Source organism: Perissodus microlepis, chromosome 15 (genome assembly GCF_051167445.1).
Source record: "Perissodus microlepis isolate ML-2025 ecotype Zambia chromosome 15, ASM5116744v1, whole genome shotgun sequence".
Classification (NCBI taxonomy): domain Eukaryota; kingdom Metazoa; phylum Chordata; class Actinopteri; order Cichliformes; family Cichlidae; genus Perissodus; species Perissodus microlepis.
Window position 1 is genome coordinate 11,092,602 of NC_140475.1, and position 1,003,113 is coordinate 12,095,714.

General features: G+C 40.9%; 26 protein-coding genes, 15 long non-coding RNA genes and 14 other non-coding genes across 79 annotated transcripts; 24 read left to right on the forward strand and 31 right to left on the reverse strand.

Annotated features, from left to right (window-relative positions):
* Positions 1-42,943: 42,943 nt before the first annotated feature.
* stxbp5a (syntaxin binding protein 5a (tomosyn)) lies at positions 42,944-151,559 on the reverse strand. The gene is made up of 28 exons (XM_084953875.1): positions 151,202-151,559; positions 150,936-151,080; positions 148,666-148,763; positions 113,651-113,732; positions 112,257-112,357; positions 99,108-99,242; positions 90,436-90,499; positions 88,974-89,057; positions 79,521-79,644; positions 71,080-71,158; positions 70,283-70,437; positions 67,494-67,566; positions 67,084-67,231; positions 64,503-64,570; positions 62,201-62,241; positions 61,707-61,927; positions 59,476-59,648; positions 59,072-59,197; positions 58,546-58,697; positions 57,414-57,476; positions 55,371-55,424; positions 53,132-53,182; positions 51,794-52,075; positions 50,637-51,006; positions 48,999-49,164; positions 46,561-46,672; positions 46,243-46,463; positions 42,944-45,716 (listed from the first exon to the last, which is right to left on the reverse strand). Exons 2-28 carry the CDS (start codon positions 151,071-151,073, stop codon positions 45,675-45,677), a joined length of 3,423 nt encoding a protein of 1,140 aa, XP_084810001.1. The 5' UTR covers positions 151,074-151,080; positions 151,202-151,559; the 3' UTR covers positions 42,944-45,674.
* A 12,162-nt stretch (positions 151,560-163,721) lies between these two features.
* On the reverse strand, positions 163,722-204,837 carry adgb (androglobin). 5 transcript variants are annotated; one of them, XM_084954108.1, is made up of 35 exons: positions 203,822-204,837; positions 203,447-203,606; positions 203,178-203,270; positions 202,038-202,109; positions 201,618-201,794; positions 200,001-200,140; positions 198,431-198,514; positions 195,314-195,486; positions 190,901-190,974; positions 189,033-189,207; positions 188,517-188,610; positions 187,888-188,038; positions 185,444-185,486; positions 184,438-184,552; positions 184,272-184,335; positions 184,063-184,158; positions 183,501-183,657; positions 183,229-183,367; positions 181,440-181,554; positions 180,438-180,605; positions 179,389-179,518; positions 177,224-177,358; positions 175,271-175,364; positions 174,487-174,618; positions 174,040-174,193; positions 173,670-173,857; positions 173,399-173,565; positions 172,413-172,540; positions 170,936-171,047; positions 168,823-168,956; positions 167,855-168,010; positions 167,635-167,713; positions 167,446-167,548; positions 164,545-164,728; positions 163,722-164,407 (listed from the first exon to the last, which is right to left on the reverse strand). In XM_084954108.1, exons 1-35 carry the CDS (start codon positions 203,890-203,892, stop codon positions 164,201-164,203), a joined length of 4,464 nt encoding a protein of 1,487 aa, XP_084810234.1. In that variant the 5' UTR covers positions 203,893-204,837; the 3' UTR covers positions 163,722-164,200. The 5 variants fall into 5 exon arrangements, with proteins under 5 accessions (XP_084810234.1, XP_084810235.1, XP_084810236.1 ...); XM_084954109.1 differs by having other exon boundaries at positions 183,501-183,654; positions 190,901-190,977; XM_084954110.1 differs by having other exon boundaries at positions 183,546-183,657; positions 190,901-190,977.
* Positions 204,838-204,953: 116 nt separating this feature from the next.
* rab32a (RAB32a, member RAS oncogene family) lies at positions 204,954-219,293 on the reverse strand. Its single transcript, XM_084954115.1, has 3 exons — positions 218,430-219,293; positions 208,501-208,778; positions 204,954-206,227 (listed from the first exon to the last, which is right to left on the reverse strand). The coding sequence occupies exons 1-3, from the start codon at positions 218,641-218,643 to the stop codon at positions 206,078-206,080; spliced, it is 642 nt and encodes a 213-aa protein (XP_084810241.1). The 5' UTR covers positions 218,644-219,293; the 3' UTR covers positions 204,954-206,077.
* A 1,216-nt stretch (positions 219,294-220,509) lies between these two features.
* On the reverse strand, positions 220,510-254,454 carry grm1a (glutamate receptor, metabotropic 1a). 2 transcript variants are annotated; one of them, XM_084954113.1, is made up of 9 exons: positions 254,317-254,454; positions 252,618-253,458; positions 249,761-250,010; positions 232,687-232,922; positions 230,947-231,193; positions 230,237-230,405; positions 227,406-227,532; positions 224,527-225,463; positions 220,510-223,010 (listed from the first exon to the last, which is right to left on the reverse strand). In XM_084954113.1, exons 2-9 carry the CDS (start codon positions 253,345-253,347, stop codon positions 222,197-222,199), a joined length of 3,510 nt encoding a protein of 1,169 aa, XP_084810239.1. In that variant the 5' UTR covers positions 253,348-253,458; positions 254,317-254,454; the 3' UTR covers positions 220,510-222,196. The 2 variants fall into 2 exon arrangements, with proteins under 2 accessions (XP_084810239.1, XP_084810238.1); XM_084954112.1 differs by having other exon boundaries at positions 252,618-253,461.
* A 4,195-nt stretch (positions 254,455-258,649) lies between these two features.
* On the forward strand, positions 258,650-264,103 carry LOC146371762 (F-box only protein 30-like). Of its 2 annotated transcripts, none has more exons than XM_084953976.1 (3): positions 258,650-258,802; positions 260,958-263,087; positions 263,279-264,103. In XM_084953976.1, the coding sequence occupies exons 2-3, from the start codon at positions 261,009-261,011 to the stop codon at positions 263,471-263,473; spliced, it is 2,274 nt and encodes a 757-aa protein (XP_084810102.1). In that variant the 5' UTR covers positions 258,650-258,802; positions 260,958-261,008; the 3' UTR covers positions 263,474-264,103. The 2 variants fall into 2 exon arrangements, with proteins under 2 accessions (XP_084810102.1, XP_084810103.1); XM_084953977.1 differs by lacking the exon at positions 258,650-258,802 and adding an exon at positions 258,810-259,002.
* A 4,174-nt stretch (positions 264,104-268,277) lies between these two features.
* On the forward strand, positions 268,278-270,822 carry LOC146371763 (hydroperoxide isomerase ALOXE3-like). Its single transcript, XM_084952147.1, has 3 exons — positions 268,278-269,102; positions 269,724-269,894; positions 269,999-270,822. Exons 1-3 carry the CDS (start codon positions 269,052-269,054, stop codon positions 270,176-270,178), a joined length of 402 nt encoding a protein of 133 aa, XP_084808273.1. The 5' UTR covers positions 268,278-269,051; the 3' UTR covers positions 270,179-270,822.
* Positions 270,823-271,814: 992 nt separating this feature from the next.
* Positions 271,815-273,461, forward strand: LOC146371764 (uncharacterized). The gene is made up of 3 exons (XR_014802790.1): positions 271,815-272,822; positions 272,898-272,960; positions 273,045-273,461. It is a non-coding gene; the product is annotated as an uncharacterized LOC146371764 (long non-coding RNA).
* Positions 273,462-277,244: 3,783 nt separating this feature from the next.
* LOC146371765 (uncharacterized) lies at positions 277,245-278,891 on the forward strand. Its single transcript, XR_014802805.1, has 3 exons — positions 277,245-278,252; positions 278,328-278,390; positions 278,475-278,891. It is a non-coding gene; the product is annotated as an uncharacterized LOC146371765 (long non-coding RNA).
* A 3,078-nt stretch (positions 278,892-281,969) lies between these two features.
* LOC146371766 (uncharacterized) lies at positions 281,970-283,203 on the forward strand. The gene is made up of 3 exons (XR_014802799.1): positions 281,970-282,650; positions 282,916-282,977; positions 283,053-283,203. It is a non-coding gene; the product is annotated as an uncharacterized LOC146371766 (long non-coding RNA).
* Positions 283,204-283,428: 225 nt separating this feature from the next.
* LOC146371767 (uncharacterized) lies at positions 283,429-285,059 on the reverse strand. The gene is made up of 2 exons (XR_014802800.1): positions 284,094-285,059; positions 283,429-284,013 (listed from the first exon to the last, which is right to left on the reverse strand). It is a non-coding gene; the product is annotated as an uncharacterized LOC146371767 (long non-coding RNA).
* Positions 285,060-286,868: 1,809 nt separating this feature from the next.
* Positions 286,869-287,928, forward strand: LOC146371768 (uncharacterized). The gene is made up of 3 exons (XR_014802807.1): positions 286,869-287,375; positions 287,641-287,702; positions 287,778-287,928. It is a non-coding gene; the product is annotated as an uncharacterized LOC146371768 (long non-coding RNA).
* A 225-nt stretch (positions 287,929-288,153) lies between these two features.
* LOC146371769 (uncharacterized) lies at positions 288,154-289,784 on the reverse strand. The gene is made up of 2 exons (XR_014802806.1): positions 288,819-289,784; positions 288,154-288,738 (listed from the first exon to the last, which is right to left on the reverse strand). It is a non-coding gene; the product is annotated as an uncharacterized LOC146371769 (long non-coding RNA).
* Positions 289,785-292,106: 2,322 nt separating this feature from the next.
* Positions 292,107-292,810, forward strand: LOC146371770 (uncharacterized). Its single transcript, XR_014802804.1, has 3 exons — positions 292,107-292,427; positions 292,503-292,565; positions 292,650-292,810. It is a non-coding gene; the product is annotated as an uncharacterized LOC146371770 (long non-coding RNA).
* A 68-nt stretch (positions 292,811-292,878) lies between these two features.
* On the reverse strand, positions 292,879-294,509 carry LOC146371771 (uncharacterized). The gene is made up of 2 exons (XR_014802803.1): positions 293,544-294,509; positions 292,879-293,463 (listed from the first exon to the last, which is right to left on the reverse strand). It is a non-coding gene; the product is annotated as an uncharacterized LOC146371771 (long non-coding RNA).
* Positions 294,510-296,831: 2,322 nt separating this feature from the next.
* LOC146371772 (uncharacterized) lies at positions 296,832-297,535 on the forward strand. Its single transcript, XR_014802802.1, has 3 exons — positions 296,832-297,152; positions 297,228-297,290; positions 297,375-297,535. It is a non-coding gene; the product is annotated as an uncharacterized LOC146371772 (long non-coding RNA).
* A 68-nt stretch (positions 297,536-297,603) lies between these two features.
* LOC146371773 (uncharacterized) lies at positions 297,604-299,333 on the reverse strand. The gene is made up of 2 exons (XR_014802801.1): positions 298,269-299,333; positions 297,604-298,188 (listed from the first exon to the last, which is right to left on the reverse strand). It is a non-coding gene; the product is annotated as an uncharacterized LOC146371773 (long non-coding RNA).
* Positions 299,334-300,869: 1,536 nt separating this feature from the next.
* On the forward strand, positions 300,870-302,516 carry LOC146371774 (uncharacterized). Its single transcript, XR_014802832.1, has 3 exons — positions 300,870-301,877; positions 301,953-302,015; positions 302,100-302,516. It is a non-coding gene; the product is annotated as an uncharacterized LOC146371774 (long non-coding RNA).
* Positions 302,517-305,809: 3,293 nt separating this feature from the next.
* Positions 305,810-307,520, forward strand: LOC146371775 (uncharacterized). 2 transcript variants are annotated; one of them, XR_014802831.1, is made up of 4 exons: positions 305,810-306,275; positions 306,541-306,602; positions 306,678-306,740; positions 306,825-307,520. It is a non-coding gene; the product is annotated as an uncharacterized LOC146371775 (long non-coding RNA). The 2 variants fall into 2 exon arrangements; XR_014802830.1 differs by having other exon boundaries at positions 305,810-306,602.
* A 2,799-nt stretch (positions 307,521-310,319) lies between these two features.
* On the forward strand, positions 310,320-311,678 carry LOC146371776 (uncharacterized). Its single transcript, XR_014802797.1, has 3 exons — positions 310,320-311,327; positions 311,403-311,465; positions 311,550-311,678. It is a non-coding gene; the product is annotated as an uncharacterized LOC146371776 (long non-coding RNA).
* Positions 311,679-311,778: 100 nt separating this feature from the next.
* On the reverse strand, positions 311,779-313,408 carry LOC146371777 (uncharacterized). The gene is made up of 2 exons (XR_014802796.1): positions 312,444-313,408; positions 311,779-312,363 (listed from the first exon to the last, which is right to left on the reverse strand). It is a non-coding gene; the product is annotated as an uncharacterized LOC146371777 (long non-coding RNA).
* A 3,075-nt stretch (positions 313,409-316,483) lies between these two features.
* On the forward strand, positions 316,484-324,112 carry LOC146371778 (hydroperoxide isomerase ALOXE3). The gene is made up of 14 exons (XM_084954254.1): positions 316,484-316,719; positions 318,854-319,058; positions 319,193-319,274; positions 319,388-319,510; positions 319,634-319,737; positions 319,970-320,142; positions 320,219-320,362; positions 320,535-320,738; positions 320,889-320,975; positions 321,081-321,247; positions 321,494-321,615; positions 321,707-321,807; positions 322,510-322,680; positions 322,786-324,112. Exons 1-14 carry the CDS (start codon positions 316,573-316,575, stop codon positions 322,963-322,965), a joined length of 2,010 nt encoding a protein of 669 aa, XP_084810380.1. The 5' UTR covers positions 316,484-316,572; the 3' UTR covers positions 322,966-324,112.
* An 8,579-nt stretch (positions 324,113-332,691) lies between these two features.
* On the forward strand, positions 332,692-343,980 carry epm2a (EPM2A glucan phosphatase, laforin). Its single transcript, XM_084953754.1, has 4 exons — positions 332,692-333,156; positions 334,486-334,660; positions 340,046-340,290; positions 341,597-343,980. The coding sequence occupies exons 1-4, from the start codon at positions 332,910-332,912 to the stop codon at positions 341,878-341,880; spliced, it is 951 nt and encodes a 316-aa protein (XP_084809880.1). The 5' UTR covers positions 332,692-332,909; the 3' UTR covers positions 341,881-343,980.
* A 54,689-nt stretch (positions 343,981-398,669) lies between these two features.
* Positions 398,670-591,147, reverse strand: utrn (utrophin). 7 transcript variants are annotated; one of them, XM_084952527.1, is made up of 79 exons: positions 590,731-591,147; positions 589,341-589,492; positions 570,445-570,506; positions 569,128-569,220; positions 567,913-567,990; positions 566,383-566,475; positions 565,592-565,764; positions 563,897-564,012; positions 563,100-563,266; positions 560,078-560,308; positions 558,835-559,016; positions 558,201-558,351; positions 557,821-557,940; positions 557,523-557,624; positions 557,165-557,272; positions 556,821-557,000; positions 555,497-555,660; positions 555,257-555,380; positions 555,074-555,161; positions 554,129-554,373; positions 553,425-553,593; positions 552,114-552,241; positions 549,931-550,068; positions 549,725-549,838; positions 549,391-549,546; positions 548,523-548,693; positions 548,225-548,416; positions 547,367-547,501; positions 545,561-545,710; positions 544,922-545,083; positions 544,537-544,668; positions 544,062-544,235; positions 543,819-543,974; positions 543,533-543,703; positions 542,614-542,793; positions 541,946-542,074; positions 539,245-539,415; positions 539,058-539,102; positions 538,611-538,769; positions 537,786-537,923; positions 537,551-537,646; positions 536,619-536,789; positions 534,857-535,029; positions 533,276-533,426; positions 532,165-532,340; positions 531,746-531,881; positions 531,147-531,296; positions 530,664-530,816; positions 530,455-530,556; positions 530,092-530,212; positions 529,399-529,616; positions 529,168-529,285; positions 528,855-529,063; positions 527,794-527,948; positions 527,469-527,658; positions 480,812-480,984; positions 478,253-478,409; positions 467,775-467,904; positions 462,026-462,294; positions 461,009-461,155; positions 456,679-456,757; positions 455,284-455,344; positions 447,352-447,413; positions 445,571-445,645; positions 441,774-441,975; positions 441,132-441,217; positions 439,531-439,688; positions 434,498-434,664; positions 431,880-431,991; positions 428,189-428,325; positions 421,003-421,041; positions 420,455-420,520; positions 418,139-418,204; positions 410,569-410,730; positions 409,520-409,757; positions 405,615-405,690; positions 405,329-405,412; positions 402,548-402,573; positions 398,670-399,998 (listed from the first exon to the last, which is right to left on the reverse strand). In XM_084952527.1, the coding sequence occupies exons 2-79, from the start codon at positions 589,411-589,413 to the stop codon at positions 399,990-399,992; spliced, it is 10,620 nt and encodes a 3,539-aa protein (XP_084808653.1). In that variant the 5' UTR covers positions 589,414-589,492; positions 590,731-591,147; the 3' UTR covers positions 398,670-399,989. The 7 variants fall into 7 exon arrangements, with proteins under 7 accessions (XP_084808653.1, XP_084808652.1, XP_084808655.1 ...); XM_084952526.1 differs by lacking the exons at positions 589,341-589,492; positions 590,731-591,147 and adding an exon at positions 578,277-578,437; XM_084952529.1 differs by lacking the exons at positions 589,341-589,492; positions 590,731-591,147 and adding an exon at positions 577,175-577,336.
* Positions 591,148-595,285: 4,138 nt separating this feature from the next.
* Positions 595,286-595,368, reverse strand: trnal-uaa (transfer RNA leucine (anticodon UAA)). The gene has a single exon. It is a non-coding gene; the product is annotated as a tRNA-Leu (tRNA).
* Positions 595,369-597,748: 2,380 nt separating this feature from the next.
* On the reverse strand, positions 597,749-600,316 carry LOC146371782 (syntaxin-11-like). The gene is made up of 2 exons (XM_084953275.1): positions 599,806-600,316; positions 597,749-599,074 (listed from the first exon to the last, which is right to left on the reverse strand). Exon 2 carries the CDS (start codon positions 599,067-599,069, stop codon positions 598,167-598,169), a length of 903 nt encoding a protein of 300 aa, XP_084809401.1. The 5' UTR covers positions 599,070-599,074; positions 599,806-600,316; the 3' UTR covers positions 597,749-598,166.
* Positions 600,317-600,397: 81 nt separating this feature from the next.
* On the reverse strand, positions 600,398-603,541 carry LOC146371783 (syntaxin-11-like). The gene is made up of 2 exons (XM_084953276.1): positions 602,999-603,541; positions 600,398-601,939 (listed from the first exon to the last, which is right to left on the reverse strand). The coding sequence occupies exon 2, from the start codon at positions 601,930-601,932 to the stop codon at positions 601,033-601,035; it is 900 nt and encodes a 299-aa protein (XP_084809402.1). The 5' UTR covers positions 601,933-601,939; positions 602,999-603,541; the 3' UTR covers positions 600,398-601,032.
* A 420-nt stretch (positions 603,542-603,961) lies between these two features.
* Positions 603,962-608,025, reverse strand: LOC146371784 (syntaxin-11-like). 2 transcript variants are annotated; one of them, XM_084953277.1, is made up of 2 exons: positions 607,618-608,025; positions 603,962-605,348 (listed from the first exon to the last, which is right to left on the reverse strand). In XM_084953277.1, the coding sequence occupies exon 2, from the start codon at positions 605,339-605,341 to the stop codon at positions 604,508-604,510; it is 834 nt and encodes a 277-aa protein (XP_084809403.1). In that variant the 5' UTR covers positions 605,342-605,348; positions 607,618-608,025; the 3' UTR covers positions 603,962-604,507. The 2 variants fall into 2 exon arrangements, with proteins under 2 accessions (XP_084809403.1, XP_084809404.1); XM_084953278.1 differs by lacking the exon at positions 607,618-608,025 and adding an exon at positions 605,997-606,384.
* An 88-nt stretch (positions 608,026-608,113) lies between these two features.
* mthfd1l (methylenetetrahydrofolate dehydrogenase (NADP+ dependent) 1 like) lies at positions 608,114-652,001 on the forward strand. The gene is made up of 28 exons (XM_084953274.1): positions 608,114-608,463; positions 609,756-609,840; positions 610,095-610,145; positions 610,251-610,304; positions 610,975-611,099; positions 611,582-611,682; positions 612,463-612,599; positions 613,110-613,221; positions 613,452-613,519; positions 613,621-613,718; positions 613,861-614,034; positions 614,242-614,378; positions 614,819-614,865; positions 615,456-615,563; positions 615,876-615,950; positions 616,598-616,700; positions 619,495-619,571; positions 621,168-621,308; positions 622,569-622,637; positions 626,959-627,070; positions 633,896-634,035; positions 634,458-634,499; positions 638,744-638,847; positions 638,983-639,160; positions 640,435-640,542; positions 640,639-640,791; positions 650,756-650,868; positions 651,050-652,001. The coding sequence occupies exons 1-27, from the start codon at positions 608,228-608,230 to the stop codon at positions 650,843-650,845; spliced, it is 2,925 nt and encodes a 974-aa protein (XP_084809400.1). The 5' UTR covers positions 608,114-608,227; the 3' UTR covers positions 650,846-650,868; positions 651,050-652,001.
* Positions 652,002-656,295: 4,294 nt separating this feature from the next.
* On the forward strand, positions 656,296-707,918 carry akap12b (A kinase (PRKA) anchor protein 12b). Of its 2 annotated transcripts, XM_084952881.1 has the most exons (4): positions 656,296-656,639; positions 685,783-685,858; positions 701,695-705,978; positions 706,839-707,918. In XM_084952881.1, exons 1-3 carry the CDS (start codon positions 656,505-656,507, stop codon positions 705,972-705,974), a joined length of 4,491 nt encoding a protein of 1,496 aa, XP_084809007.1. In that variant the 5' UTR covers positions 656,296-656,504; the 3' UTR covers positions 705,975-705,978; positions 706,839-707,918. The 2 variants fall into 2 exon arrangements, with proteins under 2 accessions (XP_084809007.1, XP_084809008.1); XM_084952882.1 differs by lacking the exons at positions 656,296-656,639; positions 685,783-685,858 and adding an exon at positions 697,736-698,003.
* A 2,141-nt stretch (positions 707,919-710,059) lies between these two features.
* On the reverse strand, positions 710,060-710,358 carry LOC146371787 (signal recognition particle RNA). Its single transcript, XR_014802876.1, has one exon.
* An 8,900-nt stretch (positions 710,359-719,258) lies between these two features.
* Positions 719,259-719,557, reverse strand: LOC146371788 (signal recognition particle RNA). Its single transcript, XR_014802855.1, has one exon.
* Positions 719,558-721,083: 1,526 nt separating this feature from the next.
* Positions 721,084-723,519, reverse strand: LOC146371789 (uncharacterized). Its single transcript, XM_084953997.1, has one exon. It carries the CDS (start codon positions 723,517-723,519, stop codon positions 721,387-721,389), a length of 2,133 nt encoding a protein of 710 aa, XP_084810123.1. The 3' UTR covers positions 721,084-721,386.
* Positions 723,520-725,981: 2,462 nt separating this feature from the next.
* Positions 725,982-728,699, forward strand: LOC146371790 (spindle and centriole-associated protein 1-like). The gene is made up of 8 exons (XM_084953359.1): positions 725,982-726,063; positions 726,167-726,441; positions 726,943-727,059; positions 727,134-727,260; positions 727,351-727,435; positions 727,504-727,969; positions 728,188-728,377; positions 728,455-728,699. Exons 1-8 carry the CDS (start codon positions 725,982-725,984, stop codon positions 728,535-728,537), a joined length of 1,425 nt encoding a protein of 474 aa, XP_084809485.1. The 3' UTR covers positions 728,538-728,699.
* Positions 728,700-733,591: 4,892 nt separating this feature from the next.
* On the reverse strand, positions 733,592-733,890 carry LOC146371791 (signal recognition particle RNA). The gene has a single exon (XR_014802856.1).
* A 1,526-nt stretch (positions 733,891-735,416) lies between these two features.
* Positions 735,417-752,059, reverse strand: LOC146371792 (uncharacterized). Its single transcript, XM_084953661.1, has 2 exons — positions 750,512-752,059; positions 735,417-737,534 (listed from the first exon to the last, which is right to left on the reverse strand). Exons 1-2 carry the CDS (start codon positions 752,057-752,059, stop codon positions 735,720-735,722), a joined length of 3,363 nt encoding a protein of 1,120 aa, XP_084809787.1. The 3' UTR covers positions 735,417-735,719.
* On the forward strand, positions 740,314-743,031 carry LOC146371793 (spindle and centriole-associated protein 1-like). Its single transcript, XM_084953291.1, has 8 exons — positions 740,314-740,395; positions 740,499-740,773; positions 741,275-741,391; positions 741,466-741,592; positions 741,683-741,767; positions 741,836-742,301; positions 742,520-742,709; positions 742,787-743,031. Exons 1-8 carry the CDS (start codon positions 740,314-740,316, stop codon positions 742,867-742,869), a joined length of 1,425 nt encoding a protein of 474 aa, XP_084809417.1. The 3' UTR covers positions 742,870-743,031.
* Positions 747,799-748,097, reverse strand: LOC146371794 (signal recognition particle RNA). The gene has a single exon (XR_014802862.1).
* A 2,461-nt stretch (positions 752,060-754,520) lies between the features above and the next one.
* On the forward strand, positions 754,521-757,237 carry LOC146371795 (spindle and centriole-associated protein 1-like). The gene is made up of 8 exons (XM_084953360.1): positions 754,521-754,602; positions 754,706-754,980; positions 755,482-755,598; positions 755,673-755,799; positions 755,890-755,974; positions 756,043-756,508; positions 756,726-756,915; positions 756,993-757,237. Exons 1-8 carry the CDS (start codon positions 754,521-754,523, stop codon positions 757,073-757,075), a joined length of 1,425 nt encoding a protein of 474 aa, XP_084809486.1. The 3' UTR covers positions 757,076-757,237.
* A 7,607-nt stretch (positions 757,238-764,844) lies between these two features.
* On the reverse strand, positions 764,845-765,144 carry LOC146371796 (signal recognition particle RNA). Its single transcript, XR_014802877.1, has one exon.
* Positions 765,145-765,619: 475 nt separating this feature from the next.
* trnaq-uug (transfer RNA glutamine (anticodon UUG)) lies at positions 765,620-765,691 on the forward strand. Its single transcript has one exon. It is a non-coding gene; the product is annotated as a tRNA-Gln (tRNA).
* Positions 765,692-768,130: 2,439 nt separating this feature from the next.
* Positions 768,131-768,213, reverse strand: trnal-cag (transfer RNA leucine (anticodon CAG)). Its single transcript has one exon. It is a non-coding gene; the product is annotated as a tRNA-Leu (tRNA).
* Positions 768,214-770,191: 1,978 nt separating this feature from the next.
* trnaq-cug (transfer RNA glutamine (anticodon CUG)) lies at positions 770,192-770,263 on the reverse strand. Its single transcript has one exon. It is a non-coding gene; the product is annotated as a tRNA-Gln (tRNA).
* A 1,702-nt stretch (positions 770,264-771,965) lies between these two features.
* Positions 771,966-779,982, reverse strand: zbtb2b (zinc finger and BTB domain containing 2b). The gene is made up of 3 exons (XM_084952175.1): positions 779,672-779,982; positions 776,570-776,750; positions 771,966-776,341 (listed from the first exon to the last, which is right to left on the reverse strand). The coding sequence occupies exons 2-3, from the start codon at positions 776,740-776,742 to the stop codon at positions 774,931-774,933; spliced, it is 1,584 nt and encodes a 527-aa protein (XP_084808301.1). The 5' UTR covers positions 776,743-776,750; positions 779,672-779,982; the 3' UTR covers positions 771,966-774,930.
* A 279-nt stretch (positions 779,983-780,261) lies between these two features.
* Positions 780,262-788,144, forward strand: dcph1 (damage control phosphatase 1). Of its 2 annotated transcripts, XM_084952177.1 has the most exons (6): positions 780,262-782,999; positions 783,409-783,426; positions 785,127-785,261; positions 785,355-785,596; positions 786,112-786,277; positions 786,625-788,144. In XM_084952177.1, the coding sequence occupies exons 1-6, from the start codon at positions 782,868-782,870 to the stop codon at positions 787,402-787,404; spliced, it is 1,473 nt and encodes a 490-aa protein (XP_084808303.1). In that variant the 5' UTR covers positions 780,262-782,867; the 3' UTR covers positions 787,405-788,144. The 2 variants fall into 2 exon arrangements, with proteins under 2 accessions (XP_084808303.1, XP_084808302.1); XM_084952176.1 differs by lacking the exons at positions 780,262-782,999; positions 783,409-783,426 and adding an exon at positions 784,435-784,781 and having other exon boundaries at positions 785,156-785,261.
* Positions 788,145-788,224: 80 nt separating this feature from the next.
* On the forward strand, positions 788,225-800,822 carry esr1 (estrogen receptor 1). Its single transcript, XM_084952174.1, has 9 exons — positions 788,225-790,817; positions 791,682-791,890; positions 792,703-792,819; positions 793,316-793,503; positions 793,595-793,748; positions 795,142-795,280; positions 796,269-796,402; positions 797,635-797,818; positions 797,998-800,822. The coding sequence occupies exons 1-9, from the start codon at positions 790,381-790,383 to the stop codon at positions 798,332-798,334; spliced, it is 1,899 nt and encodes a 632-aa protein (XP_084808300.1). The 5' UTR covers positions 788,225-790,380; the 3' UTR covers positions 798,335-800,822.
* Positions 800,823-801,491: 669 nt separating this feature from the next.
* syne1a (spectrin repeat containing, nuclear envelope 1a) lies at positions 801,492-937,656 on the reverse strand. 7 transcript variants are annotated; one of them, XM_084952168.1, is made up of 148 exons: positions 937,359-937,656; positions 923,811-923,872; positions 917,661-917,756; positions 916,989-917,072; positions 913,876-913,896; positions 912,474-912,566; positions 910,737-910,918; positions 910,443-910,639; positions 908,215-908,327; positions 907,778-907,816; positions 906,527-906,634; positions 906,009-906,146; positions 905,449-905,613; positions 905,209-905,321; positions 904,860-905,028; positions 904,529-904,625; positions 903,120-903,325; positions 902,540-902,704; positions 902,260-902,412; positions 900,342-900,485; positions 900,081-900,257; positions 899,019-899,177; positions 898,644-898,808; positions 898,334-898,468; positions 897,898-898,059; positions 897,554-897,762; positions 897,369-897,477; positions 897,113-897,277; positions 896,863-897,030; positions 896,526-896,690; positions 895,997-896,137; positions 895,744-895,904; positions 895,268-895,424; positions 894,488-894,715; positions 894,305-894,403; positions 893,974-894,161; positions 892,359-892,482; positions 892,106-892,272; positions 891,804-891,957; positions 891,009-891,664; positions 890,524-890,703; positions 890,265-890,418; positions 888,587-888,745; positions 887,803-887,985; positions 887,610-887,711; positions 885,579-885,782; positions 883,933-884,140; positions 883,165-883,277; positions 882,662-882,867; positions 882,388-882,549; positions 882,012-882,291; positions 881,677-881,849; positions 880,160-880,469; positions 879,879-880,043; positions 878,178-878,537; positions 876,602-876,738; positions 870,271-870,448; positions 867,921-868,103; positions 867,585-867,728; positions 866,201-866,356; positions 865,114-865,278; positions 864,121-864,293; positions 863,798-863,951; positions 863,486-863,629; positions 862,947-863,111; positions 862,432-862,749; positions 860,976-861,131; positions 857,938-858,108; positions 854,639-854,965; positions 854,143-854,295; positions 853,695-853,862; positions 852,453-852,629; positions 851,193-851,339; positions 850,928-851,053; positions 850,643-850,819; positions 850,225-850,490; positions 849,872-850,028; positions 849,359-849,757; positions 847,557-849,161; positions 846,782-847,119; positions 846,516-846,660; positions 846,135-846,353; positions 844,280-844,566; positions 843,845-844,010; positions 842,836-842,991; positions 842,351-842,503; positions 841,624-841,806; positions 841,360-841,497; positions 840,881-841,066; positions 840,037-840,159; positions 839,719-839,901; positions 838,583-838,726; positions 836,035-836,265; positions 833,735-833,875; positions 832,095-832,208; positions 831,723-831,884; positions 831,066-831,254; positions 830,762-830,935; positions 828,826-829,017; positions 828,021-828,152; positions 827,755-827,855; positions 827,458-827,608; positions 827,134-827,262; positions 826,824-826,997; positions 826,441-826,656; positions 826,231-826,332; positions 825,989-826,108; positions 825,703-825,903; positions 825,427-825,600; positions 825,176-825,307; positions 824,886-825,082; positions 824,637-824,769; positions 823,716-823,898; positions 823,478-823,627; positions 823,214-823,390; positions 822,978-823,133; positions 822,733-822,888; positions 822,474-822,644; positions 822,262-822,395; positions 821,959-822,163; positions 821,037-821,219; positions 820,787-820,933; positions 820,530-820,684; positions 819,455-819,602; positions 819,239-819,333; positions 818,903-819,137; positions 818,459-818,653; positions 817,154-817,279; positions 815,766-815,921; positions 815,381-815,539; positions 815,024-815,190; positions 812,152-812,314; positions 811,407-811,594; positions 811,053-811,203; positions 810,331-810,513; positions 810,051-810,188; positions 809,719-809,910; positions 808,885-809,203; positions 808,258-808,326; positions 807,766-807,899; positions 807,144-807,270; positions 806,855-807,066; positions 806,392-806,598; positions 805,958-806,086; positions 805,386-805,640; positions 805,140-805,214; positions 804,550-804,608; positions 801,492-802,988 (listed from the first exon to the last, which is right to left on the reverse strand). In XM_084952168.1, the coding sequence occupies exons 1-148, from the start codon at positions 937,423-937,425 to the stop codon at positions 802,712-802,714; spliced, it is 26,568 nt and encodes an 8,855-aa protein (XP_084808294.1). In that variant the 5' UTR covers positions 937,426-937,656; the 3' UTR covers positions 801,492-802,711. The 7 variants fall into 7 exon arrangements, with proteins under 7 accessions (XP_084808294.1, XP_084808293.1, XP_084808296.1 ...); XM_084952167.1 differs by lacking the exon at positions 937,359-937,656 and adding an exon at positions 926,025-926,552; XM_084952170.1 differs by lacking the exons at positions 808,258-808,326; positions 937,359-937,656 and adding an exon at positions 926,025-926,553.
* Positions 937,657-942,164: 4,508 nt separating this feature from the next.
* Positions 942,165-946,287, forward strand: myct1a (myc target 1a). Its single transcript, XM_084954127.1, has 2 exons — positions 942,165-942,556; positions 945,069-946,287. The coding sequence occupies exons 1-2, from the start codon at positions 942,502-942,504 to the stop codon at positions 945,611-945,613; spliced, it is 600 nt and encodes a 199-aa protein (XP_084810253.1). The 5' UTR covers positions 942,165-942,501; the 3' UTR covers positions 945,614-946,287.
* A 2,906-nt stretch (positions 946,288-949,193) lies between these two features.
* serac1 (serine active site containing 1) lies at positions 949,194-955,766 on the forward strand. The gene is made up of 17 exons (XM_084953842.1): positions 949,194-949,310; positions 949,792-949,940; positions 950,030-950,066; positions 950,159-950,301; positions 951,365-951,454; positions 952,044-952,175; positions 952,268-952,389; positions 952,462-952,590; positions 952,749-952,862; positions 953,024-953,186; positions 953,438-953,588; positions 953,687-953,828; positions 953,962-954,062; positions 954,219-954,316; positions 954,439-954,621; positions 954,698-954,841; positions 954,951-955,766. The coding sequence occupies exons 2-17, from the start codon at positions 949,847-949,849 to the stop codon at positions 955,085-955,087; spliced, it is 1,980 nt and encodes a 659-aa protein (XP_084809968.1). The 5' UTR covers positions 949,194-949,310; positions 949,792-949,846; the 3' UTR covers positions 955,088-955,766.
* A 2,977-nt stretch (positions 955,767-958,743) lies between these two features.
* Positions 958,744-959,927, forward strand: gtf2h5 (general transcription factor IIH, polypeptide 5). Of its 2 annotated transcripts, none has more exons than XM_084953990.1 (3): positions 958,744-958,892; positions 959,271-959,357; positions 959,450-959,927. In XM_084953990.1, the coding sequence occupies exons 2-3, from the start codon at positions 959,323-959,325 to the stop codon at positions 959,628-959,630; spliced, it is 216 nt and encodes a 71-aa protein (XP_084810116.1). In that variant the 5' UTR covers positions 958,744-958,892; positions 959,271-959,322; the 3' UTR covers positions 959,631-959,927. The 2 variants fall into 2 exon arrangements, with proteins under 2 accessions (XP_084810116.1, XP_084810115.1); XM_084953989.1 differs by having other exon boundaries at positions 958,762-958,947.
* Positions 959,928-960,728: 801 nt separating this feature from the next.
* Positions 960,729-960,811, reverse strand: trnal-uaa (transfer RNA leucine (anticodon UAA)). The gene has a single exon. It is a non-coding gene; the product is annotated as a tRNA-Leu (tRNA).
* Positions 960,812-961,660: 849 nt separating this feature from the next.
* LOC146371808 (U2 spliceosomal RNA) lies at positions 961,661-961,851 on the reverse strand. The gene has a single exon (XR_014802846.1). It is a non-coding gene; the product is annotated as a U2 spliceosomal RNA (small nuclear RNA).
* A 3,547-nt stretch (positions 961,852-965,398) lies between these two features.
* Positions 965,399-965,481, reverse strand: trnal-uaa (transfer RNA leucine (anticodon UAA)). Its single transcript has one exon. It is a non-coding gene; the product is annotated as a tRNA-Leu (tRNA).
* Positions 965,482-966,683: 1,202 nt separating this feature from the next.
* Positions 966,684-966,766, reverse strand: trnal-uaa (transfer RNA leucine (anticodon UAA)). Its single transcript has one exon. It is a non-coding gene; the product is annotated as a tRNA-Leu (tRNA).
* Positions 966,767-971,645: 4,879 nt separating this feature from the next.
* LOC146371811 (U2 spliceosomal RNA) lies at positions 971,646-971,836 on the reverse strand. Its single transcript, XR_014802840.1, has one exon. It is a non-coding gene; the product is annotated as a U2 spliceosomal RNA (small nuclear RNA).
* Positions 971,837-984,903: 13,067 nt separating this feature from the next.
* On the reverse strand, positions 984,904-990,030 carry LOC146371812 (uncharacterized). 2 transcript variants are annotated; one of them, XR_014802724.1, is made up of 2 exons: positions 989,919-990,030; positions 984,904-987,242 (listed from the first exon to the last, which is right to left on the reverse strand). It is a non-coding gene; the product is annotated as an uncharacterized LOC146371812 (long non-coding RNA). The 2 variants fall into 2 exon arrangements; XR_014802725.1 differs by having other exon boundaries at positions 984,904-986,628; positions 989,919-990,010.
* Positions 990,031-1,003,113: the final 13,083 nt, after the last annotated feature.

A 1,003,113-nucleotide genomic window follows, 5' to 3' on the forward strand; every position in this document is an offset into this window, starting at 1 on the left:
AACACAGCTGTACAGTTACTGACACTTCTATAAATCCTGCTTCTATCTGCATCGCACTAAATGTGCCATCCAAATGCCTAAGCCCCTGGTGCTAATGGTATGCACTCAGCTGTCAGATTAAGGCTCATTTACTCCCAGCAGGGTCTTCAATTACCAATGATTAAAAGCTCTTTTGGTGTTCTGTTTTAAGAGACACAAGGTCTGTCTAGGTTAAGAAGAGCATGAAGGAGCACGGAGCAAGGCAATGAATTTCAAAGTGGATGTTTGAATTTACTTACATTAAGGGAAAATCAACAATAATGTTAAAAAAAAACATAAATTGACATTAATATCTAGTAACATTTGTGATAAAAATGAATATTATCTCATTTAAAAAGCTATAGCTTATTAGAAGAATTTTGTGCAAGTCTGAGAATCAGGTCCTGCATCTGTGCCCAATAGATTTATACCTCTAGACTTAGTTAGACTTAGAGGGTAGTTACAGCAACAATGTGATTTTTAACATTGCATATGAGATATTAAAATTTGCTCTAAAGCCCCGTGTTGCTTTGCGGTCTTGTGTGACTTTGTTGTTTTAAAAGATTAATCGAAGTATCAGTGTTGCAAAAATGACACAAATCACTAAATGAGAGCAATATACTATAACAATGTCAGGTTAATCTTAGTAATAACAGTCTGACAGGCAGGAAAAGTAGTAAAAATACTCCAAATATAACATGCTGATAATGCAAACTAAGCCTTTTATATAATCTTGGCAGTAAAGCAAATGAAGAAGACCCAGTGGATTACGAGGGTTGCGGGTTTTCAACAACCAACTGCAGTGAGAACGAGGACAATGAGGGAAAAGGGTTGCTGTAGGGTTGGTTGCAGCTCTATGAGTTATCAAATGCATTACATTTTTAAGAAAATACTAGTCAGTTTTTGTCATTTGAACCAATTCTTTCGAACGAGAGAGGTGACGCGATGAGGTTAAAGGAGAAAATATCGGCTAGGATGGGAATGAAAACGTCCATATCTGAGGCCATGTTTCTTACCTGGAAAAAGATGCTGTGCCCACTGATTTCAGGTATCTCAGGGTCTTATTCACAAGTGATTGCAGCGTGGAGATTGACAGATGGATTAGTGCTCTGTCTGCGGTGATATCGAAGAGAGAGCTGAACGTGAAAGACAAGCTGATGATTTATCGGTATATTTATGTTCCCACCTTCATCTGAGGCCGTGACCTGTGTGGTTAGTAAGCGAAAGAATGAAATTGCAGATACAGGCAGTGAAAATGAGCTACTTCCATAGGGCATCTGGGGTCACCCTTAAAGACAGGTTGATGAGCTCAGTCATTCAGGAGGGTCTCAGATTAGAACCACTGTTTCTTGACATCAGTGTCTCCTCGGGGCCTCCTGGATGAGGTGTTTCAGACGTGTTCTACTAAGAGACTGACCTGAGGTAGACCCATGACATGCTGAAGAGCGATTACACCTCTTAGCTGGCTTGAAAATGCCTCAGTCTCCACCCAACTGAGATGGAAGTGTGGCTTTTGAGAGGGAGGGGTCTGGACATCTCTACTTAGGCTGCTACCATCCAGATAAGTACTAGTGAGCAATTGGAAGGATGGATGGATGGATGGGTTGTCAAATGGGCAATTCCATGACAAAAATTAATGAGATACCTCCCACCTGACACTCTCAGATTCAGCTGGATTTTTCTGTAGAATAACCACACCATACTTAATGAGGCTATGCAAAACTTTAGCAACTTTAAGCAGCAATAACAAGGGATATACCATAGTTTCCATAGCTAAACTCATGTCTATGACAGAGAGTAATAGAACCAACCACTGGAACACTAGATGTTTCAGCTGGTAAGGGCCTAAATGTATTCTCAATACTAAAAAATTCACGTGGCTAGGTCATTTCACCTAAGAAGTCATGAGAGCTTAAAAATAGTGGGGGAAAAAAAAGGGGGAATTAAAACCCATGCCTATGCACATGGAGGGGCAGTAACTTTGCACATATAGTATGAAGCCAGTATATTAAAGTTGTTATATTTTTCTAATTTCATATAGAAAGATCCTGCTCCTGTCCTCTATCACTTAAAGACCTCTCGCATTAAGAGGACAACAGCAGCAAGTTACATTTACAGCAACAGCTGGAACCTGTTTAGAACTACTCTAAGGATATAAAGGATCTAAGGATATAAATATCATTTGTAGAAATTAATGTAAACTTCCAGGACTGTAGCTCTTTAAAAAAAACCCAGCAACTTTCCAGTTAACCTTAATATCCAGCAGTTTGACCTGAGGCTGATAAAAGCAGTACCAAGTAGCCTCAAGTTCTATAAACAGTAAAACAGAACCAGATACAGGTAAATAGATATAACAGGACACAGATACCCTATTAGAGCTGAGGACATTGCTCTAATTCAATTTGTTATTCATAGAAAACACAGGTCCACCCATCATATGAGGGGCCTGCTTTTGTTCCACTTTATTTTCATGTGTCCATCCCTCTTGTCTTCTCTCTCTTTATGCATGTTTATTATTTGAGGATACAGACACAGACAACTCTAATCCATTATATCATTATATGTACACCACTCTTAAAGTACAGCGTTACGCACTACTGAAATCTTCACAAAAGTAGATGAAGTTGCAATTGTGGTGTTAAGCCTGGGTGTATATTGTCTAGCTCAGCGGTCCCCAACCTTTTTTGCGCCACGGACCGGTTTATGCCCGACAATATTTTCGCGGACCGGCCTTTAAGGTGTCGCGGATAAATACAACAAAATAAAACTAGTACCGGTACCGAAAAAAAGAAGATTTATTCATAACACACGTGAAAAGACCCAGGAAAACCGAGTTAACGATAAAAACGATAACAAAATAACGCTGAAAACCGATAAAAACCCTGAAAACCATACATTTCACACCTGAGCCTCAACTCTCGCGGCCCGGTACCAAACGATTCACGGACCAGTACCGGTCCGAGGCCCGGGGGTTGGGGACCGCTGGTCTAGCTGAATTAGTGTGATCATTCTTAGTGTTATTGCCCATTTTATTTTGAAAATAGACTCTTTCCTGTGTGTTTCTTTTTAAGCTGCGTGTTTTAAATGCTGTCTTGTTACTCTATCACTCCAGGCCTTGACTCAAGTCCAGTAGTCTAGTGGGTTTGAGCCCTATGCATTATATTCTAAAGCACCACGCCGACACTGAACAGAGAACCATGCCACTCCATAGATGACAAATCATTTGAGGTTGCTAATCTTAAAATGGGGTAACAGGCCTTTAGCAGACCTCTGTCCATATTCCAGCCTGCTATTTCTGTGCCTGTTTCAGCTCATATGTCTGCCAGCCTTTGGCTCACTAACTCCAAGTTAATCTCCCTGATAACTTGGAAACAAACTGGCCTACTAGCCTCCTGTCTGTTTTTATACCAAAGCAATGAGCCCCCCTGCCGGCATACCAGATACATGTGGTTACCATAAGCCTTCACATCACTCTGTTAAGTCCCCCTGAGTTGGCCTGTTGGGTTTATTCTAACCTCAGCTGCTCGGCTGAACCGTCTGCTTTACCTGGATAGACTAACAAGTCCTCTGTTTCTGGGCTTGTCAATACTTGCCATGTTTCAAAATCTGTTTCCAGGTAGGTCAACCAAGGCATTCCCTGTTCCTTAGCCAGTTCCATAGTTGGCTTCTGTCTATCCTCCTCTTGGATCTGTTGATGATCCTCCTGTTCCTGAGTTTATAGAGACCAATCAGTGAAAGAAACATACAGGTACAGGTGTAGTTTTTGTGGTTCTAGTGGTGAGGTGTTGACATGTACCAAATTTGCCTAGAACTCTAGTACCTGCTTTTATTTCCTGTTGGGATCCTGCACAGCAATCCTTGGTTTTGACTTCACCACCAGTCCCACCTTTCTGCCTTTCCACTGTCTTCATGTGTGTACTTATCATTCTGCAGTGGTTTCAGGCAACTGACCTGACCAGCTCACCCTGACTGTACACACATGTGCGTATGCACAGCCATGCATTAAGAACACAGGGATGTAGCAGCGAGCTGCTGTTTGTGTATGACACTGTAGGTGAGGATTTAAGTGGGCAAAAATGATCATGTCCAGGGAAGCACTGAAGAGAAAAATAGGATGTATGTACCACACGCACACACAACTGTTACACACCCTAATTTTCTCTGAAATAGGCCCAGCAAGCTTGGCTGCTTGAGTTAAACTCCTTTTAGTCGGTACTGCAACTTCCAGGGACCTGCAGCTGCTTCAGAGCATCCTCTACAGATGTGATGTAAAGCTTGGTGTTCTAACTCAACTAGCTGTGGAGGTACTCTTGCTAAATATTGCCAGGTAAATCATCCATGATTTGACTTGTAAATAAGATGTCTATCCTCTCTAAATGAAGATAAGTGATGCGAGTTAGTCGGGCAAAATCTGCAGCATAAATCAACATTAAATCGTGTTTGCCGTTAGTCGTCTCCCTTTCTCCCTTGGTATTTGTGTGTCTGTGCATACTCTACTCATGGCATGTGATGTTTTTCTAATTACTCTGAAAAATGACGGAGGGCGTCTTCATTCAAGTGTGTCGCTGACTATGGCACCACTGGCTGCCGAGACATACATCACTCTAATTGGCTCAAATGGCTCTAATATATGCCACCATGTTGCCTTCATGGATCAGCAGCGTCGCCTTTTGAAAATCAATATAAGAACAGCACGCCGGGATAGAAGAGTGTTGCATTCAATAAGCAGCCCAATGACTTTGGCATTTCAGTGTTAATCTTTTTGCTATCCGCCGGTGGTGAGAGCGGTAATTGGCGGTAATTGGAGGAACATTAAGGCCTAAGATAGAGACAGGGAGGCTTGACACTTGCAAGGAAGCACTGTGTTTCCTGTGCATCTTTGTGTGTGCATGTCTTTCATAAAAACATATGTGTCCAGTGAAATATTTGTGTAATTACAGTTATCTTGACAAAAGGTTGGGAGTTTGACCCTGCAGGGTACTGCTATTTAATCGCTAGCATATAGCTTAATGTTCCATAAGAGGCTGGCACCTCTTATGTCGGGTAAACTGGAAAATTACATGTTGTGTCAAGAGGAAATTATGGCACTACTTTTGCACAGGTCGAACATGAGGTGACTGAGGTTTTATGGCAAAAAATGCTTCTGAAACATTTACTTGAAAGCTCAGCTGAGATAATACAAGGTTTTAGGAAGCACCACCACATTAAGTTACTGAAATTCCCCCTTTTCCCCCTCATTAACATAGTTCATTAATAGATGTAAAAATAGCAAAAGGAACTTGAAGAATAACCGTTTACGTTGTGACATAGTGGATCTAGCATCTGTACAACAAAGTACCCAGCATTTTGATGTTTTGTCATACACTGACACTTTTGATCATCCCACATCCCACCTGCAATTGTTTTATCTACATCTGAATGATCTTCAAAAGTATGTCACCTTTATTATTTTAATAACAGCTAGTAACAGCCCTGACAGGTTGAATTCATAAACAAATCACACAGATTAAAGCTTGTTGTATCCTCTACCTCCCGAGTGTGCCGCAAAGTAAAAAGTGATATCTACTTTCAAGAAAATTCTCCAATTGCTTTAAGAAAAGCTAACATGGTTAAATTATTTTTTGTTAACTTTTTATGAATGCAACTCGTATATGCTTACAGTAATATGTATTTCTGATCAAAGCTACTATCAAATGGCCTTTCTCGGCATTACGCCGAGGCCTTATTGTATAGTAGTTATGTGTCAAACCTTGAATCAGTAGGTGGGTGTGGCAACCTACTGATTGCCACACCCACCTATGTGGTCCATAGTCGTCCAGAGCATTGCCAGAGCAGCAGTGGCTCAGTGTGGGGGGTTTTTTCAGGTGGTGTAGGGGTGGGGGCTCATCCTTCATTCCGTGAACTGATGTATTCACTATCTGTATAGTCTATCTGAGATAAAGGACAGAAGGACAAAAACTGTATTGCCCGCTAGGAAACATAGATCACTGTCACCGTGGTGGAAATGGAAATGGGCCTTCGTCAGGATTTTTTAACACACTATTTTCCCTACATCGTTCTCTCTTTCTTTCCTGTCTCTTATCTAGATGTTCTTTGATTGGAGGCCCTGTGGAAAATATTTCAGCCGATGTTACTGGTCTCCATTTAGAAGGACACAAAGGTTTGAGGAATGATAAATATGGGCTTGATAGCCATGTAACTCTGCAGTGCAAAAACCTCTGTCACACTGGGATTCTGACCATGCCTAAAGAAATAAAACCCAGCGTTGGATTTTTGCTACCTTATCACACCATTACAGCTGTTGGTGCTCAAAGAGGCTCAGCTGCATTCCTCTGTGTGTGTGCGTGCGTGTGTGTGTGTGTGTGTGTGTGTGTGTGCGCACATAAATGTTTCACAGAGAAAGACAGCAAATAGGGAAAGCAAAGGAAGCAAAACAGAGAAACGCAAGTAACTCCATAGTCACCCAGTAACATTGCTCTTTGCTTTCACCATTAATATGCAGATGTCATAGATGTGTTTCTCCTGCAATTATCTGTATGGTTACCATTCTTTTTAGATTCTTGACTCCTTTAAATCATTTAATACATCCATCTATATATCCATATCCAAAGTTAGGTTATGGGAGTGGCATTCCAGACAGCCTTATTCTCAGCAAAGCTTTCCAAGTCCTTCAAATGTATCCTAAAGCATTCCCAGGTCTTGGACGATATAATATCTTTGGGTTGTGTGTACCTAGAAAAGCGGTGGGAAGTGCCCAGACTTGAGCAGCGGCTCTACTCTGCAAATGTCCGAGGTGCTCAGCTTCTCCCAATAACATGGAATACCTCAAGAATCTGTCGGGATAAAAATTGGAATACCGAGATGCATGAAGGGTACTCATTGTGTGCCAGGTAACATTTCACATGTATTTCATCTCCAACTTATCAATAATGGAAATAAAAGTTTGCGAGCATCTGTTTGTGAAAACAGAATTTGTGTTTTCCTGTATAGAGAGAGAAATTATTTCTTCTTTTAACACAGTAGTGCACGAAACCCTTTGCACTGAAACTTTATACATAGTTTTTTTTAAATTACCATGAGAGCCATGTTGCTCCAGTTGGCCAGTATGTAAATGTGATTTAACGCTTTAAATAAGGGGCACAGAGCTGGTGACTGCTCAGTGGTCTGCGGGAGACCAGGAAACGCACATTTAACAATATTCCTGTTACAGAAGTATTTGAGTTATGGAGTAAATAAACAAGTACCCAAAGGAGGACAAATAGCTGGAGTCAACTATGCATGCGCATAAAAAGCAATTTATACTAATATGAATTTGCAGTTCCTCATATGTTTTGCTATTACAAAAACAATCACCTTGTGATGCTGCCACATTAATGTAGACACATTAAGTGCTATAGGAATGGTCTTAAGGACTGATCCACTACTGGGCGTCAATGTCATCTCCCACAAAAACAGTCTGACCACCAAATGTCTTTTCAGACATTTTCCTAGAGCCATATATTTAGTATATTAGTAGCTAATTGAGGCCACATTTACTTTGTTCACTTATTTTACTTAAATGAAGCTCTTTTGTAGTTTGACAAATAATGAGATTCTGCTCTTCATTTAATGCAATACTCATATAAAACTCATCCAAAAGTCCAAAGCAAGCATGGTGGCTATATAAAAGTGTTGATAACATCAGTTATCTGCAGCTCATATATATATATATATATATATATATATATATATATATATATATATATATATATCAAGTTTTCTTTAACTTTCCTTCCCATCAACAGATTTTTGGACACTTACTGCAGACATCTGATTATCTTAACGTCCCAGACCCAGCTGGCAATATTTCCTGAAACTCATTAATCAGACATCAGCTCTGCTGAACATTTAACTGATAACATTACAGATAACATGACCCATCCTGTTCCCTTAATAATCTCTGAGCCCATTTCCTAAAGGATGTAATTCAGCTTGTCTGTCCATTTATTTTATCCGGGCTATATGATAAAATGAATGAGCAGACAAGCTCTGCCAGCCTCATTGTTCAGGCAGTTAAACGTCCCTTTGGAGTGCTTCTTTTTGAGAATGTTGGGTTTAATATAAAATAAAGGTAGCTTTTATTTTACAGGATTAGAGAATTTTCATCACTTAAATATCCGAAAGGTATTATTGTTGCAGTTTGCAGTCTCATGTAGACCAAACCATGTTTGATTTTTGGCTTTTAAATGATATAACGCTTTCTCGTTCCTATCTGTATGGAATACATTGGTATTAAAGTGCTTGTGTGTGCTCAGGTGGGAATGTCCCAACAAAGAAAGTAAACAATCACAGCTGAACAGCATGCATAAAAACAAGGAACAATCTCTTCTGGGAGCTCTGTGCATAATGAGTTGGCAGATGATACCAAGGTTTCTACTAAAGGATTAATATACCGTGTAGCTATAAACACAGTCCTAAAAATCTGAACTAGAGCCAGAGGAAACGAGGTCACCTTTTTAGCCCACTTACATAAACTTTCCAAACTGTCTTGTTGTGTTTACTTAGCCTGCCAGATAAGACTGGTGAGAGCTCTTTACGGGACCACACAACTGAACCTCTGAAACATGAAACTGAACAAAAACCACTCACTCACATAAAATGGGGGTTAATTGGGGGCAGCGATAATCATTCATTTAAAAATCCCTGGGTACATCTGCCCTTACAAATATACAGTCAGCTATCAGAGTTTACTTTTCATTCAACAAAGAGGGAGACGTCTAAAGAGTCTATACTTTTGAAGGAACTTGTAAAAGGCAAATTCCTGCTAACACATTGGGAGCTCCAGATAGCTGATTTTGACCTTTACTGCCTTTTTAGTTCACAGTGAATCAAGCTGGAATGTAAATCGGCTGTCTGGCTCCCCTCTAAACACTGAGTAGGCAAAGAACCAGACATGACCCATGATAACAATAATGAAATACTTTCTGACTTGTGGTTAAGATTTTCTTATTTGGTCCAAAAGAATACACACAAGAAGTTGCGTGAAAGCAGCATTTTGTTAAGGTTTATGGTGTATTTATGCCATCAGTATAAACAACTGAACAGCGTTATCCTTCCATTTTTGGCAGCGTTAGATGGCATCCACGTGGCGGATCTACAGGCAGATCTCTGTATATTGATTGGCTTCTTCCCAGACTGCATTGTACAACTGCACTGTTTTAACCTCCCTTTAAATAATAACAGTGTTAGTTAAGGTTGTGTCTTTAAGCTGAACTTTTCAACTCTGTCTCATACACAAATAAGCCTCTGGTCCCGGCCATTTGTGCACAACGAATATCTTCAGCGGGCATGCGTTTGCAAAAAAGCAACACTAAAAGCTTTTGACAAGCAGAGGTCAGGAGAAGGGGTTATCTAGCTAACATTTTTATGATGTGAGTGGAGGGTCTGGCCCACATCTATGACCCCAAACATCTCCACTGCTGTCAAAACAAATAAACAGCGCCAAACATGGTGTTCCAGGTCTCTGCAGAGGTGCTTAGAGTTCAAAGTTCTGCAGGATTTTTTTTCTCCAGGAAACACAATAAATGTTTTTCAAGAGATAATTACATTTTTCCTTCAAATGAAAAGGCTTTGGATGAAGTCAAAGCATCTGTATGATAACCCCAATTAACCCATGAACAAAAACAGAATGACAACAAAACTTCACAATAAAAGAAACTCCTGTACCAAACAATACTTAGTGTTTAAGGATAGTCTTTAAGGAATGGTAGTTGTTAAAGTGACAGCTGCAACGGGGGAAGGTGAATTTGAAAGTGATGATAAATTAGAGCCTTATAACCTCTCATCTTATAGACAATTGTAGAAACTACTCAGGCTAGACCTTGATATCATCTAAACATCCAATAGACACTAGAAAAAGTTGCATTTCCTGCGAGAATGTGGGGTGAATGCTGTGTAGCAGAAATCGTGCGCCGAAAACAGCTGAAGAAGTGGAACTATCTGCTGAAGGTGACTTTTTTTGAAAGATTACACTGAAGAGCAACAAGAAAGCAGAAGGCGCAAGAGTGGGGAAGACATGGGATTCAAACCACCCGTTGCCGCATCAGGGTGCCCGCTAATCTCAGTGAGCCAAACCGGCATTCATCCCAAAGAAAGATATGACAATAGAAAAAACGGCTTTAATTCCAGAGTTTGAAATCTCAGAGGATAGATTTCCTATCCTGAAACAAACGTAATTCATGGGTAAGTGGTATCAAAAAATGATTTCGCTGTGAGTGTCTGAAGATATATTGGCACAAGGTTCATGTCTCTGGAGTCCACGGTTTAGGAGATATGACGAGTAGAGATGTTCAAAAGCTTAATATTTTAAAAAGAATAAAAGTTATGAGCACCAAAAGATATAGCTGGCATTAGCAGCAATAGCATAACAGTTTAAAATTTAAACGGTGAAAATAGCACAGAAACACTCCCCCGTTTTCAGAGGCTGAAAATTTGTTTGACACTTAAAAGTTTGGTGGCCACTTGAGGCCTGGTTCCATGGCTACTAAACTGTATAACCCCCCATTCTTGAAGGTGAAGTAGAAATATCTGAAGCTGATTCCAGGTTTTTAATAAACTTTTCATAGTTTTTCATTGTAATTTGAAGCTGGTCAAGTCGGTCTTTCCTCTGGTTTGATCCTGATAATGTTTGTGAGCTGAAGGACTGACTAAACCAGCAGCGAGCAGGTCGGCGCCCGCGGCTTCTTTTCACGCACTAAAATCTGAAATCCGAAAGCCCAAAGAAATGGTGATGCAAGTGCGTGAGGCCATCATTAGGCTAAAGAAAACACATTGCTCTCAGAAAGACAGTGAACGATTTCGAAGAACTAAAGAATCTAATCTATCTCAATGGAAGTGCACGCGGTGCCGTCCAAGTATTCACTGAGTGAAAGGATTTTTATCCAAATATTAAAAGCAATCCTTATGTTTAAAATTAAGTTAGTTGGTCCAATTGATTCTGAGCCTCCCCCCAAAAAAGAGTAATGCTGTATAAAGACTCACTGTAAAATGACTGAACCTAACTGAAGTCATAAATCATCATGTGACAAAGGAAAAAAAAGATTACATTTTTGGGCCATTTCACCGAGCTCTATTTACAGCAGTAAGAAATGGTAGGGCAGACAGGAAAAGACTAATGGTGACCTAATCCAAGGTCTGTTCTTTCCTAATTAAAACCTCCAATCCATTAATTTTCTTCAATAAGGACTCTGCAGAAAGCAGCAGACGGAGGTCTGATTCAAATGAATGGAGGAATTAAACACAGAAACAAAGGCCACAGCCGTAGATAATTGCAGAGGGAAAGGCAGTGCAATTGAAAGTGACATCACCAACATAAACAGTCTTCTTAGATGAAAGCACATTCTGAGTCAGATGCCTCATTTTCAGAACAAGGAAGTACGGAAAGATAGTACGTTACAGTACATCAAAATAATACAAGCATGTAATTTTTTGGAGAGAACTGAAGTGGTGGGATTAATTGTTGTTAGTGGCTCATGCAATGAGCAACTGCAATGTCCGTAGGCTATAGTTGGTGCTCTGTGTGTGTGTGTGTGTGTGTGTGTGTGTGTGTGTGTGTGTGTGTGTCGCCCCTGCTAATATTATTAGGCGTAACATCTAGGCCATTTGAATACAATAACCTTTCTGCCGACGGAATAATAAACACAGGGAACTCAAATCAAATCATCTGTAAGCAACATTTCCATTTTTTCATGTGCTCCTTTGTTTGTGCATCAGAAGATTCATTAAGGTTACTCAGTGCTCAGGGTGTCACTGCATAGCCTGTGAGTAATCGCGTCCGACTGCAAAGTAAGTAAACTGTATGTGTTAAATGTACGCAAAAAAAATCTGACGTCTTTAAAAATAAATTTGCCATTTACTAGCTATATCAGCACACATTAGTCATTTAGTTTAGCGTTTAGCAGCATCAGTGCCCTCTCAATGGCATTGGTGGCACTATCACATACTATCATATTATGAATAATTAAAAATTATATATAAAATATACATATATGAAACAAAAATAAAAATGTTTTATGACATTTACTATGCAGTACATAAAAACACTCCTATCAGAAGCAAGTGAATGTGCATAAAATATAAAACATAGGAAGTATTGGGTAGACCTGAATGTGAGCATGAATGGTCGTGTCCTACTGTAAGCCTTGACTGACTGACAAGCTCTCCATTTACCAGATCTCGCTCCCAAAGTCAGCAGATGGGCTTAATTGCTATGCCCATTACACTGGCATAGCAAACAAGCAATACAAATACATCTCTTTGGCCCATCAGAAACACCAATTTGAATCAGTCACAGAGCCGAGGCCTCAATTTTTAGATCACATTTAGTTAAGTCAGTGCAGAAATCCGACTTGTTATGAGGGGGAAATTTGCAGTGGCAATAAATGGAGAAGTAACATGCAATACAGTTTCACATCTAAATAGCTGTTGGTCTCGTTTATTTCATTTATGTTTTCAGTCTAAATATAGACTTCTTTTCGTGGCATTCTCATCCAAGGAGCAGAGACAGATCCATTGCATGGATGGCTGGACAACTGCAGCAGCTGGACGGGGAAGCATACATAGTCTATACTGGGATTAGTGCAGAATATGGAACTGGTTTTAGCCTTGTGATTGAAATGCAAATGCAAAAAATGTACATCTGGTACCAAACAGTGTGCACAAGTGTAATTAATATGTAGTAGGTATAGATGTATATGACACCGGGACACAGCAGAGGCATGTGTTCTTTGCACTATGTGGTGCAGCTGAGGAATGGCTGTGTAACAGAAAGAGAGGGGGTCACTGCATGCCTTTCTACGGGATATTAATGTCAGGATTTTTTTGGACCACTGGTGCTCATTCTTAGCAAGTTGACTGACTGACGTGGTTCTAATCGCACCAACTGGCCAAAGTCTTTTTGTATAGTAGCTTCTGCATACTTTACTGTGATTTTAATATGCTTTAGAAGTGTTCAATAAACCTTGAATACAGAAAACTAGAAAATTAAAACCTTGTCTTGCTACCTAGAAAAACTCATGCCACGGGACCTAAGAAATGGGTTATACATTCTTGAGAAGTTAAAGGATTTTAAAATAAATACAGATACTTACACACAACCACCCTGAGGTCTTTAAAACAGGAGTCATTTGAGTTTTGCTCCCGGCCCGAGTTATTATTCAAACAATTAGTTGTAGTTGATTTTTGGGGAAGTTAATTCATTTTGGCACCTAAGGCCCTCCATATCTAAGAGCCTTTACCTTAATTTTAAGTAGGTTTCATCCTGGTTTAGCTTTAAAAGGCCGTAATATCCAAGTTATGTACTTAAAATTGGTTCTTTTCCAACAGGAGAGCAGCGCGACAGTCTGCTGATTACATCTCAAAGGGGTATAAAGATGGTGGCTAAAATCAACTTAATTCAACTCATTCCTATTTATAGACAACAACAGTTTTCCCAAGGTGCTTAATATACATGTAATTATGCCGAAGATGCTGGATTGTCCCAGCCCTTCCACCAAACAGCCAATCATCTATTTTATAGTGGCTGAGGTGGAAACCATAAAAATTCGTCAGGATGTTGCACTGAAGCATGTGCACAAGGTTCAATAGCATGGTGGCAGATATATCTATACTTTAATATACCAAAGAGATTTATAGAACTCCTTTCTCTGGGTACTCTACATGACAAAATGCTTTCAAAAATGCTTTGTGTGCCCTCTGAGCCACAGCCACACTATCTGTTCTCGCTCAACTAGCCGTTTGGCCGGCGAAATGCCCTTTGCCTTGTTATCCCTTTGCTCCCACTCCCTATTCTTAAGCTTGAGCTCTTTATCCTTCTCATCCTACCTGTCATTATTCTGTCTTGAGTCTTTGAAATCCCCAAGTCAGGGAGATATTCATCTTGAAAGTAAAAGTGCTGACTGGATATGATCTTGATGGCAGAAGAACTGAAGAATACTAGTTTGTAAAATGCTCTGAGCATGACAGAGATTCAGAGGTGTGTGTAAGCTCAGAGCTTTAGAAGACTATATAATGGCAATGTTTGAACACAGAGTGCACTCTATGTAGTCTAGTGACTGACAGTGCCAATACAGAGATCTGTATTTTTATAACATCATTTATATTTGGACTGATTTTTTATTGACTGGTTGAAGTTACTGTGTTGTGCAAAAGTCTTAAATCACCCCTAATTTCTTTAGATTTCCAGGAAAATGTGAAATAGGTGTGGAAATTTATTGAAAACTGTCCCCACAGACATGGAAATGAAAGACAAAAACATTTTGTACCACTTTTTTGTAATTTCTTTAGTCTTCAGGAACAGTTCTCCAGGTTTCTTGAAGGACATTCAAAGCTCTTTCTTGGATGTTGGCTGCCTTTTGATGTGTCTTTGTCAAGATGATGCCACACTGCTTAAATAATGTTGAAGCAAATTTTGAATTTATCACTCCATAAAACCTACTGCCACAGATTTTCAGTCCAATTCTTGTGTAATTTGACATACCCCAGCCTTTTGTCCTTGTTTCCCTTCCTTAAGAATGGTTTCTTCATAGCCGCCCTTCCATTGAGACCATCTCTGATGAGCCTCTGGCAAACAGTAGATGGATTAGCGTAAGGCCCAAGTGTATTTCTCAAGTCTTGTCAGGTTTTTGCTGGATTTTCCCCTCAGTTTTTCTTCTTTTTTCTTTTTTTTTTTTTTTTTTTTAGAAACAATTCATCTGCTGGAGATCCTCCACTTGTCTATTAGCCTCAAATCTTTAAGGATACACAGCAGACCATGCTGAGATATGCCACATTTTTGGCTAATAGCTCATTCAGCGTGTTGCTGCCAAAAAAAACTATGTTATGCCTGACAAACCGTATTAGCTAAACAAGAGAGAACAAATTGTCTTCCTTCAATAGGCTGCTAGTAACAAAATGCCTAAAGATACAGAATTGAAAATTGATTATTTGCTAAGTTGTTTGTTATGTGTTGACACAACACCGGTTAATCCCTTGAGTTAGGTGTCTTTTTATGCTTGAATGATTCAAAGCTCAGGTTTAACACTGCCCTGGAGAACTACTCTTTAACACCACTTTAAAAAGCAACAAGGGAGACTTGCTATTTGGAGGCAAAATATAAACAACTGAGTGGTGGTTCAACACTTTTGCACAGTGTTATATATGTGAATTTGAATATATTGTGTTATAACCAACTATTCTTCCATTTTTTTCTACTTATCCCATTTAGGGTCAGGGTTAGTTGAGCTATCTTAGCCATCACCAGGCGGGAGACTGGGTACACCCTGGACAAGTCGTCAATCAGTAAGACCAGGAAGGGTTATACTATATATCTTGTGTGCTTCTATTATTCTCATGTGTCCAACAATGCTTAAACCTATAATTTTAATAAATGTAAAAACTCTTACCTTTACTTTACAAGTCACGCAATGGAATAAAAACTCTCCCAGTTAATATTGAAAGTCCAGTAGCAGTTCAGGTAAGGAAAGCCAATAATATTTGCTGGCAGAGTTTGCATTTCCATTACACATACATCAGTCATTACAAAAAAAGATGAACCATGGAATGAAAGAGAAAGGTCTTGGGACCATAATTCATTCCATAAGGGTAGGCTATAATAAATTCCTGCTAAATAAGTTTTTCAGAAAATGGAAAGAATATAAATATATACTTGAATCAATATATTTTCCCTTTCTTTCACACTACATCATGTTTCTCAGTGTGCTTCTATATTAAAGGCAGAATGAAAATAATCAACACCGAGCGCAAAAGAGGCATGAGAAAATAAAACGCATTAACACTAGTTATGCAACAGCACAGAATGTGATGTTACAGCTCTATTATAGCATCAGATGTGCAAAAATCAACACATTAGAAGGTGCTCCTCTTCACACATCAGCTCTGATGTAACTCCCTGTGTGTATGTGCACGGTTGTGCTTCTACATCTGTTACATAGACACGCTTTTCAAGAACTAATATAGCATCTGGATAGTTTTTTTGTCACAAAAAGTCTTCTCAAATTAATATGACTGTCAAAAAGTTTTTAATCACGTCACATGAAAACTTTGGAGCACTTTTAGCAGAGTACAATGTTTTTGTGTATAGTTAGATTATACATTTCATTAAGGCTCTTAAGAAAATGTGTTTTTAACATGATTTTTTATTGTAAAACATGTAAATAAGAGAGTTGACTGACTAACCTGACAAACTGGCTAAGCAAGGTTGTTCTTGACAATATGTATTTCTTTGAAATGCTTAGGCTAATATTTAGGATTCTTTGTACAGTTTTTTTGACTATCAGATAGTAACATTGATGTATTTACTGACCAGTGTTGGGTGTAAAGGGTTACAAAGTAACACATTACTGTATATCCATTACCATACATACTGTGGTCTACAGCCTTTAAGAGTGGAGTAACATCACTTTTATTTTTATTGCACAAAGAACAAAAGTGTAAATGGTAAATGGTAAATGGCCTGTATTTGTATAGCGCTTTACTAGTCCCTAAGGACCCCAAAGCGCTTTACATATCCAGTCATCCACCCATTCACACACACATTCACACACAAGAACAAAAGTGTGATGTGTCCCCATTAGGATAGGGTTTCGTTGTAGCCTATAGGTTTATATTGTTAACTGGTAATTATGAGACAACACATTTCAGGTTATTTTACTGAGTAACGAGAAAGTAATATAACAAGTAGGGTGATAAATTACTTTCTCCAACAAATAATTATCGTATTGTTTTCATTACTTTTATGAAAAGTAACAAGTTATGTGTGATACATGACTTTTTTCGAGTAACTACTCCAACACTGTTATTAAGATTGTGAAACATTTAAGTGTAATCCCTTAATTATGCTTTTGAAAAGTAGAGCCCACGCAAGTGCCACTGGCAGCATTTATACCTGTGTGCGCTGTGTTGGTTCATGTCAGGTTATGCCATAAGGTTACAAAAGGGTTTGTGGTTAGGATATGCGTAGCATAGTTATAACACAGAAGTAAGTGATTTATTTTATTTTTTGGCTGATCAGGATAAATTACTGACAAGGAAGGTCTGGAAACACATTTAACAGTGCTAACAGGAGCTCTGCATGTACGCACACAGACTGCAGACAGTCCCACAAACACAAGTCCCACAAGCGTCAACACTTCTGGTAATGATTAACTATCTGTTTCTCTAAATAGTGTCCCTAGAGAAACGATTATAAATGAGCAGTTTATGTGGGTGTGGGTGTGTCTCCCAGCATGAGCTCTTCACACAGGCTAAAACTTTCTCCCCAGTGAATATGGGCCAGTAAAGAGCCAGTCTGCTTACCTCAGCACTAATCCAGGAAGAAAGCACAAGCCAGCTGAGCCATGGATCCACTGCTGCTATTCATGGAAAGGGCAAGGTTGGATTTCCAGTTCTAAAGAGACAGTACAGGTTTTCAGTACGTTTTGCAATAAAAAGCCTTTGTGTTGAATTTTTTGTGTTGCTTTTATCCTTGTACTAAACAAATAATAATAACCAACAGATACTTCACCTCAGGCGAACCAATATTCAGTCAAGTGTAGCCAGGAGAAAGGAGGCCTAAGCTCATGTAAACATGTGAAAACACCATTAGTTCGGAGCTAAATGTTTGCTATACTCCAAAAACCTTTGCTCTGTCATAATTGAATTAGCAACTGTTGGTCCATATTGCTCTTATTCACTTTGCTGGTACACTTTGTGTTTGCTTTGATTAGTTTATTGATTTATTGTTAAAGTAATTCTCTCTTAACTTGCATAGAGTATGTTATGGTCTGTAAACCTGAGTTTAAGAAAGACTGTTAGTGTTGATTCAGTTGATGTGTACACAGCATTTTCAGTAGATTAATCGTTTTATCCCTCATCCTGGAGATGCCTTCAGTATCAGCTGACTGCATTTTCATGACCCACTCATAATGGATTTAGATCACAGAAAATTAGCTAAAAGCTGCAATTACATTATTTTAAATAAGTATAAGATCTTCTCCTAGGCCTACTGATGAGCAACTTAACGCGTATTCTTTTTAAACACAAAACATGAGATCTAAATAGCTATATTCATACAACACCAGCATGGTTAAAATATAGGATCACAGTATTTACTGATGCTGACTTGAATTTGCTGAAGATAATATAAATTTTCCCATCTTGTCTCTTCAAGATAATCTCCCGTTTCTATTCTTTATATCTTCTTCTGCACGAAACAGCATTTGGATTCTTGAAAACTTCATAGCCTTGGAATGACTGACAGCATTTTATCCAATGTGTAATTCACAACCAAGTTAATTATAAGTCTGTGTACTGTTCTTCTGCTCTCATACATGTCTAAATGTCTAAATGAATCATGCAAATTAGACATTTGTGCTCTATGTTGAACATTTTACCCAGAGCTGGATGGAGGTTTATGAAATGTGACCTTGGACCACATTTCAGAGATGGCTTCTGTTTCAGAACGAGTTGATGCAAAACTATCTGTAAGTCTGTCAAGTGAACAATAAGAACTACAGTTATTGGGTGGAAAGGGAGGCAACAAAGGAACTGCTCAGATAGTCAAGACAATCATTGTCTACTCGTCCCCAGTAAAAACATGTCATTGTTGTAGTATAATTTCAAATTCACCCCAACAAGTATTGCAGTACTCTCTTTTTCTTTACACTGCTGCTCACTGGAGAATTCTGTCACCTTTTTCAAAACCTAATAGCGATTAAAATGTCAGCTTTTATAAAGCTTAAATTAAAAACCATAACATAAATGGGAAGACTGACACAGTTAAAAAAATAAAAAACAATTTTATATCAAGGGGTTAGGATTCAGAATTAAAATTAATTTAGTTGTAACAATGGGAATTCTATTCTTATCAGGGAGCGCTTTAGTTGAGAAAGACACTGGCATGTAAGTAGTTATTACTTTGATGAATAAATTTAACAGCTTTAGGGATTTGGGGTTTTATAAAAATGTATTTATGTATTTTTTTTATAGACGTATTCAAATTGACAGCCTAACACACTGATTCTTTTCAATATTATCATCCGGGTTGATTCTCTCTCTCCCTCTCTGTGATTGGTTGATACCTGTCATGTGTGTTCACGTCTAATACTCTGTTTTCTGTGAGAATGACAAGCACAAGCATCGTAAGAGCATTCCCTGAAATTGACATAAAGCAACTTATCATCTGTCTGTCAGTGTCTCTGACTGTATGGACAAAAGTAAGCAAGTATATAAGCTTGAAGCTGTAAAAGAATATACACATATGTACTTGTTTATATATGTTTATATACCTAGACATAAGTATATAAACAATTTAAAGCTGCTTTTGTCTGCCTCTTCCTCACACATTTATACTGATGAATAAGTAGGCAACAAACATGCTAATGTATGTTAGATTTTCAAAATAAAGTATACTGTTCTCATTGAAAAAACGGTATACATGTATATAAATATATAAATGTGTAATTTTATAAATAAAAGCCTGGGGAAACTGAATGTTTTGCTTGTTTATTTTTGTTTGTTTATCAAATAAAAGCCTGCAATTATTTTTTGGACGTCACTGAAATGCTTTAATTCTGTTAAATAAAATCTCTTGTTAATTGTATATTTTACATAATTATCACAATGCTAAAATAATTTCTCAGATTTTCAAAGTAAAGAAATTCCATTTAGTTAATGTAAATGTTTTTGTTGCATAATTCTCAAACTTTGTCAGAAAAGTACAGCACACAATAGAAAGTAAAGAAATGACCCTTAAAGTAATGCAATGCAACAATGCAACAGGTTAAGTCCAGCTGTAGCAACTGAAACTCAATGGCCTAGTCATCGGCTAAAATTACATTACTGGAGCAATAACAATAATTTAATTTGCCAAAAACATATGAACCACTGATGTATTTTCAGGTGCATGTACAGGTGCAATATGTACAATTTGTAAGCGTGAGCGTCTCGACCTCAATACAACATCAGAAGGAGAATCAGACCTTTGTGCACACGCACAACCCATGCTAACAAAACACTCTTCAGGGAGAGGCATTTGGACATGGAAAAACATGCTTCTTTGTGTTTGCAGCTGTGTTCAGCTTGGGCTTGAAATGTGATAGTCTCCTTTACATTTTGTCTGTTTTAATTAAACAATTTCATAATCCAGAGTACTCGGCAGATACCAGAACTTACTGTACAGTTAAAAGGAGGAAGAAATTAAAAATATTTCTTCCCTATTTGAAGTTCTATCCGGAGATGGTGATGAAAATATTTGTGCAGCATTCAAAATGACATTGTGCTTTGACACACAACTCAGGCATCTTTAATAAGTTGGAACGCAGAACCACTGTAGGAAACAGGGGATTCAGTGTGGAGCAATTATTTGATAAAAGCTTCCTATTTGATTTCTCAATGGTGAGAAATGGTTGTACAAATTCAGGCTGACAGAAATTGATCACGCTAATACCTCAAAATGTAATCTCTCAGCCTTGGGGGGATGACCTCATAATGAACCCAAATGTACTGCGTAGGTTTTGCAACCATCTGCCTTTAGCCTGGTACTTTACAAGGTTGATATTTACATTTAGATTTTTGCAAACAAACATGAAGAGTCTGTTTTTGACAGGTTGTCCTTTGCAAGGTGGTTAAACGTCAGCGCAGCCTGCATGATAGGAGTCAGATAGCAGTCTGCATAGTTTTTGCCAAAAAAGGATTGCAAGCCTAGAATTTTTTGTTTTATATCTGCCACAGAAATCACTGTGCAATAAACTCGTACATCAACATGTGGTATATCTAAAAGATAGATGGAGAGAAAACAAGACAATATTGAGCTTTTTATTCAGTGTGGTTAACTTGACACAGAGAAGCAGCATAGTCTTACATTTCCATTACATTCCTCCAAAGATAACAAAAATAACTTTGGACGTCTTGCTGAAAGGACATTTTCAGTTCTCATAAAACAAGAAACATTCATGAGTGCAGTCTCAACACTTAAGCGATAAAATAGTGATGGGTAGCAGGCCTCTTTAACATGCTGGTAGCTAAAACACAGTTTTGGCAGGCCCAGTGTAACACTTCTATTTATTTAATAATGGTTCAAGCGGCTTTGTTAAAAACTGAGATTGAGTTTTGATTAAACCAGGCTGAACATCACCAAATTGTCATCTTTTCTCTGTAAAAAGCCTCTTTTAAGGGTACTGTATACAGTAGGTTGGCGATAGTGTCCCAGAGAGATCAGTTCAATAATATTGCCCAGTAGTATTTAATTACAGAACAGTCCGTCTTGTTTAATTGTTACTAAAATTAAGCAATAAAGTTTATTTAATTAGGAAAACCATGCAAAAACTGTGAATATGTATAAGTCTTGAACACATGGGGCAAAATAAACACTTTTTTAACTAAACAAAAATGCTCTTACATCATATGAAACTACCTTTTATGTGTGACTTCTGCCACTTAGAACATCGAACAACTTGACAAACTATATGTGTGCTGGCATCGCTTCAAAACTTGGTTATTTTTTTTTATTTTTGATGTGTTTCTTTTTACATGGCTAAAAAAAACCCTAAAAAATAAAACCTGTCAATCCAAATTACATTTCTAAAGGAAAGAGGCATTCAAATCACTGTGAAGCTCTTTGGCACTGCTGGCAGTTCCTTCCAGGCAGGCGGACCGAAAAAAGAAAAAAAAGAAAAGAAAATCTCGGGTGAGAGTGTTTGTCAGAGAAAAGAACCAACACATGAGTTTTAAGGTACAGTGCGGGTTGTCATTTTTGTATTGAACGTTTGACAGCTTGCATGTCTGATTTTTCGCTGGGGAAAAGAGCAGCGGCGCATCAGGCAGCCGCAGAAAGTCCTTTTAAAGAATAACCGTTTGTCTGACATGAGTGCTCCAACACTTCATATGTAAATTTTCTTTAAAAAGACACTTTTGCACTCAAAGAAAATTAGAAGGTTAAAAAATGTGGTGATGCCAACTTGAATACAACTAAAATGATGTCATTAATGGAGTCATCTTTTGATTAATTTTTTTTTTAGCTGAATGTTATTTGCCAAAAATCACTCTTTTTTTTAATCTCCTAAATTATCCATCCATTCACTTCTGTTCAGGGTCATGGGGGGCGCTGAACTCAGGGCCTTCTTGCTGTATGGCAACCGTGCTAATATATCATTATCTATTTATTTCTTATTTTATCTGCTTTTACTTTTAATTGACTTATATTAATTTAAGGTCTGCTCTATTATCATTACTAATTTTTCTAACCCCTTGGAAATACGGCGTCAGGCAGGACCGATTCTTATCAAATGAACTTCAAACCTCAGCATCCATTCCAATATTATAGTAACATGACATCCCTGGCGCAAAACAAATTCTCTATTTGTGAAGTTTTTGTAATAGAGAACTGCCACCTGCTATTTCTCTCCTTATCTTTCAGCTGTCTCGTGTTTGTTGGATTATGGTGTATGTCTTGTCTATAAACACAGAGTTGGCCCTTGTCAGCTCATTCCTGCTGTCAGTGAAATTTGCTGTCTTGCCCAGCTGCTGATGTCTGCAGCTGCTGGATTCTGCTTGTTGGGTCATGGCTGAATTTAATCGGGCGAATGTCACACACGCACATACCGAAATGCACATCTTTGGATTGGCATCACAGCACAATGGGTTAGGGTGTTGATCGCTCCCTTTCTGCAACTGAGCACAAAAGCTGGGTTTGTGTCTTGCTGTGATAGAGGAAGCTGGAGCATGTTCCTTACTGATGACACGGGATAGTGAAATTGAATCTTTCATGGTGGATTTGATGAACAAAGGCTTCACCAGCTGTTATTACTGTCTCCATGCAATAATATCATATGATATGTAATGACCCCATGACTGGCAAATTTACCTAAAACACAGGTCAGTGTCTCATTTAGCACTCAGGCACTCGCTCATACTTTGTGGTTAGTTACCATTGTAACAAACCAACAATATTTTAGGTTTGCACATGTGTGTCCTACATTTACAGTAGTCCAGCTATGATTGTTCATTTTGGTGTACTATTGTTTTATTTTAGATATTAGGTATGTTGTTCTGATCTAACACTGCATTTTTAGCATATTTACACTACATATTATGAGTAATCTGTTAATGTAAACCTATAAAATAAGGCCTGGGATAGCTTTGCATGAAATGTATTTTATGGTTGTGTGAGAGATGTTGACATAGTAGCGGCTAACTGTAGAACTGCACCTCTAGCTTTATTTAACAATCACCTTAACGAACTTTACACCTAACAACGGGCTTATGTCTGATCTGTTGGGGTGGTTCTGGTGATGAGCTTCCATCTTTATCCACTAACCACAGAATCCCTAGTAATTTAATGTCATATCTGCACTTCAGTAGCATGTTAAGCTAGCAAAACATGGCAGCGAAAAGTGTTTAAAGTGGCAATATGTCATCCGAGTCTTGTCTGGAGTGTGGAGACTATTTTCCCTTGCCTCCCTAGCTGTATATATTAGTGTCTTATCAGCAGTTCTTGAGGTCTAGCTTCTGCACCAGAGAAAAGACTTTGAATGAATTACTGAAGGTATGCATGAACTGATACCATCAATAAGAGAGTCATGCATTAGCAAGGCTTCAGCTAAAGAAGCAGACATGGACCACTCATGATATTGCTGTATCTGCTTTATTCCCATGAAAATTTATTCATTGGTCCATTCTACTCTGGCTGAAGGGTTTCGGCTGAATTTCTTTGATGTAAAAAGTAATTTATGAATTGCAAAGTTGCTTTAGATTAATTTGTAACATTAAATTGAGCCAATATCAACTTCCCCTTCTGTCTGTCAGCTGGTCACGTCTGAGCAGGTCAGGATGTGTTTAAAATAGCACATACAGAGTATAATGAAAGTAGCTTATATATGAGATAAGTAATCAGGGCCAGTATATCAGTGGATTTGCTGCTAATCGACTGCCCTTTGTGTCTGTAATTAATTGCTCCTGTTTGCAGTGCAGGTTTCTTTTAAGATGCTATCAAATCCACATTACTCAATAACTGCCTATATAGTGGTAACATAATCTAGTTTATCTCGAAAATTTGGCAAAATAAAGTTATTATCACCAGTAATTGGATTTCTGTACTGATATCATTCAGGACAAAATGTTTAAATAGAAAATATACCATAAAATTAAAAACAAAACCGGTTAGTTCACTTTGGCATTAAAGCAGCTGATCAGTTGACCTTCAATTTAAATCCCCAAGTAATATTAATACTAAATAAAATTGTCAAACTTTATTTTGACTATATCACAAAAACAAACAAAAATACAGGGTATATAGAAAATATATCTACAAATACATTAGAATAACTGAAAAAAAGGAAGGAATTGGGTCATTAGATATATGAATACTACTATCAATTACTTATAAACATAACTTTTATTGACTGTATATAATGAAACTTTTGTTTATTAGGAATTGGGCAGATTTACATTTTTTCTTCTCTATTTCTCATGTAAATGTAATTGTAGTTCAAGCCACTGTTTGATGCAAATGTAAATCACTGTTTTTAAACACAGGACCTGGAGACCTTCAGTCATTCTGTCCTTTGCTATGTGTGCTGAGTAGAGAATGTGACAGTGACTTAAACCATACGGGTTTTTCCTAACCGAACACCTTGGATGAGGAGTGAAGTACAGGCTCCGATTAGAACTCAGCCACCAGGGCTGAGTGACAGCTCTCTGTACAGCACTGCCAGAGTCAATCTGAGGAGGGGCATCAAACAGGCAAAGGAGGCCTACAGGAGGACGATACAGGGTTTCCTTGATCCAAGCCCCCCTCCCTCCCTCCCTCCCTCCCTCCAGGAACACGAGGTCAGGAGAAGACTAGGAGCAGTGAACCTCAGAAGAGCTGCCAGCCCAGAGACTGTGGTTAAAGCTTGCGCACGCAAACTGGCAGGAATCCTCACCAGGCTGTTCAACCTCTCCCTGACTGATGCCACCATTCCCACCTGTCTGAAGGCCTCCACTATCATTCCCATCTTTAAAACGACTTGAATAGACAGCCTCAATGACTACAGACCTATAGCCCTCATGTCTGAAGTGTTTTGAGCGCATTTGGTCTCAGCACATCAAAGACTGTCTACCACCCTCCCTTGACCCCCACTAGTTTGCGTATACAGAGCAAATCAGTCGACAGAGGATGCCATCACCATCACCCTTCACAGAGCGCTGAAGCACCTGCAGAACAGGAAGAGATACATGAGAATGCTCTTCGTGGACTACAGCTCCGGGGTCAACACCATAATCCCAGACATCCTCACCACCATACTGAACCGCCTTCAAATTCCCTGCCACCTGCTCCTTGAGACTTCCTCACCAACCTGCCTCAATCAGTCTGACTCGGCCCCCACCTCACCCTCTGCCACCCCTGGAGGCAGGCCCACCACCTGTTTGACCCACCGTCCTCCGGTCGGTGACTCAGGTCAATCAGGTCCCACACCTCCAGGCTCATAAACAGCTTCTTCCCCTGGGTTATTCGGACTGTTAACAAACACTATCCCCCCCCCCAATCTGAGCCATGATCAATCTCCATCACTCAGGCCACTCACACAGACTCTATTCAAACCAAATCTTCTGTTTGCACTACTTCCAAGCACTTTGCAACTTGTTCTCTAATCTGTGTCTTTTCCTTAATTTTGTATATATTTCTCTAGTTTTGTGTATATCCCTTTTTCCTGTTTGCTTTTCATTGCTGCTGACTACTATTTATATTTTATTCCAGCACAGTTCGTGTGGAGCACCCACAATTTCATTGTACATGTACAATGACAACAAAGCACTATTCTATCCTATTCTAAGACAAAAGAGGGTATGATACATTATAGGAAGGCAGTAAACATTTACCACTTTGTCTAATATTTAACCACTGATGATAATTTTACTGAATTGAGTCAGCACAGACTTTCTGCTATGATTAGCGTCGCTGCTTTTCCACATAGCTCATGCTAATCAGAGCAATTAGGTAACAGCATGTGTATTAATTTATGCAACTGGGGCCAACTCTGAACCTCATTTAAAAATGCGGTACAATGACAGTGATCGTCAATTATAGACGTGGGATCAGGGACATGCAATGCCACAGATGGATAACACATCATCATGATCCCTCCCGCTAATTTATAGCCTGATTTGCATGATCCATTTAGGAAGCATTTATGAGAATGGAAAATGGCTGTTGTCAGTGATGAGGAGCCAAGTGGGATAGATAGTTAGGGGTATTTTTTTTTCTCTATTGTAGCTTATTTATACCTGCTTTAATTTGTGCAAATGGATTCTCAACGCGAACCAGCAAGGATTTTAATAATTAAGTAAAATAAGGAGAGAAAATGAAACTGAGCTCGTGCTGTTTTGTAACAGCCGGTGTATGGTTTCCCCAAATGTTACGCTGAGGCAAGACTGAGCATAACAGTTAATTATAAGTAAGTTATAATTAGTTTATGTAGTAGCCTTTTGGCTAATGAGGAGCTGCTTAACCACGGACAAAAAGTAGGGCAGTTTGGGTCCAGCAAATTATAATGCTTGAAAACAACAGATCAACCAAGTGACTCTGAGGTCAACCAAAGGTTAACACATGCTAACCTCCACTAGCTGTAGTATTTTCTTTATAGAAATGAGATGCATTTAAATAATGTTAAGAATGATTAGGTAGCACAACATTTGCAGCTTTTATTAGTGAACAAGAAAATTCCTTCAGATCTGAGCACTGGTTTCCACCACTCATGTTGATGTGGACAGCTGCCAGGCAGCTGCAGGGAAGTGCACTGCCATATATTTAAGGGTTTTCCTACTTTGGAGGCATTGTTTCCTCTGTTTCGCACACACATAGTCTTCTCTTTCTTTTGTTTGATTCAAGTTGTAAGCCGCCAACTGTGTCAACTGCAGCCTCTCCCTTGAATAAGGTCAAAACTCGTATTATGTGTGAGGGAAACAGGCAGTAATTACAAAGCAGAATAAGATGTAAGAATCATGGCGCTTTTCTCAATCCATTGCTTTCATTTTTTAACAAACCACCCCATTGATCTAATTTGGTCTTTGAAAACATTTATCTCCCTTCTTTCTTCTCTATGTGTTTGTTACATCCCAGAGCCATTATGCTTTCAGATTCATCTTCTTTGTGGCTCCATTCAGATCCAGCAATGGTTGAACTGGGCCAGGGTTCAGTGGTTGTCACACATCCTCAGGCTATTTCAGGTCACTCCAACAGATTGAGATGTAGACTCGGAGTCTCGGTACAATTTTATAGGCAATGATGCAACCACAAAACCAGCATTTCTTCTGTCAGCAGATCTCGCCACGTTGCAAAACACAGTTTTTCAACAATATTTGAATCTGTTGGAAATACTGAATTTCACTGCGCTGAAATTCCACCCCACAAGTAGGCCCTTTGAAAAGAATTGGTGGAAATAATGATGGTCCTAGTTTGGCATCTATGCGAGGCTGAATCAATGGGAATTTTGTTTTCAAGAATGTATGTAACCATAAAGTTTAACTTGCAATGATCAATAAACTCAAAGGCTTGAGATGAGCAAACCCGCTTCCAAAAAGTCGGGGAATTCATTAATATTTACCTGCTAGTGTACCCTGCCTCTTGACATATGACAGCTGGGATAGGCTCCAAATTCCCCAGTGCAGCTGTGAATTGTGTTTATGTGGAATTTTCAATTAAATATAGATTTTAAGTGACTTTAAATTCCTTGAATTTCATTTTAATTAATATTTCCAAAGTTACGTTTCAGTTGAGATCTGGTAGTAATCGTGTTTGGGACGCAGACAGTTTTTTCTAGGCCTGTGCGCTATGAGGTTTCTACTGCTCTAATAACCCTAGTTCACAGACCAATGTGTAGGATGATAGTTGCAGACTTGTGCATCTGTGAAACATGCAAATGTTTCTACACATACTAAATTTTAGGACATGCATAAGTGAACAAATCCGGCACATATTCAATACACAAAACAGGATGGCAACATCTCAACAGCAAAACAAGCTTCTTGGTTTTTGTTTTGTTTTTTTTAATTCTTACAATTGTGTTTTTCCCCTCAGTGTTTTTCATTTATTGAGGCCTTTCTCTGTGGCTTAAGATGATACAATATACAATTGTGCTTTCTGGATGAGTGGTAAGCATTTTTATTTCTAGATGAAATTATGCATTCCATGAACAATGCCCTACTATATGCTACTACAATAATAATAAAAAACAACAACAACATGCATTTAGATGCAAATTATGAGACAGTAAATATTGTGTCTAAGAGCTGGTACATATGCCCGACCCAATTTACAGTTAATGGCATACAGCCATGCTCATTGAGCAGGGATACAAAAAAAAAGGGGGGTATTAAAATTAATAAATAAATAAATAAAGGGTCATACTATTGTGTTGACGTGAAACCACAGCAAGTGAATCTGCTGGCATGCTCCCCCAAGAGAAAAATTTGAAAGAAACCTCAGTGTACGTGCACATTTCTAGTTACTTGTTACATATGCAGCTGCACGATAAGTAATTCTAGCAGCTGTTATGTAATCTTGGTCCATATCAAGTGTGTGAGAGAGTCATTATGTCAATTAGTGTCACACTAGTTTCTGTCCTCTCCTCCGCAGGACTCTATGCCAAATGCAAAGTCAAGACAAGTGGGCCAAATTTCACTAAAAGTTGGATGAGAGCGCCAGTCTGATAACTTATCTCAGTATACTTTAATGCATTTGCCAAAACGCTGTGAATCAGCACTCGCTTTATTTGACAATACTTCTCACAGAGACATGATAATAATGGCACAACTATAAAACAAATGGCACTGTTAGTTATTGGTTCGCCATCGCTGGTTAAAGACAGGGCATTACAGCTGAATATTGCTTATTGCAAACATCACATAAGTGGCTTCTTTAAAGAGCAAGACGCCTGTCTGTACTTTACAGAGTAGTTTATTCTCTGAGAGATATTACCCAAGGCTTCTGTACGTGACCACAATTGATGAAGCAAACCATTCAATGCACAACAGAAGTACAGGCGTTCAGCTTTAAATCAACAGGTTGAACAAAAATACATGATTAGGGGGAATTGCATTTAGGAATTATATATATTTTATGCACATTTTCAGAGGTTCAAACTGCATTAATTAGCATACTAATAAATAAAATGCTCACTTTTAATCCTTTGAATACAGCGACTGATTAAAATCTGGGGCTCACAGGCCTTGTAAACAATACATTTCCTCCACTGTGAAGCCTTACCAAGGCTTGACTGCAGCTGCCCTGCTCTTTCCAACTTTAATTTGGTCTTCAACAAGCGAAATAAAGCTTGATTAAGTTAGAAAAAAAAAAAAACAGCTCCTGACTTGATTTTGCAGTATATTTTGTGTCACTGGCCATCTGCACTGTGAAGCCCTCTTTATTCAACTTTGGCTGAATCTGAGCTGAAACCATAATTTTATAAACCCAGCTGCTTCTGTCACATAATCATTAAACACTTTTAAACTAGCACCATTGTAAGCCATGCATGCTCATGCCATCACACTGACTCCAACTAGTTTACAGATGAGATTTGCTTTTGATCAGCACCTCTGATCAAAAGCACATTTTCTTTCCGGAATTCAGGAGCAGATCGATATGACATTCATCTGTCCATGAGCTGTCCCAGAAGTTGTCTAGCCTGTTTTGGACCTTGCCGTGAACCCTTTATAGGGTCTTTGATGACGTCTATGCTTTATGCTGGACTTGGATAATCACATGCTTGCCTAATTTCTTCAGTGGGCTTGATTTCCTGAAAGACATTTTGATTTGTTTTAGTCTAAGCGTGGCCTGATTCACTTGCACTGAGAGCTCCTTTAATTGCATGTAGTGGGTTCATAATCACTGTTTTCAAATGAAAATGTTACAGCTGGATTGAACTTCAGACATTTTACCTGCTTAATGTATGAATAATAAAGAAATAACTCAGTCAGCACACACACATGAAGCAGCTTTTAAATGTATTGTCCAATTAGCTTTGGTCCTCTGAAAAAATTGGGCGTTAATCAAGCTCAGTTCCTCAAAACTTACCTCACTTTACCCAGAACTTGTACTTTAAACCCATGTTCATTATTTAAAAGTAACTTGAATATGTTTTGGTGAAAGTTATACTACAGGGTGGGCCATTTATATGGATACACGGTAATAAAATGGGAATGGTTGGTGATATTAAAGTCCTGTTTGTGGCACATTAGTATATGTGAGGGGGCAAACTCCTCAAGATGGGTGGTGACCATGGTGGCCATTTAGAAGTCGGCCATCTTGGATACAACTTTTGTTTTTTCAATAGGAAGAGGGCCATGTGACACATCACACTTATTGGTAATGTCACAAGAAAAACAATGGTGTGCTTGGTTTCAACGTAACTTTATTCTTTCATGAGTTATTTACAAGTTTCTCTTTGTTCACAGCCATTGACATGTCGAAGAGGTTAAAACGTGAGGAGCGGATCGAAATTGTGTTGATATCTGGTGAACGCAGTAACTGGGTCATTGCAGGAGATTTCAATGCAAGACACCCTACGAGACCACCCATTTCCCATGCTACAGTTAGCAAACTGCTTGCTAAGTTTGGTGAAACTGGTTCAGTGTTGGATTTGCCAAAATGTGGATGCAAGAAAACTGTCACTAATGAAGAAACATCAGTGGCTGTCCTAGCTTCATTCAGCAAGAGCCCACAGCGTAGCACTCGCCGCATGTCACTGGAGAGTGGCATTAGTCGAACATCCCTTCGGCGGATATTAGCTACTCACAAATGGCACCCTTACAAACTCCAGCTACTGCAGCATCTCAACGAGGATGACCCAGATCGGCGCACAGAATTTGCAGAATGGGCAAAACAAAAATTGGAACAGGACCCTCAGTTCACGCAGAAGATTTTGTTCAGTGATGAGGCAAACTTTTATGTGAATGGTGAAGTTAACAAACAAAACCACTGCTATTGGTCTGACACTAACCCACATTGGATGGATCCCTCCAAGACTGTTGGAACAACAAAAGTGATGGTTTGGTGTGGTATATGGGGTACAACAATAGTGGGTCCATTCTTCATCAATGGAAACCTCAAGGCCACTGGATATTTGAAATTGCTACATGATGATGTGTTTCCCTCTTTATGCACTGAAGCTGGCACGTTCCCTGAGTTTTTCCAGCAAGATGGTGCACCACCACATTATGGGTGCCAGGTCCAAGCATTCCTAGATGAACATTTTCCTGGAAAGTGGATTTGTCGTCGTGGGCCAGTTGAATGGCCCCTAAGGTCTCCCGATCTGACCCCCTTAGACTTTTATCTTTGGGGTCATCTGAAGGCAATTGTCTATGGTGTGAAGATACGAGATGTGCAGCACCTGAAACTACGGAAAGTGGATGCCTGTGCTGGCATTTCTCCTGCGGTGTTGCTATCAGTGTGTGAAGAGTGGGAGAAGAGGGTTGCATTGACAATCCAACACAATGGGCAGCACATTGAACACATTTTATAAGTGGTCAGAAACTTGTAAATAACTCATGAAAGAATAAAGTTACATTGAAACCAAGCACAACATTGTTTTTCTTGTGACATTACTGATAAGTTTGATGTGTCACATGGCCCTCTTCCTATTGAAAAAAGTTGTATCCAAGATGGCCGACTTCTAAATGGCCACCATGGTCACCACCCATCTTGAGGAGTTTGCCCCCTCACATATACTAATGTGCCACAAACAGGACTTTAATATCACCAACCATTCCCATGTTATTACGGTGTATCCATATAAATGGCCCACCCTGTATATTTGAACCTAACCATACAAATGAATCTAGTTTAGATCATTTGAGCACACACAAATTGAAAAACAGCCGGTCACAGAAGTGTGACTTCGTGCTCCAGGCTGATAATCTGAATGACAGTTTGGGTAGTAAATTAGCCAAACCTATAGCTAATTGGAATTTTAAACCTATAAGCTAATTGCTTATAATCTGATGCTTTGTACTGTTTAATTTTAAGATGAGATAAATTCACACTGCTGTCACACTACAGCTATAAATAAAGCAATAACAATTTTGAATAAAATTCATATTTGCATGTTCTGGAAGGATGCTTTAATGCAAACTATTGTCATTTTTTTTACTTAATTACTGTTCATTCTTTGTATATCCCATAAAAATCCTCATTAAATGAGCTGCCTGATCAAAATAATAATAACAACAATAGAACTCAAAAGGCAAGCAAAGTGCAGGATGACATCTGCTTCCATTAGCCCGCAAGCAGTGATCTTTATTTCTCCCTTGCTTCAAACTGCCACACATTCATCACACGTTACACTGCATCTCAAACCAGCACGCAGCGCACGACTCTTAATGGAATACAGACGAGGCAAGCAAAATTCAAATTAATATGCCTCACCAGGGTGAAGACTTAATAGAAGCTTATGACTGACCCACATTTAACGTAAACTCTCACAGGGTAAAACGTATCCCTGTGGCAGCACTCAATTTTCCTCGCTGACAGCGACCATTCAGATTCACACAGTTGCCTTGGAAACACCAGCAGCTGCCAGGCAGTCATTTAAAAATTCCAAAATGAGGTGCCTAATTTTGTGAAAATTCCAGTGGTGGGAATACCCTTTGCCAGAGACACATGCACGCATACATCGCCACAAACTGCTAATCTGTTGTGCATAGCACCTCGTTTTCTTAAACTGCACATTAAATGATTATCTTGTGTAATCTTAAATGACACAAAGGAAAATTAAATGAGGAAGCGGGACTTAGCTGTGTATTTAGTGGTTTGTGTTTTATGGAGTGCTTTTATGCTCGAGACCATCTTCCTTGTTTGTGCAGCCAGTATGCTGAGCAGCTGAGTCGGTTCATTCTGGCTTTTCTTTTTTTTTGCTTTTTAAATCACTGCTGTGGTGGGAGAACAAGGCAATTTACTGACCAGACATGTTAATTAGACCCTGTGCGCTACTCAAGCAGATAGAAGTAGAAAGACTCTCTGTGTACAAACAACAGCGATTCCACATTAAAGGATGACAGTTGGTGTTCGTTAAAGAAGTCTAACCACAGGGTCCATCCTGGAGCTTATTATTATCATTATTATTATACATTTTAAGAAAATCATGTGTAAGATAAATATAACATTAAAATTTTCAAATGAAACACGATTATGTCACTTAATTTTTTGTTCATTTATTTTGTTTCCAAGCACATTCAATGTGATTAAGAGATGCAGCTAATGTTACGATATCCCTTAACTGGACGTAATTGCAGCAAGGCAGCTCTTTAAATAGTAATTTAAAGAGTAAATAAGACTATTTTTTAAAGTCTTCTTGGGCAGCCCAGTAAGATTAGTAAAATCAAGCACACAAATTGCACACACAAGCCACGTTGTTTTGCAGATGATGAAAATGCCAGAAACACAAACAGTTGCTCATGTATGTGTTTATTCTACCTTTGTCCTTGTCAAGTTTGTATGTCTCAGTCTCTGTTTTATTGTGATACTCACTTGTCCTGTGTGCATCATGTTCTGTTTTGCATCCTCTTGAGTTATTAGGTGTATTCAGTTCAGCTGTGTCCCCATGTGTTTCCACTTCCCCCAATCACCTGCCTGAGTCGCCCTTTATTCTTTTGTCAGAGTGTTTGTTGTCATCCGCTGGTGTTGCTGGTTCTAAGTGTTGTATTGTTTATAGGTTTAGTTTTTCAGTTCCCTTTTATATTCTCTGTATCTTTGTATTTACTTGTCAGCCAAATAAACAGTTTGCTTTTTGTTCACTACATCCATTCCTGCATTCCGGGTTCACACTCACCTCTTCACTTCATGACACTATTTAGGACCTCCTGTCACTTAAAGTGGCCTAAAATTTAATCCAAAATTATTAATTTGATCATTTATCCTGGACAAGTGGGAATATTGACCTTAACCTTTATAAACCTTTTTTTAAGCTGTTTAAAAGGCTGTACACATCCTTATTTCTGTTTTAAAGGTAGATCATTTAACATGTGGCTCTGTGAGGATAGCAGACAGTATAAAATATGGACCTAGCTACCGTGATGTCAACCGCTGGATTTGGGCTCTACAATCTGAAGCCTCAACTTAGCTTTTTTGGCATCTGCTGTTTTGGGTATTTTTTTTAGCCAGAGCTCCATCCATAGACAGTACAAGTACAACATATAGACACAGATGTCTACTAATTAGTGGTAAGTGACATTCAAATAAAACACTACACCAAAACTGAAGCATATAATTCTTGACTCCTCTGCTACAGACAGGAAACCACATTATTTGTCAGCTATGTCCAATAAAATGCTCCGTGCATCAACGACAGCACAAGCCTGGTGGAATGGTCCAGTTAAGTGATTCCACGCAGCAGGTGTGAAGCCCAGCAGACACATACTGACTGCAGCTACCTGTTTTGGGATGTTTGTCAGTCAAACTGGTCATACTCTGGCACCCAGGTGAAAAAATAAATACTATACCAACACTAATACTTTCCACAGAGGTAACCTTTTTTTGTACAAGTCAACTTTTTTATGCTCTAAACTTGGGAGCCACTCTCATTTGGTCTGTTTCAGTTCATCACCAGGTCTTCCTGTGGATTTATACTGAGTCACACAACTTGAAAACACAGATATAAAATTATTTTTACATTAATACTAAATTTCTTTTTGAAATTTCACACATTCGACTTTTTAATCTGCTGCCTGATAGTCAGTGTCGTCCCTTTGACTCAACTAAGAAAAACAAAAATATATATATTATTTCCAAAAACCCATGACAAAGAATCCGCTAAGCAAGCTACACAGACAGCTTTCCAGTTGTCTCACTTTCACCTCAGGACCGTACCTCTGGGAAGGAAAGTGTCAGCATGACAGTCAGGGAACACGTCATGCTGCTCTAAATTAATGCTTGCACTAAAAGAAACGTGGGCTGCACTAATTGCAGCTCTTCCCGACCTCAAAGGCCACAGGATGCCCAAACAGTAAGTTACCATCCAGATTTGGAACATCCCATGTTTGGCCAGACAAATTGCAGCCATCAAAGGTTTCCCTCCCAGTTGGTGATTGGCTTCATTGTATAGCTGATATTTTTAAAAATCTCCTATCATGGAACAATCATACGACGCCTTTCTACATACCCAGATAAGGTTCTGCACAAAGCAACGTGTGAGTGTTGCAGGATGTGATTATGATTAGGATCCTAGACGAGGTAAATGTTCTTAAATTTCTGCTTCATTTTTCTTTCAAAAGAAGGTAAAGCAAACAAAGATGAACTTTACTGAATGGGAAAACAAGAAGATTTAACGGGATATTGGAAAGCAGGTCAACTGACAGCTGATAAAGAGAAAGATAGAGCTGGAATAACTAATTTGGGAACAACGTGGGGTGAAATTAATGATAGCAGATCAGACAATCAATAAAGTGATTCAACAGAGTAACAGAAGTGCTAAAAAGACAGACTGACCTAAGCATTCTAATTTTTCAGTTTGAGCACTCTCAGTTCCTTTCATTGCCTCCTCTGCATGCACGTTAGTCCTTCCAACGTGAAGTAGAGACACAATGAGGCGACAGGCCTTTAATAAAATTACATCATTGCTTAGGAGACATCATTCTAAAGCAGTGTCTTTAAATATGATATGTGGCACATCTGAAGCATCTGATTTTTTTGTTGTTATAACCCAGTGCTGTATTTAATGAGCTCTGTGAAATAAGCATTAAAGCACTCACAGGAACATATTTATTTTCACCACAACATATAATGTGATCAGAATGAACTCTTTTATGAAACACACAAAGACAACGGGCGAAGGGCAGAAGGTTTGACTGTGTAGTTGGTCAATCTAGAGAACTAAAACAACATTTATTTGGAGTCCTCTTCCCTTATCGCATTGGTGTCTATATTCCAGTCTTTTTTTTTTTAAAGATTCTTGTAAAGGATACACCTGTGCATCCACACCGGGAAGTCTCCCTTCTCCTCTCTGCCGAGATGCATTTTAGAAATTGAGACCTTCAAGATGGCACGGTGAGATCAAGTTTTCCATCTGGCAGGAAGGCAGAGAACGGAGGAGGTGAAGGAGGCGGCACAAATGAGAAATGAGGAAAGGCTCACAGAATGCACACAACAATAGAGACAGACACAGACAAGGAAGCACTTTGTGACAGGGGAAAGGTAGAAACTAAAATGTTACAAAGCAAACACAGGAATTTTATGTAGGGCAGGGGTGGGCAATCTCAGTCCACGAGGGCCGGTGTCCCTGCAGGTTTTAGATCTCACCTTGGGTCAACACACCTGAATCACATGATTAGTTTGTTACCAGGCCTCTGGAGAACTTTAAGGCATGTTGAGGAGCTAATTTAGCCATTTAAATCAGCTGTGTTGGTTCGAGGACACATCTAAAACCTGCTGGGACACCGGCCCTCGTGGACTGAGATTGCCCACCCCTGATGTAGGGTCTTCACCTTACGACAGGAGTGTCCAACTCCAGGCCTCAAGGGCCAGTGTCCTGCAGGTTTTAGATATCACCCTGTGTCAACACACCTGAATCAAATGATTAGTTCATTACCAGGCCTCTGGAGAACTTCAAGGCATGTTGAGGAGGTAATTTAGCCATTTAAATCAGCCTATTGGATGAAGGACACATCTAAAACCTGCAGGACACCGGCCCTTGAGGCCTGGAGTTTGAAACCCCTGCTTTAAGATAAAGCGCCTTGAGGCAACTGTGATTGTGATTTGGCACTATACAAATAAAATTGTAAATGAGCACACACAGCAAGGAGGTCCCATGTTTGATCCCACCCACGACCCGGTTGGGGTTTATCTGTGTGGGGTTTGTGTGAGTTCTCTCTGGCCACTTTGGATTCCTTCTAAAAGTCCAGTGTTTCCCATGTTTCACGTCTAGAGTCATAGTTTATGAATATGGGCTGCATGCATTTTGTGCTTTCACAATATTTATATAGCACTTAAGACTTTATGATCAAAAGGAAAAAATGAAAATGTCATTCTCTGCAATATGGAACCTTTAATGAATCTGTTTTTGTAACCAGGACACATGAAAGTGGTTGCCAGATGGTCCAGGGCTGAGTGCGTCTCACCTGAGTGCCCATTAGATTGTGGAGGAAAAAAATGTGTGGGCTTTGGAGCACATCGGGCATGTGTATGATTTCCCAAATGTTTTCTTTTTTAAATTAATCCTCATTCGAAGATAATTAAAATGAAGCCCTAAAATTTTACTATATTTTTAATTAGGAGGAAACTTTGGAAACTCTCTTGAATGCAGTTATGGGTTAACTGCTGAACTAACATGGAACTGGCATGTAGTGAAATGATGTGGTGCTAGCCACTGCAGCAGCTCAGCTGCTTTCAAACCAGCTATTAAAGTTTCATTCCCTTTATGCAGGAAAACAGCATGCCCTGCATATTCAAATGGATCCGCTCCAGGAGAAGCCAAGCCACATGTTTCTAAACAGCATTACATTTTCTGACAAGTGAAATGTTCGAGGATTTTACATATTCACAAAAAGAATCCTTGAACAAAAAGCCACAAAAGGGAAACTTGGACCTCTGTTTAATTACTTGTGGGATATGAAATAACGGCACTAATTACACGAACTGTAGCAGTGTAGGAATGTTTTTAGAAAACAAGAGATAACCGTTTTCTGCTTTCTAGGAACAAGCATTTGATCCTTTTTTCGTGACTCAGAGAAGTAAATCGATTAAACCTCACTTCAGTGCTTGTTTGAATCACGCACACACATAAATCACTCATTTCTGCTTAATAGAGCTGCGGTATTTTAAAACTAAATATTACAGCAAACACAAATTGGTCACGCAGGCTGAGGTTTTGGATGGTGGCCATTTCGTTTTGGTGTGCATTCCATAACTTTGCCTTTTGCATGTTTACCTCTCTGGAGATGGTCTAAAAGAGGAGGACTTGTTGTTTACACTTTTATTCTACTTTAGTTTCTTCAAACAGTTGGTCTACATCTGAAGGAAAGTAGACAACAGATGAATAAAATGGGGTCTTGTGGCCCTGTGGGACCGAACTCTTGTCTCAGAAGCACCCAGCTGAGCATGTGGCACACTGTACAGCTTCATCACCGAGCCTTCCCTTCAGACTCCCTTCACTCTGTCGAAAGAAGCACTGAGTTGGAGCCTTTTTTAAAATTACAAGGTCAGAGTTTCAACCGCACCCGTGTCGACGACACCCCTTCTTTCCCTTTACTCATGCATGCACACAGGCACATCGCACACATAAGCCCACAGACACACACACACGTACACAGGGCCAGCCCAAAGATGATCTTCAGTTTACCTATGAACACAGATGTTTCTCAGCTTGACAGACTGAAGCTAATGATCCTTTTTAACACATTTCTGCTTGCATGTTAACTGGGTACAGATGAAACAAAACAGTAACATATGTATTTAAATAAGCAAGGACTCCGAGCTTGAAATATCTCTCTTCATCACGAGCTGTTTTTTTCAGGAAGCAACTGAAAAGTGAAAAGTGGTTAAAAAAAAATCACACAGATAATTACAAGAAGTCTGCAGCACATTTTCTCCTTTTTTTCCCCCACACAGCAAAACAGTCTAGAAATATCAAGTGAATCACGATGCTCATTACCTTTCCAAATATGATACTTCCAGCACTTATTTCCTGTAAGGGAGAACTGTTATGGGGACGTGAACTGCTAATGCAGTACTGACTCTCATATCAAATTTCTAATACAAATTAGGAAGGGATGCTTTGCTTTAATGGATTTCTGTCACCATCACTGACCAATGGGTATTGTTTAAAATATAAGATTTTTTTATTTAGAAACCCCAAAACTTGAAAGCTAACAAATCTATATTACTAACAAAGACATTGAAACACGGAACACATTTTGTTTCCACATCTTTCCGCAGTACTGTGCAGAAGTCTTGAGCCAACATCTTATTTCTTTAATTTTTTAAGGAAAAATGGAAATAGGTGTAGGAATGAATGGGAGGAATAAAAGCAATATTTGGCATGACCACCTTTATTCTTCAATAAAGCCTGAACTCTCTCAGTCAAGCATTCTTTTAATCCGGTCGTTAAGTAATGACGTGACGAATCCTACTTCCGGGCTAAAGTAGTCTGCGTTTAATATGGCATTTGTGGTTTTAACATGTTTAATGTTTTGTATTTTCTTCTACTTAAACTCAAAAAGCTCCTAAAACAGTCAGTGATCACTGTTGACCTCCCTCGGCTTTATTACCGCTAATCATTTATTTAAGCTCAGTTTTTAAAACCTTAGGATGTAACTACAGCCCAGCCCATGCAGCAGTATATGAATGACTAACCTCGTATTGTGGATGGATTATCTCAGTTGTTCTCCTGGCTGAAGTTTGGTCCTTTTACAGCATCCTGCCATGCGATTACATTTGTTCCTCACCGAGAACACTCACGTTAACTTTTATCGAGTGGAAAAAAAGTTAGCTTGTTTATATTATGCTAACATAGCTGTGTCGCTAGCGGTCACGTAGCACATCATTATAATCCAGCTAGCCAAACTTCAGTAACCCTACAAACGTCACTGCTGTTTAGTTTTCTGTCTTCATTTATGTTGGAAGTGATAACAGAGCTGTACGTTTTAATTTGTTTCCAAAACCCCGCAGTCAGGACATGCTATATTGTATTTAGATAGAAGCTAGCGAGCTAACTTCCTGCTAACTTCTAACTCCGTTAAATGTCATAAATTCCGTTTTCATGGATGCCTGGATGTTAAACTCAATTGTTACACCTGGTAGAGCAGAACGCTGATCATTTTATTAAAGATGAAATACTTTAGACAGTTTTTCAACTCTCAGTAATGCCATAGTGATCGTTTGATATATGGACCTGCAGCGGAGTTTAGGCCCAGACACGGCTAGTGACGTCAGACTTAACGACCGGATTCCTTAAAACAGTGATTAGCAATAGTTCCTCCCATGTGGGGAAGCCTATCCATGACTCATAGTGTTCCACTGTGTGTTTTTCTATCCAAGTGCTTTTACTGCATTGGCAGTGTTTTTGAGATCATTTCCTTCTTTAAACATTGCTTCTTTTCAGCCACCCTTGCATTGAGATTTCCTGATGAGGTATCAGTGAATAATAGATGGATCAACTGCATCTCTCAGGTCCTATGTCCTCGCTGGACTTTTCTCTATTTATTAAAAACATGAGTTCCAGATTCAGGATTCAAAAATACACTGCGTGCCATGCTGAGATAGGTCAAGGTTATGGCTAACTGATCTTTGGGATTCGCCTTCTTGGTGGAAGATATACTGTTATGCTTTTCAAAATCTTTTCTTTTAGATTGGACTAAGAAAATATAGTGTGCTTTTATGACAGACTGCTAGTAACTGCCCAAAGATATCTTTTAAAATTGATGATTTGCTAAGCTGTTGATTATGGGAGAACATGGGTGAAAAAGCAGAGCAGTCAAAGTCAAAAGAAAAACTTTTAAATGGGTTCAGAAACCCTATCGAACTACTGCTGAAGACCAAATTCAAAAAGATAACAAGGAAATCTGTTTCCGTGGAAGCCAAATATAAAGACATATGAGGTGACTCCAGTCTTATGCACATAATGTATATGCAAAAATTCACTTCTTTGTATATGAGGAAATGTTTCTGTCAAAACGTCTGTTCAGGCTTGTTTCTTGTTTAGAATGCATTTCTAGAAATGGTCTTTTTCTTATGCTGATTATAGTTGTGAGAACTTGAAGCACCGGTATCAGCAACTGAATTTATGTATGTGCGGTGCATATTTGTGCTATGATAGAAGTTAAGATCTAAGAAGTGCAGCGGTTTAGTTCATGTCACTTTTGTTGAGCCATAAGATGGAAAGGTGAAAGCTTAAGAGTTGAAAAGTTGAGAGGTCACATAGTAGTTGTTCACAGATGTTACTAAAACTTGGAACAGAATGAAACAATATGTTAACTGTCCGAGTGATGTAACATGTTTGGTGGCACAGTCATTCAAGAACATGATACCTACTGATTGTTACATGATTGGACTAAAACTAGCTTTAAAAAAGATATCTATTGCAGTATTTCATATTCTCAAGTACTTTCAAAAGGTTCTGATTAATGCAATTAAAAGGGGCGCTTATCTGATCAAACCAGTCTTGATAAATAATCCTTAAACAACTGGTTGTTTATCGATGACATTTTTGATGATATTTTAGAACAAAATACTCATTTTGAGTCTCCCTGCTGTGCAGGCGTAGCTCAGGTCATTCACGCTTCCAGTCACCACGGCAACAGTCTCACGGACATGTCATCTGCTGAGCAGCATGCTTAGCTGTGGATTGCCTGACCCTATATCTCAGTCAGTCAGTAGTTCAAACAGTACGCAACAACAAACATTTCTCCCCAGTGACCTTCTCTTCATGGCTTCAGCCAAATTGAACAAATCAACTCGTTTTTTTCTCCTTACCTACCACATTTCCCTGTTTGTCTCCCTCTTCCACTCTCCCCTTAATTCACCTGTCAGCCTCTCACACCCACAGAAGCTTATCTGTGATGAAAAACACAAGCTCTCTTACCTAATAAAATGGCACCACTTCGTCTGATAATTCTGTTTACGCAAAGATGGGAAGAACCATAAAGCCTATTCAATATACGGGAAGAGAAAGGGCAAGAGAAAGTACTAGATTCATTCAGTTATCTTTTCCAGAGATTTATGTTTTACGGAATTATAAATTTCACATATGGATTTGTTTATAAGTCCGTGGTGTACCTTCATTTGTTATTATTCCAGGAAACTCTGCTTTTCCCAATATTTGAACTATAGTGTCTCTGCTTTTAGTTAGATTGGGCATTAATCAGCTAGAAGAAGGCAACATTCAATCACAGTCTGCTTTATCCCTCTAGCCAGCAATCAATATCTGAACTGCAATAAGGTTTGTTTGTTGGTTTATAAATCATTTGTCCTTTTATTACCAATTCTAGCCGCAAAAGATTAAGATATTCTATCACTATATTACTCTTTAACCTAATTACTTTATCTAGTTTCATCTCTGAGCTATTTTGTCCACATTAATTCCAGCCATGGCTACCTGACCTTGGTCACACATAATGCCCGGAAGCATCAAGTGGCAACGCAGAGATACAGTCTGTAAATTTGTACTCTTACGGGAAATCATAAGCTAAGCTGGTAGCCTCTCTGATTTTCACAGTAATTGATCCACATCGTAATCCTTTGTAAATACAGTATGAATTTACAGATAATAGGGATTAGGATGATTGCATCTGTGATTCAAGAGGTCTGTTTCTAAATCTAGAGGTCAACTGTAAGGTATTTACAGTAAATATTAGTGGACGTCTCCCTGTGTGAGATAAAGAGTGTTTCTAGAGCCAAATAAAACATTTAACAGAAGTCAGAGTTGGGGTGACTTCCTGTACATTACCCCAAGATGAATATATAAATAAATAAAGAAACCCTCCTTGTCTGCATCACAAGTGAGCACATGTGAGAATCTGCTGTGTTCAGTACAGGACAATGATGTTTGAGGAAATGGAGCCTTGGAGTATAAATAAAAAATTAATAAACAAGGAAAACTACTATATAACTTCATTACTACTATGTAGCTTTGGCAGTTTTCTGCTTCACTGATAAATATATTCATTTATTTTTGTAAAAAATAATCTTTTACTTGCATGCTGTCAAACATTAAACCTGCTAATAATAACTAGCAGGATCGCCCTTTCACTGTTTGCATTTTTCCTATTTAGTCAATATTGCTTGTTGAGGCAACCATGTGTATTTACTGCCATCTAATGTTGGGATAAAATTGTGATGAAACCAGTTTTCCATGATCTATGTGCAGTGTGCCTGCATGTCGTTGAGATACTCCAACATTTTATTCCTCTTTCTGCTAAACAGAAACCGTTTAATAACCGAAGACAAAAATCCATTTTCGACTTTTATTTTCCATTGCACAGTAATCTCTATCTACAGAATTTCTAAATTTTTGTGGCAGCAGATAAAGTCATAAACATCCATGTGAAAGTTGCATAAAACTGTACAAGAAAATTGGCTACAATGAGAAAAATACTGCAACCCACTGATAACTGTTGAATCGAGGACAGAAGATGGCATATGGCAGATAGACAGGACTCCCTCTTATTGAGTGTGGATCATATCAGGTAGGAATACTGCATACTGTAGTACATGGGCTGAAAAATCAAATTCACTCAAAGATGGGAAAACAAGTATAACATTCAAAGAAATAACAGCTGGATTAAAGGGAAAGACATCAAACGGATATTGGTGGGGGGCTGACTTGTAGCTAAAACAGCTATTTTTCCTGAAGTACTTCGTTTTGTCTCTCTTTTTAAGCTTAGGGGCGAAAGATAGACCAACCAGCCAACATTCACACCACAATGCTTACTGGAAACACAGGAGGCCACATCTGTAGCTGCGCAACCAACGGAGAGAATACAGAGGACAAGTGAAGGACTTTTAAATTAAACCAAAATTTAGAGGTCGTCCTCACATATTATCACACATTATCTTATCCTTGTCCTCTTTTTTTTTTTTTTTTACTTTATTGGCGGTTTGAGTTTGTCCACATTTACCTGAACTAGGACATCATCAGCAATGAGTAAACAACCGGAACAAAATATAATAAATCATATCACTTCATTTACATGAACATAACCTTACATACAGACAGAGAAGATGTACAAATACACGCATTCACACAGATGAATACCATAAACATCATTTGAGGTGTGGTGGAATGATAGTGATTTTTATGATCCATCGTGTTATAAATGGCTGAGTTCCTTTGCGACTTTCCATTTCCTGAACCCTGAAAAGTGACAAGGGTGATATATCTAAACTGGATAACACATATTCACATGTACCGTGTGGTTTCCAGACTCGCGGCCAAATGCTATGGGACAACGCAATGGGAAAGGTAAAGCAATTCTTTGGCGTCAGAAAAAAATATGGCCTGTCTCCTCTTTTGTTGCCTGAGCAACTTCGGCATTTACTTTCCACTTAGATTGTCAAACTATTTACTTATATACAAATAAAGGTTAAAAGCCCGGCAGACAGATACATCACATTTGAGTTCGACTGCAAACATGGAAAATAGAAACAGGATAATAATGAAGGTAACACCAAACACAGCTGTCTCCTCCACCTCAGTAAGTAAATATTAAAAGGAATCACACGTACAGACAAGTGTGAGTAAAACACAGAAAATAACAAAAAATAAATAAATAAATACACGAAAAAAAGTTTCAAATATGTCCCTTTGAAAGATTACTCAGCCATTTTCTTGTTTTTATCTCACCTGTATGATTACTGTTAGGATTTATGCTTGCAATGTATGTAATCCAATACTGATACTTGGCTATTTGTGTATTTAACGCTGATTTCATCAAACCACCGAGCTCGTGACATCGGAGACAGAGCGAGCAAGTGGGAGGCAGCTCACATTGCATCTGATAAGTGATTAAATGACATTTTCAGTAAAGGAATAAATGTGAGTGGCTCATACATGCTCTCTTTTAGAATTTAAAAAAAAAAAAAAGCTGATGTCACCATGTTACTGAGTCCCAAATATGCCTTTTATATCCTTGCCCTCCTTATAGATTCCAGCCCTTTTCATAAGGAGAAATTAATTTCAGTTGTTAGACAAAAGTCACAAAATGTATTTTCTTTTTCAACAAATTAAATATCATCCACTTTCACAACAATAGAAAAATAAGAGTTTTTCCAATAATATTACTACTAATAATAATGATCATAATACAGACGGAGCAAATAACCCAACAAATAACAAATAGAGGAATGGCGAGAAAAGAAATTCACGCACGCACATACGTTCTCACGCACGCACCCACACACACGGTAACGATTTGAAAGTTTGTCAAATACAGAGGTGAGTCTAGAGATTGAGCAAGATGATGAAATATCCAGTGTACTTCCGAATGAGTTATCCCTGCGACCCTCTGCATAGAGGAGACATCGCTATCGCAGCACTTCTTATACCTCTCCAACGGCGCCTCCTTCGGCCCTCGCGCCCCGCTTCCATCTCCCCGATGAGTTATCCCTTTGTTTTGTACTTGTCACTTGGAAGTGGATACAGCATTGCACATTTATTAGATCTATGTATATATAATGATGTATTTACTTTTTTTTTTGTACATTTTAATAACTTTTTGAAGTCTTTGCTTCTTCATTACACATTTGTCTTTTTTTTTTTTAGCCAGTTTGAATATTGGCCACGAGGGTACAGAGTAGAGACAACAGTAAAGAACATTTTGGCAAATGAGAGTGAAGAATCTTCAGGTGCATGGGCCAGTCAGCTACCTCAGAGGAGAGGCTGAACAGAGATAAACAATGAGACAAGAACATAAAAAGAAGACACCATTTATTAAGTTATTCCCTCTGAGGTCGTCTTCCTCTCCTGTCTACCCCTCAGTTCCACCCCAAGACTGAGGTAAGTACAGTGTTTCATCATTGTGCTAGGGAAGAAAATCCCCAAGTGTCTCAGTGAAGAAGGCTTGGAGGGACGGATGAAGGGACAGACAGATGGGTAGGGGTCACGGTGAGTCCAGATGAGCCAGATGAGGGGGGTCAATCAGACAATGGTGTCCACAGAGCTCTACTCCACCCCTTCCACCAATCAGAACTGGTACCACTTTTTGTCTTTGCACTTCAGCATCATCTGGAAACAAAGAACATGTAGTCATGGGAACATGGTCCAAATGATCAGGCAGTACCACAAAACCATCACGTCTCTCTCTAAAACCACTTCCATTTGCTGTTGATAAAGTTAATTTTATGTAAGAATGTGTATGAATTTGCTTTGATTTTGAATTTCGTTTACTTGGTCAGTCAAACACTGTAAAGAACAGGGGCCCTCACATAATTTTAGAAACCGTTTCCATTCTGAAAACAATCTACAATTTGAGTAAGCTTCTTAGTTACAGTACAGTGAAAGTTTCATGGCTACATACTGCCCTCTACTGGTTAAATAGTGTCAGGTATTACATGCAATATTTCACAGTAACTGCTTTGCTGTGTAAAATATTTAATGGAGGCTCAAGACTGGTCACAAGCATTTAATTTCATTGTTTATTGTTTGTTAGTAGCACTAACGTACAGTGAGCATTCATAATTTCACATCGTCGCTCTGTTAATTGTGGGTATGAGTTTTCAAGCTCGACGTCCTTCTTGACACTTTTGCTCACCTCGTGGGCGTGTTTGGAAAAAGAGTCTGCACTGGCCATCATGGCGGCCGTCCTCTCCTCCAGTTCACCCAGTTTCTGGCCTCTTTCATCTAGTGCTATCCGGGCACGTGCCAGATCACCAACCACACCAGAGGCAGCTCCCTTCATCCCCTCAATGCCACCTGGGCCAGGGATGTGCTGGGCCAGACTTCGCGATGCCCTTCCAGCTGCTACTTCACCAACTGATCGAAGGAAGAAAAGACAGATAAGCATGAAGTGATGGTACATATAGGACAGAAATATAGTGTATGTATATCATCAGATACATATTCGGCATACATAGTTCCTCTCTGTCCAGCGACTGTGCACCGCCACCAAACAGGCCTTTGAAGAACCCTCTGTTGGGGGCCTCCGGTGTCTCCACTGGTGTGAAAAGTTCACCCAGCATCTCCTGAAATATTAACACATTTTATAAATACATATATAAAATGTATAAATATAGATAAAGATATATATACTAGACATATCCCTCAACAATACAAGTCCCTAGCTTGTGAGACACACTGCAGTAAAATCTGGACACGGTTATAAATAGAATAGTTCTCACCATGGATGACTCAGTTCCCCATAGTTATTTCAGGCCAAGCAACTTATGTGAGACAAGTTTCAAACTACTTAGGCTTACTTTGGATTAACTCCATTCCTTGCATTCATTTATTGATGTTTTGTGTTCATTAGCTATGACACAGGCAGTAAGTGAGTGAATGACAATATAAAGGTTTCTCCTGGTCCAGGCTTAGGCGTCAGAGCTTTGTGTGCCCGCTGGATATTCAGAGCAGGGTCTGGTGGGAGAAAGAGCTCAGCTCTCAACAAGTGTTCCACAAACTGCAGCACAGAGTTTCCTTCAGAACCTTCTATTAGGCCTATTGATCCATTGATAATATACATTACTGGACAATATACATTTTTCTAGGGCAGCCAGTTTTGTTATAGTGACTGAATTAATGCATCTTTTGTGGCCATGTTCCAACTTTCCATCTCTTCCAAGCGTTTTGCAGCTTCTTTGAGTCTTGTCTTATAGCTAGCTACCTCACCTATTGTTTCTGTCAGTTTTATATTAATGTAAGTAAGTAAGTTAGTAAAATTTTATTTATATAGCACCTATCAAGATAAAAATCAGAGTGTTTCACAGAAGCTAAAACCTAAAAATAAAAATCAACCAAAAGCAAGTTTAAAAAGATGAGTTTTTAGCTGTTTTTTAAAAGCGACCACGGAGTCCACAGATCTCAGGCTCAAAGGGAGAGAGTTCCACAATCTGGGGGCCACAGTTACAAAAGCTTTGTCGCCTTTTGTTTTCAGCCTCGTGTGTTGGACAACCAGCAAGCCCTGGTCACATGACCTCAGGGACCTGCTGGGAATGTATGGATGTAAAAGTTCACTTATATATGTTGGTGCTTGTCCATGCAGAGCCCTGAAAGTCAAGGTCAAAACCTTAAAGTGGATTCTGAATTTAATAGGGAGCCAGTGCAGCTGAATCAGCAGGGGTGTGACATGGGAGTACTTGGAGGACTTGGTCAGAAGCTTTGCAGCAGCGTTCTGAACAACTTGCAGATGCTCCAAAGAGGCTTTACATAAACAAGTAAACAAAGAATTACAATAATCCAGACGAGATGAAACAAATGCATGAATGACAATTTATAATTTGGAGCGCGATACAATGGGACTCAGCTTAGCAATGTTTCTCAAGTGATAAAAACAGGAGCGAACCAGAGATTTTACATGGGCATCCAAAGTCAGAGCTGAGTCAATAGTAACACCAAGGTTCCTGATAGACGGTTTGGCAAATGTAGCAAGTGGACCCAAGTTTTCCATAACACTAGGTACAAAATTTTTTAGGAGCACAAACAAGGACTTCAGTCTTCTCCTCATTTAGTTGAAGAAAGTTTCCAGCCATCCAACCTCTAATGGAGTCTATGCACTTATGCAAAGTCTGTAGCTTGGAAACATCATGGGGCTTAAAGGAGATATATAACTGAATATCATCTGCATAGCAGTGATACAAAATGTCCTTAAAAGTGCTCAATATATGTTGAAGAGGAAGTAAATACAGCAAGAACAATAAAGGCCCCAAAACTGAACCTTGTGGCACACCATAGCACACAATGTCTGGAATTCTTCCTTCATTTCTTGTTTAATGTCTTTGTTCAGTGGGGCAAAATCAGTTCTGAACTTTGCCTTAAGTGAGTGAATTTCTTTAATGATGTCCTGGAAGCCTGAGTGGAGGTGGCTAGCCCCTTCTCCTTCCACATGCTCACCTTGCATGCTGTTTTCCGGCTGTCTCCTCTAGCCGGCTCCCCTGTCTTCTTGACCTTCTCCCACCGTTCATGACATTTATTCCACAGTTTAATGATTAAAAACACTTCAGGGCTTTTATTTGTGAGTTTTTACCAGGAGCTGCAAACTTATGCTGCCATCCTCTCAGCATCCCCCTAGTGAATTTTGATTAGATAGAGGGAGTTTGGCGGGAGTTTTTCAAAATCTCATTCTGGCATGACAATAGGAATATAGGGTTAGGGTATTTCAAAATTCTTCCTGTCTGTTACCCATAGAGACAAGGTTAATTTTAATACGTGAATATTTCTTATAGGTATAAAAAACCCAAAACAAAATAGCCTAGGTACTTAGTTGGCTAATGTGTGTCTCCAAGCCATGCAGAGATTTTAAACTGTTTTGCAATAGTAACACGTAGTAGTGCTGTATATAGAAGGCTAATTCACCTGTAGGTTTTCACAAGTGTCCTGACTGTAAGTGATCCTCTGGATCTCAGTGGGGGAGCAGAGGTACATGGCCTGACCCAGGTTAGTAAAGCAGAAAGTCCTGGCTATCCGCATGTCTGTCAAAGGTAGGTAGTTCACATCCATGAGCGGTCTCAGTCCTGGCACACTGTATGGGAGGCACAGAAACAATATCAATAAAGTTTTTGACCTACTCTAAACTTAAATTATTTACACTCAAAATCCATTTTGTTAGGTATACTATTTTGTTAAGGCAAATAACTCATCAGCCAAGATGTGCAGCAAATCCATAGACAGTCAACATGACCTGCTGAAGTACAATCTGAGCATCAGAATGGGAAAAAAAGGTGTCAGATTGGCTGGTCTGAATATTTCAGAAACTGCTGATCTAGTGAGATTTTGCCGGACAGACGAAACTAGACAATAACCCAAGATCAGCAGTCGTCTGAGTTGACAGGAAGGAAAGAGTAACTTGCAAAAACAAAAAATCACAAACTCTGGTTATAAATAAGTTATGCAGAGAAAGATCTCTGAATGTACAACACGCTGAACTTGAAGCAGATGGGTTACAGTAGCAGAAGACCACACTGGATGTCAATCCTGTCAGCTGAGAACAAGAAACCAAGGCTATATTTTGTAGCCCAAAACTGAACAGTAAAAGACTGGAAATTGTTGCCTGGTCTGACGAGTCATGATTTCTGCTGCGACATTCGGATGGTAGGATCAGGTGTTGGCATAAACAACATGAATGCACGGATCCATCGTGCTTTATATCAATGTTTCAGACTGATGGTGGGGGCGTAATAGTGTGGGGATAATTTTTGGCACACTTTTGACCCCTAAGTACCAACTGAGCATTACTGAAATGCTACAGCCTGCCTGACCATTGCTGCTGACCATGTTCATCTCTTTATGAACACAGTGTAACCATCTTCTGTTGTTTCCTTCCAGCAGAATTACACACCCTGTCACAAAGGGTGACATGAAATAACTTAACATGACAATGAGCGGTGTAATGAGAGATTCACGTCATAAATGTGTAGCCGACAAATCTGGTCAAACTGTGTGATGCCAATTCCAATATGGAGCAAAACCAAAACCTCTTAAGATGGAATGTTTCCAGCATCTTGCTGAATCTAGGACATGAATAATTAAGGAAGTTCTGAAGGCAAACGCTTTTCCAAACCAGTAAAAGCAAAGTGTACCTAATAAAGTGTCCAGCATTGCCTGGTATTTGGCACTTTATCCTTGCTTTTAACATAGTCCAGAAAGAGCCTGTATTATGACACAAAGTCTGAATTCTAAAAATGAAGTCCAAAGTCTGAAAAAAAGTGAGAATGTTGAGATTAAAGTTCGAATTCTGAAAATTCAGTCTGGAAAAAAAATGTTATTTCTAAAATCGAAGTCCAGATTCTATGTACAACTATGTGTGGAGTGTCTTTGCAACAAGGACAAATATGAGCAAAATTATTTGCTCTCCTGCTTCTTTTGTTAAGTCAATTCCAGTTCATGTATATAAATATATAGACATTCCATGCATGATAGAGGGGAGAGCAAACATTCTTAATTCTAACTGCATGTATTGGTTGAAACATTGCCTGACTTTAGATGTAGCCTTACCTGAGGGTCATGATGTGGCCGTTGGCACAGAAACAAGCCACGCACATGCCTTGGTTCATCTGCACCACATCTGCCCGTAAGATGAAGGAGGTCTCTGTGATACTGTGTTTATAGATGCAGGCCTGGGAAGGAAGGGCAATGACTTTGGCCTGTTTCTCTGAACACACTACAGCATACTGGCTCTCATTGAGGTCCTGGGAGGTGGAAGGGGACACTGAGACGGGCCGGCGCTTACGGACTTTTTCTCTTTCTTCGCCGTCTGCTGTAACGTTGGGTTCGTACCAAGGCTCATATGCAGATGGCAGCTGAGAACCCGTGGAGTCTATAAAGGCCATCCGCAAGATGCTTCCCTTCAGCCGTACCAACATACCTGGTGAACAGGAGGAAAAAATCTGTTGGAACATTATATTTCCAGAGTACTGCTGCATTTTGGAAATGCTTAGTGTGTTCTGGTGAAAAATGACTCCAAAGTTCAGTGATGGACGCCGAGATAATGCCATTCAAAATAAGTATCAGGTTAGACACTGTTTGCCTGAGATTTTTAAATACAAAAACAAAAGTTTTGACTGAATATATCGATAGGAAATTACAAGTTATCAAGGCCTTCATATTCTTTATATCTTTAAGACACTCCTGCAGTTTAGTAGAGGACAAGTAGAGGACAAAAGAAGAAGGAGAGACAGGCCTAAAAACTTACACACAGAAGTAGAACAATATATGAAATTCGTTTCTTTCAGAAACAGGAAAAATCTAAAATATATACATGATAAACAGTATAATCCATTGATCTGCATATGATCACACAGTATATTTAAAACAACTATTTTAAGAACTTTTGGAATTAGTCATAAGGTCAGTAATTAGTAAATAAATGCCTACTTTAAAGTAATGGTTTGATTAAAGCCACCTTAAAAGCCTCTGGTATGTAGCCTATTAGCAGAGATAAATTGGTCATATTGTATTTATGTGTACCATTTTTGGTCCATTTTCACTTAAACATGAGGGTATTTAAAAATCATTGTGTACTGTTTTTCCTTAAAATTTACAGAGTGGGTTGCCAAATGATAGTTTGGTCTTTATTGCCGTTAAAACAAACAAAAAAAACTCTCACACTCTAATTTCCATCCCTCCCTCCCATCTGAGATTGCTTTACCCACCGGCAGGTGAAAGGATAACTGGCTGCAGTTGCCGTTGCTCTCCAGCAGGTGGCAATGTGAGAGCCAGAACCAGGACAGTTCCCAGGGAGGTGCCCACATACAGGCAGGGTGTCAAAGTGCTGTCCCCCTTCCGAGCGAAAGTCTCACAGAAGTGGAATGAGCTGATGGCCTCTCGTGCTTCCTTATCGATGCTGGTGACACTGGACGAGCGTGAGCGGCTGAAAGAGTTGTCCCGGTGGTCTAATGGGTTGGCACCCCGCGGCGGGCATACAGACAGGAGGACAGTAAGGAGAAAAAACAGAGAGGTAAAGCACCTGCAAAAAAGTATTATTGCAAGACAGACAATGGAGAAGTTGGCACAAAATATGCTAAAAAACAGAAACATAACAATCACTAGCTTCTTACTGCCTTAAAAGAAAGAGTTTGGACGTTAAATGCAAATGGATTTACACTTTTCAAAGCAAATTCAAGGCATACCAGCAATAGCATTTTTATTTGTTTATAAATGATTGATTTTAGTACTGATAATGTAGATACTGGAAATTGAGAGAAAGAAAGTCGACTCGCACTTTTAACAGCTAGTGACAAAATAAAAGTAAACAGTTGGTGGTCTTGTCTGTCTAGGAAAAACAGATCTCATAAGTTTAATTGCCTTTTTAACAGAGCAGCATCATTTAAGACCTATTTGTTGATGATTTAACATCACTGCAGTTCCCTTACATTATACAAGAGCCATCAATTTAACACAATTTTATTACTATAAAATAACCCAGCTGTTTGGCACATTACGAAAGTTAAATGTGCATAACACTGAGATCATTAAACAAGCATACAGGTGAATATCTTATTTTAAACCCATGAAACCTAACAATATTCCATGTTTGGGAACAAGGTTGTACAGAAAAAAAGTTGTATTGATATTTTTTTATTTTTTATTTTTTTTGAAGGACCAATCAGACAGAGAAAAGAAAGACATGAAAAACACACAAGAGAAAAGAAAAGCTGCAAAAGTTACACAAAGCTTTAGAGTGAGATGGGGTGTAAAAAGTTTAGCTTAGCACCACTGACCTCTGCTTTAACCCCCACCATGGTCAAAAGAAGTGTGAGCAAGGGTTCATTTCCAACAATTTGATTGAGTTCAATCATTTTAATTCAGTTCAGATCAGTGCTACTTTTGATGCATGCAAACTAAAGAGAACAGTTGCACAGCTTGCCAATTTTGAGACTAATAACCAGAAAAAAAAACTGGACTAATGTAAAGTGATGGAGTCCAGTCAGAGTGAGAAAAGTATATTGCATTTCATACAAATTGTTTGGAGACACGAAGTCAAGGCTTACCCAAGTCTGGCTTTAGCTCAGTAGGCAAGCTTAATTTCCGTGACATCTTTGCTGGAAAAAAGAGAACATCCCTCTTTACAAACACATGTCTAAGCTAACACACGATGCCATGCAAAGCTAGTTAATCTAGCATTGGACTAGGACTGTGCACACACCTGAAATACACCAAAATGACAGAAGACTGTTGAACAAGTGCCAAGGGATTGTTTTATAGAATAGGAGAGCCAAAATGCTTTAGACAGGAGGAGACACTGCATAAGGATTAAGAGACGACCCTCTGTATCACAGAGGCATGCTGTTACAGACTAAACAAAAGAGGTGACGTCTGTTTGCACAATGCCCTGAAAGACAGGACAGGTAAGACACACGTCAAAACTGCACGGCCATTCAGGACCTTCATGCTAAAGGAGCATGCAGCAAGAAGAAGGAAGTAACAAGAAACAAAAAATGAACCAGAGATGGAAGAAAACATAGTGAAAAGGATGGTTAAACCTGCTGCCGGTTATATACTTTCAGTACTAGTTTGTAAAGCATTCCATCTTTCAGAAGAGTGAATATAAATAGCAGTGAATGAAAGTCCTAAATATTATTTTCTCTGTCTGTAGGAAAAAGAAGGAGAAGGACGATAAAATGAGACATTCAGGTAATAGAGTTATGACTGTCTTGCAATTTAAACTGCCAGAAACCATACATAAAGAAATCCATACAAGTTCCTTTAAAAAAACTGCAACATTCGTAATACCTTCAAGCTCAAACTGGGTTGAGTTGAATTTGATTATTTTGTCTTTTTTTTCATAAGTGTACATGCTTCTGTTTTATTTTTTAAGGTAAGTGGAGAACATAAAATCTTGCTGTTGCCCGTCTACGGTACTTATGAAGGTGTAGACCAACTTTTAGAGCCCTAAATTTGCATACATGCATGATTTATCCAGATGATTTGATTTCTGTTTAGTACAGTATGCTGGAAATTGGGGGAATGTTATTGACTTTATCAAGATTTTTTTAAGCTAAACTAAAATACTGAACTCACATATGTGGGTTTTGAGGATATTGTAAAAATATTGCACTTTGAATAATCAGGTGTTAAAAGGACTCAGGAGGACAACATCAGTTTCCGGACCAGGCTAAGCGAAGACAAAAAAATCCAGCACAAACAAAGCAGCCACAACATTAAAACTATTTACGAGAGAAGTTGTTAACAACAATTATCTTGTACTCTGAAAAGCTGGCTCTCAATAGTCACGTGAACGTTACTTTGGCATGGTTCACCCACCTTCACATTGCTAGAGACCAAGTATATCGGACATGACGACAGCAATCCTGAAAGGCAGAGGCCTCCCCAGAAGTGCAAAAAGTGATCAGGAATAGCTCAAGCAACATGTCAATGAGCCCAAGATGTTGAACTCCCAATACCCATGGGATGTGCCTGAGTAAGCCTGATCAACAGAGGGCACCACTGTCAAAATGTGAGACACTAAAGAGTCAGGGCTGCTATGTCATCACAATGACCAAAAGAAATTTGTGCAGGTGGTTTTAATGCTGTCGCTGATCGGTGTGGATATTGTACTTGCTCACTGTCACTTGTATGAGATACTGAATCCTTCCGTTGCTAATCCTCTTTTTTGACTTGCTCACTTAGTTTAAATGTACTTTTACAAAGTTTTATCAACACACACTGAAGTTGGACAAAGACAAAATCAGACAGACGAGTTGCTCTCTGTTCAATGGTATCATCAAACTTCGTACAGTCAGTTGGGACAAGTATCAGATGCAGGCACATTTACAATATGACACTCGTGCTACATACACGTAGCATGCAATATGTACAGTATATTTGACAAGTAAGGTGTCTCAAGAAAACTGCAGTCCCACCGTCCTTCCAGGTAAGCTTTTGCTTCACAAGCTCTGAATCCTTAGAATATAGTTTTCTTATATTAATCTTCTGTGCTCAAATATCAAATATGAGCATCTTGTCATTTCAAACGAAGAATACTCATTTATGTTAAAATACAAAGTGACCTCAAAGATAGTTGAATAGAAGCTAACCCAGGAGTATAGAGGAACGTCAGCTCTCTGTTCTCTACTTTAGTTCTTCCCACTGTGGTGAGTATGGACAAAGGAAGACAGAGACACTTTCTCCACAAAAAGAAAAAAAGGGAAACAAAACAGGGGCACCAAATCTAGACCACGTTTTTTCCTGCCTAAACAGCCTCTGATAGACATTTTTGCCCAATCTTACCTCCTCTACCACCTCCATTGTAGAATTGGTGTAGATTGCTGTTTGACATCAAGACTTTTGAGGGTGTTGGGGAGGAGGGAGGAGTAAAATAGAGTAAATGCGCAGTTAGAAAAACACCCATTTTTACCCCATTACCCCAGTGCGTGTGTGTATTAGCACAAAAACTGAGTAAATATTTATTTGGTCAACTATTTCTTTGTTGTAACAATGCTTCTTGGCAATAAATCTTGGAGAGGCAGCTGTTTTTTACCCTTAATTGATGCCACATTTGTAAGGAAAATGCATTTGGAAATCCCCCATTATATGGATGTTGGCCTTCAATTTGGAGATTGTACTAAGGCTCACCCCAAATGGTTGGTTTTATGGAACACCAGCTTAAAGTTGCCCTGTGGCTCTATCCAGATCAGTCAAATGTGGCACAACCCATACTCTGCTGCTCAACCCACAAATGCATTTTCCTTACAAATGTGGCACCAATTAAGGGGAAATAAACAGGCTTTCCAAGATTTACTGCCAGGCATAGTTAAAACAAAGAAATAATCAACCAAACACAGATGTGCTTACTTGTTCTGAGCAGAAAATGGCTTGTAATGTCAATGGCACCTTTCTTTTTGAAGGAACACTGATTTCACTAAGACATCCTGTCTTCTGATGTAAATTATTCACGTCCAATGTAAAGAACTGGGAACTAAATCAAGCCAGGCCATCCACATTTATACTGTATTTAAGTCTAAAACAAGCCATACTACAAACGTTACATTATTCCTCTGCAGAATTCATACCAAAAATACTCAAAGAGAGACAGAGAGAGAAAATAAACAAAAATCTAAAACAAACTGGCTCACACTTAAAACCTAGATTACAAAGAGAGTTTTGTAGGAAAGCGCTCCTTTTCTCTCCCTGTCCCATGAGTATAGCAAAGCAGACAGATGTATCGCATCACAGTCTGGTGGCACCAGACACAGAGACTGGGACAGCCATCATACCTGGAAACAGCAGCAAGCAGACTCTGTGATTTTTTTTCTGTCTGACCTTTTTAAAAAAGCTCCTTATTTTCATCGTGGTAATGCCAAGTTACCCATAATGAGATAAACCTAGGCTGTTCTCTCTTCAAGCACCTTCAGATGAAATACTAATGACGCAGATTAAGATGGAAGCAAGTAAAAGAGCAGCAGGGAATCTTGTTCCTGCATATCACAAAGCAGTAGATCATCAAAAGGCTGAATATTTAAAATCAGAGGTGGGATAGTGCAGCATAAAGTGGATTATGTTTTTCTTCTAGTACATTCTATTGGGTTTGCTGTCTAAATGTCATATACACACAAAAACTGCTTAATTTGGCAATACATTTAGACGAATCTGCTTCAATACACTGCATCCGGACACAGGGAAATGTTGAAAGAAGCACCCTAATCAAAATCCAAGTTAAAAATAATCAGAATCTTGGCATGCAATATATTTGTGAGTATCAAAAAGCATGGAATTTCAGTGCTACGGAATATGTGAAGCCCCTTTTTCCTACTAATATTCATGTAAATGAATGGGTTTCTCTACCAGAATGCAGAGTTTGGTTTTCCCATAATTTCGAGCAGCCTCAGTGAATTACCATCAGTCCCCGGATGCATTTACAGCCTACGTAACCCAGTTTTTCAGAATACAGAGTGAGATTATAAATGACATATTCCCCTTTTTTCAACTCTGCAAAGTGGTAAAAAAAAAAAAAGCATGGACATATGGCAAAACTATTATAAATCCATAAATGTGCAATATTTAACTGAAACAGTGCATTTTTAAAGAAAGAGGTTGAATGAAGCCAGACACGTGGGTGACTCAAAAAAGAAGAAACTTCTAGAGTTCAAGTTTGATGAGCAACAACTTCATTACAACAGTAATAACCGTAAAGGCTATTTTGAAACATTAATCTTCCTCCCAGCACACGTAAGTGGTTTTCTAGGTATATTTCTGACTGGTTTACTGTTTGGCCGTTATTTCTGCTATATTCGCCACTCCTCTCTTTCTATGACAAGCTGAAAGATATGTTACCTGAAGTAGGCGACTTGCAGCGGTCCTCCGATGTAGCCGAGCCTTCATTGATGTCACAAAGACCTGTATGAGAGATCACATAATTAAAACAAAAATCAGGTGGATTTTCAAAGAAAATATTGGCTGTTCGCTCTGCGTATGCATAAAAAATATGTTTCTTTAACTTTATATTTTAGTGTCGCCTTGGCTAGGATCTATGTGCAGTCTCATCCGCCATCTGTCAGAGACTATCAAGGAGGTCTCTAGTTTTCTTTATCCAGTTTTAAATGCTACTTCCTCCCTTTCCCACATGCATGTTTGAGTATAAGTGTGTTTATTTGTGTGTGACATTGTTCTGTGAGGCAGAAAGCCAAGCAGACAGAAGTCCCTATTGGCAGAGCAACACAGCTGGATGCCTGATTACTGCTCACACTTGCCAAGCACTGACAAGTGCCAGCCCACTGCTCACCAGTTAGTGACACCAGATGCTCTGCAAGTATTTAATGTGAGCCTTTTTGTGAACATTCGGATGTTTACACATACAGTACTTTGAGTCTGTACTTGCATGTGTGGTTGCTTTGCATACAGCACACATAAAAATCCCTCAACCCACATGGACACACTTTGCTAAATTCATTAATCAAACTTTTGCTCAAGTACGGACAGGAGACTGTTGTGACGTTGCGGCAGTATCAAAACATGCACTGCTGTTTTCTGACACGTGGTGGCAGTGTGTCCTTACTGGAAAGGATACCGTTCGCTGTCCGTGGTAGACAATAGTAAAAAGGAAGGGATGCGTGGAAAAGGGATGGGCTGCGAGAGAGTGGGTATGTGAATGAGAGGCAAAGAGAAAGAGAGAGGCGGATAAACAAAGAGAGAAAGTCAATCGAAGCACAAAGAGAGAGCGAGTATTTGGTCGTCATCGCTCAATCATGCGTCAGCATTGTAGACTAAGGAAGAAAGAGCATCATTGTGGATTCAAAGCGTGTCGTCACTTTATTCATTCTCATATTTGCATCAGTTTACAGTTTAGAACGGGAACTAAAGAACTGTGGGGTGAGCTGTTCTGGCAGAAAAAAAAAAAAGCTGTCATGCTCAGAAAAATGAATAAAATGTTTTTCTTTTTGGCTTCCATAATCTCTCTTTTTATTACCTCCAGAAGGCTGTCGCGTCTTTCTTGGCGACCGGGGCTGTCTCTGGTAGGGGTCATTAGAGCCATAAAGCTCGACCGTCCCCAAGTTGAGGACTACTGTCTTCTGGATGTAGTCCACCACTGCCAGACCGTTACTGTTGCCAAATACCACTCTGGGGATTGGCGACAAAATCAAAGAAGAAGTGGGAAGAAAAGGAGGGGTCAAAGGTTTTAAAACAAGAATAACAAAAAGTTACAGTTAGGAGATTTGATTTTGTTTTGGAATACGTAAACATTGTAGTTGAAGCCCAAAGTCAGGTGGAATCTCTTAAATTCCCGTAGCTGCTGAACTGTGTCGACAGGACTTGAGCAGTAACTTCTTGAACAGCACCGGTATCTGTGACGATTTTGCCTGTAATTTGATTTGCGCTAACTTTGCTAATGTTGCTTTTTACCTTCAGATTAAGCGTCTTAACATAAATAGCATAAATCCCAGCAAAGTCCCAGAAAATGCTTCTAGTTTCAGCTAAGGCTTGCGTGTACTTACAGGCCGTAGGAGGAATTGACGGCCAGACTTGTGATCTGCTGAGGAGGCTCTCCACTCACCCACACTAACTGGACCACCAAATCTACCTGGTAACCCGGAGACTGCTTCAATGGAGTACTGCGCACTCTGTGGATGAAAGGAGGCCATAGACAAAAAAAAAAGGTTTCATAAAAAGAATGACGAGGGGTGCAGCTGGGGTTGTGAAGCTGTTGTGTATTGAGTGGCTGCAGGGGAATGTTGGGGAGGCTGTGGCTGAGAATGCTTCGAGTGTGCTTGAGGCAAAAGGCAAGACTCTTGTGTGCATGAGTATGTGTGCAAGTGATCCTGCAGCTTATGAGAGTTTATGCGAGTGCTTCTCTCTCCCTCTCCAAATAGTTATATATGTGTGTGTATGTGTTTCATACTTGAGGCAGGGTATGTTGCCTCCATCAGAGTTGTTGCTGCTGGTGGAAGGGTGTGAAGGTGGGCCGCTTGTCTGAGGAGAGGCACCGGGCGTCGGGAGCGCTGATGTCTGTTCACCCCCGCCATCTGGAGACTCTATGTCATTCAGCTCGTACTGCATTCGCACCTCTAGTAACTGGATGAGAGGACATACACACAGGTGCACATATTAACATACACATTATAAACGAGGAACATCATGAAACTTCCTCTTCTACATTCTTGTAAACATTAATTCCTCAGGAGATGATGACTGTGTCGCTAAATGGCTTTCATATGCGATCGCAGAGTCACTTTGATGATAAGGAGGTGTTTGATGTTTGTGTGGGAAGATTGAGAGTCTTAGAGGTCCTCCAGTACTGCGATGTTTCATTCCTTCTGAGTCCTCCTTCAGGCTACCCCTTTGCAACCCGCGCCTTTGCAGAGACACACGTGTACGCACTCCTAGATTCACACACACCAATACACACGCAAACTCATCAGCTCCTCTCTTTTGCATTCTGTCAGTCTCATTAGCCCCACTGACATGTGGGAGTGAAGAGTGATCAGTGCCCTTGTTCAGAGACTACCTTCATTTCTGCAAGGTTATTTAGAGGTGTTTGACCTTGTTCTAACACGGACTGTTTCGCCTAATTACAGCTCGCCATTGCTGCATGTAGCGTTCTGATCCACATTACAGCATGTGGCGTTTAGGACAAAGGGCTCTAACATTTCTCTTCTGCGTGCATCAATGCTTACTGTCATTCACCCACAGAAAACTGCAAAGCTTTTAAACATGAACGTAACTGATTTTTAATCTCTTCCAACAGCTACTAAGAGGCTCCTAAGCAAGGCACTTGAAGTCTATAAATTCATAATTGCTTCTCGCTGTTTGTTTGAAAGAACAAAACATTTGGGCATTTAGGACAAACAGTGCTGAACACAAAAAGGGCATCAGCTAAACGCGCCACAGTGCTGCCCACATGCTTTGATTGACAAGTGAACACTGCGAAGTCTGCTGCAACAACACCTCAGCAATGACTGTTCACAAGAAATATGTTGCCAGGACTAGAAAGATAATCTCATGCTAGACACTATTTTATTGCTTTGCTACCACAACCAACAGCAACAGCAAAGCATATATGCACAGTTTCACGCTAATACAGAAGCTGTGAGCATACGCGGAGATAATAACGGCATTTCTCTTTATTTCATTAAGCACCTGCTCACATCACACCACCATTAGCATTTATATCGCTATCAAAGCAGGTCATAATGATGGTCTAGCTTTGCTTGTTCACTGCTCTGTCTGTTGGCATGGTAACCATACTGCCTTTGACTAGGCAGATCTTTGAGTTCATGTGGTTGTGCATATGCCTCAACATCTGATGCTTAATTTATAATACCGCAGTTGTGTCCGTTTGCTTACGGAGAGGGGTTTTGGAGCCACGCAACCAACCACTGCCAGACGAATGTGGATGACACTGTGCATCGGTCAAATGCAGATTGGTTGACGAGTGGGCTGATGTCATGCCAGAAAGTGATTGCCTTCATTTGTAGTATTGTAAATGACTTTTGGCTGATAATTTGTCAGACATATTATGAACGATGAAATCATTTTGAGCCAGGAAATGGCTTATAATGTAAAAAACTGAGTAGGTACAATAACGCAGAGTTATAAAAATACTCACAAAACAGGTAATTTCTTAATTTTATCTCCAGTGCTTTGTAAATCCTGTTGACTACGGCCTATTTACCAATTTTAAGAAATAATATGAAACATAAAAAACATCTGCAATCACTTTTTTGCAGATAATCTTGTTTTTGACATAAGAACAGGGAAGGGAGTGTGAAAAATACAAACAGTGGCTGCAGTGGACACTTCATTGTTTTTAACACTCGGTTACACTTCAGCTCTTTGTATCTCATAACTTAGTTTCCTCCGAGGCAAACTGATGGACCAAAAACAAAACAAATAGTAGCCCACAGCTCTACAACATATTTCTGACAATGCACCCAGTGAACAACAGCCATTTATGGCAGGCAGATGGGCAGTCCATCTCTGCTTTTCACCCTTAAAATGAGTGGTTAGGGCATTTCATGTAAATCCCTTTTTTTGTGTATTAGGAAGCGACATATTACAAAAGACGATTAGGAAAAACATGAAATTCCTGGAAGTTGAAGACCAAAGGTAAAACTGAAGACTGATACCCACCTGAACCACCTCAGTAGTTACTTCCAGCTTACTGAAGCGGTAGATGATAACATTGGCTGACACACCGGCCACACACAGCATCCGGCTCTCAGGGCACCAGGCCATGATCTGAATGGCAAAGGGGTCTTCATCTGACACCTCAGTGCTGCCCTTGTCCTCCTTAGACCTGTTCCTGTCAAATATCTTGGCTGTTTTGAGTTTATAGAGCACCTGGAGCATTACTAGAAAGAAAGGAGGAAAGAAATAACATCAGGAGGAGCAGCTATATTGAAGCCTATGCTAAAGGAGACGCTCTTACAGGCTTAAATGAATGAGTAAAAAACAAAGTGTCATTTAAATTTTCAAAGTCATTCTGTTTTCTTTCTTTCTTGACTTCCCTCCTTTTGCTTCCAAGTTAAATTGAAACTCAAAGTGTCCTTTGCCTTTTTCTGTTTAAAAGCTAATAAAATAGTCAATAAAAGAAACTATATTTGTAATTTATGAGCTTAACCTACTTGCAGAGGCATCCCAGAACTTCACAGTTCCATCAGCGTGCCTGGAAATGCATGGGAGTGAAACAAGACACAAATGAAGGGCCATGTCAGTTATAACTTTTGACTTTTTATGTGAGCAAACAACACCAGCCAATTTGTAACATTTGCAGGGAAAGAAAACAATATCAGCCCTGGTAACAAAAATATGTCAGAATTTGCCATAGTAAAGCTTTTACAATCAAATCTCATGAGAAGTGAGAAAATCGAAATACACTTAGAGGGTAAAATGACTGAAAGGTAGGTTATTTATCCCTTAAAAAAATCCTTTACATCAGCCACGCGTCTCTTCTTTGAAACCAACAAGCTGATTCCCAAAGAGCTATTACCCGAAAACTTGGTGTGCGGTGTGTTCTTGAAAAATCTGAGGAAACTGGACAACTGGAGGGCAAATGAAGAAGTCACAAGCCTAAACAAAAACTGGTGAAGGCTATGTCGAGGTTTGATCCACCATGCAATATGGTGCCATCTCCAAAGCATCAATAGATTGATGTGAAGGTCAAAGTGATAATGATGCTATATAGAGCTATTTAAAACATGTTTGTTGCTGCCATTATTTTGTATTGATAACATATAGGTATTCTTTGGGCCTCTGACATCTTCTTAAAGATCAAATAAGTCAAAACTTTTATATTCTAGATTCTAAACATCACATTAAAGATTCCATCCAAATATCATGTCACATTTGACCTCTGACTACAAGGTCAACTGTTTGATCTGAAAGTCAAAGTGATTATAATGCTATATAGAGATATTATTATATTATATTCACAACATATAGACATATATGGAATATATGGGGATTCTAAATATGACGTTTCTTTGGACCTGTGACCTTTTCTTCAAAGTCAAATAAGGTTAAACTTTCATAAAATGTCTTCTACTGTTAAAAGGATGCTTGCATTTCTTCTTCTTCTGTTTGTATAGTGAACATTTAGATAATGATACTGGTATCTGGGTATTCTTTCAAGTTGTTCCCAAAACGCATTATATTTTTAAAGAAGGTATTGTCAACATAAAGGGAATGAGCTATTTCTAGTTAGTTAGAAATATACTGTAATAAGCTCTCGTTACTAAAGTAGCAACATTTAGAATCCCCATATGTCATTTCATATATGCCTGCATGCTGTCAATACAAACAAAAAAAATAGTTCTATATTGCATTTTTATCACTCTGACCTTCAGACCAATCTTTTGACCTTCAAGGAGAGGCGAAACGTAGCATAATTTAAATCTTCATACAGTAGTTTCTATTTGTTAATAATACACACTACACTTGTAAGAAAAATAGTTTCAAAGTTCTAAGGCTTTTTGTCAATTTTTGACAAATAAATCACTAAGTTAACCTTAAAGACCTCGGTGGATATGTGGCAAATCTTAACAGATTGTTCACATGACCCCACTCTACACCCCTACAAAGTTATTCAAAACTTCTCAAGCTATCATATTTAGAGACAGAACGATACGCATGCATGTAAACACTACCAAAAACATAACCTCCTTGGCAGAGGTAATTAGAGACGACTCAAGCCTTTTGCGCAGCGCTGTCATTTGTGATTTTTTTATAACTATAACAGTAAGAAATAAATATATAGCCAGAAGTATTTGGGCATCTGAACAGCTCCAAAGCAATATCAACATAATTCAGATCACAAGACGTCCTAATGATATAACGAGGAGATATATTCTAGACATACACGGGTTCCCAACTCACTAACAAACATTAGAAGAAGAAAACATTCAATAATCCATTAATATCCAAGCGCTTCTAGACAAACATAAAGGCGTAACATCAATATGTGTTATAAAAGAATGCTTTCGTATTGATAATTGACAGATTTTCTATTTGGTGTCACAAAAAAATGCATGTCATTTGGCTGTTTTTCTTCTTTGTTTTGTTGGCAATTCAGCTAAGTGGAGAGGGAGAGAAATACTGTGCAGGCTGTGGCACTCTTCGAAGGAAAAAAACCTGGGCAGAATAATAATGTGGCACATGGGGGAGAAGAGACAAGGAGGAAGGAGAGGAGCAAGAGCCTCCTACTGCCTAACCCATACCTCAATGTCACTCCTTTCCTGCATGTGTTCTGTTAAAAACACCCACCCCCAGCCCCCCTTGTTAACAGCTTTGAGAGGGATAATAAGCATCAAATGGGAGCAAAGTGCACATGATGGGAATATATAAAAACTTGGTGACCTGACAGTGCAGGAGAGGGGAAAGCAATTGTGCAGGATAATAAAGATAACACTAATGAAATTAGTGTCTTACCCAGTGATGATGATCTCTGGGTAGCTCTGTATGCCTTGACCCCAGTTTCCACCACTAATGGGCCATTCCTGGACAGACAGCAGACAACACACGCGTTACCTTAGTAAATGAGATCGTACAGGAATCACTATGTCAGTAAACAAGGTGTCAATGAACACACTGATTGTGCAAATAGATGACATGATAAACCAGCGCAAGTGTGAGTGCACGCAGGAAAACAAGCGCGAGTCCTTGGTGTACGTCTCTCAGCGTGTCTTGCGATTATGGTGTGCGTCTCCATGTGTGTTAGCGGGGGTTTGGCTATGAACACGCTGACACATACAAAGGTCAACGGGATGACTCACGGTGATCTTTATGTGAGAATACCCTCCCGCAGCTCAGTAAGGCTTGTGCTTAACAGGAAAAAAAAGGAAGAAGCTAGGCTGCCAGTTTGGGTCAGTGCATGCTGACATTTCAGACAGAAAGCCAGAACAAGGCAACAGAGAAAAGAACATAAGCATACATAATGGCTGAAAAATCAGGGGGTCTGTCTTAAATGATACAGAGATGTGAGAAGAGAATGAGAGGAGAGAGGAGGTGTACTGAGGACAGGAGTATCATTAGGTAATACGGCACTATTATATAGTCCATTTGGCTTCATGGAAACATTAAAAAATATGTTTCCGAGGACTAAGACAAATTCACCTATTATGTAGAGCGAGGTATTAATGTACCCTTCATCCTGTGACCTTCTTGTTCTTCATGTATGTAGGCGCATTGTGGGCATTTCTGTTTCTTCGTTCATCACATCAAAAATCTGTGATGGCAACTGAATTATTTCTTGAGTTACTGCAATTAATTTTATATCAAAATATTTCAAAACGTGCCTCATTCAATAATGTGGAGCAGCAGTTAGTTGTTTGTAGTCTCAGACTTCTAATTACAGTTCAGTAACTTCCTAATAATTTGTGTTTTCTGTGACGTTTCCCCAAAATATTCATTTGACACCATTAACAGCTGTGATAGCAGCTCTCTGAGACACAGTCATGCTTTGATTTCATTTCTAACAACAGCATGCTATGCTGACAAAGTGGCAATATAAATATAGGGATGTTTAGCATGTGGTGTCTACCCGAGGCCTGTACTCAGAAGCTGGATTTCAAACATAACCTGCTCTGGACCTTGCTGCGAAAATATTGAGGTGTCTAGTTGATCACTGAAAGCTTTTTGTGTTTCCCAAATGACCACTGATAATATAGATTTTTAGACGTAACTTTATTCCTTGTTTTTCTGCTACGAGCAAATTAAAACCCGTTATTGTTATATAAGTTTTAATACAGCAACATAAAAAAGGGCATGTGAGTCTTGTGCTTTCCGAGCTTATATAATTATATATGCAACTAAGCGTAGTTACTGGTTTGATATAGTTTTTTATATATATTTTTCTTTTATTGCTCTCAAACCTTTTTTACTGCCTGGTTTGCAGCTGAGGGACCTGCTAAAATTGTCTTACACACCATAGGTATGCCTTTATTTATTAATTATTGTGCAATGAGAGCAACATGTCTATGAATTTACAGTGTTTTTTCCCCCCTATCATTACTTTCTTGGTTTAAAAACATTTTAAGTAGCACCTTTTTCATCTTACTTACCACTCACACACATGCAGCACTTTTTATGACGACACTTACTTTACAGCAGTTTCCTTCTCACGCAGACTCACATACCACCTTGACTAAAGCAGCTGTATTTCATTTCATTTTAAGTATATGCTTCTTTCTTTTTATTTGTTTTATTACATCTAAAATATCGCAAAAAGCAACGAATAATGCCACGATCTAAATAACCTCAAGAACAGATCAAAAAACAAAGTCACTGACGTCTATCAGTCTGGAAAAGGTTACAAAGATATTTCTAAAGCTTTGGGACTCCAGTAAAAAAAAAACGAGCTGTGAGAGCCATTATCCACAAATAAAGAAAACTTGGAACAGTGGTGAACCTTCCTAGGAGTGGCCAACTCATCCAGGAGGTCACAAAAGAACCCAGAACAACATCTAAAGAACTGCAGGCCTCAGGTAAGGTCAGAGTTCATGATTCAGCAATAAGAAAGAGACTTGGCAAAAAATGGTATCCATGAGAGAGACCCAAGGAGAAAATCTGTACTGACCAAAAAGAACACAAAAGCTTGTCTCACATCTTGATAATCTCCAAGATTTTAGGGGAAAATATTCTGTGGATTTTCTAGGTTTAGGGGTAATTACTTTTTCACACAAGGCCAGGTTTGGATTAAAAAAAACTGATTTTTTTTATTTATTGAGGTTATCTTTGTCTAGTATTACATATTAATATTTGCTGAAACATTTAAGTGTAACAAAAACACAAACATATATGGTGGATGCACTACTTTTAGTCTTCTCAGAATAAATGAATATTTTCAACCATGCAAAACTGCAAATCTGGAAAAAAGAGACATTGCCCTTTGAGTCTATGTCTTAATCCAAAGTCTCTTCTTCACCCACGATATGTTATACAAGTGATTTTTTATTAAGATGTCAGAGGAAGAAGGACACATAATGGCATCTAATGATAAAACGTGCAGTACCTTTTTGCTGTAGCCCTGTCGTTTCTGCCGTGAGCCAACAGAGTAAAGTGCAGGTATGAGGTCCACAGAGCAGTCGGCAAAGTACTCGCAGCAGGTCACAGGAGACTCGTGGATAGTCAGAGGATAGGGGTTCTCGAATATTGGATAACTGTTAAAGACAGCCCGCACATACTCGAGTGATAAGTCAGTCTAAATAAAAATAATATGTCTGCCGGTGTCAGTTGCACTGGTCAAACACAGTGTTGCATACCTGCAATCTGCAATTCAACAATGTTGGACATTGACTAAAAATGTTGAGTAAAGAAAGGAATAATAAACAACAGTGACAAGCTGTACTACTGGGCCAAGTAGCAGTTTACCCCATGGTTAAGAAACAAAAGTCAAGATAATGAACCATTTTTTGAACCTACCCATTTTGTGCAAGGTCGATCACCACTAAATCCTTTTCTAGAAGGACGACCACAGCATAGGGTTCCTGAAAATCTGCAAACCGCACAAAGATTCATAACATCACACTTTTATCAGTCTTGTAATTCCATGAGAAAAGAGCTCCCCTAAAATATGCAAACCACATGGGAAGAATTTCCCACTCTTTATACAGCAAATTATATCTATGCCCTTAAGATGTGAGGGCAGGAACGCTCAACGCTAGAATTTTATTATACTATGTAATTTATAACTGTAGGGGATATTGCTCAAGTTGAATATTTGTATCAGTCTGATTTGAGAGTAAAATGTCATATTCCATTTTAAGATTAGTGCCTCATAATAGATTTTAACTGTGGTAATGAATAAATTCATTTTATTTTACTTGCCACTGCATAATCTGCAGAGGCTCGGTATATATTGTAACCTGCAGTGCAAAAATTACTTCAGTTTCATACATTTGCAATAATCAACTTGTCAAGTGGAGCGTTTCCCAAATCTGCTTGTTATTAACAGCCCCTTGACAAAAGCAGACTGGAGTTATAAAGCCCCACTTAATTTGTGGGAGAGGGCAAACATGCAAAACCTCCTCTGGAGCTTGCTGCCCTAAAGGTTTGTCCAGACCCAGCTGTCACAGAACACAAGGGTTGTTTCCTATCATATCGTCCACGATAATGTAAAGTAAAAATTCTAACGTGCCATAAAATGTCATATGGCGATATAAAATGTTGATGTTTCCTAGAGCGTGCCACCATGAGACTAGCCCAGGCATGTCTGAGAACAAGAACTGTGTCTTAACCTTCGATGACAAGCATCAATAAAACACAGTTTCTCTTATATCGTCAGAAATATCATCATTGCAGATTTTCTTGACATATTGTTAAATTACTTTAAGTCCAAAGACATGCAGTTAGTGGGGATAGGTTATTTGGAAACTCTAAATTGCCCATAGGTTTGAATGTGAGTGTGAATGGTTGTCTGCGTCTATGTGTTAGCCCTGCTACAGACTGCAGACGTGTTCAGGGTGTACCCTGCCTCTCGCCCTAAGACAGCTGAGATAGGCTCCAGAAAACGGAATTTATGACATTTACCGGAGTTAGAAGTTAGCAGGAAGTTAGCTCGCTAGCTTCTATCTAAATACAATATAGCATGTCCTGACTGCGGGGTTTTGGAAACAAATTAAAACGTACAGCTCTGTTATCACTTCCAACATAAATGAAGACAGAAAACTAAACAGCAGTGACGTTTGTAGGGTTACTGAAGTTTGGCTAGCTGGTATATAATGATGTGCTACGTGACCGCTAGTGACACAGCTATGTTAGCATAATATAAACAAGCTAACTTTTTTTCCACTCGATAAAAGTTAACGTGAGTGTTCTCGGTGGTCAGGAACAAATGTAATTGCATGGCAGGATGCTGTAAAAGGACCAAACTTCAGCCAGGAGAACAACTGAGATAATCCATCCACAATACGAGGTTAGTCATGCATATACTGCTGCATGGGCTGGGCTGTAGTTACATCCTAAGGTTTTAAAAACTGAGCTTAAATAAATGATTAGCGGTAATAAAAGCCGAGGGAGGTCAACAGCGATCACTGACTGTTTTAGGAGCTTTTTGAGATTAAATAGAAGAAAATACATAACATTAAAAATGTTAACAACACAAAAGCCATATTAAATGCAGACTACTTTAGGCCCGGAAGTAGGATTCGTCACGTCATCACTTAACGACCGGATATCACCACCCTTACTTTGTGTTATGTTTGGACAGTAACAACACGTCCCAATTCCTTTAGGATCTTTGCTTGTAGTTCCAACTACTACATCTTAAGCTAGTGTTCCTTGGCATTGATATTTTGTAATCTTTCTCCCGGAGAGTTACAGTGATGGATATGGACCTTCCTTATCAACGCATCTGTTGACCACTTACTCCCTATAAATGGGGACATGGCAAACCAAAACAACATCATTTCCCCTCACTGAAGTATAAAGCATTTAGGTATTTTCTTTAATTTGTCTCCTATATGTCTGTACTCTAAGTACACCTTAAAAACTTCTTCGATTTCCAACACTACCGTTTGTCAGTGTTTGGATTTTTATCATTTCCTTGTCTGTCTTAAGAAATCCTAGTTTGTCTGTTTAGTTTATCATTCATCCAAAATATTCAACTTTGTATTGACAAATATAGTTTATACATGATATTTAGGGATACCGTCTCATCTGCTTGTGCCAGGATTATTAGACTATGTGGACAAACATTCATTGTGGAATCCAAAGACCCAGTAATGTCCATTACCAGATGATTTCAGTGAGCAGTGACATCAGATTGTCAGTGACATAATGAAGTCGCCATTCTTACATAATTCGCTAATCCGTCCTGTAGCTGTATACGTGCCAGATAACACAGCAGCAGAGATTACATCCTGGATCACATACATACAGGCCATACTGGTAAGCTCCAGCTGTTGGCTCCTCAATACCATAAATAAAATAATAATTAAATTTAGATTGAAGGGCATTGTGCACAGCGGGATGAAATGAAAATGTAATAGCCTATGTGTCAGATAATAAAACTGAAAAGTAGCATCCTTTCCCTTGGGAAATTTCTGATTTATTACAGAAACACACTCACACACACAGACAGGCTGTCCAACATAATTAAAAAACAGAAAGTTGTGTGCATATTTCCGCAGGTGTTAGTGCAAAAGAAGAGTAAATTAACAATGTCCATAATTCTCAGACGTTCTCATTCAGACCAAAATACGCACACTTACCATTAGGATATGGTGTCTCACATAGCGTGAGGAAGTCTACTATAGGATAGTCCATCTCCAGCACAGCAGTACTCTTCCCATGCATCACTGTTAGACAAGGCCTCCGGCCCACCGTGTCGTAGGACAGACCACCAGAAAAGATTATGAAGGGGTCTCTGGAATGAGTTGCATTCATGCAATTATTTACTTAAATGGGTTTTTAAAATATTAGGCATTTTATATGGTGGGGCTTTATTTAATAATGTGCGTTCACACTCTTAATATTTTATTTAGCCAGCAGGAAATCGTTGTGGCATTATGAGCCTTGGTACAACTTAAAGCATGAGTCAATCTGACTACAAATGAAAAAATCAGTACAGTGAGCTTAATTTTTCAGGAACTGTTGCATGGATATTAATGTATGTATACCATGGTATACTGTAAGTAACATGTCATCATGCATACAAAATAACATCAGGGTTGGAGTTAAAACAAAAGACTTTGATTTAAAGAGGACTGGGCTTGTCTTGTCTTGTCTTTAGTATCCACAACTCTGAATTTATGCTTTATATAACAAAATAGCTGATTAAGAAAAGCTGATACTACAAAATATACAGTTTTAAATGATTGGCTTAAGTTACAAGCATGAGGAGTATCCGTATGTAAGTAAAATGCAACTTGAGCTGCTTTGTGGGGGCTTTTGTCATGGCTCTGCATGCATTAAACACATGCATGTCTATAAATATGCTCAAGTGGATGTGCATGGGCACAAGTGTATAACAGTATATGTGTACGCGTGTGCGACTGAGGGACCATACCCAATTCTAGTTGTTTTGTACTCCACTTTAAGAATGGGCTTACAAGACTCTGGCTTCTTCCCGTCCTTGGGCTGTTTTCCTAAAATAGAACAAACAGAAGTTACTTTGGTTTGCAGTTCACTCCTTCTTCACCCAGTCTCTTCTGTCATCTTGGGGGTTTTTTCCCCCCAGAAGCAGCATTGTAAAATGCTGTGCTGAAGAGTATGCAGCAAAATAACAGAAACCTATTCATCAGAGAGAAGAAAGACAAATTCAAGGACGGGGACATGCAAAGAAAGGTGTAAAGATCCTGGATGATTTACAGAATCCATCTTTTCAAAACTCAAGGGGTGTCAGTGTGGAATAAAATTACACATCCATCACATGCATGCCTATGTGTGCACATTTCTGTATCACAAAGTACAGTGAGTAGTTGAATTTATATGAAAAGTCTTACTGAAGAGCGAAAGTGACCCCAAATGCAGGTTATGCAAGGCAGGTCTGTATAATAAAGAACACTTTTTAATAACTACCATTTAATAATGGATATCTAAAAAGACAATTAAAAGAGGACTTATAAGCCTTACTTAAACATGTCAAAGGAATTTGCATAATTGCCCATTAAATACCAAACTAATTATGCATGCAGCAGTGGGAGAAACAACTAATTAAAAAGCCCATGCGGTGAAATCTTTTCTGCAACCCCCGACACATAAAATCAGCTTGAAAAACTGATTCAAAGTTGTTGTAATTTTTGATTTAATTTCTTTTCTTGTTCCCTTTTCTGACTCTCTTGCTTTCTCTGCCCAGTTGCCGTCGCCTATTTTTCTTCCAGGTGCTTCATCTGTGTGAACTAAGTGGGGTGAGTCACTGTGTTGGGGGACAGAAGAGTATGGATTAAATGCATCTTCAAAAGAGCAGACTTGCTTTCTGCAGGAAGTAAACAGAGGACGCACATGCACACACAAAGTAAGGAAAACAGAGGCAGGAAATAATTGAACCGACAATAATCCTCTGCCTGAAATGAGGAAACAATGATTGAGCCATGCGTAGGCAGACACTTGAGAGATGGCTACAGCGAGAGTGGCTACAGAGGGAACAACATAATCAACACTACAAGACCGTGAAGTCATCAGACCATGGGCAATCAGTGTTTTTATGTAACAATTAAAAAAATAAAGTTACAATCACACTCTATAAGGATGTTTGTTCCAAAGCTATATTCAGACAGGTGGCGCCCAACTTTTTTGTTTAGATCCTCTAAAGCAAAGTCTACCTGCAACCCATCCACCCATATTTTAATTCTCCAGGCTCTCACACAACATCTCACACCCTTTAGATTTATCTCAACACTCTCCATGGAGGTCTTGATCCCTTCACCGAAAGTTTCTTCACTGTCCTCAGTCAACTAGCTTGTCAGACTTCATTAATCAACAGTCATTAATCAACTATAGTTGAACTCTAACTGATTTTTCCTCTCAAGATTCAACATTTCTATATCTTTAACGCACATCGTTTCTGTATAACAATCACCATTATTGAAATTTGACATGCAGTGCATATGGAGTTAATTTATATTGTGTAAGGGCTATTAACTTCTTATTAGTGATCCTGATTGACAACAACTGGCAGTTTCTCTTTGGATGTATAAAAATAATTGTTTTGATCTCAGAACAATGAGAAAGTCCTAAATGGTGGTCGTTTTGAGCTATTTCTAAGTAACTTAAGACACCAAGATCACTTCAAACAGTTATCTAGTTTACATCAATTTAACGTGATATGTCATTTGCCACGGTCTGGAAGTAGACCCAAACTGTCATCCTCAGATCAGAGAAAACTTATTAGGACAACACAGGAACCACCAAGGCTCAAGCCTGCTATGAACTATAAACAGGTGGAACATCAATATAACTGCCCATAGTGAAATGAATTTTACATCACCATGGACTGAGAGGGTGCCAACCAAAAAAGAAGTCCCTACTCCACTGACACCTTCAAGCTTGACTGAAGGTTTCGGCTGCCCACAGAGATAACCCAAATGCCTTGTGAGGTAAAGTTTTATGGTCATATGTGACAAAGATTGAGCTATTTGGTCATAATGACAAAGGTGTGTTTAGAAGAGTAAAGGTAAAGCTTATAAAGCTAACATTGTACCAACTGTACCAACTGACAAGGTGGTAGCATTGAGCTCTGCAGCTGTTTCGCTACCAGTGGTACTGGTATATTGCACAAAGTGGATGAAATAATGAAGAAAAACTCCAAATTCCCGAGGAAACCTTAAGGTTACTCTATTCCGTAACCCCTGTTCTCTGATAACATGAGTGAGGTGTCTCACTATGGGGAACGCTCTCTCAGCGTTGTCCTCAGAAGCCTCTATATCATTACTCCAGCCAGTATTGGCTGGCAGTCGTGACGCTTGCGTCAGGGAGGGGCCACCCTCCTCCCTATAAAAGGATGTGACGCAGCGTCACCCGTCATTCAAGATAAGCTCACCTCTTCCTCGCTTCGTGCAAGGAGGGTGATCTGGTGAGACACCTCACTCATGTTATCAGAGAACAGGGGTTACGGAATAGAGTAACCTCAAGTTCTCTTTCAAACATTCGTTTCGGTGTCTCACTATGGGGATATGCAGACTCCCGTATTGCCAGATAAGCCCATCTGAACGACTGACTGCCAATTTAGGAGGTCTCGTGGGGACCCACACTTAACACAGTGTGGGCTAGAGACGGTGCAGTGACATCCAACCTGTAAAACCTTGCAAAGGTCAAAGGTGAAGCCCAGCTTGCAGCTGCACATATCTCTTCTATAGAGACACCCCTAAAAAGGGCCCAAGAGGTTGCCATTCCTCTGGCAGAATGAGCACGAAGTCCCTCCGGGGGGGGCAGACCCGTGCTGGAATAAGCCAATTGGATCGCCTCAACAATCCAGTGGGAAATGCGTTGTTTGCTAACGGGCTTGCCAAGATGTGGTTTAGCCCAGGAAACAAACAGCTGATCCGACCTCCTGAAAGCCTTCGTTCTCTCTATATAGGTACATAAAGCCCTAACTGGACAGAGAGCATGTAGGCGCTCCTGTTCAGGGGAGGAGAAAGGAGGAGGGCAAAAAGCTTCCAGCTCCAATGGGGTGCATTGGAGATAAGGATTTTTGGGCACAAAGGCCGGATTTGGCCTGAGTGTGACTCTAGAGTTATCCCGCGTGAATCGGGTGCACTCTTTGTGTATTGACAGCGCATGAATATCACTGACACGCTTCGCAGATGCGACAGCCAGGAGCAATGCAGTCTTTAAAGACAGGATTTTTATTTCCACCTGGTTTAGTGGTTCAAATGGTGGCTGTGAAACTGCCCCCAGCACCAGGGATAAATCCCACGTGGGAACGAGAGGTTTAGACACTGGGTGGAGCCGTCGTGCCCCTTTCATGAAACGGCAGACTAGCGGGTGATGGCTCACCGGGCCATCCACGAAGCCCACATGGCAGGCTGAAATGGCTGCTAGATATACTTTAATTGTGGAAAAGGCCTTTCCTTTATCTAACAGTTCTTGGAGAAAGGAGAGAATTGTTGTCACAGAGCACTGAAAGGAGAGAGTGTGAGACTTTCCACACCATTCCTCAAATACCCTCCACTTGTTCTCATACAATGATCTTGTGGAGGGGGCTCTAGCACTCTGAATAGTGGCTATAACACCCTGGGGGAGTCCTGCCGTACTCAGATTCAACCTCTCACAGGCCAAGCCCACAGGGCGAGGCGCTCGGGGTGAGGGTGAAAAATCTCCCCCCTGGCTTGGGAGACTAGGTCTCGTCGGAGAGGGAGCGGCCAAGGTTCGCTCCACAAGAGGGGCATAATCTCCGCTAACCAATGGGACCTCATCCACCTTGGGGCGATCAATATCATTGTTAGCCCTCTCTCTCTCACTCTGGTTAGAGTGGGAGAAATTAAGGCCAGCGGAGGGAACGCATAAAGCAGAGCATGTGGCCAGTTGTGAGCTAATGCGTCTACCCCTAGCGGAGCCTCCTGGTCCCTCAGGGAGAAATACAGTGGACACTGAGTGTTCTCCCACGAGGCAAACAGATCGACCTGTGGCTGGCCAAAGCGGGTCCAGATTTGGGTCACCATATGTGGGTTCAGGGTCCAGTCCCCGTACTGCGGGTTTCCCCTGGACATTAAGTCTGCTCCCAAGTTCAGAGCTCCTGGAATGTGAGTAGCTCTCAGTGACAACAGATTGATGCTGCTCCACATGATCAGTCTGCGAGCCAGCATGTGCAAAGGACGGGAACGTAACCCGCCCTGTCTGTTGATGTACGTCACAACAGTGGTGTTGTCTGTTCTGATCAGAACATGGTGGTTTCTCAACAGGGGAAGGAAGTATCTCAGTGCTAGAACGCTGCTAGCAATTCTAGCCAATTTATGTGAGCACCCCTCTGTTGTGAGTTCCAGCTGCCGCTCACTGCTCTGCCCTCGTGAGTGGCACCCCAACCCGTGAGACTCGCGTCCGTGGTCACCACCTTTCTGGCTGTGACAGCCCCCAGTGACACCCCCTGAGTGAGAAATGTGGGATTTCTCCAACAGTGGAGTGCTGCAACGCAGTCTGCTGTCACTCTGATATAGCGGTGGGTATGGCGCTTTCGATTCAGTCTCAGTGATGCAACCCATCGCTGAAATTCCCTCATATGCAGTCTGCCTAGTGGAATGACTGCCAGTGAAGACGCCATTAATCCCAGCATCTGCAGGCATTTTCTGAATGGGAGATATCTTCCCAACTGAAAAATGCCGGCATGTGATAGCATTTTTTTTACTCTGTCCACAGAGAGACACGCTCTGTACGAGGCGGAGTTTAGAGCTATTCCTATGAAAGAGATGGCCTGAGCTGGCTGCAGGACACTCTTTTGGTAGTTTATGGTGAAACCCAGAGCCATCAGATGATCCACTGTCAACCTGGTGTGCTCTCTTCCCATTATTTCTGACTCTGATAGCAGCAGCCAATCGTCTATGTATGTTGCTATGCGGATGCCCCGCCTCTTCAGTGGGGCTATGGCTGCCTCTGTGCATTTCACAAATACCCGAGGGCTCAGTGAGAGACCAAACGGCAGGACCTGGTACTCGTACATTCTGCCCTGAAACGTAAAGCGCAGGAATTTTCTGTGAGGCGGGTAAATAGGGATGTGAAAATATGCGTCCTTCAGGTCTATTGATGTAAACCAATCGCCTGGGCGCACTACATGCAGCAGAGTGGTGGTCGTCAACATCCTGAATTTGTATGACCTCAGATGCTGATTCAGAGCCCGTAGGTCCAGTATCGGACGCAGTCCCCCTCCCTTCTTGGGCACGAGAAAATACTTTGAGTAAAAGCCGCATTGGCTCTGCTCCTGGGGTATTTCTCGTACTGCTCCCTTTGATAGCAAGGTAGTTATTTCTTCTTGCAGGATACTGGCTGATTCGCCTTTTGCAAGAGAGAAAATCACTTTGTGAAATCTGGGAGGGGTGGTTGCGAATTGCAAACGATAGCCTCGCTCTAATGTCCTCACAACCCATTCTGGCGCAGCGAGAGCTCACCATCTCTCTATTCTTGCTGACAGCGGCCCCAAAGACAGGCACTCCACAGTAGACGGAGCCCTGGCTCCCTCTTGTGGCGGAAACTGGTCCTTCGGGCCAGACCCGACTGCGCATGCGCGGGCGGCCCGCGCTTGACCAGCGCTTATGGGGCCGGACACCACTGAGGGAATCAACCCCGGTGGTGTCTGGGTGCGTGGGGGCATTATGTTTTTCAACATACTTTCTGTGTTTTTCACACATTTTTCCCATGCCCTTGGCAACATGCCTGGATGCAACAGGTGAGTTTTTAATAAACAGTGTGTTTTGTGAGACAGAAATGCTTGATTCAGCTGAACAGTGTCTCGTCGTCTCTTTGTTGAAATGCGCTCTGTGGGATCCAACTCGAGTCCCAGGCGCTGAAAGGTGGAGGCCGAACACTCTTCTCCGAACGGGCTTCGGAACTGAGCCCTGGAGTGAATTTGGAGCCCAGGCTGGTCCGGCTCCGATCTCCCCGTGGGGGATGTTAGGCAGTCCGCTTCTTCTTGCGGTCCGACTGCTTGGCTGGTGGTGGGGCACCCTGAGCGGCAGCAGGCGGGACGTGTTTCTTGGGCCAGTGGGTCTTAGGGTTCTGCGATCCTAGGGGACCCTGGGCCGCGACCTGCGGGGCTGGGCGGCGAGGGATTTTAAACGTCGGCACGCCGGCGGGACGGCTGGTGACCTGAGCGAACGTGCGGCGACTGGGTGGAGGCGTAGCCTGGGTCTTCCTAGGGAGACACAGCTGCAGGGCCTCTCCCTCTTTCTTTTTCTCCTCGCACCGTCTTTGCATGGTGGCAACGGCGGTCCCGAAAAGCCCAGCGGGGTCGATGCTTTCGTCCAGAATGTCACGTTTTTCTCTGTCCGAAAGCCCCGACAAGTTCAGCCATCTTGCCCTCTCCTGTAGGACGATGATGCTGAGGGCCCTGCCCGCCGCTTGTACTGCTGCTCTAGTGAGGTGGAGACACTGGTCCGTAACTACGCCCAGCTCTTCCCACAGGTCGCTAGCATCCGGGTTCGCAGCAGCCTGGTCCTGGAGCTCCGCCGAGTAGGCTAGCAGGAGCGATGAGGCGTTCAATGCCCTCGCGGTGGTGGCAACCGATTTATACGCCTTGTCAGCCAGGGAGGACTGCAGGCGTTCGGCCTTGGAGGGCAGGGACGGACCAGATGACATGGAAAGTTTCTGGTTTGGGTGGAGATGAGAAGCCACCAGATTTTCCACTGTGGGAATTTGGTAGATGCCCTTCTCTTTCATTCCAGCGCAGTCAAACGCCGCCGCTCCCTGCACGGGGTTGGGTGACGAAAATGGCTTTGCCCAGCAGCGTGTGACCTCGTCCACGCATTCGGGGAAAAGCGGCAGTACCTGCTTAGTAGTGCGCTTTGCTTTGGGGAGCCTTTTACCCTCGTATCGTGAGGTGGAGGTCTCTGTTGTCACCGCGGGCCATGGGATTGCCAGCTTTTCAGCTGCCCGTTTTGCAACGTCAAATAGCTCCATGCCGCGGGACTGTGTGCCGGGGTTATCACAATCGGCCCCTTGTGTCGCAGAATTCCGACCAGAGGGGGCAAAGAAAACGTCGTCATCCTCGTCCGAGACGAGATGTTCCGACGCACCCTCAGAGGATTCGCTGAGTAGCTCGTCATTAGCCTTGAGGGAATCAAACATAGCTTCGCAGCTGACCTCGGCATCATCCACCAGCGGGAGGACGATATCCATCTCGTCGCCCCAGCTGGTGCCTGGTGTGGCGGACTCAGAGTGCTCCATTGGTGGGCCGATTGGAGACAGCATTGGGTCCTCCTTCGACAGGCTAGCCTGGCGGGCTAGCCTTTGGCGAAGGCTTTTTAGGGTGAAGCGAGCACAGTGTTCGCATATACCCGGTGTGGAAATAGCCGCTTGGGCGTGTTGCAGCCCGAGGCACATCACACACGCGTCATGTGTATCTGAACCTGAGATTTTGCAACCGCAGGGGCAAATTCTGGGCAGCGGTTTGCAGTCTGCCATATTAAGGAAGCTTGGTGTAGCTAGCTTGGAATGGCTGGACGGCTAACGCTGATCTTTTTTCTTTTCTTCTCTTGGTCGGGTAGCTATGGTGAGCTAGTATGACCTAGCTAGTGTGGTGGCTAGCGCTTGTGCTACTTGGCTTGGTGACCGTGTAGCAAAGACAGTTAGCTTGGTCAGCTAACTGTTGTGCTAGATGCGTGGTGACAGCTAACACACTCTCCAACCTGGCTCTGTGGTGAAGAGTAGGCAACTCGAAACGCGAGCCGTGCTAGCGCCCGGTGACCAAGGTGTTAGCTTGCTCGTGTGGACAGTTAAGCTAGCACTCACGTTCACAGTCAGGAGAGATGAGGTTTCTAAGAAGCAAGAAGAGGAAATTGAATGACGGGTGACGCTGCGTCACACCCTTTTATAGGGAGGAGGGTGGCCCCTCCCTGACGCAAGCGTCACGACTGCCAGCCAATACTGGCTGGAGTAATGATATAGAGGCTTCTGAGGACAACGCTGAGAGAGCGTTCCCCATAGTGAGACACCGAAACGAATGTTTGAAAGAGAACAACCAATTCAAATGAATTGTATCAATGAGCGGTGAAATATCCAGCAAGAATTATGCCAAAAGCTTTTTAATACCTACCAAAGGCATCTAGAAACTAGCTAAGGGACATTTAACCTATCAGTGAGTGCATGGTGTATGTAAATATTTGAGGCAGCACGTATACCTTTGACCCTGTCTGGATTAAAGGAAAGACAAAATAAAGTCAAACTTCTTCACCCAGTTCTAGTCATTAAAAATGTAGGAACCCTGGAAAAAGACCAGTTCAAGGAAATCATTACAAGCCAAAAAATTACTGTGACATTGTATGTATAAAGTGTGTGTGTGTGTGTGTTTTTTTACTTCCTTACCGTGTGGTGTGATTGTCTGTATGGGCTTGCCCTGGCCTCTGACGTTCCATATGGTCAGAGTTCCATCTGAGTGACTGCAGATGAACTGCTTGCCCTCGTGATGCCAGGCAACTGAGTGGATAGCCTAAGAAATGACAGTCAGGAAGGCAGGGGTTGGGGGCAGTGGTTTAGTCGAATGAAACCTTATGTGCCAGCATGCAACTTGCACACTACAAGTTTGTTGCATTACCACAGCCATATGGTACATGATTTTCATACGTGGCTTAAATGGCCGTGGCTTTGCACACTTGCGCAGATGGTTGAAGTGAGATAAAAGAGCTCCCTGGCTTTAGAAAATTTCCTGTGGCACAAATGCATATATTAAAAGCTTTCATAGGAACCATTTGTTGAATGTGAAATAAAGAAAAAAGAAACCCCAACTAGATGGTTCCATTAGCAATATTATTAACTTAGGAGTCATATTTCATAAAGATACAGCATTACTCTGACAAATGTGTCCATAATATTCAATATAATTGAAATACCGCTAATACTTCAATCAAGACCATATGGTTTAGCATGAATTACTGTGAAATTAAGAAAAAAAGTATTTCGCATTGACTCTAGTCAATCATTGAGAGCTAGAGGAACAATAGAAGCTTTTTAAAAGGTTAAAAAACTACTAAAAGGAAATACAGTTAATCACAAGCTTAATATCAACTACAACAGTTACAGAAAAGGCTACAAAAGGGGAAGTTTAAGAGGTGACCTTTAGTTAGGGCTTCAAAACCGAGAAGAGGGCACAAGTGAAGAAAATAAAGACCAAATGGAGATACAGATCTGTGATTCACAGACAAGCTAACAGATAAAGAGAATAATGGGGAAAGACAGACAAGATTTAGAGAGCTGGTGCCCTCTCTGTCCTCTCATCTTTCCCATCATCTGAACAGTCCTGCTGCTGTTGTAAGCCTGGCATGGAATGATTTATGTACTAGCAACAAAACACAAACACATCAAAACCAAAGTATATCTGCAAAGGCCAAGCTTGCCCTTTTGTTGTTGTATTCAATGTTGATAATTAAAACCAGCAAACATTTTGACATCAAACCATATGTTGGCTGCACAATGTGTGAAGCCGACAACAGCCATCCACGTCAACCCTTTAATATTTAGGGCATTTTGTCTGAAAATCCCCTCATTTAAGTGCAAACTTGTCACTGGTCCCACTCGCCTTGTGTCCTCGGCGCTGCTGCTTGTCTCACATCGCTCATCTGAAATGAATGACTGCCTCTCTGTCAGAGCTGATGTGAGTGCATGGTCAGGTTAAGTCAATCTCTTCCAATTGCAGCTGCCATTTATTTAGGTGTATATCAATTTTGCCTTGAGTGTGTCATTAATCATAAGTAGTGCTATATGTCAGGCTCACCAAATCTGCTGAGTTTTAAGAAAAAAGCTGCATGAAAGGGAATAGCATCAGTCAGCGCTCTTATGGCACGCTCTGAGCGGTGTACCTGTTTTGTGTGCTCCAAAGTGAACAGTATCATACTTTTGCTTCCTAGTTAAGTGTGTGGTGTGCTGCACAGACTCTCCTGGCACGTTTTATGAAATCATAAAGACTGAATCACCTTTATGATCACACTGCTTGGTTTTAACAAACTAAAGACCAATCAGAGACTGAGATCAGTCTGCTATAAAGTGTAAAATACTCCCCCCATGTGCTCTTGGTTCTGAGGTTTTCTCATGAAGATTTCGTCTTCCTGACGATTGTTAGAAATAAATAGACATGATGACTAACGGCTTCTGTGTCTCTTTAAACTGGGGCGGCGGTGTGGAGAACATGGTGGGGATGGTTGGATGCAGCAGCCCAGAAGGAGAGACAGTTTGACAGCCCTTTTTTTTTGTGCCAGAAGTGATTCACTGGTGTATAGTGGCAGGTGGTGTGGATGTAGTTATTGCAGGTGTCTCGAATACAGTGTGAACACATCTCTAATTTTGTCAAATGTTTAGCATCCCACACTGTGGAAATGAAATCAATGTTCCAAGTTTTACTTTCAGTTATAAGTGAAGACTGTTCTCCTGGGGATCTAAATTCTGTTGTCAGCACTAAAAGCATACTTTTATTTATCTTTTTATTTATGGATAGATGATATCTAATAATGGATACTGGTATAAACTGTCTATGATTTTCCCTCAATGCAGTCCAGTCCACTTTTGAATATTCCTCCCTGGAAAATTCGCCCATTCTGTGTTACCCTGACAGTAACAGACTTCTAGAAATCTATCAGTGCATTGTTCATCACGCCAGTCCCAAGAGGCAACAATGCCCTGTGCTTAATTGTAAATAAGCAGCATAATTGAAACACATGGCACTCATCAAATCAAACAATACCAATTAAAAAGGCTAATTTCATGATTTATCACATTAGGTCAGTTTTTCCCAGATTGGTCTTTGGGGGCTGAGAGGATCCTGTCTACATAACATTTTCTGTAAATTCTGTTAATCTCGGGCAGCTCGACTTGCATGAATTGTTTCCAGCTGCGCGTCATGTAGCTGGAGTTGAGTGTTTTAACAGATGCATGAAACTATACATTTTTAGAGATAAGTTGTAAAGGCCGCCGTTTTCTTTGTGAGTATTTATTACAAGGCGTGCTGCGGGGAAAAGCCTGTTCTAACGTTTGAGTCTAAGGTTTATTTTTTTAAGGCTCTTTTTTACTTCTCATCCTTAAATAATCTGCTCTTTCACGTGGTTCAGTTTATTTTGAAAAGTCTCAACAGGATCTTGAGCTTTATTGTGAAAGGTTTATGTGGAACATAAACAAGAGGACACGCGATGATGCTTGTCCGTCCATAGTGTGGTTATATTAAATATAAGAGAAAGAGAGAACTTTAGGAAATTAATATAGCCACTACAGTGACCATCAAAACAATGAAAAAATATTGCTGTAAATAGTTCATTTTGCGACACCACGAAACAAACGATAGCGTAAAATGAAACGATAGACATTTTTATATCGTCATCCGATATATATCGTTATATCGAACAGCCCTACCTTAGAGCAAGACTTTACACAGAGTACTCAACATACTGCTGTACCTGTTTGTGTGCACGTAAAAACACGTACACACACAAGCAGTCACATACACACAGCAAAAGTAATGCGAGTCAAGCAACACAACCAGCTTAATCTGAACAAACAAGGCATTTGGGGGCAAAACGTCAGCAGTGATTTGCAATGAGCAATCCATTTTTGTTCGGTTATTTTAAATCCACATTTTCTGCTTTTGTGTTGCAAGATGCTCGTTACATAAGTCTTGAAAGAAACAAGCCCCAGTGAGCCTCATATTTACACATTTAGATTTTTCTCTGTATTATGAAGATGATTCACCATCACTGTTTCTGACTGAATAAACAACTTTGGAAGTACAATATACTGTCAATCTCTACATAACCAGCATAATCAGACACTTCGAGTATGATGGCAAGGTGGCAGTGTGTAAATACCCATCTGAACAAAAAGCTTTTTTTCTGTTCAGAGGATCAACAGGTCGAATTTCTTATTCTGCAAAACTCAAACTGGATCTTCTTGAGATCTTTTATAAGTTTTTAAAGAATTCTAAAAAGAGTAAACAGTCAGTATCCAACATGAAAGCGTGGATCCATCCTGCTTTGTATCAAAGGGTCAGGCTGCTGGTTGGGGTGTAATGGCTTAACTGCCACAGCCTGCCTGAATTTTGTTGCTGGCATGTCCTTTTCTTTATGACAACAGTGCACAAACAGTTAAGGCAGTTCTGAAGGCGAAAGGGGGACCAACCCAATATTTGCAAGGTCTACCTAAGGTGAGTGGTGGCCAGTTGAAAATCTGTGTCAGATAACATGCTAATGTTAAAAATAAACTCCAAGTGGAGTCTCACAGAGCTGTTGGCATGGCTGTGAGGTTTACTTGTAAACAGGGTGTTGTGGTTTTTTGTTTTAAATGAGTAAAAATGACCAAATCAGTGAGATATGTTACATGTTCTTACGTGCTTTTCTGATAGTCTGAGCAGTTGATGACTATTCTACAGAGAGTAAGACTCATCCAAATGGTTGGGATACCACCCTGAAACCTCACAGCTGGGATGATTACGTGACTCACGTGTTATAAACAGCGGCTCGTAAACATCTCTAAAACAACTTCAGGGTGGGAATAAGCATTAGAAAACCAAATTCACCAGCAAACCAAATGCATGGGAAGTCTTATTACGACATTACACTTATGCATTAGCATCCACTTTATCCTGATGGATGGACTCCCTAAGAGACTGACCATCATGTAAAGAGTGATACTCTCACCACTAATGGGTATTATGCAAGCCTTGCCAAATCACCCACGAGCTCTGTACAGTTAAGTTGTCTGTCTGAAATCTCAACAGGTCGTAGGGGGAAAGAAAACACTTCCTAATGAAGCCACACTTGTGTCAGATAGTTTGCAGATCATTTTGTAGCATTTGTTTTTAATCTTAAGGAATAAGCAGATGGGAGGGATTCATTGCGAGAGGACACATTAAATTAAGATAGCGGGGCTGCCCATCACAGAGAATGCCACAGGAAATGTGTGGAAGTCTTATCTGCCTGGTGGATTTTTTTTTTCTTGTTGAGAATCTCACCCATCCGGTTAGAACAGTGCCGGTCTGATTCAACAGTATTAAAAATACTGGCAGGCTGTTTACAAAATGAATGCTGGAATAAAATATGTTAATAATGCAAATTTGTCCACAACTGGAGCAGGTTATTGTTATGTTTTATTTAAATTCAAATAATTAATGCTTCGTGGTTGAGGGGAATATGTTTTCCAATTTTATTGTTATTGTTGCCCTTTATTAGTAGCTGCGAGAATTATGACCTGCTCCTGCACAAATACCTGCAAACATTTTGTCCCCAAAGTTTTTCTGGTGTGTTTGTGGACTTTTCTTCAGATCGTGGCGTAGGTGCTAAGTTTGGGCGCGCTTTGTGTTTGCGCGTCCTGGTTATCGTAGTCGCAGTCAAAGTAACCAATTTCTTATTTGTCCATTTGTGAAAAGAGCGAATAGAAAGGAAAAGAGGAATGGGGAGAACAAAAGGAAGGGAAATAGGGAAAATAGAGTGCCTTATCTGTGCAGCTTTGGCTGGACATCTGTGACAAAAGCCTGAACAGGTCGTGCCTTTGCAGCTATAGAGACTGACTGCTAGATGCACTCCGAAGTTGAAATCAATAAAAATAAACTGCAAGCTGCAAAAGTAATGTTTTTTTTCTTGGGATACTAAAGATGTTTACTTGAATTCCACGCTAAATTCTTGTGAATAATGGCAGGTGCTGTGCTCATTACTATATAACACTGTATGGCATCTATACACCAAAATACTACTAATTTTTTTTACTGTAAATGCACATGTATGCGTGCAGAAAGGAATGTTCATCTTTCTTAAAAGCTCCTTTCCTTCATTCCTTTCTGCACACAGTGTAAGAAGGCTGTATAAATTAGTGCAATTAAACAATAGGCTTACTGAAGGGAAAAAAAGGATTACAAATTCCATCCATGCATTCAGTGTGCGCCACCAGGACACAAACACAGAGGGCGGAGGGAAGAACTAACTCAGATTTGGCTGCAATATTAACCATTCATCAGGTGTTGAGTCAGATGGAGAAGAGCGAGGCAGGGTCACAGTGACAGATGCTCTCTGGCTAGGACTCACTGGAAACCCATACTGCTGATCCACAGCTAATAATAGACAATCCACTGAAAGACACAGAGTTGAAGGCGTGCTCTCTCAGCTCTTTAGGAGCTTGTAAAAACAAGTTTTATTGCCTTTGTGTGCCTGAACTCTGCTGGAAAGTGTCAAAGTTTTTTCTTTGCGATACAGGATAAGTTTGCTAATTTGCTAACTGTTCTTCAGTTTGTCAGCATCTGTAATTTCCAAATGCTGCCTTCATATATTTTTTTTAATGGAAAGAATTTCATTTCCTCTACTTGCACAAATTATACAAGAACGTTTGCAAGAATTGTTAAAAAATGTGGCAGGAAAACAGGAAGTGGCATTGCTCATTATCTCTATCTTTTGAAATCAAAGACACAGACTGCCTTTCAGCTGTTTAAACATTCGCAAATTTCCATCAAGAGTAAAATACGCTTTAAGATGTCTGTGCATTTTCTAAAGTCTGAATCCATCACCGCGCGGTCTGCTGGCTTACTCTGCTGTTGAAAAGGAGAAGACGAAAAGCTTCCTTGTTCATTTCAGTCGACAACTTTGATACTTGGCAGGAAGCTTCTAGGCAAATAGGGTTTGAATGAAAGCACGCTGGAGAAAAAAGCACGCGCGGCAGGAAGACTATAGCTTGGAGAGGATGTGAGAGCTGGAAAAGAGTTACTTCACAGTATTGTTTGAAGAAGCTATGTGGAGTTTGCATAGAGTCATGATGCCAGTAAATCACAGCCAGCGAATATAACATCGCCTGCAAATCCATGCATTATCAGTGACTTACAATTAATGTTAATAGTTTAGTTTATATTGAGGTTAACAAATGGATGCTAATTCTATTTATGCTTATTATTAAGGTTACAATGGGTGGCAGGAATGCTATGGACTGTATTATAAGAAATATACTTTAAAATATAGACAGAAAATAAAAAGAAATTAACTGCAGTGAAGTCCACTTTAAAGATACCTGACCCTGGAAAACATTTAGATTTAGTAGCCAGGGGAGTAACTTCACCACATATCAAATGAGATGAAAGAACAGTTGCATGTTGCAGGCCCATTTTTTAAGTCAGCCAGTGAAAAATTACAGTGAAGCAAGACACAACACCCCGCCCACCCTCTAGCTCAATACCCTGTCCCTCAGTTCCCACCCAATCTAACCCCCCCAGTCCCTGGGGAGGTGTATCTGTGAGGGTTTGGAGAGAGGAGATGAGCTCCTCTGGGAGATTCAATACTAGGATCTGTAATGCCCAGGAGCAGTGGGAGGATATTAGCTTATCTGAGAAAAGGATGTAGGGAGAGCAAAGGCAGAGAGGCAGACAGAGTAAGAAGGAGATCTTCATACATACTGAACATACAAAATCTCCACCTTTTTTTTTTGTATTTGTATCTTACAGCGGTGCCAACAAGGTGAGCATCTACGTGAGTGATACGATAATCTCATTATCTTAAACAGACTTAGCCCTGTGTAAGGCCGCAGACACAGCTGCATGGCCATGTACATGCTGAGTCAGCATGTGTGTCTATGTGTGTTCTTACAGCCATTCAGCTGGCTTAAGCCTCAGTAACAAAGTTATGAATGAGAGGTCCTATTCATAGAGATGTTTCGCTCCTACTAGGAAGTCTAAATCATGGACTGTAGGAGTTCAGACTATAATCAGATTGAAGGGGAACAGCTACGTTTGATGTAAAAAGGCAGATATTTCTTTTACCGACTAATAGCATTAAATTAGTCAAATTTAACTCATACATCAGTAGAATTTATGTTTTTTTTTTAATTGCAAATCAATAAATTAATAGAGTTTAGAAAGTAGAGTAAGTGATACAGTGCATGGCTAATATCAGCGTTATTAGCCATGCACTGCTTATAAGATGAAAGCAGTGAACATGAGTCTAAATCTTAGTTTAAAACAAGATTTCATCACAATACTGTTTAACTTGCAAGACCCAATCTCAGTCAGATAAATGCTAGGTCCAGAGAGAGTCTAAGCAGCTCTGACACCATCTCTATTTAACTGTCATGTTTTCTGTTATTTACAGAAATACACTGTTACCTTATAAAGCCAAATAATCCATTATTTTAAAAAAATGTATCTGTTTTTATACAAGAAAACCACTGTGCTGCTTTACAATCGGACATGAGCACATGGCACTCTACTGTGTGAATCATAACCGTGGTAAAATATGTATTTAACAAAGTCTTCTTCTTTGTAAATGACACAACACGTCTTCTGCAGTGCTACCCAGAAATGCTTTTAAAGCTTTTAGAAACTACTAAAGTTTTACATACTTAAAATTCCTAAATATCAGCCCGTGCCAGCACTTCATTTGTAATTTTACACCGTCTCATACTGTTTGGGTGAAATTTGGCCCGTTTTGATATTTGACAGCAGCAAAAAATACCCTAAATTGACTCAGAATACAAATGAAAAGTGAAAATATTTTAACATTTCGTACTGTTTCCTTGTACATTTAGGCTGTTCTGGGTCAAACTGAACCTGTATCTATTTTAAATGAATTTTAGAGCCACCAGTGTGAGTAATATCAAGGGAAATGGTGGTTTTAGGAAATCTTGAAATTGTATTTTCTTACGGGACAGTGGTGACAGAATCTAAGGGGGATTTTGACACTGTAACAAGAACTGTCTGTGTTAGCCTGAGCTCCTGCCGAGACGGGCACCTGCTGGTCTTTGAAGGATAATGGGCGAATCTTGAAACAGCGAAATAGTAAAACAGCGCAGAATACGGTGCACATAAGGGGTCAGACAGAGGTTAGAGAATTTCTTGAGAGATGGTTCCTGGACACTTGAGATCTATAACAGAGTGATGCAGTGGTTATCACTCTCACCTCACAGCAAGAAGGTTCAGCTTGAAGTATATCGACTAAAGTGCTGCATGGATGCATATCTCAGGTGGTTAGTAAAACTATAAAAGCTCTACATGAATGTGAGTACATTACATTTGCACCTACGAGCTCCCACAATGTAACAAAATAATGTGAGATTAAAAAAGAATTCAAAAGAGGGACTGGGTGTTTTGTTTATGATACAGCAGTGAGAACAGAGTTTAACATTTATAGAGGTTATACATGTTTTCCATGATTTATGTAAAACAGGACATAGTACTGCATAAGAGTAGATATTTTCTCAAAAAACAGTAGTAATTAAGGTTTAATTATCCATTAATTGTCCATTTTTAAGTCTAAATTTCCAAATAAACCTGTAGATCAAAACTTATAATGAGAGAATTCTTGGCCTGTGTCAAAATGGACCCAGACCATGCTGTGAAGACATAAAATATGAACAGTGTGTGAGGGATAAAGAGGAAATACTTTATGTATTTAGCTTGACAACACAAATCTAGTTAGTGATGGCTCATTTAAAAGTTATCCTCTTATTAAGCAAATTCTGGCTTCATCCTACTATGAAGTCAAACCTGACAGCCCCCCTTTCTTATTGAGGTGAAGCAGAGACTAGAAAGTTTTATCTTTCTTATTTTATCACCTTGCCAGCACTCTTTTTTCCTCCATTGTGTGGTTTAAAACACAGACAAGAGAAAGGAAACACAGCTGTAGTAAAGTATTTCAAACTCAGGTAGACACACACACACAGACCAATACACACATTCACAAAAATGTATGCAATTCAATTCAGAATATGTGATTTCACTTCCAGTCCTCGTATTACATTTTCTTAAAATGCAAGTCAAATGAATGCTGGAAATCTATTAGAGAAGAACAGAAATCTGGGATATTTGCCTACCTCATCATATGTGTAGCGATAGTCTGCCTTCTTTGATTTGAGATCCCACAGGACCACGATCCCAGACTCAAATCCAATTATAAGCTAGAGAGGAAGAGCGACAGGCAGTCAGTGAGATAGGTAGGAGAGATGATAGACAGGGGGATAGAAAAGACCCCATGATGGGCAGAAAAAGAAGTAATACGTTTGACATTCAAGCACAGCATGAAAGGAAGTCAGGTATAAGAAGACTACAGCGGCTCAGGAAAAAAAAACCTGACCACCCTACTTCACAAAAAATGATATCAGATAATACAAAAAGAGCTGTAGAAAAAGAACATGATGCTTTAAAAAAAATCTGAGCTTATTCACAGAAAAATACTTCCCGCACTCAGTCTCAAAAATCATCAAAAATCATCTGCATTTGTGTCAAATTCCTCTCATCAATTAAAATAACCAACACAAATATATACAGTAGTTGTCCTCCAGCACCTCCTGGGTGCTGTCTTGTTAACTTACATCCTTATATACTTATCACATGCTGTTTAAAAGGCATGCTGATACATATCTGAAGAGTGGTCAAAGTGGTCAGCACAACCTGCATTCAAATTAAGCTATACTCTAAATGGGGCTACACTAAAAAACAAAGTAATGCTTTCTCTTGACTCACCCCTTGTTTCTTCATATTTTGCATCCTAGGTGCCAGACTTCCTGTAAATTATTTTTAAAAGTGGGCTTAAGCTGTAATTTTCCTGGCTTTCTGGAGCTCTTTCAAAGTTTTTCATTGTGCACTGACTGCTTTTTCACTCATTGGCTTTCAATGAGGCATTCTTAAGGATAGGAAACAGGAAGAAAAGGCCGAGATGTGCCAGTTTACACAAGAACTGAATTTAAAAACTCTGGTGCAAATTATCATCAGTACGCTGAAAAGTACCCTCAGATGTTGATCCACCATGCAATATCATCTGGAAAGTGTCTGATTGGCAAATTTCAACATGGCAATGATCCCAAACGCACTGCCAATGTAGTAAAAACATACCTGGACAGATTAAATCCAGGTGGAATCAACCACGGAACATTATCAGTCATGGCCTCAACAAAGTCTGGACCTGGACATTGTTAAAGTACTGTGGGATCATGTTAACAGAGTCCTTTAGGAAGCCTGGAGAACTATTCCTACAAGTTACTAACAGAAATTACAAGAAGTGTTGCCTAATAGAGTTCAGGTAGTGTTAAAGAATAAAGGTAGTCACATCAAATATTGACTTTCAAGCTTGTTAAAATTTTATAAACTCCTCTGTTTGCTTTATATACTGTGCAATCCCTGTATGTTTCCATGTTTTAATAACTCGCTGCACATTTATCCAATTTCTTAGAAAAATATAAAGAATTGTGGGGTAATTCAAGACTTTTGCACAGACTTTTCACCAATGTAAGCTTTGCAAGATATTGCGATTGGGTGCAGAAAGTCACTGATTCTTACCTTTCCTTCATCCATGGGGTTATCACTTATGTGAACAACTGGTCCAGGATGAGCCTTAGAGGACCTTGTAAGAAAGATCAAAAAGACAGACAGTTTTTTTTTCCCTTTAAGCCAGGATGGAGTAGACAGGCATCATGTAAGATTTACTAATATGACATGGTCATAGCCCTCATCTTAACCCATAGTGAGGGTTAAGATGAAGACCGAGTGTCTTTGGACTTGTCGAAGAGGTCTGCTGGGAGGACAGAGCTGTCAATCATTCCAAGGCTCTAAAAGGCTGTACAAAGAAATAAGCTTCCTGAAGGTTATGATGGATGACTCTGTCAGGCCAGGAAGTCCCCAGTGGCTATGTGTATGTGCATCCACGTGCTGATATGTGTGTCCATTTGCATGTCAGTGGAGAAGATAGAGCAAAAAATGCTCGACAGCCTCTCCTCTCCCCCTGCTGTCTGTGCTTTACCCTCCAGACAGTCTTATGTCAAAACTCCTCTTTCTGTGAGCCACATGGGAGCCAAATGTACCTAACCTGCCCTGCCTTAAAGAGATGATGTGGACAGAGGATTGCCAGGCAAGGTCACTGCTGAAAAAAGTAGTGACTGTTGGAGCCTGAAACATATCCCCAGCACCGTGAAGCAAGGGCAGGGATGCCTGACAAAGAAGGAGAGGAAGGAGCTGCAGCCAAATGTAAGTAATGCAAAAATGAGGCAAGGCAAAGTCGTTGTTTTGACCTATGCCTTTGCATATTTTTGACAGCGGAGGGCAGGACACGCTGATGACAATATCAAAAATGTAAAAAAGATGTACATATTTCACTGGGAACATATTTTGGATGGAAATCAATTAGCAAGGGATGAATGTTAACTCTGCTCATTCGATTTAGCTTAGCAGATTTCCATGAATCTATGAATATAACCAAAGGGCAATAGAAGGGAAGAAGAATAGACAACAATGTGTTTGTGTGTGTGCGTGTGTGTGTGTGTGTGTGTGTGTGTGTGTGTGTGTGTGTTAGAAGGTAGCAGTTAGTGGGCAGGCAAGCAGTCATTCAGTCATGTCTATATTTAGCCCGTTAGTGCTGGAGCCTTATTACCTAAGCTCTGCTGCAGCCAGAGTTGTTGATTTATCTAATCCCCCCTTCACTGCCTGTGTCTCAGCGAACAGCAGTCCACACCCGCGCACACATTTGTGTGTCAGTGCAATTAAGACACATCTTAACATCTACCCCATCTGTAAACAATCCCCCTCAATGCCACAGCAAAATAGTACTCTGTTGCCAAATTACAAACTGCAAGTTCCCCTCCGTCCCACGTGGTTTACTTGGGGTTTTAGGGTTTTATATATAATGTTCTCCGTGCTTCCCTTGAGACTTCACAGCAAATCTATTTTGTTAAAACCTGTTGTCGTACAGTAAATAAACCAGAAGTGAACATATTTACAAAGTTCACAAAAAACCCCAACACATTCAGGTTTGGAGATAAAGGAATCACCATAGCAACAGAGGCAGGATGGGCAGAGCGCGAGCAGGCTCCCAAAAATCATCCACAGGCAAACACGCACATGCACACACACACACACACACACAGATACACGGAATGGTGAGATGCTATACTGTGCATGTATGCCACTGTATTTGTCTCAATATATGCTTGTGTGCGCAGAGTATGCTTGTATTCTCATAGTATGTTCGCATTTATCACATTCTTGTCTTTCAAAAACTAACTGAAGGTTTTATATGTCACACACACACACACACACACACACACACACACACACACACACACACACACACACACACACACACGCGCACACACACACACACACAGAACCAACAGCAAGAGTAAAACTAAATACCCCGTGGCAAATATAATGCTTGTTCAGAACGTCATAAAATCTTGCAATCCCCCACCCCCCCCCACCCCGATACCTACAGCCAGTCATCTGTTATAAAGCCTTACTGCACCAAATCCTTCTCTGTATATCAAACATTCTCCCTACCCAGCAATGCCTTTAGCGCATTAAAGAAAATGGGCTATTACAATACATATGTTGCATGCATGCGCACGTGCACCGTAAAGCAATTGTCTTTGCGTGTATAATGAACACAGGGGTGAGTGGGTATTTAAGCACTTGTAAAGGTAACACCTCATTGAATTTAAAAGCATCTCCTCGGCGCTGACACACCCACATTTCCTCATTCACACACGCAGAGAATATAGCAGTAAGTGAACTCATAGGACGGTATAATTTCAGATATTATGCATTTAGAAATGAAAGCACAAAAAAATCATCGAGCATACCTATTCAACAGCTTAACTCCAACACTGACACATGCCCACACAGTGAAGTCCTGAACATCTGGTGTCATCATGGGTGACAATCTCTCAGGCAGCAGAGGCGCAGTCAGCATGGCAGTGCCTCTGCGGCAACATGGCTTGAATAGCCTATTCGCAGCCTGCTGATTTCTTATGTGGCCTAATGTGACCTCAACAGACCACGCGTGTTGTATGTGTGTATGTGTGTGTCTACTATAGCGTCATTTTGTGTGATTCTTTATGTAAGCATTCATGACACCTACATATTTTTCCAGCATAGGATCACGTTCCAGACATCAGTCCTGGCTTAGCTATACTAATTCTGCATAGAGAGCTGCTTCCTCATCAAAACTGTAGCCTCCTGAAAGAGACCAAAATCAGCAGAGGCAGCCATGAAATGGTAATTGTTGTATTATTGGAACAGATTTACTTTTTTTGGAGACGTGCTGTCATTCATCTTCTTGCCACAGGTTAGAAAATAGGTGACACATCTCGCATCCGTTCCTTAAAAATGAAGCTACCACTAGACATCGATTGGCTTAGCTGAGCACAGCTACACAATATCTGCCAGAACTCGCTCATAATCCCAACATCCGATGGCATAAACCCCTATAAAAAGGTAACATGTTGTTTTTAGAGAAAGAAAAAATGAAATTTTAATTAGTGACATTTAGCGTTACTGCTAGGCTTGGTTTAAGACAGGGTAGCTGTTTTCTGCTGCTTTCTGTCTCTATGTTAAGCAAGCATTTTTAGTCATATTTAATGTACAGAAATAGAGTCTTCACCTTCTTCATCTTTCCTAATGTCTTCACCCTCTAGCAGGCCACAAGGCCACGAGTTCCCTCCATTTAAGTTGTCCCCTGAGCTTGCCCTCAGGTGTGGTCCATCTCCTGTAGCTCTGACACAACAGTTCTCTTCCAGATGATTCAGGGTCTGCCTGGTTTGTTTTGGGGTTTTTTTCCCCAGGTGAAGTCCAGTTAATGACCCAACCAAGTAAAACGTTCCAGTTTTACTTTACTGCAACGAGAGTCTTCCACTCTAACTTTCCGAAAAACACCAAATACAGGTATTTAAAGAAAATCTCAATGTTTTACGACCAAAAATCTATTTCTTTGGTACTGAAAAAAGATTAGAACAAGAACCAGACTATAAATATGTGTAGGAACCAAACAAAATGAACCTGTGAAGTGACTTATTTCTACCCTTAATTAAACAGAATATCAAAAGGATATGTATAACAACAAAAGATCACTGTACCTGGTCTACAACCGGTAGCACAGCATTCCTGGAGCCCCAGTACATGGCTTGGGGGATACTCCCAGCCATAAATCTTCTCTAATCTATTTTAGTACCAGCTGAGGATTTCACACATGCATATAAACAAAAGTGTGAAGGAAGCATTCATGTAAGAAAATCTTTTTAAAAATTCAACCAAGTATTTATACTAGCTGCAGGGTTCAAGTGGGGGAGCGGGAGGAAATGAAAGTGGACAGAACAGGAGATGCCTCGGGTCAACATGTTCACGTGAACTATGTGTCGTAGTAAGCTGTTAACATTTGCTCCAGTCCCACTTCTCCTTGTCTCTCTGCACCCAGTGACTGTTTAGCTGATTTAACACACACCAGCGCACACATAGTCACTGCTAGATACATACATAACAGCTTCAAACTGTATATTCAAGTTAGATGAAAGGATACGTTGAACACTTAAACATTCAATAACTGCATACCCTCCTACACAACTAGACAAGAAAAAGGAGCTGCGTTAATGTCAGAACAGTTAACAGCCACTGAAAAGGATATAATAACTCAATCTGAAATCATGGAGAGATGTATTACAAGTACGGAGTACTTAAAGAATATGCCTTTTTTCAGAAATTGTTAACTTGATTATTTATTTATTTTTCTTGTCTTTTTCATAATTCACTTTTTTGTAATGCCACTGGGAACGTAGCAGTGGAGTGATGAGAATGTAGGGGATCCTAATGGAGTTAAGTCTTTGATAGGGATGCTTAGTAGAGCACAATGGTACACATTTTGCATGTATAAAGTTTGCGTATGCTTATTTATGATTAATATACTGCAGTCAAGTATATCATATATGAAGGATTAGCCTAATTCTATTTAACCTCCTAATATCCTGACTTTTTAATAGCATGCATTTTTAATTTCTCTTTGCTATTTGGGCTGATTAGGACCTGATGAATGCAAAAACAAAGAATTACGTGATTTTTTTTTTTCCAGAGGTCAAACGGCGATTTTTGTTTCTGAGAAAAAATGAGATCCGCATATGAGGACATTTGCTTTAAATTTTGATAGAACAGTGGCAGTATAACGTCCTCGTAAGTGGATATCAGGCCGTTGTAGAGCAAAATTTAGCATTTTGGTCTAGACAACCCAAAATGTGATGTCGACATATGTGGACGCCGGGTCCTAGGAGGTTAATTTGCTTTCTAGTAATGTTGTAAGAAGAGCTTTAACCAATACAGAATTATTTAAGATCAATACTAATACTGATATTCCAATACACTGGCTATTTTCTTTCCTTTCAGACACACCCAAAAAAAGATTTCCCTGATATTTATTATATTTGCTTGTTTAAGCTCTTTTCGGATCAGCTGGATGTTATGTTTGGGGCATTCAAAAACACGTGTGTGGCTAACAAGGAAGTTGGAGAGTGCCTTCCGATGACTAAGGCTATGTCAACACGTACACGGGTATTTTTGAAAACTGAGATTTTCCGTTTTCGTTTTTTAAAAAAAAAATCCCGTCCACACGTAAAAGCCAAAACGAAGGAAAACGCTGCTAGGAACATACCAAAGCAGCAGGTGGCGATATATTCCTAACCGTGTAGAAATGTTGGCCAATCAGAAGTCTAGAAGCCTGGGTGGGAAAGAGTAAACAAAGATGGTGCATAGAAGCGGAACTGAGTCCTATGTGTGGAGAAAATCTCCACCCTGGCAGGAATTTTTAAAACTTAAGGTTATGTATATAACCCCGGTTGGACGAAAGCTGCAAACGCACAGAAAAATCTGCGTTTTCAAATATAACCGGGTACGTGTGGATGTAGCCCTAAGTCTGTAACGTCAACAATCATAACATGATTAAAGGGTTTTCTTGTAGTTTTCTTTTTTTTTTAGTTTTTATTTAAAATGCTCTTATAAATGCTAATACCAAGAAAAATGGCTAACATCGGCTGACAATATCGGCCCGCCCACAAATCGGTCAAGTTCTAACAGTAAGTTTGTTGTGTTGTTATTTAAAGTATATAATATATCAATTCATTTAGAATCAGAATCCTTTTGTTGTCATTAAACATCAGATGTTCAACGATATTAAAGGCAGTTTCCTGGTAGCAGCATTTAGACTAAATAAAAAAGTAATAAAAGCTAGCAATAAAACAAACCTAATAATGTCAGCTGTACAAACTAATGTGCAAGTTTGCTCTGAAGTATTGCACTTTTCTTGGGGTGTGGTGATGTGTATGAGATATCATGTCTATTGAGATATCTAAATTATTTCTATGATTGTTTTAAAAAAGAAAAAACGTGCATGTCAACAAACTCAGATTCATATGTTGACGTAGCAGCCTTCATGCCTGTAGCACTCAGTCAACAACAGCGCTGTGCAGACGGCGTAGGATGTTAGTTGGTCTAATAGTCCAGTACAATTTCTAACACAGTAGCTTGGGAACAGAGGTGTGAGTCATCCAAATACTCGGAGCACTCGGCCTGGGGCTACTGGCACAGCAACTGCACAATTTGTCTCCAAATAGCAGGGCCCAAAGGATGATGACCCCTGTACACACTGCATCTTATCCTCATTAGAGCAGTCACAGCTGCACTGAGGTGTACTAGGCAGGGCTTGAAATACAATGTTTAGGTTATATTTTCCATAATACAGCATGCAGATAACAGCAAGAACATTTTGGATATTTATGTCTAATGGAGATTTGTTTCATCAGAAAGCTGCCCAAGGTGACACCTTCCTTTTTTCCCTCTTAAAAAAAGGCAAATTTTTGAATTTCATACTTGAAACCAGCAGGTGTTGTTTGATAAACGAGACAAACAATTAATCACTTTGCTGATTGGATATCTATCACACAACCAGTCACTGCAGATGTAAGTGGAGTGACTGTGATTTTGACAGAGCACTATCTTGGTCTGATGAGAACAACAGAAGAGGCTCAGACGCTTTTGTATCTGGAACGTGATGCTACTAACGCCACAGCAGGCTGAGGCTCAAGAGACAACAAGAGAATCACCTCACACCTCTCTGATGTTCATCAAAGCAAACAACCACCACACACTCATACATTTAAACAGATATGCAAACTGAATGCATCCGCATCAAGTCTGAGAACTGATTCCTGACGATGCTGACATCTTATGCCGTCGATCGAGGCTTGAACCGGAGATATGTCCTCCGACTCACACCGCAGATTGGGACAAAAACAGCAATACGTGAAATAATATTTTGTAACTTTATTTTCTACAAACCTGAATGACTTAATGTCGTGTGAGATGATGCCTGATAGGGAACAAGATTCATCTTCGGCTCGAGGTAATGAAATGAAAGGTGAAAGCAGATATACTGTAGAGATTTAGATGTGAATGTGATCTTGAGAAAAAGTGGAAATCTGAGGAAGGTATGGAAGCCACACAGGTCAATACACATCAAGAATGTTTAAAGAGATCTAGCATGAGCAAAATTAGCAAAGACGTACGGCACGCTTTTGTAATAATATTTGGTTTTAATACTAGAAATAGAAGGACTAGATTTTTATTATTTCCAACATGGACGTTTTTGCAATTTGTGATATCAAAATGGGAAATTGAGTAATTTTTGAGATTACTACTTTGAAGAAGGTAGAAGAGTAGGGTAAGCTTTTACTTTAAACTTTCACAATTTCACATTTTCTGGAGAATATCACAAATATTTTGAAACTCAACAAACAAAAGTGTAACTTTTGGTGAAGCAGCCATATTTAAAGCAGCTAAAACGTCACATTTCAAATCAGATATTGTTGCTACGGTAGTTGTTATGGCGAGTGCACTGGTAGCATACCACAAGCTGTGTGTGAGAGTCTTAATGAATTTGGGAGTAAAAGAGAAAGCGCTATTTCCATGAAATCAATTTTAACATATACATATGCAGTATTAACTCAACTGGCTGTACATGCAGCTGATGCCCAATAAACTGCTATTTAAATATTCTTCCAGAGATGAATACATTTCTCATAGTGCAAAAGTCTTTACTCTTTCATTTCCCACCGGACAAACATTGAAATAGAAGTCATTGAAACAATTTATGGCTGGCAGAGGATGCCAAGGGAAGGTGAAAAGACATTATGAAGGTGAAAGGGAACAGCGTGGAAGTTATTGTTTGTCCTTTAGTCAAAAGGCACCCCGGTATCTACCTCACCATCATCCATATCTACTCTCCATCACACATTATTACTCCTTGCTTTCCCCCTTCGCCCTTTTTTCTTTAATTGGAAAACTTTTTCATCTGCCTCTCTGACTTATCCGTGCAACTTCATTCTTCTGGGCGATCATTCCCTGCCCTCTCTTACCTGCATTTATCCTTCTGTCCTACTCCATTCCTATATCACTCTTCATCTCTACATGTCCTTTCCCTCAGGCAAAAGCCCTGTGTCATCCTTTCCACTCTTCTCCCCTCCTCTTCTTTCTCTCCCTCTCTCTCTCTCCCAACACTCGCTCTCGCCTTTTCCTCCCTGCAGCCCTGTCGACGAGACGAGACGTCTGTGTGTACCATACACTGATCTCGGCAGACACCTGTTCCACCCCCTCTCTCCCTCCTACTCTTTTCACTCCGTCTCCACACACACACATACACGCAGACACACATGCACAGTAGGAGATGAGGGGAAAGCATGAAGCAAAATGCTCCAGTGAATAATTTAAGTCTATACAGCAGGGAACCAAAATGGAGCCTGTCAAGCTGACAGATCCATTGAAACAGCAAAGAGACAGGTCCCTTACTAGCTTGAATCTGATACTGGGAGTGGAAATGATACAGTGACTAATGATTCTTTCTTATCTCCTTACATTTGGAATACAATAACCTTTTGACCGGTAAAACGTCAAACAGCGTTCTTCTGTTTTCAAGGTGAGTCACAAGACCCCAAGGTCCTCATTGGAGTGTCGCTGATATGAGTTCAACTCTAACAAAATCTATATATTGATCCACTTATCGGTGATTCTCTTTGGATAAGACACCCCGCCATGTGAGACAAAACCTATGAAGGTTTTTAAGTATAAGACAAAAGTAAAGCTTTCAGGACACAATCTGGAAGAGAGCATCAGAGGGTAAAAAAAAAAAAATCACGAGGGCCACTCACAGTTCAATGGCTTTGTTCCACATGATGACGTAGCCTGAGAGCATAAAGGACTCCACGTTGACAATGTGGATGTTCCCTCGTTCTGTGCCGATGTACAACCATTTACTCTGGAAGGGCAGGTGGCAGAAAGTTATTCTGTGGACAGAAGGAGAGGAGTGTTAGAAACAGAGGAAAGGGAGGAAAAGAAAATGTGGACAAAACCTCAGAGGAAGAAAGAAAGCCAAAAGTAAGAAGCTTCTTGAAAATCACTCAGTCTTATTCTAATTATGCAAAACTATGAGAGGATTATTTACCACTCCACCAGGTCGAAGCAGTCAAGATGAGAGTGGCAAACCAAAGAGATTTCTGAGTCATTCAATCAGACCCTTTTCCTCTACACCCACAGGATACATGAGGGCAAAGAGGCAGCCATCATTTTCTTCGTTTTTTTTTTCATTATCACCCACATCTCCTCCTTTTATCCATCAATCAGACTCAAGTTTAATGAGAGGTTATAAACCCTTCCCTCCTTATCCATTCATCTTCTCATCCCTTTTTCATCATTTTGTTCTTTCATCCATTCTCCAATTCAACTTTCAATCCATCTGAGGAAAAGTAATGTACAACCTTGCTAATCCGGCTTGCTAATACTTCAAGGTTATTCGGCTCCTCCAGCGATACTTTTGATTCTGCACGGTGGTTTGAGCCACACCTGTGGTGCTGAGAAGCTTGTATCTATAGGACAAAGCCCATAAGTTTCATCAGCTGAGAAAGCCATCCATGCAGGAGGAGAAATAAAGCTGCACTTCTTGTTCAGTATTTCTAACAATGGTACAGCGACGTACTTCCTCCTCAGCGCTGACGGGTTTGCTCAAGTTTAACAGCGAAGTCACTTGGCACTAGGGCTGCCACAAACGATTATTTTGATAGTCGACTAGTCACCGATTATTTTTGCGATTAGTCGACTAATCAGATCATGCATCCATTGGATGTACAGCATACAGCTTATTGCACCAGCAGCATCTGCTCTTATATAACTATCATTAGCTTACAGCTTTAAGTGTTTAAGGTATGTGCTAACTAACAATAAAGACAGGATGATAGTTTATTAAATTTTAATGAAATTTGCAGATTGTTTCGGTGAAGTTTAATAAACTCCTTGCTATCTAAAATATAACAGGACACCGGAGTAAATTCTGGAGCATCTCACACTTCTGATAATCAGCTGTCTGCTTGACGTTTATTCAGCTGTGTAAAAACTATAACTTTAATCTCAGCCAAACCGATTTACTCAGGAACAAATAAAGTACTGAAAAAAGCCAAACAATACCATTTTTAAGTTATCTAAGTGACTTATATATCATGTTTAACCTGAGTAGCGAAAGACGGCGGTGTGTTTGGAAACGATCTGCCGGGAGTCCGGTGTTCTCACGGCTCTAGTGAGACTTGCCCCCGGCTAGCTATCGAGCTAGTGGGTAACAGACGTCTCCGAAAACATCGGAGCGCTTTTGAAAATATGTGGTGTCTTGATAAACTGAGCAGATATTTGAGGTTTACACAGCTACATTCTCGCCAGAAAATATGTTAAACGTTTATTTTGTGACCCAGAAAGAATAATAAGAGTAATATTAAAACTAACTAGCTGCCGCCATTGTTGGAAACTGAGCTGGGCTGCGCTATGAATTCTGTGACAGACCTACTTCTTCTTCGGGGTTTAACGGCAGCTGGCATCCTTGTACATGCAGTGCTGCCATCTTCTGTTTCAGTCCGTTATTACACTCTTAAATCCTACTACGTATTCCTGCGTCTTTTGGGATCTTACAAAGCTTCAAACGACGCGTCGACTATTAAATCAGTCGTCGACGATTTTGATAGTCGACGTAATCGTGACTAGTCGACTAATCGTGGCAGCCCTACTTGGCACAATTGCTGTCAATTTGCTGCTATCAAAAACAGATTAAGTGGAGGCAGTGTGTCAACAAAATGCTTTGAGATAAAACAGAATATGGTTTACATTTATCTTGGTACCTTGGCAGGGATGAATTAAAAAAAACTGAACTTAAAATCAGGCTCTGTACTATATCATGAACGATTAAATTAACCATACGCAACTAGGGCTGCCACGATTAGTCGACTAGTCACGATTATGTCGACTATCAAAATCGTCGACGGCAAATTTAATAGTCGACGCGTCGTTTAAAGCCTTGTAAAATCCTGAAAGACGCAGGAATAAGTAGTAGGATTTAAGAGTGTAATAACGGACTGAAACAGAAGATGGCAGCAATGCATGTACAAGGATGCCAGCTGCCGTTAAACCCCGACGAAGAAGAAGCAACTTCTATATCGTAGCTGTGTCCAAATTCAGGGGCCGCATCCTTCGGAGGCTGCATTTGAAGGTCGATTACGTTACAGCGATGTGGCGAAGGCTTTCCAAATTCGAAGACTTCTGCAAATGCAGCCGACAAATGAAGGATGATTTGAAGGATGGGTCAGGCGTATCCTTTGTGGCCTAACCTATCCCAGAATTCATAGCTCAGCCAATTCGAGTTTCAAACAATGGTGAATGTAGCTGTGTAAACTTCAAATATCTGCTCGGTTTATCAAGACATCACATATTTGCAAAAGTGCTCCGACGTTTTCGGAGACGTCTGTTACCCACCAGCTCGATAGCTAGCCGCAAGGCTCACTAGAGCCGGTGAGAACACCGAACTCTCGGCAAATTGTTTTCAAAACCCCGCGGTCGTTCGCTACTCAGGTTAAACATGATATATAAGTCACTTAGATAACTTAAAACTGTTACTGTTTGGCTTTTTTCAGTGTTTTATTTGTTCCTGAGTAAATCAGTTTGGTTGATATGAAAGTTACAGTTTTCACACAGCTGGATAAATGTCAAGCAGAAAACTGATTATCAGAAGTGTGAGATGCTCGAGAATTTACTCCAGTGTCCTGTCATATTTTAGATAGCAAGGAGCAGATGGTTGAGGTTATTAAACTCCACTGAAACAATCTGCAAATTTCATTAAAATTTAATAAACTATCATCTTGTCTTTATTTTTAGTTAGCACATACCTTAAACACTTAAAGCTGTAAGCTAATGATAGTTATATAAGAGCAGACGCATGCTGATGCAATAAACTGTACGTTTTACGTCTAATGGATGCATGATCTGATTAGTCGACTAATCGCAAAAATAATCGGTGACTAGTCGACTATCAAAATAATCGTTTGTGGCAGCCCTATACGCAATATTAATACAATTCCTTATAATTATAAAAATATGCAATCCCATTTTCTGCATGATTCAATGATTCAATTGAGCATAACTAATATGCAAAAGCATTTTAGAGATACAACTAAATAATAGAAACTATGTAAAGACTGTGATCTTGGTTATACATATGCAGAAAAAAAATACCCTGTTGAACCATGACAGGTAACTCGATCTCTAGTTATCAGGATTTGTGTCTCCATGTGCAGCATATGGATGTTGCCAGTGAACATTAGTAATTGCATCTCTTCCAAAACTTACTTAGCAAAGCCGTTCGGTAGCTTAAAGCATTTTAAAACTTTTCATTCACTCTGGGAGTCGATCTCACACTGTTGCTCCGGGGCTGTACTGAGATCAGCAGCAGCTCTTACTATAACACACGCTCTTCCCCTCTCTGCCTCCATGCTCTGCTTTAACAAATAAATATATTCATACTTTTGGAGAGGCAGCAGGCTGCATCACATACCAAGCCTCCAAAATAACACATGCAAAGAGACACATAAAACAACATTTAACTCATATTTTGTATGACCACCTTTATTCTTCAACAGAGGCTGAACCTTCTTGAGCGATTTTTCTTGTGATTTCTTTAAGTAGTCTTCAGGAATAGTTCTCTAGGCTTCTTGAAGGACATTTATAACTCTTTTTGGATGTTGACTGCTTTTTGTTTTGCTCTTAATGTTCCCAATGTGTTTGGGATCACTGTCATGCTGACAAATGAAACTGTTGCCAATCCAGTGATTTCCACATGGTATTGGATGGTGAATCAAAATCTGATGGTACTTTTTGGTGTTCTTTATTTCATCATATTTTGAGAAGATCCCCACCACCACTGGCTGAAATTCACCCTAAACCATGACAGAGTCTCCACCATGTTATACAGATGGCTGTGGACATTCATTGTTGTACCTCTCTCCTTATACTATTGATGATTTGAACCACAACTTTCATATATTTATCAGTCCATAAGACCTGTTGCCACTGATTTTCAGTCCAGTTCTTGTGTAATTTGGCATTTTGCCACCTTTTCCCCTTCTTAACAGTCACCTGAGATCATTTTTCACGAGCTTTCGGCAAAGTGTAGATAAATCAACTTGCAAAGACCTGAAACAGATCCTGTGTCAGAACCCAAGGACATGATTTTCAGATGCCGTTCATCTGCCTTGCCACTTCTTCCAAAGAAATGTTCGCAAATTCTTTAGAGACACATGCATCATGCCTAGATACACCAGGTTTCCAGCTAATAGCTCTTTGGGAATCACTTTTTTGGTGCAAAAATGATATTTTATGCCTCTCAAAATGTGTTATGTTTAGCATTTTTTATAAATTCAGCTAAAGAAATGGAACAACTTTGAGTTTTTGCAACAAAATGCTAGTAACATTGTGTCTACAATTAAAAATTGGTTATCTGTTATGTGTAGACATAACAGTGGTTCATCACTTGGGCTAGATGGCTCTTTTGCGCTTGAATGGTTCATAACTCAAAGGTTCACAAAGCCAAGGACATTTTAAAAACTAAAGAATGAATGGTTCCCCAGAAGCAAAGTATAGAGGAGTGAGGTGTGACTCAAGGCCTTTGGACAGTCTTGTACTATTATAAAGTGGAAGAGCTTAGCTTTCATCATACTAGGTTTTAGCATATTGTGGAAAGTACTTTGCAGTGACTGACCTTTTGAAATCTTCAAAACATTAATATAACCCAGATTTTTCACGTCCATGTGTAAGATGCATCTACGCAAAGCAGGGACATGATAAGGCTTAAAGGTTGCTGATTTGATTTCGTGTGTTTACCAATCTCAACAGTTTCCATATATGTCTTTCTTCAACAATAGTGTTATATACACTTCAAAATCTCTTAGGAAAAAAACGAACCATATACCAGATACCATAGTTGAAACCACTAAAAACATGATTTTTAGTGGCTTACTCGCATGTGGGCAGATTATCAGAGAGATGCACATGTTTGTACAGATGCACTTAACCAGAGGAAATGTAACAGCAACACGGATATTCATGATAACTTGTGGGATCCTTTTATCTAGCAGACGGTCCACTGCACATGCAGATGTGCCTCGTCTATGCATATGACGGCTTGCATGTGAGCATGCGTCGATTTCATGAGCGGTGGTTTTGTAAAATGCAAACATATTGTAGTTGTTACTGCATTTATGCTTACTGTCTGTCTGTATATGTGAGTGCAAATGGGTGTGTGTGTGTGGTTATTACGTGCTCCCCAGCTGTTGATATGAATTAATGTAATTGCACATGTATTGTGTGCAAATGTATGTTGTGTATAAATAGGTTTGATCCATGAGCATATACAAGTCAACTGCCAGAATATAAGGGCCAACTGTGAAGCATAATTATACAAATTATCCTTGTAGTTTGTTAGTGTGTTACTGTGTATGTGTGTGTCCATTTCTCTGTGCGTGTGCGCAAACACGCACTCAGTTGTTTGTGCAGTTGTCATTATGTGTGTGTCACTGTGTTCACACTTGTTGTGCATGCACGCGTCTCCTGGTGAAACCTCCAGCTTCAAGTGGTCACAACGCAGCTGCTGGTTGCAGGCTCGGAGCCAAGCACACTGCCTCAGAAATGACAGACACCTGCTGCACAACACAACTCTGACACTAACTGCAATCTGAGCTAGACGTGTGACAGTACGGTTCGCTGTGAATTAATTGTGGAGAGGGGACACTCCAGAAAGTCGTCGTTTATAAAGCCTGGTTTTATGTGGTGTTCCTATCAGTGAGGATCATCCAGTAATCTGCTCGCGCCTGTAATTAGAAATCACCAGTTACAATACTTTGATCTACGCTGCCTTGATCTTGTGACACTTTCCTTTTTTCTGAACAACATTTTACCATGCAATCCTTCAGCACAGACCACAGGGTGCAGAATGGCTAAATAGACAGTAATATGAAACAAATTTGTTTCCAGTGAAGCTGTCCTGTGTGGTTTTATATTAATTCACATTCCTGTTTGCAAATACACTCACTGGCCACTTCATTGGTTACACTTTTTCAACTGCTCCTTAATGCAAATACTTTATCAGCCAATCACATGGCAGCGATTCAAAACATTTAGAAATGCAGACAAGTCAACCTGCTGAATTTTTCCCTGCATAAACATCTAGAAGGTTTACAGAGAATGATAAAAGGAAGAAAAAGAAAATATGCAGTGAGCAGCAGTTTTGTGGGTGAAAATTCTTTGTTGACACCAGAGGTCCAAAGACACTGTTTCAGGCTGATAGGAGGCCAACAGTAATTCAAATAACCACTTGTTACAGCCAGTGTATACAGAAGGGCACATAATACATATAATCGAAACTGCAGCAGATGGGCTACAACAGCAGAAGACCACACTAGGTGCTGGATTAGTCCACAATTCACCTGCACTAATCAAAATCTGATAACAGAAGACTAGAAAAACATTGCCTGGTCTGACGGGTGTCAAATTCTGTTGCAACATTCAAATGGGAGGGTTAGAATTTGGTGTAATCAACAGGAAAGCATGAATCCATCCTGCTTTATATCAACGAGTCAGGCTGCTATTGGTGTTATGGTGTGTGGGGGAAATTTTAGTACCTTTGTGCCAACTGAGCATCATTTAAACACCACAGCCTACTTGAGTATTATCCATCTTCTGATGGATGCTTCCAGCAGGATAATGCACCATGTCACAAAGCTCAAATAATTTCAAAGTGGTTTCTTGAACATAACAATTAGTTGACTATACACAAATGGTATCCACAGTCAGATCTCGATCCAAAAGAGCACTTTAGGGATTTGATGGAACAGGAGATTTGCATCATGGATGCGAAGCTTTGCAGCAACTGTGTAATGCTATCATTTCAATATAGAGCAAAATCTCTGAGGAATGTTTCTAGCGCATTGTTGAATCAATGCCATGAAGAATTAAGGCCATTCTGAAGGCAAAAGAAGGTCCAACACGAGCAAGCTGCAACTAATGAAGGGGTGAGTGTATATTAACAGGGGTGATCGTGAACATAAATGTATATTGTTTATAAATATGTTTGATCTGTAAACAATGGGAGGAGAGGATGAAGACAAAGTTAATCATTGTTTCATTTTACTCACTGCGTTTCTTGCCAATATTCTCTTTCAAAAGCTATTCAAAGTCTGAAATTTTACAATAGTTTGGATTTCTTTGGTATTATTTGGATTCAATTGGATTATTTGGATTAGAGTGATTCAGACACAGACAGCGAACAAAAAAAAAATCTCCATAAAAATGACATCACATTGTACACAGCAGCCAAAAAAAGTCGTGTAAGAGTTGAACAGTCTTTAAACATAGCAAATTATCCATGAGAATAAAAGCTTCTAATGCCCCAAAGCGGTTAGGGGATTTTAATCTAAGGTGCCAGTGCTCAAAGACATGCACATACTTTTTCACCTTTGCATGTTTCAATGCATGTGTGCAAGGTTAGAAGCTGGGGAGAAAGTTGTGGAGTGAATCAAATCGAAATCATCAGCCCTGCAGCAGCTTTAATCAGCCAAATATCTCTGAGCAAAGTCTGCTGAACTGAATAATTCATTTTTCAAGCATTTTTAAGACATTTGATTGACACACTCCCAATGTCAGCAAACTCCTAAGTACAAAAAAAATCTGTGATAGCAGGCTGTGACTTTAGGCTTATTATTAAGTCACCTTGATTGACTGTCAGACAGCTTCACTGAAGTATAAGAGGAATACAATGAGGTAGTATTTATAAAACAGACTTTCCTTAATCTTACCACGGAGAACATAAAATATTAGGTGTCACTTTTTTGCAAGCACACACTCCCCCCCTCTCCCACCATTATCTCGTATCATATCACCCTATTTTGACGATAACATCCACATCTGCAATGCATTCCTGTGAGGCCAGGAGGTGACGAGAGCATCCTACGCCAGAATGACTCGGCAGGATTTCTTTTTCCCCCCACACTCCTTCCCACAGACTGACTCACTGCTCTCTGGCTGAGGCCCAGTGAGTCTCAGCTCATCCTCTCTTCCTTTCTCTCATCTCCCTGTTGCCTAATGTGTATGGATACTGATGCTCGAGGGGCTTTCTGCAACACTGCTCTCAATCATCAACTCAAATTCTGATCAGGGCTCAATTAGGGAGGAATGAAAGATCTGTTTAGAGCACTTGAACGGGCCTAAAGATGATAGGAAGTGGGCTGCGGTGGCTCAACAGTGATATTTCTATCATGGAAGAGCCCACACTCTGACCCCAGGTATCAAGCAACTTGGCATACACGGAGAAACAAAATTTCCCAGCATGCCTACTAACCAAACTACATTTTTTAGCCATTAATCACCAAATATAGTTCACTTTCTTTAGCTTCTCCACATTTTACAGCCTTATCAATAGTAAAAGTGAAGTTACCGTTTTAAAGATAGCAGTCATAAAGACTGATCTGCTGGCGAGAAAGCTGTTGAAAGCGAGTGCCGTCCAAAACCAAAACATCCGTTAAAGGAATAGTGCAACATTTTGGGCGACACGTTTGCAGTAATTGCTTTCTTACTGAGAGATACTGCAGCTGGCTAAATCAATAGCACCCTCATGTCTGTGCATTAAATACAGAGCCTGAGCCAAGAGGCATTTAGCTTAGCAGGAAGAAACAGCAAGCCCAGCTCTCTCCAAAGTTAAATAATCTGTCTACTGGCACCTCTATCCCTCTCATTAATTAACGCGCTTTATCGTGTTTCGATAATCACGGAAAGAAAGAAACAATTTGTGGCTTTGTGGTAAACGCTGGAACTTTCCAGACGTATCACAGATTTGTCATCACCAAGAGATTAAGCAATAACCACTGACTGCAGCGAAGCGCAGAGCCAAAGGAATTTTGTTTATTACGCCAAGTTAAGTCCATCTACAACCACAAGCTGTCATAATATTTGTTTTGAATGTTGTCTTAACTTTACTATGACTTAACATTATTATTATTATTTTTATTACTATGGTGGAGTATTTTTCAACCTGTTAAGAAGCTGCTGTCACAGTTCTGGATGGGTGAGTCAGTGCTTTTCTTGATGGAGTTCACAGCTGCACTGTCCTCTGGCAAGTTCAAGTCAAGCTTTGAACAAAGTGTCAGAGAGGGCAAGAAGGAAAAAAAGGATGGGATTGGATTGCAGTGGGTGACCGACATCTTGGCCTTACAAATAATTGAAAGTTTTCTGGCTTTACTAGAACACTCACTCTTAACTTCAGATGACACTTCAAGGTGTGATATCTATTGGGAAACATGACCTCATGGTATTTCTTTCTTTTGACAGCTACAGAAAGTATGATCGGGGTGCACACTTAAAAAAAAGCACACACACAAACATAAACAAAGCAAGGATTACAGATATCTGTAGCTTCTTTTTAACGGTGTGACAGAAAAGCTGAAGGTGCATGAGGTCCTACAAAATCTAAGTAATTCCAAAGATCAGTTGTTTTAATAAAAATACCTATGGGAGGTATCAGCATATAATAGTAAGCTGATTTCTAATACTGTTAAAGTTTAAACCCATTAGCTTCTACACACCTATCATTGTATGTTTAGTCCAAAGAAGTCATCCAAAAAGCCTTATCAACTTCACCTTATCTGGTATTTTATATGTAAGCCCAAATCAACTGATGCACATTTCTATAGGCCTGTAATGTACACAGCTACACTAAGGTTCCTATAGTATTACCACTTGTCTATAGTGAAGCACCAATTTTTATCTACAGTATAAGTTGGATGAGTATAGCCCAGCTAAAGACAGCTGATTCAATTTGTTTCAGTTTTATTTATATAGCACCAAATCACAATAACAGTGAAGTAACATCAAGACCTCACAATAGTATGAGAAAACCCCGACATTCAGATAACCCCCGATGAGCAAGGTGACAGTGGGAAGCGAAAATTTACTTTTAACAGGAAGAAACCTCTAGCAGAACCAGGGTCAATCCCTCACTGCAAAATACTTGGGGGTGAGGATACTGTCTGCTGTGTCAGATGACACAGTGGACTTTAACACCTACAACCAACCATTTTCTTCTGTTCATTTAATTCAGAATCAAGGTGCAGTTGAAGCCTATCCTAGCGGTCAAAGGTTGAGAGGCGATGTACATCCTGAGCAGGTCAGCAGTCTGCCGCAGGGTTTTACCATCATTAACACCTCAGCTAAGTTGTATGTCTTTAGAAAGTAAAAAAAATCTATTCATACCTGAGAAAAAATGCAAACTCATATTGTGGATACACAGGGCAAATAAAAAGGTAATTCAAACCTCAAGCAAGATTGTGCCTGTGAAGGGCAGAAGAGATAGTCAGTCTGATTTTCCCAATGAGTCTGACTGGAAAGACTTCTTCATGAAGCTCAGTTATCTGAATTTTCCCCAACTTGTTACATGTTGTGTATTGATTTCAACTGAATGGGGCTGAGAACATGAATGAATTAAATGGATACTCCATTCTCCTGCTCCTACCTTATAACCTTCTTTGGTAATCTCTAGCTTTCTTTTCTTGTTCTATTTCCATCTCAAATTCGTTAACTGTTCTAAGCTTCTTCCTAAGATTTTTCCAGTTGCTCCCGTTGCATTAGTTTAACGGTCTTCTCTAATTTTTCCATTTCAAACGTGTCAAGTGACTTTGCAGCTTCTTTTTCCCGTCTTGACGTGTCTTAAGATGCAGTAACTCTGCTCTTCTGTGATGCTGTGTCTTGAGGTCATTCGGCTGGGCGGCAATGTTTACTAAATGTCAGAGGCAGTCAAGCGCCTCCACAAGAACACAATCCGCCCTAAAAGCTGCTGCTGGCCACCTGTCCATCACATCATCGCCATCTCAGATCATTTGTTCTGAGGTTTAACCCTTTCACCGCTTTCCACAGTGACAGATCGCGGGCCAGTGATATGATTGGCTCTGATGGGTGTACACTAACTTCCTGGAGGTGAGGTGATTCTGTACTTGTGTCTCAGAACTTAAACTGCATAAAAAAAAATGCAGTATTCAGACAGTATGACTTAGAATTTTGCCAGTATGTGCACCATTCCCTCTGTCCTTTAGATGCAACCCTGAGAAGATGTCTATCCTGGCACCTTAATTATCATAACAATACACAATACAATTACAGGCAAAAAACAGTCTCGATTCTTCAGAAATTTACATCACAATCTAATGTTAGGAAGTGGTATACTAGCGAGCAATAATATAATAATAATGTACCGTATTTTTCAGACCATAATGCGCACCGGATTATAAGGCACACTATCAAGGAACGGGTCTGTTTTCATACATAAGGCACACCAGATTATAAGGCGCATTAATTGAAACAAAACAGTTAGATAAGTCAAACTTTACTCAACTCATTCTTCTTGCTTTCTCCACTTCCGTACCATTGATTCATTAATGTTGAATTCTCTTGAAGCTGCTCTATTCCCACGTTGTTGCAGTATATTAATGACTAACCTCGTATTGTGGATTAATTATCTCATTTGTTCTCCTGACTGAAGTTTGGTCCGTTTACAGCATCCTTGCAGTTGTCCCTAACCATCGGGAACCCTCACGTTAACTTTTACAGAGTGGAAAAAGTTCATCCTCCAGCTTCACTGTGTTTGTTATGCTAACATAGCGGTGTCGCTAGCGATCACGTAGCACGTCATTATATACCAGCTAGCCCAACTTCAGTAACCCTACAAAAGTCGCTGCTGTTTAGTTTTCTATCTTCATTTACGTTGGAAGTGATAGCAGAGCTGTACGTTTTTCATTTTTTCAGAAATCTCTCAGTCAGAACATGCTATATCATGTTTAGGTGAAAACTAGCGAGCTAACTTCCTGCTAACTTCTAACGCCATTAAATTTAATAAATCCTGTTTTCATGGATGCCTGGATGTTAAACTTAATTGTTGCACCTGGTAAAGAGGCAACGCTGATCATTTTATTAAAGGTGAAAGAATTTAGACAGTTTTTAACTCTCAGTGATGCCGCACTGCTCGTTTAACTTTGGGACCTGAAGCAGACTGAGTTTTGGACCCAGATTACTCGTTGAGGCTCCTGACTACGGTAGCTGTAATGCTCAGACAATCCATTAAGCGGTGCAGCTTCGTAGCTTACCAAAGTCGTACTAAAGCATTTTTGATTTTTGAGCGTCGTGTAGCACATAAAATCAGTTTGAGGTCAGTAAGCACAACCAGAATTCATACATAAGGCGCCCTGGATTATAAGGGGAACTGTGGATTTTTGAGAAAATTTGTATTTTAAGTGCGCCTTATAGTGTGGAAAATACGGTAATAACTTAAAGTCGATTGAAACATGCAAAGTGGCCGAACAAATATGTATAGACTGCTTTTCTTCTTCAGGGTAACAATAGGGTAGATTTGTCCAGTGGAGAAAAGGTTTACATCACCATACCTGATCAACTACTTGAAAAAAAATCACTCACATTACTTCTGTTTTTATTCATGACATGTTTGTGTCTCTGCGTGGTGTAAACTGGTATAGACCTTCAGGTGTTTGGGTAGGTTTCACACCTGTGCCCCAGTGATGGGAAAAACCTCAAAGGCAAAGCAAGTGACCCAAATACCAAGTGTTTAGTTGGAGACCAACAGAGAGAGAAAACGAGAGTATCAGACTCTCTGTCACTTCCAGTGCTCTGTGCACAGTTTTGCAAGCGCACAGACAAATGTGCCAAATGAAGTACCATCTGTTTGCATAATGTATGACTGCAAAAACTAACAGCTGAAACAGGCGGCAAACTGACACTAACCCTACTCAGAAAATCACGGTTCATGTTGCACCAGACCAGGTGTGGGGTCTAACTGAGCATGCAGAGAAACAACTGAGAGAAAAACTGGAAAGCAAGTGGACTCAATTTAGTATGCGGTGTTTCTGACCAGCTGCAGCTTTTATGCGTGACCCACTTACCTCTCTCTGTTGAACTTGAGGGAATGGAGGATGGCTGGTCTCTTCTGTCTCAGGTTCCATAGGTGGACGCTGTCATCTGCCAAAGCGCTCACCAGCGCCCCCTGTCATAACAGAGGCAATGAGTTTCCTTTTTTGAAGGTGACAAAGGAAAAGCATTCACACAAACACGGGTAGTGTCATTAACTACATACTACTGAAGCTTCCATGAACACGTCTGCACATTTTGTCTGCGAGCATGACATGTATTAGTCAGACTGCATTCCCTAGAAACTCAGGGAACTGAGTTTAAATCAGGCAGCTTTCTCCCAGGTAACGATGATGATTCATAAGATGTATATGAGTGTATGTCTGTGTGTGTGTGGGAGGCACAAAAAAATCATCTCGATCTCCCTAAGGGTTCGTTTGAACTGCTGAGTCACAGCCACACAGATGCTAACACACACAAGCACATATACCGGAAACACTAAGTATGAAATACTGCACTGGTCATAAGTGATAAAAATCTGAAAAGGTAGTCAAAAATGTTTGTGTCTGGCCTGTACAGTACTGTGCAAAAGTCTTGAGCTGCTCCCTCATTTCTTTATATTTTGCTTCCAAGGAGCCAGACTTTCAGTCCAGGCTGGCTGACAACTCTGAAAAAAAAAACCCTCATAATTTCTAATTTCTTTAGCTTATTCTTTAAAAAATAGCTAGGATAGCACAGTTAGTCAGGCATAAATAGTATTTTTTAATCAAAGAACCGTTGACATATCTCAGCATGCTGTGCAGTGATTTGAGAAAACTGGACAACAACAAGAAAAGTGCCATAAAATTTTGAACTATCGTGCAATACCATATGATCTCAAACACACTCTCAATGCAGTAAAAGTATACCTTTATAGAAAAGACATCAGAGACCAGACATCAACATTGTTGAAGCACTGTACAATGATTTTAACCGAGCTACTTTTGCACAGTATTGTAGCTTAAAATTATATAAGAGGTTTTCTGGTGCAGAATAATGTTTGGGTAAGTTGTGCTGTGACTGTGTTATTAAAAGGAACAAGCCAAAAAACAGTTAAACTGCCACAAGATGTAAAACAACTTCATGTTATATTGTTTTTTAAATCAATTCAGCACAATAAACTTTCAACGCATCAGTATAGTTCAAACACAAGCAGCCATATTGTTCTAAACTGGAAAAAGCTCAATATTACCTGATAAGATCAACGACGAAACAAACAAGGTTGGAGAAAATCGTGACATTGCTGTCGATTGCTAAATTTCAAGACTAAACAGCAGTTGTTTTAAATAGCAAAATCAGCCTAGTAGCTGCAATCAGTCATCAAGCGTGTTGTGTATTAGAAGTAACCACAAGTAAAAATGGGAGTCATTTCTCTGTTTTTGTAACCTACCTCATTGATGAGAAACTGTAGCTGGATGACAGCCGCTCCACTCTCATGCTGACAGTAACACTCCACACCAGGACGCCCGAACCTGAAAGGCTCTCAGTCAAGGAACGTACAGTTCCAGCAAAGAGATCATCAAAGCAATAGCGCATGTGTCTGTTTGTGCAGAGAAAGCCGGTGTGTTCTGTGTCTGCATGAGAGAAGAAAAAAAAATGGCAAAAAAGAACAAGTGCCTCAGCATTTGAAAGCTCGAGGGTCACGACACCTGATTTAAATGTCATGACATGTGTTCCTGGGTAATTGTTAGGAAGGAAAACGAAACATCCACAGTGACGTAAATTTTATGGTCTGGTAACAGAGATTCAGCCCATTCCTCCCCTCCAACAAAACTCTTTACAGTGCAAGACTTCCTCCTTACACACATTTCATTTAAAATATTAGCTCATTATGCACCCTACAGATAAAAATCACAGGGATCAGTTTCACTAAGGAGCATTTCATTTTAACCGTACGCACTCAGTATGTATGCACTGCAAATGTAACTCAGGAAACAGTAAGCCACTTACAGTAGATGACTGCAGTTCTGTAGAAATAGCAATAAATATACAGAATCAACACAAAACAGAGCTACAGTAAGGAACAGACACAGACAGATTGACAGCGAGAAAATGGAAATGTGGGGTCATGAATTCAAGTATAGAGAATATGAATCAGCAGAGAGGAGGTGGATATTATGTGACCAGCTGAGCAAATAAGAGCAGGAAGTAAAAAAAAAGAAGAAGAAGAAGAGAAAGGGCACATTTGGATATACTGTACACTGACAATTCTAACAACAGATGCAGAGAGAGAAAATAGACACAACGATGGAAGTTTTTTCCTTTCTTTAAAAAAAATAAATAAATAAAGGGGGGAAAAGGAAGGAAAGAGCACAAGTCTAGCAAATAATAGCAAGTTTCCTTTCTCGAGGAGAGTGAGTGGGTGAGCTTACTGATTATTTTTATTCTTCCCATGAGTATCAGCACTAAGGCAGGGGGTGTCAATTTTCATATGGGGGCACATGAAGACACGGCACTCTGGGGAAGACACTATCGCTCATCATTAATATGCGAGGGGAGGGGGTTGTGTGTTTTGGCATGTGGCCAGCTACAGTAAATTTCCTGAAGAGCTCGATATTTCTCTTGAATCTACATAGACACAAGAAGCAGGATGATTCAAAGGCAGAGAGAGAAATGTTGGTTCAACAGTGGTAGCGGCAGCAACAACAAACAAGAAGAAGCTTATCTCACCTGAATGCAAACACCAATAATCAAGTCCCACTCAACACAGTGCGCCATGTGCCATAAGCCCTAAACATAGGTATATTTTATCAAAGTATTTTACAGGTGATCATAACACCTACGAAGCCTTCAATGCAGCTAGCATTCACCCAGCTATGTTAGGCTTTTCGTTTCCTCCACATTTCATCTTCCTTTGGCCTCAATACACAGGAAGGTATATATAAATACACGCACTATTGTATATATTTATCTGAACTCTATTCGTATTTTTGGTCATTTAGTCCTTTGTATTTAGTCATCTGTAGCTATGTTGACAACAAGGTGTTGTCTGATAGCAAGTTTGCAGATGACACCACCGTTATTGGACTCATCTCGGACGGGGATGAGTCTGCCTACAGGAGGGAGGTTGAACGTCTGGTGTCCTGGTGCAGCCACAACAACCTGGTGCTGAATGCCCAGAAGACAGTGGAGATTATTGTGGACTTCAGGAAGCACACAGCCCCACTCCCCCCCATCATCCTGACTGACACCCTCATCACCTCTGTGGACTCATTCTGCTTCCTGGGTACCACCATCACCCAGGACCTGAAGTGGGAGCCCACCATCACCTCCGTCATTAAGAAAGCCCAGCAGAGGATGTACTTCCTGAGGCAGCTGAAGAAATTCAACCTGCCAACACGGACGATGATGCAATTCTACACTGCAATCATCGAGTCCATCCTCACCTCCTCCATCACCATGTGGTACGCTGGAGCCACTATCAGGGACAAACAGAGACTGCAGCGTGTTGTGCGCTCTGCTGAGAAGGTGATTGGCTGCAGACTCCCATCTCTGCAGGACCTGTACACCTCCAGGACACTGGGGCGTGCAGCTCGGATCTCAGCTGACCCTTCTCACCCTGGACACAGTCTGTTTGACCTGCTCCCCTCAGGCAGGAGGCTCCGGTCCATTCGCACCAGAACCTCTCGCCATAAGAACAGTTTCTTCCCCTCTGCTGTTGGACACATGAACAATAACCGTATGACTGTTCCCACCACTAACACATGACCCTACGCTGTGTTCACTGCATCATTCCATGTTTGTCACTGATCACCACCTGCACTCATGTATATATCTATCTACTTAGCACTTTTAATTCTTATTCTTATTTTTTTTTCTCATGTCTATTTAAGCGTTATTTATGGCAGTATGTTTGCACTAAGCACTGCAGCAATTTCCTAATGTTGTAAACCTGCTCAACATTTGGCAATAAAACCCTTTCTGATTCTGATTCTGATTCTGAAGGCTATGCCTAAACCAGCTCGAGTCAGTATGTTTTATATTGATCTTATTATTATGTGTAAATCACAAGGTTCGCTCATAGCAAAGAATCCACAGAGAACTGCTGCATCATTAACCATGGAGCTCTCATTAGGCAGCAGCAGGTAGCCAGTTTTAGCTTTTAGCAACTCAATAACCGGATATTTTCATCAAGAGCTGGTTGAATCTGTATGGGACTGTGAAGAATTTCCACTCATTTCAATCCCTGTTTTACCCTGAACGGGATTATGTCTAAGGTAATGAAAGCCCTAGGACCCCTTGACAGTTTTTCTAAATATTCTATCAGGAAATTTAGGGTGACTTTTAATTCAGCGTTTACTTTGGTTGCTCATGTTGAATGGTTTTGCACACTATCCTTCTATGGACCCAGTGACACCTCTTTTTCAATAATGTTTTTGTTGTAAAGCACTTTGTGATATTTATCTTGGACGGTGCTACAGAAAGAAAAAATATTGGGGCAAAGTCTCAACAAATACCTGACAGGGAATTCACCTGGTAAAACAGGTTGTTATAGAACAGAGTTTTAATTGCTGAAAGGGGGTTTTGTTTGGTTTAATCCAAATCCAGTTGTAACCTCAATGTCTGTACTGAATAATTTTACTTTTACATCTAGAATTTCTTTTATACCTGGTGTTGTTACTCAACATAATCTGTAATTTAAAAACTGCATTCTTCTTCTTGAGTTTGCCAAATTGGTTTCATATGAAAAAATGACATACCAGCAGCTAGCTCTCTGTTTCTTAAGGAGTAGCAAAGTGACTGAAGACTACACACACGTAAGCTAACCTATTTATTTAGAAATACAATGTGATACAATGTTTACAATGTGGTTTATCATTTGCAGTGTTGGGAGTAACACATTCCATTTAATCACATTACATTTCTCAGTGGTGCAGCAGCATACCACGCCACAGTGATTACATTACATTTACAATTATGCTATCACTTGCGTTACAAAGGTTCAAACAAACAATTTTTTTCTTCTTTTTGTGCACTTGTGCTACAATCGGCTGATTTTACAAAATAGTGGGGCAATCTACCGCTTTTCAGAAGTGGACACATGTGCACTGGGTTTATTTTTATTGCACAAAAAGACAAGACCACAATGGCACAAACTGCCCCCAAGCCAGAAATAACTACATTGCACTGCTAGCACAACGTTAGCTCTTTGTAAGCGTCTGCACAAAAAGCCATAAGCTAGCCAAGAACCCAAAATTATGTTAAAGCTGAGTGCCAACCCCAGCCCAGGACCTAGAGCCTGAACTTCAACAGGTAGTAAAGGCAGTGATGAGCAGTCAGGCTTGTAGCACTGTAGCGTCCATTTTGACATTTACGTTTTTACAGTAAAACGCTGTGAAATGGCATGTTGCATAAAACTTTTGTGGTTTTATGGAGAAATGTGGTGCATGTCTACCACTGTGATGGCATTTGTGTGTGGTTACAAAAATGTTCATGAGAAATTTTTAAAAACCACAGACAGAGGACATAAAGAAGAAGTTTAGTGACTGCAAAACTCCTCAGACAGTGTTGAGTTTGGGGCTAGTTACAAATGAAGAAATAAAAAAGAGAATACTGAATATAACAGAGGGCCAGAGAGCTCATCAGCATGCACCAAACCTTTTTACACCCAGTGGATGAGAATCTCAGTGCTCTCTCCACTTGACCTAGTGTGCCTTCTTTCCTCTAGCATACCGCTACTAGCTAACCTGTCACAGGGTAATGTAAGCCAAATGTGCAAGTAAGGGGGGAGAGAATGATTATAAATATATAAATGTTGTGTTCATATTATATAAGTGTTTTTTACATTACACATCACCCAACCTTTTTTGGAACCGAGGCAGTACTTTGCACGGCTAATGTAGCTAATGTCACCATTAGTTTTGATCGTGTGTACAGAGTTTAGTCCAACTTGTTTTAAAGGGACAATAATTTAGAAATTGTGCCTCAACTTTGAGAATTTCCATGCAACCTCAATTCTGCTGTTTGTTTGTTTGTTTTTTCATCATTTCCTGCTGGAATACATTTTTGAAAATCGAATACGATTGCGTTGTATGGTATAGCAACTGCAGTCTCTCTACTTCTAGGTCTGATTCTGACCTAGAACATTCAAAAATACAATAAATAGTACAGTCCACAATAAACAGCACAGTTGAAATAAAAGGGGCTTATACTATGAAGCAGTGCGGGAATTTATATATCCACAACAGTGATAAAAACAAAGAAAAGTAAAAAAGGAAGTTAGTTAAAAGTAGTAAAAGTAAGACTGAAGACTGACATTGTGGAAGACAGAAGTGCAAATTGCATTAATAAATATTAGATCAGAGCAGACTAGGCTTAGAAAAGGCTTGACAGGACAAGGGCAAAGACAGAATATTTCAGACAGAGAAAAAAAGATGTGCCGCTCAGTTTTTTAATATTTAAGCATGTAAAACAATCCTAGCAGACCTCTAAAATAAAAAAAGAAAATTATATTATTGGCCTGTAAATGATAACAAGGATTTTTTTTCAACAAAACTCAAACAAAGTAAACTGCAGTACAATTGTTCTTAACTGTCAGGTCACAAAGTGGAGCTAAATCAGCCTGCATGACATCACCTTATGAAATCACTCTGGTTTTTTTCAGAGGGGGGGGGTTAAAGAACCATTTTTGGACAATTAGTGCGAAAGTGGCCTTGTACACATTTTGTCTTTCATCTCCTTGCAGGAAGCTGCCGAGCAAACAAGCAGAAGGGCCGGCTTGCTGTTAGTTAAGATGGTTTGGACCCAGCGACAGTGCAGACCATCTAAGTCAAAGTGGCTTAATTGAAAACTCTGTCTGAATGTTGCCTGGCAACCAAATCTTCCTCTCTGTAAAAGAGAGGAAAGGATTTAAGGTTGTGCTTTTTAAACTGCTCTTATTGCTTTCTCTCTGAAGGAAGGCAGCCATCCCACATGTACGATATCATGAAGCGAACACACACACACAAACACACACACACGTGCGCCTGGGGATGTGATCAGGAAAACATCCTGCCGCAAAATATGTTGAAAACACTGGCTTTTTAAAAATTGTTTCAGTGAGTGTCGCTCACTTTTGGTTATAACCTCAACAAGAGGGTATGACCAAAAGAAACTGGCCATAGACTGAATTTCCTCATGTGTAGTTCAGTTTGAGTTTACCTCTGCTCTGTGTTTCTCAATTGGCATGCACCAATTCCCTCGGCATCCAATCAAGAGTAACCAAAACTGTCAAAAGTGCCCTGGTTTCCTCTTTTTATGTGTTATATTGTTGTTGTTGTTGTTGTTGTTGTTGTTGTTGTTGTTGTGTCTCTTCAGGCAAATGGAGGAACTGCAGGACAAAAATCAACATTTTCTTTTTACCATTTGCTGACATTTTAAAGAACTAATGATTAATTAAGGAACAACAAAAGTCAACAAATCACTAAACAGGCCAACAAGCAATTCATTAAACAAAAACAACTATATAAAAATGTTTTGTACAGGTTATTATTGAATGCCCTTTCTGCTGATCTCAATATCTGATTAAATCTTTATCCAGTAAAAGAAAGCTTCTACTTGTGTTTTTGTAACCCTCTGGCACCGAGTAAATGTTTTCTTATGCTTTGTCAAAATGACTTTCCTATAAAAATACAAATTCCCTCTGGCAGTGTGTTTGTGCTGCAATTTCATGGCAGGGTGGGGAAAAAAACAACAACACAGTTTTCAATTCCTGTGGATTGTTTTCACATCACTGACTTTTAACGTGTTATAACAACACTGACCGAATATTTTAGCAGATGAAGAATGAGGAAGACAAATTAGAGACAAAGACAAAGTTTCTATAATGACCATGCTTTTCTGTATCGCTTGATGTACAACCACGATTCCAAAAAAGTGCAAACACTGTAAAAAGAAAATAAAAGCAACAGAACATAGAAAACGCATCAAGTGCTTGAACTGATGTGAAGATGGCACAGGTTCACCAATTGGGGGAAAGAACTGCATCTACAAACTGTGAAACGATTTCTGAACAATGTTCCTCAACATAAAATTGCGAAGACTTTGAATATGACTGTGCCATCCACAAATGCAGGTTAACATTTATCATCCAAAGAAGAAACCATATGTGAACATGATTTAGAAATAGTGGCATCTTCTGCTGGCTGAAGCTCATTAACATGGACTAGCCCAGGACTGTTGAGCAGCTAGAGTCCTGTATCAGACAGCGAGGGAGCAACGTTCCCGTCCCAAAAGTCCAGCAGCTGATCTCCACAATCCCTGCCCGTTTATGGACTGTTGTTAAAAGAAAAGCTACACAGTGGTAAATACAGCCTGTGTTGCCGTCGTCAAGTTTAAAATGAGCTAATATTTTTCATTAAATAGTAAAATGTCACCGTTTAAACATTTAATTTGCTTTCTATGTTCTATTGTAAATAAACTTGGTTGTATGAGATTTACAAATGGTCGCATTCTGCGTTTATTTACATTTTGCACAATGTTCCAACTTTTTAGAAACTGGGTTAGTACACGGAATAAAGCGAATGGATTTTACCTCTAATATTTTCTCAGAGGAAAGCATTTTAGTTACTCACAGTCCAGTACTGGTTGCATTACTGAAAACAGAATAAGAATATTACATAATCACAATGATATTCACCACTTTGCAAATAAAAAGTCCGGGACAAGTCAGTTGTATGTTTTTTTTAAACAAACATGCTCCAAGCTGTCTCAGCTCGATGCACATGGGACAGGCGCAGTAGGAGCCGTGTCGCAGTTGTCGACAAGAGCGGTCCTCATTCATTTTTACTCGAGCGAGCTCTATCTCAGTTTACGTCCCACCCACTGCACCGACTCTAAAAGTGGACCTCAGGCAGCGATAGCAGCGAGACAAGTCAGGAAGACAGAGAGCAAAAGCAGAAAGTGGGTCAGCGTCCCGTCTTGTCAAGCCTAATGAAAGTTTCCTGAGCTATTCTCGAAGTCAAAGATGACTGACAATTCGCTTTTTTATTGCTCTTCTTATATTTATCTTTGTCAAAGCCACAGGCAATTTTTCTGACAAATAAAGGTGAGTCAGTGGGAATTTGGTAAAGGAAAAACGGTCATAAGGAGGACTGGCTGTGGGAAACAGACTATGGTATGGAGCTCAGCTTATCTTGATAAGTGGAACTGAACAGGGATGAGCCTGTGTGTCATACAAGACAGTAATCTTTGTTAGCCTTTCTGCTCACATCAAACATGAACTCACTGTGCATGGTATGTTTTTGAGAGGAATAGCAAGCCACATCAAGGGGGTGCAGCTTCTGACGAGAACAGAATAAAGAGGGTGGACAAAGAGAGAGCGAGAGACGATAACATGAATCGGAGTGATGCAAAATAATGAAAAGGCATGATAAAGAAAGGAATTTCCAAAACGTGAAACATTAAGAAAAGTGACCATATCAGAGGAGTATACAGTGAAAGCGAAAGATGAAAAAAAAAAAAGGCGATTAATGGAGGATACAGAGGAAAAGGAATGAGGGAGAGGCAGTGAAAGAAAGCACCAGAAAGAGCAAGCCTGGGAGCACTGAGTTGCTGTGACGTTGGGCCTGAAGTGACGTCAAAGCTAGCCACTCATACATCACCCTGCCAAAGAAGAGGCGGGGCCACGGGGCACAGCACTGCTCTGCACTGGACCCAGTGACAGGGATGAGGTGATGGAAGTTGGGAGGCAGAAAATGCAAGGAACAGGGTGAAGGCGAAGCGAAAACAGTGGGGGAAAAAAATGAAAGACAAACAGATATAAAAGAATAAGAAGGATAGATGCAGGGGAAATAATACCATAGCAACAGCAAACCAAAGAAACAAACTGAAACAGACAAAAATGTTGCAGAGAAACCCGCCCCGCGGACAAAGGACTCGACTGCCTCTCCTCACATCATTGGCTCTCATTTAAAGGCAAAATCCTACTGATCGTACATAACGTCGCAGCAGACCTTCACCTCAGTCTGCTAGATCCCGTGTCACTTATCTCTTGCCCTTCCTCTGGCTGCCCACAGTTGTTAACATCCAATTTAAAAGCTGCTAAAGGAAGCTGTATCTCCTTTTTCTCCATCATGAACAAGCCCTGCGCTGCTATTACCAGACACCTTTGTTAAGTCAACCCATATTGCTTCATGCTGATTTGGCACATCTACAGATATCCTCATGCATTTTTGATAAAGATTATGATTGCATTTAATGGGCACTAAATGCATTTCAATGTATGAGTTAATCAATTAATTCTTTTGGCATATTCTAGTGTCCACAGTATATCTTGCAGGGTTAACACATTTTCATGTGCCTTTATAGCACTGTAGCACATTCTGTGTGTTCACAAGGACCCTGCTTTATAGTGTTGACATGGTTTTATTAATTTAGGTTTAAAAAAAACATGCAATGGGTAGAGAGAGCAGGGCTGGATTTTATTTATTTGCGGAGCAGCACAATGCTCAGTAGAACTTAATAGCATCTCAGCTGTAGAGCACACTGCAAGCTACAACAAGTTTCTGGGCACAGGTCTTCACACTGAGCTTTAGAGATAGAATATTTTAGTACTAAAGATCCCCCAATGGCTTATTTGTGTTCATTTGTTTTCCTTCCGCCTTCCTCTGACACGGCAGTCAGGCACAGGACACACCAGTGACAGAGAGAGTGCAAAGATGCTCCGGAAATCACTCTTTTTCACGACTTTCAGTGTCACGCGTGCAAAACAGACCCACAATTCGCGTCTTATAGTTATACCGAAACACAAAAAGCACAAATGCAAAAATCGTGTGCAAGCAGCATGCATGTAAAAAATAAATAAATAAATATGCAGAGTTGAGAAAACCGGTGATTTATTTGTTTAACACGCTCCTTGTATAAATAATCCCCCCTGACACATTTGATTTATTATGTAGTCAAACAATTAAACTGTGTTGAGCCACAGTATTTTCCGCTGCCTCAGCTCCCCCACACACACGTGCATATATATAACACCCCCTATGTCTATCTAGATGACATTCCTGTCAATGGCTATTTGCTGAAGAGCACAGCAACATGGCAGTAATCGCCCTCCATGTTAAAAAAAAGAGGCCTGTTTTAGGAATTTAAAGATAGGTAGCTTATTAGGAGCAGTAAGCTGCAGAATGAGTGCTGCACTGGCAGGTCTATTGTGTTTAGAAAAATCATAATTTACCAAGAGTTGCAAAACAATGGGCAAAGAAGAATTACCAGCATTCCAGAAAAGATCACTTTTGACTTCTTTTTTTTTAGGACTTGTGTATTGTGTGTTGCACTGAATTAATCTGGCCACCATGCTACTATGCTCATGTGAGCCTTTGGTCTCCTTGAGTGACTTATGAATGCAATGCAATGATGCAGAGGCAAAAATGTTTGTGGCCAATTGTACCAGAATCTCTGTTCCGTTAAGAAATATTAGTCTGGGTCTGAGCCAGTAGGCAATGCAGCCACAGTTGTGATTCACAGTAAAAATGCTGTAGGGATAATAGGGATTGTTGGGCTCTGGAGTATGGCCAGTTCTGCCCAGTATTAGGGTGTTAATAACCAAGAGTCTCATCTATACCAAGACAAGTCAGCGGTTAGCTACTGTGCATCCACTCAAGAGAAGCAAGAGAAAGAGAGTGAAGAAGAGGAGAAGGAATGAAATTAATCCACTGGCTGTAGAGATTGAAGGTGGGAAAGCGTAAGGGAGGGTGGGAGCGGAGAATCGGCAAGGCCAGAAAGGAAGCAGAGAGCGAAGGGGGTAAACTATGAGAGAATAAACGTTGAGTCAGCGGAACAGCTTGTGGCCGATTGCTGCTGCAAGAACATGCAAAGCAAAAGGGAGAAAACGAGAGATGTGAATGAAGGAGGAAGAGGTGAGATCGAAAGAGACAGGAGAGGAGAAGGGAAATAAAAGAGTGTGACAGAAGAAAGAGGTAAGTGGATGAACAGGAATAGAAATACAGGGATATTTAGTTGTATGACAAGATCAGCTTTTCCTATTCCCTGAGCATTTTGGAAAGAAAGGAAAGATTTTTTAGGTATGCTACTGCAACTGCCAAAAAGTCTAAAAGTCTCATTTAGATGATTCTGACAGCCTGCAGCTTAACAGAAGTCATGAGTTCTGCTGTTGTGATTGCAATGCAAAGCCAGTTAAAGGATTATGCTCCAACAGGCAATGGAGCTCAACACAACAGGGAGTGTGTGTGGATATTGGCACTGATTCCTTCTGATTTGGAGCCCCTTAGTGCTAAATTGATTACATTTAACTAGATCTGGTTTTTAATTTGATTCATTTACATTTTTGGTGTTTTCAGTTACGCCACACAAAGTGGGATAAAGCAGTTTTACTATGCATGAACTGTCAGAACCAGATGTTTCTGAATATTCGCTTTAAGGACAAATATACCAGAAACTGAAGGGCTGAGGACTCGTCCACCTGCAATGTCTGTGCTGCCTATATTCTGTATAACGGTGGGGTTTAAAATGTAATAGTAATGCCAGCGAGTAACATCAGAATAGAAAGAGTCATATTTTCAGTGTATTTCATAGCAATCAGACAATCCCACATAGTAGATGATCCTAATTTGCCATATGATCGGATTTCACAGGAATGCCAATCGCATCATAAAGTAAATAACACCACTGTATAACCTTTCCAGCGCAACATGAACTGTGTGATTAGTTGTAACAACATCAAAATGCATTTTTAAGGTCACAGACGTTTGTAATCGGAAAACAGGATGGCGGACTGACATCCCGAAAGAACCATCAAAGTCGTCAAGCAAGCACCTTCACACCTAATGTCATGTGACCACGTGGGGAGCTTGATCATTCGTGATTATAGCCCAAAGGATGGTCCCATCTTTCAGCCAGATTGCACACTAGCAACAAGCAGTGGACAAGAAAAATTAAGTTTAGTGTACAATTTAAATCAGATGGAGATCACCAAGAATTCACAGGCCTCCTATGAGATCCCTCCCTGAGCCTGGTTCTGCCGGAGGTTTCTTCCTGTTAAAAGGGAGTTTTTCCTTCCCACTGTCGCCAAATTTGCTTGCTCATAGGGGGTCATATGATTGTTGGGTTTTTCCTCTGTATCTATTATTGTACGATCTACTGTGCAATATAAAGCGCCTTGAGGCGACTGCTGTTGTGATTTGGCGCTATATAAATAAAATTGAATTGAATTGAATATGAGATGTATTATTTACTATATGACATTCTGGAACTTACGATAACCACACTGTAATGCCTCGATTTCCAAGAAAAGGACATTTTGCATATTCCACATCATTTAGCTCTAAATGAACCATTTACAAATATTCAGTGGGTACACAAGGCTAGTATTTGATGCAAATACATGTTCACTCAAAAAGGTGCTGAGACTGAAAAGATTTGTATCTTTAAAATAAAAATTGTAATAATTAAAAATGTATTGTTTTTGTTTAGACCTAAAGAAATGCAGCCAGATTGCTGTGCAGAATAAAGAGGTTCCTGCAAAAAGAACCTTTTAGATTCTTGTCCAGTTCTGGTTCACGTTCTGTAAAATGTTTAAGATAGATCATTGGCTTTGGCAGAGGATTGTACTCTTCAGATGCCCTTCTTATTTCATATGTGACAAGAGACATATTTGATAAAAATTAAAAATGAATCACACAACCCCCTTATCTCCAAAGGGATACTTGCAATTCCTTTGCACACAGAGCTTATTTCTATTTCTTCTGCCACACATTCGGTATACCGTGGTCAATGAATTGCACAAAATGAGCATTATCCATATGAAAACTGTGTTCAATTCCTAAGCTCATATCAGATAGGCCACCCAATTGGGTATTGAATTCAGGAAGGGCTGTGGAGAAGAGGAGGAATAAAAATCTCCTTAACATCTGGGCAATTTTACCCAGTAAACATAAGGTTTCACAATAAAACACGATTGTTATTCAATATAGTGAATGAAGAGAGCGAGGAGTTGAAATGCTTAAAGTGTGTGAATAAGATACACGTGTAATAATTTTCTCTCTGTCACACAACTGAGAGATTGAAGACTGGGAAAAAAAGACAGGGGGAAATAAAAGTGGCTTTTAAAGACAAAACCTCAAGTGGAGATTGAGAAAGGCACCGGGGAGAATTATTTAAGGAAAAAACACGGCTGGAACGTATAAAGATAGAAAGGAAGGAGAAAGAGAGGGAAAGGGAGAAGAGGAGGAAGACACAAACATCTGCAGGACTAACTCGGTGACTGGTTTTTCCTGCTGTCTATGAATAATGGATGTGGCGAAAAGGAGCCAGTATATGCATTTAGATAGCCTCATGTATTATCCTTTCAGAGTAGTTGGGAAGAAAATGTTTTATTAGAATTTAAATCAATGCCAAATTAACCTTAAACACATTCACGTGGCAACATCGGGATACAAGTTTCAACAGCAATAAAATGCACCTGGAGACCTCGTTTATTCTGCTCTGAACGGGACTGCGTGGAGGGGAAAGTGTGCTGCGCTGTTTTCTGCTGTATTAACTCGAATAAAAACTAGCCACTAATTTCAAGCCAGGTTTGGGTGGTTGTCACGAACAAATACAGATAAGCTAAGGAAGAAATATAATATATAATGCAAGCCCTTTTACAAAATCCAGTATTTCTGTCCACTGAAATTTAAAAAAAAAAAATGCTTAAGTTTCTTACTTCCACCCAATGTTTTTTCTTAGCTGCTTTTCGAGCTATGGTACGTGAAGTTCCTTGGACGTTTCAAAACTAATGTGTTCAAAGATGGTGCTTAGTTTTCAACTAATCACAGATAGCTAGGAGACACTGGAGAGCTTAGTACTCGAGAGTTAAGGTGAGAGGCAAGACAGCTTGTCGCAGTGAGAGTCTCACATCCACAACTACAGTTAATTTACATTTTTGTGTAACAACCACATTTTTGGACTGTGGGAAGAAATCACTGCAACTGCACCAACTACAGCACGCCCCTGCAATAACCTTACAGGGCAAATGATGCCTCTGATATCATCCTGCTTCAAATAAAGGTCTGTTACATGCTGCGGTTGAGGCATGCACTCCCCCCGGCACTGATATCAAGCAAATCTTTCAAAGGTAGGATCATGGGAGATTAGTAAAGATTGGACACTAATGTGTTTCTGTGTGCCAACCGATGCAGAGCCAGATTGTGCTCTCAAGGTCATGGACCTGTGAGCTGCAAGTAAAGCAAAAATCGCTGTATTGCTAGACACGCAGCAGTATCTGATTGATAATATATACACATGCACACCTCAGCAATTATATATGTAAAGAATTGATCATTAAAAAGAAAACTATGAAGAAGAAATGATGTTATCATCATCGGTTTGATGACTGAAATGACGAGAATGGAATCCATAGATTTACTCGGGCTGATGAATCGAGGTATTCGTACCACACTCCCTGCTGGCAATAATTCTGTTGTGTCTGGTTTAGGACTAATTAGGCATCGTTGGTACACTGTATGGTTGTCAGTTTGCCCGTAGCACAGCGGAGAAGGGCATCTTGCCAAGTGTCACGCAGCATATAAAATATTAATCTGAGTGCTGTCCTTTGCTCTTTGATTAATGCGAGACAGAAGGCCAAGTATTCGCAGCACTTAACCGGAGACTACCGGTGAACTTGCACGCATGCACGCATACACTGAGGCAGCAGTGTGCCACAGCCGGTAATGAAGGTGTCCTTCAACTTGAGGACAAAGGTTTAAGGTTTCCGATGTGAGCAGCCATCTGCCCTGCTGAAGTATTGTTGAGCAAAAAGCTGAATTCTTCACTTCTCTGCGGTACTATTCAGCAAAGACCTGGCTTCCCCCCCACCCCCCCACAAAGACAAAGACATGCAAAGGAGGTTAAATGGTGATTGTAGTTTGGATCTAGGTGTGAACGTGAGTATGAGTGTCTATCTCTGTGTTAGCCCTGGCAATCTGACCAAACGTCCCCTGCTTCTCACCCTGTTTCAGCTAGGACGCCGCTTAAGGAGACTGCTGTTGTGATCTCAGAAAGGCAACACACACTCTCTCTCTGGGTGTCCATGCTGCCTCGGTAGTGCCGGGGATGTGCTGGTTTTGTTTCCGGGTCTTCTGGTGGTGCATTCTTTTTAACCATTTGTTATTTACTTCATTTCTGATTAGTCATTCAAGGCATTTTCTAAGGAAACAAAATGTATTTCCAAGGTTACTCCACCACATTTGGTATGGCAACTAATATAATAGAGAGGTTCACTGGTATCATGATGATTTCTGGGCACCTTTATCAATTTGAATAAGATCAACTATATTTGTATAAAATTTAAAAAATCAATAAAGTTTCAATTAAAGCTTTAATTCACACTGCTAGCTGACCAAAACAGCCTAAACGCTTTAAAATCCCTGACCAGGCAAAGCTGTTATAAAATGCACTGATGGATGGATAAGTGTACATTTTAATACCTGTAAGTGCAGCTGTGGATTAATTCAGGAGATGCATTCAATTGGATAAAGCAATTCGGGGCACCGAAAAGGAAGATATTCTCACTGAATGACCGGATTAAAAAGAGAAGAATGCATATTCACACAGGCAAATGCGCCATGCACTTAATTAAACAGCAGCGCTTTGATGACTCACATGTCCATCTGTGCAATATAAAAATATGTGCCTCCGACTGCAGCACAAACACTACAGTACATGTTTGTGTGCCATCTCCTTCATGCAGCGCAGTTATAGTCTCCCTGAGCTTCTTCCAGGGATTATAACAGGCAGGTTAGGGGGAAAAAAAACGGAGAGAGTCAGGCGAACACAGTCACATCACACAGCACATGCAGGCTTTCAGGGATGGATTTGAAGTGAGTGCATGGTACAACAAAGACAGCTGCGTAAGTCGTTGCTGTTTATGAATGTGCGCATGTCGGTGGGTGTTTATAGACATGTGCCGCGCTTTGTGGAGGGCGCCCAGGCCGTGACATTTCTCGTTTCGCCACTGAGTTTTGGGCAATGTGTATACAGCGTGGGAAAGACAGGAAAAAGAGCAACAGAGTGAGAGCACAAAAAAAGAAAGCACGTCTTCCTCGCTCTGCTGCTAATCCCCTCTGTCGCCTCTCCGCCTCTCTTGCTCGTACCATTGCTGTCATTTTTATCTCTATCGCCTTTCCGTCTGATGTGTCTTTCAACTTACTCCCCCCCTCTCTCCTATTCCAATACTCCTCCAAGTTGCCCATAGCCCAACTAAAACATGCATTTGCACACACACAAGCTGTGATGTGTTGTGTTTTGAAACTAGGACAATGGATGTCTGTGTGAATGTGTAATGCATGCGTGTCTGTTTGCACATATTTTACCAGAGCGTCTGTCTCTCTCTCTTATGCAGTTTTTCAAACTCGAACTCCCAAGTATGGCTGTAGATGCACCAACCAGGCAAAGCATGTTAAAAATAAATAAAATAACCTTTTATGAAGTCTAGTACAATCCGTTATTTGAACAGATTTTTGTTCTTCAGGTTCCTCATCTTACTATTTATGTTTGAAACTAAATTAATCTCAAGTAGGTGCTTTTTTAGACTTTGAGTCAAGATTGGGTTTCAACACACACACGCACATGTTGCATTGTATACAATAGGCATCGGTACAAAATACTGCAAGTGCAAGAATACTACCATCATCGCCTGCTCGTGGTTTCTCCCTGCATTTAGTAACGTCTTTACAAAGCCAAACGCTGCTGTTTTGGATCAAGGTCAAATACCTGACTCATCTAGTCAAGGATTCCCTGCTTATTCACCTTGAAAAGCTCTTTGGTTGCTTTATTACAAGTTTTTTTTAGCTGTTCCTTTTGTTTTTCCATTATACTGACAGATTTACACTCGATCTTATATTCTTCTGGTTTTGTCTTTCTGGTTCTCTGGTTTGCCTGTTGTGTAAAGTGAGTCTTGTTCTCTTTTAGTAACGTCTCTGCGTTTACTTCTTCCCTGCGTCAGGTTTGTATGTCTTAAGTCTAGGTCTCCGTCTCACCGTTTCCTGTTTTATTTTGATAGTCCCTTGTCTTACGTGTGTTATGTTCAGTTTTGCTTCCCTAGGTTCAGTAATTGGATTCAGCTATTAGGAACAAAGTTACCCTTTACGTTTATGTTAAGTCGTGTGTGAACCGTGCAGATTTAATACTAAGCTGGAGCAAATCTTCATTATTCAGAATAGCTGGTGGAAAATATAAGACACAAGGGGAAAAAATGGTGGTTTGAATGTTTGTGAGAAAGTTAATGTACAGACAATATAAAGTCAAACTAAATATAGGAGTCGAGGCATCATCGTACGTCTAACTAGTCTTTGACTGTGATTTCAGCACAGTCCAGGTGTGGTACCGGCATTTCATGTCTCAATTTGTGTGTATTCTAACGGTTCTAGCGAACATTAAAATAAAATGATTTAAAAAATGGGAAATTCTTTGTAAAATATCCGTTTGCAGGTTGTTTGTTTCCACTTTTATTTTGGATCGTCGTTTTAAAGGCTTGCCAAATCCTCAAATTAATTTTGGAAGAAGCGCAGGCATGATGAAAGCATTATTGGAGAGACCTCTGGGAATCTGAGCCCAATAGAGCTTATTCAGAAATGATTCAGGGACTCTGTCTGAAGCCCAGAGCTGCTGCATCACATTAGTCCCACTGTTAGCTGGTACACAAGCAGAAATGCAGACACTCATATACTAACTCACACATGCTATATGCTGATAGACCCTTACACACACACACTGAACCAGCAGTTCTCCTTATAATGGCAGTAAAGACACCTCATGCATGCAGAATGCACCAGCTGTACACACACCCATGAACTCTCATAAAGGACAGGCATTTACATACATTAAATGCATATACTTAAAGAGCACAGTCTAATACAATGGCCACAGCCATTAAAAATGCATAATACTGCAGCAACAGTTTCTAAAAATGACCACCTGGGCCAGCTGCTGATCGGTGCACAAGGATCAGCCTGAGAGTGAGATGAAACCTAACAATACTCTTCTTTAAAGGATTCAGTTTTGTTTGCATTTAAACCGGTGATGTAACCGTCAGTGAAGTAGTTAACTGCATTCATTATCTGTCTGGATGCTAATATTTTGAGGTCTGCCGCAAAGGTTAATGCACTCACCATTGTTACCCCCCGCCTCATCGTGTTATTGGCAATCATCAACGCCCACTTTTAATGTGAAAGCAAAAGCACTGCCAAGCGCCAGACAGGAGGAGAAATAAGGCCAATAGACCCCAGTCGAGGCTTAATGGGGGCCTAGCGGCGTGGCTTACTGAGACCTCTCCTACCGCTTGTTCATCGCTCACACCTGCTGGTCGCCTGAGAGATGGAGGGGGCTTCTGGCTTATCAAACAAATTAGCTGCTTCATCACAGGGATGAAAGTGGCGATACACAAGCTGTGAAGCTGTCCTTTTCTTTCACGGGCAGTCCTTGCTCGAATACAGTCAAACAGAGAAACGATGCTCTGTTTGACGCAGGCCGGCGGATCTACAGTGCACTGTGTGGTGAGTAAGAAGCGATGGGTCTCCCAGCCCTCTAGGGGTCTGACACTTCAACCTGCTGTCACAGCAGACAAATGGCCAAAGTGCGGTGGCTTCTGCTTGGACAGAGGTCTGATTACAGTTAGATCAGAAGCCAATTTTTTGCCCTTCCAATCTCTGCAAACCCCACCCACACAGCACCACAGTTCTGAGTCACAGAGCTGAATGGCTGCAACCACTATGGCTAGCGTCCATATGCATACACTCCTACAGTACACTTTATCTCCCTCTAATTTCTCATCCTCCTCTTCACTTTTCTAAACTTAGATGCAACTTCATCAGTCTGCAGTGAGATCATCCCTCTGCTCTTCCTGTTGATTGTCATCTTGTCTCCTATAGCTGTAGGGCTTGCAGCCTGCTTGTGCTGCAATGAATGACAATCCAAGGACACATCTGCACCACTTTTAGGTATTTATGTCTTGACAGCTTTGCGTCATGTTGATGTTATCCCAGAAGTCTCCATGCTTGTGAAAAACAAAAATAATCCCAGTATATGTCCCCTCATATGGAGTCTGCCAACTCCCAGCTGGATGATGCTACAGCAGACAGACACATAGACATATAGCTCTTTGTCTCTGGACAAACACGTCTAGAATTTTGTCCTTATTTTCCCCCGTCAGCCCTCCTCCACATACATCCCCTCGGGTCCTGAGATGTGCATCTCAACATCCTTGCCCAACCATCCCCCACCATTTCCACATTTTATAGGACAATATCTTCCACGCTGTGCACATATCAGACAAAAGTGCAGCCCGACGGCCAGTCACGTGCCACAGAGAGACAAACATCTTAAATATAGGCCTGTCACACTTAGCAACAGGCTGAGAGCTGAGTGGGGAGGGGGGCCTGTGCACATGCCAGCCATGTGGCAGAGCATTAAAGCCTGAGTCATCGCGTCATGTGACATGCGTGTCTTGCCTGCAGGCACACGGCAGGACTGCATACTAAAGAGCAGCCTAGAGAGAAGCAACAGGGGGATAAATACCATTGCAGCTACCAGCGGAGGAAGGCGAACGTCGGGATTTGCGGAGCTCTTATTGACAGACAAAGACTGTGCCAAGTCCAGGCTCGCAGTCTCAGTCGGCTAAAGTTTAGGACATTGGCTTTACTCAAGCAAACTCCATTACAAAATGCCATTTATTTAGGCTGGCAGCAGTGAGGCTTAAGTCACTGATCGGACATTTAGAGCCTTTTCTCTCGAGCTGGGGAAAATTTCAAACATTTGTTTGCAATGTCACTGTCAGCATAAGGAAGAGACACAGAAGCCATCCAGTGCTCTCAGTCGAGGGAGGTGAAATAAATCAATATTCCAGTGCATGAATCTGCGATCAAACTAAGTTTGGCCAATTCGTGTGGAATAGATTATAATGTAAATGTAGGGCAAGCACAGCAAAATAAAACACAGAGCTCACTTCAGCAGGGCATGGGGACCAAAAATAATATCTTCCTCCCAAAAAAAGAAAGCTAGACTCAGGGCTAAAAGGTGGATTTAAATTCAGGGTGGGGCTTTTGAAATGTTAGCAACAGCAATGACAGACACTCCAAGCACTGTGAAAGGCCTATACCAGTCAAATTACCTAAAAGTGAGAGGCCACATATATCACAGCCTCCTACACTCAATTGCAATTTCCACTGTTGCAAAAGCAGCCGTGGTAATCAGAAAGATTTGAAATTCATATTGTTTAAATCGAGAGTAAATAGGATTTGTTTGTCTACTTGGATGCTTTCAGACAGACTGAAGACCTTGGTGACACATTACTGAAGTCAGTGGCAACAGCAAGCTGTAAGAGTGCACTTTCTGCTTTTATAAATGTACATGGTTATGTTTTAACTTTTCCATCGCTGCCCCCTTTGTGACCATGGAAACCACAGAAGCTGCAGGACAATACAGGGACTCATTTTGCAGATGGGCTAATGAAGCCTTTTCTCATATAAAAGTAAAACATTTGAGGGTTGTTTTTTTTTTATTTATTTCCTTTTTTCCCCTTTTTTTGTAGATGCTATTACACTCTGTCCTATCAGGAGATATTAACAACATTAAGTCTTACCAAAGCAAAGCATCTTGTACATGATTCAGCAAAAAAAGCAAGCAAAATACAACCTGTTTGTTTGTTCTAACATCATCTTTCCCCAGACACTGCCCACCAGCTACACTTTATTTTATGTCAAATACTTTCTCCTTGACAAATAATGCACAGTGACAGCCATACAAGTGCTGCTATTTTGTTATTGTGGCACAGCTGCCCCTAGTGTGTTTCTTTACTAAGTTTCTAACATGTTACATATACACAAAACATACAATTCTAATTTATGTGTGTAAGGCCAGTGCAGGAGCAGAGCTCTTAAAAAAAAGAACATTTGAGAGGTCGTTCCAGCGTGGTGAGAAATTTTTCTGTTGGACATAGCCATGAGCAGCTTCAGATGACTGTGCAAAGTATTATCTTAAGGTAAGTGTCATACACACTTTGTTCAGCTGGTGTACACTGCTTAACACTGACTGTGCAACGCGGAGCATGTGCTACAAGTAGGACCAGATTTATCCTGCTCGAAGGTTTTTGCAGCAGTTAAACGACAAATATCTTAGTTGCAGTTAGTTATATCTTCCATAATATGCTTATGAGCAACATAACCCACATGTCCACACTGGCAGTCTAGGTTTGTTAGCTAGAGCTGACAGAGACGCTAATATTCTACAGCTGGAGCTGATTTAGTTGACTATGTAGAAATTAGCCTTTAGCAAAGAAGATAAAAAGCATGACATAGAAGACTCAGACTCAAATTGCATAATCGTACGTCTTGGACCTAAGCTGTGAAGCAATAAAACTATAGGAAACTTTGTGTGTCTGTCATAACAGATGGTTCACTTGTGTGAACGTTAAGGCCTTGCTGAGGTTAACTACACATAAATATAGAAAAGGCAAGGCAAGGACACCTACCTACTGTATGCATGTATGCATGTCTCTGTCTACAAGAGTCTTTATCACACACATACACCCACATCTCAGCGCATAAAAATGCAGTGACAGGCAATTCCTCAAGTTCTGGCGCCTTGGGAACCTTTCTGTCTTTCCTCCTTTGCACACTCGCAAAAGGTTCAAATCTGGTTTTAGCCCTCAGGTTTTGGCTGATTTGCAGCTTTACATGTTTTATGTATTCATGCTTACAGAATCATCAGCTGGCCTCACATTATCTGCAAGCGCCCTTTTGATATCAGGATTTATTTTTAGTCAGTGACTCGAGCTGCCCGTTCTCTGAGGCAGCAAGGCAACCTCAAACCATAACTTTCCCAACACCATGATTTGCACTTAAAAACTGCCTTCAGCCCATGCCAAACATTTCTACCGTTTATGTCGCCAATTCTGTATCTATCTTTGACCTGTCACTCCAAAACACTTTATTCCAAAAGACCTGATTAATCATTTTCATTGGCAAACTGTAGTTTTGTTCTTTCTGGACAACAAAAACTCTTCTTGCCACGCTTCCCATTCAGATCAAATGTGTGATATTTTCAGATTTTTTGAACAACAACAGTTGCAAGAGTTACTTTAAGATCCTCTGACTACATGTTGGGTTGTTTTAGACTTCTTTTAAAGCAAGTGACGTGCTATTAGGATGACTTTGCTGGAACAGTCGGTCCTGGACACATCGGTAGTGATTTGAAATCTATACCACTTGTTTGAGTGATTTTCCTTACAGGGGAACGATTACTCTCAAGTCATTTGGAAACCTTTTCAAAAATCTTTTCCCTGGCTCACAGCCATCCAGAAGCCTTTTTGTCAGGGCCTTGGAGAGCTCTTGAGGACGTGAGGGTAAAAGAAAGCAAAGCAAACACCCTAGAAGGAAGAGGTTTAAACAGGACTGGGGCTACCTGCCACTCCTAATGGAGATTTTAATCCCTGATATCTAATCTGGAATTTGTGATTCTAATTTTATGATTTTGAAGAGGTGATAAATGTAGCTATGTACTACAAAATGTCATTATGTTTACTTTACCTGTAGGCTGTATTTTAAAGATCAATTTTTTTTTTAAACGTGTGAAAAACACTGGTAATTTTCATGTAATTTAATTAGATTTACATAATAATACATCATTAACTAACAATCTATCTGTTTTTGGCGTAATGGCCTTTTTACATTTTGCTTTTAATTATGCTTAATTGGTCATAACCGTTGTGTTGGGGAAACAAAGCACATAGCACATGTGGCGAACATTAACATGCGCGTCACCTCTCGCAAGATAAGCTCCTGGATGTCTGGGTAAAGCGATTGGAAGAGGAGAGTGTTCCAAAGCCAAATCATAAGGAAACATATGAAACATTAATGCGGAGGCAGCAGCGGCCCTTGAGACAGAGTGGAAGACTGCCTACAGTGGTTGAGCAGAAATAATTGGCTGCAGAGAATAAGTAGCAAAATCAGGAGCTTAGATAAAATAAAATACATTTTAAAAGCACAATGCATAACAGAAGAAAATGTAGAAAAGAGTGAGACAAATACTTCACAGTCATTTCAGAGTCGCGGCCCTACGGAGACCCGGAGGTCACGTCAAAGGCAGGGGGAAAAGCAAGATGACAAAATCTTTGTGCTTCACAGCGTTCTGTAAGCCAGTCCCCCTACAAGCACCACAGGGACTGTGCCAACCTGACAGCATAAGTTTGACTCACCCCCACCACAGTTCCACACATTAACAACAATGTCAAGCAAAACCACCGAGTCTCAACCGCTCACGTCATATTGAAACAAGAACCTGAACAAACACTCTGGTTTTTTTTTTGCTTATTTTTAGCTCATCAAATGAAGCGTTTTTATCCACTCGAGGAGAAGCCTTTAATTCAGTCCAGTCATTTTGACAGCAAAGCATGTGCGGGACAGTTATGCAGTTACGATTTCTTGCACAAGCTGCTTCTTGCTTTGTGTTATCAGTTCTTTACCGTAGAGAGCAGGCCAAAAAGCCATGCTCAGGACACATGTTCACCCTCCCAGACGTGAGGATAAACATGTGTTTACAGACCAGAACAATCCCCTGGCACACACTGTGTGTACTGACGGTAATCGAAGGACATCGCATTCTCATTCAACCTCAAAAATGCCTTTAAATTAAACCCATACTGCGTGTTCTCTGTTGACGTCATGTATGATTTGTTAGATGACAGTGATATTTCAACAAGACGCCGGATTTCCAGCATGTATGATGAAGTGATATTTATATCCCTTGACAGGGGAGCGCTATCAGCACGCGCCAAAACCTTCTCTTGGAAAGTTGCAAACAACAGCTTGTACTTAACCTACCAAATAATCGGCTATTTACAGGGAGTGCAGAATTATTAGGCAAATGAGTATTTTGTCCACACCATCCTCTGCATGCATGTTGTCTTACTCCAAGCTGTATAGGCTCAAAAGCCTACTACCAATTAAGCATATTAGGTGATGTGCATCTCTGTAATGAGAAGGGGTGTGGTCTAATGACATCAACACCGTATATCAGGTGTGCATAATTATTAGGCAACGTCCTTTCCTTTGGCAAAATGGGTCAAAAGAAGGACTTGACAGGCTCAGAAAAGTCAAAAATAGTGAGATATCTTGCAGAGGGATGCAGCAGTCTCAAAATTGCAAAGCTTCTGAAGCGTGATCATCGAACAATCAAGCGTTTCATTCAAAATAGTCAACAGGGTCGCAAGAAGCGTGTGGAAAAACCAAGGCGCAAAATAACTGCCCATGAACTGAGAAAAGTCAAGCGTGCAGTTGCCAAGATGCCACTTGCCACCAGTTTGGCCATATTTCAGAGCTGCAACATCACTGGAGTGCCCAAAAGCACAAGGTGTGCAATACTCAGAGACATGGCCAAGGTAAGAAAGGCTGAAAGACGACCACCACTGAACAAGACACACAAGCTGAAATGTCAAGACTGGGCCAAGAAATATCTCAAGACTGATTTTTCTAAGGTTTTATGGACTGATGAAATGAGAGTGAGTCTTGATGGGCCAGATGGATGGGCCCGTGGCTGGATTGGTAAAGGGCAGAGAGCTCCAGTCCGACTCAGACGCCAGCAAGGTGGAGGTGGAGTACTGGTTTGGGCTGGTATCATCAAAGATGAGCTTGTGGGGCCTTTTCGGGTTGAGGATGGAGTCAAGCTCAACTCCCAGTCCTACTGCCAGTTTCTGGAAGACACCTTCTTCAAGCAGTGGTACAGGAAGAAGTCTGCATCCTTCAAGAAAAACATGATTTTCATGCAGGACAATGCTCCATCACACGCGTCCAAGTACTCCACAGCGTGGCTGGCAAGAAAGGGTATAAAAGAAGAAAAACTAATGACATGGCCTCCTTGTTCACCTGATCTGAACCCCATTGAGAACCTGTGGTCCATCATCAAATGTGAGATTTACAAGGAGGGAAAACAGTACACCTCTCTGAACAGTGTCTGGGAGGCTGTGGTTACTGCTGCACGCAATGTTGATGGTGAACAGATCAAAACACTGACAGAATCCATGGATGGCAGGCTTTTGAGTGTCCTTGCAAAGAAAGGTGGCTATATTGGTCGCTGATTTGTTTTTGTTTTGTTTTTGAATGTCAGAAATGTATATTTGTGAATGTGGAGATGTTATATTGGTTTTACTGGTAAAAATAAATAATTGAAATGGGTATATATTTGTTTTTTGTTAAGTTGCCTAATAATTATGCACAGTAATAGTCACCTGCACACACAGATATCCCCCTAAAATAGCTAAAACTAAAAACAAACTAAAAACTACTTCCAAAAACATTCAGCTTTGATATTAATGAGTTTTGTGGGTTCATTGAGAACATGGTTGTTGTTCAATAATAAAATTATTCCTCAAAAATACAACTTGCCTAATAATTCTGCACTCCCTGTATAGGCAAAGGGCAATCTGGAGCTTTTTTTTTTTTTTAGCTTTGAAAGGAAAGAAACGAACGGTTTACATGATTTCTGAAGCACCAGCATTTAGTCCTCGGGGAGTCAACCAAAGTGCTACGATAATGAAAGCGACAGACTCACAAATGAAATCAATAGGAAGCATAGGGTTACCACAAGTATCATCACTTAATCGGAAGCCATTCACAATGACACCAAACAATCTATTAGAGTGTGCAGGGTATTTACTTTTAATGCTTGACTCTTGACGACAAGGGACCGGACAGTGGTCAAAGCTTTTGGTTGCAAGGATGCCGTTACATTAAGAGAAGAATATTGACCAGGACTTACACGAGTGCAAATCAATACAATAGGAACATGATCCTCACAAGTGGCCCAGCCAATGCTGAAAATGCAGCTGTGCGAAATAGATCCTGTCGTAAATCACAACATTCTGACAGAGCTGCGCGCTCTGACTGTCACTCACTCGCTAGGCCGAGCAGCACAGCGGCGAGTATGTTATCAAGAGTACTGGGCGTGGTGTGGTTAAAATGGAGCTCACGTCTCGGATCAAAGATTATCAGTATGTTACAAAATGGGTGATATTTTCACAGTTTTGGCCACTGCTTTGGTTATAATAGAACTACACTCACTGAGAATATTGCTAAGACATGGGATGAAAGCAACAATGAAGTTAAATGAAGCGATAAATGAGCAGCAAATTGATTAGACAGCTAAAAAGGGAAAGTGTGAGGGCCCGAAATGCCTTTCTTAATATCTCACTGAACATGAAAACTGTAACTGTTGGTAAATACTGACATGCTTCCACGCCCTTAAAATTCCTACATACATCTCTAATTTATACAGCAACTCATATGGACTGGCACTGATATAGCTCTTTTCTACTCCAACAGTCCATCGACTGAGCACTCAAAGCACTTTTTAGGAAAACCCATATTCGTCCACTCATTCCTAGAGCAGTATTTCTTTCTATGTCACGTACACATACCTCAACATGTGAACTGCAGCCCAGGATCAAACCATCAACCTTTCAATTGGTAGATGACCCACTCTACCTTCAGTGTTGTGTTGTTGTGCTGATGGATGTTTACACCTTTCATCTCAATTAGATGTCTGTGAAGGTTCTCAGTCATTCAGGTCATCGTAGTCTAAGGAGCTTGGAAAGAAAAGCGTCTTTAAGTTGCTTGAAGACGTTTCGCCTCTCATCCAAGAAGCTTCTTCAGTTCTAAAGTCAAATGGTGGGGAGTCCCAGATTTAAGCCCTGTGGGAGAGACCAAACAGCCACTTCATAAACGCATGGCACAACATAGAAGAGCCACCTCCACGGGACAAGACTCGGCTGTCCATCTGCATCTAAAGGACAAAGGTCACTCTTTTGAGGATACCAGCGTTCACATTTCGGACAGATAAGACAGATGGTTTGAAAGAGAAGTGAAAGAAGCCATCTATGTCCACTCTCAACGGCCATCTTTGCACAGAGGCGGTGGCTTACGACACCAACTGTCTGCCATCTATAATCCAGTTTTTGGTTTCCCTTCCCAGACGCCTTAACGCCCACTCACATCCTGGGCCATTGACCTCAGGAAATCACATCATAGGGTGGGGCTAGGTTTAACAATGAGCTCACCCGAAACCTCGGCTGATTGTGACCTACACCCGTTTTCACACCTTGGCTCGTGTGATTAGGTAGAGGATCATTAGGGGATCCATTGTACCTCTTGGGGGGACACACCCACACGGCTTAAATCTAGGACTCTCCACCATTTGACCCTTAGAACTGAAGAAGCTTCTCGGATGAGAGGTGAAACATCTTCAAGCAACTTAAAGAAGTCCAGACGCTTTTCTTTACAAGGTCCTTAGACCACATCAATTAGAGTTTTGCAGGCAGGATTAAAAATGTCAATCCAAACTTCCTACTGCGTTTGCTCCACTGTCCTGGAAAATGTTAGCTAACCTTATAACTAAGGTTCCTTCAGGCCAACATAGGGATTTGCTTAGTACCACTAAGATCACCTTAGTATGACTTTCTACCCATGTTAAAGTGGTCAGAGAGAAAATCAATCTTTTCATGGTTACTTACAGTTCATAATTACAGCTAACACAGTCAGTGTAGCTTCACCTGTCCACAAGCAGTCAGAATAAAGCCGGTCAACATCCAGTACAATAGGTACACTCTCCCAGTGCGTGTGTTCAAATATAAACCTATTTATTCTCTCCAGCCCACGTGACACTGTGTATTTACATTGAGCCACTCAAGCGTCGTCTCCCGTCTGTTGGGAATAATTAGTGCACAGGTTGGTGACCTCTCAGGCATTGCTACTCTGCATCAAACAGTCAGTACATGTGCATTACTCAGGGCTCGCAAAATTTCAAAATCCCTGGTAGCCCTTCGGGCAGGGACTCTTCAGTTTTTGGTAGCCCAAAATAAATTTAAGTAGCCCGAATAAAAAAAGAGAGCAATTTTTTGATTGATGTTTTGTTTCCTGTTTTGTTTCCTTTACAATATTATACATTAAAGTATAATATTGTAACGGAAACAAAACATTAATCAAAAAATTGTTGAAACACAAATTACAACATTGTATAAAAATTACAATCATCAACTCAAATACTTGGTTCTAATTGAACAGAAATTTCTATGAACTTGTAAGAACTGTGTAGAACATGAATCAGCCTGTGTCAGATCCTGAATTTGAAATTTCCACTGAAGTCACGGGTAAGAGGCAAGTGGAACCAAGATCTAGGCCATTTGCTTTTTGAAGTTTGCAAAGACTGCTAAATTTTGCCAGTGGTAGTTCACTCTTTGCAACATAGTACGCTGTTCTAAACAGATTTTTCAGGTTTATTTTTAGTATGTTATTTGCAATTGGTGTTTGTTCTGGGAAAGATATTGCAGACTGAGCAATAATGCATTTCTTGCATTTCTCATGGGTTCTAATGGGGGTCTTTCTTAAAATTACTGGTCCCAGTAACAAAGGCGCTTGTCGACTCAGAAATCGAGGGAAAACCAACAACACACCCGGCAGAACATTATGTTACTTACACGGGTGCACATAAGTGGTCCGCATGTGCGCATTTGCTGTCAAAATAAAAGACGCGCACCAGATAAGAAGTTGCAACGCGTGTTTGCGTCCATATAAAATGCACTGTTTTTGTCCGCTAGAGTGGGATTTTCACGGCACATTCCGCACCACATCTCTGTGCGTTCATCATTTGTTTGAAGCCAGCTCACCTCCTGCAACTACTTTTCCGAGAATACGCGCTTCTTTTGTGGTTCGGAGTCCTTCTGACATTTCTTTGGAGGTGGAGGAACACCAAAGTAATTGCTTAAAGGAGCTTGCTTCTTCGACATCTTTAAGAGTTCTAAACAAATGTCTGTCCTCCTCCAGAAAATCTTATGTACGCAAACACGCGTTGCAACTTCTTATCTTGTGCGCCTTTTTTTATTTTGACAGCGAATGCACCTGCGGACCACTTATGTGTACCCCTGTTTATTATTTAGCTTGTCATATTGCAGCCACAGAAATTCTTTTGTCCATGAAACCATAAAGCTGCACTTTATTTTTTGCCTTATAGTCTGATTTGTCATAACTTTTCCGTTTTGTGGTAACCTTTTCTTTGGCTGTCACTTCTTCACCCTGACCTGTCTTATTTGGCTCAGCAGAACTAAAATATATATCCTGCTGCTTTTACACACGCACTCACTTAACGCTCAGCGATTCTCTGCGCGATCAACCTCTCACATGTTTAAGCTTGCTGCGGGAGATTTCACTTGTCATGTTTGCATAGTAAGCTAACGATTGATAAGACGATGTCAGAGGAATTGGTGCGCAAATTATCGTCACTCACCAATCAGTACTGTCGCTCTCTATACACAGTTCGCGCGATTGCAAAGTGAAAGCAAAAAAAACAAGCAAATTCAAACGAAATTTCCGAAAGAATGCAAAAGCATTGACATATATTTTCCCTTCCTACGATAGCCCGACGGGCCGGGCAGAGATAGATTTTGGTAGCCCGACTGGAAAAATCGCTAGCCCCGGGACGTCGGGCTAGCGATTTTGCGAGCCCTGTTACTTATAGCTTGGTTTCTTTTCATGCAGTGTACAGACAAAAGAATGAAAAAGTGCACATGCATTAACAACCAGCAGATGTAAAATGTGCCTTTGGTCAAAAGCTTCTAGACAACACTTATTAAGCAGTCCTTCAAGTTCCCACCTTAAATGTGATGAGTCATGGTAAGTAGGAAGGCCTGTGTGTCTGGATGAACTTTACTTTTCTTTTACATGTGCATTTTTCCATTAGTTAACTGGTCAAACGGTTTAAACCATCAAAGCCACATGCCTCCCTTTAATGCGCAGACATACACACACTCATCATCCCTGACAAGGCAGGAGTCAACAGAGCAGAGAGACAAGGAGCAAGAGGAGTAAGAGCTGGAGATAAATGTACACTAAATTATTGAGGAGAAGCAACATGGCAGCACAACTTTAATCACCCTAAACCCGGATCCCATTTGGTGCCTGTCAAGGCTAAAGGACTTAAGCAGAACACGCTGTCAGGATATTGGACAGGGGGAAGCAGCAAAAACACTGTTGCGGTACTGATGCAGCAAAATTTGTTTTCCATTTCTAAGAACCGATAGAACAGAGGACGCTGGGTGCTTTGGGAGGGCATGAAAGATTCAAACCTGGTACATAAGGGGTCTTTGATTAACAGCACTTCAATACAGCGCACAGCCACAAACACATGCCCTCTTTGTTCCGGTAATAGTGTAAAGTTGATGTGCACAGAACTGACATGAAAGCCACATCTTGGAAGTTCCCTTGTGACCTGACCACGGGCTAAACTTTCAAGACTTTTTTTTTTTTTGGACTATATCACACAGTTATATCGACTGGCAGTTTTAAGACTTAATTTCAACTGATTTTCTCTTCTTTCTCTCCCCCAGTCCTTGTTCTACTTGTATGAAAAGTAAAATGAGGTCCACTGGGATGAGATACTAATCCCTCTTTATATTCTGTGATACCAAACCACTTTAACAATCCTTCATCCCCCATATGCTACTGCCAGCTCTCCAGCTAGCCACTGAGAAGGAAACAAACTATACATTTGTAAATTTTGTAGACCTTTCCACCAGAGCAGATTATATGAAATGTGAAGAAATACGTACACTGATGTTTAAGTCAGCAATATATATAATATGCATTTCCCTTCTACACTCAGTTGCTTGCAATTAAGAACCTAAATCACACCACAAAAAAGCAAAGAAAAGAAAGTTTTAACAAAACAGATAAAAGACCTAACAACTGAATAAATGGTCTATGACCTGAAAACAAGCTTTAGCTTTATCTCTAAAGATAGTGCAGCTATGCAGAGAAAAGTAGCCAGAGGGTCACTGTAATTATTTGTTAAAGTCGAACTGTACTATGAAAGCAATAATAATAATAACCCAGAACTTATATCACTGGAATCCTCCAAGAGAGTCTCACATATATTGAAATACACGGAAATATTAATAACGTTTAGTCGCGAGTTTAATCAAAATAAGAACTTCCCTCGCATACATATGATGAAGCGCTGTAGAGATTGTGAGCTACAACTGAACACTTCCTTTGGTGCATATTATACCAATTAAATTCACGCTTGTATTGCTAAGTAAAAACAATCTGTGTCATTAAGATCACGTCTCAGCAAGATTTTCAAGTGACTGTGGGCAAACGTTGAAGGGTAGCACACTCACTCATTGAATCAGAATCTGCATGCGTGCGTGCATGCACGCGCCGTTTCTGCATCCACCAGTGTCTGCTCGCATATACAAATGTTTGCCCTTTTGTGCACGTCACACGTTATTTGAATCCGCATTCATTAACATCTGTACAACTGATCTATCATCGTGCGTGTGCATATGTGCAGAGGCACAACTGCATGTTACCTCAGCCACCTCCGGACAGCTATTCTGAAATAATAATTCTGGGGATGAGCGCACGCGCTTCTGTGTGTGTGCCTGTGTGCCTCCATTTGGACGTGTGAGGCCTATGATGTCCTGCGTTTGTCGATGAGATAATCTGGCGGAGCATGGACTGACAATTTGATCTATTGATCTGCGTCTTGCTGGCTCACAGGGAGTCTCTGAGTTATAGCGCTGCCATTTCTCCTGGCCACCATTAGTAAAGAGCGATCTCTCTGGGGAGGTGATGCTGCCACAGTGTTAAACACATTTGCTGCAGACCACCCAGAAATTGAAATACATACAGATGACTCTGGCTCCAGTGTTATAACATTCCAAAACTGTCCATGTTTTCTGTCAGCCGGACACTCAGTTTCTATATACTGTTGCTTTAATGCGCAAAAACAATGTCTGATTAAAATCGTGTTCAGTATTACACGTTCTTGCTGACACAGCATAGAAAATATCTGACCAAAAATGAGCAAAAGATTTTCACAGTTGTTGACAGTTTGACACATTTTAGATTGTACTTGATTACTCCAATATACTGAAGTTGGAGATCCTAAACTACAGGTAACTGATTCATGTGTTGATGTCACTTGTCCCATGCTTATCATACGCCTGCAATCTCATATATCGACTACTTCTCTCACCCCAACCGGTCGGAGCAGATGGCCCCGACCCTCCCTGAGCCTGGTTATGCCGGAGGTTTCTTCCTGTTAAAAGGGAGTTTTTCCTTCCCACTGTCGCCAAAGTGCTCATAGGGGGTCATATGATTGTTGTGTTTTTTCTCTGTATGTATTTTTGTAGGGTCTACATTACAATATAAAGCGCCTTGAGGCGACTGTTGTTGTGATTTGGCGCTATATAAATAAAATTGAATTGGAACTGAATTATTATGCAGGATATAGCACTTTTTAATGTAAAGACTTTAATGGGTTAAGCACTGCGTTTGAATCCGCTCCAAAGCCCTGCCCCTGGTCCTTCTCCCAGTTTTCCTGTCTACAACTGGTCTATTACAATAAAGGCTAACAGTTCTAAGAGAATTATAGCAGGTATTAACTGCACGCTTGGTTAGTGTCAGTTTTGTCTTTGGTATGCCAAAGTATCCTGATGATAGTGAACAAGTTACTGAAGCCCAAGTTGCTCCTGAGTGTGAATGTTATACGGAGAGCACTTAGACATATAAAAAAGTGCTTGTGCGAATGTGTGTGTGGATGGCTGAATGAGACATGCTGTATAAAGTGCTTTGAGTATTCAAGTAGAGCAGAAAAGCGCTATACAAGACTCGTATGATGGAGCTCGGCTGGCACATGCGGTTTAATTAAGGCAAAAACTAGCATTACTCTCAGTACTGAGACTACCATTATTTAACACAATCCTCTTTTTACTTTTACCCTTCATGTTGATCCACAGCATCACATTAAAAAGAGGTGTGGAGGAAGAAGCAAGAGCATCATTGCAGAATGGTTTCAAGCTAAATGCTCGTTTTATCTTTTAATCTTTTCTTTTTTATGAATGCTGGAAGCCAAGATTGCAACAGTGTTTTTTTTAGTCCGGTGAAAAGCTAATCTTCTCATCTTTTTGTCTTATGTTGATGGCCTTGTGGTTAACCTCCTGGTAAACACTAAAAGGGCCTCTGCAGTGTTCATTGAAAAGTAGCGTCATCAGAAAGTATTTGGCCAAGAAATAAAGGGCATAGGAAACAAGGAAGCTTTTTTTTTTTTTGCTCCTCCACCTTCCTCAGAAACACTGTCTCATCACTAAAACCACTGCTTTATTAATTCAGCATTTTGCAATCCTGCTTATTTTTGAAAATACACAGCTAATCCAAAGGATAGCTAATGTGGGGTGACTGCTTGCACAGCAAATCCCGTTGTTTTTTTTAAATGCTCATGACTTCTTTTTGCTGTTGAGATACTGTGCAGAAAACAATTGAGTGTGTGTCTCTGTGTGTGCACTTGGGCATATCTGTCTCACTGCATTACCACACACAGATCAATAAGGATTCTATTCTTGGCCATTAGATCTTGAAAAAAAGGGATAGCCTGCCTCTCTCACTCTTCCCTAGCTATTCCCCCTCTCTCTCTGCTCTTCCTGGTTTATTGGCCTGTTCTTTCCACGGGCTCACCAGCCAAGCTCTTTCTCTATTTCCCGTCTTTCCCTCCTCCAGATAACACCAAAGGGACATTGTCATCTTCCCAGGTGGACGCTGAAGCCAGAGGCAGAGTGAGTGGTGAGCAGCCAATACGAGGCAGTTTTGGGGGACCACAGAAATGATTGGCTTTATGTCTACAGGGATGAGACATATCCTCAGAGAACACAAACACCGACATGTATCGCACATGTGTACACATCAGTGCACGCCTCCTGTTAGTGCTGTAATTTTCAGTGCTTTGCCACGTTGCCAGGCTGAGGCCCTTGATCTGCCACTTCCTGTAATCCTTCATGGAAGAGGGGTGCAGCCAAATGTCCTGGCAGGCCAACCAGGCAAACAAACACACATATACACACACTCACACAGACGTCGATATCCATGAGAAGCCTCTCATGGCCCGCCAGGGCGTAGATGTGACCATGTGTATCAGCACAGGGAATCCCTGGATGCCTTTCCAAAACCTGCAACCAGCCAAAACTTCAACGAAATCACAACCTGCCACAAGACCCACATCCGGCAGCTCAGCACTGCACAATTTATGAATCGCAAAAGCTCGAACTACACCGCCTGCATCTGCGCCACAGTGGTGTCGCTGTCATCAGATAAAGAGACAGGGCTGACTAAACAGTAAAATAACAGGGGAGGAGAACCAACACCAAGGAGCAGATAGATGACTCCCAATTCACCTTCCACTGACTCTGATAAGACTCTATCTGATCCACATCACTCAAACACAAAAGAGATCCCTCAGTTCATTCAGTTTCAAAGTGACCAATTACAGCCAGCAGGAAACATCTGACAAGATCATTCGACCAAAGTCGGTATAGTCTGAGTATAGGCTGACTCGCTATAAACTTCTTCTTCCTACTTTGGAAGTAATGGGTAATGTACCAGAAAGCAAGACACAAGCCTTATTGAGCTTATCCACCTTAACATAGTTCACCTACCAAAGCAGGAATTTCTACTTGTATCTACTAATACAAGTGATCGAATCTGCTCTAGTCCAGTTAAGGTTTATTTTGAATCTGTAAAGCTTTAGGAACATACAGTTATCGTTTTAAAATGTGGTGTGCCTACCATCTCACTCAGTCTGTCTTAAAACATTTAAAAGGTACACAGGCTGCCCATCTTTTTAAAAAAAATCTGGCAAACACGGTTCAGTAGACTCTCATGCTCATCATCATCCTCCCTTTTTTCCAGTGCAAGGTGAACGAGACTGAGTCACAACCATACCTGCCAGCAGGTGGGAAAGAGGGACAGCCAGGCGGACCGCTCTTAATCACACCGTAATGAGCTGGCAAAGGTTGTCGGACAGGCAGGAGAACACACAGAGGACCTGTAAAAGTGGCCTCACACAGGCAGGCAAGTTCGCGGGCGTTCTCTGAAGTTATATGACTCCCCGTGGTGCCATTTCATCGCAAGCTGTTGTCCCTGTTTGTGTTAACGTCCTCATATTGCAAGAAAGCCGATGCGAGCTAACACTTGTGCCGAACGGCAACACGTATTTCAATATGTGGGGTCTGTGCGGGCTTTGCTTTCATTTAGCATTCGGCACAAGGGTGCAAGAATGTAGCACGGTCAAGGTCTAAAAAACAGAGAAACTGTGAAATTCAGTGAAGGTAAATGTGGTCTATATTTTATGCATTGTCTCGCCTTGGGATAATATCTGGATGTTGGACTTTAAGTTGAAGAGAAATCAAACACTGAAGCTCGCAAACCCAAGAAACCCATCTTTCTAAAATCCCTCTAAGATACTGAAAACCAGCCAACATACAGGAGCGTCTGACAACAGCAGCTGAGGGGACTGTTCACTTACCTGCTGCTGCCTCACAGGGATGCACCTACCCAAAGGAGCTGCCACAGGCCACAGCAGCTCATAGAGGCTCAGCGGCAAGTAAAAGGATACAATCTGAGAGCTCCACTCTGGGTGCCAACGGCCAATATCTTCTGCACAGGGTCAAAAGCCATGGACGACGGCTGATAGGGGAAGCCATGACGGACAGTCTGGTGCGATACGTAGAAAAATGAAGAAGAAGAAAGAAGGAAAAAAAAAAAGAAAATGTGTTAGAGAATATCAATTTGCATTTCACAGCAGGGGTGTTGTTTTGTCAGTGGATGCCACACACCTGACTTTGATAAACAAATGGCCCAGATGGATGCGAAGAGTGTTATGACAGAAATATAAAAACTGAAAATGTGCAGACAAGGGAAAATTTAAAAATAAAAAAATAAAAAAAAGATGGAACAAATACTCTTTCTGTGCACAGATATCCTTTTCTTAATGATAGGTATGATATTTGGACTCGCTTTTTTGGTTCCTTTTATAATCACTGGCCTAATTTGAGATTTCATCTCTCTCTCATTTCCCTCTTTTTATGTTGTTTTCCTTCTCTCGCTGCCTCCCACGTGAAGTCGTGATAACACTTAAAGTCTGGAAATAAAATACATGGAGAAAAAAAAAAAACATGGATAAGGAGGAATCAGGTTATGATTAGCTTTTGTTTCTTCTTTACGGTATGCGACGCATTATAAGGTGTTCCTGGTTCACTCTGTGCATTTCTGTGACGGTAGTTTTATGGCATCAGTCAGCCGGCGGTGGGCTGTTGGATTTGTTTGCTTAGTGACAGAAGGCTAAAGTACATTACATAAGAAGCACTCGGTGCAGCAGAGACACCTGCCTTCCTTGTAGAGAGACAACACAGAGAGATCCTGTCCAGACAGACAGCAAAGGTGCAAGAGTGAGCCTGAAGTCTTGTTCAAAGGCACTTCAATCAGACGTCTTGCTGTTGACAGACATATTTAGGCTGCCGTGGCTATAAAACCTGCAGTCTTTGAGCTGGTCTGTCTAGTCACCAAACCCCAACGTCCCCAAAGCCCTCGGGTATGTTGACATGATTCTAGATTATTTTCCCGTGTTTACTTCACGCGCTCTCAACGTAACACTTCTTACTGATGTTAATCTCCCTGGATTTGCACCTCTGTTATGTGACTACTAAAATACACGAGGACAAAAAGTCTTTTAACACACAAAAAAAGACTTCATCGTGCAAATATGCTAAAGCAAATCAATGGCAGTGTCATTTTTTTCCAGCAACCAGACATAACGAAGGATATCACACATAGATGATTTCAAATATATCAAAAACATTAGGTGGAATAAGCAAAAAAGCTTCACAAGCACACAATTTAAATATGTTGGGAAATCAATGAGAAGCACACAGTGGGGTCTATTAAAAGGGCAATTAGAAAAGCTGCTGAGGAAACTCTGAATTGACTTAACAGTAGCATGCACGTCATGTAAACTGGACGGGTATTATCCCAATTATCACATCTACTACTGTGGTCAATACAGACAGAGGAGGGCGAGTCTTTTTTTTAATCTCCCAAGCAGGCCTGCACTCACTTCAGGCGCCATCAGTCCCCAATGATCTGGGGATAAAGTGGTCTGTGTTTAGGTGTGGATGAGGGAGACCGAACGGAGGGGGGTGCAGGGATGTGTGAAAGAGAAAAGACGAGGGAGAAGAAGGGAATGGAGAGACACTGCGTGGAAAAGACAACACGCACACTGCCACACGTTCGCTTACACACGCACATCAATCACAAACCAATGTTTTACTAATCCAAACCAACAGATTATGCAAGAGGGGATCAGTTCAGCCCAACCCCTCGATATGACAGTTCATGCCATGCGCACATGCAGAAAACTCCGGGATTTTCACAGAGTACACTGGCGCAACCCTAACCCTACTATACCCCGTGTTGCTCGATGATTTTAAAAAAGCTCGAAGTAAATTACTTAACAAAAACATAAACAATCGAATAGAAACTTGCAGCTGGTCGGTGCAGCGCACTCGCCAAACAGCATGCGCATCGTAGCTGCCTATGTTGCACTGTTTATGCGCATAGGATGTGATCTTTCTGAAATGGACAGGCTGCTCGCCAAATGTTCATTAAATCTTTAATGAACACGTGCTTGTTGTAGTTTAGAAGAAGACTGCAGTGTAAAACGCTTTGCGGCTAATAAATAATTCCGTGGAGCTCCACTTGCACCATCCGTGTTCTGAGATGGGATAAGTGCAAAACATTGCCTGCAATAAATATCATTAGCGCTAAAAGCCAATATGCAAACAGCTGTATGATTGGAAAAAAAGAAGAAAAATCTCCAGTCTCACCCACCTTGCAGAGCTGGAAATGCTCGGACTGGAGGGTCTCCTGGATGAGATGGTTCTCTTGTGGCCCCACTTGGACAGACGGCGTGGAGGAGGACACCTCTTTTAAACCGTCCAGCACCTTCCTGATGTTGAACTTCTTCATTTTCAGACTGCAGAACACAGAATTGAAATCACCCGCAATAATAATGATTTTAAAAAAAGATAAAGGGAATGGCCACTTTATTTCTCTCACACACACGCGTGCGCTCTGTTCCCCCCTGTGGCTCTCACATTTTAGTGCTTATTATTTATCGCAGTCTCCATGCTGGAAAGCTTAACGCGCGCACCGCACAGGTCAGGTCGCCGCTTGAGGTGTTTCTGGAGAGGGGGCGGTGGGGGTGCTGGTGCGTCGGTGTAATTTGCTCCTTGGAGTCCGTGCTGTGCCCCACTGCGTCTCCGTTCTTCCTCGCGGCGTCCCTCCCCTCCCCTCTCGACTGTGTGCGCCGCTCAGCCAAGGCGGAAACGCAGCGCAGCGGCGGCGGCGGTGGTGATGGTGGTGATGCTGCTGCTGCTGCTGCTGACGCTCTTGCGCATGTCTGACAGAACAGGCTTCAACACAAATCCCGCCACCTTGCCAACCCCCCCTCTCTCTCTCTCTCTCGCTCTCTCCCTCTTGTTTCATCGGCCCCAGCGACAACGCCCCCTCCCTCCCCTCCCTGTCACGCACGTATAGTAGGTTTTGCTCCACTGCACCTGGTGATGCTGGTGAGCCTGGGATGCAGCAGCGTTGAGAGTCTGCGTGGAGACAGACGAGCAAACAAACCGGGGCTCAGTGCCATTATTTCCAATACACCCTTGCCTTAACCTCTCCGCCTCTTTTTATGTGCTTGCGTGGAAGATTCGCCATATTAAGGGTCACGCACAACAGATGATGGATGTGGAAATCAGTTGTTTTTTTAAACGAAAGAAATGGTTGTGCCAGGCTCAGCAATAAAAGACAGTCACAACAATAATAGAGCTGCATTTTGAACAGTTTTTGGGGGGCTTGGAGAAAAATGATAACATGATAACAACCACTTTCAATCTATATTTAATTTTTTTAGGATTTCTTTTTCCTTCTTTTTAAAGACGTTATCGCGCTCCCTGTGCTGTTTGATTTCATTATTTATTTATTTTTTGGCGAATGCTGCAAAGAGCGTTTGCAGAGAGGGAGCCACGTTAAGTAGCCCAACAGCTGAGCAAGCAAATGCGTCTATCAGTATCCATAGCAATGACTGAGTCCATCCTAGTGGAAGTTTACGCGCTCAACCAAGCTCCACGGCTACAACGCAAGAGCAAGACTTCATAGTCCAAAGCTGATGAAAAGGAAGGAGTTTGGAAATGTCTGGAACCGTATGACATGTATGTCTCTCAAGACAATAAATCTAATATTTATCATTCTGTTTAAGATTAGATGTTGAACACATACAAATGTTTAATCCTACTTATTTTAAAGGAATTAACACTCTAATGTGTGTTTGCTGTCTCTATAGATTTGAGACTAACATTCACATGAGTCAGCAACAAAAGAGGGGCTCTGACTTTAGCTGTTCCACATACCTTTTCTGAAAGAACTTTCATATTTGCCATCTAGTGGATATATTGAGGGATAGCATGCCAGACGGTTGAAAGCTTTGAACTATGTGTATGTCCCACCACCAAAGCATGGAGATGCTCCAAAGATTTAAGATATGCAGAGTCCGTGACATATGATTGTAAATACCTTGTGTGTATCAGACTTAGAATAGACTGGTGAGTATTGAAGAGCTGGACTCTGACCCTTCAAATCTACCAGTACAAGGGCACCAAAGATTTGAGATGTGTGCAAACAGTATTTAGATAGTCAATCCAATTCAGTTTTATTTCAATAGCACCAAATCAAAACATCAGTCACCTCAAAGTGCTTTATGTTGTAAGATAAAGACCCTACAGTAATACAGAGAAAACAGCAACAATCAAGTGCCCCCCTTTAAGCAAGCAGTTGGTGACAGTGGGAAGGGAAAACTCCCTTTTAACAGGAAGAAACTTCTAGCAGAACAAAGCTAAGGGAAGGGCAGCTATCTGCTGCGACCAGTTGGGGGTGAAGGGAGGAAGACAGGATAAAAAAATACTGTTTTTATACACTTCTGTAAACCTTTTTCACCTCACACCTAGATTAGCCAAGGCTTGATTCATGAGCTCACAGTTGCCCTTAAAGAGTAATAACATATAAAATATGTCTCCACATAAACACAGTCACTTCACAGAGTCCCGTGATCATACCTATTCGGTACCTTGCGCAGTCTGTAGTCTACTAGGAGCAGCTGCTATCGAGATCTAACACTCACACAACTTTAGCACCAGGTACGATTCTCCTGAGCACTGAAGTGAGTTGAGCGCAGCACCCTGGTACAGCTGTGTATGTAAGGTCACAGATGAAGCACGAGCCTTGACAAGCTCATGCTTGAGTGACACAAATGTTGCCACCTGTTTGGGTTGTTTGCTAACACTCTCATCTTAGACAGGTGCCCTCGAGCAGCATGTGTGCAGCAGTGGAAGTAATAGCTGTGTGTCTGAACTCGCTAGCACCTGATGCCATTTCTGTCTTAAAGTGGAGAAAGTGAGGGGGGGGATGCATTTCTGCGACTCCTGCAACAGCATATTGTAATCAAAGCTGATATAATGAGCTGGTGTATATGTGCTTTTACGTAAGCAGTCCTTTGAGTGAGCTTGGTTTGATGTAAAGGATGCATCGAGGAAATGAAGGCGCTGCTGAACAAAACGAATCAAAAACATCTGAAGAGGACCAAAGGGAGAGGGAGCAAATTATGAAATCAGCAATCATACCAAGTTGGCTCGAGAACAATTGTTGCCACGCTGATTTGCATAATGAACTGAAATTGACCGTGCAGACCTTCCAACCCCAACCGATATCTCCTGATCCAGAATACATTATGCCGCCAAACAAAGAGGTCCTTATTAGGTGATGCTTGCATGCGTGTGAGTGTGTGTTGTTGGGCTCACGTGGTGACACTGACATCAGTGATTTAATTTGGCACCATTGTGTTGTAGCCTGGCCATTCATCTGGCTACGCCATGTGTGTTTGTGTGCGTGTTGTATTTAAAGTGCTTTGTGCTCTTTGTTAAGGCTACCGAGGCAGCGCAGTGTGCGAGGACTTTTTAGGAGTCAAAATGTAAATAAAGCAGGATTCACGGGATTTATAATCCCATGTAATATCTAAGATATACAGTAATAGTTGCTAATATAGTTTTTCTTGATGATTTCTTTTGATTTCTGCAAAGTCTGAAACAGGTTTTCCTACTATGTCCATTCTTTTGGGCCATTAAGGACTTCTTATCTTAAGAACTTCCTGTAAGACCGGAGGCGAATAGGGTACACAGTCATTAATTTGCAGGAAAATAATGTTTCAAAGTTTATTTAACCTCCTAGGATCTGGCGTCCACATATGTGGACATCACACTTTGGGTTATTTAGACCAAAATACTCAATTTTGCTCTACAAGGACCTGATATCCACTTACGAGGACGTTGTAATGCTACTGTTCTATCAAAATTTTAAACAAATATCCTCATATGTGGCTCTTATTTTTTTTTTTAAACCAAAATAAGGTAAAAAAAAAAATAAAAATCTGGTAATTCTTTGTTTTTACATTCATCGGGCCCCAATATACCCAAATATCAAAGAGAAATTAAAAATGCATGCCGTGGAAGAGTTTGGGCCTTAGGAGGTTAATGTAAATTAAAAAGAATTAAAAAATAAGTGTACATGTCACATTTTTGTTTTAGACATGCATGTACCAGCCAATCATGGTTCTCTACTAGGCACTTGCCACTACTTGTTATCAACGTATTGAAATGTCCCCATATTTGAAATATTTTTTCCTAGAACTGTATCATGAAGAAACATAGAGGCGTAGTAAAAAAAAAAAAAGTGAAAAAAAGTAATGCCAAGAAAGTGTTTCCCTGGGAGTAATGACAGTATACAAAAAACAAAACAAAAAACTGCAAAGCTTGGACTGCGATAACCCAAGTTGTGAATGTTGTGTCCCTTGAGACAAAGACTGCAGCTAAGGTAAAAAAGAAAAGAAGAGCAGACCAGAAGAAAAAGAGGGAAGGAGGCACTGGATCTGTCAGCTTAAGTCAAGAAACTAACCCCAGTTTCTGGACAAACATGCATTAGTGGGGAATGTGACAACATCCATACAACGGGCATACTTTTTATGGCCGTTTCATGTATTTGGCTGCATGCACACTGATTAAGCCTAAATTTGTATCTATGCGCTCTTCATGAACGATACCCAGGAAGAGAACTGCACGTGGGCCAATTACAGCAGAGCACAGCTTCTTGCTTCAGTGGTCCCTCCATTATCTGCGAAAAACCATCTAATGCTGCTGACCCAGCTATATATATGCAAACTGAGCTGTTATACACACACAGACTCTGAGCCTATTCACTGCTCATTCCAGATCAGAGATGATCAGCATTGATATCTATTTTAAGCAGTTCTGAAGAAACAAATCTTAGACTCAAAATACATATTTTATGCCTCTAATTTACACATACCCAGTTGTAAAACATGTTGCTGGACAGCAGATTACAAAGAAAATCGAAAATATCCACCTCAGCATTCAAATTTGCATATATTACACAGATGTTTGGATAAAGATTATAAATACCCATCTTTATCCTACATACATACATCTATCTGCATAATGCTGCTGCGATCCTGTAAAAAAAGGATTGACCATTCTGATTATGTATCAATATGTGTACTTTATCCTCAAATAATACACATGTGCCCTAAAAGTAAGTCTCTTTACACATAAAATACCTCAAGTGGATTTCAGCCCCTTAAAATCTTACTGACCTAACAGGGATGCACCTTGTCACATGAGCAAGGATGAGCCTTCCCTAGCACTACAATATGCCGTTTCAGAGCTCAGCATCACAGTAAGCCCTATATGACCCTTATACCAACAAAGTCCCTGTGCTGTCTGGCAAAAGTGAAAAACCCAGAGGGAGGCAGGGGACAATGTCAGGTTGCAGAGAGTTGAGGCGTCTGCCTGTCATGCAGAAGGACTGGAGGGATAGCACCCTCTGCCCTCACTGACAGCTGTAGTTAATCAAGCGAATCATAGCACACCTGAGTTTAATGCTTATGACCCAAACCCTCCCTGCAGCATTCAACCACTGTTTCCTTATACAAGCACTCTGACAAATGACAGGACGTACAACATCATTACACAAAGCTTTTACGTAACTCACACACACACATAACGCTGGGAGCTTGTGACTGAAAGGAACCAGCAGACGAAGCTCACAACAGTTTTTGGCAATGAGAATGCCAAACTCACCGCTCAGTAGTCAGGAAAGCTAAGAGGGAAGCTATCTAGCTAACAAAGCCACGCGTGATACACACATACACTAGAGCAGTCCCAGAAGGATTGACTTTAATGAGCAAATGCCCTTGAGAAAACATTTGATTGTTTCTGCCTGGCTAAATGGGAGGATGTTTCAGCGACGAATGTTCAGCGCACAAACGCACGTGTTGGCGCATTACATGAGGAAGGTAACAAAATGTACACACTTCATTCCAACCAATAACACTTATAAATAGTGATGAGAGGATAAAAGAGGGGAGATGGGAGGTGGAGAGATTGAAAACACTATAAAGCCTCCATCATGTTCATAGTTCTTGTGATCAGAAGAGAAGAGAAGAGAAGAGAAGAGAAGTCTCCTGCAGGCGAACACAACAGGACGTGTTTTACAGTTTTCTCTTCAAGGTCATGAGATTATGTGTCTTCAATGAGTCAGACATGTCTCATACTGCTGATTGTGGTTTGCGTGATTGTACGTGTGTGCGCACAGTCATGTTTGTGCTAACAGCTCAGAGGATAGACGTAACACATCAGCCTGTCTCCACTCGGGGCAGCACAGCTGGTATCAACTCCTATAATCAGGCAAAGTGATAGGTTGACCGTTAACACAAACACACACACGCACACACAGAGTATGGCATATGGATGCCTCTGTTAAAGGAAAGGGTGTTGCCAGTGTTACCAGTGCAGTGACACAGAATATCTGAGAGAATAGATTCTTGAGTAACCGCAGTTGGCCCAATTCGGCCAAAATTGAGTTTACTTGAGCCAGTCGTCTGGAGGTTGAAGAGACACGAGAGGTGGACAGCTCTCTGTCCTCACATCCATGTCCCTGACTCACTGAGTCGGTGTGTGTGACCAACTACTAATGCCGGTCTCAGTCCAGTGAAGTCAGTCTACAGAAGGCCAACATGACTTTACAGCTATTACATCAGACAAGGACTTGAATGTAGCCATTGCTATCATCTTCCCTTACATATACCGTGTGTAGAGATAAATATAAGTGGGGGAAAAGGCGCCAAGAGTTTGTGTGTCTCTCTGTTTGAGAGGGAGAGAGACAGAGGTCTCCTGTCCTGTTATCTGAGATAGCAATAATCAATGTGAAGCACAGGCAGGTTATCGATGACTCCCTTCCACAGCCGGCCCCAATTGGTCCAGCTCTAATCAATTCACACTTTATCATTCACACTTTATCATGACCGTGGCTGTGTCGCTGAGGTGCTGTGTCCTCTTTATCCACACATTAATAAAGAGAGTGTATGTCAGGAGGGAATTATAACCTGACGTGTTCAAATAAATTAAAAAAATCCAACGCTCAGAAGAGCTAATAAGTGCCAAAAGCGGATTCTGAAGAAAGTTACATTTCCTTTCCTTGAGGAGTACAGTTGTGTGGCGGTGAGCCGTCTTAACGGGGGGAGTCCTCTCATCTTGTAGCCTCCGATGGTAAATTAAGCTGCGCAATTATCCCCCATGATTGGCAAAGGGTATTACACAATCCAATAAAGTGGGATGAAACTCAGACTCCTGTTTTATTGGCAACCTGACACCTCTCGGCTTTGCTGCGTAAACTGCGTGCGCCTTGCTGAATTAATGAAAACTTCTCAGACACGAGGCAATTAGGTGGCGATTCAAGCAGTCACTGCGATGCTATTTAAGGAAATTGTGTGTATCCTTTCATCAGACTTTCTATAGATTATGTCTCATCAACACTTTAACTAAGGCAGCGCTTTGAAATGTCGAACATGATCAGTGCTGCACTACGCAGACGTGTAGCTCCAGACCATGCGTGTATGTGGTACGCAAACAAAGAACCACGTCTTGGCCGAATGTTTGAAATAAACGCTAGGTAAACAGGTCAGCTGCACTCTCACAATCACACCGACCTCTCTATAATAACTATAGACATGTACAACTTTGAAACACAACAGTGCCCAAAGGAGTTCCCACATATCAGCAGTAGTTAGTATAACTGTCAGGAAATATAGTTGGGACCTAAATCGCAGAGGGCAGCTAAGATACCAAAGCAAACCTTGACGAAAAGTAGGTGTGGACATTCGCATGTACATCTACACACCTAATCCTTTCATTCGCTCTACTGTAACCTGTCAACACAAGCCATTGCTTTGAATGGTGACTAGTCTATCTGTGCTGTCACTGTCAAATCTCCAAGTATACACAGATGGACCACGGACAGTTTATCCAATCTGCCTCAACCTGCAGTTCCACAGCCTTGATTAAATATTGACTTGGTGTGACCTTCAAAAAACAATAGACTAATCTTTACAAAGTATTAACTGGGAGTGCAGGGAGGACCTTCCAGACATTGATAAGTGAGGACCACAGGGAAATAATGAGGATACAATTAGAAAGCTAATCTGTGTCATTTACAATAGAACACATTATTACCTAGGATTTCCCTCCACAGGTCTCTTGTCACCTAAATCTGATGACGGCTACTGTTTTTCTCTAGTGATGATGACCTTGTGTCCCCTACACCTAAAAAAGAATATTGAAGTGAAGTGTTGCAGTTTCTTTTTTTTCTAAGAAATTCTAGCAACCAGTTATTTGATTTTCACATTCCCCCTCGGCAGAAAAGAGAGACATCATTGTTGACGAGTTGGCCACAGAAGAGTGAAAAGAGAGTGAAGCCAAAGCAAGGTGAGAAGAATGAGGCTGCAAACAGGTCAGCAGTCTGTGGTTCCATCCAGCCTCCAGCACTGGCTATAGATTGTGAACAGTGTGTGTGTGGAGTGCAGGTTGTATTCCTACTGTGGGGACCTAAATCTGTTTACACACTCACATTATAGATGTATATCCCCAATGGAGTCCAAAACAGCAAATTCTGTTAATATAAATTGTCAAATTTTTATGTTATTTAAGGTTTAAAAAGGTGGACGTTATTGATGATCTTGGAGTAAGTGAAGAGTAAATGACTGCAATGATCTAATGTCAAGGGTTCAGAGCTACCCTTGTGTGTGCATTAGCGAGAATTACAAGGGGGGAGTGAGGCTACTGCAGTAATACATTGGCACTAATCTGTGAGCCCAAACCTTTTGCCCTTCAGTGATATCTTTCTGTCAACATAAGGCTTGGCCCGATGCTCTTTGTCATCTGAAATGTGGCTTAGCCATAACAGCACAGGCTTCTCCTTGTGAAGCCTTGCTCCTCTGTCTTTTATCAGCAAGGCAGGCTCTGAGTGTGAAACTCTAGAGATGTTCAATCCCACAGGAGGAGGGCAACAACAACTAAACAATGCTCCAGCAAGTTGGGTCAATAAGCTAAAAGGACCCTGTGTGCACCCCTGTGTAAGCTGGAAGTGTATATTTGTGTCTGGGTACCTTTACTCCTCCCAACACATTTTCTCGTTGTGAACAAAAAGCTCAATCTTTGTCTTGTATCACCATAAAGCTTTTCCCCAGAAGGCACTTGGCTTGTCCATGTGGGTAGCTCTAACTTTCAGTTGAGCTTGAAGGTGCTGTTTTTGGAGCAGGGTCTTCTTTGTTGTTCTGCAGCCTCTGGTCAATGGTGATCTAAAAGTCTCTACACTGTGGACAGTGACGCTCGTAGAAATAAGACCTTCCCAACTTGTGTAAATCTTTAATTCTCCCCTATAACTTCTCCTCTCAAACTAATCCTTTTTATTCTGGCAAAGAGAAACTACCAGTCGTAGTAAATCACCTATCTCCCCCCACCACACTCCCTGCTGGTGGTTGATGCCATCAGCCGCCACTGCATTGGTGTTCTGGGCTGGACGCTCAGGTATGCACCGGCTCATTCTCAGTGGCTGCTTGGCAGATCCAGGCGCCCGTGGCTCAGTCGGGCCCCTTCCAGGTGTTGGGGGCCCTCGGGCCTCTGGGCCCAGGGCTTGGTCCACTCTGGCGCGGGTGGCTGCCAGCGGAGCATGCAGGCTCGTCACTGCAGCCCTGTGGCTCCTGGGTGATCCCACGTCTGGGGCTCTCTTCAGCTCGTTCCAGGAGGGTGGCACGGTTGCCCCTCCAATGGTTCTCCTTGGGCTCTTGCGATCTGGGGGCCTCTGGATGTCTGGGGCCAGGATCTCCTCCATGCATGCTTCATGCCCTGGGGGTGGGGCTATGTCTTTTCTCACTGTCCCTCTTCCCCTCTGTTTTTCTTTTCCTCCCTTTCCTATCCCCCAGTTATGTCTGTCCTGTCAGTAATAAATAAAACAAAATAAAATAACAAAGGTCAATAAAATGGACCAATACGGCAAAGCCGTGATGATCCACTTGGTAAAGTAAATCCGTTGGGTATCTTACTTGGCCTTCAGACAAAAATTCTGATTGCTGAAGAACCAAACAGGACAGGCAAAAAACAAACAAACAAACAAACAAAAAAAACCCCAAAGCAATAGACCATGTAGAACCTTCAGTACCACTTATTATTATGACATTCATGCCCATGATGAGTCTACATTAACTTTAGGTAGGCCATATTTTGTCATTTGAAGACTGTGAATTGGATTTACTGCTCTACAAGATGTTGATAAAAACAGATTAGTAGTTTTTCCATTGCGGGCTATGGTCACAAGAAATAATAAGTTTGGTAAAGATTTTTCTTCTAAAGGAAAAAAAAGAGAGAGCGAGAGGGCAACCAAGTAAAGACAGAATATCCTGCAAGTGCAAAATGCCCTTTTTGTCATTCATAAAACAACAGCAAAGAAATTGATTAAGGTTTTCTTGAATTATTACCTCTGAAATGTAAAGTGAATTAAAATACCACCACCTCCACATCACTCGGGAATGTGTATTTAGTTCATTTCATCACCGCTCAATATGGGTCAATTTAAGAATCAAATATTTTCTTATTACTTGTGGAAGTCACACACCCATTCTCTCTCTCCCTCTCTCATTCATACACACACACACACACACACACACACACACACACACACACACACACACACAGACTCATATACAATGGCTGTCTGTCCCCTTGGTTTCAAGGTTACTTTAGAGTTCCCCTGTTGCTCACAACACATTTGCATCAAACCACCAGCTGCCAATTAACAAACCACCTCTCTGTTAATACACACACGTCACTGTCAATTAGAGTCATGGCTGATCTCTCTAACAACAGAATAATACAACACACATACACTGACAGACAACCACTGTATCGCAAGCACCCTGCAGGGAGAGCGAGGTCGGCTTTAGATGTATGGAAACTGTCAAATAACAGCTACTGCTTTAGAAGGGAAAAAATGAATCGGGCAAGTGAGAATGGTGCAACAGTGCAAGAGGGAATGTTCTGTTCCAGTATTGAGGCTTTCAGGATTAGCTTTGTCATGCTGTTGCAAGAGTAGAAACAGTCATTGGTTAAATGAACCCTGACAGAGTGAACAGACACACAAAACACGGCAGAGTTGCACACATAAAATAGCATGGCAATAACACTGTGCTCAAGGCATATTTGTGGAATATTAGATAGATTTGTAGTCTGTATGCATGTTTGACTACACACACAAATGAATTCAACTAAAGTGTTATGCGTATGCTGAATCTGCCTAATTTAGCTCCATAACAGGGACTCATTTTTTGCAAAGAGGAATTTTATGCCATAAGTTTTCAGCAGCACTGTACAAAAGCCTCAGAAGAGGAGCAAATTGCTGCAGGACACACATACTACACAAGCAGGCACATATAATTCTCATCCTCCTGCTATCTGGTCCACGCACAAACATGCACGCAGTCTAGAATGTGCACATACACACGCGCAGCATAATGATAATTTCCTCCATGCAGCAGCTAAAAAATTGAACTATTTATTATTGTCAATCTTGAGACAGCACAGTGCAGGCATGGTAATGAGAATTTATTAATGTCCACTAGATGGCACCCTCTTCCTTCTCATTTCCAATTTAACTTCTCATTTTTCAGCTGATCAGCCGACTCTGAGGTACACAGAACTACATGCATGCTAAATACTAAACTAAGATAAAGGGCACTTTACCATATTAGATTTATTTGACCACAGAAAAGCAAAACAAAACACCAGCAGCATTCTGAGTCTGTGCATTCACTTAGCTTTGATGTTAATCAATCGTTGCCATGTGGCAGTAAAGATCTGCCACCTACCTGTGTTACATTTTGTTATGTGCTTGGCTTTGTCTTGCACAATGTGACTGTATCAGCAAGACTATATCAATCAAGCGATCAATCAGTACCACTCAGCTTGTGGGAGGTTGACTGTACCCACTATGCATTGAGTCGTACGGTCAATATAGTGACCTTCAAGAAAACGAAAGATTGGGGGAATATAATCAAAGATATTGGGCACCAGAAGGTCCCAGCCATACATTGCAAGTGAGACTGGCTTCTCCGTGAAGCCAACGGAGGCAAAAGGAAGATCCTTGCAAGCCATGTTTGACATATTAAGTGGTTAAATAGTTTTTTATTTAAATTCAAAATTAAGTTTAAAGAATCCTCAATGTGACCTTCAAGTTTTTTTTTATTTTTAATTTATACGATATCAATACGATACTCCCGGATAGACTAGTTAAACTGCTGGAAATCGGACTTCCTTCTACCACCTGCCGCCTGGATCAGAGACTTCCTCTCAGACCGTGTACAGAGAGTTAGAGTGGGGCCTCATCTTAGCTCAGCCCTCAGCCTTAACACCAGCTCTCCACAAGGCTGTGTACTGAGTCCCCTACTGTACACACTGTACACACATGACTGTGTTAGAACCCACCCAGACAACGCAGTCATTAAGTTTGCAGATGATAGCACTGTGGTGGGGCTCATCTCTGGGGGAGATGGGACGGCGTACAGAGCTGAAGTTCACAGGCTGTCATATTGGTGTGTGGACAACAACCTGGACCTCAATACCACCAAGACAAAAGAACTGGTAGTCGACTTCAGAAGGAGGAAGTCCGAGCTGCAGCCTGTCAGCATCAACGGGGAGTGTGTGGAAAGGGTGTCCAGTTTCAAGTTTCTGGGTGTGCACATAGACACAGACCTCCAATGGAGCTCTAACACCTCTGTGGTTTTAAAAAAGGCCCAACAGCGCCTCCACTTTCTGAGAATCCTCAGAAAAATGGACCTGAAGGACCTGTACAGCACTCGCTGTCTCAAGAGGGTACGCAGCATCCTACAGGGCTGTACACACCCAGGACACCAGGTGTTTAAGCTGCTGCCGTCTGGCAGGAGGTTCAGGCTGCTGAGGTCCCGGACAAACAGACTCAAGGACAGCTTTTACAAGCCTTATTCTTCATTTTTTAATACTAAGTTAAGTTACTGTGTTGTGTTGTTTGTGTTGCATTGTGATGTGTCGTATCGTGTCGTTGTATGTATGACTGTGCAATGACAATAAAGAGTTATCTTAACTTAAACTAAAAACTAGTTTTGCCATTAAAAAAAATCCTTCAGACCTCCAATTCAGTTTTAAGGTTAGCTCAGCAATATTTTTACAGTTTCAGCAAGAGAATTTGAAACGTGTTTTATTCTTGTGTAGAGCAAAGAGAAAACATGGACAGTGAACATTCACTTTAGATTCAAATGAATAAAAACTACAAATCCTGCTTTCATAGCTATTAATGAACAGTATAGGTAAAGAACACATTAAATATCTTATGGGATATGATCTAAATATTATAATTGTGTGAACATCTTTGTTAAACTACTATCAAACTAGAACATTTAATAAACACTATAGTTAGAGCAACTAGTCGTTTCAAAGTTAAAGGTGTAGTGAAAAGGCGAACGCACTGAATCGTGAACAAATAAACTTCCCATCTGATGTTGTTTCGTAAGGCGCACGTAAACAATGCTGGGACACAATGACGATAATTCAGTGTGACTACTTCTGAGATGTCTACTGAGGAGAATTGAGACTGGATGTTGGTGCCAAAGACTATCATTTCTTCTTGCCAGCTTTCTTGTCTTGCTTGTTGGGTGGCTGTGCGGAAGCAGAGGTGAAGGCTGCTTGTTTTTCCAGAGCTGCCGACTGGGCCTCCTCCAGAGCCTCCTTCTCTTCTTGTTCCTTTTTGATGCTTGCTCGATGACGGCTATTAAATGCTTCGCACGTATTGTGAAAGTTCTTACAGCGCTGCTCAAAGGCTGCCTGGAGACAAGAGAAATGGCAGCGAGAAAGTAGTTAAAGAATTTGAGGGAAAGGCAGCTGACTCCTTTTCACTTTGATAGCCACAGTGGCTCATTTCTTTCTGTTTCATTACATTCTTCTCCCTCTCTGTCACTTACCTGCATGTTTTGATACATCTCCAGGTGACGTTTCATTAGCTCCTTCCTGTTGAACGCCTCCTGTTTTCTGCACTCCAACACATGCTCTCGGACCAACCGGTAAGTCTGGATCTTTTCAGTGCGCTCCCTCTGCTGGGCCTCTTCTATGTACGAGTCCATCACCACTGGAGAATCCTTTTGGTGTCTACATGTATGCACAAGAACTAAATGTATACGGTGTGCACAGCATTTTTCTGTCACATGAATGTATACCCATCTAATGAGAATGAATAGAAATACCAAGTACTTTGTACTATAGCACAGTGTCATTACATGCACTGTAGCTACTGTGTCAGGATCAGGTGTTAAACAAATTTTTGGAGAGGGAAACTGAGGATATAGACACGCCTGTGTGTACACAAGTGTGAATCTTGATGTGCCTGACACCCTTTAATAAACTTAACACATCTCTTTCTCTGCTCATATTGCAGGCCAGTGTCGACAGCCACCATTAGCCGGACACACGTGTTGGCACGCACATGCGCACGCTCACAGCAGGAGAGGATGGAGAGGTGATGGGAGAGGGGCACATCTCATTGGAGTAACGAGCTCATAGTGTCCCTGAAATAGCTCTCTAATTAAAAGACCCAAATATCATCTCATTTATCCTGGAGAGGGATGGACAGAGGGAGAGATGGAGGGAGGGAACAAGAGATGGTGTCAGGGAGAGTAATGGGAAACCCAGGGGGGACTGTGGAGGGAGATTCTTCCCTTTAAAACTCTTACTCTGACAATACAGTCACACACAGGACATAGACCAATTTGGAAAGCCATTGGCTAGTCTGTTGGCTTAGCCTTTGGTGCTCAACGTGGAATTTGGGGGGGGATTATGGTGAAACTGTTTCCTAACTATACTCGATCAGTTTACACTGTACAGTATGTATCTATATGCAACCAAGGTTAAGTGAAATGTGATTGGTCAATTGCTAAGCGACTTATACGAAAACCAAAAAGCCCTTTCCCTATTGATGCTCAAAATTAAGTGCAAATAGTTGTTTACGATGGGTACACATAGATGGGCAGCAAACTCATAGTTGCTTGTAATCCTAGATGTGTATTGATATCAAAGATATTTAAAAATTAATCTCTTGGTAATCGTCATGAATTGCAGGTTTAAGGACCCAAATGTATACTCTGGAGGCAGAGGGATAAAACAGAAGGTGAGCCTTTGTTTCACTTTTCAAACTAACAATGAAAACTAGAAACCCAAACTCTAAATTAGCCCAGCAGATCACAGAAAGAAAACACACGGGGAAGTTAACACGAAGACAGAATTATTTATACACATGGGGAGAGCAGGCAAGGAAAGACAGCTGAGGAAAGCTAGACACAGTTGTACATAATCAAGACAATGAGGTTGGGGGAAAAGTGAAACGGGAAATAACTAAGAGTCACTAATCACAAACAGACTCCATAAACAATAACTAGAACTCAAATGCAACAAGAACAAGAACAAGGCATGAGTACAAAAAGCACAAATCAACCAAAGATAAAACCCCTGAAGATGACGAAGAACTCGAAATTCTAAGTTAAGGACACAGGGAAGGTTAAATAACACAGAATATAAGGAGGAAAAATATGCTAACTAGCCTTTAAAGGAAACCAGAGTAACATTAAAGTAGAAATCAGAACCAAAGATTAACCCACACAATAATCCCAGCCTCAAAATATAGAAATCAGAACCTAAAATATAAACAACAACAAAAATGTAGCTGCAGTAAAAACTCTCTGTGACTGTTACTGTCAGTCCTTCAGTAACTGATGTCAGTAGTGGAGCTGCTGTATTGTCATTCTGAGGGCTGAGGCACATTTAGCTGTGCTGTTAGAAACTGAAGTCAGCTATATAAGAGGAGGAATGGCAGGCTCACAAATGTTACATTTGTGTATATTTTTAATGCATGAACATCAGCCTGTGAATCCAAATGTTTAGAGATTTCAAAACAATAAACTCCTTACTGTTTTTGCTGTGTCATGTACTAATCACCCTGATGTTCAGAGTACCCACTCAAATCAAGTTACTATCAAACACTAGAATATGAATGATTAAGTGCAAAGCTATCAATTCATCCATATTCCTAACCATTTATCCTATTTAGGGCTGTGGGATAGAATTTAGAATCACCAGTTAACCTGACATGCATGTCTTTGGTCTATGGGGGGAAGTCCAAGTACCCAGAATAAACCCAGACAGAGAAGGCAGAGTTTAAAAGGATAAAGAAGAAATAAACAGCAAAATAATATAATGCTTATTATGTAAATAATTTCATTACATTCTTAAAAATGAAAGGTACAGCTTAAAAAACATTATGCCAGTAGCCGTACTAAATAGCATCCACCTTATCTCCATACATTACACACACTGCTGTAGCTTGAAGTCCTTGCATTGCCCTTTCAGGCCCTGTTAAGTATACAATGTAACACTGCTGTTCACACTGGACCAATGAGAGCAAAGGTCATAAAGACAGGAAATTACTAACAATGTTCTGCAGATATTGTATGAACCAATCTGTTCCTGAGAACAAGAACACCGACATATTCACCAACACACACACAAACACACACATGCAAACACACACAAATATGCTCTAATGCCATAAAGCCTTCCAGCTCTTAATTCAGGTCCACAAATCTACATTAGGTAACTAGACTGCATCCTGCATATTAGCCACAGGACCTCAACAGGGGAAGGAAAATGCAAGCATCTGTTTTAAAATACAATGAGATGATGTAACTTTCTTTGTTGGCTGTGTGTCATTTTCCATCTATATCTTCTAAGCTTGCATGCTGGGACAAGCTGAACAATCAAATAGATAGTGAAAGAGTGAAAAGTGACAGAGACGGAAAAGTATAGCAGTGGAGAACCTGGTAAAGTGACTGTAGTCCATGTGAGGAAAGGAGCAGGGGGTGTCAGTCAACTTCTGATTGGATGCACTCTGAGAGATGTCTTGACCAGGTCTTGAAGCATCTATAGAAGTACCAATAGGACAAGCTCACATTACCATAAACCATATGAGTTCACATAAATATGTTTCCATTTTTAAAGATTCATACCATTGTTTTCCTCTGTAGCAGCATCACCACACTCTTTCTGCTGCACTTGTTTAAGAAAATGGAGACGAGACTGAAAAGCCTAAAAGCAAGACATAGTAAATCATTCTGTCTGAAGCGTATGTTTCAGTGTAGCCCACTTAAAATAAATAAATAAATAAATAAATTAGAGTACATTATATATTCCAAAAGAAGACAGAATATATTGAATTAAAAGGGTTACCTTGGCAGAGCGTCCCGGCTCGGCCATTTCCCATGCTTTTTTAATGGCTTTAATCTGGTCTATTCTTTCTGTGTCTCTCTTAACGTCGATGCCTTTTGCTTTGCTGTTGTCCGTGACAACACGTAGCATCCAGTTTGGTTTAGTTAGGTCAAGGCTCTGCACAGACATTTGCACACAGAGTGCAAAGAACCCACAGGAAAAAATAACAAATGCTGAGACACACAAACACTAGAGCGGAAGGTCGGTTTGCTAAAGTACGCATGTCTACTTCAAACTTAGTTTTTTTGCCTTTGTTTTACACAACAGATAACTTTTAGTTTATTTGGAGATCGCTTAGTGTCTTTTCTCCATTAAAGTTGCGCTTACCATCAAATTTTAAATGAAAAACGAAGGAGGTCAGTATTAGAAAAACTTTTAAATGTCACCGTGCTTAATGTGTGAATTTAATGTGTGGCACAGCTTTGATCAAAATGCTGCTATTATGTGGATCATAGGTTTGACTGACGAACCAAGTTCTTATCTGAGACTATTATTCACACTCACCATGCAGATTATGTCATCATGCATGGTGAATGTGTTTCAGACATCTGTATACAGGCAGGCCAGAGATTTGGTTCACCCTGATATGCATTGCCTAGCATTTCATAGCTGGATGAACATCTTTGGAGAGACGTGAACTACACTGTCAAAACAAATGCCTCCATCCTGTACTCCTCAAACTACAACAAGACCTCTGTGACGTATCTTAGCACCTTCTCTTAACTTAAAAGTCGCTGTGAAAAATACATTTAGGTAAACATGGCCTTCAATCTGAGTGGGTGACTGTATAAACATGGGTATATACATGTGAATGCATGCATATACCTTTCTATAAGCGCTTTTATATTTCTACTCCTTATGTGCAGTTGACAGACTTGCAGAGTTGCAGCGTTTTGTCTTTCCTGTAACATACTGTAGTAATACATTACCGTTTCGTTAGCGGCAGCTGGCTTCCCCTTGTCTCCTTTGGTTTTGCGCTGGGTTTTGGTTGCATCAGACTTGAGGCCGTCACGATTTGGTGTGCTAGTGGTAGATGAACGCTTTACATCCTCAAGCTTATTTACTGCATTATGAAGCAGAGATTAAGAACATTAACATTTTCTGTTGTCTTCTAAAAATCTGCTGTGCATTTAGCTTCATAAATACTTTAACTACGGTGTTCACTTTACATTAGATTTAGATTTAAGTTATTTAATGTTCTTATTGGGAAATGCTAAAATTTTAGATTTTTTTAAAAATTGTTTCTAATGTGAAATGTTAGAATGCTTCAGTTTTGAATGCATGCCATGTCTATAGACATTCAACAGTATCAGATATTCACATTCTACTTAAACAATTAAAGATGGGGACTGCCACACAAACAGCGAAGGTGCTGTGCGGCTGAACGTATGCTAGATGGCACTGTTGCACTTTAAAAACTGAGTCAGATTCAATCCCCAGCTTAGATGAAGTATTAACTATGAGTCTCACTTCTCTGATATAAAGGCGTAATAATCCATCATTTAGCTGACACCCTGCCATTCTGCCTGAAGAGCTTTGGTGAATACTCAATGACTTACTCCTATCTCAAGACATAAAAAAAAATTAATCAATGCTAAAACTGGATGTAAATATCAATCTGTGCTGTTGTAATTTATCCCAAAAGGATCCTGAAAACTGATTTAAGTTGGACATGCTTGAAGAAATTGTAAGAAAAGACTGTTGTGTGTTCTCATGGTAACGCTGCAAAGAACTGAGGCTGACTCCTCGAACAATAGGACTTTAGGCAAATGTGTGAAAATGTGCATGCATTCAAAAACATAAGCAGTGCAATTTTTGTGTTAACTACAGATTGTTAAACAGCTTGTTAAAGAGGTTTCAAGGCTTGGCGTGCCATGTAGTGCGTGCGTATCCATGTAGCATGCAGGGAGCATGATCAAGGGCAGAGGCTCACCACTGAGACGGAGTTAAACTGGATGAAATTAATTCACTTTCCTGCTGAGATATTTCCCAGGACACCAGGGGGCAAGAGCCTGCTTCATTTGACATCCCACTGACCCATTTTCATAAGCTTAGGGAAAACATAGACGGTTTTGTATGGACACTGGCATATAGATAGATATGTGGGCTAATGTGAGCATAAACTGGCAAAAAAAATCTTAACATGCAGGAAAAACGACATTTAAAAAGACAGAAAAACACTGTCTATTTATGGCAGTCTCAAATGACAGTGTTCATTTTACACACTGACACGCACACACACACACACCCAAACACACATGTCACCTGTAGATTTCATATCATGCAAATGGAATAACTGAATGGTTAAGTACGGGGAACATTGGCGTCAGCTCTGGTGAAAACACAACAGAAATTTGGTGATAGCAAGCTTGCTTTCCTCTCCAGGCATTCATGCACGCTCTCCCCATGCAGCAACCCGTTCAAATCAGCATCGACAGATGCTGCGATTATTTCATCCCCTTCAATTTTTCATTTTTTTTAAGAAGCTTCAACCAATTTCAAAGACGTGATTTTTCAATTGATCCAATTTGTATAGCATGATTAAAGGCAGAGAACCAAGAGCTGGTGGCAGAGGACGGGATTACTGCCACAGCCAGCGACCACTGGGCACAAGAAATCACACTCTGTGATCTGCAAAAGCAGCTGCATTCATTTGGCTTTCATTACAGTTGTGATTACAGGCCCATGGCAAGTGGAAGCAAAGAATAAACTGTGCCTGCCTTGGCCCCTGACACTGCCTACTGAGTATCACTCACATTTCAGACTGAACACAAAATAAACTGTGCGAAAACAAACATTAAGGGCTTAGTAGAAAATCCATTCAGAACCAAGTGCTTAAATGCTGACAAAGTTTTGATGGAATAATAAAAATGAACTGCTTTATGGCCCATTACAGTCCTATCTGTGAGAAGATTCATGGCACTATAGTGAACAATCCAATCATATGTGTATGTTTTCCAGGAAAAAGATGCAAACAGGGTTTCTTTGCTGGCTGCCCCCTTGGAAACCGATGTGGTAATAGTAAATGCCTTGAGTATGTACCTCTTGTTTCATTGTTCTCCAAGTCTTTGACTGAACAAGAAAAAGCCAACTGGGATTCACTCAGATTCCAGGTCTTATAAAGCACCTCTGCCTGCACCACGTACTTGTGAACCTGTGAAACATGGATGAACAATGTATAACACCTGCATCAGAGTACAATATAACGCATTACACACATACAAAAAAAGGCATATACGACATGATTTATGCAGGGATCAAAACTATGAACTAAAGCCAACACAACCTGACAATATACTATAAACATCTGCATCAGTGTTCATGACACAGGGAGACAAAAAAGACCTATAACCCACTTTGCTGCTGTGGTAAACAATTAAAGTGCATGTTCACCACAAAAAGTGAGTGAAGGCAGAGGGCTGGTTAGCCAAGGTTATCTCATGTAACACCCACGTCCATCACACTGAACAGAAAGGACAGAATTCAGACAAAATTCCAAGAAGTAAATCAAGCGTATAAAGAAACAGAAAAAGCACTACAAAAAATAAAAGTGGCATATATTTAATTTTTTTCCCCATTCGCTTACATATATCTTTGAGTCCCCCCCCCCCCCAACTCACCCTACACAAGTCTTTACAATTATTCCACCATTACGATGCATCATTGTGTGTGTTGTGAGTCCCTGTGGCAAACAATGCCACCCTTTTCACTCACCCTCTATTCACTCAAATCTTTATCTGCTCTAAGCTCTAATCAATAGCTGCTATCAGTGTCATCCGACATTATCTGTCTTAGTGCTACTGACTCACTGTGTTCCCAAAAAAAGATTTAAAAACACACATGGTGTATCCGAAGCGAACGTCTTAACAGGTCTGTAAAAATATATGTTTTTGTAGCCTTAATTCACTGCTTTAACTGCGGCATTAACTGTGTGTATTTGTGAAAATTTGCTGTGTGTATTTGTGAGTATTTGCTGAGGAAAAGCGATTATTATTCACCAGATGCATCACTGCAAATAAAAAATCACCACAGAAAAGAATGAATAATAATAATAATGAATGACAATAACTATTTTTCATTTTCCACTGTATGCGTGTGCATGTGAATATGTGATGATACACACCTACAGAGCATAACATATGCTTTTGTAACCCTTAAACTAAGACAACAGGTGTGTTAGATGGGGGGTCTTCAGACATTACAGTGAGTCATAAATCATGCACGCAGGCTCCCTGACAAGCACTGATAAGTCAGACAGTAAAAAAAAAACACCCCTCCAGTTTCTGCTGCTCTCCTCTTCTTGTCAAATTGTGTCTCTGAGAATGTGAGTGTGGGTGAGACTAAATTTGCATGTGTGTGTGTGTGCTCACAGGCGTAATCTGGCAGAAAAAAATGATATCAACAGGCAGCAAGCACGTGGGTGAGAGAGACAGAGAGGGAAAGTGAGATGCCCATGAAAGTGAGAATAGTTAAGTGTTTGAGCAATAGCAGATACCACGCAGACAGTTGTCAGTGATACCATAGTCTCTGTGGGAGGCTGGTACTGGTCAGATGAGGAGATAGATTTTTTAGCTGCGCTGTCTTCCCCTTCATTTTGCTGGAGAGTGTTCTCCGAAGGAGACTGCTCCTGTTTATTTTCTTCGGTGTCTGTAACAGAAAGAGAAATCTATTAACGCTGATAAAAGACAAGAATAATGAATATACTAGGAAACATTTTATAAACACTCTAGCATCTTGTCCAAATAAGTGCAAAATTCTAAAGCTCTTCTCCTATTATTTTAACATTTAAAATTAACTCTGAATAACAGGTAGAGTTCCAGCATATTAAGAACGCTTGCTCGTGCTTTCCGAAGTGGTTCAAGGGCGGTTTTGTGTACAATTTGGTTTTAAAATGAGCATACAACAGCAGAGCTTTCTCTCAGCATATGAGAGAACAAAAAGTGCCACATTTAAAATGTTTTCTGCAAAACGAAAATCACACTCAAAAGGTCGGGAGGAACATGGAACTCTTTTAAGAAGGATTTTGTAGAAATTGCTGGCCAGCTGTGGATTGTTGGACAGCTGGAAGATGAAAAGAAAAACGAAATAAAAGAGTAGGAGGAAAGATAATCCTCTTTTTTTAAGTACAGCATATGTTTAAAAAACCCCAAACCCTATTAATATTAGCAGTGTTGACTGCTGAATCCGTTTTAACATTAGTAGCATACCACCTTCCTCATAAATTTGACATGTCTTGTGTGTGATTGTCTTGTATATTCGTGAAACACTACAAATGTTACTGTAAGCAGAATAAAGATTCAGGTGCTGTTGGCAGACTGCAGTAGCTCTCACCAACTAAAACTGCGAGGTGGATTTTCAAGAACTACTGAACAACTACGGTCACAAAAATTTACTGAAAGAAACAGTAAAACTGTGAGACAGTTAAATTGGTTTCATATGTCGAGTGTTAAATTATGAAACACAGATCATCACAAGCTTTGGTTACTGCACCTAATGACACCTCACCTTTGTTCGCCAGGAAGAAAAAAACAGGAATCACCACATGGCCCTTCCCGGTTTTGCCAGCTACTTGTTTCTCATGGTCCAGAATGGATAGACGTATCAATACATCTGGGTGGGAAGTCTGAAGCTGAACGGTTGCTACAGTGTCTGTTGTTACATGTACTCTGTAACTATAAAACATTTCACATTATAGCATTAAATTTTCAGAGTATCCCTGCTTTTTCCATTTTATTAACATTAAAAAACAACACTGTATGCCATATAATTCTCTTACCAACAAATTAGATTTTTGTTATTTGGAATGTAATAATCCCGGAATTCCTCTACTGAGAATTCACTAACTGGGGTGTCACGGGACAGCTTTGGAAGTGGTTCCTTTGAGCCGATCAAGCACATCCTCCACTTTGCACCAGAAGGGGGTAATTCAGGTGTGATAGCTTCTGCTACAAAGGTATAACCAAGCTGGGCCAGGGATAGAAAGTTCATCATAAAATTATAATTTTATTTTAGAAGGGAGGTATATTGGAAAGAAAATATCAATACCAAATACTATAATAAAGAGTTTTAAAAGGAATTTTCTATATATAATACTAAAAAAGTTCAAAAAAAGCACCACGTAAAAAAATCATGTTATATCAACACACCTTATTGGGTTGATAGACATGGGGTGCTACTCTGTTGAAGACCGTGTTTACCTCCTCTCCTGTGTCATTATTTATGACGTGCAGGAGACAATTAGGGATTGGAGAGTAGACCTTTGGTATCACCAGCATCTCCTCAGAAACCAGGAAAATCTCTCTGTGAACCAGTAAAAAAAATTAAGCCGATAATATATCAAATTCTGCTACTTGGTACTGTTAGTAATGAGAAATATTTTTCTAAACTTTGTTTAGCTTTATCAGCATAAATCGGCTTTAAGCAGAGACATTATCAAAGGAAGAGACATGTCAATTCTAAAGAGAAATTTATGAGCAACACAAAAGATAGCACGGCTAGGTAGCAAGGTTATAAGAGGACATCATGCATTTCCACCAGGGTTTTCCAAGACAGCCTGGGAATTCTCTTTCACTGAGTTTACAATGTTCTCTGACCTAAAGACCAAGACCCATGAGTTGGCTGTGTCTGGAAGAGAGACAGTGTAATCAGCAAAGGCGATTTTAGTCGATTCATCTCGTAGACATGGGTAGAGGTCCGCTTTCCTCTTAGAATTGTTGATGATATGCCTGTGCAAGAAACACAGAAAGTTCAGAGCACATTTAGAAATTTCAGCTTAAGCAAAAACCATGTCATGAATACAGTTTTAATTTAAAATAAGTATTCATTACAAATTCCCAGAAAACAATCTATGCCTCTTTCAAAAGAAAGAACCAAGATGCACTTTGCTTTTCAGTGTGGTTTTTGACTTAAGTGATTATTTATGTCAGTTAAGAAAACCACCTCTTCATCCGCCGTACACACATTTACGGAGCTTTTATTGCTCATGCACACACACATGCATCCCCAGGCAGCGGGTCATTCGGCAGACGCTGGTAGCTGATTGGAACGGGGAGAGTATAAACAGCAGATGGTACCACTGGGAAAAGATGGAACACAATGTGGAAAATGCTCCCTGCATGTCCCCCACAGGCTGCCACAACCAGGAGAGGGAGCAGATTCTGGACATGCAGTGCAACAGAGAGGCTAAACGCATGCCATGCAATATACACAGCATTGGCACTGGAACGCATTTGCAGCGCTTTCATATACTTTCAAATATTTGTGTTGACAAAAAAACCCACCACGATTGCTAGACTCACCATGTAAGCGCACACAGTCAGTACATTTTTATTAGTCACCTCTGTCATACACTTTGATAGACCTCAGTTGTTCATTTACCTCAGCAAGAAAGCTGCATGTTTGTGTGCATCAGATTCAATTGTCGACCACACGGATGAAAGGATCTTGGACGCATTGAGGTTCTCCTTCGTTCCTGAACGACATGAGCACACGCAAAGAAAAGTAGCCTCCATTAAAGATGAAAGAAAAACCCATGTTGCTGTCAAACGCATGAAAAAATCATTGAAGTTGACCTAGTTCAGAGTGGGAAGCAGATATTGCAAAGTGCATTTTTACTTCATTCAGCGATAGGCTGATAGGAGAAGATTATTCTCACCTTGACACTTAATTTTCACACTCATCTCACCTGAGAGGTAAGCCCTCTGACAGAACGCAATTTTTGACAAGAAATCCTGCATACCTGCAAGTATGCATGTATCAGTAAATGTGTGCGTGTGCACAGAAATGCTCAGAAGAGATTGTTTAATGCTGTATTTTTTTTTCACATGTTCACATGTGGCAAAAGGTATCCCCAGTTTTTCCCGCCACACATCCTTGCCCTCAGCTCTCTTTTCTAAGTGGCACTTCAAACTGACCAGTATAATGTAAGACTGGCAAATGAGATTTACAAATGGAGCTAATAGAGTGGAAGAAAATAAAGCAAAAACAGTGTGCATAAATACCGGGGAACTACTGAGGTGCTTGAAGGGGACCATGTCATTAACAAGTACTATCCTGGGCAATGTGGACATTGTGGCATGTTTTGAGTGAATGGTTTCTCAAAGTGCTATTAGACAGTCAGTATCACTCTGAGTGGAACTCTAAAGGCTGCACTTTGTGCTTTGATTTGAAAGAACTTAACTATGTTAGGCCAATTTCATAAAAAAGTCAAGCTGTTCAGTGTGTGCATGTACATGTGCTCATACTAATGTCACACGACCACCAGCATAATAATTTCGAGATGCCGGCAGACTGACTCTAATGATGTGGGTATTTTAGATGTCTGAGATGCTCAAGCTACATTTTCAAGCCATGGGAAATTAGGCACTCTCTCATTTATGGTGCATTACAGTGCTGCTTTAGGCGAACCCCGCACTAATGAAACTGTCCATACCCCCATATGTACAAGTTACTCAGAGGGGTCACAGTGTCATGTGTTGTTGCCTGGAGAAGGCACGGCAATAAACAGAGGATGGCTGTGCAGTACATCGCCTTCAGCGATTCCTTGGGAATCAACAAACAGTGATGGACCTTCACATTAAGACGATTACTGTTACATTATCTCTAAAAACACATCCAAATATTTTCACTAAAACTGAGGGAAATTTCTAATTTACCAGAAAACTGTTCAAAAGCAACACTGATACTAAAACAGTATATTATTCCAAAGCCAGACTGGAATAGCTGCACAACACTGTCTCTATGTAATCTCTCATTTTTCCTAGAAAGTGTCCACTGCTTCCCCGCCTTCTCTTTCTGTCTTCATCTTTCTGTTGATGTCACTAATGAACATCAGTCAGTGATGCAGGAACGCTGTTTGCACATGTATATGATGCGCATGTTTCCTCTCGTCTGTGTATCCCCGATGTGGTTAGCCTCCATCGGTCAGGATTTATTAGTAAGGGTGGCAGTCTCATCAATACATATTTGCGTTGCTGCTCAGGAGCTCGATGTACGCCAGCAGGCTAAATTATACAGTGAATGCAGAACTAACAGGTGTTTTGTGTGTGAGGGGTTTTTTGGATAATAAATGACAATCTAGGAATGAAAAACAGGCCATCCTGTGTTTTTGTGGGTCTTTTTGCACATTTTCTATGTTTTCTTAAATTGCTGTAGTTGCCGTGTCTCTCTTCTCCTTCACAGAGCACAGAAAATAAAGTATTCAATGGCGCTGTCTACTCAAAAGCCAGTATTTTTTATCATTGATTTGAAAGATGAGCTTTGAATCACACCACTTTCCTTGATATTATTATTATATTCTCTGTGTGTGCGTGTGTACATTCAGTTGTTTACCAGGTTTTGAGGCATCAAGGATCTCGCGCACCAAGTGCCCTCTGAATCCAGCCTGCAGAACAGTCACTGCCTTGACCTCTCTGTCTGTTGGCTCCCTGTCTCTCCACATTTCTGGGGGCTCCAAATCTGCATTTACTTAACAAGCAGAATGAGGGCATAAAACAGCAAATTGTGGGTGAATATGAATTAATGAAAAGAGCGACACTGCATGTAAACAAAGACACATTTATTAATATTCTTTTGATTTAATGTGTAGTTGCAATCTTATGATATTTCTAATGTGAACAATTACTTAGGATGAGTCAGTGCCTTACAGTGTTTAAAGCTACTGAGTTTAGTATACACACACATATATATATACACATACATATATACACATACACACATATATATATGTATATACATACATATATACATATATATACATATATATATATATATATATATATACATACATACACACACACACACACACACACACACACACATATATATATATATTTAGTATATATATTTAGGTATACAGACTTTTATAAGCTTAGCACAACTGACAGAAGAGGTCTTTTGCAATTACATGTACAATCTATGTGCTTCTAATGTTATGTATACAGGGCTCTAGAGTGCGACCAATTTGGTCGCAAATGCGACCAAATTTTTCAGTGGTGCGACTAAAAAAAATATTTGGTTGCACCTGTGCGACCAACTGTTCGGGTAGCAAAAAAAAAAAAAAAAAAAAAAAAAATCTGCAACCTTCCCTGTGGTCAACAACAGACACACATTATGCCCCTATCGTGGACTAAACCAATCAGAGATAGTCAGGGGCGGGACCTCTCTGATTGGCCGTGGTCCAGTTGAAAGTGCAGGTGGAAGAGAGAGGTGAGTAGCTTGAATAAAGCGATATCAATTCATTAAATCCTGAATCGACTTTTAAATATAACTGTGTTTTGCCAGAAACGCCAGATTCTCAGATTAAAGCTCACAAAACCATTTCAACAACAACCAAACAGCAAATGAGAGCAGGTACACGGATTCCACACAAAGACGTAAACACAGAACGGACCCGACGCATCAGAATCAACTTTGTCTTTCTCGGCTTTCTCACCCGACGGCCCGTAGACGGACACGCTGTCGGAGCTTAGCGATTCTGATGCGTCCGGTCCGCGCTGTGATTACGTCTTTTTGCGCTAATTCTGAGCTGCAGGTTTTGTCTCTCTCCAACCAAAATTCACCGAGCCAGCAGCAAAAGAAGCAGCAACCTGCGCTTCACATTTGATCAATGTCGTCATGAATTTTGCTGTTTTGCTTCCACGACTATTAAAATCACACTAAATGCACAGCTAGCTCTCTCTCTATCTCTCTCTGTACTTCAAGAACAGTTTCCCGTCTCCAATCTCTGTTTTCCGTATTATTCATTCGCTTATTACCCACCAGTCTACCGTTGTTTACAGCGCTGTCGGCTGCTGTCTTTTTCTTTTCTTTTTCTTTTTTTCACTTAAATGACCTCGGACAAGAAAGCCTATTTTTTCTGTTGTTCAATACTGAAGAAATTTAAACTTTATATGCAGAACATTGTAGAATATTTTTAAGGTTATCTGCTATAAAAAGCCAGACCAGGAAAATCTCCTTCATGTTTTTCTGTGTTTTATTCTCAGTTACTTTCACACAAAGGCATCTGCTGTGATGTTCACAATTCTGATGAAGCCAGTACTGATAAATGATCAGAATTATAATATTTCTGACTGTCTGAGGCTAAGTTGAATCGAATCGGGACTTTGAAAACCGGAATCGAATGGATTATAGAAATCAGTGATGATACCCAGCCCTAGTGAGCAGCCTAGGCACGACAGAAGTGGATGTAGCTGTAATAGGAAAAGAACTATTGCTAACTTTTCTGTTAAGTTAAGGTCTGATCCTTCTGAAATTCATAGCCAGTGCTCTGACACGGTGTCATCAATCTTTGAATGCTGAAAAAGCACAGTGTATCCAGAAAAACACATTATATTATATAAATTATTATAAAATTTGTGTGCGCCTAACTTTTGTGCCGGTACGCCTAACTTTTTAAAGTTAGGCGTACCTGTACGCCCATGGCAAAAAGTTAGTCTAGAGCCCTGGTATATAACATGATAGCATACAATATCTGCAAACAAATAAGTGGCACCTACATATAGGGGGGTATTCTTCAGGGAACAGAGACGGGTCAGCAGTGAGAGCTTGTACAGCAAATTGCTCGTCTGCTTTCAGCTTCCTCCCCAGAGCCTCACGCAGCATGTGGTAAACTGCCAAGTTAAACACCTACAAACACCAGAACACATGCAGTCATGGTAAAAAGAAAACACACCTTCTGTCAATTCTAAGGCTTTACATACCAGGACATAACAAGCAAGCAAGCCTGAGCAGGTCTTAAAATCACCTAAATAAAACCTGAGATTAACACCAATATATGGCATATTACAATGTGTCATTATTTAAAATATACAAGGAGTGTGTGAAAAACCAAGTACACCTTTACTGCTTCCATTTGAATTAGGAGGGTAGGTAGCAGCCAGGACCTGCTAATCAAATAGACTTAATTAATTGATCATCAGCAAATGTGACCATTTGGGTGAGTGTAACACAAGGCCAAGGAGGAAAGACAGCAGCAATGACCAAATTAAAGAGGATGTACGGTCATTTTGCTGTGGTTGTACATTTTGCAAAATTGTAACTATGTGAATCCATAACTCCTATAACCAATAGCCTTTCATGTGTAGGAGGGTTGTTAGGCCCCACATCAGTCATTACCACTACCTAAATTCTTTAAATGAAAACCTTTTCTTCCATTGGTACCTTTGTAAGGCTTGTGAAAAATGCATTCGGTTCCAAGTAAAAGACACCACAGTCACATAAATATGGACTCCATTGAGGCAATTCAGAAATTCTGACTAGTCAGAAATGATTATTCCTCAGAGCTATTGTAAATCAATGTCAATTAAGCAACACTAATGTTCTATAACAGCCAAACATATTTGTTCAATAATAAATTAAGTTTCTGGTAATTCAAAGTCATAAATCAATGTAATTTATCTAATCTAAATTGAAGACATGGCCTAACAACTGTAAAACGAATTTTTCAACATGTAGATTTAGCAGCTGTCAATGACTTGCCAAAGGTATAAAGGATGCTGAGCTATGCACTCTACATAGAATCTGTGTGCACCTATGAGCAAACTACCTTGCAGTGCTCCCATTTTTCCTGGGTGGTGCTGATGTTTCTGGGACAGTGAGTTTCTTCCAGACCCTTTCTTAGTGCTGGCTGCTGCTGCTTATCACTAAAAGAAGTCACCAATCTGGACAGGGCCCTAAAGATGGAAGAGGCCTGCTCAGTGAAATGGGCACTTTCCTATTAAAAGAGAAGAACAGTTGGGAGGCATCTCAGTTTTATTTAGTGTTGGGAGTTTACACAGACAGAAAGTAAACAGGGACAGTGTATCATGCCACAATCTGGTGCACTTCCATGGTGATCAAATCAGAATTGCTTATAGAACATTTGCTATATGCACATAAACAGTGATGGGCTAAGGCTACACAATCGACAAAAGAAAGATGAAAAATATACATTCAGCTATACAAAGGTAAGAGAAAATGTGTGAGAGCAGAGTCACTAACATGATGTGATTTTTTAAATTGAAGCTGGAGTAAGCCCAGTTTCAAAATGCCACAGCGAGGACATTGCAACAAGGGCAATGTTATCCTCTTTGTCACTATGTTCCAAAAAGCTCTGCTTTTTAAAAAAAAATAATGTCATGAGGTAGGATAAAAAGCACATATTCTCTTTAGTTTCCCTTTATTTTATTCTGTTCCAGTGATTTCACCACAAAATATCATGACAGATGTGCTTAAATTGAACACCATGAGGGCTAGTTTCTTCATGTGTTTAACCACCCCTTATATTTCTTAGTCAGTATGTGCCCCTTTGACCCTTTCTATTTACATATACTGTATCATCAAAGCGATCACTTCTATTTCTGTGAAAATTTTCCTGGAGATAAAAAAAAGAAAGAAAGAAAGCCATTTACATGTCAAATCTTATATCAGAAATGTGAATGTGTATCTATTTAGTAGCAGCATGTGGCAGAAAACGGCTGCAGGATAATATTCTGAAAGGAGCGCCACTGCTCAGAAAGCCACCCATTTACTACAATGGAATTGCCATCATTGTCATAAATAAAGGCACCTTTGTAAGGTGTGGCATGATGGTTTCTTCTTCTCCAAAGATAAATGGTGTCTTGCTGCAGAGGTGGACATGGTAAACCAAAGCTGCATTTATGTGGATGCACAGCACATGCCGCCTGATGGGGAGAGCACAAAAAAAATTTGCATTCTGAAAGCAATCACTCATTCATTGTACTTTCCTAAAACCTGTGGTTTCCAGCCTATTTGGCTTGTGACCTTCAGTCTGTCCACACCGGGCCTGACGTGTTGACATTACTTCAACCACAGAGTGACATTTCCTTCTTAGATTCAACTATAAAACTATCTAGGATAAAGAAATCAAAAGAAAATCAAACTATTTGTGTAGAATCACCAACTATTTTTGTCCTACAACCACATTTCCAAAAAATGTGCTTCTGCATTCTGTTTTTATTTACATTTTGCTGTATTTAACAATTAAAGCTACTGACAGAGAACGTGAATAGCACTGATTAACTAGTTACAATGTGATGGTCTGGTGCAAAAATGTGGGTCCTGTAATTCATGTAGTTGTTAACAGAAGCTACAAAATCAAAGAGAAATCCCTTTTCTTTTTTTTGCATTAGAGGAGCTATGTTCCTGTCAAATAATACTGACTAGGTCAGACAGTCAGATGTGCAGTAGCCTAATGTCCTCTCCACCAAGTATCAAACTGAGTTCACAAGGCCTGGTCAGGCATGAGAGAGTGGAGCTCCACTTTCTTGGCCCCATTAGCTTTACATAATTTAGCCATTACAGCCCTAACTAGATGGATGAGCACTGAGGCGGAGCTGGGCTAGAACTGTGGAAACATTCAAAAGGGAAATAAATGCGAGCGAGACAAAAGAAGATAAGGCGTATGGGAGAGAAGACAGTGAGAAGAAACTAAAACAGAAACTGAGACAAAAGAGACTTAAAAACAAGATTATAATGGAAAAAAACCTCTTTAACATTAACAGATTAGCACAGATCATCATGTGAATGGCGAGACCATAAATGGGCATACAAAGAGAGCTTTAAAATGATTGCTGCCCAGAAGCAAGATCAGATATTATGTCTTGGAGAGCTAATACTATGAGGTTTATGGGCATGGTTAGTTGAGTGCTATGTGTGTGATTATGGCTCAGTGGTAATTGCACTCCTCCATACCTGCACCTGACCCCAGAAACTAGGCCCTCTGCTTCTAGGCCAAGTCACACCCAATAATAGAGACTAGGACAGATGCTTTTTACTGCTTTTCAGAGCATCTGAGGTAGGCAAGATATCCTCTGCAGGGTACCCTCTGCAGGATACTCTACAGCTATGCAGAACAGATCTTTGCTCAGCTGTATAAATCCCAACAAGTGTGAAACATGAACATTTTCTTTTCTTTGTCAAAAGATCTCACAGGTGCTGTACAAAAAAGGAAAAATTCACCATTATTAGAACAAGTTCCCGTGATGACAATTACATACCGCTTAGGGTAATTTAGGATTATGAGAGTAAATGTGAAGGAGGAGAATTGAAGTGTTAAGAAATGCTAAAACAGCTGATTTTTGGTTTCAATACATAACTTGACAATGAAGTCAGAAGATAAGGTTTAAAGCTGCATACGGATGAGATTAGAATGGATACAATTGTAATGTTTTTACTTAGTATTGTGTGTTGAGTGTAATGTGTTATTAGGAAATCATAGCATCACCAAAATCCTAGGCAAAAGAAACAATGGAGCATAATAAGTACAGTACGATGATACTACAAAGGCATTACTGCAAATTTAATCTAAGACTATCATTTTGACAGTGCTTTCCTACCCCGAGGGCAAGTTTAACACAGCTGCCTTTGTGGAGGTGGTCTTGATGGAGAGAACTGGCAGCTGAGACTGCAGACTTGTCCAGGAGTGTGGCACGGCGATGAGAACTGCAGACCTACGTGCTGCTGACATTTCCTGTTCTGTGAAAGTGGAGTAAAATAATAAATGCACTGGTGGCACTCTGCAGGGAACAAAATTACGGTGGTTTCACAAAATAAAAATAAAAATAACCCAAAATGTAGATTAAAGATGTCTTTGATGCACGGTTTGTACCTGCAAGGAAAGTTAGTGTGTGTCTGTACACTGATAAGCCCTTACTCTCCTCAGCTGCATGTCCCCAGAGAAGAAGAGAAGAGAAGCTGATGAGGATCTGGGAAGGTTGCAGGCTGTCCACACACAGGTAATAAGTGGCTCTCACCTCTGGACACTGCTGGAAGAAACACAAACACGGAGAAGGACAAGTGGAAGAGAGAAAGAGCAGAAAGCCGTCGGGAGACATGGAAGATAAACTAATAGAACGGTGGCTTAGTGGAGGAGCAGTTGAAGGAAAATTCTGAGAAGAGAAGGGAGCATGGTTGCAGTGGGGGATTCAAATAAACAGAAGTAAAAACAAAAAACAGGTGGAGGCTTCATAGTTGGCACCTAAATGAGAGATACAGAGACAAAGAATTAAGTAATGTCAGAAAAAGCAGCTGCTGAGAACGGCAAAGCAGGAGACAAAGAGAGGGGAAGACTGACAGAGACCAAAAGGGTCAGAAAGTATGAATTTCAGAATAACAAGTCGAGACAATTCTTAGTGTGCATATTGGAGTGTTGCTGTTGTTTACATGCTTACTTCAGGGCTTGCTACAGCAAGGGATCCGGAGCTAAGTGTCTGTGTGGATGATCCACTGCATTTGACGGCTACTGTTGTTTTGGAGAGGACAGTATTCTGCAGATAAAACCAGCTTAGTTAATCCCAATATGTCCCGTACAATTACTAATTGTATGTCAAAGCACAACACACAAGTTTAGTCCCGTAGATAGAACTTGCACAGTCTGTACCTTAAAATGTGATTTCTGAATATAATGCTGGTAAGTCTGTGGCTTATGAAACACCAAGAGAGTCCTGAAATTAGAATACAAATAACCCCGCTTATTTTATTTTTTAGCATGAGCGATTATGATATTAATCAGAACCTATTTCTGCATGTATGTATATGTGTCTCACTGAAAGCATTTATCAAAGTCCTCCAGGTCAACCCAGGTCTTCTGTAGGACCGGCTTGTTAGTAGCATAGTAGGATTCCTCAGTTACCGGCTCTTTGATTTCAGTTTGGGGCCTATCTGCAAATAAAGTTTAAATTGAACATAAGGTGACACCGTTCCTGAGTAATAATACATTTATATACATGCATTTTCTTGTGTTAGTCATTTGCATGTAGAATATAGACACCTAGCTGAAAGTGGAGCCACTGGGTAAAATTCTTGATATCCTCTTTGTCAAAATTCAGTAACTAAACGCTTTTCCTTTTGTGACTCATAGCAAGTTATCCTAGACTCAAATCATTATCTTAAACACAGCGAGCCGAATTGGCCAAACTCCCACATAATGGCACAGTGTAAGCGCACATGCACATCCTCACTCCCACTCACCGACTCCCACTATCTCAATGCATCTCATAGACATATGCACACATCCCCAAAAAACACACACATGCACACCCATACACATACAAACAGTCTGCCCCCGAGCTCTACTTAAAGCGAGAGTCTGATCAGAAAGCTGAGGTGGCGAGGGCCACCGTCTCTGCTGTTGAGCAATGGTGGTCCGTTAACTCAAACTGCAGGTGTTACTAAGCAACTAAACGGGGGCAGAGAGGAGGCAGGGAATTGGCCGGTTGTCACAAAGCATAATTTCAGTCCTATCTTTTTCAAAACGTCTCGACCAACCGCTACAAGCACGGAGAGGACGATGGTTGGATTGGAGGCAAGAGATAAAAATATGTCTAATTACATTAATTGGGACTATGTTGCACGGATGCCGTTTGAGTCAAACAGTAATGAAGACCTCCATAACATATGTCAACTGCATAAAAACCCCCAGAAAAAGCTGAAAATAAGGGGCATTTGTTATTTGTGGCAGTCTAATATTTGACTTCGGGTAAAGCCATCTTATGTTGGGATTCAAAGACAGCTCGCATTAGGAGCCTGGTGTTGCAAAGGAACAGCTTTTACCATTGGAGATGTCATCACTGTTCTTCTTGTCCTCTGCAGTAACCTAAAGGGACAACGAGAGAGTGAAAAAAGAGAAAGTGAGAGAGGCATGAACTGTGTGTTGCTGACAGAGTAGCACTGGCAGAGATACGCCTCCACCCTCTAGTGATTCCATGCCAGCTGTGGTGTTGGGCCATTTTCACCCAACACTGAGACACGGTTTAATGTGACAGGGTCTGCCCCTCCCCCTGCTAAAAACACCAACAGGGAATACCAGCTCTAATTTACCCCGACTGTCAGTGACAGATGAGGAGTTATAATGTTGTTTAGTGTGTTGCTTCTCTGAGAGGGGATTTACTAAACAGTTCCGATTTCATGCTCATCTGGCCAGCACAATAAAGAAACATAGCTAATGAGTTATTATCATATGCTTCAAGTAGCATTATGTTTGGTGTGAGCAAGAAGGAAGATGCTGCGGTCTTTAAAAGAGCATTAGAGCTATCAAAGAGAAGTGCAAGAATTAGTACACCAATACCAGCTGGCTCCAACTTTCCTCCAGCCTCCCCACCTCCTTAAAAAATTTTTTTTTTTTAAATGTATTTCAAATAATGCTCCCCTCTGGGAAAATTCTGGTGAACGTCCAACAGTTTACTCAGCTCCGAAGAAGAATTATATATCTTCGTGTTGTGTAACTTCAAAGCAACCCCTGCCAAGACTCTCTGATGAGTCAGACTGAGTGTGTGTCTCTGTATGTGAGTCACCGCATATTTGAATAAGTACCCAGAGACCCAGACAGACGGAAAGAGGCATTGTGATTGGGAGGCACACTTGACCTCCTCTTCATCACTGTATAGCAACACTTTCCTGCTGCAAAAATGTCAGCGCGTATGTCAACGTGTCTTGTGTGCATAAAACTTTAAGCTTTCGAGCTCCAGTCTGCGGTAGGTCCTGTTCACTGACAGCACGGCACTTTGGTGCGCTGCTTGTTTTACCTGTGTAGACTAAGGAGATATTGAGACAGACACAATTTACACACAGGGCTCCTAGGAGTTTAGCTGCTGCTTTTGGCTTTTCAGCAATTTTCCACACAAAAAAAAAATCACAGTCATGATGGGAGAAAGATGGCATTATCAAAAGCCACCCCACCGTTTCATTTTTGCACAGACAAATTAAAGCATTTCCAATGTACTCTTAACATATTTAACATTCTCCCCCTGAGATAAACTGTAATTAGTGATGCAAACTGAAACTATGCAGGTGCTTGGTTGTTTAATGACTACAATACTCATATTAGAAGTTGAAACATAATGCTCTAACCCACACTACAGTTGAGAGAGTGGGGCATTTAGGGTATTACGCACATCATGTGAAGGCACCTTCTTCTCTCATAGAAATATAGAGCTGGATCAAAAAAAACAAAAAGAAAAAAAACCCTCTCATGTCATTTATAGTCTGTCAACACGTGACCCTGCCATGTGCTTGTCAAGAGCAGGAACACACACTTTAGATAAATGTGGCCCATGTGACACACACACACACACACACACACACACACACACACACACACACATGCCTGCACACACATCAAACGACACATCAAATTAGCATGTCCACACTGCCCTAACCTAACCGCTCTATAACTGGTCACAGTTACACAAGAGGGCGATTAATATGAACTCTATTTTTTCCCCTATGCTAGGAGTGAAGTGTAATAATGAAGCCCCCAGGAGACGCAGACACTGATGGCTCATCATCTAATTGCGCTGCTTTTTTCATCAGCACAGTACATGACCTCTCCCTGCATGAAACCCACGCATTCAGCTCACCACCACCACACACCAGGGATTCTCTCTTCCCCGCTTCCCACTTTCTTGCCCCGCTTTCATCTATTTCAGTGCAAAATGTGACTCTGTTTATATTTTCTTATTTTTTTTAGTTCCCCTAATTTTTTTTTAATTGAACAATACAGTTGTCCACCCTTTTTTTTTTAGTCTTTGTTATCTTTGTTTCTGCCCTCTTCTCTTTGTCTGCATGTGTCTGCTACAATGAATCCCCACCCCCTGTTATTTCCCTTTTCTAGCTGGTTCTCTCTTTAGTGCAGATGTGCCCCTGGTCAGTAGTGGCCTGGCTGGGAGACAACAGAAGTGACTTTGAGACTGGGGGATGGCAGCCGTGTTGTCACTGACACACAGAACTACTCTGAATAGCCTTTGACCGCATACATGCAGGGCAGAGAGAGGAGTGAGGCAACAGGAAAGCAATGAAATGAAGACATGACAAAGGGCAACAAATTTTTTTGCAGAAATAAAATAATGTCTTCATTCATTCCTTTTTTGGCATTCCAACAGGTCACAGATGCTTAAATTCTATTTGAGGGATAACAGCGGTTCTACAACGATGCTTTGTTTGCAAATATTTGTGAAATCTGAAAATATTTCACCCTCGTGGACCATAATGCTATATACCTCCATTTTGTCAGTGCAGTTTGGTGAGTTAGTGGTGCATTCAGCCGCGTCAAGCTCAAGGCCTTCTTGACATTCAGTCTCCTCTTCCTCAGTAATGGAGACCAGAGGGGATCTGTGGGAACACTTCCTGGGAGTGTTTTGCTTGGTCTCTCTGACACATAAAGACACATATTCAAGCACCAAGTTGTGTGCAAATGTAACATATCATAATCATACCATACACAGATCTCATTGCATTCTATAATCTGTCATTTTTCTTTGTTGATCCTAAGTAGATACAAAAATATATAGTATTACAGTAGCAAATAGGAGCAAATCTCTAATCTTTACTCCACTGTGGGTTGTAAAATACAAAAGCACATTCCCATAGTTCACATTTCTCAATTACTACGAATGCATTCATAACAGAGAGTCGAGATGGTGGTTAAGTAAGATCGTAAAAAAAACAGGTGATAATGATGTATTATGATAATGGTGATGTACTTTGTTGACCTCCATATGGAAGCTGTTATCATGCTTTCCTTTTTCTATAAAGAGGTCAGGCTCAGGTTACCTATAGACTACTGAAAGACATCAGAAAGGAGAGAAGAAAATGTTATTTATAAATTTATCAGTTTCAGTGTACGCACGGCTCTGGAACTGAGCCCCCGCTGCTCCTGGTACGGTAGGAGAGAAAAGGGCTGGCAACCTCAATGAACTGCTCTGGTTTTGACAAAGGGATCTCTACAAAAAAAGGGAGAGAAAAAAAACCTTTACATATCATGCCAGCACCGATTTTTCACACTCTGACTCTTTTTACTTCATTTTCTGTTTTTCACTCAGAGATCAGCTGATGTCAGATATGCCTGAGCCAGCAGCTATTTTCAAAACTGAAATAATGTAGCTGCCCTACTCCTATTTTCATTTCAGCATGCGGTGCTGCATGCCCTCTCTAGTGCAGGTTCTAAATCTCCTGCATTAACACTCACTTTTTGTTGGAGTCATATTTATTTATGACATTCACCTACACACTATCGCATAATTTGTGCTTTTCTATTTGTTTGATATCCTCCCCTGCATACTCCTCCTGATTCCCCTTCACCGCCTTTATTCCAAACTTAATTTTAACATCTTTCATTTCCTGTTTCAATCTTCCTCTAACTTACTCTTTGGTTCAGCAGTGACCAAGATCTCCTTGGGCTGACGGATGAGTTTCCAACTGGGCACAGGTGGAGGTTTGGGTGGTGACTCTAGCGGGCATGCGCGGGTACGAGTCAACAGGACAGCATGGCTGTGTAGCAAGGAGAGGCCATAACGACGTAGAAATTCAGAGGAATTAGCCTGCATAACCGACACACATACACAGAAATCATGCATGCAGGCGTCAACTATGAATATTTAAAAAAATACTCTGGCAGATAATTAGAAACTGTTCTCCAATCAGGTTTAGGGGTGTATATAGTAAACATTTTTTTTAATCTTTAACACCCACTGCATTTTAACAATATTGTGTGAGTATCTAAGGTGTTAGTTTAAAAACATAGCGACATATTAGCATGGAGGACAGAATCATTCAGGCAATAAGTTCAGACACATCTGCCAAAATACATGAAAATACAGTATGTAAGGCAAAAACAGCAATTGCACAATTCTAATGAGCTTTAAAGTCAATATTTGGTATGCTCACTTTTTTAAACATCATAGCCTGAACTCTCTTGGGAAAAATTTCTTTTCAGGAATAGTTCTCCAGGCTTCTTGAAGGATGTTTAAAGCATGTGTTTTGCTCCTTTCTCTGTCAAGATGATCCCACACTGCTTCAATAATGTGGAGATACAGGCTCTGGGGAGGCCAATCCCTGACTGAGTTTCATTGTGTGTTTTTCTACCCAGGTATAATTACTGCAGTGGCAGTGTGCTTGTGATTACTGTCCTGTTGACAATTGGAACCCCTGCCAATGAGCTATATAAGCACCAGTCCATTTACCATCAATTTTGAAAAGATCTCTGACAGAACTGGCCCAAACCATGACAGAGACTCCAGTGTGTCAGTATGTTTTACAGATAACTGTAGACACTCACTGTCATGAACCCCACCATACATACTGATGGCATTTTAAATCAAAAATGTAAAATGTGGAAATTTTCCATCAGACCTGTTGCTACTGAATTTCAGTCCAGTTCTTGTGTAATTTGGCATACCTCAGCCCTTTGTGCTTTTTCCCTTTCTAGAGAATGGCTTCTTGACAGCCAGCTTTCCACCGAGACCATTTCTGATGAGCTTTCAACGAACAGTAGATGGCTCAAGTAAAGGGTCTAGTGTGTCTCTCAGGTCCTGTGCCAGATCTTTGCTGGATATTACTTAAGCACAAGACTTTCAGATACTGTTCATTTGCTATAAATATTTTTCAGGCCCCAGATTTTTTAAGGATAAACTGCTAATTATGCTGAAATATGTCAAATTTTTTTATTTATTTGTTTTATGCCTGTCAAACTCTGTTATCATTCACATTTTTCAAAGATTAAGCTCAGGAAATGGGAACAAATTATGTGTTTTTGTGACAGACCACTTGTAACAAAGTGCCTAAAGATACCATTTGAAACTGGTTCTTTGCTAAGTTTATTCTGTGAATTAGGTGATTTTATTAATGCTTGAATGATTCATAGTCACATGTTAAGTGGGTTAACATACAAAAAACCTTTGGAGAGCCTGCAGAACTATTGCTCAGGAGCCTTTAGAAAATTACAGTTAAATAAATATAAAGAAATGAGTCTTGACTCAAGACACAATACAGTATATGAAATCATTACATAAAATTTGTGTATATATACTTTAAACCTGTCACGATGTGCATGTTACAGTTACATCAGAATGTGAATTTGTATCCTCGCAAATTTGCACTAAATACCTAACTACAAACTCTAGCAAGTGAAATCAAAATTTCATAGTTCCAAAAGTCTGAAGACTAAAAATTGCACATTATGAGTCAACATATATACGTGGTCAACATTTTAGGAGGAATATTAAAAAGACATACCATTTGGCGAAACCCAAAGGAACCGTTATGTAGTTGAAAAGGGTAGCAGGCAGCACAAACCACTATGTCAGGGTCTGCTGAGAAACACACGCAATGAACAATAACAGGTACAGTTAAACTGCATTGTCATAAGTGTTAATATACAACTAATTTTAGAGACTAAATGTGATTGATTCTAAATAGTAACATCAATATAGTGAAAGCGCCACACAACAATTAAAATAAATACAACAAAAGAGAAAGCATAGCTGGCAAAACATACCATACACAAAATAGCTTCCTACAACCTGTTTCACACCCCCTGCCTGAAACGGGGGTCCTACAGGCAGTTTGTGGTACACTTTGGCTTTGTCCCAGTTTGCTGCTGGTTCGCGGCAGCACCTGCTCGCCAACACCTCTAAGGGGAGGGGGTCAATATGTGTACATGTGTCTTTATGTCTTTCTGTGTGTCATTAGTGGGTCGGTGAGTGTAGGGCTGGTTATTGTTACGGATTTCTATAATCAATTCGATTCCGATTCACAAGGTCCCAATTCGATTCCATTTTCATTCAGACAGTAAGAAATATTATAATTCTGATCATTTATCAGTACATATCCATATTTTTATATCTATGTATAAAAACAAAGCTGACACTTGTGAGACTTCATCACAGGTGTGAGCATCACAGCAGATGCCTTTGTGTCAAAGTAACTGAGGGTAAAACACAGAAAAACAAGAAGAAAATTTCCCTGGTCTGGCTTTTTATAGCAGATAACCCCCTTAAAAATATTCTGCAGTGCATCAAAAACAGAAGAAAACCATGAATCAACATATGAACATTACCTGATGCTGCTGAAGTGAAGCAGAGCGAAGTTACAGAGGTTTTATTAGAGACACAGCCAAGCGTTTTGCAATTTGCCATGATTTTAAAAAGTTTAAATTTCTTTGGTATTAAACAGTCAAAATTAGGCTTTCTTGTCGGAGGCCATTTTTGAAAAAGAAAAAGAAAACACAGGCCGATAGCACTGTACACAACACTAGACTGGTGTTTAATAAGCAAGTGAACAATGAAGAAAACAGAGATTTGAGATGGCAAACTGTTCTTGAAGTACAATGAGAGAGAGAAAGAGCTGTGCAGGAAGTGTGATTTTATCGTGTTGGAAACAAAACAGCAAAAGTAAGAGGGAATTAATGACAATGTTTATCAAATGTGAAGTGTAGCTTTGATCTTCTTTTGCTGCTGGTGAAGTGAATTTTGGTCAGAGAGTGACGAAACCTGTCGGCATCGGAATCTCTGAGATGTCAGCTTTCACCACCCGATGGTGTGTCTGTTTATGTGCTGTTGGGTGAACGATCCGCGCTTTGTGTTTACATCTTTGTGCCGAATGTGTTTACCTGCTCTCAAATAGTTTTGTGAGCTTTAACCTGAGATTCTGGCGTTTCTGGCAAAATACATTTATATTTAAAAATCGATTCAGGATTTAATTAATCAATATCACGTTATTCAAGCTAAAATCGATTTGAATCGGAAAATCATTTTTTAAACCTACTGCTAGGTGAGAGTGAGTGAGCGAACAGCCTGTATGAGTGTGTGTGTATGGCTGGAGCTCGCTGAGCCTTTGCCCCTGTGGGACATGGTCAACGCTCCCCACTGGAGGCTTCTCTGTTTGTTGGTTCCACGGTGCATGGCTGGATGTTCTGGTGTGGTCGCTGGCCCACTTCCTGGCTTGGACCTTCTCCTTGGGACCTGGATCTCAACTCGTGCAAGGGTGGCCCGCCTCTAGCAGGGTCAACTTCCCGTTGCCTCTGGTCCTCTGGGACTCTCACCCTTTGGTCGTGTGGCCTTCCTCCGGGGATGTCGCCGAGAAGTGTGACCTTAAGTCTACGGTACTCTTGGGAGCTGTGGATTGCACGGTTGTCCTGGTATCAAGCCAGTCTGCCTCTGGCTCCTGGGGGCGTTATTGCGGCTTTACACCTTCATTATCAAGTACATTTGAGACAAAGACACAGATACTCCCACCCTCTCTCTCACACATTCACACTATAAGAAGATTGTTGACCTATATATCTGTGTATTTTCTAATTTTTGTGTTCCACGTGCTGTATGTTTGTTTTTTCTTAGAGGTGCAGCAGTTGGCGATACATTGTGTATTTCTATTTGCACTCTATCCTTTTATTACATTTACCCCTATTTTCCCAGACTAGAAAGATTAGATTAAAAAACACTATTGTCTTTTTTTTTTTTTTTTTTTTTTATGAATTTATTTTATTTTCGATTGCTACAAACGGGACAGACATGACCGGGGGATAGGACAGGGAGAAAGAATGAAAGAAAGAGAGGGAGAGAAAGAAAACCAAAGGGGAGAAGAGACGGTGAGAAGGGGGGCAAGAAAGAGAAAAAAAACCCCAAACAAACAAACCACCTGTATGGAGAAAAAAAAACAGAAGAGAAAGCAAACAACAAAGAGCAACATAATAAAAAAACAGCACCATCACAATAAACTAGCTAGCAGTAGATAACAGTAGATACTAAATAATAAACGATATTGTGCAGCACGCAAGATAGACAGCGCACAATGTGCTTTGAGGCAGCAGCCAAGAAAGGTGTAGTCCGCGTCTGTGAACACCCGTGTGTACACCTGTGTGCATACATGTGTGGATCAGCATGCTTGTATTCCAAAGGTTTCTCCATGTAACGATCTGCTAGGGAGTGTGGGGAGCCATAGCCCCGTCCACCAGGGTATGAAGCAGGTATGGAGGAGAAAAAAAAACAAAAAACAAAAAAAAACACTATTGTCCTCCACAGGTATAAACAATGAGGCTATATTTAGGTTCTTTAGGGAGTTCTTCCCCCTTTAGTGCATCTTAAAAGTATATCATATAAGAGCACATGGGCCAGGAGACATGGAAAATCAATTTGGCAGACCATGGTGAAGAGTGATGGGAACACCGCCAGGCTAATATAAAGGCTACACATTAAAAATTGAAAAGAGAAGTTGTTCTCACATACTACTAATTTCTGCATTTCACTGGAATTTCACAGTAAGCACCAAAACAGCGAAATAGAAGAAACGTGTAGGGTCTTTTAGTGTTTGCATACGTAGAAAAGGACAATGCAGCAGATTTCCCTCAAGCAGAAAATGTTTTGTGAAGCAATACCACCTTCACATGCATGACATCACATTATGTTAATATGCAACACTTGAGTTATTCCAAACAAGTGAGACTGTAGCAGAGCACAGGGAACAGTCTACTGTCAGAAAGAGCAGGTGGGTGAATGTGAGAGCAAAACAAAGATAGATTTTAATTTATATAGAAGTTGAAAATAGCAAAACATCACACAAGGATTTCTGAATTCAATACTCTGAATATTACATATGCAGGTTTTAATACAAGAGGAAGCTTTTCTTCCGCATATTTACCTCATAATTACCTGTTTTTCCCCTTCACCTTTAATATGCAACACCAAGACCTTAGCTAATTTATCCACGCAATTAGCATTTTGAGCAAAGCATTTAAATGAACTGTACAGCCTTAAAAAGCATTGTATTTCTGCTATGGCCTGAAACGACTCCAAGCAACAAATACATTTGTGAGGACGTTTCACTTTTATCTTCCCACAGTTGACCGGGGAAGCTCTCCTGCCCTGCGGGAGCACCAAATAATTTACCCTTCTAAAGCTCCCTCTGCTGGTTTATTCATGGTCCACCATACACACATTAACCCTCTGCACTCCATAATATATGGGCGGCAGACCTCACAAAAGACAGGAAGTTATTCTTGATGTAATATGAGGCATCAGGCCCCAGGGCTGACAACGGAGTTCAGAAAGTTTGGGATTTTGAAGTACAGCAAAGTAGTGACTTTAGGTCTTAAGCCTCTCCTGTCCTAAAGTAAATCCCTAGACCAAAACTGTGATTGCTACAAGTTGGATTTCTTTAGCTCTATAAGCATTAACTCTATACTTGTGAACTTTTAAGCAGGACCTCCGTATTTAAATTAAGGAGACCTTCCTCTACCTCTCTACCAAGTTTCACGAAATTCAGTTTTGTCCTTTTTATGTCATTGTGGTGAGAAACAGACTGGCTTCTGGTGTGCCTTGGGAAAGGAAATATATATTGCATATAATTCAGCAAAGGAAATGTAGACATGACATATAAATCCATTAATACAGCACAGTTACGAAGACACAGGACACAGAAATGATTCTAAAACCATCTGCTGATAAATTAATTAACTGAGCAGCAAAGCAATTCTGTGCATACAAATTATGATAGTAATGGCTGACTGCATTGACTTACTCACTCAATTAAACGTGCAAGCAGAGTGTGTAATTGAGACAAAAGTTTGCAAGTATGTATAATTGCATAATTATTTGCCTCTTTGTGACTTTGTGTCTTACTTGTTGTGTCTAACTGAGGCACAATATCTACCTTTACATTGCTCTGACTCCAGTAGCTGATTCTTGCTGTTACTTAGGGTGGAATCCTTGACTTGAGCTGCATCTGTGGGCTCAGGCTTCGTCACTGGCAAACTGTCATCCAGGTGTTTAAATGTAGGAATGGAGTGTTGTAAGAAATCCCAAATTTCTCTCAAGTACACTGACCTGAAAGAGAGGTAAAGACAACATTATCAGGCTACAGCAGGTTATATTAGTTTCACTGTAATCACTTGTTAACTATCTGCCCCAAATAGAAAACATTTCACAATGTCACCAGTACCCTTGATGATGAGTTTTGACACCAGAGTATATATCAATAAAGATGTTGTTTGACAACCATTATACCATGCTCCCGCGTTTTTCCAAGGTTATCCTTTGTAAGGTCTATAGGTATAGATCATTTTCACTAATTTCTGATGCACACCCAGTCATTTTGTTCTGAAAGCAGGCCTGAAATATGTCTGAAACTGCTCAGCTCAGAAAAGTGAAACAAGGCTTAACCCTAGTAGTTGTGAGTTAAACCCTTTTTATTTGTAACTCATTCCAACTTTAAGTGTGTCTGATGTCAAATGAAGTACACTTTTGCTTAGTGTCTTTGTGACAACTGCAATTTCAGTTCCTCTTCCTATACTGTCCCTTTGTTTGCAATACAATAGGCTGTCGTATACACAGTCATGTGAAAAAGCAAGCATGCATCCAAAGGAAATTATTGACTTTTTCACTGATTCGGGGGTGGAGGTGGACGGGTGGGAGAGGTGGACTTGATACTATAGCCAGTACATGCAAGAAACCCCCTGAACATCTCACAAAGAAATAAATGAGCAAAAATAAAAGTCTGTAGTGTCGTTCAGGTATACCAGCTTCACCAGTCTGCACTTTCAGAGGTTTGGAAACAGGTGATGACTGGACAGAGCATGCAGGAGATGAACATGTGTCACCAACTCATTTCATTTGACTTCTCCATGCAATCAATTTCTCTATTCTTGCATGAGCTCAATCGGACATTACATCGACTTTGTACTGTGGAGCTTATAAGAAAAGCCAAGTCCTTTAATGTCCGGTCCAAACGATTCTGAAGTTCTCATGCATAACTCAGTATGGTAATGTCTAGAAAGGTTAGGGCTGCAGTGCATGAATAAAAACAACTTGAGCTAATATTGCTAAGTGGCAGTATTAGCTGCACTAATATACATTTACTTGTTATTAGTACAGGCAGAGAGGATGTAAATGTGTTATTTATTTTAGCGTTTTTGACCATCTTTGTGTTTAGCAGTCTAATTGAATATTATAAGCAAAAGAAAGAAGCATCCTAAGGGTACTTTACAGTGTCACATAATATTTAACATAATGATATATTTATTTACTATGTTTATATTGTCAGAACTTCTACCTTGCAGTAACTGAGGTATATCAGATCCTGTGTATTCTGTGTGGGCAAGTGCATAAGTAACTACAACTTCATGTTTCATTAATCAGTCTGAAACACAAACAAATGTCATGCTCATTTATTGCACGTGCTGATAAGATTCCCCAGGCGACCCACTAACAACAGCTAACCTGCTGAGCTACAGAGAATAACACTCCCTGGCTCCACCAACAAATACTGTTGTCCCATTAAAGCTCTATCACTGATGAGCTGCAGTTCTACACTGAAATTACTCTCCCTCCAGTATACAACATATCTCCTTCCATCTCTGAGGACAGATGCAATTTTCTGCATTATTTTTGCCACAGACCTTAAACTATATAAAAAAATAAAAAATATCAGCCCTGTTAACAAAGACACACAGTAAACGGAACATATATTCCATGTACATCCACTGGATACCTTATTAGTACACTTTGCCAGTACTGGATTCCCCGATTGCCTTCAAACATTCCTCTGAGATTTTGGTATTTACATCACAGCATCACACAGTTGCTACAGATTTACTGGCTGCTCATCCATGATCTGAATCTCCAGTTCCACCACACTCCCAAAGGTGCTCTATTGGATCTATTGACATCTGGTGACTGTGGAGTGAGTGAGTGAAGTGAACTAACTGTCATGTTGACAAAACCAGTTTGAGATGATTTGAGGTTTGAGTCATGGCACATTACATAAAGTCATCGATGTAGTCAGCAGCAATACTCAGGTGGCTGTTGTGTTTGAATGTCTGGGGGACTTAAAGTTTGCCAAGACAATATCCTCCACACTGGATAGTTTCTCTTTTTTTGACCATTTGGAGCACATGGTTGTGTGGGAAAATTCCAGTTGATCAGCAGTTTTTGAAATACTTAGACCAGCTCATTTGGCACAAACAAATATGCCAGGTTCAAAGTCATTTAAATAACCTTTCTTCCTCATTCTGATGCTCATTTTGAGCTCAATCGGGTCATCATGACCATATCGACATCACAAAATGCGCTGAGTGGCTGGCATGTGATTGGCTGACATACCTGTGTTAATGAGCAGTTGAACAGATGTACTGTAATTCCCGGACTACAGAGCGCACCTGATTAAAAGCCGCATGCTCTAATTTTAGAAAGAAAATCAATTTTGTAGTTGTACAGGCCGCACTGGATTTTAAGCCGTATGCGTTTCACTCGTAATATGAGATATTTACACAGAAATATTACACGTGAGGATTTTTAACGTTTAATTTAATCCATAAGGTAACATAAACGTTATGGTAACATACAAAAATACATACTGCAAATGCTTCTTTTCCTCGAACAGCGCCTGTAACACGGCTACCTTTAAGTATACGTACGTATCAGTAACACACAAATTACGTTGCTTATGGTTTTTTTACGGACAACATTACAACGTCTCTTAACAACCGGTAAAAATATATACCGTATATATACTACTTATCAATTTTATTGGTCTACTGTTACCAGGCAAAATGTTTTTGGCCACATGAAAAAAAAATGCATTAGCCGCACGTCAGTATGAGCCGCAGTGTTCACAGTGTGGGAAAAAAGTAGCGGCTTATGACCCGAAAACTACGGTACTAATAAAGCATCCCGTCAGTGTATAATTTATTGAACAGAAAGTGACATAGAACATACAAAGCACATATCATACAATAGATCAAAAAGTATGGTCAACCATTTAAGTCCTTACTTTATAGGACGAGTTTCTGGAATCCAGCTGGTGAGGGTGTGGATAAAAGTGAACTGGTCCATCCCCCCGCAGACATCTGACACACTGAGAAACAAACACATAAGAACTTTTTTTTTCTTTTGTTCAAAATATGCAACATACCAGATACAGCACTCAAACTACCATTTTTAGCACTGGCACTGTTCTCAAACAGATCATGTGAGGTGACGGTTTCAATGCGGGAAATAAGTGTTTAATGTGATTGGTGACATTGTGGTTAAATCATGAGAATGCTGTTAACTGAGAAGAAATATTGAATGTGTCTTTCTGTTTTCAAACATAGTAAAGAACTGTGTGTTTAGATTGTGTCATTAAATTCCGATCATGCTTTTGAATTACAGCTAATAGGACAACAAAGGTCATTGATACCTAGTAGTATTCTAAGAGTCACATTATCCTAACCTGGGCATTTTTATAGTATAGTTTTTTTTTTAATACATATCAAGAACACCGAAAATTTAGGTTCAGGCTACATTCAGCATTGTTGAATTTGCACTAGTTGGTAAACCTTGTAACTGCTCAAATAATTCTGAGTGTGTGTGCAAGAATGTCTATATTAGGTATCCTTCTCACACAATTTTCACTTGAAACGGACAGCTGCCCTTGCTTTAATTGGTCCTTTTGGGATTTTATGACGTCCACATCCAGTCCACGTTCATACTATGTTCGAGTAAGTGAAATTCATAAAACTTTAATGGTAATGCCACAGTCTTTAATCCTGCCAAAAATCTTGCTCAGCACCAAAGTGAACGAGACCTCATATTCAGCTTTTCACAAAAAAATGACAAAATTTTTTCCTGAAAAGCAGTAGCGAACACCTGAACAGGTAAATTATGTCTTATAAATAAATTATTATTATTATTATTGTGAGGAAGACTCTTTATTTTCTGCCCTAGCGGACACATCTATGTCTCAACCTTCAAGAGACAACAGAACAGCCCCATCAGAGGCATGAACATTGTCTATCTGCCACCAAATTACACTGTCAAATTACACCCATGGCAAATACACAGGATAAGTCCTGGGAAGGTACAGCCAAGTCAGCAAATGGCACTCCGCGGGGGTTCTTGTGCATGTGTGTAAGCTTCAAATTTTTTCAAATGTGGGCAACACACATATGTTTGCCAGCTTAGGGATTAACGTCCTGAAACTAAGTTTCACAGTGAAAATTGGAAACATGAAAACATCTACAATGCACTTAGATGGGGAGGAAATAACAAAAAACAAAGTGAGCAGATTTAATGACTTGCTCCATTTTTCACGCATATATAGTTTATCCCCATATATATTTATTGAAATAAATTAAAATTTAACACTGTACAGTAACCCTGCTGAAATTAGGTTTAGTGTACAGTCTTGGGGTGCATACTGTGTGATGTATTTTTACTGTGGCCTTATTCGCTGCGACTTACAAAAAACTCGAGGTCTGTTCTAAAGCAGCATTACATCAGGATTATAAATTATTTCCCCAGCTCCTTGGGGTAGTGCTAAAATACTTATAAAGTTTCTGTCTGAACATATGTTAACTCACTTTGTGTTTGCCACTTTAATTAGAGCTTTAGCCAGCAGCATTGGCCATAACTCTGACTGACAGGTAGAGGCAGGGAGAAGCAGGTTATTGTCCTCATCAAATGGCATAAAATCATCCACTAATATCTTCCTCCAACAACCCTGAAAAAAAGAAAGGAAGGAAAGAAAAGACAGTGAAAAATAAAATGACGTAAAAAATCAGTGCTCCTCAAATAAGAGGGCTAAACCATTGATTTGTGTTGTTTATATGATTATCTGGCAGATTAATTTGTTATTTTATACAATAAACAACTTTTCTGGAGTTCCAACTTTTTTGGAACTGGGGTTGCATCTTCAGGATAGGACAGCCTTTTGGTACTGCTGTCCCACATTTCTCCTTAGCATTTGCCATGATTATGCTTGTGTCTTAAGCCATTATCTGTGTTGCGGTCTATCTGGAGGCCATCTGAGGGAGTTTCACGCTGCTTTTAAGGAAACGCAGCAAAGCAGGTAATAATCACATCTGCAGTTCTCCTTATCTATCACAACAGTGTACCCAAGTAATGCAAACCCACACAGAGGTCGAACGAATATACCATTTCTCACTTGCTCTACCCTTTTCTCGTCAAACCACTGCCCAGATAAGGACCGGTGGATGAAAATACAGTGCAATTGGGGAAATTATAGGACAGATCAAGAAAAGCAGCAATGGGAACGCAGTGTTGACAGGATCCATACGGAAAAATATAGGCACAGAACCACAAAGAATCACGTGACTGAGAGAAAAGGAGCAGCCTTTAAGGAAAAACAGAGAAGGAAATGGGAAGAGGGTGATGGGGGCTGGGTGCTTAATGCCATCTCAACAACCATCTGCTAGCGTGCTATGGTTGGCACGGGGACGGCTGCCTACAACCATGTCAGTCTTGTTTGTCAAGGCAAGAGTCACAGTGTCACAGTCACAGAACAATATCACTCTGTCTTTTTCACTCTCTTGTTGACCCAAATTGTCTCTCCCTCTGAAAAGACACAAAGATGCAAGGTCTGCCATACAGAGATTCTATGGCAAGCCCTCAGACTGTGTTCCTGTGCGATGATGTTTTTAAACCTGTGAAGTCTTTACACTTACACATAATCAAACTGAACGACGCTATCATGCAAAAAATCCTCATAGGCTGTGCCTGCTCTCAGGGTTTTACTAAGTGTATTATCAAACTTGAGCTTTGCTCTGTGAGAAGCAGCTGACTCCTGTTAAGCCTTATCTATTCATCAGGCAATGTATGAAGCCCAGCCACTTTTGGCACAGCAGCGAGACTGATTGATTTGAGCTCTGAGAGGATAAGGCTTTCTCATCCCTTCCCCCCCTACATCCCCCATCAGTCCGTTACCACTCCCTACTCATGTGCTACATCCTGCAGTCTGTTGAAGAATGTATGGCAATGTTTTGCAATCCAGCTATGCCTATTTTTAAAAGATTCATTAATAAACAGTTGCTGTAAAGCTGCGACTTCCTAAGCAGCGATAAGAGAATTTTCTAGTTCTGCATAAACGTCAAACCAAAGCAATTCTCACTAGTAAAAAGGGCTTCTTCCGAACCATAGCTATGTCTGAGTATGTGTTTGCATTCTGTCTGGATCCTTACCATCCAGTAAAGTCTGATGATGTATTTGCCATAGCTGTTGAAAAGTGGCACATGACCATTCACCACCTTACACATAGAGTAGATGTGCCCCCAAGGTCTCCATCCCTCGTGCTCTGTAGATGGGCAGTTAAACTGCATCCAAAGAATGTGGATCTCGCTGACAATCCACCTCATCAGCTTCATGGAACATGGAGCAGAGACAGGATGGAGAAGAGAGAGGAAAAACGGTCTGTATCCGTTAGCGAAACCCTCAATCATCTGATTTTTAATTCACAAAGGGCATTACATTTTCCCCCATATAATTTGTTTCTGTCAGTCAGACATCACTCTGCTGACATTGGAATTAGACTATCTGAGCACTGATGGATGACAGCTAACAACAAGTCAGTGTAAAGTAGAAAACAAATATTGAATACTAACCTCACTACAAAGCAGATGACAATTAGGGGAGACTAGGTCAAATGTAATTTGATTGTCAACGACAGTGGGAGTCTGAAATAAAGCAAAAGAGTTTTCACTGTAGGTAAATTATAAAAGACATTTAGTCGCTTGAGAATCGTCACAGAAAACTCACAGAAAAAGCTGCACTCAGGATAAAGTGTATAGTAGCATGTGTGCATAGCATTCATTGTAATAACATATCAGCATTACAATACTGCTGTCAAAGTTCACCAATTTAAAGTACACAAGAATGAGGGACCTACACAGTCAGCTCAACCCAGGGCCTAAACTGGTGTAACCTTACCATGACACAACTGTGTCTGCACTGAATATTTGACAACCAAGTTCATAGCTTCTACCATGTTACTAATTAAATATGGATAAATGGGTCAGCTGACTATGAGGCAGGCTGCAAGATAAAAAAAAAAAAACGTTTTGTACAATTGCAAGCAACTCTAAGCAAGAACCAAATTTAAACCATATCCAAAAACAACGTTGCTAATCTAGTAATACTTTCTGTGGAAACAGACTGAAGACAGAATGCTGTAGAAGAGCTGCTGCCTCCATCTGCATGGCTGATGGCTTTTGTGATTCGCCTCTGCTCCTCTTTTATGAAATTAATTAAATGATTTTGACATCTTGAGTGAAAAGGCAGCATGTGACCTGGCAAGGACTAATACAAAAAACAGGAAGCCTGCAGTAATTGCTCAATACTGCACTAAGAAGGGGGTAACAGAAAAGTGGAGTGATGCAATTAAAACTTCATTGGAGGTGACTAGAGAGCATGTTTCCATAACTATATTTCACACTGTGTGGCAAAGAAACACAGAAAGTTAAAACAGGTTTAGCCTGCCTTTTTTATTAGTAAATCTATCCTGTAGTCTAGAAAGTATCCAATAATGACAAATGGCCGAAAAGGCTAAAGGAAGTAGGAATTGTCTTAAAATTTCATGTGTAAACCTATTGCACGCATATTCTGGACCCTGTATATCATTGTTAACCTTGCAAGGTATATAAACATGAAATGAACTGCCGATGTCTAGGTGGAAAGCCCTTTTGTATCACAGCAGTCATCAGTGCAAAATCGAGGCGGGCAGGTAACAGAAGCATGAAGGTTACCTTGTCAACAATAAACTCTGCTGGGCGCTTCCAGGTGTGAACTTTCAAACACGGAGGCAGAAGAAGCTTTCCTTCGGGATCCTCAAAAAATGGCTGCATACAAAAGGGAACAGAGTGAATGTGAAGTACAGAAACCATAAATTAACACAACTTTACAGTTTACGTAACCCTAGCTACACATATTACATATATTCTTTACAGGGTAGTTTGGGTAATGATAAATTAACTGATTATTTTAAAAAAGTAAATATTGTCCTCTTCATATTTACAGCACTAGGACTCCTGGTTGGCTTGCCATCCTCAGGACCTCTGTTTGAGTCCCATTTCTCCCTGTTGACGTCTGCATCATTCCACTCGGGCCAAATGGGGACCCTGTATTTCCCCACACCTCCTAGGCTCTCAGAGGAAGTGGCTGCTAGAGACGCTGCTCTGAAATTATGACATACTTCATTTGTTCTGTGCGAGTTTTTAAACAACACAGTTAACCAGCTCCACGATTTATTACATAAACCCAACCAGTTCCCTTTTACCCCGAGAAAGCGAAAGAAATACTGTAAATACTGAAGTACATCTCTTCTTAAGTGGCTTAATAGTAGCTAACGCTAAAGCTAGCTATGTCTCTCCTTTCATTACACTGAACTCACTCCGTCTGCCGGTCGGATAAAGACACTTTGCTGGAAGATGACTCCTTTTTCTTTGGATGTGCCTTGGACATTATTGTGGCAAAGACGCGGGCAACTCACATAGTAAGAGAAGGAGCCTCTAGAGGCGGCCTTTGTTTATCATCGTCTCTCTGTCTTTGTCAAACTGCTCTTGAAAGTTTATGCGTTGCTACGCAACCGAGCTGTAACGCGGGAGGGAGAGGCCTTGAACAGTTGCGTCTGTTGTTGCTATAGTGAAGGATGGACATATTTAAATTTTAAGCATCTTCCCATCTACTACAAGAAAGCGGTGTATATTTGATATATTAGAAGAATTCCTTAACATAAAATGAAATTAAAAGCATTACTACCAAAAACTACAGAATATGCCGCAGAGTTTCATAAGCTGAAGCAGACTGGAGTACCAACAATGAAAAAAGTTACACTAGTGCTTGTAGGCTTAACAGCTGGAAGATCTCTGTGCTAGGTGTGTGGAAGAGCACAAGCTCTAGTAGTGAGAGAACCCTGTCTGATGACTATCACACACTGTTTCGTGAGAGGAGTCACATGGAGCACCCTGCACACACGCGCGCGCGCTGTAGTTTTCACAAATACAGCTTCAAACAGTCGTCAGTGCTTTGAACTACTGAAAGGTAAGTTTAACACAAATGGGTATAGTGTTTTCTAAAATGTGGTATATACAGTTTTCAAAATTAGTGTTAATAAAGCACTTCTGATCAACAATAGCAGTGTGTATTTCCTATGAAGAGATCCAAGTCCTCACAAGCATTAGCATTAGTGCTTGTGCTCATAATGCTAATAAGAAATTTGTTACTAGGAGAATATTCCCAGCTCAGCCATGCTTAATTTCTACAGGCCAGAAAAAGCAGGGTATTAATATAATAAGGAATAGTTATACTGCTATGATCTTTTAGGTATACGGATCGGAATATGTTTACTAATTCATACAATCTACCAGCAGATTATGCAACATGATTGATTGATTGGTAATAAAAGATTGGTAATGTACACTGTCACAGTGTTTTCTTGTTACATATGTATAGAGTTCCGATAAACACATTTAATCAATTCATACAGTTGAGCAGACAAGTTAATCACAAGTGGACAGCACAAACCTGTTCGAATGTTTATTCTAGTTTTGGTCTTGAGTTTTTTTTTGTTTTTTTGTTTAAGTATTTCTACATGTAAACGTGTTTAAAAAAAAAAAATCCTTTGCATTTCATCTGAACAGTTCAACAGATTAGCATCCAAAAAGACGACTGAGCATAGTCCCTGTAGTCTGTTTCTGCTTTTCACAAATTCAAAGTTATACAATACATAATCCAACACAATTTAAAAATGCATACTGAAACATACATGAACATACTATCATACCAGTGGAGAGACAATCAAAGAAAGGTTTCCTATTGTCTCATTTAGTATCATCATTAAAGTTTTTATTATTACTCTTATTACTGAAATACTTCATTGTCCGGCTGTATACTTCTGTGTAAAGTAACTGCGCGATCCATTGCCTCACTAAAATATGAATCAACTAAGGCACTTTTAGAGAAAATATGGCATTAAGACAACACATTTCTAATAAGATAATACTTAACTAAGATGCCCATTTACTTTCTTTTTTTACACGGTACTCTAAAAAAGAGAAAAGCTACAGACACAAACATGGTTTGCTGCTGTAAGATGAAAAATTAAGGGCCATTAAAGTCCACCTGCGTTGGTTCTGAGACACTTTTTTGTTGCTGGGTGACAAAAATAAACAGAAGGAGGCTGAGAGAAAGTACAGCAAAGAAAACACACAGACTTTGAAAGGCTACATGTTATTTTAGAGCTTGGGTTTCTCAGCCTTTTGCTTAGATTGAACCCTTCTTCAGTGTGATACAGTCTCGAGCCTTCAGAGGCTGTCAGAACAACAAGGGGTGAGTGAGTGAGGCGAGGTTTGTTGGTGGTGGTGAAATGCACCCTAACATGAAGACAGCACCGAAGATCCTGAAAGAGTCGTGTAGATACAAGAAGGGGAGCGGTTAAGGCAAATCTAAATAAAATGTATCTGTGTAAAAACTACGGATACAGAGGTCAAATGGGCATCAGTGAAGAGAGAAGTTCCTGGAGCTTTGAAGACTCACAAAAAAAACAAAACAACCCCAAAAAATATATTCCTTTCCAAGGCTGCAATAGAGAGCAGGAGCCACAGGCTGGATGGGAGCCAAAGGGAGGTTAATGTGAATGGATTGAGTGTTAGCAGCAGCCTGACTTGCTCTCAGCAGCCACAGTCTCCTGGTCCAGTTTGATCCTGTCTCCATTGCTCTCCTCATATGGCAAACCTTTGTCGTTAGCCAAGATGTTCTCTACCAGGAATCGAGCAGCTTCATCCACATTGATGTTGTCCTATAGAAAGGTCAAAGCATATATTAGAGAGGTGATAAAAAAATCATAATTAAAACAAAATGTCATTTGCAGCACAGCATGTATGGAGACTGGAAATTTCCTCTGCCTTGGCTTGCACTATGGTCCTCAGAGCAGTTTCAAAAGTTCACGAAAGCCCTTTATGTGAACCAGCCTGTTTAGCTGGGTAACAGAAGGCAAAAGTGAGACCAACAGAGACAGGCTGAAAATCACTGTTTGCCTTTGTCCTTCACACTGTGGCCCAAAAGCTGTCATAGCATGAATATTTATGGATTTTGCTCAGACTCTACAGTAGCAAAGATGTTTTCAAAAAAGGCCTGGGCACCTCAAGTAAAGGCAAACAGAAATAAAATAAAGATTTAAAATATAATGAAATAAACTGGTTTGTAGTATTTACTCTATTAAAGACTACTGAGCTAAAACAGTACTTACTGGTATGCTAGCTCAATCAAGCCAGTCTTAAAGTAATTTCTTTTAATAAATTGTAATGGCATGTGGTTGTTGACGACATTATAACTCATAGTTCACCGTGACTTTGCATTTTCCCCTTGTACTGTCTTAGGGAAAATATGCTGTTCGTCATTTGAATCAGCATGAAAGTTTGGCACTTATTAACAGAATCCCAGTCGCAGGTTGTTGTGGGTTGAGTTTAGTGCAAGTGTGACAGGCACACAAAACATTAACCCACAGAAAGGAACTGGCTCTGCACTCATCACACGCCCACATAGACACGTCACATGACTCGGTACGTAGCACAGCTCCAGGAACAACAGTTATTTAGAATGAGCTAAATGGGAACAGCTGATTCCAGAGTCATCAAAGCATTCCACAACATGGAAACATAATGGATGTTTGTTATTTGAAATGTACATGTGCGTGACTGTAGGCATTTCCCGGTTTATCGGCTTGTCATTTTGAAGTTTCCAAGAAGGAAGAGGCTCACTGAGGGAGAAAAAAAAGAGGTCTCCCTGGAGTCTTAAAATGTAGAACATTCATGATCACAAAACAAAGTTCTACAACATGTACTAACAACTGAGGCACAGAACTTTTAGCACAACTAAGTTTAGCACTACACTTTATTTCAGATGGAAATATTATACCTATTGGAACATTTTATAAGTTAATTACCAGTATTGATTCGGTTGATTAATGATTAATTTATCTTTTAAAGGCCCTATTTCCAATCCACTCTCAAAGAGTTATAAGATTTTTCTAAACTTTGTAAAGTATGAGCGTATCTGAATTTCCCTTCTTTCTACGTGGATAACGGTCCCTTAAAAGGGCGTAGAGAACAAACAACATTAACATTAATATATCTCCAAGCAGTAGGATGTGGGACCTTTAAATTAAAGTGTGTGGAAGAGAGAGATGAGAATTAGCTTACAAAGCAAGTGCAAGAGGGCAGCAATCTCAAGATAGTAATAGCAAACCAGTGACATCATGGCACAAGTTGAAAAGAAACACTACAAAACATTATCATTCAAACCTTTATCCCTCTAATCCTTGCAGCTCTGGGCTGTAACATCCATCACTGTCATGTGATACCTTATCACACCAGCTGTCCAACAACTTTTTTACCAGATACTGTGCATGCATGCATGCATGCCAAAGACAGCTGGATTGATGATTGTCTTTTTTGAAAAGAAATTTAATTGTTCCAATGTATTTGGTCATTTTTAAGTCATTAAACAGATTGCAGCCCTTTAATCTAATGCAAATTACTTACAAGCCTCCATATGTAACACTGAATTCTGAATCAAAAATGCTAACATGAACAACTGCTGAATCGGCTTCTGACTAAAAAAAACAAGAACGTGTAACAATTTCACAATAACTACAGTCAACCTAACTTGATTACGCCACACAGAAGATGTCTCACTTCTCTTTGGATTAACTTTTGAGGATTTCCTGTCTGCCAACAATAGTTTAAAAATCTGTTCAGTAAAAGAATAAGTATCTCCTTTTATTCTGACTTTGCTACATGAGCACTGAGCACAAAGCTGTCATTGAACACAAGTCACATTCACGTGTAAAACGTGATTTGAATCCAGCACTAATCATGTTTAACAATGACTCGGCTGACTTTAAAGGAAATATTTCAGCCTGCCTTAACTTTTCATTTCATGCTGCTGTAGGATGTTTTAAAGTGCAGAATAAATATGAGAGGACACAAGTTTAAAAAGAAGAGCGTCACCCAGCTCTAAAGAGGAATGCATATAAAATTAAATGGCTTTTGTCCACTGGCACTTTCTCACCTTAGCCGAGGTTTCAAACCAGCCCAGAAAGCCAGTTTCTTTGCAGAAATTGTCCATTAGAGCTGTGTTGTTGGAGTTCTCTTTCTTCTGGTCACATTTATTGGCGAGCAGCACTGAGGGGATGGGGTTGCCGTTAGCCAGCTTCACCTTACTGTCTAGGTCATGCTTCCACTTAGACACGGCGTCAAATGTGGATCCCCTTGTTACATCGAACACCACAAATGCCCCCACGGCTTCTTTGTAGTACACCCGCGTCATGTTCCCAAATCGCTCTTGACCTGAGGGGTGGGAAAAGGATGCAGCGGTAAATGCACAGTTTTTACAAAACAGCTAAAAGCAACTAAAAGATAAATAATATGGTTTGGAAAAAAATGAATTAAAATAAAAAATTGTGGACCTGTGGACCCTGCAAAGATATGTGATAATTCACCTGAAATGAACAGAACAGTATCTGAAGAAATAAATATTTAGTACTTGGACTTGTCATTTCTTACTCCAATTTGTAACAACTTGGTGAGAAATGAAATAATTTCCCCTCTAAATGTGGCCAAAAATGACGAGGATAGAGATGGTTACTAGTTGACCTATTTTTCTCATTTGCCACGGGTTTAATCCACACACACTATGAATGACAGGAGTAATCTGCCACTATAATAAGCCTACTCTCTGAAGTCATTCTCTAAGAAAATCTGAGGTGATATTTCACCAAGCCAAAGCAGGGAAATTACCAGCAGTATAAGGTGTGTCACTTTCAATCTGAATCACTTTAAGGCAGTTTTTCACCCCAGTTCATTAAGAGTTTTACAACCAGTGAAGACCAACTGCTTCCTTTGGTTTTGTTACATATGGATACTTAAATCAACCAACTATTAAGAATACAGATTTTATACTCAGTGCAGTAAATGCTTTTTAAATGTCAAAACATCAAGGAAATGTTTACAGTTTCATAGAATAACTGTAATTATAACTGAAACCTCAGTACTTGAGTACTTCCATTTTCTTATTTGCACTTTTAAAATGAAACTTTAAAGAGGAAATACTCCCTGGGGGTAAGTAAACAATACTAGGAACTGAATTACATGCTTTAACCTTCCTGTGTTATTTCACTTTAGTTCAGGTGTGCAGGGAGTTCAGCACATGCAATGCACTTGTACACTCTAAAATGTGTTTAAACCACATCTCCAAAGGTGTACAAAGGAAAAGGCTTTTTCCAGGGAACATACAAGTGTTACACATCCATAGTGTGCAGATTTATCAGGCAGCTGAAATACCAAAACTGTCTTAGGAACTACATAACCTTAGGTCTTAATTACTTTCCCAAAATGTCTCTGTAAGAATTAAGGGGTTGCCGCATCATTAATGATTCATCTTTATGGTCTTTGGTGGGAAGTCAAGCAGTTGATACTTTGATGCAAGTGATGGATGAAGGGCACCCATTTTTTTTTTTTTTTTTTTTAAATACTGCAAGCTTGTAAGCAAAGCAAAGAAGGTAGCAGTAGCAACAGCTTTGGAACTTGTGATACTTCATATCTCTGGACAGTCTCGATAGGCCAGGAATATACCGATTGCAGTGAACTGTATCAGGTGCTGGGTTGTTAGTAGGTTCAGACAATTGTTGGCAACAATAAAAGAAATGAAAGTAGGACACAGCTCTATTTGAATTGTTTATGCATGGAAGCCACTGATGTTTCAGCAGGCAAGTATCCTTGTTCAGCAGAGCAATAGAGCAGAGATGAGTTAAATCCCAGCATCACTACATCGCATTCAAAATAAAACTTACTCTGTCAATTTATATATGCATATATTTGACTTATTAGGTTACTTGATTACACTTTTTTATAATGTTACAAGGCTTTAGCTCGCACTCATTAAAAGGGCCAGTCTAAATATTTCAGTGCAGTGTGTCAGTACTGCGCTAACCTAAAACCACTAGTAGCTAGTAGGACTGAGCACAAGCATGAGCTCCCTTTTTAGACATACAGCTTTGGAGATTCCTCCACAGATTTAATCTTTTTCCTGTCAAGAGCCAGTGGTTTAAATTTACCAGATATAACAAAAGCACTTTAGCGTCAAAACTTAGATAAGGATGTTTGCTTTTCTACTTTTTAAATCTTATCCATCTTATCTCTATGTGAACAGTTTCTCGGACATATGCTCTCTTGCATATGGTTCCTAGTTGTAAGACAACATCAGCTCCTCTAAGAGGTCCTGGCTCTTAAATGCCCTTGCATGTAATATTAACACAGGTCTTTTAATTTTATAATGGGGACAAATTTACAACAGCACCCAGTTTGAACTTGCCTTTGTAATCACATGATTAGGACTACTGCTGGTGCTGCTGAGGACATTTTAGTCCATATGCTATGCTTAACCAACTATTCAAATATTGGGTCACCCCCAGAGGTATAGTTACTTAGCATATTACCACAAATGAAGCCTTTAAAGCACCTGCTCGTTTATCATATTTAGATCGAGTGTCTGCAATTACAGCAGGCCACGATAAGCTTGAGATAACATGTGATGGATTTAGCACATATTTATGCTACACTGCTCCAGGGAAAGTTCCAAGTATTCAGCGTGTTAGATCATTTGCAGTCCTTACTATTATTGAGTCACAAACAAATAATGAAGCAAAAATGAGATTGAGGAAGTGCGAGCAAAGCTTTACCCAGCGCACTTTCACTTTACTGTACTTACCCAGTCACGCAATAAACTGGAGTGGCGTGGCGCAGTGCGGGTGTGAGCAAGAGAGTGAATACACTGTGGGGCCCACAGGCCTGACGGTAATTGCTCATAATTGAGAGTCTAATTTTAGCTGATATAACCCCAGGTGAATTCACCAGAGACACGACACAGTGGGATAAAGAGCCGATAGACTGAAATAAGGCTTTCATTTCCAAGCCTTGTAAAGCTCATACATCTAGGATAGCGAAGGCAAGGGCAGAATATAGATGGAAGTACTGTCTTAATAATTTTTAAGGCCTCTTTTCTTTTTATTCATTACAAGGTATTATAGGACATATGATTTTGCCCAAATGGAGTGACAGAACAATGCTGACCACTGATTAATTTTGATATTTTCACTTGTATTAGTTGATTTAAAATATAGTAGAGCATGTTTTATTCAGATTAGTAAAAACAGTATAACAACAGCATATTTAAAATAAATCCAATCTTCTCCAAAAAGTCCAAAACAGACAAGATCTGGAAAAAAAAAAAATCCTGAAAACATTCTTTGTGCCTGCATGCTGGCGAGAATTGTAACACTGTCCTGAAGAATTTATGTTTTATGATTCTATCTTGAATTTGGGGGGAAAAAAACGTTGCACAATAAGCAATAAGTTGCTGAACTGTCAAAAACTGGATTAGAAGTTTTTTGGGTATTCGCAAGGTTTCCATATATCACTCACTAACCTTTCAGATACTCCGACTGCTGTCTGGTTGCTCCACATACCTGGCTGCTATACGATTGTCTAAGGGTTTGTTTGGGTTTTTTTGTTTGCTTTTCAGGGCATTCCCAAGTTGCTGTGGTTTTTCCCATGTGAGTCACTGACCTTAGGTAACCTTAGGTAGTTTCAGCTGCTCCACATATTTGATTTGGCAGATTTCTACATCAGATGCCCTTCACGATTCAAGAGGTTTGTGTCTCCTTCCAGGATCTTTCCCATCTTTTCTTTCCACTTGTCTGGCAAATGTGTAAACCACTACACTGTGGAACCACTAAAAGTCACAAACCTTAAGTTAAATTGCAGTTCTTTTAAATTATTCTGCTTCAAAACGCATTTACAGCTTAAAAAAAGTTTTCACTGTATGGATTTTCATAGGAAATAAAATTCTAAATGGATACAGACTACAGATTTTCTATCTGAGATCCATCTATCAAGCTGTTTTACTTTCCTGTAAAAGCAATTTTCAAGGACATTTTACTATAAAAAAAAAAAAAAAAAACAAATTTAATTACATTAAAAGCAGTAATGAGTGTCATATGCTCCTAACCCAATCAGCAGAAAAACATGGGAATGGACTGAGCAAGAATTGTGTATTTACTCAGAGCATGCCACAGAGAAGCATGAGATATCAGGAAAGTACAAAGGTGTGTGCTTCTGCATTAAAAGCACAATATTAGGCAACAGCATCGAAAACTAAAGAAGTGGAAAACTAAATCTACCCAGAGAGAAAACAAACTTTGTTGAATTTCAAGGGCTTTAAACAGGGTTGGTCTAATTCAGTCGACCACACTGATAAACACGGGTGCATGACCTTTAAGTGCAGTTAGACACTCTGCTTATGAAATCTTCATAAATTTTCAGTTACAGAAGTACTTGATGAAATTGAAATGGTTTAGTTAGATTCACTGTATCATCTCTGTTTGCTGTGTGGGAGAGACTGAAATAAAGCAAAGTCTCATCATTATCCAAAGCCCTAGCAACCCTAGTTTCCTCTACGTTCGTAGATATTGCTATCCTGTGGGTGGGTTACCATAGAAACTGTCCAAGCCAGACATGGCAGTAACAACAGCAGCAGTCACCGTCTGCTGTTAGGAAGCAACTGGCTGCAAAACTTCCCCACACACTCCCCCCAATCAACACTAAAGTAGCAACATCGGGCCCAGTCACGAAGGCAGTCTTCAGCATGAGTTTCAAAAGAGCGTAACACATGACAGGCACGTTCAAATTCCTCAGAGCAGCATGTGAGACATGACTTACTACAGCTTACTACAGCCTTTACCGCTGAACAGTCTGAACTGAATCCACAGCCTTTTTTCCCTCCTCACTTTGTGCTAAGAGGTTTTTGTGTGCACCTTAATTTAGAAATTTAATTCATAATTACAGTGCTACTGCCGCTGATAGCCCTGTGGGAATCTGTGCAACTTTCTAGAACGGGTAGGGAGAGGTTTCTTGGTCTTCACCTCTATTGTTGGTGGTAAGAATACACCAAAAAGTGACCAAAATGTCAGTAACTACTACTACTACAACTGCCGATAACAGCCAAAAGAACACAACCACTCTACCACTAGAGTGTTAAGAGAGCAGACGGTGTCTGCTCTCTTAACACTCTAAATCAGGTAACTTATGAGGTAATACGGCAACCGGATGACCTTCCTGACACAACGCCAAAGGGGACTGGTTACAAAGAGGGTGCTGTATTAAAAATCTCCTTGTGATTCCTTTGGTTGTTAGCACATTAGCACAGTTCCCTGTAGTTTGAATAAAAGACACTGACTTGCCTGAGTTTAGTCTACGAGTTTTCCTGAAACTTGAAAAAGTGCTGGAAACCGAGAACTTTCACCTTTTAGGTAAAAGTTGTGCCCTACTGCTGCAACCAAATACTTCAAAAGGCTCATTTTATACTTTGAAGGTTAATGGTCTTTGTTTCCGTTTGTGTTGTACGTCACAAATTAAGTCACTTCCACTTGGCAAGTGGTTAGGAAGTCTTTCTCTGATCCCGGAGCACGCACTGTTCCCTATCAACCAGCGGTTGCCTGGGTGTCAATGACTGGCCTCTAGGCCCAGGTGACTGAATCCTTAATCAATCTAAGGACTGATGATCTACTTAAGATATACATTTGATGACAAGCATCAGATTTATTCCCGTTATATACAAACAGATAAGTGGCATATTAAAGGACAACCTGGGCAAACAACAACAAATCCAGATGTCCGAAAGCAGAGCGGCAAAGAGTGTGAAAATAAAGGTGAATCACACATTACAGGATTTGCATCTGGACGCCCAATTGGAAACAAAAAGCTTTAGGTGTGAGGCACTGGTCTTCATCATCACCAAATGAGAGAATTGGAAGAATGGTGCTCAGCTTGTCCAAGAGAGTTTAGACTTCAGATGTGTGAATATATGCCGAAAACCACCAAAGCTGTTCTGGCACCTTGAGGTTGTCCAACACCTTACAAAGACACTTACATTTGGTATTTCCTTTCATTTCGCACGGACCGGTACATTGTGTTTTCTGCCTTCGCTTCCATTTCCGTCGATGGCTGCGCTGCTTGCCACACTGTGTGCTTGAAAACGTCTCAGTGTCACATTTAGTATGCACTGTCATACTTGGCAAAAGGAGCTAAATTGCTTGGCAGTGATTTGGCTTCATTCGGTCGTTTACGAGTAGAGCACAAACAGCAAGAAGATGAATCTTTCAGACCACTGACAGAAAATTAATCAGCAACTGTTTTGATAGCAAATGAATCAGTTGTGTAAATGTTTGAGAACATTACATATTTTGATCACGGGTATATGTTTTTCTCAATATGCTTAATGTCATACTATTAAGTTTTTAGAGTGTCAAATCAAACACAATGGGCGACTGAAAAAAATCCCTTCTAGTAACGGAAAACTGATTTATTTTCCCTGTTTTCTTGTTATTTGTAATCGAAATGAGTGACTGTTTCTTCAGATTACTGATAACATAAACATTCGGCATCAAATCATCAAATCAGTTACAGCTCCTCGCCAGCCTTTTTGGCTCTTGTGCAAACAAATAGATAAGAGCCTCTTTGTACAGAACACTTCAGTTTTGGGGTATTTTTGCAAAAGTAATTAAAAATTAGACTTCTCCTTCTCATTCTTCCTTAGTTTACCTGTGTTGGAAACCTCGTCCTGGGTAGCGTCTACTTTTTCAAACCCTGTTAGAAAGCGGCAGCGCTATGAGATAAAGAGAAGTTTATCATTGAGGTATAAAAAGTTCAGGTGAAATGAGGGATCCTAATGGGACAAAAAGTTTGGACTGCAATAGGAGTCACTACACACATCCCATTAATGTGAAACCGTTCATCACTTCAATGTTTGAGCCCAAAAGGTGCAGGCCTTTTCACTCTATGCCATAGCGGTAATCATTGTGTCCACTGGCTTGAGTAAATCCAGGAGAGAGTAGCAATTGTGAGTGGAAAAGGGGTGGGAAACCTGCATGCTTCACACTGACTTCCCCAATGTTGTACAGTCCTCTGATTACTGTTATTCCTCCTAGACTGTAATCACTAGTGAGGTCGGTAAAAGACAAAGAAGCTCTGAAGTTGCTTTCAGTGTTGCCAAGATGATTATTCCTCCTCCTTTTCTGTACATTAAATGGCTTAATGGCCATTCATTAATGGTCTTAATGACTTGGCAACTACACCTCGAGCTTTTAGCTTTTACACCCACGTGTCGTTACTTATTTTATCCTCAAAGTGTCCTCAAGGCAGGCCTTGATGTAGGTGTGAATAATGCAGTTTAATAACCGAGTCGTCCTACCTGGTGAGAACATCCAGATCCACACACCTTCCCTAATCTATGCTAGCATGTTCCCCTGTCTTAATTAATGATATCAGCCTATCAAAGTGTGTGTGTGTGTGTGTGTGTGTGTGTGTGTGTGTGTGTGTGTGTGTGTGTGTGTGTGTGTGTGTGTGTGTCAGGCTTTTATTTACCCTCGCAGATCCTCTAATCAAGTGCTGTCGGTCTGTGACAGGCAGACAGCACTTCCTGGCGCTCAGTCACAGATGCTCCTGCACACTGAGCTTGTGCTGCCAGGGCCAAAGTGATGGTGGGGAACTTGAGCCCGCACTGCCACTCACTCTGTGACAGACATGCAAGTTGTTGTGATGACTCCCCCCCGACACCCAAATGTTCGCCCCCTTTCTGTCACTGCTGTAAGCGGTGGAATAAATAAAATAAAAACAGCAGTCTTCTAACCATCTGTCCTGATCTGTCTCAGCATATGAGCTTTGTTTGATTGAGGGAGAGGAAGGACCTGCTCAACCCTGCCAAAAAGTAAGAATAGAACATATCTAAAGGCAGGGATTGTTTTTGTTGTTTTTTTTTTAAATCATGAAAAATTTATATAATAGCCAGACAGAGATTTTTAAAACCCTTGAAACCCTGTTTGGTCTCTAAAATTATGATTATAGTTTTGTCTTATTGTTCACTATAACTTGACTAATCCAACAATGTGATACTAATCCAGCACTTAAGCTCACCAAAGCGGTACGACAGGCTGTGAACCAAGAACCAAGATGAGGAACAAACACAGTGACCAAAAATTCCTTTGAGGTATAGGTTATAGAAGTCCTGTTTTTCACTTCTTTAAACATCTGTAATCAAACCACAATGGCTTTAACCCATTGCATCTAACTTCAGACTGACAACAACAGTAAAAACACAGTTAGATGAGAAGCCAACAACCTTTTTTATCCAAGACTATCAGAATAGTAGTAGAAACACTTTCGCCCAGAATTTGTCCCACTTCAAACCTCCTGGCATATAGACTTTTCTCATTGAAAATCCTCTGCTTTACCCACAGCACATGGAATTTGTGTCTCTTTAGACTACTTTATAGAGCTCACCTTATTCTAGTCTTTTAAAGCTCTGTTATTAGCCTTAAGAAAACAACTTTGAAACGGCATTTTAGCAACAAGACTGTCAGAAGTGCCAAAAGCTGCAATCTTATCTAGCTTAAAAATGTCAGGAACACAATTTGCCACTTTGATGGATACTGAAATAATTTCTCAGGCAGCAGCGGCTCAGGCTGTTAAGTACTTGTTTGCTTTTTTAAACCTTTCTGATGATGATTTGGGCTTAAAATCTAATAAAACCTAATTTTGTCGCATTCTTCGGACAGTTTTTTAATCAAGTATTTATTTTTCCCAATAAATAGTCAGTTCACACACAAAATAACTGCAGTCCTATTCACCTTGCCATTTTTGAAAAGTGTAATATATGTTCATGATCATGATTGTTTCACTACTGATAAAAAAAGAGCCAAATTATCATTTTTCCATTTTGTAAACTGCCTCAGTTTATACTTTGCCTTTTATAAATACTGTAAAATTTCTAAAATATGCCCTAAAATTTGACACTTCCACAAGACTTCCACGAGGTCACACTCCTAATGGCCCTTAAGTCACATGATCTCATTATGTTCAACACAAAGATAACCATCACAAATTAGAGCTGGGAGTTGCAACGCAGTCAGCACAGTTCTGAATTTCAAAAGCCCCAGTGTCAGATGGATTTTTGGCACTGGGATCAAACATGAAAAGATAGAGGCTAATGGGACAGTGCGACCCCTCACCCACGTCACATCACACCCTCATTCCCTCTGACTGAAGAGCAGCGTAGACCGTGTCTGGCAGCCTGGCTCCTGCTTGCGTTTTGAAGGTCGGTCTTTTTTGCTCACTTCTCATCTTTGCTCACTTCCTCTCTCTCACCTGTCCTCTCAAGCGCGTCATTCTCAGACTCTTTTGTTTACAGTGTGATATTTCTGGGCCTGGAGATGACAAACACTGGGAGTCTGAGCAGTGCCGCCTGCATGCAGGAAACTTGTATTTACACTGCTCTGATTCCTCTCAGCTTGCTTACTCAAGCTGCTGGAATGCACAGGTTGGCCTGTGTGCCAAGTTACTTAAGTTTACTGAAATCTTCTCGGAAACCAGGCCGTTTGAATCACAGGACGGTAACAGTGATAGGATATCGTGACCAGTTTAACAAAAGATACTTGTAAGCTGTGGTGATAATTACACCACAATATGACGGCGAGTTTAGCGAGGCGGGGCTTAGTCGATAATAACAACGTGACCTACATTCCACTGACAATTATGAGCTGCTGTGATCATAAAGTGGGCAAGAGAACAGCAGACGTGATCAACTGGTCTTTTGTACTGGAAATTCCCACCGTGCGCCGTTGAATTCGTGGCCATCTGCGGGTTTAAAAATTTACTCTTTGCAAAATAGATAAATAAAATCTGCATTTCTGGTTGATTATTATTATAATCTTAAATCATTTTCTGATAAAACATATCTCTGAAGTCTCGATGTGGCGTGCTCAAGTGAAACTTCCCCAATGTGACACGTGACGCACAGAAAAGTTAGATTTGGTATCTCGTGGCTCCAAAAACACCGGATCCATTATTGAAACGTAATTATAATGACGTCAGCGAGCGTGTCCTTACCTGCGATGTCCCACAGCTGTAACCTGACCAGCGTTTTGCTGTCCCAGTTGATAACTTTGAGTGCAAAGTCGACCCCGATCGTCGCCCTGTAGTGTTGCGAGAAAAGTTGGTGAACGTAGCGTTTGATGATGCTGGTCTTGCCCACACCTAGTTCTCCGATCACCAGCACTTTAAACAAGTACTCCTTGCACTCGGACACCGAGCCCCCAGCCATGCTGAGACTGACAGCTGTTCTCAAACTCAGGCAACCTCTGCTTTCTCGCTCATATAGATGTCCTGCGAGGAACGACGGAGGACTAGGCCGGTGTTACAGCTGAAGACCAGATGCAATAGAAAGTACTCGAGTTTCCCCCCAACTTTCTAATTCTCCTTTTTACTCCTCCTCCCCCTCCTCCTCCTCCTGACGCTCAACAACCACCTGATAAGTCACAGGACTTAGGCGGAAATGCAAATCTTGATACAGTATGCTTCTCCCTCTAGTGCGAGTACATAAAGCTTTTCATGCGAAAATCGTGGTTTCTGGTTTCGTATTCGAAAAAAATAAAAATAAAATAAAATATTTTGCGTGCTAAATTCAGGAAATTGCCGGGGCGGGGGTCATTTTAGCACATCTAAGTGAAAGAACAAAACAAACAGTGGAAAAAAAAATCCTCAGGAATCCTCAGTGGAACCAAACCTCTAATTTGAAAAACATGGCTCTCTAGTAAAGGTGCTCTGCACATCCCATACTATCTCAGTTGAGCCAAAATAATAAAACCATTGCATAATAGCTCATAAAACACCTCAAAATTCTTGTTTTCTTGTGATGTAAAGAAGTTCAAGGATATTCCATTTCAAATCAAGTTAATAGACATAGAAATCTTAAAAAAAAAAAAAAAAAAAAGATCTCGGTTTTTCCACTTTAACTACATGGAAAAAACGTACAGTTTACACCTACAGGAGATACTAGGCTGTAGAAACCCATACCATGAAGCTCCCAGTGCACAGTTCTGTGCTGATGTTAATGCCAGAGGAGCAGGCATGATCCCAGGTTTTTTAAATGTGGTGGTACAGGTCAGGAAATTGTGTTGGATAAATGTTTTGCAAAGTGAAAAAAAAAGCATGTAGGATTTTTACACAAGTGAAAGTTATCATCCTATTCAAGCAACTTAATAGTGCACTCGTTTCATAATCAAAATATATTTTGGGGAAAAAAAACCCTAAAGTAAGGGTACACATTATATAGAATCGGATTAGAATTTCTGAATGTGTTTAGCCCAAACTACTACAATAACTGTATATCACAATTACTGGTCCACTGATGTATGTTCCAGTTGTTGATGTATTTAATTTCTTCCATATTTTTTGTTTGCTTGACCTATAGGCTTAATAATAGAAATTATCTTCAAAAAATAAAAAACTAAAGATATAACATTTGCATCTAAAATATAGTGGCATATAAGCAGGAAAAAGGATAACACAGAAATACTTACATTAAGTACAAGTATATTAAACCTGAAGTTCAGTAAAGTATTCAAGAAAATATCAATGGGGGTATGGTGCCACCCCATGACCCCCGTCTAGACATGCCCCTGGCATCTAGGGAGAACGAAATTTAACAGACTTGTTGCATTGATAGCATCCTATTACAGTACCAAAGTCAAACAAGAGAGCTCTTTAGAATGACAAGTGTTTGTAAAAGCAGACTGCATGGCTAATATATCATGTAACTTACTATATAATATAACTTGACACAATGACACACTGGCTCAAACATCTTATTTGTGTGATATGAAAGGGCAGTCAATAAGAGGTTTGTAAAAGTGATGACAATTGAAATCTTTGGCCAATTTGAACAACCATTTTCTTCATGCAATTATTAACATCTTACAACACAGTGTATTATGCGGTCCAATTATGAGGTCCAAAATGCATGCCCTCTTTCCCTACAGTTTTCACATTTTGCAGGCCGGCCAGATTGGAACATTTTAAAGAATCAGTTTGGGGGGGGGAGGGGTGTCAGGATATATGTTTGACTCACGAATATAACTTTAGTTTTAGTTTGTTTGGTTTTTTCAGCTAATATAGGCAGTAATCAGTCTTTTTAATATAAGTTTTGTTTTTATTTTACAGCATCTTTCATGTTCAGCTCACCCAAAACATAAAGGCCTATTTCGTTCTAGATTTGACAGTGTTTTTCAGGTGGCACCTGATATATTTTACACTGGTTAAGATCATTTAACAACTTACACTATAATAGACTAAAAACATTTGGAAATACAATACAATTGCACTACGTACTGTGTAGTCTCGTACTTTGAAATTATTTGCATTCTTATAGATAAAAGAACTAAGAAACTTAACCTCAATTAAATTACTTAACTTTATAATGCAAGATTTAAACAAAAAATTGAAACATGTATCATCTCGTTACAAGAAGCAATCAATCATTGGTTACTTTTACAACCAAATGTGTTCAAGAGGATACAACTGGCTCAACTTAAAATTTACCCCAAAAAAACAAACACACTGCTTTTTGACGAGTATCCGAGGACAGTTGCAAAATGTATAAACTTTGTTTTTCTGTCGACATTCTAAATATAGAAACATTTATTAGTATTACAAACATACCACCTGCGTGAAAAACAAGAGATGGCTTAACAGTATTACAAACTTTGATAACTTGTACAACTTACTGTGTTTTTCCATTACAATGACACAGCAAACTCAGAAAATGTGGGAAATATCCACACAGCATGGAAAGCAAAAATCTTTTTCTGTTGTCATTTCCCACGCGCGTAAAAATTCTCAGGGTTATGGTTTTAGTGTAAACGAAATAAACAGCATTGCCATCATCTACAATCACCCTATTTACCTGTTTACCAGCTACGTCATATAAATAAATAAAACAGAAAGCGGGGGCTGTAGGCTGATAACAACTTTGCTTGGCACATTGTAACCATAGTCACATATCATACAGCGCGAGTCTTCAGCAGGATCTGAGTTCGTTGATACTACTTTTGTGATGAGCACACCTTGCGGCACATAAATGTAATACTCAAACAACATACTTCACTTTTCTTGTTAATTTGTAATATATAAACTGCAATGAGGTTTGATTAGAGAAAGGGTGCAGTTACTTAATGAATACTCAATGAAAAGTTGATTTTCTTGAATGAAGCTTTGACTGCTATACACATGAACAGACCTGTGCATGTGCTGCAGCAGAAGAGCAGAGCTAATCAAAACTGGCATGAAATGCACTTAAGCTATTGCAGTCTTTAGAGAAAGTTTGGTCTGTGATGTGTAAGCACGCTGCGCAAACACTACTGTGTTTCTCTTGCCGTGTTTTCTTTTTTGCAGACTCTACAATTGCACTGTCTCTATTAAAACAAAAAACGAAAAAAAACCAAAGCTACATCTTCTATTATGACTCTCCGTGTTACTTCATTCATTAAAAAATTTGGCGTGAGAGCTGACTAGTTTTGGCACGCGTCCCAGTTTTACATTTTTCAGGAAGGCTTTGTGCACTCACGGCCCCTCAGAAATGTAAGCACTCGTAGATAATTTGTGGTCTACCTGTATTTTTGATTAACCACTTACTGATAACAGCGGAGTAATAAATACAGTTAAGCAAGCAAATGTCAGAGCAAATAAACAAATGTTAAAAACTTGAAATGTTAAATCGTATCATTGCACGTGTTGTGTGTCGGTGTGTGTCGGTGTAATGCACTCTGTGTGATGCTCAAGTCTGCTGACAGCCGCTGTGCCAGCGTTGGTTTTTGCTCTCACAGTGTTGAGGAGCTGTGTGCGTAGTCTCGGAGGATGTCGGCAGTGTAGACCGAGGGGCTACCAAGCATCGAATCGATGATGGGGGAGCCGGTGACAGAGTCCCCTGAATACACAGAGTCTCTGAAAGGGGAGGGGGGAGACAGAGCTAGGGAATCCTCCAGTGTTGCCTTGTTTTGAATTAAATCCTCACCTTCCCCATCCTCCCTCTCCCCTTCCTCCTTGGCGTCATAAATGTAGCCGTGTAAGAGGTCCAGTTCCTCATCCTCAAGCCCCTCTTCTGCAAATGCCCCGTGTTGTGGAGCTGAAGGAAGGTGAGAGGGTGTCAAGCTCAAAGGCTCGTTGGCAGGCATTGCCTCCTTGGCAGTGCGGTCATTCAGTGCAGGTGCATGGGAGCTGTGCGTGTCCACCACATCCCTGTGCAAGCGATCTGTGGTGTGGCCTGTCAAGTGGGAGGGCAAAAGAGAAGCCGGCTCATCCAAATCAGACTCCCGCCCTCGCAGCCGATCAGTGCTAGTTGGAGTCCAAAGGGGGCGCTGCGCGTCGCCCTCGTCGTCTTCCTCCGTCAGGTTGTGCAGAGGTTTAGTGCCAGGTGGTTCTGTGGGGGGACCTTGGGAGCCGGTGCCAGTGTTGCAGGTGGAGGGCTCACAGCTGTGGGGGTCGGGGGTGTTAGTTAGGGGCCTGATGACCGCCGTCTGATTCAAGCCGGCTTCCTGTTTCCTCACATGCACAGACAGTCTGTGCCACACATTCCCCCCCCTCGGAGGGTGTCTTGGACCTGATTCAGACCATGACACAGACTTGCCATTAGAACTATGAACGAGATAAAAACCCAAGTTACTATCACAGGAAACCAGGAGGTGAAGGCAGAAAAACAACATCAACATAGCAGCAACGTAAGACAACAGAGCAGCAGCATTTCAACATTTCATTGCATGTTAAAATACTTTTGAAGTACGTGACTTGACATTAAGAGCTTGGCTAAAGTGTTCACTCATGACCTCTGAAGAGCGTCACATTTATCAGCCTCACAAACAGTGATTCATAATGTGCTGCAGACAGCATTATGATCATACATTTTTGTCAGACATTGAAATAACAGATTTAAGAGCCATCCATCTCATTTATTTTTGTCTTCTTCCTGACTGGCTGATTTTATTGTTAAAGAGGGGTGCATGCATTTGCAAAGTATTTCGGGTTTTGCCCGGACTGGCCTGATGACGACACAGTGTTTAGCGGAGAATGAGCTAGGACTGGCTCTAATGTGATTAGTCGGGGAGGTGGTGAGGGGAGGGTGTTCATGCTGAGAAAAGTTAAATGTGAGGTTAATTCAGGATAAACCGAAAGCAGCAGGGTGGCAGATCACCCTCTTGGAGGGCTGCATGGTCAAAAATATTTTTGCCACTGCCAGCTCAGGAGTGCCAGGATCACACTATCAAATTATGTCTTTAAATGAGATCTAGAATCCAGGCAGGTTGGCAACAAATGATCCAAAAGATGAGAACCAATCAATAAAAAACAATTACTTTCAGCACATCTTTTTGACCTAAAGATTTTTTTTAACAACCAACTTGTCATAGTGTATTGGGGAAAAAGCTTGTAGAAAAAATTGATTTCAGCTTTAACACTTTTCAGCTGTCTCGTTGCTGTGATTATCTGAATGGTGGATACTTTAATTATTCCCCAGGCTGTATTATAAAATAGACAAACTGGCAGTGCAGCTCTCCAAGAAAGAGGTTGAATGACTCCAAAACATTTGCCAGCCTTGACACTTGACAGTGCGCTCCTCAGTATAGAAGGTTGAAGGGTTAGAAGATTAGATAGGCTGCATAGCAAGGGTAAGAGACAACACTTAAACATATTGGGATCACTCTCCTTCTCTGCCCCGCTCCTTACTTTAGTCACTTGTCCATGTGCCACTGCTGTGGATCTCAAAAAAGTTATATGCAAGTCTTACATCTAGAATCGCCACATGAAATCTCTACTTTCATTATCCCTGACACGTTTGAATGGCCTTTCAGCTTTAAATCAATAACAGCAAATGTCCCATCTTGACTTTCCTATTAAATTTCGCTGATGATATTTCATTCTCAGGGGGAGGGGGATGTGCCTAAAAACCAGTTTTTACTACATAAATACAAACACTCATTGGGGTACTGGAAAGATGAAAACAGACCACTGACATGCAAACACATCATAAAAAAGTGATAGCTTGATATGACTTTTTTTTTTTCCAATTTGAGAGTTTAGTCACCTTTTTGGTCTCTAACCAGTGACCCCAGAAAAGAAATCCAAACAGAAAGATGAAAAAGCACAAAAAGTTACTCACTTGGCATTGCCTGTTACGGTCTTCTTCCGGCGGAACATATTCAGGAAGCTGTTGCTTGTTGACTGAGCCGCAGACTTCCCATCTCCGACGTGCATTCGCACCACGTCAGATGTGGTGAAGGCGCTTCGGACGTTCCTCTCTGGTTTGGCGATGATTATGTACATCTTGGGTGTGAACATGCAGCCCAGTGCCACTGTTACACTCAGGCTGACGGAGAAGGATGTGGTTATGATCTTGTAATTAGAGCCAAAGTAGATTGGCACGAAGGCCAACCAGATGATGCAGGTAGTGTACATTGTAAAGGCAATGTATTTAGCCTCATTAAAATTGGCGGGCACGTTCCGCGTCTTGAAGGCATAGTATGTGCAGCTCATGATTAGGAGGCCATTGTAGCCCAGCGGCGCTACCATGCCTATGTTGCTGGTGTTACAGATGAGGTAGACCTCACGTATGCTGGGGTATGACTTGATGGGCTCGGGGGGCTCTAGAATGATGAGTGTAATCTCCAGAGTTAGCTGCACACTAATAAGCATAAAGGCAATGATCACTTGGGCCCAGGCGCTCATGAAACGGGGTTTCCTGGTGCAGATCTTTTTCTTGCTGCCAGCCAGAATGCGTGCAATGCGGTTAGTTTTGGTCACCAGGGCAGAGTAGCACATGGCAGATGAAAGGCCCACTAGGAGCCGCTGCAAATAGCAGGAGGCCACTGTGGGACGGGCGATTAATGTGAATGGACAGATGTAGCCTAGGAAAATGCCTGCCAAGATGATGTAACAGAGTTCTCTGCTGGAGGATTTAACCACAGGTGTATCACGGTACTGGATGAACACAAAGGTAACAAAGGAGGTGATCAGGATGCCCACGCAGGAGAAAACCACAGCAACTATAGATTCCACATCTGCCCAGTCAAGATACTTCAACGGCAGGGGCTGGCAACCTGGAAACAGTAGAGGAAACAGTGTTCGGTCAATTTTTTAATTCATCCTGCGGTTAGTTTTACTGAATGAAAGGTGCATTAAAAGATGGTGGGAAGCAGTTAGTCAAGGAGAATGAAAGAGTGGGCAAAGCAAATCAGAGTGTTGACAATGGCCTGATTTTAGTGCCTTCCACATGCACATATTATTGTGTATATATATATATGTATATATATATATATATATATATATATATATATATACATATATATACTGCAGTATTTTAATTGTTGCATTCAGTCTTTTTGGGTAACGGTTAATGGTTGTACACTGAAAATAGATTTCACTGGTAAGGCAATTTTTGAAATACATTTTGCTTTTAGGAATTTTATTTTAACACTTACAGTATTAAACTACACTCAGTGAATAATTTGACATGATGACATCATTTTCTATATGATAATAAAAATGAACTTTCAGCAGCATCAGAAAAGTTTAATAACCTTGATATATGTTAAATACTTCTTATGGTAAGTCTTTGTGTTATGTTCAAGGTATAAAGAGAACAAAAAATCTGTGTTGGAAATAATGTTGTATAACCTCAGAGCCAAAGCCTCACACAGCAATAACAACACGCTGGAAAAAAAGGTTTGAAATTTTTAGATTCTGGATTTCTTAGACTGTCCTAAATGTATTTGACAATATTTAAATGCTGATGACCATATTAATAGATGTGTTTTTTATTATTTATGTAGTTCCTTGTACACCTATAGCTGCCCATACATGTGCCCCCAACATTTGCGCTATGGCACTGACAGGAACTCATTTGCATTTTCCATCCTACACACCCCAAAGCTCTATTTCTCTTCTGTCATGATGCCCTGCATACTCGTCATCCAACACAGAGAAGAACTCTGGAGAGCTTAATTGGAGAAAAATGACATCCCTAGACTTCCCCAGCTTAACACTTCATAAATTACATGCTTCTGCTAATAGTATTACAGTGACTTCACGGAGGAACCCAGTTCTGGTCTGCATGCTAAATCCTAATATGCTAAATCCTAATAATAAGACATATGAAATTTTAAAATAAACCAAATTGTCTTCCTCTGGGGATTCTAATCAGAAAGGTAGTAATGAGCATATCAAGGTGTAAACCAGCTCTTATAGCAGGGTTTCATTTAAATGCAGGGGGAAGTGGGGACAGAGAACTGTTGCTTGTTTTCTTTTGGCCACACACCCAGCTCAGCTTGCAGATGAATTTGCCTTTATGCATGCAAACAGACACGGGTGGCAAAGATGAAATGTATCTGCATTCACTTATCTAACACAATCCTCAAATCGCTTATTTGTGTTTCTAAGCTCTGGGAAGACCTTTGAAATTTACTCTTCTGCTGCATATTTTCAAAAATACACATTCACAATTGTAGACCCTTGTTCAGTGAATAGCATATTACCTCTCTCTATTAGTATTTTTCAAATGTAATGAGACTGAAGGAAACTTTTCTTTCTTGACAGACTGCTGAAATGTATCCTCAAGCCTCTCATGGCAGTAATAGGATTTTACACCTGGGAATTGAGGGCTCCTCTCAACTTTATAAATCGCTGTCAGAACAAGCACCGGGTCACAACAAGAGCAGAGAGGAAGGAAATGAGCAGCAGCATTTTTTTGAGGGAGTGGTGTTAAGGTTTGAGGAAATGAAGAAAGCAAAGGCATAGGACCTGCATGGTGAAAAAGGTGTTGTTAGACCACTGAGGTGCTGTGTGAATAGCCTTACGGTGGGGGAAGATGACTATTGAGAGAACAGGGGAGTCAGCCCCACTAAAAGTACTGTGGTTGAGCTAAGGGTAAATGCATGAAATGGGCAAAATAATAAGTGTGAATCGTTTCAGGGGTAATGGACAAGGAGTGTGGATGAACAATGTAATAAAAACAAACACAGTTTCTGTTTTTGTTTCTCCTACCTGCCAGGTCATCATCCGGCCACCATCCCAGCTCACACGCCTTGCAGGTAAATTCATCCTGGACATATTCGTTATCCTTGCATGTGGTGCAAATCCAGCAGCAGCTCACCTCACCCTTCCTAATCACCTGCACGCAGAGAAACAACACACAGTCAACAACATGCCAAAGAAAGCTCAGTAGCAAGTCACTACAGTGAGCCGTGGAAAAAAAGCACATCTCACCTTAAGCAACCTAAATAATTAATCAGCACAGAGGGGATATCAAAATGAGGATTTGTTTGTGCGTTTTTTGAGCCCCAGACAGAGTGTTTAGAAAACAAGGCCGGCTGCTTTTACATTCTGCTCCCAAAGAAGCTGTTACCAGCACTGTGATATGTAAAGCAGGGTGATAAGTGGGGCACGAAACAAAGCAGATAGAGGGGGGAAGCATGAGCAGCTAGGAGAGAGGATGCACCCTCCCTCGGGGCAACTCGGTGCATAGCCAGTCTGAAAACAATTGTCCCCAAATGAAGGAAATGAGGGCATTTATTCAGCCTGTGCTCAAAACCAGTTTTATTGCTTACTGTCCCAAACGGTCCATCTCCTCGCTCAGGTAGAGCGCAAGTCCCATGAGTTTATGGTGCAAACCTAAACTTTTTATGTGACATCAGGACTTATCTGTGTTTGTCATATTTACATAGACTTCTCTTTTCCTTCATTATCCCTTCTTTAAATCATTTGTAATGGGAGGAGGATTTAAAAATGTAGGACAGTGTAGCATCAGCAGTCTTCTTGCCAGCATGTGATATAAGCAAATAAAGGATTAAGATTCACTGCAAGAAAAATCAATGACATATTTACTGGGAACAGATGTACAGTAAGGGCACCGGTTCAGCTCTTAAAACATTTCTCTTTTTAATTACAGTAGAGATTAATTGGAAAGTTAGACATTTGTGGTTCCCCCAATGCTTAATCCTAATGATTATATTGATGTCTTTACTTGACCTCCCCCATTTCCATCCGCAACCTTCATGCACATGAACACATACAAAGTAGGTGGAGTGCTGAAGTCCACGCAAAGTTTTTCACACTTTGTCCTAGTATAGATCTGATTGAGGCAAATAATTTTTTAAGATGGGTTGTAGGGAGTGCTGATCCCAATGGGACATTGCATGCCCACATGATTAATCCTAATTTGCGATCGAAAAAAAAGATTATCACGGTAGATTACATTCTGCTTGTAAAATTCCATTAAACACAGAGACCTGTACTGCAGAAACAATAAAGAAAACATACTGCATTTGGAATTTAGAAAATGGCAAATGGTTGTGCCCTTTAAGATCTGCATGCACTTTTTTTGTTACCAGTATAGCAAGTAGCAAAAGAAATTTAATTACACCTTCCAAATTTAATTACTAGGTCCTACAATCTGTGAGGCAGCAAAATATTCCATATTATTCATCTCCAAGAGATGGAAGGAGCATAATCAAACCGAGAGAGAGAACTAGAAGTGCATACTAAAATTTGGAAATAGCCAGAAGAAGCAAAAGGGATCATAAAAGAGTAAATATCGACCCAAGTGAGTATGTCCATTTTAAATATTGATATAAAAGTGTTGAGTTATTGTGGGACTTTACATTAGGTTTTAAATGTGTCTGTATTTACCTTGACAATTTTGTGTTACAGTGGATGACGTACAAGAGGACACGTCAACGTGAAGATTCTGGTATACGGGAGGGCAGAATGCTTTTAATTGCTGTCCATTTGATTTTATATCCACATAATAAGCGGAACAACTCAAAAGTGGAAACATGTGGTATAGAGGAAACTGCACTGCCTACACAAAGAAGGGTATTATCAGCATACAATGATAATCTCTGATTTTCTGATCCAGTGTTTTGAGGAAGAGAAAGAATAGTATTGTTAAAAGGGGTCAACTCTAGTTGATCCCTATATACAGAGAATAACTATTTCCTGTGCTGAACACTGACAATTTGTCTATAAGTGCTTTATCATAATGATGAATCGTATTCTCCAGCCAGTCTGTACTATCTGTACCAATATTGTCCCAGCCTAACAAGCAGGAATATTCACCCTCTGCCACAAAATGATGTGTGATAGATTAACATGTTTTAATAAAATGGGTTTAATCAGTGTGGATCACCTTCATTCGGTGTACCTCTAATAAAGTAGCAAGCAAGTAGACTTACTCAGATTCATTATCAGACAGAGAAGGCAGATTGAGTTCTTGAAGAAAATGCAAACATAGAAAGTAGAATAAAGAATTTTGAATGATGCACTGTGTATTACAAGAGTCTATAAAACTAAGAAGTGTTTAAAAAGCAATGATACTGGAGTATTCTTTACAGTTTTTCAGCCTTCAAGCTGATAGATGACTGTGTCTGGGTCTTTTAAAGCTTTACGTTCTTCCGGCTATGTGAAATAAGAACACCTTTATGCATCTCAACAAAGAGTTAAGTTATTCTTTCCTGTAAAGCCTCAGAGAATCCGACTTCTTGTTGTGCCTGAAGCTGGATCAAAGTATTTTCCAGCTCAGTTATCCTGCTAAGTCTATTTTTATTAAGGCGAGCTAAAAACAAGATTGAGAAATCCATAGGACAGCCCTTTACGTCATCGCATAAAGCTCTGGTTGTCAACTAAACCTCGGCTAAATTCTATAAAGGCTTCTTAATTGTTCTTTGTCTTCTAAAACGTGAAAAATTTTGCATTTTTCTCAAACATTAAATGATTATTGTGTGTATTGAGTGTGAAATGTGCCGAGATGATATCTCAGAGAAGGATACGGATGAGTTCGTATGGGAATTTACTTTAAGGAGGATCTGAATCCCTACCTTTATCTGTCCTTTGGAACAGGGCTCACTACAGACTGAGCGAACCATGTCGCTGCTGTTCATCCACAGTTTGTTGTCATCGATGCTCAAGATGCCCTCGCTCCACGACCCCACGTTTATGTAGTCATAGCGATCATCACCCACGCTCTGTAAATTCATGATGTCATACCTGGATGTTTGAGGAGAGACGGAGGACTGCGCATTAACACACTTATTAAGTGAGAAAGGGAATGATTTGAGAGGGAGTGGGAAAGGAGAGAATCAGAGTGAAAGGTAATTTAATGATAACAACTCCACAGCTTAAACCTTTCCTCTTATCTGAAGCCGCAAACTGCTTACAACTCTGTTATGTGACATCAAGCGCTCATACCAGTGCACAGTGTGCCCTCATTTTTATACTGAACCAGGATGCGCTGCACCTAACCTCCAGCTGACAGAGGAATGACACGGCTGTGTTTTCTGACTGTCAAATGTTGTCCGTTGGACTGTAAAGACATGAAAGTGACTGCCGCAGTGGACAATCCACTAAATCTGTTCCAGTCCAGACTAATTACATCCTCTCGTGCTCAAGACTGGGACACACACGTGTGCTAATGAGTTGGAGAGTGGGAGAAGGGGAAATGCACTTTGTGACCCAGATGGTGATATCAAATCTCTATTTTCATTTCTTGGCTTTTCTTAATTTTTTATTAGCTTCTTCTTCCTCTTACCTTCCTGGGGTGTCTCCATTTTCGTCAAAGTAAATCTCCTCTCCCGAGACTCCTCTGAAGGATGTTTTGAGCAGGTAGTCCAGAAGCTTGCTGCCATCAATGGGATCCATCGCCTCACAGAGCCCTGTCTGTCCCGGACATAGCTCCTTGTGCATATCATGAAGGCCATGAGCCATGGCGTAGATGGCATTGATGACAAAGCCCATCTTACTATCCTGCACATAGTTCTCTTGCAGACTTTCATTTCCTGTTAGAGATGAAAGAAGAGGTCGTCACACAGTCGAAAGAATTCTGAACTGCACGTGTAGAAAATCTGCTTCAAGGCAGAAAGAGAGATAGAGAAATTAACTCTACAACTCAAATCACCGAGTTAACCTCAATTCATTTTTTTTAGTTCTGTCAATCTCTTCCCCTCTTCTTAACCTTGATCACAAAAAAAAAACATTAATAAGGAAGACTTTTAAATGCATGCCTGCAACTATTCCTTAAACTATTTTTTTGTGCTGCTGTATTAAAAGATTTATTACTCTGTGTGAATGACAGCATTAGAAGTATGATGAAATTCGAAGAACACATGAAGAATATAGAAACAAAGACAACTCTTTTTTTGTGCAGCAACAAAATATATTAGCATTGATGCCCAAAAGCTCAATAGGAAACAGATGAGGAGAACAGCCAGTGCCTGGGAAAATCCTCACTGTTTGTGCAAGCTGTACTTCAGTCATCTAAAGGCACTGTCCCACAGTCACAGTGTTTGGCAGAAGGAGGGGGAAATAGATCTCTTCAAAACTACATTTATTATTGCCTCCTTTGACAGTGCATTTAAAATACTGATATGTTTTGCTTGTGACATCAACATGCACACACAGTGGGGGGGAAAGGGATGCAACTTCTCACCATACAACATATTTTTCAGGTGTTTGTGTCAGCAGCGTGTGCTGAGTGAGCCATTCCTTTGTGCAGCTTTCCAACGTATATGTCAACTTTTGTTTTCTTTCCTTTTCCTCGTACAGACCAAACAAGCAAGTGCTTTGCATCAGAGTTTGACTGATGAATTTCGCACTCTAAGCCTGCCAGGATGAAGACATCTACCCATCTACTTTATTTGACTAAATCGCAGATATTACAGAGAGCGCTGGGTTTAAAAAAGCATCAGTCAAACTCATCCTGTCTTGGAGGAGTCAAATGCAAACAAAGTGCAGGTGAAATTCAGACAGATACCGTTGTAATAATCGTGTCTAGAAAGATACACTTACCACCTCGAAGATCTATGGAACATAAGAGGTTTGTAAACGTGTGATACAAAGTAGAAAAGCGTCCATAACCTTACAGCTCTGAGAAGTCATCACAAACCACTAGTTGATTTTTATTGATCGTTTGAATTTAGAAGCATGCTGACTAATTCGTCTTAATGCCATTCTGCAGGATGGATTTGTTTGGAGTTTTTGAATTGTGGTTGAAAAGCTATCAACAAGTCAAGAACACAATTTACCGTGATCACCTTTTGCGAGCAAATGGAGAGAATATTCATGGAGGAAAACACAGGGGGGAAAAAACAAATCACAGGTTTTATTAATATTCATGAGTTCTGTTCTTATATTCATGATCATATTTAACCCTCTGGTCAGAAGAAAAGAAGACGGTGCCTGAAAAACTAAACTATGTGACTAGTCATTTGTTTAAAAAATATCCACTCCTACTTATGAACGTCAAAAATGTGAATATTTTGTTATGTCCTACCGGAGCAGACTTTTTTGTAGTTCTTCTTTTCCTGAGGATGGCCTGGGAGGCGGCACTGAAAACGATACTGCCAGAACTCTGGGAACCAGGGGTTCCTGGTATTGCTGTCCAGACGCAGCTTTAGGTAATAGTCGTCAAAGGACTTGACCACCTCTGATTGGAGCTTCATTGTGATGCCTCCCTCTGCTTCCTGCTCATAACCCTCCACAACTTCGTAACGGTCTGCCCATCCATCGCTACAGACAGACAGAAGAAAAAGAGGAGACTATGATCTTATGGTCAAAGGGTGGACAGTAAAAGACTAGAAGCTAAAGAAGATTCGAGGAAGGACAAAACGTCATAATAATAACAGGTACTGTTAGACACTGATGATATTCTGTGCATAGTTGTTTTATAAAGGATTGTTGAATATTGTAATTAGTACTCAACTATTAATTCAGACTGACAAACCCAAAAAGCTGTTAACAAAAGCTGCTTTGTTCATTCATTCAACACGATGTAAACAACGAGGGTTTGAGACATTTGCTGAATGGATGGATGTCAGAGACCAAGTAGTAAAAACAGTTACATTTAATTTGATTTAATTAAAAAAATAAACTATTATTAATAATATTATCGTAAGGTAAACTTTAGTGTCCTGTTTCTTTCAACTGACATGAACTACATGAACTTAGTAGAAGGTTTCACATTAAGGCTATAAAATAAATCATCAAACTCATACATCATCAATCAACCACAGGGTTAGTTCAGGTAGGCCACAAGGTCAAAGGGCATAGCAGATCAGCTGATCTTAATTTCAGCCCCTATCAGCTGATGGCTCAGCTGATTCCTTTGCACGTGCTCCATGAATACCCAGCTAGGAAATCTCATAAAAGCATTTAAATTGCTTTAACCTGCCTACAGTTGCTGGATATCTTGCAACCTTCACTCCAGCTTCTTCTTCTCCGATCACATGTGATGCAATGAGCGCTGTATCTTTTGAAGCTTGCTATGTTTTTATTATGAAAAGCCGTGTTGCTGCTCAAGCTTTACATGTATGTGTCTGCGAAGGTGGAGGGGTCCCAAAACAGATCTTTAACTCCAAATATAGTGAGGAAATATTTTACTGTGATCAAAGGCTGTACATGCATTTTAGTTGCAGATGTGTCTGACTGTGTTTTAAAATGAATTAGAAAGTGGTTGACAGGCCAGCTGTCATCCTGTGGTGGGACTCATTTGTCTTACAGGCTGTAAATTGAGTATCACTGTACGAGAGGACAGATTGTTTGCTTTAATCATAATCACATTAGTCAGGAGAGGATAGGTGTTTAGCACAAGCACAAAGATATCAGTTACACCAAATCTTTAAACTGAAGCACTGTGCTAAATCACTGTTATCCCTGTCCACATCATTAACTTTTAACAATGAAACTTCTCTCAGAGCCAAAGTACATTTTTATTACCTTAATAAAAGTGTTTTTAAAGACACATAAAAAATAATGAGGCCTATGGTGGCTGGTATGCTATTAATACTGGAGGCCTAACTAGCAACAAAGCAGTGTTAAACTGCTTTGTTGTGGTCCAAATCTTATGGATTTCTCTGCTTGGGCTGTAGAATAAGTATCCTTTAACAAAGCAAAAACGATGACAGAAGAGTATCATAGCACAAGTCAAAACTTTAAGTCAGGCGTTGCTTTTATTTAAATAATATTCCATCACAAGTAGGTAGACTGCAGCCTCGGCTCTTGTGCAGCGCTAAATTAGCATGGCGGCTTGGGGACTTATCTCACGTCCCCTGCTGCAAACCTCAATTTAAGAAGACCGTAATCATCTCAGCAATAGTGCCTCAACAATAAATGCAGACTTTACACAATCAAGTCAGCTTGCCTGTTTGTTTACTTTTGTAACCCTGTGCGGGAGAATTTCTAGCCTACTGAGCTAATTTGATTTGGGCTCTAAGAGAGATGGAAAACACCAGTGATGGGGACACTGAAAAAACAAATTAACAGATAAATAACACCACAATGAACTTGCTCTTTCTCTCTGTCCCATTGAAAGCTTCCAGCAGCACTGCCTCTTTTACACTCTTCTACACTTTTATGTGGGATTCAGTCTACTGCCTCAACATACCTTCGCTATAGACAGCTACACGCCAATTAGATATGATTCACCGCGGAACCAATTAGGCATCTCACACACAGGATGCGCCGGGTGATGGATAAGGACGTGTGCATGTTCATGTAGGTGCAGGTCGAAGTCTCTGACCTTTTCCTCAACAATTACTGCCAGTCAAGAAAAAGGAGACATTGAAACTAATTTGTGAGAATTTATGGTTCAGCTATTCCACCCTTCTCATGGTAAAATCCACGTGGGTTCCTTCAACCTGCAGGAAACTAAAAAAACATCCTAAAAATAAACCCCATGTAATCCAGACGTTGTTAAAGTAGCTCCAGCTGACCCTAATGTCCAACCTTTTGATCCCATCACCTCTCTACAAGCTTTGTGTCCTAAAATAAAACCACACCATGATCAGCTTACTGACCAGGAGCTGGAAACTCAAAGAATTATGATGGAATGATAATCAATTAATTAATCAATCCTATGAATACTCAACTGGCACATTCAGCACCAGGTGATGTATAACCATACTGATAAAAATAAAAGGCATTTTATATGCACAGTATAAGCATTGTGCAATGGGTGTATGCTCTTGAATTACAAAATTCGTAGTCCAGGGGATAAAAAAACAATTAAAACTTAATGAATAAATAACTAACTGTTGTTGTTGCTTGCGCAAGATGAGTTCCCAAGTTTCACAGTCTAAGGGAAAATAACGTGTTGAAGTCTGATACTAATTCTTTTGTACTGCTTGCCAAACAGCAGAAGGGTGAACAGGCTGTAACTGGGCTGGATATTGTCTTTTAATATAATTTGGGCCCTGCACCTTGACGATGTCGCTGATGCTCAGTCGATGAGTACTGGCGATGTTCTGCTTTAATCACCTGCTGCAGAGGCTTTGGGGTTTTCTTTTCTTACAACACAATCCAAACAGTTCTGAGAGTTCTGGGTTGGATAAATGGTCCCATCCAAAAACCTGCCCAGTCTTGGGCAAGAAGGCTCAAATAAGAAAAGGGTATAATAGCGCCAGTCTATATAAGAGGTGAAATGAGAAGATAAATAAGCTATATTCAATACTTTCAAATGATAGTTAATAATTTAATATTATGCTAATATTCCTCAGTACCATCTTTGCAATAATGTGCATGCTGTAGGTTTGTAGGTTACTTTAAGTGTTTATTTTTAGGCAAGAAACCTCCAGAAGTACTGTACATTACAGCACTCCATTCCAAAGCCTGATGCTGAAACACAAGGTCTTTGTGGACTTTTCTCCCCGTGACTGCGTGCCTTCCCTCCTTTTACTCCGGCTTCCTCCCACAGTCCAAAAACATGCATGTCAGGTTAACTGTCAATTCTAAATTGGCTGTAGGTGTGAATATGAGCGTGAACGGTTGGCTGTCTCCATGTGTGAGCCCCGTAATAGACTGACAACCTGTCCAAGGTGTACGCCCACCTCTCACCCCAAGACAGCATGGCTAGTCTCCAGCACCGCGACCCTGAAACGGATGAACATAAGAAGATGGATGGATGGATTCCAATTCAGCAGCTTTGGAAAATGTAAATGTAAAACAAAAAGTTAGAAAAGCTTTTCTCATCTTGTTTGGCTCCCTGACTTTTTTCTTTTTGCTTAAGAACAGCTCAGTCAGTGCCATTCAAGTATGCTTTAGTCAGAGTGGTGTATCTAGGAAGAACAGGTTTGCATATTTGCATAATTAATTAATCAATTTGATATCAATTGTATTGACATATTGCAATGCATGATGGGTTGACAAAGGTATGCTTTATGTAGCATTTTTTGATAGCTTGTAATGAATGTTGTTCTCCAAGGCTCCAAAATTCATTAAATAATCCTCTGCTGCATGCAGCTAATATTGCTAAAGACAGCAACAGTGTTAGGTAATTGTGAGTGGGCAAAATAACACAACATAACATTTGTTTTATGTGGGTAACTACTGCAGTATATATTTGCCTAATATGTTTCAACATGTTTACAGTATTTTCTGTCGTATATTTGGAGATCGTAATTCAGCTGACTCATCCTTTTCTTCCTTGTAATTTAGTCAAGAGTTGGAGAAACGTGAACTGCATTAGTTCTGGTCACATTTACTTCATTTAGTCTAAGTGAATACAGTCCTTGTCCTTTACCCTCCATTTCAGTACATGTAGTATGGGGAGAGGCACAAAGACTCATACACTAGCCTGCATATTTCCATTTCGATGTTCCGAGTCACACATACTTTGCAGGCTAACTGCATTTAATGTGGTCAGTACACTTCAGGTTTTATGCGAGAGAAAAGCCGACTGTTCGCGGATAAAAAGACAGGAGGGGCGTAGAAGAAGAGATAGATGGAGAGACAGAAGTGCTGTTCAACACGCCACATGAATAATGCACAACGCGCAGAAGACGTGCTCGACTGTTTCTCACAGTGGAGTTTGTGATGAGGTAAAATGACATTCTCTTTTCTCGCTCGCCTCTCTCAGGATGGCGTCGTCTGGCAGGGCTCCAAACAGCTCATCAAAACTCTCGGGCCACCAGAGGGATGCCTAATGGGATCAAATCTGATTTAATGTCACCTCAATGTTCACACCACATATCGGAAGGCCCATTATTACATAACCTGGGTTATATATACTACAGGAACACCTGTTTAAGCAGATTAAGGAGTCGCTGCTGTTCAAGAGCGTTAGTTTTGCAGTTTTCCCACTAAGCGCCAGTAAGAACGAACACAGACTAACGCGTTTATAAAATATTGCAAAATAATTCTTGGCTGATGAAATAATATTAATAATAATACCTGAAAAGCGTCTATTTCACCATCCATAAATGATCCATGTGACTCTTTCAGGCGAATTCTGATCTCCTACCTTCATGGCTGAGGCGTGTGCAAGATAAGAAAAGAACTGAAGATGAACCATGGACAACATTGTAAATAGCATTATGGTGATATTAAGCAGTTATGATGTGAGTCTTTATTCATGTATCTCTTTTTGTCTCTTTACAAAACAGCCACCGGAAACCAAGAAATATTAATCCACATCCATGATTTGTTAAAGAATTAGAACAAACTGGGAAGGCACTGGGCTTAATATTTGAGTTCAAAGTCAGTGATTATGGCAAAATAAGCTGCCGATTTTCTATATTGGATCAGTTATGATGTTATGTAAAAGTAATTAAAAGAATTTGGAACTAAATTCCAAACCTGACAGGAAGCCAGACTCGAAACAAATCGAGATAATGATTTGAAAAAAGCTGTAGGATCTAAGATTAAGATGCTTAGAGGTTTCACAGTGTTATAGTGATATAAGATTACACTGATGCTCATCTTGATAAACACCGCTCTATCGTGTGGTCCATGAGTGTATGTCTACATTCACAGATCAATAAAAGCTTTTAGAATAAAATAATAAAATTTCACTTCCCCTTTATTCCATACTTTCCCAAAAAAATCTACTGAAATCGAATAAATCTAAGTCGGTATTTATCTCGGCGAGTAAAGTCAGCAAGCTGCTATCCCTTCAACGGCATATGCTTAGCATTAAGACGAGCGCATTTTGATAACATACTAAGGCTCGATGATGTGTGGCATTGTTTAGAGGAGCACAGTGTGTCGACAGCTGTATAATTAATAGAAGTGTACACAACAGAGAGTAGACCGAGAGCTCCGTTCGCTCTGCCGGATGATCTAGTTCCAGTTTGATAGCACATTTGTATATTTATGAAGCCATGAATTAATTGGCAGGGCAGAGATTTAATCACATGCACTGTTTCCCCTGGAGGATGAATGAGAAGAGTTACTTTAAAAAGAAGAAGGGGGGATAGGGGAGTCAAGAGTTTCCTAATTGCTCTGTACAAAAAGTTCAGTTAGTTAATAGAAAAAAAAACTTTTAATCTGTCTGCTTGTCATTCACAGAAATTTAAAATGCCAACGTTTATTTGTTGTAAAAGTAATAAAAGTAAATAAAATTGTCCTTTTAATGTTTCATCATCTTGTTAAACCCACTTGTTTGAACATTTGTGTTTATGGGCATATTGCATTTCCAAGATAATCTAAATGCTTGCCTTACACTAACCCTAATTTCTCCACCCTAATCGCCCTTTAAGGTTTAGCGGAGAAGGCTTAAACCTCATACTGTTTCTCTTTTATATCTTATTTTGGTGTCATTTATCTTTTTGCACATTCTCCAGTTAAATTTAGTGATCTACATACAAGTGAATGCAATTTTTGTGCTTAGCATTGGAAATAGTGTAATTATGTACAACGCCTCATTTCTTTTGGTTTGAAAATGGGAAATGGGTACAAAGGTGTATTGAATCAGACAAACACGGAAAGGCAAAAATATACTTTTTCATGTTTGTCTAATTTTAATGAGCTTGTGAGTAAGTAGTTGGTATGACCACCTTTGTTCTTCAGCACAGCCTGAACTCTCCTAGGCAAACGTTCTTGTCATTTCTTTGTTGTGTCCTGTGTAGTTTTCAGGAATTGTACTTCAGGCTTCTTGAAGGACATTCAAAGTCCTTTTGAAGTCATAAAGAAGTCTTTAGACGAACTTTAAAAGCCCTTCAGGAGTGCTGGAGAACTTACTGGAGAACTAGTATATACTGTAGTATACTACTACTGCAACCAAAAACCTCAAGACCACTAAATGAAATGAAAACTGATGAAATGAACTGCACCCAAGCGTCTCAGCCTGTAAATAACAGCTATTCATGAAACTCTTTACAATTTCTAAACTCAAGGACAACCAAGCCGATAGACATACAGGCTAGTAACATACCACCGCACCATACCATAAAAACGCATGCAGAGACGTTACAAATAACCCAGCAGCTTATTATCCTTACAAGGACCACTTTTGTTATGGTGACTGATAGCATAATACAGCATTTCTATTACAAACCTCACCTGAATAAAAACTCAAGCATCACATGTTATAAGGTGAACATATGACTTGTAGGAAAGTAGTGAACACACTGAGTCAAAACATAATGAATTAAAATATTCCAATAAATAAAAAAAGAGTCTCATATATTTTCTTAAGAGCAGTATTTAAGTAAATGTTTTATACATTTTCAATGCTGCTATCTTTGCTTTTTTTTCCAGGTCTCAGTTCTCCATCTTCATCCTGATCCCACAACACTCTTAATTAATTTGAAACTGTTCAGGCGGATGAAGATCTCGTCACACCAACGCTGGTCTTCTCAGCTAAGCACTGATCCTCTGTCTACCGAATTCTGTCTCCCCGCTCTTCCATTCTCCTCCTTTTCTCTTATTTCTCTCAATCTGCGTTCTTCTGAGTTAAAACAGAAGTGGTGGCTTGTTAGCTACTTGGCGGTATAACAGCGAGACGCAGAGGCCCTGGGTTTGCTGGGAAGCCTTTAAAGCCTATCCAGGCTGCTTTTATTTATTCATCATGCTCCAGTTTGAGTTGGGAGATCACTGTCCTCCACAATGACAGGAAATACTGCTGGGAAAAAATAGTGTTTGCTTTTTACTGCCAAGAGACGTCAGTTCAATAAAAAATCTCATCACAAAAATCTCAATGATATTTTATGAATACTTGATAAAGTTAATGCAGAATTTCTATTAAAGTGCGAGGAGAATGCTCTTTTAGATGTTTTTCTTTCCATTCTCAGCATATTTTGTTACATTATTACTATATAACTATAGGACTTATTAACCAGTATCCTTTTGATTAAGGTGTATGCTTGACTTACTTGGGCTTCCTTTCACCGTCCAAAGACATGCAGTTTGTGGGGATAGGTTAATTGATTAATCCAAATTGCCCATTGGTGTGAATGCGGGAGTGAATGTGAGCGCAAATGGTTGTCTGTCCCTGTGTGTTAGCCCTGCGACAGACTGGCGACCTGTCCAGGTTGTACCCCGCCTCTTGCCCTATGACAGCTGGGATAGGCTCCAGCACCCCCCGCGACCCTGATAAGGATAAGCGGAAGCGACTGGATGGATGGATGGATGGATGGATGGTGTAAGTTTGAGATTTTTCTTGTACAACTGTACAAGTAACATGTTAGGAAACTATCATGACTATCATGATGTCACATGTACCCCAAAAATCTAATAATGCAATATTTTTGCATTAAATGTTAACAGAAAGGGCAAAAAACCTCATTCTCTCCTAAAGACAAACTGTAGCCTTACGTAATATTTATTTACATAATACACTATTTTATGGGGATGGTTTTGTACCATATTAACTGCCCATGAGAAAATAAATACTGTAAAAGTAATAAATATTTATAAGTTATGGGAAACTAAGCCAGCGAGGTAGGTCTGGATCCATTTGCTTCACAAAGGCCTTTTAGGTAAAAACATTACATCATTGACTTTTTTTTTCTTCTTCTCTTTTTTCAATTCACTGCCGATTGCCTCTCTTTTTACTCAGCCCGCTGCTTTACCCAGCCGGGGTTGGGGCGAGCACTATCCGGCGTTACATGAGAATAACTCAGAGCCCAGGATGATGAATTCCAGTCGCTTATTTCATCTGAGAAACCATCCAACACTTGAGGCAGTCCGACTGGCAGCGATTCTAAAAGGCTGGAAAAACAATGTTTGCTATTTAAATTGCAAACAGTTGTAAAAAAACATTGCTATTGATTGCTTTTCTTTTTTCTGTGATGTTTTGAGTGGAGGTTCAGATTTTCTGTGGCATCTTTTGCTCCTCTGTTGGTCCACTGTTAGCTGTCTGCAGCAGAAAGCTTCTCAGCTTCTACTAATCTGGATCTGACAACTGTGTCCAGATGCAAAGCCCGAGTGCTATTTTTGATCGCTCCAATGTCATTCACCCGTCGCTGTGCACTTTGGGAGCACCGGGCTTCAATTGCAGAGAGGGAGATGTCCTTGACAAAGTGTGTCTGCTTTCAATTAACATCAGAGGCGTGTTATAAATATTCAAATGGAGCTCATTGTGCTCCCTTGCACAGTGGAACACAAACAGATGTAATCGTGAATTCTGACTCAACTTGAATATACTTTCGGAGCCACAAGTGTTCGCGAGCCAGGCTCCATTACTGAATGATCATCGCCAATGTTTTCTTATCTTATAATTACCATCTTTGTTACTGTTGTTGCTGGGATGAATTTTTCAGATGTCAGCCATATTTTCTGAGAAGGGACTATTGTGCTGTATTCTGTGGAGCCCCCGCTGACAGACTGAGTGACAGATCTGCAGCGAGACGATCACACCAACTCCATCTCGAGGCCAAACAAAATCTCCATGGCGACTGCAGCACAAGCAGCACACGAGCCTTTTGTTCCAGTGGTACTGTAAGCCCCGTTCTCCTAACAAACAAACATACTGCCCTTAATTCATGAAACTCTAAACTTTCCTTAGAGCAGGGGGGTCAGAAAATAGAGGGTCACGTCACAGACTGAGGATAATGTGAGAAGGAGGTTTCTCTCCCAGGCCTTGTGTTGCCTTCCACACCTTCTCTCTCTATCTCGAATCTTTGCATTCAGAACTGATTCATCAGTCACGACTTTGCTGGAAACTGGAAGTCTAACAAAAGGAAGCTGTTGCTTGAAAGCAAACATGAAGCACATCACCAATAAAGAGGAGAATCTAAGATGGTGAAAACACGAATGCAGTACATGAAAAGCACTCTTCTGAACTGTTGGATTTCAGTTTGAAACCATCACCAAATTGGAAAAAAAGATTTTAACTCCTTAAACTTGATATCCAAAGAGTTTCCTTTACCTTAAACATTTTTTTTTTTTAAAGATTTGACTCAGTGAGAGCTGCTATGGGTTACACCCAAGCAGAATAAATCAGAAATTTAGCCCTAACCCTTTCTGGATCTACAGTTCTGGATGGCAAATATACCCGTTTATTTTGGCGGTGTTTTCAGTGCTATATTGCCAGAGATAACATCGCTCTTCGCTGAAACCCTGCAATTTGCCAAATTACTCGCAAGAAGAAGTCAATAGGCAAAATTCCACATCCTCCACGCTTTCCTTCCTGAGATGTGGAGGAGATGAGAGCCTTAGAGATGATGGAAAAGAACTTTAAATGTGTCCCACCACAACCCCTCTCTCTCAGTCTCCCTGTCTCTCATTCCTGCCTTAAACATTTCATTTATTCCAGCTCAGCGTCCCCTTAAAATGGAACATGACAGGCAAATGCAGAAATGCATGTGACGCACACAATACGGGCTTGCAGCTTTCTTCGCACCTCAGTGCCGTCTCAAAAGATGCAGTCATACTGCGTTAATGACCGGTGCCAAGCTATAACAGAGGCAGAACATCCGCATTCCTGTGTCAGTGTCCATTTTGTCAAGAATAAAACACAAACAAGAACTGAGCAGTCAAAATGGGACCCGGACCGAAACTGTGTTTGTAAGACAGGGACAGAAATGAGCGTTACATGTGGAAAAGCAGCTTATGCAAATGATGTTTAGTAATAACAGCATTCAAGCAGCATTAGCGGGAGAGAGAAAACGAATGATGCTAATTGCAAGAGAGCAAGCAGGCAGGCAAATGAGTAGGTGGATGCGCTCCATGCTGCCATTCAGAAACCAAGCACGGTAGGCCTACTGGGGAAGAGACTTTAGAGGCAATGATAATGACACCGTACAGTAAATGTGCATCCAGCTTTCGAACATTTCAGGAACTACAGCTCAGCAGACAGAGCTGAACTGAAATTAACATTCCAGATTCAGAAATTTCCTGAGACTGTGAGAGAGTCTAATGGTGTTGGCCCCGAGGAGCCCTCAGTTAAACACACACGGCACACAAACACACACACGCTCACTACACTGTCAGATTCGTTAATGATGCATTTCTGTCACATCTGCAATCTGCAACAAATACTGCGAAACATGCTGCTGTGTTATACGGAATACAAGCTTTACAGTAGAATACTGTCAGCTGTTTGGCTGCCATTACGCTGATCCGACTGTAAAATATAACTCAATATATTATATATCGCTCTGTGTAAACTGTAGCAGTATCTGAAAAAGACAAGGATGTCTTTTTCAACTTGTCACATTTTGAGAATAAAGTTGAAATTTGAGGAAAAACGTTGTACTTGTGAGAGTAAAATCCACCTTTAAGATCAAGGCTGGCATGCTTTCTAAAGAATAAAGTGAAATCAGCTTCAGTTTGCAAAATGCAGACGCTAAAACCAGTGAAGTCAGTGTTACGTGGCTGCAGTTTATTGGACTAATCTATGTGTTGTGGCAACGCCTTCATCCCAGATGCCTCACCTACCTAAACTCTACACCTTCACGGCTAAACAACTTGAACAAGTGTCCTATTGTGCATTATGATGCAACCTAGCCTGTACTACACAACGATTTAAACATCGATGAGGCCACTCAGGCCACTAATGTCCTGGAAAAGGAGCAATTTGCTTGTTAATAAAAGCAGTTTTAAAGTATAAAATATGATGAACCCACCAGCACAAGGCTTTTTATAAAGGAATGTCATCTTTATTTCGTAATTAGATATTACTCTGAAATTGGTACTTCAATTTTATTTTGAATATATTAACTTTAATCCCTTACTCAATTATTTTACTTCTAATATTTCCCCCGTTTTCCCCATTTATGCCTTTGTAATCCTACTTAATTCAGCTCTACTGTCAAAAAGCAATTTCCAGTATTTTTACAGCAAATTCCTGACTAACTAATTTAATTAAATGTATATTTTCTATGTAATTTTGTTATGTATGGACAATGTAAAACGTTACATAATACAACCTGGTCAAATCAAATGTACTTGCTTTGATATCCATTCTGACCATACCAAGCACATTTTCCTTGATGAGTTTTTAAATAAATTAAACTTTGATTTGATGTTTTTCAGGTGCGTTTAATAAAAGTTATGACTTCATGTTTATTGAGGGTGCAGAATCATGTTTTTGATTGTGGAAGTTACCACTACAGCTTACATAAAAGTCTATATTTTCAGATGTACTGATGAGAGTTTCCATTACATGATGCTTCACCTTTTCCGTGTTTTTGAAAGCAGGCACTGTGCACATTAAAAGTTAAGAGAGCCTGTTCTCGAGTTAGACAAGAGGCGTAAGCGACTCAGCTGCAGACTTGTAGTTCCATCAGAATTTCCCGGAGCTTTTAAATATATGGGACGGGATAGAAAGGTTCAGTGTACAATGATACGTCCAAATTAGGTTAATTCATTTGTCATTTTTGTTAATTTACTTGCCATCCTCCAAGGACTCCTTTGTTTAACATAGATTTGAGTAAATGATGCTGCTGTTTTCCCTGTGAGATCAAAAATGAGAGGAATTACTTAAACTATTGAGAAGCAACAAAAACCTGGACCAGTTGCAGTATTATGATAATAAACTAACGAAGCCTGTTCCCTCTTACATTTAAGTTTGTTACCTCTTCTTCCTCTCCTCCCTATGTGTCTCCATAAACGTCTGACTAAGCTGCACTTACTCACTTTTCTTCATGCTTTGCTTATGCTTTTACGTTTCACTCTGTCTCATCTTCTGCGGAACATATTATTACCTAATAGAAGAGAAGAAATTTGAAATGTACTTGAAACACAACAAGAAGATGGACATCAGTGTTTTCTTGATTGGAATGAAGTAGATAATCTATGTTGCCACTGTGCCTCGGCAGCTCCCTGACAGAATATATGGATGGAATAAATATTGTCTCTTTATGCAATGTATGTGTGTAACATATGCCTGCAGCAACAAAGTAATGGAAGCAAATGATTGGCAAAATCATGATTGACAACAGAGAGAGAAAAACAAGAGGCCCTCTGAACTGACAATACGAGAGTGGAGTGGATGTAAAGTGTGGAAGTAATGCAGAGCAGCGACCGCAGATAAGGGATGAAGTGGGTCGAGCACGTCGCCACACCTGGCCCTCGTCTGAAGAGCAGGTTAGCTGCACAGAACAACAAAGGCTCTCAGATTCAAACATCCCCGAATGCCCACTTGTAGTTTATGCAGCCACTGCGGTATTGTGTTTGTGTCTGCTTCTGTGGTGGTCTGTGATCACTGTAAAATACGAGACATAGATAATTGTGATGAAGTGTAATGCTTTTTACTCAGGCTTACATTTTAATTAGTACACTGATTGGCCTGATGAGGACAGTATTTGGAAGTTTTATTATTTTGGTGGGGAAAAAAATCAGTGAAAGCCTCAAGTGTGCCTGTGTGATTTTTAAAGAAAATTATGCTCCTATTCCATCCTGACTGTTGCTGATATTATTCCTGGCTTTGGCCTGTTTTAACTTTTCTGATATTAAGCATTTTGTGGTGATTTTTGGGGCGATCGTGGCTCAAGAGTTGGGCGCTCGCCTTGTAATCGGAAGGTTGCCGGTTCGAGCCCCGGCTCGGACAGTCTCGGTCGTTGTGTCCTTGGGCAAGACACTTCACCTACCGCCTACTGGTGTTGGCCAGAGGGGCCGATGGCGCGATATGGCAGCCTCGCTTCCGTCAGTCTGGCCCAGGGCAGCTGTGGCTACAACTGTAGCTTGCCTCCACCAGTGTGTGAATGGGTGGATGACTGGGTGTGTAAAGCGCTTTAGTAAAAGCACTATGCAAATACAGGCCATTTACCATCTATATAGTTGAACTTGAATGTAGACCATTGGACGGACATTTTTGCGGTAATACAGAGAAGCTTTTTTGACTGGTTACTGAAGTTAATGAGGAAGTTCAATAAGGAAGGATTACAATCTGCCTGCTTTCCTGGGTGTTCGGTCGTTGGTCTATTATTTACACCACTTCCACTTTCCCGTGCTGTCAAACTCAGCGTTGACACCAATGCTGACACTAGTCGATTCATCTTTTTGTCCACCTTCTTCGAACCAATCAGCCACCACTCCACCTGCTTTAAATCTCACAGCTCTACAGTTTTCACTCTTGTCCGCTCAGCCCACTTCCTCCCACCGTGGTCACTCAGATCTGCCCTAATTTCTATCACCAGGATTATGTTCTGCTGTGTGGAGTGGATGTAAAGTGTGTAATCGCCAAATAGATTAATTGAATTCTGTATCTCAATAATCGTGTTCGGTTCGTCTTGAACTGGTGTCTCAGTATATAAGGCAGAAAGAAGATTATTACCATTTTACCAGGTTTAACTTGATATTATGAGATGTTTATTTACACACCCAGCAGGCATGGAGCAACATTTGTCATGTTTTTGTGCTCAGTTATGTTCAAAAGCCACTTGTTAACTTTGTCTGCCTACCATTTGGTGCTGGTACTGGGTTTTTTTGTGGCTCTTTCCACTGAAATCAGCTACCTGCTGCCACTACAAATAATGCAGGGCTGTAAGACTAAAACAGTGCGCAGAGTTATTGTCAGCTCTTCATTACAAGTGACCTACTTTCCCAAATATTGCATAGTGCCAAAAAATTGATCACGGCATGCAAAGTCATCTAAAAATGTGCAGAGGACTTCTTTATTTCTTTTCTTTTCTTTTTACTGGCCCTTTTTTTTTGCTTTCTGTGGTAGATTACCACTTTTATTAGAACTCGCACACATGCACACACAAATAAAGCACGAACATAAACAGACGCACACGCAAATTGTAAAAGCTTCCTCAGAGGTGAAAGCATAAACTACGAAAACAAGCTTCTCTTTGATAAGCTAATACCTGTGTGCCAGCTTCATTCATTCACACACATGGCTTTGCATGTGTTGGCCCTCACTCTCTCCATCTCTCTCTGTCTCTCTTTGACCCAGAAGCATTTCTTCTGCCCATCGAGACTTTCACAGAAGCTAAAAAAAGACACACTTTTCCCATCTCCTATGGAGGAAAGAGAAAAGTAAAGATATGGGAAGCAATGCAGCCGGCCCAGAGTGTCATTATAATAGATAATTTAAAAGCCTTGTGAAAAAAGAAAGAGTGCCATCCTCTGCTATGAACCTAAATATGCATGTGTGCATTGAACATGGCATATTCAATCAAAAGAGATGCTCGTGATGAGAGCACCACTTGTCTTCTCTTCATATACCGATGCAAAACATGGAACAGGAAGTCAGAAAGGCGTCTAAGGGCAATGACAGGAAACAAATGCTCTAATCACACCAGCAAATCTTAAAGTGTGTGCAAGAGAATTAGATTCCAAACAGTCACTGACAGATTTTATCTAATGCAACAGCAGTGTTTTATTCACAACTTAAAGACAACTTAAAGTTTAAAGTTTAAGCATTTTTCTTGGTGACAACTTGTAATAGAGGGCACATGATGGTTAGTGATCATACCACATGAGTGCAAATGCCATCAACAGTTTGTCCCAAATTCATTTGCAAGTCAATCAGAGCTTTACTTCATATCATTCTCCTGCTACTTGTCACCTTTTTCTTTGGGTTTCTACATACTGCTAAGTAATGAAGGGAAAATGACCAAATCTCATGACAAGACCAACAGAAGTATAGAATGTGTCTTAAATATTTTTAACTTCCCTCCCTTGTAAAGTGGTTCTCAGCACCAGAACAAACAGTGTCTATGGAAATCCACTAACACAGTGTTTCAATTCAATTGAAGCAGCTGGGGTCTAGAGCAATGATAGGTGAGGCTTTGGCTACACAAATAAAACTTATATTAGATTGATATGTGTACGATAAACAGCATTATTATAATTATATTTGTCGACAGAAAAAACGTATGCTAATGCACCTTATCGGCTTCAGTTGAGACTGATGCAACACTTGAACATCAATGGTAATAAAGAGTAAGTGATTCTGTCTAAACACACTACTCTGTAATGAAAACCACAATCTAGTTAAGAGGAACAGATAACTGATGTCAACAAATATAACGGAACACACGAGATTTTTAAACTTCAGCTGCTGACTGACACATGTGAGGTAAGCACTGAAATGCACCTTCAGTCCTCCTTTAAAACATGTTTCATGCACAGAGCTTTGATTCCAGATTAAATGTGCGTTGCAGAGTTTGTGACAAGAGTGTGCAACACGCAAAGAGCCAATGGCTGTTAACTGCAAAAGGATTTTCACGTGCAATTAACCCATTTAACATCCAGTGTTGAATTGGTTCGTACATTTTTATAAGTGTAGAACAATAACGGTTTTATTCTGTGAGAACTACCTTTTGATATGAGTGAACATACAAAAATGAAGGAAGTCACTGTACTGTATTGTTTTTTCTAGGCTTATGAGTTTGATTTGCATTCATTCAGGATTCAGCTACAAAGTCTAATCATCATCATCATCAGTAAGGACTCTGTGAGCACAGGCTTCCTTAGCCAGCCATTTAGCCATTTAAGTAACTTAACAGTATATGTAAAATATTACATTTAATGTGGATATGTTTTGCCATATGTATCAAAATACATATTAACAGTACTGTGCATATGGCTGAAATAGTCTACAATAGAGAAGTGCCAAAAACCTCTTCCTTCTCTGAAATGAAGAGTGAAAGATGCTGCAGGAATGAACTGAAAATTAGCATTAAATACGCTGTGACTTTTATTGACAACTGTGAATGTTCCTTGAGGATGATTTCATGGTGTAATGTGACACTATAAGTGTGTGAGACAACTCTACTTGCCCTTTTCCAGTGACTAAGCCACCACCAGAAATGACAGGGACAGTAAGGAAGAGAAGAAATATGGAAAAGAAAGGACTGGGTGAATATCCGAGGAGGATGTGTAATAATAAAAGGGATTGATTCTTATGAAGAAGGTGGATTCAGTATGATCTTCATGTATAATCACATTTGAATATAAGAAATGACTGCTACTGCCTTAAAATAAAGACAAACATGACAAAGCATGGACACGGAAAGTATGGACTTGAGGCATTGTTTGCAGCTTTTTTGGCAACAGAAATGCCAATTATTCATTGTTGGAGAACATTTCTATTCAGTGCTATTGGTATGTGGTCTAATTCTTCTCAGTTGCCTTGGCGACATGCACATCAGGAGGACAACGCAGCATCTCGCAGCCTTCCAAAGGCAGGCTCTAAATTGTTCAATAAAAGGCAAAAAAAATTTAAAATACCCACACACCTGCCAACAAGGAGGAACTCTCCATAAACCCCGAGCCGCCTCATGGCCATCAGCAGACCTCGGACAGTCATGCCCTCGCAGAAACACACCACCACACGAGCTTTGGGTAGTCGCTCCCGTAATTTCCTCAAAAGGCGGTCGTAATGTTTCTCCCCTGCGTTACTGTAGATCTTGTCCGAGTGAGCAATGCACAAGCCTTCTTGAGAGGCCAGCTCCTTGAAAGCCTCCATGCCACTCTCCCCATAGTTTCCTGCAGGTGACGCAACAAAAGAGACAGTGAGAATAGCGAAATTTTAAATGGCGTCCCATAAAATGTATCTTCAGTGTCTTGTAATCCCATTTCTTAATGATGGGTCCATTTTCAGTCATTGAGAGCTTAAAAGATGAAGCTTTCATCTGTGATTGGAATACAGTCCACATCTTGGTGTTTTGCATTACATGCCTTTTTATATACAATAACACACTGGCATCATTAAATATGAGTAATTGCTTTTAACCACACATCTCTAATTATTGTGCTGATGGACAACAAGTGTTTAAAGCACCCCACCCCCCACCCCTCCCACCAGTTGTTCACTGTAACAAGCCCTGACCGAGTTGAAGCTCTGATCCACTGATAATGAGTGTGAGAGTTGGCCGGCTAGCGATTGCAATCAAAGCCAAGAGGGGTGAAGATCGTTGTCCTTGCTTAACAGCATGCTATCCCAATCAAGAGCCCGGCAAAGCTGTTGAGCCTAAATCTTCTATTTTCATGTGAACTACTTTTCTTGACTAATGTGTCAAGAGCTGGATTTCGGATGAAGCCAACAGATCTTTAGCAAGATACCTGGATTGTACAGACAAGTCAATCAGCTGTGCATGCAGGAACACGAACTTGCATTTGATTGTGCTTGTTATCAAAAGGGAATTAAAAGCACCTATAAATAAAAATGTGTAAACATTGGGCTGTGTGATTGGCTTCACTGCCCCCACCCCCCTCCCTCCCAAACATGGGTGATGGAGAAAAAGTATTCTCTCTGTGCATGGCATGGCTTTACAGAGCGAGGAAGACAGCAGCTGACACAGGCATCACACTAAAGCATTTATTCTGACACAATGTGGCCATGTGTTGGTTTTCCGATAGCCCTTTGATGATATTTTCAATTGCCTCGCTTCATTCTTCCACTGGTAAATGGAAATAATGATATCCAATTATTTTACTCTTTCCATCTCAGCTGTGAGACAGGTGGGTGGTGGTGCATTAGTTGACAGGCCTTTTGACAATGACCACCAAAAACCCACTCGGAGCATTGCAACCAGACGGATGATAATCGGGACAGGTAATTTATGCAATTTCACAGCCCTAGCTGTTGCTACTGGCAACAAGCTGCAATTATAACTTGAATAATGTGGCAGGGAGTAGGAACTCGTGGGCTTAAGACAGTCGTGACCACAGTTTCAGAGATAAATAAAGATAGCTCAAAACAAATTAGTGGATTTACACTGGACTTCTCAAAGGTCGAGTAAGGTCGCCATATGGCAAAATATATTAAGTCTGAATAGACTAAAAAAATAGAATGCCTACAGTTAATTAAATCTTAAAAGTTTATATTGTGCAAAAGTATATTACTGTAATAATAACTGTACGCAATGAAATTCACCCTCCCCTGACTGTGCTCTCATCACTCTTAAATTATGACTTCAGTCCCACAGGATCCTGCTGTAGGTATATTGAAGGTCAGACAGCTGACGCCACCTAGATGTGCCTCCAGGTACTACACCTCCCTAGCTCCCTATCTTCATCTATCTGAAAGCAACCTGTGTCAAAGCCCATCTGCAACACCTGACTATAATAGGACTTTCCAAAGATGTTTTACACTCCCCATGAGTATGCAGTTCCTCAGGGGGGGATCCTGGGTAATGTAGCCTGTCACTCATAATTTGGGCACACAGTCGATGACTGTGTGTTCACCAAGACTTTAATGAAAACCCATGGACATAATTCATGTCACAGTAATTACTTTGTCTTCCCAACCTGTCTCTCCTTTTTACCTCCCGTCTCCGCCATAATGCACTGGTAAGACTTCTTGAGACAAAAGTGAGCCCCGCTGTGTGAGACGTGATATTCATTTTAATTTATATGCACTGAGAGGAATTTTAAGAACTAATGTCATTTTTCAGTCCAGTCTCACCCTTCACACTTAACAGTTTAAAAATTTCCACAAGAACACCTACATTTTTAATGTTAATAAAGGGCCTGACTGACTTTAATAACACTGATGAGAAAGTCCAGCTTTGGATCCCAATACTGTAACATCATGCCAATATGAAGAAAAAAGAACATCAGACGACCCAATCTGTAGTCACCTTACACAGTTGTGCATGTTTGTTTGTTTATTTTTTTGCGAGCAAGGCACCCATAACTCTGTTTTAGTGTATATAAGATGTTTTGCTGTACATGAGGCCAATACAACCCTCCAAACTAATGAGGGTCTACACTTAATACAGAGATGTGGATGCATTTGCCAAAAAAGCTAGAGATTGACAGAAAGGTGCAACGTGATATTCAAAGAGAAGTAAAATAGTAATCAAATGTCTTAGACCAGCTACCTTGAATTTAAAAAAAAATAAAGTAAAGCTATTTTTTATATAAAAATATATGTAGTAGCCCTTCACACTTGGACAATCAAACACCCAGGATTGGCACAACATCTTATATAAAAGCTGGACATGTGTCACTGTCAAGCTCCAAACTCTGTGATCAATTACAGCATTGCTGTGATGTTTCACTATGTTGTCCACTAATAGACTGCAAGACTATGGGTGAATTATTCTACTGTTGTGGTGGTGTTAGAGACGAGCAGTAATGGGCTCTCACCCTCAGTGTGCACTGCAGACACATAGGTCCAGTTGTAATGCTTGACAATGTCCAGCATGGCCCGAGCCTGAAGGGTGTCTGAAGGAACGACCCTCAGGAAGTACTTGAACAAAGTCTTGTCACTCAGGTCGATGCTGGTGGCAGAGTAGGCAATCTGGGGGATGTTGAAAAGCTGCAACAGGTTTTGCACCTGAATAGCTACAGAGCTGGATCCAGGTCCGATCACACCAGCGATAGGTTTCTTGGAAGGTGGTGGCTGGTTGGATGGGGTACCGTCAATGCACCATTTGGATCCGTCCTTATCATCCCGGATGGAGATGAGGGAGTCCCGGATGAACTCGATGCTCTGCTCCAGGGCGACAGACGAGTGCCAGCAGGAGTCCCGGATCTCACAGCCAAGACTGATGTTGGGGAGCAGGTTGGGATCGGCGTTAATTCGGTCCAAAGTGTGGAACATGGCCTCGACCCTCTGTATGCCGTACTGCTCGCGCACGTCCCCGCACTTCCGCTCGGCCACCTTCTCAGCAGACGGCTGGTGGTGGACAGAGAAGAGCGCGCCGATGATCACGTCTCCGTCCATGCGAGCCACGGAGCGGGAAACAGCACGTGGGACCACCGACCGCTCATAGATGCTGCTGCTGTGGGAGAGCACGAGAACCCGAAAGAGACACGCGGGGAGACACAGGAGAGCTAAGAGACCCATCTTTACGCATGCCATGTTGCGCCACATCGCGTGAGCCGTGCCAACTGTGCAGGCATATCATCTGCTGTCTGCCAGTACGTCCACGCTTATCCCATCCATGACCTGCGAGCACGACACCTGGGAGGCATCCACGCACACCTGCTAAGAAACAAGACAAACTGCTGTGACGTGCAAGCTAGGAGAAACGAGGACAGATGTGCCAAACGTTTATGTATAAAGAGTTGACTAAGCACGCATGCTCCTTTACATCAACGCCCTGCTTCACATTCCTACAGCTGGCAGCCCTCCTTATCCCGCTATTATCAACCACCAGACGCGAGATGCCATTGAGCAAGGCATTCAAAACGGACACCCAGTCTATGGCCAACAGTGGTTCAACAGTACTACTGTCTGGTCTGCCAAGCCTCTACGTCTATTTAACACGTGCGGAGACAGTCCGTTACTTCAAAACCTCTCAGACAATACGGTGTTTTCATTGCAAATGATCGCTTGCTATTTTGTGCGGATGCTGGCTCAGCCATCCACAAGATCAGGCAGGCTGCCGATTTCAGGACCGTGGACAGCGCGCTTTCCAAACACGGTACAAGGACGTCTTTGGGACTACTGGCTGCACTCGTCATCCCCTCACAGACGCATTCTTCACGATTTGACTCATCAATAGAAACTATTATACGAATCTATGTGAGTTTAATACGAGGAAGCCTACAAGATAGACGATATACATATAAACATATTATTATTATCCATCGTGCAGCCTAAGGTACCTCTAGGTTTAAATGACTAATAATAATAATAATAATAATAATAATAATAATAATAATAATAATAATAATAATAATAATAATAATAATAAACAAACTAAGCTGTTACCTTTATAATAGGAAGCATGACATGACATGTTCTTATTGTCACCTTTAATCAGTCCATGTTTCCCATTCTGCTACAAACACCATGCACATTCAAACATGTTTTTTTTCCTGGTGTGTTAAAACTTACCTGAATCCTTGAGACATGTCGCGTGCCTTCATCCGTCTTCTGTAGCGCGTGGTCTTCGGCGGTATTAGACTTGAGTCTCTCTCTCTTCCCCCCTCTCTCTCTTTCTCTCCGTCTCTCTCTCTCTCTCTCGTATTTCTTGCTCGCTCTCTCGACTCCAAACATGAAAATGAACATCCCCTCTGCAAGTGTCACCCCTTCCCCCTCCCCCCTCCCCGTGTCTAAGCCCATAAATCTTGCAATGTTTTATGAGAGATAAGAATACGAGCATATGAGCAAAATCTGTATTTAAACATAATGCATAAAAAAAATGCATCTTCTGAGCATTTTGTGACGTCAGGTGAGCAGGGCACTGAAAAAAATCTACTCTTTTGCCGTTCATGTGTGCGTGGATGTTTATGTTGGATACAGGCTTTTGCATGTCATTATTTCAATTAACTTATATTTTGTCACTTGTTTTATTTTGAAAGGGAGAAAGAACATCAGATTAGCCTGAAGTCTGGCGTTACACACCATTTTGAGTCATTTGACAGCTGAAGAGAGTTTTAGGACGTTGAGCTGAGAAGTGCAAACGACAAACAGAGAGGAGCCTGCTTCTCATATCTCCACTCACTTGAGTTTACTTGAGGCCTCTGGCTCCAGCACGAAAAATAAGCCGTAGATGTTTTTAGCACGGAGTAGAGTCTGTTGCGCCACCTAGCGTTCGGTTGAAGGAGCTCGATGACTTATCAGTCATTAGGTCAACAAAACCGGCCACGGATCTCAGCTTTTCGACCCTTAAGCAGATTCAAAGAGCTGCCATTAGGACGTAAGATCAATTTTTTATGTATTTTTAAATAATTATTCCCTGTGAGTTATGATTACAGAGAGGAATCTGAAATAATTTCGCTTAAATCTGGCGAAATTGCGAGTGAATTTAGTAATTGTTTCATCTTTACCCATCCATTATCAAAAGCAAAGGTTTCCCTCCCGAGAGGCATGTATTCTCAAGTAGTGGGCCCTTGTCGTGACTCACGCCAGGCGGTATGAATCAAAAATAAACTTATACAAAGGCGTCACTACTGCCATTCCTGGTGCCCGGGGCTCCGGGAGCGAGCATCTGATATTGAACCTGAATAGAAGTGACATGTTTAAGAAGGAGACACTGCTGGATACTGCGGCCAGCTGTGGGCGGGGACTTCAGCCTGAGTGGGTGGACCGCAAGGCTTTGTAGCAACCACTTAAGAGTGATATTATTTAGATTATGCAATATTAGTGAAACAGATAAGAAAAAAAACCCTTAAATTTATTTTATAAACTGGGTATTGTATGTTTGGTGTCCATTTAGATCAGGGGTGTCATACATAGGGCCAGAATCGGCAAGGCCAAGACAGGACAGCTTTAGAAAATGTGAACTTTTAATTGTATTTTCATAAGTTTTACAGCTTTTCAAATTATACCCTTTCCCTTTAGTTGGATTCATACCACATATATACTTCGCTTCTTACACTGAGTCCAAAAAAAAGGACATTTTCTGTGAAAATGAAAACTTTATATTTTATAATTAGACAGTCTGGGAAAAAATTTTGCTGGAACCTTTTCTGTAATTTTACACATTTATCATGTTTTTATGGGTCCGGCCCACTTAAGATTAAAGTCACCTATGATGCAAAATGAGTTTGACATTCCTGATTTAGAGTTTGCATTGTTTCCACTTTCTGCTATTAATACAGTTGCTGCTTATGCTTGCAAAAAGAGACATTACAAAAAAATAGATAAATCACCCACAAATACTCTTACCTAGCTATTTTACATCTTCAAAACCTTACTGTCATCAATCAATGTTTTGAAAAGTCTTATGTTACTAGTCCTTATTTTGTTCCGCTTGCAGCAATGTCTGCCCTTCTCATCCAGAGCAGACGATTGATAGCCTCTCTTAAAGACAGAAAATAAGACCTGCTTAATAAGCAACAGTGAAAAGAGTCGTACATGAAGATCTGTTTTCTTGTTGAAATATTTTACATTAACCCCCTCGTGAATGTGCACAGATAGACATGGTTTTCAGGTTGGTGGGGGTGGGTGAAGTGAGAATTAAAAATAATCTACACAGAGCAAGAAAGTTTTCACAGTTCTGTGAAAAACTAAGTAGTATAGACTACAACCCTCTATAAAATTACAATTAAATGGACTCAATTAATTGATCATCAATAAGTGCGAGCACTTTTATAAAAGCCAACGTTTTGGCAGTTTGCTGGTCTAGAGCATTAAGGTGCAAAAACCCATGAGCTACATCTCAGAATCTACAAGCGTCAGTTAGTATGTTTAATGTTAAAGGTCACAATTAGAAAAAGACAGGACAAGTGTCGCTTGTTTGGAAGTGAAAAGAAGATCGCAGTACAGCCTTGGTTTGTCAAGTTGCATCTGAACAACCCACAAGACTTCTGGAATAAAATCCTTTGGATAGAAAAGATCAAAGTGGAGATGTTTGGCTTTAATGCACAGAACCACATTTGGAGAAAATCAGACAAGGCATATCAGCACAAACACCTCAACTCATCCCTTAAGCACGGTGGCAGACTGGCAATGATTTGGGCTTGTTTTGCAGTCAAAGGGCTTGTGCACCTTGCAGTCACTGAGTCAACCATAAACTCCTCTAGAGTCAGATGTGAGGCCATCTGTCCAACAGCTAGATCTTGGCCTAAACTGGATTATGCAACAGGACAATGATCCCAAATACAGCAGTAAATCTGCAACAGAGAATTTTAAAAAACAAAAGAAACAAGATGTTGCAATAACCCAGTCAAAGTCCAGACCTCAACCTGAGTGGACCTGAATGCATTTTGTTTGTTTTATTTAGTTCTTTAAATTAAATGACAGTGAGACTTCGGTTGATATGATGTTGATATGATGTAAAACAGCAATATTCCCACTGCATGGGTTTGTTTTAGCACCTCGTGACAGGTGTATTCAGTTCTGCTCAGCTTTGATGTGTCCGTGAGTCAGCTCCCCCGGGTCCTGTGGTGCTGTTATGTAGGTGGCCTCGACCTCTAAACGTGGCACGTCCTTCTGTTAACAGCAATAAAGTGAGGCACAGTCCATCTTTTTCCACCTGGGAGGAGGCTTAACAAAAGCAACAGTGCAACAGTGACCTCTCCTGTTTGTTAGCAATTACTACATGTTAGTTGAAAAATGTTTGTAAAGCTGCATTCTCTTGGACATATCAGACCCAAAAGTTTATATTACTTCTGTTTTTAAAGAGGAGCAATTTTCAGTTTAGCAGGTTATTCATTTTCTTACTTTTTCGAAAAAGTTAGAATCACCAGCACATGGGAAAATCAGTAATCTTCTTTCAAATGATCGTTTAAGTCATATTTGTAATGTTTTGTGGACTTAAGGCCAGCAATTTTATTTGTAAGTTATTTTTTTGCACGCAGACATAATAAAACGAACAAATAAAATAAATATACAGTATACATTAAGGAGCTTCCGTCATAAGTTCATACACAGTACATTGTAAGGTATCCAGAAATTGCTGAACAGAAGCAAACAAGGAATACAAGTTATTATTGGAAAAAATCTTTTTTTACTAATGGTTTAATCTATATAAAACAATCAGGTTTGTATGATGTAATATGCCAGTTTTGTTAGTTAGACTTGCAGTTTATAATGAATTGAAGCTGAACTTAACTTCATTATTGGACCCTCTTGTCCATCCTTATCCACTGGTGTTGGACGAAAGTCCTGTTAATCTTACAGAACCCAACACCATTGGGTGGGAGCACGTATAGAATCAGCAGTGGGATGTAACTCATTACATTCCATCAGGAACTTTACTAAAGTATTGTTTCAGTGTAATTGTATGTTGTTACTTTCTCCTTCTATTTACAATTGTTGTAAATACTGTACTCCAAACAATTTCTCTCTCTCTCTCTCTCTCTCTCTAATCACATTATTAAACACATCATTAAAGTGATATACACACATTACTGAAGTAACATTTGTGTGTTCCTATGATATATGTTTGGGCTTCCAAATATATTTTTATAGGTTTTACAAATTTTAATGCTACAATGTCAAAATAACCCATGACATAACAGTACAGGTTTATCCTGTCATTATAGATGTCATGATGTATAAGTGGAACTAAACAATGACCATAATGTGTCCTTTTTAAAAAAGTTTAGATTAATTGTTCAGTTAAAAACACCAGTTTTTCAGTATTGTTTGCTTTTTACATCGTTGCAAAACTCCAAGTCTTCGCCTATGTAGGCAACTCCCGTGATTATTCTCAGCTTTTTTTTTTTTTTATTTTACCCCGTGTAAAACAGATGTGCGCTTTGGTCAATAAAGTTTTGAACACAAAAAAAGAGAGAGGCTGAGAGGATATGTAGCTAGCTAGTGGCTATCATTAGCACTTTCTCTATAGCTGTAACTGCAGTTAACAGCTGGGTTTGTTGTAATTTTTTTTAATACTTTTGATCGGACTTTTTGCTGCCAACATTACGATCAGGTAAGAAGTGCCCTGCATGCTAGTCCGGGTTTATACCGCTGTTGTTTTGAACCGTTCAACTTCCGAGCTAGCTAGCTGTTGTTAGCTAACAGTATGAGCCTGCCTGCCATTGTTACAAAAACAAGTTGATTTGATGGTGAAGGAGCTGATGACAACAAACAAGCTTGCAGCACTGGACTCGTAATATACTACTGTACACGGTAGTGAAAGCTTCTCGTCTTTTTTTGCTCTTGTTTTAAGTAAACTTAGCGAGGAACATTAATCTAGCCACGCTGTGTTTTTGTGTTACGTTTGTTGTCAGTGAATGCGCTTTATTTGGGTCACACATCTGAAAAGAGATGCTGGTAAAAAAAAAAAAAAAAAAAAAAAAAAGTAACTAGTATTGTTTTGCTAAAATATTGTGGATGTTAGTCGCGTGTTTGGTTATGTATTTATACATACTGCAAGGTTTAGAAGTGACGGGGTAGCGTTTAACTTTCAGATGGATTTGTTTGTATTCACTCGTTTGCCTGAAGTGGTTACAGAAACAGATGCTCTGAGTAACTTGCCACTGGCATCAGGGTTTTTGTTTTGTTTTGTTTTGCTTTTAATCTTTTTACACGTGAGATTTAGAAATGGCTGCACCGTAAGTGTCCTTTCTACATGTCCAGCTTCGTTGGATACATTTTAGACGTGTTTTCAACTCTTAAAGATGTCACTAGCTGATCTCTGGCTACAAAATAACTTTATTTAATGTGTTCTGTTCACAACTTCTGTTAAAGTCTAATATAATCTAGAATCATTCATTATGAGCCAACACACTTTTGCATTTTATGCCCGTAGGAAGTTAAACTTTAAGTGCACTATCAAATGCTAGTGCAACAGTGGAATTACACTGGCTATGTAGATTCTTAAAGATGAAGATTTATTTTGCTCCTAAATTTGATTTAATACAATTTATTTGTTTTGTAAGATTTTTTGGAGCTTTGCCAGTGAATGACATAATAGATACAGCAATGTGTTTATTATACTCAAAACGAGTATGCTGTTTTTCAGTATAAGTTAATTTGTAACATTTATAAACAGAACACACTGCCGACTCAAATCATGCTCAAAATTAGGGAGATATGTTATTCTCCTGTCCAAAATGTGAAAAAGAAAACGTTTCAGCGTCCTGCACTGACCAGGGAATTTTCCTAATAAGGTACTGTATGAGACAGCCTTTTAGGTGTGTCACGTGACTGCAGCTGAGTTTGTTATTCTTTGGGAGAGAGGGCACTGTTTCACAGTTACCATGCAAGCTTCATTCATGGAAAGAAGAAAACTGCAGAATATTTAGGTTTGCTTTGTCACTACTGATTTTTTTCCCCCAGTGCATTCATATGAGGCATGTTATGTTGTATGCAGAGGGGGCAAGTATAATGCGCCGCTCTTTCATGAAATAATTTGTGACAATAAATTAAAAAGGTTCGTACACTTCTTTTGAAATATACTGCAGTGAACTACAGTAAAAGTCTCTTTTAAATGCAGTTTCTGCTACCTAGAAATATCATTTCTGTTGTATTACCTACTTTTCTTGTTGCACTTTTAAGAAGCTTTGATGCTTTGCTTACACACTATTTGGTTGAAATAAAGATCTTTAGTACTGAGGCATGGCTCTCATGTGTGACATCTACTGGTTTGTTGTAGTTGTAACAACCTTTCAAGACTTGACCAAAACTCTAGGACAGCATAATACTGATTTTATAGTTTCCTTTATTTTATTTGTACAAGGAAGGGCTCAGATGGCTACTTTTTAAAAAATAAAAAAAAATAAAAAAATTCTTTTATCTTTTATCTTTAATATTTCTCATTTAGAAAGAACAGCTGTAGTAAATTCAGATATGCAATGTGCAACATACTTCATGTGGTGCCGAGATGGCCTACATGTCAGTTATTGTTGTTAGCATGAAGAATTACCTTGCAGGTATATTCCCAGTGACCATTGTGAACTGTCTTTTCAAGATGATGCTATTTATCAATGCAGTGTGATATTGTAATAATATCACACTGCATTCTGTTGCTTTTTGACTCGAGCTCCGATACTGTATTAAAGCAGTTTGCTCCACAGATGTGGAGCAGACTTTGTTGCTTATGTGTCGTCGCCCTACACTTACTGCATTTGATCTTTTGGCAGGACTGTGGACTGTCTTCTTCCAGAGTCACTCCCCATCACTCTGGTCTGAAGATGGAAGAGGACCATGTTCACTGTATGTCCTGTTTTAACCAGAGGTGCACGGTCAAAGCTGAAACAGGAGTTTCTTGCGAGCTTATAACGTGTCCTTTGGTTTGTGGGGCCGTTTTTCACTCCTGCAAAGTGGATGAACATCAACTTATGTGCCCACTGATGAGGATTCCTTGCCTAAACAGTGGATATGGTTGCCCCGCCACCCTGGTGCGCAACCAGATGTATGCTCACCTGGAAGTGTGTCCAGCTGGACTTGTGTGCTGTACTATGGAGTGGAACAGATGGCCTGTTAGCTGCCTGGATTATACTTCCTATGAAAGCCTGAGCCGTGGTGTGGAAGAGGTGGAGCAGCTGGACATGGCACTTGCCCTTCAGGACCAGCGTACACTGCTGGAGTCCCTCAAGGTGATTGCCATGGCACCTACTGCACAAGGAGAGCCACTTGTCAGTGTTAGTAAAGAGAACAGAGCGACACACTCCACTTTACAAACATGTGCTCCTAAGGCCTCCTCATTTATTCAGTCACCTTCCCCGCTGCCAGCCACTCATCAAGCACAGCCACACCCACCAGGCTCAGCAAAGGAGAAAATTTTCAGTGGAATTAATGGCTTGAATGAGGAGCACTTTGGTAAACTGTATGAGGCCACAGTTGAGACTGCAAGAAGCTTAGCTGCTGCTTTAGACTTTGTTAGCAGTGCCAGCTCTGGTGAAACCAGCGCTGAGCGTGTGAACAAAGAAGCTGCTGTACAGAAAAGTAGATTGAGCAACAATGGAGACTTTCAGAATGGACTGGAAGACGAAACACCTGCAGCTTCAGATAGTTTGCATAAAAGCGGCATTAAGGAGGAAAGTGTTTGTTCAAGCTGTTTGAGTGGAAATGGGTCTCTAAACGAAACAGACGTAATGATTGTGAATGCAGCCAATGGACCATTTTTAGGGGCACCTGAGGCTTGTCTTGAGACAGCCTGTCCCATTGAGGTTCAAGATAACTTGCATGCTGATGACTCTCAAGAATTACTTGCCCGTCAATTGGCACCTCCACTCCATGTCAGAAAGCCTGTGGCACAGAGGGCTGGTCATATCGTTCTAGAAGATAGAGGGCTCTTTCTTTCAGAAAACCATGGGGTCAAGAGGAACTACCAGACCTTTAGGGGCCCAAGCCAATCTTCATTTTCTAATGGTCAGATGGGTATCACTCCAGGCAGGTCATTGTCTAGGTTCCAACCCGTAATGGAGGACAAGGCAGTGGATACTTCAGAGCTAGAGCAGGATGACGACCCCATGGGTCTAGGAGAGATCGATCTGATCACAGCAGCCCTGCTCTTCTGTTTAGAGGAGTCTAGAGAGTGCAGAAGGATCTCTGATACAGTCTATATTGATGGTTACCATGTTAACTTTGGCACACAGACTTTCACCTTTCCTGCTGCAATCTTAGTAACTAACACCAGAGTGGGTGACATGGCCTCTGCTTCTGCATGCGACCATGCTGCCCCACAGATCTCCTACCCCAGCCCTTTCCGTACCCTCCGCTTAGGTCTCGTCCTGGAAGCTCTGGAGGTCGAGGCAGTCCCCCATAACCGTTACCTCCCTCCTAACCCCCGCTACCAGCATATGTTCCCCTTTGTCTGTGGTCAGTCATTCCGCCGGGACCAGTTTTCATCCCATTTCACAAATGTCCACGGTGACATTCACGCTGGTCTCAATGGTTGGATGGAGCAACGCTGCCCCCTGGCATATTATGGCTGCACGTTTTCCCAAAGAAGATTTTACCCATCTGTCCAGGGGGCAAAGGTGATTCATGACAGGCACCTCAAATCCTTTGGAGTCCAGCCTTGCCCTAAAGCAAAACTTCCAGGTGACTCCCAGTCAGACCAGTTTAGTGGGCTTCCTATTGAGATACTGTGGCACATAGCTGGATTCCTGGACAGTTTCAGCTTGTGCCAGCTGTCATTGGTATCAAGGACTATGAGGGAAGTGTGTGCCAGCCTCCTTCAGACCAGGGGTGTAGTGGACCTGCAGTGGGAGCGAAGACAAAGCCCTGGTCCTCATGGCACTGTGTCATGGCAGACGAAAAATAAAGTAAGCAGAAATCCAGTGTACTGTACTGTATACTGGTGTTTAACTATTTTTCTAAAATAGTTATTAAAATTTCTTGTTAGCACCAATGTATATAGCTATCGTACTACCTATATTAAATGCAAAGTAATATATAAAAGGCCAGATTTTAAAGATAATAAATCAAAAACTACTTTTTTTATTTACCACCCCAGGTTTGGCGATTCAGCACTGCCTTCAGCCCGGTGTTATCGTGGGGCTTCACTGATGTCCCCAGCATGTCGAACCACCTTAAGAAGTGCCACTTCAACACTGTGGAGCATAAGACCGAGCCTGTACCCCTTCCCGCCATGTGCACCGCACGGGATGGACACTCACTCCGTCGCGTCCTACGCCATGTTAACATCTGACTAAACACAACCGACCAGTCAAAGCTGCATGAGATTCACTGCCGTAATCTGTGAATGCTGCAACTAAAAAAAAAAAAATCTCTTCCTGCATCACACTAGATTATGAAGAAGCCTTAATGAAAACACTTCACTTGCCAGGTTTGTTGTGTGTGTGTTTGAGGTCCCTGTGGAGAGAGAGAAATAAAACAAACATTTCACTTCGCATGGATATGATCTGAAAATGCGCACTTATTCTGATAAGATGAACTATATTTTCTTGAGTACAGATATGCACAGTGGATTTATATTATTCTATGTGATATGATATCTATATTAACAGGAATTTAAATGTTTTCACACTCTGGCCTTTCAGTAGTAGCCATGGGGAAAAGCAGATTGTTTTTTTTGTTTGTTTGCATAATTTCTGTCTGTCAGAAGGTATGCTAGCACTTTATATAATATTTGCTATTCCCTCTTCAGTGACCCTAAATGATATAGCTCTGATCTCTTTAAGTGTCAGCCAAGTGCAAACTTGTTGTCTGGGTGTGTAGGATGTCCGAATGTGAGTGTAAACAGATGGATAACACAGAAATGCATGTGCTTTAATACAGTTTAATAAAGTCTTTACAATTTTTGTAAAGTTATTTCTTATTTTTGGAGGGTTTGTTTCATTTATTTATTTATTTCTACTACTGTAACTAGGCTAGTATAGTTAAATCACAGTTAAATTATTAATTAAAATTGCATAGCTGTCTTTCTAAAACTAGTATTTCAGAAACTGTTGATCTACTGGTATTTCCTGCAGAACCATCTCTTGAGTTTAAAGAGAATGGTCTTCAAAATATCAAGTGAGCATCAGTTCCCTGGACATGTGTTTGCCATGTGTTCCCTAAACACATGGCAAATTTTGAAACAGATGAACTATAGTATCAGATGACGCCACCAGGTGTTACTCCAGTCAGGTACAAACTGAAAACTGAGGCTACAATTTGCAGAGGCTCACCAAAATTGGACATTATAATATTTGAAAAACATCTCATGAGTCTCCATTTCTGCTGCAATACATGTCTGTAAACATGAAAGCATGATTCATCCTGACTTGTATCAACAACTCAGACCACTGCTAGTGGTGTGATAGTGTGTGGGACAGTTTCTTGGGACACTTTGGGCCTCTTGGTACGGATTGAGCATTATTTAAATAGTGTACCCATCTTCCGATGGCTGCTTCCGGCAGGATAACACCAATGTCGCAAAGCCGATTTCATCCCAAACTGGTGTCTTGAACGTGGAAATGAGGTCGTTGTACTCAAATGTCCTTCACAGTCACCAGACCTCAACCCAGTAGAGCACCTTTGGCATGTGGTGGAACAGGAGGTTTCATCCTGGCTGTGCTGCCAATAAATCAGCAGCAGTTTGCAGATTTTTTTGGCCATTATTGCAATCTATGAAAAAACTGCATTTAAAAACTATAGCTACATCTATTATTGTCATCAACTCTAAAATAACATTTACGGTATAATTTAGATTAACCTCAGCTAAATTAATTATAAAACATTTTCACCACTTCTTTTTCTAGTCAAATATCAGCATTAAAATATTCATAAACAAATACAACAGTATTTATATTCTCTTGGTGAAAATACAGGAAAACTGTGGTATTTACTCAGTGATAAAAATCATCTACATTTTATAATTGTGTGAAAATATTTCTATTGCGTCTAGTACTAGATTTAGCATCAGTGTATTTATATTTTACATTTGCATTTAGATTATTCTTAATTCAAAAAGTACATCTACTACTAATGTTTTTGATTATTAATTATATTTAACTAATAATAATTATTCTCTTTTGGGTCTGACAGGATCAAATGGTTCATGAAAAACATGTTTCTTCAGTGTCTGTACAGCTGCTCATCCTACCTACTTGCAGGTATGGGAAAGAAGTCTGACTAAAATGAGCTACAGCTCCATCTGTTGGCCAGATAACATCACTGCAAAGTCTGGACTCAATCCCCAACTTCTACTACAGAGATATAATATACTAAATGCTGCTTCCTTATTCACAAGAGGTTGTCACAGTGGGTAGCTTTACATGTTTAATTTAGCAGGGTTTTTTTTTGCCGGATGCACTTCCTAATGCAACCCCAAAGGGATTTGTTTCTCCTCCCGGGATCATATAGTGAAACATCATTAGCAAGTGAAGATTAAATTAACAGAATAAGCAGAACAAGCCAACCAATCATCTAGCTGGTCCAGCCAGCAGCCCACAACCAGGCTCCACCATCAGCCCACAGGTCCAGCCAGCAGGCCACAACCAGGCTTTACCATCAGCCAACAGGCCACAACCAGGCTCCACAATCAGCCCACAGCCAGGCTCCACCATCAGCTAGCTGGTCCAGCCAGCAGCCCACAGCCAGGCTCCACCATCAGCTAGCAGGTCCAGCCAGCAGGCCACAACCAGGCTCTACCATCAGCCAGCAGCCCACAACCAGGCTCCACCATCAGCCCACAGGTCCAGCCAGCAGGCCACAACCAGGCTTTACCATCAGCCAACAGGCCACAACCAGGCTCCACAATCAGCCCACAGCCAGGCTCCACCATCAGCTAGCTGGTCCAGCCAGCAGCCCACAGCCAGGCTCCACCATCAGCTAGCAGGTCCAGCCAGCAGGCCACAACCAGGCTCTACCATCAGCCAGCAGGCCACAACTAAGCTCCACCATCAGCCAGCAGGCCACACAGCCAGGCTTTACCATCAGCTAACAGGCCACAACCAGGCTCCACCATCAGCCCACAGGTCCAGCCAACAGGCCACAACCAGGCTCCACCATCAGCCCACAGCCAGGCTCCACCATCAGCTAGCTGGTCCAGCCAGCAGCCCACAGCCAGGCTCCACCATCAGCTAGCAGGTCCAGCCAACAGGCCACAACCAGGCTCCACCATCAGCCCACAGCCAGGCTCCACCATCAGCTAGCTGGTCCAGCCAGCAGCCCACAGCCAGGCTCCACCATCAGCTAGCAGGTCCAGCCAGCAGCCCACAGCCAGGCTCCACCATCAGCTAGCAGGTCCCGCCAGCAGGCCGCAACCAGGCTTTACCATCAGCTAGCAGGTCCAGCCAGCAGCCCACAGCCAGGCTCTACCATCAGCTAGCAGGTCCAGCCAGCAGCCCACAGCCAGGCTCCACCATCAGCTAGCTGGTCCAGCCAGCAGCCCACAACCAGGCTCCACCATCAGCTAGCTGGTCCAGCCAGCAGCCCACAGCCAGGCTCCACCATCAGCTAGCAGGTCCAGCCAGCAGCCCACAGCCAGGCTCCACCATCAGCTAGCTGGTCCAGCCAGCAGCCCACAGCCAGGCTCCACCATCAGCTAGCTGGTCCAGCCAGCAGCCCACAGCCAGGCTCCACCATCAGCTAGCTGGTCCAGCCAGCAGCCCACAGCCAGGCTCCACCATCAGCTAGCAGGTCCAGCCAGCAGCCCACAGCCAGGCTCTACCATCAGCTAGCTGGTCCAGCCAGCAGCCCACAGCCAGGCTCCACCATCAGCTAGCTGGTCCAGCCAGCAGCCCACAACCAGGCTCCACCATCAGCTAGCTGGTCCAGCCAGCAGCCCACAGCCAGGCTCCACCATCAGCTAGCAGGTCCAGCCAGCAGGCCACAACCAGGCTCTACCATCAGCCAGCAGGCCACAACCAGGCTCTACCATCAGCCAGCAGGCCACAACCAGGCTCCACCATCAGCCAGCAGGCCACACAGCCAGGCTTTACCATCAGCCAACAGGCCACAACCAGGCTCCACCATCAGCTAGCTGGTCCAAGCCAGCAGACCACAACCAGGCTCCACCATCAGCCCACAACCAGGCTCTACCGCAGGTCTACCAGGTCTATCCGTCAGTCAGCATGTTATCCTCAGTAGTCGTTTTTCCTTTATTGCTTTTATTGACAGCTTTTTGTCTACATGAGGTGCAGAAACAGTCTGTGGAGCAAGAGAAACCATACTTCTTACTCCTCTCAAAGGGAACAAGGTGGGATTTTACATCTTTTAGGAACCTCTCAAACGTGATCATCAGAGATTTCATTTCAACTGATTTAGCTGATTTATTTATTCCATATCACTGGTTTATTTCCCAATTCTCTCACCCCCCAAAGAGATTGGGCACTAAGAGAAATCAGTCTGTAATCCTACAAAAAAAATCTGTGAAAAGAAAATGTTTTGTTGTTCTTCTGCTTCTTTTATCTGGAAATGTGCAACCTAATCCCGGTCCAGATTGCAAATGTTTAAGTACTCCTTGTGATTTTAAAACTCGAACAGGTCTTGGTATCACTAATTGAAATGTCAGAAGTCTTCTTCCCAAACTTGATTTTGTGAAAATTTGGATGAGAGAGTTAGATACCGATATTCTTATATTATCAGAAACCTGGCTTACAAAATCGATTACTGACAAAGACATAACGGGCTATAATCTTTTCCGTTGCGACCGCCCCAGAAAGGATGGCGGTATTGCAATTTATGTAAAAAGCAAATTCCATGTTACTGTCGATTCATCGGTATCTGTTTGTAAACAGTTTGAACTTCTTGCCCTCAAGCTCCAACTTTTCAAGGGCTATTTTATTACCATTGTGGGCTGTTATAGACCCCCCTCGGCTAGTAGTAGATATTTTTACCAGCTTTGTTAAGTATATAGATAAGATAAGATAAGATAAGATAACCTTTATTAGTCCCACACGTGGGAAATTTGTTTTGTCACAGCAGGAAGTGGACAGTGCAAAAGTTATGAGGCAAAAATTAGGATACAATAAGAATAAATACAGTACACAACTGTAGAGAATAGAATAAAAATAAAATACTATATACAGTAGAATAAAATAAAATAAATATACAATAAGATAAAAATAGAATACAAATACAAATGCTATATACAACTGAGTAAAAATACAACGATGACAGAAAAGATTATTGCACTTAGTGTTATTGCACATTTGTGGATGTGTGTGTTTGATCAGTTGAAGTCTTTGTTGTGGAGTCTGACAGCAGTGGGGAGGAAAGACCTGCGAAATTTCTCCGTCCCACACCGTGGGTGCCGCAGTCTCCCACTGAAGGAGCTGCTCAGTGCTGTCACAGTCTGCTGCATGGGGTGGGAGATGTTGTCCAACAGGGATGACAGCTTAGCCGCCATTCTCCTGTCACTCACCACCTCCACTGGGTCCAGAGGGCATCCTAGAACAGAGCTGGCCCTTCGGATCAGCCTGTTCAGTCTCTTCCTGTCCCCGGCAGAGATGCTGCCGCCCCAGCAGACCACACCATAAAAGATAGCAGAAGCCACCACAGAGTCATAGAAGGTCTTCAGGAGTGGGCCCTCCACTAGCACTCCATAGCACTATTATCCGATGTGTGCAAGGACACCGAGCTGCAGGAATGGATCAATGAGATATTTACATACGGCGTCTTAGGAAACAAACTCTCTGGTAAATAATAAATACCCTTAATTATATTTGTCAAATAAAGCCTAGGTTATAATGAAAAAATAGTGACTGACAGCGAGCGTTCTGTTAACAGGGTTTCCGGCATCCTTTAATACTGTTGAGGAGGTGATCAAGTTTATCACCATGGTGATCTTCACAGTGTCAGTTCAACATGCTGCACTCAATAATGGACAGGTATGACAGCACGCTATGTAATTATGTTTGATCAAGTACAGTGAGTCTTTGCATCTCAAATAAGGAATTGATTCAGCTGCCTTTTGGCCACAGAGAAGTGTCTCTATTCTATTCCATGTTTCCCTGGTTTGCATTTTTGTAAAGGATACATACTGCAGCAGATCCAGAGAAACACCATTGTCCCATCATGCTGGGATAAGCTGAGTTATCAGATTTTATGCAAACATGTGAATGTTGTCAAATTCTGACATTCTGAAACCAACTACATTTTCCAGCTATTCAACGTTCACCTAATGCTATCATAAGGTGAAGCAAAAATCAAAAAACACACATTATGGCACGCAAAATCTTGGACCACATTTATCATTTATATAACTATATAAAACATTTAGTAAAATCTGCTTTGTCAGTTATTCTCTCCGACTATAATTCCCTTTGCTTTATGTATCAGAAAAACATAATAGAAGAAGAATAATAGAATTTGCTGTAGCTCTGAAGATATTAGTGGATAATGTTTAACATGAGAACAGATATCTACACTTATTTACACAGATACAATAGCTGTGTCCTTTGTTTGAATAATGAAGCAAGTCATTTAAAAAAACTTCTGTTTCATTCTAGTTTGACTACAGCTCCTGGATGCCCTGTGGCTCAGTCCTGCTTCGCAAACCTGCTCCAACCACAAAGGGGCAGTCAAGCATGACGACATTATTGGAGACTCTTCCAAATATTGGGGAGACAGTAAAGTTTGCAGGAATGCTTTGGATACTTTCCCACAAGTATACAGATGTGGTATGTATCTTTTTTTCTTTTCATGCTTTATTTATTTATTTTTAAAAAAAAGAGTATCACAAATAAAATATTGTTAGTCTGACTAACTAATTTTGCCTCTGCAGGTTCTGTTGGGTCAGTACCCTGAAGAACGATTCGATGAACCTACCCCGAAACAAATGATTAAAGAGTTTCAAGCAGAGCTGTCCTACCTCAGTGAAGAAATTACAGCAAGAAATTCTCGGCTTGAAGTACCCTACACATATCTGAGCCCGACTGAAATAGAGAACAGTGTAACCATTTAGTCAACAATACATGGTATCCTGCTTTCTTTGTCTATAATTCTGGTACGTATAGTACCAAATGAGGTGACGCTGGCAGCTTCTCAGGTTTTATATGTTAGTTGTATCATGATAAATAGGCATGCTCATTTTTTGTATCTACTATGTATTACATAGATTACAAGATTAGTTTGGGGACATTGGGGGACATTTTCTTTAACAATTGTCAATGGAAAATTGTACTTAGTAGTCAGTATAATCTTTTAATGATATAAGTTTGCATATGGTAGAATACTGCATGTAATCATTTGTGTTTAGAAGTATATAGTTGGTGGCATATTGAAAGAATGTCTCATCCTAGGAGGTCTGTAACATTCCAGGGTGTTCTGGCGTTCACCCCCACATCCTAGGAGTATGGGAGAGGTCGTACCTTGTTTTATTGTTTTACGGTAGGATTAACGTAGCTATATCTGTCTTAGTCTAAGTGCCTTTTGGTTTGTTGAACTGCTGGACTTCGAGACCAGCAGGTGTAGGGAAGTCATTTATGGGGTCACACAGACACGCACACACACACGTACACCTCCACATTCCAATGTAAGGAACAAACGCTCACTGAAGCATATAAATAAAGACCAGGGCAGTCCTCAGTGCGTGTCTCTGAGCCTCACTCTTGGAGTGTCAGTTCTGGAGGCTGCCCTTGCTAGCAAGAAATTCTGCGTGTTTCTCTTCTCTGATTCTAAAACACTTTTTAGAGTATATCTCTTAACAACAATAAAATGAGAAAATGGTTTTTAATTTGTCAGAATTTCATGCTTTTTAAAGAATATACATACAATTAAAATAGTTTGTTCCTTTACGCCTAAAAGAAGCATGCACATCTGAGTAACTAACCCCAGTGAGTTCAGACTGTCACTGCTTTTTTTGGTTGAAGGAGGCACATGATAGACACATAGTGTGTGCATATCAAACGTCACAAAGGATAATGCCTATTACCCTAACACACACTTGTTAACTACTTATAGATATGTAAAGGTTAGTCCTTCTTTTACAATGCTGAAGATTTAGACTATGAGCCAATGTAAAGTTTATAATAATAATGGATTGCATTTATATAGCACTTTTCGGGGCCCTCAAAGCGCTTTACAATTCCACTATTCATCCACGCTCACATTCACACACTGGTGGAGGCAAGCTACAGTTGTAACCACAGCTGCCCTGGGGCAGACTGACAGAAGCGAGGCTGCCATATTGCGCCATCGGCCCCTCTGGCCATCATCAGTAGGCGGTAGGTGAAGTGTCTTGCCCAAGGACACAACGACCGAGACTGTACGAGCCAGGGCTCGAACCGGCAACCTTCCGGTTACAAGACGAACTGCCAACTCTTTGACCCACGACCGCACAAATTTATAGCACATTTGCATAAAATAAAAAGCACTGATAATTACCAAAATCATTTTTTATGTTTCTGTAATGGTTAGTGCAGCAGTATGCACGAGCTGAATTGTAAGTATTGTTATCCATTAATTTTCAAATTTACTGTTTTATAAAAAAGAAGAAGAAATAGTAAACTAATTATTAATGCCTATTACCCTAACACACAAGTTGTGTGTCACGACTTAAGCGAGTCACCATGGAGACGGAGGGAAAGAAGGCACGGTCAATGTATTTTACAGCGCTTGAGGCCGAAATTCTGATGGCAGCATATGCCGATAACATGCAAATTTTGCGGAAAAAAAGTAACACAGCCTCAGCTGCAAAAGAAAGGGAGCATGCATGGCAAAACATAGCCGACAGAGTCAATGCGTGAGTGTTAATTTAAACATTGATCTAGGGATTTCCACCCATTTAACACGTTATTTTATTATATTTTATTTTATTTTTTATTTTATACATTTTATTTTGTGATGTGATGTGAGCGCAGGTGCAACCCAACAGGCCCCAAACGTTCCTGGCAGCAAGTAAAAATGAAATATAAAAATATAGTCCAAACAGGTAAGGTGTAATTGTATTATGAGCCATAGTGCTTGGTCTGTTTGTCCTATGTAAATCAATTGCAGTTAGAGGCTACATTAATTTTCTTTCTGTAAGCACTTATTGAAATTATCCGAGCACATTACAAGTACATATTTGCTTACTCTGTATGCTCAAATGTGACCCGTTATAGCCAACAGAAAAAAAGCGGAGGCCCGAAAAACAGGTGGGGGTCCTCCACCACCACCACTCACAGAGGCTCAGCAGTTGGCCCTCAGCCAAAACAGTGGGCACCCTGTGGCTGAAGGCATCTCTGCGGGGACATCCTCTGAGTCAATAACCCCGCAAGACACAAGTGCCTACATAAGGGGTAAATCCAAAATAATACATGATGTGCATACATCCTTTCTTCACAGTCACCTTTGCAGTGCTACTCATTCATTTGATAAACTCTTTACCATAATGAATTATTTTGTAGTGAAGTTATTTCCCTACTGATTTTGCCTTCCCTCAGTCTTGGTTGTCTTTGAGAGCATAATGACAATGAAGTGTAAGGTGATTGGTATATGTTTGTTAATTGCCATTTGGTCCCTTGTAAGTTATAAGTGACCTGTATAAACCTCATATTCTATCAGTTGATGGTGATGGTGTACTGCATCTGGTGCAGCCTCCTGTTGAGCCAGACCAACATGCAGTTGTGAGTACTCTTAATACTCCACAGATTATATGAGTTTACAGTAAAACAGCAATGTTGTTAATTTCTTTACTACAGGAAAATAATGAAGAAACATTGACAGCTGTTACAGAGGAGGAAGCAACAGAGACACTTTATGAGGTTTACATCTTACAATGGAAAATATAACAATTGAATAAAATGTGGTACTATAATAAAACCATGGGCTTTCCATGTCTCTAACAGAGTGATGATGGAAATGAACAGGAAGAGGGTCCAGCCACTTCTCCAACAAACCTTTCCTCAGCAAGATGTTCAGCACTGATTTACAACCAACCTAAGTAGGCATGTACTATGAATGTCAATGCTATTTTCTGTGTTTCAATAGCTCCCTGTAAAGCAGCTGTACAAGACCTATTTGATCAAGAAAATAAAAAAATGCGACTTGGAAATGGAACACTTCAAGCAGCAGATCCAAAAGACCAAGATTGAGATTTTACTGCTGGAACATCAGTTAAGGGTGGGTGAAGTGGTCAGAGATGGACGAATTATTTCAGTGTTTGAACAACATAATAATATACTTATTAATACTTTGTGTACAGGAAATACAGGCGACCAATAAAGCCAGTTGAACAAAAAATCTGTTTATTCGTCTTTCAACATGTTGAGGTGATGGGTCAAAGGAAATGATTGTGACATATGGTGTCTCTGACTGCTCTTCCATCTTGTATGTCCGTGGGAGGGTCAGGATGTTCATGGTTTGGATCACTGCTGATGTTTGGTTCAGAAGGACAGTGTTCTCCTCTAATTGTGGCAATGTTGTGAAGAATCACACATGCCACAATAATGTCACATGCCCTTTCTGGGGTGACCCTGAGTCTTTGAAGGCACTGGAACTGGGCCTTAAGCATTCCGATAGTCATTTCAACTCTGGCTCTTGTCCTGCAATGAGCCAGATTATGTCGCTGCTGTGGGCCCGGTTCAGGGTCAGGGTAAGGGGTAAGCAAATAGGGTAAACATGGATACCCCCTATCACCAAGCAAGTAGCCAGTGAACTCTCCTAAGACAGAAGGATACACTTCAGTTCAAATGTCCCTGTAGCAATCGGTCTTTATATATTTTAAAGTATTTTCAACTCACCATGTCCAAATTTTGTGCTCAGTGTACATTCACGAAAAATTTGTGAGTCATGAACAGAGCCTGGCCACTTGGCTTCCACATTTGTGATAATGTTGGCAGCATCACATATGATCTTCACAGTGCAGAGAACACAAATTAGCATCCATTACTATAATGAAATAATTTGTTAGTTTGAAATGCTACAGGGAACTATGTACCTGTACATTAATGCTGTGGAAAGACTTCCTGTTCACATAGTCTCCTTCATTTACTGAAGGAGCAATGATTGGAATGTGAGTGCCATCTATACAGCCAATCACGCCTGGGAACCCTGAAAATAAATGTAAAATTTAAGTAGTAGTTCAAGTATCACCACATCATGAATTAAGTTTTGTTCATCCTGATACCTGCAATTTTGTGGAATCCCTCTTTGATAAATCTTGTGGGTCTATGACCGGGGAACACCACAAACGAGTACAGGAGACGTTTCAGTGCAACTGTAACATTCCTGACTGCCCGACAGACGGTAGCCTTGGAAACGTGCTCAGCGTCACCAATATTATACAGAAAGCTCCCGTTTGCAAAAAAACGAAGTGCAATACAAATAATATGTACAGAACTGAGAGAATGTCCGCGATGTGTCACATGAGCAATATTAGGCCTGAGGATGTTATTCAAATGAATTATAGATTGTGCTGAAAAACGGTAACGTTCACACAGAAAATCATCAGGAAATGATAAAATGTCCAAACGCGCTCTAATCACTCTCTCCCGGCGGAGAGCTCTGCGGAGAATTTGGGCTTCAACATCTACTGGCTCTTCAAGGAAGGGGCACGCCATGTCTGACACTTCCTACAGTCAGGTTTCCGACAAAGAGGCGGAGAAAGTCAGGGTTAGTTGAAGTAAACCTGCTAGGGGGCAGGTTAGCTTCACGGAGTGTGTCGTCATAGTAACTCACTCAGAATTAATCTAAACTCGCTTTGTGAAACCGAAAAGCCAGAGTTTTCGTTAACTCAGGGTATACTTACTCAGAGTTTGCACTAAACCGGCTTTCTGAAACAGGGCCCCGCAGGCAAACCTGACTCACCACACAAATTCTTCAAACTGGCTTTAAAAATAACAAACACAAAGAAGGAAATTTATTCGCAACAGAACGGTGGGAACAATCACGCTTTCCTCTTGCTGTGACATTAAATACCAATGAAGAAATACTAATGAGGCTCAGCAAATTCAAGCATTAAAAATCTTTTTGCATCTCTGATTTCTTTTTCTGTAGTTTCCACAATGCAATCATGGGTAAATAAAAGCTAAAGGTGACAAAGGCTCGCCCGCATTACGCATGTGAGCTGTTGTCACTAGACCACTGTTGAAACTTGTTCGATTTGGGTAAGAGAAGTAAGCAGACTGAATCCAGGTAGGTGCCAAAAATAGTGATCTTTATTTACACACTTGCGCAGAGTGTGGGAAGAAACTTGCAACAACAATCTTACAATCTTCAACGAGCAGACCGCTCCCCATCCTTATATTACCCTGATGACATCACAGTTAGATCTTACTGGAAATGATAACAGTTCAAAAAGTTCTCCTTATATAGACATCCGATACTACTTTCGAGACAAACAAGTTTGTGATATGTTGTGCAATTTTGTGAGACTGTGTGTCCAACCGAGAGATTGTCCTGAGACGACCTCCCTGTTCTTAGTACGTGCGGGAGTGAACGTGCGTACTTTCCATGACTCTCTATGTGCATGTTGGTGTGGGCCTGAATATGTGTGTAAGTGAATGTAGAAGGCCCTACTGGACCCACAGCTTCGAGAGGTGTGAATACAATGATATGGATACCATTTGCAACAGCTTAAGCAGATAGAAAGAATGATAGAGAACAACAATAGACTAATTAAAGTGATGATAATATACATACATTAATATTTTGCTCAGATTACCATAGATATAATTCAGAGATTATTCTGTCAACTGGTTCGACAATGATGAATGATTGATCAATGATAGTTCTGATTATAAATTGTCACCGTAAGAATACAAAATAAAATATCTCTTGTCCACACCACATATACAGTACATCACTTTATGTGGAACAGAAAGGGGAGTGGACAATTTCAGCCGAACATTAAGACAGTAATTCTCAAAATAAATCTTGGAAAATAAACTTTTATATGTAAATGTTATTCTTTGTAAATAAGGACTGTGACTTTAAAGCCTGTAGATTTTTAAGATGTTAATCATTATCTGACTTTTATCACGAATCAGATTATTTTCCTGGTGATGCCTGAGGGAGGTGGATATCTTGGAAGAGAAGAAAAACACAATCCAAACAAACATCTTGCCTGACCAGTACTGTTTTCCAGTAAGGAGAAACAGATTCTATGTTCCAATACCAAACTTACATTTAAACTTTGACAACACTTTCAAGTTTAATCATCTGAACTCGTGTTAAATAAGTCACTGTTATCTATTGTACACTGCATCATACATTTGTTTAATATCATTTTAGGAATTGTAGGAATGGCTGTCACTATGTGTACTTTGATTTTTTTCCCCTTAAATTAACTTGGCTGTCACTGCTTTTTTTGGTTGAAGGAGGCACATGATAGACACATAGTGTGTGCATATCAAACGTCACAAAGGATAATGCCTATTACCCTAACACACACTTGTTAACTACTTATAGATATGTAAAGGTTAGTCCTTCTTTTACAATGCTGAAGATTTAGACTATGAGCCAATGTAAAGTTTATAATAATAATGGATTGCATTTATATAGCACTTTTCGGGGCCCTCAAAGCGCTTTACAATTCCACTATTCATCCACGCTCACATTCACACACTGGTGGAGGCAAGCTACAGTTGTAACCACAGCTGCCCTGGGGCAGACTGACAGAAGCGAGGCTGCCATATTGCGCCATCGGCCCCTCTGGCCATCATCAGTAGGCGGTAGGTGAAGTGTCTTGCCCAAGGACACAACGACCGAGACTGTACGAGCCAGGGCTCGAACCGGCAACCTTCCGGTTACAAGACGAACTGCCAACTCTTTGACCCACGACCGCACAAATTTATAGCACATTTGCATAAAATAAAAAGCACTGATAATTACCAAAATCATTTTTTATGTTTCTGTAATGGTTAGTGCAGCAGTATGCACGAGCTGAATTGTAAGTATTGTTATCCATTAATTTTCAAATTTACGGTTTTATAAAAAAGAAGAAGAAATAGTAAACTAATTATTAATGCCTATTACCCTAACACACAAGTTGTGTGTCACGACTTAAGCGAGTCACCATGGAGACGGAGGGAAAGAAGGCACGGTCAATGTATTTTACAGCGCTTGAGGCCGAAATTCTGATGGCAGCATATGCCGATAACATGCAAATTTTGCGGAAAAAAAGTAACACAGCCTCAGCTGCAAAAGAAAGGGAGCATGCATGGCAAAACATAGCCGACAGAGTCAATGCGTGAGTGTTAATTTAAACATTGATCTAGGGATTTCCACCCATTTAACACGTTATTTTATTATATTTTATTTTATTTTTTATTTTATACATTTTATTTTGTGATGTGATGTGAGCGCAGGTGCAACCCAACAGGCCCCAAACGTTCCTGGCAGCAAGTAAAAATGAAATATAAAAATATAGTCCAAACAGGTAAGGTGTAATTGTATTATGAGCCATAGTGCTTGGTCTGTTTGTCCTATGTAAATCAATTGCAGTTAGAGGCTACATTAATTTTCTTTCTGTAAGCACTTATTGAAATTATCCGAGCACATTACAAGTACATATTTGCTTACTCTGTATGCTCAAATGTGACCCGTTATAGCCAACAGAAAAAAAGCGGAGGCCCGAAAAACAGGTGGGGGTCCTCCACCACCACCACTCACAGAGGCTCAGCAGTTGGCCCTCAGCCAAAACAGTGGGCACCCTGTGGCTGAAGGCATCTCTGCGGGGACATCCTCTGAGTCAATAACCCCGCAAGACACAAGTGCCTACATAAGGGGTAAATCCAAAATAATACATGATGTGCATACATCCTTTCTTCACAGTCACCTTTGCAGTGCTACTCATTCATTTGATAAACTCTTTACCATAATGAATTATTTTGTAGTGAAGTTATTTCCCTACTGATTTTGCCTTCCCTCAGTCTTGGTTGTCTTTGAGAGCATAATGACAATGAAGTGTAAGGTGATTGGTATATGTTTGTTAATTGCCATTTGGTCCCTTGTAAGTTATAAGTGACCTGTATAAACCTCATATTCTATCAGTTGATGGTGATGGTGTACTGCATCTGGTGCAGCCTCCTGTTGAGCCAGACCAACATGCAGTTGTGAGTACTCTTAATACTCCACAGATTATATGAGTTTACAGTAAAACAGCAATGTTGTTAATTTCTTTACTACAGGAAAATAATGAAGAAACATTGACAGCTGTTACAGAGGAGGAAGCAACAGAGACACTTTATGAGGTTTACATCTTACAATGGAAAATATAACAATTGAATAAAATGTGGTACTATAATAAAACCATGGACTTTCCATGTCTCTAACAGAGTGATGATGGAAATGAACAGGAAGAGGGTCCAGCCACTTCTCCAACAAACCTTTCCTCAGCAAGATGTTCAGCACTGATTTACAACCAACCTAAGTAGGCATGTACTATGAATGTCAATGCTATTTTCTGTGTTTCAATAGCTCCCTGTAAAGCAGCTGTACAAGACCTATTTGATCAAGAAAATAAAAAAATGCGACTTGGAAATGGAACACTTCAAGCAGCAGATCCAAAAGACCAAGATTGAGATTTTACTGCTGGAACATCAGTTAAGGGTGGGTGAAGTGGTCAGAGATGGACGAATTATTTCAGTGTTTGAACAACATAATAATATACTTATTAATACTTTGTGTACAGGAAATACAGGCGACCAATAAAGCCAGTTGAACAAAAAATCTGTTTATTCGTCTTTCAACATGTTGAGGTGATGGGTCAAAGGAAATGATTGTGACATATGGTGTCTCTGACTGCTCTTCCATCTTGTATGTCCGTGGGAGGGTCAGGATGTTCATGGTTTGGATCACTGCTGATGTTTGGTTCAGAAGGACAGTGTTCTCCTCTAATTGTGGCAATGTTGTGAAGAATCACACATGCCACAATAATGTCACATGCCCTTTCTGGGGTGACCCTGAGTCTTTGAAGGCACTGGAACCGGGCCTTAAGCATTCCGATAGTCATTTCAACTCTGGCTCTTGTCCTGCAATGAGCCAGATTATGTCGCTGCTGTGGGCCCGGTTCAGGGTCAGGGTAAGGGGTAAGCAAATAGGGTAAACATGGATACCCCCTATCACCAAGCAAGTAGCCAGTGAACTCTCCTAAGACAGAAGGATACACTTCAGTTCAAATGTCCCTGTAGCAATCGGTCTTTATATATTTTAAAGTATTTTCAACTCACCATGTCCAAATTTTGTGCTCAGTGTACAGTCACGAAAAATTTGTGAGTCATGAACAGAGCCTGGCCACTTGGCTTCCACATTTGTGATAATGTTGGCAGCATCACATATGATCTTCACAGTGCAGAGAACACAAATTAGCATCCATTACTATAATGAAATAATTTGTTAGTTTGAAATGCTACAGGGAACTATGTACCTGTACATTAATGCTGTGGAAAGACTTCCTGTTCACATAGTCTCCTTCATTTACTGAAGGAGCAATGATTGGAATGTGAGTGCCATCTATACAGCCAATCACGCCTGGGAACCCTGAAAATAAATGTAAAATTTAAGTAGTAGTTCAAGTATCACCACATCATGAATTAAGTTTTGTTCATCCTGATACCTGCAATTTTGTGGAATCCCTCTTTGATAAATCTTGTGGGTCTATGACCGGGGAACACCACAAACGAGTACAGGAGACGTTTCAGTGCAACTGTAACATTCCTGACTGCCCGACAGACGGTAGCCTTGGAAACGTGCTCAGCGTCACCAATATTATACAGAAAGCTCCCGTTTGCAAAAAAACGAAGTGCAATACAAATAATATGTACAGAACTGAGAGAATGTCCGCGATGTGTCACATGAGCAATATTAGGCCTGAGGATGTTATTCAAATGAATTATAGATTGTGCTGAAAAACGGTAACGTTCACACAGAAAATCATCAGGAAATGATAAAATGTCCAAACGCGCTCTAATCACTCTCTCCCGGCGGAGAGCTCTGCGGAGAATTTGGGCTTCAACATCTACTGGCTCTTCAAGGAAGGGGCACGCCATGTCTGACACTTCCTACAGTCAGGTTTCCGACAAAGAGGCGGAGAAAGTCAGGGTTAGTTGAAGTAAACCTGCTAGGGGGCAGGTTAGCTTCACGGAGTGTGTCGTCATAGTAACTCACTCAGAATTAATCTAAACTCGCTTTGTGAAACCGAAAAGCCAGAGTTTTCGTTAACTCAGGGAATACTTACTCAGAGTTTGCACTAAACCGGCTTTCTGAAACAGGGCCCCGCAGGCAAACCTGACTCACCACACAAATTCTTCAAACTGGCTTTAAAAATAACAAACACAAAGAAGGAAATTTATTCGCAACAGAACGGTGGGAACAATCACGCTTTCCTCTTGCTGTGACATTAAATACCAATGAAGAAATACTAATGAGGCTCAGCAAATTCAAGCATTAAAAATCTTTTTGCATCTCTGATTTCTTTTTCTGTAGTTTCCACAATGCAATCATGGGTAAATAAAAGCTAAAGGTGACAAAGGCTCGCCCGCATTACGCATGTGAGCTGTTGTCACTAGACCACATATACAGTACATCACTTTATGTGGAACAGAAAGGGGAGTGGACAATTTCAGCCGAACATTAAGACAGTAATTCTCAAAATAAATCTTGGAAAATAAACTTTTATATGTAAATATTATTCTTTGTAAATAAGGACTGTGACTTTAAAGCCTGTAGATTTTTAAGATGTTAATCATTATCTGACTTTTATCACGAATCAGATTATTTTCCTGGTGATGCCTGAGGGAGGTGGATATCTTGGAAGAGAAGAAAAACACAATCCAAACAAACATCTTGCCTGACCAGTACTGTTTTCCAGTAAGGAGAAACAGATTCTATGTTCCAATACCAAACTTACATTTAAACTTTGACAACACTTTCAAGTTTAATCATCTGAACTCGTGTTAAATAAGTCACTGTTATCTATTGTACACTGCATCATACATTTGTTTAATATCATTTTAGGAATTGTAGGAATGGCTGTCACTATGTGTACTTTGATTTTTTTCCCCTTAAATTAACTTGGCTGTCACTGCTTTTTTTGGTTGAAGGAGGCACATGATAGACACATAGTGTGTGCATATCAAACGTCACAAAGGATAATGCCTATTACCCTAACACACACTTGTTAACTACTTATAGATATGTAAAGGTTAGTCCTTCTTTTACAATGCTGAAGATTTAGACTATGAGCCAATGTAAAGTTTATAATAATAATGGATTGCATTTATATAGCACTTTTCGGGGCCCTCAAAGCGCTTTACAATTCCACTATTCATCCACGCTCACATTCACACACTGGTGGAGGCAAGCTACAGTTGTAACCACAGCTGCCCTGGGGCAGACTGACAGAAGCGAGGCTGCCATATTGCGCCATCGGCCCCTCTGGCCATCATCAGTAGGCGGTAGGTGAAGTGTCTTGCCAAAGGACACAACGACCGAGACTGTACGAGCCAGGGCTCGAACCGGCAACCTTCCGGTTACAAGACGAACTGCCAACTCTTTGACCCACGACCGCACAAATTTATAGCACATTTGCATAAAATAAAAAGCACTGATAATTACCAAAATCATTTTTTATGTTTCTGTAATGGTTAGTGCAGCAGTATGCACGAGCTGAATTGTAAGTATTGTTATCCATTAATTTTCAAATTTACTGTTTTATAAAAAAGAAGAAGAAATAGTAAACTAATTATTAATGCCTATTACCCTAACACACAAGTTGTGTGTCACGACTTAAGCGAGTCACCATGGAGACGGAGGGAAAGAAGGCACGGTCAATGTATTTTACAGCGCTTGAGGCCGAAATTCTGATGGCAGCATATGCCGATAACATGCAAATTTTGCGGAAAAAAAGTAACACAGCCTCAGCTGCAAAAGAAAGGGAGCATGCATGGCAAAACATAGCCGACAGAGTCAATGCGTGAGTGTTAATTTAAACATTGATCTAGGGATTTCCACCCATTTAACACGTTATTTTATTATATTTTATTTTATTTTTTATTTTATACATTTTATTTTGTGATGTGATGTGAGCGCAGGTGCAACCCAACAGGCCCCAAACGTTCCTGGCAGCAAGTAAAAATGAAATATAAAAATATAGTCCAAACAGGTAAGGTGTAATTGTATTATGAGCCATAGTGCTTGGTCTGTTTGTCCTATGTAAATCAATTGCAGTTAGAGGCTACATTAATTTTCTTTCTGTAAGCACTTATTGAAATTATCCGAGCACATTACAAGTACATATTTGCTTACTCTGTATGCTCAAATGTGACCCGTTATAGCCAACAGAAAAAAAGCGGAGGCCCGAAAAACAGGTGGGGGTCCTCCACCACCACCACTCACAGAGGCTCAGCAGTTGGCCCTCAGCCAAAACAGTGGGCACCCTGTGGCTGAAGGCATCTCTGCGGGGACATCCTCTGAGTCAATAACCCCGCAAGACACAAGTGCCTACATAAGAGGTAAATTCAAAATAATACATGATGTGCATACATCCTTTCTTCACAGTCACCTTTGCAGTGCTACTCATTCATTTGATAAACTCTTTACCATAATGAATTATTTTGTAGTGAAGTTATTTCCCTACTGATTTTGCCTTCCCTCAGTCTTGGTTGTCTTTGAGAGCATAATGACAATGAAGTGTAAGGTGATTGGTATATGTTTGTTAATTGCCATTTGGTCTCTTGTAAGTTATAAGTGACCTGTATAAACCTCATATTCTATCAGTTGATGGTGATGGTGTACTGCATCTGGTGCAGCCTCCTGTTGAGCCAGACCAACATGCAGTTGTGAGTACTCTTAATACTCCACAGATTATATGAGTTTACAGTAAAACAGCAATGTTGTTAATTTCTTTACTACAGGAAAATAATGAAGAAACATTGACAGCTGTTACAGAGGAGGAAGCAACAGAGACACTTTATGAGGTTTACATCTTACAATGGAAAATATAACAATTGAATAAAATGTGGTACTATAATAAAACCATGGACTTTCTATGTCTCTAACAGAGTGATGATGAAAATGAACAGGAAGAGGGTCCAGCCACTTCTCCAACAAACCTTTCCTCAGTAAGATGTTCAGCACTGATTTACAACCAACCTAAGTAGGCATGTACTATGAATGTCAATGCTATTTTCTGTGTTTCAATAGCTCCCTGTAAAGCAGCTGTACAAGACCTATTTGATCAAGAAAATAAAAAAATGCGACTTGGAAATGGAACACTTCAAGCAGCAGATCCAAAAGACCAAGATTGAGATTTTACTGCTGGAACATCAGTTAAGGGTGGGTGAAGTGGTCAGAGATGGACGAATTATTTCAGTGTTTGAACAACATAATAATATACTTATTAATACTTTGTGTACAGGAAATACAGGCGACCAATAAAGCCAGTTGAACAAAAAATCTGTTTATTCGTCTTTCAACATGTTGAGGTGATGGGTCAAAGGAAATGATTGTGACATATGGTGTCTCTGACTGCTCTTCCATCTTGTATGTCCGTGGGAGGGTCAGGATGTTCATGGTTTGGATCACTGCTGATGTTTGGTTCAGAAGGACAGTGTTCTCCTCTAATTGTGGCAATGTTGTGAAGAATCACACATGCCACAATAATGTCACATGCCCTTTCTGGGGTGACCCTGAGTCTTTGAAGGCACTGGAACCGGGCCTTAAGCATTCCGATAGTCATTTCAACTCTGGCTCTTGTCCTGCAATGAGCCAGATTATGTCGCTGCTGTGGGCCCGGTTCAGGGTCAGGGTAAGGGGTAAGCAAATAGGGTAAACATGGATACCCCCTATCACCAAGCAAGTAGCCAGTGAACTCTCCTAAGACAGAAGGATACACTTCAGTTCAAATGTCCCTGTAGCAATCGGTCTTTATATATTTTAAAGTATTTTCAACTCACCATGTCCAAATTTTGTGCTCAGTGTACATTCACGAAAAATTTGTGAGTCATGAACAGAGCCTGGCCACTTGGCTTCCACATTTATGATAATGTTGGCAGCATCACATATGATCTTCACAGTGCAGAGAACACAAATTAGCATCCATTACTATAATGAAATAATTTGTTAGTTTGAAATGCTACAGGGAACTATGTACCTGTACATTAATGCTGTGGAAAGACTTCCTGTTCACATAGTCTCCTTCATTTACTGAAGGAGCAATGATTGGAATGTGAGTGCCATCTATACAGCCAATCACGCCTGGGAACCCTGAAAATAAATGTAAAATTTAAGTAGTAGTTCAAGTATCACCACATCATGAATTAAGTTTTATTCATCCTGATACCTGCAATTTTGTGGAATCCCTCTTTGATAAATCTTGTGGGTCTATGACCGGGGAACACCACAAACGAGTACAGGAGACGTTTCAGTGCAACTGTAACATTCCTGACTGCCCGACAGACGGTAGCCTTGGAAACGTGCTCAGCGTCACCAATATTATACAGAAAGCTCCCGTTTGCAAAAAAACGAAGTGCAATACAAATAATATGTACAGAACTGAGAGAATGTCCGCGATGTGTCACATGAGCAATATTAGGCCTGAGGATGTTATTCAAATGAATTATAGATTGTGCTGAAAAACGGTAACGTTCACACAGAAAATCATCAGGAAATGATAAAATGTCCAAACGCGCTCTAATCACTCTCTCCCGGCGGAGAGCTCTGCGGAGAATTTGGGCTTCAACATCTACTGGCTCTTCAAGGAAGGGGCACGCCATGTCTGACACTTCCTACAGTCAGGTTTCCGACAAAGAGGCGGAGAAAGTCAGGGTTAGTTGAAGTAAACCTGCTAGGGGGCAGGTTAGCTTCACGGAGTGTGTCGTCATAGTAACTCACTCAGAATTAATCTAAACTCGCTTTGTGAAACCGAAAAGCCAGAGTTTTCGTTAACTCAGGGAATACTTACTCAGAGTTTGCACTAAACCGGCTTTCTGAAACAGGGCCCCGCAGGCAAACCTGACTCACCACACAAATTCTTCAAACTGGCTTTAAAAATAACAAACACAAAGAAGGAAATTTATTCGCAACAGAACGGTGGGAACAATCACGCTTTCCTCTTGCTGTGACATTAAATACCAATGAAGAAATACTAATGAGGCTCAGCAAATTCAAGCATTAAAAATCTTTTTGCATCTCTGATTTCTTTTTCTGTAGTTTCCACAATGCAATCATGGGTAAATAAAAGCTAAAGGTGACAAAGGCTCGCCCGCATTACGCATGTGAGCTGTTGTCACTAGACCACATATACAGTACATCACTTTATGTGGAACAGAAAGGGGAGTGGACAATTTCAGCCGAACATTAAGACAGTAATTCTCAAAATAAATCTTGGAAAATAAACTTTTATATGTAAATGTTATTCTTTGTAAATAAGGACTGTGACTTTAAAGCCTGTAGATTTTTAAGATGTTAATCATTATCTGACTTTTATCACGAATCAGATTATTTTCCTGGTGATGCCTGAGGGAGGTGGATATCTTGGAAGAGAAGAAAAACACAATCCAAACAAACATCTTGCCTGACCAGTACTGTTTTCCAGTAAGGAGAAACAGATTCTATGTTCCAATACCAAACTTACATTTAAACTTTGACAACACTTTCAAGTTTAATCATCTGAACTCGTGTTAAATAAGTCACTGTTATCTATTGTACACTGCATCATACATTTGTTTAATATCATTTTAGGAATTGTAGGAATGGCTGTCACTATGTGTACTTTGATTTTTTTCCCCTTAAATTAACTTGGCTGTCACTGCTTTTTTTGGTTGAAGGAGGCACATGATAGACACATAGTGTGTGCATATCAAACGTCACAAAGGATAATGCCTATTACCCTAACACACACTTGTTAACTACTTATAGATATGTAAAGGTTAGTCCTTCTTTTACAATGCTGAAGATTTAGACTATGAGCCAATGTAAAGTTTATAATAATAATGGATTGCATTTATATAGCACTTTTCGGGGCCCTCAAAGCGCTTTACAATTCCACTATTCATCCACGCTCACATTCACACACTGGTGGAGGCAAGCTACAGTTGTAACCACAGCTGCCCTGGGGCAGACTGACAGAAGCGAGGCTGCCATATTGCGCCATCGGCCCCTCTGGCCATCATCAGTAGGCGGTAGGTGAAGTGTCTTGCCAAAGGACACAACGACCGAGACTGTACGAGCCAGGGCTCGAACCGGCAACCTTCCGGTTACAAGACGAACTGCCAACTCTTTGACCCACGACCGCACAAATTTATAGCACATTTGCATAAAATAAAAAGCACTGATAATTACCAAAATCATTTTTTATGTTTCTGTAATGGTTAGTGCAGCAGTATGCACGAGCTGAATTGTAAGTATTGTTATCCATTAATTTTCAAATTTACTGTTTTATAAAAAAGAAGAAGAAATAGTAAACTAATTATTAATGCCTATTACCCTAACACACAAGTTGTGTGTCACGACTTAAGCGAGTCACCATGGAGACGGAGGGAAAGAAGGTGCGGTCAATGTATTTTACAGCGCTTGAGGCCGAAATTCTGATGGCAGCATATGCCGATAACATGCAAATTTTGCGGAAAAAAAGTAACACAGCCTCAGCTGCAAAAGAAAGGGAGCATGCATGGCAAAACATAGCCGACAGAGTCAATGCGTGAGTGTTAATTTAAACACTGATCTAGGGATTTCCACCCATTTAACACGTTATTTTATTATATTTTATTTTATTTTTTATTTTATACATTTTATTTTGTGATGTGATGTGAGCGCAGGTGCAACCCAACAGGCCCCAAACGTTCCTGGCAGCAAGTAAAAATGAAATATAAAAATATAGTCCAAACAGGTAAGGTGTAATTGTATTATGAGCCATAGTGCTTGGTCTGTTTGTCCTATGTAAATCAATTGCAGTTAGAGGCTACATTAATTTTCTTTCTGTAAGCACTTATTGAAATTATCCGAGCACATTACAAGTACATATTTGCTTACTCTGTATGCTCAAATGTGACCCGTTATAGCCAACAGAAAAAAAGCGGAGGCCCGAAAAACAGGTGGGGGTCCTCCACCACCACCACTCACAGAGGCTCAGCAGTTGGCCCTCAGCCAAAACAGTGGGCACCCTGTGGCTGAAGGCATCTCTGCGGGGACATCCTCTGAGTCAATAACCCCGCAAGACACAAGTGCCTACATAAGAGGTAAATTCAAAATAATACATGATGTGCATACATCCTTTCTTCACAGTCACCTTTGCAGTGCTACTCATTCATTTGATAAACTCTTTACCATAATGAATTATTTTGTAGTGAAGTTATTTCCCTACTGATTTTGCCTTCCCTCAGTCTTGGTTGTCTTTGAGAGCATAATGACAATGAAGTGTAAGGTGATTGGTATATGTTTGTTAATTGCCATTTGGTCTCTTGTAAGTTATAAGTGACCTGTATAAACCTCATATTCTATCAGTTGATGGTGATGGTGTACTGCATCTGGTGCAGCCTCCTGTTGAGCCAGACCAACATGCAGTTGTGAGTACTCTTAATACTCCACAGATTATATGAGTTTACAGTAAAACAGCAATGTTGTTAATTTCTTTACTACAGGAAAATAATGAAGAAACATTGACAGCTGTTACAGAGGAGGAAGCAACAGAGACACTTTATGAGGTTTACATCTTACAATGGAAAATATAACAATTGAATAAAATGTGGTACTATAATAAAACCATGGACTTTCTATGTCTCTAACAGAGTGATGATGAAAATGAACAGGAAGAGGGTCCAGCCACTTCTCCAACAAACCTTTCCTCAGTAAGATGTTCAGCACTGATTTACAACCAACCTAAGTAGGCATGTACTATGAATGTCAATGCTATTTTCTGTGTTTCAATAGCTCCCTGTAAAGCAGCTGTACAAGATCTATTTGATCAAGAAAATAAAAAAATGCGACTTGGAAATGGAACACTTCAAGCAGCAGATCCAAAAGACCAAGATTGAGATTTTACTGCTGGAACATCAGTTAAGGGTGGGTGAAGTGGTCAGAGATGGACGAATTATTTCAGTGTTTGAACAACATAATAATATACTTATTAATACTTTGTGTACAGGAAATACAGGCGACCAATAAAGCCAGTTGAACAAAAAATCTGTTTATTCGTCTTTCAACATGTTGAGGTGATGGGTCAAAGGAAATGATTGTGACATATGGTGTCTCTGACTGCTCTTCCATCTTGTATGTCCGTGGGAGGGTCAGGATGTTCATGGTTTGGATCACTGCTGATGTTTGGTTCAGAAGGACAGTGTTCTCCTCTAATTGTGGCAATGTTGTGAAGAATCACACATGCCACAATAATGTCACATGCCCTTTCTGGGGTGACCCTGAGTCTTTGAAGGCACTGGAACCGGGCCTTAAGCATTCCGATAGTCATTTCAACTCTGGCTCTTGTCCTGCAATGAGCCAGATTATGTCGCTGCTGTGGGCCCGGTTCAGGGTCAGGGTAAGGGGTAAGCAAATAGGGTAAACATGGATACCCCCTATCACCAAGCAAGTAGCCAGTGAACTCTCCTAAGACAGAAGGATACACTTCAGTTCAAATGTCCCTGTAGCAATCGGTCTTTATATATTTTAAAGTATTTTCAACTCACCATGTCCAAATTTTGTGCTCAGTGTACATTCACGAAAAATTTGTGAGTCATGAACAGAGCCTGGCCACTTGGCTTCCACATTTGTGATAATGTTGGCAGCATCACATATGATCTTCACAGTGCAGAGAACACAAATTAGCATCCATTACTATAATGAAATAATTTGTTAGTTTGAAATGCTACAGGGAACTATGTACCTGTACATTAATGCTGTGGAAAGACTTCCTGTTCACATAGTCTCCTTCATTTACTGAAGGAGCAATGATTGGAATGTGAGTGCCATCTATACAGCCAATCACGCCTGGGAACCCTGAAAATAAATGTAAAATTTAAGTAGTAGTTCAAGTATCACCACATCATGAATTAAGTTTTGTTCATCCTGATACCTGCAATTTTGTGGAATCCCTCTTTGATAAATCTTGTGGGTCTATGACCGGGGAACACCACAAACGAGTACAGGAGACGTTTCAGTGCAACTGTAACATTCCTGACTGCCCGACAGACGGTAGCCTTGGAAACGTGCTCAGCGTCACCAATATTATACAGAAAGCTCCCGTTTGCAAAAAAACGAAGTGCAATACAAATAATATGTACAGAACTGAGAGAATGTCCGCGATGTGTCACATGAGCAATATTAGGCCTGAGGATGTTATTCAAATGAATTATAGATTGTGCTGAAAAACGGTAACGTTCACACAGAAAATCATCAGGAAATGATAAAATGTCCAAACGCGCTCTAATCACTCTCTCCCGGCGGAGAGCTCTGCGGAGAATTTGGGCTTCAACATCTACTGGCTCTTCAAGGAAGGGGCACGCCATGTCTGACACTTCCTACAGTCAGGTTTCCGACAAAGAGGCGGAGAAAGTCAGGGTTAGTTGAAGTAAACCTGCTAGGGGGCAGGTTAGCTTCACGGAGTGTGTCGTCATAGTAACTCACTCAGAATTAATCTAAACTCGCTTTGTGAAACCGAAAAGCCAGAGTTTTCGTTAACTCAGGGAATACTTACTCAGAGTTTGCACTAAACCGGCTTTCTGAAACAGGGCCCCGCAGGCAAACCTGACTCACCACACAAATTCTTCAAACTGGCTTTAAAAATAACAAACACAAAGAAGGAAATTTATTCGCAACAGAACGGTGGGAACAATCACGCTTTCCTCTTGCTGTGACATTAAATACCAATGAAGAAATACTAATGAGGCTCAGCAAATTCAAGCATTAAAAATCTTTTTGCATCTCTGATTTCTTTTTCTGTAGTTTCCACAATGCAATCATGGGTAAATAAAAGCTAAAGGTGACAAAGGCTCGCCCGCATTACGCATGTGAGCTGTTGTCACTAGACCACATATACAGTACATCACTTTATGTGGAACAGAAAGGGGAGTGGACAATTTCAGCCGAACATTAAGACAGTAATTCTCAAAATAAATCTTGGAAAATAAACTCTTATATGTAAATGTTATTCTTTGTAAATAAGGACTGTGACTTTAAAGCCTGTAGATTTTTAAGATGTTAATCATTATCTGACTTTTATCACGAATCAGATTATTTTCCTGGTGATGCCTGAGGGAGGTGGATATCTTGGAAGAGAAGAAAAACACAATCCAAACAAACATCTTGCCTGACCAGTACTGTTTTCCAGTAAGGAGAAACAGATTCTATGTTCCAATACCAAACTTACATTTAAACTTTGACAACACTTTCAAGTTTAATCATCTGAACTCGTGTTAAATAAGTCACTGTTATCTATTGTACACTGCATCATACATTTGTTTAATATCATTTTAGGAATTGTAGGAATGGCTGTCACTATGTGTACTTTGATTTTTTTCCCCTTAAATTAACTTGGCTGTCACTGCTTTTTTTGGTTGAAGGAGGCACATGATAGACACATAGTGTGTGCATATCAAACGTCACAAAGGATAATGCCTATTACCCTAACACACACTTGTTAACTACTTATAGATATGTAAAGGTTAGTCCTTCTTTTACAATGCTGAAGATTTAGACTATGAGCCAATGTAAAGTTTATAATAATAATGGATTGCATTTATATAGCACTTTTCGGGGCCCTCAAAGCGCTTTACAATTTCACTATTCATCCACGCTCACATTCACACACTGGTGGAGGCAAGCTACAGTTGTAACCACAGCTGCCCTGGGGCAGACTGACAGAAGCGAGGCTGCCATATTGCGCCATCGGCCCCTCTGGCCATCATCAGTAGGCGGTAGGTGAAGTGTCTTGCCCAAGGACACAACGACCGAGACTGTACGAGCCAGGGCTCGAACCGGCAACCTTCCGGTTACAAGACGAACTGCCAACTCTTTGACCCACGACCGCACAAATTTATAGCACATTTGCATAAAATAAAAAGCACTGATAATTACCAAAATCATTTTTTATGTTTCTGTAATGGTTAGTGCAGCAGTATGCACGAGCTGAATTGTAAGTATTGTTATCCATTAATTTTCAAATTTACTGTTTTATAAAAAAGAAGAAGAAATAGTAAACTAATTATTAATGCCTATTACCCTAACACACAAGTTGTGTGTCACGACTTAAGCGAGTCACCATGGAGACGGAGGGAAAGAAGGCGCGGTCAATGTATTTTACAGCGCTTGAGGCCGAAATTCTGATGGCAGCATATGCCGATAACATGCAAATTTTGCGGAAAAAAAGTAACACAGCCTCAGCTGCAAAAGAAAGGGAGCATGCATGGCAAAACATAGCCGACAGAGTCAATGCGTGAGTGTTAATTTAAACATTGATCTAGGGATTTCCACCCATTTAACACGTTATTTTATTATATTTTATTTTATTTTTTATTTTATACATTTTATTTTGTGATGTGATGTGAGCGCAGGTGCAACCCAACAGGCCCCAAACGTTCCTGGCAGCAAGTAAAAATGAAATATAAAAATATAGTCCAAACAGGTAAGGTGTAATTGTATTATGAGCCATAGTGCTTGGTCTGTTTGTCCTATGTAAATCAATTGCAGTTAGAGGCTACATTAATTTTCTTTCTGTAAGCACTTATTGAAATTATCCGAGCACATTACAAGTACATATTTGCTTACTCTGTATGCTCAAATGTGACCCGTTATAGCCAACAGAAAAAAAGCGGAGGCCCGAAAAACAGGTGGGGGTCCTCCACCACCACCACTCACAGAGGCTCAGCAGTTGGCCCTCAGCCAAAACAGTGGGCACCCTGTGGCTGAAGGCATCTCTGCGGGGACATCCTCTGAGTCAATAACCCCGCAAGACACAAGTGCCTACGTAAGAGGTAAATTCAAAATAATACATGATGTGCATACATCCTTTCTTCACAGTCACCTTTGCAGTGCTACTCATTCATTTGATAAACTCTTTACCATAATGAATTATTTTGTAGTGAAGTTATTTCCCTACTGATTTTGCCTTCCCTCAGTCTTGGTTGTCTTTGAGAGCATAATGACAATGAAGTGTAAGGTGATTGGTATATGTTTGTTAATTGCCATTTGGTCCCTTGTAAGTTATAAGTGACCTGTATAAACCTCATATTCTATCAGTTGATGGTGATGGTGTACTGCATCTGGTGCAGCCTCCTGTTGAGCCAGACCAACATGCAGTTGTGAGTACTCTTAATACTCCACAGATTATATGAGTTTACAGTAAAACAGCAATGTTGTTAATTTCTTTACTACAGGAAAATAATGAAGAAACATTGACAGCTGTTACAGAGGAGGAAGCAACAGAGACACTTTATGAGGTTTACATCTTACAATGGAAAATATAACAATTGAATAAAATGTGGTACTATAATAAAACCATGGGCTTTCTATGTCTCTAACAGAGTGATGATGGAAATGAACAGGAAGAGGGTCCAGCCACTTCTCCAACAAACCTTTCCTCAGTAAGATGTTCAGCACTGATTTACAACCAACCTAAGTAGGCATGTACTATGAATGTCAATGCTATTTTCTGTGTTTCAATAGCTCCCTGTAAAGCAGCTGTACAAGATCTATTTGATCAAGAAAATAAAAAAATGCGACTTGGAAATGGAACACTTCAAGCAGCAGATCCAAAAGACCAAGATTGAGATTTTACTGCTGGAACATCAGTTAAGGGTGGGTGAAGTGGTCAGAGATGGACGAATTATTTCAGTGTTTGAACAACATAATAATATACTTATTAATACTTTGTGTACAGGAAATACAGGCGACCAATAAAGCCAGTTGAACAAAAAATCTGTTTATTCGTCTTTCAACATGTTGAGGTGATGGGTCAAAGGAAATGATTGTGACATATGGTGTCTCTGACTGCTCTTCCATCTTGTATGTCCGTGGGAGGGTCAGGATGTTCATGGTTTGGATCACTGCTGATGTTTGGTTCAGAAGGACAGTGTTCTCCTCTAATTGTGGCAATGTTGTGAAGAATCACACATGCCACAATAATGTCACATGCCCTTTCTGGGGTGACCCTGAGTCTTTGAAGGCACTGGAACCGGGCCTTAAGCATTCCGATAGTCATTTCAACTCTGGCTCTTGTCCTGCAATGAGCCAGATTATGTCGCTGCTGTGGGCCCGGTTCAGGGTCAGGGTAAGGGGTAAGCAAATAGGGTAAACATGGATACCCCCTATCACCAAGCAAGTAGCCAGTGAACTCTCCTAAGACAGAAGGATACACTTCAGTTCAAATGTCCCTGTAGCAATCGGTCTTTATATATTTTAAAGTATTTTCAACTCACCATGTCCAAATTTTGTGCTCAGTGTACATTCACGAAAAATTTGTGAGTCATGAACAGAGCCTGGCCACTTGGCTTCCACATTTGTGATAATGTTGGCAGCATCACATATGATCTTCACAGTGCAGAGAACACAAATTAGCATCCATTACTATAATGAAATAATTTGTTAGTTTGAAATGCTACAGGGAACTATGTACCTGTACATTAATGCTGTGGAAAGACTTCCTGTTCACATAGTCTCCTTCATTTACTGAAGGAGCAATGATTGGAATGTGAGTGCCATCTATACAGCCAATCACGCCTGGGAACCCTGAAAATAAATGTAAAATTTAAGTAGTAGTTCAAGTATCACCACATCATGAATTAAGTTTTGTTCATCCTGATACCTGCAATTTTGTGGAATCCCTCTTTGATAAATCTTGTGGGTCTATGACCGGGGAACACCACAAACGAGTACAGGAGACGTTTCAGTGCAACTGTAACATTCCTGACTGCCCGACAGACGGTAGCCTTGGAAACGTGCTCAGCGTCACCAATATTATACAGAAAGCTCCCGTTTGCAAAAAAACGAAGTGCAATACAAATAATATGTACAGAACTGAGAGAATGTCCGCGATGTGTCACATGAGCAATATTAGGCCTGAGGATGTTATTCAAATGAATTATAGATTGTGCTGAAAAACGGTAACGTTCACACAGAAAATCATCAGGAAATGATAAAATGTCCAAACGCGCTCTAATCACTCTCTCCCGGCGGAGAGCTCTGCGGAGAATTTGGGCTTCAACATCTACTGGCTCTTCAAGGAAGGGGCACGCCATGTCTGACACTTCCTACAGTCAGGTTTCCGACAAAGAGGCGGAGAAAGTCAGGGTTAGTTGAAGTAAACCTGCTAGGGGGCAGGTTAGCTTCACGGAGTGTGTCGTCATAGTAACTCACTCAGAATTAATCTAAACTCGCTTTGTGAAACCGAAAAGCCAGAGTTTTCGTTAACTCAGGGAATACTTACTCAGAGTTTGCACTAAACCGGCTTTCTGAAACAGGGCCCCGCAGGCAAACCTGACTCACCACACAAATTCTTCAAACTGGCTTTAAAAATAACAAACACAAAGAAGGAAATTTATTCGCAACAGAACGGTGGGAACAATCACGCTTTCCTCTTGCTGTGACATTAAATACCAATGAAGAAATACTAATGAGGCTCAGCAAATTCAAGCATTAAAAATCTTTTTGCATCTCTGATTTCTTTTTCTGTAGTTTCCACAATGCAATCATGGGTAAATAAAAGCTAAAGGTGACAAAGGCTCGCCCGCATTACGCATGTGAGCTGTTGTCACTAGACCACATATACAGTACATCACTTTATGTGGAACAGAAAGGGGAGTGGACAATTTCAGCCGAACATTAAGACAGTAATTCTCAAAATAAATCTTGGAAAATAAACTCTTATATGTAAATGTTATTCTTTGTAAATAAGGACTGTGACTTTAAAGCCTGTAGATTTTTAAGATGTTAATCATTATCTGACTTTTATCACGAATCAGATTATTTTCCTGGTGATGCCTGAGGGAGGTGGATATCTTGGAAGAGAAGAAAAACACAATCCAAACAAACATCTTGCCTGACCAGTACTGTTTTCCAGTAAGGAGAAACAGATTCTATGTTCCAATACCAAACTTACATTTAAACTTTGACAACACTTTCAAGTTTAATCATCTGAACTCGTGTTAAATAAGTCACTGTTATCTATTGTACACTGCATCATACATTTGTTTAATATCATTTTAGGAATTGTAGGAATGGCTGTCACTATGTGTACTTTGATTTTTTTCCCCTTAAATTAACTTGGCTGTCACTGCTTTTTTTGGTTGAAGGAGGCACATGATAGACACATAGTGTGTGCATATCAAACGTCACAAAGGATAATGCCTATTACCCTAACACACACTTGTTAACTACTTATAGATATGTAAAGGTTAGTCCTTCTTTTACAATGCTGAAGATTTAGACTATGAGCCAATGTAAAGTTTATAATAATAATGGATTGCATTTATATAGCACTTTTCGGGGCCCTCAAAGCGCTTTACAATTTCACTATTCATCCACGCTCACATTCACACACTGGTGGAGGCAAGCTACAGTTGTAACCACAGCTGCCCTGGGGCAGACTGACAGAAGCGAGGCTGCCATATTGCGCCATCGGCCCCTCTGGCCATCATCAGTAGGCGGTAGGTGAAGTGTCTTGCCCAAGGACACAACGACCGAGACTGTACGAGCCAGGGCTCGAACCGGCAACCTTCCGGTTACAAGACGAACTGCCAACTCTTTGACCCACGACCGCACAAATTTATAGCACATTTGCATAAAATAAAAAGCACTGATAATTACCAAAATCATTTTTTATGTTTCTGTAATGGTTAGTGCAGCAGTATGCACGAGCTGAATTGTAAGTATTGTTATCCATTAATTTTCAAATTTACTGTTTTATAAAAAAGAAGAAGAAATAGTAAACTAATTATTAATGCCTATTACCCTAACACACAAGTTGTGTGTCACGACTTAAGCGAGTCACCATGGAGACGGAGGGAAAGAAGGCGCGGTCAATGTATTTTACAGCGCTTGAGGCCGAAATTCTGATGGCAGCATATGCCGATAACATGCAAATTTTGCGGAAAAAAAGTAACACAGCCTCAGCTGCAAAAGAAAGGGAGCATGCATGGCAAAACATAGCCGACAGAGTCAATGCGTGAGTGTTAATTTAAACATTGATCTAGGGATTTCCACCCATTTAACACGTTATTTTATTATATTTTATTTTATTTTTTATTTTATACATTTTATTTTGTGATGTGATGTGAGCGCAGGTGCAACCCAACAGGCCCCAAACGTTCCTGGCAGCAAGTAAAAATGAAATATAAAAATATAGTCCAAACAGGTAAGGTGTAATTGTATTATGAGCCATAGTGCTTGGTCTGTTTGTCCTATGTAAATCAATTGCAGTTAGAGGCTACATTAATTTTCTTTCTGTAAGCACTTATTGAAATTATCCGAGCACATTACAAGTACATATTTGCTTACTCTGTATGCTCAAATGTGACCCGTTATAGCCAACAGAAAAAAAGCGGAGGCCCGAAAAACAGGTGGGGGTCCTCCACCACCACCACTCACAGAGGCTCAGCAGTTGGCCCTCAGCCAAAACAGTGGGCACCCTGTGGCTGAAGGCATCTCTGCGGGGACATCCTCTGAGTCAATAACCCCGCAAGACACAAGTGCCTACGTAAGAGGTAAATTCAAAATAATACATGATGTGCATACATCCTTTCTTCACAGTCACCTTTGCAGTGCTACTCATTCATTTGATAAACTCTTTACCATAATGAATTATTTTGTAGTGAAGTTATTTCCCTACTGATTTTGCCTTCCCTCAGTCTTGGTTGTCTTTGAGAGCATAATGACAATGAAGTGTAAGGTGATTGGTATATGTTTGTTAATTGCCATTTGGTCCCTTGTAAGTTATAAGTGACCTGTATAAACCTCATATTCTATCAGTTGATGGTGATGGTGTACTGCATCTGGTGCAGCCTCCTGTTGAGCCAGACCAACATGCAGTTGTGAGTACTCTTAATACTCCACAGATTATATGAGTTTACAGTAAAACAGCAATGTTGTTAATTTCTTTACTACAGGAAAATAATGAAGAAACATTGACAGCTGTTACAGAGGAGGAAGCAACAGAGACACTTTATGAGGTTTACATCTTACAATGGAAAATATAACAATTGAATAAAATGTGGTACTATAATAAAACCATGGGCTTTCTATGTCTCTAACAGAGTGATGATGGAAATGAACAGGAAGAGGGTCCAGCCACTTCTCCAACAAACCTTTCCTCAGTAAGATGTTCAGCACTGATTTACAACCAACCTAAGTAGGCATGTACTATGAATGTCAATGCTATTTTCTGTGTTTCAATAGCTCCCTGTAAAGCAGCTGTACAAGATCTATTTGATCAAGAAAATAAAAAAATGCGACTTGGAAATGGAACACTTCAAGCAGCAGATCCAAAAGACCAAGATTGAGATTTTACTGCTGGAACATCAGTTAAGGGTGGGTGAAGTGGTCAGAGATGGACGAATTATTTCAGTGTTTGAACAACATAATAATATACTTATTAATACTTTGTGTACAGGAAATACAGGCGACCAATAAAGCCAGTTGAACAAAAAATCTGTTTATTCGTCTTTCAACATGTTGAGGTGATGGGTCAAAGGAAATGATTGTGACATATGGTGTCTCTGACTGCTCTTCCATCTTGTATGTCCGTGGGAGGGTCAGGATGTTCATGGTTTGGATCACTGCTGATGTTTGGTTCAGAAGGACAGTGTTCTCCTCTAATTGTGGCAATGTTGTGAAGAATCACACATGCCACAATAATGTCACATGCCCTTTCTGGGGTGACCCTGAGTCTTTGAAGGCACTGGAACCGGGCCTTAAGCATTCCGATAGTCATTTCAACTCTGGCTCTTGTCCTGCAATGAGCCAGATTATGTCGCTGCTGTGGGCCCGGTTCAGGGTCAGGGTAAGGGGTAAGCAAATAGGGTAAACATGGATACCCCCTATCACCAAGCAAGTAGCCAGTGAACTCTCCTAAGACAGAAGGATACACTTCAGTTCAAATGTCCCTGTAGCAATCGGTCTTTATATATTTTAAAGTATTTTCAACTCACCATGTCCAAATTTTGTGCTCAGTGTACATTCACGAAAAATTTGTGAGTCATGAACAGAGCCTGGCCACTTGGCTTCCACATTTGTGATAATGTTGGCAGCATCACATATGATCTTCACAGTGCAGAGAACACAAATTAGCATCCATTACTATAATGAAATAATTTGTTAGTTTGAAATGCTACAGGGAACTATGTACCTGTACATTAATGCTGTGGAAAGACTTCCTGTTCACATAGTCTCCTTCATTTACTGAAGGAGCAATGATTGGAATGTGAGTGCCATCTATACAGCCAATCACGCCTGGGAACCCTGAAAATAAATGTAAAATTTAAGTAGTAGTTCAAGTATCACCACATCATGAATTAAGTTTTGTTCATCCTGATACCTGCAATTTTGTGGAATCCCTCTTTGATAAATCTTGTGGGTCTATGACCGGGGAACACCACAAACGAGTACAGGAGACGTTTCAGTGCAACTGTAACATTCCTGACTGCCCGACAGACGGTAGCCTTGGAAACGTGCTCAGCGTCACCAATATTATACAGAAAGCTCCCGTTTGCAAAAAAACGAAGTGCAATACAAATAATATGTACAGAACTGAGAGAATGTCCGCGATGTGTCACATGAGCAATATTAGGCCTGAGGATGTTATTCAAATGAATTATAGATTGTGCTGAAAAACGGTAACGTTCACACAGAAAATCATCAGGAAATGATAAAATGTCCAAACGCGCTCTAATCACTCTCTCCCGGCGGAGAGCTCTGCGGAGAATTTGGGCTTCAACATCTACTGGCTCTTCAAGGAAGGGGCACGCCATGTCTGACACTTCCTACAGTCAGGTTTCCGACAAAGAGGCGGAGAAAGTCAGGGTTAGTTGAAGTAAACCTGCTAGGGGGCAGGTTAGCTTCACGGAGTGTGTCGTCATAGTAACTCACTCAGAATTAATCTAAACTCGCTTTGTGAAACCGAAAAGCCAGAGTTTTCGTTAACTCAGGGTATACTTACTCAGAGTTTGCACTAAACCGGCTTTCTGAAACAGGGCCCCGCAGGCAAACCTGACTCACCACACAAATTCTTCAAACTGGCTTTAAAAATAACAAACACAAAGAAGGAAATTTATTCGCAACAGAACGGTGGGAACAATCACGCTTTCCTCTTGCTGTGACATTAAATACCAATGAAGAAATACTAATGAGGCTCAGCAAATTCAAGCATTAAAAATCTTTTTGCATCTCTGATTTCTTTTTCTGTAGTTTCCACAATGCAATCATGGGTAAATAAAAGCTAAAGGTGACAAAGGCTCGCCCGCATTACGCATGTGAGCTGTTGTCACTAGACCACATATACAGTACATCACTTTATGTGGAACAGAAAGGGGAGTGGACAATTTCAGCCGAACATTAAGACAGTAATTCTCAAAATAAATCTTGGAAAATAAACTTTTATATGTAAATGTTATTCTTTGTAAATAAGGACTGTGACTTTAAAGCCTGTAGATTTTTAAGATGTTAATCATTATCTGACTTTTATCACGAATCAGATTATTTTCCTGGTGATGCCTGAGGGAGGTGGATATCTTGGAAGAGAAGAAAAACACAATCCAAACAAACATCTTGCCTGACCAGTACTGTTTTCCAGTAAGGAGAAACAGATTCTATGTTCCAATACCAAACTTACATTTAAACTTTGACAACACTTTCAAGTTTAATCATCTGAACTCGTGTTAAATAAGTCACTGTTATCTATTGTACACTGCATCATACATTTGTTTAATATCATTTTAGGAATTGTAGGAATGGCTGTCACTATGTGTACTTTGATTTTTTTCCCCTTAAATTAACTTGGCTGTCACTGCTTTTTTTGGTTGAAGGAGGCACATGATAGACACATAGTGTGTGCATATCAAACGTCACAAAGGATAATGCCTATTACCCTAACACACACTTGTTAACTACTTATAGATATGTAAAGGTTAGTCCTTCTTTTACAATGCTGAAGATTTAGACTATGAGCCAATGTAAAGTTTATAATAATAATGGATTGCATTTATATAGCACTTTTCGGGGCCCTCAAAGCGCTTTACAATTCCACTATTCATCCACGCTCACATTCACACACTGGTGGAGGCAAGCTACAGTTGTAACCACAGCTGCCCTGGGGCAGACTGACAGAAGCGAGGCTGCCATATTGCGCCATCGGCCCCTCTGGCCATCATCAGTAGGCGGTAGGTGAAGTGTCTTGCCCAAGGACACAACGACCGAGACTGTACGAGCCAGGGCTCGAACCGGCAACCTTCCGGTTACAAGACGAACTGCCAACTCTTTGACCCACAACCGCACAAATTTATAGCACATTTGCATAAAATAAAAAGCACTGATAATTACCAAAATCATTTTTTATGTTTCTGTAATGGTTAGTGCAGCAGTATGCACGAGCTGAATTGTAAGTATTGTTATCCATTAATTTTCAAATTTACTGTTTTATAAAAAAGAAGAAGAAATAGTAAACTAATTATTAATGCCTATTACCCTAACACACAAGTTGTGTGTCACGACTTAAGCGAGTCACCATGGAGACGGAGGGAAAGAAGGCACGGTCAATGTATTTTACAGCGCTTGAGGCCGAAATTCTGATGGCAGCATATGCCGATAACATGCAAATTTTGCGGAAAAAAAGTAACACAGCCTCAGCTGCAAAAGAAAGGGAGCATGCATGGCAAAACATAGCCGACAGAGTCAATGCGTGAGTGTTAATTTAAACATTGATCTAGGGATTTCCACCCATTTAACACGTTATTTTATTATATTTTATTTTATTTTTTATTTTATACATTTTATTTTGTGATGTGATGTGAGCGCAGGTGCAACCCAACAGGCCCCAAACGTTCCTGGCAGCAAGTAAAAATGAAATATAAAAATATAGTCCAAACAGGTAAGGTGTAATTGTATTATGAGCCATAGTGCTTGGTCTGTTTGTCCTATGTAAATCAATTGCAGTTAGAGGCTACATTAATTTTCTTTCTGTAAGCACTTATTGAAATTATCCGAGCACATTACAAGTACATATTTGCTTACTCTGTATGCTCAAATGTGACCCGTTATAGCCAACAGAAAAAAAGCGGAGGCCCGAAAAACAGGTGGGGGTCCTCCACCACCACCACTCACAGAGGCTCAGCAGTTGGCCCTCAGCCAAAACAGTGGGCACCCTGTGGCTGAAGGCATCTCTGCGGGGACATCCTCTGAGTCAATAACCCCGCAAGACACAAGTGCCTACATAAGGGGTAAATCCAAAATAATACATGATGTGCATACATCCTTTCTTCACAGTCACCTTTGCAGTGCTACTCATTCATTTGATAAACTCTTTACCATAATGAATTATTTTGTAGTGAAGTTATTTCCCTACTGATTTTGCCTTCCCTCAGTCTTGGTTGTCTTTGAGAGCATAATGACAATGAAGTGTAAGGTGATTGGTATATGTTTGTTAATTGCCATTTGGTCCCTTGTAAGTTATAAGTGACCTGTATAAACCTCATATTCTATCAGTTGATGGTGATGGTGTACTGCATCTGGTGCAGCCTCCTGTTGAGCCAGACCAACATGCAGTTGTGAGTACTCTTAATACTCCACAGATTATATGAGTTTACAGTAAAACAGCAATGTTGTTAATTTCTTTACTACAGGAAAATAATGAAGAAACATTGACAGCTGTTACAGAGGAGGAAGCAACAGAGACACTTTATGAGGTTTACATCTTACAATGGAAAATATAACAATTGAATAAAATGTGGTACTATAATAAAACCATGGACTTTCCATGTCTCTAACAGAGTGATGATGGAAATGAACAGGAAGAGGGTCCAGCCACTTCTCCAACAAACCTTTCCTCAGCAAGATGTTCAGCACTGATTTACAACCAACCTAAGTAGGCATGTACTATGAATGTCAATGCTATTTTCTGTGTTTCAATAGCTCCCTGTAAAGCAGCTGTACAAGACCTATTTGATCAAGAAAATAAAAAAATGCGACTTGGAAATGGAACACTTCAAGCAGCAGATCCAAAAGACCAAGATTGAGATTTTACTGCTGGAACATCAGTTAAGGGTGGGTGAAGTGGTCAGAGATGGACGAATTATTTCAGTGTTTGAACAACATAATAATATACTTATTAATACTTTGTGTACAGGAAATACAGGCGACCAATAAAGCCAGTTGAACAAAAAATCTGTTTATTCGTCTTTCAACATGTTGAGGTGATGGGTCAAAGGAAATGATTGTGACATATGGTGTCTCTGACTGCTCTTCCATCTTGTATGTCCGTGGGAGGGTCAGGATGTTCATGGTTTGGATCACTGCTGATGTTTGGTTCAGAAGGACAGTGTTCTCCTCTAATTGTGGCAATGTTGTGAAGAATCACACATGCCACAATAATGTCACATGCCCTTTCTGGGGTGACCCTGAGTCTTTGAAGGCACTGGAACCGGGCCTTAAGCATTCCGATAGTCATTTCAACTCTGGCTCTTGTCCTGCAATGAGCCAGATTATGTCGCTGCTGTGGGCCTGGTTCAGGGTCAGGGTAAGGGGTAAGCAAATAGGGTAAACATGGATACCCCCTATCACCAAGCAAGTAGCCAGTGAACTCTCCTAAGACAGAAGGATACACTTCAGTTCAAATGTCCCTGTAGCAATCGGTCTTTATATATTTTAAAGTATTTTCAACTCACCATGTCCAAATTTTGTGCTCAGTGTACAGTCTCGAAAAATTTGTGAGTCGTGAACAGAGCCTGGCCACTTGGCTTCCACATTTGTGATAATGTTGGCAGCATCACATATGATCTTCACAGTGCAGAGAACACAAATTAGCATCCATTACTATAATGAAATAATTTGTTAGTTTGAAATGCTACAGGGAACTATGTACCTGTACATTAATGCTGTGGAAAGACTTCCTGTTCACATAGTCTCCTTCATTTACTGAAGGAGCAATGATTGGAATGTGAGTGCCATCTATACAGCCAATCACGCCTGGGAACCCTGAAAATAAATGTAAAATTTAAGTAGTAGTTCAAGTATCACCACATCATGAATTAAGTTTTGTTCATCCTGATACCTGCAATTTTGTGGAATCCCTCTTTGATAAATCTTGTGGGTCTATGACCGGGGAACACCACAAACGAGTACAGGAGACGTTTCAGTGCAACTGTAACATTCCTGACTGCCCGACAGACGGTAGCCTTGGAAACGTGCTCAGCGTCACCAATATTATACAGAAAGCTCCCGTTTGCAAAAAAACGAAGTGCAATACAAATAATATGTACAGAACTGAGAGAATGTCCGCGATGTGTCACATGAGCAATATTAGGCCTGAGGATGTTATTCAAATGAATTATAGATTGTGCTGAAAAACGGTAACGTTCACACAGAAAATCATCAGGAAATGATAAAATGTCCAAACGCGCTCTAATCACTCTCTCCCGGCGGAGAGCTCTGCGGAGAATTTGGGCTTCAACATCTACTGGCTCTTCAAGGAAGGGGCACGCCATGTCTGACACTTCCTACAGTCAGGTTTCCGACAAAGAGGCGGAGAAAGTCAGGGTTAGTTGAAGTAAACCTGCTAGGGGGCAGGTTAGCTTCACGGAGTGTGTCGTCATAGTAACTCACTCAGAATTAATCTAAACTCGCTTTGTGAAACCGAAAAGCCAGAGTTTTCGTTAACTCAGGGTATACTTACTCAGAGTTTGCACTAAACCGGCTTTCTGAAACAGGGCCCCGCAGGCAAACCTGACTCACCACACAAATTCTTCAAACTGGCTTTAAAAATAACAAACACAAAGAAGGAAATTTATTCGCAACAGAACGGTGGGAACAATCACGCTTTCCTCTTGCTGTGACATTAAATACCAATAAAGAAATACTAATGAGGCTCAGCAAATTCAAGCATTAAAAATCTTTTTGCATCTCTGATTTATTTTTCTGTAGTTTCCACAATGCAATCATGGGTAAATAAAAGCTAAAGGTGACAAAGGCTCGCCCGCATTACGCATGTGAGCTGTTGTCACTAGACCACATATACAGTACATCACTTTATGTGGAACAGAAAGGGGAGTGGACAATTTCAGCCGAACATTAAGACAGTAATTCTCAAAATAAATCTTGGAAAATAAACTTTTATATGTAAATGTTATTCTTTGTAAATAAGGACTGTGACTTTAAAGCCTGTAGATTTTTAAGATGTTAATCATTATCTGACTTTTATCACGAATCAGATTATTTTCCTGGTGATGCCTGAGGGAGGTGGATATCTTGGAAGAGAAGAAAAACACAATCCAAACAAACATCTTGCCTGACCAGTACTGTTTTCCAGTAAGGAGAAACAGATTCTATGTTCCAATACCAAACTTACATTTAAACTTTGACAACACTTTCAAGTTTAATCATCTGAACTCGTGTTAAATAAGTCACTGTTATCTATTGTACACTGCATCATACATTTGTTTAATATCATTTTAGGAATTGTAGGAATGGCTGTCACTATGTGTACTTTGATTTTTTTCCCCTTAAATTAACTTGGCTGTCACTGCTTTTTTTGGTTGAAGGAGGCACATGATAGACACATAGTGTGTGCATATCAAACGTCACAAAGGATAATGCCTATTACCCTAACACACACTTGTTAACTACTTATAGATATGTAAAGGTTAGTCCTTCTTTTACAATGCTGAAGATTTAGACTATGAGCCAATGTAAAGTTTATAATAATAATGGATTGCATTTATATAGCACTTTTCGGGGCCCTCAAAGCGCTTTACAATTCCACTATTCATCCACGCTCACATTCACACACTGGTGGAGGCAAGCTACAGTTGTAACCACAGCTGCCCTGGGGCAGACTGACAGAAGCGAGGCTGCCATATTGCGCCATCGGCCCCTCTGGCCATCATCAGTAGGCGGTAGGTGAAGTGTCTTGCCCAAGGACACAACGACCGAGACTGTACGAGCCAGGGCTCGAACCGGCAACCTTCCGGTTACAAGACGAACTGCCAACTCTTTGACCCACGACCGCACAAATTTATAGCACATTTGCATAAAATAAAAAGCACTGATAATTACCAAAATCATTTTTTATGTTTCTGTAATGGTTAGTGCAGCAGTATGCACGAGCTGAATTGTAAGTATTGTTATCCATTAATTTTCAAATTTACGGTTTTATAAAAAAGAAGAAGAAATAGTAAACTAATTATTAATGCCTATTACCCTAACACACAAGTTGTGTGTCACGACTTAAGCGAGTCACCATGGAGACGGAGGGAAAGAAGGCACGGTCAATGTATTTTACAGCGCTTGAGGCCGAAATTCTGATGGCAGCATATGCCGATAACATGCAAATTTTGCGGAAAAAAAGTAACACAGCCTCAGCTGCAAAAGAAAGGGAGCATGCATGGCAAAACATAGCCGACAGAGTCAATGCGTGAGTGTTAATTTAAACATTGATCTAGGGATTTCCACCCATTTAACACGTTATTTTATTTTATTTTATTTTATTTTTTATTTTATACATTTTATTTTGTGATGTGATGTGAGCGCAGGTGCAACCCAACAGGCCCCAAACGTTCCTGGCAGCAAGTAAAAATGAAATATAAAAATATAGTCCAAACAGGTAAGGTGTAATTGTATTATGAGCCATAGTGCTTGGTCTGTTTGTCCTATGTAAATCAATTGCAGTTAGAGGCTACATTAATTTTCTTTCTGTAAGCACTTATTGAAATTATCCGAGCACATTACAAGTACATATTTGCTTACTCTGTATGCTCAAATGTGACCCGTTATAGCCAACAGAAAAAAAGCGGAGGCCCGAAAAACAGGTGGGGGTCCTCCACCACCACCACTCACAGAGGCTCAGCAGTTGGCCCTCAGCCAAAACAGTGGGCACCCTGTGGCTGAAGGCATCTCTGCGGGGACATCCTCTGAGTCAATAACCCCGCAAGACACAAGTGCCTACATAAGAGGTAAATTCAAAATAATACATGATGTGCATACATCCTTTCTTCACAGTCACCTTTGCAGTGCTACTCATTCATTTGATAAACTCTTTACCATAATGAATTATTTTGTAGTGAAGTTATTTCCCTACTGATTTTGCCTTCCCTCAGTCTTGGTTGTCTTTGAGAGCATAATGACAATGAAGTGTAAGGTGATTGGTATATGTTTGTTAATTGCCATTTGGTCCCTTGTAAGTTATAAGTGACCTGTATAAACCTCATATTCTATCAGTTGATGGTGATGGTGTACTGCATCTGGTGCAGCCTCCTGTTGAGCCAGACCAACATGCAGTTGTGAGTACTCTTAATACTCCACAGATTATATGAGTTTACAGTAAAACAGCAATGTTGTTAATTTCTTTACTACAGGAAAATAATGAAGAAACATTGACAGCTGTTACAGAGGAGGAAGCAACAGAGACACTTTATGAGGTTTACATCTTACAATGGAAAATATAACAATTGAATAAAATGTGGTACTATAATAAAACCATGGACTTTCCATGTCTCTAACAGAGTGATGATGGAAATGAACAGGAAGAGGGTCCAGCCACTTCTCCAACAAACCTTTCCTCAGCAAGATGTTCAGCACTGATTTACAACCAACCTAAGTAGGCATGTACTATGAATGTCAATGCTATTTTCTGTGTTTCAATAGCTCCCTGTAAAGCAGCTGTACAAGACCTATTTGATCAAGAAAATAAAAAAATGCGACTTGGAAATGGAACACTTCAAGCAGCAGATCCAAAAGACCAAGATTGAGATTTTACTGCTGGAACATCAGTTAAGGGTGGGTGAAGTGGTCAGAGATGGACGAATTATTTCAGTGTTTGAACAACATAATAATATACTTATTAATACTTTGTGTACAGGAAATACAGGTGACCAATAAAGCCAGTTGAACAAAAAATCTGTTTATTCGTCTTTCAACATGTTGAGGTGATGGGTCAAAGGAAATGATTGTGACATATGGTGTCTCTGACTGCTCTTCCATCTTGTATGTCCGTGGGAGGGTCAGGATGTTCATGGTTTGGATCACTGCTGATGTTTGGTTCAGAAGGACAGTGTTCTCCTCTAATTGTGGCAATGTTGTGAAGAATCACACATGCCACAATAATGTCACATGCCCTTTCTGGGGTGACCCTGAGTCTTTGAAGGCACTGGAACCGGGCCTTAAGCATTCCGATAGTCATTTCAACTCTGGCTCTTGTCCTGCAATGAGCCAGATTATGTCGCTGCTGTGGGCCCAGTTCAGGGTCAGGGTAAGGGGTAAGCAAATAGGGTAAACATGGATACCCCCTATCACCGAGCAAGTAGCCAGTGAACTCTCCTAAGACAGAAGGATACACTTCAGTTCAAATGTCCCTGTAGCAATCGGTCTTTATATATTTTAAAGTATTTTCAACTCACCATGTCCAAATTTTGTGCTCAGTGTACATTCACGAAAAATTTGTGAGTCATGAACAGAGCCTGGCCACTTGGCTTCCACATTTGTGATAATGTTGGCAGCATCACATATGATCTTCACAGTGCAGAGAACACAAATTAGCATCCATTACTATAATGAAATAATTTGTTAGTTTGAAATGCTACAGGGAACTATGTACCTGTACATTAATGCTGTGGAAAGACTTCCTGTTCACATAGTCTCCTTCATTTACTGAAGGAGCAATGATTGGAATGTGAGTGCCATCTATACAGCCAATCACGCCTGGGAACCCTGAAAATAAATGTAAAATTTAAGTAGTAGTTCAAGTATCACCACATCATGAATTAAGTTTTGTTCATCCTGATACCTGCAATTTTGTGGAATCCCTCTTTGATAAATCTTGTGGGTCTATGACCGGGGAACACCACAAACGAGTACAGGAGACGTTTCAGTGCAACTGTAACATTCCTGACTGCCCGACAGACGGTAGCCTTGGAAACGTGCTCAGCGTCACCAATATTATACAGAAAGCTCCCGTTTGCAAAAAAACGAAGTGCAATACAAATAATATGTACAGAACTGAGAGAATGTCCGCGATGTGTCACATGAGCAATATTAGGCCTGAGGATGTTATTCAAATGAATTATAGATTGTGCTGAAAAACGGTAACGTTCACACAGAAAATCATCAGGAAATGATAAAATGTCCAAACGCGCTCTAATCACTCTCTCCCGGCGGAGAGCTCTGCGGAGAATTTGGGCTTCAACATCTACTGGCTCTTCAAGGAAGGGGCACGCCATGTCTGACACTTCCTACAGTCAGGTTTCCGACAAAGAGGCGGAGAAAGTCAGGGTTAGTTGAAGTAAACCTGCTAGGGGGCAGGTTAGCTTCACGGAGTGTGTCGTCATAGTAACTCACTCAGAATTAATCTAAACTCGCTTTGTGAAACCGAAAAGCCAGAGTTTTCGTTAACTCAGGGTATACTTACTCAGAGTTTGCACTAAACCGGCTTTCTGAAACAGGGCCCCGCAGGCAAACCTGACTCACCACACAAATTCTTCAAACTGGCTTTAAAAATAACAAACACAAAGAAGGAAATTTATTCGCAACAGAACGGTGGGAACAATCACGCTTTCCTCTTGCTGTGACATTAAATACCAATGAAGAAATACTAATGAGGCTCAGCAAATTCAAGCATTAAAAATCTTTTTGCATCTCTGATTTCTTTTTCTGTAGTTTCCACAATGCAATCATGGGTAAATAAAAGCTAAAGGTGACAAAGGCTCGCCCGCATTACGCATGTGAGCTGTTGTCACTAGACCACATATACAGTACATCACTTTATGTGGAACAGAAAGGGGAGTGGACAATTTCAGCCGAACATTAAGACAGTAATTCTCAAAATAAATCTTGGAAAATAAACTTTTATATGTAAATGTTATTCTTTGTAAATAAGGACTGTGACTTTAAAGCCTGTAGATTTTTAAGATGTTAATCATTATCTGACTTTTATCACGAATCAGATTATTTTCCTGGTGATGCCTGAGGGAGGTGGATATCTTGGAAGAGAAGAAAAACACAATCCAAACAAACATCTTGCCTGACCAGTACTGTTTTCCAGTAAGGAGAAACAGATTCTATGTTCCAATACCAAACTTACATTTAAACTTTGACAACACTTTCAAGTTTAATCATCTGAACTCGTGTTAAATAAGTCACTGTTATCTATTGTACACTGCATCATACATTTGTTTAATATCATTTTAGGAATTGTAGGAATGGCTGTCACTATGTGTACTTTGATTTTTTTCCCCTTAAATTAACTTGGCTGTCACTGCTTTTTTTGGTTGAAGGAGGCACATGATAGACACATAGTGTGTGCATATCAAACGTCACAAAGGATAATGCCTATTACCCTAACACACACTTGTTAACTACTTATAGATATGTAAAGGTTAGTCCTTCTTTTACAATGCTGAAGATTTAGACTATGAGCCAATGTAAAGTTTATAATAATAATGGATTGCATTTATATAGCACTTTTCGGGGCCCTCAAAGCGCTTTACAATTCCACTATTCATCCACGCTCACATTCACACACTGGTGGAGGCAAGCTACAGTTGTAACCACAGCTGCCCTGGGGCAGACTGACAGAAGCGAGGCTGCCATATTGCGCCATCGGCCCCTCTGGCCATCATCAGTAGGCGGTAGGTGAAGTGTCTTGCCCAAGGACACAACGACCGAGACTGTACGAGCCAGGGCTCGAACCGGCAACCTTCCGGTTACAAGACGAACTGCCAACTCTTTGACCCACGACCGCACAAATTTATAGCACATTTGCATAAAATAAAAAGCACTGATAATTACCAAAATCATTTTTTATGTTTCTGTAATGGTTAGTGCAGCAGTATGCACGAGCTGAATTGTAAGTATTGTTATCCATTAATTTTCAAATTTACTGTTTTATAAAAAAGAAGAAGAAATAGTAAACTAATTATTAATGCCTATTACCCTAACACACAAGTTGTGTGTCACGACTTAAGCGAGTCACCATGGAGACGGAGGGAAAGAAGGCACGGTCAATGTATTTTACAGCGCTTGAGGCCGAAATTCTGATGGCAGCATATGCCGATAACATGCAAATTTTGCGGAAAAAAAGTAACACAGCCTCAGCTGCAAAAGAAAGGGAGCATGCATGGCAAAACATAGCCGACAGAGTCAATGCGTGAGTGTTAATTTAAACATTGATCTAGGGATTTCCACCCATTTAACACGTTATTTTATTATATTTTATTTTATTTTTTATTTTATACATTTTATTTTGTGATGTGATGTGAGCGCAGGTGCAACCCAACAGGCCCCAAACGTTCCTGGCAGCAAGTAAAAATGAAATATAAAAATATAGTCCAAACAGGTAAGGTGTAATTGTATTATGAGCCATAGTGCTTGGTCTGTTTGTCCTATGTAAATCAATTGCAGTTAGAGGCTACATTAATTTTCTTTCTGTAAGCACTTATTGAAATTATCCGAGCACATTACAAGTACATATTTGCTTACTCTGTATGCTCAAATGTGACCCGTTATAGCCAACAGAAAAAAAGCGGAGGCCCGAAAAACAGGTGGGGGTCCTCCACCACCACCACTCACAGAGGCTCAGCAGTTGGCCCTCAGCCAAAACAGTGGGCACCCTGTGGCTGAAGGCATCTCTGCGGGGACATCCTCTGAGTCAATAACCCCGCAAGACACAAGTGCCTACATAAGGGGTAAATCCAAAATAATACATGATGTGCATACATCCTTTCTTCACAGTCACCTTTGCAGTGCTACTCATTCATTTGATAAACTCTTTACCATAATGAATTATTTTGTAGTGAAGTTATTTCCCTACTGATTTTGCCTTCCCTCAGTCTTGGTTGTCTTTGAGAGCATAATGACAATGAAGTGTAAGGTGATTGGTATATGTTTGTTAATTGCCATTTGGTCCCTTGTAAGTTATAAGTGACCTGTATAAACCTCATATTCTATCAGTTGATGGTGATGGTGTACTGCATCTGGTGCAGCCTCCTGTTGAGCCAGACCAACATGCAGTTGTGAGTACTCTTAATACTCCACAGATTATATGAGTTTACAGTAAAACAGCAATGTTGTTAATTTCTTTACTACAGGAAAATAATGAAGAAACATTGACAGCTGTTACAGAGGAGGAAGCAACAGAGACACTTTATGAGGTTTACATCTTACAATGGAAAATATAACAATTGAATAAAATGTGGTACTATAATAAAACCATGGACTTTCCATGTCTCTAACAGAGTGATGATGGAAATGAACAGGAAGAGGGTCCAGCCACTTCTCCAACAAACCTTTCCTCAGCAAGATGTTCAGCACTGATTTACAACCAACCTAAGTAGGCATGTACTATGAATGTCAATGCTATTTTCTGTGTTTCAATAGCTCCCTGTAAAGCAGCTGTACAAGACCTATTTGATCAAGAAAATAAAAAAATGCGACTTGGAAATGGAACACTTCAAGCAGCAGATCCAAAAGACCAAGATTGAGATTTTACTGCTGGAACATCAGTTAAGGGTGGGTGAAGTGGTCAGAGATGGACGAATTATTTCAGTGTTTGAACAACATAATAATATACTTATTAATACTTTGTGTACAGGAAATACAGGCGACCAATAAAGCCAGTTGAACAAAAAATCTGTTTATTCGTCTTTCAACATGTTGAGGTGATGGGTCAAAGGAAATGATTGTGACATATGGTGTCTCTGACTGCTCTTCCATCTTGTATGTCCGTGGGAGGGTCAGGATGTTCATGGTTTGGATCACTGCTGATGTTTGGTTCAGAAGGACAGTGTTCTCCTCTAATTGTGGCAATGTTGTGAAGAATCACACATGCCACAATAATGTCACATGCCCTTTCTGGGGTGACCCTGAGTCTTTGAAGGCACTGGAACCGGGCCTTAAGCATTCCGATAGTCATTTCAACTCTGGCTCTTGTCCTGCAATGAGCCAGATTATGTCGCTGCTGTGGGCCCGGTTCAGGGTCAGGGTAAGGGGTAAGCAAATAGGGTAAACATGGATACCCCCTATCACCAAGCAAGTAGCCAGTGAACTCTCCTAAGACAGAAGGATACACTTCAGTTCAAATGTCCCTGTAGCAATCGGTCTTTATATATTTTAAAGTATTTTCAACTCACCATGTCCAAATTTTGTGCTCAGTGTACATTCACGAAAAATTCGTGAGTCATGAACAGAGCCTGGCCACTTGGCTTCCACATTTGTGATAATGTTGGCAGCATCACATATGATCTTCACAGTGCAGAGAACACAAATTAGCATCCATTACTATAATGAAATAATTTGTTAGTTTGAAATGCTACAGGGAACTATGTACCTGTACATTAATGCTGTGGAAAGACTTCCTGTTCACATAGTCTCCTTCATTTACTGAAGGAGCAATGATTGGAATGTGAGTGCCATCTATACAGCCAATCACGCCTGGGAACCCTGAAAATAAATGTAAAATTTAAGTAGTAGTTCAAGTATCACCACATCATGAATTAAGTTTTGTTCATCCTGATACCTGCAATTTTGTGGAATCCCTCTTTGATAAATCTTGTGGGTCTATGACCGGGGAACACCACAAACGAGTACAGGAGACGTTTCAGTGCAACTGTAACATTCCTGACTGCCCGACAGACGGTAGCCTTGGAAACGTGCTCAGCGTCACCAATATTATACAGAAAGCTCCCGTTTGCAAAAAAACGAAGTGCAATACAAATAATATGTACAGAACTGAGAGAATGTCCGCGATGTGTCACATGAGCAATATTAGGCCTGAGGATGTTATTCAAATGAATTATAGATTGTGCTGAAAAACGGTAACGTTCACACAGAAAATCATCAGGAAATGATAAAATGTCCAAACGCGCTCTAATCACTCTCTCCCGGCGGAGAGCTCTGCGGAGAATTTGGGCTTCAACATCTACTGGCTCTTCAAGGAAGGGGCACGCCATGTCTGACACTTCCTACAGTCAGGTTTCCGACAAAGAGGCGGAGAAAGTCAGGGTTAGTTGAAGTAAACCTGCTAGGGGGCAGGTTAGCTTCACGGAGTGTGTCGTCATAGTAACTCACTCAGAATTAATCTAAACTCGCTTTGTGAAACCGAAAAGCCAGAGTTTTCGTTAACTCAGGGAATACTTACTCAGAGTTTGCACTAAACCGGCTTTCTGAAACAGGGCCCCGCAGGCAAACCTGACTCACCACACAAATTCTTCAAACTGGCTTTAAAAATAACAAACACAAAGAAGGAAATTTATTCGCAACAGAACGGTGGGAACAATCACGCTTTCCTCTTGCTGTGACATTAAATACCAATGAAGAAATACTAATGAGGCTCAGCAAATTCAAGCATTAAAAATCTTTTTGCATCTCTGATTTCTTTTTCTGTAGTTTCCACAATGCAATCATGGGTAAATAAAAGCTAAAGGTGACAAAGGCTCGCCTGCATTACGCATGTGAGCTGTTGTCACTAGACCACATATACAGTACATCACTTTATGTGGAACAGAAAGGGGAGTGGACAATTTCAGCCGAACATTAAGACAGTAATTCTCAAAATAAATCTTGGAAAATAAACTTTTATATGTAAATGTTATTCTTTGTAAATAAGGACTGTGACTTTAAAGCCTGTAGATTTTTAAGATGTTAATCATTATCTGACTTTTATCACGAATCAGATTATTTTCCTGGTGATGCCTAAGGGAGGTGGATATCTTGGAAGAGAAGAAAAACACAATCCAAACAAACATCTTGCCTGACCAGTACTGTTTTCCAGTAAGGAGAAACAGATTCTATGTTCCAATACCAAACTTACATTTAAACTTTGACAACACTTTCAAGTTTAATCATCTGAACTCGTGTTAAATAAGTCACTGTTATCTATTGTACACTGCATCATACATTTGTTTAATATCGTTTTAGGAATTGTAGGAATGGCTGTCACTATGTGTACTTTGATTTTTTTCCCCTTAAATTAACTTGACCTTGTAGATATTATACATACATACATACAGACACACACACAAACACACACACACACACACACACATACACACACATATATAGATATATACATATATATCTATATATATACATATATAGAAAGCTCCTTACCATGCATGGAGGGTTTCACCCCAAGTCCAGCACCCTGAGGCTGTACGCTAAGCGGAAGGAAGGGGGCCGGGGACTGGTGAGTGTCAGCACCACAGTCCAGGATGAGACAACGAACATCCAAGAAAACATTGGGAAGACGGCCCCAACTGACCGAGTGCTCAGTGAATACCTCAGGCAGCAGAAACCCAAGAAAGAGGAGGGAGACGAGGAACCATCATGGAAGGACAGGCCCCTGCACGGTATGTACCACCGGCAGATAGAGGAGGTGGCTGATATCCAGAAATCCTACCAGTGGCTGGACAAAGCTGGACTGAAAGACAGCACAGAGGCACTAATCATGGCAGCACAAGAACAAGCTCTGAGTACAAGATCCATAGAGGCTGGGGTCTATCACACCAGGCAAGACCCCAGGTGCAGGCTGAGTAAAGATGCTCCAGAGACAATCCAACACATAACAGCAGGGTGCAAGATGCTAGCAGGCAAGGCATACATGGAACGCCATAACCAAGTGGCCGGCATAGTGTACAGAAACATCTGTGCCGAGTATAACCTGGAAGTCCCGAGGTCAAAATGGGAGATGCCCCCAAGGGTGATGGAGAATGACCGAGCTAAGATCCTGTGGGACTTCCAGATACAGACGGACAAAATGGTGGTGGCTAACCAACCGGACATAGTGGTGGTAGACAAACAGAAGAAGACGGCCGTAGTGATCGATGTAGTGGTTCCGAATGACAGCAACATCAGGAAGAAGGAACACGAGAAGCTGGAGAAATACCAAGGGCTCAGAGAAGAGCTCGAGAAGATGTGGAGGGTGAAGGTAACGGTGGTCCCCGTGGTAATCGGAGCACTAGGTGCAGTGACTCCCAAGCTAGGCGAGTGGCTCCAGCAGATCCCGGGAACAACATCGGAGATCTCTGTCCAGAAGAGCGCAGTCCTGGGAACAGCTAAGATACTGCGCTAAGATACTGCGCTGATCTGATCTGTTATTGTATATTTTACACATGTTGGTATGGGATATTGTATTTGATTTAAATGTTATATACTTATGTGGTATGTGTATTTTGACTTTTTTGCCATGATGCCAGGTCTCTCTTGAAAATGAGATTTTTAATCTCAATGAGATTTTTTACCTGGATAAACAAAGGACTAATAATAATAAATATTGCCACAGTTCAAACTGATCTTTTCCAGAGAGAGAAAGAGTTGGTGTTGGTGCTGGTGTTAAGCCATTCTTAACTGTGAAGAAGTAATCTTTAAAGTCAATATGGGACAGACACAAAGCAAGTATTCAGACCACAAACAAGAAAGACTTAATGCAGCTGCTCACTGTAAATCTGCATCGAATAACTTCATGCATCTTTCCACTTGAGTTTTGAGGTTGAGTTGAGTTAGCTGAGCATGCAGGTTACAGTAGGTAAGGGTAAAGGACCACATATACATGACTTTATTTTGACAGACATATACAAGGGGATAGGCCAGTGTAGCTCTAAGAGGGTTACACAAAAAAGGGGTTACAGCACATAACCAACACTTTCTAACTATGACTGAAAAATCACCTTAAAAATCAAAACTTTCTCATTAAACCTAAATTTTCATTTCTTATCCAATTCGGGGTTGCACATTGGCTGGAACCTATCTCATCTGACACTAGACAGTTTATATTTATATTGATGCTGTTTATTTGATACTAAATGGATCTACTAACCAACGGGAAAACAATAATTATCTGGAAAAATGTCTGTGAGTTTTTTTCCAAGTATAGACTACACATTCATCTAAGGAGCTGCTCTCAAGCAAACCTGATTAACCAGGCATACCTGTTAAGTTAATTTTTAAAAGGGAGAAATCTAACTCCCACTTTTATTGAAACCACAAATAAAGCCGACGACTAGTGCAGCCTCTAACAGAAGAGTAAGAACAGCTCCAAAGCAAAGGTTTGTGTACTTACTGCGCTTGTGCTTGCTATGATAGCTGATTATCATTGCATTTTAGGTTTAATAATGTACCCGGGACAAGATTCAGTGAAGCTGGGCTTAAACAAGAATTTCCTTTGATGAATATTTTTAAGTTTACAAAAGTTAACGTCTTTCTGTTGTTTGCTATCATATTTTTGAGATTTATTTTCTTCTACACTTTTTCAAAGACATAACCATGGCGGTGTACAAGCTAGAGGTGACAACTGGTGACATGAAACACGCAGGGACAATGGACAATATATACATCACCCTGTTTGGAACAGAAGGGCAGAGTGACCGAACTAAGTTGGACAACTTGGGCATCGACTTTAAATCCGGCAAGGTAAGATATATTCAGAGTAACAATGTTTATAAAATAGGGGTGGGGGGGCCTTGTTCCTTTTTCCAGAGGCAAAGTCCAGCCATGTTTTGAGTCACTATTAGGGACTAGGGAGAGAACCTACCAGCACCCGATGCCATAATATCGCCTCTGTCAGTGCGCCCCAGGGTGGCTGTGGCCAGTAACGGTTTTTGATACGGCGACACGGGCGGTTGCCGGGGCGGCATCTTGGTGGGGGGCGGCATCACGGGCATCGGCAAAAAAAAAAAAAATTGCTCGTACTCATGCTGCCCCGACATCAGCCAGCGCATATTGGGAATGGTACAGGCACCGATCGGTTTTCTATCACCCATTTGCTGGGAGTAAGGGCCCCCTCCGTTTGCGAGGTGCGCCTGCTGCTTGCGGCACAGGGAGGAGAGGGCGGGGCGCGGGGGATTCTCTGGCTGGCTGGAGCAGCATCTAATAACTCGCAAAATAAAACAAAATAAAAACAAAACAACAAACACGAAAAGACCAGACATTATGATACAGACTTATAATTTGCACCGATGTTTTTTTGAAATTCTATACGCGAAAAGTGAGCGCGAGAGCCCTCGGTGCGCCTGCTCGCTGCTGAAGTCAAAGTAAAACTTTATTGTCATCTCCGCTACATACAGTCCAGCATATAGAGAGACGAGACGACGAGGCTCCAGTTACGGCAGTGCAAATAAACAAACAATAAATATAAGAACAGTAAGAAAATAAATATACGCTTTAGGACTCGGGGTAAAGGGATCAATAACAATTTAAAATTTATAATTTACAGTTTGATGATTTAAAGTCTCACACACAACCCGTCGAAAGGGGAGGGGGCCGGCTGCTTCCAAATAGAGCCCATTTCATTCATAATGTTGTAAATTATCCTTCGATGCTTGTTCCCTCCTGGGAACACGGCGGGTCTGAGCCCGCGCTGGAATGGTAGCGCTGGGCAGGATGGCTGCTGTGTTTGCTTCGGATTACTCCTCACCCCCCACCCGACCCTGTGGCTTGTCACGTGTTCCATAATGTTGTGCTGTGGACATTTATGTGCTTTTTTCTGCAGAGGAGTTTTTTTGTTTCCTGTTCTCATGCTGTCCTCCCAGGACTCTTCCCATTGTAGTGTATATTTCAGTGGGTTTTTTTCTGTAACGCTCTCCGACCTGTATCCCCATGTGATGTCTGTGTTGTGTGTGTAAGGTGGGGGGGGGGGTCCTATTTCACTGCAGGGCAACCTGCACGTGGCGAATAAAGCCTTGATTGATTGATTGATTGAAATGATGCAAAAAATATTATTTTTAATAAATATAATAAAAACTACTGAATTGAATTGTTTATGGACTATAACAATGACAAATACTCCCCAGCCAGTGGTTTGGTACACCTTGCTAGTATTGGGGAGGGAACACTATTTTCCTTCAGAACTGCCTCAATAGAGGAAAATTCCTCCGAGAATTTGAGCCATCTTGCAGTTGCACCAGATTTTCCAGCTGTGCATCCACGATGTGCATCTTCTGTTCCAAAACATGCCAAAGGAGCTCTGATGTCTGGTAACGGTGGAGGCCATTTGAGTACAGTGAGCTCATTGTAATGTTCAAGAAGCATGTTTTAGATCATTTGAATGATGCTCAAGTGGTACTAAGAGGCCTAGAAGGTGCCAAGAAAATTATTCCCGCACCATTACACCACCAGCAGCCTGGTCCATGCTTTCAACATGTCCATGCTTTCATGTTGTATTATGCTTTCATTATGCCAAATTGTGACCTTTGCAGCAGAAATCAAGACAACTCCAATATTCACCCAGGCTTTTGATGCTCAGTTTGAATTTCAGCAGGGTTTACCATGTCTATATCCCAAAATGAATCTAGTTGTTGCCATTTGATTGATCATATTTGTGCATTAATGAGCAGCAGCAGAAAAGGTGTACCTAATATAGTGTCCTATGAATGTATATTGAAGTCCACTAAATTCTGTCCTTTTTTTTCCTAGCACTTGAAAGCTTTAACTTGAGTGACTGCACTATTGCAGGAGTCTCTAGCTTGCTTTCAACATGCATGTATGATAAAGTTGAATAATGCAACGAGTTTGCTTTTTAACGTTTGTTTTATATTCTGACTTCCAGACAGGAGCGTACACCATAAAAACCAGTATGTCACTGGGAAAGCTTCTTCTTGTCAAGGCTGAGAAAGATCCATTTTTTCTAATCTCAGAAGATGAGTGGTACTGCTCCAGAATAGTGGTGACCACTCCAGAGGGAGACGTCGTTCTCTTCCCCTGTTACAGATGGATCTCCAGGGGAGAGCTGGTGGAGCTCAGAGGAGGGCGAGGTCTTCTAAAAAATGAAATGGCAATTCATTATAAGTTAATGATGCTAATATCATTGAATGTTTTTCAAACATTGTTGTATTTTGCTTTTGACCATTTTTTTTATTTTATTTGAAACCGTTTTTATACCTCACAGCTATGAAGGTTTTTGAGGATGATCATCCTCTGCTGATTGACCACAGAAGAAATGAGCTACTAGATAAAAAGAAATTGTACCAGTAAGTTTACATGCATATTTATACTGCTAATACTCTTACTTTTGTGTCTTTTAACATTAAACATTGAGCTATACACATGACTTTACACTTTTCTTTTTTGTTGTTGTTTTTAGATGGGAGATCACAGATGAAAAGCTACCACATCACAGCCATTTAAAAAATGTGTCCGAGTTTCCAGCTGAACTACGTTTCTCTGCAGCCAAATCAGATGAGCTGTTTCATACCAAAAGGATGATGTAAGTTAGGAATTCAATCTGTATCTTAATAGTAGCTCCAAAAAAAGGGCAAAAGATTTTTTTGAATTGTGAATTACTGGTCATGTATCTTGTTTAAATTTTTTCTTACTCCTCCTCACTTAGTGGTGCTGAACTGATGTTCAAGGGGCTCGCTGGATCTACTAAACAATGGAAAAACACAGATGATATGAAGAAGACCTTTTGGTTCAAAAAGACTACAATATCAGGTAGAAAACACCATCTTGGTGAAATACATCTACATCAACGGCTGACGGCGTCAATAATTGTCAGCAGCTAAACCTGAAGAAATTAGACTGTTTTATAGGGCCGTATTATAAAGGACAGTCTGAATCTTGTTTTTCTTTGTTGTTAGCAGTGATTATGAGCAGGTACTCATTTGTAAAAGCTCAATGATTACTGACAAGATAGGAAACAATATTTTTTGCCAATGTGTTTCAGAGTATGTCATGCAACACTGGAAGGATGATGACTTTTTTGGATTCCAGTTTCTGAATGCTACAAACCCAAATGTGATCAAGAGGTGCTCAGAACTTCCCCCAAACTTTCCCGTCACAGAGGAGATGGTGAAGCCATTCCTGAGAGATGGGACCTCCTTGAAGCAGGAAATGGGGGTATGAATGAAATGTAGTTTTAAAATTTGCTGTCTCCAGTTAACTTCTGAGCTTCTGTTCTCTGTTGTTTGTTCAGAAAGGAAATATCTTCATCTGTGACCAGAAGATCATGGATGGAATACCCACCAGGATGTATGATGGTCACCCTCTGCAAGTGGCAGCTGGCTTGTGTTTGTTCTACATGAACCCAGAGAACAAACTGATGCCAATTGCAATACAGGTATTTTACTGAGAGAACAGATGGCATTCATATTATGAGCTCTTTTGTGTTGCGCAGTGATGACGTGCGTGTGGAGCCACTGGTATCATTATGCATTTAAGTTGTAGTTTTTCTCTCTTTTTGTTTGTATTTTTTCAATATATTTATTATCTTTATTTTCTTATAAATTCAGCTGCATCAACAGCCTTCTGAGCAGAACCCCATCTTTCTGCCCAGTGACTCTGAGGCAGACTGGCTGCTAGCCAAGCTGTTTATTAAAAGTTCAGATCTACTGGAACATCAAACAGTCTATCACCTCATGAGCACTCACTTTCTGGCAGAGGTCTTTGCTATTGCTACTTTCCGCTGCTTCCCTGAGATTCATCCTCTATACAAGGTAAAATGACACCACAAATTAACAGGTGTGGTAATATATACTATAGAAAAATGTATTTCAACATTAAAAATAATTTATTTTCTGTTAACTGAACTTCACTTTGATTTGTATTCTAACTTGTATTTGGTATTTTACCCTCTGTCTGCACAGCTTCTGATCCCACACTTCCGTTACACTCTGAACATAAACAGCGGGGCTCGCAACTCTCTTTTGGGACCTGATGGGCCTTTAACCATTGTATGCATATGTACATCCCAACGCTCTCATAGTTCTTGTATTTTATATTTCCATAACTATAAATTCCAGAAACCTACCAAACTACAACTATTTAATTACCAATAGAGTTCACTTGGATATGAGGGGATAAAAGAGCTCATGAGACGGGGTCTCTCCAGAATGACCTACAGCTCCCTCTGCCTGCCAGAGAACATCGCTGCACGAGGACTGCAGTCAATCCCCAATTTCTACTACAGAGATGATGGCCTCAAGCTGTGGAACATCATCAACAGGTCAGGATTAAATTAACTGTATGGGAATACTACAGTTTTTAAGCAACAGCATTGCAATACAGCTGCAAGATGTTCATTACTAGATAATATTAATCTGATTTTGTTAGTTTGGTACACTACACATTGCATTTATATTTTTGCAACTACAACAATGATTAATTGATGGAAATTGGTGTTAATATGGTTTTACAATGCAAATTTAATATAAAATTGTATTTACATACATATATTACATATTTCTACCAGCTTTGTTAAGTATATAGTGGAGCACTATTATCCATCAGACAGCGATGTCTGCAAGGACACCGAGCTGCGGGAATGGATCAATGAGATATTTACACACGGCGTCTTAGGAAACAAACTCTCTGGTAAATAATAAATACCCTTAATTATATTTGTCAAATAAAGCCTAGGTTATAATGAAAAAATAGTGACTGACAGCGAGCGTTCTGTTAACAGGGTTTCCGGCATCCTTTAATACTGTTGAGGAGGTGATCAAGTTTATCACCGTGGTGATCTTCACAGTGTCAGTTCAACATGCTGCACTCAATAATGGACAGGTATGACAGCACGCTATGTAATTATGTTTGATCAAGTACAGTGAGTCTTTGCATCTCCCATAAGGAATTGATTCAGCTGCCTTTTGGCCACAGAGAAGTGTCTCTATTCTATTCCATGTTTCCCTGGTTTGCATTTTTGTAAAGGATACATACTGCAGCAGATCCAGAGAAACATTTCATAATTTTACAAGAAATTTAGGAGCATTTGGCTGAGTAAGTCAAGTCATTCCAAGTTACTGCACCCAGTTCTTTGGATCATTGTCCCATCATGCTGGGATAAGCTGAGTTATCAGATTTTATGCAAACATGTGAATGTTGTCAAATTCTGACATTCTGAAACCAACTACATTTTCCAGCTATTCAACGTTCACCTAATGCTATCATAAGGTGAAGCAAAAATCAAAAAACACACATTATGGCACGCAAAATCTTGGACCACATTTATCATTTATATAACTATATAAAACATTTAGTAAAATCTGCTTTGTCAGTTATTCTCTCCGACTATAATTCCCTTTGCTTTATGTATCAGAAAAACATAATAGAAGAAGAATAATAGAATTTGCTGTAGCTCTGAAGATATTAGTGGATAATGTTTAACATGAGAACAGATATCTACACTTATTTACACAGATACAATAGCTGTGTCCTTTGTTTGAAAAATAAAGCAAGTCATTTATAAAAACTTCTGTTTCATTCTAGTTTGACTACAGCTCCTGGATGCCCTGTGGCTCAGTCCTGCTTCACAAACCTGCTCCAACCACAAAGGGCCAGTCAAGCATGACGACATTATTGGAGACTCTTCCAAATATTGGGGAGACAGTAAAGTTTGCAGGAATGCTTTGGATACTTTCCCACAAGTATACAGATGTGGTATGTATCTTTTTTTCTTTTCATGCTTTATTTATATTCCTTTAAAAAAAAAGAGTATCACAAATAAAATATTGCTAGTTTGACTAACTAATTTTGCCTCTGCAGGTTCTGTTGGGTCAGTACCCTGAAGAACGATTCGATGAACCTACCCCGAAACAAATGATTAAAGAGTTTCAAGCAGAGCTGTCCTACCTCAGTGAAGAAATTACAGCAAGAAATTCTCGGCTTGAAGTACCCTACACATATCTGAGCCCAACTGAAATAGAGAACAGTGTAACCATTTAGTCAACAATACATGGTATCCTGCTTTCTTTGTCTATAATTCTGGTACATATAGTACCAAGTGAGGTGACGCTGGCAGCTTCTCAGGTTTTATATGTTAGTTGTATCATGATAAATAGGCATGTACATCTACTATGTATTACATAGATTAAGAGATTAGTTTGGGGACATTGGGGGACATTTTTTTTTACAATAAAATGATAAAATGGTTTTTAATTTGTCATAATTTCATGCTTTTTAAAGAATATACATACAATTAAAATAGTTTGTTCCTATACGACTAAAAGTAACATGCACATCTGAGACTATCACTCCTTTTTTTGGTTGTAGGAGGCACATGATAGACACAGTGTGTGCATAGCTAATGTTACCAAGGATATGTAAAGGTTAGTTCTTCTTTTACAATGCTGAAGATTTAGACTGTGAGCCAATGTAAGGTTTATAGCACAGTTGTCTAAAATAAAAAGCACTGGTAATTACCAAAATAATTTTTTATGTTTTTGTAATGGTTAATGCAGCAGTATGCACGAGCTGAATTGTAAGTAATTTACTGTTTTATAAAAAAAGAAGAAGAAATAGTAAAGCTCATTATTTTTTAATTAAGATACCAAATTTTATTATTTACTTGTATTCCTGAACGGAAAAAATATATATGCTTGGTTCAAGTCCAATGTGTTGGCTAAAATTTGGGTATAAAAATGTGAACTCACTTTATTTCCCTAATAACAATATAATTCTTAATTTTAAACAACTTTTTGACAAATTTCTAAAATATTTCTTTTGTGTTTTCATGACAGGTGGCCTAACAAATATGTTAAGCAATGTACAATATACATTTTTTCACTTTCTTTTGAAAGGAGGAAATGACAGAACGGTGGGAACAATCACTCTTTGTGTAAAGCTGTATGTTTTAATTTTCATCTTGCTGTGACATTAAATACCAATAAAGAAATACTAATGAGGCTCAGCAAATTCAAGCATTAAAAATCTTTTTGCATCTCTGATTTCTTTTTCTGTAGTTTCCACAATGCAATCATGGGTAAATAAAAGCTAAAGGTGACAACAGCTCGCATGCATTACACATGTGAGCTGTTGTCACTAGACCACATATACAGTACATCACTTTATGTGGAACAGAAAGGGGAGTGGACAATTTCAGCCGAACATTAAGACAGTAATTCTCAAAATAAATCTTGGAAAATAAACTTTCATATGTAAATGTTATTCTTTGTAAATAAGGACTGTGACTTTAAAGCCTGTAGCTTTTTAAGATATGAATCATTATCTGACTTTTATCACGAATCAGATTATTTTCCTGGTGATATCTTGGAAGAGAAGAAAAACACACCCGAAACAAACATCTTGCCTGACCAGTACTGTTTTCCAGTAATGCGAAACAGATTCTATGTTCCAATACCAAACTTACATTTAAACTTTAAAGTTTAATCATCTGGACTCTTGTTGAATAAGTCACTGTTGAAGGAGCTCATCTATTGTACACTGTATTATACATTTGTTTAATATTGTTTTAGGAAAAAAAAAAGCTGTCCAAACCTAACCACTTGTTTCTTGGGAAACTGATTTCAGTTTCACAAGCCAAATCCAGTGTAACTGTGGTGTACCTTCTCTGGAGAGGCCTAAAAAGCAACTTTGTTCTCTGTTCCAGACTTTCACTACTTTTCTCTAACAACTGTATAAGCGCTATATGGTGTAGAAGGAGAGAGTAGTTATGATAGCAAGAAAAGACAGGGAGAGACAGACACACTGGAGTGGATAATTAATTAATTTACCCATTACCCACTAATGGTCAATATGTGGAAGATAAGGTCTGTGCTAACATATGTACAGGTAGGAAATGCTACATTTTATTCTGAGCTGCTATAATAAAAATGCTTTGTAGTCCACTATAATCCATTTTAACAGGTGTCCATTCAGTTAATTGAGACAATCCAGTCCCATGACAATTCTGGCCCTGTCATAAAGCAGAAATTGTTTATATGCTAATAAATGCAGCTTTGTGCAATCTTTGTTAGCTAGCATCAATTTAGCTGAGGGTAGCTGGTCAGGCCAGCAGGACAAAAGTAGCAAACCAACAAGAAGTTCACATTTCCAACCCACTTTATTTTAAATCTAATTCATTATTAACCACTCTCTCGTAAATCCAGCTGTCCTTCATTGTAACAGGCTACGAAAAAAATTGAATGAGAGAAGCAGAAGATGTTGGACCAAAGGTTTTTACTTGACTACAGCAACAGTGGAAAAAGTCCCTTATCATATGAGATCTGTGTTTGCCAACTTTTTCCAGAGTATGTCATAGAGCACTGAAAGAATGATGCTTTTTTTGGATTCCAGTTTCTGAATGCAATAAACCCAAATGGGATCAAGACATGCACAGAACGTCGTGGCGGTAACATGACATGTGTCAAAGATTAGGAAGAGGGGCAGTTCAGGGTGTGGTAATGCACGGTTACTGCTTTTTAGATGACTTCCAACAGGACTGTAAATACAGAGGATACTAGTCATTGGTACCATTGAAAATCTGCATTATAAATGGGTTGGGGGTTTTATTCAGAAGCATCAGTACAATATCTTTCAATATATTTTCTATTACAGCTGCATCTTTCTGCCCAGTGACTCAGAGGCAGAATGGCTGCTAGCCAAGCTGTTTATTAAAAGTGCAGATCTACTGGAACATCAACCAGTCTATCACCTCATGAGCACTCACTATCTGGCAGAGGTCTTTGCTATTGCTACTTTCCGCACCTTCCCTGAGATCCATCCTCTATACAAGATAAAATTTGGTGAGATACACTATAAAACCCTTCTATAGTGATGTTTCTATATTACTTAAATCATTTTATATCATATAGAGGACTTTATTCTGATCTTTTATCAAATTTTTTACTTTGATAATTACCTTCTATGTGTACAGCTACTGATCCCACACTTCCGGTAAACTCTGCACATCAATACTGTGTACAACTCTGATGGGACTTCAAGCAATGTGTGGATTCTCTTTTTTTATGCAATATATTTAGAAATTTCAACTAACACCTATCTGATTACCAACAGAGTTCACTTGGATATGAGCGGATAAAAGAGCTCATGAGATGAGGTCTCGCTTCCTGCAGCTCCCTCTGCCTGACAGAGAATATCACTGCATGAAGACTGCAGTCGATCCCCAACTTCTATTACACCGTGGAGCATCATCAACAGGTCAGCATTAAGTTAAGAGTATGAAAACTGCTACAGTATGAACTTTTTTTTCAATCATTATATAGTTAACAACAACAGTTGTCTATAGGCACTTTTATATTGTAAAGAAGCGAGGAAGAAGTAGAGAAGTATGAACTTGATGAAAGACTAAATTTAGAAAGGGCAATAATATGGTGTCACTTGGTAGGGAAAGAAATGAATGGATCATAAAGAGAACCATAAATGGGGTGGGATGGTATAGGGTGATGGGCTACAAGAGAAAGTAGACAAAAGGTAATTTGTGACAAATGCATGAGGAGTAAAGAAACGGGAGGTGCTCAAGCACATAGAAGCATAACTGTTATATTAAGTTTAATCAAAAAAGAAAGCTTGGTCGTAAAAGACATCCAAACCCAAAGTGAGAGCTGGTTCCATAGGAGAGGGATCTAATAGCTAAAAGGTCTGCCTGCCATTATTCTTTTGCAAACTCTGGCAAACAAATAAATTCTGGATTTAACTGGAAGCCAATGAGTAGAAGCTAATATGGGAGTCTCGGTGATGATGAGATGAGAGATGAGATAGCCTTTATTTGTCAGTTGCAGTTGCCCACAACCGAGATGACAGACCTTGCCAACCGTACATACAATACACAAACATCACATTGGGGAGACAGGTCAGGCTAGGTAGCAAGGGGGGAAAAAAACATTGAAATGTGTAACACAGAATACAGGAATGCACAGATATCAACACACCATACCACAATAAACACAGACAAGCAACATGGGAGAGTATTCCAGTGTGTACAGCTGATCTGGGACCGCTGCAGTCTTCGATTGCGCCTCCAGCTGATCCGGTGTCCACATCGGATGGGAGGTGAGCATGGGAGGAGGCGTTGGATCCGGGGTAGGGAGGGTGATAGCGGGGGCGTATCAGTGTACGTGTTTCGTGCGTGTCCATGTGGAGGGGTGATGAGTGAGTGCTTATCAGTGTATATGTATGTGTGTGCGTGTCCATAGTTCAGCTGAGACAGTGTCCTTCGCCCTGCCAGGCTAAGTAAACAGTCTTCCAGCCAACCCAGGTGGCCTTGCATGGAATGGGAATGAACGGTCTAAACACAGTCGTTATCAGGGAGTTTTTGTTCGGCTCCAGCCTTGAGCCCACAGCTGGCGCCGAAGGGATAGCCGCATTATGATGGTGGTTTTTCTTTTATGCGAACAACTCATGAGAATTTCAAAGTTGTTCTTTGACACTGGACTCTTAATCTCCCGTTGGAGAGCAGCAAGCTTCTCCATGATGTTATCAAACTTGCGCTCCGTGGTCTTGTCATTCTTGTGCTCAAAGAGCAGATTCTGAGACATCACGACCGCAGTGAGCTGCTCCAAGATGTGATCCAACTTTCGCTCAGAGGTCTTATTCTGAGTATTCACGGCAGCCATAAGCTTCTCCAAGATCTTAACCATGCTGCACTCAGTGAGCCCATTCTGAGAAGTCGCGCCTCGTCGCATCCTTTCAATCCCAGCGGGAAGCCTTGGGGGGGTTTGAACAGCCAGTTCCGCTTTCTCAATTCTCCGATAAGCCAGGGCCAAGCCAGCTCCGATCAGCAAGAACCCAGTTATCATGGTTCCGAATAGGTAGATATCTTCAGCGTCCTCGATCGACAGTCCCGCCAGGAACACGATCCTCCATGTCTGCCACCCGTCCATCGTGTATCCGGCAGGGAGAGTCCCTCCAGAGCACTCGGGCTCTCCCGAGCCCAGACTTCTCGTTGAGAAAAGGGTGTCAATAGCATTCAAAGACCAGTTGATCAAATCCATAATTCTCTTTTAGGTTTTAGAAACAGACTGTGAGAGAGTGTTCCAGGGAAAAGTAATACAAAAAACTAGACAAGGACATAAGAGCTAAGCAGGGAAGATAAGGGAGAGGAGAGGAGAAAAAGTGCATCCGCCTCCTCCAAGAGCCAAAGACTGTACTCTCAGTACTCTCAGTGCAGTGTTTTGGATCAGCTAAAGGTTTTTCAGAGCGTTTTTAGGACAGCCTGACTCTGAAGAATTATAATAGAGTAGCAAAGGAGTAATAAACTACTTTGTCACTCGGAGGCAGGATGTCTTCATTTTGGCAATTCACAGTAATACTGGAGGCCATGTCATTCAGGAAATCCATTCAAGCATTACATAAATGTCTACAAATTAATTTGTTAATAAACAGTCTTGCACATCGTTGGAAGTGTGGTGATTAATTCTTCAATTAAAAATGTTGCAGTGATGTCAGATTCATTGAAAGTCAAACTGTCATGTTTTTGCCAGCTTTATGAGGAATATAGTGGATTAATACTATCCGTCAGATAGCTTCAAAAGATGATCCACAAGATATTCATGCATAGCTTCTTGGAAAACAAACTCTCTGGTAAGATGTAAATGCTCCAAGTTTTATTCTGTATACATAAAATCACATACTATTACATTTTTGTGTGAGTCATGACTGTGCTGTTAACAGGGTTTCCAACATACTTATACTGTTGAGTGATCAAGTTCATCACAATCCTGATCTTTACAGTGACAGTTCAACATGCTGCAAACAGACTGGTGAGGCAATGAAATGCATAAAGTGTTTCAATTAAAACATCTTTTATATACAGGTTGTCAATTTTAGATCACATTTTATAGTAAGCTAAATTTAAAGTCCAGAGATTTCCTGATGATTTCCAGAGGAAGCTGTGTGCACAGCTGTGAAGCTAATTTACTCAAAACTCCTATATCTAGTTTGACTACCACTCCTGGGTGCCCAATGGCTCGCTCCTGCTGAGAAAACCTTCTCCAACCACTAAAGGGTTCAGACAAATTTGGAGACTCTCCCAAATGTTGGAGAGACAGTGGAGTTTGCAGGAATGGCTTGACATCTCTCTCAGAAGTGCACTAATGCATTAAGTTTTACATTTTATCAATTCATGATGCACAACCCTCACTAGCCCCAAAAATCACCACTCCCAAAGAAAAAAAAGTAAAGCAACATAAATACATATACATATATTTGTTTTTTAATCATTGTTCTGGTCACAATCCTTACCTGAAACTCCTTCAGCCATGGACACTTACTGCTTATTAGTGAAAGCTTATTGCTTTCACTAGTAAGCCCAGACATGAAGGTAAGACCAGATGTTTGGTATTTGTACAAACTGAGGTCCTTGATCAAAGGCCAAAACTGTGAAGTAGAGAATGGCCAGATGTAACAAAAAGGTTTTGTAATTCACATTTTTAAAGATCGTATCACTAAAACGGTTGACCTTTTTTCATTACTTTGCAGGTTCTCGTGGGTCAGTGCGCTGAACAGCAATTTGATGAGTTTGCCTTAAAGCAAATGATTACGGAGTTTCAAGCCCAGCTGTCCAAACTCAGTGAAGCAATTACAGGAAGAAACTCTCAGCTTGAAGTACCCTCCACATATCTGAACCTGATTAAAATAGAGATCAGCATAATTATTTAAGAAAGGCGTCAACTGGCACCACCAGGCTAACTTACATGGTAGGAGGTTAATTCATACATGCCTGACAAGGTATTTTCATGCTAGAACAGTTTTTTGGTTGTAACCGAAAAGCTTTTAGTGTTTTTATTTAGTAGTAACAGGATTTTACACTTTTTTGAAACCTTACATTCATGTGGAAAGAAGAGCAACTGATTTGTGGTAGGTGGATTATTCTAATGTGGTATTGTCATGGCTGCGGCAGCAGACATGTGGAGTGGTGAGAGAAAGGACCCAAGTGCAGGCACTGATGAATGACTGACACGTGAGCTTTATTTACAGTGGGGGAAATGAAATACAAGCAAGAGCTGAACATGGCAGCGGCTAAACTAAAACAAAGCCAAAACTGGGTGAAACTAAAATATGATACAAAGGAACAAAAGTCTGGGACTAGAAACCCAAGACATGAAACATAAAGACCTGAGACAGAGGAAGACACAGGGCTTAAATACACAGGCAGGACAACGAGCGATTGGGGAACAAGGTGGCAACACAGCCGGGACAAATCACACATAACAAGACAAAGGATGCAAAGCAGAATACCCAGACATAAGGAAAGGACTTTCAAAGTAAAACAGGAAGCACGAGACATTCGCAGACTCAGAGACACAGACTTGACATGACTGACTGGATATGAAACATAGAACACAGGGAAGACACAGTTACTGAAACCAGGAGCTAGAACTACAAATATAAAATGAACAGAAAACCATCAACAAAACCAAAGCCATGAATAACAAATAATAATGGAATATAACTTAAACACATGACAGGTATAGTGAAAAACATGAATTCTCCAAAGGGATTGTGTTTAGAGTCTCTTGATTATACAAACTGATCCTTGCCACCAATTGCACGCATGTCCATATACTGCGGATGCTCACATTAGAGGTGTTGGTCACTTCTAAAGTACAGTATTAGAAACAGTGCATGTACAGCATATAGCATGCATGGTGGCAGTGTACAACAATTATTCAGCTTTAACTGATCAAATGGTGAACTGCATGTACGGATCATAATTTCATCTGGTCAGATGAGTGGCAAATTCTGTGCATGATGGCCTAAATTCTTCCGACAAGAGAGCACATCCATAAGTCAAAAATGAGCAGATCTAATAAGGGAAAAACAAGTAATCTAACAAAATGAATACTATGTAAGTGCAGATTTTACACATGCTCAAGAGACGGCTAAAGAAGAATCAATACAGTTTATAAGGTTGACCCCCTTTATTTGAAATTGAAGCTAGTTGTGCAGTCTTAGAGGCAGCTGTTCTCTAGAGGCAGGTAAAGGGCAGGATTCATCTAGAAAAGTGCTGCTTTATTAAAATTCTTCTACTTTAAAAGATGTGTGTAGAAGAACACAAATCACCATTTAGGGTCGAGTCAGGTCCTGAGCATACCTCTATTAATTAAGTTACTGTGCCTTGTGATTAATCCACACATTGCTGGTGTCGTTTTCTGCTGCAGGATCCGTTAAAGTTTCTGTTATTGCCTAATCTCTGAGTAGAAATGTGATTAAAACCCTGAAGCACTGCAAACCTATCGGCTCACTGCAACACAGAATCTGGCTGCCTAACACGCATCCTTGCTTTTCTTTGGATTCTCCTCCTTCTCGTGCACCACATTACTTCTACTCTGTATAAAACCAGCATTTTGTCATTGTTATTATTATTGTTATTATTACTGAGGACCAGAAATATTTGGATCTTAGCCCTATACATGCAGGGTGATTCTGAAGGATTAGAGGACAGAGCCCAAGTTTTGGCACTCGGCCACCCAAAGCAATTATGTGCTTGTTCTGGTAATACCTTCTCTCATTCCAAATAAATGAAAACGCCTAATGGCAACAATCACAACCACACCACACAGCTTAAGATGTGTTTAATCTCCACATACATGTGCAATAAGCTCTGAATATCAAATAGAAAACTTTGACCACTCTGGGTTTTTTTTTTGGTTTTTTTTACCAGATTAGCTAAATGTAAATATTTTATTTCTTTACTTGGAGAACAAGTATGGTGGAGCATGGTAAATGGTAAATGGCCTGTATTTGTATAGCGCTTTACTTAGTCCCTATGGAACCCAAAGCCCTTTACACTATATTCAGTCATCCACCCATTCACACACACATTCACACAGCATCACTGTGGTGGCCTCTAGAAGCACTACATGTTTAAATGTAAGCACACAATAAATATCCACCAAAGTTGAAGGTCAACTTAATAATTTATGGATTAAAAATTGACAAAAAAAAACTGAGAACTTAGATACCATTACCAGTGTGGTGGTTTTGTCTACACATAAAATGTACTCTATAAAAATGTTAAATATTGTGTCAAGTTTGACCTCTGGCTTCTTCTAGGTCAACAGCTGATCTGAAGGCCAAAGTGATGATAAAGCTACGTATAGCTATTTAAAACTACGTTTCTCACTGCCATTGTTCGTGCTGACAAACTACAAGCATAGAGGGAATCCTATTCTAAATATTGTTTTTAAATATCACATTACTTTGTGCTTTTGTTTTACCTGTTCTTCAAGTTCGAATGAGGTCAAACAAATTTTGTTTTTAAAGCTGTACTTAAAATTCAAGTGCCACAATTAGAAAATTATACTGGTATCCGGGTATTCTAAATATCATGTTATAGTTTGCAAAAAAGTCACATTTGACCTCTGATCTCACTTTCGCACTTCACGTCTGCCTTTCTTTCAAATCTAAAAATCTTTAGTTAAAAGTATTGTTTGCTGCCTACAGTAGTTAGAAATGCACTGTTATATAATATTATATAATAAACTCAAGTTATTCGTGTCCAGTTATTTATAAAGCAATAGATGTTATCCATCTGTCACGCTTCCTTTTTTATTGCACTACAGAAGTACGTAAAAAACAAAAGACAAAGAAAAGAAAATGAATGTATAGAAAATACAATACTTTTCCCTTAAGAGTAGATGCTGCCCAGAGAGTAATGTGTTTTCTGAAGCGCAGTACTTTGAGCTGTCCAGTCTCACGTGGCTTCTGCAAGGTGCCCGATAATCCTGGCAGAGTGGGACCTCATTCTCTTTTTCTTGTCTTTGCTGCAAACTGAACTGTCCAACTGCACCCGGTTATTTTTAGGCTACACTATACAGTCACACCGTCGCGAATGTAACGCAATAGCTGCTATAACATTATAGGCCAATAATAACCCATAAGGTCGCCATACCATAATCGGCTGAACAGATTTAGGCAAGCCTGCGGTCATGTTATTTAGATTCGGCGTCATTCTCACGCCGGAGTCCTCGGAGGTCGACGTCTTTGTTTTGGGTTCGCGCGCTGAAATGGGGAACTGGGACCCGAACAGAGCGGTTCGGATGAAAGCCACACAGAAACTCCCGTCACCCGCAGAACCGTGTCTGTGGATCGGTGAGGTGCACCTAGCCGAGCCCCACAGAGACACACTGTGGTTCAAGTTCATCCAAAGAGTCAGAGGCACCTTTATCTGGGAAGGTACCTGTGCACTTCTGGTTTAATGCGCATCACATCTGGTTCACATGTAGACGGTTTTCCAAACGTCTCACAGATTTGCTGTAATTACTGTAAGGTTAGCGGGGAGAGACATAAATATGACTGCGCCATGTTTGGTTGCTATTGTGCAATGTTTTCATAGTGCCACATGATGGCGGTAAGTGACACTAAATGTTCAGTGGCTAACAAATTGCATTGTATCTGCAAACCTAAAAAAGTTTAAAATTTCTGAAAAAATCCGAAAAAACTATTGAGTCTTTTAGTTTAAATTAACTGTTGAAATTCAGCATGTGAATATAACGGTTTACAGATAGAGTTCAGCATTTATACTTCATCATCTGCACCCAGGAATGAATGCACAGTAATGCAATACTGGATTCCTCTGAAAGTTTCTTTAACACGTAGGCTATATTTAATGTTATGATATTTTTTGATTTAATGTAAATGGATAAAAGGATTCTCATTTGAAATTAGTCATATGGTCCTACTGTTGGACACAGGGGCGTAATTTCCAGGGGGGTTAGGGGGGTTATGACCCCCCAATAATCAGACCCAACCAATATACCCCCCCAATAAAATTATGAATTATCTTGCATAAATAGGTTGATTTTCTTTACTCATTTCAGGTATTACCAGCAAAATAGTTACATGTTTAATCATCTAGGAATTTATTTATTTATTTAGACAGAGATCTTGACCCCCCCAATGTTCAGCACAAAGTTACGCCGATGGTTGGACAGTTTATAACAAGGGTGTCAAACATAAGGCCCCGAGGCCAGAATCTGCCCCACTGGATAGCTTTAGAATATAAGAAGCAGGGCTTAAATGTTTTGACTTTTTTTTCTATCCTAATAAGTTTTGCAACTTCTCCTGTTGATAAAGAATTCCCTCCAGTGGCTATTTATAGTGCATCACAGAAATTAAGTTATTTAACAGTTAAATAACAGAAAAGTGCCTGTTTTTTGTTTGTTTTTTTACAATCTACTATAGAAATGTATGCTTTTTACAGTGGGCCCAGAAAACTGAAACTCATTTCTATTTTTATGTAATTTGACATATTTTTGTCATACAGTTTAAATCATGCTGACACATTTCTTCTTCATTTACTACAACACCATCTCTTTATCATGTAGAAAAACTGAGAAATACTGTTGAAATCAGTTTCTTATTTCAAGACATCTCAGCTAAATGTGTAGTTTAACCTCTTTACACTTTACACTCAAGATCTGGGCCGCATGTGACACACCGTGGAAAATGAGTTTGACGTCCCTGATTTATGTGCATTAACGTGCTTGTCATCTTTGTCACCAGGAAGCGGACCGAGCCATGACAGATGGTGTACATATGATGATAAGAATGTGGTGGATGGTGTGTACTGCCACCCGATCGGCCACTGGATAGAAGAAACGGGGCACACAGATGAGATGAGGCACACCACCAACTTTTACTTTAGTGTGGCTGGTCAGAAGGCCATGCATTTCTCCAGGTAATACAGTACATATACACGCTTTCTACATGATGTTCTAATCAAGGGAGCCTTAATATAGGATAATTTGCAGTGTTATGCGTTCGTACACTTCTTAAAATTTCGGTATGTAAAGACAGTTTTTTGCACTTTTACTAAGTAATTCTATGATGATCACAGTTCAGTGGGTTAGGAAAGGCTGGTTTTATTTTATTTTATTTATTTGTTTTGGTGATTGAGGTTTGTGATTTGTGATAGAAGGATAGCAGCGAGACTGAAAGGGAACATTTAAAAGATGGTAGTGAGACCTGCTGTGATGTATGGTTTAGAGATGGTCGCTCTGACAGATTGACAGGAGGCCAAGCTGGAGGTGGCAAAGACGAAGATACTAAGATTTTCATTGAGAGTGACCAGGATGGACAGAAGTCGAAATCAGTATATCAGAGGGTCAGCTCTGGTTAAGCAGTTTGAACACAAAGCTAGAGAGGCAAGGCTGAGGTGGTTTGGACGTGAGCAGACGAGGGATAGTGTGTGTATTGGACAGAGGATGGTGAATATGGGGCTGCCAAACTGGTGAAAAAGAGGAAGAGCACAGATGTTGAAGTAAAGGCAAAGGATGCTAGCAATAAGGTCAGATGGACACAACTGGTCCATCTAATAAATAGCTCTTTAATCACCATTTTGCAACACATTTCCTTTACTCTGTGTTGCATCTTTTCTCTATAATTGTTACATCTGAGAAGTCAACTGTGACAGCTTTGAAATTAATAATAAATTGTATTTGTAAAGCACAAAAATGGGCATTTCTATTAAAATAACCCCCATGACTCAAGTGCAACGTCAAACTAAGATTAAGAAGCAATGTGATTCCATTGTAATTATATCGTTGACATAAAAATTAACGATATAAGTTAAGCTTAGAATGACAAAAAATCTGAATCTATATTAGAAGATGGTCAAACAAAATTTTAAAAAACAAGCCTCACAATATAAATGGAGTGATTTAAAGAAGACACAGATGAGGCGATGCGTATTTCCTCAGGTCATTGGACTTCTGAGGAGCTCTAACCGCAAACACCTCCTTTGTCTTTAAGCATAAGGTGAGAACAGTTAACAGGTTTCTGTCTGAGGAGCTAAAGAACAAGCCTGTTGGATACTTTCATAACATGTCATGGTTGTCAGTGGGTGACAGACCCTTTTGATACGGAGCTTCCTTCTCTGAAAATGGTGTTATTGGGATGACAGCAAATGTTGATCCAACTATCATGAGGCAAAAGCCAGCTCAAGCCAGCAGTAAAGAAAAAAAGTATAGCAAAGTCAATCTGGCAACCTAATGGAAAATAGGGTGTAGTTTATAACTTAATAACCTGATGTGTAGAGGTGCTAGTACGCACATCTTGTTACCCTCAGACAGAGCCTGAGAGTCACCTGTGGTCCATCTGCGTTTCAAACAAGTCTCACCTCACTGAAAGTAGCTCCATGTTTAATATACAGACGTGGGAATGATTTATATATCTGCTCTGCAAACTCTCTGCAAGTAAGTGAATAAAACATCTTCTCGGAAATATAGAAGTATTCCTTTGGGGGGTTCTTTGTGATTTTTAGCCATTTGGACATTAATATATTCTTTACACCATGTCTAAAACTTCCAGATTGCCACTCTTGTTGTAGCCTGGAGTATATACAAATGGAGATCCACCCCACCGCTCACTCCCAACACCACACTTCCTCTTCAGCCACATACGCACACACACATGCATACACGTAATAATGAAATGCAGTGGTTTTTGAATCTTTTCTACAATATTTGCCTAATAATGCTATAAAGATTAGTTAGCTTCTCTGGGGGAAGTTAATATCTATATGATTGTTTCTTTGTTTCAGAATTAAGTTTTGGTAATGTTGCCTTCTTTTGTCGGTCTGCAGTTTTAAGAGAGACCAAAACAAGGCCAAAAAGAAAAAGGTGGGAGGTCCTACTGCTGGAAACTGAGCCTTGGATATTATCACTATGTGGCATGTGTCTTAAAAAATTATGCCTCCAAATAGTTACTTGAACAACCTTGAGAATTGCATCACCCTGCCTTCTTACACTTTTCTTACAGTTTTCAAACTTAAGCATATTCAGTAACAAGCCTTGTGCTTTCATCTGTATTGTCCATGAGCGCCTAATTTCTTCTCCGTTCTGACACTAAAACGTCAGAGAAGATTTCTGCGAAGTACTTCAAGCATTAGTCGTGTCACAGTGTCCTTTCTTCCTGATTGTCGTTGAGTTTAAAAACCTTCATTCTTTACAGGACAGACAAAGCCTGGTTCTGGTCTTTAACCTGTTTTTTAACCTTGCCGTTCCTCATCTAGTTATAACTCCTCTGTCACTTTTAAAATGATTGCCCATAAAAAAGGTAGACCACTAGCAGTTGTATTATCACCTCCTTAACCTTGCTTGGGTTCTTAAGAGAGAGGAGATGGCATCGTTCAGAATTCATTTGGATTTCTAAGGCAATTCATACAGCGCTGGCTACTTGACTGATACGTTATTCTCTTGCATTGCTTACATTGGATTTCAAGATGGTTTAAAACTGTGAAAGTGAGAAAAGATGAACTTTTAAGTACAAGTGTATTGTTAAACATATGGATATAAAGAAAGTTAATCTCGTAGTGTTGAATTACTATCCTTTCTTGGGTCAAATAAGGTGTAAAAATAAGATCCCAACACCTGTTGTCAGAACATTTTCTGTCTTTTGCTACTCATTTCATGTTCAGGTTGTAGCCAATGAAAATGAAACTTCTGTAGATGTCCTTTGCCTAAGAGCTGGTGCCATAAAAAATATTATAAATTATATAATAAAAGTTAGTTTAGATAGTTTGAAGGATGTGTAGTACTGTGCAAAAGTCTTGAGGCATCCTACATTACTTTATATTTTGCTTACAAGGAGCCAGACCTTCTTGTCAGGTCAGTGTTAAGCCTCTCAACACTGACCTATGAATCATTCAAGCATAAAAAGGGCACCTAACTCAGGGGATGAACCAGTCTTGTATGTCTCCTTCCAAAATCTTAGGAAACTGGATTAGAAAATGATGAAAAAAACAAGTGGCAGACCTAAAAAATAAAAAAAAAAACCCTGATGAACAGTATCTGAAAGTCACGTATTAAGAAAAATCCAGCACAGACCTGTCAAAGGCCCTAAGAAATGCACGAGGCCCAACAGTTGGTCTATCTACTGTTAACTGAAGGCTTCTTAAAGATGGTCTTAATAGAAAGGTGGCCATCAAGACGGGAAAATGACGTTAAAGCTGAGATATGGCAAATTACAGTCAATGGCAACAGGTCCCGTGGAGTGATGGATCTAAATGTGAAATGGTTTTCTTTGTTGGTTGTTGGGAATCTTATCAACATTGATGGAATTATGAATGCAGAAAACTACCGTCAGATTTTTATCCATCATACAATATCATCTGGAAAGCATCTAATGAGCAGCAGCTTCATTTTTCAGCATGACAATGATCCCAACCACACTGCCAGTGCAGTAAAAGCATACCTGGGTAGAAAGAGACCCAAAAAAAGATTATCAGCCATGGATTGGCCTCCCCAGAGCCTGCATCTCCACATAACTGGAGCAATCTTGAATCATCTTGACAGAATGGAACAAAAGGTTGCCACATCCATAAAATCCAAACTCTGTTTCTGCCTTATATGCTGTATTTCCATGTACGTTTAGCATTTCAATAAATCTCTGCAACCATTTCCCATTTTCCCAGCAAAAAACAAAGAAACCTGGGGTAGCTCAAGACCTTTTTTTTTACAGTACCGTATGTTCATGTTTCAATGAACACTACATATTGGTCTTAAATGGCAGAGACCAAGTAGTTACACAGCCTACCGGTGCATGCCCTCCGTTTGTAAGGCACAGACTCGGTGCCATGGCATACCAGGCACTTCAGAAATTAGCCCCAGACCCCTGAGGCAGCAAGCACATAACTTGCATAAGAATGAGCTGGCTTGGCTTGTGCCATCAGGTTTTAATTTGTGTCCAAAGACCTTACAAGGCTTATGTCAAGGACCTGTGTTCAATAGGAAGCACTGTGCCTTTGTATCTTCCCTGTTAATAGCTTTTTAAATTAGTCTCTCAGACCTTGCATCCATATAGCCCAAAGTGTTACACACACTCTGCAGTAAGTCACTGTAACATTCGCGGGGAGACCACTCACTTTGTAGCTGGTAAGTCATCTGTCAAGCTCATATTTAGAGAGAAGGCCCAAGGCTTACTCAGCCTTTTTTATGATGTTTATCATTTTTATTTCAACAGATTGAGACATTTGTTTTTCAGTTTGATTCACAACTAAAGACCAGAGACAAAAAAGGCATCTTTCTCATAGATATTACTGCACTTTTAAGTGTATGAGCTCATGAAACGGAAAAAAATAAACTCTTAGAATCGTCCAGTGCATCTTTTGTTTCCATTTTAAAATAAACTAGTAGGCAAAAATGCTAGACACATTCGAAAGGTAACAAGAAATCAGGTTATACACAACTTGTTGTTTTTCGGTTTATATTGGCTGCTTGGTTCATATAATAAGAGTCCTTCCATCTATTCATTTTATTAACCACTTATCAAGGGTCATAGGAGGGCTCCAGGCTATCTCAGCAATTGTCAGCTGGTAACCAGTCCAACACCGGGGTGATAGAGAGGGGCAATTTATGCATTTAGAATTGCTAATTTGTACCATAGCCAGTACTATTGGAGGAAGGCACAGTGAAAACAACCAGACTCCACACAATTCATCCACATATGACCTATCACTAAACTGTGATATGATGAGGTTTGTGGGGAGGGAAAAACAGAGGTGAAGTTAAGCTCCAGATACTTCCACTGCAGAGCTGCTCTGGGACATCAGGTATTAAAGGCGTCGCCTTTGTTTTGCCTGTCACGTCCTAGTTGCTGACTTTATGCATGCTAATGAACACCAGTGGAGTCTGCCTCAAACCAGAGTGGTCGGGAAGAAAAGTAGGGGAATGAGGGGTCAATAAAGCATCACTACTATGAGGAAAAGTGTGAAGAAGGTAAGACAATGACACATAAGTGAACCACTTTTGCTTACTGTTGACCTATAATGGTCAGCTTTGTTCTGATAGCTCTGTCATCATTGCTATGCTTATAGGAGCACCTTGAAAGTCCTAGTCCTACCTCGCTGTCCATCAGCCTCTGTGGTACCTATTTTATTTGTTACCCACTGAGAGTTTTAGGCTCTCTTTATGGATTTTAAATGTGTTTTCACATTTCATTCTTCTTTATTCTTTATTATGCATATTATATACTTGATAACATTATCATGTGAACATTTAGCACATAACCATCACTTTAACATGCAAGTAAATAATCAGTGTACACGTCTTTTTATTAACCCCAGGGTGCTGCCACGTATTTGGCTGGGCAGCTGCCCTCGACAGGTGGAACACGTGACAGTAAAGATGAAGTATGAACTGGGAATCACTGCAGTGATGAACTTCCAGACAGAGTGGGATGTGGTGAACAATTCCTACGGCTGCCGGCGTAACCCAGACGAAACCATGACCCCAGAGACCATGATGCATTTGTACAGAGACTGTGGCCTTGTGTATGTGTGGCTGCCCACACCGGACATGAGCACTGAGGGTAAGGATGATTTTCTGGTCATACAAGGTTGAAGAAAAACCCCTTTTTAATTTCTAGTAGAACCTCTTAAATGTGTTTAACCCCATTTCCGATTTCCATCCAGCGCTCATAAAACATTATGAACTTAGAGCTATTCAAAGGTTCAACATGAGACTGGGAATTCTGTTCGGAGGGAAAACAAATAGAAAAACAAATTGAAGATGTCCAGAAAAAAAAAATGTTTTATAGTCTAGGTTTAATCCATGTGTGAGAAAAGCAGGCCCTATGCCTTAGATCAATTTAATTTGGATATTCATCAAGACAGAAATGCCCATTTGATAGCAATTCTTCCACAGATGACTGAGAGTGTGAGTACGGGATGAGAACAGCCTGTATCAGCAATTATATTCCATCAGCAATTACACAGAGCAATATATTATAAAAGGAACCATTCATTACAAATAAAGATGCAGATTTGTTTGAGTGCAGTGGGACAAAAACTGTACCTGTGGCCTGCAAGTAGAAAAAAGTGTTATGATTAGATAAATTATCAGCATATTCTTAATCTTAGACACTGGTACATGTCTAAGATGCTGGTTTGTTCTGTGAGGTCATTTTTATCCCATGATGAATTATTTCCAATATGATGGGAGCGGTCTGTCCCAGGATCTATTCATATGGAATAAGTGATCACTGTATGCTTGGATGAGGGGGGGAAATGACCTCAAAGTCATCACATTCCTACCTAATTGAACACCAATGAGGGATTTTCAGCATTTTGGTATGTTTCTTTATGACCATCATCAAAACATCAAATGAGAGACTATCTTTTGGAAAAATGGCCATCTATCCCTCCATTAGAGTTGCAGGCACACTGAAACTGTTCTGGCAGGATGCTGTGGCCAAACACTTTAATAGCTAATTTTGTTGGGGGGTTTTTCCATTTATTACCAATCTGTGGACCTCCATTGTTGGCCAGAAACTTTAAAAAACACATTTGAGCTATGGGAATACATTCAGTCTTTCTTACCTATAGTAATTACAGCTACAGGTAACTGCCCCCAGCAAATGCACTGTTTATTTCTGTTTGAGTAATGTCAGTATAAAAACCACAGCCTGCAGCACAGGAGGATTACTTGGCTCGAAAAAATTTAAAGATTTAATCCATCAGGAATTAACTGACCTGTTGCTGCATGCCACAGACTGCAGTAAAGACAGAAATTATGGAGAGGGGAAGAGGTTTCAGTCCTTTAATTGAAATAAGTAGTATAAGAAAAATACACAAATACTCAGTATCTCTTTTATGAGTTGCCGTCTTCTTCTGCAGGCCGGATCAGGATGCTTCCTCAGGCTGTATTCTTGCTTCATGGTCTCCTAGAGAATGGCCACACAGTCTATGTCCACTGTAACGCTGGAGTGGGGAGGTCGACTGCAGCTGTGTGTGGCCTGCTCATGTATGTCCTCGGGTGGACCCTGAGGAAGGTGCAGTACTTTGTAGCAGCAAGGAGACCAGCAGTGTACATCGATGAGGAAGCTTTAGTCAAAGCTGAGGCAGACTTCCTTCAAAAGTTTGGCCGGCTGCGCTCATCTATGTCTGACCCTGAAACATGAGATCCGAGTGGCTTTGTGCTTTAAATCTGAAGCTGAATCCTTTGGACTTTCTGAGAAATAAAATGATTGAAAACTCAAAACAATTCTTGATGTGCAAAATTTTAAAAAATAAAATCTGTATCTCGACTTTAATCCAATGTATGTAAATGTCTCATATCAGCCCAAGTATCTTAGAGTGTTCTGGCAGCAGAAATGTCAATCAATCCAACTGGTGTGTGAGCTTTTAAAAGCTGGGGTAGGCAGCATGTTTTTGGCATCACTGGGCAAATAATCCCATCTAGGCTTTCGGCGTATTGTATTTTAAATGTTCTTAAGAGGTACTCGACTCCTGCTCCTCCACTGGGCTCTATTTTCAGGCTTCAAAAACATCTAGTCTGTTATGGGACCTTAAAAAAAGCAGTAAGGTTATAAAGTCCTAATAGGAAGAAAAATGTGGCGGTTCAGTGGGTACTTTTTACACCACTGACTAATCTTCTGCTGTATGAATATCGTGCATACACCCATGCTCATCTGGTTGGAGGGGATTGGAGAGAGATGACAGCTGCAGGAGGAGATGTGGCTTTAAAAAAAAAATCTGACTCCCCCTCTTTCAGGGCCTTAACTCAGCCTTTAAAAATATACACTTGCAAATTGAGGGCTTGGACTCAGCACATGTCCACGTGGGTGCTTGTAAAGGCCTTTTCTTTTAATGCTTTTTGAAGTTTTAATGAATAAACAAAGCTGATGTTTTGAGCAAACATTAGATGCTCTTTTAAAGGTTTAAAGCAACTAAATCGCAGGAACTATGCAGGTTGATATTTCTCATTTCCTGTGTGCAGGAAGTAGGTCAATTATTAAGAGAAACATAAATTTTCTGTGTTGTTTTGTGTTTGTTTGGGGTTTTTTGTCATTTCTGAGAATCTCTTCTTTCTTTTCAGAGGGAAAATTTGTAATTTCCCAGGTTTTAGAGATGGAACTTAATGCTGCATGAAAATGACTCTGTGCCAAAGCTACAAATGAAAATTTAAAACTGATATATCAATAATGTCTCTCCCTGTGTGTATAAGAGGAACTCAGCTCCCGGGCATCAAAGAATATAGCTCATTCTCTCTCTCACTCTGAGCGCTTGATAGCATTTCATGTTTTATTTACCTGACAGATGCTCTTCCAATCATCTGCTGAATAAGAAAAAACATATCTTCTAGACCGGTTTAATGCATACATAACAGCCCATTTAAGACACGGAGCATTATTTGTTGTCATTTCTGAACATTTGACTACACTGTTATTGTGACGATGCTGCATTTGCTTTTCTTCAGAAGATGTTTTTGTTAAGAAAATTAGTGAATTAGAATATCAAAGATTTCTTCCCTCTAGCACAAATCTGTATACTTTTTTATTAGTTTCTGTGAGTCTCTGCAGAAGGCAGCACCATTATGAGGGGATCAGCGGGGATGGGTGGGTGGATAGAGCTAAGCACCTGTGCTACTGAAAGTGAATCATCACGGTTTTCTAAAGATCTAAAAATATTCACAAAACTGAACATGAAGGAAAATGCTTTTCTATATTTATTTTCTGTTTTTTTGTTTTCTAAGGTATCAACATTGATTTGACAGAAAATCATGTGTTATGTTTGTGTATATCTTATTGTATGAACAGTATATTAGTGTTGGGCTTGCCATGTCTTTGATATTAATGTAGCTGATAAACATGCTGTAATTATTGAAATGGATTACTGGTAGCGATTGATCACAAAGCATCTGAACACCATATGATTTGCTGTTGCATGTAGTTGCATTCAAATTCAAGTACAGAGACGATTTGCAACTGACACAGAACATTTAAAAAATGAAAGAAAAAAAAAACACCAGTGCACCAACACTTGTGTTGTGTCTATTATTTTGCCCCGCAATAGCTGTGCATGGCATCAGCTTGTATATACTCTCTTTGCTCGGTCTTCTAGATCCACTTCATGCTGAAAGCGTCACAGATCATTTCTTTTCATTTCCTTCTGCAGTTTACCCTCTGTTTTTTATGCCTTCATGGATCAACTGAGACTGACAATGTCTTTTATTTTATCTTTACTGTAAATTGAAACATTAATAAAAAACTGAGCAGTCATTTAGAAGTAACATCATCTTAGAGTTTGAGCCACATTGCGCTTTATGCTGTTTGTCATCTTTCTGTCCTCTGCTTTTCTCTCTTTCTCGTCACTCCAATTAGCAGCAGCAGGTGGCCCTCCCACCCTGAGCGTGGTTCTGTGTGAAACTCTCTCCCCCCCCCCCCCGTGAGTAAGCTCTTGGCTTGGTGTTGATAATGCATTGGTGTAAAAGGTGGATAGCGTTCACTGACTTCAATTAAAATCTAACAGAGTACACTTTGTACTTTGTACTTCAGCGCAGTCCTCAGCATTCATGTTCAGTATGTAAACTAAATAAAAAAAGGATTTACTATATGATGCTAAACTATGAAAAATAATGAGCACCAACACAGTTTTAACCTTGTAAACTTGAATTGAGCATTAAAGGATACAGTTAATCTTAAGCATACCCCCCACAGCTTCAAAAGGCCAGGCAGATCAGCGGATGGGCCCGTATTTAAACTAATTGGACACACATTATAATATTTTGAGTTTTAACAGCCAAAACTGAAGTTTTCTACACATCGAAGACTTTCACAACTGGTGAAATCTAATTAGTTGGATGCCTGTAAGATGAAAACAAAATATCTTAGCTGCGCTCAGGTACTTTGAAATGATCATACCAGCTGTGAAGACTGAATCCCATCATTGTATGCATGGACGCTGAATCCCAGCAGTGTATCAAAGAGAGAAATTACCCCGATATCTCTTGTAATGCCTGCAGGATCAAAATCAGAACTTCAGACAACTTTCACAACACACCCCTGCAGCGAGTTATAAAACATCCACCTAAACTGTAGACAGATATTAAAGACTATAGACTGATCCTGTAATTTTCTCAATGACCTGAGCTGTGCCACAGGTGAAAAAGAAATTAAACTGGAAAAGATTAAGTGTTAAATTCAATACTCTGTAACAGCTCGAAATCAGGCTGTTTCAGATCAGTTCAATAGTTCTAATTCATTGTGAATTTTGAAAAGGGCAATCCATGACTTGAGACGCAGTATTGATGGAGTGCAGGCACAGTTTACGCCTCTGGTCAAATACACTGATATCAGCCACAGCATTAAAACTACCCACCTAATGTGCCGTCAAAACAGCTTGGATCCACAAGGATACATTCAGGTCAGTCAGGGGTTTGCTCCAGGATGCTGATAACAGAATTGGGGTCTTGGTTTGTTTGGGCAAATCCTGCAGATGTTTGATCATACTGGTTTCTGGTGAGTTTTGATGCACTATGCTTCTTGTCACGCCATGGTTTTGAAATAACTATAACTGACATGGTTCAAATTATGCAAAGAAGATGACAGAGCAGACTAAATCTATCACATTCTAACACATAAATGTCACAACTTATAGTGAAATAGTTATTTAAAAAAAACATTTACACCAAAAAGTACTGAATCTAAAGAAATTAAAGTATATTTTTAAAAATTGATGTTATTGAAGTATAAGCAGCATACAATCGAGTCAAAGCTTTTTTAATGCTAAGAGAAAATAATTAATAAAAACTATACAAAAAAAGTACATGAGACAGCCAAGACAGTTCCTTTGAGGCACTTCAGAGTTCACAATTAGTTGAATAACTTCCATTTATGATCACCAATTCACTCTAACTGATAACCCAAATATCAATCTTGAATAGTACAGACTAAGAAAAACTATAACATTTTATAATTTTAAAAAGATTTAAAAAGATGTATATATCCAACTGTGGATGTTTGCATGGAAAAAGGTAAATAGGATCAGAAGCAAAATTAACACACTTCCAAACAAAAACTATGATACAGAGCACTGAGCCACACCGTCCATGGGTGTTGTGGATGGGAAAGAGTTGTTGAAGCTAAATTGAGACGCAATCAGCGAGCAGAAATATGGCTTCCTGCTGAGAAAGAGCACTATAGGTTCAATGTTTATGTTGAGAGTGTTGATGGAGTTGCACTGTTCCTTCTAGAAAAGGCCAATCCATGGTTGATTATGATCATTCAGACAGAGATCTTTATCAATCATTGACAAATAGTGATAGTGGTTAGACATTTTTGAGATGGTGTTGGAAAATATGGTGGATCAAAATCAGAAAGTCTTGTCAGGTCTTTGCTTGATTTTTCCCTGTTTCTCTGCAACTTCTTCCTTTGTATTCTTCTTGTCCAGTTTCCTCAAATTTTTTAAGGACACTTTACACACCATGCTCATGTGTAAGTTTTCAGATTTTTGCACAGTACTGAAGTTCTACATTCAAAGACAAATGTTTGTCACTTTCCAAAGATTTTATAACAAGGCTGTTTTCAGTAACGTGCCAGACACTCATACCATATCTTAAAAGGGATAATTAAAAGTCTCCTGCTTCTTGCTTTTGTGTTTCTTAGCTATGATGAGCACAGTTATTTTCCATATTTAAATATAAATGTTATTATCAAATAGAAATAAGCTGAAGTTGTTTTTTTCCAATAATACTTTGGTTCTTATATTTTGAATATGAACTTTGTCCTTTGAAAAAGTACATGATTCATTTTCAGTGCAGTTCTATTAGGTTGAATGTTCACTCACCATCAAGAGGAAAAGCTGTTCCAAATGTCCAAGAAAGCCTACAAGTCACACATGCATAGAGCCACAAATGATTTATATTCATTGCATCAGTGTGGGTACCCCTAGTAAATTTACTTAATATATTCCTAGTCCATCATTTGCATGGTCTGGGCTCCATTTTCTTGAGAAAAATCCAGCAATTAAGAATTTGGTATTCACTTTCCCCCAGGCAGAAGTCCAACAACCCTGGCAGATGCAGACTGAAGTGTTTGTCAAGTTCACACTTTGCAAAAGCCAGCTCAAAGTGCAGTTCATGCAGAATGAAATGAACCAAGTCATGTTCAGAGTTACAACACATCACAACAAATGCCCAGCTGTGGGACCCCATGTGCTTCTGTGCATGACTGACAATGTTAGGGCATGTTCCTAATGAGACACTGGATGGTGTCCTGGAGATCTCCTGCCAGATCTGGACCAGGGCATCACTGAGCTCTTGGACAGTCTGAGGTGCAACCTGGCGATGTCGGATGGAGCAGAAACATGAAGTCCCAGAGGTGTTCTATTGGATTTAGGTCAGGTGACCTCCAGTCACTGGTATCAATGCCTCCCTCCTCCTGCATATTGACAAAGGAACCCATTGTCTATACATTTCAACAAATGTAGGAAGATGTCATTTTAATGCCTAATAGCAGTCAGGGTGCTGTTGCTTTGCCTGTAGAGGTCTGTGCATCGCTTCATGTATATCCCTCCCCAGACCATTGCTGAAACCACCATGAAACCGGCCATGCTGAACGATGTTACAAACAGCATAATGTTCTCTACAGCTTCTCCAGACACTTTCACGTCTGTCACGTGTTCTCCGGGTGAACCACTGGATGCCAGTGGTAGACCTGATAATTCTGGTGTTCCATGGTAAATGTAAATCAAGCTCCACTGTGCTGGCACCTGACATACTCTGGCGCACTGGAGGATGTTGGGCCAAATGTCTCTGATTGTTTGGTCAGAGACATTCAAACCAGTGGCCTGCTGGAGGTCATTGTGCAGAGTTCTGGCACTGCTCTTCCTGTTCCTTCATGCACAAAAGAGCAGATGTTAATCCTGCTGACGGGTTAAAGATCTTCTGTTCAGTGTTCCTAAAATAAAAGTCTCCTGTAATGCTTTTATGTCAGGAAGACACAGCAAACCCTCTGGCATTGGCATGCATTTGCTGTGTCATCCTGGAGGAGCTGGACCACAGTAGTTTCCAGGTATCGCCTCGTGCTACTAGTAGTGACACTATCACAACAGTCAAAAAAGATGAGAAGGGAAAAAATGGGGAAAAAATGTCAGTGACCCACACTTTTAAAACCATTCCTGTTTTTTGATGTCTCATTGTTCATTTCATTAATACAAAAAGTAGTTGAAACTGATTAACAACCTCCTCTCTTACTTAACCAACCAGATCAATATCCCAGACATTTAATTGACTTGATGCAATACCCTGATTTAGTGGGTGTCCCTTTAATAGTTTTGGGCAGTGTATGAACTTCTGACTGAATAAAATGAATGGTTGCTTTTGAAATTCATGCTTCAGTGGCTGGAAGCTTCCTTAGTTGGATTTTTAAAAGCTTTGGTTTAATAAATGCAGCTTTGTGTGTGAAGTTTGACAAGGCTATTCTTTGTCTGACAAAGAATTCTCTCATTACACGCCTATCTAGAGTTATTTAAAGTAATGGCACCAAACCTTTGTTCGCTGTTGCTCGACTGCAAAGAATCTTTTAATTTATAGGCACAAGTTGATGGAATATAAGTGACTAGAATCCCAGCCTCCATTTATGATACTCGGGCGTTGCATTCAGTTTGAGAACCTTACTGTTCATCAGAAAGAAAGGAAGGGTGGTAGGTGACGTAAAATGAGGAATGGAAGAAGTAAGTCATTTGCTTTGACAAGTTCTCCCCACAATCAGTCACCGTGTTACTGTAGTCACTCGCTTTCTGTAAAATCCATTCTTGCTGTCAATACCCCTGTTGTTCTTGTGGTCTGTCACACTGCCGCTGCCATTGATCAGTGTCAGCTGGACAGATTGCGATGTGAACATGTAAAAGGGAAACAAAGCTGTTGTGCCATAATGGAAAACAAAAAGGATGGTGTGTCACAGAAAAACAAAAAAAGGGGGGGAAAAATGAGTGATTGAGTTGTGTGTGGTGCACAACGCTGACCAAATACTGGTGTTTGTATATGTACTCTGTCATGAAATGTTGCAGGAATATGTCAAATTCTGCAGGTCTATATAGATGAGACGCCATTTGTCATGCTCAGAAAAGACTGACAGCTCTTCACAGGTAGACACTACGTTTAACGACCTTGGACTTGGCTGATAGAGATGTTTCCCGAGTCAATAAATCTCATCTGTTACCTGCAGCTCCACTCTGAGTCACAAACCCTCCTGGGACCTGAATTTCAGTCTCTTTTAATATATCTTTTTTCTTACACAGAAAATCAAACAAACAACATTTTACTGTGGTAGTACTTTCACGCTGTAACTCTGTGGTTGTGTGTGTGTTTGAAAGAGGATCTCATCCCATCCCTCTGAACCTGGTGACTGTTATGACAGGACCAGGAGCTCACAATATTCACTACGACCCAGCCTTGTAGGAAACACTCACTAGTGTCCAAATTGTTAAGGTCTTTCGCATTTTTAGTCTCCTTTTGATTTTAAGATGCTACTGAGTTTGAGGAGGATGAAAAAGGAAAGGAAAGGCATTGTTTTCGAAGAGCTTCTGCTCAATATAGAGGACATTCTACAGCTGCAAGGACAAGAACTAAATTGCTCTATTAAAACCTCCTTTGCTATAAGAAAGTGACAAATGGTGCACCTCAACTATTCTTCAGAGGTTATGCAGCTCTAGAGATAGGTCACAGGCCACAGAAAATTAAAAGGGGAGGTTTTGAACAAACAGTCTGAACTATGTCTCTCATTTCCTGCTGCTTTTTGTTGCTTAACCTTGTTTTCTTGTTTCACATGCTTTACTTCCTGCCCTCATGTGTTTTCCATCCCTGAGATTGCTCTCCCAACACTGCCCCTTTGTCTGAGGTCAGAGGGGCCATTGATCAGGACCTGAAAAGAAGGAAGCAGAAGAAAAATCTCACAACTAGTATTGACAAAAGAGCTATGGACCATCACAACTGAAAAAAGAATGTCATGGTCGCTGCACCACTCTGAAAATAAATATGAATGAATTTATTGTAGGTCTTGAAGCACAGCATTTCGGAGAGGGCATGGTCAACTTATGTCTCACATCAATGATCAGCTGCTGGTAACAAAACATGATGGTAGCAAAAGAAAAAAAGAAACTAGTTCCCTGAAAAGAGTCGCCAACTCATGAACTGGAGTGAATCATTTGAAATGTTTTTTTGCAGTGTGATTAGAAGGAAACACAGAAATGAGCTGCAGCCGGACGAGCTATTTTTCAAACAGCATTGGTCTGCACTACACCCCAGGTGCTTGCAACAACCTACCTCTTCACCCTACCTCCTTGCCCATTCTAGTGATTTTTATTTTATTTCGGTCAGGGTTTAATAGTACATTAGGCACAATAGGTTTGGTAAGGCCCCAGAGTGCTGTAAATGACAAACAGATTTGTAGTTATATAGCACCTTATTACTCTATTTGAGTACCCAGAGCATTTTTTTTAAATCTCCAAAAAGTAGAAGCCTTTACTGTTCACATCAACTCAGTGGATAGAAACATAAAGTTCACCGGGAAGATACAAAGGATAATAGTTTGCCATTTGTTGACTGTGCTGTAGACACTGAGTGCACAAGCTGTACATCTGCCTCTAAAGGATAAAGGTCACTCTGTTGAGGATGTCAATGTTCACATTTTGGACAGAGAAGACAGTTTTAACGGAGGAGTAAAAGAAGCCATCTATCTCCAATGTGAACGACCGTCTTTAAACAGAGGGGGTTGCTTACGACACCATGTCTGTCTGCCACCTATATTTCAGTTTTGAGCTCCCTTCCCATGTGCCTCAATGCCCACTCACGTCTTGCGTCAGTTGATCCCAATAAGTCACATATAGGGTAAGGCAGGGTCTCCCAATGGTTTCACCTGAAACCTCTGCTGATAATGACCCACACCCCTTTTCACACCTTGGTTCACGTGGCGAGGTACATGATCAAAAGTGGGTCAATTATACACTTAAGGGACATCTCCCACTAGAGCTTAAAGACTCTGGACTCGCCACCATTTGTTCTTAGAACCAAGGAAGCTTATTGGACTTCAAGAAACTCAGTTCAGTCGCTTTTCTTTCCGAACTCCTTAGAGTACCATGACCTGGATGACCGAGACCCTACACCAGGGGTGGGCAATTCCAGGCCCCGAGGACCGGTGTCCGGCAGGTTTTAGATCACACCTTGGGTCAACACACCTGAATCACAATATTAGTTCGTTACCAGGCCTCTGGAGAACTGCAGGAGCTAATTTAGCCATTTAAATCAGCTGTGTTGGTTCAAGGACACATCTAAAACCTGCAGGGACACCGGCCCTCGAGGCCTGGAGTTGCCCACCCCTGCCCTACACAGACATTTGACCTCAAAGACTTTTTCTATCTCTAAGCTCTTTTAACCTGACATTCACACACACTTCACGGTGGATGCATCAGGGGCAACTGATGTTCAGGTTCAGTATCTAGCCCAAAGCATACTTTAACATGCAGACTAGACGAGGCACTTATTGAACCACAAACCTTCCAATTAGTAAATGACTTTCTCTACCTCCTGAGCCACTCCTGCCACACTTATTGCAAGCAGCAGGGCAACAGCTCAGGAAAACGGTTTTCGTAAAGGAAAATTTGGACATCCTAAAAAAAAAAAAAGGTCTGTGAAAAAAGTGAAAAAAAGATTTATCCAGGTACCTCAGGTAACTAATTGCTGGCAAGAGGCATGTATTTGTTATTTGTTTCTCGTTTACTGTTTTGAATTCTTAATCTAGATATTTAGATATAGTTTGAGTTCCTGTTCAGGTTTTATGTTTCATATACTTGATTTTATTTCTGGATTATTTTGTGGTGATATTAAGCCCTTGTTTTTTAGTATTTACTTGTTACTTCTTACTCTAACTTAGTCTCTAATGGTTGCTTTTATAATTGGTAGTTGTTGTCTTCATCTTCACTTTGTTTCCTTGTGTTGCCTCATTCTGTTTATGCCTGTTCCCCTTTGTTCCCTTGTCTCGTAGATGTTTAGTGTTGCATTTACGTCTTCCTTTATTACTTGCTGTCTTAATTTGAATGGCTGTTCTCTTCAGTGTCCTGGGTTTTTATTTCTGTCTGTCCTCCCCCGATTCCCTGATTATTTTCAACTTTTGTGTTCATTGGTGTTTCTCCTCTTAGCGGATTTGATGCCCTTGAGTTGTGGATGCTCTTGTTACAAGATATTTAGAGAATCTTTTTTTCAGCACCCAATGCATAGTATCTCTTGCGTAATGGTTGTGTATTTTCTGTGCCTTTGAGATCAGTCTGAATAACAGTGTAGGTGAACTGAAGTGCTCCCCACTCAGTGCTCTAAAAAGCAAATTTATGCAGGTATTATGGCTTTGCAGGCAGGCTTTACTAGTAAATATCAGTTTGGGTCGTTGCCATTTTACTACTGTTTATTTTGTTAGCCACATGTGAGCCACTGAAAGTGTGTAGCCTATATTTTACTTTTATGTCTTAGATGATCATTTAAAAGGCAAATATTGTCTTTTCATTAAAGTATTTAAGTACTTTTAAGTATTTTTAAGGATAATTATCACATGAAATCATGCATAACCAATGTATATTTGATAGTAAATATGGTTAATATGGCTGTTTTTAACAGTTGTGTTAAGAGTGCTTCCCTTGTGTTGAAAGATAAAGGTGCGCTCTAGTTTTCTTCTTCTCTATACCCCCTTTATTAAACACAGTACACTACAGCTGCACCGTAGTATGACTGATAGTGGTTAAGTTTATTTTTTATCTAAAACTGATGAAGAAGTAAATGAAACACTTTAGACACCTTTGACGTTCTGTCAAAGATATACAGTTCATGAGTTTGAGTAACTTTTTGGGAAAATCTGCACTGAAGGAATTTGGGACTATTAAATTTCTGTGAATCACATTTTTGGGGGGATAATTTTGAGTGTAGGACAGTCCAGGATGAGAGGAACCACTGAGTGAAAGAAGTGAGTCTAGATATTTTCAGGTTAAAGAATGGGGGGGGGGGCATATATAGAAACAATCAATTCAAACATCAGCTTTGCAAACAACAGTTAGTAGTAAAACTGAAAAACAATACAGAGAAATGGCACAAGAGTTATTTTTTTTCTACTTTATTAAGCTACCTGCTGTGTATGTGCATGTGTGCAGCGTTACAACAGGTGGGTGATGCTACACATAAAATTGCAGCCCTCTTTTATTGCGTGGGAGTCACTGTGAGTCTTATGACGGTAAGTCAGAAAGTGCTCAAAGGTAGACTATGTGTCCGTGGTGTCACGATGCAGCCTGCAGCTGGACAAGAACAGCAGGCAGCAGACTGAAGTAAGGTGAAATGATCTGGACATTCTAGTCATCAGATAGAAAGCAGAAATGAGATGAGAAATAACAAGTTCAGCACTCATAAGAGCAGATAACCACGATGTGGTCCAATATTCAGGAATAGCCTACAACTAAATATCTTACACATGGCACAAGAAAGCCTGCACTTTTTCTTCATAAGTGCAACAAGAACACAAGTTAAGGACCACAACGACACCGGTCTTGAATGAATTACCTAGGAAGTACAAATGTCTTCTTGCTGCTCGTGAGCGCAAAAACCTGACAACTTAAAAAATGCTTCACTGTTGTAGGCAGCTGCTAGAATAGTCTTTAGCAGTGCATTAAACTGTACTCCAACGCACTTTTCAAATTGAGTGGGTTTACGTTTTGACTTGCTTAACTAATATCTATTTTCTAATCAGACTAAAAGGATTTTGATTAGAATATCAATGCAAATGGAGACCTGTGAAAATACTTTTGCAAAAATGATTTATGAAGTTTTATTTATTTAGTTTTTTTCAATACTCAGAAGCAGATTTATGGCATAACAAATCAGAGCCTCAGACTGGCTGATACAGTATCATTAAACCATTGTTTGTAGTCGTATTCAAAACAGCTCGCAACTATTTTTCTCCAGTCTCGAGGTAGATGGACATCGTTGACAGTTTGGCAAAACAGTAATGCTATTTATGCTATCAAATCAGCTTTAATGCTTTTCCTTTCATTTATTTTGATAAATTGTGTTTTTGAGACACTAATCCATCCTATGATTTAGCAATAAACAACAGCGCTGACATGACAGAAACTAATGTCCTGTTTGGTGTGTCTGTAGAAACTGTACCATACATATTTGTCAGCTTTTGAACTAAATAAGACTGGACAGGTATAAGTTACTATGTGAAAGGAGCTTGTTTGAGCACATAATTAAGCCTTTGGAGAAAGAAATTAGAGATTGTGTGACCATGCATAATAAATAGGCCTGCCTCCTAGCTCTATCGCCATGCCTGAATCAGTGATGCCTGATGCCCCAGCTGACAACTCAGTTAGCATGATAATCATAACATCAATGAGTGGTAAATGATCCAGTGAAAGACATACCCATCATCTTAGCACATCTCTGCAGGGAGAAGACTAGCATGTGATACGCATTCGTAGTCTGTTTTCATATTCGTTTTTGTTTGTTCATGAGGGTAATTTTTCAGATAGCAGACTGAAATATTCCTTAATTTCTGTCATCGAACAATTTGGTCTGCACCTTATTAAAAGTATGTATTGTTGATTTCATATATATATTTGAACTTATTCAAATTTAAATTTTGCAATAGAACCAACTTAATCTCTGTGCACAGTTTTTACAACATGTTATTTACAGCGTAACAGAACCGCCGACTTAACCATGTTTGTGAATGTATTACTGATCTTACAAGGGACTGCTAATACACTAAGGGAAACACATCAGCTATGGCTCCCCTGATCCCACCGTGTTAGTCGTAATCATAGAGCCCCAGAAGGCCACTGGGGGAAAGAGGGTGACCTAAAGTGAGCTGACAGGGGACAGAGTGTGACTCTAGTATGCTTCGTCACACTGCACATCTTCCCACTATTTGACATGGACTCTCTGCCAGAACAGATAACACTAACCACAGAGCAGAGAAGTAATGTGCCAGATGAACCACACTATAGTAAAATTTGTACATGTATTTTTTTTAGTGCTGTCAATAGATTTTAAAAAAAATTAACGAATTAATCTCACAATTTTCTGTAATTAATCGCAATTAATCACAATTACTTGATCAATAGCCTGGTTGCAATTACATTTTTTCAACTTTATATTTAAGCTTGTAACTGACATTTATGCAATATAATGAAGTAAATGCAGAATAAACACAAAGAATGTGTGCTTAAATTCAAAGAGAATTTGAATAGTTTTCTTCAATCTTTTAACAATACAACTTTTAAAAAAACCTATATACTAATAGGTAAGTAGATACTAATATATTATATATATTATATATAACAATTAACATGTTTAATCAGATTCATCACAGGGTTACTGTGGATTAATTTTGATTAATCACGATTAAATATCATTCATTTTTATTCTATATAATCGCATTTTATTTTGCATGAGCACACCGACTCGAGAAAAAAGGGAAAATATACGCACTTAACACGTTTACTGAACATCTTCAGCATTCACGTTAACAAAAAACTCTGTAAACATTTATCCACTCTCTCTCTGTCACTCTTGGGGAGGCACTTCAAGTCCTTGAAACGAGGAACCAAAGCTATGTAAAGCACAACATTATTAAAAGGTCTGCAGTTTGTTGCAACACACTTGGCAATTGTGTCAGTTAATATTTCCGAGGTAGACGTACTGAGTCCCCAATGCTGCGTGAGTGGTTTGTCGCAAGCTGGGTGGCGCGTTAGTCGAAGTCCTAGCAGCATCCACAGCTAATGTATGCTTTGCGTCAATGTGATATTTTAAGCTGAAAGTGCTTCGGTGAAAAGAAAATTCCTTCATGCACAACGTGCATAATACTTTATGCCGGTCGATTGTTCCGTCTTGTTATTTTTTTAATACTCAAATTTCCCATAGAGAGGGCCAATGAGCGTTTATCATCTTCCATACTGAGTTTATTGGTTCAGCTGCCCGTCACTACCAGATCTACTGCCCATTTGCGCTTGTGCGAAGGTAGCTCTACTTGGACAAACTGCCCAAAATGTGTTGACAGAAACATTTCAGGGATTTGGAGTCATTCTGCACTCCAGATGCGTTAATTGCGTTAAAAATTGTAATCGCGTTGACCGTGATGGCGGATTAATTTGGGTTAATGCGTTAATTTTGACAGCACTAGTATTTTTTCATTATCCCCTTCTCATTGTATCTTTCTCCTACTCCACCACTACTCACTTTTTACTCGCTCTCGTCCTTATTTCCATCTCCTTCCCTTCCTCTTCGACTCAAACCTAAATACCTTAATACATTAAAATGTACATAAACATGCTTATTTATTCCTGATATTGTCACAGTCACTTATTGTCAGCAGATTAGACATCCAATCCAATTCCACAGCGACAACCGCCAGCTAAACAATAACAACAGCTCGTTCTAAGCTAACATTATGCAAGCTAATGTTAGACTTAAGTGTCTTAAAAACCAAACTTTCGTCTGATAAACAGTTTAATTACATTGTCACAAGTGTCTGAGTCCAACACTGTTGGACCCACTACAAAGAAATGTTTCACTAATGCCAACTAACAGCAGCTAACAGTGGATAAAAGCAGCTAACAGAGGCAAAAACAGAAACGCAAACAGAGAAGTTCAGAGCTCACCTCGGTATCCCTGCAGTGGGACAGAAGTGGGCTTCACTGACTCATCAACATGTATCAAACTCCTTTCACAAAGTTTTACAGCGTCCTGCAGAGTTAATAGATGTGGATACCCACCATAATGACCCTGCAGTCATATTGACAGCTGAGGTTAACAGCAGACTGACAGCCTGCACTCACTACAGATACACTACCGCAGCCAGAGTTGTTTGTCCTATGGCATCCACCTTAGCTAGGATTATGCACTTAAATTGAAAGAGCAAAGAAATCAGACAACAACTACGACTAGAATCTGCAAAGTACTTACATCTAGTGGTGCCATTTTACATACTGTACCATTAAATCTGGAGATAAGTTGTTTAAAATTCAGGAGCAAGAGCTGCCAAAGAGGTTAAGATCGCCAATGTCTCATCCACTGGGGCGTATTTAAATTATATCAAGCCCTAGTACAGTTGATAGAGTACAGATTTTTAGAAATATATACACATGTGATTGTGCTAATGGTAATTTTATTTGAGATGTAGAATTTAGAATTAACCAATATAATAAAAAGTCATCATTCTGTAATATCATTGTAATAAGTTCAAGACCTTATGCACAGGAAGTCATTGAGGTTACCATTGTACATACAAATTGTTATGGTCAAGGCAGGCTTGGATTGTGCTCTTTCCAATCTATCTCTAGTCTCACATGAAGTTACCAGCCTACACACACTCTGCCTCCACTCACCTTGCCACTCTGGATATTTGTCTGTAACCTCTCCTGTGCTCCTGCTCCTGCTCCACAAACAAGTCAGGTTGTTGAAGCAGACCACAACAATCCACCCGAGCTCACCTCGGCCACTGCTAATACGTCTGTCCTCTCTAAAGCCAGAGAGTAGAATGTGACACTCACCACCTCTCAGTTAATTCTAGTTTACTGCTCAATAAACACAGTAAATGTGAGTCATGTGATCTCAGGAGGAGTCGTATTAAAAAGTGATGTTTCTGTAATAAAGGCTTGTTATTCCCCCAGACCTCACTGTAAGCTGACAAACCATCTTGAAGAAAGGATTATACGAAAGGTTCACAGTTGGATTATAAAATGAGGAGTACGGGAGGATTAACTATAGCCAAACAAATGCAATATGAAAATTGGATTTATAAGACTTTTCTTCTGTGCTCGTTCTGTCGTGTTGGATTACGGACGTCACAGAACCTAGTGGACTTACTACTTCCTCATCCGGTCTTCAACCATCACAGACGGAGAAGAAATATAGAGACTGGCCAGACAACTATCTTCGTTTTTCTCTCTACAAAATCAGTCGTAGTCATCCAGCAGCAGCTTTTGATTATCTTTAGTGATTTATGAAGTGATTTGTGCACTCATGGCACTCATAATTTAAGGTTTTAACGTGATTGAGCTGCATGCTTTGCCCCTGCTTAAATCCTTTAATTTGTGGGTTCTTCGTTTAACAGTTAAGGTTAAAGGTTAAGTTTTTTTCAGGTTGTTTTAAGATGCATAGATAAAAGGTCCTTGGTGTCTATGTTCCTTATCACTTAAGTAAAAACCAAGCAATTCACCAAGTGTACAGATATAGAGGAGAGCTGCCGTTAACATGTGTTTTATACATGTTTTTCTTTCCCCCACCTCCCATCCTTAACACCCGATGTGACATCCACCCTGTTGTTCTCGCTCTAAAACCTTTCACACCCAATAACTAGGGTAAAGTTCAGTTATTCATTACAATGTTTACATTTTCTAATCCATATACTGTACATAATTGTATATTTATATGCTGTACTTCAACAGGCTTTATCATTAGCTCAATCACACATGAATATTATTACTCTGTGTACTTCAGTTACCATGCTGCTTCTTTTTCATTACTTCTTTTTAGCTCAGTTACATATACATGCCCTGTGTTTATGAATCACAGCATATTCAATATATCTTCTTTTATGCAAAAACATACATGGTAAAGTCAGAAATTCTCACATTTCTCTGTCTCTCACCATGGATGCACACACGCTCTGTTGACTTGGTGCTCTCACTCACACAGACAGAGCCAAGGACGCACCGTAGTCCTATACTCTCAGAATCTAGGTGAAACGGTCAGGCAGCAAAATCATGCCATTACTCAAACTACATTTTCTTATTCATTATATTGATTCGGTTCTTGATTATACATTGATTACAATAAAGCACGAGTAACAATTAGCAAAATGGCATATAAATAAACTCTACTTTAGCACTCTGTACCACTTTCTTATTAAAAGGATGGATGTTAAGTCCTTTTATTCCACTTTAGGGTAAAGATAAGCCCAGGGTTCGCAATCTCTTTGACACTCCTGGGGTAATACTCTTTAGAAGGAGAGATCCAAGCCCTTTAAATAGGTCCAGGGGTCACAGGGATCTAATAGACCAAAACTCAATATACATCAGCTGATATACATCAATAAATGTTAACCTGCTCTTCATACATGTTGTCATTTCCATGCCCCAGCCTCCTTCTCTCTTCCTGTTTGTCATTTCTTAGGTTCCATGCCTGAAAGCTGCTGAAATCCTCAGTGAGGCCTCAAAAACTGAAGCCTCAAGCCTGGTTACTCATTTATCAGTCTTCATTACCAATAAATATTGTTTATTGCTTGGGGTTTTGGTCTTTCCCTGTGGTAAATAAGCATTTACTAGGCTGGGAGGCAAACTGATTGTATAAAGTTGGGGTTTTCAGTGTGCTGAAAGCTGATGATGTGCATCTTATCGTTAACATGGTATTAGGAGGCTAACTAGATAATGACTCACTCCTCACAATGGGAAGCAAATTAAGATTACCCATCAGCTAATGGGCCATCTTTGGACCTGATGTTATTTCCTCCTTCTCAACATTACGCCATGTGGCCTGATGGATAACTCTTACAGGGTAATTTCTCTGTCTATGTTTGGCAACAGCACCCTTCGGTGAAAACCAAAATTGCTTTGTGGAGCTTTTTCTTTCCCTGGATGAAAGTCCGCAGTTATGCTTGTTAAGCCGAGGTGGGAGGTGAAAGGCGGGAAAGCCCAGGTGCTGTCAGTATCATCAACAGTTCATTTGGTGTGTTCATTGTGCCTTTGGATGATGAATCTGAAAATCATTAATAGGACGGTCCTGTGTGTGGAGGAATGTGGAGACATATGGCTGCCAGTGCGCAGGTCCGCCAGACTCATAAATCACCAGTGACAATGGATAATGAATGCAGGCCCATCAGAGAAGATTGGTTTGCCCATCTGTATATACGCTCTCTAAAGTAATGGCAGAATTTATATTTACAAGAAAATCAGTGTTCAACATGAGCTACGTGTGGCAGCATGGATAGGCAAAGACCAGGATAGCAAACACTGTCAACTAAAGTACAACATGCAGCCCCAACAAGCACAAACACAGACTAAAAAACGTACAAACACATCTTTATTTTAATATAATGCACATCTACTTGTATTATTCCACTTTCTGCATTTTGCATATTCTTTTCCAGATTTTTCCTCACTCTGCTTTGCCTTCATTACTGATCTAGTGTTCTCAGCACATCTGGCCACAGTAGCCAGACAGATGGTTAGTAGATGAGTCCTGTCGCTAGTCCGGGGATTTAGCCAGGTGTTCCGAACTTACTTCAGGAATAGATTCGTGCTATCGAATCCCAGAAGATATTAGTAAGGGCCTCTATGCAGCACCTTGGAGGCATCAGTGTCTGGTTGTTGAGTCCGAATATGACTGCAAAACCTTGAGGCAATATTCAGAGGCAAATTAGTTTTGAAATGAAGGCTAATATTATACCGCAAGTTGTCATATACTGTTAGAAAAAAGAGACAGATTAAAGGGGGAATTTCGGTGAAGTTCATATAGTTAGTTAATGAGCCATTTGAAGAATTTACCCGCACAGTCAAATCATGCACACTAAGACTACCTTCTAATGGATTTGCAAATGAAGCATCAACGGAAAGAGGTTTGCACTGTTTGACTTCATCTATATTTCTTTATCTTCAGAAAAGAAAGTGGAATTCACTGTCAATCTTTCAACCTGAGTATACAACGTGTCGCTTTCTCACTCCTTCGCTCTCACACACACACTTGCATGCAGATACACACACAAGTATACACAATTTCACTTGAAATCCCTACCTAAATTATGCTGCAACTCTGGGGGCCTGTGAAACTGCCAAGCTGATGGGAAGGCAGGAGGGGATTGTGGGTAATTTCATGTCACATTTCCAGCAAACGAATGTCTCTTTGGACGGATAATAGCCTACAGCACGCGCTGACAGAAAAGGCAAAGTCACAGTGCACCTTTTCATCAAATAGTTTTCCAGAGACGGTTTTATGAAGATTTTTCTGAGGAGGAATTTTCCACATTTATAAATTAGCATAGGCACATAAAAAATGGTTGTTTCCCTGAATATTGCTTCCCTGGTTTTAGTGCCTCGGCTAATAATATACTGAAAGTGGTACGTGAGGAGCCTAAAAAACAACCAAGGCATCCAAACAACTTCTATCCTCTTTTTTATATTTTGTTTGGCACGTAACCTCTTTATATGTGCATGTCACACCTATTCACACCACTAGTGGGTTGTTTGCTTTATATAATTCATAAAGCCCTGTTTGTTTTAGTAGTTCATTTTTAATCGGGTTCTTGTTTAGTATTTCGTGGGGTTTGGTTCCTGTTTTGTATTCTGTGATGTTCTTTCAGGGGTTCGAATATCTTACAGTCCCAGAGTTCCCAGTGTTTTCTCAATGTCAGTGCCTTCTACAATCTTTCTCTTTCTGATTCTCACCGCCTTTTTATTTTAGTAATTGCTTTTCCTTCTCTGTCTCCGGTGCTTTTACTTCCTGTCTTGTCTTGCCTCCTTTATGATCATTATCTGTGGCTTAATCGTTTCCACCTGTGTCTCGGAGTTTAATCAGCCCACTATTTAAATGCACTCTTGTCTTTTACTTTGTCCGATCGCCTGCTTTTGCTCCTGTTTTTCTCTCGGCATTTATCATTCCTGCTGCTCCACCTGCTTCTTATGGATTATTGTTTTGTTCTTTCTTTCTTTTTTCTGTTTTTCACTCTGCTCCGCAGTGTTTCCTTCATTTGGGTCCCCTAATACTTTCTTCCAGCTAAAAACATACCACACATATCTCCACTTTCATTTTGGGAGGAAAAAAAAAGACAAATTGCTAAAAAAAAAAAAAGAAAAAAAAAAGCAAATTTTCAAAACAAAAGTCATCTCCATCTTCCTGTGCTTTTATTGATAGGAATGAGGCAGGAAAATGCAAATGTCCTGAATTTCAAAAAGAGTTTATAAGCTATCTCTTCCCACCACCAGCATCTTTATTCTGTATCTAAGCCTATGACTGTGTGCTTGCAACAGAGACAAGGTAGATATTTTGGATAAATTTGGAACCTGATAAAATGGATTGGGATTTCTCTATTTCCCAACCAGAAGTGAAAACTAGCAGCTAACTTATCTTAGGAACTAGATCGGGGAATAAAATTACGTGAGTTAAGCTGCAAGATCTCCACACCAGTCTTCTCACTGAAATCTGAGGATGTCTAGCAGGACTTCTTTACCTGTTCCAAATACATTTGTGTAAAACTAACAGACCTAAAAATGAAACATATGCTTCTGAACTATTAACAGCAGCAGCAGACTTGTTTTATTATTCAGCACTGCTCAAATAATAAAAGCAAATGTGAAGCTTTATCAACATGCTGTGAAATATTAGCATTTTGCTGCTGGTGTGAGACAGGAACATAAATTTCTTTTGAATAATCCACAATCCCGAACCTGCCATTAGTTTTTGCTGAGCTATAACAATGTCGTCCTATGTCCTCTTGCTGTCAGGTGACAGATTTCAGCAACGAGGGTGATGTGCAGAGCTGTAGCTACTACAGAGGGATAAAGCCAGAGTGAAAGGGAAAGTTTACAAGATGGTAGTGAGATCCGCCATGATGTATGGTCTGGAGATGATGGCGCAGGAGGTGGAGCTGGAGTTGTGAGAGTTGAAGATTAGAGAGACAGCTCGGGTTGAGCAGTTTGGAGATAAAGTTAGAAAGGAGAGGCTGAGATAGTTTGGACATGTGCAGAGGATAACAGATAATGGATATATTAGACAATGGATGCTGAAGATGGAGCTGCCAGCCAGGAGGAAAAGAGAAAGACCACAGAGAAGATTTGTGGATGTAGTGAAGGAGGACATGCAGAGGGTTGGCGTGTCAAAGGAGGATATTAGGGATGAGATGAGTGGGAGGCAGATAATCCACTGTGGCAACCCCTAAAGGGAACAGCGGATATAAGAAGAAGGAGGAAACAGTAATGCATCATTTTTGCACACTTTCTAAACTTTCTTCCATCCTTTGTTCTCTTCAAAAGAGTTTAGAATTTGTTTTTGTCTCTTTTTTTGCTGGTCTTTTTTAGATTTCTTGTTTAGAAGTAAAGAGTTTTGTGATCTGATCTGAGCTGCCTGCAGCCTGTGTTCCTCATACTCTATTCCACCACCTTTACATTTCCTCATATCCTGCATCTCTCCTGCAGTTATGCCCCTACCACACTGGGTGGTTATCAAGGCCTTGTTCTTATTCAAGCATTAAAGAGTAACAAGGGAGGTGAGGACTGACAACACTGACGCATTGTTTTGGTCTGCTTTAAATTAGTTTGGCATCTTGACAGGTCGAAAATTTGAAATGTCTAATATGACATTTTTTGCCATCCTTTCCTTCAAAACCCTGCACTGCCATCTGAAACACACAATTACTGACATAAAAATTCAAGCACGTTACTCTTCGATACGAACATGGCCGTGGTATTTGTTTCATTTAATCAGGAAAAGTGGGAATGCTTTGAACTTGCACAGTGGTAAGGAGAAGAGAAAAATAAATGGGGAGAAAATAATTCACCACAATGGCTTTAAGCCACATGGTTTCTTCATAAAGAACATAGAAATATGGCAAGATTAAATTACTCCGCCTCCACCTAATAGGGAGTGAATGTGTTAATATATGCAGTGGCATTGTAAAAACAGTATTAACTCAATTAATTCTGTGTGAAAACATTTACAGGTACATTTAACGTCTCTTGACAAATGTTTGGCCAGTGTTGTTGAAAACCAACTGCATCATTTTTGAAAAGTCCTTGACAAGTAAAAATAAATAGACAGCATTCATCTTACCAGTAGGTACGGTTGTGTTTTCTCTGAAGATTTTTCACGCCCCAAGGTGTGTACGCTGTTCTGTATTTCAAACTTCCGAAGCAAATCACATGTCATTCAAATGTTGTGCTCGCTGAACAATCTCTCATTTCCACACAGTAGAAATATCCTCCCCTTACTTTTGTGATTATTTCTTTTGATTTAAACCCAAAAGGTTTACATCAAAAGCTAAACTGTGTGTAACTGCACCTAGCTACAGAGCATCCATCACTGTGAGGGCTCTTAGGGCATCATGTTTGGTGGGTCAACCTTAAAAGCCTGGGATGAAGTCCAGTCCTTGCATTAGGTTGTCATGGATACTTGGCCCTAACATTCACTCTCACCGTCAGCCACCTCACCGACCTGAGAAGAAGGTTTGCCACTTAAGCCCTCATGCTGGTACCGTGTCTCCATCTCTGTGCTTGCTTGCTTGGTGCACACTGGCAAACACTTCCCCCATTTCAACACCAGAAAGGAAGCTGTTTGGCTGAAAAGACCCAGAGAGAGAGATGAGCAAGTAAGCGCAGAGCGCTGAGGGATTTGCATACAGTATAGTCTCGACACACATTTCACAGTCATTACATCAAATAACTATCAAACACACACTTTTATCACCTTGAGCATGTCGATAGCGGCTTCAGAGCTTTGCGTTCTTACGTAACAATTCTCATCCGTCTCATGCTTCATTAAATAAACAGTCTTGAGTGGCAGCCTTGAAAATATCCTGCAGGCAAACAAAGTAAGTTTGAGTGAATTTCCCTAAATAGTTGCAGTTCTGGCACTCTTTAAGAACACAGAGACCTGTTTGGAATCATGAACGTGGTCATTAATCAGAACTGCTGCACAGAAACAAGACTAGTATTCTATATAATGCAGTGTAAATTAATTTAAATGAACTTTCCTCTCCCTCCAGCTTTGGTTGCAAGGAGAGGAGGCTTTATGTAGATCGTATCCGTATATGCTGGTGAAAAAAAAACAACCTTGGTCATTAAACAGTTATTCTTGTTTTATGAAAAAGCTCACATTAGGTGATTTGTTCACTGACTTCTGTTTAAGCAAATTAGGGGAAACCCAGTTGCTTTCTGTTGCAAAGAGGATTTTTTTCTTTGGTCTCTAATAGTAGCTTCATCGCCTCCATTCTAAGAAAATATTGTCTCTTCTGAAAAATCATTATTAACATTGGATCGGTGTGATTTGTAGACAACAACAGCCCTTTCATGACTGCAATTTCTGAGAGCCTACTGGAGTTTAATTTGAAAGATTAATGGTTGTATAACTAATTATGTGGGGTTGCGTAGAAAAGTAATCACCACAGGAAAACTGCATACATATTCATTAAGGCCCATCAGAAAGTTAGTTACGGGAACTCTGAAAGTACTTTAGGATAGTTCCTAAAATGAAGATAACTGTATATGGGATAATGTAATCTCTGCACAGGAAACTGGGGGAAGACAAGGGTGGTATCTACAAGGGTGTGTTAGAGCCATTGCTGAGAAAAGATAAATAAATAAAGGAGGCAGGGGAGGAGTGGTAATATTGTGGAAGGAGAAAACTCACAGATTTAAGCAAGAAAGATATGAAAACAATTTGGACGCTTCCTGAGATTAAAGTGGTAAATGTATCCGAAGAAGCTAGTAATATTCTCTAAAACAACATACTTCACTTTTCAAATGCAGTTCGTAGAATGATTCGTGTTAAGGATGGTCACTGTGTTTGCATCATAGTGACGTGAGACTGGCTTTATTTATTTGCATGGAGCTCAAAAAGAGAGATCGACTCAGGAGTTCGCCATAAAAGTGTCCCTGGTTTGAGATCTGTAATGTGGGGGTAGGGAAGATGTTAGGCACTGATTGCCAGGAGGCAAGGAGACAAAAGATCGAGAGGGAGGAAATGAAGAGATGTACGAGTGAGAAGAGTGGGCTGATTTAATAGCGATTGTGCTCGGTCCCGAAGCTGTCGGCCAATTCCATCTAAATGAAGATTCTGATATCTGGCACAAGTTTCAAAATAGAAAGTAGGAAGAGTGAAAGAAGGAAATACATTTGCAAAGGCACACTAGTGACAAAAGAAGTTGGAAAGTCTTTACATAATATTCAGATGACTGTAATTGCTAGAAATCCCTAAATAGCCAGGCAATCATATTAATGTTGACATGTGTATCACCCAGATCTGTTATTCTCAGAAGGTAAGCAAAGTCACAGACACAAAGGCACTTAAATCTACATCTACAAGCTCAGGATCTTCCCTTTCCAACTTTACTGTTATAAGTTTGTTGTAGTCAGTATGCCCACTTATGTTTAATTACTTCTGCTTGCTATAAATACATTCATTTTTGTTTTTATTTACACACAGAAAGTCTTTTTAAGCTTCTTTGATTGAAAAGCGCTGCTGTCCTAGTAATCTTAGTAACAACCACACAGCTTAAATGTTCCTCTTTGTTGCCAGTATTTTAGCATCCCTTCCACCTGTGTCGTTCTGTTTTCAGCCTTCTTAGGATGTGATGGCTAAGGCTTGCAGTGATTGCATCAGGCTTCAGTATCTATCTAGTGGCCATTTTCATCAACAGAGCACAATAGATGAGAGAGTGTTGATACTGAGTGTCCAAAGAAGGTGAGCGTCTGTCTCATTTTTTATCAGCATCCAGTTCCCATAGCTAATACACCACTTTAGACAACAGCTAAATCACTGCTATCAAATGTAACGGAGGGGATGTGTGTGTGGGTGTGACCCAGATAGTATAGGATTGTCTTTCCTTTATGATGTCTAAAGCCACATATCAATATTAAAGGTGATTTATTAAAATGTTCAAACATGCATGAAGAATCAGGGTTTTTACAATTCTAATGACTTGAAAGTCAATATTTGGTATGACCAACTTTATTCTTCAAAGAAGTCTCTTTTCTCTTCCTGTCATTTCTTTTAGTAGTCTTCAGGAATAGTTTTCCAGTTTTCCAATCCATGACTGACAGTGTTCCACTCTCTATTTTTTTCTATCCAGGTTTGTTTTAACTGCATTGGCAGTGTTTTTGGCATCACTGTCATGCTGAAAAATAAAGCTGTTGCCATTCAAATACTTTCCAGATGAAACTCCGTGGTTGATCAAAATCATGATGGTACTTTTCTGCATTTATAATTCCATCAGTTGTGACAAGATACCAAACAGCACTTGTTGAGATGCAGCTAAAAACAATGACAGAGGCTCCACCATGTTCTACAAATGGCTGGAAACACCCACTGATGTACCTCTCTCCTGACCTCCTGTGTAGATATTAAACGTTGAACCAGGGATTTTGAATATGGATTTGTCACTCCATAAGACTGCGACTGATTTTCAGTCCTGTTCTTGTGTAACTTGGTGTAGCTCAGCCTTTTTTTTCCCCCAGTTTTCCTTCCTTAGTAATGGCTTCTTGACAACCACCCTTCCACTGACAACATTTCTGATGAACAGATGAGTGGATGATCAGCAGTAGGGTCGATGCATCTCTGAGGCCCTGTTTCATGTTTTTGCTCGTTTTTGTTTTTTTTTCCTGTATCTTTAGATATTGTTCGTCTGCTGTAGATAGTCTTTTAGGCCTTCCACTTCTTCTTCTTGTCCAGCTGCACACTGCACAGCAATGTGTTCAGCTAATAGCTCTTTGCTTTGCACTTTCTTGGTGCAAAAAAACGATTTTATGCCTGTCAAACTGTGTTATCTTTGGACTTTTTCATACAATCAACTAAAGAAATGTGAAGAGAAAAAAATGTGTTTTTGTGACAGGCTTCTAGTAACACAGTACCGAATGATACAGTTTAAAATTGGTTCTGTGCTAAGTTGTAGTTATATGTGGACACAACAGTGGTTGGCAGACACAACACCCCAAGCTTGGAAAAGTATTGCTCAAGACCAGTGTTGGGAAGGTTACTTTTAAAATGTATTCCACTACAGATTACAGAATACGTGGCCCAAAATGTTGTTCGTAATGCATTCCGCTAAGTTACTCAATGTGAGTAACGTATTCTGAATACTTTGGATTACTTAATATATTGTAATGCTTCCTACAAATACGTGCATGTACTATTGCGCTGTGATTTATTATAATTACTGAAGGTTACTCGCCACCAAGCTAACATTGTTAGCTGGCGTTAGATGAGCTTGGTTCATAGACTGCAGCTAGCAGGTTGTAATGCAGCCTTCAGTAATAGTAATAAATCACACAGCAACAGTACATCGAAGACTCTGAAGTGGTACATAACCCAGGTAGCTACCACAACTAAAACAAGGTAGTTGCAGGAGGCTAATGTTAGTCTTTTTTAAAAAGAACTCACTTCCAGATGTTTCTTTAGGTTGGAGCTGGAATCTTTTGGCTGAGAACAGCTTGGTTGCTGGCAAACAGAGTTTGCATTGCACGCTCAGATTTCGCCCAATCCCTTTCTTCTTTAAATGTGAAGTGGTGTCGAATTTCCAAGTAAGAAATGCATTCCTGTCCATGCACTGCTGGCTCTTTTGTCCTGGCTCCAGGTCCATTGTGGAACTGACACCGCTAACATTAACAGGACGCTTACATTAGAGACTCTTATTGTGTGTTTCGTTTGGGTTTCTGGCAATGCATGGAATTACCAAAATTAAAGAGGGGATAGCCTAACATATAAAACAGGAAAAGACCGCAGTGTAATCCATTTATTTCAACAAGGTAACTGTATTCTAATTATCACCTTTTTAAACTGTAACTGTAATGGAATATAGTTACTCATATTTTCTGTTTTAACACTAGATTTACTAAACCTGCGCAAATTTGTGTAACTTCCCTAAACCCAACACCCCCTAGAATTACTGGCTTTTTTTATTTTCTGGTGCAAGTCCCGAGGTGTTAATCACCCCTGCTGAGATTTTCACAGGTCGTCAGCTCGTTTCTCCTCCAGCTTTTGTTGTGCAAACCACCCATTATCCTTGAGGCCTGGCATATTTGCATTTGCTCACTCAGAGTTGCTCAGATCCAAGTCAGGCCAAACCTCTGTGTTACAACTTTCAGAAATGCCTGCCGTATCTATACAAAATATCCCACACATTGACTGACCTGCAAATATAAAAGACACACATTCACACCTTCCTTGACTCTCAGCACAGATCTTCCATTGTTCCATTGTCACTGTGTATGTGAGGGAGTGGCATTGCTTGACTACAGCACAGTGCTGTGCATAAAAGCAGACCAACCCAGACGGGAGAATCATTTCTTGTTCTCATTTCTGAGAACGCACATCGGGATGGCCTCCGTATCACTGCCACGCAGGAAGAACCTCTCCACGCAACAGGCTTTGGCCTTGCTTCAGGAAATGGACGAAGCAGATTCTGATGGAGGAGAGGTTTCATTTGTCCAGCAGGCCACTGATACCTCCTCAGAAGAATCTGAAAAGGAGACGGAACAAGAACCCAACATGCTTCCACAGAAGAGGCCCCGTGGTACTGGGAAGCCCAGCCAGAGCCACGCGGCAAAAGACGGCACTGTGTGGGTAGAGGAGGACATTGGAATGCCCAGTGCAGTAGCAAATCGTTCGTGCTTCACTGCGCAAGCTGGACCCACAGAGTCTGCTAAGGTTTGTCACTGCCATAGTAGATATGATATTTATATAAACCCATTTAGAGTGAGGTTCATGTAAATTTACCATTCTCTATTTGTTTATCTTCCGACAGCGTAAGATTACAAGTGTGCTCCAAAGCTTCCTTTGCCTGTTAGACGTGGGAATGCTGCAGACCATCAGAGAGTGCACGGTACATCAAGCCCGCAGAACAGAGCCGGACTGGAATTTGTCAGTTCATGAACTGATGGCATTCATTTCAATCCTGTTTGTAAGAGCAATCATGTGTCCTGTTGGTGCCATTGTGGATTGCTGGTCAGAAGGATTTCTGGTGCCAGTAATCAAAGAGACAATGCCCCGAGATAGATTCATTTCAATTATGCAACACCTTCGATTTGATGACAGGGACACGCGGGCAGAACGGGTGAAAACAGACAAATTTGCGGCGATCTCCGACATCTGGACACGCTTCAACGAGAACTGTGCTAAGAGTTTCACTCCAGGAGAACACATGACCATAGATGAACAGCTGTTCCCTACCAAGGTTCGTTGTCCATTCACACAGTATATTGCAACCAAGCCAGACAAATTTGGGATCAAGTTCTGGATGGCCACGGATTTGGACACCAAATATGTCTGCAGTGCATCTCCTTACTTGGGAAAGGACCCCAGTCGTCAGAAGGGAGAGAGGCTGGCAGAGAACGTGGTCATGAAACTGATGGAGCCGTTTTTGGATGATGGGAGAAACGTCACAACGGACAATTTCTTTACTTCACTGTCACTGTCGCACAGACTGCTGCAGCGCAAAACGACGTTACTGGGCACGGTGAATAAAGGCCGGCGTGAACTTCCGTAACGTCGGTACATGTATTCTGTTATTCCCAACCCTGCTCAAGACCAGATTTTTTTTTAAAATTACAGGAAAATCTGTCTCCTTGAAAACAAAATATAAAGAAAAGAAAGGTGGCTTCAGACTTTTGCAAAATATGCTAAGCTGTCCCCTGCAGTCATGAATGCATGACTGTGTGCTGTCTCCATCTTTTAGCAATGAGGCAATGAGCACGTGGGAATAAATGAGCTGAGAGGCACCAGAGCTCATGCTTTGTGATTTAGAAAACGCAAAACTACATACATCATAGTCACTCTATAGAGCTGCTGGTGACCCGTGAAATGTCAAAAATCTGACAACTTTTCATATAAATCACCCACTGTGCTGCAAACTAACGTATAAACATATTTGTCAGGATCAGGCACCTGAGACATGTTTAAGATGTTGAGTTGAACACATTGCTACTTGTACCATATAATGTATATTTATAATTTTGTTGTGTTTGATAAGAGATGATTATTCATCCCATATTTGGGAAGTTCTTTAGCCCAGTGATGTGCAGGGTGACTGTCCATTGCATGCTGGGATGAGGGTCCTGTGGGTCTCTGCACATCACGCTTGATGTTCAATCTGAATGTGATATGGGGGACTTGGAGACCAACACCCCGGGGGTCTGTGTGTGTCAAATTAACATCCACGTGAAAACCAGAGCCGAATGTTATTTTCTTCGCCTGTCAGTGGACTTACTGTTGTTGCTGATCAGTGTACTAAAGTAACCCTTCAAACTTTGAAGTAGTTAAACTGAAGGAAAGTTAAACTTTGAAGCAGACAGAAGCATCTCACTCAGACTGATAATATACAAATTAGCTGAAAATTGACTTCACAATCTCTGCATCAAGATTTTTTTTTAACTTTAGAGCAGATATATTATGTCAAACATGAGGAGCAGCAGTAAAATCTTCTCCTAGATAATGTGTTTTTTAGATGACAAATTGCCTGTAATTTGGTTATTAGTTTTCAGCAACTTGTGAGCCTGACAAGAATTGAGTACAACCATTTATTATGGACATAGGGAAATTATGTTTAATGAAATATTTGATGCGATAGCTGACTTTTTCTCTCAAGAGCTGTTTTATCAGAATGTAATTTCAAATAGTAGGACTATGATAAATAATAATAATAAATAGATGGAAGAAACCCTGTGGAAGAATACATTTTTGTATCTTTACACTTTATTGCTCTTCAAAGCTGTTTTTTACCTTCAAAATAAAGGAAAGATAGACCAATTCACTGCAGGTCCACATGACAGAAATATAATAAAATACCTCAAGTGTAGTCTGAAGTTGTTTTTTCCTGAGTGCAGCCTGAATCCAATTTTCAATATTCCCTCCAGGGTCTACCAACTCCATTGTAACATGCTCCTTTTACAGCATTGGTATTTTGGGTATATGGGTGGTCGCCAGTGTGTGTGTGTGTGTGTGTGTGTGTGTGTGTGTGTGTGTGTGTGTGTATGTGTGTGTGTGTGTGTGTGTGTGTTTGTGAATTATTATTTACTTCTTCCATTACATGTTGCATTACAATCGGAACAACATAAGCTAGCTAGATATTGGTGTTATATAAATAATTTCATTTCATTTCATTCGTGAACATAATTTCCTAACTACATGGGACAGGGAATTGTTATTGTTGGGTACTGCCACTACACTTACTGAGGACTTTAAAAAGACTAACCACTCTCATTAGAAATGTGTCTCTTCCACCTGATAGGATACATCCAATTGGAAAATATCATATAGGGATAATATTTAAGATGCTTTAGCTCGCCCTCCATTACTGCACATCTGCAAACCACATTGCAACCCACCACCAACCTCATTTTTACTGTGTGCTTAATTAACTGGTGTCACAATTGATATTGATGCTCTTTCTTCTGTCATTGGGTAAGGACAGAAATATCCCAGATGTTTTCTTTTGCAAATAAGGGACTTGCATTTTTGTCACATACTGGCTGATTGGATTATAGTATATATTAGAGGGTACCCAGGTGTTCCTAAACAAATTCTCAGTGAGGGTGTACATGCTTTAAAAAAATGGAACAATTCTTTTTGCTTTGTGCAATATTTATCATAGCAATTCATTCAACGAAACAAAGAAAAGGATTGAGAAGCTGGAATCCCAAAATATCATCCTTGAATTTATTTGTTGCTTGGAGGAAGGTCACCATATTAATGCAAGCATTTGGCACAGCATGAGGCTGGGATGGTTTCTTTTGTTTTTGTCTAGTTAATTATTTCTTTCATTCATTCATTTTTCAGACTTTGATTTCTAGCACAAAACAACCAGCCAGTGTAGATTACTCAGTTCAAGATCCTTCTAATTGCATTTACTTTTGGCTGTTACACTTGGCTCTTTACAATAAGTATTACACAGACCTGAGGCAATCCACCAGGAACAACAAAACAAACCAGGAGCAAAGGAGCATCTTGTTATGACTGGGGGGAAAATTACCTTACAACAGGAGTAAGACTAATGCTCTTATCTTGTACATTTTTCTATATATTCCAGCTGGTTCCAGCAGTTAAACGCAGGAATGAAAACGTAATTGTCTTTGGGTTTTTCTTTTCTTTCATTCCATCCGTTTTGTATGATTGGTTTTTTGCTTCCTGTTTGATTTATGTTCAGAGTATTCAGCTTTTACCTGCCTGTCAAACTCTACATAAAAAATTTTCATTATTATTATTATTACGAGTGGTTGACATATAGTCTGAATAGGAGTGTTCACCAGGACTATACAACAGCTAAACCTTGGAGGAGAAGAAAAAGCTTCAGATATAGTCTTTAGAAAAAAGACATTTCAAAAGACATTTTCAATATTGAACTTTAACTTCTGTAAAGTTCAATATTGTTAAGATCCAAATGCTTTGAATACTTGCTTTAAAATCCTTTAAGGAAAATAACGAGGTGGAAAAAATCAAACACAAATATTTGTGCCTTCTCTCGTTCTGCGAAAACCGGAACGATAACGGCCTACATGTGCAGCCTGTTAAAATGTGCTGCCAGTTTTAATGCTTCCATATTTTAACATTTACATTCCTCTAAAGGATGTGACAAAGAAATTTATTTTGGCAGACGGTCTACGTCTTGGCATCTGGGACAAATCACCCCTCGGTGCATCCTATCAGTCAGAGCTCTGCAGCAATGCATATTCCTGATGTCTTTGTCAAGCCTGTTGTTTATCCCCAGGCTCTTTAAATACTCAATCATGTTTTGCAGCGACCAGGGTGGAAGAGAAAAAATAGATATGACAAATCATATTTTATGGTTTCCAACAAGGAAATCAGACCCGATTCTGAATATGTTCCAGGAATTGATGTTGGATGCCGCTGTTATACTGGCAGTAGACATCTCGTATCTTTCCTTTTAATGAGAGGACATCAGCTCATGCACCACAGTGAAAGCAAACAGCAGGAATCTGAAGCCAGCGAGGCACTGATCTGGCAGTTGTGAAGCTTAAGCAATGGTTGCTCGCCATTATCAGTGGAAAGCCATATTTATCTCATATCGTCGCGGACTGGATCCAGAGTTTACTTTTTTTCCAACAAATTCTTATGCTATCTGTGTCAAGCAATTCTGTGATGTTAAATTTAATCAGAATCAAAATCAGGAAAAGTCTCTCAGTTCTAATATGGAGAAAATCTGTTGCTTTATATCTTATTGACATACAATGAATATACATGTTGGCTTTGTTCACATATTCAGCCTTTTACATCAGTCTTAATGTTTTTTCTGACTGCTTGAAGTCATGTGTGATTGTGATTTTTAATAATGTCGTAGTTATTCATGTTTCTTTCTTCCTAGACTAATAAGTGTCATGTTTGTATCATCTCAGCTTCCATACAGCTTCCTCCACATCCTGTTTTTTCCATTCCATTGTGTATGTCTGTTTCTCTGTCCATATACCTCTCTCGCTTGTAAGCTTTTTCCTGTGTGACTTTGATGTTTGTGTCTCTGCTGCTTTGTGAATTTTCCTTCCTTTGTGATTGCCTACTTTCACCTGTTTTCCCTCAGTCTGTTAGTCCCTTTGTATTTACCTTTCTGTCCTTATCCGTCATCTGTCTTTGTGTGTTTGTGTACTTCATTAGGTCTCTTCTCCTGTGTTTTTTTTTTTTGTCACTTTATGATTCCCTCTTTGTTCATACGTGGCCCTGCTGGATTTTTTTTTCTCTTTGATTTTTTTGCATTGTGTTCTTCTTATTATTGTTTGCTGGATGCAGTCTGTTTTATCCCAGGCTCCCCAGCTGCCTTTAGTGATCCTGCCAAGCCCAGCTTGCCTCGGTTATTACTTCCAGTAAGTTTATTAAAGTTATCTTTTGTGTCCTCCACCTTGAGAGTAAAACTTGTCCACTCGTGTGGTATCCATCCGTTATACAGCACACATCTTGGATACATGCAATAACATCCATTCAAAGCTATTTTTCAATAATGATTTTTATTATTATTTATAATATTATTCAATTATAAAAGAAACACAAATTACTCAACTAACACAAGAAGAACTTAAAATTCCCACATAAATACACCAGATTACTTGTAAATGTGCTTTTTTTTTTAAAAAAAAAAAAAATTACATTTTAGAAACTAAAAGAAATCACAACTCGTAAAAATAAAACTTAAAAACAAATCTCCAGTTTGCGCACAAAGAAGGAGAAATGAAAACAGGCCAGTAATATAAAAAAGTAGAGTGAAGGCTACTGCTAATTGTTCCACAAGTGTCTGATTATGAACGTGCATGACCCGTCTCCCCAACCATGGAGTAATCAAAGCAGACGTGAACGTGTTAGCATTCTCATAGCGCCTCTTTGTTCCAGGACAGTGGCTCTGCTCTCGCCCTCAGGCTCGAGCAGGATCTCTTTATTCCGCTTGGATCCTCTTCTCTTCGCAGGCAGCTGCCACCCTACTTGGGTTTCTCATTCTTTGCCTACAATCGCCCTCTCTGCTTAAAGCCTGTGCCACTTTCATCAGAGGGCAATTTGAATCCATTCCACCTTGAATAATTGCACAGGTCAAAGCTCAGTGTGGAGGTGCAGAGTTTGAAAATGGTTTGACATGCGTCTTTGGCTTCAGCTTCAAATATCGAGGTAAATTGGTTCATTTGGAATTGCTGCATGTGGCAGATAGGGTCTCGGTCTGGATATAAATGACACATTGATTTTTCCGTCTTCCAAAGTATTTCTCGTTCAACTCGTGAATAAGGTGTCTGGTTAGTATTCAGTTTCAGCACCTCATGCAGTAATTGAACCTGTATTACCCCTGTTACATCACCAAGGCCCATTTAACATTATTCAAGCAGGCATGCAACTCATTATTGTATCCAAAGGAGAGAATGTCGAAAACGGAGAAGCATGAAGAGGTGCGTCATATTTATCATGAATACAATTGACAGGAACAGAGAAAGCGTGCGAGTGAAAAATCAAACTTGTTATGAATTCTGCACCAGGTAGCAGATTCACCAGAACGTTCTGTAAGTCAAGACAACCCTCATTAGAGCGCTCTTCCTATTATCATTAGCCGGGTGAATATGCAGCTCTGCGCTTGTTAGGCGACCCTGTGTCCATTTGTCAAGAATTAACAAGTAGCTGTGTTCATTACAAGTAGATAAGCTCTGGGAAGGAGGTTAAGTGATGAGTGCAGAGGTTATCCCCTTCACACACCCAGACAAGGTGCTCAGTGTGAAATGTCAGACAAGCGCACGTCTGTCTTGTTTCTTTTCGGTTTCACTCGGTTATTACTGCAACACGTTGCTCCAATTTACTATGAGAGGATTAGCGGTGATTCAGATTTACGACGTCATGCAAAAAGTAACAGGAGCAGACAAGAAGCGGGGTCATGAAGAAATGCCGTGATTCTTTGCAGGTCTTTTAAGTCGTACTTACTGCCCAGCTTTGGCGCTGCTTATAGAGACATAAACTCCTCTCTTCTGTATAATCAGAACCTCCAAACACTTCCTGCGTGAAATGTTTTCTTTGGTTCCTCATTTTGTGCTTGTCAGTGTTTACAACCAAAGCTGTACCTGCCCACTTCCCATCCCAGGCTGCTTGTGTATTCATCAGCGAAAGGCCCAGGCTACCTCTTTTCATCACTGACATTGTACTTGCAAAGTTCTGCGTGTTCCAGCTGTGACTGCATAGCGGACAGGATGCATTTATGGTTTTCAGTTTGAGGCATGTGTATGCGCAAGTGTGTACATTGTGTTGTGTTTGTTGTGAGAGAGGAGGAGGAAAAGGGCAAGGTTCGGGGAAATCCAATAGCTGTGCTGGTTGTAAATGACCTTTACAATAAATGCATTCCTTTTCTCAGGGCAGGCAGGGATAAGCAATTCAGCCAGTCAGTTGCAATGAAGCAAACTTAAAATGTAACTTTAAATCTACTTTTACTCTCTAGGAAAACATGAACTTGGGGCACCAGGTGATTTCTATGGAGCCAGGCCTGAACACAATGCATGTGCAGTCTGTGGTCCAAAATAATGCAAAAATACTACATTTCCTGGCCTAGTGAACTATAACTCCTGTTTTTCATTGTACAAAGTGACAAAGAAAATTAGAATTGTAGGTGCACCCCCATTATGTTTGTTCTCAGAATTAAAGTTTGAAAGTTTGATTCTGTGAATACAAGGAGTTGGTGTTAGAGTAGGGTTAATATTCCTAAGGGTGGCTACATGCAGAAAATTGTCCTTTTTGGAGAGTAGGAAAAATAACACGTGATCATCAAATCATTAAACTTTCAGGTCAGTAAGGCTCTATTTTCCCCCACCTACACTTACATTTTTAATCCCTTAGTTTGTAGAAAATACCAATAAAGGCACACTGATGATGACAAGACGTAATAACTTGCGTATGTGTTTCATCTGCTTTGATAAAAGTTACACAGAACGCCTCAGTAACAAATATTAGCTGTTACACTTGACAAAAGCTTAGGTCATTATTGACTCAGCCACTTTGGCAAACTGCAGCAGCAGCCTGCTGGCACTTAATGTTCCTCCCGCATCATTTCTCAGAAGACTGTTTTAGCACAATATGGATCGGTAGGTGTGAAAGCATCCCTAAAATGATTCATACAGTGGGTGGAACTAACTTTTATTTAGAGTTTGAGGGGGAAAGGACATCTGTGAGGATGAGAGCACTTTATTAGAGCATGGTTTGGCATTGTAATTTAGTCGTGCTCTTACCAGTGGTTCCTGTTTGCAGCGAAAATGCTTCATTCTATTTGCGAAACCTTTACCAGCCATTATTTTGCCGCCTCGCTTCATCTCAGTGGAGACACAAAGTGAAGGTGGGTGGCTGTTTGGCCCAGGCTGACAAAATCTCATTAAATTGTCCAAAAGTGGCATTGGTAACCTATTTGTGGCTGTTAATGGGGTGGATGCCGGCTGTTGTTGTATCCGGCCTTTAGTGGTTGTTGCGGGTTTGAGAAATGCCATTATCGGCCACTGTAATGTCTAGAGCGAGTGCTCCAAAGCAATTGTAATAAATAGCTCTATCCCGTCTTCACAGGGCAATAGTAGGTGGATGAGACAAAAGACCAATCACATTGCATTGTTTATTTCCCTCATGTGGCCTATAGGATGACTGATGACTCAAACACAGTAGATAGATGTAATTAAAAATATGCAAGTTTCATTTGTGCCACTTAAGTCTAATTTAATTTGTTCATAATTTCAACCATAACAGTGGCAGAAATCCAATTTCATGACATTTAATGGAGGCAATCTGTCTGACTCTAAAGTGGTTAAAGTGACTATTTGGGCTTCGTGCGAGGATGAATTAAACAAACATGATGCTCTTTTCAAAAACTCACTACTGTATTAAACACGTCTGCGTTGGTTTTCTTTCAGTTACTTTCACTTAAACTCTTAACTCTAAAGTAATAACAAAGCTTCAAGCCATTTATTTGAGTGTAAACAATTCACGGTGGCTTTTAACCTCAACCTGTTTCTGCATGCCTTTTTTTTTTTATAACAGGCAGTGGCATTTTTAATGGAAATGAGAGGAAACAATCAACGCAGCTATTTTGGCAGCAAACCAGCCTCTGTGCTGGGCGATTGCATAAAATACATTTGAAAAGATTCTTTGTTTTAGAGGATGAAAATGTCACAAAGAAAAGTCAATGTGCACCGTGCAAATTGCCTTGACCTTCAATAAAATTCAGTGCTTTTTATCCATTTAATAGTAACAAATGTGTGCAGGGTGGACTATACTGCAAACACTATGGGTGAGACTCCTACTTTAGACTACTAAACCTTGTCTTTGTTCTATGGGAAGTGTTAGCCACTGATACTACATAAACATATTGGAGCCCTATAACGAAGGTGGCACAGCCTGTTAAATATAAATGAGGACATCAACATAAGTAATAGGTATAAATAATTAAAAGTATTTACTGCTACAGTGTAGGCTGTTATTTGGGACTCTAATAAGAAACTAATAAGACCATGGTTTATTGCATCAGTGAAGTTATGAAGCTAATAGTAATAGAAATTTGTAAGAGGTTCGTAAAGTCAGCTCAGAATGAGGCAGTCTTCTTCTCTTTCCTTTTTTCAGACCTGTAAACAAATACAAAACTGGAAATGCAAAGTAAACAAATGTTCACTCTCATATCAAATATTCATTCAGAGTCGCAGATCCATGACCTCTGTCTTATAGTGTTTTGTGTAGTTGTGTTTTTGTTAATATTTTATGAACTTTCAATATTGAAATTATTGTAATTATTATTGATTGTTGTTAGTTTGACTCCTTTTTTGATTTCATCATTGTATTATTGTCGGGGGGGTTTCTAAATTTAAGGTTCACTTTCAGTTTCGAGCTTTTCTTCTTCGCTGTTCATTCCTCTGTCTTGTGTTTCGGTGTCAGTGCCTTTGTCCTCCTGGGCTCATTATAATCTGCCATCTTGTTCAGTGTTAGTGTCCGTGTTTCATCTGTGTGCTATTGTGCACTTGTCTCTCTTTTGTTTTCTCTTTTGAAGGTTGGTTTTTGTTTCGTGCTTTTTGGAGTTTCACTTCCTCCTTTGTAATTATCCTGATTGTTTTCAAGTTGTGTCTCATTGCCCTCCTGTTTCTCAGTCCCAATCAGCCCTCAGCGTATTGAGGCTATGCAGACACATGAGACGTTCACTTGTCTGCCATTCTGAGCGTGCAAATAAGGCCCCAGTGGTTGCTGTTGGTTGGTGGCTTTTGCTGGGACAATTTATTTTTTTTAAACTGCCCAAGTCCCAGTTAGGCAGGCCTAGAGACCAGTCAGTGGCCTCCAGTCTCTAAGCGGTAGTTGAATTGCATCCAATATGGCAGACCAATCTAAAGTGGTGTTTGTGTGATATCACGAGAGAAACTTCAGTCGATTGTCTTCTTTTTGTTCTTTTTCAGGCTTCTGTTTTCACTCCCATGGTTGGGAATATAAAGAGAACGTGTAACCACTCACTGTAGTAATGATCTAATGTCCTTCTTAGTGTGTGTTGGAAACACGAGTACACACTCTCAGCCATTATGTTTTGTGTTGTTTTTTTGTCTGCTGTCAGCCCTAAATAAAACCTGAAAAGCTCGGGAAACTGTAACAGAGTTATCTATAGCCTCCCACAGGAGAGAAATTAGCCTATTTTTCATGCTGTGTCTCTACTCTGCTATCGTGGATTACCAGCATTAGCGTGGCCAGTCATGATAAGCTATTTCAAACCTGAGGTTTTCCAAAAGGTAACCCAGACAAACGGCTTTCAAAACAGAGGAATGGTTTTCTATGAATACCACAGACTAAGAACTGTGGGTCTTCATTGCTACACACCTCACATATAACTTTATCTCCAAATGCCATGGTCAAGTGCATCATTTGTGTACCTCCAGTAGTAGCTTTTAGTAGTAACTTGAGGCTGTAATTCCTGCTAAAGCTGCTTTGAGCAAAGGCAGCGAGTACTCATATACATTTTATATTTTATTTTTTTAATTTGCAATCTTTATTTTAACTTTCTGGATAGATTGTATCTATTTATACTACTTAAATTGTTCAAGTATTTAATCTGGTATCCAGTTACCGGATATAGTGTGGCAGTTTTGTGCTGTGTGACAGCAAAATTCCCACTTTCTGTTCTTTTATTGATTATAATTTTACCTAACACAAAAAAGCTGAATCTCCCCTTTCAACATTACTTCAAATACTTGTGTGATTAAGGCAAATTTACTCCTGGTATCCTATCATTATATGTGCCACCAAACCAAGAATAAATGTACCAAATATGTAAATAAATGATTATTGCAATGTTTGCAAATATTTTTTTTTCCTTTCATTTTTAAATAAAATAGCGGTCCAGCATCATGAGAGCCTGAAATGGCTACACTGCAGATAAATTGTCCATTATGGCAAAGAGGCAGGGGAATCTAAAAAAGATAAAGTGATGTAATCTGGCATTCTTCCACTGGAGTAAATTGGACTGTTAAGGGAAGCCAGTGGTACCGAATGTCCCCAATTGAAAGGGCTGCCACTGTCATATACACTTGTATTGTGGGCCCTAAAGTGGATGATCTGTTATACTGCAACTGTCCTATCCTTGAAACACTATTGGCTAATCAGCCTAATCTCCTGTTTTTCAAAGTGATAAACTGAATTCTTTCCCAAACAGAGGAAACAGATAAGTGTGCCATTATAGTTTCTACAATGGAAATGCAAAACTCAGCCATGTCATCTGTTTCTGCTTTATTCTCTCTTGAAAATTGAATTTCAGCTTGAGTGATGCCGGGCCTCAGGAAACCGAAACATTCTGTATATATGTGCAACTCTTTCATAGTGTCACACAGTCTTTTTAATTGTTAATGTATTTGCAATTCCCCATATGAGGAATGTAGCGTATAAGTGTGTGATATTTCCAAAAAGATGGATGCGTCCGAGAACTCATTGCCGTTACGGTGATGTGATCCCATCACAAGATGGTCTCTAGTTTCTTGTGCATTCAAGCACAAGATAGTCTGACTTGGGGGATAAACAGAAGTAGAATCCCATCATTTATACAGCCCACAAGTTGCTGTGCAATGTAACCAGGGTAGGATTTACTGTGGGAGGATCTATTCATGGCCTATAACCGAGGGAGCTCCAAGCTACTTGTCTGAAGATGTAGATAAAGAATGTGACCTAGCTATGACTGCAGCAGCGCACGAACACACACGCATACCGCACTCAAAGAAAGAATTGAAACAATGTCCACTCCAGCCAACCATGACGAGCCTGACAGGTAATCTTGGGAGAGCAAAGAAAGGGCCATTCAATGTGGCTCTGCACTGAAACTTTGTGTAAATATGAAGATGAGAAATAAATTTGGTCACGTTGGTATAAAGGAGACCCAAAGGCTTCGCTGAGCATGGAGACCCTCAATCCTGCATCACCCTGCTGAGATAGGCACAATAAAATGTCTTTTCTGTAAGTCATTGTAAGAAACTTATGTTATTATTCATGTATTATTATTTATTTACTACTTAGTCATTAGTTACACTTTGAGTTAGACCCCTGTTTTATCATCAGAACTGCTTTAATTCTTCATGGCACTGATTCAGCAATATGCTGTTGTGGTCTCAGGTTTCACCACATCGCAAAGATGCTCTATTGGATTGAGATCTGGTGACTATGGAGGCCAGCAGAGTACAGTGAAGTCATTGTCATGTCCAGGAAACCAGTCTGAGACCATTTGTGACATGGTGTGTTATCTTGCTGGAAACAGCATTTCAACTTTGCTGATCCCGTGTTTATTGTAGCCTCGGTTTCCTGCTCTTTGCTCATATCCCGTGTTCTTCAAGGTACCATGTGTTGTGCTGTTGTGCTGTTTTGAGCATTCAGAGATGCTCTTCAGCATACCTTGGCTGTAACGAGTTGTTATTTGAGTTACTGTCGCCTTCCTATCAGCTCAAAGCAGCCTGGTATTTATGACCTCTGGAATCAACAAGGTATTCTCAGCCAGTAGCCCACTGCTCACTGGCCATTTTCTTTAATTTTTTTCTCTCTGTAAATCCTATAAATTGCTGAAATCCCAGCAGATCAGCAGTTTCCAAAATACTTAAACAACAACCTGTCATGTTCAAAGCCACTTAAATCACCTTTCTTCTCCATTTTGATGCTTTGTTTGAACTTCAGCAGGTCATCATCACCATGTCTCTATGTGATTGGCTGATAAGGTATTTGCATTAACGGACACTTGAGCGGGTGCCTAATGAAGTGGCTAATCTTTAGATACATATTTCTATCTAAGGTTTGCTCTTAATTCAACACCTTCCACAGAATGCGATTCAAATGGGCGCATGGCAGCACATGGAAAAACTACATTTTACAGCAATTTTATAACTTTTTTCCTGTCCTCTTTTTAAGAAGTAAGCTTGCACAGAGGCTTTCCAAATCTCAGCATCAGGTTATTACACAGAAATCCCACCTGTAAAATCAAAATTTGCACAGAAACAAGATCCATTTTAAATTAGCAATTATTTCCTCGTGCATGTGTTGGATGCCGGTGTTAATTCACCCGAGGCCCATGCTCTACCCCGTGATTAGACAGGAACAGTGAGATATTATTATGAATTATAGACCTCAGTGTGCAGTATATTTTTCTCCAACACAAACAAAAACACTATTCTCCATTGTTGTGAAATGAAGCAGGAAAAATGACAATAATTCGTTATTTTTATGTAGGTTTCATCACTCATAACCACACACACACAGGTGTAGAAAACACAGCACAGGTCTACCTGCTCGTGTATAATAAACCCACACATTACACTCACAAAGAAAGAAAAGCTCAGCAATGACTAATTAGTTCAAGGGTGCCCCTGTACTGGAGAGGAATCAATTACATTTGCGATGCAGATGTGCAACATCAATTTATCCTCTCACAGCGAAATGGGCAGTAAAGAGGCCCGAGCCCATCACATTAGCATGAAACAGTTGTCGACAAAAACACTGAAATAAAGCAGCGGGCTCCCGGCATCCCAGCGCACAACACACACTGGGGTTAGTCCCGTGCTATTCAACAGCTTGGCTGGAAAACAAAACAGCACAGTGTGCAGGTTTTTACATCACAGTGGACACCAACACAAATACACGGGCGGAGGCAGCACCTGAAATGTACTCGACTTCATCAGGGGAACCAGAGGAAAAACTATGTCTTTTGGTGGCAGCTGCCAAGAGGGAAACAGTGGAGGTGCTATATGTTTGTGTGTGACAATTCACCCTGAATTTAATTACTACCATATGTAATTGTGTGTCTGTGTGTGCGTGCAAATACGTGGATTTCTCGGGCTCTTTTTCAATGCGTCTCCCCTCAGAAAGCGATCGGGAGAATATTGGACCGAATACGAAATGGCCTAAAATATTATCTGCAAACAGCCGGTCGTTCCCTTCTAACAAAAGCCATTCTCTCCATCCCAGAATATTAGCCGTTGCCGTGGCAATCTTCTCTGACAGACCCTGTCATTGGCTGGATTAGTGAGGATCAGTGTTAGCTGCCGGTGTGACTGAATTCACCTGGGCTTTCTGATACGTTCTGTTGTCTTTGGTAAACAGTAGTTTAGCAGAGTGTCAGGCGGGGAGATAATCCTCCACACGGGGAGGGATTAGCCCCAAATCAATAATGACCCCACACTGTGAGCATGTTAAGGCGACTGGCATCTCCCTTTCCTGAGCTGTCTGGGTGCAATTGCCCAGGTTTTGTTTTGGAAATCAGGGGGAGTAATTAGCTTTCGGGACAGGGAGGTAAATCTGTGGATTATTATGTAACATTTGAGGAGATTACTAACAGAAGAGCTCACATTCTCTGACACCAGAATTTGTGCAGTAAATCGGTTTTCTTCCATTTGAAGTGAAACGAACAGATTTGCTGTTATCTAAAAAAAATTAATGCTTTCAGGTAATGCTTGCCCTGTTTTTGTTAAGTGAAGCAAAAGCATTCACATTTACTCAACGCAAAACCTCTACGGCCAAGTCTTTCATGCCAACTAATCGATGAACTTGTCAGTCAAAAACTCTCCTCTTGCATCAGAGGAGTAGCGGTCCACATGTGGAGGTTTTTCCACTCAGGAGAATCACCTGTAAGCACCAGAAAAAGGAGTGGAAAAGATACCCACAAAAAAGGAAAGCACAGAGGAGTTTACATTTGGGTTTTTTGTTATTTGGACTATTTCAAGTAAGATTTCAAGTTTGTTTGGTCGGGGCAGTGTGAATATTTAATGGCTTTTAAAATTTTATGAAAACACTATCAGCTACTTGGATCGCAATGTGCTTTCGACCACTGAAAAACAAAAAAATAGCTGCTATTATTTTTGGTGCCAGTGGAGTAAGGCAGTTTACATCCCATCTGGGAGCCTCGATGTTCACTTTTCAACGGCTAGAATTAGGCACCAAAAACGACTTGATTAGGTCGTTCATAAGAGCTGCATGGTCAGCTGTAGGTAAAGGTTTTGGATAACACAGGCTGTGCGCATGGAAAATGTTTGTCCAGAGCATTTAAATGTGATGCCAAGGGGTCCTTGGGAAGCATCTATATGTGAAAGCTGGAAATGAACGATCCACCTCACTGGTGCCCGTATCCCCATGTGTCACAGCACACCTTGTGGGTATCTGTGAGACACCAATGGTTTTTGACAAAATGTCAGAATGGGACGCCCTGGGAATGAGAACGGGCCAGCCTAGCACACTGAGATATTACCGTCAGCATTTTGTTTCTGCACGTAAGAGCGAAAGGAAGGCAGGAAGACAATACGAGCAAGAGAGAGGCAGAAAAGAGAGAAATGGAAGAAATTAGTTGAAGAGAGTGATCGGATACACGGGAGATGAACACAATTTCAGCATCAGTGTTGCGAGTGAAGGGAAGCAAAAGCAAGGAGAACGGAGAGAGAGAGTCATTATCTGTAGGGGATGGACATTCACCATTAGGTGATTGCTGCAATGTTTCCCTTACACAATAAGGTTTGAATGCAGGCCCTGTGGATGCATTGCATTCTGGAGACCAAATAAGACTGCCTCTATGCAGAGACGCGTGGACGGTAAGATGACGGCGCCGGCACTTTCTCTTTTCCTCTCCGAGTCTCCGACAAACGCACAGTCACGCTCTCTCAAGGTCAAAAACAACCGTTGTTTCCCTCCTGCTGTGCCAGCGGCGTTTCTTCCGCACGCTGTAATAATTAACGATTAACCTTTAATCGACAATGCTTGTCAGAGCTCAAACTTAACATGTCCATTAGTTTCATGTCAGAGCACGTCCGATATTAGCATCCCACACAGACACACGCACACACGCACGCTTAATATCACACATAATCCAAGATACACAAAGTCTGACCTTCTAGCTATTGAACAGATGATTAACCTTTACGCTCATTTAGCCTTTGGTTCGCTTCATTACTTGATGAAATTTTAATTACAAAGCTGAAATTATGTTCCGAGAGCCCTCCCTAGAAATCTGTATCGAAGTTCTCCATGAAGACTATCAGCTAATGTGCAAATTGAATCCATCCACACATATTTTTTCTTAGTTCCTACGAGGGAACTAAAAATTTTTGAGTTAAAATTAAAAATCTCCTGGAAGGGGAACCAGGAACACCTTTTTTCCTTTAGTATTTGTCTTTTTTTTGTATTACTCCCAAGGCTATAAGTTGTGCCCACATTAAACAGCTCTTCAAACCTCTGCTGCTTTAAGCTCCAGCACTTGACAAGGAACTCTCTGAAGCAGATGTTGCTGTCAATTATTAATGCAAAGGATGAACACATATCTTCCACTCATACAACCCCAAAGCTATAGAGTTCCACGTAAACAACCTTCAGGCTGACAGCTGCGCACAACTAAACAAAGCTCCCACACCAAAGCTCATATAAACCAATACAACTGTGTCTGTCTATATATTAATTCGACACTAGTGGATTCGCACGAGGCCGCGTTGCAGATCTCAGAGGAGTGTTTTCCTGTTTTGCTCCACTTCTGCACTTTTGCTTGTCCCTCATCAGCAGAAACCAGCAAATACAAGGTTGGCAGCTTCGGTTCAGGCGATGCCAGTTCACAGCTTCTATTGTTCACCTGACGATTTGTGAACAAAAAAAAACAAGGTGTTGTGTTGTGTCATTCCAGGCCCCTTACTATGAAAGGATAACCTGCTTTCCAACTGCAATCTAAGCTGGATTTCCAGCTAAATTCTCATTGCGACTACAGCAATGGAAAGAGGTTACGATGGGCCCTAAGCTGGATTGGTTTCAGTTTCACTTCACATGGTAAAGAAGAAAGAGGGGAGGGGAGGGAAAAGTGGGGCAACGCTTTCCCTGGCAAGCTTGTCATCCATGAATAATGGAATACAGACATGTAGAGGGAGCAGGGGGTGAAACTGAGAAACTGGTATTGCAGCCATGAGGCTTTGGTTTTATTTTGAGGTCTTTCATGCTGCAGCTTCTCCCCTGATTCTTGTAATGAGAGTTGGGGAAATTTGTAGTGGAGTGGAAGCAAGTGTTAGGGTTGTCCACAACTTCACCATAACTTCTCTGAGGTGTAAATCTGTTGTGCAGTATTGATTTGCTGAGGTCGTGGACTTATAAAGCGCACAGTGTTAGCCCCAAAAAAACAATTTCATGTAAAAGCTGCCGCGAGCCCGATTCAGAGTCAGAACTTTGTTTGGCACACGTGTATTCAACTGGTCATTAATGTAAATATCCAATCAGCCAATTACATGGCAGCAACTCAATACATTGAGGCGGTTTATGTAGACATGGTCAAGACGACCTGCTGAAGTTCAAACGAGCATCAGAATGGGGAAGAACAGTGTTTTAAGCGACTTTGAATGTGACGAGGTTGCTGGTGCCAGACAGGTCTGAGTATTTCAGAAACGGCTGGGATTTTCCTGAACAACCAGCTGTGGGATTTACAGGTCTAAAAAAGATGAAAATATCCAGTGAGGAGAAAATGCTTTGCTGCCAGTGGTCAGAGGAGTATGGCCAGACTGCTTGGAGCTACATTATATTGCCAAAGTATTCACTCACCCATCCAAAGCATTGAATTGTTCCAATCACTTCCATGGACACGGGTGTATAGAATCAAGCACCCGGGCAAGTCCAGTCGTGAAATTTCCTCAGTACTACAACAGTATTATATACTACGGAGCCCTGCAGGGGACACGGGAGAAAAAAAAATTAAGACGGACTTTTGCAAGATCTCGCAAAAGTCTGTCTTAAAAGTCTGGGATCTCGCAAAACATACTCGGGATCTCGCAAAACAAACTCGGGATCTCACAAAACATTTGCGAGATCTCGCAAAACAAACTCGGGATCTCGCAGAACTTTTGCGAGATCTCGCAAAAGTTGAATTCCAACAATGGCGGCAGCTACTTAGTTGTAATATTAGTCTTTCTGGGTCACAAAATACACCTTTAAGATATTTTGAGGCGTGAATGTAGTTGTGTAAACGTCAGATATCTGCTCGGTTTACAAGACATCACATATTTGCAACAGTGCTCTGACGTTTTCGGAGATGTATGAAACTTTTGCGAGATCTCGCAAAAGTCCGTCTTAACTTTTTTTTTTTCTCCCATGTCCCCTGCGGGGCTCCATAATTATAAGAGTGGAAGCGACTGGGAATGACTGCAACCCAGCCACGAAGTAGAAGGCCACATTAAAAACTGAGTGGGGGATTTTCTTCATTTCTGTGACTCAGAATTTCCTGAAAAAAAAGTATTCTGTGTTTTATTTTGCAGTATTGTGAAATACAGCTATTTCCCATACATTTTGCAATGTTATCTGCAATTATTTTTGAAATATAATATGGGACTTAATAAGACTTCATTAATTTTTTTGTAAAAAAATATATTTTAACTAGACAATTAACTAGTCTTGGCTTCACAAAATGTGAAAAAGTGTGCTAAAAGTGGGTCAACAGACAATTTTTTGAACAACAGAACACATGTATATATTCAAAAGGTATTTGATTTCAGGTTAACAGCAATTGTTATTTATATTTTTGGTGAATCAGAGATGCATGATGGAATGACCCGAAAGATTGTCTTAAAACATCGTTTTAATTGTGTTATAAAGGTCATTTGTTCATTTGAAGGAAACTGTACCATAAACCTCAGTTATAAAAGAGCAAGGTCAAATGGTCAAATGATCCGTCATAGCCTGGATGATGTTTGCAGAGTTTGTAGACAGTAATTCCTCAGCACTTTGCTCACATACGGGTTGAGATATGCTATTTCATTATTCAAACCCAGAAGCCTTATACTGAAGAAAGCCCTGGTAAACCACCACTAGCTCTGAATTTTCCATCATCAAACACTCAAACCTTGTTAAGACAGTATTTTTTGGCTTATTATGAAAGAATTATGCTGTAAAATAAATGAAATTGCATCATTATTTCCTACTTTTAGTAGCTCATTAGGCTTTCTTAGAACATAATTTGCAACCCACTGCATTACGCTACACACATTACTATACTATAGTAGCAGTATCATGTTTGTATTTTCACTCCTTTTCTCATCGTTAAATTCTATGACGTAAAGTCCAGATCTACCGAGAAGTATTTTGTATGTGAATGTGGGTTAATATCCATTGAACTGAATAGAGTGATTCACCCTGGCAATACAGAATAGCAAGTGCGGCTGCAGACAAATGGCAGGATCACCTCTAAGTAGAAATGCCCCCCAAAAAACCAAAACACCGAAGGTCGGTCGGCGTCGGTAGCTCCTGTACTCACGGACTGATGAAAGCATTACTCATCCTCAGAAAGAAAACACAGTGCCACACACACACCGTAATACAAAGATGAACCACAAGTAATTTGATATTCAGTTATTCATAAAAGAACTGATTAAAATGGGCTGAATCAGAGACAGCTGACACCAGCTGCCAGCTTGATTCTGTCTTTCTCTTAAGCTTCGGTTACTTTATGATCTCTGCTTACGTTGAAGACTCATTGCCAGTGTCCTTCCTGTATCTCTTTTTCTTCAGTTTTCTCAGAGTTTGTTTTTACTTTAACAGTCTCGTCCTTTCATTGCTGTAGATGGGAAAAGTTGTAACCCAACAGCTTTGTCTGTAGGTTTGTCACAGGAGCTTATTGAGAAACTGGATTGCAAGTAGTTAAAATGTAAAAGGAAAAAAAGGAAAATTGCAGCTTTGAGGTTTTTTGTAAATACACACACGCTCTCTCTCTCTCTCTCGTTAGTGACAAGTCGGATGAGCACATCTCTTACAAGCTCCTACCTACATAATTCACTGACATCTCCCTTGTTCCTCGGCTGGTAGCGTAGTTACCTGTTCCTTTGACGCGTGACAGCTCCCTCTCCTCACATCAGCCTGGATGCTGAATTTGACAGGCTCTTTAAAAGCTTCAGTGAATTGCGTTTTGATCATTAGCTCCCCATTTGTCATAAAGAGGATGCATATTATTTAAAAAAGAAAAAAAGAAGCTGTATGTGATGAAGCTTCCTCTCTGTGGAGCAACTTTTTTGCTGTTGTTGGCGAAGCAGATACGTCGAGCTGCTACAAGGTCTGTTAATTTTCACATAAATGGCTTTCACGAGTCCATGGGTTTGCACTGTCAAAGCTTTATCACGCTTTCAGGGCTTAATCATCATCAACTGTTGATGGTAATTAAGGAGCAATTTCCCTGTCTATTTACTTACTCTTTGGGCAGACATGATAGGTTAAAGAAAAACTCCTGCAGTGGGAGGACCAGGAGCCTGTGTTATGTTAGGATCACTGCAAATCAATAGTTCAGCTTTATTCACTGGTAAGATTTTTATTTTATCCAGAGGGGGATGGTGTCTTCAAGAACGTCAGTCAGCAGAAGGGCATATTGAATAAATTTTGTTACATCCTCAGTTCATCACCCCAGATGAACACCTACAAGTGTATTATTATTATTATAGTCCGGTCTCTCCCTTTGAATATACAGTAAAGATCATTGAGGTGACTGTTATTCTGAATTGGCGAAAAAAAAATAAAACTGAATTTAACTGAATTAAACTGGAGATTTTGGACTGATGTATTAGACAAACATCATCAAATTACCAGTTGAGGGAATATCTTTTGGAATATATTCCATCTCTCCAATAGAATTCCAGAGACTTGTATGGGAAGTGCACTGGCAGCTGTTCTGGCCCAGCACCTCACTCCTGTTAGTCAGACTAGGGAAAACAGTGCTTGGAGACAGATGCATGATCAAAATTCCTGCAGCTGTTATACTGAATATAACCAGGATGCAACCAGTTGAGCTGAGTCTGCTTTTGCTAAGAAACACCAAGTGTGCCGATATTTATGATCTGTATGAAAATCCCAATTATTCTTGGATTAGTTGGTAACATCCTGACAGTGTGAGTATATGTATAATATTATACAATAACCCACAATACAGGGTATAGTTCAAAAACCTGTGCATCTTCACTGTGCTGATACATTCAAACGTCTGTCAGCTGCAGCTGTCAATCACCTCTGTCTGCTCTACTGTTGAAAAGTTTACACAGTTGGGAAGTCAAGTTTATTCAGTGGAATAGTTAACGGGCAAACCATCAATTATGAATGTGATGTTAATCCAGGCATCCATCCTGAATTGGATAAGTGGAAGAGGATGGATGGATGTTAATTGGCAGGAACAGATTTTGTACTGAGAAAAGGGATCTGATCTTGAACTAGAAGGTCACTCCAAGGACAAAGCCACGCTGTGTAATTCTGAATAAATTAGTCCGGATCCGCAACAAATTCCTCATTTGCTCTTGCCCCACTTCTACAACGTGATTCATGAAACTTGCCTTTGTAGTTTTGGGTAATCTCTGTGACAGACATACAAATGACACCTCCTCGCCTCAGCTCCCGCCACGCCGGAAGAAATATTAATGTCTACAGCAGATAAAAGAAAGCTGAGCTGTCGTGCTGTGCGGACTTTATCATCTGATGTGACTGCATCGTCACACTGAGCTTATTTCCAGAGCTTCCATAATGCACGGACCAAAGGTGTTACCAGTGACAATGGCTGGATAGATAGATGTGGAGTGTAAGCCAGAGGAAAAGGGAGTCAGCATGGACTCCACATAGAGTTCTGCCGTCATTATTTTTTATTATACACGAGTAGATAATTGCATCCGACTGCAACATGGTGGTAAACAGCGATTGCCCCAGTCTAACCTCCATCCGTGTCCCTTGCTGTTATCTGCATGTTTTCACCTAGCTGTCTGTAAAGCATGAAGTTGGTTGATGAAAAACAGAGAGCTGTTACAAAGACAGACGAAACATAATTTCAAAAACACATTCCCAGGATAAGAAGTGAACCTGTCCTGCATGGCGGTGTAATCAGCACTGAATTTGCTTCCGGCAGACACATTTTGTTTTACAAACATGGGGAACATTGTGTAAAGTCTAAATTCTTCCAATTCTCTTCTTTGAGGCATTTTACGAACGTGACAATGAGCAAAACACCTGAGAGCGCGTTAAGCACGCCCAAGGTTGGTTTTTTTTGTCCCATTTAAAATTCAGAACATCATCTGCATATCAAACACCAACAAATCACTGCGTGAGACTGATTAAAATCACAGCGCCTTCGGTAACTGCCGACTTCTGCTTTGTGTAACTTCACAGAAGCCCTTCGCTGCTCCAATTTCAAAATATGGACCGTGGAATATGACATGGTGGCATCCACATTCAGTATTACGCTCATCAATATGCTAGTGTGTCTGTGCACCATGACCAAGAGCAATCTTTTAATAATTCAGCGTGTTTCTCATTCACAATCCTGCAGGATTGTGGCACAAGTGTTGTGACACATCAACCAAACCTCTGTCAGCCACAGAGGTGTGATGAGCATGAGAGCTGCCCCTGGCAGGATGGTGGGTTATGAAAGAAAAGGGAGGCGGTGAACACCTGAGACATTTTGTGACTAACACACACACACACACACACACACACACACACAGAAATCAAACTGCTATCAGTCTGCACAGATCAGATTGGGTGCTATGATTATTTTGTCTTAATAATCATAGCAACAACGGTCCACTTCGTACTTTCCAGATGTTCCGGTGAAGCGATACAAAATGCTTATCAAATTTCATTAGAGCCCGGTCTTCTGTGTTTACAAGAGGCCTGATTGGTTTATACTGGTGTGAGGGCAGCAGAGCTCTAAAAACCAAGAGAGGGAATGTCAGTGACCTGCCTGCAGCTAATTGTCCATGCTGTAATAAAAGTGAGAAGACACTGACCAATTCCATGCATACCTCCCACTGCTTCCATTTGAGACAGACCAGTTTGGGTTCGTCTCCCTCAATTAGCCCTGACCGGGCATCATGGATGAGCCTGTTACAAAGAGCCTCAGAAAGCACGTTACAGTGGCATGACTGAAAAGGAAAGTGGGGGAAAACAGCCTTTGCATCTATTACAGCCATATGAGTGTAAAGAACAATGTAATGACTGCCTTGAAACACGAGCACCATGGAGACAGGCGGCTAATAGCGCTGGATGACATTATTCTCAAGAAGAGGTGAAAGCAAAGAGAAATGAGTGAAAATTAATGTAAGGGGAAAAATTTCAACAAAAGACAAGAGCAGGAGAGGGTGACATGTAATGCTGACTCCTTAAAAAACAGACAAGTGCTATAAGAAAGCATGCTTGATATATCAGGTTGTGCTCTCTATTTCTTTTTGCCAACATGTAAAAATGCTGACATGGGACAAATGCCCAGAATATTCCCAAAAGCATCCAAAATGAAAAGTCTAGGTCGACGCCCTGCCAGAGGGTCCGCTGCAGTTAGCTACTTAAAATTAATTGTCAGACAGAGAGATAATATGCAGCTAATGCTAACTCACCATGTGCGCTCAGCATATTCTGTGGGTCTGAAGTGCACCGAGGACAATAAACTTCAGCAGATAAGTACTGCGAAGGAACTGTTAAAGCCAGGAGGATCATTAGGATACAAGTTTAACTCAAGTTTGTGTGTGATGGAGCTTTTACATGCAGGGCAACTGTGTCAGCATAAAAGAGATTCCACTGCTGACATGATAGCGATAATGAAAACAGAAATTACAGCAGCTCTCCTCTTTAATCCGTTTTTGAGTCTCCCATCTAGTTTGCCTGCCTCGTGCTCATTCATTCCCCACTCTCTCTGACTTCATCTGTCTGAGGTCTAGCTTGTATCCTACACCCCACACAGGTCCTGCCTCCCCCTCAACATCTGTTCCCTGTCCTTGCCTTGTGCCAGGGGCAGCTATACCCACCAAGACACCCATACCAGCTATGCCGCTGCCTGCCAAGCATCTGATCAAAGAGGACAGCTGTCGAACTGATCTGCAAGCCAGCATTGCTGTATGAATGAAAAATGTGCAGGGGAGGAAAAAAATAAATAAAAATAAACATCCAGCACCATCAGCGGCACCAGCATCCTAAAAAATGGGCTGGCTGGTTAGTGGACTGCTGAGGCCATACGGCCAAAGCCTGGAGGTGCCGTGGTCTGTTTTTCCCCACAGCAAAGAGAATTCGCAGATCACAGATGGTGTTGCTTAGAGGAGAAAATGGACAAGGGGACAAGAAAATTAACTAGATTAGACACTACCTAGGACCCTGTGAGAGGCTCGTATGCACAGGACAGGGGAAACCCTGCATGAACCAACAAAGAAACAGAGGAAGGTGTGACATTTATGAGGGCCCGTTCTTCAGTGAGGTAAATTGCTCGGTTACTTTCCTTTGCATCAGTGCGTATTTGACCCGATCTTCAACACCTTGCAGCAAAATCAGTGTTGTTTGAAGTTTTCGGAGATGAAAGAAAGTGCTGTCTTTCAAACTGCTCGGCTGTATTTGAATGAAATTAAATGAACCTGCAGGCACTTGCCTTCTTCACACAGACCGCTTTTCAGTAAAGCTCTGAGCAAAATGAGAAAACAGAGTGCTTCAGAGTTCAACAAATCCATCAAATAGGTTCAGTTCGTTCACACAAAGCAGATGGGGGAAAAAGCAGTCACTTACATGATGCAAAAAGTACAGTGCATGTATGCCAAAATGTCATGTGTGTATGGAATTTGAAGGGCTGCAACCTCATGGTGTTGTACTTGTTAAAGTACATAAATAAATGTCTGACTATAAAGTTTGTACTTGAGATTTTTTGGGATTGTTTGCAAACCCCAGCAGGCATCTCCATGTTTGATTTTTTTACACTAGTAACATTTTGCATGTAACTTCTGTCGGTGCTGCGCTTTTTTGGAACCGAATTTCCCAGAGGAACCCACCCGAGGGATTAATAAAGTTTTATCTTATCTTATCTTATCTTATCTCCTCCCGGGATCAAACGACGGGTCTTTGGCTTGGTAGGTGAAGGTGTTAACCACTACAGTATGGAGCAGTAAATAAGTGCTGGATATGGCATTAAGTGTTATTAATGTTTGGCAGCACAGACTCAAAACTTCAGTAATAATTATAATAATAATACTTGTGTATTTTTAATATTAAATTTAAATTACATTTAACCCTTTCACGCATAGCGGTCACTACAGTAGAAAGCTATTCAAAGGCTGTTTTCTTGTAATTGTGTCAGTGTTGATGGTACACTTGCACATAAACCACTGCATTGGACGGTGATGTGTCACTCCATACCCTGCCACCCACTGGTCGTTTAATGTTACTATAGATGTATGACGTGTTTCATTGTAATTAGTGTTATTGTTTTCTTAAGTATTTTTATTCATCTTTTCATGCCTGAGATGAATAAAAATACTTAAGAAAAAAAATCCTGATTGAGGTTGTCATAATTCATGCATGATAGGGTTAAACTAATTTGTTTAATTAAGATTAGTTTACTGGGTACTCCGGCACCCAACAGTCCAAAGACATGAGGTTAGTGGAGATAGGTCAGATCAAGTAATATATATATATTATTATTATTATTATTATTATTTTAAAGTTAATGACAGGAGAGTTTTAGTTTTTTCACACTCTACTTTAGGAATTTCTGTGAATTAAGAAAAACTCCATTCTATAATTACAGGACAGTCAATGAGCTACAGCTACTAGTATGCTTTCTGTAGTTTTACATGTTTATTTCTTGCAATTTAAGCCCAAAGAATCGACCCTCTTCCATTTACTACAGTAGAATTTCTGTTAATGTTGAAATTGAACTCTTCCTCATAGATTAGGATTAAATTTGATCAAATCAACTTTTTTTATACCGAAAGAAAGAGGAGCTCCACTTGTCTGGCCCACTTAATATCAGAGTGGGCTCTATCTGGACCACAAGGCAAACTGAGTCTGACACCTGTGCTTTACACGGTTCAGGGTTTAAATTCTATTCACAAATAAATGACTGGTTTTAATACAAGTTTGATATCATGGAGTGGTGTGGGAGCTCCAGCTATACCACTTAAGGAGTAAACTCACAGGAGTGAGTGGAAGGGACAGTTAAACATCTAGTCTGTAAATATGTTGTCATTTCAGCACATCTTACTGCACCCTATGGCCAAACCTCACAGTAAAGCAGCTTCACCACCATCTATTCGACAGGGTCCTTTGGGAAATAAAGATTACAACCACAGGACGCTGTTATAGGAGTTCCAGTCTAGACTGAATTATTCATTTTCTTTCCCAGATCTAGCCTGAACTTTACTTAAATTGATATCACGTAATGACAAACTGGCGTTTTTGCTCAGTCTAGCAAAAACACTGCACCTCACTCGAATTTGACAGCCTGATGCACGCACCGAGAGCTCGGCTCCAACCAGACAGGATTAAAATGTGTATAAGATTTCTAATAATTCATGCAATCTTAGTTCAATTGAGTTTTATATGAGGCCATCAGAAGTCAAAATCAAATTTCACTTGTAAGATTAATATTAACAACAACAGTATCATTTCATTATAGGATATAGTAAATTACATTAGCACATCTCCCTCACTCTAGTACTTTACAGCTTAAAACTTCCTTTGCCTCCGCATATATGGGCCGACTCTTGCAGGGTATTACAGATATGGGAGTGGTAGACTAATTAAAGCACCTCAGGGGTGCTGAAGGATGTGAGCAGAGCCAGAATATGTAGTAGCCTCAGATCCAATTAGGGTGCACCACCATTTGGCTACTCTTGCATTATTAAGTATGGAATTGCTAAACCTTGGATGATGGGGAACGCCATTAAGAATACAGGGTGGGGGAAATCAACTACTTTCCTTGCCTGGTTTGTTGAATCTGTACAGGTGTTACAACTTTTAAAAAAAAAAGAAAGAAGAAAAGGTGCATAAAGTGATCAGAGATTGGTGTGCCTGTAGTTAATTTTTCTCCTGGAGAGCACAAGATTATACAGGTTTGATGCGATGAGGCAAGAATGACAGGAAGTGCTGCAAGTTTAGGAAGGAGCAGTTAAACTGAAAAACAAGCAATTTAGGTTTGGCACGGTCTAATAGAGTGCTGACGGTCTCCTGCTGGGAGACAATTTAGTCGGACAGGTTGATAAAATGAGCTGATTTTCCATCACCGTGACATCACACGTCCCGTCAGATTTTCATTCATAGCCACCATCAAGGAACAGCCAAGCAAGATGAAGGTAAATGTCTTTAGTCAAAACATCGTGCAATCGCTGAAAAAAGTGAAATAATTAATGCGTGCAGCACCAGTAATGCTGCTCCAGTGAAGAAGAAGAAAAAAACCATCTGAAGGGTTTAAGTAAATTATGAAAAAGCTAATTGCGCTTCATTATTCATTTTGAGTTCTCAGCTACAGCTCAGCATGCTCACTGCAAACATGCAATAATGATACAACCTCTCACTGCGTGATCAATTCCTTTGATAAATAATGACTCCTGTGGCTGGATGACAGCTGAGGGAGTTGGCTGTAATAAGCCCTATAGTCCTTAAAACAGGTGTGCTTTGAATCTGATTAGAGTTTATGAGTCTGTAGAGTTATTAATCTGCATTACATTAATAAACTTTAGAGCGTTAAACATCCTTCAAGTGCACAAACATGCGCCAAGGCAGCTCGCTCTCTCACTTTTAATAGAAAAGTAACGAGAAGTGCAAAGTGCAGGCTTCTGTTATTTGCCCGGCTGAAACTCATTTTAATAAACTTACAATATTGTATTGTATTGTATAAACTTGACTTAAGCCTTAAGTTTGACCTTATTTGATCTTGAAGAAGAGGTTGGAGGTCCAAAGTAACGTGGCATTTACAATCCCCATAACATATATCAACATATATGTGTTTGTCAGTACAAACAGTGGCAGTAAGAAACAGTACTAATGAAGCTATGTAGAGCTGTTTATCACTATGACCTTCAGATCAATCTATTGACCTTGAAGGAGAGGTCAGAGGTCACATGTGACATGATACTTTAAATTTTTATATGGTACTTTCTATACACTGATCAGGTGAGTGAATTACAATGATTAGCTCTTCATCCTTCATCTGGCACCTGTTAGTGGGTGCGATGTATTAGGAAGCAAATGAACATTTTGTCTGTAAAATTGACGCGTTAGAAGCAGGAAAAAATGGGATTTGAGTGAGTTTGACAAGTGTTAAATTGTCATGGCTACGCGACTAGGTCAGAGCATGTCCAAAACTGTAGTTCTTGTGGGATGTCCTTGGTCTGCAGTGGTCAGCATCTATCAAAAGTGGTCCAAGGAAGTAACCAGTGACAGGGTCATGGGGAGCCAAGGCTCACTGATGCACATGGGGAGTTAAGACTGGCTTGTGTGGGCAAAACACATTCTCACTACCAAAGCGTAATATTTTATGCTAGGTGACAAATGGTAAACATATTACGCTTCAGAGCACCGAACACGTCCCTAAATGACGAGAAAAGAAAAACGAGGAGACATGAGAATTGTTTGGAATCAATCTACACGTTTGTTCATTTTACTTAAATCGCTTTGGAAAACAATATTTAACATTATTAAAGTGCTGGTTAAGGTTATCGTTAGGGGAGAAGGTTAGGTTTAGGGCTGGAATACATGGCTAGAACGTCATTTTACTGGATTTCACCCATAACCTGGCGCGTAGCATAAGAACACGGAAGGTCACCTTACGCACTCCTCAGGAACGCTGGGGGATGTGACAAATCGTCGGGATGTTACACCTCGGGAGTGAGAACGGGCTGGTGGACAACAGATGAGCTACTGTAGGTCAAATTGCTCAAAAAGTTAACCTTGGATCTGATAGAAAGGAGCATCTTAGTCAAGCATCTGTGGGATGTGCTGGGAAAACAAGTCTGATCCATGGAGGCCCCATCTCGCAACTTACAGGACTTAAAGGATAATCAAGTGGACCTTGAAAACCTTACTGGAAATAAGCCAAATTTTAACGACTTGTTAGCACGACCCGACTTTACAGCTCTACAAAGTTTTATCAGAATTCATTTCTAATTTTTCAAGCTGGCAGTGGCTAGTGGCGCCACTCAGCCTTCCAGTAGATACACCGATGGTATCAGTTTCAAAATCATAGGTGACTTCCATCTCGAATTATCGCATTCACAAGACTTTCAGAAAGCTTGACCTCTGACCTCGACTTTGAGGTCGACTCCATCTAGCCCAAGATTTTTAGTAGATATACCTATGGTGTAAATTTAAAACTCCTACATCGCTTTGTTCTCGAGTTAATGCATTCACAAACTTCGACAACACGACAACATCATTTTCAACTTTAAACGCAGACGTTGCCAAAAACATAACCTCCTGTGGTGGAGGTAATAACGAAAGCACATGGGGGACGTGTACTTGTTATAAAAATTTTATTTTGAATAAAACAACGTAGCCATATTACATGTAGTGTGGTCCATCTATTTTACATACCTCAGGAGAAGCGACACAGTTCTGCCATGGTACGGTTCATCATGATCATTAAAATCATCATCACCATCAGTTTACAGTCAGAGGTTATAGTAGTGTTGTTCAATCTCACAAGTTTTACAGGGTAGCATATAGCACAACAACACGACGCAGTGAGGGACCAGTGCTAGAAGGCCAGTGGAAAACCCCCCCAAAACAACCCAGCAACAGATAAAATGCTACTCATCATAACGGGAGGCTAGCTTCAGCAGGCCACAGACCCATTGTGGTACAGTAATAGTAACTTATTTTTTTTCCTTTTTTTAAACTTGGTAACTCCTCATTGCAGTGTACACCAATACAGTGAGCTAAAGCTTAGAAATCTATACCAGGTTGCTCATGGTTGTAAATGAACACACAACTGTTTGACGAGTTTACGAACCACAAAAACAAAACTGTGTCTATGAGTCTGAGGTAGCAAGGCAATCATGGCTTTCCTCTGATTTCTGAACATATATCTCTTTTAAAAAAAACAAACCAAACCTATTCTACATGATAACGGCGGGCCTCTCATAAACCCAGATTCAAAACAACTTCAGATTTAAATCTGTAACTTCCAAAACCATTTTTACACAATCCCACAATAATACATCGACTCTCACCTCCGTCTTCCACGTGTGGAACGACAAACTTTGTAGGCACCGAAGGGGTAAAAGTTTACTTTAACAAAATCGCAGCTGAGACAAAGTCTGCCGGCATATCGATGCTTTTTAAAGGGGAACTTGACATCAAGCATGCTACGAGATAGATAGGAAAACAAACCGGGTGATCCGAGAGGTGATAGTTTACATTTTGGAAACGATCCTTTCAGCCACCGGGAGCAGTGTGTGCGCTCCCCAAGCATTTAACAAAAGTCTGGGGCTATTCGGGGCTCGATGGTACAAAGCAGTGGAATGACAAATAAAAATGGAACAGTTTGATTCCCAGTTAAGTCAACAGAATTCAAACAAAATCCCAACCACCCTCTGAAAAACAAAACAAAAAATCTATACAAAGCCCCGTGTCCATATACTCATCTGCATACCTAAATAAATCACTGACAAATGTTCAATTCGGTACAATCTACAGTTCATAAAATATACAGTTTGCATAGTACAAGACAAGGTGGTAAAAGTAGTTAAGTTGTCTGCTCCTGTGCGTCTTTGGGATTTAGGGGCAGGGGATTTTGTTTGTGTGGGAATGGTCTCTCCATCCTCCAGTCAGTCCTCACATCATCTGAAAACACACAGAGAGCAAACGCTTTGGATCAGACGACAAAAACCAAGAATTTGAAACACGACAGTGCCGCAGTTCACATACAGCCACAGAAAAGCTCGGATTTATGAGTCTCTTTGGTTAGTCCCGAGTGCTGCAGGTGAACCCGCCTCATTTCTCTTCATCAAGACATCACCGTGTGGAAACGTCAGAAGTTCAAACAAAGTAATCGGGTTTGAGAGCTGGCAAATGGACTGCAGTCCCTCAAGCCAGTTAGAGTCCATTAGGAGCGCAGAAGGGGGGAAAGTGGGAGGTGGGCATGGATGAATCTGGGAAGATTTTACAAATCAGAGCTCTCCTCAGAAATGAAATTAGGCACTCAAACTAAAGCTTTGCGCTGAAGTTAAAGGAGAGTGCATGGAGCGCTGTCCGCCGAGGACTATAAAAAGCCAGGAGTGGAAGATGTTTGGGAAATGAACTCATTAGATTTAATATTCGATTGATGTGGTAATGCATGTGTTGTGTAACACTGCTGCAGATGAGTCAGATGAGGTTGCATTATTGTACAGAGGAATGTGCTCCAAAGCAGGTGGTAAATAAACACATCATTAACATGGAACCTGCAGGAGAACAGAAGAATGAGGAGACCTGTGGTTCACATAGTGTTTGTAGTCACAGTGCATATGTAGATAATGAATACAAGTCATAAACTTACAGTGCTGTCAAAAAGTATTTGCCATCTTCCTGATTTCTTATTTTTTTTTACATTATGTTTCAGGTCGATCAAATTCTAATATTAGACTAAGATAACCCGAGTAAATACAAAATTCAGTTTTTAGGTGATGATTTCATTTATTAAGGGGGGGGGAAAGCTACACGTGCCTGGTTATGTGTGAAAAACTAATTGCTAAATGATGAATTAACTGTGGAAAGCTGAGTTCAGTTTCAGTACCCACACTCAGGCCTGATTACTGTCTGATCTCGGGAAGCAACACATCATGCCACGATCTAAAGGAAGGGCGGAGAAACAGTCATTAATATCTATCAGTCTGGAAAACATTACAAAGCCATTTCTAAAGCTTTGGGCCTCCAATGAACCAGTGTGAGAACATGGTGAACCGGCCTACCACAATTAAAGCGAGAGAGCATCAAAGACTCATTCTTGAGGTCACAAAAGAACCCAGAACAACATCTGAAGAACTGCAGGCTTCACCTGACTCAGTTAAGGTCAGAGTTCATGATTAAACAAGAAAACGACTGGGCAAAAATGACATTCGTGGATCCAACTCAAAGGCTCGTCTAAGATGATCCCCAAGACTTTGGGGAAGATATTCTGTGGACTGAGGAGACAAAAGCTGAACTCTTTGGAAGGTTTGAATCCCATTACATGTGGAGTAAATCTAACACGGCATTTTTATAAAATGATTATTGCACCAACATCCTGACAACAATTCTACCTTTCACCAGAAGATCCTAAAGGAAATTACTCTGTCACCAGTTCATGCCCTGAAGCTCAAGAGCATTTGCAGCAGGGCAATGATCCGAAACACACCAGCAAGTCCAGCTATGAATGACTTAAAAAATACAAAAAAACAAAAAAAATGAAGTTTTTGGATTGACCTAGTCAACGTCTGCACCAAATGAGACTCTTTGGCACGACCTTAATCAGGTCGTTCATGCATGAAAACCCTCCAGTGTGGCTGAATTAAAACAATTGGACAAAAATTCCTGCACAGGGATGTGAAATACTCATAACCAGTCATCCCTTGATTACCGTTCTTGCTGTCAAAGGTGGCACAACCAGTTATTAGACATAGGGGGGAATTACCAGGTAGGTTTGGATAACAAACTGCATTTTGTATTTACTCTGGGTATCTTTGTCTAATATTAATATATCTTCGATCTCAAACATGTATGTTTATCAAATAAACAAAAAAACAAGCAAACCAAGAAATCAGAAAGAGGACAAAGTTTTTAACAGCAATGTAAATTTTGAGTTGCAAACTGCTTGAAAGGACGGGCTGTATTGTTCTGGTCAACAGAGAGAAAAGTAGAAATGTCTGACTCTCAGAAAATAGGCAGTTTAACTGGCATGTAAAAGTACTGCTTATTGTGCAGGGAGACAAGCTGAGCAGCTTAAAAAGACCCTGAGGGGAAAAGAGGTGTGAAGCAGAACCAAGGGACACTGGAGCGGGGTAAATAATTACAGTGGGAAGAGGTCAGCGGCAACAGCTTTCACAATACCTCTGTCCCAAAATGCACCTTGGCCTCAGACTGAGAGAAAGAGAGGAGCCGTTAATGGCACTCCCCTGGGATCCATTAGCAGCCGCTTTCTCACAGAATGTGGAGGGTTGAGGCAGGTGAAGGCTTCGTGGAGGGGACTGCTTTTGTGGCAGCAGCTGTAATTACCTCTAAAACGTGCTCTATTCCAACTTCTCTCACCTTTGCCAATTACCAAAGTACCAATCCCTCAATACAAACAATACGGCGTAAGAACAAAAAACACCCACTGCTAAAAGACAAATTAACATCCCCTGTTGTGTCTTTAAATTTATGGGAGAACGTCTTACCTGTGGTCTCGAGGAGAGGCTTGAGGCTGCAGGAGGCAAAACAAAGAAAAATTAGAGCAGTTTAACACTTTAACTCCCCAGTTCATTTCAGCATTTATGAGTCTACACAAAATTGTCAGCCTCTGGGTACCTCCCACGTACTTGTGCGCACACTCTGAGCGGCTGAGTCCCGGTGCCTCCAAGCTATGCAGTAACCAAATTCTAATAACGCTGGAACGTGTGCCAGATTACAATGAATTTATAACTAAAGCCCTCGTAGGAGTTTCGACTCTACAATAATGGAATACAATTTAAAAATCACCGAGCTCGATATTTTAGCGTTCTAATTTATTTTGCTATTTGATTAACTTTCCCAAAGGTGAATATTGTTTCAGATTCAGCTATTAGGAGTAATGAGCTATAACGTTTTCTTCCCGATTTGATCAAATACCAAATTTAAATGATGATGGCTGAAACAATTAGGCCTGTATTTAAACTCTGTGCATCTGAGCAGACATCAGAATCGAAAGCACAAAGTCACAAATGGGTGCAGAGGAACCTGGACCGCACTGAGCAAACCATCCGAAAACGGAAAATTTCAGCGCCGTGCAGGACGAGACCTTTTGAGTTCAGGATTACAAAGCTGCTTGACACTTTGCTGTGCACACAAAGACACGTGAAACAGGCACAAAGCCGAGTGGCAGCGTGACAGACGAGGAAATAAAAAGGAAGGATACAGAGCAGGAGTGTGCGAGGGGCTGAAAGAGGAAGAAGACACGAGGATCGATAAGAGCACTGAGAGGTGGTAAAAAAAAAAAAAATCGGAAGGCGGATGATGAGTTTGGTTGATATTGTAGATTATGATGATTATATCAGAAAAGTGCCACCGTTTCTCCACAGGCTCAAGCATGCACCTTTTTAGTGGAAAAAGTACCTCAGAGATGTCTAAAGTCAGTGTTGTGCTGTGAACATACTGGGAATCATTGACTTTCATGCCATGCATGTGTTATTTCAGTTATCCCATGAACCTAACGGATCTACTTCAAGTTCAAGTTAAATACTGCTTAATAACATTCAATGCTGTTTTAACAATAATATGTAAAATAGTATGATAAAAGAGGGGAATGTTACAAAACCATTTGTGTAGCTGAAATGTAAAAGGTGGTATTTAATAAGTAAGATGACAGACAATTACTGTAAATAGCAACTATTTTTAAAAACTCTGTTGTTTCAGACGTGATTGAAACTAAACTGCCAAATATTCTCCTGTCCCAGCAATTCAACATATCAGTCTGTTTTGGCAAATTTATCTCAGTCGCAAACACATATTTCAGATCAAACAAATTTAAATATTAGACATAGATAACCCGAGTTAATACAAACTGCAGTTTTTAAATGACGATTTCTTTTAAGTAAGTGACAAAGCTGTCCAAACCTAGAGTACCTGGCCCTAAGTGAAAAAGCGATTGCTAATAAACTAATGTGGCACCCTTGGCTTCAAGACCTGCAATCGAGCAGTTTGTGATAACTAGAAATGGGTTTTCCATATCAAAGTGGAGGAATTGTGGCTCACTCTTCTTTGCAGAATTGTCTTAATTCAGCCACAGTGGAGGATCCAGCATGAACAGCCTGCTCAAGGTCATGCCAAAGCATATCAATCAGATTTAAGTCCAGATAACCCAGTGTTTACATCCAAAGTGTGCTTGAGGTTCAGGACATGAGCTGATTGATGGTCAGACATCCTCCTTCAGGATTTTCTGGTAGAAAGCAAAGTTCATGCTTCCTCCGATTACAGCAAAACAGCCCGAGACCATCACACTACCACCACCATGTTTGACTTTTGCTATGATGTTCTTTTCTGAAATGCTGTGTTAGTTTTGTGCCAGATGTAACGTTTGTCTCGTCAGTACACAGAATATTTTTTCCAAAAGTGTTGGAATTTTTTTTTTTTTTTTTAGCAAATGTGAGACCAGTCTTTGTGTTCTTTTCTCATTGGAACTCTCTCATTGATACCATTTTTGCCAGTCTCTTTTTTGTTGTTCAATCATGAACTCTGACCTTAACTGAGACAGGTGCAGCCTGCAGATGATGTTGTTCTGAGTTATTTTGTGACCTCCTGGATGAGTCGTCGCTGCGCTCTTGGGATAATTTTGGTAGGCCGGTTACTCCTGGGAAGGTTCACTGCTGCTCCAAGTTTTCTCCATGTGCAACTAATGGCTGTCACCGTGGTTCACAGGAGTCCCGAAACTTAAGAAATGGCTTTCTAACCCTTTCCAGGCTGATAGATGTCAATGACTTTGTTTCTCAGCTGCTTCTTTAGATCGTGGCATTTCTTGATTCAGCCAGTCTGGCAGTAATCATGCCTGAGTGTGGGTAGTGAAGATGAGCTCAGCATTCCAAAAAATGTGGTTAATCGCAGTTAATTCATCGTTTAACGAGGAGGAAATTAATTACTTTCTCACACAGGGCCAGGTAGGTGCGGGTAGCTCCTTTCTCTTCATAAATGAAATCGTCATTGAATAACTGTATTTTGCAAGTACTTGGTTTATCTGTGTCTAATATTAAACATTTTTTGACGATCTGAAAGATTTAAGTGTGACGAATATGTAAAAAAGTAAGAAATGATCACAGCACTGTATCTTGCACATGCTACATCAGTTTTTCTGTGAAGGGCTTTTCCGGTTAAGCAGACTGTACTTTTTCCTCTGCTGACCTTCGACCTTATGGTGTGACAAAAAAATCTGCTGCAGGAGGCTGGGAAGACACGGTGGGAAATTCGAGGAGGAAGATTGGGAAACTTACGACTGCATGCAGGGAAGGAGTTGTTAATCTGCTCCATTACATCTGCCAGGTCAGAGCTGCTGTTGTGGGAGTCCAACAGCTCATCTGAACACACATGCACGCAAAGCACAGAGAGGTTGATTTTCAGTTACCACACGCACTCACACTTTAATACTGCACCACAGCGAGGAACAGTTTACATTTACAGAAAAGCAAATATTTTTTCTCTGTTGTGAGCAATGCACTGATATCTTCCTATTTAAATAAATAACGGTGCATTAAGCCTTTTTCAGCTTGAGTGTCTCACCTGAGTTTTCAGTAAGTGGCCCTCGATCTTGCACGATGGGGGAGGACAATCCATTTACCCTCGAGTCCACATCGGGCTGATGGAGAGACAGACATGAAAACAAAACAAAACAAAAGAACATTTAGTCATTATAACACAATTATTCCACTTGGCGTCTGCTTGACAACTTCAAAATTAGCCCTGCTTCACAGCAGCAGGCGGAGACAAGAAACAACCAAAGGGCAGCACAACGAGGCTCTTGTCATGTGTACAATTTCCCAAACAAGCCAAAACTGAGTTTAACACACTACAGTATCAATCACATTTAAAGCCCTCAATCAAAATTACCCCAGTTTTTTTTTTGTTTTAGCTCAAATGCTTTACCCTGATGGTCTTCAGTGAGTGGAAAGGTAAAAAATATGTGCACATGCTCTTAAATATAACTGAAGTAGAAAATGGTTAAAACAGATGATAGTACATACTTAAATCTAAACAACAGCGCTCATATTTAACATTTTTGAATCACTCTGCTTCTTGCCACTCTGTAACCTCTAACCTCATCTTGATATAACAAATCATTATTTGCCCTCCAGTGTGCTGTGTTCTCAAGATCTAAAGATTCACAAATAAATTAATATATTACACACACACACTGCAGAATATCTCAAAAGTCTGTTGAAAAACCAATTTCTCAGATGCTCAGAAGTCAACACTTCAGTGACATTCACGGCACAATCTCCCATTCCCTTTGGCTTTTCAAGTTCAAGAAAGTAAATCAATGCTCCCTCCCCTCTCTCATATACCCTCCTTCTTCCTCTCCTCCTTAATCTCCTCGTGCCCCTAGCACTAGCGAAGGCTAACATGTTGGAAACGTCTCTGGAGCACAACCAACTGTCTCGAGGCTCGTCTTAGAATAGCTCAGGTCAGGGCTTTGGTCACCCTTCGGGAGTGTGAATTTAATGCGTGCCATCAGGCAGGCTGGGTTTATTACTCTGAAGCTTGGCAGTAACACAGCACTTGATGGAAAGACGTGTTGACACATCGTCAGGTCTCCGGGGACTCTCTGAGAACTTTAGTTCTTACTTAAGTGTTTGGACGTTTCCATGTGTGCAGGTAGCTGTGTGCGCCGTTTATGTTTGGATTTTCTGTCTGTTGCAATCAGCGTCAGAATAAATCCACTGCAGCATGTGGCAGCATTGATGGAAAGTCTAAACAAGGCTAACTCAGCGGAGGTAGAAATGCAGTAGCTTAGACAGTATACAACACTACAGCACATTGCAACCTGACAGTCTGCTGTATAAACCAAATTAAGAATCGCCTTTCAGCGCAAGTTTTTCAAGCATTTCTACTTTGAGATTTTACTTCCTCATCGCTATAATTTGACAGTTATAGCAAACGTTTTAGCATTCAAATTAAACATGAGCGACACAGTCCTTGATTCGCTTTACTTCTTTAGTTCTGTGTGTAGTATAGGGATGGGAATTGCCAAATGACTTTCGGTTTGCCATCATTAATTAGACACCATGGGAAGTCATAAAATATTCAGTTAAACTTCAATTTAATTTTTTTTCCCAATTCTGTTTTATTTAATGCAGTGCCAAAAAAAAGTCTCCACAAGGTGCTTTGAATTGTAAGTTAAAGACCCTACAATAATACAGGCACTTAAAGAAAAAACACTGAAAACACTGCAGTGCAAGCGTTGCTGCTGCTGGTTGCTCTGTGGCTTGTTGCTAAAAGATTCGAAGTGATTTGGTGAGCTAATGAAGCTGAAGGGAGATTGCTTTTGATACCTGTATCATCAAGTTAGGGGGAAAAACACTAAATGTGAGGCTTTTATTTTGGAAATGTGGCACCTTAAGGATGCTGGCAAACTATAACTGATGCATTTTTTTTAATTATGAAATTTTTTAAGCATTCTCTTCAGGTTATAAATATAAATTGGGAGCTTTTATTTTTGAAAACTTCACAGCATTAAAGCACCTTAATAACATCCGATAAATAACTGAAGCCATAATGAAATTTTTAAAGAATCCTGTTCAATTCCTGCAACTATTCTGATGCTTTTGTTCTCATTGACAGATTAATAATAACACATTTAACCTTTTATTTATTAAGAAAACACACTGAATTTAAAGCATATTGGTCTTCCATTTAGAAACTAAGGACTTTTATTTAGAAAATCTGACAAACCCATGCAGGTCACTGCCACTGTCAGGGTGTAGGACTGTTATCTAACATTGTGTGTGAGACGGACGATGAGAGGGGCAGCTTTAAATTGTGAATGACAGCCAAAATACTTCAAACTGCCTTCAAACTGCAGTATGACGTTAGCTCGTTTTAGATGACTGACTGGAAAAAAAACCTACATATACATCTTGTTTCCCACACTTGATGTCAAGAAAGTGAGAAGAAATCCACCAATCAGAGATTCAGAATTTCAAATTCATCATAAGTCATAAACTGTCAACTGCATCCACCTGTACCAGTTAAGCTGTTAGTTACCATGGCGATGGCATTCCGTGTGACTGAATATAACAAACTCAAAATCTCTCTCAAATGGGCTTGGCGCTCCTCTCAAAAAAAAAAATTGCTTTCATCCTGCAAACCGCGGCTCATATTCACCAGCTTTAAAAAGCACGAGCGCCCCAAAAAGTTCACTAACAGCTCTGCATTTTGTTTTTGTGATTTTACTTTTAAAAACATGGTCATGGAAGCTACATAAAAATGGGGCTTATTTCTAGTTTTTCCTTGATCAAATTATAACGGGCCACCCAGATATCACTCCTTTCACTTAAATACTACAGATTAAAAAAAACAAACATTTCCTACAATCTGGTGGTAAAATGATGCTTGTAGAGTTAAAATTGACAAATCGAATCAATGAGCGAATGTGGGTTATAGTGTCTGTATGTCCTAATAACACTACCAGTATCTGGCAACCTTGTATCATTAACTGCATTCTAAGAGAAAGTAGAAATCAGTGTCCTAACAGCTATTTAATATTTTATTTTATCTACTGTACTTCTGCTGAAGGGCAAATTTAAATTTAGTGAGAGTGCAATACTAAAACTGTTTCTGTCCAAATGTTAATCATCTGCCATTAAATATCTGCTGAGTCACGTCAGCTACCGCCTGTTGTTATGAGTTATTGCCCATGCTCACAGCTTCTCAGCTTCCAGAGAGCCAATACCTGCCCCCCCCCAGTTTGCTTTGTCAGGATTGCTGCTTGTTTGGCTTGAGGCTTGTGAATTTCTCACTTGGCACAAACAATCCAACCTCAGTGAGCAATTAGGCCGGGTATAAACAAATCTGGAAGTTATTAATATGAGATCGGAGATGGATGCTGGGTGGAATGGAAATGATGTGATTAGGATCTAATCTGAATGATGATGAGCAGTTTTTTAAAAATTGCGATAAAAGTGGGTTATCATGTGGATTTCGGGATTAATAACTGCAAGCTCATGATGGAGCTCAACTTTGAACGAATCCCTTTAATTTACTGGAAGCTTTCTGTATCAGCGTTTTACTTTTACGTCTGCTTAAATTATTTTTTTCCTGAGCCGTCTGAAACAGCCCTGCCAGCTGGTGAGTCTGTGAACCGTAATTACTGCCCTGCTGCTCCTCAACAACAAGCCTAATGAACTGAACGGAAAGGAAGCTAATGTGGAAAATAAACTTTATATCGCAGTTGCGTATGTGCTGTACTCAAAGGAGAAAACCATAATTCCTCTGCTCTGCTGCAAATTGGTCCTACTAGCCATAAGACAGTAATCATCTGCTCTGTGAACTGGCTGTATTAACAATAACAACGTTACTTCAGGTTTTAAATTATTTTCAGAGAAACTGCAAAGCACCAAAACTACAGTCGGTAACGAGAACAAAACATAACCCCAAGTCGGGGATAAAATGTGTACATGATACGTCACCTGGTGCAGTAGCTGTCGGAGGCGATGAAGCTGAGATTCCAGCTGTTTGTTGTGTTCCTCCAAGATGTGCATGCGGGTCTCCAGCCGGCCTTTGTGTTGTCGTAGTAGCCTGGCTTCAGCTAAAAGATCTGCCTCATCGGGGTGGGCGGAGGGGCCCTCCGTCTCCCAGGGGCTTCCTGTAGGCGTGCCTCGCTGTCCATGTTGCTCCTTAAGTTGCTCATACTCCCTCTGCAGTGTCCTGAAGAAAAATTGAGAACAAATAAGTGAAGAAACAAGAAATGTTTCCATACACATGGATGAATGTGAAATTGACGCACAAGATGTGGCAGCTGAACAGCGGGGAAATTGGACAAATAACGGGAATATGTTCTTCTGCCTGGTGTTTCCCGTGTAAATATATAATGTTTTAATATTCTTAAAACATTCAAAAAGCCAGTTCTGAACCTCCACAGCGGGATGCCACACAAAACACCACACTCGTGTTTACCTCTTCATTCTGTGTGAAATCCTATCCACAGTGGATAACCAAACATAACGCCCCCTACCAAATCTCTCGCCTCACTTCCTCCTCACCCTCTCAGTGCAGAACTATAAGCTGCAGTACTTTACTTAAGTTGGCATTTATGAGACCGGCTGTAAAGCTCTCACCCGCTCCCCTCTGCCTGTGTATGTGTGTGTGTAATCAGTGTTAAATCACTCCAGTCGAGATGCTGGAAAAAGCATCTCGACAACAATAGATTGCACAGTCACTCTGTGTCTATACCAACTCCATTTACAAATCAAAACGGGGAAGGAGCTGGCAGGTGAGATGCACTGGTGGTACGGTAAGTGTCTGTGTGCTGTAGTGTGACTCAAGCGTACACGTGTACTTGAAAGAAGAAGCTGTCAATAAACACTTAGCGTAACAAAGGCAACCAGATAAACCCCATTTTTATGCATTTTGAGAATGTCACTTTTCATAAAATTAATCAATAGCTTGTAATCACTATCAGCAAAGATGTGATTATCAATTTTAATAAGATTAGCCTGTTTTGATGTTTGTCTCCTACCTCTGCTCCTCCTCCAGACGTGCTATGATCTTCTCCAATTCGCCGCGCTCTTCCTTCTCCACAGCCTGTAAGATTTGAGCAGGACTCTGAGGCTGGCTGCAAGGAGAGGCCTCCCCTCCCAGTGTTTGGCAGTACTGAAGGATCAGGGCATGCTCATCATCCCTGTGGAAAGTGTAGAGTTTATGATGAGCGACAAGACCCACACATCCTCTCCCTGCTATTCAGTTCAATTCACCTTCTGTTCAGTTAGAGACGAGCCATTTACTTTTGCCATTTGAAAGAATTATGGTAACTATTTGTATCAAATCAGCACGCTTGAAAATGGCTTTGAATGAACCCTGGGAGATTACCATGACACAGTGCTGCTCTATAAAGGCAGCAGGAGTGTGGAGATTGAAGGGTTTTTCATGCCAGCCAGCAAACTGTATAAAACAGTGGTTCCTAAATGTTTCACCAAAAACAGCCCAAAAGCCCAAGAACCCATTTATCAACTACAAACTGAGCTTTAACAGTAAATTTTAATCCGTTTACCAGCTATGCATAATAATTTTGTCTTTTCATATTTTTATTATGTTTTCTGACTTTCAATTGATCAGTTTTATTAACTCTTTTAACTGTGTTCTCATTACATCTAGCTGACAGTAAGGTTCAGCTACGCATGCTGTTAGCTTACAATTTCAACTGTTAGCCAAACTTTTAGCTAGCCATTTCATCGCTCTACCACCTCTTCACTCATGATTATCTTCTGATGGTCTATTTCTACTGTTTGTTCACTTTAGTCAACTCTGCTTAAACATGTGCAAATCTATAATTTTTTTAAAAAAAAAAGCTGTAATTTGTGTTTTATGTTAGTTATGCTAACTATTGCGCGTACTTCTTGACTACTGCAGAAATACCTTTTCAGGCTATTTGTACACAAGGCTAAGGTTCTCAGTTCTGCTCAATATTTTCATTAATTTCATTAATTGTTTTAATCTCTTTATGAGGTTATTGGTCCCTCCACAACAATCCCAATTTCTCATTTAGCCCCTTGGGAAAATGAATTGCCCACCCCTCCTTGTCTAGCAATCGATGCTATACACACAGACGGGAATGCTTTTTCCCTCTTTAAGCCAGTTAGCATCTATTCTCTTGTTTGTCTGTTTTGATTTTTTTGATTACATTTAACATTTCAGCTTTACATATTCCATAGCTAAATGTACAGTACACTCCGTTGATTAGTCTCTGTGTATTGATAGCATGTATAGTTAATTTAAATCAATAATAAATTTAGTTTGTGTTATTATTTTCCTCTTTCACCATTAGCAGACCCAAACTTCATACATGCAGTAATCAAATCCTGAGACCACTGCTAAAAAAAGACACCCGTTTCAAACAATTTATTCATCTATTTATTATTATTTATTTATTTTACATTTTTCAGTCCAAATTTGAGTCAAAACACTTGACTTCTCTCAGAAATGAATCAAGCATAACATCAAACCACTTCTGTTCAGGAATGCAAGTAAATAACTTGGGTTTAGCATCTTAATTGAAAAAAGGTGCTTTGCTAGTTTAATCTGCTTTGGAAAAAATAATAATTATACTTAAACATTAGAAAAATAATTTTGATTAAAGAGTTTAGTGTAAAATAGTAAATTAGCCATTACAAAAAGATAAAAAAAAAATATGTTTACCAATTATAAAGTCTGAATTTATGGCAGATGCGGTATAACCCTTTGACTGGATAGTGGTCTAATACATTTCTTAAGCACTGTATGTTATATAAAAGTATATAACAACTATGTAACAACTTTATCTATAACTCTCGATTTAATGTTTCAAAATACAAGTTTTATGTGAATTCTGATCAAAGCCAGCACAGATCAGCCATTACAGCCTTTTGGTTTTACACACCAGTATAACCATTTAGATTACCAAGTACAAAACTGATACAACACTATGGAACAGCAAGAGCAAGAACTGAACAGAAGAAACATGAATGGGAGCATCCAAGCACCCGATCTAAACAAGGATTGTGTTAGCTGACGTCTTGATCCTTAGATACAGCAGGTGTGCCACGCTGTAATCTCCACAAACCCGGGTTTAAAACACAGATGTGTCAGTCGTTACCATCAGATAACTGAAATGAGGGGAGGCTATGAGGAGATGGAGGGAGCAGAGAGGAGAAAGAGCCCGGCAGACAGCGAAAAGATATGGAGGGAGAAACAGCTGCTGCTCTATACCTGCATGTGTGGTTATCTGTCTCTCTCTTTATGTGCCATCTCAGTGATGTGAGTAGTGCCAAAGCCCATCTGTCACCTTCATTCTGAAACACAGCCTGCGTTGAAGCCGAACCCCTGACACACTCACACGAAAAGTTAGACTATAACTTAAAAATCCTTTCTCCGGCCGTCGTCCTATAATGTTTATAAATTTACGTGAATAGATTTAAAGGAAAATTTCAGTCTAACGTCATCTGTAGAACTTAAATATTTAACATCTGTGTTAAAGATAAATATTTATTTTATTTATGCTATTATTCTATGCTATTTTACATTAACATTAACCTGCTCACACTTCCTGTAGCGTGTGTGCCACACATTAATTGCTTAAATCTGTGTTCCCAGATCTCAGCAATTAACCTGGTGAGTGTAAGATTATTAGCATGGATAAGTTTTATGTGTGAAAAGTAAATGCACATCATCTGACTCACAGAACATAATACTGTGCTTGAGGTGAAATTGAGTCTGTGAGCTGAAAACCCTGCAAAGCTGACTCAGTGACATCCAGGCAGGTGCTTTCTCTATACGCAAAGGAGACTATGAAATGAGTCCCTAATACTTGGCTATCAAGAAAAAGTTAACACAATAACCCTGAAGAACAATCTGGCGAATTAAAATGTCTCAGGTTTTCCATTTCACTCAAGAGTAGTGAGCAGAAATTCAGAATCCATTATGGTCACGTGTACAACCACAGACAGAGGTTACCGAAAAGGACGCCTTTTTTTCTGGAGACGACAGTAATTATATTATTTCATGACCAAGGTATGGGCTGAGTGAAACGCTTATGAAAGGGAGCTCAAAATAGGCTTTTTATCTCTTTTTAACATAAAAGAAACAATATGCCCAGCCTTGCATGAACACAGAAAAAAAGCTTTTTATGATTAACCGGCCTAAGCAGCTTGTATGATGAGTTCAGAGCATCCTTTTCTTTAGGAATTCAATTCGGGTCTAGTTCAACCTTCCTTGTATTTTGGTAAAGATTTTAGCTGCCAGTCATAAAAGAGACACGAAATAAACTTTCTAAGCGGTGAATGTAATGCTTAAACCTTTCTGCACTCTCAGAGAAGACCAAACACATTCCATAGCTTAAAAAAAACGAACTCCTGTAACTAGCAGCTCCTCTTGGCCTCTTCTTTCATACCACTTCTTCCAAATAAAGCAGTGATCACACAAACTATAACTTTCACACACTCTTCACAAACTTAACTTTCCTAGACTTTCTGAAACTTTTATGGAGATTCTGGCATATCTGTAGCAAAGTATCTGTAGTTATTCATCAATTTCACTAAATAATTGAAGACTGAAGATGTTGAAACCACTGAGTTGTTGAAAAACGGCACAAAGAAAGCAGAAAGAGACGGGAAGTCGACACAGCTGTTGTTGCAACAAGCAGCAATACACCAGCACGCACACACACAATCACATTTCTCTCTTTGAATTATCACTCTGCTGTGACAGGGCAGACGCTCATGATGGAGATGGAGCTACTCGCTACAGAGAAACTAGGACCGGGGTCCTGCACAAACCGAGTGACCAATTAGGGAAGGTCCCCGACAACGGAAAGCTGCAGCAGGACATTATAGCTGGCAGGAGGAACCCAGAGGACTGCAGGAAGGGGATCATTACGTGCAAAAATGGGGACTAGAGGCGGTAGAGCAGTCTCACAGACCACCTGCTCTGAAATCCTGAGAGAAGGAGGAAGTGCACTGAAAGGGCTGCAGGGCTTACGCAGCGTGGGGCCGGCTGAAGAGAAAGAGACCCAGAAATTATAGAGATGCCAGAGGAACAGAGGATCAGTGTGGCAGAAGATTTAAATGTGAATAATAGTGATGAATACCAAGGCTGTTAGTTCACTGTAGCTACAACTTGTAGTGAATATGAATTCCATGCTTGGTACGGAGAAGGCGTAGGACATGCCCGAGGGGACTTTTACAGTTTATTCCGCTACAACAGTGGTCTACCTAACATATCACAAAGCAAGCAGCTCCTCAAGCTGAATGCCACGATCAACTGAGTAGTCTAAGCTCAGAGAGAAACAGTGAGAGATGAAGACGGATGAAAATATAAAGAAAGAGAAACAAGGAAATCAGGAATACCAGAGGAAACAGAAAAAAAAGGGGGGGATCAAAGACGGTCAAAGGCAAAAATCTTTTATTCTTCTCCCCCAGCGAGAAACATTTATAATCCTTGATTTCTGTGTGTAAAGTCCTTCATTTATTAGAGTTACTGTTCTGCACTGCACGCAGGGCTCTAAAACATTATTTCAGTGTTTAACACCCTGCAGTGTTTAATCTGAAGGTTGCCTGGGCCCAAAGGTAAAGCATGATTAGACTAGAACAAAAACTGATGAAAGAAGGAAAAGAGAAAGAGGGGACAATCGGGCAGGATGAAAGGTGGTTTCAAAAAGTAAAGGGCTGGAAAAATGAAAAGGGAGAGGAACAGGAATAAAAGGGCAAAATATAAAAGACAAGAAAAAGGGATAGTGCTCGGGGAAAGACTGGAAAGCGAGAGATAACCAAACAATAAAGCCCGGCAACAAAAGGGGAATTGGAGAGTCTCGCTCCTCGGCGGTGTCCTACGGCGCCGATGACAACGCTGTGCTTCGGTTGAGGGTCAGAAATAAAAATAGGCAACGCTAGGTTTCTAATTAAGAATTCCCTTTTACATAAAAGTGACGCGAAACAAAGAAGCACATGTGCATGCACGCGCACATAATAATTATTGAAGTCAATGCAAAGCTAAAGATGAGTGGATGTACTGAAAATACCAGCCAAAAGCCAAACACGCGCATTTAACAGGCAATCGCAGTCACCCGTGTTACGGAAGCTCCGACACCGCCGCCTCCTACAGCAGTTGGGATAATTTCTGTGACTGTGTGTCCTTACAAATCACCAGATGGAGAGCAGTGATAGACAAAGAGGCTTTGGTGAAATCAGCTGTAGGCAGAAAAAAGTAAATCTTGCAAAAAGAAAAAGGGGGAACAATAAACCACTCAAAACTCAAAGCTTTGAAAGGAAGGGGAATGAGAGTTAATTCGTTGCAGAGAGGGACGCGTGGCTGAGTGGGCTGCTTCACTGTAGTGGTCTATATAACAATGCCTTTAAAAAAAATTTATTTGATTCAAAGTTACTAACGGGCCCACTGATGTGCAAAACAGCTGCTAGAACTACTGTGAATGGCATTCAGCTGCAGAACTGAAGCACTTAAGTGGACACTCATGACGTCTAGTCTAAAGTAAATTTCAGGGCAAGTAGGCTGGCTCTAATGATTATGCTTTTCACGTGTAACAATTCCCATCAGGGATAAATTCAGGATTGTTTAGCCAATAGTCAAATGTTACAGCAGACAGACTAAATGTAGGTAATTTTCCCAGTCAATTAGCGATACCCTTTAGGCTGAAATACATAACAGTTCACAGCAGGCACAAATGTTCCCCATTCAGGGCCAGGTTATTTATTTAAAGCACAGTAACTAGAGCAAGGTTTTATTGCATTAAAAAGCATATTACGTAAATGCATGACCCTGCTGAAATTGGATATATATAGAGGATGTCTTTATGGTGCACCATGAATATAAAACACTAACCAATCAAATAACAATGTATAGTTGATAACACATTACTTCTATTGATCTAAAGGCATTTAAATGTTCCTGTGCTGTTTTTATATGTAGTTTGCATCTGTTGCTTTGCAGTGAAAGTGTAAAAGTAAGAGAAAGTTTGACTATGCACTAAATGTTCTTTTTCCCTTTCTGCTGTTAAACCCATTAGCCTTTCATCGAACCACCATCTTCCTCACTTCATTAATGGCCTGCATACATTCTGTGTCTAACATCTGCGTTCTTTCCTGTTTTTTTAGAGTTGGAAACGATAATGGCTTCTTCTCTTAAATAAGCCCGAGCGCAAAGCACAAAAAAGAGAGTGAGGAGGAGTAATGATAATATGTTTGTCCCGCATTACGAAAGCTTTGAGCGAAAATAAATCCACCTCTGTTTCTACTTTGCCCTGCTCGCCAACAGTTTTTGTCTTTCCATTCTTCGGTCCTCCTATTGAGAGCGGACAAATGCAGCTTTTGGGAGTCTTCAATAGCGTTTTGTCTTCGTCTGAAACTGTTATTCTAAGCATCAAGGTTGGTTGAAGGTGAAGTGTGGGAGCAGTGGTCCACATGATGCAAGCACATCAGCAGGGGATACAACCTACAACACAGCGAAGTTGCTTTATCTTTACTGCAGATTCTCAAAGGTTTTAACCATCCACCCCGTGTGCCCTTCCTCTGTTGTGCTGTAAATGCTGTAAATACTCTTTGTTTTTTAAAGAAGAATTTCCTTTTAGAAATCCCCAAACTATATTCGCTTCTGTTCACAAAGCGTCTAGGGAATCTCTTTGCTCTCCACTTCCAAAACCTTCAAAAACACGTTTGTATAAGGTTTTTTTTCCTGCCACTTCAAATTGTTTTTGAGATTTAAAAAAAAACCAGCTTAAATCTTTCCATGCACGTATCCAAACCTATGATTTGGAAAATCTTAAAGATCTACAAATGTCTTACCAAAAACGATACAAAACCCAGAAGTAATTCCCTCCGCAATGATGAGTGGGTGTGTGTTTCTATTTGAGCTCGGAGGGCATTTGAGCCGCAAGAGCAGCTCATTCCCGCGATTGGGATCTTAGTTGGGAACCAATACGTCCTTCAACTTGAAAGGCCTGCAGACAGAAGCACGAACACAATCGGGATCCTCTGCGCGCATGCTCCTCATCAGCTTTTCTCCCATTTCTGGTGATTTTCTTTTCACGGTTTGCCATGCTCTCATCTCCTTTGATTAACGATAGCGCTGTTGTTATCGCAGATCCTGAAAGCAGACGCTCTCACTTTGTCATTGTTGGCACTCTAATCCGGTACGTTCTTTCTAAAGTCCTCTACTTCATACTAATCAACCACATTGTCTTTTCCCCCTCATTTCTCACTTCTTTTACTCTCCAAGAAACCTTTCTAAATTTTTTGTGTCTCCAGATCTCTGTGCAAAGATGCCAAAAGCTACCTGGTATTTATTTATTTATTTAAAAAAGTGCTAGGCAAAGCAAGGTGAACAGTTTTCACTGAGGATTATAATGAAACCAAATATCTAATATGGATATCTGGAACATATTCATTTGTGAATTATCAGCTTCATGAACATTAAAATGGGTGTTACAATATATTATTAGACAAATCTCAAGTCTCAGACACTGGAAATTGAAATCTGTCCAACATAGTTGAATGGAAACATGTAACCATGTGGAAAAATGCTGAAAATGACCAGCAGTGACTCACATGCTTCCTGTGGCTGAGCTGCTGTCTGTGGGCAGAGAGCCGTTGGAGCGTTCCATCTGAGCCAACCTGAGGAAAAAAAACACCATCAGGGAAATTACCAGCTGAAACTAAACCATTTGAAAGCTGTCAACATCTCATTTAAATGCAACAGAGCATTAGAGCAACAGCGTCAACAAATTATATTAATGCCACAGTAGCAGACCAATTAAAATTTAAAGCATCTCGTGGAGTCTCCAAGCATGTTAATGATAAAGATGCCACAGTTTGTTCGGGCTTTTTTTGGTGCTTTTTGTTTTTAAGGGAGGAAATGGATTACATCATTGAGTGATTCTATTTTATGCATGCGCAGTTTATATCCTAATATATGGGATCAATGTTTGGATGAATATGTACGACATGCTATGGGGAAAACGTTTGTTTTCTTGATGACATATGTAGTCAAAGCAGCCATGCTAATGAGGCTGGTTCCCCACATCAAAGCCCGTCTTACACCAGTGCAAAAGAGGCAGATTAAAAATATAATCCACAATATTAAGAAATTGATCTCTGACAGAATATACATTAAAGGGAGAAGCTATAATTCTAATATGAAATCTCATCAAAGTGTGCATATCTTCATGCGCATCCATATGCTCCAATCTAATCTCTTATGTGTTTTTATTACAGCTGAAATTGTAATTCAGGTGTCACTTTTTTAGTGAAACGGTACCACCAGAAACAGTGAGCGAAGGTTAATGATGTGTAGCTAATGGAAGGTTACAGGGCAGCCAGAGCAGCGCTGCGTCACAAGAGTCATAATGAGTAAAGCTTTCTGCAGAAGTCCCGGAAACCTGCGGTTGGGTTTTGATACAGGAGATGAGATTTGGACCAATTAGAAAATCTTTTTAATGGCACAGATAGGATATAGCAAGTATATCAGTGGATCTTAGTGTTAAAATGATTTTTAAAAGAACACGACAGGAATTCAGTCCAAGTGCAAAAAAAAAAAAACCTACTAAAAACATCAGTTTGTTGATGCTGTTAATGATTAACTGCAGCTCACACACTGTGCATACAGATGTGCTGATGTACACAGCAAGATAATTTGAAGCGGACGGTTAAAAGCAGCTATCAGGCCAATCTGTTACTAGACTGATTTTAGCAACACATCTATAATGTCACCAGCTCATGTGGTGGGTGGCTGCATGCCACTAAATCCACTCAGCAAGCAGACATCGGCATCAAGCTGATATTTAATGTATGTCAACACTGTGATGGATTATCACAAAGTTCAAAAAGAGCATATTAGGATTGTTTGTGCCTTCCCTGGCACCCAAACATAATCTCCCACCACAAACGCATTTCCCTCACTTTAATCAAGATTTGGAAAACATCAATAAATGTATTTTTCTATTATGGATCTCTTGAAAGGTTCAGGTCAATTATTTTTTCTATTTTTAAAGTAACAATGAAAAATCCAAACGTTATCGATTTTAATCAGATGCTTTGGTGCCGTCTGAGGAGAAAACTGGCAAACAGTATTCCGGTTTCTCTAATTTGTATGAAGCAAGTTTTAAAATGACACTTTCAGCACATAAATGAAGGCGAAATGCTTATTTTCGTCTCCAGTTTCGTTGGAACCATGCCATTTCCATCTTTCTGGGCTTTTTTTCCTCCCTTTCTTTTCTTTTGTCTCAGCTAGTAGGAAACATTTAACGTCCCTGACAATAGAGCCAGCTCAATTTCCTAAAATAAGCAACGGGGTACTTTGATAGATGCAGAATTTACTTTTTTTGTGTTTGTTTCTGATTCTGAAGAGCCATTTGAGACATGTTTTGCTGTGTAACGACGCTAAAACACAAAAAGAAAAGAAAAGCTGTTCCATTACTTATGAGCGCCTGCACTACACATGCATCTTATGGTTCTAAAAACACATTATTTTTACTGGAAATTACATTAGATAAATTATACATTTAAGAAACCACAATTGAATGTTTTCCCTAGCTTCCAAGCAACGACTGTTTCCGATTTATTCCATTTCTTTAGCTTGGAGAGATTTAATTTGGTTGTCACATCTGCATTTGTTGTTGCCCCTTTCAGATCATTATTTTAGTGCAGACTGAAGGGAAGTGCGGCCTGGGGGGAGGGAAAAGCATCTACTTAAACGCTGATGTCCATTAGATAATGGTCCGCAGTTACAAGAATTCATAGAAAACTTTTTAAAATGGTCCTCAAAAAAGAAGCTGTTCAACATTTAAATGCAATTATCGATTCTTTACACACATGCTTCGTGGCATTTGTAATGAGAGGATGGTGACTGGAGAATCCAGTGCCTACCTGCTGGCATAGTGCCCTATCCTGGAATGGGTGTCGTCATGAGAAAGCTGAGGTGACTGGGACAGCCTGAAAATGAACGGGGTAATGGAGATGAATGAGATTCAGCAAGCCCACACAAGCTCATTAACACACTGATATTCACATGCACACACACACACATGTTCATGGACAGCCTAACAGCCCCTCATAACATCACCTAGAAAACAAATCTCATGGTCCTAGACAGAGAAATAGGAGCGCAGGATTATCTAAAGAGCGACTGGTTTTTGACAGGCCTGCTGGGATCAGCAACTGAATGCTAGCTGGGTGCTCTAACAAGGAGAAAAAAGTGAGGGTGAGGAGGCAGGGGGAGAGTTTTTTTGGTCCCATGCTCAGCCAGTGACTCAGGCAGGCAGGTGGGCAGGCAACATGCAGAGCAGTCATGGCTTAGTTGGTGTGAGGATGATGGGGGGAGATGAGTAAGTGAACAAGGGAGTAAAAGAGGCGGTGTTTTAAAGGCATTCCAGGCTGGAGACGAGGTGGTGTTTACTGGTGGCGTAGATACTCACTCATACTGCTCCGGACACATGCTGATGAGGGTGACGGGACTGTAAGAGAATCGGGAGGGGAGAGGGAAGGGAAGTAAAGGAACCACAAATCATTCCAGGGTCAAAACCACTGAGCGGGTCAGAAACAAAACACACAGCAGGTAGAGGAAGAAGTGGAAGGAAAAAGTATGTCCAGCTGCTGAGCGCCTGGATTCAGCACACGAGAAGTTTGTCTTTAGGGCTTTCTTCGACTTTCAGATTCTGTCACTGTTTGGTTAGTTTTACTCAGCAAAAATACTTGTTTAGCTCTGGGGAAATAAAAATAAAAATCAAATACATCCTTTCAAAACTGTCAACCATATCTACAGAGTCTGACTGATAGAAAGCACTGAGCGCAAACTTCCCCCGTGTGCACACAGGAAAGGCGTGTAAAACAGTGACCAACATATCTAAATATACACCGAATGTGGCCGAGACTATCTCTCGTGGAGTTATCTTCAATCTGTTTCAGAACTAGACTTGGAAACAGTTTGGAAAAAGTGAAAATGGGCAGCTGGATCTGTCAGTAACACCCTGCAACACAAACAATGGTTGTGTGTGTCTGAAAGATCTCACGCACAACGGGTTAATGATGCAAGTTGATTTTGCTGCAGTCACATACATCTCATTAAATTGGTTTCACAGTTGCTCCTGCATACAGAATGATATGGCCTAAATTCATTCCCTTTTCTCATTTATTTCCTGCAGGATTTACAGAAATAGCAAGCCAGGAAAAAAAAAAAATCAGTACAGTAGAACCTATTTCCTGGTTAATCTGCTATTGAGTCCAATACAATATGTTATATAAGGAGAACTAAAAAAAACAGTGCGATAAGCACACAAACGAAGATACGGGTCATCGAGTTTTGCTAATAAAACACTGATGCAAGTCTTTTAAAGTTTCTTTCCAGCCCACAATAACTGCTGCTATTTTTAGCGACCCAGAACACAAAATTGTCATTTGTAAACAAACGGGACACCTTCTAATCCCAAGAACACGAAGAAATGTGCCATTTTCACAAAGGAGGCTGGCTAGAAATTGTTAAGATAACAGTTGAGGTTGATGTTCTGTTGCCTCGCGCTTTTGTTCCCACAAAGCAAAGAAAATCAGAGGGAGACGTGAGGCATGGCGGTTATGTTTCTCACAGCGGGGCAGCCAGCGTAGTCACACTTCTGTAGCTGTGAGGAGAATTCAAAATGTAACAGGAGATTCAGACAGAACAGAGGAGAGAGAGAAAAAAGACGAGATCGGGGTCGGTATGGCAGGCTGAGCTAACTTCTTGGAGGCAGTGCTGCAGCATTTTACACACCCCCGCCTAAATCTTTGCCTGGAGGAATACTCGTTGTGCTCATCTCGCCTTTCAGGAGACCGACATTAGTCTTTAGCTCTGCAAAGATAGATAGGTTTGCAGATTGCAGATGTGTTTCCTTTCATACATATCTCTGCAACCTCTATTCAGTGAGAAAACTTCACTCTTTAGATGAACTCTGGAAATAAAGAAAACAAGGGGGGAGAAGCTGCTGCCTGCGAGTTTGCTGCAGACAGAGGAGAGCTTGAGTTTGACCATGTACCAAAGCAAATCATCCGTATGTACAAATAATGTAAATGTGACGGTGTATCACAAAAGATTGATGTCAAACTGATCACTTGACCCATATTGCGTTACTGACTCTTCGAGTGAATCAACAAATGGCAAAATGAAAAGCTGAACAACAACAATGCTGTTTTTTTAGAGAAAGTCTTAGCTTATATGTGTGTTTATTTCATATTTTCAGTTGTTTCCCTCCACGGCTAAACAAACTCTCTAAATCGGTTTCAGTTATGTACCGGTGAACACAACAATGGACATAAGGGGCTTCTTTCAAAAAAAACAAAACAAAACACAAAAAACCCCCAAAACTCAGGTAGATGTTATTTTATATATTATGCTTTGTATGTTGTTCAGTATATTTCTATGCAAAACAAGAGGAGTTTCAATACACAGCAGTATATTCACAGTTGAAACCGGATGTTTACATACACTTTAGGGAGAAAGCATAAAAACATTTTTTCACTATTAAACATGAATTTAGAGTAAACTTGTTTTGTTTTAGATAAATAAATATTGAAATATCTTTTGAATTAGTTAAATGTCAGAATAAAGCGAGAGAGAGCTGTCTATTTTTATCACTTTCATCAAATTTAGGAGTACATATACACTAAGTTTATTGTTAATTAATAAGAAAACTCCAGACGATTCCATTCTGAGCTTAAGAAGCTTCTGATTGGTTGGTAGAGTCCACGTGAGTAAATTGGTGGCACACCTGTGGACGTATATAAGGCAAAACACAGAGCCTGTTTCTTTGACATGGGAAAATCAAGAGATGTCAACCAAAACACCAGGAAAAGAATTGTGGAGCTCCATAAGTGTGGCTCAATTTTGAATACAATTTGGTGCCATTTACAATTAAGAAATACAGACAATTTCTCTCTTTACTCTTAAATTTAACAAATGTTTTTATATTTATCAAACTAAAAAATTAAACATTTAGTCTGATTTGATGTTACAATTAAAAAAGTGTTTGTGTTTTTAGCTGAAGAGTGTGTAAATATCTGGTTTTAACTGTATATTTGATGATGTTGGTGTTTGGCTTGATTGTCAGCACACAGAGGGAGAGAGAGGAACAGAGAGGGAGAGAGAGGAGAATGAGGACAGAACAGAGATGGAACAAGAACCAGGTGAGACAGACCTGTTAGTCAAATGGTTGTTTACCAAAATTCATGAGAACATGTATCCAGTACCTAGTGTTTCTTTTTAGATACCATTTGTTACTTTTCAAATTCTATATTTATTAAGTTATGCAGGCTTGTTTGCACAACAAGGCTAAATAATTATATAAACTTTTCTGAATCTATATAGTGGACTTTGGTAAATTTAAAAAAATGAGTGTAGTGCAGGTCTATGATGATTTTTAGTGCTACTATCATGTAGTTTTGATTGTGGTTCTGTTTTGGTGAAGTCCTAAGTAGTCCTGATTTTGAACTGTTGTAGTCCTGTTTTAATTCCGGATCAGTTCTGGGTCTGGTTGAATTGGTGTTTAGTCCTTGTGTCTTGATACAGCCCCGACTTTGTTCTGCCTTGCTGCTTAATTAAAAACCTAGTTTAAGGTGTCCTGCATGTGTGATATATTTTTTTTTCCTATGTGAAGTCATTCTTTTTTGAACAAAACTCAAAACAGAGCCTATTAATCTTTCAGTCATTTCTACCCTCACTTAATTTCCTTTCGCTGCTCAGCTCTCACACAGTGGCTCAGCTATGCTCCAATCCCTCCATATTGTGGCCAATCACAAGCGAGGATATAGGATAATATCATTATGTGAAAAACAGAGAGCGTGAGAGACGCGACAGTCAAGTGGAGCGCGCGTCTGTCCTCTCGGTAAGTGAATGAGACAGTAGACAGCGGTGAGGAGGGCTGTGCGAAAGCAAAAACACAAATATGCCTGACACGTAAACGAAGCAGCATCTGGCTGACTTTTTTTGTCTCGGTCTTGGTCTCGTCTCGACTTGGTCTTGTCTTGGTCTCGATACCCTCTGATCTTGGTCTTGTCTTGGTCTCGGTTTAGGCGGTCTTGACTACAAGTCTAATTCAAAGTCATGTAAATCACCTTTAGTTTGTTCTTTTCCTCAGTTTAAACATCAGCAGGTCATCTTGTCTATATATGTGAACTAACAAGAGTTTGAACAGTTGTACCTAACAAAGTATAATGTGTATGTATTAGTCACCGTAGGGAAATTACTCCTCTGCATTTAACTCATTCACCCAGTGAAGCAGTGGGCACCAGTGCCACCAGTGGCCACCAGTGCAGCTCCCGGGGAGCAGTGTGTAGGGACGGTTCTTTGCTCAGGGGTACCTTAGGGTAGCCGTTCAGTGGATTCAAACTGAATCCCCGACCTTCCGATCATGGGGCAACCACTTTACCTACTGAGCTATCCCCCTTCCCACTGAGTGGCCACTGAGTATTTAAAAATAGTAAACATATATATAATAAAACAGTTTTTTTTCTTAATGTAATAAATATAAAAACTATTTTACTGCCATATGACAATGGAAAACGTTTTCCTTTTAAAAGTCTGCTATTGACTTATCCTTGTCAAATCATTCCATTAAAACTTTTACTTGTACAAGAAAATTCTCCCACAAGCTTTCAAATCCACATTCAAAACCATTAACCTTCCTGCGAGACCTAATACAACGGAGACTCATCTGCTCCATCTAGTAAGGTTGGGTGAAAAGCAAAAAAAAACTAACACTGAGTGGAATACCATTTGAATGGTTCTTTCACATTATCAAATATAGCTGCGACGAATCTAAAATCCTATCTGGCGTGAAATGAAGCAAAGATATAAGTGGGAGGTGAGAGTAGGTGGTGTTTTGCTCACTCTCAAGGTGGAGAGAGTGGGTGGAATTAAACAAAAAAACAAAAAAGAAACGATGTTACACGAGCGGAGAAGAGGGAACGCGAGAGAGTGAGTGCATTAGTGAGGGCGATTATTCAGCAGACAATCTAATTTTCTCTTCTGCTGCTCAGTACTATAAAATCACTACTTCTTAAAAGTTCCCTTTGTTATGATGACTAATGAAGACTGACAACGCACTAAAAAGGTTTGGAGTGACACTTAAAATCTCTTAATATTTAGAAATAAAAACTGCAAAACAAATTGGAAATTAAAAATTGTATATTTTAAAATTGTAAACAAGCAGTATCTTACTGCAACAAACATGACTGCAATTGTTCTGGTGTTTACCTAATCTGTATTAAAGCTCTTATTAAGCAGGAACCCAGACCTTGTTCCAATTACAGAAAAATCCATTTCAATTTAGGTCACGGTATTAATTTTTATGACGCAGAAGCCACCAGACGGTGACAATACAGAGCTAAAATGAACGGGAGCATTTCTTAACACTGGCTATGTTTGGGCCAGATCTTACAGGCGGTCCAAAAGCTGCTTTCCACTGATCACAGATGAGACCTAATGCTGTAAAAGAGACAAAATGATGAGCATGAAATAGCCCTAAATTTCTTTAAGTCTCCATTCGCTTCTGCTATATTTTGAAAAGTTCTCTGCATTTCGCTGTAATTTCACTACCTTTTAGAGACATTTATCAAACCAGAAGCTCTGCAGGAGTCATTTGTCAGAGAGGAAGAGAAGTGAAAATGGAGCGAGGTGGGAGGTGAGGAGGACAGGCAAGGATGGGAGGGATGAAAGCGGTACAGCAATCCATCTGAACGGTGACTGCGCACGAGTCGGGAAAAATTTATTGAGAGAGAACAAGTGACTCATTGTGTGTGCATACGTGAACAGTGCCGAGAGTTGTTTTGCTTTAAAAGATGCAAAAACTACATGGTTCAAAGGAAATGAATGTTGCATTAGGAGTGAGTGAGTGATGGCACATTAAAAAAATACTAACAAACAAAAACAAAGGAAACAACGGGGGGACAAAAATGCACAGTGAGGGACGTTTTATTTTATTGTGAGTCTCTTGTTTGAAGGGGCAGTAACTCAGACAGCCTCCTGGAAGGTATGACGTAGGGTATCTACATAATATGGGCTTAGTTAAACGGCTCTTTTCAGTAGGATTTAAGGCTGGTAGCAGAAGGGACATAAATTAGACATAATCACTGGGCCAGTGCTGCAGACAAAGGATCCACAGTGCACCCGCTTTAATTCAATTGGTCCATTTCTAAGAATTAAGAAAAAGAGTTTTAGTGCTAACTGTTGCTTATGCAGCAAACACCACAGTTCTGTCCCTTACTGAAGGATAGTCCAAAGCTCTTTTGTGGAGGTTGGCTGTCTTTTGCACACCTTTGTGAATTCATAATTCTATCAATTTTGATTAGATGCAGATAACTGCAGACACGCACTGCTGTAGCTGTCCCCTGTCCTCCTTTGAACATGTTGTTGACTATCTGAGCAAATAATCCCAAATTTGGATGAATGGAGTGAAAGACTAAATGCATGTTTGAGCTTTGAGTCAAGTCTTTGCTGGATTTTTTCATATTTCTTAAGGACATGACTTTCAGTGACTGTTCATCTTTTGAAGATTGTTTTTTAGCCCTGCTTTTGTCTTCCACTTGTCCGGTGTCCTTAATTTATTTTTTTTTTACCACAGACACAGTTCACACTATGCTGATAGCTCTTTGGGAATCACTTTGTTGGTGCAAAAATACTATTTTATTCCTGTCAAACTCTGTCATCTTTGCCATTTTTCATAAACCGAACTAAAGAAATGGGAACAAATTATATGTTTTCATGACAGGCTGCAAGTGACAAAGTGCTTAAAGATAGAAAAGTACCAATTTTAAATTCTAAGTTGTGTGTAGGCGCCTCAGTGTTTCATCCTTTGTTTGTTAAGCCACTCAGCGCTGACATATGAATCATTCAAGCATTAAAAAGGCACCTAAATCAAACAGAAAAACCAAAACATTGAAAATGGCCAGGTTGCAGGACTGGACTGAAAATGAGTGAAATGAGCGAAAGGCAGCCAGTGTCAAAGAAAAACTTTCAAAGAGCTTCAGAACCCTGGAGAACTGATACTCAAGACCACTATAATGAAAGTGAAAGAAAGTCTGTCTCCTTGAAAGCAAAATATAAAGAAATGCTGGGGGGCTCAATGCCCTCAAAACAAGACTCTAAGAACTTTAATGGTGTTTTTATGCTTGCAGCGTCTGCCACATGATGTGCCGTCAAACTCTGTGTGTGCCACCATATTTGTGACACTTTGGCTAGTCATGCACCAGGTTACAAAAATCAAGCTGCTGCAGCTGAGTTGAGTGTACAATCGGTATCGGGTTTTATCACCATTTTAATGTTACTCCAGCACTGAAGCTCAGAGATATACAGATATACACTGGGACATGTTGCAACAGTTTGAAAACGTGAGACTATATCAGTGCTTATGTGGTGGAATTGTCAGTGTGTCTTCTTATGCCTTCCTACACCTTAATGGTAGCACAAATAGAAATGCCAGCGTGAGGATATTGCATCGCGCGTGGAGGGTTAACTTGCTGCTTAATAGTCCTTAACAACAGTGTGGACACACAAAACTTCCTTTAAGGGTTATAGCAACTATGGAAAAGTTTTTGTGATCCAAAAGCACGTATAAAAAAAACTTATGGGTTACTTACGTTTCCATGTTGTCGCCCTCTAAAACCGTCTGTACTGGTAGGTAACCTAGCCGTGGATGTTTGGCGAAGTACTTCTTAGATCGGAATTTGTTCTTCAGCACTTTGGTGAAATCACGCATGTCCTCACCTGATGTCGTCTGTAAGAGGAAAAAACATAGATGGGCAGGGGGTTGCTTATTATTTATTGTAGTGTGTAATGAGTTCAAAGATTTCTACAGTCTCTTGTGCACGCATAAGCATTTGCGTGTAAGAGAATGTGTTTGCTAATTAGACACTTAGCAGAGGTGTTCTTGCAGAAGCGCTTTCCGCCACGCAAGCAACCAGTAAATTACCAAACGGGTTTGACCACAGGGAGAGAAAATCCCTTCCAAAAGATGCAGACAACCACTGCTAAACACACACACACACACACACACGCACGCAGGCAAATACACAGCTCCTACAGTTGACAGATATGCATAAATGAACAGACTCTATTGAGTTCACTCGGCTTATTGACTAATCCACACAATTTAAGATGGTAGCTTGAGCAAACCAACAGCAATTACAGAAGAGTTATACTAAAGCTGGAGAAAAATTTGTGCATGTGTGTAAGCTCCTTCCTGTGAGGATTGAGAGACATGCATTTTTTATTCTACTGCCTCTATTACATTAGGAGGGGGGTGGGGGGTAGATATAAGACCCCAGTTGGAAACGAGTCAAGACGTTTCAATAACATGACCAGACAGGCAATCGCAGTCAAACTGAAACACAATATTCTCTTAGGACAGTTCAAAACTTTGAAATTACAGTAATCAATACATCACGCCCCAAAGTTGTTTAATATCCCTGACAAAAACAATGAGAAATATGAAGACAGCACTCCCATAAAAATCATAAGCTAATAAACAAAAAAATACAATATTGTGGCCATAAAATAAGCAGTATGACAAAGATGAGAAAACAATCTTATTAAATGACCGCAGTGAGTCTCACCAAAGCCGCTATAAATCTGTAACTCTCTGCAAAATGCGTTTATTATTCAATATGGACTTAATATTTTCAAAAGCATAAAACTGAAACACAATTTGGTTCGAGCACGGGGAGACAAACAAGTATAATTACATATCATGCTGATGGGGTTTTTTTGGGTTTTTTTTGAGGGGAATAAAGAAAAAACAATTAAAAAAAAATCAGACTTTTACTACACAGGTGCAGATAAAGCTACACTGAACTGTGAGATTTAAAATGAGACAATAAGGTGATCCACAACTTATTATTTTGTCAGATATCTATATCTCTCAGGTTGAAACAGCAAGATCTGGGTGATTTCCTCCCAGTCCTCACTGCACTGAGGTTCAATAAAGCTCTGTGAAGATGGATATGCAGCGTTTATGAACCTGTAGTTGAGTTTCGGGGCTTTACACGGGGATTTGAGTCAAAACTTTCAAGGTTTCTCTACGTGATCTTTTATTGATCTGGCTGTAAGCTTTACATCAGTGTTTGAGCAAAACACAGCTTCACCATGTTGTGTTGTTCTTGTACTTAGCCCCATCCACTCTCTCTTTCTCCTCACACATTTCCCTTGCTGAGAAACCTGTGGACACTATGCTGCTGTCACATCCTTTCAGACACATGCACGCAAACAGAAAGTTGCAGCTGTTATAGCAGACACGAGTCTGAATACTGTGGCTGACAACTTAAAATATTCATTTAATCTTTGTTTTTTGTTTTGTTATTGCACTTTTCAGGCTGCTGTCATGATGATTTTTCCCCACCCCAACAAAAGAGATCTCTGTCACACTGATTACTGTACCTCTGGCAAGATCTGCCATCATATCTCTTGCATGAGCGTGGCCCCCTTGAGTTCACAATCATATCTAAGTCTGTCTTGCTCCACTGCATGGGTTGTTGGGCAACCCGTGAAGTACCTCCCTTCGCTCTGGCTCCAACAGAGGTAGAGGTGGATATCCACAGATCAATCTTAGTCAGAGTTTCAATTATCTTTGCTGTATTTGATTTGCATTTCATTTACATGTGTGCAAATGGCCGAGAAAGACCTCAATAAAATCTCCTTTGATTTTAAGAAAAAATAAGGAAAGTGAAAAGGGAAAAAGCCTTTTTTCCCCCCATTTTTCTTTTCAGTGAAGGGAATCAGTAACCTCTTGAGTGATTACCCGGTAGCTGGGTACTAATAATTAACCAACAGATTAAGTGTTTGTTGCTGCAGCACAGCTGAAAGTAAAAAAAAATAAAATAAAATAATGTTTTTTCAAAGTCAAGTCTGTCAGGGCATTTTAACTCAGAGAAGAGTGATCACTGCTCCCTACAGCTACTCCTCCAAACTCAATATCTATCCCATTTAGGAAATTGAAAAAGCAAATTAAAAGACAGAAATGAGAAATGTCGAGAGAAACTCGAGTCACTCAAAGTATGACGTTAAGCAATACTGAAAAGAGTCAGCCCACAAGTGTTAGATCCTAATTGAGGAGAAGAGCAACGTTCAATTTTGCCAAGCTCCCGTTTTTCCAATATTCATCTCTAGCTGTGAAGTGAAATATTTTTGGCTTGGAAGGATAAAAATATAACCTTGAGTATTTTATCATTTGTACGTTCGGAATTAAGCCAGGGGTGATTCGGGAGGGCTGATTGAGAAACAAGACAAAGGAATTTAACAGCATGTGAGGCGACAAGAAATCCTGCAGTTGACAGAACCTAGTTTAAAGGGAAAAAAGAGGTTAGTTAAAGCCTAGATGCTTCAGATTCACTAAATGTGTCGTCAGTATAACATGATGTGAACAAGTCTGTTTGTGTTTTGATTCGGGCTGTTTCTAATCTACGTTACATCCGATACGTTTGCCTCTTGTGCCCTCTGATACACGCAGTTTCTGATTTCTCTGTAAATACCAACCACCTTCAGCACGTTGGGTGACTGCCAAGGTATTATCCACATTAAATGCTGTCTGTCAGTTTCATTAGAAAATTCATATACTAAATACTTACCAGTAACTTCCATTAATCATGCTACCTTACCATTCTCATCATGTATATGCGGTATCATATAAAGATTTAGGAACTGATGCATTTTCATACTTTTTAACTCTAGACTCCTCCTGCCCTAAAGCCTACCCAATACTTTAGAAATGAACCTATCCTGAGTCTACAGCTTGATCTATCACAATTTCTCACTGAGGCCGCTGTGAACGTCAGAGAGAAACTCCCAGCAAAGTTCCAAAAAATGTCCTCCCAGAATAGTGCAGTCTACTTTAGCTGCAGATGAATGCAAATGACTTTCAAACAATGCACGTTTAATAAATAACTCTGGTTGAACCCAGACAAAGAAAACCAGAGAGTAAGACATGACTAGAAGATTAAAATAACAGCATGCATTAAGTGCAAGATTGTGTTAAAGAAATTGGAAATGAAAATATGTATGAATGTGCTGCTGTAATACTTCGGATTTCCCTTAACGGGTATTAAAAAAAGGACATGAATATTCAAGGAGTGGGAAGAGTGTGAGTCGGTGATTTATGACATCAGGCATGGAACGGTTTTAATGAAAGATGGGTTAGGAGGTAACCAAAGCCTGAAGTCTGTCTGAACCCCAAATTCGTGTGCTTTCATTAAATGGATGAGTGGAATGTGTGAGCATGTGGAAAAGAGATATGAGATGAGCTAGTGAGCAACGTCTGTGTGTGTGTTACTTTCTTACCGGTGTGCAGTACTCCACCATTGGGTAGTTAAGCTTGTGACCCTTGGCGGTGCGCCCAGAAAAGAAGCAGCTCTGACACACGTCGTAGTTGAAATGCTTCAGACTGCGATACCTAGAGACAGAGAGAGGGCGAGGTGAAAAGTGAGACAAGTTGAGATGGGACGGTGTGTGTGTGTGTGTGTGTGTATGTCACTTTCATGTCTTCAGGATGTGTTTCTGGGTGTGTGGGCACATATGCACCACTACAACACGACTCCTCTCCAGGCTACTCCGGAGTCACCTGGAGAGCTGCTGACTTCCAGAGTCACTCCATCAACCTTTGCTGCATGAATATGTTTATGTGCACACAAAAGTACATTCACGTGCGCATACACACACACACAAAATGTGCTGACAGAGCGACAGACAGTTGGATTTTCACCAAAGCACAACAATGTGACAACAACTGTTGGGATGTTGTCCTCAGCAGCAGCTGTAGCCAGAAGGCCATTTAACAGCTAAATTGAGACAGGAGCCATTCAGACATAATAGCTTAAGTCTTTTATCTTTCTCTCCTTTCCAGCTCTCCCAAGGTTAGCTGACTGATGAGCTACAAAAGAGAGCTATATATCAAAGGATGCAACAGTGCGCATGACACCTCCAAGTCAAATTTGCCATTATGTACTGACACATAGCATATTACTGTTAAGGGGATGGGGGTGGGGTTTGAGTCACCTTCACTTAGAAGGTGTTGAGATGGCCCTCATTTAATTCCCCAACTTTGGGTAACCAGCAAACTTGTATTGTTTGATGATCTCCTTTTTGCTATTGATCAATGTAGGATCAACTCAAGCGGTGAAAAAAACCCCAAAAAACCCAACAGCAACAGCAGCCTTGGTGATAACTGATTAGCGTTTAGCATTATTGCCTCTTCAGTTACGTACTGGTAATTTTAAGCCCATGCTCTTGGTTGTAAATGTCCCTTGAATGGCCGATTAATGGCTCAGTCTCAAAACATTAACCTCCTAGGACCTGGCGTCCACATATGTGGACATCACATTTTGGGTTATTTAGACCAAAATACTCAATTTTGCTCTACAAGGGCCTGATATCCACTTACGAGGACATTATACTGCTACTGTTCTATCGAAATTTTAAACAAAGATCCTCATATGTGGCTCTTATTTTTCATAAAAACTAAAATAATGTAAAAATTTACATTCATCGGGCCCCAATATGCCCAAATATCAAAGAGAAATAAAAAATGCATGCCGTGGAAGAGTTCGGGTCTTAGGAGGTTAAAGTAGGACGGTGACCTCCTTCAAATTAGGGGGAAAAAAAGACTGCATTTAGGTTTTTGCAACTGCCGACTTATTTCAAGTAGTTGCAGTGACTGGCTGGTCGGACAGATGTTGGGGGTTTTGCACTTTGGATTGAAGGATATTGCACAGGTCACCCTAGTGGGAGACAAATTGTCTCCAAACTCAGTCCAGCTCAGTGGCTAATCACTCAAAGACAGCATGGCAAAGGTTCCCAAGTAACTGACATCTAAATTATAAACACACATTACAAACAGAGCACAAACTCGGTCGCTTGCAGATAAACTGCTGTCCTGCAGCAACTTTGTCACTAATTGTGGAATTTCGGCTTTAATCCATGAAGTTCTGGCTGGTCTCTGTATGCAAGTAATTAATGTAAATTTCTGTGTTTGTAGACAGAAATAAATCTGTAATTTTGTAATTCTCACTAATTTGCAGAATTGAGTTAACATACACCCAGTCAACTCAAACGTATATGTTGACCCTCCCCATCCAAGGCTAATTTTAAACCTACTGATATTCAGAAGAACATGAAAAGTACTTGAAACCCAGTTGGTGCCATGTCTCAAGACCACACAAAATGCCTGCTATGCATTTTTCTTCCCCTTTCATTCCTGCTCCCTGCCTTTCCTTCCCACTATCACGCTCTCTCATCGATCAATGACACAACTTGGGAGATGTGTGCTTCATCAAATGCCTGAGCGTATTTCTCTTTCTGCTGGCAAAGCAAGGTATCCGAAGGAGGCAATCCTGCCACCTAACCTTACTTAGAAAGGTGGGGTTAAAAAGCACTTCCATCAGGCTGGCCAGTGGAAAACCTGAATTTTGTTTTGAAATAAATAAACCTGTTGATCTTTCGCTACCTATGATTACTCAGTAAGAGCAGTAGCCAAATAAAAGACAGGCAATATTTAGAGCATGTGTTTATGTGTGTCAGTACTGCACAGGATCACAGGGTGGTCTTCTGCCAGTTGTTAGCTGGGTGATCAGCTGTTTAAAAATTTAGAGAATCTGGTGGTGCGCTACATGTTTGTGTGTATGAGAATGTCATTTTGTTTGTGAGTACTTGTGCAAGCTCCACTGCAAACCTCCGGATGGTATTTAGTCAGTGGTGTATCAGCTGCTGACATTTAGATAAATGCCTGCCCTCCAGAGCAGACCTGCCCTTTATGCTCAACCAGGAGAAAACAATGCAGAACACTTCTAGATTTGCTGTGTGTGTGTGGAGCCTGTTACAAGTTGCAGACTTTATCACCTTTATTTATTTGGCATGTTACGCAAATGCCAACCTGAATGCTAAATAGGAATATGTGTATTTACCTGAAGCCAACAATAGGACACTCCTTGCAGATGTTACACTTGGCCTGATGTTTCGCCGTTTCTGCAGCAGCCACTCTGTGCAGGACAGGAAGCCAAACCATGGACTGAGGCTCCAGACGCATCCAGTCAATGAACTCCCTGGGCTTTAACTCCACCTTATTGTTTACCTGGACATTTAAAAAAACAAGGGGGCAGAATTAAGAATTAGGCTTTTAAATCAAAGGTTTATCAATCATATGTTTTACAGTTCAATAAAGGTTCAGCAATGAGAGCTGATTAAATATAAAAGGCACTCTGCAGCATGAGAGAAAAACACGCAGACCAGAAATAACCAACAGGCAATAACTTCTGACTTGTTACCAAACACGCAATAAAGACGCAGACAAATTTAAGATGACCGTTCATATTAAAGTGATGAGTCCCCGCGGCTCATTAAGGCCTTGAATTGTGAACCAAGACTAAATAACTTTTATGAGCTCTTTATTCATGTTTATTGGTTGAAATATCTTACAGTAAACAATGATTGATTTTAACACCCTCTCTGCCCTACACACCCCATAGTTGCACTGTTAGATAACAGCATTGTTGCTCTGTGCAGATACCTTTGAAAAACGCTCTTAAACTCCTACTCATAAGTGCTGCTTTATACTTTTGGGGGTGTAACTTGTACAGTGCTACGCATGAAAACTGCAGAGTAAACAATCTGCTTATCTCCTGTTTCAATAACTCAAGTTCTTTATTAGCTTAAAAGAACTTAATCAAATGTTTTAAATGATTCCAACAAGTGCTGTAACACAGGAATGTTCACAACATGTTTTTCAGCTGGATCTTTGCTCATCTGCAGACAATAATGAACCCAATGGAAAAGTCAACACATGAAGCAAAGCTTTGACATGGCTGCTATTACTGCAGAACAAATCAAAGGCAACCTTTCCATCATGCCTGACACACCAAAGGGCAGCAAAGGCAGCAAAGGGCAGAATACATTTGCAACAAGAAGAGCAAACAATCAAAAGGAATAACATTAGTAAATGTGTTTGTGTGTTTCCTCCCGATCCCTTTTCAAGGCTTATGGTGTGCAGGACTATACGGCATCTCGACTTCATTTACATATACTTCTGAAAATAAATTCCAGCTAAAATATGAACCAAAAAAATCACATATTTTCTGGCTGGACTCTCAATATAAGCAGTGTCAGGATGTCTTTACCTTCTCTCAAAGATTTTGTTTTACTGAACAGAATATATATATTTTTTTACTTCTACTCAAATCAAAGTCAGGTTTCTAAGCTTTTTTTCTTCACCATCCCAAAGTTTAAACTAACAAAATAAAGGTATTGTGGAACAGTGACACTTAATTTAAAATTATCTGTGGAACAGAAATGCATCAAGTATCTTTGTCCATTTCAAAGTTTATATTGAGAAAAGGATAAATTTCAACAAACAAAAAGCCAAATATCCCTGTTTTCTGCTTCAAATGCCAATCCTAAAAGGGAAATATTTGCACTGTTTATAGGAGTGTGGTGACAGAGAAAAACCATATCCTTCCTGACTCTTGTAAATCTGTCTGCTGGCCTTAAAACCCCTTAATATTATCTAAATATGTGGTTGGTAACCTTTAAAGGGAAAACAGCTGATCAAAGACAGGACATATTGACATGTGGCATCATTGATCTTATCAAAACTGCCTTCAAATTATCCCAAAAAGCCATGGTGTACTCGTTTACTCTCAGCCTTTCCCATTTATCATAACTGTGTCATAAATGCAGACGACGATACTGTAAATCAGCAAATATCTACACTGGATATTGGTGAAGCTCTAGTTTAAATTCATTGTATCGGTGGCTCTTTTTACTCAATTATAATCTTGTAAATAATAACATGCTCCATGTAACATATATATTATTAACTGCAGGTAATCAAAGAAAGCTATATTTTGGTATTCTTTATGAAACTCTGGTTTTACACCAACATTGTCCTTAAAGTACTAAAGTGAGGTTTAACTTTAAAAAATTAACCTTGGGTTTGGTAACTGTTAATGTTTCTGAGGCAGGTTTGGGTTTTTTGGGTTTTTTTTTTTTAAATTGAAGGCAGCTTTTAAGATTCAGATTCATAAATGAGAACACATCCAATTAATTCTTCACCTTTATGACTTCTCAAATGGTCTTTAACGCTCCTCCACTCTTTCATTTGATCTTCCCATGCACCACCTCTCCATCTCTCCTTTCCCATACATTAGTCTGATCTGCGCCTTCTCTCCCTCCTACTTACCATCTAACGGCAGAATTATAGCACTTACAAATTAATTGCTGGGTGTCTCGAAGGATGACTAGATAGATGGACGGATGGATAAATGAAGGAGAGTAACAAAGGAATGGCGAAAGAGGCTATATTTATGGCGGCGCAACTCATTTATCACAGACCCCATTAAAGGAAATGGAATAAGCGACTGCCCTGTCACTGATGGGGCTGACTGACACACAGGTGGCATGGGGCTTTGCTCGTCCATGTGTATGCATGTGTAAATAAAAGAGAGAGTGTGAGAGTTTATGTCTGCCTGGTTTCCACTTGCCAACCCGGCTGGATGATTGAATGATTAATGAGCAACTGGACTACAGCTGGCACAGCAATTCACGACCAAGTCTGTGAGCAATTTATGTCCATATAAGCTAGTGCGTGCACTCGTGCATGTATATATCTCCTTGTGGATATGTGCGTATTATTATGACATCAAGGCGAGGCAGCAAGGTGTTTGCCTCTTTGCAATATTTCGAGAAGAAAACAGAGGGAGAGATAAAGTTTAAAACTGCCTCCCTCTGCTATTTTGGGAGGCACGCGGCAGGAAATCAGTGAAATTTATAGCTTCCTAATTTTAATGTTTGGCTCCCATTTATGACCACCGAAGCACCAGCCAGGGGGAGGAAGAGTGAGAGAAATGAAACAGTGATCCTGGGGGGGATAAGGACATCATTAAATGCCAGTAATGTCCACAGGTAAACTCGCAGAAAGTGGTTAGCTGACTGCAGTAAAACACTAGAGGACAGCCAGCAGAGCACCGAAGGCCATTTGAGGCTTTGTGGTTGGTTAGCAGAGCTCAAACACTGAAGTACTTTTCACAGGATCTGGTGTTAGGTGGCTGGAGAAGGTGAAAAAAGCTCAGATGCTCGATGATAATCAGCCTTTGGAAGATGCACTGAATAATAATGTCATATAGCACACCCCACTGATAAAGCAGCCATGGAAGGAGAAGATGATATCAAGAAGGCCTTGAGTTAATGTGGTTATCCCAGCTGGACATTTGTCAAAGCTACGAAGGCACCCAAAGAATGCTCCAGGCCATCCAGGAGACATGGACAACTGCTGCCTTAGCGAAAACCTATAGAGATCCCGTATGTGTCAGGAGTATCGGAATAAGCTGAGACGCATTTTCTCTAAACACTGTGGACTCTGTGGCTTTTAAACCCCACGCTGTGCCAAAAATTGGCCCACCCCAAATATCCGATCACCCGGCACAAACAGAGTAATATAGTGCACGCTGTTAAGTGCCAGGAGGACTGGATGATTTATACATCGGGGAAACCAAACAACCTCTGGCTAAGTGGACGGCACAACACAGAAGAGCTACCTCGTCAGGCCAGGACTCTGCAGTCTATTTACACCTACAGGCCAGTGGACACTCTTTCAATGATGAGGATGTACAGATCCTGGACAGGGAGGAATGCTGGTTTGAGTGGGGAGTCAAGGGGCCTAAGGGTACATCTTTCACCATCCTAAAATGCTGTGATTGCAGCCATTCCCCAACTCTCTATGAATGGTACTCATGGCCATTGATCACTGCTCATAGATCAGTGGTCGTTGATCAATGGTCATGACAATGTGCATTTTAATGATCAAGAAACTGACCTTACAGCCCACTGTTCATTCAGTGGGCTACTTTCCCTCGTTGTGCAAAGGTAGTTTCTTGCACTGAAAACGCTACGTCAAGATGAACAGAATCAACTTTTTTTGGCAGCGCTTTTTAAGCTCATACCTTTCAGCTTTTTTAGATTCTGTAGCAGAAAGCTGAGTCAAAAGAGTGTCAAAGCAGTGTCCACGCAAGAAATCTTTGTTGGATAATTGGAAAATCAGACTTTTCTTTTACAAGTATTCACAAGCAGTGACAGATGGCAGAGACAAAATGTGCTTGTGACAAACAAGAAGATGTCTCTTAAGATAGAAATAAATATGATACGGTGGAGTAGGTTCCAGAGGAAGACATGAATAATATATTAACAGAAAAATCCCCAGGGATCGATTGCCTAATCGGCGTTATGAGTTCATGCAAAAAATATAAAGCATAACATGAACCCTGTAGCTAACAGGACATATATTATCTTAAGAAGAGATTTAAAGCTTCTGCTTACACATGAGCACCAGACTACCAGTTAACTGTACACAATATGTGTACATAAGATAGTTTTTCCCCAAACTAAAATGAGCATATATAAGAAAAACAGCAATAAAGAGGTAATTTTGAGTCGACTAGTTTTGGGCTCATTATGTCCTAGCATTTCTATTCTCTCTGCCCAGCACACATTTTCAAACCTTTACTTTAACTAGTCATTAATATGCCATCTGATTTCCCCCACCAGTTAAGCAATCACAATTTCACATTCAGACTGTTTTTGTCAAACGAAACAGAACAAAAACAAAGCAAAACAAGAAAATCATTTTCAGCTTATGTATTAGAGGTAAAACCAGTGAAATCATAGTTTAAACACGGAGAAAAATCACTGATTAATCAGATTGAGGTTATAGATTTGTTACAAACAAAAACCCCGAACTTGTTATTCATTAACATTTTGGGGAAAAAAAGACAAGAAAAAGAATTTTAATTGATTTTCCCCCCCATGCTTATAATCCATCCAGTGTTAAGAACATTACAAGACTATGGCATGAACAGCTTATGTGCTTCTGTATTCTTCAGATGTGTGTAGGAGTACACTAATGTGATGTGTTAAATGCAAATGTTTGTGTGTTTCTGTGTGAACATACATGCTGGAAGCAGCTGCGAACACTGGGTTCAATGTTGGAGCCTCCAAAGGCAGCCACCTCGCCCAGCTGTCTTGGGATCTGGATGGCTTCATGAAGCAGCAGTCCAAGCTGCCGCTGGTCGCACGTGTCACCTGCTGACGCCACCTGGCTGAAGAGGTCTGCAGAGAGAGGACAGGGAGGAGCAGTGAGGTAAAAGAGAAGGAATAGGGGAGAAAGTTAGAGCATGTGGGTGATATTTAAAATAAAAATAAGTATAAATAGAAAAGATGTAGAGAAGGAAAGAGTGACAATATAGCAGGGAGTGGGAGGGAAAAGCATTAGTGTATATGTGGGTGAGAGGGAGGACACAAAAAGAATCAGAACAGATGCATTTTGAATCTTTGTGTCTTAGTTTTTCCACAGCAGGCTTTTTTTTTTCTCTAATCTTTCCCTCCCCGTCTCCATCTTTCCATCCCTTCTCACGGAGATTGACAAAGCTCCGTACTGGATATGGATGCCTGCCCAATGACACACTATCTAAGCTACTCTGCATGTTGCCAACATCCCCCCCCCCTAGATGAGGTTACGAAACATCGCTGGAGCACATGCACAAAATGAGCAAAGAAGGCAGAGAGTGTAATCCAGAGAAAAAGAGGAGAGGAAAAAACAGAGGGCATGACAGGTCTTTCTGCTCCGCTTGCCACTGTCTTTGATCTCTCTGTGAAGCCTGGCCCTGATGCCAGCTCCTGCCATGACTGTGTGTGGGTGTTCATGGATTGCACATGCAAAAAAAAAGAAAGAAAAAAAAGAGAGACAGCAATTACGTGTCTCTGACCCCATTCCCCCCACGTACACATCTCTTATGAAATCTTGCTGAAGACCGACATCTCCACCTGATTCAGTCCACTACAGATATACATCTGACATTTGCAACTGTCAAAAATGGGTGTCAAATAACAGGACACCTAGTTAGGTGCGTGCGCAATGCAGTGCAACTATCTGCAAGGGACTGACAGTCAATGAGACCCTAAAAGAGTAAAGGAGGAAGGATGCAATCAACCATGCTAGATACCCTTCTCAGGCTAATAGAAACTGCCAGTGGAACGAATAGGCTCAGGGATGGAGTCCATGCCATGGGAAGAGAAAAGGAGGCGAAAGAGTAAGAAAGGAAAGAGGATGGAAGCAAGACTAAGTAAGACAGGACAAAAGATAAAGTGGAACTGTTAGATGGATGAACAGTGGCGTGAGCAGTGACAGCAAAGGAAGACAGGGAGCGAGAGAGAGAGAGATAAAGCAGCAAAAACAAAGAGCAGGAAGCTAGGATGACATTCTCCTCCCAGTGCAGCAAGCCTATATTCACGCTCCCTAATCCTAAAAAATAAGGGAGAATAGAAAATTAAATAAAGAACAAGAGAAACGCGGAGGAGGTCTCTCATCCAATTAGACGACCCGATTTCTAACTCCTCTCCGTCTCGAGTTTGATTAATACTGCTGGGAGTACAGCCATCGTGCAGCAGTATCACTTGAAATCGGAGACAGGCTGGTCTCTTATGAAAAGGACGCGAGTGAGTTTAGATGCACGTGTACAGAATCAAACGTCACACCAACTCGCTGACACTTACATTTGTATTTCTCCTCCAGGTGTCCCTTGGAGAGAGAGAGCAGGCCGATCTTCATAGACAGTACCCGGATCTTCCCACTGCGACCACTGCAGACAGCACCACGGAGACACCAAGCAGACAGTGAAAATTAGTTACATTTACTGTTGCTGTGTGTTTCTGAGTATACATTCAATTTAAGTGTAGAGAGATCATTTCAGATTTGAATTACATGCAACAACAGAGACATAAAACCATTATGTGCCTGGAAAGGAAAGGATTGCGTGCAGGACGTTGTGATTTGTTTGTGCTTTTTCCCCCTGAATGCGCACAAACGGTATTTAGAGTGCAGAGATGGTTGGTTTACAGTGTATGAGTGCACACATGATTATGCAGAGAGTACTGTATGTTCTGGCGAGAGCAGATTATATTTACATATGAAATCTGCTCCTAAATTAGCACAATGCGCAACACGCCCACTGAGGCACTTGCCGACTTATGCATATGACATGATGACAGCATGAGGATGTGCATTGTTGACACGACAGCTCCTTTAATGCAGTCTAAATTTAAACAAGTACATCATTCATGTGCATGCAACAGCATGAAGAAGTAAGCATTGCTACAAATATGTATGGCAACATGTATCGCAGATGGCATACGTACGTGTCGTAAACATTAAGCAGCCAGTTGAGACACATGTCAACGCAGAGAGGCACGTTAACCAGGTCTTTGTGCTCCTGTTCCAGGCCGTCGTAGATAGAGGTTAGGCAGTTGATGACGTCGGGAACGGTAAGCAGCTGATTGTTATTGGTGAGTTTATGCTGCTCAAAGGTGTTCTGGGCAACGCTGAGGTCCAGCAAGTCCACTGCAGATGAATGGGGCGGTCGAGATATAGAAGGAGAGAAATAGCGAGGAGAAGGAGGCGGGAGGAAAATGGAAGAAAGGGACAAAGAAACACAGGACCATTAGTAACCTTTCCAGCTTGCTCACTGAGCTTTCAGCAGCTGCTCTGATTTTTTCAACAAATGTCAAAATATCAGAAAAGGACAAGGAGCTTAAAATGGCACAGGCTATTTATAGAAGAACTTCTAAACTACAGACTTGACTGATATTTTAACAAAATAGTTTCATAAAAAAATAAGTGCAGGAGTAGGCCAGAATTACAGACAGAAAAAAGACGGATCCATTGAGGAGAAATGTGAACTAGAAATAGACAAACGAGGAACAGAGATGAAATGAATCAGACAGAGCAGTCTCTCTGGAGTCTTGGCTCTAGAATGACAAAAACAAAAATGTAACCATATTTTTTATATAGAATTTCAATTATGCCTCCATCATACTGTCCCCTTCACTTACGCATCTGAAGCGCAAGAGAGATGGCAAAAAAGACAGAAAATCGAACGAAAGAGGATAATTGAATAAAAAAGCCAGCACATTGAGACAAAGTACCTAAAATATAAATAAATACAAGAGAAGCTGCTGTATTTATAGTGCTTGAGCATGAACTCCCCATCGTAAGAGGCCTTTAAGTGTAACAGTGCAGTACTTCTTTTGAAATAAGGAAATATAAAAGCACTCAGAGAGCGTAACGCCGCTCGAAGGACAAGGGTTATACTAAAAATCTGTTTTATGATGTTTTAATTACACTATGATGACGTCAGCCTGTTTTCATTACAATATACTGATATCAGCAATATGGAAATCTAGTGGAGTATATTAGACTTTGAGTGTCACTGTGAAGTCATACTGTTGTATTGAGTTTTTTTTTAAAAAAAGCTCAGAATAAGAAACATATAACATAACATAATAAAACAAAAATGAGTAAAGATATTGTCTCCGTTTTCAAGAAAGCAACAGCCAGTTTGGTCCTTTAAATCTGTTAAATATCTGACATTAAACCATGACACATCCCACTAATGAGTTAATAAGATAATCAAAACTGCGCTAATATCCTGCTCTTTAATATGACACTGGATCGAGCAGCTGGCTGTCTCTGCCCGAAGTAAAAAAATCTGCTGACCAGCACCTTTTAAGCTCACTAATTAACAAATTATATCTCATTTGTTTTGGTCAGCAAAAAAAAAAGTAGATGAGCAGTTTTCTCTAAATGTTATAGCATCTCCTTCTTTGTTTTCTACAGCACATGTACTGCTTAATAAATACATGACAAGAGTCAGGATCTAGTTACATAGTACAAGAATATATTAATAGGTGAGGATGAAGCTCAGATACCAACAGGATTTTTAATTAGTGCTTTGCTTAGATCCACTGGCAGGTCAACCAACCAGGAGGTAAAATGCAGACAGTGGGATAATTACCACAGAAAGAATCATTGACATTTAAAAATCTACCTACTTTATGGTCACGGCATCTTGTTTCAGATTTATCAAAAAATTTCAATACATGGGAGGTTCAAATCTATTTACAGGTATACAGGAACATAAACCACAGTTGTAAACTCCTCTCTCTCTGCATTACTCTTTTGACCTTTAATGAATTTTCTATAAATATTTAAAAACTTCCACACTGCACATCTCTCTCACCCTCCTGCCCTCAAAGACAGCACTAATTACTGGAGTAATCCACTAGGGGTGGGGGAAAAAATCGATACTGTGTAGTATCGTGATATTTTGTTTGCTAATAATGTATCGATACAGGGACAGCAGAAATCGATATTTTGTTACAAAAAAAGTTTTTGTGGACTGGAACATGCTCTGACTTCAGAGCATGTTGATCAGCTCCTTTTTCTGAGCAAGAATCCTACCATTCCTTCACTGTCCAAATGTGTTTAACTTGTTTTTTGGCAGCAATAAACATGTTTTATTTTAATTAAGTTTAAAACTTTTTTATTTAATGTAAAATTGTATTTTGTTTTAATTTACTTTCAAATTCTTCAGTTGCTGAATGGGCTGCATAGTTTTCATAAATTGCATAGTTCAGAATAGCTATAATTGGACTAGACTATAATACAAACAGTTCAGTTTGTCAACAATAAAACTGACTGAAATAAGAGAAAGACTGAGTGTGAGACTTTGATATTAGATAAAATTAATATTGATAAAGTTTACCTTTATGTACAGAATCTGAATATCGCAAAATATTTTTAAAAATTGCAATAATATCGTATCGTGCATTAAGTATTGTGATAATATCGTATCGTGGGATGTATGGTGATTCCCACCTCTATAATCCACACAGAGTGGACGCAGCAGGGCAGCTGTGCTATCAGAAAGCAAAACTTTACTTCTCTGCAGCTTTGTCATTACACACTCTGGTATGGAGCTGAAAGGCTGTGGCACATTAGTGGATGCCACGCAAGCTCATTTGTGCTTCTCCACCCCCCTGGCACAGACTTAACCCAATTAGCCGTTTTATAGTATCCCCGTCACGTGTGTGTCAAATTCTCTCTCACACACACACACAATCACAAACAGTCAGACACATGGATCTCCAAGCAAAGATTCCACATGAATCCAGGCTAATAACTACTGATCCTTCTGTGCCTCCATGTGCATGTGTGTGTGTGCATGTCAGTGTGTGTTTGTATACTGTGACTGCTCCAATCTAATGAATGAAACTGAATCGCAGTGCCCCAAGTCGAACTCACTCAGGCTAATGCATTATCGCCACAATCACACGCACACACGGCGAGGGGAGAAGCAATATGAGATAGCAAACTAAAACGCCTGAATCATTCAAACTTATTAACAACCAACACACACGATAACACACTTTGACATACCCTGCTGGGCATCCTGCACATGCACACAACCATCTGAGGTAACGGTACGGTTTTGATGTGTGGTATTTGTTACACTCGTGCACACTCCAAACTTCCTACAAACAGCAGGATGTAAATAAACAGTGTAGGCTCACAGTGTGAGGTGCACTAATAATGTCAACAGCTGGATAATGGTTAACATTTGTCACCATTATTACGTTGAGCTGAGCCCAAGTAGCTGCTGCCATGCTGGTTGAAACCCCACATGGAGAAGTCTACATGCACCTGTAATGTGTGTGTGTATTTGTGTATATATATGGTGTTTATAGCCACCTGAGACTCTAAGTAATGGCAACTTCCTATCGAAGATTACATTATAAACACAAAAAAACATCACTTTCTCATTCTGAGAATGTATTTAGTTATTTATTTATTTTAAAAAAAGCTCCACCTGTGCTCACCAAATGAGGCTTACGCTCAACAGGCTTAACACAAGCACCAGCTGTGACTCTGTATGCAAAGAATCATGCACATACGCGCACACAAATTCATGCAGAGTGGGTAATTTTAAAGCCAAAAATATGCTTGGCTCCTATGCTGTTCTGGCACAGCATCTGGCAAAGCTTCAAATCATTACTGCATCCCCTTGTTGAGCCCAAACATCAAAAGAAGGAGACCGCGGCTGTAGGTATTAAGGTGTCTGTGGGTGTGTGTGCGCGCGCGTGTTCATCTTACTTACAGCACAGTGCTTTCTGTAGTCTGCGAATCTTCATGGCTGTTCGGTATGCTGAGAATCTCACATTGTTCAAGTCCGCTACAGGCAGGAAAGGAGACAGAGAGATAAAAGGTAAATGGACAAAAAGGAAAACAGAGGCAGAAAATTGGAAAACAAAATGCAGCAGAAATCTGCCTTCTGGGCAACACAAGCAACCTCTGTCTTCAGTGAAATCTGACTTCTGTTAGTTATTGTCTGTGGAGACGGCTGAGGCGAGAGGGTGCTCATATGGACTGTGTAATTAGGTTAGTGAGTTCTATCTCAGTGGAGTCTGGTGCTATTTGTTGAGCTCCTGGCCTACAGAATACACTCCCAAAGTTTCACAGGTTATTACTTATCTGGCAGCTCATTAAAAAAAATACCACAGTCATACGGGTGATCCTGAAGGGACACAGGCACGCATATGGATATTATCAGGGAGGGGGAGAGAGGGAAAAGATCAGGGTGTCAGCTTCATGAAGTCAAATCTAAAGAGTAAATGAACCAGACAAGTGAGAATGGGTCTACAGCACTGTGCTGATCCCTGATCAGAAACAAGAGGTCTGCTTCAAAGAGCCACATCACTTGTTTAAAAGGTGATCTTGTTCATGCAGATATTGCTGTGCAGAAGTTGAGATCACAGTGATGATGCTTCAGCCCACACCCTGATTGTGCGTGAAAGCTGCAGAGCCGTTAAACCTTTCTGCAGCTACTTTGCAGTCATGTGAGGGTTTACTTTGCCTCCCGGTCCAGCAGATGTACATTTCAGTCTTAAAGTATTCTTCTTCTTCACCTTCACTTCCATTGCTTAATGACATTTCTGACAGGGAGCACTTTGGTATCTTTTTATCGCCTTCCGCTGCTTTGTAGGCATGCATCGGCTTTATTTGAGATTCTCAATCAGTTTCTTAGAGATGCCAGAGTTGGACGAAGTCAGGGAATGTATCAGCTATGATACGTCACGATCAGCTGACACCTAATGACAATTTTACCTGACTTACAAATCACATTCAGTAAATTAACACTTAATTCATACTTTTTAAGTAAACTTTAGTTCACAAAAACAAAACCAGCCTTGTGTTAGTGTGGTTAACAAGTGCTGGGTTTGACTCATTGGATATTTCTGCGTGGCATCTGCATGTTCTCCCTGTGCTGGTGTGCATTTTCTGTGTACTCCGGCTTCCTCTCACAGTACAAAGATGAGGTAAATTGTCCATAATTGTGAATATGAGTCTGTCTCTGTGTGAGCTGTCGACCTGTCCACGGGGTACCCCGCCTTTAGCCCTGTGACAGGACTAAAGACCAGAAAAACAGTTTTTGGACCCTAGCATCATACAGACAAATTGCGTTATGTGAAGCACAGAGCAATGACAGATTACATTTGAAATATTCAACAGCAGCATCTCTTTTCAGGATCAGCAACCTCAGTACTTTGGATAATATGAAGTACAGACTGTGAAAAGTTCGCATTGGAACAACTTTCCACCAAAGAAATGCTGAGGGGAAAAAACAGCTGACAGTGAATTCTGTGGATTATCCTGCGTGACAGTCTTTTTTTTGTATGGAAATGTTTTTAAATTGAATTTTTAATATCTCCATTGTACATTTCTCCGGCAGTATCTTATTACCTGGGCAAAGAAACCCCAGCTAAATAACACTATATAAAGTTGGAAATAAGTTTATTCTTAGCAATTTTCTGAAGCGACATTTATTTTGAAAAATAAGTCGGGAGCCTAAGTCCTCATACATAATACTACGTTCTATACCTAGTGATTGGTAGAGCTCTGTCATCTTTGGATGGTCCCAGCAGGTCGTTTGTGTCTGATGACTAAAAATGGAAACACAGAAGAGAAAACTTAAGAGTGCAAAATACACAAAATCATGAGCTGACACATAAACAGAACAACTGCTGATGTCTAAACACACACACACACACGCGCACACGCACTCTTAAATACTTTCTACACTTTCAAGGCTTATCACAAAAAAACAAGATGGAAAAAAAAACATTGAATAAGAAAGGTATGCAAAATCATACAGAGAAACAGAGCAAAAGGATAAGCAAGTGGAATTACACAGAAGCTAACATTACTTTTATCATCATCACTGGAACAGTACAGACACTGTGGACGCTTATATTGGCATCTCTTTTGTTATCACCCCTGAAATGGAGACAGAGGCTACGAATACATCATAAATCACAGAACTCTGAATGAAACAACACAGACACACACACACACACACACACACACACACACACACCTTTCCTTTCAAATACCATAATAAACATGAGGGGACCAAGTCTAAACCTTCTGTTTACATTTCTGCTTCAGGTAGAAGCCACAGCATGCATGCACACACACACACACACACACACACACACACACACACACACACACACACACCTAACACAAATCAAAGCAGTCGGAAAACCAACAGTAGGAGAAGGAAAAAAACACAAAAAAAAACACATTTAAAAAGAATGATCAAACATAGCTGTTTCGCCTGCCAATCACTTCTTTTATTTGAGCTATTCTGGCCATGATGTGGCCTTACGTGTGTGTGTGTGTGTGTGTGTGTGTGTGTGTGTGTGTGTGTGCACGCCTGCATAATATTTCAAGGAGGCACCTGGCTGTCAGAAGCCACACTCAGATCTGCGTGGGATGTTTGAGGAGTTTTCTGGAAGATGTTTTTTTTTTAATAAAAGTCTGTTTCAGAATGCAGAGGCTCCCCTGTGGATTCTGCGATGGCTCGCTCTCTGCTGACAGTCAGCAGGAAGTAAAGCCGAGTGCTGACAGAGAAGCGCAGCGGCGAAGTGGATGGCATAAGCCCTCCTCGTGCGCAGATGTTCATCGCTATTCAACGGCTACACAGACTGGTGACCATTTCACACCTGAGCAGGCATATTTAACGCCGGGACATTCCTGCACTAAGGACCTGCGAAACAGTTGCCTAAATTGTCAAAGGCTGGCAGGGGATTCGCTGATATTTGCTCCACGCAAACAAACACCAGGAGAAAGAGCACGATCTCCATGCAGACCACATTCGCAAGCAGCTATCACCAATAAAACGTTTTTTTACACCGACGTGTCGAATGGTACATCGCAGACAAGACAGAACTAGTACACTGATAGGATACACATGAACTCACAAAAAATCAAAAATCAGACTTCTGTACACACACACACACACACACACACGGCAGCCAGTATTTCCATCACCAGAGAGATTAGACAGCTTGTGCTCATATCCACAGCTCATGAATGCCATGATGGAGACAACTGAATTGTCAAATTTAACTGTCTTCACTTCTTTCCCCTCAACATATTCCCTTTCCAATGTCAATCCTTTTGTTGTCCTGTAGGAAGGCAGTGGGGGGGAAGAAAGCTAAGTGAAGTGATGGCACACTTATGACAAAGCTGTTACAGTTTAGATGGCGCAGTGTGAAACATTCATCCACAGTAAAATTCAGGGTAAGGTTGGCTTTAAACAAACAAATCACGCTTGACGGCTTGATTCAGTAAACACACATTAGAACTAAACCTTTACAATGTTTTACCATGGATGGCTAACTTTGCTAAAGAGCAAAAAATCTGTGTCTATTTCACACTAGCTGGACTTTTGTGTTGACGATTATCCCCAGAGATGATCACTGTGTCTCAGCTGTTTTTACCTGACTGGAAACAGCAGCTTTCAGTGGAAAAGCTGAAAGGCGGTGCGTCAGGTTGGGAGTAACACTAGGAGCATGCTTGTTATTTTTGTTTGGGTTTTTCCTCCTTTTTTTCCCCCACTGGATTGTGCACTGTAAATTAATCCCACAGGGTCAAAACATCTACTATAACATTCTGAGTTTTCGTGCCCCAAACTTTGGTGCATGCCCAAGTTTTTTTATTCACTTCCCTAAAATTCAATCCAAGTTTAATGGTCATGATCCAGAAAACCTTGAAAGGTAAACCGACAAAATTTAGATGTGGACTTGAGCCTAGATGGACAACTGGAGACCAGACGGCCGAGTAGTCATGCCCATTATGCTTCTTTGAACTCTGCTGCTTTGGCTCATACGTGTTTAGCGCATTGTAATGTAAATCCAGACCCTCCTTTTTCAGGAATATTGTTTAGCTCACACTGTAGTCAACAAATAGCTTTCACACCAGCTTGACTAATCCAAATGGTTGAACATAGAAGCATTCTTGAATGTTTCACTGACTGGGCATATCAGTGATCGCGGGATGTCGTTGACTTGTAAGTCATAAGCCTGTCCTCAGCATTGTTGTTCATTCTGGCTTTTATCACTGATCCCTGTTTAGTGTCGCCAGCAGCAGATGCAAACACAGCACAGCTGTCACTCCTTCTCTTCCTACGCTCCAAATCCTATTTATCTCCATGCTGTTGGTCTGAGCGAAAATCTTTTATTACCTCATGAAATTAAGCCAGGTTATGAGTCAATAAATTAACTAAGCTACTTTTAATTGTTTAATTGGTGATTTTACGATGGATAAGTGTCCTTTACTAACTTTCAAGAAGCATTTGAATGCACCACAAAGTTCAAAAACACTCCAAAAGCACACCATGATGCAAGGCTGCCAATTTCAATCGAGTTGAGCGTCTGAAGTTATTTCATTTCAATATCTCGAGCTTTTCAAACTCAAGAATTAGCGTGATAGATATTGAACACTTCTCCAAATTCCTCGACATTGATTTCCACAGTGGAAAATGACTTCTCATATGCATCAAATTAAAAGGAAATTCAATTAGAAACAAGGCAATTAAAGCGGCCACTGATGACACGTAGTGGTTTTGCCGATTCGTCAGGCAGCGGATAGCTGTGAGACAGGAGTTCTGGAGATGAATCCTCTTGGGTCTTGTTTAATGCATGTGACATTTTCCCTCATAAAAGTCATTAAATGACATCTCAGAATAACCATCTACAAGTCGAACGGCGTCACAGAAAGGGGATGCAGCAGCAGGCACAAAGAAAAGGATGATATTTACGTATCCACAAGGGTACTGTGAGGGGAAAATAACCTTTTACAAGATGTTTTAATGAGATTTCTGTCTCACCAAGTCAGCATAATAGGCAGCTGAAGTTATATGACATAAGTGATACGATCTGACCTTCTTAGATTAACTGATCATAATAATAATAGCAGTTTAGCTTATCAAGCTTGTGTAGCTTTACAATTTCCAGCTACTTAGAGTCTCATTCAAGGTTAAAGTGGTTCTGCTAATTACTACGTCTTCATTGGTGCTTCTTAAAAATAAATTATAACCACAACAACCTCCTACTCTTTCCCTCTACCCTAGAAGTAACCTAGACGTTTCATATTTCCTGAGGGAAAAGCCAAAATCCTTCTTGGATAGATCTACAATCACAGCACGGCCGGAGACGATTCCCTAAAAACTAAAAATGGCAACAGTGTGGCCAAACACGTCTGCAGTCGCTTTGCTGGTGGGTGGTGGGAATTTGTCACTGTCACACGCTCAGAGACTTCCATGAATAATCATGAGCGTGCACTTGAATGATTAGTAGCATATCTGGATATCCAAAGAGACAGAATTAGGGAAATATCTGAGTAAGCACGAGGAAGATTTCAGGAACTATTTTTTCCCCCCACTGACAGCAGCCTGCCAGGCTTATCACCAAGTGTCTGTGACAGGTGATAAGTGCCTGCATTCACCACCTGACATCTTCTGTCTCTCACCGCTCCACCTCCACCCTCCCTTAAAAAGCCACCCCCATCTTTCCTATAATAGCATCCCCCTTTTTTGGGCTTTTGAGTTACGGTTCAAATAGTTTAGGATTCCTATTAAAACTTCCTAAACTAGACATCCTGAGGAGCACACTGTCACAGTGAGCAGAGTGGCTGTTTTTTTTTTTTTTTTTTGGGTGGGGGTGGGGGTGGGGGGTGTTATTGCTAGGCTCAACCCCACCATAACCGTTTGGCACCATTTCACAGTGCCAAATGTCTCCTAACACAAACACAGACTGACAGCACAACCAAAGATTTCTTCGAATGTCGAGAGGGTGCCAGTGGTGAAATGGGAAAGCATATGAGGTTGCCAGCATGATGCAATAAATACACCGAACTTATGTGAAGCCATTTCAGATTCCCCACAAAATGTCACTGGAACTGCTCGCTACAGGGGGTGGACAAAGACACAGTTTTAATCAGAGGCCCTTTGTCAGCCCGCAGAAAAGAGGCAGAGTATGAAAGGAGATGGAAGACGAGATGGGGAGGAGTTTGGGGAAATGAATGTTTCAGAGAGAGACACTGATGTCCCAAGGATGTCACGGCACAAAAAGCGACCTGTGATTAGTCCTGGAGATGGATTTAGACTTGAATTCAAACAACAAATTAGGTGGAATTTTATAACTGCCTCCAAGGCCGAATGTGTGGATGTGAGAGAGGAGGATACTGCTGTAGACTAGCTTCAATTTGAAATAGAAAAAATATATATCACTGCTTGTGTCTCTAAATACATTTCTGTGTACAGTTTTCTGTGAATACCCCTGTGTTTTGTTTGTGTGTTTGTATGAGTGGGCGGACGGACGCAGGTTCATTGGCTGGCCACATCTGTGATCACAGGCTGTTGTTGACTCTAAAGTTATAAAGCCTGTCCTCCGAGTCACTGGCTTTCACATCTGAACCCTTTCTAGTGCCAAGATGCAGGCCCAAACCCAAAGCAGGTGTCCCTCCCCTCTCTCTATATATAAATCCCATGTTTGTCTTCGTCTAGACATTACCTAGCTCTTTAAAGGGGACCTATCATATAAAACAAAGATTTTTTTTCAGACGCCCTTACTGTTGACATCCAAATTAAGAGGGTAAGAAGCAGCCAGGTGCTGCTAATCAAATGCTAATCAAGTGCACCTCAGCACTTCATCACCAGTAAGTGTGAGCACCTCTATAAAAGCAGAAGCTTTGGCAGTTTACTGTTCTGGAGAAAGTGGGTGTGTGAATACAATGCCAGACTTCCCAGGTATGGACATCCCAGCAAATTCACTCCAAGATCAGACCATGAAATGCCCCAAGAGCTACATCTCAGACTCTACAGGCCTCAATCAGCAGCTTAAATGTTAAAAATGTTAAAGTTCATGAGAGTACAAGGAGAAAAGAACTTAACAAGCATGGATTGTTTGAAGATAAAGAGAGAAATCCTCTCTGAAAAACAAAAAACAAAGCACAAGACTTCTGGAATAATGCCCTTTGACTATAATGCGTTTGGCAAACAGCATATCAGCTCTAACACCTCACACCAACTATTAAGCACGGTGGCGGAGGGGTGATGATTTGAGCTTGTTTGGCAGCCACAGGGAACCTCACAGCCATAAACTCCTCTGTGTAACAAATATGAGGCTGACAGCTAAATAGTGACTGAAATGCTGTGGCGGGACCTCAAGAGAGCGGTGCATAAACAAATACCTACAAACCTCAACGAAGTGAAGCCACATTGTAAAAAAGATTGGTTCAAAATGTCTCCACAATAGTGTCAGAGACTGAAAGTCAGGCAGAAAACGGTGTTGTCTTGTTATTCCATCTAAAAATGGCTTTACATGCCACTTCCTCTAAAACCACAAGGCTTTTAGACACAATTCACAAGGCTGTACATAAACATTGTCTTATTAACATGATTTAACACTTAAGCCTCTTGATACCGTCCAGCAAAAAAGATTATTATGAAATTTTGTTTTTCTTCATTACTGCCTATATGCACACAAACGCATCACCAAATAAACAACAACAGACAGATTTTCTACATAAAAATAAAACTATCCAAGCTGAGATTGTGACCACACTTAATAATATAGAATCTTTTGGAAAATGAATTCATCAAACTTTTTTTGAAGACATTTAACTAGTTACCGAAACATGACTGTATCTTTAAATCTTCATAGCTGTAGCTTTTATTGTGGACTGTTCTGTGGACAGTGAACAAGTGGGGTTTTTCCCTTGTGTAAATGGCCGTTTGACAATTTTAACTGAGACGGTGACATTTCCACTCAGGGCACAGGATGATTTAGGAGGGCAACCTGAAAAAACGCTACCACTTTATCATCCTAAAAATAAATACAGGCAGTAACAGCGTTATAAAAGAAACCAGAGAGCAGCAGAACTGATAAATGATAGCTGAAATAGAGTTTTCTAACCGCTACACAAAAATAAGTGTGAATCTGGTTAAGGCAGCAATTTACTGACGTACAGTTAGATGTTTTTTGGATAATGAGGTCCTTTATGCTTTCAAAACTGACATCTCCTAAGCAGTAGAAAAGCTGTCCTGGATGCCATTTCTGCCCGTTTAAGCAAAAACGTGCAGTTTGGAGTGATTTGGCAAAAAATTAGAATGGGAAGCGAGATGTCAAGCTAAAGTCATTACAGCCACTGTTAGCAGAATATGGGAAGCAGTCCTGGGATTCAGCCAGATATTATCTATTCAAAAGGAAGTGCTACTGTTGAACTGAATATGAAATGTGCAGGTGAAACAGCCTGAATGGTAATTTACAGACAAAAACCAATCGCGAGAGAAAGAAGTTCTTAATTGGACGACAAAGAAAATGCACAGAAAATACAAAGGAAAAACAAATAGCTACTAAGATCCATGACCAGGCGGTGTTTACCGGAGGTCACAAGAGGTTACAGCTCTGACGCACAAAAGAAAAAACTGAAAAGATCAGATAATAATGGGCCATTTCACAATCAGCTCTCAGCATTTTTAAAATGCAGATCAAAAAAATAATATCTATTCCGTCTGCACCATACTGCCCGCATCTGAATCTACCTTGAGATGAATAAAGGTGTCATAAATGTGCAAACTTCAACTTTTCTACCAAATCTGTTACTTAAAGGCAGAAAAGATCGTATGACAGTAAAGACTGTTTTCACACGTGAAACGAACACAATGTCAGGAGATTCAGATCAGGACATTAAATAAATGTAAATGGTAAATAGACCGGTTCTATATGGAGCTTTTTGATTCCATGTGAGCGCTCAAAGCACTCAGGAGGTAGGAGACGGTCAAAAGTAGCAGTTGCTCCTGATCACTTGAGTGTGAATGCATAGTCTACACCAGTCATTTTCTGCACCTACTATCTAATCGGCTTTAATCACCAAGGTGTCGAACCACCAACCTTCTGATTTGTGGATGACCTGCTGAAAGGGTTTAGACAATGATGCTGCCTGAGTAGAGCGTCCAAGAGACATGACACATGGCACCAGCCTGCTCACTGTCACTTCAACAGACAGTTACCTACACTATTCTCAGATAAGTACAAATGAACTTTGCACGGACTTAACTTTGGGGAACTGACTGTTTAAAAGGAAGAAGTTATTGCATTACAAAAGGGTCATACCCTATAAATACTCCCTTAAAAGCCTTAGAGGTCCTTTAGGAGATTACTTTACAAAGTTGCACAGTCTAGACTTAAAATATTCTACTATGGTCATAAAGGTCATGTAATAAAATTCAGGTGCTTGAGACTACCAGTGGGCAAAAAAATCCCAAGAATGAAAATTAAAGCAAACTCAAATTTGATTGGAAAAAAAGACATTAAAAAAAAAATCACTCACACACAATCATTCCATTTCAAATAGGTGACAAATAGCATTTCTTTTCTAACCTACTACAGCACACAGACAGACGCATGCATACAGTTTATACAGGCACAGTGAGCGCTATCGAAGCCATTTCTCGCCACTTACTTGATGTAATAAGGAACCTTATTCTGAGAAACTGCACGTTGCCAGGGGAGCTGTACAGATGCTGCAGACAGAGAGAGACAAAGATAAAGAGAGCAGTGAGATGAGGGGAAAGACAAAAAGTCGGGCAACTAAAATCCAAACGCCATCTTAATAAATGCTGCACAATTCCACCAAGCAGTGTAATAATCCATTTAGTGTTTGGACCTTGACTTGAAATAATTTTTACATGTAACACTTCCATTATAACACAGTCTAGATGTATAAGGAAGACTCTCACAGAGCATGAAATTGGGGTGGGGGGGTGGGGTAAATGGATATTGTTTTCTTGGCAGAAAATCCGGAGGAGGGAGACAATGGGACATGAAGGAAAAGATTTTTATTTTTTTAAATAGAGGGAGAAAAAACTGGGGGCACAAAACAAGACAAAAAACACAGACAAGCAAGGGAAATCTTAAAAATGACGAGCTGATACAGTGTTAAAACCAGACAAATATAACTCTTGAGATGCTCTCAAAAGCAATAAGAAACAGAAATGTTGCTTGATTTATCGCCCTCCCACTTTCCCTCCTCCTTGACACAGCTCTACACTCCGATATAAAGATGAAAAGACAGTAAGAGAAAGAGATTAGGCGAGATTGGGAGATATACGAGATGGATAGGGCAGGATAAGAACGCACTACTTTATTGATCCCTCGGGGAATATTAAGCTACTAGTGTAATGAGAGCGAATGTGTGATGGAGAAGATAGTGTCATAGTGCCAGGAAGATGAAAGAAGAGACAGAGTGGTGTTTTGTCTGGGTGCAGTTGCTGAGCTCTCAGCAGCGCTTACTTTGTAAACTCGTGTCTGTTGGTGACACAGCATGCCGGCTGAGCCTGCCACCTGCTCTGAATCGCACACCGTCCATTTTGTCTCCATGTCTGACAGCCAGCAAAGCAAATCAGGCGGAACGGGGAGAACACTAATGGCTGTATGATTATAGAAAATGACGAAAGTCAGAGAGGGAGGGAGAGCGCGACAGAGGCGCAGGGAGCCGGAGTCTGGCTGCTCTGTTTAATGTTCACGCTTCTGCATTTGTCTTTTCTCTCCAGCTTTGTCTCTAACTCTCTATGCTCTGCTAATGACCACTCTAAAGAGGGAGGGAGAGGAAGGAGTCAGTGCAGAGCTGTAATTAAGCCTTGCATTATTCATGAGTGAAGTGGCGCGTCTGCACGCTATGTGTATGCGCGTGCACGCGGCCACTGAGCATCCGTGATGGCGAAGCATATGGCTGAGGATGAAAAGACGGGGCATGGGAGAGAAATTGGACGATGTGAAACTGTGTAACTGAGTGGAATCAAACCAAGTCACCCCAAATCTATAATTTCCTTAGAGAAGTAATAGGCTCGGTACTCACTGGAGAGGAAATGTTGGGAGGAGGGGCCAAAGTCTCTGTGGGCTTCCTGGAGGAGCTTCAGTCTGTCATCCACTGCCACCTGTATGATGACCACACACACACACACACACACACACACACGCGCACACATAAAGAAGAGACAGTCAGCTGTGGGCTGGCAGGCTCTGATCGCACAGACAGAACTTTACAGTGGCTAGACTTGGCGTCATGGTTGGAAAGAATTCAATTTCAGTGCAATTAAGTTACAAGTGGATTTTCTGTAAGACCCCAACTCAAGAAACTTTATTTCCAATAGAGGTATACATATACACAGTGTCACATCTTGACTGGACTCACAGGCACTTGGTGTCAATTTCAGGACATTTAGCATTGTCTGGAAATTATAAAGCAGCTTCAATTAGCTGAGCACATGTCAAACCCACAAACAGCAGGTAACTGAGTGCTTACATGCACGTGTCAGCTAATAAGTATCTACACCGGATGCAGTCAATCACAGTACGGCTGTATGCTCGCTCACAATGAGCTCAAAGCCCATAGCAAATCACTGCAGTGACAATTACAGGTAACTGTGGACCAAAATAGACTTGCAGGTCACAAATCCACCATCTAGTGTAGACACATGATGCTGGGGCCAGAGGGAAACCCATTATCCAGATTTCATGGAAGTGTGCCATGTGCATTCTCAACTTTGATGGTATATGTGACCGTAATGGGAAACAGAGCATTAATGGAAGGTTTTTTTAATATTGAAAAATGAAGAGATAAACTCAACGGGGAAACACATAAGAAGCTAAATCAGGCAGCACACAAGAACACTAAGTTTCCTAAATCTCTACTTTTGAGCTAATCCCACAAAAACAACAAATATATATCAATATGGGGCGATCAGAAACATGCTCGTGCAAAGATCAGAAAAGTAACATAGCACCAGAATCACACTGTGCCTATTTGTGTGTTAACATAAAATCTTATATACTTTCAAAATCAATGCTAAAACACTGCTGTTTACTCCATGTTATTATCTTTACTACTACTTCAGCTTGCTTACAAAAAATAAAAAAAAACTTGTGTGAAAGGCATTTAAGTTATCAATCACTCAGACTCTTACTCCCGCGCTCCTTTGAGAGCCGTGTATTGACCTCTCAGGCACTGCACCTGTGCCCTGCCGCACATGATTTGCTTTGCTCCATCATTCCGACTAGCTGGACAGTATTGGCAGCCTGTAATACTGAGACTCGCACATTCACACATGAGCCTCGGGTATTAAGTCAGCCAGATCACAGAGGGATCCTGGAAATGGGTACAGAAAGACCAGTAGCTCAGTTTCTTTTTTTGGCCACTTAGTGACTATTATCCTCACTCTCCCGCAGCAAGGAAGATGGTAGCTGTCTGGAAATGAAAACCAAACCATCAAACTACACAGCCAGATCTGGCTTATTAGTGAAGCTGAAGCCGTCCTGCAGACTGAAAGAAATGAAAAGAGCAGACAACAGAGAGAGACAGAATGAAACTAAGCCCTTCTCTGACTCACAATCTAAATTATAGTCATATTCCAGGCAACAAGACTGTTAGTGGGTATCTGTGCAGTGCACTGAAAAAAAAAAAAAAAAAAAAAAAATCACAGGGCTACAAATTAGCACAGCTAACCAGTTTTGCTTAGCGGGGAAGGGGGGCCACATTTCTTTTCCTGCTTAAATTCTCGAATAATGCTACCACACTGTGTGCCTCAATTATAAAGGAAGCTTCAAAAACATTGCACTAGAAAAAACTCTACATCTGTCTCATGTCCACAGCTGAGCAGCTAACCTGTATTCAGTTCCTCTATGTGACAAAGTGGGTGAGAACACCATTTGTCCATATTCTTAGTTAACATTCTTGTTTCGATTTAACCATATTTCATATGTAGTCTGCAATAGGCAAACATCTACTATCCCTATTTGTTCAGGTTTTGCACTTTTACAGATTATGTAAAATAACATCTTGGTTTAAATCAATTCTGACAAGTTTGTTAAGTTAACATGTTATTTATTTCAACTGTTAACTGGTGTAGTTTGAACTCACCTTACTTACCTGTGTTCCAGGAACAAAAGGAGGAAATTATAGCTTTACTTCCTGTATTTATACCTTTATAGCTAATAGCTTATAGCTAATCTGAGGTCACAGGAAGAGACCAGGTGAAGAAGGGGGAGAATTTTAGACTGTGTTTATACAGAAATGGATTTATTGGTGCAATTTGTATTGATTACACCGTAGCGATTTTATTGCTAGTAAAGAGTAGCAGTATAGGTTTGAGTATGATAATGTTCATCTTACCTACTGAATGGAATAGTCCAGGGCTGAGTGGACTATTTAAGCAGATGAATGCAGGGGTTCAGGGGGGAAAGGACCAGGTCAGTGTAGCTGTGTGCAGTTTGACCTTAATTTCCATTGATTTAAGTTCAGTTATGTTTATTTGAACTGAGTTAACTATGGAGTTGAGCTTCTTCTTCTTCTTTTTTTTTTTTGTAAATATGGTTTGATCACAAAATGGTGAATAAATCACTCGCTACACTGGACAGCACCTGTCTCCTGCCATTCTTAGCCGCTTAGGTCACGTCCCACCACACTCTACCACTGCAGATCTCAAGCATCACTGGGTATCAATGCCAAGGACCCTAAATCTAAGAGACATGACAGAAAAGCTACTTTGGCATAGCAATCTAGAGATTAAAAACTGACTAACAGTGCATCTTTAAGTTTAAAAATCCCCAATTAGAATACAAAAATGACTGAAACTTGTCTAAAGGATATCAACACAACTCCAGCGCTCATGCTCAAAACCCACTCCTCTTCTATCTCCTTGTAATAACTTGTTAACAGTGTTGGTCAAGTTACTTGAAAAAAGTAATCAGTAACTAATTACTGATTACTTACCCAAAAAAGTAATCCCGTTACTTTACTGATTACTTATTTTCAAAAGTAATTAATTACTTAGTTACTTAGTTACTTTTTAAAAACACGATTTACAACCTGAATAGGTGATAAAGCGATAGATCTGTCAGGCCAATTCTACTTTTTCTGCATAATCCATCACAAAATGTAATCAAATGGAAAAGTCCCTTTTTAAAACTTGTTTTATTAGTTTTAATCTTTTAACTTTATGCATCAAGCAAAAATTTAATTATATGCAACATTCTCTGACTGGAAGAAATTTGTTTAACATTTAAACTTATTTTCTGCACATTCCAGCACATAAAATATAAATATAAATATAAAATAATAATATTTTGTGTGTGTTTACACTCACTCTTTCAAATAGATGCAAGTAAAACACAGCAGAAAATAAATAAAGTCAAAGACTAGCGGTCCTGTTGCTCTATTTTCACCTGTAAAACAGGAGCAGGGTAGGCAGAGGTTTACCCTGGTGCAGGTGTGCCGCAGCGGTCAGTGGAAGAATCCGCGAGTTTCTCTGTGAATTTCCCATTACGTCATAGCGCACTCGGTGCTTGCTTGGAAGTTTAGGGCTTTTTTTCGATGTAAAAAGAAGTTTTCTTCCCACGCACAACGGACGCTAATGTTTTTGTCACTTTTTATGGAATCAAACTCAAAATAAGGTCAGTACTTCCACGCTTTAAACGCTGCACGCTCATACTCTCTCCCGCACTCGATATATTATCCATTGTTGATCTGCACACAGCTGTTGTCATGAACGTCGCACTCGCTTACGTCACTGTCATGAGACATTCTTGCAAAAAAATCACGGTTTTAGTAACGCAGTAACGCAGCGTTCCTACGGGAAAGTAACGGTAATCTAATTACCGTTTTTGCAATAGTAATCCCTTACTTTACTCGTTACTTGAAAAAAGTAATCGGATTACAGTAACGCGTTACAAGTAACGCGTTACTGCCCATCTCTGCTTGTTAAGAGACTTTTTCACGCCTTCTCCTCGAGGTCTGAGACATGCTCAACTCTGAGAAACACTCGTGACTATCTAGCTGTGACTATCAAGCGTGCAGAGAGCCATGGATGTGACCGGTGCGCTGCGAGAATAGTGACCACTGATGTGTAGTGACAAAGTGTCGCACTGAACATAAAGCTGCGTTCAACTAAAACAAGTAAACAGGGAGAGGGACGGCTCCAAATCCCGTGTGTTCGGCTGACAAAGTAAAATTGGCATACAGTGAAAAAAAGCGAGGGAGACACAAAAAACAAAAACAACGAGACAGCGCAGTCTCCTTTGAAGTCATTTAGACAACTGTGACAAAATATAGAGGAAAAAATGCACACACACACACAAAAAACCTACTCCTGCTCCAAAATCTGTAGCTGTTTCAGGGGGATTTAAAGTACCTGTAAAAGTTTCCACCTCATGTTGAGCTGGTCCAGCTGTCTCGAGGCTGTGGACGACAGCTGAATGTCCAATGGTGTCAGCTCAGCAGAAAGCTCATTGACAATTCGGACGTCCTGACGCAACGGGGCAATCTCCTCTCTGAAGGCCTGGGAAAAAGATGATAGCGTATTTGTATTATAGTTGTGAGATTAGCCTAAAATAAATATGCTTTAGTCCAAACTGCTGACTGCTGTTTGTTTATCCCTTTCTTGTTTGACCACCTAAATTCTAACAGAAGATGAAGTTTTCAGCTTCAGCTTTAAAATTTGCATTTAAAAAGTCTCCTCTGTGTACTGTCCTACCTGTCTCCCATATTAGAGACAAGTGCTGCTCTGGTTGCAATCTAATCTATCAATAGACCGTTTAATCTAAAGTGGATCGCTAAATGACACGGATATAAAGAAATACGAGTGCCCGGACTGGCTGTACCTCAGGTGATTAAGATCTGAGGTGCAGCAGAGAGAGAAATGAGTGCAACAGCTGAATTTCCTCATGCAGCCTGTGAATCGTGACTTGGCTATTTTCAGTGCCCCTTTGTCCTCTGCTTCTCGACTCTTTCATTTGTTGTTTACAGTTTACAAGAAGATGGTCTCATTTTTCTTGCTTGTTAAATTAAATTTGTTGCTTGTTTCTCGGCCGGTTCTCCTTGGCAAAACGAGACATCCTCAAATAAGATGTGTAAACAAACAAGACTATACTGAATATATCCTCAAATGAAGTAGCACTTTCTTTTAAAAAAGACATACACACACACACACACACACACACACACACACACACACACAAAAAGTAAATAAAGAACCAGGGAAACCATATGAAGCATCAAACATTTCTTCTTCTTTTTTTAAATCAGGATTTTCAAAGATTTTATAACGGAAAACTACATGATTTGTTAAACAGAACTCAAACTGAGCATATCTGACAGTATAAGAGGGATGGTTATGGTGCATTAGCAAAAATCTGACCCTCTGACTCACCGTGGTTCTATCGATGTGATCCTGCAGAGAGTCGATCAGCAGATCGCCCACAGGCTGCCAGGTAGCTTTGGCCTCCTCTGCCCGAGTCAGCCGCAGGTCAAGCTGGTCCATGGAGCTCTGCAGCTCTTGGAGTCGCTCCAAGGCTCGCTCCACCTGACTCTGCCAACCGCCCACGTGCCCTTTCAGACGCTCCCACCGCTCCCTCACTTCACCAGATTGCTTTCGGATAGCCCGGGCCAACCCTCGGGCCTTCTCCTCTGGTGTGAGATCTGAAAGATAAAAAAAAGAGAATACGGGAAATAAACAAGCACGCCATTTTGTGGAGAAATGCTCATGGCCTTCATTATTATTTCATATTTTGTTCAGTTATTTCTTCACAATATGGTAATGAAAGGCATTTATTTCAAGACTACTTCTATAAAATGGAAGAAATGATAGAAATGCATTTGTAATGTCTTCAAATTCTTGCACTGAACTGGATCTTTTCTTTTATTTCACAGTCCTTGACTTCTTTCCAGCGCTGCAAACAGGCTCCCCCACACTGCTTTACTTGCGAAAATACACATGCTCGTGACATTCCAGTGCTAGAGCTTCCTAAAAACAGCCTTTACCATCTTCAACATTTAATTATTGTTCTCTAAATACGTACTTCTACAACAAATACACTGAAGAGACCTGTATAAATTTTCATTAAAGTCTCTTCTTTTCTCTTCCTAAGATGATGTGGCAGAAGATTCTGAAGAACTATGAGCCATTTATCTGCCAATTTTACTATAATTATACAGCTGAATAATCCCTTTGTGATCATTTTTTCTTTTATTGCACATTCCTTCAGTAGTTGCACATCCTTCATGTCTAAGTCTGACCCTTCTATGACTCATCTGCAAACCTGACACTCATCGACAAATCAAGCTCCAGGACAATATAAACCCCAGCCCTTCGATCCTCTTTCTGACTTTGTACTGCCTGGTAGAAAAACTACAGTCTTGTCAGAACTTGTGAATTGATATGTAGAATTTTCTGACCCTTAGAACTAATTCCTTTGTCCCTTTGTGTCTCAGGTCTACTAACTTCTTTCTAGTAACAACCTGAACTAATCCAAACTGCACACGCGCCTCTTCTCCATCACTCTCGCCAGCCTTGACCTGCTCTCTGACACACTATCTGCCAAATTCAGCTGCTTTCAAGTCACAAATACGACCTGCTGAACTATTCACTGTTGTCCCTGAATTCAGCTTTTGAGTCCTCACTTCTTCAGTTAAAGAATGGAGGAGCAAAAGAAAAACAGAAGGGCAGAAAAATAAGAAAAGAAGGTAGGACGCTGAAGCTTTAACTAAAGTCAAGGCTTGATCAAAGAGAAAGACAGAAAAAAATGAGAGAGACTGAGGGTCTAAGAAATCAGAAGGTGAGAAGACATGACGACTGTGGCATATCTGAGGATGCGGTTAGAGAAGAGGGGGGAATAAAAAAAAAAAAAAAAAAAAAAAGAGCAGGTATGGGAGAAAACTGCTCCCCAGACAATCATTTTAACTGCAAAAAAAGATGAGCAGGTCTCAGGAGTTCTTAGGTCTTATCTCCAGGGTAGTGACTGAATTACCATCTTCACCTGTTGCACCTCTGCAATCTCGCTTTTTCTCATCTTGCTCCCGGCATACAAAAACGCCTGACACTGCAGGAAGCCTCATGTCATTGCTGATACTGATGGTGTCTGTAGTTTATAAAGGAGAATGATGTACACAGGCAAAGTAATGTAAGCTCGTTTGATTGTCTTTACAAAGCATTACTATACTAATACATTATCAGAGTGTTAAAAATTCAATATCCTCTCATTACACCACAAGCACAGCTTCTGATCTTAAATTAGCTTGTTTTAAAAAAAATCTATTTACTGTATACAATGAGATCACACTTTGATATCTGCATCAAAGACCACAGACAACAAGCCTATCGGTCTGCGCTCTGAAGTCTCGCCACACCCCTACACATTCCCTTGGGTCGGTTTAATTATTTACACAGTAGGGATTTAGTTAGAAGGGAAATATGCTGACCTAACGAAGACTTTCCTGCTGCACCCAAAAACAGACAGAGAGGGAATACTGAATGAGTTGGTGTATTTGTAAGCCCAGCTCCTTGTCTATTTATACTAACTTCAACAGAGGTAACAGCTTGAATGATTTTAACCTCAGAAGTGAGGCAAATAAGACCTTAGATTCTGGTTCTTCAAACTGGCTGAAAAGCAGACATTCTTGTGATTGATGACAGGTTAAGGTACCCAAAACAAAACCCTTGTGGAGCAGAAAAGAAGAAGTTTCTTCTGGCAGTTCTCCCATTTACATCAGGTTATCACAGCGGATGGATCCATATATTTGATTTTGCACAGATTTGAAAGCTGCCCTTCCAGACACTCGCACCACCACCACCAGGACCCACTACAGTTTGCATACAAGGCGGATGTCGGAGTGGAGGATGCCATCCTGTACCTCCTGCATAGAGCCCACTCACACCTGGATGGGGGAAAAGGCACGGTCAGGATCCTGTTTCTTGACTTTTCCAGTGCCTTTAATACCATCCGGCTCTGTATGCTTCAGGAAAAACTGAACAGGATGGAGGTGGACCCCTGCCTGGTGGCTTGGATCTCCGACTACCTCACAGACAGACCACAGTACGTCAGGCTGAAGGACATCACGTCTGACACTGTGGTCAGCAGCACAGGAGCACCACAGGGAACTGTGCTGTCCCCTCTTCTCTTCACCCTGTACACCTCTGACTTCTGCTACAACTCTGAATTATGCCACATTCAGAAGTTTGCAGATGACACAGCCATCATGGGGTGTATCTGGGATGATCAGGAAGAGGAGTACAGAAGTCTGGTGAGGAACTTTGTTGCATGGAGTCACACAAACCACCTGCAACTCAACACCTCAAAGACTAAGGAACTGGTTGTGGACTTCGGGAGGTCCAGAGAAGGTCCACTGCCGGTTCAGATAGAGGGGGAGGAGGTGGAGGTGGTCAACAAGTACAAGTACCTCGGGCTGTGGGTGGACAATAAACTGGACTGGTCATGCAACAGAGAGCACCTGTATAAAAAAGCCCAAAGCCGACTGTACTTCCTCAGGAGGCTGAGGTCTTTTAACATCTGCAGGAAGCTCCTGAGGATGTTTTACCAGTCAGTGGTTGCTGGAGTACTTTTCTATGCTGTGGTGTGCTGGGGGAGCAGCACAGCAAAGAAGGACTCATCCAGGCTGGAGAAACTGATCAGGAAGGCTGGCTCTGTGGTCGGCATGAAGCTGGACACTCTGGTGACAGTGGCAGAGAAAAGGACACTAAAAAAACTGCTGGACATTATGAACAATGCTGGGCATCCTCTGCACACGGCCATTAACAACCAGAAGAGTCTGTTCAGTGACAGGTTGCTTCTCCCCAAGACAAGAACTAACAGACTTAAAAACTCCTTTGTCCCACACGCCATCAAACTGTTTAACTCCTCTCTGGAGGGGAGAGGGAGGGGAGACAGGAGGACAAAGGAGGGGGGAACAACTAAGCTGTAGTGCCTCTTCACCTCACTGTGCAATACCTTTATATTTTATTTATATATGTCTCTGTATTTATATATGTGTGTGTATATATATATATATATATATATATATATATATATATATATATATATAAAATATTCTGTAACTGTAACTTCTGTCAGTGCTGTGCTTTTGGAAACAGAATTTCCCAGAGGAACCCACCCGAGGGATTAATAAAGTTTTATCTTATCTTATCTTATCTCTTACCAGGTATCTGTGCCTCTGTGATATTTTGCATATTAAGCAAATGTGTTAACCATTACACTATGGAGCTTAAATCCAACTAAAAACCTTTAGCAAATGACTTTGTAGGATGCAAGCTGCAACCTTTTCCAGCTCCTTTTTTTATATTGTGGCTCGCTTTCGGGGGCACCACAGCACGTCATCTGCAACCACCTCACCCTCTCTTTTGCATCACATCAACCCTCTGCATGTTTCTCCTCCTTACCGCCAGCTCCATATTTCACATCCTTTGTCCAGTGTATGCACTATCCCCCCCGTTACACATGTCCAAACCATCTCCTCTTGCTTTGCTTACACTGTCTCCAAAATGCTTAGCTGGCACTGTCCCACTGACATACTGTGACACTAAATCTGTCCCTCCAGGTCACTCCCAAACATTTTCATCTTCATCCACCTCCTCTCTTTGAGTCAGACCTACCATCTCCAAACCATACATCATAGAGGGTTTCACAACAGTGTTAACAACCTTCCTTTTCAGTGCTGCTGCTATCCTTCTGTCACTATGCCTGAAAAATGAAGACAAGGTATATGTGCAAAAAACTAGAGTTCTTTCAGGGGCCAAAGGTCCAACTTTGCAACAGACGCAAACATGGAAACTGCTTCAACGAAGACATTTTTGTGTAGCTAATGTATATATGGGTGATCTTTTTTGATAACTCAACAGCCTAAATTGCATTAAATTTAGTGGTGTGGCAGTGTTAATTGTGGATGGCTTCAAAACAGGGCTTTAACAAAGCAATTTTGTCTTTTTAAGTGTTTACAGTCTACAGTTTATTACCACGGGCTGCGTCCAAAATCAATGCATTGTTGTTTCCTATATACTATTATCATACAGTACAATTTTAGAGTGGGAAATTATGTTTCTACAAGATTCTGGCCATGTAAGGGTAGGGCTGTTCGATATAACGATATATATCGGATGACGATATAAAAACGTCTATCGTTTCCTATTACGCTATTGTTTGTTTCATGGTGTCGTAAAATAAACTGTTTACAGCAATATTTTTTCATCATTTTTGCAGTCACTGTAGGGGCTATATTAATTTATTAAAGTTCTCTCTTTCACTCATATTTAATATAACCACACTATGGACGGACAAGCGCCTGTTTTTACGTGTTGTCATTAGCAACAATGACGGTAAAACCATCGCGTGGCTCCGCTGTCCGCTTGTTTGTTTTCCACGTAAACCTTTCACAATAAAGCTCAAGATCCTGTTGAGACTTTTCAAAATAAACTGAATCACGTGAAAGAGTATGCAGAGTGTTTACGGATGAGAAGCAAAAAAAGAGCCGTCAGGTCTATAAAATAAACCTTAGACTCAAACTTTGAAAGAAAATGGCGGCCGTTACAAATTATGTCTAAAAATGTATAGTTTCATGCATTGGTTAAAACACTCGACTCCAGCTACATGACGCCCAGCTGGAAAAACTAAACGCAAGTCGAGTTGCCCGAGATTCACAGAATTTACAGAAAATATTACATTTTTGTGATTTATATCATTGTCAGGACGATAAGTGTCTTATATTGGGATATGAGATTTTTGTCATATCACACAGCCCTATGTAAGGGAAAAAATGATATGTGAATTACAAAAATAGGCGATTAGTGATTTAAAATCTGTTGACAACAGACTACACTAACTAGAGACACAGAGAACTGTGAGTTTCTAATAGTTTTTCATTAGGTCATTATCTCCAAATACTTACTATACCTAAAAGATAAAACTGCCTAAGCCTCATTATGAGCTCTGATTTTACCACAATTTACTCAGTTAGGAGGCGGAAAAAACTGCATGGCATGGCTTTAATGGACTCTGTAGTGGTGTGCAGTATTTTTAAGCTGCAATTATCTTTTCAAACTTGTTTCCAGGACTGAAAGTTTATATATTCTGTTAGAGATATATGTTTTTTTTAAATGAAAAGGAACAAACCAGTCTTTAGCTGCAGGTTCTTGCGTGGCTCTCCAGGACCCTCAATGGGCTGATCAGCAAGAAACGTCCTCGCCTGGTCCAAAGTGCTGATTACCAAGTGCTCGCGCTCCTTCAGTTCTGACCGTAGCGCCTGCGGGAAAAGCACAGAGCAATGGCTTAGAGGGGACTTGATGTATATAAAAATGTTACTAATATCAACCACAAATTTTTTTGTAACTTTGTTATGATCTATATATTAAAAAAATAGTTTAATTTCAGTTTAATTTTCAAACAGTTCTTGCAGGTCCTAGTTTTTGAAATAATATACATACTAATCAACCAGTTCTTAGAGTTCTTCTGATTAAAACACTCACATCAGCCCAATGAACAAACGCAGATGTTTACGTTCTGCCTATCGGCAAGATAACCAACACATTCAATGGCTAATTAGGTGATTGCAGCACAACAAAACAGTTTCCCTGCTCAGTCTTCGCCTATTAAGAAGGAATCAAGAGGTAAGAGAGAGAGAGTGAGAGAGTGGCTATGTAAGGAGTGTCAGCGGTATTGAAAGCTCTGAGAACAGAGCAGCGATTGAAGTGCGAGTACTGGGTCAAACTGGGCTTCTCCTCTGGGTCTGTGTGAAATTAGCTGAGCAAGGCACAGAATAAAGCGAGTCACTGTAACCCTGCAGGAATAATCATTATAGAGCTCGCTACTAACGCCACACATCCTGCACATCCTCTCACAGCGCCGCTCATATTGAAATGAGCATAGTGCACCACACACTCCAGGCTCTAGTTCATGAAGTTCATGAAGCAATCTGACAAATGCTCTTAACCTTATGTCAAGAATTCTGCCTCAGTAGAGTGCACGGCAGGCGATGGAACTACATAAAGGGGGTGAGAACGGTATGTAACGGCATAATTGTTCTTGTCTGAATATACATGTGACACCCCGAAGGACTTCATTGCCTATCGGAGTGTGTGATTGCTTTGTGAAGAGGCGATGTAGTTGAAGACACTGTGAAGCTGGTTGATTAGCTGGGATGACCCGCTCTGATAAAGTCTCACACTTATCAGACTGATCAAACAGTCGAGTGCAGCAAAAATGAGATGCAAAAGATTGTCGACAAGATGCTGGCTTGGGTGCAATCGTATTACCGGCAACATTTGAAGACGTAAGACAAGAACAATAAGAATCGCCTTGAAGAGAAACTATCCAATCCGTATGTATGAGAACACCCCACCACTCAAGATGCAGTTTACATCCATATACGCACATACCTGAACTTGCACCTTCTGTGTGACCTTCATTATACAATGTCATCACAATCTAATTTCATCCTTTTAGACATTTGTGTGAAGATTTGTCATAATTAGCCTATAATTTCCTGAGTGACCTTAACCCTCTGACCACTTCTTTCAATTCTATTTCACAGTTCACACACTGCTGTTGTGGAAGCATTAAAAAAAAAAGAAGTCATTTTTGGAAGTAAGTTCTTGTAAAAGTTGGATTTAGACCAATGCAATGACAATTTCACACAGCCTCCTGCAGACAAATGTACTCTCACCCTGAAATGAAGCATCCTGCTGAACACAAATTAGATCATCCCTGCTAATAAATGGTTTGCTTCGTTCCAATGATTTCCTCCCCGTTCACACAGAGGAAGCATAATAGGCAGGTAGCGCAGAGAGGGGACCTTGAGAGATAGAACGTAAATGAGAGGGGATTGAGGAAGAGGGAAAGGGGTGTGAGCAGAGATAAGAAAAAGAGGATGAGGAGCTGAGCAGCGAGGACAACTCCCAGTTGATACCAGCGCCTTTAGTTTTCCATATATTTCCTTTTGTTTTTGCTGTCAGATGTAGAGTGGTGGTTTAAATTAGGAAATGAAATGAGGGTAAAGAGGCTGTTTATTTTCAAAGTTTGTTGCATGTTACTCGGAGTGACACCAGTAAAATATTCCGATGTCAGTTTTGTAATGTGTTAATCACAGATAACAGCTCAGGTCGACGAACAGCATCCTGGTGGAAACAAATTGTACCTGGTTGAATAATTCAGGAAAGTCTGATTACAGCCAGATGTAGAAGGAACCAACATATATACAGCATCAAAGCAGCAAATGGCTTGTTGAAGCCATTTGTAGAACTGGCTTGTTTATAGATATGTGAAGTTTGACTTCATGTATTACACTTTTAACATCTCCAAAGATCTGTCTGCAAATATTTGCAAGTCTGATAAACCCATGTTATTCACAATAGAAGACAGAAAACAAATACTTAAGCTCAGAAAATTACATTACATTCTGAATGTGATGGAAGCAACATCAAAAAAAAAGTTGGAACAGTGCCACGTTTATTCAATTCAACAGTTGCCTCAAGTCGCTTTATGTTGTATGGTAAAGACCATACAATGACAGAGAAAATGAAGAAAGCTTCAACAGGGTCTGCCAACAGTCTGAGAGCAAAAAGTTTTACTGGGGCGATACTGTGAGGTCCTTCAAGATAATGAGTAGATGGGTTTACCACTAGGGCTGTTCGATATAACGACATATATCAGATGACGATATAAAAACGTCTATCGTTTCATTTGACGCTATCGTTTGTTTCGTGGTGTCGCAAAATAAACTGTTTACAGCAATATTTTTTTCATCGTTTTTGCAGTCACTGTAGTGGCTATATTAATTTCTTAAAGTTCTCTCTTTCTCTTATATTTAATATAACCACACTACGGAGGGACAAGCGCCTGTTTTTATGCGTTGTGGTTAGCAACAACGATGGTAACAGCATCGCGTGTCCGCTTGTTTATGTTCCACATAAACCTTTCACAATAAAGCTCAAGATCCTCTTGAGACTTTTCAAAATAAACTGAATCACGTGAAAGAGCAGATTATTTACGGATGAGAATTAAACCTTAGACTCAAACGTTAGAACAGGCTTTTCCCCGCAGCACGCCGTGTAATAAATACTCACAAAGAAAACGGCGGCTGTTACAACTTATGTCTAAAAATGTATCGTTTCATGCATCGGTTAAAACGCTCGACTCCAGCTACATGACGCGCAGCTGGAAACACTTCCCGCTAGGCGAGCTGCCCGAGATTCACAGAATTTACAGAAAATGTTACATTTTTGTGATTTATATCGTTATCAGGACGATAGGATTCTTATATCGGGATATGAGATTTTGGTCACAGCCCTATTTACCACTGTGTAGCACCCTGTGTGACATCTGGGAGATGAATATTGTCCAATTCTTGGCTGATGCAGGATTCTAGCTGCTCTACAGTCCCGGGCCTTCTTTGTCTTATTTTTGCATTTCATGATGTGCCAAATGTTTTCAGTTGGTGAAAGGTCAGGACAGGCGGGCAGGCACTGTCCCTTGTGCACAGAGATTTCTCTAAATTCTCTGAATCATTAAATATTAGGCCGTATAGATGATGAGATATTCAAAGTGTTCTTTATTTTATGTTGAACATCATTACTCTGAAATTTGCAGTTTTTTTGCAGATTGCTGAACCTCAGCCGATCTTTACTTCTGAGGAGCTCTGCCTCTCTAAGATGCTCTTTTTATACCCAATCATTTTATTTTGATGACAATTAACCCAATTAGTTGCAAAATGTTCCTGCATCCATTTCTTTATAGAACATTTACTTTTCTAGCCTTCGGTAACTTCCAGTCCCAACTTTTTTGAGACATGTTGCAAGCCATCAATTTCAAAATGCCCCCCCCCCTTTTTTTTTTTAACGAAGTATTAATGTTTCACTTTAAACATTCTGCTAAAAATGTGTTTATGACACGCGCACATCATTTTTTCTGGTGTTTTCTTTCATAACACACAGCGTCTCACCTTTTTAAGAATTGGGGTTATATTGTCAGGAATTAATTTTGAGTCACTTCTAAGATAACGCCTACCGATTTCTTACTGAATGTTTGATTTTTCTCCTCTTGTTTGAACATGTCTCTCATTTCTCACACACACTCATAATTTCTGAGATACTGTATTCTGTTTGCCATGTCTGTTGTGTAATATCACTTCTGTGAAGTGAAGTGCAGTGCTGTGTTATTGCTGCACTGTTTACTTACACTGTGTGTGAGAATAAATTCAAATACAAGCTGAAAAAAAAAAAACTGTTGATAAAGATCATGTGGCTTAAAAGCTCAAGAACAGCCTGCAGTAAGGCCACTGTGGTCAAAAGTGAACTCTGCGTCTCAGGCGTATTTACTATAATAATACCCATATTAATAATCATGTCACACAGGCATAGTTTGAGTAATAAAAAAATCCCTGTCAGTTACAATAAATGTAATATTATCTTCTAATGTAAACTGGCTCCAAAGAAATGAGCCACAGAAGGCTTTAATATCTGCAACGTGAGCAGCGCCAAGTAATCCTCTTTGTTAGATACAGCCTCGCCGTCTGTTATCCAGCCACTGGGTATCCTTACAGTTCAGGCAGGTGACAGCACAAAACACTTTCACCCAACACTCAACCAAATCTTTTTAGTGAAACCTCAGCACGCGCACATTATCAGAGTTTCACACAGGGACACACTTTTCACGCTTTTTTGAAAGGCGGATATCAAACGCACACGCCGCTTTTAAGTTAACAAAAAGTGCTCTTTTTTCCCAAGCAAATCCCAGACAGCCTTTGAGTGATGAGACATAGACATCTATGTCAAAGATAAAACAGGACAGGTCTTCTCTTTGCTCTTTTTCAACAATTTTCAGGCTCTGGCACATCAGAATATGAGCTGTGATTTATGGAGACTAGAGAAAGAGGGGACTCTTGTCACTTTCACAATGCTTCTGGCATCTACCTTGAAGCTACGAGTGACCGTGACCTTGGCTGTGAGTGTGTGATTATGTCTGTGGGCAAGTGCTTGTGCCCAGGTCTGTGTAAGAGTGTAGTTTGTGGCTGTAGCAGCACAGCAGACTCTTATCACTAAGTGCCCTGTGCTGTGGCGCCAATGAGATAACATCACAACACAGCTTCTTTCAGAGCTCTGCCAAACATCCCTCTTCCTGCTCTCAAAACCCTGCTATCTCATCCACAATATTACCGTAGCCCTCATCTTCTAGAAGAAATAAGCCTCCCAAAAAGGACTGCTACAATATACCATCTCTCAACATAAGAGAGGCACAAGGCAGGAATTTTCAGGCGCCTTTGCAATAAGGGTTCAATCACACTGCGGGAGAAGGGGGAAAAAGTCACAATACTGATGACTTCTTATTTTTCTCTAGCAAAAACTATTTTTAGTTGAGGCCAGAATTTGAACTTGTGTCGTCTGGGCCAAATTAGATTTTACAGTTGCATACAGTTGCACAGTTCATAAAGGAGCCACAGAGTGATTCAACTGAAAAAAAAATTAATTGCTCCTTTGCCCTCCCAACATTTGCTGTTATCTCAGAATAGCTGAAAGCTAGTGATAGCTGCTAGTAGTTTGAAAACAAATGCTCCACTTAACTAATGCATCCAACCTTGGCCATTGTTAATTTAGTAACAATACCCACAGGCTGTGAAATGCCTGTGGATGTACAAGAAACCTATTTGTGACAAATTCGCAGTTGCCGAAATAAAAATATAAATTTTTTCCATGTAAAACATATGTATATTTTACATTGTTGTGTTAGTGCAACTGCAATAATTTACAAGTTTGAGGTCAATTTAGAACCTTTTTTATGTTTTCTGAATCGTCACTGCATCACTCTTTAGCATAGTTTTGCAGTACTTAATGAGGTTTGCTGTCACCGATAATTATAACTGCTAACCGCAGCATTGTTCATATACTTCTTTGCTTCTTTATGCTATCATAGCCTTTAAAAGGTTTATTGCACACTTACCAGAATAATATTAGCATTAATTTAGAGGATTCATCTCCTAACACAGTCCAAATATTCAGTCTCTTTTTAGTAATCTCTTTTGGTTTTGATTAACTCCCAAACCTCTCTCTTCAGCTCATAAATGCTCGACTATACTAACCATCTATGTAGCAATCTGTCCGCTGTTTGGTGCATTAATAGTAGTGATAATAATTGCTTAAATATGCACTTAAACACATTAACTTGTGTTTTTAGACATAACCAACAGTGGGTTTTAAATTACACAATTAAGATGAGATTAAAATGCAGACTTTCAGCTTTAATTGAAGGGGTTTAATAAAGTATTGCGGTTCAATAAAGTATTGCATTAACGGTTAACAGTGCATCATATTCAAAGGCTCAAAAGTAATTAATTGACAAGCAGCTTTGTGGCCAGATACAGTCTGTTCCCTTGATGTTTCATGACAAATTAAACCAATAAAAACATCTGTATTTGACTCCAAGTGTATAAGTTGTGTTTTCACCGGATCTCTCAATATGATGTCGGCAGAGATTCTGACGTGAGTGAGGGAAGCGGCCATTAGACCAATAAACCAAAGTAAACCCATAGAGTGATCACAAACACTATGAGAGTGGCCAAAAATTTGGTACATTTTTTGAACGAACACACTGGCCAGCTCAGCAACACCAAACGGTCTGAAACACCACATAATAAAACTGAGGTGGATGATCACAGAATTATTTCCATGGTTAAAAAAAACAACAACTTCACATTAAAAACCAAATGACAGGCGAAGTGAAAAACTTTAAATTGTACCTAGATGATCAATGTTCCGCTGGATCCTAGCATCTTGATCCACCTAATCACTGCTGCAGACCATGCATATACATGGCACTGCCCTTTGGCTCAAAAGAGACAATAAAGGACCCATGGTGTTGACCTGGTTTGCAATTGCAAATTCCTTTGATTCTAGCTAAATCTGCATCCATGGAATGTGCTGAAACATACCGGATCTAAGGATGCCCCACCCCGGAGCTGACAGGACCCAAAGGATTTGAGGCCAATGTTCCAGTGCCAAATACTGCAGGACAAACCCATAGGACCCCCAGCAGATAAGGGCTGGTTTTTGCCTGCAGTGCTTTAGACCATCAACACACACGTCTAGCAATTTCATTAAACTGCAAGTGTAAATGAAGCAGACAAAAACAATTTAAAGTTCCTCAGAAAAAAAACCAAACAGTGGTGAGTTCTAAAAAAGCCCGGCGTCTCCAAAGACACCCTGAGGTAAAGTCCAGCACAGCACTTAAATCCATTTCATTCTCCTTTACTACCTGTCCATTCAAGAGTAAATGGTGTTAATCAATCATTCAGGCACAATGATTAAGATGAGTCCTGTGGCAAATTATTAGACTCTCCCCACTTTAGTTTGAGTAATGGTATGCTACTTAAGCATATTTAGAAGATATGGGGAAGGGGGGTTTAACTAAATTTAAAGTATATTGCCTGTTGCCTGTATTCATTCTGAATGAGTCAAATGAGCTTTTGAAAGAACCAGATTGAACTTGCGTAACAATGCAGACAAGAAACCAACTGTTGCTGAAAGATAAGAGTCGTTAAAGATGCCCACAAGCCTCTGGTCCCTCGTTCCCACTCCTTGATCTAAAAGCTGCTAATTTAATAGAAGAGACTGATGAGTTTAATCGGCTTGATGCTAACAAAGGCATTTTTACTGGGTAATTGAATGTGCAATTAATAAACGCTATTATGGCCATTTTAGAAGAGAAAAACACAGACATGGATCAATACACAGAGGAGGGCGGGAGAAGTAACTCAAGTTAGCACAGACAATACCCACTCAGTCGCCTCACACTTTCAGCACTTCAACAATCAGCTTGTTGAGCTAGATCTGAATGCAGCTAATGTGTTGGAAACCTAAATATTATGAATATAAAAAGATGTACTATGTATACTTTTCCTACTTCCACTAACCTGGGTTCTCATCTATTGTACATAACACCTTTCTCCTTTCTCCTCATTTAATTTTGCTTCTGTTTGCCACTTCCTGTCTATCACTTTCTGCTTGGACCACTGCTCTTTCATATTTTTCTTCCTTCCGATTCTTTAATAACGGCAATATCCGTTGCTCTCTGCTGGGCTAAGTGGCTTAGCCTTCATCTTTTATCTCTCAAAGTCTCCCAAAAACAAAAAGAGAATGGAAAAAAACCTCACTCTAAGCCTTCCCTACCTCAGAGACACCAATTTCCATATATTTATATCCATGCACATTCCCCCAATCTCTCCGGCAGAGCAGCTGGTACATGCATTGCTCACCGACTGTGTCTGCGTATGTATGTGTGAGCACAGGGGACTTGCAAGTGTGTGTCTGTCAGTGTAAGCAAGTAATAGAGCATGACATGTTCAAAGCCCCAGCTTTTTGTTCTGCTCAGCCACCTCCCCTCATCCTTTTTAGGGTCACCAAGACCTCCAGGCCAATCTACTAAGAACACAGAGGAAGTGAGGGAAAAACATAACACAGGGAAAAAATGGTAAGTGAGACTTCCGCACTTTCAACTCGCCAGTTTCATTATTTCCTTTTTTTTAGTATTCTCAAAGCTGAATACCTGGAGATGAACAAGGGAAAGCAGAGAGGAGAAAATGTGAAAGAAATAGAGAGGAGGAGTGTAAAGAAAAGAGACAAAAAGGCTAGAGACAGGAACCACAGCAAAGGATGACAGAAAATGAGATAAAAGGGCTGAGAGAGGGTAATGAGAAAAGGAAAGTAGAAGTGGACATGAAGGTAGATTACACTCTGTGGTTACTGCGTGTGCTCTCAGACTCATTGCTTATATAATGGAGCTCATCTGATCAGCTGGGGTAATGCCTTTCTCTTCTCTCTGTAAGGTGTTCAGCAGACACGTGGAGCAAGCCTCATCTCAGATCACTGAGCATACTCTGATGAACCCATCTCAATTAAAATCAGAAACAAGATTCCCATAAAGGCTCCAAGTTTGGACTGTCAACCAGGCAAAGTGTGGAAGAGTGTCTCTCTTTTCCCATAATATATAGTTTTTACATAATCTGCTCTGCTTTCTGAGTAACGACTCTTCATTTAGCCATTAAAAGACTATATTTAGCAGACATTACAGCAGCCAAGAAATTGATCGTGTGCCACTGGAAGAGCCCGCTCTTAGTCTCTGTGGTCGATCAGTTATGTCTTTTTTTTTCCCTTCTCCATTTTCCTTTAAAAAGGGAAAGCACTGAGCACATTGCTCTAATGATTTTTTTTTCTTTTGAAGTTTGGAATTAGTGCTTTAAGTATTACACACTTTATTATGTGTGTGTGTGTAATTTGTCTCATTTTTTCCCTCTCTTTCATATTTCTTTCTACAAATTATCACAGAAATGCTTCTCAAAATTGAAACCCCTTTCTTTTCTATGTGCATGATTGCTTCATTAGCCTCAAACAGTATTGTATCTAACAAATTGCCATCTAAAATTACAAAATGACATTTCAAAATATAGTTTGTCAAACTTCATTGAAAAGTTACACAAAGATGTAGCAGATCAGAGAAGGCATTCAGATACAAATGCGCTTCACGCATGCTAAGGTGTCGCAACGCAGGAGTACTGAGCTCCGTGTGCGCGTGTGCCAGCTGATCTGTCAGCGTGTCTGTGATCCTTGCGTCTGTGACACATGACTGCACACGTGTTTACTCTCAAGGCGTTTTGGGGAACAAAATAATAGTGTGGCGAACGGGATGCTGAGAAACGCATTACGATGTCAAGAGCGGCCGGCAGGCTGGGAGTAAACAGTAGCCACGGGCTGAGTCATTTATCTGAAAGCAATTACACTCCGGTGCACTATCACAATAACCAGTGGTTACAATAAATAATACAGTGGGAAACACTGCTGACAAACGGCACTGATGGCAAAGGTACGAATGGGTCAGCACAATAAAGGTATTGACTGCTTGTTAGAAAAACTGATTCTGTGTAGTGTAAAAACATCAATAAGTGCAATGATAAAACACGAGAAACGACACTACTCACTGTACGGCAATGATGTCGAAACTGGCCTTTAAAACTCTACCGATGCAGGATTCTGAAACGAATAAATGTACCATAGCCACACGGCTGCTGGGCTTAACGCTTGATCATCTTCAGCACGGTTATATTTTTAATAACACGTTTGTTTATCTTTATGACAACAACGCATCTTGTGCAATTTAACATCTTTATTCTAGTTAATTAGACGACTGCTCAGGATAAGGAGGGAGGAGTTAGGCTGCTACGATTTAACATTAGCAAATTTCACGAAATAATAGAAAGCTTAACCCTCTGTACCCTAACAGGAGAAAATGATTAGGACAGTGAGGGAGATGTTAGTCAAACGCAAGCAAGTCATCTGCGCACACAGAAAGAGAGAGAGGACAACTAATGAGGCATTTGCTTTAAGAAGGGGGGAAAAAAAGCTTGATAACATGGGGCTGGCTATATCAAGCTGAGAGTATGGTTACAAATGCTTAAAATGTTCATAAGGAACATATTTATTTTAGAAAAAAAAGTTACTTTCTTGAAGCTTCTCTCTGAAAACTTAAAGAAAAATCAATAAGGAAAGGACAAGGTATGGATAAATCTTTCAGAGTGTGGCAGGAACATTGCCTGTGGCAACAATTCATACCGTGCAGTGATTCTGCTGCTGCAGCAGAGTGGGCACATCTCCTCCGATGGGCATCTGCTTCGCCAGCTCCTCATCCTTCATGCAGATCCACCTCCACAGCTCCTCCAAAAGGCCCAGCAGTCGAGACCAGCGCTCAGCACTCACCTCCAGATGTGCTCTGCCAAGATGAAGCATCCACTTAAACTAGTACCACCAGATCCCTGTGACAGTATCCCAGTAAATCCTTTCAAACTGTACTCCTTACTTTACACTTTATTCTATACATCCGCACATATTATGGTCTCAAATTTGTTATTCTCTAAATTATAGCGTTTAAATCATATAGTAAGGTTCAACAACTTTTGAATTCTTCCTGCTACATTCTAGCTATGACTGTATTTCAACACGTAAAAAGACATACCCTTACAAAACCCTGTAAAAACCAGATTGCTAACCACTCAAAAAGAGGTCGCTGGCCTTCTGGAGTGGACGTTATTTGAAGAAGGTGGATGCAGTTGGCTGCTAACGGTGTGGGTGGCAGCTTGAGTGCAATGTGTGTTGATAATCACTTATTTTTCTCTTCTCCTCTGGGCAAAATGTATCTGAACACGGTGTACAGAGACCTCCTAATGCCACTTACCAAGTTAGCCTTAATTACACATGTACTGCAATTAAGGCATAATGGCCTGCATGCAATCATCATACCGTATCCCACCTCCCCCCCCCCCCCCCCCACACACACACACACACACACACAGAGTTTTCTTGCTGTCTATTTTCCCCGTTCTTTCCTTTCTGTGCAATGCTTCATCTTGACTAAGTCCCATTTCTCCCACTAAAATAAACCATTATAAATTCAGAATCATTTCATCTCATTTCACCATTTGTATTGATATCCCAACCTCACTTTGTTCTCCTGGCATGGCTTTATTCACCCTCCCCTCTTCCTCTTTGAACATCTCCATCTGGCCCCGTCACCTTCACTTCTGCCTTCACTTTCTTCACCGTCCGCGTCCCCACTCATCACCAATCTTTTTTATTTATGCCAAGGTTGTGGCTGACGAGGCACTACGTGTGTGAAGTTTATGTCCTACCGTGGTTGCTCTCGGGTATTTTTTGTGCTATATGTCATCCCTCTGCTTCACGATGGACATGCAGAGAACAGGAGGCAGTGTAAGGCTGTTATAAACAGCTCGTATGAATATTTCCTAAAATACTGTATGCAAATGAATGTTTTCATATATGAAGAATGTCTTTAAATCATGACTAGGTCTACATTTGGATTTCATAAGTACCAAATTTCCTAATCAATACTTGACAGTGGAATTGGTCTCAGTGTATCTTTCGATAAGTGATTTATGTACTTCTACACATGCCTGAAAACATTTTCAGGCTCTTCAAAACAAACTCCCTGGTGTTTCAGAATACAATAGGAGCAACCTTGAGACCAATTTCAATCATGCAATCAGAAAAATCAATGCATCTCTCTTTTTTTTGTTTTTAAATTAAAGTACCACCTGAATTCCCCCCAAAATGGGACACTTCAAATTTAAAACATGCACAAATTTCTTGAATATTCATCAGCTTCAACTTCTTGCCTTCGGATTTGCATGTGTAGCAGCCCAAAGTTGGGCTGACTGCTGCGAGTCAGTCAAAGAACTACCTTCACTTCTCTGAAACTGCAGTACCAATCACAAAGAAATAGGATGACAAAAGCTCAACAAGCTATAAATTGGTTGCTGCAGGATGTTCTGTCGTAGTGTCAATAGCGCAGAGAGAGGCACGATGCAAACAGACAGCACCACTGTTTTGTGGCTATCCTGCATCGACCTGACATTTTATTCTGCAGTATTTGATGCTGTAAACGGTCACATCACATATGAAAATATCACGCAGCAGCTGTTGTTCTTCCTCCTCCGAATTTCTAAAGCATTTTAAGAAAACAACATTGGCAGCAGCCTGGGATGGAGGCTGTGACGCATAAGAGTAATGACTGAATTAATGAGCTTGTTTCTGGAATGAGTAGATTACCGAGTTAAGTCTGACCCGCCTGATGTAGTTACTGTGTAGAAGCCTGGTGTAATTTGTGTAAAATAATCAAAGTAGACACGATGGACACTGTGTTTAAAGGCGCAGTGTTTAGGATTTTCACTGAGTACAAAGCAGGTCATGTTATCCATAAACAAATGCAGACCATTTTACTGACATTGTTATTTCATTTTTAAATTAAAGCATTTTCTGATTGGATTGTTTCCATTTATCAACTTCCTGGGCTCCAGAATTCCACATGTTGGAGAAAAGGAAATTTTCTGATCAGGAAATAGCACATCTCCCAATGTACCACATTTAATAGTTAATCAAAACTTCTGCAATGTTATGACACACTAGCTGGTAAAAAAAAAAGGAGTACACTCAAGCTGAGACCTACTTGGACCATTGCCTTGAGACCTTATGCCAAGATATCTTTTTTCTTCCAAGTTTGAGAGCAGCAAAAAGGCAAAAAACTGCAATCTGACATCCATGACCCAAAAGACTTGAGCAAGCAAAAGTTAACAAGTTAAGTTGAGAGCTTTTACTGACCTGATGTTGGCGGATTTGGTCTTCAGGTCGCTCCATCGTTGATTCATGTCATCCAGCCTGTGCTGGAGGAACACGGCCTCCTCTGAGCTGCCCAGCGCTTTGACCATCTTCGACTTGTTCCCGTCGACGCTCTTGTAGATGTCATTGTGGGCATCGATCTCAGCCTGGATGTCCTAAAAATACGAACAGAGAACATGGTTTTATCAGTGGAAAATTAAAGTACAGTCAAGGGCAGCAATAAAGTAGTTTCACATCATTCTTATCACAAAAAATGGATGAGACAGCTGACTACAAGTGAACCTAAAATTTTTTCGGACTGTGTCACAAAGACTTTTCTTGAGGGACATCACAGCGTACTGCAAACAAATTTACCAGAGGGCAGAAAAGTTTATATTTTCTGGAATATCCTCAAGGTACTTTGACTAAAAAGATTTTAACTTTTATTCTTTTGCCGACTTGGAAGGCCCACGCCATCCAGAAACAAGTCCCTGAGCAATATCAGCCTTCGTATTAATGCTGGACCACCATTACATTACACCAGGTCTGAATGACAGCAAGAATTTCTCATTTTATGCTGGTACACAGTATCTAGTTCTAATGCACTGCAGTGTGACTCAAAAATGCTCTGTGTATGGATGTGTGTATGTTTACAGGACCAAATTCAATATTATGACGAAGCAAGATTTTGTGTGTCTGTGTGTGTGTGTTCTTAACTCAGTGGCTCTATTACAGAACCCCATCTCAAAGGGCATGTGTGAACGTCTGTGTGTGAGGGTTAAACCACAAGGGGCGCTGACGCAAGCAGAGGATCCTGTCAAATGTTTTATTTTTAGATGTATAAAACTGTTCCGTGTTCTTCTCTCGTGCACTCTCTCTACTGGGACTCCCCTCAGTTCAACCTTTTTCAACTGCACATAAAGAAAAGACTCCAAAGAATACCATGTGTGTAAGTGTAACACTGCTTGGAGCACAGAGGTGTGCAAATGGGGCAAAATTGCTGTAGCTAATAAAAGTGTAATAAGACATATAGCCTACAACAGTGCAGGAATGTTGTAAAATAATACAAGACATGGTGTATAAAATTACACATCTTCAGCAGCTTAAGTAGTTAATTGTGTATCATTTGCACTGGAAATGTAATATTTTACATTTACTCTAATTATAAAACACAGGAAAATCTTGGAAAAGGCCATTGTTGCGGAATTGCTTTCCTATCCTCTGCATCACTATAATAACTGTGTGCAGTAATGGAAATGGTCTGTACTGCCATTAATGTGCTACTACACTAACTAGAGCCTAACGGATACACGGATCACCCCGTGCTAATTTTGGCCTATTACAGATGAATTAATGAACATATCTTCAAAATGTTTCTAGATATGAAACTCTTTTTAATATTACACTATTATATTTGTAAATTATACATCATAACTGAGCAGTTAAGCAATGTATTTGTGTTAAGTTTCTCACTGGTTTGTGAAAATGATTAGGGATTTGGCAATGTCCCCCATTGTTCCATCATCCTGCCGTTCCCCAGTGAGTAGGTAATGGGCACAGAAACCTGGTATTAAACAGGCTCCGGAGCTACATTATTAAAAGATTAGAGTATTAGTAACCTACAACATTATTGGAATTGGTTTCGGTACTGGATTGCTTAAGAAAAAAAGATTCCAGTCATATTCCAGTTTCATTTTTCCTGCCCAGTTTCCTTAATAATTTACTATTCAATATCCTGAAGATAACTCCTCTCGCTCGACTTGACTGAACTCTGTTGTAGACACGGACAGCTGGAAACACAGGTTCAGCACCAATTCCATACTTCCTTGAAGCTCACCTCAAGTCCACCATCTGGGATGCAAGTCCAGTTGGGGTGGGTGTAATGTAAATTCTCAGGATGAGTCCGCGGTCACAAAAAAAAAAAAAAAGGTACTCCCCATTTACCAACAAAATTTGCATCACTTGAACCCAAATGGATGCAGAAAGTATAATCAAGGCTTAACAGGAATAACTATTCGGCCATTGTGTCTCCAGCTGTCCGTGTCTCTGTCAGCAACAGAGTATAAACAAGGCTTCAGTCGCACACATCATTCACACATCCACAGGCTCTGGTCTTAGTGAGGACTGAGGAGAATGAAACTCTCCAAAGTGATGGATTCACTTGGCCAGGGTCGACACTTACAGTACTCATTGCCACAAGTGCAACAGGTCAAAACATGAGTAGCGTGTGAAAACATTGAATGAAAGTCCATCACACTAAGGTGAAAAAATGAAAAGTTTTCAACTGTCCAACTAACATGACCCACATGTAGCGATGCCAAGTGTGTGCATTTTTTGTATACAGAAAAAATCCACTGACAAAAAGCAGCCGTGGTTCCAAATACACACTCCAATATAAACAGAGGGAAGACGCTGAATATAAACAATACAGGAGACTCAGAGTGGATGTATGCTAGACGAGTATAAAAAGACATGACCTGTGTATATGTTTTGAATAGTTTATAGTAGAGTTTAAATACTCTGCAAAGTGCGCTGATGAAAAACAAAAAGTACATTTCAAAAAGTAAATTTCAGCCACACTGTGACCAGACTGCACATGAAACGGCTACACACAGCTACCTGTGGCAATATGCCGCAGTTAGTTAATGCCAATGGGCATTTCATTGAAGGCTGAAGCAAATGCCTCTGCTGTGATCTGCAAGGATAATCATCCACTGCATTTTTTTAAGGCGCAAATAAAATCTTTCTTAAAGGTTATAGAAGAAAGGAGGAAAGCCAGGGAGAGACGGGCAGAGGGAGAGGATATGGAGATAAAGACAGAAAGAAAGAGTAACACCAAGAATAAAAGACAGAGACACATTTGGCTTCTGAGCCAGCTGGCTGTGTTTCAAGTCATTACCCAAGTGCTTCCCTTATATTTTCCTTTAGCGCTTCTACTTCCAGTGGAAATAGTTTGCACACACTAGCACATTCACATATAACACAGAAAGCATACATTGAACGGGCATACAACGGCACATATATTCATTTACAAAAACCCCTTTTAGAGTGTATTTCAACTAATGAAAGACTGCTTGGAGCCAGAGGATTGTATATGATGATGTATAAGTGTAGCGACGGATCATTTTCTCCCTCTCGTCAACACAGACATACCCAAACACACACACAAAAAACCATTTGTATGCCACAGGTCACCATGAGAGTAACCACCGGCCTGTGTTTACTTTTCTTCTATGTTTTATTTATGAATTATTGACTAAAAATGGACCATTTTAGGTCCTGGCAAAGGACCTCAAATATGCCTCCTTGCCTCGATCTATAAACTCGCACTCACCATACACACAAACACTGATTTATGTGCGAGTGGGAAGAAAAGCAGCAGAAAGGTTAATGGGTTCTGGATCTCATGCACACTGTAATGAGTGATAGAGATTTGCTGGCTGTGAGCTTGTTGGAGCTGGAGAAGCGATTCGACCGAGTCTCCCTGGAAACTGAAGCAACAACTACTGCTTAAAGCTTTATGAAGGATAAAAGCATTAAACATGCTGTTAAGCTATGGCTGAAGGGCAAAAAAAACAAAACACCCAGACGTGCTCGCCCATCGGTGAAACTCTCACCTAAAGGAAATTGTTTACATTAACAAAACAACAATGACCCTTACTTGGCTAAGCCATGTTAGCCTTTAGATCTTAATAAAGCAATTAGCGTAAAGGTCTGCTTTGACAAATGATGCTGATTTCATGGCTGTGGGTCTCATTCTATACTAATTCGCTCTCTGCACAGTATCCGTCTCTCAGAACCATTCATTCCACTTTAATGAGTCCAATAAGGACTGCTTAGACTTCATAAAGCTGACTAAATTTGGACAACAACAACAAAGATAGGGGGGAAAAGAAGAATGAAAGATGGTTGTGTTTGTACTCATAGTTTGCATCATTCAAAAACTAAAAGAAGTCAAGCTATGACAGAACAGACTTATAATATACCTTTTCAAACTTTCTGAGCAGCTCCTGCAAGCTGAAGTTGAAGCCAATCATTCTGACTCCTCCTACTCCCTTGTGTCCCTACATCTTTTCTACTTTCATACAGATGAAAGGATGTTTCAGGTTTAGGGCAAGTAGACAAGTCCTCCAGTGGTTATGGTCAAAACGAGAACATTCAAGGTCAGCGTTCAGATCAATAATAAATCCAGAATTTGAAGAATCTCGAATCTGGCAACTGAAAAACCCAGCTCTTGCAAAAAATCCAGACACAAAAGGGTCAAAACCAGGTTGCAATCCCAAAACAGGCAATTTACACACCCCTTGGCAGCATTCGAACATGCATGCCGGTGCGTGTGCTCGCCTAATCCCGCCACATGTTGGTAGCATCCTCCTTTGAAAGGCAGCCAGACTGCATAGGGAAGGTGACAGTTACCCTGCAGTCATGCTTCAGAGCTGAGACAAGGATTTAGGGACAAGTGGTGCCACTGGAGTTTTGACAGAGTAGCAGCTGTAGGCTGATTGTTGAGTTCCTCGGGCCAGGAATGGAGCACTTAAACCGCGACAGAAATCCGACAAATCTTGGGTGGAGGTCTGCAAAGTGGAGATAACGGTTTGTGTCTTGAGGGACGACTGGTGTGGTTGAGGACAGGTCTGCGCTCTCCTTCGGGTTTGCTTTGCTTTCCTTCTACCACTTCCCTTCAAAGTATGAAGGAAGCTTTGTTCACCGTGTCCAGTAGTCCAACCCTGGGCAGGGCCGGGACGTTTGCTCTCAATTACTGAAATAAAAAGCACTTTCTCTCATCCAGTCTCACACACACCAAGAGGAGAGACCACAGCAGACGGAGGCACGTGATTTACCCTTGCTAAAGGTAACTTGGGCTCAAAGAGACAGAGTCCCCCTCAGCGTCCGACTTGCTACTAGCCCCAGTTTGGTCGCTCTATGACACCCTCCTAATCACTGCCATGACTGGGCCACTTAGTCAAAGAATGCCGCCTTCTTTTTGTTGGAGCCACATGTTCGCAGAGAGCTGCCTCGAGGTTCTGCGTCTAGATCCTGAACAGCGAGTCTGACACTTTGGCCCCTCTTTTGAGTTGGAGCTCTGCCGGTTATCCCCTTGTCTCTTGGGAAGGTGAAAGAGATGAGCGGGACCTATTTGCCATTCCGTCCTCTCTCCCTCTTCGAGAAGAAGAAACTTTTTAAAAAGTTACCTGAATTCTCCAGCTCTCTGCTTGATCTTTTAGCAGGGGGGGGTCATACAAACTCCATAGCTGGTATCCCCATTCCTCTCTCTTCCTCTGTTGCTCTTTCTTTCTGGCCACTAGCCTCGCTCTATCACACAGCTGTTTATTATTTTAATCAGTATCCACCCTTTCCCCTCCTCTCCCTACCTCTCTCTCTCTTTCTCTCTCCCCCCTAAACCCATTCAACACACTACACACCCACTTCCTGCGGCCTGCATGGGCATAGAGCTAGGCAGTTCATGAGAAAAGTAAGGCTTTCTGCCGAGAAAGAAAATACATACAGACCAGAATTCAGTAGAAGCAAAATAAAAAGTGGATAAAAGGAAAAAAAAAAAAAGAGATGTCAGTGAGAAAACGGGCAGAGAGGAAGAATATTAATAGAAGAAAGGATGTCTGTGAGGGTAAAGAGAGAGAAAGCGAGGGGAGAGGGCCAACAGTGCAGGTGGAATCTTCTACCCGTCTGGTGCAAAAGGGATGAAAACGTGGATGTTTTGTTCATAGATGAGAAAAAGGAAAGTAATGGGAATTTGGGATGGTGGGGTGTCAGGACAGGGGCCGATATAATCTGCTCCACAAAGAACCTTTTTCATTTCTTATGTATTTTAATCAGTGAACAGCACCTTTCCTTGACAGCCCTTATTCAAATTACTAGAACTACCCAACTACTAAAGGCCGTTACTGTTCAGATCCCACAATTTGAATATCATCACTCTGCAGAGGACTGAATTAAGTGAGACCTGAAATTCCTACTATAGTGTAAAGGCTAAATGCTTTGAAGAGGCTCGGATAGGAGCTGTGTTATATAGGGCTACGTTAAAGAGGTGCAAGCATTAAAATTGATTCCATATATTAAACCTGTGTGTGAGCGTGGAAGTGATAGCCTGACTCCTCGAGTGTGTGCTGGCATTTTGAACAGCAGGGTAGACATGTGGTGTGCATCAAAGACATGCAGACAGATGGCTGTCAAGTGAGGGGGAAGAAAAAATACAATACAACCTTGCATATTCATAAGACAAAGACTTTGAAGTGCACTTAGCTAATTAAAAATATTTACATACTCGAGGCCATTAAATTGCACTTGTGAGTTATGCTGACAAATATATGCCGTTTGAGGGGTTTCTAGTGAAAGATGTAAAATTAACTGCAGCGAATTGGCACATTTGACAAGCATAACTAATTCAACAATGGATGGAAGCTGGGAGAAAAGAAGAAAAAAAAAACGCTAAAACTTGTTTGATGATTTTGGCTCACCGAGGCTTTTAATGCTTTAACTTTGTGCAATCAACTTAAGGAGTGCGGTTTACAAAAGCAGACATTTATTAAGAATGCAAAAACAGAGATGGATGAAGCCTAAAGCGGGGCACGTCGGGGTTAATGTTGGGCTACATTACTAAGGTAAGCGGATTAGAACCATTACAGGGGTAAGAATGTAACGCTTCTAATCCCTCGGGCGAAAAGAGGAGAGGAAAGAAAAATAAAGTTCAGTGAATGAGCAAAGAGTAACACAAACTTACGGAGTAATAACATGAAGGTGAGCAGAGCAGAGAAAATGCGAGGAAAGGCAAAAAAAGGATATAAAAAAAAAAAAAAACCCGTAATAGATTCCCAAACGTTTCCAACTTTTGCTTAAAGCAAAAAGAATGGAAAGAAAAACTTGAAGCACTTAACTGTAAACTAAAAGATTTATATTTGATAAAATAAGCTGACTGAGTCAGAAATCAAATATTACAGTGCACACACCATATGTCTCAAATCCTGTTTTTTCTTCCGTATAAGCTTTAGTTGTTTTACTTTTTTTACTTCATGGCTTTCACAACCAAGCGAAGGATTTTATTTTTTTCTAACAGTTTACATATTATTCAATATGTGTTATAAGGCCAAAGAGAATTAGTGTTTTACCATATTTAACCAGTGATGAGTGATGTAGTGCGCTTATCACTGAGGACCGAGTCCTACAAAGTTGGCAGTTGAAATCTGACAACTTGTATGATGACTGTCCAAAAATGGAAAAATGTATCATACATAATTTGGTTATCTTTTTAAATCCATTATATTTAAGGCCTTAGAGAACTCTTCATATCTTGGTACGTTGAGATCACACACTCCAGCAGCAAAGAGAACAAACCCTGAATGTCAAAGGTTTGAATAGTGCAGATTTTTTTTTACCAGGGATTGTCAATTGAGTCGAAGCTCTGACGATCCAATGTACCAAACCCTTACAGCACTTCCTGCGGGTGGTGGCCCCATAGGAGGGCAGACCCATGTAGCTCTTCAGGCTAAGACACCCACCCTTGAGCCAATGCCAGACTGGGACCCTGGTAACCCTCTCCCAGGGTGAACTGGTCCCTTGCCTGGTCTCTTTGTCGGCATATGGGTTTTCTGAATTTGTTTTGCCCCTCGCCGACCACATCGAACGAATCTAGTTGAGGTGGTTCAGGCATCTGACTAGGGTGGGCCTCCTGAACGCCTCCAAGATGATGTATTTTCAGGATGTCCAACCAGATGATGCCCCTGGGGCAGACTCGGGACATGCTGTACCAACTATATCACTCCGCTGACTTAGAAACACCTTGATGTTCCCTGGATGAGGTAGAGGTGGCAGTGAGGGACGGCAAGGAATGAGTTTCCCTGCTTAGACTGCTGTCCGACTGATTGGGAGGGATGAATCAGGATGGATATATAGATGCTTTTATCTCTCTTTAATGCATTTTTGGAATGTGAAGGTGATTCATGTAGGTTTATACTAACTTTTTCCATGTGACTGATTTGTTGTTTTATACGTTTAAGTTATTAACAGGACCAAAAGAAAAAGTACATTTTGTGTGTTATTCTTGAGTGTGTCATGATTATACGTACACAAAGTTTCACAGATGGCTAAGTGTTTGCTTATTTCTAAAGTGTTTTTTTCCACAATGACTTCAGTTGAAAATGGAAAAAAAAAATATTGAAAAAGCAATTTCTAAAGCTTTCTAAAATTGCACTTTCTTAGCCAACCACGCCAACGGGTCATCAAAGATTTAAGACAAAAGAAAGAACCTATACAGAAATATCTGGACCAAAGAAACTATAAATATTAGGATAGGAATGACAAATCCAAAACACAGCATATTTAATCAAAATTATCCAACAAAAACCTCGTCTCAATATCTACACAGAAGACCACACAGAAGGATATGAAAGCGTTAAAGAGCAACTGCTGAAGGACAGGAGACAGAAGTAGGGCAATTTACCATCTCGGATGATGTCAAGAGGGAGCCGGGGCCATATTGTCCAAATAAAGATTGTGATCCTGTGATATGGTTGCCAAACAGAGCAAATGAATAAACACAAATGTGGGCACATAAACCAAAACACACAAGCACACTAACCATTCCCTGTCAGATCAATTAAAATTCACACAAACTCATCTAATCCAGGCTCTGTCTTTACAATGTGCAGCATCTGCTGAAAAATCAATGCAGCTACAGCATTCCACTATAATTCGCAGCCTCTTAAATTCACATCTAGTGAAGTCACTTCCTGTACCTCGGGTTATCACTGACACTCCTCTTCCTGTTAGGAGGGCAGCAGCCCTTTGGGGAGATCTGAGCCCTGAAGAGAGAAAGTGTGTGTGTGTGCGTATGCGTGTGTGTATCTGTGCGTAAAGCGGGCAAAGTGAGTGCGTCTTCGTTGTGGCTCATTTGGCAGTATAACAAATGTGTCAAGTTTTGGAACAAAGTGTTGTGGGTGTGCACAGATGAAAGAACTCTTGCAGTATTTTAAAGTACTCTGCTTTCAGATGTGTAAACCCTTCTCATCAAACAAATGTGCAATTGTGCAGCAGAAATAGTTCTGTAAACTTGAAGGCCACTTCTCGAACTCGTTTAGGCTTAAATTTCTCTGTGAATACGATCGCAGAGTCGACAGCAGTTTCAGCTATCGAATTCTGCACTGTACTTAGTAAACACAAGGTTAATGCTGCTCCCAGTGTGACTACTGTGAAGGAGCGTGAATAAAAAGACTGGCAGATAAAAGAAGAATAACCAACATAAGAATGATGGCATTGTTGCATCACATGCTCTTATTATACAGCTTCTCTTCCAAGAAAACAATTATCTGGCGTATCTGCTCACAGAAGTTATATATGGGCTACACTTACAAGCTGACAAAGTAATAAAGCATGTTCCGGCTAACACGCACATTAAAAAGCCACAATCCGATATTCAATTGACAGCTAACCTTCAGTGATGTGACAGAGCTGCCATTAGAGAAGACAACTGGAGTCAAAGGTCATGGAGAAGAATAATAACTTCTTCTGGGGATTCAATAATAGCCGACACTCTACATAGCCATCGTCATAACCAAGAAAAAAAAGGACATCCTGAAATTCGTATGCAAGCTCCTTAACACAGGGAGTGGAAATTGATTAGAAGAGCCTGTGTGCTGTTACCTGGTAATCAGCTATTGATTGTGGAGAGGCTTTTTGTCTTGCAGTGTGTCTACAAGACTCTTGGGAGATGACCTGAAGATTGAGGTAAAATGCAGTGGTTCTTAGATGCTAATCTTGTGCCGGGGTTGTGTGTCCAACGAGTGTGCCTCTTTCCTGGTGTCTGATTAACAATTAAAAGCCATCCTTGTCTCGTGGTAGGTCAGATCATTTAAAATGTGACCAGCAAGTAGTAGAAAATGTTTATTTTCGATTAACAGCAACTTAATATACCGCCCGCATTGCCATAAAGACTAAGCAGCAAGGCAGACATCAAACAAATCAAATAAACGGTAATAGCATTGTTCCCTGTAAGCCACTTGTGCATTTTAAATCTAACAAGGTGAAGGCAAGCTTGCAACAAACAATAAAAATAAAATACCGAGCAGTAATTGTACAACAGAATATGTCAATAGCTTCTAGGTGTGTGTTGGCTACACAGTATTAAAAGACAAAAACAAGGTTTGACTGTTTTATGTCAGTAAGATTATAGTTCTAGTACAGTTTAACTAAAACAGAGGTCTCACTTATTAATAGAAATCAATTAATCCTTGGATAGCAGACCTTTGGAAGTAAAAAAAAAAAGAGAATAAGAAGTCATTGAATTGTGAGCACTATTAACTTACTGAATTTATTGGATTAAAAAAAAAAAAAATCACAGGCCTGCTCAGGGTTTTTATCACCCTGCTTTCGACTTCTCCCTCTCCATCCTTCCTTTTCATCACCATTTTCCTCCAGCGGCCCATCTCTTTTACTTTATCTCCACTCTTGGCCACTATTTGAAGTGAAGCCATCTAGGTAAAGGCATCTAGGAACAGAAGATCTTGACCTTTGTGGGTGGTCTGCCAGCAAGTCGCCGCATCACATCACAACAGAAATTTTTTAAAAAAGAAGAAGAAAAAAGTCGATGTGACATGATTGCTTCTGAGGCGGCTGTCGCCTCCACGGCGGGCTGCCGGAGAAATACGCTTTGAACATGAGCCTGACACCACCTGCTGTGTTTGGTGGGGAGGAAAGAGGCCTCAGAAGGTTAGGTGACTGGACCAATTAGTGTGCTCCAATAATGAACAGTAGGAGACCACTGTGTGAAGGACTGTCCTGTGGCGCTATGGAGCCGGTGTCAAAACAGTGGGTGAGTACAGGTTATTAGTAGGCAATGAAAGTGTAATGGTAGAAAAGCGTGAACAAAAATATTGTGTTATGCAATGAGCCCACTAACATACATTGAAATTACATCTCAAACAGATTGATATTCTCAAAGAAAATGAAAGGCATTATGATAATGGCTTAAAAGCAGCACATTGTCACACTCTGTGGGGCTGGCCTGGAGCAACAAACCACACAACAAAGAAACTGATGGATAAAGGAAATGGTGATGATGATAAATTATTGCATACTTATGTCGATGAAGGAAGAGAAAGTTGGAAAACAATCAGCAAATGCTTTAATATCAAAAGAATGGAAGAATGAGAGCGCCCTGAAGAAAGCAACAACAGACACAAATGTGCACAAAGTGACACATTTAGCAACAAAGGCATGAAGGGAATAATTTGTTTTCACCAGAGAAAATAGACACATGAATAATGGGTAGTGTGGGAAAGCCTGCCTTCATATCCTCCACCTTAAAATAAAAACATTATTGAGTTTCTGGTAACAGTCTTAAAAATTTACTTGGCGATTCTTTACTTTTCAGTGAATTGCATAATTACGCAGATCAACACTACCTCCTACTCACCCTCTCACACCATCCTCGCCAAGCAAACCAACTGCTACACATATTGTTTTTAAGAGAAAGCAGATCGCCGACATTTGCTTCATATAACAGTTGTGCCTCGCTTTTTTCAGCCATCAACTTCAAATATTATCAACGACTAAAGAAAACACCCTTCAAAGATACTCAACCTTAAAATCTTTAGACAGTGAACTCATAGAAACTGACTGATTCTTCACATATTGTTTACAATCGCCTTTTTATTGAAGTTTGAAACACGCCATTCAGCTTTGGTGTGACATTTACTTTCCCATCTGTCTGAAGCTATTTTATTTAGAGCCTGCATCGTTCAGTGAAGAGGAAGGATTTCCAAATTGGGGTGGCTGAGCTGGTTGGCGTCCAGCTTTGAGGCTGCACAGAAAACTATTTGACAGCTTCTGTGTACCTTCAAATAACTGATGCATCGATCATACGGATAGCCAAGCTAGGATTTCAAAATGATGTCTGTGTAAGAATTAGAGCTTCATTACAGTAAGAAAAAAAAAGGATCAATAACCACAATCCATACTCTACTCCTAATTTAATGGCAACACTATGTGACTGTCATCAACCACTGAAACAGCAAACAGGGAACAAGAACAGAGTTGATGATTGATGTTGCACATTTCCATAAAATCTCACAGTGTAGGGGTCTAACCGCCTACAGACGCAGTTCCTGTCTAACCCCCTCAGGGATGAACTGCTGGGTGGGACTCACAACAGAGCTTCAGTTCAGAGGAAAGATAAGACCACAGAGTTTCCAAAGGCCAAACCCTACACCGTACAGCCGTGAAATTTCATGAGACACAAAAAAACACCACAGATTTCCATTTGAATAACTCCTGAACATGTTTATGAAAAAGCACCATAAAAGGATAAAAACCTACACACACCAGCCTTCAAGCATCTATACGTAACAAAGTGGTACATCCACTTTCTGTAGATTTTCTAAAATAAAAATAATTCAGCTAGATGCCTTCTTATTACTTTGTATTGGAGAAGACATGAGTGATAATTAACACCACAAAGAAAGAGCTTAAACTTCAGATTAAGAAAAAGGGAAATGTCAAGAAGGAGAATAATTCAACAAGGGAATTGGATTTTTGAAAGTATTTCAGCCAAGCTACATAATGAATGTTTGGCCTGGCAGCAAAGATGCTAATAAGAACCTCCACCCCCCAAAACACTGACAAAAATCCTGGGAGGCAAGAAGTCGATGTCCAATAAAAGAGCGAAAATGGGGATAAAACCATAAATATGTAATAATACATCCTGCATATGGTGCTGGAAACTGAAGCGGTGAAGTCTTTCCACAGCCTCTGAGCATCCAAACAGACTGATAGTTTTGCATAACTGCTCTGACAAGTGCTGTAAAAGTTTGCGGCTCAGCAAAAATACGCCCAACCTTTCATTCTCTTACAACTCCTTACTGCGTGTACTTCCTAGTTTTGTAAGTCACACCCTAGTGAGATTTAAACAAATACTAAGATTTCTTTGCAAAAACACTATTAGACCCGTGTCAAGTTGAAAACAAAAATGGAAGTGTTTACTGAATACAAAATAAGACACGAGTCAAAAAAACCTGTGCCGAGGATATAAAGGCCCCGCGGAGGAAGCGATGACACTGACATAGTGGGCGCCTAAGTGTATGATGAGTTCTTTTTATTGCAATGCAGTTTTCTGGTTATACAGCCTGTGGGCTCCCTCTACACCCCGGCTTCTCCATCCTACCCCTTCATATAAACTTTTCATCCCATTTCTTGGCCATATTTATCTTTCTCCACTGCTCCTGTTAACTCCAACTCCTCTTTTTTATCCTCCTTCTCAAACTCTATCTCCTACTTTCAGAACCTTTGTTCCACCCTATTTATCTTTTTATTTTCTGTCATCTCCACCTCCTAGTTAGTTTACTGCCCAGGGGAGGTGAGTGAGATATCTGCTGAGCTCCCATCACCACGACAACAGGCCGGGCTGATGGTTGGCTTATTACTTCCTGGAATGTTTACTGTAGGGAAGCTGTCTCAGTCCGCATCATTGACGCGTCTTCTGTCGTGCTGTGCTAAATTACTTTACCCATCACTCAAGCATGACTCTGTCTGGAGTCCCTGCCTTCATTTGTCTTCCTCCCTTCCCTAAATTGCCTACTGTCCTAACAGTCACTACATGTTGCTATTTCAGACCACCAGTCAGGAACCATTTGCTGCTGCTAGACTGAAATGACTTGTTTGATGGTGTGTAATCCTCCGTGCCCTGATATCCAGTTTACCCATCGGATTTAAGGAAGATCTGACTCTGTGTCATCTCAGCAGGGGCAAGTTTTTTACGCTGGTTTAAACAGCTTCAATTGTCATGTACATGCCTGAAGTTTAATATTCCGTCTCCCACTGAGACTCCATTACAAGTGGTGATGAATGCCATCAGCATACAGCAGCAACTTTACTTCCTTAAGACGTCCTGCACAGTGCAACAACTTAATATAAGCCGTGGACTCAATTTTCTTCCCACGGATGAGCACTGAGCCACTTTTTATGCTCCGCTGGGTACAAGGTGAAAATAAAAGAACTAAAAAAAACGAGTGTGTTCTGTGACCGCATGGTTTTTCTCCCAAACTTCTTCATCTCCAGAGACGCATGGATCTTTTCCATCAGTGACAAAAGCAATATTCTGCAGTCAACCACAAAGATCTTATTCCTAACTGAATAACCTTTCCCCCCCTCATTTTCTCTCATCTCACTGACATTTCCCTGTTGACTTTCACATGATCAATGATCTGTCTCTTCATGGCTTTATCAAGCTTCTCTCCAGGGATCGGGTCCAGTTCTAAGCTATAAAGCCAGGACATCACACGTCTCCAACCCTACATGTGCTGCTGCTCCCCCCAGAGGATGAATAAGGACCACTATAAGAAGCTTTTAAGCAAGTGCAATTCTGCTAGAGTTTGAGAGAAATCAGCTGCCAACGCCAGATAACTTCGGGGCTCTGCTGTCACTAGAGTCATTCGGCAGTTTTTTGCACTCTGAACAGTGATGTCAACCAGCAACAAGCAAAAAAACACTGCATTCAAAAGTTAAGTATGAGCAAGGATCCCAAAAGTTTAACCAGCTGCCCAAATACTTCAAATATATCACAATGCATCAGCGCTCCTTAAACGAAAACTCAACTGCACAGCTTCCTTCTGTCTGACTGACATACAGGGTCATGCAGAGACAACTGTCAGCAGATTACACGCTTTACTGCTTCACATAATGCTTAACAATAATCCCAACCAATAATTTGTCACACTAATAAGCTACACATTCGACTGCAAAGACAACTTCTTCCTGCTACTAATGAGACATATTCTGTCAGACGATAACTGAGGCGCAAACCGAATTCTAAGGATTTACTGAGCTGGAATAACATCCTAACCTCAGTGCTGTTTTGTATTTGATGCCCCCTGAAACAGAAAAATAACCACTTGGATAGTCCAATCGAGGGGAGGAGAAGAACATGCAGTAATTTAGGCAAACTGCAGACCATCTGGGGCACTGAGATTATTTAACCAAAAATAGAGAGGCAGGAAAGGTATCATCAGTCCGACAACCAGTAGGTTTTTCACTGCGTTAGAGGAAGCAGAAGTAACCAAAGTGCTGTTTAAACTAAAGATCAATGTGGGAATCAAGACATCAAGACTGTGAAACCAGACAGCCTGCCGATGGCTACCTTTATTCTTCAACACGTTCTGCATTCTCTTGCAAACATTCTTGTAATTTCTTTAAGTAGGCTCCAGTAATAGTTCTAAAGGCTTCTTGAAAGGACATTCAAAGCTCTTCTTTGAATGTTTCCTGCCTTTTGCTTTGTTCCCTGTCAAGATGATCCCACACTCCTTAAATATTGCTACGGTCCGGGCTATGGGGAGGCCAATCTGTGACTGATAGTGTTCCATTGTGTGTTTTTCTATCCGGGTATGGTTTAACTGCACTTCGTTGGGAATCCCTGTCATGCTAAAAAATGAAAATGTTGCTAATCAAACGCTTTCCTGACGGTATTGCATGGTGGATCAAAATCTGATGGTACTGCTCTGTCATTCCTCTCTGATCTTTTAACAAAAAATACTCCAAATAGAACTCTCGGGTCAGCTGATAAGTTCCTTCTGATTGTCTCTAGTAGCAGGCTAAACCACAGAGGAGACCAGGCCTTTGCGATTGCTGCACCCAAACCTTGGACCTTTTTAACTATGTACAGGACTTTGCTCAACTTCTGTTGTTTTTAAATGTGCTTATAGATTTATTGATTGATTGATACTGTTCTGCTTTCATAATTCCATCAATTTCAACAAGTTCCCCAACCCCAATTGCTGAAATGCAGCCCCAAACCATGAGAGCACCTCCGCTGTGTTTTACAGATGGATGCAGACACTCATTGTTGTACCTCTCGCCTAACCTCCTCCATGACTCAAACCAAAAAAATAAAAAATAAATTAAAAATTAGATAACCTCTGCACTATTTAAGACTGGCTGCCATCAATTTAAGTTTTGTAGTTTTGTAATTCCCTTCCTTAAGGAATGTGTTTTTGACAGCCAACGTTCCCCTGAGACCATTTCTGGTGAGGCTTTATCGAACAGCAGATCAACTGAAGGACCAAATGCATCTCTCAGGTCCTCTGTCAGGCTTTTGCTTCATCTGCTGTAGATATTTTTAGGTCAGCCATTTTTACTTTTGTCCTTCAATTGTCAAATTTCTTTAAGAATACACTGCACACAATGTTGATATGTTTTCAGCTTATAACTCTTTGGGAGTCACCCTGTCAGTGCATACTATTTCATGGCAATTTTATCTATTTTATGGGAACATATAATGTTTTTGCAATAGGCTGCTAATAAAGTGCTAAAAAGATGCTATTCATTTCTTTCCTAAGTTGTCTGTTATGTGAAAATGCTCAGGTACAAGGACTGGACTGAAAAGGAGAGAAAAAGCAGCCAATGTCTAAAGAAAAACTTTGAAAGATTTCAGAAAGAAGATGGTGATAAAGTCTGGCTCTTGGAAGCAAAATATAAAGAGATGAGAGGTGACTCAAGACTTCTGCACAGTATTATACATGAAGTTAACTTTTAATGGGTCAAACGGTTGTCTCTCGGCACATCACGCTGATGTGACATTGTTTCAGGGAACTAAAAACTGAAAGCCATTAATTGCTGCTGCTCTTTGATCTCCCATAACAAACTACATGGAAGTCACACACTCTATTCTGTGCGCTTTTATCATTCCTTTCACTGACATTTCATGACACTCACAAACACACACAAAGCGCGCACAGTTTATCACGTCCCTACTGATGGGACCGGGGATGATATGATAAAACTCAATCTCTCACTCTATTTCCTGTCGAGACAGGGTCACTTTAGGATGAACGGGAATACAGACACCCATGTAGTGGATGTTAGATGAATATGGGAGCATGAATGCATTTATTACCAGGGTCGTTCAAGTAAATAGCCGTAATGCACCATGCCACTATTATGAAGGAACATCATGTTCCATGTTATGTGGTCGTCTCCACAGGACAACTCCTGTGAAAAACACAAAGCCAATAAGAGTGACAGCTTACGGAGCCCCGCAGGGGACATGGGAGAAAAAAAAATTAAGACGGACTTTTGCGAGATCTCGCAAAACTAACTCGGGATCTCGCAAAAGTCCGTCTTAATTTTTTTTCTCCCATGTCCCCTGTGGGGCTCCGTAACAGCTTGATATGATGGTGGAATTTTATAGTTTATAGTTAGCGCTAGTTGCAAGTAGCAATGGCATTGATGTGGCTTCAATATAGCGGATATGGGCCGTGCGATTTGCAACAGCCCACACCCAATCAGCACATCTTTGTTCAGTAGTAAGTTTAAAACCAGTGTAAAGTGTCAAATTTATTTATTTATTTTCGAAATATTGGCAGACTTTAAATGAGCTCTCTAGAGGACATGCATTGTTTGACAGGGCCAATTATAGAGGATTTGTCTAGTCTGTGTGTAGGCCCAAAAAGATTGATTGGGGTACACAAATCTGTTCTGTATGTTACTTGGCTTTTACTGAGAAGTCACTAAACCCCCCTTAAGATCAATCAAATAGAAAAGTTTGCTCTCTTACCCCGACAAAGTTTGTGCCGATCCAATCACAACACCATATGACAGAAAAGAAAGGAAACGGAAGCCCTTCTAACTTTGTTTTTCTGCATGCATTACACTAATGTGTCCTCACTGAGGAAATCAGGGCAGATGTAATCTGCTTTCAGTCAAATATATGAAGAGAGGACATGGTGACACAGCTCTGAACTTGTACTCACAAGTACACCAGAGGGTTATTCAAATGAATCCATGCGAGGGACAGGGGAGGTGGGGGAGATCAGAAAGACAGCGGCGGCCCTGAAAAAAGACTGACATTTCCTTTTTGCCTTGATTCGTACAGAGGGAAATCGTTTTCAGCCTGTGCGAAAATATACACATCCCCCAGTCTGATCTGTCTGCGCCTTTTCTCTTCCCCTGACTTTCTAGCTGATCAAACAAAACCCAGGCTCTCTACAGTGGCGTCGTAAGACGAGCTAGAGTCTTCAGAGCAAAGAAAACTCAATTAGTCTAATTAGATGGAAAGACACAAACAATCAGCGTGCAACAGCAAGACTGAGAGAGAGGTGTGCTAAAAGAAAAACACCGTGTGCCTTTTGCAGCGGGTCTATGTGAGAGGGTGAATGTCTGGGAGTGTGTGACTGCACGAGCACGTCGCTGAAACACTGTTGGATGTGTGTGCGCTAAACCTAAAAGAAGCCGCTTCCATCGCTGAGGAGCAGGAGCACGACGAGTGGGAGGAAAATGAGCGAGATGAGGAGAAAAGGATAGGAAGACTACTTGTGCTCATCTGGGCCTCTGTGGTGTGTGCGAGCTGTGCCTCAGTACTTCAAATGAAGATGGGAGAGTGTAGGTAGGGCGGGAACAGTGACACACACACACACACACAGAGATAGGGCCAGCCCCGTGGAGGCTCCGGCGCACGTTTCTCAAGCAGCACTGAAGGAGGCACAAATGTTATGTAAGTATGCCTTGTGACTTCAAAGCCACAGATGGATGCATGTTAAACATCCTTCTGCCTTCCCAGGGAGATCAGTCTGAGTCATGCAGGGTCATAAGATGAGCCAAGGACATGACAAAGTGAGACCAACCATATTACATCTAAAGTGATAGGAGAGTAATGAGTTAGTCAGCATTACTGTCACAAGTGTGCAAAATCACAAAGCGGGGACTTTGGGAATCAATCAGATGACCACACAGAGAGAACATGTTAATAAGATACCTTCAGAAAAATGAGAGGCTAAATCAGCCTAAATGAAATATGACTCACTGCCCATCCAGTGTCTTCAAATGTACCTTTACTGGAGAAACCAGCATGTTTCATATTTACACTTGTGCACATAACTCATCGCTTTGGGTCGATGTTCTTGGTCAGTTTCCCAGATTCCGCTAGGAAACAATCTGCTAATAGGTGCACCAGGGGCAAACTTTTTAATCGTTATTGCATCTGAAAAAAATATTGATTTTCTGTTACTGCTCGACTGTCAAGCAGCGTGCGAGTGTTTACAGGAAGTGCATTTATTTAGTCACGAGTAAACCGCGGCTTGACAAATAGAACAAACGAGAAAGTTAGAAATGTGTTAACAGAAGGACTAAGAGGCTGCAATTTAAAAAGAAAACATGATCAACAAGACTTTGAGAAACTGAAATTACACAGGCTAACACAAAATGACAATCTGGAATAAAACCAACTAAAGCCAAATTAGCGAGTGAAAAAAGCCGAAGAAGCGTATTCAAAATCTAACCAAATTCCCGATTTGCAGGAGCCCCATTGGTCAAAATTCCCAATCGCAATTTTAAATACCTAAAAGCCAAAGTTCGATTTTCTATCCTGCTGATAAATTAGAGTTTCCGCTTCGTCATAATAGCAGCTCTTTGCTGAGCAGCAGAGCCAGACGAGGATTAAGAAAAACAGATAAACAGTGATAAACATGGAAAAGAGGGGGCTGATATCAATGTTCCCTCAGATTTCCTTTTTTGTGATGAGTATTTGCAGACACACGCATGTATCTGCGCGCACACACACTTATACTCTCTTCTTTTTAATCTGTAAGTGGTGCCTTTGATCTGCCTCGATGAGGAAACGCATATTCAACGGCAGCGAGAGCGGGAGATGAAAGGCCTGTCCAATTATGGTGAAGTAAAGCGACTCCCGAAATATGCAGCTGTTCATAAACACTTGTACACATTAGTTTGATACGCTGCGAAAAGTCCATACGCTAACATATTTACAGCTCTGCGGAGGTAACAGATCATTTTGAATACATAAATTAATCCTGCTGATCATTCAAACAGAGAGAGGGCATAACCTGACAGATAATTACAACAAAGCATTTCAACGGAAAAGAAAAATAAGACAAAACTGTTAGAATAGAGCTGTAAGGATGAAAATAAGGTAATTAGAAATACAACACAGAGAAATAATTCATTAATAAAACAGACGACAACCAGGTGATTCTGTGACTAACTCAAGTGTCTTATATTCTAAAAACCTACTGACAGTATTTTGGATTTTCAGTCTGTAGTGTACCATTGTACAGTCTATATGGCACATTGTCTATATTTATTCATCACAGCAACTATAATCCTCTAGTCACTCTGTAATCTCCTTCATTAGGCTCCATCCTACCAAGCAATCAATTACCAGGACAGACTTAATGATATAAACAAACTCTCAAGTGAAAAGCTGAATAAAAAAAGATACAACAGTGTAACTAAACGACTTTTTAAGAGTATTGTATGTAGTTAGCTTTCTATTGGTGGCATGGCACCAATTTTATGCTCAATCTGAATGGATTGTTCTTTGGATGAATGGATTTCTGTGGATTACTTGTTAGCTTGTCATCAATTTCATGGTTTGTTTCAAAGGCTTGTCTAATCACGAGGCTTCTGATATTACAGCTTTAACATGCAGATGCTTGAAGTGGAGCAAAAAGCTGACACGTCAAAAGCAGATGACTCTGCTCTATATTTAAAGTTCATTTTGCAGCTGGTAATGCAGAAGTGATATAACAAATTACCGATGCGGCACGTAACGCATGATCTTCAACAGAATTTATTTTACTTTAACCGTAAATAGCATCTGACACGCACCAAGACTGTTAATCTGCAGTCATGCATTGCATTTCCATGAGGGCTGCTGTTAAAAACAACAATACTGATGTACCAATGCAAGGCACATTAGTGCAGCATGTTAGCGTGCTAGGTTTTTTATTTAGCATGTTAAAGGGACAGCTGGCGCTTATATAAATATGACGGTTTCACAGACACGTGTAAGCTTTGGGCAAATTAAATTTAAGACATAATAATGGCACTATATAAAGATTAAAAAGGATCCACAAATATATTACACATCATCCGGAGGGAGACATGAATATACACAACAAAAATAAAAGCAATGCATCTAACAGATGCTGGATTTCAATTAAAACAAAGTTACATATTTTACAGCCGGCTGAAGAGTTTGCATGCTCTCCCTGTGCCTCTGTGGGTTTTCTCCGAGTACTCCAGCTTCCTCCCACTGTACAAAGACATGAGTGGGGTTTAGGTTAGCTGGTCAATGAGTGGTCATCTGTCTCTCTGCGTCAGCCCCGTGACAGCCCGGCAACCTGTCCAGGGCGTACCCCTGCCTCTCGCCCTATGACCACCGCCCTCATGACCCTGAATTGGATAAGTGGAAGAAAATGGATGGCTGCATGAAAACACTGACATGTTGGTGGCGGCAGGTAGTCAGAAGTCATTATGGATCATGTTCCCTTTCCATCAGTCCAACATGTATTTTATGTGTTGTACCTTGTTTCGCTCCTACTGGGAACAAAATTTATAAACACTTCATTTTTGGGACCAATTTTGATGGCAGCTCACTCACTCTAGTTTGGACTTAACTGGTGGACCAACAAAATAAAATAGGAAATTAAACTGCTTAACTGGTTTGTAGTTGTTATACTCAAGGCACTCAAGACTTTCCATTTCTTTCAATTGGTTAAAAAAAAAAAAAAAGTCCAAAAATGAATTAACCTTTCATATCAAACATCTTCTGCTACAATCATGCTAAACCTTTTAACGTCAAACGTACTAATGCATCAGTGCTTAATGTGGGTCATTTTAAGTGGCAGTAATAAATGTCTGGGATAAGTCGGAGATGACCGCCGAGATCCATTTTAATGTGTGCCCCATTTGCATGCATTTTGTGCTTTAGGCTATAACTGGTGTCAGCTGCTGCTCACCTTTTGATACCCAATTAACCCTCCTCTGACCTCGTGTACTTTTAGCGGCTGTATTAAGAAAAAGAAAAGAAAAGAGCACGACTGATTGAAACCAGGGGAAAAAAAGTTTCATTTTTGTTTGTTGGCTTTTTGTTGAAAACTTGGTAGGAGAAAACAGAAGTCGGCCGCGGGGAAGATGAGAAATAATAACTTGGTTCCAACAAACAAAAACAGGAACAAAGTAAAAGTCTAAAGCAGCGGTCCCCAACCCCCGGGCCTCGGACCAGTACCGGTCCGTGAGTCGTTTGGTACCGGGCCGCGAGAGTTGAGGCTCAGGTGTGAAATGTATGGTTTTCAGGGTTTTTATCGGTTTTCAGCGTTATTTTGTTATAGTTTTTATCGTTAACTCGGTTTTCCTGGGTCTTTTCACGTGTGTTATGAATAAATCTTATTTTTTTCGGTACCAGTACTAGTTTTATTTTGTTGTATTTATCCACGACACCTTAAAGGCCGGTCCGTGAAAATATTGTCGGGCATAAACCCGTTCGTGGCGCAAAAAAGGTTGGGGACCGCTGGTCTAAAGCACTGAAGCTGCAGTGATTGCAAAAGACCTGTGAAATTCATTTCATCATACTCCTAATCGGCGCAGTAAACGGAAGAGAGAGGTCCAGATATACCGAGTGACACGAGGTAATTACTCATCTGTAGGAGGTCCCAGAGTCTGCTATTGCTGAGCAAATGAAAGTGTTTGACTGCACGTTACGTAAAACAGATTTATAACATGACGTGTTAATTAAAACTCAGGCCATACTGGTCTGTAGCGCAATTAGAGAGGCTCTTCAAAAGTCAATTCATTCACTCAGCACATAGTTCCTTGCAGCACAACCACTCTTCTTGCAACTGTGTAATGTATATTAGCATATGCGTGTTTCGGTTTGGCAGCATTAAAAATAAATAAATAATAATAATACACTTTCCCTTTTTTAATGAAGCCTGAACTACTGAGCTGTTCTCTCTGTCGATAACAGCCTCAGTAATTGAAGCTAGGATGTGGCTGAGATCCGATTTTCAAGGCTGAAAAATAATAAAATAATAACATGCTTTGAAGAATCCAGGACACCCTGGTGATAGATGTTTACCATCACAATCTTCCAAACACACTCAGACACTTTTGAAATTTAGTGATGGCCTTGACCGAGTTGGCTTAATGCAGACAAAACAGTAGGTGCAAAAATACGTTACTGAAAGTGGAAAAAGGAAAAAAAACAACTTGGTTACTATTGACTTCAAAGCTATACTCACTTTATCTGATTAAAGGAAAGTGGATTATATTTTTTTTAAACCAAAATTGATGTTCCAAGTCTCAGCAGTTATTTATTTTTCTATTTTCTTTTTATTTACTATTCTTCCCCCCCATCCAAGACTGTGATCAAACCCATTTGGAGTCTGATGCCGTGATGCAGTTTAAGGTCCATGTTTCTCTAATAAACCGTTTAACCCTGAGGAGGATTGCTGCGATGCAGTAATGGGTTTGACTTAAAGCCCAATCTCTAAATCACATTGCGAGAAAACGCTCAGAAATCACGCGCCTAGTCATTGACCATTTTCTCCGCTTTGTGCACTTCTCCCTGACGGAGCACACTTTAGACGCATTAGGATGCTCCGAGGTTTTAAAACTGACAAGACACTAATAGCAGCCCATAATGAGAGCTCATGCTCCATCACGGACGAACACGCAGTCAAGCACACGGCCCGCAGACAAATGTACCAACTGCAGTGGTCAAGAGTAATGGCTAGTGTTGCGGAGCTTCTCATCCAGGGCAGCCAGTATTGATTCAAACTCAAAAGAGATGCTTTAAAAGCTTTAGGACAAGTGCAGTGAAGCTCCTCTCACTCTCCCTCAGCTTGTTTACTTGTTTTGGGTTTTTTATTTACATACCGTGGCCCTGCAGAGGCAATTCACCACTGCAGCAAACATCTCAAGTCCCCATTTCTACCTGCAGAAACATATTTTAGAGAAAGCTAAAGCTAAGCCATTAGGCAGCGTCTACTTTGTGCAATGCCATCATTAGCATAGTGTGCTGCTACCTTTAATCTGTCTTAAAGCCTCCCAAAACATATATTTTTTCCCAGTGATTCAAATCTGCTTTATTTTCAATAATTAACTGAACAATGTGGCGTCATCTTCAATCCATCAACATCAAAATAACAAGCATTAGAACATTTTTTGCATAAAATAATTGCATTTTATCCATTTTGTCTCAAATAGAGTTTACATTTGAATAGTCTGAACACAGGTTTAGTAAACAGAAGAGACACATGAACCATAAGTGTTGGTTAGTGCTCACAGAGTTCAAGTCAAATCAAAGTGTAAACTAGTTTCATTTATTACCAGATGTGTTTTTTTTTAATCCAAGATGTATCTCCAGAAATTCTCCATCAGGTTTGACTGATCTGAAAATATGAAAATCAGCAAGTCGACAAGTCACCCGCTATCAGAAAAATGCAACACATCATGCTATCATAAAGGTCATCTCATAAAACTAGACTGCATCAATAAAGCCAAATGTCACCGAAAGGCAGCATGACAAACAATCCAACCTGACTCAACCTTCAGTATCAATGAAAAATGTGAGCTACAACAGACTGTAAGACAATATACAACAGAGTCTATTCAGATTTTCTCTCATTGATAGAACAATTACAACCACAACCTGTAAGTCAGACACCTCAGTGAAATAGCTAGAAGATGAGCACTTGATGAAAGTCATCAGAGCAGCCAAAAAAGGTGAAAAAAAAAAGAAAACTACAAGCGAGAGAAGGAAATTGGTCTTTTCTTGCACTTTAGGTTTGCATACACTGTTATATATTCTATGATAGGAACGCAGCAACAATGAGTTGTGCTTTTTGTGGACAAAATGAGCTTTTGACAGATACAGACTGTGACTGATCAAATAACTTCAACCTAAAAAGCAGGGGGAAAAATATCGAGTTATTCTCACAAACATTCTTCTACCAATGAGTCTGATTTCGAGATCAAAGCATTATTGGACCATTAGTAACTGGGAAAGAAATTTGTTATGCACGCATAAAAAGAAAGAGGAACATTTCGAAGTCAATGCAGACGGCACAAAGGAAATCACACGTTTAGTAAAGACCACGATGTAAATGCAAAGAAAATAAAAAGCAAATCTCATTTATAAGAAGGAGTTCGTTAAACTATTTAAAAGAAAAAGTAAAGTCCAAGTTTTTAAGCCTACAATCCATTTATCTCAAAAGCACACTGTGCGTAAAGCCATTTAAGCGACTGGTTTACATAATAGAACTCTAGCTTTGGTGAATCATCGATATTATGGCCTGAAACAACTTCATCATTACAAAGAAAGCAGACACTTATAAATGTCAGCTGAGCATTAACAAGGCACTCGGTGCACTCTACCCACTGACAGACCGAGAGAGTGAGGCGGACGCTGGAGAGATTATAAAACAAAAAGATGGAAATAGAGCGTGTGACGTCTTAACTGAACAGCCAGTCAGCATTAGATCAACAAGCGCCAGCCAGCACCTCCAGCGTTAGAGCAATTTATCAATCCAGTCTGCTTTGTGACAAAGTAGAAAGTCTGGCACAGCTGCTGTGTCTGCACGTCTAGATGCTCAGTGTGTGTGTGTGTGTGCAGGCGTTAGTTAATTAAAGTGAACTAGTGAACTGAGCAATTAGGTGATGAGTGACATATTTATGGAAAGGTTAAAGCCTCTAAGTTGATTTACTTCCTGCCTCGGGGCCAAGCACGCCAGTCCAAGTTTATAAATGGAAACAAACCAGCGCAGACAAGAGGAAAAGTTACAGTGTCACAGTTTTCTACCGAGGTGTATAAAAGAAAAGGAAGGGGTTGAAAAAAGAACAAGAAAAGAAATGAAAAAAGTACACAGAGATGAAATTGAGAAAAACTACGCCGTCTATGATAACAGTGTGCTGAAATTGGAGAACAGAAGTGAATAATACCCACAAAACCTGTGGAAAAAAAAAACTCGTTATTCCACAGACAATGCCGAAAGCCATCTTCCATTACGGAGACCATCTGTGCCCAATTCAGTCACTTAAAACATTCGGTTTCCTGAAGCAATTCAGCAACACGGCACATCACCTCAATATCTTCCATTCTACTGGGAAAATACCAAACTATGGTTGGAGCCATCCAATCAGACTAGCAACAGTTTTATATGATGAAATGGCACCGAGGCAACAATGTAGCCAACAATGCCCGAGAGAGCTTCAGCTGGACGTTATTAGATATTCGGTACGAATTCACATCTGACTACTTTGTAAATGATTGTCGCTAAGCTGTGATTATTTTATAACTCTTGTATTATTGGATTATTGTAACAGACACACAAATACCATCAGAGATGGTCAGGGTTTGAGCCTCTACTCAGTCGGGCTGGTTCATCGACAGTCATCTTCTTGGGCATATTCGCACAGCTTTGAGGAAGAGCAGGGACAACTACTGAAGCCAGATACAATTACTCTAATGCATGCCATTTAGTGGAAGATAGTTTTATCATAATTGAAGCCATTAAAATATCTGAACCAGTGGTTTGAATATACAATGAACAGCCTCCTCACACCAGACTACAAATGAGTATAAACGTTGTCTCTTTTATCGGAAACACTTTACTGGCACCGTGGCTGTTTTTCGTCACCTGATTGACATTTGTCATCTAAATGGAAACTTTCCCATCATTTTTAAACTCATAAATCACTTAACCTAGATTGACTTTATACATTCAGGTCACTTCTTTCCTGAGCTCTATTGCCTCCCACATCGTGACTCACAGATATCTCTGAGTGCTTCTGCTGCTCAGGACCGGCTGGCTAAGCCAATAATGAGAAGAACTGTGTAAATAATAGAGCAGTGTACAAATCCAGGATGTTCTTTTGTTATACAAAAAGGAAATTACTTAGGTAATTAGGAAGAGGAGTATACAAACATGTGCCCTCCCAACGGGACAGGTGAACAGGGTGAGGTTGTGTCATAATGCACCGGCGAGGTGGCGAGAGGCTCAGCTCGAGTCGCAGCAGTTTTCTGCGGTCCGCCTCGCTCTCTGTCGTCTGCAACCTTTAAAGTGGGCCGTCTCTGGCACTTCTTTAGCTGTGACCAAACTACCAAAGCCCATCTCTGCTGCATGTGTAGGGAAGGGAGAAATGACATTTCATGTTCCTTCATTACATTTCTTTTTCATTTCCTCTCACCCATCTGTGCACTGGACCCCTTTTCTCCTCGAACGATCTGTCAGTGACACTGTCATGGCAACCAGAATTTGGAGATCACGCTTGCTAGCTACATAGGATTGTACTAAGTGAAACCCACAGGATTATTGGAATGGAAAGGGGCAGACGCCCAGAGTGAGCTACCCTTTTAAAAAAGTGGAGAAATTTGGATCAGGTCAACAGTCGGGTTTCTGCACCTTCCACAGTCACATGGATCTTAAATAGAGTGTTGAGGTAAAGAGAGACTTGATTCTATCAGAAAAAGCTTCTTTACAGGTGGTGAGTTTCTCCTAACATCTGAGTCATGACCTCAAATCTGAGATGAGTGGCCAAATTTGGTGTACAGAAAGAACAACAATGCTAGTCTTAGCATTTGAAGGAAAAAAAGTCTATAACCAAAAAGTGGAGAGTCCCAGGAATTTAATCCCAAGTGGGAGTCGCCCCTTAGAAGGTGGTCGTTGACCCACTATTAATCATGTGTGTCATCACATGAGCCAAGCCTGCAGGTGTGAGCCAAGGTGCGAAAGCAGTGGGTCATTACCAACAGATGTTTCAGCTGAAACTACTGTGAGACCTTACCTCACTCTATAGTGTGACCTACTGAGGTCACCTGACGCAAGATGCGAGTAGGAGTTGAAGTGCCTGGGAAGGGATCTTAAGACAGCAGTGTAGCTGGCTGACAGTGTCGTGAGCCGCCCCCTCTGTTCAAAGATTGTTCAAAGAGAACATAGATGGCTTCTTTTTACTCCTCTTTCGAATCATCTGTCCTCTCAGTCCAAAATCTGAACATCAGAATCCTCGAAACAGTGACCTTTATTCTTTAAGTGCAGATGTACAGCTATCTCTCATCCTCCTGTGTCACACAAGCCATCACCCTCTCTGCCCATGCTTTTTTTCTTTTCCCCTCATCCTTCGCACACAGTAATAGTACCAAGGCTACTTCTTTGAGCATATTCCTCTAGGATTTACATGGATAGCAGTGGGTACATTCAACCGCGGTAAAACCTCAAGCAGAGCCAAAGAACTCCATCTGGCCTGGAAACACTTCCTCCAAGAGGAGCTGAAGGGCATGGTTGGAGAGAAAGACATTTGACCTACTTCGCTTTTTTTGCTAGGGGGAGCAAAAGACTCGACTAAACCACTCATGCACAAAACAAGAAAACAAATATTTAAATATAAAAATATGTAAACACTTGGAAAGATTGCAAAGCTCCAAAATAGAGTTAGTTGATAAGACAGAAGGAGAAAGGCAGCACTTGAATGAAGTGCATATCCGCAGAGAGCAAAATGGCTAAGCATGGGCAAAAAAATATCAGCTCGATTCCCAAAGCATGCACTCTCAGAACCATCCAGGGTTGTGCCTATGCCGATCTGGAGACTGTACGTTTCCCATGCTGTCAACAAACATTAAAACAAAAAAACGGAATTGCAGCTTCTTATGGTGATAACAGGGCACTGTGTAAAGTTAGTAGTAAGTACAGCTAAACTGCAGGACAAGAGAAAAACAACAGGCATGGAAAGAAATATGTCGCAGGCAGCAACACTCAAATGAAACGGTTTGAACATAACACCTTGGAGGATTTCTAAGAGGTCTGCATAAGTGAAGAGGTTCAGTTAAACTATGGGGTGAAATTAAGTGCGTTTGGGCATGTGATACAGAAGGTGACATTCAAGCTTCACCCAGTAATAATATATGAAAATGTGAGTCTTAGTCCCCCTCAAAGTACATTTTAGCATTTTTCCTTGATTTATTTATGGAATATACTACTTCCTAAAAGGTTCCCAGATGCTACACTTTGGTAGGTGGCCACAAATCTTTCCATATCTGTTGAAGGTGTTTTTGTTTTAATTACTTTTAATCTGCCAGTAGTACAGAAGCGTGGCTGCTGCTACTTATTTTACCACAATTTATATGTAAAGTTATTCAAAATATACAATACTTTATCTCCTGGAGATTAAGGGTGAGGCTTTCATGAATCTGATGCATCCTGAGTGATAATTTTCTTAACCTCTACCTAACCACGAGCACTACTGCTTGAGTCATGCTGCCACTTTTGCCTCAGTTGAGTGACAGCCAAAATTACTCTTTGTAATTCAACTCAAGCGGCTTTATTGGCTTCACAATATTGCGAAGGCATCAGAATATGCAATAAAGAACAACAACATCAATGATATTAATGTATTATATAACAGGAAAACTGATTTATGCATTAATAATTTACAGTGTTTAAAGCACATCATGTGCCCTTGTGTGTCATTCAGTATCTCTCAGATTGCAGCGTGTTTGTACAAACTGGGCATCGAGGTCTGCCCCACCTCCTTACCCAAGAAGCATTTTTAATTGCATGTAATAACTCATAATAAACCCTGCCTTTCATACGGATCACCCCTGCTGAAGTAGGAAGCCTGCTGCATTTACAGTTTTTAGGCGGTGTCTACAATTGTGAATAAAAAGTAGACACACAGCTGATACACAGGCACAAAGGTTGAGGTTAAAAGGGTGATTAATGGATGTAGTCATATGCAGTTAAGGTAGTATGTGTACGAGTGTGCGTTTTATGACCCGCTCTTCCTCTCTGAGCTGCGTATCTATCTCTGTGTGAGGGGGACATTTAGCAGCGAGGTGCAGGGCCATCCAAACTGAGTTATGATCACACGCAGACAGTACGGACTGAAGCGAGACAGTCAGACGGCGGTGATGTCAGAGAGAAGGTCAACGGGAGGAAAGACAGTAGACTCAAAAGGATCAAGCGCACTTGACAATTGGCCTGTCAATCATGTAGTTGCCATAGTGCTGTCTGGGAGGGTGGGGCCTAAAACGAGCTATAAATAGAGCAAAGCAAGCTGGGAAGAGGACAGAGGACAATTATGATACATCAGCCGGGGGTAGTGAGGGGTGTTCTTGCGCGTGCGCGCGTGTGTGTTGTGATTGTGTGTGCACGAGCACTTTTCATACAGCGTTTAGTGGTAATTACTGGCCTCTCTCAGGGATGAAAAAACATCAATCCAAAATTAAATCTTGATGAACTACAACAAATTGTCAAACCTGAGGGCACAAACAGATTACAAACCCACACAACATAAAAATGCACAGGAGTGAAAACTTTGTCTCTGTGGCAACCAAAACCACAATTTTAACGCAAATTCTCTTCCTATATGCTCTAGGGATGCACCCATTCTGAATAACGCAATACTGGGCCAATACCAACACCAATGTTTAAAACTAAATTTCAGCTGAGAGCCAATACAGATAATTTTGGCTTGTTTTATTGGTGGAGGAGAGGGCCATTGGGTCATTTATTCGCCCCTTTGGCCAAGGACACCAAGTAATCTTCCAGTACAAAACTGATGAAACACAACTTGGTCCAGTGGCATGGGTAAATACTAAATTATTTACAGATACATCATTTGGGGCGGGGGAGGAATTAAGGGGCTAATATCTGATATTATCCCGCCTATCCAAAAACAGACTAACCTCAGAGTGGCTTCAGACACTAAAATTAGATCTATCCAAAGTTCAACTTCTCAATATCCCCATAGATAATCTTTGATTTTAGGTGTACACAGAGCATTGCTTTGTATTCAGACAGCTTCATCATTTCAGGAAATGACCCACCCCACACTTTTTTTTGGCAGATTCGCCTCTATTGTATCGAGCATACTGGGGTTTTTCAAGGGCACAACAGAGCGAGTCTCAGAGAGATGATCTAATTACTGTCATTAGCGACATCTAATTGGAGCTTTAAAATTAAAAGATTAGCCCAGGCGCTAACTCTGCTAACCTATTTTAGTGTTTGAAAGCGCAAGAAGAGAGGTGGAAAAGCAGGAGAGGTACAATGGGAAAGAGTACGCATGCTTAGGAGCTCCAAAATGAATTGGATGTGGGGTATATCATTTGCCCACTTAACCTCATAAATAAACTCACAGAGGCCGTGAGATGCAGAGGGAACGGTGCGTCTGGCCCTGCAGTCCCTCTTCTACCCTTTCAGCCCCCACCCCACTTCGCTAATTAACAATTGTTTTAATCCCCCTTTAATTCTGCAGACAACTGCACACATCTGTGTGTGCGCGCTACATGCTGAGGGTCCCTCACAACATTCACCAGATTAGTCGAGCTACCCTCCGCCAAGCGCCGCCCGCAGCGACCAAAGGTAATTGCTTTTTAATTAAGCCCCCGGCGCTAATCCCAATGATATTTAGCAGGCACGAATTGGCACTCACACACACACACACACACACACACACACGCGCACACACACACACACACAAACACTGACAAGGGGGACAGGCTAAAAGAGGGAGACGTTCAACAAGACATACTTGGCTGTAAACTGGACAAATGTGTAATAGGCTTTGTTGGCATTTCTCTTTTGTCCACAGTGGGAAGCAAGGCAGCCAGTGAAAATGAAGTCACTCATGTACTGAGGCAGTAAATGAATTCTCACCCCCCTGCCCAATCTGAGAATATCCTTTAGGCTGAAAACGAGTACTCGGGTCGATTCTGAACTCTCTCTCTCTCCGTCTGTCCGTGTGTGTGCGTGTTTGTGTGTGCGATCGTCTCTCCGGTGACCCTGAAATAAGCCCTGCAAACCCCAGAGATGGAAAAGGCAATCGCACACTTCTATCGACCCTTTCTTCTTCAATCCCTTCTCCTCCTTTCAGGCACTGGTCTCTCTTTTCCCATCTTTGCACCCTTTTTTCCAATTCCAGGTTCCTACTTGCTCTTGTCACCGTATCCAACTTTTCCCAGCTTCCATCGTCCCGGTGTCATGTTTAGATAGCTCTTTCCTCACTTCAATTTCGTCCTTCTTACAAAAAATAAAACATACTTGGCAGCCATCTTTTCTCTCATGACATGTTTTTCTTCCTCTTCTGCTTTTTGAGTCAAACCTTTTTTTTGTAACTTTACTTTTCAGAAAGGGCAGACTTCTCTCCCCAAGGAACAAAAAAGTCCCCTCTTCTCACACATTTCTGCTCTAACTATGAAATATGCTGAACCAGTGAACACCCACACTTGCAGCACTGTAGTACATCTAATTTGATTCCTTGTCTCACCTAACAGCTCTGGATTTTCTTTGATGTCTGCGGTCCGACGTGTGAAGGCACCACTGAGATGGAGTTAAAGCTTACGTCGAGCTGTCTTTCACAAACATTTTCATTGCTCACGCTGATCCGCTCCCGTCATCTCTGATCCCTCTCTCAACTTTCTCGAGTATCACATGGTTCCGTCTCGTGTCTAATCTTTTAACCATGTAGTACGGAGAGGACATTTCTAATTTAAGAAGAGTTTTACCTTTCAAAAGCTTGTCAGAGCAGAAACTGCACGCCAACAGTGAGAGCTCCTCTGGGCAAACTTAAGACTTTACAAAAACTCTGCTCAACACTTCTGTGACGTGATCGTGACTACCCATCAAACTCCTTTTTTTCCCCCCTATAGTGGCATTTGACTCTAGCAGGCTGTTCCTGCCTGCAGATTACAGACTATATATAGCTTGATTTATCTTTAATCTCCTGTGATATAACAGTGAAAACCATTTTCAGCTCCTCTTTGTGTTATCTCTGAGAGGATGCTCAATGCTCCATTTCCTTCATCGCAGTACCTTCTACACTGGGGCTAATTTCTTTTCCTCTTGTCTTGCCCACTTTTTCTTCCACTGCTATTTTCTTGGGGTTCTTGTTCTTTTTAACCTCCACTCCTTTTTTTATTTAGGCCACTGAAAGCCCCAAGTCAGGGACATTCAGACAAAATAACACAGGTGAAGTAAACATCCGCTGATTTAACCAATTGGAAAAATGTTAAGATGAGCTACCTGGATGATAAACCTTGAGGCGAATCATATATGACATCCACGCGAGTATAGTTTCAGTGTTGGAAACTTGCAAAATGCAAGTATCTGGTTTGTAAGCGGTGCATGAATGAAGGCTCAAGTAGCATCTAGTAAGCCATCTAAGAGTTGAGGAAGATGGGCAGAATGTTTTTGGAGGATGGGAGGGAAAAGACGGAAAGCATGAATGATTTAGAAGCGGCGTGCAAAGAGCAGATGATGGCATAAATAGAAAGAGGGCGAGGTGAGCCGGTGCATATGCTGCATATTATGGTGATATTAGGGAAATTGCTACTGAGTGAAATGGTGATAGTAGATGAAGAAGAAAGGGAATAAAGTGTGTCTTTGTATTTCTCTGCTAAAAAAAATAATTTGTGGTTCCATCTAAGTGTTTTTCCCCCCCTTTTTAAGTGGTTGTACAAAAAGCCTAAAAGACAGGTGAATAGATCAATTAAATGTTTATCTCTACAGCAAGGACAGGATTTGGAGAAAGAATGGCACCAAGACAAAGACGCTTGCTCATACGTGAATGTTTCACCTTTCAAAAGAGATTTCTAGAAGTGATAAATCACTGCAAATGCACACCGTGTTTTTGATAGATGTTTAAAAAAAAATAATGATGAAATACAAAATCATTTGGGCTCAGAGCACTGTGGAAATAACACACAGAGGCGTTGAAACGTAGCAGGAACAGACGTTATCGTGGAGCAAATGTTCCACTCCTTCTTAAAGAATTAATTATCCTTGACAAGAGAGGCAAACTGTCCAAAGGTAGAAGAGATTCACAGAGGAGAAAGAATGAGAACTGAAGCTGATGCAGGTAAACGGGGGGGGGGGGGGGGGGGGGGAATAGGAGGGAAGGGTCAAAGAGGAGAGAAGTAACAGAGGGTAGTGAGTACAGGATCAATCGATACACTTTCTAATCTGTTGAATACTAATTGGCTCAATCACCTTCTGATTATTCTGACCTTATGTTATCAGCACATTTGTATAAACACAATCTCTTCTTCAATTTGAAACTGTGGTATTTGTCAGCACCACAAAAAGGTGCAGGCGCTCACATATACACACTGAGAGAAAACAAAATATGGACTGTGAGTCAGCACTGTTTGTGTGCTCACCATAGATATTGGCAAGGTGGGACTCTGGCAAGGTGCAGAGCGCAGGCCTTGTCCCCGCAGATTGATTGTCAGCACAAGAATAGAAGGAACAGCAAAGGAAAAATGATTGCATGCTTCATTTTATTTCCCGCACTTAGGGTGCCCCCTGGATCGCGCCCCGACTCAGTCGGGCAAGCGGTACATGAGACAGTGAAAGGATGATAAGAGAGAGCTGGAAGGTCATAGGGACCTCTAGATGGCAACAAAAATGACTGCCTCCTCACTGCCTTCAGGTCAATATTTCCCTTTTTTCCCCCCCTCTCTTACGGGTTAGTTTCTACAAATCTTTAAGCACGTATTGAGAGATTGCCACGCCATAAGGGAGAGCAACGAAAAGGCAAAAACCTTGAGATCTCTATCTCTCCCTCTGCTTGCCGTGATTCGGCTCAGGCCATGTCTGGGCTGGCCATAGATCACGGTGTCAGGTGGGCTAGTGAGTTTTGGCCAAGTCTGCTGTCTGAAAACAAACATGTCCTCCAGTAAACCTGAGTACTGGACCTCAGATCTATCACATCATCTACTTTCTTAATAGCTGGACAGACAGGTGGGGAAAAAAGGCTGTAGAAACATTAGATCAAATTTGTATCAAGACTGTAAAATGTGATTTTGTTAAACTGGGAAAAATATGATCAAGTTGTTAGTAACTTTGACACTAAAATGTAATGTTAGTTCAGATTTTTCTGTTATATGTCACAAGGTTATGTCATTGTTCTGTGCTCGGTGTGTTTAATTTATTGACTTTTAACTGGGCTTTGATGCTTTTGTATCAGTGATTCCTTTTAATACTTATTCATGCCATGACAAAATGATGGGTCCAAGCACTCATGCTAACTAATGTGCATTGTCCCTTTAGGACTTACACAATACCTAAATACCTCTCTCTCTGTTTGTATACAGACTTTTAAGAGTGAATTTTGTAGGTGCTTCTCATGTTTAAGCTATTTTTCCTCCTGTTTCCAGCCTCAGTGCAAAGATGCAGTCATCACAAGAGAAAAACAACTCCTTTGAAAACTGATCACGACAGTTAACCAGCACACAGTTACAGAGGTAATTGCGCACATCTCTCCATCAATATCTTTCCCTTTCTTCCTTGTTATTTACTCTGGATATCACATGTTGAAGTGCTGGGTAAATACAGAGCTTTCCAGCACCATAAAGTATACGTGATGACAAACTACACAGGCATTAGCAGCTTTAGCTTGATGTTAGGAAGTGCCTGAAAGCCACTAATGGAAGTGCACATAAACACAAACCGGACACACGCGTGCATTACTGGCTCGATAAATGGGTTTACTGGATGTGCGAGAGACAAAATGGGATGTAGACAAAGGGAGGAGAAAGGCGAGGAGGTTGAGGGACTCCCCCCCCCTTTCTCTGTTTATATTTGAAGCAAATATAGTATATTGTGGATTCCATCTAATCCTGGGGTGTTGATTTTCAATCTCAAGACCAGTTTTTCTGTCCTCTTCGTCTCATCTTATCATAATGGAACGGTCACTTTCTGCCGTAATGGCAATCGAGAAAAGGAGAGCAGCTTAACTCGGGGCTGTATCAGTGATTTAAGTGCTATTTCACCTCAGTCCACTCCCAATAGAAAGTCCATCTGTGGTGATTTACATGTAATGTTGATTGGGAGAGGAAAAACCCATCTTCATTTTCTTTTATTGTCCCTGCTCGTTCCCAATACGGTCTTGATGAATTTAAATGACCTGCATTTATGAATCTGTTACCACATAAATCTCCCGCCTGTGACTCATCACTCACAGAGGAGCTGAGGAGTGAGTGAGTGTGTGGGTATGCTTGTATTTTAAATGTGTTCATCCACATATGTGTTGGAGAACTGAATGCATGAGTGTCCGTAAGCTAACTGTGTCTAAGGATGCATGAAAAAAATAAAGAAATAAATTATCCACAATCTGAGCGTGAGCCAGGTTACTGGGGGGAGAGGATTGTGGGGGGTGGGGTGTAATCTGACTGCACCTGAGGCTCTAACTGCTAATGCTAACACTTGCTAATAACCCATAGCACCCCTGTGGAGCTCAAGGACAGGGAGGTCAGACAGCTGGGCTCCATGCCCACACCTGAGTCACCTGTCCTGGGGTAGCAGTGAGCCAGGAGCAAAGGTGGATCGAGTGTGGAGCCCAAAGGCCAAAGCATTTGCCAGAGAAACAGAGACAGACAAGGCATGACTGCACATTATTGCTGCTTTAGGGCTGTTTCTAAAGTAGGCTTTGGTTTAACACAGACACACGCACACACGAAATAGCAGCCAACGCTACAGTAATGAGAGTAGGAGGACGCTCCTCTGGAGAGAGGTGGGCCCTTCACCCAATTCTCAGCTAGAGATTACACACGGAGAGACAGAGCGCAGCAAAAGTGAGGAGATGAAATGAGCCACAAGGGCCCCTCTGTATGCCTCACTATAAATGAACCAGGCATGCCACTCAGAGCTTCTATTCACCAGTAAACTATATGTCACATGCTTGCAAGCAATTTTCAAGAGAGAACGCTACAGAGCGAGAGCGCCAGGTGAAAGGCCGGTGAAGAGGAACAATCGGGATGCACCGAAGCTCGCATTTACATTTAAGGCATTTAGCCGATGTTTTTAATGAGTACAGAATGAATGCATCGAATGCAGCCTCAGGGGAACGCCGTATAGATTAAAGAAAATTTCTCAGAGCATACAACCTCATTAAATGTTATTGCTTTGAACTGGGAAAGATAATTTACTCTCCAAAAAACAGATGAAATTTTAAAAACGTTAAATGGCTGCCGCTTGCAAACACCGCTAAGCTCGCTATTATACATCAAAATAACTGGTGCTCTGCATAAACCCAAAAGCTCCCAGAAAAATATGATTAACAGATAAAAAGATATGACTCAGTACATTTCATACTCTTCCCATCCATCACAGCACGGTGAGTCAGTGGTCACCGTGCCCTGCGCTGGTACTCTGTTAGAGGTAGTGACGACAAACGTGATGCAAGTCCGTGCTTTTCAAGAGGTAAGCTTGATATTGCCGTCTAATTGGTTTTCCAAGGGTAAAAAAACAGCCTTTGTGACAGTGAGTCAGACGAAAACACGAACTGTTGACTTGAGTTAGTGTGATCAAATTGAAAGTGTTGGTGGGATTTATTTTTCTTACGATTTTAAGAGTGGTACGAAAACATAAACAACATGTTCTTCAGGAAACTAAGGAATACAATATATGAAATCAGTTATTTCCTCTGAGAATAATTAGAAATGTTAAAATTATTCAATTTTAATGAACCAGCTTCCATTATTTTTGCACTTAATAACGCGTGTCAGACAATAAACAGCCCGTGGTCTGCCTCCAAAAAAGAAAGAATGACCAGAGCCGGAGAGTGAGCCCATTTCGAATCTATCATCAGGATGTCATTGTTCCAGTCTGCCAGCCAGTGAGCGCACCCCAGGGAGGCAGGACTACCCTGGCATTACAGTCCCCCAAGGGAAGGCCAAACGAAGCTGGAATGACTGATGCAACCCAGGGGAGGGTAATTGGCTGTGGAATGACTGATTCCTCCCACTGTCCGGTATGGACACAATCCAGCGAAGGTCTGGCCCCTTAAGGGTGCTTAATGGAGCCAAAAGAGCAAATCAACTCAAGAGGGGTAGAGTTGATTGTGCATTTATGTGCATGTTCGCTACCACAGATCTAGTTTTAATTGTTTTTGCCAAGAACTGTTTAAAAACAAACAAACATAAGTCAAGCATCTGCAAGATAAGCTGAGAAAGAGCAGGAAATAAATGCCTAATCCCGAATGCCTAATGCTCTGTTTATCACTCTCCCATAATTTTTTTATTTTTTAACAAGGTCTAATCCTTGAGTCGTCACTATTGCTTTTTGTTTCTTGTTTTGTTCCCAGAGAAACAAGACAGGCTAGAAAAAAAACAGGGAAAAAATACACATAAATAGACTTTCTCGTGATAATTTTTGGCTTTTCTTCCGTAGAGACAATAAATAAATAAATAAATAACCACACACTTGGTGAGTAGAAAAAAAAAGGCAAAAACATGCAGTCCTAAAGCGTAACGAATTTTCAGGATGGATTAAACTGAGCCACCACATGTTTGTCAAGCCATGATTGAAGCTGGAAACTAATCCAAAACTGTTCTGATGCATTAGTCTGTCGCTCTCCAACAGTCACACACGCACAGTACTGTCTAATCTCAACAGCTGGTCTCCCCTCTCCACCCCCACCCTTAACCTCTGAGCGAGAGCAGGTCAGTGCTGTGCAGCGCAAGAGAGATGGCAATGACGATCGGCGATCAATAATGATCAACAGGGGTACAAAATGACATCGAGTCCGGTGCACATCAGCGGTCGTTTTCTCTCAGGTAAAATCAATAAAAGCTGACTTTGATTTCCTTTTTTTTTTTTTTTAACCAAATACACTCTCCTCATGTTTCTCTTATGCGCTTTTCGAATGAATGTGTGTGTGACGCCAACCTGTTAACCGGTGTGTCGTGTCAACATAATGAGATCAGCTAAAAACTTTAATCAAGAGATCGAATTAAATTAGGTTACAGAACAGCGTCCCATCAGTCCCACCTGTCACAATGTCTCTAAAAATCCCAAACAAGCAAAAATAGTTGTGTACCCAAAAAACAAATACAACACACTCTTCACCACAATCCCTGTGTATGCCTGCACTCACTTTAAAAGCTGACAAAAATACAAAGCGTGCACACACAACCTCACTCTACGGCAGGGACGCACAGTTTGAATTCTTCTTTGATATGCGAAAGAAGTGCCAAAAGTTCCTAAAGCTGCTGATGTATATATGCACATATATATTTAAAACGACAGGCAGTGGAGGTGACTGGAGTCCTCAAAACAACTTCAGCAGGAACAGAATGTCTTGACAACCAAATGACTCATGAATAAAAAGGCCAAAAATAGAGGAGAAGCTATGGATGAGGCAAAGACGGGCAACTTGGTGATAAACTCCAGATTTCTGAAAAGCAAGAGCATTTACACTGGGGGTGGGGGAAATACACATACACATGTGCAGCAAAAACTTTATGGCTGCTTGCTGACAGGGATGCACAAACCGAGCATCTGATAAATATAGACTCCAAACAAATCCCAAAGAATCAAAAAATAATCATTTAAATGACACATACGAGTGCAATCGTAAAAGTTTAAAAAGAAAATCCAATTAAATTAGGAAAAGAAAATTAGAAAAAAGAAAAACATGAACTCTCTGCTCTCCAGCTCCGTGTCTCCACGTACCTTGCAGAGTTTCTGGTAGCGCGGCGAGGAGATGGCCATCCTCTGGAGCCTGTGTAAGAAGACCACCACTTTCTGGAGGGAGGTCCGGACCATGGCCATCATCTTAAGACTGCTACAAGTCTGCAGCAGCCTGCTCCTGGTCCGCATGCTAGCACTGCCCTACCCCGCTCATATTGTTCTCCCTCTCCCTCTCCCTCTCCAGCCGACCAGACCCCAGCCAAGCTGACGTGATGCGCACACACACATGTACACAGAGAGAGAGAGAGAAGGGGAAAAAAAACCCACACACACTCACTCGCAGGCGTACTCAGCTCAGCATGCCCCCACGTTTCGTCACATACACGCACGCACACACAATAAACATAGTGAGCGCAGCCTCAGTTTGCTTTCTCCCCCTCTCTCTCTCTCTTTATAAACAGTCACTCACACAGCTCTTAGCATGCACTCACACATGCGCGCGATGATGCAAAAGAGCCGGACAAGACGAGACACTCACTTTCTCCTCCACGCGGACATTCACACGCGCACCTCGACCGCAGAGCCAGAAGAGAATCAAACAAATCACTCGTGACGGCACCCTGCAGAGTCAAGAGAGTGACAGAGAAGAGGGAAATGATGAAGAAGAAGAAGATGAAACAAAGAAGAAGAAAAAGATAAACGGGGAGAGAAAGAGCGCAAAGTGCTGGCAGAGATGAGAGGGAAGGGAGAGAGGAAGGCACGAGTTGCACTGGACGAGAAGAGAAGCTGTCCATACGCGGCTTACTTTTTACTGCTGCCGATCCGGAGAGGAGAAAGAGAGGGAAGGAGTGACAAAGAGAGAGAGAGCAGGACAGAGAGAGAGAGAGAGAGAGAGAGAGCGAGAGAGCGAGAGAGAGAGAGAGAGAGAGAGAAAAATAGAGTGAGAGACTAAGAAAGAGGGAGACGGATGAAAAGCACCACTGAGGGAAGACAAACAATGCATCTGTTGTGAAGGTTGAATGACATTATGCCAGGCAAGAAACAAATCAATGAGCGAGAGACAATCAGACGAGAGAGAGAGAGCGACAGAGAGAGATAGAGATTGTGCAAGAACTTGGAGGACAAATGAGAACCACACACAATAGAGATATAGAGAAGGAGGGGTTATTTCAGGCATCCAGGATTCTGGGAAGTAGCGGCCCCATTCATTTTCTGCACTGGCAATCTTAGCTGGAGCACTTCCACAGCTTACGTGCCCGTGAAGCTGGTGGCTGACTCATGAATGTTAAACATGAGTAGTCAAAAACATATTTTTCATTTTGATAACAAAAAGAAAAATACATCTTTGCACATGTGCAGAGGTCAAAAAGGAGTCTTTAAGTAAGAACTGTAGTATCGCAGCTCGAATGTGTGACGTGAGCGCCAAGAAGTCTGTGTCGGTTCACAGTCATCCGTGTCATGGTAGTCGAGTGCTTGATAGACTCTGCTGTACACCTACAGGAGAGAGGGCATTCCGTCAAGGATGCCAGTGTTCACATTCTGGACCGAGAAGACAGATAGTTTGGAAAGAGTAAAGGAGGCCATCTACATCCGCTGTGATCGACCATTGTTGAACAGAGGTGATGGCTTACAGCACCAGCTACCAGCCACCTTGAGTCAGCAGTCTTCAATCCCCCATTCTCACCTTGCCTTATGATGGTGGGTGGGGCTACATCTTACAGCGGTTTCACACCTCACACCACTACACAACCCCCACATTACCTCGGGCTCTGTCAGTTGCTTAAAACTGAAGAAGCCTCTTGTATGAAAAGCAAAACATCCTCACTTGTCAAGCACTCGAGACACTATGCCAAGAAGGCTGGTACCATTCATACTTGCAGACAACACTGTTGAGTGCTTGTTCTTAAGAGTTACTGATGCTCTGTAGTAGGGCTGTTCGATATAACGATATATATCGGGTGACGATATAAAAACATCTATCGTTTTTTTATTGTACGCTATCGTTTGTTTCGTGGTGTCGCAAAATAAACTGTTTACAGCAATATTTTTTCACCGTTTTGATGGTCACTGTAGTGGCTATATTAATTTCTTAAAGTTCTCTCTTTCTCTTATATTTAATATTACCACACTACTGACGGACAAGCGCCTGTTTTTATGCGTTGTGGTTAGCAACAGCGACGGTAACACCATCGCGTGTCCGCTTGTTTATGTTCCACATAAACCTTTCACAATAAAGCTCAAGTTCCTCTTGAGACTTTTCAAAATAAACTGAATCACGTGAAAGAGCAGATTATTTACGGATGAGAAGTAAAAAAAGAGCCGCCAGGTGCTAAAGAATAGACCGTAGACTCAAACGTTAGAACAGGCTTTTCCCCGCAGCACCGTGTGTAATAAATACTCACAAAGAAAACGGCGGCTTTTACAACTTATGTCTAAAAATGCATCATTTCATGCATCGGTTAAAACACTCGACTCCAGCTACATGACGCGCAGCTGGAAACACTTCCCGCAAGTCGAGCTGCCCGAGATTCACAGAATTTACAGAAAATGTTACATTTTTGTGATTTATATCGTTATCGGGACGATAGAATTCTTATATCGGGATATGAGATTTTGGTCATATCGCACAGCCCTACTCTGTAGTGCAGTCAGGTGGATCCAGCAAATCTGAGAACACATAGGATTGCATGAACCCAAAAACAATGCTTCTAGAGATACAATAATGCACCATACAGGTTAAAGGTCAATTCTGAATGCCTTCAAACTACACTGAGCCAATTTGTTACTACACCTACGCAACTTCTTCTTAATGCAATTTGCGACAGACTTTTTTCTCCATTAGGGTAGCTGACAACCATTGGTAAGTTTTTTATTAAAGAAAAAAAGGTTTGTTGAGAAACTTTAGTTTCAGACAGTAATTTTTCAATGCAAAATAAATAACAGTCTACTTTTTTTTTTTAGCTCTAGCTCTCCTCTTCCATTAAGGAAGCCATTTTTGTTGTCTCAGTTTCAGACACCCGAGATATGATCGTGGAACAAATTACATCAGGAAATGCCAAATGCACTTAAAATCTCCCGAAAAAGCCATTAAGTGACTGTTTTTGATTTAGTTTTTATCTGTGGTGCCAAACGCAGGCTGCATCAGACCAGACTTCTGTCATTACCCATGTGGTGTCTCCTCCTGGCTTCCTTGCTGTCTCTTTGCTGTCGCTTATCTAATAAAACCACTAGCAGTCCAAAAAAATTAAGTATTTAAAACTAAAGGCCAAAAACTACAGTACACCTACCAAAAACAGAAAATTATGTTTTTCGGTGTTTACAACTGATAATATATCTCTTTAAAAAGCCAAGTATGTTACAGAAAAATATTTCCAGACACAAACAAGTGTGTGGGAGAGATACAGTGCATGTGTCTTTAATTAAGAGCCATGTTTTTGTCGCCAAAAAAAAAAATACTATTTTTTTAAGCGATTAACTGAGAAGAAAAGAGGGAGGACATGCTGGTAAACTGCAGATAAAACCAAAAAAAATGAGGAAAATAAAAAGTGGGTGGAAAGCAGAGCATCAGAAGAGAGGGTAGGAGGGCAAGGTCAAAAATAAAAGATAAAAGGCTTTTAAGTATCTTTTATCAGTGCAGAAAACAGCTGAATGTTTAGAGAATGTATCTGCTGGAGGCACCAGGCAGCAGAGAGATGACATTTAGAGAAGAAAAAGAGCAGAGAAAAGCAGCCGCTCACTTTCTCCTGAACTCCTAACCACGCTGTATAACAAAGTATAGAATAGAATAGAATTCAACTTTATTGTCATTGCACATGCACAGGTACAGGGCAACGAAATGCAGTTTGCATCCATCCAGAAGTGCTTTAGTGATATAGATATATTACAATATATATTAGCAATAATATAGATATGTAAGTATATTACAGAAATGGGTCTATTGTGGTATGTTATAATGTACACGGTATGAAGTATGTTGTGAATACTCTATAACTATAGGTATGTACAGGCTGTAGTGAGTACAAGCTATGTACAGGATATAAACCATAGAGTGGATATTTTAACCCTTTTCATGCCCTCTGCTAATGTTTGACTTTCATTTAAAGTGATGAAAAACAGCCTTCTTTCTCCCAACCACAAGACAAGAGGCACTAATTTGAATTGAGGATGAAAACCCAAGACCAGCCGCCTCTCCATCATTTTTTTTTTTTTTTTAAAGATGTGACACAAATTGACGCACAAAAACAAATACTGTTTTGTTTTGTTTTTTGGTCCCTGATTAAGTTTATTTAAATGACAGTAACTTGACAGTGGAAAGGAAGAAAAAGATGCAGCCAACTACAGTAATCATCATTCACCAACAGGCGCGCACACACACACACACACACACAGAGTTGACACAAACGCACACAATGAGAGATGGCATGATGAGCTCACTGAAGAGCTGTGTTTAGACAAGGTTTAATTGGCTACAGCATCCATTTCAGTCATTCCACAGAGTATTGACTCTGCTTCACGGGGAATTACAAGAGACACTGAGTGTTTTGTTGGCTCTGGGTTAATAAAACTATGAACCATTTTTCAAAGAAAGAGGTTGTAGAAAGCATGTGCAACTCATCTGCTTACATCACAGTACAATCACGCACAAACCCACATAAATCTAAAGCCCACAGCTAAACATGCACAAGGTAAGCGAGATATAAGCAGATCATCAGGCTGTGTACATCTTTGCACCTTCATGATGGAATAAATCTGCACATTATTCCACCAAATGTGCAGATTTGTGACGTAAACAAGTGACTTCCTGTATGCTCCAGTAAGACAATATGCAATTACATAACATGAAACTATTCACAGTGTGGTAATTATCCCGTTGAAGTTCCTGTCTCTACTAGACCAGTGCAAATTAATTAGAGGGAGTGTGTTATAAAAAGGCACAATTTATAGAATTAAATGTCCAGAAAATTAACTATTGAAAATATAGTGCATGTAGATAAAATAATACAAAGTTACATATATCTCTATAATGGCTCATGCACAGCCTGCCTTCCAGTGCCAAGATAATGAAAGCGTACTGAACTGGATCAAAAATTTATTTTTGTAATTAATTACCGACGCTTCAAAATGTAGTCAGGCGACCTTATTTTCTGCAAAGTTTTAGTGTCTCTTGATTAAAAAATAAATAAAATTGGTACTTCTTCCACTCAGTGAAGCAAAAACTATTTAAGAAATTTTGTAAATTCTTAAAAAAACAGAAAAATAAATAAATAAATAAAACAAGGACTTTTTTTTTTATAGTGGCTGAGCCGAGTAAAGACATCAGATATCCGCTTGTGATTATGGGGAATCTGTAGCAAAGGGACAAGATTTCTGGCACAAAGTTTGCTCTACTGAGCAAACCTGCCTGAGTAGCTTTTAGTTGCATCTAATCTCTGAAACAATAGCTGTCGTCTGACAACGATTAAACTTTAATTAGCTTTTTTCTTTTCGTAACCAATGACCAATGAAGAGAACAGGAATTTTTGAACTGGAAATCCATTATTCTTTATCCCCGATTTCCTGGCTACATTGGAAGCCCACAAAAATCCGCAGGAGACTAACCAGACTGATCACATAATTCCCCAATTTATCAGACAGTCACGATCAATTCTAATCCAACTCGGCAAGAGAACAAACAAGTTTGTTTCCCAGTATGTTGATTCCTGTGGCCATGTCTGTCATTACTGCATCACACGCAACAGCATCAGTTGTTTTTCGGTCTTATGCCATTAAGCCTCACATTTTCATGAAATATCAGTTAATGCACCAATTTGTATTTGTCACTGAGCCTGACCAGTCACCAACTGCGGTGACTGGTCTGAAAACAGCAGTGAGAATGACAACCGCCTGCGGCTACAAATTGTCATTAAAGTAACTAAGCACCGAACAGTGGCAGAGCAGTCATTGTGACCCAATGAAAGGGTTTGTGGGGAACAACACTCAGTAAAGCCACAACATCAAAGGCTTAAAGCCTGTCTGTGTTATGTAAACCCACTTTTTGGGCGAGGACCATCCATCAATCTCGACTCCAACTGGTAATGAAATGACAAAAGATATTAAGACAGGCGGCGGGCGATAACAAATTAGGAAAGCTACACCAATATGTTTGCTCTTTAGCACAAACATAATAGAGTCAGGTGGAAACTACCCTTAGTTACTATTTTAACACATTTACTGAACTCACTACAGTATGTTGATAGGTGGTTGCAACACGATGACATTACAATACATGTATAAGTTAAGGTTTGTGAAAATAAACTTGTCCAATGCTTGTCTAAAGTGTTCTTGGTGCAAAATGCTACAAATGGCTAATTTTAGCCCATTGGTTGGTGGTTGCTAGGTTGCAGCATGATAATGTGCTAAAACGTAATAACCTTCAGAGCCCTAAGATCTACCTTTGTGCCAATTTTGGCTTCCCAACTCATCGTGTAAGAGGAGTTTATACAGACAGTTTCTGGTGTTCTAGTAAGACACACGACCTTTGCAGGACTAAATTGTAATAATATGCAGGACGCAAGTTTGAAAAGGTTTATATAATGATGGATTATGTTCAATACAACAAATATAGATGAGTGTAATGGGCAGGTAAATGTGATAATAGCATTCATTACTTCCAAATCCAGCAAGGGCTCAACAAACGGGTTACAAAAGTCTGTGACCATCAGATTCGCATCAAGTTGATGAATCAGAAATCTTTGCAGCCATTCATGCGGTGATTCAGCGTCATTTTTCTCTATAACCTTGGCCTCTTTTTAAATGATCGGAAAATGGAAGCGGGAGTGATGGCAATGTAGCGTTCAAGACAAGAAAACACAGAATTATTATTGGACTGGTGATTTCGATTCTGAAAGATGGATGACACTGCAGCGCTTTTTCAGGGACAAGGAGTTCCTCTGAAAAAGCAATGAGATTGTTAAAACGTCGCTCAATGTAGAAGCCAAAAGAGATGACCACAAGACATTTTTAAAAACACCTTTTCAACTTCAGCAAGAAGTAAAAAATAAATAAAAAAATAAAAAAAAGAAGATTAGCGCCTGTTATATCTGCTGGAAGGCTGAGGTGAGGTGATTTTGGGATTAAATCATTACATAAAGCATAGGATGATGTGCGTCAACTGATCCTGGAGGGAACATCTGGGTAAATGACAAGCAAGCGGGGGGCAAACACACACACACACACAGATTTCATAAGCGGGACAGAACAAGGAGATCGCTGAGCTACGTTCAAGGTGTAAAAGCATTCACACGCCCTCTGTGTGCCCTCTGATTCACACACCTTTAACCAGCAGCATACACACACCCCAGCCCCTGTTCGGTAGCTGAAGGATGCGTTAATGAAGGATGACAGTGAGATAATAGGCTGGCACCTGTGCATATATTCCTCACATACTCGCGGTTTCTCTATCAATTTACGGCCCCTACCTCCAGTTGACGCCTCAGCTCCTTCGCGTGGGCGGAGTCCTGCGACACATCTTCCCTCTGGGAGGCATCAGCGAGAACGTTGACCGTAGTCTCAGCCTCCTGGAGCCATTTGAGGAAGGACTCGAGCTCCCTGAGAGACACTTGCACGCCCTTCAGGTCACTGTCCAGCTGCGTGTGACGGTCATTGGCCCTGTCCATTAATATGATTGAGACAAACGCATAGCTATATATGAGATATAGCAATAACTTCAGAAACATTTAATACTGTTAAAGGGTATCTGCCTTGAAGCACAGTGAGAGGGTGAGCGGGCCAGTTTGTATGCACCTATTGTTGAGGCTGTTCCAGGCAGCATTGTGTTTATCTGCGACCTCTTTGATCCTCCTGGTGTCATCGGTAGAATACTCTCGTAAAAGGTGATTGGACAACTCGTTGAAGGCTGCGACTGTAGCTTGGCCTCGGCCCAGAGCTTGGAGAAACTCCTGTAAAACAATGCAGCGCTTTGATATTCGTGACACTGGACTGCGAGTCTGAGGATGTGACAGATGTGAGTCAGCGTGAATACTGTAAGTCACTGTGAAGGGCATTGTTTATCATTATTGGAGTTATCCATCTTCCTGTGCTGTTTTCTGTATACTGTTGTGGCCTGGTATATGAAAAACTGCCGTGCGAGGATATTAATGACTCATTCTCTAAGCTGAAAAAAAATATTAAACTAACAACAAAAAAAACAACAACATGCATACACACACACACACACAAATTTGTTATTCTGCTGCTCGGCTCTTTGACATTGTTTGTTTAACCTCTGCTTAATCAAGCACGTTACATTAGACCCTGGTGATTAAGACTCCAAATTCAGCATTTGGAAGTAAGTCATCCATATAAGACTGCTGGGCTCCTTTTCTTTTAACAAAAAAAGTGTACTTCACCATTTTAAATACATAATTACTCATTATTACAAGACCACACACCAGGAGCAAACAGCTATGTATACAGCATCCTGGATTGTGTTAAACTCAGTTGCCCTCTAGTGTTCGGTCCCTGTAATCTGTCAGAAGAGGCAGGATTTGGTGCCAGAAATCATTGGCCAAGACATCATCTCAAATTAAAATGATGGATGATGTGGGTGTACGAACGTTATTAAAGTTCAAAGTGATACTTCAGAGAGGTGATTTATTCATTCTCGCCTTGTATAAACTTACACGACTGTATAAAGGACCTCTAATATGTTATAAAGTTCGCTTTGATCCATTTTTTTTTCTCTCCGTGAGGAATATGAGTAGACAAGCTTGCTACAGAATCACAGTAAATGACCTCAAGAGGACAGACGAGGCGTACTGAGGTCACAGAGAGAAAGTTTAGCAGTGTATTTTTTTCCCGCTAACCTTATTGTCTTTAAGCTGTTCAGTCAGGGGATCTCTGGACTGACGCTGAAGAAGGTTATGGAAACGTCCTTCGTGGTGCCCAATAAGGCCCATCACCTCCTTCCTCTGCTCCTCCCACTGGTTGCTGTGACCAATCATATTATCCAGCTGCTGGAGCCGTGCCTCGACACCATGCTGAGTGCTGTCCCACTGGCTGCGCACCTTCTCCACTAAAGCCAGAGACAGATGTGGTTATATGGACAAACAAAGGCTAAAGCACAACATACATATTTGCTACTATTTATTTTTTTTCCCCTGACAACTTTTTTCTTACATTTCTCAGTAATGGATGTGCGAACATCAAGGTTGGAGGTTTTGTTTTTGATGTTCTGCGCCAGTGTGAAAATGTCCTCTAGCTGAGGGTGACGCTGCTCCAGGTCATTCTTTGTCACCTGTCAAGTGAAGAAACATACAAGGAAAGTTTAGTGAAAGTTCAGTTTAAAAAAAAACAAAAAACAAATGAATCACACACATAAAAAAACCAAACAAACAACCAATTTCTCACCTGAAGTCGTCCCATAGTGGTCCTGATCTCCTGCGTGTCCCCCACGGTGACAATATTAGACTTGAGCATCTGGGTGATGAGGACTAGCCAGTCTGCAAGCTCAGTGGCAGTCTCGTTAAGATCAGTAGGCGCCACGGTGTCCGGTGTGTGCGGGGTTTGGTGGTGTGGGTCCTCGCTCACCAAGCTGGCCATCTGCACGGCTGAAGGGACGGCAGACACTGGAGCAGGGGCGGGGGGGAGGAAAAGAAAAAAAAGGAAGAAATCTTGATCCAAGCAAGGTTTGACATATAGAGCTCCTTTAAAAGGAAATGATGCAACAAACATTAAAGATGTTAGAAGGAGGGAGGTGGTGTTGTCAAAAGGCTCTCAGAGGATAGTAGCACCACACCAAATCATGACGAACGAGCCATCGGGGACTGTTTTAGTTTGCTACAACCTTTGCCGCTCACCTCTTACTTGTTATTTTTAATCAAGCATTTCATGCTCCAGATTAAGGTAGGACAAAGGGGAATTGCAAATTTAAGAACTTATTACTTATTTTTGTCATGCCCTGTTAATGATCCACAAGCATCTCATTTTTAAATACTTCACTGGGGCAAGTTTCTTCCTTATGCCCTTGATGCACCATAAAAACAGAGGCAGCGATACATAAAGAGAGAAATAATTGCGTTTCTTGGATTTTTTTTTTTTTACCCAGCTGCTGGTGTTGGACTACATGTTGGTGATGTGTCCATGGAGACAGCGGTGGCTCAAGAGATTCCCTCAGCCGGCCATCCAAGGCTTTCCAGTCAGCTGCCAGCTGCTCAACCTTAGCCTATACACATGATAGCGCATAAGGAGACACACACACACAAACATATATATATAGACTTAGTACAAAGTAATAGCATTAGAAATGGTGTGTAACCAGATAAAGAGCTAATTAAACTAAGAAATTACAGGAAATTGTATCTTTTTGGCCCAAAGTGAGGCAGCAGCACTTCAACAGTGCAATAATGTGTAATTATATACCACAATCACTAGTACTTTTTTATTAAATTATATTACTATGGAAACCTTTTCTTGAGGCAACAGTTGCTGTCGTCTCTGCAGCTCTATTGAATGAGCTAACAGGTCCTCCAGCTCCTTCTTTCTGTCCTTCATGGAAGCCTCCAGATCCTACAGCGTATTTAAAAATCATATAAGAGAACAGGCCTGCATAGAATTGATGGATTTTCAGTGAGCACCAGTGTATTAGTTTTCTGCGTTCTGTGTAGTCCACCTACCAGTGCCTGGCCAGGATTCAGGCCGCGGGTCGTGACCGTCTGGTGCGTGATGACGGCCCAGTCAGTCAGTCTGTTCATCCTGTCTTGAAACTGGGCGTGACTTTGCAGGTTGGTCTCCACTTCACCCACTTTGTCCAACAGCTCATTGGTCACCTGCAGGAGTGGTAGAATCAGGGATGAAGCAGCAGATGAAAGGGAACTCAACGTTTCACACCAACCACTTTGACTACAAGGCTAAGAAGCCAGCTATAGCTACTGCTAGCCCTCAGCCTCCTGGTAGATGCACCTATGGTATAAAATTGAAAATTCTAGGTGATTTTCAGAAAGGTTGACTATGAGGTCGAGGTCACAGAGATTCAAACCCGCTCAAGATTTTTAGTAGATGGACATATGGTATTAATTTCAAAATCCTACATCGCCTCATTTGAGGTTCTGTATTCACAAACTTGGGTGTGCATGCCGCCCGCTTGGTTTGTTTCATACCTTGCTCCAGTTGAGGTTTATTCCTCTGAGTTTGGCAACATGCTGTTCTCTGTTCTGCGGGCTAACACTGGGACTGGACAGGATCTGAGGAGCGTGCTTGTTAAGCCAGCCAAGACGATCATTCTGTAAATCCATTTCCTCAGCAAGGGCCTGCAAGGAAAGATGCACTGAGGCTTAATTTCACCGTGTGATTGAAAATGAGAGATAAAGTCAAAGGAATGGGAAACAAAGAAGCAAATTCCTGTTGCACAGAGATATGTAGTGTGAATGATTCTACTCTGCAGTGTTTTTCCATAAGGTACAAGTCTGAGTTTGAGGGCTTGGAGGATGTAAACAGGAATATTAAAAACAGGAAGTGTCAGTGCTCTTTCTGTTTACGTTTGCTGGGTGAGACTGGTTCTGCTTGTGACTAACTGAGACACTCTGAGCAACTTGTGCTCACAGTATAGCATAGAGGGGAAAGAAGAACAAAGGACAACACAACACAGTCAGAGCTGACCATAAAAATAGCACTTCCCCAGCAGCTCCTGAGCAGGAATAGAAATCTCTGAGCTCCCATGAATCAGACTAACTCGAGCATGTTTTGAGTTTTTCTTTACCTTCAGTTCTTTGAGATTTCTGTCAGTGGCAGTGACAGGCAGGGAGCTAACAGCGTTTTCTGCCTGCTCGAGCCACACAGCGAGCTCCTCGCGCCTCCTCACCAGCTCTGACAGGGCCGGATCCCCTCCAGCCAACCTGCACGCACACACACACCTTAGATTAGGATCTCCATTTCCTCCAGGTTGCAGGCCTGATCCTAAAAATTTACATTTAAATTGCTGTTATAGGCTGACTGACCGCATTGATAACGTTAACCTGACAAACACTGATAAAGAAACAGACTGATGGTAACGGAGAATGAGCACCAACCTCTATGCTACATTGTATTCTAGAACTAAGATGTTATATGTCAACACACAAGAATGTCAAACTCCAAATCCTCAATCTTTCCCCCTCTTTTGTACAAGGTCATTTTTACCTCCGCTGTCTGTCTAGGACTTGGCGGTTTACCGCTCTCCAACGCCGACCCAGAGTTTCCAGCTTCTCTTCAAGCAGGGGCCCATCAGGAGAGGAGAGCTTGCCAATTATCTGCTCTCCAGTGTGGCTGAGTCCAACCAGGACGGGCTTATGGCTGGCAATGCCTTCTTCCAACTCCTAAAATGCATGCCGAACAAAGGAAGAGACAAAAGCAGAAAAAGAAAGGGGGGGAAAAAAAGGCTTCAGTCAAACAGCATAATCTGATCTACTAGTGCTCAAATCCCGAGCTCAGATCCATCTCTCCAGGCAAATCTCTTATTGACACATAGGCATGATTTGTAGCGAGTCACGACTTAAGCTGCCAAATCTCTGTTTCCACCGAGAGAGATTTAACCTGCCAAGACAGACTCGTAAAGTAGAGTGAGTGATTGTAAAGTCCGCTAAAGGGTGACTCAGCTAATTGATCTCTCAATTCCCATCCACTTGATCCCTCGTCTCATTCTCAGTGTCTGTGAAAACGTAAAAAAGACAGACGCACTGGACTGCGGCTCGAGCTTTTGCAAATCACGCCGATAAAGGTGTTAATGGCACCAGCGCCGTCAGCGATAATGCAACAGCTTCAGAGAATTTAATTCCCCTTGGAAATGAAATTACCGCTTTAGCAATCAAACAAAGCGAAATTTAAGTCTCCTTCTAATCTTACTCTTCAGTTCACTTCTCTCCATTTCCACTCTGCATAATGAACAGTCAGATGTGTGGTGTATTTATTAGATACAGTATAGCACCCATTTTCCCCTGGGGGAGCCAAATGCAATTATCTTCTGTCTAACACGTCGAACCATCAAGCTGCCTATAGCGTGAACATATTACTACAGCATCCTTGGGAGTTAATAATCTTCATTTAAACTTGTAAACACACGCTGATGATGTGATATTGCCAAATTAATCTAATTAGTCTCTATAACAATAAAAGAAAGAGACCTGACAGGCCTTTTGTCACAAAAAATACATATTTATTCTGTCTCTGGGGTAAGGAAACCAAAACAGATTAGGAGAGAAAAAACAAAACAAAAAACTTAACACAGTCCAACGATTCACCACCCTCCACTGACCTCTTGGTATTGTCGTGCAGATTCCAGGTCCAGCTGTCCATCAGGGCTAATGCTCTCAGACAGCAGGTTTTCTGTGTCAGTCAGCCACTGACTGATGTCTTTCAAGTCACAGTGAAACTGCCCCCACTCCTCTACAGCACGGTCGAAACTCCTGCGGCACAAAAAGGAAACACACATGCATCAAAGCTGAAATCTGGAGATAATCTGTAAAAAGAGGAAGGACACACTGACAATCTGTCCAACTTTCTGCCGTCGCTTCAGACCCTTTCAACACAGCTGAACTCAAAAGTGTGGTGCACAGCAAAGGCTCTGTGAAGCACTGGGCTATAAATTATATAAATGTAATACATCACCAATAAAACAGTCATATTGTGTATATCACAAACATCGATGTTATCTCTATGCCTGTAAATCCTCTCGATTGTGACTCAAACTGTCATTTCCGCTGCCACTTTTATTGAGAACAGTAGCCAAACTGAGTGAAGTGTTTTCAGCTGCATTAATACCATAACATCACTGTGATCCAATTCCCATTCCTTTGACTTTATCTCTCATTTTCAATTACGCATCCACTGTTCAAAAAGCATACCTAATCTACTGTATCTGTAGTGGGTAAGAGTAGTGAGAAAACAGTCTGCATATTTTATCCGTTGTGTTGGTTGGAATCATATCCGCTTGTTAATATGCTACAGTTACGGAAAAATGAATGAATTCATCATGTTCTACCATCGGGAAATGATAAGGGAAAACTGAACAGTTGACCTCTATTAAAAACGCTGCAACAATCAGGAACCTCTGACAACGCCGTGAAGATCACAGCACAACTACTGAATAAAAAGAAATAAAGAGCGAGAGGATGATTACTTAAAAAAAAAAAAAAAAACAGATCTCTATCACAATGGTGGTCTGCTCAACGGCTATTTCCTTTCAGAGCATCGCTCTGAAAAGAACAAATCTGATCAGAGGGACAAGCTGAGGAAATGAGTTCTGGATGAGTAATTTTACAACATGTACTCTATTCTTTTGATACTTAATGATGCCCAGAGGTTATTGTGATTACAGATGCAGTGCTGCAGAGTTTGTGTGCAATCTCAAAATTAGCTTACTAGTTTACTACAGTGTCTTTGCACACACTGCACTCAGCAAATGTGAAGACTGTTTATGCCCAAGGAACTGTGCTGATGGCACTGAGGGTCATGCACTGTGCATGTGTGTGAATGAGTGAATGACTGTAAGACTGCGTGAATTGGCATGAGACTGTTTATGCCCAAGGAATTGTTTTGACATTAACTAAGGTCAGCGTGTACGTGTGTGTGTTCTTTACCATGTGTGCTGGTCTCTCTCTTTATCTGGTCCTGCTGTCTCTCTTGACTAGTGGACAGCTGGCATATATTGTCCCTGCAGCTACTAAACATCCTGACATGCATATTCTTACTCACACAAATACACCACATGTAAAAATAGCAGCTTGTTCACTGTTCTCCTTTTTTGCGTTTAAAATTTTGATTTAAAACCTTAAATCTAGATAATGAATATAAATACACCTTTATCTGTTATATTATAGGAAGCTGGTGCACGCACCCTTTCCTCTGGTTGTACATGCGGTTGAGGCGGTCCCACTCGGCATTGAGCTGTGTCAGGGCGTCTGCCATTTGCGCCACCTCAGCAGGCGAAGCGTCCCGGATGGCGTCAGGCTGGCGCTCGTGGATCCCTGTGACCTGCTCGCTCAGACGCTCCAGATTGTCTTTGATATTCTATGACATGAAAACGGAATAATAAAAGAAGAGGAAGTTCATGCAGCAGGCAGATTGCAGAACTGCAAATGTGGTCGCTGGTTATCTGACACCAATTAACGTCAACAATTCCACCCCCAGTCTTATGAAGCTTAAGGGTTCAGTGGTGATGGGCAGTATACAAGATAATCAGTGAATTACATATTTATTTATTTATTTTTAATAGACAGAACAGCCAGTGTGACTTTTTAAGAAGTCTGAATGAATTCTGTTATTGGTCTGTTAAGTGTACTGATGAGGGGATCAATATTAAACTGTAAAGCTTTCTTCAACAGATCAACCATGATGGAACACACCAAACCACCAGAAAACGTACATTTCAAAATAAAACCCTTGATGAACCTCTAATTTAAACTGTTATTAGGGCTGCCACGATTAGTCGACTAGTCACGATTACGTCGACTATTAAAATCGTCGACGACTAATTTAATAGTCGACGCCTCGTTTGAGGCTTTGTAAGATCCCAAAAGATGCAGGAATAAGTAGCAGGATTTAAGAGTGTAATAACGGACTGAAACAGAAGATGGCAGCACTGCATGTACAAGGATGCCAGCTGCCGTTAAACCCCGAAGAAGAAGAAGCTGCATCCCAGAATCCATAGCGCCCTGCTCAGTTGTCAACAATGGCGGCAGCTAGTTAGTTTTAATATTACTCTTATTATTCTTTCTGGGTCACAAAATAAACGTTTAACATATTTTCAGGCGAGAATGTAGCTGTGTAAACCTCAAATACCTGCTCAGTTTATCAAGACACCACATATTTTCAAAAGCGCTCCGACGTTTTCGGAGACGTCTGTTACCCACCAGCTCGATAGCTAGTCGGGAGCAAGGCTCACTAGAGCCCGTTAGAACACCGGACTCCCAGCAAATCGTTTTCAAACCCACCGCTGTCTTTCGCTACTCAGGTTAAATATTATATATAAGTCACTTAGATAACTTAAAAATGATATTGTTTGGCTTTTTTTAGTGTTTTATTTATTCCTGAGTAAATCGGTTTGGCTGAGATTAAAGTTATAGTTTTTACACAGCTGAATAAAAGTCAAGCAGACAAATGATTATCAGAAGTGCCAGATGCTCGAGAATATACTCCAGTGTCCTGATATATTTTAGATAGCAAGGAGTTTATTAAACTTCACCGAAACAATCTGCAAACTTCATTAAATTTAATAAACTGTCATCTTGTCTTTATTTTTTAGTTTAAACACTTAAAGCTGTAAGCTAATTATAGTTATATAAGAGCAGATGCATGCTGGTGCAATAAGCTGTACGTTGTACGTCCAATGGATGATGATCTGATCGCAAAAATAATCGGTGACTAGTCGACTATCAAAATAATCGTTTGTGGCAGCCCTAGCTGTTATTGGTGCAAAATAAGTTTTACTTGGGGGGGGGGGGAGTCTTGTGTCTCTTCTATTCTTTAATTTGGTTAAACTTTTTCAAGACTGCCCCACAAAACCAAACCACATTTTAAAAAAAAAAAAAACATAACCAGAACTTTCTCCACGATTTCTACAGTAGAAAGACTCATTTCAAAGGCTGGGTATGGCTCACTCTCAGTGTGTCTTCCTGGCTAGAAAAGTCTTCATAAAGGCCCCCGCTGAGCTCAGAGGAGTTCAGCAGCAACTCGTTGTCAGCCATGGCGAGAAGAACTTTATTGATGTCTAAAAGGTAGTCAGATGGAGTCAGCGAAGGAGCAGTGCTACGCCCCACTGCAGACATCTCCTACAAGACAGATGAGAAGAATTAAGTGGCACACTAGGTATTTAAAGTACTTATTCGTTGTTACAGCAACCAAATTAAATGAACCACAAAAAGAAAGAAGGTGGATGAATAATAACACTATTTAAGGATAAATGTGTATAATAACCAAAAAGACGAAATACAGTGTAAATTTTAAAAAAAAAAAATTGATATTACAAAAGAAAATAGGAAGCTAAGAAGGCCTTCGGCTACACTGAGTGCTGATATTATAATAGTACAGATCTAAATGAGAGCAAATCAGAAACAACTACACTTAATGTAACTAGAGGGGCAAAAAACACTAAAAGATGAGAATAAAACTCTAATACAGAACACAAATCCACTGAAAAACTACAGCACTCTCTGACGAAGAGGAAAAACAGTGTAAATGTGATGCCAGCTGACACACCCATTCCCTGCTTTTAGCCCTCTACTGGATGATCATCAGGTCACAGAGGGGATGCAGCACCCTCTCTATTCAGTTTAAGCTGAATTATTCTCTTAGAGCTATCCTTCCTATTCACTTTGCTGGTCTCACTGGTTCTGATGCTGCTACCTCAACAGACTTTAAGCAAAGAATGTTAAACTTGACTCGTAAATGAGCTGCAGCATCATGAGGCACACACATTAAAAGACCTGAAGAAGTAGAGCATGCTAAGCCCTCCCTATAGTTTCTCATCAAGGACTCCAAAGTATTTATTCCTCCCCTTTCTTAGATGTGTATGCTTGCATTCGTCTCTCACCTCAGCTGTAAACTCAGCTGTCTCCTCTCTGAAGGTGTGAGAAGACGACGTTTGCACGGAGACTTCGGCTCGCCTGATTTGCAGCACCTTAAGCTCCTGAGACAAGCAGACACAAACACACACTTTCAGTGTACTGCATCGGCACACAGCAGAAAACACAATATAAGAATATCCCGTGTTTTTCTAGGAGAGGAAAAAGAAAAACTCTACAGAGGACACTTGATATGCATCTCACCCTGTGAGCAGAGTATTGACTTTGCAGCCGGAGCAACAGAAGTCTCAGCTCCTCCCTCTGGCCCTCGTCTGAAGTTTGCTGCAGCAGTTCTTCTCCTCTTCTCAGCAAGTCCTCCACACTGGCTTTTTCCTCATCCATCTGTCACAGAGAGACACAGGGTAAAAGGGCAAACTGAGCATTCAAGAGTCTGGCATTCAAAAGTTATGCGACTAGTTATTCCCCCCCCCCCGCCAAACAGTCCTCGATGGATCTCAAATCAAGCATCTTCTATTCAATAAACATGAAGAAAACATTTATACCACCATCTGACATAAACTCTGCCTCTTTAGAAGCCTGAGCAACTTGTTGCCTGTTTAGCTAAGTATACACCACTCAGGAAATACTGTTTAAAACACAGCAAGAACTCCCTGACTGGCACAGTGACCTTGCTTGTGATTGGTCTTTTTTCATCAGTCAGTTTGTTTAACATCATAAACTGTGATAAGTCAGACTGAATTCCAGGACTATTAAGCCAATCAAACCTCATCTTATCAAGTGAGAGCTTTACATTACACAATCTGCAGCCTGGCATATTCAGAACATTTCACTGGAATTTCAGAATAACCTGGGTGAGTACTCTTTGTGTGTTCCAATTCCTCCTGAGAACTGATAGACATGGTAAACCTTTGACCAGGCAATAGACGGAGTCTTCTTTCCTCTGTACAGTAGTTGAAGCTACTTTTCTATTACCATTACTATCACAATCAGTACTGCTACTTTTAAATAAATGGACCTTATTTAATAATATTAAAAAAAAAAGTCTAACTGAAAGGTAATTCTCCGTACCTTATCATCATCCAAGGTGTTTACTGGGTCATGCTGCTGCAGAGCCTTCAGTGTGTCCTGGAGCTCTGCCTGAAGGTCCTTCACTTCACCTGGGACTGCAGCCTGGTCAGGGTGACTCTGACTCCGACTTTCAACTTGCATCTCCTGACTGTGAATGACCTGATTAGAAGGAAATGGGGAAAAAAACAAACAACAAACCTCAGGCAACACAGTCAGAGCTGCTCACGTCAATCTAATTATCTGACCACTTTCCTAAAGAGAGTTCAGCTGTGCTGCAATTCATAGAGACACACAGAATAGGGCCGTGTTTTTGTCTTAAAACACTTGGCAGCAGCATTTGGAACTTACATAAAATTAATTATAAGCCTACTGCCTGTGATATTATATCTCCTGGTAAGATATGGTGTGTTTCACCCTTGCATTTAATAGCAAGGATAGATTCTTTACCTGCTGGTTCACCTCAGCACTGCCTGACTCCAGACTCGTCAACATCTGTGTTGCCAAAAGAAAAGAAACAGACTGGCTGAACAGACTGCATCTATTTGACAGTGTAACCTTCTGTGGATATAGTGAGATTTAATTCCACACTGCATCAAGGCAGTAATTAATCTCTCTTTTGTTCCGTTTTTAATACCTTGGCTGTTTTTATGTGCTGGGAGACTTTGTCAAAGTTGCAGTTAAGCTCAGCCAGTTTGGGCTCCACCACATCTCGACATGCGGGCCCCCTGCTGGTCATCAGGATGACAGCTTGATCCCTGACGTTGTCCACGCGCAGACCGATATCTTCCAGCTCCTCCAGCATGCTCTAAGGACAGACCGCAGAGTAGCTGGTCATTGAATTATCAGTTTATGCCATCAGTCATCCTCCCTCAGACCGGCTGGCAGTGTAGCCTTGGGTCAGATTAAAGAGCTCGGGACATCATGTACTGATCAAGGTTAGGAGGCCTTAAGCTCAGATGATATTTAGTGGGGACCTTCACTCTTCTTGGCAAAAGGAGAGGGAGAGTTAAGAAATTAAAGCAGCTGTATGATAAATTATGACATCAACGTAAAAGAACTGCCTTCTCTTTTTTCTTTCCAATTTTATTCCTCGATGCCACCCAATCCAATCTCTCTCAGCTCTGCCTTCTTTCTCTTTTTAGTCTATTTAGTGATGACTTATAAAAAAAAACCCCTATTAAACAGCAGAAAAATATATATGATTTGGAGTTATCCATTTTTAACCAAGCACAGAGGTTTCACCTGCAAGTGCAAACTCAACTAATCCTTTCGTTTAAAAAAAAAAAACAAAAAAACATTGAAAACTCTGATCTGACCTTCTTTGCTTGTTAGCGCACGCCATCCTAGCATTTATAGACACAACAGACACAATAAAGGATTCTTCAGCTGGCCTCTAAACAAACAAAGATTAAAGATGGTGCTTTTATTCACTTTATCTGCTTTAGATAAACACGTTTCGATGTCTCTGCTTCTGTTTTGCTGCTCTTTATTTCACTGTGCATATCTCTTTGTGCAACAGGCACTCGTAAAATGGAGACGGACAGATGAGAGATGATAATCATTTTCTAGAGCCTTAAAAGTATTTTACAACGCTACATACAGATGAATAGACACTGCAAATACTAAAGAAATTGCTGATTTTAGGAGGCAACAATCCACACACACTTTCATTAATTGAGAACCGATGCAGTGCACAACCTCATATATGTACCTTGGGGTTGTAGCTCACTACAGACTGAAATGAGAGTCCTGGACTGAGTGTCTGAGGACAGAGGCACAACAAAGAAAACACTTTTATCCTTGACTGCGGACAAAATGTTCCTGTGCTCTTATTGAAATTGTTCTGAGTTTTTGGATCATTTGTTGGTTTGGAAACACTTCTGAGGCCCAGAGAAAGTGCGTTAGAAAGATAGCAACACCAGACAGCAAACTGTTGGCGAGTACAGAAGCGAATTAGGAGCGAGGCAAACACTATTGCAAGTGATGAGAGGCATCCTGTTACGTTCACTGAGCTTTTGGCCTTTTTCTGAAAGAAAGCTGCTCTGTCGCTCCCTTTCAGTTCCAGCTCTCCCACACCTGACTTCAAAAGCTAAATAGCATTCAAGTTTTGTGTGGAACTTCATTTGCAGCTCCTGCAGCTCCAGTTTTGGCCACTCGGCTCAGGAGTGTGTGGCCACCGGTTTGTTTAGTGATATTGGAAGAAAAAGTGGCAATCTCGAGGGATCCAATTGATCTGCTATTTTGTTGAAGTGTTGTATTTGTTAATGGAACCTTTGTAGGGGTCCTCTGCCGATATTTTGGCCTTGGAGACCCTGACATGAACCTTTTTATTTTGAATGGTGTAGACCAGGGGTCGGCAACCTTTCTGATGATGAGTGCCATCGAAAATTTCCTCAGAAGTCAATGTGCCATACCAACCATTGCAATAGCAATAAATGTAATAACGCTCTATATCAACAGTTACACACTATATAGAACAACTTTATAGAAAAGTGCCAGCAAGCAACATCCCTCTCACCAGTAGGCCAAGTGATTTTTAGTCAATTACACGTTGAATCTGGTAATTGGGGTTGTTAGCTAAGATACCATCATTAAGAAGCAGCACAACTAATGTGTCTATGCGAGCTAATTTGCAATGTGCATCAGTGGCCCAGCCATTTATTTTTAATGCACCTTCTCAGATTCATTCACTGCGTGTCGTGCCATCAGTTAACCCTTCGCATGCCAGCTGTGGCACGAGTGCGCAGGGTTGCCGACCCCTAGTGTAGCCTAATTGTAAAAAGTTGTAAAACTGTAAAATAAATTCCTTTGACACACAGCTAAGCTTGTTTGAAGGCTCAGTCTATGGTTTGCACTGCCGACACTTAGTTAAAGTGCTTTTATTGACTTATGACCTAAATTTACTGCCTAACCTAAGTTTGTGTCCCAGTAGCAGGTGGCTCACACAACGGCCTTAACACTTTCTAGCCAACAGTCTGTGTTGTTTATGTTTTTTTAATAAGAAAATTCATCAATTTCTCTTGTATTTTAATTAGACTGAAGATTTCAGATTAGGTGGGCCCCATGGGAGTTTCAGATTAAACAACTTAAATAAAATACAAGGCAAGAGGGTTTCTCGTTTTGTTCTTACACGTCAGTGGTGGCATGACATCCTGTGGTTTTTATAATCTAACGCAGTCACACAGAATCTTATTCACTGGGAGCTTTCTAAAAAACTCAGGTTTTAGAATCACTCAGGCCCGGTGCTGGTTTCACTGAATCTACACATTAGCTTCACGCTCTCCTACATTATACTGTTGCTTTACCTGTCACACTAATAACCTGCGCTGCCTTACCTTTATTACTTTTTCTCTTTCTGCTGGAGCCAGCCGTTCAGCCTCATCCAGGTGGATCTGGGTCTGGTAGAGCCAGGTGCTGATGTGAGCCAAGTTTTCATCCAAAATTTCCACCTCATTCTGGTGACTCTACACAACCCAAAAAATGGATATTTAGGCAATTAAAAGTTCTACGTATTCACCATTTTGTACTTTATCATAGACTTGCTGCAGTGCACCAAAGAGGTGATTTGAAGTCTTTGTTTTGGTTTTGACATTTATTTATTTCCTGCAATCAGTAGAGTAAAAGAGCACAAAAAGAGCATGTTTCATTTGAGTTGTGAATCCTTAATAAATATCATCTTGTAATGCACTTTGCACTGAGAAGAATATGCAACTTTTAAATACATTTCTTAGAATTTCTAAACTCACCATGTCTAAATAAATAATCCTGTACAACTGATATGCATTATAAAGTATGCATATGCAGTAATAGCTGACATGGGTAATTACCTTTACTTTAAATATATCTACTCAAGAGTAGCCTTTATGCATTTGCAAATTATGAAAAGAAATGAAATGAAATTTAAGCAGCTGGAAGGCTCGACTTCATTAAGAAACCAAAATATGACATCTTGTGACTAATACGGCCTTTTATTAGTCTTTCTATATGCAGTATTTGCACTCACAAGAACAGTGCTAAGCCAGTCCTCAGTCAAAGTGTGAACACGTTCCCAGGCTTCATTAAGACCACAGAGTTTGTCCTCCAGCTGAGCGTCACTTCCCTCCACCAGAGTCTGCAAACCAGCGCTGATCTCCGTCAGGCCAGATAGCTCCGCCTTCCGACGCTCAGACTCCTTCAGCAGACCCTGGTTAAGCACATCCAGTTCAAAATATTCAACAAGATCATGTTATGACCACCATGTTTCAATAATTCAGCGCCAACTCAGCTACCTGTCTTAATATTATCACACAGGCACATGTAAACACTGACACACTGCTATATAAAAGAAAAAATAATGCTGCTGTTACTAAAACAACAGCCTGCCTTCACCAAGATATGAAGAACATTTTCAGATATTTCACTGCATAAATGTTTCAAAACAAGCACAGCTGAAAAACAACAAAAACACTTTCTACACCCTACTGTACTAAAGCACTTTTAATGACTTTATGTAAACTAGTGAACTATTATTAATTCATAGCATTTCAGTTTTAATGTCGTTTCTGGGTATTTTTGGATAAACGGGGTCATTTTTTTTTCCTGGTTCTGTGTATGTAATCATAAATCTTTCAGTCCTTTTTACCGAAGTGGGATCAGAGAAGAGGAGAAGAGCTCATCAATTATATACGAAGCCACACATAATTCACACGGCTCATAATGTTGATTACCATATTAGAAAGAGAATCAGATTCATCTGTTTAGGGGCAAGAAACTGTCCCTCTGTGCCATCTACTGGCAAGAAACAGACTCACCTCTATTGTTTTCAAAGGTTTTGTTTTCACTAAAACTTGCACAGCACACTTTTTTCTTAATAAATGTCTGCTCAAAAAACAAAAAAACAAAAAAACAAAAAAAGCTTTCCACATACTGATACAGCTACTCACATTAGCCCATGCAATCTCAGCGTCGATGTCAGCTGGCATGTCTCCGCAGCCATTTTTCTGCTGGAGCTCGGCCTCGTTTGTGTTCAGCCAGTCCTGCAGGACAGCACTTTCCTTCTGGAACTTTTGGGATAGAGACAAAGCTTTTTCCAGGTCCTGTTTGCCCTCTGTTACCTGTAAGGACAATTAATACAATGGCATCTTTAAAAAGGGCTCAGAGCTATGACAGAAGTACTCAATGTTAAAAGCAAGATTTTGTGGAAGTGTTAATTCGCCCAGAATGAGGTACCTGCGCCCCGAGTTCATTGTAGAGCAATTTAAGAGCAGTAAGCTGCTCGTCCATGGCCTTTGGGTTCTCTGTCTGCTGTTTCTGCACAATCTGGCGGCCTGTTTTTATCACCGTCTCCACCTCCAGCTTCACCTCACTCAGCAACTTGTACAATTTCTACCCAATAAAAAGACATGAAATAAGTAGCTGTGTGGATTGACTGGAGAGAAAAAAAGAAAAGTGAAGAAAAGGTCTGTTTCTTACCAGACAACCAGCAAGATGAGACTGAATTTTTTCTGGTTCCACATCTTTAACATCCAGGATGTGAAGCTCAGCTTTAGCACCATCCAGGACCCTCTTACAGTCCAGCATGCGCTGCTCAAAGTTAGCAGGCTTCTGGAAAAGCTGATATTTTGTGGAGATCTCCCTCAGTTTCCTCTGCAGAGAGCAATTCAGAAGGCAAACAAAGTCAAAGATCGCCGAAAAAATAGCCAATGTTTACCGAGCAAAATGTTAAAGAAAGTATGAAACTTTGAATACAACTTAAATGCATCTTCAGGATTACAGAAACCTTTATACAAGTAAAAAAGGAAGAGAAGAAATCTACTATGTCTTATTGGTAATATTAGCCCAACACTTAGTAAAGAAAATGTATGTAAAAGGTAAAGGTATTAAAGCTATATGATAAGTGGTGGTGGCATGACAACTCCTGACATTGTCCAGCAGGGGTCAGTGTTACCTGTAGGTGATCCAGCATTGTCCCACCACGGCCAGCTTTGCCATCAGCGGTGTTAGGAGGCAAGTTGGCCACATTTCTTCTCCTCATCTCTTCCACTGTCACCTCGTGAGCTGCGATCTCTGCTCCAATAGTCTAACGGAAAATTCAAAACAGCCCTTATACACTGAGAAGGTTTTTTTTTTATGCACATGGAACATTCAAGTATGCATTATTATGGTGGTTTTATGTTTAAGAAGACAATTTGAAGTTCAATCATATTTCATTGCATATGCAGTTTATTAGTGTTAGATGAAGGGCCTTTACGCTCCGAGGCTTCTCTGAGTGTCAGATCTCATTAGGTGAGTCTTACCAACACAGAAGTGTTTTATGTTCACGTGCGCTGTACCTGTGCTTCCTGTGGAAGCTGGAAGGCGTCTATGCGATCAGTGAGGTAGGAGGTGAGCGTGTGGTCCAGCTGGCTCAGAGACTCCTGCAGCGCTTGGAGCGCCTGTTCGTTTTCTCTCAGTGTCTGCAGCTGCTGCTCGAGGCTGATCTGCCGGTTCACTGCCTGGACGAGGACACAGACACCGAGACACACATTTGAATCTGTTATAATCGCAGATTTTAGTGTAGACAGATATTATATTTATTCTTATCATGCATGTGCAAATGGCTAAGAAAAAGACTGAAAATAATAGCTAATATACACAGTGTTACACTCGCTGTAAGCATCTTAATTATTCCTACTTTTAGCTGCACTCATTTACATTTGACAATACATTGAGGCATATTTCTCCATGTAGCATAGCTGATACAGTAAAGGAGCACTCCATAAATACTGTATGAAATGTCAATGCAATGAACTCTGTACAGATATGGACATGTTCTAGTTTGCAATAGACAGAATCAGATATAAATTCCCCAAAAAGAATAAGCACAGATTATCCATTGAAAAAGGAACTGAGATGTAATTTGCAACATTCCTGTTTATGCAGGAACAAATGTAGAACATGCACACACACACAGACAGAGACAAGGTCCTGACCTGGTGGTTCAGTTGCTCGTAGCGGGAATTAAAGGCCTCTAGTTTTTCACTAATGAGCTCATCAAGTATGCCCCCGTCTATCAGCGTCTGACCCAGCTCTCTGATTTGTGTCCGGTTGTCCCCAGGGTGGCGGAGCACACCCTCCAAAGACTGGTGGTGACAAAAGAGATGGAGAGAAGCATAAATACATCCGCAAAGAATCAGGAAAAAATGAATAAATAAGAATCAAGCAAAAAGGGGAGGAAAGCAAATCCTTTGAGGATGCTGAAACAATGATGAAGCTTTACAGTTTCAAAAATTTGCAACAGAAACTTGCAAAGCATGAATGAATTAAAAAGAAAAAGAAGAGCAGAGCTAACCTTGTAACCAAACGATCAAAAAGCGCAAAACATCAGGGTGAAAAATGAATTCCGGTACATAAGCGTATGTGTGGATGAAAGAGAGAGAAACAACACAAAACAAAAAAAGCTGAGCAAACAGATGCAGTCCAGATGCAGAATTTCGCTGGGCTGGGTGTGTCAGACAGCGGCAAACCAAAACAAAGATGATAACTGAATGAGAAATGAGAGACGAGTGAGAGAGAGAGAGCTTGAATAGTGACGGCACCGGTTTGGACCCAACAGTCACTGTTTATGTGGGGTCATTAAATTTGCTTTTCCTTCCCCAGAGGTAACAGACACAGAGAAAGACAGCCCCCCACCAGAGGGGTGGGTCTGATTAGGAAACTGAGAGGCCGGGAATGAGTGCCGGGTGATGAAACAGGATTTAAAAGAGTGAAGAGGAAGAGAGAAAGAGAAAGACTTGTTGGAGGAGAAAAGAAAAGTCAAAAAAATATATTATAAGGACACAGACTAGAGCGGGGAAACATTGTCTTCAAGGGTCTTCAACTTCCTTCATCACTATGCAATGTTACAGAAGCAGCACTGTGATTAAAGTGACTCTGACAGTCGTGCCGCAGGCGGTCTACAGATATAGCAGCAGATCAAGGCAAAGCAGAAGAAATTTGGAAGACAAATCAAAGACAAATGAGGTTATTAACATCCAGTTCAACGTGTAATGGAAGAATTAGTTTGTTAAATGTTGCCACTTCATGCATACAGAACCAGAAGTGATCAGAACTTTACATACAGTCATCACAGGCATGAATTGTCATGGTAATTTGAGGCTTTTAAATGATTTATTTGAACTGTTCTTTTTCCAGGGTGGAATGATTGTACAGCTTACATCTTTAATGATGTTAAAAACGAGTATCCAAAGCACAAGTTTGAATATAGTTTGGATTTTCTACACAGCCTCAAATATATGCATACAGTCATTGACCACAATGGCAAGATTTGGCACATTTGGAAGAGTAAAGAGTAACTTCTGACCACAACTGTTTATTTGTGAGGTTATGGTGTTGTATCGCAGATAAAAAGATAAAAGATAAAATCCATTCAAAGATTCATGTCTTCTCTGTTTATATATTAAAGATGTAACTAATTATATCAGATTTCTTACACACTTGCTCCTGACACATGCCTTCAGCTGTCGAAAATGCTTGTTTGTACTTTAAAACTTTTTCCACATTTGCTTTTGACATCAACATGTTTCCTAAAATTATGCAGTTGGATGTATAATATTAAGATTTCCCACTTTGAGACGAAGAATGGTGCATTGTTTTCCTTTTATGTCAACCGCCCCTTAGATGATGAGGATATTAGGACAGGCTTGCCGGTTTAAAAGATGGTTGCAAAGAAAAATGAGACAGAAATTGGAATGTGGCACTGAATTACATTGAATTTGATTACAGGTGTGCGTTTTTACCTCCAAGGCTTCATTAACGGCCTCGGTGCTCTCTGGCAGGTTTTCAGTAGCTTGTAGCTTCTCCTCCAGAGTGTTGAGCCAGCTCTGCTCCATGTCCAGGTATTGAAGCAGCTCCATCCAACAAGACCAAACCTCCTAAAGAGCACAGAGCAACACAAAAACTATTAAAAGGGAAATTCTTTATGTTACTATGAGGTGACCACACTCATGAGCATGCCCCTGTTCAGGCGCTTAAAGAACAATATAAAACATTTTAATGTTTATTTTCTTCTTTATAGCAAGACTAAACAGCCACATTCTACGGACAAAGAGGAGGTTGTGACAAACAGGCTGCAGGCAAAAAGCATACACAAGCGTAAACACAGCTTTCTGACGTGCCTGACCTTTACTCTGCAGTGTTTAATCAAAAAAAGGAGCCCCTAAGTAGGACTTTACACTTACAGATTAGCTCTGAAAACAAGAATCACCATTTTCCCTTCAAGCTTCTCTTGGTCTTTGCATGAAAATTAACAAACGAGGGCCCAAGATATGACACATTGCATAACCCGACATGTCATTCCTCTACTGAACTACGGGACTTCTGAGCTGATGGACAAAATCGTGCCACTCAAGCAGAAAACAATGAATTAACTTCATGTTAATGTGTCACAGGAGCTTTTACTTAAGCTTCAAGGTAATTTAAATGCAACACAATAGGGGGAAAATGCCACTTTTTATAATTTACTTAGTTAAGTGCAGGTTTCCAGCAATAAAAGCTCATAATAATGAGATTAATCAATATATTATGTGAGTAGAGCTCATTTATTACATTTTTATTCACCAACAACAGAAATTACATTAATAAATTGATTACATTACCTCCAGGGTGTGACACTTGCTCTTGAGGCGGTCACAGAGCTTGTGGTAGTTGGCTAGTACCCCCTCTAACTCTGAGGTCAGTTCTTGCCTGCTTCCTCCACCTGTGGGTGATGTTCGGGACACCAGCAAGTTGATGCTGTCTTTCAGGATCTTCACTTTCACCTCTTTCTGTACCACATCCTCTTTAGCCCGCTGCGAGAGCCGAGGCCACCCAAGATGAGAGAGAGCAAGAGTTAGATTCAAACAAACACAAAGAATTACTCAACACCGCTTTCTTTGACCACCCTTCCAGTCCAACCTTCATCTCTTCCAGCGATGCCTCCAGCTCCTCTGGACTTTTGTATTCAAAATCCCTCATGAGAAACTCCTCGTCAACTTGGGCCATCCACTCCTGCATCTCTGCCAGGTCTTTCCTCAAATTCACATGCTTCTCCTGACTCTCTGCCACGCGCTCCTGATGGCTCAGCAACTGGAAAGAAAATGCATTTCATCAGGTTTGTAACGAGCTGGCATCACATTTTTAGAATTTTAGAAATTCTAATATTGCTTAGAAAATCGCATTTTAATTGATCTTTTAATGGTTTACATTCATGATTATGCAATTATGCAATGATATATACAGTACAGCATATTAGTGAAATGAAGTGGACTTCATCTTCCTGTAAAGTACTGTATGATGTACAAAACAAAAGGTACAGGACACAGGTGAGACCACATGTTATGAAACCTTAACATTAAAACATTAAGGTTAGTTGTGCATGCATAATTTGTTATTGTAATTTATAATGTAAAATTAGTGTTTTAACTTATTTAGCCTCTGTGTACTACTGATATGTGATTGTAACTTTATTATACGAATAGTTTGTGTGAAGACTGCAAACAAAAGGCCCAAAACTAACAGTTAGCTGTGTTCAAGGTAATGATGCACTTTCCATGTCTCTGTTATCAGACAGGTTCCTACATGACTGTGAGAAACAAGCTCCTTACAGCTGAGCAGAGTTTGTATCCACACAAAGAGCATAAAGGAGCTGTTATTCTTCTGTTCTGTGCTGCTATGAAGACTGTTCGTGCTGTGCTGATCTGCTGGTTTGGTTTCAGCGTTCAGTTTATTTTTCCATGACATAAATCAGCCACTAAATAAATTATAAGCAATAAAACAAACTCACCTGTTTGCTGAGAGAAGTCCACCGAGCCTGGCACTCATCCAATTTGTCCTGCCCCCACCTGGCCAGTCCTGGCACTGCAGCTGCCTGTACCGAATTCACATTCTCTCCCATCTGCTTTAGTGAACCTTCCACCTGCTCCATCTCATTCACATGCTCCTGTTTATAGGAACATGAAAGGAAATCTTTTAAAAAAAAAAAAAAAAAAAAAAAAAAAGTTCATTCAAGCCAAGCCCCCCACCAAAAACCCTACTTCAGCATATTGTTCAAGTTGATTTCTGAGCAGTTTGTGCGTCATTACCACCAGTGTTTGTTTTTTGTTGCATTTTTCTCACACCTTGCACTGATTCAGTTCTTCCCTTAGACTCTCTGTGTCACCCATCCCTGTGGCATCCCGAGACAACAGCTCCTGAACTGCATCTAGCCAACGTTCCACTTGCTCCAAACGAACCTGAATGCAGCACAAGAGCAAAACCACAGTGTAAACTACAGCCATAATTTAAGCAGAAACAGACTCTTTATTCTCCCTGACAGCTGCTCTACCTGATTGTCCTTCATGCTACCCAGAATGCACTGCAAAGTGCCAAGCTCCTCACGGGCCCGGGAGGACAGCTGACTCCATTTTTGTAGTTCTGCAGGGTCAGAGGCTTGCTGTGTTTGCTCAATATCCAGACACAGGACCTGACGTGAACACAAGTACAGAATTGAAATGACATTTCTGAGAAACAATCAATCAATCTTGGAATTCTTGGAAAACAAATTTGACCGCCTGGAGTGGAAAACATCTCTTAAACATTTTTGCATGCGTAAAAGAAACATTTAAAAAGAAAAAAAAAAAAACAACAACTTGAGATTATTCCAGAGTTTAACAAAAAACAAAAAGTTGAGTCTGACAGGAATTTAAAGACCAATATGATATTTGGCGATTTGAAAATCCAGTATATCAGCAAACATTTGACCTTCTTTCAGGGTCACACAACGGAAAAATTTCCCTAAAAAATATTATCTGTATCTTTACTCAGATACAATTGCAGGCATAACAATGCAGTTTAAAAGTAACCTTGTTTTATTAGGTCATGGATTACTTGTTTACGCTCTGCCCGACTCTGCAGGGATCATCTGGTTGTTGTGTTTGAGGCTCCAAACACATATTGCCAACAGGGAAGTGGCAGCATCAATTCTCATAAGATGGTTGAAGCGTGTTTCTGGTGTCTTTTCTTTAATTTAAATTACCTGGCTCTTATAATGCAGTATGTCTGCAAATAACTAACATTGACATTGTCTATACCGTACATCATATTGCGGTAAGTTATAAAGTCATTAGATATTGATCATATATTATACACCCTGCAAAATGTAGCTTCTTGAAAACAAATATAGGTATGATTGTAATCTGCATGTGTACTGAAGGCCTAACAAGCATGTGGTTTGTTCCTCATTAAATGTTCAACTCTTTACTTAAATAGTGTGTAAATTAATTTAATTACTCATTATTCAAAAACACTCCTAGCAATTCAATTCAATTTTAAGCCTCAAGGTGCTGCAAGTTAAAGACCATATAATAACACTGAAAAAAAAAAACATCAATCAAATGACCCCTCATCAGCTAGCGCTTAGCGACCATATGAAGGAAAAACTGCCTTTTAACAGAAAGAAACATCCTGTAGAGCCAGGTTCAGGGAGTGGCAGCCATCAGCTGGGGTTTGATAGGAGGAAAACAGGTTAAAACCAGCAGTAAACTAGTGAGGTTTAACTGTGTGCTGTAATACATTAACACAGAGAGAAACCAGAGCCAATATGGTGATTATCACCTTGCCTCATTTGACTAAAGGGAACCTGAACTCGCACATGCTGCTATGGTATTGCATGTTGCGGTCAACAAACTGACTGACAGGTTCAGCGGCTCCACACTGAGCTGTTAGGAGCTCCGCGCTGCATGCACGGGCATGCTGCCCAGAATGCGCGTAGTCCCCGCCCCCCTCCCCGGCACCGTGCCCTATCTGCCATGATAACAAGAGCGCAGACGGAGCCACATTCCACTGAAGGATGGAGGAGGAGACCAGCACACACAGCAACACACAAAGCACAACAATGCACAGATAACAAATCTACACACCCTTCCCTCTTACACAAAGGTTTAATACAGTGCAGAGGGAAGTGACTGGCTGATACAAGGATCTGTTATGCTTTCAGAGGAAAAGACGACAGCAAAAACTGAGATAATGTACATACAAGGACACAGAAACAACCAAAGTGAATGATGAGAATAAATTACTTGGGTCAAAGGGCACATATGACAGCAGCTAAACTTTTCAGCAGGCTCAAAATAACATTTAACATTTATATATTTATATAGTTTCATTGTGCTTTAGAATACAAGCCACATTTAACCACACATTAATAAACCCCTTTATTCTATACGATTTAAGCACTTTATCTGACTCGCTGTGGGAGGAAACTGGAGAACCCAGAGGAAACCCACTTAAGCACATGATCGAACCAGGATCTTTCTTGCTGAGAAGAGACGGTGCTAACCGCTGCAACACCATGTTGCACAAAAAGCAAATCTAAAGTGCTAACGAGTACCTCAGATCATCAAAAATACTAACTATCTAACTAATTAATGCAGCTATATCCTCCTCAGTCGAATTCACATTTTTGTCCTAGCTGCCTGCTTGTCAGTTAGCAGAATATCTGTATTTAAACTCATCTGGAGGAAAACTCACCTGTGCCCGCTCCACTGCCTCTTGTGTTGTAGGCATGTCAACCATCCTGTTCCTCAGAGTGGCCAGTCTGGCTTCTAGACCCTCCACCACAGACTGTACCAGCTGCGTGGCTTCCAGATTAGCCAGGGCTGAAATAAGGCAAGGAAGAGAAGATGTTTCAGAAAATAACAGAAGAAAAGACAGGAGAAACTGTGAAATATAACTTTAGCATTCAGGCTTAAGCATCAAGCTTCTGCCACAAGGGGGTAGTAAGCAAGTTTGGGATTCCCCCTCTTTACAGTTGGAGATGCTTGTGTTTTCCATACACTAAGAGTTTCCCAAACATTGAACTGTGTGTTAAACTTAAAATAAGTTTGGATTTGCTATTTCCAAAATAGCAAATCCAAACCTCCAAAAGGTTCACAAGTGACCAATTTATTTTAATTACTTCAATTGCCTTTCATTTTACTCTTATTCCTCTGCACATTTTTCTATACTTCCACTCCTGTCTTCCTTCCCCTGTGTCCCCTTCTCTGTTAACTACCAGGTGATTTAATGCTTACGTAATCTGGCTATGTTCATATACAGAAGGAGCAAACCTGGAGTGTAAGTGTGGGGTGGGGGTGGTGATAGAGAGGGCCCCAGCAAGAATCAAACCGCCCTCAGGCAGAAACAAAAAGGTTTTCCTTGGATCCCATCCAAACCCTCAGTGTCATAAAAGCCCTAGAGGTACAGCAAAACAGGTATGCAAACACAACACACACACACACACCCACCCACATCCCCCTACAGGCAGCAGAGCATTCAAGCCTCCCTTTACGGATATTTTTTGGCCAGGATCAGCGCACGTAAATTCCAGAGGTAAAACGGTGACTTATTTTCAGAACTTGTCCAGGTCCAAGTCAGGTCCTCAGATAGAGACGGAGCTGGCACAGAGGTACGATCCTACGCACGATCGCTCACGTACACACTCGCATCTCCGTGAGCTTTTGGAGGCCATATAAGGGCATCATCTATTACTTGTGGCTGGCCAAGGATTCGTATAAAAGCTCATGTCAAATTTACACAGCCCGTGTGGAACAGGGCTCTGCTGATCTTAACCATTACTCATTCAGTCTCCCATAAACCTGAAAGCTTTGCACCACAAGCAACGAGAGAGATAAAGGCATTTGTTTTAAGGGAGGTTTAAATCTCTCCCCTGCAGATCTCAGGAATAAGAGGATATCTGAAAGCTCTCAGGTCACTGGAAAAGCAGGTGGACCTGCTCAGAGTTTCGGACTTCATTTCTACTGTATTGATTTACGAAATTATTTTAATGCACTTAAGCAGTACCTTCATTGACTTCCTTTTCTCTGCTCTGCAGCTTCTGCAGGGTGGAGGCATGATGTGCAGAAACCACCACCATGTTGTCTTTTAGAGAAGGCAGGGCTCCCATTGACCCTGCCTCTGCAGACAGCTGCTCCAGTCGTGGACTGAAGGCGGTGACCTGAGCAATTCGAGACTGACAAGCACGAAAGAAAACAAATATGTTCAGTGTTTGAAATGAGGAGTGATCACATGACCACACTTCGTTCAATTAGCTTTCAGACTTCTCATGTTTGTTGAAAACAATTAGAAACATTTACATTCGATTCTTTATTTTGCAATTACATACGTTTATCTAAAATAATTACAAAACATCTTACTCACACTGCTGCAGTGAGTTAGCTGACTGGTCTGGAATTTACCAGATGGAGTTATTGTTTCCAATGACAGGCAAGTAAGTTAAGCTGAAATTATGACACACTGGAGGGAGGTTTCATCTGTCTTACTCTACTCTACAAGCTTTTGAATGCATCTCAACTTGATTTACTGCATCCCTGCTGTGGCCTCGTGGTTTCTGATCAGTGATTTTAATGGTGATTTATCTTTGCTGTAAAAATTGTAATACTTGTAAAGAAACTGCAGTTGAATGAGAGGAATTTAACAAGTGACGTTTAGGGTTAAAGTCACACAAAGGACATTGAAGTGTCTGCGAGTGAGACGGTAAATCTTACCTGGCATTCCCCCCTCAGGTTTCCGAGCTCCATCTTGTTGCACTTTTCTACAGGCGCGGTCGAGTCCAGCCACTGGTCCTGTTCCTGCAAGACCCGGTCCAAGCCTGCAAGTTCATTAGAAACCGCTCTCAGCCGGGTCTGCGTGAGAACCCGCTCACGGGCTGCCTGCAGCTCCCTCGCACAGACATCCCACTCAGTCTGGAGCTGCTCTATGTTTGCCCTCACCAGATCCACACTCACAGCCTCTATAGATAGAAACAAAGACACCGGCTCACATCAAATGCACTTAACAGCTAACTGATTTTAAGCCTTTGAATGTTTGAATGTGTCACAGCTTTTGTTCTAGATTTTATGTGGGAGCTCCTAGCAAGTAATAATTGTAATAACACCAGAGGATAAAATAGTGGAGAGAAGGCAAAATAGATGAAAAAGCAACTGATGGAATAAAACTGTTTAATGGAAATTTTGACATTTAAAAAAAAAAAAAAAAGGAAAAAAAGTCATCTCCAACTTAGCCACGCCGCCACCTCCCACTGCCTCCAGAGCAGTGTAAACACGTAAAAACCCTGAGTGCCTCTTCATTTCATTGAGTGGTTATATGAAATCAGCAACCCTGCAGACTGACAGGGTTTTATTACTCAAACTCCAAATCCACAAACACATGTTTAGAGTTCTGGCATTTAAAAATAAATAACAATAAAAATACGTAGGCTCGTAAATACCCAGAAAATACCAGACAGCTGCAGAAAAGTGGTAAAATCTTATGAGGAAAACACAGTTTAACAAGGAGATGGAAGATTGTTGTTTGAGCTGCCTTAAGGCAATAAATAGAAGTCAAGATCTTTACACACTTTAGAAGAACATACGTGACAAAACTTGGGTGATTTGTTTCTAATAATTTTGTGGTTTATACAGAAAGAGGAACCTTTACTCCATGTTTCATACCTCTCTCTAGCTGGTCCATCAGGGCTCTTCCCCCCTGGATCATCTGACTCACTGTGGCTTCTTTTGCTTTAAGTTCTGCTTCCAAATCCTAAAGTGGTTGTTTAACACATATTAAAGTTTATGCCTACAAAATATATTTTGTTAAATTGAAGTTGAAATTATGTTAAATGTCTGCAGGTCTACCTTTAGATTCTCCTGAAGGTCTGGAGTATCAGGTGTAGTCTCAGGATGTGTGGTGGCCAGTGCCTGAGTGGACATCTTCCACGTTTTTATCCAGCTCAAAAGCTCAGAAATTTTGTTTTCAAACCTGCAGAACACAAAAGACATGCACACTATGTACACACTGCTGTGTGTGTGTGTGTGTGTGTGTGTGTGTGGTAGGGTAGAGAGATTTATTCTGTCTGTTTATGGCCCCACTCTTACATTCTTATGACTTCTGCATCCGTCTCCACCAGACGTTTCTTTGGGGGAGCAGGTGGGGCCAGGTCCTGATCGTCAATTGAAGTGACCGAATCCACGGCAACTGTATCCACGACGACCTGTTCTTCCACCTGAGTCATCCCAGCATCCGTCACAGCTTCCATTAGCTGTGAGGAGTGAGTTAAAGTATTAGTGAAAAAGAAAGGAAGATAAATCAATCAAAGCTAAGAAAAAGAAATAAAAGTACACTACCAGTCAAAAGTTTGGACAAACCTTCTCATTTATGTTTTTTCTTTATATTTACTACTTTCTACATTGTAGATACATAATGAAGATGTCAGATATATGAAGCACTGCTTTGCAGGTAACATTGTCGGGGATTGATTCAAAACTGAAGCAGCGAAACGAACCAGCATGGATACCAGAGCATCCTGCAGCAATATGCCATCCCATCCGGTTTCAGGACAATAACCCCAAACACACCTCCAGCCTGTGTAAGGGCTATTTGACCAAGAAGAAGAGTGATGGATTGCTGCGCCAGATGGCCTCCACAGTCACCTGACATAAACCCAATCGAGATGGTTTGGGATGAGATGGAGCGCAGAGTAAAGGCAAAAGGGCCAACAAGTGCTCAGCATCTCTGGGAACTCCTTCAAGACTGTTGCAAAACCATTTTAGATGACGACCTCGTGAAGCTCATCGAGAAAATGCCAAGAGTGTGCAAAGTTGTAATCAAAGCAAAGGGTGGCTATTTTGAAAAATCTAAAATCTAAAACATGTTTTTTTTTAGTCATGTCACACTTTTTTTGTTTACTACATAATTCTATGTGTGTTCATTCATAGTTTTGATGCCTTCGGTGAGAATCTACAATGTAAATAGTCAAGAAAATAAAGAAAAAACATTCAATAGAAGGTAGGACCAAACCTTTGACTGGTAGTGTATACAAAGCATTTTTTTAAAATAAAGATGCTTGCAATGCTGAGCAGTTGGGCAGTGTGGACAGTTTTGAAAGACACTGCTTTCATTTTTATTTTTAACCATGTTTTAATCTAATCTTAGACTCTGTTGTGGCTTAACCTCGTTTGTAAAGTTTCAAACTAACGCAAATGAAGGCAACTGCACTTGAGACCATGACCTTGATGACTGAGAACCTACACAGACAACAAGCATGAGTTTTACTTCAATCAAGAGGTCCATCATTAGCACATTAACACATATTATATATGATGACTCCCTTGCAAAAATGGTGAAACAGTAAATGCTCATACATTTGAAGCATTAACCATGTGAGAATCATGTTTTACCACCTGAGATAGAGTCACACACCTGAAACGAGCAGTCTTCTAACTTCTGCACCAAGCTGTCCCATCGCTGTGTCAGCTCCTCTGTGTCTGCCTCGATCTTCGCTCCTGCATCAGGACTTCGCAGCAGCTGGATCACATCCTGTCCTGCATCAGACAGCTTGTCCAGAGCCCTCCTTTTCTTTTCCATGTCTTCCTTTAAAATCTATAAGAGCGGAAGACAAAACAATTAAGTAAATACTTAAAGATGGAAAGGTCATTCATTACAGTGAAAGCTGTACTGACATTTACAACGCCAGAGATTCAAATTTGCAACATATTTTTCCAGAGTAAATGCTAACAACCAAAACAAACAGGCGTAATACTTACAGCTAACTGGCGCACGTTCATATTGATTTCACCGGAGTCTTTAAAGTTGCTCGTCTTTACTTCATTCAAGGCTTCCTCTTTTTCAACCAACCATGTACTAAACAAGCTCTGCAGAGTAGTAAAAAATGTATTGTAATTACACACAGAGACTCGTGCCTGGATTAATCTGTTTTTATTTTAAAAAGTCTGATGCTTTTCATCCCAAGTGGAGACACAAGTGATTCATTTTTTAAAATCAGCTCAATACAGTTGAATTTTTCTCTCCCGAAGTAGTTTGTTATAAATGTGCATTTAAACAGGAGGGAAGAAAAACCTGTGCAAGATATGAATGTACTGCATAAGAACATAAATATGTTACCTGGTCTGATAGAAGCTGTTGCCAAACCATAAAGACATCCTGCAACTTGTGCCACCTTTCCTCAGTCCAGCGGCACACGGCTCCCCATCGTTCACCCAAAGACTGAATTCAAGATGAACAAAAAATGAATGAAAGCAGTAGCTCATTAATGACAAAGCATTTTATACTCAAGTGCATCCACATAAGGAAGCAATTAAAAGATACTGAACACAAATTAGTATGTTCTGAACATAATGGAAGAAAACTATTTGATAAATGATAAATTGCTGGCCAATCAGCTTCAAGCCTGAAAACTTACTTGTAATTGCTCCTCCAGGGCAGCAGTGGCACTCTCACCGCTATTCTCATCCACCACGACCACCATGTGTGTTAAAGAATTGACCTTTACTTGCTCCGCCTCCAAGTCATTCTGGAGTTCCTGTGCAGGAACACAAACAGCGAATTCAGTCATATGTTGCAATTAACTAAGCAGGCAGAGAAGCTACTCAGCCTTATCGTGACTCATGAAAGATTACAATCAAATGGGAAGGAGTGATCACAAGACCAGCCTGTTTTAGAACAAGAGCTGCATGCATGCACTGGCACTTTTTTGGCATTTTACTTGACACTGTCAACAATGAAGCATTTACCCATGCAAAAGTGTTTTAATATTAAGTGTTAACGGTAAACTGTCCTCACTTTGTGTTGCTCTATCTGTTCTTTATAGGCCTCCATGTCCTTTGCTGCTGGCTGTGTCTCTATCCTCCTGATTCGCTCCTCTGTCTGTGTCAGCCAGTCAGAAAGCTGCTGCAGCTGCTGCTGCTGAAGATCCATCAGGACTTCATGGAGCCTGGAGAGAAAGAAAGCGAAGGTAGAAGGGCAGTAAAGTGAGCACATAAAGGTAGAAAGGATATGTAAGCCATAAATTTCATAAACTTTAGGACTTTAAGATTTAACTGCAACAACACAGGAAGACAAACGCTGTGGCTAAAAAAGCTCAGGGTCAACAAATGTAGCGTACATCATGAACACAACTTGTGTGCAGTTTGTGTGTGTGTGTCGTAAACCTTGATGACACAAGCTGAGAGTGCAAATCGTAAGACCTTGGGTAGCTCAACGCTCAGCATGTGTCATGTCTGGCAACTTGCACCCCTGTCCATTCTTTACAGCATAAACTGATGGCTTGATAACACTGCACACTAGACCATAAAATGTTCAGGTTTATAGTCAGATTTGTCCTGAAACAGAAATGTCCTTTACCCGTTTCTGAGATGAATCAGTAAGGGACATTTAAACAACTCCAGAAGACAGATTCAGGTATGTCTCTGTTTACCTGGCCTGACGGTCCATGCTTTCCACTCTAAGAGCCTCCCAGCGGGCATTGAGGAGGGTCATCTGTTCCCGGATTTCATCTTCTTCCTCTTCTGTTAGGTTGCCTTGAGCAATCAGTTGGTTACCCGCTTGCAGCACATAACCCACACTGCTCTGACGTGCTGTCAGTTTCATCATAAATGTCTTGAAAGGAAAAAGTAGTAAGTGGTTACAATTTTAAACAATAAACAGAAAAATCTCTGTCTATAAAACAGTTTGCATCCTGGGAACATGAACACGCAGCACTCATAATAAGGCCTTTATAATCTGAGCCTGTTTGTTAGCACTTGGCAGACACATGCTAACATCTGGATGCGCTTCCGTCATTAGGTTTAATGTTAATAATGCCCTGCAGAAGCACTGAGCAGTACCGTAGCACCCTCATATTTAAGTGCTGCTGTAGCAACAAGACAAAGCGTGAGCACAAATCGAGGGGTGGGCTGTCAATTAGCAAACCAAAGCCATCCAAAAAAAAAAAAAAAGAAGCGTAAAAGGTTTGAAGAAGAAATGCAAAAGCTAATGTTTGGTTGTTTTTATTTCATTGTAGCTGTGGAGAAGCCAGTGAACTGAGTTGCTGTCCATTACAGGGAGCTCTCTGGTTGAGTAAGCATTTTCAACTGCGCCTCTAACGCCTTTGTTTTTTGACTAAGCTTTACTGGCGAAACTGGAGTAAGTCAGGGAAACAAGGCCGAAACAAACTGGATTGATTTTTGTAGACTTTCTGAAAAGCCTGGCTGTTAAAGCAGCTTTCAATCCTGTTGCTTTCTGTCTCCATAGCAGATTTCAGCTTTGACCTGGATTCCAGGCATTCAACTTCACAAATATTCACAGTTCAGCAGAGGGAATCCAGCCAAAGCCCCTTTACACACATGCACCGACAGAGACGATGTAACTAAGCCTTGTCGAGCAAGGAAGTAAGCTGTGGGCCAGGGCACCATGGAGTGCAGTGTGTCACTGTTAGCCATGGAATTCCTGCCATTCTCAACATGTTAAAGGCATGCACTGCTGTTTGTGGGAGGCCTCTGTCTGTGGGATACTTTTGTCAGTCTCTCTGGAGAGCGACAGCCTAAATGTGTCACCATTTATTGTAAAATTGATGCTCCTGAATGTGACGTCTCAGTCCAATCCATTTTTGTTTTTTTACTGTTTCAGAACTGACAAATGAATTCCAAAAAGAAAATAACAGCACTGTTGTGTCTTCTTACCTCATGTGTGTGAAACTGCTCTTTGACTTCTTCCACATCGTCCGAGACGTCGTCCTGACCCTGTAGATCATCCTCAGCCATCAGCAGCCAAGTCAGAACCTCCTCTAGCGTAGTCTGGTAGGTGTCAAGGTCTCCCTCCAGCAGGCCGCCCTTCATCTCACCCTCTGTCTCAGTCATGGTGCTGGGGGTCTCGGGCCGGGGACTGCTGCCTGCCTCCTCTGTCTGTACAGTCTAAGAAACATGAGGCAAGGTTTGACCAAGTTATAAACAAGATCATTACTTAATAAGTAGGAAAATATTACTGAAAGCAGTACAACAGTTGATTGAAAGAACTGGCTTATATTTTGTAAGTATACAGGCCAAAGTGTACAGTAAAAATAAAAAGGAAGGGTTTTTTGTTTTTGTTTTTTAAAATTTCCCAATGTGCCACATTCATAAGACAAAGACGCCTATGAAACATAACAAGTCGAAGCAAGACTTTGGTTTGTCTTCTGTGCTCATCTGCACACATCAGCTGGCAAGTTTTAAAATAGACCCAGACATCTAGAAGGGGGTTGTGCTACAAAACTATTCCAGGCTTCTAGTTTTGTGAAGAAACGGCTCAAAGGTGCTCAACAAATCTGAATGAAGCTGAACTCCAGATAAAATCTCCACAATGGCAGCCAAGGCAAAGATGACAGAAATGGTAATGGGTGTGCAGTAACAAATCAAACAGATCTTTGTTTTCCAGGCTGAAATTATACAGTGGTAATGCCTGTGCAACAAACTCAGGAAAGGTCACCTGCTGAAAATATTCAATGACCTTTTGGATATTTTTGGAATAAGTGACAAAAGAACTGTAAGCCCTTATGTTACATCAATGAGGGCTGGCAAAGAAGGGCGACAGGGAGAGAAATAAAGAGGAGAGAGAGTGAGAGAGAAGGGAAAACTGCAGCCTTGCTGCATTTATTGAGTTGAATGGCTGTAAAATAGCTGTGGTCTGGCTCAACAGAACACTTTATTGTCACTAAACGATTTGCTCAACTCTGTCTATGCATTCATCACGTTTACAGTTGTAGCCGCAGAGCATGTAATTCGCTACCACACACCAGCAGCTCTCTAATTATCAATGATATTACAAAATGAAGGCGATCGTGGGAGGATCTCTCAGTATGTTTCAAAGTATCATCAATACCGAAAACTACTCTCATAACAAATACGATTAAAATTATGAATGTAAAAGAAAAGTGGGAAACCATATTGAAGTTATGAAATACAAAGAGCCCTTTATTTTAACTACACTCACTCCCAGCAGCAACAGTATTACACATTGGTTCCTATGCAGAGAGGAAGCGAGCCAGGAAAGTAAACCCTTTGTTGGACCAATCAGAACACTATTTAAAAAAAGACTGTTCCAGCACTCATTCCAGGGGCGTGTTAAGTATGTGCCCACGGGCAATAAAACAACCTAAGAGGTGGTTTGGGGGTTTTCTGACTTTTGACAAAAAAAACAAAAAAAAACTCTTAAATGAGAGATGCCCCAGAGCTATATGTGATTGACCAATCCAGCAAGCTGGGAGGGGATGAAAAGCTAACAAGGCGAAAATGCATACTTAACTTTTAATTAATGTCAGCAAACTCCTTTTCAAAACACAAAGATTAAAAACTAATAATAATAATAAAGTACCTGGAGTTATCAAATCACAGTTAACAGGATAAAGCAAATTATAAACAGATTCCAATCACTAGTTTGTGAAATGCTGAACAAAAACTACTGAATTCACGGTGACACTGCACTGCACAGCACCCTGACTTTAATGTTGTAACAACCTTTTCCTTTTCTCTCAGCTATCTGCACTCACTCCCATTCTCACCAATTTACTCCCCTATTTCCTTCCATCCTTTTACAGCTCTGCGCTTCCACCATGCAGCTCAGCCTGTTGGATAATGTCAGAGGGGTGAGTCATGGCTCTGCTCCCCATTTCTCTGCGCTTGCTGCGCCTTTCATGAGCGGTGCCGGAGAGAATGAAGGAGGCTGCTTTTTCAGAGTGACTCACTGTATCTGGCAACATACAATAAGACACTATTCCTCATGACAATATTCCTCATGCTTGCACGTAGCAACATCTGCTGCCTTCAAACTAAACATGATGATCAGAAATGGAGCACAGCAGCAAAGCAAAAGCTGGAGCTGTTCAGTTTTTGCAACTCAAGATTTTCAGTTGTTGTTTTTTTTTTTTTTTAAAAAAAGGAGCTGGACTATCATTCCTGCATTCATAGAAAAGAAAAAAAAAAGATAACAGTTGTTTATATCATCATAGTTCATCAAGGTTCAGACAGGCAACGTCTGGAGATAATATAGCAATGACCAGCTACTTTGAAGCACCTTCAGGGATTCTTGTTTTATGATCATAAGATAAAACAAGGAGGTAAATTCCTTCTCTGTAGACTGACGTGAGGTCAAAGAAACAGTGAATGGTACTATCTTACTGAGCCTGAGTCAGTGCAAATCAAGTTAAAGCAGTGCTGACTTTTGCTTTATTTGGACTATCTGCCGATGAACATGAACATTCACAGCAAACACTTATGGATTAAGATGAACCCCAAACAGATATCCACCATCTCTGAGCTGCTCAGAAAGTTCTTGCTCTTAAAGAGGGCTTCTTTTTTTCCCCTCTCCGCCAAGTGCTCAAAGAGATTTGTTGATTTGCTGGGCTTCTACCTCTAAAGTTGTAGCATCTTAATAATATTAATTGCCTTGAGGGACCACTGATGTGAACGGGTGCTACATAATTGAAGCTGTTTGACTGAAATGCATGCAGGGCCCGTTTCTGAAACTGAATCTAGTTTGAGTTTTGATTTTGCTAAACTCCAACTTTACATTCTTTGAAACTTATGTGTTTTGTTCTGAAAAATACTTTTCTCAATTTCTTTTTATGTTTAGGTCAAACCTAACATGTCCAACACCTCTGCCCTAAACCTAATAGCTAGTCTTGCACCTTCCTGTTCCTACATGTCACAACAGCTCTACTCTAGATTTTACCTGGGCACCGAGTCCTGGACCTGAGTCTTCTGACTCCACTTTATATTTGCGCGGGAGGGTCTCCACTTCTTTGATGGCCTCCATGCTCACGTCTTTAGGCAGCACGGCAAAAAGCGATGTTATATACATGAGGATGGACTTCTTATCTGGTACTTGCACTGCCACGTCTGTGAATGATAAAGAGAGCAAGACGGCATTAGGGAGAGGGATTTAAGGCAGAAAGATCAGAGATACAAACTGTGCGTGACAGGCAGGAGGGAGAGAGTGGAGAGAGAAAGAGGGGAGGATACAGAGGTGAAAATTGCATGAGTAGAACAGAAGCGTGGCAGATAGGGCGCGATAGCCGTTAAGGGTGACAGAAGGAGATTAGATGGGAAGGACGGTGAGAGAGACAAAGAAAATGCCAGGTTAAGACAAGATGTACTAATTAAATATGCTTTCAGTACAGGTCAGGTGTGACTGCTCCTCAGTCATGACATAAAAACAGGCGTCTGACTTGGACAGCTCAAGCAAGTAAGTAAGGGTCCAGCTTGTTACAGATGTTCAGCCACAGCAACATCAAGATCCTTCTTCACTCTGAGCTTATCCAACTGCTGGCAGTACATGAAGGGAAGGTTTGTGAATGCAGACTGTATTTTACTATGTGGGAATTTTGGCCAGTAAAATTTATGTCAATCCATAACCAAGTGCTATAAAAAGCAGATGCAGGTGCCAATTCTTAGACTTACATCTAAAAACATTCCTATAATATGTACCTGAGTCACAAATGAGCTCAGAATAGCTCAGAACAACAGTACCTTCAGGATCCAGCAGCTTCTCAATACCCAGCTGGTCTTTGGCGAAAGTGAAGGCGTGGTCCAGTCTCTGCACAGGGTTCATCGTGATCACCTTATCCCAGCTAAAAGCGTCTGGCCTGAAGTCACACACAGAACCGCACCAATAGAAGACACAGTTTTATATCATGGCTACTTTATACATCAGAAACTACAAACGTGCAGAAGCAGTGAAGAGCCTAGTGGCACAACTTCATCTGCTTTAAAGGTCAGAAGAGGTCAGAACTTGAGCAACACTTGAAGTAGAATGATGCAGACGAAATCCAAAACCTGAAGCCAGGTGCTGCTGACGTTTTCATCTTTTGAAAGCGCACACATGTTCAGAAACATATGCGTTCCTCTGAGTGCAACATTGTTTTTTTACCATTTCCCCCATAAAGACAACATTTGATGACCTCCCCTTTACCCGTAGTGATAAGTTTTGAAACCTCAGTACATATCAATAAAGACGAGGTTTTATGACGATTAGAGTCGTTTCTGGGTTTTCCAAGGGTAGCTGCACACCCTGAGACAATTCAAAACTCTTGTTCCCTGTTTGCCAGGGGTAAGGAGTTGATTTATTTTTTTTGACAATACATTGATTTTCTATCTATACACCTAATGTAGAAACTAGCTCATAGATATCTGAAACATTTACAAACCCTGTGTATAGGCAAAGGTCTTCCCTGATCTGTGCATTGAGGCCAGCTGTGTGTGGAATGTCTTTAAACCCTAGCCCAAGGTCTAAACCAACACTGGACTGTATGTGTGTGTGTTCATGTCACTAGTAAGAACAAGGGGTTACAAGAAAGGGGGGAAACACCCCAGACAATTCTTTCCTCTTTCTTTTACGCACACACACATGCACACACATGCAAACAGTGACATGGCAGGCGTAAACGAACAAGCCAAGCAGTATCAACACACCCTGCAGGCGCTGACCTATCAACTGGATCTTCACCCACATGCACAGCTTGGGTATCCTCACAGCATCTCTCTCTCTCTCTCTCTCTCATATACATGCACAAAAAAGGTCCTAAACTTATTATTTTTTTTAAAATGTCCTTGATTTCTTCACAACTTTGTATCTAAAGGGTACATGCCATACTACGTTAACTTCAACAGTAAATTCACCTCACAGCAACACATACTACAACAGAAGGCTGCTGCACGCTTGCAAGTGTGGAAAACAATGCAATCACGCAAATATTGGTCATCAATATAATTTAGACTTAATGTAACAAAACACAATTGCATGACCTGGACTTGCAGCCTTTTACCTACGATGAGTATTATATATGTATATAATGTTCATTTTGAGAATAAAGCCGAGATCTGGGGATTAAAGTTGTCATTTCAAGTCAGGCAACTGCCACAGCTGCTACACCCTTTACAAAATGCTTTGTGAAGTTGAGTTACAACATGAGACACAACTTTATCAGCGATCTTATTGCGTCTTGTGATACAACATACATCCTCTCTACTGCACAAGGCTGTATCAGTATCTGCGCTGACTCCTCCAAGTCTGTGTGTTTCTTTCTACTTTATTCTTAAAATGAACAGCTACATATTTTTTTCCTTAATGTGGTCCCAATGCTCCTTTGTTTGCACCAGTCAGGTAATAGCAGTACGTCCACACTTATTGCTAAAGTACCCGCTGAGCGTCCCCATATTCCTCACCTGAAGTGGTGAAGTATGCCGTTTAGAGCTAGGCCATCCACCCAGCTGGTGGTGAAATTCAACACATTGATTTGCGGGTAAGAGCGGGTGCACTGTCGTACCCAACTCAGTAAGAGCTTTTCACTGTTGGTCTGCTGTAGGTTGGACATAACATCCTTCATGACGTCTTTCACCTAAAGAGAGACATGTACATTGAAAGAGGATGATTAATGAAGAGCAAAAACCTGTACGCCTACATTTTGATTCAAAACAGTAGTTTCTATATTCTGGCTGAATAGATCACTTCTCCTTCTATTGAAAGTCAGCAGAATCATTGTATTGATTCTCTTATTAGCAGGTGGGCACATTGAATAGGAGCATCAGCAATGAAAACCTCTTTCTCAATAACTCTATGCACATTAAATTAGCCATTTTATTTATCCTACTAGGATTCCTGTAGTTATATAAAAAATAATGCAGTTAATAAAATTGACACCATGTCTAACACCCAAACAAAAGACAAAAAAAAATGCATGTGGCATCTGTTACATTAACTAACAATAATGAAAAGTAATGAAAATGTTGAGAGAAAAAAAAAAAAAACTGTCAAGGTTCAAACCTTATGAAAGAACCTCTTGAGCCGTTTTACGCCAGCAGGTTGAGCACACAAAGCACTGGATGATATACATGTTTACATGCATACACGCATGTGGGAACATCAATACTGATTTTCCATCATCTGTTTTTTTTGATCCCAGGGTTAGCAAACAGAAGTGTGTATGTGTGTGTGTGCGTGCGTGCACCCTGCTCACCTGCCAATGAAGGATAATACTCCAGATGAGGCCCAATGTCAGCTTGTGGTTCCCATCCACAATATCTGTCCCTCCTATGTTTACCAGATCCACCTGAAAGGAGGACAGACCAAGTTGTTAAAAATATCACAAGCAACCAAATAAACATTTGTGATTTCTACTTTCTGAGCTTGCAGGTTATTAACATTCAAATACATGGAAATGTGTTCTTATGGGGAACATATTAATCCTAAAAATTGAAGCTATTGCTCTGAAATGGTATTAATACTTCTACTGAGTGACTTGACGAAATTAATCAGCTTTCCCAAAGATATGTGTGGGACCATAAAAAGCTTGCTGTGAGTTGTTATGCTCAGTAACACTCGGCAGAACCTGTAAACACACTTCCTGAGTAAAACCAGAGGAGCTCTCCTTTGAAATGGGATTCGAGTTTTCTTATGCAGCTGAGTAATATTATTTTACATCTTAATGAGCCATCAGTGTTAAAGCTGAACACTTCCACCCAGTCAACTGTCTCCACAAAGCAGATTATGCCACCCTAATTACAGCCTCCCAGTGGTGAAGTGAGGTCTGCAGGTTCATCAGACATGTATCATATGAACTAAGGCCAAGTGTGAACTGATTATATATAAATATTGTGGAGAGGATCAAGGCACAGAGTGGAACATGAGGTCATGTGTCTGGTCAAGTTATGAAGTGTCCTTTCTTGTTCTATGCAGAGCTGGCCTCTGACCTATCTAGTACCAATTAGCCTCATGCTGCCACACCATTACTTCTCCACATCTCTCATGAAACAAAGCCTCACATATGCATCAGAGCAGACACGCACAAATACAGTCATCACCCACTCCAAAACTCGCAGTATTGTCTCCTGAAGTACCCTCCATCCGGAAAATAATAATAATAATAACATGAACTGACTAAATCCAATTGCAGAGTTGTGTCTTCCATGGGAAAAAATTAAATTGTTTTCAAATATGTTTCCACTGTTCAGGCTTGTGGAAACTTTGGCCAGTTGACACTTATTTTGCCTCTTGCAAGAGTGAAAGCAGCAGGATTTGCATGCAAACTTCAGTCTCTGCTGCTTCCCATGAGCCTGCCCTGCCCCTTATCTCCCACTGCTGAGGTCAAGGCATTATGACCAACTGTTGTACACAGAAAGTAGGAGGAGGGATGATGAAATGAAGCAGCGAAAGAGGCAGAAGGACAAAGAAAAATACACAAGAAAATGACTTGTGTATGAAATGAATTCAGAGGCCACAGGAAATTAAGGAGTTTTGTATAATTAGAGGAAGAGTTACTGGTTTGAATCAAAAACAGTGCAACCATGACTGTAAATGTGCAGTATGGACATAGGGTTTGGGAGTTTCTACTTCAACAAAATACAACATGACATCATTTCACAGTTTAATATAGTTCCTTATTTCTGATTATCTTATGAGGCTGAAATGAAACAGACTCTTCTTTAACGGCACGTGGCGGAAAATGACAAATGCACAACAGCTTTGCCACCAAACAGGAAGTACTCACATTGTTTTGATGTAGGACTTGAAGTACTTTATTGACGTTGTTCAGAGAGTGCACTCTGGTGGAACCTCGCTCTTTGCTCTGAGGAAGAGGAAATGCAGCATAAATCAACTGACACGTTCACGGTTCACCAGCCAATCAAGGCTAAAAATCATGCAAGTCAACAGTTTTGGCTCTCGTTTCCTGTAACTCATTTATTCAAATGAGTTTCTGCGGGTTAATAAATGAATAAATATATTCTCATTTGCGAACAAGTCACCTTGACGACTTGTTCCCCAACTTCAAGCCAAAGCTTGGGGGTCAAATGTAGATAAGGTATGCTATCACTCCACACAGTGTTTCACACCATACATTATCACAGCTATTACGCTCTCAGCAGCGTCCACAAGAACTTATGGAAAGAATGGCTCGGTGAATGGCTGCCAACTGCTAATCCCTTTTAAGTCTTCACATACGTCAACCACTCATTAGCACCCAATTATAGAATTAGTATTCTGGTATCAGTGAAAAAGCCTTTGTGCACATGTGTGTGCCAACATATATGGCACAAAGACAGTTGGCACTTAATACGGCTGCAGGTGTTAGAAATATGATATGCTGCTGAAGGGTGGTACAGAAAAAAAGAAAACGAAAGAAAACAGTAAAATAAAAATTGCATATACAAGCACAAAGCCAGTCATAGAGGACATGCATATCTTTAGTCTCCTTTCCCATAGTACTTCTTTATCCATTATGCCAACCTCTTTTTGGATAAAGTTTTAGGTGAGGAAAATGATAGTTTGCTGAAAGCTGCAGAAATTCAAATAACATAACATGTATTTACCAAAATTAAATAAGAAATAACATAAGCGTAAAATATGTGTTTTAATTTAGGAAGCAAAAGCCAAGCACGGCACTCAAGAGTGGCTCAGATGTTTACATTAGATTTAACCTTTGTGTTTACATCACATCATGCATGTGCTTGTACTGGCATGACTTTCACTTAAGAGGAGGAGGAGGAAAGGGGGGAAAAGAAACAAAACAAAACACTTGCACTACTAGAATTTGACTGCATGCACTGCCAAATCTTTCATGAGCATTTCTGCAGCTTGAACACGCCTCCTTGAAATCAAATCTCGAATTTCATGCATTCAAACAGCAAACTTTTTTAAAATGTCAAATTTGAATAAAAACAAAAAGAAAATTCTCACAAATTAATGCACATATACAAAAACCCACCAGGACACTGCCAGTGAGACCCTCCAGAAGGTCCAGCAGCTTCCTCCCGTCTCTCAAATCGGTGAACATGTCTTTGATGGGCGTCTTCCCTGTCTGGAAACACGACAATTTCTGCATTAGATTTATCATAAGACTGGATTAAAACAGTCAATACCAGTGATAAGAGGCCCTGAGTGTGGCTGCAGCTTTGGAGAGACAGGCATTTACATATAATTCAAACACTTCAAGCGCCACTGAGAATAAGCTCACATGTCACAGTGGTATGCAGAAAGAAGAAGAGAAAGTTTGGCACATTGTAACAACCAGTATTAAAGGCACAGACAGTCAACAAATCTGAAACTATCCAAATGAAACAAGTGTAAGAATGAAACTCAAAGTATTCAGGAGAAAACAGTGTGAGGACAGTAATTAGCTCAGGTAGACCAACTAGAAAAAGAAAAGAAAAGAAAAATCAGCCAAAAATATTTAATATCATTCTCTGATTGTCGTTTTATAAGAATAAAAAAGATATACAAGGACCAAACACATAGACTATAAGCGCTCTGACATAAACTGAAAGACATTAACATTAACCTTTTTTAATTTATTATTTAGTTTTTAGCTTAAGAAATAATAGAAACAATAGTATGACAGCGCTGGTATCATGGATGGGTCTTGAGGTCACTGTACCCCCTGAGCTTTAGTGTAATGATGCAGCTTGGTAATGAAAAGGTTAAACACCCACTTCGCTGATAAGTTGCTGCAGCTCAAGTTCAAGTTAATTATTCAGTTGTTTAGAAGACTAACTCTGGAGCAGGTCTATGCAGGTCAGACTGTGGGAAGTACCCCTCATGTCTCTTTGGCACAAGAAAGATGTCATCCATCAGTTTGTGCAGCTGCACTGTATGGGAAAAAAATACTGGGCCACACCTGTTAATCTTCAGTCTCATTGGTGTATAAAATCAAGCACCTAGACATACAGTCTATCTTTAAAAACTTTTGTGCAAGAATGGTCATTTAAAGAGCTCACTGCATTTGAGTGTAGTACTGTAACAGGACGCCAACATTACTCAGCTCATTGTGGAATTTTTCTCTCCTAGATATTCCACGATCAACTGGAAGTGGTATTATTGCAAAGAGGAAGTGTTTAGGAACCACACAGCAACACGGACAACGTAAATTTACAGAGTGGGATTGCTGAGTGCTTAGTCACATAGTACGAAAAAGACGCAAATGCTCTGCTGACTCAGTAACTGCAGATACTTTTGTACTATGAGGAAAAAAAAGACAGTGCTTGACATCCATTTGAAAATGTTTGGCTCTAATGTTTCACATTACCTTGGAGAATTGTGCATTTATCCATTTGGTGAACGTTTTCTTCTGCACTGCGTCGTGCTCATCTGTGCAGGAAAAGAAAAAAAAAAGAGAAGAATTGATTGTCAAGAACATGAACAGGTGGATCAAAAGTGACGTCAGGTACAGTCAGCCTTTTAAAAGAAGCAGCGAACATTGTTACAACTTGATGTCCATTTCCACCTGCGTTTTCAGGGAGCGACTTGATCTCGGCACAAATTAACTTACACTGATGTGGTAAATGGTAATTACAGCCTGAGGCTTTTTGACTTAAAAGCATCCCGATCAATGTGGCTGGAACATCAGAAAATTACCAGAACAAAATGAGGGGTATTTTAAACGTGCGTACCAAATGTCAACAGGTGCACGGTGTGGCAAGTAAAGCCAACAAACCTTTTTGCACATGTGCGCACACCCTTGTCCATTTATAATGTTCCCCTGAATCCAACTGTACAAATATTTCACATTCTCTTCCCACTTGACTCCCTCCCTTCCTGCGCCTCCTTTATTCTCTCCAACATGGCTCTCTAATAAGGCCTCATTGTGTGACAGGCAGAGGGTCAGCTGCTTTGATGTGCCAGGGCGATGGCTGGCTCCTGTAATGGATCAGAGTAGCTCGCACAAAGCCTTGGACTTCTCTTGAGAATTTATTTCAGTTTTACTTAGGCTTCTTTCTAATGTGCCGTTTCTATGAACTCTAAAATAACTAATCCATTGAGTTCTCAGTCAATTTCAGTGTAACAACCAAGGAAACGACGTATTCACATCTGCCTCAAAACACTCTGGCTGAGGTCTTGATCAGACTGTAATCTAAGGTTAGGAAAGCTGTTAAAGTGCCTTATGTGTGTGGGGGTCAGGTCAACCAGCAGCTGTGCAAAGGACCATGAAGTGAACAAAAGGTCAAAAGGTTAACATCACCAGCCTCAGCACTGGTTGGCTTCTCTGTTTGGGATGTGTAGAGTGTGTGTGTTTGTGTAGCGGCTGGCTGGGTGACAAACTGCATAAAAACAAGTGCATGGTAAGAGTAGAGTAGAAGCAGGTGAAACAGGTGAACAGGTGACGGGACTGGATAAACAGTGGTAGCAGAGAGGGTTTCTCCTCTGACTTTCCCCAAATCAGTGATCTAAAACAGCGGTCCCCAACCTTTTTTGCGCCACGGACCGGTTTATGCCCGACAATATTTTCACAGACCGGCCTTTAAGGTGTCGCGGATAAATACAACAAAATAAAACTAGTACCAGTATCGAAAAAAAGATTTATTCATAACACACGTGAAAAGACCCAGGAAAACCAAGTAAACGATAACAAAATAACGCTGAAAACCGATAAAAACCCTGAAAACCATACATTTCACACCTGAGCCTCAACTCTCGCGGCCCGGTACCAAACGACTCATGGACCGGTACTGGTCCGAGGCCCGGGGGTTGGGGACCGCTGATCTAAAAGACCTTAAAGACCAAATACGTAGGGGCAGATGAGGGAAATGGACAATAGTTTTATAATATACATTTCTTCAGAAATGCCACAGGATAGGACGAGGTAGCAAGAGACTAGGACTAGTAAGCGTATGAGGAAACAGGCAACTGGCTAGGTTAGATTTTGAGGTGGGGACCAAACCAGAAGAGGCTTGTTGCCTAGACTGGTATACGCTTGAACTTTGCTATCTTTGTGTCATTGTCTTTAGTGCATCGAATCACAGACTGCTATAGAAACACCTCCCGAGTGTTGGTTGAACCCTCTTCCATATAAATTTGAGGCAGGAAAAAAAACGCTTGGGGTTTCTTTACTTTTTTGTATTATTCTTAAAGAAAAGACAGCTGATGGAAGGGTTTAATGAAGATGATGACAGAAAAAGGATACATGAGACAAAGAAGGTTTCATGTTGAAAAACAAAATGACAAAATGGTTGGCAAAGACCACGAGCCATAACACGGCACCCAGTAACAGATGATGATCAATTACAGTAGATAACTTACAGGTGGTTAAACATGTTCTGACAAGGAGAACAGACAAGGAAAGGGATGAAAGAAAAAATAGGTGGACCACCAGACAAAAACAATGCTGGTGGGGGCAAGCAGAGTGGGCCAAAAATACTAGAGAAAGGCAGCCAAAAGGGGAGGAATCACTGGCAAGAACATTGAGAAAAATAGCTCACAAGGAGCAAAGACAGGTATGCTTTCAACACAATATCAATTTTCCTTTTATAAAAAGGCCCATGCACAGGCCTCCTGTTCTTACAGCTTTATTGGCACCCTGTAGAGGCCCCTGGGGAGAGGGTCCCTTGGGGTTCAGGTCTCCTAGGCTCTCTACCTTACCATCTTCATAGGACAATACACTCGATTCATACACAATGCTCCCCCTCAATCTGTCTGCTGCTCCTACTCGCTGCAGCACAGGAATGCCTCGCTGCAGGATAGATCAAAGTAGGCGGCAGGCTGTGTGTGTGAGAAAGTGTGTTCAAGAGTGTGTTTGTATGAGCAACACAAGAAAAAGCGATTTAATAAAAAAGGGGAGTATGCACAAGTTTACAACTTTACATTACACATGTACACCGATGCCAGTTTTCTCATTTGTAGCTAGTCACTGCATCACATACACAATTCAGCTACAGTCCTATTTGTGTAAGGCAGGTATTATGCTTGAATGTGGACACAAACATTCCTTTTACAGTCTTCTAGTGTCCCCGAAGCACACGTGCACACTCAGTGTGTTGCAATGTACAGTCTGTGCAACAGCTCTTGCAATGACATCTTGTTTAGGTCATTTAAAAATTGTATTTTTATTTTTATATTTTGTTTAATTGGGCCAGAGCCATAAGTGTTTGCTCTAATCAGTTGGGAGGCTTCAAGTTTAAGCTTCGCTTCATTGTAAGTTGATGTCATACGAACGTCCAGTGTGACAAAAATAATTCAGCACAAATTCTTGTATCTGTTAAGGAGCTGAATTAAAAACCTGCTATTACAAACATGACTGTTTAATCCGGTCTTTAAGTGATGACGTGATGCAGGCATAAACATTAAAGACTTATGGTCTACATATGGTGCTTTTTATTGACAATACACCAACAATAGTATAGAATAGACATGCTAGACATAGAATAAATAGAATAAATGTACAATATTGACTTTTTGTTACGCTTTAAACAATCTGCTTAACACATCAGTTAAGATCTTTTGCACTCTTGTTGCTCAGTGAGTAACCGACCCTTTTATCCATCAATGAATCAAGCTTTTACTAGGGCTGCAAAGATTCATTGAATAACTAATGAAAAAACCACAATGCAAATATTTTTGCTTTGATGCTTCATTAACCCATGACTCTGCAGCACTCAGCTGTCACTATGCGAGTAGTTTAGCATGGCTAGTTTAGCACGTCTACACACACACACAGCAAAAAGCAAAGAGGCCGAGCTGTTTTCACGACTGTGAGCTCAGGTGGAGTGAATAAACATTTCTTCTAGTGTCCAAAACAGCAGCGCTTGTCACTGTAATCACCATAAAAAAGTTTACTGGGAAAAAGCTAGTGAGCGTCCTTAATCAAATCAAACCACCTGTTCAGCAAGCTCCAATGTCAAGGAAAAACAAACATTGTAGCTGCTCCCATCAACCGCTGTTGGTTTTACACTGAAAAATGTACAAAAAGCCGCAGAAGTTTAAAATAGAAGCGCATGTGGGCAGATGAACTGGTAACTTAGTCAAATATCGTGTTTAAATCACGCAGCTTGCTAAAAGCTGACAGCAGCCGTCCCACTTTCTATCGCAGTGATACCTGCAGCAAGCAGGGGTGAGTCTAAAAGTGGGACATGGGGTGTACTAGACCCTATTTAGCTCAAAGCTTTCATTATTTATCAGATTTAGATTAAAGGAATATATAAATAAATTATTATGATAATTAAATTATAATGTTTTATTGCAGGCCAGTAAAACTGAGCCACTTACCTGAGGCAGTTAGGTTGGATACTGATTTATTATTAACATTAATTATTAACATCTACACCATCAGAACGTGCATTTCTGCAGCAGGAAATTTCGCATCAAAGTAAAGCTCAGAGAATGCTCATATGCACCTTTAAAGGTTTACACACTTCAATATGCACATAAACACACCAAAGCTTCCTGCTAATGTAGGAAAGCCTTCAAAGAAGACAGCGCAAAGCCTCATTTTAGGTTCTATTTAAACATTGTTTTATACGCCATTACTGCATTTGTGATTACTTTTTTATGCACTTATGTTTGCGCTTAAAAACTACTTTTAAATTTAGCATCCAAATATAGTTCTTAAACTATTAAAAACACTGAAATTTCTCAAATAGAAACCGATTAGCTTATTTTTAACATTTTTATTATTGTTTATTAATATGACACAAGTATTTCTTGTTTCAGTATCTTTTACCAGGTCCTCGTCCAATCAGTTTGGAAACTTTCTCTTCACTTATTCATGTAATCTGCTTTGACACATTCTATCAACCAAATGAGGAGAAGTAAATATACAGCACAAGCACAGTGAAGAAAGGAATTACATGCACATTCCTTCACGGAGAAAAATATTCCAGCCCTGCCAAACAGTCAACATATGTCAAATAACTGAGTCATACATAAACACAGTCACAAAAGGAAGTAATGATTACATCAGGAGGAGTAATCTCGAGTTCAGCAGAGTGATCCAACTCATACTCTCAACACATGGTATGCATGGGTGTGCACCCACACCACAGCTTAAGACCAAAGTGTTGTGTTTCATCCTGTTTGCAGAATGACAACAACCAAGGTGATAAATTCTAAAAAACTCAAACCCACTTTACAGTTCACACCTATTTCTGTCCAGAGTAACAACTTTGTTACAATTACAGTAGGAATTCTTGAGTTATGTTCAAAGCATGTTTCATGAAGTCAGTGACCTTTGACGCACAAATTCTAATCAGTTCACTCTTTGAACCTGGTGTGATAACACAAGTTTATTTTTCCTGAAATTTGGCCAACATCCATCAAGCTGCCAAACTGCAATCATTTCCCTAACTGCTGGATAACAGCACGTTAATTAAAATTTAAACAATGCTGACAAACCAAAGAAAGAAGGAAAAAAAATTAACAGAAGCACACATGTTTCTCAAAGCAGCCAGCTGGGAACACAAGAGCAGACACATAAAATATACAGCCCCGGTCTCCCCCTCGCTCTCACAGGTGGAGAGAGCCTGTGACCGCAAAGTAGAGAAAACGGGGAAAACTATGTGGAAAGCACTGAGGTGAGAAATCAAACAAACCATCAGGGTTTCCACGACAGCACCACACAGTAAACACACGGGAGCTCGGAGCTTTTCCAAACAGAGATATTTACAAAGTTTGCCACACCAGTGAGCAGCTGTTACCTCTAACTAATTCATACCCAGCAGCTAAAATCTTAGCCCAAGGTTTTCCCAGTTCGCCGTTTCAGCGAACGGCTTAAAATGCATGTTCGACCGATGAATGAGCACGGCTAACACGCCAACAATACAGCTCCTGCATTAGCTGAAATGTCTGGAAAGGTAAATGAAAGAAAAACAACAAACTAGCATGAGTGTGGCTACACCAAAAATAATGAGACTGAATGTGTGCCTTTCTCAGGTCATTGGTGAAGCATTAAACTGAGCTCTTGGCTTGGCTGCTACACAGCTCACAAAAAAAAAAAAAAAAAAAAAAAAAAAAAAAAAGCATCACATGCTGAACTTCACCTTGATGGCTGCTTGGAAGGAGCCTTGGCTACGGACTGTCCTGTCAGGAGAGCACCACCCACGGTTGAATGAAAGGCGCTAATCCGTATACAGGAAATACACACAATCCTACAACAATCACGCTCATACAAGGATACTGCTCAGTCTGACTCAAAGTGTGCTGGCAGACGTGTATTACTTTGAATCTGTAGGTTTAGAGGAATGAATAGAATTCCCATAATTTCCTATGCATTCCTCCTCCCTACACCACTGGTCACTTGTCTAAGCTTGCCCCAGCCCATACAGCTTTGTTGATACTCTACCCATGCCAAGATCTGGGAATTTGCAAGGAAAACACTCATAACGTCCAAATGGATTAACCCATATCCCCACTTACATTCTTCAAAACACCCCCGTGGTCTGCAGAGGTGCGTGTAATTAGGGCTGAGCAGAAACAGTGAGGTGAGAGGGCACGGGGCTTTGGGGAAGTCAGGCCAGGGTGACGAATTTTGTTCAACAAGCCGGATCACCCCACACACGGCAGAGATTTAACAAGAGCAGTGTAAATCGCCTGTGCTGCTTGTAAAAGTGAGGGAAAGAGAAAAAATATAATAAATGCAGTGAAGGAACTCGAACTGGTTTTAACTCCATATGCCCAATTTACAACAGTCCAAACATAGCTTGTATTTTTGTATGCTTGTGCAAGAGATATGTTCAGTTTTTCAGTAGAAATAAAAAGAAATGTCCAAAAACTGACCATTGGTAAACCACACCAGTATCTTTGGCGCATTTAACAAAGTGCATGAGAGAAGAAAAACAGAAAAAAGACAATTTGCTTGAGAAAACAAAATCTCTTGTTTCATGGCACACTCTCCTTTTAATCCAGCCACTCCATATCTTGCGCCTACACCTTGATCAGATTGCAAGAGCACTAAAAATATGCACGATTTAAAACCAAGGTCCACCATACCTGCGACACACCTAGCTGCCACCAAACTACAAGCGCGCACACCTGTCAAAAGTTCCTACCTCTAAGACTGAGTCCATGCTGAGCCATCTTTTACCAGAGGCCACCGTAATGCTCAACATAAGAACCAACAGAAGTCAAGTAAAGAGCCGGAGGAGATAGTCCAAGAGTATCTGCGCAAAGAAGAATTCGATATTCCTGCCTCCCTCTTCTTGTCTCTCCCATGTGTCTGTCACTCCTTGACCACAGAGGGAGGAACAGATCGCAAGAATGCAGCAACAGAGAGAAAAAGGAGAGGGGAGGGAAACGGGGACGCTGTCAGGGAAAGGGAAAGTGGTTGGAGCAGAGCGAAACAGGACAGGGCAAGCCAAGGGTGGGGAGTCATGATGCATCGTGTGATAGGGGGCAAACACAGATGAACGCTGTTCGGCACCATTCCAGCATGCGATGGGACAGAATGCAAGTTTGGGGAAAACAAAGGCAAAAATCGGCATGTCAGACAGAGATTGGCACACAAACATAGATGCAACACGGGATTATGGAGTAGGCGATGCGGTGGGGCAGAGGCGTTAACTTTCCTATCTGCATTTGCTGGAAGTCTACACAACTCAAACTAAGGTTGGAAAGGAATTCACAACCAACTTTAACACAACACAGAGGAGCTGGAGTGAAAGAAATGTAAACGCTTAACTCAATTATGTGTAAATGTTGGCAAACTTTACTCCAGCTTTATCAAGAGGTGGTGCAAGCTCTGCAGTGCAATTTGCAGAGCTTCGTGTAGTTACTTTTTCAGTAGAGTATGAGTGTTTTGTGGATGTGACGAAATGAGACATCACACTCGCTTCCATTGTGCAGATAAATCACAACACGAATGCTGATCAGCACAGTCTTCTGCTGTGTGATGGTTGACTGGCTAGATAAGGAGCCATAAAACCCAGGGATGCTCAACTATCTCATTCACACAAATTAAAAGTATGCACACCACGACTAAAATATGACAGAAAGAGAGAAGTTGTATAAAAATCACAAAGAGGAAAAGAAAAAGAATCGATCAATTGATCAAAGTCATGGGTAACGTTCACAATTACGCTCCTTCGGCTATGAAAAAGAGAATCAATGCTGGTGTGTTTAGTCTGCTTTTTAGGTTAATCGAGACAAGCTTACCTAAATCGAGGCTACTTTCATGCTTTCCTTTTCTTCTGAAAAAGTTACGCTTTCTCCACGACATCCATTTACCCAAATTCATGACAGCAATACAGACCTTACAAATATATACACACACAATGGAGAGAAAGAAAAAGGAAAACAAGTAATCCGGAACAGGAAGACAAGGTAGTGGCAGCAGCGTTGGTGGTGGGAGAGTGAGTGAGTGAGAGAACAAGAAAAAAAGAAGAGAGAAAGAGGAAGTGGAGGTGTGACAGCATTCATCGATGACGCTGGGTGGGTTTATGTGGGGTGCCGGGTCGGGCACTCTGTCATGACATACAAACGTTCGCACACACAAGGCTGAGAAAAAAAAAAAAACACGAGTGAGAAAAACAGATCGTTAATTAAATAATTAATAGGTAAGTGAAAGGTTAGAGAGGGGTGTGTGTGTGTGTGTGTGTGTGTGTGTGTGTGTGTGTGTGTGTGTGTGTGTTGTACGCTTTGTGAAATCAGTTGATTCTCGCCTGCAAACACAATACTGCTGGAAACAACAGCTCTAATTCAAATAACCGCGACCCAGAATGAGTGTGCCTTAGCAGAACGGTTTAGGGTTAGGACTTTTGCCTTTGGTTTACATCAAAGTGAAGCAATCAGTGTCCCTGACTCTCAGAAAAACAGAACTGTTACAGCAGACTGAGTTAAAACTGAGACGTGGGTCCTGACATTCACCGAGGGTCTCAGCCGGGGCAGTGGAGCAGGGAACAGGGAAAAAGCCAGAGTCCATTTGCCCATTGATATATTTAGTCAATGAGGGCCAACTGAACAAACAGCTCTATTCCCACACAGAGAGAGTGAAAAAAAAGAGTAAGAGAGAGAAATGAGAGGGAGGGCAGAGGGTGAGGGCAAAAGAGAAAGTATATTTTCCTGTGTTTTGTTTTTTTGCTTTCCTTTCCTTAACAAAGAGGAAGTAGAAGAGGCGATTCCAGCTTGGTGACCAGCTTCCAGAGTCTGACTGAATTAAATCCACTTCCTTCTACAGAGAGCTGCGGCAGCTGGTCTGGTCACAACTCAGAGGAATGAAATGGTTCGGGTCAGGCTGGCTTTGGCAGTGAGTGAAGGAAGCAGACACCAAAAGGAACTTTCCACTAGGGTGCGTCAGTCAGAGACAGGCGTCCTCCCCCCGTCAGTCCATGCTCACACACCGTCCCCAGAGCATCGTCAAGCTGCTTCACTGAAGCCATGCAAAAATGCCCCCCCCCTTAAATATGCACATAAACATCTCTCTCACGCTTTATATCCAAATACCACTTCTGACTAGAGACTGGAAGACATGAATGAAACCCTTTCATTCCACGTCTCCCCACAAACAGTCCTAAGTTCACATGACAATTAAAGTTGATTATTTCCTGGATGTCTGGTATTTGAGCTTCAGTAATTATTAGACAGAAAATTACTTATAAAACTTAATATAATTAACTCTTGCCATATATTAAGTCTAAATGTGTATGTGAACATAAAGATTGAATATGGCAAGTGAGATATAAAGTTAGATATGCAAAACATGCGTACATGCAGTGTTCCCTGGCTCAGCATCATAGCTAACACTAGAACTCCTACTTTCAATTATGAATAATACAAAGGACCTTATAAAATCTTTGTGCACAGAGATGAGACCGCCCATCAGCAATTCATCTACTCACATCGCCCTCTGGCAGGGACAGTGCAGTCGCCCTGCAGCTTAATGCACAACTGTCACCCCAGTATTTTTACATTTACAGTAATCACACTTATAGATGCACAATCTTCTCAAATGATCTCACAAGAATGCACACAAAGCATAAATCAATATGAACATCATATTTGTTGTTTCACACAGTTTTAGCGGATTTCATGGGCATGACATTGAGTTAACCACATCAAAGTGAGGTGAAAAGACATATTCATGCTTAATATCATGAAACGGTAACCCAGCTGTGCATTAATCCTGCCACCTGCCACATTCTGGCGTCATCCTGCATTTCAGCTGCTGCAGCCTACAGTGTCACCAGCATACAGTGCAGCCCTCCGCTCTGCACTCCGGGGGTAGATAATCACAGGAAGACAGCAAAATGCTGATTGGATTTTATTTTGAGATTCAATTTAACTTATATCCATAGTGTTGTGACTCACTGGCAAGAACAACAACAACACTGATTTAAATGTTTTCGATAAAGCAGAAGTACAAGTACTTTACTGTGTAAAGAGAAATGAAAGAAGGGTAAGAGTCGAGGTATGTTATAATCATTCCTTATTTATCCTTGTTAATTTTCCATCATCTGGCATTAGTTCACCAACCCAACAATGTTTTGTCAGGTTCGCTTGTCTCCAAAATGTCTGTACACGTGGGTCAGACACAGACAGACTGAGACTACCTGATTGTGGGTGAGAAGTCCCATGTTAGCTAACTGCCTTGTCAAACTGGATTCTGAAACTATGGATTCATTGAGCATGCAGTTCAGACAGATCACAAAATAAGCTCAACCAACAGCCATTCTCCGCTGACAGAAAATCCCCAAAAGAGACCTTCCGACTCTGCTGTCACTCTTTGATGGTGATGTGCTGCAGGAGTTAGGTGATGAAATGGTGCAATTAACTTTGTGTTTGTTTCCTCCAGCCTCCCTTCCTGATATTCCACATTGATTTCAAGTTTGTGAGCCTCTCCTGTCACGTGGCTTCTCTGGCTTTTTCTCTCTCTTTTAACCAGAAACGGGTTCTTCTTTAACAATAATGTCTGTGTGATCGTTATATCTCAACACAACATCGCACATCATACACCAAGTTAAAATTGAATAACTAGGAAATCCAAACCTTTTAAATGTTGGACCTTCACTTAAATCCGCTCAAGTAGATTCCTTTGTTTACATCCTAGAACTTCATCAGCTCATTAGCACATGTATTGCTTGTAGTCACTCCGAGCCTCTCTATGCAACGCTGGAAAAACAAAGTGGGTTGTTATGGATCTATGCTAGTTGCTAAATAACCATGCCACAACTTTATATAACATTTTTAGCATGATAACTAAATAGATCTGTGTCATTTTATGCACCAAACAACAAAAATATTTAGTACTGTAGCAAGAAAGTAGGAGTGATGCGATAGGTCAGAATGTAGAATAGGCAACATAGATTGTAGCTGTAATGAGCTTAGAACAAGGGGTAAGAAAGGAGGAATGAAATGGGTAGTGCCTGCAGTGGAAAATAAGAGATCCACGGGAGGAGAGGAAAAAGTGGTCTGTGAGTGTTTAACAACTGTAGGAACATTTAAGACTGATGATTTTCTGCCATTCCCAGTGTGGTCTTGAAGAGCTTGTCATCTTGCCTGGGCGGGGTGTCTCAATGCTGCTCATGCACATGCACCAAAGAGGCAGAGTCCCACACACAACCACACCCAGGGGAGATGCTTTGGCCCAGGCCTTCATTCCCACATTTCCAGCCAGGACTTTGCAAAGTAAAGTTTCCTCCCATTTCCCAAGCAGCCAGATTAAGCTGCAATCAAAGACATTAACGCAAACACAGAGAGGCTTGTGTGCCCATATACAGTGAAGATACATCCAGCTGCGTGTTCCCTGTGGAAACTTCTTTCTCAAAGTGGAATAAACCCATGAAAACTCCCACTGACCCAAACAGGCCTGGGAGGCTCCAAAAAAGCAGAGGCAAAGAAACAATTCAGGTCATTACGTTGCATCAAGAGGCGGCACACAGTGAAAGCCTCTTTGTTTTGATTTGTATTCCATGCTACCCACACATGCAAACACACACCCATTATAAGCATTTTGCATGTATATCATTGCACTCACTGACAGCTTGAAAATCTGTTTTTAAAGTAACAGCAAAGCTATGAAACAATAACAAATGAGAATAATAACAACTCTGGATTGTCTCAATGTTTCACCCAGTTACTCTTGAACACACAGGCACGCACAGAACAGCTGAAATACTGAGTACGCCCAGCTCAAAGAAGCCAAGGCCCGAATTAAGGATCTGTGACATGTAGCTGAGCGAGTATGGTGACAAAACACACCCTCTACCACCACCCATTTGGTGACATTCACATTCTCTTGTTGAAAACACAAATATGTCTTACATTGTGTCACACCCAAAGGTAAGCAGATGATCCAGTCTGTGGCTCATCGCACATATAAAGCTGATGGTTAAGCTTCCCATTTCAACCAGTCAACCAATTACTTTTTCCTCATATCTCTCATGTGACACATATTGCACAAAGCACATACAAAAACAAAGTGTGGAAACCAAGTAGGATAGAGTCAAAGGAGCTTGCAAAGAAAAGAACTGAAGAAGCTTCTCGGATGAGAGGTGAAACGTCTTCAAGTAAACTTAAAGAAGTCCAGACGCTTTTCTTTGCAAGCTCCTTTGACTACGATGACCTGGATGACTGAGAACCTTCACAGACAAGTAGGATAGACTTCGTCAGCTAATTTCAAAACACTACACTACACAACATTTCAAGGCACCCACCAGCTCCTAAAGTATATTGTCTGGGACTTATACAGATACTGTTATGGATCATACGAAATCAATACTGATGAGTGGAGAGCAGAACAAAGAGCAGAAACAATAGAGAACAACAAGGCCAGGTCAGGTACTGACTCAGGTTTAGAGCAGGCTCCTCCACAGAGCTCTCAAGTGACAAATAAGGATCGGGTGATTGTTTCTCACCTCATTACCGTGTGATGTTAAACAACAGCCGCTAACCCTGTGAGTGATATATGACCTTTAACATTTGTATGCACTCAGGAATGGAAAGAAGAAAAGCACACGCACAGACAGGATGTAAAGGCAGGACTTTAGCAGTTATAAGGTAATCCAGCTGTAACTGTGTCAAGTAGTGTGTCTAACCATCCTCTTATCCCATTCAGAACTGATTTGCAATGTGGCAAACCACAAAATTAGCACTTTACCATATATAGTACAGCCTACAGGTCAGATGGAGGGCAGCAGCTAGTGATTTATTTATTTATTTTAATTATAGGGGACTTATTACCCTAAATTCCGGCTTTAAATTCTTGGACTTTGTTAGAGTAGTTTTGCATGATGCATCGTTTAACATAATCCTTATTTACAATTTCAGCCACTCTGTGTGAAACACGGCCAACCTTTCTCCTGATTGGTTGTCCATCATGAACAGAAGATTTGTGCGCTCATAGCCAGAGCTGTGTGCCTGGGATTAACAATAGCCCCTCTTATTGACATCATGCTAATCCAAGAAAAGACAAAACTCTGGAAAGTGTTAAGAGCAATCAGAAGCCTGACCTGTTGGCTGCCCACCTTTCTTTCACATGTGAGGAGGTGCACTCACAGTGAGAACAGGCAAAGAGAAACGTCCTGTAAATTACACAAGTATGCATTCATTCATTTTCTTGACTGCTTACTCATCTTCAACTGGTGAGCGGACTCGAGCCTATCGTAGCTGAATGGCAGCAACAGGGTTGTGCAGAAGGACAATGGTGTCAGACATGGTCAAAGTTAACGATGACAACTCGCCAATCAAGGCGACTTTTAGCCAATTTCCCCATTGATATGTTAAATTTATGTTGTCAGTGTGCTGAGATTTGTGATAAATTCAATCTGTGAAGCACTAGGTTTCACATCGTACCTCAACACATAACCAAAACTTGCAACGCAGATGTTTCCAGGCATGCACAAGTTGGTACTCAAACTTCTCTGCACTTTGAAGTTGGAGTGTGCGTGTGTTTATGTGGATAGCGACTAAGAGATCCATCATGATCGTCATCTAACGAGAACAAACAAGAGGAGGATATTTCTGGCTACTGCTGGATTGATTTTTAAATCTGAGTGTAACATGACCACATCTGCAGAGATCCAAGAGATGCCATTTCATCTTCCTCCACTGGGTGTTTTGGTCTGTGAGAAACTCAGCTGTGTTGGGGAGGGGAGGGTAAAGACTGCAGCAGAATCAAGTGAGATTTTAAGTAGAAGGATGAATTTGTAGAACTGGAGTTTCAAGTTAAACTCCAGTTCTACAAATTAAGCTATGTGTTTAAGCCATACATCTTTTCATTATGGAAAAAGAATAGCATTACCACAAGGTAGGCTCCTCTGCAATGACTGAGCCTGATCCTAGTATCCAGTCTTCTAACGACTTTCACACTGAACTGACATGATACAATGCAAATACATTACTTTGCACAAGTATAATTACATTAACATAAATGAAATTAACACGTTAACATAAAAATATGAGCTTATTTTTTTAAACAAGGTTGTTAGCTCCCGAACAAATGCCACATAAGTTTGGCTCTCCTGTTTCCAGGAAACTCTAAACTTTTCTCTATAACCTTCGGGAAATCAGCTTCATGCAGACAAACATGTAATCTTAACCTTTTCAATTCCACTTCCTGCTCTTTTGCCTCTCTTTTCTTCACACTCCAAAGTGTGTTGATGCTGCAACATTAACATCTCTTTCTGCTGTTCAAAAGTTAACGCAGATGGAATTACCTTGGGCGTTTGTTCAGAAGACTAAGATTTTCTTGCGGCCACCTTCTGCAATCAATACACTGTTCTCAATAAGCTTTTCTTTTAAAACAGAAAAAACTTCATCCTTTTGGAGAGTCTAGAGCAATCAATGCCAAAATACTCTGCCACTTCCCGCTGCTCTTTTTTTGTAAGCAGTTAACAACTGTTCATTGGGAGTTTGAAAAAATTCATGTGCAGAAGCCATGTCCACACAAAAATAGTGTAAAATATACTGTACACACTTCTGGGACTGGACCACAGAATATAACTGATAGAATAAAAAACAGTTATTGATACAAAATTGTTGTACAACACTAGGTTAACAATTACTGGTATGAAACACCCAGCAGTAAGGCACACTCGTCCCTTACTAGCTACCTAACCAAAAAAAACTTTTGTACACTAGACCGTAGTCTTCATGCATTTGGTGGTGGGTGTTTTAAACACACAGCACGGTAACTCTGATGACAAACCGACTAGCTGCCAACTTACCTAAAAAGTTACGGAAATGTACCTGAGACAAGCTGCTCCAACGGCCTTCATGCACAAAGACAACAAACTAAAAGACAACAAGTAAATGTGTCCAGTTACCCAGAGCACGATCGCCTGCCGGAAAAAATGCCTCCACCATAAAAATCAACAAAAAGTGTGACTCACCTGATCCAGAATCAGAAGAAGAAGCTAGAAGAGGCTTACAGCCTCCAAATTTACTGACTAATGAAAAAACAACCACTAAGGAACTGAAAAAGCACCATTGCCTTCCAAATTGCATTCATGGCTACAAACGAGCACCTGTTTGTTACCAGCTTGGCTCAAAATTGGTAACAAAAAGACAAGGCTTAGCTTGTTCTATTAGTTTATTTAACAAAGAAATACTTAAACGTGAGATGAGTAATCGCACATATCAGTGATGAAATGCCCAGCATGGATGCTTGTAAAGGTAGGTGCAATATGTTGTAAATAGACGCATGTAACAAAAACACTACACATGTTGGCAAGCAGCCTCCCGGATTTTGTGTGTGTGTGTGTGTGTGAGTGAGAAATTGCAGGAGCTGGTTTTATATACTCCTGTCACTCCCACCTCTCAGGTGCAGCTGGGTATGTAACAATCTAACCCAGGGCTGCACTGCAGGAAGGGAAAACACAATAGTGCCAAATGAAGTGCTACCAAGCCATTATATGTTTCATTATTTTGATCCCACTGTCATTTATTATTTTACTAATAAATACACTTTCTGTAAACTATTCATTGTTGTATATTCAAGTTATTTTACTCTAAGATGGAAGAAGTTCGATCAGTGCATCCCTAGCAGATACATTACCTGCTCTGTCAGCTTTACACACTTGTAACCTCCACCCCATTTCCTCTGTTTTCTTTCCTCCTTGATCCACTGTAAGCTTGGATAGTAACCTGACACACTGAACCACCTCCCCTCGCCCCTCCAGAGACACCAATGTGCATTTGTCTGTGAAACGGAGTGACTATATAGCTAGTTCATAGGAAACTTGGTAACACACATACACACCCCTGCTCCAACCTACACTGCAGTGAGATCTCAGTCAAGCACCAAATGGAAAACGAGCCAGCTGAAATAACGAACGTGCTCACTCTCTCTGCAAGATCAGGACGCCTGGCGCTAACTTTGTGACAGTCACTAAGGGTGACAAAAAACAGAGTTTACCGTTTGAGCGCGCGCTCTGCTGTTGGCTATGAATTCTCCAACCTTTCAAACATGCCCACATGGTGGCCGGCATGGAGATTAACAAGTGCCTAATGCTTGTCTTCCCAGCTGCAAAAACATCCCTCCACCTGCTCACCACACACACAGACGCGCACACACTCACCTGCTTGTCAGTCTCTTCTAATACCCCATGTTTCAGCTCTGTGTAGACTTTTTCTCATGATGACAGAAACCACATGAAACAAACCCAGTTTTGGGTGGGTGTCTAAGGATCACTGTTAACAATCAGCCTCACTAGTTTATAATATGGTGATAGAAAGAAGACTTTATAGTGATCGGGGTAGACCACATGATATTTTATTAGCATTTAGCTTGAAGCCATTTCCCAGATTTGCCTTGGTTTCAAAGCAAGCGCATACTCTCTGAATTCTAAAACAGAACAGCTAATTTCTGTCATATTTATCCACCAACTACAAACACACACACACACACCACAAATTTCCATCGTCAAAGAGAAGATAAGAACCACTTGTGCCGAGGCTCCTAGGTTACCTCGACATACATGTGAGCGGCCGTATTTTCTAAGTTGCATTTTTTGTGCAGCTATGCTACGTGCTAAATTTTCCCCTCGTTGCCATAAAAGAAAACATTACTTTTAGGGTTGCTAGGGAAACCTGAATCTTTGTGAGAAAAGCATTGTGGTCTGGAGACAAGCATTATAAATTACAAACTCCATCGGCACAGTGGAATTCCTGGCATGGAATCCACCAGTGCTGTGAGGCTGGGTGGGTGAGGAAAGCTGGCATGAGAACTGGCCTCTTTTTACTGTATTTAACAAGTTTACAGCAGGAATTGGGAGTTAGAAGGGGGGGGGGGGGGGGGGGGGGGGGCTATGGTGGAACCCAGAACACAGGCTTTAAATATATTTATATGTGTTCTTTTTTATAGGAACATTAAAGTAGAAACATTCCAAGGCCGAAGCTCCTACTTACCAATGACCTAAAATAGGTCAAGTAACACTTTAGCCTAACATATAGCAGGGTAATCCTATTACCAATATCAGTGTGTTAAAATAACAATTGAAAGACACTGTTTTTTTCCCCACTTTTTCATATTATTAATTCCATTTTTGACACTGAATTTTTTTAGTACAACAGGGGTCAACCTCATTTATATCAACAGCCACATAAAGCCCAATTTCATTTTAAGAGGGCCAGACCGGTAAGGCTACTGCCTAATAACCTATTAAAAATACCCAAAACATTTTCCCCTTACCGTCAGTCTAAAGCAGTTTGACTACACATTTAATCCTGAGATGTTTTATAAAAGAAACCTGCAATTTTTCTATTACATCTCACTTTTTCCAAATCACAAAGTCACCAAAGAAACCTATTGACACGGCTCATTGAGCCTACACTGTAAGAAATAAACAACTTTATCCTGTAATTTAAAAATAATAATAAATCATGTGCGAATTCAAAGAAAAACTTTTTTTTTTACTGTTTAAAGCAGAAAAGTCTTATTTTTAAGTATATGATAGGCTTATGTTTTATATCATTGTCAGTAAGAGGCCTGTAAAACTGATCCAAATACAGTCAAAGAGCCACGCTTTATACTCTCCTTTGAAATTTCCATGTTTTCCAAAGCCCTATAGTAGGCCAGATTGAACTCTTTGGCAGACTGATTCTGGGGGGGGGTTTTAAACTTCTGTCTGTGCCAACAGATAAATATTGAAATCTGTAAATTATTTTTTAAAAATCTAAACAGGAATAACAACTGTTGCTCAGCTGATCACAATAGTTGGCTGATGTATATAAATGCATTCCTAACTTCAGTTATCAGTGGAAATGGAAACCTCATGAGTTACATGGCAATGATTTTGCACCTTAAGCCAAATGCTGCTTTAACATCAATTTACATCCAAGACGTTTAACTTAAAGCTCAGTTTTTGTTAAAAGTAAACAATCCCCATATGACAATAGTGTTTGTGTAATAGTTACTCATACAGGTAAAGTGTTTGATATAAGAGTGATGAGCTTGCTTTCCTCTGTTCTGTCTTACACTCCAATTTTCTTTGTATCTTGTCAGCCCATTTGACCTGGGCACCAATTTTAAAATGGGACATCCTTTAACAACCTCTTTAGCGGGATGTATAATGATAAACTTACAATGCAAAGTGTCACTCTAGACTCCTCTAACATAGGAAAATGTGTGCTTATATTGTTCTTCCAGTTTGCCATGTTCTAACTAAATGTACTGTTCAAAGAGCCAGGAATAGACTAAATCAAGATGGGTACACAACATCAGGGCATTGTCCTCCAATTACCTTAAATTAGACCAACTAAAGCACTCCTCTAACTAGAACAACAACTTGTTTGTAAGCGTCTCTCCCTCTGAGGGCGGTGTCTACGAAATATTAACCTATGGAATGGAACGATCTGCAGAGAACGTGATCAGTGGGTGTGTCTCTCTAAAACCATCCCTACATTCTTGTCCTCCCCCTCTTCTGCTGCTGGACACTTTCCCTCTTACTTTCTGTTTCCCCTTGCAAAGGTGTGATTGCGAACCCACTCCCGTCCTCATTACGCTGTGTTGTGTGCTGTGTCTCTCTTCGCCTGCCTCCACGTATGGTTAACCATACACCAACAGGATTTCTGGCTCTGTCACGGTTTTCTAACAGTGACTGCACATGTTCACGCACAACAAACTGTTGCCTCGTGCCATTTATTCTGTTAAAGAACACTGAAAGCTCTGACAACCTTTGGACTTGCATGCTCTGCTTCATTTGTTCACGTTAGGGAACATTAAGTACTGGAGACAGTCGCAAAATACCAACACAAACAATGGACATAAATATCAAAACATACCAGATCTTGATTTGATTTTGTCGTTGAATTCTTCGTTAGCTCCTCCCCCAGCGACGTCTCCGGGTGACGCCATTGCAGCCCAGTTAATCCAGTGCTAGATTAGGTAAAATAGTGATCAATTTCCAGGCCTCTCAGCAGTCCTCTTCCTGCACCTGTAAGGAATAAAAATGAAAACTCAAACTCCACAGTTCCTCCAAAAACAAAAATTTTACTGTCAAATTAGTTCTGTATTGCTTTCATATGACATTTAGTAGAAGACAAAAATCCACAAATGGCCAGATCAAGTGTCTCAGACCTGGTACCTCATGACAACCTAGGATGTCTCAGGAGGAAACAAGCTTTTTAAACCATGTCTTAGGATGCCAAGCTGTGCTCTTCTTTATCTTTAAATAACTCCTTAACTGGCAATTAAAATGTGGACTTAAACCTTGGATGGAAGCAATCTAGATATTGAAATCAGCATCCAACACAACAAAGAAATCTGACTGAAGAGATTTTTTTTGTTCAAGTCTCAGTTTGAAACTCAAAAGAAAAAAGCTCCAGTCAATACTTCAGCTGGTCATCTCAATTTACTAGTTTACATTTCTGAGTCATGCTGCAGCTTTTGAGACCCCTTTTTTTTTGTCTCGCTTATGCCTGTGGTCTGTTTCACTTCAGGGTATCCTTTCATTAAAACTCAACCACTTTCCCTTCCAAAATAGCTTACTTTTTTTACCATGAAAGGACTTCATGTGCAGTTTCCCCCCCCTTACAGTTCTTGGTGAGTTACAGTTCTTGAGGGATGATGCAAGACCCCAAAAATAACAACTGTAAACTCAATGAAAAGTCAGCCTCATCTGTCTTGCAGCTATCTTTACTTTAATTTCAGTTCCTCTTTTTGTAAGTGGAGTAGTGCTGACAACCAGACCAAAACAACTGAGAAGATTTAAAACAATAAAAAACAGTCTAATCTGATCTCTTTGACTCACAAGTGTGGTGCAGAACTTTCTAGCTTGCCCCAAAGTGGACTGGACCAAAGTGCACATGTTAACTGCTTAAAAGCACGCATATGGATAATCTGACAGGACTAGCGCGATCCTTACAAAATATACCAAGTGACTTTTAAACAGTGAATCAATGATAGTCTTGTTAGTTAATGTTTTATCTCTTAGGTATGACTGCGGCAGTTTGGGAATTTTTGTTTGGAGTGCTGCACCACCCCTCAGCCAACTCACTGCAAGATTACTGTGATTTTTTTTTATCCCATTTTATTTCAAACTTTTCTCTCTCAGTGGCTCCTTTTACAGTTAAATTCGATAGCGAACTTCACAATAACGTACCAAGCTGTACTCGGTTTATTTAGTGATGAGCACTACAGGTCATGGGCGTTTTCATGGATCCAATCACTCACCTCTGCTGTCACCAAGGGTCAGGAGACGTGTTCCCTCAGAGCAAGTCCAAAACGTGTCGAGTTCGGATGGACAAACAGGGTAAAATGTATTAAAACTGCGTGGATTTAATTCATCTAAGGCATTTTCTACGAGAAACGAGGCGTCTTTCCCCACTAACTAGCGTTAAAACTTAGCTGACGTTAACCAAAGAGAACCGTCCCCGAGCGCATCCAGTCTGCGCGATGTGCCAAAAAAGCTTCAAGAGACGCCTTTTGGCAACGCAATTGCAAGGTGAGGCCACCGTCGTCTACCAAAGCACACGGCTAGCTGTCTGTTGCAAACGGAGAGCTGGTTACAACATTTCACGGGTGAGCACCGCAGAGCTGTTCACTCAGGTCCACAACTTTTGTTCCTGTTGCTTTTCTCCACTCTTTCTCCCTGTTACATACACTGACGCAAACAGCAAGCTAAATGCAACGGAAACGGTAGCGCTGTCTTTCAAAATAAAATAGTCAAAGAACTAAAGCAGTTCCTCGCAGTGTTATATTGTTACTGAGGCTTCGGAAATAAACGAAATAATCTTTTTATAGATGGAAAATGATATATTCACCGGATAATAGACTCAATCCTAATTACCGACTCATGTTGCAACAACCGAGGTCTTATTTTGAAGGCATATATCGGAACTACATTGCCCCCTCTGGGTGACTTGATTTCGCTCTGTAGCGTGTCCCTCTGGCTGTAAAAGTTTTCCTGAGTCTGAGATGGAAACATGGCGCGGTGGCCGTCACGTGATGTAATTCTAACAAAACCTATGACTCTCACGGGGAAACACAAACTTTAATAGAAACACTAAGCCCGGAGAAATAACGGACGGTGCTTTAGACAGTTTCCACGCCTTTCCACCTAAAGGGAACGCAAACTGACTAAAGCCTGACGCTGGATCAGAGAGATTTGTTTTATTGCAGAATGTGGGCAATGTGACCCATTTAATTAATTGAACTCTCTGCATTAATGGTTGTATTTAGACACCTACAGATTTGTTGTCTCTACAAACTGGTCCGTACCAATGCTTGATTGTATATCATATTATAATATTGCTATTGATGCATTAAGAGGGGCATTTCATTTGACCTATATTTTGGGTAATTTTATTTATTAACACTAAATATTTCACTGCCAGATCAAGCAAAGTGATTCATTTTTATTTATATACCAACAAATCAGACACTGTACCTTACACTGTAAGGTAAAGACCCCTGCAGTATTAAAGAGAAACCCTCCGATAACCCCCTGTGAGCAAGCATTAGGCAAATGTGGGGAGGAAAAACTCCCTTGCAAGAAAAGAGACCTCCAGCAGAACCAGGCTCAGTCATCTGCTGATACTGGTTAAGAGGTGAGGGTAAAGAGAAGAGAAAAAGGAGATGTGATGCACAGAGACTATGCAAGAGACAGGACAAGAATTAATAGCCTGCAGCAGTGGTATATAAACACCTGGGGAATGAAAAGAAATCTGGAGAAGAAATGCTGAATGGATCACAGGAAGTGCCCCAGCAACCTTAGTCTAGAACAGAATAACTAAGATATGCTTCAGGGTCACCTGACCCAGCCCTAACTATAAGCTTTACCAAAAAGGAAATGATGACTCAGCGCAATAGTTAGTAAGTACAGTCATGTAAAAGGAAGAGGGACAGAATGTATAAGATGCATAGAAATGGACAGGTACCCCAAAGATGCACTTCCTGGAAAGAGTAACTGCATTCCACGCCTGGCTGCTTATCACTTTATTGAGTATTTCAGCCCATAAACAAATCCTGGGAATTACTGGGCACCCAGGTACAGTGTAAAATCCCCAAAATGTGTGTTTGTGTGTGGGTTTTTGCTAGTTTAATTCAAAATTACAACCAGCAAAGTTCTAACAAAACATATGTTGCTTTTTTCAATCAACACACAAAACAGGTTTCTCCTCAATAACCAACTTTATTCATATAGCAGCTTTGATACACAACTACGAACAAAACAAGACAGGAAGACAAACAGAAAATCAAGTTTAAAACATAAATAATGACAAGTAAAATAAGAATCAAACCCTTATTTATGGCCACGGCTTAAATGGAAAAAATAATAAGAAAGATAATACCTACAACAGCAACAATCGTTACCATACACACCCCTCCACCCCTGATGTCTCAGGTTTCATGTTGTGATAGTGAGTTATGTCGGCCTGAAAACAACAACTTTTCCCGTGCCTGAGGGGACTGAATAATAGATTAGACCCCATTAAAAAAAGTCTCTGAGGCTTTGGGGGATGTTGAGATGTTGATCTCCCATTGTATGCCCTCATCCTTCTCCCTCTGCGTCTCAGTTGTCGGGCCTCTTTTGTGGATGCTTCCTCACGCAGCCTAAAGAAGAGGCTCAATTTCACAAATCAGTGCTCTATTAATGCCTCAAAAACATATCAAGTGACAGCATATGCGTTTGTCAGTGAAAAAAAAGAGGGAGGAAGGGGACAAAATATGGTCTAAGACCAGGAAATCTTTAGTATGCAAGGCCCCATTAGCGATTTTTACACACAGTAATTCTTCCTCAATTTACCCCAATTTGCTAAACATGATTCATAGTTACACACTCACCATGTTTGTGAAGTTGAGAAGTATTTATAAGGCTGCATGACTACAGTGCACCAAACTGTTGAGTACTGCTTGCAGCTATTTTCTGTCAAGCCTTTCCGGTGGCATATGCAGATGACTGGGTATCGATGGATCTAAGGCATCGCCCTGGCTGTGAAATTACAGGGGTGAGAGTGTGCAGGCCTCCTCTGGGCCAGTGCTGGACTCCAGCCCAGAAACTACAAGAAGGCGTTAAAGTGCCCTCTTCTGTCCTAATCACGCAACTACTCCTGAAAGATTTAAGATAAGATAAGATAAGATAAGATAAGATAAGATAAGATAAGATAAGATAAAACTTTATTAATCCCTCAGGTGGGTTCCTCTGGGAAATTCGGTTCCAAATAAGCACAGCACCGACAGAAGTTATAGAGTTACAGAATATTATATATATATACACACACATATATAAATACAAAGACATATATAGATAAAAACATACAAAGGGGATAAATAGAATAAATAGGAATAAAATAAAAATAAAAATACAAGTGGATTGCACATTTCAAGTATGGAGTCTATTGCACCGTTGACTATTAACAAAAAGTATTGCACAAAGGTAATTGCACAGTGAGGTGAAGAGGCACTACAGCTTAGTTGTTCCCCCCTCCTTTGTCCTCCTGTTTCCCCTCCCTCTCCCCTCCAGAGAGGAGTTAAACAGTCTGATGGCGTGTGGGACAAAGGAGTTTTTAAGTCTGTTGGTTCTTGTCTTGGGGAGAAGCAACCTGTCACTGAACAGGCTCTTCTGGTTGTTTATGGCCGTGTGCAGAGGATGCCCAGCATTGTCCATAATGTCCAGCAGTTTCTTTAGTGTCCTTTTCTCTGCCACTGTCACCAGAGTGTCCAGCTTCATGCCGACCACAGAGCCAGCCTTCCTGATCAGTTTTTCCAGCCTGGATGAGTCCTTCTTTGCAATTAGTAATGCAATGTGCTTTGCTAAGACCTGGTTTTAAACTTCTGTGGAGAATCTTAGTATATCCTAAGTAATTTACAGATGTCGTTGCTGGTGTGCCAAAAAGTTATTTCTGATGTTTCAATTTTTTATGTCTAATATCTTATATTACTACTACTAAACTTATATTGGTAAATAGACTGTAATCAACAGGATTTCCCAATCCTGAGTTATAAAGAAATTACCTGTTTTGACTCTGCGTTAACTGCACCTACATTATATTTAGTTATATTTCTTGCAATTTCTGCTGCCTCTGTTGTCCCTCAGTTTTTCCACTACTTTGTACATTCACTCACTCAGTTTCAGTTTCTCCTTGCATTAATTTGCCTAATTTTGTGAGTTTTTATATTGACGCTATGATTATTATACCTTATATTGAGATAATTCTTGTTATTCTTTCACTGATAAATCCAAAAAACAAGAGTTCCGTCAATGGGGGTGTAGCTGCATTTCTAGAGTGGTGCACGTCGGGTTACGCCTTAAACAAGTAATAATCAGACGGATAATCAGAATTTAAACCAACCTTCCTAATTCTCCAAGTAATGTTTGGATACTTGGGTTAACCGCAAGCTGGCGGCTGGCTTTGTAATACAACACTATTTTATCGCTCGCGATTTTCAGCACCGTTTTATTACCAATAGACTGCTGCAAACCTGTTAACTTAGAGGAAAACTGTTATTATCAAAAGAAATTGGCTGAAAAAAATGCGTATTTTTTTAAATAACTAATTATAAAATCGGAGAACTGTTAAAAAGTGCAATTTTAAACGGAGCTGAAATTGTTGCATTCGGTGGAAATAATACGAGACGATGCATACGCAGCTACCACATCTGCAACTATAAGCTCTTTATCATCAGTGCTCTATGTTTTGCCTCGGTCTCGCTTGTAATGTAACAGAACTGTTTCTTCGTTTATGTTATGCGACGTAAACCTCCCAATACATCAACAAAATAAATTTACCAGGAGTGGGGTTCGAACCCACGCGGACATATGTCCATTGGATCTTAAGTCCAACGCCTTAACCACTCGGCCATCCTGGTATATACACCGTACCCCAACGCATCCCCACACTTGTAAAACTCAATACATCCAAATACCGTTAATCATTATGTATTCTAGACCTAGTCATCAAATTGGCACGAAGCTAGCAATGCATAGCAGCGTAAGCCGACGAGATAAGCAATAGCAAACAAACATACTGGTCTAAACAATTGACATTACCGCTGCTAGTAGCTAGCAGCTAAGTCATTCACTGTCATGCTAACGACAAGCTCGACCTCAAAAGCTTGAAATAAAACTACCGCTATCCTTAAGGTGGCTTGTATTTACAAAAAAAACCTAAAATACACACACACACACACACACATATATACCAGCTCGCATACTTGGGTTAATTGCTTCCATTCCATTCGAATTCCTGTGAACCGCTCTCTCAAATTAGAACCCGCTTAATAAGCGTATGCTAACCCGTAGCAGAAGTTATAGCAGGCGTACAACTTCTATATTGTAAATACACAGTAGCGTGTTTAGCTGCACATTGCAGCCAAACAAAACCTCGAAGCAAAGCGAAACACCGATACCGCACAACAAATTTCTAAATTACGAAGTCACGGAGAATAAGTTGCCAAATAAAGTCCGTAGAAACTTCGGAGACTGAATGACAGCTAGTCTTGCTAGGTGTATGTGGATCTGAGTGAGTGGGGCATTAACGGGACAGGCGCCATCAGGGATATTTCATTCTATATTTGAAAAACGAAAAAAAAAAAAAACCACAAAAAACTATAGTATAGGGCGACATTAAGAAAAAAATAAATATTATTGTTCATTTTGACCATAAAGATGAAATTTCGAGACTGAACTCGAAATGTTATTTTGAGATTAAACTGTTTTGAAAATAAAATCGAAATACTGCTAACTGGTACGGAAATTATACTTTGAATTTTGATCATACATAAGCTATTATGCATAGTTTTAAAAAGCAGTTAGACGTGCACACAGTCTGACTCCAACTGGCCGAGATAGGAAACTTCAGTTTGGCATCTAGTTTGTTAAACAGTTTGTGGAGTAGAAACTGACTGCATCTATTCGCATGGCTGTTGTTGCCTTGTCTTGTGCACTGAGCTATTCTTGAAATAACTACAGGATTTAATTCCAAAAAGTTCCAAATATTATACAAAGATTCAGGGTGCGTTTTTCTCATTTTTAGCAGATTTCCAGCAATTTTTTTTTTTTTCAAATAACAGCTAATGTTCGATCTTACATTCAAAAATGAAATTTAAATTGAAATACTAAGTGTTAATAGGTAAATCTAAATATTACATTTAAAGCTTAGGATGCTGAACAGACCGGATAAGCTGAAGAAAATGATAGATGGAAGCTTGAATATGTCAAATATGCACTCACCATTTAGGTACACCTTGCTAGTATTAACATGAACCCCTCTTTTTCCTTCATAACTTCTTCAATTCTTCATGGAATTAGTTGATTACATCAGCAGCAGTCTGAATAATTGATACGTGCAGGATGGAACAATCTTTCATGTTGTTCACCATAAATTCTGCCCTACCAACCATATATTGTGGAAGAAATTGAGGGTTAATCAGACCAAACAATTCTTCCAATCTTCTATTGATCTTCTATTAGTAAGCAGGTACAGATTGTAGCCTCAGTTTACTATTTCTGTTCTTAGTCTTGCCATTCTCCTCTGACCTGTGGGATCAGCAAGACATTTTCACCCAGAAAAGTACATGCACTGGATATTTTCTCCATCATGTGTCGTTCTCTGTAAACCCTAGAGGTAGCTGTGTGTGAAAATCCCAGTAGATCAGCAGTTCTTGAAAGACACAGAATAGTCTGTCTACTTCACACCAACAATCATGCCACATTTAAAGTAATCCATATCATCTTTCTTCCCCACCCCAGTGCTCATTTTAAATATTAAATCTAAACATGAATTTACAGATTAGCAGAAGTACCAAAATAAAACCTTAATAGATTAGATCATTTTGTTACATTAACACAAAATAATCTTGGGCCAATGTAATATAAGAGCAATGTACACACAAAGTCCCCTTGTCTACATCATACTCACTGCACCTCTTACTGATATAACTTAGTTTTATCTCAGTCTGACATGACATTTAGTTAAAAGCTACACAGTACAGCTCTTGTTCTACATTCAGGAAATAGTTGTGATTATGTCTGGATCATTTGGGTGTCAAATGTTTTTACACTTACTTAGACTCAAAGAATCTGGAAAAACTAGATTCTTTAAGTTCATTTTTTTAGTAACAACTAAATGTAGCATGGTTTTCAACTTGTAACATTTGCAGTAATATAATATGCCACCCAGCTATGATGCTTGCAGTGTCCAGCACACAACTGCTTATGTGCAAACTAATAATCCAGCACCAAAAACGTTTATTCCACCCATACTTCGACTCATCACTCGAATGATCCTGCTTCTGGTTCTGATCTAAGAACAAAAAGCCAGTCTTAATTTCCTACAGCTATAGTTTATTTTGTGCATCACTGAACACGATAACAGTCTCAACTTAAAACATCAATTTGTTAAAACTTCTCTCAAATACATACAGGGGTAAATTCTGTGATCATAACATTAGCTCAAAATTTATCAAATTACAGATTACAAATTACTCCCTTTCACAGAAATACATTGTGTTTCTACCCAGGGAAGAACTGTCTTCAGTGCACTTAGTGCCATCGTCTTTCATCAAAATATTGCACATTACTTTTTCCTTTTTGTTTAGTTCCATATCTTTTACGTAAATAGTTAAATGTTTATTCAGATTTTTAATCATTTACGTCAAACACAGTCCTAAAAAGTTTGGTCGTTTTTCCAGCACGGTAGACAGGGGCAACACTGGAGGAAAGGGTTTTTCCTCTTGTACTGTATGGCCTTCTTCATATGAACGTGGACTTTTTCAATATATTCCACAGTGTTGCACACATGAGTCTCAATGTTATTGAGCATGGATCCCTGCTCCTCCACTAGTATGGCCATTTGGAGGAACAGTTCGTGGATCTCCTTCATCCTGGCCTCCAGCTCCACCAGGTCCTTGTGTCTGCCTTTGATCTCGCACAACGCAGTGCGGCAAGAGCGTACACTCTGATTCTGAAGGCCTTGGGACAGCTCCGCCCAGCCCTCACCACCTTTGTCCACCAGCGCATCCAGCTGCTCATCAGTGATTTCTTTCCCCAGTATTGAGGCCTGCCTCTGGATCCTCACCCTGCAGGTATTCCTCTGAACCTCTTCTGCCTTACTGTAGTCAGTTATAGCACTGTGGAAGGCGCAGGTCAGTGACTCGTACTGGGCAAGGGCAATGCGACTAACAGCACTGTTGGTGCCCTCTTTCTCCTCAAGCTCTTTGCTCTGTTTACTCAGGACCTGTAGACGGGCGTACAGAGCCTCCCCCCGCTGTTGGATCCCTCTAGCAATGGAGTCACAATCCTTTTTAATAAGGGTCAGGCGGTGCACAGAGGTGCCAAATCGTTCGTTGTGGGCGCGCAAACGTGCCACCTCCAAGTGGAGCAGGGAGATGTCCTTGCGTATGGACTCAGCCTCCTTTAGGATGACCTCAATAGCTGAGGAGCTCTCAAATATTACCGCTTGATGAGACAAAGTTCCCTTGTCTACATCATACTCAAACCCATAGAATTCGGGCTCATACTCCTCCTGCTCCTCTCTAATGGTCTGCAGCCTCTCCAACCTGTCCCGCATTCTGCCTGAGAGACCAGTGTATTAAAAAAAGAAGTAAAAAGTATAATAAATAAAATCCATAATTTAAAATGATTATCATGAACATTCTTCAAAGTGATGACACACATGAAACAGAGTAATCTGATCACTTGGCTGTAAATTATTGTGCTTTGTTGCCATAATTTACTAAGGGGGGAACTTTAAGAGCCATCTAGAAAGATTGTTTTAAAAACTGATGATGCAACTGATGCACGTAAGGTCAGTTTTATCTCCAGTAGCCTTTTCCCGTCAGCAGTCACAGCTAAGTGACCAACAGGAATTTCTCAATTTAAACCAGGAACAAGGACCTTCTCATCCTAAAGCAGACTTTTCCATTTAAATTGAGGTTTTGCAATAGGATGGTGGTTTGTGCATTTATCCAAGTACTTTCTCTACGTTAGGTCTGTCAACTCCACAAGTTGCAGTGCTTTTGGATGGCAGGTATCTTTTCATCAAGTTCCTGTCATAAGCTCAGAAAGTCAATTTCCTTATTCCGTACCGTTCGAATGAATAACATTCACTTCAAAAGTTGTTTCAATTAAAAATAAAAGACTTAAACAAGTCTTCAGAAATCATATCTTCCCCTCGAGTTGCCTGTAGAGTGGAGCCCAAACTAAATAGCTAGCAAGTCCCATCAATTATCCAGCTGCCTCCAGGTGGCAACACTTTTCCTATGAAAAAACCCAAATCATTAGACTCGCAAATCAAATGATCTTACCTTCTTTAAACGGCCACCACGCTACAGAAAAGGCAAGAAAATCCTTTCAGCTTGTCTCATTTGACATTTTTGTAGCAAGTATGTGTTTAATCTACTGAAGGAAGTTGGCCGTCTACTTTCTTTTCAGCATTGTGTGTGATTGCCGGCCCCTTAACAGGTGACTCACTTAAGCCTTCCCACTGCGACACATAATACCTCCTAGAGTACTGTTTCAACTCACGAATCAAGCAAATGGATTAAGTAAGAAGGCATTCCTGGTAAATGACATGCCCAAAAACAAGAATTAATGAAAATTTAAGGAAACAAACAAGAAAACAAAGGGATTTGACTAGACGTCTTGAAAAACGCATAATAAGCAGCTTTATTTGTTTTGTGACGGCACCTGTGTGCAAGTTAAACAACTGGTTAATGGCGTTATACGCATCATGACAAAGAGCAGCTGTCATTGAGCTGGAAGTCCAGATTTTCTCCAGCTTTCTGTGCGTTTGAGTAAGAACATAGCAGGCCTTCTGAAATGTTAGTGTTAATGTGAATTGTATGTTTAAAAAATAAACTCAGACATATTATATTTAATATATTTTATATTTACTTGTAAGAGAAATCACATAAGACAGACAAAAACATTTTAATATACAGAAGTCAAAATAAGGTAGTGTGCATGGTGCATCACAAGTACAATCCCTGCAGAAGTTATATCCCTGTTAAACTGCTTCGTTACCGGTACGCTCTGTTTTACTTCAACCACAACATCCATGGTATTGGTGCTAAGATGTGTAGTGACAAACCAAACATTTCTTCAAGGTTATTTTAATGGAACTTTCAGAAATTGTATAAAAATATCTGAAAGCTACTTATTAGTAAATGTGTAACCTGAGCAAGCTGAAAAATACCTTCAGGTACCGTTTGTTTTCAAGTATGCATCGTGCCTAGGTCATTGTTATTTAACACAGGTTATGTCTCAAACCCTTACTACAGACATTAAAAATCAAGGAATTACATAAATAGAGTTTTATGAAGTTTAACCCAAGAATTTTTGCATTTAAACCAAGCAGTTTGAACCCTTTCCCTCAAACCTTCATTTTACTCTCTGAGAAAATATTAGGCAGTAACTACAAAGACTGTGATGATAAATTATTGTGAAAATAACATTTTCGTGACACGTCGAACATTTTGAATATCCTAAGAGCTAGCTGACATCGTCTTTGCCGGGTCATCCTGTTGTAGCGATTAGTCGACGCACGGAAAACAGCTGCAAAACATCTTTCTAAACGGGTTCTTGCTGTCATGGCGTTTTGCCTTGCCAAGTTTAAAGAGGACATCCTGCATGACAGCATCAGTTTTCTGAACGTTGTTCTGGATGGAGTCCAGCATGGGACCCTGCTCCTCTACCAGCACGGCGATGTCCAGGAATATTTCATGGATGCCCTTGATGCGGCTCTCCAGTTCCAGCAGCTCCTGGTGCCGTTTCTCAACCTGGGACAGAGCCGAGCGTGCCGTTCTGCCTTCAGTCACGATGTTGTCGTTGAAGATGTTCCACTGACCTTTCTCAATCATCTCCTCCACCTCCTCTCCCGTCACCTCGCGCCCCATTATCTCCATTTGCCTCTGGATCTGGGCTTTACAGCTTTCCCGGTGGCTCATCTCGGCCTCATTGTAGTCAAACATCGCATCGCGAAAGCCATTACTGAGGCAGGCGTACTGGGTTCTGGCGATACGCGTCACAGCAGAATTTGTGCCGTGCGTTTCTTCTAGTTTCTGCGTCATGTCGTCCATTTTATGTAGACGTGCTAGCACATCCTCAGCCCGCGCCTTGATATCAGCTCCAATAGTGTTAGAGTCCTTTTTAATGGTGCTCATGGTGGTGGTGGCTTGGAACATGCGGGAGTTCTGCTCACGAAGCCTCTTAACCTCCAGGCGGATGAGCTGGATGTCTTTGTGGATACCTTGTGCCTGGGTAAAGATTTCACCCAGAGCAGGGCTGTTGTCGCTAAACACCACTGCTTCATGAGGCAACTCATCCTCCAGGTCAACGTTACTGAAGGAGTCAGAGACAACGGACTCCGCATACTCCATTGGCTCCATGGGGCCGCTGGACAGCTCCTGGAGGTGAGTTAGTCTGTCCCTCATGGTTGGTCTAGGGAACAAGTGAAGGTTAGAGGTCAAGATGTTTTTCTCTCTCTCTGATTGCTGTTGATCTAACATACAATGGTAAAGCTGACTAATTAAAGAGGGGCCTTTCTCAACAGTGCAACACTAAGCAACTCAAGACACCCCCCCCCCCCCCTTTTTTTTTTGTTCATAATTAAACACCTTCACACCTTGTCTTTTAACCTGTTTCATACCAGGTTAAAAATATTTTCCTTCTTCCTTTACATATAATCCACCCGGCACCAATCACTGGCCTAACAGGTTCTCTAAAGAATAGTAAGAGGTGTTCCTTCCTACCAAACTAGTTCCTTCAACTTATGATCTTTCTGTAGCTAAATTCATTTTGACTTTAAAAACTCACAGATAGAATATATATCAGAGTCTGAGAAGCAGTCTAAGTAAAAGATCTTTGTAGTGTGAAAAAAGGACGGTGGTGACATCATTTAAAGGCATTTCTGGCACTGCCACTACACCCTTCCCGTTCCTATTGGCCTGTCTGATTTTGTCACTGCTTCTAGTTGAGAATAACTGATAATCTGTATCATTGATCAAAACAGCCTTTATACAATTTTCCAATTAAGATGCAATCTAGTGGATTAAATGTGTATTATAAATAAATACATGTGGTCCTTATCATCATGTTGTTGTTTTGTTGGTAGAGGTATTCAACACTTAACTCATTGTTTCAATATTCAGAGTTTTTATAATCTAGGAAATATTTAGATTTGGGCACAATGTATCATAAAGTACAATAAAAATGTAAAATAACAATGATAATAGTAAAAAATAATAATTAAACAATTGTGGAAGAAAGGTGTACGTTTTTCCACAAATGTATGGACATGGTTTTAGGCTGTGTATATGTCAAGCTAGTGTCTATTTCTACTACGATAAATCTCGTTTAGTACTAAAAACCCCAAACAAAAACAAATTTAAAATCACTTTTCATTTGTCTGATGGGCCATAACTTAAACTTCATCTTCCTTCGCCGTTCATGAGCAACGAGATGAAATAATCTCGTGAAGATTAAAGGAAGGATCCTCACCTGTTTCGCTTTTATGTCCACAGATATCAAAGTGTGTACGTTGCTGTCAGGTGGCCGCCGTGCCTCAGCAGCATCCTCCTGTTCTGATGTCGACTGCTCCGGGCCGTGAGCACAGCAATGGGCCCTACATGCGTAACGCTGCTATATCTGGAACTAAAGCTGGAATTTTACTGTGTTATTTCTTTTTTTGTCAAGCTGACCAACTGCGCCTCGCCATGCAACTGCGGTGAGATGTGACTTGAGGAATGAAGCCCGGTCGGTTTGGTTTGCAGTGACGCCAAGGTGTGAGCAGCGGGTGTGTAACACTCAAGTGAGTGCCAAATGCAACTTGGCGTCTATCTTATTGTACAATTAAGCAAAACTGTTGGCACGGAACCTTCGAGGTCACCTTTTTTAAGGGGGTTGCGCTTAAAAACGCATTGGCGACACTTGGCCAACCACTGCCATAACATCTAAAAGCCGCGGTAGGCTACCTGACAGTTTCCGAGATGAGTGAGTGAGTGAAGCCTGAGCTGATTTTAGCTCACGTCAAGATTTTCCCAGCCACGCCCAAATGACTTACACAGTACCGGCTTGTGTTTGTGCAGGAGAGATCAGACTTGTGTGGTTTTACCAGCTTCTTGCACTGTACCTTGACTAGAACACACAATAAATTATGTCCATTAACAGGTTGGTTAGGTTCCAGACATTCAAGCACTATATATATACACTAATAAACATACGAAACTAATAAACAATATTGTTGTGCTTTATTAATGTAAATCTATAGGCAGTATTTACTAAAGGTTTTACTATTTCAGAGATGCCTGAAAAAGCAAACAGTGTGTCTGCCTCTTTAAGAGAGACTTAAAAGTAAAATGTGTGTAGTAGATCTAGTCAATTTTTAATGAGCTTGTGTGGATTATGTTTAAACAAACACATTAAAAATTTCAATATATTTACTTAGAGACAAGGCACAGAACACAGGAATAAAAAAAATGTTTAATATTAAAAAAAGTAATTAAAAGACAGTAAAGTGTAAAATAAGTAGTGTAATCCCTGCATAACCTATATAAAAATAAATCTCTGTTAAAATGCTGTATTATTGCCTCCCTTTCAGGGGTCTGGATGAACAGCTTCTGAAAACCAGCCAAAGAAGTTTAACAGTTCAGTCAGACTACAAATAATTGAAGAATAATTCAGCCTTTCTTCAGCTACAGCAGACATTTTACTGAGTTTTATTTCTTTTCTGAAACTGGAAAAAAATGTTTCTCAAAGTCAGTTTAAAAAAAACATCAGACACAAAGTAGACAAATGCCCTTGGGGCTGCGACAGGAAGAGTATCCGACATTTTAAAAAAACAAAAAACAAAACAAAACATTGAAAAAAAAAAAAATAGCCAAATCAAGCAGCCGCTGTGGCGACACTTTGTGAATGTGGGAGGAGTCAAAATTAGCTTTAATAGCAAATCCCTCACATGATGAGACTGAGCCAGCTTAAAAAACCAAAAACAAAAAGTGTCTTCAGCTGCTATGTCTTTTTAAATATTCTTTTGAATGGGTTGTTGCGGTCATGGCGTTTGGCCCTGCCAATTTTAAAGAGAGCATCCTGCACGCCCTCATCGGTTTTCTGAACGTTGGTCTGGATGGAGTCCAGCATGTTGCCCTGCTCCTCTACCAGCAGGGCGATGTCCAGGAATATCTCATGGATGCCCTTGATGCGGCTCTCCAGGTCCAGCAGCTCCTGGTGACGTTTCTCAACCTGGAAGAGAGCTGAACGTGCCGTTCTGCCTTCAGTCACCACGTTATTGCTGAAGATGTTCCACTGACCTTTCTCAATCATCTTCTCCACCTCCTCTCCTGTCACCTCACACCCAACTATCTCCATTTGCCTCTGGATCTGGGCTTTGCAGCTTTCCCGGTGGCTCATCTCGGCCTCATTGTAGTCAAACATCGCATCGCGAAAGCCATTACTGAGGCAGGCGTACTGGGTTCTGGCGATACGCGTCACAGCAGAATTTGTGCCGTGCGTTTCTTCTAGTTTCTGCGTCATGTCGTCCATTTTATGTAGACGTGCTAGCACATCCTCAGCCCGCGCCTTGATATCAGCTCCAACAGAGTCCCTTTTAATAGTGGAGGTGCCATGGAACATGCAGGAGCTCTGCTCACGAAGCCTTTTAACCTCCAGGCGGATGAGCTGGATGTCTTTATGGATCCCTTCTGCCTGGGAAAAGATTTCTGCCAGAGCAGGGCTGTTGTCCAGGTCGACTTTGCTGAGGGACTCGGAGAGAGTGGAGTCTGCATTCTCCACTGGCTCCACAGGGCCGCCGGAGACTTCCTGCAGGTGGCTCAGTCTGTCCCTCATGGCTGATCTGGAGATCAAGTGAAGGTTATAGAGGTCAAGATGATTTTCTATTCACTTAACATTAGTAAAGCTAATTCATTCAAGTAAGCGAACCACTTATGTTTGAATTTAAACACACTTGGCGCCTTGCTTGCTTCTCATATCTGATGAAAATAGTTTTCCTTCTTCCTTCAAGTATAATCCACCCACCACCAATCACTGGCCTAACAGGTTCTCCAAAGAGTAGTCAACAATGTTCCTTTTCACCAAAGAGAGATTCATTTTGACTTTAAAAACCAAGCTCTAGATTCTGCATATAAGTTAGAGTTATATCTTGGATAAACAGCCTAAATATTTCCAATGCATAAAGTACACTTGTGATAGCATTAAGAGGCATTTCAGTCGTTGGCGCTACACAGCAAATATATGGTTTCAACGCTATAAAATCTAAGAAAAAACCCCAAATGTTTTAGAAGAAATGATAACTTAGACATATCTTATCTTTTCTTACATCTCATACAAATGACTGCCTCCTGTGCTCAGTATCTATCACCATGTAATTTCATAAGTTACCCATACTTTCTGTCAAACCACAAAATCCCACCGTTACCATTTCATATGCATCAAGGTCAAATAATCATGCGCACAGTGACAAGATTAAAGGAAAGATCCTCACCCGTTTGCTCTTTATCTCTACAAATCAAACTTTGGCCATCATCTGAAGTCTACTAATCCGGACTGTGAGCACAAAAAACAGTCCCACGTGTTACCAGTGCTGCAGGCTCTGAGGTAAAAACTGAAAATCTGCTGTGCTTTTTGTCAGGGTGCACAATTGTGACACTCAGTCACAGTCATGTGACTTTAGGAATGAAGACAGATCAGTTCAACCTTGACCTGCACCACAGGAGCGTCAGTTGTGTAGGACAGCTTTGTAAACATAAACTTGGACCTAGACTTTAAATCAACACACCAGACTTTTTCTGTTCCCACACACAATCTGGTGAATCACTGGTTGATTCACCATCAGCAGCTTTTCTCCTGGCCCCTGATCCTCTGAGTCTCTGTCACAATGAGATTTCCCATCAGTTACAAATCCCAAATTATCAAAAGAAATAAAATGGTTCTGGATCAGACATGGGTACGAGAGATTAAGATAATGCGCAGTTTAAACCGCTCTTTTTAAATGACTTTTTAAAATTTTTGATTGTAATATTTAATTAATTAAATGGCTGGAAAATAAAATGATGCCGCGGCTCATCTGCAGTATCTACATAGCCACCAGGGGAGGGCAGCCTACACTTTGAGAGTAGGCAGGACAAGGTCTGTGCAGTTTGTGTTTGTGTGTTAGCCACGCCCAAATGACTACATGCACAAACAAGTTTGGATTTTAGTAGCTTCTTTTTTTTTTTTTTTTTTTTTTAATTCTTCTGACTACTACACACTTAGTTATGCCCCTTAGCAATTTAGTTAGGTTTAAATCAACCCCTGTATTTGGTGATGGTTTTACCATTTTGTGGAGGTCAAGTCTGCTGGAGGCATTTGTAGCACTGTCCTCGTGTTTTGGCTCCAAAATTGACCACAACTAAGCACAGCTTAGGTGCTTGTTGATCACACACAGACAAACTATGTTTTCTTCTCTGGATAGTTGATGTAGGAAGGGGTGTACGAGCATAGATAAGAACTTTAAACTTGGATGAACATTCCTGCTGTAAAATACATATTAACTGTTTCTTATCTATAGTATATTTATCGCCATCTTTTGAACATCATTGCACCACAAGGGCAAACCCGGTCTCACTGGAATTTCTATTAGATTAGACGCATTATTATTCTCTTTATATATAGATACATTAGTTTTCTTTAATATTCTGCCAAATCCCTTACTTGCAGTCTTTCTGATACACATCAAATTTGCACGATTGGTACATGACTTCAAGATAAAATCAGGGTTTAGGCTTCAATCATAGGGAACAGGAATGTAGCTAAACTTACCAGTTCAACTTAGGCCACCAACCCACGCTGTGTATAGAAGCCCGATTTATCACATGCTGTTAAATGAAGAGTGCCAGCTCTGGTTTAGGAGTATATTGACAAGTGTTTGCTGATAAGGAACCTGGTTTTAAAGTATTCTGATACGACATATGAATTGAGGCAATGATTATTAATACTGATTGTTTGGCCTCCTGTGAATAGGTATGTTTGAGTGAGTGAAACGTTGATTCTTAATGAGCTTGAGACTAAATATAGTTTTACTCACTTACATTATTGCATTGGGTTGGATGGATATGTTAACTTACCGACTGAGGTGTATTTTGAACCCGCTGACCTAATTCCTCTCAGGGTCTTCAGCACGTGAACTCGCGTGGTCGCGAGCATTTGCTTCTTGTTAGGCTGCTGCTTTCAAGTGTACCCCGGATTTTCAAATGAAAACATATGACTTTAAAATGCTGGTTTAATAACAGCATTTAGACTTGCAAGAAATGTAGCATTTATTGTCTTATTCAAACAGTCTTTCACATTACCAGTGACTTTGGAGGAAGGAAACAAATGCGTTTTCACACGTTATTAGATAATCAAAATATTGCCGAGGCATATACACACTAACAACAAGGCATCCATATGTCACTCCTAAACGCAATGTGTTGTCTTAAAAGACCTTTCTTTCTATGGGAATTGCCCATTTGTGGGTGGGAGGATGGGGGAATGGGGGGAAACAAAGCACACCGACCGCTAGTTTTTCATCTTTCCGACTGCTCGTGAAGACAGCGCACCTCCATCAGCACCCTGTTGCAACCTCAACTTTCTTTTTGTTCCTTTCAAGGAACCGGGCTAATCACCGCCGCCAGAGACGAAAAGAGAAGAAACACTTTTTAGTCCTGTTTATTTTTTTTAAAACATAAAACTACAATGAAGTTGGCGCTTATTCGCAGTGCTTACAGGAGTCTCCGGGCACATCAGGTCCGTCCGGGTAGCAGATTCACCGGGTTTTCGCGAAGATGCCTACCGATAGGCATTACCAGCAGTCGATTGAGCCTCCGAGCGGCAAGCGCTACCTCCAGCAGCGGCACCACCCCGAAGTTAACCGGTAACTTTAGGGTACAATCTCAGGAGGGGGATGAGTCTGATTACGACAACCATGTGAGGTAAAATAACAACAGCAGCAACAACAATGTAGAATAAAAGTCTGATTGTGGTGCGTCATGACAAATTATTTTAACGGTTAGTTAAAAAACGAAGTTCGTTGGAGGGATGGTTATCTACGTGACAAAGGTAGTAAGCATTTCCGGTCTCACCGGCGTTTTGGCCCCTGGCTAGTAGCCAGTTCTGCACGTGTCCCCGGGTTAGGGTGTCAGAGACACCAGCCAGCTGATGCAACCCTTTTCTGTTGTTGCTAAACATGCGACACATGAGGAACCGAGTAAAAACACGCAGGCGTGGATGACTGATGCTAACTAGTTTTGCTGCTAACATTTAAATGCATGCAGGTCTATAACACTTGTATTGAGTGTGAAGAAAATTAGCAAAAATGGATTTATTCAGTTAAAGTTTAACTTTAAAGTTTTGGACTTTTAACGTATTTGTTAAGGTATATGTAAACATTTTACCCCACCCGCCCGCATATTGCCGCATGCGCACTGAAAACGACCATGGGTTGTTCCATACCACAAATTCTGGTATCAATCCGATACCAAGTAAATGTAGGGCCAATATTGGATATACCAATACTGATACAGATACATTTAACTTTTAAAGGCATCTCATGTAGGGAAGAGCAGTGGTCACCAATTTATTGGTCTTAATCCAATACCAATATAAGCTCTGGTTTCGATACTATTGATATTTGGATCGCTCTGCCCATCTCTACTCCACAGAGCCTGATGCATCATCCATTAGGAAAATTCCTGCAAATAGACAAAAAATGATGGCTTGATAGGTCCTAAGCAATACTTATCTCACATATTTCACAAGCTAGTCTGTGAATTAAAGTAAACACAGCACCTGACTGCTTCCCACCTTCTCATCAGCTCCATAGTTTACTGCATGTGCTGCAGACATTGCTTGAAAATTTGGTTACACCATGTGCTGCTTTCAGTGTTTCAGCACATGTATGTGTACTATCTGTACTTCCTCAGTGTTCATGTGTTCGATTGTCCGTTCTCTTCTGAGCCGCCTCCTCGCATTTGATCTGATTTCTTGTTGCATTGCACTGAATTCTCAAAGCCACTGTAGTTATAAACCCCCCATAGTTATGCTGCTTCTTTACCTTGCAGCATTCAGCACCTTGAGGTGGTTTTTGTTGTGAATTGGTGCTATATAAATGAACATATTTGAACTTAATTATGTATTATCCACTTTCCTGATGGGGGTGTTTTATCCTGCGTGTACCCATTAATAGGTTAATGGGTATCTCTAACCAGGTTGTCTTCTCTTGTAGGAAAGTAGTTCAGAGCACCAGGGAAGCAATTGTGACTCTGCAGAAAAGAAACCCAGCAATTCAACCCTTGTTAGCCATTCTACAGGTACTGTAAGGGAATACTGTTATAGAACAAAAAAATGAGTGCAAATACACCGTCTTATTTTGTAGTAAGCAGTCTTTAAGTGTTGTTAATGCTTAGAAAAAGCGTAGCCTAAACATTTGATGCTAGAAGTCTCCTGATTTGCTTTAATCTTCTCCTGACCTTGAGGGTATCTGTTTTTACTGAAGTTTCATCTTAGCTTTTCCATATTATCAGGGTTCTGTGCGTTGTTTCAGTGTGCTCATTTTATCTCAAAGGCAGGTGAAGACGATAGCATGCTGGAGATCAATAAGAAAATGGCAGTAAAGGTAATCCACGCCACCACTTCTCCTTTTTCTGACTTCTCTTCTTCAGCTTGGCCATTTTGTTCTTTTGTAATGTCTACAAAAGATCTCCTCTCTCCTCGTCCGCAGATTGGTTTGAACATCACTCAGATTTGTCTGGCAAAGGAGTGCAGTGAAGATGATGTAAGTCGATGTGACTCACAAGTTAATTTTCCCCTTAATAGAGAACTCTTCCTCCCCCCTCAAAGTTTAGCAAGTCACTACATGATTACCATTCTCATGTTTGTGCAGCATGTGATTATGGTGCCTGTGTGTTCAGGTCTTCAGTATTTCCAGTTTATTCTTTATTTATCATCTAAGTGACTGAATCAGGTTTTATCCTACCTAGTGATATTTTCCAGCATTATGTAACTGAGATTTGGGGGAACCTTCTTGGCTCTTCATTCAGCTGGAGCCTGCCACTTGAACCATGTAGACAGAAGGAATTCATGGGAATAGCTTAGACATTTGACCTGACAGTGGATGATCTATGTTGCCATGCCTGGCCTTAGGAGAACTCAGCTGCTCTACTTTTACACATTATCTCGTCCCCCTTTCTCCTGTTTTTCACCTCCTCGGGGATTTCCACTACCACTTTCCCTGTGCTCATTAGGTAGTGCTGATTTGTCAGATTTTGAAGGCGCATGTGCTGTTTGTTTCTCTCTTGACTTTTTTGTAGACTACCACATAAAGTACCCGATTGTATTTGGTATATCTTCAATATTTTCACACTTGTTTCGTCTGCTATTTTTTCACTACATTTCTCAGATGTGTGTCACTGACTGTTATTTGTTCTCTTTATGTATGCATGTAGATTGTAGAGGAGTTGCTGAAGTTGAATGATGACCCCAAAGTGCATGGTATCTACCTTCACCTCCCCCCAGCTTCAATCACCAGTCGGGTCCTCAACACCTTAAAACCCGAGAAGGACATCGAAGGGTAAAAACCTGCAGGGGCATAAATATTCAGTCATTTATTTTATAAGTTCTATAAATGTAAAAATGTATGTAAGGTTGTTATTCCAATTAAAAATAAATGAATTAAATCACGGTGCGTGTCCTATTGACCCAAATCAGAAAGGACTGCTCACAATTAAGACGTTTGTGCCCAGACACGTGGTGAGAAAATTAGCAGGGGACCCTTCTTAATCACGATAAATTGATCAGATCTGGTTCAGTTAAGGATAGATTATCCAGAGGAAAAGTATATATGTTCCTGATGATTAATGGACAACTTTTTTAACCTAATCCTCATGAAAACTATATATCCTCATATGTTACTTGCTAGTACTGTGCTGTGTCTTTAACATTTATTATGTGTGATTGTGTTATCCATTGCACTTTATTAGTCTGTTATGGCCTGTAAAACTGGATGGTTAAATAAAAAAAATGTAATTTCCATATGTTTTTCTCTTGTTGTAGCATATCAGACTTGAATATGGGCCGTCTGATACGAGGAGACCTGAGTAAAGGCTTTGTGCCTCCTTTAGCCAGTGCTGTTTTGGATCTGCTGGAGAACCATGGTGAGTTTCTGCTGAAGGAAACTGAAGGTTTTCCTCTCTTTACAGTGTTTACACAGCACACAGGAAACATGTCAGAAGTGAGACGTTAAGTCTCCTGTGAGATTTTAATTTTAAAACTGAGTTGATGCTTTAGAAACCAATTATATGCTTGACTTTCTGCCATCCTTAACTGCATTGTGCAGGTTTATGCACCTTGTGCCAGAAATAGAGTAGGAGCATATTTTTAGCCAGTGAGAAAAATCATCACTTTTGAGAAAGTCACAGTGTTCTGATTAAGTGCATTTGCACTGATGTGTGTAACCAATCAACTGTATTAAATTACAGTTTATATAAACAGTTGACCCAAAAGTGTCAGAGTGAATGAAAAAGAAATTAAATGTAGCCAGTGTGCTTGAAATATTTTCACATTTCTGTTCAGTTCAATTCAATTTTATTTATACAGCGCCAAATCACAACAACAGTCACCTCAAGGCACTTTATATTGTAAGAAAAGTGTCTGGACTTCTTTAAGTTTCCTTGAAGACGTTTCAACTACTAAAGATTTCCAAGCTCTTTAATAAAAATGCTGAACCCTTCTGTGTACAATGTTATAAACTAAAGGTATATTTAAAAAAAAAATCTGGTTTAAGATTTTTTAGATTGTTATTTTTTATATTTTGCCTTTATTTAATACTTTGGCTTCCGATATATTTAAATGGGAGCCTGACAGGGAGTCCATGGAGAGACTCGGCAGCTGGGGGCATTTCCACTCGCTAATGATCATTTTAAACATCCCTATAGATGCTCCTTTGGAAGGAAAAACTGTGTTGCTGGTTGGTGGAGAGGGACCCCTTCAGCTAGCCGTGCAGTGCCTGATTGAACGAAGTGGAATGGTCACTCTGAAGAGTCACTGGAGCTCCAAAACCCTGCAGGCACAGGTGTGACAGGGTGTACTCACATTAGATGATCTGCATTGTGCCTTAGAAGCTGCATATGTCAAAATCACTGTCCTAAGTAATGAATTAATGTATAAGGAGTGCCAGCTCCTGAACCAGGAGTTAACCAGAAGTTGTTCCAATGAATCCTTAAAATGCATAAAATTTTGTTCTCCAAAATAGAGAGGGAGAGCTTGAGAGAGAAGAGTTGTAGACTAAGGCCCACTGCGGGTGAGGATGTCCAATTTAAGTACCAGTTTAAGTAAACATTCAGTATGTACAATTGTGGTTTGAAGTTTGTATACACACATGGATTTAAATCTCATGTTGGGCTTGTGCAGTGTTAGTTGCTGGCCACACGGAGACAGTATTCTCATTTTACAACAGCTCACTGGAGCAGTTTTGCTAATGGGAAGATGTTCAAAGACATTTTTCTGCAGAGGTTCTTTTAGGTCATTAATATTTCATTATTTTAATTATTTCTTCTTCTTTAATAATTCTCCTTTTTCCCAGGTTATGCAGGCTGATGCTGTGGTCCTGCTAGATGTTGGAAATATGTATGTTCCACCTACCTGGATTAGACCAGGGGCTGCTATCATTTACTGTAAGCCAGCTCTGGAGAAAGGTATTGCATTATATGTTGTGTTTCCAATCAACTTGTGCTATAATGAACATGAAATGATTTTAAAGCCCTCCATTGCAGAGACACTTTTTAAAGTTATTGTTTAAAAATGAATAGAAATCAGTGAAATTGCAGTTTCAGATGCACTGGTTTGCTTCCACTATCACATGCTTTTTTTGTTGCATGGATTTGTGTATTATTGTGTGCATTAATCCTGTTGTCGTTTGTTTTAGATGAAAATGCTTTTGGATTGTCTTCAAAATCTGGATTAGAAAGCCTCACAGCAGCTTACAGAACACAGGTATATATATTCCTATGTGACTCCTCTCTTTGGCTTACTATATTCTTCCTTACTTATTCGTTAGCTTTCTCTGTCCTTCTCTTTTCTTTTTTGTCCATTAGAATGTTGTCCGGAGTTGCAGTCGGTGGCTCAAGGGTCAGGAATACAGACCCTGGCATCTGCGCAGCCTCAAACTGCAGCCCTTAACTCCTGTACCAAGGTATAGACCACTGTGTGGTGAACACTGGAATTTAACTTCATTCATCTTACCCGGATTCTTGTATACCTCATTTTAATGCTATTTGAATAAGATGTGGTGCGTAGAGCCATTATCCATATAGTCTATATGTTTTCTCTGTCAGTGATTTAGAGATATCCAGAGCTCAGATACCAAAACCAGTAGATCAGCTGGCTGAAGAGATTGGTTTGCTACCAGAAGAGCTAGAAGCCTATGGGAGGAGCAAAGCTAAGGTTCGACTCTCTGTGTTGGAACGCCTCCAGTCACAGCCTAATGGCAAATATATTCTGGTTGCCGGGTGAGTGACTGACCAAATCCTCTCTTATTCTTTCTCCTGCTTCATAATAATAATGATAAAGTTTATTTGAATAGTACAAAATTACCATTACAAAGAAAATACATAGGTCCTAGTATAGAACCCTGAGGGACTCCACAGTACAGGGTCATATTGTGCACACCAGAAAAAGTGATATTTGAAAATCTTCTGTATTCTGTCTTTGTTCAGTATAACTCCCACCCCACTGGGTGAAGGTAAAAGCACAGTGACTGTTGGTCTGGTCCAGGCGTTGTCTGCCCACCTTAAGCTCAACTCTTTTGCCTGTCTCCGTCAACCATCCCAGGGACCAACTTTTGGAGTTAAAGGTCAGCAATGAATACTTGGGTCTTTATGCTAACTGCACTTGGCTTATCCTCTCTGAAAGATACGCTGTCATCTCTCTGTGCTCCTTTGCATTCCTTCATCTGGATACTTTTTATTTTACTTTACTGTTGGTCATTCCAAACTATTTTCTCCAAAAACAATGAGTGTTTTCTCTAAAATCCTGTTTTGTAAGAAAACGTTGATAGAATAGTGTATTTTCACATTGGAACCAATGTTTAATGTTTCAAATTGTGAATATTTCTACTGAATACATTCAGTGACATTTGGACAAGTTTAGCTATCTTTGTCAGTGTGGGGTCAGCTCTACATTTTGTTCTCGGGTGGAGCAGTTCATTTAAAGTCCAACACTCAGCACTGTTTCTTTGTGTGTCCTCGTCCTGTTGCCTGCCTCTCACAGTGTTTCCTCTCCTCCTTTGCCTAGGGGGAGCTGCAGGAGGTGGGTATGCCCAGGTCATCCCTATGGAGGAGGTAAGACACACAGACAGGCTCAGAGTGTTCCCTAGCAGGACAAACGCAGGCTTCAAAGACCTGAGGCATGCAAAGACTCACAGTAGTTTGTACAAAAAGACACACAAGCATACATTCATGACCCCGGAGCTGTGACTACAAGCACAGACATAAAGACACACAGAACGAGGGGTTAAGCCCCAGACTTGTAGGCTACAATAAGGCCAACTACTTTTCTCATTCTCTCAATTCACCCTTTTTCTTTACGCCTCCTTCTTTTAGGCGCACTAAAAAAAATATATTTGTATGTCTTGAGATCAAAGGGCTTGTGTCAAACTGTGAGAAAATGTGTCATAATATATTTAAAGACTCAAGGGACAAAATCCAAGCCATGAGAAGATTGCTTTAGTTGAACCCACATTTATCATCTGCTACCAAATGCTGTGGGTGCAGCCCACTGACCCCCATTGTTAGAGGTTTTTTTCTCCCTAGGGGCCATTCAATCAATCTTACAGAGTGTACACTTCTGCAGTAGCATGTTGATGTCTCGCCTGTAATCCTTTCATCTCTCACTGGGTTTTTTTTTCTGCTATTTTTTAAAATCTTCTCAGTTCAACCTTCATTTGACTGGTGACATTCATGCCATCACAGCTGCCAATAACCTGGTGGCAGCAGCCATCGATGCCAGGATGCTCCACGAAGCGACGCAGTCAGACAAGGTGACTGTGCGAAAAGATATCATATAGCAACTCTAGTTTAAAAAATGCGTGTGTAATATAATGACAGTATGGATTCCTTTTGCTCTCAGTCATGTTTGCGATTTGCTGTAGATTTATTTTAGTCGGTGACTGTAAATTATTCTGTGGTAACTTTTTAAGTATTTGATTTATTTCTGTAATCCTGCTTTTCATGCACATAATGCTATCTCGTTATCTAAATTCCAGCTTAACAAAAGTCCTTTCCTCCTGTAAGGACCGGTTAAATGTACTTTAAATAATAGTATTGTTTTTCTTGTTTTCTTTACCACCAAGGCCCTTTTCAATAGATTAGTCCCTTCTGTGAATGGAGTCAGAAAATTCTCACCCATCCAGATCTCCAGGCTGCAAGTAAGTTTAAATACTACAGCTCCATAATCACACGTGATGTCCATGGTCACACGTGAACTAACTAACTAAGGATTGTGTCTGGGGTGTTCATGAAAAGTTGTTGTTGTTGTTTTTTGTCCACTAGGGGGCCTCTGTGGATCCAGCTTAAATTTTCACTCTTACCCTTCACATTGGCTGCTTTACCAAACATTTATTTATGCCAGATAAAACTCCTTGTTTGTAGAAGAAAGAGTAATTCAGTCTTCATGCAGTGCTGATGAAGAATGTCTAATATTTAGTCCTAACAGATAAAATATGCATGGCAGATGTTACTGATCCAGGAGATGAAGGTTTGAACATGTTTACAGTTTATGTCCTGTTGCAGGAAAGTCCAGGATTAGAGAAAAAGACTATAAAATTAGCCTTAATTGATGAAGGGAGAGATAAAGATTTTTAAAAGGCTTTTTTTAAGCAGAAAACTACAACTAAACCTTCTGATCTTGACAGTGAGTTAATAATTTCCTGTTTAGTCTGGATTTGTTTCCTATACATGAATGATACCTCCCACCTATTACGGTGGACATAACAGGCTTCTTTCATGTTAAATAAAATCTAATCAGCATCAGAAACATGTGGAACAAAATCTTGTTGTCTGTCTCAATTTCCAGCGCCTTGGCATCAGGAAAACAGATCCTGCATCACTCACACCTGAAGAAATCAACGCGTTCGTACGTCTTGATCTTGACCCCTCAAAAATCACCTGGCAGAGAGGTATCTTTATAAACAGACACATTCTCTGTGTGTGCTTTTTTTTTAAGGGGGGGTTGTAACTGTACCGCAAGCATGGCTGATTCAAGCTGTTTTCACACTAACTGTGTCGGGAGACTCAAACAGAGATGTTGTCCAACTCAAATGCAGCACCCAGCAGGAGAAATACTCCTTAGGCAAGAATTTTAGGCGAAGATACCGCCTGTGTAGAGCTGCGTATGCACCAGACAATTACCAGCAGCTTTTTTTCACATGAGCACAGTTTAATCAGTTAGACTAAAATGGAAACTTTTAATGTCTCTCTCTAACTAAGCTGGATCTTTGTGTTCTCGCATATAATGGGAAACATCTTAACACTGAGCAATTACGCTTGAATGTATAATGGGGTAACTGAGTTAGCACTGGTTCAAATCTTCTGGTCAGCTGGGGCTTTTCTGTGTGATGCTTGCATGTTGACAAAGACATGTATGTTAGGTCAATTGGTGGCTCTGAATTAAAGATAAATGTGAGCTATTTAAAGTGTATGAAATAAAAGTGCTGCATGCATGTGTGGTTAAGCATGGCTTGTATTTTTAAATAGTTTTTAAGTGCTCATTAAGAGTAGAAAAACAACTGTAAATTTTGCAGCTTTATCTACAACTGCATTAGGTTTGTCACTCAGAAAAAGTATTGCTTTACATTACTTGGCTGCTCCAAGGAGAAAGTCATTTGTTGCACTACTTTTTACATTACCTATGCACAAATTGGTAATATGGCCTAAGATGCATAATTACCAGTAAGCGGTCCCACACCACATATCACTGTGCTAATGAGGAGCACTTCACAGTGATGCTACTGTCCTAAGTCCAAATGCTCATCAGTGCAATTGTTACCTGTTGGACATCAGGTTGTGGCTTCTTGTCCAGGCTTGGCATACATTCAGCTTAAATCTGCCTGTGCAGATCCTTGGTACAAGTTGTCATGTTAGCATCAGTTGTTTCTGGCCTGTCCCTGCTAATAAACTGAAAATAGCTGACTGTAGGACAAATGTGCAGGAAAAAAGGAAAATTTGATTGATTCATTTATTTATTTTTACATTTATAACAGAAATGGACGACTGGTTCAGGGGGTTGCGAATGGTTCAGGGGGTTGGGAAGCTCATCTTGTAACCGGAAGGTTACTGGTTTGATCCCCTGCTCTGTCTGTCTTGGTCGTTGTGTCCTTGGGCAAGACACTTCACCTACCAGCTACTGGTGTTGGCCAGAGGGGCCGATGGGGCGATATGGCAGCCTCGCTTCTGTCAGTCTGCCCCAGGGCAGCTGTGGCTACAACTGTAGCTTGCCTCCACCAGTGTGTGAATGTGAGAGTGAATGAATAGTGGAATTGTAAAACGCTTTGAGGGTCTCGAAAAGCGCTATATAAATGCAATCCATTATTATTATTATTATTATTATTATTATTATTACTATTAAAAGTGCTAAGTGTATGTAATACAGGTAATGGCATAAGTAACATAATTCTTTGCTAAGCAGCATTATTGCGATTACTGAATCTCCAATAGTGTTGTTGCAGAGAAAAACGTAATTACAGTAACATGTTACTAAACCCTACACCGATCTCCAACTGCTTATGCAGTCAAGTGGTTTTTATAGCAGTGGCGGTGTAAAGCACGCAATCTTAATCTGGCCAAATGTGAACAACACCGCAGCAGAGATGCCTTATATTTCAAACTGGTGCAAAGGGGCTGCTTCAGAACACCAGTCTGATTGTCTGCGCTCGGATGTACTCGCAGTCAAAAAGCAATATCATGACTATCACACAAATCTAATTATCATAAAAAATGTCTGACAAACATCTCATGCTCTGCAATGTAAGTGTCTTATTGGGCCGTTCCTGAGGAATGTCACATGCAGTCTTGAAATAGAAGGTAATTTCCTTTCTTATATAATGAATACAAAAATGGCTTCATATTAAATTAATGTAAAGTGTCAGACCATCAGTCACAAGATTATAAACGTGGGTACGGCAGCTGTGGAATTAGCTACAGCAGTGATAGCTGGGTTCGTTTAAAGTTGCCTGTGAGACAGCCGGCCAGGTGCTGCTTTGACCGACGTGGTATTTTACTCTGTCGGCTTCGGGGTCACTCATCATAAACAAACTCTGGAGATTAAAAACAGGTTCAGCACCCAGTGTGACTTTGTTTCATGTGTTCACGGGACTTATTCTTGCTTAACCTTTTTCCTAAACTTGTTTTTTTTAATGGACACACTTTCCTTTTTTCATGAAAGGGAAGGTTCTTTCATTCTACAAAACCAACACAGGAATAATGTCTCCTAAAATGATTTCCTGGCTGAGCGCAGTGAATTTCTAATCGCATTATCAGAAAGTAGCCTTAAGTGCTGAGTGAGGAAACCTTCATTAGCTAATCCATTTTAAGATAAACACACGTTATGGGGTAGTATTTATAAACGTGTAGAGATGAATTTTTACAGTGTGTCAGGCTAACGCTGTAAAAACATACATTTTCCTTGTGGCTCAGGTATCAGATCAATTAATCACAGTTTATGGGCTCTTACAGTCACGTAGTCCTGTTTGGGTTTTTTTTTTTTTTTTTGTGTTTTCTTTAAAGAAAAGTGCTTTTTAATCTAATCTAACATGAAATTAATCAGAAATGCGAATAATGTTTTTCTGTGGCATATTGTTTCACATAAGGCAACTGCATCATGTTAAAAGGTGAATGTTTCATGGTCAGAGTTATAGATTATATAACAAGGTTTGCCCAAAAAAATATTTGTTTCTTTTTGTCTTTTTTTTCCAGTTGTTGATACAAATGACCGTTTTTTGAGGAAGATCACCGTCGGACAGGCAAGCTCTGAGAAAGGACAGATCAGAGAGGTATGGCATTATAGTGGAATAAAAGTGGAAAAGCATTCCATTTACCTAACAAACAATTTTGGGAAGTTGGAAAATTAAAGTGGCTTAGCTTTAGTCTTTGTTAAATTGGTACAGTGTATTATCACAACCTGCCTGACGAGGCTGTAATGGACGTGTTTATTAAGACTTTTGACGTCTACAAGAATGTGAGCCAACTTTTTTCAAGGGTTTTTATTGTAATGCCTATACTGTTTTCCTTACCTCCAGCTTATTCCCTCCATACAATAATACTAAAATAGACTAACAAATAAAAGCTCTACTAAAATTAAACTGAGCTGAGCAAATCCTCTCTCAAAACAAAATGAGACCAAATTAAAACAAGAGTAACAATGTAAAATATGTTGAATATACTAAAGTATAATAACTGTGGTATGAATCACTCAGGCTGTGAAGATTATGATTCTTTAAATTAACAAACAAACCATGTTGCATACTTTTCAACTACCACCCTGGATTTGTGTAATTTGTTCATTCAAACAAAAATTCACATGAACTTACTTTATAATGAAGAACAATGGTGCAGCAGTTTATTTACATTGTAAAGATGTAGCTGGTGGGGCGTCATATTACTATTAACATGGCCTGGCCTCGGATATCTCTGTTTTATTTTTTGCTTTTTAATATAGCAAAACCATGACTAAAATCTTTCTCATGCATGTCCACTCTGATACACTCCCCTCTGCACATGCTCTTCTGTTCATGATACAGCCCAGATGTAATCAGCTCCCTCCACCACCACCATACATCTGTAGTAATGGCAGCTAAATGAAATTCTCTAAATAAACATTTCACGTCAGTGGGAAGCTAGCAGGCCTAAGTGAAAGCAAATGTTTAGAGAATGAGAAAAATGACCCACCCATCCATCCACGCTCACACACGTACACACCTAGAATAGCCTCTAAGCTAGTTCACCATATGGTTATATTTATGATCATTGGTAAATCCATTCTGTTTCCCTTCCTCTCTTCTGCCTTGCACTTTCTCCAGTGCTGGTTATACTATAGCCCCTCGGGTTATTATCAGTGGGAGTGGGAATAGAATTCTTATATTCCTTGAGGGATTATTGTGGGTTTTATGCTTTTTTTTTCTAACCTTACTTACTCATGTTTTCTTGTTCTCTCCATCCTTTTTTTGTTAAACATAAATCATGACAGAAACTCGTATCAAAACAAGTTAAACATGTTTATAGGTTTTTTAAGTTTTCTTCATCAAATTATCCGATCCGAAACTAGGCCATGTTCATAGGACTTTATTCTCTTTCTCATGTGATAAGCCCGGTGACTGCCGTTTTGAAGAAAGTTGCCAGTTTTCTTCCCACGCTGTGCAAAACATTTTATTCACTTAAAGCTTTAATTCTTGAGTCTGAGAAAGATAAATTAGATTGTAAAGGCGTAAGCTTACTATTTTGCATTCTAGCTCCAAACAAACTGAAACTCATCCACTTTACTGCAGGTAAAACATTTGTTTTCAGCTCTCCGCTAGCAAGTGTATAAAAGAACTGCTGAAAATACAGTCCTGGTTTATGTCGCAAGTGATTTTTCTTTTCTCACACCCCAGACTGGGTTTGACATTGCAGTGGCCAGTGAGATCATGGCCATCCTGGCCTTGGCTGACAGCCTCGGGGACATGAAGAACAGGCTGGCACGCATGGTGGTGGGGACCAGCCGCTCTGGACAGCCTATCACAGCAGAGGACCTTGTATGTATTTTGTGTTGTAATCTCATTTGTAAGTGTGGAAGTATTATTGCTGTCTAACTCAGAGAATTTTAGACCAAAAATATGGAAATTTGTTTATTTGTTCTGAAAAAAGTTGTTTTTGTGCTTAAGACTGTAAAGAAGAGTTATAGAAAGATAATGGTTTTAGTCCTTATCAAGCTATCTTCGATTTGTTTAAGTGATACGAAACATCTTCAAATCTTAATTTGAGAAATTAACTGTATATAGTGGAAGAAAAACACTTGTAGTGTAGAAAGTGGAAGTTTTTTTTCACTCTGGAGCATTCAGCTGTGAGTTAGTACAATGCTCCAATCTTCCCAGGAGTGAATGTCCCAGCTAATTCACCCTGAAGTCCGACCGTGTAATGGTCAGAGAACATAAGCAGAAAATCCGAGTGTTAATCTCAGACTTCACAGGGCTCGGTTAACATGTTAAATGTTAAAGGTCGTGAAATTAGTTACAAAAAAGGACTGAACAGGTGTGGCTCTTTTGGAATTGTTGCCAAGAGAAAGCCTGTATTCTCAGAATCAACTTTCTGAGATTTCCTTACTTGGATGATTGAGCTTGCATCAACCAACCAAACCAACACAGCATATCAGCACAAACACCTCATACCAACTGGCAAGCACGGTAATAGAGGGAGGATTTGGGCACCGGACTTGCAGTCACTGAGTCAACCGTGAGCTCTTCTGTATACCAAAGTATTCTAGAGTCAAATGTGAAGCCATTTATCCAACAGTTAAAGCCTGGTCAAAGCTGGGTCATGCGACATGTCAATGATCCCGAGCACAGGAAAACTTTAAGTTTTAGCTCCCCATTGTAGATTCTTCAGGCTCTGGTTTCCCACACATGACTGTGCTGTTTCAGAGCTGTATAGGAGGAACCTCCATAAAGTTGCATTAGCATTTCTGATATGCCAGGATGTGAAAACACAACCACACATCAATGCCTGCCCAGTGGAAATATGCTGTCAGTTTGTGTGTGTGTGTGTGTGTGTGTGTGTGTGAAAATGTGTCCACGTTGCTGACGGAGCATTTTGTGCAAAGCAAGATTTACTTGCATGCAGGACGGAAACTTGCAAATGGACTGTAAAAACATTTATCGTCTAAAGTGGACAGCTGTTTGACTATACTTTACATTATCAGTTGTTTGTATTAGCGAGCTCAAAGTTTTGTCTGAATCTTGATAACCTGCTCTGTTTTCCAGCCAGCACCCTTATTTTTCTCTCTTCCTCTCCGTCAGGGTGTGAGTGGAGCTCTGGCGGTGTTAATGAAAGATGCTATCAAGCCCACGTTGATGCAGACCCTTGAGGTGAGACCTGTGCACAGCCCCTCTAAAATAGTCGTTATCCCGCTCAGCTGAGCAGCTTCGGATGAATATCTTATGGAATAAATGGGTTTGCTCTGCTGCTGCCGGAGAAAGCGTTCCGCTGAGATCCTTAAAGAAAGGATGATGGATTGGCTTTTTTCCTCCCAGGGCTCTTTATCTTAATGGCAGTTTAGCTCGGTGGACAGGTGAAGCTCTCGGCCAGGGGATCCGCCTGATCCAGTTTCATGCAGCTGTGCTAGGAAAACACTTTAATTTGGTTGTGATGATGATAACAAAACTCTGCTTCTCACAACATCTGGCTATTATTAGGCGTTTGAGATTTTACCTTAAGAAGAATTAGACATGTGATACCACAAGGATATTTCTTCCATGTGGACAGAAAGCACATACGCACCAACATATTTGTGACACTACGCCCAAATCTTGTCCTTGCAGCCACCATGATTAGTCAAACTCTATGGGAAGCTGGGGCACTTTTAAAATTGAATAAACCCCACATGAAGGATGCATATTTTTGGTTTTCCCAAGTTTATTTGTGCATTTTTAGAAATTGTGATTAAAGTCCAAAGCAAGGATTCAGTTTTGGATGATGACATCACAGAGAATAAAAGAGTAAAACTTTAATGTCTCTGCTTTTTTTTTAATCCAGTAAACACTGACGATTATCTCTAGTGTACTCCTGTTTTTGATATTATTATTATTTATATATATTTCTCTTTTTTTCCTATGAGCAAGCACTTGGTGACAGTGGGAAGGAAAAACTCCCTTTTACCAGGAAGAATCCCCAGGCAGAACCAGGCTCAGGAATGGGCACCCATCTGCTGCAAATGGGTGGTGTTGAGGGAATGCACAGAGAGACTCTCTGCTGGACAGGCTTCCATTAAACCCAATCCTAATATATGTTTGTTAAACAGGATTGTGGAACATTGGCTTTTATGCATTTTTTAATAAGTTCTCACCAACGTTTGGACAAACATATTCATTAGGCTTGTTCTATAAAGGTGTTGTGTTATGGCATCACAGTAGTTAATGTTCACATTCCTGAATGTAAGAGGTGCGATCAAAAAGTTCTGGTCAGATGCTATTTTGAGCACCTTTTGATTTTTTTTAAGGTGTTTGGTTGGATATCGTTTTTATTTTTTCTATATAATGGGATGATTGCTTTTGACTTTTTGATCACACTTGATTCAGTTTTCTTGTGCACAGACTTGAAACACTGAGTTAAAGGCCAAAGATTTACCACACAAGCTGAGGGTACTTTTCTGCCCATTTGGTTTAAGTAATTAAAGTTTACAGTGAACACAATGTTAGCAGTCATGCTTGTGATAACGACTTTTTGTTTCTCGTTTTGACGTGATGGCTGTTTCTCGTTTGTTTGTTCCTTGTTGGTTTTTGAGCAGAAAGCTTGATTATATGGCTGCTGGGTGGAGAAAATAAACATCGACTGTCCCGGATTCTGTGTTTTCAAGGGTGCGGTGAGGGTTGTGTTGTACGGAGCAGAGATTTGGTTACTTTTTGTTTTTGGGAGGAAGCGTTGCGGTCCTGTTGTGTGAAACTGTTTCCTGTGTGGGTTTCCTGCAATTCTGGTGAGGGAACTGGTATCGGGACCAAGCGGGCCTCAGAGCTTCATGAGAATTTTCCACCGAGCTTGACCGCCTTTGCCCTTCGTGCCCCTTTGGCTCGTCACGGCTGTGAATGCAGATGCACTCCTGAGAATAGAGCTGGCATACGAACGCTGGCGCTGAGCTTGCATTTCTGTGTCGTTTTTAGACGGGACACAATTTGGATCACAAGAAGAAAGGGGATAGTTTTTTCTCCCTGTGTACGTGTCTGTTAAGCAGACTTCAGTTATTGTGTGAGTTTTCCAAACATCCTGTCTACGTGGAGGTTCACAGTATGCATCTTTCCTGGGGGAGAGGAAGTAGACTATAGGATAGAGGGCAAGGGTTGTGTGGAAATGCGGAGCAGTTTGAGTCCTTGTGCTGTGTCAGAATACATTTTGGATACTTTGTCACTTTAGCCCTGCTCTGCAGTTGACATATAAAATTGGCCAAGTGATGCGCGACACCCGGAAATATTAACATGATCTCCGGTTTCCTGTTTTTATTCATCTCCCTTTTCCGAATGTTCCTAATCCTTGCGTTCAACAGATGGAAAGGTGACACAATGGATTTTCATTGATTTCCACTTTCATTCCATTGTTGTTTCCTCGTGGACAGATGTGGAAAGAGTGAAAATTTTGCACTGGGTCAAGTTAAACCTCAAAGTTTGCAAACACAGATGGAAATCCGTGTAATGTGTGACGTCCATGTCCTTCCACTAAAACACAGAAATGGATGTGATGTTTTTGGCCAGGTAATGGTACTAAAATGCAATTTCTCTTCATCTCACGGTCTGCGTTTTGTCTTCTTCCCCCTTACTTTTCATTCTTAACTATGCATACTCTTTTTTTCTTTCATTCAGTAAATGCTGCTAGTGGCAGCTTCGCTCGTGACCTTGTTAAAGAAATGATTTACTCCTCTGAGGGGAGGCTGTTTATGCTGGGTGAGGGAGAGGTATGCAAACAAAAGCCTTGAAAATCAGACTAGGCCTTCCCATCCTTCCCTTTTCCTCTCTCTTAAGGAATTCATATTCAGTGTAACAATGGGTCAGCTGCCCTCCCTAGTTTTCTTTCTAAGTAATGACCTTTTTTTTAAGAGCCTGTCTGGAGTGCGGCAGAAGGATTTTGATCTCGATGAGTGGGCCTTTCCTTGGCAGCCGTATTCTTTCATGCCTTTCTTGCAAGCAGGCCGCACTCCACAAAACAGATCTGAATTATTCCGAGAGGATACATCTGCTGCTTGTAAAGTACACCAGCTGTGCGTCTGTGCATTTGAAGTAACTTTAACTGGGAGGCAGCAAAATAAAAAGTCATTAGTTATTCCTTTACTTTATTTAATAAGTGATTTAGTCCAAGAAATGTTGAAAAATAGTAGAAACATGACAGTAACAATTCTTTACACTTAAAAAAAGCCAATGATATTTAGTTACACCTAGTAGAATATGTGTCAGTGTTAACTCTTTGAGGTCCACACCAAGAAAAAAGCAATGGAAACATTTTTTGTTTGCATTTCTTATTGACTTGGGTGAGTAATCACCACAATCAATGCTTTTTTTTTTCAATAGACCCTGGAGCTTTTAAAATATTGATCTCTACCAAATGGTTGAGATGTCACTCAATGGTAAAAGTATGAAATGTCATGCAATTCAAGTACAGTAGATAATACAGTTGAAAAATAAAATAAAGGGCCAAAATATAATTAACTTAATAACAAAAACTATCCAGGGCATTGGATAGACTTTATTTCTAGTAGCATGTCAGTGACCATTGCTGGTTTTCATTCTATCAAAGGAAAGTATATCAAACAACAAAATACGTATTTTTTTTAATCTGCAAATGTGAAAAATGTGCAACAGCACAAAATACTCACATTCAGGCCACTTCTGATTGAATGCTACTGTGGAAAATCATTTTTGTTTGTAAAAAAATAAAATAAAAACAGTGCAAATCGAGCACATCTGCTTATGGTTTTGGTCGTTGGGGTCTTATGGTGTAGCATTTACTCTGTGGTGGTGGAGTTGAATCATGGTTGTCCAACTCTAGATGCTGGCTTGTTAACTTGGTTCAGACACAGCCAGGCAGAAACCTTTTGAGAGCCATCGGTTTCTGGTCCAGTAGGGCACAGTCCCTCTTGTAGACCAGGTATTCAAGTCAAGGATGCATCCGAACAGTGGAATATGCCATCTCCTTAAAGATGAATTGATCATCAGAATCATAGGTATTTAAATGACATCAGCCAATCCTACCTATAGCAAACCTGTGCAGGGTGACTTAATAGAGCAACAGAAAAGAGTGGTTTTTGTTGTATTTCTTACTGACTCAGTGTTTCCTTTGTGTCTTTGTAAGGCTAATCGCTGCAAATCTGAACTTTGCACAGCTGCACTGCCAGATTTGAGGCCTTGAAGTGCTCCTTTAGTTCGTGTGGGTGTGTTTCTAGCCTTTCCAAAGCAGTCCAAATCAACAGGCAACACAAGCCTGGCTCATATTCAGGCTGGCAAGCCAGTGAAGGGCCTCTTAACTTCTGCCCACTGTTTAGACAAACCCCGCATCAGCATGTCATCATTTATCCTGGCAGCCGGGGTTAAAAGATGTTGAATTTTCTATGAAAGAAGTGGTTAGTTAGTATTTAAACTTGGTTGCCATGGGTTGCAAAGTTTTCTCAACTCCTCCCATATGTTTGTGCACCCCTCTTAATTGTTGTAGGGTACGCCGGTGTTTGTCCACGCTGGGCCCTTCGCCAACATCGCCCATGGCAACTCCTCGGTGCTGGCAGACAAGCTGGCTTTGAAGTTGGTCGGACAGGACGGCTTTGTGGGTAAGAGCATGCAGCCCATGCATACAGATCTCACACACACACACACACACACACACACACACACACACACACACACACACACACACACACACACACACAAAAAACCTTTGGGGATGACAGACAAGAAGATCTCAGCTGTCGGATCTAGGAGTCCCAGATGTGTTTGAACTGAAGGCTTAAGCTTCGTTAGCAGAACAAACAAATTTATAACTTATAATTTATTCCAGCCATGAACTTCAGCGTGATCCCCTGCCGCTGAAGGCTTTAGCATGAACTCATTATCAGCCTGGTTCTGGATCTGTTCTGCCTGCCTCTGGTGGACTAGTATTCTGCTCTGGTGCTGTTCCTCCATAACTTTCTAAGAAGCTAGTCGAAAGAAAAAATATCAGCGCAGAGGAAGGAAGCAAGTTGATAATCTTAAGAGCCCTTGGAATGCTTTAGAGTAAACCACACTAATCCCTTCAACGTCAAAGCACACTGCAGTATTTCCATTTTTATCGGCCTATCTGTCCCGCTGCTCTCTCCCTGTCTTCATTTACTTTGGCTGCAGGAATATGTCTGGAATGCATGTGTGTGTCTGTGGTTTTTGCCAGGTGCATTCGGCGTACATGCAGATCTCCTTAAGGCGTACGTTCACGTATAGGCGACAGTTACTTTAGCCATCAAAGCTATAACAGGTATAAAAGGGGGAAAAAAAGGTTGACTGCTTGGGCAAAACAAGTGTTTGTCCAAGCTATCATCTGTGAGTCGGACAAATGTGAGAGCAGAGAGCTGGATTTCACAACACTGAGCATAAAAGCAGGGAGACTTGTATTTGTTTTAAACCTCCACCTCTCTCCATCTCACTTAGTTACCATCTGTATGTCTTGTTCCCTGTCTCCCTTCCCTTTCCGCATATTCGTTACCTGACTCTCAGGTATGCCGGGAACCCCCCACCTGGCAGCTGGGACGCGTGTGCCCTCCTCTCGTTCGTCCCATCTACAAACAAACAGGAACACTGAAAAAACAAGAACATTTTTGCAGATGTAATGTGGTACAGCAAGTCATTTCTTTGTGCAATCTTGTGCAGTGAAGCCCAGCAGGAGAGTAAACCCGTTTTCAGATGATCAGATAGGTGGTAAAACTGTGATGATGTTGATAATTCCATATTTCTCAGAAAATTGTTTAAATAACACGGTATGGTAGGTCAAAGTGAAAACAGAAGGAATATAGGATTTGGCATCATCCTGATGTCTTATTCCTTTTCACCTTGAAACTCCAAACCTATTGAAAAAAAGACATCTGCGAGCCAACACATGAAGTTTTCCTTCATTGTGTCACCGCACATCATCCTGGTGCTGTAAATGCAGACTAAGGTGTCTAAAAGCAATATACACTCACTGTATTAAAGCTAGTATTCCCTACTCTTGTAGGAAATCACATTGCCTTGTATAAAAGAGAGTTTTGTCAGAAATAGAGGAGCCAACTACTTGTTAGTTTTTGTGTTACTGTAATGGTTTAACAAGAGAAATAGACAGTACACATATTTTGAAGTGTTTGCAGGAGCCTGTTAAATATTTAGGCTCTGAAAAGTTATTATTACTATTATTGCTATTATGACTAATGACCAAAACTGCAAAAAATTAGGCTAAAGTTTTTTAAAGGACAATTAGAGTGAAGAAACTACGTCTGGCACTCATGTACAGTAAACACGCCCAAGTTTCGTTAATTGCTGGGACCCTCTTTGGTGGGTGAAAGTTGTTGTTGTGCCATGAACTCTTTGTGAACTCCGGGGGGATCCGGCACTAATGCTCACTCATAGCCCTGCTTCATCATTCTTAATATTATTGTGGTGTTTTTCAAGTCACTCTGGAATCTGGACTTAACATGAAGAAATGCTGCTTTTGCGGGGAGGGGCGGCTGTCAGGAGATGAATTCCACATGCCAGATGTGTGCGTCTCCTGTACCATTAACCGTCTGGAGTCCTGAACGCAGATAACCCCGCGATACTTATTTATTATAAGGTTTAAAAGATCACATTAGAAAACGTGAAAAAAAAGTTCTAGCGTTTAAAGATTTGCAGTCATGTTGGAGTCACAGTTCTAATTTTTTTTTATTACCTACATAGACAAGCAGTTGCTTGAAAATTATGTTTGAACAATAAAGTGAATTAAATTTAAAAGAAAACTCAGTTACATTATAGAATTTTAGCCCAATTTTAGCCCAATTGGTTGTTAATTTTTCTTTAGTTTAGCTTCAAATGCAGGGTAAATACACCCTCACATTGTATTAAAATATGATCTTAGAAATAAGTTGTAAGTAATTCTTTGGATGAGATGTCAGATGCGGTGGCTGAGGACCTGGGTCCAACTCCACTGGCTAGCTGGGGCACTTAGGTGTGGCGTTTGGTTGAGCACAGGGTTGGGTTCAGTAAGTATGTACATACTTCTTTCTACTTCATTTAGCACTTGACACTTAAGTTGCTTTTTGTCACGTCATGAAGATTTTGTTTGTTTATATGTCCAAAATAAAAGGTTATCGTCATCCCTGTACCTTTGTGGGTCTCCCCAAGTTCTCTGACTTCTGAAGGCTGTTTTTTAGCTTAGCTGCTGATTCTAAATTGGCTCTAGGACAACGGTCCTGAACCTTTTGGTTTATGTATGCTGGTTTATCTGCGACAATATTTTCACGGACCGGCGTTTAAGGTGTTGCGGAAAAATACAACAAAATAAAACCAGTACCAAAAAAAGGAAGATTTATTCATAACACATGGGAAAAGGCCCAGGGAAACCGAGTTAACGATAAAAACCGATTTAAAAACCCTGAAAAGCATAAATTTCACACCTGAGCCTCAACTCTCGCAGCCCGGTATCAAACCAGTCCGTGGCCCGGGGGTTGGGGACCGCTGCTCTAGGAGGTAATGTGAGCATGAATGGTGGTCACCCAGCAAATAGACCACTGGCCAATAGTCCAGGGTGTACACCACCTTTTTGGATGAGCAAATGCAGATGGATGAGAGATAAATCACATTTCTTTATGATCGCTTGAACATTTAGTTAGAAATGTTATAGGATTAGCTGATTTAGCTTTTCTCAGTTTGTTTGTTCATTACACAAAAATTAAAGAAGTTAAATTAAAGACCCTTAAGCCAAATAATGCAGGCATGTGTTCTGACATTTGATTAAAGTAGTAGTACTTTTTACTTTTAAGTCTCTTATTGTGGAAAACTAACAGCACATAGATGGTCGTGCAGTCTGCTCTGCAGTGTTTGTGTTTTTATTGGCAGCTGTGCTGATACCAATGCTTTGACATCTAGTTCCACCATCCCGATCTTTCTCTCTCTCCTTCTCTCTGACTCTGCTCACAACATCATCGACCTCTTCCTTCCCTCTCGGTCTCTGGGCAGTTCAGGGTTGTCATGCAGAACAGGAAGCTTGCAAGTGTTTCCTTAGGACATCCTCCGGGTTCACTTTCCCGCTTGATGCAATGCCGTCGAGGGGAAACTGTCTTTTCTGTTTTCTTTCTTTCACCTCTCAATATGCTGCATTGTGTCGTGTGAGTACTCTTGTGCTCGCTTTTTGTCATAAAGTTTCTGGAAATCCACAAATACTGTACCTAAGAATCAGATTTTTGTTGGCAAGCTGTTTTTGTATTCAGAGCCAAAGCTCTAGTGTGGTGCTAATGAGAAACATTGCACTGAGCGCTATTTGGCCAAAAGAAAGCCGAGTTACATTTTTGCACTCCTCCCGCAGGCTTTATTTTTTTTTCCTCTTTGAGCAGATAGACTTTTCAAGATGCAGGCGATGCAGCCAAGGCCCCCCAAGTCACAGTTTCTGCTAAATGTTGTTGTTGGTATTCCAAGAAACTAAGTCCTGTTCTGCTCTCCCAAAGACTTTCTCAACTTTCTGATTTAATTTCATTCCTCACGTATTTCCATCTTCTTTCTCTCCTCCTCTCGCCTTCCCTCCTTGAAGTAAATTTACGCTAGCATTACGTGACTAGCATTAAACGAAGACAAACAAAGCAGAGTGATGCATTTCTTCTCGTAAACACTTGTTTTTTCTCTAAAGCCTCAGAGAGATTGATTTCATCAAATGTCAGACACAAGTACTACCAAGCTAAAGTACTCTCGTGTTTCCAAAGGCGTGTCAATAAATGTTTTCAGCAAATTTCTTTTTGGATTAAACACAGTTTAGCTCATAAAATTTAGTGAGGATTCATTATTTTGCCGACATAAACTTTAAGTCTTCAAAGTTGAACCAAGAAAAAGACTTGACATATTAGACATTACATGTAATAAATGTAGAATGTACAAAAGCCTGCTTTATTTTTTTATGTAATTATAAAAGCCTTCCAAAAGTTCAAATCTTCCAAAAGTTATTCCATCATTTAGTTTTTTAATAACGGCGATGGAAAGAGGCGTTGAAGGTCATAGCTTATGATTCACTTCACTTCAGTGACTCCTCTTGGAGGAGACAGCTCTCATCAGGATGGGAATGATTTATCTTAGAATGAAGGAGACCACTCAGATTTGATTTGCAGTGACGCTTCCCTCCAAGTGGAAATAGATCCAAGCCCCCCTCCCCTCGTTCCCTTTTCAATTTGCAAACCCATCTCTTCGTCATTACTGTTTACGTTCAGAAGTGGAACTGGTCAAAGCCAGTCTCTGTGGAGCTCAAGTCTGCGCACAGGGTCCTACGCACAAAAACTTGTATGAGACGTAAAACTGATCAGAATGACACAAACATTTCATTTGTTTTTCCTGGTTTGCATCGGAGTCCCATTTGTTTTTATTTATTTTTTTAATCATTTTAATCAAATTAACTGTCAATAAGGTTAGCAGTTGACGAGCACAGATGTTACACCACTGGAAGAAAGAGGTTATCCAGGATGGGTCAGTTTGAGCAAGAGGGGAAGCGGGGTCTGTAGATGATTAAGTTTATGGGTTGCGTATTGGTTCTTTAAAAAAAAAATTTTTTTTAAAAATGTTAACTCCAAAAAAACTCCCCCCAAAAATGGGAAAATAACAGCAAACTCCTCCTGTTAATGTTATTTTTCATGAATACCCATAGTGAGCGATTTGCCTTATATTTGGTCATCTGGTGACCTTTTCTCTCACAACAATCCCTTTTTTGGCTCTTAAACCCTGTGATTGTTTTTAGTCAATAATGTCCTGACCTGCCCACCCAGTTGGTTCGGCAATTACAAAAGTTAGTTGTTTTTTATTAGAATAACAAAACTGTAATATGGATAATTACCCTTAGCTGTTAAAACAAATCTGCGCCTTGGTCTTTGTTCCTTAGTAATATTTGGTTGTCATGGGACAGTACTCCTTGTAGATTCCAGTACCATTTAAAGATTGTATTTCAGCTAAATTCTGTGGGGGTTTTCTGACTGAGTTTTCTGTGTTTTGTGATTTTCATCAGTCTTAAATTTGTAAAAATTTACTTTTGGGCTTAATTACAGTTTTTCCTTGCTTTAATCACTGACATGTTGTTTTTATCCTTTAATAATACTTAAATTATCATTACTTTGATAAATGTTTTCTGAGATCAGCTGGTTTAGACTGGGTCCTTTAAAAAAAACAAAAACATTTTACACTAATATTGCGAGGGCCAGCTGTTACTAATGGACCACAACTTGTTAACATTATGTCACATTGACAAAGTCCTCTATATTATCGGGACCCGTGGGAGACATTCAAAACAAACTTTATTAATTTGACTGACAGAAAGTCATGCTGCATTTGAAGGCTTAATCTCTCTTCTCGTGGTCACAAAGAGTTTGTGAAGCGTTAAACTACAAACTGGACTCCATGCACGTTACGGTGCATTTATTCTGTTTGGCTTTTAGATTTAGATCAAATGTTTTACTGGAAGATTTCTCGTAAAATATGTGTTGGAACAAAGGCAAAGCATTTAACCAAACAGCAAAGCCGTTAGTCTTTACTAGTACCAGTAAAAGTGTTGGGGCAACGCCACTATAGCTCACCTGGTCGAGCCTGGTGACTGAAGGCCACTCTAAACCATCTCTTGCATGTCATTCCTCCCTCACTTTCTCCCTTTCTTCCTGCACACACTCTGCACTGTCCTCTTGAATAAAAGCTAAAATATTTGCAGTAATAATGTGGTCGACTTTCAGCGCATTGTGCAGTCTAGCCTGCAAACGGTGATGATTCATCATGACCCATCTGAATATCATAATCTTTAGCACAAACCAAAAGCTTCAGAGATCACAAGGAAACAGACTTGGAAGCTTGCAGTGAATTCTTCCCTTTCAAGTACTGAAAGGGAAGAATAATGGCATCTGAGCAGACTAAACAAACAGCCCAAGGTGATTAAAACCTGCCTAAACACTTTTGATGGGAAATAAACTTTAGTTTTACTGTAAAATGTGTAAAACTAGCCAGCATGTAGCAGGAAACCTTATCTTAACAAGGCTGCCATTTCAGGTGGGGTATTTGCTTTGTTTGGAGCCTGTTCAAGAGGCCCGCGCGTAGAGCTGTCTGTATCAGAGGCCCTCTGTCTTTTTCAGAGCCCCTACAATGTACCCATTACTCAGTACTACTGTTCAGAAACCGTTCCCATGTCTCTTCCAGGCGTGTAATCGAGCTCACATGTGGTGCTGTGAGGTCAAATTGGGTCAAACATGGCTTGAAGGTGGAAGATGAGTTATTTCAAGCAAGATGATACTTTAATGCCTGTGTCCAGCGCCGCTGCTCCAGCTTCTAACACGGCTGAATCGCAGTCTGCTCACATTCTTTATTTGCTGACCATAAATTTTAATATGTAATTCAATAATTCACTGGTAGACATGTTTATGTGTTTTGTGCCTGTTTCCTCACAGTGACCGAGGCAGGTTTCGGAGCTGACATTGGGATGGAGAAATTCTTCAACATCAAATGTCGAGCCTCAGGTTTGAGGCCCAGTGTGGTGGTGCTGGTCGCAACTGTTCGAGCGCTAAAGATGCACGGCGGCGGCCCAAATGTAGGTCAACACAGCGCCGTTGTAATAACACAGTATAGCCTAGCCATAAATTCTTCTCTGGTGTGGATGAATTAAAGAACCACTCACTTAAATGTCTCTGAAAATCTAGCGCAGCTTGTGATTGACAAACTCCAACAGTAAAATGCTCTTAATGGTCATGAAAGGCCCTGCTATCCTGTGCTGAGCTGTAACTCAATTGAATTTAATGAGCTGACTATCTCATAGGGTTATCTCGGTTTCTTGGTATTCATTAGTCTTCATCCTGTTTGCTGAAATTAATCTTCCAAATTAATAACTGTGTTTATAGACTTGCTAGTGAAAATATTAAGAATTACAAGGGTTGATTTCATGTTTATCTCCCATATGGGCAAAACCTGTGATGCTGAAGTGTCTAATTTGTTGGTCTGTTTGTATGGTTTTAGGTATCTGCAGGTGCACCTCTTCCCCGAGAGTATACCGATGAGGTAGGAACCATGAAAAATATGTATGAGCAAACATAAATATACACTCACCAAACACTTTGTTGGGTATATGCTTTGCTAGTACTTGGTTGGAACCCGTTTGCCTTCAGAATAGGGCTGCCACAAACGATTATTTTGATAGTGGACTAGTCACCGATTATTTTTGCGATTAGTCCACTAATCAGATCATGCATCCATTGGACGTAAAACTACAGCTTATTGCACCAGCATGCATCTGCTCTTATATAACTATCATTAGCTTACAGCTTTAAGTGTTTAAGGTATGTGCTAACTAAAAATAAAGACAAGATGATAGTTTATTAAATTTTAATGAAATTTGCAGATTGTTTCGGTGAAGTTTAATAAACTCCTTGCTATCTAAAATATAACGGGACACCGGAGTATATTCTCGAGCATATCACACTTCTGATAATCAGTTGTCTTCTTGACGTTTATTCAGCTGTGTAAAAACTGTAACTTCTCTCAGCCAAACTGATTTACTCAGGAACAAATAAAATACTAAAAAAGCCAAACAATAACATTTTGAAGTTATCTAAGGGACTTGTATATATTTAACCTGAGTGGCGAAAGACGGCAGTGGGTTTGAAAACGATTTGCCGGGAGTCCGGTGTTCTCACGGGCTCTAGTGAGCCTTGCCCCCGCTAGCTATCGAGCTAGTGGGTAACAGACGTCTCCGAAAACGTCGGAGCGCTTTTGAAAATATGTGGTGTCTTGATAACCTGAGCAGATATTTGAGGTTTATACAGTACATTCTCGCCTGAAAATATGTTAAACGTTTATTTTGTGACCCAGAAAGAATAATAAGAGTGATATTAAAACTAACTAGCTGCCGCCATTGTTGACAACTGAGCAGGGCGCTATGGATTCTGGGACACAGCTTCTTCTTCTTCGGGGTTTAACGGCAGCTGGCATCCTTGTACATGCAGTGCTGCCATCTTCTGTTTCAGTCCGTTATTACACTCTTAAATCCTACTACTTATTCCTGCGTCTTTTGTGATCTTACAAAGCTTCAAACGACGCGTCGACTATTAAATCAGTCGTCGATGATTTTGATAGTCGACACAATCGTGACTAGTCGACTAATCGTGGCAGCCCTACTTCAGAACCGCCTTAATTCTTTGTGGCACAGATTTAACAAATTACTGGAAATATTCCTCAGAGGTTTTGGTCCATGTTGACACGATAGCATCACACAGTTGCTGCAGATTTCTGGGCTGCATATCCATGATGCAAATCTTCCGTTCCTCCACATCCCAAATGTGCTCTATTCATTTGAGATCTGGTGACTTTTGGTTGACTACAATGAGCTCAGTGTCTCAATTAAAAAAACAGTTTGAGATTATTTGAGCTTGCCATGATTTGATGATATGGTGCGTTATCCTGCTGGAAGCAGACACGAGAAGATGGGTACACTGTAGTCTTAAAGAGATAGGCATGGTTGGCAATAAGAGGTCTGAATTCTGCCAAGAAAATATCTCTTTAACACCACCACCAGCCTAAACATTTGACACAAGGCACGAGGGATCCATGCTTTTATGTTGTGCCCACCAAATCCTGACGCAACAGTCTGAATGTGGCAGCAAAATTCGAGGCTCACCAGACCAGACAAGGCTTTTTTCCAACTTTCTGTTGTTCGATTTTGGTGACCCTGTGCAATTTTAGCTTACTTTTCCTGTTCTTAGTTGGCACGAGTGGCAACCAGTGTAATTTTCTGCTGCTTTAACTCATCTGCTTCAATGTTTCAACATGTTGTGCATTTTTCTGCGTTCTTTAATTATAACGAGTGGTAATTTGAGTTTATATTACTTTCCTGTTAGTTCGAAGCAGTCTGGCCATTCTCCTCTGACCTCTGATATCAATAAGATATTTTCACCCAGAGAATTGCTGCCTACTGGATATTTCCTCTTTTTCCCAACCAGCAAATCCTGGAGATGGTTGTGTGGGAAAAGTCACAGTAGATTAGCAGTTTCTGAAATACTCAAACATGCACCCACATCCAAAGTCACTTAAATTACCTTTCTTTCCCATTCTAATGCTGTCAGCAGCTCGTCTTGACCACATCTACATGCCTAAATGCATTGAGTTACGTCCATGCGATAGGCCAATTAGATATGAGAGTTAAAGAAAAAGGCAGTGTGGTAAAATAATGGGGGATGGGTTATTGGGCCGTGGCATCACTTGTAATTAGGATAAAATAATTATCTGTATCTGTCCTTATTGTATTTAGTCTGAAAGTACAGGATGTTTTCAGGAGAATTAAAGCTATTTACGCTCATTAACATAACTCTATTTGGTGACGTGCTTGGTGCTGTGTTTTGAGTAAACTACCATGGCAGTGAAGCATGACCGTGGGTGGTGATCCCACTTCCTCTTCATGCAGCTGTTTTGTGACCTGGCTCCTAATGGGCTTACTGTACACATTAGGGCTACTTACAGAGCAGTGCATCATCTTTGTATTAATGTATACTTGGTCTCTCCTCTGCGTCAAACATGTGTAATATTAACCAGAAAAATCATGGAAGGGAGACGTCATTTGACAGCATTTATAAGATGTTTATATGATGCAATAAAGGGTCTTGGAGATTGTACTGAACTAGTCCACCTCAGGCTTTCAGCTGCATTCCCACTGACATTTAAATCTCCATCTACCTGCATAGATCTGCTGCCAACAACCGTGATTAGAAGCATTTAATGTATTAAGAGAACATTTGCCGTTGGTTTCTACTATGTAGACTTAAGCAAAAGTGGAGTCGGGATTCTTTTGGTGTGTGTGTGTGTGTGTGTGTGTGTGTGTGTGTGTGTGTGTGTGTGTGTGTGCATGCATGTGCGGCTGTATCTGGCCAAAATCAGTGGTCTCTCAGGCAGGTTCAGCTGAGTAAATAATGAAGCAGTTAATTAAGGTTAACTGTAAAGCCTGTAATAAGAACCAGAAGTACTGAGGAAAGCAGAGCTCAGGAAATGAATTTATGGGACCTGTATGGCCTTACTCTTCTTAGCCTGTGGCTACACACAAATAGTGCTAGATTAGATTACTTTGGTCGCATAGGAGCTTATCGTGAAGCTACTACAATGTGCGCGTAGTAGCATGCGGTTCAATATGAGCTATTGAATTGTTGCACACATCACCGGATCAAGTATAATGATGCAATCACGTGCAAAGCACACAAGTGTTAGTAACGAGACATTTTATATTAGCCTGAACAACTTATACAAAATGGTGAATTAATGTATTTAAATGAAGCTCCCACTAGAAATCATATCTCTGTAAACTGCTTATCAGTTAAACAAGGATCTTTAGCATTTTTTTCCACTGGTGAGCTGAAGATGCAGTAAAACCGTCTCCATCTCATTTGTTGTCTTTTAGGGTTTTTTTGTATTTTTATTATGACACAGAATAATTTCAGTATTAAGTAAGACAGGAATTTCTTTTTGGCGGGGGGTGAGTGTTTTCATAGAACAAAGATCCACAGGACACAATTAGCATGTAAGATTTCTGCAAACCATTTAAGTACTTATTTCTGACTTATATAGTACTCGGAGTGAAGGATATGGCCTTGAAATTCTATCACGATATAAGTGTAACAGGTGCTGTAACCACCTGCTGAAAGCTCTGGTTTTCCACCATGTAGCTGAATCAATAATTTCCATCTACCATCTTCCTCCCTCATGGAGTGCAACTTGGAAGAGCTCCAACGATGCTCGGTGGAGTATTTTGCTTACATTCAGGTCACAGATGATAGTATCTCCTCCCTCATGCCGTGGCGAGACAGGCTGTGGATTTCACCTTTTAACGGGAACCGTTTTCTTGCATAATTTGCAGGTTGTTGGGGAATGTTAAAGTAACTCCCTTTTGTAGGTTTTAAAATGTCATCAGAAGCTGATGTGCAGCTCTTGGGCATCCCCTGAACTTAAACTCGTTGTGTAGAAAAGATGTGACACAATGTGACATTTTTATATTGCATAATATACCGGTGTAATCATGGGCGGGATAATATAACACAGCCCTGTGTATTGTTTATTCTGTTAAAGAAGCCTAATGAACACATCCACCTTGTAAGAAACTGTGCAGCGCAGATGTTATGAAGCTACAGGACGTGTAGCTCGTCTATTACATTTATAATATGTTTTGGTTCAAGTTGTGGCACATTTTATGGGTTAGATGTGTTTTGTTTTTTAATAACAGTTTGTTACCTCTGCTCTCTTTCCTCTTTCTCTGCCATCTCTAGAACCTGAGCCTGGTTGCTGGCGGCTGCCGTAGCAATCTCAGGAAGCAGATCCAGATTGCACATCTGTTTGGGGTACCAGTCGTGGTTGCTGTTAATGTCTTTAAGTAAGTTATATATTACAGCTATATTTTTAAAAAAATAGCTAACTGCAAGTAAAGCTACTAATTGTGATTAATTTGTATTTTATATAAACGCCAGCTTCGCACTGCTAATGGTGCTTTTTTCCTCGGATCTTTTAGGACAGACACCCAGGCGGAGATCGACCTTGTATGTCAGATAGCGAAAGAGTGTGGCGCATCCGACGCTTTACCGTGCAACCACTGGGCGCAGGGTGGAAGAGGCTGCTCGGAGCTTGCCCAGGCTGTGAAGGAGGCCGCCAGCAAACCCTGCGACTACCAGTTTCTCTACAACACAGAGGTGAGTGCAGATAATGTAGTGGAAATTTTATTTAGTTATTTTATTTAGTTATTTCTCTTCGATAGGCGGTATCCCTGTTCCTACTGTTTCAGTGTTGGATAATTAGTAAATTATGTTGATTTTGGGAGCTAGAGTAGGTTGAAGTAAAAAAACATCAGCTGGTTTGAGTTAGCGAGTCTAGGAGGTTGTGACTTAAATTAACTGACCTTGTTATGCTGTTTGTGTCTTTGTGCATGGCTCCATTAGCAGTAAGCATGTGCCTGCATGCAAGCGCTCACAACAACAGGATTTATTGGATATTAAATTAATAAATCAAACCTTAACTGCTGTATAATAAGGTGTTCAATCTTTTGATTATTCCATGTGCTAGACGGGTTAGAGGGAAGGTCAGACAGAAAACCTCAGGCTTGGATGTTTGGCAGAAGAGAAGGTAGTGTGAGAATATCCCATACCTGCTAAAGTTCCAAGTTACCAGCTCGGATGGATGATACAGAAGAACTGCACCTCGATACACCTGGCAGGTGATGGTGTCTCATAGCGAAGGTGCTGAAATTATGAATATATTAGTGACGAGATATTCTCTGACAAGCTGCAGTTTAGGAGATGAAGAAAGAAGTCAAAGATGTGTTTATAAATGTTTTTATAGGTTTCTCATTAATAAGCTGTTGATGCCATAGTGCTCAAATCCTCTGTTATTACATGTTTTTGACCAAAAAGGAAAAACAAAGGTTTGTAGTGTCAAGTGAGAATCAGATATGACGTTCTTTTTTTAATCTAATGACACCTGAATGTGTCGGCTTTGTTTACAAACCACACCTCGGGCAGTTTTGCATTAGAAATTAAGCCATGAGTCTTCCAGGTCAGAAGTAATATTTGTGCATCCCTTTCAGTTTGTCAGAAGTCTTTTGTCACATTAAAAGAAAGTAGAATTGCAAATACACGAGTCCATCATTGATTGTAGTCTAAATACCCCTGAAATGGAGACAGGTTTGATCAAGATCTAAAAGCAAATGACATTGTGTACTTGGCTTCAGTCAAATGGGCAGGAAATCCGAATAAAGTCACTTTAACAGAGGAGTAAAGGCAGCTTTCTTAGCTATCACATGTCTGATAAGAGCTCAAAGTTTAAATATTTAATTCATTTTGCTGAATTGTGTTTGATTCTGATGTCACGCTGATATGTGTTCACTTCACCAAATCTAATTTCCTCACTTCCCTTTGAGTGCAGAGCTGTTGTGTGTTCACCTGCGTTTGATGCGCTGTCCTTCCGATAGATGTCGATCGTGGAGAAGATCAGAACAATAGCCCAGAGAGTGTACGGGGCCGATGACATCGAGCTGTCTCCAGAGGCCAAGACCAAGACAGATTATTACCATCAACAAGTGAGCTCACTGCCGCTGCAGTAACTGACTCATCTCATTTCTCTTTCCTCTGTGACAAGGTCACACAATGACTATTTCTCTTTTGCCTTTTATCAGGGTTATGGTTCATTGCCCATCTGCATGGCCAAGACCCATCTGTCCCTGTCCCACATGCCTGACAAGAAGGGGGCACCCACTGGATTTGTTTTGCCAATCAGAGATGTCCGTGCCAGCATCGGAGCTGGCTTCATCTACCCATTAGTGGGAACGGTACGTGGTCTGCAGCAGGTTAACGTTGACGTCTTGGTCCATGCCTCATAGCGCGAAGTCACAGAGCTTTTTGAAAGTGATTGGCTTCACAATACTGCACAGAGGTGATAAGAAAGTGCATTTGGTGTCATTTACAGAGAAAACTTGGACCAGCTTTATGTAGGCTGTAAAGCAGACATCTGCACAGAAATCACACCACACCACTCTTGAAGAATGTTCAATTTAATTTTGTTAACATGACACCGTTCCTTAACCTTGACAAAGCTTAATATCTCCATTCTCCAACCCTTGAAGCTCATTCTGACCTTCAAGGGTTCGGTGGGTGTGTAGGATTATTGTTCCTTGTATGTGCTAATTCATCTGTCAATGTTAATTCCTTCCTCCCTCGAGTTCGTCCCCGGAGAGTGTGTGTGATTTTGGTCCTCTCTGTTGCTTTCCCTGAGCCATGTAGTCCTACTTAGAGCAAACAAGGCTGGCTGGAGCCTTTTGCTTGATGATGGGCTGGGCAGGCAGGAAGGAAGCGGCTTCCTGAGTGCTTTGGCTCCCGCTGTTTCACCAGTGTGCCCTCAGGGCCTGGCTTTGAAAGGCTGGGCCAGAGGTGTGAGACGCTGGCCATGCTTGGAAAGGCATCTTGTAGGGTTGTGGCATCTCTCCACTTTCCACAACCTGCCTTTGATGTGCTGCTGCCTATGGAGCCACTGGCACACTGACATCTCTTGAACTATGACTTCTAACCCAAAGGAAGTTCTTTGTTTGTCCTCTGAACTCGTTGGCTTAGCTTCTGCTTGACACACCGACCCAAGACTGAAACTTTTAATAGTTAAAGATTACACCATTTCTAATCGCCGCATGATTTTCATGTTAGCACCTGTTGCTCTGGCACAGTTTAAATTGTGCTACTTTGTTTAAAATGGCTTTATTAAGAAAAAGTCAAGAAACCTCCATGAGATAATCTTTTCGATAGAACTGTCAGGGGACTTCCGATGCCTTAGCTCTGATTACAGCTAAGAACTCAATTCTCCCTTCACGGAAAGAGGTGAAAAGCTCTCAGTCAAGATAATAAGAAGGAGGATGGCGGGGTTTTAGATCGATGGGTAGGTTAGGGGTCTGCAGGGTGAAGAGTCAGGAAGGCACTGATGTCATTCTCCAGATATGTATGGGAGGAGTTGCAAGCGGAACAATAGATGTCTTTGGAATTCATATCCCGTTAGAATTGCTTTCACTGAATCATTACACCCTAAACAAGTCAGGTTTATAGAAACGCCCTCCTTGGCTGAATATTCTCCGGTTAAACTTTAAAGATGGTTGATGATTAAAGATTTCTTATCAATTCTAAGAAAGGCAACAGATATAGCAGTAAGCCCTAAAGCTGCAGCATGCAATACGAGTCGATCTCCTGCAGTGCCCCCCTTTCTCTTCTAAGCCCCACCCATAAGCAGTAGTTGTAGTGGTCTACGCATTCACCTAACAAGCAAAAGATCCCCAGGTTGATGCCGGAAGGAGCCACAAATCCTATTGACGTTTGGTCAGCAAAGGCATCTGGCATTTAAAGAAAATATCTGCCAACTCAAACATGTGGAGCCTCTTGCTGCGGCAACCCCATGTGAATAAGGTATCAACCGAAAGCAGCTTCTTAGATACGCACTAGGATGTTCCTGGTGACTAATTTACTAGTTGTTTAAACAGGAAGAAAAAAAGACCAGACTACTTTAAAAGACGGAGAACATCCAGAACTGAGCACAGTCAGGCATAAACATTCGGGGTGGGGGCAGCCTTCTGTCCAGGCTGGATTCTTGGATAGTGGACGGTGGAATTGCAGCATCTAGCATTCAGCTGACTTGTCGCCCACATCCCTACTACACGTGCTTCATACATGCTGCACCTGTGAATCGAACCCTGTTTTCCCAGGTTAAAGTCTTCTGTTTAATCACACCACACCATCTTACTTCCGATCTGGAATTTTTTGCTCTTCTTGCTACTTCATAGAACTTACCTGAACTCACCTGAGAAAACCTGTGATTGGCTCCAGTCTTAGTGTAGAGTTTCTATTTTAAAAAGCCCAGTAATGGCCCTCTCAGACCACTTAACTTGTGCTGAAAGATTATTATGGATTTTCTTATCCAGTGATGGCAAAAAACAGCTGTCTGTTTCAGTTTTCATTAATTTTGGATAACTCTGTTATCTTAATGACCTGCCGGCCAACAGGTCCAGTAAATGTATTTATCTGGTAATTGACCTGTGCCTCAACTGCAGCTTTACTAAAGTTAGATTAGACACGAGGCAGAGATTGATCAAGTTGCACAGCGTCATTAAACGCCTTAATCAGTTCTTCATCATCAAGGCAGCAAACATACATGAACAGATGCGTCTATGGTAGTATACATGTAGCATCAGAATGAATACACCATACACACCACAAATAAGCAGTAAATGTACAAAGGTTCACAAACAATAGAACACCTTTGGCAAAACGAAGGAAAATTTACAAGCTTGGCTTTATTTATCTATGCAAGCACGCAGCCTGAAGTACATCACAGAAGAAGATTCAAAATTAAAGATTAAAAGCTTAAAAAGTTTGGTGTGAAAAAATAAAAACCTGTAAGTACACACACATTTACAAAAAACCTGCACAGGATTTGTCATTCATTGACAAGCAGTGATACTGTTTTTTAGCCCTAAACAGGATGCACCGTAGTCCGTAAAAAACGTAAAAAGTCCAAAGTGCACGGTTCAGAGTTCAGACTAGATCTAAAACTAGGGCTGTTCAATATAACGATATATATCGGATGATGATATAAAAACGTCTATCGTTTCATTTTACGCTATCGTTTGTTTCGTGGTGTTGCAAAATAAACTGTTTACGGCAATATTTTTTTCATCGTTTTGATGGTCACTGTAGTGGCTATATTAATTTCTTAAAGTTCTCTCTTTCTCCTTTATTTAATATAACCACACTACAGACGGACAAGCGCCTGTTTTTATGCGTTGTCGTTAGCAACAACGACGGTAACACCATTGCGTGTCCGCTTGTTTATGTTCCACATAAACCTTTCACAATAAAGCTCAAGATCCTGTTGAGACTTTTCAAAATAAACTGAATCACGTGAAAGAGCAGATTATTTACGGATGAGAAGTAAAAAAAATAAAAAGAGCCGCCAGGTGCTAAAAAATAAACCTTAGACTTAGACTAGATGTATAGTTTCATGCATGGGTTAAAACACTCGACTCCAGGTACATGATGCGCAGCTGGAAACACTTCCCGCAAGTCGAGCTGCCCGAGATTCACAGAATTTACAGAAAATGTTACATTTTTGTGATTTATATCGTTATCGGGACAATAAAATTCTTATATCGGAATATGAGATTTTGGTCATATCGCACAGCCCTATCTAAAACTTGTTAAATCTCATCTGTTCTTCACATTTTATCCATTGATTTCTATCAGACACAGATGAACCATGAATCTTAAAATGAAAACAGCTTTAATAAAAACCCTATTACTCAATAACCAAATAAACTGTGGAGAATCTGTGTGACTTTTAAAGATTTACTGTTATGGACTTCACTTACTTTAATTTTAAATTGACACAAGTGCTTTTTGGTCTTTTAGATTTCATAATCTTCTCAGTACTTTTTCAAACTCTGCTGCTTGTTGACCGAGACGCTTCTCCAAAACCAGTGGGGGGTAAAAAACCAGCTACATTGTCTCCTCCAGGGCTTTCCCCAACAAAGGCACATTGTGTTTGGGCATAATGAAGGGACTTATTTGCCTGAATGGGCTTTCCAACTTTAGCCACGGAGTGTTATGTGTTTTCGCGAGTGCCAACTTGTTCTCAGGCTTGAGAGGAGGACTGGCAGAACAGCACATCTTTTGTTGCTTTCAGCACTTTGAAAGGTTTTCATACACTTTTTATTACCTTTTTATATTTAAATGTGCTGCCCAATATTTCATTCAAGGACGAGAAAAGTGAAAGGACCTTTTACTTGTGAATCGGAATTGATATTTTTAAATAAGGTTTGATTTGCCTCCTCCTGTGAGCTGACATTTTGTAGTCTTTCATTCAAGTTAATAAAGTGAAACTGGGATTTTGTTGCAGAACAAGGGGATGAATTTATTCCTTGCAGCTTTGCTTTCATATACAGGAATGGAAAACATTTGCATTTGTACACAGAAGTCATCACAAAGCAGTCTAGAGTTGTAGGGACAGAGTTTTCCCCCGTAATGATTTCTAACCACATGTCATATGTCTGTTTTTTCTGAATGGAAGCCCTTAATCGGATGCTTCTGCTCATTATTTATCAGCTGATTGTTATGACATGAGGAGCATGCACGCTAGCTAGGGCAGGAAAAATAATTTGATATTTGAATATGGAACAAAACGATTTTCCAAAACATGGCTTCTTGTTCTGGTTAATGCAGAGATCGATGGCTAAAGTGAGATTCATCAATGATAAGCCTTATAATTAGTGTATTTCATGTAGGCACACATTTCTATAAAGTTTAGAGGGTGGTGGAGTAAATCCTACAGGTGGATAATGTGCACCCTGAAGTTATAATGAGATTTTATCGGGGCGGGGGTTTCTACTAAAAGGTTAATTTTAGTACCAAAAATATCAAATTACATCAAGAACAGCTTCCTATTAAATCCAAATGGATCAGATTTTTAAAGCGTACCGTATTTTTTGGACCACAAGGCGCTGGATTATAAGGCGCACTGTCGACGAACGGGTCTGTTTTCATACATAAGGCGAACCGGATTATAAGGCGCATTAAGCGAAACGAAACAAAACAGACAAGTTAAATTTTGCTCAACTCATTCTTCTTGTTTCCTCCACTTCTGTACCATTAATTCATTAATGTTGAATTCTCTCGTAGCTGCTCTATTCCCATGTTGTTGCAGTATATTAATGACTAACTTCGCATTGTGGATGGATTATCTCAGTTGTTCTCCTGACTGAAGTTTGGTCCGTTTACAGCATCCTGCCATGCGATCCTACCATGCGAACCCTCATGTTAACTTTTATCAGTGGAAAAAAGTTAGAGTTCATCCTCCAGCTTCACTGTGTTTATGTTATGCTAACATAGCGGTGTCGCTAGCAATCACATAGTACATCATTATATACCAGCTAGTCCAATTTCAGTAACCCTATAAAAGTCACTGCTGTTTAGTTTTCTGTCTTCATTTATGTTGGAAGTGATAGCAGAGCTGTACGTTTTAATTTTTTCAGAAATCTCTCAGTCAGAACATGCTATATCATGTTTTAGGTGGAAACTAGCGAGCTAACTTCCTGCTAATGGCTAACTCCGTTAAATTTAATAAATTCTGTTTTCGTGGATGCCTGGATGTTAAACTTAATTGTTGCACCTGGTAAATCAGCAACGCTGATTATTTTATCAAAGTTGAAAGAATTTAGACAGTTTTTAACTCTCGGTAATGCCGCAGTGTAAGTTTGAGTTTGGGACCTGAAACGGACGGAGTTTTGGACCCAGATTACTCAGCGAGGCTCCTGACTACAGTAGCCATAATGCTCTGAAAATCCATCAAGCGGTGCGGCTTCGTAGCTTACGAAGTCGTACTAAAACATTTTTGACAGATGTTTGAGCGCCATGTAACACATAAAATTAGCTCGAGGTCAGTAAGCACAACCAGAATTCATACATAAGGCGCACCGGATTATAAGGCGCACTGACGATTTTTGAGAAAATTAAAGGATATTAAGTGCACCTTATAGTGCGGAAATATGGTAATTTCAGTATCAGATGTGCAATCGATGCTTCAAGGTACATATTGGACCCTGATTGGTCTCTGTAGTTCTGACTTCACAAATGTTTGTTCTGTTTTTCATACCTGATAAAAATATTAATTAAATGTGGGTGCAGAATACTTACTGGACATGCAGCTGAATTCAATTCAGTTAAATTAAATTTTTTTTATACAGTTCGAAATCACAACAACAGTCGCCTCAAGGCGCTTTATATTGTAAGGTAGACGCTACAATAATGCATACAGAGAAAAACCAAGCAATCATAAGACCCCCTTATGAGTAAGCACTTTGGCGACAGTGGGAAGGAAAAACTCCCTTTTAACAGGAAGAAAGCTCCAGCAGAACCAGGCTCAGGGAGGGACGGCCATCTGCCGCAACTGGTTGGGGTGAGAGAAGGAAGACAGGACAAAAGACATGCCGTGGAAGAGAGCCAGAGATTAATAACAAGTATGATTTAATGCAGAGAAGTCTATTAAAACATAGTGAGTGAACACTGTCTCTGTTTCAGCTCCGCCGTTCAGTATGATTTGATCAGTCTCTCATGTCATTGTGGAGAATTTTGGCCAACTCTTCTTTACAACATTGCTTCAGTTGATTGAGGTTTGCAGATATTTGTCATGCACAGCTCTCCTGAGGTTCTGTCACATTGTTTCAGTCAGGTTGAGCTCTGGACTTTGTCTGGGTCACTGCAGCACCTTTTCTTTGTCAGCCCTTCTGTTGTAGATTTGCTGCTGTGCTTGGGATCATTGTCCTGCTGCATGACCCAGTTTGACCCAAATGTGAGGGCTGCCTCACATTTGACCCTACAATACTTCTCTATACAGAGGAGTTAAAGGCTGAATCAGTGAGTGCAAGCCGTCTGTGTTCTGTGGCTGCAAAAAAAGTGCACATTTATCCAATCATTAAGTGTAAAGTGTAATGTGTGCGTGTTAGTCCCCATAGGGAAATAGTTCCTCTGCATTTAACCCATTCACCCAGTGAAGCAGTGGGCAGCCACCAATGCAGCGCCTGGGGAGCAGTGTGTAGGGACAGTACCTTGCTCAGGGGTACCTCAGGGTAGCCGTTCAGTGGAGTCGAACCCCCGACCTTCTGATCATGGGGCCGCCACTCTACCTACTGAGCTATCCTTGCCCCTGTATTAAGTATTTCAAAATGTTTTCTTATGGCTGTAAGGACAGATGTTTCACATATGTCACACTACCTGCATTCCCTTTAGATTTAGGCTTCTTAGTGTGTCCTATTAGATTTTAACATTTTTATATTTTTATGTTATATTAATGTTATTACAAGTTATTTTCATGTTTTGGCTGCTATAACACAATAATTCCAATCTTTTGGGATAAATAAAGTATTTGTTATCTATTATGTTTGTTCACAGAGAGAAACATTCCTTCTTTAGCCAATTAACTCTACTCATCAGTCTACATAGTTATAATCAAAACATCCAACAATAACCCAAATTATTATTTTTTTTTTTTGGGGGAGGGGGGATTTCCAGAACTATTATCCAAATTGGTGAGGAATGTAGACAGAAAAATATTTTTTTGATATCACATGATGATTTTTGCGGAGCTTTTACTTTATTAGATTAGATATTGGTAGCGCTAGAAGCAAAGCAAAGGAGGTGGTATAAACAGAAAGGCATGAAGTGACTGGAGCAGTAAATGCTGCAGTTAAAGTGAAAGTCCCCCCACACTCCACTCCGGAAAAATATTTAATTGTCATTCAAGTCCTGTACAACTTTTTCAGTAATCCAAATCAGGCAGCAAAGAGACCACCAACATGTAATTTAATTGAGAACAATCATGTATTTTAATTAGCCTAACCATAACTCAGTAGCATAGCAGTGGTGTATGTTTTTTGTCCATCCATCAGTTTTATGCTGCTTATCCAACGCCCAGTTGCCAGGATTAAAGTCTAACTAGAGAAGCCTCGCCTTCCTTCTCCCACCTCCTCCAACTCATCCAGGGGACACCAAGGGGTTCCCTCAGTGTAATTTCTCCAGTTTTCTGGGTCTTGCCCAGAACATTCACCTCAACTGGCTCCTTTCAATGTGGAGGAAGAGTAGAACCAATCCTCATCCTAGCTTTAAAGCTGACCCTAGCCACCCTTCAAAGGAAGCTGCATTTCCACCACTTCTATCTGTAATCTTCTTTTTTCCATTACTACCCAGAACTTGTGGCCAAAGGTGAGGGTATAAATGTAGATCGATTGGTAAAGTGACATCTTTTCTTCTGCGCTTCACTCTCTCTCAAACGCAATTCGTTGGTGCAGTGTCCTTCGGACGCCACACCAAACCATTATCAGTCTTCACTCTCCCCTCAGCCGTAAACAAGACCTCAAGATAGTTCAACTCCCTCATTTGTGGCAGCACCTGCTCCCTGACCAAAAGTGGGAACGCCACAAACTACCTGACCAACTCCTCTTAGCCTTGTAGATCCTGTTTCTCATGGATGCATCGACAGAGAACTTTTAATAATATGTTGGAGAACGGCTACACTGATCGTGTTATTGGATTTTTAAAGAACTTTGACCTTATTTTATTTGTTAATGGTCCCTCTCTGTTTGATTTTGGCAACTGAAGGAGCATTGGGACCTCTTAGTTGGATTCATTTGGGATTTAAGCATTGACGGTGGACTTTAAAGGACACCCCTTGTCACAGCAGTCATATTTGAGGAATTGTTATCCACTCTGTGAGATTGCGAAAGCACGTTCTCCTTGTTTTGTGCTTCTGCAAGTATGCAGAGCCACGTTTCCTCAGACAGGAAGCTCACTGCCCACTTCCTCCTGTTTAATTCCCACTTGTGGGTCCATAAAACTGCTCCTGGGTCAGAAGAAGGGAGGTATGCAAGGAATGTCGCTGTCTGTCTAATGAGCAAGATAATTTACTTTTGAGTCTGGACGGGATGAACCAGCTGGGTTTTGAGAGAGTAAAAGGGGTTTATGAGTCACATAGGAGTCTTTGATCCATTGAACTGTGCAAAACATGCCCTTCTCCCCCCCGACTATGTAACAGAGACCCAGACCTGACTAAATAACTTTTAATTAGTTGCTTAGATAGCTTGATGTCATCATCTCGTGAACCATGATAATGTCAAATTTCTTTTGGCAGCTTTTCCAGCCTCTTACGTTTCTTTTCTTCTTCTAGAGTCAGTCTCAATGTACTTCCACGTGATGCTCTGTAACTGACACAAGCTTTCTCGTTGCACTGTAGACATGATCAGGATTAACAGGACGGTTCCTCTGTTGACTCATTGTCATTCAGAAACTTAAACACGAAGTCTTTCTGGCAGATGTGATGGATCAAAACTTTTTAATGTAAAATAATTACAAGGCCCTCTAAACATTTTTCCGTTTATGTTTTTCTATTTTTAAAACTCTAAAATATATCTCAGTTGAGGTTCTTAATGCCCAAATCAAAACTGTGATTCTCTCTGACTTCACATAGCGCTTATTAACTGCCTCGTACCTGCAGGACCTCCTTACGCTTATATTTTGACAACAGTAAAAACAAAGCTGCCATTTTCTGCGGGCGTATTCATCACCGCTAACCTTGAGTTAAATTAAGTCTAGATTACAGTTATTGAGCTTGTGTGGAATGACCCTATTCTGTCTAATTTACACAAGTTGTGATGCTAAATGTTGGCAGATGGTGTTTTGGTGTAGAGCAGCTGTGTTGTGGTGACGGCTTTAATGTCAGGTCATTATATAGATTGTAATTTTACCCTCTTATCTGATTTTTGTGGCCACTGACAGTTTCATGAGAAGATCTGTACCAGCTGCGTGTGCTTCCTCGGATATGTCCACTCATTAAAAGCTTTCTTGAAATTCGACTAGATTAGGATAATAGTAGACAGCAGACATATTCTTTTTTCTTTCCAAATTCTATTGTTTGTTGATGAGTTTAATGTCATCTGAGCACCTTTTTGATTTCTAGCAAACGTGGATTTTAAGTACATCCATTAATTCAGTAGCTTATAAATCCACCTCTAGCATTTGATTAGCAGTGTTATTATTCTCTTAATTCTGTGGTCTGATATTTCCATATATGCATTTTTTGGTCACTTCTCATCAAACTCTTTGTTTGATACATGATTACAGTAAATGATTGACATAATTAAAATTAAATAGATCAAAATTAGATTTATAATAGTTCAAATATGGGTTAAAGTTCTTCTCTGATGTGTTTTCCCTCAGATGAGCACAATGCCTGGCCTGCCCACACGACCCTGTTTCTACGACATTGACCTTGACCCGGTCACGGAGGAGATCTCTGGGCTCTTCTGAGCATGCTCCCCAACGTTATTCTCGTGGGTATCATCTCATCTGTATCATATAAATTCTTCTGAAGCTGCCATTGTTTCACTTTACATATTTCACAAGCAGCTAATAACAGTACGGTTCGTTACATCGACTGGCTGCTGGGACTTTGCTGCGTCTCCAGGCTCAGAGGCCCTGCAAACATCTTTGTTTTTGTTTTTTTGTTCCCAGGCTCCCTGCTCTGTTTTCAGGATCATGGGCTCCGTGCATTCACCATAAGGCTCATCTAACCCTGCACCACTGGCAGGAAACTATTTCTTTCTCTTCCCAGGTGATCCGCATCAAAGCAACATGGAAGAAGAGGGAGGATTAGCGGACCATTAGACTAGCATTATGCTGCATTTGCACGTGTGTCATATGCCAAAGACCATGCTCTACAACCATATATATGTATATCATGCATCCTCTACTTGTGTCAACTTTTTTCTGGGTATAGAAGAGTCCATTTACTTGGATTTTATTTTGTTGTTTCCTTGGATGTCTAACTTCTGTTTATTTTTCTGGAAAGAAAATCAAATGTCTTAATACAGTGTTGTTGTTTTGTACCTAAATGCAGTGAGTGGGCAAACTTGTCAATTAAGATGCTGGTGTACGCACAAAACGCCCTCATGTGACTTTGAGTTTCCTAATCTGTTAAGTGGTGCTGAATGTTAAAGGTGCTTTACATACACTGAGAAACACTACAAATGTCAATTATGTTCATAATTTCTAAGCAGTTTTTTCTTTAAGTATTAGTAAATTATTTTGTTTTGTGGTTTGACAAGAATATCTGTGCTTCTGTCATGTTATATATGTTGTTTGGAGGTATTTCAGACAATACCGACCAACCAGATTCTGGAGCTTCTTTAAGTGTTACCTTCAGAAAAGATAAAGTCAGCTCATTTTCACTTTTATTCCATAGAGTATAAAACAAACAGAGGTAGTACTCTCTGAAAACATCTGGTACAATCCCGAAAGCTGCTGTATGTCAAACATTTCATTTGTCAAAGATCAAAAGTGCCTTATAGCAGTAATAATAAACCTTTTCTTCACTCCAAAACTGTGTATTTCTGTTTTTACGTCAAGCATCTGATATGAGCTCTTTTCTTGCCGTTGTCTCACGATTCTTTTTGAGATGCCGCGATACAATCGTGCCTCCTTTCACAGATGAAACCTTTAAGATTTTCTGTGCTTTTTTCATTTCTTCGCATGTGTTTTGGAACGGTGTCTGAAAACAGATGATCCCCCTCACCCCCCAGCAGCACCCCAGGGTGCAACATCTGTCATTATAAGGTGTTTGGGTTTTCAGCATGAAGCCAAGTGTGCATGTGTGCACATGTGTCATAGCTGGCATTCCACACTTTCAAAGTCTCCGTGTTATTCTGCGTGTTCACCCGGCAGTATCTGGCACCGGGAATCTTATACAGTAGCACCCCAACAGCAGATTTAGTGTGTGTGTGTGAGAGAGAGAGAGACAGACTGAACCCTCTTGTTTTGATCTGATGACAGATTTAAAGATGTGTTGATAAGTTGTACACTTTGGCATTGCACTGTAATGCGCTGACAGATCCCTGTTTTGTTCGGTTAGTTGTTTACATTGAGTTTTTGACTCCATCTGAGAAATTGTTTAGGCTCTCATCTTTTAGCACTTCTGGACAGGTTTAATAGATTTTCCAATTTCAGTACCAAGGACAGTGTCCTGTTGAATGTTTCATGTGAGAGGAATTCCAAGAGTTTCTGGAAAATTGGTCCAAATAGTTGAAGCTGAATGATCCTGGTCCCCAAACATCCAATTCACTCTGTTGTTTCAGTACTTTTATACTAAAAAAGTGCTACATTAACTGGGTCCTCCATTGAAAGTTATCCAATTAGTTTAGATTCTAGCTGCTCCGCAGTCCTGGGTCTATATGCTATGCTTCCCAAATAAACAAACTGGTTCGTATTCTAGAGCCATCCGGTCTGCAGAAAACTATAAAGTGGCGAGTATCTGCTTGTGAATACTGCTGAACACTCCCTCCTCTAAATGTGCCTGTGAGTGACCATGTGACCATGCTTTGTGCCTTTAACGTACCCTTACGTTACTGTTTCATAGAGCTCTGAGCATGACATATCTAGTAATGCTTTCAGTGTAATGAGAACATGTGACACCAGCATTACATTACTGCTCATTTATTGTGTGGACATACCCTCTGTCCTTCTGTCTCAGTTGGTGTTCATGAGTTTGTTCGAGATTTTACAAGATTGTCAGCTCTGCTTTACATCTGACTGTTATTGTAATACTGTGTTCAGTTACTCTTCTTGAAATCTCCACATTCCTCTTTTCACTGTGGCCCACTAGCTCTATCTTTTCTCCCCGAAACTTTTCTTTGGCTTGTCTATGTGGACAGTAAATGGCAACGTAGACTGGCTTCACTGTGGACAGAGTTCTAGCACTTTCCATTTCATGGCAAGCTTGAGCCTTAGTGGTTCCACACTCAAAAAAATCTGTTGTTGGATGAACACAATTTAATCATGGCACCTTTTTGACCATGTCAAACCAACACATTTGGCATTTGGTGGTTTAATGTAACCAGATTACGTTGGATCAACGTAGTATACTTACATTGACTTGAAGTGATTTATTGAAGTATGTAAATTGAAATTTGTTTTAATTCATTCTACACAAGTGAAAAACTTTAGGAAAACACAATGAAATCTTGTTGTTTGAACAACTACTTTGTTAATCAAGGCTGGTAGTCTTGCTTAATGAACCAATATGGGGGTTGATGATTTCATAGAGACAAACAACCATTTGCACTTACATTCATGGGTAATTTAGAATCACCAGTTAACCTAACTCTAATTACACACTGCAAACCAGCCAGATTGTGGATTTGAACCCAGTCCCTTCTTGCTGTGAGGCAACAGCACTAACCATCACACCACCAGGCTTAACAAAAGTAAGAAAGCTATGATTACAAGGCTTGATGCAGAATTTTCTGTACGTTTTTGTCCTTGACAGGTTAAACCACAATAAATAGCGATAGCATACACGTGGTGTGTGTGTAGTTGTCTGCCTCTTAAAACTCCAGCAATTTTCCTGCAATTTGACATCTAATGTGATCTTGTGAATTTTGTGAGTCCAGGTAACTAACCACTCTTACTAGATTGTATCATGTTGCTGAATTTCATGCAGATGCTACATGATTTAATTACGTTCACCATAGAAACATGAAATTTAGTTCAAATTACAAGTTTGAATCTTGTACATGTAACAACCACACAATTTCATTTTTTTGAGTGCATGATTGTTTCTGATCATCCTAACCATTTTCCGATTAATCTTCCCAAAGTCCCGACCTAAACCCTACTGCAAACTTGTTAGCTATGATTTCCTGGCGTGGTCCCAGCTTTTAAGTAATCAAATCAATGAACTCTACCAATTATGCCAGGAAGAGTGGGCAAATATCCAAGCAGAATAAAAATCTGTGTATGTTGCTTTAAATGAGTCCACCTTATATTACCAGTAAGTAGCAGATGATCTCCAGTCCCTATCAGTTCATGTTGCTGTTATTGTTTCATAGTTGTATAATGTGTCCTGTGTGTTTTACAGTTTGACTGGTTATATCCTGTTATCTCTGAGTGTTTCTCTGTGTAAAGTCTTAATTTGTGTTGTTGCACTACGTGCTTGGGTTTGTGTTTTGGTTTAGCTGTCGGGACCCCAAGTTTAGGCGTGTGTGAACTTGGCTTTAAATGCTTGGACTGTAATTTGTGTGTTCAAAAATTCCAAACAAAATGACACATTGGCTCAACCTACAATTACAATTACCTACAAACCAGTTCTGTAAACCAGAGCAACTGTACACACACTTCATCAGAACAATAAATCACAGCAAAATGTAAACAAGATTAAAAATTAGGATCTAAAGAGATGTCAGACAGAGAGATTACGTCATGGAGCGAATTCAGCTGGAATAACAGAGAAACTGTTTGTTGTGTTGCAAGTGTTATGAAGGTTGTGATAGTGTTTTTACACGAAGCACAAGAAAGATTGTTCTCTCTGCAACACAAAATGAGTTTTCTTCCTGTTAAAAGGGAGTTTTTCCTTCCCACTGTTGCCAAAGCACTTCCTCATGGGGAGGGGGATTAAAATGCATGATCCAAGATAAGGTGGATGTCAAAGTAAAGCCAGGAGAACCTTTTTAAACAGGAGGAGAAGTCTTACCCTACCCCTGTCACCCTCTTCTCTAACTTTGTCTCCAAACTGATCAACCTGAGCTGTCTCTCTCATGGACTTGTAATTCTGTCCATCCTGCATCTTCAGCTCTGCCCAGCATGTCTAACTACTATTTTGCTGCCGTCACTCTGACACAAATCACCCTGCCACTCATCGTCACTTGTTTGTGGGTCCTTCTGCATTCAGTTTTGTATTAAATATCTGAAAAGCATACTCTGTTTGGGTTAAGATCAAGTGACTGACGTGGCCATTTCTCATTTCTTTGTGAGAAAGTCTCAGGTTGCTTTTGCAGTGAGCTTTGGGTCATTATCCATTTGGACTGTAAAATGCTGTATGACTAATTTTGTAGCATTTGTTTGAATCTGAGCAGAGAGTGTAACTCTGTACACTTCACAGTTCATCCTGCTATTTCTGTCATCAAAAAAACACTAGTGAGCCAGTTCCTCTGCAGCCATACATTTACTTTCCTTCACCATGTATGACCGACCACAAGCTGTCCTCTTTCCCTCTCTATACTTGTCTCTTCCTATCATTCTGGTGCAAGAATTACGACATTTATCTATCTATCTATCTATCTATCTATCTATCTATCTATCTATCTATCTATCTATCTATCTATCTATCTATCTATCTATCTATCTATCTATCTATCTATATATATATATATATATATATATATATATATATTTTGCAAAGTCAAATCGTGTTCTAGAGTGTAACCAGTGGTTTGCACCTCTTAACCACCTTTTGTTATCTTCTTTTCTCATGTTAGATATTCCAGTGAAAAGCTACTAAATGCAAGTTCAAAATTCTGAATGAACCGCATCTTTGATTAAATTTGTCATGACAACAAGGGAAGAGGTCTTAGCTGCACCTCTGAAAATCGGGCTCTATGCATAAAAATGTCTTTAATTCCTAAAAAAATGAATGCATTTTTGTTGTTAAACCACTTGAATTATAAGTCTGCACTTATGATTGTTGCCACTTCTGCTCAAACTTGTCGGATTTCTGCCCTCGTGTCATTGCTGTGTTTTTAAAATTGCTCAAATTTAATTTACAGGAACAGAACAAAACTAACGGATTAATGCGGCGTGTGAATAAAAGGCCCTTTATCCTTTTAATTACTTGCCCTCCTTTTCCCTAATTTGTTTATCCTCCATCAGCACCGGCTCTGCTCCTGCAAGGCGTGCCGCTGCACACCGGAGCCCCCCATGTGATACTGACGGGAGATGCAGGAGGTGGGGGCGTCCTGAAAGAGTTTGCCAGTCCCGACGCTTCATCACTCCAGATCCAGGCCACCCCGGGGCGGAGCTGCATCGTACATCGGACGCTTTGGATATTTGCTCCCTAAACACAGTAGTTCTGCTCTGGCTGCGTTTATTGCGGAGGCTTATTTAGACCGTAAGTAGCCAAAGACGAAAAGAGTTGGCCATGGGAGCACAGAATTCAGCGCAGCAGGACGGGAAGAGCCAGGAGGATGCCTCAGCCTCAGCTTCAGCCTCCGCCGGGGATCTCAGCGCAGAAGTGAAGGCGCACCAGGAGGGAGACAGCGTCCTGGACAGCAAGGTACAGCCGACACTTGCGCCTTTTTAGCTCTGTCACAGTAAACAACACCCCCCCCAACCCAGCCCTGCACGGTGAGCAGAGACAGACCCGGTTGCGGGGGGCTGTATCTGCGTCTGCTTTCAGCTGTAAAAGCTGTCGTTTTGTGCATTTATTGTGAGTTTACCTACATGTTTGCAAACATACCTGTCGCCCCCCATCCCGCCTCCCCAGCCTCAAATCATGTGCTTCGCTGTGTGCATGAGTAATGTGCTGCAGCGCACCAGCTCCATGTGCGCCTGACGCTGTTTTTGCTGAGTAATGGGTCGAGTCTGCAGTCCCGCAGTAATAAAACGCCAGCAGCAGCTCAGCTTGGTCCAGGTTTACAGCCACACAGGCCATCGTTTAGTCCCGGATAACGAGCATATTTTTCTTTATAGAATAGGAACTGATTGATTTGACTGTTTTCGGCCAGCTTTTACCGGGAGAAATGACGGATGTGATTCTCACAGGGACCGATGATTGCATAATTAATGTTCCTTTACAGCAAAAATTGTCAAAAGTTATTTTTATACTTCATCATAAACTATTAATCCCAATGTTCTTTGTAATTCCTACATCTTTTTAAAGATGGCAGAAAAACGTAAAAAACAAACAAACAAACCCCCAAACAATTAAAACTAAGAAAATAAAATGTGTTAATAAACAGAAATCTGATAGATACTCAGATTTTCATTATATAATTTTAAAACTACATGCATTACAGTTCAAGAGGTTTATGGTGGTGCTGTTAGTTCAATGTCAATGTTGATGTTAGAGCACTGAAGAAGCACCTGTTTTTATTTTATCTTTGCAAGACAGGAAATAGTTAAAATGCCTGTTATAATGTCTCAAAGCCCAAGATGCCACCACTTTAACAGTCTTAGACACAAAGATGAAAACATTCAGTTTTTATCTAGCACCAAATCCTCTCAGAGGAAATCAGAGAAGGTTTGGCATTTGTGCTTGAGAAATGACTGATGTGGGAAAATAAACAGGCCCACTGATCAGCTAATTATTTAAACCTTTCCCTTCAAATCAAATCCAATCAAATCAAGCACTTTGATCTCGTGACTCAGCTGTTAGGAGTAAACAGCATTAAAGTGCTTTACATTTCCCATATGCCGGGCAGTTTTCTAACTCTAGTGTCACATTTAAGTCAGATGACACTTCCCGAGTCCCTCTGAAAGTGCAAGACGCTGCCTGCGCAGACAGCAGAGAATTTAAAGATAATGAATGTATTTTTATTTCTTTATTTTTTTTTACTTTTGTTTTGTTTTTTTCCACATTTGAAATTAAAATTATATAAAATATTCCTATTCCAAAAAGCTAATATGCTGTTTTCACTGCTTTAGCCCTGGACCATGCTGGGGTCCAGCTGCCACCACCTGAGGTATCCTGCAAACACTGCACTCTTACCAATGTGTCAGTTGCTCAGTATTGTGTGAATGCATATTTGGAAAGTGCCTACTAAGAACTATTTATGTCTTTACCTTCTGCTCTGTTCACGCCTCACATAACCCATTGGATTTATTGAGTGTTTTATAGATTAGAGGGCAACAGGTTACATTTCGTGGCCCATCTCAGTCTCTTTAAGGTCAGCAGAAAGGTCACATGATACCTTGGGTGGGGGGTGTTGGTGGGGGTGGTGGTGATGGGGGGGGAAAGGGGCGGGGGTACATTAAGAATCTAATCCAGATTTGAATCACGGTCGTTGCTTCTTGTTTATTTCCAAAGAACGTCTGTGTGGCGGTTGGACGTTTTAGCCTCAAGCCTCGAGCTCTTATCTCAGGCGTCATCATGGATTGCAGTGTTTTCACTTTTATTTCCAAGTAACTGTGGAGACTTTGTCATATGCAATATTTCAAACATCCCGGGGTGTTTTAGGTACATCTGTTATTCTCTGTGATTTCAACCGTGACAGGTTGGAACAGTTTGTGATTCCCAGTCTACGTCTCTGCCACTGACAGTAAATTTCCAGTCATGCTGTTTTGCTGTTTCCACATCAGTAATTACCAGCTGGTATCAAATATTACTTATTTGTGGAAAAATATGAGAATTTGTAGGACAGACCTTTATTTCTAATTGTCACAGATCTTTAAGGAGACTTTTTACCCACTCGAAAAAAAGTGAAATTTACTAACTTTTCCTCTCACCTGGAGCGAGCTGACTTTGCACGCTGTCGCAAGCATGAGCCTCTAGTCATGGGTAAATGGATGTTTTCTTCTCTAGTGGTTTGTTTAGTATGTGTGGTTCAGTAAAAGGGAAAATACTGCCTGCATGGAAGCAACACTGAAAACAAGGTTTGTGTTTTCTCGAGTAAGAGTCACCACTCGCAGAGAAGATGTTGCTGCTGATTCTTTTCAACGTCACTTCCACTGAAAAGAAAACCCACCACATGTCTAAAATGAGAAAAGGAAACATTTTGAGAAAAGTATCAGTTCATTCAATTTCTTCATTCGTTCTTTTGCCAAGAGTTTGTTGGGGAGACCTGGGTGTAGGGATGGGTATCGAAAACCGGTTCTTTTTGAGAACCGGTTCCCACTGTTTCAATTCCTTGGAATTGTTTGCCATTTTAGCAAACGTTTCCCTTATCGATTCCAATCGCCCCGAATGACGTCACCACGTTGCGGAGCGTCATTTACCTGACAGGAAACACGGCGCCTAAGCGGCTCAAACGCTCAAAAGTTTGATTATACTTTACGAGAACGGATGACAACAGGGCAACTTGCAATACTTGCAAAGTAGATATTTCATTTAAGGGAGGAAACACTACGAATATGCAAAAGCTCACAAAACACGCAATGACCTTAAATGAATGTCGTGTTTTTAATTCCGCTCCGGACTCTTGAATCTCAACGTTTGCACGTCCTCTCCCGTTAATGCGGCAGGTATATAATCAACTAACAGTGCATATTATGTTAGCGCGATCTGCCTTATTACAAAACCTTCCATTACTGTGCGCTTAGGTGACCATGATGAGAGAGACAGACAGAGTCTGGCTGGCTCAGATGCTGGCAGTTGTCGCTGCAGTCTACCGGTAGCGTCTCCTTTCAGGCCAGGATAGACGAATGTCACCGAGCAGTGACTAAGTTTGTGGTAAAAGGCTTGCACCCATTTGCCACAGCAGATGCCCCCGATTTTCGGTAAGTGAATGTGTTTAATTGTAGGCAGGGACATTACTGGATATTCTTGTGTAATTGCTACAGAATAATTTATGTTATACTTTGTTATTGCTACAGAAGAATATTTATGTTATTATTTTACATTTACATTTTTTCTGGTGTTTTTTCCTGACACCCCATTGAAGAGCCATAGGCTGGATCTCTTAAGATCTCACTGTTGGGTTTGTAAGGCCATGTTACTCCTAAATTTCTATCTTGTTCAAAGAGAAGATATAAAATAAAGTTCTAAGCTATTCGACCTTAGTGTTCTCCTTTTTTAAAAAGAATCGATAAGAGAATCGATAAAGAATCGAATCGTTAAACAGAATCGAAAATGGAATCGGAATCGTGAAAATCTTATCAATACCCATCCCTACCTGGGTGGGAGCATATGTTGCTTTAAATCCTTTGTATGCCTTTCAGTACTGATGATGCCTTTCCAGATGTGCAAGCTGCCCATTCTATAGGCACTACCACACCCCCATATCATCAGAGATTTAAGCTTTTGAGTGCTGATGACACACTCTTTAATGTGTAGAAGAAGTTGCTGTGTCCACGTTTTCCTAAAAGAATTTCACATTTAGATTTGTCTGAGCACAGAACAGCCTAAATGAACTGAAGCCATTTTTGGATCACAGACAGCGATCATGGAAGTGTTCCTGAGGCCACGTAGGGGTTTTCTTGTCAGAATCACGCTTGTTTTTAATGCTCTGCCGTCTGAGGGCCTGGCGATTACGGGCAGCTAGTATTGTTTTTAAGCCTTGTTCCTTGCGCACAGGGATTTCTCCAGAATCTTTCTGTGATATTATATACCATAGATGATGAGATGATCAAAGTCTTCACAATTGTTGAACCTCTGCCAATCTTCAACTCTGAGAAGCTCAGCCTCTATAAGATGCTCTTTTTTATGTCCATTCATTTTGCTCACCTGTTGCCAAATTAACCCGTTTTTTCTCAAAATAGTTCATTTTCTCAGTTTAAACCTTTGACATGTTTTCTGGTTTCTGTTGTTTTCTTCATTCACTGGTCTGTTATTTTTTTAATAATGTCTTTAAAAAAACTCCTCAAACTAAAACCTTCCTAAAGTTTTTTTTTTTTTTTTTTTTAATGAATCGCTTGTTTGTCCAGCAAATAAAAATCTCAACAACGGGCACACATAATCTAATTAAAAGAAGCCAGAATCTAGAGCTTTGGCTGTGTTTTGTATGAAAGTGAGATTTTAAAGACTAAACAAATACTTCCACGTCAGTTAAACTGACAGGTATTTGACCTCTAGTCAGGACTTCAGACGTTTTCTTGCTGTTTTCCTTTTAAACCTGTGTGTCGTCCAGCACAGAGGAGAACCATGACCTTGTCTGTGGCTCCCAAGTATTTTATACTTGAACCAAAAGAAAGGAGTCGCTGGAAAACTGCTGTTTTCTCTGTAAGTGATACACGTCTATCTAAGATGAAAACAGATATTTTAAATCCATTTATTCAGAACAAACATCAGAGTTAGACAAAGCATGTAATCTTTAAGGGTCTATTTTCACGTACATTTGTATAATATGTTGTATTTTGGGGTGAGAGCGGGAAGCGTGTGTGTGCTTTGTTGGTTGTAGCGGTTGGAGCCTTCGTGCTTGATACACAGTCAATAAATATCCTCCTCACTCCACAGAGGAATGTTAGAAATGTCTCCCTCTCCACCAGCGCCACGGCCCGCCTTGCTCATACCTCTCTGTCTCCTCGACCTCACCAGTGGTATCAAAACGATCACATTACGCTTGTAATTTAAGTAGGTGTTTCCGAGACTTTTTTCTTTTTAACACAAAAATGTTTTTCTTTAACCCAGCTCTGCTGGCTTTGCTGCTGTTTACATGACATATTCTGTGAACTTAGAGGCTCAAAATAAGAAAATAAACAAGTTTGGCCAGCACAAATGAAAAAAATAGTTAAAATGAAGATCAAAGAATTTAGATTTCACAGTAGTACATCTCCTTCTTCTTGTCTCTCTATAATGCTTTTATACATAATATAGCTAGAATGTAGTCTATAGATATAGAATCTGCTGCACTGGATTCTGTTCGGAGCACAACATGTAAGCTCCTCTTGTGAAAAACTCCTAAAATATTAAGCCTGAATTTTTAAGAATAAAGATATAAAATCTTGCAAAATTTGGGAATACTTGCTACCTGATGGTCAGTGCATACATTTATGATTAATACATAGAAGCAAATTGTTTAAAGAAAAGGTCTTCTTAGCTCTCTGATTATTTAATATTGATTAGAGTGATTCTGCAATGCCTGGAAAAGTTTCCAGGGGTCATCACCTGGGTCGGGATGGTCATGAGCATCAGATCTTTGCAGGGAAGGATTGCTACAGAGAAAGACCCCTGCAAAATACTCATGGAAAAAAGTAATAATGTTTGCAAAAGTATGAAAAGAAATATAAGTTATGAAATATTAGCATAGCTGATGTTTAATGTGATGGTACTGTGAGGATTATTCCTAATCGCTATTCTGCAGCTCTGATCTGAAAAGCTATCGAGCTATCGAGCGTGCTGCCATTTAACTTAACTGTGTGATTGTAAGCACCCTGATAGTGGCTGAGGTAACATGTGACCATGATGTGACACCTTTGGGTTTTTGAGGTGTTCTCTGGACTGCACTGTGAAAAACTAAGTGCATCCTTACTGCCTCTGTAGAAATTAAGAGGATAAGTAAAATCCAGGTGCTGATTATCAATGTGTGAGCACCTGCAAAAAAGCAGGATTTCTGGACATTTTCTGGTCTGGACTAATCAGTTGTGTCTTAACATAATGCCATAAGCTTCTCAGGAGCGGATGTCCAAGCAGATCCATCTCAAATTCAGACCGTGCAATACTCAGAGAAACTGCAAAATAAACCCCGTAAGGCTGGGCCAATATTTTAGGCTTGTTTTGAAGAGACAGTACCTGGACACCTCGCACTCACTGAGCTGACCATGTATACCAACGTGTCCCAGAGTCCAAATGTGAAGCCGTCTGTCTGACAACAAAACGTTTAGCCGTGCAAAAGGAAAATGATGCCAAGCACAAAAGAATGACTCCAAAAGAAAAGACTCATGACATTGCAATCGCCCAGACAAAGTAAAGACTGCAAACTGATTGAAATGCTGTGGTGGGACCTCAAGAGAGCTGCCAACAAACCTCAATGAACTGAAGTAATGTTGTAAAGAAGTGTGAACCAAAATTCCTCCACTACAGTGTGAAATCCTGATAAAGTCATACAGAAAATGATTCTACAAGCTACTAACCATACTGACTGTAAGGTGCTGATCAGTGGCACTGTAGGCCTCTTCCGTTTAGTGGTGGCTGTTCCAGTCTGATGTAGGTTTATTTTACTCCTCTTGGAGTGAAATGATATCTTTTACAGATCAAATCTTTATCATGTATTCCCGAGCTGAACATTCACAAGTATTTGTTAGGCACTTTTCACGGGCACCTTCCATTCAGAGCTCCTGCTCACATGGAAAGTTAATTACGGCACTGTGACCTTCATTTTAGGTTAATGTACAGCCTGACAGTGGTGTCTGCAGAAGACAGTGTTTCCTTGTTATGAGTGTATATCATGGAAACAGTACGGACATTGTTCATAAGAAGAAGGTTTCAGTCTTATGATGATTTATGGGTATGGATTTTAGAGGCCTTTGGACTCGTAAAAGTAATGTTGCACTGCGGGATCTCAGTTCTTTGAGCACACTGGAAGATTTTGGTGTTTGTAGGGTTGCTGCTTCAGCTTTAGGATGTTACTGGGCTTGGAGTGCAAAGGGATGCAGGGATCCTGCAGTCAGAATGTATCACAGTGCATGTGTTCTCTTTAGTTTCCTTTTTTGCAGCCCAGTTAAATTGGAGTTAGATGGGAGGTGTCTCTCAATGCAGTGTCAGTGTTGCAAAAGTAAATTCTTACTGTTTTAAATCGCATGCACAGAGACTTTGAGATTAAACATAGCAAGCGCACTGCAAATACCCACCTAGACACGAGGCCTAGGATGGGAGTCAGATCCTCCTCCCCTCGCAGAGGCAGCGGCAGTGGCAGGTGACTCCAATGATCCAACGTCATGTTATGTAATGTAATGTGCGCTGATTAAAGCTCGTACGTTCCTGTGTAATGAGCTGCGGCTGATCAGACGCTGCTCTGGCTCTGATTATCCTGTTTGGAGGGAGAGATGAGAGGGAGGCGGAAGGGGGTCAGACAGAAGATCCATTGAGGATGGGCCGGCATGGGGACAAGCGAGGAGCCCCTCTGTGCACCAGGGGAGGGGGGTGAAGAAATGCATTTTGGGTGGACAATGAGAAGAGGGGGCGAGCATGGAGCACAGGGAGAAAAAAGTTTGAGAAAGAGAGAGTTACATGGGGGGCCTGCCAGTGTGACACAAAGCCAGATGAATCAGTCAATTGTGTTCTCAGTCCTCCCTTTGGCCTGATTTTAAAAGGACACTGATGATAGAGGTTGAATGAAAATAGGCTCAGGTAAAAAGAAAGAAAGAAAGAAAGAAAGAAAGAAACGTGCTAAAGACTGTTACTGCCATCACAGGATAATGTGAGTGAATGAACATTGATTTACTTTCCACTCTGCAGTTACAGCTACCTGCTTCATTCAGCAGTTTTATCAACTTTATATTAAGGAAGAAAACAAAGGCACACGAACATTTCAAATTTAGAAGCTTCATCGAGGCAGAAAAAGTTTCAGCACAAACAAACAGACGTTTCACCTCCCCGCCCCGGTGATGACGCCCTTTTAAACACCTGTAACATGTAATGATTGAGATTTTAGTGAGTTAACAACCCTCAGGAACACTTTCTAGGTCCCCACTACCTGGGAATGTCCACCAGTTGGATGTTGGTTTTACTTCAGACATACTTGTTGGTTAAATTCAGATGTAAATAGACTGTGATGGACTGGCAACCTATACAGGGTGTACCCCAACTCTTTCCTAATTACAGCTGAGATACGCTCATGTAACCCTAAACAGAATCAGTGATTAAGATAAACAATGCAACAATCATACAGCTTATATATGACATGTGCCTTATATGTCATATGAAGGGTTAGCAATCTTTACTATCTAAAGAGCCATTTTGAGCAAATTGTGATTTAAAATAAAATTCTATAGAGCCATAAAACATCAGTGAGTTTTATCATAAAGGTGATGCAGCCCATTAAAACTATGCAAGGCATGATTTTATACCACGTTTTTGTGCATATGAGTCAAATAAAAGCCTTCTTAGTGACCTTTTTTTGTAAACACCTGTTCTCACCACAGCTTTGGAGGTTGAGCAGAATAATGAGGATGAGGCTACAGGTGATAGACACAGGCTATCCTACTGTTTATCACATTTTTACAACTGAGGAATCTGCAGAATTACAACAATGACAATGAATTAAAATATTCAAAAACAGCCATTTTTCACTTCCACGTTAATATTTCGGTAGTTTTTGTTTGTCATAGCCACTGGGGGCTAAATGCACTAAATAGCTTCAGTGTGTTTGGTTGATTAGATATTTGTGTTAAGGAGTATACCTAATGAAGTGACTGATAAGTATTTTATATTACTTTATTATAATATAGGTGCAAGCACAATTAAACTACAACAAATAATGAACCTCCCATGTTTTTTTTTCTAAAAGGGAAATCAAATTTAGAAAGTTTTTTTTCCTGCTCTTGTTGAGGTAAACAGGAAGTATCTCACTTCTAATTGGTCTGTTCTAATTGCTCACACATCTCTCAGATACACTGCCAGATCCATAAAAACAGGCGTGGGTGTTTGAGGATGTGAAAAACCAGGGGTCTTTTGTTCCTCTTTACCCATCAGCACTTGGGAAAAAAACTGCATTGAAACATTATATAATTTTTTTTTTCTGTTTTTTAGTTTGTTTTTCTTTTACTGGCGTCTGTTGTGTTTCCGCCTCTTTTTTCCACCTAATTATCCAATAAGCTGTTTACCCTGCAGATCATTAAGCATTTACATCAAGAAATGATTCAAATGAACTGAAACAAATTCTATTAAAATGCAGTTAGTGTTTGCTTCTTCTCGTAATACTGAAAACTGTATATTTTTCCCTACAAATCTGCAGTGTACGTGTATGTGAATGTGATGCAGCTAGAAGTAAAATCCACCGAAAGAAGAGAAAGAAAAGTTTTTTGTTGCTTGAAAATGAGATTATTTCTTGATGTGTTCTGCAGTTGCTGACAAATAAAGATACTTTCTATGGGTTCCAACAGCAGGGAGCTCTGCATTTTTAAGCAAAAATATACACCTTCCTGCTGTAACCCTAAATGCGATTTGTATGGAAGCCCATTTCCGCCACTAAAAAACAAACAAACAAAAGTGTCCATAACAGTTAGCAGCGCTGAATCGAAATTTTTAGTTATTTTCTCGAAATTTCGACTTATTAACTTGAAATTTTGAGAAAAGTAACTTAAAATTTCAAGTTAGAGCTGCCAATCAGTAATCCACGTGAATGACATCATTTCCTTGTTACCCGGAGGCTGAAGCGCTCAGCTACAAATGCTACAGCTAAGCTACCAGCCAGTCATGAATGCACAAATTGCTGAGTATTTTCAGCGTGGCTTCACAAATGATCACATCTTTTTGTTATTAGCTGAATCACATGCCGTTACTATGAGCAAACGTACTCTCCAAAGCGCCAATTTGTTGCAGTACGGTTTTGAGTGTGCATTGTGCTATATCCTCCCAGGTAACAAGAAAATGACGTCATTCACGTAGATTACTGATTGGCAGAGCTAGCTCAAAATGTTGAGTTACTTTTCTCAAAATTTCGAGTTAATAAGTTGAAATTTCGAGAAAAATACGGATACTTTTTTTAGTGGCAGAAATGGGCTTCCATAGATTTGTCTCTAACTGGAATCAAACCAGTGACCTTTTGTTTGCCAATAACCAGAGCAGATAACCACTACATTATGGAGCCTCTCTGCAGCTGGGGATAAGCAATAGACTACTTTAGACACTGGAAGCCTTTAGCTCCTCATACTAAAGATCTGTTGCTGTAGCCCATCTGCTTTAAGGTTTGACCTATTCTGCATTCATTTTAAGTTACTATTAAAGTTACTACTATTTAAGTTACTGTTACCTTCCCATTAGCTCAAAGCTGTCATTCTAACTTCTAGTCAAGCCATTTTCTCCCAGAGAACTGCCGCTCACTGGATAGTTTCTCTTTTTTTTTCTAGACACTGGAAGCCTTTAGCTCCTCATACTGAAGAACACTTACATTTTAAGTTGATCATAACTAGTACACACCTTGAAACTGCGGCTTTTGCAGTAATTTTAAGACACAAGCAGCTCCCTTATTTCCCAGAGCAGGTTCATCCACATGTTTGATTTGGCTCAGATTTTATGGCACATAGTCCTCCTGATAAAACCTTCCCTTTTATCCTGGGATTGACTCTAGGAGTACATTACTTTATGCCCCGTGAGGCTTGGGGATCCCCTGGAACTGGGGATGTTTTACATGTGAGATGACCTCTAACCTTTAGGCCATGTTGAACTTAAGGCCACTGAGATTTTTTTGTATATACCCTTATAGTATCAGTTTGAAAAACCTACGTGACTTCCTCCTCGAGTTATCGCATTCACAAGATTTTCAGAAAACTTGACCTCTGACCCCATGCGTGTATAATGACACCGCCCATTTATTATTGTAACCATTATAAACACAGAAAAAAGAGACATGGAGCTAATCAGGTGTTGGACATGTTTGCTATTTTGTTAGTGATGTAATTTAAGTGCGTCACCAGAAATAAGAAAATAATTTTATTCACTTTAGACGTTACACTGTTTTTCTTTTCTCCTTTTCTGTGGAGATGTTGGGAGGAGGTTTTGAGAACTGGGAACTGTTGTCTTGTGGTGATGATACGTTATTGAATATCTCAGGTTTGCCCTGCCAGACTTGTCTTGTCCACTGTCCCGCAGGGACCGTTATAGCTACTCTGTCCAAATCAATCATTTTGATTGGACTGATTCTCCCACAGCAGCATCCCTAATATGTGCAGCCTTTCAACACTGCCTTGCCCATTTTTGTGTCTTCATGTGGAAACAAAGATAAAGCAGAGTGGAAAGCCTCAAGAGTTATTGTCCCCTGAATGCCTAGTGTGTTATATTTGATATATAAATTTTTGAGCCTTCTACATCACCAGAGTGATTTTGTTTTCCTCCAGAAAAATCTAAATAAATTGCAAAAATAAATAAATAAATAAAAATAAATAATGCCAGATGTAGCAAACATGTTGCAAATTAAAACTCATATATGTAATTTAATATTTATTTCATTTAAAAAAAAACTCCAGATGGTTCAATAATCACTTCATTTTAATGGTTTCAAAGTGTTATTTGCATATTACATTAAACTGATGAGTATGCACAACCTTTCACAGTTAGGTTACGATCGTACACATAATATGATAAAAGTATAATTGCTTTACAGGGCCACGCCTATCCAACAATTCTGTTTGCATGACCCAGGGAATGTGGCTGATTTGAGGAGTTTTAGTTAAGGCGTTTGCTCTTCTAGCAGTGTCCTTCGTGTGGTGCTCATCGGGCATGAGTCATGTGGTTTTTGCACAGTTTGAAGTCTCTCAATTCAGTTAACATCCCACCTCAACTCCATTAAGAGCTTGCTGGATTCGCTTGTCAGCCTTGCCTCTGCTTTCTTCTTTCGCAGCTTCGTGAGTCATCATTTTATCTTTCCCCACACCTCTGAGCTCATGCTCTGCACAGCGTGGACTTACAGTCGCTTTCTGTATTTTGCTGTCTGCCTCTCAGCCTGTTTGTTGAAACAGAGTGGGGCACAATGGGCAAAATGGGTGGAAGTAGCCCTAAAAGAGTATTCCCTTTGATTTTATAACCAAGCAATTATGTTGAAATTCCACAGACATGATCATGTGTAGTCCTTTCACACGCCCCACACAGGTTCAGCTGATCTGCCGTGAGGCTAATGGAAACAATTAGATGCGGATTAGTGTATACAAGTGTGAAATTAAGCCACGTATTTAAGATGATGGCATCCTTGTTTTTAGCTTTGAAAAAACAAAGCAGTAGCATTCTTTTTCATTAAATAGTCCTTGTTGTTTTTTTGTTTTTTTTAGGGCTTTAAGAGGTAGAAAAATCGTATAATTCAAAGCTCCCCCCCACACACCCTCTCTTGCACTCGTTCACCTCGCTCGCTGCCTTCCTTTCTGTTGCTCTTTTTAACACATCCATTTTTCATCAGCTTCGGTCCTGATGCAGCACTAGCTGCATCACGGAGCGCAGTGGAAGACGTATGAGGTCATGTTTTGTGTGTGTATGTGTGTTTCCGGTACCGGTGTGTGTGTAGTTCTGGTGGGAGTCGGGGCATTTGAAGGACAAACAGTGAGTCATAGCCTGTGCACAGCTGCTTTTTCGGAGATGCTCGTGTGGGGCAGTGTGGTCACTGTAATCCTCACAGCTGAGGTGTGCTTACTGTATTAACTCCTATCTTTATTGTAGTCTTATAACACCTCTGCCTCAATCAGATTTAACGTGCTAAATCTGTGAAATGCTCATAATATTTATAGAACAGCCTAATTTTTCATACCAAGATTCGACAAGGTGCTGGAAACATTACTCGGAGACCACATCATCAGATGTGGTGACTGTGGTTTTGAGTAACTCATTGTTATGTTCAAGAAAGCAATTTGAGGTAAAATTCTCACCCTACCATCCAAATGTTGCAGAAATTGAGGCTTTTCAGAGCAGGCCTAATTTTTCCGATCATCTTTTATCCAATTTTGAAGCACTCGTGTGATATGTAGTCTTTCGTGTTCTTAGACGTGAGTGGCACCTGGTGTGATCTGTTGCTGTAGCCCATCTGCTTTAAGGTTTGACCTATTCTGCATTCATTTTAAGTTGCTATTAAAGTTACTCCTATTTAAGTTACTGTTACCTTCCTATTAGCTCAAAGCTGTCATTCTACTCTAACTTCTAGTCAAGCCATTTTCTCCCAGAGAACTGCCGCTCACTGGATAGTTTCTCTTTTTGTGGGAAAATAGACAGTCTAGCCTAACAATTTAAGACTTCACTTGCACTTATTTAAATTTAAGTCAAGGCAATTCATTTTTATTTATATACCGCCAAATCACAACAACAGTGCCTTCAAGGTGCTTTATATCTTAAGATAAACACCCTATAAAGAGAATCGGATGACCCCTATGAGTAAATGACTTGGCGACAGTGGGAAGGAAAAAAACCCTTTTAACGGGAAAAAGCCTGGGAGGTAGGGGAGGCAGCCATCTGCTGTGACCGGTTGGGGTCACAGAAAAACAATTTTGTAGCCTATGTCACAAACTAAGGATAATGAAACAGTCGAGCTCCAATGTAGGCGACCCTATTTGCCTAACTAAAGGTGCTGTTAGCCCAAACCATATGCTGAATACATTAAACTGCCTTACTTTGGCTCTAAATGGGATCTTGACACACAAATGCTGTTACTAAATGATTAGAAACATATAGCAGAAGGTTTTGCTTGAAACCTCTCAAAGTGTAACTATGTAACCGCAAACAACCATTCATAGCTTCACTGAGTTGAGGATTGAAATATATCCTTGATAAATGAACGTAACGAGATGAGGAGACCAACACTGAGGTGGTTGTTTTCTTGCCAGAGTCCACCCTCAGTGCTGATCTCGTCGTATAATTTCTCTCACATGTGTGTTTTCATTGCATTTAAATCAAATGGCACTCAGCAATATGTGAGGAAACTTAATTTAAAAGACCCAAATAAGGATTTTTCTGTCAAGTCAAGCTAATGGGTTAATACTCCTATTAGTGTTAAAGCTGTAATAAATCAGTTTATATAACACTGAGTCAATTGGCTGTAATGTGGAAGGTGTTAGCTCGCGATTACAAGCCCACAACTGTCACTCATTCATCTTTAAAGCTCAGTGTTTTAAATGATCTGGTCTTTAAAACCGTATCTTATGACCTCATGACAAAGAAAATAAGTGGCTCGCTGGAGAACCTTGTGGATAATGTAGCTGCTCTGTGAAGTTTCGCCCTCAAGATATCCATGTCAAATGCAGTCGGACTTGTTGTTGTGGATCTGTGGTCCATACTGGCTCAGCTGTCAGCCGTACAGTGAGCGCTGCAGTTAAAAACATGTTGCCTCTTGGAGAAAGGAATTGCTATAGGGAAAGAGTCAGAACATGACTACAAGTAACTGGAATTTATCTATTTTATGACAGTACATGGATATTTGGAGATTTTATTTTATAGATCGGTAGGTAGGTAATTTGTTTCAAACAAATAAATAAAATCGTAGTAGTAGCAGCCTGAAAAGGACTAGAACAGTAGACGTTTAATACATAAAACCCCCGAAACAAACACAAAGTAAACTTTATACAGACTTCCTATCTTCTCATTGGCTATAGAACTGTTGACATAACAGGTTTTCATTTCCTCTGTACTGATATTCCTCAGTGTTTTAAAGTGATTTACAGGCTAAACAAAAGAACAGTTGGACTAAAGCAGTTTTTTAATTATAAATTATAAACTGTAAATGCAAACGTCCTGTTAGCAGGTTTGTGGTGTTAAATAAAAACACTTCATCATATTAAGAAACAACCAAACAGCTTTTCATATTACAATACTGTTCTGTCTGCATGATATTTTGTGCTTTAATGAATAATAAATGAAGATATTGCCATAGTTTTCACCATTTTATCTTATTTTTTGCAGATTTATGTTTTAAGGAGAAGTTTGTGCTCCTTCTCAGTGACACCCTGTATGAAAAAGTCTGGCCCTTCAGAAAAAGTCTGGCCCTTCAGCCCCCCACTGATGATGTGACCTTGAATGTTGTTTCTGAGCCAAAACCTGGATCAAACTTATAGATATTAACTGGGCAATAATGTAGGAGTAATTTGAGGCCCAAAGCCATAAAAAAAACAGTCTGCTTTAAGTGCCTCGCTAATTAAAACCATGTTATGCTTCTTAGTCGTCCTCTCTTCTCATACAGGACTCTGAAGCTCAAATTCTTATCGGACGTGAGACGAGGAGGGTCAGCAAAGAGGCTGGATTTGTTATTTCAACCCATTTAGAGAGGCAGGCCCCTGGGGTCAAACACTGGCCAGTGTGGCCTGATTATGATCGTGTCCTGGGGGGTCTTAACTGCGGCCAGGCTGTTGTTGTTGTTTGGCTCCGTTTGCTGTTCAAGTGTAGCAAGCTGCACAGATGAGGGGGTGGGGATGATGAAAAACAGACAATTTGTGGGAGGTATAGAGACGTGGGGTTAAAAGGTTAGCGATGCACTGATGTAGGTAGAGGAGGACATCCCGCCCTCGTGTGTTGTCCTGAAACGGCAGCTAACAGGTGTGCGTGTCTCTGCAGCATTGGTGTCACTCATCGGTTTTTCTTCGCTTTCATCTCTTTCCCATGTGTCTCTCTCTCTGTCTGTTACACACAAGCATGCATGGACACACCGAAAAGATTGTGTTCTGGGGGTTTATTTTTATCCCTTTCTTGTTTAATTAATCGAATTCAATGTCCCCGTGGTCCCTCCTCTCACATCATGTATGTGAACCGGAAATTGAATACAGCTGACAGTCACACAGAGAGACTAATGAGGTTTTCAGGGCTGACTGGCAACGGGCAGCATATGCAACAGAGATGTGGTCTTATTATGGCTCTGCAGTTAATCAAATTTAAATTTCAGGCATAATTTTGTCTTTTTATCTTAAAACGTCTTATGTTTATTCCAGTTCATAGTCTAATTCTTTTTTCTTTTTTAAATTTTGTTTATTTTGTTAAAGTTCAAAGAAGAGTTGTTTGTTTGTTTTAATCCAATAATTTCATATAGTCCATCAGTAATCATGTTAAGTAATCATGGTCAACAATAATTAGAGTTTTTAAGTCATCAGTACCACCGAGCTTAGGCGACGGTGAAGCGTCCATCTGGGATCTGCACCTCCACATTTCCCAGGAATCCCCGCTCCCTCTGGAGTGTTGGTCAGATTTGAGGGAGACTTGCACAATAATAATCACTTATTAGATCTTCATCTGAACTGAGCTCTAGGTCAAGGCCATATTTCTTGATTTACAGCCACTTTTCGATCGTGGCTCAAGAGTTGGCAGTTCGTCTTGTAATCGGAAGGTTGCCGGTTCGAGCCCCGGCTCCGACAGTCTCGGTCGTTGTGTCCTTGGGCAAGACACTTCACCCGTTGCCTACTGGTGGTGGTCAGAGGGCCCGGTGGCGCCAGTGTCCGGCAGCCTCGCCTCTGTCAGTGCGCCCCAGGGCAGCTGTGGCTACAATGTAGCTTGCCATCACCAGTGTGTGAATGTGTGTGTGGATGACTGAATGTAGTGTAAAGTGCTTTGGGGTCCTTAGGGACTACGTAAAGCGCTGTACAAATACAGGCCATTTACCATTTTTCATTTTTACGAGAAGAATTACTCCTCCTCCTTGGGTATTAGTCAGATTTTAGTGAAATGAGATTCATTTGTCCTGGATTTGTCTCTGTTTGAGAGCCTCCTTGAGGCTTAGTTTGTGCAATACAGCCAGCTAATCACAACAAAACTTAGAACCGTCTTTCTGTACTAAACACAGCCTCTGAATTGTGCCGCATCATGAACTGAATGAGCTGCTTATGTCACTGCTGGTCTGGTTGTCATTCGTTTTAGCTCCTAGAAACCAACAGAGACAGTTTAAATATTTTACAAATTACAGGTCATTCACATCTCTGACTCCAGGACCACACCCTTCTTTGAAAATATTGCATGTTTGCACAACAGATAAGGGAGTGTTTTAAATAAATTGCAGATTAAAATGAATGAGCACGAGAGCATGAAGAAGTGAGCATCTTCTGTGAAGCCTTTATTATGTCCTCATGGTCCAGCTACACCTAAATCCTCAGAGTATTGAGTTCTGTAGCCACAGAGGGACAGGCGGTATAAGCACCTGTCAAAGCCTCGAAAATTGCCTTTGTGGTATAATTTCTGCTACAGTAGGTGTCTTCATCTCCACATTTTACCCTGATCACAAGATGCTTGTCCTCTTACTCACCCACTCTGCAGTGTTTGCTACACAGAGGACTCACTCGAGGATAAGTGGAGCCAGCTGTTGATACATTTCAGACAATCGTCGGTTGTAACAACGACAGTTGAGTTGTGGAAATTCTTTATTTTCTCTGTTACGTAAACAAACAGTGGATTTTTTTTTTTTTACCACAGTGAGGTCAGGGACACCACAGCTTTGCTGTTTTTTGGTAAAGTGGGGCCTGCAAGCTGTAAGTGACATATTTCTCCCTCGACACTAAAATGCGAAAAATTTTGGCCACACATAACTTTATTTACAAAGTACAGAGCATGATGGAGGACTGCAGCTTTATCTGTACTATTATTTCTCTAATAAGCTGATCGTGGATTCATGTCATCAGACAAATAAAAATAAGCATTAGATAGTGTTTAATTTATTTTAAATCTTGCTGCTCAGGCAGAGCAGGAGGCGAGCCACTGCTGGGTAAGAAATCAGCACTTCAAAAGGGCTGATTCACTGTATGGTTATCACTGATTTTTAATGTATTTGTTATAGTTGCTGGGTTTCGTCTTATATTTAATGCCGGAGTCTTAATTTGTCTCTTTGTCACTTCCTGTTTTACTTTGAAGGTTGTTTCCTGTGTGAATTGTTCTAGTTTTACTTCCCCCTCTTCTACCTTCTTTATTGTCTATGCAACACTTATTACTTTCTCCTGTGTCTCATCCCCCTGTGTATTTATAGTTCATTCCTCTTGTCAAGTCATCCATTTATGCGCCCGTGTTTCTTGTGATTTGGAATACCGCTCTTTTTTTTTTCTTTTTTTTTTAAATCTCTTGTATGGTTCCTCATGCTTCATTCCTAGTTCCCAGTTTAGTTTATCTGTCTTGGACTTTGACTTTTTTGTCAAATTAAAAGCAGTTCAGTTATTTCCCTCACATGCCTTTGAATCCTGCAACAGGGTCCTCTGACCACCAGACTTAAGGCTGGCCACAGATGACTAAAGAACAATACAAACAGACCAAGACCCCAAAAGTGAAGAAAGTACCAGCCTGGCTGCCGGAGCTCCCAAACACTCGTTTTCTATGTCATACATTTTGTGCTCATCGTGCTGAAATTTTGTATAAATTTCCATGAAATGTCAGGGATCCGACTTTTTTCTAACACAGTGAGAGTGATTTTCTTTGTACATCTCAAACCTCACTAACTGCTAGCCCAGTAGTACAAATACTTGATAAAATGTGGGGCAAACTATGGCGAAGGTTTGTATTCAGAGTGAGAGTTGTCCCTCTGAGCTGCAGCTCGCATGTTTCAAAAGAAACAGCTTTTACTTTGAAGGCAAATTGTCGCATTTCCAGGTTGTAATGCACTTTTCACAGTTTCACTACACCTCGGGGAGCAGATGACCAGTGTTTGTAGACAAGTCTGCCACTAACGTGCAAACTGCAGGCGTCCGCAGCAATAAAGTAGCAACCAAATCAATCACAAGGTTTGTGCCAGAGACCAGTCGGTTACTCCCATTTCTCCATTATGACCCAAATGACTTATGAACAAATGTGTGCCTCTCACCCCAATCATTTTCTCAGCAACTCCCATCAACCACCAGCAACCAGTTGAGGAATACTCATTTTTCCCCCGTGACCTGTGATTGCCAGATTGTAACAGGCTGATCTTTAAACCTGGAGCTTTAATCCACTTGATCCTACATTGTCACCGTGATTATCACATCCAAAGTGGCTGACAAGTTAATGTCACATGGTTAGCAGTCACGTGTCTGCAAAACCTCCATACACTAAACCAGGCTGGACCAACTCCAGGCCTCGAGGAACGGTGTCCTGCTGTTTTAGATTTCACCCTGGGTCAACACACCTGAATTAAATGATTAGTTCATTACCAGGCATGTGAGGAGGTAATTTAGCCATTTGAATCAGCTGTGATGGATCAAGGACACATTTAAAACCTGCAGGACACCGGCCCTCGAGACCTGGGTTTGGACACCACTGCACTAAACCAACAAAACTAAAGGCATTAGCTTGCAGAATTTAAATTAAGTCTAACATTCACATTTTCACTAAAGTTTGACCCGAATGCACTCATTTGTTCTCACACTGTGAGGTCTTTTAAGGTGATGAAATCCAAAGCAAGTTTTACAAGCATATTACTGAGTTTGACTAACTTAATTCTGAACGTGTAAATTATATTTTTTGCAATTTGCAGGTCTTTACCAAACTTAATTTAGACTTTCAGCCAAACACAAGACTGAATGTAACCCTCCTCCATTAAAGATAAAAGAGTAAAAACATTTGGCAGCTACACCATCGCACATAAAAACACACTGGCCCTCTTACAAACATGAGGAGCAGGGAATTATTTCCTTATACAGCTTGTGCCTGTGTGTTTGCTGGGGGGAAAAGTTGACAGATTTATGGTAACGGATGGGTTCCCGAAAGCTGCAGTAAATATACTCCAAGTGGCAAACCTGCTCTGTTTATAGAGCAGAAGTGGATGAGATAGCTGGAGTGAAAGAGGGCAGAAAAACCTTTCCACCTTGTAATCCCCAGAAACATTAGACTGACTTAGTGCTTTGCTAGTTCACCTCAAACCACACAGAGGCGCAGGTGTTGAGTTTGCGCACCTGAGCAGAGTTAATGGGATGTGGAATCAGCGAGAGTGTTCGTCGGGGGGTCTTGTCAGGCTTTGATCTTTGGTATGTACTGAATGTGGGGGTCAGGGATAATAGTTTGGGGGCTGGCAGGGGTGAAGAAACATGAAGAGAGAAGGAGGACGTAAGCGACGGCAGACATGATGGTGTCATGGCCCCCAGAAACCTCCTGGTGGGAACTGATAGAAATGTCACAAAAAGTACTGGAAATTTTTAAACCCCTGTCTTTATCTTTCCTGTCTCCGTGTTTCCCAGTCACCCCTTCTGCCCGTGTCATCCCCCTTTCGTTTGCTCAGAGACCCTTTCCACACCTCGGAGGTCAGAGGTTGTCGCGTTAACTATCCCGGGCAAAATACGAGTCCACTGGGAGCCTTTAAGCCTGTTATCTCATTCGCCCAGTTTGCTTTTGTGTGCATGTGTCCTTTTGAGAATAATCCTGACATCCCAGCTAGTGTTACTAAACTTCAGCACAGCCATTTACACAGACAGTTAGAAGACTTCTTAATATTTGGGCTAGGTTTTCCTCTTTACTGCATAATTCCCATTATAATGGCAACAAAATGACTATGAAGGCTGGATGGAGTAAATTTACTGCCATTTCTACTTTATCCTTACTGTGTGTTATGGGTCTTTGAAGACTTCAAGCTTTTAAGCCGACTTGATATTAACTTGTTGCATAAATTGCAATAGAGCAGTGGTTCCCAAACTTTTTTTGCTGGGCCCCCCTTTGTTTTGCAAGAAAAATGTTCGCAGGAGCTCAGTGTTTAGTCAGCATTCAAGGACAGCAATATTTGCATAGTATTTTTACTGACATATAGTGCACATATGTTTTGGGCAAAAACATTTTTGAATATTAAAATACGAACATTTTTAGCCAGTGCCAATGCAAAACTTGATCTGCCAATTAAAAAAAGAAAATAATCTTCTCACAGACTGGTGTTTGATTTTGAAACAGGAAAAAAGTGGGGGAACAAATGAAAAGACTAACATTTGAATGAAACCTGAAAGCAAGTAAATACTTTCTATGCTGCCTTATGGTAAACTTTGGTAATATTGATGTATAAAGAACAACACTGGCTGATGATGAAATACAGTCAGCTGGCATGGTGACACTGCCAGTATTAACCTGCAGGGCTGGACTGAGACAAAAAATTGGGCATTTTGACTAGAGACCGGCCCACCAGGTATTAAAGCCATAAAGCCTTTGAATGAAAACAGACGCTGTTGTGACAGTGATGTACACTGTCTTTTTGGTATATGTATGATTTCTATACATTTTACGTCAGATAAAAACTTTGTTCGCAAGATTCAGATAATTATTTAATAAAAGCTAGACATTTTAAATGAGAATAAGAAAGAAAAATATTTATTTGTGCCCCCCTCTCCCTGTAAATGCCCTACCTGGCCCCCTGGCATAACTTTGCTAGACCCGCCCCTGCACAGTTACCAGCTGTCAGCTACTTAGAAAAGGATCCTGGTGTTATTTGTCTCTCAGAACCTGTTTCTCCATCACCTGTTCAGCTCTGATGATTCAGTAAGGACATCTCCTGGTTTCATCTTCATGTTTCCATCTCACCACATATCCAAACCAAAATCATGACCAGCAGTTTTTACAGCTGTGGCTCCAGCAAACATCAGCTGATACTAGAAATTAATATTAAATAAATTCTAACAACAGCTGATCAAGCTTAAACGTGCTGCTGTTGTTTACCGCGACATCCGCTGGTTTCCTCTTTCTGGCGCAAAGTGGGCGATCAGCTGATCATTGATCAGTTTCATGATTGAAGTAGGAACAGGAGAGGGAGGGGAGAGAATGAGCGAAGAAGAGGCAGCTGCAGCGTAAAGACACAGAATAACTCCAGCTTTATGTCTTTTTCATTATAGCGAAAGTACGGGACAAACTGTGTCTCTTTTCAGCTCAATACGAAAAGCGTGATATTTTCTCCATTCCATTTTTAAGAAGCCGTTGGCAACTCTACTAACTAAACTTATGAATAAAATAAAGTTCACTATCATTAACATCACAGCACCCACCCAGCTGTATAGAAACTCCGTCATGCTAGCTAGTACACAGTACGAATTACTGTAACTGACTGTAAAAAGTCAGCACAACAAAAATAAACTACCCCTAAACTTGGTTTATATCTGACCCAGATAGACTGCAGGTCATAACTTCTTACCTGAAGTTCAGTTCACCTGACACTCGGACCAGCGGCCGCCTCGGGTCTCTCCTCCTGCCTCCCCTCCTGCCTCCCCTTCCCTCATCCACCTGCTGGCCTCTGTGGAAGCTCCGCCATAGCCACCACCAAACAACTGAGTTATTTTTACACATCAGCCAGCATCTGGCCAATCCACCACCTCTCATTGTTCATGCCGTTACAAAAAAAAAAAAGAAAAAGTCATCAGCCCACCGGGCAAATGCCCGGTATGCCCGATGGCCAGTCCAGCTATGTTAACCTGCAACCAAATCTGCAGCTCCATACAGCTATGTTACGACTTGGATTATATCTTATAACTCATAACTCTTATGCTAGCTCCCCCCAGTAGCCTACTGTCTGAAATATTCGATGGTTGCAATAATTCTTTAAGTGTTATTTTTTCCTTGGTATTCTAATTTCACCGAAGTTTACTAAACTCAACAAACTTAATATTACTTACAGGGACATTTATTCTCTCCTCATTTTCTTTCGCCGAAAAATTGTTTTCTGCTGTGCCGTCTTTCGTGCTTGGCTCTCCAAGTCCTACCTTTGCTAACATTATGCTTATAGTGCAGAAGCTGATGCTGCATTCACTTACACTCGGATATCTGAGCTTCACTGTGAAAACATAATCGTACATTTGATATTTGATTGAATTTTATTGTTTTAGCTTCAGGGTGGCACCTGGGGTGGCCAGTCTGGTTGGGGGGGTGGCCTGATTATCATCACCCCAGGCCACCCCGCTGGACACGCCACTGCTCCATTTAGAAAGGCAGGGGCGTCACCGTGTAATTATTTTACATGTAGTTGTTTTTTTCCTGTGTAATAATATTCAACATAGCTATCAATACATTTTTCAAAAAATGCCTCTCTGTGCAAAATGGGTTTAAAAACATAAACAGCTGTGGGAGACTGTTAGTCTGTGATTTGAACCGGGGGAACAAATCGTGGCAGGATCAGCCTGATATTATTTGTATCCCACTGTAACTTTACTGTATAAAGAGCTAACATCTCCAAAATGTCAGGAGTAGTTAGTCATTACAACAAGTGTTTGTGAACTAAAAATCAAGAATGTGGGATACTGTTTGTCCCTGATTTGAAGAGCCCAGCGTGTGCTCCCGACGAAGGGAAAACCAATTCTGCAGGGGAGGCCTACCTTGGCACTTGTGCAAGTGAAACCAAAGGGCAGATATGCTTCACCATATTTTCTAGTCTTTGGCTTAGAATGAAGTTGGTTTGGAAACATATTCAGCGATGCTTCATCTCCTGCTTTGCGTTTGTGTGGGCGCCCCGTGCTAGCAGTGTTCAAGCGTTGGTTTTTCTTCCCTTTTCATACCGCACCCCCCCGCAATGGCTCTGCGCCCCCCCTAGGGGGCGGGCCCCACACTTTGGGAAGGTCTGCGATAGAGCTTCAAAAGAACAGGTGTTTTCGATTAGACTGTAACAAATCCAGACTATAAACCCAAAAGATTCTGCTGTTTTTCTACATGTGAGCTCCTAAATCAATTTCACCAACAATTCAAGGGTCATTTAACTGTAGACTGTTAGATATCATCATAAAGACATCCCTGGACTGTTTTATCTGGAGATTTAAAGGAAAAAGGAGGGTCATCAAACTTTATTTACAGAACTTAATATCTTAGACTACATGCTTGGTTTTAAGACGTAACATGCCATTGGTGGCACCCTCTTTTTTCCCCATTAGCTTCATTCTCCTGCTTTCTGTATAAAGGATATAAATCTCCTCTGTTGCCCTTTGTGAAGTGATTTAGAAGACAGCAGGTTGTCTCTATGCTGGAGCCAATGAGCAAAGGCGCAGCCAAGAAGTAAATGAAAGAGCCAGATAAGAGGAATAGGAAAAAAATAGATAAAATGAAGATAAAAGTGAAAGCACAAAGAAAATCTATTCTGAATCCTTTTGCTTTCACAGACTAATTACAATTTAAATTATTCCTTTAATGAAGGTGCACTAAACCTCATGGATTTATAGAGAATGGTCTGAAAACGAGAAAATATCCCATGAGCAGGAGCTTTCTGGGTAGAAGTGACTTGTTGATGGCAAAAGTAACTCAAAATTACAGTGAAGGTATGCAGAAATCCAGCTCTAAAGACACAACGTGTCAAACCTTGACACAGATGTGCTACAGCAGCAGAAACCACTTCTGTCAGCTAAGAACAGGAAACCGAGGCTGTAGTTTGCATGGGCTTACCAAATTTGGGCAACAAAAGAATAGAAAACGGTTGCCTGACTTCTGTCACAAAGCTTAAATGATCTCAAACTGCTTTCTTCAGCATGAGAGTGAGTTCACTGTACTCAAATGACCTCCACAGTCACCAGATCTCTACTTTGGTTTCTGATATATGTTAGACATCATGCCCATCTGCCAGTGCAGGTCAATTCAAATAAACTGCAGCTTAAACTGCAGTGTAAATGGTGACTCAGCAGGTTTGGTAAGTGCTACAAAAAAGTGCTTAATGCATGTGTAATCCCTCAAGTGGAAGAGGCTGAAGAAAAGGAAGGGGAAGATTAAATCACTCTGTGAGTGCTAGGCTGCTTGGGATAAATGAACACGAGACCAGGAACATATTAGAAGTGGTGAAAGGGGCTGTAAGAGAGGAAGGAGGTGTTTACTACTACTCGCTCTCTCTGACTCTGTGCTACCCTACCTCATGAATACTACAAGTAAACATATGCATCCATGTGTACTGTGTCTTATCTTGCTGTTTTGTCAGTTTATGCGGTCTCATTCTAGACAGCAAAAATAATCAAATCTATTCATAGACAGAAATGTGACTTCTCAAATGTTTTTCATTGGGCTAAATTAAATCTGATCATATTACACAGGAGACGAGACAAGAGAAAACAACAGCATGGAAAAAAACAAGAGGAGATTATTTTTTCCATGCTGTTGTTTTCATAAGCAGACATTTCGTTATGTGGCCGTTCCTTGTGCACGTTTTTTCCCCAGCAGGAAGTCTGTCTTTAGATCTTTGTGGCACACCATGCTGACCAGACAGACATCAAAAAATGCACAACTGGCAGTGAAACGGCGACTGATTGCGTCCAAACACTCAAAAAAGGAATTCAGAGTTACACTTTTCGGTGTTTGGGCCGGTTCACTTTCAGTTCAACGCAATAATGAAATGCAAGCGAAATTCCTTTAATACCAAGAAAATTTTCAATCTTCAAGAATTTATATATGACATAATATGACATTACTGAATGTCTTTCCTTACCTGGTCACATAGATAGTATTACCTTTCATATGACATTAAAAACCTTGACAAAAAGAAACCCTATCCTTGCTCAGCATCATTGTTGGGTAAGATTAAAAAAAAGGCATAAACAGCAAAATTGAGACTAATTTGATGCAAAATAAACCTAAGATATCATCTGTTTGCTCATGTGGTTCAGGTCAGAGATTTGTAAAGGAGATGAAATTCCAATCTAAAGACAACCCAAGTTTAAAATTGATTGTTAAGTGTCGCTGCGGTTTCTATAGGAATTTGCATTTATTTTCTCTAGAAAGTATGACATTAAATCTACATCTTCCCAAATTTTACATGCCCATCCATTCATGTGTACATATACCCAACCAGAGTAAAATTTCAATATTTGAATATTTTAGATATTATATCAAATGCAAACTTTTTACTTTTTTAATTGAATTTTCTTAAATATTTTGCTGAACTACAGTATAAACCTCATCTTGAAGCCAGCTCTGGTGGTAATAATAAGCCTATTTATTAGCAAATTATTGGAAAAATTCTAGAAAGTCAGTTCAGATGCTTATTGTGTAAATTACAATTTTTTATCCTCATCAATTCCACTGAGACTTCCCTTTTAAAGGTCTGTGATGATCTTTTAATGGTATCAGGTACTTAATAGGCTTAAGGTTTGGGCTGGTATCTCTGGCTCGGCATTAAACAGCTTTTCCACATATTTATCTGGCAGGAATTTATTTGTTAGCCTGAGTTCTCCTCTAACACTATTTTTCTAAACTGTGGGGTCTTGACTGTTCTCACTTTTTATTACTTTGATAATAACTTTGTGGATATATGTCTGTGAAAAACACTTTATGAATCAACTTTACTTTCTTATTTGTAGTTAAGGATAGACAGCGTTAGCAGTTTTTGTTAAAAACTGAACTGTGGTTGTTTGTGGTTAGAAATAAAAACAAAAGAGAAACGTGATAATGAAAAGACATGCAGACATTAATTGCAAGGTTAATCCTGTGTGATGACCAGAAACGCTGCACCCACAACCACCACCCTCATTGCATTTCAAAATTATGAGATGCAAATTCTTTCCAAATATGGATAAATTCTTAGGGATACTTTCCCTTGCCCACCATGTGCGGGTAAGGGACGTGAACATTTGGAGAAGGTGGAGTCAGGTGTTAGTGGACCTGTGGAATTTTGGTGAAGGGGACAAGGAATCCTGGGAATGTCGCAGGGTTGGAGGTGAGCTGGTGGCTCGCGTGCTAAATGTGATCACAGGTCCTGATGGCTTGAAAAGGACAAAAATGACAGACCCACCCTCCCCTGCATGCAAGCATTTGACTGAGTGAAGATTTCATTTAACATTAATGGGGTATAAATGCTCTTTTTACCCTGTTTTGCGAGCGAACCTTAGACACAGATCTAGACGGTGGGATCCTACAGACATTGTTGCTCAGAAACTCCAGGAACTTTTGAGAGCTGTGTTTGAAAGCTCGTGCACTGGTTGTAGTTAGGGTTTTAATCGGTGAAAGATGTCAAAATTAAAGGAAAAAATGATGTCTTGCAGCAAATTGCAGCTTGCATGATGCACATATTGTGAAACAGGCCTCACAGTTCCAAAAACAACTCACATTTGTTGGCTTTGAGTCATTTATTTCTCTTTTCGATAGATCAGAGCAGCCTTTGAATCAGATAAGGATTAGAAATTTTCTTTCTTCTAGTATAGAAAATTGAGAAGTCAAACAAGCGGTTGGCAAATTTTCACTCGAGTATCACATTCCTGGATGGATGAACGTTTTAGTACGAGTGAAAGAAGAATCAAATGGTTCATGACGTCACGACGAGGTACTGAACTTTGCTGTACGAGCTGGGCGAGGATTAAAACTTAGACTGCATTGTGCTTTTCAAGTAAACATGTTTTCAGATGACTGATTTCACAGCTCATTATAAGCCAATACAAACAAGTAAGATATTTGACCAATTCAACAAAGTTCAGTGTACTGAAATGTTCATGGTTGCAGTATTGACAGAGTTCAGAGGCAATTATGAGACTTTTGTACATCTAGATCTTCTGTATAATGTAGCCAAATGTCATAAGTTGGTGTTCTTGGTAACAGAAAAGAAAAAATAAGATTAGTACTTTAAAAGATCACAGATCAAATAAAACCATAAATATAAACCATGTCAGCCAAGGATCTATTGGCTGATCTTTAACATTGCAGGAAATTTCTCTGATCAAACTTCAGCTTCATTGTTTTAAATCTAAAATAATTAAATTTAATCTGTTTTTCTGTCTTGTTGTCCTCGTCCTTTCCATTTGTCCTTGTACACCAAGTGGTTACACCACCATGTCGGTCATCCCTCCAGCTGATGATTGATTCTCCCTGCACTCTCCTAATCTGGTCCCATTTTCTTTTAGTTCATCCCTCTGACCTGTCCCAAGCAGATTGTTTCCTTTGTGGTGTCATTTTTCAGGGCTTTCCTAGAGAACTCGGGAATAGAGGCCGACTTGTCCATTAGTTATATTAGCACCTCAGTGGGGAGGCTCTGGTTCCTTTTCCCCAGGCTGGGAAGGACAAAAGCTTGGGCCTGCCTGCAATTGTCCACCTGTCAGTCAGAGTTGGTGGCAGCCAGAAAAACTGTCAGTGCTCAGATCCTCAGATAAGAGTCCTGTGAACCCGGCTGTGTGTTGTTAACTCTGTTAACACACTCGTCCATGATACAAAAAACAAGTAAGAAAAGCCACTTTAAAAAAAACAACCCAGTAAATTATTGCTGTGATTTTGGTGTATTTTCTCTTTTTCTGAGTACTAAAGAATTACTGTAGCTATTTTCAAGATTTGGTCAATGTTTGCTTTGTAAAATAATTACTTCAGTGTGGTGAATTTGATGTTAATTTAATTTAATGAGAGGCTATTGAGCAAAGAGGCCATTAGGTTAGTTGACTCAAACCCAAATTTTACATCATTACTATCCAATTTTTAATGAATCACTAAGAATAATAAAAAAAAAAGGAGTATGTAACCATAGTTTTTGCTTTTTTTTGTTAAATTTGGCTCAGTAGCATCAACAAACCCTGGTTTGTTCAATTCACCAACAAAACTAGCTTTGGTATTTAACATTTCTAAATTGGCTTGAGGTTTTTTCTTGCACAAAGACAGGAAACAAATGAAAACAGTTTGCTGGGTCAAATTACAGCTCCAACACTCTCATACCAACACCTGGAAAGCTCTTAGAATAACATTTTGAATATTGTTTGCTTAATCCATAAACAAACTGTTACAGTCTGTGGTTTTATAGGGAGTTTAACAAATGTTGTGGGTGGTCAGACAGCCTGCTGCCAAGGAATACTTCCAGCAAGCAATTTCTATTGCTAAGTCAGTTGTTGTTTTACATTTCTTCCCATTTACAGATTAAACAAACACTATAACGCTTGATAATTAGAAAGCTTTCGAGGTTTTGGTGGTGTGTCTGTGAGCTTCTCCTCATGCCCAATTATTCCCAGTCTCTATGCTAAGCTACAGAAAGCTAAACGAGTCTCTTGCTGCCCTAGCATCACAGTGACCACAGAGAAAACATAAGCAACATTAAAGAATCTGTAAAGTTTCTTTAAGTTAAGTTTGATTGTGTTACTTGTTGAGTAAATGCTTCCCCTTCTTCCAGTTTTTGTATTAGCTTGTGCTAAGCTAAGCTGCTATATCCAATGCTAGCTTTATGCTTAGCAAACGGAAAACAGATATCTTAAAGTCGGGAAATATATGTGTATCCACATATGTAAAACTTTCCCTTTAAAGAGAATTAACGGCACTATGCTATATGTGTGAAATGTCTTTATTTGTTTTTCTTTGCTCTTCTTTTCAGTCTTTGCAGAAGAATGGACAAATCTCCAGCATGACTAGCCTGAACGGACACTCGGAGGACAACACGCTAGCAGAAGGTGTGTATGCGTGTGTGTTTCTGTATTGCTAGGAGTGTTTATTTACTCTGTGTGTGATTTTGGGAGCTGTTTCTTTGGTGAATGTGGTTAAGCGGTGACCATGTGTATGGGTGTTTGTGTCTGGGGTTTTGTCCTATGTCTTAAGCAGCAGCAGAAGGTAAGCTTGTTTGTGTGAGGTCTGCTTTCAGTGTGTGTGCGTGAAGAATTCTTGTGTGCAAATGTCTTCATGGCTTTGCATGATCTAGTTGAAACTAACCTAATCCCTTTGTCAACACACAGGGGACAGCTACATGAGCTTTTCCCACTGGAGCCGCACACACTCGCTCTCACATGCCCACATGCCCACATACCAAGATACTCCTTTACTCTCTTTTTTAATCTTTAGCTTAGCAGTTTACTGGATTTGAACTGAACTTGCATTCGCTTCTTTTGTGAATATACATATAGCTCTTGAAAAATGGCAGAAATCTAACTATTTTGTTCAATAAAATTAAGAGTAACATTTATTTCCCAAAAGAAAACATAAAAATATTGATTGGTAGAAGATTCTTTATACAGAAGTAAGCCTCATTTGTTATTTTCTGACAAATGAGACCTACTAAAGAGAAATGGTTTATTTTGAAAGATATTCTAAGGAAATTGTAAATCAGTTATCTTTTAAAAACATTAAACAGTAATAAACTGTGTAAATTTGTTTTAACATGTGCATCAACCTGCTCTGTTCATCTCCTGCAGCGCCTGTCCATCACTAAAGCTGCGTTTGTTTATTTTTAATGCTATCTCTATCATGTCCCGCTCAGTCTGGGATGGCTGCAAGGGCACGTACACCCTCCCTAAATATTTATCAGGCCATGACCCGGGGCCCTGCACAAAGCAACCTGTGCACTTCATAATATGTTATGGCCCAGGGGAAGGAGTAACCCTATACTACTTAAAACACAGAGATATGTCACATACCACTCTGTCAAATAACCTATTTAATAAGGTATTTAATGAAGCAAATCTGTCCATCCATAAAGTAACCCAATACTCTTCTCAGTGCCAAAGTACAGGTTGTATGAGTTGATGTGGCATGTAGACTAGAGCGAGTAATTCTGTTGAGAAAGTACTTGCTTCTGTGGCCCTGTACTCTAATTTAATCACTATTTGGAAATTTATAGAGCAGAAAAGAGGGTATTCAGATGTTTACCTTATTGGATGTACTTGGATCTTATGCACAAATAGAAACTGCTGATTAGTTAATTTATTTGTAGAAAACCAAATAATTTAATTTAGGTTAAAATAATTAAATTTTTTGAACACAAGTGACTCGTTTGTTTCTGAAGACCTGATTTTCTAACCCTCAATCTTAGACTTTTGGCTGTAGTCAGTTTAAAATCATCTGTGATAAATGAGGGGTGTCTCTAACAATATACCCTGATTTTTCTTCTTTTTCAAGATTTTTTTTTATTAATTAAGTCTTTAAACTAGCGATTAAGACCATGACCATCAGGAAGGTACGTACTGAAGGTCACAGATCAAGTGAAAAACTTGGTAATTTTATCCTTAACCTCTTTAAATTTGGGCTTTTTTAAAGCCAGAGGAGTCACCTTGTGCTGGCCATTACACAAATTTGGTTTAAAGCACTGGCTTCACTTTTCAGCTCCAGAAGCTATTTTATACCCAGGCTTAAGATCCGGGGTCAATCCTGCTAATTGTTCCAAATTGGAAAGTTAAAAATGTACATGGAGATTCACTTGAACCCAATACATATATATAATATTTCTTTAAAAAAAAAAAAAAATCAAATTTGTCTTTTGTTTGACTTTGACAAAAAAAGAATGCCTTATTTGACCCCATTCCACCTGATGTTCTCAGTAAGCCGGACCTAAACAAAAAAGACAAAAACTGAAAACATCAGAGGTTCTGAAGAACTTTCAAGGCTACAGATTAGAATAGTACATGGGAGTGAAAGGAAGAGAGATACACAATACACAGAGAGAGAAGATAGAGGAGCAAAAGGTATGGAAGGATTTCATATCCCAGCAGCGCTCTTCCTCTTGCGCAGCCTGATAAAGGCAGCAATGCATTGTGGGAGACAGGAAGAGAAACGGAATCTTTCCGATAACAGCAAAAAACAACAAAAGACTGGATGTAGATCAAAAGACCCGACACACATGCAAACGCACAACCATAATCTCTCTCTATCAGGTAAAACAGAGTGTTTATAGTTAGGAGGCCAGCCCGGGCATGAAACTCCCCAAACACATCACACATAAGCCAGTAGTGTAGTGGCCTAGTTGAAGATGCCTCCTAATATGATAAAAATCCATATGTAGGTGATCAAGAAGCAAAACATATATGTTAGATATATGTTTAGAAATGATATGTTTAGCATATATGTTAAACTCACTTTCCAGTGCCTTTGTCAGCAGTCAACACGCATGAACCAGCCACTAACTAAAGTAGTATATAAATAAATAGCATATAAATAACTGAATTCAACCTAGTACCAATTTACTCAAAACTCAGCACAGTATTTGTGAAAGAGCAAATGTGTGGTCTAGTGTAGATCCTTTAGGGCCATTATATTTTTATCAAAATGTGATAAGAAATTCTCTACATTTCTATTTGGAAAATCTTTCCTTAAGGCTGCCAGAGGCTTTGAAATTAAGGGTTTTATGACACTATCCCAGGTAGACAGAGAGGAGTTCAATAAATATTGCATGTTTGTAAAGTTCTGAAGAGGCACTCTGAATTTTTTCTTTGCAAGGGGATAAAAAGAAGGGGAACAAAAAGCTGGAGGCAGGAGGATTAAAAATAGGTAAAGAGAGGAAACAACATAAATGATGCAGCTACCGATTACGTAACCCAGTGCAAGGCCTCGACCCTACAAAACTACCTCCAAATGCATCAACATCACTTCATTTTTTTGTCTCCCCTATCGCTTTTTGTGTACAGTTTTTAATTATACTAGCAACAGGAGAGATTTTTATGTGCTCTGTTTTCCATTTAGATGTGCGTAAAAGCCTGCATGTGTGATTCAGGGGTGTGGATGAGTTAGCGGTGTAATGGGAGCCTAAAGAATGACATGAAAGCTGAGGTAATTCACTGGCCAGAGCATCGAGAGACCCTCCCAGTTGGCTCACGGGCTCAAAAAAAAGAGGACAGATTAAGTTTTGTGGAAGCCTTCAGAAGGAAGATACTGCTGACTGTGTGAGTGTGTGAATGCATTCGGAGATGGCTGTTTATCTGCAGTGCGACCGGACATCATTCGCTGGTCAAATCATCCGTGTTTGTTTGTTACATTCCACCCACGGGACTGGTGGGTGCGGTTCACCAAACTGAAGTCAATTTAAAGAACGCATTCATTAACGTGTGTGCGTATCAGTGTTAGATACTGTAAGAAATGTAACTGGATTTAAAGCTTTCTGTCATTCACTTCAGAAATGCTGCTTCAGAAATTATGTTGAAATGTGTTTATAATCATTAGGCGGAGTCACTTCTGGGTTTATAGGTTGTTTAGAAAGACATCACTCTGAGCTTAAGCCATTTGCTTGTTCTGACGTCTTATAGACTAAACAATAAAAGTAGTGGACATGCTAATAAATACCGACAGCTCCTCGTCAGAGCTTAGTGATTGTCGCACAAGTTAAAGTAAAGTAAGCAAAGGTTTTTCAAGTGCTGCTGGTCCCTGCTAGTTCCCTTGTGTCTTCCTGCACTTCATTTTTATTACTTTTTTGGTTGCAGGTGTAAACTTTAACAACGTGTTGCAGTCTGGTAGGCATGTGTGTGATCGTGTTTAATGTGAAGCCATGATTTCATCCCAGGATGGGCTTGCTCGGGCTTGGCTCCGGGGAATACATGACTGCGTTGCCAAAATGTTCATCATGCCTGTGGAAGGGACCTCTCCCTCCACTTAAGCTCTGTCTGATCTCTGCCAGTAAAGCTTCGAGTTCCTAACACAATCCAGCCGCTGGATTGCTCCTCTTGGATTCCTGCCCCATATTACTTTTACATTCCAACTGACAATACTCATTACAGTCGACAGTTGTGGTTCTGATGTTTTGTGCATCTTTTTCTACTGCCCTCACAGCACTGGAAGGAATACGTGCGCTCTTGATTTGTACTGCGAGTGCGAGCAGGCTGCAATCCATTAACTTGCCTTGAAATGTCAAAAAGATTTCTCCAGCTACAAATAAAGGGAGATGTCCCACAGGAAAGTGTTAGAGAGGCTGAGTTTTATACCGGAGTGCTTGAAAGCCCCTCGGTCCCCCAAGATCCATCGTTGTCCAGTTATGACTGCAATTATGTCCATTTGTGCTGCATGTTTTATTTAGTCTTTAGGTATGAAGTGGGTGCTTCAGGGTAGGAGATAATAAGAGAACTCTATTAGAAAGCTGTCTTTTGTCAGCTGCTGATCAGGCAGGAGGCTTTTCCCCTCCTAGTCAAGCATAGCTTGCAGCTCATAGGGGTAACAAAATGTTTAATGTTGCAGCTGTTTAACTCTTGCTCAGTTTTAAAAAGTCCACATGATCAGCAATAGAGGAACAGACAGCAATACCCCGCTGAGCACCAATCCACCGATGTTTGTTGGATTTTGGGTGGGTACGTTCAGAATTCAATTCAAAGCTCTGATTTCCTATACCCGCTTTCAGTCATGCGAGCAGCAGGCCTTATCTTACGACCTTTGAGATGTGAGCAGCTGAAGACTCGCCACTTTAAGTTGACATTTCTGTGACATTTTTCTGTGTTCCTGTTTTTGCTTTGTTTTGTTTCTCTCTAACATCCTTAAGCCTGTAAGATAAAGCAGGATTTTCTTGATTTTCATTCCCTTCTTGCCAGGTTACATCACCATGGTAGCTTATGCCGTAAACCTAACCTGGTCTGGAGTTGGTTATATTCTAGATTAGAGATTAGCCACATACTGCCTAATCAGTTCTCTGGAAAATATCATCACCATTGCTGGAAGATCCCGCGGACTCCTGTGTGCAAATTAAAGGAGTGTTTAAAGTTCTTCGGTAATAAATAATGTCTGTGTTTCCCTGTTCATTAGGAAGAAATATAAATTCTTAAATGTAACATTATTTTTCCCCCAATGGCTCCCACCAACAATTCTAATGTTCTATAAGCACAAATATCTGATTCGAAAACTCAGCACCTATTTGAATTCTGCTGGCTTTGTTTGATATCAGCATCAAGGTACCTTTATCAATGCTTAACAAGCATTGATAAACATGACAAATATGTTTTATTTTAATTTTTCACTGTGTTTAAATTTCTACAGCTTATTGCAAAAGTCACACAAAGAGGAAATTTATTATGTATCATTACTTTTGGCTGTTTAAAAAATGATGGTGTAATATGCAGCTGACAGGAAACTGACCAGCGTCTGGGCTATCTACCAAAGCAGTTTATTAGTCTAATATATATTTTCCATCTACTCTTTTTAGCATCTAAATGCTCAGATATGTGTGCTGGCTATTCCCTGCTGTTGTTTGCTTCCTGCTGAGTGGATAGTGCACAGCTATTTTCATGTTTTTCATTAAAACATGTTTGTGCTATAGCTGGAAGCAGGGTTTATGTTACTACGTTAAAACAAACCTAAAGAGTTACAGAAAAGAGGTTAAAGAACTTAGTGGAGCTAATCGGGGATTCAGTTTGGACTGCTAATTATCAGTACGGTGAAACTGTGAATGCCTAATTTAACATTCAACAAAGATATTTTTAATCTGTGATTAAATTAATGTAAAAATGATTTATTAAAGTAGCCTTAATGTACCTTGCAGATGAGTAGAAACTGAGAAAGAATCTTTTTTGCCTCAAAGGTAACCCTCGCTGCACACTTTTAACTCTTAAAATTCCTGATCATTTATTAAAATTCATGCAAGAAAACAATCGTAATCGTGTTGTTTTCAAAATCCACCATATTCAAAAACTAGAGCTTTTGAGCCAAACCACAGCATATGAAATCACTAAATTAGGTTGTCAGCTCAGCAGCTTTTAAGTAATAGTCCTCAGTGCACCGGACCTAACAGTTCAGTAATAATTAGAAATTTATGGTAGGCTCCCATCAGAGCTTTCAGACCCCCACAGGACCTGCTCGTCTCCATGGGCGCTCCTCTCTCATCTTCTCCGGCATCAGGGAACCTAATCTCCCTCTTCAATCCCTAACCTCCCCCAGGCACATGGAGAATTCTGAAAATGGGCCAAAAATATGTTTGACCCCTCCTCCCCTCCTTCTTTAATGAAATTATCAAGACTCTTCCTAAGCAGTATGTATCCATAAATTATCATTAGTCATTTGTACCTTAAAATTGAGAACAAAATGCTTCTTAAAAAGGTACCAGGAATTAGCCAGTGAGACAAGGTTTTTCACGTGTTTTGGCAGACATTTAGCATAACCGTCTTGGTGCAGGATACTTGATACTTGTACAACTGAGACTACCAGCAATTGTTTGTTCGGATCAGCATTTTTATACATCAGTCACAAGTAAATGGATATTTGCCAAAAGCTAATATTAAACAGACACTGGAGTAAGAAAGGAGGATGAGCAACGAGAAAGATCATAAAGGAACCTGAACATGTGAGCCACCTTTGGGTTGAGCAACATTTAGTAATCAGCATTGTGCTTTTTTTTGGGGGGGGGGGGGGGTTTGGTACACAGCTTTTATCTGGAGTTAGTTTCAATGCACACATTCATTTGAAATGCAGATTAAAGTGAAGCAAAACACACATGAAACCCTGCATTCTTGTTAAACTGGCAGCTGACGTAAAGGAACACCATTCATCTCCATTCATTTGTAAATGTTGACAGGTTTCAACCTCTAGGAGGAGATCTTAAGATCTCCACTTCCCCGTTTATACATTCCAGTCTGTACTGCAAGACAAGATGATGCATAACAACAACTGGAATGCCAAATTGCTGGGCCAGATATTTCAGGAATGCAGAGGAAAGTGTAGATCAGATGGCAGCTGTTGGCTAAACATACTACTTTGTGAGAACTGTCTCTCCTCGCCCAGATTTATAACCCCCTTTTGTCTTTATAAAACTTAAGAAAGACCAGCAGTACAGGAAGTGAGCTTAATTGTCTCAAATGTGATATTAGCCAGTTGCGTGCAAGTCAATATTCAATTTAGTAGAGCCAGAAGCTTCTCCCTGATTACTGAAAACTGTAAACATGACTGTCCCATTGTTTTACAGCAAAACTAAACAAAAACATGGGAAGCATCACAGTCATGGTGTACGCTTCATCACACGACATCACGTAATGTACGGTCTCAGCAAGAAAACGGAAAGATTGCTGGACAGAATGTGCAGAGAACAGAATGACTGTAACTCGAGGAAATGGGAAGAGGAAACTGATGTCAAGAAGTGACTATTTCCTGTCCAACATTCTTATCCATCCCACTGGCCCACACACAAACTGGGGGAGGGGTGGGATGGGGTTTAAAGTGGATAGAAGAGACTGAGGCGAAACTAGTGGGGTAGGGTTAAAGGGGATTGCGGTGTGGATTTGGGGAATAAACTACAGTCTGAAAAGGAGAAAGAAGAATTAAAAAATGTGGAAGGCAGGAAAGTCACTGAATGAAAAAATCTCTCTGATCTTGAGGGCAGTTTCACACACTTGTTGGCCTCGTTTCCCTTTCCTTCAATTATTTCAATATCACCCAATCCAGCCCTTGGAGGAGTATGAGGCACTTTCTTCTGTGCTATCTAATGATGTCACTCACTTATTTACAGTCACCAAAAAGCCCCTCCACCCAGCACCCTAAACCCCCACCCACCCAACCACTCAGAACCCCTCCTCAAACATTCCTGAACTCCAGCACGTTTTCCGATTTATCGAGATATGCGAGGCATGTACTGCACAGCATAACGTAACAACACAACTGCTCTTTGTTTGTAGTAAAAATAGAAGTTTTAATTAAAGGAAAAGACACATGTTGTTTCACCCAACATTAAAGCTATACAACATTTGCATTTCATGAAATATTCAACCCTAACACAGCATATAAACATGACTGCACCATTTAAATACAGTGCTGTGAAAAAGTAACTGTTCCTCTGACTCTATTAAGATAAAAGTTAACTATGATTGACCACATTTTCTTAAAAAAAAGTGAAGCAGAGTAAAAGATATCAAAAAGTAACGATTTAAAGAAACAAAAAGTCAGTCTGGAAAGGGATACAAAGTTATTTCTAAGGCTTTGAGACTCGAGTGAACCACAGTGAGAGCCATTAACCACAAATGGAGAAAAGTCGTAACAGCGGTGAACCTTCTCAGGAGTGGCCAGCCTAGGAAAATCACTCCTAGAGCGCATCAACAACATCTAAAGAACCGCAGCCTTCACTTGCCTCAGTTAAGGTCAGAGTTCATGATTCAACAGTAAGAAAGAGACTGGGCGAAAATGGCATTCATGGGAGAGATCCAAGGAGAAAACCACTGCTGACCAAAGAGAGCACAAAGACTCGTCGCACATTTACCCCCCAAAAAAACACCTTGAAGATCCCTCAACAATTTTAGGAAAGTATTCTGTGGACTGACGAGACAAAAGTTGGAAGGTTTTAGTCACGTTACATGTTAGAGTAAAACTAACACAGCATTTGAAAAAAGAACGTCACACAAAAACTCAAACACGGTGGTGGTAGTGTGATGGTCTGTGGCTGCTTTGTTGCTTTACAACCTGGATGACTTGCTGTAATTGATCCAACCACGAATTCTTCTCTCAACCGGAAAATCCTGAAGGAGAATGTCTGGCTATACATTTATGTTCTAAAGCTCAAGCACGCTTGCAGCAGGACAGTGATCCAAAACTAACCAGCAAGTGTACAGTTTAAGAGTGTCCTAAGTCCAGACTTAAATCTGATTTAGATGCTTTGGCATGACCTTAGGCAAGCCATTCATGCTGGAAAACCTTCCAGTGTAGCTGAATTAAAACAAATTTATCATAAAGGTTCTTGCTGCCACTTATGGGGCAGTTACTTTTTCAGACAGAGGCAGGTAGGATTTAATAAATTCAATCAGAAATTAAAAACTCAGGTTACCTTTGTCTAATATTAAAAATTTATTGAATGATCTGAAACATGTAATTGTAATATCCAGAAAACAAAATCAGATCTTTTTATACTCCTTTTTATACTTTCCTTTCAAGTTCAAACAGGCAATGTAAAACAATCAGATCCAGGCTTCCCAAATGTAAATACTTTATGGTTTTCTTTGTATGAAAAAACAAACAAAATAATCAAATTCTGTGTATTTGAAAGATTTCTGGCTCCAAACTTGCAGATTTCTTGCTGTTTGTAATTATTGGCCAACGGCAGCTCAGCTGGATTCAAAATTGTAATTACTTTGTGCTCTTAAGTTTATATTAAGGCGAACATAATAGTGCAAATATGTAGTACATTTGAATTGCAGTAGTATCAAGTCAGGCCAGGCCAGCATATTTTGTAGACATCTTTGGTAGCAGGACAAATTTAGAGTTGATTGTTCTCTGCTCTGTTTTTAATAATGGTAATTTTAAAGGGGATAGGGATCTTTCCTTTATTGTCTTCAGTGTTTCCCATACAGTGTAGTCTAAATACAATACGTCTCAGCATGTATGGAAGTCCAGGAATGTGATTGATGTGGATGAGTCACATGACGGAAGCTGGCAGGGAAAAGGAAGACGTGGTTTGACCTACTGGAGGCACTCTATCTAAATTCCCTTCAGTCTGACTCAGTGTTCACTCAGCGCAGTATCCTGTCAAAGCGGTCACTTTGTACAGGACGGATAGTGAAATAACTCTTTAATGAGTCAGTAACCGAATAACTTGGATGATTCAAATAAAGAAAGACTCACTGGTGTGTCTGAATGAAATTCTCTTTAGGTGATCAGCATCAGAGTAATTAATCTGTAATGACAAGATTTTCTCTCTCTAAACCTGTTATTGCACAGATGGATTAAAGTTATATTCTTAGTTAAAGTTAGAGTTAAAATAAGTCTCTATATTACTATAACCAGATCATGGATATAGCATTCATCAGCAAAAATCTGAAGGTTTTATCCATAACGTGATAATAGTGTAATGTTTTATAACTCTATTTAAGTAAATAAAAGAGAATCAAATGACTAAAGTAAAACTGAGAAATTCTGGAAACCATCTCCTCATATTGAGCTTGATGACAGGTACTTTCCAGCCTTCTTGTGACTGTATTGTTTCTTTTTAGGTGTTGGGGAACTTTGGAGGAAAATTTCCAAAATAAATGTTTTCTCATTCTTGCTTGGTAATAGATTTGTCGGTTCAGAAAGCTGCAATAGTTGGTACAAAAGTTCTGAGCTGCAAGCAGGCAGACATCTGGGCTCTTTTACTGCCTTCCCTTTAAAATATGTTGTCTATATGGCAGTGTATTTGGCAATCTAATAAAAATCATACTGGTCCCTTTACACATGTTTTTTTTTCTTTGTTGCAAAGATGAACTGTGTTGCTGAGCCTATGCAATGATTTCTACAGCTCAAGCATGTCTCTTTTTTAAGATCACAGTTTTCCAGTGTTGATTTCTGGTCTTTTTTTTTTTTTTACAATTTGATTGTCTGCAAGCCCAATAACTCCTTCACAACTGATTCAGTTTAGTAGATCTGATACAAAACTCACAGGAAGTGGTGTTAGATAAGGAGAAAATAATATTTCTCTTGTCCATGTTCCTTGGTTTGCCTTGTTTTTTTTAGCCTGACATTCTGGAGGTTTAAAAGCTATAAGAAATGTTTTTTCATAGCATATACTGAAAAATCGGAGCCGACTCTTCAATCATCTCACTCCTGGAGCCGACATTTACCTTGATTACTTCAGCTAGACTCGATGTCGATTAACTTCCTCTGTGTGAATGCTTTTTCTCACACTTTAAACCTCAAGCACATAAACATTTTCGGCGGCCGCTTTCAGACGGTGCTTGATTACTACTGTTATCACCCATTTGGGGGGCCCGCTAAGGTGGAATTCACACATTCCTGTGGGACAATGTTAAAGTGTGACAGATCTGATTATGTTGGTATTTACCTGAGGATTTATCTGCATTCCTTGTCGTCTCTCTTGCCCCACAGACAAAAGCTGAATTAAATGTGTCTGTATTGGAGCAACTGAGCCCCATTAACATTCACAGGGGGCAGGCTGGAACTTGATAGCAGTTCCCATTCATGATTTTGGTGTTTTAAATGAGAACATATTTGAGGTCAGTGTACTAAGATGTCTCAATTTCCATACAGTGCAGTTAGCATCCATATTAAATCCTGGATTTCCCTCTGGGTTTCCTCCATCAACATTCCTCTACATGATTGGTGATGTGAGCCACGACACACTGCACGGAAAGCCTGGTGGCCTCCTTAAGAAGTGGAGTAGAGGGGATTCAGGGGGGATGGGGGCGCTCAAGACTGTTTTACAGTTGCTATTTTAGAAATAACATAGCCATGAATACCCACGTCTTTCCTTAAAAGACAGTCATGGGTATTCAAAGGCCTGGAGAGGACGCCTGTAGAGCGCCCATCCGAGGAAACAATGTGTGTAAAGTTTGCGTCTACGTGACAGTGGGGAGAATAGATGGGACTGGGGTGGGGGTCGCTGGTGGTTTGTACATGTACAATAGTTTTTTGAAGAAGTGGATGACAAAAGCGTCCTCAAAAGGTCACACGATGAGCTCAACTTGTTCAGGGTGGGTGGACGCTCAGGTCTGAGGGAGTGTGAGTGGATAAAGGATGAGGAGGAGGAAGAGGTGGGGGTGGTGTGTGTGTGTGTGTGTGGGGGGGGGGGGGGGGGGGGGTGTTCATTCAGAACAGCTGAAGAAAGGGAGGTGGGAGGGAGGTAGGGGTGGTCCTAGCATGACGTGTGTGGGACTATTGAAATGTCTGTGGAGCCCTGATTTCTGTTCATACTGACTGAGAACCACTGGAGGAAAGAGAGACACACACACAGCTTCTGCCCTCTGAGTTAATAATAAGGACAGAGCCAAGTGAAAGAGAAATTTAACCTAGTCCGCAGTGAAAGAAATCAACGCTAAAAGGCTACATAGTGTAGGATTTTATAGTTTTGAACTCCAGGGTTTTTTTTGCATCTTTATTTATTTTTAAAAGTTTTTTGGGAGAAAGGATTTTTTGGACTTCTACCAATGCTTGGAACAATTACGTTAACAGGTGAGGAGAAGGATTGAGTGGAATATAAGCGGTTGCATGTGGACAAATTCGGTCTTTTTCAGTACAAGATGCAATTATATCTACTTAAACTTGTAAATAAATAGAGGTGTGGCTGCTGGTTTACTGTGCTTGCATGAGATAGTGTTTAAAAGTTAAATGTTGTGATTTATGCTTTTGCTTTACTTTGTTATTTGAGGGAATTTCAAAACCTAAAGCATGTTTTTCTTGTACTGTATGAGGGAGTATGGCCAGAGGCATTGTTGTCCTGAGGGTGTGGTTAAGTGAGCATTGTGGTTTGTAGCTTTCCCGACACAGATGAGTGATTTCACTTTGGGTGCTTCCTTTGATCACTATACAGTAGAGCCTTGTTTTTTATTAAGTAAAGTAATCCTGTTACACTGTTACAGTCCTTCTAACAAATATTCTAAGTGTTAAAATACTGACCTACTTCCCCTCATCCCAGAGTATACATCCCTCAGCAGCTGCCAAACTTCTTAGTGAGGAAATAATTCACGCAGACAGCTGACGATTAGAGATGTATAACGATGCATGCACAGATATGTTTTGAAACCTTGCTTTTAGCGCGTGTCGTCATCTCAGCCAGCTGCGCTCCGTGCATCCCATCATGTGAAGTGTTTCATTAGATCAGAGTGGGATCCCAATTCCCAGTGGGGTTATTTAACTTAGCCACAGAGGATATAGGGAGGGAGGAGACAAGGGGCATATGGAATTAATTACATGCCAGGACTGTTCCTTCTTCTGGGACATCTAACCAGGAGTGATGTTTCAGGCTGGGCAGGGTTGGACTGTTTTGTTTCATGGTGACCCATGGTCTTGGTTTCTATTGTGCACTGCTGGTTAATTCAGCTTAACTCACATCAGGCTTTGGTTTGTTCTGAGAGGCAATGATGCAGCTGTTGATGTGCCCCCCCCCTTTGGAGACACTGAGACACTCTGACCACACCTTTCATACAGACACAGGGTGCAAGACAGAGTCTGTTAGTCTCCTCTCTGTTGGGAGGACAGGGGGCGGGGTTGTCCCTACCTTGGGTTTAACTGACTTCTTTTGTTTTAAGGCTTCAGGTCCAGACTATAGGAATTATAACAAGGATTTGCATATATTTTATAATGTTTTACATACTGTATAGAAAGAATAGCTGCTATTCATCCTCCCAACTGACACACCCACCCCCTGCAGAGTGGAGTACATGAACAACAACCACCAGTTTTTTGCAGTAGTGACGATATTTAATACAAGTGCCTTGCTTCGCCACATGCTCTCACCCTCACACATAAACAAAGCCTGTCTCCAGTGGAGAGAAGCATTTCAGCTATGAATGTGTGTGTTTGAGATATGTGACACCCTCTAAAGTGAATTAGAGGGTTGGATGCACCCCCCCCCCCTCTCTCACACACACACACACTTCTGCCCCTTCATCTCTTAACTGTCTCCTCCTCACCCCTTGTAGCCACCTCACCCTTCGCTCTCACATTCTTTCTAGTACAGTCGTTACTTTAAACACCCTCCTCTTCCTCCCCCCCCCCCCCCCCCCCCCCCCAGATAAGAGTTGTGTGTCTGGAGGGGGAAAAAGAAACAAGAAAAATTATGGGCTGGAAAACAGAGATCAAAAAGAGGGGAGAGATGCCAGTAGTCTGTTAAGTCAGCATGGTTCCTGTTTTATTATCAATGTAGATGCACACTACTGTTGCTGGTCTGGTTTACTAACTGTCTGACCCCTCCTCTATACACAATTACTCAGAAAAGTCTTTACTACATCATTATGCGCTCTATTACTGATTTTCTGTTGCTAGCATATGTAAATTGAATTTGCAAAACTTTTAACATGGGTGGGTTTTTTTTTCTGCTGGTCTGTTTTGATGTTTTTTGGTGTTGCCTTTCCAGTTTAACAAGGATGTGATCGGACCCTGAAAATCACACCTACGTGAGAAAGAGAGAGCCCACTGCCATGTGACACTGATGTAATGAAGAAACCACTCAGACTTGTTTTTTTTCCTCCCTGTTTCATTCGTGTTTACATCAGCTGGGTAAAGTTAGCAAACTCCTAATAATTTTCAAACTTCCTCGGGGCTCCAGTGTCTCTTGATAAGAGGAAAGCTGACCAACCCCCTTCCTTTATTTTCGGAGGCCAGAGAGGGTTAGAAGACTATTGTGTTTGAATGCGTATGTGCCTTGGGAAGGGGGTGGGTCCCCATCCATCCTGCTGTGGTGGAATTTGGGTCAAGGGGATTGGGACTTATTCTAAGGAGGGGTAGTAGAGGACTGTATTGTTTGTTTTGTGTATGCTATATGGGCACAGGCAAGACACAGTTTAGCTGAGAAAAAAACAAATAAGCATTCTTGAAATCTGCTGGGATTTAAGTTCAAGTTATGTTTAGCGTATCCTAAATTCTTTTCCTAAACATATGGTGAACCGCATAGCTCACATTCCTCTCGAGTCAAATTCATGCATAAGATATGGGCGTGCCCTCGTTAACAAGTTGGCATACAAAAAAACACAAACTGTTTGGGTTTTTTTAAAGCAAAAAACATTCAAGGAATTTGATGACTTGAAATTCATGCCTATAATTTAGGAAAAGGGATGTAGGCGTATGGAGAGTTGTACATTTTTGTGTGAAATGGGAAAACTGAATTCTGCTTGGAAGTAAATCCTTGATCTGTGAAATATGATTTTTCATGTTTCAAAGGTTTTCCTTCCATATTTTAAAGTCTGCCTTGTTGGTGACTTGCAAGAAAAGGGCATATTTCCCACAGTGTGCGTAGATTGTGGAATGCATATCTGCCCTCCTGTGTAATCATGTAACCTGATATCCAGGCATTAAAGTTCTGGGAATTTGTTTTGAGAGTCTAGGGGTGTTAGATGTGAGGTTTCCCAGACTGCACTGAGATCTGAGGACTCCCTGGCAGGTTGTCGTCACCCCCCCCCCCCCCCCCCACGCCTTCTTCTGTCAAAACACAGAGTTGTGGCAGGCGTGTATGCGTATGTGTGTGTTGCATGTGTGGTTTTCATTTCTTATCATCATCATGCATCATTTGCCTAGCAAGTGTATCGCTACCAAGAAATCACTCATGCTAATGGAAAGCGTTGACCATCAAAGGCAACTAGATGCTATTTACACGTTGCACAATAGCAGAGTTGCTTTGTAGGCTTCTGGACAATAATCTGCAAATTGTTGAAGGATTGCTTGCATAACACTTCCAATTAATTTCCATTTGGGGATCACTGTTCTTTATTTTTCTACGTCAAACCTTTTCCTTTTTACGTCAATGCCATTTCTTTGGCATGTTTACGTAGCGAAGGATTAACAGGAGCAGATTGCAATTTAGTAGTAAAACATGATCTCTGCAAATGCTTTCTGTTTAACTTCTTTTTTCTGCAGATGGGGGTGAGAGTTTTGTTGAAGATATAAAACTTTTTATTGTTTTTACTGGGTCATCTCCTCAGAGATTTTTATGGAATGCTGAATAATTTATGCTGTCTCAGCCAATAATTTGATTTCCTCAACATAACCTGAATTTGTTATATTGAATATTGCCTATTGTAGCTTTATATCAATGTCATGGGAATGTTATTTGTGATTTTTTTCTGTAGACAGAGACAAGTAGTAAAGTCCAGTGAGAGATTTGATCAACATCTTACAGAAAGTTCTTTCTCTTCTCTTGTGCTCTCAGTTGGCCAGCCAGATGGGGTGTCTGTGGGTCAGAAGGAGGACGCTACTGAGACCATGGACACCATCCAGGATGAAGTGACCCCTCAAGTAAATGGAGAAAAAGTTGATAAAGAGGCCCCCGATGCAAATGATATTTCAGCTGCTGAGGAGAAGGCTCCGGAGGAACAACCTGATGATGCAAGTGAGGTTGGTTTCAAGAAGATCTTCCGCTTTGTGGGCTTTAAGTTCACCCTCAAGAAGGACAAGAGTGAGGAGAAAGACCCTGTGAAGCTCCTGACAGTCAAAGATAAAGAAGGAGAGGAGGGCAGTGGGACAGATGAGCCTGCGAAGGAAGAGGAGGAGAAGGAGAAAGAGAAGGCTCCTGCTGTTGATGAGAAAAGCACGGCTGAAGAAAAGGAGGCTGATGCAGAGGCAGCTGCTGTCGAAGTCACTACAGAAACTGAAAAAGCTGAAACCACTGAAGCCACGCCTGAAGGTGCTGCTGCTGCTGAAGCTGCTGACGAAGCAGTCAAGGAAGAAGGAGCTGAGAAGGAAGGTGAGAGCACTTCACCACCTCAGGAGGCTGCCATGTCCCCTTTCAGGAAGTTCTTCAGTGGAGGTCTTTTCTCTAACCTGCGAAAGAAAGCGAGCATAAAGAAGCCAAAAGAGGAGGAGGTCAACGAGGTGGCTACTGAGGAGGATACTGCTAAGACCGAGGAAACTGTTACTGCTGTCGAAGAAAAGGAGGTCAAAGATGTGACAGAAAAGGAAACCGAGGAGGAAGTGTCGGAGGCTGCTGTGGAGGAAAAATCTGAGACCAAGGAAGAGGCAGCGATTACCCCACAGGAAACAAAATCAGAAGATCATCCAGAGCCCGAGGTCACAGCTGAAACCCCTGCTGTTGCAGAAACAACTAATGATGAGGTAAAACAAGAAGAGCAAAAAGCTGAACCTCCCACAGGAGTGGAGGAGAAAGCTCCAACTGAAGTGACATCTGAGGCTGAGCTGCTGTCATCTCAGGAGAAGGCAAAGCCTCAAGGAAGCCCCCTGAAAAAGCTCTTCACTGGAGCTGGCCTAAAGAAGCTCTCAACTAAGAAACCGAAAACCAAGAAAGATACTGAGGCCAAGCTCACAGAGTCTGGGGAGCAGGCGGCTGAGCAGCTCCAGGCCTCCACAGAGCCAGCAGAAGCTCCTAAAACTGATAGTGGGCCCTCATCTCCAGAGGAGTCGGGAGAGCATGTTATTGCTGTGGAGGTGACCCAGAATGAGTCTAGCCAAGAGACTGAAGGTGAAGTTGGATCTGATGGAGAAAAGAAAAAGGAGGGCATCATGGCCTGGTCCTCATTCAAGAAACTGGTGACGCCAAAGAAGCGTGTAAAGAGATCATCAGAGAGTGAAGATGAAGCAGCTGCGGAGAAGCCAGCCAAGTCGGCCACCCTGTCCTCTTCTGAGAGTGCTGCATTAGCAGATAAGAGTGTTGAGGAAGAAGCTAAAGAAGATAAGCCCTCTGAGGAAGAGCCAAAGACTGAAACCACTGAGAAGCTGCTCAGCAGCACCGAAGAGCCCAAAAAGAAAATGGACACCTCTGTTTCCTGGGAGGCTCTAATGTGTATGGGTGGACCCAAGAAGAGGGGCAGGAAGACCTCTGATTCCGATGATGATGAGACCAAGATTGAAGAGGAAACACCAGCAACAGCAGAAGCAGAAAAGGAGGGTAAAACAGAGGCTGCAACTGACACTGAAGATGAACCAGTTTCTTCACCTGAACCTTTGCCCAGCCCCCCTGAAAGAGAGTCTACCTGGGGTACCCTAAAACGCATGGTTATGCCAAAGAACAAGGCCAAAAGTGAGGAAAAGCCTGACGAGTCTGCAGAGCAAGTCCAGTCTGACAGTGAAGCACCAAAAGATGAGTCATCCTTCTCTCTGAGAAAATTCTTCCCAGGACGCAAGAAGAAGAAGGTTGAAAAACAATCTTCCACTGACCAGAGCTCAGGAGAGGAGGACTCTGAAACTCCAGCTGTGGTTCCGCTTTCAGAGTACGATGCACAAGTCGAAGCTGAACCCGAGGCACAGGCAGAACCAGCTCCTGTCCAGATTAAGGTGTCATCTGAAGACAGATCCCCTTCGTGGATCCCGGCCGATGTTGAAGACGCTGCTGATAAACACGATCAGCTGAGTGATATCCCAGAGGAAGCAGAGAATGCTGCTACACCAAAGTCTATTGATACTGACATTGCAGAGGATGAAACTGAGGACCCAGCCATGCTACCTAAACCCTCGGGACGCACAGGGCGCCGACTCTCCATCGCTGAGGTCAAGCCTGTCGATCCAGCTCCAGCTGCTGCAACCACCCCTGTTCCTCAGACACCCAAGTCAGAGAACGCAGAAGAGGTTATGCAGGGTGTTGAGTCCCAAATCAGTGAAATCCCGTCCCAGACATGTGTGGCTGTAGAAGATGTACGATTAGAGGTAGCTGCTGAAAAGACGGAGCCTGAACCACCGATTGACAGTGCCAAGGCCACAACAAATACCATCCTCGAGCCACATACTCACGATGACGCCATGGTTATCTGCACTGGCCTCGGCACCAAGGAAATCGCCAAAGTAGCTCTGGAGAAGCCTGCACAGCCTCTGGTAGAGACTGTGGCGGTGTTCCGTGATTCTCTGTGCTCTGAGGTGTCAGTGGAAGAGTTGGACCCACCTACAGTGGAAGCAGTATTCACAGAAGACCCAGTGTTGACGGCCCAAGTGCAGCTACTAGAACCCACTGAACTTGAAGTTGCTGTTGAAAGTTCAGGGAGTGATGGAACTATTCAAGTTGCCAGCTTGTGTCAAGAACCGGAGATTGAGAAGGTTGGAGTCGTGAACACTGTCACAGAGGAGTCTGAGGTCCTTCAGTCCACCACAGTAAGCGAGAACTCCCCTAAAACTGTGCTAGTCAGTCCCATTGCTCTGACCTCCGAAGCGGTTATCTGCACCCAAAGTGTTGAAGTCTCTGAGGTAACTGTAGAGACCAAGGAAGTGGAGATGGAAATGGAGCACTTTGCTGCCACTGAAGAAAATATCCCTGTACAAGAGGTGTTTCAGGCTACAGCTGCAGAGATGTCATCAGACATATGTGAAACCACAAAGGCCACCATCACAGAAGAGACTGACCCGCCCATTCCTGTAGTTCTTCCAAGTGAGGCAGTTCCTGTTATCATAGATACAGTCGTCCTTGTGGCTCCAGTCAGTGTGGAATCAGAGAAGGCGGCGGCCACAGAAAGTGCCTCAGAGTCTAAAGTAGCCGATGTTGAACAGTTCAACTCGCAGGAAACCACGAAGGAGGTTGCAAAGACCGTAGAGGCTGCTGCCACCCCAATAGCAGAGCCAGTGATCAGTTCAGTTGCTAAGCAGGCCAGCGAGAAGACAGAGGAAATCAAGGAGGAAGCCCAACAGGTCAGTGAAATTGAGGTTCAGAGCATGGCGATTGCTCAGACTGTCATTCAGGATGCTGTAGATAAAGTTTCAGAAGATGTACCTAAGCCAAAGAAGCCTCCCACTCCATCAGCCGCCATCCCAACACCAGTCCATGCAATAGCAACAACAGAAAACGAGATCGACATCGCAGCCGACGCACCAGTTGTCACTGAGACCCCTGTTCCCATCGTCTGTGAAAAACCAGTAACAAAGTCACCTCAGCCACTCAATGTTGCCATTCAGGTCATTGATGCTATCCCAATCGAGGTCACTGAGAATCTTGAAGAGGTGGAAAAGAAACCAGAAGAGGGTCAGAAGCAAGATGCAGAGATTAAAGTAAGTGAGGAAATGCTTAAAACAGAAGAAGCAGGACAGGAAAGTGAAGAGCCTGCACAGGTCAAGGAGGTACAGAGCAAAGATCAGGAAGAAGCTCCTGAAAAGGTGGAATCACAATCACAGGAAACCAAGCCTGACGCTCCCTCAGAGGAAAAGAAAGAGAAAGAGAAAGTGCTTGAAGTCCACATGCCCATCCAGGTGGTCCTGCAGACAGCGATTGTGGTTGAGGAACCATCAATCGAAGAAGAGGCCGTTGAAGAGTTCGACAGCAACGGTCCTGCAGCTCAAGACACTAATGCACCACCCAAGAGCAGTGGAAGCGAGAAGCTCCCAGTGCTGGAGGAAGAACCTCAAGCGATAAATGCAGCGGAGGACGCAGCTGGCACATCGGCGACCGAGAAAACACCGTCAAAGTGTGCAGAAGTGATGGCGCAGGTGATTGAGGTGATCGAGGAGGCTGTGAAGGAGATCGAGCCTGTGTCCACAGAGATCACAGCAGCATCATGAGCAGGTGAGGCTAATCTTTCAGCACTGTTATATTGTCTGTTTGACTGTCTCAGAACTTTAAGTAGCTTCTGTACTAGTAGTATCTCAAAACTTGAGATTTTTTTCTTTTTAAGCGTAGTTATTTACAAAATTCCTTTGTTGGCCTATCAAACAATCTTCTCATAGTGGCTTTTTTTTAAAAACATCAATGGGTCCTGCTTTTATTAGGGAGTAGGGGAGGGGATTTGCACTCTCACCAGATGAAAAAGCTTTTGTTCAGGCTATGAGTAACCAGGGGACCTTTGATATCAAAGCAGGAATGCCGCCGTTGACCCCTTCTTTGTAGGCCGGAGTCTTAAAGGGAAGTGGTGTGTGTGTGAGGGGCAGATGAACTTGTGCTGAAAGGCTGATTATGATTCCTCCGCTCCCTCCTTCTGTTTTTCTTCTATCACAGGCTCAGTATGGAGTCAAGAAACCATGTCGGAGTATGCATTTACTAGACTCAATTACAAAGCTTCAAAGAGCAGGCATTTTTCTTTTCAGTTTTAACTGAATTATCCTCTTATAGTGAGCACAGTTTTCGAAATACAGTGTGATGTTACCTGATACGACCAGATACGAGGACAAGGGGGAAACTGGGCGTAGTTCGCTTAAATATGTATTAAGCAATGCAATGAGAGGCTGGACAGGAACAGAAACGGGAGATAAACACAGTAATTCAATATGATGCTAATGCTAATTCAGCCACATTTAACACAGCTTTAAGATGATATTCGGAAGATTTTATTTCCTAATGTAATATAAACAGTTCCCTGATAACAGAAGACAAGATCCAGCCATTTCTTCTTGCTAATATATGTTTTATGTGCTTCTCCACTGAGGCAGAAAGGAGGCGACTGATGCCTGGGAGACGCACTGTCTGGACCAGGACATGAGTGATGAGGGAGAGAAAGAGAGAGACAGTAAGAGACAAAAAGAAGCTGCTCTGGGAGAACATGCTGAGAACGACCTCGGCCATCCCGCCCAGAGAGAAGAGCAACAGCACCGCCATTCTCTCCAGCTGCCCTCCCACCTGTATTCCAACCCCGTCCTGCAGCCCTGTCACCGCAACGTGACGACCCACTGTTGCACCCTCACCCCACCCACTCACTCACACTTTCACAAACACACACTCATGCATGTCTTGTGCCCCAGAAGCATCCCATCTGGCTTGTAGTCAGTGCAGTGTATCTACAGTGTCCCAGTGACTTTCCATTGCCCTTGTTGCACACCGCAAGAGTCAGCAACCCGGCTGAGTGTGTTTCTGTGCATATGTGCGTGTGTGCGTGTATGTGAAAAGAAGGAAGAGTAAGATGGTCTTAGAAAGTGACGAGATGGATTAATATCCTGTAAATTGTATTTATATCTTGATTATTCTTTCATTCACTCCTAGGTCTTTATTTTTTTCTTTATTTTGCTCTGTTTTGTTATTGTATGGACTTTGTTGCCTGTTTTTTAATTTCTAATATTAAGCTGTGATATAACAGGTATTTTTGAGCAACATAAGAAAGCAGACTTTAAAGTTAGATGCCCACGTCTACAGTATTTCTTACTAAATGTATCTGGATGATCGGAATTTACCAAAACAAATGTGAAAGTGTTATATAAAAAGTGCTTAGTGTATCACAGCTTTAACTGTCAATTTCAAAGGTTATTAGGATTTGTAGTAAGCCATGGTACAAGTGTTATTCCTCTGGCAGAGAAAACAAGCAGTAGGGGCAGAGAGTATGATGATACTTTTCAGAAATGCATCACATGTTTGACTTTTGCCACATTCTCTTGTCACAGTTTGTCCTTCGCCACTCGACACCCCGATCAAAATGCAGCTCAAAGTCGATAAGAAAACAATCACTGCCTGGTTTACTGTAAAAACACATTGTTACTCATTGTTTCATGTAATAATACAATAAAATACTATTAAAACCACCTCATCTGATACTGTGACACAGGCATGCAGTAAACAGTGCAAAGACTATAGATGGCACTTTTGTGCATTTATGAAACACTTGCACTTGTCTGCAGTGTTTAATGACTCTGTTTTCTGACTTACTCTGTGAAATATGTCTAATTGATGTGAAGCAGTTTAACACTTTCTCTGCTGCACTATATTTACATTTGAAATGAAATGTTAACGCCCTCTGCTGCCTACAAAAAGCACTGCAGCCCATTAGTCTTCACTCATTGGTGTCATTTTCTTTTTAACTTCAGCTATATGTTAACTAAAAGTTGGTAAAGTGTGAGATCATCATCGTCCAGTTTTGACTTGATCTGCGCTTGTTCACCATGCATGGTCGCTCAGGGTCAACAAACTGGCACCAGGGAGGATGTAGACCAAGAGGTTGATCAATAAAGCGTGGTACCATAAATTAAAAACAATAGCTCATTTTACTCTTAATTTAAAAGCCAAATCAAGTTAGGATAAATCAGGGAGTCGTGGTTTCCATTGCTCACAGGATAGGAAATCAGTTGCATCCAATTAGATTCCCAAAGCCTCTACTCAGCTACTTTGATTCGGGCATCAAAACTCAAAACCGAGTCAAACGTCGGGGCCTGTTTTGGAGATTTATTGGCAGATGATTTCTGAATATCTGCGTCATCCCTGTGATGCAGTTTCACCACCAAAGTAATCGCTTTCCTATTGGTCACAACTCCTGAACAATGAATTAAAAATAAAAAAAGGAACCTCTTCAGATGTGAGTTCTATTATCCAATCAGTTTAATTTAGTGGGTGATGCTAGTAGCTCTGAAGGCTCCCCTTTCACTCAGCTTTATTGCCAAACAAGTCAAGGATCAGGAAGTCTGGACCATTATCTAGGTCACCACTTCACTTTGCTTTGACCCCAGAGGGCCTGTCACATTAGTGATATTTGCTTTATGTAAAATAAGTGATTTAAAAAGAAAACGGCAAACTAAAGACTTTTGCTATTGCAGCATATTGTATATTAAGCATTTAGGGGCACCCGCCCACCTTCAGTCCTCCCTGCTTTTTGTAACACTCTTAACTGTGAACCTGTTAACATTTGTACAGATTGTATACCTACTGTATGTACTTAAATCATATTGTTGTAATATTAACGATTAACCTGCAGGCATTTAGCATAATATTCATGTAGCATGTCTTTTATATTTCCCAAGCTGTTAATAGTAAGGATTCAGAAACTTCTATATTTCATTCAATAAAGTTAGAGAAAAACGGTGTGTAACGTGAATACTTTAAATCATGATGACTCACCATCAGGTAACAACAATATTTAGTGATTATGAAGAGTGCATAAATACACTTTGGTATAATAATGTGCAAAAGTCTTAAGCCACCCCTTATTTCTTTAGATTTTGCTTCCAAGGAGCCGTGTTTTTTAAAGTGGTCTTGAGCAATATTTCTCCAAGCTACTTGAGGTACATTACACCATGGAAGCACTACTGAAAAAAAAGGTATGACTACCAGATTGTTGCACTGTGACAGCACCATACCAGACTGAACCCAGAAAAAAAAATTGTGGGATAAAATAAGACAGATTATAGTTAGTAAATGACTACAAATCACTTTAAATTTGAAAAAGGAAAGAAAATTAAAAGCAAAAAACAGAAATAAATAAATACATAAGAGGACAAAAGAAAAGAAAGACTCTAGCTCATGAGAGGGAAAAATTGATTGAAATGATCAAAAACCTCACCTTATGATAGTTCTTGTTTTAAATACAATATTTGAGCGAGCTGACTGGAATTTTCTCGATACTGTTAGATAATAATCATATATTGTTATATTAAAAGATAATTCCTCAGTGGACAGTTAACTCCTGATAAACCTTTTTACAAGACAGTCATTCAAATCTGTGGTTATAAGATGCAAATATGAAACCAAAAATTCACCTGAATAAATGTCCTACTTTGAGTTTGTCTCCACCTGCTGGGCGGTGGCGTGTTAAAGGTGGAGGATGTAGTTGCAGCTGTCCTGCAGGTGGAGGTGGTGCAGGACAAGCAGAGCAGCAGATTTGTGAGTGTTTTGGACTTGAATTAAAAAGACCAAGACGTGCTGATGAGGCTGCTGTGTGAGGTAGAGACAGGTATAAGGATTGGGTCTCGCTGTATTGCTCAGGCTGCTCTACAGAATCTATTCACAGGTGCAATCCCACTACTGAGCGACACGGGGGCTTTGACCTGCTCCGTCTCCGACCTGGGCCGGTGCACCCCTCCTTAGGTGACCTGGTGGTCCCAGGCTCCCCCAGGATCACCATGTCGATGCCGAACTTAGTGCGGACACCCGATCAACATAGCCTGCTGCAGCTCAGAGCTCGTGAGCTCAAACGATCCTCCAACCTCAACCTCCCGGTAGCTTGGATTACAGGCACGCGCCACTGCACCCGGCGAGAAGCAGCTACGTTAACAGGGCTTTTAACTATGTCTGAGGTGACATCATGACACTAACCTGCTGCCCATCATTAGCAAAGTTGCAATGATGGGCAGCAAAGATGAGGAATGAATGGTGCACAATTGTTATATGCAAGTTTTTAGAAAGCTCATGGTTAACCCAAGAGTATTTTGTCACAATATCAAGAAGAGTAAAGCTTCAATGTCAAGAATAGATAGGAATATAGGGAATTATATATTTTTATTTAAAGACAGGACTCACATGTTTTCATTTCTAGTCTTTAAAACCTGTCTCTATCCATCTAGTATTAATTCTTTCTGGGAAACAAGTATGTATATTATGCACACACACAAACACACATGCAGCTATTACAGGCTTCTCTTGGGCACTTCAATCAGGCCGGTGTGAGAACACTCCTTCCACATCACTACAAACACACGGACTTTGCAACAAAAAAGTTTTGTTGCTCTGCTCCTCCCAAACTCCTCCCATCTGCTCCCAATAACTGAGATGTCATATAAGATGTATAAGGAGTGTACATGAGTTTCAAATGAGTAATAAAAAAAACAAAAGTCAAAGTAGAATGGCTACACCACATGATTTCCCAGAAACCATGTGACTTAAGTTTCACCTTACTGATAAGCGCATTTATACACAGCCTACGATGGATTGAACAGCTGTTTCCAACAAATCTGTAAAGCTGTGGACAAAAGTTGTCAGTGACACAAAGTTTGTTTTGCAGTTGTTTTTCTTTTGTTTTTTTGTTTTTTACACCTTTCTACTCTGTGAAATCGAATTAGTTCCCAGAACTTTAAATAAATTACTCAAACTTATTGCCCAAAAAGACTAAGTAAAGGTCATTTAAGATAACTAAGTTAGGGCAACTTATGATGTTGCGAAGAACAAACATGGGAAATTCAAAAGTTTCAAAACCCTTTTTTTTTTTTTAGCAAATAAATGTTAAAAATTGTTTTAACAGTGGTGCCACCACCAGTACTTTGGTCACAACTCTACTCACTGTAATCAAGTGTTAAAAAGGTGCAGTACAGGCTCTGCTATTACCTGAGTAATTAATAAATCTCACTTTGGAAGACCAAAATCTTTCATAGAAAGATCAGCCATTGTTTCATGTTGAAGATGTTTTGAATAAACATTCTAGGTTCGAGACCATATCGCCATTATCATATGAATTTACATGTTATTATAATAAGTTAGATAAGAGATAACATTTCAGACATAGATATCAGGTATGCGTACATGAATGTCCATGTTAATTAAATGTACAGAACTGTGTGGAGAAACGAGAGAGAATCCATCCTAACTAAAGTGAGTGAGGGATGTTTCTGTGTTTGCAGGATGGTAAATAAGGTGTGACACTTTGGAACATTTTTATTCAGAAATAAGATACCAGCACCCCACATAGCAAAACTGGTATTGCCCGGATCTGGCCCACACAATGTGCCTACACATGGCCCACATACCGCAAAGAATGATGGCCCTTTGGTGGCCCACAAATGACAAGACGTGCTTCCTAAGTACTATCATACTCTTGACATGCAAACTGGAGGAGCCAGGGATCGAACCACTAGCCTTCCAATCAGTAGGTGACCTGCTGTACCTCCTGATCTACAGCCAGCCTGTGGTAGACGTGCATAAACCCTCACTAGGTTATGGATAAAGTGTACACTCACAAACCTGTCAAATCTGCATTTAAAACGTTGGCTACCATAGCAGTATAGTATTGCAACGTGGCATTTGGGTCTTCTTCTTTTTTTTCAACATTATGTTTATTAAAGTTTTACATATATACATATATAAAGTACATACACAAACAAATTTACACAATAAACGAAACACAAGGTACATTCAATGAAAGCACTTGAGTCCATGAGACCTCTGACAGATTTTAAAGAATAATTTTCAGATTGCAGCATATGATTGTGGTCCTGTACAGGGAATAGCTAGGCTGTCCCTGTCTCACACAGTAAACCAGATAGATCTTTATTCCCAATATACTGGATGTAGCGCCCCCAAATTTTCTGGAAAATTTCTTGTTTATCTTTTAGAGTATATGTAATTTTCTCTAATGGTAAACATAAAGACAATTCTTTGAACCAATGTGAAATACTTGGTTTGCCAAGACTCCTCCACGTTAGAGCTATCACTCTCTTTGCTTGTAGTATTCCCATGTTTATGAAGATTTTCTCAAAATGATTTATGTTACACCCTACAGGATATAATCCCAGTAGGAAAAGTTTGGGATCCATCACAAGTTTAATTGACAAAATCTCCTTTATCATTGCTCTAACCTCTTCCCAAAACTCCTTTATTTTGGGACATGACCATAAACAGTGGAGCAATGTGCCCTTATCTTCTTCACATCTATTACAGATATCAGGAATCTGCATATTAAATTTGTTAAGTTTTTCTGGTGTTATGTACACTCTCATCAACCAATTAAATTGTAGCAATTTTAGACGTGTGTTCCCTATCTGTGTTTGGGCTAGCTTACATGCTCTACTCCATTGTTCCACTGTCAATTCCTCCTGTAAGTCATACCTCCAAGCTTCAAGCTTAGCAGCAGATGAATCAGGAGAGGATGTCATCATCAAGTTATATAATTCAGATATCATCCCTCTACCAGTGGGGTTTTTGGTTAGGATTTTCTCTAATGTGGACAGCGGGGGAATATGTGTAAAATCATTATGATAAGACCTGATAAAACTCCTAAACTGTAGGTATTTGAAAAAATGCTTTCGGGGAATATTAAATTTAGAGATTAGTTGTTCAAAACTTAAAAGTCTTCCATCACCCCCGAAAGCATCCTTCACCAGTCCCAGCCCCGAGTCTGCCCACATTTTAACACCACCGTCCGCCCTACCCGGGGCAAAATAATTGTTGCCCCAAATCGGGCTAAAAACGGAGAGGGGAGATTTTACGTTTAAATATCTTTGAGTGACATGTAAGATATAAATCATGTTTTTAACTATAGGATTAAGCGTAATGTCTTTGAGTTTATTATATTTATCAGAGTATACATATGTAGGAAGTGGAAGCCTAAGAGAGAGAGACTCAATAGTTCTCCATGCGGGGGGCTTTTCTGCAGCATAATAGAACATTATAGTTCTTAACTGGGCTGCCCAGTAATACCAAACCATGTTAGGACATTGCAGCCCTCCTGCATCAAAGGGCAAGTATAAAAGTGATAAGCGAAGTCTGGGACGCTTGTTATTCCATAAAAACTGATTAAACAGTTTTCTTATTTTAAGGAAAAAGTCTGAGGGGGGTGGCAAGGGGATATTCTGAAACAGATACAGAAGCTTAGGGAGCACGTTCATCTTTAGTATATTTATTCTACCAATCAGTGAAATTTGGAGACTCGACCATCTCTCCACTGATTTGGATATGTCCGTCATAATTGGACTATAATTATGGTTCACCACCTCTTCCAATTTCGGGACAATCTGAATACCTAGATAAGTAAACTGATTCACATTTCTAAAATGGCAGGTGTATTTAGGTGGATTCATCCTTTCTTCTGAGTTCAAAAGCATTATAGAAGATTTTGATTTATTGATTTTATAACCAGAAATATGTCCAAATTTTCCAATTAGGTCTAAAATGGCTGGAATAGATTTTCCCAGATTTTTAAGAAAGAGGATCACATTGTCAGCATAAAGAGCTATTCGATGGTCGAGCCCTCCGATCTCTATACCCGTGATCATACCGTGTTCTCTTACAGCAATAGCAAGTGGTTCAATTGCAATTACAAATAAAAGGGGGGATAGGGGGCAACCTTGTCTACAACCTCTTCCAATCTCAGCTGGTTTTGAGATAACATTATTGGTAATTATTTCTGCATATGGGTTATTATATAGAAGCCTGACCCAGTTACAGAATCCCACTCCCAAACCAAAGCGACCAAGAACCTCAAGCAAATAGGGCCATTCCACCCTATCGAAAGCCTTCTCGGCATCTAGTGCCAAGAAAGCTGTATCTGAAGACCCCCCTTGCTCGTGTAAAATATTTAACACTCGTCGAACATTGTGGAATCCCTGACGCCCAACCATGAACCCATTTTGATCTTCCTTGATGATGTCTGGCAAAAGGCCCTCCAGTCTCTTTGCTAGAATTTTACAGAGTATCTTTAAATCTGAGTTTAAGAGGCTAATTGGCCGCAGGTTTTCACATTTATCATTCGACTTTCCAGGTTTGGGAAGAAGTGTAATTAAGGCCCCTCTCAGAGTGGGTGGGAGTATCCCCTTTTGAGCAGATTCAGAAAACATTTCCAAAAGGGGTGCCTTTAATTTGGATACAAACTTTTTATAGATATCAATTGGCAGACCGTCTGGCCCTGCAGCCTTTCCAGAATTCATACTCATTATTGCCTCTGAGATTTCGTCCAGAGTCAATTTAGCCCCCAGTCTCAAGGATTCCTCTTCTTCTATTCTGGGGATATTCATATTGTCAAGAAAAGAGGAAAAAATTGGGGTCTGGTTCACCTGGGTTTAAGTCAGAACTGTATAACCTTTCATAATAGAACTTGAAAGAGTCACTTATTGCAGCAGGGTCAGAGATCGTTTCCCCTTTATCATTTTTAAGTGCAGTAATTGATCTTTCTAATTGGAATTGTTTTATACGCCAAGCCAGAATTTTACCTGATTTCTCCCCTTGATCAAAAATGGACTGCTTAAGTTTTAAGAAATTAGCTGTAGCTTTTGAAGCTGAGATTTCATTATATTGGGTTCTTAATAACAGCAAACTTTGGTGCAGCTTGGGACAGGGGTTCTTAAAGTACATATCCTCAGTAGCTTTAATTTTTGATTCCAATAATTTCAGCTTTTGTCTGGCCTTCTTAGATTTTGAGCTTGTGAAGCTAATTATTTGGCCCCTAATGAAGGCTTTGAATGCTTCCCATCTAATACACGGAGATGTTTCAGAAGTATTGAGCTCAAAGTAATCAGTAATTTGTTTGTCAAGGTACGCCATTAGGTCTTTGTCCTTCATCCATTTTTGCTGAAAGTTCCATTTTGGGGGATCTCGTACTAGCCCTGGATCCAAATAGACCAGACTGGCTGGGGCATGGTCTGAGATAAGGACACTGCCATAATCACAACCGTTCACTTTATAGGACAGACTTGCTGAGATTAAAAAGTAGTCTATTCGTGAGTATGATTTATGTGTGCTTGAATAACATGAATATGTCGATACACCAGGATTCCTGTCTCTCCATATATCCATAAGATTTAATTCCTCAGCAAACTGAAGAATGGTTTCCCTACTCTGGCTATGAGATTTGTCTAAATGTGATGATTTATCTATACTTGGGTTCAGAGTGCAATTGAAGTCTCCCGCTAAAATATATTGACCACTAAGTGCTGACAGCGTGCAGAACAGGTTATTAAAAAAAGATGGTTCATCCTTATTTGGGGCATAAATATTAACTAAAATCAGAGGTTCTGTATAGAGAGTACCCTGAACAATCAAATACCTTCCCATCCTATCTGCAATTACCTTACAAACATTAAAGGGGACGGACTTGTGTATTAGAGTCAAAACCCCTCTCGCTTGGGAGTTAAATGGTGCTGAAAATACCTCTCCCTGCCATCTCCGCTTAATCTTTAAGTCCTCTTTTCCAGTAAGATGAGTCTCTTGGAGGAATGGCTTTGATTTCAGCAGAGGGATATCCATCGTCTCCGGGATCCAGGTTTCCAGAAATGCGCAAGCATCCGTTCCCTCCACCTTCTCCGGTAAATTCACCAGTCTCAGGTTAGCCCTCCTGGCCCTTGTTTCCAAGTCCATTACTTTGTCCTCCATATCTCTGGTTTTCTTTTCGAGACTCTGGACTTTTCTCTGAAGGGTATCGACCGTGTCCTCAGTGTCGGAAATGCGTGTCTCGACATTTACAATACGCTCCTTGCACTCTCCGACCTCGTTTCTCACTCCCTCAATTGCAGCCATTATTCCGTCAAACCTGTTGGAGAAGTCGGTTTTCAAGTCTTTGATAGCTTCAAGAATCGGAGCGTGACTTGGTCCTTCCTCTTCAGCGCTAATTGACTCTTCCGACATGGCGCTAGCTTTAGCTTTTCCACTTTGTTTAGTTGGTCCGAAATCAATTTTAGGTTGTGACGGTTTACCACGACCCCTGCCCGATTTACCTGGTGCAGACGACATAAAAGAGTCCTAAGCGCGGATACCGTAAGAGTTTAACTTCAAAAGTTGATATTACGTTAGGTGTCTTGGCAAAGATTCACGGAGGAGGGAAGTATGCGTCTAGCTAACGCGCCGCCATTTTGGTCTCCCCTCCATTTGGGTCTTCTAACTAAAATAGGAAAATAGGAACATAAATAGTGCCTCATTGCCAGACCTGGCCCACATCTGGTTGACATACACCCGGCCATGACACCAGTCAGTCAGAAGTGACAGCTTGATGGCAGATCTGGGCCAGGCCTGATTTCTATGAGCCTGGGCGACATAAACAAAACTACAATCGAGCCAGATATGGCATGCCATCACATAGATAGTGCCATCTATGCCAGGCCTGGCCCATATCTGGATGACATACCACTTATCATGCCAGAAGTCAGCCAGCAGTGCCGGCTTGACACCAGATCCGTGCCAGACCTGCATGCAATGTGGGACCCTGCATCACAGCTCCCAACATTAATGTGACAGCATATTTAACCTCCCAAGACCTGAACTCTTTCATGGCATGCATTTTTAACTTTTCTTTGCTATTTGGGCTGATTGGGACCTGATGAGTGTAAAAACAAAGAATTACCTGATTTTTTTTTTTATCTGATCTTTGTTTCTGAGAAAAATGAGATCCACATAAGAGGAAATTTGTTTTCAATTTTGATAGACCAGTGGCGTTACAGTAACTACGTTATTATTGTGGTAACGAGCACGGTAACTAGTTATTATCGCCAAAATCAGGAACGCGTTAGTCGTTACTGGGATTTAGATAGGGTCGTTACTCGTTACTTCGTGTGGTGGCTATCGCGGAGCTTCCACAGATTCAGTAACATTAGCAAGTGGTGGAGGCCAGCAGGTGGATGAGAGAAAGGGGACAGAAGGAAGAGAGACCCGAGGCAGCCGCCGGTGTGAACTGAACTTCAGGTAAGAAGTTATGACCTGCAGTCTATAAAGGTCAGATATAAACCAAGTTTAGGTGGAGTTTATTTTCGTTATTCTGACTTTTTCTGTACTGTGTGCTAGCTAGCATGACAGAGTTTCTGTACAGCTGGGTGGGTGCTATGATGTTAATGATGTTGAACTTTATTTTGGTCATAAGGTTAATTATTAGAGTTGCCAACCGTCCTGTAAAAAACAGAAACATCTGGTATTCAGAGCGTTTTGTATTGAGGTGAAAAGGAACAGTTTGTCCTGTACTTCAGCTACAATGAAAAAGACACAAAGCTGGAGTTATTCTGTGTTTACGCTGCACAGCTGCCTCTTTTTCTCTCATTCTCTCCCCTCCCTCTCCTGTTTCTACTTCAATCATGAAAACTGATCAATGATCAGCTGATCGGCTTTTCTCTCTTGTTTGTTTATTGCCCACTTTTCCCCAGAAAGAGGAAACCAGCCGATATCGCATTAAACAACAGCCGCACGTTTAAGCTTGATCAGCTGTTGTTAGAATTTATTTAATATTAATTTCTAGTATCAGCTGATGTTTGCTGGAGCCACAGCTGTAAAAGCTGCTGGTCATGATATCGGTTTGGATATCTGGCGAGAGGGAAACATGAAGATGTAACCAGGAGATGTCCTTACTGAATCATCAGAGCTGAACAGGTGATGGAGAAACAGGTTTACCTTTTAGGTGACATGAATGAGTTGAAGGGAAGTTATGAACTGTTTCTGAGAGACAAATAACACCAGGATCCTTTTTTACGTAGCTGACAGCTGGTAACTGTGCAGGGGCGGATCTAGCGAAGTTTTGCCAGGGGGGCCAGGTAGGGCATTAACAGGGAAAGGGGGGCACAAGGAAATACTTTTCTTTCTTATTCTCATTTAAAATGTCTAGCTTTTAAAAAACAATTATCTGAATCTTACAACAAACGATTGATAGATTGATACATATATACCATCAAAACAGTGTACATCACTGTCACAACAGTGTTTGTTTTCATTCAAAGGCTTTATGGTTTTTCCTATAATGGCGGGCCGGTCTCTAGTCAAAATGCCGATTTTTTGTCCCAGTCCAGCCCTGTATGCGGCTCATCTGCAGTCTGGTGTTGCCTACATCTTCCTATTCAGAAGGCAGAATTTCCGAGTTCTGAGTACAATCGAAAGCACCACGACTGCAGTTTTTGTGTTGGATGTAAAAAGCACACATGACACTGTGACGTAGGCTAGAATCATGGCAGCGGTCAATGACGGTCCAGGTGTGGGATTTCTCTCGTGGAAATATGCATTTTTTTTTCTATTGGTAGATGGCACAGTGCACTTGTGGCAAGTAAGAAAGCTAGAAGACTGGCAAAGTTATGGAAGCAACACATTAACAAGAGAATTCTGAGTAAAACCAAAGTTACTTTCCCTAGTAACTAGTTACTTTGAAAGTAACGAGTAACTTGAAGTAACTGAGTTACTTTTGATAGAAGTAACTAGTAATGTAACTAAGTTACTAATTTAAAGTAACTTACCCAACACTGGTTATAAGATGCAAATATGAAACCAAAAATTCACCTGAATAAATGTCCTACTTTGAGTTTGTCTCCACCTGCTGGGCGGTGGCGTGTTTAGGGTGGAGTATGTAGTTGCAGCTGTCCTGCAGGTGGAGGTGGTGCAGGACAAGCAGAGCAGCAGATTTGTGAGTGTTTTGGACTTGAATTAAAAAGACCAAGACGTGCTGATGAGGCTGCTGTGTGAGGTAGAGACAGGTATAAGGATGTGTATAAAGATTGGGTCTCGCTGTATTGCTCAGGCTGCTCTACAGCATCTATTCACAGGTGCAATCCCACTACTGAGCAGCATGGGGGCTTTGACCTGCTCCGTCTCCGACCTGGGCCGGTGCACCCCTCCTTAGGTGACCTGGTGGTCCTAGGCTCCCCCAGGATCACCATGTCGATGCCGAACTTAGTGCGGACACCCGATCGACATAGCCTGCTGCAGCTCAGAGCTCCTGAGCTCAAACGATCCTCCAACCTCAACCTCCCGGTAGCTTGGATTACAGGTACGCGCCACCGGACCCGGCGAGAAGCAGCTACGTTAACAGGGCTTTTAACTATGTCTGAGGTGACATCATGACACTAACCTGCTGCCCATCATTAGCAAAGTTGCAATGATGGGCAGCAAAGATGAGGAATGAATGGTGCACAATTGTTATATGCAAGTTTTTAGAAAGCTCATGGTTAGGGATGGGTATCGAAAACCGGTTCTTGTTGAGAACCGGTTCCCACTGTTTCAATTCCTTGGAATTGTTTGACATTTTTACAAACGATTCCCTTATCGATTCCAGTCGCCCCGAATGACGTCACCACGTTGCGGAGTGTCATTTACCTGGCAGGAAACATGGCGCGTAAGCGGCTCAAACGCTCAAAAGTTTGGTTATACTTTACGAGAACGGATGACAACTGGGCAGCTTGCAATACTTGCAAAGTAGATATTTCATTTAAGGGAGGAAACACTACGAATATGCAAAAGCATTTGCTCACAAAACACGCGATGACCTTAAATGAATGTCGTGTTTTTAATTCCGCTCCGGACTCGTGAATCTCAACCCAGCAGCAGCGGTAACGTTTGCACGTCCTCTCCCGTTAATGCGGCAGGTAAACAATCAACTAACAGTGCATATTATGTTAGCACGATCCGCCTTATTACAAAACCTGCCATTACTGTGCATTTAGGCGACCATGATGAGAGAGACAGACAGAGTCTGGCTGGCTCAGATGCTGGCAGTTGTCGCTGCAGTCTACCGGTAGCGTCTCCTTTCAGGCCAGGATAGACGAATGTCACCGAGCAGTGACTAAGTTTGTGGTAAAAGGCTTGCACCCATTTGCCACAGCAGATGCCCCCAATTTTCGGTAAGTGAATGTGTTTAATTGTAGGCAGGGACATTACTGGATATTCTTGTGTAATTGCTACAGAATAATTTATGTTATAATTTGTTATTGCTACAGAAGAATATTTATTTTATTATTTTACATTTACAATTTTTTTTCCTGGGGACCCTGTGACACCCATTGAAGAGCCGTAGGCTGGATCTCTTAAGATCTCACTGTTGGGTTTGTAAGGCCATGTTACTCCTAAAGTTCTATCTTGTTCAAAGAGAAGATATAAAACAAAGTTCTAAGCTAATCGACCTTTGTGTTCTCCTTTTTTAAAAAGAATCGATAAGAGAATCGATAAAGAATCGAATCGTTAAACAGAATCGAAAATGGAATCGGAATCGTGAAAATCTTATCAATACCCATCCCTACTCATGGTTAACCCAAGAGTATTTTGTCACAATATCAAGAAGAGTAAAGCTTCAATGTCAAGAATAGATAGGAATATAGGGAATTATATATTTTTATTTAAAGACAGGACTCACATGTTTTCATTTCTAGTCTTTAAAACCTGTCTCTATCCATCTAGTATTAATTCTTTCTGGGAAACAAGTATGTATATTATGCACACACACAAACACACATGCAGCTATTACCTATTTCTTGTTTTTATACCTAAGATGAATTATTGTTGAATGAAGACATTTTTCAAACACATGTAAAATGTGGGCAATTGTGTTTATTGGGTAAAGGAAAAGGTAGAAGGGGGGGAAAGGGGTTTGATAGAAAGAATGAAAGAGAGAGATGAGAGAAAACCCCAACAATCCCCTCTGAGCAAGCACCAGGCGACAGTGGATAGGAAAAACTCCTTTTAAAGTGAAAGAAACCTAAAGGAGAAACCTATGGCAGAACCAGGCTCAGGAGGGGGCAGTCAACTGCCGGGACCGGTCGGGGGGTGAGGGTGAAAAAAGAAAAAGGAGGGAGGGGAAGGGGAAGGGGGGAAATGAAGATGGAATAGAGGTGGAGGAAGACGAGGTTACATCAGGTGAGAAGCAGCAGTGCCCCTCCTCCAGAACCAGTGGAAGCGTTTTTTCTTCTTTTTCAGATACTCTTCCACGAGCACTTTTTTCTCAAGGATGAGGGTTTTCAGCTCATCGATTGTTTCTGCGTTTTCTTTCTCAAGTTTGTTGCATCTTTTCACCATGTCTTCTAATTGTTCTTGTTTTTCTTTAAGCTTGTCTTTCAGTTCTTTAACTGTTGCCTCCTCTATTCGTTTTGCCTTGTGCACATCTGTGTGCATGTCTTCCAGCTGCTGGTTTCTCTTCTGGATTCCTTGAAGTCTACACTGCAGGTCTTTGTGTGTTTTCTGTTGTTCTTGCTTTTGCGCCTGGATTTCACTGTTTTTGTACTTCAAGGTCTTAGAAAGTTCCTCAAGTTCGGTATTTTTTCTCAGCATCTCATTGATGCTACTCTGCATCGCTGAGCATTGTTTTTCCAGGTTTTCCTTTTCTTCTTCCAGTACAGTTGTTTTGTACTTTGTTTCATTATACAATTCTTGGAGTACTTGATTTTTCCTCTGGAGATTAAGTTTTTCTTCTTCCTGTTGTATTTTCTGTTGGACTTTTTCTTGAAGCAGCTCTTTATTTCCGTGCGCTTTTTTATCAAGCCTGATTTGGAGCGATCTGTGTTTTTCCTCCATCTCGTCAAGCTTGGAGTCCATTTCTTTATGTTTCATTTCCATTTTCTTCTTGTCTTGAAGCAGCTGTTGACTTTTGTGCAGAGTTTTATCATGTTTCACCTGCAGTGCTTTGTGTTTTTCCTCCATGGCTTGGAGTTTGCTCTGCAGGTCTCTCTGCTCTACGGGCTCTTGTTTCTTGTCATGGTGGATCTCCTTATTTCTCTCCAGAGCTTCATCAAGCATTACTTGCAAGCCTTCATTTTGTTTCTCAATGTTCCTCAGCTTGCAATCCATTTCTTTCTTTCTTATTTTCTGTTGGTCCATCTCGTGAAGAAACTCTTTATTTCTCCCCAGAGCTTCATCAAGCATCACTTGCAAGCCTTCATTCTGTTTCGTGATGTGCCTCAGCTTGCAATCCATTTCTTCCTTTTGTATTTTCTGTTCGTCTTTCTCGTGAAGGAACTCTTTGCTTCTCTTCAGAGCTTCATCGAGCATTACTTGCAAGCCTTCATTTTGTTTCTCGATGTTCCTCAGCTTGCAATCCATTTCTTCCTGATGTATTTTCTGTTGGTCTTTCTCGTGAAGCATCTCTTTATTTTTGAGCAGTGTTTCCTCAAGAGTCATTTGCAGCATTTTCAGTTTTTCCTCCAAGACTTCAAGCTGGGAGTCTTTTTCTTTCTCGAGCATTTCTTGTTGCTCTCTCTCTTGAATGAACTCTTTATTTCTGTGCGCTGTTTTCTCAAGCTTGATTTGGAGCAATCTGTGTTTTTCCTCCATCTCGTCAAGCTTGGAGTCCATTTCCTTCTGTGTCATTTCCATTTGCTTCTTGTCTTGAAGCAACTGTTGACTTTTGTGCAGAGTTTTGTCATGTTTCACCTGCAGCGCTTTGTATTTTTCCTCCATGGCTTGGAGTTTGCTCTGCAGGTCTCTCTGCTGTGTGGATTGTTGCTTCTCTTCTTGATGGATTTCTTTCAGTTTTTCCAGAGCTCCATCAAGCTTTTCTTGGAGCTCCTGATTCTTCTTGAGCATTTTATCCCCTTTAATGCTCTCTTTTTTCTCCTTTTGGAGCAGATCTTTCATTTTTTCTAGAGCGTCATCAAGCTTTTCTTGGAGCTCGTGATTCTTCTTATCTTGGAGAGCACATTGTTTCTCCTCAATAATGCCTTCCCTTTCCTGAAGCTGGTAGGATAATTTTTCTAATTCAGCGCTCTTTCTCTCATTTTCTTCTGTCAGGATCTTAATCTTTTCTCTGTTCATGATATTTTCATTCTCCATTTCTTCCAATCGCTTTTCCTCTAATTCTACCTGTTCATCCCAAGGCAGAGAGCTGATATAAGGGTCTAGGGACTCATACCATGGAATAGAGCTGGGGTCAGCTTCTTGTCTTTCTTGCTCTTTCTGAGACATGTTGGAGTCTGTATATCGTGAGTACGAAAAGGATCCAAATGTTTGAAAATGCTTTACTGGTGAACGTTTGAATGCTGCTAACATAAGTGCTGCAAATAACGGACTAAAAGTTGTACCTCCTCACCCCTACTTAAGAACTCATGAGGATCAAAGCTTCAAAGGATCAAAGCTTTAGAAGCCTGTGACATCAGAATTCCATAAGCCAATGAGGTTGTCACATGACATTTTTGAATGAGGTCATGTTTTTGTATGAATTTTTTAAATAACATCAACATTCCGTAAGCCAATGAGGTTCTTACATGACTTTTGAATGAGGATAATTCTTTTGTGTTTAAAAAAAAGTGTAAAAAGTGTTATTGCAATAACATAAAAAGTGAGTAAAGAAAGTAAATAAAAGTACAGTTTTATTTATATAGCACCTTTCAAGACAAATTCATTGTGTCTGAGTTGTATTGGTAACTCGTTGAAGTGTTACTGGGTATCATAACTAGACAGTTTGCGCATACAGTGAGTGAAAGCATTGGGTGGACTGAATCAGGTTAAATTAAATCGATAGAACTGAGTGGATTGTATTGATCAGAGAGTTAGAACAACAACTAAAGGAAACTTTGATTAATCTGAAAGGAACTAATATAGGTTAACAGGTAGCTGATACAAATCAGGATTTGGTTTGTTTGTTTTTCTGTTTGACTCTTTGTTTTATTCAATATTGCAGTTTATATGATAGTATTATGGGTTTGTTAAACTGTTCCATGTGAAAATGTTGGGAAATGAAATATCACAGGTGGAAATCAATGAAAGTGGAAATTCAGAAGAAATTCTGTCCTTTTCCTCATTAATGCACATCATAGATAACTATGTAATGTGTCTGTTGCACACTTTGTATGTCAGGAATAACCATAAATGTGTTGTCTTACAAACGGCTGTATTAGGTCTTTACATCCACAATAAGCGAGGATAACAGAACTCCTGGAAAGCAAAAAAAAATGTGGTTCTTGTTTTTAAGACAGTCACCTTTAGTTTCACGCTGAGTGATGCTGGATTGTTGCAGACAAACCTGATTATGTTTCCCACTGGGTTTTATACTTCAGAGGCAACACAGAGTAAAGAGAAGCATTGTTATTTCAGTGTAACTTTAGTCTCAGTTTAGTTTTATCCGCTTGTAAATTTGATAAGAGCCAAATTGAGGAAACAAACTCAGTGTGTGGCCAGAAAATGCCATGGTGGCTTACAAACACATGTCAGAACAAAATACGAAGGATAAGACATCACACGTATAACGGAAAGAGACGCAGAAGAATTCATCTCTGAAATTTCTCCCTTTATTGAACTGGCATTTGCCACCGGAATTGGTGGGATGGACACAAAGAAAATCAGGAGAGAACAACGGTCTGCCAAGCCATTCCCTGCTTCAGAGTTTTGTAATTTTGCACCTGCTGTCGCTTTAATATTAAAGTAACGAGGTTGAAATAGACTCACAGTGGTTTCTGCTTCTTAATTAGACAGATTTATATCCCTTCATGTGCTTCCGTCTTCTGTGCTTCACTGTCTGTGATCATGCTCGAGCTCATCTTCAGTCAGTTATCTTCTGTTTGTTTCCTGCAGGGGGAGGCAATTTCCAGACAATTTCTTACTGAGTTTCATTTAATACAACACTATGTGTCGGTTACTAATCGTGGCCCTCTTTATTTATTTAGGTAAAGCGGGCCATGCTTTACAGCATCGTTACCCTGCCTCTAACTTAGGAGTGTGCAGTCAAAATGTGGAAAGTGTTCAGTGTTATAAATATCTCCCTTTTGATTCAAAGCTGAATTTCAAAGCAAACACTGAAGCTGTGTGCAGAAAGGGGCACCAGCGGCTCCTGTGTTTAAGAAGGCTTTTTTGTTTCCACGTTGATAAAACCATGATGGTTTTATTTTACCGTGCTTTTAATGAATCTGTTTTGTCCTTTTCCTTGGTGTTGTGGTTTGGATAGCTTTCTGAAAAGAGCAGAAACTCTCTCAGATTGTTAAGTGGTCTAAAAGGCTGATTGGAGAACCACAGCTGAAATTTTCTGTACACCAGACAGTTACAGTGGTCAGCTGGTTTAATTTTTCTTGATGATCCTTCACACAGTGAGAATCGTTTTCTTCCTCCCGGACAAAGGTTTCTGGTCCCAAACTGTAAAAACGACAAGATTTAAAAAGTCACATTTGTGGATTATATGATGGCCAAAATTAGTGTTAAGTTTTGTTGTCAGTATTTTTTGCTGTACTTTTTTGTTTTCTGTTGTTTCTTCGATTCATGAGAACAAATCTAACTACAGTTACATATTAAATACCTGAACCTTAAAATGTTCAAATCAAGGATTCCCAGCACTGTAGTTCCGAACCCGGCGTCCACATAGAAGTAATTGGCAAATTGAAAAAGAAGGTTGGTTGCAAAGTGGTTTGCAGAAGAAACGGCTTAAAAAACACAGCAGATATGAACTTTCTTTGAAATCGTTTATTATATATCTGGCATTAGAGGTGAACATAAACACTTATCTAATGTCATTTCAGCTCTCAATGCCACCGTGGCTGTTCAGAGAGGAAACATCAGTCCTGGTTTCTCAGGTTCTTAATCCTGATCCGCCTCAGAGCAAGTCAGGTAATATCTGCAAGGGATGGATTTTCTCCAAAATGAAATACTCTGTTTGAAGATGAGATCATGTCAGAAAATCAGTGTTGTTCTTCTTTTATATGCTGAACAGACTGGATCGGTAATCACACCAGCAGAGCCAGGAAGTGTGTTTCCCAGGGTTCAGAGCTGGACGGCTCCCCTGTTGCCTCTCTCAGCGGGGATCAGTCCAGTCTGGGCCTGCTGCAGGCCATGTTGGGTCAGGTGGAGCTGGATTTGGTTGCACTGAGCCCTGTTACAGCACCAACATCTGCACAGAGTCCCAAAAAGCACAGGACACAAAGTCTCACTGGATTTTCTTTGGCCTTGGTCTCTACACTGGGATGTTTGGTGCACATCCTTAAAAAGGTACTGCCGGATATCAAAAATGGTTTTGTCACACAAGCTTTTGGAAATTATTATTCAAACTAAAGATAATCCATGCAAGCTATACTCACATAAACAATAAATAAGACTGTGTTACCATTGTCACTGCATCTTTTAGCTTATAGGATATAGGATACACTCATTTCTTATTAAATGTTGGTTTTATTTAAAAAGTCATGTCATTGATGGGGATGCAAGGAGACACGAATTCCAAGTTTGAAATCTTTAGATAGCAGCAAAAGCACATTTTAGAAATGCTTGATCTGTAAAATGTTTGTTACTATTACTGATTTAGCATCACTAATGCTGAAAGTCTCATGTAAATATGCTGAAGCACAGTTCTTATCTTTTTCAGGGGTCTTCGCATTTGTAAATAAATAGAATCAGTTTTTAAATTTTAGCGCAGGTTTGCTTTGATGCAAATATTTGCAGTCTGCTATATGTGTTTAAATCACTGTCTGCCTGTAATGTGTTAGAGGGAAGATGAAGGAGGCACAGGAGAGGAGAAAACTGGAGGAGGAGCTGAAAGAGCAGCAGAGGCTCATTGATGCTCTCACTGCTGAAACCATGACTCTGAGAGAGGAGGCTACAGCCCTGCAGGTGGGACTGGGCTTAGGTTATTGTTAGTCCAGCTATGCTGATAAATCATGAGTTGGTGACGATGTGCCTCTCAGGCAGGGTTACAGCAGCGGACGGCAGAGCTGGAGCGGAAGTTGGACACAGTGTTGTTGGCGATGGGAGGGCTTGGACTGCTGAGTGAACACAGTGGCCAAACCCCACACTCTGAGGTTAAAGTTGTAGGTTTGTGCAGTCTGTCTGTGTATATTCTGTCCAGAGGAATTTGGTAAATGGTGAAAATGGTTTATATTTTGGTGAACTGTTGGTATACAGGCTGTCAGTCTGCGACGGGTGCTGAGCGAGTACCTGTTTCCTCTGCTGTCCTCCTCTCACCACCTCAACAGCGGGACCACTCCTGGTAACTTTCTCACTTCCAAAATTATTATCTGATTTCACATATTCACCCCAGAAATGATTCACCTTGAGGCAGCTAATTTTTGTTTCTCGTTCTTCCACAGCAACTTATCCTGTGCCACCGCACCAGCAGCTTCCTGCTGTTGATCTCCTGCGCTCCTATGGGGACCTCTGCGCTCACAGCTCAGACTCTAGTCTCAGCAGTGTGCCCCTAGTTCAGCTTCCCTCTGCTTCCTCGCTATCGCTGACCTCTAAACCTCTTCGCTCACAGAGGTCTCCGGGCACAGTGCTAGCTGAGATTGCTCAGCTGAGCAGAGAGACCGATCTTATCAGGGCTCAACTCAGCCAGGCAAAGGGCCTCGGGTCAGGGGTCAGAGAATCGCTCGACAGTGGCAATGAGAGAAGAGGGTTGAGCTGCAGCAGCACCGGGAGAGTAACACCTCAGAGCGCTGCAGAGAGCAGGATGTCTGGGTCCAGCTGTAAAGAGAGGCGGAGCCAGCATGTGTGGACTCCTGAAGAACAACAGCTGACTCAACAGGTGAGATTTAAGGGGTTGTTTGAAGCTCTCTGAGAGCAGCTCACCTTTTAGAAGTGGAGTAGTGGCTGCTCTTATCCTCCCTTCAAAGCGTGATGCGACAGGTGTGTCGAGGAATGAACTGCGCTGAGCCTTTAGGTGGCCTCCTCATTCAGATATAGTAATGATTCACATGCAGTGTGTGTCTTGTTTTTTGTTGGGTTTTTTTTTTTTTTGCTTAGGCAACATCACTCAACACTTTCAGTGCAAACAGAGTGGAGCAACGCCTCCTGGAGCTGAACAGGCAGAGCGCTGCAGCCCGAGGTCGACTGCTGGAAATAATCGAGCAACAGAAGCGAAGTGTTTCAGCCAGAGTCTCTCCCACTGTCTCCCCGATCCCAGCTTCTGCCTTCAGCCCGAATCCAGAATCCAGTGGGTAAAAGCAACATGTCGCTGTCTGTCTGGAGCACACAGGACAGTTTAAAATCATTACACCTCATCTTTTGCAGCGGAACGCCTGGAGGCATCAGAGCTGCTGCCTGAGCGGGAGCTCCGGTCACACAGTGGTGGCGGTGAGGGTGAGAGGAGGTGAGTATCAGATCGGCTCAGAGAGGGATGTTATGACAAAGAACAGTAAGGTTCTTTTTCCCATTTCTTTTCCAGCACCTTAAACAGACACAAGGTGATGATGTCAGGAAGAAGAACTGACTGAAGATCACATGATGTAGGTGATTAATTATCTTTGCTGCAGGTTTGCTGGCTCTGATGCATCTTCTTACAGTTTTGGAAGAGAAACTAGGGATGGCAAAACACAGGTACACACACACACACGCACGCGCGCGCGCACGCATGCACGCACGCACGCACGCACACACACAACAGAAATGTTACCAAATAATAATTAACTCACCTCCGTTTTTTGTAGTTCCACTTGCCTTCTTATGAATCCTACAAGACACTGTTCTTTATATAGAGATCAGTATCATTAAATACTGATCAGATATCAGTATTTGATGAAAGGTCTGCCCCTCACAAACTCCTCCCAGCTGACCCAGTTATAATGAGTTTGGTGGTAAAGATGTGTCGATAAAAATTATGAACCAAAATTTTTATCCATATTCTGTTTACGTTTAAAAAATATTGCTTATAGTACCATTTAATCTATTTAATAGCAGTATTTCAAAGCCCGAACTTATTTCAACATGAAATGCTATCACATATAGATTGTCTGCAGTCAAAAGTCCAGTGTAACCTAAATTTGTTCCAGTATTATTCTTAAAGTGGTTTTAGCTGCAACACAAACAGTAAAGGCTTTAGAGTGAAAGTTGCTTATTTTTCTGGAATTGAAAACTCAGTTTCTATCTTTAGGGTTAAGACTGGAGTAAAGCCGTATCCACGCTGTGCTGTTTAATCAATGCTTCTCTTGGGCACTTCAATCAGGCCGGTGTGAGAACACTCCTTCCACATCACTACAAACACACGGACTTTGCAACAAAAAAGTTTTGTTGCTCTGCTCCTCCCAAACGCCTCCCATCTGCTCCCAATAACTGAGATGTCATATAAGATGTATAAGGAGTGTACATGAGTTTCAAATGAGTAATAAAAAAAACAAAAGTCAAAGTAGAATGGCTACACCACATGATTTCCCAGAAACCATGTGACTTAAGTTTCACCTTACTGATAAGCGCATTTATACACAGCCTACGATGGATTGAACAGCTGTTTCCAACAAATCTGTAAAGCTGTGGACAAAAGTTGTCAGTGACACAAAGTTTGTTTTGCAGTTGTTTTTCTTTTGTTTTTTGTTTTTTTGTTTTTTACACCTTTCTACTCTTTGAAATCGAATTAGTTCCCAGAACTTTAAATAAATTACTCAAACTTGTTGCCCAAAAAGACTAAGTAAAGGTCATTTAAGATAACTAAGTTAGGGCAACTTATGATGTTGCGAAGAACAAACATGGGAAATTCAAAAGTTTCAAAACCCTTTTTTTTTTTTTTTTAGCAAATAAATGTTAAAAATTGTTTTAACAGTGGTGCCACCACCAGTACTTTGGTCACAACTGTACTCACTGTAATCAAGTGTTAAAAAGGTGCAGTACAGGCTCTGCTATTACCTGAGTAATTAATAAATCTCACTTTGGAAGACCAAAATCTTTCATAGAAAGATCAGCCATTGTTTCATGTTGAAGATGTTTGGAATAAACATTCTAGGTTCGAGACCATATCGCCATTATCATATGAATTTACATGTTATTATAATAAGTTAGATAACATTTCAGACATAGATATCAGGTATGCGTACATGAATGTCCATGTTAATTAAATGTACAGAACTGTGTGGAGAAACGAGAGAGAATCCATCCTAACTAAAGTGAGTGAGGGATGTTTCTGTGTTTGCAGGATGGTAAATAAGGTGTGACACTTTGGAACATTTTTATTCAGAAATAAGATACCAGCACCCCACATAGCAAAACTGGTATTGCCCGGATCTGGCCCACACAATGTGCCTACACATGGCCCACATACCGCAAAGAATGATGGCCCTTTGGTGGCCCTCACACGGGCCAGCTGCAGACACACTGGTGGTCCTGTGCTGGCCCAGCTTCAGCTCTGGCTCCAGATGTCAGCCTAATGTGTACCTTAATCAAGCCACGTAATAACAACATGTGCCGGAACATAATAGTGCAAAAGGAACATGACGAAATGACAAGACGTGCTTCCTAAGTACTATCATACTCTTGACATGCAAACTGGAGGAGCCAGGGATCGAACCACTAGCCTTCCAATCAGTAGGTGACCTGCTGTACCTCCTGATCTACAGCCAGCCTGTGGTAGACGTGCATAAACCCTCACTAGGTTTTGGATAAAGTGTACACTCACAAACCTGTCAAATCTGCATTTAAAACGTTGGCTACCATAGCAGTATAGTATTGCAAGCGCGGATACCGTAAGAGTTTAACTTCAAAAGTTGATATTACGTTAGGTGTCTTGGCAAAGATTCACGGAGGAGGGAAGTATGCGTCTAGCTAACGCGCCGCCATTTTGGTCTCCCCTCCATTTGGGTCTTCTAACTAAAATAGGAAAATAGGAACATAAATAGTGCCTCATTGCCAGACCTGGCCCACATCTGGTTGACATACACCCGGCCATGACACCAGTCAGTCAGAAGTGACAGCTTGATGGCAGATCTGGGCCAGGCCTGATTTCTATGAGCCTGGGCGACATAAACAAAACTACAATCGAGCCAGATATGGCATGCCATCACATAGATAGTGCCATCTATGCCAGGCCTGGCCCATATCTGGATGACATACCACTTATCATGCCAGAAGTCAGCCAGCAGTGCCGGCTTGACACCAGATCCGTGCCAGACCTGCATGCAATGTGGGACCCTGCATCACAGCTCCCAACATTAATGTGACAGCATATTTAACCTCCCAAGACCTGAACTCTTTCATGGCATGCATTTTTAACTTTTCTTTGCTATTTGGGCTGATTGGGACCTGATGAGTGTAAAAACAAAGAATTACCTGATTTTTTTTTTTATCTGATCTTTGTTTCTGAGAAAAATGAGATCCACATAAGAGGAAATTTGTTTTCAATTTTGATAGACCAGTGGCGTTACAGTAACTACGTTATTATTGTGGTAACGAGCACGGTAACTAGTTATTATCGCCAAAATCAGGAACGCGTTAGTCGTTACTGGGATTTAGATAGGGTCGTTACTCGTTACTTCGTGTGGTGGCTATCGCGGAGCTTCCACAGATTCAGTAACATTAGCAAGTGGTGGAGGCCAGCAGGTGGATGAGAGAAAGGGGACAGAAGGAAGAGAGACCCGAGGCAGCCGCCGGTGTGAACTGAACTTCAGGTAAGAAGTTATGACCTGCAGTCTATAAAGGTCAGATATAAACCAAGTTTAGGTGGAGTTTATTTTCGTTATTCTGACTTTTTCTGTACTGTGTGCTAGCTAGCATGACAGAGTTTCTGTACAGCTGGGTGGGTGCTATGATGTTAATGATGTTGAACTTTATTTTGGTCATAAGGTTAATTATTAGAGTTGCCAACCGTCCTGTAAAAAACAGAAACATCTGGTATTCAGAGCGTTTTGTATTGAGGTGAAAAGGAACAGTTTGTCCTGTACTTCAGCTACAATGAAAAAGACACAAAGCTGGAGTTATTCTGTGTTTACGCTGCACAGCTGCCTCTTTTTCTCTCATTCTCTCCCCTCCCTCTCCTGTTTCTACTTCAATCATGAAAACTGATCAATGATCAGCTGATCGGCTTTTCTCTCTTGTTTGTTTATTGCCCACTTTTCCCCAGAAAGAGGAAACCAGCCGATATCGCATTAAACAACAGCCGCACGTTTAAGCTTGATCAGCTGTTGTTAGAATTTATTTAATATTAATTTCTAGTATCAGCTGATGTTTGCTGGAGCCACAGCTGTAAAAGCTGCTGGTCATGATATCGGTTTGGATATCTGGCGAGAGGGAAACATGAAGATGTAACCAGGAGATGTCCTTACTGAATCATCAGAGCTGAACAGGTGATGGAGAAACAGGTTTACCTTTTAGGTGACATGAATGAGTTGAAGGGAAGTTATGAACTGTTTCTGAGAGACAAATAACACCAGGATCCTTTTTTACGTAGCTGACAGCTGGTAACTGTGCAGGGGCGGATCTAGCGAAGTTTTGCCAGGGGGGCCAGGTAGGGCATTAACAGGGAAAGGGGGGCACAAGGAAATACTTTTCTTTCTTATTCTCATTTAAAATGTCTAGCTTTTAAAAAACAATTATCTGAATCTTACAACAAACGATTGATAGATTGATACATATATACCATCAAAACAGTGTACATCACTGTCACAACAGTGTTTGTTTTCATTCAAAGGCTTTATGGTTTTTCCTATAATGGCGGGCCGGTCTCTAGTCAAAATGCCGATTTTTTGTCCCAGTCCAGCCCTGTATGCGGCTCATCTGCAGTCTGGTGTTGCCTACATCTTCCTATTCAGAAGGCAGAATTTCCGAGTTCTGAGTACAATCGAAAGCACCACGACTGCAGTTTTTGTGTTGGATGTAAAAAGCACACATGACACTGTGACGTAGGCTAGAATCATGGCAGCGGTCAATGACGGTCCAGGTGTGGGATTTCTCTCGTGGAAATATGCATTTTTTTTTCTATTGGTAGATGGCACAGTGCACTTGTGGCAAGTAAGCAAGCTAGAAGACTGGCAAAGTTATGGAAGCAACACATTAACAAGAGAATTCTGAGTAAAACCAAAGTTACTTTCCCTAGTAACTAGTTACTTTGAAAGTAACGAGTAACTTGAAGTAACTGAGTTACTTTTGATAGAAGTAACTAGTAATGTAACTAAGTTACTAATTTAAAGTAACTTACCCAACACTGGTTATAAGATGCAAATATGAAACCAAAAATTCACCTGAATAAATGTCCTACTTTGAGTTTGTCTCCACCTGCTGGGCGGTGGCGTGTTTAGGGTGGAGTATGTAGTTGCAGCTGTCCTGCAGGTGGAGGTGGTGCAGGACAAGCAGAGCAGCAGATTTGTGAGTGTTTTGGACTTGAATTAAAAAGACCAAGACGTGCTGATGAGGCTGCTGTGTGAGGTAGAGACAGGTATAAGGATGTGTATAAAGATTGGGTCTCGCTGTATTGCTCAGGCTGCTCTACAGCATCTATTCACAGGTGCAATCCCACTACTGAGCAGCATGGGGGCTTTGACCTGCTCCGTCTCCGACCTGGGCCGGTGCACCCCTCCTTAGGTGACCTGGTGGTCCTAGGCTCCCCCAGGATCACCATGTCGATGCCGAACTTAGTGCGGACACCCGATCGACATAGCCTGCTGCAGCTCAGAGCTCCTGAGCTCAAACGATCCTCCAACCTCAACCTCCCGGTAGCTTGGATTACAGGTACGCGCCACCGGACCCGGCGAGAAGCAGCTACGTTAACAGGGCTTTTAACTATGTCTGAGGTGACATCATGACACTAACCTGCTGCCCATCATTAGCAAAGTTGCAATGATGGGCAGCAAAGATGAGGAATGAATGGTGCACAATTGTTATATGCAAGTTTTTAGAAAGCTCATGGTTAGGGATGGGTATCGAAAACCGGTTCTTGTTGAGAACCGGTTCCCACTGTTTCAATTCCTTGGAATTGTTTGACATTTTTACAAACGATTCCCTTATCGATTCCAGTCGCCCCGAATGACGTCACCACGTTGCGGAGTGTCATTTACCTGGCAGGAAACATGGCGCGTAAGCGGCTCAAACGCTCAAAAGTTTGGTTATACTTTACGAGAACGGATGACAACTGGGCAGCTTGCAATACTTGCAAAGTAGATATTTCATTTAAGGGAGGAAACACTACGAATATGCAAAAGCATTTGCTCACAAAACACGCGATGACCTTAAATGAATGTCGTGTTTTTAATTCCGCTCCGGACTCGTGAATCTCAACCCAGCAGCAGCGGTAACGTTTGCACGTCCTCTCCCGTTAATGCGGCAGGTAAACAATCAACTAACAGTGCATATTATGTTAGCACGATCCGCCTTATTACAAAACCTGCCATTACTGTGCATTTAGGCGACCATGATGAGAGAGACAGACAGAGTCTGGCTGGCTCAGATGCTGGCAGTTGTCGCTGCAGTCTACCGGTAGCGTCTCCTTTCAGGCCAGGATAGACGAATGTCACCGAGCAGTGACTAAGTTTGTGGTAAAAGGCTTGCACCCATTTGCCACAGCAGATGCCCCCAATTTTCGGTAAGTGAATGTGTTTAATTGTAGGCAGGGACATTACTGGATATTCTTGTGTAATTGCTACAGAATAATTTATGTTATAATTTGTTATTGCTACAGAAGAATATTTATTTTATTATTTTACATTTACAATTTTTTTTCCTGGGGACCCTGTGACACCCATTGAAGAGCCGTAGGCTGGATCTCTTAAGATCTCACTGTTGGGTTTGTAAGGCCATGTTACTCCTAAAGTTCTATCTTGTTCAAAGAGAAGATATAAAACAAAGTTCTAAGCTAATCGACCTTTGTGTTCTCCTTTTTTAAAAAGAATCGATAAGAGAATCGATAAAGAATCGAATCGTTAAACAGAATCGAAAATGGAATCGGAATCGTGAAAATCTTATCAATACCCATCCCTACTCATGGTTAACCCAAGAGTATTTTGTCACAATATCAAGAAGAGTAAAGCTTCAATGTCAAGAATAGATAGGAATATAGGGAATTATATATTTTTATTTAAAGACAGGACTCACATGTTTTCATTTCTAGTCTTTAAAACCTGTCTCTATCCATCTAGTATTAATTCTTTCTGGGAAACAAGTATGTATATTATGCACACACACAAACACACATGCAGCTATTACCTATTTCTTGTTTTTATACCTAAGATGAATTATTGTTGAATGAAGACATTTTTCAAACACATGTAAAATGTGGGCAATTGTGTTTATTGGGTAAAGGAAAAGGTAGAAGGGGGGGAAAGGGGTTTGATAGAAAGAATGAAAGAGAGAGATGAGAGAAAACCCCAACAATCCCCTCTGAGCAAGCACCAGGCGACAGTGGATAGGAAAAACTCCTTTTAAAGTGAAAGAAACCTAAAGGAGAAACCTATGGCAGAACCAGGCTCAGGAGGGGGCAGTCAACTGCCGGGACCGGTCGGGGGGTGAGGGTGAAAAAAGAAAAAGGAGGGAGGGGAAGGGGAAGGGGGGAAATGAAGATGGAATAGAGGTGGAGGAAGACGAGGTTACATCAGGTGAGAAGCAGCAGTGCCCCTCCTCCAGAACCAGTGGAAGCGTTTTTTCTTCTTTTTCAGATACTCTTCCACGAGCACTTTTTTCTCAAGGATGAGGGTTTTCAGCTCATCGATTGTTTCTGCGTTTTCTTTCTCAAGTTTGTTGCATCTTTTCACCATGTCTTCTAATTGTTCTTGTTTTTCTTTAAGCTTGTCTTTCAGTTCTTTAACTGTTGCCTCCTCTATTCGTTTTGCCTTGTGCACATCTGTGTGCATGTCTTCCAGCTGCTGGTTTCTCTTCTGGATTCCTTGAAGTCTACACTGCAGGTCTTTGTGTGTTTTCTGTTGTTCTTGCTTTTGCGCCTGGATTTCACTGTTTTTGTACTTCAAGGTCTTAGAAAGTTCCTCAAGTTCGGTATTTTTTCTCAGCATCTCATTGATGCTACTCTGCATCGCTGAGCATTGTTTTTCCAGGTTTTCCTTTTCTTCTTCCAGTACAGTTGTTTTGTACTTTGTTTCATTATACAATTCTTGGAGTACTTGATTTTTCCTCTGGAGATTAAGTTTTTCTTCTTCCTGTTGTATTTTCTGTTGGACTTTTTCTTGAAGCAGCTCTTTATTTCCGTGCGCTTTTTTATCAAGCCTGATTTGGAGCGATCTGTGTTTTTCCTCCATCTCGTCAAGCTTGGAGTCCATTTCTTTCTGTTTCATTTCCATTTTCTTCTTGTCTTGAAGCAGCTGTTGACTTTTGTGCAGAGTTTTATCATGTTTCACCTGCAGTGCTTTGTGTTTTTCCTCCATGGCTTGGAGTTTGCTCTGCAGGTCTCTCTGCTCTACGGGCTCTTGTTTCTTGTCATGGTGGATCTCCTTATTTCTCTCCAGAGCTTCATCAAGCATTACTTGCAAGCCTTCATTTTGTTTCTCAATGTTCCTCAGCTTGCAATCCATTTCTTTCTTTCTTATTTTCTGTTGGTCCATCTCGTGAAGAAACTCTTTATTTCTCCCCAGAGCTTCATCAAGCATCACTTGCAAGCCTTCATTCTGTTTCGTGATGTGCCTCAGCTTGCAATCCATTTCTTCCTTTTGTATTTTCTGTTCGTCTTTCTCGTGAAGGAACTCTTTGCTTCTCTTCAGAGCTTCATCGAGCATTACTTGCAAGCCTTCATTTTGTTTCTCGATGTTCCTCAGCTTGCAATCCATTTCTTCCTGATGTATTTTCTGTTGGTCTTTCTCGTGAAGCATCTCTTTATTTTTGAGCAGTGTTTCCTCAAGAGTCATTTGCAGCATTTTCAGTTTTTCCTCCAAGACTTCAAACTGGGAGTCTTTTTCTTTCTCGAGCATTTCTTGTTGCTCTCTCTCTTGAATGAACTCTTTATTTCTGTGCGCTGTTTTCTCAAGCTTGATTTGGAGCAATCTGTGTTTTTCCTCCATCTCGTCAAGCTTGGAGTCCATTTCCTTCTGTGTCATTTCCATTTGCTTCTTGTCTTGAAGCAAATGTTGACTTTTGTGCAGAGTTTTGTCATGTTTCACCTGCAGCGCTTTGTATTTTTCCTCCATGGCTTGGAGTTTGCTCTGCAGGTCTCTCTGCTGTGTGGATTGTTGCTTCTCTTCTTGATGGATTTCTTTCAGTTTTTCCAGAGCTCCATCAAGCTTTTCTTGGAGCTCCTGATTCTTCTTGAGCATTTTATCCCCTTTAATGCTCTCTTTTTTCTCCTTTTGGAGCAGATCTTTCATTTTTTCTAGAGCTTCATCAAGCTTTTCTTGGAGCTCGTGATTCTTCTTATCTTGGAGAGCACATTGTTTCTCCTCAATAATGCCTTCCCTTTCCTGAAGCTGGTAGGATAATTTTTCTAATTCAGCGCTCTTTCTCTCATTTTCTTCTGTCAGGATCTTAATCTTTTCTCTGTTCATGATATTTTCATTCTCCATTTCTTCCAATCGCTTTTCCTCTAATTCTACCTGTTCATCCCAAGGCAGAGAGCTGATATAAGGGTCTAGGGACTCATACCATGGAATAGAGCTGGGGTCAGCTTCTTGTCTTTCTTGCTCTTTCTGAGACATGTTGGAGTCTGTATATCGTGAGTACGAAAAGGATCCAAATGTTTGAAAATGCTTTACTGGTGAACGTTTGAATGCTGCTAACATAAGTGCTGCAAATAACGGACTAAAAGTTGTACCTCCTCACCCCTACTTAAGAACTCATGAGGATCAAAGCTTCAAAGGATCAAAGCTTTAGAAGCCTGTGACATCAGAATTCCATAAGCCAATGAGGTTGTCACATGACATTTTTGAATGAGGTCATGTTTTTGTATGAATTTTTTAAATAACATCAACATTCCGTAAGCCAATGAGGTTCTTACATGACTTTTGAATGAGGATAATTCTTTTGTGTTAAAAAAAAGTGTAAAAAGTGTTATTGCAATAACATAAAAAGTGAGTAAAGAAAGTAAATAAAAGTACAGTTTTATTTATATAGCACCTTTCAAGACAAATTCATTGTGTCTGAGTTGTATTGGTAACTCGTTGAAGTGTTACTGGGTATCATAACTAGACAGTTTGCGCATACAGTGAGTGAAAGCATTGGGTGGACTGAATCAGGTTAAATTAAATCGATAGAACTGAGTGGATTGTATTGATCAGAGAGTTAGAACAACAACTAAAGGAAACTTTGATTAATCTGAAAGGAACTAATATAGGTTAACAGGTAGCTGATACAAATCAGGATTTGGTTTGTTTGTTTTTCTGTTTGACTCTTTGTTTTATTCAATATTGCAGTTTATATGATAGTATTATGGGTTTGTTAAACTGTTCCATGTGAAAATGTTGGGAAATGAAATATCACAGGTGGAAATCAATGAAAGTGGAAATTCAGAAGAAATTCTGTCCTTTTCCTCATTAATGCACATCATAGATAACTATGTAATGTGTCTGTTGCACACTTTGTATGTCAGGAATAACCATAAATGTGTTGTCTTACAAACGGCTGTATTAGGTCTTTACATCCACAATAAGCGAGGATAACAGAACTCCTGGAAAGCAAAAAAAAATGTGGTTCTTGTTTTTAAGACAGTCACCTTTAGTTTCACGCTGAGTGATGCTGGATTGTTGCAGACAAACCTGATTATGTTTCCCACTGGGTTTTATACTTCAGAGGCAACACAGAGTAAAGAGAAGCATTGTTATTTCAGTGTAACTTTAGTCTCAGTTTAGTTTTATCCGCTTGTAAATTTGATAAGAGCCAAATTGAGGAAACAAACTCAGTGTGTGGCCAGAAAATGCCATGGTGGCTTACAAACACATGTCAGAACAAAATATGAAGGATAAGACATCACACGTATAACGGAAAGAGACGCAGAAGAATTCATCTCTGAAATTTCTCCCTTTATTGAACTGGCATTTGCCACCGGAATTGGTGGGATGGACACAAAGAAAATCAGGAGAGAACAACGGTCTGCCAAGCCATTCCCTGCTTCAGAGTTTTGTAATTTTGCACCTGCTGTCGCTTTAATATTAAACTAACGAGGTTGAAATAGACTCACAGTGGTTTCTGCTTCTTAATTAGACAGATTTATATCCCTTCATGTGCTTCCGTCTTCTGTGCTTCACTGTCTGTGATCATGCTCGAGCTCATCTTCAGTCAGTTATCTTCTGTTTGTTTCCTGCAGGGGGAGGCAATTTCCAGACAATTTCTTACTGAGTTTCATTTAATACAACACTATGTGTCGGTTACTAATCGTGGCCCTCTTTATTTATTTAGGTAAAGCGGGCCATGCTTTACAGCATCGTTACCCTGCCTCTAACTTAGGAGTGTGCAGTCAAAATGTGGAAAGTGTTCAGTGTTATAAATATCTCCCTTTTGATTCAAAGCTGAATTTCAAAGCAAACACTGAAGCTGTGTGCAGAAAGGGGCACCAGCGGCTCCTGTGTTTAAGAAGGCTTTTTTGTTTCCACGTTGATAAAACCATGATGGTTTTATTTTACCGTGCTTTTAATGAATCTGTTTTGTCCTTTTCCTTGGTGTTGTGGTTTGGATAGCTTTCTGAAAAGAGCAGAAACTCTCTCAGATTGTTAAGTGGTCTAAAAGGCTGATTGGAGAACCACAGCTGAAATTTTCTGTACACCAGACAGTTACAGTGGTCAGCTGGTTTAATTTTTCTTGATGATCCTTCACACAGTGAGAATCGTTTTCTTCCTCCCGGACAAAGGTTTCTGGTCCCAAACTGTAAAAACGACAAGATTTAAAAAGTCACATTTGTGGATTATATGATGGCCAAAATTAGTGTTAAGTTTTGTTGTCAGTATTTTTTGCTGTACTTTTTTGTTTTCTGTTGTTTCTTCGATTCATGAGAACAAATCTAACTACAGTTACATATTAAATACCTGAACCTTAAAATGTTCAAATCAAGGATTCCCAGCACTGTAGTTCCGAACCCGGCGTCCACATAGAAGTAATTGGCAAATTGAAAAAGAAGGTTGGTTGCAAAGTGGTTTGCAGAAGAAACGGCTTAAAAAACACAGCAGATATGAACTTTCTTTGAAATCGTTTATTATATATCTGGCATTAGAGGTGAACATAAACACTTATCTAATGTCATTTCAGCTCTCAATGCCACCGTGGCTGTTCAGAGAGGAAACATCAGTCCTGGTTTCTCAGGTTCTTAATCCTGATCCGCCTCAGAGCAAGTCAGGTAATATCTGCAAGGGATGGATTTTCTCCAAAATGAAATACTCTGTTTGAAGATGAGATCATGTCAGAAAATCAGTGTTGTTCTTCTTTTATATGCTGAACAGACTGGATCGGTAATCACACCAGCAGAGCCAGGAAGTGTGTTTCCCAGGGTTCAGAGCTGGACGGCTCCCCTGTTGCCTCTCTCAGCGGGGATCAGTCCAGTCTGGGCCTGCTGCAGGCCATGTTGGGTCAGGTGGAGCTGGATTTGGTTGCACTGAGCCCTGTTACAGCACCAACATCTGCACAGAGTCCCAAAAAGCACAGGACACAAAGTCTCACTGGATTTTCTTTGGCCTTGGTCTCTACACTGGGATGTTTGGTGCACATCCTTAAAAAGGTACTGCCGGATATCAAAAATGGTTTTGTCACACAAGCTTTTGGAAATTATTATTCAAACTAAAGATAATCCATGCAAGCTATACTCACATAAACAATAAATAAGACTGTGTTACCATTGTCACTGCATCTTTTAGCTTATAGGATATAGGATACACTCATTTCTTATTAAATGTTGGTTTTATTTAAAAAGTCATGTCATTGATGGGGATGCAAGGAGACACGAATTCCAAGTTTGAAATCTTTAGATAGCAGCAAAAGCACATTTTAGAAATGCTTGATCTGTAAAATGTTTGTTACTATTACTGATTTAGCATCACTAATGCTGAAAGTCTCATGTAAATATGCTGAAGCACAGTTCTTATCTTTTTCAGGGGTCTTCGCATTTGTAAATAAATAGAATCAGTTTTTAAATTTTAGCGCAGGTTTGCTTTGATGCAAATATTTGCAGTCTGCTATATGTGTTTAAATCACTGTCTGCCTGTAATGTGTTAGAGGGAAGATGAAGGAGGCACAGGAGAGGAGAAAACTGGAGGAGGAGCTGAAAGAGCAGCAGAGGCTCATTGATGCTCTCACTGCTGAAACCATGACTCTGAGAGAGGAGGCTACAGCCCTGCAGGTGGGACTGGGCTTAGGTTATTGTTAGTCCAGCTATGCTGATAAATCATGAGTTGGTGACGATGTGCCTCTCAGGCAGGGTTACAGCAGCGGACGGCAGAGCTGGAGCGGAAGTTGGACACAGTGTTGTTGGCGATGGGAGGGCTTGGACTGCTGAGTGAACACAGTGGCCAAACCCCACACTCTGAGGTTAAAGTTGTAGGTTTGTGCAGTCTGTCTGTGTATATTCTGTCCAGAGGAATTTGGTAAATGGTGAAAATGGTTTATATTTTGGTGAACTGTTGGTATACAGGCTGTCAGTCTGCGACGGGTGCTGAGCGAGTACCTGTTTCCTCTGCTGTCCTCCTCTCACCACCTCAACAGCGGGACCACTCCTGGTAACTTTCTCACTTCCAAAATTATTATCTGATTTCACATATTCACCCCAGAAATGATTCACCTTGAGGCAGCTAATTTTTGTTTCTCGTTCTTCCACAGCAACTTATCCTGCGCCACCGCACCAGCAGCTTCCTGCTGTTGATCTCCTGCGCTCCTATGGGGACCTCTGCGCTCACAGCTCAGACTCTAGTCTCAGCAGTGTGCCCCTAGTTCAGCTTCCCTCTGCTTCCTCGCTATCGCTGACCTCTAAACCTCTTCGCTCACAGAGGTCTCCGGGCACAGTGCTAGCTGAGATTGCTCAGCTGAGCAGAGAGACCGATCTTATCAGGGCTCAACTCAGCCAGGCAAAGGGCCTCGGGTCAGGGGTCAGAGAATCGCTCGACAGTGGCAATGAGAGAAGAGGGTTGAGCTGCAGCAGCACCGGGAGAGTAACACCTCAGAGCGCTGCAGAGAGCAGGATGTCTGGGTCCAGCTGTAAAGAGAGGCGGAGCCAGCATGTGTGGACTCCTGAAGAACAACAGCTGACTCAACAGGTGAGATTTAAGGGGTTGTTTGAAGCTCTCTGAGAGCAGCTCACCTTTTAGAAGTGGAGTAGTGGCTGCTCTTATCCTCCCTTCAAAGCGTGATGCGACAGGTGTGTCGAGGAATGAACTGCGCTGAGCCTTTAGGTGGCCTCCTCATTCAGATATAGTAATGATTCACATGCAGTGTGTGTCTTGTTTTTTGTTGGGTTTTTTTTTTTTTTGCTTAGGCAACATCACTCAACACTTTCAGTGCAAACAGAGTGGAGCAACGCCTCCTGGAGCTGAACAGGCAGAGCGCTGCAGCCCGAGGTCGACTGCTGGAAATAATCGAGCAACAGAAGCGAAGTGTTTCAGCCAGAGTCTCTCCCACTGTCTCCCCGATCCCAGCTTCTGCCTTCAGCCCGAATCCAGAATCCAGTGGGTAAAAGCAACATGTCGCTGTCTGTCTGGAGCACACAGGACAGTTTAAAATCATTACACCTCATCTTTTGCAGCGGAACGCCTGGAGGCATCAGAGCTGCTGCCTGAGCGGGAGCTCCGGTCACACAGTGGTGGCGGTGAGGGTGAGAGGAGGTGAGTATCAGATCGGCTCAGAGAGGGATGTTATGACAAAGAACAGTAAGGTTCTTTTTCCCATTTCTTTTCCAGCACCTTAAACAGACACAAGGTGATGATGTCAGGAAGAAGAACTGACTGAAGATCACATGATGTAGGTGATTAATTATCTTTGCTGCAGGTTTGCTGGCTCTGATGCATCTTCTTACAGTTTTGGAAGAGAAACTAGGGATGGCAAAACACAGGTACACACACACGCACGCGCACGCACGCACGCACGCACACACACAACAGAAATGTTACCAAATAATAATTAACTCACCTCCGTTTTTTGTAGTTCCACTTGCCTTCTTATGAATCCTACAAGACACTGTTCTTTATATAGAGATCAGTATCATTAAATACTGATCAGATATCAGTATTTGATGAAAGGTCTGCCCCTCACAAACTCCTCCCAGCTGACCCAGTTATAATGAGTTTGGTGGTAAAGATGTGTCGATAAAAATTATGAACCAAAATTTTTATCCATATTCTGTTTACGTTTAAAAAATATTGCTTATAGTACCATTTAATCTATTTAATAGCAGTATTTCAAAGCCCGAACTTATTTCAACATGAAATGCTATCACATATAGATTGTCTGCAGTCAAAAGTCCAGTGTAACCTAAATTTGTTCCAGTATTATTCTTAAAGTGGTTTTAGCTGCAACACAAACAGTAAAGGCTTTAGAGTGAAAGTTGCTTATTTTTCTGGAATTGAAAACTCAGTTTCTATCTTTAGGGTTAAGACTGGAGTAAAGCCGTATCCACGCTGTGCTGTTTAATCAATGCTTCTCTTGGGCACTTCAATCAGGCCGGTGTGAGAACACTCCTTCCACATCACTACAAACACACGGACTTTGCAACAAAAAAGTTTTGTTGCTCTGCTCCTCCCAAACGCCTCCCATCTGCTCCCAATAACTGAGATGTCATATAAGATGTATAAGGAGTGTACATGAGTTTCAAATGAGTAATAAAAAAAACAAAAGTCAAAGTAGAATGGCTACACCACATGATTTCCCAGAAACCATGTGACTTAAGTTTCACCTTACTGATAAGCGCATTTATACACAGCCTACGATGGATTGAACAGCTGTTTCCAACAAATCTGTAAAGCTGTGGACAAAAGTTGTCAGTGACACAAAGTTTGTTTTGCAGTTGTTTTTCTTTTGTTTTTTGTTTTTTTGTTTTTTACACCTTTCTACTCTGTGAAATCGAATTAGTTCCCAGAACTTTAAATAAATTACTCAAACTTGTTGCCCAAAAAGACTAAGTAAAGGTCATTTAAGATAACTAAGTTAGGGCAACTTATGATGTTGCGAAGAACAAACATGGGAAATTCAAAAGTTTCAAAACCCTTTTTTTTTTTTTTTAGCAAATAAATGTTAAAAATTGTTTTAACAGTGGTGCCACCACCAGTACTTTGGTCACAACTGTACTCACTGTAATCAAGTGTTAAAAAGGTGCAGTACAGGCTCTGCTATTACCTGAGTAATTAATAAATCTCACTTTGGAAGACCAAAATCTTTCATAGAAAGATCAGCCATTGTTTCATGTTGAAGATGTTTGGAATAAACATTCTAGGTTCGAGACCATATCGCCATTATCATATGAATTTACATGTTATTATAATAAGTTAGATAAGAGATAACATTTCAGACATAGATATCAGGTATGCGTACATGAATGTCCATGTTAATTAAATGTACAGAACTGTGTGGAGAAACGAGAGAGAATCCATCCTAACTAAAGTGAGTGAGGGATGTTTCTGTGTTTGCAGGATGGTAAATAAGGTGTGACACTTTGGAACATTTTTATTCAGAAATAAGATACCAGCACCCCACATAGCAAAACTGGTATTGCCCGGATCTGGCCCACACAATGTGCCTACACATGGCCCACATACCGCAAAGAATGATGGCCCTTTGGTGGCCCTCACACGGGCCAGCTGCAGACACACTGGTGGTCCTGTGCTGGCCCAGCTTCAGCTCTGGCTCCAGATGTCAGCCTAATGTGTACCTTAATCAAGCCACGTAATAACAACATGTGCCGGAACATAATAGTGCAAAAGGAACATGACGAAATGACAAGACGTGCTTCCTAAGTACTATCATACTCTTGACATGCAAACTGGAGGAGCCAGGGATCGAACCACTAGCCTTCCAATCAGTAGGTGACCTGCTGTACCTCCTGATCTACAGCCAGCCTGTGGTAGACGTGCATAAACCCTCACTAGGTTTTGGATAAAGTGTACACTCACAAACCTGTCAAATCTGCATTTAAAACGTTGGCTACCATAGCAGTATAGTATTGCAACGTGGCATTTGGGTCTTCTAACTAAAATAGGAAAATAGGAACATAAATAGTGCCTCATTGCCAGACCTGGCCCACATCTGGTTGACATACACCCGGCCATGACACCAGTCAGTCAGAAGTGACAGCTTGATGGCAGATCTGGGCCAGGCCTGATTTCTATGAGCCTGGGCGACATAAACAAAACTACAATCGAGCCAGATATGGCATGCCATCACATAGATAGTGCCATCTATGCCAGGCCTGGCCCATATCTGGATGACATACCACTTATCATGCCAGAAGTCAGCCAGCAGTGCCGGCTTGACACCAGATCCGTGCCAGACCTGCATGCAATGTGGGACCCTGCATCACAGCTCCCAACATTAATGTGACAGCATATTTAACCTCCCAAGACCTGAACTCTTTCATGGCATGCATTTTTAACTTTTCTTTGCTATTTGGGCTGATTGGGACCTGATGAGTGTAAAAACAAAGAATTACCTGATTTTTTTTTTTATCTGATCTTTGTTTCTGAGAAAAATGAGATCCACATAAGAGGAAATTTGTTTTCAATTTTGATAGACCAGTGGCGTTACAGTAACTACGTTATTATTGTGGTAACGAGCACGGTAACTAGTTATTATCGCCAAAATCAGGAACGCGTTAGTCGTTACTGGGATTTAGATAGGGTCGTTACTCGTTACTTCGTGTGGTGGCTATCGCGGAGCTTCCACAGATTCAGTAACATTAGCAAGTGGTGGAGGCCAGCAGGTGGATGAGAGAAAGGGGACAGAAGGAAGAGAGACCCGAGGCAGCCGCCGGTGTGAACTGAACTTCAGGTAAGAAGTTATGACCTGCAGTCTATAAAGGTCAGATATAAACCAAGTTTAGGTGGAGTTTATTTTTGTTATTCTGACTTTTTCTGTACTGTGTGCTAGCTAGCATGACAGAGTTTCTGTACAGCTGGGTGGGTGCTATGATGTTAATGATGTTGAACTTTATTTTGGTCATAAGGTTAATTATTAGAGTTGCCAACCGTCCTGTAAAAAACAGAAACATCTGGTATTCAGAGCGTTTTGTATTGAGGTGAAAAGGAACAGTTTGTCCTGTACTTCAGCTACAATGAAAAAGACACAAAGCTGGAGTTATTCTGTGTTTACGCTGCACAGCTGCCTCTTTTTCTCTCATTCTCTCCCCTCCCTCTCCTGTTTCTACTTCAATCATGAAAACTGATCAATGATCAGCTGATCGGCTTTTCTCTCTTGTTTGTTTATTGCCCACTTTTCCCCAGAAAGAGGAAACCAGCCGATATCGCATTAAACAACAGCCGCACGTTTAAGCTTGATCAGCTGTTGTTAGAATTTATTTAATATTAATTTCTAGTATCAGCTGATGTTTGCTGGAGCCACAGCTGTAAAAGCTGCTGGTCATGATATCGGTTTGGATATCTGGCGAGAGGGAAACATGAAGATGTAACCAGGAGATGTCCTTACTGAATCATCAGAGCTGAACAGGTGATGGAGAAACAGGTTTACCTTTTAGGTGACATGAATGAGTTGAAGGGAAGTTATGAACTGTTTCTGAGAGACAAATAACACCAGGATCCTTTTTTACGTAGCTGACAGCTGGTAACTGTGCAGGGGCGGATCTAGCGAAGTTTTGCCAGGGGGGCCAGGTAGGGCATTAACAGGGAAAGGGGGGCACAAGGAAATACTTTTCTTTCTTATTCTCATTTAAAATGTCTAGCTTTTAAAAAATAATTATCTGAATCTTACAACAAACGATTGATAGATTGATACATATATACCATCAAAACAATGTACATCACTGTCACAACAGTGTTTGTTTTCATTCAAAGGCTTTATGGTTTTTCCTATAATGGCGGGCCGGTCTCTAGTCAAAATGCCGATTTTTTGTCCCAGTCCAGCCCTGTATGCGGCTCATCTGCAGTCTGGTGTTGCCTACATCTTCCTATTCAGAAGGCAGAATTTCCGAGTTCTGAGTACAATCGAAAGCACCACGACTGCAGTTTTTGTGTTGGATGTAAAAAGCACACATGACACTGTGACGTAGGCTAGAATCATGGCAGCGGTCAATGACGGTCCAGGTGTGGGATTTCTCTCGTGGAAATATGCATTTTTTTTCTCTATTGGTAGATGGCACAGTGCTCTTGTGGCAAGTAAGCAAGCTAGAAGACTGGCAAAGTTATGGAAGCAACACATTAACAAGAGAATTCTGAGTAAAACCAAAGTTACTTTCCCTAGTAACTAGTTACTTTGAAAGTAACGAGTAACTTGAAGTAACTGAGTTACTTTTGATAGAAGTAACTAGTAATGTAACTAAGTTACTAATTTAAAGTAACTTACCCAACACTGGTTATAAGATGCAAATATGAAACCAAAAATTCACCTGAATAAATGTCCTACTTTGAGTTTGTCTCCACCTGCTGGGCGGTGGCGTGTTTAGGGTGGAGTATGTAGTTGCAGCTGTCCTGCAGGTGGAGGTGGTGCAGGACAAGCAGAGCAGCAGATTTGTGAGTGTTTTGGACTTGAATTAAAAAGACCAAGACGTGCTGATGAGGCTGCTGTGTGAGGTAGAGACAGGTATAAGGATGTGTATAAAGATTGGGTCTCGCTGTATTGCTCAGGCTGCTCTACATCATCTATTCACAGGTGCAATCCCACTACTGAGCAGCATGGGGGCTTTGACCTGCTCCGTCTCCGACCTGGGCCGGTGCACCCCTCCTTAGGTGACCTGGTGGTCCTAGGCTCCCCCAGGATCACCATGTCGATGCCGAACTTAGTGCGGACACCCGATCGACATAGCCTGCTGCAGCTCAGAGCTCCTGAGCTCAAACGATCCTCCAACCTCAACCTCCCGGTAGCTTGGATTACAGGTACGCGCCACCGGACCCGGCGAGAAGCAGCTACGTTAACAGGGCTTTTAACTATGTCTGAGGTGACATCATGACACTAACCTGCTGCCCATCATTAGCAAAGTTGCAATGATGGGCAGCAAAGATGAGGAATGAATGGTGCACAATTGTTATATGCAAGTTTTTAGAAAGCTCATGGTTAGGGATGGGTATCGAAAACCGGTTCTTGTTGAGAACCGGTTCCCACTGTTTCAATTCCTTGGAATTGTTTGACATTTTTACAAACGATTCCCTTATCGATTCCAGTCGCCCCGAATGACGTCACCACGTTGCGGAGTGTCATTTACCTGGCAGGAAACATGGCGCGTAAGCGGCTCAAACGCTCAAAAGTTTGGTTATACTTTACGAGAACGGATGACAACTGGGCAGCTTGCAATACTTGCAAAGTAGATATTTCATTTAAGGGAGGAAACACTACGAATATGCAAAAGCATTTGCTCACAAAACACGCGATGACCTTAAATGAATGTCGTGTTTTTAATTCCGCTCCGGACTCGTGAATCTCAACCCAGCAGCAGCGGTAACGTTTGCACGTCCTCTCCCGTTAATGCGGCAGGTAAACAATCAACTAACAGTGCATATTATGTTAGCACGATCCGCCTTATTACAAAACCTGCCATTACTGTGCATTTAGGCGACCATGATGAGAGAGACAGACAGAGTCTGGCTGGCTCAGATGCTGGCAGTTGTCGCTGCAGTCTACCGGTAGCGTCTCCTTTCAGGCCAGGATAGACGAATGTCACCGAGCAGTGACTAAGTTTGTGGTAAAAGGCTTGCACCCATTTGCCACAGCAGATGCCCCCAATTTTCGGTAAGTGAATGTGTTTAATTGTAGGCAGGGACATTACTGGATATTCTTGTGTAATTGCTACAGAATAATTTATGTTATAATTTGTTATTGCTACAGAAGAATATTTATTTTATTATTTTACATTTACAATTTTTTTTCCTGGGGACCCTGTGACACCCATTGAAGAGCCGTAGGCTGGATCTCTTAAGATCTCACTGTTGGGTTTGTAAGGCCATGTTACTCCTAAAGTTCTATCTTGTTCAAAGAGAAGATATAAAACAAAGTTCTAAGCTAATCGACCTTTGTGTTCTCCTTTTTTAAAAAGAATCGATAAGAGAATCGATAAAGAATCGAATCGTTAAACAGAATCGAAAATGGAATCGGAATCGTGAAAATCTTATCAATACCCATCCCTACTCATGGTTAACCCAAGAGTATTTTGTCACAATATCAAGAAGAGTAAAGCTTCAATGTCAAGAATAGATAGGAATATAGGGAATTATATATTTTTATTTAAAGACAGGACTCACATGTTTTCATTTCTAGTCTTTAAAACCTGTCTCTATCCATCTAGTATTAATTCTTTCTGGGAAACAAGTATGTATATTATGCACACACACAAACACGCATGCAGCTATTACCTATTTCTTGTTTTTATACCTAAGATGAATTATTGTTGAATGAAGACATTTTTCAAACACATGTAAAATGTGGGCAATTGTGTTTATTGGGTAAAGGAAAAGGTAGAAGGGGGGGAAAGGGGTTTGATAGAAAGAATGAAAGAGAGAGATGAGAGAAAACCCCAACAATCCCCTCTGAGCAAGCACCAGGCGACAGTGGATAGGAAAAACTCCTTTTAAAGTGAAAGAAACCTAAAGGAGAAACCTATGGCAGAACCAGGCTCAGGAGGGGGCAGTCAACTGCCGGGACCGGTCGGGGGGTGAGGGTGAAAAAAGAAAAAGGAGGGAGGGGAAGGGGAAGGGGGGAAATGAAGATGGAATAGAGGTGGAGGAAGACGAGGTTACATCAGATGAGAAGCAGCAGTGCCCCTCCTCCAGAACCAGTGGAAGCGTTTTTTCTTCTTTTTCAGATACTCTTCCACGAGCACTTTTTTCTCAAGGATGAGGGTTTTCAGCTCATCGATTGTTTCTGCGTTTTCTTTCTCAAGTTTGTTGCATCTTTTCACCATGTCTTCTAATTGTTCTTGTTTTTCTTTAAGCTTGTCTTTCAGTTCTTTAACTGTTGCCTCCTCTATTCGTTTTGCCTTGTGCACATCTGTGTGCATGTCTTCCAGCTGCTGGTTTCTCTTCTGGATTCCTTGAAGTCTACACTGCAGGTCTTTGTGTGTTTTCTGTTGTTCTTGCTTTTGCGCCTGGATTTCACTGTTTTTGTACTTCAAGGTCTTAGAAAGTTCCTCAAGTTCGGTATTTTTTCTCAGCATCTCATTGATGCTACTCTGCATCGCTGAGCATTGTTTTTCCAGGTTTTCCTTTTCTTCTTCCAGTACAGTTGTTTTGTACTTTGTTTCATTATACAATTCTTGGAGTACTTGATTTTTCCTCTGGAGATTAAGTTTTTCTTCTTCCTGTTGTATTTTCTGTTGGACTTTTTCTTGAAGCAGCTCTTTATTTCCGTGCGCTTTTTTATCAAGCCTGATTTGGAGCGATCTGTGTTTTTCCTCCATCTCGTCAAGCTTGGAGTCCATTTCTTTCTGTTTCATTTCCATTTTCTTCTTGTCTTGAAGCAGCTGTTGACTTTTGTGCAGAGTTTTATCATGTTTCACCTGCAGTGCTTTGTATTTTTCCTCCATGGCTTGGAGTTTGCTCTGCAGGTCTCTCTGCTCTACGGGCTCTTGTTTCTTGTCATGGTGGATCTCCTTATTTCTCTCCAGAGCTTCATCAAGCATTACTTGCAAGCCTTCATTTTGTTTCTCAATGTTCCTCAGCTTGCAATCCATTTCTTTCTTTCTTATTTTCTGTTGGTCCATCTCGTGAAGAAACTCTTTATTTCTCCCCAGAGCTTCATCAAGCATCACTTGCAAGCCTTCATTCTGTTTCGTGATGTGCCTCAGCTTGCAATCCATTTCTTCCTTTTGTATTTTCTGTTCGTCTTTCTCGTGAAGGAACTCTTTGCTTCTCTTCAGAGCTTCATCGAGCATTACTTGCAAGCCTTCATTTTGTTTCTCGATGTTCCTCAGCTTGCAATCCATTTCTTCCTGATGTATTTTCTGTTGGTCTTTCTCGTGAAGCATCTCTTTATTTTTGAGCAGTGTTTCCTCAAGAGTCATTTGCAGCATTTTCAGTTTTTCCTCCAAGACTTCAAGCTGGGAGTCTTTTTCTTTCTCGAGCATTTCTTGTTGCTCTCTCTCTTGAATGAACTCTTTATTTCTGTGCGCTGTTTTCTCAAGCTTGATTTGGAGCAATCTGTGTTTTTCCTCCATCTCGTCAAGCTTGGAGTCCATTTCCTTCTGTGTCATTTCCATTTGCTTCTTGTCTTGAAGCAACTGTTGACTTTTGTGCAGAGTTTTGTCATGTTTCACCTGCAGCGCTTTGTATTTTTCCTCCATGGCTTGGAGTTTGCTCTGCAGGTCTCTCTGCTGTGTGGATTGTTGCTTCTCTTCTTGATGGATTTCTTTCAGTTTTTCCAGAGCTCCATCAAGCTTTTCTTGGAGCTCCTGATTCCTCTTGAGCATTTTATCCCCTTTAATGCTCTCTTTTTTCTCCTTTTGGAGCAGATCTTTCATTTTTTCTAGAGCTTCATCAAGCTTTTCTTGGAGCTCGTGATTCTTCTTATCTTGGAGAGCACATTGTTTCTCCTCAATAATGCCTTCCCTTTCCTGAAGCTGGTAGGATAATTTTTCTAATTCAGCGCTCTTTCTCTCATTTTCTTCTGTCAGGATCTTAATCTTTTCTCTGTTCATGATATTTTCATTCTCCATTTCTTCCAATCGCTTTTCCTCTAATTCTACCTGTTCATCCCAAGGCAGAGAGCTGATATAAGGGTCTAGGGACTCATACCATGGAATAGAGCTGGGGTCAGCTTCTTGTCTTTCTTGCTCTTTCTGAGACATGTTGGAGTCTGTATATCGTGAGTACGAAAAGGATCCAAATGTTTGAAAATGCTTTACTGGTGAACGTTTGAATGCTGCTAACATAAGTGCTGCAAATAACGGACTAAAAGTTGTACCTCCTCACCCCTACTTAAGAACTCATGAGGATCAAAGCTTCAAAGGATCAAAGCTTTAGAAGCCTGTGACATCAGAATTCCATAAGCCAATGAGGTTGTCACATGACATTTTTGAATGAGGTCATGTTTTTGTATGAATTTTTTAAATAACATCAACATTCCGTAAGCCAATGAGGTTCTTACATGACTTTTGAATGAGGATAATTCTTTTGTGTTAAAAAAAAGTGTAAAAAGTGTTATTGCAATAACATAAAAAGTGAGTAAAGAAAGTAAATAAAAGTACAGTTTTATTTATATAGCACCTTTCAAGACAAATTCATTGTGTCTGAGTTGTATTGGTAACTCGTTGAAGTGTTACTGGGTATCATAACTAGACAGTTTGCGCATACAGTGAGTGAAAGCATTGGGTGGACTGAATCAGGTTAAATTAAATCGATAGAACTGAGTGGATTGTATTGATCAGAGAGTTAGAACAACAACTAAAGGAAACTTTGATTAATCTGAAAGGAACTAATATAGGTTAACAGGTAGCTGATACAAATCAGGATTTGGTTTGTTTGTTTTTCTGTTTGACTCTTTGTTTTATTCAATATTGCAGTTTATATGATAGTATTATGGGTTTGTTAAACTGTTCCATGTGAAAATGTTGGGAAATGAAATATCACAGGTGGAAATCAATGAAAGTGGAAATTCAGAAGAAATTCTGTCCTTTTCCTCATTAATGCACATCATAGATAACTATGTAATGTGTCTGTTGCACACTTTGTATGTCAGGAATAACCATAAATGTGTTGTCTTACAAACGGCTGTATTAGGTCTTTACATCCACAATAAGCGAGGATAACAGAACTCCTGGAAAGCAAAAAAAAATGTGGTTCTTGTTTTTAAGACAGTCACCTTTAGTTTCACGCTGAGTGATGCTGGATTGTTGCAGACAAACCTGATTATGTTTCCCACTGGGTTTTATACTTCAGAGGCAACACAGAGTAAAGAGAAGCATTGTTATTTCAGTGTAACTTTAGTCTCAGTTTAGTTTTATCCGCTTGTAAATTTGATAAGAGCCAAATTGAGGAAACAAACTCAGTGTGTGGCCAGAAAATGCCATGGTGGCTTACAAACACATGTCAGAACAAAATATGAAGGATAAGACATCACACGTATAACGGAAAGAGACGCAGAAGAATTCATCTCTGAAATTTCTCCCTTTATTGAACTGGCATTTGCCACCGGAATTGGTGGGATGGACACAAAGAAAATCAGGAGAGAACAACGGTCTGCCAAGCCATTCCCTGCTTCAGAGTTTTGTAATTTTGCACCTGCTGTCGCTTTAATATTAAACTAACGAGGTTGAAATAGACTCACAGTGGTTTCTGCTTCTTAATTAGACAGATTTATATCCCTTCATGTGCTTCCGTCTTCTGTGCTTCACTGTCTGTGATCATGCTCGAGCTCATCTTCAGTCAGTTATCTTCTGTTTGTTTCCTGCAGGGGGAGGCAATTTCCAGACAATTTCTTACTGAGTTTCATTTAATACAACACTATGTGTCGGTTACTAATCGTGGCCCTCTTTATTTATTTAGGTAAAGCGGGCCATGCTTTACAGCATCGTTACCCTGCCTCTAACTTAGGAGTGTGCAGTCAAAATGTGGAAAGTGTTCAGTGTTATAAATATCTCCCTTTTGATTCAAAGCTGAATTTCAAAGCAAACACTGAAGCTGTGTGCAGAAAGGGGCACCAGCGGCTCCTGTGTTTAAGAAGGCTTTTTTGTTTCCACGTTGATAAAACCATGATGGTTTTATTTTACCGTGCTTTTAATGAATCTGTTTTGTCCTTTTCCTTGGTGTTGTGGTTTGGATAGCTTTCTGAAAAGAGCAGAAACTCTCTCAGATTGTTAAGTGGTCTAAAAGGCTGATTGGAGAACCACAGCTGAAATTTTCTGTACACCAGACAGTTACAGTGGTCAGCTGGTTTAATTTTTCTTGATGATCCTTCACACAGTGAGAATCGTTTTCTTCCTCCCGGACAAAGGTTTCTGGTCCCAAACTGTAAAAACGACAAGATTTAAAAAGTCACATTTGTGGATTATATGATGGCCAAAATTAGTGTTAAGTTTTGTTGTCAGTATTTTTTGCTGTACTTTTTTGTTTTCTGTTGTTTCTTCGATTCATGAGAACAAATCTAACTACAGTTACATATTAAATACCTGAACCTTAAAATGTTCAAATCAAGGATTCCCAGCACTGTAGTTCCGAACCCGGCGTCCACATAGAAGTAATTGGCAAATTGAAAAAGAAGGTTGGTTGCAAAGTGGTTTGCAGAAGAAACGGCTTAAAAAACACAGCAGATATGAACTTTCTTTGAAATCGTTTATTATATATCTGGCATTAGAGGTGAACATAAACACTTATCTAATGTCATTTCAGCTCTCAATGCCACCGTGGCTGTTCAGAGAGGAAACATCAGTCCTGGTTTCTCAGGTTCTTAATCCTGATCCGCCTCAGAGCAAGTCAGGTAATATCTGCAAGGGATGGATTTTCTCCAAAATGAAATACTCTGTTTGAAGATGAGATCATGTCAGAAAATCAGTGTTGTTCTTCTTTTATATGCTGAACAGACTGGATCGGTAATCACACCAGCAGAGCCAGGAAGTGTGTTTCCCAGGGTTCAGAGCTGGACGGCTCCCCTGTTGCCTCTCTCAGCGGGGATCAGTCCAGTCTGGGCCTGCTGCAGGCCATGTTGGGTCAGGTGGAGCTGGATTTGGTTGCACTGAGCCCTGTTACAGCACCAACATCTGCACAGAGTCCCAAAAAGCACAGGACACAAAGTCTCACTGGATTTTCTTTGGCCTTGGTCTCTACACTGGGATGTTTGGTGCACATCCTTAAAAAGGTACTGCCGGATATCAAAAATGGTTTTGTCACACAAGCTTTTGGAAATTATTATTCAAACTAAAGATAATCCATGCAAGCTATACTCACATAAACAATAAATAAGACTGTGTTACCATTGTCACTGCATCTTTTAGCTTATAGGATATAGGATACACTCATTTCTTATTAAATGTTGGTTTTATTTAAAAAGTCATGTCATTGATGGGGATGCAAGGAGACACGAATTCCAAGTTTGAAATCTTTAGATAGCAGCAAAAGCACATTTTAGAAATGCTTGATCTGTAAAATGTTTGTTACTATTACTGATTTAGCATCACTAATGCTGAAAGTCTCATGTAAATATGCTGAAGCACAGTTCTTATCTTTTTCAGGGGTCTTCGCATTTGTAAATAAATAGAATCAGTTTTTAAATTTTAGCGCAGGTTTGCTTTGATGCAAATATTTGCAGTCTGCTATATGTGTTTAAATCACTGTCTGCCTGTAATGTGTTAGAGGGAAGATGAAGGAGGCACAGGAGAGGAGAAAACTGGAGGAGGAGCTGAAAGAGCAGCAGAGGCTCATTGATGCTCTCACTGCTGAAACCATGACTCTGAGAGAGGAGGCTACAGCCCTGCAGGTGGGACTGGGCTTAGGTTATTGTTAGTCCAGCTATGCTGATAAATCGTGAGTTGGTGACGATGTGCCTCTCAGGCAGGGTTACAGCAGCGGACGGCAGAGCTGGAGCGGAAGTTGGACACAGTGGTGTTGGCGATGGGAGGGCTTGGACTGCTGAGTGAACACAGTGGCCAAACCCCACACTCTGAGGTTAAAGTTGTAGGTTTGTGCAGTCTGTCTGTGTATATTCTGTCCAGAGGAATTTGGTAAATGGTGAAAATGGTTTATATTTTGGTGAACTGTTGGTATACAGGCTGTCAGTCTGCGACGGGTGCTGAGCGAGTACCTGTTTCCTCTGCTGTCCTCCTCTCACCACCTCAACAGCGGGACCACTCCTGGTAACTTTCTCACTTCCAAAATTATTATCTGATTTCACATATTCACCCCAGAAATGATTCACCTTGAGGCGGCAAATTTTTGTTTCTCGTTCTTCCACAGCAACTTATCCTGCGCCACCGCACCAGCAGCTTCCTGCTGTTGATCTCCTGCGCTCCTATGGGGACCTCTGCGCTCACAGCTCAGACTCTAGTCTCAGCAGTGTGCCCCTAGTTCAGCTTCCCTCTGCTTCCTCGCTATCGCTGACCTTTAAACCTCTTCGCTCACAGAGGTCTCCGGGCACAGTGCTAGCTGAGATTGCTCAGCTGAGCAGAGAGACCGATCTTATCAGGGCTCAACTCAGCCAGGCAAAGGGCCTCGGGTCAGGGGTCAGAGAATCGCTCGACAGTGGCAATGAGAGAAGAGGGTTGAGCTGCAGCAGCACCGGGAGAGTAACACCTCAGAGCGCTGCAGAGAGCAGGATGTCTGGGTCCAGCTGTAAAGAGAGGCGGAGCCAGCATGTGTGGACTCCTGAAGAACAACAGCTGACTCAACAGGTGAGATTTAAGGGGTTGTTTGAAGCTCTCTGAGAGCAGCTCACCTTTTAGAAGTGGAGTAGTGGCTGCTCTTATCCTCCCTTCAAAGCGTGATGCGACAGGTGTGTCGAGGAATGAACTGCGCTGAGCCTTTAGGTGGCCTCCTCATTCAGATATAGTAATGATTCACATGCAGTGTGTGTCTTGTTTTTTGTTGGTTTGTTTTTTTTTTGCTTAGGCAACATCACTCAACACTTTCAGTGCAAACAGAGTGGAGCAACGCCTCCTGGAGCTGAACAGGCAGAGCGCTGCAGCCCGAGGTCGACTGCTGGAAATAATCGAGCAACAGAAGCGAAGTGTTTCAGCCAGAGTCTCTCCCACTGTCTCCCCGATCCCAGCTTCTGCCTTCAGCCCGAATCCAGAATCCAGTGGGTAAAAGCAACATGTCGCTGTCTGTCTGGAGCACACAGGACAGTTTAAAATCATTACACCTCATCTTTTGCAGCGGAACGCCTGGAGGCATCAGAGCTGCTGCCTGAGCGGGAGCTCCGGTCACACAGTGGTGGCGGTGAGGGTGAGAGGAGGTGAGTATCAGATCGGCTCAGAGAGGGATGTTATGACAAAGAACAGTAAGGTTCTTTTTCCCATTTCTTTTCCAGCACCTTAAACAGACACAAGGTGATGATGTCAGGAAGAAGAACTGACTGAAGATCACATGATGTAGGTGATTAATTATCTTTGCTGCAGGTTTGCTGGCTCTGATGCATCTTCTTACAGTTTTGGAAGAGAAACTAGGGATGGCAAAACACAGGTACACACACACACACGCACGCGCGCGCGCATGCATGCACGCATGCACGCACACACACACACACACAACAGAAATGTTACCAAATAATAATTAACTCACCTCCGTTTTTTGTAGTTCCACTTGCCTTCTTATGAATCCTACAAGACACTGTTCTTTATATAGAGATCAGTATCATTAAATACTGATCAGATATCAGTATTTGATGAAAGGTCTGCCCCTCACAAACTCCTCCCAGCTGACCCAGTTATAATGAGTTTGGTGGTAAAGATGTGTCGATAAAAATTATGAACCAAAATTTTTATCCATATTCTGTTTACATTTAAAAAATATTGCTTATAGTACCATTTAATCTATTTAATAGCAGTATTTCAAAGCCCGAACTTATTTCAACATGAAATGCTATCACATATAGATTGTCTGCAGTCAAAAGTCCAGTGTAACCTAAATTTGTTCCAGCATTATTCTTAAAGTGGTTTTAGCTGCAACACAAACAGTAAAGGCTTTAGAGTGAAAGTTGCTTATATTTCTGGAATTGAAAACTCAGTTTCTATCTTTAGGGTTAAGACTGGAGTAAAGCCGTATCCACGCTGTGCTGTTTAATCAATGCTTCTCTTGGGCACTTCAATCAGGCCGGTGTGAGAACACTCCTTCCACATCACTACAAACACACGGACTTTGCAACAAAAAAGTTTTGTTGCTCTGCTCCTCCCAAACGCCTCCCATCTGCTCCCAATAACTGAGATGTCATATAAGATGTATAAGGAGTGTACATGAGTTTCAAATGAGTAATAAAAAAAACAAAAGTCAAAGTAGAATGGCTACACCACATGATTTCCCAGAAACCATGTGACTTAAGTTTCACCTTACTGATAAGCGCATTTATACACAGCCTACGATGGATTGAACAGCTGTTTCCAACAAATCTGTAAAGCTGTGGACAAAAGTTGTCAGTGACACAAAGTTTGTTTTGCAGTTGTTTTTCTTTTGTTTTTTGTTTTTTTGTTTTTTACACCTTTCTACTCTGTGAAATCGAATTAGTTCCCAGAACTTTAAATAAATTACTCAAACTTGTTGCCCAAAAAGACTAAGTAAAGGTCATTTAAGATAACTAAGTTAGGGCAACTTATGATGTTGCGAAGAACAAACATGGGAAATTCAAAAGTTTCAAAACCCTTTTTTTTTTTTTTAGCAAATAAATGTTAAAAATTGTTTTAACAGTGGTGCCACCACCAGTACTTTGGTCACAACTGTACTCACTGTAATCAAGTGTTAAAAAGGTGCAGTACAGGCTCTGCTATTACCTGAGTAATTAATAAATCTCACTTTGGAAGACCAAAATCTTTCATAGAAAGATCAGCCATTGTTTCATGTTGAAGATGTTTGGAATAAACATTCTAGGTTCGAGACCATATCGCCATTATCATATGAATTTACATGTTATTATAATAAGTTAGATAAGAGATAACATTTCAGACATAGATATCAGGTATGCGTACATGAATGTCCATGTTAATTAAATGTACAGAACTGTGTGGAGAAACGAGAGAGAATCCATCCTAACTAAAGTGAGTGAGGGATGTTTCTGTGTTTGCAGGATGGTAAATAAGGTGTGACACTTTGGAACATTTTTATTCAGAAATAAGATACCAGCACCCCACATAGCAAAACTGGTATTGCCCGGATCTGGCCCACACAATGTGTCTACACATGGCCCACATACCGCAAAGAATGATGGCCCTTTGGTGGCCCTCACACGGGCCAGCTGCAGACACACTGGTGGTCCTGTGCTGGCCCAGCTTCAGCTCTGGCTCCAGATGTCAGCCTAATGTGTACCTTAATCAAGCCACGTAATAACAACATGTGCCGGAACATAATAGTGCAAAAGGAACATGACGAAATGACAAGACGTGCTTCCTAAGTACTATCATACTCTTGACATGCAAACTGGAGGAGCCAGGGATCGAACCACTAGCCTTCCAATCAGTAGGTGACCTGCTGTACCTCCTGATCTACAGCCAGCCTGTGGTAGACGTGCATAAACCCTCACTAGGTTTTGGATAAAGTGTACACTCACAAACCTGTCAAATCTGCATTTAAAACGTTGGCTACCATAGCAGTATAGTATTGCAACGTGGCATTTGGGTCTTCTAACTAAAATAGGAAAATAGGAACATAAATAGTGCCTCATTGCCAGACCTGGCCCACATCTGGTTGACATACACCCGGCCATGACACCAGTCAGTCAGAAGTGACAGCTTGATGGCAGATCTGGGCCAGGCCTGATTTCTATGAGCCTGGGCGACATAAACAAAACTACAATCGAGCCAGATATGGCATGCCATCACATAGATAGTGCCATCTATGCCAGGCCTGGCCCATATCTGGATGACATACCACTTATCATGCCAGAAGTCAGCCAGCAGTGCCGGCTTGACACCAGATCCGTGCCAGACCTGCATGCAATGTGGGACCCTGCATCACAGCTCCCAACATTAATGTGACAGCACATTTAACCTCCCAAGACCTGAACTCTTTCATGGCATGCATTTTTAACTTTTCTTTGCTATTTGGGCTGATTGGGACCTGATGAGTGTAAAAACAAAGAATTACCTGATTTTTTTTTTTATCTGATCTTTGTTTCTGAGAAAAATGAGATCCACATAAGAGGAAATTTGTTTTCAATTTTGATAGACCAGTGGCGTTACAGTAACTACGTTATTATTGTGGTAACGAGCACGGTAACTAGTTATTATCGCCAAAATCAGGAACGCGTTAGTCGTTACTGGGATTTAGATAGGGTCGTTACTCGTTACTTCGTGTGGTGGCTATCGCGGAGCTTCCACAGATTCAGTAACATTAGCAAGTGGTGGAGGCCAGCAGGTGGATGAGAGAAAGGGGACAGAAGGAAGAGAGACCCGAGGCAGCCGCCGGTGTGAACTGAACTTCAGGTAAGAAGTTATGACCTGCAGTCTATAAAGGTCAGATATAAACCAAGTTTAGGTGGAGTTTATTTTCGTTATTCTGACTTTTTCTGTACTGTGTGCTAGCTAGCATGACAGAGTTTCTGTACAGCTGGGTGGGTGCTATGATGTTAATGATGTTGAACTTTATTTTGGTCATAAGGTTAATTATTAGAGTTGCCAACCGTCCTGTAAAAAACAGAAACATCTGGTATTCAGAGCGTTTTGTATTGAGGTGAAAAGGAACAGTTTGTCCTGTACTTCAGCTACAATGAAAAAGACACAAAGCTGGAGTTATTCTGTGTTTACGCTGCACAGCTGCCTCTTTTTCTCTCATTCTCTCCCCTCCCTCTCCTGTTTCTACTTCAATCATGAAAACTGATCAATGATCAGCTGATCGGCTTTTCTCTCTTGTTTGTTTATTGCCCACTTTTCCCCAGAAAGAGGAAACCAGCCGATATCGCATTAAACAACAGCCGCACGTTTAAGCTTGATCAGCTGTTGTTAGAATTTATTTAATATTAATTTCTAGTATCAGCTGATGTTTGCTGGAGCCACAGCTGTAAAAGCTGCTGGTCATGATATCGGTTTGGATATCTGGTGAGTGTTATGTGACGGCTGTGTGCAGACAGGAATAGGACCCAAGGTGCAGACTCCGGAGACAAACGTGAACTCAAAACGGCTTTAATGTTAAACTCAAATATAACATAACTGGAAAATATCAAAATAAACTTAAACCGGAGGACTGACAGAACACACAGCTAGGTAAACGGTAGATCGCGACACAGACACAAAGAAACACAGGGCTTAAATACACAGAGGGAGCAATCAGGGAATGGGTAACAGGAGGGAAACACAGCTGGGGCAAATCAGAACTGACGAGACAAGGAAGCGTAAACTGAACACACTGAGATGAGACAGAGACCTTCAAAGTAAAACAGGAAACACAAAACACAGACTGAACAAAAGACACAGACTCGCATGCAGGCACTACAGAGGGAACAGAGACGTGGGACCAGGGCAGACACAGACACTGACTGGACACGGGGATATAGCAACTAAGGATACACAGAGACGCGAACTAGACAAGGGGAGACAGAGTGACTAGAGAAGACAGAGACATAAACCAAAAGACAGAACTCTAACAAAGAAACCAAAGACTAGAATTTATAAATAATAATAATAATAATAATAATAATAATAATAATAATAATAATAAACTCAAAAACCCTGGGTCAACGACCCAGGCATCCTAACAGTACCCCCCCCCCCCTAAAGGGCTGGCTCCCAGACAGCCCAAACCGAAACACCAAAACAAAAAAAAAAAAACAAAAAAAAAAAAAAAAAACCCAACCAGGGTGGGCGGTGGGGGAAACAGGATGGAGGGCTCGAAACAAACCAAACCAGGAGCCAGAAACAAAAAAAAAAAAAAAAAAAGTGCAAACACCGGAGCCCGGAAAGCAACATAACAAAACACAGGCTCACGACAGGCGCAGGCGGCCAGGAAAAACAGTTCACACAAAGGTCAGGGGGCCGGCCCAGAGGCTGACGGCACGATAGTCCAAATCCGGGCAGTTCAGGGGGGGCGGCCCGGAGGCTGATGGCCCAAGAGCCCAGAAAACAGTTGAGGGGGCCGGGCAGGCGGGAGGCACCGGCGGCGACGGAGCAGATCAGGAGGCCGGCCGGGCGGGAGGCACCGGCGGCGACGTAGTTCAGGGGGCCGTCCATGACGGCAATGACGTCCAGTCATCTGCCTGGAAAGCGGCCGAACAGGACGTGCAGGACGAGCAGGCCGGACAGGACGGACAGGACGAGCAGGCCGGACAGGACGAGCAGGCCGGACGGGACGTGCAGGACCAGACAGCATGGGGACCTCAGGCGCAAACAAAGCTAGACGGAGCGAGGCAGGACCAGGCGCAGCTGAAGACCCGGAGGCTGGACCAGGCGAGGCGGAAGCAGATGCTGCAGGCGGCGTGGATGTTGAGGTTGCAGGCGGTGGAGCCGGTGGTGGCTGAATGGTCTCGCCAGAACCATCAGCAGACACTAGGATGTGCCCAGCTGATGAGGCAAGAGGCTGGACGGGCCCCTCGGACCCTCCAGCCGAGACAGGAGGCTGAACGGGCCCCTCGGACCCTCCAGCGGACACAGGAGGCTGGACGGGCCCCTCGGACCCCCCAGCTGACGAGGCAGGAGGCTGGACGGGCTCCTCGGACCCCCCAGCGGGAACAGACGGCTGAAGCGGTTCCTCGGACCCCCCAGCGGGAACAGACGGCTGAAGCGGTTCTCCAGAACCCCCAGCGGGACAACAGGTGGCAGGACAGAAAATTGAGGAGAGGAGCGACGGTGGCATCGTTTCCTTCTGAATGAGGGAACTGAAACTGGCGGAGAAACGGAGACCTCTTCATCGTCCGACCACATAGCTGCCAGGAAAAACGCAGGCGAACGAGAACCCGGCTGGTGTGGGGAGGGAGAGGAAGTCCGTGGCAATGTTGAGACAGGAGGAGAGTGTGTATTGTCCTGGGGCAGCGGTGGGGAAGATGTAGTGAGTGAGAGAGCAAGCTCACCAGCCTTGACTTGCTCTCTCCAGGCAGTAATGGTGCCGTCCAACTTAGTGTCCTTAGCAAACTGAGAAAGCTGAGGGTTATGGCGAATGATGGCATCTACCGCACTTAGCCCGACTGCCATAGTCCGTAAATCCTGTGACTGGGCAATGCGGTCGAGCAGACTCACCATCTGCATCATCTCGCCGTTGAACTCCGAGGAAAAAGAGTCTGCAGGGTCCATGTTCTGGTCGCGATCTTCTGTTATGTGACGGCTGTGTGCAGACAGGAATAGGACCCAAGGTGCAGACTCCGGAGACAAACGTGAACTCAAAACGGCTTTAATGTTAAACTCATATATAACATAACTGGAAAATATCAAAATAAACTTAAACCGGAGGACTGACAAAACACACAGCTAGGTAAACGGTAGATCGCGACACAGACACAAAGAAACACAGGGCTTAAATACACAGAGGGAGCAATCAGGGAATGGGTAACAGGAGGGAAACACAGCTGGGGCAAATCAGAACTGACGAGACAAGGAAGCGTAAACTGAAAACACTGAGATGAGACAGAGACCTTCAAAGTAAAACAGGAAACACAAAACACAGACTGAACAAAAGACACAGACTCGTATGCAGGCACTACAGAGGGAACAGAGACGTGGGACAAGGGCAGACACAGACACTGACTGGACACGGGGATATAGCAACTAAGGATACACAGAGACGCGAACTAGACAAGGGGAGACAGAGCGACTAGAGAAGACAGAGACATAAACCAAAAGACAGAACTCTAACAAAGAAACCAAAGACTAGAATTTATAAATAATAATAAACTCAAAAACCCTGGGTCAACGACCCAGGCATCCTAACAGTGAGAGGGAAACATGAAGATGTAACCAGGAGATGTCCTTACTGAATCATCAGAGCTGAACAGGTGATGGAGAAACAGGTTTACCTTTTAGGTGACATGAATGAGTTGAAGGGAAGTTATGAACTGTTTCTGAGAGACAAATAACACCAGGATCCTTTTTTACGTAGCTGACAGCTGGTAACTGTGCAGGGGCAGATCTAGCGAAGTTTTGCCAGGGGGGCCAGGTAGGGCATTAACAGGGAAAGGGGGGCACAAGGAAATACTTTTCTTTCTTATTCTCATTTAAAATGTCTAGCTTTTAAAAAATAATTATCTGAATCTTACAACAAACGATTGATAGATTGATACATATATACCATCAAAACAGTGTACATCACTGTCACAACAGTGATGGTTTTCATTCAAAGGCTTTATGGTTTTTCCTATAATGGCGGGCCGGTCTCTAGTCAAAATGCCGATTTTTTGTCCCAGTCCAGCCCTGTATGCGGCTCATCTGCAGTCTGGTGTTGCCTACATCTTCCTATTCAGAAGGCAGAATTTCCGAGTTCTGAGTACAATCGAAAGCACCACGACTGCAGTTTTTGTGTTGGATGTAAAAAGCACGCATGACACTGTGACGTAGGCTAGAATCATGGCAGCGGTCAATGACGGTCCAGGTGTGGGATTTTTCTCGTGGAAATATGCATTTTTTTTTTCTATTGGTAGGTGGCACAGTGCACTTGTGGCAAGTAAGCAAGCTAGAAGACTGGCAAAGTTATGGAAGCAACACATTAACAAGAGGATTCTGAGTAAAACCAAAGTTACTTTCCCTAGTAACTAGTTACTTTGAAAGTAACGAGTAACTTGAAGTAACTGAGTTACTTTTGATAGAAGTAACTAGTAATGTAACTAAGTTACTAATTTAAAGTAACTTACCCAACACTGGTTATAAGATGCAAATATGAAACCAAAAATTCACCTGAATAAATGTCCTACTTTGAGTTTGTCTCCACCTGCTGGGCGGTGGCGTGTTTAGGGTGGAGTATGTAGTTGCAGCTGTCCTGCAGGTGGAGGTGGTGCAGGACAAGCAGAGCAGCAGATTTGTGAGTGTTTTGGACTTGAATTAAAAAGACCAAGACGTGCTGATGAGGCTGCTGTGTGAGGTAGAGACAGGTATAAGGATGTGTATAAAGATTGGGTCTCGCTGTATTGCTCAGGCTGCTCTACAGAATCTATTCACAGGTGCAATCCCACTACTGAGCAGCATGGGGGCTTTGACCTGCTCTGTCTCCAACCTGGGCCGGTGCACCCCCTCCTTAGGTGACCTGGTGGTCCCAGGCTCCCCCAGGATCACCATATCGATGCCGAACTTAGTGCGGACACCCGATCGACATAGCCTGCTGCAGCTTAGAGCTCGTGAGCTCAAACGATCCTCCAACCTCAACCTCCCGGTAGCTTGGATTACAGGCACGCGCCACCGCACCCGGCGAGAAGCAGCTACTTTAACAGGGCTTTTAACTATGTCTGAGGTGACATCATGACACTAACCTGCTGCCCATCATTAGCAAAGTTGCAATGATGAGGAATGAATGGTGCACAATTGTTATATGCAAGTTTTTAGAAAGCTCGTGGTTAACCCAAGAGTATTGTGTCACAATATCAAGAAGAGTAAAGCTTCAATGTCAGAAGTGGGATTCAAGCCCACGCCTCCACGGGAGACTGCAACCTAAACGCAGCGCCTTAGACCGCTCAGCCATTCTGACATTGCAGCGTGAGTTTGGTGGAGGTTACCACTGTTAGATACTTTGGAAGAAACAAACATTATCCTTCTCATAACACATATAGCAGCTGTTCAGCCATGGAAACGTAGTGCGAATAATCTACAATGTCATCCATACTGATCATTTGGCTGTATACGTTTTGGTAGGTTGCCAAGACCTGACAGTTCTCACAGTTTCACGTCGGTTCCATGGTGTAATGGTTAGCACTCTGGACTTTGAATCCAGCGATCCGAGTTCAAGTCTCGGTGGGACCTGCTTTTTGGGAGGTGAAACCATACTGCATGTCACATAATGATAACTTGTGCAGGTTTTTGGTCGCCAAGCGGTCTAAGGCACTGCGTTCAGGTCGCAGTCTCTTCTGGAGGCGTTTGTTCGAATATAGCAGCTGTTCAGCCATGTAAACACATACTCCGAAGCTCGTGGCGCCCACTTTCTGTGCTGACTTTGAGGTCGGAAGAGGTTTGGAGCTGTGAGTCAGCAGAGTGTTTGTGACTTTTGCGCACAAGCGCACCTCAGCACTCAGATACTCCAATCTGTAACTTTGTGTGGGTTGTAACTGAATTTCAGACAGCTCTTTAGTACCACATAGTGACTGACAAGTGAAGGAACTCTTTAGTGATTGACCAGTGTTTTGTAAAGGCAGACGTCATGGTTAGCTGCTTGATTTTATAAAGCTCTCACAGAAAACACAAGTCATACAGAAATTCAATGTGCCAGAGAAGACATGCAGTATGGTTTCACCCCCCAAAAATCAGGTCCCACCGATTTCACCAGATTTCACTCCATAAGAGTTTCCTCTTTTCAACACTCTCCCAATTCATCCAGTGACCCTGCTTGGCCAGCGCTATGGCTCTGGCGTGTCTTACTGTTTCCTCCTTTCGACACACCTCCTCCACCACCATTTTTTAACGTTCGGTTACAGATGCCTGTTGCCACCGAGGTTGCCAAGACCAAATCCTTCTCTGCCCTGTTGGACGCGACCCACCACGTCATTATGGCTCAGAGCCGATTTGGCCTGTAGCACAGACGTGGCTGGGGTCCACTTCCTCCCTGTTGCTAGGGTGGGAGCAGCGCCCCTCACTATGGGGTCCCGGGAGTCCTTGAGTGACAGCTCAAGCCTCACTCAAGGAGTGCAGTGTTGTTAATCCGCCTGAGGTCATTAGCCAAGTTTTGCCTTAGTTTTTCAAATTGCCAGGTATCATTGAGGTCTACATTATACCACCGTCCCAGGCTCTTGATGGACGTCTCTTAGACTGTTGGAATTGGTTCTCCACTGATATAGAATTGCTCGGCTGTCAGTTTTCCTTTTAGGATGGAGATGCTGCGAGATTTACTTCGCTTAAACTCCATTCTTGCCTATTTGATGTTTTCCTGGAGCTTCTGTAGCAATGGCCTAGTACATGGTTTTGTTGTTGTAATGATCGTCATGTCATCCCTGTAGGCTCTAATACAAGAGAGGGGCTAGACCAATTCTTTCCATCATTACAGAAGCCGGCAGAGTGCATGGATAAGGAGTGTGCTACAAGCACGTCTGTGGATACACTAATAAGGGTGTCTCACATAAGAATAGTGCAACCTCAGAAGTGAATACTGCCTACTTGGTAGATGTGAAACAGAACAGAAGTGGGACTCGAAAACACGCCTCCAGGCCCGCTCAGCCATCCTAACTCTTGCCAAGTTGCATTGTGGTGACGGTAAAAATTCCAGACAGCTGCTGTTATCGAGGTTATGGCAGAAATGTAATATTTGAAGTGAATGAAAAAGACAAAGAAGGGCTGATGAGGCTTCTGTGGGATGTAGAGTCAGGTATACCTGACATATCAATTCTGTGACAACAACATGAATTGAATGTATAAGATGATATCAGGTGCTGTTTGGAATTTTTAATGTCAGATGTCTGTGGTTTTTACAGTAAGAAGAAAATATAACTACTACTAGGATTTTATGTTTTTGTGTGATTTCAGATCAGTTGTGTTAATACAGTATGTCAAGGAAAAAATAACTGTAAATTCAGACACGTGAGGTTGTGCTGAAAAGAATGATACCAAGCAAGGCAAGGTAAAAAAAACAAAAAAAGAGAGACAAAAAAAACATTCAAACAGTAAACATCTGAAATGATGACAGCCTTTCATATTTTCATACCATCACATGGGAAGGACAAGTCCTTATTTTGGGATAGTTGGAGTAAAAGATAAAGATTGTTTCAACTTGCTGAAAGTTTTGATTTCACAAAATCAGGTTTTTAGCACATCAGTGTCAGTGTGAACAAATCCACCCTCTAGTGAATTTTATTACAATTATCTAGAATGTTGTTACATTGTGCATGATTACAAAATCCACTGCTGTCAGGGATGAACAGTGCACAACTCTCATAGTTTCCAGTTTCAAGTGTATTTTGTCACAACAGTAAGAAGTCTCCAAAGGTTGATTCTGTTCATCTGGATGTAGCGTTTTCAGTGGGAGAAACGTCTCGTCACTCATCCAAGTGACTTCTTCAGTCTCAGCTGACTGCAGGTTTCCCCAATCTTATAAACAGTATATTTGCATAATGACTGAAACCAGCCCCCTGAAAGAACAGTGGGCTTGGAGGTCAGTTCCTTCATCATGATTATGCAGATTCTCATGACCATTGATCAACAACCACTGATCAAAGACCCATGAGTACCAGTAAGCAAGAAGTGCAAAGACACAATTGTCAGAAGTGGGATTCGGACCCACGCCTCCAGGGGAGACTGCGACCTGAACGCAGCGCCTTAGACCGCTCGGCCATCCTGACACACTGCAACTGCCCACTAGTTGAATAATCCCGCGCAGTTGCTGATTTCCATTCGACATACTTCTGTTAAGTGCATGTAATAAACAAAAAAAATTAAAACAAATAAAAAAGAAAATGTACTGATTTAAAAGTTTGTGTTAAATGTTGTAAGTCAGATCGAAATAGAAAGATCAGGTGTGGGTGGGCAGGAATGATTAGATGTCAACAACTTGATTGGATGGCCAAAGTGTGATATGTGACGTCCTGTGAGGGAAGCGTGAAAAAGCGTGAGCAGGTATAAAAAGACATTCTGGGTTCTTCCATTTTGTCTTTTGCGAGATGAGTAGTTGGGAAGGTTGGATGTAAGAGGTTCACAGTTGAAAGTTCAAACAGAGACGCTAGAGGGGGAACCACAGCCCAACCTGTGAACTGGTTGCATTTTTGCATAAATGCATTTTTGGTTCCATCCTTTCTCCTCACCAATAAAATAAGAATAAAATCTGCATTAGCTCAACGTAGTTTAGTCAGATAAGTGTTGTTTACATACATAATTGTTTGGCGACCATTAGGGCTGCCACAAACGATTATTTAGATAGTCGACTAGTCACCGATTATTTTTGCGATTAGTCGACTAATCAGATCATCATCCATTGGACGTAAAACGTACAGCTTATTGCACCAGCAGCATCTGCTCTTATATAACTATCATTAGCTTACAGCTTTAAGTGTTTAAGGTATGTGCTAAGTATGTGCTAACTAAAAATAAAGACAAAATGATGGTTTATTAAATTTTAATGAAATTTGCAGATTTTTTCGGTGAAGTTTAATAAACTCCTTGCTATCTAAAATATAACAGGACACCGGAGTAAATTCTCGAGCATCTCACACTTCTGATAATCAGTTGTCTGCTTGACGTTTATTCAGCTGTGTAAAAACTATAACTTTAATCTCAGCCAAACCGATTTACTCAGGAACAAATAAAATACTAAAAAAAGCCAAACAATAACATTTTAAGTTATCTAAGTGACTTATATATCATGTTTAACCTGAGTAGCGAAAGACAGCGGTGGGTTTGAAAACGATTAGCCGGGAGTCCGGTGTTCTCATGGGATCTAGTGACCTTGCCCCTGGCTAGCTATCGAGCTAGTGGGTAACAGACGTCTCCGAAAACGTCGGAGCGCTTTTGAAAATATGTGGTGTCTTGAAAACTGAGCAGATATTTGAGGTTTACACAGCTACATTCTCGCCTGAAAATATGTTAAACGTTTATTTTGTGACCCAGAAAGAATAATAAGAGTAATATTAAAACTAACTAGCTGCCGCCATTGTTGGAAACTGAGCTGGGCTGCGCTATGAATTCTGGGACACAGCTTCTTCTTCTTCGGGGTTTAACGGCAGCTGGCATCCTTGTACATGCAGTGCTGCCATCTTCTGTTTCAGTCCGTTATTACACTCTTAAATCCTACTACTTATTCCTGCGTCTTTTGGGCTCTTACAAAGCTTCAAACGACTCGTCGACTATTAAATTAGTCGTCGACGATTTTAATAGTCGACGTAATCGTGACTAGTCGACTAATCGTGGCAGCCCTAGCGACCATAAACATGCACGTGTTATCATCAAATTTTCATGGCATGCTGCTGTTACACATGTTACAGATTTAAAAGAAGTGGGGCTTAAAACTTTACTTTGGAAGACATAAATATTATACTTCACAAAACACATAGCTGCTGTTCAGTCATGGAAACCCATACCACGATGCTCATGTTTGTTTGTTTTTTGATGTTAAAGACAGAGGAGGTTTAGTGCTGTACAGTTGTTGAGTCAGCAGCGTGTTTGTGACTTTTACTCTGTAACTTTGTGTGGTGTGCAACTGAATTTCACACAGCTCTTTAGTACTACTCTTTAGTGATTGACAAGTGTTTTGTAAAGGCAGACATCATAATTCAAAATTCATAGTGCCAGAGAAGATATGCAGTATGGTTTCACCTCGCAAATATCAGGTCCCACCGAGATTTGAACTCAGATCGCTGGATTCAGAGTCCAGAGTGCTAACCATTACACCATGGAACCCCTGTTGCAGTGCTTATACTGTCAGGTCGTGGCAACCTGCCAAAAAGTATTCTGAATTAAGTAAGAACGGTTCCATGTAAACCCATGCCGGAGGTGGATCAGATGAGAAATAGTATATCCTCATGCGCAATTGTGCAGCCCAATAGTACCACTGAAAGTTAGGACCCTTGAGCCCATCCCTGTCAAATGGCAGATATAATAGAGTTAACCGAAGCCGATGATTTTGCCAAATAAAATTGGTAATAATTTTCTTTAAGTTAAGAAAAAGACCTACAGGTACTGGTAGAGGGATATTCTGAAATAAGTAGAGGATTTTAGGGAGTACGCTCATCTTCACAATAATATGATATGTGTAGATTTGCCTACCTATCTACAACCTCTGGCGAAGCGGATGGCACAACACAGAAGAGCACAGAAGAGGTCAAGGCCCAACCAAAAGTGAGTTTCAACAATGAGATGGGATTCATGATAAAAAATGAAAAATGTCAATGTGATGACATCCAAAGAGGGAGCTCGCAGTTCCCAGTTTTCATGGTGATGTTAAAGTCAGAGGAGGTTTAGAGATGTGGAGTCAGTGAGTCAGGAGAGTGTTTGTGACTATTACGCACAAGCACAACTCAGCACTCAGACACCCCACCGTGTAACTTTGTGTGGTGCACAACTGAATTTCAGACAGCTCTTTAGCACCACATAGTGATTGACAAGTATTTGTAAAGACAGAGGTCATGGTTAGCTGCTTGATTTTATACACCTCTCACTGAAAACACAATTGTAGCACAGTTCTGGTGTGCCAGAGAAGACATGCCAAATGGTTTCACCTCCAAAAAGCAGGTCTCACCAATTTTTGAATTCAGATCACTGGATTCTAGGTCCACAGTGCCACAGGTTTAGTTAGTTTGTTAAGCAAACCACTTACAGTAACCACCAATCATTCAATCATAAAGGGGCACCTAACTCACGGGACAAACCACTGTTTTATCTAGGCATAACAGACAACTTGGCAAAGAACCAAGTTTAAACTCCATCTTTAGACACTTTACTAGCAGCCTGTCACAAAACCACATACTTTAATCTAATTTCTTTACCCGAATCTGTGAAAAATACCAGATATAACACAGTTTGACAGACATAAAACAGCATGTTTGCACAAACAAGGTGATTCCCAAAGAGCTATAAGTTAAAATGTGGTATATCTCAGCATGGTGTGCAGAATGTCCTTAAAAAAATGAGGATGCTTGACAAGCAGAGGACTAAAGAAGACTACATATAAAAACTAGACGACTGAGACATGCATCTGGCTCTTCAGTTGATCCCTCTAATGTTCATTGAAGCCTTATCAGAAGTGATCTTAGTAAAAAGGTGGCTGTCATGAAGCCATTTTTGAAGGAAAACTGGGAGAAAAGACTGAAGTATTCAAATTACACAAGAACTGGACTTAAAATCAGTGGTAACAAGTCTACAGTTAAAAATTCTTATTCAAATCTTCTACGATGGAACCCCAGAAAGTTCATTCTGTTCATCTGGATGTGGCGTTTTCAGCGAGCGACATGTTTTATCACTTGGATGTTTCACAAAGCGTTTCTCACTGAAAATGACACATCCTTTCTTGGGACTTGGATGATTATGCATTTCTGGTAAATCAGTAGTAGTGACATAAAATGTGTCATCCAGAAGTTCTGCTGGTGGGGAAAACAAGACAAAATCATCAAAAAAGAAATGTTTTTATTGTTCTTTCTTCACAGAAAAAAAAAAGTCTATACAGAAAAGTTACTCACATTCCTGAGAATACAGATTGATCACAGTAGATGTCTGATGGGCACAGGGGGGCACTAACATTGTTTGCAGTCAAGTTTCATGGGTTAGGTTGGGGGGAGTCCTCACTGAAATTATCATCTCAAAACCAGCAAACGGAAAAGACAAAAAATTTAATCTTCCTGAGACACACAAACACATCCATTCAGTTACAAGACCGATGTGTCTAAAGCACAATTTCAACCTTGGGGAGGGTTAATCTTTTTTTTCTCCTTTTTTTTTTAAGCTGTGCATTTTTCTGTACATCGATGTAGCTCAGAGAAATAAAAGTCAGTAGTACAGCATTTCAACTGCCTCACTTGAGACAGTCATGCAAGAACCGCTCCCTGTTAGAAGACTGAACATTTGCACTAGTACATATTCACAGACATTTGTGCTTTTATGATAACTAAACTTGACATGAAGACAACTCCTGGCAAAATAGGTCGTTTATGTCATTGGCAACCACACAGTCAGACCGGTATAAATTAACTGTTTAAGTTTGAAAGCGTTCCCCTTCATTCGGGCTGAGCAAAGAGAAACAGCTCCATCTAGCGCATGGCTGGGCTAACTGCATCAAAGCAACAACTGCTTTCTGCTACTCAGGAAGAAAAAACAGATGGAAGCAAATTTTAAGCTGGGGGTAAAAGAAAACTGCTCTATCAACAGACTAAGCATGTTAAACGCACTAGAGATGAGCATTTTTAGTATTTTCATTAATTACTAAAATAATGCATTTACAACACGGGCAGTGTAACTTTTGTGTGCCTTAGTTGGCAGTTGTAGTTTCTCCCCATATTTCTAAATTGTTAAATTCATCTCTACCACCACCACCGCTATACTGTGTCATGGAGCAAGATAACAGTACGTGCAGTATGCTTCTGTTTTTGTACCCTCTTGGGAAATGGTATGGAAATACTTTAAAAGAGAATACGAGAAAAACTGGAGAAATTTGGAAGCACAGATTCTATTAAAAGTAAAGTAAAAAACGCAATTTTGTAACAAGTAATTTCCTCTTGGAGAGACATGTTTACACGCCGCCCTGCACTGACTTCATTGCAATACTTAAAAAAAAGAGGAAAAAAAAAGAACAGAAATTAAAGATATTTCTACGAGTAGATTTTTAATCACAGTTAAAATAAAGTTCAGTTCTGAAAAAGAGAAATGAAAATATACGCTTGTTAACAACTTTATCATTTAATTTACAGCAGTGGAGCTTATTATACTCGAGGATGAGAAATTATGTAAGGAGTAAAAACTTCCTAGCTTCACATTTATTCCACACTTATTCAAAAGATGTCTCACAAGTTCCAGTCATCAGTAGTACATACAAAGTGTTTGGATATCCCAAAGAATTGGTGAAAAGCACATTTTATAATTCCATATAATTACATAACCCTGTTACTTCGTATATCTTGCAAACTTCATGTTAATCAAAACTCCTCCTATATCCCACTGTCAGCTTGAACAAGCCCTACAGTTTTTCTATGAATCACAATTGCTGGTGCCACTACTTTTTTCTAATGTGGACAGAACTAAAGAACAGAAAACAAACAACTAAAAAACAAAACAACCCTTCAACTTCCCAAATAAATTCCCTTTTCACAAAATGATTTTTAAAATATATCAACAGTGAGCACTAAGTTGGCAAGTTAAGGAGGCTTAAAACCTAATTTTTTAAATCACAGCCTAATTTTTGGAGAAAGATATTTATTACGGTCATCCTTATGTGTGTTTTTTGAAAAGCGATTTTTCAACTAGTATACATAAATCTTTTCAATACAATGTAGTCTTTGTAAGTATAGCAGAGTATATAAAATAATAATAAAAATGTTACAAACAAATATAAGGATTTTTAGAAGATGACCCAGGCTAATTGTAAAGACAAGATGTAAAATATTGTACAGGACAGCTTTCCAACTAGGTATGCGTGTCTGAATGGATCATGTTGCTTCTTCAAATCAGAACCTAGTTCTTAAAAAGTTATACAATATGTCTCACACACTCACACACAGCAAGAAAGATGAGTCGAATCAAGCAGCACAACTGTAGACAGATGAAATGTGTTCCCTGTGACTTTTTCCTCAGTGGCCAAACACGTATTACGAAAAGAAATTGTGCTTTAATGTGGCGTGAAAGGACTGACGGAGGAACCTCAATCACAGTCCGCAGAACAGAAAGGAAACTAAATCGTTGCTGAGAATTAATGATTACATGTCGAGGTGTTCAATCTGCCAAGCCCTCACAAGTAGACTAATGGAAGACAAATGTAGTTTGATGCATATTAAGAATCTACTCAAATAAGAGCGCAGATTGTCTCAGGTTTGTGTACTTTCAGCCGGAAATTCTTATGCCTGATCTGTGAAATCAGCCTCTCATTTATGGACATGTAGAAGCGACTCTACTGTGCACGTCCAGAGGAATTGTTAGAACTTTGCACCTCTCACAAATTTAGCACAGGCAACTCATCTTGCAACATGCTGTCTCCTCCGGAACTGCCTCGGCTTCCTCTTCCTTTTATAGAGAAGAAACTGCCTCACCACAATAGTAGCTCATGAGAGTGTGGTACACCCTAACATGTCAGATATAATACCAATGTGCGCTAACAATTAAATGATAACACAAAACAGTGGTAGTCAAGCCTCAAGCCAAATGTCACGTATTTGATTTTCTTCCAAACAGAGCAAGCGTATTTACTTTAAACATTGTTTTATCGATCCTAAACACTGCACCTTTAAAAAAATAAAGTTTAAGAGAGCCTCAAACATACGCCACCTGACTATCTTCACCTTTAGCTTACCTATTGAACATAATTTAGATAACACACCGTTTTTTTTTTTTTTTTCAAAAACAGGACAGAAGCACAAGCCTTGGCACTATTCTACGAGGATTTCCTCAGTCTTTATGGGTTCTAGTGGGGTAACAGAGTTGGACAAATCTGAGCCTTCATCTTTGGAAAATTCTTCACGCGGGAGCAGCGCACCTGCACCCGAGTTTCCCTGCAGCCCCACTAATCCCCCTTGGGTGAAACACAGATGTCTGATCACCTCATTGGGGCTAGAGAAGGTAGTTGCACAAATGTTACACTTGTAAGGCTTCGATGAGCCCATAAACATCGCCTCCATCTGGTTGCTGTCGTCACCTGCAGCGCACAGCTCCATACTCTGCCGGTCCACCATGGTGTATGTGTCGGCCCCCTGGTTTAAGCACACGTGCCGGGCTGCCTGGTTGGCACGGCAAAAGCTCTTGCCACAAGTGCTGCATTTGAAAGGCTTTCCCGTGTGGATGTACATGTGTTCGCGCCAGTGGCTCTTCTGAATAAACTTGCGGCCACAAGTGGAGCACTCGTACTTCCGTCGCTTCACTTCCCGGTCCACGTCTGTGTTCTCCAGGTTGTCGATGTCCGCGATATCTGAAGGAGGAGGCGTATCGGCCTGAGAATTTAACCCTCCCACTCCCCAGCTGGAAGTGGACACCTCTGCTCGAGGAGAGTCTGAATTGGTACCTGAAACAGGGGTTTGCTCACTGTCGCTAATGATCTCGACCGCTGTCGGTGCAACCGAGCCACTTGACCCAGCCTTGTTTCCCTTTAGAACTCCCTCAGCTGGTAAGCCGTGCTCTTTAGTTATGACAGGTGAGAGTGAATTGCTGGGCTCAGTCGAGGTCTGCTGAAGAGCCTGTGTGTGCTGCAGGAGGTGCTCTCGCAGGAGACTTCTCTGGGTAAATCGACTCCTGCAGAGATGGCAGGAGTAATGCTTCCTAAAGGAGGAACTCCGCTTCATTATGCTGGGCTTTACATGGAGGATGGCACCTGCTGATGAACCGTCTGGACTTAGGATATCCATTACCCCGTCCTCAACCATAGGCTTTGCACCACTAGTTGAAGCCTCCACATCTGGGGGTGAGGAAGCTTGCTTGGGTGGTAAGGAATTTGTGTATGAACTAGTAGGCGGCGTGGCTGGATACTTTCCTTCTGAGCTCCCCTGCTCGGTATCAAAGGGTGAAGAGAGATTCTGCCGACTGGGCAGTCTGGCCGACAGCGCAACCTGTTGGTCAGAGATCTGGATGCCATAGAGAGAGGTTGAGAGGTTGATGCTTTGCTCGGGGTGGGAATACACAGACTGGCTTGCCTCCTGCAGGAGTGGATAGGCGTGCAGGAATCTGACCCCTTGCTCCAGTCGTGCAGGGTCTATGAGCTGTGGGGCAAGTTTGCCTGTGTACATCAGGTTGAGGAGGTAGCTGAAGATATCTGGCTGTATGTCCGTAGCCTTAAGACGCACACAGTCACTAAAATACATACAGAATATGGTCAGTTAACATCAAATGATACCTGAGATTTTTTTTTTTTTAAAAAAAGCAACAGCAAAATGCTGCAACAAGTTTCAGTTTTCAGCAGGAAAGACAACAGATTCAAGCTAGGACTCCTGATGTCTGAATAATTAAAAACCTGTAACAAGTTGTTTATCACTTCTGAGCTATTTCTCTGATACAACTATTAGTACTCTCCCGCTATACCTGTCTTGGTGAATGAAGAGCATTCTAAAGTAGTTGGAGAAGGCAGCGAGGACGGCTTTGTGGGCTTTGAAGAAGACATCTCCTATAGCCACGGTGCAGTCGCACAGGAAGCCAAACTCTCTCTGAGCGTTAAGCTGCTGCAGCAGGATAAGACCATGGTTGGCCAACTCCATTCTTCAACCTGCACAAAGACGCACAAAAACACACACAGACACAAGCGACAGTAAGTTTCCTGTCTGGAAGCAGACCAGAGTGTATTGTGACCACAAAGAGTTAGGCTGACGGTGGAGATCTAACGACCCTGTAAAGGCTAACTTGACGCAAACATAAAGAATCATTTAGTGACACTGGAGATCATTTCTCAAGCAATAATTCACAGAAACGCATGCTTATCAAAGGTATGATTTAGCAAATCCAAACATCTTAATCTGATTGGCTAACTGTATTGAACTCCTGTGGATATTGAGTGTTGTACATTGGTAGACGTGGGAAAAACAAGTCGGCTTCTTATTTAAATTTCATCCAGAACATCAGACGCATGGAAAAATATTCTTGTTCTGAATGAACTTCAGAGACCAGACACTTTTAATCAATTTTATCCAGACTGATATGCCTGCCTTTGAAGTTTTCAAACTAGCTTTGTACTCAGAGTCCCTAACTGACTTCTAATGGCAGTCTCAAAAACGCTACCCTGAGCTGATGAGAAAACAACAAAACCTAATCATGAAAATTGCAAAATGTCTAACAAAGGCTGTGTTTCTATGGTGATGGATATATATCCATCAAATGATAAATCTATTTTAACAAAAATACACCTTTAAATTGCATTTAAATTCCTATAACAGGAAACTCATCTACTAAATGTGTGAGAGAGGAACATATACAAAAACCTTTTTTTAATTAATACATAATTCTGAAAAAGGTTTCCACTCAGAATACTTAATGGAGAAATTAAAAAATTATATCACCATACTACAAACAAACATTGACACAAAAAAAAATCAGTCAAAGGGCCTCAAATGACATCCTGGTAGGTAGAAATTTCATGCTTTTTAAATTGATGCTATGTTTTCCACGATGTTTGAGCCTTTAAAAGTTGAAGGAGATAACCACATATAATTTTCAGGTCTGAATAACACATTTGAGCTCTTTTAAAAACTGTGACCTCCGGTGAAAATGCACTAACTGTTATATACTATACCTGCAGCTCTTGTCTGTGTACAATTAACTTTTTGAAGTACTCAGTTCTGAGTAAGTCCTGGGAATTCAAACTCAAGGAGCATTTCTGAGCTCTGCGGCTTCATCTAACCAATGAGATGAGCTTTTGCTGACCCTAGGTCACCGGAGGACTGAGAGGGCTTTGGGCGATCACATGACCAGGGTTAAGGGTGTCGACACACATTCCTAAGACAAACTGGTTCTAGCCCTGTTCAGTAGATAACCATGTGGATCTCCTTTCTACAACAGTTCTCCACATCACGCAAGCAGACAATAAGGGAAACCTCACCACTTAACTTCTCATACAGATCAGAATGTGTAGCACCACAAAAAAGCATTCAAAAGCCCTCCGCACATCTGCTTCAGAGGTCAGAGTGCAAAGAAGCTGGCATTGCAGCACACCAGGAACATGCTAGAGTTTCTGCAATAAAAACTGACACAGAAGGCTCAGAAGACTAAATCATAATATAGACCACCTTTGATTCTGTCACACATATTAATATACACTAGGTAGATACACCTTGCTAAAATTACAATTCAGCACTACATCCAACCTCCACCAATGCTAAACTGCTCACTTTTCTTCATTCACAACAGACAGCTTACAGTCAATTACAGGTGAAATGAATGATCACTCAATCAATCAATAATAACTTTTCTTAAAAAGTATTTTGCCCTAATTTGGTCATCATACATTAGACATTCAAACCATGTCTCTAAAATAAATGGAAAAAAACCGAACATCATAATTTTTATGGTTTTACTGCTAGGTTGTTATTTTTATCTAGGTGTGCTACAGCTGCGTGTCCTCTTTACAGCACTGCTATATACCTAACAATCAATGAATGGTTTTATTAATAGTTGCCCTGATCCTGGGTACCTACTCTATCACAACATCATAGTTGCTTTTTGAGTACAGTGACATGCATATGTATATTATATATCGAATTTTATGTTCACTAGTTTTCGGTTTACAAAGCAGCACAGGAAAACTAAAAACAACACGACAGAGGCAAATGTTGTCCTTAATGGCTGCTAAACCCACAAGAGAACCAGAAATCATTAATGTATCAGAATCTTCAGTCATTAATTGACTGCTCTTTCTTAATAAATAACCTTTTCACTTGGTTCCCTAAAGACAATGTTGAAGAACGTCAATTGGGAGGTATGACTGTAAGATTATTATATATATATATAGAAACTGCAAAAGTATTTATTTCTATATGCTGCGGGTTTCTGCAACACCAGAAATCGCGGTGAGCCTCCGAATCCGCCTGTTTTCTTAAAGCAGTCTAATTTGGGGGTTAACTTACGCGATTTTGTAAGATAACAGTACTATTTAACCGCAATCGAGCAACTCGAAAGCCAATAGAGTACGTCTTAATCAATACTAAGTTGTTCGTAACAATGTAGCACCGCCCCTGCTGTGATGTAGACATGTGGAACAGTTACTTCCGTAGTGAGATTCTCCGAAAAAAATACACCGTACAAGTGCCCATGAGGGAAGCATGCGAGGAAGGTAAACACGCTACAGAAATAAAGCATTTCATTACAGAGAACAGAAAATTATACGTCGAGTACATAAAGAAGCCCAGACGGAGCGTACAACACAAGCGCGCTTGGACCGAGTCCTGTCCCTGCCTCGGGTCTCTCTCGGTTGCTATTGCTAGCGCGAGAAAACGGACGTGCGCGCACGTGCGCGGCCAACACACACACACGAGGAAAGAGAGCGAGCGACGCAAGGGGGATGGGGCTGGTCACGAACGCGTTTCTTTTAACTTCCCCGTGACAATTACAGTATTAACCGAAGCACACACGAGTAGCGCACTAATTTTACAACACAAGTAAACGAACTGGTTGGTATGTCGCTAAAAACAACCGTACCTGCGCGCTCCTTAAATTGGCGGAGTTTGCCGTGTCGCCGTTGTTTGTTTGTTACCGGAGACTCGTCCGTCCTCTGGGCTCGCAGCAGCTTCAACTGTTCCTTGTAAACGCTGCATTCGTTGGCAGCGGAGAGAGGGTCGTCCGTCGGTGTTTTCCGGTTAGGGGTTTTACGTTACAATCACATGACTGTGGGTAAAAGCCAGCCAAAAACAGCCGTTGTAAAATCCGTTGAGCAGGGGGCGTTTGAGTTAACGTTAATTTCCCGCACTGTGTAACCGCCGCGAGATCAACCCCCGCTTGCCAGCTTTCTTTTTTTTTTTTTGACAGTCGGCAGAAGAGGTTGAACACAAACAGCCAGCAGCTCCACACAGTCTGCGAGTTAATAATTGTGCCGCTGCCGTTAACGACACGTAAACATAAAACCAAACTGTGGCAGTGAGTGTCTCTGTGTGTTGGCCATGACTTTTTGGCCACATTACAAACTGCGTTACTCACAGTCGTCTCATGTTTGCATATTCGGTTAAAGTAGATTTTCAACAAGTTAAAGGGCAGTATAGAGATACTTAAGCTAGGCTAACGCAACCGTGCATGTCGGGGGCTGTTGCAGACATCAAATAACGGTTCAAAAGACGAATTAAGATATCTATTACGTAACACGCTAGGTTTAAATGGTCATTATGATTTTACTTTTGTTTTTAACAGTAATAAAGATTAGGGGAGAAATACTAATTTGTTTATTTTTATTTACAACTTTAACACTTTTATAGTATTTCTTAAATCAGATAAGAATATTAAATGTATTCACACTGATTATTAAAAAATTGCATTGTTCTTTGGAATAAGAAAAGTGGTCGCTTTTATGAAGAAGAGGCCATACTTAATATACTTGTTTAGATTATAATCGAGTAATAATCGAGTAATATAATAGTAATATAATAGTAATATAATCGAGTAATAATAATATTGCAGTTGAAAACCTAACTGTATGATGATGAATTATATATAACTCAAGACGCTTTTCTTTGCAAGCTCCTTTGACTACGATGACCTGGATGACTGAGAACCTTCACAGACATATATAACTCAAACATCCACAATCCTGCTGCTGAACTAAAGCATGGTGTATGTGTTGTTTTGCTGTTCATGTCTCTATATTATACATAATACTGTCAATATCCCATGCATATACTGTATATATAACTAGTCATCCATCTGTTATTTGTTCCACAATTTATTGCACTCTGCACCATTGCATTGCAAATATAAATCTAAACACACTGTACACGTTGTTATTGTTTGTGTTATGTTGCTGTTGTCTTTTTGTCTATTCTGTTAAGTACATTGAAAGCAAAGAGAAAAAAGCAGAGCCCAAATCCTTGTTTGTTTTCATATACTTGACCAATAAAGCTGATTCTGATTGTGATCACTGTTGGTCTGTTTTGGTTCCAGTTTCTTAAACAAATCCCTTTATCTTTCAGCAAAACAGAATTTCAGAATTCAAGAACCACATTAAGTAGATCTGTAACACAACTTAAAAGTCTATACTGTCTTTTTATGGTAACTACTTGGTTCCTATATGACTATATCATGTCACATGTTTGGGTAATTTTATATTTAGATATTTTATCAGTAGTCTGGCTATTTATTGTCACTTCTTTTTTATTTGTGGAACTAAAGTAATTTCCTGCCACATCTGTAAAAGAGTACAAATAGTAGCAAAGAAACCAACACTGTACTCTGTATTCTGTAGTGGTAACTTGCCTTGGCAGTGTTATATGTGTAAATTCCTAGTTGCAAACACAGTTAAGGTCTAATATTTCATTAACTTTGTATCACCCAATCACTTGGACACCAACTATAACATTTCTGTTTCTTTTATTTTCAAAAGTTTAATTCCTCAATAAAAAGATGTCCCCTACATCAGTGAAAGTTGCCCAGCAAAGCAAGCTAAAAAATATGTTGCAGAGTTACTTCTTGGAACAGGTTTGGTTGTGATGTCACCAGGCATGCTCACCGGTGCGCACCTTAAACTCGTGTTATAAGCGAGACACTTTCCACCTACAACTATGTGATGTGAAAACTCTGAAAATGCATCAATTTGTATAGAGTTCAGGAGGGGGCTTTAAGTTACAGCTGTTACTTTGTGAGCTCAAAAAAAGAAAAGAAAAAAAAAACAAATGCATTGGGAAACTCAAAATGTTGGAAGTCTTATTCTGAAAAGTTTTGTGAAGGGGAAGTAGTTTCAGTTGAATTTTAACCAAAACCAGAGACACAGAAAGTATAGGCGGACCTTTTCACGAGTGTACTTTGGAGTCATGTCAATATTTTGTCATCAGATGTTGTCATCAGCAAGTTGCTGGATGTTGTCCCAGTGTAAACACCATTTTTTTCCAAGGCCTGCCATTACTGAGCTACATTTAAGGACACAGGGTTCGCAAGGGAGGATGAATCTAAGCAAGTTGTGGCTCTTTGAAAATGCTTGCTTTGCAGGAGGCTGGGTGGAGTCTATTCAAAGGAGGTGGGACGTAAGGGCTTTTAAGTCTTTGTCCTGTTAACAAAAAAAGGAGAAACAATCTTGGCCATAACATTACTTAAGCTACTCGGTTAATAAAAATGTAGATTTATGGATGGTTCAAAATATTTAACAAGCAAAACATGGATTAAGACCACGAGGACGTCAAGAACAAAAGCATATTTGATTTGATTACTGAAAGATGCACAGCAGGGATGTACTGAATGTAGTAGATAAACTGTAAACCACTGGATCACTGTTACTGTTTACAATGAGGATCAATACATTCAAGCTTTATTCTGTGTCATTAGGATAAATGTACTCCTTCCCACGTTTGTTTATATGGACTTAATCTGTCTTAAATTTTCCTCAGAACAACTTATTCTTTGCCGTTATTACCGGTTAATTCATCTGCGCTGCAGTAACGTATCTTTTAACACGAGAATGGTGAGATTTGTGCCTGTTCCTGCAGTTTCTAGGGGCTTGTCGCACAAACGAAATCCTGCTGTTAAGTAATGCATGGCGTGACTGCGTGTGGGGAGCTGAAACACCCAGCTGAACAAGGCCTTTAACGTTAACTGCCGCCCTGCCCCCGTCCTTGGCCTGTTTTGAAACCGGAGTGGTGAGTCACTGCTCTCTCGGTTTAGAAAAACAGATCCGGCCAGGCTGGGGCCCGGCGGGGGGATGGGAAGCCGGCGATGGATGAACAGCGGAGGTGGACGCAGCTGGACTCCCACTCCCAAGGACCCCGACATCCTGACAACCGCCCGGCAGTGTTCCCATAGTGACCGCGGGGATGATCTGAGAGAAGGGAAAGCACCGCCTGAATTAATTGATATGCGCATCTCTCCAGGCCAGTAATCGTGACAGCAGAGTCAGTTGGCCATGTTTCTCATAAAAGGGGAAGCCCGGATCCCCCCCTCCCCACCCCAAAACCGACCGCGAATTTACGTCATTAGGCCTACTCTGTTGCCATGTTTTGTTTGTTTTATTTTGTTGTATTTTTTCCTGGAGTTGATCAAACACGATATATACAGTGCATGTTACCCTGTTATTTTTGGCATACCAGAGTCATGTGTATCACAAGCTAAAAATAACGTATTATATTTTGTATTCTTTGGCTGTTAGTTTGACTGCTCTTCTGTTACTTGCCAATTAAATTTTCCATTTTCGTTAATCATTGATTGGTTGATTTTCGTAACCTTCTTGGCTATAAATGAAGGAGTCGTTAAAAAGGGTGTCAGTAGGTCAACTTTTCTCTAAGCTTTTCGGTCAATGCTTGTCTGCCGAAAAGTGATTTCCGATTTTTCCACGTGTTTCATGTGTTAGTATCTTTATTTACATTAGTAAATACACCGTAGTGAATGTGATTTAGATAGATATTACATAGATAAAATAAAGTCTCTGCATTTGACACCGACTCTGTGTTACTGTGCTACTGTGCACATTATAATCAATCAAGTTATTTTTGGTCATTAAAGTATGCTCATAGAACTGTACAATTTCCTCTGCCATCTTGGCCAGATCTGTCTTGAAAAATAAATTTTTACATTTACGCCATCTCATATAAAATATTAGGTTGAATTGTTTTATGTTCAGACTTAAAACTTGTTCATTTTTTTAAAAGTTTATCTTGTAAGAGCAAGGATTACGTTTTGCTTTTTACCTGGTTAAATAAAGGAAATGTAGCATTTACCAAAAAAGATTCGATGTTTTACATGTGCGTGTTTTTGTTTCACATGTTGGCCGGCAAACTAATGAAAAGCACAGCTAGTTGTAGATGTAGAATTTAGTAAAGGTTTTAAGAAGGAAGAAGAAACAACATATATAACATATTAATATATAACATAACCCATTCATAACTCATTTTGCCCACATTCTATATTTACTAATATAAGCAAACATATTACACACAAAAAACGACACTTGTATGCATTGTTATTCTTCCACATTTGACAAGGGTCAGAAACAGGAAGTCACTGGAAACCGCAGTACCCAACCCCGCCCACTCCTCCTCCCCTTTTGCCGCCAAAAACCCTTTGGCCTTTTCTAATAGGGTGAATGAATGTCTCCATGACAATTGTTGCCCTGGACAACAAGTGATGCTCAGCGTGCTACCTCAGCAGCTCAATGCAACGCGGCAGGCGTACCAACCTTAGAGCCACCTGAGATAACACCAGCTTTGAGACCTTTGATATTTAAGGTAATATCTATTACTGAAACAGTTGATACGCGTTGAAAATGCAGTCTCGGTAACAGTTTGACAGGTTGTCAGCACTGTAGTTTACATGTTAACCGTTAGATGGTAGCATCGTGTCCCTCACTAAAAGCACAAAGCGCAAGCGGGAAGAAATGTATTTTTACAAATGTAAAAATATTCTTAGCAAAAATAAGAAGTGAACCCTGGGGCAACCTACTTCAACACGTGACTTCTGCAGAAAAGCAGACGTCACCTTTAACCTCCTAGCTATTCAAGAAACTTTATTGCTGTCCCAGTGCTTTTATTGATAAAGTTTGAATTTGAACCCCTGCTAACATCATGGCGACGGATCAAACTATGCACGGAGTTCCCACTTCATTGTCTGCCAGAGTGGTTGGGTAGGTTGACAGCTGATTACTTGACTTTATCGCAGAATTTTTAATAACCTGGGGATTTACGTTTCCTTATGAAAATGGTCTCGTAACGTTGGGACGGTAGAGTCCAGACTAGCAATAGCATTAGCTTCCTGCTAGCTGTAAGTTGGCAGTGATGGTGTGTAGATATTCAAGCACAGGACGTTGTTTAGGTCAAACCAGAAATTTTATGGGTAAACAAAGATAAGCATGCGAAGGTAATATCACTCCAGGGAGTATACTTTTTGTATTCCACAAAGAAAAAGCTAAGCTTACAGATGGCTTATTAGCTAGTTAACTTGCAAATCAGTGCTGCAGTATAAAAGGGAGATATTCTTGGTTATATGTTTTCTCTGCAGGTCATTTGCTTATTTGACCGTTAGAGACAGACTACCCACCATCCTGACCAAAGTTGTTGACACAATTCATCGCAATAAAAACAAGTTTTTTGAGGAATACGGAGAGGTAAGACCACGTTCATTCAATTGAGGCAGTTATGAGGTTCACGTTAAGACTTGCGTTGGATTTTGCCGGTGCTTCCCCTTTATTTTCAACCAGGTGGGTATCCAGGCAGAGAAGCAAGCTATATCTCTGCTATCTAAGCTGAGGAATGAGCTGCAAACTGACAAGCCAGTGCTAGCACTGACAGACGGCCTACCGGACACAGATTCCTGGAACCAATACCTAGAGAGGCAGCAGAGACTGCAAGGTGACCAGGAGCCTGTCAGCTGGTTCAAGTCTCCCTGGCTTTACGTGGAGTGCTACATGTACCGTAGGATACACGAGGCGCTCTTGCTCAAGTGAGAAGAATTTATATGTTACAATGGAAGCTACTGTAGATGTAAACCCTGGAATTTTGTAATAACTTTTAGTATATTACTGAGGGATACTTTTTTATACTGACAAAACCTTGGTACTGACTGATATAGTGGTGCATAGAAAAAACAAAAACACAGTGGCATTGGTTAGTGGATAAATGATTTTGACCATCAACATCAACCTTGAGTTTCACAACCGGTGGACCTTCAGTAAATATGTTCCTCTGCCAAGGCTTGTATTTATCTCTTTGTTTGTTAGCCAGGTTAGACAAAAATTAACATAACTGAATTTCATGAAACTTTATGCAAAGGTACAATAGAAGACAAGGAAGCACCCACTTAGTTGTTGTGTAAATCCAGATCAGTTGCTTTGAAAATGAGCTCTATCTTTGGCAGAGGATATGCTCTCCAATTCCCTTTCTCATTTCTTTTTAGATTGTGTTTGTTTAGTTTTTGTTATGATTTCTGTTATGATTTTATTTCTTCTTTTATTTCAGTCCTCCCATCAGTGACTTTGATGTCTTTAATGAGGGAAAGACTCAGAGCTTTACTGAGTCTTCACAGGCTGTGATGTCCTTGTGTACGTACTTGGAGGGCATCAAGAACAACATAGACGAGCTGTCTAAGAATCCGCTGTTTGAGCATTTCAGCAAACTAATGCAGGTCAGTTCAATTTATATCCTTAAAGCTATACATTTAAAAGATTCTCAGTGTGTAAGTTACTATTCTTTTTTTCAATTTTCCATTTGTATTTATTTAAATTATTTATTTATTTATTTAAAACTTTGCTTTTTAGTATTTAAAAGTGAGTGATTCTGGCTACACCTGAGATGAATAGTCCTCTTGTGAATCATTGTTGTGATTGGTAGGCTAATTTAAAATGAACCCACTAATACCAGTGGGATTAGACCTTCAAAACTGCAATAAATGTGGTGCATTAGTTCTTGGAGATTTGATGTTTTACAGTAATCAGTTACTATTTATTGAATACATTTTGTGACTCTTTTAAGGTATCTCTGTGGGGAAACAAGTGTGATCTGTCAATATCTGCTGGCCAAGAGAACTCCCAGAAGACCAGTCCACTAGATTCCCTCTACAGCCTCCTGCCCTTCATCCTGGTGGATGACACCAAAAGGGTATGGTCAGCTCTTATTTCTGCGCAGAGGCCAAGAGAGTCAGGGAAAACCACTGCAGACAGAGTGGACATTGTGCTAGACAATGCTGGCTTCGAGTTGGTCACTGACTTGGTCTTAGCAGACTTCCTGGTTTCCTCTGGCCTTGCACGTCAGATTCATTTTCATGGCAAATCCATCCCGTGGTTTGTCTCTGACGTCACAGCTAAAGATTTTCAGTGGACCATTCGGCAGGCCATGGCAACCAATCACAAGTGGGTTTCCAAATGTGGTGTTCAGTGGCAGAGGTACTTGAAAGAGGGAATGTGGTGCTATCATGATCATCCTTTCTGGACACAGCCCCATGAGTTCTGCGACATGGCAGCCGATGCTCCTGACCTGTATACAACCCTGCAGGGAGCAGACCTGGTGCTGTTTAAAGGCGATCTCAACTACAGGAAGCTGACTGGAGACAGGGACTGGGAGCACACAGTAAGCTTTGAAACTGCACTGCGAGGCTTTGGGCCTGCACCACTGTGCAGCCTGAGGACTCTCAAGGCCAACATTCAGGTTGGTCTGCAACTGGGACAAGGGGAGAAGCTTACCTCCCAAGATCCAAGCTGGATGACTAGCGGCAAGTACGCTGTGATTCAGTTCCACAATCCAAAGTCAGAATAGTAAGGTTCAAATCAGGAACTCACTTTGATGACATGGGTTTAAAAAGAAGCTTCATAAGCAGGCGATACCTTTAAACCACTAGACACTTAAGTTAGGGGAATTGTTAAATGCTGTTTACTAGCACTTCATCAAGTTTGATTCAGGAACGCGCACAATAATTAATACTCAGTAATAATTTCATAAAAAGCCATCTCATATCAAAATTTCACATCTTGCTTTTATCCCAAATGTGTTGTAAACCATGAATTTAGTCATACTGTTTACAGGTTAATGCTGTGAGCAATTACTGAGTAAAAACTGAGTATGAATTCTATAGCAGAAACAGTTTTGCATGCAGTTGTGAGAATGATGTAAATCTAACTTATAGTTTGTTTGGGGTTTTTTTTGTTGTTGTTGTTTTTCTTTCTTTTTTTGTCTTTTTTTTTTTTATTCAGCTCAGGTTGTTTTACTCCGTGTGATTACAGCGAGTTAAGTTCACCAAAAGCAGATCATAACATTTTTTGAAAACTACATTGTTGTTGGAGCAGTGTAACAATAAGTGGCATGTGCTTGTTTTGCTTAAAATGGGAACCTGGACCTCTGTCTCCATAGATAAAAGTGGATGTCTCTTTGCACATTGTCATGTCGTTTGTCACTTTTAGTAATCAACAGGTGATGTTAACTGGATCCCATAGTGCTGCTGGGTGAAAATGTTATTTTGATCATTTGTTTCGATTTAATAAATCACTACTATGACTCTGCTCTTTTTCCTTTTGTCGTACTTTACAAGCAAGAAAAATGTTTTGTTTTTTTTTGTATACTAATAGCTATTTTGTAAATTTGTCCATATTGAAATGAATGCATTTCTGAAAGTGCTATAACTAAATTTAAGGATATAATTCCTCCACTGTAACCTTCTTGAATACCACGTGCCAACACAGTGCAGAGTAGCTGCCTAAACTCTACATTATTGTAAGGACTTTACCATTATTATAGGGTCCTTTACCTTACAGTGTGAAGCACCTTGAGGTGACTGCTGTTGTGATTTGATCTTAAATTTGACCTGTATTTTTAGTCTTGCATGTAACAGTGTAACAGGAGAGTTTAATTTACATGTATACACAGCAAAATATAAAGACCCAGTTAACCTTAATGTTAAAACAATGAACAAATACATTTGTAAACACACAATCTCTTATAAGGTAGTCGGTTCACCAGGATTGTGACTTTAGTCTGTATTTATAAGAGTGTTTTCCTGATGACCTTTCATTTACTCAGGTCGGGTTGGACCAAGAAAAACGGCCAACAAAACAGCTGGAAATGCTGCAGTATGTGCATTACAATTCAGAATGAGCTGTAACAACACTGGCGTAATTTAGGCTGCTCTGACGCTTTGTGAATGTGGTACCTTATGAAAATGAGGCCTTATTACCGCAGGAAGCATCTTATCTTGAATCATTTAGGTGATTTAGCTGTTTCATTTCTCGCCCTTCATTTTCTTTTTCCCTGGTGTAACAATGTCTTCATTTTACTCTAGGGAAAATAGAAAAAATCATCAGGGCCACTTGTTTTCCACTTGACCTGACATGTCCTGAAAATTGGGCTGTTTACACAAGGAAGATGTACCACAGAGAAAGGAAAATTAGGGCTCTGTGTCAAGTTTTCTCCCCCACTTGGTGGTAGCCATTAATTATTGCATGAGAACATGTTTGACTTTATAAATTTCTCACATAAATTACAACATGTCTCACCTGAGTAGCAAGAAGACGTGAATTCAAATGGCACAAATAATTTTTGTGCGTCTTTCTGTCATTGACTCCGAAATCTGTAAACAGTTATTTTTTACATTTGATTTTTATCAACAGTGGTTGGTCGGTCCCTTGGCTTTGTTTATGTACACATAGTGTTCTGCTCCGCCTGTGATTTGAACAGATAAAGTGATGATTAACTGGTCCATGCTGTGGATCTGTAACTTATATCAACCTTCCCTTAATGGAATGTGACTCAGAAGGTATCTTTTAAAATTTCTCTCAGATTTATTGCAATTTTTAACGAGAAGAAATAAATGTGAAGCATAAAAATGATTATCAATCTCTTCATTGGGGATTGATTGTGTAATTACTCGCTGTCAGAAAGAGATTTGACCTCCTGCTTTGTTTGCTGTGTTATGGTGACCTGGCACTTAAACGCACCACGGTTATCGATTTAGCTGTATCTTTAATTTGTTTATCCTTTTTTTCAAACCTTTCCACTGTTCCCATTGTGTCCAATGAGCTCAACTAAATGCCTGTGAGGCAAGCAGAGCCAGTACATTGTACAGCACATAGGAGGATGCTTCGTTTGTAAGTGGTGAGTAGTAGTATAGTAGTAGTAATGGTAGATTGCGGTTTTCTTTCAGCCTCTGCTGTTGTTGTTGTAAACTGTTCACAGTGATTTCTTTAAATCTCACTGCAAATAGACTGGCAGTACATCACATCTGTCCTGTGCTGCTATCGGCTGAGCAAATAATGAATAAGCAGTCAACTTTTCTCAGCAAAACAGGTGCAACCAGTGACAATTCTTCCATATTACACAAATGACGAGTGGGAACTGTGGCACGCATGAGAAGACACGAGTTGTTTTGTGAATCACTATTTTTTCTCCCTCTGTCCCACCAGCCTTTCTCCCTCTCACACTTTGGTGAAGATGTATTAGAAAAGGAGATGCTTTGCTGACAAAAAAATAAATAAATAAAAAATAAGGGAAGAGTCGTTTAAAACTCTTTTTATTTTGTTCATTTGGAGCTTAGTGACCAGAAGCTGAAGGCAGACACAAAAAAGCTGAATGACAGTGGAGCTTTCAAGTTGTCTGATAAGCTTTGTTGGAGAGAAGAGACCCAGAGAGCAAGTGAGGGGGAAAAAATAAAGAGAGGGAGAGCAACACTCCTCTCCACTCCCCCTCCCAACAAATGGGAGAGCCAGTCTAAATCATGTTGCTTATCACTGCTGTTGTGCTGTGATGTTGCTCAGGCAGAGCCCAGCGCAGAGCAGACAGCCGTGCGGACCAGTACTCAGACCCAGGGACAGCCCAGCCTCCTCAGAGCTGGAGCCCCACTCTCCAACTCGCGTCTCGCCATCGCCGCGTGCCCCCCTCAACGACATGTACCCCGAAGAGAGCCGGGGGTCTGGAGGGGTAGCCACTGTGGACTTCCTGGAAGGGACCTATGACTATGCCGCCCCCACCCCTGCCCCGACCCCTCTTTACAGCCACTCCACCACTGGCTGCTACTCGGCTCCTCTGGACGCTCACGGACCACCGTCCGATGGCAGTCTTCAGTCCCTGGGCAGTGGGACGACCAGTCCACTTGTGTTTGTGCCCTCCAGCCCACGGCTGAGCCCCTATATGCACCCGCCCAGCCACCACTATCTGGAAACCACTTCAACACCCGTCTACAGGTGAGGAAATGCAGTTTTTTTTTCTGGTGGAGAAAAGTGACAGGAAAAAAGTGAATGAAATTATCACCCCCTGCTGACACATTTAGTTATTTGTCTGGCAATGGCACATCTAGGGCTTGGTTTTGATTGTTTGGTCAGTTGTGTTTGTGCAAAAGTTTGGTGATTATGCAAGCGTAACATGATAAGTACAGTCAAAACCAGTTCATCAGGTGTGCTGCTTCATTGCGACTGCTGTAGCTGCCTCTATCATATCTTCATTATAAATTTTAGGTGACTATACCACAAAGAAAAGAATTAAGCCCGGTGTTTTCTGCCATTTATTTATTTAATTGGTGTGTTCTACCAGGTGACAGTAGAGCAAAATATTACTGGAAAACTAAATTCAGAATTTGTAATTAGTGAATTATGGCAGTGACATTCAGTTGGGTCCTGTAAATGCCGTTATAACAGAACAATTATATAACCACATTGTTTTTATTCTCTTGCTTTATACAAAACATAACTATTATCTCTGAGGAAAGGATCAAGCTTTGTCCTGGTCTCTAATTCCAGAGATTAAGGACTTTGTTAAGGACCTTGAAAAGGGAACAATACGTAAGAACAACAGAAGCACACACGCAGTTGTTTCCTGCCTCAGGTGAAAAATAAAACTCCGCTCCTGCTGTCAGCTGCTGTCATATTAAAGTTGTTCTGATAAGATTTGATTAATCACTAAATGACTTGCCTAACATTTTCAGGGAAAAGAAAATGTTCCATTTTTTTGGCAAAAATATCCAGATGTATTATTTGATTAACTCTGCGACTGAGCTTTATCTTTATGAAAACAAAAGAAATTACCAAATTAAAATTCATGGCGTGTTGCAGGTCCAGCCATCAGCCGGTCCCCAGAGACGACCAGTGTGGTACCCGTGATGAGGCATACGGCATGGGCGAGTTGGGAGCTGGAGCTGGGGGGTTTGAAATGACCAAAGAGACGCGTTTCTGCGCTGTGTGCAGTGACTACGCGTCTGGATACCACTATGGGGTGTGGTCTTGTGAGGGCTGCAAGGCCTTCTTCAAGAGGAGCATCCAGGGTAGGTAGTCTGTCTGCTTTATCTGTTTGTCATCAGTGGATATAAAAGGATTGCGCTATATTTTGTGAAACACTACAGATCAACTACAGTTGATTAAATTAGGAAACTGTCTAAATCATGGGCTTTATTGTGTCTGTCATAGAAAATAACAGTATTAAAGAACACAGTGCACTAAAGTAATTGGCTTCTTAACTTTGAGTGCTATCAAGCAGAAAAGACGTAGTGTCCTGTCCTTCAGCCAAAGACATTAAATATGGGTTAATTTAAGACATGGGGAAATCTAAAGAACATTCCTGACAGGAAGTTTGGATGTTGTTGGCTCATTTTACAGAAGTGAACGACCTGTAATGTTTACAGAAAAATAAGCAGCCTAATTGGAGTTGAATACTGTTGGGTTAAAGGAGGAGACGGAGGGAGGACGCATGTCAGAAAGTGGACATTGTGAAACTGAGAGACAATTTAGGTTTCAGTCCATTTATTTATTTTCATTTGTGAGACATCAACTGTTTTCCAAACTCTTTGTGCTGTTGCCCCTGTGTGTGCAAACCAAAACTCAGTGTGCTCGGTGTCTGCGTCATGTTTATGATTTGATGCGGTTTGTGCATTGATACAAAGTCATGCAATGAAAGAGCGCTCAAGAAGAAACCAATTGTCTCCATGGCAATGACAAAGCCAAGATGCCACGTTTTAATTTGCTCCATCTCAGATTCATTTAGAATGGGAAATAGAGTGTACCTGGCTACTAAATAACCTAAATCTGAACTGCACACTGAAGTGGGTAGCTGAAAGTAATAGATTTTCTTTCATCTCAGGTCACAATGACTATATGTGCCCAGCGACAAATCAGTGCACCATTGACAAGAATCGGAGGAAGAGCTGCCAGGCTTGCCGTCTTAGGAAGTGCTACGAAGTGGGCATGATGAAAGGAGGTGAGGGTGAACACCGGCAGAAGAAAGATTCTCCACCTTTTGCACGTTTTCATTTTTTGTAAAATTGTGTAAAAAAATTCTATTAATAATTAAAAAAATAAATAAATTACACTCTTCTTTACAAATTTAAAAACTGATTGTCTTGCTGTGGAAAAACTTGGCACAAACATGAGGCTGCTGTTGGATCCAGATAAGCTTGAGACTAACTTTAACATGACCTTGAAGAGATTTCCTCTTAAGGAGTACAACTGCTCAGTCACATTTTTGTTTTCATACTTCCTGAATCACTCAGTAGTCCAAAAGAATCTGCGCATCTGTGGTAAGACATGTGGTAGAACATGAAGTTATTTTTGAACAATGTGGGGGAAAGAGTGAAGTGATTTATCTACACACCCATGACTTCTTGTTTGTATCTTTTTTTTAATCGTTCATTTCCTGAGTTTTTTCCCCTTTTTTTTGTATCATGATGTTATTTCATCCTTGGTCTGTCCTCAAGGTATGCGTAAGGACCGCGGACGTGTTTTGCGGCGTGAAAAACGACGGGCCTGCGACAGAGACAAACCAGCCAAAGACCTGCCACACACAAAGGCGCCCCCTCATGATGGAAGGAAGCATGCAACGAGCAGCAGCAGTACAAGTGGTGGAGGAGGAAGATCCTCTTTAAATAGCATACCTCCTGATCAGGTGAGGAAATAGTGAGCATCTACAGCAGGTTTTTATGAAAGTCCACTATCAGGTTTTATTGATTTAGGGGGAAATTTTGATTGTCATCCAGGTGCTCCTCCTGCTCCAGGGTGCTGAGCCTCCAACCCTGTGCTCTCGTCAGAAGATGAACCGACCCTACACGGAGGTCACCATGATGTCCCTACTCACCAGCATGGCCGACAAGGAGCTGGTTCACATGATCGCCTGGGCCAAGAAGCTTCCAGGTAGGAATTAATCTAAAGTATAGCAGAGAAGAATTTAAAGAAGCAACAATTAAGAATTAAGACAAGAGCAGCAATAGACAGTATCTAGAGGGTGTTCATAGAATGGCTGTGTTAGTTTACCAGATACATCTTAGCCTGAAGTCTTCTTTGACTCTTTAGGATATTCCAAGGATCTGGTGATGTTCATCAACAAAAATCCTCTCTGTAAGACGAAGAAAAAATATTACAGCACTGTAATAATTTATAGATTTAGATTTCTAACAGGCCCTGAAACTGTGGCTTACATCACAAAATGACAAATGACCACACATAAAATGAGCAGGTTTAGTTGTATGTGTATGGCAAAGTGATGCCTTTAGGATCTATTTTAATAAAATGTTTCCAGTAATCATGCAAGTGCTACAGTATCCTATTGTTTATTGTTAAATAGTTATAGCGCATCAGTCTACAACATGTGCATAAATGTGAGGTCACATGCAAATTATGTGCGCCATTTCTTTGGAGCATCGTGACATCTAATAAAAAATCTTGGAAAAAATCCCTTAATCGTGCACAGATGTAACGTGTGACGGAAGTTGCAGTCGTGTGTGTGTTGTTGTCAATTTGACTTCTTAGGAAACAGCGAAGAGATGGGAGACCTCTGTAGTAAAAGTACACATAAGCCCCCCACACGAATACAGAGCCATTACAGAAATAGTAGTTACAGTCATCACCTTTGAGAGGATTGTTTGGTCAATCTGCAGGCACCCCATAGAGCCTAAATGCAGTGTAAGACACATCACCCATTTTACATGTGCTCTCACACACACACAAACCTGGCAGGGAGATTTAAAACCCAGATTTTGAGGCATTACAACCTCGTGTGTCACTAAAAGCCCAAAGATACCAACTTTAATTGCAAGAGGTTCCAAACATTGTACAGGGGGCACAATGGGGGAGATTGGCTGTAATTATATATGAATTTAACCCAGCTGATTGCCAGCGATAAGGCTTCTTTTGTGAGCAGAGATTGCAGATGATATATTCAAGTAGATTTTCTCTGGCTTAAAACAAGAGTGTGGATGTTTTAGTCATTTTTGAGTGGGTTGAAGGTGAGCAGGAGACATTAATATTCTATTACTTGTCCTGGTTAAAAAGCACAGATATTCTGAGTAGACTTATCTACTTTTTTTTTTTTTTTTACAGAATAATGGCTGAAATTACTAATGGCTCATATTTGTAGTGAAGATTTTTATTTTGCTTTTATCTGTGAGTCTTCTGGCTAAAGGCCTTATTTTGTTTCAGGGCGGATGCTTCAAATGCTCAGAATTGTTTAATCTGCTGGGTGTGGTTGAGATTGCCTGCATGGCATCAAAATTCTCATCATGACATGCTTTGTATTTTGTGTTTCTAGGTTTTCTGCAGCTGTCTCTTCATGATCAGGTGCTGCTGCTGGAGAGCTCGTGGCTGGAGGTGCTGATGATCGGGCTCATTTGGAGGTCCATCCACTGTCCTGGCAAACTCATCTTCGCACAGGACCTCATCCTGGACAGGTAGCGAGGGATACTTCCCTAATTTTCACCTTGGTATCCTTTCTCATCTCGCTGTCCCTGCTATTCCAACCTATTTCTCTTTCTTTCTCTATCTCAGACACATCTTAAGGGTGATACATCAGCATTGTAAATTTTCCATTTCACACTTTGCCAGGCATTGTGCCATCCCAACACGTCTGTCACACGGTGAAAGACTAATTACATGTTCCCCATGGAGAGGAGAGCAGCCTCTTTCCTACCTGAAATACCCCGTCATCATTACAGTGCTGAGCTTGCAGCCAGGAAAGAGATTTAATCAAACCCTCAATACAAGGAATGATGGAAAATGAAGAAAGATGGAGTGAGAGATGACAGTGAGAGAGAGATAGAGCTAAATGATGAACAGACAGGACGAGAAAATAGAGATATGGGGGAGACACGGCTGTTTTCTGCTTTGCAGGCACAGCCTGTTCCCTCCATTTCCCGCCATGTTAAGAGTAAACAAGCTGGCCAAAGCACAGTATCTACCTCAGAGAAAAAGAGAGAGGCAGAGACAGATCGAGGGATGAGGGAGACATGCGGGCAGACAGAGCTTTTACCCTCTGATGTGCCTGATGGTCCCATTTGATTCAAAAGTGTATTAGAGAGTATTATCTCTAAAACCTGGTCCCTGTATGAGTGTCCTCTCCAATTGAACTTGATGACTAAAATGCTGTAGGACCAGGGTTGGCAAATTCCCTCGGCTCTGTGCCATCCAACTTTATCTTGCACTCCAGCCACATTATCCATCTTTCCATCACCTTTCAACTGTGTCGACAAATGGAGCCTTGCAGCCATTCAGTCCATTAGTTGTTTATCTGGTTGCTTGTTTGATAGTTTGATGGTGCTCTTCTCCTTCTGCACTAAAGCGGTGATCTGCTTTTGTTAAAATGTGACTTTTTGGGTAACTTGTGTGATCTTGATATTGTTTTTCTTCCTGCATGACACATTAATTCATTCTGCTGTCCAGGACTGAAGGCACATGCGTCGAGGGCATGGCCGAGATCTTCGACATGCTGCTGGCCACAGCGTCCCGCTTCCGGATGCTCAAGCTCAAACCTGAGGAGTTTGTCTGTCTCAAAGCTATCATTTTGCTAAACTCTGGTAAGACACCGTGTTAACGTGACCTCCTTGTGAAAGCATTTCAAAGAGAGAGAGAGAGAGCAAACTGATACCTGAAAACATCGAGGACACTTCACAAATAAAAGGATCCGCTCCCTAGTTCATTTATTTATTTATTTTCTAATATCCACTCAGTTTTGTTCACAAGAACGCCACACCAAAGGTTTGTGTATCTGCTCCTGAGAGTAAATATTGAACAGTGTCAAACTACACCCACAGAGGTAAAGCTCTCAGCGCTGCGCAGACAGATTAGGCGAACAGAGCGTTCTGGAGAGATCTGTACCGTCAATAACCAATAGCTGTTCCCATGACAACATGAGACGGCACAGAGGGCTGCGTTTGCCCCGGAGATTGAGGTATTTTATACGAGAAGTCTGAAATACCAGTGAAATGACACTACTGGCTCAGCTGCTGGAGCGGGATGAACTTTAGATTACTGAGATTGCCGTGCGTCATCTTAAGCATGTGGATCAGATCCTTTTTCAAATAAAAATTTAGACGTTTCTTCATTGTAAGAAAGCTGAGTATTGTTAAGGAAGCTCCATAATTTTCTTCTCGGACTCAAATAGAAGAGCCACGCCTCGATCTGAAACGAGCTGTTTTAGCGCGCCTTCCTTTAATGCTGCAGGCACACTGGGGAAAACAGCGGATGAAGACTGCGGCACAGTAACCAAAATTATTGTGGCGGCGTGCAATGACCTCATGATTTTGTCGCCTTTGAAATGGTTGGGGTCCAGATCCTGGACCACTCGTAGATGTTGGCGTGTCGCTTTTAAGACGGCAATAAAACCTCAACAACACGCAGTCAGTCTGCTATCAGTTTGCTACTGAATGGGGTTGAGTCGGCGATGATATGCAATCTGTTTGTGGTAACACAGCAATTATCTTTCAAATCAGTTTTGTATATATCAAGCCAAATCACAACAACAGTTGCCTTTTAAGGTGCTTTATATCGTAAGATAAAGACAAACAAAGCTGTGTGCCTGAGATGACCAGAGATATCTTGTCTCACTGATGACATCATATGGAATGAACAGTAGAAAAAACCAAACCTCTAAAACGGAGCATTTAAGCTTACAGTGACATCCTTATTTAAACTTTTCTGTGTTTTTGTGAATATTGCAAGAAAAACATGTTTGAAAAGATTAGTTCAAGAGAGAAACGAGCATTAGACAGAAAGTTGGCAGTGAGCTGATGATGTCTTGGTCTCTTAGGTGCCTTTTCTTTCTGCACTGGCACAATGGAGCCCCTTCACGACAGCGCGGCAGTGCAACACATGCTGGACACCATTACCGATGCGCTCATATTTCATATCAGCCAATTGGGGTGCTCGGCTCAGCAGCAGTCAAGAAGACAGGCCCAGCTGCTCCTGCTGCTCTCCCACATCAGGCACATGAGGTAGAACTCAAAACACTGTGAGAAAATTTCAAGTTTCAGTCGCCCTAATGTGATGACGGTAACAGTGTGAGGAAGGTTTTAAACACATTGTAAAATCTAACAGAGACTCTAGGTTGCAGAATGCAGTGTTAGAAAGCAGGTGAGCTCACCATCTCTCTTTGGTTACACTCTCCTTGCAGCAACAAAGGCATGGAGCACCTCTACAGCATGAAGTGTAAGAACAAAGTGCCTCTGTACGACCTGCTGCTGGAGATGCTGGATGCTCACCGCATCCATTGCCCAGTCAAACCATCTCAGTCCTGGTCCCAGGGTGACAGAGACTCTCCCAACACCAGCAGCACCAGCAGCAGCGGCGGGGGTGGCGGCGATGATGAAGGCACCTCCTCGGCCGGTTCCAGTTCAGGACCTCAAGGCAGCCAAGAGAGCCCGAGGCGTGAGAACCTGAGCAGAGCGCCCACAGGTCCAGGTGTCCTGCAGTACAGGGGGTCCCATTCCGACTGCACCCGCATCCTATGAAGGTTTAAAGTCATTTTTATGGATGGTTTGTGTAGAGAATTTAAAAAAAGGGGTTGGTGAATTAAAGATGGTGGTTATAGTTGAGTTTGCATGAGAGAATATTTATAAATGAGGTGATTTTTATAGCTGTTTAGTGAGAACCTTCTCATTGGAATTGCACAGCAGTCTGAATTTCAGTGCTGTCAGCCTTGTACTCTGCCTTTAATGATATCTGTGATTTTCAATCAGCTTTCCAGTACCGCTTATCATTTCCAAAACAGCAGATGTTTAATGTGGTGCTCTGTTAGCTACGGTGATTTCAAACAATGAGCAGCTAATCTTTTTGTTTATTCGCCTCGACCAAAGTGCACTTCCTCTCTGATTTAAGAGGCTGATGGGCATTATTTTTTCATATAAAGGAAATAAAAGAGAAAGAATTACACAGGAAATGATGGTAAAACTAGTTCAAATGAACGTGGAATTCGTTGTGCTTAGATGCCGGCATTGTTAAAAAATAAATATCAGGTAATGTGGGTGAGCGCACCCAATTTTTTCTCAGATATATCTGAGAAAAAATATTTTAGTGATGGCAATTTTGAAGTGAGGAGTGGGAGAGGATGTATCTGTTGAATTTTAAGTTGGCAGAAATTGTGCGATCGAGTCCTAAATATCAGTTGGCTGTTTGTTGGGTAACGTCTGTGTACAGGAGGATTGTTCTCTGTGCTAACCTACGTCAAATCCTTTTTCCTTACTCTGTTATGTGGCCGTCCGTGTTCACTGTGCACGTGTGTGGTTAGCAGAGAGACTACACGCTGAAACAGGTAATAACGGTGTTAAAAAGGAAGTCTCCAAAATGAATATATGTCAACCTAATTTCTGTTTAAATTGGCTGAATTGGATGCAGCTAAAGAAATAAAACACCTAAAAGGAAGTTTATCAGATATTTTTTTCTCTTTTAGTTGGCTTACAAATTCCTGAGGTCACGTATTCAAACTGTTTTTGGGTCTGACTAACAGCCTGAAATGGTTCCAACACACAGTGAGGACAAATTTAACAGCCAGCTTGCCAACTTTAGATTAGCTCCAACAGTGCAGTCAGACTGGGGGTTGTTTAGCCTCTGAATAATTTGCTACAACATGCCACTCAACGTTTTAGGCTTAAAATTTTGCATCAGATTAAATGCACATTTTGGACTGCATAGAATATACCAATATACGTTATATATTGGTTGCACTGTGCAAAAGTTTGTTTTTATTTTGCTAGGAAAATGAGAAATAGATGCAGGGATTTGTTGGAACCTGTGAAAGCAAGCATAAAAATACAGTATATAAGGTAAAAACAGAGTTTGTACAGATGTAATGACCTTGAAAGTCAAAATTTGGTCTAACCACGTTTATTTTTTAAAGCAGCCTTAACTGGCTTAGGCAAACTTTCTTGTGATTTCTTTAAGTAGTCTTCAGCAATAGTTCTCTAGGCTCCTTGAAGGACATTCAAAGCTCTTCTTTGAATGTTGGCTGCTTTTTGTTCTCTTGTCTATGAAGACGACCCCACACTGCTTTGATAATTAAGGTCCGGGCTCAGGGAGAGACGCTTTCCAGATAGTATCAATCCCTTATGCTACTTTTGTGCAATCCCAATTCCTTCAATTTTGAGAAGATCTCCGACCTCACTGGCTGAAATGCAGCCCCAAAACCCTGACAGAATGTCCACTCACACTCTCTGTTGTTCCTCGCTCCTGACCTTCTCCGCACATATTTAAAATTAATTGAATCAAAAGTTGAAAGTTTGGGTTTATCAGCTCTTTTATCAGAAGGACTTCACTTTCCCTTACTGTTCATCTGCTAATCAGAACTATTACTTCTTCTTTTGTCCTCCAGTTTTTAAGTTTCCGGAATTTTGCAAACCCTGTTAGGATACACTGGGATACGTTTTTGGGAAATAGCTCTTTCGGAATCACCTTGTTGGTGCCAAAATACTATTGTGTGCCTGTCAAACTGTGGTATTCTTGGTATTTTTGATATATTTGGCAAAAGAAATGGGAACAAATGATGATTAAATTTTTGCAACAGGATGTTAAAATCTCTGTACTGTCAGCACTGGTCCATCCCTTGAGTTAGGTGCCTTTTTTTTATGCTTAATTGATTTATAGGTTAGTGTTAAAGAAAAAAAACTATGGTGTGAAAGAACCAATGTCCAAAGAAAAACCAAAAGACCTTCAGAAAGGTCAGAAAACTGAAATTACAAGGAAGTTTGGCTCCTTGGAAGCAAAATATATATAATACTTGTGTACAGTACACTGTAGATTAGTGTAAAAATGTCTTGGATGCCCTGGAACTCAGGTCAACACATTTTTTTAAACACAATGAGATAAGATTTTTCAAGTGAGGTTTTGGTGACTTCTTGTTTGCACCATCATTGGCTGTTTCAGTGTATGAGGCCCCGGCTCTGCCTGCCTGCTTCCTTCCTTCCTCTCTTTCTCTCTAGGTTAATAAAGCCGATGCACACAGCACTCTGCTCACTAGGTGTACCTTTCTCTTAACTTTGTTTGCAGTCACACGGCATCTGATTAACTGCACACAGTCATACTTGGGAAGCAGGGATGAGTCCGTATTTGACACCTTTTGCTCAACTGATGGTTTGCTAGTTGCGTTTTTAACTAATTGTTTTATTAATCCAGTTGCATTTGGGGGACATTAAATGTTTTTACCCAGCCTTTAGTTTGTTGATGCAAATAATAAGTACTTTAACACAGGAGCCAAGCTGACTACAGAAAAAAAATAAATAAAAAAATAAAGCAACTGAATCTGGGATCAAAACACAGCTTCTGTAGCGATAGATACGAGTCTGGCTGCTATTCTGCGTGCTTTCAATGCAAAATGCTGCCAGCCCAAACATGAAATTACCTGCAACCTGTGATGAGTGGAAACTGCAGGCAATTAAAATTTATGTTGCCAGGGGAGAAGCATTAAAAAAAAAGAGGCAGCTGCAGATTTGTGTCATTTGAGAGACGTGTGGAAAGCCTCCACACAGGATCAGAACATCAGATTTGGAAGTGTAAATCCAGCCAAACCTGCCTTGACTGTCGTTTGTTTACTGTGCATACAAATAAAAGCAACAAGTATTGTTCATCACCGCCTTTCTCCTAACTCTATTTTCTCCAAATCAAAATCCACAGAAGTAAATATTTCATGTTTTATTACTTGCAAAGAGGGTATTCTCCATGAAGTTGGCATTAGCAAACTGTACATACATAAATAACCATTTTCATATTTAATTTTTTTTTTAAACAGATTCAGATGTCTCATCACCGCAGAATAATAATCGCAGTTATTACAAAGCACACTATTTCATGTCACAGCCGTCTACTAAAACTACCAGTGATTGTTTGGCCTTCGTAAAAGCGAGAGACTTTCAAGTGCATGCTCAAACCGAAAGATAAAAAAATAACTGCCTGTACTCAAAGGCATTTCAAACAATGATATACAAATGAGAGCTCGTCCTCTTTTTTTTTTTTTTCCAATTTTGTCCCAGTTGATAAAATACTAAAATTAAAAAAAAAGAAAAAAGTACAAGCCTTGGCTTTTGGAGAAAGAAGTCTGCCATCTTGGCTGGAGGGCATCAGTGCAGTACCTTCAGACAGTGCTCGTGTCAGTGCTTTACGTGCAGGTTTTAGACTTCATTTCCAAATTGACAGGCAGGTCCTTCTGAAACGAGTCATCCTGGGGAAAAATACTTCTGCTGACCTGATTCTGTGCGGTTTCGGTCTTTTTTTTCCTCAGTCGATGTTCAAACGTGAGTCTGAAACTAATCTTTTCAGACCCGAGGCTGTAAATAATCTGCTACTCTGACGGCAGGCCTGCTCTTAAAATTTACAATATCCCCCCCACTCACAGTGGGGCTTCAGCTTAATCAATGCTAACAATCTAGTAACAGATTGAACACTAAATAAATAGTAGCAGCACTTGATATAATGGACAAAAATGCACAGTCGACTTTGGCTCCCAACATACAGTATATAAATAGTGCTTTGTTTTTCAATGATTTCGCAGGTTTCTCCGGAAACCTTAAAAATAAAATACTTATTTAAGTTAAAACGACATGAATTTTTTTTTTCTTTTTTTGTTTTTTTTTGGGGGGGGGGGTATCCAGAGTGTTTTTGTTGTTTGTTTGTTTTTTTAAAGGGTTGAGGTGACTCAGGTGAGTGGGTGGGTGTGCAATGTTTAGTGACAGCAGTCTTCATGTCACCTCTGAAATACTTCATAATACATCCCCAGCGAGGGGGAAGAGTTTGTTCCTTTAGGGCACAGGGTGAAGAGGAAACATTCACATGAGTCAGTGGAGTCCTTGGCAAAGCAGTAGGTAGATTTAAAAAAAATAAATACAAAAATCAGCTGTTCCTCATATGGGCGGAGGTCCGTTGGTGTAGCGCAGCATGGGATGGAAGGAGCGAGCGAAGTTGTTGGCGTGGTGGCAGCTGTAGTCCTCCTCCGTCATGGGAACCAGACAGGCCAGGCCGATGAGGAGCAGGAGGAGCAAGTGGACGGGGAGCGCTGCCCTGAGGACCCGCAGCAGGAAGGACTTATCCTTTGAGGAGGAGGAGGAAGCTGATGAAGTGACGTCTGAGAGGTCAGAACGGGAGGAAACGCAGCCAGCGGCGCCTGGTGATCTGCTCCGGCTGCAGGAAGACCCAGATAAAAATTAAACACTGCAGAGAGTGGGGCTCAGATCACTAGTTGTTGGTTTTAAAAAAAAAAAATTTGTGCTAAAACTGCTTTATAGTGAAAAATGCTCCGACTTCATGAGACTATGAATTAATGACTAATATTGCAGATTCATTTAAAATGCCTGGAAAGGATCTGAATGGTAGAAAATTGTCTCGTTAAGCTGTTCATCTGTCAAACACTCTACTCGTGTCGAATTTAAGCTTTTAGTTGCTAGCTGAAAGGCTTTTAGAGAAATCAAGACATCGGGGGAACTGTGGCGGGCATTTTTCACTGTTTTTTACATTTTATAGTTTGTAAATCTGACATTTAGAGCATGAAAACAAAATTATGTTGAACGGAAAAATAAGAAAGGATACAAAAAGAGTCACACTCATGTAGACATTCGCAAACACACAAAACAGGCACTCACTTGCACGTGTAAGACAGCATTCACAGATAATGGACTGTGTCTCACCGTATCACTGTGTGTATGTGTGTGTGTTTTGTTTTTTTTGGGGGGGGGGATTCTGGCTTCAGAGCTCACTATGTGAAAGTTCAATGCCACACATCTTTCCAAACAGAAGCAGGAGAAATGCCAAAAGCCTCTCTGGAGATTTCCACTGACAGAGCAAAAACTCTAAGGGAAGAACAGCATGTTCTTACTGCGACCCGTCATCATGGAGACCGAGGGTCAGACATGCTGACATCCCAGTTTCATTGACCTCCATCGTACAGTGATGCAGCTGTGAGGAGGCATGTGCACGCTGCGCATGTGTGCTTCAAATTATTTGGCCAGGCAACACCTTCTGCTCTGCTGAATTTCTACTTGGAAAACCTCAAATGTACAACATAAAGAAACTGTGAGGGGAAAAAGCACATTTAGTTTCTCTACAACCCTCATGGGAAGACTAGTTCAGGAGTTTAGGAGACTATGTGGTGTAAAGGGGGGGTTTAAAGAGGTCTGGAAAGGAAACGGAGGAGAAAATGGGAGTTAACGTGGAAGGAAGACCAGGAGTTAATGCATCATATCCTGTTGGAAAACTATGAAGGGAATGAAAGAGGAAGGAAAACAAAAAAGAAAAACAGAGCTTAAGGCATGACCGCTGGGGTGTGGGTGGGTAGGTGGGGACAGTGGGGCTCAGAGAGTGCCATCTAGTGAGCGAGGAGCATACTACAAAGTCAGAAGAAGCAAAATGTGTGAAGGCAATACTTCATGATGCCATTCAAAAAGCAGCAGGGCAAAGAGAAGCAGTGAAAAAAAACATTTAAAGGAGAAGGGGAGCGGCCTGATGGAGGCGATTCCCCTCTCGTTTAAGAGCCGACAACATGGTCTCGAGAATAAGGGAAGATCATGGAACGCCGGGTTTAAACCTCAAAGCAGCAGATCACAAACGCTGCAATCGAAATAATATGATAAATCTGCCAAATCTTTAACGAGGTGATTGTGCCTAACTGAGTTAATAAAAATCATGCTTGTTGGAAAGGTTTGGTTCCACCATCATCCCAAGTTTCTAGAGTCCAGGAGAGAGGTACCTGTGGCGCGGGCTGCTCTCAGGGTGTCCTGGGTGGGCCTGACTACTTTTGCCTCGGGGCTGAACCAGATAATGAGCAGGGAGGGGTAAAAGAAAGAAAACAATGTTTCAGTCAAAGGCAAATAAAGACAAAGCCTCAGATGAGAATAAAAACAACATAAAGAGAGCCATAACATTGCTAGAGAAATCATCATCAATAACCAAAGAGCAGCAGCGTAATCAATGACGGTGATTGACTTTTAGAACCAAGAAATCTGGCTTCTCAAAACTAAATCCAGAAAGGTCAAGCCCAAAAAAAAAACCTCACACGATTAAATGTTTTAGCTGTCATTTACAATAAAAGTTAATATTCAGGTATTTACACATAAATTAAAAATTACAGAAACGAAAAGCCAGGTTTTCTTGTGAGTTTTTTTGCAGATCATTATGATGTGGGGCAGCAAAAACATCTCAAAAAAGGGGAGGTGGGAGGGGTCAACTACATTTTCTTCCACAAACATGTTAGCAGAGCAAAAAAAACAAAAAAAGACAAGTGGAAGGTAATGTGAGCTCAGCCCTCTCCCTTCTGGACATTATGAAGAGAGACATTACCAATCGTTTGCGGGTCTGGCTGGTCACATCTGAACCAGGTGCTGCAGATCTGCTAACAGGCAACGGCGAGCAATCCTGAAAACACACCAAAACAACAACATTCGCTCTGATGTTCAGATCTACAACAAACTAATGCCGCTAAAGAACTAATGAGCACTCAGTATCATAGAATAGAATAGAATTCAACTTTATTGTCATTCCAAATGTCACAAGTACAAAGCATATTTGCAATAATATATATCTGACCTGCTCTGCATCCATGGCCCCCAGTCTCCTCTCCAGCCCCTCCAGATCTGAGTTGACCTCCCTCTGGAGCAGCCTTAGCCTATTCCAGATCACGTGAACCTTCTCCTGGGCCTCCAGACACTCGTTGCCCTGAGCCTGGGTCCGCTCTGAGGTCTGGGCCAGACTCTGAGGTTTAATGTTGACCAGCAGCTGAGCTGACAGCTCCTGAAGGGACGACACCTTCTGCTGCGAGTCCAGCAGCTCGCACTTGATTTGCTGCAGAACAATAAAGCAGACAGAGGAGTCACCCACACATTAGGAAGAAATTAAGACCTATTGTGCCTCCTCAGCTTGTTATTTCTAAATAAATCAGACAACTTCTAGTTTTCTGTCTCCTCTGACTGTGTTATATAAAAAATTTGGGGGCATCTGCACGAAAGGTGCTACAAGTCTGAACAAATCGACCAAGACACGGAGTCACATGTGCCCACTTTGTGAAGTAACACTGATCAGTGTAAAAAGGTAAAACAGTCGTATGAAACTCACACCAGGTTAGTCTACTACACACAGAGGCGGTTTTAAGAGAGACATACCATAAGTGTTTTATGATGAGCTTGTAACGTTTCGCGATTTGCTTTTTGGGGGATGGGAACCACCTCGTTCCTCCTGCGGTCAATGTTCTCCAACCATAGCAGCAGACCGTGACTCATCTCATGGAACTCCTGACAAATATAAACAGTCTTATCAGTTATTTTTGTTAAGGCTGTCTCTCATGCCCAGTTTCGCAAAAGGAGGAAATAAAAGACTTAGGTCACTATAGGTCATTGAAGAAGCGATAGGCATCCAGGTGAAAAGAGATTGGCAGAACAGGTAGCGGGTCAGAATTGAACCCAGGATCCTGCAGTTGGCTCTAAGACACATGGCTGCCTGCTCAACCACTGAGCTAACGCAGCACCAGATATTGTTACTGCTGTAAATTTGTGGAGCTTAAAAGTGGGCTGCCAAAGTTAGTGTGTGCTTTTAATACCTGGCACTGCATCAGTGCCCTCTGCAGCTCCTCCCTCCAGTCCTCCAGTGAGGCGCCGAGCCGGTCCCAGCGCGAATTCATCTCCTTCAGCCTGTCCCTCAGCTCCCACACCTCCTCAGAATCGGGCTCTGATTGGAGGAAGTCAGCACTGCTCAGGTTGATGGACAGGACCTCTGACTTGTGAGCATCCATCCCCTTCTGCAGCTCCTGTATGGAAGAGAGGTGATTAATTATAGAGTGCTGGAGCAATGAGCCAGGCATCAGAGAGAGGAAGCTGAGAAAGATGTATTTATAGCATAGTGACATGCTGCTTTCTAGTAATCGAAAACTAGTGGAAATACCTAAATGTGAGTGTTTGGGGAAGGAGGAAAATGTCAGCACACTGCACTGGAAGTTTGACAGGTGACTAAATAACCGCAGATTTGTTGGACTTTCTGCAACGCTGCACTCTGCATGCACCCACCTTGAGCTTCTTGATTCTCTGCTGGATGGTGTGTATGTCAGTGCTGAGATCGAGGCCTCGCAGTTGGCTGAGTTCAGCCTCCGAGTGACCGAGCCAAGCCCTCAAGGTCTGCAGATCTGAGATCAGCTGCTGCCACTGCTGCAGGTTCTGTTTGTGTTTGTGCTTCTCACTTAGAGACTGAGCCTCGATCAGCTCCCAGCGCTCAATCACACCTGGAGGGAAAACAAATGATGGAACCACAGCCCACACAGTATGTGCAGTGTGTATGTGTGTGTTTGTGTTTACTGACCGGCGCTTTGTGTGTCTGTGTTGGTAGGGTTGGTGAGTCCCGGCATCTCATCCTCATCTTCGGTCAGCTCTCCTTCTGCTCTCTTCACTGCGTCTATGCTGCTGCGACACTCTCCCATCAGACGCATCTGTGAGGAGAACATGAGCCACATGGCATTTACTGCATTTACATCACGCTTTAAAAACCTTTGTTTAAGAATAAGAAGAGAATTAGGGATAAAAATCCTGCATGTAGCAAGATGCAATCCATTCTAAAGTAACACTGATCATGATTAACTATTACATCACTACTGGACTTTAGTTGGGTTTTTTAGGGCATTTAATCTATCATTAAGATCCAAATGTATGATCTAAACCTTCATATGACAATGTTATAGTTTTTACCATTCATTGTTTGTGTCAGTCTAGTGGTTAAACTATTTCCCTAATGTGCAGAAGATCCCTGCTTTGAGAGCAGAAGGGAACACAAATCCCTGGGAGGGTTTGTGTCAGTGCAAAAGTCTGCACACCCATCTGCTGCTGTGACCCCCTTTAAACAAGGGAGCAGCTGAAAGAAGCTACTACTGCTGCTATTCATCATTTATGTTGCTTTAAGACATCAAACAAACATGAGGCAGACTCACGTAGCCCATGTAAGTGGAGTCCACATCTGGGCTGACCCGGTTGGCAGTGGCTTCTCTCTGCTGGAGGTGATACCGCCCTGCGTCCAAAGCCTGGTCCAGCTGCCTGAGACTGGCCTCCAGCTGGCCTGGCTCACCTGCACAAAAAGCACAAGCAGATCTACATAAACAGAGGAGCAAAAGTTTCAATAACACAACACAACTTTATTAGCATGCTTGCGGTGTTGAATGGGGCTGAAATGGCATGCATTAGTCTGAAACGCAACATACCGGCAAGCCATTGCAAACAAGAGCTCAGTTTTATGATATTAGATGTGACACAAATGTGGACGCACAATACTAAAAATGCGGTGGTTATTCAGTGAGTGAAAACTCATGCCTGCATGCAGCTATACAAAGATTTATCTAGATGGTTGGACATCCAGCCTGTTTAAAAAACAAAAACAAGCGTGATTTAGTTGACGTTATGTGCTTCTAACTCGTGCTGTTTCCTACCAGAGGATGATTTCAGTGTTTTCTCTGTCAGTTTTATATAGGCCTCTGGGCTCTCTGGGATAACTACATCTGGGAAGAGACATACAACAGACACTACTTACAATGCACACACGACTCTGAGGGATCTCTGAGGGATCTCTGTCTTTGATTGAATTAAGTCTTTAACTATTTAACAATGAATTTGTAGTGATTCCAATGACAAGTGTTTACGTGTGAGCTCATTTTGTGCTTTTCTTATTTATAAAAAATATTATAGGTTGTGTTCTTGCCTGCAGACAAATGTCACATGTTAAGCTGCTCTGCTGTGCACTTATTTAAGACTGCCTTTGTGTCCCCTGTCACAAATAAAAAAAACATGGTACTTTCTAGATATTTATTTATTTTTATTACACTGAATTTAATTGACATAATTGAATCTTTATTAATTTTTCACATCCACCCCTCTGCTGACACGGCAAATGTGTGATGTCATCCATGCTGTTACTGCAAAACTTTAAACTATTTATCCTATTATAGTCCTATCCTATCCTATTATATGTATATGTGTATATATGTACTTAAGCAAGTCCATCAAAACTGTTTATTTCTGGGAAATGTTAAATCAAGGTAATCATCGATCAGACCAACCTGATAGTGCTGTGGCAGCCGTCCTCATATACTCATCCTCGTCCTCTTGCCCTTGGCTTCTTTCCCCATTGCCTCGTCCTGAGGGGCTCTCCAGGCCTCTGCTCAGATCGTAGTCGTGGTCCCACTCTAACGGGATGGAGTCCACGCTGGCCGGGGTGTCTCTGCCTGAGCGGTCGGCCCGGACGAGAGCCACGGTGCCCGAGGCTGGACGCGCCGATGTCCGGGGCAAAGAGGAGTCGCTCCACTGCATTTCAGAGAGGTCTCCTCCATCCTCCATGTCCAGCTCTCTGTCTGAACCGTCGAGCTCGTCGTCTGCAAGCTGAGTGAGACAGGCGAGACGAGAGATATAGTTAATGTTGCAATTTCAAACTAAAACATGACAGAGTACAGTTTCTAAGGACTAGGTAGGTGAGCATGTGTGTTGAAATGTTGACATCCTAATAATCATGCTCAGTGTCTTTGTCCGGCATGTTTACACCATGTCAGGAGTGTGAAGATGTGTTTATTTTAACATCTTCAGGTCCTGGAAATAAGCAGAAGTGCAACTTGTAAATACAAGAAAACTAAAAACAAAGGAAGTTGCCACTGCAATGAGAGTTCATGCTTCATTTCTGACATTTCAATAGGACATGTTTTTTCACATTAATCAGAATTTGCTTCATAAAAACACATCTGCTTGCACTTTCATTCAGACTGTTTGCCGTGTACCCTTTGACTCAAATCTGCCCTGAAAGCTTTCTGCATGTGGGGTAGAAAATTCTTCACCTGCTCCTAAATATTGTCGTTAGATGATATTCAGAAATTCGGCAGGCTAGCTTTCTTATTTTTACTTACAGGCAGTCGCGTGAGTTTCTTGTAGTATCTGTCCACTCGTCCGAAGACCTCCTGACAGTATCTTTGCAGCTCCTCCAGCTCCTCCTCGATGACAGCTGCATCCAGAGGTTCACTCTTCTCAATCAGAGCATCACCCTGCCTGAACACCAGCTCGAACTTCCCCGTGTTCAGGTAGATCTCCTGCTGAAACGCCTGTTGAGAAACACGTTGTTTTTTTTTTTATTTACCCAAAATTAACTAGACATGTCAAAAGCAGTTCTCAAGTATTGTGATTTCATCAAACAAGAGAGAAAAGAATAGTATGCTGCCATGCACTCAAAAAATCGTCTTACCCTGAGCTGTTTGATTTTGGCCTGTACGTCACACTCGGAGAAGTGCTCTATGTTGGTGAGCTGTAGGTCCATCTCAGTCAGCCACACCAGGATGCTGTCACGTGCAGTCTCAAACTCCTCCCTCTGGCTGATGAAGTGCTGTGACAGACAAACAGCCATGCTTTATGATTTCAGATTTTGGATATTTGTTTTCAATAAAGCCAGTGCCCAGAGAAAGAAAAAGAAATAAGCTCAATGCAAGGGTGATTTCAAAAACCTCACAGTCCTCAAAGAAAGCTACCTTTAGCCTGCGTATGACTGCAGCCACCCTCTTCTGCAGGTTGTCCCATCGCCTGTTCCCATTGTGCACCATTTCCCTGAGACGGCAGGAGGAGTCTGTGCGGTTTTCCCGGGCCAGGCGACGATACTGCTTGTTGATGAGCTCTAGCTGGGTCAGGCACTCCTGCACTTGACGCTGGAAAGCCTGCAACACACATAAGTCCAGAGGAAAAGGGATATATATTACACTACACAAATACACAAAGATTACAGATGGTTATAATGGTTATATATGGTTTAAGTTCAGATGATATATCAAAAATAACAACTCTGAAAAGCGAAAGTCGCTGCAGTCGGCTAAAGATTTGATTCAAAAGTAAACTTTGAATCAAAATCCTTAAAAAATGTGAAATTATGTCTAATTTAAGCTCTTACGTTTTAAATCTAATTAAAATCCTAAAATTTTACAATTCTACTAAAATGAACTCTCTGTTCAGCCACAAGTAGGACAGTTGGCGAAGGCTCAGGCGAGTCAGCTAGCAGGAATGTGCACATGCACGGTGACAGACAGCAGCAGCTGAGCAGACCAGAGCAAACGAGTTTCTGCAATGTGACACTCTTCTTTCTTCTGTCTCGATCTTCTCACATTTATCACTGTATTTTAACTGTATAAACACATGCAACTTGTGCAGCCGAGGCTGACCTTTACTCTTTGTTGTGGGAATAAATGTTAAATATGCAAACCTCAAACTTCTTGAGCTCCTCTTTAGCGACGGTATAGAGAACTCCAGAGGAATTAGGCAGGGCTGCTGTTTTTTCTGAGGTCTTGAGCCAATCCTCAAACCTGCCGTAATCATCCAGGAACTTCTGCCACAACCTCCAAGTTTCTTCAATCCTGCAGAATAACAGGTTACAGCATGAGGGAGGTTGAACGAGCTCACTAAATGTTCTGAAATCAATATATGTCACTGTATTACTTGTATCAGAGGTGATAGCAAATTGTCATGATTCTGAAGCTGATTGGGGGTTTGTTTGAATTTCAACACCAGTGCAGAATCTTGTTGCAAATTAGGCAGAATTTACTGAGGATGCACTGACTTGAGCCTCCTCTCCATGGACATGGCGCAGATGTTCCTCCAGCGTCGGTCCAGCCCTCTGGTGGCCTGCTGGATGGAATCGCACTCCGTCTCAGTCGAGCAGGCATCGCAGTCGTGCAGCAGGACTTCGCACAGGTTCAACACCGACGCCACGCCTGTGCTGTGTTTCTCTATGTCCCTTTGCAGCTCCTGGAGAACATTCAGAATAATTACTTGATTTTCAGGACCCATCTCATAAAGTTTTCTGAGAGAAAGAAAGCTCCTCTGGCACCATAAATAAAAATCAGCCCTCCTGGCAAACTACAGTAAATCCATGTGTAAGATAAGTACGTCTCTGGAAGAGGAACGAGGTTAGTGGGGTCCCAGAATCCAGACCAGATTTAGAGAAGCGTCTTGGCAGGAGGAAGTCTATTGACACCTACAGAGCACTGAACGTAAACAAACAGCTAGAGTCATGCTTTGATTTCCTCATGTGCTTCTGTGTCATTTTCCACCAACTTGCTTTGAGTCATACGGTCCTGCTATAATTAAGTCTTTGCAGAAAAAGACACACATTATACATATCTGCTTCTATGTGTTTGCAAAGGTGCTTATACATCTGAGCATTGCACTGTAGGTTTGTAAGACCAATGCCTACCACATGCTGGCATTGTTTTCTTTATTCTGTTTTTTTATTACCTAAAAGGCCCGTGAACACATCAGTAAATTAGCCTTGTAAAAGTTACGCGTGTGCGTCTGGTTCCCACCTGCTGTTGGTTGAGCTTCCTCTGAATCTCCTGGTCATCACAGGTGTCGTAGACGATGGGCTTGGACAGCTCGGTCTCAATGTGAGCGAGCCATGACCGAAGGCTGCTCATGTTTTTATCCAACTGCTGTACCGCCACCAGGGTTTCCCTGAGCTTCTTCACCCTGGAACGAAGTCAGAGAAGAAGTCAGTGTCAGTACTGGTACGACTGTGAACTGTAAATAAGGGAAATCTAACAGTTTGCTCAGGTGGGTGACAGCATATAATATAAATAATTTAAAAAACAGAATATAAAGGGATATGGTGGTAAATTACACAAGCAGGCTTTAAAGAAGGAACTAACCAACCTTAGCATAATAGACTAAATCGAGTGTTATTTCACATGTGAGCAGATTCGAAGCCCATATGACAGCTGGGGACCATTTTGGATCTGTAAGTTCCAGACATTTTCAAACACTGACCTTTCAATCGATAAAACGTGCTGTATATTAGGTGGCATCCAACTACAAGTTTTGTTCAGCAAGTGCAACATTCAGCGCCTCGCCCTGCAAAGCAATGCAACCCTGTCTGTGTGTCACCACACGGACGCAGTAAGAACGAAGGCTGCGGCCGCTATTTGTTGCATAAACATACCGAGGCCCATAATGTTCTAAAAATAGATGCATTTAGCAAGTCTCCTCCACCTCATATAAAGTCCATTATTACACGACTGGCTGCACTGGGGTATGCAACCTGCTTTTGCTTTGATTTTGCTTTGCATGGGGTGCTGCATGATATCAGTTGCACACCACATCTCCACTTCCTAAACCTACTGTCACACTTGAAATACTGTAGGATAAAACAGTTTAACTTTTTACATCACAGGGAAATAAAGTGAAGAGCTTTACAAGTAATCCTCATCGATGACAGACTGCAAATAATTCAAATAGGTAAACATTTGTTTAACTTGCTTTTTGTACGTGTTTGCACAGCTTCACTGCATCCGTTCGGGCCAGATAAGATGTGAGCCAACAAATGATGCTGCTCTCACATGAACACCAACACACAACTCTCTTTTTGTTTTTAGCCTCCTCCTGAAAAATACCAACTAGCTAAGACTTAAAACATATTATTAGCACAAATTAAACCAGATGTGCACTCATGAAGCTAAAATACTTGGGGCAACAAAAACCTCTATATTAGGCACTAATGACCTAATTAAAATATTATTTATATGCACTTCTACAAACGGTAGCAGGAGTATGTTAAAAATGCAACATAATGCATATGATTTACAAGAGAAAACAACACTTTTGAAAAAAAAAATATAAATATAAAATATAAATTGTAATATAAATTCTAAAGGTCATCCTGCCTGCTGACATCGCAGTCGCAATCCAGCAAATCCTCCTCGCTCGCGCATCCTTCCATATTATCCGTACCCAAATCCAAAACCATGGGGGTGCGGGATTCCTAAAGACAATCTTAACCTTGGGAAGTGTCAGTCCGAACGCTCTGTTTCGTCTCTGAGCAGCACATGGGACTTTCTCTCAACTCTGTGTGCACAGAGTGGGAGGGCCAGCAGGTAGTGGCAGGGTGGCACAACTGTGACTTATCAACTGTTGCTCTCCAAGGTTAAAAAAAAGAGAAGCCCCAACAGATATGTGTGTGTGTGCTCAAGTGCGAGTGGAGTGACAAGTGCTGCTGTTTCTAAAAAGAGACTTATAGTCAGAGGCATGTGCTGCAGAGCTGGACTGTGCTGGAATATCAGACACACAGAGGGAGTGTGAACAGCAGTAAGGACTGTAAACTTTGGGCATGTACAAGCAGCTCGATGGACAATAGTAATAAAACATGGCTTCCACTGAAAAGACAAAATCCAAAGACTATGAAAATGTTAACTTACAACACATTCTGCTCAGTCTGTGAGAGGAACAAGGTCACTCTTCATGTTTTGTTTTAGCAAAGGAAGGATATAAGAAACAAAGAGTCTGCAGCTGTCTGTGTGAGGTTAGAAAGAGTTCTCCTTTTCCTCCTTCCCCCAGTACAGTCCCAGAGGGGAACTGCCGGAAGACAGCAGACCGGGGCAGCTAGAGGCAAAGTTTGGGCCAGGTCACTTTCAATTCACTAATCCTACGTCGCTTACAGTTCTAGTTTCAGCGTGCATTTTTTTAGTACCTTTCATATCAGCACTAAAACATAGTGGAAGAGTGATGAGGAATGCGACCTCTCTCTCAGCTTCACTAAATGAATGCCCCAATGATGCTGGTAAGGAAATTCCTCAGCAGCACTGTGGGAAAATTAATTCCCCACAGGCTCCAGTTCAACTAGTACCTCCTTGTTCCCACTAGGGGCCAGATTTACCACAGCATTAAACTGGGTTTTGGCGTAAAAACTGTACTTTTGGTATTTACACAAAAACACATGACAAGCTTGAGTGAAAGCAATGGGAACTGATCCTGTTGCATGTATTTTTAGGACTTCCTTTCTTTAGGGGCAAAATATAGGAAGGAGAACATATAAATCATGCAAACTGATTTACCAACATTTGTAACACTTTTGCAATTTACTAATTGCACTGATATTAAAAAAAAGCATGTCTTATTTTTTTGCAATTGATATTGAAATGACAACAGCACAACTTCTATAAATCACCTATAAAACTAACCACACCTATGGGTGCTATTTAGGGACTGTACTCACATGCTAGTTTGCCCCATTTAGTAAATCCGGCCTGCTTCTTATCAGCATTAAAAACACATTTAATTCAACATAATGTCCTGGTATTGTCCTGACTGAAAACTGTTCAAACTTTAAGACAGCTTGAGAAACATTTACTACTTTAACTTTGTGGTTTGGACATGGACCCTTCCTTTCAAGTCTCGTACACCCACCTGGCTGCAATGAGATCCAGCAGGTGTTGCCAGCGCTCGCTGACTTTGTTGAGTTTGTGCTGGATTTCCGTCGCCTTGCTGTCTTGGCTGGCCCTGGCCAGACGCTCACCCATAACCTGCAGCTGCTGCTTGTTCTCCTGAGCGACACTGATCTCCTCCTGGTAGTCCTGGTGTGCAAACATTCATGAGGTTAACACAGCGGTTCAGTGCTGTATTTTAGTAAATCAAGACTGGCCATTTTCAGACTTCAAAACAAGCCAGACTCAACTCTTTCATTTGTCTGTACTCAATACTTCTGTATCAAAGCATACTCTTTAGTAGTTTCTTTACAAGTGCATTAGACTGTTTTGAAATTACCTTGCGCAGCTTTTCAATCATCTCATCGATACTGATGTCCCCATTCTGAGAGACTTTGCTCTCCATCTGTGTGAGCCACTCACACAGTTCCTTATTCTTCTCATTGAACACGGCCCACTCATTCAACTTCTCGCTCACCTGCTGCCTGCGCAGGGAAAGCTGAGGGGACACGGGTGGAGACAGGGACAAGAGAAGGGGTGAGAATATGTGACAAAAGCAGTATCAAAAGTGAGCATATCAAGAGAAAGAATATAACTGGTGGAAGATGAATTAAATAGAAATTAATAGGGTTTTAAAAACAGAAACCAGACTGGAGCAAAGTCCTTAAAAAAAAAGACACAAAAAAATGGCAGACACAACAATGTGTGTGTTTGCGTGGATGTACCTGGTGGCAGACCTCCTCCCACTGGCGCTGTAGCAGCTGGAGGCGTTCTTGTAGAACTGTGATGTCATCAGCACTCACCACGCCCTCCAAAGAGTCTCTCAGCAGGAATAAGGAAGTAAGGTCATCGGTCCAGCCCTCCACGCTGCTCTCCAGCTCCTGCATCCATGACGACGAGAAATTAAGTAGGAAAAAAGAAGCAAGGCAAGCAGTCCCCACGTTCGAATGCAAAGACCGTAGCGAGCCTGTCGAGAGGGATTTATTCCCTCATGATGAGCACAGCCAGAGCTGGTTAAAGCAAGAAAAACCACAGAGCATGCCTGCTGAAGCTGAGCTGCAGCACCTGCATCCCCCGAAACACCAAGAAAATGCAAAACAGCAAAGTGACAATGAATATTAGAGGAAGGCGCGGTGCCAAATGCTATGATTTGACGTTGGTTTTCTGTAAATCCCTAAAATAACAGCAGCACATCATATTCAATGCAAAAAACAGCTACATTCAAAGCTAATAGCAGATAAGGTAACAGAGGCATCCAACCTTGCATCTCCTCCTCCGTCATTGTGACGGTTTTGCTGTGCTGTAATCATTTGCAGACCCAGAGCATGTCTCCATTACGCAACTCACACACACACAAAAAGGAAGCACGAACACACACACACACACACACACACACACACAGGGATGCTCTCTCTCTCTGTCTCATGCGCACGCACCCTCTCTCTCTCTCTCATTCTCTTTCCCCACCCCCTTTCTCCTCAGCTGATTCTATGTGCAGCTACTCACACGGTCCTCCTCCTCCTCCACCTCCTCCCCCGAGGAGCAGCCGAGGACGTGTGATGCATGAAACATGACTGCATGCACTATTGGGTGGAGATGAAGTAAAAGAAAAAAAAAAAAAAAAAAAAAAAAAAGAGAACGGTAGGGCCTGGGTCAAATTAAAAAAGTCTTTAAATTAATAAAGGGTCCCTTAAAAAAAACAACAAAACAAAACAAAAAAAAGTTTCGTAAATGACATGTCAAAGGAAAATAAAGCTACCCTGACTACCGCACACAAGGTCACGCAATCAGACAGCAGACTGATAGAAAAGGGCTTTTTTTTTTTTTTTTCTTTTTTTTGTTCCTGCTCCGTCTGTTTGTCCGTTTATCCCCGCAGATAGATTAAAGAGGTAACGAGAGGACATGCCCGAGTTTGTTGATGTGTGAATGTTTAGACAGAGAGAGAGAGAGGGGGGATGTGACTGATGAGAAACAGCCAGTAGGATGGAGAGTGGAGAGGATCTACATATCAACACTTTCAGTAAAGCATTAAGCTAAAACAGAAAAATGAAGAATATTTAAAAGAGTGTGTATGTGTGTGCGAGAAAGAGAGAAAGTATCATATTCTCCTCACCTTGCATCTGATTTGCTCTGAGTGCAGCTCCTCATGGTGGTCAGGCAGAAGCACAGACAGCTTTCTCTTGAAGGCCCTCAGCTTCTCCAAAGACACATCTATGCCCTTCTCACATCGCTCCCAGTTCTATGCAAGCACACGCACAGTAAGAATTAGAGCAGAAAACACCCCCCCTGACACACACACACATAACACACACACACTGACTGCAGACCTTCCCATTTACAGGGAAGTTGCTGTGTGTTCTTCTTGCAGCCATAGCAATGGCATCACAAGCAGTAAAATGCAGAATACACAATTACAGACTAACAAGGACACACATCACAAGGCTGAAGTCAGACCACATCACTTACAAATGGCCCACTTTGCTCTGAAGCTCTCAAGTAGCAGCTCGAGAAAGAGTGATACAGCATAAACAGCTCTCTAACAAAAAACAGGGAGGTTCTGCTCCAGAGGACGTGGATTACAGCTATTTTTAGAGACTAAACAGCAGTCCAGTTTATGATAAAACATTACAGTATTTGGTAAGCAGTGGAGAAAGGCAGCATACCTGAAGCAAGAGTCATAGTAAGAGAAGAGCCAAAACAAGACTAGAAATGCTACAGCAGCTGATTAAGAGCAAACCAGGGAAGAAAACACAGATCACAGGGGAAAGAGTGTATGACGAAGACCTTCAATGAAAGAGCCAAAACCCCGGATGTGTCTTTAAACTGCGTCACTTAGTCCCGTTTTAAACAGGGCACTATCACAGCCTCTAAAATCCACCTCGCTGGGTTCAAATCATTACAGCTCACTGCAGTGTCTGCAGTCTGTGTGCGTGCCTGTATGTGTGTGTCTGTGTTTGCCCTGGGCTGGCACTTTTTTTTTTTTTAAATCTTGGTGCCATTTTGTGGTGCTTGAGCCTGAGTGTGTGAGCAGAGAGGCTCAGCTATTTATATAAGGACAGAAGAGTGCTCCATCTCTGCACTTCGCCTCTTTTCAGGCCTTAAGGTGCAACGCTGCATAATTAATGTGACAACCTGGCTCCACTGTCCTATATGTACAACTGGGCATGCTCAATAAAGGCTCAGACGGGCCAATGCCCTTCAGCACCCTTCACAGCACCTTTCTACACTGCAGTATGTGGGAGACATGGCTTAGCCTACGTACAAGAAAGACTTGACGTTGCAAAAAACTTACTGCTGTAAAATCACTGTAACAATAACACTCAGGAAAACATGAACCAGATGGTGCTAGCAATCACGAGAGCAGGAAAAGAAAAGTATACTTTATGAAGATTAGTTATTCTCGAAGCTGGCGTCTGACCTTCAGTAAGCCCTGCAGCTGCCTCCTCTGCTGGTCCAGGCGATGGTGGGCATGCCTCCACCTCTCCTGAATCTCCATCAGCTCAGTCTGCAGTGTGGACTCCGCCTTGGCGTCCGCTGACAGCAGCAGACTCCTGCCGGCCTCTACGGTGAGGATGTAGCCTCCTTGCTGCCGCTGAAGCACTCGCTCCCTCAGCTGAAGGAGCAGACATGAGGCAGAGAGTTTTGTTATCAGATCAGGATTTTGATGTTTTTAGGTTAATTTAGTGCTCAATTAAGCTTTGGAGTTTGAAGAGTGAAAGGCTCAGGCTATAAAGTTTGTTTTTACAGTCTTTTTTTTTTACAGATTTCAAAAGAAAATTTTAAAATATCAGTACAAAGTTAGTATAAAAAGCAAAAGAGAAGATTTAAGTAATAAGGCTGTAAATGTCTTGCTGAAGCTTACCTGTATCTGATCTAGCAGGTTTCTGGCCTGCTGCAGAGCCACTGGTTCTCCTGGCTGATGCACATCTGGATCACGGGTCACTTCCTGTAGCCATCGGAGCAGCTTCTCTGCCATCTCCCGGTAGTTCTGCCACTGCCGAACCAGACTATCGATGATGCCTCGCCGCTGTTGTGCCCGCCTCACCACACCTTGCCACTGATTGCTCAGCAAAGCCAATTTCACACTGAAGTCGTAACTGTTAGCATGGCAAGAGAAAGAAAAGTGTGTTAGCATCCCTCTAGCCTTAATTTCCCTGAAACTCTTAAAGAGATTTAGCAATTGTCTGCGTGCTTTTACCTCTTATCAACTTGTCCTTGGTCCAACAAACGATGCCCGTCACTTATGATGGAGTAAAGAATCTGCTGTCTGCTGAACATTTCTGCCTGGAACAACTGCACATGCACACATATGAATCAATAAAACACTGCACACAATCAAAGAAAATGCTAAACAGCATAGCAGCAATCCTTTAATGTCACACAAATAAGCTGATATATACAGACAACCACTGACCTCATGGTCTCTCTGTTGCTCCAGCAGACTCTGGTAGTTGCCTGAGATCTCAGCACCTAGCTTCTTCTCAGTCTGAGTCAGGAAATCCATCCAGGCCTCACACTTCTCAAGGAAACTCTGCTGCTGGAGCAGCACCGACTGCAGTTTACTGGAGACGAATAGAGCCCTCATTAGAGACATTTACATCACCACAAAGAAGATCACTATAGCACTGTGTAGTCACAACTTTGCATGTTTCTACTATTAAATTCATCAAACTTTCATAGTTTTCTATTGATTTTTTATGATATGGCAGGTTATAATCTAGCATAAGTGAAGGACACATCTCTATCAGTGTCAGTGTAGCATCTTTTCCTTTTTATCAGCTTCTTTATTAAAAGTTTATGACTTTTGGGACCTTTTGTTCCATGAATCAACATTATTATGGGTTTCAGATGTTTTCCAGGTCAGCCACTTATTTAATAATGACTAAGTGACTATTTAAAGACTTAAATAACACTTAATAAATGACTAACTGTGAAGTCAGACAGTATAAACATCTCAAGGTCAACAGTCTGAATAAAAAGACTTCGCCCACGTTTGTTACGTCCCCTTCAAACATGCACTCCTTTCGATAATATGACTTTGTTTGAACTGGTTGGCATCATGTCTAAATGCTCGCTCTGGTCACTTTTGAGAGCAAACTCATCAGGTTGGTTCTACATTTACAGATCACTTTAAACAGCATGCACATGTCACATGTCTCAGAATGCCCAGAATGCAATAACATGAGAAAAAACACTCTAGCACACTTGTATCCGTCTGCTATGCTGTAAGAATGAAGTTCTGACCCCTTGTATTTTATGCCCAGTGGGAAATATTTTGTATGTATCAGAGTTCATATCAAAGAAGCATGAACCTAAAAAGACAAATGCCAAAATGCTTTCAGTAAGACACTGATGAGCTCAGCCATGTTAGGGGTTTCCCACTGAAGTTGTACTGTATAAAAAAGGATCCCCCACAGCAGGTAGTTTGATTTGGCAGAGGTTTACATTGGAGTCCCTTCCTGAGGCAACCAAAGGGGGATTTTTGGTACCTGAACCTCTCGGTGAGGTGAGCAGAGTGAGTGGCCCAGGCTCTGTTGAGACTTTGAAGCCGTTTAATGTCTCTGTCACTGACTGGTATTCTGTACACCATCTCGTTAACACGTTCCAAGTCTGGAGATAGACTGCTCAGCTTCAACAGGTGACCCTGGAAAAGTATTATGTAAGTTAGAGGACACGCGACACATAAAAATATAATGTTAAATAACAAATTAAAAACAAATCTTCTAATGTGGACCATTCTTAATACCTTGAGTTTTTCTATACGCGTCTGGACCACATTAAGGTCAGGTGAACCCACTGGGTCCGACTCCTTCAACACCTCCTCAGCCTCCTCAGCCATGCAGATCAGTTTGTCTAGCTGCTCTCTGAAAACCCCACACGTCACAGATCCAGACTAGAGACAGACAGGTGATACAGTGTAAATACAAACTCAATGGATTACCAATCGCATACCTTTCTTTAAGGTGTCTTTTTTCTTCTAGTTCCTACAACCCTACCTGCAATACATCCTGTTGCCTGTGCAGGGCGTGCTCTAGTGCCGCTAGGCGATGCGTGAGCGACAAATGGTCGGACTGAAGGGATGCCGCAGAGGAGTCGTCGACTTGGCTCCTCAGTTGTTCTCCCAGTGTTTGCAGCTGCTGGAGGGACTGCTGCACCGCGTCTTGGTCACAAAGGCAATCCTGCAATAATATTTTCAGGAAGAGAGAGAAAGAAGCTAGGAATCACTGAATGCCTGCACACACACATCAGGCATAGAAGAATTTATAACCAAAACTGGTAATTTCCCAAAATGTGTTGGGTTTTTATTTGTGGTATTTGGAAGGATTGCAATTTTTGGAAACTAAAGTATCATTTGCCACTGACTACAACAAGTTTGAGTGAGCAATAAAAGTGAAGAAACTCTTAAACAGAGTGTAAGCAGCTCTGAATTCTTAACTTTGTCTGGCGGTGGTTTGCATCAGTGATCCGCAGTAAAAAATAAAAACAGTCGGCTTACAGTATTAAGACTGTGTGTCTCTAGACATGCCCCAGTACGGTCCTACAAACCCAGCATGACACCGGGGGGGACCCCTGTAGTGTAAATCAGGGGCCTGTCTTTCCCTTTGCAGTCTCCTTTGAAAAGGCTTTTGTTAGTTGTGTCATGAATCTACATTCAAGCGGACAAAAGGACAGGGTGGTATTCTGCAGTGCGGATAGAAGCTTTGTGAGCCGTCACAGTGAGCTGACAAGCAGTTTAGGAGCTTATTCCCAAATTCCTCAGAAAGGAGATTGAGGGATAGCAGGAGGAATCCTCTGATATATTCTAAGCCACAGAATATGTGGATCCAGTAATAACCTAATGCTAAGCTCAGGCATTGGACAATAACTACAGAAGAGAATGTTTAACATGTCGTGCTCCAGTGTCTCATCTCTGCTTACATTGCAGTCCTTAATCCAGGCACTGCTTTCGTCTTCAGTTATCTCCCTGTCAGTGGCGCTCCTCAGAAGTCGATCAGCACGTTCTTCCTGTTTGTGGACTGCAGTCACGCACTGGCTGTACAGTGACCTGTAGCGCTGCCACAGTCCGAGCAAGGACTTACTGGTCCTTAGCTGCTCTGAGATCTGCTCTAGCAGAAGATTCCACCTGAGGGAGAAAATTTTAAAAGTGTTATATTCTGAAATCAACTGAGGGTTTAGTTGATATTTAAGACTGAAGTCACTCAGAGATGAGTTGTTTGTTACCTGATGTTGACGTCCCGGAGAGCTTTGTTGAGCGTTTCCGCCACCGACGGGTGGCACTCCGTTAGCAGCTGGTGAGTTATGGAGCCAAACTTCCTCAAACTACTTTCCTGTTTATCCATCTCCTCCTGAAGGCTCTAAATGGCACAGGTACCCACAATGAATAAAAACTAGCCACAAATAACAGCGTGCGGTTTATTTTCTGCACTTCTCACCTCTAGACTCTCCACCTGCTGCTGCACGGCCTCCAGAGACCCATTAAGGAGACGTAGCCTGGACACAGAATAACGCCCCTCCATCAGGTAGCCATTTATCTCCTCTGAAGCTCGCCGGTACAACGTCCACTGCTCCAGCACCGACCGCAGGCTCACTTTCATCTGACTTATCTGATAGGAAAAGTGGGAGACAAAATACGTAAGTGTGGGAAAATTCAGAAACCATCTAAAAGTGACATCAGAGATGTGAGAAGCTCACCGTGTGGTCCAAATGAGCCCAGGACTGGTTTAGTCCTTTAAGAGTTTCCTTTACAACACAGCAAGCTGCTCCTTTCTTATCCTGGATGAGAGCATTTCCTCGTTCCTCTGCTTTCTCTAGATCCTTCTCTTTTTCCTTCACTAATTCTTCCAGCTCCTGTGAAAACAACTTTATTTATTTTAAGCTCATTATTTAAAGAACAAAAACAAAAAAACAAACAGATTTTTGTGTGAGTGTGGTCCTACCTGACAGTCTTTGAGTGCACTCTGCACCGATGCTACATCCTCTATCCTCTGTCTCTTCTTCAATTTCTCCTCCTGTACTGTGAGCCAGGTTTTCAGTGCCTGAACTCCATTTTCATGCTCCAACCAACCTTCCACAAGTCCTTCTAAAAGCTGAATCTAAAATACAGAACATTGTGGAACGGTTAAGTGACTCAAAAATGGTGAAGAGCAGCTTTTAAGTACACTTTGAGGGCTACCTTTTCCGCAATGAGCCCCTGCAGTATCTGCCATCTTCTGTTCATAGCTCCTAGCTTCTCAGCAAAGTCCGTTTTGTCACTGCGCTTTCCCTCCACATCCTGACTGCTGATCTGCAGCACTGACTGGTTTACAAAGTCCACAGTCAGCTGCTTACACGTCAGATCTATACGAAAGCCCTGTGAAATTAAGAAGACGCATCATGAGACAGATGATGGGGAGCAAAAATATCAATCCAAGGGCCGGTGGCATGAAAACCTTTGTACCTTATACTTCTGCAAGTAGTCCTGTACCACCGCTGAGCCCACAGCTGCCATGATCTTGTCCTGATCTTCCTCTATGATGTTCTCCATGAGCGAGATCCAGCTCATCAGCTCTGTGATGGCATGCCGTGATGCTAACTTCTCCATCTGCAGCTGAGGAAAGGAGAAAGAAGAAAAGAAGTTAGAGATGTCCAAAAAGTTATGATAAATATTGACTTTGTAACAGCTGCTTTTCTCAAACCTGGTGGAGCTTCTCTTGTACTACAGGGATACGAGTCAGCAGCTCAGCCCACTGAGTGTCGACTTGGCCCAGCGCTGTCCTCAGGCCAGCCGTGTCCACCCTTTTTAGTCTCAGAAGCTGGTTACCTGTGCTCAGCACAGACGAGCGCAAAGACGACTTAGCGTCCACCTCTTTGGAAAACTCCTACAAGAAAGAGAAAAACAGGAGTTGGATTTCACACTTACATTTGTTAACTTTACGTCATTAATAGGTGTGTGACACATTTTTGCTGCTGATGTAGACATAAGCATTATTAATTATTCTTTTTACAGCAGCACAAGGGATGGGAAGAAAAAGTAAAATAGAGATACATTAGAAAAATAAAAATAAGACAAATAGCGTACAAACCCCCCCCCCCCCAAACACTATAGTATGTAAAAATGGTCACTATTTACAGTAAAATGCACAGATTTTTTTTTTTTTTTTATATAATAATGGATTGGATTTATATAGCGCTTTTCAAAGCACCCAAAGCGCTTTACAATGCCACTATTCATTCACTCTCGCATTCACACACTGGTGGAGGCAAGCTACGGTTGTAGCCACAGCTGCCCTGGGGCAGACTGACAGAAGCGAGGCTGCCATATCGCGCCATCGGCCCCTCTGGCCAACAACAGTAGGCGGTAGGGTAAAGTGTCTTGCCCAAGGACACAACGACCAGGACAGAGAGCCCAGGGATCGAACCGGCGACCTTCCGGTTACAGATACGCTTCCCAACCCCCTGAGCCACGGTCGCCCCATGTATATGTACATAAATCACAGTGGGAGTAATAATGTATATGCATGTATTTTTAAACAGGGTGTTGGTATTAAACAGTTTGACTGCTGTCAGGATGGAAGACCTGAGTTAATGTTGACAGCCCTAATAAAACCACAACTAACCAGGAAGGCACAGAGGTGGTCTCTGACAGTCTCCAGCTCCTGAGGAACGGTCACCGACTGGGTCGTCCAGAACTCCAGTCTGTCCAGAGCCGACTGCAGCCAGTGGCTCAGCTCTGCTGACTCACTCTGGTACCTGAGATTTACAAACACACAGACTTAGAGGATACTTTCAACATCATTCAGGCTCTAAGTGTCACAAACAGGGTTGCTGAGAGACCAAGACAGAGGACTGTAACCACAGACCCTTACCTGGTCCAGTGTTTGAGTGTCGAATCAAGGCGGTGCAGCTCCTTGTTGACCTTAGTGGTGGAGGAGAGCCAGTGCTCTCCCAGCTGTGTCAGCTGGTTCTCCAAGTCTGAGCAACCAACAGACAGAAAAAGCTTCTTGCCCTCCTCTAGTACCTGATAGAGTTGGGGCTGGTGCTCAGTCAGGCTGGCTTTAAGTCGCTTTAAGAAAGAGGATGGAACAGATAAATAATCAGTTTATTTAAAAAAGCATATCTGACTACAGCTTTCTGTAAAGTGTGCAAAGACATTCACCTGGTAGAGGCTGATCCTTTCGGTTAGCCTCTCTTCCGTCTCCTCTACCAGACCCACAGTGGGGATGCTACACTCCACCGCCTCCAGCTGTCTGCACAGAGCCTGATAGTCCTCCACGAGTCTGCTCCATGACTGTGAGAGCGAAAGGAAAGTGTATGCTATTTATTTTCATTTTCTAAACCACTGCTCTTTGGGATTAAACTGAATAAGACTGCAGCTACTTTTAACCAATAGCTCATTATTATTCCTACCTCCAGAATCCCCTCCAGCTCCACTCCTCTTCTATGGGCCTGTTTGAGCACACTGTGGGCTAAAGCCATGGTCTCTTCCAGGGTTTGACTTTCCCTCTGAGACACCAAACCAGACACTTTACTGAAAAATGTCTGGGTGAGGATCATATGGCATTCCAGACCCTGGAAAAACTCCTGTATTAAAAAGAAAAAAAACAACATTTTAAATCCAATTGTACAGTAGAAAAGATAGCTAAAACCAATTAAAAAGTTACAAAATCAAAGCCCCCTCCTTACTTTGTGTTTGTCTAGTAACATCTGAACCTCTATGACTGAAGCCACTGTCATCTTTTGGTCAGCAGCCATCTTGTCCTGAGCGGTGTCCACCAGGTCATTAAGGTCGTGCAGTGCAGCTTCATACTGAGCCTTCAGAGACAAACCATGGTTCAAACTACTCCGTCTGGAGCCCACCATGAGCACCAACTCCTCGTATGCATCCTAAAAAGACAAATTAATATGTGAAACAGTCCCTGTTACAGTGCTGGAGCATTATGCTCACAGTGTAAGAGAATGAAAGTATTACTTGTAGTTTGAGTAGCTCCTGATTGGATGATGAGTCTGATTGGAGTCCCTCTGCTTTCGTCTTCAGCTCAGTAACTTTCTGCTCAAATTCCTTCAGGCTGTCTTCCACTTCTGATAATGTCTGTAGAAAATGCAACATATTTACTATAAAATCTGTTTGTAAAAACTCCCTTTAGCATATTAAATCTGCATCTTAAATATGCATCTAATTCTTGTGTATTTGCTGCTGGTGCGCATACATACCTCTATCTGTTTGGATGCAGGTCTGTCTGCAGTTCCGGCCATCTTATGTAGCAACTGGTGTTTGCTTTCAGTCAGGGCTGTGAACAGCAACCGCAGTTCATTCTGGAAAAAATAACACAAACAAAGTCGGGGAATAAGAACAATGATGTTGTAACATCAATAAGATGCTTCACAACCCAAGTTTCCAGTAAAACTATTCAGCTTTAACACCTGGAAAGCTGAATGTTCCTGCAGCCTGTCCCTCATGGCGTCACAGTGCTGTTCCAATGCAGAGTCCAGCAGGCCCATCCTCTCCTGCAGGCCCTCTAGCGTGTCTTCCATCAGAGCTCGCTCTTCACCTCCACACAGCCTGTCCAATCCACCACCCAGCAGATCTCTGCAATTTTTCACTTCTCTGGTCATCTCCTTCAGCTGTTTATTCAAACCCTAAACAGGGGAGCCAAACTCAGTTAGTATTATTTTATGTTAAAACCTTGAACTCAAGTAAGACAAAAGCTTTTTGTTAATGCTCGAGAACAGCTAGTACTTTTCCTCCTGCTGCGATTTATATGTCAGACTATTTAACATCTTTATTGCTGTTTGTCTTCTCCTACCTCCAAATGTGTGAGCTGTGTCTCTGTGTCCTCAGAGAGCAGCACAGGACCAGCGAGCAGCTGATTCTCAGCAGCATCTAACCAGGACGAGGCAGCTGATACTGCAGCATACAGGTCCTGCTGGATTGTTGCCCCCCCTAAAGATGTTGCAAGCTTACTCTCACTGCCCGCTGCCTGTGAGGGGCAAAAAGATTATGCACTTGATATTTCGAAAGGCATGACTAAAAATAGTTTTGTATTACTGGTTAAAAACATTTTTTATTTTGAGAAACACAAAAGAGAGATTAACATGAGAAAATGTTTGCTTCACCTCCTCTGTGATTCTTTCTAAAGTCTGGCTGCAGGCCTCAAACGAAGCTCTAGGAGAGCAAGAGTCCTGGCTGGTAGCCTCACCTCTGAACACCACGCTGGGACTGGACAGACGGGACCGGTGGAGGACCTGCACACAAAGAACGAAATATGAGAAAGCTCAAGGTCACACTGGCAGCATGCATAACAACAAAAGTGTGAAATTTCATCAGTGGAAGAAACAGTACGAACACAAACTTCTAGCTTCTAGTAAGCACATTTATTTAAAGATTTTTAAAACCATTTAATGCATAAAATAAAAATGCACAGTTTCTGGCATGTATACCGGGCTAAGCTGGTCTTGCTCCAGGGAGTTCAAGGAGAGCTGCAGCTTTGTGTTCTGATCATTATTTAGGTTTTCCCATCTCTGTCTCAACTGCTCCAGAGGAGACAAGGTCTCATTCTCCAGCAGCACTCCACCAGGCACGGACACCTCACTGCAGGAAGGAGAGGACGTCATTAGAGAGCAAGGCAACGCAAAAGCTGTGTCGTGGTCAAAATCCCGACTGGAAAAAACAAGATACTCACAATTTTTAAATGTTTTAAGGACATAAATTATTTTTCAAGATCTTTGATAAAATACCTGTCCCCATTGGGTGTGGTGTGTTGGCCGAGTAACTCCTCTCCGACGCTGGCTACAGACTTGAGCAGCTTCCTCTGTTCAGCGACGTGCTCCTGAAGCTCCTACAAAATATATTACACTTGTGTTTGATTTTATCTATATGAAATATGCACTTTCTTTTTGCAGTGGATTGTGATAAAAGGGAAGTAATAATTACAAACTGCATATGAGACAGTCAGCTTAGGTCTTTCAAATATATATTAGAGTATAAAAGAGCTTCCTCTTACCTTCTGTCGACGCAGGTTGTCGTGTTGCTGCTGCGTGCGTGTTGACCGGGCCTGAGAGAGCCAGTCCTGAACGTTAGGACTCTGGGACAGAGACGAATCTGGCTCACTGTCCTCCTGCTCTTGCAGTGAACCCTGGGACAAAGATGGACATTAGGTATAAGATGTAATTTTGGAATAAGAGCATTTAACAGCTGCCAATTTTTAAGCCAATTTTTAGTAAGCAGAAATAAATATGCCCAACAGCCTAACATATATCTAAGATATTTATCATTAAATTATTTTGAGAATGGTAAAGATGAACTAATATTTATTCATCAGAGATTGCTGCAAGCATGTACCTAGAAAGCTTCACTAGCCTTCTGATTTATTATACAGTGATTAAATATCTGAGGATTAATGTGAACAACCAAAAGGGCATGTTAAAGGAGACCAGGAGCGAAAATGCAAAGTGAAACTTTCATGTTGTGTCCTCAGAAACGCATCTGATCGAATACATTTAGTGTTTACATCTGATGAGTCAGCATCCTTTTGTCTAAGCGCCATTGTGAGACACACAGCTGTTGCTGTTTCACAGTGGAAAACAGTGGACTTTTATGAAAGAGCATGAATTAGCCTTTAGTACTTTTTGCACAATGCTAGCATTGACGTCGCAGGCCAATTCAACATAATGCAGCAGAGCAAAAGAAAAGACACAGAAGCATGGAGGAAGGAAAGCTGGGAAGTGAAAATACACTGGGGTGTGGAGGGTTGATGCAACCATGAATGTTGAGACAGTAAAGAAATAACATATGACTGCTGATCTCACCTGTATGTCAACTTGTTTGTCCTGCAGCATCTGCTGCAGCTCTAGCAGGCTGTCTTTGAGGGAGCGCAGTTTCAGGGTGAGCTGCTCCGCCTCGCCTTTGGTTTCAGCCCGGCCCTCCAACAACAAGCTCTCGCTATGGACGGATAGCTCTGATAGGTACGACACCTTCTGTTCGATCTCATACAGCATATTCTATTAAAAAAAACAGGATTACAGTTGATCAAGCATTAGCATTTCTCATAGGTTTAAGCTGCTCTCCTCAGCTCCCAGATTAGTTTCTTAATAGAAACAGTTTTAAAGAGTCTTCCCTTTTAGACTAAGAGTCCAGAGAGAGCTTGAAAAGGCCAACAATTGTAATGAAGTGAAGAGAGGCGGTAGTTGGTATTCTCTAAGCTTGTATTCTCTTCTTTCACACAGGGAATGAAGGGCCCTTGGTAGAGATGGGAGGTGATCATGTGCAGAGAATTTTCCACAACAATACAGTTCACCTCTTATCCCTTAGTTTGTAGTGTCACTCTGTCATTCAGGAGGCAAGCAAAGAAACTGGTTTATCTCCACTTCTGCAAAAACCTCCATAGTGCATTTTAATTAAAATTCTCAAACACCAGTTACAATGTTTTGCAGGTTTTTTTCTTTTGATGAACAGACCGAGTAAACAACATAATAGAAACTGCTATGATGATGCAATTAAAGCTCAAAGTTTAAAGTTAGGAAAGCATTTGATTGAGAACAGACTGAAGACATATTATATGTGAGTAGTTTTTAAGCTGCTTACATTGTGGTGTGCAGGCATTTAAATAAACAGAGTGGGTTAAGTAAGTTCAACAAAATAGTTTCCTAAGGTCTCTGCATATCATACCACATTTAAAAGACGATTAACCAGACCCAATTTTTTATCATTATTTAATCTGGACATGAAGCTCAGCATGGTCCAGACCTTTCTATGTGTAGACCACACAAAGCATATGTGAACTACAGTTTAATCAGCTTACTGTCTCCCAGCTGCTACAGACACACTTTAAAACACTGACTCACTGCCTGGGGGACAGAGCTAGTATTATAACTTCTAAGAAGCCTATTATGGAGCATCACAAGGCAAATATGTAAACATCTCACAGCTCACATGTAATATGAATGTAGAATATGTACAACATGAATATTTTAGCATCTAGGCTCTGCCGTAAATCCCCACAAGAAAATATTGAGTTTGACACAGCAGGGAGTTAGATGTGACAGTATTTTTAACATAATAACTCCCCTCCCCACAAAAATTAAATCATGAGCCTGACATACAGAAAATTCCCAGGGGGCAAATCAAGTAGGACCGAGTATCTAATGGTGACAAATGAGAAAGAACCATGAATTATAAATTTAAACTAAAAGACTGCAAAGCTAGAAGATCTCCAGGGCAACAGGATGGAGGAAATATTGGATGAAATGTTTGAGATATTTGATATAGTACAACAACATGTAGACAGAAGTTAAAAACAATTATTTTTAAACTCTAAGTACGAATATATCACTTATATATATGTATACCTTTAATAATAATGGACATTAAGATTTTAGTTTTAAATTATTTAAGCACAGTGGTACCGTAAAATTCAAATGCTCATATGATGTTAATTATAAACATATGATAATATTGTAAAAATATACATATATATAATTAATTAAGCTCAAGTGCAGTTATGGTTTGTTAGCACCTTCCCCAATTGAATCTATTTGCCATAAAAAGACTCCAAAAACACAAAAACAATGCATATTTTTTTTCTATAGAAATGAAAGTGAATGCAAGCAAGAAGATCAGAGAGTCCAAGAAAAAGTACCATTTCTAGGACAGTGAAGCAGCCAGATACAGCCTTTGATAAAAACACAGCAGCATACAAGCCGTCATCCCCAGTTTTGTTTGTTTAGAGCAGATTTGGCTTCTCACCTGACAGTCGATGAGCTGCTCCTCCATGTCCATGTCTTCATGTTGGGGCTGAAGGGCAGAGCTGAGAGTGGCGCGAGTGCTGAGCAGCCAATTGTCGAGCTCCTCGGCCTCGCTGTGGTATCGCTGCAGCGCCTGCTCCTGTCGCTGCTCCTCCAGTTGTTCACTTAGTTTCTCCTGTAGAGGTCAATGCGACGCATATCTTAAATTCTCAGGTGAGCTCACCAGAATTATAAAGATAAGGAGCAGACATAACATATACAAGCACATGATAAACTAGAAAAAGTATGAGGACTTGGTAAATCACCTCCAGCAGCTGCCGTTTCCCCGAAGCCTTCATTCGAATGGTGGCCATCCTTTCTCCCAGTACAGTGAGAGTAGACTGCAGGGCCAGCTGTTCCCCAGCATCCCCATCACTCTCTGCCAGCTCCTCAGAGAAGCACATCTGTAGCTCACCAATCTCATCCTGCAGCATCAGGATCTCATCCATCAAAGCCTGAATAAACGGCAATAAGACGTGTGTGAGGATTGAAATGAGAATATACAAGAAAAAAAAGAGCCAATGGGAATTAATTAAGGATGAGAAGAAGAGGCTGAATAGAAGATGGTGTGCCAGCAGTGAAAGAGGGTGTGCAGAAACCTCTTGACAGTAGTGTTGCAAAAGCAAACTGTTTCTCTTAAAGCCGTGATGTTGGCATAGCAACGAAGAACAGTGCCATGCAGTCTGTCCAACCATTGCCTGGCCCCGTGCAATATTAAACCCCCGAGTCGTACTCTGTTTCCCAAGAGCTCGCTGGTCTATACCATCTTTGTGAGGATGTCTCCCATGAGCCTTACAGATTACACTTCATGTATTACACTACTACTTTTACACTCTTTATCTGCAGTACATTATGTTCCTTTATCCCTTTAGAACACACATGAGCACATTTCCCCTAATACCACCCCCCCATTCAGCTCTCACCTGGTGTGCAGCCATCTGGCTCTCTGGAGTCTTGTTGGGCTCTAAGCCCTCATTCAGCGCCCCCTCGATGGACTCCATCTTGGTGGAAATAGATTGGAGGGACTCCTGATAGTGTTGCTGCCGCTCCAGAGCCTCATATAAGCTCTTCTGTTTCTCACTGATCTGAAAATATGATGACAAAGTCAAGCTGTCAGACATGGCAGTGTCGGTCTGAGGTCACTAAAGCTTCAGGCTGGAATTTGGGACCACTCGCGCCTTGCTCAGTATGCTAGGAGACAAACTAATCCTGAGTTTGTTATTGTGTTTGTCTAACAGTAACACAAACAATAAAAATAAATAAATGTGTTGAATTAAAGTGAAGATGTGACATACCACATTCTTTAGCGTTTCCCAGGATCTCTGCAGGTCGTCCAAGTTAGCAGCACTGCTTTCCATAGATGGGTCGTACAGTTCCTGAAGAGGTACTCGGCTTAGTGTACCTCGACCCTGTGAAACGAGGAAAAAGTACGTGTGGGCTTCATTAGTGTGTCAGAGTGATGTACGCTATTGATGGGAATAGTTCTTTGGGAAACCTTTGGGCTTACATTTACAGCATAAAGTCTATAAAAAGCCTAGTGGCACACTTGGCCTAAGAATCTGAAAGTTTTACAAAAACTTACTTTTAAAATGTTTTTTTTCCCCAGACGTGCTTAAAAAGAGGCAGCTAAATGTTATAACTTGATCCCACTTTACCTACTAAAATGCAATTCAACATTGCAAATAAAATTGGTTGACCTTGAGTCGGGTGTCTCTTGCTGATACAGCTGACGTTACTTTCTGTTCTTGCTGGGAGAGTGGAATAAAATCCCTCTTTTCTCATGTTACTCTCTCAAAACGAGAGAGAAGCATTTAGTTTATGTCATATATAAGTTCAACATTAACGCCTTTCTAGCAGAAACACAGAAGAATTTATGTGCGTTATACATAGCAAAAGATGAATTTCAAATAATTACATTTGTTGTATGAAATATGTCTCTTATGTGTTCTATGTATTCTCATAAATTGACTTTACATGTTAAACAGTCACCTACATTGTCCATTTTCAAAACTCATCTTAAAACACATTTATACCCTCTGGCTTTCGACCCAGTATGAAACACACTGATCATGGTTGTTTTTATTCTATTATATAACTGAAGTCAATATGTCATGAGTTAACAGTAATAGTAGTTCCCTTTAATTTTAAAATTAGGCTGCCCCCATAATCATATCCTGCCACACAGTGGGCATGGGTCAATCCTAAGGCAGATTAACTTAGATCTGCTGCTGCATTTCCCCCACAGCAACAGTTAGTTTAAATTCCCACATATTTCCCAGCTGTCTTTGAACTTGTTTTTTCTTTCAATATTTAAGTGTAGAGGCACATAACAGGCCACTAAAACAGCATTTTAGATTTTACAGCTAAAATAAAAAATTTGACCTTTGCTGTTTCTCCCAGCACAACGAGTGTTTCTGTTTCACTTCTACATCATTCGCAGTCACAGACAGCACAAAAAGCTACTTGATGACACCTCAGTTGTGTGTACAAAAATGGGAATGGCAAACAAAACTTCCATCAGCAAAGTAAATATGCAAACAGGAGGCCGATTAAAAAAAAAAAAAAAAAAAAAAAAAAAAAAAAGGAAAAGCAGGTAAAATAAGCGCAGCAAATCTCCGGCTCTCTCAAACATACAGTGTTAACAGTGATGATGGTGGGGTGGTCACTGTAGGGTGGTAAGTTGGTTTGTTATGGTGGTGATGGTGAAGAGAAGGGGATGTATTTACCTTACGTCAAAACTTTGCCACATATTCAATATTTTTTAGCTTTTGCATTTTGCAACATTTGAAGCTTTAAAGATTAAAGTGTTATCTTCTAACAATGATGGTGATGACTGAACGTTTAAAGGTGCAAAACACAAAGTGGCAGTAGGGAAGTTGAGACCATCAGGTAATACTGGTCGGTTTGGAGTTTTCCAGGGTGGGATTTGCAATACCTGGTTAAGAGCAGCTTCAGCGTTAGCCCCCGGAGAGGGGGAGCGGCAGGCAGGGGGAGAGGAGACCTCGCTGTTGGTACCCTCCTCCCCTGACTCCTCTGTCACAGGGGAGAGGAGTGTGTGGCAGCGGCCGGCTGTCATCTGACCACACATACACGCCGCAAAGAAATGAAACGCACACATCAAAAGAAGCAGGTGAAAGAAAAAAGGAGGGGGAGCCAAAAAGAAAACAACCAGATCAAAGGGGAGAGGAGACAGAGAGGGAAAAATGAGGAGGGAGAAGAAGAAGAAAAAGCATAAAAATTAATGGGGAAGTGCAGGTTAGCCAGATTGAAGTGGCAACACATACTGCTTGATTAATTACATAGTGAGTAATCAAATAACACAGAAAGGAGACCCATTAGCTCACATTAATGACACTGATATGCCTCACTTCTTCTGCCGTAACACAACATTAAAGAGCATTGCAGAGGTAAAAGTCTTTGCTGTGTGAGCAAATGGACAAACATTAGATTCCACTGGCAGTGAAGTAGTTGCTTGGATTCTTTACAGGATACATCAGGATAAAGGAATGGCCCTCACCAGGAAGCTGAGAAATCACACACACACACACACACACACACACACACACACACACACACAAAGTACACAGACAGTGATTGCTCACATCACACATGAACCCATACATGCTGTAGAGTTAGTACACACATATACAACAGTAAGACAGTTAGAATAAGGTCTCTGATTGAAAAATCCAGCAGTATCAAGGCTCAGACTCGAACAAAGCATGGCTATAGCATGAGATAGCTAACAGGGACTGGTGAATACAGCAGCAGCAGCTGTCCTAGAAGTAGCACTGTTGTCAGTGTGCCTGCATGCTTCAGCAGAGAGGCAGAGCTGAAATGTGAGCCAAACCCTACTGGGCTGCTTTTTGGCAATGCGATGCGGACCTTAGTCTACTGACTCAGGACCTTCAGAGGACTGCTTCGCGGGCTTTATGATGCAATGCAAGGCAACTAAGAGCATTAGCACACCAGTATGTGTGGGAAACTGTGTGGTTTTACATTGTGAGGTTCGCTTGGTAAAACCACTGCTGTAACAATGACAACGTGCAATTTTAAAAATATCAGTTATCCATGCGTGACAGTTACCATACACGGAAAATGACAACGTTTACACACACACACACACACACACACACACACACACACACACACACGCACGCAATAATATCCTGTTTCCTGGCCTGCTGAGACGAAACACACCACAAACAACAGTAGTACACTGGGAAGGCTCAGAAACCTGATTCAGAAACAGACTGAAAGGAAGTGGGGTGGTTACTTGTGCTAACTGTATGAAAAATAAATGATTAAGATGAGGGCGACAGACAGGCTCAGGCTAACATTAAGTGACAAACAAGGTACCAGTGAAGTGACACGCCAGAGGAACCTAAATTACATACAGAATTAATTTTTAAAAAAAAAAACCTATTCAAAACCTTTTACAGTACTACTTCTTTGCTGTAGCGGGACAAAAAATTCCCACACACGGCCGGATTTATAAAGAACTATTTTCACCTACAAGAAGAAGGAGTCAGCAACAGATGGCACTGCCCTCACAGGGCCCTGAGCTCAACATCAGTTACTCCAGGATTACACGAAGAAAGAGCCTAAATCCACAGAGCAGGTATGGAAACATCTTCATAAGGGAACAACCTACCTGGGTGCAAGTGTACCAGCGAGAAGTGGTGCTCTTTTAAAAGGCAAGGTTGTACACCCGCCCCAACGACCTTTGAACTGGAACTTTGAATTAGAACATAATTGGTGACTAAAAATATTCATGCCACTAGTTTAAAACATGTTGCGTAGCACTGTATCCTTATCCAGCTGTTACGTAGGCCTGAACAGCTGCACGTGAGGGAGGGCCTGCTGTTCAGCGACTTCTGTGTGGCTCATTATTATCTTGTAAATGAACTGCACAGTCATAACTGTTACCGTGACCTTAATAGTGGAGAAGAAAAGGTTTGCAGATCTAAAAAAATCTAATCTTAAGTGATATTATCAGACATGCATTAATGTGGTATAAGTCAAGGGTAACTAACCTAACTGGAGTTTTGTTAAATGAAGCACATAGAAACCTTAAAGGCCCCACTGGGATCCTTGGAGTCACTTTGGCAGTCAGTGGTATGTGCAGAAAGGGAGAGATGCTACAACTTATGCACACATGCACACACATCCTTGTAATGTCTACAGGTCTATGACTGTATATCCCCCCCAAAAACCAAAGGTTTTCCCACTCACCATGACTACAGAGGGGTGTGCTGGAAGCTGCTTGGCGTCAGCTGTGGTGGTGTCTGTCACAGCGCTGGGAAGCTCCTCGTCACTCAGTTCGTCCATGCCGTCTGAAAAGCCCTCCACCTCGCTGACCGTCAGCAGCATAGTGGCGTGTTTGGCCTTCACCGTCAGCATCTTGCACTTGGAGTGGAGCGAGGCGATCTGCTCCTGGTAGCCACGGATCTTCTGGGCTAACTCCTGTCAAAACATTCCAAGCAAACAGAAAACACCACCCCCAGGATCAGGAGAGTGTGGCTGAGTCCACACCACAAGATCAATAGTTCCTGTTTAAATAGGATCCTGTGAAAGTGGGTGGCTGAGTTGGTTCAGCCTTGAATGTGGTGCCGGTCTGAGAGGAGTAAGCGGAGCAGACGCATTCTCTTTGGCTGTCTTTGGTGTAAGTGTAGAAAGAGAATAGCACCGCCTCACTCTCCTTTTTTCCTCTCTGTCTTTCTCACTCTCTCTCTCCTCTGTATCTCTGAGCCAATCGGAGCAGCACAGAGGCGGGTGACTCAGATCAGCGCTGAAGCTAAGACAGGATGTTTGGTTGAAGCAGAGACCATAGCAGAAATACTTCAAAATCCCTCAGACACTCCCTCTGCTACACATACACAAATGGCAAGGAAAAACAGGAAGTGATCTCACCGCGCTGCACCCTCCCCCTCCCTTGCCTGCCACTGTCGTTCTCAGCCAATCCCTTGGGCAGATTACTTCTAACAAAAGGGAGCTGAAGGAGAGAGGGAGGGCGTCTGGAGGAAGAGTGACAGAAACGGTGTCAAATTACAACTACACTAATGTGCCAGCAGGCCAGCCCATCTCTGCCGTTCCTCCTCCACCCCTCTTTTCACCCTCTGTCCCACAGATGGTCATTGCACTGATAATCAGGTCATGTGACTAAAGGGGCCAGTGGAGTTGCAACTCTCCGCTGAGCTTAGAGATCTAACTTAGACATAAAAATGCTGGCATGCTAGGCCGCTCTGCTGCGACAAAAGTGATTACAGGGGTGAGGAAATATCTGCAAATATCTGCAACACCTGGGTTAATATTTTCCAGGCAGTCAAACATTGGAGTAAGATATAAATCTGCCTGAACCGTGCAGCAAAAATTAAAACGTAATAAAAGAAAAAATGTTGCCTGTGGGGAGGCATGATCTGTTTCTCTGCAGGTCTTTGCATCTGCACTCCCCCTTCACAATCTCCTTCTCGGCATGGGAGATCTAACATACTCAGCAAAGTGAAACTGCAGCAGAGGCTCAAATCGCTCAGGTGAAAACCATCTAACTCTGGCATCTGTCTATGCAGATTATATTTACATGCAGCATCAGATAAAACTAGGAATGTGCGTGAGTTGGGCTTGTAAAAGCACCACACAACATTTTCTCTGGATTGCTGTTTGGGAAAATGCATGCTTTGATCATGTTAAAAGGGAGATTAAATCAGATGTTTTTAAATTGGGATTTAGGGGGAATGATGGAAAGGGGTATTAATTGACCATTTATTTTTAACCAGGGTCCCTTAATGGCTGACAGCAAGGAGGTTTTGGGTTTGAATGTGCAGATTGACTTGCATCTAACTCCCACAGTCCAAAAACATGCATGTTAGAATTGGTCTAAATTGACTGTAGGTGTTTATGTGAGCATTGTTGACTGCCTGGCCTGTCTGTTTGGTTTAGCTGAGGGAATTGCCTGGGTGGAGCGTACAGAAGGAAGCACATGTGCATGCTGTGAATTCCCTGGACTACACACCTGTGTGCCATTCTCAAACAGGTGTAATAAGACAGACAAGCATTTGTACTGAAGAGCTGGAAGATTAAAGAACAATTCATGTCCAACCTAACCACTTTGACATTTGTGTTCTCACACTAGATTTACTCAACAATTTCAGGGCTCTATAGAAGCAGCTTTTGCTTATACTGAATGATGCAATGAAATGATAGAATTATAGTTTGAGTCATTTTAGTCAGGCTTACCTAAGGCTAATTTAAGATATATGATACATTCACTGGTGCCACAACTTCTGCTTTTTGCCTCTGTGCATTGAAACATAGGACAGGAAACATAATGACTCAAGTTCTCTGTTTCTTTCACTTAACTCTTTGATGTTAAAAATACTGACCTCAATAGAAATGTCTGAATGTCTGAGGCATCAACTCATTTTTTAAGAGTCACACTCAATTTGGTTTACGGCAGAAGACTAAAATGTTGTTCTAGGAGCAAATCTTGTAGGGAGGGCAAATGAAACCATTGTACAGAAGTTTAACCACACAATTCCTGAGAAATATATAAATATTAAAAAACCAAAATTTCTATTCTACTTTACATTTTCCAAAGCCATTCGAATGGGAATCTTTGCAGGGCCAATTCTGGCCTTATTTTTGACGACCTTGGATAAGACAATCATAAAGCAGCATTTTATTGATAATGTTGATGATTTGGGGGTTACATGTTTATCACCTACATACTGCTGTTCTAATAAACCGAACAGATAAATGACAGAAAGTAAGGAGACCCTCATACCTCGTGGTGGTGTATCTGAGCCTGAAGTTCCTGTATATTATTAGTGGAAACAGGGCGGTCCTGAATGATCCGATGAGCTTCTTCAATTAATTTCTGGAGGTTCTTCACTTCCTGTTCATACTGCTCATACTGCACCACGGCCTCCTGTCAGGGCGTTAAGGTAAAATGAGATGAATGAAACTGTATTTACAATATAGATCCCTGAAGGAAATTATATTTTCCCTTCCCAATCTTCGCAGGAAGTCAAGTTCTAAACTTTTACGTTGACTCTCATATCCATACGCAGTAACTGGTACTGAGCATGCTCATTATATTGTTGGTAAGCTCTTATTAGACAGAATAATCTGTATTTTTCATTTGCTGATATTGAAATAATGCAGGTATAGAATATTGCGATTACAAAGATGTGAATGTAAATGGTAAATGGACTGGTTCTCATATAGCATTTTTCTACTCTATCTGTGCACTCAAATCACTTTATACAACTTGCCTCATTCACACATGCACTTTTTTCTATGCTTTTTCTAGTTATGTGCTTTCTATCTATCTAGCAACTTGGGGTTAGTATCTTTCTCATGGATATTTGGACTGGATCAGCCAGGGACTGAAGAACCAACTTTCCGATTAGTAGATGACCCAATCAGAAGGTCTGTGTATCAAAATGTTTTAGACAGCCTGTCACAAATTTGACCTTGAGCCAGAACAATGTGCCCACATGGTAGATGAACTGTTTCAGTTCTTGTTAAACATGATGTATTTGGTTCAAATGGATTGACTGATTTATTGGCTGAAAGTCACTTGCTTCTTCCTCAGGGCTAATCTTCACTACAGTTGGCCTCTGATGGGGGCTTAAAGAAAACACAGACATTCCTGAGAAGGCTTGTTGAAACACTACAGAACACAGGTTTCAGAGCATCCACTCTTCTAAGCAATAACTCTTCTCATCAGCTGAAATTTCAGTGCTACTTTTAAGCGATAAAATACTAACAAAAACAATGCAATTGAAAAAATATATAATTTTGATAGTAGGATTCTTATCACAAAGGCTGATAATGTACTGTTTCTTGTCTCTGTCACTATGACTTTATATCTAACAGCTCATCAACAGCCTTCATAATACTCGGGCTGCCTTTTACCTGCAGGATGTTGCACTGCTGGATTGTGGTGTGTTGCAGTTGGCTGGCTTCTTGCTGCAGAGTCTGAGCTGTGCGGCAGATAGGCAGACTGGCCACTACCTCCTCTGGCAGCCGGAGGGCGCTCTGACACTGCTGAACAGCAGCTACTTGCTGCTTAAAGCCCTCCATTTCCACCAGCAGACGCTTATTGAAAAGCAAAGAGGTTAATAATAAGACGGGAGATAGAAATGCTAGATGTATATCAATGGACGCTAATTTAAATTACATCTGCAGACTGACTGGACACAAGCTGTTTGCCAGTATTATGTTTGTGTTTACCTGTCTCTGTGTCAACTGCTCTCTGAGACTGAGCTTGTTAAGTTCAGGGGAAGCAAGTGTGGCCTGTATCTGATCTACAGCAGCATGGAGGCTCTTGACCTCCGCTTCCAGGCGCAACATGTCCTGAGGAGAGATACAGACATAACAAATCAAGGGAAAGTATATGTGGGCAAAGATACAAGATAGAATGTAGCTTCTGTACACAGCAGTGATCAAACCCACATGAAAACAGATTTTTAAAAGTATCAAAGCTCCTTTGTGGATATCTAATGCTGCAAATGTTTTTTTTCCCCTCAGTGCAGTTTGAAGGATGAAGATAGTCGTGCCTCTCGCTTTAAAATGTATTCATTTGCAAATTCTAACTGACCCTAATGTGCATCATTGGAAAGAAACTAAATTACAAGTCGCTACAAATTAAACTCGTGCTCTGCAATCTAGACCCAGAAAAAAAATCTAACTCACAAGAGGAGTTGTAAACAGATTTCCAATGCACAGTGTTATTAGCAACAATCAGCAACAGACTGTCGTCTGGGAAGCAGCTGCATGGCAATCAGATTAGCGTAACAGATTACTGCTGCACACGCTAAACGAAACAGTGCCTTCCATTATGATGGAGTAATCTGTCGTGAATGACCATAAGGGGGCACTGTTGAGTTGTGGCTAAATTATAATAGACTCAATTTGAAAGGATGTGCACATGCTCTTATGCAACAGAGTGTGTGGAATTATAAAATGGGAATAGCCACAGTTTTTTGGCATCAATGTAGATGATGTGATCACTGGAAGACTGAGGCAGGGGGGTACTGCATAAGTCCTGTAATGCTTTCTTAAAAGTGTCATGTACCTTAGCTGCATCCTGCAGACTCTGGAGGCGAGTCTTGGCAGTTTGCTGCAGCTCTTCTGTGCGTCTGCTGAGGTGTTTCACCCGCTGGCTCCACCCCTCTGTCTGCAACACATCCGCCAGCTGCACCTCCCTCTCCCCCATGGCCTCCAAGTCACCATGGAGACCTCGACACTCACGCAGTAAGGCCTGCCACCAAATGAACGCAAATTATAAGTCAAGGAGAGGAGTCTTCTCGGGTGTGCAGTATTACTAATTAGGGCCGGTCGACATAGTGTAGAGCATGACGTTTCACTGGAATTTTAAAAACTCGGTGCATCTAATTAGCTTCAACTTTGTGGGGTATCCACAGCTCCAGGATTAATATTTTGGAGGAAGAATAAACATGGAATTTAATAGAACCCATTCATCTTACACAACAGCAGCTCTAGGACAACCTATAGCTATTCACAATCCCTGCTGGCAGCGCCATTAAAGCTCACCTGGTGTGCTCGAATTTGCTCCTGCAGCTGGGATGCAGAGCTCCAAATGATATTACCGGTGACCAGAGCCTCAGCTTTCTTTGTCCAGCTCAAAATGAATGCCTTCATGCCCTGATATTCCTCCACCTGTCTTTCTGCCTGCTCAACAGAAGACCACAAAGTCAGAGCAAATAATACAAAAACTACATTTAATATAATAATATTTAAGAGAATTATATGAAACAAATCATCTGGATGGCACACTGAACTGACTGTCCCCCCCACCTTCTTCAGTCTGTTGGCTCTATCCTGGACCTGCTGCGAGGTGTGGTGCTGCACCTCTGTCAGTTTGGCTACAGCATCACCCAGCTGCTTACACAGGAGAGGGTTCTGCTCCCCAAACTCCTGCACAGACACTCCCAACTCTGCCAGAGAGCAACTGCAGGATTCACACTCCTCAGAAAGAGCCTGGAGAGGGGAGGAGAGGAAGGGGTGAAAAAAAACGGAGGAGAAAGGAGGTGTAAGGAGGGCAGAAATGAAAGAAAGGGAGTTCATGAGCGAGGTAAAACTAGATTTAGAGTTTATTTTGAACACAGTCAGGATACATTTCAAGTAACACTCTCATTCTAAAAGCAGTAACTACTTAATTGTGACCCACAGCTTTAAAAGCGTATGAATGACAAGTTGTGGTTTTATGGCTTTCCTGGCGAGGAGCAGTGATTAATTACTAAACCAGAGGCATGTGGGATGTGCTCAAACTGCTCCTTTAAATGAATTTTAACTCCAAAGTTTTTTTTTCTACAAATGAGTGAGGGAAGAAACATGCTGGGGAGACAAGAAGAAGAACAGGAGGCAAGGGGCTCAGACTCCCATCTGGAATACTCCTCTCAAAAGTGGGTCACTGTTGAAGCCAGAACTCAATTCACTCATTAACCTCAACATCTGCAAAATGAATAGCCGATTTAACAGGGGTTAATTGCTTGCTAATTAGTCAATCTGTCTGTTTGATTACTTTGGTGTCTTCTTTGGCCTCCTCCAGGTCGGCACCCTTGTCTTCCAATTTTAGAGCAATGGTCTTCAGCTTTGCCTCGATGTCCTGCAGTCGGGAGGTGAAGTCCTCTTTCACATCTCTGGTCTGCTGCACCTCCCTTTCCCTTGCCTGCACCTGAAGTGGATATCAGAAACACACACAATGTTTGTTTAACATCCCTTTTTGGCTTTTTGTTAGTAGCAGAGAAGTTACAGATAGAATATGTGTGAAGAAAGAGTTGCAGACAACATCCAACACAGAACTTTTGTGATTGTGTAATAGAGCCTTAACAATTAGATCACATAATACCTTAGAAATACACAGTTAAAAAAATAGGTCAAATACTAACATAAACCTCTTGACAAGACTAAATGAATGTTAAACAAATCAGTGTCATATTTCATTGATAATATTCATACATGCATCATTATTAGAGTCAAATAATACAATAAGTAAAATGAGCTTACCTGATCCTCAGCAGATCCGAGAGCCAGCGCCACCTCAGCTAGCTGCATGCTGAGTTCAGAGGGCAGGCCAGCTTGGAGGTCCTGGTACTTTGATTGCTGCAGCTCTGTCATCCGCTCCACACTCTGACGTCTGCTGATCACCTCACCGTGTGCCGTCTACAAGGCAAAGTGTATGACATGAATGTAACATACGAGAAGCTGCACTTGATGAAATATACATGGTTATAATCAAGCTGAATGATCAACAATTAATCAACAATTAAACTCCCTTTATAGCTTGGTCTTGTTTAACTTAACTAACTCATTTAAGTGTATAAATCTTTGTCAGGGAGTTAAACTAACTGCATGGAGACAAAGCAGTGATCCACCAATAGCAACATTTCATTATTGGTGATTTCACTTTAGAAATTGTTTGGGTGTTTTTTTAAATTTGTAATTATTACATGAATGACTACAAATTCCTTTTTTATCATATTTCCATTAATCTGTCTATCTATCTATTTTTCACCACTTATCTGGCTCTTGGTCACAAGGTAGCAGACTAAGCTCTTCCAGCTCCCCCGCAGGACACCAAGGCATCCTCAAGCCAGCCGAGAGGAATAACCTTTCTAATGTGTCATGGGTCTGCCTTGAGGCCTCCTTCTAGTAGCATATGCCCAGGAGGAATCCTAATCAGATGTCTGAACCACCTCAACAGGCTCCTTTCAATTGGGAGAGTAGTGGCTCTACTGTGAGCCCCTCCCAAATGACCACTGTTCTTACTCTAAGGAAGAGCCCAGAGACCCTTCAGAGGACATTCATTTTTACCACTTCCATGTACTATCTCATTGTTTTGATGACTACTAACAGCTTGCTGCCACAGGTGAGGGTAGGAACATAGATAAACAAGTAAATCCATAGCTTTACTCTCACACTCACACATTCAAATATAATCACATCTGTTAATTATGTCAATACATTGTATTATGTACTATGTTTGCTTCATGTGTGAGACTAGTAAGTCCTTTACCTCTAGCTCTTGCAGCAGTGAATCCAGGTCTGCAGTGGGACTCAGCAATAAACCCCGGGTGTCTTGGATCCAGCCTTTGACTAAGCCTAGCTCTTTCTCAACCTCCTCTCTCTCCCTCAACTCCTGATGCACCTGAGCCCTGCTAGCCCGCACCTGCAACACAAGGCTGACAAGACAAGGAAGAAAAAGATCAAAATAAACAAACACATTTCGGTCTGAATGGGATATTTATTACATTTACTATAAACAAATTTAAGTGGTAAAAAGCAGAAACTCTTTTTAAAAATGAAGATAAACTGAAAAGTAGCCCCATTATCCTTGTACTAGGAGGCTGTAAAACAACTTAAATATCCACCTACCTAAGTTGAACAATTATAGCAATAATTATTATGATTATAAAGTGGTTATCAGCAGCCCCAGCAGCAGTCATCTCACCTGTCATACTGCTCCTGCATGCTCTGGATCTCCTGTGAGCACGGCGTCTCCTTGTGTCCGTTCTCAGTGCTTTTCTCCATCACTTCCACCTTGTCATCCTCTCCCCTGAGACTGCAACTTTGTTGCCCCAGCAGAGCCAGTATGGACTGCTCCCTCTCTACTTCCAGACTGAAGGAGTCGTGGTACTCCAGGAGACTCTGAAGCGCCGCCCTGGTGGCTGCTTTCTCAACCGTGCTGTCTGGGACACGACCATGGAGGTCTTTGGACACCGATCGTACCTTCTCCATCTGAGGGACAGATGTTTATTTACAGAATTATTCTCCACATTCAGCTTCATGTAGAGCTTGTGGGTTTAATAAAGAGGCTGGGAGACATAATTACTAACATTTTTGTCTGTTTTCACTTGTGATTGCTGCCAGTCTACTTTATGTGCGACAAGACTTTGTGATAGTCAAAGGAATCAGTGGACAAAGAGGATGACATCATGCCCAGTTGAACAAAGGGGCCACAGAAAAACAGTGGACAGCAGGAATGTGCCACATATGAGGAAGTGACAGTTACTTACAATATGACTTCATTTCCTTTTTTAGGAAAAGTGTCTTGTGGGTATTTATGGGAAACAGAGAGCGTTCAAACACAAATTAGGTCAAAAGGCGGGAAAACACTCCATGACACAGTGTTTTGGCAGAAGGAAACAACTGGCCTAAAGCCTGGAGTTACATCACTGCACACCAACTGGTGTTCAGCGGTTACTGTGTTTGACCCAAATTTGCAGACGCATTTTTGCAGAAGTAAGGTTAGTAAGTAAAGTCATATTTTATTTACAAAGCACCTTTATAAATAAAACAAAACACTAAAACATCAAAACAAAAAGTGAAAAAGTGGGTGGACCATAGCATTCTTAAAATAAACAGGGACTTAACTGGACGCCAGTGAAGGGTTGATTATAGAGACCACACAGGGACAGGGACAGACTGAAGACTTGTGACGTACTCGGGTCTGACTTTTGCTTCAGCCATAGCTAATGCTTGTCTTACCTGAACCTTTATCCAAACCTAAAATGTCCCATATTCTCTGCAAGTTTCCGGACCGTCAGAGTGGGACTCTGGTGATTCAACATAAAAGCCACACAATAACAGAAATAACCTAACTGATCAAGCTGAGGCAGATCAGCCTCTTCTGTGTTCGGCAAAGTAAAACGAGCGTTTTTATCAATGGAGTCTGGTGGCTTTGACAGCAGAATAAAACAACTTCAGTCTTCTCTTAGCAAAGGCCGTCACATATCAAGTAAAGCAAAGAAGTAATAAAATAAACACAGCCTACTCTGAAAATAATATTTTTATATGATCTAGTTAGTTTTCTTGCTACTGCTGTCTGCTTCACCAACCTGGCAAAGTACAAACTATCATCCACTAAAGCTAATAAATCGACTGTGCACAAGGTTCTGATACAGCCACACTTAAAAAGAGTCTGAGTTGCATGCTTAACTAGGACTTTCACGTTCACCTAAAAGAAACCGAGCAGTCAGAGAGTAGGATGTGTTGCATTTTTTAGCTATATGTCTGTGATGATTGATCATCCAGTTTTCAGTGGTTTATAAAACTAGAAGGTGGTCTAGTTGTGGAGAGTGCTAGAAAAATTATGGTGACAAGGAAATTTATACTTTTTACATCTTCAAGCTAATAAAAACACATTTTCATGATTTGGGACCTTAAAGTAAACCTTTTCCCTAAAGGTTTACTTCAGCGATTTACAATGTGGGGACCTGCTCTTTATTCCCCAGAAAGCAGGCCAATACGTGAGGACCACCACACCAATAACATGCACAAAAACCCACTGGTAAACTGTCTCTTACTTTCTCATTGAAGTTCCTCCACTCTCTAGCAGTGTCCTCCAGTGCCCTCTCCTGGGCTCGGGCCACACTGCGGAGACGGGTCCACCGTTGCCATAGCGACGATACAACGTGACTGGTGATAGCTTTGCTGGATTCAGAGATTAATTGCTCCAGCTCTGCTGCTCTTTCTTTCAAAGCATTCAGAGGCATTTCCAGCAGGTCTACATGCGCCACCAGCGACTAGAACCAAAAGGTTATAAGAGATACGACACAAAGCTGTTTAATAAATATGTTCTCCTCAAACATATCATGCAAAACTAAAAGATACAACCCCTGGGAAAGGCTAGATCATTTCTGTAATTTCTAATACAGAATCTCTTTTTCTCTGACACAGTGACCCACCTTGTATCTTTGACACTTGTCTTCTGCTTGGTGGGCGCTTACAGCTTTAGCTGTAGTGAACATGGCCATCCTGCCCTCTGAATCATTCATTTGCTCAACCACGGTCTCTTTCTCACGTTGGAAGGAGCTCCACAGAGCTGCACATCTAAGAAACATTCAGATTGAACATCAATGATGGGTGACATAATAAAGAAACTATGCACAACATCATTTTAGGTATATGGAATAAATATAAACTGTATATGTATACTTGATATAGCACACACCTCTCCAACACTTCTCTGTAAGTATCCACTTGCTGTTTGACTTCGGTGCTTCTTAGCTGCATTGTGTTTACTTTTTCTCTGAGCCCACTCATCACTCCTGCCTCCAGAAAATCCACCAGCAAGGGATCCAAAGTCCCAAACTCCTGTAAACCAGCTTTGAAGTTTTTTTCCTTAGCTAAAATTTCTTCCAGATCCTGTGCACAGTCTGCTTGGTTTTCGAGCTCCACCCCTGTGGTGGCCCTCTGAAGCAAAGCCGCAGCGGAGTCTAGCCATTTCTGCATGGACTGCAGAGATAAGTGGTGCCTCTGGACCAAGGAAAGCGCTTGATCCACAGCCAGCTAGAATATGCAAAAGGTGATTTAATTAACTTCTTTTTCTGGCCTCCTACAAGATTTTATCTATGTAAATGAGTTGATAGAGAAGTGCACTGTTTAAACATTAAACCACATTTTTGCTGTTAATGTGTAAAAATGTCCTGTTTTTAAACTTACCAGTAGTCTTGTTTTTATAGAAGAAGATGCTAAGGATATATTTGAAATGTTTTAACCTCCCCAAGTTGATTAATATTAACAGTGAGGGAGGACATGACACTGAAAGTAACATTTAGAATTTTAAACCATGAATGATGGCTCAGGAATACTGTGGACAATGACTGAGGCAGTCATTTCCAGATGTATATCAATTACATTTAGTGCAACGTCACAATACTATCAGGAAATAGCTATAAGGTGAATAAAATCAATCAAAAACAAAAACCAAAAACATAATTACATACTTGTTTTGCACAAATTCGTTGTTGGACTTTATCTCCCAGCCTTCCCAGCTCCTGCAGTTTCTCTTCTACATGGGAAGGAACGGTTGCTTTCCTGCTTTTGTACTTTTGCTTTTCTTGTGCACCCAAGACATCAACGACCCTCAGTCTACTTTTCACTTCTTCCTCCTTGATTTTCAGTTTCCGCACTTCCTCGTGCATCCTCTCAATTTTGACCTCTGAAAAGGTCAAAGGATCCTTCATTTTGTCTTTAACCGTCCTCAACCACTCGAACACTTTCTCAACAGCTCTTGTGAAGTCTTCATTTTTTGCAACTGTCGTTTCGCTTTCTTCAACAAAACGCTTAGCATCACATCGTAAAGACTGCAGCGACTGGAGCTGCAGTCTAGTTTCCTGAAAGGCAGCAGCATCAGTCGTAAGACAAAGGTTTTCCATCTGTTGGTTGCATTCTTCAGCCTGAGAGTTCACTCCATCCAGATTTTCCAGCAGTAAATAAAGACTTGAGATTTTATCTATGGCACTTACTTCTTTGTCTGATTTCAATTTCACCAGCTCCTCTTTAGCAGACTGTAACTCTGAGTCTAACTTGGAAAAAACTACTTTGTGTTTAGATAGTATTTCCAAGCAATCATGTAAGTGTTTGATCTTCTGATCAATTCTCCTTTTCAGTGTGTTGTGGAGACTCACAAGCTGCTGTGTCTCCTCAGCTCTGTAGTGCTGACCTTTACTGAGGAAACCCTCATTTTTCCCGTGCAGTTCTCTAACAGCAGGGCTAATATGGACTAAACTTTCGTTTATATTTCTGTATTCATTAACTAAACTAACAACTTCCTCCTCTTCAATACTGATAGTCTGCTTCTCCAGATTGTCAAACTGCTCCTGAAGCTCCTCCAGTGCATTACGAGTAATATCAAAGAAAGTGCAGAACTCTTTCCGTTCTAGGATAATCTGTTGGACCCTGTCTTTCTTCTCTTTGGCTAGAGCTAGGATGGCATTGTACTGCTGTGGCAGGGCATTGAGCCGCTCATCCAGGTAGCAATGGTCGATCTCATTCAGAGTAGGGAGGATCTCCTGACCTATTCTTTGGACAATAAGAAGAAGGTTCTCATACTCGGAAGCTTGTTCTAGGACATTTTGATAATTGGAAAGCTGTGACTGCAAATCCGAGCTATCATCAGCAGTGCTTAAATTGATTTCCGGAAATGTTATGTCATCTGCTTGTCTCAGCCACTGACAAGTCTTGTCTAGGTCAACCTGGAAGTACTTCCTGGAGGTCAAGGCTTTCTCTAAGGCTGCAAGATGCTGGGTAGTCCTCTGGAGAGCAGTTTCAAAAGCAGACTGTAGCTCCTCAAGTCTTGCCAGCGTTTCTGCTCTCTCTTTGTCAGTGGCATCTCTCTCCAGATCGCGGCCTTGTACCCAGAGAGATGCCAGCTCCCTCTGATAAGCTCGTAAGCTGCTCTGAACACCTCGACATCCAGCAACCTGCTTTGCCAGGTCCTCAGGAAGAAGTGCTATGTGGTCATCTATCAAGGCCTTCCTCTCCTGTTGCTGTATCCAAGACAATGCTCTCCCCAGGCCTTGAAGGAACTGTGTCCTCTCTGTGAAGGCCTGAGAGGAAGACAGAAACATCACAATTTATTTACAAATGGACTTTGGCAGGATAAGCAGAATTTATTTCTTGGACTACCTGGTTTTTCTTTGGGTTTTTTTTTCTTTCACCAGACTAATAGCTCAGGATAAAATTAGCCCCTTTAAGGCATAATTAAAATGTTATTTTCAATCTAAATCATAAGTCCAGCTGTTACCTTACTAAGGTACTTCCTCCTTTGGGCAACCCGAGCCCCGAGAGCCTCCACTTCAGTCTGGGCTTGTTCAACGAGCTCCTGCAGGCGTCTCTTTTCACTCAGTCCCAGCCTGGAAGCCACAGCTTGAGCTTCCTTCACTGCCTGACCGAGCAGCTGCTGACGGGCCTCCAGCTCTACACATACGCTCAGGTGGTCAAACAGGAAACTCTGGGCCAGATCGGGGGGTGGGCTGGTTTTCAGGGCAGAGGTGAGGGCAGGCCGCTGCTCCTCCACCCACTCTCTGGCATCTCTCAGCTGATTTTCCACTCGGGCAAGATCCTCTAGCATCTGCGCAGAGTCCTGGATCTTCTGCTGAATCAGAGATTCCAGCTGTGCCCAGCGCTGCTCCAGATGACCCACCTGATGAAATACAATATTTCCAGAAAATGTGTCAATATTACTTCGACCGTGTGATCATATTAGCATATTGCTGGACATATTACATACAGTTATAGAAAAAAATAATGTCCTCACTTGTTGTTTGACCAGCTCCTTGTCTAGCAGGCTAAGTCGAGGCAGGATAGCTTGTCTCTGGTCCCTCAAGTCTTCCAGAGTTTCTCTTTGCTCCTCTAGGTCACTGGCGAGCTTCCTGAGTGCCTCTAGATGCTCACTTGTACTCTCTGTGTCAGCCCTAGTAACATATGTACATGAGTTAAGGGACATCAGGGATATAGTAATAAAAATGTAAACTTTTGTCTTTATTGAGGTAGAAAGACTAATAAAACTATGTTGTGTATTCATATTTATAGCTATTTCTGTATATACATAAGTGGATGCCATGCAGAGAATGACATTACAGCCTTGATAAAAACAAAAAAGTCTGATACCTAGCAAGGTAGTCCCATTCCCTGGATACTTGATGGAAAAGTTCCTCTACAGCAACAACACTCTCCTGGTACTCTCCACTTCGCTGCATGTCCTCCCCCCGCAGGGCTTCCAGCTCTTCAGCCCGCTGGCCCAGGTCCATCCAGCTTTTCTTCAGTCTCCTTATCTCCTCCAGGGCAGGAGAGACCTGTCCGTCCATCAATCTGCCGATGGCTTCATGCAGACGTGTTACCTCAGATTGTTTCTCCTTAATCTGCTGCAGGAACTCCTGGAAGAAAGATAAGAGTTGGTTTCTGGGATTATTCTGAGCAGCAACTCAAATTGTATGATTTTAGCTAAAAGAAAAGTCTTTGAAAAATGTAAATGTAAAAAAAAAAAAGTAAAAAAAAAAAAAAAAAAAGTAAAATAGTAAAATCAAACCTGGGCCTTGTCCAGCTGGTTCTGTGCAATCTTAGGCTCCAGCTCTGCAGGTCTCCTGGTGAGGTTCTGAAGCTGCTGCTCTGTCTCTATTAGCTGGGTCTCCAGATCTGCCTTCTGCTCCTCGATGTCTCTCCAGCTGTCGGCTACCTCTTCACAAAGCAGCATACGCTCCTCAATCTAGACACAAAAATAAAGTGCAGTCATTTCACGATGGGTATATGAGCTATAAACATGCATGGTGAAACTTGTACTCTTTTGCTTAAAAGCTTCTTAAAGTGTACTGACCTGCAGTTTGACCTGTTGGATAGCTGCAGCGGTCTCCCTCACCCTCGGCTCACACAGGTCACACGTGGAGCACACAAGCTGGAGGTAAGTGCCAGCCTGCTCCTGCAGAGCCCGCTCCTGCTTCACCTGTTTGTATATAGCTGTCTATTAATTTTATTGATTTTACTGGTTGGGCATATTATATCCTCACTACATCCTCTCTCACTACAAAATTAGCATCGATATATTTTATGTATACTTACTTTGTGTATGTATGGTTACTAACCTGCTGTAAAGCCTCCTCGAGGCTGAAAGAAGGATGTGTAGGAGGCTCTGGCTCTTCTGACACAGAGTTCAACCACGTCTGGCACTGCTGCAGTGTGTCCTGCAGACTCACATGTCTCTGTAACTCATGATCCAGACTCTGATACACCTGTAATACAGAAGAAGCTAAATATAAGTGCTCTTATTGACGCACCTCTGCATGGCAAACCATTTAAATGTTTTCTGTTTTACCAACAGTAGCAGAATAAACACATGCAAGAACATGGAGTGAAAACAACGAACTGTTGGTAGACGACACAGTGCTACAATGCTTTGAAGTCAAAACCTATGGCCAAACACAATGACAGATTAAAACCCAAATGATTAGGCAGTTTTTCATTGTTATATTTAACAGGTGTTGAATGTGGAGGCGTCCATGCCTTCCAGGGGAGAGCGGAACAGCAAGGTCTGATTGACAGTGTTAATATGAGAACCCGAAAGAGAGGAATAACGGGGGGCAACTACTGGCAAAATGCCCAATGTATTTGGCAAAGGCTAGAAGGCTGGCATGGTGGCAAGTGGCAGGCAGGATATTAGAGCTGTGCTGCGCTGGGACACAGTTGGCAGCCATCGTAACACTTGAGGCGCAGTTGTAGAGAAGCCAGCAGTGTAGTGGTAAAGTGTGGCTGGATCACACAATGCCAGATTGGATGTGTGAGTGGTGGTGGAGGTAGTGTCTTGGGAGGTGAGCTATGATGACAGAACAGACGATGCCAAAATGACAGAGTGGGGCTGGATTATGGGGGCTCGCCAGATTCGCTGAATGGTGGTGTGTGATCATTTTTGGCTCAAGCATGAAAAAGTGGAGCTGACAGGGGATACACGGAGATTAATATGGCGAGATTGAGTTAGTGATTTTGGCCGGTGGGGTCTGTCCGCATACGGCTGCTGTTGAGCTCCACTTTGGCAGCCCTAATTGGTTGTGCCCTCTACGCTGGCAGTAAAGGGCTGTCTTAAGAGATGGGTTTAAGTGTCAGAATGATTTAGGATTAAGTTGCTGTCTAATCTGTTGGAATATTAACGGAACTGATATCTAAACCATGCGTTTCTGTGCATGCACATCTCGTCCAAAGGACATCCAAGAATTACTTCATGAATGTGTATTAACCATTTCACTGCTCCATAGACAGACAGACTGTCTTTCTCAGCTTCCCACCACTCCTTCCCTTCTCCTCCACATTCCCTCCCTCCCTCCCTCCATCTCCTCCTCCTCCTCACTCACTCTCTGCGCTGTGCTGCAGATGGCAGAGTAGCTGTCTCTGGTGCCTTGCTGGTGTGCCTGGACCTGCTGTCTCAGCCTGCTCTGCACACGGTCACTGCAGCCTTCCATCAGGTGGTCTCCTCGCTCTTTCAGGCCTGCCAAGCGATCCTCAAACCCTGCAATTTCCTCCATGATGGCCTGTGGAGGATAAAGTAACCACGTAGGATTTTATGAGAGAATCTCCAGTGGAGATATAATAGCAGATGAGCTTGTACATTTGTGATTTGAGCAGAGTGACCACAAAGAGCTATTAAACTGTCTGGATTAAATGATGACTAAATCCAGCATCTGTTAAACATTTAGACTGAACCTACTAAAAGAAAACATTTCATTATTAATATATTACTTATGGTTTCATGTCCAAAGCAAAAGTCTGATATTTTTCCAGATTAATTGTCATAAAATTCACTATTATTGCCAAACCCAAACACCATGCCAATCACTTATGCCCAGCAAAATGAGGTCTGAGCAGTATATTGATGGGAGACACTGGGATAGCCGGACGTTCCTGATCCGGCAAGGATCCCCAGAAGGGACTAGTCCCATCCGGGGAACCCCAAGGATCCCCAGAAGGGACCAGATGTGGAGAGGGGAAGGCAACAGTGGTCCCAGTGGTAATTGGAGCACTAGGTGCAGTGATTTCCAAGCTAGGCAAGCGGCTTGAGCAGATCCCAGGAACAACGTCTGAGATCTCTGTCCAGAAGAGCGCAGACCTAGGAACCTCAAGCTCCCAGGCCTCTGGCAGAGGACCCAAGCTTCAAGGATAAAGATTGCCCGCTGGGGTAAGAAGGGAAATATATATATATATATATATATATATATATATATATATATATATATATATATATATATATATATATATATATATATATATATATATATATATAAAAAACACACACATGGGTACATACAGGGGAATTTTTTATTTATATATATATATATATATATAAATAAAAAATTCCCCTGTATGTACCCATGTGTAAAAGAGGCATAAGTAAAATTTATTGAGAAGACAGTAACCCTGCCATCCTATATGCAACAAAACCCTTTCAAATAATGATGACATTAACATCAAATAAAACAAACATCAAGTAGTAGTACAGGCCACAGGGGATAATTTTTGTCCCCCAATTAAGGCGATTTGTCATTAAATACAACCAATATGACCAAAAACAGCAAAAGTGAAATATTTTATTTGGGTACCTTGTGTCTGGCCAGCTGTTGAGTGGCTGCCTCCAGGCTGCCGCTAATACTGGGATCAGGGGTCACCATCCTGCTGGACATCTGCAGCAACCAGCGCTCCACTTCCTGGAGTTCGTTGTGGTAAGCTTCCTGTTCCTTCACCTGGCCTTCCAAATTCTCCACATGAGCCTGGACCACACAGTTCACAGACAAACTATACTGATGACAATGCATATGCAACAGCTGGGCAGGAAAGCTTCTTTGACACTGAGAAGCAACAGTGTTTTTTTTGTTTTTTTTAAATCAGAAGCTAGTTTTACACAACTTTTTTAGAAACATCCACATGTATGTACATGTACTTAATTTATGTGAAGCTGATTCCAAAGTTGCTGCTCTGCCTGCATGGAAAGTACATTAGTTTGTCCTCTTTTTCAAAATGAACTACTGTCATCTGTGTACAGCTTCTCACCAAGGCAGTATTACAAAGTCCAGTGTAGTCCTTTTGTAGTTTGCTTATTTTATCTCGAATGGAGGGGTAGTGGACAGAGGAAAGTAGAGCGTCGCCCTTTTCCAGCACTGACTTGATGGCTCCATCATGGGACTGAACCATCTGCAACAGAGCCTAAAACACACAAACAGACAAGCTTTATCTTCAGTATCTTCCTCACAATAGGGTATGCTATGTGGCATTAGATGTTAAGCTTTTTTTAATCTAGTTTACTAGGGTCTACTTATTAATGCAAACCGCTGTTAAAGCGGCCCATAAGCATCTGTCATTATGACTCTGGAAAATGGTCAGCAGTCATTTAAAGCAAATCTACTTTTAAAGTTAATTTTCAGACATGCAAGGTCACTCATGTGGTTCATTATGCTAATATTAGTCTTGCTGAATTCGCCAAAGAGAAAAAAAATCACTTAGTGTAAAATTAATCCAGATGTCCCCCTCACTTTTTTTTATACTATACCTTATACTTAGTCAGCTGTGCTCTGCGTTGATACAGCTCAGCCTTGGGCTCCACTGGCGTACGAAGCAAAGCCTTGGTTTCCACCAGCCACTGAGCCTGAGCCTTGTACCGGTCCTGGAACTCCTTAGCTAGCAGTAATGCCCGCTCAAGGAAGCTGCGCTCCTGCCTGAGGCCTCCGGCTAACTCCTCCAGCTGGGAAAGACGCGCCTCTACTTCTCCTCCTAAACTTTCAGCTGCAGATTCATTCAGGAAGCCTGCCGCCTGTTCTGCTCGCTCCCTAAGTGATTTCAGGAAGCTGTGACCGTGCTGGAGCTCAGACTGGAGACTCTGGGAGGAAGAGAAAGCATGAATAGAGCTCATCATGGGTCCTGCTACTGTGTTATCACCATTGCTTGTTACTAACTGACCTTCAGCCAAGGCAGTTTACACACTACTGAATGAAAGAAAAGAGTAAATCATCCTCCGCAATCATCCTCTTGGATAAAATAGATTTATATCATAGCTTCACTGACTTTGAGGCTGGCATTCAACACAAGATCACGGATTCCCTTGTCCTTCACCTCCGGTGCTGTCCCAGTCACCCAGACAAGCCTTGCAGTGCATTTGAAAAGCTTTGAACTCATTGGGTAGGCTGACACCTGCATGGTGCGATGTGGAGAGGACTGGGAGGTCATGTTGGGGAGAAACCACAGTGAATAATATGAAAGGAGGACCCAATTATAACAGGCCCTTAACAGGCACAAGTAGCTGCAGGGTTTCCAGGGCAACCATAACATGCCACACACACACACACACACACCTCCACTCTATGGGATGCCATCTAGCTTTCATCATCAGTCTGTTATTGCTTGTGTAGAAAGTAGCCTCTCACTTCAGCAACCCCCGATCTCCAGCTACGGCTGTTGGTAATATAATATAACAGGAGCCGCGTCTGTCTGCACACGTCCATGCTTCCCGCTTAATGTGATGCTCCAGGCTCGCTCGTCACTCGAGTAATGGCGCTCACGCTTTATGGCTTTAATGAGCGACACTGACTACATTTCAATTTCATATAGTTCTCTGTCTTTACCAAGAGCTAAAAGAAGAAATCTGCAGTAATTGCAGTTACAGCACTTTAGATTTAGTGCTGAAAAACTCATTATCGCCTCTTCATCTCACACCTGATATCAGTTTTCCATCTTAGCAGCAGCGGCGGTTGTTTACATGTTGAATTAAAGTTGCAAGATTTTGTTCTTCCAGAATCTGAAATAATCAATGACTTCACTTAAGAGAATGATCAGAATTTGGTGCTCACAATCTGTCTTTGCATCAAATAAGTTATGAGCGTAAGGCTTTAAACCTGCGTAGGCTCGTATAACTTAATAATGCTACGGCTTCCATAAGGCAGTACAGTCTTGTGAACAATGTATATCGGGTCTTAAAGACATCATGCCCTTTCTGCTGTAGCTGTCTTATAGCACGTCAACCCAATTATCCCAGTCAAGTTCCTTGTGCACCTGCTGTAACTGGTGATTCTGCATCAGTGCCTGGGCTCTTTTATCTACTGCACTGCATCTACTATGGATCTGCCAACCATGTTTAGCAGTTACATTACCTACTAGAAGGAGAAGGACATTACAAAAATGACCCTTTAAGCAGTTTAGCAGTCTCTGCCGTCAGTGCAAGAAATGCAGCGAAACCACAGAACAGAAGGAGCATGTTCAATTTTGCATAGCTCGAAATTTTGTTCAAATTAATTAAGTAGTATATGTCAATTTCTGTGCTATACTAAATGCATTCATTATTCCCAGTTACAAATATGGAATTAAAAAATGTACCTTTACCTTTGGGGAAAAAAACCCTGACTGTGTGCATCACAAACCATCAGGGACTTTGGGGAGGATATGACCTTGAACATTTATGAAATGCGAGTGAAATTAAAAATTATGGAGGGAGGAGAAAGGAGGAGGAGGAGGGGGGGGGGTGCTTATTAATGAGAACCAACCCTTTTCTATTTTGCATTTTGCCTTGTTTACATGTTTGTACAAGCCAGTCATTTCAAAAGAAATCTTGTCAAAGAAAACTACAGAGACACTTCAGCTGAAGGGGACAAATTAAATTATATGTTACATTCTACATGATCACGATATGTACAATGAATTCACAGCACATTTACAACTGAGGTAGTCCATCATTACTGTATGACTCACACTTTGACAGTATCAAATAAAGTCCAAATCCAACTAATGGTCCTTGACACAGCTATTGACTACTGGTCTTTGTGTCGATGCATAATCATCCCTGCTCACTGAACAGCCCTGTAGCTCTCACTGCAGGAGATGAGCAAGCGCTCGCGTGTTATATGCAGTGCTGGAAGGACACATGTGGTGGCAGCATGTCTTCAGTGCATACGCAGAGACAGAGCATCGATCCCAGACACGGATTACTGCAAAGACTGCACCAGATGATCTATTGTAAACATCTATGTTTGGTGTGCGGGTGTTTGTGTGCGTCAAGGCTGTTCTGGACGTATGTGAAGAAGACAAAGAGAAATGAGATATAGCGATGGAGAAGTAAAAAAAAAATGCGCGAGGACTCATGGGTTTGCTGCAGCTTGTTAGTTAGTACTTTGGATGGGTTTTATGATATGAAACGAGTGTTTGAGGAGAGAAGTGTGTGTGTGTGTGTGTGTGTGTGTGTGTGTATTGAAGCAGTAAGGGCACTGCATCAATTACAGTGTCTGTGCCAGCAGGCTCCTGACACCGGCGCTTCTTCATCCTCTTACACACAGTGGGAGGTCTCCCCCTGCTACCACGCTTCCTCTAAAGCAGCACCCGCTTTGTCTTCATAAAGAGCCGATCGATACACACATTCTCACCCAATCCTCTACACACTCGATTTGAACTATGCCAGGCAAACTATAGTGGTGATACTCTTTTTACAGTGTGTGCATTTCTGAGCAGGGCTACCTCCCTCAAAAGCCAATTTGATGAAATGAACAGAAGAGAAAGTGCTGCAGTCATTTTCTCTTAGTTGAGAGCGCTGTCCAAATATTATACGAACAATGAACGCTTTTCAAGTTTTACAGGAAGTCTATGCATATTTTACCGGCCATTTTGCAGCTGCCAAAGAAAACTGCACAAAGGATTTGTTTGCTGGCTTGTGAAATTGGATTCATATGAGTTTGTGCTCAAATTCTTTGACATAAACAGTTCAGGGAGGTGCATTAGGTGCACCGCTGCACCTTCTATCCAAATGCATCACTTTGGGTCTAAACCGTGGAGGTTTAGAAATGTAACAGTGAAACTAAATAAACATACCTCTAGTTTTTTCATCTTCTTCTCCATGGCCGCCTGGTCTAGAGGTTCAGAAGTGTCAGTTAATGCTGTGAAGCTTTTCAGAGTCGAGCCAAGCCACTCAGTGAAGGACTTGCAAAGATTCTCTGTCTCTTCAATGCTCCTCAGCTCCTCTTGTAGCTGTTTGATGGTGTCCTGAAAGTAGATTAAATCGAAGGTCAGAAGAAAAAAGTTCCAGAAATGTTAAGTTTGGATTTTTAAGGAGGATAAATATCTTACTATGATACATAAAAGCTCTGTCTGCCTGAAAACTCTGTCTAGACGATCAGGAGATGAGCAACCAAACTTGGCACACACATAGATCTGAAGCCCCTGAAGGGACTTATCGAAATTAGATACTATGATATCCATCATGTTGCCTAGCAATGGGCTAAAAATACCAATTTTTTTTCCATTCATGCACCTATAACGTTATGTTAAAGTATGTTTCTTCTTTTTTTTTTTTTTTTTCACCACAGCATCTACCCTATATCCACAAAAGGTGAATTATGGATGGCTTTTAATTACCTGTTTTTTAGTCTTTATTGACTTAAAACCTTATGAAAGCATCCTATTGGAACATCTAATTTATATCCCAAAAAGTTGAATTATACATGGCAAGCAACAGGCTAAAACAACCCATTTTCATCATATAAATGTCTTAAACCTCCTTTTTTTTTCGTAAACAACATTAGTCCTTCCCGGAAATATTAAGTTGACTGCTGTAGGTCAAATATAAATTGAGGATAAATGACAAATAAAACAAACAAAACGTATTTCGTGTTTCATATGTCAGAATTATTGGTGAGACTCTTCAAAGTCTAACATTATATTTCTTTGGGGTAAATCTAGAAAACACTGCCTGTATCCTTTCCTTTTGAAGGTGTGAGTTGTTCCCCAGCAGCAGTCTAACATTAGTCACCAAGGACCACAAGCTCTCTGATCAGCCATCAAAACAGAAAATATCCGTTTCCCCTCTACTCTTTCATCTGCTCAGTGTCAATAGCTTCACTACAAGGAGGAGTGGGTTTTTATGCTTTTGACGCATTATCCACTTGACTGATATTCTGAGTCGATAACACCGTGAGGATGGAGAGGGTTTCTTGCAGGTTTTGACACATTATTCACTCAACTTGCAAATCCTGTGGTGAGGAGCTCCAATTAGCTGATAGTGCTGAGTGCACACCTTTTCTGACTAGCCAGAGGTAACAGCTTCCCACCTCAAGCCCATATGGCCCACACTTCACACGGTATAATTACAGGCATCCACAGTTTGAGAGGGATGTTATGTGTTTGCATATGTGTGTAGGCATGACTGTAAAGTATATGCATATGTGAGACAATTTTAGCAGGAAAGGAAGGATGTGGGCTGTACGGAGGTGGAGAAACAAAAGTGAGGGAGTAAAGGGGGACAAATGCGCACACACGCACACTCAGATGTGTTACTGAAGGTGTAAAAAAAAAATCAATGCAGTGCAGGCAAAGCTTTTCTACTCCTGGTGCAGGGTGTGAGATTGCTTTCTGTAGCGTTTAATTACAGCTTTAGCTCCAGACCAGCAGAGCCCCATTGATTTTCCTTTAGTCCCCCCCCCCCTCAACCCAGAGGAGAAGACAAATAGAGAGGCTGGATCTGAGTATACAGAACAACCCCGGCAGGGGTAACACGGATAACTCTCAAAGCTACTTCAATGGGGTGTTACAGAAACAAAGTCAAAACTCTCCCAGGAGTAAATTCCACAGTGAGGGAGAACAATCATGTGTGAAAAACACACTGTGGGAAGAGATCCCAGAGGCAATGCATGAAAAATTCACATTTTCTAAAATAGATGATTGAGATGGTAACGCAAAAAATGTTTTAACCTGCAGCCAGCTTGTTTTTAATTCTTTTTATTTATTAAACTCACAATGACACCTAGGTCTTGTTTACACATTTACATATCAAGGCTGGCAGTGTAGGCAATAGGGTGGATCCAAAGAAGCAGGTAAGAAAATCTGGTGAAGTGTTTTAAAAAGCTGTGATGACAATGGAGAATTAGAGGTAAGCAATGTAACAGATACAGTCACCAGGCATGGTGGCTCTGAGAAAAGAGCAGCTGAAATTGAGCCTTTATGAATACTAAACAAATAAGGAAAACAGGAACAGGTGAGAAATTTGTGATTTATACTCTTGCAGCGGGGTCCTTTGGCGATGCAGAGATGGATTCTTTATGCAGTCCTTGAAAAAACCTGAGCATAGCACATTGGTAATGAAGCTATGTGTAGACAGAATGCTGATTGGTTCAAACTCTGCTTGAACAGGAAAGGCAGTGATAACAGAGTTCACCAAAAACAGGAGGAACTGTGGAAATAAACATCTGAATGGAAGCACAGACAATGGTTGCTTCTGACGCTCAGTTTTAGTTCACTGCAAAGGACTATTATGACTTCTGATTTCATGGCTGCAAGGGCGACACTGAAGGAACAACTTTAGCGCAAACATGAACAAAAGCAGTCCACATTGTAGTCTGCTGATTTTTCACACTGCCCTCAAGTGACAGCACACAGCTACAACATACTGATGTGGGTTGCAAAGCTCAGTGTAACACCTGCACGCTACAAAAGCAGTACCGTACTGGGAGCTTAAGTGGTCGGGGTAAATCAGGTGAAACCGAGATGGAAGCAGAATCTGTGAGTGGAGAAATGCATGAACTGGCAAAGTGCGCCCAAAGGCAGAAATATAAATACACGCAGGAATGTAGGGCCTTTACATTACAATATAAAACATCTCGAGGGGACTGTTTTTGTGAAATGGTGTTAAATAAAAACAAACAAACAACTGTGACATCACACTGTTCCTGAGTACATTTGGAGCAACAGAGGAACAACTGTGTTAGCAACACTACAAACGCTGAAAACACCACAACAAACCCCTCATGTAGTTCACTGTTAAATAGATAAAGGATCTCTGAAAATGCAAAGCACCATTAACTGAATATAAAGGCAATATTATTATATTAAACTGCAGATAATCAAGAGCGCCAAACCTGTATGTTGAGCAGCAGGGAGTGGTAGCGGGCAGTGAGCTGAGTGGCCGTAACACTGATACGACTGCTGATGTAAGTTTCCTCCAGAACCTCCTGGGCTAAAGATGAAAGTCCATCGACTTCACTCTGCCTTGTGAGCACTGCCTCCAGACACCCCTGATCACAAGGGACACATAAATTTTAATATTTTAGTTACATACTGCCAAAGCTATAGATGATTTATATGTCAGCCAAGTTCATTTAAAAGCCAGGTGTCAGAAAACGCATTACAAGCAAAACAATATAGGGCCTAGAACAGGGGTGGGCAATCTCAGTCCACGAGGGCCGGTGTCCCTGCAGGTTTTAGATCTCACCTTGGGTCAACACACCTGAATCACATGATTAGTTCGTTACCAGGCCTCTGGAGAACTTCAGGACATGTTGAGGAGCTAATTTAGCCATTTAAATCAGCTGTGTTGGTTCGAGGACACATCTAAAACTTGCAGGGACACCGGCCCTCGTGGACTGAGATTGCCCACCCCTGGCCTAGAAGGACAGAAGGGTGTGTGTGTGTGTGTGGGGACCAAAAATTGGAATTTTACTGTACTTGTGGGGACCGACAGCCCTTATGGGGACCAAAATCCCAGTCCCCACAAGTTTGAAGGCATTTTTGAGACTCAAAAATGGAGTTAGTGGACACTTAGTGTCAGGGTTGCAATTGGGTTATGGTCAGGTTTAGGGTAAGAGTTAGGTTTAGGCATTCTTTTTTGATGGTTAGGGTAAGTGGCTACGGAAAGCATTATGTCAATTAGATGTCCCCACAAGATATGAATCCCCAACGTGTGTGTGTGTGTGTGTGTGTGTGTGTGTGAATGCAAGGAAGGAAAATACTGAGACTCTCTGGCATCCTGACAGTGGCAGGAAGCATGCTCCAGAGGGAGGAGACCAAGTATGGGAAATACTGCTGTTTTATTTGAAACATGACAAAGTGATGCACTGTAGTATAAAGTGTCACAATGCTTCACAGCTTACAGCATGTGTGGCTGTGCTTTTAGGTTAGTTTGCTTCTTCTGTGTCCTGAAATGTAAATCACGAAACTGTGAGCTTGATATTCTTCTGTTTGGTTTTCAGTATAACCAGAAGGTACCTCTGACTGAAGTGACCAGTGAAATAAAAAAAAACATTTGTTGAAATATTATTAAACTATGGTATTCCCTATGGTGGCTGGGATGGGCTCCAGCCCCTCCAGCGACCCTGAATTGGATTAGCAGAAGAAAATAGATGGATGGGTATCACTAAACAATTTCCTGGCTGGGGGAAGTAGCTTCCTGAAGTCTCTATGTCCTGGCCCCCAAAAAGAAATTCTTCTAATAAGACAGTATGTTGTTCCCTTTTGAGCTTTACAGTGTTGACAGTTGCATGAAATATCACGGGCCTGTATCTTATATGGACTACAGCAATAAGGCCTCTTTCTCACCTGGAGTTTCTTCAGCTGAATCTGCTTGGTGGTTGCGTCTGACCTCCGATTACTTCTGATATTAGCTACCCTCTCCATCTCCTCCAGCCACTGTGCCAAGCTCAGGAATTTATGTCCCATCTGCCTCAGTCGGGTCAGCATTGAGTGCAGCTGGCCTTGAGTCTCCTCTAGGCGGCTCTGATAGGCCGCCCACTCTCGCTGAGCGGTGTCCAGGGCTCGGTCCTCGATCTGAGGTATACCCCAGGGGATTACTCTCTCTCTGCTGGTGAGCACAGCGGAGAGTAAGGCTTGGCCATTTGAACAGTGCTCCTGCAGGTTCTATGAAGAAAATGAAGAGTCAAGAACAAAGTAAATACTGGAGGTCACTGAAGACTTAAAACATTTAGAAAGGGTTAGGTGTTAGGTGCTTTACTTTTGAAAAATACGACTATGCGTAGGCAGGGTTAAAAGTTTGCAGCTATTCTCTTCTCTGATCATAACCATATAGAGTTGACATAAAACTCCAGTGTTTCTACCTGTAGCTGCTGCAGTGTATTCTCAAGTGTATCCACGTTTCCCTCTGGATGGGACAATGAGGCCAGAGAGGCCTGCTCCTTCTCTAGCCAGTCCTCAAACACATGTAACCCCCTTTGATACTCCTGATGCACCAGCACCAGCTCCTTGGCCTTGCTGACTGCATTCTGCAAAAAACAAAAGAGGTAACAAGACGCAAACATTAATGGATGAAAGCAGTTCATTTGTTCAGTATTACAGGGACATTTGAAATTTGAATAATGTAAAATTAAAAGTTGGAGAGATTAATGTCTATCAATTAAAATGCTTTCTGATTACAGACTTGAAGCTCAAAGAGAAATATGTGTAATGATTTTACAATAATTATTAGGAAAGTCACTAAAATTTTCAACAAGTTCATGCCCTTCAGTATTTTGGGGAATATAATTAAGATTTCTGAAAAAGCATGAAGCAAGCTTTTAAAGAAATACACTCAAACTATTTGGTTATTATTCAAATGCCTGCAGAGGAAAAAATGAAGCCGTATGTTCTGGGTAAGCACCTTAGCCTTTTCTTTGAGGGAGTTGTATCTACACTGCAGCTGTTGCACCTCCTGCTGTGTCGTGTAGTGTTCAGCCATATTGGAACCCTTTGTGGCAATGGTCTCCAGAGGACTGCTATGACTCAGTACTTCCTCATAGAGAAGCTGGAAAGAAAGGAGAACCCATAGATCATTGCAACTGGGATGCTCTGAGGTATAAATGTAACTGCATGAATCTAAAGCGGATAAATGGCTAAAATTTTAATTAAATTAAAATTACAGTCAGGCTATTCTAAATACAGAGTTTGGATAGTCTACAGTGGCATTTGATACCTTGGTCTTTCCCAGGTTAGCAGTCTTGTCTCTCATCTCAGAGTACTGTCTGTCTGAGCAGCTAAGCGTCTCTTCAACCCGATCCATCCACTGCATAAACTGACCCACGTCCTCTTGATAGCTGGTCCACTGCGACAGAGCACCTTCCAGCTGACTGTGACCATAAATAAGGCAAAGTTAGCACAGAGGGAACAAACAAGATTCTGAACAGCTAAATCTAATAATCCCTTTAACCTTTCAACTAGCAGAAATCCATCAAGGGAAACTAGGCAGTTCCCAGTCCCATTTATCAAAGACTGACAGATTAATTGCCCCATGCTCACCTTTTACACTGGATTGAGGCAGACAGCAGTGAGTCCCACGAGTCTTTGAGGTCTTGGATCTGTTTGCGAATCACCGGGACTCCCTCAGCTGAAGTGTTCCTCTGGACCGCCTCTCCCCGCGTCAAGAGCATTTTTAGCTGGATCTCCCTCTCCTGACGGGCAGTTAGTAAGGCCTACAGATAGAGGTGAACACACAGACAGAAAATAACTCTCTAAAGGGTAAAATGCATCTCGCCCTGTTTCTTTCTAAACCATTAAAATAGATGCAACATATCTACAGATAAAACTTGTGTCAAGTCAGAAATCTGCAGTTGAATGGTTTGTAAAATAAGCCTGTGTAATGTTTACTTCTGAAAATTTTAAACACAATATCTCAGTTACAGTGATTTAGCCCACGTAGGGCTCAGTCACACAGGCCTGGAGACTGGTCGGCAACAGGGCAACACCAGTCTCTATTCTAGTCGGTGGAAGCTGGAGGTTTCCTGCTGTCGCTGGGTGAAATCACTTGTAAAGAGGGTGCTGACTGATAACCTTCTTGTGATTGCTTTGGTCACTAACAGATTGCTGCAATCCTCCTTTTCTTGCATGGAAAATACTGACTTATCTGCCAGCACTCTACAACTTCTTGGTAGGTGGCTGTGAAATTGTGAAGCCAAGAAATGGAGAACCTTGTCTTGGTTTCAATGGTAAGGCATAACTTTTACTTTCACGGCTTATTGTTTTTTTTTTTAAATCACATTGCTGCTTGGTTGTTGGTTGCAGCTGTTTGCTGGTAATTTGGTATCTTGTGCGCAACCTGCAGGGGACCACAGCAATCTGTACAGCTCTCCACAATAAATTTAATCAAGCACCAGCAACCACACGCCAACTTAATGGGGAATACTCATTTTTGTTCCTAGCGGCCAGCAAAGAAAAGTCTTGCTAGGAAAATGTGCATGAATGGACTTTTTGTGTATCCCTTTAAAGAACTCCATCCATGTCTTCCTTCCTTACTTCAAGTTGTAACATCCGGTCCTCCAACAAGCCCTTGTCTGTAGTGGTGGAGATGCAGGTGTTGAGGACCCGCTGAGCCTCACACACCCAGTCCTGGAGCTCTTTCAGTCCTTCAGAGAAAAGGCGGTGTTCCCCTACAATGCGCTCAATCCTGGATGCCTTGTCCTGTTAGATATTAAAGTAGAGTAATGTGAATATACTCCTCAAGTCTTTCCTTACCAAAGAGTTTAACATTACACGTGTTTCCAGTGAACAACAACAGTTTTTTCATATTTTTCTGTGTTCGTGTTTGAAATTACAGCCTTGTTTTCCCAGATAGACATCTCTAGAGACTCTCCCACCCACATGTTATAGCACAAGAAAAAAAACGCATTGTGTTTTCAGTCATCACTCATACATCTGCAACATCTGTGGCTCTGCAAAGCGCAGAAAGTAAAAGCTTCAATAACTGGTGGCAATTTTTGAAGTGTTTTCGTTCCTGTTTCCACGTCTAGGAGGGAAGAGGACCTAAAAATAGCACTTCACTGGCTGGCCAGCAAAGTAAATAAATCCCATTCATCATCGCCGGGGTACTCTCATTGTCCCGAGGTAACAGAATAGTGCTCTGTGGTCAGCGTAATATTTTGTTCTGTGATGTATCAAATTAATCATACGAGTGCGACCACTCTAATGAGAGCTCCACAAAGGTCAGCTTCTCAAGCAGTGACACATTTCAGCTGTGACATTTCAGAAGTTCTTTAGTGGATAAAGGTACGCTGCACAGTCTTGGCCCTTTTATGCTGATCAGGCTGCAAGCACAAGGGTGTTTTAGAGGTAAGAGAGATTACTGAGCTCAGGTAAATTACTCTGGGAACCAGGTCTTCCCTTGGAGACATGACTAATGTGCAAGGGGGCAGCAGTCCATGACACGGCAGATCATACAACAAAACAGCGAACACCACAGCTGGACAGAAAGCTCTTCAGTGTTTATCAAGAGCACATGGGTTAAGCAAGGCACATTTCAGCACACTGTAGCAGTCTGTGATAGAAGCAGAGCATAAAGAGAGGAAAGGCAGGGAATAAGGTTACAAGGCGTGAGCGGTGTTACCTTGGTTAAGTTGCTGAGGGCTAGGTATTGTGCTGACAGCTGAGATACTCTGTGGACGAAGCCCTTTCCGGCTGCTTGTCCCTCCCAGAGTCGATGAGCTCTTTCCCTCAGCCTGCCCAGCTCTACCTCCTGACACGCCATCTCCTCCAGCACACACTAAGCCGGTGTGAAGCAGGCAAGTGGTGGAAAAACAGAGACGGAGCAATAGGATGTTGGTGAGCGCAGGGTATAGAAAAAGTGATGGGTTGGAAAGTATGGTTGTGTGTGAGCACCATTAGAGGTGAAAATGAAACAACAGAAAACATAACATTTTTCATGACAGCGGAGACACGAGGCACGAGAAGCGCAGAGGAAGAGGGATACGGGATTAACATGTCACAAGTACACACAAGAGCACATCAAAATACATGGATAAAAACAGAGGAACACGAGCATCAGCAGTATTTCTCCTGATGTTCACTTTTACATATAAATGCTGTTATTAGGTTAGACACCACAGCAAAGAAGAGGCACAGGAGACACGGCTGATAACGTAATCCAAAGACGGGTTGTATACATGTTAAAGGGTAAGGAGGATTTTCCCTACATGAGTTCAGAGACTGAAGCCTGTGTGTTTTATTGTACTTCAGGTGCTGCGGGAAGAAATGTAATTGCTTGCAGGGCCCAGACAAAAGGCAATGACGAGAAGTGCTACTGCGGGGGACAGAATAAATATAAAAATAGCAACAATGATAAGAGCAGAGCTTTGAGATGGGTTTGATATATTTTTTTTTCCTTTGTCAGTTTTATCTTTTTTAACGCTTCATGCCTGTCTTCCCTTTTTGTCTCTGGCAGACGTGGCAGAGGCTGTTATCGCATCCTGAAAAAGGCCTTTTAGCCACGCAGTGCTTCAGCTTTGACAGAAGGAGAATTAATTAGATTTCTGGACTTTTCTTCTGACTATTGTGTCAAGACGCAGCTCTATTTTGATCCAGTGGTGCTCGAAAAATGTAATTAGGTCCTTCTCTTCTCCCCAGTGAATTGAAATTGTACTTCAGGGATCCATATCTGATGGAGAGCTGACTATTTAGTATCCTTGGAAAATCTACTTAATATTCAATTTGCGGTGTAATGACAAGGTTTATTTGAGTGAAGAGAGGAAATTAGAAAACATCAGTGAGAGCAGCTGAGAAGAGAAATGTAAAAGGGGCAGCCTCACTAACGTAATGCAATTTAACAGTAAATGGACCCTACAGTATTGATTAAAATGTCCTGATGTACTGCTACAGGGGTGGACTAACAGATTGACCCTTCATCAGCCACAATAACCGCAGAAGTAATGTCATTGTAAGAGGACTGTAATGTCCAGGGAGAATCACGAGCACGACTGTGGGCTTCACAGTACCTGTAGTTTGCTGAGCTCCTGCTTCTTGGCTGGAAGGTCATGTAGGCGAGCACTGCTCTCCTGAACTCTGACCTCTGTGCTGTTCAGCCATTCCTGCAGAGGCTCAGCACTGGCCTCAAACTCTGTCATCTGGGCCTGCAGGTTCTGCAAATGTGAAGCAACTTGTTAAATACACCTTTTGAGGTTCTGAATTTGCACAAACTGTACAAATATCAGAGAAAGTGAGCATTCTGATAAAAAAAATGAAACTAATGATTGCTTGCTTTCTTGCACATTAAATACACATTGATGTAATTTTTCAAGCCATCTGCTAAGCACAGAAAACAATGCACCAACCTTGAGAGCATCTTCTCTCATTTGCAGGTTATTCATCAGGCTCTTCCAGTCTTCTCTCGCATTTGCCACCTTGGCCTTGATTCCCTCCACCCTGTCCTTGGACACTACAGCCATCAGCAGCTCCCCACTGGCTCCTACTGTACTAAGCCTGGCCTGGCCATTCTCCCTGTCACTCAAGAACTCCTAAGGGGATACAGTACACAGACAAAGACAAAGGAGCAGTGACTATTTAACTGAAGCATGCACACAAAGGGAGAAGGGTGTGAAAGGAGGGGAAAAAAAGACTGAATGACTATCCCAAACTTCTTTTTTTTTGCCTTTTGCTTTTGCTGCAGTGCCTGACGGGTAACAAAGCCATTCTCTACATTGTCAACAAATTTTCTCTCAAGGTCCCAGAATGTGACCCTACATTGTGAAAAGCAGTAATTACATTAGATGAAGTCATTACTAATTCTACATGCATATGAAGAAGTGGCCTGACCCACAGACGCAATAACAGATAAGGGAAGTCAATGAGCCTGAAATGTGTCTGCTTTTTTTTTTTTTTTTTTTTTTACAAAGCGCCTTCATACACACCCACCGGCAATGTACACACACATATTAGGACAAACACGCATATGCAACATGCACACACACAGACACCCCTCCCTCTGAGCTGAGCCGATGACAGTAGCGCAGCAGGGACCACTCCACCATCTGTGCAGTCAGCACATCACTTACACACACTATCTAGCTTCAGCCTCCTCAAAACACACACACACAAACACACACACACACACACACACACACACTTGGTAAAGTAAAAGGCACACACAAGAAAAGAAAGTCTGCGTCTCTCACCGTTTCGCTCTCTGTGTTCTACATTCATTTACTTGCTCGCTCTTTTTCTTTTCCACACTTGCTGTCTTTCTCACCCTGCCAGTGTAACTGTATACCACCAATTAAGCATGACACAATGGATACCCCAGCCCCTCCCACGCTAGCCCTCCTGGAGGTCAGCCATGTGGAAACATTGTTCCACATTCCTCACCAAGTCAATAATAAATAAAACATGATTGCCTCTCTTCCCTCCGATAGTCAGAAAGTATGAAAATCCCTCTCATCCAAAAAACTAGAAACTTCTAAAGGAGCAGACTTTGCTAAACCCCTGCAGAGGATTTCCAGCAAATTATTTTGTCAAATAACCACACGTTGCTTTGCCATTTTGAACTCACTCTCCCTGACCACCTAACTGTTGATTCACTGCTTCGTCGATCATCTAAGAGCTCCAAAATATGGTCTGAGAATGCAGAGTTTAGAAATAATAGCACATTGCTTGATAGTAATGCGGTGCATGGATGTGGGGATGTCCACCTTCACAGACAAGCAGCTGACTATTAGCCAGAACCCTGCGGTGCTCTGAACAGGCTGCCAGACCTGCCAGAATCTCAGAGACTTCTCAGAAAGAGAGACACACAGATATTTTGAAGAGAAAGGCAGAGAGACCCCACTGTGGAGCTTTCTCTTATCCCTTTTGGCTATGAGCCCATTTCTAGCTTATCCAGGCTACTGCAGGTCCCATCACTCCAACAAGCCCACCAGCAGACACTCAACAGTGGGCATGTTCACACACGCTTCCCTTTGAGCAAACATCCAATGAAAGAGGATTGATTGTTTAACTACTACATCTTTTGCTTTCCTTTGTAGTACCATATTGTTGCTTAGCCTGCCTCTATGGAAACAAAATAAAAAGCGAGAACCGGTCTGTAATTAGCAAGAGTGGATTTAAGTGGACTCAAACTGATGCAAGGTTGCAGCTTCTCAAGGAGCAGACAAATGGCTTTTATGACAAGAAGCTTGTTAATATCATCACCCCGAGAGGCAGGAAAAGTCTGGTTTATGTAAGTGAATAAATGACACTCCCTACCTCTGCTATCAACAGACACTCACAGAAGGAATCTGCCTGTAGAAAAAATATCATACGGCCACACTGGCTGGCAGCTCTGAGACATCAATATGAATGAGCACAAAACAAGTTATTGAAAATGTTATTTCTCAAAAGACTTGACTACAGTAATATTTAGTTACGTTTCCATCCAAAAAAAACTGCTTGATATGCTGGTATTACTTCAGTCTGCCCTGGAATAATATGACAAAAATGTGATTAAATCTGTGATTAATTCCTGCATCAGGTAAGTCTGTCCTGGAAAAACACCTGTGCAAAGAAGACGATGAACTTCAATTTTACTACAGTTATATGTCCCCTTAAAAAACACACACACACACACACACACACACACACACACACACACACAGGAAGAATTAAATTTTTTTAGCTGTAAATAAGGGTTTTGCAAAATATATCCCTTACCTGAATCCTTTGCAAAGCAGAGGAGGCCTCTGTGACAGTCTGTGGCACATCAAAGCATTTGGCAGTGCTGATTTTGGCATTGACCAGCCACTGCTGGAAGTCTCTAAGGGCTGCACGAAACCTTTGCTCCAACAAGCGCTCCTTATTTTGACATTCCCTGGATGCACGAAGACTCAGACTGCAGGAAAGAAGAAGAAAAGAAACAAAAGGCCTCATTTAAGTTGTTGTTCATGGGTTGAAATCTCCCGTGAGAAATGAACAAAGAAAGAACGAAGCTACAAACAGAGGAAGTGTTTACTGCCCATGTGTCCATCAAAACAAAGGAGACACGTGCTGATGCTCTGATACTGTCCAGACTGTACTCACGTCATGGAGGATGAGCCAGGGATGAGAAATGGGCAGGTGGAGAAATGGCAAAGTGGGTGAAGTGGAAGGAATGAGCGCTGGGGCAAAGAGGGAGAGCGGGGGGATGGCGCTAAGGGGCACCGTGTGGGAGGGGGGTTGAGAGGCAACATATGACTGGGGCAAGAGTTCACATGGGTGACAAGATGGAGGGAACGAGGCGTGACAGCTTGATGCTATAAGAAAGAGATGAGATGGAGGAGATATGTGAGGAAGCGGTTACAGCGAGGCTTGACCACAAGGTACAGCAGGTAGGTAACTGAAGCATAATAAAATCACTTGTTGAATGAGACTGAGATTTGAAGCTTTAAAGGATAGCGAAAAACACAAGAAACCATAATAATCTAAAGGGATGCACAAACAGAACACACAAAATGAAAACGTCAGCGAAATTTGATGACAAGTCCCAACTTTATGGAGCGTGATAATAAATTTATGGCAGCTCAGGAGGTAGATTGGGTCGTCTACTAACTGGAAGGTTGGTGGTTTGATCCCTAGCCCCTGTAGTAATTGTGCTTAAGTGTCCATGGGCAAGATACTGAACCCCAAAATTTCTCCCAATCCATCGACTGCAGTCTAAGTGTGTGCATGATAGTCAGAAAGCACTTAAGGGTACAAAATAAAGAGCTTTATGAATGTGTGAATGAGCCTTGGTGTGTTGATTTAGAGTAGAAAAGACCCAGCAGCAAAAGTACCAGCCCAGTGGGAGCGGATGTTGTTGATTGGCATATGAGGGGGTGGGAGACCAGCTGTCAGCTACAAAATGATCGGCGATGAGATTTTTTTTTTTTTTTTTTTAATTTGTTGATGGTGCTTTGAGTACATCATGAGACCAACAATCAGTTATGTGTTTTATAACCAGACACAATTCAGGTATTAGGCTATTTAAAAGTATAAAATGGCAACAACAAAAAATTTATTTCAGATTCAAATCTCCAGCATGACGCACTACACAACCACCCGTCTTCTTGACCTCCATACTCCTTCACACACTTCTGCTCAGTGCTCCCTGGCACTAAATTTAAATAACCAAATTGTGAGGTGTGTTATGACCAACATAGATACAAGTTCATATATGGACAAGCTATATGTACAACCAGCAGAATTATTTTCTTTCAACTCTGGGATAAAGAAAAAAACTCTATGTACATGTGGTTTCATTCAAAATAGATTTAAACATGATGTAAGACCAAAAAAAGAAAAACAATTACTGGATTTCACACATTGTGGGGAGTGTGTGAAGGTTAAAGGAGGAAGGGGGAGACGTGGATGACAGCAGGGAAATAAGGTTACTTATCAGAAATAGAGGTATGAAAAACATGGCAAAAAACACATTGTCCTCATGTAGCATCTCAATGCACTGAAACACACATTAAAGTCAGGCACAGATACTCTTGAGCTTTAACGGTGTGATGAGGGCATGAAAGGGTAACACAGTGGGGATAGCACGGGTGTAAAAGAAGCACTTTTTCTGCTGTGACAGACAAAATCTGGCATGCGGTATAAAGAGGAGGTGGGGCGGAGGGGAGTTATTGCCTTTTCCTCCTCTCCTCTGACTCCTTTTTTTTCATTCTGTCTGTGCACTCTTCTTTCTGCAGCGCTTTAATGCAGGACAGGTGCAAAGAGCGCACAGGCCAAGTCTATTACAGACTAAACAGCCAAACGAATAAGGAAAGGTGGTGTTTTGCCAATCAGCAGTCGACGCCAATTAGCTGCCAAAGCATTTCCAAAAAGCTGACCTCACTTAGATTGTCTGCCAGTAAATCTTCAGAGAAGCAGCAAATAAAGGAGATCATTTGCGCTACGGTAGAAGTTTACACTTGTACATGAATGCGTTGAATGTGCATGGCTGTGTGCGTGCATGCTCTTTTGTATGCACTGTTGTTCTTTTGAAAAGGCACTGCACGGTGCGTTCACAAACAAGTGGTGCTCATTGAACACGGGCTCACTTGAGGGTTTAAAGCAGGCAATTAGAGCTCAGTAAAGAGACTAAAGTGGGTATCAGTGTGAAGAAAAAGACCTTCCAAAATTTTTTAATTTCCCTAAAAAATTACACTCGGCGTTGCATAAAATTAAACTGGGGAAGGACACAAACATAGTCAATAAGTGGAAGTGAGGGAAGACGGTTAAATGTCGCTTAGCAACTGGTGACTCTGTTGTTGTGCACCACCTTTCACCTTCACCTGGCTGATACGGACGTCAGACCTCTGTGTGATGGCCACAAGCGTACACACACACACACACACACACACACACACACACACACACACACGAGCTCATAAAACATAGCCCTGGCTTTTGAGCTGTAATTAAGGAGAACTTTCTTTTCCCGCTCTTGTTGTTGTGTTATGGAACAGCTGTTTTTAAGACTATTATATGGAATAATGTGTGACATCAACAATAATTATGAGGACAGGTTTAATTGAATCATTAAAATGACACATATTTATATAATATGCCAGATAAAAAGTATGTCAGGTATCTGCAGAATCACATACGTGTACAGTAATAAATAGCAAATAACTTGTTTATACGTTATGTTGCACATTGCATCATAAGAAACTATTTATAGCTTAAAAAAAATTTGAATAATCACTTGATCATCTGTATTAATCACAGCCTTTTAATAAAAACTGTCTAAAGGATAAGGTTGGCTAGGTTGTTGACTAATAGCTAATAAAGCTTCTCTTTCTCCAATGCCTCAATCAATTATGGAGTACCTCAGGATTTGATTTTAGGTCCCTTTTTGCATTATGTGTCCGTTAGGCTTTATTTTTCACAAGTACAATGCATCTTTCAAATGATAATCCAATGTCACACAAATATTTTAGGATGTGTATTTCTACAGAAATCTAAATGACACACAGACAGGTGTGATCATTTTTGCTAGCCATTTAGGACCATTAGCACTAAACCTTTAAGCCCATAGCAAAAATCTTGGTATCACCTTTGACCTTGCACTTAAACCTAAATCGAATTAATTCGCTTCCGTTCTCTATAAACAGATAGCTACAGAAGGAAATGCAGACTTTTTAGGCAAAACACAATTTCTTTAACATTGGAAGTGTCCTGGTTTTACTCAACGTAATCATACATGCATGCCTCCACTGCAGAACGTAGTTCTAAAGTTCAAGAGCTCAAAAAGTGTGGCCATTTCTATCAAAAGACTCGGATCAGATGATTAGAGAGGCCAACTGCTTGAATAAGGTCTCACCAGGTCTGCTATGTACACAGGGAGCTGTCCATAAAGGCAAACTAGGCAGACAGACACAGCTAAGCATCCCTTCTTTCACTCATATAAAGAGTGTTACAAACAGTTTATTCTCCTCGAGGATGGATTTTTGACCCTTTACTGCACCAGCCCTCATCTCATCATGCAGCAGTTGCAGAATCCCGCAGTGAGACTAACTGGTAGCAGATAATGAAAACACATTACACCAGTACTAAAATCCCTGCACTGGCCACCTGTCAGATTGATTTTCAGAACCTAATGTCCTCTACCCAAGCAGTAGGTCTCAGATCCCCAGAACAACTGCTTTTAACTGTTCCACTATCTAAGGCTACGTTCACACTGCAGGTCTTAATGCTCAATTCCGATTTTTTGATCAAATCCGATTTTTTTGTCTGCTCGTTCACTCTACAGATAAAATGCGACAGCAAACGCTCTCTAGTGTGAACGCTCAAAGTGGCCCGCATACGCAAAAGAAGATGTCACACACACAACACGCTCTGTTTAGACCCAGAGCAAACAATATTGTTTGACTGATGGCCTTAATATAAAAACTTCGGACTTCACGTTTCCCAATTTTTGCTTTAAGCTAAAACAGCAATAATTATCCTTATTGCTGTTTTAGAGAGGAGCGGTGCTTCAAAGGATAGTTGCAGATTTCTGTCAGAATCTGCAGATTATGCAGTACAAATAAAATGTTAACGTTTCTCCAACGTTGTCTTCCCAACAGTTTCACCGGATGGCCAGGAAGCGTTCGCGATGTCTTGTCGGGCGCTTCTCCGGCGCTGATAATTGGCGTCTGTCTTGTGTCAGTGACGTAAAAGGCGGATTTAATGCGACTTGACCATTCACACAGCGGTCGCTTTCTGAAACATCGGATATGTATCGGATTCAGTACCACATACGAAAGTGACCCATATCGGATTTGAAAATATCGGATTTGTGCCGTTCACACTGTCATACCATGATCAGATACGGGTCGCATAGGGTCAAAAAAATCGGATTTGATGCGCTTTCGCCTGCAGTGTGAACGTAGCCCAAGTGGGTCAAGGAGAGTATGCCTTTTCAATGGCCTTTGTTTGCACTTATTGCTTTTAGCATACTATAATTAAACAAATGAAATTCATTTTTATTCAGTTTCCTCAACATATTTTGATTATTTCCTGTTTATTTGTTTGTCTTATGTTATTTATTTTTTTACTTTTGCCTTAAAATGTATATAGCATATTGGTCAATAGAGGTTGATTTGAACATCCCAGCTGGAAAAAAAAAAAAAAACCCTCCAAAAACATTTTTTTTTGATCAGATAACTTTTAAACACATTGTTACCACCTTTCCATTTCAGGTATACACAAAAGAAAGAAGTGAAACAAAGCAAAATAACAAAACTCCCGAAATGATTATCTCTAGTTTGTTCCTGCGACATTAATATTTCAGTCCTCACCCTGTCATTGATGTGTAAACATGGTCCATATCTCTCAACACTGTTCCTGTCTGATCTTATGAGTCGGTTACTCCATAACATATATTTCACTCACTATTTAGAGCCATTCCTCTTGTTATAGTGGGTCTGGGTCGTACCATCTCTCCAGGATGGCTTTTTCACAGGCTGCTAACAAGATTATAAACAAACATCTGTCTTCTCTCAACACAATATTTCCTGCTATATCACCAAAATGCAACACCAGAGATGATCCTGTATATATTGTAACAATAAATAAATGAACACTCTCCCAAAACTGCACAATGCCAGGGCAGAGCCAAAAGACATGAGACTGGTTCACATTTACTGTATCACACTGTCTTCAATATGGCTTTGTTAGAGAAAACTAGAAATTTGTGTTTAATATTGGGGGTGACAGAGAATGTTATTCAACCCTTCCAACAGTTTTCTCTCAAGCTACATAATGATGTAGTAGATTGCTGTGTTCTCCATACAGGCAGCCATTTATCTTGAGAAATATACACACCTAGTTCTTTTTTGCCCATTTCTCTTTCACATAATGTGCTGTATTTCCTTTCCTCTGTTGGTACTATGCAGATATTACTCTATATTTCTTTAAATTGTAGATTCCTACTATGGTTGGAGAATAGAATAGAATAGAATTCAACTTTATTGTCATTGCACATGCACAGGTACAGGGCAACGAAATGCAGTTTGCATCCATCCAGAAGTGCTTTAGTGATATAGATATATTACAATATATATTAGCAATAATATAGATATGTAAGTATATTACAGAATGGTTGCATAATGTTAAATTTTGTTCCATCTCCTGAAAACTCATAAAATTCCCATCTTTTTTTACTGTACACAGTGCTGTTATTCCATTTGGTATCCATTGTTTCTCATCTCTGGTCCACTGTTAAACCACAGTTTTCATATAATCTGTGTGATAACGTCTTCACTTTTGAGAAAACCTTTTACTTCATCTCCAGTGAGACTCTGAATTTCCTTTCCTTGAGCATTTGTTTGGATAACTTTGTTGGCTTTTAGGTTAGGAAGTTCAAGTTGGGGCCATTTCTATCTACATTTGAAAAAAAAGCAGCTTTTGGCCTCATCACACAGACTTGAAGCAAAAGACATCATGAATAAACTGTAGTTAATCAGTCAGTGTTTCGTTTTACATCCACAAACACTCCAAGGAGTAATTCTCGCTCACCCACATCACATCACTACAGCAGAAATGTTTCTCTCACCTGTTGTGCTGTTTGATTAGCGCCGTGACCCGGTCTGACTGTGAGCCGAGGTCTCTGGAGTATCGCACCAGGTCATTCAGTTGGCCTTTCAACTTCTCCGCCATTGGCTCGGCGCTCTGCAAGCCTTCCAGTATATCCTAAACGGCACAAATCAGACACCAGCTCAGTGTGTGTGTGACAAGGAAACACAAGCACCCAACGGATCTGCATGACACCCTCCAATAAGTCCGCTCGCATTCCTATTCACACCCTGCCTCAGTCGTTTTCACTCTTCTCACATTCAAACCGCACACACAGACGCTCAAACACATACTCACAGTGCTGCCTGTACAAAAGCATTGCTGTTCCTGGCGGAGTGTGGCAGGAAGGAACTGTGGATAACGGTCTCCAGCTCGCCTCAGCGTGCCTCACATTCTGCACTCACACAGTCATGAAATCCTGTCCCATGAAATATGTACAAGCTCTCTCTCTCTCGCTGTGTGACTCTCACTCACTCTCTGACGTATGACGATTAAAACAACCCTCCCTCCCTGCTCCTGTGGACTCGCTGCTCCCGTCTCCCTCTTCTCCTTTCCTTCCCTCCCTCCCTCCTCCTACGGCGGTTCTACTTCTTTCTCTACCCCACTCTCTCGCTCTCTCCTCTTTCTGTCTCCCTCCTCCCACTCCTTCCACTTATTCCCTCGCACACATTTTTCCTCCCGATGACTCTCTCACGCTCTCTCCCAGTGGAATTCAGCTGTCAGCCCTCACAGATGTAGAATTGGTTCAAACGCACACAAACAAGCACGTAACGAAAACAAGGCCGGACACAGGAAACAGGCTGGAGAAGGAGGAGAACGAGAAGCGGAGGAGGGGAAAGAAAAAAAAATAAAAACTCCTCTGTTCTTTAACAGCCCCAAATTGAGGAAAACCGGAGAAAGGCATGGCTGAAGAAGCCCGGAGGAGAAATATAGGGCTGAACGTGTTGGCACGGCCTTGACAATACAGAGAAATTGTCACACTGTAAACATCTTGTGGAGGTTAGAAACAGAGCAGCAGGGGAGGTGAGGAGCACAAGCATCTAAGAAAGAACCCCTGCAGCCAAGAAGGACATCTCAGCACACTTCAGTTCAACCAAGTCGGAGTATAGGCGGGAGAAACAATGAGGGAATGTTTGGGAGGGAGAGATAGTGGAAAATAATGGTTAAAAAAGACAAAGCGGGGAGGGGTAGAGGGGACAGCAGGGAAGACAGAATGAGCAGGAAACCAGGGGAAGTGATGGGATTGTGGCTGTCACTTGTTCATCATTCCAGTAAAGCTGATTTACAAACTAATCTGTTTTTAGGATTTACAAATAGAATGGATAATTACTGACAGAGAAAGCAGGGCTAATTGCAGAGGGTCTGTGTGTGTCTGTGTGTGTACTTTGTATTAAACAATGCTAATCATAGGACGGCAGCATAGCCGCTGTCAGCTTTCACCCACCCCAGCGAGTTTTTATTATTGATGCTGTTTTTTTAAATGCACCATTGTGAGAAAATGAACAGATAATAATTCAGGCTCTCTTGTCATTATGTTTATTTAAATTCTATAGTACCTTAGCCAGCTGCCATCCCTCCACGGCCTCCTCGCCGTTACTCTGCCCTTCAGCTTTAACCAGCTCCTGGCTCCACCCCCTCAGACGTCCATCAAACACTTTTGACTCTTCCTCCAACTGGGCGGTCAGACGGTTATATTCCTCTTCGGAAGCCGCGGCAGCGGACAGGGCCCCCTCCAAGCTATCCCGGGCCCTCAGAGCGGCCCCTTCCCATTGCTCCAGAGCGTGGGACAGCGCCCCCAGCTGTCGATCCATGGCCTCGCAGCCTCCCGCTGCCGTGTGCTCCGCTGTGGACGCCGCGCTGCGACGTACCCGGCTGAGGCGGTCACGGCCCTCCAGAAGTCGACACTCCACGCGCTCCTGGAGAGATAAAGAGGGTAGGTAGGTAAGAGACAAAGTTGCTACGGAAACTGTGGCTAAGGAAACCGCAATCTCTGGCTGTGCTGGTGTCTATTTAAAGCTGCCGTATAGTGTTTTCATCAGATGTCCCCTGCTTCATCCCCTTACATGTTTATATCTATTTCTTTGATTCTGTCAGTGCACCAGTTATTCTGATTTGCTGTATTTTTAATTTCCATATCAGTAATATCGCTCTGTTAGTGATTTTTTTTCCCTCTCCTTCCCTCTTCACCTCTTACTCTCTAAGGGAAAGCCAGGCAGATGATGTGAAAAACACTTGAGTGTGATGCGATAGCAGTGAGCTGATAGAGGGATTAAAAAGGGAGAAGATGGCTATGAAGATCAACCTTGACACTAAATAAAAAATGAAAACTAGCTTGTGTACACAAGACATATCTCCTCTTCTACTGTAATGCTTCACACAGCATAGCTCTGCTGACACACATTTATAATGTGATAATTAGTACCCATGTGTAAAATTTAAATGCAAATCAATTTTTCCTCACATATTTTCTCTCCTCTGTAATCGCAGAGTTGAAAGATTTAGCATTAAATTCATTGCTCCTTTTCTTTTTTCCTTTTACACACGACCATAAACCATATTATACTGCATTGGCAGTAAAATGCATCATGAGAGATTGAGATATTTGGCTCTGATATGGGAACAAGCTGAGAACCAATTCCAATTCCCCGCATAATTTGCTCTCCTTCATAGAGAGAATGTATTCATCAGATGGGTTCAGATAATTCAGCAATCAGTTATCTTCGCAAGAACTGGGCGTGGATTAAAAAAAACAAAACAAAACAAAGAACAGCACACACATTTCAAGCATGCAGAAGAGCCAAAGACAAAGTATTCTTAAATAAGTTAAACATCGCTTCCACACAAGAGTCGCTGATACTGCACTGAGAATCATTATGTCTATATTGGGTTTAAAGAGTTAATCCTTCTTTAATAGATGTGTAATTAGTGCCTGTTACACATCAATTATCCCAACAAATTCCTACAAGTTATAATTCTCAAATAATCTAAGTTTATAACTAAAAGACAATTTAACCAACATGTACCGCGTGCTGTTAACATGGAGTGGCTCAAGAGATTTCAGATTATGTCAAATAAATTTTAGATTGTTTAGCTGATACTGTTTTAGCATCCGTGTACTTGTGTCTTTTCTACAGTTTTATCACTTAATTTATGTGGGCTGAAATAATCTGCAACTCTTTATGATTTGTCCCCGAAAAAGGGCGGTAAGCACAGAATGGAAATGCTTGAGGTGACCAACAAATGTTTGTCTTCCTTACCCTAACTTCTGACAGTTTCTTTTTGATGGATGTGGAGTCTCCTGATGTGTCAGACCAGTGCTGTAGCTCCTCCCCTGCAGTCATTAGCCAATCAGTGAGCTCTCTAACGGCCTCCAGGTAGTCCTGGTGCTCCAACACCACTGCCTGTGCCAGACGTACTCTCTCCTATAGAAGAAACACAAAAAATGTACACGTTATATTACCGAAAGCCTTGATCAAGGTGAAAGAGGTTGAAGGTCATTTACATTGTAAATTAATAAATAAAGGCAGATGTTTTGTACCTCCACCAAAGCTGTGAGGTTGTCAAACTGCACCTGCAGCTGGGTGCGAGCACCATGGTTAAAGCTGGCATCACCAGTCTTCTTGAAGAGTTCTCTGGCTTTTTCCTCCAGTGTGGACAGCGCCATCTGGTGGTCTTCTAGATCAGCCAGCAGAGCACGGAGTCTCTCCAGCTGTGAGGCTTTTTCTCTAGGTCCTGGCTGAGGGGTGAGAGGGGCACACACCTCCCGCTCCACAACCTCCATCCAGCAGCGCAGTTGGGCGGCACTCTCAAGGTATCCTCCCCACTGAGACACAGTCCACTCTAATCGACTGGAGACAGAACAGTAGATCTCTCATACACTTTTACAAATGGTGTAAAAAAAAAATAGAAAATAAAAAAAAATCACATGAAATCTTTTACAACTACATGTGTAGACTGCTTAATTTAAATCTTGGTGCATAAAAATCTTTTTACACCTTTTTACTCTCCTGTACATTTGCAGCATTGCAGAAGAAGCACAAACTGGCAGTAATACTGGCTTAAAGCCTTTCTCCCCTTTTATCAGGAGGTTCAAAACACACAAGGACACAGACACACACCCATAATTTTCCTTGCCATCTGTTACCCCTGCCTGTGCAAATAGTGCCAATATCCACATACTCACACACACCTCTAATTCACCTGCTACCCCTCGCCTCCTGTTATCCCGCTCCCCTTTCAACACAAACACACCGCATGTGTGACCCACTGTTTGCCATCCGCCATTTAGTCCCTAATGGGATCAATTTTTTTTTCTAGGAGGGGCCATAATTGGTCAATTAGACACACACACACAAACTGATGCACGTGCATGCCGTCACGCACGCACACAAACACACCCGAGAGCACATACTAAGACACATCAGTCACAGTTGGAAAATGAGACACATACTTCTCATTATTTATTTAACCTAATGGTAATTAACAGCACCGACACATCAATCTGTGGTGCTGAAAATAACCTGTTCCTAAGAGAGAATTTTTTTTTTTGGCAAACAGAAACATCCTCTCTTAAATGTTCATGGGCAAATGTTTCAGTGGCAGAGAAATGGGGATTGACTGGCATTTATATTGAGCTCATCTAGTCTCACTGACCAGTCAAAGTGCTTCAGTCTACAAGCCAAATTTATCCACACATCCATACAGTGCTTTTTGAATTTTAAGCACTTTATCTGCATCACATCCACGGCCAATTTAGAACCAGGAATTAGCCTAACATGCATATTTTTGCATACCTTGAGGAGTACTCAGAGGAAACCCACCCACGCACAGAGAGAACATGCAAACTCCACACAGAAAAGCCCCGGTTAGGGTTCAAACGTGAAAACTTCTTGATGTTAGGTGACAGTGCTAACCAAAGTGCTTTATCCAAAAGCATACATGTATTCTATAACTGCATGCAAAATTAGTTAAAGGCAGGAATGCTTCTTTACTCATTAGATTATCATTTTTAGTTTATAACAAATTGCAGGTGATAGTTAAAGTGAGTAGTTGTACCTGTGGCAACTCATGGCTGTCACAAGCAGTGTAGCCCATGCGTCCTCCAGTTCCTGCAGCTGAGAGCGAACCACTTCCTGTCCGGCGGCGCCATAGCTGCGCAGGGCGAGCTCACCTTTACCCATTGCCATATTTAACTTGACCTCACCCTCTCCCTTCAAAAGCAGGATATCCTGTGCAAACAGACATTCAGAGTAAAAAATAAAAATAAAATATATATAAATATATCTTAAGCAAACAGCCCCCTCTTGTGTTCACTGGAAAAACTAGATTGTAATAAAGGTGAATTACCTAAATAAAGAATACATGCAGATGTGGTCTTGTTGTCCTCTCACCTGCACCGTCTCCAGCCTTTGCTCTAACTGCTCTTTGGTCCCCATCGTGCTGTCGACTGTACCCAGTCGCTCCTGGATCTCCTCCAGCCAGGCCCAAACCCCCTGGAGAGTGTCTCCAAAAGCCTGGCTCTCCTGGCAGCCTCTGAGCCTCTCCCTGGCTGCCTTCAGTAGGGCCTGGTGCTCCATCTGTAGCTGGCCTGTTACTCTGACCTCTCCTCCTGACCCCCGGCCTGCCTCAGATAGAACTTGGGCTTCCTGGCAGAGTCGCTCAATAGATTCCCTTACAAAAGAAAATGATATATTATTGTTCTGAATATTCAGTAGCTTATGCTGTGACATGTATAGCATATGGCCACAGACACCCTCATATACAAACCTTCTTTCTGTCAGTTCCTTATGGAGTTGCTCCATCCTCTCCAGCTCTTCTGTGGTGTCTGGGGCTCCTTGCTGGCTTTCTCCCCCAAGAACTGGCTCAGCCTTAAGGCTGAGATCCATCTGCTTCAGCCAGTCTCTTATACCCTGCACGCAGTCGTCAAAACTATGGGAAAAGAGGGGAAGGAAGAAAAAAAAGAATTAATGAGAGCCATATTTCTATTTGATTCAAATTCCTTTGTATAAAAGGAAGAAATAACCATAAGTGAGAGTGTTACTTTTTCAGAAGGCCAACGCTCTCCTCCAAGTCCAGCTTGCTCTGATAACAACCATCCAGAAAGCTCCTCCACTCTCGCTGGCAGGCAGAGAGGTTCTCTTGAACCTGCACTGCTCCAGCTTTAGGTAGGTGGAGCTGGAGTTTCCCAGCCTCTTTACAAACCTGAGAGAGGCGTTCCTCACCCTCTGAAATCCGCTGAAGTGATACCTGTCAACATAGGATGCGTCTCTAAATAAAGAGCCAAAATCTTCAGATCGGGACTTTTTTGTGTGTTTTCATCCATTTAAACAACTCAAAGTGTTTATTATTTACAAGCCCAGTTTAAACTTATGACTTATACTAATAAATTATGTGGAAGGTACAGATATATGTTTCTAAAAATATAAATTGTTTATACTGTAGCATGCTCATATCAACAAGTCAACCTCCTTAGAACTTTTAAGTGGAATATGCACTTCATAGCCCTTACATCTGCACAGAGAAAAAGAGCAACAAGTAACGTACCTTTAACCTTTGTAACTTGGCTCCTAGGAGGACAACATCTCCTGACGGGTTAGAGCATTCTTTCAGCTCCAACTTCAGAATCGCTAGCCAGGATTTGAAGTCTTGGACAAGCTCTGATTGAGGGAACAGGAAGAAGAGATGAGTTAAAAGCTGAAGAAACATACAGCGACAAGTCGAGGAAGACGGATGTTGCAGATTATGGCAGAAAAAACATTTTAAAGTGAAGAAACCTGAAGAAGAAGTGTGAGAGCAAGCAGTGTGTTAAGGCAGATGGAAAGTGTGGGCGTGTCCACGCTATGGAGTGCTAGGTTGCCTTGGCAACAAGCCCAAAATGAGTCCCTCGAGAGCAGATGTGACGAGAGCGACATTACTCTCCGAGGCACAGGTGTGTGTCGGCGCAGTGAGAGTGCACCAGTGTACCTGACAGCATGTGTGTCAATGGAGTGTGGGCTGTAGTGGGCGGATTGAGTGCGCTCTGGGGAAAATGTAGGATAATCAACAGCAAATCTGTTGCGCTGCTAACACGAACAAATGGCTCTGCTTCGTGTAACAGTGCAATGTTTGATTGGGTGATTATGGCATTTTAAGTGTTATTAAAAATTTTAATTTGTCCTCATCAGGGAATAAGTTATTGCGGCTACTTACTATTACTGATAGATAAGATCGCTCGGTGCATCAGAATGAAGAAGAATTAAGCACCTTTTGTAAATTAGCTGATACATCATCAACGGCACAAACAAAATCCGAGCAAAACTGATGATCGCTTACCGTTGAAATGGAGCTGCAGACCGTCCTGCAGGTTTCCTCTGGTCTTGGCACAGCGTTGGGAAACGGTCTCGGTTCGTTTGGCAATGGAGGTGAGATCAGACGAGAGGCGTGACAGCTCCTCAGAGGGATGCGATCTGCACAGAGCAGTCAGGGCATCTCTAGCCGAGTCCATGTCTGCCCTCTGCTGCTGCACGACACTCTGCAGGTCCTGGAAATGGATCACAGTGAGAAATTATGCAAATAATTCTGCACGTTTATAGCTATGTGCTCTGTATGTATTGTACTGTGTCTATCCTGCAAATGTGTCCTAAGGCAACAGTCTCTTCTAGCAGAACGGATGCTGATCTGTTGCTGGTTTGACATCTGTCCTCCAGAAAAGCATCACTAATCAGGACAGGCGTTTTCCTTCAGGAATCAAAATTCTATGATGTAAACATTTCTTTCCTTCTTAAAGGAAAGAACACCTACTACACCGCCTATGGTGCTCAGATTTTTATTAGGGAAATACTTTTGAGGAGTTTCCTGCTAGAATAATAGTCGGCCTCATCACTGATGGGGACGACAAGGAGTACAGAGGACTGACCCAAGACTTTGTGGACTGGTGCCAGCTGAACTACCTCCAGATCAATGCCAGTAAAACCAAGGAGCTGGTGGTAGACTTCCGCAGGCACAAGCATTCTCCACTGCAACCACTGAACATCCAAGGTATGGACATTGAGGCTGTGGACAGCTACAGGTACCTTGGTGTTCATCTGAACAACAGACTGGACTGGACTCATAACTCAGACGCCCTCTACAGGAAAGGGCAGAGCAGGCTGTACCTGCTGCGGAGACTCAGGTCGTTTGGAGTGGAGGGCCCACTCCTGAAGACCTTCTATGACTCTGTGGTGGCTTCTGCTATCTTTTATGGTGTGGTCTGCTGGGGCGGCAGCATCTCTGCCGGGGACAGGAAGAGACTGAACAGGCTGATCCGAAGGGCCAGCTCTGTTCTAGGATGCCCTCTGGACCCAGTGGAGGTGGTGAGTGACAGGAGAATGACGGCTAAGCTGTCATCACTGTTGGACAACATCTCCCACCCCATGCAGCAGACTGTGACAGCACTGAGCAGCTCCTTCAGTGGGAGACTGCGGCACCCACGGTGTGGGACGGAGAGATTTCGCAGGTCTTTCCTCCCCACTGCTGTCAGACTCCACAACAAAGACTTCAACTGATCAAACACACACATCCACACATGTGCAATAACACTAAGTGCAATAATCTTTTCTGTCATCGTTGTATTTTTACTCAGTTGTATATAGCATTTGTATTCTATTTTTATCTTATTGTATATTTATTTTATTCTACTGTATATAGTATTTTATTTTTATTCTATTCTCTACAGTTGTGTACTGTATTTATTCTTATTGTATCCTAATTTTTGCCTCATAACTTTTGCACTGTCCACTTCCTGCTGTGACAAAACAAATTTCCCACGTGTGGGACTAATAAAGGTTATCTTATCTTATCTTATAACAATAATTAGCACATTATGATTAGTTCCTCTAACTAATTAGGTAATAAGCTCGTTGTAGGTGTGTAAATAAAATAAACTTTGTACAGTTTTTGTGAGTTTTTCTGTCTTACTGAAGGAACTGATAATGCCATACCTTAACAGTGCCAATGTCTTCAGGGGAAGTAATTTCGGTGAGGTCCGATAAGGAACCCTCGACTGCCTCCAGCCGCTGGGCCATCTGGGACATGAGGTCCTCCAGTCGCTCTTTCTGGAAACTGAAGTAGGTCAGAGTGTGCTTGGCCTGATTGTACACCTCCTCAGCATGGGCCATTTTCTTCCTCAGATCTGACTGCAGGACCTGACATGTGAGAATCAGTTTTAGTCACATTTAAACAACACAAGAGTATGTTTAATTATTGGTCCAGTACAGTTTCATAGATTTGATTTACGGTTTCATAGATTTGTGACTATAAGTTCCTCCTGAGTAGAAGGTACAGATACTTTATGTCACGGCTGGCGGGGTGAGCCGTGTGGTGTTGGAGGAAAAGGAGGACCCAAAATGCAGGCAGCCGACTGATGATATGAGTGAGGGTTTATTTACAGGTGACAGTGGCAGAAACAGACAACGAAGCATGAGAAAACAACTGAAGAAACCTAAACTGGAAGAACTAAATGACAAACCTGAGAGCATACAAAAGGGGTGCGGGGCAGAGAGACGCAGAGACAGGAACGAAACACCATAGAACGCAGACGAACCGACAACGAACACAGACCGACACCCACTATATATACACACACACACACAAGGTAATCGGGTAATCGCACACAGGAGGGAAGAACAGCTGATCTGAATACACATGATGACTGGAGGGCACAAGCTGAACACAATGACAACAGACACAGACCTTCAGAATAGAACAGGAAATCCAGAACACGAGCCTTCAAAGTAAAGCAGGAACACACAGACTGATTTACAACACAACACGGGGACATGAACAGAGCACCGAGGACAGACACAGGTAGGGCTGAATATACACCAAACTTCAGGTTCAACCCTAAACTAATACAAAATCAGAATAAACACAAGGCACAAAAATGAACTTCAAGGAAACACAAAACGCTGGGTCAAAATGACCCAGGACCATGACACTTTATTTGTCTTCAGCTCAACTGAGAGCGCTTATTTGTAAAGTTTAAGTCAATCAAGAGGCAATTTGGAGCAGAAATTCTAGGAGTAAAGCATGAACCACATAAATCAGATGAAAGTAAATTACACAGGGATCAAGGACCATGGCTTTGTCCAAGATCACAGAGGGATTTATCACTATTTTGTTTGTTCAAAGCCCTGGCCCTATAAATGGGAAAAAAACTGATGCACTCTTCCAGGCAGCCAGCAACAGGGGGAATTAGTACTCCTGCAGAGGACTGAGGGAAGTGGAAGGGAGAGGCAGTATAGCATAGCAAATTAATTGGAAGAATAATGAAGATAAATGTGGCTTCTGCTGATGTGCTGTACTATGTTAAGGAGAGACGGCCACGAAAGAGACCCCGAATTAATAGAACGGTTATTTATAAACAAGAAAAAACTGAGAAAAAAAAAATATTTTAACCACAGGTGTCATAAGCTAAAAATAAATAGGTAAGTCAATAAATTGTGTTGTAACGTACATGGGTGTAAATATGCTGTTTACACCACTACAAAACATGTTCTAAACACACACAGCAGAGCTTGACTGACACACTAGTACTGCCCCTTGGCTACAGCAATTAAATGGCCCCTCCTTTTATCTGCCACGGCTGTCACCTAATCCTCCTGATGTGTCTCTGTCACATAATCCTGCCGGTTTAGCTGCATGTACATTAATGCACTGAGCTTCTGCACACCGTCTAACATTTATAACTGCTAAGCACTCTCAAATGTCCCTCTGAAGCTCTTACTGGTAACACAACAAGAGCACAACAGCAGTGGCAACAGGTGTGGATGAGAGGAGGAGGGTTACTGGATGCAGGAAGACTGAACCAAGCCGCAAAAAAAAGGTCGTCAGCACTGGATGTTTCAGTGTCTACTTATTCTATACGCAAAATCTGCACATGATCAGAGAAGAAGTCTGGGTTCCACATATTGTGGTTTTAATCTTTGATGAATAATACCTTGCATTATTTTTCTCTTCTCCTATACATTCACCTGCATTTGTAATGGGATTTCCTGCAGTCTGGCTCGAGCCTTCAAATCTGCCACTCTCTCCTCCAAAACATCCAGCATGTGCTCCCTCTTTTCAACCTCCTCCTATGAATCAAAGTGCAAGACAATTAAATAACATTCACAGTCATCTGAGCAAACATTCATTTGCGCACACTTTCACGCAGCGTACTCTGACCTGAAAGGTCGCAAGCTGGGCCTCTGTCTTCTCCTTGTCACTGAGACTGGCGACAGCGTCGGTTAGATCAGCGATGGATCCACTGGTCCACTGGTTGATGTCCTGCTCTGCGGCCTTGAGGTCATCCCAGAGTTTCACACAGTAGCCTAATCTTTCTGTATTGGTTTGTATTTTCTCTGCGATCTTAAAAGAGAAAAAGAGAGACCAGGAGACTATGTGAGGTATGTAAGAGAATAATACATCTCAATCAAGAGGAGAGGAAGGCCCACCTCCTTTGTGTTTGGCTTTCTCTCTGTAACAGGGGATGTATGCTTTACAGGGAGATGGAAGAAAATCGCTGCCTAATTAGTCTGACAGATGTGCAAGTGAGAATCGACAGAGAGAGACAGAGACACAGATAACCTGTCTAGACTTATTTATTTCTCTGTCTCATTTTGACAGCTGAGCAGACAACAACAACTCAAAAGAGGAGAAAATGTAGATAAAATAAAATAAAAAGCAGAGAAAAAATATAATTGAAAAAAGTGACGGCGCAGGTGTTCAGCAGAGATGAATGTTTTTTTATACTCACACAGATTTGTTCATACCCTTCATAGTTATTATTGTGCTTCAGGCCCAGACTCGGGGAAAACACCATTTATAGTTTATGGATTTTTTTCAGTTTTTTATTTAGATGTGGAAAATTCTGGGAAACTTTTTGATGTTACAAAAATATTTCACTTCAAAACACCTGAAATAACAGAAAGTCAGTATTGTGCATTTATCTTTACTAAAGACTACTCACCGCCAGCCACTGCTCTCTAAGTGTCTCTGTGTCTCTCTGGATGGAGGACATTTCACAGTTGGGAACCTTCTCCAGCTCCCTCTGCAGGTCCTCGACCGTCCTGATGAGCTGGTCCATGTCTTCCTGTTTTTCTCTCAGTTCATCTTTTATGGCTTTATGCTGAAGAGAACACAGCAAGGGAAATGGCAACAGGAGGGAGAGATACTGTTCAGTGGGGAGGTAAGACAGTGGGTTTCTGAGATTTGGTTTGCTAAATAAATATAAGACAAGTTTCTTCTTCCTCCACCTCCTGTTTTTTTTCTAATATACAATAAAAACAGTCAAACCACAGAGAAAGCTGTGGAACTTTTCAGACTAATTTCCTTGATGAAAATAGATTATTACTCACTTAAAACTCATTGAATTACCAGAAAATGACACTAAAGCTGATTTTTCTTCTTAGCTCATAAAAACATTCTTACATAAGTTTTCATATAAAAAATAAAGTCATACTTGGATCTATCATATCCGGTTTTAACAGTAGTTGATATTTTAACTCATTATAGTAGGTAAAATCACAATGAATAAATACTTTCGACCATCAAAAGTTCCAACAAGTCATAACAATGAAAAAAAAAAAATCTTTGAGAGGAATGGATACTGTCCTTTTTGACTCCATAACAAGGCTCACAATTAAAGTTACCAATTTGATTACTATATAAATTACTACTGTATAAATTCTTTAAAATTAACAATAGGTTCATTTCATGTTAGCTCATCAAATCCCTCACACCAATCAATAGATCTTCTCAAAAACTTGTTTTCAAATGCTTTTCCTAGTAGCCCTTTTTAAAATCGTGCTATTAAAAAACTACTTAAGCATGGCATTCAATTGTTATTAAGTATCTGGTACTATGGCTCTATGAACATGAGGATAACTTAAGCTAACATACAATGATGTAACTCCAATCCCCGATGCCAGATCTGTGGAAATCATAATTTTGAGTTGATGAACTGATGTTTGTTGATAATTTCTCATATACAGGGCACATCTTTTTTTTTTTTAAAAAACAGTCCAAATCAGGTGAAAGGTTTTACAGAGATTAAAGATCGAATATGAAACCCCTACCACAAAACAAAAAACCCACATTTAGACCCAACTTCAGTATAATTTCTTCAGCCATGACACCATGTACAAAATATAAACTCACTTAATTAGAAGAAGCAGATTTCTCTTAATATTATATATTATATCCCAAATTTCTGATGATCATTTTTCACATTTTGTCATTATGAGTTTTATAAGGCACTCATTTTTATGTATAGCAGCCAAAGACTGTTTTGAAAGCAGAGCAAGATGTTTTCATTCAATTTATCCACCCTTCACAGCCAAGTTTTTTTCTGGCCAAGAAGAGAGCATGTGTGCTGGGTGCCTTTGCAACTATCCCTAATCACAAAGTAGATTGGTAGAAACCAACCTATAAAAAATTGAAGCACCTGGGTCAAGTAGTTTTCTAGTTAGTGGATTTTTTTAATGTCCCTCATCCCTTGAATTATTTCTTTTGTATTTATTTAGAGAAATTACTTTTCCTTGTATATTTTTCCCCAAGCAATTCTATGATGGTCATTTTTTTTTTAGTCCGATGCACAGAAATGTAATAATTCAATACTTTTCTGAGAATAAACATAAACTACTGACTTGCGTGAAAGTCCTTTTGGCTTCCTGAGCACTGTGGTTGTGGTCAGGCAGATTGTGAGCAACGGCCTGAGCGCTCTCCATGAGTGTGGTGAGGATCGACTTCAGGTGGTGGAACTGGCGAAGAAGATCTAACACAACTCCACTGTGTTCCTGACTGCATGTTAAAACAAATCAGAAAACGTCAAATATATTATTTTTTTTAAAGCAGGTGGTAAAAGATGGAAAAAAACAGATGGGTGAGAGAAAATTGATCTCTTACCTGTTGATGATTAGCATCCTGACGTTATCCCAGGCTGTCTTCACCAGAGCTACCTCCCTGAGTGCTTCTCCTGCCAGCTCACTGTCTCTCTGGGCCAGCTGGTTTCCCTTTTCTTCTAACCACCGTTGGGAGTGCTGCAGGGACTGGAGCTCATCCTCCAGCTGGACAAAGAAACGCATCCTGGGAGAATAGATGCAGAAGAAAACAATGGAGATTAGTAGCCTGATTCCAACATATTACATCTCAATTTCCAGGAGATTAAATTTGTCTGCCTGTATGTTGGCTTCTGTAATAGACAATAGACTCTGGCATACTGTAGATCTTTGAATCAAAGGTTCATAGTAGGCAGTAGAAATGCAAAGAGTAGGAATGAAGCAAGGACTGACAGCATTATTACTACTGAAAGCCGACATTACCAACTGTGCTGACACTATGAATACTGATATATTTACTGGGCTGAAGTGTCAAAATTAAAATGAACAAACCTGTTGTGAAAGGCCTGTACAGAGCTCTCTCTGATGCCCTCCTGTCTTGCATCGTCCAACAGTTTCTTCAAATTCTTCATCACTTCTTCTCTTCTCTCTCTGAAGGAGCTCCACAAAGCCCCTAAAGCATCCGCTTCACTTTGTCTCCACCCCACACCCCTCTGCACCTCCTCCAGAGCCATTGTCAGGGCCACCGCCTGTCCTCTGCAAGATGTTCTTCCCTGAGGATGGCTGGCATCTTTAGATCCCCTCCACTCTGCTCCACACAGGTGCAGATGTGCTTTGCTCAGCTGCCCATCTAACCCGACAGCTTCAGCCTCAAGTCGGGCCACTTCTTTAGCCACCTCTCCTATTTCGCGATGCAGCTCTTCAGCTTTGGAAGGGTCCCAGCTCCCTCTGCCCTCCACAGCCTCATGAAGGCGACACACGGCCTTAGCAGCCATTTTATGCTTCTCGAGGAAAGTATTTAACTCGGTCAGGCACTCTTTACGAAGCAGCAGGAGACGTTGGGATTCACTGAGAGGTTGCAGGCAGTCCTCTCTCCATGCCTGGAGCTGCTCTTGGGCCTCTGGGGTGGAAGAGCAAAGCAGGAAGGACTCTTTTTTATGGAGAGTCTCTCTCAGCGATGCATTCTCCTGTAGCTGTGCCTCATGCTCCTGCAACACGATTGTTCAATTAGACACATTTATGTGAGCTCCAACAGCAATCGATGCAAACTTGTTTACTAAAACTGCTCCAATATACATACAGCCTATAAAGGACATCAGTGCTGACAGCAAGTTATTGATCTCTCACCTTCAGCTTAATAAACACAGCCTCAAGATCAGCAATATCAACCTGGGAAGAGTTTCTCAAGAGAGACAGGAAGTTTTCACTCCACTGGGTAAGGGGCAGCAGTGCCTGATCAAACTGCTCCAAGTGCTCCAACTGCAGCTCCAACCGCTTTATCCTAAAAGTGAGGGTGGGAAAAGCATGGACTGAGAATATGGAAGTGACTGTTTTAAATGTAAATTTAAAAAAAAATTGCTAGGATCCATTCACATACTGTAACCCAGATGTAAATAAGCTATATCATAATCAATCACCCTAAAAAATACCTGTGTAATATGCTGTTCTTCACAGAAGCGCATCTCTCCTGTAGTTGTATGAGATCATCACTGAGCTCCTGGATACGAGCTTCGGGTGCCGTGGGGTACAAGCAAAGCCCGAGATTCACGAGACCCTGAAGGAGAGTCTCGTGTGACACCGTCTCTACCTGCATTTCCTGGATAGGCATATCATCAATGCAAATTAGATAAAATAACAAAACTTTCTTGTAGAAACAAATACAGAAAAGTAAAAAGATTTTACCTGCACATTTTGTAATTCATTCCTAAGCTTTACTTTATCTGCAGAGAGCAGTTCGGTGTCTGGGCAGCACACAGACTCACACCTGTCCAGCCAGCTTTTCATGGACAAATTTTCCTTTTCATATCTGTAGATGCAGATGTTGCATGTATTAAAATCAAGGAAAATATAAGTTGCATCCCCTTAGGACACACACAATTACAAGTTCACTTTTTTTCCTTTTTTTTTTTCTTAAATCTGACCAAAGCCTAGTATCAGTGACAAGGTCATAATGGGGAAACCATATCTTCCCAGTGCACCCAGTGCTGGAAATAATCCCTTATACATATACCTGCAGGATACAGGATGAGGCTAACTGCAGAGACACTAAGCCGAACACACACACAAACAGACACACATAAACTCTGCTGAAGTTTAGTGGCAAAAACATAATTGAGTTCATTTCAAAAAGAGTCACCGGCTGGGTAAATAAAAGGAAGTGCTAAAGCTTGGGCAATTTAAACAGCCACCATGTGGCTAGATCATTATTTTCTCCTCACGCTTAAACAGAAAAGAAACAATCACTCCGGTGAAGGACTATTGTGTGACAAAAGAAAGCGATAAGAAAGCATATAATTAGAATAGAAATGCACTGGCTGACAGGGGGACAGACAAGATCTCGCTCTTCCACATCACACTAAGATGAGAGACAGATTCAGAGGAATAAAGAGGAAACTGGCACAGAGAGAAGCAGAAACAGCACATGCACAATAGAAGGGAAAATGGCATTTGCTTATTCAACTGCAGGTGTGTGCTAATGGAGACTACAGATGTTTCTCAAAAAATGACTTATAATATTTCTCCATTTTTATAAATGTACTTTTTGATTTTATGTTTGTTTTTTTTTCAATGTGGCAAAATCTGAAATATTCAAACAGGCCTGTTGTAGGTGTTTATCTATACAGCACCAAATCACGACAACAGTTGCCTCAAGGCGCTTTATATTGTAATGTAAAGACCCCACAGTAATACAAAAGTGTTGAAGGGACACATACACCCGAAACCCTGCTTTGGGCCATACCAAAGCATAATAAACTCTAAACACTAAACTAAATGGATAAATCTTCACACATTACAGTGAACAGTGACTCATGCCTTCAGTTTAACAATTAACACTCTTTGTCTAGCATTTGTCTCTTCTATCCCAGACAAACACTGACTTTTTCCTGTACTTATGCTCATTTTCCAAAAGGTCTAGGACACTGGTATCAACATAAGAGCCCGGGGCCAGAATTGGCCCGGCAATTTCTCCAATCTGGCCTGCTGGGACAGCTTTGGAAAGATGTTTAGATGTTTTGCAGCTTTTCCTGCTGTTAAAGACCTCCCCACAGAGATTTTTATTACCATTCATATTAAGTAATAGATAAACAAGCAAATGACAGAAAACTTTATCGTGTAGAAAAACTACGATGTGCTGTTGAAATTGCACTTCTTTATCTTTTATTAATATATAAAAGGGAAATAAATGTGCAGTTAAACAACTTTACACTAACACAAAGTTGATGTGGCCCTCCAGACAAAATGAGCTTGACATCCCTGGTCTAGGACAAAAGCAACCACATTTTGCAGTTTATTGTACCTCTGCCACAGAGCTAGAAGGCTCTCTAACATAGATTTCTTTTCTGAAGCCTTTTCCATTAACTCTCTCTGCTGCTTCTGGAGGTTAGCCACTTCTTCCTCCAGCTGGCTGCCCTCTCCAAGCCTTTTTGTGGCCGAACACAAGGCCATAAGCCTGGGCTTCAGAAGCTCAACAGTCTGGCAGACCTCCTGGGATAAACACAAAAATACTTGTTATCAACTGCACATTAAGTAAACCCTTGAAAATACAACATAATAACATGGCACCACTCTGAAAAGGAAGCCAGTGATACTTATTCATGTATCAAAGAGGTGCCAAGTTGTGCTCTTACAATGTGATCCTGGAGGGCTTTGTAGGTCTCTAATGACGATACGCAGCATGTGATCAGACAGTCCAGTTTTTCATTCAGATCACTAACTGTTTTCTTAACCTGATAATAAAAATAAAAAAGTCAGTTTGTATTGTGTAATAAAATACCTTTAATAAAAGTCATAAATTGTGTGATGCTCTAAACCTGTTCAAGGTTATCATTGCATCTCTGCCTGTAGGAGGCACTCTGGTTGAGCTGCACGCCAAGCTGCTCTGCTCTCCCCTTCAGCTCTTCCCAGTATTGTCTCGTCTGGTTAAGTTGCGCCCGGATGCGACCGGCCTCTCCAGAAGTCACAAACCTGGACAGAGCCTCACAGTCGGCCTCCATGAGGACAAGAACCGCCTTTCTCTCCTCTAAAGCTTCCCCCACGGCCTGGAGAGATGCAATAAGAGAGGAATTCAACGAGGGAAAGCATACAGGAAATTACGACGATAAAAGATCGCTCTTTCAAGAAGAAATTTATTTTCAAACTGAGAAGAAAAAAAAAGCAGATAATGGCAGTATCCTTTTTTTTCCTAAAAACCATCATGAGAGTGACAAGTCTGGGATTAGGCATGCCAAGATTATATTTTATTAAATATGATCAATTTATTTCCTTTAAATTCCAGCCTCTGCTACAGCACTGACCCAATTTCCCTTGGGGTTAGATTAAAATTTAATCTCATTTCATCATAATCTTAATCATTTTGGGCCACAGTGATACTGTAAACTACAGACACAAGACCAGATAGCAATGTGACTCCAGTTAAACTGAAGCAACCAAAAAATATGATGAGTATTTACTTGTGAAGTTATAAAAAATATTTAAGGAGTTGTGTAAAAAGTGTGCAGTGAACTGCCTCACCTTTGACTGACCTCCAATTGGAAACGTTGTGATCAGGTATACAATGTAATGCTGTGATAGAAATATAGACCTGCACAAACCTCTACAGCGCTGATGTGTTTGTCTAAAGGATCAGAGGAGGAGAAAATGTTGACAGCCTCCAGCTCCTTCTGTTTCTGATTGATCCAAAGAAAGAAGGCCGCTGATTCACTGCTGAAGCGCTCCCACCACACAAATATCATCTCCAGCTGGACAACACTGGGACACATGAGATTAGGCAACAGCCCAAGGTCAGAATATTGGAATGAAAACAAACAACCAGACAATAGCATGGATGCAATTTGCAGGTGAATGCCAGACAGACATCATATGTTGGCAAAATATAATTTTACATTTTGATACTTTAGGTTTTTTTTTTTCAGACTAATATCACAAGTTAATTTTTACACTTAAAGCTCATTATTGGGCACTCGTAGAACTGCCGGTTAAGGCCCGTACCACATTTCAGACCTTTATTGCTTGTCCCCATCTCCACCAAAAAAAAAAAAATGTAATAGAAGAAAATATTCCGACATACTTCTTGTTGAGGTGGTCTTGAAGTTGTGCGATTGCTTCTCTGGTGGACTGCGCCTGCTGCAGGATAAGAGTCTGAGTCTTCGGACCAAGCTGAATGTCTTCTGCTTTCTCTGAGAGGAGATCTGCTCGTATAGAGTACTCCTCGACCTCCGTGAAGAGTTCCTATAGACCGAAAAACAAGCAGTTACACAACATGAGCAAATACAGGCCAATAAACCAGAATATGAATGCATGCACGTTTTGCACATACACACCTTGTTATGCTTCAGTTCAATTTTCAGGCTGTCCAAGCAGTTGAAAAGGAGTTCCTTGTGCAATTCATTGTCAGTATTGCTGATGAACCTCCAAACTGTTTCTCTTTCTGCTTCAAAACTTTCCCAGGAGCTCAGCGTTGCCTTGAAGTGACAAAGAAATGAAAGAGTAACGTTAGCAGGTACAAATTCATACCTGATGATAACATGCACTATTTACACAAAGGAGATGGGCACTGTAATATTTACTGCCATTCTCCTGATTTCATCTGTAAGCATAGGGTATTTTACGACAGCAGATGATCTGCTGTCTTAAAATACACCGACATTTACATTTTAATTTTCTGATCAATTCAAGGATAACGACAAGTGTACAAAGAAATCACAAAGTAACAAACAAAATTAACGTGCAGGATAACAGTCAGCAATAGGCTAATCAATTATCACAGCGGGAATGTGTGTGGATGATCAATGACACTCACACATGCAAACACCAGGGCGCCGACATGAGAAAAATCTTGGCTCTGCCTACCTGCAGATTTTGCTCCTTTGCCCCTGATTTGTGGTCAGCCTCACTGAAAGCTCCTTCTAGCTCCCGTAGAGATTGACTGAGCCCCTCCCCTTTCTGCAGCTGGCGGCAGTGGGACACCAGAAGCTCTGCCTCTCTCCTGTTAGCATGCAGGTGCTTTAGGTGTTGCTATAACACACAGACACAAAAACAACATGCTATTTTGTGAGCAACCTTGATTTTGCTTTGCCTTGCTCAAACCATTCATAATGTAAACTGTTAAACTGTTAAATTAAATACAAAAGAGATTTTCAAACATGGAAACCAAGTTGTTACAAGTGCATTTGTTCTAAACACATACCTGGTGAATAAGGTAAAGTTGTTTGGCTTCCTCCAAACCCTCAGCATCCAGAATTCTGCCTATCTGCTCCTCAGCCTCTTTTCGGGCCCTCAGAACCTCCTCCAGAGCACCATGAATCTCGTCCCTCAGCTCCTCATACTGGAACATGGCAGAGCCCTCATCACCCAGCTGTGGCAAAAAGGTCATTAGATTATTTTTTGATGAAATTTTTCAGTACGGAAGAGAATATTCAGCACTTATCCTGGAATACCTGACAGAGTGAAGAGTAAACTGCCCGCAGGTCAGTTGAGAGTTTAGCCAAGGCTGCTCTTTGCCTTTGGACTTCCACTTCAGAGCTAACTTCAGACAGCACAGCAAGGCGGCTCTTGAGCCACAGCAGACTCTCCTCTCGAGTGTCCACTGCTTCCTGTAGTGCCTGGAATTGATGGAAGCACTAGATGTTAACTGAAGTCAAAGTATAGCCTAATCTCAGTGCCTACAGCAGCAAATGTAGCCCACTAGCTCACCTGAACAGCAGCATCAAGCTGCTCCTGATGACTGGAAGTTATTGCTGTTCCTCTTAAGAGCCTCATTTGCCTTTTTTGAGATGAGAGCCAATCAGAAAGCTCGCAGAACCTAAAACAAAAATGGACCACTGAGTTCTGAATTTGCTTTAAATCGCTTTAAATCTGTGCTTTTTGCCCATCTTTACCTCTCATTCCACTCTTTCCATTTATCAGGGTGCTGCTCCAGCTTGAGGTGGGTGCTCTTTATCTGCTCTGTAACCTCTTCTACAGCCCTTCTAGTGCAGTCAAGTATTCGATAAGCTTGGTCGTTGTCAGGCAACTTGTAACACAGATCCTCCATGTTTCTAATCCTCCTCTCGCTCTGAATTAAAGGTTTGCGTTCCCTGAAGAAAGTCTGAGGAAGAAGAAAAAAAAGAAAATTAAGATATGAGAGGCTCCCGAATGTCAGTGATGACAACATTAAGTGATTTTGTCTTTCTCTGATTTTCAGTTCAATCTGTTTCAATTTTCCACTAAATCCGGGACTCACTCTGTGCTCTTTGATCACTCGCTCGCTGGTGCAGGTGCCAGATAGGGCTTGCATTTCTCTGTGCAGCTCTGCTCTGCAGTCTTGCAGGATCACAGCAACTCGGCTTCGCTCCACATCCACCTTGAGACGGAGTAGGTGAGATGGTACCTCACTCTGCATGTCCTGGAAAAAAGATGGAGATGAGACAAAACATAGCAGACCTGAAAGCTACCCTTAAGTGTCACATTGTATCTGTCACTGATCAAAAGTTCCCTGGAGTGGCTGCAAATAAACACAGAGAGGGTTGCATTTTTATCTAACCAGGTTAATTGGAACCAAACTGGAGGGACTCTATTGAAGCCAAAGGTTTTCCTGGTTAAGTTAATGAAGTAGTGCTTATGCGCCTCAAGAGGTGTACAGTAATTAGTGAGAGTGGTAAACCATGGTGACCTCTGACCTTCCAGAGTTTGTGCAGCCTGCGGACAGTTTCCTGCAGCCCCTGTTGCTCCTCCTGTGGCAGGATGTCCGTGAGCTCATCACACGCTTTCAAAAACACGCTCAGCACCCGCTGGTCCAGTTGTCCAAAGAAATCCTGTAATGTGAAATAAAATAAGAGTAAACACGACACAAGACAGAGTAAAAGTTAAGTCAAGAATGTTAACACTCTACCCGTTTCCACTTAAAAATGTAATTAGAAAATAGAAATGCCTCTGCAGATTAGCTGCAGCTTTCACAGACATGCTTAGAGGTTACAGGTTTAATCTTACAGTGTGTTTCTTTAATAATTCCTCAGCATCTCCAGTCTCTCTCAAGCAGCCCTGAGCTTTCTTCAGCACTCTCTCCAGCTCTTGTCGTGATTCCTCAAATCTCCTCCTCAGGGAGTTGTTGGCCTCTTCCTGCCTTCTCCATTCCCCAACCTCCTTTAGCAAAGCCTGAGAGGTTAGATAGTAGTAATACAGTGTAATTACATTATTTGTCCTACAAACAAATGAACAGTAACACACATGGTGGGTAAATCTAATCTGCACCAATCCCTTGTGTTTTTCTGATGTCTGTGTAATCTCTATAGTATAATCAATATTGTGGTTTCTGACTGGCATTCTGGTATGCAAATGCATGTAATGCATAACTGTAATACTAACCTGTGCCGAGCCCTGAATTTCAACAACTCTCTTTTGCAGCAACGATATGTCGAAGTTCCTGAGCACCTTACTGGTGGAGAGCGCCCTCTGCAGGGAGTGGTGGTTCCTCTCAATCACCGATAAACATCGTTTACAGCTTTGCTGATGGTTTAACAAATCCTGTCACAAAAGGGGAGACAAGAAGTTTAAAAAAATTACTTGTGTTTCCAATATCCATCCATCTGTCTATCCATTTTCTTATCTAGCTATCCAATTTAGCGAGGCAGCGTGCACACTGGACAAGCCGACAGTCCCTGAACTGGATGAGTGGAAGAAAACGGATGGATAGACTTTTACAAGTTTGGACACAGTGTAAATTGTAAATAAAAACAAAATGCAATGACTTGCAAATGTCATAGACTCATTTTTTATTCACAATGGGACACAGAAAATATTAGTTTAACCTGAGATAATGTTATCATTCCATGAAAAATATGAGCTCAATTTAATTTGATGGCAGCAACGCATCTCAAAAAAGTTGGGAAAGGGGGCGACAAAAGTAAGTGGTGTTAAAAAAGAAACAGCTGGAGAAACACTTTGCTATAATTAGGTTAACTGGAAACAGGTCAGTAACATTACTGAGTATAGAAAGAGCATCTTAGAGATGCAGAGTTCCCCAGAAGTAAAGATGGGAAGTGGTTCACTGCAGAAAACTGCATCTAGAAATGACACAATAATTCTCCTCAGAGTAAAGTAAGCACGTATTTTAAGTAAGCTAAATTTCAACACAAATATCTCTTCTTTCTACTCCTTGAATTTTCATAAGAGGCTCATTGCTTTGAAGACGTTTGAGGGGAGTTATTATTTTCTGTCAGCGTGCATCAGATTTGAATATAAAAGAAGGGAACAATAATACATAAAAGATACAGCAACAGGACTGTAGTGTTGTAAATGCAGATCACTGCTTATGGAGCTGGCAGCTCATATCCATAATAATTGTAAAAAAAATAAAAAGAAACTGAAAAAAGAATAAAAACATATCTAGTAAGCACTTATTGTAAATTTAACGTGTTCGTGTCTGACCTGCCACTTGTATTTTTGCTGGGCTTGTGCCTGTGACTCTGGGTCTCTCGCAGCAGAAGTGATGCGACTCGCTCGCTCCAAGGCCTGGTAAAAAGTGTTGATGTGTTTCTCCATCTCCTCCAACAGCGGCAGAAAGGCATGACACTCCCGCATCAGAGATGGGCACCGCTCTCTCACCTGAACAGATACAAAACGGAGCGCTTAACAGCGAAAAAAGGTATTAATTTAAAAGGCTTTGTGTTTACCTCGAATGAGACTCACCTTGCTTAGTTGACCTTTGACTGTTGCCATAGTTGCCATGACCCTGGTTGCCTCATCCTGTGGAGCATCCTTGGCAAGGAGCTGAGCGCTGCGGGCAGCCAACTTGTATTGTGTCTCCATAGCGACAACCTTTTGCTTGGTATTCTGCGATGCGACGTGCAAGGGTAAAGGGTCATTTCATACGTTCTTAAAGTGAAAGCACTGCCATCAAAGCTGTTTTAGTAATAAAAATGCTGACATCAATAAAGCAGTGACTTGCAGCTTTTAGTAACACCTTATCAAAAACGTATGAGAGTAAAGCTATTTTCACACATTGAGTGCAGCTGTGAAATCTCACTTTATCGTGACTCAAGCGTGACTTTATCTGATTTGTCTCAGGCGAGGAAGAGAGCTCGAGCTTCAATTCATGTTGACCTGAGCCAGTGACATTATTTACTGCAGTCATGAACATTTCTAAGCATTAACTGATGAAACTGCATTTATGGAACATAAATTCTGGACGCTCTCAGATCAGATCTTTAGCTGCCTTTAACCACCACAAAGTCTGACAGCTATCTGGTGCCATGCATTAGAGTACAGAGAAGTAAATTATCCGAATTTCACAGTGAGTGGGCGTCACACAAGCTTACTTCTGTATGCTCTACCCAGATAGTACCATTGCCAAGACCAAGGACAGCATTGCCAGCATAGTGGGAATGCATCTAAAATAGACTATGGTCTGTTGTATGTAACTAATTCGTAGACAAAGTCTGAAATACAGTCATGTTAAAAAGGAAGAAAATCAACAGGAAAAACTCAAGAGCAGCTTCTAAGTCTCTACAAGCTTCAGTTAGCATGTTAAACGTTAAAGTTCATGACAGTACAGTAAGAAAGAGAATGAACAAGTTTGCATGGGTTGCCAGGGGAAAGTTTGTTCTCTTTTAAAAAAGAACATGGCAGGTTTGCAAAGTTACATATGAACAATGTGCTTTGGACAGATGAGACCAGAGTGGAGATAGTTTGTCATAAAACACAGCATATCTGCAAGCAAAACACCTGACACCAGCTATTAAGTGTGGTGGAAGAGGCGTGATTAGGGCGAGCATTTTACAGCCACAGGATCTGGGCACCTTATAGCCATTAAGTCAACCCTGAATTCCTCTGAGTAACAAATTCTTGGCTCATGCAACAGGACAATGATCCCCAAGCACAGCAACAAATCTAAAATAAAAGGACTGAAAAAGAAACTGTTCTAATGGCCCAAGGAACAGACCACAACCCCACTGAAATGCCGTGTTGGGACCTTAAAAGGTGTACCGATAAATACACACCACAAACAATTACTTCAATTTATTGCTGCTAAAGTTAGCTTATAACAGGACGACACAGAGTCCTGTTAAAAGTCCCTCTTTAACATGAAAAAGAGAGTTTACATGTCTGAAAATGGCTTGGAAGGACGTAAAACAGTTAGGTTTCACCTGCTGTTGGTGTGTGGGGCAGCTGTGTTCCTAAAAAGAGCTGTGATGACCATTCTCTTTGAAATCACATAAAGCTAAGAGTAAAAAAAAAAACTCCATCTAGTTCCATATTTGAAACTTTGGCCATGTTTAACATGAGTATCCACCATCAGTAACAGCAAATAAACACAACAGGAAAAGAAAGAAAGAAAAGAAAACGCATATTAGGTCCACTTCAGAGTCAGGCTTGTCATTCTCGACCAGCTTAAGAAAGAACAGATGTGAAACAAACTCTAAGCGATGTGATCAGGGATGGTCTAATATAAAGTATGTATGTAAGTGTAGGTGCCCATTGAGTCTAAAGTATCATGATGCTGCAATGCCACCAGCTTAAAAAAACATTACTGACAGGTTGTATTTTTACTGTCAGGCTATATTATCTTTTACATTTGATAGTTAAACTGACAGTTTGCTTTCCTCACCTCCACATCCTGAAGAAAAGCCCTAACACTGAGGAAAGAGACTTGAACAGGAGCATTGAGTTTGGCTTCGGCAGTGTCCAGCAGCTCTTTCAGGGCCCAAATAGCCTTCAAGTGTTCTTTTCTCCACTTCTCCAACTCATCTGAATGGGCATACTGCAGCAAAAAAGAAGCTAATTACACTTTACACTGAGAAACGAATCAAACAGAGCCATCACATATGTTTTGACCCAATTCTGTCTTTGTCTGACAGGCAGTATTTTTAGATGTTTTCATTCATTACTTGTTTGACTTTGAGGAAGAGGTCTCTCCATCGCCCGTTTAAAATGAGTAGCTGCTGCTTGAGATCAAGTGACACTGTCTCGTCACACGTTTCAATAAGAAAATTCCCTGCATCGTTCATGGCTGCATGCTGATCCATCCAGTGGCTGAGATCCCTGAAAAACTCCTGGAAGACAAAGAAATTAAGAGAAACAAAGAGCGAATGTCAAAGAAAGAGATGAAGAAAGCTAATCAAAAAAGGAACAAAGAAAGTGATTCAAAGAAAGAAACAAAGGAAGGACAATAAAAAAGTGGGGTAATTAGATGTCTAATCCTAGACGGAGATGTGAGTCTGTGTAACCATGGCAATGCAACAACAGGAATATCCTCAGCGGCTTGTTGTAGGATCATTTGATACTTGAGTGGAGACTCCTAATAAGCTTCCACATAAAAAATCTAAATTCTTCAAAATGGCTTGATTGCTACAATTAAATCTGAGTCCATCAAATAAATGGGTGTATGAACAGGCTCCTAATCTGTTCACAGAAAAAATAAAGTAAAAAAATCAAAGGCTCAGACAGTATTAAGATCTAATCTCATACCCGTTTTGTGTTTTCTGGCTGGCTCAGGGCTTCCTCTGCATCTTCCAGCCAGGCCTGCAAAGAGGCCACAGTGGAGGTGTACCTCTCCCAGTTGGACAGCACTTCCTCCAGCATGCTCCTCACGCTGCGCACTTCCATGGACAGACTCCTCCACTGAGTCACCACCTCCCGCATAAACCTGCGCACTCCCATCTCGCCTTCATCCACTGGAAGAGAGGTAAAGTTTAACAAGAATGACAGCTACCGACAACACCACCATTACCTCTGATTCTGCTGCCGCTAATAATGTCACTTATTCACAAGAGTCAAATGGAAAATGAAGCACTGAAGCAGCTGTTTTGGAGCTGCAGCTGTACCTTTTATGTCTGTGTGTGCCTGATGACTTTCACTGCTTTGTTTCACATCACCACACTTTGGCAAAGGCAGGGGAACACTCGATAGAGCAAAAGGAGGCACACGATTTTGCAGAAAACTCCCTGACCCCAAAATCTCACTACAAGGAGATGTATCATCTGTGCTTGTGCTACATTCTTAGATGCAAACTCTCTAGTTGTTAGAGTATGTGCAAAACAATGGCATAAAGACACACATCAGATAAACGTGATGCTTCTAAAATGGGAGACAAAAAACAGATCAGTACCCTAACCCTTTTCCTTATTTTTCTCAGGCAGCCAATCAGAAACCACGATGCCAACTACAGTACCAGCAGGACCTGCTGCATTTCATTTGTGGGGTCGACCAATCAAACCTCAGATGTCCTGATTTCTCACCACACCTCACTTCTCTGCTCTGCATACCCTAAAGCAATGCAACCCTGAAACCTAATGAAACCAACAAGCTAGCTCAGTTTGCGCCCAGAGACCTGCAGAAGTGGAGCAGCCCCCCAACTAGCAAATGGGGTCGTATTCCCCACTGAGAGCAGAGAGTGGAGGAACCTCATTTAGCTGTAGCCTGCAGACTCTCCTCCTCTATCAAATTGTGAAACCAGTCAGGGGCAAACTGAGCTGCTGGCAGGGAAAGCCTCATTGGTTAGTGAGTTGTTGAAAAGGGAAATAAAGTTGAAATATAGTGAACAATTGAGAGATACTGATCTCAGCCAGGATACACTGGAAGTATCAGATCAATTTCAGATTAAAGTTCCATTAAAAGGATGAGAATGCATTGGAAATGTGACATAATAATGATGTTCTCAATCAATGAGCAGGACTGCTTTATTGCATTGTTGGACATTTTATGTGATTCTGACATCATCGCAATAATTTTATATCAGATTACTGTCTGGCCAGGATATTGATAAACATTTCCCAGACTTCCCGGGAGAATTACTGAATTACTTTATTATAAGAAAGTGATAGGATAATAAATGCTTATATATACATATAGTAAATATTACACCTTGAACTACTCACCTGAGCTGTCAGCACTCACATAGGCCTCTGCAGACAGTTTCAGAGACTGGAACAACATCTCATAGTTTTCAAAGAAACGCTGCTTCTCCACGAATGACTGATGAAGACAGATTCCAAAAGAAAATGTTATTAGATGTGAAAAGCATCTTAACAGATACACAGAAACAGAACTAAATATCTTATACATGTGCTATGTAATGGTAACTATCCTTCATCAACCAATAATTATTATGCAATATACAAAAATTAATTAAAAATTAAAAATCCTTTCCATATAAGCATGCAGGTGAACCCTGAAGATCAAACTAAACAAATCAGAGACTGAGCTTACGATATAGCTGTGAAGCATCAGTTCCACAGATTCCTGTTGACCGTATTTGATGATCCAGGACTTTAGTTTGGACTCAGCCAGACTGAGGAAGGCCTGCATGTGATGTTTGTTCTCCAGAAATTCCATTTTTGCTAAGTGGATGCTAGAAGATGTAGAGATAAAGTTCATCCTAAAAAAGACACAGTTCATACAGGGACATCAGACCTATACCTCGACCTTCTCATACTGCTGCTTTCCCAAAAAGCAAGGTTGTGAAAAAAAAACCACACTGACTGAGGTGCCAAATTTCTTTCAAATAATCTGTTCTTATTCTGCACTTTCAAGAGAGACTAGCAGGAGTTTTGTTTACCTCTCAGCCATGTCTTGGAGCTGGTCTGGGGGAACAGGCACTCCATCAACACTTCTGTCTTTATGGATTCTCTGAAAGACCTGCTGGTGACTTTCCAGGCTCTTCAACACATCCTGTGCAGAGTATACCGAGTAAAGACATGAAAACAGACATAAAAATGTATTTATATGTATTTGTGTTCATTCTAATAGTATGTTTGATTCTCACACTCTATTGTGCTATGTATGGCTCTGCACTAACCTTGTGCTGCTCCAGAGCTCTATGCACAGTGCTGGCTGTGATATCATGTGCCTGCTGGATGGTTATCTCCTGTCGCAGAGCTTCCTCGGCCTTGTGCAGCCATGCTCCCACTGTGTCCAGAGGAGCTGGCAGAGACCTATCCAGCTGAAGATGCCAGTCCAGTAACTAAGATGGATAAAAACAGATGATGTCTCCTTAAATAATGACCTCATCACACAAATAATTTAATTTTTAATTTCTATAAAAAAACGAGACACTAAGTCATCAGCTCTTTATAAAAAACACAACTTGTGTTGGTCCAAATAAGGTAAAAGGAAATAACCTTAAACGATAAATCATCATACAAGCTTAAAAAATGGCTGATTTTGCTGGCAAAGCACAAAATAAATTCAAATTATGCCTTCTGAAGTCCTTATGTATGAATTAGAACATTGTAAACACTCCATCGACCTCCAGGAGTAGCTTTAAATATCTTTAGATATCACTTTTTCTGAATGGAAAGAAAATGCTCTGTGTACAATTCTGAACAGGAGGCGAGTGGGTAATCCCGCTGCTCTCACCCTTTTGGAGATCCTTTCCCAGGCCTGTTTGACCAGAGCCTGATCCACAGTCAACATCCCATCCCTCTGAGTAGACTGCAAAGCTCCCTCCACCTGCTTCCTCCTCATCTCCAACTGGACACGCAGACTCTTGAACAGCTGAAAAGCAAAAATCAGTGACTCACAGCTCTTTATCCTCGATAAAAGGATGATAATGAGTGTTCTCTCGCTCACAGGTCATACCCTTTTCCCATTTGCATCTTATCAGATCCTCATATGTTCTACCTTTAAAAACTGTCCCTGTATCTGGCTTTAGACTTTCAGAGCTATGCAATGACAATGAGGATATCCCACATGCTGCTGAATATGGAATGTATCCCGAGGCTTGGTGGAATAAGCCAGATTGACTGAAAATATGACGGCTGCTGCCTGATCCCCACAGTCTAATACCACTGATTAAGCTAATAATAGGAGCGTCTGTGCCCAGTGTGCCCAGTTTAAACACACCCCGCCACAGACACACACACACTCACACTAACCTGGTACTGCTGAGCAAGACTGCCCTCAGTCTCCTGAGCCTGTATTGCATCTCTCTCCAGCTGGTCGAGCCACATCCTGAGCTCCCTCAGGCTCTTTCGCTGCTCTCTCTAGGTGGCCGGGATCACGCAGGAGTGGCAGAGTGAACAAGTAGGAGATTGGGAAATAAAAGAAAAGAGGACAGTGCACCCCAAAAAAAAAGAGGAAAGAAAAGAAGACAGAGTGGAAAAAGTGATTGACCGGGATGAAAAGAGGAAAGAAGGGAACAAGAAAGCAGAGCATGCACGGTTAAACATGTGTTCCCCTAATCCTCTGTGTCTCCCTGCAGGACAAAACGTCAAAAACCCACAGCTGCCAACAACACTCAGCTTAAACAGGGTACTTTGTCTAAGACCCCCTACGAACATTTCATTGGATTTTAAATAAGCATGATGATAATGCGATGCTGCTAAAAAGCTTGTGCGACAGACCATTCAGTTTGAGAGCTGTTCAGTCTGAATCTATTCACTTGTACCACCCCTCCTGAAGGAAGCCCCAACTTTATTCTCTATGACAGCTCAGAACATGGAAGTAGATCAAGTTAATTCTAAAAGGAAACGGTCTGCCATATTTTACTCACCATCATTCTCTAAATATTTTCTACCCAAGTGTTTATGCTTCTGTTTATTTTTTAAATTCACGCTTTGTCACAGCTAATTAATCTCCAGTGCAAACACCAGGAAGTAAGGAAGAACAAAAAGCCCTATCGGTGTTGTAAAACAGCAAAACACGGTGTGACATACATCTGGACACAGCAAACAATAAAAAAGGCCAACCTCTATTCACAAGCTTTCCATCAAATATGCTGTATCAGTGCACACTGCCGATGCCAGAGGCCTTCATTGTCATGCTAATGGGACCGAGAGCCAAAGCGCTCAGTGGTAGCATTCATAAATGGTAATATCACATCTTATTATATTGGACTTCCTTCCGTTATCATGGCTTAGAAACCCCGCGGCCCGAATATCACATCAGGTTAGATAAAGAGCCAATATTAGGATACAGGCTTTATTTTGACATGAAAAATCAGTGTTTAATCCCATTCTTACAAAGTACAGTAGGGACTGATACAACAATCCAATAGAGGAGGCAGAAAAATATGCTTTAATCAAATTTATATGGAAACCGTGAATGATCACGGGTGGTAATTGCATTGCGTTGGAGGAAATTATTGAAAACTCTCCCCTGGGAACCGAAGTGGCTAAATAACCTACCTCCAACATTTCCTCTATATCCCGAGGTGCAAGATCATGCTGCAGAACAGAGTCCAGCACAACAACCACAGGAAAGCAGTCACCATACAAACGCACCAGAGAAGAAGACAAAGAGCGACACAAAGAGAGAAAGATGTACAAAAACGAAACACAGAACAGACAAGACACTGCAGCAGCTCGTTTCAACCTACTTTAAAAACTAGATAGCTTCAAGTCATTAAATAAGAGATTTTAACTAAATTCTGAATCAATTAAATATAAAATTAGACAAGCAAATTTTTCTTTTCCCCCTGAACCTTGAACATTGCACTTTGATAGTTCAAAATGATTATAAATAATACACATACAAATACATATACAAAAGACAAACATTCACTATGCAGAAAGAGAGAAGATGATCACAATGACAGGCTATCGAGACCGAGACAGCCGGTTACCTCTACTTGTAGCTGTCCCTCGGAGTCGCTCTGCTTTCGTTCTGGAAGATGCTTCAGGAATTGGGCTACATATGTCATGACAGATTTCTCATCTGGCTTTTCTACGTCGACATCTGAGACGGGAACCAAATAAATAAAATCAGAAGTCAAATAAGCTGGCTGTAAATTCTTCAAGTTTTCTCATAGAGAAAAATATCAGCCGCTGATAAGAATCAGCTTGACTGAAGGAGACAAGCGGGCATCTCAAATAAAATCAATTTTCACCATTTCAGATCAGTGTCCAAGTTGTGTTTGGGGGTTCCGCCATGCTGGATCTCATGGCCTAATGCACCTTAATTATGCTGATGTCAAGCTTGATTTGCTGGAGTACATTTTGAAGGGCAGGCATAAAGGGGAGCAGATGGTGTCTGGCAGTGAAAGTGAGATGCACATCTGATGCAAGGACTGACCCAGTATTGTACAGTATTTCTATTCTCTAAAACTTGCCTTGCAAACATTTCCCACAGTATTCATGCCCCATGGTAGGCCCTCCTCAGTCTTGTGTCTAGTTTAACTTCCCCCTTGTTATCTCGTCATCTTGATTTAACTGAGCTGTATTTTGGTATCCTTCTGTTTCTACTCTCCTTGATTACCTTCATGCGTATAAATAGTCCTGTATGGTTTCTTAGTCTTTGTCATAACATCTGTTTACATGTCCTTCTGTTCCCCCTGTCTGTTTTCAAGAAGCTTTGTAGGAATATGTTTTATATTTTATACATTTGGGGATGACTACTTTTGGGTCCTTCTCCTGCAAATCGTAACAGAAATTTGGGTTTAATGAGTAAACATCCCCTTGTACTGGTGAATGCTGGGGTGGTGGTGAGATTGAAACACCACACAGCAGAGCAAGAAGCATGTTAGAGGAAGAAACAGTACTTTTTTCAGCTTAGGATGTGTTTGGTATATGTAGGTGTATAATGCACCATGGCTTCAGTGGACTGCCTATCTGCCTCTTTACTGCATTAATCTGTATTTTGTAGCAGAGAGAATCCAGTCAGCGACATAAAATCTTATTTTTAAGCAGGGCTCTAGAGTGCGACCAAATTTTTTCAAAGGTGCGACTAAAAAAAATGTTAGGTCGCACCGGTGTGACCAACTGTTCGAGTAACAAAAAATAAATAAAAATACTCCGCAACTCCGAACGTCTCCGTGTGGTCAACAGCAGACACACATTATGCCCCTATCGTGGTCTAAACCAATCAAAGATAGTCAGGGGCGGGACCTCTCTGATTGATCGTGGTCCAGATATTCATGTAGTCTGTGTGTATGTTTGAAAGTGCAGGGCAGGTGGATAGAGAGAGGTGAGTAGCTTGAATAAAGCGATATCGATTCATTAAATCCTGAATCGACTTTTAAATATAAATGTATTTTGCCAGAATCTCAGGTTAAAGCTCACAAAACTATTTCAACAACCACCAAACAGCAAATGAGAGCAGGTTAACGGACTCCACACGGCATCGGGGCTGAAAGCCGACAGCTCACTGATTCTGATGTGTCGGGTCTGCGCTGTGTTTACGTCTTTTCTGCGCTAGATTCTGAGCGGCAGGTTTTGCCTCTCTCCAACCAAAATTCACTGAACCAGCAGCAAAAGAATCAACAAACTACGCTTCACATTTGATAAACATCGTCATGAATTCTCTCTTACTTTTGCTATTTTGCCTCTACCACAATAAAAATCACACTTCATGCACAGCTCTCTCTCTCTCTTTCTCTCTCTCGTGATAAATGCACTGCCCAAGTGTTCCCTCTCCCCATTGCCTTTCAGCAGCAGGCAGCAGCAAACAGGTCGTCAGAGGAGGCCGATGTGATGATTAAGTTTAACATTGTCTACAATATTGCCAAAGAGTGCCAAAGCACTTTAAGCACAAGCACAAGATTATTAGTTAATCATTTACAAATCAATATTGTCTGTATGGACAGCAATCCCCCCCCCCCCCAAAAAAAATGTGCACATGTAAAACTGCGGTGTTAAGCGTTGCGGTTGAAAAATTTGGGTGCGCCTAACTTTTGTGCTGGTGCGCCTACCGTGACAAAAAGTTAGTCTAGAGCCCTGTTAAGACAATAAAAAGAAATAAAATACATAGTAATTTTATGCCTACTTGTAGGTTTGTTGCTGGCCAGGCTCAAGTTTGCTTTTGATAAACTTAATGACAGAGTCACTCCGAAATGCTACTGGAAATGTTATTTACCCTCTGGCTCAAGAAGCTGTGGAATCCCTAACTCAGTCTCGGCCAACAAGAAGGCTTCATGAAGATTTTCCCGATTGGGCCTTCCCCATACTCGCTCCATGTCGACAAGATTAGGCCGGAGAGCATTGATAACCGCGAAGAATGCTAAACCAGTGCGCCAGCTGGGGCCAAAGTCCCTCACCTCAAGGCCCAGACTTCTAGAAAGGACAGAAAATTACAAGGTCACAGCAGAGAAAAAACAAAACATAACCTACAACCTGCAGCAACACTTGACCATCAAATCGGACTTCATACTTGGTGGCTGTCTGCTGGACCCATCTCAGTAATGCCTTCCTGGCTCCACCCTGCAGAGGAGGAAGGGTCTTCTTTTTGACGGGTGGGCTGGTGATCTCAGTGCTGCTGGTGGAGCTGTCCAGTGAGGAGGTGCTGCTGGACACGGTATGGAGTGCTGGTAGGCTACTGGTTAACTCCTCAATCTGGAAGCAGCAGAATACCAACTAAAGTCAGGCTTAGCCACAGTTAGTGATTCAAGTGCTACATTTGATCTTGTTAGGTTTTCAGATTCCTACAGTGCTCTTTAGATCACGTAACCTGAAAATATAATCTGTTAGTTTTCTAACTCTATCAGGTCTGTTTGTGAGGCAAATAAGAAGCTCCACACTGGTACCCCAACCCGGAGCATGTTTATTTTAAAGCCAGTTTAAGTAACTTTATACCTAGTTGATGAGCAGTGTTTTAGTTCTTCTGAAAGTTCAAAGTACCAGAAGTTTACTTATAATATACATAATATATTATATAATATACATCATTAAAGGAGGGAAAAATCATCAATTGTCACCCAAGAGAATTTAACAATAAAGTAGAATTCATCTAGAATTAATCTTCTACACTAATATAAGGTGCACAGATGTTGTCCTGCCTAATCACCCAAGTGTCTCCCTCCTGTTTCTCATTCCCTGATTGCTCCTGAGTGTATATAAGCCCTGTGTTTTCTCCTGCTTGTTGCTGGTTCATCTGTGTTGTCTCCCTGCATTTCTCCCTGTTTATCATGCCCTGTGTTGCTCTGCTCTCCGGCTCCTTCAGGTTTGTTACTTTGGTTCTTAGTTTTTCCCAGTTTAGGTGTGCTAGTTTTGTTCGTACCATCCCTGCCTTTTGTTTGTATATCACTCGCCTTCAATAAAGCTCACTCACATCTCAGCCAGTGCCTTCATCTTGGGTCCTAATTCTCACTCTCCGAGTTGTTTGCTTAATTATTAGATCTTGTGTGTGAGAATCTTTTCCTAACAACCTTATCAGGAATTGTGTCTGCAAATTAGCTGTGGCTTTAATCCTTGTATACATCAGCTGCATTTTACTTAAATATTATTTTTTTTAATCTGTGGTATCATTATATTATATTTTATTTATTGAACAAAGCAAAAATTGTGAATCTGTACGAATAGAGTCAACAGACATATTTAAGCAAGCATGTAAATTATTATATTGGGAGCTCAGTCTGATAATATCCTATCAGGCCTGCAGATGAGCCACAGTTTCTGTTCCCTAAAGTCAGCAGACTCAGAAAATCCATAAATAAAACAAATCAATATGTCAGTGAAAGTGAAAGTGTACATTTACTAGTGCACTACATTTCCTTTATTGAATATCCTTATGTCTGATGGAGTAGCAGGCATTTATGTGTACTGATGCTGCTACGAGAGTGGAGTATTAAGTTCTGATTTATTCTCTGCATGTCTGAATTACCTGAGGCAGATGCTGTTTATTTTGAGTGTAGGTACTTTTAAAGATTAATTTCTTTTTTATGTCCCTTAAGCTTAAATTGCTCATTTTTTATATATATATATAACTAGAAAAATACACATCTGCTCTCTCTGCAAACTGGATATTCTCAGCCATGTTAGCTGTCAGGTTAAGGTTCTTGTGGTGAGCGAGTAGTAATATTCCCATCATGTTTTTCTTCTCACTGCTTTTCAAAAAATAACGCTGAATTATGTGCATTGAATCTGATGATCTAATGCTGCAAAAAGTTACCTGGAAATAGAGAATGATGGTCCACACCAACCCCAGGACAATAGATGGCCGTCCATCCACGATGTCTGTTGAGTTGATGTTCACCAACTTGATCTGTGTCCAAACGCAGCAACATTAAACTACACTATTAGAAGGTCCAGATATTTCCAGATCGCAGACTAATCCATCATTTTTTACTATTACCCCAATAAGCCAATTTTATTCAGAAAGTTAACAATAAAGAGTGTAATGTGAAAACATGCCCAGCCAAATAAAACAAATAAAAAGCTCAAGATCTATATTTAACTAACCGAAAAAGTAAGCGGCATCCATAGGATTTAAGAAGATTCAAAGCGTTTATTGTCATGTGTACCAAGAAAAGGCCTTTCTCTGTACAATTACATTCTTTCTCTGCTGTCCAATTGCTCGAGTGTAACTGATGCTACAAGTAGCTTCTTGTTTCATAAACAACAATATCCTATCTCATGACTTAAACATTCATCCTCAAGAAAGAAATTATGTAGCTGGAAAAAAACTTGTTTGTGGTCAGAGATCACTTAAATATTTGGTGAAATCAAATATAATGAATAAATAAGTCTACTAGTGAAAGTAGAAGCTTTTCCTTATACACAATGTGAAGGAAACTGATGGGATTAGGACTAAACAACTGTGTAGGGTAAAGAAAACCACTTATCAGTAGCTTTAGTTTTGTTGGGAGCAAACGGGTTGAACTCTGGAACAATGGAAAAAGTGTTATGATTTGGGGTTGCTTTAGTTGGTCTGGTTCAGGAATGTTATGTGGCCAAAAAATACATGAGGTCAGCAGAAGCTACTTAATGACCAGATTTTTTTTAAAAATCAAAATGGCAGGATTCAAAGAGGGCACCAGTGTGAAAGAGTTGTCCAGGGAGCGTGAACCATCATTTTCACACATGGGTTGATCACCACAGACTTTAAACCTTAACCCCATTGAGAATCTTTGGGATGTGCTGGAGAACTGATGAGACTCTTCTAACATCAATACAAGATGGTGGCACAAACATAATGCATTTACGGACAAAAATAAATATTAGGACATTCATAAGATTATCTAAACCATACCACAGCAATTAAGTCAAATGAAATAAAAGAGCATGTGACTTTTTGGCCAGGCAGTATGTTCAAGTCCTACTGAGATTGAGAATCTCTTTTTCAATAGAGTGATGTAAAAGATAAAAAGCTGCACAAATACTAACGTTACACACATTAAAGCAGGTGAACTTAACAACCAGATTGAGAACAAAACAGCCACAGGTTCAAGCTCATTTCAGTGCATCTTTAAGAGAAATCACATGTAATCATCAGAACTCCTGCATGCAGATGTTTCTGACACAATTTATCAACATCACAAAGAAAAAAGTGGAGCAATGTTATGAATACTGACCGGAGATCCTCTGTACACAGACTGGAGGCAGATGGAGGAGGAACAGGAAGAGGAGGAGGGGGAGAAAGATAATTCATAAGTACTGGAGATGATTGAAAGCAAACGCCTGATTGACTGTGAAAAGGCAGATACTGTAGCATCTCTGAGGTGAGATAACGTGAGTGGTTGGCTGAGAGGAGAGATCTATCACTACTACACAGGCAACAGGGATTATATCCAGCAGAGATGGACACAGAAAAAGGGAGAAAAGGGCCGAGTGGAGCAAGAAACGAGAGAGAGAGGAGGCTGTATCTTGTGATATGATGAAGTATTGTATATTATCACACAGAGGGTTGTATTACTGAGGCGCCGCAGCACAACAGGTCATCTAATGGTAATACCTGCCACTCCACACATGTGAACAAGCATGAAAAACGAGATTGGGGGCAGACGAGGGCAACGTGGGGAACCGTGGGATAGTGACTGATAAGAACATATGCAATACATGGTGTTATATTAAAAAACACAGCAGGTTATCCTGGCAAATCAAAACAGTAATGCAAGGCTGGAGTGGTTAACAGAGGTATAGCGTGACCACACTGAAAACACACCAGTATAAAATGACAGCGGTAAGTATGGAAGCCCGTTTCCGCCACTAAAAAAAAAAAAAGGATCCATAACTCAAAATTTCGAGTTATTTTCTCGAAATTCCGAGTTATTTTCTCGAAATTTCGAGTTACTTTCTCGAAATTTCGACATATTAACTCGAAATTTCGATTTATTAACTCAAAATTTCGAGAAAAGTAACTCGAAATTTCGAGTTAGCGCTGCCAATCTACGTGAATGACGTCATTTCCTTGTTACCCGGAAGCTGAAGCCCTCAGCTACAAATGCTACAGCTAAGCTACCGGTATTACATCCAGTCGTGAATGCACAGATTGCTGAGTGTTTTCAGCCTGGCTTCACAAATGATGAAATCCCTGTGTTATTAGCTGAAACACATGGTGTTACTATCAGCAAACGTACTCGCGAAAGCACCAATTTGTTGGGATCCGTTTTTCAGTGCACGTTCCTCTGCGCCATATGCTTCCGGGTAACAAGAAAGCGACCTCATTCACGTATATTTTTGATTGGCAGAGCTAACTCGAAATTTTGAGAAAAGTAACTCGAAATTTTGAGTTATATTTCTCGAAATTTCGAGTTACTTTTCTCGAAATTTCGAGTTATGGATACTAGCTTTTTTGTTTTTATTTAGTGGCGGAAACGGGCTTCCATAGGTAAGCATATACAGTAGCAGTAGTTGTGTTTCTTTGGATAAATTGTACTAAACTCTAAATAGTAAAACTAAAAAGTTGTGAAGCAGCGTAAAGCGCTAATAAACTATCCATCCATTTTCTAAATTGTTTATCCAGTTCAGGGTCAGGTAAACTGGAACCTACCCCAGATGTTTGCATGAAAGGTGGGGTAAACACTGGAGCAGTGACCTGTCCATCACAAGTAACCAATCATCTAAATTTATTATATTAATAACACATCAAAGGCAACATATTAAATGATGAAACCCAAATTCAACCATTTTTTTTAATAATTTGACTTTGAGTTCTTCTTTTATTGTTTAAATATTTGACAAAATTTTTTTTACTCCTTGCCGTCTTTACTTTACAAAGTCTCAATCTCTCCGTGGCGCTCGTTTACATCCAATTATTACTCATTAAAATAATAATTTATGACTACATTTTTTATGAATCTTATTTCTATGAGCATTTTGTTGCCACAGTCCAAGGTTTTGTGAAACATGTTGCTGGAATCGAAATCAAAATGAGAAAATGACCATGGTGGTGTTTACTACACCATCAGTGATGACCCCAAACCCTAACTCTTCATTCTAACTAATTCAATTTAAGGGAGTCATGCACTGACTTGTACAACTATCTTAGAGTTTCTTACAGGCTGTGGTGTGTACTATGTACAGTTAGAGCCGACATAACAATTTCAGGATCTGGCAACCCAACCCAAACGTTTTCCCTAACCATAACCACAGCTTTCAATGACTAAACCCTAACCAGAGACTTTATTAACTAACCCTAATCACATGATCTGAGTGCCTAATCTGTGTCAGTTAGAAATATTTTTTTTATCCCCGACTGTCAAGAACAATTTTTAAAAGAAGACAAATTTACATATTTTGGGGAATATTGTGATAGGTTCAGGGTCATCACCGATGATTGGGGTCTGATTTTGCATCCAGTTTTCATTTACATTTTACACAGCTTCTCTACTTTCCCAGAAGGGAGGCTTTACATCACAGGGTTTCAATCATCAGTAAACATCATTACACCAGCAAACACTTTCTATGACACAGACACGAGACACAATCGCGGATCAGACATAGGCAATCTAAAGCAAAATGTAAATATGCTCTGTGTGTACATCAGCTTCACACACAGACAGCATATTTACGTTTAATTTTCATCTCTCCGATTTACGCAGCAGAGTGCCCACTGATGTCTCATCTCCAGACAGCAGATTACTGGTTTAGGATTTACAGTTTTAACCCTGTCACACTCGAGGAAGACAAGTCAGTGTCCCCGCAGACGTCAGCTCATACTCATGGCTTTATTTATGTATATCCAAGGACGAGCCAGGCGACACTTTGAGAACGTTTTACTAATCTCATGGAGGGGCAGTTGATGCATTTAGATGATTACATTCAAAACCATACTGAGCGTTTTTTCTGATGCAATTCTGCCAATGAAGCAGAGAAAAGGAATTTGCTAAGTACTAATAACATGGAGTGCAGTAGGTGTAGTGGCAATCAGCTGAAGAGAGAGAGACGTTGTTCTCCATCTCTTAGAGGGAGCCAAACAATTAAATGTAATGAAGTAGTTAAGACAGAATTACATTTAACAAAGTCTTTGTGGAAATATAAATCGAGAGAATCTACTAATTTCAGGATACCCAAAGGATGTGGGAATGTGAAGACAATGAGAGGCGAGAAGGAAAGAGAAGCGGGTCACACGAGGTCAAGATTCAATATTTGCGCCCACGAGGCTCCAGATGAGCAGGGAGAGGAGCAGGAGGGTTAAGAAAAAAGAGAGAAAAAAAAACATAAAAAGAAGGTGGTGAACTCTTACCTTTCTACCCTCAAGGAATTTAAGAGCTGTACCAATGTTGGCGACCCAGTGGATCCTTTTTAGCTTCTTGCCCTGTTCACATGGCTGGAAGGAGAAGGGAGAACCATGGATATGGAAAGGAAGCAAGAGAGATATTGAGAGGGAAAGAAAACGGGAGGGCAAAATGTATCAGTACATGTATAAAAAATTAGCACAGTTTAAACAGACAATAAAGCATAGATGAAAAAATATAGCATAAACGTTTTTGAAATAATGAGACTCAGAATTCCAATTAAAGACTATAAACAAACGGATCGATAGGACAGAGGCAGATTAGACCTTAGGCAGTATTGGTCAAATGTAATCCTCAAGCCGTGTGTGTCTTTGTCTGTGTTTGTGAACTCTGATCTGTCCTTGTTAATCTGGGCTTTCCCACTCAATTCAAACATCCTAATAAAAGCCAGTCAATAGGCATTTCCATATAATTCTGGCTCATTTCACATTCACTGCATTAAGTCTGCAGCTCACTGGACAAACAAACATTCAAAAATTATTGCATTTCTCTTTTATTGCATCAGCCTGAGCCGGTTCAGTGTGAGAAAGTAGAAAATATAATCCAGAGAGATCAGAGGAGAGGACGTGTTTGAAGCTTGTAGCCAAATCCCATGATGTAGAAATGACCCACAGGCTCACCAGCTTTTGTCCTGAAAGGACTTCCAGCAAGGCCAGCAGCATCACACCATCTTTTATGTCCTCAAAGAGATCGGTCATCACCAGGGGAGGGACATGCTACAGAAGAAAACACACATCATATGAAATAAGTAAACTTAAGTGCAATGCTTAAACTAGAAACATTATGGTTTTTAACATTGAGAAAGACTTGAAAACACTCATCTGAAGGCAGGTGCATACTTTATAATAACACAATTTTTCCAGGCAAGATATTACTAAACAAGCGACTGAATTTATGTAACTGGAGGATCACTGTTTACATAAGTGTTTCATGTCACACAAAGCTTTCCCAGTTTTCTTGGAATGCAAAGAGTCAGGATTACAGAGCTAATAGGTCTAGCAATGTACAGAAAACTTTGAGGTAAGAAGTATTTTTCTGCACATTATCCCCCACAAAGCTGCATAGTGCATACATAACCCTAACATAATACATATATTAAACTGTAAGACATTCATTTAAACTTGTGGGACATGGATAAAGGAAATCTTCATAAAAAAAACTGTGCTAGGAGCCCAAACAGAGTTTGGTGGTGCCATGTATTAATGACAGCTGGATTCATCCATAAGCGCCGGCTCAGAGGACTCTGAACGGCTTCTTCAAATCCTAAAATATGCTGATGATTTCAAACTGTATCCTTCCCATTGACTTCCTGCCTGACCTGACACAGACTTCCAGACTTGAGGAAATCCACATATCTCAGTTTTTCGCCGCCGCCACATCAAGGATTTCTCTTAAAGCACAGTCACATGCTGGGGCTGAGGAGAGCTTTAGAGGGGAGGGGGAGCTTTCAGACGAGCGAACCATTCACAGGGAGATTAGCAGCAAAGGGAGTGAGTGAAGAGAGGGAAGGCAAAAAGTAGAGATGTGCGCAAGAGTGTGTGTGCAGCCAGAGTGAAAATATATGTACAACCCCAACAAAGTGAAAATGAGAGAGGGGTTTAATTGAGTAGAAGGAGTGGCAGTGAAAAACATGACAGAGGCAGAGAGAGACAGGACACTAACCTCACGTCTTTCAAATTTAATTAGCAAACGCAGCAGCGCTTCTCACTAATTCCTCTTCTAACGTCGTTTCATGGCTTTGGATATTAGGGTTTTCAGACAGCACTTGTGCCCGTATCATAGCCTGACAGAAGAAGCACTTAAAAAAGATCCCATTCAGAGGGATAAATTATACCATGCGCTAATTGAAGCCAAATTTACCTATTTGTTCATTATAATCCCAAAGCTAATGAGGAAATTTCAGACTAATTACAAAAAAAGAAAGTAATATTCATTCCCTTTGCTCGGCAACATGCGGTAAAAAAAATAAATCACGAACTTAATGAGCTAATTACACATGAGCGTCTGGGTCGTAATTGATTGTGAGCAGAAGAGTTTGAGGATGTGCGTCTGTCTGTGCTCTCTTGTTATTCCCCTGGTACATTTGACTGGATCCCAAAAGATCAACAGCATGAAAGACACAGAAGGGGGCAGAAACAAAGAGAACACTTAGAGGTTTCAGTTTGAGCTGCAATACATCCAGTTTGAAGGGACAATAAAAACTTGAAGCCTACTGGCAAAGTCTTTTTAGGATGATGGTATTCTGACAGGGAATTATTGGCACATAAAATCACTCATGTAGAAACATTTCAATTAAAATCATGCAGGACTTGTGCAAAGTCAGCACTGTCATCTCACAGCGGCCGGGTTGTGGGTCTAAATCCATTGGCTGGGGCCTTTCTTGTTGTCATTATCAGCTGTGCTGCTGACCATGTGGAGTCTTACAGGATGCAGAAATGTGGAGGCAAACCGAGCAATTTTAAATGAACTGTTTATTGGCTGGTTGCAATAATCCAAAAAAGGGAACATCAAAAAAATATAAACTACAGAAACAAAAGGTTGAACCAACACTGGGGCAAGGAGAACAGACAACGATCAAAGACAAGGAGAGAGAGCGTCTATATACACACAGAAGGGCAATCGGGGAAGTGGAAACAGCTGGGGACACAGCTGTACTAAATCGCAGTAAACGAGACGATGGAAACAAACTAAGCAAAGGACAGCTCTAAAAATAAAGCAGGAAGTGGGACAACTAAAAGGAAGGACTAACATACATTTTGGACTTTTAAATATATTTTCATGAATTTACTTGTCGAGCTGATAAAGACCTCATCCTTCACCATTCATACTAATATGTAATAGACAAACAATTAATGTCTCTTTTTAATTTAAATGCCTGGAGTTTTTTTTTTAATGTGTTAACAGAAAAATAAATAATAAAAACGATTCACTTTATAATTACAGGGCAATTTAGGCAATAAGTTACCAGAATTTTTCTGTAATTTTACATATTTACTTCTTACAGTTTAAGCCCAAAGAGTCATGCTGGCACGTTTCCTGCATTTAATACAACAGTTTTCTTTATCATGAAGAAAAACTGAGAGATACTGTTGAAATAACACTTTTTAATAACAGTGAAATAACACTTTTTTTTTATATTGAGACATCTCAGGGATTAAATGTGTAGTTAAACATCTTTACACTGATACAAATTGTTTTGTTTTTTTTACTTGTCTGACCCTTAAAATCAAAATGGGTTGTATGTGGTCCACAATGTAAAACGAGTGTGACATCCCTCTCTAAAGCAACTAGGAAGTAGAAACAAAAAGATATGGCTTTAAACAAACAGATTATTTAAATAAACAAAACCAGGAAGGCCAAAAACTCACAAATACTGGGGCAAGCGACCCAGGGCCATGATATGTGTGGTAGTCTCAGAAGACAAGCTCATTAGGTTAATTAGTCATTTTAAATTATCTGTAGGTGTGAATTCTGAGCATTAATAGTTCTTTGTCTCTCTGTGTTGTAACCCGCCTTTTGCCCTATGACAGCTGGGATAGGCTGCTGTGTAAGATGATGGATAAATGGATTTTTTTAAGCTTATAAGCTTGTATGACTCCTAAACACAAGTATGAACTGAAAGAAAGCAACACTGCCGTTAAAAAATAAATAATAAACACAACTTAACAATTTAAGAGGACACCACAAGCAGAGTTGGCTGATTGAAATTTTTAATACTTTGAAAAACATAACAGCAGCTTAGTTAGCTGAAGCACATGCCACATGCCATGATTTGCTGTCTCTGAACTTGTGCACGGGATGTATCACCCTCTCCCCTCGCTCTAACCCGAGAGTAAACACCAAGAGAGGAGCTGGGAGCTTCATTTCTCTTCCTTCTTTAATCTCAAAGAACACTTGCTTCACTGATGGCTGAACTAAAGCTGTTTTCCCGGGAAAATGCCTGAAAGACGGCGAGACCTCCGCAGTTCACACTGGCCACTCTGTAATTAAGCTTTAACCTTCTCAGAAAGGATTTGTCAGAGTGGAAATTTGGGGTCCGCTGACTGAAACCCCTCCACATGTGTCACTCCACTACCGGGTGCAACATAAAATACACTGTGAGGAGAGCAATTTTGCAAGTTGAGTGTGACTGCTGTGTGGGTCTAAACGACATCAACCTTTATCTAAATGAAATGCACCCCCTGGAAAAATACTACCTTGCAGCTCTCTTATAGTTCATATCTTTGGCGAGTTAATCTGGTGAACTAATGAGAGTCATTCATCTTCTGTATAAATTACCAGCTCCAATACATCCCCTCTCATAGAAAGTCTTTGTCGGAGCCCGTAAGACTTCTTTTGTTATACCTGTGGAGTAGTAAAGTGAGGGGGAGGGCGGTGATAGCAAAAGGAAGCCCTCATGCTATGGCTCAACTCACCTAACGATTAATCACATACCTTTAGGCGGTGAATTAAAGACCTGTGATAACTGGAGTGGCCTAATCATCTGCATAGCCAAGGGCAGGATTTATCCCTGTGAGAGCAAAGCTAAACCAACTGTTAAAGCTTCTCTGTCTTCTATCCTCCTGTCTCACTTTCACACTACTTTCTGCGTATGATTAGCTATTCTTGTGAGAGTGAGTCCATAAGATGCCACATAATCTCTACTAGTCTGCAGAATGATGACTTCCAGAAATGGCTCTCTTTATTTTTTGCACCACCTTTAAGTTGGTGAACCTTTACCCCCTGCTCATCACAACGCTCTTTGAAAATTCACCAAGCCGCTATGACAGCCAAGACATTTTTAAGACAAATATAGGCCAATCAGTATCACTATGGTAACGTCAGGCATCAGGTGGAAGTGTAAGCAGCTTCGTGATGAGCGAGGAGGACATAACATACGTAATTTGATCAAGTCGGCAGAGGGAAAAGCATGAGGAACAAATATGGTTTTCTCTTCCAGTGGAAGTGTGATGGTATGACTAATCTATTAATTACCCGAATCCATTAATTAAGGCAAATTTAAATGGAATTTTAATGAAGTCTCCGGAATCTTTGTTGGATCAGTTCATTGAGTTTTTAGTGCATGAGTGTTGATATAGCAAAAATTATCTTTTCCCACTTTAGGTTAAAAGATTAGTTAGACATCCGGCCTTCTTGCTGAAAGCTATGTGAAGAAATAAATGCCAATCTTTGGCTCTTAGAGTAAATATAGAAGTAGGACAAAGCAACAACCTCGGGGATGAAAAATGAGCCCATTGCTGAAGTGTCAAAAATTACAACCCTGTGAATGGCCACTTGAAACTGCAAAAAGAGGTCAGTCTCCCTGGACTCCTGTGTTAAAAATGGTCAGCTTTAGACAGAGCTAAGTTGTTGTTTTTTTTACGTCCACTTATTTATTTATTTTAGAAACCACCTGGTTTAACTGTGTTCATAAATGTATTAAAATTAAGACACTGGCTGCTTTGGCACTGTCTCCTAGGCTTCACATCCCTGAACCGATACATATCTGGACTTTTTTTACTGTCTGAAGAGGAGGGATAGTGGATATATTGAGCAAAGGATGCTGAGAATGGAGCTGGCAGGGAAGAGGAAAAGAGGAACCTCAGAGAAAGTTCATGGATATAGTGAAGGAGGACATGCAGAGGGTTGGTGTGGCAGAAAAGGATGCAAAGGATAGATGATCTGTGGTGATCCATAAAAGGAGAAGCCAAAAAAGAAGATAAGCTACTGGATCTACTCATTTACATATTTATAATGCAAATGTGGAATATGTGTTCATTTTCTCAATTTACTCATCTGACCAAAAAAATGTTGAACTACCCCCTCAAAGCTTCGTGGGAATGCCGCTCCAAAATTTTCAATCACAATGAAATAACAAAGGGACTGCAGCTCTGCTCAACTGCAGGCTTGATAAATAAAGTATGTGGTTATACCTTGAATCTTATAAAAAATTCACAGCATTTAAATATTGGGCTGTGTGTGTGTAATTTTCTGCTGGCACAGTCCTGAGACGTGCTTATTTAATATTACGTCACGGTTTATTCCCTTCTGAGTGCTCTTCAAATGAATTTTCAGCTCCACGTCACCGCAGTTCAAGAACTCCACAGCTGTCGTAATCAAATAGGGAACCTTGAGAGGAGCGTCACTGATTGGAGTAACACCTAATTGTGTTGCACTGTGCCATATTTGCCTTGTCTGCCCATTCCTGACATACCATTTAAGCATTAATGAGCGAAACTGATGAGCCTAACGTAGTATAATGCAATAATTACAGGCCCCTCAGCATGCAGTAGCATCAAATGTGTTTGTTTACTATAAGGCACAGACATATTGTCCACTGAGTGGACAAATGAAGAGCATGCTTTAATGAAAAACTCTTATCCTAAACAATCTAAATTGGCCCATATTGAGATAGCGAGATTACTAAGATGTAAATTAATGACTCTAGCTTGCAGGGGAAAAAGATATACAGTGTATTAAATGCTGTAATATGAAATAGATAATTAGAGTGAGAGTAAATCCTTGCTAGTAGCTATATGAAACTGAAAGAATAACAAGGAGCAAGAAAATCAAGCAAGAATGAAGGACCGTGTGTGGTCTGAGCTGGAACAAGCAGTCCCATGACCAGCTCTTGGAAAATGTCAGCGCATGCACACAGGATGTAGTAAAGTCACTCACAGTGGAAAAACATGGAGATCGGGGAGTTTTAAAACAAACACCAGCACCAGCTTTTGTGTAAATGGATAACACAATGCTGGCACTAACAGGGAAACACAACCAGACTTTCTTACCTTTGCCAAGTGGGAGTTGATCCATTTTGTGAATGTCCTTTTCTGCACTGCTTCCTGCTCATCTGTAAAAATCAGAGCCCAGAGCATCACTATTAGTCACGCGCAATAATAAACAAAGAAAGGATTAAAAACACAATCTTCTCATTGTTTATTGTGAGAATCGCTTGGGTTTCTAATGCTGGATGGCTGCCTCTTGTTATCTCTGATAATCTTCCTGTCTCTCTAATGTGTCAGTCACACCAAATCATACCTTACACTAATGTACAAAGAGAAGGCATTTGACATTTACAGATGGCATTTTCATTATCTGAACTCCTCTTGCTGAGGACAGAAAATTGTGCTCTCGAAAATGCCCTTTAAATGATAGGAGGCCGGTGGTTCTCCCTCTTATCTGCCATGTTCTAGTCATTTCTGAGTACAGTTTAAACATGAAATCTGGTGCTCTGTTCAGGGCTGTGATCAAAATACACAAACGCAACATTACCCCAAATGCATTGGTCTTGTTTATGGCAGCTAACGTAATGAAGGCCCTTTTGGAAACACCCAATCAATAGTATACATGTCTGCTGACGATGTCCCCTAAAAAGGCACTTAACCTGAATGAGAAAACCTAATAAATCAAGCATATATACAATTTTCTGTGCATTTATAGTATGAAAGTGTGTGTGTTCTGCTGGATTTTTACCAACTAATGTATAGTTTATTCTTCGTGATATCTTGTGTCAGCAAAATTCAATGTTATGTGCAACCCATGTATTAAAAAAATTGAACATGAATGAGGTTATCTCAGAGAAATTAATGTGCAGCTGCTACACTTATACCATTAGAGTGTACAAAACCACACAATCTACCTGGGATTCAAAGCATCCCATCACGCGCATGCAACTGATGTTTTTGTGTGTCCCGTCTTTGCTGCAGAGCAATATCCTTGAGATAAGCACGTTATCAGCGAGAAAGGACGTCTGACATAGTGCCTTCCTCTACCTTAATGAAATATGCTGACGCCTTGATTGCACTCAAGTTGGTTAGTGTGTCACTGGGTGCTGTGGACAGACGCTAACGGGAAGAGGTGTGTCTGTGTCAGAGGGAAGGTACCTTTCATACATAATGCAGATACACTCACACATAGTCATACGTGCCACTGAGCAGCTTCCTGCTCTACAAATTAATCTTTTGATTGGGTCCGAGAGTAATCAAATATTGATGGACGGTAATATTGGATGAGAATGGGGAAAGATGTTCCCTCCCTCCACATTCTTGAGCAGGAACATGCGTGACGGAGAACATGCCTGCATGTGCGTGGTGCCAGCCTCTCAGTCTCAGGGACGAGGTGACTTTGAACCTGCCGCACAAACGCAGTCACTCTTAAGCACACACGCTCATCTTCTTTCAATATAACAATGGGAAACAGCCATCCTTTGCAGCAGCATTTTAACACTCTTGATTACCTTCTGTATCACTTGTCTCATGCACAGTCCCTGATTTCCCACAGCGAAGCTCACCTTAACAAATTATCATTGATTCAGTCAAGGAAAAGAATGCAAACTTGGTGCAAACAAAGAGACCAGTTGTCAGACATCTCAGAGTATTTCCTTTCTTCTCAACAGTATAGACTGATAATGTGATTTATCCAGAGACAAGGTGGCAGACAGAATGCTGAATATGTGATATCCAAATGAGCAGAGAGGCAGATAGCCACAGGGTCAGACAGAGAGATAAGGAATCAAGCATTTTGACAGTCAGCCCTCTGTGCTGTGACACCTGCAGTGAGTTGTTACTTGTCTGCTGGGTATGCTTGTTTCACCAGCTGGAGACCTCCACACACACACACACACACAAACACACACACACACAGGCAGATACACACTCACTCGCTGACTCCGCCAGTGTGGAAACGCCCCCTTCAGACGTCTGCCCATTTCACTTTATTCACACACTCACAGCTTCGACAAAAAAACAAAAGCATCCTTCAGGGAACTCTTTGGAAGAAAACTGCACTGCAAAATGCACACAATCATTCATAGTTATGCACACACACATACACATATGTCCAGCAGGCACGTACGGTCCATGCTGCAGTGCCGTTCTAAATCACACACCCTACACACATGCAAAAATACACATTTTCTGCACTTGCTTTCTTTTTGGAGTCTCTATCTGTCTCAGCAGAACACACACATGCACACAGCCGCGCACACAAACTGCCCCACTTACCCCGGAGGTATTGGTAGAAGCCCGCCACCAGGTTGAGGGATGTGTTCTTTTTCGGGGAGGCTTCGCCCCCTACTTGCCGTGCCATCTTGTAACCCGGATTATGCCTCAACTTGTGCTTGTTTCATGGGGGCACTGAGAGGACATCAACGACAACCTCTGGGAGAGGCAACACTTGCCCTTGCTCCTGCCCTTGTTGCCCACCCCCCTTTTTTTCGGGGGGAGGTGTCTTTAAAGAGCTCCCTGAAGCACCGGACCTCCTGAGATGACAGCAGTGGAACTGTTGCGCTGAGGTAAAACAGGGAGGAAAGAACCACCCTCTTGTTTCTCCTGTCGCCCTTTACGTTCTGCCGTCCTCTGTCCTGCCCTGCAGTAGCGGGCTGCAGACTCAGTCAGACTCAGTGGTTTTCCTGCCTGTTAAGCAGCTTGGGAGTGTGATGTGAGAGTATGCGTGATGCAATGACTGTTTGTGTGTGTATGTGTGTGAGAGAGTGCTGCGCAGTGCCGGCTTGCCTCAGCATCAATCTTTTTTTGCTTAGTCTCCCTCTCTCTCTTCCCCTCTCATATCCTCTCTACCTGTGTCCTTCCCTCCCACGTTTTCTCTCTCTCTTTCTCTCTCTCTCTCTCTCAATTTTTCGCTATAGGCTGCAGGGAAAAAAAATTACTTCCCTCCAATGGCTAGCCAATCAGAGTGCGTGGGAATGAGTGATGTCACAGTAGCCCCATCCGCATGTGGAAAGGGAGGACTTAGCGGTGGTGGGTGGGTTAAAGGACACCATTTAGCAGGTTAGTAGGGGAAAAGCGGGAGCTCTTCTGTGACAGCACCACACACACAAACACACAAACACTAAAGCAACGCGGGGACAGACGTGCAGGAATTCCCTATGTGCTGCTGGCACTCTTAATTCCCCTCCTCGCTCTCCCTCTGTCATCCATACAGATACCATGCGGTGCTCTGAGGCACGCTGCTTCTTTACTCCATAGAGCCTTCAGGGGAGCAGACTACCACTGACAGTCATCCTGTCTGATCTCCTACTGTACTCCCTTCAAAAAAGAAAAAAAGAAAAGAGCCACTTTCATCTCAACCACAGTCACAAACAGTCTGTTTGTTTTCTCTCTGGGTAAGCGACTACTGAACAGGAGTGGAAAACAATACAGGAGGATGTAATATCTGGGACGAGGTTTGGATTGTCATACAGCATGAAATGTACACAGTCCACAAAGCGTCTCGGACAAGAACAATATAGGGAAGTCCAGAACAAAGAAGACCACCACTTTCATTCTGATTCAGTCATGCTGTGGAAACTGCACTGCTGCTGCTGCTGCTGGTAAAACTTTTACTGCTAAACAAGGCAACAAAAAACATTAGACAATGGGTGCACTGTTTGTCCAACTACTGAGAGTTCATTTTACAAAGGCATGTTCCCTGAGCGCGAGAAATCCCAAGACGATACTGGGAATTAAACAAAAAGCTAACTTGCGCCATTCCCTATGGTTTAACATCTTCTCATGATGTTGCATAAAGCTGGGTGTGCATGTCCCCAGTGTATGTTGACCCCTTCTTCTTTCACACTCTGATTCCTATCTCAGTTTCTGCCTGACCTCTGCTCTCCTGCATTCAGCCTTTTCTGTTTGTTCCCCATCTCCTCCAACAACCACAGGCATACACGCGCACACACAGACACAAAAACATACAGCCAGTGTGAGCTCTGGCAAAATTAAAATTGCAGAGCTTCTTTTGAAACCATATTCAGAGAGTTTCCTGGAAAGCAATATTCATGCTGAAGAGCCCGGTGCATCTTATATCAGCCTTAAAGATGAAAGGACCATTCATCATTTGTATGATTTTCCCTTTTTGTTCTTTGGGTTCCCCCCATAAGGGATTTTAATTATAAAAGTCATCAATAACCGATGGCAGCTGTCATCCACTATCTGTCTGCTGATAATCACACCGCTGACACTCCTCCCTCTAACAGCCCTGGAACTGGCCGTCATAATGTGAGCCTATCCCTCTGGATGACTCTTTGAAACGAGTGTCTGTCAAGCAGCGCTTTACATTTCTGAACATACAGTTGGAGAGCTGTGTATGTGTGACGGACTGTGCAGGCATTTTAGCTCAAACGACAGTTCAAAGAAATATTCATGCAGTCCTGGTTTTTTTTTCATATTGACATTTGCATTGCCTTTACCAGCTTTCTCTAAACTATAAAAACATGATTTATGCCAGTGGAAAGCAAAATCCATTGGGGGTTTCACTCTGCACAAACTCGCAATCCCAATTCAATAACATTACTGCAAGAAAATCCTTTGGCCCATGCTGCGCTGCAACCAGGCAAAGATCTATTGTTCTAGAGAGCCCACGCATTATCAATGATGTAAATAATAAAACAGAATATATTGACCGATGCACAGTGTGTTTCCATTTACTCCAGCCTCTATGCCAAGTTCAAGGTGCTGCTAAACAGCTACACCCAAACTCAGAAGTGTGAGGGAACTATCCGAGGTGCTGAACCCGCCAAAAAGAATCAATCAACGAGAATTAATGCAATTTTTAATCCACTTTAAAGCAGTAAATTTACAAAGAGCCAGCACTAAATAATGACCAGCTATAGCCATGCTGAAGGTCCAAGTCTTTTGAGCTCAGTATTTCTATTTTTTTGTTTTGTTTTGTTTTTTTTTTAGATAATTTTTCCTTTTTAACAGTGAAAAATGTGGAAGCAGAACTTCTCTGGTGAACTAAACTGTTAAGAAAAACAACCCCAGGGCAAAAACCAAAACAACATGGTGAGGATTCATGGGACTTATTAGACTTCACCATGGGAGCTGAGAGAACCACAGGGTGAGCAGGTGCACACAGGCTCACACACACATGTTGAACAGAATAAGCTGAATGGAGACAATCACTTTCACATATACTGTATGTACAAGAATAAACCAACAGACTCCTTTAGGCTGCAGATCTCAGGAGTGTTTCAGTCTTTCCAAGAGGAAAAAAAAAAAGATGATAGTGGGGGGTTGAAACAGCCTGAACCTCAGCTGGTCTGGATCCCTGTTAGAGCCCCTGGCAGCCCCAGAAAATACCAGATCCTTCACTGAGGTTGTGGAGGTTGGACCTGGGTCAGCGCCCAGCGCTCACACAGGTATGCCTGCGGGGTGCGATGCTTCCTGAGGAGAGGAGGAACCGTCTCTTTTCAGCCATTAAAGGAAAAACAAACGCCCCCCTGGAAGGTGGAATAACACTGTGTCTGCTCATCATATAATGCATTCACCCTAAGGATATTTGGGTTTTCTCTCTGAGCAAACAAGACTTCTTATTTAGCCCTTCATGACTGTACAGAGACACAGCGCCACCTTGTGGATAAGTAAAGCTTTAAGTATTTGAAGTTGATGGGGATTTTTTTCTTATGAATGCATATTTCCCAAGAAGCAACGTATAGACAAAAGAAAGCAAGAGAAGAGGACCGAAAGAACAAGCTCAGCTTTAAACCTCAGCCTCTCAGATGACCTCGCTCTGCACTCAAAGCATTTCTGATCTCTTTTAATCTATTAATGACTCCACAACTCACCAGCCATGATTATGGCCGGTCACATATGGACAGGCACTCCACATACTTACTGTACAAGGTCACACACTCTGATGTCAAGTATTAATGTAGTAATACATTGATTTAATCATATTATCTTCATATTATTCAAGCTGGTGGACATTTAAATTCATCTAACAGCTGCATACCAACCTGGATTAATTGCTTAAACGACAGTCACTATGAATGTGTGTGTATATGATGAGGCTTTTTTAGATTTCTGAAAATAGTGCATCTTGCAGCACAACATTAATGGATCGTGCCTGTGAACACCATCGTGCACTAAATGGATGGCTTTGTTGTACGCCGCAGAGGTACCCTATAATTGCTTCACACTCTTTCTCACACACACACAACCTGTTTTGCAACACTTGCACGCACACCCATCCCACTGCACTGATTTCACAGGGTTTAGAGGCTTTTCTACCCCTGCTTCTTCCAACAGCTTATTTATCCACTTCCTGACTCCAGCTCTTCTCTTTCACCCCAACAATTCCTAATTTATAAAAAAAAAAAACCTTCTCTGCACTTCCGCTGGAGTACTTTAGCCCGAGCACTCAATAACACCATCTATCACGCTCTCAGCACCTCCACTCAACCCTCACGTCCATTCAGCCTCTCCATTCGCCATCCCACTTCATTTACAACACATTTTTACCAGACCCGACGTAAGTGCTGAGACGGAAGTCCAAATGTCAGCCAATTAGCATACCTAATTACATTTCAGTAATAATGATACCACATTAAAAGGCCTAAGAAGGGGGGAACAAGTCAAAGTGATTATCAAAACAACCCCTTGCCTCTTTCAAGCACCATCACTCCCTTTTCAGTAGCAGATGTGCAGAGAAGGCACTTTGTCGTTTGACAAAAATGTCCAAATATCACAGTGTTCATTAAAGCCAGGCCACTGATACAGTAATTTCAGCAATTTTAGCACCTGCGGTACTGACGCACACACATACACACACACACAACAGCAATGAAGGCAGATCAGAATGCAAATGCAATACAGCAAAACAAACTAAAGGAATTTAAAAAAGAAATGTGTAAAAATCAAATGAGACAAAAAAGTCTCTCTTAGCGTAGACAGTATATTCGTTTCAGATATTAATTTGATTCATTTCTGACAGAGGAGCTGCAAAATATCAGATACATCCTGCAGCGAATCAGTGTTAGTCCGTGAGCTACAGCCTTCTGTCTTGTTTTATCAAGGTCTTCTTTATCACAGCGAAATACATTTAGGTGAACACAACAAAATTTTAACATCACACACACAATCAGACTAAACAAGCGGCTAATACAAAGCATCTATTCCACTGGAGGCACAGGGGGTCGTATCAAAACACCATTCAGCGGCACTAAGAGCATTAGAAAGACTCAATTTGGCTTTGAAAAAATATTTTCTGCTTGATGTTTCTCTGCTGCTCTCCATGAATGTGTGTGATGATTGTGTGTGTGTGTGTGTGTGTGTGTGTGTGTGTGTGTGTGGGAGAGTGCGGGAGTGGGTCAGACAGTCTAAGCTCTTTATCCAGGTTCAGTGGCTCGCCGCACATTACAGGGACGAGTAAAGTGAAAGGACTAGCGTCAGCACACTAAATAAATCACTGTGGCCAGAGCAGTAAATTCAGTTATAATGCTCGTCTTTGCTGTGAAATAAAAATGCTGCCTGGCACAGAGCCAGAATCATCTGCAAAATCCTGTTGCACATATCCACTTGAGCGCATTTATGCCCATCCAGCTGGGCAAATTTTCTATGTTATTAAAAGTGAACCTAAACCAATTCTTTTTTTGCATCCGGCAGATGTCCGAGCGCCTTTTACTTCACTAAAACCGTCTGTCCCATTCACAGTGCATATCTGTAAAGGTATTACATTTAATTTCCTTCTACTTTCACCTGAATTTTGTTGTTTTTTTTTCCTTATTACGCATTCTTGCAACAGGCAAAAAGGGCTTGTTGTGTCAGATGGCAGAGTTGCGTCTGTTTCTTAAAAACAAAATGAGGTGTTTTTATTTTCATTATTTTCTGTGAGCGACACAGAAAACAGGAAAACTTGGAAATTACTTACTTATTACCACATTATCTGCCTGACTGACCTTTACGAGGTCAAGGATTCACAATCTGACCTCTATTTAAAAGCGCTAAATTTACCGCCAGAGGCAAAAGTTTCTACTATCCAATCACAATGAGACAGAGGGAAAAGGGGGACAGAGGTGTCTGTGGGTGAGAGATAAGAGCCTGCATGAGACTCAGAGTATTACAGAAAGAGGCTGAATGTGTCTCGGGGTCAAAAGCTCAGGTGTCAGGATTTTATCTGTTAAGACATTGTTTGGCACGTCCGTCAAAACTATCTGAAGCTTCAATCTGACAGACAGCATCAAAGAAGATACTGTATCGTGGAATCGGTGTGGCCTAAAGCTGTGATTTTGCCCCATGCTACAGCACCTAATAGTTTGAGATAACATAAATACTCCTTTCATTATATCTTTAGAGTCACTTAATGCTGCCTGTGTTGCATAAAATGTTAGAGTTAGAGAAAGATTTGATATTGTAATTCTTCTTCTTCACTTAAATAACGCAGGAATACACTCTGACCTTCGTGAAAGAGTGACATTTAAAAGAGCGTCTAGAGTGGATGAGTGTGACCCACCGTACATATTGTAAAGGAGGGACCCTCAGTGACCTAATCTTGTGATACGTCACTCAAAACCTCACTGACTGTCAGGTTAAAAGAGATTATGATCTGATCTGCAATAGAAGCTGCCACTGGGAAACTTGCATGGTCTGAACACAGATACCCATTAGTGCAGGGACACACATACACACACACCCTTTTATCAAGCATAACGTGCTGTTACAGAAGCAGAGCCTGAACCAGACATGCCCCATAAGCCCACAGGGTGAAAAAGAGAAAAAAAAGCCCTGTGCTGGCTGTCATGCGACTGCCGTTTATGGCAACGAGTCACAAACACAATCTGGAAGTACAAGGAGAAGAAGAAGCAGCAGAACAAACAACAACTCACGCTACAGCGTTGTTCCCGAGCAGACGCTCTGCCACAGTTCTGCTCTGGTGGCCTTGAAGACTTCCTCTGGGTCTGTTTAACCGCTCAGTTAAACTGCTGACACCCAGTCTTATTAAAAAATTACAAAAATAAAACGTTGCACTAGAGCTATTTTTAACACAGCGATTATTTCGGTGTCTATGTAAATGTGGACACGTGTGTGTGTGTGTGTGAAGCCACGGTGTGCAGAGCCACAGACGATAAATAGTGGTGTCACAGCTAAACAGGAGGCTGGCATGGCTCAAGGTGACCGTCTGCTTGGGCCTTCCTTGGCTGCGGCCGCATCATAATGTCGCCCCTGGCAACAGGATGTCAAGCTGGCCCTGTGCCAACCCAAGGATCTGTGCCAGGCCCACTAGCAACTAGGAGCTTAAAAGCTGGTGTGTGGGCTCGCTCTCTCTCTCCACCCACCCACCCCCCCAACAACTCTGCTGGTCCAGTCCTCATTTTCCTGCTTTTCCCGCTGTCGCTCTCATTCCCATTTCATCCATCTGAAACTCTCAGTATGGGGCTCATATCTTCCAGATGTGCTGCTTCTCTGTTGCCTATGCACTTTACCCTCTCAGCCTTTTTTCCCCCTGCTAAGCATCTTCCTTTACCAAAATTACACAATGCAGAGAAAACTCATGCAGGTGTGCACACCCACCTCAATGAGATTTAGCAAACTTGTCCACTTGATGGGCCGGCAGACGGCAGCGCCCAGAGGCGTAGGCATGGACGTACGCCTCTTCCGCCCACGACAGAGAAAACAGGTGAGAAATTGTAATAGCAAAAGCAGCGCATCGCTTTTCTCGTTAATGAGAGACAACAAACAGGCAAATTCCACAGCATATGGATGAGTTCAGGCTGGGAGGTGTTCAAAGCGGCCTTGCCGTTCTCTGCCATATGGTGTCACTAATTGCGATGTTTTTGGGGGTTTTTTCCCTTTTGTATGCGACAGAGAGGTGCACCAAAAGAGCTGGTTAAAGGGAGAAAAACACAAGCCCAAAACTGGGGCAAAAGTTTTGATTGTTTTGATGTTGCATTGAGCCGTTTCTTTCTTCTCAAGCGGCCGCCAAATTGAGCCTTGAGGGAGAACGGTTTAAACCATGGCGATTTGAGATTGTTATATTCCCTCGAGATGATGAGGAAATATGTTAAACTAATCGCGGTTTACAAGACATGCAAGTGACATTAGATTAGATATATTTATACAACTAACCAAGTTTTCTTCCCTCAAACACATGTGAACATAACAATTATCCCAGTAGAGTCACATTGTCATGAACAAAGGCTACATACATTTCATCTACAGCTGTCTTTTAGGGTACAAGCTCAGAACTATATGATACTGGAAAGAACACGTTTTTATGTTGTGTTTCACTTTCATCTGCAGATTAATGAAAAATAAGTGCTCCTCTTTGATTCCTACAAAACATCTTGATTATATTATCACAGGTTTAGCTCTCGCCTCCCAGGAGGCGGCAACCAGAACACATCAAACAAATGAAATTAGATTCTGCTTGCCCGCTGTCAACAAGCTAATTTGATGCTGTACTCAGAGGTGAGAACATATGAGATACATGTTATGAAAAAAGAAAGAAAAAAAACTACAGAGTACAATCAAAAAGTTCCACGACTCAACCCATTATAAAGGAAAGACAATACTCCTGATTTAAATTTGGACTAAACCTAAATATCTGGAGAAAGTACATGTACAGAGGCAACTGTAAAGGGGACCGGCCACTTCATTAGGTATACCTTGCTAGTATTGAGAGATTTTGGTCCATATTGAATTGATTATCACACAGTTGCTGCAGTGTGCTGCACATGCAAGCATGTGCATGTGTATGTTCCACCACAGAGTAAAGGCCCTCATCTTGATAGAGAAAATGTGACCGTGGAGGCCATTTGAGTACATTGTACTCATTGCTATATTCAAGAAACTAGCTTGATGTGATCGAGCAGTGTGACACGGTGCATGAGAAGATGTGTACACATAAAGGCATAGACATGATGCGGATCAATACTCAGGTAGGCTGTAGCATTCAAACAATTCTGTGTTGGTACTAAGGGGCCCAAAGAGTGCCAAGAAAATATCCCCCAACACTATTATAATATTAAGAGTACTTTGAATCAGTGGTAAAAGGCAGGATGGAGCCATGCTATCGTGTTGTTTCTCCAAATTCTGACCCTACCCTCTGAATATCACAGCAGAAATCAGAGTTCATCACACTAGGTAATGTTTTCCAATCATATGTTGTCTAATTCTAGTGAGCCTGTTTGAATTGTTGCCTTAACCTCCTGTTCTTAGCTGATAGGAGCAGCTCCTATTGGGTTCTTCTGTGGCTGTAGCCCATGTGCTTCAACGTGGTGTTCAGAAATCTTCTTCTGCATATCTTGTTTGTATTCAGTTACTGTTACCTTCCCATCAGCTCAAAGCAGTCTGGCTTCAGTCTTCTCCTCTGACCTCTGCCATCAGCAAGATATTTTCTCCTGCTAGTCATTGGATAGTTTCTATTTTTTTGGACCAGTCTCTGTAAGCCCCTGAGATGGTTTTGTGGGGAAATTCTCAGTAGGTCAGCATTTTCTGAAGAACTCAGATCAGCCGTTTTTGACACCAACAACCATGCTGCGTTCAAAGATACTCAAATCATCGTTCTTTCCCATTCTGATCCTCAGTTTAAACATTAGCAAGTCGTTTTGATCATGTCTGCATGCCTAAATCCTTTTAGTTGCCGCCATGTTTGATGAATTAGACATTTATGTTAAGCAGCTGAACAGGTGTAGCTAATAAAGTGGCCGGTGAATGTAGATCAAGTACAGATTTTGCTTTTTCAACACATTTAGTAAGAACGATGCATATTCCAACCACAGGCAATATATCAGACTCGAATATAATAGGCACATACTAAATTCAGCAGAATCAAAGATGATCTACGTGTTGTATTTTTGTGGTAACCGCTACTGCGGCTACATTAGAGCAGCATTCCCACAAACCCTCAGTCTTTCCATTTGTAAAGACACCCACAGCAACAGAAACAATTTTATCTGAAATGCTTACAATTTGTGAAACCATTAAAGCAACAGTTGGTAAAAGGGCCGTTTGCTAAAATGAGATAAAAGTTTCACTAACTGGAGCTGACACACTGCCAAAAAAAGTAGGATCCAGTCAGAAGTCTGTGGCTGGAACAAACCACTGTCATGTTATTTACATCCTTACAGCATTCAATAAGAATCCTATACCTATAAGTAGTAGAAGCTTGCCAGATATCTAGAAACACCACCATTTAGATGCCGATGAAACATTATCCACCTCTTTGAAATGGGGGTGTCTCCCTGCGGATTAATTTGTTTTAATTCTAAGAAGTATGAATAAATAATGGGATCATATGACACCCTTTCATTGTTGCAAATGGTTAAATGCGCACTCAATGCGTGTCTGCATCAATCCGTCTTTGCACTGGAGAGACGGCTCGAGGGGAGGCTTCTAAAATTAGATCCATCAGCGTACAATTGAGATTCAAAGTGTGCATCCACACCTGCACACAGTGATGCAGGGGAACCACGTGGCTGCTGATGCTGTTCTCGGCTTTCACAGAAACTGCCACCTCAGAAGCCGTACAGTGAGCAGCCATATTGGATCTCAGCTCTAGTGTCACCTGACTTTCCTGCTACTTTGCAAGCGTCATCAATCTGATCCTGTCAGCAAAGGATACATGATCCCGGCACACTGAGATACACCGTTTCCCACTGGAAGCCTGTGAAACTGTTAAAGCCATGCTGTTTCATTATTAGCAAATGGGAATAAATGCTAGTTATCTGCTGCAAAAAATACAATAAAATAAAATTTTAAAGAATAGAGAATAAAATTTTAAAGAAGAAATAAAAGTTAGAGGTTAGAGAAGATTAAAAAAAAAATACTTTAAGCTGATTATTTTAAATTAGCCAGGTTGGATGTAACTGTGCCAGCAAGCTGAGGATATAACTGTCCATTATGAGGAGTCCTGCTACTAGAGCCGAGTTAGGCTGAGGAATAGACTTCATCCTGTCAGCTTCTCTGAGGATTAGCTTTGCTATTGTCTGCTTCCCTGTCAATCAACATACAGAAACATATATATACACACAAACACACACACTGCACTCCATGTGTGCAATCACTAACACAGATAGACCAAACACACAGCGAGCAAGCAGGCAATTAAAACAAACACAAAACACAAACAAGAATGGGGCAATAATGCTGTCTCTCACACATTTACTCATTACCATTTGATCAAGTTTTTTTTCCCAATGAAAAAGAAAAAATATATGTTAAATAATAAGCTCTAACCGCTGCAGGTTTCTCCATCTCGATTTTAAAAAAGATTCAGAGCATTTAAAATAAACCAAAGCACTGATAGGGCCTGAAGGTGAGATAAAACAGAACTGATTATAACCCCAAATTTCTACTGTACTTCTTATACTGCATGCAGTGACATTGCACATTCCACTGATTTATGTCCTTCTCATACCAAACATTTATCAGCCATATGAACTTGAATTCCAGCATTACACATCAGGACATTCATGTCATGAGGATGAGATGAAAGACAGATTTTTCCACGCTGTCTCTACCTCATTCTGCTCTGCTGTGTCATACCAAGCTCTAGGTCACCTCTAAACACTCTGCAAAACCAAGTTAGAGCATTGTGAGTAAGCATTTGGCTCCTACCTTGCAGCTTCTGCATCACGTTGGTAATATCCCGAGCAGAGTGTCCGTAGTGCCTGGGTGATGCCATGCTGCTGTACTGAGGTCACTAAAGTCACGTCCCAGCTCCTGTGAATCACCCTGGCAAGATCCTCATGCTCTGACCAGGACTGCAGCAGTTTAGAGTCTTCACACTGACCGCAGGGTGTCAAGACTGAATCATGCCAATGTTGCTGTTTCCTTTGAAGTCATCCCTGTTACAGTAGCTGTCTGCAATCCTCACATTCTGCAAAGCTCCTCCCCTGGTAATGATGATGTAAGTGCAAACTGGATGTGTATGCGAGCATGCATGCATGTGTGTCTGTGCACTGAACATCTTAGAGGCCCCCCTCCCTTCCCTGAGCCTTTTACTCCTGCAGACTGTATAGCTTTGTGGTCTGCATGTACTGCCACCTGCTGTCCAACCAAAAGGAATACGCTTCCATCTCAGACCTCAGGATAGGGCTTCTTCTCTTGCCTTCTGGTTCTTCCACACGGGAAGTTGTCTTCAGTTGGGCAAATGTGCGTGTCTGCAGAGTGGCAAAAGAAAGAAACAAGAAAAAACTGAATGAGTCACAGAAAATGTGCGATGGAAGATAAATCTCACTTTAAAAAGGGCCGACATTAAAGAATCAAACCTGTCAGCACCAATACATGTTAAGGCTACTGAAAATTTATTAGACTCAATTTGAGGGTAATATTGGTTTGAGCATTAATTTGTTGAAATGGTTAAAGCCAAACTTGTGCACTCACTCCAGAGTGATAACTACGCCTTCAGCCAGACAGAAGGACTGATGTATTTGCTTTATTAGTGGTGGAAAATGGATGCTATTTACCAAGATTAACTGCTCTTAAATTACTGAAGATAAAATGGAGGCAAAATGGATGAAAATAATTAGCGTTAATGATGCATAGAAAACAAAATCACTTACATATTTGAAAGCATGTTGTTTTGAAAATGAGCTAAATGGCTCTACCACATAAAAATCCAGAAAGTATAATAATTTGTTGGCTTTGTTTGATGGTTAAGGAAAGAATTTCAAGCTCCAACCTGTTGTATAAATCACATTTGGGTTGGGTTGCACCTTAAAAATACAGTTTTTTAATATGAATTCATTGTAATAAATAAAATAATACAATGACTAGATGATCATATATTGTCTATATTGTTCTCCTTACTTAAAGGAATAGACTGGGACCCTGTTATTAATCATTTTTCCTAACAGAAAAATGTTATTTCACTGGTATTGATAGAGGTAGACCATCTCTAGCATGATAAAATCTAAATATACATAAGCATACAGAGAACATGTGCACACGTGTGCAAAAGTATGACATAATGCTGCTTGATTTCAATATAAACTAGAAGTTTATAGCAATGAATTAAGTTGCTACATAATTCATTGCTTATTGGGCAGCTTTGTAAATTATCCAATGACATCACCTTTACAGTGTGCTCAGGTTAAAGGTTGGATGGGGTGCGGGTGGCGGTGGGGGGATTGGTGTCTTTTGCAGATCAAATCCTTGAAAATAAGCGAGCTGGATCCTAACCAAAGGACATTTCATTTTAAATGTAGTTTTAAAGGAATCACACATATATTTTGGGGCTGGAATGACAAAGAACATTAAGAACAAACCTCTGTGAATCAAGCAATAAAGCATCTCCCTTAAAACACAATGTCCAAGATATACTACCCAACAACAGATCAATGCCACTCTTTGAAATGCAAGAGGGAGGTGCGATGAACCACTGGGCTCTGAGCACTTATCGCGATGTGTAATCCCATTAGACAAGTCCTTTCATCATCATCTCAGGAGAGCTCTTAGAAAACTAAAAGAGGGAGCTACAGAGCTCCGTCCAGAGCGTCATTCCACAAAGGCAGACACAGAGGAGGACGCCTTGAAAACAGAAAAACTAATAAATGATCGACTGAAGCTTCTTTGATTTCACTAAATGATTGGCAGCAGGTGAAAAGGGCTGATTTTAAGGATGAGGATTTGCCTTCCACAGTATATCTGCAGGTCTGGATGTCTAGATTTCTGCAACATCTCTGCAGCTTTTTTGAAGCTTTTGTTGCGTGCTGTTGTTTTGTTTGTTTTCTGCAGTGACTGTGTAAAAATAATATTTACTGGGGGGAAATATTTGTCTTTCAGCCAAAAAGCTGTGGAGAGAAGATGTGGAAGAACATGAAATCCTCAAAATAACTCCCCCAAACAAGATGAATTGGTGTTTTACTGGTAAACCTACCAAAAAAATGTTCTAAACCACAGTGTAAGACAAGGCAAAAACAAAACAAAACAATAATCCATTCAAATTACAGGCCTGCCATTGCTACTGCCATAGAAAATATGGGGCAAAAGATTTACCTTGGTGAATTCAGTATCAGCTATACAGGAACTCCTTCCCAATAAATGTACATGTGTCAGAATCAGCCGTTTGACTTGTCAGTGCACTGAAATGTTGTGGGATTTCGCTGGATTGGCCGGCTGCTCTGCAGCAGGAATGGACTGCTGATTCCTACATTTTTACACAGCTCAGCTCGAGGTGACCTCTACCGTTCAGCGCCCCTGTGGACCAAAACGGATTCAGCGAAAGAGAAAGTCGACAATGCTGCAGCAGAGGAGAGCAGAGACAAAACACTCAGGTCAATAGGAAACCATCCAAGAGTAACCCTTTTAAGATCCGTTTTCTTATCTAATCATTCCACAGCCAGAGAGCTGGGAGCAAGACTGCTAGCATGGTAATCTCTTTCATGCATAGTCAGCAGTTTTCTGAAATCTCATTAGAAAGTTTGCTGTCAACCTGCATGGCAAAAATCAACATGCTAAGAGAGAAACGCTGTTCTGCAAATCTATTATGGGTCCTGAATTATTGTATCTGAAAAGTTGTTTACCACGAAACATGTTTGAAACATGAGTGACTCTTTCCAGTTATACTGATGTATGTTATGTATTCAACTCAGAAGCCTTTTACATGTTTTTCTATAGCAAAAAGGACACAATTATTTATGAAATTAATTCATGAAAATTGTGTAAAAATGTACTTGCCTTAAAGGGCTGCCACCCATTATTAATTAAGATGCAGAAAGCATGGCTTTTTTTGAGTGCAATACTGTTGAATAATCATTATGTGGAGGTCTGCAAACAGACTGTATCACACATTCAAAAGTACAGTCCAAATGTTAAAGATAAATAACCTTTTATCATTTGTGTCTGCTAATTAGCTAACAGAGATGTTTTTCTAACTCTTTTCCCCCATTTTGACTGGCGTTTAATGTTTACAGATGTTTAATGTTTACAGGGTGGGAGCAGACATGGTCTCTGACTTTCAGATCACATAAAGAGATGTGTTATGAAGTTACCCTGGAGTATTGCTCCATCTACTGATCAAAGCGGGGACAGAAGAAACACAGAGAGTAGCTCCCTGGTGCATTAATTTCTAACCAATGCAATGTCTTTAAAACAAAACAGTATCACCCAGTTGCTTCTCTTCTTCTCACCTGTTTATTTTTATTTTACTAATTTTATACATGCTCCAGAAAAGCACATTGATATAAGCCACAGCTTCGAAGGTTCATAAAATATTAATTTTTAAAAATCTGTAAAATCTGCATTTTATTTTGCTACCTAAATCTTTGAAGTACTTCTGGATGTGTATTTCTTTACTAAGACATTAAGGACTGCACAGTTATTTCCCACCACTCCACCCTACTACACTTGATAAATGCCATGAACAAAAGCTATAAAAGCTTAAAGAATGTCTCCGCCACATATCAACATGTTGGTTTATTGCCCTTCAGCTTCTCTATATCAGAAAACAATGGCCTGACATACTATTTTCAACAGGTCATACAGCCGAGCCAACAATTAAAGGAAGTTCAAGCTTTGGTTGGGATAGTCTCTCTCCCTTACTCTCTCTTTGCCAGTAAGAAGGTTAAAGCTCTCTTAACACAATAAACTCTCTGAGATTTTTGACTAAAATGCTCATAATTGTGTATTTTTTTTAAAAAAACATTGACTCAGTGAATGTGTAGAGAAAGCTGAGATCAGGGGTCAACTCGGAGAAGTAAAATAAAAAGCTGCTGTTGGAGCAAAGGGGCCGGTCTACCTCAGAGGCATACCAATGTGACTGCTGGCATCGTTCTTCCTGACTGAATTGATGAATTTGCAGCAGATTTGGCTGCAATTCTTTTTCCTTAGTTTAGCGTGGGATCAAAAACACAGAGATTCATTTCAGTGCATTATATCCTGATTTGTCGAGAGAAGGTGGTAAAAAAGAATTAGAAATAAAAATGTTGGTGTATCAAAAGAGCAGCTGAGCAGCTCTTCTTTCTTATCAAATTACATTTTCTTAATGAATCTCTCAAATTCAGGCAACTTTGGTTTTGATAGAGAGAGAGGCACTGAAGAAACACTGAGTTTACCAATAAAAATGCTGCAGTTAAAGACACTTGCAAAATTACAATCACCATTTTCAGTTGGAGATTTGCCTTTCAATGCCCCTTACAGCCCCAGAAATATAACTTCTGGTGCAAGGTGATGGCTTGTCGCCTGGGGTCTCTGTGACGGAAGAAAAAAAAAGAAAAGATTGAAATATTTATAATTTCTGAAAGGAAGAAAAATATTTGTGATTGTAATAGACTCTCATATGGTAACAGCTGAAGGACTAACTCCTGCGCTAGTGGTCCTTCTTCTACTTTAATCAACCTGAAGGAAATGATGAGAGGGGAAGTGATTACAGAAACACCCCGTCTCTATACCTCCAGGATCTCTGTCCTGGGTAGATAAGCCCCTCCTGTTGCTAATTTCCAGCAGAAAAGCAGGAAATGTGACAGTGTAGTTTTCCGCTTCCATAAACAAGCTGACTGTCAGAGTTAGCTGCCAGCCCTGCGAGCGTCTGGGCTGAGTCTCCTTTTGAGGGAGTCGGACGTTACTGACAGGGAAAGTGAGCAAAGGAGAAGAGGGAGAAAGTAGGGGGAACAGGAAAAGAGACGGGACAGAAAGACAGGAAAATCCATCAAAAAAAAAGGACAGGAAAGAATTGACAGGAGAGAAGGGAGAAGACGAGAGGAACAGACAGACTGAGGTTCAGTCTCTCTTCCTCTCCTTTGACAAAGCAGATAAAGTCATGGCTGCGAACAACACAAATTTCCTTCTGGAAATGCTTCAGCCTGCCGACGTTGGTGAGTTTTCTTTCTCTTTTAGCTGGTGTGTTTCATGTGGTTGCTCTGATTGGTGCCCTCAGGAATTCAAGCTTGAATCGCCTCCTGGAATAGATGTAAAATGCGGGCCTGGTGCCTTTTTGAACCAAGCTTTATCATCCAAATTTGAATATTCAAAGAAACCTTTTCAGACTTCTAAGAATGCTCGATCTGTCTGGTGCTCATCTAAGGAGCGTGGAAAGAAAAGGACTTCTTTAAGTTTCTTGAGGACGTTTCACCTTTTATCCAAGAATCTTCTTCAGTTCTAAAACCAAATGGTGGAGAGTCCCAGGTATTTAAGCCCTAGTGGGAGTTTTCCCTTAAGAGGGTACTTGACCCACTATTGATCAGGTGCCTCATCAAATGAACAAAGGTGTAGGTCATTATCTGAGTTTTAAGGTGAAACCTCACCCTATCATGTGACCTACTGAATCAATGTTAATGTCAATCCAGTCACTTTTCTTTCTAAGCTCCTTAGATTACCATAACCTGGATGACTGAGAACCTACACAGACATACTTGCTGCTGATGTTTTCTTTTTTTCAGTTTTCCCTTATGGCATTTCCAGATGACTTTTTACTAGCGTCTGCCCTCCATTTTCCAAAATTAGAGAAAAAAAAAACTTGTGGAAATGTGGTCTAGTAACAAAGCAGGTTCAAACTTTTTGAACATTTTATTGAGGGGAACCCGATTTGTTTTCCTGGCATAAGTCCAGTGGTATTTGTCTCATCTGCTACATTCTCTTCCTTCTCTCAAGCATGCTCAGTTGGCTTTATCCAAGGCCAAGTAGCACTGAGCAAGAATATGTCAACAGCTTTTCATTTTTTGTCTGTGTGTGCGTGTGTGGAAATGAAACTCAGTTGGTTTGTTTTCTCCAAGACGCTCAATCTGTTAAACACAGGCAGAGGAAAGCCTATTATTATTTTGTCAAGGGCCACCATATTTCAAGACACGTCTGGCAATTCTCAGTTTCTTCCTAGCACACATCAAATTCCTTGCATTCACAGTGGATTATTTAAAAAAAAAAGACCATAAAGGTTATTTAGATGCACTGCATGTGCATAAGAGCAGTGAGGATGTATAACTTCACCAAGGCTGAAAAACCCTCCAACCTGTGCATTAATTGACTGTGTGGATCCAGAAGGATATTTAGATCCAAATTAATTTCTGATGTTGTATTGAGAGCATCAAAAAATGTATCTAAATGTATCTTTTAGTCAATTTTATATGCATTTGTAGAAATATTAACTGGTTGTTCCACACTTGCCACACAGAACTGCAAGCAAGTATTTGTGATACCTGGTAATCAGTCTTTCACATCACCGTGGTGGAATTTTGGCAAACTCTTCTTTGCAGAATTGTTTTAATTCAGCCACAGTGGAGGATTTTCCAGCATCAATGGCCTTTTTAAGGTCATGTCAAAAAAGACTCAATGGGATTTAAGTCAAGACTTTGACCACGCCACTCCAAAGCCTACATTTTTGTTTTGGTCTATTCAGAGGTGGGCCTGCCGATGTGTTTTAGATCACTGTTCTGCTGCATAGCCCAAGTGTACTTGAGCTTTAGGGCATGAACTGATGGCCAGACATTCTCCTTTAGAATTTTATTTTACTGTTGGTGTGGTGATCTTTTTATGAAATGCTGTGTTAGTTTTATGCCAGATGTAAAGGTACTCAAGCCTTCAAGAAATCTTGGGGTTCACCAAGATGTTTTTTGGCAGTGCAAGACAAGCCTTTGTGTTCTTTTTGGTCAGCAGTGGTTTTCTCCTTGGAACTCTCTCTTGGATGTCATTTTTGCCAAGTCATGAATTCTAAGTGTAACTGAGACATGTGAACCCTGCAGCTCTTTAGATGTTGTCCTGGTTATTTTCTGACCTCCTTCCATAAGTTATGGATGTGCGCGTGGACTAATTTCGGTAGGCCGGACACTCATAGGAAGGTTCACCACTGTTCCAAGTTTAGATTCCCAGCCTTAAAGCTTTAGAAATGGCTTTATAACCCTTTCCAGACTGATAGATATCAATGACTTTCTTTAGATCTTGGCACGATGTGCTGTCTTCTGAAATCTTTTAGCCTGCTTCACTTTGTCAGGCAGGTTCTATTTAAGTAATTCTTTGATTCAACGGGTCTGGCAGTAATCAAACCTAAGAGTGGCTTGTGAAACTGAAGTGAACTTCTGAAAAAATCTGGTTAATCACTGTTCATTCATGATTTCACACAGGGAATCATGAATTAACTGATTAATAATAAAATGATGGTTTAATAAATTAAACCATAATTTAAAACTGCATTTTATACTTACTCAGGTTATCTTTGTCTAATATTACAATTTCATTTAATGATCTAAAGCATATAAACAAAGAAGAAAGCAGGAAAGGGAGCAAACACTTTTTCACAGACTTGTAATGGGAATATTTGCGATATAAAAAAGATACTACAGCACAGATCATTTTATAAAGATCCTTTTTTTAAATGGTATGCTTCTCTCTTCACAGACCACCTGATTATAGCTTTCTGTGCTTCTGTGGCAGTGGGCCTTCTCTTGGGTGCCCTAGTTTATGTGATGCTTACTTGGTTTTCCCGACACAAAGCAGGCTCTGCCAGCATCACCCGCCGCCCGCATCGCCGCTCGCACACTTCTTCCCGCCATCGTCCAGGCTTTAACCGCAGCAGCAGCTATGACCGGCGAAGCAACAACAGCTTAGTGACAGCTGCTTTCACCTTTCACCGCCAGACCTCCTCTCCAGATCACTTTGACGCAATGGCGCATAAATCCAGCTTCAGGGGCTCCACCTTCCACCCGCTCCTCCAGTGCAGCCAAATTGCAAGAGAGGCAGAGGAGGGGAGCCAAACCACACTGCCACGTACACCACCTCTGACTACATCAACTGGATCAGCTCAAAGCGTAGCCCAGCCAGCTGCCACCCCACCAAGACCAGAGTCATTTTGGGGGAACAGTGTCAGAGGTCTTCATGCTACGCAGACCCCACCTCCAGCTTATGAGAGCATAATCAGAGCTTATCAGGAAACCCGAACCTAAGAGGAGTGAAAGCACCACTGGCTGATACTAATTGGGAGATGAACGGATTCCCAAACTGGACTAAATCTATAATGATTTTTATGATCAGGTGGAGCTGGAGTGGAGAAAACAAAGAGGCCAAGCTCAGCTAAGTGCCCTGCTTAACACAATAACTTCCTGAAATTACATAATTTTTTAGCAAATCTGCTATATATTTATAAACATATGTGCCTTTCATCATTAGATACTTTTATACAAAAAAACAAATTGTAAAAAGTCATTTGAATGGTGTTGCATCCTGTCAATGGTGATTATTTATAATGTAAGGCAAGACATATGCTTTCTCCGTGCAGGTCGTATAATAACTATGCAAGAAAAGATGTAATGATTGTACATGTGAAGCTTAAAAGATAAATAAAAAGTGTGTGTAAGCCTGTAGTTAATAAAGTGCATTAGACTATTTGATGTTTTATCAAATTCATGATGAAAACTTGGTTAAATGGACCTGATGTTTTTTTATTTTCTGAATCACATATTCAAGATGATTTTGTTTATGTGTTTGCATGAACAGCACTTGCGAATGTGACGTGAGAAAATGTGGGCATTAGGTATAAGAATTTTTGTTCTGTATGTTTTGAATGTATCTTACTGGACTCTGCTCTTAAGTTAATGCAATAAAGCAAGACTCAAAAAGGCTTTTCAGTGCAGACATTTTGGTCTGTAACAGGTCTGGAGGGACTTGGCAGGAAAACCATTTCTTCACATAAGCTGACACAAAATATATTAAAAAAGTGAATGATTCTTCCAATAAGGCCTCTACAGGTATAAAGAAAGGATACTGAGCAATCTCAAAATGTAATGGGTTCTGTCCGTTACCACTCCACCTATAGCTACTTTCAGCTGCTCCCTTGGTACAAGCACAAATGGGCTTTTAATCTCCAGCTAAAACTGAACCAGTGACCTTTTGCATGGCAAGCAAATGTCTGAACCATTGTAGTATGAACTGCTACTATGTTGATTTTCATGAAACCTCTCCAGCACACTTCATAAAAGTCAAGGTAGTCACCTTACGATGCAGTTTAACCTAGCACTCACTCAAATATGAGCTACCAACAGTTCAAGACTATAGTGTTGTTCCATAGTAATGCACTCTAGAGCAAAAAAAAGCCAGAATACAATAATAGTAATAGCTGTGTTAGACTGCTATATTTACAGTGCAGCTGTGCTGTCATTTTTATTACTGTCCTAACTGTTGTTTCCTGAAGAAGGAACTTGTGTACAACAGTAAAGTTTGAAAGGTGAAGGACACAATCCCTACAGAGCTCTTAAACTTTACAGGACCAAATGACGAGCAGCACTCGTAATGGCAAAACACATAATCGCTAAGGTATTTACAGCTGACTAAAACCAGACAGAAAAAATAATAATAAAAGCTAACCTAAAACTTAAAAATTTTAAACAATGCAAACTAAAAACTAAACTGAAACAAACAAACCTACTATGGAAACTAAATTAATTAGTTTTCCCACATTTAATACACACAAAAAAGAACTATACAACCGAATCTAAAAACATGAAGCTCACATATCAAAACATGACTCCAAAATGCTAAACTCTTAGCACAATTTTACTGGTCTCACTCAAATATCATTATAAATCCAAGTTTTGCACATTTCTGACACACAAATCCATTATTTAACACGCTTTTTTCACCTACAAAACACTGGCCTTCAAAAGGCAACACAATCATTACCAGTTACTCTCACTCATCATGCACCTCCTCAAACTCAACTAGAAGAACAATTCAGTCATGTGTCAGAGTATAAAAGAGGCCTCAAGTGTAGAAGAGGAAGACTAGCAGGCAGCGGAGGCCATCGTGGACGAGGAGGAAGAGGAAGGCTCAGCCATGCCAATATTTCCAGTGAAATGTGTGCAGCTGTCAGCTCAGTGGGACATTTTGTATTATAATAACCAATAAATACTTCTTTTGTTACCTTTTTGTATCGCTGCACTGATTTTCTTGGCAATGTTTCTCACTGTACTAACATTACATGGTGGAATTACTGAGTTTTGCCATATACTACATGAAACAGGTAACACTGGTGTTGAGATATATGTAGAACTGTAAATGCTATATTTGGACAAAACTCCCTACACTTCACCAGAATGAGAAAAAATAAACTTACTCTTACACATTTGCATGGATTTAAATATGTAGCTTCATGGCCAAAAAATACACAAATAATTTTTATAGTAGTTTCCTGAATTTCTGAATTTGGTTTTTGATGTTCTGTAGGAATGTAAAGGTATGTGTGTGTTGTTTTGGTTAAAGAAATCAGTTTTGAGAAGAGAGAACAATGTTTTGAGTTGTGTTTAAGTTTTTAAAAGTTTTATGATATGTTAAAAATGCAAATAAAATGTAAAAAACATGTAATAACAAATATGTTACTGCATGTAAAAAATACACTTCTGTTTAGATAGATATATTTTGCTCTTTTTGTCAGACCTTCCCACAGATGTCCTCCTATATATATTTTTTTGTCTTGTACTTATGGAAAAGAGTTGTAGAAAAGACATTACTGGTTTTAGTTCTAATAACATTTTGTCAAATTTTCACCTTAAATAAATCTGGTACATATTTGACTGAGAAAGAGAAAGGAGGTCAAACTCATTTTACACTGTGAGCCAGATACAGCACACTTTGATCTTAAGTGGGCCCGACCAATGAAACTCTTCTTTCTGTCCGTGCATAATGGTTTATTCGATTATTGAATATTATCTTAATATTTGATAAAGAAGCACAATTTCAACAGAACATCTCAGTTTTTTTCTACATAATAAAGATTCATTCACTGCTGTAGTGAATGAAAGAAATCTATATGTATGAGAATTAAATTGTAAGAAATAAACATGTAAAATTACAGAAAAAGTTCTGGTAGCTGTATCTTATTGTCAATCCTGTGATTACAAAACACAAAGTTTTTGTTTATTCACAGAAAACGTCCTTTATTTGTATCCATTGTTTAAAAAAAAAAACCCATTAATTTCTGTAGTGAAGAAAAGGAACTTTTCTGATATATTTTTTTTATCTGTTACCTAATTACTTTGGTGTGGCCACATGGGAGGTATTTAGCAGTAAAGATAAATCTGTGATACAAAATTATATTAAAAGTCAAACTTTTATGACTCTCTTCGCATTTCCTAAAGCTGTCCAGTGAGGCCTGATTGGAGTCTTCACCAGCTTATTTCTGGCCCCTGTGCCTTATATTTGACACCCCTCCTCTAAACCATCTATTCTTATCAGTTTGCTTTTACTCATTGCCAAATTTCACATCCATAAATTGCAGTTCTCCAATAAGAAGCCACACTTCCCTATTTTCATGAATGTGACCACAATTTATCCTTCCCGCAACAAGAAGGCTATAAACATTTTTGATTTTATAATAGCGCATTGTAACAGTATTACCGTCTTTATTTGATGACTCTCTTACTCTCGCCCCTCCTCTTTTCCCCCGTGACATATTTACTTTTTACACTGTCGTTTTTGCGTAATCTTGCAGTTCACACACCGAACCTCTAAAGCTGTCAATTAAAAAAAACTGTTGCAGTGGATGACGTATTATTTGTGGGACAAATTTATGTTGTGTTTATGTACACCGGCTGCAGTCTTGGAGGACGTTATCGTAGTTCTTTTAAAACGTGTCCATCAATAAATACGGTAATATCGCTTATCAGAAATGGCCATTAATCCACTACATGTCCACCGGGTTACTCCGTTAGACGTTTGGGTGCCTTGCACAGAGCTAGAACAGTCATAGCCAAATGCTAACTAATCTCCACCAAGTTAGTGGCAGCTAAGGCTTCATTTAGCTTCACCCGGATTACGTTTGGGTGTTCATGCCAGCTTTGGCTTTATGGCGGAGACTTACCGGTGTTTATGTTATTTACTCAAGTAATTTTAGCCCAGCTGTCAGTCACACCCACCTGTGTGGCTAGCTAACGTTTAGCTAATGGTCTTTGATTAAATTAATGCTTTAGATTAGTTCACCATTAGCACTGTCACGAGTTAAATGTTAGCACTGCTAAGTGTTTAAACTGACATGATAACATTAAATGTAATTATCGGGTCGTTTTTGCGTTGACATACCGTTATGTGCCTTATCAGACACTGTCCTCACGTCTGTGGCTTTGTCAGATAGGTTGGACAGCAGTCTGGTTAACACACGCACATCTGTGAGGGCACACAGGGGAAGGATGTCCGCAGCCGCTCTGCGCTGGATCCGTTGTCGGAGGCTGAGCACAGCTGGGCCGCCTAGTGTGAAGAAAGTGCTTCAGTGGAAAGATTTAAGTAAGTTATTAGACAAAATCAGCAATGTTGTACAATAAATTTCGATAAACACGTTGAAAATAAAGATCTTCCTCTTCGCTGACATTTAGGGAAAGTTGCTAAAGTAACTGGCGCAGTTGTCTTTGGGTAAGTTACATTATTAAAAGAATGATTTATGCAACGTGTGAGAGAAGAATGATCTCTGTCCCATAGCTTATTAAACATGCTCCTTTCTGCAGGGGCTGTCTTTTTATTACTTATGAGGTGATAGCCTTGGATAAGGCTGTGACCATTGACACTAGTGCAATTCTTCAGGAGAAGAACAAGTCGTACATCTATCTGAGGGCCACTCCTTCAGATGAAAAAGACAACCTAACTGGAGGTAATTAATGCTATCCTAAACAACCTCATGGGTAACATGACACATTATATATCTTTTTATATATTTACATAGTACATTTTATATAGTACATAGTACAGTACATTTATAAATTCATCACAGAGTCTCATATTTTATCTTTTTGCCTGTTGTACGACTGTGTTTGTAGTCCTACATTTTCTCACTGCATCGAGATATTCACATTCTGTTTCTACATACCTCCATCTTGTGTCAGACGTATTTTGGGACGAATTACACGTTTTATTGTGAAAATACACAAGGTCAGATGTAGCATCTCCCATTTGGCATTGCAGTATTTCTTCTTGTACTAAATCTGTCATTTTAACCTCTTTTGCTGTATAAATTATGTATATATTTCCACTAGCCTATAAATGTAGTAAGACCTGTTTAGATTTTTAATTTAAATTTACTGGGTTTTGGACATGTTCCTTCTTCCCTACTGTGGGAGGGCATTATCTGACAAATATGCTGAGTGGCCCCATTTTGTTCTTGTATGAGAAAGTGTTGTTGAGTTTTTTATGTTCAGTGGGGCAGTGACATCTGCCTTCATTCTTCCTGTCTTCCCTTTCCTGCCAGGACTTTGGGCCATTTGGTGTTGGGTGATTTTACTTCCTCTACCTTTTTAGTGGAAGCTTTCACAATCAATTTATAAACTCAAATATAAGCGGCTTGATTATGCCATATCATATGATCATGATCATTTTAAGCAGTAATCACTCATAATCCGCTAATTTCACTTTTAACTTAAAATAAATACATGTGAACTTAACACACAACAGTATAGCAGGGAATGTGTTTAGGCTTTCGGGGAGGTGCAAATGCTATAGCTGTAAGGATGAGATGGATTTATAATGAAAGATAAAAAACAGAATCATTATTATAAAAATGGAAATATAAATTAATCTGACTAAAATTTGATTAATTAGCCACCTCTACAGGGAAGCATTTCTAAATGGTTTCTGTTGTCTTTATAATGTTATAGAAATGCAGTTCTAAATTTTGTCAAGGGAGTAGTGGCTAGTTGTTTTTTCTGCATCTCTTCCAGGACTTACACACAAAGCAAGGAGGGAACTTCATAAAGCAGCAAGACGGTTTGTGGAAATATCCTCGAGGCTTTTACTGCAATCACTCGATGGTAAGAAACTAACAAACACCAATTCACCAATAACATAGACAGATACACGATAATGCCCCTAATATTTCTTGAACTGAAAAGTATTATTGCCAATAGCAGGGCAAGTGTTTATGCTCAGAAAACTGTAGTCATTTAGTCAATTTTATGTGACGTATGTACACAGAGACCAAAGGAAACACCTGCCTTTGCACATGCACATCCTGTTTTGAATGCCACATAGCTTTTACAGTGGTGTGGATCTTGTAAAAGTGAGTGGAATAAACAGGTCTGAGATTTTTTGTTTTGTTTTTAGCCACCTGTAGTTTTAAATCCGCAGACAAAAAGTTACATTCACTTTTGTTTACTTTAACCTTTTACAAATTAATAGCTGCCAAATTGATGACACAAGTTTCACTCCTGCAAGGTTTGTACTGTAGCTCATTAGCTCTTGTAGTAATCTAAAAGGTGGTGCAGTAGACACTAGTAGTTAACCTTTTAGTTGTAGTTAGAATTGCTAAAAGGTCCAGTTAGAGGAATTAGTAGAACACGTCTCCATTTTTATTTTGTAAATGTTCAGACGGTCAGTTTGTTCTGTAATTTTGTGTCTTAGAGCACTTCAGTCATGTGGATGCTGACCCACATGAGGTGGCATTGTGGGTCCTGCTGAAGAAGACACAGTCAGCTAACAAAGCCATCAGACTAGAGGCTGTTCAGGAGCTTGCAGACAATCACCACTGGCATGGTAACGGACCCTAAAAGTTTCCTGTCACTTTAATTTGATACACAACAGAGACTTGCTCTGGTCTTAGATCACACCTGTTTTGAATAATCCAGATTACCAGTACCAGACGGCAGCCCAGGTTATAGACCATCGGACAGCAGTGGGCTTGGCCCGGACGCCTCAGGTAGACCTGAGGTTTTTCCGTCACCCACCTGCACTGCCTGATTTGGAGGAGGTACTCAAATCTACTTTTTAGGATAGTTGCCATTTGAATGCCTACCTCACAGATGTGCTGTGATCTTCTCAGGGTTTGTCAGCGGAGGACGGACTGAGGCAGCTTTTGGCATCTCTGCCTCAAACTGAGGTGGACAAATGTGTTCGGTACTTTACCTCACTGGCCCTGAGAGAGAGCACTCAGTCCTTGGCAGCACAAAGGGTAACAATCACAGATGTACACATACATGTACATTCATTAGCAAGGCCAGGTCTAAAACTAAAAACAGTCACTGGGATGTGATAAAAAAAAAAACAAAGAAAAAAAGAAGAAGCTAGTTTCTATATCCTGTCATTAACACGTGCGCTTCATTGTTCCAGGGTGGTCTGTGGAGTTTTGGTGGCAATGGGCTGCCTTATGCCCAGAGCCTCACCTCTGTTCCTTCTGAGAAGGTGGAGTCCTTCTGTCTGCAGGCACTGGTACAGCACTCAAAGGTAATCATCATCATTGTGCATCCAAAGGTGATTTAGTCTGGAGTCGGTGGCTTGATTATTTACTTACTACTCATTGCGGTCATTGTAGCAGTGTATTAAGGTCAATTCTATGCGCCCGCTGTCTGGATGTTGCCTTGTGGTTAATACTTTGTGATCTGCAGGTAAGGAGCCACTGTGACCACATAGTTGCCAACGGAGGTCTACAGCTTCTCCAGAGGGTTTATCAGCTCAGAACAGACTCTATGAAGATTCAGAGGAACATTGTTCGCATCATCGGAAACCTGGCTCTCAATGAAGGTGCCCATCAGGCCATAGCCCAGTCCGGTAAGTCTGTAACTAATCTGAATAAACTGGAGACAGTTCTGATTATGTGTAATCCTGACTGGGTGCGCTAAAGATGTTATGAAAGTAAGGTCTAAAATATATGTTGTGCTTGTTTCAATTAGAGATTAGATTTTCACCATCACAAAAAAATGTGTTTACTTTTAAAGTTATCTACCCCAACTTATAAATTTTATCGTACTCCTCACACTTTCCTGTTTTTTTTCCCTACTTTACCCATAAAACACTTGCAGGCTGGGTGTCTGTCCTGGCTGAGATGATGCAGTGCCCTCACATCATGCAGGCGTCTCACGCAGCTCGCGCTCTTGCAAACCTGGACAGGGAGACAGTAAAAGAGAAATACCCAGATGGCGTCTATATCCTGCACCCACAAACACGTAGCAAGTAGGAAAACAAATTCAGTTATTACATAATGCATTAACGTCATATTATTTTATTGTTATAACCCAACCGTCATCTTTGACAATGTTTTCAATTTCCAGTCAGCCAATCAAAGCAGACGTGCTGTTCATCCATGGGATTCTAGGGGCAGCTTTTAAGACGTGGAGGCAGAAGGACCGCAATACATTAGAGGAAGAGGAGGCAGCCAAACGTGAAGATGACTATACAGAGTGCTGGCCAAAGGTAACAAAGGCACCTAATTCCTCTCATTACATTAATGGATTGTTTCAGTGTTTTCCAGTGTTTCTGAGGTCTCACACAGCTTAAGATTTATCTCACTGTTCTTCCGTGTTGTTTTATCACTGTTTATTGTCAGTCATGGTTGGCTGCTGACTGTCCAAATCTGAGAGTGCTGTCGGTGGAGTATGACAGTCATCTAAGTGACTGGATGGCCCAGTGTCCTGCTGAGAATCAGAGGTAAAAAAAAAAACAACTATAAGTCTGTAGTTTCTTTATATGTCTACATGTGATTAAGGTGCTATTCTTGGTAAAATAGAATATTTTTGCAAAGTCGGGTACCCTTGGATTAATTACTCCAACAGATTAAAAAGGGTTGACTATCTGTCTCTCCAGGAAGTCTCTAGCCTACAGAAGTCAGGAGCTGCTAAAGAAGTTAAAGCTGGCGGGAGTTGGAGAAAGGCCTGTGGTCTGGGTAGCCCACAGTATGGGAGGTATTTCTCCCACATTTTTCCTTCCACAAGCATGTCGGACTTTTATGCAGATCCTTTGAATCCAATTTGAAAAAAATTAATAAATTACTAATCTATCCTCTTGCATTTGGTTTCTCTTGCAGGACTGCTTGTGAAGAAAATGCTGCTGGATGCCTTACAGGACCCAGACATGCATGGGTTATTACAGAACACCAAAGGGATTATGTTTTATAGTGTTCCTCACTACGGCACCTTCATGGCAGAGTACTCTGTCAATGTTAGATATCTTCTCTTCCCCTCCATAGAAGTCAGAGAACTCTGTAAAGGTCAGTGAATATGATGAATTCTGCGGTCTATGGAACTCTTTCAGCATCTAATGTGAATTGATGTGTGTGTTTTAAGATTCACCAGCTCTGCGCAGCCTGAATGACAACTTCCTGAACCTGGCCAAAGAAAAGGATTTCAAGGTGCTGAGCTTTGCAGAGACTCTACCGACGAACATTGGACCCATGATCAAGATACTTGTGGTACCAACGCAGTCAGCAAGTATGTAACTCCAAATACTGTAATGTCTGAAATGTACAGCTTAAATATTAAAAAAACAACAACACATAGTTGAAGCAGTGTCTTGCGTCTCATCGTGTTGTGGTTTCAGATCTCGGGATTGGTGAGCTCATTGAAGTGGACGTAGATCACCTAAACATCTGCAAACCAGAGAGGAAGGACTCGTTTCTATACAAACGCAGCCTCCAGTTCATCCTGGACGCTCTGCAGAGCTACATCGCCCACTGACAGAAATCTATGAAAACAATGACACTGAGACCACCTGCTGTATACTTGAAATGTATACCACACTCCAAACCAAACAGAGAAATAACTGCACATTCACATAAAGCACCACAAATGCGATTGCAGTATAGCTAATTTCTGGAAACCTGTCAGTTGTGATAACGATAGCAGGGTGCGTTTTTTGTTGTTGGGGTTTTTTAAGTCATCCACTGAGATCGGTCTCTTAATGCTACATCAGCTAAGTTATAAAGAAAATAACTCTTATGTTTACAAGTAAATTAAGCACATTGAAATTTTATCTAGATTTCCTTTTATTTTAGATTTATTACCAGATAATCATGGGATACACAATGCTCATTATCTACTGTATTTACTTAAAAATGCACTGACATTTTGTTGCTACTCATGCAACTCGAATTTTGACCAGAGCAAAGGTTTAAGACTTTATTTTTATATGTATTTGTTTTACTCTAACTATAGTGTGATTATCATCTTATGTGCCAAAACATACTCTTTCCCAAGCCTTACCTCAAGTGGACCTGAGTTAATACATTTAGTTCAGATTGCACATGCAGTTGTATGGGACCGATCAAGCAAATTAATTTTAATACATGTGTTTGCAGCCCCCACTGCCACTAGCAGTCCTAAATGCGGCAATGAAATGAATAAATGTGTAACGTTTGAGGGTTTATGAGTCATCTATGCATTTCTATATACAAAGTACAAAATACAACAAAGTACTTGAAACATTCCTCTGGGATTTTGGCCCATATTGACATGATACCATCACACGGGTGCTGCAGATTTGTCAGCTGCACATCCATGATAGGAATATACCACATCCCAAAGGTGCTCAAGAGGATTGACATCTGGTCACTGGAGGTCATTTGAGTTCAGTGAATTCATTGCCACCTACAAGAAACCAGTATGACGTGATATGAGCTTTGTGACATGATGTCTTATCCTGCTGGAAATGGCTATCACAAGATGGGTACACTGTTATCATAAAAGGATGGACATGGTCCAGAACAATAAATGGGTTGAACTAAGGGGCCTAAATTGTGCCAAGAAAACATTTCCTACACCATTAAACCAGCCTCGGAAACCTTAGTTTCCTATTCTTACCTTATTCTTCTGCTGCTGTAGCCCATCTGCTTCAAGGTTCAAAGTTTTGTGCAGTCATAGATGCTCTTCTGCATACATTGGATATAAAAAAGTGATTATCTGAGTTACTGTTGTCTTCCTGTCAGCTCAAAACAGTCTGACCATTCTCCTCTGAGGCATTTTTACCCAGAGAACTCCTGCTCACTGGATATTTTCTCTCTTTTTGGATCAGTCTCTATAAATCCTAGAGATGGTTGTAGCTCAAGTGACCAGCAATTTCTGAAGTACTCGACAATCAGCCCACATTCAAAGTCACCTAAATCACCTTTCTTCTCCATTCTGATGCTCAGTTTAAACTTCAGCAGGTCATCTTGGTTGTCATGTCTACACGCTTAAGTGCACTAAAATACTTCCATGTGACTGGCTGATTGGATATTTGCCTTAAGGAGCAGCAGAGCAGTTGTACCTTTATAAGTGGTTCTGAGTGTTTGTGTAAATATATATATATATATATATATATATATACAGGGAGTGCAGAATTATTAGGCAAATGAGTATTTTGTCCACTTCATCCTCTTCATGCATGTTGTCTTACTCCAAGCTGTATAGGCTCGAAAGCCTACTACCAGTTAAGCATATTAGGTGATGTGCATCGCTGTAATGAGAAGGGGTGTGGTCTAATGACATCAACACCCTATATCAGGTGTGCATAATTATTAGGCAACGTCCTTTCCTTTGGCAAAATGGGTCAAAAGAAGGACTTGACGGGCTCAGAAAAGTCAAAAATAGTGAGATATCTTGCAGAGGGATGCAGCAGTCTCAAAATTGCAAAGCTTCTGAAGCGTGATCATCGAACAATCAAGCGTTTCATTCAAAATAGTCAACAGGGTCGCAAGAAGCGTGTGGAAAAACCAAGGCGCAAAATAACTGCCCATGAACTGAGAAAAGTCAAGCGTGCAGCTGCCAACATGCCACTTGCCACCAGTTTGGCCATATTTCAGAGCTGCAACATCACTGGAGTGCCCAAAAGCACAAGGTGTGCAATACTCAGAGACATGGCCAAGGTAAGAAAGGCTGAAAGACGACCACCACTGAACAAGACACACAAGCTGAAACGTCAAGACTGGGCCAAGAAATATCTCAAGACTGATTTTTCTAAGGTTTTATGGACTGATGAAATGAGAGTGAGTCTTGATGGGCCAGATGGATGGGCCCGTGGCTGGATTGGTAAAGGGCAGAGAGCTCCAGTCCGACTCAGACGCCAGCAAGGTGAGGGTGGAGTACTGGTTTGGGCTGGTATCATCAAAGATGAGCCTGTGGGGCCTTTTCGGGTTGAGGATGGAGTCAAGCTCAACTCCCAGTCCTACTGCCAGTTTCTGGAAGACACCTTCTTCAAGCAGTGGTACAGGAAGAAGTCTGCATCCTTCAAGAAAAACATGATTTTCATGCAGGACAATGCTCCATCACACGCGTCCAAGTACTCCACAGCGTGGCTGGCAAGAAAGGGTATAAAAGAAGAAAAACTAATGACATGGCCACCTTGTTCACCTGATCTGAACCCCATTGAGAACCTGTGGTCCATCATCAAATGTGAGATTTACAAGGAGGGAAAACAGTACACCTCTCTGAACAGTGTCTGGGAGGCTGTGGTTGCTGCTGCACGCAATGTTGATGGTGAACAGATCAAAACACTGACAGAATCCATGGATGGCAGGCTTTTGAGTGTCCTTGCAAAGAAAGGTGGCTATATTGGTCGCTGATTTGTTTTTGTTTTGTTTTTGAATGTCAGAAATGTATATTTGTGAATGTGGAGATGTTATATTGGTTTCACTGGTAAAAATAAATAATTGAAATGGGTATATATTTGTTTTTTGTTAAATTGCCTAATAATTATGCACAGTAATAGTCACCTGCACACACAGATATCCCCCTAAAATAGCTAAAACTAAAAACAAACTAAAAACTACTTCCAAAAACATTCAGCTTTGATATTAATGAGTTTTTTGGGTTCATTGAGAACATGGTTGTTGTTCAATAATAAAATTATTCCTCAAAAATACAACTTGCCTAATAATTCTGCACTCCATACATATGTGTATATATATATATATATAGATATGTGTGTGTGTGTGTGTGTGTATATATATGTGTATATATACACACACACACACACACACACACACACACACACACACACATATATATATATATATATATATATATATATATATGTGTGTGTGTGTGTGTATATATATATATATATGTGTGTGTGTGTGTGTATATATATATATATATATATATATATGTGTGTGTATATATATATATATGGTATCAAGTTGTCATAGTTTTCCTGTTAGTGACAGAAGGAGGGAAATGGCACAGTACTGTATTTTATACTGGATCTTAACTTACATTTTGCATCAATGTCATGATGCAGTTTTTGTAATGCATTTTATGCAGTTGGGTACGAATGTTGCATTATTTTCTTCATAATACTCACTCATCTATACACAGCGTAGGTTTTTTAAAACCACAGTATTGATATGATACCTTTTACCAAGCACAGAAAAGCAGCACAGAAGCAGCAAAAACTTTTAAAACACGCTAACGCGATATTTAGACATCAGAAGATTGTCCCTTGGCGCACACCTTACATAACCCATCAATGCCTTGAAAACTTAACAGGAACAGCTGAAGATCTCGGGTAGATAAACGGCTGTTTGTTGCTTTATGTTAATCCTTCGCTTAACTGTAGACAGGTATGTACATGTATATGTGTGAAGTTTGCTCTTTTAGATATTTAAGATCGTGGTATGTAGCAGAACATGCCTGTGGCCATGCTATTTTGAGCTAATGCTAGCAGCAAAATGCTAACCGGTGCTAAAACAACGAGCTAGCATACGCTGTACTTAAACGTTTACAAGTATTTTCTTTGTTGTAATGGTAATAAAAATATTATTAAAATGTCCGAAAACATGTGACGCGTTTATCTGACTGTTTGGTGCCTTAATAATGGTTTAGGCTGCCGTAAAGCTGCTTCTACCTGAGGCCTTCAGCTGTCGGTTTGTTTACTGTGCTGCAGGTGTTCAGCTCTTTAATCAGCTTCGACTGTCCATTTCTCTGCACCTGTCAATATGGTCAACGTGCACAAAGGTGTCCTTGTTGAATGGTAAGGTTGTAACTTTGCCAAGAAATATTTGTAGTTAGTTTCACAGAAATCAGTTTTTAAGTAGCCGAAACTTTAACTTTCTCTTCCTGCAGTGATCCTGCCATGAAACAATTTCTCCTGTACCTGGATGAAACGATGGCCTTGGGAAAGAAATTCATCCTCAAGGATCTTGACGACACGCACGTGTTCATTCTTGCAGAGGTGGTTCAAACACTCCAGGAGAGAGTTGGAGAGTTGATGGACCAGAATTCATTCCCCATCACACAGAAATAAACGCAAACTGTCAGGAGAAGTGCTACTTTTTGGCCATGGACTGCTCATGATCTCTGGATAAATGTTTGCAGTGTTTTAACTGCAGACTACAGTGGATTACTGTGAAAATGCTCAAGGAGTTTAAATACATTTTAATAGCAGGTTCCAGAATATGTTTTCTTTTTCTTTGCCTTCTTTAAATTGCAGATCAAAGCTACCGTGTTGGCAACAGCATGTTTTTTTTTTCCCTTATTAATAATTGATACAAAAGGAGCAAGGATCCGAAGTTAAATAAATTGACAGCTGCTTGCCGCTTAACAGTGACTTTGAGTTTTTTTTCCATATTTGGATTAAAGTTGGTCTAAAAATATTTAAAACTGTCTTCTGAAAATGTTGGGATGTTTTGTCTAATGTAAATCAAAATAATACAATTATGTATTGAAGGTCAAGCCCTTTTAAAGCATTTTAAATTGAAAATAATTTGGGGTAAATAGTCTCTTATCACTATGTGGCATCTTTATTTTTCTTTCTTTGTAATGTGACTGGATGAAGTAACTAGATTTATTTAGTATCATTAACGCAAGCTAAGTTTCTCTACATTAGTTATACATTGCACCCCGAAACATACAGAAAAACCCTTTTTATGATTGTGCACAGAGTGTGAAGCAGGAAAACTGTTTAAAAAGAACGTTGAGGAACCACTTCTGAGTTTTAGGATTTGTCAAGCCAGCTAACAAAAACAAGCCCGGCTGTGTTCAAGCTGCTTTGTAAGAATTGATTTAGTCTTTTTCTGTTTAATTCCATACACACACATAATGAAATACCCAAATTCTTTGCAATGTTATGTTGAAAAGAGTGTAACTGCCTTTCAGAGAGGGGGCCCCTCCCAATTTTAATGTATTCATTTTATTAACAGTGAGCTTCTTTTTATAGCCATTAATTTTACTAATTAATCCAAAAGCTTGGAGTTTTTCCATTAACCATTTAACAATTTTCCCTTTGGGTTCAGCATCACAGCTTTTTTTGTGGGAAAGATATTGCTCACATCAAATACCTAAAAACCATATCTGTTGCTCTCATAGATACCATCCAGTTTACCACTCATGAGACTCCAAATTATACCAGGAGTGGGGTTTGAACCCACGAGAGCATCCGCTCATTGGAACTTAAGTCCAAAGCCTTAACCACTCGGCCATCCTGGTGTATATATGTTGTCCATACGTTTTCCTTTGGGAAAGAGTACCGTTGGTAGGAGAAAAAAACGTATTAATCTTGTTTATCAGGATCATAGCCATAAATGGAGGTCTCTCGTGAAGTCCATGGATTTTCATTCACACATATTATTATTACATGAGTTATCTACTCTTTACACACTAAGGATCCACACTACCAGGGCTATGGCACACTGCTGTTTTATAAATAATCAAAACCAATACTATCCTAAGATTTATTATATATAAAAATGATCTGTTCCAAAATGTTTTCATGTAATCCTGAAAACAGAAAAACAATCTTCTGCACTATTAACCATCCACAAATGGAAACAACAGACAATACAGGTGATTTTAGCTAAAAAGCCAAGAAAAAATTGTGGGGGGGGGGGTTTCTCCAAGGGATGTAACTTACTGCCACAGAGGACAGAAAGCTGCAGTATGTAGACGAGGAGAAGAGTTAAACCTATAATCAACATGAGTCCTTGTAGATGGCAGCCCCCGGTTTTTAAAGACTTCTATCGGTCTCTAGTGGACAACAGAGGTAACTGCAGGATTCGAGCCAGAATAATGTAACTGCAGTTCAAAACTACATATTTTTTTGATTTCGCGGTGAAAGTGTGTGTCCACGTGTCAGTCCAAGTGGATTTAGTAATTCTCGTAAGAGTTAAATGCAACTCATTCACAAATATTAAGTCGCAACATTTCAGTCTGACTAACCTTCGAAGATCAGCACAAAGACAATGTCCACATATCCACACGCACGCATATATCTAGCGTATAACAAATTTCTTTATAGAAACTGTTGAATCAAATTACATTTTTTTTTTCACAGCTTCAGAGGAGTGCACCGTTCCTGGAAATACTGCAACACCAGGTCGATGCGTGGAGTGGACGGAGCAAGCCCCTATTCCATCTCCCTGTTCCAAAAATCAATTTAATATATGGTCCCCGGGTAGGGGACGTATCAGATATTAAACTGATAAGAACAGATACTACACTTGATCTTAGCCAAGAGGCCGAGAAGCGATACCCACATATCGCACGACAGAAAGGACTCATTCTGCTTACTGCAACTCTAACTCATGGTTACAATGAAGAACACAGTCGCCTTCTAACAAATGGTAGAGGACAAGTCAATGTTTTACTGACGTTTTACCTCCGAAACATCACAATATAACTATGGTCGGCATGTTTCAGTTTATAAACGGCGCCACATATATAACGACACTTTAGTTTCTGAAACGCCGGTCAGCGCATGCCGGTTAATGAGATTCAAAATCACGTGGTCGTCTGCAGTCCAATCAGCGGTCGTTAAGACGGAGCGTCTTAAATTCATTTTTATAACTTTCTTGGCGTTATAATTGTTTTCATAATATGATAATTACGAGATCTATGAAAAGAATTATAATACCAGTATCGCGCGTTGAAATGAAACGACGAAAATATAAATAAACACGTCTATGATTGTTTAAGGTTTCACGAAGATACAAGGAGCTCTTCCGCCCTCAGGTGTACAGACAGAAAACTGCACCCAGTCTACTCTAGACCACAGTAATCTACTTTGTACTGTACTGAAGCTGGATTGGCAGCAATTTCTAACCATGGAAGTGGACATACAAAACTAGCTTAAATAAGTTACAATTATTTCTGCATTTTTGTAACTTTGGTGTGAAATGACTCTTCCCAAAGCCTGACAGGGTAATGGCTTTCCTGGGTATTTCTGAGAAGGGTGAAGTTGGCCAAGTCTGAGAAAACTTGCAGCTGGAGCGAGGTTGAATGTATCTGTTTATCTTTTCTGCATTTGTATTACTTTAACGAACTAACTAACTAACTATTAAAAAAACAAACAAAAAAAACCCCATAACAAACAAACAAAAGAAAAGCGAATATTTTTTTTACACTTTAGCTTGTTTAGCAGTTAGCAAAACACCCTTAGGTTAGAAAACACACAAAAAATAAACAAACAAAAACAATTAGGATTAACAAAACAGGACGACATTGAGAATTGAAACTAGGTTAAATGTCAGAATGAAATAAAAGGCACTGTTCATAAAGAGTTGGTTTGACCAAACCTACCTTTAAAAGGTTCTCTTAAAAACGAAATCGCATCAGGGGGAGAATTGACTCGGGCTAGCCTTAATTGTGTATAAATACAGCTAACCAGTTGGGGGCAGTGCTTACTTTATACGAAGTAATAGAATACAAGCCACCCTAAGCCTTAGCCGTAGACCGCAAGACGTCTTAAGATTGTGGTGTGATGGCGTGATATTTAATAAAAACATTAAATAGAACTATTGCCAGCTATTTTTTAAACACTTCAAAAACAAGCCAGTTTAACCACCTTAAACTAACAAAAGCTACACTTACACCAAAAGAATAAAACATGTAAACTGCTCTTGAAGCATTTACAATTCTTAAGATTGCAGTCCCATTTAGAAGAAAACTGGGTGATGTAGAGACAAGGCACCATCTTGGTTAAAATATATATTTAAGTCAGCTCAAGAGGACAAAGGCAAGGAAGGCAGCAGGTTCGAATGGAATCTGCTCCAGATTGCTCAGGGACTGTGCAGACCAGCTCTGCCAGGTGGTCCTGTACATCTTCAACCTGAGCCTGAGTCTGGAGAGGGTTCCTGAACTGTGGAAGACTTCCTGCGTGGTTCCGATGCCAAAAATCGCACACCCCAAGGAGCTAAACAACCTCAAGCCTGTGGCCTCATCTGATGAAGACCATGGAAAGGCTCGTTCTGCACCACTTTTGCCCACTGGTGAGCTCAGCGATCGACCCCCTGCAGTTCACCTACCGATCTGGAATCGGGGTGGATGACAGTGTCATCTACCTTTTACACCGATCCCTCTCTCACCTAGAACAGTCTGGGAGCACTGTGAGGATAATGTTTTTTGACTTCTCCAGGAGACTAAGGTCCTTTGGAGTCTGCAGGACTCTCTTAAGGATATTCTATGATACCGTGGTAGCATCTGCCCTTTTCTATGCAATGGCCTGCTGGGGGAGCAGATGCACGGACAGGGACAGGAGCAGGTTTGACAAACTGGTGCGGAGCTCTAGCTCTGTGCTGGGATGTCCTCTGGAGTATGTGGAGGCAGTGGGCAAGAGGAGGATATTAGTAACGCTGACATCCATCATGAACAACCCACATCACCCTCTGCATGAGTCTGTGTGCTGAGCAGCTCTTTTAGTCAGAGACTGAAACAGCCTCGCTGCAGGACGGAGCGCTCTCGCAGATCATTCATCCCAACAGCAGTTAGACTCTATAACTCCTCAATCACAAAGTCATAAGTCACTGGACATTGTGGACATACACTGTCACACTTCATGCATAATGCATCTTTTTATATGTATGGACGTGTGCAGGTATATGTGTATGTATACATATGTATATTTAGTGTGTACATGTGTGTGTATTGTGCATGTACATGTCTATACTTATAGATATCTATTACTTACATATTAATAGTAGCGGTAGAATAGTTAAATTTATGTCTTGCATGTTTCCACAACCATATCCATAATCACATACTGTGTATGCTACCACTGTATATATTGTATTATCTTACTTATTTTGTATTTGTTTGTATTTTATTTGTATTTTTGTATTTTCCTGCTGCTATCTGTACCTGAGCTGAGGTAACGCAAAAATTTCCCCGCTGTGGGATCAATAGTCTTATCTTATCTTATCTTATCTTAGAGAAGAGAAATACATTTGTTTTGGCCGATTTGTCAACTTGACCTCCAGCTTTAGGCAACTAAAAAAAATGGCACAGTGTCCCACATTGTAAGGAAATATGGGCAAAGCTGCTGGGGGAAAGGGTTTGCTTCAAAACAATCCAACAACTACTGTACATGCTGGGATAAAGAAACATTTAACATAATAGGTCTGTAGTCCGTTATACTGCTGTGAGAAAATACATGCAATGTGTCACAAAATACAGTGTCATCACTTTTTTGGCAAGATAAATAAAATTCTTGAAAAGTGCAATTACATATGGCTGCTTTGCCAAAAATAGAAATAGTGAGTGGTTAAGGTTCTCGGTATTTAACTTCTTGAAGTTGAACAAATGTCAGCAGACTCCCTGTTTACACGTTGTGTCAGGACAAGCGAGCCACACTGTATCTACTTTAAGAAGCTCATGTGCAGCAGATGCAGCATTACCTTTAAATGTCACTCAGCTCTGCCCAGATAAGTGACTTCCCATTGTTCCCAGAGTGAAAAGGAATGGCATTAACACAAGAAAGACAACAGCGGTTTAATACAAGGCATCTAAAAAAAAAATGAAAAAAAGAAAAGAAAAAGAAATTATGATTTCACAGAAACATCCCTGGTTAATATTAGTTTTACATTGAAAAGTGTTCAACTGCCTTTCAGAGAGGTGACACCTCCCAATTTTAAGTTATTTATTTTATTCACTTTTTCCATTAACCTTTTAACAATTTTCCCTTTGGGTTCAGCATCACAGCTTTTTTTGTGGGAAAGATATTGCTCACATTAAATACCTAGAAATTATATCTGTTGCTCTCATAGATACCATCCAGTTTACCACACATGAGGCTCCAAATTGTACCAGGAGTGGGGTTTGAACCCACGAGAGTATCCGCTCATTGGATCTTAAGTCTAACACCTTAACCACTCGGCCATCCTGGTGCATATATTTACGTTTCGCCAAATTATGTGCATACATAGTAGCCCTTACTGGTAATCCCTTATGCATTAACAGCCAATTAAAATCCTTACATCTATTATTCAATTCTTTACCCTGCACCCTTTCCCACATTTCCGCCTCCCTGATCAAAACCCCAGTCTTATACTTTTGCACCAAGGTTCTATACAGAAGTCTATGATTTATAATTATTATTACATCTTTACATTCCTTATTTTTCTTTCTCCATCTGTCCATTTGACGGTAATAAGTTGGTCTATCCTCAGCTTTGGGGACCTTATTATCCCATTCAATCAAAACTGCAGAGGTAAAGACAACCAGAAACAGATTAAAGCTTGGCACTTGTGTATATATGCTTCCTTTAGCAATTTGCATACATTACTGCAAAAAATCACGTCCAACTTCAGGGGGATGCATCGCACATTCCTTCCCCCCTCCCTTATCTCTTGGTACATCATCCCCCTTTTCACATATTCATACCCCCCCCCATAAACGTAAACATTTTTCATATAAACTTTTTCCTCAACACACATGGAATTGGGAAGATGTAAGCAAGGTGGAGAAGACCGGGTAGGATATCAGCTTTGATAACTAGCACCTTACCCAAAATGGTAAGCTTCCTCTTGTTCCATAGCCCCAATTTTATACGCATCTTCTTCAAAATCTTTCCCCAATTAAAGATAGCATCCCCCTCTGTATTCCCAAAGGAAATACCCAAGACCTCCATTGGCCCTCCACATAATTGATATTCACAAATTGCCTCTCTCCTGCCCGCCCATCTTCCCAGGTATTTATACATTGACTTATACTTGTTTATTTGAGACCCCGCAGCCTTCGAAAACTCCTGTATAACTCTTATTGATTCTGTTACAGGTAGGTACAGCATTGTGCCGTCCGCATACTGTTAAATTTTTAATGTTTCTCCTCCCGGTAACTGTATTCCTGTTATGTCTGGGCTTTCCCTAATTGCACAAGCCAACGGTTCTACATATAACATGTACAGTAAGACTGAGAGGGGGCAACCTTGCAACAGACCTCTCGTTTGTCTTTCTTGTCTTACATCCCAGCTTTTTTGGGGGTGACTGGGTGGGGGGATATTGCTCACAGCAAATTCCTAAAAACTCCTATTGATCATTGTTGCTCCCAAAGATACATTTCAGTTTACCAGTCATGAGGCTCCAAATTATACCAGGAGTGGGGTTTGAACCCACGAGAGCATCCGCTCATTGGAACTTAAGTCCAACGCCTTAACCACTCGGCCATCCTGGTACATATATATTCAATTCAATTCAATTTTATTTATTTAGCGCCAAATCACAACAAAAGTCGCCTCAAGGCGCTTCATAGATACAGAGAAAAACCCAACAATCATATGACCCCCTATGAGCAAGCACTTTGGCGACAGTGGGAAGGAAAAACTCCCTTTTAACAGGAAGAAACCTCCGGCAGAACCAGGCTCAGGGAGGGGCGGCCATCTGCTGCGACCGGTTGGGGTGAGAGAAGGAAGACAGGATAAAAGACATGCTGTGGAAGAGAGACAGAGGTTAATAACAGATATGATTCAATGCAGAGAGGTCTATTAATACATAGTGAGTGAGAAAGGTGACTGGAAAGGAAAAACTCAATGCATCATGGGAATCCCCCGGCAGCCTACGTCTATTGCAGCGTAACTAAGGGAGGATTCAGGGTCACCTGGTCCAGCCCTAACTATATGCTTTAGCAAAAAGGAAAGTTTTAAGCCTAATCTTGAAAGTAGAGATAGTGTCTGTCTCCCGAATCCAAACTGGAAGCTGGTTCCACAGAAGAGGGGCCTGAAAACTGAAGGCTCTGCTTCCCATTCTACTTTTAAATACTCTAGGAACAACAAGTAGGCCTGCAGAGCGAGAGCGAAGTGCTCTAATAGGGTGATATGGTACTACAAGGTCATTAAGATAAGATGGGGCCTGATTATTTAAGACCTTGTATGTGAGGAGCAGGATTTTGAATTCAATTCTGGATTTAACAGGAAGCCAATGAAGGGAAGCCAAAACAGGCTCTCTCTTTCTAGTCCCTGTCAGGACTCTTGCTGCAGCATTTTGGATTAGCTGAAGGCTTTTCAGTGAGTTTTTTGGACATCCTGATAATAATGAATTACAGTAGTCCAGCCTGGAAGTAATAAATGCATGAACTAGTTTTTCAGCGTCACTCTGAGACAGGATATTTCTAATTTTAGAGATGTTGCACAAATGGAAGAACGCAGTCTTACATATTTGTTTAATATGTGCGTTGAAGGACATCCTGGTCAAAAATGACTCCAAGGTTCCTCACAGTGTTACTGGAGGCCAAGGTAATGCCATCCAGGGTAAGAATCTGGTTAGATACCATATTTCTAAGCTTTTCAGGGCCGAGTACAATAACCTCAGTTTTATCTGAATTAAGAAGCAGAAAGTTAGCGGCCATCCAGGTCTTTATGTCTTTAAGACATTCCTGCACTTTAACTAATTGGTGTGTGTTATCTGGCTTCATGGATAGATAGAGCTGGGTGTCATCTGCATAGCAGTGAAAAATGTATGCTATGTCTTCTAATGATGCTGCCTAAGGGAAGCATGTATAATGTAAACAGAATTGGTCCTAGCACTGAACCCTGTAGAACTCCATAATTAACCTCAGTGTGTGAAGAGGACTCTCCATTTACATGTACAAATTGGAGTCTATTAGATAGATATGATACAAACCACTGCAGTGCAGTACCTGTAATACCTACAGCATGTTCTAATCGCTCTAATAGGATATTATGGTCAACAGTATCAAATGCTGCACTAAGGTCTAGCAGGACAACCACAGAGATGAGTCCACTGTCAGAGGCCATAAGAAGATCATTTGTAACCTTCACTAAAGCTGTTTCTGTGCTGTGATGAACTCTGAAACCTGACTGAAACTCTTCAAATAAGCCATTCCTCTGCAGATGATCTGTTAGCTGTTTGACAACTACTCTTTCAAGGATTTCTGATATGAAAGGAAGGTTGGAGATTGGCCTATAATTAGCTAAGACTGCTGGGTCTAGAGAGGTCTTTTTGAGTAAAGGTTTAACTACAGCCAGCTTGAAGGCCTGTGGTACATAGCCGATTATTAGAGATAGGTTGATCATATTTAAGATCGAAGAATTAATTAATGGCAGGACTTCTTTGAGCAGTTTTGTAGGAATGGGGTCTAAAAGACACGTTGATGGTTTGGAGGAAGTAATTATTGAAGTTAACTCAGAAAGATCAATTGGAGAAAAAGAGTCTAACTTAACATCAATGGTACTAAGAGTAGCTGTAGATAATATTACATCTGAGGGATGATTATTGGTAATTTTTTCTCTAATGATAAAAATTTTATTTGTGAAGAAGTTCATGAAGTCATTACTAGTTAACGTTAAAGGGATGGTTGGCTCAAAAGAGCTCTGACTTTTTGTCAGCCTGGCTACAGTGCTGAAGAGAAACCTGGGGTTGTTCTTATTTTCTTCAATCAGTGATGAATAGTAAGATGTTCTGGCTTTGCGGAGGGCTTTCTTATAAAGCAGCAAACTGTTTCTCCAGGCTAAATGATGATCCTCTAAATTTGTGACACGCCATTTCCTCTCCAGATTACGAGTCATCTGCTTTAGGCTACATGTTTGAGAATTATACCACGGAGTCAGGTACTTCTGATTAGAGACCTTGGTTTTCACTGGAGCTACAGTATCCAGAGTCGTACGTAGTGAGGAGGTGAAATTATTAACAAGATAATCGACCTCTGTTGGAGTAGCGTTCAGATAGCTGCTCTGCTCTGTGTTGGTACAGGGCATTGAAGATGATAACAGTGGGTGGATTATATTCTTAAACTTAGTTACAGCGCTTTCAGAAAGACATCTACTTTGATAAAGTCTACTCTCCACCGCTGTGTAATCAATTATTGTAAATGTAAATGTTATCAGGAAATGATCAGACAGGAGAGGGTTTTCAGGAAACACTGTTAAATGTTCAGTTTCTATGCCATATGTTAAAACAAGATCTAGAGTGTGATAAAAGTGGTGGGTGGGTTCTTTTACATTTTGAGAGAAGCCAATTGAGTCTAATAACAGATTAAATGCCATGTTGAGGCTGTCATTTTTAGCATCTACATGGATGTTAAGATCACCCACAATAATTATTTTATCTGAGCTCAGAACTAAATTAGATATAAAGTCTGAGAAATCAGACAGAAACTCTGTATAAGGCCCAGGTGGACGATAGATGATAACAAGTAAGACTGGTTTCTGAGTTTCACAGCTGGGGTGGACAATGTTAAGCATCAGGCTTTCAAATGAATTAAAAGTCTGTCTTGGTCTTTCATTAATTAATAGGCTGGTGTGAAAAATTGCTGCCACACCGCCCCCTCGGCCTGTGCTTCGAGATTTCTGGTAGTTAGAATGACTCGGGGGTGTTGATTCATTTAAACTAACATAATCATCCTGCTGCAACCAGGTTTCTGTAAGGCAGAGTAAATCGATTTGTTGATCAATTATTAAGTCATGTACTAACAGAGACTTGGAGGAGAGAGACCTAATATTTAATAATCCACATTTCACTGTTTTACTCTTTGGTTCAGATGTGGATACTGTATTGTTCTTTCTTTGTAATTGTTTATGTTTAAGTTGTTTGTTGCTGGTTTTTAGTTTGTTTTTTGTCTTTTTGGAAGCTGACACAGTCTCTATGGTGATGGGTTTTTGGGGGGGTAGCAGGAGGAGAGAAGCTGCAGAGAGGCGTGTAAGACTGCAACTCTGCTTCCTGGTCCCAACTCTGGATAGTCATATTTTGGGGGGTTTAATAAATTTGTCCATATTTCTAGAAATGAGAGCTGCTCCATCCAAAGTGGGATGGATGCCGTCTCTCCTAACAAGACCAGGTTTCCTCCAGAAGGTTTGCCAATTATCTATGAAGCCCACATCGTTTCTGGGACACCACTCAGACAGCCAGCAATTTAAGGAGAACATGCGGCTAAACATGTCACTCCTGGTCTGATTGGGGAGGGGACCAGAGAAAACTACAGAGTCCGACATTGTTTTGGCAAAGTTGCACACCGATTCAATATTGATTTTAGTGACCTCCGATTGGCGTAACCGGGTGTCATTACTGCCGACGTGAATTATGATTTTACTGAATTTACGTTTACCCTTAGCCAGCAGTTTTAAATTCCCTTCAATGTCGCCTGCTCTGGCCCCTGGAAGACAATTGACTATGGTTGCCGGTGTCTCTAGCTTCATATGTCTGAGAACAGAATCACCAATTACCAGAGTTTGACCCCCGGCGGGTGTGTCGCCGAGTGGGGAAAAACGGTTAGATTGGCTATGCGTGTTCCTTTAGGAAACAGGAAGATTGGTAGGAGAAAGAAACGTATTAATCTTGTTTGTTAGGATCATAGCCATAAATGGAGGACTCTTATAAAGTCCATGGATTTTCATTCACACATATTACATGAGTTAACTACTCTTTACACACTAAGGATCCACACTACCAGGGCTATGGCACACTGCTGTTTTATAAATCATCAAAACCAATACTATCCTAAGATTTATTATATATAAAAATGATCTGTTCCAAAATGTTTTCATGTAATCCTGAAAACAGAAAAACAATCTTCTGCACTATTAACCATCCACAAATGGAAACAGCAGACAATACAGGTGATTTTAGCTAAAAAGCCAAGAAAAAATTGTGTTTTTTTTCAAAGGATGTAATTTACAGCCACAGAGGACAGAAAGCTGCAGTATGTAGAGAAAGAGAAGAGTTAAACCTATAATCAACATGAGTCCTTGTAGATGGCAGCCTCCGGTTTTTAAAGACTTCTATCGGTCTCTAGTGGACAACAGAGGTAACTGCAGGATTCGAGCCAGAATAATGTAACTGCAGTTCAAAACTACATATTTTTTTGATTTCGCGGTGAAAGTGTGTGTCCACGTGTCAGTCCAAGTGGATTTAGTAATTCTCGTAAGAGTTAAATGCAACTCATTCACAAATATTAAGTCGCAACATTTCAGTCTGACTAACCTTCGAAGATCAGCACAAAGACAATGTCCACATATCCACACGCACGCATATATCTAGCGTATAACAAATTTCTTTATAGAAACTGTTGAATCAAATTACATTTTTTTTTCACAGCTTCAGAGGAGTGCACCGTTCCTGGTAATACTGCAACACCAGGTCGATGCGTGGAGTGGACGGAGCAAGCCCCTATTCCATCTCCCTGTTCCAAAAATCAATTTAATATATGGTCCCCGGGTAGGGGACGTATCAGATATTAAACTGATAAGAACAGATACTACACTTGATCTTAGCCAAGAGGCCGAGAAGCGATACCCACATATCGCACGACAGAAAGGACTCATTCTGCTTACTGCAACTCTAACTCATGGTTACAATGAAGAACACAGTCGCCTTCTAACAAATGGTAGAGGACAAGTCAATGTTTTACTGACGTTTTACCTCCGAAACATCACAATATAACTATGGTCGGCATGTTTCAGTTTATAAACGGCGCCACATATATAACGACACTTTAGTTTCTGAAACGCCGGTCAGCGCATGCCGGTTAATGAGATTCAAAATCACGTGGTCGTCTGCAGTCCAATCAGCGGTCGTTAAGACGGAGCGTCTTAAATTCATTTTTATAACTTTCTTGGCGTTATAATTGTTTTCATAATATGATAATTACGAGATCTATGAAAAGAATTATAATACCAGTATCGCGCGTTGAAATGAAACGACGAAATTATAAATAAACACGTCTATGATTGTTTAAGGTTTCACGAAGATACAAGGAGCTCTTCCGCCCTCAGGTGTACAGACAGAAAACTGCACCCAGTCTACTCTAGACCACAGTAATCTACTTTGTACTGTACTGAAGCTGGATTGGCAGCAATTTCTAACCATGGAAGTGGACATACAAAACTAGCTTAAATAAGTTACAATTATTTCTGCATTTTTGTAACTTTGGTGTGAAATGACTCTTCCCAAAGCCTGACAGGGTAATGGCTTTCCTGGGTATTTCTGAGAAGGGTGAAGTTGGCCAAGTCTGAGAAAACTCGCAGCTGGAGCGAGGTTGAATGTATCTGTTTATCTTTTCTGCATTTGTATTACTTTAACGAACTAACCCCAGTGCTATTTTTTTTTAAAAAAACAAAAAACATAACAAACAAACAAAAGAAAAGCGAATAATTTTTTACACTTTAGCTTGTTTAGCAGTTAGCAAAACACCCTTAGGTTAGAAAACACACAAAAAACAAACAAATAAAAAAATAGGATTAACAAAACAGGACGACATTGAGAACTGAAACTAGGTTAAATGTCAGAATGAAATAAAAAGCACTGTTCATAAAGAGTTGGTTTGACCAAAACTACCTTTAAAAGGTTCTCTTAAAAACAAACTCGCATCAGGGGGAGAATTGCCTCGGTCTAGCCTTAATGTTGTATAAATACAGCTAACCAGTAGGGGGCAGTGTTTACTTAAGAGACAAAATGTCACAGCGTGACAATAAAAGACCCTCGTCTAGCTCCAAGACGAAGCTACTGCTAAAGGCTAATGCTAGCCAAACAACCGGGTCGGTAAACCCACTGCTTGACAACTGCCATGACTATACGGCTCTTTCACTACCTCTCCCAATAACTGAGGACGTAATGGACGAGTTTCCACCTCTACCCGTCTCACCCAGCCAGTCTCCGGCGCCAAAGAAAGCGATGCATTCAAAGGGAGATAGCGTGGATATTGTTGAAACTCTATCAAAGCTGATAAACGAAAGAATGGATAACCTTGCACTACAGATTGCAGGTGTTGTGCCCAAAAGTGATTGTCTGCCAGAAAGTGATTGCCGTCCGCGGGAGCGCGGGCAGCTGCTTAAAGCTGCAGCGCCCGGATTACTTGCGTTGCCAGCTACTTCCGTGCAACTGATATAACGTGGGGGGGGGAAAAAACCCAAACACATTTATGCCTTTGTTATTAGGCAAAGGTATGCATTTATGGAGCTTTAACGTTTCTTGTAACCGAATTATGACGCTTATCAGAAGGTTGCTTTCAGTGTGTAGCGCAGTCACGAATGACTACACGCATCACGATGGAATAATTAATGCCTACAGGTTTAGTATGTCTACTCTCGTTGTTCATATTTGTTATAAGACTGTCGAATAGTAGTTAAAACAATAAAGACCTATTGTGCCAGTATCACCATGACTCTTTCTTGTTTGTTCAGAATAACGACTGAGAACATGGCATTTTAGCGCTACCAAAAAGTGATTGTGGCCTATAACTTGTCACTGAAACAATATTTCGGCTTCAAACTTGTTGGATATATTCCAGAAGGGTTACATGTGACATATTATATCCCAAACACTCTCCAAGAACTGCTGAATAACTTTTAAAGGAACATTAACATTGATAATATGCCATTTTCAGCCTGCCAAAAAGTGATTGCCGCCTGTATCTTGTCACTGAAATACTATTTCTGCTTCAAACTTGCTGCATGTCATTCAGCTGGGTCATATGTCAAATATTATATCTCAAACAGTCCCTTAGAACTGCTGAATAACTTGTACAAGAACAATAACACTGATAATATGCCATTTTCAAGCTGCCAAAAAGTGATTGTGGCCTATATCTTGTCACTGAAACAATGTTTCTGCTTCAAACTTGGTGGATGTCATTCAGAAGGGTCCTATGTGACATATTATATCTCAAACACTCTCCAAGAACTGCTGAAAAAATTTTAAAATAACATTAATACCGATAATATGTCATTTTCAACCTGCCAAAAAGTGATTGTGGACTATATCTTGTCACTGAAACAATATTTCTGCATCAAACTTGTTGGGTATCATCCAAAAGGGTTACATGTGACACATTATATCTCAAACAGTCTCTAAGGACTGTTGAATAACTATTAAAGGACCATTAATACCCATAATATGCCATTTTCGACCTGCCAAAAAGTGATTGTGGACTATAACTTGTCACTGAAATACTATTTAACAAGAAAACAAGAAACATTTCAAAAACATTTCAAAAACATAACTTAACCATTCTACCACTACTGTAATAAGTAATAAGTAATAGATATCTATACGTATAGATATGTACATGAACACACATATGTACACACTAAATATACATACATATACTGTATACCTGCATGTCCATAAACATAGAAGGTGCATTGTGCATGAATGGTAACCATGGATGTCCACAAAGTCCAGTGAATTATGACATCGTGATTGAGGAGTTATAGAGTCTAACTGCTGTTGGGATGAATTATCTGGGAAAGCGCTCCTTCCTGCAGCAAGGATGTTTCAGGAAGGAGCTGTGATAGTTGTCTAAATTGGTTCATATTTATCATAGTTTCATAACAGTTTTCATAATTATTTTCCCACTTTAGTTGTTACTCCTGTTCCGTCTTTGCTGGCGTTTTGTTCATGTTTACCTGCCTTAATAAAATCACTTGCTTTTTGTTCTAGTCTCTGCTCTGTCTCCTCCAGTGTCTCCATTTGTGTCATCGTTCTTGTTCAACACAAGCACTTACTGTGATTTTTCTAAAAAATAAATACGATTCAAATCTTTGGAATAGCAAATGTTACTTCAAATAATGACTGCATTGTTATATATTTTATTCACAGTTTGCAGAGTGCATCTTAAAAGATGTTCCAGTAGAGTTTGAGAACTCTGCTTCAAGTATTGCAAGTCTGAGACAACAGATTGCAATATGTCTTCTTGAGAATACAGGTATCATTACAAATATAAATTAAATGGTAAACTACAAAATGTTATCTTGAATGTGTTTTTAATATTGTCATTTTTTTGCTATAATCTTATTATGTAGTCATGCAAACAGAGTTCATTATTGTTAAAAGTAAAGCATTTGCTTCTTGCATTTGAAGATGACCTGACTGACCTATGCCACTATTGTGGGAACTACGATGGTGACACTAAATGGATAAATGCTTTTGTTTTACATGTCCTATTTTACATAAGCCTATTCAGCTTAAAAAGATGATAAAAAAAAATCACGAAGCAAAATTTAATTTTAAAAATATCACAGACCACACATCATATGACTTATTGTAGTTGTAATGAATGGTGGACTGCTTTATGATCTGAGTATTTTGCAAGATTGTTATTTACATACTTATTTGTATAACACTTTTAACAAAATACTCGTGTTACCTTGTTTTGTCTAATTCATACTGGCTGCAAGATTTACCCACGGTGGTACCACAGGAGCTGTGCCAAGAAAAACCCCATTTGTTTGTGAAGCATGCTGGTCAGAAAGTTAGGGTCGCTGTCAATTTTTCAATGTTTTTGAAATGTTTCTTGTTTTGTATCGTTGTCTCCTATAATATTTATTGGTTGTTTATTTGTTTATTAATTCATCACTTTATGTTTGTGTTGCTGTGTGTGTTTCTGTGTTGTTCACAACATTAGAGTTCAGCTTTGATTGCAATTTGTTTGTAGGATTATTCAATTATTTTGTGTTTCCTAACATGTTAGCATAGTTACTGTATGCAAAGAATTAATATATATGTTGTTCCATGGTTTACTGGTGTTGAGCTTCCGCTATACCCCCTGTTTCTGGTCTATTTGTTAGTTTATTTTAACTGGTGGTTTCTTCTTTAATTGGATCTAATTGTTATTTGTTTTTGGTTTTCGTTTCAATTAATAAGTGCTGTATTGGAATGACATTTTTATTACCGTTTGTTTTGTCTTTCCTATTACTTGGTGTTCCTAATGTGTTTAAGCAGATCTCCTCCCACCTGTTTCCATTTGGCCATTATCCTTTTTTTGTATTATTTTTGAATTACAACATTTTTGAAATTTGACGAAAATTGCATATTATCAATGTTAATGTTCCTTTAAAAGTTATTCAGCAGTTCTTGGAGAGTGTTTGGGATATGATGTGTCACATGTAACCCTTCTGGAATATATCCAACAAGTTTGAAGCTGAAATATTGTTTCAGTGACAAGTTATAGGCCACAATCACTTTTTGGTAGCGCTAAAATGCCATGTTCTCAGTCGTTATTCTGAACAAACAAGAAAGAGTCATGGTGATACTGGCACAATAGGTCTTTATTGTTTTAACTACTATTCGACAGTCTTATAACAAATATGAACAACGAGAGTAGACATACTAAACCTGTAGGCATTAATTATTCCATCGTGATGCGTGTAGTCATTCGTGACTGCACTACACACTGAAAGCAACCTTCTGATAAGCGTCATAATTCGATTACAAGAAACGTTAAAGCTCCATAAATGCATACCTTTGCCTAATAACAAAGGCATAAATGTGTTTGGATTTTTTCCCCCCCACGTTATATCAATTGCACGGAAGTAGCTGGCAACGCAAGTAATCCGGGCGCTGCAGCTTTAAGCAGCTGCGCGCGCTCCCGCGGACGGCAATCACTTTCTGGCAGACAATCACTTTTGGGCACAACACCTGGATCAGAAAAACTGTGGACTTTGGATGTGAAGAGATAAAAGATGTCAAATGCAGAATGGGCACATTGGAGCAGAAAATCTCCAAAGAGGAAGAGCGTATGGATAAAAACCAGCAAAGAATCACAGATCTCGAGCGATATTCCAGACGGTGGAACCTCAGGCTGTTTGGTGTCAAAGAAGAGCAACAGGAGGTAGGGTTGCCAACCGTCCCTTAAAAAACGGAATCGTCCCGTATTTAGAAACAAAAGTACACGTCCCGTATTGAGCTAATAAGGGACGCACTTTGTCCCGTAATACAGTGAGAATCAAAAGTAGTCTATAAATGTTAATGGAATTAACGCTTTGTTTGAAAACATAATTCCCAGCCCCTCTCCTGCTTTGTGACCAATGAGCTGACAGCACACTTATGACAATTCGAGTATGACAATTCAGATTACCGCTCATGTCATTGGTCGAGGAAAGGTCGCTTGCGGAGAAAATACCGGAAGACAACAGATGACCACAACAAGAAGCATGGCCAACAGGGAAACAAACGCCGACACTGCGGTGCAAGTCTCGGATGACAGTACACCTAAAGCTGGGCAAACACTGTGCGATTTTTTTCAGTCACGTTATTCAGCTCCTGCTCAAACTGCACGATTGACTCACAGGGGTTAGAAGTTGGTAGGTCACGATGCAGGGTCTCACACTATACCGCCCGATGCTCTGATGCGACCTGAGTGCTCACACTGTGCCTCCATAAAATGAAGGTTATAGCAGAAATTCTGTCGCTCGCTCTCTCTCTCTCTCTGTCTTTCACTCATACAGACGCGCACACCACCACCATCAACTTTGCTAAATTGCTAATGAAAAACATTGATCAGGCAGCTGTGATTAAGCAGCAATGTAAATCCAACTATTTTCACGGTTGTGGTCGTGATAATTTTGTGATGCCACATCGAAAAGGCTCGGATGAGCTTTCCAAAGTTCTACAAGTTCTACACGTTTACGTGTTTGCGCGTGAGCAGTGGTCGTGAGGTGTTAATCGTGTCTCGTTACCCCACGTATACTACAGGGAGTGCAGAATTATTAGGCAAGTTGTATTTTTGAGGGATAATTTTATTATTGAACAACAACCATGTTCTCAATGAACCCAAAAAAACTCATTAATATCAAAGCTGAATGTTTTTGGAAGTAGTTTTTAGTTTGTTTTTAGTTTTAGCTATTTTAGGGGGATATCTGTGTGTGCAGGTGACTATTACTGTGCATAATTATTAGGCAACTTAACAAAAAACAAATATATACCCATTTCAATTATTTATTTTCACCAGTGACACCAATATAACATCTCCACATTCACAAATATACATTTCTGACATTCAAAAACAAAACAAAAACAAATCAGCGACCAATATAGCCACCTTTCTTTGCAAGGACACTCAAAAGCCTGCCATCCATGGATTCTGTCAGTGTTTTGATCTGTTCACCATCAACATTGCGTGCAGCAGCAACCACAGCCTCCCAGACACTGTTCAGAGAGGTGTACTGTTTTCCCTCCTTGTAAATCTCACATTTGATGATGGACCACAGGTTCTCAATGGGGTTCAGATCAGGTGAACAAGGAGGCCATGTCATTAGTTTTTCTTCTTTTATACCCTTTCTTGCCAGCCACGCTGTGGAGTACTTGGACGCGTGTGATGGAGCATTGTCCTGCATGAAAATCATGTTTTTCTTGAAGGATGCAGACTTCGTCCTGTACCACTGCTTGAAGAAGGTGTCTTCCAGAAACTGGCAGTAGGACTGGGAGTTGAGCTTGACTCCATCCTCAACCCGAAAAGGCCCCACAAGCTCATCTTTGATGATACCAGCCCAAACCAGTACTCCACCTCCACCTTGCTGGCGTCTGAGTCGGACTGGAGCTCTCTGCCCTTTACCAATCCAGCCACGGGCCCATCCATCTGGCCCATCAAGACTCACTCTCATTTCATCAGTCCATAAAACCTTAGAAAAATCAGTCTTGAGATATTTCTTGGCCCAGTCTTGACGTTTCAGCTTGTGTGTCTTGTTCAGTGGTGGTCGTCTTTCAGCCTTTCTTACCTTGGCCATGTCTCTGAGTATTGCACACCTTGTGCTCTTGGGCACTCCAGTGATGTTGCAGCTCTGAAATATGGCCAAACTGGTGGCAAGTGGCATGTTGGCAGCTGCACGCTTGACTTTTCTCAGTTCATGGGCAGTTATTTTGCGCCTTGGTTTTTCCACACGCTTCTTGCGACCCTGTTGACTATTTTGAATGAAACGCTTGATTGTTCGATGATCACGCTTCAGAAGCTTTGCAATTTTGAGACTGCTGCATCCCTCTGCAAGATATCTCACTATTTTTGACTTTTCTGAGCCTGTCAAGTCCTTCTTTTGACCCATTTTGCCAAAGGAAAGGACGTTGCCTAATAATTATGCACACCTGATATAGGGTGTTGATGTCATTAGACCACACCCCTTCTCATTACAGAGATGCACATCACCTAATATGCTTAATTGGTAGTAGGCTTTCGAGCCTATACAGCTTGGAGTAAGACAACATGCATGAAGAGGATGATGTGGACAAAATACTCATTTGCCTAATAATTCTGCACTCCCTGTATACGATGCACGACGCACGATGAAGGCCAAAATCGGGCCGATCGCCAAAACGGTCGCACGACTCAAAAATCGGCTCAAAATGGGCCAAAAATCGCACAGTGTAAGCCCAGCATTAGAGCAGCAATGTTTGTTCGCTCAGAGAAAGGAAAAAAAAAAGGCTGCAAAAGTACAGGGAGGAATGGGAAAAGGAAAACACCTGGCTGGAAAAGTGCACGATAACACCTATAATGCACTGTGTGCCGGCGCACTTTTTCCATAGGCATGCTTCTAATGGTGGGCACATGAAGAACATGAGGGGCGTGAAAGCTCGGGGAACCCTTAACCAATTTTTTGTCCACCAGGCCACGGCAGAAGCAGATATGGTATGTAAACATTGGTTTGTTTTTTTTAAACCCTCTGGTTAAGGTTAATATGGGCATGTGTAGTGAATATCAGCGCTATGTGGCCAGAAGTGTGATAATATAATTTATTTTGTGTAATAAACAACTGCAAGGATAGATGATTACAACAAATAGATCACTAATACATAAAAGTAATACATAGATGAATAATGATGATGAGTTAAGATGCGTAATCATGGGAACAAGCGGGTTTACAAACAGGAGCAGCTGATTAGCATTAGAAAAGCTGAAATAATACCTCAACTGAAGCCAATTGTACTAAATGCACTATATGTGCACAATTACAAGAATATTTTTCGTTCTATTGCTTTCTATTAATTTATATAATTTTAAGTTAAGCAGGACAGAGTTCTTTTAAAGAAAGATTTACTTATATTCTCAAAAGTTAAGCATGACAGGCTTCTGTTTAAGAAAGAGACCTGTTTTATTGTGTTAATGTTGTCATTTTGAGCTAAAAATAAATGGCTAAATGATCATTTGTTTCCCATATGGTCATATCACAAAGAATATGCATCTGCTTAAATCAAATTCAAGTCAAATGGTTAAAAAATAACTTCACACACAAAAAAAAGAGCTACCACACTGGGAAGGGTGAAGACAACTGGGTTGCCCGGCCCTGGCCACGAGGTGTCCCTTATTTATTTTTCAGGGAGTTGGCAACCCTAACAGGAGGATACATGGAAAGTTGCTGTTGAGATTTGTCAGGCTGCGTTGCCTGAATGTAAAAACCAACTTTATGACACCATTGACACCGTACATCGGCTCGGCTCCAAACGCCCAAACAACACCAGTCCCAGACCTATTATCATCCAGTTCATCTCCCGCAGAACCAGAGATAGCCTGTGGAAAGCAGCCAAGACATCTCCTTTCTTAAAGGAAAACCGGGACTTGAAGTTTGCTGAGGACCTTTCCAGAGAAGAGAGGGAGTGCCGGAGCAAGTTGTGGCCCATTATCGAGAAGGCTCGCAGAGAAAATAAAAAGGCCTATGCCGGGGTCGGATGCCGGGGTTTTGTTAATGGGACAGAAGTTTTCCCGTCTTCAGAATGAGAGGTGAATATGGGGGGAGCTAAGGAATAGAAAAGACCCTACAATGTTGCACAGTTGCTTGGACTTGGTTGACTGTTTTTCATTGATCCTTCTGGTGTTTTGGATCATTAAGTCTATGCCTCATTTATAGTGTGAGGACACTTTAAGTTTCAGCACCTGAGTTGTATCCTAAAAAATATTTCGTGTATTTCTGCCGAGTTATTTTCATCCTTGCAATGCTCGGTCCCTTAGTGAGGTTTATTTTTTGTTAAGCACACAATATTGGTTCCTTAAATTTCTAGCTGTTTATTTTTTGTTTTCTTAATTGTCATTTTCTATTGTTTCCCTTAATGCCAGGGGGTTGAGACAGATCTGTAAACGTAAAGCCTTATTTTTGTTTGCTAAGAAATATAAAAGTCATTTTTGTTTTTTCCAAGAAAGCCATTCTGTATCTGCTGATGTGAACTTCTGGAAGTCTCAGTGGGATAACGATGTTTGGTATTCGCATGGCACAGAGGTCAGCTGGGGTCACAACTCTCAAAGGTAGCTTCGAAGGTATTGTTCTACATTCAGATTGTGACTCTTTGGGTCATTATATTTGTCTGGTAGTAGAATACAATCACTCCATTTTCATAATTGTCAATTTATATGGCTATAATACCAAACCTGAAAATGATAATTTAATTGACTCTTTAGATACAAGGATTAGTTTTTGGCTCTCTAAATATCCCAGTTCAAACTTAATAATTGGAGGAGATTTTAATGTTTCACTGAATGACACTATAGATAGATGGCCCCCAGCACAACATTTTAGGAAAAATTTGAGATTGGAAACATTTATGGATAAATTTAATGTAACTGATATTTGGAGAGACAAATTTCCTGATGATATATCATTTACCTGGAGTAACCGTTCTGGTTCAAGGAAATCGCGTATTGATTTCTGGTTAATATCAAGTAGTCTATCAAAGGACAGTGTCACGGTCAATATCCTTACAACTCCACTTACGGATCATAGAGCAATATATATTAACCTGCAACTCTTTCCTACTATTGCAATTAATAATCCTCATATTGGAAATTAAATAGCTAGCTTTTGAGCCATACAATTGTAAAATCTGAAATCACACGACTGTTAAAACACTTTATACACAAGGCTAATATTGAGAATTCCTATAGCACAAACTGGGAAATTTTTAAATTTGAGACGAGTAAAATGTTGAGACAGTATGGGGCAAAAATAGCTAAGTCAAGGGCAGCAGAAGAAGAAAATCTAATTGTTCAAATTTCCGCAATATATCAACTCCCACCAGACGAGGTCTCGGAGGAGGATAGATTACATCTTAGGTCCTTTCAATCTAAACTGGATGAGATTTACCGCCAGAAAGCTGAAGGAGCTTTTGTTCGTTCAAGAAAAAGATGGATAGAGGAGGGAGAGCAGAATTCTGCTTATTTTTTCCGCTTAGAAAAACATAGATCTAAAACCAATACTATTCATAAATTGAATATAAATGGTACGGTCAGTGATGATGCAAAAATTATCTCTCAATTTTGTTGTAATTTCTACTCAAAGTTGTATGAATCCAATTGTAACGCAAAGGTCGCTACCCAATTTATTGACTCTGTAAACAATGTTGAAATGATTAAAAGTGCTGATAGGCTTTTTTGTGACAGTCCAATTACTGAAAAAGAGATATTGACATCTATTGAATTTCTTAAAAACAACAAATCTCCAGGCACAGATGGGCTGGTGGCTGAATTCTATAAATCATTTTCTTCTCAGCTTGCACCCTTTTTGTTGCAGGTTTATAATGAAAGTATTGAAAGGGGCACTCTTCCTCCCAGCCTTACTCAAGGACTTATTACTTTAATTCCCAAACCTAAGAAGGACCTACTTTTTATAGACAACTGGAGACCAATAAGCCTCCTAAATAATGATTATAAAATATTAGCTCTATTGCTAGCTAGAAGAATTAAATATATTTTGGACGATATTGTAGACGAGACACAGTCTGGTTTTATGACAAACAGGCACATCTCCAATAATATTAGACTCGTCTTGGATATTCTGGACTACTCAGCATTAATATCTGATGACTCATTTATCCTTCTCCTGGACTTCTATAAAGCCTTTGACTCAATTGAGCATGAATTTATATTTCTTACACTTCAGAAATTTGGTTTTGGTGATATCTTCTGCAGAGCTATCAAAACTCTGTATTCCAATGCTAATAGTTCTATTAGAATGAAAAATGGCACCACTTCTCGTTTTAGTCTTAATCGAGGTGTACGCCAAGGTTGCCCGATTAGCCCTTATCTTTTTTTACTTTGCACGCAAATTCTCTCGCAGCTGCTCTATTCCCATGTTGTTGCAGTATATTAATGGCTAACCTCATATTGCGGATGGATCATCTCAGTTGTTCTCCTGACTGAGGTTTGGTCTGTTTATAGCATTCGGCCATGGAACTGCATTTGTCCCTAACCACCAGAACTCCTCACGTTAACTTTTATCGCGTGGTAAGAAGTTAGCGTTCATCCTTCAGCTTCACTGTGCTAATGTTATGCTAATGTAGCTGTTTTGCTAGTGGTCACGTAGCACATCATTAGCAGAGCTGTACGTTTTCAATTTTTCAAAAATGGTAAATGGCCTGTATTTGTATAGTGCTTTACTAGTCTCTAAGGACCCCAAAGCGCTTTACACATCCAGTCATCCACCCATTCACGCACACATTCACACAGAAATCTGTCAGAACATGGTATATCTGTTTAGGTGGAAACTAGCGAGCTAACTTCCTGCTAACTTCTAACTCCGTTGAATTTAATAAGTTCTGATTTCATGGATGTCTGGATGTTAATTTTAATTGTTACACCTCGTAAAGCAGCAACGCCGATCATTTTATTAAAGATGAAAGAATTTAGACAGTTTTAACTCTCAGTGATGCCACAGTGTTCCCCTTGACTTTGGGACCTGATGTTAACGGAGTTTAGGACCCAGATTACTCCGCGAGGCTCCTGACTACGGCAGCCGTAATGCTCCAATAATCCATCAAGTGGTGCGCCTTCATAGTTTACCAAAGTCGTACTAAAACATTTTTGACAGATTTCTGCGCGCCGTGTACCACATAAAATCGGTTCAACGTCAGTAAGCACACCCAGAATTTATACATAAAGCACGCTGTCGATGTTTGAGAAAATTAAAGTATTGTAAGTGTGCCTTATAGTGTGCAAAATACATTATACAGAAAAAAGAATATATTGCGATATGTATCGTTAACGCACATGCTTCAAATTATACCGTGATATGGATTTTAGGCCATATCGCCCAGCCTTAACTCAAAGGTCCTTTTTTGTTTTTGTTTTATTTAGACCTGGTTTAATTCTGGCCGTTGCAAGGCCTGGGTCGTGTAGCAGCCAACATCTGCTCCAGAGAGGTTGTCCGGTGAGGGAGAAGTTCATGGCCCACTTCTCGGCGGAGGGAGCAGTGTCTTGGCAGCCATAAGAATAGCCTATTTGAAGTCCCAGTGACTTCCCCACAACGGCTCTTTTAAGAGCCACCCACAAACCTCTAAAGAGCGTTCCTGCCTTTTTAAAAGTTTCTTAATAAGTGGAGCTTGTCTCCAAAATAAACTAACCTCTCTTTATTCTCTTAAATAATTGGTCTTCACTATGTTCCAATATAGTAGTATATTTTTTATTGGCCAATATTAAAGCTATTATTATATTTAATCAATTATATCATTATTAGTTATTACAGCAGTGAATATGAACTCTGTGACAAATACTGAGCTTCAGTAAAGATTCAAGTTGAAGTTATTTATATTTCCTATCAACTTAAATCTTCACTCAAAGACCAGTATCTTTGACAGTGTATATATAGATGTATTATATATAAGATAAGATAAGATAAGATGACCTTTATTAGTCCCACAGGTGGGAAATTTGTTTCGTTACAGCAAAAGTGCAAAGTTATGTAGCAGAAATTAGAAAACACTGGAATGGAATAAAATAAAATATACAATAAGATAAGATAAAACTATAACAAAATAATGAAATAGAATAATATATACAATAGAACAAAATAGAATACAAATGCTATATACAGCTGAGTAAGAAAATACAAAAGTACAACTTTGTCAGAAAAAGAATTGCACTTATAGCAGTCTTATTGCACATGTGTGGGTTTGATCAGCTGCAAAAGTCTTTGTTGTAGAGTCTGACAGCAGTGGGGAGGAAAGACCTGCGAAACCTCTCCGTGGGTGCCGCAGCCTGCCACTGAAGGAGCTGCTCAGTGCTGTCAGATTCTCCTGCATGGAGTGGGAGATGTTGTCCAACAGGGATGAAAGCTTAACCATTCAAACATTCTCCTGTCACTCACCACCTCCACTGGGTCCAGAGGGCATCCTACAACAGAGCTGGCCCTTCGAATCAGCCTGTTCAGTTTCTTCCTGTCCCCGGCAGAGATGTTGCCGCCCCAGCAGACCACACCGTAAAAGATAGCTGAGACAAATATTGTTCTTTTAATATGTTGGCATTACTAAATTTGGCTCAATGCTTACGTATATGTGTAAAAAGAAAGTGTACGAGCTCTGATAACTATTTCTGACAGAATAAAGAGTAGACTGATATTAAATGTTCCTGTATTGGGTGAGAAAATCCTACCATGTCATAACTGCTTTAAGTCATACAGAATAGATATCAGAGCCTTAAGCGGGGCGATCGTGGCTCAAGAGTTGGGCGTTCGTCTTGTAATCGGAAGGTTGCTGGTTCGAGCCCCGGCTCCGACAGTCTCGGTTGTTGTGTCCTTGGGCAAGACCCGTTGCCTACTGGTGGTGGTCAGAGGGCCCGGTGGCGCCAATGTCCGGCAGCCTCGCTTCTGTCAGTGCGCCCCAGGGCGGCTGTGGCTACACTGTAGCTTGCCATCACCTGTGTGTGAATGGGTGGATGATTGTGTATAGTGTAAAGCGCTTTGGGGTCCTTAGGACCAAGTAAAGCGCTATACAAATACAGACTGCTAAATGGGTCAAACTTTCTGCCCAGTTTGACCCATTTAGCAGAATAGATCGTCCTGTTACATCCTTATAGAATATGATGTAACACTATAGATCAACTTACCTCAGAATATATAAACAATTACAGCAATATGATGCAACAAACACAGCAGTACTACTAATCCAAAATACTCAAAGCTTCATAGAACTGAAACAAGCATTTATTTTTAGGTCCATTCTGCTGCTGATACATACTTTAGATTTCTGAATATTAAACTTGTTTCTGCCTTTCATAGTGTGTAACTTGAAGGCCCTGAGTACTTTCTCCCACACTGAAAACACTGAAATGATAACATTATTTGAACATTACCTAATGAGACTGATTCAGGACAGACAATTAGTTATGTTAAACTTTCCTAGCAGTCCTTCACAAACAGGAAACAGTCTGTCTATTCTCTCCACCTGTCAGCTGCTGCTGGCTCTTCCTCCTCCTCTTCCTCACACACTGCTGAGTTTGTCCTGGTGGATCATCAGGGGTGCAAAGCCTCACAGATGATGTGCAGCAGTGGGTCCCTCAGTCTGTCCTCACTCTGGACACTTGCAGTTGTCACACATGGAAATCAAATGTGTGATAAGCTGCAGGATTCAAACACAAGTGTAACTTATAAATACATGTTCATACATTTATTACACAATCAGAGAGAAAGAAAGAGAGAGAGAGAGTGCAGGACAGACAGACAGGTGACAGTCTCAGGTGTATACACTGCTACAAAACAGCACAAGAGAAGGAGGATTTAGTGTTTGTGTTATTACGAGTGCTCAACAAGAAGAGTTCCCAGTGGACACATGTGTGACTCCTGTGATTAAAGCATCTTTCTTTCAGCTTAACGAGTGAACCGTCAGCTCGTTCAAACACACGTTAAAGCCCGTTTGGCTCGACACCACCGAACAGAGGCAGCAATATAACATAGCTAACATTAACAGTGCAGTGGATCCTGCTTGTGCTGTGATATTTGGCAGCATTCACTGACTTTCAGCTTGTTGTGTTTGTGGATATATGACTGACTTTAATTATCCATATAATCATCACATTTTCTGTAAGATTAATGTCAAGTATTGAAAGAAAGTCCTCCTTACTGCAGCTGAACAAGACCAACGATGGGTCGAACACTTCTGCGATACTCTGAACCAACCTGAGCCACCCCAACGGTTCGAGGCCGAAGACCTGGCACCTTCCATGGATCTTCTTCCTGTCGATATCGGACAAATCAGCATCACTGAAGTCAAGACAGCGATCCGACTCCTCAAGAGTGGAAAGGCCGCAGGCCTGGACGAAATCCTCGCCGAAATGCTGAAGCATGGCGGACCCCATCTTGAAGCCGCCCTTACAAGACTCCTAAACGCCTGCTGGTCAACATCACATGTACCCAATGATTAGACAAAAGGCACCATCATCAAACTTCCAAAAAAAGGTGATTTGGGTGACTGTAACAACTGGCGGGGCATCACGTTGCTGTCGGGGCATCACGTTGCTGTCGGTACCCGGGAAAGTGTTTTGCCTCGCTCTTTTGAATCGGCTACGACACGCAGTGAACGAACGATTGCGAGAAGAGCAGGCTGGGTTTCAGAGTGGCCGGTCATGCGTCGAGCAAATCTTCACCGTCCGCATGATCATTGAACAAACATTGGAATACCAAAGGAAGATTTCTATTAATTTCATTGACTTCGAGAAGGCTTTTGACAGCGTCCACCGGCCGACTCTATGGGCTATCCTACGCCACTATGGAGTCCCTCAGCAGTTTGTAGATGCCTTTCGTTGTCTCTACTCCAACTCCCGTTGCTGTGTCCGGACGGATGACGGCTGCACAGATTTCTTCAAGATCAATACTGGCGTCCGACAAGGATGCGTGCTATCCCCTTTCCTCTTCCTGTTGGTAATTGACTTCATCATGCGACGATCAGTTGACCAAGCTGGCATCGGTGTGCCCTGGCACGAAGCGCGTAATCTCACTGACTTGGACTTCGCAGATGACATCGCCCTGCTGGGCTCGACTCAGGAAGACCTCCAAAAGTTGACCGCGGCCCTGCAGAGGGAGGCGACGAAAGTTGGATTAAGAATCAGCGCCAAAAAAACCAAGGTACTCCGAGTTGGCTATGCACGTGCCCGCATTCCTGTCATGATCAACCAACAACGTGCTGAAGAGGTGGAGAATTTTACATATCTTGGCAGCATCATCTCGAATGACGGGGTCTCTGATCGGGATGTCGACGCCAGAGTAGGGAAGGCAGTTGGTGTCCTGCGACATCTCCAACCTATTTGGAACTCGACCTCCCTGAATGTAAGGGTCAAGATCAGACTACTGAACTCTATCGTCTTCCCTACTGCACTTTACGCTAGTGAAACCTGGCGCTCAACAAGTGCAATTATTCAACACCTGAACATGCTTCAACAACGTGGCCTGCGGCGAATCCTGAGAATTGCCTACCGGGACCGAATAACAAATGAGGAGGTCCTACGAAGAGCAGCCGCCCATTAGCCGATGTTGTTGCAGAAAGGCGCTTCCGCTTTGCGGGCCATATTTTACGCCTACCCCCTCATCGCCCAGCTAAGATTGCCATGACAAGGCGTCCACGCACTGGCAAGCGAAAGCAAGGCCGACCAAAGACCACATGGCGTTGAACATTCATGGACGATCTGAGAACTGTCAACATTGCCTGGAACGAAGCTGAAGCAGTCGCTGCTGACCGACATCGATGGAGATCACTAGCTGCCCGATGCGCCGCCCGGCGTAGGAGGAACTAAGTCTAAGTAATTGAATGGCGTATATTTTAAAGTAAGGCTTTAAAACCCAGTTAGTACTAAAATTGCTAATGGCACTTAACTTTGCCGGTATGTGGCCAACAGTAATGTTTTAACGTTCTTCTTTATTAAACATTTGTGCACAAATAAGTGACACAATATTCAGTACTTACTTTAAAAAAAGTTTACTCTTTGGGCGCCCCGCTTCTGCCATTTTTTTCCGGCAAAATTATCCACACCACCGCCGCGCTATAAAGTCTTAGATATGTTGGGCCATGGAGGATACACCGACCCATCCTTAAAATTCAGGAAAATGAGGGCCGCATTTGGAGCAGCCTTTGAATTGGGACAGCCATCGTTGCGTTGCTGTGACCTAATCAGCCTTAAAATGCGGCCTTTAAGGCTGCAGACCCTGAATACAGTGCACCTTAGCACATGCTACTTCCGGTGGGGAAACTCCTGTAGGGCGCTTTGTTTTCCGGTGTGATACTTGCTCTTCAGTACACCACTGAAGACTATGTAAGTAAGGTTAGGGTTTTATTGTTTTTAGCGTTTTAGGCTGAGAGTTGCTCACAGTAAACCAGTGGCACCAAACTTGGCAAGAGGTTTGAATTAGGGGTGGGCGGTATATACGGTAGAAACGATATAAATTTGGCCAACGGTAGAGATTTTAGACTATACCGCTGTACCGCGATAGCGCATGTTGATGGTGTCATCAAGCTGCGCCTGTTTTGGTCGAAAGCATTGCAGCGGCTGCAAACAACATCATCTGCAAATTATGCCGAGCGACAGTAATAGCAAAGAGATGTTCACACCTATGCGTCCAAACTGCAAATGAATTGCGCATAAGCGAAGCCACTGCTCCCGCACTGACTGTAATGCAGTCAGTTCTTCTTTTACTGTTATGCAATTTTGTGGATCACAAGGTTTAAAACTACTAATAAACACACACCCACACACACAAAATAATTTCATCAGAGTGCCAATTTCAGGTCACTTTTGCTGGTCCAAGCCCGGATAAAGGAGCAGGGTTGGAATTGTGACATTAAAAAACAATAATTCCTAAAATAAATTTAATTTGTAGTTCTAAATAAATTCGAAATGCATTTAGGACATTTTTACTCACTTTCTCTTCCACGATGTTATTTCTCTCTCCAACAACGTAGGTTACAGGTCTGTAGACGACGCTATCAACATGGCTCTACACTTCATCCTGCAGCATCTGGACTCCCCAGGAACCTACGCCAGGATCCTGTTTGTGGACTTCAGCTCTGCCTTCAACACCATCCTTCCAGACCATCTCCAAGGCAAGCTTTCCCAGATGAATGTGCCTGATCCCATCTGCCGGTGGATCACTGACTTCCTGACGGACAGGAAGCAGCATGTGAGGCTGGGAAAGAATGTCTCGGACTCCCGGACCATGAGCACCGGCTCCCCTCAGGGCTGTGTTCTTTCTCCTCTGCTCTTCTCCCTGTGCACCAACTGCTGCACCTCCACCCACCAGTCTGTCAAGCTAATCAAGTTTGCAGATGACACCACCGTTATTGGACTCATCTCGGACGGGGATGAGTCTGCCTACAGGAGGGAAGTTGAACGTCTGGTGTCCTGGTGCAGCCACAACAACCTGGTGCTGAATGGCCAGAAGACAGTGGAGATTATTGTGGACTTCAGGAAGCACACAGCCCCACTCCCCCCCCCATCATCCTGACTGACACCTAGAGCAGGGCGATATGGCCAAAAATATTTATCACGATATATATTTGAAAATTTGCGATAACGATATAACTGACGATATAATTGATGCGAGACAAAATACAACTCCACAACATTACTAGCGCAAAAAGACAACCTTCCATTTATTTTCACTTAAACAAGAAGCTGGTTTTTATGTACATTAAAGCTTTATAAAAATGTAACAGTGCAAATGCAAATTCCTTGCTGAAAGTTTAACCAAAAGGCATTTCCAGTAGAAATGGGCTGACATATCCTGAGCATAACCATGTATAATATCCACTGAAGTTAAAAAGAGGTGCTTTGCAACATTAAACGGCAGTGTGCAGTACGTATTTTTCGGACCATAAAGTGCACAGGATTATAAGGCACATTAAGCGAAACAAAGCAGTCAGATAAATCAAACTTCATTAAACTCATTCTTCTTGCTTCCTCCACTTCTGTACCATTGATTCATTAATGTTGAATTCTCTGGCAGCCGTTCTATTCCCATGTTGTTGCAGTATATTAATGACTAACCTTGTATTGTGGATGGATTATCTCAGTTGTTCTCCTTACTGAAGTTTGGTCCGTTTACAGCATCCTCCCATGCGATTGCATTTGTCTCTAACTATCAGGAACCTTAACGTTAACTTTTATAAGTGGAAAAGTGTTAGTGTTCGTCCTCCAGCTTCACTATGCTAACATAGCTGTGTCGCTAGCGATCACGTAGCACATCATTATATACCAGCTAGCCCAACTTCAGTAACCCTACAAACGTCACTGCTGTTTAGTTTCCTGTCTTCATTTATGTTGGAAGTGATAGCAGAGCTGTACGTTTGAATTTTTTCAGAAATCTCTCAGTCAGAACATGCAATATCATGCTTGGGTAACTAGCGAAACTATTGAGCTAACTTCCGCTAGCTTCCTGCTAACTTCTAACTCCGTTAAATGTAATAAATTTTGTTTTCATGGATGCCTGGAAGTTAAACTTCATAGTTACACCTGGTAAAGCAGCAATGCTGATCGTTTTATTAAAGATGAAAGAATTTAGACAGTTTTTAACTCTCAGTGATGCTGCAGTGTTCGTTTGACCTGAAGCTTACGGAGTTTAGGACCCAGATTACTCCCAGATTTAAGAGCATCTTAGTCCGACAAATACGACAATAACGACGGCCGCTTGCATGTTCTGCAAAAAAATGTGCTTTGTCATGTATCTGACGGACAAACACCAAACCAGTTCCACATCACTGAAGTTGCACCATTTTTACAAACCAATTCTGGTTTCACTCAACAATCGGCCATGTGCGTATGAAAACAAAGGCACTGCGCATGCGCGTTTTACTCATATTCTATCGCGATATTTCATTTTCCTATCGTTGCCTAACATTATACCGGTATTACCGTGAACGGTATAATATGGCCCAGCCCTACTGACACCCTCATCACCTCTGTGGACTCATTCCGCTTCCTGGGTACCACCATCACCCAGGACCTGAAGTGGGAGCCCACCATCACCTCCGTCATTAAGAAAGCCCAGCAGAGGATGTACTTCCTGAGGCAGCTGAAGAAATTCACCCTGCCAACACGGATGATGATACAATTCTACACTGCAATCATCGAGTCCATCCTCACCACCTCCATCACCGTGTGGTACGCTGGAGCCACTGCAGGACCTGTACACCTCCAGGACACTGGGGCGTGCAGCTCGGATCACAGCTGACCCTTCTCACCCTGGACACAGTCTGTTTGACCTGCTCCCCTCAGGCAGGAGGCTCCGCTCCATTCGCACCAGAACCTCTCGCCATAAGAACAGTTTCTTCCCCTCTGCTGTTGGTGTTACGGGTCCCAGATGTGAAGACCACAATAACAAAAAGAATACAAATCTGTAAAAATAAAGGTAGAGTCTCAGAGAAAGAATCACAGGAGCACTCGTATCTTTTCCCGAATTGCGTCTCTTATTTCCGATCAACAAATATAATTTACATCCAGTGCTTTCACTTGTCAGATATGCTCAATAACTGTAAAAGGTAAATAAAAGGCATTTGGCAAATATATGTATCTATGGTCATTACATTTCTCCAGTTTACACTGTTAATTACACTATTCCTTCACTCATTTACATCAGCAGTGCAGATACCATATAATGCCTTAAACGTCTTATTGCTCTTTCTCACATATAGGGCAAACTCAAAATAGCTTATCCACAAATCTGATATAAGTGCATAAATCTTACTAGACTAGACAAAACACACCTGAATCTATTACTTTGCAATGTAACAACATAAATGTACATTCATTCTTAGCTTATTCTTAACATTTCCACATCACTTGAACCATAAAGAGTATATGAGATATTTTAAACTCGAATAATCTGATGTCAGGGCCTTTACAGTTAAATTGGAGCACCACACACACATATTTGATTGTTAAATGGAGTTTACCAAGTTTAAATACATCCCGCGGGCTGGCGAACTCTCGCGGTAACTCTCGCGAGACTTGGGGCTGCGCGGCTCGCCTTTACCACCGCTGCTGTGCCGCGCTTCAGTAACTTTCAACTAAACCCCACTTAAGGTTACATCGGCGGTGTCAACATAACTCTCAGTAAACACCGAAGTAGAACGAGGCACAAAACCCTCATACACTGTATTTTTAAGACGATACTGACCTGTAAAAATAAAGGTAGAGTCTCAGAGAAAGAATCACAGGAGCACTCGTATCTTTTCCCGAATTGCGTCTGAGAGGACAGGAAGTTGGTCCGCTCTAGGCAACCGCGGGCGAACGACTACAGTGTCAACAGTTCCGCTTATTATTTCTCACTTTTACTCTCCTCAATTGTTATGGAATACACGTAATGAATGTAAAATAATAATTGTCTTAATTGCTGGCATATGTTTTTCTTAAAAATAATAAAATTTACCAAAATGTGGTAGCACATTTGTGTTCACCACATTGGACTCATGAACAATAGACTATGTGCACGTTAGCATATGCTACTTCCGGTGCGGAAACGCCTGTGGGGAGCTTTGTTTCCGGTGTCCTATTCGCGCCTTGTTTACGGTCCAAAACAAGTTAAGCAAATGAATGAATCAAGCGGCGATTTACATTTCTATAGATGTCTCGGGCATTTACCCAATATATCTGTAAATGATGTTCATCGACTTGTCGATATTTTCCCCCGCGCCTCAGAGCAAAAGAGAAAATGGATTCAAATGTTATATTTCTCAGCTGTCCCTCGTTTATCGCGGCTGTTATGTTCTAAAAATAACCAGCGATAGGTGAAATCAAGTAGCCAATTTTATATTTTGACGGTGCAAAACGTTTCGTGGACATCGTGGACATACAGTACTGCACTTCAGAGTCACACTGCTAGCGATTGATGCAGCGATTCTGTACTGTACAGGAGAGACGTCACGGAGGAGATCGTCTGCAGCGATCAGGACACAATGTGATGTAAAAAAAAAAGCATGCAAACTTGCACTAAAAAATCTGCGAAACAGCGAGGTGAAAGGTGAACCGCGTTATTAGCGAGGGACCACTGTAATTTTGAAGGTAAGTCACAACATACCCTTCGTACATACTAATGTATAGAAACCCTTACCAACAATCATTCATTTTTTGTGTGGCTTTTTCTCACGGTTTGTTAACATGCTGTGCGGGTGTGTACTTGACTAGCTGATATCGACATAACAGGGAAACATCTGGTTTGACTATTCTTCACCTGTAGTTTGAATGCTGAACATTTGCCTGTTTAAATCATAAGACCAGTCACTATACAGAGATGTGCTTCTGAATGTGGCCGATGTGTCTTCTGCTGCAGTAATGCAGTTCTGCTTGTGTTGAGTGATGTAAACAACTGATCGATCTTGATCATTAGATTTTTTATGACATAGTAATGGTGAGTGTTCCCACCTTCTGCTCTTTGTAACTTAACGCGATCTTTCCGTTTTCGAGTTTTGGACATGATTTTGGAGTATATTTTCGCAGTAGCGATTGACCGCAAAGTAAAGCTACCGGAAATGTACAACCCCACATCCGGTCTCAAACCAGGAAGTTAGCATTTTCTCGTGCACAGGGTCAATAACCATATGACTGTTCCCACCACTAACACATGACCCTACGCTGTGTTCACTGCATCATTCCATGTTTGGCACTGATCACCACCTGCACTCATGTATATATCTATCTACTTAGCACTTTGAATTCTTATTTTTATGTCTATTTAAGCGTTATATGACAGTATGTTTGCACTAAGTACCGCAACAATTTCCTAATGTTGTAAACCTGCTCAACATTTGGCAATAAAACCCTTTCTGATTCTGATTACAATTACATTAGCATGACCTATTATGCAAATTAGGCGATGACGTCATTTAGCGACTTCTAGCGACTTTTCGGTCAGCCAATAGTGATTTTCCTTACTGAGGAGTTGGCAACATTGCGTGAGGCTCCTGGCTACGGCAGCCGTAATGCTCCAGCAATCCATCAAGCGATGCGCCATCATAGCTTACCAAAGTCGTACTAAAACATTTTTTTTGACAGATTTCTATGTGCCGTGTACTACATAAAATCGCTTCGAGGTCAGAATTCATACATAAGGCACACTGTCGATTTTTGAGAAAATTAAAGGATTGTAAGTGTGCCTTATAGTGTGTAAAATACGTTATACAGAAGAAAAGAATATATCACGATATATATCGTTACCGCACATGCTTCAAATTATACCGTGATATGGATTTTAGGCCATATCGCCCAGCTCTACTCCCCAGTGCCATCAGCAGTCATGCAGTCCCAAACAATGACATCTCACCACCATGCTTGACTGTAGGCAAGACATAATTGTTTTTGTACTCCTCACCTGGTTGCCGCCACACAACCTTGAGAACCATCTGAACCAAATACGTTTGTCTTGGTCTCATCAGAGCACAGGTAATCCATGTCCTTAGTCTGCTTGTCTTCAGCAAACTGTTTGTAGGCTTTCTTGTGCATTATCTTTAGAAGAGGATTCCTTCTGGGATGAAAGCCATTTGATGCAGTGTATGAGCACTAACAGACTGACCCTCTACGCCTTCAACCTCTGCAGCAATGCTGGCAGCACTCATACATCCATTTTTAAAAGACACCCCCTGGATATGATGCTGAGCATGTGCACTCAACGTCTTTGGTCGACCGTGGCGAGGTTTGTTCTGAGTGGTACCTGTCCTGTTAAACTGGTGTATGGTCTTGGCCCCCATGCTACAGCTCAGTTTCAGGGTGTTGCCAGTCTTCTTATAGCCTAGGCCATCTTTATAGAGAGTAAAAATTCTTCCTTTTTTTCAGATCCTCAGAGAAATCTTTGCCATGATGTGCCATGTTAGACTTCCAGTGACCAGTATGAGAGAAATAACACCAAATTCAACACACCTTCTCCCAATTTGCACCTGAGATCTTGTAACACTAATGAGTCACATAACACCAGGAAGAGAAATGGCTAATTGGGCACAATTTGGACATTTTCACTTAGGGGTGTACTCACTTTTGTTGCCAGCAGCTGTGTGGTGAGTTATTTAAAGGGGATGGCAAATTTAGACTTATACAAGCTGTACACTGACTACTTTACATTGTATCAAAGTGTCATATCTTCAATGTTCTCCCATGAAAAGATACAATAAAATATTTACAAAAATGTGAGCGGTGTACTTACTTTTGTGAGATACTGTATATATGTACATATAATAGATACAAAGTAAGAAAAAATCTGTTGCATAAAGTGTTAAGAAACTATTGGCAGAAAGATGTTGTCTCAGTTGCGCAACCTGACAAATTACTTTTCAAAACTACAAATCCTCAATTTAATGCTTTAAAAAAAAATTTTTTAGCAGTGAAATGATGTGTGGACCCTTATGAAAAGAATATCGAGGGAACAGTTTACCCTGCCCAGGAAAGGTTTTCCCTGGGCCCCGCCCTGGAGCTAGGCCCGGGGAGGGTGCCCGAGGGCGAGCGTCTGGTGGCCGGGCCTTAGTCCATGGGGCCCAGCCGGGCACAGCCCGAAGAGGAGACATGGGCCCATCCTCCCGCAGGCCCACCACCCGCAGGAGGCGCCATAGGGGTCGGGTGCATTGTGTGCCGGGTGGCGGCCAGGAGCGGAGGCCCTGGCGGACTGACCCCCGGCTGCCAAGACTGGCAATAGGGACATGGAATGTCACCTCTCTGGTGGGGAAGGAGCCTGAGTTAGTGCGTGAGGTTGAGAGGTACCGGCTAGATATAGTCGGGCTCACCTCTACGCATCGCTTGGGCTCTGGAACCAGTCTCCTGGAGAGGGGCTGGACTCTGTCTCAGTCTGGAGTTGCCCCTGGTGAGAGGCGGCGGGCTGGGGTGGGTATTCTAATATCCCCTCGGCTTGCTGCCGGTACGTTGGGGTTTTTCCCGGTGGATGAGAGGGTTTGTTCCCTGCGCCTTAGGGTCGGGGAACGGGTCCTGACTGTCATCTGCGCTTATGCGCCGAGTGGCAGTTCGGAGTGCCCAGCCTTCTTAGAGTCCCTGGGGGGGGGGGGTGCTGGAAGGTGCTCCACCTGGAGACTCTGTTGTCCTGCTGGGAGACTTCAATGCTCACGTGGGTAACGACAGCGAGACCTGGAGGGGCGTGATTGGGAGGAATGGCCTCCCTGATCTGAACCCGAGCGGTGCTTTGTTATTGGACTTCTGTGCTAATCACAGTTTGGCCATAACAAACACCCTGTTCGAACATAAGAGTGTCCATAAGTGCACGTGGCACCAGGACGCTCTAGGCCGTAGGTCGATGATCGATTTTGTAATCGTATCACCAGACCTGCAACCATATGTTCTGGACACTCGGGTAAAGAGAGGGGCTGAGCTGTCAACTGATCACCACCTGGTGGTGAGTTGGATCAGGTGGCGGTGGAGGACGCTGGACAGACCTGGTGCACCTAAACGTGTAGTGAGGGTGTGCTGGGAACGTCTAGCAGAGGCCCCAGTCCACGAGATCTTCAACGCACACCTCCGGCAGAGCTTCAACAGCATTCCGAGGGAGACTGGGGACATTGAGTCCGAATGGACCATGTTCAGCGTCTCCATTGCCGAAGCTGCTGCATTGAGCTGCGGCCGCAGGGTGGTTGGTGCCTGCCGTGGTGGTAATCCCCGAACCAAATGGTGGACACCAGAGGTGAAGGGAGCCACCAGGCTGAAGAAGGAGTCCTATCGGGCTTGGTTAGCCTGTGGGACTCCGGAGGCAGCCGACAGGTATCGACAGGCCAAGCGGAATGCGGCTCGGGCAGTGGCTGAAGCAAAAACTCGGGTGTGGGAGGAGTTCGGAGAGGCCATGGAAAAAGACTTTCGGACTGCCTCGAAGAGATTCTGGCAAACCGTCAGGCGTCTCAGGAGGGGAAAGCGGTGCTCTACCTGCACTGTGTATAGTGCGGGCGGAGCGCTGCTGACGTCGACTGAGAAAATTGTCAGGCGGTGGAAGGAATACTTCGAGGACCTCCTTAATCCCACTGACACGTCTTCCGAGGAGGAAGCAGAGTCTGGGGATGAGGGGAATGACCCACCAATTTCCGGGGGTGAGGTCACTGAGGCAGTTAAACAACTCCTTGGTGGTAGAGCCCCTGGTGTTGATGAGGTCCGCCCCGAGTTCCTGAAGGCTCTGGACGTTGTAGGGCTGTCCTGGTTGACACGCCTCTGCAATGTTGCGTGGAGATCAGGGGCAGTACCTGTGAACTGGCAGACCGGGGTGGTGGTCCCCATCTTTAAGAAGGGGGACCGGAGGGTGTGTTCCAACTACAGGGGGATCACACTCCTCAGCCTCCCTGGGAAAGTCTATGCCAGGGTGCTGGAAAGGAGAGTTCGTCCGCTAGTCGAACCTCGGATACAGGAGGAACAATGCGGTTTTCGTCCTGGTCGCGGAACACTGGACCAGCTCTTTATCCTCTCGAGGATACTTGAGGGTGCATGGGAGTTTGCCCAACCAGTCTACATGTGTTTTGTGGACTTGGAGAAGGCATTCGACCGTGTCCCTCGGGGTGTCCTGTGGGAGGTGTTGCGGGAGTATGGGGTGTCTGGCCCATTGCTACGGGCCATTCGATCCCTATACAACCGTTGTAAGAGCTTGGTTCGCATTGCCGGCAATAAGTCAGACTCGTTCCCGGTGGGTGATGGGCTCCGCCAGGGCTGCCCTTTGTCTCCGGTTCTGTTCATAATTTTTATGGACAGGATTTCTAGGCGCAGCCAAGTGGCGGAGGGCTTTCGCTTTGGTGGCCTCAGAATCTCATCTCTGACTTTTGCGGATGATGTGGTTCTGTTGGCTTCATCGGGTGAGGGCCTCCAGCTCGCACTGGAACGGTTCGCAGCCGAGTGTGAAGCAGCGGGAATGAGGATCAGCGCCTCCAAATCTGAGGCCATGGTTCTCAGCCGGAAAAGGGTGGAGTGCCCACTCCGGGTCGGGGATGAGTTCCTGCCCCAAGTGGAGGAGTTCAAGTATCTCGGGGTCTTGTTCGCGAGTGATGGGAGAAGGGAGCCGGAGATCGACAGACGGATTGGGGCTGCAGCTGCAGTAATGCAGACGCTGCACCAGTCCGTCGTGGTGAAGAGGGAGCTGAGTGTAAAAGCGAAGCTCTCAATTTACCGGTCGATCTACGTCCCTACCCTCACCTATGGCCACGAACTGTGGGTAGTAACCGAAAGAACGAGATCGCGGATACAAGCGGCAGAAATGAGCTTCCTCCGAAGGGTGGCTGGCCTCTCCCTTAGAGATAGGGTGAGAAGTTCGGCCATCCGGGAGGGGCTCAGAGTAGAGCAGCTGCTGCTCCGCATCGAAAGGAGCCAGCTGAGGTGGTTCGGGCATCTGACAAGGATGCCCCCTGGGCGCCTCCTGGGTGAGGTGTTCCGGGCATGTCCCTCTGGGAGGAGGCCCCGGGGCAGACCCAGGACACGCTGGAGAGATTATATCTCTCGGCTGGCCTGGGAACGCCTTGGTGTTCCCCCGGATAAGCTGGAGGAGGTGGCTGGGGAGAGGGAGGTCTGGGCCTCTTTGCTTAGGCTGCTGCCCCCGCGACCCGGCCTCGGATAAAGCGGATGAAGATGGATGGATGGATGAAATGATGTGTAATTTCAATTCAGCTTTACTGTCATTTCAATCATGGCAGAGTCTGTGCAATAGTGCATAATAACACTGTGGGTCAGTATTATCACCATTTTTGCTAGTACATACTCATATGGTAGCAAACTGTCAATCACAAGACAGGCCTGGCCTGAATCAGACTGAGCTTTATCATTCTGTTTGATTCTAATAAGAACAAAAAAAACAAAATTCAAAATAAACATCATTTTGTATTCACTATCATGCGAACCTCACAACTGAGGCCGTAAATCCAGAAAAGTGTGTACACGGGACAAATCAAGGGCTTGAAATAAAATGTTTCCCACTGCTGTTACTGCAGCTTACTGTAACTTTGTCTCTCCAAAACGTGAAAAGGACATGGTGGACTATTGAGTTTATTACATGCTTTCTTACTCATCATTTGTCTCAGAAATATTAATTTCATACACCAAAGCATATTATTTTGTGCTTATTTTCTATGACTTTTATAGTACTGGCAATGTCATGTCACTGAGATAACCAAGAGAAGCCTTTCTTGTTTTTCTGTAGGAACACTTTTTGTTTGTTTTCAGGATTATGGAATCATTTATTGAGTATTGGTCTTATATGGAGCCATTTAGCTGTGTAAACAAGCAAGTGGTGGGAATGGTGAGCTTTATCAGATCCTGTGTGTTCATGTTGACTATTAGATTTGCTGGTTTAAGCTGTTAGTACTGGCTAGACTAACTGAATGTGAACTGACAGGCCTATACATAGTCAGTCACAAGCTGGTTTACATAAGGTAAAGATCAAATCAAATCAAAATTTATTTATATAGCACATATTAAAACAACAGTGTTGACCATAGTGCTTCACAGTCAGTAAAAGCATGAGACAGTTAAAACAAACTGTCACGGTTTGGCATGGCAAACCGTGGGGGGTGTGGGGAAGGAGGACCCAGGCGCGGTGCTCTATGTACAAGCAGTGCGTTTATTTACAGTGTGTGGAAATAACAACAATAAATCCCCGTGGTTTCCCCTGACTCCCGTGTCGTGTCTCTCCGTGACCAGTCCGTGTCTCAGTGCTCTCCGCTCCCGTGTCTCAGCACTCCTCGTGCTGGCTGCTGTCTGGCGCTCCACACTTCTCCTGGGGACACAATAGACGCAGCCGTCAGGACACATATAACCGCGGGCATACACACACTAACTCAGTTCAACTGGATGACTAACGTGGAGACTCATGCAATGATCCCGCGTCGGTGGGAGCTCCAAGACTCTCCTAAGTAGCTCCCCCGACGAGGCCTGATCAACAGCAGGTGTGTGGCTTCGGGTGTGGCCAGACCGTCAGCAGGGCCACACCCACCAGGCCTGAAGGCGCCCACCGAAACACATATACACACACACACGCAAACAGGGAGAAGGACAGCAACACCAAATATACATACAATAATAATAAAATTCATAACTGCTCAGGGATCCTTGGTCGCTCAGACCCAGGACCCTGACACAAACAATAAAAGAGGACAACAAACAATAGGTAACAACACAACAAGCTAGACCAGCCAACTAGACAGAATCAAAAGCCAAAGTAAAAAAATAAGTTTTAAGACGTGATTTAAAAGACTGGATAGACTCGGCAGTACGAATATGAACAGGGAGGTTATTCCAGAGTCTAGGTGCCACGGATGCAAAGGCCCGGTCACATCTCGACTTCATTCGAGTCCTAGGTTGTGCTAGGAGCCTGTGATTGGACGATCTAAGTGCTCTGTTGGGATTATATGAATGGAGTAGTTCAGAAAGATAGCTGGGCGCTAAATTATTCAGAATATTAAAAGTGAACAAAAGAATTTTAAAATCTATACGATATTTAACAGGGAGCCAATGTAATTTGGCTAAAATTGGAGTTATGTGTTCATGGATTCTCGTACCTGTTAAAAGACGCGCAGCTGCATTTTGAATTAACTGAAGCCGGCAAAGAGAGGAGTGTTGGAGGCCCGAGTAGAGGGAGTTACAGTAGTCCAATCTGGATGTAATAAATGCGTGGATAAGCTTTTCAAGGTCCTTTAAAGGAAGGAACGGCTTTGCTTTGGAAATCTGACGCAACTGGTAAAAGCTGTTTTTTTACCACAGTGGACACCTGTTTCTCAAGTTTAAAAGAGCCATCCAGGAACACTCTGAGGTTTCTTACAGTGGGCGAGAGATGGCTAGCGAGAGGGCCTAGGGCATCAGCTAACTGGTCTAGCGGAGTGTGACTACCAAAGACTATGATTTCGGTCTTATTCTCGTTCAATGTAAGAAAATTATGTGATAACCAAATTTTAACTTCATGCAAGCAGTTGAACAGAGGTTGCAAAGAAGCAATCACATCGGATTTCAAAGGTGAATAAATCTGGATATCATCGGCATAACAGTGAAAGGAGATGTTGTATTTTCTAAAAATGAATCCCAACGGCAACATGTACAAAGAGAAAAGAGCAGGACCGAGCACGGACCCTTGAGGCACACCACAATAAATAGGGGCAGAAGCCGAGGAGTGTTGCCCCATAGCAACAGAGATAGGATTTAAACCAAGATAAAACCGTACCTTTGAGACCAACAACATGTTCCAATCTTGATAGAAGAATGTTGTGGTTAACCGTGTCAAAAGCAGCAGACAAGTCAAGTAAAACTAAAACCACAGAATATCCAGAGTCAACAGTTAAAAGAAGATCATTAAAAACTCTAAGTAAGGCTGTCTCTGTGCTGTGGCGAGGTTTAAAACCAGACTGAAACTTTTCATTAATACCATTTGCATCTAAAAAGGCCTGAAGTTGTTTTAGAACTACCTTTTCCAATATTTTGGAAATAAAAGGGAGTTTGGAGATCGGCCTGTAGTTAGTGAGACCATTAGGGTCAAGATTTTTCTTTTTCATAATAGGTTGCACCACAGCATGCTTAAAGACAGACGGTACACAACCTGATGACAATGATGCATTCAGCAGAGATAAGATACAAGGACCAATAACGTGTAAAGCTTCCTTAAAGAAACGAGAAGGAAGAATATCATGCGGGGAACCAGAGATTTTGAGATGATCAATTATATCTTTTAAAGCAGAATAAGACACTGGCTCAAACTGTTGAAAGACAGTCAAGCATTCAGAGGCTGGAACTGGGTCTAAAACTGATGATGAATGAGATGGATGAGAAGCCCTTAAAGCTGAGATTTTATCAGAGAAATACTTTAAGAATTTATCACAAAGAGCAGGGGAGGCATCCCTATAAGTGGTAGTGCAAGGGTTTATCACAGAGTTAAAAGTATTAAAAAGGGCTCGGGGGTTGTGGCTATTAGTCATAATAATGCTAGACAAAAAGGCAGATTTGGCAGCTTTAACAGACTTTTGATACTTAGAGAGGTAAACTGTGTTGCCTAGCTCACGTGATTTTAATTTTTGGTTATTATGAGTTCACTTGGTGAGTTTTGGGTTTGTTGCTCATGTCATGAAAAACACTTTGCAACAACTACACATCTCTGGGCACTGAAAATGTCTGCCGCGTCTGAC

Bases quoted from the DNA above. Each gene is read 5' to 3' on its own strand.
- LOC146371783 (XM_084953276.1), bottom strand. From the start codon at position 601,932: ATGAGGGACAGACTAACTCACCTCCAGGAGCTGTCCAGCGGCCCCATG.
- LOC146371792 (XM_084953661.1), bottom strand. From the start codon at position 752,059: ATGTTAGCAGCATTCAAACGTTCACCAGTAAAGCATTTTCAAACATTT. The intron at 737,535-750,511 runs GTCCAACAGAAA...TACCAGCTTCAG, and splicing joins AAGAGCTGCTTCAAGAAAAA to GAAAGGGAAGGCATTATTGA.
- serac1 (XM_084953842.1), top strand. From the start codon at position 949,847: ATGTCCGCAGCCGCTCTGCGCTGGATCCGTTGTCGGAGGCTGAGCACA. The intron at 949,941-950,029 runs GTAAGTTATTAG...GCTGACATTTAG, and splicing joins GCTTCAGTGGAAAGATTTAA to GGAAAGTTGCTAAAGTAACT. The intron at 953,187-953,437 runs GTAAGTCTGTAA...AAACACTTGCAG, and splicing joins TCAGGCCATAGCCCAGTCCG to GCTGGGTGTCTGTCCTGGCT.
- LOC146371795 (XM_084953360.1), top strand. From the start codon at position 754,521: ATGCCACCGTGGCTGTTCAGAGAGGAAACATCAGTCCTGGTTTCTCAG. The intron at 754,981-755,481 runs GTACTGCCGGAT...GTTAGAGGGAAG, and splicing joins TGGTGCACATCCTTAAAAAG to ATGAAGGAGGCACAGGAGAG. The intron at 756,916-756,992 runs GTGGGTAAAAGC...CATCTTTTGCAG, and splicing joins CAGCCCGAATCCAGAATCCA to CGGAACGCCTGGAGGCATCA.
- utrn (XM_084952526.1), bottom strand. From the start codon at position 578,358: ATGAATTTGGGTAAATGGATGTCGTGGAGAAAGCGTAACTTTTTCAGA. The intron at 530,213-530,454 runs GTTTCCATAGTA...TCATGTGTATAG, and splicing joins AACTGTTGCCTCAAGAAAAG to GCTAAGGTTGAGCAGCTGGC. The intron at 402,574-405,328 runs GTAAGTTTCCCA...TGCCTCCTGCAG, and splicing joins CTCCTTCCCTGCATGCAGTC to CCTCAAGCCTCTCCTCGAGA.
- stxbp5a (XM_084953875.1), bottom strand. From the start codon at position 151,073: ATGAAGAAGTTCAACATCAGGAAGGTGCTGGACGGTTTAAAAGAGGTG. The intron at 57,477-58,545 runs GTAATAAAAAGA...TCTCTCATACAG, and splicing joins GACGCGACAGCCTTCTGGAG to GTCTTTGTGACATCAATGAA. The intron at 52,076-53,131 runs GTAAGCCTTGAC...TTCTCCTTACTG, and splicing joins TGAGCTAAAGCCAGACTTGG to TCCTCCTGTCTGTATGCCCG.
- syne1a (XM_084952167.1), bottom strand. From the start codon at position 926,109: ATGGCACGGCAAGTAGGGGGCGAAGCCTCCCCGAAAAAGAACACATCC. The intron at 917,073-917,660 runs GTGAGCCTGTGG...TTCTCCTTCCAG, and splicing joins TCCTTTCAGGACAAAAGCTG to CCATGTGAACAGGGCAAGAA. The intron at 820,934-821,036 runs GTAGGGTTGTAG...GTCTGTCTCTAG, and splicing joins GGCAACAGGATGTATTGCAG to TCTGGATCTGTGACGTGTGG.
- LOC146371793 (XM_084953291.1), top strand. From the start codon at position 740,314: ATGCCACCGTGGCTGTTCAGAGAGGAAACATCAGTCCTGGTTTCTCAG. The intron at 740,396-740,498 runs GTAATATCTGCA...TATGCTGAACAG, and splicing joins TCCGCCTCAGAGCAAGTCAG to ACTGGATCGGTAATCACACC. The intron at 742,710-742,786 runs GTGGGTAAAAGC...CATCTTTTGCAG, and splicing joins CAGCCCGAATCCAGAATCCA to CGGAACGCCTGGAGGCATCA.
- LOC146371763 (XM_084952147.1), top strand. From the start codon at position 269,052: ATGGTGATCTTCACAGTGTCAGTTCAACATGCTGCACTCAATAATGGA. The intron at 269,103-269,723 runs GTATGACAGCAC...GTTTCATTCTAG, and splicing joins CTGCACTCAATAATGGACAG to TTTGACTACAGCTCCTGGAT. The intron at 269,895-269,998 runs GTATGTATCTTT...TTGCCTCTGCAG, and splicing joins CCCACAAGTATACAGATGTG to GTTCTGTTGGGTCAGTACCC.
- zbtb2b (XM_084952175.1), bottom strand. From the start codon at position 776,742: ATGGAGTTGGCCAACCATGGTCTTATCCTGCTGCAGCAGCTTAACGCT. The intron at 776,342-776,569 runs GTATAGCGGGAG...TATGTATTTTAG, and splicing joins CTCTTCATTCACCAAGACAG to TGACTGTGTGCGTCTTAAGG.
- gtf2h5 (XM_084953990.1), top strand. From the start codon at position 959,323: ATGGTCAACGTGCACAAAGGTGTCCTTGTTGAATG. The intron at 959,358-959,449 runs GTAAGGTTGTAA...CTCTTCCTGCAG, and splicing joins AAAGGTGTCCTTGTTGAATG to TGATCCTGCCATGAAACAAT.
- LOC146371782 (XM_084953275.1), bottom strand. From the start codon at position 599,069: ATGCGGGACAGGTTGGAGAGGCTGCAGACCATTAGAGAGGAGCAGGAG.
- rab32a (XM_084954115.1), bottom strand. From the start codon at position 218,643: ATGGCTGGGGGCTCGGTGTCCGAGTGCAAGGAGTACTTGTTTAAAGTG. The intron at 208,779-218,429 runs GTAAGGACACGC...CCCACCCCTCAG, and splicing joins ACAGCTGTGGGACATCGCAG to GTCAAGAGCGATTTGGGAAC. The intron at 206,228-208,500 runs GTGAGAAAGTGC...ACCTTTCTATAG, and splicing joins GGTTTGAAACCTCGGCTAAG to GACAACATCAATGTGGATGA.
- LOC146371789 (XM_084953997.1), bottom strand. From the start codon at position 723,519: ATGTTAGCAGCATTCAAACGTTCACCAGTAAAGCATTTTCAAACATTT.
- dcph1 (XM_084952177.1), top strand. From the start codon at position 782,868: ATGGGAAGCCGGCGATGGATGAACAGCGGAGGTGGACGCAGCTGGACT. The intron at 785,597-786,111 runs GTGAGAAGAATT...CTTTTATTTCAG, and splicing joins CACGAGGCGCTCTTGCTCAA to TCCTCCCATCAGTGACTTTG. The intron at 786,278-786,624 runs GTCAGTTCAATT...GACTCTTTTAAG, and splicing joins ATTTCAGCAAACTAATGCAG to GTATCTCTGTGGGGAAACAA.
- mthfd1l (XM_084953274.1), top strand. From the start codon at position 608,228: ATGAAGTTGGCGCTTATTCGCAGTGCTTACAGGAGTCTCCGGGCACAT. The intron at 621,309-622,568 runs GTATGTATTTTG...CCTCTCCGTCAG, and splicing joins CTATCACAGCAGAGGACCTT to GGTGTGAGTGGAGCTCTGGC. The intron at 640,543-640,638 runs GTGAGCTCACTG...GCCTTTTATCAG, and splicing joins CAGATTATTACCATCAACAA to GGTTATGGTTCATTGCCCAT.
- myct1a (XM_084954127.1), top strand. From the start codon at position 942,502: ATGGCTGCGAACAACACAAATTTCCTTCTGGAAATGCTTCAGCCTGCC. The intron at 942,557-945,068 runs GTGAGTTTTCTT...CTCTCTTCACAG, and splicing joins GCTTCAGCCTGCCGACGTTG to ACCACCTGATTATAGCTTTC.
- grm1a (XM_084954113.1), bottom strand. From the start codon at position 253,347: ATGTGGCGCAACATGGCATGCGTAAAGATGGGTCTCTTAGCTCTCCTG. The intron at 231,194-232,686 runs GTAGGACATAAC...CATCTCTAACAG, and splicing joins CTACAAAAAAGTCTGCTCCG to GAAATGAAAGTCTGCAAGAG. The intron at 230,406-230,946 runs GTAAGAGGAAGA...TCAAACATCCAG, and splicing joins AATGGAGACACCCCAGGAAG to GTATGACATCATGAATTTAC.
- LOC146371778 (XM_084954254.1), top strand. From the start codon at position 316,573: ATGGCGGTGTACAAGCTAGAGGTGACAACTGGTGACATGAAACACGCA. The intron at 319,275-319,387 runs GTAAGTTTACAT...TGTTGTTTTTAG, and splicing joins GATAAAAAGAAATTGTACCA to ATGGGAGATCACAGATGAAA. The intron at 322,681-322,785 runs GTATGTATCTTT...TTGCCTCTGCAG, and splicing joins CCCACAAGTATACAGATGTG to GTTCTGTTGGGTCAGTACCC.
- LOC146371762 (XM_084953976.1), top strand. From the start codon at position 261,009: ATGGAAGAGGACCATGTTCACTGTATGTCCTGTTTTAACCAGAGGTGC. The intron at 263,088-263,278 runs GTAAGCAGAAAT...TTACCACCCCAG, and splicing joins CATGGCAGACGAAAAATAAA to GTTTGGCGATTCAGCACTGC.
- adgb (XM_084954107.1), bottom strand. From the start codon at position 203,892: ATGTCCAAGGCACATCCAAAGAAAAAGGAGTCATCTTCCAGCAAAGTG. The intron at 173,566-173,669 runs GTAAGAGAATTA...AATGTTTTATAG, and splicing joins AACAAAAATCTAATTTGTTG to TTACAGAGTACATGTAACAA. The intron at 168,011-168,822 runs GTAATGTATTAC...ATGTCTGTGCAG, and splicing joins CAGCTGCCGCTAACGAAACG to AGCCTTGACCTAACTAAACC.
- epm2a (XM_084953754.1), top strand. From the start codon at position 332,910: ATGTTATTTAGATTCGGCGTCATTCTCACGCCGGAGTCCTCGGAGGTC. The intron at 334,661-340,045 runs GTAATACAGTAC...TATTAACCCCAG, and splicing joins AAGGCCATGCATTTCTCCAG to GGTGCTGCCACGTATTTGGC. The intron at 340,291-341,596 runs GTAAGGATGATT...CTTCTTCTGCAG, and splicing joins ACCGGACATGAGCACTGAGG to GCCGGATCAGGATGCTTCCT.
- akap12b (XM_084952881.1), top strand. From the start codon at position 656,505: ATGGGAGCACAGAATTCAGCGCAGCAGGACGGGAAGAGCCAGGAGGAT. The intron at 656,640-685,782 runs GTACAGCCGACA...TCTTCTTTTCAG, and splicing joins ACAGCGTCCTGGACAGCAAG to TCTTTGCAGAAGAATGGACA. The intron at 685,859-701,694 runs GTGTGTATGCGT...TTGTGCTCTCAG, and splicing joins GGACAACACGCTAGCAGAAG to TTGGCCAGCCAGATGGGGTG.
- esr1 (XM_084952174.1), top strand. From the start codon at position 790,381: ATGTTGCTCAGGCAGAGCCCAGCGCAGAGCAGACAGCCGTGCGGACCA. The intron at 793,504-793,594 runs GTGAGGAAATAG...ATTGTCATCCAG, and splicing joins ATAGCATACCTCCTGATCAG to GTGCTCCTCCTGCTCCAGGG. The intron at 793,749-795,141 runs GTAGGAATTAAT...TTGTGTTTCTAG, and splicing joins CTGGGCCAAGAAGCTTCCAG to GTTTTCTGCAGCTGTCTCTT.
- LOC146371784 (XM_084953277.1), bottom strand. From the start codon at position 605,341: ATGAGGGACAGACTGAGCCACCTGCAGGAAGTCTCCGGCGGCCCTGTG.
- LOC146371790 (XM_084953359.1), top strand. From the start codon at position 725,982: ATGCCACCGTGGCTGTTCAGAGAGGAAACATCAGTCCTGGTTTCTCAG. The intron at 726,442-726,942 runs GTACTGCCGGAT...GTTAGAGGGAAG, and splicing joins TGGTGCACATCCTTAAAAAG to ATGAAGGAGGCACAGGAGAG. The intron at 728,378-728,454 runs GTGGGTAAAAGC...CATCTTTTGCAG, and splicing joins CAGCCCGAATCCAGAATCCA to CGGAACGCCTGGAGGCATCA.